General features: G+C 37.8%; 118 protein-coding genes, 13 long non-coding RNA genes, 1 other non-coding gene and 3 pseudogenes across 212 annotated transcripts; 76 read left to right on the top strand and 59 right to left on the bottom strand.

The window, feature by feature from the left end:
- Positions 1 to 32,918: 32,918 nt before the first annotated feature.
- LOC148176017 (homeobox protein B-H1-like) lies at positions 32,919 to 63,644 on the bottom strand. Its single transcript, XM_088033875.1, has 3 exons — positions 63,220 to 63,644; positions 50,683 to 50,902; positions 32,919 to 33,651 (listed from the first exon to the last, which is right to left on the bottom strand). The coding sequence occupies exons 1-3, from the start codon at positions 63,440 to 63,442 to the stop codon at positions 33,210 to 33,212; spliced, it is 885 nt and encodes a 294-aa protein (XP_087890001.1). The 5' UTR covers positions 63,443 to 63,644; the 3' UTR covers positions 32,919 to 33,209.
- Positions 63,645 to 100,618: 36,974 nt separating this feature from the next.
- On the bottom strand, positions 100,619 to 218,902 carry GABA-B-R1 (gamma-aminobutyric acid type B receptor subunit 1). 3 transcript variants are annotated; one of them, XM_088034564.1, is made up of 14 exons: positions 218,469 to 218,902; positions 158,978 to 159,214; positions 147,616 to 147,750; positions 144,367 to 144,754; positions 121,942 to 122,226; positions 117,228 to 117,355; positions 114,110 to 114,251; positions 110,297 to 110,447; positions 109,993 to 110,242; positions 105,451 to 105,690; positions 105,171 to 105,395; positions 104,984 to 105,121; positions 104,758 to 104,845; positions 100,619 to 102,071 (listed from the first exon to the last, which is right to left on the bottom strand). In XM_088034564.1, the coding sequence occupies exons 1-14, from the start codon at positions 218,469 to 218,471 to the stop codon at positions 102,049 to 102,051; spliced, it is 2,433 nt and encodes an 810-aa protein (XP_087890690.1). In that variant the 5' UTR covers positions 218,472 to 218,902; the 3' UTR covers positions 100,619 to 102,048. The 3 variants fall into 3 exon arrangements, with proteins under 3 accessions (XP_087890690.1, XP_087890691.1, XP_087890688.1); XM_088034565.1 differs by having other exon boundaries at positions 110,002 to 110,242; XM_088034562.1 differs by lacking the exon at positions 100,619 to 102,071 and having other exon boundaries at positions 104,523 to 104,845.
- LOC148176016 (uncharacterized) lies at positions 102,955 to 103,420 on the top strand. The gene is made up of 2 exons (XR_015769998.1): positions 102,955 to 103,091; positions 103,338 to 103,420. It is a non-coding gene; the product is annotated as an uncharacterized LOC148176016 (long non-coding RNA).
- Positions 125,108 to 126,896, top strand: LOC148176015 (putative cytochrome P450 28a5). The gene is made up of 6 exons (XM_088034569.1): positions 125,108 to 125,350; positions 125,393 to 125,630; positions 125,677 to 125,957; positions 126,007 to 126,353; positions 126,399 to 126,662; positions 126,708 to 126,896. The coding sequence occupies exons 1-6, from the start codon at positions 125,169 to 125,171 to the stop codon at positions 126,872 to 126,874; spliced, it is 1,479 nt and encodes a 492-aa protein (XP_087890695.1). The 5' UTR covers positions 125,108 to 125,168; the 3' UTR covers positions 126,875 to 126,896.
- Positions 127,347 to 129,395, top strand: LOC148176014 (cytochrome P450 9e2-like). Its single transcript, XM_088034186.1, has 6 exons — positions 127,347 to 127,792; positions 127,838 to 128,075; positions 128,121 to 128,413; positions 128,461 to 128,813; positions 128,864 to 129,127; positions 129,177 to 129,395. Exons 1-6 carry the CDS (start codon positions 127,611 to 127,613, stop codon positions 129,341 to 129,343), a joined length of 1,497 nt encoding a protein of 498 aa, XP_087890312.1. The 5' UTR covers positions 127,347 to 127,610; the 3' UTR covers positions 129,344 to 129,395.
- LOC148176013 (cytochrome P450 6k1-like) lies at positions 130,909 to 132,826 on the top strand. Its single transcript, XM_088034397.1, has 6 exons — positions 130,909 to 131,254; positions 131,299 to 131,536; positions 131,581 to 131,873; positions 131,921 to 132,279; positions 132,327 to 132,590; positions 132,643 to 132,826. The coding sequence occupies exons 1-6, from the start codon at positions 131,073 to 131,075 to the stop codon at positions 132,807 to 132,809; spliced, it is 1,503 nt and encodes a 500-aa protein (XP_087890523.1). The 5' UTR covers positions 130,909 to 131,072; the 3' UTR covers positions 132,810 to 132,826.
- LOC148176012 (putative cytochrome P450 28a5) lies at positions 132,983 to 134,789 on the top strand. Its single transcript, XM_088034272.1, has 6 exons — positions 132,983 to 133,185; positions 133,234 to 133,471; positions 133,518 to 133,810; positions 133,857 to 134,209; positions 134,258 to 134,521; positions 134,568 to 134,789. Exons 1-6 carry the CDS (start codon positions 133,007 to 133,009, stop codon positions 134,738 to 134,740), a joined length of 1,500 nt encoding a protein of 499 aa, XP_087890398.1. The 5' UTR covers positions 132,983 to 133,006; the 3' UTR covers positions 134,741 to 134,789.
- On the top strand, positions 135,542 to 137,417 carry LOC148176011 (putative cytochrome P450 28a5). The gene is made up of 6 exons (XM_088034568.1): positions 135,542 to 135,817; positions 135,863 to 136,100; positions 136,148 to 136,440; positions 136,488 to 136,840; positions 136,889 to 137,152; positions 137,200 to 137,417. The coding sequence occupies exons 1-6, from the start codon at positions 135,639 to 135,641 to the stop codon at positions 137,370 to 137,372; spliced, it is 1,500 nt and encodes a 499-aa protein (XP_087890694.1). The 5' UTR covers positions 135,542 to 135,638; the 3' UTR covers positions 137,373 to 137,417.
- On the top strand, positions 138,101 to 140,384 carry LOC148176010 (putative cytochrome P450 28a5). The gene is made up of 6 exons (XM_088034567.1): positions 138,101 to 138,339; positions 138,484 to 138,721; positions 138,770 to 139,062; positions 139,109 to 139,461; positions 139,508 to 139,771; positions 139,828 to 140,384. Exons 1-6 carry the CDS (start codon positions 138,158 to 138,160, stop codon positions 139,995 to 139,997), a joined length of 1,500 nt encoding a protein of 499 aa, XP_087890693.1. The 5' UTR covers positions 138,101 to 138,157; the 3' UTR covers positions 139,998 to 140,384.
- On the top strand, positions 141,332 to 143,130 carry LOC148176009 (cytochrome P450 6k1-like). Its single transcript, XM_088034570.1, has 6 exons — positions 141,332 to 141,547; positions 141,598 to 141,835; positions 141,880 to 142,148; positions 142,193 to 142,536; positions 142,586 to 142,846; positions 142,896 to 143,130. Exons 1-6 carry the CDS (start codon positions 141,369 to 141,371, stop codon positions 143,057 to 143,059), a joined length of 1,455 nt encoding a protein of 484 aa, XP_087890696.1. The 5' UTR covers positions 141,332 to 141,368; the 3' UTR covers positions 143,060 to 143,130.
- LOC148176008 (UDP-glycosyltransferase UGT5-like) lies at positions 190,785 to 192,468 on the top strand. The gene is made up of 4 exons (XM_088034566.1): positions 190,785 to 191,613; positions 191,659 to 191,881; positions 191,928 to 192,147; positions 192,198 to 192,468. Exons 1-4 carry the CDS (start codon positions 190,798 to 190,800, stop codon positions 192,466 to 192,468), a joined length of 1,530 nt encoding a protein of 509 aa, XP_087890692.1. The 5' UTR covers positions 190,785 to 190,797.
- LOC148176007 (UDP-glycosyltransferase UGT5-like) lies at positions 192,873 to 194,607 on the top strand. The gene is made up of 4 exons (XM_088034049.1): positions 192,873 to 193,696; positions 193,742 to 193,964; positions 194,011 to 194,230; positions 194,288 to 194,607. The coding sequence occupies exons 1-4, from the start codon at positions 192,881 to 192,883 to the stop codon at positions 194,556 to 194,558; spliced, it is 1,530 nt and encodes a 509-aa protein (XP_087890175.1). The 5' UTR covers positions 192,873 to 192,880; the 3' UTR covers positions 194,559 to 194,607.
- On the top strand, positions 195,148 to 197,107 carry LOC148176006 (UDP-glucosyltransferase 2-like). The gene is made up of 4 exons (XM_088034012.1): positions 195,148 to 195,967; positions 196,012 to 196,234; positions 196,279 to 196,498; positions 196,545 to 197,107. Exons 1-4 carry the CDS (start codon positions 195,164 to 195,166, stop codon positions 196,819 to 196,821), a joined length of 1,524 nt encoding a protein of 507 aa, XP_087890138.1. The 5' UTR covers positions 195,148 to 195,163; the 3' UTR covers positions 196,822 to 197,107.
- LOC148176005 (UDP-glucosyltransferase 2-like) lies at positions 197,598 to 198,934 on the top strand. Its single transcript, XM_088034491.1, has 4 exons — positions 197,598 to 197,853; positions 197,899 to 198,121; positions 198,166 to 198,649; positions 198,763 to 198,934. Exons 1-4 carry the CDS (start codon positions 197,611 to 197,613, stop codon positions 198,932 to 198,934), a joined length of 1,122 nt encoding a protein of 373 aa, XP_087890617.1. The 5' UTR covers positions 197,598 to 197,610.
- On the top strand, positions 200,025 to 201,634 carry LOC148176004 (UDP-glycosyltransferase UGT5-like). Its single transcript, XM_088034490.1, has 3 exons — positions 200,025 to 200,848; positions 200,898 to 201,108; positions 201,156 to 201,634. Exons 1-3 carry the CDS (start codon positions 200,048 to 200,050, stop codon positions 201,632 to 201,634), a joined length of 1,491 nt encoding a protein of 496 aa, XP_087890616.1. The 5' UTR covers positions 200,025 to 200,047.
- Positions 202,147 to 204,220, top strand: LOC148176003 (UDP-glycosyltransferase UGT5-like; annotated as a pseudogene). The gene is made up of 4 exons (XR_015769948.1): positions 202,147 to 203,339; positions 203,386 to 203,608; positions 203,662 to 203,881; positions 203,927 to 204,220. The product of XR_015769948.1 is annotated as a UDP-glycosyltransferase UGT5-like (transcript).
- On the top strand, positions 205,333 to 206,965 carry LOC148176002 (UDP-glycosyltransferase UGT5-like). Its single transcript, XM_088034489.1, has 3 exons — positions 205,333 to 206,148; positions 206,201 to 206,423; positions 206,469 to 206,965. The coding sequence occupies exons 1-3, from the start codon at positions 205,333 to 205,335 to the stop codon at positions 206,963 to 206,965; spliced, it is 1,536 nt and encodes a 511-aa protein (XP_087890615.1).
- Positions 218,903 to 227,443: 8,541 nt separating the features above from the next.
- MED22 (Mediator complex subunit 22) lies at positions 227,444 to 228,094 on the top strand. The gene is made up of 3 exons (XM_088035187.1): positions 227,444 to 227,637; positions 227,683 to 227,896; positions 227,947 to 228,094. Exons 1-3 carry the CDS (start codon positions 227,535 to 227,537, stop codon positions 228,050 to 228,052), a joined length of 423 nt encoding a protein of 140 aa, XP_087891313.1. The 5' UTR covers positions 227,444 to 227,534; the 3' UTR covers positions 228,053 to 228,094.
- A 105-nt stretch (positions 228,095 to 228,199) lies between these two features.
- BckdhA (Branched chain keto acid dehydrogenase E1 subunit alpha) lies at positions 228,200 to 229,861 on the top strand. The gene is made up of 3 exons (XM_088035185.1): positions 228,200 to 228,561; positions 228,606 to 229,717; positions 229,769 to 229,861. Exons 1-3 carry the CDS (start codon positions 228,508 to 228,510, stop codon positions 229,842 to 229,844), a joined length of 1,242 nt encoding a protein of 413 aa, XP_087891311.1. The 5' UTR covers positions 228,200 to 228,507; the 3' UTR covers positions 229,845 to 229,861.
- LOC148175998 (uncharacterized) lies at positions 229,849 to 263,687 on the bottom strand. Of its 3 annotated transcripts, XM_088035183.1 has the most exons (12): positions 263,493 to 263,687; positions 258,293 to 258,463; positions 237,957 to 238,076; positions 234,622 to 234,805; positions 234,262 to 234,510; positions 233,968 to 234,216; positions 233,660 to 233,919; positions 233,318 to 233,612; positions 232,150 to 233,266; positions 231,391 to 232,095; positions 231,090 to 231,343; positions 229,849 to 230,788 (listed from the first exon to the last, which is right to left on the bottom strand). In XM_088035183.1, the coding sequence occupies exons 2-12, from the start codon at positions 258,445 to 258,447 to the stop codon at positions 230,426 to 230,428; spliced, it is 3,951 nt and encodes a 1,316-aa protein (XP_087891309.1). In that variant the 5' UTR covers positions 258,448 to 258,463; positions 263,493 to 263,687; the 3' UTR covers positions 229,849 to 230,425. The 3 variants fall into 3 exon arrangements, with proteins under 3 accessions (XP_087891309.1, XP_087891308.1, XP_087891310.1); XM_088035182.1 differs by having other exon boundaries at positions 232,150 to 233,612; XM_088035184.1 differs by lacking the exon at positions 229,849 to 230,788 and having other exon boundaries at positions 231,234 to 231,343; positions 231,419 to 232,095; positions 232,150 to 233,612.
- A 145-nt stretch (positions 263,688 to 263,832) lies between these two features.
- On the top strand, positions 263,833 to 265,646 carry Ppcs (phosphopantothenoylcysteine synthetase). Its single transcript, XM_088035186.1, has 5 exons — positions 263,833 to 264,061; positions 264,105 to 264,333; positions 264,377 to 264,591; positions 264,640 to 264,825; positions 264,867 to 265,646. Exons 1-5 carry the CDS (start codon positions 263,933 to 263,935, stop codon positions 265,044 to 265,046), a joined length of 939 nt encoding a protein of 312 aa, XP_087891312.1. The 5' UTR covers positions 263,833 to 263,932; the 3' UTR covers positions 265,047 to 265,646.
- Positions 265,647 to 289,768: 24,122 nt separating this feature from the next.
- On the top strand, positions 289,769 to 362,483 carry LOC148175996 (ras-related and estrogen-regulated growth inhibitor-like). Its single transcript, XM_088033688.1, has 5 exons — positions 289,769 to 289,854; positions 323,470 to 323,526; positions 332,015 to 332,091; positions 358,711 to 358,892; positions 361,924 to 362,483. Exons 1-5 carry the CDS (start codon positions 289,770 to 289,772, stop codon positions 362,180 to 362,182), a joined length of 660 nt encoding a protein of 219 aa, XP_087889814.1. The 5' UTR covers position 289,769; the 3' UTR covers positions 362,183 to 362,483.
- A 72-nt stretch (positions 362,484 to 362,555) lies between these two features.
- Positions 362,556 to 363,838, top strand: LOC148175995 (protein FAM185A). Its single transcript, XM_088033686.1, has 5 exons — positions 362,556 to 362,613; positions 362,659 to 362,963; positions 363,005 to 363,201; positions 363,247 to 363,427; positions 363,475 to 363,838. Coding segments are annotated over exons 1-5 (1,020 nt in total). The 5' UTR covers positions 362,556 to 362,611; the 3' UTR covers positions 363,810 to 363,838.
- On the bottom strand, positions 363,808 to 366,742 carry LOC148175994 (ATP-dependent RNA helicase DDX54). 2 transcript variants are annotated; one of them, XM_088033681.1, is made up of 7 exons: positions 366,651 to 366,742; positions 366,001 to 366,341; positions 365,425 to 365,949; positions 364,730 to 365,359; positions 364,373 to 364,677; positions 364,190 to 364,325; positions 363,808 to 364,137 (listed from the first exon to the last, which is right to left on the bottom strand). In XM_088033681.1, exons 1-7 carry the CDS (start codon positions 366,676 to 366,678, stop codon positions 363,823 to 363,825), a joined length of 2,280 nt encoding a protein of 759 aa, XP_087889807.1. In that variant the 5' UTR covers positions 366,679 to 366,742; the 3' UTR covers positions 363,808 to 363,822. The 2 variants fall into 2 exon arrangements, with proteins under 2 accessions (XP_087889807.1, XP_087889808.1); XM_088033682.1 differs by lacking the exon at positions 366,651 to 366,742 and having other exon boundaries at positions 366,001 to 366,531.
- Positions 366,413 to 368,690, top strand: LOC148175993 (kelch-like protein 25). 3 transcript variants are annotated; one of them, XM_088033685.1, is made up of 7 exons: positions 366,413 to 366,754; positions 366,798 to 367,464; positions 367,510 to 367,581; positions 367,631 to 367,945; positions 367,991 to 368,044; positions 368,106 to 368,221; positions 368,271 to 368,421. In XM_088033685.1, the coding sequence occupies exons 1-7, from the start codon at positions 366,602 to 366,604 to the stop codon at positions 368,316 to 368,318; spliced, it is 1,425 nt and encodes a 474-aa protein (XP_087889811.1). In that variant the 5' UTR covers positions 366,413 to 366,601; the 3' UTR covers positions 368,319 to 368,421. The 3 variants fall into 3 exon arrangements, with proteins under 3 accessions (XP_087889811.1, XP_087889809.1, XP_087889810.1); XM_088033683.1 differs by having other exon boundaries at positions 367,991 to 368,221; positions 368,271 to 368,690; XM_088033684.1 differs by lacking the exon at positions 367,510 to 367,581 and having other exon boundaries at positions 367,991 to 368,221; positions 368,271 to 368,690.
- A 411-nt stretch (positions 368,691 to 369,101) lies between these two features.
- On the bottom strand, positions 369,102 to 371,015 carry RpL5 (ribosomal protein L5). The gene is made up of 4 exons (XM_088034393.1): positions 370,910 to 371,015; positions 370,042 to 370,466; positions 369,530 to 369,806; positions 369,102 to 369,352 (listed from the first exon to the last, which is right to left on the bottom strand). Exons 1-4 carry the CDS (start codon positions 370,910 to 370,912, stop codon positions 369,158 to 369,160), a joined length of 900 nt encoding a protein of 299 aa, XP_087890519.1. The 5' UTR covers positions 370,913 to 371,015; the 3' UTR covers positions 369,102 to 369,157.
- A 1,436-nt stretch (positions 371,016 to 372,451) lies between these two features.
- LOC148175991 (methionine aminopeptidase 1) lies at positions 372,452 to 373,947 on the top strand. Its single transcript, XM_088034832.1, has 3 exons — positions 372,452 to 372,695; positions 372,778 to 373,518; positions 373,652 to 373,947. Exons 1-3 carry the CDS (start codon positions 372,536 to 372,538, stop codon positions 373,882 to 373,884), a joined length of 1,134 nt encoding a protein of 377 aa, XP_087890958.1. The 5' UTR covers positions 372,452 to 372,535; the 3' UTR covers positions 373,885 to 373,947.
- On the bottom strand, positions 373,877 to 374,672 carry LOC148175990 (peptide deformylase, mitochondrial-like). The gene is made up of 2 exons (XM_088034834.1): positions 374,304 to 374,672; positions 373,877 to 374,242 (listed from the first exon to the last, which is right to left on the bottom strand). Exons 1-2 carry the CDS (start codon positions 374,670 to 374,672, stop codon positions 373,928 to 373,930), a joined length of 684 nt encoding a protein of 227 aa, XP_087890960.1. The 3' UTR covers positions 373,877 to 373,927.
- A 123-nt stretch (positions 374,673 to 374,795) lies between these two features.
- On the top strand, positions 374,796 to 379,954 carry LOC148175987 (ribonuclease H2 subunit A). The gene is made up of 4 exons (XM_088034833.1): positions 374,796 to 374,951; positions 374,994 to 375,506; positions 375,555 to 375,839; positions 379,866 to 379,954. The coding sequence occupies exons 1-3, from the start codon at positions 374,798 to 374,800 to the stop codon at positions 375,824 to 375,826; spliced, it is 939 nt and encodes a 312-aa protein (XP_087890959.1). The 5' UTR covers positions 374,796 to 374,797; the 3' UTR covers positions 375,827 to 375,839; positions 379,866 to 379,954.
- LOC148175989 (uncharacterized) lies at positions 376,000 to 378,160 on the bottom strand. Its single transcript, XM_088035011.1, has 2 exons — positions 377,118 to 378,160; positions 376,000 to 376,974 (listed from the first exon to the last, which is right to left on the bottom strand). The coding sequence occupies exons 1-2, from the start codon at positions 378,074 to 378,076 to the stop codon at positions 376,035 to 376,037; spliced, it is 1,899 nt and encodes a 632-aa protein (XP_087891137.1). The 5' UTR covers positions 378,077 to 378,160; the 3' UTR covers positions 376,000 to 376,034.
- Positions 378,187 to 379,753, top strand: LOC148175988 (kynurenine aminotransferase-like). Its single transcript, XM_088034830.1, has 5 exons — positions 378,187 to 378,339; positions 378,383 to 378,530; positions 378,575 to 379,028; positions 379,066 to 379,547; positions 379,594 to 379,753. The coding sequence occupies exons 1-5, from the start codon at positions 378,281 to 378,283 to the stop codon at positions 379,645 to 379,647; spliced, it is 1,197 nt and encodes a 398-aa protein (XP_087890956.1). The 5' UTR covers positions 378,187 to 378,280; the 3' UTR covers positions 379,648 to 379,753.
- On the top strand, positions 379,659 to 381,597 carry LOC148175986 (kynurenine aminotransferase-like). Its single transcript, XM_088034828.1, has 8 exons — positions 379,659 to 379,749; positions 379,866 to 380,011; positions 380,059 to 380,209; positions 380,260 to 380,496; positions 380,546 to 380,792; positions 380,839 to 381,005; positions 381,059 to 381,245; positions 381,292 to 381,597. Exons 2-8 carry the CDS (start codon positions 379,866 to 379,868, stop codon positions 381,507 to 381,509), a joined length of 1,353 nt encoding a protein of 450 aa, XP_087890954.1. The 5' UTR covers positions 379,659 to 379,749; the 3' UTR covers positions 381,510 to 381,597.
- Positions 381,598 to 381,607: 10 nt separating this feature from the next.
- On the top strand, positions 381,608 to 391,148 carry LOC148175983 (kynurenine aminotransferase-like). The gene is made up of 8 exons (XM_088034829.1): positions 381,608 to 381,698; positions 381,748 to 381,898; positions 381,944 to 382,180; positions 382,230 to 382,476; positions 382,522 to 382,688; positions 382,734 to 383,069; positions 383,118 to 383,206; positions 391,057 to 391,148. Exons 1-7 carry the CDS (start codon positions 381,631 to 381,633, stop codon positions 383,163 to 383,165), a joined length of 1,254 nt encoding a protein of 417 aa, XP_087890955.1. The 5' UTR covers positions 381,608 to 381,630; the 3' UTR covers positions 383,166 to 383,206; positions 391,057 to 391,148.
- LOC148175985 (CIMIP2 protein CG18335-like) lies at positions 383,091 to 383,893 on the bottom strand. Its single transcript, XM_088034835.1, has 3 exons — positions 383,628 to 383,893; positions 383,269 to 383,506; positions 383,091 to 383,222 (listed from the first exon to the last, which is right to left on the bottom strand). Exons 1-3 carry the CDS (start codon positions 383,662 to 383,664, stop codon positions 383,156 to 383,158), a joined length of 342 nt encoding a protein of 113 aa, XP_087890961.1. The 5' UTR covers positions 383,665 to 383,893; the 3' UTR covers positions 383,091 to 383,155.
- On the bottom strand, positions 383,824 to 384,334 carry LOC148175984 (CIMIP2 protein CG18335 pseudogene; annotated as a pseudogene).
- On the top strand, positions 385,202 to 393,399 carry LOC148175982 (uncharacterized). Its single transcript, XM_088034827.1, has 2 exons — positions 385,202 to 385,510; positions 391,057 to 393,399. Exons 1-2 carry the CDS (start codon positions 385,421 to 385,423, stop codon positions 393,262 to 393,264), a joined length of 2,298 nt encoding a protein of 765 aa, XP_087890953.1. The 5' UTR covers positions 385,202 to 385,420; the 3' UTR covers positions 393,265 to 393,399.
- Positions 393,400 to 399,467: 6,068 nt separating this feature from the next.
- zfh1 (Zn finger homeodomain 1) lies at positions 399,468 to 629,672 on the bottom strand. 6 transcript variants are annotated; one of them, XM_088034823.1, is made up of 7 exons: positions 629,476 to 629,672; positions 465,208 to 465,543; positions 410,082 to 410,386; positions 403,725 to 403,865; positions 401,013 to 401,591; positions 399,902 to 400,958; positions 399,468 to 399,851 (listed from the first exon to the last, which is right to left on the bottom strand). In XM_088034823.1, the coding sequence occupies exons 1-7, from the start codon at positions 629,537 to 629,539 to the stop codon at positions 399,658 to 399,660; spliced, it is 2,676 nt and encodes an 891-aa protein (XP_087890949.1). In that variant the 5' UTR covers positions 629,540 to 629,672; the 3' UTR covers positions 399,468 to 399,657. The 6 variants fall into 6 exon arrangements, with proteins under 6 accessions (XP_087890949.1, XP_087890947.1, XP_087890950.1 ...); XM_088034821.1 differs by having other exon boundaries at positions 399,902 to 401,591; XM_088034824.1 differs by lacking the exon at positions 629,476 to 629,672 and adding an exon at positions 589,452 to 589,527 and having other exon boundaries at positions 399,902 to 401,591.
- A 1,393-nt stretch (positions 629,673 to 631,065) lies between these two features.
- alpha-PheRS (phenylalanine--tRNA ligase alpha subunit) lies at positions 631,066 to 632,815 on the bottom strand. Its single transcript, XM_088033707.1, has 3 exons — positions 632,724 to 632,815; positions 631,744 to 632,665; positions 631,066 to 631,697 (listed from the first exon to the last, which is right to left on the bottom strand). The coding sequence occupies exons 2-3, from the start codon at positions 632,655 to 632,657 to the stop codon at positions 631,130 to 631,132; spliced, it is 1,482 nt and encodes a 493-aa protein (XP_087889833.1). The 5' UTR covers positions 632,658 to 632,665; positions 632,724 to 632,815; the 3' UTR covers positions 631,066 to 631,129.
- Positions 632,816 to 632,817: 2 nt separating this feature from the next.
- LOC148175978 (mitochondrial protein C2orf69 homolog) lies at positions 632,818 to 635,725 on the bottom strand. Its single transcript, XM_088035010.1, has 7 exons — positions 635,713 to 635,725; positions 635,588 to 635,655; positions 635,423 to 635,552; positions 633,738 to 633,853; positions 633,569 to 633,696; positions 633,181 to 633,524; positions 632,818 to 633,133 (listed from the first exon to the last, which is right to left on the bottom strand). Exons 1-7 carry the CDS (start codon positions 635,723 to 635,725, stop codon positions 632,913 to 632,915), a joined length of 1,020 nt encoding a protein of 339 aa, XP_087891136.1. The 3' UTR covers positions 632,818 to 632,912.
- Positions 633,834 to 635,016, bottom strand: LOC148175979 (two pore potassium channel protein sup-9). The gene has a single exon (XM_088033713.1). It carries the CDS (start codon positions 634,891 to 634,893, stop codon positions 633,886 to 633,888), a length of 1,008 nt encoding a protein of 335 aa, XP_087889839.1. The 5' UTR covers positions 634,894 to 635,016; the 3' UTR covers positions 633,834 to 633,885.
- Positions 635,149 to 637,389, top strand: LOC148175977 (uncharacterized). 2 transcript variants are annotated; one of them, XM_088033712.1, is made up of 6 exons: positions 635,149 to 635,193; positions 635,243 to 635,302; positions 635,623 to 635,819; positions 635,865 to 636,721; positions 636,772 to 636,984; positions 637,069 to 637,389. In XM_088033712.1, exons 3-6 carry the CDS (start codon positions 635,763 to 635,765, stop codon positions 637,346 to 637,348), a joined length of 1,407 nt encoding a protein of 468 aa, XP_087889838.1. In that variant the 5' UTR covers positions 635,149 to 635,193; positions 635,243 to 635,302; positions 635,623 to 635,762; the 3' UTR covers positions 637,349 to 637,389. The 2 variants fall into 2 exon arrangements, with proteins under 2 accessions (XP_087889838.1, XP_087889836.1); XM_088033710.1 differs by having other exon boundaries at positions 635,170 to 635,302.
- Positions 637,337 to 638,048, bottom strand: MagR (Iron-sulfur cluster assembly 1 homolog MagR). Its single transcript, XM_088033715.1, has 4 exons — positions 637,867 to 638,048; positions 637,757 to 637,810; positions 637,622 to 637,697; positions 637,337 to 637,574 (listed from the first exon to the last, which is right to left on the bottom strand). Exons 1-4 carry the CDS (start codon positions 637,948 to 637,950, stop codon positions 637,396 to 637,398), a joined length of 393 nt encoding a protein of 130 aa, XP_087889841.1. The 5' UTR covers positions 637,951 to 638,048; the 3' UTR covers positions 637,337 to 637,395.
- Positions 638,049 to 638,101: 53 nt separating this feature from the next.
- Positions 638,102 to 640,385, bottom strand: Sur-8 (leucine-rich repeat protein shoc-2). Its single transcript, XM_088033706.1, has 2 exons — positions 640,295 to 640,385; positions 638,102 to 640,247 (listed from the first exon to the last, which is right to left on the bottom strand). Exon 2 carries the CDS (start codon positions 640,225 to 640,227, stop codon positions 638,533 to 638,535), a length of 1,695 nt encoding a protein of 564 aa, XP_087889832.1. The 5' UTR covers positions 640,228 to 640,247; positions 640,295 to 640,385; the 3' UTR covers positions 638,102 to 638,532.
- Positions 640,386 to 640,512: 127 nt separating this feature from the next.
- LOC148175974 (ELMO domain-containing protein 2) lies at positions 640,513 to 641,744 on the top strand. The gene has a single exon (XM_088033714.1). It carries the CDS (start codon positions 640,768 to 640,770, stop codon positions 641,698 to 641,700), a length of 933 nt encoding a protein of 310 aa, XP_087889840.1. The 5' UTR covers positions 640,513 to 640,767; the 3' UTR covers positions 641,701 to 641,744.
- Positions 641,745 to 641,982: 238 nt separating this feature from the next.
- LOC148175972 (bromodomain-containing protein 2-like) lies at positions 641,983 to 653,751 on the top strand. Of its 3 annotated transcripts, XM_088033705.1 has the most exons (17): positions 641,983 to 642,168; positions 642,998 to 643,104; positions 644,899 to 644,950; positions 645,086 to 645,310; positions 645,360 to 645,699; positions 645,747 to 646,279; positions 646,329 to 646,576; positions 646,629 to 646,782; positions 646,834 to 646,957; positions 647,045 to 647,374; positions 647,436 to 647,606; positions 648,086 to 648,205; positions 648,341 to 648,478; positions 651,175 to 651,245; positions 651,304 to 652,370; positions 652,422 to 652,587; positions 652,639 to 653,751. In XM_088033705.1, the coding sequence occupies exons 3-17, from the start codon at positions 644,915 to 644,917 to the stop codon at positions 652,702 to 652,704; spliced, it is 3,789 nt and encodes a 1,262-aa protein (XP_087889831.1). In that variant the 5' UTR covers positions 641,983 to 642,168; positions 642,998 to 643,104; positions 644,899 to 644,914; the 3' UTR covers positions 652,705 to 653,751. The 3 variants fall into 3 exon arrangements, with proteins under 3 accessions (XP_087889831.1, XP_087889830.1, XP_087889829.1); XM_088033704.1 differs by having other exon boundaries at positions 646,834 to 647,374; positions 647,436 to 647,594; XM_088033703.1 differs by having other exon boundaries at positions 646,834 to 647,374.
- LOC148175973 (uncharacterized) lies at positions 643,134 to 644,151 on the top strand. The gene is made up of 2 exons (XM_088033716.1): positions 643,134 to 643,192; positions 643,239 to 644,151. The coding sequence occupies exon 2, from the start codon at positions 643,518 to 643,520 to the stop codon at positions 643,857 to 643,859; it is 342 nt and encodes a 113-aa protein (XP_087889842.1). The 5' UTR covers positions 643,134 to 643,192; positions 643,239 to 643,517; the 3' UTR covers positions 643,860 to 644,151.
- A 98-nt stretch (positions 653,752 to 653,849) lies between the features above and the next one.
- Positions 653,850 to 655,725, bottom strand: LOC148175971 (glutathione hydrolase 7-like). Of its 2 annotated transcripts, none has more exons than XM_088033708.1 (7): positions 655,584 to 655,725; positions 655,364 to 655,542; positions 655,158 to 655,309; positions 654,927 to 655,112; positions 654,732 to 654,880; positions 654,376 to 654,685; positions 653,850 to 654,329 (listed from the first exon to the last, which is right to left on the bottom strand). In XM_088033708.1, exons 1-7 carry the CDS (start codon positions 655,603 to 655,605, stop codon positions 653,888 to 653,890), a joined length of 1,440 nt encoding a protein of 479 aa, XP_087889834.1. In that variant the 5' UTR covers positions 655,606 to 655,725; the 3' UTR covers positions 653,850 to 653,887. The 2 variants fall into 2 exon arrangements, with proteins under 2 accessions (XP_087889834.1, XP_087889835.1); XM_088033709.1 differs by having other exon boundaries at positions 655,364 to 655,536.
- Positions 655,726 to 656,215: 490 nt separating this feature from the next.
- LOC148175970 (cytochrome P450 4C1-like) lies at positions 656,216 to 658,274 on the top strand. The gene is made up of 10 exons (XM_088034379.1): positions 656,216 to 656,434; positions 656,480 to 656,671; positions 656,718 to 656,843; positions 656,892 to 656,903; positions 656,953 to 657,010; positions 657,060 to 657,186; positions 657,234 to 657,446; positions 657,493 to 657,658; positions 657,709 to 657,888; positions 657,933 to 658,274. Exons 1-10 carry the CDS (start codon positions 656,272 to 656,274, stop codon positions 658,109 to 658,111), a joined length of 1,416 nt encoding a protein of 471 aa, XP_087890505.1. The 5' UTR covers positions 656,216 to 656,271; the 3' UTR covers positions 658,112 to 658,274.
- A 202-nt stretch (positions 658,275 to 658,476) lies between these two features.
- Positions 658,477 to 660,392, top strand: LOC148175968 (cytochrome P450 4C1-like). Its single transcript, XM_088035009.1, has 8 exons — positions 658,477 to 658,876; positions 658,925 to 659,110; positions 659,141 to 659,155; positions 659,412 to 659,422; positions 659,476 to 659,688; positions 659,735 to 659,900; positions 659,951 to 660,130; positions 660,175 to 660,392. The coding sequence occupies exons 1-8, from the start codon at positions 658,477 to 658,479 to the stop codon at positions 660,348 to 660,350; spliced, it is 1,347 nt and encodes a 448-aa protein (XP_087891135.1). The 3' UTR covers positions 660,351 to 660,392.
- LOC148175969 (uncharacterized) lies at positions 659,107 to 659,526 on the top strand. Its single transcript, XR_015769947.1, has 2 exons — positions 659,107 to 659,217; positions 659,268 to 659,526. It is a non-coding gene; the product is annotated as an uncharacterized LOC148175969 (long non-coding RNA).
- Positions 660,393 to 660,470: 78 nt separating the features above from the next.
- Positions 660,471 to 661,964, top strand: LOC148175967 (cytochrome P450 4C1-like). The gene is made up of 8 exons (XM_088035008.1): positions 660,471 to 660,486; positions 660,581 to 660,594; positions 660,663 to 660,756; positions 660,840 to 660,942; positions 660,992 to 661,356; positions 661,403 to 661,588; positions 661,642 to 661,696; positions 661,746 to 661,964. Exons 1-8 carry the CDS (start codon positions 660,471 to 660,473, stop codon positions 661,894 to 661,896), a joined length of 984 nt encoding a protein of 327 aa, XP_087891134.1. The 3' UTR covers positions 661,897 to 661,964.
- LOC148175966 (cytochrome P450 4C1-like) lies at positions 661,901 to 662,868 on the top strand. Its single transcript, XM_088035007.1, has 4 exons — positions 661,901 to 662,179; positions 662,226 to 662,391; positions 662,441 to 662,620; positions 662,666 to 662,868. Exons 1-4 carry the CDS (start codon positions 661,967 to 661,969, stop codon positions 662,866 to 662,868), a joined length of 762 nt encoding a protein of 253 aa, XP_087891133.1. The 5' UTR covers positions 661,901 to 661,966.
- Positions 662,869 to 663,028: 160 nt separating this feature from the next.
- On the top strand, positions 663,029 to 664,365 carry IFT46 (intraflagellar transport 46). 2 transcript variants are annotated; one of them, XM_088034329.1, is made up of 6 exons: positions 663,029 to 663,098; positions 663,150 to 663,251; positions 663,294 to 663,505; positions 663,550 to 663,805; positions 663,852 to 663,964; positions 664,015 to 664,365. In XM_088034329.1, exons 1-6 carry the CDS (start codon positions 663,078 to 663,080, stop codon positions 664,295 to 664,297), a joined length of 987 nt encoding a protein of 328 aa, XP_087890455.1. In that variant the 5' UTR covers positions 663,029 to 663,077; the 3' UTR covers positions 664,298 to 664,365. The 2 variants fall into 2 exon arrangements, with proteins under 2 accessions (XP_087890455.1, XP_087890454.1); XM_088034328.1 differs by having other exon boundaries at positions 663,029 to 663,104.
- Positions 664,366 to 664,415: 50 nt separating this feature from the next.
- Positions 664,416 to 666,383, top strand: LOC148175964 (cytochrome P450 4C1-like). Of its 3 annotated transcripts, XM_088034052.1 has the most exons (10): positions 664,416 to 664,611; positions 664,657 to 664,848; positions 664,897 to 664,922; positions 664,971 to 665,082; positions 665,132 to 665,189; positions 665,240 to 665,366; positions 665,448 to 665,660; positions 665,707 to 665,872; positions 665,923 to 666,102; positions 666,148 to 666,383. In XM_088034052.1, exons 1-10 carry the CDS (start codon positions 664,443 to 664,445, stop codon positions 666,306 to 666,308), a joined length of 1,404 nt encoding a protein of 467 aa, XP_087890178.1. In that variant the 5' UTR covers positions 664,416 to 664,442; the 3' UTR covers positions 666,309 to 666,383. The 3 variants fall into 3 exon arrangements, with proteins under 3 accessions (XP_087890178.1, XP_087890177.1, XP_087890179.1); XM_088034051.1 differs by having other exon boundaries at positions 664,897 to 665,082; XM_088034053.1 differs by lacking the exon at positions 666,148 to 666,383 and having other exon boundaries at positions 664,897 to 665,082; positions 665,707 to 665,835; positions 665,890 to 666,088.
- A 178-nt stretch (positions 666,384 to 666,561) lies between these two features.
- LOC148175963 (cytochrome P450 4C1-like) lies at positions 666,562 to 668,570 on the top strand. Its single transcript, XM_088035006.1, has 9 exons — positions 666,562 to 666,805; positions 666,851 to 667,042; positions 667,092 to 667,277; positions 667,323 to 667,380; positions 667,432 to 667,558; positions 667,608 to 667,826; positions 667,873 to 668,038; positions 668,086 to 668,265; positions 668,398 to 668,570. Exons 1-9 carry the CDS (start codon positions 666,637 to 666,639, stop codon positions 668,568 to 668,570), a joined length of 1,470 nt encoding a protein of 489 aa, XP_087891132.1. The 5' UTR covers positions 666,562 to 666,636.
- On the bottom strand, positions 668,568 to 674,972 carry GAPcenA (GTPase activating protein and centrosome-associated). 3 transcript variants are annotated; one of them, XM_088034262.1, is made up of 14 exons: positions 674,435 to 674,972; positions 673,729 to 673,912; positions 673,439 to 673,638; positions 673,221 to 673,378; positions 672,987 to 673,175; positions 672,660 to 672,938; positions 672,365 to 672,533; positions 670,471 to 670,712; positions 670,232 to 670,420; positions 669,872 to 670,183; positions 669,645 to 669,819; positions 669,235 to 669,515; positions 669,036 to 669,188; positions 668,568 to 668,988 (listed from the first exon to the last, which is right to left on the bottom strand). In XM_088034262.1, exons 1-14 carry the CDS (start codon positions 674,745 to 674,747, stop codon positions 668,689 to 668,691), a joined length of 3,144 nt encoding a protein of 1,047 aa, XP_087890388.1. In that variant the 5' UTR covers positions 674,748 to 674,972; the 3' UTR covers positions 668,568 to 668,688. The 3 variants fall into 3 exon arrangements, with proteins under 3 accessions (XP_087890388.1, XP_087890389.1, XP_087890387.1); XM_088034263.1 differs by having other exon boundaries at positions 672,660 to 672,941; positions 673,729 to 673,906; XM_088034261.1 differs by having other exon boundaries at positions 672,660 to 672,941; positions 674,435 to 674,969.
- A 669-nt stretch (positions 674,973 to 675,641) lies between these two features.
- exd (PBX homeobox extradenticle) lies at positions 675,642 to 677,241 on the bottom strand. The gene is made up of 2 exons (XM_088034652.1): positions 677,151 to 677,241; positions 675,642 to 676,988 (listed from the first exon to the last, which is right to left on the bottom strand). The coding sequence occupies exon 2, from the start codon at positions 676,971 to 676,973 to the stop codon at positions 675,891 to 675,893; it is 1,083 nt and encodes a 360-aa protein (XP_087890778.1). The 5' UTR covers positions 676,974 to 676,988; positions 677,151 to 677,241; the 3' UTR covers positions 675,642 to 675,890.
- A 506-nt stretch (positions 677,242 to 677,747) lies between these two features.
- Positions 677,748 to 680,098, top strand: PRAS40 (Proline-rich Akt substrate 40 kDa). Its single transcript, XM_088033839.1, has 6 exons — positions 677,748 to 677,963; positions 678,051 to 678,224; positions 678,274 to 678,382; positions 678,436 to 678,610; positions 679,135 to 679,270; positions 679,321 to 680,098. Exons 1-6 carry the CDS (start codon positions 677,850 to 677,852, stop codon positions 679,717 to 679,719), a joined length of 1,107 nt encoding a protein of 368 aa, XP_087889965.1. The 5' UTR covers positions 677,748 to 677,849; the 3' UTR covers positions 679,720 to 680,098.
- A 114-nt stretch (positions 680,099 to 680,212) lies between these two features.
- Positions 680,213 to 681,356, bottom strand: AIMP1 (aaRS-interacting multifunctional protein 1). The gene is made up of 4 exons (XM_088033841.1): positions 681,265 to 681,356; positions 681,111 to 681,207; positions 680,574 to 681,062; positions 680,213 to 680,529 (listed from the first exon to the last, which is right to left on the bottom strand). Exons 2-4 carry the CDS (start codon positions 681,180 to 681,182, stop codon positions 680,242 to 680,244), a joined length of 849 nt encoding a protein of 282 aa, XP_087889967.1. The 5' UTR covers positions 681,183 to 681,207; positions 681,265 to 681,356; the 3' UTR covers positions 680,213 to 680,241.
- Positions 681,350 to 684,549, bottom strand: Mms19 (MMS19 nucleotide excision repair protein). 2 transcript variants are annotated; one of them, XM_088033838.1, is made up of 8 exons: positions 684,390 to 684,549; positions 684,142 to 684,344; positions 683,917 to 684,097; positions 683,663 to 683,868; positions 682,137 to 683,618; positions 681,849 to 682,097; positions 681,630 to 681,800; positions 681,350 to 681,583 (listed from the first exon to the last, which is right to left on the bottom strand). In XM_088033838.1, exons 1-8 carry the CDS (start codon positions 684,478 to 684,480, stop codon positions 681,395 to 681,397), a joined length of 2,772 nt encoding a protein of 923 aa, XP_087889964.1. In that variant the 5' UTR covers positions 684,481 to 684,549; the 3' UTR covers positions 681,350 to 681,394. The 2 variants fall into 2 exon arrangements, with proteins under 2 accessions (XP_087889964.1, XP_087889963.1); XM_088033837.1 differs by having other exon boundaries at positions 683,663 to 684,097.
- A 61-nt stretch (positions 684,550 to 684,610) lies between these two features.
- Positions 684,611 to 687,546, bottom strand: GCS1 (mannosyl-oligosaccharide glucosidase). The gene is made up of 5 exons (XM_088034480.1): positions 687,094 to 687,546; positions 686,712 to 687,047; positions 686,329 to 686,667; positions 686,089 to 686,279; positions 684,611 to 686,039 (listed from the first exon to the last, which is right to left on the bottom strand). Exons 1-5 carry the CDS (start codon positions 687,322 to 687,324, stop codon positions 684,662 to 684,664), a joined length of 2,475 nt encoding a protein of 824 aa, XP_087890606.1. The 5' UTR covers positions 687,325 to 687,546; the 3' UTR covers positions 684,611 to 684,661.
- Positions 687,547 to 688,004: 458 nt separating this feature from the next.
- LOC148175956 (chromatin assembly factor 1 subunit A-B-like) lies at positions 688,005 to 693,775 on the top strand. 2 transcript variants are annotated; one of them, XM_088034802.1, is made up of 3 exons: positions 688,005 to 688,212; positions 688,580 to 688,713; positions 692,174 to 693,775. In XM_088034802.1, exons 1-3 carry the CDS (start codon positions 688,093 to 688,095, stop codon positions 693,750 to 693,752), a joined length of 1,833 nt encoding a protein of 610 aa, XP_087890928.1. In that variant the 5' UTR covers positions 688,005 to 688,092; the 3' UTR covers positions 693,753 to 693,775. The 2 variants fall into 2 exon arrangements, with proteins under 2 accessions (XP_087890928.1, XP_087890929.1); XM_088034803.1 differs by lacking the exons at positions 688,005 to 688,212; positions 688,580 to 688,713 and adding an exon at positions 691,507 to 691,893.
- A 1,369-nt stretch (positions 693,776 to 695,144) lies between these two features.
- Doa (CDC like kinase darkener of apricot) lies at positions 695,145 to 702,992 on the top strand. Its single transcript, XM_088034801.1, has 10 exons — positions 695,145 to 695,219; positions 695,303 to 696,325; positions 699,236 to 699,314; positions 699,772 to 699,838; positions 701,512 to 701,625; positions 701,675 to 701,936; positions 701,987 to 702,116; positions 702,168 to 702,312; positions 702,390 to 702,495; positions 702,541 to 702,992. The coding sequence occupies exons 2-10, from the start codon at positions 695,411 to 695,413 to the stop codon at positions 702,742 to 702,744; spliced, it is 2,022 nt and encodes a 673-aa protein (XP_087890927.1). The 5' UTR covers positions 695,145 to 695,219; positions 695,303 to 695,410; the 3' UTR covers positions 702,745 to 702,992.
- A 94-nt stretch (positions 702,993 to 703,086) lies between these two features.
- Positions 703,087 to 704,430, top strand: LOC148175954 (uncharacterized). 2 transcript variants are annotated; one of them, XR_015769923.1, is made up of 5 exons: positions 703,087 to 703,271; positions 703,325 to 703,431; positions 703,661 to 703,844; positions 703,930 to 704,104; positions 704,239 to 704,430. It is a non-coding gene; the product is annotated as an uncharacterized LOC148175954 (long non-coding RNA). The 2 variants fall into 2 exon arrangements; XR_015769922.1 differs by having other exon boundaries at positions 703,089 to 703,271; positions 703,942 to 704,104.
- Positions 704,431 to 704,433: 3 nt separating this feature from the next.
- On the top strand, positions 704,434 to 705,878 carry LOC148175953 (uncharacterized). 4 transcript variants are annotated; one of them, XR_015769920.1, is made up of 4 exons: positions 704,458 to 704,548; positions 704,636 to 704,819; positions 705,092 to 705,181; positions 705,539 to 705,629. It is a non-coding gene; the product is annotated as an uncharacterized LOC148175953 (long non-coding RNA). The 4 variants fall into 4 exon arrangements; XR_015769919.1 differs by lacking the exon at positions 705,539 to 705,629 and having other exon boundaries at positions 704,434 to 704,524; positions 705,092 to 705,530; XR_015769918.1 differs by lacking the exon at positions 705,539 to 705,629 and having other exon boundaries at positions 705,092 to 705,530.
- A 3,139-nt stretch (positions 705,879 to 709,017) lies between these two features.
- LOC148175952 (uncharacterized) lies at positions 709,018 to 709,939 on the bottom strand. The gene is made up of 3 exons (XR_015770046.1): positions 709,850 to 709,939; positions 709,514 to 709,603; positions 709,018 to 709,165 (listed from the first exon to the last, which is right to left on the bottom strand). It is a non-coding gene; the product is annotated as an uncharacterized LOC148175952 (long non-coding RNA).
- Positions 709,940 to 709,989: 50 nt separating this feature from the next.
- On the bottom strand, positions 709,990 to 711,704 carry LOC148175951 (uncharacterized). 3 transcript variants are annotated; one of them, XR_015770045.1, is made up of 4 exons: positions 711,621 to 711,704; positions 710,828 to 710,991; positions 710,141 to 710,484; positions 709,990 to 710,077 (listed from the first exon to the last, which is right to left on the bottom strand). XR_015770045.1 is itself a non-coding variant. In XM_088034692.1 (4 exons), exons 2-3 carry the CDS (start codon positions 710,856 to 710,858, stop codon positions 710,201 to 710,203), a joined length of 315 nt encoding a protein of 104 aa, XP_087890818.1. In that variant the 5' UTR covers positions 710,859 to 710,991; positions 711,621 to 711,704; the 3' UTR covers positions 709,999 to 710,077; positions 710,165 to 710,200. The 3 variants fall into 3 exon arrangements, 2 of the variants coding, with proteins under 2 accessions (XP_087890818.1, XP_087890819.1); XM_088034692.1 differs by having other exon boundaries at positions 709,999 to 710,077; positions 710,165 to 710,484; XM_088034693.1 differs by lacking the exon at positions 709,990 to 710,077 and having other exon boundaries at positions 710,424 to 710,484; positions 711,565 to 711,703.
- A 1,456-nt stretch (positions 711,705 to 713,160) lies between these two features.
- Positions 713,161 to 719,422, top strand: Zn72D (Zinc-finger protein 72D). Of its 5 annotated transcripts, XM_088033543.1 has the most exons (17): positions 713,161 to 713,266; positions 713,538 to 713,740; positions 713,786 to 713,910; positions 714,662 to 714,797; positions 714,844 to 715,051; positions 715,231 to 715,385; positions 715,436 to 715,552; positions 715,619 to 715,722; positions 715,770 to 715,952; positions 716,154 to 716,354; positions 716,407 to 716,747; positions 716,802 to 717,106; positions 717,775 to 717,866; positions 718,248 to 718,343; positions 718,692 to 718,946; positions 718,998 to 719,100; positions 719,155 to 719,422. In XM_088033543.1, exons 1-17 carry the CDS (start codon positions 713,217 to 713,219, stop codon positions 719,217 to 719,219), a joined length of 2,739 nt encoding a protein of 912 aa, XP_087889669.1. In that variant the 5' UTR covers positions 713,161 to 713,216; the 3' UTR covers positions 719,220 to 719,422. The 5 variants fall into 5 exon arrangements, with proteins under 5 accessions (XP_087889669.1, XP_087889667.1, XP_087889666.1 ...); XM_088033541.1 differs by having other exon boundaries at positions 713,798 to 713,910; positions 715,436 to 715,722; XM_088033540.1 differs by having other exon boundaries at positions 713,795 to 713,910; positions 715,436 to 715,722.
- LOC148175950 (small nucleolar RNA SNORA79) lies at positions 715,977 to 716,107 on the top strand. The gene has a single exon (XR_015770091.1). It is a non-coding gene; the product is annotated as a small nucleolar RNA SNORA79 (small nucleolar RNA).
- A 1,827-nt stretch (positions 719,423 to 721,249) lies between the features above and the next one.
- Hat1 (histone acetyltransferase 1) lies at positions 721,250 to 722,954 on the top strand. Its single transcript, XM_088033544.1, has 6 exons — positions 721,250 to 721,433; positions 721,488 to 721,596; positions 721,642 to 721,723; positions 721,771 to 722,030; positions 722,078 to 722,219; positions 722,268 to 722,954. Exons 2-6 carry the CDS (start codon positions 721,488 to 721,490, stop codon positions 722,911 to 722,913), a joined length of 1,239 nt encoding a protein of 412 aa, XP_087889670.1. The 5' UTR covers positions 721,250 to 721,433; the 3' UTR covers positions 722,914 to 722,954.
- A 35-nt stretch (positions 722,955 to 722,989) lies between these two features.
- On the bottom strand, positions 722,990 to 731,040 carry nsl1 (non-specific lethal 1). Of its 2 annotated transcripts, XM_088034971.1 has the most exons (6): positions 730,121 to 731,040; positions 725,474 to 726,057; positions 725,031 to 725,231; positions 724,628 to 724,976; positions 724,498 to 724,573; positions 722,990 to 724,332 (listed from the first exon to the last, which is right to left on the bottom strand). In XM_088034971.1, exons 1-6 carry the CDS (start codon positions 731,038 to 731,040, stop codon positions 723,730 to 723,732), a joined length of 2,733 nt encoding a protein of 910 aa, XP_087891097.1. In that variant the 3' UTR covers positions 722,990 to 723,729. The 2 variants fall into 2 exon arrangements, with proteins under 2 accessions (XP_087891097.1, XP_087891096.1); XM_088034970.1 differs by having other exon boundaries at positions 724,628 to 725,231.
- An 867-nt stretch (positions 731,041 to 731,907) lies between these two features.
- LOC148175946 (methionine synthase reductase) lies at positions 731,908 to 733,422 on the top strand. Its single transcript, XM_088034973.1, is given in 5 exon segments — positions 731,908 to 732,044; positions 732,046 to 732,100; positions 732,151 to 732,291; positions 732,342 to 732,584; positions 732,652 to 733,422. Coding segments are annotated over 5 exon segments (1,239 nt in total). The 5' UTR covers positions 731,908 to 732,009; the 3' UTR covers positions 733,417 to 733,422.
- Positions 733,423 to 733,430: 8 nt separating this feature from the next.
- Pak3 (p21 (RAC1) activated kinase 3) lies at positions 733,431 to 737,561 on the bottom strand. Its single transcript, XM_088034972.1, has 2 exons — positions 736,961 to 737,561; positions 733,431 to 734,653 (listed from the first exon to the last, which is right to left on the bottom strand). The coding sequence occupies exons 1-2, from the start codon at positions 737,353 to 737,355 to the stop codon at positions 733,579 to 733,581; spliced, it is 1,470 nt and encodes a 489-aa protein (XP_087891098.1). The 5' UTR covers positions 737,356 to 737,561; the 3' UTR covers positions 733,431 to 733,578.
- On the bottom strand, positions 734,664 to 735,862 carry LOC148175945 (serine/threonine-protein kinase PAK 3 pseudogene; annotated as a pseudogene).
- Positions 737,562 to 737,836: 275 nt separating the features above from the next.
- IntS3 (integrator complex subunit 3) lies at positions 737,837 to 743,915 on the bottom strand. Its single transcript, XM_088034314.1, has 4 exons — positions 743,768 to 743,915; positions 742,851 to 743,651; positions 738,438 to 740,612; positions 737,837 to 738,294 (listed from the first exon to the last, which is right to left on the bottom strand). Exons 1-4 carry the CDS (start codon positions 743,840 to 743,842, stop codon positions 738,229 to 738,231), a joined length of 3,117 nt encoding a protein of 1,038 aa, XP_087890440.1. The 5' UTR covers positions 743,843 to 743,915; the 3' UTR covers positions 737,837 to 738,228.
- Positions 743,916 to 746,480: 2,565 nt separating this feature from the next.
- Positions 746,481 to 747,631, bottom strand: LOC148175942 (uncharacterized). The gene is made up of 5 exons (XM_088034271.1): positions 747,522 to 747,631; positions 747,107 to 747,476; positions 746,963 to 747,057; positions 746,793 to 746,916; positions 746,481 to 746,739 (listed from the first exon to the last, which is right to left on the bottom strand). The coding sequence occupies exons 1-5, from the start codon at positions 747,528 to 747,530 to the stop codon at positions 746,618 to 746,620; spliced, it is 720 nt and encodes a 239-aa protein (XP_087890397.1). The 5' UTR covers positions 747,531 to 747,631; the 3' UTR covers positions 746,481 to 746,617.
- A 1,706-nt stretch (positions 747,632 to 749,337) lies between these two features.
- Su(Tpl) (Suppressor of Triplolethal) lies at positions 749,338 to 764,059 on the bottom strand. 2 transcript variants are annotated; one of them, XM_088033775.1, is made up of 9 exons: positions 763,870 to 764,059; positions 757,439 to 757,489; positions 753,019 to 753,260; positions 752,677 to 752,973; positions 752,389 to 752,459; positions 752,183 to 752,333; positions 750,422 to 751,126; positions 750,193 to 750,364; positions 749,338 to 749,594 (listed from the first exon to the last, which is right to left on the bottom strand). In XM_088033775.1, exons 1-9 carry the CDS (start codon positions 763,999 to 764,001, stop codon positions 749,436 to 749,438), a joined length of 1,980 nt encoding a protein of 659 aa, XP_087889901.1. In that variant the 5' UTR covers positions 764,002 to 764,059; the 3' UTR covers positions 749,338 to 749,435. The 2 variants fall into 2 exon arrangements, with proteins under 2 accessions (XP_087889901.1, XP_087889902.1); XM_088033776.1 differs by having other exon boundaries at positions 752,183 to 752,330.
- A 541-nt stretch (positions 764,060 to 764,600) lies between these two features.
- LOC148175940 (uncharacterized) lies at positions 764,601 to 768,043 on the top strand. 2 transcript variants are annotated; one of them, XM_088034448.1, is made up of 7 exons: positions 764,601 to 764,799; positions 764,861 to 765,031; positions 765,080 to 765,197; positions 765,247 to 765,614; positions 765,722 to 765,767; positions 765,813 to 767,759; positions 767,807 to 768,043. In XM_088034448.1, exons 1-7 carry the CDS (start codon positions 764,760 to 764,762, stop codon positions 767,943 to 767,945), a joined length of 2,829 nt encoding a protein of 942 aa, XP_087890574.1. In that variant the 5' UTR covers positions 764,601 to 764,759; the 3' UTR covers positions 767,946 to 768,043. The 2 variants fall into 2 exon arrangements, with proteins under 2 accessions (XP_087890574.1, XP_087890573.1); XM_088034447.1 differs by having other exon boundaries at positions 765,241 to 765,614; positions 767,807 to 768,042.
- An 85-nt stretch (positions 768,044 to 768,128) lies between these two features.
- On the bottom strand, positions 768,129 to 768,572 carry LOC148175939 (UPF0729 protein AGAP000931). Its single transcript, XM_088034449.1, has 2 exons — positions 768,472 to 768,572; positions 768,129 to 768,425 (listed from the first exon to the last, which is right to left on the bottom strand). Exon 2 carries the CDS (start codon positions 768,411 to 768,413, stop codon positions 768,231 to 768,233), a length of 183 nt encoding a protein of 60 aa, XP_087890575.1. The 5' UTR covers positions 768,414 to 768,425; positions 768,472 to 768,572; the 3' UTR covers positions 768,129 to 768,230.
- Positions 768,573 to 775,587: 7,015 nt separating this feature from the next.
- On the bottom strand, positions 775,588 to 776,764 carry RpL7A (ribosomal protein L7A). Its single transcript, XM_088033818.1, has 4 exons — positions 776,616 to 776,764; positions 776,398 to 776,512; positions 775,859 to 776,352; positions 775,588 to 775,812 (listed from the first exon to the last, which is right to left on the bottom strand). Exons 1-4 carry the CDS (start codon positions 776,628 to 776,630, stop codon positions 775,630 to 775,632), a joined length of 807 nt encoding a protein of 268 aa, XP_087889944.1. The 5' UTR covers positions 776,631 to 776,764; the 3' UTR covers positions 775,588 to 775,629.
- Positions 776,765 to 776,777: 13 nt separating this feature from the next.
- On the bottom strand, positions 776,778 to 777,913 carry PpV (Protein phosphatase V). Its single transcript, XM_088033817.1, has 3 exons — positions 777,646 to 777,913; positions 777,045 to 777,600; positions 776,778 to 776,994 (listed from the first exon to the last, which is right to left on the bottom strand). The coding sequence occupies exons 1-3, from the start codon at positions 777,817 to 777,819 to the stop codon at positions 776,804 to 776,806; spliced, it is 921 nt and encodes a 306-aa protein (XP_087889943.1). The 5' UTR covers positions 777,820 to 777,913; the 3' UTR covers positions 776,778 to 776,803.
- A 53-nt stretch (positions 777,914 to 777,966) lies between these two features.
- LOC148175936 (coiled-coil domain-containing protein 130 homolog) lies at positions 777,967 to 779,099 on the bottom strand. The gene is made up of 3 exons (XM_088033815.1): positions 778,728 to 779,099; positions 778,419 to 778,679; positions 777,967 to 778,370 (listed from the first exon to the last, which is right to left on the bottom strand). The coding sequence occupies exons 1-3, from the start codon at positions 779,037 to 779,039 to the stop codon at positions 778,008 to 778,010; spliced, it is 936 nt and encodes a 311-aa protein (XP_087889941.1). The 5' UTR covers positions 779,040 to 779,099; the 3' UTR covers positions 777,967 to 778,007.
- Positions 779,100 to 779,126: 27 nt separating this feature from the next.
- Positions 779,127 to 779,824, bottom strand: LOC148175935 (transmembrane protein 138). Its single transcript, XM_088033816.1, has 3 exons — positions 779,632 to 779,824; positions 779,339 to 779,586; positions 779,127 to 779,278 (listed from the first exon to the last, which is right to left on the bottom strand). Exons 1-3 carry the CDS (start codon positions 779,760 to 779,762, stop codon positions 779,172 to 779,174), a joined length of 486 nt encoding a protein of 161 aa, XP_087889942.1. The 5' UTR covers positions 779,763 to 779,824; the 3' UTR covers positions 779,127 to 779,171.
- A 1,027-nt stretch (positions 779,825 to 780,851) lies between these two features.
- Positions 780,852 to 783,245, bottom strand: ear (ENL/AF9-related super elongation complex transcription factor). Its single transcript, XM_088033661.1, has 4 exons — positions 782,646 to 783,245; positions 782,374 to 782,600; positions 781,223 to 782,326; positions 780,852 to 781,153 (listed from the first exon to the last, which is right to left on the bottom strand). The coding sequence occupies exons 1-4, from the start codon at positions 782,824 to 782,826 to the stop codon at positions 780,950 to 780,952; spliced, it is 1,716 nt and encodes a 571-aa protein (XP_087889787.1). The 5' UTR covers positions 782,827 to 783,245; the 3' UTR covers positions 780,852 to 780,949.
- Positions 783,246 to 783,293: 48 nt separating this feature from the next.
- On the bottom strand, positions 783,294 to 785,751 carry LOC148175933 (armadillo-like helical domain-containing protein 3). 2 transcript variants are annotated; one of them, XM_088033659.1, is made up of 6 exons: positions 785,560 to 785,751; positions 785,087 to 785,511; positions 784,388 to 785,033; positions 784,119 to 784,339; positions 783,712 to 784,071; positions 783,294 to 783,667 (listed from the first exon to the last, which is right to left on the bottom strand). In XM_088033659.1, the coding sequence occupies exons 2-6, from the start codon at positions 785,505 to 785,507 to the stop codon at positions 783,303 to 783,305; spliced, it is 2,013 nt and encodes a 670-aa protein (XP_087889785.1). In that variant the 5' UTR covers positions 785,508 to 785,511; positions 785,560 to 785,751; the 3' UTR covers positions 783,294 to 783,302. The 2 variants fall into 2 exon arrangements, with proteins under 2 accessions (XP_087889785.1, XP_087889784.1); XM_088033658.1 differs by having other exon boundaries at positions 785,087 to 785,751.
- A 99-nt stretch (positions 785,752 to 785,850) lies between these two features.
- On the bottom strand, positions 785,851 to 786,780 carry RpLP0-like (ribosomal protein LP0-like). The gene is made up of 3 exons (XM_088033663.1): positions 786,635 to 786,780; positions 786,343 to 786,587; positions 785,851 to 786,295 (listed from the first exon to the last, which is right to left on the bottom strand). The coding sequence occupies exons 1-3, from the start codon at positions 786,660 to 786,662 to the stop codon at positions 785,867 to 785,869; spliced, it is 702 nt and encodes a 233-aa protein (XP_087889789.1). The 5' UTR covers positions 786,663 to 786,780; the 3' UTR covers positions 785,851 to 785,866.
- Positions 786,781 to 786,819: 39 nt separating this feature from the next.
- LOC148175931 (transmembrane protein 39A) lies at positions 786,820 to 788,353 on the top strand. The gene is made up of 4 exons (XM_088033662.1): positions 786,820 to 787,194; positions 787,241 to 787,479; positions 787,532 to 787,763; positions 787,811 to 788,353. Exons 1-4 carry the CDS (start codon positions 786,892 to 786,894, stop codon positions 788,351 to 788,353), a joined length of 1,317 nt encoding a protein of 438 aa, XP_087889788.1. The 5' UTR covers positions 786,820 to 786,891.
- Positions 788,354 to 788,959: 606 nt separating this feature from the next.
- On the bottom strand, positions 788,960 to 790,188 carry LOC148175930 (odorant receptor Or1-like). Its single transcript, XM_088035005.1, has 4 exons — positions 789,651 to 790,188; positions 789,398 to 789,605; positions 789,251 to 789,350; positions 788,960 to 789,202 (listed from the first exon to the last, which is right to left on the bottom strand). Exons 1-4 carry the CDS (start codon positions 790,186 to 790,188, stop codon positions 788,960 to 788,962), a joined length of 1,089 nt encoding a protein of 362 aa, XP_087891131.1.
- A 430-nt stretch (positions 790,189 to 790,618) lies between these two features.
- On the bottom strand, positions 790,619 to 792,024 carry LOC148175929 (4-vinylanisole receptor-like). Its single transcript, XM_088035004.1, has 4 exons — positions 791,769 to 792,024; positions 791,029 to 791,726; positions 790,718 to 790,978; positions 790,619 to 790,672 (listed from the first exon to the last, which is right to left on the bottom strand). The coding sequence occupies exons 1-4, from the start codon at positions 792,022 to 792,024 to the stop codon at positions 790,619 to 790,621; spliced, it is 1,269 nt and encodes a 422-aa protein (XP_087891130.1).
- A 183-nt stretch (positions 792,025 to 792,207) lies between these two features.
- On the bottom strand, positions 792,208 to 796,658 carry LOC148175928 (uncharacterized). The gene is made up of 7 exons (XM_088033761.1): positions 796,567 to 796,658; positions 795,296 to 796,218; positions 794,975 to 795,245; positions 794,440 to 794,926; positions 794,070 to 794,389; positions 793,839 to 794,023; positions 792,208 to 793,307 (listed from the first exon to the last, which is right to left on the bottom strand). Exons 2-7 carry the CDS (start codon positions 796,187 to 796,189, stop codon positions 792,621 to 792,623), a joined length of 2,844 nt encoding a protein of 947 aa, XP_087889887.1. The 5' UTR covers positions 796,190 to 796,218; positions 796,567 to 796,658; the 3' UTR covers positions 792,208 to 792,620.
- A 61-nt stretch (positions 796,659 to 796,719) lies between these two features.
- LOC148175927 (coiled-coil domain-containing protein 174) lies at positions 796,720 to 798,874 on the top strand. Its single transcript, XM_088033762.1, has 3 exons — positions 796,720 to 797,124; positions 797,174 to 797,355; positions 797,605 to 798,874. The coding sequence occupies exons 1-3, from the start codon at positions 797,095 to 797,097 to the stop codon at positions 798,854 to 798,856; spliced, it is 1,464 nt and encodes a 487-aa protein (XP_087889888.1). The 5' UTR covers positions 796,720 to 797,094; the 3' UTR covers positions 798,857 to 798,874.
- On the bottom strand, positions 798,871 to 799,520 carry RpL30 (ribosomal protein L30). The gene is made up of 3 exons (XM_088033763.1): positions 799,441 to 799,520; positions 799,202 to 799,314; positions 798,871 to 799,154 (listed from the first exon to the last, which is right to left on the bottom strand). The coding sequence occupies exons 2-3, from the start codon at positions 799,307 to 799,309 to the stop codon at positions 798,912 to 798,914; spliced, it is 351 nt and encodes a 116-aa protein (XP_087889889.1). The 5' UTR covers positions 799,310 to 799,314; positions 799,441 to 799,520; the 3' UTR covers positions 798,871 to 798,911.
- Positions 799,521 to 800,096: 576 nt separating this feature from the next.
- On the top strand, positions 800,097 to 803,248 carry LOC148175925 (uncharacterized). The gene is made up of 9 exons (XM_088035003.1): positions 800,097 to 800,432; positions 800,471 to 800,646; positions 800,698 to 800,882; positions 800,937 to 801,255; positions 801,299 to 801,470; positions 801,643 to 802,674; positions 802,723 to 802,801; positions 803,067 to 803,096; positions 803,211 to 803,248. Exons 1-9 carry the CDS (start codon positions 800,097 to 800,099, stop codon positions 803,246 to 803,248), a joined length of 2,367 nt encoding a protein of 788 aa, XP_087891129.1.
- A 6,483-nt stretch (positions 803,249 to 809,731) lies between these two features.
- Mcm2 (DNA replication licensing factor Mcm2) lies at positions 809,732 to 816,731 on the bottom strand. The gene is made up of 9 exons (XM_088033588.1): positions 816,661 to 816,731; positions 816,455 to 816,612; positions 815,976 to 816,405; positions 815,521 to 815,925; positions 814,530 to 815,473; positions 810,411 to 810,615; positions 810,180 to 810,362; positions 809,977 to 810,132; positions 809,732 to 809,929 (listed from the first exon to the last, which is right to left on the bottom strand). The coding sequence occupies exons 1-9, from the start codon at positions 816,670 to 816,672 to the stop codon at positions 809,795 to 809,797; spliced, it is 2,628 nt and encodes an 875-aa protein (XP_087889714.1). The 5' UTR covers positions 816,673 to 816,731; the 3' UTR covers positions 809,732 to 809,794.
- Positions 816,732 to 816,837: 106 nt separating this feature from the next.
- On the top strand, positions 816,838 to 818,218 carry LOC148175923 (uncharacterized). The gene is made up of 2 exons (XM_088033589.1): positions 816,838 to 817,001; positions 817,113 to 818,218. The coding sequence occupies exons 1-2, from the start codon at positions 816,854 to 816,856 to the stop codon at positions 818,180 to 818,182; spliced, it is 1,218 nt and encodes a 405-aa protein (XP_087889715.1). The 5' UTR covers positions 816,838 to 816,853; the 3' UTR covers positions 818,183 to 818,218.
- Positions 818,174 to 819,866, bottom strand: LOC148175922 (cyclin-dependent kinase 2-like). The gene is made up of 5 exons (XM_088033590.1): positions 819,640 to 819,866; positions 819,195 to 819,405; positions 818,872 to 819,144; positions 818,615 to 818,818; positions 818,174 to 818,367 (listed from the first exon to the last, which is right to left on the bottom strand). Exons 1-5 carry the CDS (start codon positions 819,762 to 819,764, stop codon positions 818,236 to 818,238), a joined length of 945 nt encoding a protein of 314 aa, XP_087889716.1. The 5' UTR covers positions 819,765 to 819,866; the 3' UTR covers positions 818,174 to 818,235.
- Positions 819,867 to 820,556: 690 nt separating this feature from the next.
- Positions 820,557 to 821,311, bottom strand: LOC148175921 (uncharacterized). Its single transcript, XR_015770058.1, has 3 exons — positions 821,070 to 821,311; positions 820,921 to 821,012; positions 820,557 to 820,867 (listed from the first exon to the last, which is right to left on the bottom strand). It is a non-coding gene; the product is annotated as an uncharacterized LOC148175921 (long non-coding RNA).
- A 143-nt stretch (positions 821,312 to 821,454) lies between these two features.
- LOC148175917 (uncharacterized) lies at positions 821,455 to 840,033 on the top strand. Of its 26 annotated transcripts, none has more exons than XM_088034735.1 (6): positions 821,455 to 821,586; positions 821,703 to 822,068; positions 822,277 to 822,700; positions 826,187 to 826,289; positions 826,338 to 826,556; positions 826,605 to 826,719. In XM_088034735.1, the coding sequence occupies exons 2-6, from the start codon at positions 821,712 to 821,714 to the stop codon at positions 826,681 to 826,683; spliced, it is 1,182 nt and encodes a 393-aa protein (XP_087890861.1). In that variant the 5' UTR covers positions 821,455 to 821,586; positions 821,703 to 821,711; the 3' UTR covers positions 826,684 to 826,719. The 26 variants fall into 26 exon arrangements, with proteins under 26 accessions (XP_087890861.1, XP_087890862.1, XP_087890859.1 ...); XM_088034736.1 differs by lacking the exons at positions 826,187 to 826,289; positions 826,338 to 826,556; positions 826,605 to 826,719 and adding exons at positions 825,606 to 825,681; positions 825,730 to 825,942; positions 825,995 to 826,112; XM_088034733.1 differs by lacking the exons at positions 826,187 to 826,289; positions 826,338 to 826,556; positions 826,605 to 826,719 and adding exons at positions 824,829 to 824,955; positions 825,105 to 825,329; positions 825,377 to 825,502.
- Positions 830,740 to 831,261, top strand: LOC148175920 (uncharacterized). The gene is made up of 2 exons (XR_015770057.1): positions 830,740 to 830,946; positions 830,995 to 831,261. It is a non-coding gene; the product is annotated as an uncharacterized LOC148175920 (long non-coding RNA).
- Positions 836,603 to 837,045, top strand: LOC148175919 (uncharacterized). The gene is made up of 2 exons (XR_015770056.1): positions 836,603 to 836,693; positions 836,758 to 837,045. It is a non-coding gene; the product is annotated as an uncharacterized LOC148175919 (long non-coding RNA).
- LOC148175918 (uncharacterized) lies at positions 838,664 to 839,381 on the top strand. Its single transcript, XM_088034760.1, has 2 exons — positions 838,664 to 838,875; positions 838,926 to 839,381. The coding sequence occupies exons 1-2, from the start codon at positions 838,755 to 838,757 to the stop codon at positions 839,297 to 839,299; spliced, it is 495 nt and encodes a 164-aa protein (XP_087890886.1). The 5' UTR covers positions 838,664 to 838,754; the 3' UTR covers positions 839,300 to 839,381.
- Positions 840,034 to 846,547: 6,514 nt separating the features above from the next.
- Positions 846,548 to 848,413, top strand: LOC148175916 (uncharacterized). Its single transcript, XM_088034573.1, has 2 exons — positions 846,548 to 846,794; positions 846,840 to 848,413. The coding sequence occupies exons 1-2, from the start codon at positions 846,771 to 846,773 to the stop codon at positions 848,325 to 848,327; spliced, it is 1,512 nt and encodes a 503-aa protein (XP_087890699.1). The 5' UTR covers positions 846,548 to 846,770; the 3' UTR covers positions 848,328 to 848,413.
- A 333-nt stretch (positions 848,414 to 848,746) lies between these two features.
- LOC148175915 (uncharacterized) lies at positions 848,747 to 852,489 on the top strand. Of its 6 annotated transcripts, XR_015770005.1 has the most exons (6): positions 849,356 to 849,479; positions 849,573 to 849,796; positions 850,065 to 850,134; positions 850,453 to 850,672; positions 850,943 to 851,253; positions 851,341 to 851,565. It is a non-coding gene; the product is annotated as an uncharacterized LOC148175915 (long non-coding RNA). The 6 variants fall into 6 exon arrangements; XR_015770001.1 differs by lacking the exons at positions 850,943 to 851,253; positions 851,341 to 851,565 and adding an exon at positions 848,747 to 848,912 and having other exon boundaries at positions 849,177 to 849,479; positions 850,453 to 850,676; XR_015770003.1 differs by lacking the exons at positions 850,453 to 850,672; positions 850,943 to 851,253; positions 851,341 to 851,565 and adding an exon at positions 848,747 to 848,912 and having other exon boundaries at positions 849,177 to 849,457; positions 850,065 to 850,143.
- Positions 852,490 to 856,952: 4,463 nt separating this feature from the next.
- On the bottom strand, positions 856,953 to 860,251 carry LOC148175914 (uncharacterized). Of its 3 annotated transcripts, none has more exons than XR_015769968.1 (7): positions 860,121 to 860,251; positions 859,828 to 860,067; positions 859,423 to 859,619; positions 859,146 to 859,293; positions 858,389 to 858,607; positions 857,776 to 858,124; positions 857,532 to 857,726 (listed from the first exon to the last, which is right to left on the bottom strand). It is a non-coding gene; the product is annotated as an uncharacterized LOC148175914 (long non-coding RNA). The 3 variants fall into 3 exon arrangements; XR_015769967.1 differs by having other exon boundaries at positions 857,814 to 858,124; XR_015769969.1 differs by lacking the exons at positions 858,389 to 858,607; positions 859,146 to 859,293; positions 859,423 to 859,619; positions 859,828 to 860,067; positions 860,121 to 860,251 and adding an exon at positions 856,953 to 857,241 and having other exon boundaries at positions 857,499 to 857,726; positions 857,814 to 858,034.
- Positions 860,252 to 860,513: 262 nt separating this feature from the next.
- On the top strand, positions 860,514 to 862,045 carry LOC148175913 (tRNA (guanine(37)-N(1))-methyltransferase). Its single transcript, XM_088034691.1, has 2 exons — positions 860,514 to 861,879; positions 861,926 to 862,045. Exons 1-2 carry the CDS (start codon positions 860,547 to 860,549, stop codon positions 861,955 to 861,957), a joined length of 1,365 nt encoding a protein of 454 aa, XP_087890817.1. The 5' UTR covers positions 860,514 to 860,546; the 3' UTR covers positions 861,958 to 862,045.
- Positions 862,046 to 864,058: 2,013 nt separating this feature from the next.
- On the bottom strand, positions 864,059 to 865,356 carry LOC148175912 (uncharacterized). Its single transcript, XM_088033618.1, has 3 exons — positions 865,134 to 865,356; positions 864,443 to 865,088; positions 864,059 to 864,395 (listed from the first exon to the last, which is right to left on the bottom strand). The coding sequence occupies exons 1-3, from the start codon at positions 865,275 to 865,277 to the stop codon at positions 864,106 to 864,108; spliced, it is 1,080 nt and encodes a 359-aa protein (XP_087889744.1). The 5' UTR covers positions 865,278 to 865,356; the 3' UTR covers positions 864,059 to 864,105.
- A 75-nt stretch (positions 865,357 to 865,431) lies between these two features.
- ec (ubiquitin specific peptidase echinus) lies at positions 865,432 to 890,916 on the bottom strand. 3 transcript variants are annotated; one of them, XM_088033615.1, is made up of 6 exons: positions 890,695 to 890,916; positions 884,057 to 884,242; positions 873,518 to 873,610; positions 869,753 to 870,052; positions 869,575 to 869,703; positions 865,432 to 869,526 (listed from the first exon to the last, which is right to left on the bottom strand). In XM_088033615.1, the coding sequence occupies exons 2-6, from the start codon at positions 884,195 to 884,197 to the stop codon at positions 865,618 to 865,620; spliced, it is 4,572 nt and encodes a 1,523-aa protein (XP_087889741.1). In that variant the 5' UTR covers positions 884,198 to 884,242; positions 890,695 to 890,916; the 3' UTR covers positions 865,432 to 865,617. The 3 variants fall into 3 exon arrangements, with proteins under 3 accessions (XP_087889741.1, XP_087889742.1, XP_087889743.1); XM_088033616.1 differs by lacking the exons at positions 884,057 to 884,242; positions 890,695 to 890,916 and adding an exon at positions 876,038 to 876,170; XM_088033617.1 differs by lacking the exons at positions 873,518 to 873,610; positions 884,057 to 884,242; positions 890,695 to 890,916 and adding an exon at positions 872,428 to 872,624.
- Positions 890,917 to 891,461: 545 nt separating this feature from the next.
- LOC148175910 (uncharacterized) lies at positions 891,462 to 891,845 on the top strand. The gene is made up of 2 exons (XR_015770085.1): positions 891,462 to 891,649; positions 891,730 to 891,845. It is a non-coding gene; the product is annotated as an uncharacterized LOC148175910 (long non-coding RNA).
- Positions 891,846 to 892,901: 1,056 nt separating this feature from the next.
- Positions 892,902 to 894,004, bottom strand: Ercc1 (DNA excision repair protein Ercc1). Its single transcript, XM_088034260.1, has 4 exons — positions 893,725 to 894,004; positions 893,415 to 893,677; positions 893,181 to 893,366; positions 892,902 to 893,133 (listed from the first exon to the last, which is right to left on the bottom strand). The coding sequence occupies exons 1-4, from the start codon at positions 893,795 to 893,797 to the stop codon at positions 892,945 to 892,947; spliced, it is 711 nt and encodes a 236-aa protein (XP_087890386.1). The 5' UTR covers positions 893,798 to 894,004; the 3' UTR covers positions 892,902 to 892,944.
- DCTN4-p62 (dynactin subunit 4) lies at positions 894,005 to 895,854 on the top strand. The gene is made up of 6 exons (XM_088034259.1): positions 894,005 to 894,186; positions 894,232 to 894,624; positions 894,671 to 895,026; positions 895,075 to 895,261; positions 895,308 to 895,504; positions 895,553 to 895,854. The coding sequence occupies exons 1-6, from the start codon at positions 894,058 to 894,060 to the stop codon at positions 895,767 to 895,769; spliced, it is 1,479 nt and encodes a 492-aa protein (XP_087890385.1). The 5' UTR covers positions 894,005 to 894,057; the 3' UTR covers positions 895,770 to 895,854.
- On the bottom strand, positions 895,771 to 897,836 carry LOC148175907 (uncharacterized). Its single transcript, XM_088034258.1, has 2 exons — positions 897,730 to 897,836; positions 895,771 to 897,684 (listed from the first exon to the last, which is right to left on the bottom strand). Exons 1-2 carry the CDS (start codon positions 897,754 to 897,756, stop codon positions 896,206 to 896,208), a joined length of 1,506 nt encoding a protein of 501 aa, XP_087890384.1. The 5' UTR covers positions 897,757 to 897,836; the 3' UTR covers positions 895,771 to 896,205.
- A 156-nt stretch (positions 897,837 to 897,992) lies between these two features.
- Positions 897,993 to 899,632, bottom strand: LOC148175906 (uncharacterized). The gene is made up of 2 exons (XM_088034331.1): positions 899,562 to 899,632; positions 897,993 to 899,513 (listed from the first exon to the last, which is right to left on the bottom strand). The coding sequence occupies exons 1-2, from the start codon at positions 899,580 to 899,582 to the stop codon at positions 898,047 to 898,049; spliced, it is 1,488 nt and encodes a 495-aa protein (XP_087890457.1). The 5' UTR covers positions 899,583 to 899,632; the 3' UTR covers positions 897,993 to 898,046.
- A 1,209-nt stretch (positions 899,633 to 900,841) lies between these two features.
- On the bottom strand, positions 900,842 to 936,624 carry LOC148175904 (uncharacterized). Of its 3 annotated transcripts, none has more exons than XM_088033594.1 (4): positions 936,447 to 936,624; positions 905,829 to 905,933; positions 901,962 to 904,734; positions 900,842 to 901,908 (listed from the first exon to the last, which is right to left on the bottom strand). In XM_088033594.1, the coding sequence occupies exons 2-4, from the start codon at positions 905,918 to 905,920 to the stop codon at positions 901,102 to 901,104; spliced, it is 3,672 nt and encodes a 1,223-aa protein (XP_087889720.1). In that variant the 5' UTR covers positions 905,921 to 905,933; positions 936,447 to 936,624; the 3' UTR covers positions 900,842 to 901,101. The 3 variants fall into 3 exon arrangements, with proteins under 3 accessions (XP_087889720.1, XP_087889719.1, XP_087889717.1); XM_088033593.1 differs by lacking the exon at positions 936,447 to 936,624 and adding an exon at positions 913,250 to 913,339; XM_088033591.1 differs by lacking the exon at positions 936,447 to 936,624 and adding an exon at positions 907,934 to 908,032.
- On the top strand, positions 917,370 to 921,813 carry LOC148175905 (MORN repeat-containing protein 5-like). Its single transcript, XM_088035001.1, is given in 4 exon segments — positions 917,370 to 917,583; positions 921,072 to 921,255; positions 921,297 to 921,551; positions 921,594 to 921,813. Coding segments are annotated over 4 exon segments (834 nt in total). The 3' UTR covers positions 921,775 to 921,813.
- Positions 925,771 to 938,739, top strand: LOC148175903 (somatostatin receptor type 5-like). The gene is made up of 5 exons (XM_088033601.1): positions 925,771 to 925,918; positions 933,420 to 933,663; positions 935,869 to 936,025; positions 937,643 to 938,106; positions 938,155 to 938,739. Exons 2-5 carry the CDS (start codon positions 933,422 to 933,424, stop codon positions 938,582 to 938,584), a joined length of 1,293 nt encoding a protein of 430 aa, XP_087889727.1. The 5' UTR covers positions 925,771 to 925,918; positions 933,420 to 933,421; the 3' UTR covers positions 938,585 to 938,739.
- A 28-nt stretch (positions 938,740 to 938,767) lies between these two features.
- On the bottom strand, positions 938,768 to 941,234 carry Tsf1 (Transferrin 1). Its single transcript, XM_088033595.1, has 6 exons — positions 941,095 to 941,234; positions 940,948 to 941,050; positions 940,767 to 940,906; positions 940,435 to 940,713; positions 940,226 to 940,383; positions 938,768 to 940,176 (listed from the first exon to the last, which is right to left on the bottom strand). Exons 1-6 carry the CDS (start codon positions 941,177 to 941,179, stop codon positions 938,815 to 938,817), a joined length of 2,127 nt encoding a protein of 708 aa, XP_087889721.1. The 5' UTR covers positions 941,180 to 941,234; the 3' UTR covers positions 938,768 to 938,814.
- Positions 941,235 to 941,557: 323 nt separating this feature from the next.
- Positions 941,558 to 942,656, bottom strand: LOC148175901 (uncharacterized). The gene is made up of 4 exons (XM_088033606.1): positions 942,248 to 942,656; positions 941,921 to 942,201; positions 941,717 to 941,870; positions 941,558 to 941,659 (listed from the first exon to the last, which is right to left on the bottom strand). Exons 1-4 carry the CDS (start codon positions 942,475 to 942,477, stop codon positions 941,623 to 941,625), a joined length of 702 nt encoding a protein of 233 aa, XP_087889732.1. The 5' UTR covers positions 942,478 to 942,656; the 3' UTR covers positions 941,558 to 941,622.
- Positions 942,657 to 942,902: 246 nt separating this feature from the next.
- On the top strand, positions 942,903 to 943,875 carry LOC148175900 (protein FRA10AC1 homolog). Its single transcript, XM_088033607.1, has 2 exons — positions 942,903 to 943,433; positions 943,478 to 943,875. The coding sequence occupies exons 1-2, from the start codon at positions 942,998 to 943,000 to the stop codon at positions 943,738 to 943,740; spliced, it is 699 nt and encodes a 232-aa protein (XP_087889733.1). The 5' UTR covers positions 942,903 to 942,997; the 3' UTR covers positions 943,741 to 943,875.
- On the bottom strand, positions 943,851 to 949,142 carry Nt5b (5' nucleotidase B). Of its 2 annotated transcripts, none has more exons than XM_088033598.1 (8): positions 948,919 to 949,142; positions 945,829 to 945,902; positions 945,642 to 945,759; positions 945,499 to 945,594; positions 945,243 to 945,447; positions 944,978 to 945,196; positions 944,532 to 944,929; positions 943,851 to 944,483 (listed from the first exon to the last, which is right to left on the bottom strand). In XM_088033598.1, the coding sequence occupies exons 1-8, from the start codon at positions 949,092 to 949,094 to the stop codon at positions 944,015 to 944,017; spliced, it is 1,755 nt and encodes a 584-aa protein (XP_087889724.1). In that variant the 5' UTR covers positions 949,095 to 949,142; the 3' UTR covers positions 943,851 to 944,014. The 2 variants fall into 2 exon arrangements, with proteins under 2 accessions (XP_087889724.1, XP_087889725.1); XM_088033599.1 differs by lacking the exon at positions 948,919 to 949,142 and adding an exon at positions 948,116 to 948,288.
- On the bottom strand, positions 949,143 to 949,949 carry LOC148175898 (uncharacterized). The gene is made up of 4 exons (XM_088035000.1): positions 949,918 to 949,949; positions 949,876 to 949,886; positions 949,332 to 949,833; positions 949,143 to 949,283 (listed from the first exon to the last, which is right to left on the bottom strand). The coding sequence occupies exons 1-3, from the start codon at positions 949,947 to 949,949 to the stop codon at positions 949,520 to 949,522; spliced, it is 357 nt and encodes a 118-aa protein (XP_087891126.1). The 3' UTR covers positions 949,143 to 949,283; positions 949,332 to 949,519.
- Son (Son RNA binding protein) lies at positions 949,837 to 952,565 on the top strand. Of its 2 annotated transcripts, none has more exons than XM_088033596.1 (6): positions 949,837 to 951,003; positions 951,044 to 951,274; positions 951,320 to 951,436; positions 951,485 to 951,598; positions 952,007 to 952,345; positions 952,391 to 952,565. In XM_088033596.1, exons 1-6 carry the CDS (start codon positions 949,948 to 949,950, stop codon positions 952,499 to 952,501), a joined length of 1,968 nt encoding a protein of 655 aa, XP_087889722.1. In that variant the 5' UTR covers positions 949,837 to 949,947; the 3' UTR covers positions 952,502 to 952,565. The 2 variants fall into 2 exon arrangements, with proteins under 2 accessions (XP_087889722.1, XP_087889723.1); XM_088033597.1 differs by lacking the exon at positions 952,391 to 952,565 and adding an exon at positions 951,818 to 951,881 and having other exon boundaries at positions 952,007 to 952,243.
- On the bottom strand, positions 952,532 to 954,295 carry LOC148175896 (uncharacterized). The gene is made up of 8 exons (XM_088033602.1): positions 954,090 to 954,295; positions 953,921 to 954,046; positions 953,743 to 953,876; positions 953,593 to 953,693; positions 953,400 to 953,549; positions 953,064 to 953,295; positions 952,827 to 953,019; positions 952,532 to 952,719 (listed from the first exon to the last, which is right to left on the bottom strand). The coding sequence occupies exons 1-8, from the start codon at positions 954,195 to 954,197 to the stop codon at positions 952,669 to 952,671; spliced, it is 1,095 nt and encodes a 364-aa protein (XP_087889728.1). The 5' UTR covers positions 954,198 to 954,295; the 3' UTR covers positions 952,532 to 952,668.
- A 642-nt stretch (positions 954,296 to 954,937) lies between these two features.
- LOC148175895 (uncharacterized) lies at positions 954,938 to 956,351 on the top strand. 2 transcript variants are annotated; one of them, XM_088033604.1, is made up of 5 exons: positions 954,938 to 955,026; positions 955,080 to 955,254; positions 955,304 to 955,546; positions 955,594 to 956,027; positions 956,081 to 956,351. In XM_088033604.1, the coding sequence occupies exons 2-5, from the start codon at positions 955,096 to 955,098 to the stop codon at positions 956,331 to 956,333; spliced, it is 1,089 nt and encodes a 362-aa protein (XP_087889730.1). In that variant the 5' UTR covers positions 954,938 to 955,026; positions 955,080 to 955,095; the 3' UTR covers positions 956,334 to 956,351. The 2 variants fall into 2 exon arrangements, with proteins under 2 accessions (XP_087889730.1, XP_087889729.1); XM_088033603.1 differs by having other exon boundaries at positions 955,015 to 955,254.
- Positions 956,352 to 956,467: 116 nt separating this feature from the next.
- On the top strand, positions 956,468 to 959,731 carry Cortactin (cortactin). Its single transcript, XM_088033600.1, has 6 exons — positions 956,468 to 956,975; positions 957,028 to 957,271; positions 957,319 to 957,484; positions 957,530 to 958,143; positions 959,226 to 959,471; positions 959,519 to 959,731. The coding sequence occupies exons 1-6, from the start codon at positions 956,812 to 956,814 to the stop codon at positions 959,597 to 959,599; spliced, it is 1,515 nt and encodes a 504-aa protein (XP_087889726.1). The 5' UTR covers positions 956,468 to 956,811; the 3' UTR covers positions 959,600 to 959,731.
- Positions 959,732 to 959,997: 266 nt separating this feature from the next.
- Positions 959,998 to 961,386, top strand: LOC148175893 (G protein-coupled receptor dmsr-1-like). The gene is made up of 3 exons (XM_088034999.1): positions 959,998 to 960,073; positions 960,128 to 961,297; positions 961,344 to 961,386. The coding sequence occupies exons 2-3, from the start codon at positions 960,150 to 960,152 to the stop codon at positions 961,384 to 961,386; spliced, it is 1,191 nt and encodes a 396-aa protein (XP_087891125.1). The 5' UTR covers positions 959,998 to 960,073; positions 960,128 to 960,149.
- A 5,856-nt stretch (positions 961,387 to 967,242) lies between these two features.
- PolQ (DNA polymerase theta) lies at positions 967,243 to 972,233 on the top strand. Its single transcript, XM_088034556.1, has 3 exons — positions 967,243 to 970,769; positions 970,819 to 971,703; positions 971,853 to 972,233. The coding sequence occupies exons 1-3, from the start codon at positions 967,346 to 967,348 to the stop codon at positions 972,122 to 972,124; spliced, it is 4,581 nt and encodes a 1,526-aa protein (XP_087890682.1). The 5' UTR covers positions 967,243 to 967,345; the 3' UTR covers positions 972,125 to 972,233.
- Positions 972,234 to 972,302: 69 nt separating this feature from the next.
- Yod1 (Yod1 deubiquitinase) lies at positions 972,303 to 973,533 on the top strand. Its single transcript, XM_088034558.1, has 2 exons — positions 972,303 to 973,193; positions 973,240 to 973,533. The coding sequence occupies exons 1-2, from the start codon at positions 972,495 to 972,497 to the stop codon at positions 973,450 to 973,452; spliced, it is 912 nt and encodes a 303-aa protein (XP_087890684.1). The 5' UTR covers positions 972,303 to 972,494; the 3' UTR covers positions 973,453 to 973,533.
- A 106-nt stretch (positions 973,534 to 973,639) lies between these two features.
- Positions 973,640 to 999,612, top strand: Dora (zinc finger SWIM domain-containing dorado). The gene is made up of 9 exons (XM_088034555.1): positions 973,640 to 974,116; positions 990,916 to 991,167; positions 992,079 to 992,245; positions 993,627 to 993,937; positions 993,989 to 996,168; positions 997,109 to 997,525; positions 997,571 to 998,785; positions 998,841 to 999,165; positions 999,524 to 999,612. The coding sequence occupies exons 1-9, from the start codon at positions 973,939 to 973,941 to the stop codon at positions 999,588 to 999,590; spliced, it is 5,112 nt and encodes a 1,703-aa protein (XP_087890681.1). The 5' UTR covers positions 973,640 to 973,938; the 3' UTR covers positions 999,591 to 999,612.
- A 2,174-nt stretch (positions 999,613 to 1,001,786) lies between these two features.
- On the top strand, positions 1,001,787 to 1,003,591 carry LOC148175889 (26S proteasome non-ATPase regulatory subunit 5). Its single transcript, XM_088034348.1, has 4 exons — positions 1,001,787 to 1,002,057; positions 1,002,110 to 1,002,497; positions 1,002,547 to 1,003,279; positions 1,003,335 to 1,003,591. Exons 1-4 carry the CDS (start codon positions 1,001,885 to 1,001,887, stop codon positions 1,003,529 to 1,003,531), a joined length of 1,491 nt encoding a protein of 496 aa, XP_087890474.1. The 5' UTR covers positions 1,001,787 to 1,001,884; the 3' UTR covers positions 1,003,532 to 1,003,591.
- A 3,550-nt stretch (positions 1,003,592 to 1,007,141) lies between these two features.
- On the top strand, positions 1,007,142 to 1,011,516 carry LOC148175888 (alanine--glyoxylate aminotransferase 2-like). Its single transcript, XM_088033760.1, has 7 exons — positions 1,007,142 to 1,007,266; positions 1,007,352 to 1,007,470; positions 1,009,541 to 1,009,775; positions 1,010,238 to 1,010,331; positions 1,010,378 to 1,010,806; positions 1,010,851 to 1,011,095; positions 1,011,143 to 1,011,516. The coding sequence occupies exons 1-7, from the start codon at positions 1,007,214 to 1,007,216 to the stop codon at positions 1,011,378 to 1,011,380; spliced, it is 1,413 nt and encodes a 470-aa protein (XP_087889886.1). The 5' UTR covers positions 1,007,142 to 1,007,213; the 3' UTR covers positions 1,011,381 to 1,011,516.
- Positions 1,011,517 to 1,012,013: 497 nt separating this feature from the next.
- Positions 1,012,014 to 1,014,650, bottom strand: LOC148175887 (angiotensin-converting enzyme-like). The gene is made up of 6 exons (XM_088033759.1): positions 1,014,496 to 1,014,650; positions 1,013,937 to 1,014,125; positions 1,013,731 to 1,013,892; positions 1,013,431 to 1,013,683; positions 1,012,307 to 1,013,384; positions 1,012,014 to 1,012,262 (listed from the first exon to the last, which is right to left on the bottom strand). Exons 1-6 carry the CDS (start codon positions 1,014,505 to 1,014,507, stop codon positions 1,012,121 to 1,012,123), a joined length of 1,836 nt encoding a protein of 611 aa, XP_087889885.1. The 5' UTR covers positions 1,014,508 to 1,014,650; the 3' UTR covers positions 1,012,014 to 1,012,120.
- A 1,784-nt stretch (positions 1,014,651 to 1,016,434) lies between these two features.
- On the bottom strand, positions 1,016,435 to 1,022,714 carry LOC148175886 (anoctamin-5-like). Its single transcript, XM_088034998.1, has 24 exons — positions 1,022,662 to 1,022,714; positions 1,022,467 to 1,022,614; positions 1,022,023 to 1,022,424; positions 1,021,776 to 1,021,978; positions 1,021,576 to 1,021,733; positions 1,021,432 to 1,021,522; positions 1,021,256 to 1,021,382; positions 1,021,050 to 1,021,211; positions 1,020,866 to 1,021,009; positions 1,020,653 to 1,020,819; positions 1,020,472 to 1,020,608; positions 1,020,221 to 1,020,426; positions 1,020,078 to 1,020,177; positions 1,019,867 to 1,020,033; positions 1,018,928 to 1,019,078; positions 1,018,867 to 1,018,876; positions 1,018,604 to 1,018,775; positions 1,018,342 to 1,018,527; positions 1,018,142 to 1,018,297; positions 1,017,844 to 1,018,096; positions 1,017,336 to 1,017,801; positions 1,016,825 to 1,017,292; positions 1,016,643 to 1,016,783; positions 1,016,435 to 1,016,594 (listed from the first exon to the last, which is right to left on the bottom strand). Exons 1-24 carry the CDS (start codon positions 1,022,712 to 1,022,714, stop codon positions 1,016,453 to 1,016,455), a joined length of 4,410 nt encoding a protein of 1,469 aa, XP_087891124.1. The 3' UTR covers positions 1,016,435 to 1,016,452.
- A 213-nt stretch (positions 1,022,715 to 1,022,927) lies between these two features.
- LOC148175885 (anoctamin-5-like) lies at positions 1,022,928 to 1,025,820 on the bottom strand. The gene is given in 12 exon segments (XM_088034997.1): positions 1,022,928 to 1,023,062; positions 1,023,107 to 1,023,276; positions 1,023,319 to 1,023,415; positions 1,023,458 to 1,023,663; positions 1,023,702 to 1,024,206; positions 1,024,251 to 1,024,403; positions 1,024,449 to 1,024,572; positions 1,024,615 to 1,024,839; positions 1,024,881 to 1,025,086; positions 1,025,127 to 1,025,337; positions 1,025,383 to 1,025,573; positions 1,025,611 to 1,025,820. Coding segments are annotated over 12 exon segments (2,433 nt in total).
- Positions 1,025,821 to 1,026,110: 290 nt separating this feature from the next.
- LOC148175884 (uncharacterized) lies at positions 1,026,111 to 1,028,945 on the top strand. Of its 3 annotated transcripts, XR_015769916.1 has the most exons (6): positions 1,026,995 to 1,027,123; positions 1,027,211 to 1,027,420; positions 1,027,690 to 1,027,841; positions 1,027,953 to 1,028,176; positions 1,028,449 to 1,028,518; positions 1,028,837 to 1,028,945. It is a non-coding gene; the product is annotated as an uncharacterized LOC148175884 (long non-coding RNA). The 3 variants fall into 3 exon arrangements; XR_015769914.1 differs by lacking the exons at positions 1,026,995 to 1,027,123; positions 1,027,211 to 1,027,420; positions 1,027,690 to 1,027,841; ... (1 more) ...; positions 1,028,449 to 1,028,518; positions 1,028,837 to 1,028,945 and adding exons at positions 1,026,111 to 1,026,302; positions 1,026,352 to 1,026,565; positions 1,026,834 to 1,026,911; XR_015769915.1 differs by lacking the exons at positions 1,027,690 to 1,027,841; positions 1,027,953 to 1,028,176; positions 1,028,449 to 1,028,518; positions 1,028,837 to 1,028,945 and adding an exon at positions 1,026,448 to 1,026,565 and having other exon boundaries at positions 1,026,826 to 1,027,123; positions 1,027,211 to 1,027,410.
- A 499-nt stretch (positions 1,028,946 to 1,029,444) lies between these two features.
- Positions 1,029,445 to 1,030,979, top strand: LOC148175883 (uncharacterized). Of its 2 annotated transcripts, XR_015769913.1 has the most exons (3): positions 1,029,445 to 1,029,922; positions 1,030,203 to 1,030,292; positions 1,030,642 to 1,030,841. It is a non-coding gene; the product is annotated as an uncharacterized LOC148175883 (long non-coding RNA). The 2 variants fall into 2 exon arrangements; XR_015769912.1 differs by lacking the exon at positions 1,029,445 to 1,029,922 and having other exon boundaries at positions 1,030,642 to 1,030,979.
- The last annotated feature ends 3,806 nt before the right edge of the window (positions 1,030,980 to 1,034,785 follow it).

The raw sequence follows: 1,034,785 nt of genomic DNA, 5'->3' as shown, positions 1-1,034,785 counted from the left end.
ACACTCAAAACAAATATGAAGTTATCTTAAAACTTTCTTTGATAAATGTTAAACGACAAAATACAACTAACTAGATGGCCCTCGAAATTCTGTGGATCTCGATTTTTCGTAGACTCAGACTGTCAAATGGGCTGGAAATTCCTATTGATTTTTGAGTGTAGTTTTTTTTTTAAATAACCGTCGCAGTCCCCTCGCACGTTCGAAAAAGTGCAAGCTCATGATCCCATCACGTTAAACTTCATTATTTTATGTTTAGAAAGTTCATAATACCCCCATCAGTACATAACCGGCTGCTGTGGTTCGAGTGCCCCAAAGGAAGTGTCCCATCACTGCATTTATGATACTCAAGCACCATGAAAAATAATTAATTGTGCTTCAAAAACCCACTTTTATATTGTAAATGTTTTCGCATTCATAAATTTCCATCGTCATCGCGCATTGTTACAATAAAACTACATGGAAGGGCTCTTTTTTTCCGATTCGTCACGACACGAAAGTTTTTTTTTCACAAATGTTACGCAATTAGATTACATTTTAACTTGGGGTTGGCTGACGACAAATTTAAAAACTCTCTAACTAGTGTTTTAAAAGTTAGCGTCCGACGTTTTAACAAATTACGCTTTCGTTTCTTTTCATTTCTTTTTAAAAGCGCGTTCAAGTAGATACATTAAAGGGCTTCTACACCGCACTCGGCAAAGTTTAGAGCTTTTTAAAACGTAATTCGATAAAGTGTATTAGCTTTTGGGATTCTTTTTTGAAGGGAAATTACTTTGCCAACATAATTTTACGAGTTGCGAGTTTATTGATGAGAAACAGCGGTTGGTGGGGCTGTGAACGCCGCTTTAGATGGAACTATTTAACTAGCAACGAGCTAATCGGTCCAAAACGCCGTCATCACGATGATTCAGTCCGAGGACGCATTGGGGATTTTTATTATAGGAAGCAGGGTATAGATAATGCTATTAGCATTCATTCGCTTTATGGCCCATGCATAAAAGTTTCCGCAGTCGGGGAAATGTCCGTAATGCGCTGCAGTTTCCAACATTATTCGCTTCGAAAACAAATCATCGACGACGACAATAAAATTTTATATTGGGTACCTGCCTACTGGCGATGATGAACACATTCAGTTGCGCGATTTTTCATTTGTGATGATGATGAGAATACGGTGGTAATGATGATTTTTCAACGGAATTATGAGCGAATTTATGAGGCGAAATGTAATTGGGGAGTAAAGTGGATCGGCATTGTTTACACAGTTTTCAGCAGGAAATTGCAGGGAATTTCATATGAAAGATAATAATGGGCGCATCTCCCGCTTTTTCTGTATTTTTATACTCTTTGGATGAGTCTAACTTTTTTTGGTTTCACGTTCAGGTTTGCCAATGTTTTTTATCTTTAATTTGCTAGATCTTATGGGAATTTAAAAAAAATTGAAACTTCTAAGCTTTTAAGTCTAATTTGCGACATTTTGCAATACTCCAGATTATTTCAAGATTGCAAAGTCAAATTTTTAGTATTTTAACAACATTTTAGAGTCAGAATTTGTACGTTGCTTTAAATCATTTCTACGTTTTGACCATGTTTCAGCTTATTTTTTAACTTTGTGGTTTAATTTACAAAATTTTGGCAATGTTTCACATCATTTTACATTTCAAAATCAAAATTTTGTGTTTTTTTTCAATTTTTTTGGAGTCAGATTTTCAACATTTTTGTAGTTATTCAGATTATTTCAAAAATTGATTGTCAGGTTTTAAGTAATTTAAACTTACTTTAACGTTTTAGGCTCAAAGTTTTAACATTTTTGCAATGTTTTAAAACATTTGAACATTTTAAAGTCACTTTTGAATATGCTTAAGCTTATTTTTAAAGTTTTTAATCAAATCTACATAGTTTTAGGAATGTTTCAATCAATTTACATTTTGAAGCATCTGCGTCTTTTGCTTAGAATTTTGAAATTTTTTGCAGTTTATAAATGAGTATATAAATTTTATCGCTGCAGCATTACTACAACCAAAAATACATTTCTTTTATAGAAATCTGAATTTTTGGGTTAGCCTTAAAAAAATAAAATCTGCGTCTTTTGTTCCAGAATTTTGAAATTTGATATAGTTAATAAATGAGATAAGAGTAGCAATCTTTTCAAATTACATTACTGTAGCATAACTACTACCAAAAATCCATTTTTTTTTTAGAAAATTGAATCTTTCGGGTTTGTTTTTAAAATAAAAATTTCTAAAATCTGCGTCTTTTGATTTAAAATTTTGAAATTTTGTACAGTTAATAAAAAAAATTTATCGTTGTAGTGTTACTACAACTAAAAATACAATTTTTTTGTATAGAATTTTGAAACTTTTGGATATGCCTTAAAATAAAAATTTCTAAAATTTGCGCTTTTTGCTGAAGAAGTTTATAATTTGGTATCGTTAATAAATGAGTTAAAAATAGCAACTTCTCAAAATTTCATCGCTGTAGTGCCAACACAACCAAAATTACAATTTTTTTGTATTGAATTTTGAAACTTTTTGATTTGCCTATAAAAAAATCTATAATTTGCGTCTTTTGCCGCCGAATTTTGAAATTTGGTATAGTTAATAAATGAGTTAAGAGTAACAATCTCCCCAAATTTTATCGCTGTGGCGTTACTACAACCAAAAATACATTTTCTTTACAGAAATTTTAAACTTTTGGGTTTGCTTTTAAAATAAAAATTTCAAAAATCTGCGTTTTTTCAGAATTTCAGAATTCAGAATTTTTGAAATTTTGTACTGTTATTAAACGTGTTAAAAGTAGCTCCCTATTCAAATTTCATCGCTGTAGTGTTACTACAACCAAAAATACAATTTTTTTGTAAACAATTTTGAAACTTTTGGGTTTGTCTTAAAATAAAAAGTTTTAAAATTTGCGTTTTTAGCTCAAAAAGTTTATAATTTGGTACAGTTAAAAATTTTATTTATTATTAAAAATAACAACTTTACCTAATTTCGTCGCTGTAGTGCTAACACAACCAAAATAACAATTTTTTTGTATGGAGTTTTGAAACTTTTGGATTTAGAAATTTCTAGAATTTGCGTTTTTTGCTCAAGAATTTTATAATTTGGTACAGTTAATAAATGTGTTAAAAGTAGCAACCCTACCAAATTTCAAAAATACCTTTTTTTTGTATAAAATTTTGAAACTTTTGAGTTTGCCTTAAAAATACAAATTTCTAAATTCTGTGTTTTTTTCCCCAGAATTTTGAAGTTTGGTAAAATTAATAAATGAGTTAAAAGTAGCAACCTCTTTAAATTTCATCGCTGTGGAGTTAACACAAGCAAAGATAATTTTTTTTATAGTTTTGAAATCTTTGAGTTCACTTTTAAAATATATAAGATTTTCTAAAATCTGCAGTTTTTGCGCCAGGATTTTGTGGTTTTTTAGTCAGAAGAAGAATTTCGAAACTTAAAAACCATATTTTTTACATTATTACAAAAAAATTATGAACACTTGAACGTTTTAAAATTGATTTTTTTTATTTATGTTTTGTTCTAGATTTTAAAAATTTTACGAATTTGTGATACTTAACTATCTCACTTGATAGTCATAATTTTGAGCATTTTCACTTATTCAATTTTGTTTAGGTGTAGATGCAGATTTTCAAAACTAAACTACTGACTAAACTCCAGATTTGTTTGGTACACTTAGAATTATTTCTAAAATTTGCTTAGTATTCTTGAGATACTTGTTAGTTTTTTTGCTGTAATTTCCTTAAAATCCGCCCTGCAGAAAATAAATTAAATATTTCCCCTTTGTGCGTGTTCACTTTCGCTGCAGTCTCCTTTCGTTCGAAACAGTGTAATTCCCGTAATAAAATGAGTTTGTGCTTAATTTCATGGGCGTGTATATAAATGACAGGTAGTCCCGATGGAACGTCTGGGATTGGTTCGTGGAGAGACGCTGTGAAGCTATGAACGGCTCTATTGGTCGTTAGCAGTACTTACACGCTCTACCAGCTCCGCCAATTCACTCCGGGACTTACCTTAGACCGGAATCCGGGCACTGAGGAACAGAGCGCACGACGCAACACAGAAACCCGCAAAAAAACTAAGTGCGACTAATGTAGAGTATGTGTAATACAGTCGAACCTCGATATCGTGTATAATAAGGCCTGTCATGTTTCAGCTACTGGTTGCGTGTTCGCGTTTAAATACATTTTAATTGGCCCTCGAGAATAAAAATAACGAATTCTATTTAAGTAATTATGGACATGACGGCTCGTCATGTTCGGTTTTTAAATCTGTTCAAATTATATACATCATCGCGAGCTTCATACGTGTAGAATACGCCTAATTTCAGGTCATACACGTCAAATATGAAAAGCGGCAAGTTGAAAACCACTAATTTAAAAATGTGGTGCACACCGAATCAAATTATCTCGACGGAATGAAGACGTGCTTTGTATAATTGCAGACCATGAAAAGACATTGTGTTTTATACTCTTATGGGATGACAATAGCAGAATTAGCTTTTACCACGATAATGTGTTCGTGGAAGAAGGAGGTAAACGGCTAATGATCGCGTAATAACTGCTTGTTAACAGTAACGAGGCTAATTGTTGGGGGATTGGCAGATAGAGATATACAGGATGACTCGGACATGTTGGACCTATACAGTTAATAAAAAAAACTTTTTTACACTTTTTAACAGTTTTAGAATTATTACAACATTTTATCTAAAATCTTCAAACACTGATTTTCAACATCTTGACAAAGTTTCATTTCAGCGTTTGAATATCAGTTTTCTGGTATTTTTACACCCGTTAGAGAATTTCAAAAAAATTTTCTCAATGCTTCAGATTATCTGAGCTTTTCAAGGACAGATTTCTGACATTTTTACAGTGGTTTAGGTTATTTTAAACTCAGATTTTCAACGTTTTGGCAATGTTTTAGGTAGCTACAAAATTATAAAGTCAGGTTTCTTAAAATTTTACCCCGTTTTAGATCATTTCAAAACTACAGATCAGATTTTAAAGATTTTACCAATGCTTCAGATTATTTGAGCGTTGTAAAATCACATTTTCACAATACCCCAGAAGTTTGTTTTTAAGATTTTTGCATGCTTCAGATCATTTCCATGTTTTAAAGTCAGATTTTCAATATTTTGACAGTGTTTCAGATCACCTGAGCTTTTGAAAGTTAGATTTCTGACATTTTTACAATATTTAGCTCATTTTAAAGTACGTTTTTTATTTTTTTAGCTACGAATTAGATAGTTACAAAACTTTGAAGTCTAATTCCTTAAGTTTTCTTAATTTTTCAGATTATTTGAAAACTTTTGGGCAGATTTTCAACATTTTAACAATATTTCAGATTATCTGAGCTTCTGAACGTCAGATTTCCGATATTTTTACAATGCTTCAGGTTAATTCAAAGTCAGATTTTTTACGTTTTAGTAATGATTTCGATAATTACAAAATTTAAAAGTCACATTTTTAATATTTTAACAGTGCTTCAGATCATCTGAGGTTTTGAAAGACAGATTTCTGACATTTTTACAATGCTTTAGCTCTTTTTAAAGTACGATTTTCATTCTTTTTGCAACGAATTAGACAGTTACAAAATTTTGAAGTGCGAATCTTTAAGTTTTCTTAATTTTTCAGATTATTTCAAAACTTTTGGACAGATTTTCAACATTTTAATAATATTTCTGATTATCTGAGCTTCTAAAGTCAGATTTCCGACATTTTTATAATGTTTTAGGTTAATTTAAAGTCAGATTTTTAACGTTTTTTAGTAATGATTTATATAATTACAAAATTTAAAGTCAGATTTTTAATATTTTATCAGTGCTTCAGATCATCTGGGCTTTTGAAAGGCAGATTTCTGACATTTCTACAAGTGCGATTTTTATTCTTTTAGCAACGATTTAGATAATTACAATGCTTTGAAATCAGGTTTCTAGACTTTCTGTAATTTTTCAGAATATTACAAAACTTTTGGACAGATTTTTAACATTTTTATAACGTTTCAGATTATCGGAGCTTTTAAAAGTCAGATTTTTGGTATTTTTTAACAGTCTAGGTAACTTTGAAGACAGATTTTAAACGTCGTTTTAGAAAATTACAAAATTTCAATACCAGATTCTGATTATTTTAGGGATGTTTTAAATCATCTGCACTTTTAAAAGTCAGATTTCTGACATTTTTTTAATGCTTCAGATCATTTTAAAGTCAGATTTTTAACGTGTTGTCAATGACTTAGAAAACTACAAAAATTTACAGTCAGATTTCTTTAGTTTTTACATCGTTTCAGATCATTTCAAAACTTTAGGTCAGATTTTTAACATTTTAAGAATGCTTCAGATCATTTTAATGTTTTAAAGACAGATTTTTAATATTTTAACAATGCTTTAGATCATCGAACTTTTAATAGTCTAATTTCTGCCATTTTCATAATAATCCAGGTAATTTTAAAGTGTCTTTAATTGTTTTGAAGTGCTTTGTTAATTTTTTTCAGTTTTGTGTGACTGAATTTTAGTATTTGTCAAACAAAGTGACAGTCGGAAAGATTTAAATAAATTGAAGAGAAATTCAAGACCTGTCACATAATACGTTAGCATATGGGCACCCATTGAAATCCATGCAAATTAAAATTTGTCGATAAAATCAGTGAATTTGATGAAGAGAAATTTAAATGCACCCCTTAATGTATCCATTAGCTCCGCAGCATCGTTAGTATTCCATTACAAGAGTTCGAAATTAAAAAACCCAATTTAGCCGATTACAACGAAATAAAGCTCAAAATTACACAGCCGCTTTGAAATGAGCATATGAGCCGATCGTTTAGATAACGTTGTCGATAAGAGTAAAATCTAAAGCTCACAACAACACCGAGTGAAAAGTGGAAGCTTGATAAGTAGCTTATCGGCCACAATCTCCCTTCGAAAACCGCCCTATATACGCACATCCACTCAATCTCGGCTTTCATCCTTACACAAAAGTAAGATAATGTGTTATTGGGCACTGATCCCCTAACACAAAGCAAGGCACAGCGCCGCTTACTGAATTGTGTTGTTTTGAAAATTTGATAGAGGGATGAAAGCTTTACAATGGAAGCAATAAATTCACAGTAACCTTAATAAATTGATAGAAAACTACAAGTTGCAATGCGACAAGAATCATTCGTTTCATACGCGCCGCCCCCTGGAATCCAGGATAGCGTAAAGTATGAATATATAAAGTGTGTATCTCGGAAACGCTTTTAGAATTAAAGCTAAATATTTATGGGGCGCTGCAAATCGGCTGCTTTTATATTACTTATACAGTAAAACTGAGCTATAAAAGCTCTCTAAAGCTCCGCGCGCCGGAAGCTGCTCTGTATACTTTACACTCCTCGGTTCTGTGTAATAGAAGATAATGTTTATAAATATGCATGTGTAAATGTAAGGCTTTAAGTGAACCCCACACCTTCGCCTGCTGAGAATACGTAAAAACCACCCCGATCTCGCTTTGCCGCCCTAAGCTTTCAGCGAAAATTCAAAATGAAAATCTGAAAACTGACCCGAAAAAACCACCACACGTGGCACATTTTAATTTTTTTAACTGTTTTTAATCATTTTCCATAATAAATTACACTTTAAATTTAAGTTCCGGAATTTTCAAATTTCAATATCTCCGGAACTATGACAAAAAATGTGGTTTTAAATTTTTCGTAAAAGTTATGTATCTCAATTTGATTCGGTGGATTTATCACTTATTGGTGGAGCAAATTTAAACTATTGGTGCTCTTTTTACGCAGAATTTTCCGCAGAATCCAAAACTGGGCGATATATTTACCTAGTCAATAAATCACCGAATTAGAAGCGTTTAAAGTTGCGGATAGTGAATTTTTAGTTCCGAAATGTTTAGAACTCGATATTTCCGAAACTATAAGACAGAACAAAAGAGGGATCGCCGTTTTTCTCACGCTTTTTTACATCCGGTCTTAACTTAAATTTAAAAATAAAAAAAAAATTACTTTAAGAGATTTTTTTATCAATTTTTGAACCTAAATACCCCGGGCATATATAAAGTTTTTTCATAAATTTTTATCATTGTTTTCTTTGCTCTTCAGCCGATAAGAATTATACCGGGTGTTTTAAAAATACATGTACAAAAAAAGTGTAGTAATTTCTTGTCGCAAATCGAGCCTATACAGGATGTCCCAGAACTCGCGCCCCATAGAGCAAGGAAGAGTGCCGACAGCAATACAGATGGTAAATTTCACAACAAAAATTGACTAAGTTTAATAGTATTCAAGCACTGATAAAAAGTTAACAATCAATCCCGAAAGCTTATTCGAGAAGTGGAGTAAAATTCCATCCTAATTTCCTAGGCAACGAGAGTCTTATATTCATCTGACCAATGGATGATAGTATGTGTCCATAGTTACCAATTTTCAAATTCTGTTCAGCTTCAGGATTGGCTACAGTTTTTTTGTCTTATCTTGGTTATTTTTTGAGTTAAAAAATTTATAGTTTTGAAATTTTGGTTTAGAATTGTTGCCTCCATAAGCCCTTTTTCTCTGGGGCGCATGTTCTTGGACACCCTGTATGTCTTTAGAGAAAAAGTTTTAATAAACGTCTTTTTGTTTTCTATGTAAAATTACACAAAAATTTCAATAAATTTGCTTGTGCGCCACTGAGTTTAAAAGTTAACAAACTCGAGTTGCTGGTTGCTTAGGAACCAAGTCATTCCAGGTGCGTTTTTTGCCAGTGGTATAGAAATATCTTGGATTGGGGTTAAATTTATCTTGTCAGTTTTGGATTTAAAAATTGTTTTTTTTATGTTTCATATTATTCTATAATTTCTTCTGGACTAGCGCAAAATTGTTTTGTGCATGCATTTTAAAAACATCCTATATATTATTATTTAAGAAAGTCGAAAAAATCAGGTTTTTAATGCTAATTCGGTCGATATCTCGCTTATTTATGGACCAAACTTAAACTACTGTGCTCATTTTATGCAGAATTTTAAAAGAAAATTTTAATTAATAATTATTTTAAATCTCGTTTGTTTTCAAAGCAATTTTCGCAGAATTTTACGTAAAATCTAAAACTGTGCGAACTTTTGACGTCTACAAATAAAAGAGTTAGAAGCGATTAAAGCGAATTCGAAAATTCAATTTTTTTTATTTGCGATGTAGGTATGGTTTTGTGATCAGAGAATTTTGAAAAATCGTATTCTAAATAATAAAATAATGAACTACATCGAGAAACCAACTTAGTAAACACAGAATTTGAACACCTTTCCCACACCTGACCTGTATCAAAAAACGACAAAAAACCTGTCTCTGATATTTTGCACATGCTGCCCGAGAATGACAGGACCTCCCTGTTGACCTTTTTAGGCATCACATCTCAGGTGTCACATGTTCATTTGCTCGAATTAGCATATAACCCAATTTTCGTTCAATACAATCAAATTTTTTCCCTCGAATAAATTACCTACGACAAAGTGTGGTCTAAATTTTCAGTAGCTTTCTATTCTATCGTTTCGATGTTCCACCATGTATGTCACAAAACCACAATTTCAACATAATTGCCCTTTTGGTCAGTTCCGAGCTGCAATGCGTTAAATTCGATTAAAAACATGTATCGAGTTTCTGACGAGTCGGACCTCCAAGGAAGATATAAGGATATTTTATACCTGTCCAAATCACTTCTCAGGTGAAACAGTCATTGTTGTTTTGTGTTACTAAAATGGTCCACTGTTTGATGCTGCTACTTAAAGATTTAACATCTGATGACGTTAGAAACGACAACGATGTGACAAAATTGGTTACTCACTGGTTTCATAAACACCCCATTCCATCGCATTAAGGAAACGAAGTGTAAAAATATTTAACTGGATAAAAAGGACAATGGTCCCGGAGTTTAAGGTGTCATAAATTATTTGCGTTTAAAGCGATTTGCTCTGGTCAGTCGGCGTGTTTGCTTTGGTTCGAAATACGCCCACGTTCACTTCAATTTGTTATTTATTTTACCTTATAGTTAACTGGTTTTTCGATCATTTATCAATGTGTCAAATTTGCGAATTATGGAAAAGGCAGGTAGGCTGGAGAAATTTACACAAAACCGAAAAAACTGGGCTCCTAAACCGGTACGACGATAATAACATCGTACACGGAAATACATGCTATTTTTGTTACAAGTATCTAAAATACAGTTTTTTAGACCGGCGTCCTTTTTTAACGTTTTTGCAGACATGTAAATAGGCCGAAAAACGGCGTTTGGCGGCCAAGGCCTCAGGCATCAGACTTTTTTTTATTTTCAAAATTTTGTTGCCTTAAAAAATAGGACTAAATCTTTGACCAAAACAGGACTAAAATTCCTCAAATTGAATTAAATTGTTATACAGGGTTCGGCAACACTTGTGTCCACCCCCAAAATCGTCTTTAATTTTAAAGTTACAATTTTGAAAATTTGGATACGCTCATAGTTGATAAAGCTCTAGAAGCTGATGCAAAAATTTGTTTTTTATTACGGTTTGGTTGGCGTCGCCACACCTAAGAAGTATAATTTTTAGCGATTTTTGAGTTTTTGCGGATATATTCGCGAATTCAATTTGTTTTCAACATAACTGTGATACAAATATCTGAGTTTTTACTTTAAATCTAATGCAAATTGTGTTTAAAATTTGTGAAAGAAACGTTGTTTTATCAAGTTAGTTTTCAAAATTATGACAGCGCAGCGGCAAACTACGTTTACACCAAAATTTCACAAGTCACTTCATTCACTCTTATAAAAGTTAATTTTTATTAACACGGGCATGTTACATTTTATGGACACCAGAAATCGTTAATTAACATCGACAAAGCGACAATTTCACCAAATAAGACTTTTGTTACAATCTAAAGCGAGCTAAAGGATAGATAGATGTCATTTGTGACACAAAATGTTGACAGATGGGTGTAAACGTAGTTCCCAATTTTGACGTAATGAAATTGGAAACTAACTTGATAAAACAGCATTTTTTTCTCAAATTTTGAAGACAATTTGCATTAAATGACAACTGACATATTTTTAACACATTTATATTGAAAAAAAATTAAATTAGGAGGTGATATCACAAAACCTCACAATTACTTAAAAATTAGATTTTTAAGGCGTTGCGACGCCAAAACTATGAGTGATAAAAAACAAATTTTTACGTTAACTTCTAGAGCTATGTCAACTATGAGCGTATGCAAATTTTCAAATTTTTTTCTTTAAAATTAAAGACGATTTTGGGGGTATTGCCGGACTCTGTATAATTTCTAATTCTTTTTTGTTGTATTTTTGTGCCTGGAATGAGCAATTTTTTGTTTTTTTTATTTTTGATATTTCTTCGTTTTTCAAAGTTTTTTTTGATGTTTTTCATTTTGATACTAAATTTTTGTTGACATTTAAAAATTCTTTTTAGGCTGCCGTTTTTTTTAGCTATTTACGGACTAATTGTTGCTTGAACTTTTAGATTCGTATTACAAACAACATTTTTCAGGTCAAATCTAACTAACTAAATAAATTCGTTTTTTTTTTTAAATCGTCATGAAACAAACTTGAAACAGACAATTGAATTTCTCTGACTAGTCCGGTAAAAACTTTACAAGACGGTTTTATTTTATTTGCATGGCAACTTATCTGGAAGTAAGCAGTCAATAAATTGACAAACTTTATTTCTGACATTTTTGCCCAAATTAAATCATTGATTTAAATCTTTACGATTTCTGATAAAAACACGTCAGTAAAATATCTTACCTGACAGTAATGTGTCATTTTCCTGACTCTTATGTAATTAACTATAAATTGTTGTTTGGGATTTCGTCCAAAAAAGCCTAATTTTAGGGACTGAAAAGAGTCCGTAAAACAGCTATTTTTGGGAGCGTATACCAAAAATGAGTTTTAATGTGAGTTTTTTTGTAGATTTATCACCGTTCTGATATTTGGCATAGAAAATTAGAAGTAGAAAATTTTGGTTCAGCTGTCAAAATTTATTTACTTTGACATTTAATGACGGTAGATTTAAACAGATTTCTAGTATGTGTAGTTTTTAAAGTAATGGTACAAATGTTGCACTTTCTTATTACAGTCGACCTTAATTGTCTCCTCGCGCAAAAAGCCAACCGGATCCTCCAAATAAAAATAACAGCCGTTTCAATTACAACGAAACCAGAAAAACGAAATGGTTCGTTTCGATAATAAAATATAATCGCAGTGCTTTGCCTCGGCATTGAATTCCTTCCTAATGATGTCAATATCGACATTTATCCATCGCATTTTTTCCAAAAATAAATCATTACCAGTTTAATGAATTATCCTTTGGTTGAATTATTTTCTCATACATATCTTTCCTTTGCGTACAGGTTTTTAATGAAAAACGCTTCGGATATATTGGATTCCCGTAATGCTGATGACCAATTGCGTGCCCATAAATGTACGCTGGTTGTTAAGTAAAATAGTCGGAATGGTTGGCACTCCTGTTGATAAACTGCGACAAATCACTCGTAGATGTCGTGCGAAATTACTTCATTTTGCAGTGGTGCCAACCGACAAAATGCATTTCTAGTGTGTTTTCCTGCGGTCGGCCGCAAAGTCCGGTTCCCATGCAGATTCAATTACGGCATCTGCAGAAGTCATTATGTTTCTATAGAAATTCATACTCTAATTGCACATATTACTAATAATTTATACCGATTGTCCTTGCGGGGAAATTTTAATACGTTTACTTAACGCGGCTGGGGTTTCCAACAGGGGAAGCGCGCCTAAAGCGCCGCGCAAACGCACTAATGGGCACACTTAGAATTTTCGCAATTATCTTCTGCAGCACAATTTCTTTTTCTGCCACTCGACTAATGGCTGGTCGAACAGGATATTTGTCGCTGATCGATCGGAATTTTTAAATGAGTGAGAAACACTTTCATACTACAATCCGTCCATCTCCCATCGACCGTAAAATTGTCTTTAAATACCACAAATGTCAGCATTTAAATGACGCCAACTTATCTTAATTAACGACGATAATTGCGAAATTATACGATTGGAAAAAGTGGTCTATTTATTTTGCCAATTGTCCGAATTTTGTGCTCGGATGCTCGTCGTCCCTCTTTCAACTTTCCTTTTGGCAATATTTTTATGAGACAGTAATCACATCAAATAACGATTCGTTGATTCCCTAGAACGGCGCCACTGATTGTAATGCAATTCAGGGGGCTAATGTGACGACATCGACATATAATTCGGGGATAATACCCCTGCTTTTAGTTGTGCACGCCTAATTAACATAACAACCCCAATGCGAATATATGTCGACGCGAACACACCCCTGTAATAAATAAACGGAATTATTTTATTGTGTCGTAAAAAAGATGAGGAAATTTTCAGTTTTTTGTTGGTAGAATGTCGCAATTAGTCTGTAAGATATAAATATACTAGCTCGCTGCGCTCGCCCCATTCTAAGATTTTCAGTTTTTCCATCGCTAGAACGTGGTAATTATTCAACAATTTATAAATAAAAGAGAACAGAACTAAATAAAAATACAATCCATTAGAAACGGAGAATTTCTCATAATTCTATTTACTTTTATCGCTATTTAAATTACCACACTAATCTACAATCTGTTTGAAAAATGCTTTATGTGTAACAATTGCATGTTAATCATGTAATTATTTAACTGCGTTTTCTGACCTTAATTAGTAACATTTGACCTTCTAATCAGTTCACATCATTCTCATGTCTCTGAAGTGAAAGAAGTAATCTTCATCATAATTTTCGTATCATCTCATTAACTAAACCATCTAAACATCGATCGTGCCCCACTTTTCCCTTTTTCCGTGCCTGCCATCAATTATAATCGCATCCATTTTCTCACATCGAAGCTAATTTTTGTTTTGTAAAAGACGCCTTTCAAATCGCACAATGTAGGGGAAGTGTTCCTTGAGTTAAACTGAACTTTCGATGCGTTTTGCAGTTTGGTTTAATTTGATTCGATAATAGTATATTAAAACACCGAGTATCATAAGGCAAATTTTAAGGCACGAATCCAAGTTTATAAAACGAGCGGCAGAGACGCGATGGATGAGTGCCTTAATGGCCTTATGAACGAGGTTTTTATACTATTTTTAACAATTTGTTCTTGTAACAGGGATTTTTTCGTTATTTCCGCATTCGTTTTCAGTGCTATAAAATATCCTATTTCGATACGAAATGCTATAATAGCTTTGTTTCCATAGCAACTTGGGAATTTTTAAAATACAAATTACGATTTTTTTTTATTTAGTGCGGTTTTAGTTAAATACATATTCTAGTTTGTTTAAATTTAATCAAATATGAACGAACTTTAGTCACTTTACTTGTCGAATTTAGTTTTATTTGTTTAAATTTAGTCCAATACTGTGAATTAATTTTGTTTAAATTCTTACAATTTTCTTCGACTTTAGTTAAATGCTTACTATGGTTTAGTTAAATTTAGTCAAACACAGAGAAGTTTAAATATTCTGCGGACTTTTAGTAAAAATTTGTCAAATATGACAAGATGCTACTCTTTTGTAAATTTGGTTAAATATGGACAAATTTTACTATAATTTATCTATTTGCTTAACAGTCACTATTATTTGGTTTGATTTAGCCAAATATGACCTAGTTTCGTTTAAATTCTTCCAATTTCGTTTGATTTTAGTTAAATATGCATTCCTCTGGTTTGGATTAATTTAGGCAAACACAGGCAAGTTTAAAGTTTATTTAGTGAAACTTGTCACTTGTTACTTTTTACTTTTTTACTGAATTTTGTCAAATAAATAACAACGAATTTAAGCACATCCAATCTTTCTTCTTTTCAAACCCACTTTAATTTGCTACGGTTTAGTCAAATTTGAAATTATTTGGTTCAAATTCTTCTAATTTTGTTCAAGTTTATTCAAATAAGTACTTTGATTTGGCTAAATTTAGTCAAATACAGACAAGTTCAAACATTCAGCGGATTTTTAGTAAAATTTTACAAGCTACTATTTTGTGCTTAAATTTAGTCAAATATGAACAAATTTGAATAAACTTTATCTACTTTCTTTAAATTCATTTTTATTAAGCTCGATTTAGTCAAATTTGAACTCATGTATTTTGTTTAAATTTTTCCAATTTTGTCCAATTTTATTCATATGCGTACTCTGGTTTGGTTGAATTTAGTCAAACGAAGACAAGTTTAAATGATCAGCGGGATTTTATCTAAAATATGGCAAATTCGACAAAATGCTTTTTTTTACTTAAATTTAGTCAAATGAGAATGAATTTGAGGACACGTGGGTAATCAATTTTCTTTAAACTCACTTTTATTTAGTTCGATTTAGCCAAATAAAGAACTTATTTCGTTTAAATTTTTCCAATTTAGGTCGATTTTAATCAAATGCATACTCTGGGTTTGGTTAAGTTTAGTCAAATACTGGTAAATCCAATATTCACTGGAACTGCAGTTTGTTCACACAGTGGCTAATTCTTGCCTTAAATTTAGTTAAAAATAATCGAATCATGTTCCACTTTATAATTTTTTTTTAATTTGGTTGAATTTGGTTAAATTTCATCTAAATAATTTTCTTAAATTTTGTCAAATATACTTAGTTATTATTTATTTACGAAACATAAATCAACGTAACCTCAGATCTAGAAGATACTGTAAAAATTATATTTTTTTTAATTCTAGTCGAATTTGAAACTTTGAATTACTTTTGACATAAGAAAAACTTTTAGATGTGTATATCGCTTTTATAGAATATAATTTTTGTAAAAAAATCGATACATCATCAGTACAAAATTTTGTGTTTTTTTTTCATAATTAGGAAAGTTGTCACTACCATCATCAGCAACTCTGCATTCCTCTGGTTGCCGTGAAAACTTATCAAAAAACTTCATGCTATACCAGCATTACAATTAATACCTGTAAAGCTACAAATCTAATTGGCTCGTGTTTTTCTCTTTAGATAAATTCCGGTTTTTATCGGTTATTCCCTGCATAAAATAAAGAATCAGTGATGTGTGCGAACCTATATAACTCGGATACGACAGTTCGGAAAAGCAATTATGATGTAAAAGTGAGCTTAACGTTCTGATGTTGGTTTTATGGGGCGCATAGGGAGGGAGAATCCCCATTATTGGCGGTTCTGTTTTAATAAAGAACTTTAATATACAGGGTGGTTTTCTCTTGGAACCGACATAAGTCAAACGTCAATTATCTAGTGAGTAATTGCAAGCAACCGCAAAGCTAATCGCCCCAACAACAATACCCGAATACCTCTCGGTTGTTTACATTGACCAGTTTTTCCAAAGAGACTTTGGTCAGTGACCATTTGTTCTGCGGTTTGGCTATGAATTCGCCACGGCTTCTCAAAAACCATGAACTCGACAAATTGAAAACGTAAACAGATAAAGCGTTCGCTCATAAATTTAATATAAAATGCAGGAATAACTCGATAGATTTTCGACGCGGTCGTTAAAAAATTTTCCAGTTGCGACGTGACTGGAAAAAGTGGCCGGGCAAAATAAATATATATATACAGTGAGCGCTTTTAATTGAAGTCTTCTTTATTAGGACTGATGAGCAAAACTGTAACGACATTATTATCCCAATACGAAAAAGGAAAAAAACAAGTGCAGTGTGCATTCATCACCGGAACTTGCAGAAGAGACGAGCGGAATTTTTAAGCGAGTTCACAGGCGCGTTCGTAAATGGAACATGGAATCATTTGATTATTTTTGTCCAATTATTGGGTTGCGAGTGATTGCAGTGCAATTAAAGTAAGCATCTGTTCTGGACAGGTCGCTCTGCAAGACGTGATGCGAAATCGTAATCAATTCTTCTTTTCTATCACATGATTACGGCGTTCATGAAATTAGTCAAGGTTTACTAATTACTGCTAGAATTTTCGGTTTTCGAGGCTCTAGGGACCGACCATTAAACGGTCAATCAGTTTTGAAGCAGATAAATGATCTGCAAAGTGACCAAAGGTGACCCCCTGCCACCCCATCATTAGCGGTGCTTTGAGATTTACCACAGTAAAGGAAATTACCGCCAAATGTACCCTAGAGACTTTGGGTTTCAGAGAACATTATATGCTTGCCAGAATTAAACGGTTTTAAGGGAGGTAGAAAATGGTGGTCATAAATCTTGGCAAAATGTGTCATAACGCGCCGATAATTGGGTCATCAGGCAGCGAAAATGTCATAACAACAGACAAAAAATGAAAACTAACAGAATGAGAGGTTTTAATAAAAAAGATGTTGAATTTTTTTATTCGTCGTTCAAACGAAATTTTTTGAAATTTGCCTTATTTTTAATTTTGTCCAGCCAATAAGTAACTTAAAAATAGTAACTTCTCCAAATTTTATTTCTGCAGCAAAAAAAATAGCGAAATGACAGATTTTAATAAAAAAAATTTAACTTTTTGATTAGGGATCCAACAAAATTTTTTTTAAATCTGTCTCTTTTGTCGTGCATTTTTGAAATTTGGCCAAGCTAAAAAATAACTTCAGTATAGTAACTTCTCCAAATTATATCTCTGTGGCACATTAACTAGCGGAATGACAGCATTTAATAAAAAAATATTGATTTTTTTAATTAGGTGTCCAATTAAAAATTTGTAAAATTAGTCTATTTTGTCGTGCATTTTTAAAATTTGACCTACTTAATAAGTAACTCAAAAATACTAATCTCCCATAGTTTCAATACTGTAGCGCAAAAACTAGCGGAATGACAGGTTGTAATCAAAAATCTTTTTAAATTTTTTGACTAGTCGTCGAATTGAAAATTTTTAAAATTTGTCCTTTTTGTCGAGCATTTTTGAAATTTGGTCAAGCTAACTGGTAACTCAAAAATAGTAGCTTCTTCAAATTTTATCATTGTAGCGCAAAAACTAGCGAAATGACAGGTTTCAATACAAATTTTTTTTTTTGATTAGTCGTCCTAACAAAAATTTCTAAAATTTGTTTCTTTTTTCGTGCATTTTTGAAATTTAGCCAAGCAAATAAGTAACTCAAAAATAGTAACTTCTCCAAATTTCATAGCTGTAGCGCAAAAACTAGCGGAATGACAGATTTTAATAAAAAGATATTGAATTTTTTAACTAGTCGTCCAAATGAAAATTTCAAAAATTTGTTTCTTTTTTCGTACATTTTTTTAATTTGGTCAAGCTAATCTGTGACTCTAAAAATATGTAGTAACTTCTCCAAATTTCATTTCTCTTGCGCAAAATCTAGCGGAATTACAGGTTATAATAGGTAAATAATATTGAACTTTTTGATTAGGCGTCCAACTGAAAATTTTTAAAATCGTCTCTTGTGTCGTATATTTTTGAAATTTGGCCATACCGATTAGTATCTCAAAAATAGTATTTTCCCCAAATGTTGCCTTTGTAGTGCAAAAACTAGCGGAATGACAGATTTCAGTAAAAAATATAGAATTTTTTGATTAGTCATTAAAATGAAAATTTCTAAAGTATGTTTCTTTTTTCGTACATTTTTGAAATTTAGCCAAGCTAATTGGTAGCTTTAAAATAGTATTGTTTCCACATTTTATTACTGTAGCGCAAAAACTAGCGAAATGACAAGTTTTAATAAAAACAATATTTATTTTTTTGATTAGTCGTCCATTTCTAAAATCTGTTTCTTTTTCGTGCATTTTTGAAATTTGGTCAAGCGAATAAGTAACTCAAAAATAGTAACTTCTTTAAATTTCATACCTGTAGCGCAAAAACTAGCGAAATGACAGATTTTAATAAAAAAAAAATTGAATTTTTTGATTAGTCGTCCAAATATAAATTTCGAAAAGCTGTTTCTTCATTCGTAAATTTTTAAAATTTAGCCAAGCTAATAAGTCAGTCAAAAATAGTAGCTTTTCCAAATTTCATCACTGCAGTGCAAAAACTAGCGAAGTGTCAGGTTTTAATAAAAAAATATCGAACTTTTTGATTAGGCGCCCAACAGACAATTTTTGAAATCTGTTTCTTCTGTCGTACACTTTTGGAATTTGACCAACCTATTGAGTAACTCAAAAATAGTAACTTCTTCAAATTTTATCACTATAGCACAAAAAATAACAGCATGACAGGTTGTAATAAAAAAAGTTTTGACTAGTTAAGGAAAAATTTTCTAATCGGACAATATTGACGCTCAGTTTTAAATTTTGGAACCTGATAGCGTGAAACCTAAGACAAAATTTCATTCAGATCTACTTTAAACTTTTCCTATGTTATCGAAAGCCGACACCAAACTAAAATAATCAAATGAAACTTTAACCTAAGATTTGCAAAATTAGGTTTAGTTGTAAAATCTACAAGTTCTAAAACTTTACAACCCGATCTATCAAATCTATGAAAGTCAAAACTTGTCAACTATCAATAAATTAGTTAACATAACATTTAGACCTCCACCTGTTCATTTCACCCCGATGCCCTCAGACTGAATTTTAGCAGAATTACGCAAACTAAGTTGTGTGGCTGATGAATAAAACATTATGAACGAGAGGGCGACAGAGCGATGCTAATTTCGTCAGCAAGTCGAGGGGTGTTTTGCACTGACACCAGACAGTGATGGCCACCACTTCATAACCAAAAATCCACCACCAGCAAAATATTTCTTATTCTAAACATTTTTCCACTTGGTTTGACTAATAACTACTTCGTTGACATTCCCTCAAGATCTGTGACGTTTCATGCTTGAACTGTTGGTACACCTGTAATAAGCGTGTCAAACGAAAAAAAAATTCTTAGAAATTATTTCGCGGGAGTGCAGTGGCGCGTTTTGGTTTCGTCGAGAAAGGGTGGTGTAATTATAGGTGGGGTTGGAAAAAATAACGTTGTGGTCGGGGGTTGTAGTTTGATGTCTTCGGATATTTCAATAACGCTGCTCAGTGAATACAGGCTCCCCTAAATCGATCCATATTTATCTTTTGAAAAACATTTTATAGCTCCAGAGGCGAATCCTCCATTATAGACCTTTTAAAGTCGATGGCTGAGTTATGTCATCTGAATATGGAAACTGGAAAGCTGTAATATGTTTACCATCAAAGTTGCACAACTTTTCTATCGCATTATAAAGAGACACATTCAGGTTTTGAAAACGTCGTCCACTCTGCATAATCAAAGCAAAAGTGATTACTCGATGAAATTGCTTTAAAACGCCCTCTCGTCACATTTGAGCTTTTGCCGCTTATAAGTCATTAGCATGCTCTTGTAGTGTCACTTTTATACCTACGCGTCAACTAAAAAAGTCTTCATAAATATGCATGTGTATATTAAATATTAAAACAACTTACTTAGTACGAGCCAGGAACTGAAAAGAGAGCCCCAGAGACTTCAAACGGCGCTAAGTGGCGAAGGGCGGATGTTTTCGACGCTTCAAATTGGATACGGATAAAATTTGCACTTTGTACAAATTAGCGACACCTCGCTTCATGGGAGATGCAGGAGGGGGAAAGATGAAAAATGCAGGGGTGTCAAGGCACTCTTAGACTGATAATTACCTTTCTACGTTTTTTTACCGAGCTTTCCGACTTTTTAGGGAATTTTACTTCATCGGGGTGGGAATGCTTCAAGTTTTTCAAAGCGAATTTCTCACATTTTTTTGCACTTTTTTAACTTTATTACTTACCTACCTACATATCTAAACTTAATTTTTCCTGCGGTGGATTTTGTATATGCGCCAAATTTAAAATGCAGCTCTGTGATTGGTCATTTTTCAGTCCGATTTACAGAATGTTTTTAGAATTCCTGCAATTTTTGCGAGATGTCTAACAAGAACTGTCACACTTGTCAAATTTTCACCAAATTGTGGTACCATAAAAAATAATTTCCATATTTTTGACATATTGATTGTTACTTTAATTTTGAAATGACACTTTTTTTGGCACAAGTGCGTAAAACTGACATTAGAGTGCGTAATAATTTTTTTTGGCCTCATGAATTGTAAACGTCAAATTAACATTCAATTGACATCTTCGGAAGCACTAGATTTACAAGCGCCCTGGACGTTTACACACGCCGTGCGGTAAAAAATGCCCAAATCATCTGCTCTTCAGATGCGTTTATAAATTAAAATCACTTTACCATAATGAAGATTGATCACCAAAGTGGAATCTACCTAAATTATTATCTCAATTAAGACAATATTTCTATTTTTAAAGTAATATTAAAACGTTTTTTATACAGCGCCATCTTGTGTACTTTTTGTGCACCAACTACAAAATTGACAGAAGTGACAGATGATGAAATTTACAAATGTCAGATGTGACAGTTCTCGTAAATTTTAAAAAATCCAATTATTTAAATTAAAATTTTTGGGCCAAAAAGTTTAATACAACTCTTGTGCGTTAACCATTTTACAGCGCTCAATCATTAAAGCACTCCGGCTACGCCGTCGTGCTTCAAACTGATTTCGCGCTGTAAAATGTAAGTTACCACACGCGACTGTAAATAACTATTACAATCGAGCAACTGTAAGTAGGCTTATAGTCGTAAAGCAAGCAAAAATCTGACATCTTTTTGACAGTGTCACTTGCAATTTTCAAATTTTCAAATAGTCACTAAAATTAATTACTTTTTTGCCGCACTGCTGCAGATTTTCGGCACTGCCAACGCAAAAGTAGATTTACCGTTTTATTGATAAATAAATAAATTTATTGATTATTTATCGACTTTTGTAGAATTTCAGGCATATTAAGATGCGTAAAAACTCAGCACTCAGCTGCAGGAAAAACGAAGTATAACTGGAATTTCTGCGACTTTTACGTATTTGCAGCTCAGTTTGTGTGAACCATGACGTCACTGTTGAGTGTTTTAAAGAGTCAAACAGTTCTGCCAACGTAAACAAAACCGCGAAGCCTCCTGATGCCGTTTTTTTCGATCTCGTCAAGTTTCGCGATTTGTTGATCCATTAATTAATCCATTCCCATCCAATACTCGTTTAATGACTAACTTAAGTCGTCTTAGCTAGTGTTCACACGCTCAGTAAATACATAAGTGGTTAGTTTTCCACTAATTGGTGAACTCTCTGTATCTTATTCTGGGCTTTTATGAAATGCAATAAATTATAAAGTTGCAGGTGTCTGAGTAGCGATAAATTGCAATGTTCAGTTTTTCAATTTTAATTAACAGCAGTTTCTACGTCACATGCGTCATTTTAGTGGTGGATAATAAATTTCCAATGATTAGAATGACACGTTTTTTATTGCTTAATTCCTATTCGAGCGATGAGTTTATTATTTTCATGGGAACCTGTTCTAACAAAGCGATTGAGTAAGGGGCGGCATAATCAGAGTTAATATTTGAGGAGCTTATATAAAGTCGATTTAAACTTTATTATAGTTAATTGAGGCGGCATATTTAATTGGAATCAATTAATAACACACGCACGACTGGCGGCTAAAAAATAATGATTTTGGGACTCGTAGGAGTACGAAATTTCGCAATTTCGTCCTGTTCGCATTTCAACGGTTGATTGGAGGATCGGTTATGGGATCTAATTTGTTAGTAATTTCCCATATCATATCATTTGCTTGCTCAATCGAACGTTCGATATCCGATATGTGAATAGGCGAGGCCAACATATCCTATGTCCTTTCATCATTCACAGTTATCCTGTCTGTTGTGGTCACGCCGGATAGGTCTTCACACACGCAGTAATGGGTTTAAATTCTCGACAAGCGACTGTTTACAGCGGTTTCATGTCTCTTTAATTAAATACAAAGTTGCAAAAAAGAATTGCCTTCGTTTTACTCAGTTTTTTAGACTTTGACGCTTCGCTGTTATTTACTGTTTTTTATTATGTCATTCTATAAATATTTGTAATGGATTAAAATCAGAAAGTAAACGATATGGAAAATAAGGAGCGACAGATATAAGCTCGGGGACGACGGTTTGGATTAGCTGTGGGTTCACTAGACTTGGACGATGAATAGGGTTTAACTTTTTCTTAAGTTTTTATATTTTGTTTTTTTTATTGTGTGCACACATTTTCACTGGTCATTCTCACGCTTTTTGTTAAGAATATCAACCAAAAATGATGAAAAACAAGTTTCTGAATCTCTTAAAACTGAAATTGAAAATAGTATATTGTAAAACAAGTGCTGAAATTGGTCTCTGCAACCAAAAATATCTAATAGGTAATTTTTAAACGATTTTTAATTCTAGTATGATTTTTTTGCATAAAATGGCGTTATTTTAAAGCCGTCATCATACAGGGTGTTTTTCAAATGCATGTACAAAAAGAATGTGGTAATTTCTTGACACTAGTTGAGCGTATTAAAAGAAAAAAGTTCCATTAAAAGCCTTTTTGTTTTAGAGATAAAATTACACAAAAATTTTAATAAATTTGCTTGTGCGCCACTGAATGTAAAAGTTATTTATTACAATCAAGTTGCTGGTTGCTTAAGAAACAGGTCATTTCAGACGCGTTTTTTGTCAATGGCAGTGGTGTAGAAAGTTTGTGGATTAGAGTTAGTTTTACCTTCTTAGTTTTTGATTTGAAAATTTCAAAAACACTCTGTAGAAGTTAAAGGGTTCTGATTTCAAATTTGCTGTAGAAAGTACAAAATCTAGAAAATTGAAAACTTTCCTGAACCTATTTTTTTTGTTTTTTTAAATTTGTTTTTTTTTCGTATTTTTTTATATTCCTTGTATTTTTCTCTATTTTTGTTTTTTTTTAATTCCTTGGCTGTATTGAACTTTTTTTACTTTTTAATGGCTTTATAGTTGTTTTTTTTAATTTTATGGTATTCTGGATTAGGTGTCTTTTAAATTTTTCCAAACTGAGGATTTGAAAAAGAACCGAAAATCAATTTTGGAAGGAAACAAAAAATCTAGAGAATTGTAAAAGAACGTAAAACAAAATTTTGTTTCACATTTACACTAAATTGGTTTCTTCTTCATTTCTAAATTATGTAATTTTTTTGATTAAGAAATTTGACTAAAATTGTCTGGATTTAGATGATCCTTTAACTCCAAAAATGTCAAATAGGACTAATTCACAATCAATTTGTCCAAAACGGGATAAAAATTACACACATTGTATTAAATTGTTACATAATTTGTAATTTTTTTTGTTTGTACTTTTGTGTCTAGAATCATCAATTTTTTTAATTTTTGTTTTTTTTTGACATTTCTTTGTTTTTGAAAGTTTAATTTTTTACAATTTTTTTTTATTTTATTTTTTGATTATTTACATTATTTGGAATATTACACTATTTTTATAAATGTTGAGTTTGTTTTTAGAGTTTTCTCTCATCTTCATTGTATACATAGTTCGCACCTTGCGAACGTGTGTCTGAACTTGACAAAGAAAATCTAAATAATTGAAAGATATGAAAACAAATTAAATGACTCTATACTTAACGACTTTTTTTAATTTTTTCTCAATTTAGGAGCATAAGATTTTAAGTAAAATTGACTTGAAGCCTATGCGGATTTGAATCTTTGAATCTTTGTAGGAGATTGATAGAATAGCTCGCGAAAAAACGCCGCGCTGGGTAGAAAAAGTCTCACTTTCCGCTCTCTTTCTAAACATGCCTTTTTCAAATTTGTTTTTTTTTATGTTTTCAGGCCGATGCAAGCCCGATAAAGACAAGTGCACCTAGGTACAAATTTAAGAACGTGTGCAACCGGCTGTGAAGCGGCACACCTGCTCCTTTTCGATGTTTTAATTAGAGAATGGCCAACAGACACACGACAACCTTTGCTTGTTCACACCGTTCCAACTGGAAAGGAAGATAAAAGGTAATTAGAATATAGGTGATAAAAAAGGAGATATTTAACGAAGTTCGACAACAAAGTGACGCATGTCAAGATAGTCAAAAGAAATTATGTATTGGTCAGTCTTTTCACGCGCCTAGAAATTCAATTAAAGAATTAAACATAAAAAGTAAGAAATTCATTGTCATTGCGACCTTGTGACCGTTTCGCAAGTCCAAACAATGACATAATTACGTATCAATTTCGTGAGCAAAACCCCAAAATGATTACAGGCAATTTATTAAAAATCCAATTACCATCAACGAAAGACACGTAATATTTCACAACTGTAATCTTTCAGCTGAAAAAGCGTTGTAATGTCGTCGGGAGTTTAAACTTGAATTGTTACAATTAGCAATTATTCACGCACAGCGAGGAACTTATTGGCAGTTTCCAAAAAGCGGTTTCTGTGTTGGCTATTAATTGCTTCAATAAATTTAAATGGTTTTGTAAATTAGTCGTGAGATGTTCCATCGGTTATTTAATTCGTTGTAATTTATGAGAAAAGATGTTACGGTATTTCCTTTTTTTGTGATGCTTCGTTTCATTGTCGAGATGGAATTATTTAATTAGAAAGAATTTTATTCAGTTACGTGACAAACGAGTCGTGATGGATGTGCTCTTAGGTTAATGCGATTTTAGACTAACTGCTTTTTTCTCCATTTGTCACTAGTGCGGTAAAGTGGCCAAATTCGTTTTCGCGATTGTGATACTATATCAATCGCTCGCTTCGCTCGCTTTTTTGCTGATTTTCATAAAGTTTTGTATGTAAGTGGTGTAATAGAGCATATTACATAACTATTTTATTACCGTCATTTTGTCTTCTTCAGTCGGCGTTTCCCATCCGAGTGTTGGCGTTATTAATTTCTTTCCAGCGGGTGTGGTAGTAAAAGAACCAGTACAGGTACAGGTAGCCTAATTGTGACCCCGCTTCCTGCAGGCGATTGTAATCAAGTGCTGTTGTGGGGAACCGCGGGGGTCATCAATTCAACAATAAACTCTAATCAATTCCAACGATATTTCTTACGATTTTGGAAATTTCATTACAGATCGACACTTAAGAAATAATCGGGGCATTAATGATGTTTCTATGAGAAATCTGGAGGTAATTAAGTCGGTGGGTAATCACCGCCGCTTCTGTCAATGGAATTTGATGAATGAATTGTCGACGAAGAATGGGAGATTTATTATAGGAGAGTCGCGGGAATGCTGGAACGAGTATTTGCTACTGTTGAGATGTTGTTGGGATTAATTTCTATTGCAGACCTTGAATGCTGCTGGTAGCTGATAGAGAATTAACACTTTGATTATGATCAGAGTTAACTAGACAATATAACCTTTGATAACAAGGTACAGTACATCCGGGGTAAGTGGAAAGTTTGGGGGAAGTGTAAACTCAGGAGCAATTGTATATCTGGAGGAAAAGGGAAAGTGTAAATTTTATGGGAAGAGGGTAATTGTAAACTTAGGGGGTAGTGGAAAATCGGGAGTTATTGTAAATCTGGAGAAAGGGAGTAATAATTGTAAATTTTGGGGGAGGAGGGTAAGTGTAAATTTAAGGGGTAAGTGTATTGTATGTATTGTAAACTTTGGAGAAAGAGGGTAATTGTAAACATTGGGGGGATGAGATGAAGTGTAAACTCAGGAGTAATTGTAAATCAAGAGGTAGAGGGTGTTTGTAATCTTTGGGGGAAGAAGATAAGCGTAAACTTTGGGGGCAGAGGGGAAGTGTAAACTTATCGGATAAGTGTAAACTCGGGAGCAATTGTAAATCTGCAGAAAGGGAGTAATAATTGTAATCTTTGGGGAGGAGAGTAAGTGTAAATTTAGGGGGTAACTGTAAACTCTGGAGGAATTATAGATGTGGAGGAAGAGAGAAATTGTAAACTTTGGAGAAAGAGGGTAATTGTAAACTTTGAGGGAAGAGGATAGGTGTAAAGTTTGGGGGAAGAGGGTAAACTTGGAAGCAATGGTAAATCTAGAGAAAGAGGGTTATTGTAAACTTTAGGGAAAGAAGGTAATTGTAAACTTTAGAGGAAGAGGGTAATTGTAAATTTTAGGGGAAGAGGGCAAATGTAAACTCGCGAGTAGTTGGAATTCTGGGGGAGAGAGTGCAAGTATAAACTTGGGGGAATGTGTAAATAATAAATACACCAATTTTTTAATAAAGTTGATATTTAGTGTCATTTGCCCCGCTCACTTTGCACTAGTTTTCAAATCAAGTAGAGGTAATAAGTTTAATTTGCCCCGGATTATAGGCAAGTGCAATATTTGATGAAATTAGCGATTCCACTTATCCCGGTGTACTTTACTTTCTGTAAATTTGTATTAAATTTTAAGCAAAACAAAGTAAATAGCTCTGTTGATAAAACAGTCGGCCAAAGCCGTTGGAATGAGGTTAGTTTTTTCTAATGAGTCCCGCCCTCACCGAAATGAGTGATGTAAGTCATTCTTCGTCATATTTTCCATTTCCCCGCCTTAATGATTTAATTAAAGCTCCCGTAAAGATTTCATAGGATCCATTCAAGTTAATTAGGGAACATTTCAGTTAAGTCCCGCCGCCTAAAGTGAGAATAAACGATAGGAGGTAATTAAGTGGGAGAGGTGACATTAATTAATGAATATCTGCTGCCAATGCAAGAGGGCTCCACTCTCTAGCCTCGATTCATAATGTAGCCCGTTCGTAATTTAATGAAAAAGCCCCACAATCATTAATAATATCAATGGCAAAACCGTGACGCTGAAACAATATTTTCTTAATAAACATTGTGCTTGATTTAAGCGCTTTCGTTTAATTGAGGCTTCTTTGGCGGCGGCGAAATGTTTAATAATTGCAGGGAGATTAGGAGTTTTCGACTTATTCGGGGCGTGGGAATGAGAAAGATACGATTTGATTTTTTTCTTCTACACTTGAACTCAGACTTTTTTTCATAATCGAGTTTGTTGCAATTCGAGCTGGGCTTATTTAACGAGCTAGTAAACGAGCGACAAACAATGGTCAGGAAACTTTTCAACGGCGACCGCAAATGAGTATCGAACAGTTAAAAAGGGCTTCAAACCACATCCTCGATCGGTAAAGCAGTACGCGTTTCGTTGAACCTACCGCGACAAAATCCACAACCACCAGATGTGTAATCAAATGACACTTTTCGACTGTCAAATATCTAAACATAACATTTTGGGACGAAGCTCGCTCGCTTCGCTCGCTCGCCGTTTAATTACTCGATTCATCGACCCCCAGCTCCATTAATTAGCAACAATGTTAAAGATTTCAGTGCAAGTTATCGATATCGATAATTATCGTTAATAAACGTGCTCATAAACAGTTTATCTGTCGAATGTGATGCACACCTAATTGAAAGCAGCAACTCGTCGTTAATGGCGCTGTTTGTGCACGTTTAGTCGAATATGGAGTGCGAGTTTGATGGACTTAATTGGCTCATTAGTGACCATCCGATCGCTACTGATCTTATTCGCATTTATTGCTAAAACCTGATCATCGTACAACCAGTTTGAACGTTTCGTCGACGAAAAAAAAAGGACCCTCTCCCTTTTTCGTACGCAATATGTTTCCTGTTACTCGTTCCTGATTAAAATATGCCATAATAGTTGTTAAAATTGAAGCTAATTCAATTTTAATATAACATGTGAAGTGGATAATGATAGAAATATAATACAATGGGCAGTCATGGTCGTATTTAGTATCCCTTTGAACATCTGCCATCGGCACGAACAATAAAAGAACTGGTGCGTGTGAACTGCAAGATCATTAATCAATAGCGGTTTGAAAATTTCCAATTTTACACAAAATAATGGATTTGTGGTAATTGGGGCTCGTCTAGAGGAAGTACTGTCGCATAATCATGTGATAACATCAAACGACGTTTATTTTGTGAATTTGGTCGCAATTAAACGATAATAGCACACATTCTTTTGTTAAATAATGGTAGCGTTAATTTTTATTATGTGCGTCAGTTTCAACAAAGGCAGGATGTTTGCGTTTATATTTGTATCTTGAAATTAATATAAAAAATTCACTCTACTAAATTTATACTAAACTGGGATTTTGGCATCTTTCAAATAAAAAATATTTTTAGAAAACGAAAAATGAAATAGGGTAAGCATAGTATATTGTGAAACAAGTTGCAGAATGGTGTACATTACAGCACGAGACGCGAGTTGGTCTCTGCAACGAACTTTAGATGCTATTTTCTATATTTTATTTTGGTACGGGGTTAACATCGTGCTGAAATGAGTCATTATTAAACGATTTTCAAGGAGATGTAGAACCTGAAAAACTTTAAACTTGAACACCTCATTACTTTAATAATTGCGTCGACGCAGCTGTTAATTCCCCACATTGATCTGTGTCAATTTTCACCCCCTTTGAATTTTTTTTCGTTAAAAATCTGCGTGTTTTTCAAATTAGCATACAAAAAGCCAACAACCGTTGGTGAAATTCACGCAGTGCCGGTCAATTATCACGGCACACCGCGATCCTCGCACTTATAAACACCGGCGACGAGTGTTTTTTTTTATGTTAAAAACCACAAATTAGGGGCAACTAATTGGGATTTCCGGCGGAAGAACGGACATCCTCACACCTCTCCGACACAACCGGCGCGAATTATATTGTATTTAGCGAAGCTTGGACACCTTTTGTCGTCGATTTCGACCAGTCATTGCGGAGGTGTCAGCGATGCTTTGACTCGTCTTTGTCAGTCATTAAACCGTTAAATTATCATCAATGAATGCATTGTTGGGGAAAGCTGCGATAATGTGGGTTTTATGCTCAAAAAATGCATGGGATGGGAAGTGTTGACATATGGTCGGCGGCGGCGCGGGGCGGCGGTAATTACTTTAAGGAAAGACGGTTTTATGAGGAGTCACCGGTGCAGTTAAGTCTAATTTAATTAATTCAGTTTAGTAAAATATTTTATAAAATTTGATCGAATTAGATTGTCATTGTATTAGTCCATCTTCCGTCCATCTCAAGTAAATTTATTCAAATTTTGCATGCTTTAATCTGATTTAATCTTCTTTTGAGTTTAAATTTCATAGCCCCGGTCGTAAAAGCGCCTAATTACCGAAAAAGTCGATTTCCTTAGCTTAAGTACGATAATTGTGGGGCATATAAATGCAAATGCGACGTCTATAGTAATAAGCAATTATTAAAATGAAGAAGTAGACAATTATTCAAGTTCTTTAACTCGGAATATTTTAAAAAAGAGCATCCAGTTAATTGCAGACATAGACCATACTAAGAAATTAATTATCGGAATAATTATCTATCATCTTCGAGGTATTAAATTAATTAGTTACGTTATCTTAATTCGGATCAGAAGTCGAAGTTTTCAGTGTTAAAAGAAGGAATCAATATGTAAAGTAGCCGTAACGAATCGACGTCATTTTAGCAACGGATGTTGTAGTGTTTATCTCTTTAAATATCGAATATTTTAACAGTCGATGGACTGTGGATACAAGACAGTTTAGCATGTATTAATATAAATGCACATGTCACTTTGTGCAAGTTGAAAACCTAACAAAACGAATAAATTATATTGTTTGTGTACAGTCTAATGCATTCCACCTCGTATGAATAAATAATAATTTAGTCATTAGCCTCTGAATAAACACAATTTAGAATCAAGGAAATTTCTGCAAAATTAATTTCGCATTCTATTGATGAATGCCGGTAATTTATTATTATTGTAATTATTGGAATTAGAATTCCCGCCAAAACTGTGTTAATTACTTAATTACTTGAATTACTCGTTCTTGACAAAGTTCTAATAAAGCAATCATTCTGACAATTAATTTCGAACCAACGCCAGGTGTAACAAATGCCGCTACACTAAACGAATCTAAATTGTTAATTGCTAATTTCGGTCCCCAATTAGAATAAACTCTGTTGTTAATTTATTACTTGGTTGATTTTTTCACACAGAGAATGTAGTACAAAAATACAAAAAGTCGACATGGAATTTTAATTGTGTAACAGTGCATACAATGAATATAAAATTATATCGTTATTGTGTACTTATATAATTAGAAAAAAATTCTTATCGTGTCAGTAATTAAGATTGTGTTTAGAAGATCGTGAATTATAACAATTGAGTGTGAGTCATTAAAAAATAATCCGTTTTATACAATGGTTCTGTGAAGAAGACACGCGTTTTGCATAATTCCGAATGAGGCAGCGACCGGTAAACGACACTTCCCGCTCTTCTGGTTGTTAATATAACTATTATTAAATTACGTTCCTATTTGGCGAACGCTACAGTTCCGACTGTGTTCTGGTAGTGTGATTACTTGCAATTTCAATGAAAGAAGGAAGTTTTCTCACGCGGCATCTTCTCCATCTTTGTGTATTAACTAATTAGTGTTTGTGTTCTGGTTGCAACTCATCATCACGCACGTTCAATTCATCAAGCACATGACTTTCTTAGCTACTCTCTGCCCATTATCCGCTATGACCGGCTACTATTTTCAAACATAGACTAAATTGTTTCTATTATGTTAAGGCACTTAACAAGAATCCGCCGCAACGCCTCAAATCCAATCACCGTGACCGTGGAATAGCCACAATATCTTCAATCAAAATAAATGCCGGCTTGTAGCCTTTGAATTAATAATGGGAATTGTGGTCGGAGAATTTGGAATTAATTGGAGTTTAACGTGGTTAAACACGCGGAATTTTGATAACGACGGAGAAATTTTTATTAGACTAATTATTGTTATTATGAAATTTCATTTACATAAAGTCATAATTGAACGGACTAATTAATATTTATCGGTTTTGGAAAATGACTTAATTGGGGTGGACACAGGAAGTTTAACATTTGTGGCGAGGTTATCGAGGCTTTTTGTTATGGTAGAACAAGGTTTAAACGTTTTTGATAGTCATGCAATGTGATTTTCACACCTTCGATTGGCGCGATGGCCAAAATTTTTGCTTGAAGTGGGCTGTGGACAAATCTCACCTTTCTATGATTGCGTTTGTTCACTTTTTTATTATTTATGGTCTTCAGCAGCTGTCAGGTTTTTTCTTTGTCGGTTTCTTAGGCTTCTTGGTTCTTTTCGGTTTGGAACAAAATTTTCTACTTTAGGTTTTTCCGATATTAGGCTGCGAAAAATGGAACACTAAGCTAGTTTTCAAATCAATTTTTTCTTTATTTACCAACCATACCTAAAAATTTTAGGTTTCCTATGTTTTCAAATTAAGAATTTTAACGCAATCTATGCAGTAGGTAAGCAGAACCCTTATTTTGAAGCCTATTATTTTTAAATTTGGAAACCTAGTAGCTTTCAATTAACATTAGGACTAGAAGTACTAGTAGTAAAATTTTGAAATTATCAATACTCGAGAGGTAACTTCCTTGAAATATCGGTGTTTCAGTCCTAAAAAATTACTTGAAAATCAGAAGAAATCAAAAGAAATCAATAGGAAATCAGAGGACGTTATATGCTAGGAAATCAGAGGAATAATGACAAAATCACAAGAAAATCAAGGGAAATCATTTTTTAAAAGGGAAATCGGTGTATTAGTCTTAGGAAATTACTAGGTGGCCCCCGGAATTCTGTAGATCTCGCTTTTTTTGTGGACCTTGCTTTTCCGCCGCGTTGGATATTAATTTGCGATTGCTTATTTATTAAAGGTGGCCTCGGAAAAGCTAGGTCCACAAAAATTTGGGATCCACAGAATTCCGAGGGCCACCTAGTCAAAACCTAAATTATGAAGCTTAATATTTTTGAATTTTGAAACCTAGTGGCTTTTTTCAACATTAGGTCTAGGAGCCTACTAGTAGTAAAAATTCAAAACCTGAAACATTGAAGCCCTAAAGACAGTCTTTAAATTTTTGAATCCGGAAACTTAAGGATTTTTTTTTGAACTAGAGAACTTAAAAATCAAACATTTATTTTGACGTGTTTGAAATTCGGAACCTAATCAATCAAAATCTCGGATGAGGAATTAGCCTTTTTTGTAAACCTTAATCATTAAAAGCCTGAATTTTGTACTTTTTTTTAAATTTTGGACTTTGTAGCTTATCTAGTGTTGCTTTTTGAAAATATAATTTGGAGTTTCTTTTTCTAAACGCCTAACTTTTTAGGCTTAGGTTTTGGTGTATGGTAAGACTGGGCAAAGAAAAACATCCCCGTGGTAATAAAAACTTAAAATCCTTTATTCTATATTCTAATAATAACATGAATAAAGATACTCATCGAGCAAAAATAAAAACGATTACAACAATAGTGCAATCCTTAATCCGAACATATACACATCCATTCTTTCTGGAATCCTTCATCTAACACTCCACAAGCCCGAACGACATCTACAAAAACCGTTCATTGTCTATCAATCTACACAACACGTAAAAGCGCAAATAAATAACAAGTCCATAGCTATAATACACTTTATATCACAATATCAAGTCTCCACATCTTCACTCTCACACGTGGATGGTATCCTCATCTTCCGACGGTGTTCTTCGTCCTCCAGACCCCGGCGAACCAGGATCTAAGGGTGTATCGGGACTGGGAGACCTGGGAGAGGGTCCTTCTGTGGTTTGGTTGGAGTAATAACTGGAGAGCGTGCTCAGCGAGCTACTGGCAGCGAGCGAACCGAGATGAGCACTAGGACCTGGAATACCCAAACCCATACCTGGAGGGTATAAACGGTAGGGAAGGGGTTTTTGGAGGGTTGCAGCGGCGGCGGCTGCAGCTTGACGATAGTAGATGTCGGCAGCGCTGGGGGCGGCGGTCGGACCGGCCGTTTGGGGAGGGTACCAACAGCCGTAAGGGGGCGCGCCGTAGAGGCGTTGGAAGGCGGCGTAGTTACCCGCTTCGGCCAGGAGCTCCAGTCCTACCGCCGTCTGGCGCTTCCATTTCGTCCTGGAAAAAAGAAAAATTGATAATTTCGTCTTGGACTTTGATAGTTATCAAACACTCGTGTGAAGAGGTCAATTAGGGTTTTTGGAGGGCTGTGTTACCCTCGCCGCTCCTCTGCACCCCTGCGCGGCAAACTTGATTAAATACAAGCATGTTACGCCCACCCTATTACGATATGACTGTCACTTTCCACGCTAATCTCCTTATAATAACTCCGTCTGCCTCTCGGAGACGATGGCGTCGACACGTTCCCAAAGTGGCCGAAAATCAATCTTTGGCCCCGAAAAAACTATAATTAGCTAAATGACTGTGTTCGGTTTTGCGGCGATTTTACTAAAAACAAGTAATTTGCCAGTTCCGGCGTTCTAGTTTGGGGCAGTGAATCGGCACATTTTCGTCGTTATTATTGATTTAGGAAAATTAAAAAGCGCTTTGGTAAATTGGTGTTCTTGTTGAAAACCAATATTCTAATCTTTCTGCTTGATCATTGTTTGAAGAACGAATTACGAGGCACAAAAAAGGCGAGACGCGGGTTTACCGAGAAGAAGCTTGCACTATCATTGTGGGTAATATTTGGAGGAAAAAATTTTCATCTCCGGGCATACCAAGGATGTTCGATATTTATGGATCGATTCGGGAAATTACATGGAAATTATCAAGAGAAATACAACTCGCAACACGCTTTTGTGATATTAAGAAATGTTACGTATTCCACCATCATTAAAAAACATTTAACATTTTTATTCGTGTTTATTACGCGAATATATGAATGAAATTAGCGTTATTTAGCGGGATTTTCTACATTTCTGAAATACCGACGCGGCTACACGATTAGAACAAATTACACCCATTTATTGGGGATCGGGACTGGCCATTTGTCAAAATAATTAATTTCGCATCTAAAAGGAATTAGATGTGGGAATTTGCATATCTCGAGGGGAAATTAGAAAAATTATGGTTTTTAAGACTTCTTAGAAAAATATCAAGTAAATATGAATTTTTTGTTCGAGGCGCCCCGAGCCCTCTCAGGTGCCAAACTTCTTCAGTAGTTTGAGTGTTTTGTCTATATAAAAACTACAAATTGCTTAAATAAAATGTACAATTTCGAAAAATTAAAAAAAATAGAAATTTGAAAAATTGTTTTTCACACTATAAATTTGTAATTTGAGCTAATATGTGTAGGTAGGAGATAATTAACTGTTCAAATATCATTATTTTTCATTACTTTTCGGTACTGAAATCTAGAAACAATTTTTTTTGGTTGATTTAGCACTGTTTTAGGCGAGTTATAAACGAGTCAGTTATTCTAAAAAAATAAACAAAATTAAAAAAAAATGCGTCGAAAGTCTTATTTGGCACAGATAATAGGCGAGTGACATGTTGAAACCTTTCGAAAATCTATTATTTTGTCTTTACTATTAAATTTTGAACATTTTGAAATTTTTGGATTTGTTCTAGAGATGAAAATTTATAAAATTTGTTTGTATTTCACTAGACCTACTTTATTAATTTGGTACCATTCATAAGGAAGTCAAATTTTATTTTTCTAGCATTAAAACGATAAGAATTTGAAGTCAAAATTAGAAATTTTTCTTTTATCCTAAAAATGAAAATAAAGAAAATTTGTGTCTTTGAGTCTACAATTTTGTAATTCCGTAGTGTTAATAAATTGGTTACGAATTATATCGTCCTCAAATGTTATTCTCTTATCGTGAAAAGTACCAGAATTATAAATGTTTTGAAAATTTTGGATTTGTTCTAAGGCAGAAATTTTTTTAAATTTGTTTGTTTTGCACTATACTTTATTAATTCGCTACGATCCATAAGCAAGTCAAATTTTATTTATCTAGCATTAAAACGATCAAATTTAGAAGTCAAAATTAGAAATTTTTGATTGATGCTAAAAATAAAAATGAATAAAATTTGTGCCTTGTGTTTTACAATTTTGTAATTTGGCACAGTTAATAAGTTGGTGACAGATTGAAACTTCCTTAAATTTCAAAAGTACCCGAATTACAAATTTTATCATTAAATTTTGAAAATTGTGGCTTCGTTTTCGAGCAGAAAATTTTAAAAATTTATTTGTTCTGCACTATACTTTATTAATTTGGTACGATCCAAGTCAAATTTTATTTATCTAGCAATAAAACAATGAAATTTAGAAGTCAAAATTAGAAATTTTGGAAATTTTTGGATGCTTTAAAAAATATGTCCTAGGCTCTCAAATTTTGCAATTCGATACAGTTCATAAGCTGGTGACAGATTGTTACCCTAATTTCATTTTTCTATCGTCAAAATTACCAGAATTACAAATTTTATTATCAAATTTTAAATATTTTGGATTCGTACTCTAGCTGAAAATGAAAAAAAAATATTTGTTTTGAACTATACTTTATAAATTTATTTATTTCTTCAGCATTCAAACGATGAGATTTAACGGTCGAAGTCAGAAATTTTATAAATTTTTGGTTGTTGCAAAAAATATTAGTTAAAAAAAATATGTCTGCACAGCGATTTTCAATTTTGGCGCAGCTAATAAACTCATTTTTGTGGTGTTTTTTTATAACCTGAAACTCTAAAAAGCAAAAAGCCTAATTTTTAACTCCGTCAATAAAATTCAAATCAATCTGACAACCTAAACAAAATGGAATCTCTAGGAAAAGTCTATAGAAGGTGTTTTTTTCAAAACCTGAACTTTGAGGCACTTGGGAACAGAAAATTTTAAAGGTTTTAAGATGTTTGTCAGATGTCGAGAAATTGCAAACGAGAAGGCGGAAGATAAAACCTCGGAAATGAAAATCCTTTTAAACTCTTAAACCGGAAAGTTGAGTGACTAAAAACTAATTATCCTCGATGAAGCATTTCTTCAATTGAAGAATTTGTGCAATTCCACATTCTCTCTCGAAGTAGGTCGTTACATTTCTTCTGTCGTAACGGTAACATAACTCCTAAAATACCACATAACATGATCTAAACTCCACCGATCTAAATGGATTAAGTAAACCTCGTCTTCATCGAGCGACGTTGTCATTAGAGTGTGACCATGTTTGGAATACAAGAAGCATGATTACATCAGCACTCGAGCGTAAACAATCTAAATTCTGCCATTACGATTTTTCTTCAGTCGAAAAATCGTGGAATAATTCGGAATCTACCTGGTGATTTCCCCATGATCGCCATTTATTGTACGCAATGCATCAAAATCTAGATCTAGTCGAGCAGAAACTCATCCAATTACTGAATAATTCGTGTAGGTACTCCATTGTAGTTTCTCCTGCAGTTAATTACAGTAAAACCGCAATGTGAACATCTTGTGTATACAATTCAGGAGCGGTATATGCACGCAACCATTATTAACTGGCACTTTGCGGGAACCGTTGCACCCCATTGTGCACCCTTTCCTAAAGCCCCCACTTGAAATAAATTACGTTTCTAAATATCCATAAATCAAAATTCGCCCCAGTGATGTTAAAAAAAATCGCGTCGAAAGAAGCGACAGGACATTGAACGTAAGTCGATGATTCCAACAGGCCGTTTTTTCGTTCCTCGCAATATCTCGTTAATTTCCTGGAAAGCTGTGATTCCCTCTTGCGTGAAATTTGCTCATCGTTCGCTCGTGCTGATCATGTTTGTATTTTAATGGAAAATGTTTACACAGTCGAGCCGCTCCGTCTAAAAACAATACGGCGAAGTTTCTTTGTCGTAAAACAGTTCGGCGAATATTTACTTTGTCGAAGAGCAAGAAGCGGCATAACTAATGTACCCAATAGCTTTTAAGCAGGCATGAGAATTCGGCTTTTGTTGGATGGATAAAATGCCAGTCAGTGCGGACAGCGTACGCCAGCTACAAGAAATCTATTTATTTTAAATATGACTTTTTTTCGTGACGATACACTTTTCATTGATATGCTATTAAAATTTATCGACACGAAAAAGTCGACAGTGTTTAAACAACAATTTTCTACCTCTAGGACAATAAATGCTTGTACGATTCGAGGTGGCTTTTTTACTAGAGACTCCGGTCGGCCGTGTCAATGTACCTGTAAACAAATTCGTTCCGTGGAGGCCCTTTTTCTGGGGCTTACACGGAATTGGTGATGGTGAATCGCAACCAATGGACCGGGTAACAGCGGGCTTTTTATTCAAAACTTTGTCGCAGTGACGTTTAAACCACTTTTTTTGATCACCTTCAAACCACTTTTCAATATTTTCCTTCAGTTTTCAAGTTTTGTAAACTTTTGAGGCTTCAGGTTTTAACCATCAACCATTTAAAATTTCAAAATTGCAAGGTTTCAATACTAGGTTTCAATCAAGTTGCTTCAGAAAAATTTATCGTATTTTTAGGGTACCAGAAATTTTTATTTCTTATTTTTGAAAAACTTTCTACTAAATGAAGGGAATTTCAAATTTCAAAAAATATATACCACAAAGTATTCAATTTTTTAAGTTATGAAATGATTTTTTAGGTTTTTAGGTTTGGAATTTCCACAGTTTGGTAACTTACAGATATCAGATTTATTTTACCAATTATTTTTTGAATTTACCAAATATTAAAAATTTCTTACTCTGTGTTTTCAAGATTCGAATTTTTTTTTAAGGTTCTGAACATTCAGACTTCTAATTGTTCTCAAAAATATTGAAAAGACGATAGAATTTTATTGTAATTAGTTGATCAAAACATAGCGGAGCGCAGGGGTATGTTCATAAAGAGAGACGTCTGTTGAAGCGTGTGACGTCAGAGTGATTTGATTAATTCTCTGAGATTCGCTATAACCCAGTTGATTTTCATTTTTTCTCATTTTTGGTAATTTTTAAAGTTAAATATCTCGGAAACTGTTTGAGATATTGAGATGCGGTTTGCGCCATTCTTTTTCTCGGCTCATTTTACGTTAGAAAATGTTATCAAAAGACCAAAATTCGATAGTCGATTTTTCGCGAAAAAAAATTCCGACTCAATCGATGAAAATTTTTCATTTTTTTTATTTTTGGCCATAGCTTGTAAACTATCTGTTTGATCGATCTCAAATTTAGCTAGTAGATAGATTTCGAGCTCCTCTTTCGACTGATCTGTAATTCAATGCTATTAAACGTCGTTTTCATTTAGAAAACATTGGTTGAAAATCACCCTAAAATGATGTTTTCAAAACAGTTTTTGGCCAATGCCTCGTTTATTTATTAAGCAAACTCAACAAATATGGGTCTCATTTTACGCAGAATTTTACGCTGAATTTAAAAACATGATAATTTTTTCATTTTTGTCAACAAATAACCGAGTTATGGCCGTTTGAAATTTTAGGTTTTTGCCAGAGGGCCAAATTTTCGAAGGTTCGAAACAATTCATGCTCGATATTTCAAAAACTATTTCAGATATTGAGATGCGGTTTGCGCCATCGTTTTTCTCGCAATTTTTTACATAAGAATCAGTTCTTTGATTTTTCCACAAACGAAATTTGCAAATTTTCGCAAAAATTTATGACTAAAACTATGGCCAAATTTCTGATATCGATATCTCGCTTATTTTTTAGAGTAAACTTAAGTTATTATACATCAGTGCACGCAGAATTTTATGCAGATTTCAAATCTGGGATTTAAATTCAGATCCGACAACAGATAACTGAGTTATGGCCGATCAAAATTTCGGAAAGTTGATTTTCATTTTTTCTCATTTTTCCTAATTTTTAAAGTTAAATATCTAGGAAACTATTTGAGATATTGAGATGCGGTTTGCGCCATTCTTTTTCTCGGCTCATTTTACGTTAGAAAATGTTGTTAAAAGCCCAAAATTCGATAGTCGATTTTTCGCGAAAAAAAATTCCGACTCAATCGATGAAAATTTTTAATTTTTTTTATTTTTGGCCATAGCTTGTAAACTATCTGTTTGATCGATCTCAAATTTAGCTAGTAGATAGATTTCGAGCTCCTCTTTCGACTGATCTGTAATTCAATGCTATTAAACGTCGTTTTCATTTTAAAAACATTGATTGAAAATCACCCTAAAATGATGTTTTCAAAACAGTTTTTGGCCAATGCCTCGTTTATTTATTAAGCAAACTCAACAAATATGGGTCTCATTTTACGCAGAATTTTACGCTGAATTTAAAAACATGATAATTTTTTAATTTTTGTCAACAAATAACCGAGTTATGGCCGTTTGAAATTTTGGGTTTTTGCCAGAGGGCCAAATTTTCGAAGGTTCGAAACAATTCATGCTCGATATTTCAAAAACTATTTCAGATATTGAGATGCGGTTTGCGCCATCGTTTTTCTCGCAATTTTTTACATAAGAATCAGTTCTTTGATTTTTCCACAAACGAAATTTGCAAATTTCCGCCAAAATTTATGACTAAAACCATGGACAAATTTCTGATGTCGATATCTCGCTTATTTTTTAGAGTAATCTTAAGTTATTATACATCAGTGCACGCAGAATTTTATGCAGATTTCAAATCTGGGATTTAAATTCAGATCCGACAACAGATAACTGAGTTATGGCCGATCAAAATTTCGGAAAGTTGATTTTAATTTTTTCTCATTTTTCCTAATTTTTAAAGTTAAATATCTCGGAAACTATTTGAGATATTGAGATGCGGTTTGCGCCATTCTTTTTCTCGGCTCATTTTACGTTAGAAAATGTTGTTAAAAGCCCAAAATTCGATAGTCGATTTTTCGTGAAAAAAAAATCCGACTCAATCGATGAAAATTTTTCATTTTTTTTATTTTTGGCCATAGCTTGTAAACTATCTGTTTGATCGATCTCAAATTTAGCTAGCAGATAGATTTCGAGCTCCTCTTTCGACTGATCTCTAATTCAATGCTATTAAACGTCGTTTTCATTTTGAAAACATTGGTTGAAAATCACCCTAAAATGATGTTTTCAAAACAGTTTTTGGCCGATACCTCGTTTATTTATTAAGAAAACTCAACAAATTTGGGTCTCATTTTACGCAAAATTCCACGCTGAATCCAAAAACATGAGAATTTTCAATTTTAGTCAACAAATAACTGAGTTATGGTCGTTTGAATTTTTGGGTTGTCGTCAGAGGGCCAAACTTTTGAGGGTTCAAAACAATTCGTGCTCGATATCTCGGAAACTATTTCAGATATTGAGATGCGGTTTGCGCCATCGTTTTTCTCGCGATTTTTTACATAAGAAAAAGTTCTTTGATTTTGCTACAGTCGAAATTTGCAAATTTTTGCAAAAATTTATGACTAAAACCATGGCCAAATTTCTGATATCGATATCTCGCTTATTTTTTAGAGTAAACTTAAGTTATTATACATCAGTGCACGCAGAATTTTATGCAGATTTCAAATCTGGGATTTAAATTCAGATCCGACAACAGATAACTGAGTTATGGCCGATCAAAATTTCGGAAAGTTGATTTTCATTTTTTCTCATTTTTCCTAATTTTTAAAGTTAAATATCTCGGAAACTATTTGAGATATTGAGATGCGGTTTGCGCCATTCTTTTTCTCGGCTCATTTTACGTTAGAAAATGTTATCAAAAGCCCAAAATTCGATAGTCGATTTTTCGCGAAAAAAAATTCCGACTCAATCGATGAAAATTTTTCATTTTTTTTATTTTTGGCCATAGCTTGTAAACTATCTGTTTGATCGATCTCAAATTTAGCTAGTAGATAGATTTCGAGCTCCTCTTTCGACTGATCTGTAATTCAATGCTATTAAACGTCGTTTTCATTTTGAAAACATTGATTGAAAATCACCCTAAAATGATGTTTTCAAAACAGTTTTTGGCCAATGCCTCGTTTATTTATTAAGCAAACTCAACAAATTTGGTCTCATTTTACGCAGAATTTTACGCTGAATTTAAAAACATGATAATTTTTTAATTTTTGTCAACAAATAACCGAGTTATGGCCGTTTGAAATTTTGGGTTTTTGCCAGAGGGCCAAATTTTCGAAGGTTCGAAACAATTCTTGCTTGATATTTCAAAAACTATTTCAGATATTGAGATGAGGTTTGCGCCATCGTTTTTCTCGCAATTTTTTACATAAGAATCAGTTCTTTGATTTTTCCACAAACGAAATTTGCAAATTTTCGCCAAAATTTATGACTAAAACTATGGCCAAATTTCTGATATCGATATCTCGCTTATTTTTTAGAGTAAACTTAAGTTATTATACATCAGTGCACGCAGAATTTTATGCAGATTTCAAATCTGGGATTTAAATTCAGATCCGACAACAGATAACTGAGTTATGGCCGATCAAAATTTCGGAAAGTTGATTTTCATTTTTTCTCATTTTTCCTAATTTTTAAAGTTAAATATCTCGGAAACTGTTTGAGATATTGAGATGCGGTTTGCGCCATTCTTTTTCTCGGCTCATTTTACGTTAGAAAATGTTATCAAAAGCCCAAAATTCGATAGTCGATTTTTCGTGAAAAAAAATTCCGACTCAATCGATGAAAATTTTTCATTTTTTTTATTTTTGGCCATAGCTTGTAAACTATCTGTTTGATCGATCTCAAATTTAGCTAGCAGATAGATTTCGAGCTCCTCTTTCGACTGATCTGTAATTCAATGCTATTAACCGTCGTTTTCATTTAGAAAACATTGGTTGAAAATCACCCTAAAATGATGTTTTCAAAACAGTTTTTGGCCGATACCTCGTTTATTTATTAAGAAAACTCGACAAATTTGGGTCTCATTTTACGCAAAATTCCACGCTGAATCCAAAAACATGAGAATTTTCAATTTTAGTCAACAAATAACTGAGTTATGGTCGTTTGAATTTTTGGGTTGTCGTCAGAGGGCCAAACTTTTGAGGGTTCAAAACAATTGGTGCTCGATATTTTGGAAACTATTTCAGATATTGAGATGCGGTTTGCGCCATCGTTTTTCTCGCGATTTTTTACATAAGAAAAAGTTCTTTGATTTTGCTGCAGTCGAAATTTGCAAATTTTCGCAAAAATTCACGACTAAAACTATGCCAAATTTCTTATATCGATATCTCGCTAATGTTTTAGAGTAAAGATAAGTTATTATACATCAGTGTAATGCAGAATTTGCCGCAGATTCCAAATCTGGGATTTAAATTCAGATCCGACAACAAATAACTGAGGTATGACCGACCAAAGTTTCGGAAAGTTGATTTTCATTTTTCCTCATTTCCAATTTGTCATTGCTATTGTTGCCAACTCAAAAAATTCCCTCAAACGGGGCGTGCGTTTTACCCGTGCGATTTCTTTTCCCTAGTCCTTACGCACGGCTGTTCTTAATGACACACAAGGCAAGTAGTCTGTGCAAAAATGTCTACTTACGCTAGTATGAGTAGAAAAAAAATATTTTGAAGACTCTTTTTTTCCAACCTGAAATTTTGACAGTTTGAGAAAAAAAGCCTAAAATATTTCTAATTTCTAACGTCTCAATCGAATTGTAAGTAAAACCGAAAAGCTTGCTGCAAAAAGTGGTTTCAATGTGATCACGGCTATACCAAGAAGTGGTTTAAATGTGACAAATGCGCAACATTAAAAAAAAAAGCGGAAACTGCGTGAAAAACAAAGATTTATTACCCCTATTGGCGCAAAACCCACACCCATCACTCTTTGTTATTCAAACCAAGATATCCATCGAAAGATTAGCTAATTAAAGCTGTAGATTTACATGAAGCGGCAATAATTCACAAACAAGTCCACCCCTCGAGACCGACACCTTTAATTCAAACAATAATTACGCCAACAACGGCCATAATGTTCCACAAATAATAGATTTAGTAGGAACATAAATAGTCGCGGTTTCATGTTGCATAAAGCTCCGTAAATGATGTTTGTATCTGCGCTTATTTCCGAGTGGCTCTGCATTGCGGGCTAAACGGAAAAAAAAAATAAAAACGAGGAGATGGAACTATGGCAGAGCATGGTTTTAATTACCATACGCTCATAAATATTCGTCGTTAAAACTGGTACGAGTGGTTCATTGTGGATTTCTCATCATAAATCTTTTTGCGCGTTGACAAATGACAATTGCTCGCGATACCTGTAACGTTTAGGAAAGTAGTGGAGTGTAATAAATACGGGGCGACCCCATCCACTGCCAACAATACGCTAATATGCCGTAATGGGAGTCATTTCATACGATATTACCACATGCACATGTATTATAATCACATTAGAACGGTGGTCTGGTTTTTCTTCATTGTTGTCCTGATCTTAATGTCGCTACGGAATGCCAAAAACGTTCAAGTTCAATGGTTTTAGATCGTTTACCATAACGGATGTAAATTTTTATGTACATTAACGAAACCATGAAAAAACCACTAAAGCTTCCAACTGTTGTTTGAAAGCATTTAGTCACCTAATTGTTGGGCAAAAGTGCTGACGTGGCGTTGAGGCGCCGACAAACAATTACGAAGAGAAGAGTGAGACTCCAGAAAGCCGCCCGTGTCTGTTAATAATATTATATATTAGTGAAATGCCGCCTGGATTACTCATTATCGTTCTGATCGACAAAGCGAAGCCATTCATATGTTCTGATAGATGATAGGTAACGATTATCGACGAAATTACGTTTTAATTTGCGTTGGAGCTTCTTGAAGCGGCGGTAATTAGATGTAATTACGGAGAGGGAAAACAAGAAAAGAAAAGGCTAAACTAGTTCAAGGAATAAAGCGAAGAGCGATTCATTCGAAAATTGAGGTTTTGGCTAGGCTTTGCGAGGAGGAGCTTTTTCCCAGCTCTCTGACAACTCAGCATTTCTATGGGAATTGCAATGTAAAGTTAACCGGTCTTTGGAAAATTCAATTCTTTTGATTTGCAATGTGAAACTATTTCGATGCACATTTTTCCGGAATTTTTGGTCCTCCATATCTCCGGGACTATGACAAATTGAAAGTCTAAAATCCGGTTTTACCAACACATTCCTGAATCGAAAATTCTATATTTTGTAATTTGCGGTGTGAATTTACTTATTTCCTGGACATTTTTTCCTGAATTTATCTATCGTTTTCTTTGCCTTATTTACCTAAGAATTCGGCCGGTTTTTCATAGCTATGTCAAAACTATATTTTTTTAATTTGCAATGTGAATCTATTTTGATGGACTGTTTTTCCGGAGTTTTTGGTTCTCCATATTTCCGGAACTACGACAAATGGAAAGATGCGCCTTTGACCATCGTTTTTCTCGCGCTGTCGTTGTGCAGAGTCCGGTCGGTTTTACATACTTCGAAATTGAAAATTCAATGCTTTTAATTGACGATGTAAATCTATTTTGATGCCCATTTTTTTTTGAACTTTTGGTTCTTCATTTCTCCGGAACTGCGACAGATAGAAAAATTTGGTTGTTGTCAATGTTTTTCTCGCTCTCTTGTTGTTAAGAATCCGGTCCTACATATTCCGGTATCAAAAATTCTATATTTTGTAATTTGCGATGTGAATTTACATATTTCGTGGACACTTTTTTTGAACTTTTAGGTTTTTTATAATTGCGGAACTGGGATAGTTTTATCCATCGTTTTTCTTGCGCTTATTTACCTAAGAGTTCGGCCGGTTTTACATATTCCAAAACCAAAAATTATTCATTTTGAGGGACTTTTTTTTCCGGAATAGGTATTTAGTTTTTTATTTCACTGCTACTGCGACAGATAAAAAAATGCGGTTTTGTCATCGCTTTTCTCGCGCTTTTGTTGCTAAGACTCCTCTATTTCATATTCCGGAACCGAAAATGTCATATTTTATAATTTGCGATGTGAATTTTTCTATTTTCCCGGATTTTTGATCCTCTATATATCCGGAACTACGAGAGATGGATAGATGCGCTTTTGGTCATCGTTTTTCTCGCGTTTTTGTTGTATAAAATTCGGTCGCTTTTAGATATTGCAAAATTAAAAATTCAATGTTTTTAATTGACAATGCAAATCTATTTCGATGCACATTTTTCCCGGAATGTCTTTATATCTCCGGAACTACAATAGATAAAACGATGCCCTTTTCTCGCGCTAAGAATCCGGTATTAAATATTCCGGAATAGAAGATTTCATATTTATTTTGTAATTTGCAATGTGAATTTTTATACTTTGTGGACATTTTTGTCGAATTTTTGGTTGTCCATATCTCCGGAACCGTCTTAGATAAAAAGATGCGTTTTTTTCCATTGCATTTCTTACGCTTTTATTGCTAAGAATCCAGGGTGAAATAAAAATGAGTACAATCAATCAGACTGGTGTTCGATTTTTTTAAAACAAAGAAATTTTTCCTTTACGGTTGTCCAAAATTCGAGCTCAGTTTCCAGCTATTAATAATTTGGAAACTGATCAATTTTCATGACTATCCCTCGTATGACACACTTATTGCACAAAAAAGTAAACATTGCTAGCTAATCGACCAGCCGCAGCCAAACAAAAAAGAAAACTGATAACGTTTTTTGTCGATTTAATCACTTAATTTTATGAATAATTTTGGTTGGAATTTTGCCGGTTTCAGAAACAGATCATTGTTTTTGAGACGTAGAGTGTTGCTGTGAAAATAATAACACTTTTTTTAATGTTATTCATAGACTAGTGACGTTTTATCAACATGAAAATGGTAGGATTTCTTGTTTTTTTTAATCAAATTTGATTTTTTTTCACTTATTTCCTATTCGCGTTGGCAGAATTTGTTGTCCATAATTTACGAAATTAAAATTAATTTAAATGCCCAAAGGAGAGTGAATTCAACAGATAGGTTTTTTACGACGAGGTTTGTGTCACATATTATTGGGTTCAAAAATGTGCATACGAGGGACACTTAAAAAGTCACATTTTTTTTGGAAAATACTTGAGAATTTTGAAAAACCGAAGAAGAAAAAGATCTACCACCTGTTTAATTTAATGTATTTAATTAATTAATTTTTGTCTTCCATATCTCTGGAATACCACAAATGGAAAGATGTGGTTGTGACCATCGTTTTTCTCGCGCTTATTTACCTAAGAATCCGGCCGGTTTTACATATTCTAAAACCAAAAAATCAATTTTTTGAATTTACGATGTGAATCTATTTTAATCGATTTTTTCCCGGAATTTTCTCCATATCTAACATTTTTCTACAAAAGCAGAGCCAATTAGTTGAGGATGATACATAAGTCAACATTAGTGGTTTCAACGTGATCACCACTAGCGAACGTGTGAAAAAACGAGGCTTTTCCTTAATCGCCCTAAAATCCTTAATTACCCCAATTTCATAACAAAGCCCACTTTATCACCATCAAGAAATAAATTCCGAACGTCCATTTACCAAACCAATAATTAGAGCTTTTGATAAGAAAACAGTAAGACGGTGATTTCGGTCAAGGCACATTAATAACTTGACGCCCTTAATGCGAGTCGACTACAGTACAAATTTCAGTAAACGAAACAATAGATAACATCGCCATATTTCGTGATCCGTGCTGAAACCAAGGCTCCATTCGTTGTTGGTCTGCATAAATGCATGATTTATTTCGAGAAAATTCGGTCTTATTTATGGTGGAGATAAGGTCGAATTTTGAGGCTCTAATCGTATCGGTAATCGTATGCCACGCAACTTGGAGCAATTACACTTAATTTCTACTGTGGTTTGTAAAGTGCACATTTAACATCGCCAGGGAGGGCAGACATGTGCTGGAAGAAATTATAAAGCTCGCCAATGTCTTTTCTTAGTCTCGCATTGTAGAATAAATGCAAACAACATAAGAAACTGTCGTAGATTAATCGCCTCGCTGTAGTTCCTCCATGTAGTCATGCAAGAAATCACAGTTCTATTTACCCAGAAGTTGTTTTCTTCGACATTGTCGAGTTCCACGCATTAATTACCGGTAATTAGATCGATCAATTTCCATCAGATTAATTACTCGAGCTTCTTAGTTTCCTAACCGCCGTTAAATGTTAGTGTCAGTATTAAGATCGATCCTATTTAAAATCGAAGCAATCAGATAAAAAATTACTTAACCAGGTGCAGGCAGAGCTTGATAACAACAAAACAACCCCAGCTAATTATTTAATGTCGCCAACGTTGGAAAATAAAAAACGGAATACGAAATGGCGTGTTTTGAGGCCATAGCGGCTTTGTGGCGCAGCGTGGCGCAATTGAAAGCGGCCGTCGGAAGTGTTTAAGAACGGCCTTATCTCTGATAAATAATGTATGTTAAACTACCCTTAAGTGCTGGCAAATTGTTCCTAGAACCTCGGACCTGTTCGTCGACACCATGCGAGCTCTAATTTATGCACGAAAGAGGTTGAGCACGCGTCGGGGCGAACAGCGTCGAAAAAATTATTCCAAGAAAATATCACAGCGTTTTCGTTTATGGGTAATTACAATCAGGGTTTACCGTTGGACAAGCGGCGCGCCGTTTTTACACTGTTGTTTATACCACGAGCGATAATTTTATTTTATGACTTTACACAGCACGTAATCTCCTAGGTGAGTTTAATTTATGTGATTCGTGGAAGACTTCATCAACGGCAACTATCTGAATCACATTTAATAGCCGTTTTTTAAGGTAGAATCAAGGTTTTTCTGGGATAATGACGAAGCTCTTAATTTTATTGAGCAAAAAATTAGAAAGGCTGCAATTAATATCCGAACTGTTACAAGCCTAGCTCATTTTTAATAGAGATATTAGGGATAATCACATCCACGTCAAATTTTGATGACTGTTTGATTATAATAACTCGTTCGTGTTATGGGGGAGAACTTTTGATGATGATCACATTGAAGTCACTTACCCCATTTTTAGGCTTCAGGTTCTTATTTTTTTTGTTTTTTTTTTTATTATTATTTTCGGGGTTTTAAGAAGAAGCTTTTTTACATGGAGAGGCTGTTTTTGTTCTGTTATCTCCCATTTTAGAAAACAAGGTTTCTCACAACTCAAAATTAGGTTGCTCAAGGTTTCGTGTTCTTTGCTTTTAGGTTTGTGATTTCTTTGTTTCTTTGTCTTTTATTTCAAAATTAGGTTGTTATTTATTCTTCTATTGCCAGTTCGTGGTTGAAATTCTCACAACTTTGGGTTCTTTATCCCTAGGCTTTTTTAGGCTGGCGAGTGTTTAATTTTATACTTTACAACTTTATTAGTTGTTTAGTATTAGAGTAAGATGAAATAATCCTATTTTACGTTTTTTACGTTTCTTCGCAATAGTTTTCATATAAATTTAAAATTAGGTTTAAGTTTTCTTACTTTTTCAGGTTTTTTAAAAATTTTTTGGTTTTTGTATCTTTTATTTTAAAATTAGGTTGTCATTTGGTCACCTAATTTGTTCAATGTGGTAATTCAGTTAATTAATTCAACTTCAGTTTTTTCTGTTGTTAAGTTTTCTTAGGCTACATAGTTCAGGCTGGTTAAGATGCTAGGCTTAGTTTTTTAAATGTTTTCGCAATAGTTTCTCTTTAAATTTAAAAATCAAGTTTAGGTTATCTTACGTTGCTAGTTTTTTTGCCATTTTTCTAGTTTTTGTGTTCTTTATTTCAAAATCAGGTTGTCATTTATTATCCTGTTGCCAGTTCTAGGTTGTAATTTTCACAACTTTAGGTTTTCTATTACCAGGTTTTCTTGGGTTGGCAATTTTTTGAGTATTTAATTTTTGGATTATACTTTATCACTTTATTAAGTATCAGGCTAGGTTCAGGCTGCTTAAGGTTTTAGGCTTGACTTTTTTTACATTTTTCCGCTATAGTTTAGTTATCTTACGTTGTTAGGTTTTAGCATTTTTCTGCTTTTTGGTTCGTTTTGTCACTTATTCTCAGTTCTAGGCTTTGTTATTACAACTCTTTATGTACTATTTTAATTGCTAGGTTTCTTTTGGCTTGTAATTCTTTGATTTGAGTGGGTTTTTATTATCAAACTTAATATTTTCTAAACTACACACTTTACGACATATTTTCAGAATTAGGTTCCAGGCTGCTTAAAATATCAGGTTTATTTTTAAATTTTAATTTTTTGTTTTTTTAGCTTTACAATTGTTTGAGTGTTTAATTTTAATTATTAATTCTTATAGATAACTTGGCTAGGCTTTCTGTCAGGTTTAGGTTTAACTATCAAATTCTGCCGACGGTTTTACTCGACTATCGGATTCAAATGATGAAACTTTTGAAAATGATCATATTGAAACCTTTCTTGCATTTTTATGGCTTTGAGATTTTAATTTCTAGTTGATTTTTAGGTTTTTTTACTTTCGGATTTTGCACTGATTCTTTAATTAGGAATTGTCCAAATTTGAGGTTTTTATTATTTAAAGTTAGGTTGTCATCTCCTGGCTTAACTCAAAAAAATAGAATTTAATTTTTAAACCATAATTTAGTAGGTTTAGGTTGTCATTCTTACATATTTTAGTTGTTATTTTGGTTATTTTTAATCTCAGAACAATCTAAACCTGATTCCTGGGTATGGTTAGGTAAACAATTAAATTTTTACACATCGTCACCCCAACGCGGTCGTTAATTACAAGTTCGTTTAAAATATTTTGTAAATTAAACGCAATGACGTCAATGCGTTGTAACCTAATTATATTTTCCATATTTTAAAAATAACAAAACATGTTAAATATTTATCAATTTTTAGGCAGTGAAACAATTACGCGCGCATGCAATTTTCTATCAATGATAAATATTTATTTTAATAAAAGTGCATCGAAGCGGAGAGTAGATCCATTAGCTGTAATTTATAAATCCACCTAATTAGTGACTGGCAACAAATTAATAAAACACATCAATTTCGTAATTTACTCGTTAAAACAGTTCGCCCTTGGTTAAATAATGGTTCCAGTTAGTGGTCTCTCCATTAAATTACGTTTTATATTGGTCTATGTTTTAGTTTGAAAAAGCGGAAATGCTTTGGATAATTATTATAAAACTAAAATCTCATATCCGGACGAGATTACGCCATGTTAAGTTGGAGACGAAACAATAGTTATAATGGCGGTATTATGCTTTATACAATGACATATTACTCTCCATTATTCATTTTGCGTAATGTGAATTAGTCACAGTTAGGTAAATAAGTTAATTAAATTGTCAAGTTACGGTAGAACTTGCACGCGTCGAGATTCGACTGTAACGCAAAAACTCACCTTCTATTTTGGTACCACGTCTTGACTTGCGTATCCGTGAGACTCAATTTCGCCGCCAACTCCATCCTATCCTGCACACTCAAATATTTCTGCCGTTCAAAGCTCTTCTCCAAAGTCTGCAACTGCAAATCAGTAAACGCCGTCCTCGCTTTCCTCTGTTTCTTATTGATTGCACCGTTCGAACTCTTGGACGAATTTATCGAATCGTCTCCGTTCTGACCTGCAACCAGAACAAACTTATTATCGATTTTGGTAAAATCCACATGATCTCGGCCATTGTTTCAGGCGTCGCGACGCCACGAGTAGTGGGGATATTTGTGGGGGATAAAAGAGACACCGGAAGCTGCGACCAATCAGGAAAAAGCGTCGGGACGTCGGATGCATTCGACGCCTTCTCTGCCAATAGCACGGCGATAATTTTACGGAATTGTGTTAAAAGGAGCGAAACGTCTGCATGTTTAGGTCCTGAGGGACGAGAGCCATAAGGTCGCACAAACTCAACAAACTTAGCCACTTTTCGGCTGGAATTCAATGCGACGCACGTTTCCGTCGCATGAAACATTTCACCCCGAGATGTGTTTCGGGGTTGCGCTACAGATTTTTTTCTTTATGGGACGGAAAAGGAGATAGGGTGGGAAAGGTTAACGGCTGCGATGTGTAAGGAACGGAGAAATATGGATTGTAGGTTTTAAGGGAGGTTTTCAAAATTGCGATGACGTTTATTGGGTGAAATTTTGACTTCGGGTCTCCACCACATGCTGCCGTAAAATTCTGCTTGCAGTCGCGAATTCCCAAATAAGGATGATCTAGAGGCGTAAAGCATCCTTTATCTGTCCCCATAAAAACGCTAAATGCCAATTGTCTGTAACATTCATTTTATTACAAAACAAACAACGTCGCAACGGGCGTTGGTGGGCGTAAATACATCGCAAAATACTTAATTGAAATAAACAGTTCGATAAGACAACATTAAGATAGGTAAAGTATACACAATTGTCCGGTTCTTATCTCAACACAGGTTTAATTTTAAATCGATTTGAGTGAAAACATGGACGACGGTTAGATAAGGGCAACTGGTGAAGGTGTGGACATGACTTTACGAAGAAGACCACCAGTTTGAGGACTGTTGCCTCCTACGTCGTTTTGTCTCATTTATTTCGGTACGATTTTGAAATTTTTCGATGATAAACCTTTCACTGACTGTGTCGGACAGAGATTCCACGAATTGCTACAAGAGAGTGGAGAAATTCCACTAATACCACATTAATTGATTGTTAAAATAACAGAGTTTTTTTCGGAAAATCTAATCGAAAACGTGTGCGGGCCGAGCGCCTTGAGCGGTGCGTTTTTACATAAAGTGGTACCAAGAGAATGTTCGAGTGGGTTTGCGATGTTAAAATTCGAATTTATGACGGCGCGAGGCGTAAGATTGACAGAAATTGGTCAAGAGTGGAAATGTCATCTTGAAATTAGAATGACTGGATTTTATTTCGGTGCTGGAAAAAGCCGGCGAGCATTAACGCAGTTTAATTGGCAAACCTCTGGAATATGGCATGACTGGAGGCAATAAAATAAAACTTGCAGAAGCAGTTAGTGCCCATTTCAGGCCAGTTAACGATGCGAAAAACCGTATTACGCTAATAATAAGATTTTTAAAGAAAATTGCGCTGGAAATTATAGGATGAACGATTTTGTAGAAAGACAAACACACACAACGAAATAAAATGGCAATTTAAATGTCATTAAACGAAATAAAATCCGACTTTGTTTCAGTAATTTCTTTATAATTAAAGACCTGTCTGGATTTCGCTTTTAATTTTTTGTCGTCGAATCCATAAATTTATAGTTTTCTCGGAATGATCGTTTTTAATACGAATAAATTAGTCCGTGTTCTTGCGCGAGTGGTAATTGGTAAACACTTAACCGTATAAATTTCTTCAGGTGAGTTAACGGCAACTTCGAACATGTCCAGCAAGTTTTTAATAGGCAATTATCGATAAAGTATCTAAAATAAGTCATAATACATTAATAATTTTAAACATTATTAAAGCTAAACTGACAGGCACTTAAAGTTAATATTTATTCAGGAACCTATAAATTTGCATTAAGATGCAAAGTTGAAAAACTGGACCGTAAAGACGCAATTAACGATTTGCGATGCTCAACCACTTTGTTTTAATGTCCAATAAAAACCAACAAGTGACAGAGACGGCTCTTATCTTATTAATTACCAACACCGTTGCTACGCATGAAATATACAGCACGACTCCGTTATGACGTCCTCGCACTTTCTCTATTTTCGTGTCGTTTTACAGCCCACGCTCTTTAAACCGCAAGTACTAAAATCTGGTACAATTTATCAGTGAACACATCGGTCAATTGTAAAAGCCTTGGTAATGACCAAATGACCACACTAGCTACTAGCCACACGCAAACACTCCATAATGTAATTGCCCCATTAAGATTCTGCTTTGAGGGGGAAAAAAGACGGATTGGACTCCTGTTATGCCACCACTTATTATTGCCGAAATGCTAATCCAACACTAGCACTAGCTCACTAGCGAAACACGCAAACGTAACTCGAACAAATAAAATTGTATAAACGTGATTTTTATTAAGCCGTTTCGGTTCGATCGAGGCGATAAATCATCGCTGGAACGGGGCGAAAACTTCCCCCATTTTTACAGTGTATCAATATTTGAAAAAAAAAAACGTGTCGGGGGCTAATTCGATTTTTGTACACAATTGGAGATTTATGGGGTTTATACACGAAAGTCTATCATGGCCATGTCGTTTTTGTTTATTTAAAACCACTACTAATTAAAACGTAATGACTATTTATAAGGAAAACAGAAGGAAGCTATCTTGTCAATTTTGCGTTATTGATGGATTTAATTGTACGTTTCGTCCAATTCATTAATCCTTGTCATTTTGATATTTAGTTTGTTATTAAATTAATTAAAGTGCAATTAAAAGTGACGTTGCATTCCATTGGAGCTATTTGTTTGTCTAATTGTAGACAAATCTAAAACGAAAGGAATTTGCGCGGTGTATAAATAATTCAATTTGATTATCATAGATTATAATGCCGGGAAATAATTAATTGAATTAGTTTTCATTTAAATGTGAAATCGGTATACAGAGGTGCTTTTATATTTGCAAAAATCATTGAGAAAAAAATTCTTCATGGATACATTTTTACACTTTTGTGAACTTTATGATTGTCAAAAAATTTTGGGGAAATATATTTCTAAGTTTTAAAAGAATTTTGATAATTTAATTGCAATTTTCGTTTCTAGTCATTTTAATTCAAAAATAGTATCTTTCAAAACAAGTTGCAAAATGGTCTATACATATTTCAGTATGAGTTCGAAATTTGAACACGTGTCGCTAAACGAACGAGTGCTTTTTCTATATTTTGGCTTATATTTCGATTTTTTTTAAGTTAAGCTAGCATCTAATTGGTCGATTCAAGTGTGACTTGCGTCGCTGCAAATCCAATTTGCAACATAGCAACGCCAATCACATTGCTCATACGTTGGCAACGGTTGCAACTTTGCGTTAACTCAGTGACTTAAAATGGCCTCATAAGTTAGCATAATATAATTCATTCTTAAACGATTTTTAAATGATGAACTTTTTATTACAGCACGATTTTAGTGTTGGTTTGAAAGTCACCAATAATCTTTAAAGAGTGGAGGTTTTTACCGTTTCTGAGTTGTTTTTGATATTTTTTCGAATTTCAGGATTTTCCATGTTTCTGGGAATCTACAGAATTTTGTTTTTAGTTCTGCAAATTTCCTCTCAATTTCTTCGGAATTTCTATAATGTTCTCTGAGATTTTAAAGACTTTTCTAGAATTATGTACAATCGTTTGTACTTTCCTGGATTTTTTCACATTTTTAGGCTGCATTGAATATTTGCGACACCAAAAATCGTGCTGGAATGAGCCATTATCATTATTATTCTTGTTATGATTTTTGGTTCAGAATGGAAGTCACTAGAAATCGTTTAGAAATGAAACAAATTGAGGCAATTTTTCCACAATTTTTAAATTTGTATTTGAAATTGTAATCTTTTTGGAAAACCTGAAAAATTCACTAAATTTAATAATTTGAAGATTCTTTAGAATTTCCAAATTTTGGTATTGAATATGTATCAAAAAGCACTATTAGATTCGGGGCAATTCACTTTGGATCTCCAAATTTAAGTTGACAGTCGTAGGAACAATTTTTCCTATTCCAAGGGCAGAGAAAAATTCACAGAATTCTGGTATAAATTCCGAAACTTCCCGTTATATTGAGAAAACGACTTCAAGTTAGAAACTTTAGAAGGAATTGAGACAATTCTTCAAATGTCTAAATGAAATTCACTCCGCCAGCAAATTCACAACTTTCGAAAAACAAAAGAGACAATTATAAAAAATGACCAACAGAAAACAATTGAGTTCACACGTTTTTGGTCGAAAATGTGGTTGCAGTCTAAAATGCTTAATTTGCTGTTGTAACGAAGTTATTACCGCATTGGTTTTAAGTGCGTTAATAACCGTTTGCACATTGAATGCGTTAATACTTTCTTTATCATAGCAACTTAGTAAAAAATTGTACTTAATATGGAAATATGGATTAAAAACTCGTTTCATAAAACTTAAACTCGTGTTCTAATACCAGTTTTATAAAACTAGTGTTTGAATATGTGAAGAAGAGACAAAACCGAGAGGTATGTTTGTATTGAAAGCGGTATTTGGCGTTCGAAAAGCGGAGCAAGTAAATAAAATATGTTGGGCCCCCGTGTATATTTCATTGGCGCCGATGATTGCATCATTGTTCCCGATGGGTCGGACCTCAGTAAAGATAAATCATTTTCTGGTTTATGAGCCCTGTTGAATAATTTATAAAAGCAAGTGTATTCAGTTCCCCATTCATTATCTTCTTTATTGGTTGACATTTCGTTAGATTGTGTTAAAATCTCTTTATCATTCAGTTTGTACAAATATTGGTCATGCAATAAAGTGGTGGTAATGTGAAATAGGAAAACAACCACAAATCAAACGTTCATTATTTATTCAAGTTTCGATTAAAGCTGTTCACGATGATTTAGATCAACACGAGCAAAAGACTACTATTAGAAAGATAAATATTTGATATAGTTATAATGGGATGTCATATCACGCGAAAGTGACCTTAAACGCAACCCCTCAATAAAGTTTTCATTTCTGATGTTTACGCAATCGACGATATTTCATTCCGAAAAATCATCGTTGAAATTGTCACATTATTTATTCATTCCGGGCTCTTCATCACACCGTTCATCAATTTTAATACCTGTATACAGGGTTGCCCCTTGAATATTTTAATTGTAAAGTCAGGACCGAAGTTAAGAAGATTAAGAGCGGCGAGATTTTAATCCGATCAAAATTGACGTTTAAATGTAGCGCCCTTTTGTGACAATCGACAACCACTACCGGTTTTTCAAAACGTTCATTGTCACGGCAAACTTGATGTTTTAATACGATAACAACAATGTCGTCTCTGCATTTTGACAGTTAAATTTGTCCGTTTATCGATTTCGAATTTTTACAATCGACGTGGAAATCAATTTCGTTCGGGCTTAAGCCCTTTTGTGGCGCTGACGTCGACTTTGACTTTGAATACAAATTCTATTAAAAGCGCTTCTTTACAAAGTGTTCACACCCCTGCGTTTACCCTTTAAATTAATATGTGTAAATAGGAGAGCTTTCAATGGGTTTTCTTTTATTCGCTGACTACTGAAGGTGCTTCAATGGACGGAAATGGGGCTTTTATCATCAGATGGATCGATTCACACGGTTTTAACTTAAGTGACGTTTAAATTATATCATTTTTTTACTCGTTCTTGAACATTCCAACTCGTACAGTAAAATGTTAGTTTTCGGACTTGTGATGCAAATGACTATTTTGGAGAAAAACCACCCGCCAATGCCCATTTCCAATTATTCAGTTATTACACCAAAAAATGAATCTCCTTGTCATTTCATGCGTCACTAATCCATTTTTAATGCGCTAAATCGCCATCAAATCACCGTTTCGTGAAAATAGCACACTCCACCAAAAACCTGTGCTAATGTGTCGGCCGAGAACTAATGTTTACACAAGGCTATTGTTAAATTTCGTCCGTAGAACAAAAACGATAGAAATCTTAATTCGGCGACTTTATTAATAAAAGCGTTCTTTGAAAATCGGGCGATCTTTTGTCGATTCGATGCAACAAAACGCTCGTTCTATTTATGTTTGATTTGGTTGATATTCAAATGATGGCGGCTAACACGCGAACAAACTGTTAACGACTCTTGTACGATTTGAATAGCGGAATTTATTAAATGCGCTTTTCAAACGGATCCAGGAATGGCCGCGCCGCGAGCGAAATGGGCTTTTACGTCGATTTTTATGTTTTCGTGTTTTTATAGAGCTCATTTGTCTGATTATAGAGCACGTGTTGGTGGCTTTGCGAGGTTTTATTGTTGGACTGGATAAACAGAACTATTTCAAATGTTCTTCGATATTTCTGTGTTCTCAATTCACAAAACCAAGAGCTGTTGATTCAACAAACCAAAATATCTGGGGATTTTTAGTTTTTCAGAAAACTTGCTATTTTTAATTTCCACTACAATTTTTATAAAAAAATTGAATTGCAAGCTTTGGTTTGTATACTATTTTATCCACAATCGTGGCCAAAACTTATTATGTCACCTTTTCTTGATTTTTTAAATCTATCAGATCAGATATTTTTGACAAATTTTGAAAAAAAATTACAATGAAACCTCGGCTATGCCTCGATTTGTATACTATTTTATACACGATTATGACTCATATTTTCAAACTTTCTAGAATTTATCAGATCAAAATATTTTGAAAGATCATAAAATTATGTTTTAACTTTCTAGAGTTAAACTTCAAAATATGTTGAAATTTTTTTAAAATATTGAACATTTTATAATATTTTATTTACAGATATGGCTAAAACTCATTATAGCACGTTTTTTTAATTTTTTTAAATCTATTAGATCAAATATTTTTGAAAATTAAAAAAAAATTATTGAAACCTCGGCTACGTCTCGGTTTTTTGGGTATTTTATTCACAATCATGACTAAATTGTTTATCAATGCTGGTTTTTGCATCTCGAACAGTATTTTCTAAAACAAGTTGCAAAATAGTCCATATTTCAGCACGAGTTCAAAATTTGGACACGAGCCGTTAAACGAACGAGTGCTTTTTCTATATTTTGGTTTATATTTCGATTTTTCTTCAGAAGTTAAGCTATCATTCAAGTTAACACTTAACTTTATTTTTAAACGATTTTTAAACAATGAATTTTTTATTATAGCACAATTTTTTGTGTTGCAATAAAAGTCACTAAACATTTTTTACGAGTGATGCTGGTTTTAGTCTGATTTTTAAACATTTTTGGGACTTTTGAAGATTTTTAAAATTTTAAGATTGTCCAGATTTCTATAGATTCTATATTTCGGCTTTTTAGTTAAATGTATATTTTGAAATTTGTCTTTTTTTTAAATCTAGCTAGCGTCCAAGGTGACACATATTTTATCGATTTTTTCTACAATTGCTAGATATATGAAGTTGATATTTTGATAGTCACTTTAATTTCGCAATTTCTTAAGACCTAAATGCGTAAAAGTGACATTAGAGTGCGTAAAAGTGATCAAGCGGTGCGAAAAATTATGTGACATCAACAGGAATTGATATTATAAGTAATCCATCGTTTTATAGGTGATTCGTTAAATTCCGACCAATGAATCTGCATAAAAATGCAGAAATTCTGTCAAATGAAATAGCAATTTTAAAATAATTGTTAAAACTGTCACTTATTATTATTTTTGTTAAATTTTGAATTTAGAAAAAATCTTGTTTGCTACTCGTGCGAAATAGATCACTCAACCCGATTTTTGGTCAAAACAGAAATGCGTCTAGATATTACAATAGTAGTTTCTGCTTACTCTACATTTAAATTTTCAAAAAAATTGATCGCCAATGATCAAAATTTGTGTACGAATTGTTGACTTTCTAGTGTCATTTGTCTCGCAATTATTTTTAGAAATCGTCCTCCATTAGATGTAACGCCTAAACTGCCAAATTAAAACCCCGCCGGTCTCATTATCCCGAAACAATATATCGTTAAAATGTAAAAAGCTGTAACAAATAGACTTAACAAGTGTGTGTGAACAAACCGAAATTAAGTTAATTAAAACAAAACTCGCAACAATAAAAAGGAAAAACCTCAACATTTTATAAAACGGCCGCGCAATTATTTTTTATTGTATGAGCGATGTGAAGAATTGGATTCTTCCTTAATTGCTTCATAGCTTGTTAAAGTTATTATCAAATTGTTCATATCTAATTAAAGCCGATTCAAAAACCAGTGTGAACTAATTCCCGGAAATTATTGTTTAATGGTTTGTTTTTATTGTTGCGACCATTACTATTGTTACATAAAAGTGAAGATTTCTTCTTTTACTCCCGAATTCGTTACTCTAATCGCACAATACCGTGTCGTATAAATTGTTCAGTTTCCGTGTAAAAGAGCCCATTATTTTTTCGTTAATTATACTCGTGTCTTCGGCTACATAAATCTCGGTTAATATCTTTTGTGAATAAGAAACGGTTTATTTCGGTCTTTTTACACACGATAATGATGACACTAATCAAGATGTTTCTTCCACCTACCCGTTACCTGCCTCAATTAGTACACGTGACCGCATTAAATATAGAAAAAGTGTGCGGGTACTTTAGATCGCACTTTCCGCATATTATGAACTAAAAACGGAACAAGTGATTTATTATGGCAATGATGGGAATGCAAGAACGCGACTTTTTCAAAACGAAGATAAACTGTTTTTAGATGGGAATATTATTAACGATTAATTAACCGCATTATCTAGATAAACAACTCATGGGAATGAGCTATTATTTCATTAAAACTGCAAGGAGATCATTTATAGTCAATATGTAGAGGTACACCATATACGGATCAGTTGGGATAAAAACGCTTTTTTCTTTTTAGATCTAGATACTAAAACTTTTGGGACAGTTTATACATCTCTATCTCTAATATCTATTTTTATTCATTCCTCAACATTTTAGATCTAGATATTATTTTGAATAGATTCTCTAGATCTAAATATTGTTGCTTGTTATTACCAGATCTCCAGAATCAATTTTCAGATCTAGATACAATTTATGTCATTGCAGTATTATCTAATTTAGACAGTCATTTAGAACATCTAGACCTATTTACTAGACTTGGATTGCTATAATTTAAATGAACACTTCATATTTTGTATCATACATACATCTACGTAACTATTTTTATTAAATTCTTTGTATTCTAGATCAAAATGAAGTGTTTAGATTTAGATACTATTTTAAAATTGCTCGAATTTTGAGTTTGCAGTCGTCCAGTTTGCTCGATCTCTTGAATACTTTATTTAAATAAACGTAAATACTAATTTTGAGTTCGAATTCTCTAATTAATTCTTAGTATTCTAGATCTAAAATTGTCTCTAATTTGACGTTTGCAGCAGCGTCTATTGTCGTTCAGTTTACTAGTTCAGATACACTTAGATACTAATTTTGAATGACATTTGTTTAGATCTAAATATTTGTTATCAATATAATAAACGAGGCAGTCACGAAAATTTAGGTCTAGACACGAAGATTTTTTGGGTGTAAGTTTTTTAGATCTAGATATTGTGGTCAGTTATCACCAAAACTGTAATTTTTTAGACCTAGATATTGTTTATTTAATTGCAGTATTTTTTAATTAAGACAGTTATTTAGAACATACAGATCTAGATACTACATTAGTACTTTCGTACATTTTTGTATCTATTTTTGTTTTATTCTCAGCATTCTAGATATAAGTTTATGATTATCTATATCAATAACTTAATATTTTGAGAAGCCATTGTATTTTACTTGGTTTATTTACAATTTTTTGATTAGTTAGATCAGCTAGCTAACTAAAATTATAGGAACAATTTTAGATCTAGATACGCATGATTTCCCAAAATTAGTTTCGCTTACTGAAAATTTTTGGTCACTGATCTAGATAACTTTCAACATGTCGCATTTTCAAAAAACTAACTAAACAATCATAATAGAAAATAATACCTATGATATCAGACAATTTTGCTAATGTAGGTCTAGATATTAAATTGGCACTAGTATTGACATAGATAACGCTAACTATGAATGAACTCTATTAGACATAGATACAAGTAAGTGAATGTATCCTGGGCCACATGGTGTCGTTTCACAAACCGGTAAATATCACATTTTTGACTGCTTTACGACCAAAATTAGCATAGATATGGAATTGATTTAGATCTAGCCTACAACCACGACCGATGTTTTTTACGAGTAATTTGAGCAAACCTCCTGCATTTAACACTTTTTTGTGGTATTTTATGGCTGCTAAACATGAGATTGTCGGTTTATTGTCAAAGCAATAAAACAGCAACGACCGGTGTCTTCTACTATAAAACCGACTTATTGGTTTCTTATCAATTTATCTGTTTTTTTTTCTGTTATATCACACCTATTAAAAGCGATCTAGTATAATCTGATTTTAATTACTCGATGTCGAAACCATAGACAATAAGTCTATTGAGAAGTTAATTTATTATAATTACACAGGAAGCAGCGTGTATTAACACATTACCTTGCAAAACTCCACCTCGTGGCACGCCACTGGTAATCGATTTATGCAAAAACTAATTGTAAAACTCATCATAATCTTACGTAAATTTTTACGCAAACGGTTTTCCAATTTTAAAAAGCGTACACTCATTTACATAACTATCTCTAAAAGGCTAATTTGAAGATGTTGGCTTTTGGAACATTCTTTTATCGTTGTGACCTTTCGAAGAGGCGAGATAAGAGACATTTCGACGGTGTCAAACACGACAATAACGATCCGATTTGAATTTGTTGGCAATGACAATTAATTAAAAACGCATAATATTCCTGCACGGTTTAATCACATCTTTCCATTTCGAAGAGTTTGTAATAACACACGTCACGAGCTGCCATTGAAGAAGAAACGACAGTTGTAATTAGTACGAAAAGCAGTGCGTACGACTCGAAAAATTACATTTTATCAATGGGTGGCAATTTCCCGCCACGTTTGACATGAATGAATTTTCAACGTTCACGCATCATTGTGAAGAAAAGTTAAATTCGTGCGGTTTTTTATTCAATTATGAATGTGTGCCACGATGAAATTAACTTTCGTTTTCATAAATAAATGAATTTCTAAACGAATTAAATAAAAGCGAGCTTCCTATGTTTATGTAATGGTTACGTGTTTACGTGTGTGCAACAGCACAATGCACAGGAAGTTGGAATCATGCGAGTTTTCTGAATGTAATACAATCGGTGCAATTATTTTTTTCAGGACGGGAAGGAAAATCGGGAAATTGGGGACGAAGGAGTCACGAAACGGCGGTTTCTCAAAAAAATTTTCCTACTCGCACTGAAAATTTGCACTTTTCGCACTAGTTACACAAATGGCGATCGTTAGTCGTGACTCTAATTTCATTGATTCATCGCACACGTAAAAAATAAGGAGTCAAAGAAAACAAAAAAAAAATTACAAAATTTTGAACACGCAGGAGTCATGAAGTTTTTCACTTGCTCTCTCCGAAAATTCACTTTTTTGCACTAGTTACATAAATGATTTATTTGTGACTGAAATTTCGTTTACCTAATTATCGCACATGTCAAATATAACGGGTCAGTGAAAACAAAAGAAATATGACAGGAAGTCAAAATTTTGGGCTTTTTGTATAGGAAGTGAAGTGAAGAATTTTTATTAATTAACTTCCGCTTAGGTTTAAATTGATTCGTTTGTTGCTATTCTTAAAAATACCAGTTTTCAAAAAAAGTTTATTTGATTCTTTTAGCTATATGTACTTTTTTGAGAAAACGCGCCAAATTTTGTCTACCTACTCAGGAAAGGTTCACCATTAGCTACTATTTAATACTCTTTCTATCTTAAAATTGACAATTGATCGCAGACGGAAAATTTTAATTTTTTTGGAAAACTCAGTTTTCGAAAATTAATGTCACTGAAGAAAAATGAAGTTGACATTGAGAAGTTTCATGAAACGATTTGACTTTTGAAATGGCACCAAAGCACGTCAAGCAGGAAGCTACCACATATGGAAATCCGACGGTCATTTTCAATTAGCGACTTTTACGATTTGGAGGCTCAATTTGCAAAATTTTGGGAAAATTTGATGTAAAACGAAGAAAGCTTTTTTTGGAGTTATTTTCGTTCTAACAAGAGTTTCTTGAATGTCAATTTTTCTCGCCAAAAAAGTACTCATTTTGGTTTTGACTTGGACCAACGAAAATTTTGATTAATAATTTGGCGAGACTAAAACTGAGAAGTTTTCTTTTTTCAGATGCTGTGGGAATTTTGGGCCGCGGAAAAACAGGGTGAGTTCTTTGTGATCTTTTTGATTTTTGCGCACTTACCGTTGGAACAAACACTGGAATTATCCGGATGTCCGGAACTGTCCGTATCACTGTCATGGATGGGGTTGGAATGCAGCGACAAATCCCTCGGTCCGGGACTGGGTGACCGCCCCCGAATGATCGCAGTTCCGTCGGCGGGTCCACTCAAAATGTCTGTGATCATAAAACGCGATCGCGTGGCGGCGGTTTGAGGCATTGTCCTTACCTCGTCTTGCACGGTCATGCCAGCCACCGTACTCGACACTTTTTCCCCTATACCCAACACCTTGACCTATCCCAACTTTAGAAAAAAAATCCAAGAAGTTGCCGGCGCCGTAACCACAATTGCGTTCACTTTCGTGACACTTATCGTCCACTACCGTGTGCACCAGGCTTAACCAGCGCTCAAGACGTTTGCTTGTAAACTAACCTAAAAGCTACATTCTGCTTCTACCGGCAGTAAATCAGCCATGTTGTCCTCCCCACTCTCCGAAAGCTCCCCTCATAGGACAACGGACCAATGATAGACGCGATACGATAATTGCCCAACCAATGGCGTCAACGAGGCGTTATTCAGTTGTCTTCTTGTGTTTATTTTATGGGCAGGTCTTTGGTACAGATTTTATTAGATTGACTATTTAGGAAAACAGTTTTATGCTTTTATGCTTTAAGCTCTTTTCATTGGTTATATAATAAAGCTAGGATGAAATAGCCTGTGTTTATTGTGTGGTTCTATTCTATTAGTTTTGCAGGTATTATGACTCGGCGTTGTTTTGCTATTGTTGTGATTTTTATTGACCGGTTGAATGGGCTATTTTGTTGCTCGTTTTATGGATTGGTCAATAAACTTAACCGAATGCGGGATAATAAAGTTGGTGGTGGAAAATTAGAGGCGGACGATTTGTTTGTTTGGAGTTTTTGGGTTGAACACGTTTTGTGTTTATTGCTTCATTAACAATGTCAAAATGTAGAAATACCAATTTAACAATTTCTAGTATACAACACTTTTACAGCCACTCATACAACTAATTATTAAATCATATCAATTTATTGATGGAGTGATTGACAAACTGTCAATATTAGAATTTAATTTATGACCATTTTGTACATTTTCTATTGTTTGGTTTCAAATTTCATTTTTTTAGCATAACAGTAGATGTTTAGCAACCCGCACCAAAAACTGACACTTTTCACACTAACTCCATAAATAACGCTTTTTGAAACGATTCTTTGTTCCCCAAATTCAATTTTTATTTATTGTAAAATTTTTTGAAATTTTGTAGTAATTTGTTATTTAAAATTTTGATTTAAGATTTTAGAACTAGTTGTTGATAGTTTATTTTGTTAAAAATACAATGCCTACTTGTGTTTGTAAAACTAAACAAAAAGGTACACTTGCGGTCGAAATTTTGGGCTAAATTTAAAGAAAAAGCAGTGTTTGTTTTAACTTTGCATTTTAAAACTTTTTCGAAATTTTAGTGAAAGTAGTATTTTTGACATTAAAATTGCACAGCAAAATACAAAATTTTACTTTTTATGTGTTCGTTAAATTTCAGCAAACTAAATTGTAGGTTTTAGTTTTTTTTTGTTTTTTTGTTGTTTTATTGATTGTTCAATGTTCAAAATTTTCATTTTTACGCTTTTAGAACTAATTTACGATCGTTTGGCAGTTTCTCTTCAACAACTCATTAAAAATACAACGCCCACTTGTTTTTTAATAATAACGGAAAGGGTACAGTTGCAGTCATAAAATTTTGGGCTGGATTTAAAGAATAAACAGTGTTTCTTAAACGTTAAAATTTATTTTTTAAATGTCAAAAAAACTACAAATCATCGCTGACAAGTTCGATTATGCTCACTTGATAATTTTTGGTTTTTAACTTTTGATTTGAAACTTTTCTCAAAAAAATACAATACCTACTTGTATTCATAAAACTAAACGAAATGGTGCACTTGCGGTCATGGAATTTTGGGCAGGATTTGACAAAAAAACAGTGTTAGCAACGTGACTCATCTTTTAAGACGTCAAAATCTGTTTTTCAAAAGACATTAAAATTGCAAATAGCCGCTGACATTTTCCACAACTTTATGATTTGGGCTTGCAAATATGTTCAGTTTCTATTAAATTCTTTTAGGCTCACTTGACATTTTTTGGTTTTTGACTTAACAATTTTTGATTTTTTTTGAAAATTTTGAGCAGCAGTTTAGGCACTAAAATTGCTGAGCTAATGGCAAAACTTAGTTTTACAGTTTTTCAGCAAAGTAAGTTTAAAGATTTAATTTTTTTTTATTTAAGAGGTGACCAATATTGGTCAAAATTTTGAGTTTTAGTTTATACTTTTGCTTGACATTTTGGAGTTAAAAAAATACAATGTTTACTTGTGTGCTCAAATTTTTTTAACCCCAAGTGTAAAATTTTGTGGAGTTTTCAAAAAGAAGTTTTATGACCAAATTTTTAATTTTCATATTTTTCAATTGTTTTTTTCTATCGTCATTTTGTATGTTTTTCTTTGTTTTCATCAAAGTTACAATTTTTTTCAAAATTTTACTTTAGCTTCGTCATTTTGTTCCCAAATTGCTTGTCTTCAGAACTGTAAAAACTAACCCAGTCTGAAATTATCCGACTCTGCAAGTGTAACGAAAGTGGCCACTTGACCCAATCAGAGACATACGTTTTTTTCCCCGCGGCCTATCCCTGTGTGAAATTTTAAGGGTCATCAAAATTACGTTCTCATCATGGTAGCCACCGGAACAAATTACAGTTTTTTTAAGTGAAAGAAACATAGTTGCCAATTTCATAACTATCCATTTGCGAAAACTGCCAGCTTGACATTTCCTTAAGACAATAGCCCAATTTCCACGTATCTTTGCTGAAATTAAATACGCCGTAAAAAAGACAATGCGGGCCTCAACAATTAGTGTTCTAATAATAAGGAACAACAATTTAAATAAATTACATAACGAAAATAGATGGTTAGCATTAATGTAAGAGTAATAGTTGGGCATTGTTTGGAGCGTGAACGGTTCAGTTTATAATTGCGTTATTATTTTAGAGTGAAAGTCCGTTATGAGAGTGTTAAGCCGGCAAAGTTGCTACAAGCGTTCAAAATCTTATGCATATTTATGAATTATGAAAACCTAAACAGACGACCGCTTTGCTTTGTTAATTGCTTTTTATTGTTGGATGCACCCGTTCGAAAATTATAAAAAAGTGAAAATACCTATAAACGTGTTGTGTGCTTTATTTCTTATGTAATGACGGAAGCGGGCATAATTAAACACGCCGTATAATTACTGGCGTCATAATCTTGGAACGAGCGTCTAAATTTTATTAATTTTTTTATTTACTCGTAAAGACACGAATCGTGGGACATCTGCTCACTCATCAAAATTCTAGCAAAATTCTAGTTTTGTTTCTAAGATCAGATAGCGACATTTCCGGCACGATTATGACATTGACAAGTTGATTTAAATTCGGTCGAAAAGTCTAATCGGATTATTTTAGGAATGAGTCTTAAAACAAGGAAACGATTTAGAAATCTTTTACAATTACTTGCGAAATTAGTAATTACAGATCTGGGGTGATAGCATAGCAGAAAATTTTTAATAGATCTAAATTACGTGACTTCCATATTTTATATTTAACTGCACTAATTTTTCTAGAGGTTTAGATTTTATAGAGAGATAAGAATTAATTTTACGCTTATTAAAGACCACCTGGCTTACTTAACCGACTGTGTTTAGTTGTGATGTCGAAATTTATTTATTAATATGAAATATTGTAATGTTTCATAATGTTAGATGGTGTTGGTGAAATTATAATTAACTTGTTACTTGCGGTTTGTGGAGCATTTATTCATTAATTGAATTATAACACAGTTAATTGCGAATTTTCACTCTTAGATTTTATCGGAAAGGGAAAATTTCCATGGGTAAGAATTAATTCCGCTTTAAGCATTTTATATGAATTAATTTTAAAAAACAGTTTTTAATTATGCTGTACATCTGCATATTTTTGAGATTTTTGATGTAATCTAATTTTAAAAATTTTACAAAAAAACTTAAAAAATCCGTAAATATTTTTTTGCAAAATCGGGATATGCAAAATCTGTCTCAGAGGTCAAAATGTAAAAATATTTCTAAAATTTGATAGATTTCAGACTTTTTGGTCTTTTGTGATTCTACAGAAATAAGCTAAAATTTTAAAGCAATATGCAGAATCATAGATTTTATCAAAGTTGAGTGAATCCGATAAATATGCAAAATTTGTCAGAGGTTAAAATTTTAAATCAGTTGGGTTTCAAAATCTGACTAATTTTAGTTTTAATAAAAATCAGAAAATTATTACTAAATTTGAATCTAACGGGTCGATTTCAAGTCACTGCGTTAACGCAAATTTGCAACCGTTGCCAAGGTATGAGCAATGTGATTGGCGTTGCTATGTTGCAAATGGGATTTGCAGTAGCGCAAGTCACACTTGAAATCGACCCCTTAGTTTGCAAAATTTGATAAATATGTACTAAAATTTAATTTTATCATTTCAGTAAATGCGTCAGAAATTTCCGAGAAATATTCAAATTCTAGAAAAATATGACAAATATCTTATCAAGATTCAAGATCTAGATAGATTTTATCTGCCTTTGGCGTATTTGATAAAAATAAAATTTAAAATCAGTTAAACCCAAAATGTAACAAATCTGAAACGTCTCAAAATTCTGACAAATCTGTCAGATCTTTGGACAAATCTGTACCTAGTGAAACACATCTGATTGGAAGTTTGAAAAAAAATTGACGAATAGACAAAATTTGTTTGACTTCAATGCAATATCTAAAAAAAAATTCAAAATTTTTAAAATTTGGACAAATCTGCAGTTTTAAATTTGAATAAATTTGTGGTAGTAGAAAATCTCAACATTTGTTAGCTAATTTTATATCAAAAATCTGTTAAAACTCACTTTACATTTGAAAGATTTCGAAAATTTTACATTTAGACAAATCTGTCGTACCTAGTAAACTCTAAAATCTGATGATCTACTTCAATTTATTCATGTTGGATAAATCTGCTCTTAAATATTCAAATTTGACAATCTGATCAAATTTAAATCTATGAACATTTTTGTAAATGCGGTAGAAATTCCTGAGAAATATTCAAATTTTATGAAAATATGTCAAAAATCGGTCTTGATAGAATTCATCGTTTTGGCGAATATGATAAAAGTATCTAAAATCTGTTCAGTTCAAATGTAACATCTGAAACATTTAAAAACTTCGAAATTTTGCCAAATCTATCGGAACTTTTTATATTTTAAAGTATAGACAAATCTGTACCCAATAAATCACATCTGTGTTTGCAAATTTGATATAAAAAAATTGATGAATATGTAACATCTGGTAGACTTCAAAATGGGGTAAGATCTGAAAGATTTCAGAATTTAAAAAATAAGTATGTAGTAAATTTTAAAATCTGTTGGCATGTTTGTTTTTGAATATGTGAAAACAACTGAAAATTTTAAAAAATTATAACAAATCTGTTGTGGGTACATAGTAAACTCTAAAATCTGATAGCAAAACTATTATTTAAACATGCAAAATCTGTCAACAGTTCAAAATTTTAAATCTGATGAGTTCCAACATCTGACATCTTTCAAACATTTTTAATATTTAAAACTGTGCAATGTCATTTAGTTATTTAATAAAACTCAAATATTTTACTAAAGCCCGCAACTTTCGAAATTTTTACAATCTAACGTACATTTATCTTAGGTAAATCTGCGCTTAAATATTCGACAATCTGATCGATTTTGAAACTTTACAAATTTCCAAGAAATATTCAAATTTTGTGTCACAACCCTTATGGATCTTTAAAATCTAGAAAGATTTCGTCTGAGTTTGGAGTATCTGATAGGAATATGTAAAATATGTTGGAGTTCAAAATGTAAATCTGGAACATTTCAAAAATTTCAAACTTTGACAAATCTGTATTTGCAAAATTTGTTGGAGTTGAAAATGTTACTAACATCTGAAAAATGACAATGAATATGCAAAATCTCTTGGTATCTAAATTTCCCGATCTGCTAGTCTCCCAAAATGTGTATTTACTTTTTAATTTAAATTCCGCTTTTGCATTCCACCCTAACGATTTAATAATATCAAACGAATTTCCTCCCCCTCCAGGGGCGTTTTACAAGCAACCTGAACTTAATCTGATTGTTAACATTACTACTTCTGTCCGAAAGGAAACAGATGGTGTCACCGTAACAATTATACTGAAACACTAAGCCCTCATTGGGGGGAGACAAGCATGAGAGCCCCTGCCAAATTTTCACCAACATCAGTGGCGTCCCAATAAATCACCACCATCAAAAAAACTAATTGATGAAAACAACAAACGAACGAAAATTCGAGAAAGACAGAACAATAATTTAAATTGAATTTGTTTGGGTTTACGGCGGTAGTGTGTTGTTAATGAGTTTGTCTACACGCCACTGGTTCACGGCCCACTTTAATTCGCACCGCCGACCACATTATTGCTCTTAACAATACAACTCTCGCTATATAATTATTTATCTGTAATGTGGGGTGAGCGACGATAAAACTGCTGATTATCTGATAAGACTTTAAGGGGCTACACTCTCACCTATTTTATGGAGAGTGGACAGTGGGAAAATAAATCATTTAGGATATCCTGCGCAGATAACAGATGCCGGAAAGCGCAGGGCTCCCAAAATTTCAAAAAAAATCGTCTATGTACAGCACTCTCGTCGAATTCTCATAGCAAAACTCGTTACTCTATGAGATCGTTCCGGCGCTTGTTTTGTACTAACTATCGGTGACCTTGGCTCTTTTTTTGCATTAGCATACGTTAAGTGTTCATCGTCACCCTCTGTAAAATTCGTGATCCGTGAAGTCGGCTTTTTCAAAACCAAACGGCTTTCGTGCTGGGAAAGCGCCAGATACCATCGCGAGCTCACAACTGTTGTGTATTTTGACTCACATGGACAGTTGCTTAATTGTTTCGTGTGTTTTAAAACCGCACACTTAACTGTCGAGTTTTGATAGTCTCCAGCCATCAAATTTCCATGAAGCTGTGAAATCGAGGATTCATGGGTCTCTAGTCGACAAACGAGAGTTTATACATTATTTACAGTGCAAGTGCAGAACATAACAAGAAAATGTCCTGCTCACCGGAGTGTAAAATGTCTGTATTTAACTGTGCCTGACTATCCATTGTCTAAGACCTAAGCTCGAGATCCTGAGAACTTCTCTTTCGCACTAAATTAACAGCAGACGACGCGCCCTCTTTGAAAGACGCGGATGGCGCTTCCTTCGAAGACGTCGTCGACGCTCCCTTCCCAGTTTATGAATTATTATGCTCTTAATTAGTTGAGTAATTGCGTTTAGTTGTGAACTAGTTATTATGTGCGGCTTGTGTCTTGCCGCTGTGGAGGAAATTATGCAAATTGACGGAGAGAGAAAAATATGGCGCGAAGACTTTGATGCGCAACGCTCATTAAAACTTTTACACCGCTTGGGACGAAAGCAAAATTTTTGACACACTGAAGTGCATTTTCTTCACTTTTTTTGCGTAATTATAAAGACATTTCCTCGCTGGTGTTAAACTGTCAAGACCACACAGCCAATAGACAACCGTTTTCTTCCATCTTGTAGCTTTTCCACAGGACATCCTGCTCTAGGTGTCAAAAGGATGCGATGCAAAACCTTAAAGTCCTCTAATTGTGCGGTTATCCGTAATGATCTGACCGGAAACAGTTCTGCCGGAAGCGGTGAGAAAAACGCCATTTTGTACGCTAGTTGACTCCGCTTTCGTGACGCTTAGTGCTACCCAAACTATTATTGTAAATAAAGTACACGCTAGCTCACTAACTGCCATTTAAAACTTTTAATTTATATGTTGATTTATGCATACACAGCTAAACATTATTACGCGCTTTCCGCTTAAGCTTTTTAATGGATTTTGTGTAGAGATGAATAAAGAACAGATAGGATCGGTATGGAGCTCTTTGTTTCTTGTTTACTTTGTTGGGCGCGGATTTTACAGTTCGTGGAGGCAGAAACAGAAATTTCTGCGGGGGAGAGGCGGGCTTATTTTGATGCTTAGCTTTCCTTTTTTCAGGCTAAATTCTTAGACTTCACTTTTTTCTTCAGCGTCTTCACTTGTTTAAAGAGGTTTTTTGGTGATTTTCGTAATTTTGTTCTATATTTTGATCTGCGATAGTTTTCTGTTTTATCGACGTTTTAATTTTTTCGTCATTGGAGATTTCTGCACCGTTTTTTGGGAGTTATTTAGGTTTTTTCGGCTTTCACGTTTTCCAGGATCTTCGTATTCGTCAAGCCTTTATTTAGCTTATTTAGTGAATTATTTGAAGTTTCAATGGATGCTTCTTTTTTAGAGTTTTAGAGGTTTTTCGGACGATTGTTTGGGATTTTTTTAGGGGTATTTTATTCATTCATTCATATTTTAAAGATTCGAGAAGTCTTTATTTAGCTCGAATTTCATTAAACGTTTTGGACGATTGTTTGGAGGATTCTTTTATAGGTTTTTTAAGCTATTACGTTCTTCAGGATCTTCGTATGTTTCATATTTTTGTGGCCTTTATTTCGTTTATCTGGAGGATTTTTGGGAGTTTTATTGGATGTTTTATTTTTAAATTCGATTTTTTAGAATTTTTTGCACATGTTTGGTTTTTGGAGGGTAGTTTGGGAGATTCTTTTTTAAGTTTTTTAGGTTTCCAGGATATTTAGCGCATTAGGAGAATTTTTGGATGTTTTATTGGACGCTTCACTTTTAGCGGATTTAGTGCACATTTTTCGAGTTTTTTTGGAGGATCGTTTGAGAAATTTTTTGTTCGTTTTTTATTGGGTTTCACAATCCTCAGATTCTTCAGATTCTGCAAGTCTTTATTTAGCTCATTTGCAGGATTTTTGGGAGCTTTGTTGGACACTTTTCTTTTAGATTCGACTGTTTTAATTTTTTTGACCATTTTTGTAAGATTTTAGAACTACCGTTTGGGAGATTATTTTAGCTTTTTTGGGCTTCTATTTTTTCTAGGACCTTTTGATTCTTCAGGTTCTGCAACTCTTTATTTAGTTTATTTAGAGGATTTTTGGGAGTTTGATTGGACGTTTTTTTTGGGATTCAATTGTTTAGGTTTTTTGCACACTTTTTAGAGGTTTTTGGAACGTTTTTTTGAGAATTTTTTTTTAGGTTTTTAAGGCTTCATATACCTTCACGTTCTGGAAGTCTTTATTGATCTCATTTTAAGGATTTTTGGTAGTTTTATTAAGACAGTTTTTTTAGATCTGATTGATCAGATTTTTTGCATATTTTTGGAGGTTTTTTGGACAATTGTTTGAGATATTCTATATTGGGTTCTTCAAGCTTCTGCAATTTCCAGTATCTTCAGATTCCTTAGTTTTTTAAGCCTTTATTTAGTTTATTTAGACGTTTTTTGAGTTTTATTTGATGCCTTTTTTTTAATTCTATTGTTTAAGTTTCTTGCACATTTTTGGAGATTGTTTTGATCAATTGTTTGAGAGATTCTTTTTTGGGTTCTTCAAGCTTCTACAATTTCTAGTGTCTTTAGATTCTTCAGTGTTTGTTAAGTCTTTATTTTTTAGCTTAATTGGAGGACTTTTGGAAGTTTTATTAAACGCTTCTCTTTTAGATTCCACTGTTTAGATTTTTTTGACCATTTTTGTAAGATTTTGGGACCACCGCTTGGTATATTTTTTTTAGGTTTTTTAGACTTCTATGATCTCCTGGACCTTCTGATTTTTCAGGTTCTGCCACCCTTTATTTATTTTATTTGGAGTATTTTTATAAGTTTTTAATTGAACTTTTTTTTTAGATTCAATTGTATAGGTTTTTTTGCAGATTTTTGGACGATCGTTTGAAAGATTTTTTTAGGTTTTTTTATGCTTTTAAGTTTTCCAGGACCTTCATATACCTACTTCAGGTTTCTTTATTGATCTCATTTGAAGGATTTTTGGGAGTTTTATTGGACAAATACCTTTAGATCTGATTGATCAAATTTCTTGCACATTTTTGAAGGTTTTTTGGACAATTGTTTGAGATTTACTTTTCTGGGTTCTTCAAGCTTCTACATTTTCGAGTATCTTCAAATTTTTCAGTTTTTTAAGCCTTTATTTAGCTACTTTGGAGGACTTTCGAGAATTCTATTTGACACTTCTTCCTTTGATCTTATTATTTTAAGATTCTTTGGAGAATGTTTTATACAATTTATTTTTGGATGATTCTTTGGGAAATTCTACTTAAAGTTGTAGAGATTTTTTAAATACTTGCATACTTTTAAGTTCTCAAGCTTTGCTTTAGTTTTTTCAAAAATTTTTAGGAGATTTATTGAAAAAACTTGATTCTATGAAGAATTTTTACCAGAATTATTCGGAGGACTTTTGAGAGCTTTTCTTTAGTTTCTTTTTAGAGGATTCAACTTCATACTTCAAGAATAACAGTTTGCAAAATAATATCGTGTAAGTCAGCTTCTTGCTCGAAACCTGTCAAATCTCTCAAGTATTTGGTTTTCATACGTCGAAACTGCAGCGATGCTGTAAGTTACGACACGAATTTTTTTGCGAAACCAAGTTCCAACGTAATTTTAAACCACTTATAGGTGTAATTACTCCACCCTCCCCTACACGAACATACATGTATGCAAACATGTGATTATGTAAAACTAGATAAAAAATAAACCACGGATGCGTACAATTACTCATTATAGCACGTTTTATCATAATCAGCTTGTAATCGAAGAACTAATGGCACTATTTACATGCTGGGGTTTACACAACAAGTGATAATTGATAGTGAAAGTGAGCTTGGAATGATGTAGAAACCGAAATTTTTGTTGGATGTAGAGCGGAAATTTGTAGCTTCCTATCCGAGGCAAACTTCGTACCAAAATTTTGATAATTGAAGGCCAGAGAGACACGCCGAGTCGTAGTATCTTTGTTTCTCGTTCTCAATTTTCTCCGGTTTTCCGAATTAGTGCGTCGTTCGTGATCGAGATTAGCCATGTCTATGGTTAGCGCACAAACTAATGGTTAGATGCCCATTCCCTGGAAAATTAACGTAATGCGACCGATAAGATAGTGAAATAGCAGGTGAAGCAACGAAGGTAAATTCAGATCCAACATAATACCACTGCTGGGTTGATTATTCAAATCAGATAAGACGTACACCTCGTTAAGGTTTATTGTAAACTAGCGAGCTAACACAATAAGATGATGATTTACCATTAGGTTGGTACACATGGCATGACTAAATGAACGGAAGTTTTTACCTTAAGAGTAGTGTAAAATCGCACAAAGTGTATAGTATCCTGTTGTTAACGACTTTGGAACAAATGGACTGAGGAGTCTTCGGCGCTGAAGAAGTTCTCTTTTATGTAAGACGAATTAGAAGTCATTTCCTCGGATTGTGTAAGACGAGAATAATTATTTTTTATATTACATAAACGTGCATGTTTATCATAATAAAGCTCGTGCAGAGGAAAAAGTCGACCGTTCATCGAATATTAATATCGCAATCATCGTAATTTTCTGCATACGCTGAGGAATGCGGAACTTTTGCAATTTGTTCGATCATCATCATTATTTTATTTTGCTAGAGATCTCACCGCAATCGCAGTAATAACGAGAACATATGGGCAAGAGCAAGCATGGGCTTTAAAGTAGCTCCGTGTGGCACGCAAAGCACCTGCAGCGCCGCCGCCGCCGAATTAAAGCTCTGCTTCCCGCCTCGGCTACTGTTTACATTAACAATATAATTTTCTACTCATTTACGTTTCTAAACGAAATAAAAGAACTAGTTGTGGCATATAATCGAGTTGGCATTAATCTGAAATAAAATACATTTTAGCCCATTAATACTAATGGGACTTTAATTGATGTGCCCCTGTAAAACAGAAATTCCGAAATGACAAAAAGAGTAAACCAATAATAAATAATAAGCGGTCTTTCGGAAATGCGTTCGCTCGAAATGTTACTGACATACTTATTAATTATGAATATAATTATTTCGAGCGAGCAGCTAATGTAATTTTTTCAGGTCCACTAATTGATAATTAATTACAAGTTTCGGCGGGATTGATGTCGGTGTCGAAATATTTAAGTAAATTAATTAGAAATTTTAGATGTAATTGCGGTGATGCGGTTCGTTCCTCTTCCTTAATTGAATCGTCGCAATTATAAGTAATTTGTTTTCGGCGCTTTGTTCTTAATTCGCTAATTAGACTCACGCTCGGTAATTATGGAAAAATATCAATCGCGACAATTATTATCATCATTAGAAAAGGCCTTGGATCACGCTTAAGACCAACCTTTATGTCCGCACTCATTATTAATACAATCATTTAGATATAAATGTGTAATTTAACGATCGCAATCAGAAAACCATAATTGAAACTACCTTCGAAAACGACGATAGTAATTACCCGACCATTTTTAGATATTCACTAAACATTCATTATCTCTCCAGTTATTACATTGTTTATGCCAACAATGTACAATTATTTTTAATTATTTTTCCAGTTATTGCCAAGTTCTGTCGTAATTAGAGGAAGAGAAAAAGTTGCAGGGATTTTGGGATCTAGTAATTGCTGCCACACCCACGATACTTAAAAGTTCATTGATAAAAACTATGAATGAAATTTTGGGGATTTTGCGGCAATTTTCTCTGCGGCCAAAGGCAAAGAATTAGAGGCGGCTGGGTCCTGACGGTTTCCGGTTCGGCTAAAACTCCCTTATTAAGGGTGTGTTTATTTTAATTTGACATCGGAAGATCTGTTTATTCGCAGGTAAACTTGGGAACGTGGCAAAAATTTGGCCTTCGCGAAAATCGGATGCCCTTGGTGGTTATGAGGTGGCGGTGGCTCTTTCAGAGACGTTTTCTGAGAAGTTTTACGTCTGTACAATTTTTTTTAGGTATTTTTAGATTTATAAACGCTTCCTTAGAATTTGACAGGATTTGCGTTTTGAAATTTTAGTTTATATTCTTAGGTTTTTAAGATGCAGGTTTCAAGTTCTTAGGCTTTTTAGATCACATAATTTTTTCTACTTTCAAAAATACCATCTAGGTTCCCAGGTTTTTACATTTTTAGGCTTCAAGTGTGTATAAGTATTTTTGAGGTTTTTAGGTTACTTTAGGGTGTTTTTTTTTTGTAGTTTTAAAGGCATCTTTTGAGAGTTAGTCAAGTTTGATGTTTTGAGCTTTTGAGTTTAGGTTTATGTGTATTCTTAATTATTCTTAGTTATTCTTACGTATGTTATCAGGCTTTATGGGTCTTAAAACTACAGATATTTTTTTGTATCTTTCAAAATACTGCCTCTACATTTCTAGGTTGTACTTTTTTTTAAAGATTTTAGTTTTTTGTAGTTTTCGGAATGTTTAGTTTTAGGCCTCGACACTTAGGGCTTTTGCTTTTAAGTTTCCAGGCTTCTCAGGTTTTTTGCCTCATAAACAATTTTCTGTATGTTAGTTTTCTAGGTTTTTCATTTTAAGGCTCTTAGTGTGCATTATTTTTATTAGAACAAAAATAAAAATTTGAACTTAGGAACCAAACATTTAATAATATTGTTATTGGTTGTAGCTAATTACCAAACTATAGAACAAAAAACTTTAGAAATTTTTGTTTTTAGGACGAACCAAAAGTTTTCAAAATTTTACATAAAAATTTGTATCTTTACTTCTGTTCGCGCCCTTGTGATAAAAGTTTGGGTTTTTAACCCATTTTTTAACTGTACCGATTTCTAAAATTCTAGAGCAAACAGCACAAAATTTAGATTTTTTTTTACAAGCCAAAATGTTTAAAGTTACATAAAATTTTGTAATTTTGGTTTTGCTAGTGCCCTTGCAATAACAATTTTGAATATTGCTACTCTTACCTCATTTATTAACTTTGGCGAATTGCAAAATTCTAGACCTAAAGACACAAATTTTGGAAATTTTTGTTTTTAGGGCGAACTAAAATTTTTCAAAATTTTTTATAAAAATTTGTATTTTTGATTCTGTTAGCACCCTTGCCATCGGGAGGTTGTTACTTTTAAATCACTTCTTGGCTGAACCGAATTACAAAATTCTAAAACAAAAGACATAAATTTTAGAAATTTTTACTTTTAAGAGGAAGCAAAAATTTTTAAAATGTTAAATCAAAATTGGTATTTGAGATTATGTTGGCGTCTTTGCGATGAAATTTTCGGAGGTTGCTACTTTTAGCTCATTTATTGGCTACACCGAGATATTCTAGAACAAAACACACACATTTAAAAAATATATATTTTTTGTAAGAAAATAAAAAATTTTAAAAAATTTTACATGAAGATTTGGTTTTGTTAGCGCCCTTGCAATGAAATTTTCGGACTTTTAATTCATTCACTAATTTTGCTGAATTACAAAATTCGAAAACAAAGGACACGAACGATCTAAGAATTTTCAAAAACTTTACATAAAAATTAGTATCTTCAGTTTTTTAGCGGAATAGCGATAAAATTTCAGAGGTTTTTACTTTGAGATAAATTATTAATTATGTGAACACTAAAGAAGACAAATGAGGAACTGCGAACCATAAAAAATTGGTTTTCTCAGTGTTAAAACTGAAACAAAAAAAAAGAGATGCGCACTTTGGGTTATAAAAGTAAAAAATCCAAGCTTTTATTTAGAGAGGTGTACCCCTCTATTTTCTCCAAAAAATGCCCATCACGTCCGAGTTAACGTTACTAAATAGCCTCCGACGCGTAGTTTCAGCTTTCTAAACAGATTTATAATCTCCAAGTGAATATTCCATGAGATTAAGTCCCTGGTTAGCTCCTGTCCGTGTGACATAATTAATTCAATATCTTTAGCACAAACTGGTTGGTATCATCGGCTTAGCTACTGTGTGCGTCTCGGGTATTAGGCTTTTCCATCATATTAATTTGAAGAGTTGACTTATATACAGGTTCTCCGTTAAGATTATCGATTGAGTGATTATAATTATGGTCATTTATGACACGATAGATTACCGTGAAAAATCACCTCGGAACATTGTGATAAGAGCTCGACTTTTCGACTTTTCGCCTCTTTAGAAATTAAAATGTCATTTAAAGATAATGGTGGTTCCCATAGCGCGTTTCTAACAAAATGATATTTTCACGATATGACATTAACGATAATAAATATCCATCGCTCGACCACGTTTTATACAATAATTGGATGGGACGAGCACCCAGCAATCAACGAGGACCAATGGCGCTGTTCCGACTGCGTCCAACCGTTCTTACCATCATACTGAGTGTATAATACCAGTCATAGACTTCTTGTAATGACAAAATAAGAGGCTGCTTTCCAAGTGACACAGCTGCTCATTAATACCACTCGACACTTTACACCAATCTGAAGAGACGACAATTTGCTTGGTCCACACCAACAGATGAACATTAAAGTTATAGTTAAAATAAGATAAGTAAAAGGACGGCTGAACGTTGTGTTTAATTCTTTTACGTGATATTCCAAACCAATTTATTATATTCAAAGATGGGACTGATATCAGTGCAGTCGTCTACTCTGTTATTAAGACTCCACTGGAGTCGATTGATATTTACTGAAATTATAGATGGCGATGGCAATTCCAATCTACTTGATGAGAACGGTGAGGTATGACCATTTTTCTGCTTAAAATTACTCATTGAGGAAGAGAATGGGTCCACGTACTGCACCCTGTGGTACACCGAAAAGTGAAACCGTTACCAACCGTTTTATAATTAATTGCTGCGCCGTAAATCAGTTTGTTTACAGTAATACGTGGATTTTTTAAATACCGCTGCTAATTGCGAAGGCATAATCGCCAACTGTTTTATAATTTTATTAGATATTAATGCTAATACAATGCGTATAGATTACGTACACGGAATTTCAGTAAAATATTCATTGTTTAACTAAACCGTTTAATGGTATAAATTACGACACCACAAACGATGTTTTAATTATAAATGAAAAGAATTCGGTGCCGTCACAGGCTGTAAACTTTTGGGTTCAGACAAGACAATTGAATTTTATTCAGGATCATTCATTAGTGCTGATTTATTGAAGGGAAATCTTTTCCCCTGAACCGTCGTCTGCATGCGATTTGCCAAATTATAATAGAACAAAAGCTACACATTTAAGAAATTCGTATTTTTAGGACTACCTAACTTTCAAAATTGTAGATAAAAAGTTGTATCTTTGGTTTTGTTCGTGTTGTTGGCAAATTGCTACTTTTAACTCACTTATTAATTGTACCGATTTCCAAAATTTTTGAATAAAAGACGAATTTCAGAAATTTTATTTTTAGGACGAAATACACATTTTCAGAATTTTTCATAAAAAGCTGTACTTATTATTGGTTGTGTTAGAGTTCTTGCGATGAAATTTTCGGAAGTTGCCACTTTTACCTCATTTATTAACTCTACCAAATTATAAAATTCTAGAATCAAAGACTCAAATTTTAGAAATTGTTCTTTGGACGAACTGAAAATTTTCATGTAGATAATAATAATTTTTTGTATCTTTTAAAATACTGCCTCTAGATTTCTAGGTTATACCTTTTTTTAGGGATTTTTATTTTTTGTAGTTTTCTGAAAGTTTGAAAGGTTTTAGGCCTCCGATATTTCAAGTTTATATTTAAATTTATAGGTTTTTAGGGCGTTTGGTTTTAAGTTTCCGGGCTTCTGAGGTTCTTTGCCTCATAAACAATTTTTTGTACCTATATTAGTTTTCCAGGTTTTTTATTTTAAGGCTTCTAGTGTGCATTAAAAGCTTACAAAATTAGAACAAAAATAAAAATTTGAACTTAGGGACCAAACATTTAATGCTTTATCTTAAGCAACTATTTTTATTAAATGTTAATGTTATTGACTGTACCTAATTACAAAACTATAGACCTAAAGACACAAATTCTAGAAATTTTTGTTTTCAGGACGTACTAAACATTTTCAAAATTTTACATAACATTTGTATCTTTGCTTCTGTTAGCTCCCTTGCGACAAAAGTTTCGAAGGGAGTTATTTTTAACCCATTTATTAACTGTACCGATTTCCAAAATTCTAGAGCAAACAGCGCAAATTTTAGAAATTTTTATTTTTACGACAAACCAAAATGTTTAAAATTACATAAAATTTTAAAATAAAATGAAATAGAAGACACAAATTTCAGAAATTTTATTTTTTGGACGAAATACAAATTTTCAGAATTTTTTATAAGAATCTGTTCTTATTGTTGGTTGTGTTAGAGCTCTTGCGATGAAATTTTTGAAAGTTTGTACTTTTACTTTTTAACTCGACCAAATTACAAAATTCTAGAATCAAAGACCCAAATTTTAGAAATTGTTGTTCTTTGGACGAACTGAAAATTTTCAATATTTTACATTAAAGTCTGTATTTTTGGTTCTGTTAGCACTCTTACGATGAAATGATTGGAGGTTACTACTTGTACCCCATTTATTAATTCTACCGAATGTCAAAATTTTAGAACAAAAGACACAACAAACTATTTTATGTTCTTAGTCTCTATTTTATGTTCTGTTGACGCTTTTGGAAGTTTGCTACTTTTAACTCATTACTTAACTCTACCGGATTTCAAAATTCTAGGAGAAAATAGACCAGAATTTTTTTTATAAGGTGAAACAAAAATTTTCGAAAATTTTGTATGAATATTTTTATTTTTAGTTCTTTAGTTCGCATTTTTGGTCCTGTTAGCGCTTTTGCGATGAAATTTTGGGATTATAAATTATAAAACTTTAGAACAAAAGATTCAAATTCTAAAAATTTTTATTATAAGAACTCCCTAACTTTTTCAAAATTTTCAAAACTCTAGAATAAAGAACACACATTTTAGATTATTTTTTTTCAAAATGTTACATAAAAATTTGTATTTTGGGTTCTATTGACATCTATCCGATGAAATTTTGCGACTTGTGGCTCTGGCGGCGTTTGCTGGAGAGACATAAAATTGCTACCCACAATTGCTCGAATGTAAAAATAACTAAACCGAACGTTCGTCTAATCGAGTACCTCTCAGAATTATGTATCAAGTCAAAAGTCAATCTATTATCCCCTTGCCCATTTGTCCCAAGTAATGGACACTTAATCTTAATTTGTTTGAGTGTTCACGTGTATTAAATGCCGAGTGCCGGCTGCAGGGGTTGAAAGTGCGTGCAGCATGTTCTCGATGATGGTGAAGTCGATAAGTGGTGAGAAGTGACTGTGAACTTGATTGGATACTGTTTAATCCGGTGGTTGCGTGACCCCAACCCTCGACTGCTCTTATGCAAGCTTTTATGTAAGCTTACACATTTTAACATCTTTATTTTGAAGAAACGATCGTAAATCAGTGCGAAAAAACCGCACACGATTTCCCTTTTTCTTCTTATTGTTGATTTCCAATTATTCTGGGCGAAGATCAAAGTGTCTTCAATTAAATATCCCATCAGATGGGATTCGATTTTTTGCAAAGTAAACAGTGAGCGCGGGTGGCGCATCATCGAAACCGCAAAATTTATTCACGTTTTGTGCCGCTAAACAAACATAAACTCGTTATGATGTCTTCGGTGGTCATTTCGATGGCTTCTGGTCTTATTTGTAAAAGGACCTTGATGAGATTTTCAATTGAGAGTTATTTCTCACGTTTGATTGCGGTCGATGCCAACTTCACGGAGAACGCTGGTTTGATTGAGAGACTTTTTGGTCGTTTTGGCGCCAAAGACAAAGGCGAGGTTCATGTAAATAAATTTTGCCTAATAACTTTATCTCAAAGCAACAGGACCCAATTTTTGTATGTATTCTCAGATTTCAAGATCTTATTTTTGAAATTCGAATAATTTAAAACAAAAATTTCCAAAATTTGTGTTTTTTGTTCTAGAGTTTTGTAATTTTGTACAGTTAATAAATGAGTTAAATGTAGTAATCTCCCAAAATTTCTGCACCAAAGCGTTAACAGAACCAAAAATACAAAATTTTGAAAAAAGTTAGTTTGTTCTAATAATAAAAATTTCTAAAATTTGTGTCTTTTGTTTTTAAGTTTTGTAATTTATAACAGTTAATAAATGAGTAAAAACTACCAAGCTCCAAAAATTTCATCGCAAACCCGCTAACAGAACCAAAAATAGAAATATTTATACAAAATTTTCCAAAATTTTAGTTCCATTTTATAAAAAAATCTGGTGTCTTTTCTCCTAGAATCTTAAAATCTGGTAGAGTTAATCAATGAGTTAAAAGTTGCAAACTCCTAAAATTTCAGCACAAAATCGGCAACAAAACAAAAAATACAGACTTTTAAGTAAAATTTGAAAAAAGTTGGTTCGTTCTGAGAACAAAAATTTCTAAAATTTGTGTTTTGTGTTCTAGAATTTTGTAATTTAGAACAATTAATAAATGAGTTAAAAGTCGCAACCTTCCAAAATTTCATCGCAAGGGTGCTAAGAGAACCAAAAATAGAGATAGATTTACAAACAATTATCCAAAAATTTTGTTTGTTTTATAAAAAAAATCTAAAATTAATGTCTTTTTTTCTAAAATTTTAAAATCTGGTGGGGTTAATGTATGAGTTAAAACTAGCAACTTCTCAAAATTTTATCACAAGAGCGCTAACAGAACCAAAAATAGAAATGTTTATATAAAATTTTCCAAAATTTTAGTTCCATTTTATAAAAAAAATCTGGTGTCTTTTCTCCTAGAATCTTGAAATCTGGTAGAGTTGATCAAAGAGTTAAAAGTAGCAAACTCTTAAAATTCCAGCACAAGATTGTCAACAAAACAAAAAATACAGGCTTTGAAGTAAAATTTGAAAAAAGTTGGTTCGTTCTGACAACAAAAATTTCTAAAATTTGTGTTTTGTGTTCTAGAATTTTGTAATTTAGAACAATTAATAAATTAGTTAATAGTCGCAACCTTCCAAAATTTCATCGCAAGGGTGCCAAGAGAACCAAAAATAGAGATAGATTTACAAACAATTATCCAAAAATTTTGTTTGTTTTATAAAAAAAACTTAAAATTAATGTCTTTTTTTCTAAAATTTTAAAATCTGGTGGGGTTAATGTATGAGTTAAAACTAGCAACTTCACAAAATTTTATCGCAAGAGCGCTAACAGAACCAAAAATAGAAATGTTTATATAAAATTTTCGAAAATTTTTGTTCGATTTATAAAAAAATCTAAAATAAGTGTCTTTTTTTCTAAAATTTTGAAATCTGGTAGAGTTAATGAATGAGTTAAAAGTAGCAACCTTTCAAAATTTCATCCCAATGACACTGACAGACTCAAAATCAAACATATTTATATAAAATTTTTGAACATTTTAGTTCGTTTTATAAAAAAAAATCTAAAATTGGTGATTTTTTCCTAAAATTTTTAAATTCAGTAGAGTTAACGAATGAGTTAAATGTAGCAATCTTCTAAAATTTCAGCGCAGGGTCGTTAACAGAAGCAAAAATACAAATTAAAAAAAAATTGAAATATTTTAGTTTGTTCTATAAACAAAAATTTCTAAAATTAGTGTCTTTTGTTCGAGTGTTGTAATTTGATACGCATAACAAATGAATTAAAAGTAGCAACTTTCCAAAATTTTATCGCAAGGGCGCTAATAAAATCAAAGATAGTATGTAATTGTAATGTAGAAATTTGGAAAATTTGGTTCGTCAAAAAAAATCTAAAATTTGTGTCTAGTTCCATAATGACTTCAAAATTTATAGAATCCTAAAAAAGTGTAAAACTAACAAAATAATTCAAGTAAAACTGAAAAAAAATCCGCGAATAACGCAACTCCGGCCCTGCCTCCTCGCCAACCTAACCAATTTCCCCATTTATAATTTTTTCTACCGCAGTCGCTCAACGGCCGTTGACAGATTTCATCCAAGCAAAAAAATCCCTAGTATTATGTCCACCCACGTGATCTCTAAGAGATTTCAGAGCAAGATATATGAGCCACATTAGCCGTTCGACAAATCGTAGCCAGATCGGACAAGATCACCGGCGCCAAACTGACCAACACATCCAAAACAGCATTTCTACCTGTGGTATGGGTGAAGAAAAGCGATTTGTAATCAATTTGTTGAGAATTCAACGAAAAATCAACAAAAGATCACGCACTTCCGGTGTTCAATTATGTCAAATTTTGGATTGGTCTGTAATTTTGTTAGTGTAGTTTGAGACCACCCTTAATTTTTCTAGGTGCTCTGGATTTTAATCGACCATGCGTCTAAGTTAACGTCTCGTTCTTTTTTTTTCTAATGACTATGATTTAAATCGGTCGGGTTACAAAGTAAAAAATTGTGGGAGTTGTAGTGGCCGATGTTCAGGTAATAATTGGTGATGGTATCGGGGAGACATTTTTTGCGGTTTTCTTCTTTTGAGTGGAATAATTTTATATCATTTGGACGAGACACTAATAGTCACTTAGTTGCCTTGATTGTCGAATAAATATCATTCTAAGAGGAAGGACGATGATTATTACGACTCGGCCGAGGTAGACTTTTGGGCTAAACATATGCCTCAAATTAAATGACATTAGCGCGGGAATTGGACGACCGTATCATTTGAAATTTTCACAAATTATAGCGAGAGATGATGGGAAACTTGTGCGGGGGCGATTATTGTGGTGGCGCAGCTTGTCGAGAAAAATAGCAATTAGCGAGGGGGTCACAAAATTGCCGGTTGAAAGAATCGACGTTTTAAGGCATTCGGACAATTTTTCAGTTGGGGGGCGAAAACCATTCATTCTTCAGTTTTAGAGTTTTATCTTGAGATGTTTAGTCTGCGTGGTTTCAAGTTCTTTGAATTTTCCAAAAATTTTGAACACTTAAAGATATTTTCTGGTGGAGGTTCACAGGTTTTACGTTCATGCGTCTCGCATGTGTGAACAAATTTAAATTTTTGTTTTTATTTAGAAGTCTTCAGGTTCTTTGTTTTACAATTTCTCTCTTAAATTTTTTTTAGGCGCTAACAGAACCAAAAATAAAAATTTAAAGCAACTGTGAGTAAGAATTTTGTGTCTCGCTGCGGCTCACGCGGCGTTTGCTGGAGAGACACATTGAGAAATAGCGAATTTAGAGTCATATTCCAATTAAAAAAAAACATGAAATATAAAATTTACGAGTTGTCATAACTTCTGACAAACAATTTCCTCTATCCTCATTATTTTCATCCACAAACCTAATAATTCATCGCTGAAATAAAACCAACAATTTAAACCTCACATGATAATTATAATTGATTGTAAATTAACTTCCACTTTATTAAACCTCCATTAAAGCAATAAATAAACGGCAAAAAACAGAATTTGTTTCCGGTATACGTTAACGTCTGTCAAGAGTCGCAATGAATAATTAAAAATAAATTCCAGCAACAAAATATTAACGAAAAAAAAAACGATAAAATAAAATCGATGGTATCTCGTTTAAAACAAACTAAACTTTATAGCCTTTGACACGTTTATTCCTCAGGTGTAGCAGCAATTCATTTATCTATTTCATCGTTAATTCGTTACAAAAGTGTGTGAAGCAGGAAACGCTGTTTTGCATCTAATTAAAAAAAGAGGAATTTGTTGGAAATGCGTCAGATGGACGTAGTTTGAGGGCACAATTAATTTCATTTCTCGACGGTTGGCACCTTGTTCGCGATTTTTCTGCGGTAATTACAACGCTACAGTTATGAAAGCTCATCCATAATTTGAAAGATTTACAAACAAAGAGCTCAGCGGTGCAGTAATTAACGTTTTTATCAAAGACACGATGGGTAAGAAATATAAAATCATAATCTTGCGAATTAAGTGTAAAAGCTCCGTTATTCGTGCTCAAACAAAGAGTTTTTAATCAAACAATAAGGTCGTAAATGGTTTGTTACAGTATTCTAAATAAATGTAAATTACGTTAAAATGGCAGAGTGCTCATTAAGTTTAATAATAATTCTTGATTAAGATCCCCTCGACGATTAGCAGTAAATTGTTCTCATTACAGCAATTTTGTATTTTTAACCGGTGCATACATTACCTGTTCAGTGAACGCACTTAAGATAAATGAACGTATTCATTTAGCGGAAATACTTTTTTAAACGCTCGCGTTGTTTACAATATCAAAATCTACCATTCAGTTCAGTCTACTGTTAAATTTTCTTTTTCATGAATTCAACAATTTGTGCTTTTGTAACGTGTGTGTGCTACTGAAACTAATTTCTTTAACAACGACTGACGCAACTGAGTTTTATAAGCAAATTGTGTAAACGTTTTCGGTGATGATATTAAATAGTTGTTTGTGAATCTAGAGGCAGAAGTGGTGCATTTTATTGGTACGTCCGATTAGCATCGAGTATCAAATAATTTTTTCTATTCAAGAATTCCTTTTCACAGATTATTACAGGCGCGACTATAAAATTAAGCAACCGAAAAAACAATGGATTTTTTTATACACGCAAGTTTCATATTTTAGTGTTGAATAATTTTTAGTTCTTTTCTTAAATTATTTCATTTCTAGATTTATAGATTTTGTTTTTTTTTAAATGTTCTTGGGCTTCAAAGATTTTAGATTCTTACACACTGAAATACTAAAATTTACGAATCCTTAATTTTTATTTTTTCACATTTAAAAATTGTACAACATTCAGTTTTTTGGAAATTCTTACATTGTCAAATGTACACAATTTTAGCACTTCGCAAGTTCCTCATTTCACGAATTTTCTAGTTGGCAGTTTTTGAAATTAGAATATTTGATAATTTTGGACTGTATTTTTCATAAAAATTGAAGCTTTTAAAATAAAATTTTGAGTTCTATAGTGCTGGACGCTTGAGTTCTTACGTTTAAGTGTCCAATTTCCCAAATTTTTAGATTCTTAAATTTTGAACTCAAAAATTATTGCATTTTTAAATTATCTCAAATTTTGAATTTTTTTCGTTTTCGGAAATGTGTGTATTTGTTAAAGATGAGCACAATCTCACATTTGGCAAGTTCCAAATTTCACGGTTTTTCAAGTTTACTACCTTTTTTGAATATTAAAAATATGGAAACTTTTGACTATTTAAAAAAAATAGTTTTTTTAATCAAAATTTAGAATCCCATTTCTTGAACGTTGTTTAAGTTCTTAATTTATAATTGTTTCAGCTTTCCGATTTTCTAAATTTCTAGATTCTCAAATTTTGAACTCAAAAATTGTACATTTTAAAAATACTTAAATTTTGAATTAAAACGATTTTAAATTTTTAATTCTTTTTTTTTGTTTTTAGAAACACTTCGCGAGTTTCAAATTTTACGGATTCTTACGTTACCAGTTTTTGAAATTTCAAAATTTGAAAATTTTGGGCTGTATTTTTCATTTTAAACTGAATTTTTAAATTTAAATTTTGTACTTTTTGACTGCACTTAAAAACCGAGTTTTTTAAAATAAAATTTTAAATTCCATTTTCTGCACGCTTAAGTTTTTTTTATTGTTTTAAGTTTCTGATTTAAATTTTGAGTTTTTGCATTAAAGAGTTTTTAAATTTTTATTTTTTTTTCCTTTTAGGAAATGTTCGTAATTGTTAAATATACCTACATATTCTCACATTTCGCGAGTTCCAAATTTTACAGACTTTCAAGTTACCTGTTTTTATATTTGAAAATTGTAAAATTTTTGTTTGTTTTTCTGATAAAAGTTTTGTTTTTTAAATTAAAATTTTGGGTTTAATTTTCTGTACGCTTAAGATTTTTAAGTTTCCAATTTTTCTAAATTTCTAGATTTATTTTTAAATTACCCTAAATTTTGAATTTGAGTTTTTAGGTCTTTAAGTACATTTTTTTGTTTTTGGAAATGTGCGATTTGTTAATGTGCACATTCTCACACTTTGCGAGGTCCAAATTTTACGAATTCTTAACTTTTTATTTTTTTTAAATTTTTAACTGTATTTAATTTTTAATTTGAAATTAAAATTTTAAGTTTTACTTTGTGATCTTGCGTTTTCAAGGTTTCAAGTTCTCATTTTCCCAAATTTCTAGATTCTTAAATTTTGAATTCAAACATTTAAATTTTTTAATGACCCTAAATTTGGAGTTTTTGAAATAAAGCGCTTTTCAGTTTCTATTTTTTTTTTAGTTTTTGAAATTGTTAGATATTTTTAGGCTTTAGGACAATCATTTTTCGTGCGATTTCAACTTGCATATTTGAAATTTCTAATTTCCCGTTCATCTCGATTGTTAAATCTTTCATTTCTTAAATTTTTACATTTTTTTGTAATAGGTACATCTCACATTTCCAATTTTAAGTTGACAAAATAATAATAAGATAATGACTAAAATTCCACGGATTAGCAAGTTTCCAATTTTAAAAATTTTAGATTTTTTTTCATTCAATATGTGCTACATTTTAGTCTCAATTTTGTACTTTTCCGATCCAAATTCTTTAATTTTTAGGAATCTCAAATTTATACTATTATTGGATTCATCTACAATATTTGCCTTATATTTCAGAGTCTCAAAATTACCTTATTTGGAAACTCTGAAACTTTAAGCGTCTTCTCAAATTTCAAAAATTATAGAATCTTAGATACTCAGTTTTTTAATTTTTAAATTAAAAAATTCCAAACAATCAGACTAAAAAATGATCTGTATCACGTAATTTTCGTAGTTTTCTCATTTTTTTTATTCCCAGTTTTAGTTTAATTCCCAGATTCTTAATTTTTATTCAAATTTTCACATTCACCTGTTTCTTGCTCGGTTTCGGAACTAACCAAGCTAGTTCGATATGATCAAATCTGGGCATCCTGCTGGCCAGACAATACACCTGCAATCCAAAACAGCCAAACGTCGTCGTTTTGTCCCGGCAACTCTCTCCTTCTTTTTTTTTCTAGTACGCAACATTTTTAAACCTCGTTTGTCGACGCACCCTTAATGTTAAAGCGTCCTAATTGTCGGCGACAACATCACTTTTTCGCGGGGGCGTTCTCCGAATCCAAGCAGCGTGTCTTGTTGGCGCTCACTCTTATCTTCGGACGGTACGTGTTCTGGATACCTTAATTTAACATCCCACAGTTCGAATTTCTTTCGTCTCGCTTCTTCCATAATGGGTTGGATGGCGTTCCTTTTCCAACGTTACAACATGATGGATCATTGGCGCTTATCAATACACGCATTTTGTTGATTGTCTGTTTTTAAATGAGATTTGTTGAGCGTTGAGGATGAGAGAAGTTAGCAGCGGACGATTAAGGAAAATTTTGATCATTTGCACCACGAGAGTGGAGCTGGGCGTCGCCTCAAAAGAAAAATGTTCGTGTGGTGAAATATGTCCTTAAAAACCTCGGCGGTACGAAAGAAAGATAGTGAAAGAGAGAGGGTGGGCGGCGCGAGCTCCGTCGCTCCCGGAAGATGAATGCGTATATGTATTGTTTCCGGTTTCTGTGAAAGAAGCCCTCTTAATTTCCCGCGTTACTTAGCTAACGACTCCACATACAGCCTAGGACCCGACCACAATAGGGTTTGTCGCCGCCGAAATTAGCTGTAAATGAATTCTTTGCGGGCTCGTTTATCAAACCGACCCTTTATTCTCTTTATTCGCTACACTTTACATTACATTAAGTTCGTTTCGGTTGCTTTATAACGAAGAATTAGAGCTTGGATATTTTAATACAACCATTACCGGTCTTGTTGACGACGATCTAGCGCCAAAAACAAAAACATTAACTGGCCAAGATGGCGCGGCCGCCATATTGGATCCACATACGTCAAATGTCTTGAAATCGATGCAAAGCAGAGCATCAGTCATTTGATATCGGGGTCGAGTTGGGATTCTATCCACATGTTCGCGATATGTTTTGCCGATAAGATGATTGAGGCAACGGCGCACCCCGAATCGGTCACATTGTTATTCATGGATTGGGACTTCGGATCGAGCTCTCTGGTAAACATATCCGGTTACGGAGGGTCCACGCTGGTAACCCTCTCATGCAAGAATTTACCAGAGGAGGAAAAATTGTTGGGAACTGCGGCGTTTAGCGCCAGACGCTACAGTTTCGAAAATTCTACCACCACGTTCAGAGAATATACAGGGTGCTCATTTTCTTGGAATACGACAGTTTTGCCAACTTTTTTTCGCGATTTTTTTGTTAAGAATTTATTCTTAGATTTTCCGAAAATCGAAAATTTGATTTTGACAAAAAAAATTTTGACCAAAGCTATGATAAACTTCTGCAGTCGATATCTCGCTTATTTTTGGAGCAAACTTTGTGTTATTTGGGCTCATTTTACGAAGAATTTTTCACAGATTTCAAATCCGGAGTCAAAATTTACGTACAATATGAATTAACCGAGTTTTGACCGTTTAAATTTTCAGAAAATTAGATTTTGTTTTTCAAATTTTTAAAGCTTAATATCTCCATAACTACGCCTAATAGAACGGAACGGATTGCGTCATTGTTTTTCTCGCGCTTATTTCTTTTAAAATTCGCCCTCAAATACCCAAAATTCGATAGTCGATTATTTCGCGAAAAAAAAATCTGACTCAATTAATAGAAATTTTTGATTTTTTTGTTTTTTGGCCACCACTCGTAAACTATTTGACATACCGATCTGAGATTTAACCAGCAGTCTTTCGACTAATGTATAACCTAAAGGTATTTGACGTCGTTTTCGCACCGAAAAAGTTTGTTAAAAGTGACCTTAAAAACACTCAATGAAAACTTAATTTAGTCAATATTTCATTCATTTGTAAAGTAAATTCATGTTATTGATACTCATTTAATGCAGAATTTTACGCAGAATCCAAAATTGTGCGAATTTTTCACGTACGTCAATAAATAACCGAATTAGAAGCGTTTGAAACGTCGGGTTGTCGCCAGAGGCCACAAATTTTGAAGCTTCGGAACATTTTGTGTTTGATATCTTCGGAACTACAAGAGCTAGAACGGTGCAGTTTTCACCATCGTTTTTCTCGCGATTTTTTTGTTGAGAATTCGTTTTTAGATTTTCCGAAAATCGAAAATTTGCTTTCGTCAAAAAAAATTAAGATTAAAACTATGATAAAATTTTGAGGTCGATTTCTCGATTATTATTCCAACAAACTTGCGTTATTTAGGCTTATTTTACACAGAATTTCCCAAAGATTCCAAATCCAGCCTTAAAATTTACGTACAATAACAAAAAACCGTTTTATGACCGTTTAAATTTCCGAAAAGATTTTGTTTTTCAAATTTTTAAAAGCTAAATTATCGCCGCAACTAGACAGATAGAAAGAAACGATTTGCGCTGTTGTTTTTCTTGCCCTTATTTTATTTAGAATTTGCCTTTAAATTCCTAAAATTTGATGGTCAATTGTTTTGCAAAAAAAAAAAATTGACTCATCGATACATTTTTTTGAATTTTTTGTTTTTTGGCCGCCACTCGTAAACTACATGTCATACCGATTCGAGATTTGGCTAGTTGATAGATCTCGAGCTACTCTTTCGACTGATGTATAACTTAAAGGTATTTAAAGGTGTTTTCATACCGAAAAAGTTTGTTAAAAGGACCCAAAAAAACACCCACTGAAAACCTAACTCAGTCAATATCTCATTTATTTGTGAAGTAAATTCAAGTTATTTCTGCTCATTTGATGCAGAATTTCAGGCAGAATCCAAAATTGTGCCAATTTTTAACGTGCGTCAACAAATAATCGAATTAGATTTAGAAGCGGTTTTAGAGGTTTTAGAGGCGGAAATGTGGTTTTTGTTACCGTTTTTCTCTCCTTTTTATTGCCAAAAGTTAGAACTTCCAAATTGTAAATGCGTATTTTTATATTTTTTAAACTTTTAGTTTGTTTTTTGCTCTACTATTTTGTAATTTGACAGTTAAAAATTTATTTTTAAAAGTGCAAAATGATGAGAAATTTGACTTTTAATTGACAATTTTTGAAAATATGAAACAGTTGGGCTTAAAAATACAGTTTCATTGCTTAAATTTGAAAATCCACGCTGGTATTTTTATTTACCTGAGAAGAAAAAAAATTGGAAAAATTGGAGAATTGGCGTTTAGCGCCAGACGCTGCAGTTTCGAAAATTCTGCCATCGTGTTTAGAACAGGGTATACAGGGTGTTGATTTACCGTTTGTAGTTAGAAAAATCGATCACCGAAGAGAATACCGGGTGTTTGAATTCACTGAAATGGCTTCAGGGTCGGCACGCAATATAAATTAGTAGTTAACTGTGGGTTTGAATACAATTATTAATGGAGTGTGGCCTATTCAACACAATAAAAGCGGAATTAAGTGGCACTTGGACACTGCAACACCCCTGAACGCCGTCCGATATTGTTCGATCTCCCCTAATGGAACATGGGAAACATTAATACTTGTGTATTAAACTTAGTGTAACGAAACCTCCAGTGGTGTGTCTAAATATCTAAATAGTCTAAAGTACACCCTGTATACACTAAGAGAGTATCTTTGAAAATTCGTCTTTTTCTTTTGATTGGCGGGGTCACGTAATTCCCTTGACGTTTTCACGAAGAGCGAGATATTGGATTGGTGAATTTGTATGGACGGGAGAAAATTGTCAATTGGCGAACAATGAAGCGAATATGGTTTCCAGTCAAGTGTCGACTTGATAGTAGCAAACGAACACTCTAATTGCTATTCATGGCTTGGGACCGATCGGCTCCTTGCGACACCAATTTACATACTAAAACATATCTACAATCCGGGAACCAATTTCACTGTACTTTGTGCCACACCAATTCACACTCCACATCACATCAAAACGGGATTCGCACCAGAACGCCCGTTTTCAATTTTATTGAGAGATGTGCTTTTTTCGTATTGGAAAAAATCAAACGACACTATTTCGATTCGTGACGGGAATGTTTCGAGTGCCTGACGCGGGATTTTGGGGGTTGTTTTGTTGAGCCATTTTGGAAAAAAAATTTGTTCTACGCAGAAGAAGTTCAAAACTGTTCTGTGAATTTTCGTACGTCAACAAATAACTGAATTAGAAGCAGTTGAAAGTTCGCATAGTCAATTTTTTGTGTTATACAGGGTGTTATGGAAATGAGTACACAAAATTCAACTGGTAAAAGAACTCACCATTTGCAACAACTTCTCTTAATAATTTTTTTTTGAAATCGCATGTTTTTAAACTAATTTTTCCCCCCTACATTTTGACGAGTCGCCCACCTACCATTGAATTGCTGTAAAATTAAACAACAAAAAAGCATAAGAAACTCTGCGTTATCAGTTCACTTATAAAACACTTTATTAATGACCATTCTAAATTAATTTGCGGTGCTGTTTAGAACTATTAAGTTTAACATAAAGTAAAACATTTTGGGAATTTACAAAAATTGTATTCAAAAAAATCATATCAGGTTATAAAATTAAATACACAAAATTTAACCGGTTAGAACGTATCAAGATCTACAACTTTTCTAGATAATTTTTTCCGTAAACGCATTTTAATTTTCGCTTTTTTCCGCCCTTAATTTGGCCAACCGTTCGATATCTCTAAACAAATTCACTTTCATTTCTGCAACGAGGAGGTTTTTTGACTTTAACCTTATCACAATTTTTTGTCATAAAAACGACTCATCAGCTGTAATTTAATTAAAAACGCTCAGTTTGTTGTGAATTTTCACAGTGTCAAAGTTATCAGATCGTTCTTAAAGTGCAAAAGGTGGTACAAAATGGTTTATACCAACATGGAATACACGAATATGATGATTCTCTATGGGGAAGGTCGTGCTAAATGTGCACTTTGAAAACAAGTGGATAAGTAGAAATGAACCAGTGTTGTGGCCCCCTCGTTCGCCAGACCCAAATCTCTGCGATTTTTTCTCGTGGTTACATATGAAAGAGTTGGTGTATGCGAACCCCGTGAATTCAGTGGAAAAATTAAGTGAACGTGTGAATGCTGGGGCTGAAACAATTCCCTAAAACCCAGCGATAATTGTGAGAACACCAACTTCAATGGCCCGGAGAATTCAGGCATGCATTAACAGTGAAGAACGGCATTTTGAACAATTTTTATAAACAAATTGTTCAATTGGGTTTTCGTGATTTTATTGCTGTTTTTTTTCCTACAAACAAATGAGCGACAAAGTATCAACCTGATGTAACCACTCGTTTTTATGAAGCAATGGTTTTTGTCGCATAGACGAAGGTTAGTATCCTTAATAATGCATAGGCGGGTAACGCTTTTCACAGCAAATTTTCATTGATTTTTAATTCGAAAACGAAAGCATTTTGGAATTTTTTTTATTGAGAAAAGTTGTTGCATATGGTGAGTTCTCTTACCAGTTTAATTTTGTGTACTCATTTCCATAACACCCTGTATTTCTGAAACTACGACAGATAGAACAGTTTTTTCGATGAAACAAATTTAATATTCGTTTTTTTGACCGCCCCTGGTAAACTACTCGAGTTACCAATCTGAGATTTCGCCAGATGATAAATCTCGAGTTGCTCTTTCGATTTATATCTACCTATAAGTTATTAAACATTATTTTTGCGTCAAAAAGCTCTTTAAAAAGGACCCTAAAAACGCCTTCTGTAAATCTATTTCAGACGATATCTATCTAGTATGTTTGTAAAGCAAAGTTATGTTATGAGTGCTCATTTTACGCAGAATCCAAAACTTAGCGAATTTTTAACGTTTTGAAAGTTCGAAAAATGCTCCATATCTCAGAGACAGATAGAAAGAAATGGTTTTCCCGTCGTTTTTCTCGCCATTTTTTGATTAAGAATTTGTTCTTAGTTTTTTTGAAAATGGAATATTTGATTTTGCTGAAAAAAAAATCTGTGACTACAACTTATTTTAAACTTAAACGGTCGATATCTCGCTTATTTTTAAAGCAAATTTGCATTATTTGCACTTAATTTACGCAGAATTTTCTGAAGATTCTAAATCCGAAGCCAAGTTCACTTACGACAACAAATAATCGAGTTTGATTGATGTATAATTCAGAGGTTTTTCTCCGAAAAAATACTAAAAATTTACTTAAAACGATCCCTTGAAAATAGATTTTTGCTAATTTCTCGTTTATTTGTGAAGCAAACTCATTTTCATTTGTGCTTATTAAACGCAGAATCTAAAACCGGTCGAATTTTTAACTACAAATAATTATGTTATGGACGTTTGAATTTTTGGGTTGTCGTCAGAGAGCCAAATTTTTGATGGTTTGAAAACATCAGTGTTTCTTTTTTCAGAAACTACAGCAGATAGAAAGTAACTGTTTTTGCTATCGTTTTTCTCGCGATTTTCTAAGAATTTGTTCTTAGATTTTTCGAATGACGAAAATTTGAATTCGCCTAAAAAAATATATGACTAAAAAAAATTTGTTAAACTTATTTTGCGGTCGACATCTTGCTTATTTTTGGAACTTGGGTTGATTTTTCGCAGAATTTCGCGCAGGTTCTAAATCTGGACTCAAAATTCACGTGCAACAAATAAAATTTCGGATAGTTGATTTTTATTTTTCAAATTTTTAATTAACAGATGTTTTTTTTTCGCTTATTTCCTGCTTATTTCTTTTAAAATTCGCCCTCAAATACCCAAAATTTGATGGTTGATTTTTTCGCAAAGAAATTTCGACTTAATCGATAAAATTTTTTGAATTTTTTGTTTTTTCGCTATTTGACAGATCGATCTGAGATTTGGCCAGTTAATAGATCTCGGGCTGCTGTTTCGACTGATGTATAACTTAACTTTAAAGACACCATCTGAAAACTTAATTCGATCAATATCTCGTTCCATTTGTGAAGTAAATTCAAGTTATTGGTGCTCATTTAACGCAGAATTTCAGGCAGAATCCAAAACTGTGCGAGTTTTTAACGTACGTCGACAAATAACCGAATTAGAAGCGATGGAATTTTCGGATTTTGGATAGAGAGCAAAAATTTTGAAGCTCCAGAAAATCCGGGGCTTCATATCACCAGAACTACGACATAACTCTTAAACTAGAAATGTTCATTTTTATAATTTTTAAGGTGTCAGCTTGATTTTTTGCTCTATTATTTTGTAATTTCACAGCCAGTCCAAAATTAATTTTTAAAAGTTCAAAATTACAAGAGCTTTGGCTTTTAGGTGACAATTTTAGAAAATAGTTTGGCTTAACAATGAGTGCTTAAATTTGAAAACGAGTGGAGTTTCAAAAATAGCAATTTTCCGTATTTTTTTTTAGCTTGATAATTTTAGGAACTTTGTCACAACTGGGATAAAATATATATCGAAAATCCCGGAACTGTAGCGTCTGCCTAAAAATTGGAAATTATCCGTAATAAATCTTCAAATCGTCGTCTGCTAACGGCGTTTCAGAAACCGATCTCAGTGATTTGTTTTTTCCTTTGAAGTCTTGCTTTCGGTAAGTTAGAAGAGGTAATTTGTCGAGAATATAAATAATTCTAGAGCGATTTGCTCGGCCACTAAAAGGGTCCTATCAGTGTTCAGTGATCGGGACCGGAACTTGTATTCTCATGTGGCTTTTGGCCTTTCAGCGTGTATCAGCTCACTTTACTACATTTACTGACTCACTCACTCTATTCCGTGACCTCCACAAATCCACTCTCTTGTTTGAAATCCTTTTTAAATTTACCCTAAAAGCTCTTTCAATTTTTCAGCTTTCCGTCCAAGCGACTTTTATGCACATACATAATTTATTGAGAGGACATTTGTGAATGTCTGAGGGAACGTCTCCACTCTAAACAAAAAATTGAGAGCCAATTTCGGGTTTTAGAACGACTTCCTAGAGTTCAAGGTTATCACAGATATACAGTAATTTCGGTTAAATTCTTCCTGAATTTTCCATCACCGAGCACTATAATAACAAAGTCGGACAAATTGCCAATAAAAATGTCGCTCCCCAATGTCCACCGGAGTGGATATTAGTGATGCCAATTTACCACGTTCATACAACGGCGTGAAACAGAAAATGTCGTCGATTCCCCAAGGAAATACGAAATTATCAAGTTTTTTTATTGACGATTGTTCTTTTTCGACGACTAGTTTAAGAATCTGTAGGCGGTATAGGGTTGTGGACATTATCTCACCCCTTATAACGCTGTTTGTCGTCTCGTGGGGTGTGCTAATACAGAGCTAATAACGCAGAGTTAACACTTCCGGTCCACTGATTCCGGTCTCTCTATCATCGTTTTCCCCTCATCCATGAAGATGAGCGCGCTAATAAAGGAATAGGTCAAACCCTTCGCTTGGGGGATGAAACAGATCGTCGTTGCTAGTGCAGTTTCAAGTTGAAATTTGAGTTTAACTGTATCGATCAATATCTGATCTATTTGTGAAGCAACCTTAAATTATTGATGCTCATTTTACGCAGAATTTCACGCAGAATCCAAAATTAAGCGCTACATTCCCGGACGTTTATAAATAACTGCATTAGAAGCAACTGAAGTTTCGAATACTGCATTTTAAGTTCCTAATTTAAGTTCGTAATTAATCTTCAAAACTACGACGATAAAATGATTTATGACTTTGACTTATTCCGAATTCAAAAGTTCATTTTTTAGGGACTTTCGGAAACGTTTGTTCCAAATTAACAGTTCTTAAACTTGTATTAAAAAGGACATTTGTTAATCCGTATTTGGTATTGTTGCAGGTGAAGGAATTTTATCGCGGTTAAGAAACTTTTAATTTTTTATTATATTGGTTGAACTGATAAAAAATAAACAATCACACAAAAAAAACACGCCGCTTAATCGCTACCATCGATTGTTTTTTCAAAATCTCGTTGAAAACCGTGACCTGCTTGATATTAAGTTACAATTTGAAATTGGTAGAGTCCTCTGTTGTACAGTACGATAATTACAGATTGTGACGTTACCGATCCGGTTTGAATGTTAAATTTATTAACAGCCGTTGGTGGCGCCACGTCCTTGCCTTTAAGTAGAGACTCAAACTATTTTTGAATTTTTATTCGCGAAAAAAATGACCGATGGTGGCGCTGCGATCGTTGCAAAGATGGTGGGTGAGAAGCATAATCTGTTATCGAAAAGTGTATTTTTCTGGTCGTTTATTAGAAAAAACATGAATTTATCTACAATATTCAGTGTTAATTTACATCGTTGGGTGTAATTGTTGTTCTATCTGAACCTACAAACCGATGTGTACCAGATTTGAAGCGTTTTGAGACAAAATTGCAAACTACAATCATTGTATTATAAAACTTTGTTAACTCCTCTTGTTAATTTAGGATGCATTGGTTCCCCGATGCCCAAATAGTTGTCTTAAAGAGTTTGTTAATCATTCTTGAGGTATTTAATAGGTTTTAACTGGTTTTCTTTTAACATTCCTTTAAGGTTACGTTTGCACTTTGTCAATCACTTACTATACCTCAAAGAACGAAGTACCCACCATGTATCCGTTCGCTATTCCTTGGTTCACTTATCTAAAAGTAGATTTATCAATAAAAACCTTCTGCAGGCACTGTTATTATTGTTTAGTTGATTTGTTGGTTTGGTTTGTAATACGAGCCATTTCACGTAATAACGGTAAATCATGCGTTACCAACACATGAATCTATTAATTAATTAATTAAATACATTAGGGGTGGGTTTCACCAACGTCAGTTAAATATGCTCAGTTAGTTATTCAATAGATAAATTTTGTTTCAGCAAAATATTTTGACGTCTGGTTTATTATTTCACGAATAGTTAACTAGAGTGTTATTTTAGCCTAGAGTGTACATTGAAGTGCCATCGTTGACAGTTATACAAAAGTTTATGTTTTTGAAAACAGTCAGCAAAATATACCAAAACTCCTTGTTATGTCTGTATCAAGAGAGAATAAGTTTATCACGCAATGCTACACTTGGCAAGAAATCAGTAAGATTAACAAGAATGACGCGGGTAGAAACAAGAAATGAGGTAGTGCATTGCATTCGCGAACGACACTGCATTATTGGCAAAATGGTGGTCCTAACTTCTGAGGAAATCAAGCAATTGATAGGAAAATTTGGGTTGGCGAATCGCTTTATAAATATCTGTGTTAGTCAAATCGGAAAAAGAGCCAAAGCGGGTGGTAAGAAAGTTAGAATAAGGAGAAGTATTTAAAGTTGGACTGGAAATTAATGAGAAAAAAACAAAATACATGGTGATGGCGAGTCCAGATAAAGAATGAGCTGAAGAATGCGAAGTGAGAAGCGGCGAAATTGATAGAAAATATATTTTTGAAGAAGTTGAAGACTTCGTGCATCTAGTGCAAGTAGAAAAAGAGGGGAAAGAAGAGAAAGAAATAAAAGCCAGAGTTGCAAAGGAAAATTGAAAATGCGGAAGTTTAAGTGCTATGTTGAAATCTAAATATTTGGATGACAGAGAAGAATTTACCAAGAGGTGTGTATGCACTCTACCATAAGCCCAGAGTAACCGCATATACCTATAAAGGCGCAAATATTAAGATGGGTGGGACTCGTTGGGCAACTAAGCAAGTCCTATGTAGGAGACCGATAGGTAAAATATGAACAGGGAGACTAAGAAAACGATGGTTAGAAAAGGTCGAGGAAGATCTTGAAAGAGTGGATGGAAGTAGTAACAGAGCAAGACTTTTGGACATCGATAGTGCAAAAGGTGGAATATTTTGCAGTTGTGTTGTAAATCTATGCCTACAAAGCTTGTAATACTTAACAAATAAAATATGTGTGTTTATTATACAGGGTGGGCCAACGAAAACGAAACATAGGCGTTTTGAGGCACTTACTGGTGGAATTTCAAAAAACCTTGAGACAGGTCAATTTTAGTTGTGAAGGGGACACAACACACGTATTTACAACTTTTTGCAGTCAACTCCCTATGAGGGGTGAAATTAACCCCTTTCATTTTTAATGTAATGTAAATTTGTAAAAAAAATGTGAATTTTGATTAATAATTTTGTCTTTACTACATGTTAATAAACAAGTCAAAACTGTTCAGCTTCCAAAATTGTGTTGTAAGAAAATTATCAGACATTTGGTGGAGAATTTAAAATGATTTGTTCCAAAAACGAAAGTTTTTCTCTGCATGGCTAATAAAGACATAAACAATATGCTTTGTCTCGTGATGTATTTAATTTTATAATTGTCTTCGTATTTTCTTTTATTAAGGCTTTTCGCACTTTTTTGTTGCAGTAAAAGTTGCAATAATTTTATTTAAGAAAATTCCAAATTTTTAATATAGTTTTGTTACAGGTTAGTCCAGTTGTAAGGTGCAGTTCAGTGAGGCGTCCAGAAAAGCGGGAAATCCTCAGCACTTCAGGAAAACTTCAAGGTTAGTTCGAATTTAAACATCTCTCACTGTATTTTTCGGTTCCATCACTTGTAGATTTCTGTGTCGGCATCCAAATCGGTTCGTTGTTCTCCTTTACTTTTAGATGGCGCTGCGGTGCTTACCTTAGTCGAGACTCAAACAATTTCCCGATTTCGATTAGTTTGAACGTTTTTGATATACAGGAGATCAATAAAACACACTCGTACACTTAAATTTTAATTTGACATAAGATTAGGTAGCTGATTGGGTTTTTGAACACATATTTTGACAGTAAAACTGCAATGTATAGGTACTATCAATACTTATTCATCTTATGTACTTACATAATAGTATCAATAAACAGTTTTTCATAACTAACATAAAGTGTACTTAGATCTATCTCGGTCGTACCTCATTTTGAGCCGTAATGGGGTACGACCGGTTTTTTACATATTTTCTCTTCTCTCTCGCTTTTTTTATTATACCATCATCACAGACGTACGATCCTAGAATCGCGCGTCGATTTGAATTTCATTAAAACAACTTTCAAAGTGAAACATTATTGTATCCGTGTAAAGTGATCTATTAGCCTAAAACGTGAACTGGAAGTTGCTTTAACGATCGTAAATTTTCCGAAAAAAAGAAATAACACGTGTAATAAAATCAAATAGCAAATAACATAGTTAGAGCATTTAACAACTAACACGTAATTAATATTGCTAGACATTAAATAGGTTACGACTATAACAATTTTCTATTGCAAATAATGAAGAGAGCTCCTCGGATTGGTAGTTCCAGCGTCGCTTGTTCAATTTTTGGATGATTGTGTCGAATGATATGTCGCGAACGTTGGAACTACCGAGAGAAAAAACACTGAGAACTTAGCAAAAAACACAGAACACCAGTACGCGGTGAGTTTAGAATCTTGACGAAAAAAATGCGATGTTCATCTCGTTATAACATTTAAACTACAAAAGTCTAACATTTGAACTATTTCCCATTTGTTCGAACACTAACCAACACTAACCGGGCTTTAGAATGACTAGTAGATTCAAACAGCGTCCAAGCACCGCGTCTGCTATCACAACATTTAGAATAGATTCCGTTTCGTCATAATAAAGCTCGTACCAAAGGCTCTATTATGAAAACCTTACATATAAAAAGCAACGCTTGGAACACGTAAAGGGGGCGAGTGAAACTTGAATTCCACGCCCTGTCATGAGCTGTGTCGGAAGTGCCAACATGAAAACAAAAAATCCCCTAGAACGGTATCACTAAACACATTGAGCGATTTTTCTCACTATAAGGTAACAACGCTAAGAAATCTTAGCTCACAATCTTTTTCAAAAAACAACACCAAATCTCTAAGAAAGTAATTCGTTACTAAGACGACACAAAAAAATCCCTGACTAAATATTCGTGTTGAATTGACTTAAAAAATCTGCGCACGCAGACACTGTGTATCACGCACCTTTCATTCAGAGTCTCTTAATATTGTCGTAACAATAATCAATAATCAATAAAAAATAAACGATCGAGAGGATTTCGCGCCTCAAAACCAGACGCTGGCGACGCTGCAAGGTTCGATCCCGAATTTCTGCGTAAAATCCTCCTTTTTATACCTACCTATGACCTTTATTTCTTCGGTTGAAGACTAAATGCGCTCATCTTTTGTATCTAAAAAGAAAGATATCTCACTCCCAAAATTTCAACAGAACACTACAACGCATCTCGTTACAACATAAACTTGATATTTTGGGAGAAAAAGACATTTTTCTTTCACTTTTTATGTTATAACGAGATTGAACTACTGCTACGACTAAGCTAAGATTGGGTCTAAAAGCCGCAGCCAATCCGAAACTGAATTTTTTTTCTAGGGAAAAACGGCTCTCTCGATATTGTTACATGCGGGTGAATAATTAATTGACAGGTCGTAATTACAGGGTGTGCGTATATAGTTGGTAAGATTTTAGCCTACTTAGATTGTCTACAAGGTTAAACCACTTTGGTGAGGAGATACAATTAGAATTCATTTTACGTCGTTTTTATTATCGTTTAGTTTAATGGGGTTGGTTGAAATTAACATGTACAGTGTGTCTAAAAAAAAAAACACATATTATTTGTCATCTTAGTCCCATTTCAAAATGTTGTCAACCATCGCTTTATAGATATACAGAGCGGTACACAGTTTGCTGCCTTCGACAGGTTTTTGGAGTTCGAAGTCAAAATATATATATATATTCTGGGTGGTTTATGTTAAAGTTAAGTTTGACCCTTTTTAAAAATGTGTTTTTTTTGACAGGTTTGTGAACAGAATCGAGCTTACAAGACGTCAGAACTCATCCTGTATATCATTATCAACTGAAGTAAGTGAAAATATTTTTGTTTTTGGTTGGTCGTCTTAAAATGAAGTCTTATAGTCACTCTGTATATGTTTTTCCTTAATTTTGTTACAGGACTGTTTAAGACAGCTGTCGTAAGTGCAATTTCTTTTGCTAATTTTGTCTGTTTTCGCCTTAACAATGACATTTTACTATCCTAAATTTACTTGATATGCGGTATGTTTGACAATTTAATTGAAAAGTTGTTTTTTCTGGCAGGTTTGCGGACAGGATTGTGCTTGCAACACGTCAAGTCGACGCAGAATTTCAGGATGCACCCTGTATATGGCTTTCGGATAGTTTGTGAACAAGTGAAGTAAGTAATAACATTTTTGTTTTGCTTATCCTCTTTGATATTAAGTTTGAGATTCACTCTGTATATATTTTTACTTTGTTTCTTCACAGGACAATTTAGGATAGCTGAAGTAAGTGAAATGTCTTTTGTTTTTTGGTTATTGTTCTCTTAACTTGACATTTTACTAACCCAAATTTACTTGATATACAGTATGTTTGATAAAAAGCTTGATTTTTACTGTTTTTGAAAAGGTGATTTTTCTTGCAGGTTTGCTGGTAGGTCTGCGCTTTCAACACATCAAGACGATGTAGAATTTAAAGGATCACTCTGTATATGACTTACGGATTGTCCTAATGAAGAAAGAACGTAAAGTAAGTGAAAATTTTTGTTTTTTGCTTGTCGTCTTAAAATTAAGTTTGAGATTCACTCTGTTTATGTTTCCCTTTTAATTTTTCACAGGACACCTGAAGTAAGTGACATTTCTTTTGTTTATTTTTAATTTTTCTCTTAACTTGACATTTTACGAACACTAATTTACTTAATATACTTGATTTTGACAATTTATTTAAAAAGTGATTTTTTTTAACAGGTTTATGGTATGGATTGTGCTTCTAACCCAAGAAGGCGACGCGGAATTTCAAGATTTATCCTGTATATGGCATTCGAATAGATTGTGGCCAAAAAAACAGAAGTTAAGTGAATATAATTCGTATTGTCTTCTTGTCATCTTGATTGAAAATTGTTCTAACTTTCAACTCTCATTTAATTGATATACAAGGTGATTTATGTTGATTTAAATTTTGCTAGTTTTTCTAATGTCAAGTTTGTTTTCACAGGTTTGGGAGCGCGAACCCGACACAAAATTTCAAGATCCATCCTGTAGATTGCTTTGTGATAGTTTCTAATCAAGAAAAAACGTTGCGAAGTAAGTGGAAATATTTTAATTCTAAACTTAAAATTTCGCAAATGTTTTTTTTTAAATGGGCAGACTGTAATGAGATTTTTTGACAGGTTCGTGAATGGAAGTGAACTGAATTCATCGCAGAATTTTGGAACTCAGCCTGTGGATGACTTTTCACCATTAGTGATCAAGAAAGGACTGTAACTGAAAAGTAAGTACAAAAATTTTCATTTTTGCATGTCTTAACTTGAAAGTCGGGCTTACATTGGACGTATCAACTTTTGAAGAAAACCACTCTGTATATTTCGCTACTTAAATGGTTGAATTTAATGTGTTTTGTAAATTTTGAACACTCTGTACAACTAAAGTGTCTCTAAACTATTCAAACTCGTGAAAATTCGAAATTGTGCTGAAATTAAGGTGTTCCAAAAATAGGTACTTTTTCAAAAATATCAACGATAGGCACATTTTTTTATGATTTTTATTAGTTGTCATTTTGACATTCGTTTAATTGGTTGGTTTATAAAAACTTGGATATTGAATACACAGGGTGTAACTATTATTTAAAAAAAATCGTCTGAAACTTCAGTGTCCTTTATATAGTGCCTCCAAAAAATTAATTTCAGTTTTTGTAAACCAACTATCACTACAGATAACTTTCGCTAAATTCAATATCCGATTGGCTGCACCTAGAAGACCGTGTGTAAATCGAGAATCCGCCGCCGAACGCCGAATCGGAAGTGCCGGCGTCCGTGATAAAGTCCGCCACAATGAGCGTGTCCTTACCTTGCGTCAACGCTGTAGGTGTAAGACCACCTTTACCGGCTTCTTTCTCGGCCAGTCTCTCTTTTAACAGCTTTATCTTCTCTTCTTTCTGTGGAATAAAAAAAAATTGTCAAGTTAGCTGTTACTGTGAACGTATGTCTGGATATCTGTCATTCACTAACAATCGTCAATTATTTGACGTTTTTGCGTGAAGTTCAGACACACGTTCGCAAGATGCGCGTTTTACCTGGGAAATGAGTCGTTGCAAATCTTCATTCTCGTTTAGTAGCTTCTGGTAACGTTCTTCGTCTTCTTTGGAAACGCCAGCGTCTGGATTGTATTTACTTTCAGCCTTATCCCTCGGATGTCGTATGACTTCAATAACCTAACGAAATTGGTTAGTTTTGACTCGTTCGTTTTCTAGTTTTACTCACCTTAGGCACGAATATAAGCGCCATACTTAGAAAACAACAGAAGACTATTGCCAGCGCCACGAACGCGAAACTTGCGTCTTGTTGACTGGCTATGACCATAGTCACTGGCGCTGTTATCAAACACAATATGACCACATTGTATATGCTCATTCCTACGTATCTCGAGTCGTTAATTTGTTTGACTTTCACTGAGCGAGTTTCATAGGCCAGGAACAATCCGAATATCTGGAAAAACGAAATATACAGAGTTGTTCTAAAATGTAAAATTTTGTAAAATTACCAGAACTAGTCCTTTGTAGGCGTAGATTACAGCCAACCAAACGTTGTTATGGTGACTTTCGCAATGTTCCAGTTCTGGTCTGATCTTGGAGTCGTCGCTGGATAATTCTGGTTCCTCCAATGGAAACTGTTCGATTCTTCTCTGCAATGGGTCGTGGAGTTGCCAGGCTACCATGAAGACGAAGTCGACGACAAGCAGACCGGAGACCATGGAGTAGAGCTTCCAGGGTTCAACCTTTTTCTGCAACAGATTATCCAAGGTAAGTCTTAATTTTTAACTTAGTTAATTTTAGTTTTTTCGGGTTTCGGCTCTTTTCGCGTTTTTCTGATTTGACTCGACGCTCGTGCATTTATCGCAGTTGCTTTGACTCGCTTTCGGGTTACTTGCGCTGTTTTAGCACATTTTTGAATTTTTAGCGCCGCTTTACAGTAATACAGTAGACTCTCGATATTTTGAAATTCAAGGGACCTGTAAAAAAGTTCAAATTATTTAGAGAAAGAGACTAAAAAATTTATATAAACGCGATTTTCGCGGTTTCCCACTGTCCGCGAGAAACCGCGAGAAAACGACTGAAAAAACGGTAAAAATGCCCACAAAAAAGAGAAAAACCCATGGTGAGGGGCGAGGAGGGACGGGAAGGAATCGCGGGAACCGCGAAAACCGCGAGAAAACGACTGAAAAAACGGTAAAAATGGCCACAAAAAAGAGAAAAACCCACGGTGAGGGGTGAGGAGGGACGGGGGGGAACCGCGGAAAACGCGAAAACCGCGAGAAAACGACTGAAAAAACGGTAAAAATGGCCACAAAAAACGTAAAAACCCATGGTGAGGGGTGAGGAGGGACGGGGGGGGAATCGCAGAAATCGCGAAAACCGCGAGAAAACGACTGAAAAAACGGTAAAAATGGCCACAAAAAAGAGAAAAACCCATGGTGAAGGGTGAGGAGGGACGGGGGGGAATCGCGGAAACCGCGAAAACCGCGAGAAAACGACTGAAAAAACGGTAAAAATGGCCACAAAAAAGAGAAAAACCCACGGTGAGGGGTGAGGAGGGACGGGGGGGAACCGCGGAAAACGCGAAAACCGCGAGAAAACGACTGAAAAAACGGTAAAAATGGCCACAAAAAACGTAAAAACCCATGGTGAGGGGTGAGGAGGGACGGGGGGGAATCGCGAAAACCGCGAGAAAACGACTGAAAAAACGGTAAAAATGGCCACAAAAAACGTAAAAACCCATGGTGAGGGGTGAGGAGGGACGGGGGGAATCGCGGAAATCGCGAAAACCGCGAGAAAACGACTGAAAAAACGGTAAAAATGGCCACAAAAAACGTAAAAACCCATGGTGAGGGGTGAGGAGGGACGGGGGGAATCGCGAAAACCGCGATAAAACGACTGAAAAAACGGTAAAAATGGCCACAAAAAAGAGAAAAACCCATGGTGAGGGGTGAGGAGGGACGGGGGGAATCGCGGAAATCGCGAAAACCGCGAGAAAACGACTGAAAAAACGGTAAAAATGGCCACAAAAAAGAGAAAAACCCATGGTGAGGGGTGAGGAGGGACGGGGGGAATTGCGGAAATCGCGAAAACCGCGAGAAAACGACTGAAAAAACGGTAAAAATGGCCACAAAAAAGAGAAAAACCCATGGTGAGGGGTGAGGAGGGACGGGGGGAATCGCGAAAACCGCGATAAAACGACTGAAAAAACGGTAAAAATGGCCACAAAAAAGAGAAAAACCCATGGTGAGGGGTGAGGAGGGACGGGGGGGAATCGCGAAAACCGCGAGAAAACGACTGAAAAAACGGTAAAAATGGCCACAAAAAACGTAAAAACCCATGGTGAGGGGTGAGGAGGGACGGGGGGAATCGCGGAAATCGCGAAAACCGCGAGAAAACGACTGAAAAAACGGTAAAAATGGCCACAAAAAACGTAAAAACCCATGGTGAGGGGTGAGGAGGGACGGGGGGAATCGCGAAAACCGCGATAAAACGACTGAAAAAACGCTAAAAATGGCCACAAAAAACGTAAAAACCCATGGTGAGGGGTGAGGAGGGACGGGGGGAATCGCGGAAATCGCGAAAACCGCGAGAAAACGACTGAAAAAACGGTAAAAATGGCCACAAAAAACGTAAAAACCCATGGTGAGGGGTGAGGAGGGACGGGGGGAATCGCGGAAATCGCGAAAACCGCGAGAAAACGACTGAAAAAAACGGTAAAAATGGCCACAAAAAAGAGAAAAACCCATGGTGAGGGGTGAGGAGGGACGGGGGGAATTGCGGAAATCGCGAAAACCGCGAGAAAACGACTGAAAAAACGGTAAAAATGGCCACAAAAAAGAGAAAAACCCATGGTGAGGGGTGAGGAGGGACGGGGGGAATCGCGAAAACCGCGATAAAACGACTGAAAAAAACGGTAAAAATGGCCACAAAAAAGAGAAAAACCCATGGTGAGGGGTGAGGAGGGACGGGGGGGAATCGCGGAAATCGCGAAAACCGCGAGAAAACGACTGAAAAAACGGTAAAAATGGCCACAAAAAAGAGAAAACCCCATGGTGAGGGGTGAGGAGGGACGGGGGGGAATCGCGGAAATCGCGAAAACCGCGAGAAAACGACTGAAAAAACGGTAAAAATGGCCACAAAAAACGTAAAAACCCATGGTGAGGGGTGAGGAGGGACGGGGGGAATCGCGGAAATCGCGAAAACCGCGAGAAAACGACTGAAAAAACGGTAAAAATGGCCACAAAAAAGAGAAAAACCCATGGTGAGGGGTGAGGAGGGACGGGGGGGAATCGCGGAAACCGCGAAAACCGCGAGAAAACGACTGAAAAAAACGGTAAAAATGGCCACAAAAAACGTAAAAACCCATGGTGAGGGGTGAGGAGGGACGGGGGGAATCGCGGAAATCGCGAAAACCGCGAGAAAACGACTGAAAAAACGGTAAAAATGGCCACAAAAAAGAGAAAAACCCTAGGTGAGGGGTGAGGAGGGACGGGGGGGAATCGCGGAAACCGCGAAAACCGCGAGAAAACGACTGAAAAAACGGTAAAAATGGCCACAAAAAAGAGAAAAACCCTAGGTGAGGGGTGAGGAGGGACGGGGGGAATTGCGGAAATCGTGAAAACCGCGAGAAAACGACTGAAAAAACGGTAAAAATGCCCACAAAAAAGAGAAAAACCCATGGTGAGGGGCGAGGAGGGACGGGAAGGAATCGCGGGAACCGCGAAAACCGCGAGAAAACGACTGAAAAAACGGTAAAAATGGCCACAAAAAAGAGAAAAACCCATGGTGAGGGGTGAGGAGGGACGGGGGGGAATCGCGGAAACCGCGAAAACCGCGAGAAAACGACTGAAAAAACGGTAAAAATGGCCACAAAAAACGTAAAAACCCATGGTGAGGGGTGAGGAGGGACGGGGGGGAATCGCGGAAATCGCGAAGACCGCGAGAAAACGACTGAAAAAACGGTAAAAATGGCCACAAAAAAAGAGAAAAACCCATGGTGAGGGGTGAGGAGGGACGGGGGGGAATCGCGGAAATCGCGAAAACCGCGAGAAAACGACTGAAAAAACGGTAAAAATGGCCACAAAAAACGTAAAAACCCATGGTGAGGGGTGAGGAGGGACGGGGGGGAATCGCGGAAATCGCGAAAACTGCGAGAAAACGACTGAAAAAACGGTAAAAATGGCCACAAAAAACGTAAAAACCCATGGTGAGGGGTGAGGAGGGACGGGGGGGAACCGCGGAAAACGCGAAAACCGCGAGAAAACGACTGAAAAACGGTAAAAATGGCCACAAAAAACGAAAAAACCCTAGGTGAGGAGGGGACGGGGGGGAACCGCGGAAATCGCGAAAACCGCGAGAAAACGGACTGAAAAAACGATAAAAATGGCCACAAAAAAGAGAAAAACCCATATGGTGAGGGGCGAGGAAGGACGGGGGAGAACCGCGGAAAACGCGAAAACCGTGAAAATGTAAATAAAAATAAAAATAACAATGTTAATTATTTATTTAGTGGAAAAAAAATCAAATTTTGCATTTGTCTTTTTCAGGCGGAATCCGAAACAAGAAAGTTCCTCCAACTGTACTCTTGATCGTGGTTGGATCTTGAAATTTTGTTCGCAATAACTTCTTTGTAACTGAAATAATAAGAAAATAAATAACACATCCTCTATATGCAGTATCTATGAAAAACTCCTTATTCAGGTTTGGAAACAGAAGCAGATTAATATAGTCACTAATAGAATTGAGTATTCCGCTGATAACTCTGCTCAAACACGAATATTTGCTTCACTTAGTACTTAATTCAATTTGGTGCATAACAGATGTTTCGGTTGCATTTCCGAAATTAGGTCTTGTTCGACATTACGTGCACGAGAACAGCAAACAAGCGCGGCGAGGAATACTTAGAAGACTTATTTCAATAATTAATTGCTAGAGAACTTCCGGTATCTATACTCCGGGCAAACTATTTGCACGCGGTAATTGAAACCATACAAAGCGAACGAACACACGAACGAACGCCCTTCGGCCCTTGGGAAACCTCCACTTACCATTCTCACCTTCGGATCGCTCTTGGCTTTGGTGGTGAGTCGATGCACCCTCCATACTTTGCTGAACATCGCCCCGAACGACAACGTAAATCCAGTGGATAACAACCACGCTCTTGTTTGACAAATGGCTGGATAGGCACCTGGGGATACGAATCTACCATCTAAACCGAGAAGGAAAACAGCTGTTAAGCAGACTACGATACCAAAAAGCATAATCGTGTTGCATACGGGATGCGACGACTGGATCACCCTGCAAAACCACCCCAATTAGAAAAAAAACCCTCTTCAGCTAAATATTTATTACCTTCTATGGTTGTTCCAGACGTTAAAAATGACCAAAATAATAGCAATGAGGATTCCCACGCTGGAGATGACGCACATGCAAATGAAAAGAGGCAAGGAGACAGTTCGCAGCACTCGTCGGATGATTGTTCGGTCTTGAGGCACTTTTCCACCTAAAAAAGAGGAAAAATTTCAGCGCTCAGTCGAGTGGAAAAATCACGAAATTGATTCTATTACAGCGGGAGTCTCTGAGGTTGCGTTAGCGTCGCCTCAGACGTGTTGTTGGTGTAAAGAGACATTTTCGTTTTGTTTGGAAAATGACGGAAACTATGTATGAGACCGTAGAAGATGAATAATTTACGCCGTGTTCAGAAATTATACTCGCATCATTTCGAAGAAAAGCGGCGGGGCGTCTCATCGATTTATATACAGAGCGAATTTTCTTAATCACGCCAAACGCTTTATTTAACTTATTACAACGTTATTTGCTATTAATGGATTGGAATTTTATCGACGTCGTGTCTTGCATTATTAATTTTTAAATCATCGACAACTTCATTTTTCACGACTTGAAATCGGGAAATTAATGATACCCGAAATATTATTCCGTCATCCGCAATGAATGTGTCAAGATAACTTCGAAATTAATAGTTTTGAAAAGCGCGTTTTTCAGTGAAATGTAGAAACGACTGCGAGACGAATTTCACATTTTCTCTTCGATAATTAAAGGTGTTTGATGTCACTACATCAAAGGTAACATTTTCATGAAAAGATGCAACAAATCTAAGGGACGGGGGCATTAAAAGAGGCAAGTTGACGTAAACAGGGCGCTGGATGAGTTACACAAACGAGTCGCTTCGGTGAAATGGAAAAATTCAACTCGCGGAGTTAAGCGGCTTCCAGTTGAAACCTAAATCACAGCCTAGCGGAGAAGCCAACAATTTAGCAGTTCAAAAGAAAACCTAAACCAGAAATGTGCCACAGTAGTCAGTACCAATATTTAAAATTAAACTTTTGACAATTTGTTTAGAACAATAAAATAAAGGTTATTTTATCTGGACTACAGGTTCAAAATCCAGCTTGAGTTTTTAAAATTAAAACCTGAAAACTCTTAGGCCAAAAACACGACAAATTGAAAAAAACTCTGCGTTTTCAACCTGCAGTGGCTGAACCCCGGAACTGGAAGATAATATCCATTTATCCGTACAAACACAAAAACTCTCTTAACTTCGCAACTCGCAATAAAGTATCGAAAGAAAAAAGTTGATTGATCACCTCTCGGTCATTAGAGCCGAATTTAATATTTCGCGAATTGATTTGAAAGTTTGCCACGTTGCGGATGACGCGTGACGAGTATTTTCCAGTCAGGCACCACACCGGAAGTTCAAAGTTTCATTTCTGGAGTAATTTTCCACGAGGATGAGTACTCACTGTTGGTTTTAAGAGTAAATGGAAAAGCAGTGTTTGCGCGCTAAGTCTCGATGTAAATTACTTGAATTAAATCAGCCGAAAGTTAAATAATTTAGCAAGGGAGGAACTAAATAACACCCTTATTATTAATAAATATTCATAGTGTGTAAGCAACACAATTCCCGGCGTAAACAAACTTTCCCGGTGCTATGAAATGGATCTTGTAATATTTAGTGTGGGGATGGAAGGGTGGGGGGTAGCGCACTTTTCGAATTGAATTTAATCGCCGCCACCGCAGCACCGCAGACATCTTCATGTCGCGACAAGTCTTCAGCTCATCGTTTCTTCAACAAGTTTGAAAAAACATCGAAATAAGACGTCAGTTGTTTGCGTGACAGAGCGCATAAAGCGATGAATGCAATAACACAAAGGGCAAGGGTTGAGCAAAGATTTACTTCACTTTACCACTACTTCACTGACAGCTTTATATCTATGACCATCATTCAAGATAAACTTCTGTTAGCATGTACACAAAGACTGTGTTTTATGGCCCGCTATTATGTTTTATTAGCGCCGGATTTACGGAAACGGAAGCCAAAAAATTTGCCCGCCGCATCCACCATCAGTGACTGGAATTTAAGCAGTTGCATCGAAATTGAAAATTATGTTAATTGCTCCTTAAATGCGATTAAGTTCAGGTTTGTAACAAAGTTTGAGATTCAATAAAGCCCGTTCCCTTGCAGCGCTGCTAAGCTTTGGCTATGAAGTTCGCAGTGAGTTATGGGCGAGTATAAATAAACGGTTTTAATGAGGACGAGTTCATGACTACACGTAATGCAAGACGTTGCGGTGAACTTACAAGAGGCAAAATTTCCAGGGACTTTATCTTGACTAGTTTCCTTAAGGATTTTGGTTTTATTCCATTTAGTTTAGTCATAAATCTATGCTAATTCAACGAAATGAGTTCAGTTTGGCTTAAATTTAGTCAGATTGGGTTTAGTTTAGCCACAAGACCTACAGAAAAGTTTGACAAATTGACTCAGTTGGAAGTTGAAATTAATTAGTAATGGTCTAAATTGGATTTAACTAGACTTTGATGGGACTAAAATTTGAGTAAAAAGTAAAACTAGTCAACAAATTTTGTACAAATTTCGGACGAAATTTGTAATGGGAGGTAAAATTGGTTCCCAATTCTGAATCTGAACCTGTTTTGCCCCATCAGGTCAGGACTCTGAGAAATTTGAAAGATAAATTGCTTTTTGAGTGTACTGTGTTTACTTTTGTTTTTTCAGTTTTGTTTAACAATTTCCAAAATTTTGAAACTTTATAATACATTGATTCATTAAATAAGCTTTCCAAAAAACTACTACTTTTCGCTAAGATAATTACAATCGAAATTAAAAATATTTTTAAAAAAAAATTTAAAAAGTTTTTGAATATAATTCCTAAATTGGTACCTTAATTTTTCAATGTAATACGTCATTATAAAGGTAGATATCTCTGCATTCTAACGCGGTTAAAAGGCAAGATTTCAGTGTTTTTAATGATGCAATACAATGAAAAATCGATTAAATAATTCCTGAGTTACATTCAAAATTATATAAGAAAATCTCTAAAAAATTGATAAAAAGTAGTAACTCTAGCAATGAGTTTTATGCGTAGTTAGAAAGCTTATTATATTGGCTTTCCAAAACATTGTCGATAAATTTCATAACTTAGCAAGTTTTTGGGAAAAACTGAAGAACATGAATTTTTGAACAGTAGAACCTAAAAAAATCTCTGAACTCGGACCTGATAATAATTTCAAATTAAATTTAACTGTGTTCATGTATATGATCGATTTCAGAATAATTAACCTATATTGGCTAAGATTAAATTAAATCAGACTCAATTAGATTACTTAAATAAACATCCGCTCAGTAGAATTCGACTAATTAGATTAAATTTGTTTAAATCAAGTAAAATTTAACTTGATTTTAATTTCAATTAAAACCAACTAAACTGAAAATGTCAATTATTATTTTAAAAAATAATAATTAAGGGTTCAGCTATAGCAACTAAACTTTTTAATTCAGATTAAAATCAATCAAACGTCAGCAATCATCACATTAGAGTCGAAATTTAATTGCAATCAAATTACTGTGCAAACTGATCCTGGATGTATTAAATTCTGACAAACTGAGCCAAATTAAAACGAACTAACCAAAATTATTTGATATATTTTACCCGGCGCATCCACCATTTATAAATTTCAAATTTTGTTGTTTTCAGAAAATTCCGGTTAAATTTGTTGATTATTCGAATTAGTCTTCCGCTGATTAACTCTTTGTCCATTTGACATGTGGTTTAATATGCAGGCTCACACTTCAAACCCCAAGCCACAAATGAAACTTTGATTTCCCTTTAGCTTATTTGGATAACTCACCATGCCACACTTCTCTATCGAACCAGGTGAGATTGTCCGCTTGCGTGTCGTAATAGCCCAAAACAACGTAGTTTCCATTAATGACTTGCTCGATCTGAGTGAGGGCGATGCGATCACCTTGCGAACTGAAGGCTACATAACCCTGGAAAAAATCGTGTACACAATTTAAAAAAAATAAAATTTGAATGGTGTGTGCCGCTCTCCACCCGTTGAGGTTTCAACTCCTCTAATTAAATCACAATTCTACGCCCCGTAATTCTGAATAATTTAATCAATTATATAATGTGGGTAAAGTTTCCATTTCCATTACCTCATGTCGGCGTTAATTCTCGTTATGAAAAATTAAAAATTCACGTTGAAATGGACTAATTAAAGTTTTCTTTTGTCAATACCACGCCGCTTGTTGATGGATTCTTCCAAGTTTTAATTGGATTTGGCTTTGGTTAACAAGTCTTGTACTTGGCAATGCAATGTTAATTGTCAATCAATGTGATACCAAGAAAGTTAACGAGATTTGCGGATATAAACGTTCATTAGTGTCTGGCGAAATTTAAATCCGACTGTAAATTGTAAATTGCGTCGTATTTAAGCTGCAATTATCTCCGTAATGCCCGGAAAAGAGAACCTCTTTAATTATTAATTTTTCGTTTATTTCTCGCTTTTGTATTTTATGTACACAGTGCCAAGTGTCACTTTGCACAAATGCTTCTTCTATTAAATCTTTATTGATCCCCACATCCGCGCCACGGTTCTTCGTCAATCCAATACAGCATTAAACTTATTCTTCGTATTTCTATCAGTCGAGTGCATGCACTTTATGATGTACTCACAAACTCGTAAATTTCTTCGCAAATCTGAGTTTTATTTAGCAAAGCTCCGAGAAGATATTCGGATTGCGTCCAAGTGTTAACTAACTATAAACCGACAAGTGGATTTAGAAGTAAATAGTTGGAGGAGTTTCCAAAGAATCAAAAGTTCAGAGTATTCATTTATTTCCAGTTCGTAGTTTCCACAGAATCAAGTTAATTCGAGTTTTAAATAAGATTTTCGTTGTGATTCTTAACAAGTTAAGACTTTGCGGTGGAAGAAAAAGTTGCTTTTTATTGCGTTCGTAAAGTTAACGTGTTGGAATAATTCGAGTCGAGACCGCACAGACGCACCGAGCCGTAGCGACGTAGGCGTAGATGCCACCACCAAACAAAAGTAATCAAATAAGTAATTCTTAATTTAGTCGAATATTGTCCTTCAGTTAAATTTAATCAAATCCAGGCTATTAGTGTTTGATTTAATTAAATGTATTAAAATTTAGTCAAATTAGAAAAATCAGTTCATTAAGCCGTTTTAGTTAGATTTATTCAAATTTCTAATGCCATTTAGTCGAATATTTTCTCTTTCTATCCTCATTTTAGTTAAATTTAGTCAAATTAAGGCTTCATCTATTTATTCAAGTGCGATCCAACTTTTGAAAATTTGTCTCGATTTAGTTAAATTTATTCGAATTTTTTGTACTGTTTAGTTAAATTTAGATGTTTCTAATTTAATTTAGTCAAATTTTACCAAATGAGCTTTGCTTTAAACTTATTTTAGATTATTTATGTCTATCGAATTTATCTCAATTTCGTTAATTTCAATCTAATTTCGACAATTAATCCTCGATCAGTTTAATAAAATAGTGGCTTAAATTAGGCCAAATTTAGTCAATTTAAAAATATGGAACCGGATCAGTTTAGAATTTGAGTTAAATTTAATGCAATTTTTGGCGTTTCAATTTAGTGTAATTCAAGTTTGGTCCAAGTTAAAGAGTTTATTTAGCTAATTCATTCGAATTTAACACACTTATTTAGTCAGATTATTTAGTTTAGTTGAATTTAACCGAGTGAGTTTCCATTTTAGCTTTTTTATGTCTATCTACTTAAATTCAATTTAGTTAAATTTAATCTAATTTGGATTATTAATTCTTGATCTATTTAGTAGAGTTTTGACTTAAATTAGACCAAATTTGGTCAAATTCAAAATATTAGTCTATTTAGCCGGATCCGCTTTGATTTTGTTAAATTTATTCGAATTTTCTTACCGATTTATTAGTGATTATTATTTCAATTTAGTTAAATATAATGACGAATTTAACGGAGTGAGTTTTAGTTTTGATATTTTTATGCCTATCGACCTTAAATCAATTTAGTTAAATTTGATCAAATTTTGACTATTAGACCATGATGTTATTAACAGAGGGCTGAATTAAATTAGGCAAATTTAGGAAAATTTCATTGAATTTAGTATATTTGCTTAAATTTAGTATAATTTAGACTCCATCTTTTCGAGACAGGTCCAAATTATTTTTAACTAAAAAATCATTTATGCAAATGCGTTTTGATTTAGCTAAATTTAATATTTTAAAAGTCAAATTTAGGAAAATTTAGCACTGCAACATACGTTTTTCCTTCCGTGCAATAATCACACATAACACTTGGATGCAGCTGCGACGTACGTTTCCGCGTTTGCGCTCGATTCCAACACGTTTTTTTTTCAAATTAGGCCAATGAAAAGCATTTACACGTTGAAACACAGAACGAGATTTTTTAATCGAATAATGTAGCGTTTCTTTTAAAAGTAAGTAAAAAGATACAAAATTGACACGGAGCTTTTAAAAGTTCTAAAGCGTCTCGGTGTCTCGTTTTATCCCATTTAAAACGTTTTTCGGCCGGCAAACACTAAAATAGTAGTAATTAAGTGCGTCGCCGCTAAACGGAAAATCTCCTTAATGACTTTTAACGAGAAATCCAAATTTTCCTTGTCTGTATAATTCCAATTTGTAGGAACAAATTCGGCACTTTACTCCCTTTAATTAAACAATTCTTACCCCTTAACCTTTCCAATCTTCCCCCAAGTTCCAAGCCGCTTTCTCAGGTGGGGCTCGTCACACACTATTACCAACGACGAGATTGGAAATCCCCCGAGTGAATTCGATAGTTAAATAAAATGAACAAATCTGTTTGTGTTTGCAAAAGTCGACGCGAAATAAATAAATCAACGAAAAGCCGAGCGATTTGTTTGCTGTATTTATAGAGGAAAGGTGGAAAGGGCAACTTTTCCAATGAAAATCGACTTTCAAACTCACCGAGATTCCCAGGAACTGTGTGGAGTTAATGGCTGAGTATATGTCGTCGGCGATTTCCTTGTTGTTGTAATTGAACTCCTTCAGGCTTTTACCGTACTTGTGGAGGCGGTCCATTGTTTTATTGAAGGCTGCAACAGAAAGTTGAAACGGTGGCGATAAAATTACGGGGACATTGTAAGAGGAATTGTCGCCGTTAACCGTTAACACTGGGAAACGACAGCTAGGATCATCTGGTGCAAAGATTTATCATGTTTCACCAAACGATACAATTTCAACACTTTTCCAACAATTTTCTTACAAAGTTACATTGTTAACACTTGTGCTGACAGTTATAGAATGACACCAAAAAGCATCTGCCAGATTTTAGAAATCACTGTCATTAAACATTAAATTGACACCACTTTTCTAACCATTATTAGCCAACTAATCCTTGTTTTTCTACCACCATATTTAAAATGTCGTGTTAAGTGACATTTTAAACTTATTATGGTAGCAATTTGAAGTCGTAGAAAAAATATAGTATGTAACACGTTTATAAACTACTCTAGACACTTGCACTTTAAACACTCGTTCCGCTCGTGACTAAAGGGGGCGTTTATAAAACTTGTTATATAATATACTATAAAATCACAATGACTCGTTAACTGTCATAACTAGACAATAACAGGAATCTGACAGTAAATCTACCACGTACGATCCTTACTTATCCCTCACAGAAGTCGCCATTATTAACAAGTACAGCACTCTCCTAGCAATAATTATTTAGCAATCTAAAGTTATTAAAACCACAATAACTTATTAACTGTCATGACTAGCAAATGACAGAAAACTCTACATTTAAACTCTATCATTTCTAATCCCTGGGCAAAACTCGCCGTTATAAACAGTTAAAATGACAGCACTTTTCTAACAATAATTAGCAAATGAACGTTGTTAAATCGTTAACTGTCATCACAAGAAAATGACAAATATTTATCAATCAACCACGTATGTTTATTTCTTAGACCTTGACAATAGTCGCCGTTATTAACAGTCAAAATAGCTGCGCTTTTCTAGCAATAATTAGCCAACCAACGTTGTTTAATTGTTAACTGTCATAACAAAAAAATTACAGAAATCTGGCAGAATATCTATCACGTATGTTCATTTGTTACCTCTGCCATAAGTCGTCGTTATTAACCGTTAAAATGACAACACTCTGCTAGCAATACTTAGCAATCTAATGTTGTTAAAACCATAATAACTCATTAACTGTCATGACTAGCAAATGACAGGAATCTGACAAAAAAACTCTACAACGTACAATCATTTTTTATTTCTTGACCAAAGTCGCCGTTATATACAGTAATAATTAAAATGACAGTAATATGACAATAATTAGCAAAGTAACGCTGTTAACTGTCATATCAAGAAAATGACAGAATACTGACAGAAAATAACCCATGTATGTTCATTAGAGAACTTGACAATAGTCGCCGTTATTAACAGTAAAAATGACAGCATTTTTCTGGCAATAATTAGCAAAATAACGTTGTTAAAACCGCAATAACTTATTAACTGTCATGACTAGCAAATGACAAGAATCTGACAGAAAATCTACAACGTACGATCATTTCTTATGCCTTGGCAAAAGTCGCCGTTAAAACCAGTTAAAATGACAGCACTTTTTTAGCAATAATTAGCAAACTAATAGTGTTAAATCGTTAATTGTCATAATAAGAAAATAACAGAAATGTGACAGAAAATCAACCACGTATGTTCATTTTGACTTTGACAATAGTCGCCGTTATTAACCGTTAAAATGACAGCGCTTTTCTTAAGCCTCATTTCCACGGTCCGTTCTAGAGAGAACAGAATTTGATTTACGATGGAATTTGAGTTATTGCACCATATTTTGCGGTCAGAAAATTTGCAAATCCTATTGCACCCTTGGTTTACAATCCTCTGTTCCGATTCGGGCGGATAAGCTGGTTGAAACGCCGAACCAACACACGGACTGCTACATTTGGTGATAACCAAACAGTTTTAATTACTCCAATTCTTTTAATTTGAACACTAATTTTTTATCATAATGTTAATAAGGTAAATAACACATATAAATGTGGATTAATTTTAATAAATATGCTGATAAATGTAGATGAACATACTTATTTCCTGCATTGAAATGTACAGAATCATTGTATGAAAACAGGCACGAATGAATGCAGGTAGGTACGTTTCTTATCTCTGTGAGTGGATTTACCCTTTTGAAATAACCGACAAGTCTGTATTTTTGTAGATTTGATCAAAGTTATTACCTGAAAATTTGAATTTTTAATTTCGTTCTATGAATTGAATTTTCTGGATATTAGTGAAAGTTAACATACCAGACATATCCACGAACTAAGTAACTTGAAATATAAATAAAATAAAATAAATTTATGAACATTCTGTACTGGTTCAAATGCACGAACCATCTTGTCTGTTCGACGGACATTTCAACGCAGAACCAAGACAGAACGCACCGGACAGTTCAACACAGAACGCACAGAATAATTGAAATTAGCCGCTCCTTTGGAGAAAACTTTCAATAAACAATGCATTTCAGAATTTTTGTATAATTAATCTCGTTAAATAGGAATAAAAAAATGTTACGGTATTTCAATTGATTATTCCTGACATTATTTTACTGGTGGAAAAGTTATTTTAACATCAAGCTAAATATTGCAATGAAATATACAAAATTATTGTATGAAAACAGGCGTGAATGGATACAGGTATGTAGGTTTCTTATCTCTGTGAGTGGATTTACCCTTTTGAAGAAACCGACAGGTAGTATTTTTGTGGATTTGGTCCGACTTATTACCTGAAGATTTGAATTTTTAAATTCGTTTTATAAATTGAATCTTTCTGACTTACGACGGTTTATATGAGAATTTACCTACAATACAAAGTTTACTGCTTTAATTGAACGAACTATCTTGTCTGTTCGACATCGGTTCGGCGGACATTTCAACACAGAACAAAACACAGAACGCACAGTAATAAAATTGGCCGCATAGAATGAACCTAACTTATGAAATTATTTTGTACGTTCGAAAAACAGGGATTTTTGTATGCTTGGTCTGCGTTCTATGAATTGAATCTTTTGGATTTTGGTCAGAGATATTACCTGAAGATTTAAATTTTTAATTTTGTTCTATGAATTAAATTTTCTGAATATTAGTCAAAATTACCATAGCTGATATATCCACGTAATAAGTAACTTGAAGTATAAATAAAATGGAACAAATTTAAGAACATTCTGTACTAGTTCAACTGAACGAACGAACCATCTTGTCTGTTCGACATCGGTTCGGCGGACATTTCAACACAGAACCAAGACAGAACGCACCGGACAGTTCGACAGAGAACCGAGACGAAACGCAGAGAACCTAATTAATTTTTTTTAATTGCACTTCATGATTGCTGACAATTGATTGGTAAAAATGAAAGTTATTTAACATCAAATAGTAGCTGCAGTTTTCAGATTATTACTTATGAAATGGCCAAAAAAAAGTTCAAATGATAAGATTTAAGGTCATTCTCAAATATCAAACGTAGCGTATTTGATCAGTGGCTATTTAATTCTCCTAAAAATTATAACACGTCCGACGAACAAGTTGGTTCTGTCCGTTCTGTCTTAGTTTTGTATTGAAATGTCCGTCGAACCGATGTCGAACAGACAAGATAATTCGTTGAGTTGAACCAGTACAGAATTTATTTAATTTCATTGATCCTTCAAGTTTCTTATTTCGTAGATATGTTGTAAGTAAATTCTACTAAAATCTATTTAGCAGATTTAATTTACAGGATCATATAAAAAAATTAACTCTCCAGGTAATTAAACCCAACTAAATCCATAAGAATACAGAGGCCTGCCAATTACTTCAAAATGGTTAATCCACTTACATAGATAAGAAACCTACCTGTATTTATCCACCTTTTTTCATACAATGATTCTGTAAATTACAATGCAGGAAATAAATATATTCATCTGCATTTATCGCCATCTTTATTAAAATGAATCCACATTTATATAAGTTAACCTTATTAACATTATGATAAAAAATTAGTGTTCAAATTAAAAGAATTGGAGTAATTAAAACTGTTTGGTTATCACCAAATGTAGCAGTCCGTGTGTTGGTTCGGCGTTTCAACCAGCTTGTCCGCCCGAATCGGAACAGAGAATTGTAAACCAAGGGTGCAATAGGATTTGCAAATTTTCTGACCGCAAAATATGGTGCAATAACTCAAATTCCATTGTAAATCAAATTCTGTTCTCTCTAGAACGGACCGTGGAAATGAGGCTTTACAATAATCAGCAAGCTGCCGGTGTTCAAACCACAATAATTCATTAACTGTCACAACTAGAAAATGACAGGAATCTGACAGAAAATTTACTACTCATGTTAATTTGTTATAACGTCAAATCACCGTTAATAACCGTTAAAATGACAGCAAAGAAACGTTGTTAAAATTACAGGCATACTAACCTTAGAAACAAAACGATAGATTTGACAGAAACACCTGTCATTAAAACTGACGATACTTTCACATGAACAGTCACACTCTGAATGACTTGCTCGTCTTACTTAAGCCGATATAAATTAATATAATCGCATAACCGCACAAAAACCCGCCGAAAAAAGGCAATAAAAATATAAATCCGATTAACGTTTTTTCTCCTTCTTACCTAAAGCAACGGACCAGACAGCATCGTAGGCCAACGGCGCTTCCTGATATCCTTCAGGATAACGTTGGTTATCGATCTTATATCCCTCTTTTCTCAAAACTTGATTTAAGCGTAACCGAAAGTCCTCCGACGTCATTCCCGAAATAGTTCTTTCGTTCAAATTCTGATTCCACATCAACGCTTCCGTGGTCAAGTGACCTTCCGCCGCCTCTCTCATTTGTTCCAATGTACACTCGATGTTTTCCTCCTCCAGGTTCATTTCGAACCAATTGTCTTCGTACCAACCTATAAAAAAAAACGAATTATAGCGAGTTCATAAAATGTCCCTTGAAATTTATTAGCTTTGCGGTAAAGTAACTATATGACAGTTAGTAATTTATGACGGGTCGTGGTTATTGATAAAATCGGGTCTTGGTCTTAATTAAATTTTATGGGGTTCACGTATGGAGACAACGAAATATTCAAATTATACGAGGGGGAGAGAAATTTATGTAAGAATTACGTTCAGGAAATGAAGGCAATTCGGATAAATGAGACGAAGAGAAAGTGGAAAAATAATCCGCTTCTTTTGCTTGTAGTCAGAATGTAATAAAATTTTGTCGGGGGAAATTTGAGACACGCGTCCCGAAATTATTACTTTAATTCGTGGGGGGATGAAGGGGAGGCGCCCCAGATCAGATTTACGCGATTATCGAATAAATTTGGCAAATTAAAAGTTTGCAAGGAAACTTGGTTAGCTGCTCGCTTGTTAAATATCTATTTTTTTAGTTCTTAGTCCTTGCAAAATGACTGGTAAATTTTTTTCATTTTAGTCAAAAATTATTTCAGTTATACAGCATTTTACACGTTCAGATCTGTTTCAATTACAAGAAATGATTTACTGCCAACATGACAAAATGACAGTAACTTTGCAAAATGACTGCTAAATTCACTGTTGTATTCAAAAATTATTTCAGTTATGCATCACTTGGGGCGTTCAGATCTGTTTCAAAAACAAGAAATAATAAATTATTAACATGAAAAAATGACTGCTAGATAAATTTACCGATCGTTTTGCTTGAAATTCTTCGGTTACTTATTAATAACTTCAGTCACAAGAAAAAATTAATTGTTGAAATGACAAATTGAGAGCAATTTTGCGAAATGACTCAAATGAGATCTTGCCCGAAATAATTGAAGGCAATGTTTTCCAAAATCGGTTTAACCACATTTACATTGTTGTCGCCCCGTGTTTGTAAAAGAAAAGTCAACAAATTTAAACGTATCGCATCAACATTTGTCCGTGATTATTAATCTCTGATGAATTGTGGTGTGGTGAAACTGATACGAGCAAATAATTCGTCGAATGTGGAAATCCACCAACCACACAATTACGATATTTGCACAATGCACCAAACACAATTTAACTTCGATGGTGTATTTGCATAGTATTGAAATAAAAACTACAAGATTAAATAACCACTAAATGCTATTTTCGGATACGGCCGACCATTAATATGTGCATAATTCCGAACGTTTCTGGTGTGGTTTTGATCCGATTAGCTCACATTCATAAGTTAGTCGATTTGAATGAACTGCAGCGTAGAGAAATGTTGAGAATTTTAAATGCATTTGAATAAACTATTCGGTATTGATTGGGATAATCTGGTCAAGAGCTCTCTAAATAGCGATTTCAAACAAAGCGACATCTATCTATATCGGATAAAAACTATTTAATTTCCTGTCATGGGATTCGAATTTTACAATCTATTAGACCAAACTAACTGATTTATAAGATCATATTTCATACTGCTCTAATATTTTTAAACTTGGCACGTGTGTGGTGCGTCTCACGTGTGATAAAGTGGGCTTGAGCTTCAGCTAACTCACTTAAATAAATCGTTTCGATCAGTTCTTGATACTTTTTTCGTCAGATACGTGAAAGAAATTGCCGTTACTATCTGATAGTCAACATACGCTGTCATTACTGACACGAAGCTCGTAAGTCTTGGAAAAAATTGGATCAGGTATCTCTAATCTAAATGGTTACGTGTCGAAAAGGGTGAAGAACTTAGAGGGAATAGAGAAGTAAATGATTTAATGTTATTAGCTCTAAATGACAGATCTTTGTGAGCAATTTTACAAATTGAGTTCCCGTCAATTTAAAAAATGACGTCAATAGCCCTGCAGATATTTCAACTAATTTACGGATAATATAATAAAATTACAGCAATCAGCATATGAAAATGACACAAATTAATAAATTTTTGCAAAATGATTGTGCAAAACTCATTACCAATTCAATTTCAAAGAATAATTGACAGGGAAATTATTTAGCCGTCACCGGAATAAAATGAGAGAAATCCAAAGTAATAAGCCAATTAAAATGACTGAAAGTTTCGAATAAATTTGCAAAATGACTGCCGAAGATCAAATTGAAAATATTTGACTTACAATCGATTAAAAAATAAGAATCAACAAATTTAAATGACTGAACCTTATCTACAAAATATCTTGCAAAATGACCTAAAGCTAGTTTTGCAAAATGATTGATAAATATTCTGTTCCACTAAAAAATTATTTCAGTCATGTAGTACTTTACGCGTTTGCATCTGTTACAATTACAAGAAATTATTAACTTTCAACATGACAAAATGACTGTAATTTTGCAAAATGACTGATATATAAATTTACTGTTGTTTCAATTATCAAGCACTTACGGTTTACATCGGTTTTATTAGTTCCAATTGTTGATTGTCAATATGACAAAATGACAGCAATTTTGCCAAATTATTACGACTGCCAAAGATCAAATTGAAAAATATTTGACCTTTCATTGATCGAAAAAATGACTATTTTTACACAAGGAAACGAATTAAAATAACAGTAACTCATCATCAAAATATTTTGCAAAATGACCTAATGCTAGTTCTATCATTTTTGAAAATATCTGAATTTGCACAATTTGCAAATGACTGTATAATCTGACAAATGATAGCAAATATTCATCCCACAGTCACTAATTTTGAAATTGTCTTTAAAGTTCATTTTCAATTGACATTACCTTCACACGACAGTCAATTTTTTCTCTAAAATTTGACCCCTTCACCAACCGTAAACATGTCAATAATATTTACTTTCGTACGGCGCAGTACTAATTTCAATCCCATCCTATTCAGAGTTAATAAATTTGACCTTGTTTTAGATTCTTCACGCTTGGATAGCACAGTTTTAGTTGCGAGTCCACAATGATAACAATAATTATTATCATCCTCCTTCTCTCCATCTTCTATTATTTCGTTCATTTCAAGCAACAGCACTGGAAGAAACGAGGAATCCCAGGCCCGAAACCGACCTTCTTCGTGGGAAACCTAGGAAAATCGCTCTTACTCAAAGCCCAACTTGGAGAGATCTTCGCTGATATCTACAGGTATTATTAACACACTAGTGCATTAAACAACTGTCCTTGCAGAGAATTTAACAATGAATCGATTGTCGGTATCTACAAACCGCTCACTCCAGTTCTTTTGATCCGCGACCCCGAACTGATCAAAGACATAACGATCAAATCGTTTAATCATTTTCGCGACAACGACATCGATATCGATAAGAAAGCTGATCCGTTGTTTGGAAGGAACCCTTTCGTACTCAAAGGAGAGGAATGGAAGACTGTGCGGGCCCAACTAACTCCCGGTTTTACCACCGGCAAGGTAATGCCAACTTCACGAGTAAAACTCCAGTTAAACCGGTTTTTAGATGAAGTCGCTGTACCCGTACTTAGAAACCAACAGCCAGAAAATGGTCGGGTTCATAGCAAAAATCTCCAAGGAACCCTATGAACTGAAGGAGTTGTGCACTCGTTTTACTTTAAACAACGTCGGAGAGGCAATCTTCGGCATGGAGCCCAAGTGCTTCGAACAAGAAAACAGCGAGTTTCGACAACTTGCCAAAGACTTTCTAACTCCCGGAAATTTGGCGCTTTTCAAAATGTTTCTGGTGATGATCTTCCCAATGATCACCAAAGTCATCTCCCTCAGGTAACGAACCGGGGTCCTAACTAACCCAAAACTCCAATTCTGTTTCCAGATTAGTTCCGAAAGAGGTGGAGAAAAAACTCACAGATCTCGTCTCCGACGCCTTGAGGTACCGCCAAAAGAACAACATCGTCCGCAACGACTTCTTACACATAATAAGTCAGTTGAAAACGACTTGTGACGGCTTCACCGACATCGACGTCACCGCTCATGCTGCCTCATTCTTTGGTGACGGCTACGAAACTAGTTCCATCGTAATGAGTTTGGTACTGTTTCACCTAGGCGCTAACCCCCGAGTTCAGGAGAAACTCCGAGAAGAAGTCACCGCGGCGTTTGAAAATGGTAAAATGTCGCATGAAGTTGTGCAGACTTTACCCTACTTGGACGCTGTTATCAATGGTAAGAGTACCACGCCATAGTTGGAACTTCAGAGTTAGTTTCTAGAAACACTGAGGATAATTCCGCCGGTTTACTTCTTGCAGAAGAAGTGCACCGAGGCGTACACCTGCAGGCTTAAGAACAGGAACACACCTTTTGTTATAGAAAAAGGTACTCCGATCGTACTGCCCATTTACGCTTTGCATAACGATCCGGAGTACTTCGAGGACCCGGAGGTGTTCAAACCGGAACGGTTTTTGGGGAGTTGTAAGGAGAATATCAAGAGGTGCACGTTCATGCCGTTTGGTGAAGGACCAAGGGCTTGTTTAGGTACTTTAAATGGTTCCAAGTTAAAGTTTTATGATTTTTTTATAGGTCAACGGTTCGCCCTTTTGCAGATCAAAGTGGGGCTATCTTACATTCTCAAGAACTTTGAGTTAAAAGTCAACGAGAAGACGCAACTTCCTTTGAAGTTTGATCCGATTAATATTCTGGTGACGCCGATTGGGGGCTTGTGGGTTGATTTTAAAAGTGTAATTTGATTTATAAATAAAAGTTTTATTTAAAAAACGCTCAGTATAAGCCTAAGCCGATTAGTAAAGCCATGGTTTAATAGCGCCGATAAACAGAGATAAAAACAACAAACATTGTCATTCTGTTACATCACGACGTGCTATAATTATCTCTCCCCACATAATTAAATAAAGCGCTCCATACACGTTCAGATATGTGTTACAAACTAGACACTCACGCACGATCGCGGAGAAGTTGACACAGACTTCAAGTACTTCCGAGAAACCGTTCAATTTTCACCTTCCCCTACGTCCGCGATTGGTGCAATTATGAGGGGTAGTATCCAATATTAAGTCTAAAAAGTTGTAAAAATGAGAAGTTTAAAGTTTCTATGGTCTAAAGACTTAAAGAAACCACACACAATCAAACTTACGTGTGGGGCCAAATTTTACAAACTTGTCTAATAGTGTATGGTCGTCTTTAACATGTCTGCGAGGTCGAGCGGTTAGTAAGAATTTTAAGGTTAGCCATGTTTCTGTTCGTGTTTTTGAGAATTTAAAGTGCCCAACCTAACGTCATTAAATTTTCCCAATTAAACGTTGGTACTACCGATGATTGCCTTTTTTTTTATCGTACGGTATTAGGATGTGACCACTTCAACAAATCCGAGTTTATATAGACAGGTGCTGAGTACTTCCCAATTTTATCAACCGATAAGATAAAAGAAACCGAATTGTTGCCAAAAACTGCACTTAAGTAACAACAATGCTAGCGCTAGTACTAGTAACTGCAGTAACAGTCATAGCCTACTTCTTCCTCAAACTTAGTTATTTATACTGGGAAAAACGAGGAATTCGAGGCCCTAAACCACGTCTCTTCATTGGAAATTTGGGGAAAAGTGCGATCTTCCTTGAGCCTGTAACGAAGCTCTACTCGAAACTCTACAAGTAAGAGGTAATTTTTGAGTTAAGTAGTACTAACTTGGGTTGTAGTGAGTATCCAAATGAAGAACTTATGGGATTTTACCGTTTTACCAACCCAACTCTTCTGGTACGAGACCCTGACCTAATCAAAGAAATCGAGGTGAAGAGTTTCAACAACTTCCACGACAACGATGTCTACATTGATAAGGAAAAGAATCCGATTTTGGGAGTGAATCCTTTTATGTTGAAAGGTGAAGAATGGAAGACCACGCGGTCGCAATTAACACCTGCTTTTACCAGTGGAAAGGTAAAAATCCTTAATTGGAACTAGGCACTACTACTTTGATTCCAGATAAAGTCGATGTACCCTCTTCTCGAAGAAGTGAGCTCAAACTTGGTAAAATTTATCGACAAACACCCGGAGACAACCAACGGCGAAGGTTACGAAGCCAAAGAATTGTGTTTCCGCTTCACTCTAGACAACGTCGCAAGTTGTGCTTTCGGTCTCGACGGCAAATGTCTCAAAGAGGAAGATAGCGATTTCCTCCATCTTTCACGGGAGTTTTTCACTCCAAGCCCGTTGACTATTATGGGGTTTATCCTCATTTTCTTTTTTCCAGCCCTCGCCAAGCATCTACCTCTAAGGTAAGGTACCACCTGACTCCCTCAATCTCTTAACGCATTTTCACCAGACTCGTTAAACCAGAAGTAGAAAAGAAACTCCTAAGCTTAATCACGGAGACTCTGAGACAGCGAAAGGAGAAAAGCATTGTCAGAAATGACTACTTGCAAATCCTCATTCAGCTCAGGGAATCAAATCCAGCGTTTACCGACGTCGACGTCACTGCTCAGGCAGCTACTTTCCTGACTGACGGCTCGGAAACTAGTTCCGCCGTCATGAGTTTCGTCTTGTATCATCTTGCTTCAACTCCGGAAGCTCAGAAGAAGCTGCGCGAAGAAGTTAACGCGGCTTTTGATGACAATGACCAGAAGCTTCCATACGAAGTTATCCAGAGTTTAAGGTTTTTAGAAGCGACTATCTACGGTAAGATCAGACGTGGAGGTAATTCTTAGTAAAAAACGTTTTTTCTTTAGAGGCAATGAGAATTCATCCTCCATTCAGTTTCATCCCGAAATTGTGCACAAAAGACTTCACCTATGTGCCCAAAAATAGAGACAAACCCGTGATGATCGAAAAAGGAACTTCTGTGGTGGTACCACTGTGGGGGCTGCAGAGAGACCCAAAGTACTTTCCCGAACCGAAGAGTTTTAAGCCCGAGCGACATTTGGAGGAGAATAAAGATAATTTGATGAAGTGCAAGTTTTTACCATTTGGTGATGGTCCACGACAATGTCTAGGTACTGAGTGTTCGAAATGTAGTCAGTAGAACGAAATTTTGATTTTTAGGGAGGAGATTTGGGATGTTGCAGATCAAAGTTGGGGTAGCGCACATAATAAGAAATTTTGAGTTGTCAGTGAACAAGAAGACGAAAGTTCCGCTGCAGTTTGTCAACAATGTGATGACTATAGTAGAAGGCGGCTTGTGGATCAACTTTAAAAAAATTGAGCATTAACTGTGTTATGTCATACTGTATATTTTGGTTGAAATAAAAATTTGAAAACGGATTTTTTTGTTTGTGAACCAACGTCAACAAAGTTAATCACGAAGATGACGTAAGAATATTGAAAACACATTAATGAGGTAAAAGTGAAAAAAAAATCCTGCTAATAGGCAATTGATAATGAGCGAATAACTTAATTAGCGATAGTAATGACGACAATATAAATTAAAGCTAAGTACAATAAAAAATGATCCTTTATTTTCTGATAATACTAACAGTGATTTGGTACTACCTCCTTAAGCAAAACTATGTCAACTAGAAAAACCGAAGAGTCCCTACATCCCAACCTTCACTGTTCATTGGCAATTTAGGTAACGGCTTAATTTGCAAAGACTCCGTCAGGCAGTACCAACACGAGTGTCGATATCTACAGAGCCATTGTCATTATCACCGTCGTTCGACAGTTTCCACGACAATGAAATCTATCTATCGATGCTATTGTCAACGAGACCAAAAACGTCCACTATCACCGTAAAAATCAGAACAAAAGGCACAGCAGTACTTTTAGAGTTTCACTGACAAGAAGTACTTCAAAGATCCCATGTCGTTCCAACCCTAATTAATTTCTGTAACCATTTTCGCATCAACAACATCAAAAAACGTTTACAATACTGTTTGTTACAAATCAAAGTTGCCCAACAACAAAACGTAGAAAATATTAAAATTTTTTGATTTGTTCTCAAAATAAAAATAAATTTTAAAAATTTGTTGTTTCATTCCTCAAAATTTTGTATTTCTGTATACAGTTAATGATCGCAACGGCAATAGTACCACTTTCAAATTTCATTGTTTTAGCGGTACAAATTCGCAAGTTACGAAATTTAATAGAAAAAATTGAAGAAATTTGGTTCGTTCACAAAATAAAAATTCCAAAATTTTTGTTGCTTGAATTAAAATTTTGTAAATTCATACAGTTTACAATGATAACGTAAGTAACCTATTTTCCAAATTTCATTTTTTCACTGGTTAAACTACAAAATTTACAGAAATGAATAGAAAATACTAAAAACTTTTAGTTCGACCTTTACGCAAAAATTTCAAAAATATTTGTTTGTTGATTTAAAATTTTAAAATTTTGTACAGTCAATAGTCAAAACAGAAGCAACATTTCCTCTAAATTTTATTGTTTATTATTAAAAATTTTGAAGATTTTTGGTTCGACTTCAAAACAAAATTTCAAAATTTTGAATTTTTGGTTTAAAATTTTGTAATTTAGTTCAGTTAATAATCGGAACAAAAGAATCACCTCCTCTAAATTTCATTCCTTAAGCTTTCGATTTAAAGTGTTGTAAATAACCTATAAAAAATAAAGTGCCTTTGGTTTGATACGCACCCATTTTTGTGCAAATCAGGCTAAAATTAACAAAACTGTCAGAAATAATATCACACTTACAGCAATGAACAAACAATTTTATATTTAGACCAGATTATCAGATCTAGAGTACAAATATGTTGACACAACTCTATTTGTTTTCGTTGATAAAATGACAGTCAAGTTTAGTTAACCCGCACTCTCATGCTACATAGTACACCAAAACTCGCTTCGCACGGTGACATAATAAAAACAAATAAAGAATCATCATTTGATTGATTAGTGAAAAGCGCTGATACATATTCCACGTAGTTGTGTTTACTATAAAGTCTTAGCAAATTGTTTCAAAACTCTACAAACAAATCGACAATGATCGCGCTAGTACTAGTATCCTTAGTGAGCGTCATAGCCTACTTTTTCCTCAAACTCAATTATTTGTATTGGGAAAAACGAGGAATTCGTGGTCCTAAACCGCTTCCCATTATTGGAAACTTGGGAAAATGTGCACTTTTCCTGGAGCCCTTAGCAAAACTTTACCGCAAAATCTACAAGTAAGATCCTCCACTTTATTATCTGGGGTAACATTTAGATGTAGTGACTACCAAAACGAAGAAGTTGTCGGTTTATACCGTGGTACTACTCCAACTCTTATGATCCGAGATCCTGACCTAATCAAAGAAGTCGTCGTCAAATCCTTCAGTAACTTTCACGACAATGAGATCAATGTCGACAAGAATCTTGATCCTCTCTTGGGACGAAGTCCCTTTGTGTTAAAAGGTGAAGAATGGAAGGCTGTGCGATCGCAAATAACGCCCGGATTTACCAGTGGAAAGGTAAGACTACCATGAGAGTACTTCTCTGCAACCACAATTTCTAGATTAAATGGATGTACCCTTTCGTCGAAGAAGTTAGTTCGAACCTCGTCAACTTCATCGAACAACACTCCAAGACAACCAACAGTGAAGGCTACGAAGCCAAAGAACTGGCCATCAGATTCACTTTGAACAACGTCGCAAGCTGTGGTTTTGGAATTCAAGGCAAATGTCTGGAAGAAAAGGACAGCGAGTTCCGTCAACTCTCAAGAGAGTTCTTCCAGCCAGGAGGATGGACCATGTTCAATTTCATGCTTCATTTCCTATTCCCAGGACTTCAAAAGTACCTCCCAGTAAAGTAAGAATCCCTACAAACATTGAAAAAATCTACAAGCTTTTTGATAGGGTCCTCAAGAAGAAAACCGAAGAAAAGCTTCTCAAGATAGTCACAGAAACTTTGAAACACCGCGAAGAAAACGGAATTGTTAGAAACGACTTCTTGGACAGTATGAACCAACTGAAGAAGACTTGTAAAGCCTACGAGTTTACCAATGTTGATGTTACCGCTCAAGCGGCCACTTTCTTCGCGGAGGGTTCAGAAACCAGTTCGGTTACTATGAGTTTTGCGTTGTACGAACTGGCTGCCAATCGTGAAGTGCAAGAAAAACTCAGAAAAGACGTCAACGCCGCTTTTGACAACAATAACCAAAAGCTGTCTTTCGAAATTCTGCAGAGTTTGGAGTACTTAGATGCTGTTATCAATGGTAAGAAGATATTATTCTCGAGCTTCATTATTACAGTTGTTTTTAAGAAACGTTAAGGAAACACCCCCCACTCGCCCTGGTCCCCAAAGTCTGCACGGAAACCTTCAAATACACCCCCAAAAACTCACAAAAACCTATCGTTGTAGAAAAAGGTACTTCTATTGTGATACCAATCTGGGGGCTACAAATGGATCCCAAGTATTATCCGGAGCCTGACAGTTTTAAACCTGAGCGTTTCATGAGCGAAAATAAAGAAAAATTGACGAAGTATACATTTATGGCTTTTGGTGAAGGGCCAAGGGCATGTCTAGGTACGTAGGGAGGATAGTTAAGGTGACCAACAAACAAAATTGCAAATTTTAGGAAGACGATTCGCCTTCTTACAAATTAAACTTGGCCTTGCTTATATTGTAAGGAACTTTGAATTGTCGGTGAACAAGAAGACGAAACAGCCGCTTGAGTATATGAATGCTCCGTTTACCTTGGCAGAAGGTGGTCTGTGGATTGACTATAAAAAAATTGTAAACTAGTACTGTAAATTTTTCAATAAAAATCATGACATTACGTTGTAAAATTTGGTATACCCTGTATATGTAGGTACGACTTTAATGAGGCAAAGTAAAAACCTCTCTTCTAATAAATGAATGCTAATGAGTAAAATATCAAATTAGCGGCAGTTATGACTGTTATATAATCCTCGACAGTAATTTTCTAACCACCACTAAGAATGATTCTTTATATCTTATTCGTGCTGACAGCATTTTGCTACTACCTCCTCACGCGGAATTATGCCTACTGGAAAAACCGTGGAGTTCCCGGACCCAAACCTTCATTCCTTGTCGGCAACATTGGAAAAGTCTTGATTTTCAAAGAATCCGCCAGCGAACTCTACGCACGACTCTATCGGTAAGACTAGACAGAGATCGTGGTACTTCAACAGTACCGGCATTTCAGAGAGTACAAAAACGAAGATGTGATTGGTTTGTACAGAGGTACTACTCCAGTTCTTATCCTCCGCGACCCCGATTTAATCAAACAAGTCACCTTGACATCATTCGACAGTTTTCACGACAACGAAATTTTTGTGGATAGAAAAAGTGATGCGATTGTTGGTCTATGTCCGTGGGCACTTAAAGGGGAGGAATGGAAAGTGGTGAAAAGAGAACTAAAGCGGGGGTTCACGAGCGAAAAAGTATTTAATCGAACGGTGCATTTGACTACTTAACTTTAAGTTTTAGATGAAATGGTTGTTCCCATTGATGACAGAAGAGTGCTTGAAAATGGTTAAGTTTTTGCAGAAGCGACCGGAAGCTATCAATGGTAAAGGCCACGAAGCAAAAGAACTGTCCCATAAATACACGCTTAACAATCTGGCCAGTTGCGTTTTCGGCCTCCAAAAAAACTGCTTCGAAGAGGAAAACAACGATTTCAGACAACTAGCTAGGGAGTATTACTCCCCAAGTGGATGGGGGATGTTCAGTTTTTTGATAATGATGACATTCCCACCATTATCAAAATATCTTTCCTTGAGGTGAGCTCGCAACTTGGATAATACAACGTGAATCAAAAACTTTCAGACTCGTAGTCAAATCTGTTCAAAAAAAATTCCTTATCCTTGTAAAGGAAACTTTAAAGTACCGCAAGGAAAATAACATCGTCCGAAACGATTTTCTTCAATTCATGGATGATTTGAAGAAAACATGTAAAGACCACGAGTTTACTGACGTGCATACCGCGGCCCACGTGGGTAGTTTCTTTGGTGACGGTTTCGCAACGAGTTCTGCAGGCATGAGTTTGATGCTGTTGGAGTTGGCACGTAACCAGGAAGTCCAAAAGAAACTAAGAAGCGAACTAAGTTCAGCTTTTGAAGGCGAAAAAATCACTTTTGAAAAGTTTGAGTCGCTGCAGTACCTCAATGCTGCTGTCTACGGTACTATAAAAAATTGGCAAAATTGTAGTACTAAAAACAAAGTTGTAGAAGCACTGAGACTCCACCCTCCCTCATCAATGATACTAAGAGAATGTACAAAAAACTTCGTCTACCACCGCAAGAATCACAAAATACCACTAGTTATCGAAAAAGGAACACCAGTGATTTTATCATTGTTTGGTTTACACACTGATGAGAAGTACTTCAAAAAGCCGGAGTCGTATCAACCTGAGCGGTTTTTAGGGAGTTATAAAGACAACTTAAAGGAATGTGTTTTTATGCCATTTGGAGCGGCACCACGAGATTGTTTAGGTAACTATTTTCGCATCAAGGAGCTTAAAAAACTCGTTTATCGCAGGTCAACCGTACGGCTTGTTACAACTCAAGATGGCCGCTGCGTACATTATTTACAATTTTGAACTATCGGTGAACAAGAAGACGCAACTTCCGATCAAGTATGACGTCATGAATGCGTTGACGGTATCGGTTGGCGGGTTGTGGTTGGATTTTAGAAAAATTAAGCGCGATTAAAATGTTGTATTTATAAAAAATAGAATTAAAGTAGACTTAAAACTTTTAATTTAATAGTTTACATTTGAGAGGATTTTACGACTCGGTCGGAATGTCTGTGGCATTTGCTAGAGCGTCGTAAAATCCTTACTGTATTCTCCCTCTTGAATCCTTAAAATGTTTAGTCTTGAACGAGCAAATAAATCATCAAAAATTTTAATACCGCAAAATTCCACGTTGATTAATTAATGGCACGGACGTAGAAAAAATTGTGTATGAAACTCTCATTTAAATGCCATTAGACACTAGTATTTTCTTGTCGTACGTTACATACTCATGTCTTTCATAAAATTATCGTACGACAGACAACAAGTAACTGAGTTGAAAATTACATGGTCAATTTTTTCGAAAAAAAAAATCCCCACTTTAAACGTTCAGATTTGATAATTTAATGTGTTTCCGCTAAATTTAATTACCATTAATGCACATGAGTCATTACTAATTTTGATCAGTAAAAATGAATTCCGGTCCCCCGATAACTAGATATATTGCTTTGTCATTAAAGTGACTAGACAGATTAACTTTACAACTTTCAATTATCATCGTTTTAGTCCACTTTGCTCAACGAGATGAGAATTCCCCTTGTCATCATCGTCACTGATACCAAAGACACGTTTATTTTTTGCTGCGTCATCTCACAACAATAACAAATCATTACCTCGATTACCTAATTATTATTACCATGCAATTGAAAACAATTAATTTATATTACCACACTTGTACTGAAATAGCGCAACGCCTCCTAGACACGCACTGTCGTTATAAAGTCCGTACGCCCCAAAATACGTACTTTGTTAACACAATAATTTACGATGATATTCATTTGACCTCTGCAGTCGTTGTCTAAACACGGGCGAGAATGTTTCTCGTGCTTTTATTCATAGTAACCGCGATTTGTTACTACTTCCTCAAGTTAAACTATGCCTACTGGAAAAAACGCGGAGTCCCCGGACCCAAACCGTCACTTTTTGTCGGGAATCTAGGAAAAGTCTTCATTTTCCAAGACTCCGCTGGTGAAACCTACACCCGATTCTACCGGTAAGACAAGTCATCGTAGTACGATAATTGTGACGTCATTTTCAGGCAGTACCAAGACGAAGAAATTGTCGGTTTGTACAGAGCTACGTCTCCAGTCCTCCTCATCCGCGATCCCGATCTTATTAAAGAAGTAACCGTGAAGTCTTTCAGCAGTTTTCACGACAACGATATCTACTTAGATAAGAAAAATGATCCGATTTTTGGGCGCAACCCTTTTGTTCTAAGAGGGGAAGAATGGAAGGTGGTGAGAGGACAACTCACTCCTGGATTTACAAGTGGAAAAGTGTAGTACTAAAATGTTCTCCTCATTGTCTAACTTCGAGATTTTAGATGAAATGGTTGTTTCCGCTGATGGAAGAAGAATGCGCGGGTTTGGTTACCTTTATCCAGAACCGACCGGAAGCAACCAATGGCGAAGGTTACGAAGCGAAAGAACTCTCCTATAAATATACTCTTAACAATGTGGCGAGCTGCGCTTTCGGCCTCCAAGGTAAGTGCTTTGAAGAGGAAAACAGCAGTTTTAGACAACTAGCTAGTGACTTCTTCGCCCCTGATGGCTGGGGAGTGTTCACTTTTTTAATAATGATGACGTACCCACCATTGTCAAAATTTTTCGCTTTGAGGTAAGTTCTCAACTTGACTAATACAAAGTGAACCAAAAACCTTCCAGCTTCGTTACTAAAACCGTACAAGAAAAACTTATCAACATGATAACGGAAACTTTGAAGTACCGCGCGGAAAATAACATCGTCCGAAACGATTTTCTTCAAATCATGGCTCAACTGAAGACGACGTGTAAAGATTACGAATTTACCGACTTAGATGTCACGGCCCACGCGTCTGGTTTCTTCGGTGATGGTTTTGAAACCAGTTCTATCGTCATGAGTTTCATGTTGTTTGATCTGGCACAGAACCAAGAAGCCCAAAACGAACTGCGAAGCGAACTAAGTTCGGCTTTTGACGGCGGGAAAATCACATATGAGAAGTTACAGTCGTTGCAGTACCTCGACGCTGTTGTCAACGGTACAAAACCAAAATTTTAAGACGGTAGTAATAAAAATGAAGTTGTAGAGACACTAAGACTGCACCCTCCACTGTTTTCGTTACAAAAACAATGTACCAAAGATTTCGTCTACCAACCTAAAAATCACAACAAGCCTCTAGTTATCGAAAAAGGGACACCAGTGATTTTACCGTTGTACGGTTTACACACTGATGAGAGGTACTTCAAGGAGCCGGAGTCGTACCAACCTGAGCGGTTTTTAGGGAGTAATAGAGACAATTTGACGAAGTATACTTTTTTGCCTTTTGGGGAAGGACCACGAGCTTGTTTAGGTAACTATTTTCGTATCAAGGAGGGTAAAATAACGTGTTTATTGCAGGACAACGGTTCGGTTTGTTACAAATCAAAGCTGGCGTTGCGTATATTATTCACAATTTTGAAGTGACGGTGAATAAAAAGACGCAACTTCCGATTAAGTATGATGTCGCGAATGTGATGACGGCGCCGATTGGTGGATTGTGGCTGGATTTCAAGAAGATCAAGGGCGAATAGAATATTTTAGTTATAAAAGGAATGATTAAAGTACACTCAAAAGTCTTTTAATGTTATAGTTATTTACATTAAAACAACCATAAGTCGAATTTTACAACTCGATAGGAATGTCTGCGGCATTTGCTAGAGAACCGTTTGATCTATACTGTATTTTACTTTTTGAATCCTTAAAATCTTCATTCCCAAACAAACAAATAAAATATCGAAAACTTTAATACCGCAAAATAGAATTTGGTACAGACGTAAAAAAAGTAGTGTATGATACTCTCATTTAAAAGCCATTAGACACTGATATTCACGTGTCGTAATTTACATACTCATATAGTACGGACTTTCATAAAATTCCCAGTTATTAATTGCTTTCATTAACAAACTTGTTCGTTAAATCACTATTATAGTTAAGTATACTCTTACTGTACAATATTAAAAAAATAAAAGAGATTAAAAGAATAGCTTGTTTTGATGACATTTTAGTATTATCACCGGATATTACGAGGATTTAAAGTGATGGAAATATGGCGCGCGATTAAAAAGTGTAGTTACCGGCTAAATTCTAATTCTAATTTTAATTAACTGTTAATTTTTTATGTGTATCTTTTTGTTTTATTATTACTATTCTAACGCTGCTAATTTCAGAGCAGTGTTTATTTTCTATTATTTTAATCTGCAATTTCATGCTATCGTGCATCATCCAATAACAAATAATAACAATTAATGCAGATTAGTTCGACCTTGTCATATAAATATAGGCAGTCCCCGTCAGTCGCTTTCAAAAGCGGACGAAAATGATTGTGTTTCTATTAGTGATATTAGTTATAACAATCTGTTTCATCTTTCTAAAATTTCAATATGAATATTGGGAAAAACGAGGAATTGTTGGACCGAAGCCTTCATTCCTTGTGGGCAATCTAGGGAAAGTGTTTATCTTCAAAGAGGCGCCCGGTGCAAAGTTTGCGGAATTCTACAGGTGAGAATTTAAGAATATTATCCAAAAACTACGTGTGAAGTTAGAAATCTAATTGTTTGAATTTGTAAAGACGACCTCAAAAATTGTGAAACTAAAACCTAAAACCCAATAATTAAAACTCAAATTTCCATCTGCTCGTTCCAGACAATACCAAAATGAAGAAATGGTCGGCATCTACCGCGCCACCTCCCCAATTCTTGTCGTTCGCGACCCCGACCTCATCAAAGAGGTGACGACCAAGTCCTTCAGTAGCTTCCACGACAACGACATCGAAGTCCGCAAAGAGGTTGATCCAATTTTCGGTCGGAGTCCTCTGGTTCTAAAAGGAGAAGAATGGAAGAAAGTCCGATCCCACCTAACTCCAGGCTTCACGAGCGGAAAAGTAGTTTTACCACCCCTCAGACTCATTTTTCTGACTTCGAAGTTTTAGATGAAATGGTTGTTCCCGTTGATGGAAGAGGTGTGTTTGGATTTGGTAAAATTTATCAAAAACCTCCCTGAAGCAAGCAACGGCCAAGGATACGAAGCAAAAGAACTATCAATGAGGTACACTCTGAACAACGTAGCGAGCTGCGCTTTCGGGCTTCAAGGAAAGTGCTTCGAAGAGGAGAACAGTAGCTTCCGACAACTAGCAAGGGAGTTTCTAGCTCCTGATGCTTGGGGGGTTTTTAGTTTTCTTATCATGGTGATATACCCACCACTTGGAAGAGTGATACCTTTAAGGTGAGTAAACAGTACCGTAGAACCACCGTCATAACTATCGCTTTAGATTGGTAACAAAAAAAGTCGAGAAGAAACTCGTGACTATGGTAAGTGAAACTCTGAAGTACCGCGCTGAAAACAACATCGTCCGAAACGACTTCCTTCACATTATGTCTCAACTCCAAACCACAAGCAAAGACTACGAATTTACCGAAATTGATATCACAGCCCACTCTGCTGGCTTCTTCGGCGATGGTTACGAAACCAGCTCGATTGTTTTGAGTTTCATTTTGTTTAATTTGGCCAACAACCCCGAAGCCCAAGACCAACTGAGAAGTGAACTGAACTCGGCTTTTGAAGGAGGAAAAATCTCGTACGAAACCTTGACTTCGCTGCAGTACCTCGATGCTGTTACTAACGGTAAAATTACTCTCAGTAGTACCAACACTACAGTGTAATTTTGTAGAAACCCTGAGATTACATCCTCCTGTGTTTTTCTTACAAAAGCAGTGCACCAAAGACTTTAGTTACCAACCGAAGAACCGCGACAAGCCTGTGGTCATTGAGAAAGGAACTGGACTTGTCATCCCGCTGTATGGTCTACACCACGACCCGAAGTACTTCGAGAACCCCGAGTCGTTCCAACCTGACAGGTTTTTCGGGAGTAATAAAGACAACATCACAAAGCACTCCTTTTTGCCGTTGGGAGAAGGACCGCGAGCTTGTTTAGGTTAAAAAAAAGTGTCATACGGTAGTACCAAACCCTACAGTTTTGATTTTTCGCAGGTCAACGTTTCGGTCTGTTGCAAGTCAAAGCGGCGGTGGCTTACATCGTCAACAATTTCGAACTGTCGGTCAACAAGAAAACGCAACTTCCTCTGAGATTCCAGGCGACAAATATAATGACGACGCCCCTTGGTGGATTGTGGTTGAATTTCAAAAAAGTCGATCACTAATAATTAGAATAATTTATCTTTGTCATCAAATGTTTGTAAAGTCATAGTCTGATTAATTTACTAGACGAACATGAGACGGCAAATGAGTTTTGACTAGTTCATAACTAAATAAAAACTTGATAAAGACTTGATAACGTAAATGCTTGAACATTTTGTTTTTATTTTTTGTAGTTCCAAAGTTATAATTGGTGATAGCAAGTTGTAATTATTGTGATAATGTCAGTCATAATAATAAGAATAACCCAAATACGGAAAAACACGGCGCCCACAAATAAAAACATGCAAAAAAATGACTCACATTCTACGTTCTGCAGATGTCACCGTAACACAAAAACACTGAATATTCATATTGTTGTAATGTTCATAAATAAACAATATCTAATTGTCGGCACGTTTCACTTCATCTTGACACGACCGAACAGATTAGAAGGAAACGAGAAAGCGAAGACGACGCAAAAACTATCAAGGACGTATTCGAAACGGTCGATGTTTTTTATTTCGGAACTGTAGAGTTTTTTATTTAGGAACTGTGGCGTTTGATATACACAGTGGTCAGACGAATTTGCGGACATTTTTCGTTTGTTCGTATCGAGCCGGCTGTGGTTTTTGGCGCCATGGCAACAGTAGTTGAACGCGACACGCTTGATTTATCTTCATTGTATGAGCATAACATACAGAGTGGACAACTTAAATAAGTTTTAGTGTTTTTTTTTACATTTAAAATTCATGGTGGTACATTTTTATTTGTCTTTTCAAGACGAAAATCAGGAGCAAAATAAAATGACATTTTAGAACCGAAGGTCGACTGTATTTACTTATGGAAATGAGCTGTTTTCATAGGTCACCGTTTCTTAACATAAAACAAATAAACATCACAGGTACCTAACAATAATAAATACACATCCCTGTATATTCACCGCCCTCTCGATCAACAGTGCGTTGTTTCCAAATGATAATAAGACAACAAGATATGTTACTACGCTACTTTGATGAGATAAGTAAAATATAGTAAAATCCGACAACAATTTTACCCGAAAATAATAATTGTTGTTTTGTTCTTCTGTCTATCTTATCAAAAATACGTAATTATGGACGCTATCAGTGAGTTATGACACTATACATATACATACACCGCTCGACACAAAATTTGTATCAAAATCAAAATTACAACGAAACGTTGGTAGGTTGACCTAAACTTTAGGCGATCAGTGTAGTTTCAATCTTTTGCTGACATAACAAGTCTTTCGCAACCGATGACCAGGTCACAGTCATTGTGATACCACCTAATTTTAAAAACAAAATTTTTCCATCACGAAAGTTTCGACTATTTATAAAGTTTATCATCAGGTTTCTGACAGTCGCACTCTTACAATGATAGTAATTTTAGTAATTTTGGCGGTACTCGCTGCGTACTATTTCCTGAGGGTCAATTATCAGTACTGGGAGAAGAGGGGGGTCCTCGGACCGAAGCCCAACTTCCTGGTGGGGAATTTAGGGAAAAGTTTTGTTCTAAAAGCGGCACCGGGGGAGGTTTTCGCCGAGATTTACAAGTAAGACAAAAAATTAAAAAAAAATAAGAAGTTGAGATGACACTGAATAGTAAGTACCATGACCAACAACTGGTGGGACTCTTCCGCGCGACCACTCCAATCCTCCTCGTCCGCGACCCCGACCTCGTCAGAGAAGTCACAGTAAAATCCTTCAACCACTTCCGGGAGAACGACTATGAAGTGAGTAAGAAGCACGATCCGATATTCGGACGCAACCCTTTTGTCCTGAAGGGCGAAGAATGGAAATTCGTGCGGTCCCAACTGACCCCAGGGTTCACCAGTGGCAAAGTAACATCCCCTATTAAACTACCCTTTCTAAATTTGCATTGTAGATGAAGTGGTTGTACCCTTTCCTTGAAACAAACAGTGGTACTCTCGTCGATTTCCTCCGCAACCAAGAAACAAAAGATCTAGACGTGAAAGAACTCTGCAGACGCTTCACGCTCAACAACGTCGCGAGTTGCGCATTTGGGGTTGAAGGAAAATGTCTCGAAGAAGATGACAGCGAGTTTCGTCAACTCGCAAAAGAGTTTTTTTCACCAGCGAGTGGGTTCTTCTTGATGACGGTATCGCCTCCGTTGTCGAAACTTCTGTCAGTGAGGTAAGAAAACGGTTCTTTGGCGTGGTGTTGAAATTTTCTTGCAGCTTCATCAAGAAGGAGATGGAGAAGAAGTTCATTAATATTGTCCGACAGGTGTTAAAGTACCGCGAAGAAAACAAGGTTGTTAGAAACGACTACTTGCAACTAGTCAGTCAGATGAAGAATGTTAAGTTCACCGATGAAGACATTACAGCTCATGCTGCTGGTTTCTTCGGTGAAGGCTACGAAACGAGCTCGATCGTGATGAGTTTTGTTTTGTTCGAGCTTGCTGCCAATCCTGAGGTTCAGAAGAACCTCCGGGAGCAGGTGAAGAGAGTTTACGAAGAACACGGGGCTCTACCATATGAAGCCCTCCAATCTTTGAGCTACCTAGATGGTGTCATCAATGGTAAAAATCGTTTTAGTTAATCGCAAAGAGTTCGAAAATCTCATTTTAGAGACAATGCGTGTTCACCCTCCGATGTTCTCTCTCCAGAAAGTCTGCACGGAAGACTTTCGCTACACCCTGAAAACCGGCCGAACTGTAACTATAGAGAAAGGAACTCCAATCATTCTACCAGTTTATGGTCTTCACCACGACCCCAAATACTTCGAAGAACCGAAAGTGTTTAAACCAGAGCGCTTCGTCGGAGAGAACAAGGAAAAGTTGACCAAATACACTTTCATTCCCTTTGGCGAAGGACCACGTATATGTTTAGGTACCAATTAACAGAAGTTAAGAAGTGTTAAGTTAATTTTTCTCCCTAGGGAAACGATTCGGAGTTCTCCAGATTAAAGTGGGGATCGCGTACATCATCCTCAATTATGAGTTGTCAGTGAGTAAGAAGACGCAGATGCCAGTTAGATACGATCCTATTAATATAATGACGGTTCCTGTGGGAGGTCTCTGGATAGATTTCAAGAAGTTGTGAAGTGGAGGGTCCAAGTTTTCCCCATTTATTGCGTTGTAATAAAAACTCCCCGTATAGTTCTATTTAATTAATTTGATACGTTTCAATTTAATTTAATTTATTTCCGTTTAAAGTAGGTAGTTAACTTGGTTTAGTATCAATTAAATTAAATTTTAGTTCAACTACTAACTCAAGTTATTTTAATTAAGTTAAATTTAGTTCATTGAGGTGTCTTTTGATTAATTTTGTCCTATTTAATCAAATGAGATCTTTGTTTAATTGCAATGCAATTTTTTTTACAGTTAAACTAAATGAATCAATTTTTAACACAACTACATGTAGTGCAATTTTTTACAGATTGACTTGATTTATTTAATTTGAAGTTTTATTTAAATAAAATTAATCAAATGTAACTTTATTGTAGTTTAATTTATTCAAATTTAAGCCCAACTCAACTAAATGTAGTCGAAGTTTACTTCAGATTGATTGAGTTTATTCCACCCAAAGTCTTATTTAACTAAATTTAGTCGAACTCAACTTTATCTTAGTTAAATTTATTTAAATGACTGAACTAAGCTCAACTAAAGTTTTATGTAACTAAACTTAATTAAACGTAACATTACTGTTACTAATTGTAAGTTTTTATGTAGTTTAAATTAATTCGATAAAAACTTGTATAGGTAAAATCTTAATGCATTTTATTAATTTAGTTAAATATAATTGAATGTAAATCAGTTCGATTGCATTTATTCCGAAGAAACAGATATTTAGTGCAAATTTATTCGAATAATTGAACTAAATTTAATCAAACGTAACATAACTGTTACTACATTTTAATTTAGTTCATATTGATTCGATTAAAAGTAGTTTAGCTAAATCTTGATTAAATTTCATTAAATTGAATTCGATATGAGTGCATGTAAATGCGTTCGATTAAACAGATATTTAGTAGAAATTTATTCGAATAATTGAGCTAAATTTAATCAGATGCGGAGTACGGGAATTTGCAATCAGACAATAATGGAATTAGAATATGAGGTTAAAAGCATAAATTCCGGGCAGCGTAAACATCTGTTGCCTCGAATTTCCCCCGGAAATTCCCCGCATTTCACCGATAAAGAAAATAAAACGCCAACTTACAAAACGACCTAAAGCCCGAACGTGAAGTCTCGTTGTAAACTCGAAATCAGATTAAGGAAACGATACTACTTATCAGTAAATTGCATTCTATTTATTGGATTAAAGAGCGTTTTATCCTCCTCCATCTCGCTCTTCCACAGCCAATATCAATCTCGATAAAAGACGCATTAAAGAAATAAGAAACTCACCGATAAAGAACCAAGTGTATGATTTTCCGTACAACTTCTGCTTGTAGAGCTCGCATAAAACTCTTCTTGCGGCGACCACATAGAACAAGCCGACGATGACGCGGGCGTCCTGACGCCGCAGGTTTCTCACGGCGTCGGTCGGATCGCTTAAGAATGATTGACGCGTCACGATTTCTATGTTGGCCTCCATGCAACGAGTTTCCAGATCTTCAACGGTAGAAATGAAGACTTCCTCGGCTTGTTGCAAGATGGCTACCCTGGACCATCCGAATTTCTTCATTAGCTTGATGCGTGTCGGATTGTGGACGGTGGCCGAAGGGTGAGTGCGAAAGAGGGTGGGAAAGCGGTTGCGGTCGGAGAGAGCCGGGGAACTCGCTCCGTAACACAGCTGAAAAAATCGTTTATTAATGGAGGCTATTAATGGACGATTTTTTTGTGGTGGATGCGTCGGGTGAGTCTGTTTGTAGCGATTCTTTTTACATTCGGGAGGTCGGATCATATTATTGCTAAAGTTCTAAAATAACACTTTCAGAATCTCGTAAAATCTTCATACGTAATAAAACCTGCGGATCGCCGTAAAACGTCTAATTCGAGCGAGCGACCCCAAGAATTTTTTGCGTCATTAGTATAAGCACTATCTGAACGAGATCCTAAAAATGCAATTTCAGATTCTCCGATAACGCGTATAATTTCAATAAATTAAAGTAAATTGTTTTAGAGTCACTCTAAAGTTCTTCTAATGTACCCTCTCAGCTTTATGAGCCTCCAAAGAGGTCAGGCCTTAATGCAATTTGGAAAGCTTTCAACAGAATCAATAACTTGATCAAATCTACTTTTACATTCGGAATTTCGACCGTTCCGAAAACACAGCGCCGCTATAAATTAATCCATGAAAGAAAATCTCCCATACAATATCAGATATAGAGGTCAAAGATTCTTTGTAAACATTTTAGCAGTAGCTCATTTCATAAAACCGATTTTGTTGGCTCTGACAATGGACGAAGGATCCTATTTCAATTTAATCTATTTTTTTTTCTTTGGCGTCGTCTTACATGTTTACTATCAAGATTATCATATCACGTCTTCCGCACACATGTAAATGAATCCTATCAATTCAGTTGTTTGCGTAGAAAACAAAATCCAACAATGAAATTACATGAATATTTTACGGCTCCAAGAAAAATGAAAGAAGCGTCTGTTGGGTAATTTCAAATTAAATTTATTGGACTGCGGAGGAACGGAGATGTTTTTCATCTTATTGTGAGAGTGCGGCGTCCCCGAAGGTTCTCATCTTTAAAGAAAGATACGAAATATTAACAGAGGAGTTCATTTTTTGGTGTTTTAGGACGTGACAAGGATGTTTATGACGTCAAATCGGCATATTTCTTTGACATGCTGACGGGGGTCTGCGTGAATAATACATTACTAGAAATTTTCTTATGTATACGTGTGCAAGGTGGAAGAGAAAAATGGTGGAGGCGCCGGGACACTTACATTTTTTTTATACATTTTTACCAGTGTTTTTTTAACTCTCATAAAATTTGTAGTTTTAATATTACAAGAACAAGAGCTAATTTAAACGTTTTGCTAACTAACTACCAAAATAGAAAATTTTGTGACCAAAAACAGCAAATTTTTTATTAAATTTTATAAATTTTGTAGTTTTATTAGATACTATAAAAACCAAACTTAGACAATTTACTAACTTCAATCTACTTAATAAATGTGCCAAAGTATAAATTATCAAAAGAATAAACAGCAATTTTTAAAATTATAATTTTGACGAGGTACCAAAAATTTCAATAATTTTTTACTAAATCTGCAAATTCAAAATTTGAATCACTAAAAAACTATTTTTTAAAAATTTACTAAATTGTACATGCTTATCCACTGTGGAAAATTTGCAAGTTTGAAAAATTAAAATTTTTAAATTGACCAAAAAAAATTCAAAAAATTTAAATTTGTTTTGACTGAATCCCATATAGCCTGTAGTTTTAATACATAAGCCAACTTAAATCGTTTTACTAATTTAAACTTGCTCAGTTTTTATGCCAAGGTAATAAAATTTTATACTAAAAAGACAAATTTAGAAATTTTGATTTTGACGAAAAACCAACAATTTTTTTCAACTGTGGCAAATTGTAAAAGTTTAGAATAAAAAAATAATTTTTTAACAAACCAAAAAAAAAACAAATTGTAGTTTTAATTTTTTAAGAGCTAAAAATGTTAAAAAGAATTTAATCATAATTAACAAATTACAAATAGATAATAATACAAATTAAAGCTCGCTTCGCTCGCGAATCGCTCTGAATTATCACACAATATTTTCTCCCCCCCGGAAATACTCTCATATATTTTTTCTCAAGATGAAACGTCGAAGCTAAATCTGATATCTACAAATATTGAAAAATAAACCAAGAAAAAACATGACACATCTCACGAAAACGTTTTTCTGATTTCTGCATTACCGTTGTTTACGAACGCGAATGAGATTTTATCCTTCGATAAACAAATAAGAATGGCAAAGGAAACATACGAAAACAAAACGCACATAAAATTTTAGGGTGCAAAAACCGGAAGTGACGAAAACTTCCTCACTTCACGAACTAGACAAGTAATCACCAATTCTAAGTAAGCATGACGCTTAATGAAGAAGACGCGACCTAAGAATTATTCACTTCTCAACTCATTTAAAGTTCTTGTCGCGACTTGTCTCTATTTACATGCTCGCAATTGGTGGATGCGCCAAAAACAGTAAAAACACGGAGAATTAATAAGTGAGTGGCAAAAGCGAAACGGAACACAGAGCAGAGGATAAATTGTTTGTAATTAGCCCTTGAAATGATAGGGTGAGGTTATCTTTAACTTGTGCCGCTGCCGTTGGTCGATAAAGGAGTTGACGATTTCCGAGTTCCGCACTGTCGCGGAGGTTTATCGGAGATTAATAGTTCAATGGTTACAATCTCAAGAGGTTTCACACCGATGGATCATTAAGATGATCAAGTTAGAAACAGGTAATTGATCATTGTGATAGCCCGGCGCATCCACCAATTTTCATGCTCTCAAAAATGCAGATTTCTGTTTCTCAAGTGCCACTGCACAGTCGGTATCGATTTTCGCTCGCTCTCCCGGATTCATAACCCGAGAATTCCATCCTCGGTTACTATTCGGTTCATTACTTCGACGGGATTATCTGCACACCTCTCCGGAGGGTGTCAGATTTACCAGAAGAATAAAAATGCGACTTACCACAATCAAATTCCACATCTTTGCCGCCTCGGCCACGGTGGTGCAGACGGTGCTGCAGCCGGCAAGTAACATCAGCTTCTGAGGTTGGTTGTAAAGGAGGTTGTACATGACACTGGCGCCCAACCCGGGTTCGCACTGAAACAGAAAAACGCGCTGCAGTAATTGCGTTTTGCTAATCTAATTCTGCCACTACTGTCATTTGTGCATCGCCTGCTCGGATTTAACGCCACAATATCAACATATTAAAATCCCAGCGGAAACAAAGCCCAACTAGCCACAATTTTAGCGCCGCTTCTACTTTCATAAAACCGTCAGACTATGATAAAAACGGGTATTTTGCACAGAAACGGCTCAACCGTGAAAAGATATATGAAGGGAGGTCATCTATGTCGACGTGGTTTTCATTTCGAAAAAGCTAAGCTCGTACAATTATACCACCAACTTTATAATAATTAATTCTATAGCTGTAGCCAACGTAACGTTATTATCCTTGTTCCGAAACTCTAATGACTTAATTAATTGCGTGTATATTTCAGCGCACGAAATTATTTTTCACGTTTTGACGTTGGCAGGGATGAATTTATTTTCGATCCGTAAATGTACATGAAAACGCGGGATCAAAAGGGTTATTTGCATGTTTTTAGAGTGTTTATGTGAAAACTGCCGCTGATAGAAGCACCAAATGGACGTGAGCGAGATTAGTTATTCATATAGTGGACCCCGCGTTGGGCGACAGGAGGCAATCGGTTGTGGCGCCCAACATGGAGACGCTATATGCCCGCTGACAACGTAAATCAAACTACAAATAAACAGTCGTTAAGGAAAATCAAAGGATCTGAAAAGTTTCGCCGTGCTTATACGAAAATTACCCTATAAAAGTAATTGGCGCTTTAGAATAGAGCCGGAAAGGTCAATATAGAGGGTGATTCACGTCTATACAAGCGCTTAAAGTGTAATGTGGCGCCCAATGTAAGGATTTTGTTTTATATTAAATAGTTGCAATGTAAGCGCCTAAGTACCAATGTGGCGCTCAACATGTGGGAGTTACAGCAAATAATTGCGCTTTTCCCAACTGAAAATTCCAAGTGTTATCAACAATTAATTGAAGACAAAATCTAGCCCAGGAAAATTCGATGTGACGCCCATCATGTGGAAACTAAAAGTAGGTACAAATTAATTATGACGCCCAACGCGGGGTCGTTATATTTTCCTCTACAATTAACTTCAAAAGAAATAACAAACACACGGGCGTTGTCAAATCACGCCGAAGCCCCCGCGTTGGGCGCCAATTCCGATCTAGCCGGCTGACGCACTTTGTCGTGTGGCTATTTCATGGTCAGTGGCGCTTCCTCTGGTTGTTAGGGTCGTTGCCATGGTGCCCTTCACTGCAGCAAACTGTGGCGTTCCCCCCGACGGCCCTAAATTCCCCAGCTCTGTTTTATCACTCCGCCAAGTTCCGCGATTCGTTAAAACCCACCCCGTGAAAATAATCCCCAAATTGAAACTACGCCACACGTACAGCGTAAAATCTCCACATTCTCCCTGATTCAGATAAGCGAGAACCCCAGGACTGCCAACATCCGATTTATGTCGACGATCGCGATATTTCTTTCATTTGAATTTTCCTTGTGGCGTTTCCGGCTGTCTCAAATTCCCGAATATTACCCACCTACCGTTGTTTTTTAGGGAATAAATTTTTATTACGTTGATGTATCTGTTAACGTGGCGCCATTTTGGGTCCTCGTGGAATTTATCGGCTGTAACTTTTTTTATTATGGTGATTTGATGGTGACGTGCAGTGTATTATATGAAATCATAAAAAAGAGATTTTGCAAAGGAGCTACGTCGGAATTTGGGGTTGCATGGAAATTCGGAGAGTGATGTTATATTGATCAGACTGGGTCAAGACAAGCCTACGACACCCTTGTTTAACCCTTGTTTGGGGAAAGATTAAAAATTAAGCTAGGGGAACTTATCTTGGCGTTTTCTGTTTCAATTTTCGTTGCGGATATTGATTTCGAGAGAAAAAAGGCAATTAAGATTGTGCCGCTTTTTTAAGATAAACGCTCGAAGTTGTTAGCGAAACAAAAAAAAACCGGCGATAGCGTGGCGCCCAACGCGGGGCAACCCGCGTTGGGCGCCGTCCGATCAAAAACAACGAAACAATTTTCCGGATCGACTTTCCCATTGTAAAAACCTCGTTATTCTATTTCCGCGACGCGATCGTGGCTCGGAAATGACTATGAGAATCCTATAATCACGATTTCAACTTTTTCCAACAGTTTAAAATTTCATTAAAATTCACTTAGATCCATCATGTTTTCATTTCCGTTGATAAAGCGCCATTCTTTCCCGCTAACTACTTCAATTGTTATTTTTACCAGTAATTTATTAACGGCAAAAATGCAACTGTCTAAAAATAAGCATGAAAAAGTTAATTTATTCTCACTTGACTCACGCAACGTTTTGCACTCTTAATGAACGCCACCTTTTTATCATTCCTCAAAATGGCGCCGATCGATGATTGGCTAAAGCTGTTATTTAATTCAAGTGTGCTTCCGAGCAAAAACGGTGTCAACTATACGATTCATTCCGCTTTGATTGACAAATTGCCGTTTTTCATGCAACTTACGCCACCGTAAAATAAAACAAGAACGCCGCCATTTTCACGAATATTACAAACAGTACAAATTACAAACTGGGAATTCGATTTGGCGGCTGCTGAAAATTGCATTTGAATTTGAGATTTTCAGAAGGCGATGTTTGCATAACTTCTTACATATTCATGCGGAAAGTTCCAGGGAAGATGCGTTTTCCCGGCGAAAATGTTACGAGCATGTATACTCACCGCCGATTGATAGCCGCGAGCGATTCTACGCCATCTATTATCCTAAATTCGCGAAAAAATTCGGGCCCCACGTTGGGCGCCAGAAACGGGATTAAGCGGAGACAGTGTCATTCAAATATGACGTTTAATCCGTCGGAACGAGCGTTTTTCTGTATTAATCAAGCGAGCCGTGTGTATGTTTTTCGATCGATTAAAATATCCAACAACCCTCTCAATCCACATTGATTAATATCCACCTCGAACTCGACATCAAACCTCAATTTACTTTTATCCTCGACGTAATTTTTCAATCGGAACTAATCCCATTATACTTTTGTACAAATCGCGGTGGAGCAAATTTATGTGGCGCGAATGGTCCCGTCCACTCAGCCCATATCAGTTCGCTATTTAAAGTTAATAATTTCAATTTATCGATTTCCATTCGCATTTTCCATTTGCACGTCGTCATTTTTTATGTAAATATGGATTATTCTTTATTCAGGGCGTGCGGACAAAGAGAATTATTTATGCTCGATTGATCTAAAAGAGAGAATCAGTTTTACGCCGAGGGAATACAAATTTCGGATCGATAAAAATAAATAAAATCGACGTTGTTCGAGGTTTTCCATTTGTTTGTTTATCGCGTTTATTTCCTAGATTTTGCATCGTGATATATGATCACCTTTTTGTATTTTCTGCACCATGATATTGCTCGATAAATCGTCTCATATTTCTAAAAAATGACTGGCATTCTGACGGTTAACTCAGACGGGGATGCTCTACAGCCTCTTCTTTAGATTTATAACTAAGAAGATTTGAGAAGGTGCAACATGTGTGGTGTTTATGGAGAATAAGCGACAAGAATTTAGTGTCGTACAAGTATGAATTAAAAGTGTTATGGGAAATAAAAGACGTTTTACTAGCAAGGCTAAAATCTCAGCCATCATACAATTTTTTTCTGTAATATATTCGTTTACTCATCTAGAATAAGTACTGAAAAGTTTTCCTCCCAATGGGGAGCAAGGGAAAAATTCTGGCTAGACGTGGTAAGCGTAGATATTATTTTACTTCCATCAAAATATACAGTCGTGGACAAAAAATTCTGGTTGTCAAAGTCACTGTTTTTGATATGTTAACTATTGTTGTCGATTTCTCTGTTTTAAACACAACGAAAAAAATAATTTAAACTGTTTGCTCGTCACATAAATTAAAATGATTAAATTAGTGTTTCGCTCAATTGGACATCTATTAAACAAAAGCCAGTGAAAAAGTTACGCAGTAAATCTAGAGCTCGTCTTCTTTTGTTTTGTACTTTTTTGGTCATCAACATCTACTAAATTAATTCGTTTTTGTGCGTATTACAATGTGCGAATACATTAGAAATGTCTCCAATAAGCAACAGTTTTGAACGTGTAGCCAATAAATGAGAAGTTCGAGTGAGTTGATTGTTTGAGGGCGTTTTTTGTTATAAAAACTATGATGATAAGACAATTCCAGCCAATGAACGACTTTTTTTTGGGTTTTAATCCGATTTCAATCATATTTTTTATTTTGTTTTAAAGAAAAGGTGAATCTTTATTCAGGATGTTTTTGAAATGCAATTTTTAAATCAAAAACTGACAAGAAAAAATTAACCGCAATCTGCCTACTTTCTACACCGCTGGGAAAAATTGGTTGCTTGTTCAACTTTATTGAAATTTTTGTGTAATTTTATCTCGAAAATAAAAACACTTTTACTAAAAATTTTTTCTCCAAACTAACTCTAAACTATAAAAATGTATAAAACTGAACTCTTTTGCTCTAGAAACTTATAATTTCGCATGATTAATGAGCATGTCAAGACCTATGTTCTGGACAAATTTTGTTACTGTAGCATTAATCGAAATCGAAATTTTAAAAGTTTATTCTTTTTTGCTGTAGAAAATTGCAATTTGGCACAATTAATAAACGTATAAAAAGTACTGTCTTCACTAAATTTCGTTACTGTATCATTCAAACTACAAAAAGTACAATTTTTTAAATTCGTCAAAATTTTTAATTTTTCACAAAATATTTGTTTTTAAATTTGTTCCTTTTGCATTAAAAGTTTGTAATTAAACACAATAAATAAACATATCAAAAGTAGTGTCCTTGCTAAATTTTGTTACTGCTGCATTAAAACTACCAGAATTACATTTTTTTCGAAATCGTCAAAATTTTTGGTTTTTACAAAATATGCTTTTTTTTCTAAAATGCGTTCCATTTGCTCAAAAAATTTGTAATTGAACATAATTAATAATCATATCAAAAGTAGTAACATTATCAAACTTCGTTGCTGTAAAATCAAGATGACCAAAATTACAATTTTTTTAAATCGTCAGAATTTTTGGTTTCTCAAAATAAAATTTCCAAAATTTGTTTGCTTCCAACGTTTGTTTTTAAGCACGATTAATGATTATGTCAAATGTAATGTCCTAGCTAAATTTCGATACTGTAGCATCAAGACCACCAAAACAACTTTTGTCGTTTTTGCGCTAGGAGCTTGTAATAGAGCACGATTAATAATCATGCCAAAAGTAGTGTCCTTGCCAAATTTAGTTACTGTAGCAATAAAACTACGAGAATAACAATTATTTTACAAAAAATACAGAATTTTGGATTTTTCATAAAATAAAAATTTTCAGAATTTGTTTCTCTTGCTCCAAAAATTTGCAATGCAGCACAATTAATAAATATGTCAAAAGTAGTAACCTTGCCAAATTTCGATAGTGTACCATTTAAACCACCGAAATTACAAGTTTTTTAATCGTCCAAATTTTTGTTTTTTCACAAATTAAAAATTTGTAAAATTCGTAATTTTTGCGATATAAATTTGCATTTGGACACGATTAATAAACGAGTCAAAATTAGTGTTTTTGCCAAATTTCGTTACTGTATCAATTAAACTATCAACATTACATTTTTTTAAATCGTCAAAATTCTTGGTTTTAACCAAAACAAAAATTTACAAAATTCGTTCCTTTTGTCCCAGAAATTTGTAATTGGGAACAAGTACCAAACATGTCAAATGTAGTAACCTTGTCAAATTTCATTACTGTGCTTCTAAAACCACCAGAATTTCAATTTTTTTTAAACCTCAAATTCGTTCCTTTGCTACAGGAATAAGTTCTTTAGTGACAATTTTTGACATTTCTTCGCGATTACCTCGAAATTTGACGTTTTATCAAAACTTCCTCTAAAGAGAAAGAGCAAACTAACATATTCCCCAAAGAAAATCTTGTCTGTTTTTATTTCCCCCCATTCCTCGATTACTAATTCTCTATAAGCAAAAGTATGATGCGCCCCACTTTGGCAATTTTCCCTTCGTCCCCTAACCACGAAACCGAATTAGCACCGTTTTCACCGCGCGCCCGTTGAAACGATATTTATAATTCAAGAAGAGAAAAACACAAAAACGCCGACAAAACAAAGGGATAAAGCTTATGCCGTCGCAAATCCTCTCGGAAGCTTTATGTGAAACAATTCCCAAAAACTCTTTCTCTGTGACAGTTTCCAACTCCACCTTATTAATACCATAGCTTAATTAAAACTTTCGTAATCACGATGATTTGATTAGCAACTTTTCTTTTCAGCCAACTATTCAAAAAGCTCTTTTTCAGAATTGATTAATTAACAAAACTAGACATTTGTTGTTCGAATTAGTTGGGGGCGAAGTTTGCAAACTGTATTAAGATAAGGGTCAATACATTTACAATTAGTGGACATGTTAGTGTCTGAAACCATTAGAGATTCACCCGAGGATCATCGTGTTCAATGTTAGTGCAACGTAAATTGCGCAGAAGGATTGAAATAAATCTTTGCGAAACGAAATTGTGCATTTTGGTGCAGAAACGACCATGAATATTCGTTACAGACTTTTTCGAGATGTCCACTTTGGAATTTATAGAGTTTTCAAGAGGATTACTTCAGATGCAAGTTTTTTAGTACGTGACGGGATTCCACTCTGGTCACATCCTTTCCAGCGCCTTCCTCCCCTTTCCAGAAATAATATTATTATCGAGCTTGTCGAGATTTCGAGTACGGATCTCTTTCAGACGTAATACGAAATTGAATAGAAATATGAAAAATCTGAGATAAGTAAACCGAATTTTTTTAATGGGAACCAGCTTCAAAAACCGATTTACATTCATACGCATTGTCGAGGTAAGATGGATAAAAGGATTGCTCCAGAATTTCACTCATAAATCATAGAAATTACAACATGAAACACAGAAGCGCCCGTAAATTCTCCGTCTCGACGATGTACAGAGCAAGTTTTTTAATTAGGGAAACGATTTTGAAACTCGCGAGAAAAAAATTTGTCGGTTTCTCTATGGACAGTTGACCCAAACTGGTCGTCAACCGATCAATGCTGATGTTTCCAATAACAACAAAACTGAGTTTTCAATAGGATGAGTTTTCATTGTTTCCATTTGTTAAAAATTGTAAAAACCATTTCCGTCTTGTTCATCTAGTTAATTAAGCAAACATTCATGTACCTACAACCGGTTTAATTATTCAGTGGTTTAGAAACCGTTCAATAAGATAATGCAAGTATACATATTTGAATTTCATACATAATAATTCGGTGGGTTTTTTGATCAAAAGAGCGAGTAATTTCGTTTTATCCTTTGTGTGTTTACAATAAAAAGTTCAATGGGAATTTTCAATTTTTCCGGTCCCTGAAAGTTTGCACTGGTTTAGAATAACTTTTTCAGGAGACTGACAAATTGTAAACTGATTCTGATAATTCACTCGCTGATGGAAAATTTATAGAAAAAGTTATGATAAAAATATCAAGACAATTTATTCACAGGAAATGTAGGCTCGGAAAACAAACTTTAAAGAAAATATAAAGACCACAAAAAATAATAAAAAACAGGCGAAAAAAATTCAAGCAGAATCTAAATGGAGGTAAGAAAATCTACTTTTATCTACTCGATCCAATTTTTTAATTAATTATCAATGTTACTAATTTTAATTAGCATAAATAAAGACTGAAAACAATTAGAGACACTAAAATTCTTTCCTTTTGCTCCAAAAGTTTAAACTGACCATGATTAAAAAAAATAGTGATGTTGTTAACTTTTATTACTGTGACGTTACAGTCTTATTTGGTCATCAACATCCAATGAATTGACTCTTTTTTATGTGTAACTTCAACAGATTAAAAATCCATCCAATTAACAACAGTGTTATGGACGTCTAGCCAATGAATGAAGAGTTACGATCGAGTTGTTTCTTGGCGAGCGTTTTTTGTTATAAAAGACAATCCCGGCCAATGAACGAATTCTTTTTTACATTAATCCGATTTCAATCACATTCTCCATTTTGCCATGAGAAAGAGGACGAACTTTATATAAAAATGTCTAAAACTGGTCTCTTCTGCTTTAGAAATTTGTAATTGGGCACGAATAGTAAACATGGCAAAAGTAGTCTTTTTGTAAAATTTCGCGGCTGCAGCATTTAATTTAATAAAATTACATTTGTTTAAATTGCCTAAATTTGTGGTTTCTCAACATAAAATTCTTAAAATTTGTTGCATTTGCTCTAAAAAGTTGTAATTTACTACAATGAATAAACATGTTAAAAGTACCTAGTTGTCGTTACAAAATTTTGTTCCAGTAGCATTAAAATTACAGTTTTGTCAAATCGTTAAAATATTTTTTTTGGTTTCTAAAACAATAAAAATTCCTAAAATTTGTCTTTTTGCTGCAGAAGGTTATAATTGTACAGAATTATGAGACATATAAAAAGTTATGTCCTTGTCAAATTTTGTTACTGTGACATTGAAATTACTAGAATTACCTACAATTTTTTTTTAAATTTGGTTTTCTCAAAAAATAATTTATTTTTAGCTCTAAAAATTTGTAATTAAGCATAATTAATAAAAATGTTAAAAGTAGGGTATTCCTAAAAACAGAGAATCTAAAGACATCTAGAGACTGTTAAGACAATCTGCGACAAATCTAAAAGAAATTGTCGAGAATCTTGACAGTCAAAAAATTTTAAATTTGTCAGCTAAAATCTTAATATAAGAAATCTAAATATTCTAAGAAATTTTTGAAATCTGAGGAATAAGGCAATCTAAGCAATTCAAAAAACCTGACAAATCTAAAAATTTTCTAATATCTAAAAAAATATCGGTAAAGATTAGTTCAGAAAATTGGAAGAACACCTCAGAAATCGAAATAACTTGAGGAATGTAAAGAATCTGGGAAATACGAAAAACTTCAACTTCTAAGAAATCATAAGAAGCTGAGAGAAAAACCATAAAAAACTTGAGAAATCTGAGAAAACATTGAAGAATCTAGATGTTTTTAAAATTGAGAAAGCCCTTAAAAATTTATAAAAAATTATATAAAATTTCAAAAATGGACATTACAAAGCATCTTGGAATATTTTGGACCTCTTAAAATCCTGTGATATATGCAGAAGTCTTAAAGATGCTCAAAAAATCCGAAGTATTGCTAAAACATCGCAGGAAATTCTAAAAAAATCTTAAGAATAATAATTAAAAAAAATGTATTCTCAAAAATTCTTAAAAACCCAAGAAAAAAATCCTCAAAATTCTGGAAATAAAAATCTGAGTGAGAATTCGGAGTAACTTACGCATCTAAAAATCTGAGTAAACTAAATAATCAGAGAAAACTGAGTAACTTTATAAAAGTCCAAAAAATCTGAGAAATCTGAGTAACCTAAAGAATCTGAATATCTTTAAAAATCTTTCTAATCTGAGCAATTAGAGCAATCTGAGCAATCTGAAAAATCGAACAAGCCTAAAAAACTGTGAGGTTTTGAAAATTTCATTAAAGATTAAAACCTCTAAAGAATCTTATAAAATTTTAAACTATTCAATAAAGAATTCTAGAATAGAATACTCTACACCGCTAAATAAATTTTTGAAAATGCCCTGGAATCCTCAAAAATTAAGCAGAAATCTTAAACGCTCCTATAAAAAAAATACTCTCAAATTTCAGTGCAAATACAAAACACTTTTGAAACTCATAAAAAATCTCAACAAACCTCTTAAAAGATTAACTCAAGAAATAAGAAGAATCTTAGGAATGACAGTAACTTGAGGCATGTGAGAAACGGGTAAAATCTGAAAAATTTGAGAAAACATTGGAAAACCTAAAACACCTGAAAACATTGTCAATAATCTTTAAAAAAAAAAAAAATATCTGAGATTACAAATCGTTGAAACAGTTTAGATTAAGTATAAGTGCAAGAACCTTAAAAAACTCTAAAAATTTTAAAATATTGCTAAAAAATCCTTGAAAATTATAAAGAATCTAAAAAAAATCTGTGAAGGGAACTCAAGGAGTTTGAAGATTTTGAAGAATTTAAATATTCTTCGAAAACTTAAGAAACTTGACTAATTTGAAAGCCGGAGAAATATGTGAAATCTGAGAAACTTAAAAATCTGATTTAAGAAGCTTGAACCTGAGAAATCAGAGTAACTTACGCATCTGAGAATCTGAGTATTTTAAGGAAACTTTGTAACGTGAAAGATCGCCGTAATCTCTAAGAAAAACCTAACAAACCTGAAATTGAAACTAAAATGATAATCATCTGAACGCCGACAATCTCGTACCAAAGTCGCCGCCTCTTAATTTCCATTCTTTTCCGCGTTCGCTGACCGGAAACTGCATCTGCGAGGAATCTCCCATTTTACCTCTTCTTTGTTGTTTGTACAAAGTTTGCCCGGACGATTTATACCTCTTGTAGCAAAAAAACAAGTGAAGGTAACAGGCGAGACTCGCTACTTCAAAAGCGACTTAGACGCGACGTCTCCAAAGAAAATTTATGATTTGTTTTGAAGGCACTTATCTACACAGCGAGCAATTATCGAAAAACAAGCTTTCGGTTTTGTGGGGGAAGTTTATTAGATATCAATTACGGGGCAATTTTTAGCGAGTGTATTATTAATGATGGGAGCATATCGACTCCATTGAACCACAACACATCTGGGTCAGGGTTGGTAGCATCGATTCTCCGACGAAGGCAAAAATAAACCGTTTCTCATATCGCACATAAATAAGTTTATGGCTTAGCGACTGTGGCACTAAAAACTTTTACAACAACGAGTTTCTACCTTCGATGCAAAAATCCCGGGGATTTACAGAGTTCGGAGAAAAAATGACGAAAACTTAATCTCTCGACGAAGTTTCGGCGAAAACAAGAAACGGGATTGAGTTGGGAGAAACATTAATTATTGATCGGAGCCGGGGGGGCGGCACTACTTGAACTAGTTCCCGAAATCTTGCACTATCACCCGATGCTCCCTTTTTTATGTAAATTACCCCCAGCACCTCCACCATGTTTAGGAAATAAGAACCTTAAACGGTCCATTTAGCCGCCCCGATATAAATAACCCCATCGTGACGGGTATTCAGCGCTAAATTAACACGTGAACCCTCGTCAGCATTCTGTCGTGTTATGAAAAGAGGGTGCTATCTATAAATACGCTAGTCAGGAGGAGAGATATCAAAAAATTAACGCCGAAAAAGTTACCTCGCTGTCGTTGCTGTGGAGTTTGAGCAAGTATCCAGGCAGGAGGTCTTTCCTTCTGTTGACGTCTTCGAGAGCGAGGTTAGCTGCCGGCATGCATGCTTGGCCCCCTTGCCAACCGCCTTTCCCGTTGATAGGGAAAATGCCACCGATGTGGAGGACATTGTTATCGTCGGACGGGGGTGACACGCTCAGACACACGTGGAAAACTATTGACGCGCCGATCCATTGTGGCCAGTACTGGAAGAAAAAAAATGTTCATTAATTTACGATAATACAAATTGTTTAGTAATGAAAGAAAACGAAAAGTTTACAGAATCTGAGTAGTCTGAAACCTATGAAAAATGTAAGTTATCTTCCAAAATTAGGAATCTGAATATCCTGAAAATATATGGTATTAAGCATCTTAAAAAACACGAGAAATCTAACAAACCTACGAATTTAAATAACCTGAAGATTCTGAGTAGTCTGAGTATCTGAGTATTCGAGCAGCATAAGGATTTGAGCCATTTGGGTATAGGTAAAAATCTGAGAAAACTAGAAAACTAAGTAAGAGATCTGAGATAACCTGCGAAATCTGAGAAACCTGCGCATCCTTTGTAACCTGAAGAGTTGTAACTTTCTCAGAAACCTGAAAAATCTGTCAAATCTGAGCCACACCCTTGAGAAATTTGAAAAAAATAATTAAAAATTACCCTGAATAATTTGAGTAATCTGAGAAATCTAAGTGATCAAATAATCTAAAGATTTAAGAAGTCTGACTAAGTGTGCTAAAAAATCTAAGAAAACTGAGCAACAAAAGATTTGAGTAACCTGCGAAACATAAGAAATCTGGGGAACCTAACAAATCTGCAGAAATTTTGTAACCTGGCGAATTGGAATAATTTCAGAAACCTGTACAATTAAAAAAAAAATCAGAAAAAAATGCGCAGATTAACCTCAAGAATTTAATAAATCTGAGTATACTAAAATATCTGAGAAAATTATGTAAGTGAAAAATCTGAGTAATCTGCAAAAAATCAGAAAACTGAGTAATCTGAAAAATGTTCATCAGTTGAAAAATCTGCACTTAGTTTGTAACCTGAGGAAGAGTAATTTTCTCAGAAACCTGAAACTGTCAAATCTGTCAAATCTGAGACACATCATTGAGAAATTTGAAGAAGAAATGTAAAAACTAGTTTGAATAATGCGAGTAATCTGAGAAATCTGAGTAATCGAATAACTATAAGATTTAAAGAGTCAGAGTATGCTAAAAAAACTGAGTAACTAAGAGAACTGAAAAACTTGAAAAACATAAGAAATCTGAGAAATCTGAAAAATTTTAATAACTTGAAAAATCTGCACAAACTTTGTAACCTGGAAAGTTGGAGTTATCTCAGAAACTTGAAAAATCTGTCAAACTGAGACATCCTTGAGAAATCTGAGAAAAAAAAGTACAGACTAACCCGGAGAATTTAAGTCTTAAAGATTTAGGAAATCTAAGTATGCTAAAAAATCTTAGCAATTTAGGTAACTGAAAGATCTGAGTAGCTTGCAAAACATAATAAATCTAAAAAAACCTGAGAAATCTAAATACATAACTTGAAAAATTTGCGCATCTTTTATAACTTGGAAAATTCAATTATTTTCTCAAAAATTAAAAAAATCTGTTAAATCTGAAGCAATTCCTTGAGAAATTTGAGGTGGATATGTAAAAATTAACTTAGAAAACTTGAGTAATTTGAGTATCCGATTCCTGAGAAATCTGAATATTCTAAAAACCCGAAAAAAGTGGAAAAGTAAGTAACTAAAAAATTTGAGTAATCAGCAAAACATAAGAAATCTGCGAATCCTGAGAAGCCTCGATAACATTCTTGAGAACTCTAAGAAAAAAATGCTAATTGAAAAACTAAATTGGAGAATTTAAATGATTTGAGATATCTGAGTGACGGAGTAACTTGACTATCAGAGTGTGCTAAAAAAAATCTGAGAAAATTTTAGAAATACAAGATCTGACTAACCTGCACAACGTAAAAAATCTCAATAACTTAAAAAAGCACATCCTTGAGAAAAATTTGAGTAGTTTAAAGATCTGAGAAACCTGAGGAAATTAGGTAACTTGCGAAACATAAGAAATCTGAGCAAGGACGATAAAAATCTATACCTAAAGAGACAATTCATAGCACTTGAAAAATCTAAAGAATCATAAGAATCTGAAGCTAGACAACCTGAAAAGTGCAAAAAATCCACTCTTTAGTCGCATGGCCGCCTGCTCTCTCGAGTGAGTGGTGCATCGAAAAGTTGGTCCCACGTTGGGCGCCACTTCGCTTAACACATCTAAAAACTTGAAAAGCGAGCACCTCCGTCGCATAAACAAGCAAGGTAACGAGGTAAAACTTACACTTACTTAGTAATACTTAGCAAACTTTGTCTTTTCCGCAAGAACCTAACAAGCGCTAATGGGTCCTAATGATCTATAGTACAAAACTTGATAATTAGCGCTATAGACTGTTAACAAAACAAATTTTACAAGAAATTATTTTATTACTTCATTAACCCAACGACAGAGTTAATTATTGTCGCGCGTTGTATTCAACTTTATTATCTCTGTTTCAGGTTCGACGCGAACAAACCAACGTAATTGTGCTGAAGAGGTTTTGTAAAACATTGGAATTGAAAAAGATAAACGCTATTGATGAAACGTCAAGTACAGGTGCTGTGTCGAAATCGAATTGATTGATAACGCGCTTACAAAAGATAAATTTCCATGGACGAGAGAGAGAGTTTTGTTGTGATGGGAATTATGACTTTTGTCTAATCGAGGAAAATCGGGATAATAGCCCGGAGAAAAGTGGTCTATTATATCCTTGTATTAATATTCATCGACGGTAACGGCTTCTTATTAATTCAATATTTTGTTTACGTACCTCTGGGCTCGACTCGAGTTCGTCGTTTTGAATTTAATTATCTCACAAGAGAATGAGCGTTTGGGAATTTTATTATGCAAATATTTCATGTTGTAAACATATTACAGAAAAAGATGTATTTTATACTTTAATCAAATTCCGGGATTCATCGTCGGCGTGCCCCAGAGAAATTATGATCTGTAAGTTATTTGAAATGGCGTCACTGTTTTCGTTTTTATTTCATTGTCGAGATAATTTACGTTCTAGTTGATGGGAGTTCATCACAACGTTTTGTGAGGTAAATTGAATTACGGGCTTCTTTATGAGGGGATTTGTCTTAAATGCACTAGTTGCTTGATACGATTCGAGAGAATTAATGACTGACATCATTTAGCTTACTTCTAGTCAAAAGAAGCAACTGGCGCCCAACTCGGGGCGTCGAAAACCTACTCATGATCTGATCTTATCTCGCTATAATATTCTATTCATGTCCTTTTAAGCGTACACATGTTCCAAACTTGGCGCACAATCGACAAAACCTTTATTTCAGCAAATTACTAATTTCAAGCCATAATACATCTTGCGTACCGTCAATAATCCACTTTCTAAAGCTATTCACTCTGATGGAAACATCATTCCTTGTCACAGTTCGAGTAGCACAAAGTCTAAAGTTACGTAGAAACCTTAATATTAGGTTTGTACTAACGTTCGAATATAAAGGAATCCAATTTGCATGCGATTTTCTTCGGGCTGCACTTTTCGGTCTCCACTTATGATCCAATATTTTCGGGGATCGCTGCAAGCTACAAGAGTGGAAAATGCAGCCAACGAAGTTTATCCGATTTCCGGCCACATCAAATTGTGCATTCCTAAGCAAACCTGTTGAATTTTGATATTGTGGCGCCCAACATTTCTCCGACCCCGACTTGGGCGCCCGTACTTGAAATCTCAATTATCGCACGGGCCAGGTTTCGTAAATAAACTCTCGTCGATATTTGATCGAGAATTGTCAATCAGTTGAAAAATGTCATGTGGTTGAATGGAATTCCTTTGAAATCGCTATCAAAGCACACGTTTGCTCTGCACAGAACTTGCAAATAACTTGTTCATAATCGATAAACGCTCTTAAAACCGCCCAGGGCCAACGATTCTTTTCCCTCGGTTGCTTTTCTTTTTAACTTCCGTGTGTATCTAAGTGGTTATATTGTATAAAGTATTCAAGAACTAATATCCTCGACTTTTCTTTGAACGAGCAGTTTCGACGGAGTGGATAAAAAACATGCGTAATTTTAGCCAGGTTGGAATTTTCAACAAAGAAATGAATACTCATTATATTAATATTCTCTTTGTTTGGAGGCTCGAGCGCTGGAAAATGGAAAAGTCGCCCGAAATGGTTTGTTAGAGACTTCATCAGCTTTGTCTGGGAATTAGCTCAAACGATTCGAAATTAGAGTTCTCAGGAAGAACACATTTTCTCAGTAGTGGCGCCCAACGATTATCCGGCCCCACGTTGGCCGCCACTCTTCTAAAAAATTTGGTGCTATAATTTTTTTCACAAATTCTGTCTCCCACTTTAAACCAAATTCCGCGGAAAAATTAGAGAAATTACAAAAATTAACAGATGAAAGTACAAAGAATAAAGGAATAAACGAATTTTTGTTTTTGGAGATTGGCGCATATGAAGATAAATCTAGAAAAAAAATTGTAAATCAGAAGCCCGAGAAGCTAAGAATTCGACTACCGAGAGCGCGGCTCTTTGTCGTCCAACGTGTGTCCGGCCCCGCGTTGGGCGCCGCCGCCCCCTTTTGCTTTGACCCCACCGAGCATAAAACTCGTGGCTCTTTCTGTTTTAAAGTAAGCCCAAAACTTAAAGCTTTAATCCGAACTTAACAAAGCATATTTTGGTTGAGTTTGAAACAATTAAGCCAAAGAACTGTGTAAAATATTTCACAAAAGCTCGCAATTACTTTAAACCTGTTGCTTTTGGAAAGTTTCTATCGCATTAGCCAAAAAACAAAGAGATGGTGGTATTGTTGCCAATTTTGATCGGATAAATCCCCCGTTGCGTCGGTCGTGTCAATTTCAGGAAAATTAATCGTTAAATTATTAGGAGTGTGTTAATAGTGCGTTCTTGTTGTTTCAATAAGATTACGTAGCGAAACTCCGTTGAATTATTAAATTCCATTAGGTGTTTGACTATCACACTACGATGTCATAGTGAAAACGTCCCTAGCGTTTCGCATTAAACCCCCATAAATATTTAAGAAAATCTCGAGATTTTAAACAAGACTTTCGCTAAGGGTATTACTTAATTTAGCGAGGAATATTGCGTCGTATTAGGTTTAATTGCCCGAGAGCTAAATGATAAATCATGGAGAAATGAAAATAGACGTCGAAAGATATAAAACCTTAATTATCTCGGATTGCTCCACTGATACGTTACAAAGCGGTTTCAATTTTCTCGTGGAGATCTTGTCTGCTTTAATAGAGATCAATTTATCAGCGATCGGAACGTCGGTTGTTAAAATTAGTTGTTGTGGGTTTATTGGACAGAGGAGCGTTTTTTACCTTGGGAAAATTGGAAGGCCCAAGGTGTAACAAGTGGCTTTTAAAGACACTGGAATTTCCCTCGAAAGACACCCACTTTAAACCCTCAAAAAACGAAAATAAAATAAACTCAATACGTGAGTCATAAATTCAGAAAACTGGTCATTAAATACATCAATTTTACAACCCTCCAGCCAAGCAAACCCAATAAAACCAGTGACGTACGCACGTCTTCACTCCGCACCTGAGTCGTTTAATTAAAATGACAGTTTAAATGATTACCGGTAATTTGAAAAATGCGCCGTTGGAGGAAACCGATGAAAAATTCATTACGGCTTATGAAATTTTTACCACACGTCGCCTGGGCGTGCTCAGGGAAGATACGGTCCTGTACGGGCGATTGGAATTATTGATGTTGGCAAAAGAGATAGAATTTAACATTCTAATCACCGAAACGTTGGGACTGTGAACGTGTGCGAACACGTTCTCTTATGGTTATTTTTATAGCATGCGTTCTATTGTTTTCATTCGAATAAAAATCAATTTTACATTTAAGGGGGAGCGGGAAATGGAGTCGTTTGTTTTCATATGGGGTTGGGCGAGGGCGACAAATGGCTGAATCAATTCTGTTATAACCAGAGCCAAGTCTATTCAGAGAAGTTGAGGAACTGACCCGGCGCATCCACCATTTTTGTTTCTTTGTGTACCTTGACTTCCAGCTGCAGCAACTTTCAGAAGTCTTCAAGATTTTTTAGTTATGTTCAAAAAATTGTTTAACTTTTGTAGAATTCATCAAGTTTCTTAAATATTACATAAAATTTTTAAGAACTCTTAAAATAGTCTTTTTAAATTCAAATTTCATGCATATCAAATCTCAGTTTTGCAAGATTTTCAAGTTTGCAATTTCATAAATTTACTCAAGTTTAAAGTTTGGTGTTTTTAATTATTTAGAGTTTCGAATTCTCAGGTTTTCTTGGTTTTCCAAGTCACGCTTTTACTCTCATTGTCACTTTTTTCAAACTTGTAATTTCTCAGATTTCTTTAGATTTAAATTTTCTCAGAGTTTAAGAATGGCTTCAGTTTTCAAACTCCTAAATTCTTAAACTTTTAGAGTTTCAATTTCTTAGGTTTATCGTCTCTGAAAGTACTAGGTGTTTAATATTTCATTTGTTCGGTTCTAGGCTCCTCCAAATCCGAAATTCGTATCTTTTAGGACTTAGTTCTTATGTTTTTGAAATCTCAAGTTTAAAGATTTTTAAATTCAAATAAGGTTTGATTCTCTACTTTTTAGATCTTAGGCGATTTTCTCAAGTCTAACGTTTTTTTGGTTTTTTCAACTGTTTAGGGTCTTAATTTCTTAGGTTTTTAGGTTTTTTAACTCTGAAAGTTCCACACTTTTAAGATTCATCTGTTTTCTTCTTCCAATTTCCGTTTCAGGTTTTTACGTTATTTATTACATTTTCAGGTTTTTAGGCTTGCAGTTGCTCAGATTTTTACAAGTTTTAAGTTTCAATCGCTCTTGGGTCTTAAGGTTTGTATATTATCACTTTTTCGGGTCGCCCTATTTATTTAAAGTTCAATTTTAGTGTCTTTAGACTCTCTCTGGTTTATAGGTTTAATTCTTTGGATTTTCAGATTTCTAATTTTTTGCATTTTGTTGAAAGTTGAAGGTTTGGTTATCTTTTTAGTTTTTTTTTTTCAATTTTTAAGATCTTGATTCTTCAAGTTTTTTGACTTAGAAAATTTCACGCTTTTAATGTTCAACTTTCTTCTTTTTGAAGTGTTAGCTGTAGGTTTCTTCGTTTAGAAAATATTACATTCTTAGATTTTCATGCGTGCAAAAGCTCAGATTTTCTTAGGTTTTAGGTTTCAATCGCTTTCGGATCTTAAAATTCGTATATTCTTTATATTTTAAGTTACCTTTTTATATTTTTAGGTTTCAAGGTTTCTAATTAACAAACTTTTGTTTTGAAATTCGTAGATTCTCATATTTTTAAAGTTCCAATTTTTAAGGTTTTGCTGTTTCTAAAAGTTTTACATATTTAATACACCTAATTTTTATTGTTTTATGATCTTTAGAATTAAAAATTCGTATCTTTAAGTGTTCAAGTTTTATGTACTTGGAATCTCAGGTTTGAATGTTTGTAGATTCACATAAGATTTAATTCTCTAATTTTTAAACTTGCGATTTTTCGGATTTTGTCAGGTTTAAAATTTGGTAACTTTTTTGTTTTTTTAAACTTTTTAGGGTTTTGGTACTTTAGATTCTCGGTTTCCAGGTTTGTAGCTGCTCAGATTTCCACACCTTTTAAGTATTAATCGCTTTCGAGTGTTAAATTTTGTAAATTTTCACTCTTTTAAGCCTTCTTTTTATTTTTTATATATTTTAGGTATGCAGCAATTCCATATGTCACGGGTGTGACAAAATGACGATATTTTTTTAATTTATTTACGACTAAGAGCTTTTTCAAGCAGAAGTACACTGTTATCAGGTAGGTTAAAGTGCTGAAAATTATCCAAATAAAATTTATTAAGTTACGATTGCAGATAATAGAGCAGGAAATTAATTTGTGGTGTCACGGGTGTGACGCGTACAAAACTAAATTTATTGTTTTTAATAATAAAAGTCAGATTCCTTTTCCTTTAGTACACAAATATATGAACTATAGGCACACATTTTAAGCCTCTTTGCAATTAGAATAACCAATTCAATTGTGCACTGTATTTTTTAGAAAACTGTAACGGGTGTGACATACATTTGTAACGGGCGTGACAAAGCAAAACTTGTTAAATAAACGTTGCTAAAAAATGAAAATAATGTAGCAGAAAGACTAATTTTATTAATGCTTGTAACATTTTGAACAAAGTAAGTTAGATTTTACACAGGCGAAGGCGCCCCCAGTTTCGGTTTCACAAATTGGTCGAGTGTACTTATATCCGCTAGACATACCTACATCCACCGTAAACTTACTTCTTTATTTGGACAAAATATGAGATATTGTTAGATATTTGGTATTGATTGCTTAAACATTTTTACTTAGTTGATTCAGATATTTTGACTTTATATTCACCAGTATACAAAATATTTATATTATTAATTGATTTTTTGCTTTCAAGAAGAAATCCTTAGCAGAATTGTTGATTACCTTTCTGTGAACGATACGTTTATTTGTGCCTCCCATACCATCCAGAGTTTCTTTAACATGTGAGCATTTTAAGAGGAGTTGTTAAAACCAACTGTGTGTACATGTTTAAGCCTTAAATCATCAAATTTGGAAAGTCCGATCTAACAATTGTCACACCCGTGACATTTATTTTCAGTATTTCTCTAATATATTTTTTAACTTTAATTAGTGCAAAAACTGCATTATCAATTTGTTACTTTGTATACAAATTATCAATTTTTAACTCCACATATTTCAACCAGTTTTGTCAACTTTTGTTAAAATATTGTCACGGGTGTGACAAATTTTCTTAACAAAGTTTTAATTCAAAAACAAATTATGAAATTACTTTTTTATGTATTCAGTATCTGATGTGTTAAGTAAATAGTTCAAACTGATTTGTCCACTTATTTTAAATTCTTGAAAGTTATATTCTGAGTGAATAAAAAAATAAGTGAAGTTAAGCGAAAAATTTAATTAAAATAAATGAACGAAAGTGTAGTTAAAAGAAGGTGGTTATTTAAAGTATCAAGAAGCAAACAATTCAACCATTCATAGTTTTGGTTAATTTAAGATTGATATATTCAATTTTTAACAAAATTATGTTTCTGCAAGATGTTTTAGTTTTTAATGTGTCGGGTTCAGTTCGTGTGGAACTGCTGTATGCCATTAATTATTTAGGAGTATTAATTAAGCTTTTGTCGAGAATAATTCGAGAGCTTTTATGGATTTTCAAAAATAATCAACAGTCATCTTTTAAAATTTGTTATGATTCTTTAGAACTTTTTTTTAAACAATTAACACTAGTTAAGAGGCTTTATTTCGTTGATTTTTAAAGGATTTAATTTTTTTTATAATTTACAACTTTTCGGAATTTGTAGATTTTTTCTTTAACACTTTTCAAAACTTTTCTTCATGTTTATTCAAGCCTCTCGAAGATTTTTACGAATCTCCAGCGTTATCGACAACGACAACGACAACGTTTTCGAAAATTAGCATACCCCGCGTTGAGCGCCACCACCCATCTCATTGATTTCGATTTCGTGCCAGGAATTGTATCCGACGTTTAGTGCTGTAAATGCAATTTTCCCGTTCAAATATCTCTGTCAGACAATTAATTAATCTTAAGGTATTATCCTCGATAATAGTCCGACTTTATAATCTCTTGCAGACTGACTTGCAAATCTTATTCGATTTACTAATTCACTTAGCAATGAATATTCTAGTGGAACTAGTGAAATTATCCGAGCCAACTCGACTCTAGGGCGTACTTGTCATCAAATAAAAAACATATTTCTACAAGGAGCACTCTTAGTTCGTTAATAAGTAAACAGAAAGGTCCTCTTTTTACATGAAAGTTAACAGAATTGGTGCTTAAAGAAAGTTGAGCTAATTAGGTTCTTAATTCTAAGCTCGTGCTTTATTTTATTAACTCGAACGAATACTTCTAAGTGCATTAAATGATAAAGAGCCCGGCATAATCGCAAAAGAAGCGGATAAAAGATGTTTAATTAATGAGAAGATGAGGAAGAGATTGTCTTAATCTTACTACAAATAGTATTCTCTTTCGTTTCGTCTCGTGCATTGATCGAAGCGACATTTTTGAACGACTCGTTTCATTATTAATTCCAATCGAACCGATCCCGGACGTCGCAATATAAAACTCCAAAATGAAGCAAAAGAAAGATTTTTCCGGTTTCTATTTATAGCGGGTAAAAATCGCTCTATTATCGCTGTAACACCTGCAAAGATCGCTGTCGGATTTGAAATTCTATTCAGAGCTTACATCACGGAACAGCATTAAGCTTCCACCAGATCTTCCCATCATCATATAATTACATGTTGGTCGCCACTAAAACTGACTTAATATAATCCCGACGTTGATTCAGTGAGCTTTGCCGAAATTACTGTCCATCAAATTGGTTGGCTTCAATCGACCTATTTGATATTAATTGCGGGGTTTGGATTCGTGGCACGGAAATTTCAGAGGTTTCGATTACGTGAGCGGTCAAGCGGAATTTTGAGGGTGGCAAAACTGTAAAGAAGAGTTTTGATGGAGTGGCGCCCAACGCGGGGTTTTTATAGAGTGCGTGCCCCCGTTCCGTTTCAACGTGTAATTCAGGTCAAGTATAATTTACGTACCATGGAGAGACGAGGAATCGATAATTCTTAACAATTTATAATCTCGTCCATCAGTTTTTCCACATTTTCGTCTGTATTATGTTTAAAAAAGACAGATAGAAATCTTACCAACTTTTCCATTACCTCTCAATACAGTTTCCACCCCAACAAGGGTCTAAATCAGTTTATTAATTTCCTGCGCCCTCTCGATGTATATCATCCCGACTTTTATTTACCGTATTTACTTTTTTTTTCTCTCTTCATTTATTACCACGTCATAAAACGGATAAAATTAATTGGCTAATCAGGCAGCCTCTCTTCAACACGACGATTTATCACACTAATAGAGAGTCATTAAAGGGGGCAAAAAAGTCAAGAGATATCCGTTTGTCAAAGTCTGATTAAGAAGGAAACTCCGCTCGGTTTCGTGCATTAAAATTTAATTTGGGATTCACCACGTGGAGGTTAAAGTGACTAGGATCAGTTGGTAAACGTGCAAAATATGTCCGATCCAATTATAATTAAATTTGACCTCACTCACTCGAAATGCTACGTCAGTCTATTTAATCAGATTATGCAGAAGCGACCTAATTGAAAAGTCGAAAGTTCAAATTTCGACGATTGTGACTGAAATGTCTGCGTCGTGGGCGTTTATAGCGATGAATTGTGTTTCGTCCCGATTTTGCGGCACAAAAAGAAAGAATGTAACAACAATGAATATTAGAAATCCAGAAAAAAAAGAAGTCAAATACAAACACAAAAATAAAACAAAACAGTTTTCAACCTGAAAAAACAACTTAAAAATCAAATGTAAACCTGAAAGCGTGAGAATATAAGAATCTCAGAACCTAAAAGCAATCAAAACTGAAACCTTAAAAAATCTGAAAAATTGCATAAATAAAAATCTAAAACACCTGTAAATCTGAGACTTAAAGAGCACTAAACCTTAAAAAGTATGAGTTTTTAATTTTAAGGAATCTTAAAGCTTGAAAAGGTAAATATACAACACGGGAATTTCCGAGTTGAAAAACCCTATAACTCAAAATTCTAATAAAGTTTTTTAGGCAAAAACTTGTTTATTTGAAACCTAAAAAACATAAAAGTTTGCTAAGTACAGGCAATCCAACATACGTTTTTTATCTACTTATAGGAGAGAAATTTTATTTCACAGTTCGAAAGCAAAAAATAAAAGAATAGAGAGCATGCAGTACACAGAATTATACAAATGCACGCCATACATCAAAGCCTACATTTAAATCCTCTTCGAAAACCCTTGGAATATTTATAAAACCGAATCAATAAAATCGATAAACCCAATGAAAAGTAGAAAGCCCCCATCAAAGCCACTAAAAATATCCGCCACCTCTGAAAAACCCCGCAAATATCTTGATTAGATAAGCACAAAAGCTCCCTAAGAAACCGCGAATTCCTTAAGCTCTTTCACAGAGTCCGACAACCTAAAACAGGATTCCGCCTGAAATCCTGAAAAATGATTAAGCTTCCCGAAGCCGAGGTCGGCGCTCCTCCAGATATTAAAGCAACGTAGATAATACAAGGAGAACAAATATTGAACCAACAGTCCGTGGCTCACATATTGTCTAGATTATAGTAAACATTATCTAGATTCAGAATATATAGTCTGGCAACTTTTGAGGCGCCTCTAAGGTGTACTTTAATCCAAGTGTTTGTATGTAAAGCAAATTTCCGGACGATCCGACTCCATAAACATCCCGGAAACTCCAATTAAAATAATAATAAGGGCGTCGAGTTTTAATCAGAGGATTTCAATTAAAAGTAAGAAGTTAGCCAAGAGAAGAAAAAAAATGTAATAATTGTTTTGTTTGACGTGACTTGTGACGCTTTTGTCTCGGTTTAATTATTCAGGTGGCTCGGTTTGTTCTGTTTTGTCGTCAAAACAATAGACTTGGTAAGTGACTATACACAATTTCACTTAAAAAATGGTGGATGCGCCGGCTCAATTTTTCTATCTTACACCCCTGGAATGGCTAATTTAAACTTAATATTTGTACAACGTTGTTCCATTAGTTCGATTTTATTCATGCACGCTCGAACATGGACATTCAGAATTTAAAATTAGATTATTGACTGAATTTTATCAGGGCGAATCCAGAAAGGTTTTAGAGCCATAATAGCATGAGATTACTGGAGCCCACTTCTGGTTTTTTCCACTTTTGCACTTCCTGCGACGATGTTATTGAATCCACACAAAGCTCGAACTTCGCAATTAATATAGTCGGGTTAAGCTCAGCAGGAATAATATTGTATGCAACACACAGCGGGATCTTTAGGAACATTGTTACGAAACTTTGATTAAACTATCGTGGGAATTAATTGTACATGGAGAGGTTCTAGATGAAATGAAGGTTTTTCGTTTGTGTGATATAGTTTTCTAATTTGGTAACACTGACAAAAACAATCAAAAAATTACACTACTGTAGAGTATAAACAGTTGGATAAGTTTTATTGTCATTTTCCTGTAGAGAATTTAGACTTACAAAGAAGCAATTTTAGAAATCAGCAGAAATTGGAAGAGATAAGTTAGATATCTGTAGTGCATACATGTCAGTTTTGATTCTACGTAGCTCTACAAGCAACTGAGAAGAAAATTGGATTTTAGTAGTTAAGAAAAACAGTATTGTGTAACTCGCTCGATGAACGATCAGTTATAAAACCGCATTTTAATTTTGGCGTTACAAAAAAATCTCTGGAAAACTGAGATTTAGATACAATAAAGTTACTGTAGAAAGATGTAAAAAGAAAATCTCAAAAAAAAACATGGAAAGTCCTACACAAATTCTAGTAAACTTTACAGTGTTAAAATTTTTGTTTACAACTTCCTAAAATGAGAATTAGGCCAAATATCAAAAAATCCTATAAAGTTTCACAAATTTCTAGACAATCTTAAACAAACCAAAAAGTTTTATGCAGTGTTATATTCTCAATTTAGAACATGCCCAAGAATCCCAAAAAAATCAAAAAAATTTTGGGGAGTTCAAGAAAAAGATCAGAAATTTTAGACCATTATAAAATCCTTAAAACTCTGTCCTAGAAAATTCCTGGAAAATTCTAAATAATCTCATTATATCTCAATATTTTTACAGATAATTCAAAGCTTTTAAAAATGTCCTAACATATTTTAGACCTAGAACACCTCGCAAAATCCCAATAAATCCTAAAGCATTCTACTAAACAATGCTGAAGACTGCCCAGAAATTGTAAAGACTCTTTAAAAATGTCCGAGAATTCTAAACAATTCTAGAGAGAATTTAGAACATGCTTATAATAAAAAAAAACATTCAGAGAATTTTATTAAGCCCTAAAAATTTCTTTTCCAAACAAAAAATCTAGTCCTATAAAATCAGTGAAATCTCATTAATTAAGTTTCTACAAATTGCGTTGATTGTAAAATCCAGAAACCTTAAAGACTTAAAAAAAATTCAGGAAAATCTTAACAAAACCTAGAACATCATAAGAAGCCCAAGAAAAATTTGCCAAAATCTAAAAACCCTAAAAAACCTCATAAAACCGTAAAGAATTTTTAAATGTCTTCCTCAGCTTCCCAGAGAATTCAAAGCATCCTAGAAAATTTTAAACGTCAAACATCTAACAGAATCCTAATTTGTAAATTCCTTGAAACAACCTAAAACTCTTTAAGTATTTCCAAATGTCTTCATTAGCTCCCTGAGAATTCAAAGAAAACTTTAAAACGTTTTGAAGAGTTCTGGAAAATCTTACAAAAACTCTTAAACAATTTAAAGAATTCCATAAAATCTCAAAAATTTTCAGAGATTTAAAAACTTTCTAGAATATTCTAGATGTAGAACATCCTGCATGATTTTAATAAATTCCTGAAAATTCCACAAATTTCTGACATGCCCTGCAAATCTTCAGAAAATCCATAAACTTTCTAAAACTTCTAGGAAGCTCCACATTATTTTAAAGAAACTTAAAGAGACTTAAAAACTCTTAGAGCATCTTTAAGAACATCAAATAACATTCTTTCACAAACCTAGAAAACCTCATATAACCTTAAAACATTCAAAAGCCTCCCAGAGAGGATCTCAGAAATTTGTACCCTAATAGAATCCTAATATCAACCTGAAAACTGTGTTGGATCCTGAAGCAGCACATACATAAATACCCAAACATTATAATATTCTAGAAACGTTTCAGAAAATTCTGCAAAAGTTCGAGAACCTCATAAAACCTTAAAAGTTTTAGACCTAAAAGAGTCTTAAAGCAGCATTAAACAATTTGAAAAAAAAACTTGAAAATCATGACCTGTCTGATTTTTTTTTAAAACTCCCCGTAGTCCCCGGTTGGCTCAAACGCCCTTCGTAATAAAGCTCCCATTTCCATGCAAATAAAGCAATTAAATTGTTGACTATCAATAAATATGTTTATTGTTTCGATCCTGATTGTAGTCGTAAATAAAATGATATAGAGCAGGAATGAGCAAGTAGGTTTACGTTGTCATAAAATCACGGAATTTTGAGATTGATTGTGCTGACTACGACTTTACCGTCACAGCAAATGACTTTGTAGTGTTGCGATAGTTAAATACTCACTTCCCGAGCTGAGTACACAAATTACGAGGAAAACGCCGATTTTTTTCGCATCTCCAGGGATCCCCTCGTCTAAATTACCTCGAATTTTAGGTTCCATGTCCGTGTTTGTTTTTTCAGTATTTTAATTTTGTCAACAGAACTTAAATAAACACGCGCTAATTTTCCATTCGTTGTTTTTCACCTAATACAAACAACAATTGGCGGAACCTAAATTGCGCAATTAAAACGCAACGACAAGTTTTTGGTGGCGACATTCTAATTAGATCGATATCATGCGGGAATTGGTTTTCCAAGAGCACATTCCCGCCGGCTGATAAATTTCCGGAAATTCTCCTTCTTTTCCAGTTTATAGTATTGACCCGTTCCGGGCATTTCCCTGGTGGTGGCGGCGTGCGTAACACGTTTTCAATTTGGGGCTATTGTTGCTCTTTTCCGCTCGTTTTTCTCCGGTTTGTACCGGTCGAATCTTAAAATCACAATTTAGGTGCTTCGGGGGTTAGGGGTAAATTGCAGGAAAAATATTTTTGCAATTATTTCTTTAGGGCGATTCTAAATCTGACCACATTTCGCGAATTCGTGCACACAACAACTCGAAATTTTTTCTCCCTAAAACCATTTCCCATTCATCACCCACTTAATCACCCCCCTCCTATGGGAAATATCTCGCGTTAAAATAATGAACTTTTTCCTCCGATGGACTGTAAATGAATTTCAGGAAGTTATCAACCCCCCATTATGCATCCTTTTGTTCTGCTCGAGCACGTGTAATTACCTACCCCCAAAGGGGTGTAAAGTGCGCACCGCTATTAAACTGAATATTTACAAGGGGGTGGCAAATCAAAAATCGATAGCTACGACAGCAAAGTAGGTGAATGAAGTGTTCTGTATCCGATGCCCTCAAATTTAATAATTGAATAGAATTTGTGAGGGTGGGACTGTCGATACCTTTGGGAGATTCTATTTTTGGTGTTTGTTGTTTCGAGAAAAGTTGCTTGAGGATTTTATAAAATAAAGACGGAATTTGATTTTTGTGGATATAACTTGGATGGGGGCGGATGCTGCGAGGGTGCAATCACGAAAATTGACCTTTGAGATGATATCCGTTTTGCCAGAACATTGAGTTATTGACTGCGATGCGAGCGGACTTTGGGAAAGTAAACAATAAACTTGGAGAGAAACTGAAAAGATAGCCGGGATGGGAAATAGCAGTCTCTGAAAATGTCAAAGATCACTCGATCTATACGTTAATAATAACGCGATGGAAATAGCCACACGTTAATCCGATCCATTAATACCAAATTAGTTATTATTCCATCCATCACAGCATGAATTTAATCTAACTATTCGCCCAATTTCGACATTTCTTTTTCGAGATAATTTAATAGAGTACTTGCTGGTCTTTTTCGCATTTTTGATCCTCCATATTCCCAAAGTGGATATATAGTTACTCGAGCAAACACGAATTTGCCGTTCCCAAGAATATTCACAACTTGTCTGGATATGTAACTTGGCAGAAGCAGTTTTACAACCCTCGCTATTTTCCACCGAGTTTAAATGACGTCAGCGTTGTTCAACATTCATCGTAAATAAATTTCAAACTTAAACACCCTCTTGGCTGAAGAGAAATTTTTCTTAACTGAAACAAGTTAAATGAAACTGTTTGCTGTTAGTCTTAGGGCTAATTTACTTAATAAACATATTGGTGCTTGTTTACACTGCGTTTTACAAATATCATTTTAGATCGGAAGATTAAGCTAGAAGGCAATAAAATAAACACCCTCCAATTTTATGTTTTCCCTATTTTTTTAAATTATTTTTAACCTACAATATCCATAAGTCTGTCATCCAAGTTTCTTAAATTTACTCTTCATTCAAAATTCAAAAATTCATTTTTTTCAATTTTTGTTGTAAGTTTATTTTAGTGAAAAATTTTCCCAAAAATTTTTGGTGCTCTATATCTCCGAAACTACGACAGATAAAAGGATACGGTTTTCGTTTAATTCATGAAATAGAAACTTAAATAATATAAATCAATCGTTTAAAAATTCTACAACCTCAATTTTCTCCCATCTTTTGCGCCATCTAATCCCAAACATAAATCGCTTTTTTCTTAACTCCCTCGGCTAAAAATAGCAAAATAATTACCCCAGCATTTTCCCAATTACCTCGTTAATTACTCAACGCCGTCGTTTGCTAAACGAAGAATTTTATAATTTACCGAAGGAAACGTTTTCTCATTTTATTAAGGAACAGCAATCTCGAATGCGACTTAATTGAAAAAAACAATTTTGTTCGAGTTTTATTAAATTATTTTCTTCAAGTTTGGGAACAACCAACATCTAATCGAATTTTCCTGAGAAAATGACGGAAACAGCTTAAAATTTCAAATGCAGAATCACGAGCACGTGGTCCCAAAAACGAATTTTTCATTGGTCGCACGAGCCACGTGACCGGATAAGTAGTATTTTATTGGGTGATAGTTCCGTCACACTTATGAAACAGTTTCTAACAATGAATTATTAATTTCTGAGGTTTTTTTCTTCGAGTCCTGAGGGAATCAAAGACACTTGCAAGGGGACTTATCGGGACGCTGAGGTCGTTATCACGTTGTGTGGGATCTTGTTGCAAAGTTTCGGAAAACAAAATTCTACACCTGTATGTGAAAAATTCACTCGACACTTCATTACTTGTTATATTTTCGTTTCAGTTTCGATGAGAAGAAAACGCGACTTTTCCTCCCTCTCAAGATAAAGAATGTTTGAGGTCACATAAACATCCAACCCCAATGTCCTACCAGAAATATTTGGAATTTTTCTCCTCTACACAATTCCGTCCTGAATATGTGAACGGAATATGAAGCGATAACAGCGATTCAACGAAAATATGCGGGGATTTCGTTTAGTTTTCTCGGATCGTGCAAGGAAAATAAAAGAAACTCAAATAAAAGAACCACTCTACGTTAATTAACGTGTAAATTCACGTTACGTTACGGCGACGAGAGCAGACGCGTCGTGTTATTGATCTGAGGCCTGAAAAATCTTCATAACCTAGTTCCTGCAAAAAGTACTGACTTGACACTCGTTTACAATGAAAATGCGATTTTGGTGATATTTACATAAGGGGAGTGGTCGCTATTACATGCGATGTGTAAAGGGATATTAAAACAGCGCCCTCTGGAGAGGAGACGACTTTAAAAAATTGATTAGGGTGCGAGGGGCGGCGCATATGGACTTGGCCTTCCTACGAAGGGCTGCGGTTGTCGAACTTGCTAACTTACGGTAGGAATTCTTTGCCGGCGAGAGGTCCACTTACCTGAAATTAAAAAAACATTTATAGTATAAAAGATGGTGGAGGCGCCGGGACAATTTTTCAATATTTTGTTCTCAAGGCTTCTGATTCTTTGTTTTAAATAAATAAATAATCTAACTAAGCAATTAATTAAAACATCAACCTACACAATTTTAGTTTAGCTTAATTTAATTTAAAATTCTCATAAATTTGTTCAGAAAAACTGCTCATTTAGCCTAATTAGTCAAAAGTAAAACAATTTAATCCATTTATTCAATTAGATCTACTTTAGTCAATTCTAGAGTAACTTTTATATAAAAATTTTAGCATATCTGATTTACTTCTACAATTTATTATATTGATTTAATCGATGCAAATTTCGTCTAAATTAGTTCTAATTTAGCCTCGAATTTAGTCGCATTAAACCAAATTTAACCAAATTAGATAATTGTAGTCCTCTTTACCAGTCTTACTTAAATAAATTTAGTTAAACTCGTCAAGTAATTTGAGTTACTGTAGTCCTGTTTGGTCAACTAATCAAGTCAAACACGAATTTTAGTTAAATTTAATCGAATTCAGTAAAATCTGATCCACTTTTAAGGATTGCAAAAAATCCCCCTCGCAGTTCTCTCCTTGTCCGTTTCTTTCGGTTTTTTAGTACTTGTCGTAAATCAAGATTTTAATCTTATTATGTAAACCAATGCGGTTCCCGGCATAAAACTGCTTACTCTGTTAACAATCACGTGCACACGGATATTCCAAACTTTGTGGATTTGCCCGAGCAGGAGAACAGTTAAGAAAGACAAATTGGTTTTTCGATGAAACGGAGAAGATCTAACGATACAACTATATCGATACGCCTTGTGATTTACATGTGTAATTAATTTGTTGAGAAGATCGTATTTTACGACGTCGTAAAAAATAATAAGCTGTTGGAACGAGAATAAAAAGAAAGTTCCTTTGAAACTGTGGATAAAAAGAAGATTTTGTTTTACATCATTTCCATTTCCAATGAGACTTTGTCTTATTTTAGTACGGCATAATTTAATATCTATTCAGTGCAATTCAAAAGCGTCTGGAGTGTTTTAAATCTAATAAGATTCTAAAGAATCTTCCTTTGAGAGTAAGGAGAAGAGAACTATTTTTCGTGTTAATTAAATTTTTCTTTGCAAATTAATTTAGTTCGCTGCGGCGCAATTTTTGATAGTTGAGATTACGACATATTCATGCCTTGGGAATAAGTCCGTTTTACGCTCTTTGTCATAAACCAACAATTGTTGAGAATTTATCACGCCGAGCAAGCTTTACATAAATTACTGACGTAGTTAATAGTGTAGAGCGAAATTCTCCAGCCACGAATAGCTAGAGATGCGATAACTAAACGAGAAAATCCGAAATACGAGAAATAAAACAGCCGATGACACCGACGAAATTACGTCCCCAGAAACCATAAACATGTCAATGCAAAGTGAAAAACTCAATTTTAACTTTTCAATATACACCAGACATCGTATTCTCAATGGTGGCAATAAAGCAAAACCGTGTTAACTCAATGTTTCGACAACGTTGCAAGTTATTGCATTTTCTAGCTAAGTGAAACTCGATATTTCCACGTTAATGGCTGGAATTGTAGGTGGCGATTGTGGGCTGCTTGGCCTTTGGAAAGAAAATGTTGAAATTCAATTATTCAGTACAAGTTTTTTTCCTATCAATTGGTCAGAGACATGCACTCAATATAACTTGAATTCCGAACTACATCAAAGCAAAAAGTAAATTCAACTAATTGACGAAACTAGGTCACCATAGATTTGCTAAATCCAACTAAATTTAATTGCGTGTAATTAAATTAAACGAGCGGTATCGGAGAAAATTAGACTTTATTCCAGTAAGCCTAAATTATCTTAATTTTGGCTAAATTCAAACAAATTTCTTTTACTTTCAAATAAGTTTTATCATTTTAGATTAAATTTAGATAAATGGAACTCAACTAGTTCAAATGGACCAAATTGAAAGTCTCTTTGGTTAAATTTATCTACGGCGGAGTAGACAGTTGGAACTAGACCATTGTGTCTGGGCATAAATTGAAATAAATTGAACATTATATTTGCTTAATTTAGACTGATTGTTATTGGATCTAAACAAAATTAAACTAACTTAAATTAAATTTAATTAGACTAGAGAGAGAAAAGTTATTAGGTATTTTCCGAGTAAAAAGAACTCCAATTAATAGTAGAAATTATTTTAATTCAATTTAGATCATATGTACTCTCCAGTTTTGCAACTGTTTCAAATAAATCCACCCAAGTATACGTTAAATTTAATCGAATTTGTTTGGTTCAATTAACATGTTATTTATTCAAATTTAGCCTTCGCATTGAACCAAATTTAGTCGAATTAATTAATTATTGTTTACTTTACTTTAAATTATTTTTAAATAATTTACATTAAATTAATTTTAAATAATTTACATTAAATTAATTTTAAATAAATTCAACTAATATTGATCTAAACTTGTCTGGTATGCATAAATTTAATGCAATTTAGGTCATATCTACTTCAGATTCTTCAACTGATCTAGTCACACTGATTCAATAATTCCACACAAATTTTCGTTAAATTGAATCAAATTTGGTTAGTTCAATTAGCACTCTATTAATTCAAGTTTTAGTCAAATTTAGCCTTTGAATTTAGTCGCTATTAACGAAATTTAGTCAAATTAGTTCATTTTAGTCCATTTTAGCTGTCGCGTCTAAGTAAATTTAACTCCAATTAATCTAAATTTGCCTAGTTTGAATAAATTTAATCCAATTTAAGTCATATGTACTCCAGTTTCTTCAACTGTTTCAAATAAATCCACACAAGTTTAAGTTAAATTTAATCGAATTTGTTTAGTTTAATTAGCAAGTTATTTATTCAAATTTAGCCTGAATTCAGTCGAATTGAACCAAATTTAGTCAGATTAGTTAATTATAGTCTACATTACCTGTCTTGCCTAAATAAATTTAACTGAAATTGATCTAAACTCACGTAGTATGATTAAATCTACGCGAGTTTTTGTTAAATTTAATCAAATTTGGTTAGTTAAATTAGCCTGCTATTTATTCAAATTTTAGTCACTATTTACTCGAATTTAGTTGCATTGAACCAAATTTGGCCAAATTAGTTAATTTTAGTAAATGAAGTAAAAAAAAGAAAATTTATTTCTCCAAGAACAGAGAAAGTTTCTTTTTCGTAAAATTCTGCATTAATTGAGTACCTAATTCGCCCCTACTAATTTAGTCCGACTAGAACTTAATCCTAGTTAAACTGAATTGGACCAAACTAGATCCAAAATATTTTAAATTTGTCTAAAATCGCAGCAAAGTGAATGAAATTGGCTTAAATAAAGCCAACTTTGATCACACCGAAAACAAATTCGCTACTTTCCCCCGCATAAATCGTGGAAATTCGCGGCGTTTTCCTTTTTCCAAAGTCGATATATTTAACCCCGAAATCCCTTGTTTGCGAAAATTAGATAACCAAAAAGAGCTCAAACCCATAACACCCATTTATATTCGAACATCCTGAACACATCTCTCCGCTCCACAAAGAAGAGCATTTTCCTCACCCCTCTATTCAATATTCACGTCGAGAGCTAAAATGAGAATGCTGAAGTGGCACAATGTGAGAAATTCCCACATACTTAAAGTAGAAACTTGACACTCGGTCGCCAATTTTCACAAATGATATCAATAAAAATTTGTGGTCGTACAATTTCGGTTTAATGAAGTATCATTTTTCCGACGTTTCGAACGGACTGACTGTGTTCGCTTTCAAACGATAGGGGAAATTTCGGAGAAGAAACACTCTCAAAGTTGGTAACTAACTTCCTTTATTAAATAAACTTTTTAAAGTAAAAGAGAGAAGTAGTTGGAAGTTTGTCGAAATAAATGTGATCACAAGTTTTTCAGAGTCTCCTCGTCGCAGCCAAATTCAACAAACGGTAAATTTCCCCGAAAATAAACCGTTACCGGGAACGTTTCCTCGTTCTCTTGTTATTATTTATTTATGTATCAATATCTGTCCGTTCTCATTGTTTTTTACGTCTTGAAGACGCTTGAAAAATGCAACGACTTGAGCCTTTTAACGAGCTCTTTTCGAACAACGAGGCTTGTTTTCAATATCGCCAGATTTGGTACTCTCGGAATAATACATAAGTTGCCCATTACGAATAAATTTCAATTTAATTTCCCCAACGAAACTGTCTTTTCCGAACGTCTGTCATCATCAACGATTCCATTACTTCGTCATGAATTGGAAGCTGACAAATCCGGAACTCAGCAAGTTGAAGCAAGTTATTGGAACAATTAGACTGATGGCTTTGCGTCCCTTAAATCACGTCTGGGAAATGGACGATTGGAGAAGGATGATTACAGGGATTCCACTTTACGGTTGTGGTCGGGAACTTGAGTTAGCACCGGCATAAAAAGACTTCCTTAATGAAAAATCAAAGCCACACAGGCTTGGAATTTTTTCACGTGTTGGTAGGACTGGCGCAGACAAATTAGCGCGTGATATCTCCATAATTCATTTGTCAAACAATTCGAGTTGACATTTCAAATTTCCAGAGTCCATTTTAGATAATTTCGCGCAGCTATCGACTGTTTCCCCCAAAATTAATCATGTAAATTACGGGGCACGAACTGACTTTTATCGCGTTTTTGATCAGAACTAGAATTCTTGGAGCGTCATTTAGTTGGAGCTTATCTGTCTCGAATGACATTTACCGGGGCTCTGAAAGTTTCATCAGCTGTGTCCTTCAGAGAATTCGTTATCAGACTTTACTATATACGACGCCGACGTTCTCAATTATTAACGGAGATTATTTTTAGGTCGGCATTAAGCTGTCATAAATAAAACGGTTTCTTATAAATTAATAAGTTAATAACTCAGTTCAATAAATGTCTAGTCTTGGTAAGTCCCAAAAATAAAAATTCCTAAAACTCCTCTCTTTTGATCTAAAATTTTGATATTTAGCAGAGTAAGAGGAAAATTTCTCATTCTTTCTGTCAAAACCAACCAAAGTATAGAATTTGACCAAAAATAGAGAAAAATATTTAATCCTAGGAAAATAAAAATTTCTGAAAATTCTAATTGTTGTTGGTTCTGAAAAAGCAAAATTTTTCATCTCTAAAGCATTTGTCTTCAAATTTTGTTCTGTTACTGTAAAAACAACCAAAATTACAGCATTTAATCGAAAATCTTAGTCAATCTTAAAACAAAAAAACCTTTTTTTTTCAAAATTTTGTACTAACAAAACTACGAAATTTAATCGAAAGTATTAGAAATTTCCATCGAATGATAAAGAAGATGTCAGATCAGAATTCAGAATAAAGACCCGATTTCACTATAGAGAAACCTCCCACTTCAGCACAAAACCTTGTTAAACGCGAGTTAAAAATAAACTATTCCCGGCGCATCCACCATTTCGATTTCCGTCGTGAAAAGCTCCAAGTTTCCATCACAGAATCGAACTTGACTCTTCAAATCCCTCGCCATAAAAAGACGGAAAGCTCCTAAGTCAATGCGACGCTAATTACCAGAGGTAATGTACCTAAATCGCCGCTCCTCCGCATATTTCAAGCGAAAGTCTCAAGCGTATCGTCGAACGAATGGAGAAACAACACGTTTTACTTATCGTAGTAGCAAAGTTTTGAGACTATGAATAGGAAGTGCGTGTATAATTACGGCAATTTTCTTTTCAGGCTTAATTAAATTAAGGAAGTGTCTTTGTCGGTGCGATTCATGAATTTGTTACGGAGACGGAAAAAGTCGGAGATTACGTTGGGAGGTAAATTCGCATTTTGCCAGAGTAGGTACTTGAAAAGCTTAAATAGAGGATTACGAGTCTATATATTTTTGGTGATGGAGAAATTGTTTGGAATTTACTCTCGAAATGATCATTGAAAGAGAGGATTTAACTGAGTGGGTTTGTATAGCAATCAAATGTTTTTCAGGGAATTCTATTTTTATTGTTACCGATTTTTGCTCACAAAAGGCTGTTTTGAAATGAATCCTTCAAAGTGTGTTTAAATTCAGGACTATTTATTAAAATTAATTCGGTCAAAATCATAATAACTTATTTAATTACCCGGCGCATCCACCAATTTTGTTAAATCAAAAATTTGATTTTTAGATCCTATATTTAATACTAAAAGCACAAATTTAAAGAACGTAAAGAGCTTAAACACCCGGCAAATTTAACTTCTCCAGAGAATTGAAAATCTTTAATGTAAAATCTGAAAAGTGCTTTCAATGCAGATATAAGAGTAAAGTTAAAAACCGACGCCGAACAATAACTGTTGTCAAGAAAAAATTAGAACCGAAAAAGAATTGCCCAATTAGATTAATCCAGGAGAGCCAACATCAAGCTTTCCACAATAGAAGAAAATCACATAAATATGCCGCAAGCACAAAGGGATGTGCGCACTGTCTTTGTAGCGACAGTTTTGTCCTCTTGACTTAAAAACCCAGATAAAAGAAATCTATTCTTTGAGGTTTTTAAAGACACAATGAAGATGGTGATGACGCAGCAACGGAATTACAACGCAATACACGGGATTTCCTTGTCACAAGTTATTACAGTACGACCTCGATTATCCCGACTGAGCGTTAATAGAAATTATTTATTATCCAACAAGTTATAATAATGTGACATTTTACTTGACAGTTTTAAACGAGAAAAGTTGGCTCTAATTTACCCTTTGCTAACAACGCAAATAGCCACCTATGACAATTGTTGACATTGTCAAATTTCTTTTCGCATCTGTCAACATGATTCTTGGGTGAAAATTGCGACATATTGGATAAACCGTTGTATTTCATTAGATATAACCTAATTGTTATGTTAACTATAGCTTTCGTAAAATGAAAATTTCTAAAACATCGCTCTTTTATCTAAAATTTTAAAATTTAGCAAAGTAAAAGAACAGATCAAAGGCATTAGTTTCTCAAAATTTCGTTTTGTTACTGTCAGAACTAAAAAAAATACAGACTTTAAACAAATGTGTTGACGATTTTTGGCTAGTCCCAAAAATTAAACTTTTTAAAACTTTTGCTGTTTGATCTAAAATTTTGCAACTTTGCACCCTTCATAAGCATCTCCAAGACAATATTTCATCTTTTTATTTTTCTTCTGCAAAACTGGCCACGTTACAGAATTTTATCAAAATAATTTATGGGAAATTTTTAGTCAGTTCTAAAAGTAAAAATTTCTAAAATTTTTTGTTCTAAAATTAGAATTATTAACCAGCTCAAAAGCAAAAACAACTTTTATTGCGCTGTTAAAACTTAGCAAATTACAAAACTTAATCAAGAATATAGCAAAATGTTTGTTCGCAAAAAAATCGCATATTTAAATCAAAAGTATTGTCGATTTTTAATGAGGTTGAAAAAAAAATTCTAAGACTCCTTTTTTTGATCTAAAATTTTAAATTTAGCAGAGTAAAAATACAATTCAAAGTTTCATTATAGATCTGTTAAAACTTAAAAAAAAAACAGAATTTAATCGAAAATGTTGGCGATTGTTGGTGTGTCCCAAATGCAAATTTCTAAATCTTCTATCTTGAAAATTTTGCGAGTAAAAAAACAGCTCAAAAAATTGTGTCTAAAAATTTTATTCTGTTACTGTCTAAAATAGAAAAATTTATCGGAAATTATTACATATTAGCAAACTTTAGACAATCCCAAAAATAAGAATTTCTAAACTTCCTATCTTTTGATCTAAAATTTTGTGACTTCCCAGACTTAATAAGCAACTAAAAAAAAATATTGTTTTCAAATTTTATTCTTCTGCTGTCAAAACTGACCAAACTACAGAATTTTTGGTCAGTTCTAAAAATAAAAATTTCTAAAACAATTTGACCTAAAATTTTGAAAATTGCAAGAATAAATAACTAACTCTAAAAAAATATTGTCTCCAAATTCTATAGCTTTGCAGTCAAAGCTTATAAACCTTAATCAAGAATGAAAAAAAATATTTCTCGATCCAAAATTAAAAATTTCTAATGTTTTTCTCATTTGATCTAAAATTTTAAAATTAAAGAGGGTAAAAGAAACAAATCTAAAGTAATAGTGTTCTAAAATTTCATTTTGTAACTATCTAAAATAAAAAATTACAAAATTGAATCGAAAATATTGGCGATTTTTAATGAATTAAAAAATAATAATTCTAAAACTCCTTTTTTTGATGTAAAATTTTGAAATTTAGCAGAGTAAAAAAGAAACTCAAAGACAATAGGGTCTCAAAATTTCATTACAGCATTGTTAAAACTAAAAAATTCAGAATGTAATCGAAAATATTGGCAATTTTTTTAAGTCCTAAAAATAAAAATTTCCAAAACTTTTCTCTTTTAATCTAAAATTTCAAAATCTAGCAGAGTAAAAGAGCAGCTCCAAAAACATACTGTCTTAAAGTTTCTTGCTCTTACTGCTAAAACCAACCAAATTACAGAATTTGACCTAAAATAGATAATATTTATCCATACAAAGTCAAAAATTTTTGGAATTTCTAATTATCGTTTTTTTATCGTTTTCAATTACAAAACTTTTCTCTTTTATTCTAAATTTTCAAAATTTGTCATAGTAAAAGTGTACTTCAAAGGCCATAGTGTCTAAAAATTGCATTCTGTTACTGTCTAAAACAAAATACAAAAATATTGACAATTATTTATGAGTTCCAAAATAAAAGTTGGTAAAACTTGTCTTTCGATCTAAAATTTTGCAACCAGAATCTTTAACGCATTATTACCTTCAAATTTTATTTTTTACATTTTCTCTACTTTTTCACTACTCTTTCAATTTGTGATTTCTAAATAATCTTATTTTTTTTCCTATCTTGTTTTGCTGTCATAAATTCAGTTGAATTTGTCATTGAAGATACACTTATTTTGTAAAAAAAACTAAAATTGTAAATACGTAAAACAAAATAAAACATTTAGAAAAAATTACATACATATTTGCAATAAGATAATATATGACCGCAAGAGCGTTTTCGAAGTCCTACTGTATCAAAAAATTCCAGTTAGTTTCGGATATAGTTAACCCAATAAATAACGGGCGTGTTACCTAATCCCGTCGTCCTTTTACCGATAGAACAACGTTATCGGATATCTCGTTTCACCTCCTTTTACAAATGCGAGGCATTCATGCAAAATTCAACAAGTTCGTTCTTCTGATTTAGCGGAAAAGTGGAAATAAAGACTCTCATAAATTTATCTAATTCCACTTTTTATAGTAATAGGGTTTAATTTTGGAGCGTATGTTCCAGGAAATGTGTACCTTTTCCCTGCTTGCACTGCGATATTCTTGGCATGGTAACAGGAAGTCGAGAACATCAATCTCTGTCGAGGTACGTTCTAAGCTGATTTTTACTCGCTTCAACTTTGTTGGCGGTTATTTTTCTCTATTAGATGCGGATTGAATGATGGACGCTCAAAATAAAAGTTCAACAAAGAACGAAATGTATTTAAATTTAATTATCAATTTGTATACACAGGAAATTTACTTGTCGGCGTTATATCATGTAGGATGACAACGCCGCCACGTTCATGAATTGCAAATAGTAGAAAAATGAGCTGAAAACATAATTGAAATGGAAATTTAATTAAGGTATTAAGTGTGGCGCTCACAATTAGACACCCTGTAGATACAAAATCGAAAGCTCGCTCCTCCACCACAGGAGCTTAAATTCGTTCTTTTGATATAGTTTTTCCTCGGTTTTCTTTGTGCCCCGGATTACATATAATATGTAAATTTACATTTAGGTTCTGGGGAAGATGACACAAACAGTCTCAGACGGTGATAGAATTCGAACCTGTGCTTTATTGACATAGCTTTCAGTGCATCAGCTTTCGTCTCTTGCGCCATTAAGCCGCTGCTTCCGAACAATTTATGCGATGCGACGGAGCAATTTGCATTACCTTAACTATACTCGTTGAGTTCGTACTTTTACTGGTACCTGTCGTTATGATAACGGTAACGAGAAGCACGTAATACTCTTTTAGAATATAAAAATGAACAAAATGAGAGAGTGAGCTTTTACGGGAGTTCGATGTGGAGAGTTTGCCAACTTTCAAACCTCCAATGTAATTACAGATGTCCAACTATTTCTAACATACAGGGGCAAGTCTGACTATTGAAAGAAAAATTACGGCAAAGTTAAAGCTACACTCGGCGAGGAAAAGCGAAGCTTCCGACCACAGGAAGAACCGTTCGTTTGCGATTAGAACAGCTAACTAATTATAGTTAACGATATTTTATTCTAGGTTTACTAAAATAATAGTTACGTGATAGTTAACGAAGAAAAATATACTTAAAAATATGCTACAATTTTTAGAACTATTATTTTATATCCTCTTAACTATCATATTGTACTTAAAACAGTTAAGTTATAGTTACACAGCACACTATTTTAATGCAAACACTATATAGGAAGTCAAAACTTGCACTAACTATAAAAAAATAGTTAAGTGTTTGAAAAAAACAAAGTAGGCTGAGAATGATAGTTATTAGTTAATAGAGCCGCGGATTGGTTGGCGCAAATCCGCCGCCTTGGCACAATGCATGCCCTGAATTAGCGACACAATAATGCAGAAATCAGTACACAATCACTTTTCACCCCACTTTTGCACAACATCTGTATTGTTCCTTCCACTCCAACCCTTCCATTTTATTGGTTGTTAATTCTCTCTCAATTCTCTGTGCAACATGCGGATAATAACCGATTTATTCAGCATATAAAAACCGACAATGTAAAACTGTTAGTAACACGTGATAATGTACTAGGGATACAAAAGCTGTGCCCCGGGATCCATTGTTTCCTCCATCCGAACCAACTTGACGTGTTTGCGCTCATTTTAATCATTTGTTTTAATTACGGTGTGTTGCCAACTTTTAACAGTGTTTTTATTTGTTTAATGGTGGCGACAAAGCGTGGTACGTTGACCGTTGTTAAATTTTAATAGGACTAGTGAGGAAAATGGAAAGTCAACTTTTCTAATTTTCTACGAATTACTAACGCATTTGTCTCAATTATCTCGCGCAAATAACGGAAAACAGAGTAGTCCGAACACAAAACAAGGATTAGCATAGACTTAACATAGCTCAACACTGTCATCTGTGAACGAATAACTAATAACAAATTACTGGTGAGATTATAACGGTTGCTTACGTTTAATACCGGGAAATATATGGAAAACGGTGATCAACGGCCCGATTTACAACCGCAAAAAACGGGCTAAATCAGCCTTACCAGCTAGGGAGGCTCCCAGAAGTGCTTACCTGAAACAAAAGAAAAAATTAGTGACCATATCACTCAGTAGGCTTTGGACATGATACAAAATTAGTGTAGTAATGAACAGGAGAAATAGTTAAAAAAAAGTTAATAGTTTTGTAATTATTAAGACATAAGCTTTCCTCCTAAAACTAGAAATTTGAAATGTCAAACAGCCGCGTCTGCATTTGACATAATGAAAAATTCCCCGAAACTTCTTTTCCTCGAAATATCTTTGACCGAGCCAATTACCAACTTATTCGATCCCACATAAAATTTTATATTCCATTAATTAAGTCCCTCGCAGGCATTCCCCCTGCTCCCACGCTAATTACCATCCGCATCTTGTCTGTTGCAGTCAAAAAAAATTCCCTAAATAAAAGCGATCCAAGGATGAGAATCACTCTAACTAAATCGATCCCTGATGAATTCAACTTAATTAGCGAAACTAGGGATTTAACAAATCGTGGAAGTTAAGATAATTTGTAACCACGCGAACTACAACTTAGAAGGAAAATGATGCGACAATAAAATTATTTTAACGTGGACATTTTTCTTTACTTTATTATTATCTGGGACGATCGATCGTGCGGCGGCTGGGAGCTGCAGAATTTGGCAAAGTTTGCTAAAGGGGAGGCGACGGCGGCGAGCCTACATTTTGATAATTTCTTGGGGGTGATTTTATTAGATATAATTAATTTGAACCGATGATTGTTTGTTGAAATATTGACTTGTTTTGGTTAGCTATGACAACGAGAATCGATCGAAATTAAAATTAGCCGTAAATTATTTAGAGTTCGTGATATTTTATTGGCTGGTTATGCACGTGCGATAATCTAGGGTTTTATTTTTTGTTTAAAAAAATCGTATCGGGCTGCATTGTCCATGTCGATAAATATTTACTCTAGCGCACGAAATAACTGCATTATTGTATTTCGTTTCCGGGGTTACAAATCGGAAAAATTAATTTATGAACATTATAAACTAGAATCGGGAAAAATTTGTGGCTACAATCGCCTGTGGAAAATTAAATTAGATGGATTGGCGTGGTGTCGAGCTTCAATTTCTTATTGGTAGCTTCGTGACAGATTTGTTATATCAAACGTTGAAAAAAATTGCAATGCCTGCTGGATACTTTTACACAATCCACCCACATATTGATCATTCGCTTAAAGCAATCTACCAACTCACCAGAACCAAAATATGAAATGTAAACCTAACAGAAATAAAAAATGCAGAAAATTTCCAGTTTAATACACTCCAAAGCGAATGAAGTACCCATTAGCAGATTAAAAAATATGTTATTACGTATAACTGAGCGAATTCAGAATTTTATTACTGAAGGAAAATGTACTTTAATTAGACAGAGCTTGAATGGGGATTTTTCTTTTACCGAAATTTTCACCGCTGTGTTTATTTCAAGCAGTTCATTAAATTGAGTTATGAATTGGCCGCAGCAACTCATAGCGGATGTCTTAGATTAACCCAAATCAACGCTTAATTTAGGCAATTGTTTTTATCATCGACGTACGTTTGGCTACCTCTGCCTACTCTAATGAGCGATTTTTGTGGCTGTGGGAATCAATAAAAACCCACCAAACTTGAAGCTACTTTTGGTCGTAAATAAATTTTTCATGCTCACTTCCCATAAAATGTCAAAGAAGTCTTACATGTTGAATAGACGAAGGATATGAACACGAAATTTTAATAAGGTCGCGTCTAGTCTCAACTTTTATTTATAGAAGATTTTGTCATTCTCGACATGCGACGAGTCATGTTAATATTAAAAAAAAAACAATAATCGGATATTTGAACTACTTTCGCGAGCAGGAAACGCAAATCATGATGATGACTTTCAGTTTTTTCCGTTATAAGTATCAGTTCGTTCCCAATTATGATAGTACCTAATCAAGTAATCATGAATATTCTCGCGGTCGTACTCTTATTTATATCAAGTGCTCGGTGCGCGAATATTTTAGGGTTTTTCTGGTTTCCTTCCATAAGTCACCAGATTGTTTATCAACCAATTTGGAGGGAACTCTCTCTGAGAGGTCACAATGTCACTGTGGTGACGCCTGACCCCTTGAACGACCCCCAACTGATCAATCTCACTGAGATTAGTGTACGTTACGCCTACGACTTCCTCAAACAAACAAAAATTCAAGAATTAATGTCCAAAGATGCCAACGTCTTCCAAACGTTAGAAGTAATCTTCAGGTTTATGGACGTCATCGTCGAAGCCGAACTCAACAACACTGAAGTCAAAGGACTCATCGCTGATCAAAATCGCCACTTTGATTTGATTTTAGTTGAGTGTTTCCATCCAGTAATGTACGCGTTTTCTGGACGATTTAACGCACCGATCATCGGTGTTTCGTCTCTTGGAGTTATGGCTTCAACGCACGATTCTGTGGGCAACCCGACCCATCCCGTGTTGTACCCAGACATGATGCTGAGCTACCATAACAAGTACTTATCGTTATGGCAGAAAATCACAAGTCTGGCTTTTAGTTTGTGGTCGCGGTACCATCACGACTATATTATAGTACCACGCGCTCAAGCAATGGCGAAGAAGTACTTTGGAGACGACATTGCAAATGTTGGTGATCTTGAGAGAAAACAAAGTTTGTTGTTTTTAAATGTCAATCCTTTGATGTACCCACCACGGCCGAACGTACCCGCAATAGTTGAGATGGGGCAAATGCACATCAAGCCTGTGAAACCGCTTCCTCGAGTAAGTAAAAAACTTACTCAACTGTTGTATTAGTTGTACGTCTAGGACTTGAAGGAGCTCCTCGACGAAGCTACCGAAGGCGTTATCTACTTCAGTTTAGGCTCGAATGTCAAAAGTGTGAATCTAGACGACAAATTACGCAAAACTATAATTGGCGCTCTTTCTGAGCTCCCGTATAAAGTTCTCTGGAAATGGGAATCAGACCATCTTCCCGGGAAACCCTCGAATGTGATAACGAGGAAGTGGCTACCACAACAAGATATTCTCGGTTAGTTGGTACGACTGTAAGGTCAAATTACTAGTTTTATTTTTAGCCCATTCGAACATTCGCGCTTTTGTAACCCAAGGCGGCCTTCAATCAACCGAAGAAGCCATTTCCAGAGGCGTACCTCTCGTTGGAATGCCCTTCATGGGCGACCAACCCATGAACGTCCAAAAAATAGCCGACATGGGCATCGGTCTAGCTGTTGATCCCGCTACGGTGACCAAGGAGGAACTCAAAAGAAGTATTATCGATGTCGCGAAAAACAGCAAGTAAAAAGTGACATTCTAAAACAAGCATGGTGGTACTACCGTTTTTACAGATACAAGAAACGCATCAAAGAAGTGCATGACATACTTTTTGATAAGCCGATGACCGGGTTGCAACAAGCGGTTTGGTGGGCTGAGTATGTAATTAGACACAAAGGTGCTAAACATTTGAGGAGTCCAACGGCCGATATCTCTTGGTACGAGTTTGTTCTTTTGGATGTGATAGGAGCAGTGGCGGCGGTACTTGGAGGTATTTTGTGTCTTAGCTATAAGGTTGTGAAAATATCGAACTCGTACAGAATAGTAAAAGCGAAATTGCATTAAAAATTGTGATAGATATTAAATAAAGAAAATTCCGTCTACAACCTGTCACTATAGTCGTACCCTCTCCTACAATTTTAATTTTAAAATTTTTTAAAATTTCATTTTCAAATATTTGTTACGTTTTCCTTTCGGATTACTTTTTCATCTTATGCTCTCAGTTTCGAATAGCGTGATGATGTTAAAAAAATGGGATAAGGTCAAGCCAAGTCTCAACTTTTATTATTTATAGAAGCTTGAGTCATTTTCCACATGCGACAAGTAATGTAAATGTTTTGAAGTAACAATTGGATAATAATATAATTAAAATAAAATTACTAGTTTTGAGGAACACAAAAAGCAAATCATGTTGATGACTTGTTATTTTTTTCCATTATAAGTACCTATCATGTCGTTTCTAGGTCGAACAGTCATCATGCGTGTCTTCGCGGTGGTACTTTTATTTGTCTCAAGTGCCAAGTGCGCGAATATTCTTGGATTTTTTCTGTTTCCTTCCATAAGTCACCAGATTGTTTATCAACCGATTTGGAGAGAACTCTCTCTAAGAGGTCACAATGTCACTGTGGTAACGCCTGACCCTTTAAATGACCCAAAACTGACCAATCTTACTGAGATAAGTGTGAGGTACACCTACGATTTTCTCAGACAAACAAAAATACAAGAATTAATGTCCAAAGATGCCAACGTCTTCCAAACATTAGAGGCAATCTTCAGGTTTATGGACGTCATCGTCGAAGCCGAACTCAACAACACCCAAGTCAAAGAATTGATCGCTGATCAAAATCGCCACTTTGACTTGATTTTAGTCGAGTGTTTCCACCCAGTAGTGTACGCGTTCTCAGGGCGGTTTAACGCACCGATCATTGGTGTTTCGTCTCTTGGAATTATGGCCTCAATGTATGACACCGTGGGCAACCCGAGCCATCCGGTGTTGTACCCAGACGTACTACTTAGCTACCACAATAAGGACCTGTCTTTATGGCAGAAGATGACAAGTGTGGCGTATAATATGTGGTCGCGGTACCATCACGACTACATTATCGTACCCCGGGCACAAGAATTGGCAAAGAAGTATTTTGGAGACGATATTGCGAATGTTGGCGATCTTGAGAGGAACCAAAGTCTGTTGTTTTTAAATGTCAATCCTTTAATGTACCCTCCACGGCCGAACGTACCCGCGATAGTTGAGATGGGGCAAATGCACATCAAGCCTGTGAAACCACTTCCACAAGTAAGTAAAAAGTTTACTCAACTGTTGTATTAGTTGTACCTCCAGGACCTGAAGGAGCTCCTCGACAAAGCTACCGAAGGCGTCATCTACTTCAGCTTAGGCTCGAATGTCAAAAGTGTGAATCTAGACGACAAATTACGCAAAACTATAATTGGCGCTCTTTCTGAGCTCCCGTATAAAGTTCTCTGGAAATGGGAATCAGACCATCTTCCCGGGAAACCCTCGAATGTGATAACGAGGAAGTGGCTACCACAACAAGATATTCTCGGTTAGTTGGTACGACTGTAAGGTCAAATTACTAGTTTTATTTTTAGCCCATTCGAATATTCGCGCTTTTGTAACCCAAGGCGGCCTCCAATCAACCGAAGAAGCCATTTCCAGAGACGTACCTCTCGTTGGAATGCCTTTCATGGGCGACCAACCCATGAACGTCCAGAAGATAGCCGACATGGGTATCGGTCTAGCTGTTGATCCCGTAACGGTGACCAAGGACGAACTCAAAAAAAGCATAATTGAGGTCGCGGAAAACAACAAGTAAGTGATCACCGACCACGACTTACATAGTCATGGTACTAATTACTGTTATTCAAGGTATAAGAAACGAATTAAAGAAGTTCGTGATCTGCTCTATGACAAACCGATGACAGGTTTGGAACAAGCGGTTTGGTGGGCTGAGTATGTAATTAGACACAAAGGTGCTAAACATTTGAGGAGCCCCACGGCGGATATCTCTTGGATTGAGTTTCTTCTCTTGGATGTGATAGCAGCAGTGGCGGCGGTACTTGCGGGAATTTTGTTCTTTAGTTATAAAGTCGCACAAATGTTGAACTCACACGGAAAAGTAAAGACGAAATTGCATTAAAAATTGTGTTATTAGATTAAGGCCGAATATAATAAAGAAAGTATTACTAGTTGTCTGACTCTTTATTTCGTCGCGTGTCCAACTATACAAAGTGACAATCAACAATAAGTTGACCAATCGCAGCCCATTTTCATGCAACAGAAAAAAAATTGAAGGTAACAATTAAGTGAGAATGTTTTGTGACACCAATTAACCTTCAACCAAATCCGTTATTATTTTTTTAATCTAATTATTAAAACTAAATGCTAATTGTAACCAACCGTACCGCATAACAATCTCAGACAAATCAGATATAATTATGTATTATGATTGCTTCAAATTTAATTGCAATTAATTTTAATTACTCGTCAAATTAGTGTATGGACTCGTAGCGCCAGAATTTTGGTGGTTTCGTTCTTCTCTCCATAATTCACTAGATCAAGATCACTGTTTGAGTACCTTCTTGTGGAGAAATTTTGTATCTCGTTTCTAAAGTTACTACAGTAGTACTACAGTAGTAACACCCTGTATAATAAATCAAAAGTTTTCTAATTGTTAATTAATGACGTCACGGCTGACAAGTCCCCTTATAAATATAAATTAAAATCGAACTTTGACATTCAACCATGTTCGTGCCCGCGGTCGTACTCTTTTTGCTATCGAGTGCTCATTGCGCGAACATTTTAGGTTTTTTCGTCACTCCTTCGATAAGTCACCAAATCATTTTCCAACCGATTTGGAGAGAACTCTCTCTAAGAGGTCACAACGTTACTGTGGTCACCACCGACCCTTTAAACGACCCCGAATTAACGAACCTCACTGAGATAAATGTCGGGTTTACGTACGACATCTTCCAAAAAAGTCTCGTCAAGGAGATGTCCCAAAATGTTTTTCAATCTTTAATAGGAGGTTTTCGCCTGTTGGACCACATCGTCGAACTTGAGCTCAACGACACAAAAGTCAGACAGTTGATCGCTAATCAGGGCAACCATTTTGATTTGATTTTGATCGAGTATTACAGTATAGCGTTAAATGCTCTGGTTCATCGATTTTCCGCACCAATTATTGGAATTTCGTCTATGGGAGCTAATATTCCAGGTTATGATGTCATGGGGAATCCGGCGCACCCAGTGCTGTATCCAGAATTCTTACTGTCTTACCCTACAAAGTTGTCGTTGTGGCAAAAACTGACAAGTGTGGCATTTAGTTTATGGGCACGGTACCACCATCACTACGTACGAGTACCGCAAGCTCACAAGATAGCCAAGAAGTACATCGGCGATAATATTCCCTACGTTGGTAACCTTGAGAAAAGTCAGAGTATGTTGTTTCTTAACGTGAACCCATTGCTACATGCACCACGTCCAAATGTACCTGTTATCATCGAGCTGGGTCAAATGAACATCCAACCCGTAAAACCGCTCCCGGAAGTACGTGACAAGCTAACTAAAATCACAGCTAGTTGTGTTTTCAGGACTTGCAGGACCTCCTCGATGACGCTGTTGAAGGTGTCGTTTATTTCAGTTTGGGATCTAATGTCAAAAGTGCGAAACTCGAAGAAAAAGTACTGACAAACATAATAGGAGCGTTGTCTGAGCTTCCTTATACTATCCTCTGGAAGTGGGAGTCCGACCATCTTCCTGGTAAACCACTAAACGTGGTTACAAGAAAGTGGTTCCCACAACAAGACGTTCTTGGTTAGTACCAATGACCTTGAGTCGGTGATATTTGTTTGTTTCAGCACATCCCAATGTGCGAGTTTTTGTCACTCAAGGCGGTCTCCAATCCATTGAAGAAGCTATTTCCAGGCAAGTACCAATGGTCGGAATGCCCTTCATAGCCGACCAACCCAAGAACGTACAAAAAATGATAGACTTGGAAATAGCTCTAGGAGTCAATCCAATGAAAATGAGTAAAGAAGAACTCAAAAATTGCATCCAGGAAGTCGCTCAAAACAACAAGTGAGTCGAAATTGACAATCAAAAGGCGATAACAATCTTGTTCTAGATACAAAAAAAAGATAAAAGAAGTTCATGGAGTACTGTTTGACAAACCGATGACAGGTTTAGAAACCGCAGTGTGGTGGTCCGAGTACGTCATTAGGCACAAAGGTGCTAGACATTTGAGAAGTCCAACGGCTGACATTTCATGGTTTGACTATCTATTGATGGATGTCATAGCGGCAGTGTTGATAATACTGGCAGTCAGTGGAGGAGTTTTGTACTTTGGTTTTACGTTGATAATGTCAAATTTGGACGAAGACGGCAAAGTGAAGACGAATTGAAAGTTTCAACAATAAATTCATAATAGTTTCACAATTTCCTAAATCCCCAAAATCTCCTAGTTTTTCAGGTTTGACGATTTTTTTGCATCGCCCAAAAATTCGTTGAAATGTCATCTGTTTAGATAAGATCTTAAGCACGTGGTGTCTAGCTTCGCTAAATTCGTTTGTCATTATTGTTTAACAACAAAAAGTAGTTCAAAGATAACATTTACAGCCATGAAAGTGCACAATAGTACGGATGATTCAACACATTCCTCTTGGTATAAATAAAACTTCTCGTCTCTCATCTCAAGTGTTCGAAATGTCTCTCCCTTTCATATCACTTCTCCTTATCTCAAGTGCCCAGTGCGCCGACATCTTAGGATTTTTCATGTTCCCCTCGATAAGTCACCAAATAGTCTATCAACCGATTTGGAGAGAACTCTCATTAACATAAAACGACTCCAAATTAACGAATCTTACTGAGATCAGCGTGCGCCACACCTACGAGTTACTCCAAGAGGTAAAATTACAAGAAATGATGTTTAAAGATGCGAACATTTTTCGAAGTACCGAACAAATAATGCAATTTGTGACCTTCATTGCTGAGGCTGAGTTGAACACCACTCAAGTCAAAGAACTGTTCAATGATCAAAATAAACGTTTTGATTTGATTTTGTTCGAAGTTGTTCATCCGGTTTTGTATGCTCTTGCTGGACGATTTAAAGCACCGATGATTGGTGTTTTGTCTCTTGGTGCTATAGGTATAGCTCATGACGTTGTTGGCAATATTTGTCGTTATGGGAGAAGATGACAAGTGTTATTTATAGTTGGTGGTTGCGGTACTATCGCGATTATGTTATATATCCTCAAGCTCAAGAAATGGCAAGGAAGTACTTCGGAGATGATATTCCTTTCATTGGCGACCTTGAAAGGAACATCACTATGTTGTTTCTTAACGTGAACCCGTTGATATATCCCCCACGTCCTAATGTACCCGCCATTGTCGAATTAGGGCAAATGCACATCAAACCTGTGAAGCCGCTGCCTGAAGTAAGTAGAAAAAGAAGTAGAAACGTCGTTGAGTTGTGATTTTAGGACTTGAAAGTCCTCCTTGATGAAGCCATCGAAGGCGTTGTCTACTTCAGTTTGGGTTCCAACGTCAAGAGTGTGCACTTAGAAAAAAATTTACGAAACACCATAACTGGAGCTCTAGGAGAGCTCCCATACAAAGTTCTATGGAAATGGGAGTCTGACCATCTTCCTGGAAAACCCTCGAATGTGATTACAAGAAAATGGTTGCCACAACAGGATGTCCTCGGTTGGTTCAGTACCACAACGACAAAATTGTGACTGAGTTTTTAGCACACCCCAACATTTGTGTTTTTGTGACCCAAGGAGGTCTCCAATCAACTGAAGAAGCTATCTTCAGAGGAGTACCACTCGTCGGAATGCCCTTTTTTGGTAATCAACCGATGAACGTGCAAAAAATGGTGGATCTAGGTGTAGCTCTAGCGGTAGATCCTTCGACAGTGACCCAAGACGAACTCAAGAAGAGCATCATTGAGGTCGCCCAAAACCAAAAGTACATAAAGAGGATCAAAGAGGTTCGAGATTTGCTATTTGACAAGCCAATGACTGGGTTGGAAAAAGCGGTTTGGTGGTCTGAGTACGTCATTAGACACAAAGGCGCCAGGCATTTGAGGTGTCCCACAGCTGATATCTCCTGGTTCGAGTTTCTACTATTAGATGTAGTCATTGCAGTTTTGGGAATTATCGGCGGAGTTGTCTATTTAAGCCGCAAAATTTTAAAGATAACACGAGTGTACGTAAAAAAAGTAAAAGTGCAGTGAAACAACTCTTTTTTTTTGTATAAATTGTTTAAATAAAAACACCAATTGCGTCTCGTATTTCTGTGGAAATTTTTCTTTTGCGTAATGCATAATATTTGCTCTAATTAAGAGAATTTCACACCACTGATCCATCAGAAGTTAATGACTTCAGCCGATTAGATATCACAATTGCAGGTCATACGCGCATACGTCTTATTGTTATTATGACAAAAAAATTTAAAATTTCGCACAAGTTTTATTTTTATTTGCTTTATATCTACATAGTTAGCATCGTTGATTAATGAGGCCTATTAATGCATGATTTCTGAAAACCTCCATAAAACTGAACTAATTGATTGAAAACGTTCTCCGCTACAGTCTCCCCGCCGCCGCGCGCCGGGTAAAACTGTCAGTTCGATTATTTATAATTACTTTTAGAAAAATTATGAAGCAACCATGTCTACTTATTATCGCAAAAACTAAAAGTCAACAGCGCATACTGTCAAATAATTAAAAACATTAAACACAACAACAGATAATCAACAACCGATAAGTAGTTGTCTATTTCTAAGTGTTCACAATGAAGCTCGTACTACACCTCTGCATTTCTAGTGCTCATTCCGCGAACATTTTGGGAATTTTTGGTTTTGCGTCGATAAGTTACCAAGTCGTTTACCAATCAATATGGCGCGAACTCTCTTTAAGAGGTCACAACGTTACTGTGGTAACTCCGGACCCATTAAACGACCCCAAATTAACAAACCGTTCCTGCTATTGTCAAGATGGGTCACATGCACATCAATTCGATAAAACAGCTCCCTGAAGTGAATAGAAAAAAAGGTAGAAACCACACGCTTATTGTAACTTCAGGACCTGCAGAACCTCTTCGATGAAGCTACGCAAGGCGTCATTTATTTCAATTTGGAATCTAATGTTAAAAGTGCGCATTTGAGTGAAAAACTACAGAGTACTATTGTTGACAGGATTAAAAACCACGATTTAGTGGTGCGAATGCGTTATTAGCTGATATTTCTTGGTTTGGCTATTTCATGGTCGATATGGTGATAGTACTGACAGCCATTAGAGCGTTTGTTAATCTAAGTTATAAACTGCTGCAAATATAGAGATTGTATCATGTAGAAATGTATAAACAAACAAACAAGTGTGATAATAAAGATTACATTTATTTAGCATAGTTGATTAATGGAACCTATTAATGCATGATTTCTCAACATTTTCATTTTAAACTCAACAAATTCCATGAGAACGTCATCCACGTCCTTGTCTTTTGCTATTATTAACTCGTCTATCAAACAATAATTAAAAACGTTGAAATTAACAGATAATCAACAACCTATCAGTAAGTGTCTATTTCTACGTGTTACTTCATTGTTCATTTATCTGTTGAGTTTACAATGAAGTTCGTACTCGCGCTTCACTTGTTTCTGTCTAGTGCTTTTTCCGCGAACATTTTAGGTCTTTTCGGCCTTCCCTCAATAAGCCACCAAAACGTTTATCAACCAATTTGGCGCGAACTCTCTCTAAGAGGTCACAACGTCACTGTCCTAACACCTAAACCTTTAAATGATCCGAACTTGACGAACCTCACTGAAATAAATGTCAACTGCACGTTCGATCTGCTAAAACAACCGAAATTTGAAAATTTCTGGCATGAGAAATTCAATTTTGTTCAAACAATGGTGCATATTGTAGAAAAATGGAGTCTTATTGCTGATTTGTCGCTCAACAACACGCAAGTCAAAAATCTCATCGGTGATCAAAATCGGCAGTTTGATTTGATTTTGGTCGAATGTTTCCTTCCAGAGATGTATGCGTTCGGGCACCGGTTTAAAGCACCAGTTGTTAGTGTTTCGTCCACCGAAATTCCGGTATATTTATATGACAATGTGGGTAACCCAAATCATCCAGTGTTACATCCCGACTTATTGACTTATCAATATGGACAGCTGTGGTTTTGGCAGAAGATTAAAAGTGTCATTATCGGTTTTCTTTTGCGTTTTTTTCGTAAATACGTGATGCAAGAAGACGTTGTTAAAAAACATTTTGGAACTATTCCTCCAACTCGCTATCTTGAAAGACACCAAAATCTTATGCTAGTTGGCATTGACTCTTTGTTACATGGACCACGTCCAGCCGTTCCGGCTATTGTAAAGATGGGTCCCATGCACATTACGCCTAGAAAACCGCTGCCTGAAGTAAGTAGAAAAAGTGATGAAAGACTCGCGATAATTGTACCTGAAAAAGCTCCTCGATGAAGCTACTGAAGGAGTCATTTATTGTAGTTTGGGTTCCAATGTCAAAAGTGTGTACATGAGTGAAGAACTAAGAAACATTATAACTGCAGCGTTATCTGAGCTTCCATATAAAGTGATATGGAAGTGGGAGTTTGAGGACCTTCCTGGAAAGCCCTCAAATGTCATTACAAAGAAATGGTTGCCACAACAAGATCTTCTCGGTTGGTTGTAAGATAAGATAATCACACTATTGATAATAAATTTTTAGCCCACCCGAACGTTCGCGCTTTTGTTACTCAAGGCGGTCTCCAATCTATGGAGGAAGCCATTTCCAGAGAGGTACCACTGGTCGGTATGCCTTTCATGGTTGACCAACCCATGAATGTGCAAAAATTGGTAGAGCTCGGCATTGGTCTAGCAGTAAATCCGTCGACAGTAACCAAAGACGAACTTAAAAATTGCATCATTGAGGTGGCAGAAAACCGAAAATACAAGATGAGGATCAAAGAAGTTCAGAGGATTCTTTTCGATAAACCAATGACAGGATTAGAGCAAGCGATTTGGTGGAGCGAATACGTTATTAGGCACAAAGGTGCGAAACATTTTAGAAGTCCACGAGCTGACATTTCTTGGTTTGACTATTTCATGGTGGATGTCATGGTGGTAGTACTGACAGTTATTGGAGGGTTCGTTTATCTAAGTTTTAAACTACTACGAATATTAAAATCGTACCTATTTTGTCAATAAAACGTAAAGTTTAAGATAAAAAAAAATGTGTTTATGACGATCATAATTTTTGATATTAATAAAATTGCTGATAGAGCCTCAAGAGCCTTTTTTTGGTTAGTTTGATATCTTCATACAAAAACTCAGCCTAGGTTTACGCAAAAAGGTTTTCAGGGTAGTTTTGTATTTGACTCGCAAACTTGCATAAAAATTAAAATCGTTGATCAATGAAACCTATTAATGGATGATTTCTCAACATTTTTGCTGAACTATATAAATTCCTCGAGAAGGTCATCCGCACGCACGAGTTTTGTTACTGTTAACGTAAGTTAAGTGTACGAATTTTTTTTTAAACTCTACGTTTAAAAAAAAGTTCGTACACTTAACTTACGTTTTTTAAACTCTACGATCAAATGGACAGTGAAGTGGCACTTAGATCATTTGTTAGTTTTAACGTAAACAACAATTAAAAACGTTAAAACCAACAAATGATCTAAGTGCCACTTCACTGTCCATTTGATCGTAGAGTTTGAAAAAAAGTTCGTACACGCACTCCACCTCTTCGTGTCTAGATCGTACCTTATTATAAATGGAGCTTGAAGTGTAAGATTAAAATAAAGTGTGTGAAAGTGAAAGCCGAAATTTTTGATAATAACAAAAGCAAAAAAACGTATTTACCTCAAAATAATATTAAACCGGTAATAAAACGTTTAACGCACGACAATAATTCAAGGTATAAACAATAATCTGAAATAGTTTAATTGTTCAAACCGTATTACTTAACTAAAGAAAAGTGTTAAAACAAGACCTTTGGACCTTTATATCTTGGAAAGTACTAACCGATCGATTATACATTTTTATGGCATTATAAATTTGCCGCTGTCAAAATTACGTTAACGTTAGTATCGACGATGTACCTCCAAATCGTGGTTACCCTTCTGTTACCCAGTGCCCAGAGTGCCAATATTTTAGGTTTTTTCATGATTCCCTCAATAAGCCACCAGATCGTTTACCAACCGATTTGGAGAAAACTCTCTCTAAGAGGTCACAACGTCACTGTTATAACCCCCAACCCTTTAAACAACCCTAAATTAACAAACCTCACAGAAATCAATGTCGACTACACCAGCAAGTTTTACGAAGGAGTAAAAACGCAAGACTTATGTATAAAGATGCCAACGTTTTTCAGACTCTATTTAAAATGTATCAATTCAAAGACCATATAGCAGAAGCTGATTTTAACAACACCAAGGTTAAAGAACTAATCGCTGATCGAACTAGAAGTTTTGATTTGATTTTGGTCGAATGGTTCCACCCAGCAGTGTACGCCTTCGCTGGGAGGTTCAAGGCACCAATCATTGGTGTTTCATCACTGGGAGCTTTTACGTCAGGTTACGACGTGATTGGAAATCCGTGTCATCCGGTGTTGACTCCGGATATGTTGTTGGGGTATTCCGACAAAGATTTATCGTTGTGGCAAAAGACAAAAAGTGTTGCTTTTGGGTGGTGGTCGCGGTACCACCATGACTATATTTTGGTACCGAAAGCACAAGAAATTGTAAGAAGGTACTTTGGGGATGATACCACAAATGTTGATGACTTTGAAAGAAGCCAAAGCATGCTGTTTCTTAATGTAGCTCCAATGGTATACACGTCACGGCCAAACGTACCCGCGGTTTTAGAAATGGGTCAAATGCACATCAAACCCGTGAAACCGCTGCCCAAAGTAAGTAATAAAAGTTTAAGAAAGTTTGTGTTTATTGAGCCCTCAGGACCTGCAGGACCTCCTCGACCAGGCTACCGAAGGTGTCATTTATTTCAGTTTGGGTTCTAATGTCAAAAGTGTGCAATTGAGTAAAAAACTAAAGAATGTAATTATTGGTGCTTTGTCTGAGCTTCCATACAAAATCATCTGGAAATGGGAGTCCGACCATCTTCCTGGAAAGCCTTCGAATGTAATTGTTAGAAAGTGGTTGCCACAACAAGACCTTCTTGGTTAGTTTGACAGAATGCCCAAAAACTTCTTTGATAATTAATATTTCTTTCAGCACACCCTAATATTCGAGCCTTTGTTACTCAAGGCGGTCTGCAATCCATGGAAGAAGCCATCTCCAGAGAGGTACCACTTGTTGGAATGCCTTTCTTAGGCGACCAAGCCATGAACGTGCATAAAATAGTTGATCTAGACATTGGTTTAGCAGTAGATCCTTCAACAGTAACCAAAGACGAGCTCAAAAAATGTATTATCGAAGTCGCCAAAAATAAGAAGTAAGTGGTCAATTGGGGAGTTCAAACCAACAAAATTTCTTACAGATACAAGGCGAATATAAAAATAGTTCGAAATATTCTTCTTGATAGAGCAAGGACGGGATTGGAAAAAGCAGTCTGGTGGTGTGAGTACGTCATTAGACATAAAGGCGCCAAACATCTCAGAAGTCCAACAGCGGATATTTCTTGGTTTGATTATCTTCTAGTTGACGTAGTAGTAACAACTTTAGGAGTTATTTGGGGAGTTTTCTATTTGAGTTGCAGACTTGTGCAAATATTTAAGAATTGTACCGTCTAACTGGAAATAAAAGTGCATCGACGAAAAATTACAACAATTTACTTATCGCTTTGGAATAAAATCGACTACTGTATGGACTAAAAATGTTTACCACTAAATTTATTTACGGCACGTCACTTTTTATTTGGACATAAAGATAAACGTTTATGTTTTTTGCCGCCACTCATTCATTAGTAACATTAACAATAGATAAGTCAAAAATAAATTCCACATTTTAAACTTATAAACAAAAAATTAAAAATCGGAGCCACATACTTTTAAAATATCACGCCAAATAATTTTAGACATCATTTTACTGACAATTCAAACATTTTAGTGTAGTCTATGCATTGCCGCAATAATAAAATTTATAAATGGTGCTTTACACTTCATAACAATCAAATAGCTTTGACGAGAAAAAAATTTGGGCCGCGATTGTACAATTCAGAAAAATTAAGACGTTGAAATAAAAGATTCTAAAGCTTAATTCTAAAATGTATATAAAAAAGTATAAAAACTTTTAAGGGTCTATAAATCTAAAAAAAAAATAAAAATTGACAACCAAACATCTAGTAATTTGAGAAAGTTTTGGCACCAAATATAATATTAAATATTGTTTATAATAAACGTTTATTAATATTAAATCGTTTATTAATAACCATAATTAAGAAATCATTTTAGTAAGTACACAAATCGTACATTAATAAAATTAAATAGAAGTAATAAATAATAATGATCACCGACTGTGAACCCATCTCTTCTGGTAACTTATCTTAAGCTAGCAAAAATTTTGCTTATCACTGTACTAAAACCGTCCCGACTCAAATGTTGTCATTATCAATAAAATTGTAATTATTTTATTTTATTGACTAAACAATTTAATTAAATGTAATCAATATACGTAAGAAACGATGAGATTGCACGAATAAAATTTTCGCCGTCACTCATCCATGTTAACAGACTATGGATTAGAATATCACATTTCTGTAACGTGATGTCTCGTCCCGAGACTCTGATTGCATTATTTTCTAATGACAATGGTATGTGATTGTGTCAATATTTAAAGATGAGATAACTAGATTTGTGGCCATGAACAGCACAATTGTGGACGTGACTTAACATCATTGTCTTGTTATAAAAAAGAATCTGTTCCGCTTCCTCTTCAGTTTTCATGATGTATTTCCCAATCGTGATACTCCTTATTGTGGCACGTGCCCAGTGCGCGAATATTCTAGGGTTTTTTATGTTTCCTTCTATAAGTCACCAGATCGTTTTTCAACCGATTTGGCGGGAACTGTCTCTCAGAGGCCACAACGTCACTGTGGTAACCCCCGATCCTTTAAACGACCCCAAGTTGACGAACCTCACTGAGATCAGTGTGCGGTACACATATCAATTCCTCCAAGAAACAAAGTTGCAAGAAATGATGTTCAAAGACGTCAACATCTTTCAGATTCTTGATCGAATGTTCCAATTTATGGACGCCATCGTCGAAGCTGAACTCAACAACACTGAGATTAAAGAACTGATCGGTGATCAGAATCGACATTTTGATTTGATTCTGGTCGAGTGTTTCCATCCAGTGCTGTACGCCTTCTCTGGGCGATTTAAAGCGCCGATTATTGGCGTTTCTTCTCTTGGACTTCTTGGATCCGCTTTTGATGTTATTGGAAATCCTAGTCATCCAGTATTGTATCCAGATATGTTGTTAAATTACCACGACAAAGAGTTGTCGCTGTGGCAGAAGATGGTCAGTGTTGCTTTTTCTTTGTTTTCGCGGTACCATCGAGAGTACTATGTGTTACCAAGAGCACAGACGATGGCCCAGAGGTACTTCGGCGATGATATTCCTTTCGTTGGAGCTCTTGAACGAAACCAAAGTATGATGTTTCTTAATGTGAACCCGTTGATTTATCCACCACGTCCGAATGTACCCGCGATTGTCGAAATGGGGCAAATGCACATTAAACCTGTGAACCCGCTGCCCACAGTAAGTACTAACACTAAAAAAAAGTAGAACCGTCGTTGAGTTGTGTTTTTAGGACTTGAAAGTCCTCCTCGACGAGGCCACCGAAGGCGTTGTCTACTTCAGTTTGGGTTCCAACGTCAAAAGCGTACACTTGGGAGAAACTTTACGAAATACGATCATTGGAGCTCTAGGTGAACTCCCATACAAAGTTCTATGGAAATGGGAATCTGACCATCTTCCTGGAAAACCTTCGAATGTGATTACGAAAAAATGGTTGCCACAACAAGATCTCCTCGGTTGGTTCAGTAACAAGACGGCAAAATTTTAACTCAGTTTTTTAGCACACCCCAATATTCGTGTTTTTGTGACCCAAGGAGGCCTTCAATCAACGGAAGAAGCCATCTCCAGAGAAGTACCACTCGTCGGAATGCCCTTCATAGGTGACCAACCCATGAACGTGCAAAAAATGGTAGATCTAGGCATAGCGCTCGCAGTAGACCCAGTGACCGTCACCAAAAACGAGCTCAAAAAATGTATCATCGAAGTCGCCGAACACGGAAAGTACAAGAAGAGGATCAAAGAAGTTCGCGACGTGCTGTTTGACAAGCCAATGACTGGGTTAGAAAAGGCAGTTTGGTGGTCTGAGTACGTCATTAGACACAAGGGCGCCAGGCATTTGAGGAGCCTAACAGCCGATATTTCTTGGTTTGATTATTTATTAGGGGATGTCGTAATAGCAGTGGTGGTACTTCTAAGTGGTATGATCTGGGGAGTTTTGTTTGTAAGTTCTAAACTGGCGGCGGGGTCAAAATCGTACGTCAAATTAAAGGTGCAGTGATCTGTTTTTATCAATGTCAATAAAAAAAAAACAACAACAAATGCGTGAAGTTTGATTTGTTCTCCCGCTCCCCCTCCAATTCCAAGCGTCTAAAGAAAACGATGAAGAAAATAAGAAGTTAAAAGAAGACAAGAAAAGAAAGTTAAAAACATATAATAACGAAAGTCATTATGAAACAAATAACAAATACAACAATAATGAGAAAGACAAAATACAAAATAACCAAATTATAATACTTAAAACCGTTAAAAAAACTAAAATTGCTGGATGCGTTTGGAATACACGTAAAATCTACCCCAAAAAATTATAGCTTCCACTTAACGCGATATAAATACCCATCATGTGTAATCTCCCCTCGATGCCATTTGATTATTTTCTCCATCAAAAACCCATTTTCTCTTAATTCCTCCTTGAAAAACATTCCTGTCCAATCCACCTTAATTGCCGATACGCGATAACGCCCTCAAAGAATCGATATTCTTGTTATTTAAACCGGATAACGATCATCATTTCGACGATGACCGCCATTATGACGTTTTTCAGGAAGACGAGGAAAACATTTTACTTTCATGTTTTTTCCGTGGGTTGAGACCTTGACCACTGCGACATTCAACACTATGAAAGGGCCTGAATAAATTTCCACGAGCGATAGGGATTTTACAATGAAATAAATTCTAATTTAAGCCGTTATAAAACTATGGAGAAGTGACGTAATCCGATACGGTGACGAATAACTATCATATATCTTTTTTTCATTATTTCGTCTTGATAACGGGTGCTTTGTTGGATGTCTTGGAGATTTACGAGTCGCTGTTTTAATGTGTGCCCAGATTCTTTCGTGATTTAGTTTTATAGCCTTTGATGGATATAAAGGGTGAAGCTGAATTTGTATGACCAACGCACGCTTTTTCATTTCCTAAATTTTATATTAAATTTAATTAGCGAGACACTTTTATTTATAGGACCGTATTTTTGCACCCTCTCGCACTGTGGTTATCAGATTTACCTCCCTTTTGTGATTTATTTCACCCCCCTCCGTGTTTCGTAATTCTTAAAATAAAAGCCTTACGGTCACTTTTAAGCCGATTAGCATTTTTCGCGGTTTTACCCGGCGCCTCCACCAAACAAGATTATTTATGTAGTAAGAGTAAAAGTTTTATCTTTTCGAAACACGTTCGACTACATTTTTACGATATCACATTATTCCGCCGTCATGATTTTGCAATTACCGCCCTAATTACATACGAGTTCGGAATTTTTCATCGGTAACTCTCCCAATCGTGGTAGTCAAATCGCATTTGATAGCGTTTCAATTAAAATTTATCGAGTTTGGTTGGAATTACCTTCATTTGATGCGAGCATATGTATTAAGTTCATTTTTTCCACCCCCGCGGCAACTCGATAAAAAATTGGTGGATGCGCCGGGCGAGCGAGCAGAAATTGCGGATATCTTTCTTCCGTTTTAATTACATCCACAGATCTATCTAAAAATGGAGTCATCTCGGGTTCTTTGCCCCCGAAATAGATGGCTCGCCGTCAACACGGCAATTGTTCGCCAATGCAACTTCCTTAATTTCCCCGAAACGAGTATCCTAGTGTGCACAGTTTCGACAGCAAAGAGATCATTAGTCATGCTCTACAGTTTCAAAGTTGTCTCTAAGCAATTTCGAATAACGAACGGTTATGTTCGCGTTCTACTTCGAGAATACCGAAATCAACTCTATAAATATATCCGAATTCACTCATTACAAAACAATCAATTTATTCTCATAACGTACTAAATTAACATCTTCTCAAATTCATCTTCCAACGAGCACAGAAATTTCTAACAATGCCGAGCAAAACCACCGCAGATGTCTGCTCTTCAACTAATTAAATAATTAAAATCGAATTAATTAATTTCAAATTTATATTAGTCTGGAGGTTTGTCGAGAGCGTTCGCCAAGATTTCTGATCTCTTTTCCATGTAAAAAACGAAAAAATTAACTCCGCTCGTCAACGAAACGTGAGTCTGCTTTTAAATCTCTGACCTCTACGGGATTAACCAAATCGATTATTGCCTCCTTCACTTCAGACGAAGAGATTTGATGCATCGAATTGATTATATTACCGTAATCTTCTAACGATCGACAGCTTTTAACAAGGCGACCGCTTTACGGAAGACACGTAAAAATGTGAGAACTGCCCGTAATTCACCCGTCAGATCCGAGATTACCGTAACGAAACGCTGAAAATATTACCGCCGATTCTAATCACCATCATATAACAAAATAACGGCTCGGTATAAACGGTTTTTTTCCTCGTCAACTTTAACATCCCGCCGAAATTTGTAGTCCATGGGATGACCGAAATCTGAGACTTAATTAAAAGTTCAACCCCAAAACCATGTTCCATCCCGAATGTATGGGGTGCTTATGCTGAAATATAGGGGATGTTAAGTGTTAATTATTACGTACAAGAAGCGCTAATGCGGTGGGAAAAGGCTGATGGAGCAGTAATGACGTCATGTTCTAAACGGAAGTCTGAGAGTAGAGACAATAGTGATTTGCATAGCCAAATTTTTTAGTTCCTCCTGATTGTGTAGTCAAGTTCGTTTTTTGCTTCTGAGGCTCTCGGTCAACTTTTTTGCTTCTTATCGTACTTTCCTTTCGTTTTATTCCGTTTTATGTCATGATTCCTTGCTAATTGACTAAGATCGCTAGTTCTCCCGTCTTGTTTCTTTTTTTTTTTAATGTCTTTCTAATTTTTATCTTTATTTTTATCTCGCTTTTACATTCATGTCGTTCTAATTTTGTGAAGTTTGTCTTTTTCATATTTTTTTTCTTCGTGTCTCCATTAGTTTCTTCACTTTTTATTGTTAGAAATTTATTGTTTTGTATTGTTTATCATGTTTTTTAAGCAACTTTGGCAATTTGGTCTCTAATTCTAAACTCTATTTTTATTTTATGTTTTTTAATTTTTTTGTATTTGTTGTTGTATTACTTAACCAAATTCAAATTGTTTCTTCCTTATTTTTTTATTTTAAATATTTCTTATGGTTTCTTCATTTTCTCCGTCTTTTTCTTAGATACATTCTTTGATCTTTAGATTTATTTGTCTAGACTAATCTTTGATAACTTTTATATTCTCAAATTGTAGTGTTCTCTCTTAGTTTCTTTATTTTCTTGTCTCTTTTTTATTCCTTTTTCCTTTTGATCTTTTTTCTTTCGTCAACTCTACATTTTTATGATTTCTGTTTTTTCTATGTTTCTGGTTCATTATTGTTATCTCCTGGTCTTTAACCATTATTGCTATCAACTTCTTTCTTCACAATTTTTTTCATTGTGTACCTTTTTCATGTTGGTACAGTTGTCTTTAATTTAATTTTCTTACTTTGGCATAATTCTTTTTTGTTACAATCATTTTTATTCCTTACCTTGACTCTTCGCTGTGTTTTAAATTTTACTTTATTTTACTTCTACATCTCTTCTTTTCGAACAAAATGTAAGAGAATATACAAGAATAAAAACAAAAAAAAACAAAACTAATTAATCAGAATTTGAAAAAAAAACTGAAAAAACACAAAACATAGTTAGATCGCTAGAAATCGCTAGAAAAAATAAAATCCCAAAAAAAATTAAAGAATCTAAAAACAGACTAAGAAAAAACAAACAACGAAACAAAAAATATAGAAGAATGAGCAGAACTGAAAAAAGTCCAAAGAATCAAACTTCTCTTCTATCTGAGCAGTTTATTTTCTTAGCTTCCTTCTCTTTTATTTTCTTATCTTTCTATTTTATGGCATTGATCATCGATCACCTTTTATTTAATCGTAATAACTCAGCAAAACTGCCAAATTATTTCACGAAATGACTATTCTTTTCACGGAATGCTAGATGCCGGCGCGCCATCTAGATTTAAAATCACCGAAAGCGCATCCGAATTTATAACGAATCGCCGCAGTTTCCAAACTTTGCAAATCCAAGTAATTTGTAAAGAAGCGATTTTTGTTCAACTGAAACTTTCCGTGCATAATTCACATCAATCCCAACTTTTATTTTATCTTGTGATGGATCAGAAAATTCGCAGATCATGCGTCTTCGAAAAACAGACGGATCACGTTTATTAAATCCGGCACAATTCCAGTTTTTATATCGGAATTAGCTATCGTTAAACCGCTCGGTGAAATCAATACGCGGCGCTAATCGACACAATTAAATTTAAATAGGTGATTTCGAATTTCCACACAGAAAGTGGAGCTCGGTTCCGACTAGTCTTGTTCTTTTCGACTCCAAGTTTTTTAAAAACAAATAAATCAGAGGGTTGTTATTCGACGGTGACACGCTAAATCAGGCTCTATGGTCGTATTTTTGTCAAGTTAAATGTGCAGGAGACAGTTAGGAGGCTTGATATTTCCGGTTTAGGACGAAATGACAGCCGGTTTTGTTCGGGAATCGGGGCGACGATCGGCGTCTTTGAGGCGGTATTGTGTTAGTTATAGAAACAAGATTAAGAAGCTTCACGAGCAAAAATATTGGTGGAGGCGCCGGGTAACAACACCTCCTCTAGTTCTTGGTGGTTAATTAGTAAGGATCCAACTGAATCTACCCCCTTAATATTCAGTGCACTCCCCTAACTATTATACACATAATCTGTTAAAGATAGTTGTTGTGCTGTACAGTCTTACGGATGACTTACACAGAATCGTGACCGAAATATATGGTCTGCTCAATAACACTCAACTTTGACCCTTGGAACTCCGCAGAATATTAAAGCTACGACAGCATATTGGGATTCAGGGACGCCCTTTTCCGCTGTGCAACTAACGTCACAATTTACTTCTGCTTAGGAACTCCTCAAGACGAATAGTCTACGTGAGCTTAAAATGGTGGATGCGCCGGGTCGTGCATTTTTTTACATGTCGCCAACAGTGTTACCTCATCCTTTCTAATCCCCGCCTTGGGAAATGTTATATTTGACTCCGAATGGATTTTCTCTGTTAACCAAATTGCGTCTCGTTACTGGAGAAAACTGATCCTATCGCCCCGCTGAATCTGGTTTAAGCACGAGGTTAGTTAATGTTTCATAAGAACACAATGGCTGCTTTTACTCTCGTAAATCACTAACGATTATGTACGCAGTTTGATGGCACGAAGCTTGCTGAGAGAATAATTTCGGGGAATCCCGACGACGTGCGAAAAGGGAATAAAAAGGAAATAAACTTAGGCCGGAAGTAATGAGGCATCGGCGGTGACGAATATCAACTAATCCAGGGTTTTGGAATTTTTCTTACACGTTATAACGCGAGAAGCTAACTTCGTGCGGCTGAAAGTTGCAACAACTGTTTACTAACTTTGGCGACTAATTAACGATATTTGATCATATTATTGTGGAGCAAGTTGGAAATCCATTTGCACGTTTCAAAGTCCGGAGCATTTGGCTAATTGGATCACAAATAGGTTATTAGTGTATTGGGGTGTTCGGGGATTAAGGTGCGCGCACACGGGAAATGCGACAGTTCTGAGATGAGACCTGCGGATCCAACAATCTCACATAATAGTGAGCACAAAAAATTTTTCTCAAAAAAAATCTAGCGAGGCCAGCCAAACATTTAATGTATTTTGCCTCGGCACTCAATAAAAAAATTTGAAAACATCAAAAATATAAAATTCTGCGAAAGACGACATCTGAGCCACTTCCGTTGACCTAGTTGGCTAAATGGTAATTCAGAATTAAGTTATATTTTGAATAAAAAGATACTTCGAAGAAGACGTGTCTGGCATAACTTGTATTTTACCTCAGAGCCTAAGTCAAATCAAAAATTTTAAAATATCAACAACACTCTTCATTAAACTCTGCGTAAGATAATATTTGAACTACTCTCTTAATCCTGAAAAAATTTGAAAATGGAAATTCCAAGTTAAGATATATTTTAAACAAAAAAATTCCGGCGAAGCGTGCCGAGCGTTTATCGTAGTTTGCCCCAGAACCATAAATTAAATCAAAAATATCAAAAGATTGAAAAAAATATTTATTTAATTTTGCACAAGAAGATATTTGAACTACCCTTCTAATTCTGTGAAAATTTGAGCAAAAGTAATTCAAAATTGCAATTGCATTTTAAACAAAAAAAAACGGCGAGTTGTGTCAAGCGTTTATCGCAATTTGCCTCAGAACCATAAGTCAAATCAAAACATATCACAAGACCAAAAACATCATTCATTAAATTTTGCGCAAGATAATATTTGAACTACTCTTCTAATCCTGAGAAAATTTGCACAGTGGTAATTCAAAGTTACCTAAGTTACATTTTAGACAAAAAAAAATTGGCGAGGCGCGCCGAGCGTTCCTCGTAATTTGCCTCAGAACCATAAGTCAAACCAAAACATATCAAAAAAACAATAACATTATTCATAAAATTTTGCACAAAACGATGTTTAAACTACCCTTCTAATTCTGAGCAAATTTGCACAATATGGTAATTCAAAGTTAAGTTGCATTGTAGACAAAAAAAAATCGGCGAGGCGTGCCGAGCAATTATCGCAATTTGCCTCAGAACCATAAGTCAAATAAAAACATATCAAAAAACTAAAAACATTATTCATAAAATTTTGCACAAGACTTATTTAAACTACCCTTCTTAATCCTGAGCAAATTTGCACAATATGGTAATTCAAAGTTAAGTTGCATTTTAGACAAAAAAAAATCGGCGAGGCGTGCCAAGCGTTCATTGCAATTTGCCTCAGAACCATAAGTCAAAGAAATATCAAAAACCTAAAACATTATTCATTAAATTTTGCACAAGACAGACAATATTTGAACTACCCACCTAATCCTGAGAAAATTTGCACAATGATAGTTCAAAGTAAAGTTGCATTTTATACCAAAACAAACTTACAGCGAGGCGTGCCGAGCGTTAATTGCACATTTGCCTCAGAATCATCAGCCAAATCAAAAAATATTAACTGTTTTTTTTTAGCCTAGAGCAACTGCCCACTACTGGGAGTAAAAATGTTCACTATTTAGTCTAGATGAGCAAACGAACGTGTCCCAAATAGACTCGCCTCGTCTTTCTAGCCTGGTCATAAATTTCGCACCCTCCTTTGTGTTTATGAAAACTAACCAACTTAACCCCCCAAATCGAATTTGAACCCCCCGCGTCGAAAATGAAGTAACAATCTCCGGTAAAAAGTCTATCTCAACGAACACCGTTCGTGTTTCGCCGCGATAATGCGCCCTCTCACAACGGTATACAAACAACGAAAGCAATTTGAGCGTTTTGTCGCGTGTTGCTTGCTACATCTTGCTCTTTTCAGATTATCACCTGTTCCGTGTTGGGTCAAGGATTACGTTTTTCCGTGGCTTTGACGCAAAAGAGAGAGATAATAAGACGTAGCTTGATTCGGGTCAAGAAACGAAAGAACCCTACTACTGGATGAGACACGATTAAAGTGGTTGGAGGCGGTTGCGACAGACATGGGGCGGATAAAATTGAAATTTTGTTATCCATAATGCGCCCGAGGGTCTAATATAAGATTTAAGGGTAGTTGGTTGTATTGAAATTGTCCTTCAAAGGAAACGTAAAAATGGCGGATGCGCCGGGCAATTATTTGTAAATTCGAAAGCGATGGATGCATTCTATTCGTCCTTAACCGACATAAAACCGATCCATATTCAGTTCCGACGTATTCACGTACCCTTTTGTTGCCCTCGTTTATTATTATTCGAATTGAATTAAAACTGTTGATTTTAAACCGGAATCCGTTGTGTATTTTCCGGGCTCCTCTTTAATAAAAAACTAATCTGAAATTGAGATCGAGTTTAAAGGAGCAGAAAATTTCCAAATGAGAATCGTAATTACAACAGTTATCTTACATCCCGACTTTTCATTATACACGAATTTATAATGAAAAACTCGAACGACATCTTCTGGAAAGTTTTAATTAACATTGACGATTTTAATAGTTGTATCATGGTGGCGGGCAATTTCCTGTGCATAGAACGATTTATGGGATTATGTTCTTGGGAAATTTGCTGATTGAGTTATTAGCTAAGTGGTCGACGGCAGACATGAAATGTTTTAATTGCCAGGGTTATGATTAAACTTTTCTACATGGACAAACAAGGCTTTAAGTAATTAGATTTCATTAGAATAATGTGGTTTTGCTGTTTTTAGTTCCGAGGCAAAAACGACGAGACGAGGGATGACGAGAAATGCGACAAAAAGCGTGTAAATCTCGTTTTTAAACGCTAATTGTGACACCACAAGTTTTGTTCTACAGCTGCATTTTAAAGTCACGTCGGTTCTTAACTGATATGCTATGGTGTTAGTTACGACATAACCTAAAAAAAAAAATTTAAGGTGGCCCTCCGACTCGGTGGACCTCGCGTTTTGGTGGCTCTCGCTTTGGACAATTTTTACCATTCCGCGACACACCCTGTATTTGAAAGCGTACGATCCATAATTTAAAACGACAATAGCAGCGGCAGTTATTTATACAACTCGCGTGTGAAGTTTTCCGCTTGAACGCAGTAAGAGCCGGCATTGTTCCTTTCAATTAAACATCACATGTTCTCCTTCCTCTCTTGTCTCGAAACCTCACCTTACTTGACTGAAATTTTAATTTAATATATTAATTTTCTGCTCGACCGTGTTTCAAAGCAATACGTTTTACTTGTCGTGTTATGCATAATTACGAGCCATGAATAAATTAAAATGATAATTTCCCGACGCTTGCTAATATCAAATAGTTTTTTAATTAAAGTCAATTTTGACGTTCCCACCGAACCAATTACATGAATATCTGATGTTTTAATTAGCCACATTCGAACATTACCGAACATAATTCTTGGGGAAAATGATCCTTTAATTAATGGGATTTCTTGGGGGAAATTTATGGTGCATTATCGGGAGACGGAAGACACGTCATAAATATTTATGGCAGGGACTAATCGAGATTTAAAGTGTGTCCAAGTTTTTTTTAGAAACACTCGTTTTCTACTAAAGTAGCGTTTGCATCACTTTTACTGTCAAAGTTTAAATTGGATGCTGTTTGTGACAAAGAGATTTGAAGATCTAATTTCACTACCATGGTAGAACAGAAATTATACGGCAAAAACATTTTACTTAAATTGGAAATAAATGTTTGAAGAGATGAACGAGAATAATCGATACGTCATTTTGACAAATTGACAGCACGCAAGGAATTGCAAACAATAAAATAGAACGTATGTGGAATTCTCCCCCTTAAAATATCGATAAAGTGGTGTTTTTCAATCATATTTTTCTTTTGTGATTGTACGAAACTTTTCCCATTCGTGAATATTTTATTTTATTCAAAGATGGGCGCCGAAATGAGCTCACGTTTTACTCACTTGATTCCAGCAATTTATCGAAAAGAGTTGAACTTTTTCACGTTTACTGCATGAGGGCGCGGAATTAAATATACATAGGCAATTTGGGGGCAAAAGGAAAAGGGGATTAAATTTGAAGATAAGGAACGAGCAAAAATTACAAGTTTGAGAATATTAAATATGATGGGATGCTTAAAGAAATTCAATTAAGTAGAGGTATTCGGAATTTTGACAGAATCAGATAAACGGATTTAAGAATGATGGATTCGGGGGAAGTTTATGACATAAATGTGTACAAAAAAGGGAACATTTACAAAATAATTGGGGCTGATGGCTGAAATCTGCTCAAAAAATGTTAAATTTTCTCAATATTCTCAAAATTTCCAGAATTTTGAGTGGCTCTATTTTTTTTTCTCTTCTAGGAAAATTGCCATAATTTCCAAAATCTCCAAAACAATGATTTATAAGGTCATATACCGGGTGATTTTTTAAAAACGGCAGGCGTTGTAAAATTTTTATTTATGAACCGATTTCAAAAATTTAAAAACAATTTAAATGGTTTTTAATTTCCTATAAACTGATGATTTTAAAACTTTTCTAAATGTCTTAGTATCTTTTGGGCGATACTCAACTTTCTTATTTTAAATTGAAACCCATATTTTTTTTTTTCATAATTTGGAATATATTAATTTTCTTGATTCAGAAATGTGTAATATGTTCTACTTTGACAAAAAATATTTTTAAGAAATTTATCAAAATTGAAAAAAAATAAGCAATAAAAGTTAATAAAATCTAGGTGCATAATGTCAAATAAAAGAATGCCGTTATATTGTAATGTCAAAAAGCAGCAAATAACAGAAAGGATTGACAATTTTTTTTGAAATTATTAATAACAAAAGACAATAATAATTACAAATCAGAAAAAACAACTACCAAATTTAATTAAAATACTGTTGAAACGCCATCCCGTTTTTTTCATTGCACAATTGACACCTACGAGAAATGCATTGTGCATTGTAAGGTGTAGCCCCATCTTGTTGAAAGAAAACTTGTTCTTTCTGTTATTTGCTGCTTTTTGACATTACAATAACGATATTGTGTCACCTAGATCACCTAGATTTTATTAACTTTTATTGCCTAAATGTTTTCATTTTTGTTATTTTTTTTTAAATATTTTTTGTAAAAGTAGAACATATTACACATTTCTGAATCAAAAAAAATATATATTCCAAATTATGAAAAAAAAAATATGGGTGCCAATTTAAAATAAGAAAGTTGATTATCGCCCAAAAAATACTAAGACATTTAGAAAAATTGTAAAATCAGCAGTTTATAGTAAATTAAAAACCATTTAATTTGTTTTTTAAATTGTTGAAATCGGTTCATAAATAAAAATTCTACAACGCCTGCCGCTTTTAAAAAATCACCCTGTAAAAATCATAAATTTTCAGTTTTTAAAAAAAAAATGTGACCACTAGAATAGTGTGCATTCAGTTTTCATGATTTTTAAAAATTTTATAATTTAATTTTAGAATCTCTAGTCTCTGGAATTTAATGAATCTCTAAAATGTCGGGAATCTTAAAAATCTTAATTTCTAAAAAAATGACACAAACAAAACAAAAAGAAGTCCAAAAATGCTTTAAATTTCAAAATCAAAATTCTAGAAAGTTTACTTTGTCAAAATTCTTACATTTTTCTCTTTAGAATTCACGAATTGTAGGAATTTTAGGACTGCTACCTAAATGCATACCGTTAAAATTCCTAAAATATTTGAAATTAATTAATTTGCCTAAAATTCCATAATTTTTTTTTTTTTCGCCCGGCGCCTCCACCATTTTTATTAGATATTTTATTTAGTGCAACAAATTACAAACAATGTCGACTAAAATGTATACAAATGAAATAATTGTCTACACGAACACGTGTCTATTAAAAGTTGAACTTGACGTGTCCAACATTTTGCCTAAAGCAACATTAAATTATGCCAACACAAACATTTGAGTTGTCAAACTTTAAGCAATTACCAGCAAACAAGTTTTTTGTGCTCGTTAGTATTGTCTAGGTTTGACCGGTGCTATTGTAGTATTGTTGTCGCATTGATTTTCCATTTTCCACTCGACAAAAGCGTTGTTGGTTGTGTGATAATTTTTTTTTTGCAAACAAACTTACCATTATTTCATATTTTAAATAAATCCCAATCGTAGAACAAGAAAATTAATCTAAAATGTCCGCAGCAGAGCGTGCATACGTTCATGTCATTTCCCGTGAAAAATCATGCGGACACACGAAAATCAAGTTGGCCGATTTAACAATCTCGTATCGGTCACACCTCCCTATAAATGTGTGCATGTTGCTATCCCAAGGCGACAGGATTCGGGTGTGAGAGCTCGTCACTGGCACAGTCCATCGCGATCACAGTTGGCACACGTACCGCTTTTCCGCTTTTCCGACGCTCGAATGTTCGTTCTCCAGAGCCTCCTACGACCGACCGCACTCCATGCCGTGTATATTGATCACTTTCCCACTATTTCACCTGTGCAATCTCTCCGGTCGAGCTGCTTTTAGGGAAACTTGCTTTCCAGCCCGCGGAAATGGCAACAATGAAGTCCCGATTTCCCCCACCAAAGTCTAAGCTAGCTTGGGGCTGCCTAGGCGACCGCGCACGCCAAAGACTCGCTTATTGTGTTATAAAAAATTAACCGCTTCGCCTCGGTTACCTATGAACCATTTTTCATCTTTTGCGTTCGAGACGACGACGACGACGTGGGTACTTTTTTTATTTATGTGGCTTTTGCGGTTTTTGACTTGTACAAGTGTAGAATTTCATCGGAGAATGGGAATTTCGCTTTCGGGGTGGAAATACGGACTGACGCATCGTTCTTAATGTACTCGAGAGACAGATTAAACACACAAAATAACAAATTGCACTGTCATTTACGCTTTCACGCTCAAGGAGACATTGAAAAAACGAAAAATACCTATGGAAGGATTATTAATGTGATGACATTACACAACTTGACACTGTTTGGCTCTATGATAAATAGCACAAGAATCAACAAAAGACACAAAAATGCACTCCACTACATTCATTTTTCCCCATTTTTGCATAAAAACATTAAAAGACTCCTAAATTCCATTTTTTAAATCTCGTACATATGCGCAATGCACGAAGAATTTCACGAAAAATCCAAATCTATACAAAAATACCCACAAACAATATATCACTAAATAAGAAGAAAATCAGACTCTATTTTGACGTTTTGAGCTTTAAGGATTTATCTGACTGTTTTTTGCTTGAACTTTAATACTTCAAAAGTAAGAGTTTATCAAATTTCAGCAAATCGCCAGTTTATCTGACTGCTTTCTGCTTTAAATTCCGACACTTCAAAAATGTATCTGACTGTCTTTTGCTTCAAACTCTTAAAGTTTTTAGATTGTCTGTTTTCTGCTTCAAATTCCGACGCTTCGAGAGTTTATCTGACTGTCTTTTACACTAAATTCCTGCAGTTAAAAAGCTTGGCTTATCTGACTGTATTTTGCTTCAAACTCTGAAAGTTTTTTAATTTACCTGACTGTCTTCTGCTTCAAATTCCGCCGCTTCAAAAGTTTATTTGGCTGTCTTTTACAATAAATTCCTGCAGTTAAAAGGCTTATCTGACTGTATTTTGCTTTAAACTCTGAAAGTTACTTAGTTTGTCTGACTGTCTTCTGCTTCAAACTCCGACGCTTCAAAAATTGATCTGACTGTCATTTGCTTCAAGTTTAACGTTTTAAAAGTTAATCAAATTCCCGCAATTATCTACTTTACCTGACTGTCTTCTGCTTCCAATTACGACGCTTCAATACTTTATCTGACTGTTTTTTTTTCTTCAAGCGTCCAAAGTTCTTTAGTTTGTCTGTCTTCTGCTTCAAACTCCGACGCTTCAAAAGTTTATCTGACAGTTCAATTCTGCTTCAAATTCCGACATTTCAAGAGTTGAAAGTGAAAGTTCAAGGTCTAACAAAAGACTCCGGTTAACCTCACCTCACCGGTTTCGGTCATCTTTGAAAGCGAAAGTGGTCAAAGCCGTTTAAGATGAATAAAGTAAAAAGCATCTCGCTGTCAATTAGTCGTTCAGAAGGCTCTGATTTTATTCCAGGTGCTTCCTCCACATTTCGAAATTTCGCGCCCCCTTGATAATTCTCCAGTAAGTTTTTATTTATCCCAACAATAAAATACACTCAGGAGTTGCTCCTTGTTAGAATTTCTGCATCCCAGAAAACTCCCGGGACAAGTAAACTCACATCATTCAAAGATACAATGTGAATGAGAAAAGCCTTTTGAATTTTTGCCAGACTGTGAATTATAGATGACTTTCCTCCAGACAGATGCACATCGCTGTCTTCGCTAAAAAACATGTAAAACGAACAATCTTGCAGTTCGTCCGGAAAATACATCAGAGAATTAAAAACTCATCAATATTGCATCTCGATTGGTTGCGTGGTGGTTTTTTCGAATGAATACGCAAAAAGTTTAATGAGTCGGCGGCAATAATGTTGCCTGCATATTCATCACGATTAAAAAATATGCACGGTGTTTGCTGACGGAGCTCAAAGCAGCAAGGCAAAAGTAATAAACATTGCGCTTTTCGTAGGCTTGTTTTGTAAAATACGCTTTATGTCGTTAATACATGTATTTTCCATCAAAGCAAATAATGAGGAGTTATTTTCAAAAATGACCAATCTAATCATCAAACACTGGCAAATTTAATCAAATTTGGTGCATCCGGGACTCTAATTAATTAATTACGTGTTTGTAGTGTCGATTAGCTTAAAGTAGTGAGTAATTAAATCACAATGATTGTTCATGATCATTGATCAAAATCAGAAAATTTTTGAATCATGGGGTAAAAAATAAAAAACGAAAAGTGCATCAGGTTACTTAAATTTTTCAAAATTTTCAGTATTTTCAGGTTTCCCAAAGTCACTGCATTAACGCAAATTTGCAACCGTTGCTAAGGTATGAGCAATGTGATTGGCGTTGCTATGTTGCAAATGGGATTTGCAGTAACGCAAGTCACACTTAAAAATACTCCTACGTTAGACATTTTTCAAATTTTTCAGGTTTTTCTGAAAGATTCGTCAGGTTGCTAAAATTCCTCAAATTTCCTTAGGTATTTTTTAGATTCCTTATTATATTTCTGATATTTGTGAAGTTTCTGTAATTTGTCAGGTTACTTAAACTCCTTCAATTTCCTTCAACTTTCCTGATTTTCGTATAATTTTCCCCTGGAAATCTCAGAGTTCTCACTTTTTCCTGATTTCTCAAACTTATCCTACGATCCTCGTAGAGTTAGGTATTTCTCAGGTTTTTGAGGTTTCTTGTTTCCTTTTATTTCTCAGGGTTCTGTAATTTGTCATGCTACTCAGACTTCAATTTCACTGATTTTCAAAATTTTTACTGTTCCTTCAAATTACTCAAATTTCTCAGTTTACTCAGTTTTCCAGGAAGTCTCAGATTTCTCATTTTTTGTTGAATTCTCAGAATGAAATTTCTTGCAGGATTTCAAAATTCCTTGTATTTGTCGGGTTAATCAAATAACTCAGTTTCAGAATTAAATTCAAGAATGTTTAATGTTTTTCAATTGAAAATGTTCTGTAGTGTTTTTTTAAATGATTACGTTTTTTTGTGGATTTAAAAAAATTAAAAAAAACCAAAAAGCAGAAGCATGAAATTTATTTTACAATAATTAATAAAATTAATTTTGACAGAACTATTGAAACCAAATGCCACAGTTCAAACCATAATTCTCTATGAACTTTTTTTTGTAGCAAAACAATATTGAATTTCATCAACGTTAATTAACGCATCGCAATAAACAGCACTGAAAGCTTCCATATAATTCGTAATATTTAACTTTGTAATGAAACTGTCAGTTTTCAACGAACAATTTTAGTCACAACATAATCTGCACAGAAATCGGATTTCTAAAAAAAGTTTTTTCCGTATTTTCCCTTTATGTGTAGATTAACCGACAAAAAACACGCTTTTCCAATTTTAATTAAACTCACTTTAAAAACAATAGCTCTTTGATCAAATGAAATGAACCTATTGTTGAAAAAGCAATTCGATAGATGTATCGTAACGCTTAATTAAGACTTTTAATTCGAAAAATTGCAGTTATTATAACACAGCCATGGCGAACGCGACTTTAACAGTTATAGTAGATCAAGTAATTTCGGTCACACTTGATGGGGCTGTCTTCTAATCGGTCTCTTGTTGCCCAAGGATAAAAATAGCTGCAATTTAAGCGTCTCGAAATTGCAATCCAACTGAAAAACCGATCGCAAACACTCGTCCAACAGCAAACACCCCGAACAACAAAACCCAAATTTCCTCCCTCAAATACTTGTCTCTTTTTCCTTCCTGAACAAGTAAACCCACCGACTTTTCCCATCGGTTTTCCGCTTAACGTACACATGTTAGCTAGACACCTTAATTAAACCAATCCAACTCGACGTTCCTTTGTCACGAAGTTAATCTACAACGGTTGCGGATACGTTATCACAAAAACCACCTTTTCCTCCAATCATAAATCTCGAAATTAACGCGCGGTAATTGCAAACTTTGCATGATACTTATCTGTGAAGTTTTTCACTTACAATCAGCGTTGATTGGATTTTAATAGTGCGACAGAAAATGGATTTATGTTCGAACAACGTCATGAAATTTGTATTTACACGTTGTTAGCAGAGATGTTATCGTTGACCACTGAAACTCGATAATTAAGTCGTATCTCGGCACATTACGGGGGTTTGATGGAACGAACGACTTCTATGTATAATAAAATGTCTGAAATAAAGTCCATTTATCCTGAAAAAGTTTTACTGAAGAAAGCCAGATATTGAAATTTGCTCCTTTGGGACGGGGTCGTAACTGGAACCAAACGTAGCGAAAAAATAAACCTTTGTCTTACAATTGAAATTTATATTTTGTTCTGGACGAAACGCAGCTCCTCTATGCTACAAAGCAAGGCAAAATAACCAACAAAATGAAAAATACTCGTTCCTATGATGCAAAAGTTTGCGAAGTAGTTTAGAAACTAAATTAATTACTTGTCGACAGCGTGACGTTGCTGTTTTTCAAGCCCTAAGTTAATGAAACAAATTTGTGATTCATAATAATTACTTTATCTACAATAGCAGTTAAAGTTGAGCGAAATTGTGTTCTACATGGCACTTTTCATTGCTTCCTGCAACAGGATTACTCAGAGGCGGATTAAGGTCCATGGAGATGATGTCTCTTTAAATTCTCTCAATTTTTTCTCAAATGTTTAAATTCTCTTTAAAATTGTGTTAAAATTTTCTAGATTGTTAGTGTATAGACTCTTCTTTTATGTTTTTCTTTATTTCTTAAAATTCTTTCAGATAGATAATCCTTAGAATCCTCAATTTCCTACAGTCTCTTTCGATTTTCCATACATTTTCGCATTTTAATGTTTTGAATTAAAGCCTATACGCCTTCTTTTACATTCGCGTCCGTAATTACTTCACCTGCTCAAGCTGACTACGACTAGACAACGACTTTCTCGATTTTAACGATTCCCGTCTTTTGCTAATGGTCCCCTATACTAACAATTATACCCCCAATTGGCTTTAAAATCTCTTCTCTCTAAAACACACTTATCCCAAATTAACCACAGAATTGTAGGTTCTTTTTAACCCCAACTGTCTCCATTTGAAATCAACGGAACTCGATTTAATTACACCGCGCTTTTAATGTAGAAATTTTCAGCTTTTGTTTCATTTCACGAACTTTATCTGGATTTTGCTAAAGTTATATTTAGAGAGCTTTATATTTTCTAGTTTGTTCTCATGGTTTTACTTTGATATAGGACGTTCATGACTCGAATGCCGCCAGGAATATATTTTATTGTTTGTTCAAAGGACTGGAGGATTTTTTTCGTTATTAATAATAATCTCGTTTGGTAGTAGACATGATTTCGTGTTAATAAAGCGTCCTTTTTCTCCGGGTTCATTTTTATTCTGTTGGCGGAGAGTTTTTCTCCGGAACTGATTTAATTAGTCTCAGGTCCTTTTGTTACGTGGCTTAGTTCATATACCGCGCGATTCTTTTTAATGCAATTTAATTTCCTCTGTTGTTTTAAAATCGAGCGAACATATTTTATTCATCAGCAAATTAGATATTGTTTAATTTCCATACCGGTTGATTTCCATAGCCGGATCGATACACACAGCAGGAAATTGATGAAACTTCCAATAAAATCATTCTATTCTATTTTTAGTCTCATACGATTGGATTTTTTTCTCTAAGTGCTCGTCAATATCACATGTTTTTTTTCTTTTTGTGCGAATATGGCGATAAACTTTTAACAACGCTTTTAACATTTTTAGTTACGTCTTAGAACTTTTTCCATCTGCTGCGTTTTAATATTTCATCAGAATTGAGTTCATCACGTTCGTCTTTGTGTGCTTGTGAGCTTTTAACTTTTTGCGATCAAGTGAAATTTGAAACGTGGTGAAATTTTTGTCTGTTTTCAGTCGGAACAAGATAAAACACCTTTAAAAGGAAATCATTTGCCTAATGCCCTAATTTTAAAGTGAAATAAGCTGCAGTGATGGTAATTGCGATTTAAATCGGAAAACTGGGCGATATTTCAGGATCGACGGAGAAAATGGGAGATTTGGGAAATTTGATTGGACAATTTTTGTTGCCACGAGGAACGAAAATGAGCAACGGGAAAACAAAAACAACGGAGCAATTAAAAATTCAGACAATTAAGTTTCAAGCTGCAAACAAGAGAAAAAAGTTAAATCTCGTACTTTTTTTGTGAGTTTTATAAGATGTTTACTGATGACGGCTTTACAAAAAGTTTAATTCTTTATTGGAATTTGTAGAATGAACTCAAGACTTCTTAATTCTTTAAAATGTTGATAAAGTTTACAAGAAACACGCGCACAACATTAATATTTGCACAGCAGCTTTTAGAAAACCCAATTTTATTCTAAAAACATTTTTGAAAAATCTATAAATTTTAAGAAAAAAAATGATTTTTTTTAGGCGACTTTAACTGAAAATGGAATTTTTAGGTCTCAAAATCGGCCTAAAAGTAAGTCTTTTCTGGCCGCAAACATTTTTGACCGATCTGTGGTGGCGCCATTTATTCATAGTTTTGCATATTACATCAAGATACCGACATTACCCCCAATTTTATAATTATTTGGGTAAAATCAAATCGACAAACTGCTGTAAAGTGCAATAAACTGCAACAATATCAAAAAGCACATTAAACCTAATTCATACAAATTGTGAAGTTACACATGCCGAAACCTCAAATGTAAAAAAAATATGAACTTTTTTGAAAAATCCATAAATATTTACAATTATTCAGTTGTTATAAATGATTAAATCAATAAATCGTAATTAAAAATTAATTAACTTGTAAATTTAATGATATCGCCTAAAAATCTTGTGTGTAACACGGCCAAAAAGTGCCATTTTGCCCTCGCCTTCTTTCTGGCCTCGGCCATTAAAAAAAGGCTCGGCCAAAAAAGACACACTTTTTGGCCTTGGTACACAAATAACGATTATGGCATAGACACTCCATGAAATAACAGCCTTTATCAATTTTTTTTTTAAATCAAACTTTCAATTTGACCAACAAATTTTCAAAATTCGTAAATTTTATATTTTTTGGGAAAATTCCTCGCTTAAGTAGTGATGAATTTTTACAAGAAATTTTTCAAATTTGCAAATGCCTCAATTCTGTGAGCAAAATTAGAGTAAGAGAGAGGGCGCCTCCACCATTTCTGTAATCAAACAAACCCTTCAATACCAGAACAATTTTGTTAATAAAAATCTCCAGAATTGTTAATCTCAATTACCCCAACCAGCCTATTATCCCTCCTTCAATTAATATTTGCACTAATCCCGGATTATTCCGGCGCCTTTCCCCAACATACGGAAGTGTAAGATGTACATAATTAAATTTGCTCGAATCGAAAGTTCGTATCCTGCAGCACTTCGTAACGGAGATAATGATTTGGCAGAGTTCCTACCAATGTTAAGCATTGTCAAGTTTTGAACGAAAGAAAATACTATTATCGTCGAAATGCCGCACAAGAGCTTAGGATTGTATTTATAAATAGGACTTAGGACCCCCTTCTAATGGGGCGACATTCTAACGAATGGGCCGAACATAACGCACCATCTCCGTGTTTGTCACACTCTAATGTCTTTGCCCGAAAAAAATCGCCCTTTATAAATGACCGGATTAGAGGTGGGTGGGACGGGAAAGGTAATTGGGATTTGGGAAAATCGACGGAAATCTATTTGATCTTTCAGATCATTAGTCAGGTATATAGGGTAAAACTACTAATAGTCGGCATCCCCACAATACTCGCCACCTGCCATACGTTTTTTCCGAAAATAAGAGTTGGGTGTATTGTAAAAGCCTGTCGAACATTCTAAACGGTAATCCTAATTTTTGGGAAGCTCTTTGGTACTTTAAGACACCTCTAAAAACTATGACGGCAGCTAAAAAAAACAGAAAAAACGCCACCTAAGATTTCGAGTTGTTCATTGTTTCGTGACGTCACGAGAAAACGCAAAAAACGCACTTTATCAGTTTTTTTAATCAGAAAGCGTTTTTTTTTCGTAAAGACGTGACAAAAACCGGCAAAACAACATAAATAAACGTAAATAAACGTAAAAACTGTTTCCTACCTTAGTTTCCGTGGCCTTGGATCTCCGGCCCCCAAATCTGGATTTTTTGAAGCGCCCCCGGGAAACCTTCGCCCCCAACAGTTCCACATCACTCACACCACCACAAAACCACCACCAAACCGTCCAACAACCACAAAAACAGTAAAAAAGTTCACTTTTCGCAAAACCGACGCGTCCAAAATTTTCACTTCACCGGCACTTGTTTTGTGACGTCACAGCTACTTGATCCAAAAAACAACGTCGCAAAGGCACGGTCAAAATTAATTATTTTGGACTACAAGACCCCACTTTCTGTTGTTTTTATCATCAAGGGGAGTTTTTTACCCCTAAAACAAACCCCCGTTTATTTTTTTTGAACTTCGTGCAGAAAATACGGAGATAAGTTTGAGGCCACCACCAGCTGTCGCCACCACGCGACGGTCGGTTTGTGAAACAGATTCCTGTTGTACCGACCGGCGTTGTAAACATAACCTCGTTTTATTGGTTTTAAGGCGATTTTAAGTGTTGGAATGTCGGCGCCGCGAGCCCTACCACAGAGCAAGGAGGCTTTGCTCAAGTCCTACCGCACCAGACTCAAAGACGACGTGAAAAGCATGTTGGAGAACTTTGAAGGTTAGGGGCCCCCTTGTTGTCTCACGACTAACGTGTCATTTTCAGAGATCGTGAAGTTGGCGAAGGGCGAACACGACACTCAGCTCTCGAGGATGACGCAGTGCGAACAAGACACGTACGAAATGCACGTCAGGGCTGCGAATATTGTCCGCGCTGGAGAGTCTCTGATGAAACTTGTCTCTGATATCAAACAGTACTTGATTTTGAACGATTTTCCCTCGGTGAATGAGGCGATTACGCAGAATTCGAAATTGTTTAGGTAAGGGAGGAGTTTTAGGGGTGGTTAGGTTGCTCAAGGGGGTGTTTTAGGACCAAGCAGGCGGAGTGCGACCAGAAGCTCATGTCTTTGAGGGATGATATGGCGGCGGATTTGTACGATCTCGAGGAGGAGTATTACAGCAGTTTGAATAAATAATTTATTTATGAAATAAGTACAAAATTAAATTAAAATACGTCACTCGCTTGTCTTCTACGTGTCGCATAATAAATAATAAAATTTCCATCCGTAGTTGGCTGTGAGAAAAAAAATCATGTCGTAACTAGCACCATCGCTGCTGGTTTAGCCAATCAAAACGAGATATTTGCGAGATTTGACAGTTTTCGAGGAAGAAGTCGACGTACGTTGAAATTGCACGGCTAGTCTTGATCGAAATTGCACGATACTTTCAGAATCTACTCTTTTCCACAGCCAACTCGACCTCGAATTTCTCCACGTTACTTAACTCCTTATCTCGTTTTTATCAACTTTCAAGTCAAACATTCATTTCTTTGGGTCACTTTCCCCCCGCCAAGCATTGTTTCTTTCATAATGACACAACGATTAGCCCGATAAAGTTCACCCAACATAAACAAGGTCAAATTCAAATCGCAATGGCAGCCACCAACTGTCTTCGCTTGTTTTCAAAGAAAACTCACCTTTTCAAGGTAAATACTCCATCGTTGTAGCCTGGTTTTTAAGTTTGGTTTAGTGTCTCTCTACCGCCCCCGACTTCCCCGGCGCCGCCACCACATGGACGGAAAACTTGGCGTTCGCTGCCACCCCCAACCCCATTCCGGTGTACCGCGTGATGGACCGCCAAGGGAGCGTCATCGATGGGAATCACGAGCCGCCTCTCGCCGCCCCCACGCTTGTTAAAATGTACAAAGACATGCGGTTGCTGACCATCATGGATAAGATCCTCTACGAGTCGCAGCGGCAAGGCCGAATCTCCTTCTACATGACGAATTCTGGCGAAGAAGCCATGCATATTGGTAGCGCCGCCGCCCTCACCGCCTCCGACGTCGTCTACGGGCAGTACCGCGAGGCGGGGGTGCTGGTGTGGCGGGGCTTCACTCTCCAACAGTTCGTCGACCAATGTTACGGGAACGAAGCCGACAAAGGAAAGGGGCGGCAGATGCCCATCCACTACGGGAGCAAAGAACTGAATTTCGTCACGATTTCCAGCCCCCTCGCCACGCAGATACCGCAAGCCGTGGGGGCGGCGTACGCTCTAAAAGGGACGGGCCGTGTCGTGATCTGTTACTTCGGCGAAGGCTCGGCTTCAGAGGGGGATGCACACGCTGCGTTCAACTTCGCCGCCACTTTAGGGTGTCCGGTGATCTTGTTCTGCAGGAACAACGGGTATGCGATCTCCACCCCCGCCAAGGAGCAGTACAAGGGGGATGGAGTGGCGGCGCGGGGGCCGGCGTACGGTATCGCCACGGTGCGAGTCGACGGAAATGACGCGTTGGCGGTGTACAACGCCACCAAAATGGCGAGGGAGTATTGCGTGAAAGAAGGGAAGCCGGTGGTGGTGGAGGCTTTGGGGTACCGAGTGGGGCACCACTCCACGTCGGATGACAGCTCGGCCTACAGGAGCGTGGAGGAAGTGGAGAAGTGGGCTTCCACCGACAACCCCGTCGAGAAGTTTAAGGCTTACTTAAAGAAAAAAGAACTGTGGACTGAAGAGGAAGACCAGGAGTTCATTAAGAACTCAAGGGAAGAAGTTATGAAAGCCTTCACGGCCGGGGAGAAGAAGCTGAAGCCCAAATGGACTGAGTGCTTCGAGGACGTCTATAAATTCATGCCGGAACACATACGGTCAGTATTATTATTATTATTACTGAGCCAAGTTTCACTGATTGGTTACAGGAAACAAATGAACGAGATGAAGAGTCACGTGGCGCGTCACAAGGAACACTACTCACTAGATCAATTCAGTTCTTAATAAACTTTTTCGAATAATTTGATTTTTATTGTGTTACATATAGGATATGTTAGAGTTGATGTTACATAGGTTTACATTGATCAAACCCAACTAAAATATAGTAGAACAACGCGGAAATACTTCCATTCTTATAAAATTTACAACAAACTTACTACCAAATTCCAAAATTCAACGCATTTAAATCTTTAAATAAATTAGTTCTACTCTAAAAAATTAACAAGAAATATACATTTTGCAATCAACATCCATAAATAATATTTACAGAATATAACATCTATCTGTCGATCCGGCTCGATGGACCACGTCCATCGTCCCGGAGCGTCCCCTAGGTAACTGAAACTCTATTGTACTGAATTCGCGACTAGGTCCCAACCCAAAAAATCTCCACGTGGTCAGATTCATACTTTTCCGCCGCTGATATAATACAATATCACAAAGTTAAAGAGTATTCAACAACTTCAGACTTGTCAATTTGATAACATTGGTCATGTTAATTTGATTGCGTCCTACAAATAAAAATACTACGTATATCTGACTAGAAAAATCCATAAAAAAGGTACAAAACTAAACCTAAAAAAAAATCAAGGTGAAAAAACCCTCAAACTTCTCAACAACGTCGCCAGCACATTGGCTAGGCACTCCGCTTGGGCGGCGAGGTGTTCTTCTATTGTTCTCTGCGAGCTACGATCGATATCCGCCGTTATTAAATGTCTGAAAGCCGCCGTGACGTCGTGCACTTTTAAAATCAAGTTGCGTGTTTGTAGAGGCGCTGTTGTGTGATTGGTCAGATCTTGGCACAGTTCGGTTAGACGACGCAAGATTGTTAGACAGATCGCGAGGTTCTCGGGCAAATCCGGCAGGCTCGGGTCCGACATTGCGATCACGAGCATCTTGCTGGACGTCACCAGTTGCAGGGACTGCGAGGTCAGCTCCTCCTTGGCAATCTAAAACAAAAAAATCGTCAAAAAGCCTTTACGCAAGCCGCTGTGCTGCGAAGCGCATCTTACGCAACGGGATGTCTGGGAACGCAGCAAAAACTTGAAGGTTAATAATTCTAATGCTATTGTTAACAAACATGAATAGATAATCAAGGAAAAGACTTGTTTTGATAAAAACTCGTACGTAATTGTCTTATTATCACTGTTTTTTCTTTAATTTCTGCATTTTGAGCGTTTTCTACAAAGTCGGTAATGTAGGGACCGCAGTGTTAAAAAGTCGGTAAAACAGGTCGCTTTTCCCACTCACTTGAAATTTCTCCTCGCTGATGAGCCTGCCGCCCCCGTGCACTTGCGCGGCGGTGCACTGCGCCGCCACCTGGTCCAGGCGCACGAGGAGGCTCGCCATCGCGACGTCCGTCTTCGCGAGGAGGTTTTCCCGCGTCGACGTGCACCCATTTTTCACCACGGCCCCGTTGTAGAGCGCCGCGACGCCTTCTTGGCTGCTACACGTGGGGCTATCAGGCGATAGAATCGGAACAGCCGTCAACTGCGCTCCCCGCCCTGTAAAAGTCACGTGTTATCGGGACTATACTGAAGACGATCTTCACCTAGATGTGGGGAGGTGGGCGTGCTCACCGCCGTCGTATGCCTCACTGTCAGCTTCTCCCCATCGCCCCCATACGCCGCCTCCAGCTCGCTATACGTGTGCTTGCTTCTCTGTAGATGCGGCGAGCCGATCCCCGCCGTGCGTCCCTCGGCGACTTTCGGGGGCGGCGCGGCGTTTTTTTTCAGCAAGGGGGCTGGTGGCAGTGGCGGTTTCTTCGGTGGCAGGAATAGGTGAGGCGGCGCTTGGTGGTTGCCATCAGTGCGCGGCGGCAGCTTCGGCGGAAACTCGCTGGGTTTCGCCGCGGACAACGAATGGGACCGTTGGCGCTCTTGAGGGAGATTCTTCGGTGGTCTCTCTGGAGGTTTCTCGTCGGAACTTCTTCGGGGGAGCGGTTGGATCGCGTCGTTTTTCTTCTCGGTTTTGCTCTTGGCGCAACACGAAAAGGCGCCTTTGCGGTCCACCGTCGCGTACTCAATGATGTTCGATCGGATGCTGCAGGAGCTGTTGCGGCGCTTCGGCTCCGGTTTGACCACTTCGCTTATTGTCAAGTTTTCAACACTGTCGCGGATTTTGGGGGGTGGAGGGATGATGTACGACATGATTTCTTCGGGGGTGAGTTCGATGGCGGGGGTGATTTTCTGTGTAGGGGGAGGCACTGTCACGCTGGCAAGGAACTCCTCCAGATCTTGGTCTTCGGCCACGTTGTCTAGAAATAAAATTTGAATTGGAAAACTGAGAGGTGGAATTGGGGGTACTTTACCTAATCGATTCAGTCTCTCGATGGAATCAGCAAAAGAGCTCGGCGGCACATTGATGGGGGTCGGTAAGGCACAATCGAGTTCATCGGGGGTGGCTGGAGGCGGCAACAACGTCAAGTCGATGATATCCGGATCAAAAACGTACAAACTATCAAACTCTTGACTGTTCCTCATCTCCTTCAAATGTTGCAGGTAACTTTGCAAATCGATGTCTTTGCTCGAGTTATCAGGACTCCTCAATCCGAAACTCACCCTATTGGCTTTATTTTCGTCAATTTTATGCTTGGGGGAGTTGTGGGGGGTGTACAACGAATCATTGTCGCTCTCCGATTGGTTGGATTCTGAACGTAACAGCTCAATGGCGGCGTGTGAAAAAGTTTTCTGTTCTTTGATTGGTGTATGACTTTTACTGAGCAACAACAGCGAGTCGCTGTGCTTCAATTTTCCCGTTTCCTCGCTGAAGAAGCTGTCCGTGTCACTTTCAATATCCACACTGGTCTCTTGCCATTCCGACAAAGAATTCAAGCGCTCCAAGTTCTCCTGTTCCGTCAGGTACTTCTCTGAGTTCTCCACCAATAGCTGCATTTCTTGCACTCGCTTGTACACCTCATCGTTCCGCCCACTTTCCAAAATCTCCATGGAAACAACCGTCTGGAGATCGTATTGGTGGTTGCGATTCGACAGCGAGCTGTTCATGTTGCTGTCCAAGCTGTAGCCTAACGTGATTGGCGGTTTGGCTTGCCGCCCCATGGTGTTGTACAACCCATTGGTCTTCCTATTGATGATTTGGTACGTTGGGGGCATGGTGAAGCACGCCGTTTTCATCGCTAATTGGTCTGTGTAGCTCCACCTCTCCGGTACCACCTTGTGCGGGGATAAATAAGGCGGAGCTACATCCTCCGGAGGCGGGGCTTCGTCTTGGTCAACAGGGAGTTGTTGTCCCGTGGTCAACCGGAAGTACCCTCTCAGAACTAACACAAGTTCGCAGGCATCCCGCTCTTCTAAAGTCATCGAGACGGTTTTCTCATTCTGCAACCGCAGGAGGACACTCCTGCTGACCTCATCGTCAGTCCTCACTTCTATACGTCTCATATCCTCAATGTTGGCGATGGGCACCGGCTGAGGAATGATCAAGTTTTTTGGTGACCACTCATTGGTTCCTGCACTTACCACAGAGTTTCGCGTCCCAGTTATCTGACTTATCCCGAATTTGGGACTGACCAAGATCACGCGCTCCAAAGCGTCCCCGCGCGGCCCAGCTGAGAAACACTTCGCCCCATAACTGGGCAACTGCCCCACTATATCCAGATAGTGTAGTTTAGCCTGCAACGCCGTCAGTTGCTTCCCCGCCCCCGCCATACTCGCGTGGAGCTTCAAAAAATGCGCTATCAACTTCCTCACTTCTTTGCGCTTGACTGTTTCGAGGAGCGACGCGGGAACGAACCGCTCGAGGCCAAAGTCGCGTCTGTAAAACAAGGCGTGGTTACGGGCGGAGCGAGAGGAGGAGCTTACTCTATCGTCTTCACAGTGAGCTTAGACGCTGGGATGTTATTCGCCAGCGCGTGCTGGTAGATGTGCAGAGCAGCGAGGCGGAGCGCCGTGTCGTACTGGAGCTCGGGGGCGAAGCGCTCTTGGATGACGTCGTTGCAGCACTGGGTGTAGAGGTAGTCGAGGGCGTTGAGGTCGCGCTGAGCGAGGGCGGCGGCCGAAGGCGGCACAAACGCCACGCGGAAAAGACAACGCAGCTTGTGGGCTCCAGGCCGCGATGCGATCTAAAACCACCCTTGAAATAAGGGAGTTAAATAAGGGGCGAACATTACCCTCGCTAATGTGTCTCCTGGATCCAACAAAGTCAGCTTGTTCCTCTTCAACGACTTGATATGTTCAACGACCAGACTGAAGTGCTCGGTCGCCTGCAAACACAATTTGTTCTCGAGCGACGTAACGACGTCGTGAACCGTCGTCCAGGCGTCATATTTGAACGATTTCGTCTGGCCGTTTTCCAGGAACACTTTCAGGACGTTGGCCATCGGCGCCACGCACAAATCGCCCAGGGAAAACGCCGAGGGCTAAAACAAAACTTCAATAACTCCATTTGACCCGATTTTTCTTACCGGAAACAGGGGGGCGCCGTTCACGCAAACGCTCTCGGCGAAGCGCACCCTGGAAGGCTTCGTTCTTAAGCGCGCCCTCTTGCTCGCCGAGAGCAGGGTGGACTTCCGGATGCCCTGCTGCTCCGGGGGCTGGCACACCACCAGGTTGACGGTCTTCGCGCAGGCCCGCACCAAGGCGATGACGTGCTCTCGGGGGGCTAGTTTGACGTCCTCGCCGTTGACGGAGAGGATCTGGTCGCCGGGAAGAAGCTGCAAAATCCAAAGTTATGTTGGTAGCACTGAATAGGAAGAATTGAAATTTTTGCATTTTGGCAAAATAGGTTACATTTTTTGCATTCTCGCTATTATTAAGAGACTCACCTTGTCGACGCTGGGGCCGCCCTCGGTGACGAACCGCACGATGACGGGCTTCTCAGAGCCGGCGACAAATCCAAACCCCAGCGCCGGTGAGCGCTCCAGAGTGACGGGTCTGGGCTCGGGGATGGGCGCCGGGTTGAGGTACTTGGTGATGGGCGTCTCATAAGTGGTGGTTTTGTTCACGTGACTGAAAAATTCGCACCCGTTAATCCAAAAGAACACTTGAGGGTGATCGATCATCCCCTCTGTATTAAAACATCCATTCTCGAGCTTCCATTCCCCGAAAGTGTGCAGTTATCGCGTATAACAATGTTTGCTCGTGAATTTATCGAACACTTTAAAAAACACCCCTCGATTTATGCGTCTCGGCGAAAAGATAAGTTGAGCCCTTCAAAATGGGAATAGGAAAGCAAAAGGCGAACTGAAAACGGTCAAATCATGCAGATGACGAGGGTAAAGGGGATTTGTTGTGAGTGGACGGAGGGCTAATTGCGAAGAAAAAGCGAAAATATAAGGAGACGTCTGGAAACCACCCCTTTTCATTTCTCAGGAAGTATGGAAATAAATGATGCTGTCAACTGAGGGAGGTTCGTTGACGTGGCCTATAAGTCAAGAGACATTCGGACAATTCGAGGGCATAAGTTTCATAAATGGCAAAATTGGGGTGGGAAGATAATGGGGGTTGGGAATGGTTTAGAACTAGCCGCTTTAATTCATTATCTGGGTCTCGGGAGATTTCTAAAGTATTTATCTGTCTCGATCTCCACGTAAACTACTTACTTTCGACTATAAAAAATTGAGTTTTTAGATCTGCATTCAGCCTGCACCATCATTTGTCTTTTATCCTTTTCTGACAGTTATATTTTTGATAATAACTAATGACAGACTGATAAAAAATGAGATGCATATTCCCGTTTCAAACTTTATTTTATCTTTCTTATAATACTCCTGGAATGAACCGGTTTTCTTATTTTTGATAATGACAGACTACCCTTGATTCATAATTGACCTTTTTCATAAATTTATAATGACAGATAAAAAAGCGTTGAACAGAATCCAAAATTGAAAAATTTCGGTTCACCGCTTAAAGTCAATCAAACTGACTGATAACCTGTTTAAAATTTTTGATAATGACAGGCTACATCTGACGCGCCATTAGAATTAAAACTTAATTCACTTAGATTGACAGTTTTAATTTAAGTCTCAAATCTCAAAGATGTTAAAATATTGCAAAACTTGTTTTTGTATTTTTGATAATGACAGACTATCCTTGTTACATAATTGTCATTTATTATCAGATTTCAAAGTTGATTAAGGTAGATTGACAATTTCATATCAACCTAATATCCCGAGAGACATGTTTAAGCATTTTTTTGATAATGACTATTACAATTTGATAGATAAATTATTTAATTTTTCATAATGACAGACTATCCTTGATAGATAACTGTCATTTTAAGCTGATTAAGATTAAGATAAATCTGATAATCTCAACTCGTTTTTATATTTTTGATAATGACAAACTATCCATGATAGATAATTGTCATTTATTATTAGATTTCAAAGTTGATCAAGATAGATTAACAGTTTACTAACAACCTGACAGGGACATTGCTTAAATATTTTTTTGATAATTTCTATTACAAGTTGATTTATAAATGGCTATATGTTTGATAATGACAGACCATACTTGATAGGAAATAATTGTCATTTTAAGCTAAAAAAATTTGATTCATAGTTTGAGACAAATTTGATAATTTCAATAACATTGCTAAACTCGATTTTACATTTTTGATAATGACAGACTATGCTTGACAGATAATTCTCATATATTTTCAGATTTCAAAGTTGATCAAGGTAGATTGATAGTTTAGTAACAACCTCATAACCTGAGAGACATTGTTTAAACATTTTTTTAATAATGACTCCTACATTTTCATTGATAAATTACTTAATTTTCAATACTTTCAATGACAGACTACTAATCATTTTTTCGTAGATTTCAAAGTTGGTTGTAGATTGACAGTTTAATAACGTCAAGGACATTGCTAAACTTGATTTTTTGATAATGACTAAAATTTTAATAAAGACAGACTACTCATCAATCTAATAACCTCAAAGACATTGCTAGGCTTGATTTTTTGATAATGAAGCTTGAAATTTGATTGGTAAATGACTGTTTAATTTTTGATAATGACAGATTATCCTTAATAATAATCCTTAATTATCAATCATTAGGTTGATAGTTTTTATTCAGTTTGAAATCTCTAATCATGTTAGAGCTATGGTAAAACTATCCTTGTTAAATAATTATCAATCTTTATTAAGTTTCAAAGTTGATTGAGGTTGATACCCGGAGGGATATTGCAAAACTTTTTTTGATAATGACGCTTGCAATTTGATTGACAAAATTTTGATAATGACAGATCATGATTCACTTAGATTGACCGTTTTAATTCGGTCTGAAATCTCTAATAATGTTAGAGATATTGTAAAACCTGTTCAAAATATAATTTTTGATAATGACAGACTATCCTTGATAAATATTAAATGTCGTCTTACAAATGTCATAAACCGTTTAATATCAACCTGAAAATCTTCGAGGAATAATTTGACATTTTTGATAATGACAAACTGTTCTTGATAGATAACTGTCATTGTTTATAAGATATCGAAGTTGATAACGGTAGACTGACTGTTTAATATCAACCTGATGACATCCAGGACATTGATAAACATTTATTTTTGATAATGACGCTTGAAATTTGATTGATAAATGACTGCTTAATTTTTAATAATAATAGACTATCCTTAATGGATAATTATCATTATCAATCATCAGTTAAACAGTAATATCAAAGACATTGATTTTTGATAATGACAGACGTTGCATTGATAATTGACATTTATAACGTCGATTACTTGATTAAAATAAAAAAATCTTTGATGTAATCTAGGAAGAATTTTTGTTAAAATTTCTCTTGACGTCTAAGAATCTAAGCTCCCTGAAGCTATGAAAAATTTATGCCCTCCACCGTCACCTGAGCGCCAAAATAAAACACGAAACACCGCTTACCTCCCCAACTCTAATCTCCATTTTATTAAACCTGCATTACCGACCGATAACCGCCACCGCAAAAAACAACCCCGCGTTTTGTCAGCTCGGAAAAGCCACCCCTTAAAGTGCTGAAACTTCAAATTTTATACCCCGAGAGCGGATCCCAATATACCGAGCGTTCGAACAAACAAAACAAGGGTATCGCCAACAAAACACATTACGCCGCCCCCAAACAAAGTCAAGCTAATACACCTACTAACACAAGGGTTTATTTACTTACTTGATGTAGTAAGTTCGACCGGAATTATCAACGGCCCTTTCCCAGCCATAGGGCAGACAATCCTCGCCGCATCGCCATGCCTCCGCCGGGGGCAGCCAGCCGGCGGTGCGAGTCACATGACTGAAAAAAAAAAACAGTGGATGTAGTTGAGTGGAAGAATCGAGAGTGTTGTGGATATATATAAAAAAGAAAAGGTCTCTGGGGGAAATTCGTCTTGTTTTGCCGCCCCCAAAGCCAACTAGATCGTGATTAATCAACCAAACTCTGAATTATAGCGAGGGGATTAGGCAATAATTTTCGGTGATTGATTGGCCGCGAAAAGTACCCAGTTTAACCGCCCCCAATGGCCATATCTAGGAAATGAACGAATTCAAGACTAAAAGCTTCATTAAGGACGCGAGAAGTAATCTCAGCTACATGCAATACCGTTCCGTGGGCTGTAGCTTGGTTATATTGCTGAAAGCTTGAATTACGGGGGCGGTTAATCGGGGGATTTGGGATAAAGAGGGTGAAGGATGAAGGTAGAAAGACTGTTAAGCCAACAGCGAACGGGAACTGCGATTCGGTGGATTAACAACCATTTTTTACCAAATTTCAGCACCTTATGGTGTAAACTAAAAGTCAAAATTTTTCAAAATTCAAAAATTTGCGTCAAAATTTCTTTCACCCGATTTTTTTCGACTCGAACAACAAAACTGGAATTAGAAGGCACAACTACACACGAAGATTTACCAAATTTCAGCCTTTAACGATGTAAATTAAAAGTCAAAATTTTTCAAAATTCAAAAATCTTCTTTCAGGTATTTTTTTTCAACTCGAAGATCAAAACTAGAATTATAAGGTACAAACAAGGAGATCTGTCAAATTTCAGGCTCCTACGATGTAAATTAAAAGTCAAAATTTTTCAAAATTCAAAAATTCGCGTCAAAATTTTCTTCACGTGATTTTTTTTCAACTTTAAGACCAAAAATGGAATTAGAAGGTACGAACACACCAATAATTACTAAATTTCAGCCTCCTACGATGTAAATTGAAAGTAAAAATTTTTCAAAATTCAAAAATGTGCAAAAAATGTTTTCGTGCGTATTGAATGAAACTCTCACTAACCGTGCATTTAGGCCTAAAATGCACAACTTTGAAGCCAGTCCCTTCAAATTGTTGATAACTTGCCGTCTAAAGTGAGAAATTCGAAGTAAAAAATCTTGTTCGTATGCAACTTTGTATATGAATCTTTGAATTTTCTTTTTATGTAAAAAATAGAATTAAAAATTCGTAATGAATATGTGAGGTAAATTTCAGATTTCTGCGACATTCACGCGACTAGACACCTGAAGTCAAAAATGTTCAAATTCAAAAATTTCCGCCAAAATTTCTTTAACCTTAAAGACCAGGATCGAAATTAAAATATCTAAATACGAAAGTTTGCCGAATTTCGGCCTCCTACGGTGTAAATTAAAAGTCAAAAATTTTGCAAAATTCAAAAACATAGTCAATTTTTTTTTCGTTTAATTAGGAAGAAACTCACACTGATCATAGATTTAGATCGAAGAAGCACATTTTAGAAGTTAGTTTCTTCAAATTCAATACTTTGCCGGCTAGAGTGAAAAATTTGAAGTCAAAAATTTTGTTCGGATAAAACTTTGCCTCATGTTGGTAGCATCGTGTCGTTTGACGTTCCACAGCTGTCATTTCAGTGCTGCCAACAACAGCAGCTCCGTACATCCAATTAAAGTGTAACCTCAAAGACACTTTTACCCTAACAAGCAGAACTACCAACCGCGTTCAAAGCACACATTAGAAAAGCACTCAAAGGGAATTTACGATCAGACTCTTGCCACTACACCGCACTAAAAACCCCCAACAAAACTACATTAATTAAACACGTCCACTCGATCGCGTTGTTTGCATATCCCCAAAAAACGTCGCAACCGGCAATTTTTATTATTCACAGCTCGTCGAGATAAATTGCAGCATTAGCATCACAGTTGGAAGATAACAAAGGGGCGGTTCCCACCCCCGGAAAGCTCTGTAATTAGACGAAAAAAAGCGAAAAGAAACACTCTTAAATTGATACGTTCCTTCAAAGTTTCTTTATTAAATCGAGAGAATAGTGCTCTCCCGGAACTTTTCCATCGAATTACTCCGGGCCTCGGCGTGTTTCTCATTCTTGTTGCGTATTTAATTCCGGGATTATTTTAATGACGGACCGGAAATTTTAATTATATAATCCTTGGAGGAGAAAAGGGATCTAACAATGTAAGACTGTTAAAAATGTAGCGTCAAAGTTTCTTCGAGAAAACATAAAGTAACAATGAAGTAGGAAATGGGATCAGCTCCGGTTCGCAGACTTCATTATTTACAATCCATTTTTGGGGGGAAAGAGGCCACGTGGAACGACTCAGACACTTTAGGGGTTGATTCATCGCTGGAAAATTGACGTGATGGAATTCGATTATTGCCCTTGATGAAGAGACAAATTTCATCGAAACCGCCCTTAAAACAACAGTTGCTGTCAGGAGCAATAAAAGCACCCCTCAACTCTCGACTTTCTTGTTTTGCACTCGCCCAATAAAACTTCCGAATGTTTTATTTGAATTTCCAGCGCGACCTCTCTTACAAGAAACTTGCGAATAAAATTCCAGCGACGTATTCACACTTTTTATTGTACTTTTCCACTTTTTGCCCGCCGATTTATCGCTTTCTCTTCGCTTTTCTGAAAAGGTTAGGCTAATATTGACACGGGAGCTGTTTCGAAGCGATTAATATCTGCAAAATTCGGGATTTTCACCTCTAAAGAGGGTAAAACAATACAAGCGATGAGTTTCGATGATTATTTCCTGCGCTTTTCGACTATTTGTTACGAGTTTGTGTACTTTTAATTGGCGACTTGGGATCTATATTTAGTTTGAATTTCAATAAAATCGGGTGAAAAAGTTTTCACTGAAATTTTTGAATTTTGGGAAATTTTGACTTTCATTGTCTAGTCGTGTGAGTGCTGCAAAAATCTAAAATCAGTGATTATAATTCTCTAATTCTATTTTTCGTATAAAAAGAAGTTCCAAAAGTCCGTTCACAAAATTGTACCCGAATAAAAAATTTTGAGTTATAATTTCTCACTCTAGACGGAAATTGTCAACAATTTGAAGAAACTAACTTCAAAAATGTGCTTCGTGGGTCTAAATCCACGATCTGCGCGAGTTCCATCAAAATCGTTCAGAAAAAATTTGAGCACTTTTTCGAATTTTGAAATTTTAAAATTTTTAATTTACATCGTGCAATGCTAAAATTTAGCAAATCCCCGTGTTTTGACCATCTAACTCCAGTTCTAGTTCTCGAGATAAAAAAAATAACCTAAAAAAATTTAAGCTAAGTTTTGACTTTTAAATCCGTGATTTTGAAAATTTTTGATTTTTGCAATTTAGTCAACAAACTAGAGAATTGTAATTTGGAATCGCAACATTCAAATTCTTAAAATTCCAATTTAAACGCTCTGTTTTAAAAATAAACAAAATTTTTGACTTTAGGTTGATTTTGTGCCCTTAAATTTTGAGCAGCCGGAAGTCAAAAATCGAAAACTTGCATGAAAAAAAACCTCTGAACATCAAAATAGCTTTAAAGTCGTCAAAATAGACTTTATTCTTAAAAAAAAGAAAGAACTTCAACGTTAGATTCCATGCATTTTGAAATTTTTGACTTTTAAATCCAAAATTTTGACACTTCTTCATTTTCGTGTCAAAAAGTCTAAAAACTAAAAATTTGTAACTAGCAATAACCCTTAAAGTGTGATTGAAACGCCCAACCTCAGAAATAAACAAGAATTTTGACTTTTGATTGTATTTTGTGTCTTCAAAATTTAAATATCCGTAAATCCAAAATCAAAGACTCACAAGAAAAAATTTTTGTGACCTTTGAATATCGAAATCGCTTCGGAATCGTCAAATGGGCTTCATTCTGCCGAAAATAATAAATTTTAACGTTCGATTCCATCCATTTTGAAAATTTTGACTTTTCGATCCAAAATTTATTTTTTTTTAATTTTTGCAATAAAATCGAACTAGAAATTTGTAATTTGCAATCGCAATGTTCCTGTCCTTAAAATTCTAATTCTACTTCAGAAATAAACAAATATTTTTGACTTATAATTTTTTTTTAGGCGATAAAATTTTGAGTAAACGTAAGTCCAAAATCGAAGATTTGTTAAAAAAAGAATTTGTGAAGTTTGAATATCAAAACCGTCAAAATGAGCTTCACTTTAACGAAAAGAAAAAAAATCAACGTTCGATTTTTTAATTCATTTTGAAAATTTTGACCAAAATTAAAAAAAAAATTGAGTTTAAGTCTAAAAACTAAAAATTTGTAATTTGCAATGACAACATTCTGATTCTTGAAATTCTCATATTTCAAAAATAAACAAAATTTTTAACTTTTGATTGATTTTTGTGACTTCAAAATTTGAATATGCGTAAATCCAAAATTAAAGACTTACAAGAGAAAAATTCTGTAAATTTGGAATTTCAAAATCGCCTTACAACCGTCAAATTGGACTGCATTCTACAGAAAAGGAAAAAGTTAACGTTCGATTCTATTCATTTTAAAATTTTTTACATTAGATCCAAAATTTTCGAAATTTTTAATTTTCACAATTGAGTCTAAAAACTCGAGATTTGTAGTTTTTAATAATAACATTCTAATTAAGACGCTCTAATTAAAAAATAAACAAAAATTTTGACTTCTGTTCCAAATCCATTAATTTTAAAAATTTTTACTTTCGAATCAAAAATTTTGAGAATTTTTTGTTTTCTCGATTAAGTCTAAAGACCAAATTCCAAGTTCCGACTCAAGAAAGAACAGAGCTTGGGTTTTTAGTTGTCTTAATTAATAATTTCATTCTCAAAGAATTTCAAAAAATTTTGACTTTTTCAAAACCGACGTTTACAACTGTTCCATGGTCATTAGAATCACACGACTCCTCTCATCGCATTACCATTTTGTCGGCGCTCCATTGTTATCTCGCAACTATGAATTTATTCTCCAGTCTGAATAATAAAACCCATTAGTTTCGTTTTTTGGTTCTTTTTATGCAAACAACGCAATCGAGTCCCACGTTTAATGAACGTACAGTTCCATTTGACGGATTTAGTTTTTCTATTTTTGTGCAGTTGGTTACCTAACTTGAAAAATGAGCGGAAAACGCGTTTTTAAGTCTCCCGCTCCCTCCCCCCTCCATAAATCTCCGGCGTATTTTCCCAGAAAATTTGTCATCCCAACAAGCCCGAAAGTTTTACACCGCACCATTAATCCACGGAATTGTAACATGACATCTTCGCGACTAAATTATCGCCGCAGTGACAGCGCCTTAAAAAATTAAAAGAAAAGCTGGGAAAGCCAGCGTCTGCGTCGATAATAGCGTCGCCTGCAGTCCGGAAAAGGAAAATTAAACATGCACTCGCCGGCGAAATCGGATTATGAACTCGAAAGGGAATTATTTATGGAGAAAAGTTTCTCGCTTTTTTCCAAACGAAGATAATTGTGTTGGAGAGGAGCGCCGGTATAAATAGAAATATGAGATAATTTTTAGGAGTAATAATAGCAACGGCGGCAGGTGGGAACACTTGTCTCTGATATAATGCATAATAAAAGATAATGCGAAGGGTTGATGTGGAGGGAAAGGGTTGCGGCGGTTTTTTTTTCTTTTAGTCGATAATTTCTGGATTACTGCTGCTATAAAACCACGCCAGAGGTCCCAAATTGTGTTTTGCAACAGTCCAATAAAACTTTCGAATATTTCATCTGTGACCTCTCCGAAGAAATAAAATTCTATTTCACACTTTTTATTGGCGCTCCACTTTGTGTCCGGCAATTCATCGTTTGCTCTTCTTTTATGCAAAGGCTGCTGTGCTAATATTGACGCAAGAACTGTTTCATTGCGATTAATTTCTGCGAAATTCGGTATTTCGCCCTTATAAATTCCGGAGGATTTAAAAATACAATAGAAGACTGATGCAAATGTGTTTATAATTCGAGTTGTTGAACATTGTTTAAGCTTTCACGAAGGAAGGATTAAAAGCTACAATTTCCCACGCTCAACTTTATTTTTATCGATCGCAGTTCTTCTGTTTCGTTTGAGAAGTACAATGAACGTGTTTCGTTGATTATCTCCGGTGATTTTTGTTTTTTTGATACGCCTCTTTGTACTTTCCTATGTTAGCTTGGAATCTACCACGAGTATGAATTTCAACAAAATCGAAAGAAAAAAATTTTATTCAAAATTTTGAAATTTGGGAAATTTTGACTTTATATTTACGTCAAAAAAAATAAAAGCTCCAATTTCCCACGCCCAACCTCGATTTAAATCAATTCGAGTTCATCTGTTTTGCTTGAGAAGTAGAATGGACGTGTTTCGTTGATTATTTCCGGTGCTTTTTGATTTTTTGGGACGTCTTTTTATACTTTGTTATGTTAGCCTAAGATCTACCATGAGTATAAATTTCAACAAAATCGGATAAAAAAAAATTATTCAAAATTTTGAAATTTGGGAAATTTTGACTTTCTATTTACGTCAGAAAAAAAATAAAAGCACCAATTTCCCACGTTCAAGCTTAATTTATATCAATTCAAGTTCATCTGTTTTGTTTGAGCAGTAGAATGGACTTGTTTCGTTAATTATTTCCAGTGCTTTTTGATTTTTTAAGACGTCTTTTTGTACTTTGCTATGTTAGCCTAAGATCTACCATGAGTATGAATTTCAACAAAATCGGATAATAAATAATTTAGTCAAAATTTTGAAATTTGGAAAATTTTGACTTTACACTTCGGGCCGTAGCTCCGTAAGCTAACAACGTAGAAGGCTGCAATTTAACATACTAATCATGACGTACTTCTATTTCAATTTCCCGTGTAATCAGAAAGTTTAGAAGTCCACTAACAAAATTGTACACAAAAATGTTTTTTGACAATTGACATTAAACTATCAATAACTTGAAAAAACAAACTTTACATCAAAGAAGGCTGCAATTTAATGGACAAATTTTCACACTTTGCCTCATCAAATCCGTTCCGGCCGATCACAGCAGGAATTGTCTTGAACTTCCGCCGCGTTGTAATTCCTGCGGCGATTTTTCGACGTGTTGTCCCACATTATGGAAATGCGAATATCGAATTGTTAATTAATGCCCCGGACGCCGGTCAAGTTGAATTTGAACTCGGGAATTGATTAATTTTTCGAGGGTGCAATTCCTGCTGAGTTGATATTCAACTCGCTTACAAGTTCGGAAGTTGGTTGAATAGCCGCTAATAAATCCTGGCCTTTGAGAAAAAAAATCGCGTTATATAAACGTGTGACTAATGCACTGTTATTAGACGATTAAATTTAAACAATATTTACTGTTTGCATAATTGATTCGTTAGCCTTAACGAGACAGGTTTGTATTTGGAATGAGTAATGAGGAATAAACACGTGAGCTGCAGGAAAGGTGTAGACGAAATTGCGTCATGCATGAATATGAATTTCAAATTCCTGCTGAAAATCGGAGAATTCCTGCTCCATGATGCAATTTGTCTAAAAAAATCTTTTACTCAATTCCTGCTGCTCACCACATTTAAACGTCTCTTGTTCAATCGGAACTTTATAAGAAAGTATAAATCATGTGAGGCGTTGCAAACGTTGCAATTCCTGCGAGAAATATCAATAAAATTCTAATAACGGATCCACTTGAGTCGAGATTCTTATGTTGCAGGAAATTATGGGATATAAAACGAAGAGCCGTTTTATGATTATTCCATTAACATTTAAATTCCTGCAATGTATATCGAAATATCGTCGCAGGAAATGAAAAAGAAGACGAGCAACGACTACACAAAGTGACAAATTCCAAGTTCAAATCGTACAAAAATGAAAACTGCCTTACGATTATTCCATTAGCATTGAAATTCCTGCCGGGAAATGAAAAACCTGCTGAATAGCCATCGCTAATTGAAAACACACTTGAATTCCCCCGAAACTAGACAAATTCCTGCTGATGTATTTTCCGCGATTAATTCAGCAAAATCAATCCTGCGACGCATTGTTCAACGACTTTTAATCCCGAGGAAATTCATCAAAGAGTCCCGATATTAAAATTTGAGCGGGAACCGATTGATGTTTTAATTGAATTTAGTTAAATTGAAACTGAATTTTCCCCGGAGTTTTCTGGAGCGTGAAACTAGCTAAGTTTAGTTAAGTTGTAATTGTGTTAATGCAGCTTTTGATGCCCGGAAATAATCGCAAGTACGCGCTAATTGAAAAAAATTGTCACAGGATTGGAATCCTGCTGGAACGCTTGACACTAAATGAATATCCGTGTAAACATGGCGATTCTTGTCGCAGGAAATTTCCACCGAATAAAAGGAAGTGGAGTTTTCAAAGTAAACTTCAAAGTTCATACGTTATTTTTGCCGAGATTTTCTTTGAAATTTCAACCGCATTATCGATAAAGTGGAGAAGTGAAGCGGCGCTAAATTCACTCTGAAAGAACGCGAAATGGGATCAATTTTTGCTAATTCTTACTAGGGGAAAATCAAGCGGCAGGAATTGATATATTCCTGCTAAAAATTTACAGAGAGCCCTGCTTACTGCTAAACAATGTTCGGTTGGTTTTCCAAGAAATTGTACAGCAGCAGAAACTTATGTACTCCTGCTGAATAGGTAGAGTTTCCTGTTTACTGCTAAACAAATGTTTGGTTTTCTCAGAAATCGGAATTTTTGCTAGTTCCTGCTGTAGAAAAATTAAGCGGGCCGCGGGATATTCACCTAAAGCAGCAGGAATTGATACATTCCCAGAAAGTATATACAGACTCCTGCTAACTGCTAAACAATGTTCGATTATCTCAGGAATCGTAATTTCTGGTAGTTACGCAATTCCTGCTGCAACTAGACAACACTCAATTACCCGGAATTGGATTGAAGAAGAATTTTTCGCATTCTCCGCGGGAAGTGGGTCGTTTCCGCGCCAAATTCCTGCGCGTGTATGGTCAGCAGGAATTTGGTCGCGATTTGGGCACTCCTCTCGCACGTCCGCCCCTGAAATCTTGATACAACTCTGCGTCTTTAAATATGAACGAGCGGCCGATCCAGCCTTGGAAGTTAAATTAAGAAACCCATCTCCTAACCTAAAAGTTTTAATGGATAACGTTTATTACCCAATTTTGAAAGTTTGTCGTCATAAAAGGACAAGTTTTAGGGTCTTAATCGAAACTTTCCCGTTAATTTATGTCTGGAAAATTTTAACGAGTTTGTCGATGGTAAATGAGCGGCCGTGTGTGGTCGACTTTATCCCCAGAGCCGCCTATTTTCCAATTTAATATCCGTCACAGCCTTATGGTTTTATTAAAGCGTGCTCTGAATACATAATATGAGATTTTATTCGACAAGATGCTCGAATTGTAAATAATTCCCCGCCGCCATGTCGAAATTAAAACCGGCGAAAAAGTTGTGTACACAACTCAAATCCTGCGTGCTTCAAATTTAATTAACTAATTAAAACATTAATTCGTGTTGAGATCTGCGGAGATTAGAGCTCCAGCGTTGATTTCTCATCGCCTATAAATTCCTGCTAGTTGAATCAATTATCTATTCCTGCTGGGACGAAAAAAGTGTTTTCAAAAGTAGGGGAGGAAAATTTTACACTCAATTCCTGCTACACCTGTATGATGGGTTTTTTACGGGGGTGCTACTATTAATAAATTCCTGCTGGTGCGACCACATTCCTGCTACGAGTTCGATTTTTTTTATTTGGGGCGAGGAGTTACTATCCTATAGTTGCAGAGGACGACTCAAACTCATTCTGTCTAATATAAATAAATTCCTGCAGGTTAGATCAATTCCTGCTGGGAAAAACAAAAAGTGTTTTCAAAAGTCGAGATGAAAATTTCCCTTGCTATCACATTCCTACTAGTGGTTCAATTTTTTTAAGTTGAGCAGTTACTTTCCTATTCTTGCAGACGTACGACTCATTTCTTTATTTTTTGAGGCTAATCTAAAAAAATTCCTGCCACCTAAACTAGGTCATTTCCTGCTGGAAAAAATAATAAGTCTTATATGTAATGACGGTAATTGCACAATTGATTCCTGTTGCACCTGCATGTTGAGATTTTTCCGGAAGCTGCAACTATGAATAAATTCCTGCTGCTTCGACAACATTCTTGCTACGAGTTTGATATTTTTTAATTTAAGCGAGCAGTTGCTAGCCCATTCTTCCAGAGGTGCGAGTCAATTCCAGCTAAATACTGAATATATTCCTGTTACTTGAATCAATTCCTGCTGGGAAAAACAAAAAGTGTTTCCAAAGATGAGAACCACTCCATACCCGCTGGGAATTCAAATTATAAATAATTCTCCGCCGCCAAGTCGAAATAAAAATCGGCGAAAAAATCGCGTACGCAACTTTAATACTGCGTGCCCCAAACTTAATTAATTAATTAAAACATAAATTCATGTTGAGATCTGGGGGGATTAGAGTTGGGAGAGTTCCTGCATTGATTTCCCATCGCAGGAATTTGCAGGCTGTCTGCTGCAGACAGATATTGAAACCGGCTCTATTCAGCAGGAATTGTTAAAAATTAGAAAAATGGACGAGAAAGTGGAACCTGCACAATTCGAGAGTGTGTCAATATGATAGAAGTGACACCTTCATGGCCTCCTGCGACTTACCGTTATTCAGTTCGTACATACCGGAACAAGACGTGATGGCACGTGTGACGTCACGATTCATTGTTCTTGACACGAAAAAGTTCCCACAGTTGCCACCCCTCCAATTAAATATTGAAACGTCCTCATCTACTTTTATCGACGCCGCCTTGACCTACAACTGCTGATTTTACGATCCTCTCCCCTTTAAAGGACGTTCATCCCCTCGCTTAATTAGTCAGGAGAATCTGGGGATTTTTAGTGCGCAAAGTTGGGCGATAAAGTACAATTTCCTTCCTGTTGAGCGAGGATGTATATTGTCCGGTTCTTGCGGCGACCATCAGGGCGAAATAATGGGGAGATAGGGTATTATTTATTGGATGCTATTTAGACACCCCTATCGGAAGAAAGACATAATTCTAAGGGCGATCATCCCTCAGACGTGAAAAAGAATTTCCGATTTTCCTTTTGTTGCCGCAGGAATCGTTCTCCACGCGTATTCCTGCTAATACTACTCCAGGAGTTCAACTTTCGGAAATGTTTGTTTTATTTTCTGCAATCCTGCTGCTCCTGCGAGCATATTCCTGCTACGATTTTTTTAGTTTTCAGAAGCAGGCAGTTGCTACCCAGTTTTGCAGACATGACTCAATTCCTGCCGCATAAATTCCTGTTGGAAAGAGCAAAAAGACCGAAACGGAAATTTCCACAATAAAATCCTGCCGTGAAATTTTTAATTTTTCTTTTCTGGTAGTGCAACTCTCAATAAATTCCTGTAAATTCCTGCTGCAGCAACCACATTACTGCTACTAGTTCGTTTATTGTTTCTGGTAAATCCAAATACATTTTCGGGACAATTCTGTTTACTTTTCAGCAGGAATCCAGCAAACTCCTTTCTGTTGTTTCTGCGACCACATCTACCACATTCCTGCTACAAATTCGAATTTTTTAAGTTAAAACGGGCAGTTTTTGGAGACACAATTCCTGCTACAACCCGAATAAATAATTCCTGCTGCCTAGATAAATTCTTGCTGGAAAAAGCAAATATACCAAGACGGAAATTTCCACACAAAATCCTGCTGTGAATTTTTGTTCTGAAAGTGCAACTCCTAATAAATGCCTGCTGTTGTAACCACATTCCTGCTACGACTTTGATTATTGTTTTTATTTAATCCAAATACATTTACGGGACAAATATTTGTTAGCAGGAATCCTGCAAACTTTATTCTGCTGCTGTGACCACATTTCTGCTACGAATTCGAATTTTTTAAGTTGAAGCGGTCAGTTACTACCAAATTCTTGCTGCGAATAAATTCCTGCTACGAATAAATTCCTGCTACCTGCCCAAAAGAGCGAAAAAATGTTTTAAAAGACACTCAAATCCTGCAGCGCCTGTATCGGAGATCTTTTTCTGGTAGTGCAACTGTGAATAAATTCCTGCTGCTGCAACCACATTCCTGCTACAAGTTCGATGATTGTTTCTATTTAATCCAAATAAATTTTCGAGACAAATTTTTTTTTACTGTTCGGCAGGAATCCTGCGAAGTCCTACCGACATTGATGTAACCACTCCTGAGGACCCCCTCGAGTGTCGTTCCTAACCTCCAACTTTCCAGGTAGACAATTATAGAACGGACGGGATGTTCCGAACAATCCCTTTGCGTCACTCCCGAGCATTGTCCTGGCGTCCCTCAGGAACAACAGGAACGCCGCTACTGCATCTATCATCCGTCACGATCAAATGACGTTACACTTGTGGAGAATTGGTAATTGGTCCAGGATTTTCGCATTATTTACGGGAGGAGATCCCGTGGGACTAAAGTTTCGGATTTTAAGAGTTGTCCTGCGATTATCCGATTCCTGCAAAAAGCGAAATAAAGCGCATCGCCGCGAGCGCGCTTTTTGACGGAATTTGTATTCCAGCAGGAACGATGTCCTCGTCACAATTTAGTTGTATTTTATACTAAGCAGGATTCGACTTTATTCCACGTACGTTTCAGTGAAAAACGACGCGGTTCTCAGCAGGAATTCAAATAACCCGTTCGTGACTTCGATAGTTCATATAAGTTTTTGTGCAATTCCTGCGGGAATTGTTTATTTTTAGTTATTTTTAGCGCGACAAGAAATTACAAACCACCCTCTAGACTGGGAAATTTCCACCCCTCGGAGTCAATGAATCTCGTGAACGTGACACCGGCGAGTAACAAATGTCTTTTGGAGAGTAAAAAGACTCACCTGACACGCCACGAATCCACTCACCCTTATCACAAGGGGTGGGATTTGGGGGTTCATCTAATGACTATCAATCTCTTGAATCGAAGATGGCGACATCGGATAAATACGAGAAACGATCTGTTTCGGGAAACCACCCTTTCGCATTTCGCTAATAAAGTTGCCATCAACGGGGATGATTAAAATTAAATGCCGGTTTGTGTCAGCAAGGGAAGGAAAATGTATCGATTTTGCGAGGGGGTGGAAAAGTGTCGAGAGTGGCTGCGGGAGGGGTTGTGCAGGATTGTAATAACTCGAGGTTTTAGTAAGAGGCAATTCCTGCTGGGAAATTCAAGTATTTTAGAATCATCCTGTATACTCCCCGCTTTCTTTATCCCAATTCATTTTTCCCGTTTCCCGCAGATCAAAGATTATGTTCCCCGTTGAATAATGCAAACGACGGCGACGGACGTCACGACGCCCAACTTGAAGACAATTCGGAACTATTTTCAGAGCATTGTCGAAACGACGTCCCCCTCGAGCATCAATAATTCACTATACAAGGTGTTCGATTTACAACGCCATTAGGATATTACTCTTTTGATTCTTCTTGTATTATTCAGCGCCGATGCGGAGATCGAAGCCGAAGATGTTATCCGCGATTTTTCACCTCGGAAACCGAGCGCTGAGATTTATTTTGAGGGGGCGAAACTATGAATAGATTCCTGCTGGGGGAGCGAAAAGTCTTTCCAAAGGTTGGGGCGGAAATTTACACACTCTATTCCCGCCGCACCTGCATGCCGGAATTTTTCAAGGGGGTGCAACTATGAATAAATTCCTACCACTGCAGACGCATTCCTGTTTAGATTTTTTTAGCGGTGCACTAAATTCATGCTACAATTCCTGCTAATTGCATCAATTCCTACAACCCAATTTTTCGTCTGAATAAATTCCTGCTGCTTTGCCCAAATTGCCCGTAAAAACTCGATTTTTTGAAAGTTAAAGCAGTTTTTCTTCCATTCTTGCTAAAAAAAGAGAAAAATATTTCGAAAGTTGAGGTAGAAATAAATTTCCGCATTAAATTCCTGCTGCACCAGTATGTTAGATTTTTTTCGAGGGACACAACTATGAATACATTCCTGCTGCTTCGACCACCCTCCTGCTAGGCGTTCGATTTTTTTTTAAGTTGGTGCGAGTAGTTTTATCCTATTTTTGCAGAGATGCGACCATGCTATATTCCGAATAAATTCCTGCTAATTAATTAGATCTAAAATCCTACTAGCAAGACCACAAAGTTCTCGCTGGTTCTCGCTGCTTCGTCGAAATTCCTGCTAAAAGTACTATTAAATTTTAAGATGAAGTAAGCAGTGACTATCCAATTCTTGCAGAGCTGCTAGTCAATTCCTGCTACTTGAATCAATTCAATATTTCAATCAATTTTGAAGCTTAATTTCAATTCCTGCTAGTTGGATAATTTCCTGCTAGGACAAGTAAAAAGTGTTTTTAAAAGTTAGGGCAAAAATTTACACACTCAATTCCTGCTAAGCTGCTAGGGTGTAATTAAAGTAAATTCCTGCTGCTTTGACTGCATACCTGATAAGAGTTTTTTAAATTAGGGCAACTTGATTTTTCTTCTGTTGTCTATTATTCTGGATGAATTCCTGCTAATTAGATCAATTCTCACGCCCAATTTCTGCTGCACCACCTGTATGTAAGAACTTTTTTCGAAAGGTGCGACTCAGATTAAATTCCTGCATCTAGGACCACGTTCCTGCTAGGCGTTCGATTTTTTTTAAGTTGGAGCTAGCAGTAACTATCCTATTTTTGCATTCCTGCTGATTGAATAAAAAAGCCTGCTATGCTAGAAAGAACACAAATTTCTCACTGCTTTGGCGTTCTAAAAATTCTAAAAAGTTCTATAAATTCCTGGGATAAGCAAAAAATTTCGGAAGAAATTACACACTCAATTCCTGCCGTACCTTTTTAAATGTGCACCGATGAATTAAATAAATTCCTGTTGAGAGTTCGACCGAATTCCTGCTATAACAATTGCTATCTAGGTCTTGCAAAGTATCTGCTCAATTCCTGGTGTCATTCCTGGTGTCCTCTGGATAAATTCCTGCTACTTGAATCAATTCCTGAGAAGCGCGAAATCAATTTCTATTCAAACAATTCCTGCTGCATCTATTTTCGAACTATGAATTTAATGAACTCCTGCTAAGAGTACGATTTACTATGATACTGATATTACTATTATTTATATTACTGATTTTACTGATATTGTAAAAGTACAACAGAATTCCTTCTATAGTCTAAATGAATTCCTACTAGCTGGATCAATTCCTGCTGGGACAAGCAGAAAATGTTTTCAAAGCTTAGGGCAAAAATGCGCACACTCAATTGGGGGTGCAACTATAAATAAATTCCTGCTAAAGATTTTTTTTAAATAGGACCAACCATCCCATTTTTGCAGAGCTGCAAATCAATTTACGCTGTATTTTGAATTAATTCCTGCTAAGTAGCTGCACGGTACTGCTAGACGTTCAATTTTTTTAGTTGGATTATTATCCTATTTTTGCAGAGGTGCGACCCAATTCCTGCTACTCTAAATAAATTCCGGCTACTCGAATCAATTCCTGAGAAGTGCAAAATCAATTCTAACATTTCAAGCAATTCCTGGACAAAAATTAAAAAGAAAATTTCCACACTTCATTCCTGCACTTTTTCGAAAGTCGTCCTATAAATTGAATAAATTCCTGCAGTACAGTTAATATCCTGTTCTTGCAAAAGAGCAACTAATTGTTGCTGTACTCTAGTTGCATTCCTGCTGGAAAGAGCGAGCAGTTCCTGCTGCTCTAATCAAATTCCTGCTAGAAGTACTGATTTTAACGTAAAGCGAACAATTACTATCCAATTCCCGCTGCACTCTAGATAGATTCCTGTAACTTGTATGAATTCCTGCTGGAAAGAGCGAAAGGCGCCACTACTCCTTAATGTCACATCCAGCGCGACATTTCCGCGAAAGATCAATTTTTAGTTACTACCGGAACAAAGTAATAAATTTAGCCAACCGGAACGCGCTAATGCGTTGAGTGAAGTGATAAATATTTAGCCGCTAATTTCATGTAGACATTAAAGCAGGTTAAAGCTAAACACCGAGCGAGCTTTCGACAATCACGCGATAATGAGGAATGGGGAATTTTTCCTCGCAACCTCCGTGAATTATTGAAAAATTCCTCCCGGATCGATAACAGATGTCGACGATTATTTCGGCGTTTTCATTTCCGTCCCGATTTAATAAAACGCGACGCCGCACTACAAATCCTCGGACCTTTTGTCTAAGTAATTTATTTGTGTAATCTGCAGAGGTGCTGAAAGAAGGGATTCCGAGGGTCGGAAGGGCGATTTGATGGTGATGATGTTTTAATCTGAAAAGGATGAAGAAGAAGAAGGTGGAGGATTTTAATAAATGCGAGGTCGTAGAGCCGCAATTTTTTATTTCAATTCCTGCTTAGTATACAGCCCAGTTCCTGCAGTTTCCTGCTGCATGTAGAAAAATCGTCCTAGTGAGGTGAGTTTATGGGTGGAAATTTCCTTCGGTGTCTATTCCAATTCCTGCTGGTTTTTCCTGCTTGGCTCCTCTCGCATTATAATTATCTCCGCGTCTCTAAATCTGCGCTCTTCGCCAAACAAAATTACCACAGACAACAGCTGCGAGTTTCGTGTAAACTTTGGCAAATCGAAAGTCACAAAACAACGAAACAATCTAATTAAGAGGAAGAGTCCGGAGGGTGTTTATTACCAACTTTTGTGATTAATACATTAAAATGTTTCTCGACGTTTAATCTTGAGAAGTTGAAACTGCGCCCGCTGCTGATTAAATTACCAGCGAACAAAACAGAGCCAATGACACTCTTATATTGACTCTCTCAATTTGCGGTTTGAAAAAACTTTCACAAACAATTAAACCACGCAGACACAACAAAGAAACTACGACAAATTGTTTTTAAACGAAATTTCTGTAATTAGATCTCGGCCGAAATTGGATCCGCTTAAGAATGATGACGGAAAAAAAAAGAGAAAACTAGAGACACGGTCGCCGGATTTTCTGTACTTTGCGCATCTTGTGAAAGTTTGTTATGTAACGTAACGTAAGATTCGCTTTTGTTACATTCCTGCATGAATTATTCTGCAGTTCGTTAAGTTTGGAGGTTTCGAACGGCAAAGTTCTTAATTAAATTGCAAGTTTTGTGATAAGGAAGTGGGAATATTTCACGCATGATAACGCTCCGGCGCATCACAACCGTTAAAAACTACCAAAACCTCATCAGAGGGCTAAAATTGGTTTGTTTTTGCGGCGATTGATCTCCAAGAGGTGTAAACAGTCGAGGAAGACGTAAATTGCGCACGGGAGCTGGAGGATATTTCCTTTGTAAGTAGCAATAATCTACGCAGTTTCTGAAGGAATTGAAGAATGTTTCGCGGTCAATATCTCGCTTATTTGTGACGCAAAAATAAGTTATTAGGGCTCGTTTCATGCAGAATTTCGCGCTGAATCCAAAACTGTGCTAAATTTTACCGTACGTCTACAAATAACTGAGTTATCGGCGATTAAAGTTGATGTCGCGAGGGCGGAAAAATTTTGAGGGTTCGGAAATGTCGGTGCTCGATATCTCGGAAACTACGACAGATATGGAGATGTGGTTTTCGCCATCGTTTTTCTCGCATTTTGTTTGCGAAGAACCGTTGTTACATTGCCCGAAAATAAAAATTTTATTTTTTTGGAATTTTTTTTCGCTAAACCCAAGTCTACTTACTTCAGTCGATTTCTCGCTTATTTTTGGACCAAACTTACGCTATTAAGACTCATTTTACGCAGAATTTCACGTAGATTCTAAATCTTGGCTCAAAAACCAAATATGACAAAAAATAAACGAGTTTTAGCCAATTAAAATTTCGGATAGGAAATTTTCATTTTTAAAATGTTAAATGCTCAATATTCACAACTACGACAGATAGAAAAAAACGAATTACGACATCGTTTTTCTCGCGCCGTTTTTGCTGAAATCCGCTCTCAGATACACAAAATTCGATGCTAAAATTTTTCGCAAAAAAAAAATCCGACTCAATCGATATATTTTTTTTATTTTTAGATTTTTGACTACCACCCGTATACTCGTTGACCTACCTATCTAAAATTTGGCAAGTTAATAGATCTGTAGCTGCTCTTTCAATTGAAATATAAATTAAGAACATCAAACGTCGGTTTCGCACTGAAAAATATTATTGAATATTACACCAAAAAAAACCCTTGCAAACAAATTTTGATCGATGTCTCGTTTATTTATAAGGCAAACTCAAGTTGTTTGGGCTAATTTAACACAAAATTTCACACAGAATCCAAAACTAAACAAATTTTTAAAGTTATCGCCGGTTGAATTTTTGGGTTGTTGCCAAAGAGTCAAAATTTTGAAAGTTCGAAAATTATTTTGCTGAATATTTCCGGAATTAAGGGGAATGTAAAAAACCCTTTTCCAAACCGTTTTTCTCATGTGTTTCTAGTTAAGAATTCGTTCTTTGAATTGCCGACAGTCAAAAATTTAAATTTTTTGAATAAAATTCACGACTATTTTTAGAGCAAACTTTTGTTATTTGGGCTCATTTCACGCAGAATTTTGCGCAGATTCTAAATCCGGTCTCAAAATTTATATACAACAAATAACTAAATTATGACAAAGTTTTGGAAAGTTAATTTTTATTTTTCAGATCTTTATTGCTCGATATTTTCGAAATTACAACAGATAACAAGAAACGGTTAGCGCCATCATTTTTCTCGCGCTTTTCTCCTTTTGAATTCACCGTCAAATATCCAAAATTCGATAATCAATTTTTTCGCAAAAAAAAAAATCCGACTCAATTGATAAAAAATTTTCAATTTTGTGTTTTTTGACCGCAACTCGTAAACTATTTGACCTATCGTTCTGAAATTTGGCCAGTTGACAGATCTCAAGCTGCTCTTTCGATTCATATACAATTTAAGAACAGTAAACTCCGTTTTCGCACCGAAAAAAATCGTTAAAAATGTCTCCAAAAAAAACCTCTAAAAATCTCTAATTCGGTCAATATCTCGTTTATTTTTGAAGAAACTTCACGTCATTAGTGCTTATTTAACGCAAAATCTCACGGAGAATCCAAAACTGCGCGAATGTCCAACGTACGCCAACAAAAAACCAAATTAGAAGCGTTTGAAATTTTCGATTGTCGCCAGAGGGTACAAATTTTGAAGCTCCGAAACTTTTTGTGTTCGATATCTCCGGAACTACGACAGATAAAACGATGCGGTTTTCACTATCGTTTTTCTCGCATTTTTTGCCTAAAAATCCAATTTTTCACGACAACTAGAACAGTTCATTTAAAAATTCTCCTGGCGCCTCCACCATTTTCCACCCCTAAAACTCCAAATCGCTCCTCTGTTTAAACACACATAAAACACTACTTTCTCGAAACGGGCCGACCTACCCTACATAAAACAAACCCCCCAATAAAAAGGGATGAAACTAAAGGCAGTTTTCTCGTCTATTCGATTTTCCACTCTCCGACGAATCGCATTTATTTGAAATCGAATGTATAAATTCCGACGAGAAAAGGGGTAAAGTCAAAAACGCGAATATGATTTTCATCCCGAGGGTCGAAAATGACGGATCATTATCACTGCGACGATAGCGAATCGGAATTAGGCACAGTTTGGAGGATGGATGGCGGCAGGAAATTTAATGGACACAGTTTAGTTCAAGTGTTCGTCATCAATTTAAATTAATTGCGATTACAGTTGGCTGTGGTTGTCGAGGATACGCATCAAATCAATTCTGTTAAGAAGAAAATGCGAATTTTCCGAGCAATTTTCTCGCCCTAATTTCTACCGCTCTGGTCACACATACACTGATCAACCCTTCGCTGATCAAAGGGCTAAAACGGGAACGACATGAACCCTAAACTTCATTAAAGCTTTGACAGGTGCTTCGTCGGAAAATACAAAGTGATATTCAACAGTCAAACGAAAATTTACGTGGAATTTCATCGCTCTGAAAGCTTTCATTCTGGGCCATCTTTAATCCTGCAATAAATCAAAACAGTTCACGATTTCCTGCAAAGGGATTTTTCCTTTTCGGGGGCGACATTGTTCTTCCCCGTTTGTTCATCTGTCACGTTCACTTTTGTAAGAGTTAATCCATTAGGGTTGTTTCGAATCACGCGTCCGGAATCGTTTCCCCGGATGTGTGGAGAGATTCATATTTCTTCCAGACAGAAAACGCGAGTTTCGGGACAATGGGGCGAACTAAATTGCCCGAATGTGAAAAAAAGTACAGTCGAACCTCGACAAGCGGACGTACAATATACCAATCAGTCAAACTACAGTCAAATCTCAGAAAATTGAAATTCCTGACACTTTAATGCCGCCACTTACTTGCAGTAGTACAGGCGGCCCTCGTTGGTCACGTGAACGGTCCATCCAGGCGCCGGAGCGTAGTCCAGGATGTGGGTGGCCGTCCCATCAGTCTCCGGCTTGGAGTCGTCCGGGGGCGGCGCCCCCGAGTCGTTGGGGACGGCTTGCAGGAGCATCGCTATGCCCCCCTGCCTGAAAAGAGCACAATATTAAATTCCTGCTGGACTATCGGTATTGAAGTTTCCTGTCATGTCGACGTAATCGCTTTAGTTGATCCAAGTTCGGTAATTAACATGCGATTTTATTGTCGCAGCCGCCTATTACTGCGCGGTTTTGGGACGTGATGGAAATCCTGCGGAGCAGGAATAATTTCGTTATAATTGCTAACAACGTGAAGGGACAAAAGACAAACTAAGATTCGGTAAAAGTACAGCGATAATTACAGAAATTGCCGCAGGAATGATAAGCGTTTTCCTGCTACACATCGTTGATTACCCGAACAACAAAAAGAATGGAAAACGCGAGTAGAAATGAATGTCGCTACTACGAAACTCTCTTGTAACTGTCCTGCGTCGCGGGATTAATTTCCTGCGACATTCCTGCGATAACTTTTCTGTTTCCCCGACAATAATAGCTTTGCTTTATCCAAATTGGGCCATTACCGTCCGATTTTATTAGGACAGACGTCTCCTCCTCCGCTGCAGGAATTTTTAAATCCAACTCATTAATGACGCAGCAGAACCGCAATAATTATTTAGATTTCTAAACATCCTGCTGAGAGCTATACAAGTTTTTCTTGGTTACGCAATTTTTATTCCAGCAGGAATTCAATTGGCCGTAGCGGGATTTTCTTTCACTGCACCACTTTCATCAACCTGTGCAATGAACCCGAATTTCCTCCAGCAGGAATTTTAACAGTGGAGAAACTGCAACGAATCGCACTTTCTCGCGTCATGTCGTGAATTAAGCATCTCCATTGAGGGCAGCAGGAATTTTATTGACACCGTAACGGTCAAGTTTACGACAGCACAAACAAACGCGCCTTATGTCCGATTTATACCGGAACTGATGAAATTACACACACTATACAGGGTCCGCCAACACTAGTGTCCCGGCCCTAAATCGCTATTAATTATGAAGCTATAACATTTTTTTATACATAAACCATATCTGCTATAAACCCAAAAAACTACGAATATTTAATAATTCTTAATAATAATAATAATTCTTTAATAATTCACATAAGGGCCAGTTTGCGGTTCAGAAGCAATTGTCATAAATCTTACTTGGATTAAAGCTATTTTTAGAAAGTATTAAATATCCCATTTTTATATCATTTTCATGTTTTTTTTTCAATTTCTCGATTTTGATTTTTGAAAAACAACAAAATTACAAGGAAATAGGAGAAGTTGCACGAAATCACAACAAAGTCAGGGAAAGTTTTACAAAATTACAAGGAAATAAGAGGAAGTTGGCCAAAATAAAAAAAAAATCTGAGAAATTTCAACGAAATCGTATAGAAATCAGAAGAAGTTAGACGAAAACACAAGAACATAAGGGAAGGTTGGACGAAATCGCAATAAGATTAGGAGAAGTTTTACGAAATCACAAGGAAATGAGGGAAAGTTAGACAAAATAACAAGAAAATCAGGAAAATTTAGACAAAATCACAAAAAATAAAGAGAGGTCGAACGAAATCATAATGAGATCAGGGGAAGTTTTACGAAATCACAAAGAAATAAAAGGAATTTAGATAAAATCACAAAAAATAAAGAAAGGTTGGACGAAATTATAGGTACAATGAGATCAAAGGAAGTTTTATAAAATCACAAGAAAATAAAGGAAAGTTGGACGAAATCACAAGGAAGTAAGGGGAATTTAGACGAATTCACAAAGAAATAAGGAGAGGTGAGACGAAATCATAAGGGAATCAGAAGAAGTTTTACGAAATCACAAGAAAATAAGGGGAAGTTGGACGAAATAACAAGAAAATCAGGAGAATTTAGACCAAAACACAGAAAATAAGGAGAGGTTGGACGAAATTATAGGCACAATGGGATCAGAGAAAGTTTCATAAAATCACAAGAAAATAAAGAAAAGTTGGACGAAATCACAAGGAAATAAGGAGAATTTAGACGAAATCATCAAGAAATAAGGACAGGTGAGACGAAATCATAAAGAAATCAGGAGAAGTTGGACGAAATAACAAGAAAATCAGGACAATTTAGACGAAATACAAAAAATAAGGGGAGGTTAAACAAAATTTTAGGTACAATGAGATCAAGGGAAGTTTCATAAAATCACAAAGAAATAAAGAAAAGTTGGACGAAATCACAAAGAAATAAGGAGAGTTGAAACGAAATCATAAGGAAATCAGGAGAAGTTGGACTAAATAACAAGAAAATCAGGAGAATTAAAACAAAATCACAAATAATAAGGAGAGGTTGGACGAAATTTTAGATACAATGAGATCAGGAGAAGTTTTAGAAAATCACAAGGAAATGAAGAAAAGTTGGATAAAATCACAAGAAAATAAGAAGAATTTAGACGAAATCACCAATAAATAAAGAGAGGTGAGACAAAATCATAAGGAAATCAGGGAAAGTTCGACGAAATCACAAAAAAATAAGAAGAGATGAGACGTAATTTTAAGGAAATCAGGAGAAGTTTAACGAAATCACAAGAAAATAAGGAGAGGTAGGACGAAATCACAAGAAAATCGGGGGAAATCAGGTGTAGGCCCTGGCACCAACCGAACTTGTCAAAAATCCCTAATCAAAAATAATTTGTTTCAAATGCATTTTTTAAATTTATTTACAATGCAAAGTAGAAAAAATCGTATATGTATTATACTCTTGTCATAAGACGACTTGCAGCACTCATTCAATTCATTCGTGCTACAATAATCGCCTTATGAAATACGTGTAATAATGTACTTTTACAGCATGATAATTAATAACGATTTTGGGGCTTGGACGGACACTAGTGTTGACGGATCCTGCTGCTGTACAGGGTGTTTGGAACGATAGGATATGACGCAATTCCATCACAGTGTCGCCCGCGCGTTTAAAAATACCCACCGGGCAGCACGTGTCTGGCGACATGTCCGCATTTAGAACACTCGGTGTATTTTTTCCTGCAACCTTTAATTAAAGCTCTCCGGTTTTGTTTCTCGAGTGCTTTCTGTGAGATTGTTTATTTTCGCCGCTTTTAAAATAATTCCGTTCACAGTTTATGTCAATAGAGATGAGACCGTGGAAATGAAATGTAAACAAGCCGGCTAAATTTGTCACTCTGTAGGTGTTACAGTTTTCGACGATTATTGCTGCAACGTCAATATTTGAAAAGATCATTTAATTGAGGCTGGAAATCGCTTAATTGCCCGCTTTCCTGCTAATGTTTTCCCCGTCACCGAAGTTCGACTGTATGTCAAAACGCGACTTTTCTACAGTGCGAGTCATTTTCCCCGTGAAATTTTAATCCCCTCCTTTGTCTCCACCGCGTCATCTGTCAAATCGATCCCATCCCGTTATTCTGGTTGGTTGATTCCCTCGGGACCAACCCGTCAATGTATCGAAGTTCCCTTAATCATCGCCGAATGTCACAACAGATTACATTTGCAATCTGAAGCGATTATCGTAAACGCACCTTCGTCGAGCCACCCAGTAGACGGTAATTGGGGGCGACTCTGTCCAAATATTGATCTTTGTCCAATTAGACTGTGTAATGACGTGGAAAGGCTAAGTCGTGGTCGATGACACTTTTCACCTGAATTATTGATACAGTCGAACTTCAGACTTGATTGACAATTTTCTAAAAGCGTCGCGTGCGAGGAAACTCAATCTGACCGGTGCGGGCTTTCCCGGGAGATTATCGCACGTGATCTTTCCGTGTCTTCTAATTGAGTTACCGGGAAAATATTTTCTTTTGTCGGACACAAAAAACGGGGAAATTCCCACAACCATCAATCAAGTGGCCATGTCCACCAATCAGAGTCAAGGACGGGAAAGGTCGAAAGGCCGCGCCCTGCTGTGCTATTGGAGGGTTGTGACGTCACGGTTTGAAATTCGCGTCGAAACGACGATATAACTGCGTGGGGGGCAAACAACGCTCTCAGATACAAGAAAAACGCTCTCAGAAACTAGAAAAAAGTTTTCCAGAAATTAAAAAATGCTCTCAAATACTAAGATTTTAGAAAAATGCTCTGAAATCTCAAAAGCGCTCTCAAATATACTAAAAAACGTTCTCAGATACCATAAAAGGCTCTCAGATACTAGAAAAACGCTCTCATAGAGTAAAAAACGGTTTTAGATACTAAAAAACGGTTTCATGTTTTAGAAAACCCTCTCATTTACTAAAAAGCGTTTAAGAAATTAAGAAACGCTCTCAGGTACTAAAAGTGTTCTGAAATCTAAAAAGCGCTTTGAGACGCTGAAAAACCCTCTCAAGTAAATAAATAAATAAATACATAAATAAACAATAATAATAAATTTTTATTTGTGGTAATAAAAACAACAACAAAACACTAACACAAATTTTCTAGGCAAAAGTAAAATAAAGTATTATTCAGAAAAAAAAACTTTTACCACAAAAAGGCAGTAGAATATACTAAAAACCGCTTTCAAATACTATAAAACGCTCTCAGATAATAGAAAAAACGACGATGCAACTGCGTTTGAGGCGGTGACGCTTTTTCTAGTCCACTCTGTATACGCGACGTTTCAGGGTTTCGAATATTTTTTTTGTCGGACGCAAAAATTGAGGAAATTCCCACAGTTATCAATCAAGTGGCCATGCCCGCCAATCAGAGTCAAGGACGGGGAAGGTCGAAAGGCCGCGCCCTGCAGTGCTATTGGAGGGTCGTGACGTCAAGGTTTAAAATTCGCGCCAAAACGACGATGCGACTGCGTTTGGCGCGGTGACGCCCTTTCTAGTCCACTCTGTATACGCGACGTTTCGCGGTTTCGGCCCTCTCCACCTTCAGGTCTGTTTTTCCCGTTGGCCTAAATTTCATAACTCCGAAATAATATGCGGCGAGGTTGTTGCCCCCATTTTATTGCATTTAAAATCACTTTCATTCGCTAATTAATAATACAGATCTCGGCGTTTTGCTTCACAGGCCGATAACTTTTACTTTTAAGTGTTACGTGAAGATTTTTTCCGCGATTATGAATCCGGTTATGACAATGGTACATGTGGGAAAGAGTAAACAAACATTTACCACACACAACACCCAGCATGGTCCTCATATGGTAAAATAATCCCATTGGTAACATTTCCAATCAGTCCACCATGAATTCCGGTTGGAAAATAAGAATTATAAGTAGTGAAACTTCGTATTTATACCACTGTCACCACCGGGGAGTTTAATTTTTTTAACCAACGCGAGTTTGGCGCGACGATGTGCACCACGACGCTGCTTGACACGAACTGAGGCAAATGTTTGCAAACATTGGGAGAGTGACAGCGCAGCGATCTGTATTACCGACCGAACTTTCGATTGTTGCAGGGACGTAGAGGAGGGTGTCATGACCACCGAAGAGTCACCCAAGAGTGTGGAGAGAGACTTCGGACCCATACAAACCGACTTTGACCCCCGAATCCGACTTTGACCCTACAGAGTCCGTTTTTACCGACCCCTGTCACCTGTCATTTCTGACAATGGCCTCACATTGGGAGGAATTCTACGCCACTCACCTGCCCCCGACCGACTTCGAAGACAATAGAATCCTCCTCAAAGAGTTCTGCGCCCGTCACAACAAAACCGGCGAGCGTATTGTCCTCATCACGGTACGTAGTGAAAAAGTGAGGTTAGGTCTCACTGTCATTTCAGTCAGGGGGCACAACAGTCCCGCTCGAACACAACACGGTGCGATTCGTGGATAATTTCAGCGCGGGGACGAGGGGCGCAGCCTCCGCCGAGTATTTCCTCGAACATGATTACGTCGTCATTTTTATGCACCGGTTGAAGTCGCTGGAGCCTTTCACTAGACACTTCGGGGGTCAGAAACTCATGGACATGTTAGAAATGCACGACCAAGGGCCTAATACCACCATCACAGGTAAGGGGGCTGCCGCACTTTCACGTCTAACGCAGTTTTGTAGTGAAACCCGACAGTGTCGACGTGTTGGCCCCCATTCTGGCGAGCTACAAGAACGCCCAAGAAGGCGGCCGAGTCTTGTATGTGAATTTCACGACTGTCTCGGACTACTTCTGGTTGCTGAGGGCTGCCTGTGAGTGCCTGGCGGTGTTTGAGACGAGGGCTGTCTTGTTTCTCGCCGCTGCAGTCTCGGATTTCTACGTTCCTTCGAGTGAAATGGTGGGGGCTGTCGTAACGTAGACTAAACTAACACTCGGTTGATTGTAGCCCACTCATAAGATCCAGTCGGGGGCGGGGGCGCCGACAATTCAACTCCAATTAGTCCCCAAATTGTTGGCCCCCTTGGTGAGTCTGTGGGTGCCGCACGCTTTCGTCGTGTCTTTCAAACTGGAGACGGACGAAAGCATTTTGATTGTGAAGGCGCGGGACTCGCTGAACAAATACAAGCATAAAGTAATTGAATTTGGAATAGAAAGACTTCTTTTTTTGTCCAGTTGGTTATAGGAAACATGCTGCAGACTCGGCGACAGAAAGTCGTTTTCGTGACGAAAGACAGCAGTTACGAGGTGTCGCTGACTCGAGAGCAACTCTTGAATGGCATGGAAATCGAGGACCCCATCGTTTCCAACGTCGTTGATAATCACACGGATTTTCTCAAATCGCACCAGTATTAAGGGGGCTCACTGTTAGATGTGGTGTAATCAGGGTAACTGTAACAATCCTCAAAGGATAAAAGGACTGTCAATGTGTTGTGTGCACCAAATGTGAACCTGTAGCAACACATAGGCGACTCTGACCAGTTCTACATATCCTTGGCTAGTTGTTTTGACTGAAAGGGGTTGGGACACTGTTTTTTAGTTTTGCATGTTTTTAGGGATTTTGTTGGGGTAGGGATATCAAGTTTTCTAATTGTGGCTAATCTCCTGGCATTTCTGGACCATTCCTTTCCCAACCCAAGGTTGAATGATCAAAAAAGTGCCTGTAGTCCGAAAGTGCAAATTTTGCCACTAGGGGCGGTTTTTTTTCGATCATTTGTTGACGTTGTCTTATTTTCCCCCTTTTCATGACTAGATGCCAAAATCAATGTTTGTAAAATGTACTCATAGGATGAGAAAACAGTGCCAGTAAAAATGTAACGCTATCATTGTACAGATGAACGTTTATACACTTGTTTTTATTTTTATACATTTATCTGAAATCTATTTTGTTGTCTTCGTTGTTAGTGGATATTCTAAGTACAGCGTTTTATAAAAATAAAGTAAATGTTTTAATAATGAGTTTTTTATTTTCAAATTGGCAGAAATTTCCTGAAAAGCGCTTTAAGAACTAAAAAATGCTCTCAGTTACTAAAAAAAAGCTCTCGGATACTACAAAACGCTCTCAGACACTAAAAAACGCTTTTAATTATTAAAAAACGCTCTCAGATACTAAGATTTTTAAAAAAAGCTCTGAAAGATAAAAAGCGTTCTCAGATGCAGGAAATCGCTCTCAAATATACCAAAAAAACGTTCTCAGATTCTAAAAAATTTTCTCACATTCTATAAAACGCTCTCAAATGCTATTAAACGCTCTCAAATGCTATTAAATGCTCTCAGATTCTATAAAACGCTCTCAGATTCTATAAAACGCTCTCAGATTCTATAAAACGCTCTCAAATGCTATTAAATGCTCTCAGATTCTATAAAACGCTCTCAGATTCTATAAAACGCTCTCAGATGCTATAAAACGCTCTCAGATTCTATAAAACGCTCTCAGATTCTATAAAACGTTCTCAGATTCTATAAAAGGCTCTCAGAATTTATAAAACGCTCTCAGATAGGAAAAAACTGTTTCAAATTTTAAAGAACGCACTCAGATACTAATAATGCGTTCTCAGAAATTAAAAACGCTTTCAGATCCTAAGATTCTTAAAAAGTGCTCTGAAATCTAATAAGCGCTCTCAAATATATTAAAAACGCTTTCAGATACTATAAAACGCCCCCAAATACTAAAAAACCCTTTCAAATATTAGAAAAACGCACTCATATAATAAAAAATGGTCTTAGATACGAAAAGACGGTTTCAAATTTTAGAAAACGCTTTCAGATACTAACAAAGTTTTCTTTGAAATTAAAAAACGCTCTCAGATACTAAGATTCCTAAAAAGAGCTCTAAAATATAAAAAAACGTTCTCAGACGCAGAAAAACGACCCCAAGTAAATTAAAATACGCTCTCAGATACTAGAAAAGCGCTCTCGGATACTAAAAGATTCCTAAAAAGTGCTCTGAAATCTAAAAAGCGTTAAAGCGTTTTCAAATGTACTAAAAAACGCTCTCAGATACTATAAAACGCTTTCAGATACTAGAAAAACGCTCTAAGACGCAGGAAACGGTCTCAAATATACTAAAAAACGCTCTTAGACATTTAGATTCTTACCTAAAAGTGCTCTCGAAAAAGCGCTCTCAAATAAACTAAAAAACGCTTTCAGATACTAGAAAACCGCTCAGATTCTAGAAAAAGGCTCTCAGAAACTAGAAAAACGCTCTCAGATACTTAGAAGTGTTCCAGTAACTAAAAATTTCATAAAAAAGCGGTTTTAGATATACAAAAACGCTCCGGCAGCTTTTAAAAAAGCTCTCAGAAATTAAAAAGTACCTATAAAGTGCTATGTGATCTAAAAGGCGCTTTCAGACATTAAAAAAATGCTCTCACATACTAAAAAGACTTTTTCTATAATGAAAAAAGAGTGCTCTGGGATCAAAAAAGTGGTCTCAGTCATTCAAAAGAGCACTCAGACTAGAAAAATTTTCTTAGATACTAAAAATCTCGCTCATATATTAAAAAACGCTCTCAGTTACTAAAAAGTTTCTGAAAAGTACTCTGAGATCTAAAAAAACGTTCTTAAATATGTTAAAAAACGCATTTAGATATTTCGAAATACTTTAGATATAAAAAAGCGCCCACAGCTTCTAAAAACGCTCGCAGATTTAAAGCGAATCCTAAAAACTGCTCTCAGATATAAAAAAGCGCTCTGAGACACAATAAACAGCTCTCATTACCGGAAAAGTACCCTAAATACTAAAAGTGTTCTTAGATTTTAAAAAACGTTTTTAGTTACTAAAAAACACTCAGATTTTTAAATCTTAAAAGTTTCTAAAAAGTGCTCAAAGATCTGAAATATATTATCTGATTCTAATACAGGTCTGCGATATTAAACACTTTAATAAAGGCTTTTTGAAATTATTAAAAGCATTTTAGACAATAAAAAGTTTCTGAAAATTGCTCTAAGATCTAAAAATCGCTCTCAAATACTAAAAAGTTTGTAAAAAGTTTAAAACGCCCTGTTAAATACTAAAGAAGGCTTCCAAATACTAAAAACCGCTCTTAGATACTAGAAAACTTTCTGAGATATTAAAAAGTTCCTGAAATGTGCTCTAAAAACAAAAATGCCTCCTCAGTCACAAAAAAAGCGCTCTCAAGTACTAAAAAATTTCTGAGATATTAAAAAACGCTCTCAAAAACTAAAAACTGCTTTCAAATACCAAAAAAACGCTCTTAGATACTAAAAAGTTCTTGAGATCCAATGAGCGCTTTGATAGGTTAATAAGACCTTTGCGTTATTAAAAAGTTATTTGATATTATAAAAAACGCTCTGCTATACTAAAAAGCGATTTCAAATACTATAAAGCTCTTTAAAGGCCAAGAAAAAAAATTAAAAAGTGTTTTATTTTTAAACACCCTAAAATAGCATTTTATTTTTAAACCACAAGCCATTTATCGCATGCAAAAATTATGGAAATAGCGCTCTTAGATCCTGAAAAGACTTCTAGACCCCTGAAAACGAAAAAGACGATCTTAGATTCTATAAACACGCGATGCCCTAGAAAAATATTTTATTTATTTTATTTATTTATAATTTAGGGATTTCGAAGGAATCGGAATAGATTCCAGAAAATCCCAAAGACTCCAGCTTGGCTCTGCATAACTGGCTGCCTATACAGCCACCTATTAATGCAGCAAGCGATCTTCAGAAAAATCCGCTCCAACATCCTCCATCATTTCTAGACCAGAACCTCGCATAAATTAAAATTGACTATCACTTTCAGCCCTTCCAGATCCGTTACAATTCTCCATGCAAATTTCTTTGATGTCCTCTGAGGTCAAGGCAGTTTGGTTCGTTTTTTTCTCGCGATCATAAAATTTTAACTCGCATACATTAACCAGTGCCAAGTAAGTTCCGTTATGTTCCAGTATGTCAATTTTTATCAACTTAGAGCAGAATCGTGGATCCGAAGAACGGTGGACACATGGAATGCAACATGCACAGAATCGTGCGGAACTAAGAAACACGCCCAGAGGAAGTTTCGTCGTTTCGACGACTGAAAATCCAAAGTTGTTCGTTCGGTGGTACTTTCAGCTCGTCCCACTTACCTATCTTTCCTTATACGTAAAATTTGTTCAGAATATGTCATCGGAATGACACTAACAATATTAACTTTCACGCGGGTTTTAATTAATGCTCGCTTCCTTAACAAATAGGAAACCGGGGAAAGAATTTTTTCACCTGTCCTTGGAAGTCTCGCAAGGTAAAAGGATAACTTCAATAAATCTCGCTCCTCCTACACAAAATGCAAAATTTCTCATTATACTAACATGAATGAGTTTCTAGTTTAGTGGCTATATTTAATACTACGCATACTACACATGTTATTTTATCCTAAATAATGAGTACCATATAGACAGCTTGTTAATTGATATAAATCAGGATTAATGACAGTACTGGTTTGCTTTATGGACGACACGGGGCATCCCTGGTGATTTATGCTCGTGAAAATTACTTGCACACATACGCTTACTGTAAATAGTAACTAGCGCCCGATTTATGGCACTATTAACTTTTATACAAAAAATAAATACGCGTACAGTCGCAGCCCCAAAACTCTGGGACAGGTGATGACTGAAAGCGTGGCCGCAAGACTGAGGTCAAACACATACAAACGATTGCATTATTATTATTATTATTCGCGAGAAAAATGATAAAATGAGGAAGTACCAGAATGAGGGTATGAAATCTACAGTTGCTGACTGATTTTCAAATTGCCGTAAACCGTACTAATAATTATTATTGGAGTTTACGGTGACGTTATTGTAGCCGTATCTATCACAGTACAGTTGCGCTAGATTGAGACGGAAAAATTTGTCTGGAAGGCCTTGCGTTTTATGGTGGGTTGGCAACTCTGGCCTAAATCTATTTCGGTCGATGGATGGGTCATTTTTGGAGGAAATCGGCGGTTTTGGTACTCTTTTTACGCAGAATTTCACGTAGAATCTAAAAAGATAAGACTCGTTGAGATCCGTCCACAAATAACTGAGTTATGGGCGATCAAAGTTTTGGATGTTGAATTTTGAGTTGGAAAATTTTCAAAGCTCGATATCTCTGAAACTACAAAATTTTTTTTGAAACGGTTTTTACCAGCGTTTTTTTCGGCTCATTTTACTTTAAATTCGCCCTCAAAAGTCGAAAATTCGATGGTCAATTTTGTGGGCAAAAAAATTTTGCGACTCAATCGATGGTTTTACGCAGAATTTTGCGCTGAATCCAAAAAAATTCTTGTATTTCTCGTCCGTCAACAAATAACTAAGTTAGAGCCGTTTGAAATTTTGGGTTGTTGCTAGAAGACCAAAATTTTGGAGGTTCAAAAACGATTTTTCTCGATATCTTCGGAATCAAGCAAAATATTAAGAAACCGTTTTTAAAATTGTTTTTTTTTGCAATTTTTTAGTCTAAAAATCGATGTTCGATAGTTCAAATTCAAAATTTTATATTTTTTAGTATGAAACTCTAGCTAGCTAAAAAACTAGATGTTTTCGGTCTCTAATTCAAACAAGATCGATATTTATGAAGTAATATTAAAGTATTGGTGCTCATTTTACGCAGAATTTCACGTAGAATCCAAAAAAGTCAGAATTGTTAAGATCGGTCAAAAAATAACGGAGTTATGGGCGATCAAATTTGGGTTATTGAATTTTAGGTTAGAAAATTTTCAAAGCTCGAGATCTCCGAAACTAGAAAAGATTTTTAAAAACGGTTTTTACCAGCGTTTTTCTCGGCTTATTTTACTTTAGAATTTGCCTTTAAAAGTCGAAAATTCAGTGGTTGATTTTTTAGGAAAAAAAAATTTGCGACTCAAAAGATGAAAAATTTTCAATTTTTTGTTTTTCGATCACCCATCGTAAACTATTTGCCCTATTGATCTAAAATTTGGCCGGTTGATAGATCTCCATCTCCTTTTTCGATTGATACATAATTCAATAATAGTACATGCAGTTTTCGCTCCGAAATAGCGTCTTGAAAATGACCCTAAAAACACTCTCTGAAAAACTAATTCTGTCAATATCTCGTTATTTGTTAAGGAAATTTGAGCTATATGGACTCATCTTACGCAGAATTTTGCGCTTAATTCAAAAATATTTTTATTTTTTTTGTCCGTCTACAAATAACTGAGATAGAGGCGTTTGAAATTTCGGGTAGTCGCCAGAGGGCCAAAATTTTGGAGGTTCGATTTTGCTCGATATCTCTGGAATTAAGCTAAATATTAAGAAACCGTTTTTGGAATCGTTTTTTTCGCAATTTTTTTACTAAGAAATCGATTTTTGATAGTCCAAATTCAAAATTTTAATTTTTTTAATATCGAAGTTAGCTGCTCTTCGATCTCAAATTCAGATTTGATCGATATCTCGATTATTTATGAAGCAATATTAAAGTATTAATGCTTATTTACGCTAAATTTCACGTAGAATCCAAAAAGGTAAGAATCGGGAAAATCGGACTAGAAATAACTGAGTTATGAGCAATCAAAATTTTGGATATTAAATTTTGAGTTGAAAAATTTTCAAAGCTTGATATCTCCAAAACTATCAAAGATTTTTTAAAACAGTTTTTACCAGCGTATTTTTCGGCTTATTCTACTTCAGGATCGGCCTTCAAAAGTCGAAAATTCAATGATTAATTTTTTGGGTAAAAAAATTTTTGCGACTCAATCGATGAAAATTTTTCACTTTTTCGTTTTTTGATCGCTCCCTCTAAACAATTTCCCTATGGATCTGAGATTTGGCCAGTTGATCGATCTTGAGCTGCACTTTCGATCGATATATAATTCAGTGATACTTAACGCAGTTTTCGCCCCAAAACAGCTTTTTGAAAATGACCCTAAAACCACCCTCTGAAAATCTATTTCGGTCGATATCTCGGTTATTTGTTAAGGAAATTTGAGCTATATGGGCTCATTTTACGCAGAATTTTGCGCTGAATCTAAAAATATTTCTATATTTCTAGTCCGTCAACAAATAACTGAGTTAGAGCCGTTTGAAGTTTTGGGTTGTTGCTAGAGGACCAAAATTTTGGGGGTTCGAAAACGATTTTTCTCGATATCTTCGAAATTAAGCAAAATATTAAGAAACCATAATTGAAATTGTTTTTTTCGCAATTTTTTAGCCTAGAAATCGATGTTCGATAGTTCGAATTAAAATTTTTATATTTTTTTTGAAATTTTTATTTATGAAATAATATTAAAATATTTGTGTTCATTTTACACAGAATTTCACGTAGAATCTAAAAAAGTTGGATTTGTTAAGATCGGTCAAAAAATAACGGAGTTATGAGTAATCAAAATTTTGGGTATTGAATTTTAGGTTGAAAAATTGTCAATGCTCGATATCTCCGAAACTAGAAAAAAAAATTTGAAACGGTTTTTACCAGCGCTTTTCTTGGCTCATTTAACTTTAGAATTTGCCTTTAAAAGTCGAAAATTCAGTGGTCAATTTTTTGGGCAAAAAAATTTTGCGACTCAATCGATGAAAAATTTTTAATTTTGCATTTTTTGATCGCACCTATTAAACTATTGGCCCTATCGCTTTGAGATTTGGCCAGTTGATAGATCTCTAGCTGTTCATACGATCGATATATAATTTAACGGTACTAACCGCAGTTTTCGCCCCGAGACAGCTTTTTGAAAATGACCTTAAAAATACCCTTTGAAAATCAATTTCGGTCGATATCTCGGTTATTTGTTAAAAAAAATTGAAGCTACATAGCCTCATTTTACGCAGAATTTTACGCTGAATCCGAAACCGGAAGATTTTTTAACGTACGTCAACAAATAACTGAGTAATGGCTGTTGGAATTTTTGGGTAGTTGGCAGAGGGGCAAATTTTTGAAGGTTCGAAACAATCTGTGCTCAAAATCTTGAAAACTACGTTAGATATTTAGAAACGGTTTGCACCATCATTTTTCTCGTGATATTTTAGCGAAGAATTTATTTTTAGATTTTCCAAAATGCGAAAGTTGGAGTTTTTCGGAAAAATTCATTACTAAAACTATGGCTAAGTTCAGAAATTGATACCTCGCTTATTTTTTGGCGTAAATTTGCGGTAATTAGCTCATTTTACGTAGAATTTTGCGCAGATTCCAAATCGGAGCTCGAACTTAACATCGGACAACAAATAACTGAGTTATGGACGATTAAAGTTTCGGATAGTTGATTTTCATTTTTCAAATTCTTAAACTTAAATATCTCCGAAACTACTACAGGTATTTAAGAACCCTTTGCGCCATCGTTTTTCTCGGTTCATTTTGCTTTAGAATTCGTCCTCAAATACTTAAAATCCAATGGTCGATTTCTTTGCAAAAAAAATTTTCGACTCAATGGATAAATTTTTTTCAATTTTTTTGTTTTGTGGCCAAAACTCGTAAACTATTTGTCCGATCGATTTCAAATTTGGCCAGCTGATAGATTTCGAGCTGCTCTTTCGATTGATGTAAACTCAAAGGTATTAAACGTCGTTTTCATCTCGAAAATAATTATTGAAAATCATCCCAAAAAGACCTTTTCAAAACAGGTTTTGTTCAATGTTTCGTTTATTTGTGAAGCAAACTCAACTTATTTGGGCTCATTTTACGCAGAACATCACGCTAAATCCAAACCTGAAAGAATTTTTAACGTACGTCAACAAATAATAGAGTTATGGCCGTTTGAATTTTTGGGTAGTCGCCAAAGGGTCAAATTTTGAAAGGTTCGAAGTGTCGGAGCGCAATATCTCGGAAACTACGCGACATAGAAAGATGCGGTTTTCACCATCGTTTTTCTCGCATTTTGCTTGTTAAGATTCCGCCGTTACATTTTCAAAAACTCAAAAATCCAATTTTTGAAGCAAAAAGTGGCTTCAACGTGACCACTGCTTGCGCATTTTTCTCTCCGCTTTTGCATCTGCCCATGCATTTCCGTCTCTCTTCATGGAAAGCCCTCGCACCGTGTCCATTGTCCCGATATTAGCCGCGATACGCCCGCATCGGTTTCTCAAATAAGCAAATAAATAAACCAATTAACAAACTCCGAGAAGAATCGCTTCCTGTTCGAAACACGTTTTCCAGTTGCTCTCCGGCACGACACTTGTCAGAAAGTGTTTGTTGTGGGGCGCAGCCTGGCGTGTCGCACTTTGTAATTTTGACGTTTGACTAATGAAGAAAAAGAAACGAACGGGCGCTATCTAATCTTGTAAGGAAGTGAGCTGCAAAGCAGACCGTTGCTGACGAACGCCAATGCTTTACACAGATAGATGAAGTTGTCGGCGGGAGCGTGGGCGGATCTGCACGAAACGGAAAATTAAAATTGAGGGAAAAAATTAAGATTTTCATTCGGGGTTTGGAAAGTAGGGCAGACAACTAATGTACTACAAGTCCGCTTAAAAATGCATGCGAAATTTTGCACCATTTTCATTAAAATAAGAATTAAGTGCAAGAAGACTCCAGAAGGATCATTTTACCCGTGGACTTGAGGTAAAATGATCCTTCGATTGGGGTAAAATGATTCTTTTCCATCGTAAGGATGTGTTATGTTCAAAAAGTTTTATTAGTTAAGCAAAAGTTAGTGGAAACAGAGAATATATTTAAGCATTTAGGTAAAAACAAAATAAACTTAAATAACAAGAAGTAACAACAAAATAGAGACTATTATTGACGACATAAATAAACATTAAATGAATTACATTTTTTTTTTGTAAAAACGATGTTTTTTGTCAAATATCATAAAATTATTCATAGGTAAAATAATTCCGGGCTTGTTTTACCCAGTACTTAAGTGATCGTTTTACCCCAAGTGCTATAAGAACAAAGAACATAACATCAGTCCAAAAATAACTGTGTTATCAACAAATAACTGAGTTAGAGCAGTTTGAAAATTTGGATTGTCGCTAGAAGACCACAATTTTGGAGATTCGAAAACGATTTTTCTCAATATTTTCGGAATTAAGCGAAATATTAAAAAACCGTTTTTGAAATTGTTTTTTTTCGCAATTTTTTAGCCTAGAAATCGATGTTCGATAGTTTGAATTCAAAATTTTATATTTTTTAGTATGGAAGTTAGCTGCTTTTGGTCTCTAATTCAAACAAGGTCGATATCTCGCTTATTTATGAAGTAATATTAAAGTATTCTGCTCCTTTTACGCAGAATTTTACGTAGAATCCAAAAAGGTAATATTCGTTAAGATCTGACCAGAAACAAGTGAGTTATGAGCGATCAAACTTTTGGATATTAAATTTTAGGTTGGAAAATTTTCAAAGCTCGATATTTCCAAAACTACAAGAGATTTTCTAAAACGGGTTTCTCCAGTGTTTTTATCGGTTCATTTTACTTTGGAAAAAGCGTTCAAAAGTCGGAAATTCGATGGTAATTTTTTGAGACAAAAACATTTTGCGACTCAATCGATGAAAATTTTTCAATTTTTCGTTTTTTGATCGCTCCTTCTAGACTGTTGGCCCTATAGATCTGAGATTTGGTCAGTAGATAAACTTCGAGCTGCTCTTTTGATCGATATTAAATGCAATGGTACTAAGCGCAGTTTACGCTCCGAAATAGCTTCTTGAAAATGACCCTAAAACACCCTCTGAAAGTCTGTTTCGGTCAATAGCTCGTTAATTTGTTCAGGAAATTTGAGCTATGTGGACTCATTTTACGCAGAATTTTGCGCTGAATCCAAAGATACCTTTATTTTTTTTGTCCGTCAACAAATAACTGAGTTAGAGGCGTTTGAAATTTTGGTTAGTCGCACAAGGGAGGAAAAATTTTGAAATTTTGGAGGTTCCAAATCGATTTTGCTCGGTATGTCTGGAATTAAGCCAAATATTAAGAAACCGTTTTCAGAATCGTTTTTCTCGCGATTTTTTACCTAAGAAATCGATTTTTGATTATTTAAATTCGAAATTTAATTTTTTTTAATAGGTATGGAAATTAGCTGGAAAATTTTCAAAGTTCGATATCTCCGAAATAACAAAAGATTAACGCTTTATATCAGATAACGCTTTCAAAAGTCGAAAATTCAATGGCCAATTTATTGTAAAAAAAATTTTTGGCGACTCAATCGATAAAAATTTTTCAATTTTTTTTGTTTTTTTATCACTGCCTTTTCTTATATATCATACAATTATTCATATTAAAGGTAAAATGATCCCGGGATCGCTTTACCCAGTACCTAAGTGATCGTTTCACTCCAAGTGTTATACGAACAAAAAACATAATCCATTAATTTACAACATAAAATGTTGCAACTGAATCTACAAAAAATTGAAAGTTTAATGTTAAACCACAGGTGTCATTTTAAAATTTTACTTCGAAAGGTAAAATCCCATGATTAAAAAATGCTTTACCTTAGATCGAACCAAGGAAAACACAAAAATCGCTGTTATTTCTCTGAATATCCACCGAACTGCATGCAGGTGTTTGTCTGCAATATCCGCAGATTTAGCAACATATTTAATCATTTCATTGATAGATGGAACTAAGGGCAGTTTGGGAATCAAAGGAAATCATTTTACCCCGGTCTCCCCTACCCGCGAAATGGACGCGGCTTTCCGAGGCTTTCTAACTGCACTTAAAAATAATTGCGAGAATTTTGTGCACCGATGATGATCTACATTGGTAAATTGGCAGTTGTGGAGTCTCGAGGGTCCGGAGAAAAAGCGTTGATTTCTAAACGCATTTTTCCGACTCAAACAATTGAGTGAACGGTGAAACATTTCAATTACTTTCGTCGCAAAAGGTCGAAAAATCCCCCTCGAACACATCACAATTTACTACCACATTGTTGCTTCTCTGAAGATGATTTGTCGATGTCAAGTCTAAGATAATGCATAGTTCCTGATGAGAACGATGTGACCGAGCTCATACAGGCTTCGTCTTTGCAACGACACCCTATGTGGACCTCCTACAGAGAACAGAACTTATACTCGAAGAACCACACGATTCTCACAAACCGTCATCCGTGTAATTACTAATCATTTTTATGATATTTGAACGCTATATATCTGCTCAGGAGCGGAAGTGAAACGTTGAGAACGATTGCAGCCTTAAATTAACTGCTATCGGATCGATCTGCGCGCATTTTTACCGGCTGAGAGATCGAAAAAGGATCGATCGGCTGCAGGATTTGCATTTTTGTGCGGAGCGAGCGTGTGATCAATCTGAAATGTTGGTGGGTTTTCTCATGACGAATTGCAAGAGTGGTTTCAATGTGATCAGTGAAATTTGAAGATTCCTGTATTCCAGAAAATTGCAAATTTTCTTCTTTTAATCCTCGAGAATAAAAGGGCATTTCAAAAGAATCGTAGAAAATCCTGGAGAATCTGACAGGATCTAATAAAATCTAAAAGTATTCCAGAATCTAAATAACCCTGAAGAACTTTTCAGGACTTTAACAGCATTGCGGAGAAGTTAGGTGTATACTCATGTTACGCAGAATTTTACGTAAAATCCAAAAAATTAAGACGTTTGAAGATCGGTCCAGAAACAGCTAAGTTATAAGCAATCAAAGTTTCGGATATTGAATTTTGAGTAGGAAAATTTTCAAAGCTCGATATCTCCGAAACTCTGAAAGATTTTTTGAACCGGTTTTCACCATCGTTTTTTTCGGTTCATTTGACTTTAGAAAAAGCCTTCAAAAGTCAAAAATTTGATAGTCAATTTTTGGAGCAAAAAAAATTTTGCGACTGAATCGATAAGAAATTTTCAATTTTTCGTTTTTCAGTCGCCCCTCGTAAACTGTTTGCCCTATCGATCTAAGATTTGGCCAATTGATAGATCTCAAGTTCCTCTTTCGATCGACATATAATTCAATAATGCTACACGCAGTTTTTGCTCCAAAATAGCGTCTTAACAATGACCCTAAAAACACTCTCTGAAAATCTAATTCTGTCAATATCTCGGTTATTTGTTTAAAAAACTTTGAGCTATATAGACTCATCTTACGCAGAATTTTGCGCTGAATTCAAAAATATTTTTATCTTTCTTGTCCGTCAACAAATAACTGAGATAGAGGCCTTTGAAATTTCGGTTAGTTGCCAGAGGGCCAAAATTTTGGAGGTTCGAAAAAGATTTTGCTTGATGTTTCTGGAATTAAGCCAAATATTAAAAAACCGTTTTTGGAATCATTTTTCTCACAATTTTTTACCTTAAAAATCAAACTTTGATATTACGAATTCAAAATTTTATTTTTTTCGGTATGGAAGTTAGCTGGTTTTTGATCTTCATTTAGACATGGACGATTTCTCGCTTATTTATGAAACAATATTAAATTTTTTGTGCTCATTTTGCGCAGAATTTCACGTAGAATCTAAAAAGATAAGAATCGAGAAAATCGAACTAGAAACAACTGAGTTATGAGCAATAAAAGTTTCGGATATTGAATTTTAAGATGGAAAATTTTCAAAGCTCGATATCTCCGAAACTTACAAAGTTTTTTTGAAACGGTTTTCACCAGCGTTTTTTTCGGCTTATTTTACTTCAGAATCCGCCTTCAAAAAACGAAAATTTGATGGTTAATTTTTTGGGCAAAAAAATTTTGCGACTCAATCGATGAAAATTTTTCAATTTTTCATTTTTTGTTCGCTTCTCGTGAACTAGTTGCCCTATCGATCTGAGATTTGGCCAATTAATAGATCTCGAGCTGCTCTTTCGATCGGTATTAAATTCAATGGTCCTAAACGCAGTTTTCGCTCTGAAATAGTGTCTTAAATATAACTAAAAATACCCTCTAAAAATCAAATTCCGTCAATTTTTCGATTACTTGTTGGAGGAAATTTGAGAAATATAGACTCATTGTACGCAGAATTTTGCGCTCAATCTAAAAATATCCTTATTTTTCTCATCCGTCAACAAATAACTGAATTGGAGGCATTTGAAATTTCAGATAGTCACCGGAGGGCCAAAATTTTGGAGGTTCGAATTCGATTTTGCTCGATACTTTTGGAATTAAGCTGGATATTAAAAAACCGTTTTCGGAATTGTTTTTTTTCGCGATTTTTTACTTAGGAAATCAATTTTCGGTAGTTCAAATTGGAAATTTTATTTTTTTTAGTATCGAAGTTAGCTGCTTTAGATCCCTAATTTGGACACGGTTGATATTTCGCTTATTTATGAAGCAATATTAAAGTATTGGTGCTCATTTTACGCAGAATTTTAGATATTAAACCTCCTAAACTACGAAAGATGGAAAGAAATAAAGACCAAATATGATAAAAAATAGATAGAAATATGAGGTGACATGGGAGATAAAACGCCTTGAAAATGATCTCGTCACTTCCAAATTATTCGGAACCGACTTTCAATTTTCCACTTTCTTCCTATTGATTGAACTGTATCGAAGGCTAAAACTTTTCGCTTATCTAACAACGAAATCGCCAGATGTTGCAAATTCCTGGTCCGCCTTAAATGAGCAATTTTATTTATGACCAATAAACATGAGAAACTTTTCCTAATTAAATCAGCATCGGCGTCGATTCGGTGAAAAGAAAAATCGCCCGAACAAATCTATAATGCAGACGTAATAAAAAGGGTTGTTCTCTTGGGGTTAATGATGCGACCCTTGACCCCAGTAATAAAGTAACGCATAGGTCAATGCTAATGCTGCGATGCAAGAGGCACGTTCGTATGTGATCACGCAGTCTTCAATAGCAAAAATAAAGGCCACGGAAGGGTGATGATCATGGTAGAGCTATTTCTCATCAATTAGTTCTTGTCCATCAATTTATGTACCCGCGGCTACAATCTTTCAATAGATTGTGGATGAGGAACAGAACCGTGAAGAGAAAAATGCAACAACACAATGAGCAAGAAGAAATTTTACTGTAACTTGAATACAAGATTTTGTTACGACGTTGACCACCTACAAATCGGATAATCTGTAATTTCAGTATCTTGCTAGGATTAGATACGCGCGCTAGTCCACAATGACACAAAATCAGGTGTTTTCGTTATTTAATCTTAATAAGACGTAATTAATTAAGATTAAGTCATGCATAATTGCATGGAACTGCGAGTAGTCGTGCGGAACTACAAGTCAGAGTTTAATTTTACTTAGGAATTGATATTTGCAGAATGTCGAATTTGTCAGGATTTGTTGCGCTTTTTCTATATACGAGTATGTGAAACTTAAATGAGGAATGCCCCAGCATTGTCTGGACTCTTTGGAATTTGCTCAGATTCTTTAGAAATTTTTATTTTCATTTAGACTTTGTGAAGCTCAATGGAATTCTTTAAGGACATTATCTAAGAATTTCCGCTTAGCCCAGGACTATTTTAGAGTTTCTACACATTTTTTGGGGACTTTTCCATTTTCCGGAATCTTCACCATTATTCTATTTTTAAGACTTTTTTCAAAGTTTCTGTCTAGGATTTTTTTGAATTAATTCCTATACGATTAATCCAGGATCCACCAATATTTTCTGGAACGTTCCTGAGGAATTCCCTGTGATTTTCAACACTTTTTTTATTTTGTATCTTCCGGGATACTTAAAAATCCTTTATTCCTCTTTTGCATTCTGAGGTTCGAACGACTTGAAATTCGCTCGATTTGTTAGGTTCCTGCAAAAACTTGATTTTTAAGGCTTTTTGGGATTTATTTTTGGAATTTTTTGGTTTCATTGGTAATTTTATTTATATTTATCCACAGGAAGAAAGGGCAAAATTTTAGAGCAAAAAGTAGAGATTTTAGAAAGTTTTATTTTTGAACAAACCAAATATTTTCAACATTGATTAAAACGTGTATCTTTGTCAAATTTTAAGTTATGGCAATGGAATTTATGGAAGTGTTGATAACAATGTATCAAAGGGCAGAAATTTAAAACAAAAAAAAGAATTTAAAAAAATATATTTTAGGCTGGACCAAAAATTGTATACATTTTTTGATTAAAATTCGTATTTTTGGCAGTTTTTGACAATGAAATTTATAGAACATATTACTTTTAAAGTGTTTATTCGCAGTGCTAAAAAACGGAATTTTAAAGAAAAAAAATATAGATTTTAGAAAATTTTATTTTAGGTCAAACCGAAAATTTTTGACTTTTATTGATTAAAATTCGTAGCTTCGTCAGTTTTTAAGTTACAACAACGAAATTTGAGAAGGTTACTGTTTCTAAAGTGGTCATTAACTGTGCCAAAGGACAGAATTTTAGAGCTGAAAGTAAATATTTTAGAAAATTTTATATTTGAACGAACCAAAAATTTTCACCTTTTTTGATGAAAATTCGTATTTTTGTCAGCTTTTGAGTTATGAGAACAATATTTGGGTATGTTACTAGTTTTAAAGTGTTTATTTACTGTGCCAAAGAACAGAATTTTAGAACTAAAAATAGAGATTCTAGAAAATTGAACTTTAGGTCGAACCAAAAATTTTTAACATTTTTTGATCGAAATTCGTATCTTTGTCAGATTTCAATTTATGACAATAAAATTTGAAGAAGTTACTATCTCGAAAGAGTTTATAAATTGTGTCTAAAAGCAAAATTTTAGAACAAAAAATATAGATTTTAGAGAATTTTATTTTATGACAAACCAAAAATTTTTTGTCTTTTTTTTATTTAAATTCGTAGCTTGGTCAGTTTTTAAGTAACGACAATGAAATTTGGGAAGATTACTGTCTCTAAAGGGTTCATTAAATGTGCCAAAGAGCAGAATTTTAGAACAATAAGTAGAGATTTTATAAAATTTTATTTTAGAACGAACCAAATTTTTTTAACTTTTTTCCAATAAAATTCGTATCTTTGTCAAATATTAGGTGATACTTAATAATTAAATTTGGGGAAGCTACTCCCTTTAAAGTGTTTCATTATTATGTCAAAGAGCAGAATTTTAGGACAAGAAATAAAAATTTAGAACATTTTATTTTAGAACAAACAAAAATTCTTCAACGTTTTGATGAAAATTTGTATCTTGGTCAAACTTTAAGTATGGCAATGAAATTTTGTGCGATTCCTATTTTTAAAGTGTTCATTTACTCTGGCAAAGAGCAGAATTTTAGAACAAAAAATTATTTTATTTCAAAAAAAATGTTTTAGAACGAATCAAAAATTTTCAACCATTTTTGATAAAATTTCGTATTTTTGTCTGATTTTGAGTTATCACATTGAAATTTGGAGAGGTTATTACTTTTAAAGTGTGCATTTACTGTGCCAAAGGGCAGAATTTTAAAGCAAAAAATAAAGATTCTAGAAAATTTCATTTTAGAAGAAACCAAAAAATATTCAACTTTTTTTGATAAAAATTCGTACCTTTGTCAGATTTTAGGTTATGACAATGAAATTTATGGAACTTACTACTTCTGATCTGTTTATTCACTGTGCTAAAGGGTAGAATTTTTGGGCAAAAATTAGAGATTTTAGAATACTTTATTTTAGGTCGAATCAAAGATTTTCGACAATTTTATTTTAAAATTCGTATCTTCGTCAATTTTTTAATTCAGACAATGAAATTTTTTTAAAGTGTTAACTAACTAGGCAGAATTACAAATTTTCGAGAATTAGATTTTAGATGAAATCAAAAATTACCAAATGACTAAATTTTAGAACAAAAAAATAGAGACTTTAGAGAATTTTATTTTAAGATGAACCAAAAAAAACAACAATTGTTGATTAAAATTCGTATCTTTATCAAATTTCAAGTTATGACAATGAAATTAACAAAAGTTACCACTTCTAAAGTGTTCATAACCTGTGCCAAAGTGCAAAATTTTAGAACAAAAAATCGGCATAAAAATTTTGAAAAATCGCGTTTCTCAAAGTTGAAGAAACTGAAACCGACTGCTATCCCGCGACTTTGTTTCGCCAGAAAACGAGCAAAATGCAACTTATTGGCCAATTATCCCGTCAAAGCAAAATAAATTGCACAGATTTAAATTGTTAATGGACTAATTATCATTTACCATTTAGAATCAGCATGTTTCGAATAAATTTCCGCACCGGCAAAAACTGTATCACTTGCATGTGTCAATTCCCAATAGACCCAAGATGGTAATAATTCCTCTCCTCGGTTCTTCTTCTTCTTAGCCATGGTCCTAACAAAACTTTTCGATTAAAATCGTGGCAATGACAGTGTTTGCGTGTGTAGGCATGCAAGCCATTACTGAATATCAAAGTGCAATCTTGTAGTGCACCGTTGCCATAGATCTTGTGTCGTGTTGATGTATTTAATTACATGTCTGGCGTGGAAGAGGCGAAGTGCAGCCGAGTGTAAGGACAACTTTGGAACTTTGCAACGCACCAGCGCCTCCTGCTCTGCGGGGGTTTTCCGGTAATTGTGACCCCGCGACTTGGATGGAACGTCTATCATCAGAGACCCCCAACGTCACCCCCCGAATTCTCGTTGAAGAGATTTTTTTCCCTTTCGAGGTCTTTGTCTCAGACGCTGAGCAAATATTGCACTGGAAACTGAAAGAGCAAGTGCAAGTCACCTGCGACTATAAAAACTTTAATTAGTAGATTGTCGAGATGAAATAATTGCCTATTCGAGCGAGAGCAGTTATCAAACTCTATAAGTTATAAACGATACACTTTTATATGGGTGCTGTGTAATTATAGAGCTGCGCGGTTTTATTTCGATGAGAAATGGGAATTAGAAGTGGAATACGTTATTAGTTGGGACTATTTACGTTTGATGGGTGGAAAATAAGTTGTGGTGATTTTCAAATTACACTGCTTATATCTATCTAGGTATTCATTTTGTTTTGTGACTTTACGATCATTCTTTGGCTCTTAAGACAGACTATTGCGAACTGCTCAGCAATTTCTCGGGGATTTTTAATAACCTTCGAAGCCTCAATTTTTTATTTTAATCTCAGTTTAATCTCGCCTTGTTTGACGGGGATCACACGCTAAAACCATAAAGAGAATCTCATTTAAACGAACTGCGAAAGAGAGAATCTGAGAAAAAACGAAATTTTCTTTTCTAGAATCTTAAGTTTTTGGCGTTAAAGTTGCTTGTTTTATTCACTAATTTACAAAATTAGTAAAAAAGTGAGACAGATTATCAAAAAATTTTTATTTAGACTAGTTAAAATTTTGGCAATTCGAAAAAAAATAATTAAAATTTATTGTTATTTAGACTATAAGTTTGAAATTTGGTGAAGATAATGCGCCAACTTTGCCTGTTTATTCTATAAAATTACAAAATTTCTGAAAAAGCAAGACAAATTTAAAAAAAAATGAAATTCAGAGTAAGCAAAATTTTGACAAGTCGAATATTGTTTTTTTAATTAGTTATTATATGGATAATAACTTTTAAACTTGGTGAAAATAACACGATAGGCTTGCTTGCTTCACCTACCAAATTATAAAATTATTGATTAAGTGAGACAGACTTTATCAATTTTAGAATTTATAGTAAAAAAAATTTTGACAATTTCAAAAAACTTTTGGAAACCGGTTATTATTGGGAGTAAATTTTTGAAACTTGGCAAAAAACTTGTTCGATTAATTCTCTCTATTTCAAAATAATAAATAGGCAAGACAGATTTTACAAATTTTTCTAATTCAAAGTAAACAACATTTTTAAAATTCGAAAAAAATTGTTTAAATCCGTCATTATTTTGACAATAACTCTGAAATTTGGTGAGCATAATGCCCAAACCTTGCTTGTTTTATTTACCCAATGACAAAATTATTGAATAAACGGAAGGGATTTTAGAAATTTTTGTAATTTAAAGTAAGCAAAAATTTGGCAATTCGAAAAAAAATATGTTAATCAGTTATTATTTAGATTATAACTTTGAAATTTGGTAAGGATAATACGCCAACTTTGCTTGTTTTATTCACCAACTTTTAAAAATTTTGAATAAGCAAGACAGATTTTAGAAATTTTTGACAACTCACTTTTGTAAATCAGTTAATATTTAAACTATAATTTTGTAACTTGATGAAAATAACACGATGACCTTGCTTACTTTATTCACCAAATTAAAAAATTATTGAATAAGTGGTACTAATTTTCAAGAATTTTGAATTTAAAGTAAGGAAAATTTTGACAATTCGAAAAATTCACTTTGAAATTTAGTGAGGATAATGTGCCATTTTTGCTTGTTTCGTCAACCAAATTACAAAATTCTTAAATAAAAACAGATTTTAGAAATTTTTGTAATTCAGAACAACCAAAATTTTGACATTTTTATTTTAATTTAGTTATTATTTTGTCTATAACTTTGAAAGTTAGTGAAGACAATGCGTTGAAGTTACACGTTTCACTCACTAAGTTACAAAATTATGAATAAGCGAAACAAATTTTAGAGATTTTTGTAATTCCGAGTGAGCAAAATTTTGACAATGCAAAAAAAAAATTGTAAATCCGTAATTTTTTTTTACTATGATTTTGAAATTTGGTGACAAAATGCCTCAATCTTGCTTATTTTATCTACCAAATTACAAAATTTTTAAATACGCGAAAGAGATTGTAGACATTTTTGTAATTCAGAATACAAAAATTTTGACAATTTGAAAACATTTTTTTAATTCATTATTTTTTGGACTATAATTTTGAAACTTGGTAAAGTTAATACGCTAAACTTGCTTAATTTATTGCCTAAATTACAAAATTATTGAATAAGAGAGACAGATTTTAGAAATTTTTGTAATTTAAGCAGAGCAAAATGTTGACAATTGAAAAAAATAGTGTAAATTTGTTATTATTTCAACGATAACTTTTAAATTTGGTGAGCATAATGCCTCATCATTGCTTGTTTTATTCACCAAATTACAAAATTTTTATAAAATTTTAGAAAAATTTGTAATTCAGAGTAAGAAAATTTTGCCCCAATTGAAAAAGACTTTTTAATTAATTATTATTAATTGGACTATAACTTTGAAACTTGGTGGGAGCTAAAATTTTACGTTTTATTTACCATGTTACAAAATTATAGAATAAACAAGACAAATTTTAATTTTTTTAGTATAAACAAAATTTTGACAATTAAAAAAAAGTTTTGTTTGGTTATTATTTAAACGCTAACTTTGAAATTTAGTAAGCATAATGCCTCACACTTTGCTTGTTTTTTCCACTAAATTACATAATTATTGAATAAAAGAGACAGATTTTTGAAATTTTTGTAATTTAAAGAAAGCAAAATTTTGACAATTCCGAAAACCTTTCGCAAATTGGTTATTATTTAAATTATAATTTTGAAATTTGGTGGAGATATGACAAGAAATTTGCCTGTTTCATCCACAAAATTACAAAATTATTGAACAAGCAGGACTGATTTTAGAAATTTTTTAATTTAGACTACCTAAACAAAATTTTGACTTTAAAAAAATTTTTGTAAATCAGTTATTATTTGGACTACAACTTTGAAACTTGGTGAAGATAAACTTATTTGTTTTATTGACCAAATTACAAAATTATTGAACAAACGAGACAGATTTTAGAAATTTTTGTCTTTAAAGAAGCAGACGGTGGCTCTGACATGACTTATTGTGACAGTCCGACACCCAAAAAAATGCGCGGCTCCTCTCCGCTTTGTTCCTGTTTACTATCCTATTAAACTATTTACCAAACACTCATCATTCCACATGTCCGAAACGTGTCAAGCAGTTCCTTTCCTAATCCCTCACGTTAATGATATGTTATTAATTCTTTGACCTCCTTCCCAGCACGGTTAATTAAATCTAAATGAAAATTAACGTAACGAAACCATATTTTGATTAACCGCTGTAAGGCCAAACAGTGTCGGTACCGCTTTGCTTCCACGTGACGTGAGTTCCCTTCACGATCATTAGATTGTCGAAGAAAAAGAAGAAGAAAACTCCACACCTGGTATCAAAGAGCGTCGTGTGAACGATCAAGTGGCGCCGGCTATTTGCAACAGGCGCCGGCCCTGCATTCTCGCCGTAATGCGAACGTAGACAATTTGTTTATCGAGTGAGTTTGCGGATTTTTAAGCGGAAGAGGAGATGATGATTGCGCACATTGTTGGAAAAGTTGTTTTCATGAACTTTGGAACGAGCGAGAGGGAAATCTGTTTTACCGATAACTCATCGTTTCACTGCGACATGACAGGAGGCTGGGATTTTTCTGACACGGTTGGCAACACGTAGTCTCGAAATCTATGACAGTTTTTATACATGGCGCCGTTATATAATTTCATTAATTTTAATGCGGCACGAGTCATATCGTTGCTAAAACGTGACATTCTTGTCAACACATTGTAAGTAATTATGATTTACATACGCAACTTTCGCTTTTTATTATTCGAATTAGTGTTTTAATATTAATATAATTAAATGGAAAATAAATTAGAACACATGATATTTGCTTTAAATTCGCCATTAAATACGCCCACTACTTCAATTTCTACTGATCAGTTTCACCAGACAATAAAAATATCGAGGAGGCTTGGAATTTTTTTTCAAGGTTGGCAGCTCTATCGTTCAAACATAACCAAAAACTGTCAAATTAAAGAATTTGGACTCAAAGTAAAAATAAACTGAGAACAAGTTAATAAAAATGTGCTAAACTGATGTTTGGTGAGAATAAATAACAGAAAAAAACAAAAACTGTGAGAAAAGTGAGAAACCGTTTTCAAATTTACAAATGTGAGAATAAATTTATTTCAGTTTCAGCAGACAGTAAAAATTTGAAATATTTAGGAGGCTTTGAATTTTTTAGAAGGTTGACATTAAAACTTTATCTGTCAAAAGTGTCAAATTTACGATTTTGGGATCAAAAGTGAGAATAAACTGAGAACAAGTTAACAAAAATGTGCGAAACTGAACTATGGTGAGAATAAATAAGAGAAAGGTAAAAACTGAGAATAGCTGGATCTATTAAAATTTCCAAATTCATAAATGTGAGAATAAATTAATTCTTAACTTGTATTATCTTTAAAAACTGAGAATCTAATTTAAGCTAAATAAAAAGCATTATAAGACCACAAAGTGAAAATGGTTAAATTGAAATGTGAAAATAAATAAAAAAGTTGAGAATGCAGCGGAATAATTACATGAGTTTAGCATAAAACTGAGAATACTTTAACATTTAAGAAGCTGAGAATTAAAAAGAAATTAACAAATTGAGAAAAAAAATAAAAACCAAATGAGCAAATGAAAATTAATTGATGATGCGAAATTTAGAATAAAATTTGAGAAACTGGTTCAAAATTTACTTAATGTGAGACACTTAGAATACGAAATATTAAACTACTCTGAGTATTCTCAGTTTCGAAGATTGAGAGTAAAATTTTTGTTTATGTTGTCAAAAGCTAAAAAAGTAAGAATACGACGAATTCTTTAAATAAAAACTAGCGAAATTTTGAGACAATTCTGAAGGATAAAGTGAGAATACATAATGTAAAAATCTTTTCAAGAATTTGGGCTAAAACTGAAAATACTTAACTGATTTGGTGAAAAGAAAATGTTAAATTTGTTATTTTAATTCAGAAAATAACAAAATAATTGAATGAGCGAGACAGATTTTAGAAATTTTTTAATTTACAGTTAACAAAATTTTGAAAATTTAAAAAACCGTTTGTAAATTAGTTATTATTTGGTCTAGAACTCTGAAATTTGGTAGAAATGATGCATAGAACTTGCTTGTTTCATTTACAAAATTACAAAATTTTTGAATAAGCGAGACAAATTTTAGAAATTTTTGAATCCAGAGAAAGCAAAATTTTGACATTTTAAAAAAGATTTTGTAAATTAGTTATTAGTTAGACTACACTTTTGAAATTTGGTGGAGATGATACATGAAACTTGCTTGTTTCATACACAAAATTACAAAATTATTAAATAAGCGAGACAGATTTGAGAAATTTTACAATTTAGAGAAAGCAAAGTTTTTTTCATTTTCAAAATTATTAAATTGATTATGTTGATTAGATTGATTGGGTAGATTGGATAGATGATTGGATTATGACCTTAAAATTTTGTGAAAAAAATACATTGAATTTGCTTGTTTCAATCACAAAATAACAAAACAATTAAAAAAAACATGATATATTTTAGAATTTTTTTAATTTAAAATGAGCAACATTTTTGAAATTCAAAAAATTTTTTGTAAATTAGTTATTGTTTGTACTACAACTCTGAAATTTGGTGAAGATGATGCATGGAATTTGGTTGTTCTATCCACAAAATTACAAAATAATTGAATGAGCGAAACAGATTTTAGAAAATTTTGAGTAAGCAAGTACTCTAGGAAGTTTGAATCACTGAAGACTCTTTCCAAAATTACAGATTTAAGAAACTGAGGAAAAGCTGAGTTAAGAAACTGAGAATAACATAAAAATAAAAATGTGAGATTTTGAAAAAATTAGAATAAATTAAAATGATGCAAAAGTTAGAATAATAATCGAGAATAAAAACTGAGAAACTGAGAAACTACGACTCTCAGTATTCTCAGTTTCGGAGATTTAGTAGTGAGAATACGACAAAATCTTAAAACAGGAACTGGGGATAACTTTGAGACATTTCTGAAAAATCATTGCAAAAATTGCTGGTTAAAACTGAGAATACTCTAAGGGAAACTGAGAATATTAAAGACATCGGAGAATAGAAATAAAGTGAGAATATTTTCTGCATAGCAAAAAACGAAGAAGCGTTTTATTATCTTAAATATGAAGTGTCCGTTGATAATAATCTATTTCCGAGTGCAACAAATTGATGTGAGTGTAACGAACTGATTTTCGAAGGGTTGTAAAATCCAAGAAAAACCCCGAGGACCTAGAGGAAGTATCGTCCGAAAAAGCACAAAAAACCGATTTCCTTCCACTTGCAGGCACTCGAAAAAAGTGGGGTAAAGCAGCTCCAACCGGCACAACACAACCAACAATCTCAACAGTTCTCCCAAGAGAGCATCGCCAAGCAGATTCCGGTTCAGTTGTCCAACGTGCGCGAAAGCGAGAGCATTTCATTCCTCTTCATTTCGTCCATTTGAAACAATCGGAAGAACCGGCGAGCATTCAAAACACCAGTGAGCACCACGTGTGGTTCTCGACCACCTCTCTGCAAGAATCCCTTGTGCACAAATCGATTAATTAAATGGTTCACCGACCTTGCCATTGACCCTTAGTGACCATGTGCGATTTTTTCGCTTAGTGCTAGTGTGACATGTTCTTTATGGTCAACCAAGACATGACGAATGTTAATAGAATCAGAGTGGTGGTTTTGGGGAGTCCCAGGGTTGGAAAATCAGGTGAGCCAACTTTTTTTCTTAGTAAGTTTAAACGAATGAGAGGAACTCACCGTGGAAATTACTTTTATTGTTGAAAACGTGGAGATAATTAGCCGGCGAGGCAGATGCACGTTTGTGCGGCAAATTAAACTTGCTTTGTGAGCGCTAACACAGCGCGCATTTCAAACTTCCCTCCGTGGCCAAGTACCAACCCCTAGGAAAACTAACTAATAATTAATTAATTTGACTGACACGACTGCTGTTTTTTTACTCAAAACACATAAAATAACCCCCAGGAGCGTTTTCCTGATACGAAATTATTTATTTGTGCTCAAAATTTATTAAAACACCTCTTGATTTGGGGATTTTTTTCTCCCAAAGTTGGTGCCTCTAGTTTTGCTCAAAATTTTCGGTACGGCGAAAAAATGTTAAATTGCGTGTTTTTGATTCTATTTTTGATTTTTGATTGCGTGATAGGACTAAACGCGCAAAATTTTGCTATTTCAAAAAGTGAGGTTATGTGCTTGTTTGTTTTAGGGGAAAATTGTGGTTTTTGGGGTGTATAGTTTTAAAGGGGCCCCAGTAAAATTCCTCTTTAATTTCCTGTATCTGTCATTATTTTAAGTGTCTTGTGAGGTAAATTCTAAGGGATGAAATTTGGGGTGTGTCAACTTAAAACAGTGTTGTCATTGTAGGGGTCCTAGTGCGCGTTTTTTTTTAAACAGATCGACATATCTCAAGTTTCCATATTTTCTTTCCGTACGAAGGTACCAACTTTAAGGATGTTAGGGGAAATTCAAATTTTCTAATAAAAAATAATTTTCACTTAAACCAGTGGTATTTTTGCCTCAAACTCAGTAAATCACCCCAAGGAATGCGTTTCGGACGCGGAATTACTTATCACTTTACGAAAATCATGAAAATTTGACCGAAAGCGGGACCAGGGTTGGGGATTTTTTTCGTCAAAGTTGGTACCTTTCATTTCTCCATAAAAACTTCAAAAGTTCGTTTTTTGTGAAAAAGGAGTAAAAGTGCGTGTTTTCGCCTCAAATTTTCTGTAAATCCGTGCTAGATCCGTTGATAAACGAAAAGCGCAAATTTTTCCAGTCGCGCGCTAGCGAAACGTTCATTTTTTGTGATTTTAAAAAGTGAGGTTATGTGCGTGTTTATTTAGACAAAAATTGTGGTTTTTGTAGTGTTAAGTTGCAAGGGGCTTCCAAGTTAGATTTATAGGGTGAGTAGCTTTAATGTCGTGGAACGTTTTATTATTTTAAGTGTTTTGTGGGGTAAATTCGAGGGTTGATATTGGGGGTGCGCCAACTTAAAATTGTGGGGGCCCCAGTGAGCTTTATTCTTGTAACAGAAAACCATATTTCAGTTTTCCATAATTTCATTTTGTACCGGGATACCAACCTCTTAGGGAAAAATTGAATCCTTTAAGAAAAAATAATTTTCACTAAAACCAGTATTTTTGCCCCAAACTTATTAAATACACTCGAAGGAATCTCTTTCGGGCGCTGAAATTTTTTATTACTCCACGAGAATCGGAATAATTGACCGAAAACACGATGCGGTTTGGGTTTTTTTTTCGTCAAAGTTGGTACCTTTGATTTCTCTATAAAAACTTCAAAAGTTCGGTTTTTGTGAAAATGGAGTAAAAGTGCGTGTTTTCACTCCGAATTCTATCTAAATCCGTGCTAGATCTGTAGACAAACGAAAAGCGCAAATTTTTCCAGTCGCGCGCCTCGAAACTTCTAATTTTTTTGCGATTTTAATAAGTGAGGTTATGTGCCGGTTTATTTTAGACAAAACTTGTGGTGTTTGTGGTGATTAGTTGCAAGGGGGCCCAGATTTGGATTTGTGGAGTGAGTAACCTTAATTTCATGTAACCTTTCAATATTTTAAGTGTCTTGTGGGGTAAATTCGAGGGGGTGAAATGGGGCTGCGCTAACTCAAAATTGTGTTGTCGTCATGGGGGACTCAGTGCGCTTCATTCTTGTAGTAGTAAAACATATTTTAATTTTTTATATTTTTTTTCGTATAGGCAGATGAAACCCTAGGGGAAAAAACAAATCCCTTAAGAAAAAATAATTTTCACTGAAACCAGTGGAGTTTTTGCCACAAACTCATTAAATACACCTCAAGTGCCTCGGACGCTGAAATGATTTAATATGACTAAAACTAGGACGCGGTTTGGGGATTTTTTTCGTCAATATTGGTACCGTTGATTTCACTATAAAAACTTCAAAAGTTTGGTTTTTGTGAAAAAGGAGAAAAAGTGCGTGTTTTCGCCTCGAATTCTTTCTAATTCCGTGCTGGGTCAGTGGATAAACGAAAAGCACAAACTTTTCCAGTCGCGTGCCGCAAAAATTCTAATTTTTTGCGAAAAAGTGAGGTTATGTGTCGGTTTGTTTTAGACGAAAATTGTCATTTTTGTGTTGTTTTGCTACAAGGGGGCCCCGAGTTGGATTTCTGGAGTGAGTAGCTTTATTTTCATGTAACGTTTTAATATTTTATGGGTCTTGTGGGTAAATTCAAGGGGTTGAAATTTGGGGTAAAAACCGCGTTGTTATGGTGGCGCTCTGCTGCACTGCTGCCGTGTAAATTGTGAAACGGAACGTCTCATTTCAATCTTCCGTACTTTTTTTTATTCAAGGGTACCAACTGTGGGGGTGTCTAGGGGAAAATTAAATTTCCTAGTGAAAAATGAACCTGAAACTAGCCTCAGCTCACTTGATGTTGCAATTTTAATAACTTTAACACGTATCCACGGTCGTGGGGCGCAGGGAAATAATTAAGAACCGCATAGGACCAACAGACATCGTGAGTCAGCGGAACGTGGAGATGCCGCTGAAGATACCGTGGAAAAATCTTCATTAGATTAGGTCTTTGTGTTGGCCTGCCACCGACTCGGGGTTGTGGTTTTAGCCTACGAATTCCAGTGGTGTCAGTCCGGAAATCGATTTCGGCATCGCCTCATAAAGATTCCAGTGGTGTCAAATCAGGAGATAATGGTGGCTAAAGCCGACTTTCTTCGTTAACTCATCGTTACAAAACTCACGTAACTTTAGCCACTTTCGAAATTGACCCGGGCACAATAAAGTTCTTTAACAACGCGAGTTTATGTGAGGTTAAAAGTTAAATTTACTTATTTTTCGTTCATTCACACTTTTAGCGCGTGTTAATGGCACTTTTGACGACAATTCGTGAAAATGACGAAACATAACGGTAAAGTTATGAAGCTGTTCCGGTGATGAATCGGATCGTTTATTAACTTTCATTAATTGGCGAAAAATTGGCTTTTTGGATTGGCCATGCGGTGGTCCGAAGAGGCAACTTTCCAATTACTCCACGACTTAAAATTCAAAGTGTCTTGATCGATTTAAGTCCGTTTTTATCATTGTTTTATGGTGCGTTTCACTTTCATCAGTTGCAACATCGTTTGGTCTTTTGTTGAAAAACGACTTCCTTTCTTCTCACGTTTCTATGTCTTCTTCTTGTAATCAACATGATCTAATTAGGACCGATTGGTGTCTCAAGTTGAAATCTTTCCGTCTTCATTAATCGAAGAAAAAAAAGGGGTGCGCAGGCGAGCTGTCATGCATTATGCATGAGTACGAACGTCTCCATAACTCATGATGAAAGCTAGCGCTGTCGATCCTTTCCGAAAGACAAAACGTCAATATAATTTGGGTGCTCGAAATGCCGTTTCATTGATCACCGGTAGTCTGTCAAGAGCTCTTGGAATGATCGATGAGTCAGGCGGTTTGGAAAGAATGCCGATGAAGGGTTTGAGAAGCTGTTGTGGCAACATTTCGGCGGTTTTTACATCTTTACCGTTGTTAAGTTGGTTAGGTTCAAATTAGCATTCTCATCTGAGAAAATTTCGAATATTTGAACTATTCTTTGCTGGGTTCGAATTTTGAGTATGTAAAGGAGTTCATTGAGGTATTCTCACTATTTTTAACATGCACTGAAGTATTGTCAATATTTCGTCGGTTTTTTCACCTGTACCGTTTTTAAGTTGGTTAGGTTCAAATTAGTATTCTCATCTGAGAAATTTCAAATATTTCAATAATTTTTCGTTGGGTCTGAATTTTAAGAATGTAAAAGAGAAGTCCATTGAAGTATTCACGCTATTTTTAACGTGCAGTGAAATAATGTCAATATTTTGCGCGAAAAAAATTTCGTAAACATCCCCAAAACTCGAATATTCAGCTTTACTCAAGATCACAAAATATTCTCAAGTTTGTGACAATTTTGAATATTTTAAACAGTTTGTGGACAACACAAAAGTCGCTATTAATCCGGTTTAAATATTCTCACTATTTGTAGTCAAACTGAAGTCGTATCAGATCCTTAAATATTCAAATCAGCCGAAATTCTCACAAATTTTTCAAGTTTTTAGTAAGCAGTATTCGCACTATTTTTGGAAATTCAGGCGTACTCAAATATTCTCACTTAGTTTGATCTATTAAATATTCAAAGCGGAAGTTACTAAAGTTTTGGTCAAATACTCTACAAAATATTCTTATCCTTTGACCTGAATATTTAGTTCTCTACTTTTGGAGTCAGTTTTCACACACTTGCTTGAATATTCTCACTTTGTCTGTTCTACTGAGTCTGTAAAACGGAATATGCGAATGTTTTGGTCAAATATTCTGGATTTTAGAAGTATGTACGAAATATTCTCAGTTTTTTTGGTAACTAAACTTGAATATTCAATTTGGCTTGACTTTGTGAGGCTGTTGTTCTCAGACGTGCTTAAATATTCTCATTTTTTTTGCTCTACAGTATATGTAAAACGAAAATTAGTTAAGTTTTGGTCAAATACTCTTGAAATATTTTATCTTTTGGCAACCAAAACCAGAATATTTAATTTAGCTCGTTTTTTTTGAGGATGGTCTCAAACGTGCTCTAATATTCTCTTTGTCTGATCTTTTGAATTTTCAAAGCGGAAGTTACTAAAGTTTTGGTCAAAAACTTTTGATTTTACTATAAAATATTCTCATTTTTTGACAACTAAAACCTGAATATTCAATGGTGCTCGACTTTTTGAGGCTGTTTTTCATACACTTGCTAGTAAAAATGAATTATACTAAAGTTTAGGTCGAATATTCTTGATTTTGTAAGTGTGGGTACTGAAGTATGAACGAAATATTCTCATTTTTTGGCAACTAAAACCTGAATATTCAATTTTGCTCAACTTTTTGAGTTTGCTGTTCACAGTCGTGCTCGAATATTCTCACTTAGTCTGATCTCTTGAACATTCAAAGCGAAAGTTACTAAGGATTTAGTTAAATACTCTCGATATTTGAAGTATCTACGAAATATTCTCATGTTTTGGCAACTAAAATCTAAATATTTAATTGTGCTCGACTTTTTGAGGCTGTTTTTCACATACATACTTGAATATTCTCACTTTGTCTGTTCTACGAGTATGTAAACTGACATATACGAATGTTTTGGTTCAATATTCTTGATTTTGGATGTGTGGGTACTGAAGTATGTACGAAATATTCTTATTTTTTTGGCAACTAAACCTGAATATTCAATTATGCTCGACTTTTGAGGCTGTTTTTAAAACACTTGTTTGAATATTCTCACTTTGCTGGTATGCTGAGTATTACAACTGGCATATACGAATGTGTTGGTCAAATATTCTCGATTTTGGAAGTGTTGGTAACTACTGAGGTTATGTACGAAATATTTTTTTTTTTTTTTTGGCAACTAAACCTGAAAATTTAATTTGGCTCGACCTTGTGAGACTGTTGTGCTTAAATGTGCTTGAATATTCTCACTTTTTCTGTTATACAGTGTATGCAAAACGGAAATTGGTTAGTTTTGGTCAAATATTCTCGAAATTTGAAGTAAGCACGAAATATTGTTTGTTTTTTTTTCAATTTTGCTTGACTTTTTGAGTCGTTTTTTACTTCATCTGTTCTACTGAGTATGCAAAACGCCAGTTATTAAATTTTTGGCTAAATATTCTTAATTTTGGAAATGTGGGTAGTGAAGAATGTACGAAATATTCTCATTCTTTTGAAGACGCCTGGAGAATACTGCATATGCAGAATGTCAAATTTGAATATTGTACGTCAAGAATACTGCACGGATCACGATGACTGTGCTTCAGCAACATTGTAGCAAATCTAAATGAAGAATAATTATTGCATCTCAGAGGAATGTAGCATCTCGCATCTACATCTCTCGATTATATCTCTCTTAGGATGAGTAGGTAATTTACTAGTGTCTGCTGCAGAAAACATGAGAAAACCGCCGCATCGACTACCGTCTGCCGCTTTTGGTGAATGAACCATCGACAATAAAATACAATTTCTTTTGTGTATTGTGTCAACTAACGCCGTTAAAAGAGTGTTGTAACAATCCGGCTGCTGATACACGCTAGATATGTCAGAGGCATTAAAGCATTGTCTTCAAACCTGCCCCTGACAAGCTACCACGCGAAGAGAAAAATCCGAAAGCAGATGCTACAAATTGGCGACCCAATATTTTCGTTTTCGCTTGTTTTTCCTTTTCGTTTTTGTGTATAATCAAGTCATAATATTTATTCAAATTGTCGTCCTACATATTTTTGGCTAAACGAGAAACCGTCGGATCATAACTTTGCGTTAATTTATGCAAGCGACTTCATTAAATAGTCATTTAAATGTGATTGATATAAATAGTTATTAATAACACAAGTGGAAAAAAAAATTAATTAGGTCTGAAGAAAAAACGCGCTATTGTGCTCGGGGTATAATTTGCATACAGGATGATTACAACCTTCGCGTGTTTTATCCAAACTTGTAATTATGGATTTTGAGGTTTCTGCCCACGAGATCGTTAGTCATCGTACGGTTGCACTAAAAATTGTGCATTTTAGAAATAAATGGAAAATTACAGGTTTCCACAATGCAAAAAAAACGAAACTCTAAACTTTTCCGAAATAAAAATCTCGCTCTGTTTGCTCGAAAATGTTGCTTTTCTATTAGACAGCAGAGAAAACGGAACTCGCTACTGTAAAAAGAATTGTCTTTCAAAAGGAGGTATCTGGTTACATTCATTTAACGCTTTCCTGAGATTAAATATCAAAGCAAACAGTGTTGACTTGACTCTGTTGGTTCTGTTGAAAAAGAAGAAAAGGTACCGTAACAGTTCGTGAATGCGTAATATATTTTTGTAGTGTGCCTCCAGTTATAGCTGTGGTAATTATTATGTAAAGACGGGATATGACAGGATTGGGATGATGGAAAAGTCACTATTTGGGGGCTTTCGTGACCTGCTTTTCAAGCCTAGATTCCTGAGGTAGTACGACCTGATTTCTGACACACAGCTACCCTAAATTCTGAGTGTATGTATGGTCTAAATCAAATCTTAAGGCATTTCTGAAATTTTAGCTAAGAAGTCTAAAAAGCGTGAAACCTAATTTCTGAGACACATCTGACAAACTAAACCTAATATCTGAGATACAACCTAAATTTTGAATGCATTAAATCTGCAAATCAGAGTTCGAGGTAGTCTTAGCTAAGAAGCCTAATAGCGTAAAACCTAATTTCTAAAATTACTTGAACAGAGCCCAGTTCGTATAAACCTGAGGTTTCAATAAAACGTGGAATTGAATTCTAAAATGACTAGGAAGCTTGAAAACTGACTGAAATTGTTCAGGATTTCAACAACCCTATTTCTGAGGCAGCGCTAGCGAAACAAACCTAATTTCTGAGATACAACCTAAATTCATAGTTCAGGAAATACCCAAATAAATTTTTAAAGCGATGTTTGCTAAGAAGCCTAAACAGCATGAATCCTAATTTCTGAGACAACCTATAGAAACCTCAATTCTTACTAAGAAGCCTGAGATTTTAATATAACGTGGAACCTAATTTTTGATGGACAGTCACATGAACACAGCCTGACAACTGATTTAAACTGCTTATTATATCAACAACCTAATTTTTGAGAAACATCACAAGGCATTCTCTGAGATTTTAACAAGAAGCTTAAAATGAATGAAACATAATCTCTGAGACAACCTAAACAGAGCCCAATTCGTACTAAGCCTGAAATTTTAATAAAACGTGGAATCTGATGGACAACTACTTGAACTCTAAAAGAACTACAACGCCTGTTAACTGATAACTACTGAGGATTTCAACAACCTAATTTTTGAGAAGCATCTAGTGAACCCAACCTTATATCTGAGACACAACCTAAATTCTGAATTTATGAAAGATTCAAATATCACAAGATATTTTCTGAGATTTGAGCTAAGAAACCCAAAAAACGTAAAATTTAATTTCTGAGACAACCTAAACAAAGCTCAATTTTTACTAAGAAGCCTGAGATTTTAATAAAACGTGGAAACATGAACTTCTGGGGATTTCAACAACATAATTTCTGAAAGACAGCTAGTGAATTTAATCTAAATTCTGAATCCATGAAAGATTTAAATATCAAATTTTCTGTGATTTTAGCTAAGAAGCCTAAAAAGCATGAAATCTAATCTCTGAGACAACCTAAACAGAGAACAAGTCGCATTAAGAAGCCTTAAATTTTAATAAAACCTGAAACGTATTTTTTTAAGAGCAACTGGTGGAACTGCATTCTAAAACGACTCGGAAACCTGAAAATTGACTTTAATTACTCAGGATTTTAACAACCTAATTTCTAAGACAAAGCTAGCGAAACAAATCTAATGCCTGAGATACAACCGAAATTCTGAGTCCATGAAATACACAAATAAATTTTTAAAGCGATGTTGGCTAAGAAGCCTAAACAGCATGAATCCTAATTTCTGAGACAACCTATAGAAACCTCAATTCTTACTAAGAAGCCTGAGATTTTAGTATAACGTGGAACCTAATTTTTGATGGACAGTCACATGAACACAGCCTGACAACTGATTTAAACTGCTTATTATATCAACAACCTAATTTTTGAGAAACATCACAAGGCATTCTCTGACATTTTAACAAGATGCTTAAAATGAATGAAACATAATCTCTGAGACAACCTAAACAGAGCCCAATTCGTACTAAGCCTGAAATTTTAATAAAACGTGGAATCTGATGGACAACTACTTGAACTCTAAAAGAACTACAACGCCTGTTAACTGATAACTACTGAGGATTTCAACAACCTAATTTTTGAGAAGCAGCTAGTGAACCCAACCTTATATCTGAGACACAACCTAAATTCTGAATTTATGAAAGATTCAAATATCACAAGATATTTTCTGAGATTTGAGCTAAGAAACCCAAAAAACGTAAAACCTAATTTCTGAGACAACCTAAACAAAGCTCAATTTTTACTAAGAAGCCTGAGATTTTAATAAAACGTGGAAACATGAACTGCTGGGGATTTCAACAACATAATTTCTGAAAGACAGCTAGTGAATTTAATCTAAATTCTGAATCTATGAAAGATTTAAATATTAAATTTTCTGTGATTTTAGCTAAGAAGCCTAAAAAGCATGAAATCTAATCTCTGAGACAACCTAAACAGAGAACAAGTCGCATTAAGAAGCCTTAAATTTTAATAAAACCTGAAACGTATTTTTTTAAGAGCAACTGGTGGAACTGCATTCTAAAACGACTCGGAAACCTGAAAATTGACTTTAATTACTCAGGATTTTAACAACCTAACTTCTAAGACAAAGCTAGCGAAACAAATCTAAAGCCTGAGATACAACCGAAATTCTGAGTCCATGAAATAGACAAATAAATTTTCAAAGCGATGTTGGCTAAGAAGCCTAAACAGCATGAAAACTACAAATCTCTGAGACAACCTTTAAAAAGCTTAATTCTACTAAGAAGGCTGAGGTTTTAATAAAACGTGCAACCTAACTTTTTGATGGATAATCACATGAAATGACTTTAAAGTCTAACAACTGGCTTAAACTGCTGAGGAGTTTAACAACCTAATTTCACGGCTAGAGAACTAAACCTAATGTTTGCGCCACAACCTAAATTCTGAATTCATGAAATTTCCAAATCAAATTTTAAGGCGAAGTCTAAAATTTAGAGATGTAGAACTTCGGGGTTAAACTGAAAAACCTGAGATTTTGACAACCTAATCTGCCTAATTCCTTAGACAACCTGCGTGCCAAATTGAAAAATAATAGAACAAAATGATGACGAAGGAATATTTTGATAACTTATACAAACCTAAATTCGTAAGTCCAAAAAATTTAAATTGGCTCAGAAGCCTAGACTCTAGGAAAGATTGGTCATCGAAGCCTCGTCTTTTTCAGACTGAGAATAAGATATAAGAATACTCCGTGGATGTTTTTCGTGTGTGTTAATCGCAAAACTGGCAGAGATTGTCCAATTAGCTTCTGACCAAGTTATGTCATTCTCGATCAGCATCTACCCAGCTTAACCTAGGCTAAAAGTAGGTATCAGTGCAGTTATAGTTTTAAAATTAATATTCTCTGTTTTTTGCTCGTTTTTTCATCGCACCAGCCTACTTTGGCATTTTTGATTGATTTTATCTCGACAGCCGTAGTCATTACACTGTGATGATAACATTCGTTTATTTTTTGCGTTGTTAATCCGCTCGTAAAATTTGATGTCTGGGATTTTATTGCGGGTACTCCGGGATTGTATTAATTGGATTCGGAGTTTAGCAAATGAGGCCGTTTCCGTGTCTTCTGTGGACATTTTCAAGACAGGTTTATTGGGATGGAGCAGTTTGTTAGCGGGCTGTTATTTTATTTGCCTATTATTCACACCTGTTCTTCGGCTGCAAGGTCAGGTTGGTACGACTGGCCGAATCTAATTGGACAGTACCGAGGATTTGTGATCAATATTTACTTGTTGTTTCCGCTTTTTACTTTCGTTCGCTTCTAAATGAAAACACAAACGATCTATATGTACATTAATTTTATGGCCTGCAACGTTTGTTGAAGAAAATGAGAGGAGTACATGCAGCGGTTGCTGCATTAAGAAAAGGAAATTATTTACTGGAGACCATTAATATTCCATTGCAACGAATCGTGTTCCACGCACGTTAGATAGATTAAATTGTAAGCAACTCCCGCTCTGCTTATAAATGAAGATGTTCTTCAATTGTGTCAATTTTCTTCTTCGTTCAATGAAATTTCTCCGTAAATGGCGAAAAAGCAGTTATTTAACCACTTCATTAAGAACACCATTGTCTATGGCGACGCTAACTGTAATTCTAATATTTAAAGACTTTACGTAATTACACGAGCAATTATCACGTAGGTGCCTGCTTTTATTGGGTCGTCAACATCTTCGGCTTTTTCTTTTCTCTTTAAACGCGCGGAAATTAACAATAAATGGAAATCATAACTACGTGTCTTCAGTTTCGAAGTTGAGATTTTCAATTGCCAATTTTAATTCCAAATATCAAGTCAATTCCATAAGGAACGCATCGAGAGTTTTACTCACTTTAACAGAGCGAGGCGGTGTGGTCAAAATTTGGTGTAATGGCCCCCGGAAATCGGTGGATCCTGTGGTTTTCGTGGAGCTCGCCTCTTCACGATGTTTTTATTCGGTCGTCAACATCTGCGGATTTTTCTTTTCTTTTTAAACGCGCGGAAATTAACAATAAATGGAAATTATGACTACGTATTTTCAGTTTTGAAGTTAAGATTTGTTTGCGTTAGTGCCAACTCTCAATTACTCGTGTCAGTCTCAAATATCGAGTCAATTTCACAAGGAACGCACCAGGAGTTGACGTCACGTTTTACTCACTTTAACAGAGCGAGACGGAGTGCTCAAAATTTGGTGCAATGGCCCTCAGAAATAGATGGATCTCGCTTTTTTCGCGGAGCTTGCCTTGTCACGTTGTTTTTTATTGGGTCGTCAACATCTGCGGATTTTTCTCTTCTCTTTAAAGTTGCGGAAAGTAACAATAAATAGGAATCATAAAAAGTGCAGTGTCAAGGTGAGAATAAAAGTTCCAGACATCTCACGTTACAACATAAAAGCGTGTACTCAAGTCAGTCCAATCACATTATGGCTGTCGTAAAAATTATTAAAAATAATTAACACTGCCATGTTAGGTTGCTCAGATGAGAATTGAAACTGAGAATAGAAAAACTGGCAGATGGAAAATCCAATTGGACTAGTGAAAATATAATGAGAAAACTTGTACAGTCGGCAAAAGTCATAAACGCAGCAAGGAACAGAAGCCAAAATTAACGACTTCCAGGTGCGCCAAGCACATCCAGTCTTTGATGTCGTTAATAAATCGCCATCGCTTGTAAATTCCGCTTCTCAACGCACAAAAACCATTGGCACTTTTCGGCGAAGCGCCCTGTGTAATCTTCGCAACAAATATGTCCAATGACCGGTTCTTCAGAACTGCGCCGTCTTTCTTCTTCTTCTTCGGGTCAACGTTTGTACTCTTCAGCGAGCTAATATTGTCCATGGCACGAAAACCAAACAGAGCAAAAGCAAAGGAAAAATACAAGCATTAGCCTCAAGTGCTGACTTCCATGTTATTGGTTTCGGAGTACAACAGCGATACATCTTCTTGTATCTTTATATCTTTGGCGAAGATGTACGGTCAACGTGACCGGACGTGCTAAAAATGCAGAGTATCTTCGCTAATACTTTGCAAATTGCGGGTTAGTAGCACACGCGATTCGGGAGATACGGACCTTAAAGTCGTTAATTAAACGATGGGTTAAGGTTGCTTCACATGGAGAGACAGCGGGATTTTTCTTAGATATGGCACGTGTCTAACACGTGGAGATGGATGGCTTTCGCTTTCATCGCCACGCGGTGATAAATCAGAAAAAGAGGCTAATACGGTAGCTATTTTTTAATTATTCAGTGTTGGCGCAGCAGGAATTTTTTCGCGGCACGCAGGAATTTTTGTTCGAATTTACAATGTTTCTGCTCAATTCATAGCTTTTGAACTCATTCTTTCCACATTCCTATTTTTTTTTTTTGAGAAACATGAATAATAGTTTTAAACCGGAGCAAAGCGAGGATTTTAAGGCATCCAAGGCTCTTACGACAACTGTCAAAGAGACTTGTGAATCTATCGGGTAAATTTGACAAATCGAGTTTTTGCCATTGTTAAATATTTGACTTTATTTATATCAGCGGGTTTTAAAAACTATCGAAAATCGCTTGGTAACTGTCAAATTAAACCTATCTGTCAAAGTGTTAAAATTGTAAAAGACTGGACAATTATTTGTGGAGGATTTTTTAATGCATTGCGTTGTACATAAAACGTTGTACGCACCTCGGACGATCGAATTCCTTCTTACAAAATGATTAGAAAATTCTGGATTTTGAATTATAAAAAATTTTTAAAAATTGGATTTTTGAGTTCGTCCCTGGAATGAAAAATTCTAAGATTTTTGCTGTTTCTTGTTAAATACTGTAATTCGTACACTCAATAATCTCACCAAAAACAATTAGTCTTCAAAATTTTGTTGCGTTTTGGTTAAAATTGGCTGACTTTCAAAACTGAATTGAAAATTTCGGATTTTGGATTCACATAAAAATTTTTAGAATTTGTACTCTTTGTTCTAAAAATCTGAAATTTAGTACAGTTAATAGTCGGTCCATCAGTTTACCAAATTTTATGACATTACGTCTAAAAATGTCGAACTAACAAAATATAATAAAAGTTTGGATTTTTGAGTTCGTCTCTGGAATAAAAAATTCAAAAATTTTTGTTGTTCTAAAATTTTGTAATTTAGTACACTTAATCGTCAGGTTTGAGCCCATTAGTCTACCAAATTTTATGACGTTATCCTTAAAAATGTTAGTCTTTCAGAGTAGGTATAATCAAAATTTTGAATTCGTCTCTGGAATGAAAAATTCTAAAATGTATGCTTTTTATTCTAAAATTTTGAAATTTAGTACACTTAACATGATTATCGTATCTAAAACAATTAGTTCACCAACTTTCATTGCGATATTGTTAAAATTGGCGGACTTACAAAATTTACTAGAAAATTTTGGATTTTAGATTTATCCTTCAAATAAAAATTTCTAAAATTCGTACTCTTTGTTCTAAAATTCTGCAATTTAGTAACTTTAATAGTCGGATTTACGGCTATCAGTACCTTAAATTTCATGCCATTACGTCCAAAAATGTCGGATTTTGAGAATAAAATGAAAAATTTGGATTTTTGAGGCCGTCTCTGGAATGAAAAATTCTAAAATTTTTGTTGTTAATTCTAAAATTTTGTAATTTAGTACACTTAATAATGGCACCAAAAAGGATTAGTCCACCAATTTTTTTTGCATTATGGTTAAAATTGACAGTTTAGAAAATTTTCGATTTTGGATTCGGTCTTTAAATAAAAATTTCTAAAATTTGTACTCTTTGTTCTAAAATTTTGTATTTTAGTTTACTTAATCGGATTCAAGGCCATTAGTTTACCAAAATTTTATGACGTTAACTTTAAAAAAGTCGAACTTACTGAATATAATAAAAAAAAATTGAACTTTGGGTTTGTCTCTAGAATGAAAAATTCTAAAATTTCTGTCTTTTGTTCTAAAATTTTGAAATTTAGTACACTTAATAATAGCACCAAAAACAATCAGTCCACTAAATTTTATTGCGTTATGGTTAAAATTGGCGGACTTATAAAATGTACTAGAAAATTTTAAATTTAGGATTTATCCTTAATACAAAAATACAATTTATCCTTAATACAAAAAATTTTGTAACTTAGTACACTTAATAGTCGGATTTACGGCCATCAGTTTTTAAAATTTCATGACATTACGTCTAAAATTTTCGGACTTACACAATATAATAAAAAACTTTGATTTTTGAGTACGTCTCTGGAATGAAAAAATTCTAAAATTTTTGCTGTTTGTTCTCAAATTTTAAAATTTAGTACAATAACAAGTCAGCTTTAAGCCCATGCTGTTACCTTTAAAAATATCGGACTTAGGTATAGAACATAATAAAAAATTTGGATTTTTGAGTTTGTCTTTGCAATTAAAAATTCTAAAATTTTGAAATTTAGTACACTTAATAGTTGGGTCTGAGCCCATTAGTCCACCAATTTTCATGACATTATCCATGAAAACGCCAGATTTACAGAGTACAATAAAAAAATAATTTTGGATTCGGCTTTGGAATGAAAAATTCTATTCTGTAAATAAATTGGAAATAAAAATTCTGTAAATTTCTGTCTTTTCTTCTAAAATTTTCAAATTTAGTACACTTAATAATAGCATCAAAAGCAAATACTCCTCAAAATTTCATTGCGATATGGTTAAAATTGGCGAACTTACAAAGACTAGAAATTTTCGATTTTGGATTCATCCTTCAAATAATAGTTTCTAAAATTTGTACCTCTTGTGCTAAAATTCTGTAATTTGGCACACTTAATCGTTGGGCTTAAGGCCATCAGTCCACCAAATTTTATGACATTATTCTTAAAAGTGTCGAACTTACAGAAAATAATAACAGAAATTTGAATTTTAAATTCGTGTCTGGAATGAAAAAGTCTAACATTTTTGCTTTTTGTTCTGAAATTTTGTAATTTAGTGCCCTCAATAATCGTATTTAACCAAATTCAGGTGTGTTATGGTTCATACTGACGAACTTTTAAGATTGCCAAGAAAATTTTGGATTTTTAGAGGTTCCCTAAAGAGCCAAATTAGAAGCTCTGAGACAAATCCTCGGCAACGCAACTTGAGCCGATTGCTGTGGTTTCGAACTCACTCAAAAAATCCGAGTTTGTTTTGAGCCTTTTCTTCATTATCTTAATTTATTACTAGTAATTAGCACTTAAGCCAGAGAGAGCTGCGTTCCCACCCACAACAACATATTGAAAAAAAAAAACAACTTACACAATGTGCGCGCCATTAACATGTACTTACCTCCAACTATTGCAATTATCAAACGAAACAGGAAATAAATTTATTATTGAGGTAATAATTCCACGATTGTAGGTAGATTTCCCCGCTTAAAGCCTCAAAACAATCGAAAAGAGCGTGTGAAGAAAAATGAACAACACACATACAAATCGTGGTATAGTGAATGAACATCTTTGGTGTTGTACCGTGAATGGACACCCTAGAACACGTGTTTCCGTGTAAATGACTTGCAGGATCATCATTCTGTGATAACAATCGTGTTGGACTTTCACTGTTCCATGTCATTGGCTCTTTGCAGAAGTCATAGACAGCCCTCCGGGAATTTACGTGTTACAATTATACACATGTGCGTTAATATAAATATCACGAGATAATTACACGTTGTCTGGATAATTTTAAGAGCGTGGCGGTGATTTCAATGCTTTGCTTGTTTCTTGGTATGTGCACCGAGGGTGTGCACAACTAGGACAGGTTTATCCAGTGTGCCAAATATTTCAGGAAGTTGAAAGTGCATGAAAAGCTCTCAAGATTACGAGTCCCATGTTCCCGCGTGGGCAAGGCGATTACGTTTCTTCCAATCAAGATCAAAATGAATTAATTCCTTTGCATTTGAATTGATAATTCCTTCAAATCTTAATTGACAACATATCGTTCGCTCAAAACCAGTTGCACTTCCAATCTCGAAAACGTAAACGCGCGATAAAAATCCCATCAACACTCTTGTCCGACAATTTTCGCGCGGAAAAATTGCGGCGCGCTTTAAACTTCACTTAACAAATCATTGGTAGAAAGTCACGTATTAAGATAAAATCTCCGTTGTTTATCTTCGGTCGTGGCGTGCCCCAGGGAACGGGATTAGGTCCCATTCTTTTCATGTCGCAGGGTAACAATATGACTAATGACGTGGAGTTTCGCGATGGCGTTTCCGCGGGCTACGGAACACACCTTCGTTGCGTGCTTTATGGATTTCGACAAAAAGAAGCGCGAGGGGTTTCGATTAGATATTTGGGTCAGTACTGGTAAGCTAACAGTCGTGAAAGCGCGAGCAGCCTCAAGAAATGGATGATGGTAGACTCGCTGTAACGTCTCATTCTTGCTTTTAATTTGCGTTATGTTGAGCAAATAAGCACTGTGTACACCTACAACGACTTATTACTGTCAAGGTGGAGGGCTTCGAGAGATGGTCGAGATAAGTGGATGACAATGTTTCTACGACTTTGAGTTTTTGCCTCTTAAGATTTTAAAAGTCAAAGCAGCACGAAATTGACGACGCGTCTCCGTAAATTCCGGAATTACAGGGAGACTTCAACGCAGAGTCAGCAATCGAACACAAAGCTCCCCGCGATTATATGGAAAAAGCTTTCTCTTTTGTTGCGAACCGAAAAATTGCAAACTAAATTTCGTTTTCCGAAAATTAACAATAATTTCTTTTTTTAAATTGAACTTAATGTGCCTCATTAACACTCGATTAAAATAAAGTGAATAGAAATGTCAAATGTAAATACCTACAAATCCACCTTCTTCGGTGCATATTTTGATATTTCAATGTTGACACCTAATGTCCACCGAAGCTCTGACTCCTGAGATGCAGAAGACTGCAAGTATTATGACAGTAATGTTATTACTTTGACAGTGGGGCAGCTAGCTTGACAGTGAATTTTGAAGATCAAAGGAATTAAAAGTTTGGGTATGTTAGGTTGCATAATCAATCTCATTAATATTTTTCTAAATAGCTTTTGGCGATTGTCTAAGATTGTTGGAAAAATTTTGTAACCAACACGTGCTGTAATGGCCACTAACAATCTCGGCAATTTTTAATTCCACTCGCTTCGTACAGTCGCTCGTGTAATTAAAATGCCTCAATCCTTAATCGCTATCATTACACAACTTGTTAGGTAAATAACTATTAACGCCTTCATAAAATAAAATTACACTCGTAGTTATTCATGTAAATAGGGAAGAGCACCGAATGTTGGATGCTTTTTAAAAAAAATATATTAAAGATATTTGCTTTTAATTTGAATCAATTAAATTATTATTTATATTGAGTTTGAAATATTTACTTTATGATCTATACGTTTAAATTACAAAAAAAATATCCAATTTTTGTTTTATTGGCAAATATGTATTTTGTCATAAATTGGATGGTCTAAAAAACAGTTTTTTAATACTGGATATCCAATAATGGATATCAAAGATCCGAATGTGGGATATCCAATAATAGGACTCGAAAATAGAAACAAAAATATTGTTTTCATTTACTTGTTTCAAAGGTTTATTTATATTTTAATGAACAAGTGATTAAAAATTAGTCGTAATAATTAATAAAAATCTAGTCAACGACCTCTTTCAATACAGGGTGTTTATAAATGTTTCTAGCATTAAGGGCGGCTCTGGAATTTTTGTCGTATACTACATTGCCGCTTTGTTTTTATAGTGAACTAACTATCTTGAAAATTATTTATAATGTTACTTATGTCAACGATATTTCAGTTAGGGTTTTGTGTAAAAAAAAAATATTTTTAGGTTTCAAACCACAACTAGAAAAGTTTTCTTCTGAAAATTTACTTTACTGTGTGATTGAGGTTAACTACAATTGTCAGTTGAGAAACCTAAACCCACATTTATAATGAGCGCCAAAAATTTCTTTGGCATTTCATAGCCCTCTTTGATGCTAGAAACATTTATAAACATCTTGTATAACATTCAGTTACATGGGTTAATATTGGTACCAAAATATCCAATATTAGGGATTTAGCATACTTTGTTTCGGAGAGAAAAATTCGGTATTCATTATGCGAGATTATTAATTTTTATTTTGCATTGGAGGAGTTTTAAGACGTGACAATGTTTCTACGACTTTGAGTTTTAGCCTAGTAATATTATAAAAGTCAAAGCAGCACGAATTTGGTGGCGCGTCTCCGTAAATTCCGGAATTGCGGGGAGACTTCAACGCAGAGTCAGGAAGCGAACATAAAGCTCCCCGTGTTTATATGGAAAAAGCTTTCTCTTTTGTCGCGCTCCGAAAAAATGCAAACTAAATTACGTTTAACGCCGTCATAAAATAAAATTACACTCGTAGTTATTCATATAAATATTTTACATTGTATGCGTAATGCAACGGCTTTTACAGTGCCGCTCACACTGATTTATTTATAACAGTATAAATCATGATTTTTACCCGCGGAAACAATAAGAAAACGGAATCGCGCCAACGGCACATTAAAACATTATCAGAAACGAGATTGGAACAATGCTTTTCTATTATTAAGTTATTATTTATTACGTAATTTCTATGTTTTTCGATCTCAATCTCGAAGCGGAACGGTTTGAAAATCTTCGATTTGTCATTGAATCATTTTTGTTGTCGCTGATAATAACTATTGTTACAAACAGGTTATAAACGTCGAGAAAAAATCCGAGAAATGAGCACACTTTTTCCCGCGGCATCATCAAAAACTAAAGTGAAACGGAAAATATGATCATTATTACGTTTTTTTACCGAATTTGCATATATTTAGTGAAAGTTGTCACTTTTTGCCCTTGAACGGTTAGAATGGAATTTAATTTTTGAACGATGATAAATGAGGGTAAAGATTAAAAAGGGATCGTTAATCATGAGCGGTCATGGGGAAAATGAAATTGGACTGGGAATATTTATGACGGTTTTACAAACACTGTAATGTTCTCAACTTCTTCGTGGAGTGACGAAACGGGCCATGTTGGTACCACTGCTGGCAAGATTCTAGGGTTTTTCCGTTGATTGACAGCACTGCCCCATCGATGTGGCAACACATTATCCCACACGCATTGTCCATTCATGCATTTGTCATCCCCACGTCAAATTTCCACTTAGCAAATGTCACATTGCATTTTTTCAAGGTCTTGCGTTTATTAATCGATCGCAATAAATTCGCGTCGTTAAAATAATTCCACGCACATTTCGAATGATTTTTGGTTCCATTAATCCTCCAGTGCTAATGAATGGCGTCTACTTGGGCGTATTTGTAATATACAGAGAGACTAGAAAAGTGCAACCTACATGCTTTTATTTTTATGTCAATTGCATATAAGTGATGCAAACAATGATTAATTGCTTAATGCTCATATCTAGTAAAGTTATGATTTATGATGTAGCCCAAGACAATTTGTTACACTTACACACATACTTACAGGGAAAAATATTACAACAAACAGGTTACATATTTTACTTGTGTCAGTTGATGTAGCAATGTGTAATTTGACACTGTATTTGCATAGAGCGAGGCGAATTCAAAAACAATTTTGCAATTTTTTAACTTAATTTTTTCTTTTTTTTTTCTGTAAGGTAGGAAATTGGAAATTAATGGGTAAATACTTTCGAAAGGTTTTATCACCGATTGTTAAAAACATTGTTACTAGTCATCAAGAAAACAACAATGAAGGAAATGCGGAAATTTTTAATAATTATTTTATTTCAACGTAAAATATTTGTGACAGGACAAAGACCTATTGTATTTTCAAGTGAAACTAGAGTTTTTGCGCCATATTTAACTTCGACTTCAATCTTCAATACGCCGACATTTTTTTCAAATCTGGAAAAAAATGTGAGTAGAGGTGGTCGCCGACAGACAAACGTATGTCTGAGCTAGATTATTTTACGAAACTTGGGTTAAAACAGTCGAATTTTTTATACTCGTGGAATCTGTGAATTTAACGAGGCTAGAATACGACTTGGGAGCCTAGAGCAGTTGGGGCAACCTGAGAATTTGAAGCCTAAACTAAACAAATTAATTAATCATAGTCAACTTAGTACACGTCGCGTATGTTTACTTTAGCAGATTTTTTAATTTAAGGTTGGAATGTTGATGTATTAAGTATTTGGTTGGCATCACTGTGTCTCCACTTTTTGACATTTGCCCATTTTGACATAAAATATGCAGTGGTTAAAATAGAAGTGACTAAGTGAAACTCCGGTGAGTATTTTAAGCGAGTGCTCAGCTGAACTACATCTAGTGTAATTACGACAGCTCAGACTAAGTACATCTAGAACACCTGTAGAGTTCAGTCGAACTATATCTAGTATAACGACCTTTCCAGACTTTTCCAGCAAAATTAGAAAAGCTCAGACCAATTGCTTCTAGAACAAGAATGAAGCTCAGTCTTTGCCTGTTATACTAGTTGTAGTAAGTAAAGCCTTTGGCTGAACTTTATAGTTATACTAGGTGCAATAATTGGTCTGAGCTTTTACAGTTATACTAGATGAATATTGTAAGCGCAAGCTCAGCCGAAGGCTGTGCTTTCGTTGTTATATCAGATTTAGTTAGGCTGAGCTTTATACTCGTAGTTGTACTAGATGTAGTTGGTCTAAGTTTTTGCAGTTATACTAGATCAGTCTTTTAAATATAAGCTGTATTTGGTTGGCACCATTCCCAGATTTTGACATAGAATATGCAGTGGTTAAAATGGAAGTGACTAAGTGAAATTCTGATGAGTATTTTAAGCGAGTCTCAGCCACACTACATCTAGCAGATTTACGAAAGCTCAGACCAACTACATTTAGTACACCTATAAAGTTTAGTCGAACTATATCTAGTATAACGACGAAAGCAGAGCTTTTGGCTGAGCTTGCGTTTAACAGATTCCACTGTTAAAAGTAGGAAAGCTCAGATCAACTTAATCTAGAACAAGAATGAAGCCTTTGGCTGAACTTTTGCTGTTATGCTAGTTGTAGTAAAATCAAGTCACTTAAATGTAATAGTAGTACTAGTTAGTCAGTTAGTTGTACCAGGTGCAGTTGGTCTGAACTTTTGCAGTTATACTAGATGAGTATTTTGAAAGCACAAGCTCAGCGGAATGGTGTGCTTTCGTTGTTATATCAGATGTACTTAGGCTGAGTCTGAAGTGCACGCTCAGCCGAAGGCTGAGCTTCATAGTTGTACTAGATGCAGTTAATCTGAGTTTTTGCAGTTAAATTAAATGAGTCTTTTAAGTATAATTGTAGTTGTAGTTGCACTAGATTCATATTTGCAACGCAAACTCAGCCGAAGGTTGTGCTTTCGTTGTTATACTAGTTGTAGTTAACTGAGTGTTTTCGTTGTTGTACAAGGTGTTTATAAATGTTTTTAGCATCAATAAAATTGACTATGAAATGTTAAAGAAATTTGCCGCTCATTATAAATGTGGGTTTAGATTTTTCAACTGACATTTGTAGTTAACCGCAATCATAGAGTAAAGTAAGTTTTGAAAGAAAAACTGTTGTTGAAACCTGATAATTAAAAACTTGGACACAAAGCCGTAACTGAAATGTCGTTAACATAAGTAACATTATCAATAATTTTCGAGATACTTAGTTTACTATTAAAACAAAGCGGCAAAATAGTGCTCGACAGGAATTCCAGAGCCACCTTTGATGCTAGAAACATTTATAAACACATTATAGTAGTCGTAGTTAGTTAGCGCCTTCGGCTGAGCTTTATAGCATACTAGATGTAAGTAGTTTAAAACTTGGAATTTTAAAAAAAATACACGAACAAGGTTGGCATCATTGTCTTCCCACAACTTGACATTATTTGTTTTAATTTGAAAATGTGTGACCTTCACTGCACCTGAACAAACTGTACTCTCATTCCAAAACCTTCTCGGCAAATTTTTGCAGGCGAACTTCATTTAATCATAATTGTAACAATTTAGTTTAGACCCAAGTTCGCGATCTCCGAAGGCCACTTTAATTAGCATTTTAACCCCCAAACCGACTCAATTGACTCTACTTGATCCGGCTCGTTTTCGTTCGTGTCGCCCAAAAAAACCACATTCAAAGTAACGGTGGATAATCATACGCGAACCAGCGATCGAACACTCAATCAAGTACTTGAGCATTTCGTTCTTGCTGATTACCAAATTTCAAGCACCTCTTAACCATCGAAACCCATAACTGTGCTAAGTGACGCCATAAGGGCCGAACGCGCCCATAAGGAGTTTAATTGAAACATCGGCGATTTTGTGGCTTTTCAGAAGACGCTTTTGTGCCGAGATACAAATTGAGGCAGCTGGCAATGACTGTCGTTGTGTCGGTCTTAACGTCAATTATGGGCCGCATGTATAGCAGCCTTAAGGTTTTCAACACTTGATGGCATCGTAATTAACCGTATCGTCTGCAGCAAGAATACCACAATTGCGGCGCCGACGTGAACGTTCACTCCCAAATGGAGGATGGAATAATTGCTGTCGGCGTGCGATGACCAAATTCAATGCAAAGTGTGAACTGGGGGAATCTGGAGCATCGGAAAAACGATGGTATTCTTCTTGGAAGCCGAAGATGATTTATACAGCTTGTATTATTAATTATGTTAATTTCGAACATCGATCTGCGTCTTTGAAGGTTCCAGTCAGGTTGGCTTAAGTCAACGGTAATTAAATCTGTGCGGCAGCTGGGTCTGTCGAACCTCTTCTGGGCTCTTCGGCGAGAGATTTACTCCCATTTCCATTATAATAATTAGATTTGTCATTTTTCTGGGTCATTCCATTTTGAAATATCTTGATTTGAAACTGACAGACCTAGATCTTTATCTAGATAAATAGGTACCATTTCGATAGTCGCAACAGTCATAGGGCTTCAAGACTTTTCTAAAATCTCTCAAAAATTAGAGCTCAGTGTCATAGAAATTTTTGTAGAAACATCTCGCCAATTCCCGGCAAAGTGGCACAGCTAGTTTCACGAGAAACATCGCCATGAGTTATGACTCTCAACAAATATAAAATAAGATAATTGGATCGTGTTTTATGGATAAAAGCACGTATTAGGAGTTCTAAATTGTGGTTCATGTGGTGATAATTCAATTCTGGAATAGGAAACTGTAAAATCGCGCCTTTCGCTGCGAAACTATGAAATGTTTATGACTCATCTCGGGGTCAAAAGTGCTCCGTTGCCAAAAAGGTGACAAATGTACGTTGCTCATGTAATGTTATACATTATAATTACGAACGCTTCATCCCCTCGGTCATAAAACGCATTATCATAAATACAAGTGTTGCCAAATGGGCCACAACTCACGAAAGAAGAAACAAAATTGGCACAACAGCGGATGTCTAGACTTAAACGCGGCCATAAATTTCTCGCGTTATTTAGTAAGTGTGCACTTTTGTATTTATTTGGGATCGAGTAAATTAAAGCTCTGGTATTATTACAACGTAATAAGCTTCTAGTTTTTTTCGTTCGTTTTAAATTGAATTTCCGCCATTAATTTATACGTTGGGCATAAGATGTGTCACTGCCGTGAAATTTATCACTTTTTTTATGGTGCTTAGTGAGGATTTTTATAAATGGGCTCATGTGAATTTGCGCAATGGAAGTCATAAAACATTACCATTGAAATTTTTTCGTGGGCCCTATGAGAGATTATGGCGATAAAATTCATGATGCATGATCTCGGGACAGATGGAATGAAAGATATATTTCGTATGTGAAAAGTTGGTATTTGTGTGGGCGAGGGAAACCCACGCCGGCGTTTTAGGGTTTTTTATTTTTTTTCGCTACCAAACTCCGCTAAATTCGTGCAATTTACGTGCCGAGCAACCGGGAAATTGAATGGAAAATTCTCTGCGAATCCCCTGCAGCTTTGCAGACCTTTAAACTTGAAGCTTTGCATGCGTGAAACGCTATTATCCATAATCCTCATTTCCATTAACCCCCGTTTCGGTGTAAAGCAAAGGTCCTCCACGGTAATTCCGCCGCTATTGTCTTAATTTATGTTCTTGTTTCTTACCTTTAACATTTCTCGTGAAAGGAATTCATGACTTCTCTTGATTGTTCGTTTTATTACTCATAATTGAAGCTTCTTTTCCTTGGTGAAATTTTAACAAAATATTATGAAACGAAGCTCGCAAAATCATTTTATTTGGAAAGTTCGCTCTCTGAGTTATTACAGCCTTTTAACTAGTTGGAATATTTATAGATAAACATCTTCTGTGGTAAAAACAAGAACCTTGTTAACACCGTTTATAAATAAAATCGCAAAGAAAAATCAAAGTTTCTATATATGTAAGGTGGCTGCTTAATTAATATTGATGCGTTTAATGCGTAATTAGGTTTATATCCGCACAGTTTGTTTCTTTTTCTCGGTACTAAAAAACTCCGCTTGCATCAACATCTGAAATTTATAGTCTCTGCCAGCGAAAAATCCTCACGCTCCGAAGATCATTTTCGCATTTTCGCACGAAACCGCCACGTTAATTAATTCCTGAAGCTGCGCTTCAAATCCCGCAAAACGTTGACCTTTCCAATGCGCGACCTTTCGAAGGTCGATGATTAAAACAAGGAGTAGGTCAGTGTTACAAATTTGCTTATTGTACTATTCAGTGCGTCCGTTTTTAACAGTAAAGTGACATTTGTAGAACAAAGATAAATGATAGAAATGAGAGAGTGGCGGTTTTCGTTGGCAGAAATCAATCATTGCGTGTTTATGTGAGGAAAATGAAATTACAATTTGATGAGTTATTTCGGAGGTTTGTTTTGGTGGTGCACCCACATGAGGTGTTTGTGTGGGTGAAAATACCATTAAATATGACTGGGGCGTGGGATGGGACTGATGATCGGATGGCTTTATTATTGGAAACCGGAATGAAGCGATCAAAGATTGATTTTTCAGTGCCGGAGATTTTTAAATAGATTTTAATAGTGCTTGTGTTTTCCAGGTTCGAAATTTCAGGCGTTCAACAAATTTCGAACTGATTTTCAATTTCCCAGCTTTACTACACCTCTATTGCAAATTTTCGATACTATTTTAATTCTTTTCTTCTCTTTGTAGACGTACTGTTTATTATTATTTTGCTTTTCTAGTGATTTTCTTTGATTTCTTAGCGTTTTGTTTGATTTTTTAGTGATTTTCATGAATATCCTTAATTTCCCAGTGATTTTATAATGATTTCTTCTAATTTTTGCTGATTTTCTTATAACTTTTCTAGACTTCCACGTGTTTACCTCAAATTTGTCAAGAATTCTCTGATTTCTTAATTATTTTTTGATTTTTTAGTTGTTTTAATGAATATCCAAAATTTGCTGATGATTTCCTTGATTTTCTAGTGATTTCTGCTGATTTCCACTGATTTTTCAGTCATGTCTCTAGATTTGATTTTAATTTTCTCAGATTTCTGGTGAATTTTCTTGATCTGCTAGTACCTGTTTTCTTTGATTTTCTCTAATTTTTTAGTTGTTTTCCCACGATTTTTTCTTGATTTTCCGTCAATTAACTCTAATTTTTTAATTATTTCCACTGATTTTTTAATGATTTCTTTTAATTTTCACTGTTTTTCTTGTAATTTTTTTAGATTTTAAGTTTCCTCAGATTTGTCAAGAATTGTCTGATTTCTTAATTATCTTCTTTGATTTTTAAAGTGATTTTTCTTGATTTCCTTTATTGATATTATTTGATTTTTTGGTGATCCGTGAATTATGTGATTTACTAGTGATTTCAAATTTTCTTGTCTTTTACTCTAATTTTGAATTGCATCTTTTTTTTTCGTGAATTTGCCTTATTTTCTAGTGATTTTCTCTCATTTCTTGTAAATTTTTGTGATCTGCTAGTGATTTCTTTGCTGATTTCTTAGTGAATTTTCCTGAATTTGCCCTGATTTTGAATGAATTTGCCTATTTTTAAATGATTCGCTCAATTTGTTGGAACTTCTAGTGATTTTCCATGATTTTTCGAAAATTTGTCAGATCTGTTCATGATTTCTTCTAATTTCGTTTGAGTTTTTTAGTGATTTTGTCTACTTTTTAGTGAATTTGTCTGATCTACTAGAGTTTTTCCTGTTTTTCACTAATTTCTCGTGAATTTGCCTAATTTTTTAGTGATTTTCTGTGATTTCTTTGACAGTTATCTTGATTTCCATGTTATTCTTTCGTGAATTTGTCTGATTTTCTAGTGATTTTCTCCGATTTCTGGTAAGTTTTCTTGATTTGCTAGTGATTTCTTCGCGGATTTCCTAGTGATTTTTTCTAAATTTGTCTGTTCTATTTGTGATTTTCTTGATTTCTTTGTGATTTTCCCTGATTTTGAAAGATTTTACTCATTTTTAAGTGATTTGCCCATTTTCTTCTTTCTTTGCCTTCATATATTTTCACTAATTTTCTAGTTATTTTTCTTTATTTTGTAGTGATTTCTCATGATTTGAAGTGAATTTGTCTGATTTTTCTGATTACTTCGCTGATTTCTTAGTGATTTTTTCTGATATTGCACGAATTTGTATGATCTTTTCGTGATTTTCTTGATTTTCTAGTGATTTCCCCGATTTTTAAATGATTTTCTTAATTTCTTCTTTTTACTTCTTATTTCTTCGCTGATTTTCAAGTATTTTGTCTTCATTTCCTAGTGATTTTCTCTGATTTGTCTGATTTTCTCGATTTCCTAGTGTTTACTTGATTTCATAGTGGATTTCCTAGTGATTTTCCAGTATTTTCTCATGATTTTTCGTAAATTTGTCTGATCTTCTAGTGATTTTTCTCATTTCATAGTGATTTTTTCTCATTTCTGTTGAATTCTTTGCTGTTTTTTTTACTGATTTTTGCTGATTTCTCGTTGATTTGCTCGATCTGCTACTAACTTTCCTGATTTAGCGATTTCTAGTGATTTTATCTAATTTTCCAGTGTTTTTTTTTTAATCTTTAGGTATTTTTCGGGAATTTGTCTGATCTGCTAGTGATTTCCCTGATGTTCTAGAGCTTTTCCCTAATTTTTCCTAATTATTTTTTTATTTAGTTTATTACAAAAAATAATTATCTAGTACATGATTTTAAGTTGTTTTTTTTCTCGGAGGTATTAATGAAATGATTTACTTTATTGGTCTTAATAGTAAAATATTGATCCTTCTCAGTGTCACTCTGATTTATGTAAAATAAGCGCGTCTCTCTAACTGTTAATACTTCTTCGGATTCTCGCTAATCAATACCGATTACCGACAGCTCTCGGCCACCACTTGCTACTAATCCTCTTACTCAAACACAGTTTCGATCGTCAAAACTTAATTAATCACTAACGGTGACCACACATAATCCAACAAAAACAAACCCCATTTCGCATCGTCTCCTCGTGTGTCACGTTTCAAATGAAAATGACTGATCAGAAGATCAAACCAGCCGCCTACTAATTTCACGTTCATTGTGTAAGTCAGGATGATCAAATTTGATCCGAATTTAGATCAGATCGTGCGATGTCCTTATTGTAGGGGAAATCTGCTCAGAAAAGAGAAAAGCAGATCACTTTTAATTGTGCGATAAAATGATTTTAAGATTTTTGCGTGAACACTCTCTCTCTTGCTCTAATTAGGGAAAACTGACAAAAACAAATTGATTCTTCAGCGTAGTAATTTGGTAATGCGGTAGGTAAATTAATTTCTCTTTCATTGATCAGTTCCGTGGCCTTCACGTTTCACTGGTCGGTGGATGACCTTGTGGAAATTGGAAAAATACGGTTCTTTAACTGGATTTTCCGGTGTGATTTTCTACTGTCAGTCAATCATGAGTTTGTGGTCAAGCGTGAAGATTTTAGATTAAAATCTTATTTGGAGTGTAAATAGATCTAATTTAAACGGGATTTTTTATTTTACGACATGACGACGAAACTGCACACCAGTGCTCCGAACATGATCACAAGTTTTTTATCTATTTTTTATCTATTTTTTAATCTAGAAGTCTGGTCGATTATAGATTAGGTAATACTAATTCTAACTGATTGTGGAAATTTTGAATTGATAGATAGGGTTAATTGCGCCATGGAAATTGTTGATCACATTGAAACCACTTACCATTTTGTCAATATTTTGGCGATTTCAGGTTGTTAGCTTTTTTAGTTTTTAAGTTTCCTACATTCAATCAATTTTATTAAAATGAGTCAATTATATTGAAGTAAATCTAAGTAAAAATTTTATATTTGACTAAATTTAACCAAATTATTCGAATAAATCTTAAATTTGACTACCCTGGTTCAAATTCCTGTAAAATGGGGAAAGTTTCGGAAACAAGTTAGACAAATTCTCGTATAACTTTGCCTTGGTCCACACTAGACTAAATTTAGCCGAATTAAACTGATTTTGAAGAAAAATTTGAGTAAATTTAATCAAAATAAATTGAGCCAGGGAAAAAATCCGAAAAGTTTGGATTAAACTGAAGTTTCAATAGATTTTCGACTAAATTTAATCAATTTGGAAAAATTGAACTAAGTAAATTAAGTATTATTTGAATAAATTTACCCAAATTATTTTCGTGGAATTTTGGCTAAATTCAACTAATTTTAACCAAAATAAATTGGTTCAAAAAAGGGACTACATTGATTCAAATTTCTGTAAAATAGGGAAAGTTTTGGAAATAAATTAGACAGATTTTCGTTTAATTTTGTTCACATTTGACTAAATTTATTCGAATTAAACTGAATTTGAACCAAAATTGTCTCATATTTGACAAAATGTAATCAAATTAAATTTGACTAGCGAATAATTTGGAATAAATTGAAGTTTCTATCGAAATTCGACTAAATTTAATCAAATACATTAATCATGAACGCAACGCTGAAGCAGTTTATTCAAATAATAGAATTGAGTTACATTTCTGTTTTAGAATTTTTTGAATTTGAATAAATTTAACTAAATAAATTTCGTCGAATTTTTGTGAATTCGAGTACATTTAATCAAGGTAATTTGTAAGTAAAATACAATATGATATTTAACCAAATTATCTGAATAAAGCGATATGCTTTAAAATTATCACATTGAAACCATTTGTGGTTCTTTTTACTTTAGACGTAAATCAAGTAAAATAGCGAAGATGAGAAATAAAAAGAAGAAATGAAAGAGTCAACGATAACCACGTGCGTTTTGCGGTATTGTTTCACGTGGTCCGTTACTCTCTATCCTCCATCACGCTTAACGAGGTTAGCGTTTGCATAATTAACAACGAAGAAAAAAAATCCTCAGAAGCGCCGCTTGTGGATGTAATTTTTTCGCATTTCCTTGTCTGCCTTGTTTATCTCCATTTGCTTATTACTTCACCAATTATGTTCACAGCATGCGTGTAAATTGGCCGTTTTTTCCATCACGAACACAAATAACAATCACTATTAAAATGCCCGGCATTGAATTGGACTGCATTTCTTAAACTCATTACGTTTGCCATAAATTAGATTTAATAACTACTGTTAGTAATAAATTGCATTCTAGTGGGTCATAATGCCTTCATTTATTAAATTACATTGTCTTTGTTTTATTAGTTGGGCTACTGTGTCAAACGAGGCGTTACTCGAGCACTGAAAATTTGTTTCACTTCAAAATATTTATGAACGCAATTTCCGAACAAAGAGTTGTAACGTCGGAATAAAATTTTATTATCTGCCGACTCGGGGGTAACGACGCCGTAAAGAACTTAATATTAAAAAATAATCGAGAGTTCAAGCTTAGTTCAAATCTTATTGCTAATTATACCAGTAAACATTGAAAATTACGTAACTAACTAAAAACCTTCTTTGGTTTATTACGTTGCAGCTCATTAAAATTCCGCAGGGCTGAGTACAAACGTGCAATCCTTGCGTAATCGCGCAGTTTTTACGTAAAAAGTCGTATTGTTGCTTGGGCGGATATCTTGATAATATTCTTGATTTATTTATGTTTGTTTGGATTCTGGTTCGTTTCCTGCTTATTATTTGTAGTCCTGACCGACTTCACCTACAGTTACGAAATATGCAACTTCTTACTTGAACTATTGCCACAGGATATGCCTAATTAATAGTGTCTAGCACCGATGTAGTTCTATTAAAAGATACATTATTTCGTTGTAAGAGCGTACAGTGCGGTTTTACTGTTATGAGGTTCTTGATCTCGGCGCATCCACCAATTTTAACGCAAGTATTTTTTTTTTAATCCTGACCTGGAAACTTAGTCAACTGTCGAATTTCTAGTTTTATTGTTTTTTTACATTTAAGAACTAATAATATATTAATCGGAAAATTTTGACTCTGAGGAACAAACAATCTAAAAATTAGAATCAAAATTTTGGGCGTTGTAAGGAGTCCGAAATAATCCTGAAAAACTCGTGGATTATCTTAACAATCGAGGCATATTTCGGCATGCTGAAGAAGCAGGTTTCTGAAGAGCCTTGAAGATTTCTGAAAAAAAGAAGTTGCTGGAGTCCTGATAAATTTACAAGAGAAAATCTGGAGATTCTAAAAAAGACAATTTGAGTTTCGTGGAGAATTTAAGTCCGCAATCTGAGAATCCTAAGGAATCTGAAAATGCTATAAGTTTAACCCAACTGAGAAACCTAAGAGAATTAAATAAACTGAAACTAAATAAACTGAAAAGGAGTTTGAAGAATTGAAGGAACCTGAAAAACCCGAAAACTATGTACCGAAAGGATGAGAAACCTGAGAAAGCTCAGAAGTTGAGGAATTTGAATTTCCTAGGAATTGAGGAGAGACTTGGAGAATTTGAATATGTTGACGAATCAAGGTAGCCCAAGAAATCTAAGGACTGAAAAATCTGAAAACTTTAGAATTCTAAGAAATCTGAAGAGCTTGAGGAAACTGAGAAATTTAAGGAGTCTGAGGGAAACCTGAAAAACCTAAGATTGATATTTCGCAAAGTTCAGAAACCTGAAAAAGTCAGATATCAGAGAAAGCAGAGGAACCTGAATAACTTGAGATATCTCAGGAATTTGAATACTCTAGAAATCGATGTAACCTAAGACACCGAAGAAATCTGGAGAATTAAAGTAGCCGAAGAAATGTAAGGACTTTCAGTTACCTGAGCATTCTGAAAAACCTGAAAAACTAAACAAACCTAAAAACTCCGAAAAGCCTAAGAAATCTGCGTCACGTGGAAAACTTAACGAACTTGAGTAACATGAGAAAGCTGAAAATTTTCTGATTCCGCGAGAAACCTGAGGAAATCGAAAATCCTAGAAATCGAAGAAATCTGAAGAACTTGATGAAATTGATTAATCTGGGAAACCTCAGGAGTTTTAAGAATTGGAGTAAATTATTCGTAAAAATTTGAGAAAAAATGTGATCGTGTCAAACAGCCTCAAGAAATTGGGTGAGCCTAAGGAAAATAAATAGAGTGACAGAACTATCTGCAAGAACTTGAGGAATCTGAATAAACTGATAAACTGAATAAACTTGGACAATGTGTGAAATCTAAGAAGTGTAAAAAATTAAGTAATTGGAAAACCTGAAAAACCTAAGAACCTAAGAAGAGAATACAAGGACACAATTTAAAAATTGAAGTCTCCATCGATCAGTATTAATATTTAATGTCCAATTACTCTAATCAACGCATGACCCATTTTTGTCATTTCCGAGAAACCTTTGCATACAAAACCATGTCCTGGAAATCCCTCACTTTACTTCTCCTATTTTGCATCCCAGAGACTAAATCTGAATGCACATTCATCCCCAAAACACCCTTCAGACTGCTAGTTACATCGAACGATCATGTAAAAACTGACTTGTATTCTTTCGACATCGCCTCAGACATGCCCATTATCAAAATCATCAACTCTTACATTCCAAAACTGTGCTGCAATTTATTCAAACTCACCACCGAAATTTCCATAATAGACGTGGAAAACTGCAACATTGAAGAACTAGAAGCGGAATGCTACGAAAAAAGTCTACAAGAAGTGACGGGTTTGATCAAAATTACCTTCAATAGCATTCGAAGGATCAAGAAAGGAACGTTTCGAAATATGCAGATCCGTGAAGTTGATTTGAGCGCGAATTCTATTGAAATTATAGAAGACGGAGCTTTCGTCAACCTGTCAAAACTTGTAATTTTGTGTCTTGAGGAGAACAAGTTGGTACAACATAATCCAAATGGGTTTGTCAAGCTACCAACTCTACTTGTCATCAATCTACGTTGTAACAGAATTGAGACGATTGGCAACAACTCGTTTGGTTTTTTTGAGGAAAAGTACACGACTATTACTTTGAGCAACAATCATATTTCTTACATTGATGTTGGTGCTTTTGACGGTATTCCTTCTGAACAAGTAACCATCGATTTGGAAGGGAACTCCATCACACTTTTGCCTGAAGAAATTTTTGACCATGATAATATTAACCAAGTTATTTTGGGTTACAATCCTCTCGTTTCTCTACCGAAGAAGTCTAGAGTTATTAGTTTTATTCTAGAGTGTTCCCACTTGAGCGAAAAAGAAGTAGAGGATTCGAAATCGTGGGCGAAGTTGAAGAACATACGACTAGAAGTCCTCGAATGTCGCGATAGTCCGAACTCCTGCAAGAATTTTGAAAACGGAAGCTCAAAGACTATGATAACATTCGCATCGCTTGTGGGCAGTATCGCAGTCATGTTGTATAAAAATGTATTGTAAAAAAAAATAAACATTTTGTGTGTACTTTCGTTCGTTTTCCTCTCCGCGTCGTAACTCCTCATCCTTGTCTAATTATTTGTCAGCGGCTTGACAAAAGCCCCCATTCGTTTTCCCCGCTGACATCGCACTTCTTGTAACGTCACCATCTAACATGTTCGACATCGATTTGGGACCGTGAGAAATGCATCATGATCACTGATTGTCCTGTCTTAAAAAAAAGCCACACGAGAGTGAATATTGATGTCCTTCAGGAATCTGTGGCAGCACGAGAGAACCAGTTTTTGCCAAGAACTGAGTGACAACTCAATATCGAAGCTCTTTTAATGTCGTTACATCACTCAGTTGGCAGGGAAATCGTGTTCGTAATGCCATCTTTTCGATGGAGAAAAAATTTGAAAACCAGTATTATAGCTTCCTAATCGTTTTAATTATTCCTTTCTTTGCTTATTTCAGCTGTCACCGTTCGCTACTTAACGAAGCGTTATATTGGAGAGTACAGTTCCACAAGTGGTGAGTAAATTTTTTTTGATTTATGCTAATGAAGTGGAAAAGTCCGCGTGCTCTATTTCTGCGATAGTTAACTTAAGTTAAGTAGTTATAATTATAGACTAAACTAGAAGAAACTTAAGTTATGTATCTGTATAAAATATCCAGACTGAACTAACTTGTTAGTACCTTTTTTTTCTCCTAGTGACAGTTGTTGGCAGCAATTAACTTTTCTTATCTTCCAGTCTTCTTCATTTATCAGTCGTTTCCCCACAAACACACTTTAATTCTCATCTTTCTTTCCTCTACCTAACGTGAACGTTTATCCGTGATGTGTCATTCCATTGCCATTTTAGCCATTATCTTGTGAAAGAAAGCTTTTACTCAGTTGCTCGCTAGGTGGTCCAATCTTTAATCGAGCGTTTAGCGACATCCACCATCTCAAGACTCATAGATTTTTCAGACTTGACACCAATTAACGAATAAATGGAAAGCAAGTTTAATGAGATACGCGGTGGTTTTGTTTTCGCGATGCTGAGGATTTCCGGTTCCTGTGAGAGATTGAGTAACAGAAGGGCGAGAGAGGACTTTCGGTTTTTATTGTGTCAAGATTGCGGCGTATTTACAATTTTTACGTAGGATCTAGGAAAATCTAATTCTACTCTTCCGAAGCTTCTTCTACTTCTAGGTAGGTAAATGCTGTAGATGAAGGCCCATTTGTCTTTTTTTTTAAATTAACAGCATCTAATTTCTATGATTTTTCTCGATTCTGTAGATCTCTAATTTTCTAGTATACTTTTAGATCAATTTCTGTTGACCCTTCTGATTCTAGAAAATTTGTAATTTTAGTTTTTTGCAATTCTGTGTGCGTACTTTTGTAGAATCAGTAAAAATTGACAGAGTAAAAGCTACATCTGCATCTAGAAACTCTTCCCAATGCTTGCTCCTCTCGATTTGTTAGATTTTATAGTACCTTCTATTCTAGGTGGATGAAGGACTGTTCATCAATAGAGCATCTTCATTCAATATGTATTTTTAGAATCTAGAGGAATCTAGAACCGCTTCTGAATTTTTTAGGAGTTTTAATTTCTTTAGATCTCCAATAGATCTTCAATTTTATAGTGCTTCTAGGTCAATTTTTGCTAGTTTTTGATTCTAAAAAACTTGTACGTTTGTACTAATTTTCGATTCTTTGAAATTTCATGTACGTCTATCAGCAGAAATTGACAGAGACACAACTACATCTTCTAGAAATTTTTCCAAATGCTTGCTTCTCTCGATTTGTTGGATTTTATAGTATCTTCTATTTTTAAACGCTTTTGGTTAATGAACAGAGCATTTCGGAAATTTTTGGTTCGTCTCAAAAATAAAAATTTCTAAAATTGTTGTCTTTTGCTCTACAATTTTGCAACTTGGAAGAGTTAATACACGACTCAGAAATTAGTAACTTTCTGAAATTTCAATACCGTAGCACTAAAATTACCAAAATTACGAATTTTAGTAAAGGTTTTTGGATGATTTTGGTTTATTTTGAAAACAAAAATTTCTAAAATTTGTGTTTTTTGCTCTACAATGTTGGAATTTGGTAGAGTTATTACACAACTCAAAACTAGTAACTTCCCCAAATTTCATTACCATAGCACAAAAATGTGCAAAATTCCGAATTTTAGTCAAGGATTTCGGAAATGTTTGGTTTGTCCTGAAAATAAAAATTTCTAAAATTTGTGTTTTTTGCTCTACAGTTGGGAAATTTGGTAGAGTTAATACACGACTCAAAGTTAGTAACTTCTCCAAATTTTATTACCGTAGCACCAAAATTTCCATAATTCCGAAGTTTAGTGAAGAATTCCGGAAATTTTTGGTTTGTTTCAAAAATAAAAATTTCTAAAATTGTTGTCTTTTGTTCTACAATTTCGCAATTTGGAAGAGTTAATACACGACTCAAAAATTAGTAACTTTCTGAAGTTTCAATACCGTAGCACTAAAATTACCAAAATTACGAATTTTAGTAAAGGTTTTTGGATGATTTTGGTTTATTTTGAAAACAAAAATTTCAAAAATTTGTGTTTTTTGCTCTACAATTTTGGAATTTGGTAGAGTTATTACACGACTCAATACTAGTAACTTCCTCAAATTTCATTACCATAGCACAAAAATTAGCAAAATTCCGACTTTAGTCAAGGATTTCGGAAATGTTTGGTTTGTCCTGAAAATAAAAATTTCTAAAATTTGTGTTTTTTGCTCTACAATTTGGAAATTTGGTAGAGTTAATACACGACTCAAAGTTAGTAACTTCTCCAAATTTTATTACTGTAGCACCAAAATTACCATAATTCCGAATTTTAGTGAAGAATTCCGGAAATTTTTGGTTTGTTTCAAAAATAAAATTTTTAAAAATTGTTGTCTTTTGTTCTACAATTTCGCAATTTGGAAGAGTTAATACACGACTCAAAAATTAGTAACTTTCTGAAATTTCAATACCGTAGCACTAAAATTACCAAAATTACGAATTTTAGTAAGGTTTTTGGATGATTTTGGTTTATTTTGAAAACAAAAATTTCTAAAATTTGTGTTTTTTGCTCTACAATTTTGGAATTTGGTAGAGTTATTACACAACTCAAAACTAGTAACTTCTCCAAATTTCATTACCATAGCACAAAAATTAGGCAAAATTCCGAATTTTAGTCAAGGATTTCGGAAATGTTTGGTTTGTTCTGAAAATAAAAATTTCTAAAATTTGTGTTTTTTGCTCTACAGTTGGGAAATTTGGTAGAGTTAATACACGACTCAAAGTTAGTAACTTCTCCAAATTTTATTACTGTAGCACCAAAATTACCATAATTCCGAATTTTAGTGAAGAATTCCGGAAATTTTTGGTTTGTTTCAAAAATAAAATTTTTAAAAATTGTTGTCTTTTGTTCTACAATTTCGCAATTTGGAAGAGTTAATACACGACTCAAAAATTAGTAACTTTCTGAAATTTCAATACCGTAGCACTAAAATTACCAAAATTACGAATTTTAGTAAAGGTTTTTATATGATTTTGGTTTATTTTGAAAACAAAAATTTCTAAAATTTGTGTTTTTTGCTCTACAATTTTGGAATTTGGTAGAGTTATTACACAACTCAAAACTAGTAACTTCCCCAAATTTCATTACCATAGCACACAAATTAGCAAAATTCCGAATTTTAGTCAAGGATTTCGGAAATGTTTGGTTTGTCCTGAAAATAAAAATTTCTAAAATTTGTGTTTTTTGCTCTACAGTTGGGAAATTTGGTAGAGTTAATACACGACTCAAAACGAGTAACTTTCTGAAATTTCAATACCGTAGCACTAAAATTACCAAGATTACGAATTTTAGTAAAGGTTTTTGGATGTTTTTGGTTTGTTCTGAAAATAAAAATTTCTAAAATTTGTGTTTTTTGCTCTACAGTTGGGAAATTTGGTAGAGTTAATACACGACTCAAAGTTAGTAACTTCTCCAAATTTTATAACCGTAGCACCAAAATTACCATAATTCCGAATTTTAGTGAAGAATTCCGGAAATTTCTGGTTTGTTTCAAAAATAAAAATTTCTAAAATTGTTGTCTTTTTTTCTACAATTTCGCAATTTGGAAGAGTTAATACACGACTCAAAAATTAGTAACTTTCTGAAATTTCAATACCGTAGCACTAAAATTACCAAAATTACGAATTTTAGTAAAGATTTTTGGATGATTTTGGTTTATTTTGAAAACAAAAATTTCTAAAATTTGTGTTTTTTGCTCTACAATTTTGGAATTTGGTAGAGTTATTACACAACTCAAAACTAGTAACTTCTCCAAATTTCATTACCATAGCACACAAATTAGCAAAATTCCGAATTTTAGTCAAGGATTTCGGAAATGTTTGGTTTGTCCTGAAAATAAAAATTTCTAAAATTTGTGTTTTTTGCTCTACAGTTGGGAAATTTGGTAGAGTTAATACACGACTCAAAACGAGTAACTTTCTGAAATTTCAATACCGTAGCACTAAAATTACCAAGATTACGAATTTTAGTAAAGGTTTTTGGATGTTTTTGGTTCATTTTAAAAATAAAAATTTCTAAAATTTGCGTTATTTTATGAGTACACAGGAATCTAGAAACACTTTTTAAAACTTTGAGGCTCAATTTTTCTTGATCTTTGATATTAAAGCAGGACTCCGCAAAAATCTAGAAACATTTTTGCATACTACTGTTTTTCTAACAAAAAAATTGCACAGGGCTGTATATTAAGGAATTTTGTATAAAAAAATCTTTTTGGCTGAATTTTTTAGGAATCAAATGTGATCAAAGTTTTTCTGTCAAAATGTGGACATCACCCTTTCACTCGTACGTAGTAAGTTTTGGCTCGTAAATTAATAAACTCTAGTCTTACAATTAATTTTTTGCTACATTTAACAGCAATCAGTTCGTTCACATAAACTATTCTCTATAATACTCAGACCATGCGGTCATTCATTTCCAATGTCAAAACAAGCAATTTATTCTTACACCATTTAGATAAATTAATAAAGCCGCCTCTATCACCCACCCTAAGAAGGAAAGAATAAATCAAATCTGAAGCAGCTATTTACATTACAAAATAATAGTAAATGGTTGTCCATTTGGCGATGCAAAAAAATGTCATTAAAACGTTTTGATAGAGAATATGAATCACAATTTCGACCCAGTTATTAATGTCTGCTATAATAGATAATAAATTACGTGCCTTCGTTGCCTAACGTGATGTTGTGCAACGAAAAGTGTCATTCTTTTTATTGCTCTTTTATAGTCGAGGCACAATTTCGTTATGATAACTTGGCTTTTAAGCTATTAAAATAAAAGCTTCCAAAGCTTTGAGTACCGTACTATCTTAATTGTGAAAACCTATCTGTGCTTTAATCCCATTGTAAAAAACCACGTCACTGTAGGCAATGGAACGATAGCTACAAGGGAAAGTACTTCGCCTAAACATGCAAATGTGGAAATTTTCTACCTAAAATAGTGGAAATTAATTGGATCGTAAAAGATAAGAAAACCATTAGGATGCAAACGAATTTTTTCCACCGACTACTCTGTTACCACTTTTCGGATATCGGAAGTTTTCGTGGCAATTTAAAATTCAAATGAGATTCTCGCTTCATGTAAATACATAAAAACGATAATTTTTCGCGTTGTCGATAAAACAGGAATGGTCGTTATTCTCAACCTCCTAGGGCAACTTTGATTTGCATCGTTTTCTATACAATACTCGGAACTATTCTCGAGGAGCTTTATTACCGGATCGGTTAATTTATCGCGTACTACGCAGTACCAACAAAGTACTATTCACTCAATTATAATTCTTCACTTGGAGGTACTTAAATTAGCCTTTCCTGAAGTTAACAACTTACTGCGGTACTGAATACGGAAGACACGGAGGTCGTTTGAACTCTTGCTGCGGAAACAAGATTCGTTGAAGATCCACCCTTTCTTTCGATGAAAACACAAAAAGAATTCGTTCGATTGGCTGCCATTGTAGTTTTTATAACAAAAAACGCACCGGAACAACCAACTCGATCGTAACTCTTTATTCATTGGCTGTTGTTTACACTAATTATGTCATGCACAAAATAGAATCAATTCATTGGGCGTTGATGACAAAACACGGTAAACAAAAGAAGTCAAGCTATGGATTTGCTGCGTTACTTTTCACTGCTTTTGAGAAGAAAACTCGTCAAGCAAACGAACATGTTTGAAATAAATGCAGTAAATTGGATAAAAATTTGTAGAAAATCTTGAAACTGTACATTCTACTCTTTGATGAAAAGCCTGTCGTCCGCAAATTGATCTACTAATTAATTTCCTTTTCAAAGCCGACTTTGTTTAAATTTACTTTCGCCGTACAAAAACATGAGAAACAATCGCCCAGTTAATAAGTCAAGTAAGACTCGTTCTTTTTTTCAGTCTCGGGAGAAAAAAAACGATTTTGCGCTCTTGGTGCGCAAATGATCGAAATGCCGTTTTAGACGCAAATTGGGTGCTTCTTCTGACATGTTTATTAGTTCTGGAGCAAAACGGACGAATTTTTGAATTTTTTTTTGCGAATTCATAAGTTTGGACTTTGGAAAAAATTCTAATTCTGGTAGTTTTAATGCTACTGCTACGAAATTTTGGAAAAATACTACTTTTGACATGTTTATTAATTGTTCCTAATTACAATCTTCTGGAAAAAAGGGACGAATTTTAGATTTTTTATTTTGAAACCCAAAATTTTGACATTTTTAATAAAATGTAATTCTGGTAGTTTTAAGGTTCCAGTAACGAAATTTAGCAAGAATACTACTTTTGACGTGTTTATTAATCGTGTCCTGCAGCAAAAAGACGAATTTTTGGCGAAATAAAAAATTTTGACTTTAAAAAAATTCTGTTATCGTAGTTTTAATGTTGCAGTAACGAAATTTGGTGAGAATACAACTTTTCACATTTTTATTAATCGTGCCCAATTACAAACTTCTGGGGCGAAAGGGACAAGTTTTAGTTTTTTTTTGCGAAACCAAAAATTTTGACTATTTGAAAAAAATGTTATTTTGCTAGTTTTATTGCTTAAGTATAGAAATTTGGTAAAAATGTTTTCTTTGTTTATTAATCGTTCGTAATTACAAACTCTTGGAACAAAATGGACGAATTTTAGAAATTTTTTGCGAAATTAAAAATTTTGACTATTTAAAAAAATATATATTTTGGTAGTTTTAATGTTACAGCTACGAAATTTGGCAGTAATACTACTTTTGATATGTTTATTATTTGTACCTAATGACAGACTCCTGGAGCACAAGGGACGATTTTTACAATTTTTTTTGCTAAACCAAAAATTTTTAATATTTAATTAATTAATTCTGGTGGTTTTAATGGGGGGGCCACAGTATGAAAATTTGGCAGGAATGCTCTCTTAAATGTTCATTAATTGTGGCCAATTACAAACTTCTCGATTGACGAATTTTAGATTTTTCTGCGAAACCAAAAATTTGAACTATTTAGCAAAAACTGTAATTTTGGTAGTTTTAATTCTACAGTATCGAATTTTGGCAAGAATACTACTTTTGACATGGTTATTAATCGTACCCAGTTACAAACTCCTGAAGCAAAAAGGACGAATTTTACATTTTTTTTGCGAAACCAAAAATTTTGACTATATAAAAATAATTGCAATTCTGTTGGTTTTAATGCTACAGTATCGAAATTTGGCAAGAATGCTCTCTTTGACATGTTTATTAATGGTGCCCAATTACGAACTACTGGAGCACAATGGATGAATTTTAGATTTTTTTTGCAAAATAAAGAATTTTGACTATTTAAAAAAACTATTTTGGTAGTTTCAATATTACAGCTACGAAATTGGGCAGGTCATGTCATGTTTATTAATCATGCTTAATTACAAACTTCTGGAACAAAAGGAACGAATTTTACAAATTTTTTGCTAAACCAAAAATTTTGACTTGAAAAATAATTGTAATTTTGGTAGTTTTAATGCTACTGTATGGAAATTTGACAAGAATGCTTTCTTTGACATGTTTATTAATCGTGCTCAATTGCCAAATTTTCTAGCAAAAGGGACAAATTTTAGATTTTTCTGCGAAACCAAAAATTTTGACTATTTAGAAAATACTGTAATTTTAGAAGTTTTAATTCTACAGGATGTAAATTTGGCAAGAATGCTCTTTTTGACACATTTACTTATTAATCGTGTCCAATTACAAACTCCTGGAGCAAAAGGGACGAATTTTAGAAATTCTTTGCCAGAAATTTTGACTATAAAAAAATTATTCTACTATGTAGTAAATTGAATAAAAATTTGTAGAAAATGTTGAAACTGTACATTCTACTTTGATGAAAAGCCTGTCGTCCGCAAATTAATCTACTGACTAATTAATTTCCTTTTCAAAGCCGACTTTGTTTAAATTTACTTTCGCCGTACAAAAACATGAGAAACAATCGCCTAGTAATAAATCAAGTATTTCTTTATGTGAGGTTTGTATTGTTAATAATTATAATAATAATAATAATATGGGCAGTGACGATAAATTTTAAACAGATGATTAATTTATAAGCATAACTGCTAAACGGTTTTGTTAGACCATTCTGCATGAACAGTTTTGAAATAAATTTAACTGTCGTTTTCATAATAGAATAATTTAATTAGTACGCAGGTAATAAACCGAGCGCCAAAAGTTACGGACAGAAAAGCCAAACCAATTATAGTAGCGCATTTATCGGTTTCGAAAGTTCAAATCCATAAAGTCTGATTAAATTTCAAAGTTATCGACTCGATAATTACCTAAGCAATAATTTGTTTGTTTATCCACCCAATTTTAGCATGATGGCACGTTTCGTTCCACTTCATTACACCGCGAATTCCTCAAACAAAAGCATTCAATTAAATTAATTTACACAACATGAAGAGAATAACTGAAGCTCAGTCGAGCATGTCGGGCACGCTTTAACCAATTTGAACATATTTTCGTTTTCAGATTTCCTCTATCGCCACAACGTCACTTTCGACAACGTCACAACAGAAGTGGAAATACTGGATACATCGAAGTGTGCGGTAAGTTAAAACAGGTATTCATCGCAATTTATTTCTCAACGTTTTTATTAAGAAAAAATGGCGGCGAATCACAATTTATCAAGAAAATAACCTACACTACCCGTAATTTATTACACAATAACTAGTTTTAGATAATGAATTCTCATTGCGGTCTATTAATATCTTAAGAACATAAGCGGACGATTTGTAGTCAAGTCGCGGGAAAAAGTGACGATATAATTTCCGCACGGGCGTAAAACACCACTTTTTACACTTGATGCACTAGTAACGATCAGCGGTCCCAAAAACGACGCTTGACCTGTTCCCATATTCTCGCTACTTTATGTGTCGTGTGATTGTACCAACTTATCTCCGCGTCTTTCTAGGGATGTGCCGTTACGAGAAAGGTTCTTCATTCAATGTAAATGGAATATCCTGGCCCAATTCGATAACCCAGTCACTTAATTAACCATGCTACGGTTACAGATGACATGAACAATGGACTTGTTGCAATCGAAAAAATCGCACGCTAGGGGAGAGTGGGTCAAGAATGCGGGCTTGTCATGGCGGCGACCACCAATGCAAAAGCGTTGCAAATTCACTCATGTGGCGTTTTGGGGAATTTCGCTTTCTTCCCGATGGCCCCGATTGACCCGGGTTTTCCTAGGAGTTTTTTCGTTCTTAACCTGATTTTATAACCTAGTTTTTGGTGGAAGAGGAAAAATTTGCGAAGCGTGGGTCGCATTTATGATATTTGTTTACAACGCAGAAACGCGTTATCTGTACATTTTAAATTATTGTTGCAAATTACATCTACACGCCATAAAACGTGCCATAAAATGAGAGATATGGGGATTTTAAAATGTGAAGTAAAACATTGTGACTTGGGGCGATACACGACCATAAAGTGGTACAATGTGACTCGTGCTTTTTTTCAGGCTTGAGAGAAAAAAACGACTTTGCGCGCTTGGTGCGCAAATGATCGAAACGCTGCCTTAGACGCAAATTGGGTGCTACTTTTGACATGTTTACTAATTCTGGAGCAACAGGGATGAATTTTTGAAATTTTTTGACGAAATCAAAAATTTTGACTTTGGAAAAAATTCTAATTCTTGAACTTTTGATGCTACATTAACGCAATTTGGCAAAAATGGTCTTTTTGACATGTTTATAAATTGTATCTAATTACAAACTCCTGGAGGAAAAGGACGAATTTTAGAAATTTTTTTAGGAAGCCCAAAATTTGCCTTTAAAAAATATATTTTGATTGTTTTAATGTTACGGTAATGAAATTTGGCAGGCATACTACTTTTGGCGTGTTTGTTAATTGTACCCAATTACTAACTCCTGCAGCAAAAGGGACAAATTTTAGAATTTTTATTTTGAAACGAAAAATGTTGACTATTAAAAAAAATGTAATTCTGGTACTTTAAGATTACAGTAACGAAATTTACAATTACAAACTCCTGCAGCAAAAAGGACGAATTTTAGAATTTTTTTTGCTAAATAAAAGTTTTTGACTATTAAAAAAAAAGTAATTCTGGTGGTTTTAATGCTCCAGGGTCGAAATTTGGCAAGACTGCTCTCTTTGACATGTTAATTAATTGTGCCCAATTACACATTTCTGGAGCAAAGGGGACAAATTTTACAATTTTCTTCCTTAACTAATATTTTGACTATAAAAAAAATTGTACTTCTAGTAGTTTTAATGCTACAGTAACAAAATTTGGCAACAGTACTATTTTTGACGTGTTCATAGCAAACTGTTGGAGCAAAATTAGCGAATTTTAGAATTTTTTTTGTAAAACCAAAAATTTTGGCGATTTTGAAAAAATGGTAATTCTGGTGATTTAAATGCTTCATTAACGAAATTTGGCAAGCATGCTCTTTTTGACACGTTTATTAATTGTGCCCAATTACAAATTCGTGAAGTAAAAGCGACGAATTTCAGTTTTTTTTCAAAAACAAAAATTTTGACTATTTAAAAAAAACTAAATAATTCTGGTAGTTTTCATGCTTAAGTAACGAAATTTGAGAAGAATACTACTTTTGACATGTTTATTAATTGTGTCTTATTACACACTTTTGGAGCAAATGGGACGAATTTTACGAATTTTTGAATTTTTTGCTAAACCAAAAATGTCGATTATTGAAAAAAAATTGTAATTCTGGTAGCATCGAAATTTGGCAAGAATACTACTTTTGACGTGTTTATAAATCGTGCCCAATTACAAACTCCTGGAACAAAAGGGACGAATTTTAATAATTTATGTTTACAGAACAAAATAGAAATGGCGAGTGAAATCGGACAAGAATCCTAAAAAAAATACCATAAAGTGGTGTAATATATGGCTCGCGCTTGTTTCAGTCTCGTGCGAAAAAGCCGCTTTTCCGTTCTTGGTGCGCAAATGACCACCGATTTTTCTAGCCATCGAAAACCCGTCTTCTGCACAAATAGCCATCGCGCGTGTCTACATTTTCTTTCAGTCACCTCGGCGCAATTAAAAAAGACCCCACCTCAGTTTATTACCCTCAAAGAGGAAGTTGTCTTCGATTTTTCCTGATTTTCTGCTTTTCAACTTGCAAATGAAGACAATCCCAGTGCCGTAAGCGTAACTATCGCAAAGAAAACAAATCACGCACGTAATGGGATATCGTGAAAAGCCATTTCTTTGAAGTATTTATTAGAAGGACAGTGGCGGCGTGAAGATTTTCCTATTAGTGAGAGAAAAAGTGGTGTTTTTGTCGTTGTACGCCGCTGGGTTACTAATAAAAGTGGAGTTATGGCCCGGTTGAATAAAAGCGCGGTTTATTTTACAGCGACAGGTTTGCCAATATTGATAATGGGCTCTTAATAAACGATGAATTTATGGTAAGAGGCGCGCTACTGAAAAGAATTTAAATTCAGCGATTAGAAAATGTGGCGCAGGTGACGATATAAATGTCGGTTGTAAAATTATTGACGAGTTAATGGGACGCACAAGGGCGGCGCATTTGGGATTTTTTTCCTCCACCCACAAGTTTGGTTAAATCCAACTAACTTATCAGAACAACTTATTAAACCGTCAAGACGTCAGTAATTACTAACGATATCAGTGAAGTTATCACTTACCTGCAGCTATTAAATTGTCTTCTTTGACAAGGAAAAAAATCCGCGATTTTCCACGCTTTCCACGCTCGAAATTGTGACCTCCGTCCTTGCCGATAATTATCTCATTTACAGTTAACTCTCATAAATTACACACTGAAGTGTCTTCGGCTCGTGCAAATAATTAATAACTTCGAATTTCATTACATTCCCTTCATAGTTCGTGAAGATTCATCAAGGAAGCCGCTGGGACATAGAAGAACTTTGGTTTAAGATTACGGAAATAAATCCATTTCGTTTGAAGGCGATATAAATTCAGAACAATCTTTATCGTGACAGTGAGAATTCTTAATGGCAACAGTCGTTCTTTCAGAAGTGCCTCATTAATTTCCTGAGTTGATTTACAGCCACAAATCGCGGCTTCTGCCACTGAAATCGTTAACCCTTGCACTCGTTCTGTGGTGAGGAATGTCGCGCAAATTCGGTTTCAGGTGGTGGCGCGCATTGAAATCTCCAGCGAGCTGTTTTTATGGCGACACTCTTAGATTCTTAAAGCAAGAAAAAAAAAGAAAAAGTGGTTGAGATTACGTAATCCAATTTTTTCTTCAGAGGTTGCAAAATCCGACTTAACTCCTTGCAAAATAATGGGACAATCGCATCGACCATCCTCAAAAAGGTAACGATTTGCATGTCTTTAGCTTAACATTGCAACTCTCACCAATAAACAATTTCCTTGCACAACAGCAACATGTCGCACGTCAAGATCTCAACACTTCGAACTAATTGCATAATATCCATAATTCCCATAAACCACCCTGTAATTTAATCGGCGGGATTTTTCTTGGCTTACCACCTGTCACTCAGGAGCGCTCTTACACTGGCGCCTATATTATCGCACATGTTAAGTTATGAATATTTAAACGGCTCAAGTTCCATCCGGATCTAGTGGTAAAGCTGGTGTTGGATTTCTAATTAACATACCGTTTCTTCAGAGTTACGTTGCGTTTTATGGAGGTCTTCGTTGAGATATATTCGCGGAGAGGAGAAAATGTTTGCGGCTATTAAATGGCTTAAATATGTTCTTTGTTGTGGAGAAAACCACTTGAGCTTTTTGTTGAAACTTGCTAATGTTCACACCTTTTAACTTTCTTCAGTTCGAAGCGGGGCAACATTGTACAAGCTTTTTTCGAATTCGGGGAAAAAAGCGCTTTCGGAGAGATTTACGACGCGAAGGAGAAAAGAGAGCAGGCGCATTGTTCACGTTCGAACCACTTTTTGCGCGGAGGTGGCAAATTCGTCAGTTAATTAGGAAAATTCGGAAAACTACTTCGATATTTAGAAATTCTCTCAAATTGTATTGAAACAGGCGAGATTTTTCGGGATTCTGTGGTATTCTGTAGAATTCTCTTAGTTTTTGAAGACTTATTTAAAATTTCCCGGGATTTTCTAGGCTGCGAGAATTTTAAGGGCCCTTTGAAATTCGTTTTCATTTTATTAGAGGTCTTGTGGGATTCGGTAGAAGTCTCTAAGATCTTCACCATTATCCAGAATTTTTTAAGTTCAACGGACGTTTTCAAGGATTTTTTGAAGTTTTTTTTGTAGAACTATTTAAAATCCCTCGGGATTTTCTAGGCTTCTCTGATTTATTGTAACTAACTCTCAGATTCCGAAATTCTCTTAGATTCTGTTAAATATTGAATGTTTTTTGGATTCTGTTAAAAATCCTGTGGGATTTTTACGATTTTTAAAATGATCCTGAATTTTTTAAGTTTAACGGGCGTTTTTAAGATTTTTTTGAAGTTCTTTCAGATTCTGATTTTCTGTGGGATTATTTAAGATTACCCAGGATTTTCTAAGCTTTTTTCTTAAATTCTGCGAGATTTTTCGGGACTCGTTGAAATTCGTGTAAATTCTGTTAGAGATCCTGTGGGATCCTGTGGAACATTCTCAGATCTTTAAAGTTATCCAAAATTTCTTAAGTTGAACGGGCGTTTTTAGGCATTTTTTGGAGTTTTTTGGATTCTAGGACTTCGTGGGATTTTGTAAGATTCTCCAGGATTTTTTAAGCTTTTTTTAGATTCTGTTAAATGCTGCGAGATTCGTTCAGATTCTGTTAGAGATCCTGTGGGTTCTGTGGAACATTCTCAGATCTTTAAAATTATCCAGAATTTCTTAAGTTGAACGGGCGTTTTTAGGCATTTTTTGGAGTTTTTTGGATTCTAGGACTTCGTGGGATTTTGTAAGATTCTCCAGGATTTTTTAAGCTTTTTTTAGATTCTGTTAAATGCTGCGAGATTCGTTCAGATTCTGTTAGAGATCCTGTGGGTTCTGTGGAACATTCTCAGATCTTTAAAATTATCCAGAATTTCTTAAGTTTAACGGGCGTTTTTAGGGATTTTTTAGAGTTTTTTGAGATTCCAGGACTTCGTGGGTTTTTGCAAAATTATTCAGGATTTTTTAAGCTTTTTTTGGATTCTGTTAAATGCTGCGAGATTCTTCGGGACTCAGTGAAATTCGTTCAGATTCTGTTGGAGATCCTGAGGGAGTCTGTGGAACTTTCTCAGATCTTTAAAATTATCCAGAATTTCTTAAGTTCAACGGGCGTTTTTAGTTTTTTTTTTGAGTTTCCTGAGATTCCAAGGCTTCGTGGGATTATTTAAGATTCTCCAGGGTTTCCTAAGCGTTTTTCTTAGATTCTCTTAAATGCTGCGAGATTTTTTGGGACTCGTTGAAATTCGTTCAGATTCTGTTAGAGATCCTGTGGGATTCTGTGGAACTTTCCTACATTACTTTCCTACGTTCAACAAGCGTTTTCAGCGATTTTTTGGAGTTTTCTGAGGTTTTAAGACGTGGTAGGATTTTTAAGATCTTCTTTTCTAGGATTTTTTTATAATAACTAGCATATTTTAAGATTCGGAAATTCACCTAGGATCTGTTAAATGTTGCGAGATGTTTCGAGACTTTTTGAAATTAGTTCAGATTCTGTTAGAGATCCTGTGGGATTCTGTAGAACTTTTGTCAAATCTTCAGCGTTATTCAGAATTTTTTTCAGTTCAACGGGCGCTTTCAGTTTTTTTTTTGGAGTTTTTGAAATTTTAAGACTGCAGAATTATTTAAAATCTCTCCGGATTTTCTAAGCTTTTCTAATTGTAACTAGCTTTCTTTAATTTTTTTTTAAATTCTGTAAAATTTTGCGATATTTTTCGGGACTCTTTGAAATTCGTTCCAATTCTGTTAGAGATCCTGTGGAATTCTATAAAAATCTCGAAGCTCTTCAACATTCTCCAGAATTTTTTAAGTTTAACGGGCATTTTCAGGGATTTTTGGAGCTTCCTGAGATTCTAAAACTTCGTAGGATTATTCAATATTCTTCGGGATTTTCTAGGATTTTCTAATGGTAGCTGCCATTCTTTTAAATTCCGGAATTTGATTTTCTAGGTTTCTCTAATTTCGAAATTTATTTAGACTTTATTAAATTAATGTTCAGAGAGTTTTCAGGACTCGTTTCAATCCTGTGGGATTCTGTACAACTTCTTTAATTTTTCTAAAGTTGTAAAAATCTTTGAAAACTGCGAATTTGAATAAAAAATAATAAAAAAAATTCAAGTGGCTTCAATGTGATCAATGCTTTATTTTATTGGAGATTTGAGTCTGATCTGATTCGTAAAAGAAAGAAACGACCGTGAGAATGGTAGGTAGAATCTGAAAAATGCGCTCACAATTTTAAGTGGTTTCAATGTGATCAATGCTGTTCCAGGAACCCGATTTTTTTCCTGCTGACGTTATAAAACTGTAACTGAGTGTACACAAAACATTTCCTGCCGTTATTTGCTCAGCTTCCACTAACAGATGAAATATGCATGAATTGATTTAGTAATAAAACCCCGTGAAAATCCCAATTTGCAAGTCAAGTATTGGTACAGTGTCGTTGGTAAAATCGCTTCTTTGAAGTGTTTGGTGAACACAATCAAATCGCAATTTACGATTTCCTGGTACTTAGTTTGTTTTACGACGTACGTTTATGGGAAAATGCAAAATAAAACTATCATTGTCCATGTTTACGAGAGCACCACACAAAAGCTCACTACTGGACAACATGCAAAAGCTTGATGACCCCAAAGCACGCGATTGAAATCTCGAAATCTCACTTCATAAATCACGCTTCGACAAACCCCTCTAAACACTGTATAAATAATCTTTCGAGACGCCAACAGGGGGAGGATCTGGCTTCGAGCGACTCGTGATTATTTTTCTTGGAAAACGCGATGGATGCTTTAACACTGAAGAGAAGCACTGGATTTAACTGATCCACGCACTCGCAAATTATCTTGGCAGCCTTGAGGGATTTGAATTCTTTGGCTTGTTGTCGTACGTAACGAACTGCAACACCTCCGAAACACCTTTGAAGATAAATGGCGAGTTTTTGGCGAGGTGGGGATTTTTTGAAGGCGGACGATTTATGGCTGTTTAAATACAAAAGAGACTAGTCGTGTGTACAATGTTGGCAGCACCTTGTAATTATTACCAGATTTGTGTTACAGAATGCGCGCCCACCGAGCTCCTAAGAAGGAGGACAATAATGCTCTGACACTATCTGTAGGTACATGTGTATGCAGTTTGCTAGAATCTGGAGCAACGATTTTGTCTCTATTCGACAACTGACATTTAAAAGTTTTGAATTGCTCTGATTCCCAATTTTAGATCTCAGATCTTTGAATCAGATTTTCAGATCCATCTGAAAACTGATAAATTCGTTTGAGACAACGATTTTCTTTTTTTGCGACGACTGACATTCTAAATTTTGGTTACAATATGAAAAAAACTGCTTTGATTCTTAATTTCAGATCTCAGATCTTTGAATCAGATTCTCAGGTCTATCTGAAAACAAAAAAATATATATCAGGAGCAACGATTTTGTCATTTTTTGACATTCAACAATTTTGTTACAATTGTGAAAAATTCGCCCCAATTTCCAATTTCTAATCTCAGATCTTCGAATCAGATTCTCAGATTTATCTGAAAACTAAAAAAAGAAATCTGGAGTTACGAAAATAAAAAATGGGATCTGAAACAACAATTTTGTCTTTGTTTGACAACCGCAATTTATGAAATTTTGTTACAATAGCAAAAAAAATTGGTTTTTAACTTCTGCTTAATTTCAGATCTTTGAATCAGATGGCCAAATTCATCTGAAAAAAAATCTGATGCAATAATTGTGTCAGCTGCAATTTAGGAAATTTTGGTAGAACTAAAAAAACGGTTCAGATTATATTATTATTTTTTCTAATTCCAGATCTTATATCCATCTGACAATAAAAACAATTTTGTTTTTTTTGACAACTACCATTAAAAAAAATTGTCACAATTGCAAAAACAGTTTAGATTCTCAATTTTTACCTAATTTCAGAACTCAGATTTTCTGATGTAGATAAAAATAAAAAAGAACTATGGATCAACAATTTTGTTTTTTTTATAAACGACAATCAAAATTTTTGTTACAATTTCAATTACAAAAATCTACATGAAAACAAAAAGAAGATCTGGAGCAACGATTCTGTCTTTTTATAATTACAAATCAAAAATTTTCAAAAGTTTATATTCTAGAGCTCAGATCTTCGATTTAGATTCTCAGATCGATCTGAAAAAAAAAATTTGAAGCGACGGTTTTGTGTTTTTTTGACAACTGCCACTTATAATTCGAAAAAAAACGCTTCTGATTTGTAATTTTCTTTAAATTCTAAATCTTAAATCTTTGATTCTCATTCACAGATCTATTTGAAAACAAAAAATAGTAACTAAAGCAACAATTTTGTATTTTCATCACAATTGCAATTCAAAAATTTCAGATTCTTAGCTTTCTTTCAATTTTATTCTTTTTCCAGATCTATAAATAATAAAAAAAAAATATTAAAAATGTTCAGATTTTCAACTTTCTTTAAATTTCAGATCTAAGATTTTTTAATCAGATTCTCAGATCAATGTGAAAACAAGAAAGAATCTGGAGCAAATTTTCAGTTTTCGTCTAATTCCAGATTTTAGATGTTCGAATCAGATTCTTATATCGTCATATTCATAAATATGTAAACAAAAAATACATTTTTTTCTGAATTTATTGTTGGATTCTCAGACCCATCAATTAATTCCCAAAAAAACTGTGAAAACAGAGTGTAAAACGCGTGAATTTTTGCAGACTCCTGGCGCTGGTTTGTCACCCGAGAACAATCGTCATTTCCATTACATTCTTTAGCATAACACTTTCATAATACCACTGCAGGTACAAATTCGCTCCCATTTAATAACAATGGTACACCAGGTGGTATAATCAGCAAGGTGGGTGCAAACTCAAGATATATTAGAGAAAGTGAACCCAAGAATGCCCTCATCATATTTAATTACCTCCAACCATTTCAATAACGAAAAATTCCAACAGCTTCGTAGGCGTTACCTCAAAAAATCCGTTACCCCACTGCGCTGCGCTTTTGTTGCACCTTTTCAAAAATCCTAGCCTCACTTATTTATGATGTCCGAGCGTTTCATTATCATGTAAACTCAAGAGATAAATAACGAGGTTTTGCTGTACGACTACAATAATGGCGAACATTTAAAACAATGGATTTGGCTTTTTAATTGGGTATAGAGAGCAGAGACTGCTCGCTGCCCACATACACAGACGTTTTTCCGTTTTAATAGCGTCCCAAGTTTTTTCGTTGCGATTGTATCGGGAGCACATCCGAGGCAATTAAGGTTTAACAAGATAATGCTGTTTACACATGTGAGAAGACAATATCAGCTACACGATAAAAGGTGGAAAGCAAACACAAGAATCGAAAAAAGTCGCTGTTATGCACCTAGGGCTGCAAGTGCAACTTTCACGGCCGAGAATGCAGACTTAGATTACGTGGAGGCTGAAAAATACCCAAATAACAGGTTGCAATCTTTCGCGTGGCTTTTTTGGTGGCGAGGCGTGCCGAGCGTTTATCCTATAGACTTCTGAGGCAGCGAGGCGTGCCGATCTTTTAACCAGATTTTCAGATTTATCTTTAAACAGAATAGAGTCTGGAGCAACAATTTGTCTTTTTTTGACAACTGAAACTGTTACAATCGCAAAAAAACTGTTCAGATTCTCAACTTTCTTCAAATTTCAGATTTCAGATCTTTGAATCAGATTCTCAGATCCACCTGAAAACAAAAAAAAAGAACTTGGGGCAACGTTTTTTGTATTTTTTGTTACAAAAAACAATTTAGATTCTTATCTTCTTCTCAGTTTGAGATCTCAGATCACTGAAACAGATCCTCAAATCCATCTGAAAACAAAAATGAGGATCTATTGCAACGATTCTGTCTTTTAATGGCAATTGCAAATCAAAAATTAAAAAAAAGGTGTAGATTTTAGAGCTCAGATCTTTGATTCAGATTCTCAGATCGATCTGAAGCGACGGTTTTGTTTTTTTTAGCAACTGATATTTATAATTTTAAAAAAGCGCTTTTGATTTGTAATTTTCTTTAAATTATAAGTCTTAGATCTTTGATTCAGATTCTCAGATCAATTTGAAAACAAAAAAATGGTATCTGAAGCAACATTTTTGTGTTTTCATTACAATTGCAATTAAAAAATTTTACATTTTTAGTTTACTTTCAATTCCAGATCTTAAATCTATAAATAAGGATTCTGGAGCTTCGATTTTGTTTTTTTTGACAACTGACGGAACTGACATTTAAAGATTTTGTTACTATTGCAAAAAACGACTTGGATTAGGACTCCAAGTGCAATTTTCACGGCCGAAAATGCAGAGTTAGATTACGTGGAGGCTGAAAAATACCCAAATAACAGGTGGCAACCTTTCGCGAGGCTTGCAGATTTTTCAAACAGATTTCCAGATCTATCTTAAAACAAAATAGAATTTAGAGCAACAATTTTGTCTTTTTGACAACTGAAATTTGAAAAAAATTGTTACAATTGCAAAAAACTGTTCAGATTCTCAATTTTTTTCAAATTTCAGGTTTCAGATCTTCGAATTAGATTCTCAGATTTACCTGAAAACATAAAAAAAAAGAACTTGAGGCAACGTTTTTGTATTTTTTGTTACAAAAAACGATTTAAATTCTTATCTTCTTCCCAGTTGCAGATCTCAGATCACTGAAACAGATTCTTAAATCTATCTAAAAACAAAAACGAGGATCTGTAGCAACGTTTTGGTCTTATTATGACAATTGCAAATTAAAAAAATTTCAAAAAAGGTTTAGATTTCAGAGCTCAGATCTTCGATTCAAATTTTCAGATCGATTTGAAAACAAAAAAATCTGAAGCGACGGTTTTGTATTTTTTTAACAACTGCTATTTATGTATAATTTTAAAAAAGTGCTTCTGATTTGTAATTTTCTTTAAATTATAAGTCTTAGATCTTTGATTCAGATTTTCAGATGAATTTGAATACAAAAAATGGTATCTGAAGCAACATGTTTGTATTTTCATGACAATTCAAAAATTTTAGCTTTTTAGCGTCCTTTTAATTTCAGATCTTGGATCCATAAATAAAGATTCTGGAGCATCGATTTTGTTGTTTTTGACAACTGACATTTAAAGATTTGGTACTATTGCAAAAAACGACTTGGATTAGGGCTGCAAGTGCAACTTTTACGGCCGAAAATGCAGACTTAGATTACCTGGAGGCGAAAAATTCGCGTGTCTGTTTTGGCAGCGAGCGTTTATCCTATAGACTTCCGAGGCAACGAGGCGTGCCGAGCTTTGGTCGCGTATTACTAGAACATAAAAATAAATAAAAAGCGGTTTGAATGTGGTCATGTCAGGTGGTGAATTTTTGCGTTTTTTGAGAAACCCAGTATCAGATGGCACGTCACGTTTTATCTTGGTGATCAGTAGACCATGTCGCCATCACGTGCCCCATCGCAGCATTTCGGTCTCCACATCAAATTAATTAAGCAACATCTCCACAGCAACTTTCTTCCATCCATCTTCTTCTGGTCGAAGTGAAAGAAACAAAAGGAATGACATAATCTTTAATCACCTCATCAATTATTAATCTCTCTGTTTTAAATATGTAAATATCGCTACCGTGTTAGTTCATTTATTAAACGTTCTTTGTCCGTACGTGACCGCACTCCTTGCTCTTTGTGGCCGACTATTTATGGTAATGATCTATAAGTACGAATGTTCGCGTTATCACCAAATGCAAAATTACTAAGAACTTATAACGTATTGAATTGCTAATATTAATACTATGCGGCTCGAAAGTGCGAAGATCACGACTTGATTTTATCGCTTCTTGCTCGCATGCATTTAAATGTTAAACTTTGTCATTCGACACTCTAATCTCTATTCCTTGGTATTATTTACTGAAGACTACTTTACATACTTCCCCTAAACAACCAAGGTCCCGTGTACCAGACATAAAAATTCAAGAAGCGCCGTGATTCATTTTAGGAGAAGCAGCAGATACCGAGATGTTCAAGTTTACTTATAAGTCGCTGCGGCAAGAGTTGAGTGAAGGCTTTCGAAATATGCGACAAGCGCAGGATTGTTGTTGACTCGGAGATGAGTTTGCGGACTTTTTCTGGAGACGAAAATGGAGGCGAGACGATTTTTCAGGAATTTCAGATATTCGGTGTTAATACAGGTGGGGAAGACGGGGGGAGGAAGAGAAGTGAAAGTTTTGCTTTTTTATGGTTTTTAAAGCGACAGTTTCAAACAGAGGTTGCTTTTGTGCGGCAGCATTGAAATTACCAAAATTACGAGTTTTGGTGAAGGATCTTCTCGGAAAGTTTTCATTGAAATTTCTAAGATTTGTGTTTTTTATTCTACAATTTTGAAATTTGGTTGAGCTAATACACGATTCTTAAATAGCAATTTCTCAAAATTTTATTACTGTAGCATCAAATTTACCCAAATTTCAAATTTTAGTGTGTGACCTCGGCAATTTTTGCATGGTCTAAAAATGAAAATTTCTAAAATTGATGTTTTTTGCTCTACAATTTTTCAATTTGGTGGAGTTAATACACGACTCAAAAGTAGTAACTTCCTTAAGCACTAAAATAACCAAAATTATGAATTTTAGTGAAGGATCTCGACTATTTTCGCTTCATTTTAAAAGTAATTTTTTTTTAAATTTGTGCCCTTTGCTCTATTTGAAATGAAATTTGGTGGAGTCAATACATGACTCATAAGTAGTAACTTCCTCAAATTTTATTACTGTAGCACCGAAATTACCAAAATTATAAATTTTATTCAAAAATGTTGGAAATTTTTGCTGTCTTAAAAATAAAAAAAAATAAAATTTGTATTTTTTGCTCTACAATTTTGAATTTTGGTAGAGTCAATACATGACTCATAAGTAGTAACTTTCCCAAGTTTTATTTTTGTAACACCAAAATACGTAACTAAAATGACGAATTTTGTTGAAGGATCTTGCCAATTTTTGCTTCTTCTTAAAAATGAAAATTTCTAAATCTGGTGTTTTTTGCTCTACAATTTTTCAATTTAATGGAGTTAATACACGACTCAAAAGTAGTAACTTCCCTAAATTTCATTACTGTAGCACCAAAATAACTAAAATTATGAATTTTAGTGAAGGATCTCGACTATTTTTGCTTCATTTTAAAAGTAAAAATTTTTAAAATTGGTGTCCTTTGCTCCATAATTTTGAATTTTGGTGGAGTCAATACATGACTCATAAGTGGTAACTTCCGCCAATTTTATTACTTTGCACCGAAATTACCAAAATTATAAATTTTATTCAAAAATGTTGGAAATCTTTGCTTTGTCTTAAAAATAAAAAAAAAATAAAATTTGTATTTTTTGCTCTACAATTTTGAATTTTGGTAGAGTCAATACATGACTCATAAGTAGTAACTTTCCCAAGTTTTATTTTTGTAGCACCAAAATAACTAAAATGACGAATTTTGGTGAAGGATCTCGGCAATTTTTGCTTCATCTTAAAAATAAAAATTTCTAAAATTGGTGTCTTTTGCTCTACAATTTTTCAATTTGGTGGAGTTAATACACGACTTAAAAGTAATAACTTCCTTAAATTTTATTACTGTAGCACCAAAATAACCAAAATTATGAATTGTAGTGAAGGATCTCGACTATTTTTGCTTCATTTTAAAAGTAAAATTTTTTAAAATTGGTGTCCTTTGCTCCATAATTTTGAATTTTGGTGGAGTCAATACATGACTCATAAATAGTAACTTCCGCCAATTTTATTACTGTAGCACCGAAATTACCAAAATTATAAATTTTATTAAAAAATGTTGGAAATTTTTGCTTTGTCTTAAAAATAAAAAAAAATAAAATTTGTATTTTTTGCTCTGCAATTTTGAATTTTGGTAGAGTCAATACATGACTCATAAGTAGTAACTTTCCCAAGTTTTATTTTTGTAGCACCAAAATAACTAAAATGACGAATTTTGGTGAAGGATCTTGGCAATTTTTGCTTCATCTTAAAAATAAAAATTTCTAAAATTGGTGTCTTTTGCTCTACAATTTTTCAATTTGGTGGAGTTAATACACGACTCAAAAGTAATAACTTCCTTAAATTTTATTACTGTAGCACCAAAATAACCAAAATTATGAATTTTAGTGAAGGATCTCGACTATTTTTGCTTCATTTTAAAAGTAAAAATCTTTAAAATTGGTGTCTTTTGCTCCATAATTTTGAATTTTGGTGAAGTCAATACATGACTCATAAATAGTAACTTTCTCAAATTTTATTACTGTAGCACTAAAATTACCAAACTTACGAATTTTTAGTGAAGGATTTCGGCAATATTTGCTTCGTCCTAAAAATAAAAATTTGTAACTTTGGTGTTTTTTGCTCTACAATTTTGTAATGTGGTGGAGTTACTACACGACTCAACAGTAGTAATTTCCCTAAATGTCATTACTGTGGCATCAAAGTTACTAAAATTATGGATTTTAGCGAAGGATTTTGTCAATTTTTGATCGTTTTAAAAATAAAAAATTTCTAAAATTGGTGTCTTTTGCTCTAAAATTTCTAATGAAAAAAGCAAATTTTATTCAAAACAGTCTCCGAAAAAAATCAGTGGCTTCAATGTGATCACTAAAAAAAACATTTCCTTTTTTGAATAACCGTCTTAATTAAACCATTTCAGTCGTTTTGATTGATTTGTATCAAATTCTGCGGTTGATAAATTGACACTAATTGTTAGAAAAACACCTTTTTATCTCTTGATTGAAAGAGAAAGTTGCGACCGTTTCCGACTTCTTCACTTCTTCCTCGTTACGTCACTTTTTTTTCGCCCAAAAAAAAACGCCCATCATTCCTGCCAATTCAATAAAAATAAATTACTATGCACTATGCATCATTAGCTTGAAAACCCGGACTTGCATCCAACCATTACGTTAATCTTAATATAAAATAAGTTGATTTGGTCATTTGCTAAGTATACTTAATTAAATTATTTATAATGGACTAATTGCGAGCGGCTATGTCATTTCTCGGTCCATTAGGACTTAATAAACGGGACTCTTGATCATTGTCATTTCTTAATGTACGTGTCCGCCCCTAGTTTATCAAAAGAGGCAAAGAAAGCGGACAATGCATGTGGTAGAGTAATTGCTGGTCATTAGTGGATGTTCCTTGGATGTAAAAATCGTTGTTTTTTTTTGGTGATATTGGCTAAGAAAAGGGTGCTTGAGTAAGCCTCGTTCATTTGAATACTCGCATTATTATAACTTTCTCCTTATCTCTTTGTATTTTATTTAAGTTGATTGGATAAACAATGGATTCCATTACTCAAACGGCGCAATCACTGCACACCACTCAATCATCCATTATAAAGGATTACAGATGATATTTATTTGAATAAGAAGCAATCGCCTGTACCAACAACATCCGCGAAAAATCCCCACTTCTTTGTCTCAAAAAGATTCCACCGTTGCGTTGTAATTAACGTCACTTGAAAATTTTTATGTAATTACTCCCGTAATCCCAACTAATTGCTTTTGCTTTTATGTAGGTTAAATATCTACCGCGTGTGTTAACAGCTTGACTTGAAGACATTTATTTCTAAGCAACTTAGAGGTAATTTCAATTTGAATCTATCAATGTTCGCTACCCCAAGGGGGGTCTTTGCTTGAAAGAACTGCGTTTATTGTACAGTGATAGCTGCGTTGCGTAAGGTATTGTCTGTGTATGGAAATATGACCATAAATCACGCATCGTTGCATTTTCCGGATGGTAATTTCGAAAACTGAAGGAGTTTTATCGGAGTGACGGGAAAAATGCGCGACTAACGGCAACAGGTACATCAATCAAGGTTTGAAGAAACGCGGGAGGCTGGGAAAGTCGTTACGCTAGTGTAAAAACTACTAAAGTTACAGCTCCAAATTGAAAATATTGAAATTTTTGGCTCGCCTTAAAAAAGAAAATTTCTAAAATCCGTCCGTTGTTCAAAAAATTTGAGATTTTGGGCAGACAGTCAACAAGTCAGAAATAGTAACTTATCCAAATTTTATTGCCCTAGTATAAAAACCACTAATGTTACAGGTCCAAATTGAAAATATTGGAAATTTTTGGTTCGTCTTTAAAACGAAAATTTCTAAAATCCGTCCCTGTTGTTGAAAAAATTTGAAATTTGGGCCAGGCAGTCAACATGCCAGAAGTAGTAACTTCTCTAAATTTAATTGCGCTAGTATGAGAACTACTAAAGTTACAGGTCCAAATTGAAAATATTTGAAATTTTTGGCTCGTCTTAAAAAAGAAAATTTCTAAGATTTGTCCCTGTTTTTCAAAAAATTTGAGATTTGGGGCAGACAGTCAACAAGTTAGAAATAGTAACTTCTCCAAATTTTATTGCCCTAGTGTAAAAACGACTAAAGTTACAGGTCCAAATTGAAAATATTGGAAATTTTTGGCTCGTTTTGAAAACGAAAATTTCTAAAATCCGTTCCTGTTGTTGGAAAAATTTGAACTTTGGGCCTGGCAGTCAACATGTCAGAAGTAGTAACTTCTCCAAATTTTATTGCCCTATTGTAAAAACGACTAAAGTTACAGGTCCAAATTGAAAATATTGGAAATTTTTGGCTCGTCTTACAAAAGAAAATTTCTAAAATCCGTCCCTGTTATTAAAAAAAAAATGAGATTTGGGGCACACAGTCAACAGGTCAGAAATAGTAACTTCTTTAAATTTTATTGCCCTAGTGTAAAAACGAGTAAAGTTACAGGTCTAAATTGAAAATATTGGAAATTTTTGGCTCGTCTCACAAAAGAAAATTTCTAAAATTTTGTCCCTGTTGGTCAAAAAATTTGAGATTTGGGGCAGACAGTCAACAACTCCGAAATAGTAACTTCTCCAAATTTTATTGCCCTAGTATAAAAACTACTAAAGTTACAGGTCCAAATTGAAAACATTGGAAATTTTTGGTTCGTCTTGAAAACGAAAATTTCTAAAATCCGTCCCTGTTGTTGAAAAAATTTGAAAATTGGGCCAGGCAGTCAACATGCCAGAAGTAGTAACTTCTCTAAATTTAATTGCGCTAGTATGAGAACTACTAAAGTTACAGGTCCAAATTGAAAATACATATTTGAAATTTTTGGCTCGTCTTAAAAAAGAAAATTTCTAAGATTTGTCCCTGTTTTTCAAAAAATTTGAGATTTGGGGCAGACAGTCAACAAGTTAGAAATAGTAACTTCTCCAAATTTTATTGCCCTAGTGTAAAAACGACTAAAGTTACAGGTCCAAATTGAAAATATTGGAAATTTTTGGCTCGTCTTGAAAACGCAAACTTCTAAAATCCGTCCCTGTTGTTGTAAAAAAATGAAATTTGGGCCAGGCAGTCAACATGTCAGAAGTAGTAACCTCTCCAATTTTAATTGCGCTAGTATAAAAACTGCTAAATTTACAGGTCTAAATTGAAAATATTTGAAATTTTTGGCATGTCTTACAAAAGAAAATTTCTAAAATCCGTCCCTGTTGTTCAAAAAATCTGAGATTTGGGGCAGACAGCCAACAAGTCCGAAATAGTAACTTCTCCAAATTTTATTGCCTTAGTGTAAAGACGACTAAAGTTACAGGTCCAAATTGAAAATATTGGAAATTTTTAGCTCGTCTTAAAAAACAAAATTTCTAAAATCCGTCCCTGTTGTTCAAAAAATTTGAGATTTGGGGCAGACAGTCAACAAGTCAGAAATAGTAACTTCTTCAAATTTTATTGCCCTAGTGTAAAAACGACTAAAGTTACAGGTCCAAATTGAAAATATTGGAAATTTTTGGTGCGTCTTAAAAACGCAAATTTCTAAAATCCGTCCCTGTTGTTGGAAAATTTTTAAATTTGGGCCAGACAGTCAACAAGTCAATAATAGTAATCTCACCAAATTGTATTGCGCTAGTGTACAAACTACTAAAGTTACAGGTCTAAATTTAAAATATTGGAAATATTTGGTTTGTCTTGGAATGAAAAATTGTTAAGATCCGTCCCTGTTCAAAAAATTTGATATTTGGGTCAGACAGTCAACAACTCAAAACTAGTAGAAGCTGCGTTTTTAAACCAACTTTGAATTTTTGTTTTTTGGTGACTTTTGTCACTAAAAATTGTTTAGGACTGGCTCATTTCACCACGATTTTTGGTGTCAGAATAAAAAGTCACTAATAATTTTAGTACTTTTAGAACTACAGCTATGAAATTTAGGGAAGTTAGTATTTTTGCACCGTGTATTAACTCTACCAAATTTATACTATTGCAGTACAAAAAGCACAAATTTCAGAAATTTTATTAATTTTAAAACGACGCAAAAATTTCCTACATTTTTGTCTAAAATTCGTAATTTTGGTGCTACAAAATTTGTAATTTTGAGTCGTGTATTAACTCCACTAAATTGCAAAATTTTAGAGCAAAAAACACCAATTTTAGAAATTTTAATTTTTAAGACGAAGCTAAAACCGCCGAAATGCTTCAACAAAATTCGTAATTTTCGTAATTTTGGTGCTACAGGAATGCAATTTAAGGAAATTACTATTTTTGAGTCGTTTATTAACTTTACCAAATTTCAAAATTGTAAGGCAAAAATCGCCAATTTTGGAAATTTTTATTTTTGGGACGAAGCAAAAATTGGCGAAATCCATGACGAAAATTCGTAGTTTTTGTAATTTTGGTGCTACAGTAATGAAATTTTTGAACGAACTAAAAACTTCGAATATGTTTTTATTAAATTTTGTATTTTTCTTAATTTTAGATATACGAGAATGAACTTTGGAGGCTACACTACTTTTGACTTGCTTGTTAACTATGCCAAATTTTCAAATTTTAGAACAAGGATCAAATTTTGTAGAATTAGTTTTTTCAAACGAACTAAAACTTTCCAATGGGAAGATATTGACAATCTGCCAAACAAAACAAAATTACAGAAGGTTAGAAATGCAAATGAAGCTAAATTGAACATTTATTGGAAACCTCAGCTAGTGGCAAGAAGTCTAATCTATGAATAGGAAACACAAAGACAAAATAAAACGTCGTCGTCGTCAGTGTTGCCGTCCCATTCCCGTCACTCTCAAAGGGCTGTAAATATCAAAGCGATGACTTCACTAACACGTTCCGTGCCATTATACTGATTGAAATTGCATATAATATTTCAAACGGCAAAAGCACATTGTTGAGTCAATTTACCACGGTCATATTACAATCAAAGAGGAATCTTAGAACCGTCACTATAACTTACTACATGGCATATCATAATTCCTCGAATAACACGGATCTTTTAATTGTTACAGCAGCTCTCTTGCATTTCGGCCGAAGCGATTTCTTCGGAAGATAAAACAAGCAATTAGAACATCCTCCGCTGATCTTCGATTTTTATATTTGCACAAATTATTAATTGCGAGACCTCCGTGCGTTCCTATTACCTTATTCGCAGTGCACGCGATGTCAAATGCTATATAAAATGCGCATTTCCAACTAGCAATTAGCTAATTGAGGTTCATATGCCGGCTCGTACCTCCCAAGAAATATTAATTTTCAATAATACGTGTGCACTTTGAAGAGGAAGCGTTTTTCTCTTATAATTACTCAACGGGGCAAATAATATAGAAATAGAAGAGGTCCGAGAGTGGAACCTTGCGATACACCGCAGGGAGACTCTTCCAAGGCTCCCGGTCCAATTATGTAGATGACAAATGTTCTAGTCGGAGTTTTACGCCCGTAATTAAGACTAGGTTATGTTCTCGTCTAATAAAAGAAATTTTTCGATCAAATATATAGATCGGGTGAAACCTGTCAAGATCATTGCACCTATAACCAGCAGGATTACCCGTAGCAATTATTTATTAACGAACGAAAATATTCCTCTGCCGTAAAAATCTCTCCCTGGAGTTTTACAGCTGCGCGATGATGTTTGATTGATGTTTATAACTCGCGTAAAAATGACGATAAATAAAAAATTCCGTCAATTTCGTGGCGAATAGAAAAAACTTAATCGATGTTGACACGAGGTCGCGCAGCGCTCGTGTATTTATCGTTGTTTTATTAATCGTCCCGATTTCTTAAACAGTTAACCTTCTTCAAATAGTAAACGAAGATTTGTTTGGATTAGAGTTCAAGATCATTGAACAATAAATGATTTTTGATTGGTGCCGCGGGCTGGCGCGAACAGAAAAAGCATTCATCATTCTGAGTTCAATCGATTCGCAGATTGTTGATATAACTACACCTAAAGGAACAGTTAGGAAATGATAAATTTCATTTGGATTGTTGACGGAAGTTGCAACAATATTTACCTGGACGAATGCCCATAGCTATAGCGGAAAAAAAATTCTATTTTTTTTGCTCAGTTGCTTCGCAGTTTGAGAAGCAAAGAAGAAATTGTAAACTTTTTGTTTAATTAATAATGTATTTACTTTTGCAATTAGAGTTCTCTAAAGAGTTTTCAACGAACGAAGCGAGATAAACTGAGTTATGAAGAAATTTCGAGCCTTCTAGAGTTCTTTAAAAAGGCTTTAGCGAGCGAAGTGAGTTAAACCGTTTTAAGAACAGATTTCGAGCCTTGAAGAGATTTGTAAAGAGTCTTGAGTGCACAAAGCGAGCTATATTCTAAAGAAATTTTGAGTCATCAAGAGTCCTCTAAAGAGTCTTGAGCTAGTGAAGTGAGCTATATTTTCTTAAAAAGTGAATTTTCAAAAGCATACTTTGAAAATAAAGAAACTTCGAGTCTTCAACAGTTACCTAAAAATCTTCAGCGAGCGAAGCGAGCTAGATTTTATTTACAAGTGCTGAACTCTCAAAATGTTCTTTGAAGGTCTTTGCGAGCGAAGCGAGCTAGACCGCTTTATGAAGAAATTTCGAGCCATTAAGAGTTCCCTGAAGAATTTTGAGTGAGCGTGGTGAGCTATATTTTCCCAAAAAGTGAGTAATCAAAAGCATAAATGAAATTGCATAAAATCAAAAATCTAGAAGTTTGAGATGCAATTTAATTGTAACTGTACGAAATTAGATAAACCTAGAAAGCCTAATGTAAAAAGCAATCAATCTGCATTACTATGATGAGAACCTAAAAAAACTGGAAGATATTGACAAGTAATTGCTAAGCCTAATGTAAACGTGATCTTTCTTTTGTGATTCAGTAAGTTCGTCAACACGTAAATCCCAAAATCTACAAGTTTGAGGTACAATTTAATTATAACTGTATGGAATTAAACAAACCTAGAAAGCCTAATGTAAAAAATTATTAAGTATGTATTACTATGGTAAAAATCTAACAGAAACTGGAAGAAATTGATCAATAACTGCCAAACCTAATGTAAACCTGGGAAGTGCGATGGAAATCATGAATCATTTATTAATTCGGAATTCAAAAATGCAAGTTACTAAGTAACAGTGTTGCCAAATTAGCTCAGTAATACTACTCAATATCTCAAGAAATATGCTATTTCAAAAATAAATTTTTCAACAATACTTTATATTTAACTTTCCAAACATGGTGGTGGAGAGTTTATCCGCGACTTACGACACACCCTGTATATGAAATCAAACAAACCTAGAAATCCTAATGTAAAGAGTCTAAGAATCTGTATTAATATGGTAAAAATCTGCCAAAAACTAGGAGAAACTGAGGTATCTGCGAAACCTAATGTCAATTTGACATACTATTTATGACTGAAAATAAACAAACCTAGAAAGCCTATGTATAAAAGCAATAAATATGTGTTACTATGGTAAAAACCTGTCAGAAACTAGAAGAATTTGACAAGTAACTGCGAAACCTAATGTAAACCAAACATTTCTTTTAAGATTTTGTAAATATGACTTTGCGTGAAACCAAAAATCTGGAAGTTTGAGGTACAATTTGATTATAATGGTATGAAATTAGAAAAACCTAGAAAACCTAATATGAAAAGTCAATAAATCTGCATCACTATGATGAAAACCTAACAGAAACTGGAAGATATTGACAAGTACCTGCCAAACCTAATGTAAACCAAACATTTCTTTTGAAATTCTGTAAATCTGTCATCGCCTAAAACCCAAAATCTACAAGTTTGAGGTAAAATTTGATTATAACTGTATGAAATTGTTAAATTTCATTCGCTTTATGAAGAAATTTTGAGCGATTAAGAATCCTCTAAAGAATTATGAGCGAGCGAAGCGCGCTATTTTTTCTCAAAAAGTGAGTTTTCAAAAGCTTTACAAAGAAGCTTTGAGCCTTTAAGAGTTACCCAATAAATCTTCACCGAGCGAAGCGAGCTATATTTTTTTAACAAGTGCTGAATTCTCAAAAGTGTCTTCATGAAGATATTTTGAGCCAATAAGAGTTTCCTAGAGAATTTTAAGCGAGCAAAGCGAGCTATATTTTCTTAACAAGTGAGTTCTCGAAAGCATTTTCGAACAAATAAACAAACTTTGAGGTTTTACGAGTTACCCGAGTTGTCAAGAGCTATAAGTCTATAAAAATTAACTAAAAGAGGTTCCTTGAAAATCTGAGGTTCTAGAAGCCAATTTCAAGTATATTCTGTGGAATGGAAAAGATGAAATCTACCTCAATATAATAACCATAACACATTATCCACCAAGGTAGAAAAGAGTATGATTATAACCCGAGCGTCAAGGTTATAAAATACGACACGAGAAAAGCTGAACTAATCATAAGTGGAGTACACAAATCCATAATTACTGTTTGTCCACGTTTCTTCTTTAATAACACTCTTATTACTTTCTCCCCAAATTTTATGGTCGCAATAATGTGAAAATTACAGCCTGCGAATGTTACGCACTTTTTTTCTAACGCGAGAAACTCGATCAGCCGATGGTACCAAACTCGTTTTTTTATAAAGACAAACAAGAAGGTTATTATTAGGGAAGTAGGTGACATACGAAACTGAAAATGTGAAGACAAAACGAAAAGAAGTGAAAACGGCTTTTCGCGGATCATGTGTTAATTAGAAGAGGTCAGTCTGAAAAAACGGCCGTGATCGTAAAACTAGTATTTTTAGCGTGACAGCTAATTAGGGTAATTTCTACCTAATCTGAAAACGGGCTCGAGACGTGATTTCGCATTATTTCCACTTAGGAGAGATTTGTGAATGTGTTCAATTATGATTATTATTGTAAAAGTATCCTGAAGCTTAATTGTAGGTACTATTTGAAAATTGAACGTTTGAAGATCGGATTCTCTCCGCTGTAGGTGAATGAAATATTTCACAGCCTAGAGGGTGAACCGACTAAAATAAACCTCCGGTATAATTTAAAAACAATCGGAATAAATTAGTTCGGGAGTTATTTATACAGATCCGGCGATGCATATCTAACTTTTATTAGTGGAATGATTTATTGAATAAAAATAGATGATTATAACAAGATAGGAGACTGTATCAACTTCACTCCACAAAAGGTATTCTTGTAAATAATAAACAAGCACCGACAGCACATTCATTATCAATTACTATATCAGTCTTATCGGGATTTTACTTTTCAATCGGTTTGACTTTCCGTTAGGTGTAAACACAAGTTAAAAATCTAGTTTCTACAATTCGTCGTGACACGAGTCAGATTTTAAATGGTGTAATTATGTTGGGGCATGACGAAATAATTTCGCTTTTATCGTAAATGCAAGACAATTTATTGATAGCTTTACGAAATTGTTGGAAGCGTTTAAAGATGTGTGGGGAAATTTGCTGCTCGTTATAACAATGCAAAGGTCAAATGCTTGCACAATGCTGGCACTAGAAGCCTAAATAATTAATATTACAATCGGAAAGATGGAAGAATTTTATATTTCTGGGTGATTGTCCATGTTTCGTAATAGTTATGTAGTTTCAGATTGTTGGTTATACTTTTGTAAATGGATTCTAGGCTTCTAGGTTTGTTTATTTTCCGACATAAATAGTATGTCAAATTTACATCAGGTTTCGCAAATGCTTTCATTTCTTCCAGTTTTTGATAGATTTCACCATATTAATACAGATTCTTAGACTTTTTACATTAGGATTTCTAGGTTTGTTTGATTTCATATACCTAGTTATAATCAAATTTTACCTCAAACTTGTAGATTTTTTGTTTTACGCGATGTCACATTTACGAAATGTCAGTTTACATTAGGTTTGGCAGTTATTTGTCAATTTCTTCCAGTTTCTATTAGGTTTTTACAATAGTAAATAATACATATTTACTCATTTTGATTTGTTTTTATTTTTTTTAATTAGATTTTCTAAGTTTGTTTAATTTCATATAGTTATAATCAAATTTTACGTGAAACTTCTAGATTTTTGGTTTTAGGCGATGTCAGATTTACGAAATGTCAAAAGAAATGTCAGGTTTACATTAGGTTTTGCAGTTATTTGTCAATTGGTAATACATATTTATTGATTTTTTACATTAGGTTTTCTAGGTTTGTTTAGGTTCATTAAGTTATAATCATTTTTTTAGATTTTGGGTTTTGCGCAATGTCAGATTTACAAAATCTCAAAAAAATATGAGGTTTACATTAGGTTTCGCAGTTACTTGACAATTTCTTCTATTTCCTGTTAGGTTTTCACCAGAGTAATAATAATACCTATTCATTGATTTTTTACATTAGGCTGCCTACGTTTAATTTCAAACAGTTATAATTAAATTGCACTTTAAACTTGTTGATTTTTTGGTTTTACGCCATGTCATAATTACGAAATCTTAAAGAAATGTCAGGTTTACATTAGGTTTTGCTGTTAGTCGTCAATTTCTTTGAGTTTGCTTTAGGTTTTCTTCAAATTAATTAATAGTTGTTGTTTTTTTACACTAGGTTTGTTTAATTTTTTTCATTTTTATTAATTTTTATTAATTCTAGATTTTCACATGTCAAATACGTGTTTTTTTAAGGTCTATTTAGGTTAGGAAATTACTAGGTTACTACATTAGGTTTTCAGATTCATTAAGTTATAATCATTTTTTTTAGATTTTGGTTTTTGCGCAATATCAGATTTACAAAATCTTCAAAAAAAATGAGGTTTAGGTACATTAGGTTTCGCAGTTACTTGACAATTTCTTCGAGTTTCTATTAGGTTTTCACCAGAGTAATAATAATACATATTTATTGATTTTTTACATTAGGCTGCCCAGGTTTAATTTCAAACAGTTATAATCAAATTGCACTTTAAACTTGTAGATTTTTTGGTTTTACGCGATGTCATAACTACGAAATCTTAAAGAACTGTCAAGTTTACATTAGGTTTTGCTGTTAGTCGTCAATTTCTTTGAGTTTGCTTTAGGTTTTCTTCGAATTAATTAATAGTTGTTTTTTTACACTAGGTTTGTCTAATTTTTTCATTTTTATTAAAATGGTACGCCAAAATTCGAGATTTTTACATGTCAAATACGTGTTTTTTTAAGGTTTATTTAGGTTAGGAAACGTGGAAAAATACAGTAAGATTTCTTACTCTGACATTAAAGACGCCTGAATTAAGCATACTTACTTCTCCTAATGTAAATTTTCGAATTTTTTGGTTTTGATGTCAGAAGAACCCTAATGCAAAACCTAACGATATATTTTTAGCAATTATGGAAGCCTAGTGCAAAAGACCTGAATTTGAGAGCTAGAAATTCCCAAAGACCTTTGACCCGAAAGTGTAATAGAATCTGGAAACGTCAAAAATAAAGAAGCATCTTTTTACCGCCTAAACAATAATCTTTTCCCATTTAATTCCCGTCCGTCAAAACCCCCCATAAACCTTTGATTTATTGCCGCTCTGGCACACTTCACGCCGGCTTTGTCCTGAACAAACCATATAATAACCTCTTGGAGTGGGTTGTGCCCCCATTCAAAAATCAGCATCGGAAAACAGTCGAATTAAATGAAAGTCTATAAAACTTTTACTGGCGAAAACGGCGATAACCCGGGCGGGGTCAGATAACACCAATTAAATTTGTTAAACTCCAACCCACGCCGACCAAACCGGCTCAAGAATATATCCGAATCATCCTTCTCTTCCTTGTCTGGATGAAAGTTCCAAATACTCTTGTCACTTGTCATTGCCCGATGTAATTTATTATATGCAAGACGAAAGTGAATGCGTCGACTTGGAAATAAATGTCTTTTGTTTTTTTGTTGTTGCAGAAGAATGGCTGTTTGTATGAACACATTCGATGGGGTGAGGCGTTCGTTATAGTTTATTCGGTCAGCGACAGGCACAGTTTTCACGAAGCCGGAGAGATTCTAAGCCAGTTGGCTAAACTCAAGTTGCCCTCGTACTACACGAGTCTGCTTCTGGGGAACAAGAGGGATTTGGATCACTCAAGGTAAGTGGAAAGCGGAAAAATTAACATTCGAGCCTGGGAAAAATGGTCCATCGAGCCGGATCTTTCATCTACTTTTACTCTTACAAAATCCGGTGGAATTCCTGATTGGAAAAAATAGGTATTGTGGTTGACAACCGGAGTGAATGTGATACTACATTACAGCCTACGCAGATGTAATGAAGCCGTGGCAGTATTGGCAAAACATAATTCTTCAAAAACCAGTTGGGACTTTTCGTTTTTGTGGAGATGTGAAAGCTCAGCAGACAAAAAAAAGTTGGGACAAGTGGTCGTTTCCACATTCACGAGCTAGAATTATAGATATATAGGATCCGGCTCGAAGGACCAAAAAAACGACGGCTGAATATTAATTAAAAATCCTCTTGTAAGCTTTATCTATAGCCTCGCCTGTCCACGCTTTGTGTAATATTCCCTGTAGATCAGATAAATTGCTTAATTAAAGCCAATTAATTATCATTCTTCCATTCCCAAACGTTATCTGTAAACCTGCCATCGCATTTTTCGCTAATTATCTGTCTCAAAGTTTAAAATGTCATGATGTATCGACGGCTCGCCAGCAAAAATTCAAGAATTTCACTTTCCAATCTCGAAAACTGGATTCTTTGATTATTGCATGCCTAAACCGCGTTCGCGCTTCATTAAATAATTGCTTAGACCTTATTGGTTTCGTGATAGCGAAACGCGATCAAAAGCGAGCTATGGTTTGTTGAACGCCAAAGAATGCAATCATGGGATTTATTTCTTGCGTAAATTGATAACGATCGCTTTTTGGGGGGAGGAGATGAAAGAGATTTGGTTACGTTGGCAACAATGAGTCGTGGAAAAAAGAAGGAATTGGAGAATACAATAAGCATTGTCGGGGACTTCCTGGTCCGTTGCGGGGCGGGGTGGGCCAAACTTTGCGTTGGCGCTTTATTGAAAGGCGATTTTTGGGCCAAGTTGCCTGTTATTAGACTTAGATTTTGATTCGTTGGATTTTTGCGTACTTATAACTCCTTTAGACTCTTTTTGAGTTCTCCTTACACTCCCTCTAGCCTCTTTTGGGTTTTTTTTGGACGTGGAGTATTTTGGACTCTCTTTAGACTTGTTTCGACTTTCTTTGAACTCGTTTTATGCTTTCTTTAGATCTTTTTAATCCAAAGTTCTTGGAGTTATTTAGATTTTTCCAGGCTCTATAGACTTTTCCAACTGCTCTAACACTAAAAGTTCTTTTTTTTTCGGCTTTCTTTGGACTTTCGTTCGATTTTTTTTATACTTTCATTAAATCTCTTTTAATCTAAAGTTCTTAGACTTTTTTAGATTTTTTTAGTCTTTATAGACTTTGCCAACTTCCCTAGCACTTTTTGTTTTCTTTTTTTGCGATTTTTAGACTTTTTATTCTTTTTAGACTGATCGTTTTTTATTATGACTATTTAGACTTTCTATGTGCTCTCGTTAGATTTTTTTACACACTCTTTAGATCTCTTTTAATCTAAAGTTCATAGACTTTTTTTAGATCTCTCCAGGCTCGATTAATTTCTGCTCTCTAGACTTTTTTAACTCCCTTAAGTTCTGTTTTTATAAACTTTATAGACTTTGTTTATATTCTTTTGAAACTTCCTTATCCTTATCCTTATCCTTTTCCTTTTGTTCGATTATTTTTATACTTTCCTTAAACTCCATTTATTGTAAAGTTTTTAGGCTTCGGTAGAATTTTTCAGACTCGTTAATTTCAGCTCTTTATAGACTTTTTTTCTTTTATTTTGTAGAGTTTTAGATTCTTTTTATATTTTTTTCAGGCTTCTTATTTTTTTAAGATTTTGTTTAGGCTTTTTTACATTTTTTATACTCATTAAACTCTTTTTAGGCTTTCTTTAGACGCCTCTGAAGTCTTTTTTCATTTTCTCTAGGTTAAACTATTTTTAGACTTCGTTGACAGTTTTTTGGTCCGCTTTTTCGATTTTTTTAATGTTTTTTACAGCCTCTTTGATGTTTTCTAAATTATTTGGATTTATTGAACTTTCTGTCTTTTTTTCTTCTTTTTATACTTTCTATTTTCTTTCTTTACTCTTTCTTTTCTTATTTTAGATAATATTTAGATTAGACAAGTTTGATATTTATTTAAATTGTATCTTTATACTCTATTTAGACTTTTTAACCGTTTTTTAAACTCAGAGTATTTTTAGACTTCTTTGAAGCTTTTATAGGCTTTCTTTGGGCATTTTTTTAATGTTTTTAAAACCTCTTTGATCTCTTCAAAATTATTTAGATTTTTTTTTTATTCTTTCCGATTTCTTTCTTTGTTCTTTCACTTTTTTTAGACTTCGATCTTTTCTTTACACATTTTAGATAATCTTTAGGTTAGACTAATTTGATATTTTGTTAAATTGAAGCTTTATAGTTTATTTAGACTATTTTAGACTTCGTTGAATTTTTTTTTGGGTTTTTCTTGGGCACTTTTCGATTTTTTTTAATGTTTTTAAAGCATCTCTTGAAAATTATTTTGATTTTTTTGGAATCTTTCTTGTTTTTTTTTGTACTCTTTACTGGTTTTTTGTTTTTCAGACTTCAATTAGATTTTTTTAGACTTTTTCGATTATTTTTTACATTCGTAATTTTTTTTTGGGTTATTTTTGAGAACTTTTTGCACTTTCTTTCATAGCTAGAATTTTCTTTTGAATTTTCTTTAGATCTCATCGAATTTTGATTCAATTTGATCGCCGTTCTTGGAAACTTAACACCACAAAAATTCTCCAAAAATTCCAAGCAAGATCCTCATCAACCCGAACCCAGTAACCCACATCTCCCATAACCAGTGCTACCAACACAATAAATCATTTAAATGCAGCATTTACTGGTGAAAAACACGCGAACAATAATAATTATCGCGCTAAAACCGGAGACGTAACTGCAAATCATCGAATTTTCGGAATTCCTCCACTTCTTTTTTTAACTTTCTTCTTCTTTGTACAGTAGCGTGCCGTTAAACCCAATTTGGTGCGAAAATATTAACGAAGATTAAAACTTTTTATAGGCAAATATGCGTGGATGACGGCCAAGAACTCTCCCTCCAGTATGGGTGCCAGTTCTATGAAGTTAGCGCCGCTGAAAACTTCGCGGGAGTTTCTTTGGCCTTCCAGAGTCTTCTTCGGGAAGCTCGTTCAGTGCAACTCCTCAAAGCTTTACCAATTCGAAGGAAATTGGGCGTCAACAGCGTGTCTAAAGTCTTAGGGAACATATTCGGGAAGAATTCCAAAGGAGATCGCAAGAAGAGACCATCCCTTAGTATATGAAATTAGTAACATAAGAAAAATGCAAAGTTCCTTATTTATTATAGAAATCGCTTCAGTGGCCTTGTTCTAAAACGACAAAGACTGAAATTAGCAAGTTTCATATCAGATATGAAGTAAAATTAGAATACTCGGCTCGTGACCACGTATGTTAGAGAAAATTGATCTCAAGTAAGCTTTGGAAATGCTGTTGTGAATGTATATATTTATATTTTATATTTTTGTACTGGAAATGTAGATATTTACAGTTTGAATTTCCCGCCGTTGCGCGGGTTAACACGTAAAATAAATCGACTAACGATGAGCGCGCGTTTCATTGGTTGATCCTGCGCATGTCTTACTTAATTTGGGGTTTTTAATCCAGACGGCTGGCATAACTGCCTGTCAAACTCCTGTCACAACAAGTTTAAATTTTAGGTTACCGGCACGAAAATGTAAGAAATTGATAAGTGAGCCCCCACGACCTCTTTTTTTTGTAGGATGTCAGCCAGACTCCTCCCCCGCCTCCCCCAATGGAGGCACTTCTCCAGTATTGTTCGGGAAGAACTAACCGTGCAAACCTTCTGCGATATTAACGTCAAGGTCCCTTACAACGTGAAAATAAAGCCTCTGGACGTCCACAAGTACCACAACAGCGACTTGTTGAGGATAGAGCTGGATGGGGTTCCCGGGGGGCGCCAGACAGTGAAGCACATCCAGGACGGGAATAACATTCAAATTTTCGCCTGCATGGACAACTACGACCAAAACACGACCTGCTGCATCCACGCCCCCGTCAAAGCCAGTGAGATTATGTCCAAAAGTCAGCTTAAGACTGTCTTTTAGATTTAAGCGTGAAATCCCACGGGAACATCTCCACCGGGGTCTTCAGCGGGTCGAAATTGATACTAAAATCCACCCGCGGGAACATCTTCGTGAACAAGTTCCAAGGAGAGACGATCGATTTGAGTACAGAGAATGGAAATATCCTCATGAAGGGGGCTGTCGTGGCGTCGAACATCCACGTGGTGACCACCAGCGGCGTACGCCCTCAACCTGTCCTAACTGTCTCTAAAACTGGTTTCTAGTCCATCAAAGCGAAGCGACTGCAAGGCCTGACCGCAATACTAAAAACAATCGAAGGCGACATGACGATCGATGCCGCCTACTGCGACGACGGTACCTTTGAAACAAGCCGCGGCGACTTGATTTTGCAGAATATCCATAAAAACTCGAAGATTGTACAAAAAGGCGGCACGCTCAGTTTGAGTAAGTCACGTCTGCGGATTGGTCGTTTTATAAGTGGGCGTTTTCAGCGGGGTTCGACGGCCAATTGGAAGCCGATTTGGAAGATACTGAGGCGGATATTCAAATTTCGCGCGTTTCAGGGGATTCCCGTATCAGAGTCGGCGGTGATGGGGCTCTAATTTTGCGGTTGTCTGAAGAGTGTCAAGAGAATACGATGTTTGAAATTGACACACTGAAACACACTCTAGATCCTGATATTAAGTTGGTTCCTAGTAGAACGGACGGTATATTGCACCTCAAGCCCACGAGTGAGTATTGTAAGACCGTGAAGGTCGCGTGCGAGGGCGAAGTTCAGATTCAGAACGCCTCCTGGATCAATATGTTGAAATTAAAAAAAGACTGATTAGTTAATATATTTATTTGTTCCTCCTAGTTTTTTTTCCTTTCTTTTTCTGTTTATTCTTCTTCTTTTCAGCGAGTTTGCGGGCTTTCAAGATCTGGTCGGTAGTTTTCAGCTCGGATTTCCGCTGTTTTTGTTTAAGTTTCTGGTTGTGTCGGGCCCAGTGAGTTTTGGAGTCTGTTTGAAGCCGAGGGCCGTGATTGTCTTCTGTTTCGTCATCGCTGTTGTGGCGGATTTTCGATTTTTCTTTCCACTGTGCATAGCGGTTGCTCTTATAGGTTGCCGGAATCCACACTCCGGACTCTGTTCTTATTTTTCCGGCCCTTTGGTCCTAAAAATAAGATTATAGCACCGGAAATCTCTGTTTGTGGGAAAAAACATACAGCTACTGCGACCATTTTCTTCTTTTTCCGGTCCCACTTCTTCATCTGCGAGCTTCTGCGCATGGCTTCTTCAGAGTCCAAACCCAGATCTAACTGTACCTTACTGGCTTCATTCTGGAAGTTATTCACTGCGAGTCTGGGCAGAAAAAACGTTATTTTTGCCCTTGATCCATAAACACTCACCCTTCTTCTGTGTGTCTATCCGCCGGTAGGTACGGAATATAGTTGTCATCTCTCATCTTTAGCTTCTTGTTTTTCCGATACAGGTTCTCCAACTTCCGTTTTTTGGGAACGATGACTTCCCCGAACGCGCCATCAATGTCTTCGGCGCTGCTTTTGGGTAAAGAATCAACTTGGCTCGGTTTAACTTCAACTTTCTTGTCGGAGTTTTCCCGGAACGTGTTGATTTTGTCTTTGTGGATCGAGCGCTTTTGTTTCATTACTTGGTACTCTTGGGATTTGTTTTTACCACAGATCTCAAAGATGGTCTGTAATGAACGCCCTCTTTTGGTAACGCCTCGGACTACTCCAAGTACTCACCCCTTGGGGCCTATAACTCTTCATTTTGTCCAACAAGTCCTCTCTTTCCTCCTCCACGTCCTCCCCGCACGTCTTGAACAGAGGATGAACGCCGCACTTCCCGAACGCCATCTCTTTGACCCTTCTGTTACTATCAGAAGACGCCGCCGGTCTCGATCTCAGGTATTGTTTGTAAGCGTTCTCGGTGACGTTCCTCATGCTCACCAAGTCAACGTAGTTCTGGTGGAGCGTCAACAACGCTCCGTGCTGCTCCTCCAACAACCCCTGCGGGACTCGCCCGACAACCCCTTCAGGCTCGTCTTTGGTAACAATCGCCAGAGGGCGTCCCAAAAACAAATGCAAATCAAGCAAGTGAGCGTACTCATCGGGGGAAACAAGAGAGTAGGCTGTGCCCGAGCGACCAGCTCGCGCACATCGGCCTACTCGATGCACGAAGAGTTTAGATTTGGCGGGGAAATTAAAATTGATCACGTTGTCGAGTTGGGGGATGTCGATACCACGCGCCGCGACGTCGGTGACCACCAGGACTTTCACTTTACCAGTGGAGAACTTGGCGGCGTTGATTTTACGAGCTGAGGGGTCCAGGTTAGAGTAGATGTAGGTGTTGGTGATGGCCACGCGGTCCAGGATCTGCAATAAGATTTTTAGCTCCTGAATTCCGGCAAAATTAGGATCTCTAGGTGGAAGAAACGCACCATGTGCAAGTACTCCACGTGGTGCCTCGTCGCCGCGAAGATGATGGTCTGTTGGTGACTGTCGATGACCGTCTTGAGCAAGACGAGGAGCGCGGCGACTCGTTCTTCAGGGCGCACAGGGAGGTACCACAGTTGGAGCTCCTCGGGGATCTTCGACTCCACATCCAGTCGCAACAAGACGGGGTCGTTGAGCCCCACTTTCGCAAACTCCACCAAAACTTTTGGCAGAGTCGCGGAAAACAGCAGAGTCTGTCTTGAGTCGGGTAAACGGTTGACAATCTCCGTCAGTTGCTCCCCGAGCCCCATTTCAAACAGTCTGTCGGCTTCGTCAAAGACAATGTACTCTAAACTCGACAGTTTGAGCTCCATTTCGATGCAGACGTGGAGAAACCGACCGGGAGTCGCCACGATAATGTCGGGGTTCCCATGGATGGCTGAAAACTGTTCGTCCATGGAGTCCCCGCCGAGAATAACGGCGGATTTGAGCCCGACGAAGCGCCCCAGCTCCTTCGCAAACTTCAGGGTCTGGAATGACTTTGGTTAGTTAAACAACAGTGACAAGGGGGCTGTTTTAACCTGTAGCGCCAGTTCTCGCGTTGGGGATAGGATGAGAGCCCGCGCCCCCGCTTTGGCGGTCCGCATTTTAAGCCGCTCAAACATGGGGATGAGGAAACAGGCGGTCTTACCACTCCCAGTGCGCGCCATAGCTACCACGTCTCTCCCCTCAAGAACCAGAGGAATCGTCTTTCTTTGGATGGGGGTCGGCTGCTGGTAGCCCCGCTTCGTGATCCCTTTGAGGATGTTGAAGTTGAGCCCCATGGATTGGAAGCCGCCCCCTTTCTTCGACTTCTTTTTCGGTCTGTCATCTGTGGGGGAGTTGATTTCGACGGCTTCGTCGGGGTTCGCGAACCCAGGAACTGCCGACATCGTGACAACACTGAATTTTAGGTTATGTTGTTGACACGTGCGTTTGGGGGATTTTGGTGTGGGTTGGCAGAACTTTGACCACTAAATTTGGTTAATTTATGGAAGAAACAGGGAAATTGAGAGGAAAACGAAAGAAAATGAAACAAAACTAAGAGAGGAGTCTCAATTATACAGTAAATCAAGGTTTTGACACGAAAATTCCCTAAAGCGACAGCTGTCAAACTTTGAGGTTAGAATCGTGTTCTTCGCCATGGAGGAGCCCCCCGACGATGCAGTCACCCTCCAAATTCAAAACTCACCCCTTAAGTGCAGTCGTGCCACCCTCATGCAGCACAGCGACTATTTTCGCGCCATGTTCGATGGAAATTACGTGGAGAGCCACAAATCTGTGGTTACACTAAAGGTAAGACAGCCCCCACGTCTCCATTGTCTAAGACACTTTTCAGGATGTCGATCTTGACGCTGTGACCACAATCCTGAAGGTCCTGTGGGACCATGAATACGTAATTCCGGAAGACACGATCGTTTCAGTTTTGCAGGCTGCCACCATGTTACAGTTCTTATCAGTGAAGAAAATCTGTCTCGAGCGAATGGAGAGGATTTTGGGGCCCCATAACTGTCTCAAGTTTTGGGTGCACAGTGAGACTTTGGGGTTGAGAGAGTTTTATTGTAAGGCAAAGTTGGTGGCCTTGTTGGAGTTTAGGGAAGTTAAGAACACGCCATATTTTCTAGAGCTAACTTCAGACGAAGTTGTGAATTATTTGGGAAATGTAAACCTGCAGTGCCCCAACGAAGTGTTGGTTTTCGAGGCGGCTATGAAATGGTACTCAAAAGAGGAGAAGAATCAAGACACCTTACTAAAATTGTTAAAGTGTATCAACTTCACCGCAATGACCGTTGAAGAAGTTGATCAGTGTGAAGTTGGCGACATTGATATAATCAACTGTATCAAAGCGAAGAAAAAACCCGGCACTCTTGATCATTTCAGTGAGAAAACCCAAAGATACGTTGATTATCTCTTGAGTTGCAAAGAGCGCAATGTCAACGGCTTCCCATGTCTCTTGGTTGATACCGTTGATCAGAACGACGTTGATTCAACAGTACTATACTACGGTAAGTTGGTCATCCCCTGAAGTTGATCTCAACGTTGTTCTCTAGATAAGTTTAAACGGAAACGAAAGTACAACGTTTTGGATAGTGGCAACAACAATGTCGTTGTACTTTACGTCGGTAATGCAGATTTTTCCGCGCCATCTCGTGACTACTCCGCTAATTTCAGACGTGCATACTCGAGCCCTAAAGCGACTTTTCGATATCAGCGCCTTCAAGTGCGAACTCCTCTCAGGATTCAAAGTAACAGGCTACAAAAACTATGTGTATTTCTACGGCGGCGAGTATTTACTGGGAAAAGGAAACTGGAATACCAACATCCACGTGTATGACGTCATCAAAGAAGAGTGGAAGTCCCTGGAATTGAAGTTCACGCGCCGACATTTCGAATCGTGCGTTTGCGGGAAGTACCTGTTTATAGTTGGCGGTACTGGTTCATTCAGGGTGATCCAGGAAAACGTGTTTTGGTACGATCTTGAAGCCGGTAAGTTAGGGATCTGTACTCGCACGATTGTACTTTTGTTTCTAGAGGAGTGGAGTCCTGAGATCAAGTTGCCGTGTTCTGGGAGACAGATCAAGTGTTGTCGGTTTTCAAATCAACTCTTCGTGCTCGACCTCATTAATACGTGTGGTTATACTTTTAGTCCTTGCTCTGGAAATAACTGGAGGAGGTTGGAGATTTGTCAAGACGGGAAGGGATTGCCCGCATTTTCGAATACTTTACAAGTCTTTAGTTATAGGAACTGTTTGTATATTATCAGTATGTTTCTTGCAGAGTGGGGGCCGGTAATACAGAGCTCTGTTTTCAGGTAATAAACTGTACCAGTTGCGATTGGAGGGTGCAAAACTCATTGTAGTTAATGAATTTAGCTTACCTAGCTATTTTGATGAAAACACAACGTCGCATATTGAGTCTGTTTTTAGCAATGGAATTTTATACAGTTTATACAGGCAACCGAATGAAGATAGCAACATGATGAATGATACCACTGTGGTGGGGCTGCTCAATTTAGATACATTCGAAAATTCAGAGATCTGGCGGACTGAAAATGATACTCTGGAGCTTGATAAAGACACCTTTCGGTTTCAACCAACGCTGGTGATTTTCAACGTTTTTCACCCGAATTTGGTCGACAGAAATGACCTCATTTTGTGATACTTCGTTCCGTGTTGGAAAAAATGTTGTACTGAACGTTTGTACCTTACAATAAAACTATTAAAATTCGTCACCTTGCGTAGATTTTTCGGTAGTTGGCCTTAATACCCGCTTTAGATAACCTACTATACAGTAAATTTTTGGAAATGGATCTTCCATTCTAAAGTAACTAAATAGTTACTAGGCCATGAATACGTGAGGAGTTTAAGGTCACTAGATGAAACTCTTTTACAAAAAAAAATTCATCCAGTGACTTTGAAGAAACTTTTTTCGAACAAAGGAAAGAAATCCAAAGTGAACATGCTTGATATAAGATGAAGTGGGCGATGATGACAATAAGAATAGAAATCTTTACGTCATCACCATAACTTATGTTCAAAACAAAGATGTCGCCACCATCGGCCAATCCCAACACGCGCCGATAGTGTCCTCCTCCTTATAATATAGAATCACAATTTTAAGGGTGACAGAAAAACTTTTCCAGTGTTGTCAACCTTTTATTGATTCCACGTCTTTTATTTAATACAAAGAAATAAAAATCTAAGGCTCAGCCTGTCCTTCTTGGATCTTTGCAATGAAAGACTGTTTCTTCTGTTGGACGCGGTTCTTGCGCTCGGCCAAAGTAAGCTTCTTGCGGTTCCACCTCTTTTTGACAGTTGGAGTCTTCTCTGGTTTCTTTTCCGCGGTGGGATCAGAACGGATTTTATCATGCGCATTCTTGTAGATCCCCTCGATCTAAAACACCCAAAATTACCAACAATACTTTTTTCTCGATGACAATGTTCCAAGATTAAGTGGTGGTACCAACAGTGGTACCACCGTGGAAAATCTTGACTTCTGTTGTCCAACAGCGACACGACAACGTTAAACCCTTGCCGTAATTTAAGTTGGACGTGGAGGAAAGTGGTTTACCTGATCAGCAGCAATGCCCAACTTGATGTACTGACTGAACTGTCTCTTGAAGGCCTCAGGGTCTTCATCTTCCAAAGAGCGCATGTAGTCGGCGACGTGTTGGCCGAAGATGTGCGATCTGTGTACATCAGCGTTGAAAGATTTAGATTCGGCATCGTAGCCGGGGAAACGCTTGGTGGAGTGAGGAATGTTGAGACCTCCATCGACGGCGCCTTTCATGGCGGCGAAGACGCGGGCGCCGGTGGTGGTGCGCTGCAGTCCCACGTCCAAATAACACCTGAAATTACCAAAACGTCACGACATTCCGAAAAAAAACACAAAAAGTTGATTTTTGGGTGATCAGAGACACTCAATAATCACTCCCTCGCTGATTCCTGACAAACTTCAGATCAAGACACCATAGAACATGCTGTCAAGTCATTCATTTGTCGGAATTCAACGAATCAGATGACGCGCATGTGTCTAAAAGTCATCACTTGTTTTCAAGGGGGGCCAATTTTATTAACTCTCACCTGAAAGCCCCAGGGCCGTTGTCAACCCCCTCGACGTTGTACTCATCCCCGGTGACTTCAGTAGTGCCGGGGTACAAACTGTCGAGCCCCAATTGCTTCAGTAAGCGGCGCGCCAAGAGCAATCCGGTGCAGTAAGCAGCAGCGTAGTTTGTAAGCCCCACTTTGATGCCATACTTGGGCAACTCGTGGGAGTACGCGGCGCAGACGATCTTGTCACCTTCAATACGTGAATAGGCGACCTGAGCGGTGATGTCGCGATTCGACAAACGCACGATCAGGCGGTATTTCGGGGTGTTGTATTTATTCTTGTCTTGGACGATCAAGCGCTTGCGGGCGTAGTAGTCGGTTTTACCTTGGCGACGCCTCTTGAATTTCACTTGGAAACGCTTGAAGTATTGTTTGTTTTTCACCACCTTCACGAAACCCTGGAAAAAAGACAAGTTGACTTAACCTCATTTTTGACAAAATTGCCGTTTTGGGGGCTCCATGACCAAAATTTCGACCAAATTATCACGACGAAGAGACACTCCAAGCCCCCACACTAATCTTAGAAACACTACAGCCCCCTTGGCTGTCACTGCATGGGCTGGACCATAACCTCACTTTCCGGGACAATTCTAAAAACACCAACTTTTAACTAAAAGTTTGGATGTTGACAGCCCCCACGTATTCCCCGGAAGAGGTGACAGCCCCCCAATTGTCGTAACTTCAGAAATTACTGTCAAAACAACATGTTCGCAGATTGGTGTTGACATAATCCAGAGCCATCCTCACTTAAAATTGGCAATTCCGGGGCGGAGTCCACAGATGGGGGCTCACTTGTCTCCGCACTACAATCTAGAAGTGATATTTAGTGGTTTTTACTCACCATTTTTGCTTATTTTAATAAAATTAGTTCACAATGGACACTACGAGGCTCGATCCTGCCACCGCGGTCCGTATAGAAAGAGAAAGAAACATGCGCGGAAGCGAGGCCATCTTGCGCTGAGTTGACAGATGCGGGCGCGAAGTTTGAATTTTTGTCTCATTGTCTCAAAAAAGAGGCGGGTGTTGGGCCCCATTGCTCCAAATTTTCATTTAATGTAAGAATCGTCTTGTGTTCGAATTGTTAAACCTGTGGAATTTTCCGAAATCTGAAACTTTGAACATATTTTGTAATGGTAGGCAACCAGCAATTCAAGGAGCGCCTAATGGAGGCAGTCCACAATACAACCACCCTTTCCCGCCAAAGGCTTTTTCCCGTCCGTCATAAACCCGACTAGCGGCGCTACTTGATAACGGTTCTAGCCCATTGGGAAGGGTACCAGACCGGCATCTGAGAAGGCATGGGTTCAAATCCCATCCAGACTTGTCACCACTTTTCGCAGCAACCACTACACGGCGGTTAAGAGTTCTTTCAAAATTTGTCAACCATTCTGATTCCGTTCATCTGATAGGGGAAGTCCAATAAGTTCTTCCTTGAGAGATCAAATCACGTCCATCGTTGCCCAAAAGCCTTATAAAAGTCTTTATGGGGTGGGAGGCGACCGCACGAAGGACAGCATTTCGTTCACTGATCTGTGCTCAATGCATCCGTGGATAGTCGCGGATCGAGACCGTGATCGGAGAAGAGCCTGAGGAAGTTTGGTAGCATAAGGCGAAGAATGAGCTCGGTGGCTTGCCTGCAGGTGGAGACAATCCCTGGTAGCTTAGGGGGAGAGCGTCCCAGACGGATATGAAAGAGAACCAACTTTTTGCCCAGAAATTTAACTCTTCCAGTTCTACTGATTTGCACAGGACTCCAAAACCTTCCTGTAGAACTCCTTCCTAGATCTAGAAATCCCGTTCTTCACCCTCGTGTTGGACGAGGATACTAAAGGTTTCTGCACCTCCTGGTGGCAAAACCTCCCTGGCGATGCCACCGTGCCGTTTTCCTTCCGAAAGCCCTTAAATTTTCAACTGGAAGAGTCTTCTCCAGTTATCTGCGTAGTTACAAAAACGGGGTTGACATCCTTCAGGAGTTTCTTCCAGCACGTGATCAGGGAGCACAGTGAGGAGTTCCGGAATTAAATTTTGAACAAGGAGGCTCGCATTTTTAATCTGTGGTGATGGTACGACTGTCTCTCACGTCAAAACGACTCTTGGAAATCTAGGACTTGATGTGGGGGCAACGGAACGAGAAAGTCTCCAGGTCGTGGGCTCCTGGGGCTGAAGAAAAAGACACTCAAAGTGTAGTTGTTATCAGTAAGTACGTGGCATAAAAATAGAGCAAAATAATAATGGAATTTTGTTTAAAAAAAAACAAAACAAAAAATTTGAAATAAATCATGTCAATGTTGCCAACCTTCGCTTTGCATATTTCCCTAGCCCGGGACGATTTTCCCCTAGATTTCCTTAATTTGGCCCACCGTCGTGGTCGTCCACCAAAAACGCGTCGAAGAAGTTGTCTAGATTCTAGTGTTTGTAGTTTTTCATCTCCTCTACAAGAAGTTCTTTCAACTAACCCTCGTGTAAAATGTCGGCTATGGGTACTTGCGAATCTCCAGGCTGCGAGAACAGCGCCAAATTACAGTGCCCGACCTGTCTCAAACTCGGCATCCAAGGCTCGTTTTTCTGTTCTCAAGAGTGCTTCAAAACCAACTGGAAGAACCACAAAATCATCCACTCTCTAGCTAGTAAGTAGGGTTAGGTAGGTAACCTCAAAACCTGAAGTGACTTTTCTTTTTCACCACCTAAAGCCCAGTTTGGTGTTTCTAGAGGGTGAGAACCCCGACGGCACCAAAGAAACTGTTTACAACCCTTGGCCCTACTATACGTTCACGGGGAAACTTCGCCCTTTTCCGCAAACCGCCAAAAGGACAGTACCTTCTGCAATATTGCGCCCTGATTACGCCGACCATCCTCAAGGTTTCCCTATAAGCGAGCAGGCGGTGAAGGGCTCAGGGCAAATTAAAGTTCTCGACGATGAAGAGATCGAAGGGATGCACGTGGCGTGCAAATTGGGGCGCGAAGTCCTCGATGAAGCGGCAAGGGTTTGCGACGTGGGGGTGACAACTGATGAAATTGATCGAGTCGTACACGAAGCGTGTATTGAAAGGGATTGTTACCCTTCGCCCTTAAATTACTACGAATTTCCGGCGTCTTGTTGTACAAGTGTCAACGAGGTCATCTGTCATGGAATTCCAGACACGAGGGCGCTGAAGGATGGGGACTTGTGTAACGTGGACATCACGGTATATCATCGCGGGTTCCATGGGGACCTTAACGAAACCTTCTTCGTCGGAAACGTCAGCGAAAAACACAAGAATTTGGTCAAAGTTACGCACGAGTGCCTTACGAAAGCTATTGCGATAGTTAAACCTGGGGAAAAGTACAGGGAAATCGGAAATGTCATTCAGAAACACGCGCAGGCTCATGGGTTTTCCGTGGTGCGGAGCTACTGCGGACATGGGATCCACCGGCTGTTCCACACCGCGCCCAATGTGCCGCATTATGCCAGTAAGTTCGGCCTGTTTCGGGCGGGAGCCCCGCCTCGAAGAGGCGTGGCTCCCGTTCATACTGGAATTGTATTTTCCACGACTCGGCTATGATTGGCCAAGTGGGCGGAGCTTTAACTTCTCCTCCTTTGCAGAGAACAAGGCGGTGGGCGTGATGAAGCCCGGTCACTGCTTCACCATCGAGCCCATGATCTCCATGGGCACTTGGCGCGACGAGATGTGGCCCGACAAGTGGACGGCGGTCACCGCCGACGGGCAATGGTCCGCCCAATTCGAACAAACGCTTCTGGTCAACGAAACCGGCTGTGAAATCCTCACTAGAAGACGTAACGCAGAAGGGAGCCCCCACTTCCTCGATAAAATGTGAATGTTACTTTATTGAAAGTTCTACACAATGTTGAAATAAAATTCTAATCTGCGCCGTACGGAAGTTCGACTTTGCCGCCTCTTTCGTTCACGACCTGCCAGCAGCTACAAGACAAACTCCTCCTTTCCATGATGTCCGTGTAGATCTTTCCGTTGAGGTGGTCGAGCTCGTGCTGGGCGATCCGCGCCCCCCAACCACGCAGAGGTAACTCGAAAGACTCGTTCTCTTGATTGTACCCCGAGAGGGTGACGGCTCTGAAACGGGGGACTTCCGCGGTGAAGCCTCGGACGCTCTCGCAGTTCTCCGGGAAAGTCACTTTCGTGAAGTCCGTCACTTTCAGCTCCGGATTTATCACAACCTACAAACAAGAGTCAACAATCATACTATACCACCGGCAAGAGTCAAAAATTATACTGTACCTGGAAAGGGACGACAGTCATTTCTTTTATCTCCTGCTCCTGGGGCTTGTACCCCTTCAAGTGCCTTTGGCTAAACTCCATAAGAAACAGTCTGAAGGGGGCCCCAATCTGCGTCGCGGCGAGCCCCACACAATCATACTTCCTCATCACATTGCGCATTTTGGCTATCAAAAACTTGATTTCATCAGATTTGATGAGTTCGCGGGGGATTTCCTCCGAGACAGCCCTCAGAGTGGGGTCCCCGAGTTGCACAATGTGGTCGAAGGGGGCCTCCCGAGGCTTCGCTTTGACGAGACCTGAGTACCACGAACGAATCCTCTTGTAACTGAGACGACGGATCTGATTCATGGGGGCTATCACCCTCACCATCGTTTTAAAAATATAACCTCAAAATCGCAGTACTTTTAGTTCCGTGCTGTTGGTAGTGACGCAACGACACAAGTGGCGTGGAAAATGTAAACGCATCTGTCAGTCGGCGCCAAATCTGTTCAAAAATGGCCCCCATCACGGATTTAGTGTCTTTGGAGTCGTTTTTGGGCGAAAACGACAATTCTGTGAGTAATTGCTACCTCTCCGACATTCCCAATTTGTGCAAGGAGTACCCATGCATCCTCGGAATCGACGAAGCCGGCCGCGGGCCAGTTTTAGGTTAGTTTGACCTGTGGAGACGTTTTCTCATGTCTTTTGTAGGCCCCATGGTGTACGGCATTGCGTTTTGCCCCCTTAATGAAGCCACGCTTCCGTCAACTCTTGGCTGTGCCGATTCCAAGGCTCTAACTGAGGAAAACAGAGATGAACTTTTTGAGAAAATCTGCAATGAATCGCGGAAAATGGGGTGGGCAGTGGAGGTGATAGCCCCTAATGTGATCTGCAATAGCATGTTGAGCCGCCAGAAGTATTCCCTCAACCAAGTTTCGATGGACGCGGCAATAAACTTGGTGAAGAAAGCCCGGGACGCTGGAGTGAAAATCGCACACGTTTACGTCGACACGGTGGGCCCCCCTGATAAATATCAAGCTTACTTAAAATCGATTTTCCCTGATTATGATATTACGGTGGCTAAAAAGGCCGATTCCACGTACCCCATCGTTTCCGCCGCCAGTATTTGCGCAAAAGTTGCGAGAGACCACGCTTTGAAAGTGTGGGAGTTCCAAGAGGGGCTGCAGGTGACACACGAAGAGTTCGGGAGCGGATACCCAGGAGGTGCGCCCCCTTTACATATTCAACAATTATTTTACTCGCTAGTTTTAGATCCCAAAACCAAGAAGTTTCTGGAAAAGTACTGCGATCCTGTCTTTGGGTATCCCCAGCTGGTCAGATTTAGTTGGTCCACGGCCCGAGACTTACTCGTCAAAGATGCTTACTATGTCGAGTGTGACGATACCGACGACACCGTGACTCCGCCCCCGTCCAATACCGCCATTACGTCCTTTTTTAAAATGACGTCTAAGAACGCGAGTGGGAAGAAGACAGAACATGAGTTTTTCGCCAATCGGAACCTGAGCCGGAAAGTTGAATTTTGATGTTTTATGCAAGGTATAGTATTTTTCTTGACTCATATCTTTGGGGGGCTAGGAACCTCAAAGATGCCACTGTTTTCTACTTTTATGATGTTTGTAATAAAAAATTAATTTAAGAGAAGTGCTTCTAGCCCCCTTTCATCCCGATAAAATGCCGCATACGTAGAAAAATCCGATAAGAATTTACTTATTTTTATTTACAAGAGATAAGTTAAATATTGCACCTCCTGAAGGCCTCTTCGCCGACCAAACTCCCGAAAGCCTTCCCTTCTTTCTTCTTCATTTCCCACAGGCAGCTACAGTCCCATGGGTTCCCATCAATGAAATTCGTCGATGGGGGCCCTGCTAACCCGTGATCCAAACACCTGAGGTTGTTTCCAGACACGTCGAAAACGTCGATTTTGACCCTTTTCAGCCAGTTCCTGTCTAGCGAGTACAGTTGGTTGTGGGCCAAACTTAAAAACTTCACTTTCTGGCTTCCCGTAAAAGCCCTAACATCGACACTTCTTATACTATTGTGACTGAGATCGATCCTGGGAGCGGCGTGGTCTTTTACCAAATTCTGGAAGCCCCCATTGGACACCTCCGTGATCAAATTGTGCTGCAAATTAACCTTCGCTAACTTCGGAGTGTTAGAAAACCAGAAGCTGTCGATTCTTGAGAGTTTATTGTTGTCCAGATGCACACTCTCCAACACGGACATGTTATCAAAAGCTTGATAATCAATATAAGAGATTTGATTGAAGCTCAAGAACAACACCGGCACTTGGACGTTATTGAATACTCCTCTTCGGATCTCCTTGATTTTGTTCGACCGCAACGAAAGTCCTTCTTTGAGCTTCATGTTTCTGAACGCTCCAGGCTCGATCTCTTCAATCTCGTCGTTTTCCAAAAGGACGAACTTCGCGTTGGTGATCTCCGACAACGACTCCGAGTAAAGAATTGGGATTGAGGCATGTTGCACTGAGATTTTGAAGCATTTCTGGTCGCTTGGAAGGTGCGGTTTTAGCCGCGTACTGGTGACTATGGTGCCGAAGGAGACTTCGTCGTTTTGGGGGCTTTCGGTGTCGCAAGTTACCATCACATTGCGGAAAGTTAATTGGGCGGACACCGCGCAAAAAACACTGGCGAGGAAGATTAGGAACATTTTAATTTACGCCGAAAGTGTGTCAGCGGGTTTATATTGGTTTTATCTGGGAGGTGATGACCTCTGGTGTTTATCCACACGTGGAAAGGATTTCCAAATAAACATCGAAGATCGATAATAAAATAATTTTTTATTGCATCTTTACATTACAAAGCCCGTGGGAACTCCCCAGTGTAGTTGCACGTCTTCGCCGAGGACCTCATGCTGACCCTCTTCTTCCTCAGGGACACCCACTCGGCAATCTTCAACAAACACTCACAGTTCCAGGGATTCCCGTCAATCCTAGTCTGGAAAGCAACAAAGAAGTGCTCGAGTTCCCCATCCAGACACTCCAGCTGATTCCTGGACATGTCCAGAACCCGAATCTGGACCCCTCTCACGAAACTCACGTCCCATTCTTTGATGCCGTTGTCTCCCAGCCACAACTGACCGAAAACTCTCTTGTCGTCATCGAACCCGAAAATCTGGAAACTGACGTTTTTTATCCTATTATTACTCAAATCCACGTCGTTGTGGTAATATTTGAACGCTCCAGTTGGTAGTGCTTCGATTTCGTTGTAAGTAAAGATGGCGGAGGTGAGCACCGGCGTGTCTTTCAACCAATCAGGTTCAAAGATTTTAAGTTTGTTGTTGCTGAGATCTAAAACTTCCAGTTTAAAAAGCCCGCCGAAAGCTCTGGGGGAAACCGTCTCAATCAGGTTGTGATCAAGATTCAAAAACACCAAACTCAGGTTGTTAAACACCCCCTCTTTTATCTCCCTAAGTTTATTACCGTTGAGCCTCAACACTTCTAACTTTGGGACGTTTTTAAAACCACCCGGTTCGATTTTTTCGACGCCGTGTTGGCGCAACTGCAACACCTTCAAGGTTGGTAGGTCTGAAACAGCTCCTTCGGGAATCACCGGGATTACACTGTCACCAACCACCGTGATTCTAGTGACTTTTTCTGGAAGATCGGTCTTCAATTTTGGTGTGTTGATTATCACATTGAACACTCTGTAATCTTCGGTTTGACATTGAACTTCGACTTCTTGGAATGTTAAGTGGTTTGATAAGACACTGATGGTGCAAAGTAGTAAATATGATGATAAGTGGAGGAACATCATGTTGTGGAATGAGGTTTTGTTTGGTGGCGCTTTATATAAAAATAAAAAGAGAAAAACAAGAGTTGGAATGCTGAGGTTGTGGTATTGGCGTTATCGCAGAGGTTCCTTCAGGGTGTCGAGATAGGGACTTTTGGTTTGACAAGTTGGGGGAGCAGGCGTACTAACCTCAATCATAAGAAATCTTATCTCGTCTTATCACATAAAATGTCTCAAAGGAACAAATTCAAACTTCCATCGCGCTTCGCCCCCACGCGGAACTTCTGGTAAAATTGGTAAAAATCTTCCCCAAACTGACGCTCTTCCTAGGGTTGAACAAGAAAAGTTGCTCTCGAAGTACCACCCCCTGGACCTGGGGGGCGGCCACCCTGACTACCCCCCACCTGCCCACATCACTGAAGCCCTAGCCCACGTAGCCACAAGTGATTGTCTTTTGCATCAATACACTAGAGACTACGTAAGATGCTAATGGAGAAACTCCACACTGAGTTGGGATTTCAGGGACACCCTCGTCTTGTTAGCGCTCTTTCGGGGTTGTATTCCAGACTCGTGGGGCGGAGCATTGACCCCAACGAAGAGATTCTGGTGACTGTCGGAGGGTACGAGGCCCTTTTCTGCGGTATCTTCGGTCACGTTGATGTGGGGGACGAGGTGGTGATAATTGAGCCCTTTTTCGAAGGGTACGAGTCTCTCGTGCGGGCAGTCGGAGGAGTACCTAAATTCGTACCTCTTAAACCAGTCAACGGCGATTGGGTGCTGCAAGAACTAGAAAGTTTCTTCTCCTCGAAGACTAAAGTACTGATTTTGAACAACCCCAATAGCCCCCTCGGGAAAGTCTTTAAAAGACACGAATTGGAAGTACTCGCACAACTGTGCCAGAAATGGAACGTCCTCTGCCTCTCCGACGAAGTCTTCGAGTGGATTGTGTACCACCCCAACAAACACACGCGTATTGGTAAGTACCACCCATGGAAGCCTCTAACTGTCTTTAGCTTCCCTCCCCGGAATGTGGGAACGAACCATCACCATCGGCTCCGCTGGTAAAACCTTCAGTACCACCGGCTGGCGCATCGGTTGGGCGTACGGGCCTTCCAACCTCCTTCACAACCTCAAGATGGTGCACCAAAATTCCGTCTACACCGGTAACACGCCAATGCAAGAAGTTGTGGCCATTGCACTGGAGAAAGAGTTGGGGAGGTTTGGTCAAGAGGACTGTTACTTTGAGGTTTTGCCCAAAGAGCTGGTGGTGAAGAGAGATTTTATGGTGGGGCTACTAGAAGAAATCGGGATGAAACCGGTGGTACCGGAAGGAGGGTACTTTATCATGGCACGGTGGTCACATGTTGTTTTTAAAGGGGAGAAAGACAAGGAGTTTGTTGAGTGGATGGTGAAGAACGTCGGAGTCCTGGGGGCTCCTGTAAGTCCGTGTTACAGTGGGAAAAACGAAGGGTACGTTCGGTACTGCTTCGTCAAGGTGAGTCACACCTGACGGAAAAACCAAGAGAATGACGATTTTTTAGTCGAAGGAGGCTCTGGAAAAAGCGGCGGTTCTCATGAAGACTCGTCTACGTTAGGCAACCAATTATACAACAGACGTGTTGAATAAAAGTTAGGTTAGTGTCATTTCAATGTCAAACTCGAAGTTCAACAATCGGATTAATAAATATTAAACATTTGTAAGTAATTGTTTCAACTTAATTATTCCATTCTCCTTCAAAACTTGCATTGTAAGTCTTTGATCCTCGTTGAGAGACCTTCTTATCAATCCCCACTGACGTCTATTGTTTTGCAGATGGTGCGAGCAATTCTGCGCCAGAAACTCAACTTGTTAAAGTTTCCGTTATCTCGTGTCATCGTCCAGAGCTCCAACATGTCGTCCGAAATCGATAAGAAGTTCAAACTGCCTCAGCGCTACGCCGGGAGCGAAAAAAGCGTCTGGTCGGTGCCCCCACGACCCCAAATCGCCCTCTAACTTGTTGTTTCAGGGTGGAGTACATTCAACTTGCTCTCGACCACAAACCCTTGAATCTGGGGCAAGGTTTCCCCGACTACCCCCCGCCGAAGTACGTCACTGATACGTTAGCGGAAGTTGCGAAGAGTGACAATTGTCTTCTCCATCAATACACCAGAGGTTATGTGCGTTTGTTTGTTTTTTTATCCATTTGGAAGTATAGTGGAATTTGTAGGGACACCCACGTTTGGTCAATGCGATCGCCAAACTCTACTCGAAGCTCCTCGGGCGCGAACTCAACCCCCAGACTGAAGTCCTGACTACTTTGGGGGCGTACGAAGCGCTCTTTTCTACAATAATCGGTCACGTAGACGTGGGGGATGAAGTCATCATCGTAGAGCCGTACTTTGATTGTTACGAGCCTATGGTGAGGTCCGCCGGGGGAGTCCCCAGGTTTATCCCGCTGCGATTGGTTAGTATCTCCACATGACAACGCGGGAAATTCAAATTTCAAACTACAGAAAGAGCCCAGTGGGGGTTTCCCGTCGTCCGCCAACTGGATTCTGGACAAACAAGAACTGGAAGGTCTCTTCAACTCCAAAACAAAGATGTTTATCCTAAACACCCCCCACAACCCTCTGGGGAAAGTCTTCAAATTAAACGAACTCGAGCACATCGCCGAGTTGTGCAAAAAGTGGAATGTCCTCTGCGTCTCTGATGAGGTCTACGAGTGGATTGTCTACAAACCGAACAAACACATCAGAATCGGTAATTTGATTCGTTGGTACGACTAAATGGTACATTGTGGTTGTAGCTACCCTCCCTGGGATGTGGGAACGCACCATCACTATTGGTTCCGCCGGTAAAACCTTCAGTGTGACTGGTTGGAAGCTGGGATGGGCGTACGGGCCTGCGAATCTCATGGTCAACTTGCAGATGGTCCACCAGAACTGTGTTTACACGGGGAATACCCCAATTCAGGTACTTGTCCATTACAGGAATCTGTAATTTTATTAACTAATTTTGGTTTCCAGGAGGCCACCGCCATCAGCTTCGAAAAAGAACTTCAACGCCTCGATCAGGACGACTGCTATTTCAACTCGATTTCAACAGAGCTGGTCGCGAAACGAGATTATACTGCCAAGTTTTTGAGTGAAGTTAGCTTCAAACCGACTATTCCAGAAGCGGGGTATTTTATGGTGGCAGATTGGCAAGCCTGGAGTAATGAAGTTGATATTTTTGATTAGTTGTAATGTGAGAATTTCAGATTCTAGAGCTGATCTTCAGTCCGAGAAAGACAAGTGGAAGGACTATCGTTTTACCAAATGGCTGACGAAGAACGTAGGGGTGCAGGGAATCCCCCCGAGCGCGTTTTACAGTGAGCCCCATAAACCACTAGGGGAGTCTTTCATCAGGTTTTGTTTTTTCAAAAAGGACGAGAATCTACAGAAGGCTGAGGAAATCCTGAAGGGGTGGAAGAAATAAATTGCTTGCGCACGAAATTTTTTATTGATAAGATAATAAATAACCTTGAAAACAGTAGAACCAACCGAAGTTGGTAGCACTGAATTTAGACAGTCGTTTGTTCTTATGTTACATAACCTAAATGTCTCGTGATATCCAATCGAAATTCACTCTTCCAACCCGCTACCAACCCCAGAAACCCAACATTTGGTGAGTTTTACTTTTATGATTGGCAGTAGGTAATTTGACATCCCTCCAGGGTTGAATATGCGGAACTCGCTTCCAAGTACAACCCTGTTGATTTAGGGGGTGGGTACCCTGATTTTCCACCCCCACAGTACGTGAAGGACGCTCTAGTCGCAGTGGCGGAGAGTAGCAACGACAAACTCCACCAATACACGAGGGGAGCGGTAAGTTCAATTGTTTTTAATCGTTTTACTGATTGGCTTTTTTAGGGGCACCCCCGGCTTGTCACCGCCCTTTCTAAACTTTTCTCCAGTCTGATTGGTCGGGAAATCAACCCTTACAGTGAGATAGTATGTTCCTTGGGGGGTTATCATGCCCTTTTTTTGGCCATCATGGCCATAGTGGACCAAGGGGATGAAGTCATAATCATAGAACCATTTTTCGAGTGCTTTGAACAGAACGTGAGAACCGCAGGAGGAACCCCGCGTTTCATCCCTCTAAAACTTGTAAAAACTCGAAGCTTGAAGTTTCCTTCTTTACCGATAGGTTTTGTAGAGGGACGATATACAGGGAGTACCAACTTCAAACGATTGGGTTTTGGACCACGACCACTTGGAGACGCTTTTCAACCAGAAAACGAAAGCAATCATTGTGAACACCCCTCATAACCCGTTGGGGAAGGTTTTCTTGTGCCATGACTTGACGAAAATTGCCCAACTCTGCCAAAAATGGAACGTGGTGTGCATTTCTGACGAAGTGTACCAGTTCTTGGTCTATGGGGACAAAGAACACGTCCGCATGGGTAGGTTAACGGTCCGTGAAGACCTAAATCGAAACAGTTTTGTAGCGAGTCTCCCTGGGATGTGGGACAGAACCATCACCGTGGGTTCCGCCGGGAAGCTTTTCGGAGTCACTGGTTGGAAGCTGGGGTGGGCTTATGGCCCCCCGCACCTCATAGCGAACTTGCAGAAGGTCCACTTCAGCAGTGTCAGGGCCGGGAACACGTTTCTTCAAGTAATAGGTTATTTTACCATCTTTCTTTATTGAGGTTCTTCTTAGGAAGCTGCTGCTATATGTATAGAAACGGAAATGGGTCGCCTCCACTCTGAAGATAGCTACTTTGTCTCTTTAGCCAAACAGTTGGAAGCTAAAAGAGATTTTATGGTCGCGGCTCTGGTGAAAGCTAATTTCAAGCCGTTTGTTCCCGACGGTGGATACTTTATAGTCGCGCGCTGGTCGGTACAACCGGACTTGAGTGGGGAAGAAGACAAGTACTGCGACTACAAGCTCACGAAATGGATGACGAAGAACGTGGGGGTGCAAGCCATCCCGGTCTCCCCATTTTACAGTGAGGGACACAAGCGTGAAGACCTCGTCCGTTTTTGTTTTGTCAAAGTAAAACTTATACGTCTCGGTACGACTTTATTTACTTCTTTTTTACAGAGTGACGGTTATCTACAAAGGGCAGCGACGGCACTGAATCAACTGTAATCACCACGCAGCCACCTCTTGGCGTCTCTGGAGTCGTTCCCGTAAGTTTTTCCAAACCTGAAAAGTACCATAAAAGCGACCATTCAATTTTCTGAGTACTCACCGGAATATAGCCCCAGGAATATGCCCCCCGTAGTTGGGGAGCTGCCCCAAATGTCTGTGGTAGATCTCAGCGGGTTTAATAAGCAGGGGCGGATCAGCGCGACTGATTGTCACCGGTGCCCATTCGGTACTCAAGCGTTTTCGGTAGTTTGACGTGAAGTCGCATAACGCACTGTTGGTCATGGCTTCGTTGGTCTTGCCGAAGGAGGCGTAGCCGAAGGGGACGTGACCTGCAAAACCTACACGAAACGTTAGTCTCCCTCAAAGTACCATAGTAGTACCATATCGTTGGTTTTGGATGAAACTATTGTAAAGTTTCTCGTACATTTTGACAATTTTGACAGAATGAAACAAACGAACCTTTTTTAAAAAACTTCTCAGAATCGGTGTTATCCATGAAATAAGGGCTGGGGGAGAGTCGTGGGGGGGTTAAAGGGGGTTCCACCTGAGGTAGGTTCCTCAGGATTCCCGCGCATTCTGGTCGTACGTCCGTCAGGGGGAGTTTAAATTGCGTGCTTGTGAGCTACAAACTAGTTTAAGCGGGTGGTACGCTACTTTATGGTGGTACCTCTCTGTCTGAAAGGGTATTCGGGTACCACTTGGCATCCTGCACAGCCCCAATCCTTAGCAACTCATGTAAAGCCTGCTTATCCGCACTCTGGAGTTTTTCGAACTCGGACAGCGCCTCCGTCGCTTGCACAGTGAATCTTTGCCCCATCAAGTTCTGTTCTCGTGGTACGAACCCTTCGTACCCAGGGATAATCGGGTGCTTATAAATCGTGTCATTGGTCACAGCCCGCGCATTGACGATATCAATGTCTCTTTGTGGTGGTCGTACCACTTGGTAGTCATCAGCTAGACGGTCGGAAAGTACCAATTTCTCCGCATGGTGGACTGTCGGGTCCAGGAGGAGCTTATGGGTCGTGGTACCATACGTGTCACCGATGCGGTACTTGTATTGGGGGCAGAACCCCGTATAACTAAAAATTAACGGTTAGGTTGGGGGTGGGAGAACGGGGGTGGTACCCTGGGATGAAATGGGGGTTGGGGGCGGACGCGAGCTCCATTACCGGGAATTTAGGAGACGAAAATTTCGGAACACCCCCCCAGAAATGTCAGTTTGACGTGTGATTGAACGGAGGCGGCGCGGGGCGATGTACAGTATGGTCTAAAATCATAATTTTTATATACAGAGTGTTCTAAAAAGTTTTGACACGGAATCGCGTCTGACATAGTTTCGCCGGAATTTTTCCGCTCCAGCAAAAGCAACGGAGCGTTGCTTTTGATGTAAATTACACATAATTCAGACGTCAATATGGCGTCCAAGGAACGTCTCGCCTGGCTCACTCTGATGACTGTAATTACTCAATAGTGGGGCAAAAAATAACGAAAGCGTTTTTCTTTGGAAAATGAAGAAAATCGCCTTTCACCGGTTCCATTCGTGATTTTCTGATTTATTGCTGGTAATACCGACACGTTTTTGTTATCTTTGAATTATTGTAATTCGTGACGTCATTTATGTGGGTGCCAACATAACAATTTACGTTAGTAATGATCACAATCAAGCCAATAATTTAGTGGCTATTGAGAAATAGGTACTCAAAGCCCGCTTTATGACTTTTGGGATTTATGACCGATTCAAAGGAGGCTTAGAATGTTGTTGGCTCCGATTTTGTTTTCACGCATGACCTTGGAAAGATAATAATAATGTTGTGTGCCTTATTATTCATGAGCGATAATGCAAAAATGTTTATTATGATAATCTTAACGACCTAGTTTGCCAACTATGATTCACGACGGAAAAATAACACTGTCAACTGTCAAATCCTAAATCACCCTTTTATCAAAACGCACCACCTGTCACCCCCCCTCCTCCCCTTTTCACTTTCTCCCCCCATCACCTCTACCTGTATTTCCTTTTGAATGTTTTGCGCGCCAGGTCAGGTACCATGGAGGGGAGGGGGACGTACTAACCGTTCACGATCAAGTCGGCTTGGAATTCCATCCAACGTTTATTTCACAATTCGTAGCGGAATAGAACACGACATGGAACGAAAAATCGAAAAAAAGTGCACTCGCTCGTGATACAGGGTGGTCGAAGTTTTTCGCGGAAAACTCGATTTTTGTGTGGAAATGTGTGAAATTCTGTGACGATGAAGTACAACACGATCGGGGGGGCCGTGAACGGGGAGAAAAAGGCTTCTTTGACCATTTATGCGGATATGGATTTGGCGCACAATAAGGTATAATCTAGTTTTATTAACCATAATAATAATAACAGTAAGAGGCCACGAAAATTTGAACCTGTGACACGGTTTCGAGGTATGCTAATGAGGTTTTGTGTCAACCGAAGAATTCCGTGATCTTTTTGATCAAATGCTTTTTCGATGTAATACATGTTTTGCAACGGTAAGAGTGTTGAAAATTATTATTATTATTATTATTATTATCATCGGTATTATTACCGTTGTAGATCAGTGGCGTGCGAAAAAAAACTTGTTTTGAAATTGTTTTGAAACTGAACATGCATTATTTATATGTTGATGAAACTCGGGTGAAGTCATAAAACGATGAACGGGATTGCGAGAGCAAGAGTTACAAAAATTGCGCAAAATTAGTGATTTAACTTTCCGGAATCAAAAAATTATATGACCACGTTTACACAGTTACAACAAGCCGTGTAAACGTGGCCTATTTTATAATGTCACAACCTAATTTTTTCGGACTCGGGTCACGTGACCCGATAAAGTGAGGTTACGTCACGTTAATTAAATGTATAGCGTCGCCACTTTTGCCGTTCCCTGAAGCAATTGTTGTAAATACGGATAATTGATGTTAATTGTCTTGTTGAGCAGATGCGAGCAAGCTATTTGTGACAAATAAATTCATTAAAGAACCAGTATAATTGTAAAACATTTCTTGACTTTAATTGGAACAAATTAACAAGCCGCCATCTTTATTTTCGATAAGAATTTGAGCGGAAGTGGCTCTATATTAGTGATAAACGCGGTTCAACGTACTGTTTTTAATAAGTAATGTAAATTCGTTGTTTGTCGTCCTTATCGCGTGATAGGCAAAGTCCGTTTTACACGACAGAATTTCGACGAGGGTAACTAGATTTCACGCTTCAAAGCCCAAAACAAAGCAACCGGCTGTCTTTTGTTCGCATCACAGCCATCGCGTGCAATTTCTTCTCGCATCTTTTTATAACGAAATGTGCGTGTCGTCCTCTCGTCACACCTGAAAATCTCTCAAGAATTCGATGTTAACAGTTAAACCATGAAACTGCAAGTCACACCATAGACCAATAACATCGACGCCCACTCGATCCCTCCAAAAAAAGCCAAAATGCGACGTTGCCACCGAAAAACCTTCAACACATTCAGCAACCGCGCTAAAGTTCAACTATTGCACAACGGAATGTGGGTTAAGTCGAGACAAAGACATTGTTATCAAAAGGGGAAGAAAGTTGGTCAAAAACGAGTTGCCGAGACGCCCGAGGGGACGTTAAATATGCATGAATTAGACGAAGATTTTTGGGGACGCTGGCAACTACGCGAAATTCAAAACTACTTTTACCGGAGAAAATAGACGAGTGGAAATTGACTGATAAAATCGCGAAAAAGTCGCACGGCCCAGTTTTCATTTTTGTTGGGGCAAAAAAAGAAACGGGTCAGTGGCAAATTTCGATTTTGATAGGCATCTGCACCTGTCCAAACATTCCCGGCGTTGCCACATCCCGCAACCGACGAGAAACATAAGAATTTTCGCGAATCTCAGGCGGCCGTGGTCCAAAACAGCAGCTATTTCGGTAGTGTAAACATGACTGTGGTTCAAAAATCTGTCAAATTCTAGGGCCAAGTTCCCTTTTTTTTGGTGTAAAACTGGCGTTGAATCTGACGTAACTTTACTTTATCAAACGCACACTTGATTGACCACAAAGTGAAGAAATTTCCCATCGTGACTCAAACTCCCGATAAATAAACCATTAAGAAACAATTGATAAAATCTCCTGTGGTTTCCGGGACGTTACAACCAAAAATTGCACACACCACGTTTGACGTTATAGAATCGGATACGTTTACACCCCGTCAGTTTCGGTGTAAACGTCGTAATTAAAAGTGAATTCCCATCACTCACCAGCCTTGAATTCCAAATTGGCAAGTGTTTACCCAACTAAATGCATTGATAAAATCAGCAAACAAAACGCATCGAGTAAAACCACAGCCACCTGTGACGGGCGTGTCTAATTTTCGTAATTAAAGGAAAGTAGTGACAAAAACTAAATTAATTGACGCAAGAAGTTCGAAAGTAAAACAATATTTTTTGAGTGTGCGAAAACAAACTCGCATCTAATTAATGAGAGTGAAATTGGTTACAATCTCTTTTGTGTAAACAAAGCCGCCTACTTCGACTAAAAATGTATGTATTATGTCACTATTGTTGCTAATGTTTATAAATACCGGTGAGTCAATCGAGGTGTTCAGGGGCACCAAAGCTTTTTAGCAGTGGTACCAACCCCAGCTCGCGGCGGAGTAACATTGCTACCAACCTCGCTTCTGCCACGCCTCGTTTTCTATGCCCAAATTTACGGGACCGCCATTGATGGATGTCTTGTAATTTAAAAAGTAGGGCGGTCAGTGCTGGAGGGTTTTTTCTTGGCTCCCATAAGTAATTACCTCGTCACACTTTACTACAGTGTTGCCAATACAAAATTAATAAATGTTGCGATTTACAGTTAGAATATAATGGTGCAATTAATCTAAGATAATCGATTGTTGCAACAAAAAGGAATTGTTAGATATCGATAAGATAAGAAAACGATGTGGACCAGTTTTTCGCGAAATTCTCCCGTGAGATGTTTCCGTTTCCGTTCCGCGGATGCATGCGGAAGTCGCTCGAACCCAAGGTGTGTAAACATTAGCTTAATGACAGCTGTCACGCATTTGAGTGTTGTAAAAACGGCTCTGTCGGTTGTTCCCCCGAGAAATTTCTCTTCCGAATCCGATCCGGCCTTGAAAGTCGGATTACTTTAATAATAATCATTAAAACTTGTTTTGATAGAAGCATAACACCGAAAGAATGTGGGCATCGAGGGGTGTAACCTTTGCCTTTTCGAGCGGGGGGCCCCAAAACGGTCACATTCCGATGTGTACATCACTAATATTTACTTTCGACGATAACGTCGCAAATTAAAGATTTCTTAATCGCATTCTTGGTTTAGTGGCGCGTAAAGAGCAATTGGATTTCGGAGACCGAGAATGTTTACAATCCGCTTCGTCAGACTTCTTTGAAGGCGAATTAATGACATGCATATGCCGGATTCATTTCGGGAGGTAATGACCCCGCTGACGTCTTCCGGATAACTAACGTGGAAAGGGGGCGAAGCGAACGAGCGACTGTTCTAGGTTATGCGTGGCGAGGTGCCCCGCGGGGGCTCACAATAAACGATGAAAGAGTAGAGTGACACATTTGGTGGGTGTGAAACTGACTGCATCTCGAAAATTGAATGGTCCAAGTGCAACGTTTTGTAGTGTAAAACTGACTTTATTTCTCTGGATGAATATCAAAAATAGAAATAGAAATTGAAATAGAAGTCTTTTGTTGGATGTAAAACTGGCTTCGATTTAAGTAATTGTTCCTTTTTATTTGATGCGCAAAAATATTTCATGAGTGTAAATCCGATTTCAGTTGTAAATCTTATTGAAATTTCTTATTTGTCTCATGTAAAACTGCCTTCTGTTCAAAAATATTTAAAAACTTCACTTTTCTATGGTGTAAAACAGGCGTACAATTTTGTCTTTAAAGAATATGCACATAACATAATCTCTCTTTATTATATCATAAATCTAGTTTTTTTTAGTGTAAAAGGGGCTAAAATATCTTCAATGACTGTAAACCTTATCGAAATTCCGAATTTTATTTTTCTTTGGTGTAAAATAGGCGTAAAATTTTATATTAAAAGAACACACGTAACGTAACTTTACTTTATTAAATTATAAATAAAGTTTCTTTGGTGTAAAACGGGCTACAATACGTTTAGTGAGTGTAAACTTATTCAGTGGTAAACATTTGCGAAATTCCTGATTTGTCCAATGTAAAACTGTCTTTGATACAAAAATAATTTCAATCTATACTTTTCTCTGGTGTGAAACAGACGTAAAATTTTAAATTTAAAGTACACACATAATCACCTCACTTTATTAAGACCATAAATCAAGTTTTTTGAGTGTAAATGGGGCTAATATACGTCTAGTGAGTGTGAACTCGCCTTGGGTTGTAAACTTTTTCGAAATTCCTGATTTGTCTAATGTAAAACTGTTTTTGATTCAAAAATATTTTCAATTTTTCTTTTTCTCTAGTGTAAATCTCTAGTATAGTTTTTTCATGAGTGTAAATCCGATTTCAGTTGTAAATCTTATTGAAATTTCTTATTTGTCTCATGTAAAACTGCCTTTGATACAAAAATATTTCGAAAATTCACTTTTCTCGAGTGTAAATCGGGCGTAAAATTTTTAATTGGACGAAAACACAACGTAACCTTACTTTATTAGACCAATAGAACGAAAGCATGTATACACCAGTTTATTTTTGCGTGTGCGCTGAATATTGGTTGGTGTGCAACTGGTCTTTTAAACTTTTAATATTTGAAAATCCACTCTTGCATAGCGTAAAATTAACTGCAAAGTAAAATTTAGTGTTTTTTTTACTGGGAAAGGGGTTAATATCAAATTTAAAATTGATTTTTCCCAGTGTGAAACAGGCGTTAAACTTTATTTCTTTCAGGATAAAGTAATGTTTACACCAGTGTATGTTAAAAATTCACACTTGCATAGTGGAAAGCTGACTTCAAAAAAAAAGAGAGGTCCAAATTACCAAATTAAATATTTGTCTAGAGTAAAGGCGACTCCTAGTGTAAAATTCAAATTTAAATTCCTTGTTCGTCTGTTGTAAAACTGACTTTCATTCAAAAATCTTTCTAAAATTCGTTTTTTTAGTGTAGAATAGACTGTAGATCTAATTTTTTCAAAGAACATGAACAAAGGATATGTTTACACCACTGTATGCTGAAAATTCGTTGGTGTGCAACTGGTTTCGTCGACGTCTTGTAACTAAAAATTCACTGTTGCATAGTGTAAAAGCGGCCGTGCTACATGAAAAACTGACTGCAACTCAAAACTTGAAAGGACAAAGTTTACTGTTTGTATCGTGTAAAACCGACCGAATTTTTTGTTCGTATTTTGCAGCTTAAACAAATTCATTTAGTGTGAAGCTGACTTCAATATAATTGAAATGTTCAAGTTCATTCTTGTCTAGTGTAAAACAGGCGTTAAATGTTGATTGAAATAGTCCACGTGACGTAACCTAACTTTATAGAACCACGTGAGCAAAGCCGTGTTTACACCACCCTCTATTTTCGGCTCTGACTGCGACTCCGGCCCTGTCGTTACGATGATGCAGCACTCGTGTCTCCTTTGATCGCATTCTTCCGCTTTCGGGGTCACTTGTAGGTTATGTCCATTTTTGTCACTTTCTTCGCCCTCGTTCGCCGAATCTAGTTCCGATTTTCGGGGGGCCCGACCAGGTATGCGGAGTGAAAGGGCGCACGCCGATGATGATCTTTGCCATCGCATAAAAAACCTAATAGCTGATTAAGCAGAACAGCATTCCTAAGATTTCTGGGCCCGGACGCGTGCGCCTTGACCGACAAGCTCGCGCTTTCTTTAACTCTAACTTAAGCTAAGTCAAAAAGTCCAAATGGGGTCACAACTTTCGCTTCTTGTTGTAGATGGCGACCACCGAGAGTGAGATATCCAGCATCCGAGGCGAGCTGGAGATGGTGCAGAAGGCGCTGCGCGTGCAGACGCGCCGCTGTCGACAGCTGGTGACGGAGTACACGCGCAGACTCCAGCAGAAGGAGCTGCAGTACCAGTCGGAGAAGACGCTGAGAAACGATCAGCTGGCGAAGGTGTTGCGCGCGTTGATCATCTTCGAGGCGCGACTCAAGCAGGAGCAGAAGTTCATCAGCCACCAGCTGAAGGAAAAAGACGAGATTATCAAGAAACAGAACAATGAGATTAAGAAGTTGCTCGGGAATCAGTACTGCAAGAACTGCAACCAGTACTATAGTCCTAGTTCGAATCTGGAGAGCCTCGACAGCAGTTCGGAGTACGTGGTGACGGACTACCAGAGCTCCAACTTCGAGTCTCTGGACAGTAGTAGCGACATCTACGCGACCATCTCGGAGAAGAGCTTCGAGTCCGATGGTAAAATCTTTGTGAAGAACAAAGGGAAGGACTCTCTCGGGCGCCGCGCGAAGAAGTTTCCTCATAGGAAAAGCGTGGGCACCTACTTCGAGGTGTTGAAGCTACGAAACGAAAATCTCAGTTCCAACGAAGACAACACGAGCAACGACTACGAGAACTTGGAGTCGCTACCTCCAGAGAGTCTCACGGATAAGATCAGTGTGGTCTCGGAGAACATCGAGAACATCTTCAAGGAGAACGAGTCGAGTTCGTCTTGTAACGACACGGTGATCAACCAGGAGGAGTCGAAGATCACTGAGGCCATTCCGGTGTTCGAAGGCGATGGGGAGTGTAACGACAATTGGTATGCTAGTGCTAGCGACCAAGAAGACGACGAGCAGCGGGATATCTACCGGAATAATCCGGTGTTGGAGTGTATGAACCAGATCCTCCTCCAGAATATTAACGATTCGATGAGCTCCCCGCCGAAGACTCCCAACCCTGAGCGTAAAACCTTGAAGAAGGTGAAGTTTAGCGACGAGGAAGCTCCTCTGACTAAAGAGAACGTGGAAACCACTGAAGAAGGGACCCACGGGTACTACGAGACTCCCATCCAGAAGGTCCCGAATTTTTACGAAACCCCCCAGAGCATCTACAGTAATGACTACGAGCAGATCTTGAGTAAATGCAACGAGACCTTCCCGAAGAACCACTACTACGTGGACTTGGACCAGAAGCCTGAAGAACGCAAGAGTAAGATTTTACGCACTCCTCCGGCGCTTCCTCCGAAGCCGGCCAACCTGGTGATGAAGTACAAGATCGGGAAGAAGGAGGAGGATTCCGAGCCTGATTACTGTTCAATCTCCGAGCTCAACCTGCCGACGAAGAACGTGGGGCGGAAGATTAACGTGGTGGCGGAGATCAACGCGCCCACCTCTCAAGACGTCATCAACAAACTGAAGAAGAAACCCGAGGAGAACTTAGTAAAGAAGTGCGTGGAGAAGTTAAACATCCAACTCGCGAAACAAACTCCCATCAAGTCCGACTCTCCGAAGAAGACGGACGAGATACCAAAGTTACCCCAAGTCTCTGAAATCATCATCCCTGAAGAAACCGACGAGAAGCACATCAGCCACGATAACTACGTGAAGAACAACTCCCAGATCCTCAAGCAGAAGAAGTTTGAGCCGCGGAGGTCCATCGTCATGGGCACCTCCGTCTCGAACTTGATCTCCGGGTTCAACAATCAGCTCATTTCCGAGATTAAGAAACCATCGCGCGCGTTTTCCAGTTTTGACAACCAAAACTTGGAAAAAGCCGAAACTTTCGATCTGAGTCAAAACTTCGAGGAGTTCAAGCTCGACGAGTGCGAAATCGAAGAGTACACAGTCAGCGAAGAGGACAAAGAGGAAGAGACGAAGTCCAACACAAGAGTCGAGTTGATTCGCGCAACGAACGATAGCGTCGTCCCGAATTTGAACCAGAGTTCCGTGGAGATGCTGAAGAAGCAACTGGAGCTGCAGAAGACGAAAATCGCCACGGAGGAGAAGAACGAGCCGACGTACGAACACTTCTTGGAGTGCACGGGGTTGAGCTCCAAGTCGATTTTAACACCGTCGCGGATGTTGAGCAACCACAAGAGTATGTTGAAGCCGAAGGATATCAAGTTGAGGTCGAAGGTCAACAAGGGGAATCTTCTGGAGAGGCACAGCACTGGGGTCATCAAGTACTGGTCGGAGCCGTATATTTAGTCTAGTTTGTAGGATTGATTCGTTCGTTCGGACGAACGAACGCACCTAAAGTGGAGAGCTTGTGGTGTTTGTTAGCTTGATTAAGTGTACATAACATTGTAAAGTTATGCATTGTTTAATAAACTATTTATTATGTTTTGTAGCTTTTGTTTTGACTCTCTTGATTTAAGTTCTTGAAATGAAACCAAAGGAAAAATGGAGAAACAATGTAAAGAACGGAAATAAAAGCACTAATAATGACAATTTTGTTTTACTATATTTCCTGGCAAAAAATTTTGTGATTAGGCAACCAATAATACACCAAAGTATTGTTGGATTTGCAACTCATTTACCTCATCTTAGGCAACCAACAATACATTAAGCAAGTTGTGCAACAGGACCGGCTCGAGCACCTCTATCGATTGCTGTTTTAAGACTCGCTCTTCCTGATTTGGTTATCGAGATTTTCACATTACATTATGGGGTAATTTTGGGGTAAATCGCGAATAACTATTTTATTACCCCGAATTTTTGCAAACCGATTCGAGATTCGTGATCTACATGGAAAGGCCAATCTTTTAAACCCAAAAATTCCACAAAACAGACTACGTAATTTTTTGGGTCATAGATCAACCCTTAAAACGTGAAGAACTCCCTTATTTACTGGGAGATGTGGTTGAATTTGGTTCCACCCTGCTCTCTAGAGCCCCTATGTCTACTGGAGGCGACAGAATTGCTCTATGACCTTTAGTTCCCAATATATTTAATGTTGTTTATGGTGCAAAATTTCTGAAAAATGAACCTTTTCGTCGAAAATTTTCAAATTTTCCCGATTTTTCTCAAAAATGCTATCTCCGTTATTAGGCCGAATTTTGAAAAACGGACCACAGATTCGGAATCTGGGCCCCCGGCTTAACCCTCTACCCCGAGAAACACGCTGTTAAAATATGGAAAAAAAATTATTTTTTTTATCATTTTTTTTAGAGATTTTTCGATTTTTCAAACGCGAATAACTCGAAAACTAAGCGTTGTAGAGCAATTCTATCGCTACCATAAGATGAAGGGCCTCTAGGGCAAGAGCTGGTACCAATCTCAAGCAAATCCCTCGGTAAATAAAGGAGTTATTCGCCTTTGAAAAATAGAAAAATTCATAAAAAAAAATTAAAAAAAATAAAAAAATAATAAAAAAAAAATAAAATTTTTCCAAATTGAAATGGCGTGTTTTTCGGGGTAGTGGGTTAAGCCGGGGGCCCAGATTCCAAATTTGTGGTCCGTTTTTCAAAATTCGGCTTAATAACGGAGATAGCATTTTTGTGAAAAATGGGAAAAATTTAAGAATTTTTATCGAAAAAGTTCAATCTTCAGAATTTTTCTCAAAAATGCTATCTCCGTTATTAGGCCGAATTTTGAAAAACGGACCACAGATTCGGAATCTGGGCCCCCGGCTTAACCCTCTACCCCGAGAAACACGCTGTTAAAATATGGAAAAAAAATTATTTTTTTTATCATTTTTTTTAGAGATTTTTCGATTTTTCAAACGCGAATAACTCGAAAACTAAGCGTTGTAGAGCAATTCTATCGCTACCATAAGATGAAGGGCCTCTAGGGCAAGAGCTGGTACCAATCTCAAGCAAATCCCTTGGTAAATAAAGGAGTTATTCGCGTTTGAAAAATAGAAAAATTCATAAAAAAAAATAAAAAAAAATCAAAAAAAAATAAAATTTTTCCAAATTGAAATGGCGTGTTTTTCGGGGTAGAGGGTTAAGCCGGGGGCCTAGATTCCAAATTTGTGGTCCGTTTTTCAAAATTCGGCTTAATAACGGAGATAGCATTTTTGTGAAAAATGAGAAAAATTTAAAAATTTTTAGCGAAAAAGTTCATTCTTCAGAATTTTTCTCAAAAATGCTATCTCCGTTATTAGGCCGAATTTTGAAAAACGGACCACAGATTCGGAATCTGGGCCCCCGGCTTAACCCTCTACCCCGAAAAACACGCTGTTAAAATATGGAAAAATTTTTATTTTTTTTATCATTTTTTTTTGAGATTTTTCGATTTTTCAAACGCGAATAACTCGAAAACTAAGCGCTGTAGAGCAATTCTATCGCTACCATAAGATGAAGGGCCTCTAGGGCAAGAGCTGGTACCAATCTCAAGCAAATCCCTCGGTAAATAAAGGAGTTATTCGCCTTTGAAAAATAGAAAAATTCATAAAAAAAAATTAAAAAAAATAAAAAAAAAATAAAATTTTTCCAAATTGAAATGGCGTGTTTTTCGGGGTAGTGGGTTAAGCCGGGGGCCCAGATTCCAAATTTGTGGTCCGTTTTTCAAAATTCGGCTTAATAACGGAGATAGCATTTTTGTGAAAAATGGGAAAAATTTAAAAATTTTTATCGAAAAAGTTCAATCTTCAGAATTTTTCTCAAAAATGCTATATCCGTTATTAGGCCGAATTTTGAAAAACGGACCACAGATTCGGAATCTGGGCCCCCGGCTTAACCCTCTACCCCGAAAAACACGCTGTTAAAATATGGAAAAATTTTTATTTTTTTTATCATTTTTTTTTGAGATTTTTCGATTTTTCAAACGCGAATAACTCGAAAACTAAGCGCTGTAGAGCAATTCTATCGCTACCATAAGATGAAGGGCCTCTAGGGCAAGAGCTGGTACCAATCTCAAGCAAATCCCTCGGTAAATAAAGGAGTTATTCGCCTTTGAAAAATAGAAAAATTCATAAAAAAAAATTAAAAAAAATAAAAAAAAAATAAAATTTTTCCAAATTGAAATGGCGTGTTTTTCGGGGTAGTGGGTTAAGCCGGGGGCCCAGATTCCAAATTTGTGGTCCGTTTTTCAAAATTCGGCTTAATAACGGAGATAGCATTTTTGTGAAAAATGGGAAAAATTTAAAAATTTTTATCGAAAAAGTTCAATCTTCAGAATTTTTCTCAAAAATGCTATATCCGTTATTAGGCCGAATTTTGAAAAACGGACCACAGATTCGGAATCTGGGCCCCCGGCTTAACCCTCTACCCCGAAAAACACGCTGTTAAAATATGGAAAAATTTTTATTTTTTTTATCATTTTTTTTTGAGATTTTTCGATTTTTCAAACGCGAATAACTCGAAAACTAAGCGCTGTAGAGCAATTCTATCGCCACCATAAGATGAAGGGCCTCTAGGGCAAGAGCTGGTACCAATCTCAAGCAAATCCCTTGGTAAATAAAGGAGTTATTCGCGTTTGAAAAATAGAAAAATTCATAAAAAAAAATAAAAAAAAATCAAAAAAAAATAAAATTTTTCCAAATTGAAATGGCGTGTTTTTCGGGGTAGAGGGTTAAGCCGGGGGCCCAGATTCCAAATTTGTGGTCCGTTTTTCAAAATTCGGCTTAATAACGGAGATAGCATTTTTGTGAAAAATGAGAAAAATTTAAAAATTTTTAGCGAAAAGTTCATTCTTCAGAATTTTTCTCAAAAATGCTATCTCCGTTATTGGGCCGAATTTTGAAAAACGGACCACAAATTCGGAATCTGGGCCCCTGGCTCAACCCTCTACCCCGAAAAACACTCTGTTAAAATATGGAAAAATTTTTATTTTTTTTAGCATTTTTTTTATGGATTTTTCGATTTTTCAAACGCGAATAACTCGAAAACTAAGCGTTGTAGAGCAATTCTATCGCCACCAAAAGATGGAGGGCCTCTAGGGCAAGAACTGGTACCAATCTCAAGCAAATCCCTCGGTAAATAAAGGAGTTATTCGCGTTTGAAAAATAGAAAAATTCATGAAAAAAATAAAAAAAATAATTTTTTTTCCATATTTTAATAGCGTGTTTTTCGGGGTAGAGGATTAAGCCGGGGGCCCAGATTCCAAATTTGTGGTCCGTTTTTCAAAATTCGACTTAATAACGGAGGTAGCGAAAAATGAGAAAAATTTAGAAATGTTTGTCGAAAAAGTTCATTTTTACACAATTTTTTCCGATTTTTCTCGAAAATGCTATCTCCGTTTAAACCGAATTTTGACAAGCGGACCACAAATTTGGAATCGGGACCCTCGGCTTCACCCCCTACCTCGAAAAACACGCTATTAAAATATGGAAAATTATTATTTTTTTTTAATTATTTTCTTTTGGATTATTCGATTTTTCAAACGCGAATACCTTCTTTATTTACCGAGGGATTCGTTTGGGGTTGGACCAAGTCCTTGCCCTAGAAACCCCCAATCTTTTGGTGGCGGCGAAATTTCCCTATGACGCTTAGTTTTCGAGTTATTTACGTTTGAAATTTTAGGGTTGGGGGCGGATACGATACAGTTTTCGAGTCGACGTGAAAAATCGCAAAAATGTCGAAAAATGTCAAATTTTAGAGGAAAAAGTCGGAGAAATCAACAAGATGAATCGAAGTGTTTCGTGGGCTATTTGAATCATATAAAAGGTGTGAGAAAGTCTCCAAATTTTTCTCATGTGCTCCTGAAACCAAAACTGAAATTTTCCCGGAATTTCGCCAAAATCAAATGAAAGTCCTGTCGGTTCCATCAGCAGGATCAGAGCAAATTCAAAAAGGTTCCCAATCTTAGAACTCCAGTGGAAAATGAAATAATTTGAAAAAAGGGGTAAAAAAAAGAAATTTGGGAATGAAATTCGGAAGACAAAATGTTCAATTTAGCTACTTTTCGTTTTTAATGGCAATTAAAGAAATCTTTAATTTTTGACAGTATTACAGAACTCTTCTTTACCGATCAATTCAGTTACACTGTTTCACCACAGATGGCACCAGCGGCGGTAAATTTGAATTTTGAAACGTTGAACTGACAGTTCTTGGGGTAAAAAAACACAAAAGAATGTAATTTATAGTTTATTTGTATCGAGTAAAATACAATTTCCAACTTTTTCATAATAGAATTTACACAGACATACTTTATAATCACCATTTTTACAAGACAATCTATAAAGTAAAAAAATATAATATAACAAAATTGTTAGATAAATTGGACATAGAAACGAAACAATAAGAAAAAAAAATATACATAAATCTAAAGGGTCATATGTTACAAAATCTTTGGTTATACTAGCCATGTAAAAAAATACACGTGTTTAACAAAAATACACACAACAATAAAAACTAAGGATAAAATAGACAAGAAGAGGGTCTAGTTGGTACGTCAGGCATGCAAGTCTGAAGTAGAAACAAGGATCTGAGATTCGATTGGAAGTAAACATTGAATATGTACAGAAATACCTATACACAGAAATTCATAGAATATCTTAAGTAATTATTAAAATTTATATTCCTTTAATATTATATATATTGTATACATATTTTAATATTCGAAAGTGTCTCACATACCTTGAGATTTCTTTAATAATAAATGCTACTTTATCAATTAACATTAGCGGTACTAAGTAAATAGGTTTATATCAAATGGCTACGTTATTGTCAACAAATCTTATACATTAGCTCACACGCTGGAAATAATTATATTTAGGTACACAATTTGGAATGATTTCATTATTATACTTAACTCTGTATTTAAAGTACTCTACGGGTAACTCAATCACCGTTTTGTGTATCAACTTATCGTTAGTTCCTTAATTAAATGCTTATAAAAGTTAATGAGTAACGAGTTGCACCATTTGTTCATTGTATTGTTGAGAGAATCTATCAGCACTACGTATTGTCATGTTGGCGCCCCTTATTGTACTGTTTTTATGAACTAAAGGCAGGTTACGACCTTATCAACTATTATATCGATGTTTCGAAACCAAATATCTACAATCACACAAAGGCTATACAATTCGTTGGTGTATGGCACTTAGAAAGCAAGATTTATGTTACAATATCTACAATCGGCAATTAATAAAAAAATAATATCTTAAATTTCCAATCACAATGAACGCTTCGAAAATATACACCTGACTAAATCAATGGTAACTAATTGGCATCGAGTTCGACCGCCTCTCTGATGCGTCTATGGTCAGAGCCATAAACGCACTAAAGCCACGGGCGAACTGTAGAAACGCAGGATGTCGGCTGTACACCCTGTATATTCGAATTGCACACTTATCGAACATTGCCTTGGTGCCCCCTCGCCTGCGGCGCGACTTCCGCGGTGGCGTGGCCACGAAAATCGCGCCCAACGTACACACCACCGAGGTGGTGGAAGACAGTTGATTCTTCTGGCACTGCTTAGACTGTATACTGAGTATTTTTATACAGGTACCAGACAAGTTATTTACACGCTAAATGACAAAACAACAAAACGGACGTTTAATTAACTTCCAAATACAATGGAAAATTACCGCACTCTAACCTCCCTCATAAATAGTTTTCTTCTTCTCTTTATAATATAAACTCTGTGTTAAATACTATTTACAGTTGGTAACGCTCTGACATTCTAAGTACTGAGACATGAGTGGCGACTGTCTTACTCTCTGTACGGTTTGCAGTACGAGTACCGGTGGTTCATGTGCTGGCTGTAGGACCCCGAGTGGGAAAACCTCTTCAGGCATTTCACGCATTGGAACGGCTTTTCTCCGCTGTGAAGTCTCTTGTGCTCCGTCAGGTGGTGCTTGTGTTTGAACGCCTTCGGGCACTCGTCGCACTTGTGCGGGCGCTGACCTACAACGCCATCTTTAGATACCGCCATCTTACAAACCTACAAGACTTACCGGAATGCTCGTACTTGTGCCTCGCCAGCGAGCTCTGCTTCGAAAACGACTTATCGCACTGGTCGCAACTGAACTGCCCCTCAACCTCCGCCTCCTGGCCCCCCAGAACGGGACTCCCGAGACTCTTCAACACGTACTGGGAGACCTTTCGTTTGTCATCGTCTTGGAAGCTGTCGTCCCATTTCTTCCCGTTCGGACTCAGACTGCTCAACCTGTTGCTGATCAACTGCGACAGGCTGGGGAGGTCCGTCGCCCCCAGCTGCATCAACTGCTCCACGGGCATGAGCCCCATTCCCGGTATCGTGAGTTTGTGCGCGGGCTGCGCCAGAATCTGCGCCAAGCGGCTGCTGTTGTTAAAATCAATGGGGGATGGTGACTGGCGCGGCTCCGAAGAGTTCGAGTTCTGGTAGCTCGGGTAGATGTAAGGAGTGGGACTCCTGGAGGACTTCCGACTTAAATTAACGACTTCATCGACGGGTTCCGGGTAGTGCGGCGAACTCCGCGGCGACGAGTCAATAGAAGGAGGAGACTTCTTGGTGGAGAGATCCAAAGGTTGTTCGGAGATGTACTGCGGAGCGATTTTGTGGGTCGAAGGCACCAAGGGATAACGCAAAGCGGGACTGTAAGGAACCTGGATCAAACGACCTTCGCGTCGGTCTCGAGCTCGCGTGTTCTGGAACCACACCTGGACCACCCTTACGGGGAAGTTGATCGTGTCGGCGATCTTCTCCAAGTCTTCGCGCTTCGGACGAGGGTTCATCTTGTAGTGGTCCTTCAGGACCTTCAATTGCTCGTCGGAGATGAGCGAGCGCACCCGCACCTTCCGCCCGTCTTCAGCGACGTGGTCCGTCGTGGTGACGGACTCGCAGTCCATCTCGTCGTCTTCGTTCTTCTCCTCCTCGTTCATTTCCTCTTTCACGGTGACAATCTCCTCCAGCTTGGCGGCTAGACCTTCCTTCTGGTCGCACTCCTGCTCGTCGCCGCTGTCTTGTTTCTGGGAATGCACCGAAGCGACACTATCACTCGACGACTCCGAAGAGAACTTATTAATGTTAGCCTGTAATAACTGTTTCGTAACTGTTGCGTTCACGGTTTCCAAAATTCGCTTTACCGCCTCCAAATCCCCGCCAGCGACCTCCTCCCCTTTCTCTCTGTCTTCCTCCACTTCTTCGTCCATCACCAACTCGCCGCAACTCGACGCGTTCGATTTCGCCGCCTCTTCCTCCTTCACCGCCGCCGATTGCGCGTTCATCTCCTCCTCCATCAGCGGCGGTCGCAGCGGCGACGCGTTCTGCTGTTGCAACTGCTCGAAGATGTGGCCCAAGTTGGGCATGGAATAAGGTGTGATGGGGAGGTTTGGCGGCGCTAGGTAAAACGGCGGTATCGACGAAGACTGGAGGAAGGCGGCCGCCGCCTCCGAGTACTTTGGTAGTATCGGCAGGTACGAATTGTGGTTGGGGCTCGACGTGAGATTGTTGTTCATGGGCGTGATGTTGGTGCGTTTGATGGGACGTGGTTGGGTTTTGTCTAAGAGGGTCGTGGGGGTGCCGCGGGCTCGGCCGAGTTTTAGGTTCATTACGAGGCATTTCTTCGATGTCATGTGACTAGAATAGGAGCCGGAGTGGGAAAAGCGCTTGCCGCAGTTGGGGCACTCGAAGGGCTTCTCGCCGCTGTGGATCCGGATGTGTTCCTGGAAAATGAAAAACATCAAAGAAAGTCCGAAGAACAACCAACCGTAAAAGCGAAAAACGCGAAATTGAAAGACGTAAAAAACGACAAAATAAAAGAAAATTAAACAACCAAAATCTCGTAAAAGCAAAAAGAAGTGGAAGAACAAAACAAATCGATCGAAAAAAAAATAGAAAAACGACATCGTTGGATCCAGAATGGAAAAATGAACAGGAATCGTAGATAACAAGTGATAATATGGAAGAAAGTAAAGAAAAAACAAAAAAAAGAAAGGAATTTGAAATAAAAAGGTAAAAAAATGGAAAAAAAACTAGACAAATTAAAAAAACTTACGAAAAAAGCAGAAAAAAAGAAATAAAAACAGTAAAAAAACAACGAAAAATAAACGACATCGTGGAAAGGAAAGAGACAAAGAAGCGAAGAATGAAAGCGTTTGAAAGAAACAAAAAAAAACTACAGAAGACAGAAGAAATTGTAACGTTAAAAAAACTAAGACAGGAAGACATTGAACGAATCGATAAAAGAAATCGTTTAAGGAAAAAGTGGAAAAAAGGAGGAAAAACCGATAAAAGGTAGAAGTTAAAATGTTAAAAAAATTATGAAAGAAAATCTTTCACGAAAAGAAAGACTGGAAGCGAAAGACTGGAAGCGTTTGAAAGAAACAAAAAAACTACAAAAGACAGAAAGAAGAAAAATGTAAAAATGTTCAAAAAAACTAAAGAAACGAAATCGTATCAGGGAAAAAATTGAGAAAGGAGAAATGCTTTAAAGGAAACAAAGAAAAAATCGCTAAAAGGTAGAAAGAAGAAAGAAAAAAAATAAAGAAGGAAAATCATCGAAAGAAAAACGACAACGGTTGAATGGTAAAACGAACCAGAAGAATTGTCGTAAAAGCAACGAAAAAAAAATATAAGACGTCGAAAAGAAAACAGCCAAAAGTAAAAAAAAAAAACAAGAAAGGCAGTCATTGAAAGTATCGATAGAAACGACATTGTCTAAAGAGGAAAAACGAAGAAAGGGGGAATGAGGAGTCCATAAAACAACGAAAAAAAAAACGACAAAAGACAGAAAGACGAAATCGAAATTAAAATAAAAATGAAGAAAGAAAGTAATCAAAAGGAAGAAACAACATCGTTTAAGGAAGCAAAACGAACCAGAAGCTCTTCACAGAAAATAGAATCGTTTAAATTCCCAAAAAATGAGATACAAAGCGGAAAAAAGAATCCAAAACGTCAAAAAAACTGAATAAAGAAAGACATTGAATGAATCAATAGGAGCGATGTCGTTAAAGAAGAAAAAAACGAACAAAAGGGGAATTAAAAACCTAAAAAGAAACTAAGGAAAAACGATAAAAGAAATCGTTAAAAAAAATAAAGAAATACAGTCATCGAAAGAAAAAACAACGTTTTAGTAGCAAAATGAACCAGAAGCTCTTCAAAGTAACAAAATCTTAGAAAATCAACGAAAACACAACAAAAATGAAAAACGAAGAACAACAGAAGGCGGAAAGAAGAAATCAAAAGATCAAAAACGCTGAATAAAAGAAGACATTGAAAGACTCGATAGAAACTGTATAATTTACAAAAAAAACGGATAAAGCAGATATGAGGGAAGAGAAAAACGATAAAAGACAAAACAAATCGAAATGTTAAAAAAATTTACAAAAATTGTCGTCGAAAAACAACAATAACAAAGTTTAAGGTAGCAAAACGAACCAAAAGCTCTTCACAATAATAGAAAAGTAAAAAAAGCAACGAATTCGTTCAAACAAAAAAGAAAAAAGAAAAAAACAATAGCAGAAAGAAAAAATTAAAAGGTTAAAAGATCTGGAAAGAACAAAAGAAAAGATGACAGAAAAAATAAATGAAAGAGAAAAGTAAAAATGAAACTGAATATAGAAACAGAGAACAAAGGAAGAAACGAAACAATGCCGCTTCGCTCGCGCGTTTTTCCTCCCATTCCCAATCACCCCAAAAACCGAACTGGCCCCCCTCGCCGCTCCAACTTTGTTCTCAACCGAATTAGTCATGTGTAATCCCGGCACGACGTAATCCATTTAACATCTCGTCCGAGAAGCATCTTATTGGCGCAAACCATATAACCGAGATAAACTCTCCGAGTTGCTTGAACTTACCTTGAGATGATGCTTGAATTTGAACGCTTTATCGCATTCGGTGCATTTGAATTTTCTGAGCACTGCACTCTCGTCGTGGCTGATCATGTGACGTTGGAGGCGGTAGACGTTGGCGAAAGTTTTGTTGCAGATCTTACAGGACTGGAACAAAAGAAATTGTTAGATTGGTTGCATACATTCTAGGCGCGCTGGGGAAGGGAAAAAAAGTGTTCGTTCGGTAGGTATAATCCTCAAGTTGAAGCAGGTGGACGTGCGTTGTGACAGATTCCTTCGTTCCCGACTTTTTTGCCGTCTCGACAGTTAATTCGGGTTCGGGAAATAATTGGATTACGCGTACGTAGGCAAATGAGGCGAAAACAAAGAACAAAGAGATTTTTCGGGGGGGAAACGACAGAAATACGACTGGAGCACCTTGGCGCTAAAAATAACGGGATTTTTCTTTGACGCCAATTAATAATAACCCAAATTGAAGCCACGATTCTTTGTTTTCCCAAAACAAGTTTTTTTTCCTTCTTCTTTTCTTTCAACGGGCGAAAAAACTCTCCCGTTTCACACGGTTGCGTCGTTACAAACATGCACACATGTGTTTGAATCTTTTTGTGAAGGCGCCTGTCATCGTCTTGGATATCTTTCGTCCGTTCGCTTCTCTCGGTTATAAATCCATTAAAACGAGATAAAGCGGAAGGACACAACCAGAAATACTCCTCTCGAGTTGATTCGATTTGTCCGAAGACGAAAAGTGAATCACCGTGGGAGGAAAAAAACGCGAGTCTCCACTTAATTCTAATTGCGAGATGTTGAAGTAACTGTTTGTTTAATAAACGCAACAAAAAACTACTTGTTTTGTAACGAACAGATGGTCGGCTTTTCCGAGATTTTTATCGGACTAGTCTGAAAAAAAATAACTTTCGAGACTCTTAAGTAGCAATTGCACGCCGTTGAAATGATTGATTAAGACCTTTCATTAATATTAACGTCGAAAATTATGCAGCCGACCTTTTCCAGGACTCATTTATCATTTTTTCCACCCCTAGAAACAAAATTTCCTACTCAGGGAACCCCTCAGACGTGCGACAATGGAAAACAATTCATTACAAAGTATACTTGGTTGCATACCTCCCCAAAAAATCCTGTGATTCACAAATGAATCACAACGAGTATCTTATCACCGAATGACTCTATTAAACATTTTATCGAAAGTGTTATCGCTTCACTTTAGGAAGCTACACCGCAATTCTCGCTTTTGTTATTCACGAGTTTTTTTTTTTTTTTGTTTTGGATTCGGTGATTCACCGGCGCAAGTTTTGTTCTGAAGGGTTGTTATCTTGCTTGTGTCGGTTGTAATTGTTTATGGCCGCACCCTTAACCTTTAGGGTAGGTGTAAAATGCGTCAGAGGATGAAATACCGCTCTGGCGGCGAAAACAAGTGAAAAACGTGGGAAAGAAAATATTTGGGGTGGAAATTAGCGGGCTTTGAAAACGAATGAAAATGGGGCCAGAGCGGGGATGATCCACCTTGGGCCGCTCGGCAGACTGGATTTTTGGGGTCTGAAATAGTCCTGACTCTATTAAGGATCTGACATTTCGGAGCCAAAAAAAATCCTGACTCTATTAAGGATCTGACAATTTATGGTCAAAAATAGTCCTGCTCTATTAAAGATCTAATATTTTGGAGTCAAAAATAGTCCGGATTAATAACGATCTGGCGTTTTGGAGTCAAAATAGTCCCGAGTATTTAGAATCCGACATTTTGGAGTCAAAAATAGTTCTGTTTCTACTGAGGATTTGACATTTTGAAGTCAAGAATAGTTACGAGTATTAAGAATTCAGATATTTTGGAGTCAAAAATAGTCCGGAATGTTAAGGATTTGACATTTTAGAGTCAAAAATAGTTCTGACTCTATTAAGAATTTGACATTTTGGGGTCAAGAATAGCTCGAGTATTAAGAAACTGACATTTTGAAGTCAAAAATAGCCCTGACTATAGAGTCATAATTAATTAATAGTAAGGATCTGACATTTTAGAGTCAACAATGGTCCTACTCTATTATAGATCTGACATTTTGAAGTCAAAAATAATTCTGACTATTACGGATCTGACATTTTGGAGTCAACATTGATCCTGACTCTTTAAAAATCTGACATTTTGGAGTCAAAGATAGTCCTGATTCTATTAAAGATCTGACATTTTTAGTCAAAAATAGTCCCGAGTATTAAGAAACATTTTGGAGTCAAAAATAGTCGTTATTATTAAGGATCCAACATTTTGGAGTAAAAAATAGTTCTAATTCTATGAAGGAATTGACATTTTGGAGTTAAAAATAGTTCTAATTCTATAAAGGATTTGACATTTTGAAGTAAAGAATAGTCCCGAGTATTAAGAAACTGCAATTTTGGAGTCAAAAATAGTCCCGAGTATTAAGGATCTGACATTTTGGAGTCAAAAATAGTCGGGACTATTAAGGATCTGACATTTTGAAGTCAAAAATAGTTCTAATTCTATTAAGGATTTGAAATTTTGAAGTCGAAAATAGTCGCGAGTATTAAAAATCTGACATTTTAGAGTCACAAATAGTTCTGATTCTATAAAGGATTTGACATTTTGGAGTGAAGAATAGTCCCGAGTATTAAAAATCTGAGATTTTAAAGTTAAAAATTGTCGCTACATATTCTGTATTTTAATAATTTTGTAAAAAGACAACCGATATTATCATTTGGTCAGGTTACATTTGGCAGTTGTTGACATTTGACTACGACAATGCCAAAACTCGATTGATTATTTTTAATGATTTGTCAAATGTTATAGGAACCGGTTATAGGCCGGTCATTTGTAAGCCATAATTTGGGCGACATTTGGCAGTCAAAAATTAACGATATGACTAAATTGATGCGTGACATTTAGGAGTCAAATTGTGACATTGCCAGTCTGTAATGAAGTGAAATGTGTGAAAAAGCAGTGAAACTTGGCTTTGCCCAGTCAATATTTCTGACAAACGACTGATGATTACTACCGAGCGCCGAAACATCGGGATAATTTTGAAAACGTCCGCATGATGCGATTATTCGGGATTAGCATCCAAAAAAACTGTCTCCCAAATAACCGTTAGCATTTTTATCGGCTCATCACATCAGAAATTCGGTTTTCCTGATCGCCTTTTTTCCATCCGTCGCTAAAAACGATAACTGTATCGCGATCACAATTAAATAAAAACCCAAATAACGGTAATAACAGTAAAATAAAAAATCTGGAAAAAACATCCGTTCCCCGTCGATAATAGAGCCGTAAACTCGGCAATGTGCCTTTTCCCAGTTCATAAAAATTTGGCGCGTAAAAAAACCCAACCCCTGTCCTCACCGGAATGTCAATTAAAACTCGATGATTGACATATTATGAAATTTTTTCGTCATCGTATTTTACGATTGTTTTTCGGTTAATGAAAATATAGGCGATATATCGCCGCTAACCAATCAATCATTCAGCGATTTATTGGGGATTTTCGAATTTACAAATTATCGAGACTCCGACTATAAATTATTAAAACAATTCATGTCTGCGTGTGTTAACTGAGGGTAATTTTTCGGCGTTGTGCAGCTGTGAGGACAAAACAATTACTCATCTTATTACCGATGTTACGTAAACACAGTAATTGACCTCGGAGCCCTTCTAACCTCTACATTAATGTGAGTCAAACATTATAGAGTCGAGGAACTGTCAAGACTACATTTTTAATTAATAACAAACACACCAACTGACTTCTGACACGTGAAGATCATGTGAAATGTGCACTCACAGACGATGGATCGGTAATAATGTTAATAACTGAACTGACCTCCGGTTAAATGACAACAAATGCACATGTTTCACGACAGAGGGCGCTAAATTAACTGTTAGATGGACACCATTTTGTTCACAGATGAAAGAGACGATCTGCTCGAGGCTTAAGTTTTTGGACCAGAGCCATCGACACGACTCATTTCGCCGTTTTTTGGCACCAAAATCACGTTTTTCTTGTCCGAGGGCTTTACAACATTATCAAACATTGTCGTATTAGTTGCGGATAATTAATTAACAAAATTGTAATACTTGATGTGTTCGAGCTGGGCAGTTATAACTAATTAATTAATTGACGAACAAACGGTGCCCGATGCGACGCCCAATTCCCTTCTGCGCTAATTAATTAACAAAATTATCAATCAATTTACTTCAATTAATATCAGTATCTCAAAGTCTCCCATTTTCGAATTTTGTGAGAAAATTGTAATTTCTAGCAAAAGCAAACAGGATAATTTTGATGTTTACTTAAGTAATCAATTAATTAATTGGTAAAATAAGATGAAATTTAGATAATTAATTACTGACAAAAGTGGGACAATGAAATCAGAATTTGATCTTCCGTAAATCCAATTTTAATACTACTTAACATAATTAACAATAATTAACTTCGCTTTTTTAAAGATCGGTTCAGTTAAGAATATTTTAAGATTTCAGGGCATTGAAAAACGAAATTTTAGTCCTACTTGAGCAAGAATTTCAATTTTGTTAATTAATAAGTCAATTGACTTAAATTATGTTTTTTTTCTCTCTCCTGGTTCAAAAAATTGTGCTCTACGTAAAATAAAACAAAATTAACTGAAATAATTCTAATTATTCAAAGAATCAACAAATTTAATAATGTTGGACAACTTCGTAATATTAAAAATGTTTCAACAAATTAATTAACAAAATTATCAAATTATATTTACTTGCTTGATTTGTACAATTGTTGAAAGAGACAAATAACAGAAATTATTTACTTAATTAACTGCGTTGTTTGTGAAAGAGTTCGAAAGAATGAAATACACAAAATTAATTATGAAAATTACGAAACAAATAGAAATCGAGCAGTGTTCTAATTAATTATTAAAATTGCACTACTTGATATGGTCGAAAAGGGCAGCTACAACCAATTAATCAATTAACGAACAAACGTAGCGCTTGTGCGACGCCCAATCCCCTTCTGGACTAATTAATTAACAAAATTATCAATCAATTCACTTCAATTAATCAGAACTAACTACAACCATCACATTATCAGTATCAAAAAGTCCAGTTTTGTATTTTGTGAGAAAATTGGGTTTTCGAGCAAAAGCAAACTTGTACAAAATAATTTTGATTTTTACTTAATTAATTAATTAGCAAAACGGAAAAAAGGAATATAGATAATTAATTACTTAACATATGATTATGATGTGGCTTGTTTTAAAAGAAAAGTGGGGCAATGAAATTAAAACTTGATGTCTCGTAAATCCAATTTTAATCCTAATTAATTAACAATAATTTATTACATTTTTTCAAAGTACAGTTATAAATATTTTAATTAATTATCACGAACCGGCAATTTAATTTGCACTTTTTACATCAAACTTCAGGGCATTGAAAAATGAAATTTTAGTCCTATTTGATTGAAGACTTCCAATTTTGTTAATTAATGAGTCATAACTATTTCTTGATTAACCTTTAACTGATTAATCAATTGACTTAAATTCGGCTTTTTCATAGTCCTGGTTCACAAAGATGTGATTTTTGCGCAGAATAAAATAAACATAATTGAAATAATTCTAATTAATTGATCAAAGAATCCACAAATTTAGTAATAGTCAACTTAGTAAAAATGTTTCAACAAATTAATTAACAAAACTATCACTTACTTGATTTGTACAATTGCGAAAAAGAGAAATAGGACAGAAATTACTTACTTAATTAATTGTATTGTTTGTGAAACAGTTCGAATTAATTATCAAAATTACGAAACAAAATGAGCAGGGTTCTAATTAATTACAATTCAATTGTGCAACGAGCGTCGCGTATAAGTGGTTGCCTACACGTCGCTCCCGCTTCGTGTGTGAGCACCTTTAGCGTCCCTCACCCCCTACGCAGAGGTAATTTGGGGTAATTTTCACCATCCACACCGACAATGAAACATAATAGCCAACTTAACGACAAATTCAATTATAAACCCACGTGTGTCTGAAAATTAACGATCTCTCTCCGCTTTCGATTCAAAGTCTTTTATCATTTCCACGTGTTTTTACCTCAAAACACGTGATAAAACTGAGTCAGTGATGGGAAAAATTCAGTTCTCAACGTATCAAGTTGTCCCATATTAAAACACGTAAAGATACCCGCCGATAACAAAATATCTGAGAATTTATGAGCGCTCTTTTTTTCTTCGGTTTCTTTATAGCCCCCATCTGGAAGGAATCAGAGTTTTTGGACCCATTTTAGTTTCTACCTGACCAATAGGATCTCACGTACAAAAACACTCTAGGGGAGCGTCAAGGTGAACTAGATCGTTCGTTTCAAGGACAAAAACTCACCACTTGTGCGTTGGGAGAATGTAGAAGTTCGTGTTTTTCCAGCTGATCTTTCGTTGCAAAAGACGTTGTACATTGGGAGCACCCAAACGGTCCTCCGAGCGTCGTCGGCGTCGGCGAGACTGCACTAGGAGTCGACGTGGGCAACGGGCCCGTTTCCGGCGGCTCCGAGTGTGACGTTTCCATGTGTTCTTTGAGGGCTTGAAATGTCTGACATCCTTTTTGACATTGAGGACATTTGATGTAATATTCGGAGGACGCGCTCAAATCGTCACCTTCTTTACTCACGCCGTTCGTCAACGGGGAAACTGGAAAGAAACGAGAAATTGATGAAAATTGGGGCGGAACCAACCTGGGGATGAGGGCGGAATTCGTGACATTCGAGACAGGTGACAGCGCGGCCTGAGGTGGCCCGATTTCGAAAATATGCCGAAAATATTCGCCGGGACACAAAAGTCGAAATAATGACGAAAATATTCAGAAAAAATGCGCTGAATATGTTTGCATATTTTGCATTTAGTAAATAGCATTTTGCTGCCAATACATGGCATATTTTCCGCCGTAAAGAATCTAAAATATTCTGTACCTACTGAAGATGTTTTAATATTACCATCATTATTAAAATTAGATAATATGCACATTCTATTAGCTTTTATGACGTCTATAAAATATTCAGTGAGCACGTAATAAAACATTCAAATCAGAAAATAGGCATACTGACGGTCAGAATATTTAAATGAGCTGTTGGCGGATTAGAAAAATATGCAGAATATTTTGGTATTGTCGTAAAGTGCATGTTTGTGATGGGAATATGCAAAAAAAGAAGAATATTATCTAAAAAACACGAAAATAGTAAAATATGCTCTCCCTCCACGCTCTGAATAATTCCCGGATCGCATATAAACAAAATATTCTGAAAATTTTATTAATAGGCACGAAATGACCACACACAAAATATTGTTTAAACAGCAAAGTTATGAATAGGAAGCACTGAACAAAGTAACTGGAGATTTTAAATTTTCAATAATAAATATGCACGTGTTGAATATTGAGAATATTGGGAAGTCAGCGTGAGGTTGATTACTGCCGTGACGTTTTTATTGGTTCAATAGCCTAATTTAGGTCCAGACGATAGATTCCTGGTAAAACATGCAAAAATCCGAGCCTACTAGGATCGGTAGTTTTCCCGCCAAATATGCATGATTGGCCGAAATCTTCCCAGTGTCATCGAAAATTGTAGTCTTTGTTTATATCGAGTAAATGTTTGCTCTCAAAATCTAAATAACTCGTAATTACCTACTGAACATCAGTAATATTATTGACAATGCGATAACCGTCCTGCTCAATCACCACAAGATTGGTGTAGAACATTCCAACGAGCCAATAAAAACGGTGGAAATCCACGTAGTCACGTTCGCGTGATCACGTCTTGTTACCTGTGTGGTCAGGTACTTTCGCACCTGTCCAATCAAACCGGTCGTCTTGGCCCCTCCCCTGGCACCTGTCCAATCGACTTCAGGTACGACCCAATCACGTATAAATACTAGTACTCACGTTGGCAGGTGTTCCAAACGTTAGCCAGACTCCATAATCGGTAGGAGTAACTGTCGTAACAACCAAACATGCTTTCACTTCGCGCCACCATGGCCAACTGACGAGAGCAACACGCGGCCGACGCTCAACTGTCGTGACTGAACATCCCTCCTACCGAGACGCGTACCCCCACCACCGGCGCGCGCCGCCCGACGCCGCCGACGCCGCTACATCACCGCCCTCAAATCTCGGAACGAGACGTCAATTCGACGCGTGCCGACGACGGGAGACGTTGTGCTGAAGAACGGGGTGCTAATGAGGGAGCGGAAGACAGAGGGCGCTAGTATGACCAAAGGATCTATGATCCGATTCTCAGAAACGGACTGGCGAAAATTTTGGACCGCTTCCTTCCTTCCTCCCCTTGTTTACGACCCCGGCAAGGTGACAATGGACACAAGTGTCCGCCAAATGTGCACACAATGCAAAACTACCCCCAATTGACTACACCTTGTCCACATCTGGCACTTTGTTGCTCTGACGTCCAAGATTTATTTAATTAAGAACTTTAACGTGTCTTTCTCCCTTCAGGTGGCGAAATGAGGGTACATGTGACGCTATAGGGGTGGTATTGCACCACAGAATTTGCGCGACGTGCTTCATAATAGAAATGACCGAGTTTTTATTATTGTCGGCGGTGTTAGTCATCCAGGTTTTATTCTGTGTAGAGGGATGAATCACCGTAAAAATAGACAAGTGGAAGAGGTGGGATAGGGGATGATGTGGACCGTGGAGGGATTGCATAAATCAGGGGCATTGTGGGGTTTTTAAGCGGTTTTTACGGCGGAGTCACTCGGAAAGAGGTGAACGCCAAAATGAGGCCTTTCAAGATGATCAGGATCAAATCTGTCAGTCACACTTTGATCTGATCAAATAAGAGAATTGACAGAATTGTACGGAATGATCGAGTTCAAATCAGACAACTGTGACGAAGACTTTTAAGACGATCAGGATCAAATCTGATCAGTTAGTCAGACTTTGATTTGATCAAATGATTGAATGATCTAAGAGAATCAGAGAATTGACAGAATTGTACGGAATGATCCAGTTCAAATCAAACAACTGTGACGTGGATCTGAGTATGATCATGATCATGATCAAAATCTACAGCAGATTTGATCAAACGCGTGTTAATCTTCTGTTTCGGATTAAGGGAACTGCAAGAATTTGGTGATCATGATCAGACTTGATCAGTGATTTGTGAGCGACGTTTATCTCCGGTCCTAAATAAACCAAGTTTGCGATAAGAAGGAAAAGAAATCGCCGCAACTACCGAAATAATTAAAATCCCGAGAGTTCGTTTATCACAAAGTGCACTGTTTACGTCTCTTATCTATTTATCTACGTAGATAACTGGATGAGCCATCAGTGTTTACTTGGAGATCTCCTAATTACGTCTTCGACAAAACTATTCCGTTTCCTAGTTTGAAGAAATTTCACTCGTCGATAATTTACGAGCGATAAAAAAGCGCAGAAATTTGCCTGAGCTTGTTGAGATTTTGTTCTTATTGGATGAATTACAAATTTATCTCTACTTTCGTTGATTGTGCGTTCCGATTTGGCTGTGATGTTTATTATTGTTTTTTTTTCGTCCAGTGAAATATATTTACTCAAAAGCCGGCGGTAATAAATTCGTGTAATTATAACGAGACAATATTTTCCGTGCACATTTCTTTAAATATTTATTAAATATTTACGATGTCCGTCCTAAAAAATTTATTAAACTCAAATTAATTCCGTATTTTATTACCCCGAAAATAGTCCGGGAGGTGCGATATGAAACGAAAAACCGAAATTAGTCTTTATTGGTGGCACTGCAATAAAATAGTGAGTACGTTCATACTTTGTGTCGTTTTGTACAAGTTTATTGCATCATTTATTACTTTTATTTACGACACTATTTCTATGCACCCAGAAATTAATGTCCCATAATATTTGCTACGGTTCCCCTCGAATTGAAAAAATCTACTCCTACGATTTAATAAACTTTTGGGAAAATCCGATGGAAAGAGCAGTAATTCATGTAACCAACTGTTCCTCTTGATGTTTCTCTGAAAGAATCGCAACAGGTTTCAATAGTTCGATCGCGATTAAAGAGCTTTTGAAAAATGTCGGGAGCTCTGTGGTGTGTAACAGATTGCAGCGGACGCTTCGCGCTTATAAAGCTTATTCACATGTTTGCTTTTTAAACGTTCACTCTTCCACGATCAAATTAAAAACGCCATCGAGAAAACAAAAAGTTTACGAACATGTGTTTACCGAACTGGAACTAGAACACGGAATTATTTAGTGCGACCGGAATAGGTGACGATTTATTTTTCACACAGACTTTCCATCGGCTTGGACATTCCCGACTATGATCAATACTTATTATTTAGTCCGTGCTCACAATCAGTAGCATGATCATTGTCAGGATATCTCACTCTGATGATCAACGTCAGAATCAAGCCAGGATTACGATCGCCGCTCAAACACAAGCAATTTTAAGTCTGATGATGATCATTATCTATCTTACTCTGATGATCAACTTCAGAATCATGTCAGGATACGATTGCGGCTCACACAACAAGCAATTTTAATTCTGATGATTATTCTAATAATCTATCATCAAATCTGATATTAATTACAGATATGTGTAACGCTGATAAGGACGATCATGATCATTGTCAGAAAGTATATCTCACTCAAATTATCAACTTCAAAATCATGTCAGGATTACGACTACGGCTCACACAACAAGCCATTTCAATTCTGACGATGATCATTATCTATCCACTCTGATGATCAACTATAGAATCATATCAGGATTACCATTGCAGGTCACACAACAAGCAAAACAAGCATTTTCATTTCTGATGATGATCATTCTCATAATCTATTATCAAATCTGATATTATTTGCAGATACTATGTAACGCTGATTGTCACGATCATGATCATTGTCAGAAAGTATATCTTATTGATCAACTTCAGAATCATGTCAGTATTACTATCGCGGCTCTCACAACAAGCAATTTTAATTCTGATGATCATTTTATCTATCTTACACTGAAAATCAACTTCAGATTCATATCAGAATTACGAATGTGGCTCAAACAACAAGCAATTTCAATTCTGATGATGATCATTCTCATAATCTATGATTAAATCTGACACTATCGCAGACACTGTGTAACGCTGATAGTTACAATCTTGATCCATTGCCAGAAAAAATATCTGACTATATAATCATATCAGGATTCAGATAACATGATCAAATTAGATCGGACGATGATTGTAAGTGAAACATTTTGAATTTTTGTCTGTTATATGGTTGGTGGCCCCGAAATAGAACCGGGTTAGACGTTACCCGACAGAACAACATGAAATAATTTCAGCTTGAACAAAACGAACAATAACAAGCCGTTGAAAAAAATGAAATGTAACGTTCTCGAAACCACAACAAATCGCGTTTCGTGTTTATTACCGTACAACTCATAATCATAAAAAAACGAGAAATAGGAGCACAATAGTCTAAAAATAAAACAAAGGAGCGTCGTCACGTTTTATAGTAGGAAGTTGGCGGCGGCACAGGTAACCGGAACGAAGTTCATTCATAAATCTGCCGGCAGGTACGCGATGGGATTATGTGCGTACGGCGTCTTTGAAGTTATAATCCGATCATGGGTGGTGACCTTCCATATTTCCTCGTAAAGTGGCAGTATTTACATCTGTAATAACGGATTACGTCTAAGTACGACCATAAAATAAAAATTAAATTCGCCAATCGTCTGAAAATAAACCGGAAACGACCCATTTTCTGATTCATAAATACCGAAAATCGAGATAAAAGGTGAATGTGACACAAAAAGTTGTTTATAAATAATTCGTTTCTAATAGCCGGCGAAAATAAGGTCAGTTCGGAAAAATTTCGATTGGATATTTTCAAGACTGCGCTTTTTTCGGGTTGGAGTAAGACACTGAAAATAAATTGGGTGTCTGAAAACGTTCCAAATGAATAAAATTTAATATACACTGGTGACGGCTATTAAAAACTTGTAGCGCCACATTATTTGTACTAACAAAAGACATCTGACGGGGGGACAAGTCAACGGCCACAATGTGGCACGATCATGTCAGATTGATCTGATCAGGTGGACAATGATCGTTTTTAATTTCTGACATAATCATGTCAGAATTCAAGTTGTGGCTAATATAATAAATTGAAACAATTTTCTGTTTGTTCATGACATTGATCATCAGATTACATGATTATTTTTAAGTTCCGAACAGTCTGACCATGATCAGCGACATAATCATCTCAAAGTGCAAGTTGTGGCTGATCAAATTTATTGATACGATTACATGATCATTTTAAACTTTTTCAAGAGTCTGACAATGATCAGCATCATAATCAAGTCAGAATTTAAGTTGTTGTTGATCAAATCTTTGAACACAAGGTTCAGTAAGCTCATGGAAACACGGCGCTTGACAATCGTCAAATTACATAATCATTTTTATCTTTTTCAATGGTCTGACAATGATCAGTTTCAAAATGATTTCAAAATGTAAATTGAGGCTGATCAAATAAATTGAAACGATTGTCAGTTTGTTCATTCATGACAAATTCATTCATTCATGACATTGATCATCACATCAACGGATTATATAATCATTTTAAGGTTCTAAACAGTCTGACCATGATCAGCATCATAATCATCTCATAATTCAAGTTGTAGCTGATCAAATTTATTGATACAATGTTCAGTAAGCTTAAGGAAACACAGCATGACATGATCGTCAAATTACATAATCATTTCAAAATTTTTTAATAATCTGACAATGAACAGTATCATAATAATGATATAAAATGATATAAAATAAAATGAGGTTGATCAAATTTTTGAATACAACGTTCAGTAAGCTGATGCAAACACGACGCATGACATGATCGCTACTTTACATGATGATCTTTATCTCTTTCAATGATCGGCGTCAAAATTCAAGTTGTAGCTGATCAAAATTTTTGATACGATTTTCAGTTTGCTCATGGAAACACGGTGCATGACTATGATCGTCTGATTGCATGATCATTTTAAACTTTTGAACAGCCTGACAATGATTCATTGGATAGATCAGCGTCATTATGATAGTTGTCTAAATCTAAATATTGACAACATTTATTTTGTCCATCCTGAAGCTGTTCATGACAATGATCTTCACATGACATGATCAATGATCATCGGATGATAATTTAATGACATCATTTTCATGCTAGTTTAGTCAAATTCGAGGCTTGATGATTGAAACTCGATAACCCCGATATGTAATTTAGCGGATTCTCTTTTGTGTGACCGCCCCCGTCCATGCTGAGTCGCCACCGCCGCCAGCACCTTCTCCAACTTTCCTCCGAATGTCGTGAATCTGCACAACACACATATCCTCGGGCATTCGCTATGAGTTTCTTTACGAACTCATTAAACCAATAAAGCACCTCGAACCGCGCCGACGGCGATGGCGGCGCCACCGCCACTGCTAGCCACGTGGTGTGACGTTTCATTTCAACGACAATAGGTATTTTTATAGGTAACAATGGCCAACCATAAAATCTCCCTTTTCTTGTCGACTAGAAAAAAACGATGATTTATCGATATTTGCGGGACGAGCAGTAAACATTGCTCTTATTTTTTAGGAGACACGGCGATTTCTAAAAGGGGTTGACTTTCCTGGATTAAGATTTGTTGGGGGTAAATGGCGGATTGGTTGTAAACAGGGGGCGTGGATGGCGGTGGAATGAAAAAATTGTTTTTGGGAGCTGAGGAAATTGATGGAGGAGAAGGAGATATGTCTAGGTAAATAATGGGGCTTCGGAATTCGCGGCAGGAATTATATCAGAATCGGCGGCGCAGGAATTTTCGCACAAAAAATAAAGCGCAGTAAGATTTTGTCTCAAAATTTTATCACAGAATCGAAACAAAAGTTGCGCTTTCTGTGACATCCAGCAGGAATTACATCGAAATCGGCGGCGCAGGAATTTTCGCAAAAAATAAAGCGCAGCAGGATTTCGTGTCAAAATTCTATCAGAAAATCGAAACAAACGTTGAGCTTCCTGCGACATCCAGCAGGAATTATATCGAAATCGGCGGCGCAGGAATTTTCGCAAAAAATATGAAGCCCAGCAGGATTTTGTGCCAAAATTCTATCAGAGAATTGAAACAAAAGTTGACATTCAGCAGGAATTTGGCTTATAGCGCAGCAGGAATAAAAAATGCGAATTTCGGTAGAAATTTTTGATTGTAGCCCTTAAATTGGTGGTTGGCTTCCCCGAGAAGTCAGTGCCCCCAAAAATGTGTCGGTAATAATGAGGTTGGTGAAAAAACAGTTTGTCGTGGAATGAGTTTGTTAAGTTATCGCGTTGTTGTTGATCGAGTTAATGTCATTGTATGTCTCCGGTGCGAATAAATCACCTCAGGCACCCCAAACTCGCGATCCTCGGGATATTTTAAAGTTAATTTAAGACGTACAATAGGTTAGAATGGGTCGAAATGAGCTAGTTATAACCCGCGTCGCGAGTATAATGCAACATGTCAGGCAGTTGCGCGACTAACGAAAACACCTTTCCCTTACACAATAATTGTTTCGCGAGTTCCTCAACAAAGGAAATGGAAATTACTGTCTAGGTATATACAGCACCTCGGCACGTCGCCTCTCTTCCCTTGAATTATAGCGAAAAGCACCACTTGACTTAATTACTCCGTCGTAATTGCAATTCATTTCGAAAAAGTAAATCCCAGACATCTGACAATGTTGGCAATTAGACGGAAAGTTTTAAAGAGTTTTCGGGGTTGAGATGTGGCCAGCAGAGTTTTTCTTTCCTTCCTTTGCATTTCACATCGCATCGCATCGCCGTGTCCAAGTGTGTTTTATAGCCACTTTGTTTTAGATAGTAAAATGCTGGAATGCACATTCGGAATGGATTTACACACACGCCTCGTATATTTGTGTAATTTAATAACTCGTAAATGATTGCTTATTTTCGGATTCCCGACTCGTAAATTTAATTAACAACCACTTTAATACACCGATCGAAACAAGAAGGCTTTGCTCACACAATGTATGAGCGAAAACAAACAAACTGACTTTTAATACGCATATTCTTCAAACTATTACATTTATACACTCCACTTACTACACCAAAACCACCAATCCCATCCATAACTACTTTATTAAATGATCATCTGAATACAGCAAGATTTACCTTTTGAATTGATCATCTGGCCACATCAAGACTTTTACATTAAACGATCATTTCACAAGGTATTTATGCAATGATCATCAGACAGATTTAGTTGGAAATAATCTGCAATCAAACAGATGTTCAAACTGATCATTTAACATCAGATTTTAGGTAAAGACTCATCTGTGTGTAAATTGATTAAGTGAGATTTAATTTAAATGATCATCTAATCTACTCTCAGGAATCTTTTTTAAAATGATCATCTGCAGAGATCAATATTCGTAACTTAGCACAGTTATTAAACTAGTCTGAAGTAGTAACGCCTTCAAATTCTACTGTTTTTTGGATCAAAATTGCCAAAGTTATCAAATCTAAATCATTTCGAAAATTTTGTAATCTAGCACAGTTGATGCACAAGGCTAAAGCAGAAAAAATGTTAAACTTTAAATCGTTCCGACGAAAAACATTCCAAAAATTCTATTTCTTGTTTTAAAATTTTGTAATTTCGCACAGTTGGTGGACAAGTCTTAAGTAGTAATGCCACCAAATTTCACTGTTTTAGAATTAAAATTGTCAAAGTTACAAAATCTAATGAAAATTGTAGATATTTTTTGGTTGTACAAAAAATAAAAATTTCTAAAAATTGACATTCTTGTTCTAAAATTTTGTAATTTAACACAGTCGATAGACAAGTCTAAAGTAGTAACGCCTCCAAATTTTATTGTTTTTGGATGAAAATTGCCAAAGTTATCAAATTTAGAAAAAAAATTAAAAACTTTAAATTGTTCCGAAGAAAAAATTATCGAAAAAATTCTATTTCTTGTTCTAAAATTCCTCAGTAAAAGTAAAAGTAAAAGTCCTAAAGTTAATCGCCAATGAAGGTCAAACATAATTAACAATCAAACGGATTTTTTAAACAATCATCTGTTTTTATAATCTGACGAAGATCATAAGAGTGATCATAAGATTTATTTTGAAAAACCTTTTTTAAAATGATAGATTAGATGATAGATTAACATCCGCTTTTACTAAAAGAAGTCGTCACTAAGATAATCCATTACAAATGTAACAGATTTGCTTGTAAATGATCATATGAGCAAATAAAATATAATTTGCAATCATACAGATTTTTGATAATCTGTTTTTATAATTTGACTTAGATCAAAGGAGCGTCAGATTTTGGAGTAAAGTATGATCAGTGTGTGAACAGATAAAGTGAGATTTGGTTGTAAATGATCATCTGAGTTAATCAAAAGTTCATAGGATTACCAAGTTATTTGTGTTAAATGATCATCTGATTTATTTTGGAAAACCTTTTTTTAAATGATCATCTGCAGAGATCAAAATCCACTTTTACTGAAAAAAATCGTCACTCAAATGATCAAGACTCTGAATGTAAGAGATTTGGTTGTAAATGATCATCTGAGCAGATCAAAAGTTTCATATGATTACCAAGATTTGCGTTAAATGATCATCTGATTTATTTTGAAAAACCTTTTTTTAAATGATCATCTGCCCAGATCAAAATAGGCTTTTATTGGAAGAAAATGTCATTCAACTTTGAGTGTAGAAAATTTGATTGTAAATGATCATCTGAGCAGTTTAAATATAATTTAAAATCAATCGTATCTGACGAGAGATTAGGTGAAAAGTGAGTAAGTAGATGAAGTGACCTTTGGTTGGTTTGCGTTGTTTGCCCCTTGACAGCGTAGCAGTTGGGGGCGGCGCAAGGAAAGGAGTAATGAAAATATTTTGATTAAATTCGTTTGTGTGGAAAAGCCTTTGATTATTTAAGGCAATTATAGAAAGCATTCGTCGGCCGTTGGAGGCACGTGTTGTACATACCTCCTCGTTCTTAATGTTGTCGGGGGCGGCTTGTGCGGTAAAAAGCGTCGTTTCGTTTGGTCCCTTTCTAATGAAATAATGATGGGGTTATGAGGGAGATTAAGATTACAATTAGTAACGCACAAATGACTAATTCCAGAGACAATACTCGTAGTGGATGTAATAATTATGCACACTTTTAATGGGGGCGGCGTTGTAAGAGCAATGTTCATTTGAATAAAGATGGTGCAATAATCTCAATTAAAAATGCCGCGTCGAAACAATGGCAGAGCGGCGCCGTTGGACCGGAGCTGCCAACAAATTGATAATTAATGTTGTGTTTATAATAGCTGAATTGAGGAATTAAAAATGTACCTACTCAAGACGAGGCGCTAATTGCAAAGAAAGAATCGCGAGAATCATATATAACGCAACAAAAGGATGAAAACTCGACGAACAATTTGTCTTCTTTGTTGAAGAGCCGGCACCCGGACTAATTTTAGGCAAAGAGTTTTATAGTTTCGCATCGCTTTATATAGCTTTTTTACAAATGTCGGAATTGTCTCACTTTGAGTTGTTGTTTGCTCGCCCTTTCTTTATGAGCGACACGACAGAAAAGAAAAACATCAACATTCTCTTTCTTCTTCTCCCTCTGCCATTGCCGCTTTGCCTGCCTCCTTATACTCGAAATTATAATATTCTCAACTGGATCGACGCTCTTTTCACTACTGCCATTGTTTAAGACTTATGAGATGTGGAGGGATTACAAAGAAAAATCAAACAAACACGAATAACGAGCCCTTTTTCAAAGAGGGAAGTTTAACAAGCGACACAACGCCGCCGCCGCCGTGTTGAGGTTCTTGAAGATGCACTGAAGGTAATTAATGCCTCGACCTCGTCCATTTGCAAGTCCTCTGATTATTTATGCAAATAATTCGTCTGAGGCCATCGCACCGTCCCTGAGATTGCTAATTTTCTGTCCGAGTTACCGGAGGCCCCGATTACATGGCTTGCATGATTAGTGGGCCGTCTTAGTCCTCCGCCTCCTTCGATGATGATCCCTCTTGATAGGTGCCTTAATTAAAAGCACAGCTCGTAAACGTCGCAACGAAAGAATGACAATTTAATTTCTCCAAAGTCGACTTTTTAGATCTCCGGTAGGAGGCCGCGAGATGTTCATTTTATATCCTCCATTTACCCTTTTGCCAGCAACCCCCAAGTAATAAGATCATCATAGATCAGACGACGGAGGCGTCCCACCCCCGGTTCGGTCGCGTCGCGCCATGTCGGACTTTGGTAACGTTAATTAAACTTAATTAAAAGAAGTCGAGCACCGCGGCTTGAGAGGTACGAGGATGCATGGCTAATCTTTGGACAAATTAATTGCCTTTAGCATAAGTAATGCAGTTGCCGACGCTCTGCCAACTCGAGGGTTCAGCGAAATCTTATTCTTTCCTCATTTACTCGCATCCGGTGTAATTCGCTCACTAATGATAACGGCACCGGCTTCTACTCAATTAAGGCTTTTTCGGCTTTTTTGGCTTTTACACCAGATCCCGAGAGGTGAAATTTGCATACGCCGTGCCGTTCAAAAACCGACGCGATCAAATCAAGCACCTATTTAAAAAAGGTGACTTGTCCATGAAAATCTAAAAGACCCATTATAATTATACAAATAACATTTAATGACCTGATCATAAGGATCTCTTTATATTCATCAACCAGAAGTGTCTTTTCTAAAAATTATTTATCTTGTTCCAAAATTATGTAATTTAGCACCAGTTAATAGACAAGTTTAAAGTAGTAATGCCACCAAATCTTACAGGTTAAGAATCAAAATTACCAAAATAACAGATTCTAGGAGAAAACTGTTCAAATATTTTTATTAAATTTGAAAAAGTTAACACTTTTGTTCTAAAATTTTGTAATTTAGCAGTTATTAAACTAGTCGGAAGTGGTAACGCCTAAAAATTATACTGTTTTTGGATCAAAGTTGTCAAAGTTATAAAATTAATAGAAAAAAAATGTATATTTTTAAATCGCCCCGAAAAAAAAAAATGAAAAATTCTATTCTTTGTCTTAAAATTTTCTAATTTAGCATAGTTGATAGACACGTCTAAAATAGTAATAAAATTATAAATACAGGTGTCCCAGAACTCATGACCCAGAGAAAAAAGGTTTATCAAAGCAACTCAATTCCGTCGTATACTAGAAACGCTAAGAAACATTTTTGTACAAATATCTCGACAAAAGGTCTGTGAAGATCAAAACGTAAATTTGATTTAAAATTTAAAAATATATAAAAAAATGCATTTCTAAAATATTTGTTTACGTTTTAGTACCAAAGACATTTGAAATATTGTTATTGTTGTATGTTGTTATGTATGTGCTAACTGATCTGAAACTGCGCAAATAAAATCATGCAATTTTAGCGAATTTAACGGTCTATAATTTTTAAATGACTTGGAGAATAATTCTGAAATTAAGACAATATCTGCTCAACTAGAACTTCTTGTATCTGTGTGTTCGATAAAAAAAATGTGGATTTTTCGATTTTCGTTCAACCAGAAGCATGCATTTTGCCCACTGCGTCGCGTGGTAGTTGTTTGAGAACGTAATAACTTTGGATTCGCCCCCGCCGCCACCCCCAGAATCGTTCGGGTTAATTCCACTTTCGCTTAATTCCAGAAGCGTCGGTGAATTTTAAACAATATTCGGTTCTCGTTGTCAATATTATCATTCCTGAGTGGCATCTCCTCAATTATGAATATATTACGAGTATCTCTTGCGATGTATGTAGTGGCATCATCCGCCGCCGCCATCGAACGATGTTCTTGCAGCGGTTTTGTTTACCCTCGTCGCGAACACGCATCAATTCCGAAACGAAATTGAATCAGCCGTACGCGCATTTAATTGTAATACCCACCTCTATTAAAGCTTTCAATTTCGCAGAATGTTTATCTTTTACACTCGCTCAAAATGTATCCGGTGTAATTCCAGATTGTTATACGCTCTTATTTGCTTTGGAACTTTATGGCGGAAGAACCGCCTACAGAAAAACAGACTCAGCGATGGTGTTGTTACACTTATTCGGGAACGATGGGCGGCTGAGGTGGCAGCGATGGCAGCAATGTTGGCGGTCCACGACCTGACCGTAAAAACCTCTCATCCTTTATGCTCGATTTGCATACCGAGAACGGAGATGTCGCGCAAACACGAAAAAGGTGTTGCTGGAGGACCAGCGGAGGAGACGACGAACGAAAGAACGACGACCGCGAAATTAATCAACTCCTGGACACGTACGAGATTATTCTGTACATTTCAATTATGTGCTTATCTTTCTTCGCGAAATGATTGGACGATCTGAATCGAAAATCTTGAATGATCAGAAATGATTATTCGAACTGCTGATACATGGAAGAGAAGTGTCTAGAGAATTTACTGTTTACAACCCAAAAAAAATTAAAATTTTTTCCAAAAAATGACTTTTATACTTTCAAATAGTTCAAACACAAAGAAAATTTAAAATAATTTTAATAAAATCTTTGCCATTTTTGAGAAAAACCGTTATTTTCTCGAAATTCGCAATTTTCTATTTTATTTTCTCAAAAAAACAAATAAAAAAAATCGGCCCACTCGAATATGATAATTTTGTTTTTTCGAGAATTTTTGATGACAAATTTAAAAACTCCAAAAATTGTGTTCATTTTAATACAGGCTGTCCCACAACGCTCGCACTTCCTTTTAATGCGAAATTCTTCATCAAAATCTGAATTGATTGCCGTAACGCACGTTCTGGGACCACCTGTATATTAATTAGGATTTTTATATATTTGCTTCTAAATCTTCAAGATATTATTTTTCTTATAATCAAATTAAGCAGGTAAAAATATGATAAGTTTGAAAAAGTCAAGTAAATATATTAACGATTTTGGTTCCACCATAAGCGTGCAAGTAGCCCCCTGTGCAACGTCGCAATTTCTTTATTGTAATCCGGCCCTGTACGCGATAGGATCATCTTGGTCGTACGACTTGCCCAACATCCGGCGGAAGTCCATCAGGACCCGGAGGGACCGCGGAGGTGATTGTGGAGCAGCGCATCGTCCGATCGACATTGTTTTCCCTTATGTCTGCAAGCAGACAATGGAGCGACGTCACCATGGCCTCATCGATGGTATCTTGCGTCTTCCCGAGGCTCCCGTTTTATAACCCGGCCTTCCTTCGGCCATTACTTCCACAATTGTCAGATTTCCCGTCCTGCGCCACCTTAGTTATCTTCGGAGCGTCTCCCGAAACGACCGCTGCAGGTCTTGGAGATCCCGCAGGATCTAATAGCGGTTACGGTTATCGCGCTTGTTATAGTTTTCCTCGAGGAAGGTGCTCCATAAACTCGCCTCCAATTTATTCGCGCCAATCCTCAAGACATGTGTCATGCGAGAAAAACACTAGACTCGGACGACTTGGAGGACCTCTGGAGATTCGAGTGCTAGATTTGATATCGTTCCATCAACGGTTTCGCGCGCATATCACGCTGATATTACTTTCGGTGCAGATTTACTGCTTTCGGGGTTGTGTTATCTGCATCGGCATCGATCACTTTTCCTGCTTTGTGCGACGATATTACGTACTGCATGGACTCTAATTGCAGATTTCGGCGCAGATTACAGACTTTTGAATTGTTTCGAGTGCACTAAAGCTGATACTTGATCTTGAATTAATTGGATTTCGGAACGATCAAAAAAATTCCTGCTCAATTACCCCAATAACGCGGACGCTGTTAATCTTTACGATCGCAAAACCTACAGATTCCTGCAAAAAATACACAACAACAAACTTTCCACAAACATGTGTTTCTGTTATTGCGTCTCGAACCGAAATCTCTGTTAATCATTTTTCGTCCCTGCTTTCCAGTGACGGATTGTTGTTCGATACACTCGGGACACGACAACCTGGACGTCAGGATACCGATAAAAAGCTCCCTCTAGGATCCATGAAAAATGTTCTGCACGAGCTTTTTTTCATCAAAAATGTAATATGCCATAAATTGCGACCTAACCTGAGATGAGGCGTCCGACTAACATCTTTAATTTTCCTGCTGGAGAAGGAACGACGAGGGGAACTCATGTTTGACCTCTTAAAGCACGAAAAATAAAATCAAAAATTGCGCGGGAACGATTTTTGATTAAATTCCACAAACGTGAACGACATGCAAATTTAACATTTCTTTACAAGGCTCTTAATTTGATCACTTTTTTATTTGTCTCTGAAGATCATAACATAGGCGATGTCTTACAAGACAAAAGATGGATTTAGAGAAAATTCAAATTCTACTATTTTTGAGCCGAAATCACCAAAGTTATAAAATTTTGTGGAACAAATTTGAAAATTATGAAGTCGTTCTGTGAAAAAAATTTCTAAAAATTCCATTTCTTGTTTGAAAATTTTGTAATTTAGCACACTTATTGAATTAGTATTGAGAAATAATGTCTCCAAATTTTACCCTTTTTGGATCAAAATTGCGAAAGTTATAAAATTTAGTGGAAACAATTGGTTCATTTTTAGACGGTTTCGAAGAAAAAATTTCTAGAAATTCGATTTCTTCATTTAAAATTTTGTAATTTAACGCAGTTCCCAGACAAGTCCAAGGTAGTAACGCCACTAAATCTTGCTGATTTAAAATACGAAATTTCCAGAAATTGATATTTTTGTTCTAAAATCTTGAAACTGCACAGTTATTCAACCAGTTGAGAGTAGTAACGCCTCCAAATTTCAATGTTGTTGGATAAAAATTGCCAGTTATCAAATTTGGCAGAAAAAAAATGTAAATTTTTAGATCGTTCCGAGTAAAAAATTCTAAAAATTCTATTGTTCGAAAATTCTGTAATTTAGTACAGTCGATAGACAAGTCTAAAGTAGTAATGCATCCAAATTTTACGGTTTTTAGATGAAAATTGCCCAGGTTATCAAATTTAGCCGAAAAAATGTAAAGCTTTTAGATCGATCCGAGTAAAAAAATTCAAAAAATTCTATTTCTTGTTCTAAAGTTTTAAAATTCAGCACAGTTCATAGGCAAGTTTTAGGTAGCGACGCCTCGAAATTTTATTGTTTGTAGATAAAAATTGTCAAAGTTATCAAATCTAGCAGAAAAAAAACTGCAAAATTTAGGATCGTTACTAAGAAAAAAAATCCTAAAAAATCGATTTCTTGTTCTAAAATTTTGGAATTTAGCACAGTCGATAAACAAATCTGAAGTAGTAACGCCTCTAAAGTTTACTGTTTTTGGATAAAAATTGCCAGTTATCAAAATTAGAAAAAAACAAAATAAAATTTTAGATCGTCGAAAAAAAATAATTCTATTTCTTGTTCTAAAATTTTGTAATTTGGCACAGTCGATAGACAAGTCTAAAGTAGTAACCCTTCCAAAATTTACTGTTTATGGATAATAATTACCAAAGTTATCAAATATGGAAAAAAAAATTGTAAAGCTTTAGATCGTTCCGAAAAAAAAATCTAAAAATTATATTATATTATATTATATTTTTTTTTTCAATTTAGCACGGTCAATAGACAAGACGAAAGCAGTAACGTCTAAAATTTTACTGTTTTTGAATGAAAGTAGCTAAAGTTATCAAAAATTTTAGATCCACCTGAATAAAAATTTTTTAAATCTTATATTTCTTGTTCTAAAATTGTGTAATTTAGCACAGTCGATAGACAACCTTAAACTAGTAATGCTACCAAGTCTCACTGTTTTTAGATAATAATTGCCAAAGTTATCAAATTTAGCAGAAAAAAATGTAAAGTTTTAGATCGTTCCAAAGAAACAAATTCTAAAAATTCACACACTTGCTCTAAAATTTTGTAATTTAATAGAGTTGATCGACAAGTCCAAAGTAGTAACACCACCAAAAATTAGTGTTTTAGCATCAAAATTATCAAAGTTACGAAATCTAATAGAAAACTGTTGAAATTTTTCGTGCTTCCACTGAATGAAAATTTCTAAAAATTGGCACTCTTGTTCTAAAATTTTGCAACAGTATTTTAACCAGTCGAGCGTAAAAACGCCTTCAAGTTTTACTGTATTTTGTTAAAAATTGCTACAATTATCAAATTGAAAAGAAAAAAATGTAAAGCGTAATGTAAAATGTAGATCGTTTTGAAGGAAAAAAAATCTAAAAATTCTGTTTTGTGTTTTAAAATTTTGTAATTTCGCACAGTCGATGTACAAGACAGAAATAGTAACGCCTCCAAAATTTATCGTTTTTGAATAAAAATTGGTAAAGTCAGCAAATTTTGCATAAACAAATGTAAAATTTTAGATCGTTCTGAAAAAAAAAATTCTAAAAATCCACACACTTGATCTAAAATTTCGTAATTCAGCACAGTTAATTGACAAGTCCAAAAAAGTAACATCCTCAAAAAATTGTATTTTAGCATCAAAATTGCCAACGTAACTTGTTGTAACTCCTTCAAGTTTTACTGTTTTTGGATCAAAATTGACAAAATTATAAAATTTAGTAGGAAAAAGTGGTTAATGTTTAGAGTTCCGAAAAAAAAATCTAAAAATACTATTTCTTGTAATTTTAGAACAAGTTCACTTTTTCGATTATGAAATCTAATCCTAATGATCATCTCTTACTGGTCGCCATTAAAGATAATCCAGAAAATGAACGATCGTTGGTTTAATTAGCAGACAAGTCTGGAGTGAAAAAAAATTTGATGGGAATTTACGGTTCATATTTGGGGGGTTGTCGTCTCATCTTCCCAATAACTCACGTTGCAGATAGAGCGCTATCAATGTTATTACTATTATTATTGTCCATTATAAAGATACAGCCGTGGAAAATCTGCGGTGGTCCGAAATTTATTATAAAGATAAATGCCATAGGCCGATGGTATGTTTACGGTGTAGGGATATTTTATCTACCCTCGTCTCTAAAAAATGTAGCTATTATTTTTTCACCTCTGTCGTTCCAGGTCAAGCCGGCCATGATCCAAGTCCTTATCTGGCATGGTCCTGGTCCACCAAGGCCACTAAATCATGCGGTCGAGATATCCTTTTTCCGTCGACCAATTTTCGCACTCGATTTTTATTCAAGATAATTTCACCTTTTCTTTTTCGTTCCATTAAAACTAAGATCGTCCGACAAAACGTAATTTATCAGCGCGATGCAGCAGCAGGAATTCCATTTAGTTGCAGGACAAGGTATGCTCTAGCAGGAGACTAAAGCTCTAAATTGAGTTAGCAAATGTCGCGGCCGACTGCACTCGACAGAACGCAATAATGGGCTCTGACCATTTCTGCTGCGCTCCATCACCTTAACTTTAATGAAAATACCGTTTCGGAATTATTCCACGGGAAAAAATCACTGCAGGAATTTTCACTGGCACAGTTTTGAATTTTCTTCGCCACTTTCTCCGGCGATATCCGAAAGGGATAAAGTAGGTAGTTACAGAAATTTAATTAGAAGTAATTAAAGCCGTGGGGTATTCTGCGGAAAGTTTTATTTGGGCGGGTGAGTTAGTGGCGGCGGGAGGCGGCGATCTCTCGTAAAATCTGCGGCGAACGATCTCGCTGCGCCGCGTTTTATTAATTCCTAGGTAGAAGAAAAATAAAAAAACGAACATGTTCCAACCCCCGCCGAAAATCCTGCGCTGATTTCCGGAGCCATGTCCAAACAAAACTGTTGCAACAACCGCTAGTCAAATAAAATATTAATTATGATTAAAACGTTATTTAATCAGGGAATATGTTTCGGGAATAAATAAACAGCGATATTTAACGAAAAAATCGACATTAAATATTTCATTACCAGCCCGCTCACGTTTTGGCGATTTTAATTTATTCTACTATTTTCCTGCAAATTTTCAGAAATTCCTGCTGCAATTTCGCAAGGAAAGAATTCAATTGATTATAATTCGTAAGAGCGTGTGGGAGTTTTAGTAAGACATCTCCGCAGGAATTTGGTAAAGCTCCAACAGCAAAACAACACTGATTAGCATTGCTGATATCCCGAAGTGTTCCTGATCAAAATTAGCATCCATTACAATATTGATTTTAATCATTTTCTCCAAATACAGTTATTCAAGTAATCGAGAGTAGTGACGCATCTTAATTTCACTATTTTTGGATAAAAATTGCCAAAGTTATCAAATTTCGCAGAAAAAAAAATTAGATCGATCTGAATAAAAAAATTCTAAAAAAATATATTTCTTGTGCTAAAATATAGTAATTTAGCATAGCAAGTGTAAAGTAGTAACGTCTCCAAAATTTACTGCTTTTGGATGAAAAATGCCAATGTTATAAAAGTGAGCAGAAAAAAATATAAAAACTTAGATCGATCTATCTGAATAAAAAAATTCAAAACATTTTATTTTTTGTTCTAAAATTTTGCAATTTTTATTTTTTTTTTTTTAGTCGATAGACAAGTCAAAAGTAGTAATGCCTTCAAATTTTCCTTTTTTAGATAAAAATTGCGAAAGTTATGAAAAGCAGGAAAAAATGTAAAGCTTTAGATCGTTTCGAGAAAAACAAATTCTAAAAATTATATTTCTTGTTCTAAAATTTCATAATTTAGATAAGTCTGAAGTTGTTACGCCTCCAAAATTTACTATTTTTGAATGAAAATTGGTAAAGATATCAAACTGAGCAGTATAAAAATATAAAATTTTAGATCGTTCCGAATAAAAATAATTTCTAAAAAGTCTATTTCTTGTTCTAAAATTTTGTAATTTAGCACAGTAGATCGACAAGACCAAAGTAGTAACACCACCAAAAATTAGTGTTGTAGCATCAAGATACGGAATCTACTAGAAAACTGTTGAAATTTTTCATTCTTCCACTAAATGAAAATTTCTAAAAATTGACGTTTTTGTTCTAAAATTTGGTAATTTAGCACAGTTTTTCAACCAGTCGAGAGTGGTAACACCTTCAAATTTTAGTCTTTTTGGAAGAAAATTGCCAAAGTTATCAAATTTAGCAGGGAAAAATGTAAAACTTTAGATCGTTCCAAAGAAAAAAAATTCTAAAAATTCTATTTCTTGTTCTAACATTTTGTAATTTAGCACAATCGATAGGCAAATTTAAATAGTAACGCCCCAAAATTTGCTATTTTTAGATGAAGATTGCTAAAGTTAACAAATATGGTAAAAAAAATATATAAAATTTGGTCTATCTGAATAAAAAAATTCTAAAAATTCTATTTCTTGTTCTAAAAATTTGTAATTTAACATAGTCGATAGACAAGTCTAAAGTAGGAACGCCTTCAAATTTTACTGTTTTTAGATGAAAATTGGCAAAGTTATAAAATTTTGTAGAAGACGTGTGAGAGCTTTAGTAAGACATCTCCGCAGGAATTTGGTAAAGCTCCAACAGCAAAACAACACTGATTAGCATTGCTGATGTCCCGAAGTGTTCCTGATCAAAATTAGCATCAATTACAATATTGATTTTAATCATTTTCTCCAAGTAAATATTGTTGAAAATATTATTCTCCCCCTTCTCAATTAGATCCCTTGCCGCGATCTGCATTTTACCCCTTAAGTTAAGTAAAAAGGGCAATTGCTCCCTTTCGCTAAAAAAGCGTCGGTTGCTGTTAAAAATTCGGGCGATAATTGCCGGAGGAAAACGGTCGAATTGCTGTACATAGTAACAAATTCAACAACATTGTCGTTGCTTCGGAATGAATGCGATTAAATTAATGGGGCGGCGTTGGATTGCGGCACGGCTTCGCCAACATTCAGCTCATTACACAGGTAAATTAAACCGGGATCACCTGGGGGCGGCGAGACAATTACACGTGCGACGGGGGGGCGGCGGATTTGAATCCGATTGATGTTCGTTCGTTTCATTGCCAATTACGGTACTGTGCATGTTTGGCTTTTATAGCGCTCGTTATACAGATGTTCTACCTTTGCGAATTTGAATAAATGCTGATATGGTAATGGAGGCCGTGAACGGTGATGATTAAAACCGAAATTAAAAATCGGAGGCAGACCGCTCTCATGAATGAATTCATTAATTTCGAGCGGCGGCGAGTGTGGGGGCGGCCGCGAATGCGACACACGAAGAGAGGATTTTTGACCAACACGAAAAAAATTTAAAAGAGCACCAAATATTAGAAACTTTAAAAAAATATAAAAATATTTGCTTTTAAATTGAATCAATTAAATTGTTATTTCTATTCAGTTTGAAATGTTTACTTTATAATCTAGACGGTTTAAATTACAAAAAATACACGAATTAGTGGCGTTCAATTCATGATTGCTAACAAAACAAGTGGTAATTTATTTTTTAAAACTACTAATGAAAATTTCTATAGTTTATATCTTTTGTAGTTAAATTTTTTAATTCAATACTTTTCATAGTAAATTATTATCCTCCTCAAATTTCATTTCAGTAAAGTCAAAATTACTAGAGGTACAATTTTTACAAAAAAAAATGAAAATTTCATGTTGACCCACCTGATTATAAACTTTTTTTTTTAAATTGGTATCTATTATAACAAAATTTTGTAATTTGACACACTTTATAGACAACTGAAGGTCATTAACTTCCTCAAATTTCATTTCAGTAAAGTCAAAATTACCATAGTTACAACGTGTTATTGACTGGGCCAAATGACATAATTAAAAAGCCTAAACGACCAATTTTTAAATTTTACTTTTGAAACCAACTCAAAATTTCAAAAACTTCAAATCAACACGTGTAATACCAACATAAAATTTTTTTAAAAATTCCATTTCTTGTTCGAAAATTTTGTAATTTAGCACAGTCAAAACACAAGGTTAAAGCAGTAACGTCTCCAAATTTTACTGTTTTCGGATAAATATTACCAAAGTTATCAAACTTGACAAAAAAAAATAAAGTTTTAGATTGTTTCGAAGAAAAAAAATTTAAAAATTCTATTTCATGTTCTAAAATTTTGTAATTTAGCGCAGTTAATAGCCAAGTCTAAAGCAGTAAAACCTCCAAAATTTACTGTTTTTGGAAAAAATTGCCAAAGGTAACAAATTTAGCAGAAAAAAATATAAAATTTTAGATTTATCGAATAAGAAATTTTTATTATTTATTATTTTAAAATTTTTATTTATCAACACGTGTATTACCAACAGCAAAGAAATTTGAGGAGATTGCTACCCTTAACGTCTTTATTGACTCTGCCAAATGGCACAACTATAGAGCCAGAGGAACCAATTTTGGGAATTTTAAAATTTAAAACCAACTCAAAATTTCCTCAACTTCAAATCAACACCTGTAATTCCGGCAATTTTAGAGCTTCAGCAAAAAAATTTACTATAAAACAAACATTAAATATGATTTACTTATCCAATAACTCAAACTTTATAATAAATAAACGCATTTAACCCGCGCAAAAAATATTCAAATTAGACTTTCGTGTTGTTATTTTCGCTATAATCAAAAACTGACACGTGCGAGGAATCTATGATATAAAATCTTGTTAAATCGCAGCCAATGACATACCGGTATAACTAATAGCTCGCTTTTCCAAACTGAATTAGAGTGGTATCCAATATTAGGCAACCATCCAATATTCGATGTTTTTCCCCTACGTATTTTTGTGAGCGCCCACTTTCCCTCGTACTCACCTGAAACAGAAAGAGACAAATCATTAGAATTAGTTAGAGCCGGTGGCAATTTAAACCGCATCTTTCGGCGTCGACTTAAACAAATTGCGATGGAAATAATGAAGAAAGCGAAGAGAGAAAAGAACGAGAAAAATGCAAATGCTTTTACTTAAAGTTGAGTTCCGTCAGGTACTTTTTCGTTTTATTATACGATCCAATGCACCGCAAGTAGGTTAAAGTAATTATGCATTTTATTTAAACGCTCCAATTTATTATAAAGAGTGTTTTATGCTAATGGGGGGATCGACTGAAAGGACATAATTCAGTGAAGAGGGAGGGAAAAAAAGGGGATTTCTTGAATCGGAGATTGCTATAAAATACTGGACAGAGAACCTGTCTGTTGCGAGACGAAGAGGTCACCTTTCGACCCTTGTTATCCTTTAACTCCTGAACTCGGCCAGGGGTCAATTCCATTATTGCTGTTTATATATACGTGGTGCACGGAAACAAATGGTGCAATTTTGACCACGAAGGGGATGAATCTTGGAGAGGAATTTTACTAGGAATGGGCGCGACGGAGGTGGAATACTAACAAAACATAGTATTGATTGTGGACATTTAAACGATTGTAGAAAAAATGTGGTACTCTATAATTAGATTTGAAAGCGCGCTCTTTAATACGGATATGAAGAGCGTCGGTATTTTCCATGTCAGGTCGAAAGTTATCCGGTTAAACGCATCGCACCGGAGCCGTGCTGTTTCTCAATTCAGATCACGTTCCTTTAATACCATCACACATCCATATCCTCCCATGCTTAACTGCTTAAATTGTCCGACTCCATCGCACAAGCACCCTTGTTTCTTGCCGTTGCCACAACCCCATCAGTAATTTCTATCGTGTAAGAAAACAAACAGTTCCTAAATTTTTCACATGCATGATGATTTCCAAATTTTTAATAGATTACACAATTCTGACACAGGGAAACCGCATTTTTGAATTTTTCATTTGGGTAGCGAACTGAAAATTGAAGCTACGATCTTATGATTTGGAACTAGAAATGCGTAGTTTTTTGCTCTTCATTCTGAACAATTTTTCATTTGTATGGCGAAGTCAAAGTTCAAACATTTCTCCGAAATGCCATGATATTGGAAAAAGAAATAAGAAATCTAGAGTGCTTTATTTACAGGACTAACTCAAAAACACAAATTTTCAATGGACTGCACCAGTTTGGAACACGAAATATGAATTTTTGAGTTTTGTAAAATCAAAATTCAAATTTTCCTCCAAATTAATAAACAGTAATAATAAATTTTGGAAGAAAAAATGCAAAATTTATTATTCTTCATCTAGCGGATGTCTTGAAAATTCCAAATTTTCAATAGACTATACAATTTTTCAGGTGTTAGCGAAACCAAATTTTAAATTACATAATTTTGAAAAACAAAATACGAGAGTTACAATTCTTCATTTAGAAGTTGAACCCATCATTACAAATTTTCGAAACTCTGCATATTTAAATTTTTCGATAAAAATATTCATAATTTTGATAGACACAATTTAATTCGCATTTTTCAGTTCCTTTAAGAAATTTTTAATTCTTCAGATGTTAAGGAAATCAAATTTTTAAATTACATAATTTTGGAAGACGAAAAACGAGAGTTATAAGTCTTCATTTAGAGGTTGAACTCATAATTAAAAATTTTCGGAATTCTTATAGATTACACAATTTAATACCGGAAATTCGCATTTTTCAGTTCCATTCCAAATTTTAATTTAGTAAATACGCCACTCGCCAGCATACGTTCGAAACGAAACGATTTCCATAAACAAGAGTCTCCCAAGCACACTTGATTTGACGCATATCATAAAAAGGGGACTTTTTCGCACAGATCCGTATCTGTTAGAAGGTCTTGAATTGTATCACAAAGTCCAAACTCTATTCGGAATGGAAATATATATGTTAGCCTACTTTCGCGTAGGCGTCGCGACGCCTTGTACAGGCGACTCGGAAGTGCAGCGTCCGCCGTGCAAAGAACAAAAACGACGCGCGAATTACGTTTTATCCATCTTTCGTTGATTTGTGCAAGAATTGTGCGATTCGATTTTAGAGGACGACTTGCATGCATTTCCCACTGTGAAATCGACGTTTATTGGAACTCGTGTCTCTAAATAAGAGAATACGATGTCGTGCACGGACCAATTGAATCGAACTGAAACTGAAAATGCGTTGCAGACTGACTTGGAAATTGTTATTTTATATGGTGCAACCGGAACGTGCGCTACAATGGCGGCGATAAAATCCCTAGGAAGGATCCGATCTATTCTTTTGGTGAAATGTTGAGGTTCGCGCGACGATGATTTACAAATCGGGTCAAATTTTCATCCCCCTGTGCTGCTTATAATAATCGCCCCCCACAACAAAGGTAGTGAGCATCGACTTTGGTCGCCGCCCCCTTTCGATGCCATGTTGAATTTAATTCCGGTCAGTCCACCCGCACCTGTTAAGTCAGTACAATTGAATCCCTTTCAACCCTTGTTAATTGTCTGGAACGTGGAGAAATCATTATCTCGGGCTTCGACCGTCGTGATACGGCAAACCACAAGTCACTTTCAACCCTTCATCGAATCAATTTTTCCAATTTCCACCCCAATAAAAATAAACAGCGTTAAAAACAGGTGTTGTTTTCGTTCCATTAAAGCTCGCTTCGCACGCGTCCGAGAGTCCTTCAAAAACATAAAAGCTTTGGGGAGCTTTTAACTCGAATCAATACAAGATGTCCTGCTATCGCCAGGACATATATCTTGGGCAAGGACAACACTAGTTACCCGCATGTCTTTGCTCTCAGATTTATAACCACAACGAAAAACAACCAAAACAGGTATAAATAAATAAAGCGCTGTGGTTCCGGGATGGCATGTTTATGGAATTTCGGGGATTTTTCTAATCGGGAGATACGTGATTAGACTAGTTTACAAATGAGCAAGTGCTTTATTTAACCTTTCTGTTTGGTGACGATGTGGCTTATTTGCGGGGGCGCTGCTTGAATGCAAATGTTTCCTACAACGCTCCAATCTATTTACCCAAAGAAAGAAAACGCTTTAATTGAAGAGACGGACTCAAATTTATTGCAAAAATACACGGAAACCGTACATACGAAAAGTCGTGCATTAATAGCCATCATTGCAACACCGATTTTTTTCTTCGACTTTTGAGCAGCGACCTCTGTGAATATTAAAATCAAAATTCCAGCGTCTCTTTTTAAATTATTTTAAAATGATCAAAACTAAGAAGTGCATTAGAACACGTAATGAAAATGACTTTAAATTGACAGATATTTTCAATCACATAATGATTGTAAACGATTCTAATGAGTGTCCCTTTATTAAATCATTGTACTATGAGCTAGAAAACTGATTCTAAATTAAGTTGACGTTTGAAGTGACTTGAAAATGACTACAGAGGTGTAAAAACGACAGGTATTTCAATGCTAGATAGTGAAAAAACTAGAGGAACTAAATCTAATCAAAGTTTTAAATGATTTTGAAACAATCAACAAAAAAATGTTTTAAAAAATGTGTGAAAATGACAGATATTGCAAATGCTTCCTAAAACGCTTAAATCTATTTGCCCAAAGCAAGAAAACGCTTTAATTGAAGTGAATTTTTGCGACGGTCTCTAAATTTATTGTAAAAAAATACACGTAAACCGTACATACAAAAAGTCGTGCATTAATAGCCATCATTGTAGCACCGATTTTTTCTCTTTCGAGTTTTGAGCAGCGACCTCTATGAATATTAAAATAAAAATTCCAGCGTCTCATCACTCTCCCTTAATTTTTCCTCGTCCAAGTTTTGTGTTTCTTTTTTGAGCGAAATGTGTCGGCTCGTTGCCATTGTTTGGTAATCCCAAGCATATTGTCGGGAATCTTGGAAGAGCCACTTCGCCAATGCACATTATCATGCAAATTCTCATTCTTACATTTGCTCCGTGTTTTCGTAGACAAGTACAGTGTTGCTTTGCAAGCTACCGCATAATGGCGCTTTTACTTGCCCCTCGTTGCCTCTTACGTTTTATTTATTCAACAGCTTCTCATTATCGCCGAGATTATGATAACGTAAATATTCTTAACGAATTCGTGACATTATTAATCTCGTTTGTTTTACATGAGACATTTTTCATTGTTTGCTCTCTTAAGACGGAAATAAACGTTTATTAGGTCGGTTAATTGCTTCTTTTTTCCCTTGAAGGTTCATCCAAAGAGGATGTTCAACTCGGGGTGCACTTTATGTTGAGACGATGCAGACAATGTTGCCATCAAATTATGTAAAAATCGGAAGAGGTTTTTCAGGTTAAAAGTATACAGACGTTTTGTAAAATCCTGTTTTTATAACGAAAACATTTGTGGAATTATCCTTGCAAGTCGTCGTCGAAAGTTGTTTGAACGGGGCTCGATGTAAACCACTTGCCATCTTGGCCAAATTAAATACAAGCTCCCTTAACTCACGGCAAATTTTCAGGCAGAAATTATTAATAAAATTGTCGCGTCTCCTTAACTAATGTCACACGTTAACTCGTCTTTCATTAAATTAGTTATACATTTAACTAATGAAACTGTCAAACGTGAAATTTGATTTTAACTATTGTCCAAATTTCGCTACTTTTAATTAGCTAATTTATCACACTTGTCGGACAATTCTAGTATAATAACCTAATGAAAAAGTTAGTTATTTTTGGAATTACACAGTTACCTGTGTGTTTGACTAACTAATGAGAGTGTCAACTCATTAGCTAATGACAATAGGTGAAAACAAACATTAACTAATGTATAAAATTCGACACAAAATAACGTGGAAATTTGCTAGTTTCAGTTAGCGAATGTACAGATTTGACGGCACATTAGTCGGAAATTTCTAGAATTTATATTTAAAACGCAATTAACTAATGCCAAAGTCAAGTATACAGTTACGTGTGCTTGATGAATGAGTGTAAAATGCTTTAGCTAAAAAAAAGTGTCAACAAGTAAAACAGACACTAATTATTCTTTAAAACTTGAGACAAAAAGACATAGAATTTTGCTAGTTTCTGTTAGCTAATGTATTACACTAGTCGAACATTTCTGGTGCACTTATAGTAACCTCAGTTGACATATACCTAGTAAACATTTTATGGCTTAAGTCAAACCACCCATAGAAATAAAACTGGGTGTTGTAAACTGCAGCCGACAAAGTTCTAGGTAGAGAGTTGACCGATGGTTGAATAGGCCCGCACTCATTTATGGTCTCCAATCGCAAGGATTAGTACTGCCCGGCCCTCTCATAATGTGGCCATAAAATTTACTAGGTATATGTCAACTGGGTTTACTATACACAATTGCAACGTGAGCGAAAACAACGTAAAAGCTTGCAAGTATCTATTAGCTAATGTATAATTTTGACGGGAGATTAGTTGGATATTTCTTGATACTACATTTCTGAAGCAATTAACTAATGTTAAATTGAATAATTTTGGCAATAGAGAGTTACGTGTATGCGTGATCAATAAGTGTAAAATTGATTAGCTAATGACCAATAATGACACTGATATTAACTATTGTCTAAAATTAAAGACAACGTAGAAAGTTGGCTAATCTATAAATCTGACAGCTCATTAATTGGATATTTCTAGATTCTACATTTCTGAGGCAATTAACTAATGTCATAATTAAGTATACAGTTACGTCTGCTTTATTAATAACTTTAAAATTGATTAGCTAATTATAAAATGTGATATAGACGTTAACTATTGTCTAAAATTCAAGACAAAATAACGTAAAATTTTGGTAATTTCTGTTAGTTAATGTATAAATTTTACGACACATTTGTCGGACATTTACTTATGACACAAATTAACTAATGTCAAAGTCAAGTAACAGTTCCGTATGTGTTTAACTAATGAATATAAGATTGATTAGCAAAATTGACATAAGTCAAGCAGACATTAACTTCTGTCCAATATTCGAGGCAAAATAACGAAAAATATTGCTAGTTTCAATTAGCTAATGTATAAATTTGACAGCACATTAGTCGAACATTTATGACGCAAATAACTAATGTCTTCGTCAACGTGTGTGCTTAACTAATGAGTAAAATTGGTTAGCTAATGACAAAATGTAGAAAAAGCATTAACTATTGTCCAAAATACGAGGCAAAATAAAGTGAGAATTGCTAGTTTTAGTTAACTAATGTATAAATTTGAGGGCACATTAGAAGAATGTTTCTAGATTTTATTTTCAAAACGCAATTAACTAATGTCAAAGTCAAGTATACAGTTGCGTGTGCTTTACGAATGAGTGTTAAAACTCATTAGCTAATGACAAAAAGTGTAACAGACATTAACTATTGTCTAAAATTTGAGACAAAACAACGTGAAATCTTGATAGTTTCTGTTAGCTAATGTATAAAAATCTGACGCACATTAGTCGGACAATTCTAGATTCTCCATTTATGACGCAATTAACTAATGTCGAAGTTAAGTATTCAGTTACGTGTGCTTGACCAATGACTCTACAATTAATTAGCTAATGACAAAATGTAACACAGACATTAACTATTGTCCAAAATTTGAGGCAAAATGAAGTGGGAATTGCTAGTTTCAGTTAGTTAATGTATCATTTTAACAGCACACTCGATGTAATGCAATTAACTAATGTAAGAGTTGTACAGCGTACTTGACTAAAAAGATAGATTAGCTAACGAAAAAGCAAAATGTAAAATCCGGCATTCTATCGGCCGGAGCGTATCTTTGGTAGTTTCTCCTAGATAATGTATCATTTTGACAGCACATGGTGTCAGCTAGAAACGAGCGTCGATGATTTAAAATAGTAAATTTGTCATTTTTATCCATCTCTAAATCTCAGTGTTTTTTATTCGGTGTAAAGTGCGGAACCGGAATAAAAAAAGTCAAATGACAATGCACTGTTGAGTGGTTAACAAGATTGGTCTGTTATTAAGATAGCAATCAGTTTTATTTCCTGCCATAAAGACTGGATGTAATACATACACTTTCTTAGATGTGAGAGTAGATACGTACACCGTAATCCTCTCGAGTCGGAAAAGGGGAAAAGAAAAATGTTATTAAAGCGTATCCGAATAAAAGCCCTTGTTTTTTTCAAGTGTACTACTCTTGAATATGACACGATTATGCGTGAGAGACGAAGAATCCGCCCTCGAAGACCAATTTTGTGATTACTTGATTCCGAGAGATACGCATTCAATGTTACGAGAGAGGGAGACGAGAGAATGAGTTACGATATCGACGCCAAGGTTACTCTTTTGGATGATTGCCGTTTGTACCACACTTTTTCCAAAAAAACACATTTCGCTGCTGACAAACGACTTTTTTCCTAATTCGAGGACGCCGCATTCAAATATTTTCGATAGCGCTTGAATGACCTACGAGGGCACGGAAAAAACTTTTGCCGTTCTTTATTTATGTCTATACAAACTTGGACATGAATCAGAATTTAAATCTCTGTGAAACTGAAAAAAACACAGTTCGAAGACAATGCTAATAAGGTCCTTCTTTGGGAAATCTAGTGGAATCGAAAGCGCTCGGATCGACGAAAAACAAATTCGTTCAGACTCACAGAGTCATCAAGATGGCCATGGCGATGACGTGGCACTGATCAATTTAACACACTGTGAAGTCATCTCGGCGCGATTTTTCCACGTGGAACGAGCGATGGTTACGAACTTACTGTTGTTTTTACCTTCTGATCAGTCGTTAATGGGAGAAAAAAGAACTGATAAGGTTTTTATATTACCAATTAAGCATGCAGTTAGTACTGCGATGATTTATTACCACTCTTGGTACCACGAGCAATTAAAAACAATCAAAATAATTGAGAGAGAACATTTTCTGATTATTTCAGATCGTCCAACACAGCAAAAGTTGTTCTAAAATTATGCGATGATCAATTTAGAAAATGACTTCATTCATTGTCAAGTCAAACTTGTAAAAGATCATTTAATCGATCAGTCATAATAAATGAAACCTACAAATTGATATGACTTATAAGTTGATTGTCTCACTGACTTCAAAAATGCAAGTGTGCAAATGACTAACATAAACTTAAAAATGACCCTAATACAGGTTTAAGTTGGAAACTATTAAAAAATGACTACAATAAATAAATTGATCACGTTCGCTGTAAAAATGAGTTTAAAATGACAGACACTTTTTAAAATGGCAAATGAACTAAAGAACTAATTTTAAATTAACGTGATGTTTGAAATGACTTGAAAATGACTACAGAAGTGTGAAAATGACAGGCATTTCAATCACACAATTATAGAAAATTGAAGACTAAAATAAATCGGTGATTTTGAAATGACTAGTAAAATGACAGATATGTATTTCGATTAAACGATTGTAATTGTCAACAATAATACATACAAATGACTTGAGCAGCTGATTTTAATTTAAATTGACACTTGAAAATGACTGCAGGTGTGAAAATGACAGCTTTCGATACAACGATTGAAAAATTACGAAAGACCTAAGAACTCTAATTCTAATTTTAAAATGATCAAAGTTATAAAGTGCATTATAACACGTATGAAAATGACTTTAAAATGACAGATATTTCAATCACGCACCTGTAGAAAATTGAGAACTAAAATAAATCTGTGGTTTCAAAATGACTTGAAAATAACTACAGAGGCGTGAAAATGACAGGAATTTCAATATTACGGTTTAAAAATAAGGAAAGAACTAGGGAAGCTAGTTTTTGATCAAATTTTTAAAAGATTTCAAAATGATCAAAATTAAAAAGTGCTTTAGAACACGTATGAAAATGACTCAAATGACAGATATTTCAATGATATAATTGTAGAAAATTGAAGACTAAAATGAGGCGTAATACTGAAGTTAAATGATTACTAACTCAAATGAATTGTTGATGTCAGGATTGTGAAAATAAATTGACCATTTCAAATTGACTTAAAAATTTCCGCAAGTGTGAAGAAGTAAAAAAAATAATTTTAATTATGAAGTAAAATTGGTCCTCCCGATCATGGATCATACAAAATATCAGTGATTTTGAAATGATTTTAAAATGACATGTATTTCAACAAAATGGTATATGTCAACAAGGATGCATTCAAAACTGATTCTAATTTAAGTTGACGTTTGATATGACTCGCAAATGACTACAGAACTGTGAAAGTGGCAGATTGTAGAAAATTTAAGACTAAAATCAGGCATAAAACTCATAGTTAAATGAATACTTATTGAATTGATTTGATGATGTATCTACATAAGGATTATAGAAATTGGTTGGTCATTTTAATACTTAGATCAAATGATTTTAAATGACTTGTACAGCTGATTCTATTGATAGTTGATCTATTAAATGATTGTAAAATGAGTTCAGAAGTTGGATGTAACGCTCGGAATAATGTTTGTAAAATGGAATATTATGAATTTTTGGAGCTTGTGTAAATCGCTCGTTGTAGTGGTCGTGTCTAAATGAAAACTGGCGCAATTATTGTTTTATTTGCGCTTTCCCGTCGCATGTTTAATCATCATCAAATTGGAAATGGAGCAAAACGATCATTTCAAAGCATCGGAGACAATTTATTTGTCAAATCATAAAAGGAATGTTTATATTGCAAACAGAATGATGTAATATTGCATAGGTATATTTAGTAGTAATGTGCTAATGGTGTATGTTGTGATTAAAATTCTGTTTATTGCTTTTGCCGTGCCGTCGTTCCATTGTTACCGAGTTTTATGATTTGAAATCCCGCTGAATAGGTGTGGACAGGATAAATAGAATTATTGGCAATCGGCGATATTTTGTTTGTTCATTCATTCGCATATTTTCGATCCGGGGATAAATAAAGGTACCACCACTGCCGTATTTTATGAAATTATTTTCGGAATATTAGCGAACGATGTGTTTGCCATGTACAAATAAATATTATGGAAATTACACGAAAAATACACAAACAAACATGATTTATCAAGTAATTATAATTTCAAATTCGTTTGTTTAATGACGCCAATAAAACTACACGATATAAAAATTCCTGTGAGCGCACAAAGGATCGTTGTGTCACTGTGAATATCCAATTCCGACCATTATTAATTGCCTCACCAAAAATTAAACATTTCCAATTGTCCCAGAATTAATTCGAACTAATTAGCTCGAGTTATTAATTTCGACGAAATGGGATTTTTAAAATAGAGATCGATAAATAACCGCAGACCTTTGATCCAAACGATAAAATCGCAACACCACCACTTCATAATTCCGCATCGACGGAAAATAGACAAACTTTCGCTAACTAAACTTTTCCTAACTTAAAAATAATGACTTGTTTAATCGTTGATTAAATACGCTTGGCTCCATTATACTTTTGATTAATTTGTTATCTTTATAATAGAAATTATATCCTTTAAATCAAACCAACTTTTGATCTATATCCCAAACGTAATCATTTCAAAATCATACAAAACATTTATCGTTCCTAAATTCCAGTGCTTGTTCAACAATATTCAACTAACTCGCTTCCATCTAGATCATTTAAAATGTTGAACAAATGAAATAATAGTCGGTACTAAATAATCAATGCATAAAACCACTTTTAAATCATTTCAAAATCGTACAAATCATTTACCGTTCCCCAATTCACTCACGCCTTTGTTCAACAATATGCAACCAATTCGCTTACCTCTAAATTATTTAAAACGATCAAATTAAATGATTGTCCGTACTTAATGATCAATGTTTAATGCCACGTTTAGATCATTTCAAAATCATATAAATGAAGTATGATTCCTAAATTCGTGTGTTTGCTCAATACGATGCAACCACATGATTGTCGGTATTTAATGATCAATTCGTAATGCCACTTTTGGATCATTTCAAAAATCAAACAAATCATTTAACCTTAATAAATGCGTGTGCTTATTCAAAAATATGCAACTCATCTAACTCGATTTCTTAAAATGTTGATCAAATGAAATGATTGTCGCTATTTCATAATCAATGCTTAATGCCACTTTTAAAAATTTCAAAATGACACAAATCATTTGTCATTTCTAAATACAGGTGCTTGTTCAATTATATGCAACCGAGTCGCTTACTTCTAGATCATTTAAACCGTTGATCAAATTACATGATGTCGGTTCTTAGATCATTTAATTCACTTCAACGCTGATCAAATTAAATAGCAGTCATTTTAGAATAACTTTATTTTTAAATGTGAATGATCTTCAATCATCGATATAAAGTTTTTCAAGTCATTTTAAAGTTTTAGATCAATTCAAAATCATACAAAACATTTATCATTCCTAAATTCCTGCGCTGTTCAACAATATCCAACCAACTCACTTCTATCAAAATCATTTAAAATGTTGATCAAATTAAATGATGATCCGTACTTAAAAAACAATCCTTAATGCCGCGTTTAGATCATTTCAAAATAATACAAATCATTTATCATTCCTAAATTCGTGTGCTTGTTTAACAAGATGCAACAGAATCGCCTACGTTTAGATCATTAAAACGTTGATCAAATTATATGATTGTCGGTATTTTATGATCAATTTAATGTCACTTTTAGATCATTTCAAAATCATACAAATCAATCATCCTTCATGAATTCGTGTGCTTATTCAAGAATATGCAACTCAACTAACTCGCTTTCCTTTAGATCATTTAAAATGTTGATCAAATAAAATGATTGCCGCTATTTAATGGCCTAATGCCACTTATCGAAAATTTTAAAATGACACAAATCATTTGTCATTTTTAAATTCATGTGCTTGTTCAATTATATGCAACCGAGTCGCTTACTTCTACATAGATCATTAATTTAGTTGATCAAATTACATGATTGTCGGTCCTTAAATCATTTAAATCACTCCAACGCTGATCAAATTAAATTACTGTCATTTTCGAATAACTTTATTTTTAAATTTAAATGATTTTCATCCACCGATATGAAGTTTCTCAAGTCATTTTAACGTTCTTGATCATTCATTTTAAAATGATCATTTAAAAATTATAGTTTAAGAAGCAGTGTGGGGGAAGTTTAAAAGAGTGATCTCGTAGGCTGTGGTCGCGCCGCCCCTTGTTAATTATCACCTGTCAGCCGCCCCCGCCGCCCCCACGTTTCCTTTGGAATCAATTAAGGTCTGAAATGCATCTTGTCCACATACGTGTCCCCATAATCCGACCTGTTTGATGGATTACAGCATCGATTAGATCTGATTGGCGTAAAGACCCTCCTTCCACCTCTTGGACGTTTTATCATCGCGAATAAAACGGGAATTTCTCTGATGAGGTGAAATAAAGATCGACTTCTATCCGATCGTATAATATTAAGAGTTTCACTCGATCTCGTTTAAAGATCAAATAATGGAGATGTTTTCGACGATATTTTAATATTAAGCCGTCTGGAATTTTATATACCCTTCGATAAATAAAAGATACCTTTATTCATCCATGTATGCTTTATTGAACTCGCCGTAATTAAACTTTGAATACGAGACATTCCGAGCTGTATTCCTGGCTCCCGAGTTATTAATGTATGAATGAATAATGACGACGTAATTATCTTTCCTAGAGGAAAGAATGCTGAGAATGGCGCACACACGGAGGTATTCTTAATAGTGGGAATTGGTACGACTGTTATCCAGCGAGGTTTTTTCGTGGATGTATTTTTAGAGATGATTAATAAATTCTAATTAACTCGAATCTCTTGTAACAAAAAACAACATGTGGGTCGGGAATGTGTGGAAAATTAGTTTGCGGTATTAAATGAGTGCTAATCAACGCCGAGTTTTTTGCGTCTGCGAATGTGATTGGTCAATCTAAAAATCCACAAGTAGCAGATTCCACCCTCTCTTAAAATCGCCATAAAAACTCTAACAAGAGCAATTAAAGTCACCCTTTCGTTCCTCCACCTAAGTGGAAACTTAAAAAGTAGTGGCTTCGGAAACTTTGTTTGATGGTCATCAGAGGAAAAAATTTCGGTCTCTTCGGCGCTAATCCTGAGAGCAGCTGGTTATAGATTTAGGTGTGTCCATGTTTGTCCAACAGCTTTAAAGTTGGCGCTATGCCTTCGGGTTTCGTAATGTAGGTGGTAACCACCCTCAATCCACTAAATCTGAATTTGCATTTTAGATTCAAGCAAACGTTCGTTCAATCGGAATTAAATATAGAGTTCGTTTCCCAATCACCTGCTGCATGCTCGACCTTGACGCTTGGTCCAACTGGTTTGCGACTTTTCCGAATTGATCGTGTCTGTAGGGCTTATGGTCCCGCTGATTACTCGGCTAGGTGTGTCTGCGTCAGCGTCTGTGATGAATACTCACTCAGCCGCCTCGAGGTCTTTTGTCAAGACGGAATGAGGAGCGATGACGCGGTGGAAATTGGATGTCACTTGGAGGTGTCACCGCAGTGTTTTTCCAGCCGACGGCGACGGCGGATGAGAACCAGACAAATCAGCTAGAAACAAATGAGAATGTCCGAACGAATGGAAAGTAGAAGGTGAAAAAGAGACGAAATGTTGGGCTTTGATCAATCGCCCGTCGATGCAACGTTAATGCACCAACTAATAACTGAGCCGTTTTCAAAATCATCTCGTCTAGTCGGATGTTCTGTATTAATACTGGAGAGAGAATGTCCATTGGCGGCCATGTTCATCCGGTGTCGACTAATCAGCACGTTTTATTCCAATTCAAACGCACCATGCATGTCATTGCCCATTAAAATCATCGTCATCGTTGTGTATTTCAAAGCTTAATGTGGAAATGTATATCATCTATATATAGGTGTTCGTGTCGTGTTAACTCATTATGGCCATAAAGAGGAACGCTCCACTGGAACATGGGAGTTTGCTGATACAAAGATAACGTCGTTTTCAGTTACCAATTTTATTAATTATTACCCACCATTGAACATCATCATCGTCATCATCTTTTTTACACCATTTTTAAAGCGTCTTCACCGTTGGTGTTGGAACTCCACGTCGATATTAGTTCGCGCTAGCGCAAGCAAAAGATAAACAGCAACAGCAATAGCAGTTTAGAACAATTGTCAACAAGTAATGGTAATTCAAACTCCAATATTGTTTAGAGATCTCGTTAGAGCGAACATCCTATAACTGGTCGTAATAATGCACTCTCAGTGCTCCTGCTTAATGACTTGATGGTCCATTCGCAATCAAAAAAATATACAGGGGGATGTCTTTTTCTCGCCGCCTCGTACATGCATCGATTCCAATGTCGAGAACGTAAAATTTTATGAACGTCATTATGTGGCACGACCATTGAATCGAGTGCCGTTTGAAATAGTAATAATCGAATAATTGATCGTTTCTCTGGTTTTTGATTAGTCGTTGCGTTAGTTTGTAGTGATTCAATGACTTTATTATCGCACGATTTTTCTGCCTACTTCAACCCTTCGCGACGCAACTTTCACCGATTCTTCCAAAGGGGATAAAACGAACTAAATGATTTTATTGGTCGTACAAAACGTTGACACAATAGTGTAATGGCATCGAGGGTGTCGTTAACCGGTAATTAAATGATGTGCCGCCGGATGGAGTTTTTAAAACATTCCGCAATTAAAATAGTTCGCGTCATAACGGAGCACCCTCGGCGGGGAGAGACTTTGCAACATAAAGCACATTTAGGGACACACCCCGCACCAAAAGGACACTAAATACAACTACTAATGGAGACGAGGAACATGAGATATTCACTCGGGGAATAACACAGTTAGATAATCAGAAACGGGGCTCACAAGCGCAAAAATTACCAAAGAAACTCAACGGAGCCAGAAGTCAAAAGGTCAGATTTCAATGACGATCATTTTAAAAATGACCAGTTGTTGGTCAAATATTTCATCGCGATCCGTTTAGAAAGATCCCAGAGTGATTTTATATTGAATTATTTAAAAAAGTTAAGTTTGTGTGATCAGTTTAAAAGATCTCAGAATTATTTAAAGTTGAATTACTTAGTTCTTATTAGTACCTGAGACAAAAAAATCAAGTTTGAATGACGATCATTTCAATAGTAGACAAGCTTAGTGATCATTCAAAAATAGTCATTTCTTGGTTAAATTTTTCATTGTGAACAGTTTAAAAGATAATTCATAATTAGATATGATTTTGACCTATCTGAAGCTATCGAAGGAGTCATTTTAAAATGATCGCTTATCTGATCATAATCATTTCAGTTTTGATAGTTGACTAATCTTGAGTCACCGAGGGAGTCATTTCAAAATGATCATTTGTTTGATAGATTATGATCAAACTCTTGAAAGAAAGCTGATAAGTTTGAAGATGGCGTTGATTAAATTTCAAGGTCATTTATGTGCCGTGGAGTCTAAAATTTCTAGATAGTTGAACCCGCTCATGTAACGGCCGGAAGCCACCTTCACACGTATCTAGATCGCTTCACCCTCTTCGCAAATAGTGTTGGGCCACATTAGCGCCCAAGATTGCTAAATTAAACAAACCACTGTCGGCGGCGGCGGCGGTTGATAAGTAAGGAAATTACTGTTATTATAAGTGCTGCAGAAAACTAGGTGCGAATTTAACTGTTATAGACTCAACTTTGCCGGGTTATAAACGCCCGGAATTGCCTATTCCGGACCATTACGTGGGCGCCTCGTGAAACCTGGTATTTCTTCATGATTCATCAGAGGCGCACGAGTCTGGGAATGTGATGTAATGTCACTTCTTCGGGTTATGTTCGGGCATCTGGCTCATATTGCGATTTCAGGCTATATTTATGAACATTACATGCGAGAGGTGCATGCTAAATGGATATATCGGCCGCGACGTGGACGGAGGAATTTTATTAAAAATGCCCGTCTCTTAGTGTCCGATTTAATTTATTGGGGAAATTTTTTTCGTAATTCCCGCCAATAAAAAATAAAACTAAAACCCCATTCAGAGTCATTAAATCATTGTAAAGCGCTTTCGTTCGTCGTCTCCGCCATTGAAAAGCAATCACGTGATTGAAAATCGGTCTTTTTCAAGTCCCCGGAATTCTGAATTATTTATTAATACACGTTTTATTAAGATTCCGGGCGTAATCTTTCCGGACGAAAACAAACAAAATCTCCAGAAGGCTCCGATAAATTTCTCTTTTCGCTAGTAAATTATACTCTTGCAAATTAACGATTTGTGGTGCTTATTTGGCCGAAAAGGAAGTCGACAAAAGGATATTAGGAGGACAACGCTAACAGTAATAAATCAGTTTTATGGTACAATTAAAAAAAATATCCGCAAGCTCGAATTACTATGTTTATGGATTAACAATTTCCGAGCCGGACCGGGATTTTGACGTCCGAAAAAAATAAAAGATGCCAAGGGTCAATAATACAATTTTTTTCTCACACAACAACTAACTAGTTTCTATTTAGATTCGCCGTTTTTGTCCTTGTTGGCAAGCAACAAATTCATAAAATCATAAATCGCAATGGACGGCAATAATCCGGATTTGATTAAGCTCCCGGAGTCGTTTTTGCCCGGATTTTTAGCACCTTCGAGCTGTAACTCAGCGTCGTCGAGTTTTAGGTCGTCGCTAACTTATCCTTTGGCTCGAGACTTCCTCGAGTAAACAAATTCCTGCAATATTAATTTTCTTGGCTCTTTCGGATCATAAATAGAACACAAAGGCATATTATTTAAAGCTGATTTGCTTTAAAACTCTCGGCTCTTGTGTATTTTGCGAGGGATGTTCGGCGTCGTATTTAAGTTAGTCCGGTAGTATGTTGCTTGTGTATTGGCTTAAATGTTCCGAATTCGTGCCCGGATTAATCCGGGAGACTTTTAGACGGTAAGTGCGAGTTTGACCGCAGCAGCGCGAACTTGTCCAGGAGTCTACAAACAGGATTAGCTTGCCGTTCAGGTGGTCAACACCGACAAACTTGCGGACAAGCAATTAACGCTTGATCAAATGATCATTTCAAAATCATGCGATCTAACCATAAACATGCATAAAAAGATTTATGCGGTGTAACGGTCCATATATTAGCTTTAAGACGTTGTAAAAAATTTTAGATGGCGCCGTGACTATTTTTACGTCCGTAAAGTAACAAAATGTGTTTTTAATCCCTTTACTTTATAATCTAATAATCGTAGATCTGAGATAAATTCGGTTCATTCATCAAATGAAAATTTCGTTGGAGCAATTCAATTAAAAGGACTGTTATTCAAATGGGCCGTAAACAAAACGATGAGTTTTTACGATAGCTCGCTTCGCTCGCCCTTTTCACCTGTTTGAGGTGGTGTCCGGGTTGGGAATTGTCATTTTCCGCACGTCCAACACTCCGGAGTCCGGAGCAGCATAGCGTTCGTCGGCGGCGGCGCCCGGAATAGCGACGCCAGCATAATCCCGCACCGCCGACTAAATTGAAAGTCACATCTACATTTACGCGTACGAATCCGCACGCAATGCGTCCGAATTATCATAATACCAAAAGAGGAACGAGAGCCGCAAACAGCCAAATACAATTCCAATATCAAAAATGGAAAAGACCACTTATTCATGGGCGCGAACCAACTTAGCGACAAATACTTTTAAGTCGACACAACGTTTCGGTTCTGTTTTATGGCCAAGAATAAGGACGACAAGGTTGAAGATTTTTTATTATGAAAGAGGGTGGGAATGACAAGAGACGGGGGAAAGGGGGGAAAAAACGTAAATATGAGTTATGGAGACATTATCACATGCTCCATTTAATTTAAAATCTATTCTAATCGTTTTATTTGAACAGGCGACGAGGAGTCTTGTACTAACACCGGGGATGAATTAAGACGGGGGGTGGGGGCGGAAGGCAAACGAAAAAGGAAAAGGGACGATGGGGGCGATTTTCGAGAACGCGAAGTCACTAGATCGGAAACTTAAAAACACCGAAACACCATCAACGGCGTCAAAGATCATTCAAACAGATGGGAAAACCATTCAATCATTTTAGATCATTAGATCATCATCTTAATTATTGAGCTTGGGATTTTCCCCATTTTCCTAGCGAAACACGATCATGCAAAAACATGAAAAAATCATCGTCTAAAATCATTTAAAAAGTGTATTGATCATGGATCTTTATCAAACCATCATCGGGAAAGATCTTTCAAACAGACGCGAAAATAATTTCAAATCATTTCATTTAGTTACCTCAACTAGTAGGCCTTCATCTTCGTTCTAATTCCCAACACGATCATTCAAAAAATGAAAAAATGATCATTTAAAATCATTTAAAAAGAGTATTGATCATGATCTTTCGCTAGCATTATATGAAGTTTTTACTACACAGAGTGATCACACTGAGTACGATCAGACAGATCATTTAATCACTAAAACAATCCTATTAATCACATATAAAATCACTTGATCAGTTATAATTATTACAATACAAAATTGGACTTGACTTTGAGCTCATTCAAAAAAAGTATTGATCATGATCTTAAGCACAAATAGGAAAATCATTCAATCATTTAGAATTATTTGATCATCATCTCAATTATTGCAAGACGAAATTGAGCTTTTCGTTTTCCTTATTTTTCCCAGCGAAATACGATCATTCAAAAACATGAAAAAACCATAATCTAAAATCATTTAAAACGTCTATTGATCGGAAAATCATTCCATCATTTCAAATCATTTGATCAGATAGTAGGCGTCAATCCTCGTCCTAAGTATAACAAGACCAAATTGAGCTTGAGATTTTCCACATATTCCCAACACGATCATTCAAAAAATGGAAAAATTATTATATAAAAAGAGTATTGATCGTGATCTTTAGCTAGCATTATATGAAGTTTTTATTACACAGAGTGATCACACTGAATATGATCACACAGATCATCTGATCATTAAAACAATTCTACCAAATCACATATAAAATCATTTGATCAGTCATAATTATTACAATACGAAATTAAACTTGACAGTAAAACACGATCCTTCAAAGAAATAGAAAAAGAATAATTTAAAATCATTCAAAAAGTGTATTGATCATTATCTTAACACATATGGAAAAATTATTCAACCATTCAGAATTATTTGATCATCATAATTATTGCAAGAAGAAATTGAACTTGAGAAAAATGATCATTTGAAATCATTAAAAAAGAGTTTTGATCTAGATCTTTAGCTAGCATTATATGAAGTTTTTACTACACAGAGCGATCACACTGAGTACAATCAGTCAGATCATTTGATCAGTTATAAAACTACTACAACAGGAAATTAAACTTGACTTGGAGCAGCAAAACACGATCATTCTTAGAAATGGAAAAATGATCGTTAAAAATCATTCAAAAAGTTATACAGAGTGATTACAATAAGTACCATCAGACGGAACATTTGGTTCTTAAAACAACGCGATCAAATTATACAGAGTGTTCGGTATAAGGGTAGCAATTGGTGAGTTTCCCGTGTGCGTTTTTCGTCGTTTTCCCTCCCAATTACTCATCGTAAAGGAGTGCACGGTTGTTGGATCCGCCGTAACAAATAGCTAATGAAAATGTTAGCGAGGAGAGAGGACAGAGGCGACCCTAACAAAGTTGAAGTCGTTGAGGTCGAGACAGTGGAGAGAATGTCGGGGAATTGCCGCCGTCACCGTTGAGAAATGAGCAAAACCCCCAAGAAAACAGCAACCACATATAGTGGATGCAGGTAGAGAGGACGCAACGCCAACTCTCTGAATTGCCCCCATTAGTCTCCATCCAGTAGTCCGTGGAATCAGTATGGATGCTAGGGGACAAATGAAGAGTTATGGACGAGGCAAAGTGGGCTGCGATTAAAGATGATGACGTGTGTGGCCCCCTTTTTGGAAAAAAGCAGTGTCCGCCAATAAAACCGAAGGGTACTAAACATCCGCCATCCGGAGACAATCCTGCCAACCTTTTATATGTAAAACGAAACTGATATGTTTATGGTGGATTATAAAAGTCCATGACTTGTAAAAATCGTGAGTGACAACCGCCGGAACATGTCGTCGAAAGGAAATGAAAACAGGAACACGAGTGCGTACGAGCGTCACCAAAAGGGGGGAGAATAGAAATAAATGAAGCCTAAAGAGAAAATGATGATGATCTGAATGCGGCTCGTGCTTTATGCCGAGGTGAATATGATAAATGTATCAAGTAGAATGACATCATTTGCTCCGGAAAAATCACTCACCTACGATGAAAAATTGAAAAGTGCTCGGCTCGCTACTGCTCGGGTTTCCACCTTTCTGTTTATTAGCCCTCCTTCAGGAAGCTCCCGTGACAAACGACTTGGACTTCCTAGCGTAATGATTCGTACACAAAGAATGAATAATTCAATAGTCCGTTTTTATGGAAAAGAAGCGCCGCTAAGGTACACGTGTCCGTTAAAAACACGTCGTTAATTTAATGTTATGTATAGAGGAGAGCATCCGAGCGAACGTAACCAATATTTACATATGAATCTGAAAGGACATAAATTATGGAATCAATCATTTGTTTTGTTGGGACGCCTGGAAATGTAATGACGCGACGCTCTTAAGGGAGAGATGAAAATTTTTTTATGGACGCCGTATAAAAAAAGAGGGGGCATCATCACGTCATAAAGAAATGAAAGTTTGATTTTGGCGCCCAGCGAACTGAAAAAAACTCGCACTATCATTATACCCATCCTTTGTAATTTTAATTAGAGCGTTTGCAGTTTGCACAGACGTTTAATTAAGTTGTAGGCCAACCATTAATATGCACCTCGCCAATTCGTTGGATTAATAGGACGTAAAATTCGTTATAGTGCAACAACAAACTCGGCAAAGACCAATAAACTTTAATACTGCGCGGTTATTAGTTTAATTTTACAGCAATTTAGGTAAAGCGAGAAATAATTAGTGCCAAAAATGTTTCCAAGATGTTAATGCAAATATACTCGGGGAGGTGCAGCAGTAAGGTAATATAAGCGCTTGATAACGAGGTGGGTCGTTATTAAGTAAGCGAGGAGCGCTACAAATTCATAATTGCAGATTAACTCTTACCCTTCTACATACACGAACAAATTATAGAGATTTTAATGGCGACATAATGGCGGCGGAGGTTCATTAAAAATCGCACGGAGGCCAAATCTTCGCCCATGAAAAATACAAGAAGTGCATATTGACACCTTCACTCATAGCAGTTGGTATCACTGATTCCATATCAATATAGGAGTAAATATAAACAAAATTTTGATATAACAAAAATGATCCAAACTAAATTGATAATGACATATAATACGTCGCAATGACTATCACTGGATTGCTGCAAAATAAATATATCAAATTTGATAGTTTAATCTTTAGTGCTTCCAAGTGCAGGATGTAGCAATAAATTATCGTTGCTATTTGATACAGCGATTCTTGGTGTACATCTCCAAATGCTAACTGATATTTATATCAATGAATTAAAATAGGAAAAAAAATTAGGCTTTATTGCTATATAGCTATTCTAGGTGTGCACCTCCAAATGTTAATTGATATTAGGCCAATAAATTTAAATAGCAAAGAAAATGAGTAGAAATAATTCTCATTTGTAAAATATATCAAAATTTGATAGTTTAATCTTAACCGTTTCCAAGCGCATGTTAGTAATAAATTAACCTTGCAATTTGATACAGCGATTCTTGGTGTACATTTTCAAATGTTAACTGATATTGATACCAATAAATTACATCAACAGAAAATGCTGTAAAATATTTCAAAATTTGATAATTTAGTCCTTACCGTTTACAAGTGTATGACAGCAATAAACTAATACTGATATTTGATATAACAACCAGAACTGAAATAGCAAAAAAATGTCGCAACGATCATCACTGAATTGCTGTAAAATATATCAAGATGTGTTAATTTAGTCCTTATTGCTATTTGATGTAGCGATTCGAATTGAAATAGCAAAAACTGTGTAGCAACAATCACTGAATTGCTGTAAAATGTGATAGTTTACTCACTATTGCTATGTGATATAGCGATTTGAATTGAAATAGCAAAAAAATGTGTCGCAATGATCCTCACTGAATTGCTGTTAAATATATCAAAATGTGACAAAAAATGTCAATTGATATTGATGACAACAATGAATTGCAAAAAACGCGTTGCAATGATCTTTCATCACTAGATTGCTGTTAAATATATCAAAATGTGATAATGTAGTCTTTATTGTTATTTGAAATAGTGATTCTTGGGTCTACCTCTCCAAATATTAAGTAATATTGATAAAAATAAATTAAAATAGCAAAGCAAGTGTGATATCAATGAATTGAAACAGGGAAAAAATGCGTCATCACTATATTGCTGTAAAATATAACAAAATGTGATAATTTAGAATGTTAATTGTATTAATAGGAATGAATTGAAATAACAAACAAATGAATTGCAGTGATAATCATTGGATTGCTGTAAACTATATCAAAATGTGATCATTTAGTCCTTATTGCTACTTGACATAGCCATTCATGGTGTGCATCTCCATATGTTCATTGATATTGATACCAATAAATTGACAATAGCAAAAAAAAAGTCTCGCAACGATCATCAATGCATTGCTATAAAATATATCAAAATGTGATAATTTAGTCGTCATTGTTTTTTTACAGCGATTTTTGGTAGACCTCCAAATGTTAATTGATATTGGTATCAGTGAGATGAAATAGCAAGACTGTATTGCTGTAAAATATATCAAAATGTGATAATTTAGTCGTCATTGGTTATTTGACATAGCAATTTTTTGGTGGACATCTCCAAATGTTAATTGATATTGGTATCAGTGAGATGAAATAGCAAGAAAAACATGTCGCAATGATCTCATCACTGGATTACTCTGTTAAATGTATAAAAATTGATAATTTAGTCGATACCGCTGTCAAAGGTACAAAATAGCAATAAATTAACATTGCTATTTGATAGAGCGTTTATTGGTGTACATCTTTAAATGTTAATTGATATTGATACTAATGAATTAAAATAGCAAAAAAATGTGTCGCAATGATGATCATTCAATTGCTGTAAAACATATCAAAATTTGATAATATAGCAATAACAGTCATTCTCGGTGTACAAATGTCAATTGATATAACGATGACTTGAAATGCGTTATGGCAGCAGGAAAGGGCATACAGCCGTTTGATTTTTTGCAAGTTGGCCGCCGTTGGCCGCCCCCGGTCGCCGTTTTCGGGCACATCACGCAACAATCCGAGACCGTCGTTGGCCATTTATATAGTTTATGGATCGCGTTTGTGATTTTTTGAGTCATCCGACATTTGCCAAGTCGAGCTATGAAACATAAGGTTATAGTCTCTGGATTGCAACCAAATACATAACCGTTTGTCAGGGCTAATGCTGCCTCTAACCCGTCTGGTCCTCATGCATACGCAAAGCGTCGCCCCCTTTCCTCACATGTTTTCTAATTTATGGCACAATATTCGAGAAACTCAATTCGAGAAACTCAATTGCCAGTCTTATACAAACTCGACTAATTTAACAAGTGCGCCTATACTTCGCGAGACGGTTTATTGTCTTCGGGGGGCGGCGGATGATAGTAAGATGGGTAAAGTTTTGATGAAAAATAGTGTCGATATAATTGCGTCCGGTCGTCCGAAATTTAATCAAAGTAATTGTGAGATTCGAGCAGCAATTAATTATGAAATGTTATCTCGGGGCGTAGTCAAAGGCAAAGTGCAAGGACTCGCTGCTTGCCAAGTTGAAATGTTAGTTCAGAGATGCACAACTTCCGAAGACGCCAACTCTCCAAATAGTTTCAATACCTTCTGGTCAGTGTCTGTAATTAAATCGCCTTTGGATTTCCCTCCCTTCCACCTTAAGCATGATATACTAACTCTCTGTGAATCCCCTAATCCTTCCACCATTTTAAACCTCGCACTTTTCTTAAGCTGATTATGAGTGTAAATCGCGCAAAGTCCTCCATATTTATGGCGCTTACATGCTTGTCGCCTTTTTAAGCGACTTGAAGTTTTAATGGCCCTCCATTACCATCAGCAACTCTTTCGATTATTAATCGCCAATGTTTCGTGAAGATTCTTGCGCTAAGAAAATGTAACGACGACCGACGAAATTAAACTGAGGAATTTAGTCTAATTTCCTTATGCGCTGGACCTTTGGAATTCTTGAAGGTGCTCTCCGTCCGCAAGGATTACACACCCTCTTACCGAGATGCAGATTAATGTGCATTCATCCGCAGAAGAAATGGTTGCGGCGAAGCACTATCTCACCGCTCCCGGAGCAATGTCCACTGCCCATTAAGACCAACTTGGCAATGATGGCCCTAATAGGCGGAAAATGGGACCTCATCTTCGAGTATCTTTGGGTTATTGAAATAATTTCGCCAAGTTGTTAGTCGCGGGTTTAATTAAACACCCGAAATTTTTCCTCGTTAATTTTTGTGCAGGTCCGTAATCGGTTTTTCTGCCCTAACGAGTCCCGAGCCCATCATCGCCCGTCCGTCGCCTAATCTCCCCGCATCCGGCGTCGTCGAAGCATCTCGAAGAAGCCCTCCGGAACCTCGTCGAAGGAAACGAGACAAATGGAACGATAACGTGCGGCCTCGAGTTCCACATATCTCATTGTTTCATCTTTATGTATTTTCAAAGTACATTGTAGCAGTTTCGCAGCACGTCTGTTGGCACACGTTGTCTATTTCCTGGTTCCGGGAAGTTGTATTAGCGCCGAGATAAATCAACACCGAGTGAAGAGAAAAATTTCTAGTGCGGCTCTGTCGGCAAGAAATGGCAAGTTTATGGCCGGAGCCTAATATTGCTGCAGGAGGAATTCTTGGGCTGTGTTGTGAGTCTTCGTCCCGAGAGGTCTGCGGTCGGCGCAGCATCCATTCCGCCTCATATCCGCCTAAACTTACACTTTGTTACGTGAAAGTTCGCGCACATGATCTATGTTGCTATTAAATTCAAACATCTTCGGATTGTTGGGAATTGTAATGTATTATCCTCGCCTCGGGATAAGTGCGAATGTGATGTGGCGGGGCGGCCATTACGCATTCTTGCAGAGGATGGACGCCCGAGGACAAAGAAACCAAATAATTCGATTCAAATCCAGAAAATTTTAATAAGCCTCCAAAATACCCTTAACATGTAGGTACATAACCCAATCTAAACCAATTTTTTTTTTACAAAATTCCAAGAAATTCGAATAAATGTTAGATTATTCTGAAAAGAACAAATTCTATTTCAATATTCTTAGAATCCTATCAAATTCCAAATTTCTCTGAAGTCAAAAAAAATCCTTTATTTTCCGGAAAAATCGTACAAAATCAGATTAAATTCCAACGAATTTTAAAGATTCTTTCAAAATCCAAAAAAAAAACAAAAATACTGAAAAGTCCTAGAGAAGATCTCAAAAATAACAACAAAATCCTGGCGTTTCCTTAAGAGTCCTCTTATATCCAGATAACTCCTATAGAATTCTTCGATCTGCCATATAAATCCTAAAAAATCCCTGACATGATCCCTAGAATCCTTTTAATTTGCAATAAGTTTTACTAACTCTTTCAGAATCTAAAAGTCACACAGAACTATATTTAATCTCGAAGTGTCTTATTGAAGCTTTTAGAATAAAAATTGAAAGACTCTTAGCTATCTTTAGAACATAAAAATATCAACAAATCCCAAGGGATCTAAATATCCTAGAATCTAGAATATTCCAACACATTTCAGAAAATCTATAAATAAATTAGACAACTCTAAAAAAGTTCTAAAAAATTTTGGAATACACAGATTTTCTTGGTTTTTATATAGTTCAGAATATTTTAATAATGATTGTGTTTTGAGTGAATAAAATTATGCGTTGGCTAAATATTTCCTATGCTTACTAAGAGGCAAGAAATTCCTGGATTTCAAAACTAGAATATAAAATTTTAAAAATGTGAAATATTACAATTTAATAAACGAAATATCAAAAAATATACAGGATGGTCAGGACTCATAACCCAGACAGCAATAAAAAAAAATTGAAAATGAGTACTAAAAACTGGAAAAAATTTCAATGTTGGGATACAAACGTGTATCAAAACAAACCTTAGTTTACGGTTATACCTTTTAGCTCTAATAAATAATTTTTTGTTTGTTCACTCTCGATTGGCGAAGTTTCGTGGAAATGGTCGCGAAAAAGTGTAACACCTTACTATAAAAGTCGCGCTAAAAATATACTCGGAAAAGTTTACTTTCCAGTTGTAAAAGTTCTTAATGTTGCGTGATAAATCTCGTGGGATTTTAGCGGTTGTTGTTGGCGATTCTCGATGGGAGACTTGTAGATGTAATAAATAAATAAGAAAAAATGTCCGAGAGAAAGTTTGAAAATATGAAAGGGAAGTCTGTTTTAATTGGTCCCCGGCTGTTTGTTTCGCTCGAAATTAATGATTTCGGTCAATTAGAAGGTATCGACAAAGGGGGGCCATCTCGGCCGTCAGATTACCGCCTCCGTCGGCGGCGTCGCCGAAGAAACGGATTTGCGAATGGCGGCCTCGCGTCGGGCTAAACCGAATCAAAGCCTCGAGTTGAATCGTTTTAATTTTCCTTTACATTTCTCTTTATTCCTTTAGTCGGAACAAGAATTAAGTTTGGCTTTTGTAAATTAAAACAGCAGCTCAGAGTAGTGCGGGAAGGCTGCAGTGGTTTTTAGTCTAATTAATTCTGCTTATAAATTCCGATTCTGGAGCGCCCCCTCGACCCACCCCTTTACGAGCCGTTATTGCTCGCTCGGCCGGTGTGTGCTTGATAAATTCACTTTTCTCCGCTTAAAAACATTAAAGGAAAGACGATTGAAGTTATGAAAGCTCAGAAATTAAATCTAGTATAGCCGGACGACTCCGGGGCTCGGATTATTGTAAATACACTCGGAATAATTTGATTACGTACGAATAACTCGCTTTTAATACTGCGTCGTTCAACGAGGGGTGGATTAATAAGGCCGGTCCTGCACCTACAGCCCTGAAAACAGATTAATCACGGCCCATGCGAGACTACATTAAGACAAATGGCGGCGGAGGCGGCGGGAAACGGGAAGTCTTCAATCACTCCACCTTGCACGGCAATTGCTTCAATTGACAAGGTCGTCACACCGGCATGCTACCCGAATAGGCCCGGGTGCGGTCATTTCAAATCGTTTTAGAAACAATTCGTCATTTTACCACTCAAGTTCAATTTCTTTCATTCGATTTTAGTTATCGTTTCAAAGGTAAGTTAAAATTTGCTACAACTAAGACGGTCGTTTAAAAAACTCGGAAATTCGAAATGTTAACAAAAATTTTGAGAATTTCGGTTTCCTCCAAAATTGTCTCATCTTTGTCAAAAATTTTGTTATTTCTCACAGTTGTATTAAAATTGACACAGTTACGAAATTTAAAAAACAATTTTGTAATTTTCTAATTCGTCTCCAAATTAAGAATTTCTAAAATTGATGTTTCTAGCTCAAAAATGTTCGAGTTAGTAAATCCACAAAATTTTATGACCCTACTATTAAAACTGACAAAATTTTGGAAGTTTCCGGCTCAGCTCCCAAATAAAAATTTCTAAAATTGTTGTTAAAACGTAGTCAAAAAATTTGCAATTTTGCACTGTTGGTAGGCGTGCCTGAAGTTGTGAACCACGGAAATTTTATAAACCTACGAAAAAAATTCACAAAGTTATGAAATTTTAAGTAAAATTTTGTAAGTTTCAGGATCATTTCCAAAATAAAAATTTCTAAAATTTATGTTTCTTGCTCAAAATTTTTGTTATTTTACATAGTTGGTAGGCGTGCTGAATTGGTAAATCCTCAAAATTTTATGATCCCACTATGAAAATTGACAAAATTATGGAAGTTTGAATAAAATTTTGAAAGTTTCCGGTTCAGCTCTCAAATAAAAATTTCTAAAATTCTTCTTACTTGATCAAAAATGTTGTAATTTCCCACAGTTGGTAGGCGTGCGTAACTTAGTAAATCTTTAAAATTTTATATTCCTACTATAAAAATTCATAAAATTATGAAAGTTTGAATAACATTTTGGAAGTTTCTAGCTCAGCTCACAAAAAAAATTTTCTAAAATTGTTCTTACATAGTCAAAAAAATTTGAAATTTCGCACAGTTGGCAGGCGTGTATGAAGTAGTAAACCATGGAAATGTTTTGACTCTACTGTTAAAAATCATGAAGTTATGAAACTTTTAAGTAAAATTTTGGAAGTTTCCTGTTTATTTCCCAAATAAAAAAAATCGAAAATTGTTCTTTCTTAGTCAAAAACTTTGTAATTTTGCACAGTTAGTAGGCATGTCTAAATTAATAAATTCTCAAAATTTTATCACCCGATTATTAAAATTGACGAAGTTATCCCAAAAACTTTTTCAAAAATTGATGTTTCTTGGTCAAAAATTTTGTAATTTCGCACAGTTGGTAAGCCTTCCATAAGTAACGAATTTTCAAAATTTTATGATCATTCCATTGAAATTGACAAAATTATGGAATCTTGAATAAAATTTTGGAAGCTTCCGGCTCAGCTCCCAAATAAACACTTGTAAAATTGTTCTTACTTAATCAAAAATGTTGTAATTTTGCACAGATAGTACGCGTTTCTAAATTGGTAAATCCTCTACAATTAGCATACAATTAAAATTGACAAAGTTATAGAAATTGAAATAAAATTTTCGAAGTTTCAGGATCATTTTCTAAATAAAAATTTCTAAAATTTATGTTTCTTCCTCAAAAAGTTTTTAATTTTCCACAGTTGGTAGGCATGTGTGAATCAGTAAACTCCAAAATTTTAGGATCCCACTGTGACAAATTTAGAGAATTTTGAATAAAATTTTTGAAGTTTGCGGTTAGCGTACAAAGTAAAAATTTCTAAAATTGTTCTTACAGGGTCAAAAATTTTTAAATTTTGCACAATTGGTAGGCGTGTCTAAACTAGTAAACCACAGAAATTTTATAACTCTACTATTAAAATTCATAAAGTTAGGGAATTTTAAGTGAAATAAAGTTTCCAGTTCATTACTCAAATTAAAAATCCGAAAATTGTTCTTCATTAGTAAAAAATTTTGTAATTTTGCACAGTTAGTAAGCGTATCTAAATTAATAAATTCTCAAAATTTGATGACCAGTTTATTTAAAATTGATAAAGATGTGAAATTTTGAATAAAATTTTGAAACTTTCATGTTCACTTAGCAAATAAAAATTTCTAAAATTGTTCTTCTTTGGTCAAAAATTTTGTAATTTCGTATAGTTACTAGGCTTGTCTAAATTAGAAAATCTCGAAAGTTTTATGACACTACTATTAAAATTGACAAAGTCTCGCAAAAACTTTTTTCAAAAATTGATTTTTGTTCAAAAATTTTGTAATTTCGAACAGTTGCTAGACGTGTCTGAATTAGTTAAATCTAAAAATTTTATGATCCTTCCATTAAAATTAACAAAGTTATAGAATTATAAATAAAATTTTTGAAGGTTCCGGTTCGTTTTCAAAAATTGATGTTTCTTAAAATTTGAAAATTTAAAAATGTCTAAAATTGATGTACCCACCTTGGCAAAAAAAGTAACTTTGCGCAGTTGGTAGGCCTGTTTAAACTCTACAAAATTTTATGACCCTACTATTAAAATTCACATCCCCTAAACACAAATTTCAAAAATGGTAACAAATGAATCTAAAAGTGTAATAAATGCCTAAAACATCAAATGTCAAAGAAAGCGAAAGAATAAAACAATATAAAAAATTCCAAGAAACAAAATATAAAAATCTAAGAACAAAATCCAAAGACAACTGAAGAATTTTTGAGATTCTCATCGAAAGATTCCAAAATCAGCAAAAAAAAATCATTCAAGGAATCATGCGAAAAATATAGATTAAGAAGAAGATCGGAATGCACTTGAATTATCAGAAAAATAATTTAAAGACTACTGCACATTTTTGCAAAGTAATTGTGCAAGAATAGAGCGGCCGGCGGCGGCGTCTAAAGAATCCGTTTAGCGTCCCCCATCAATTCCCCAAGTTAACCTGAAGATTGTGGATGTTTAATAAAATGTTTAACATAGTTGATCGCAGTTGCCCCCGGCACTACTTGCAAGATGCTGAGTTCACCGAGTTCCTCGCAACTATAGAACGGGCGGAGAAATGCCTTCGGTGAGCAACTCCTGGCTAGCTCTGGCAGCTTGGAAAGTTTATGTGGTTGACCCTCCAACTTGGGCTTCCATCTAGATACATGCAAAACTCCTTTCATCGCCCCTCTCGCGCCGCCTCCACGTTGTCCTCCTCTAAATCGTTCTCTAATGTTCAACACGCTGGATTTTTCAGTGGCTAGATGAATCTCATCGTAAAATATTAATCAAGTCCGCTGAAAGCGTAGCGATTCTAGTTAGTCTCGTTGCGTTTTAATATTCGTCCTTTCAGCATTTCCATCGTCCCATTTCTGTCCGGTAAACAAGCTCCTGATGGATTTAATTAAAGCCCCGTTTCGAAGTCGTTGACTATAGCTAAATTATGCGTAACACACGTTTCATTCAGCTACATAGTTTAAGCGTGGCTTTGTCGCGTTTTTCCGTGCGTGCAAATAATTTACCTTGTGTGCACTAGTGCATTAAACCGTCATGATCCTGGATCGGTTGGTTGGACTTGGTGCAAATGTAACGCGGCAGCTAAACGGGCAGTGATGGAACGTTGCATGGACTTTGCCAAGTCGCAGGTCGCTTTATAAAATAAACCCAAAACCTTCCGACAAATTGCATTACCGACTTTTCTTTATATTCGTTTCGAAAGAACGACGGCCCATTTACTTACTGACCGCAAGTCGCTGCAAACACAATTAAAATTTATCACGCAAAAAAATACAGAAAACACTCATTTTTAACGTGTTTTATTGCGCCACTCGGATTCCTGCTGCGAGCCAGCAGGAAGGGCCAGACGTACTCGTAATGGATCGGAATTTACTGCCGGAGATTTTAATTAATTTTAAAGAAAACCGGGTTTTTTACCAAGACTGGCGCACTCGGCTGCATCAAACTTAACCCATTAATTTTTTTCATCAATTTTACACTTTAGTTTAGATACCTGAGTGATCCTATATAAAATTTAAAAAAAAAAAAAATGAAGGCAGTTTGGGAATTAAGGGAATCATTTTACCTCGAAGAATCATTTTACCCCGGTCACCCCTACCTCTTTTCATGGTTCTTTACTAGTAATAATCTATAAGACAAATTATTTGTATATTCAGTTTATCATTTTACAACAAAAAATTTAAATACGATGAGATGATAAATGCACTGACAACCAAGGTTTTTCAATTTTTTTTTGCTAAAAACTGAAACAACCATTTGCTTGAAAAAAAATGTTAATGGAAGCCAAAAGACAGTAGTTTATGGTAAAAATTAAAATATACAAAAAAAAAACAATTCAAAAGTACTTTAAAAAAATTCTAAACTGGCTGTCCTATATATAGGACACTGGGCGATAATGGGTTAAAGAAAACCAGTTTTTTTACCAAGCTTGGCGCACTCGGATGGATCAAACTTAAGATGGCGCATCGTTAAAATATTATATATCCATCGCAATTATGCGCAATATTGTTAATTAGAGTTGACCATCGCATAAATAAGCTTCATCTCGCAATTAAAAACGTAATTTCCTCCCCGAGGAGTCGTGAAGAGTGACACCACCCGCTAATGATTTCCCCTTCTCGCGTTAATAAGCGATCAACACTGTCCACTAATCACTTTCCATCCGAAGATAGGTACAAGCGTTCATAAATTTAATTGGGTCCGAGCGCCAAGAGCGCTCGTTAGATCCAATAGCTCCCACTTTATCGTCATCAATTATCCACCACTGGCAAAACGCACAGCGCAATTAACGACGATGGCGCTGCCAAGAGCTCTTCAAACATTAACATAACACTCACCGTTTTCAGGATGACCAACAGGTTCCGGATATATGACGGCCGTGTCGCTCCTCTGAAGATACTCTTTGATCTTCTCCTCGTCCTCGGATTGTTCGCCGACGGCGGCTTTCACGGAGATGAGGTCGTTGGGGACGTCTTCGGCGGAGCCGCCGGTTTTCACTACTTTGGGCGGACTATGCATGCTGAGACCGTTGAGGACCTCTTCGGGGACGGCGGCTTCCTTGTGGACGCCGTTTAAGCGTTTGTGGAGCTCGGAGGGAGCCTCCGACAGCTCGTTGTGGTTGCGGTCGGGACTCATCAGAAGAGGTTCGCTGGCTTGCGATTCCTCCAGCTCCACTGAAACAACATGAAACATTGCGATGAAAATCCCTCTTTATGGAGTCGATGGCACGCAAAATTTTATTGGAAGTGCGAATTGGACGCAATCGAAGGATCTATATTTCATATTTATGCCTTCTTTACTGATTCACTGCTGTCATATTTGAAACCGCTATTTCTTATTTCGTCTGTTTAGGGGCAAACGCGCCTTCCGAAATCGTAAAAATAATTTGACTTGCAAAATTTTTTCACTATTTACGAGTGGATTTGGATATTTATCAAGAAGAATTTTTTCGAGAGTTCCGGAAATTTATTTCGGAATAAGCTCCAGTTATTTATTCAAATACCTCGCACCCGCGAATGCGATAAATGCTAAACCTGGACAAAGTTTGGGGTGATAATTCGGGTTTATACAGTGAGGGGTTAATAATCGGTGCATTATTGACCTTTCAAGTGCGAAAATACGAAATTACAAATATTACTTTGGAAATTTTATATTCACACCTACAACTTTGACGCTACAGCAAATTTGGGGAGGTTTCTACCCTTTGTGCCCTCATTGACAGTGCCAAATGACTTAATTACTAAACAATAAAAACCAATTTTGAAAATTTTTATATTTCGGACCAAAACTTCAAAAATTTCATATGAGCACTTGTAATTTCAAACAATTTTGAAGCCACAGCAATGAAATTTGGAGAAGTTTCTACCCTTAACGCGGTTATTGACTGTGTCAAATGACATAATTATAGAACAAGAAAAACTAATTTTGTAAATTCAACAGCTTTAATTCTGACAATTTGGATGAAATTGCAATCAAATTTGAGGAAATTTCTACCCTTCATGGACGGTGCCAAATGACATAATTATGGAGCAAAAGAAACTAATTTTGAAAACTTTTATATTTCGTACCGACCAATTTGCCCAACTTCAAATCACCACCTATAATTCTGACAATTTTGACGCTACAGCAATGAAATTTAGGGAGGTTTCTACCCTTGATGTCCTTATTGAGTGAGTCAAATGACAATTATTAAGCAATAGAAACTAATTTTAGAAATTTTTCGAACCAACTGAAAATTTCAAAAACTTCTTATGACCACTTGCAATTTTTGCAATTTTGACCCTACAGCAATAAAATTTAGGAAAGTTTTCACCCTTGTCCAGTTTATTAACTACGGCGAATGAAATACTTATAGAGCAAAATACAGGGTGTCCCAGAACTAGCAATACAGATGGTAAATTTCAAAACAAAAATTGACTAAGTTTAATAGTAATCGAGAACTGATAAAAAGTTAACAACCAATCCCAAAAGCTTATTCGAGAAGTAGAGTAAATGGCCATCCCAATTTCCTAGGCAACGAGAGTCTGGCCAATGGATGATAGTATGTGTCCATAGTTACCAATTTTCAAATTCTGTTCGGCTTCGGGATTGGCTACAGTTTTTTTGTCTTATCTCGGTTATTTTTTGAGTTAAAAAATTATGGTTTCAAAATTTTGGTTCAGAATTGTTGCCTCCATAAGCCCTTTTTCTCTGGGGCGCGAGTTCTGGGACACTCTGTATAGCCAATTTTGATTTTTTTATGTATCAGACCAATTCAAAATTTCCACCATATCATATCAGCACCTATTATAATTCTGTTAATTTTCAAGCTACAGCAATAAAATTTGGGGCAGTTTCTACTCTTATTGCGCTTATTGTCTATGCCAACTAACTTAATTCTAAATCAAATTTCAGAAATATTCATATTTGTAGCCAATTCAAAATTTACACAACGTAATATCAGCACTTACAATTCTCACACTAAAATTTGGGAATTTTATTACCCGCAATAGGCCAAATGCCATAATTATAGAGCAAACGACAAAAATTTTGGAAATTTTTATATTTCGACCAAACTCAAAATTTCCACGAATTCATAAGAGCACCTGTAATTCTGTCAATCTTGACGCTACAGCAATAAGATTTAGGGAGGTTTCTACCCTTAAGACGCATATTGTCTATGTCAACTGACATAATTCTAGACCAACAGAATCAAATTTCAGAAATTTTCACAATTTTTGCCAAACCAAAATTTCCGCAAATTCATCAGCATCTGTATAATGTGTGAAATTTGGGGCAATATCTACCCTTAACGCCTTTATTGACTGCCAAATGACCTAATTTTAAAACAAAAAAGTCAATTTTTAAAAATTTTCATATTTAGAGCCAATCCAAAGTTTTTACAAATTCATATCAACACCTGTAATCCTGTCAATTTTAACGCTATGGCAATAAAATTTAGGGCAATTTCAACCCTTAACGCCTTTATTGAAGGTGCCAAATGACATAATTTTAAAACAAGAAAGTCTATTTTTTAAAATTTTAATATTTAGGGCCAAACAAAATTTTCACAAATTCATGTCAACACCTGTAATTCTGTCAATTTTAAAATTTAGGGCAGTTTTTTACCCTTAACGCCTTAAGTGACCGTGCAAAATGTCATAATTATAGAGCAACAGAGTCAAATTTAAAAATATATATATATTGCGGGAAAATTCAAAATTTCCACAAATTCAGATCAGCATCTGTAATTCTGTCACTTTTGAAGCTACAGCAATAAAATTCGGGGCAATTTTTACCCTTAATGCCTTTATTGACTGTGCCAAAAAACATAATTTTAAAACAAAAAAGTCAATTTTTTTAAATTTTTATATTTAGATCCAATTCAAAATTTTCACAAATTCATATCAACACCTGCAATTCTGTCAATTTTAACGCTACAGCAATAAAATTTAGGGCAATTTCAACCCTTAATGCCTTTATTGAATGTGCCAAATGACATAATTTTAAAACAAGAAAGTCTATTTTTAAAAAATTTAATATTTAGGGCCAAACAAAATTTTCTCAAATTCATGTCAACACCTGTAATTCTGTCAATTTTAACGCTACAGCAATAAAATTTAGGGCAATTTCAACCCTTAATGCCTTTATTGAATGTGCCAAATGACATAATTTTAAAACAAGAAAGTCTATTTTTAAAAAATTTAATATTTAGGGCCAAACAAAATTTTCTCAAATTCATGTCAACACCTGTAATTCTGTCAATTTTAACGCTACAGCAATAAAATTTACGGCAGCCTTTTACCCTTAACGCCTTAAGTGACCGTGCAAAATGTCATAATTATAGAGCAACAGAGTCAAATTTAAAAAAATATATATATTTCGGGAAAATTCAAAATTTCCACAAATTCAGATCAGCATCTGTAATTCTGTCACTTTTGAAGCTACAGCAATAAAATTCGGGGCAATTTTTACCCTTAATGCCTTTATTGACTGTGCCAAAAAACATAATTTTAAAACAAAAAAGTCAATTTTTTTAAATTTTCATATTTAGATCCAATTCAAAATCTTCACAAATTCACATCAACACCTGCAATTCTGTCAATTTTAACGCTACAGCAATAAAATTCAAGGCAGATTCTATCCTTAACGCCTTTAGTGACCGTGCAAAATGTCATAATTATAGAGCAAGAGAGTCAAATTTTAGAAATTTTTATATTTCGAGCAAACTCAAAATTTACACAACTGAATATCAGCACCTGTAAGTCTTGCAATTTTGACGCTACAACAATGAAATTACGGAGGTTTCTACCCTTGACTACGGCAAAAAAGACCAATATTCGATTTTTTTTTATTTTCAACGAACTCAAAATTTTCACAACTTTATATGAGCACCTGTAACACAATTTTGGCGCTCCAGTAATGAAATTTGGGGAACTTTCTATCCTTAACTGTCATAACTATAGAGCTAGAAAATACAGTTTAGGAAATTTTCAAATTAAGAAACAACTCAAAATTCCCTGAAATTTTGATGGAACAGCAATGTGACTCGTAGAGATTGTTTATGATCACATTGAAGCCACTTTTCCGAGCATCGTGGGATTAGAAGCGTGTTGTTGCAAAGTGTGAGGTAAAAAGTCGGCATATGAGGAATTCCCCCATTTCCTCGTTTATCTTCCTCGTCCATGTTTAATTTTCCGTCATGATTCCGTAAACTTCCCTATTATCGTAATCTACTTATCGCGTCCGAATCTCGCAGATGTAACTAAAGTCGACATGGTGACAAGCAACGTGTTACCAATATGTTTAACAACTGCAAAAGCACGTCACTCGTGATAGATGTCCGGCTCAGTAGAGATTATGAGATTAATTTCAGAACACTTTACTTATTAAATTAAAAGGAGGGTGAGAGAGTTTTTCCGTTATGACAGTATATCAGGAAGGTTTTTGTTGTTTCGTTCTCGCAGCGATACATCACGGCCTAATTAATTTCAATTATCACCTTGAGAAAAACAGGAGAGACGAAAAGGGAGAATTCGGGTGGAAAGGGCATTGTTCACTGACCAGAAGTAGAAGGATGAAATATGTCGCGGAACGCTCAGCAAAGCAGAAAGCCAACCAGAGCCAGGTAATTACTTTCCAGACAATACAATCAATTAATTACCGGCTGACGGCCACCGCAGGTCGTCGGGACGCGTGCTGATACCGACAAACAACCCCCGTCATTTAACAGATTTCTTCCCCAATTTTTGATTTCCAAGATCCAAATTTCGCACCAATCTGCTTTTGACCGGCATCAATTAAAATCGCGCTCACAATTAGTTCCAGTGTATGTAACAATTTTAATTGCATCCACCAGATCAAACATCCCCATATCGATTCCAAAATCCCAGTGAGCGTTCCGCAGGATGTCAGCCGAGCTGCGGTGACGTTGTTCTTCACGGTCGACTGACTCTTGCACCAAGTGGACGCCGTGTCAAACCACGTGTCACGGTGCCCTCATCTACGGCAAATGCCAGATCAACCCTCCACCCTCTAATGCGTGTTGACACTGTCTTCATTACACCCTTTACACACAAAAGACGTTTAAACATTGGATTTTTGCGCCATGTCATGATTGACGGACATTAGGGTTCAAGCAAAAAAGTCACCACCACCGTTAAGGGACGATGGAATAATTGATGTGGTTCGGACATAGATAGTACTGATTGATGGCATCACTATTGGCATATTGAGACTTCCTGGACGGAACGGACGGTCTTAATAGTAGAGACATGTGGAGGGACAAAATGGCAAGACTATAAAATTTTAATAGATGGATCCGATCCGAATTTCGGATTAAATTAAAGCTAGACCGGGAGACTACGCAAATTTTATACTCGAGGCTATTGCGACAAAGATTCATCTCCAAATTTACCACATAAACAAACATTTTCAATTAGCGAGCGGTGCTATGAGGTTTCGATAGGAGCGTTGTACATTTTTTTTTTATTTTCGAAAATTCAAACCGGTGAAGTATGATCTGCAATTATAAAAGACGTGAACATGCCAAAATTAATTTATCGATATAAAATAGTAATTTATAGCACAAGGCCGAAAAATGCTCTTTGGAGTCTGAGTGAAACTGAGTGTTCCACACTATTTTTAAGGTTAACAAAGTTTAAAATTTAAAACAACAAATTCTGATCTAGTGACTTTTACTCTTCAAAGTTGCTCGTCTGGTAACTATGTTGGAAATAAAATATTCTAACCTATTTTAAATACTTCAGCGGACTCCTATGTCAATTGAAGACAGCGCGATAGCAACCGTTAAACAAAAAATTAACTAGTTTCTTTTTGAGGAACATGACTCCAAAAACCCTAAAAAAGAACGGCGGCCTTAAAAATAATTTACTGAAAATCAATGCAAATATAGAAAATTTTCATATTTACAATCAACACCTGCAATTCTGTCAATTTTGACGTTAAAGCAGTCAAATTTGAGGCAGTTTCTACCCTTAACGCCTTATTGACTGTCCCAAATGTCATAATTCTGGATCGAAAGAGTCAAAATTTTCGTATTATTTTGACTTTGAATTTACATAACTGAATAGCAACTGTAATTCTTACAATTTTCCCCCTACAGCAATGACATTTGGGGAGTTTTCTACCCTTACCGTGTTTATTGACGATGGGCAAATAACATAACCATAGAGCAAGAAAAGCCAATTTTGAATATTTTTATATTTCGTACCAACTTAAAATTTGCCCAACTTAATATCAACACTTGTAATTCTCACAATTTTGACACAGCGTCAATGAAATTCGGGGAGCATTCTACCCTTAACTCGTTTATTAAATGTGCTAAATAATATGACTATAAAACGAAAGAGACAAATTTTAGAAATTTGTGTAATTCGGGCATGTCCAAAATTTCCGCAACTCCATGTGAGCAGCAATGAAATTTGAGGAAATTTGTGTCCTTGTAACTCTAGTACTTTTAACACCACAGCAACCAAATTTGGGAAGGTTACTCATTTGAAATTAGTTAAAAAATGAGCAAAATTTCAAAATTATCAAGCGGATATAAGCAATTTTTGAAATTTTTATTTTTTTTAGGTGGACGAAAAATGCATTTTTTATTGGGGTTGAAACTCTGAAAATTTTAATGCCACAGCAATAAAATTTAGGGAGATTACTAATTAAAACCTTGTTACTAATTAGGCCAAATTTAAGAATTATTGGGCAAAAGCAACTGGTTTTAAAAATTTTTGCTTTTTTTGCGAACTGAAAAGTGCAATTTTTTTGGGGTTGTAAATCTGGTAATTTCAATGCCACAGCAATCAAGTTTGGGGAGGTTACTAATTTAAACCTTGTTACTAATTAGGCCAAATTTAAGAATTATTAAGCACAAGTGACATATTTTGGAAGTTTTGATTTTTTTAATGAACCGAAAAGTGCAAAATTTTTTAATTAAGGGTTGTTACTCTGGTAATTTTTACGCCACAGCAACCAAATTTGGAGAGGTTACTAATTTGAAATTAGTATAGAAATGAGCGAAATTTCAAAATTATTAAGCGGAAGTAACCGATTTTTACAATTTTTTTTTTAGATGGATCGAAAGATGCAAATTTTTATTATTTGGGGTTGTAATTCTGGTAATTTCAATGCTAAACAGCAATCAAATTTAGAGAGGTTACTAACTAAGACCTTGTTACTAATTAAGCCACAAAAATTCGCATCGAAGTAGGCCGTCCCAACCAGTCATGATTTGCCTAATTTTTTTTTTTAATTCTCGTATTTTCCGATATATTTTTAATCTTTATGACCATAACTACGTTGATATCTTAAACCTGTTTACTATGTTTTATTAACTATTTTTCAAAACGACAAAAAAAATAGTACGTGATACGAAGGTTTTGAGGTAAAGATATTGTTTAGCAGTATATTTAGATCATAAAACAGCAACTTTCAAAAAAATAACTCAAAATAAATTAGAATTTGTCGCGTAGTGTAATTAATAATCATGTACAGTACTTTGGCAAAAATCTCATAGCAAAAGCTCGCTCACATTCCCGTGGATTGAGTTACGCGTTTTCCGCTCCGAAGTGAATCAGCCCTCATCCGTGAATTCTTTGTAGGTACGAGACAATGGTCTCTTCGCCAGCTGCAGGTATGTGTCCTAATCAAGTCCAATTTAAGAAGTATTAGTTAAAAGCGCCCGTATGTGGGATAGGGGCGCCGCGATATCATCGCCCAATTCCAGAACTCACCTTAACTCAGTCAAAGTGGTTTAGGGGTAGATCGAGAAGATAGGTCTAATTTCTAGCGGCAACAGTTGGTGATTTTTTCGTTATAATTTCGATACATTGTTTACTCGAAATAAAAGCGCGATAAATCACCTTCCAGCCCCTGGCTTAATTTCGCGAAGCGATCAATTTCAGGCGAGCAATAAAAATAATATAAACCTGCAGACGTGGTGTCAATTGCATTTTTATGTTTTATTTCGAGGGAAAGGAAGAACAACACATAAATAAATTTCTTCGATGCCGAGGAAATGTTCGGGAGTTTGATTACAACACTTTAATTCAATATCGAAGTATGCATAGAATTTATGCTCTTAAATACACCGAAGCGTCTCAAACTTTTAATCAATTTTCGAACATGAAAAAGAATCTCCGGGTATTCGCTATTCCTTATAAGTTGAGGGAGTTGGACGGGGATGATGCCTTTAATACAAACACTGGAAAAAGGGAGACTTAATTCCATCAGGATTAACAGGTCTTACATAATAATTAGACCGTTCATTCTTCAATTTGCGCAAGAAGCTCGGGCTCTTCAGGTGGAGTACCACTCTGCTTTTCACCCGCTAATTAATTTATGGGGCCTCGAAAACCTCGCAAGACGGCTCTGTGTTGTAGTTGTCCCTATGTAAATCCTAACAATCGTGTCATAAGACGCAAAATGTGCTAAATGACATAACTATAGAGTAAGAGAGTGCAGTTTTGGAAATTTTCAAATTAAGAAACAACCCAAAATTCCCGAATTTGTAAAAAAACATAATTTACTGAAAATCAATGCAAATGTAGAACATATTATTCCCGCCAATAAAACGTTTTATCTGACGTAGTTTTGACATTACTTGATTGAAAAATATACGAATAACACTGCGTGACAAAGTTTTCACACCCTAAAAACTGTTAGGTGCAATAAATAGCCCACATTTCTATAAAAAATATGTCGTTTAAATCAACTAGGTTACGAGTATATTGTAAGTATTAAACCTTTTTGTTTTCAAAATAAAAGTAATTACACAGCTCAAGTACAATTCAGACAAAATTAGTATAAAAAGCACGAATTTTTGCCAAATTTCAGAATTATTGAGCAGAAGTGACATATTGTAGAAATTTTAATTTTTTGAATGAACCGAAAAGTACGAAATTTCTTTATTAAGGGTTGTAACTGGTAATTTCAACGCCACAGCAACCAAATCTGGGAAAGTTACTAATTTGAAACTAGTTTAGAAATGAGCCAAAAACTTAATTCCATCAGGATTAACAGGTCTTACATAATAATTAGACCGTGTGCTCGGGCTCTTCAGGTGGAGTACAACTCTGCATTTTACCCGCTAATTACTTTATGGGGCCTCGAAAACCTCGCAAGACGGCTCTGTGCCGTAGTCGTCCCTATGTAAATCCTAACGATCGTGTCATAAGACGCAAAAAGGCCATCGAATGTCCAGCATATCCCATCTATCGGTCCCCGACGGCTTGTACGAGGTCGTAATAACATTCGGTGGTTCGCGAAACGGCGCTGGAACAGCACTAAACCTTTTGTCCGAATGCATCGAGGCCCTCAATCCCATTTGATTATGCCAGAGCACGCGTGCGGACAAACGTCCAGATCCAGAACAGACAGATATGAACCACCGGAGGAACGTTCCGTGGCACGAACGCAATCTCTTTTGCTAGTTTAGCACCGAATCACGATCGCTTTTCACCTTTACTCACTATCAATTTCCTAACAGTCTATTACGTTTATGTTCCGAAGCCAATCGGCTACGAAACGAGGATAAAAGAGCTTCATTTTGCACCGTAAACACCGTTACACTCTATAAAATCTCGGCGCGGTTTATACAGCTTTTGGCGTTTTTTTAATCGAAAACAATCCTTTTTGGAAAAGTGTCTCTTCGGTGCAACTCTCGATTACGACTATTAGGGGTTGATGGGTGCTTCGTCATTATAAGTGCTCATAAACATTCAACTTTGGACTATACGAAAAACGCATAAACTACGGTTCGTAACTTTGCCGGTAATAAATCTGACAACTGAATGTGTATTTTTACAATAACATAGTATTCAAGCGAAAATTTTATAAGGCTATTCACGGTTATGTCGAAATAATAAGTCAGGTTAGTACATTAGATGCTACAAAAATCAAGAATGGGCGATTTATTGCTCCACGATCTCTCCTATTCAGGTTCATAAACATTTTACTCGAATAAAATTGGCGGAGGAGCTTCCAAGCAACTTATTTTGTCTGGAGGTGTGATTGAAAATTTTTCGCGATTTATTTGAACCACTCTGTATATGCTCTATCCTAATTTGGCCACGTCGTATGCGTCCCGGCGCTATTTGTCCGTTTTTATGGCCGCTGTTTCGTCCGCTATGTTGGCTGTTTAATTTATTATTTTTATCCTACGAAATCAAATAAGTGTATGACAAGATAATAAAAATTAAAGCCTGTTTTATTACCGGGCGAAGACGATTCTTTATTTTCTTTTTCGGCCCCGCAGTCGCCGGTAATTAGAGATTTCCCAAGAAAGAAAATTGTTTCGTTTATGGACAAGTCTTTCGCCGTGGTCTTGTATCTGAGTTCAGAATCTTTCAGTTTTCTAGTTGGGGCGCCACAGTTCTGTAATTTCTTCGAAGAAAAATAGTCATGATAATAACACATTCTAATTTTTTTGTTTCAATTTTGAGCTCCTGATGTCAGATCTGCGGCTATTTTTTTTTATTTTTAATCAAGGGTTGTAACTGTAGTGATTTTAAGGCCACAACAATCAAATTTAAGCAAGTTATCAATTTAGACCTTGTTACTAATTACGACAAATTTCAGAACTATTGAGCAAAAGCGACTGATTTTAGAAATATTTAATTTTGAACGAACCGAAAAATCCGATATATTTTTTTAAGGGTTGTAACTCTGGTAATTTTAACGCCACATCAATCAAATTTGGGGAGGTTACTAAATTAGACCTTGTTACTAATTGGGCCAAATGTCAGGATTATTGAGCAAAAGCAACTGAATTTAAAATTTTTTATTTTTCGGATGAACCGAAAAGTGCGAAATTTTTTATTAAGGGTTGTAAATCTGGTAATGTTAACGCCACAACAATCAAATTTGGGGAGATTACTAATTTAAACCTTGTTACTAATTAAACAAAATTTCAGAATTATTAAGCAGAAGCGACTGATTTAAAAAAAAATAAATTTTGGAACGAACCGAAAAATGCGATTTTTTTTATTAAGGGTTGTAAATCTGGTAATGTTAACGTCACAACAATCAAACTTAGGGAGATTACTAATTTAAAATTTGTATGTAATTAGACCAAATTTTAGAATTATTAAGCAGAAGCGACTGACTATAGAAACTTTTAATTTTTAAACGAACCGAAAAATGCGATATTAATTTTATTAAGGGTTGTAACTCTGGTAATTTTAACGCCACAACAATCAAATTTGGGGAGATTACTAATTTAAACCTTGTTACCAACTAGGCAAATTTTCAGAATTATTAAGCAGAAGCGACTGATTTAAAAAAAAAAAATTAATTTTGGAACAAACCGAAAAATGCGATTCTTGTTATTAAGGGTTGTAAATCTGGTAATGTTAACGCCACAGCAATCAAACTTAGGGAGATTACTAATTTAAAATTTGTATGTAATTAGGCCAAATTTTAGAATTATTGAGCAGAAGCGACTGATTTTAGAAATTTTTAATTTTTAAACGAACCGAAAAATGCGATATTAATTTTATTAAGGGTTGTAACTCTGGTAATTTTAACGCCACAACAATCAAATTTGGGGAGATTACTAATTTAAACCTTGTTACTAATTAAGCAAAATTTCAGAACTATTAAGCAGAACTATTAAACTGAAAAATTAAATTTTTGTTTTATTAAGAGTGGTAATCCAAATTAAGGTAGACTTGGCCTTGACCAAAATGTCAATTTTTTTAATTCTTCCTTCTTTTTTTCACGTGTTAAAAAAACACAATGCAAAAAGCACTCTTTTCTTGACCATCTGTTAACCCCCTTAGCGGGGGTTGAATTATCATAATAAATAATATCGCCATTAGTTACAACCCCGTGCTCCTGTATCGAATCCGACGTGTGTCCAGTTAAGTGACACTCACCCTCGTGCGCCCCATTCAAATCTACCTACGCAAAGGTAGGGGAGAAATCGGAGGGCTGTATTTTGCACCCCTTGCAGAACTAATCGCTGTATAACGGTGAACACACATCGTCGCTGGGGGTGTCGTAATCTACCCTACCTCAACCCGCATCGCGATCATGACTCACAAACAAATCGAATTAGCAAATCGGATGAAATTTAAAGGAATCGAAGAGCGTCGTCAAGGAGGTGCCAGCGACTCCATCAAACTCGAAAAAGAAAAATAACAATGATAGTTGCGAAATCATTGGAAAACTTGACTCATAAGAAAAGTTTCCGTGGGGGGATAAATATTCAGGGAGTAATTGGGAGGAGATCCCAGGAAATTGTCCTTCCACCTCATTGCTCTTTCGCTGATGACGTGTGACCGAAGACCATTGATCAGATTCGTTGCCGGACGCGAGGTGACGCTTCGGCTACGATGCGACTACAGTAAAACTTCGTTATGGATGTCACTAATCGCGTACCTTGCGACACGTGACTGGTGGAGTCCGATTCTTCAGACACGTGACCACTAAATCCTTACACAATGATTCATTTGTGTTTGAGTCCTGATTCCCACAGAATGGGGTCCTGGGCCCCATTGTGATAAACAGCATCCGTGTGCGATTTATTTTTTATAATTAGATTTCGTATTATGCGACCCTTATAATATTCCTTCGGTAAAAGGGTGAAGATTTTTATTTATTGACGATAAAAACACAACTTGATAATGTAAAAATTCACTCTAGACACCCCCACACCAATACAAATTAATCCACCGCCGCCCCCGAACATCACATTGCCAAAAGTCATCCATCTATCATCGTATAGTTGAAGGTAAGTCAACTATTAATAATTGTATTTATAACGAAAGACCGCATCATTGCCCCCATTTCTTCAGATGACGTTAAAGCGGATGACTCATAGAATTATCTCACCCTTGGCCGTTGTGTAATTAATCCGCTTAAGTTCAGAGCGAGCTGCCTTTTTGCTCTATCATATCAAAAAAAAATGGTAGCTTGCGTTAATAATTCAGGTGAGCACGTTAAATTGAACGAAATTTATGAATATGAAAGGGAGATTTTTCGGGGTGGAATTGTTCGTATGCCAGACTGTAAATTGTTATTCTGGGGGACCATTGTTAGAGCCATGGGGGTCGCTGGGAGAATAGGTGCACAATTAAAGAGTATTCTTGGACACGTGGAGCGGTGGTAGTCGAGCGAAAAATCGGGGGAGAAGAGTTAAAGGATTGGCTCTAAATTGGGACTGCAATTTTGGAATCTCGCAGATTTATCAGTTTTTGCAAAATCATCCCCAAATTTTGAAAATGATTTATCAATTGCTCACTATTTGGTATGGATCATTTATCATTCATCATCCTACATTTACATTTTAGTCTTTCATAAGATTTTGAAGAAGAATTTGAAAAATCTTGATCACGAAACTAATCATTTTGATAAATTTGATCAGTTTCCTAAAGACTGGTAGAAAAGTAGCACTCAAAAATCTAGATTATGGTCATAAAATGCACATTTTTAAAGTATTGTCTTTTTATAATTTGATAAATAAATCATGATCATTTGAGTTTATCAATTGCACATTAATATGATTTGATATTGGTCAAGAATCCTACATTTACATTTTCGCCTTTCTTTCACAAGATCTCATTGTCATTCGAGAGTTTGATCAAAGAGTTTGCAAATCTTGATCTTAAAACGAATGATTTTGATCATTTTGATGATAAGACTGAAGAAAAATGTCATTAAAAAATCTAGATTATGATCATAAAAAGCAATTGTTTAAAGTATTGATCATCTCAGACGACGCGGCGTACGATTTAGTGATAGTCTCTGTAGAATGTGATCATGAACATTGTTTGATCATACTCACTTTTCAAAAAATCTCACATCTTGATGATGATTTGGCTCAATATCAATTGCACAATAAACTGGTTTGATATTGATCATAGTTTCTTTGATAAATAGTCGAATTGTAGCCGCAAGAACGATAAAAAACGCGTGAATTTATAATATTTGAAAAAGCTCCACAGGAAGTGTTTACAACTTTCACTTTCATTCAAGCTCACCTACTTTACACGTCTTACATTCTTGCGAAGGTCGTCTGACTGGTTTTGCCACCTGCAACATTCCATCGCGTGCTTGAAGGTCGTCCGACTGGTTTGTCACCCAATTCATAAAAATCCGCATCTCGTAATTGTAGTAAAAAGCTCGTTTGCGATTGGTTGTGTTGAATGAATCAAGAGAGGAAAAGTGTGTATTGTTTGGGGAAAATATAGTTTCTCATATTTGGGTGTTCCCACAATGCCATAATTCTGGTCGATGACGTGTCTTTTGATCCCGAGCATCATTACCGAGTATCCATTTGGACCAGGAGGAGCTTGCATTGTTTACTCAAAGAAATAATTTAATGTAATGGAACGAAAGCATATTTCGAAACATCAAACCGTAACCCCATTTCCTTGGTTCGTCCCGACGCACTTCCGGGCGTCCGTCGGTGGGTGCAAGCGCCTCTCTTAATGCAGTTCTTTTCTCTGCAGCCATTCTTCATCTCTTTTGTTCGAAGGAGGTGATAATGACACAGCACCGGCAGATCCGGCCAACTTTTCGTCGGTCTTGTTTTCACAGAAGCTTTCAGCGACCACTCGTTGATTTAATATAATAGGTACATTGTGGCCGATGCCCGAGGTGACTTGAACAACTTCGGTTATGTGGCGCCTCCGGCATCGCGACGCTATTGTTGGACGCCCACACCCAAAGCACTACTTCATTGGATTTGCTGCAAAAGGAATGCATTCCTTGTTCTTTGATCGAGGATGGGCCGCGGCCAACGCTTTTTTAACTGTTCGTTTCCATTATTGCGAGCAAATTTATCGCGACTTTTTGGAAATTCTTACCGTTTAATAACTAACGCCATAAAACCCGTCTACAGAATCCAACAGCTGGAAACTTCATAATCTATTACGAGACACAAAAAATTCAGAGCGATATTTCAACTTTTATTGTCATCACGCAAACATAACGTAATACATGCAAATGTGAATCAACTCTTATATTAATAAAGGAGCCAGTATTAGCAGACATGAAATAAGCTCCTCGTTTTCTCTAAAACATGTCATATTTCTCGATTCTTGGCTTTTATGAAACTCATGTCAACATCACGAAAGGAACATGGAGATATTTACAAAAGCACAGAATCGTATGATGAAAATGAAGAGTTTTAGTTGCGTTCCGCCCGGAAGTTTAAATTAAACAGGTTGCGATGCGCACACAAAAAATCCCTACAAAAGCGTCTTTCATACTACCCAAATCAGAGCGTGCTTTCGCTATGAGCTTTCCATGAGAGTACTGTACAGGGTCCGCCAACTCTAGTGTCCTAGCCCATAATCGCTATTAATTATAAAGCTATATTTTTTTGCACACGATTAATTTGAGTATTAATTAGAGTAATTTGAGTAAATATTATGAAAATCGGTAAAACCGTTCTTGAAAAATAAAGATTTTATGGTAAAATTTACGGAACTAGATATAAATTTCTGTCGTTTTCATTCATCTAACAATTTGGAAGTCTTAGTTTTAAATAAAAATAATTTTTTGATAAAAAAAAAACTATGTAAGGTAAGTTGGGGTAATATCGGACGCGGATAAGACCGAACATATTCAGTTAACCGTTTTTGAGATAAATAAACAAGAAAAGATATTCTTTTTTAATATTTTTCTTTATCAAAAACATCTTTTGAATAGAAATAAGTGATTTTCTTAGTTTTTATCAAAGAAAATTTGTTCGCGACGCCAAACCATCCGTGACAAAAAAACAAATTTTTGCGTCAGCTTCTAGCGCCTTGTCAAATGTAAGCGTATGCAAATTTTCAAAATTTCATCTCTTTGGGGGTTGCCGCACCCTGTGTAACATAAATGAAGAGAGTATTTATGACGTAAGATTTATCTGGTCGAAACGGTCGTTAGCACTTCTTAAAGTCAATTTTGCGCGGTAACTTGGTAGATAAGTTTGAGCAATCGTCACAAGGTCTAAACAACCCTTCATCCCTCGTATCAGATCCGGTTGCGGGAAGTTGTCGAAATACAAACAGAGTTGACATAGGAAGAGGGCACATCCGCCAGAAGACCACACAGATCACGGCCCACTTGCGGTCAGAGCAGTAAGACACTCTTAAGATAAATAACGATATCTATCCTTCCACCCAGTCCCAAGACACACTAATGACCCAAACAACTACCAACTGCAAGGAAACGTCCCTAGAGATACGTGACGTTCCACCAGGGTCTAATGATCGGAGCTGCCTTTTAGCTGGAGATAAGCCGATGCTGATAATAAAAATCATAATTTTATGGACACTCATAAACGATAGAATTAAACAAGTCGTCGAAAATAAGGGCGGCGTCAGCGGAATTCTAATCAAAAATCACGGAAGCGTGAGTATACAGGGTGGTTGAGAAAAAAGAAATCTTTAATTGTTGTTAAACGTGAGTTTTCCGCTCCCTGATGACCTTTTCATGGCCGTCCATTTTTCAGTCCCTCGCACCGAACGGCTGCGATGAGATTTTCATCAAGTATGCAAATGAAGGGGAAAATTACTTTTCCTATATAATCGTCATTATTTCGACATTGACATCGCGTGTGATCACATATTGCTTGTTTTTCCCGACGTCGACCATCATGATATCCCTTAATATCCCGGCGTACACTAAGGGATGAAAGCGCAACGCAACCCTGTTATTACCACACGTTTAACTTTAATTATTCATTCTCGTAACTCTGACCAAGAAAAATCAACGGATTATCGGGAAATTCACGATCGTTTGAATATTTATCGAAATTGAAAATTCGCTCCAAGCTTCCGGCTTTTTTGTTTCTGCTCTGGGGTGAGATTAAAACTAATTTTCACAGTCAACGGAGACTTCACACATCGCGTTTTACGGTTTGTCGGTTCCAGGAGCTGTGAGATTTGATTCTCTTTTTCCTTAGACGGTGTTTGCTCAGATAAACTTCCGAAATTGATGTCGGCGAGTGTACAGGATGATATGCCATCAATAGCGATATGACGAGAGGAGGAGGTGCCGAGGAGCGCAATCTGTTGCATACGAATTTACCTAATGGGCCTTACGTAACATGCACAAAATCTAGGCTTCTGTGCCGCATCAAATCCGGCCCTGTATCTTTTTTAAATGATCATCTTCCACTCTTTTGCTGTTGGTTTTTCACTACTCCTACATCTACTCCTCAATTCTAGATCATTTATCGGTCCTTGATCAATTCTGCATTTGATCTTGAGGCAATTGAATAGAATCAAAGATCATTTTGAATGATCATCTTAAAGTCTTTTGATTTTAGGGTTTTAAAGTGTTTCTTTCTTGAAATTAACGACTGATTATGATGATCATTGAAACATTCCATTATGTGCTTGTTCTTCTACAGTCGAAATTTGCAAATTTTCGCATAAAATCATGACTAAAACTATGCCAAACTTCTGATGTCGATATCTCGCTTATTTTTTTGAGTAAACTTAAATTATTATACATCAATGTACGCAGAATTTTTCGCAGATTCCAAATCTGGGATTTAAATTCAGATCCAACAACAAATAACTGAGGTATGGCCGATCAAAATTTCGGAAAGTTGATTTTCATTTTTCCTCATTTTCGTAATTTTTAAAGTTAAATATCTCGGAAACTATTTGAGATATTGAGATGAGGTTTGCGCCATTCTTTTTCTCGGCTCATTTTACGTTAGAAAATGTTCCCAAAAGCCCAAAATTCGATAGTCGATTTTTCGCGAAAAAAAATTCCGACTCAAACGATGAAAAATTTCCATTTTTTTTATTTTTGGCCATAGCTTGTAAACTATTTGTCCGATCGATCTCAAATTTGACCAGGAGATAGATTTCAAGCTCCTCATTTGACTGATGTAAATTTAAAGCGATTAAACGTCGTTTTCATTTTGGAAACATTGATTGAAAAACACCCTAAAATGATGTTTTCAAAACAGTTTTTTTCAATACCTCGTTTATTTATTAAGCAAACTCAACAAATTTGGGTCTCATTTTACGCAGAATTTCACGCTGAATCCAAAAACATGATAATTTTTGAATTTTTGTCAATAAATAACCGAGTTATGGCCGTTTGAAATTTCGGGTTGTCGCCAGAGAGCCAAATTTTTGACGGTTCAAAACAATTTGTGCTCGATATCTCGGAAACTATTTCAGATATTGAGATGCGGTTTGCGCCATCGTTTTTCTCGCGATTTTTTACATAAGAAATAGTTGTTTGATTTTTCTACAGTCAAAATTTGCAAATTTTCGCAAAAATTCATAACTAAAACTATGGCCAAACTTCTGATATCGATTTCTCGCTTATTTTTTAGATTAAACTTAAGTTATTATTACATCAGTGTACGCAGAATTTTACGTAGATTTCAAATCTAGGATTTAAATTCAGATCCGACAACAGATAACTGAGTTATGGCCGATCAAAGTTTTGGAAAGTTGATTTTCATTTTTTCTCATTTTTCGTAAGTTTTAAAGTTAAATATCTCGGAAACTATTTGAGATACTGAGATGCGGTTTGCGCCATTCTTTTTTTCGGCTCATTTTACGTTAGGAAATGTTCTCAAAAGCCCAAAATTCGATAGCGAAAAAAAAATTACGACTCAAACGATGAAAATTTTTCATTTTTTTTTTTTTTGGCCATAGCTTGTAAACTATTTGTCCGATCGATCTCAAGTTTAGCCAGTAGATTGATTTCGAGCTCCTCTTTCGACTGATGTATAATTCAAAGTTATTAAACGTCGTTTTCATTTTGTAAACGTTGATTAAAAATCACCCTAAAGTGACGTTTTCAAAACAGTTTTTGGGCAATACCTCGTTTATTTATTAAGCAAACTCAACAAATTTGGGTCTCATTTTACGCAGAATTTTAGGCTAAATTCAAAAACATGATAATTTTTTAATTTTCGTCAATAAATGACTGAGTTATGGTCGTTTGAATTTTTGGGTTGTCGCCAGAGGGCCAAATTTTCGAGGGTTCGAAACAATTCGTGCTCGATATCTCAGAAACTATTTCAGATATTGAGATACGGTTTGTGCCATCGTTTTTCTCGCAATTTTTAACATAAATAGTTCTTTGGTTTTTCTACAGTAGAAATTTGCAAATTTTCGCAAAAATTCACGGCTAAAACTATGCCAAATTTCTGATATCGCTATCTCGCTAATTTTTTAGAGTAAGTTATTATACATCAGTGTACGCAGAATTTTCCGCAGATTCCAAATCTGAGATTTAAATTCAGATTCGACAACAAATAACTGAGCTATGGCCGTTTGAATTTTTGGGTTGTCTCTACCGGTTTTGTCATGAAATTACGCAAGTTTTTGAATGATCACTGATCTGATTTCGAAAGATTTTTCAAAAGTACGCTGTAGATCTAAAAATAAAGTAAATGATCAAAGAAAACTGAATGATACAAAACGAAGAATAATGAAACGTGGAAGCATTTCCGGAATGATCAATTTTTGTGGAAACGACACGAAATTTTGGGATTCTCCACATCTTCCCGCCCTCGGCGCGTCCTGGGGGAAACTTGCAAGATTTTAATCCTATGACGTGGGACGTAAAACCGTAATATATACAATTTTCAGGTGAATTTGTAAAGATGTCGGCAACTCGAAAGCCGTAAAGTTTTTTATAATCCGGCACTCAGAGACTAAATACAATTTTACGACTTTTAAATGTCCTGTGCTACGAATTTCGTACAAAGGAGATATTCATAACTAAACGCTGCACCCACTAAATGTAAAACGACGAGAAAAATATGAAAATACGCTCCGACGAGAATTTTAAACGTCGTTAAATCGGTTGCTCTTTTAAAAAGGAATGATTATTCAACATCGACACAATTAACTTTTGTGTTTAGTTGATCGGTTGATAATGTTGAATAACAAGAAGTGTTTTCTCCGGTCGTCGACTCGGCTTCACACGTTACTTCTTATCAACCTTTTAACCCATCAATGACCCTCCTCTTAACGCCAGATTCGAGGCACAGCCTCCATGGTCCCCGATAACAGGTTCCTCTCGAGACCAAGAGAGTGATAATGCGAGAAGTTAGATAACACCCATCGTGGGCGTCGATGTTTCATCGTCTATTTTCTTCATCAAAAATCGGTGAAACAAACGCTCATTAGTCATCACCCACGCACACTGCAACTGCATTACTGGAAGGAAGCACACTTGATAAATCTTCAGGAAATGTTAGGGTCAGTGCAGGTTCGTGGGTTGACAAGTTCACCGACAGATTAAAGCCGTGCATCCACCGTTCCAAGAACCGCATTATCGCTTTTGTTTGAAGACATACCGCGATTTTTCGGGGCGTCGCTGGACTTTGCCGTTGCGATAAGAGCACATGTGTTAATTGCCACTTTTTTCCTTGTTGATGAATAGTCACGGTGTCTGATAATTTTACAGGATGGGCGACCGAACTTTGATACAAAGAGTCTCTTGTGTGTTGAGGATGTGGTTGTTTGTTTATTAAGGTGTGTACGCCGGATTAATTGCGTTTTTGGTTCCTCTCGGCTTTCAATAACGACCAGGATATGAACGCAGGTTATTGAAATGTTGATGAAATGTTAATGAAAGAAGCAGGTTTAAGCCGACGACCCCCAAATGCCCCCTTTGTACACAAAAACGTGGTCAAATGAGTTTTTGAAACACGCCCACGGAACTGCGGCGAAAAATTATAAAACCAGCCCAAAGTCTAGGGGGCAGAGGTGAGATTTGCTCTTCACCTGTGATCAAATACATTCAGAAGCGGACCAAAGTCCTAAACACATTCTTTTTAGTCTTTTCTTTTATTTTTCCTTGCATTTTATTTTTTTCTATGTGCAGTTGAGGCTTTGAGGGGCCTTCAAATCCGTCGTCTCTGATCTCGATGAAATTTAAAAAATCTCTGATCATCGTTAACAATTTTGAACGTCTTCAAAATTATCACTGATCTATTTTTAAATGATAGATAGATCTAGATGGAAAGTTGGCCCTGTTAAATGATTAAAGAATATTAAATGCCCAGATGAAGTTTAAATAATTCTGATCATCCTTTTCTCTAAGGTTTAGTTATAAAATGACAGAAATCAGCACGAAAATTTTCAAATTAACGATCAATAACAATTTTAGAAGATTTTAAATGATCACAGATTAAATTCTGAATGATTTTCAAGAAAATGCTGTAGCCGTAAATGTAAAATTAAGCCTGTTAAATGATCAAAAAATAATGAATGATCGTTCGTATTTAAAATATAGCAAAACGCCTAGATGAAGTTTGAACGATTTTGGTCGTCCTCTCTACTGGCGCTAGTCATGAATATAATCATGCAAATTTGGAAGAAACATTAAAATAAAGCGATCAATAACGATTTTTAGAACTTTCTTAAATCATCACAGGTCTGATTTTGAATGATTTTTCAACAGATTGCTATAGCCCTAAAAGTAAAGTTGGACCTTTTAAATGATCCGTAAAAATGATCAAATCAAATTGAATGATCGTTTAAAACATTGTATAACGTCCAAAGTTTGAATAATCTTGATCGTCCTCTTTTTACTGGTTCTAGTCATGAAATTACGCAAGTTTAGAAAGAATGTTTAAAATTAGCGATCAATAACAAATTTGAAAGATTTTTAAATGATCACAATCTGATTTTGAACATTTTCCTAAGAGAATCCTGTAGCGCTGAAAGTAGAGTATATTAAATGATCAAAAATAATGTAATGCTTTTTGGCGTCTAAAACATTGTAAAACGCCTAGACAAAGTTTTAATGATTTTGCTCGTCCTCTTTACTGGCTCTAGTCTTAAAATAATGCAAGTCTGGAAAGAGTCTTTCACATCACCTATCAATAACAATCTTGAAGGAGTTTTGAAAAAGATTGAATGATCTTGATTGTCCATAAAATTACGCAAGTTGGAACGAAATGTTTTAAATTACCAAAATGATAAAAAAAAATGAATAATCGATTTTGATCGTCCCTTCATAAGGTCCAATGACAAATTGACTCAATTCTGAAAGAAAACATTCAAATTGGCGATCATTAACAATTTTGAAAATGATCACTGATCCGATTTTTATCATTTTTAAAAAAGCGCTGATGAAAACATATTGATCGTTGATGTTTAAAACATCTGGTGCTTTGACCCAGATGAAGTTCGAATGATCTTGATCGTGGTCTGTACTAGTTCTAGTCATGAAATTACGCAAGTTTGGAAGAATTTTTAAATGATCACTGATCTGATTTTAAATGATTTTTCAACAAAACGCTGTAGATCTAAAAATAAAGTAAATGATCGAAAAAAACTAAATGATGGTTGAAGTTTTAAACATTGTAAAGCGTCAGATGAAATTTGAATGATTTTGATCGTCCCTTCACAAGGTCCAAGAACAAATTGACTCAATTATGAACGGAAACTTTCAAACTGATGATCATGTTTAAAATGGTCAGTGATCTGATTTTGAATAATTTTTTAAGAGAACGCTGTAGATCTAGAGGTTAAGTTAAGCCTGTTAAATGATCAAAACACATTGATCGTTAATTTTTAAAATATTTCAAAGCACCCAGATCAAGTTTGAATGATCTTGATCGTCCTCCCTACTGAGTTAAGTTTTAAAATGAAACAAGCCTGAGACCTCTTTCAAATTAACGATCAAAAAAGATTTTGGAGCATTATTTAAATGATCACTGATCTAATTTTGAATGATTTTTCGAGTAAATGTTGTAGCCCTACAAGTAAAGTAAAGCCTTCACACTGATCACTAAAATGTTAAAAAAAAGATTAAAGGATCGTTGGCATTTAAAGGCATTATAAAGCGTTCGAATAGAGTTTGAATGATCTTGATCGTCCTCTCTACTGGTTCTACTCATGAAATTACGCAAGTTTGGAAAAAATCTTTCTAATTAGAAATCAATGACGATGTTGGAGAATTTCTAAATGACCGTAAGGTAGAAGAGGTATATATATATGTATGTTAAATGATCACTGATCTGATTTTGAATGATTTTTCAAGAGAACGCTGTAGATCTAGAAATAAAGTAACTGATCAAAAAAGACTAATGTTTTAAACATTGAAAAACGACCAGATGAAATGATCTTGATCAATGATCAATGATCTGTTTTTGATCATCCTGTCCATCGCCTCTGGTGATTTCCAAGAAGAATTAGACGTAAAACGTAGTTTCTTCGTAAGCAATCATCATGTCAATATCGAATCAGTTACCTTTGGTCGTTGATTAAATCGACGCGCCTCGGCAATAAAGCAATTGTCGGGTAATAACTCTTGTATGAACGCAGTAAATTGGACGGCGCATGTTAGGGTTTAGAATCTAAACACATGTAATGTAACGCGAAACCGACTCTAATGCCTGAACGGAACGAGCGTTGTCGTTGTCGGAACACGGGTCCTGACATTAATTACCTATATCCGTGTAACAGAGCGATCGAACACAACCTGTCAATTAGACAGCATTAGTCGAATCCTGTGATCGTCGTTGTTCGGAGAGAGCTCTAACGTTGTCGGTGCCCTCTTGACTGATTTCGCCCCATGGCCAAGACCCTGTGCAAACTTGGGTGATTTGTTCGACTGCGATTCAGTCGAGGGCACTAATTGATGGCCGAGTTGCCTTCTGAACGAGACAGCGTCTAATAGAAATGTCAACAAGGAGCACCGGTTTCGTTACTTTTACAACTGATACCGCAGATTACCGATTGAGAACAACACATGACGATAAAGATTGAGTTGATTTTTTCAACGTTTGTTTGGGAAGTTCACCTTCGCTCTCTCGTCTTGAAATTTATTTTTCCGCGAGGGTATCATCCCTTTTGGTTGCGTATTCTTATCATGGCCAACTGTAAATAACTCCGATTTGTCCATGTCCGGTCGTGAACAAATGCTCGCCGGAATAGGGAATGTGCAAAGATTGAGAACACGCTGAGAAAAAATGCATACTATTTCTCGATGGCAGAGGAAAGACAATTTTCTGTTCCATTTGATGCGTCAGTTAGAGACATTGTCCACGAAGGGAAAAATACCAGGCTTAGGTGGATAATTACAGTCAATAATAATTAACGGTCTAGAATAAATCAACGGAAAGAATGAAGGAAGTTTTAATTTAAACGGAACGACGCCCTCCGCAGGGAAATTGCTAAGCAAATTAAGGACAAGATTAAAAAATATTTTCACCTAATGGACCGCCGATTTCGGGGCTATTTTTACCCCATCACGCGCCACTCTCAACAAAAATAGGTTAATTATTAGACTCGGTATTACCATGACTATGGACCAAAGTTTCAAAATAACATCCTGCTTCAACCCCATTAGTAACTATATAATACATCCGATAACAAAAGTGGAAGTTTTTATGGCACTCCACAACCTTCCGAAGGCAACTTTCGTCGTCCTGATCCAATTATTGATTATATTTTCAAGCATAAAGAACATATTTGCTTATTGATATCTCGTCGAAGAAGCCATCACAAACTTGTTGAATTGAGATAATCTCGGAACGGTTCGAAACTCGACGCGGATAATTGCTACCACCACCTAAAATGCAAAAATCTCTTCAAATGATAAACGCGAGGTCATGCGAACTTCGAGATTGTTGATGTTATCGGTGGACGATCCCAATTCACCAAACAGGCGCCCAAAATTGCGATACACGACCCTCGACGTCTGCTGGATCAACAAGACAAAAGGAAGCGGATTTTAATGCGGAAGGAACGCGCCGCTTTTTTCTCCAAACGAACGAAATCATTAGTTCCTAGCATCAAAAATTGTGCTGGGAGCTTTTCGCGAGAGTGCTGTACATGAAATTTTTTGCGATGTGATGCTCAAACTTGACGCACCTTCATGTGCATTCCGCAACATTTCGCAACAAAAACAACAAAAAATTATGCTCAAACTTAACGCTGAGCATCATGCCACGAAAATTGATCAAATTTTGTGCTAATTTGTGCTGTAATTTTTAAATTCTGTGCTCTTTTCGTCTTTGAGTTATTTCAAAAACGAAAATGAGAGAAAGTCAAGTTTGAGCATCATACATCACAAAACAGCTTAAGTACAGACCGTCCAAACTAAATGTGAGTAAACACGCGCATAGAAAAAGATATATAGTCGCTACCATAGGTGTCGAGAATAGGAAATTTGAAGTCATAATAAAATTGCAGTTGCAGGCTTTCGCAGACAAGAAAAAAACTCTTAAGATGATTAGTTTTGATTCGGATCCCACCCGGTCAGTCAGGTAAGGCCACACAAAAATGCCCGATTAGTTACATAAGCGCAAGCGCTTGAAAAACTAAATCGCACATTTTTTTTTATAATGCTCAAACTTGACGCTTCTTCAAAGAGAATTCGTTGAAATCTGTATTTTGAGTTGCCTTCTATTTCCTATATGTTTTTGAAATACAGTAGAACTTTGATTATCCGGACTAATTGTTGCAAAAAGTATCCAAATATTCGAAAATCCGGATAATAGAATGTATGGGAAAAACACAAAAAATTATGCAAAACTTGTATTATTATAAAAGTTAAATAAACACAAATAATATAATATTAAGTTTTTTTTAAATATTTTGTAATTGTTTGGATAGGTACAATTTTTCCTCTTGACGGGGCGGCCAAGTCTCGAATTCGTTTGAGGTTTAGTAAAGCGACAGTGTCGTATTCCGGTTGCATTTTGAACCACTTGCGGCCATAAAAACGAAACGTTCCTGAAAAATACTCCAGCTATACCAGGCAACTCTTTGGCATTTTTTATAGGCGTGAGACCAGTAATCCGGAGCGATAAGAGAAAACCTTTCGCCACGTATTTATTTGTTTTAAATCGGCGATCCGGACAATCGAGATTCTACTGTAACTCAAAAAGCACAGAATTTAAAAATTGCACCATTAGTTCGCATAGAATTAGCAGAAAATTATGGCATATCAATTAATCTGTTTCGCGATGTGTGATTTTTTTTAATTAAATCCTCGTTTGACAACCCCGTCCGTGGGTCACCTGGGCCCCCGTCCTTAACCTGGTCTCATATTTCATGCATGCGGCGAGCACATGTGCTATCTCGGTGATATGTCGTCCCATATGGTTGCTTTATTCCCTTTTTATACACCGTGGAGATCCCACGGGAGCTCCTATACCTTCCCGCTTCAGATTTACCTATTCATAGAATCACAGATGCAATCTCTCCGCTTCGCATTTCTCCTCAATCGTCCATAACCTGTTCAAGGAACCGAAACGGTGTTTGCTCCAGAAATGGTGAAAAAAAAATAATAATGCGTCTCGAGTTAAGCAGCGTGGAGAATTATCCCACCATTCCCTATTATATAAAGTAGTAGCATTGAAGCGATGTTCACATTGGCTGCATTCCAACAGGCTGCATTCGCCTCAACGTCAAGAAATTTGTTTGGCGAATAGTTTATGTGTTGTACACGAGCGGATTTTTTGACTTTAAATGCGCCATAAAGTGGATTCAAATTATGTTATGATGTTGGGGTTTCATTATTGTATTGCAAGAGGCGTTCTGTACTTTAATGACGGACGGCATCGACGCTGCTTCCAGAGCCAAAAATTATAATTGAAACGTATAAATCTGAAGAGATTCTTAAGATTTCATTATTGTGGAGGAATTATGGGGATGCACACGCAGAATTATGGAGGCGCGTCGAAGAAAAAACCCACAAGACCCCGAATACCACTATATCACACTTGGAACAGTGGCGTCCGAAAACTCCACTCTCTGCCCCTCGGCATGTATTCAATAACATTTACCACGGCACAAACACACCTAGAGCTCCCTGCTCTGAAAACATCCGCTCCATAATTGCATATACATGAGCGAATTTCATATTAATTTCTGATTATACCGAAATGAACGACCACAAAGCTTTTATATTACGATCGCGCTGCCTTAATAAGACCTGTAATCCGGACTCATATGGAAATAATCAGCGATATTACAACGCCTGTTGGCCTAGTACTGTTTGTCCTGGTCTTTTGGATGGAAAACGCTTTTTCATGCGTGTGCGAGGCTTATGAAAATTTTTAATTGGATGTGGGCTGACGCGCGGAAGCTCCCAGCTTAAACGGAAAGCAACGGACGTCTGACTTCATCATTGAATTAGGGAATTTTCTGTGGAGTCAATCAAAGAGTTCCGGAGGCTCAAACGGACTCTGATTCAGACACGAAGCTTTCAAAATCATTGCGCCCGCTCTAATCCAAACCGGAACTTTGACAACTCCCCAAAAGCTCATCTGCATAATTTTGACAATCTCTGAAACTTTCGCCAAGATTTCTGAGCAAAACTGAAAGACCAGGTGAAGACAATTTCCTGAAGACTTCGTAAAAAATGTTAAAGCCTATATACCTAAATCTTCAGTTTGAGGATTTGAGAAGATCCTTGATCCTTGACCATTTGACATGATATCGACAGATCAAATAAAAACTAATCCTCGGTTGCCTTTGAAATTCCAAGTCATGTCTTTGATTGAAGAAACAGTCGTTTGTTTCTGTCAAGTAATTTGAGTTTTAATGTACGATTTTGACAACGCTGTCATGTTTTGATTGCAAAAATATCTCTTATAAAAAACTAACCACAAAACGAACTCTTGCTTTCCATTATTTGCATTTCAAGACAGTTGAGGGTTAAAAAATGTGAAGCTCCTCCTCCCCCGCGCCCCCTTGACCACCTCTAGGCCGCTATCTCACCTCCCGATTGAATTAAGACTCTCATCCAGCCAATCCCAATCTGTTTCACCTGTCGGATCGATACGAGGAGGAGCTCGCGAATCTCGCGCGCACCTGATTCCCCAGGTGAGCAACCGCGCAGCGAACAAATACACGTCGTTTAGAGCGACCAATAGCATTTTGAGCACCTGTGCTTTCACCTGAGCAGGTGGGCGGCGATGCAATCACAACCAATCACCATCAACATACGACACTCCCATCAAGTGGAACTAGTTTAGTTGAAATTTTTTTGTTGAAAATGATTGTTTAATGAATGGGGGGTGAGATGAAGGTACCGTGACGAAGTCATCGAAGAGTAATGGCGACGTTTCGGTGAACAAAACATGGCAATCCGTCTTCCGGAATAGGTGCATCCACGGTACATTATGTGCGCATATCCTGGGTGAGTCATGTGGACAATGAGGCCATTTCCCGGCCCAAGACCGGGGGCGGCAGAGCAAATGTTACGTGGTGGAACAAAATCTTGTCATTGTATCGAAAACGTATTTATGTCGACGCAGAAACCGTCAGACGCATTCTTTGGAAGGAATTTCGAGAGTGGCGTCTCTTAACTGTCTTTAATGATCACTCAATGGTTGCTGCGATGTGCTCGTTTCTACCTAACTTCAAAAGATATACGCAATTGACAACCAATAACGCGACGACGAAACACGTTACAATGTTTCGGGATCTATTTTAAATCGAGATGAAAGGCGCGTTATTATGTTATTTACCTTTTCTCGGTACAGTAAACAAGAATTTTAACATTTTAGTGGCAACAGGCACGAAATGACCCTGATGCTAAAACTGTCACGCGACACCAAATCTGGACGACGCGCTGGACTGTATGAAAAAACCACCCCATTTACTGGAGGCGTTGGAACAACAGATGATACTCCCATTAAAGTATCGGTCTCGTTTCCATCGCGCTATTTTCTTTGCGTTCGTGGAAAAGTTTGCGAGTTGGAAGATATATTTCTGAGCAATGCGGTATAATGACATCGTGTAATTGCCTCTAATTACTTGTAAAATTACCTTGTGGCATAAAAGATGTCGGCGAGTTGAGCTGAGAGAGCGAGGAAGTTTTTCAGAGGGGGAGGAAATGAAGTCGACGCCAGTGCTTAAACCCGCTCTCTTCATAAGTAAATATCCGCGGAATCTTACGTATTATTGTTTAATTACCAGTTACGTAAGAAATATAGAAAGTTGATAATTAATTTAGTTGAGAGGGTCGAGATGTTTAATTTACGGCTAAATGGCGGAAGGGGGTGAAAAATTACAAATTAGCGGACGATTCAAAGAGATTGGAAACTAATTAAGTGCTCCAAGGCTTTTGAAGGATAAGTCGCACTATGAGTACAAGACTATCACATCTCAAAAAAATGTATATTAAAAAAAGCAGCTTTGAAAAATCATCTGGTATTTCATTTAAATCTCACCAGATAATACGCAGATATCATAACTTAATATTCAGAAATTAAGACGCTTATAAATTGTAGTTTCTCCTCCTGTAATGAATATATGTTATAATCTTTCTAGTCATAACCAATTTTTTTTTAGTTGCATTTAATAATATCATCTCAATGAAACAAAAAAAAAACGGTATTTTGTTTTCGAACATGGAATTTTTAACTATTTATTGTGATAATTTATAAATAAAAATATTCATAACCATATACAGGGTGAACCCGAATAAAGTGCAAAGATTTTAACCTCAATATCAGACAACACAGTTTGACATAATGGCCAAATTTCGCTTTCCCAAACGTCACGTTTCTGAGAAAATAAAGTGCCAGTCAATGTCAAGTTCAGTTCAGGTCATCGAAAAGTTGGGAACAAAAACGCTAATAAACAAGTAGCAAAAAATGTCTTTATCGGAGTTCCCGTCAATTTAGCAATAATCCTGGTAAAGAAATGTTGGTTTTACAGTGCCACGTTATTCAAATTTGGATTATCTTAAGTTAGAATTTTTTTATTCTTTGCCAGCGGTTTCTTTAAAAGGTGTTGCGATGGACCTATCGTTTTAAATAGATATTTACATAACATGTGCGGAAAGTGACCAATTCCGCACGAGGGAGAATGTAAATGCACGAGGCGCCAGCCGAGAGCAGGAAAGACACATTTCGACGAGTTGCATACACTATTTTTCCTACGACCTTCCATCATCAGGAAGAAACCATAAGTCTTGACAATAGTTCATTTTTTATCTATTCTAAATGACATTTTTCTACGACTTCATATAAAAATGACGCATTCCACATAGTTAGATGGTTGATGTTCTCGTACATCCACGAAAGTAAAAGTCACTAGTGTGATCTGCATATATCCGCACTGACCTGTCAAAATTGTCTTGCCAGAAACGACTTAACCAATTCATTTTTACCATTATGCATGTTGTTTTACAGTGAATCGTCTAGATATTTGAGACAAAAATTCAAGAGTTACATTTGTATTCAAAATAACTGTTAATTTGTCTGTGCGGATATATTCATATCACACTAGTGACTTTTACTTTCGGAAATGGATGTACGAAATCATCAGCTTTTAACCGTGTGGAAAATGCCAGTTTCATATGGGGTCGTAGGAAATAAATATTTTCTTTACTGATAAAACTCAATTTCATTGTCCAATGGAAAGCGTTTGATAATTTTTCGTAATTACTCCAGGCAACTTTTTCATTATTGCGTTTCTAATTAAAATTTCAGTTTGATCCAGATAGCGAGTTAGAAAAAGTCACCTTACAAACCAATCGAGATAAAGATTGGCCCTTTTGAGGGCCCAATTTACTTCAAACAAATTAATTTTTCGTAACTTTTGAAAATGTTTTTAAAACCAGTAATTAAGTGAAAGTTAAACTATTTGATAAAAGAAAGGGTAAAGTTTTTTGTTCGAACGGTTTTTGCAGATTTTGTGAACCAGTTGTTGAATTGAGTGCCATAAGCGTCGAATAACGGGTAATCCGAGGGTATTTTACCCCATTCGAATTTCGAATCATTTTTTGCAGAATCATCATCTACAGCGGTGTCTAATATTGTTGTTAAAATCATTGCACTTTAATCGAGTTCACCCTGTAAAATTTATTCTGATTCAAGATTGCTATTTTTTGCTACATACAAGGTTATAGGCAAATTTTGGTAAAATGGTTTATATTTAATTTTTATTAATTTTTTTTTTTAAGTTCTGATATAGTAAATCCAGTAAATCTTAGAAATTTGTCAAAATTTGCCATTCACTGACATTCGTCATTCTTGACCACTTTAAGATCCAATGTTTGCACTGTTCCTTGCGTTTTGTTGGTATAATAGCATCAAATTCATAGTTTTTTGCTTTTTCTCTCGTGCAAATTGTCTTTAGTAAGACGAGTTCAACGTTTTGAGATTTGATAACAGGTTGAGATCTTATGATACTCAATTCTGAGTCATAAGTACGTTCTTTAATTCTTAAAATTTTAAGGTTTTATGATGAGTAGATTGAAGATCTGTTGGTCAGCTTGACCGAAGTTTCTAGCCAGTTGATAATGGTAATTAGTATCTGGATGAAATTGGTATGAAATGAAAGGTTTGTAACTGGACTGCTAATAAAGTTTCGTGTGCCCCTCGATTTCCTGGAGGAAATAACTACCTGGCACACAGCTTTAAGGTGTGTGAAAAATTGAGTTTTCGAGGTTTTCTCTACGTTAGCAAATTAATGATAAAACACCGAACTAGTCAGTTTGTTGATTCCCTTTCTAATAATCAAGTAATAATAACTATTTTATAGCAGTAAATTTAATAAAAACAATTTTTTTTTAATTTTGAAATTAGCATCATGACAACTACTTTAAATGTGGCGGTTGTTGGTACTTCACCATTTCCAAGTGTATTTCAGAAAGAATCAAGTTGATTTCAGAAAATATCAATTGTAGTTCAGATTAGTCAAATTAATATCATAAAATATCAATTGTAATTCAGATTAGTAAATTGTATTTCAGAAAAAATCATTTGTAATTCAGATTTGATCAAATGAATTTCAGAACGTCATGCAAACTTGAAATTTTTCAATTTCGGTAGTGCGTCTGTACCGTTAACAACAAATTTACAAGACAATTGTGCCGTCTGCAGAGTTTCAATAACTCTTTTTCAAAAATCTGTCAAATGAACAAATTTCAAATTGATTTACTCACAATCAGTATAAAATCTTAAATAATCTTAAAAAATACAGATTTTTCTATAGTGAGATTTCATTGCAATATTTCGTCGAGGAAATTTATTATATCAAATCGGAATTACAAGTGATCTTTTCTGAAATACACTTTACTAATCTGAATTACAATTGACATTTTCTGATATGAACGTGACTAAACTGAACTACACAATTGACACTTTCTGAAACTAAACTGATTAATTTGAATTACAATTGACGCTTTCCGAAATACAATTGGAAATGGTGTAGTTTTTATCGGGCAGATTTGATTAGAAAACTGCCAACTATTTCTTCGTTGGACAAACTATAGTCTTGTACTCATAGTGCAAAGTGTAAAAGAAGCGGTCTAGTATGTTCCATGTAGTAACGACTGGTGGTCGTTAATTACCTTTTCCCGCTTCCACCTGCTGCAGGAGCATCGTCCTGCTAGTCCTGCCACTGATAGGGATATGATGATAGCAAAAAAGTCCCCGTCCGTGTAGGTGATGGCGTCGTTATTAAATCCGGCTTAGTTTCCCGTGCCGGGCCATATTGCAGCGCCCTGTATTACCCACAAATGCCGATTTCAATTAAAGCATTCGAGCAGAAAACGTAGAAGAGTCGAATTGCGAAAGTTGCCTCCGCCGCCGCCACCTATAACCATCTTCCGTTAGTGTTTTAATTAAAATGACGCTCTTAATATTTTTCAATTTCGGTCGAAATTAAAGCGCGCCGGAGAGCGAAAAAAAAGCGGAGAGCGCACTCGCGTTTTACGATCTTTCTCCTCTTTCCTTCCATTAATTGAAAACATTGTTTCTCTTGCGGTCTCGTTCGGCGCAATTAGCGCAGGGGCTCTTCTGGGAGCATCAACTTCTTTAATCTGGCCTTATTATCATTCTCTGTCCATATCAATCAGAAGTGCGGCCGTCGCGGCGCTCTGCTTTTTCCTCATCAGTATTCCGACGCGAGGCAAGTCTTAACGACGCCAATGTTTGGCTTTGACATAACCAGTTAGTTCGTATTAATAACTTTACGAGAGTTTATAGGAGAAAAAGCGAATAGAAAAATGACATGTTTTTTCGCGCTGCGAAATTGTTTCGTTGTTATTTTTAAACGGAAGGTAGCGGCCGGAAAATGCATGTCGGAGACAGAAAACCAAATTGAAGTATTATACTTTCCTTACGCATGATGGAGCATTAAGCAAATGAGAGGCCCTTCTTTCAGGGACCGAATTAACGGCGTCGCCGGACCGAAAACACGACATCAACATGCACTTTTTTCAAACTTACCAACAAAGAATGCCGCGCTTTTCCACCGCTCGGGAAAGAAAATTCACGAATTTACACATTTTTTTCGAATTCTGGAAAAAACATTTTCACTTCTCTTCCTCTCCTCTGAGTAACAAAAAAATGGAAATCTAATCGAAAGCACTGAAAATCTGATCAAAAGCTGGAAAATCTGAGAACTCAGAAGTGAGATAATCTGAAAACCTGAGACTCTGAAGAATCAGTTCAATTATTTGAAAAAAGTGAAAATCTAAAAGTCGGTAAGGCACTGAAAGTCTGATGATGTGATAGAAAATCTAAAAACCTGAAAACTCAGGGGTCAGATAATCTGAAAATCTGAGTCTAAGCATAGAAAGCAAATGATCACTAAAAATTACAAAATAAAGTGAGAATCTGAAATTCTGAGCATTGAAAATCTGATCAAAAGCTGGAAAACATGAAAACCTGAGAATCTGAAGAATCTGTTGAATTATTTGGAAAAAGTAAGAATCTAAAAGTACTGAAAATATGATGATGGGACGGAAAATTTAAAAATCTGACAACTCAAGAGTCAGATAATCTGAAAACCTAAACCTAAGCATATAAAAAAAATCGAAAAAAAGAAAAAAAAACCTAAAAATATAACCACTGAAAATGTGATCATGGACTGGAAAAACTGAAAATCTGACAACTTACCAGTCGGATAATCTGAAAACCTAAAAATCTGAGAATCTGCAGACCTTAAAACTTAAGCATAGAAAAAATTTTCTGTTAAAAAATTTAAAAAAAGTGAGAATCTGCAATTCTAAGCCTTGAAAACCTTCTAATCAAAAGTTGGAAAATCTGAAAATCCAAAAACCCAGAAATATAATAATCTAAAACCTGAGAACTTGAGAGTCTAAAGACATCCAATCCTCAGCATAAAAAAAGATCTAAAAGCGGTATAGCTCTGAAAACCTGATGACTGGTTTGAAAACTAAAAAAAGGAATCAGATAATCTGAAAACCTGAGCCTGAGCAAAGAAAGAAAATAATCACTTTAAAAAAAAAAGTGAGAATCTGAAAATTTAAGCACAGAAAATCAGATCATGGGGTAGAAAAACTGAAAATCTGACATCTCAAAAGTCAGATTGGTTGAAAATCTGAAAATCAGCAGACCTCCAAGCATGAGCATAAAAACAAATAAACTATTAAAATATTTGAAAAAAGTGAGAATCTGAAAGTATAACTGGTGAAGCACTAAAAATTTGATGATGGGCTAAAAATCTGAAAATCTAAAAACTCATAAGTCAGATAATCTGAAAACCTGAGAATTTGAGAATTTGAAGACGTGCAAGTCTGAGCATAGAAAAAATGATCTTTTCAAATATTTGAAAAAAGTGAGATTTTAAGAGACGGTAAGCAGTGAAAATCTGATGATTGGCTAAAAAATCTGAAAATCTAAGAACTCAGAAATCAGAAAATGTAAACACTTGAGCCTGAGCATAGAAAAAAAATCTCTTAAAGAATTGAAAAAAATAGTACAAATATGAAACGCTAAAGATTTTCTGGGCTAAAAAATCTGAAAATTTGAGAACCTGAGAATCTGCAGACTTCCTGAGCTTGAGCATAGAAAAAATGATCTCATAAAAATTTTGAAAAAAAACCGAGAATTTGAAAATTTCAGTATTAAAAAAATCTTATCCAAAATCCAAAAATCTGAGAACTCAGCAGTCGGATAATCTGAGAATCTGAGCGAATCTGAAACGATAAGATTTTCCGTGCTGAAAAATCAGAAAATCTGAGAACCTGAGAATCTAAAGACCTCCTGAGCTTGAGCAAAGAAAAAAATGATTTATTTGTATTTGACCACCGGCACTTCTAAAATCGAGCAGGTTCTTGAAGTTAACGACCACACTTCCCATAAAACGTACGTTACTTCCAATTCTTTCAAGAAGTGTTTCGTTCCTTTTATGAGGGTTCGTTCACACGTGTGCTCGACCTGTAGTAAAATCCAGCTGGTTGTGTCCACGTGGACCACACCACGAAGGCGGCGTCTTGGAAGCCACCCCACCGCCCAACGCTCTTTGTATGCATAACAGGAAAAGTCGAATTTTCTTTGCGGGAAATCCGTCCGAGTGGCCGTTAATAGAAGACATAATAAGGACCGAATTCAGCAGTTTTTCCGGCCGTTGCTATCAAATAATAAAAGCAGCCCTAAATGTTGGATGTTTGTAGAGTTAGATAAATCTGCATTGAGTTGTGGCGCACGTCTCAAACTTATTTATTCCCAGTGTTCGACCGAAACCGGAGGGAAATATTGTTTTGAAGAAAGTTGAAGAAAATGAATCTCTTTGAGAAATGTCGGTGTTTTACTAAATACACGACGCGACTGCTAAATATTATTAAATTAAGAAGAAAAGGCGTCTTGCTGAAGCGGAAACGGTGGATGGAGGCGGCGCGGGGACGGCGAATGGCGAATTAATAAGCGGAGGAAAACTGCCGGTGCTGACGGACAAAAACAAACGTTTGTTTCGTTCAGTCTATGCGTCTATTTGCGCCGCCATAAATATATTATTATCTGTTAAATAAGTCAGTCAACGAGGGAGTGGCGGCGGCCGCGGGGGCGGAGACACGACGAATTCATATTTTGGCACCGGTTAGACGTGAGAAAACAAACGGACGACAAAAAGAAACAAATCGGGGAAGAGCATTTTGCACCTTTGTTTATGAGAAACGAGTATTTTTGGAAAGTGCACCAACTGCCGATGGATGGAGGACGGCAAAAGTTAATATTTATCGACGAGTGTGTTAACACTCGCAGGAAAATCTCAAATGAGATCATCTGAGATATCGTTGTTGCTTCTCGAGCTGCTAATCCAATATCGAAATCATTTATCTTCATTTAGCGACTCCTTCATTAAGTCAACTTTTAAAACGGTTTGCAGGTCTGTCTCCGGCTGTTGTATCGACTGGCGGCGGTGCGCGCCGCCCCCGACTGATACATCGACGTTGTCACTGGCACTCAATGCATTCGCTTATTGTGTATTAAATCAAACGCAAATCGAGGGGAATAAGACGTGTGTTGTTTTACCGACCTGGTGATTAATGGATCCAGCGCCACCTACCTGAAACAGAAAAGAAAGGAGTTACAAACAAAGTTTTTTCGAGGGGGAGAGTATAATGTAATTAATTGATCAGAGGGTTATCTCGGCGCTTATTAAATTTGCAATTCATTGAATTATGGCAATAAAAACTCGGTCGAAAATGAGTTTTTAAGAAATACGTAATGAGTTGTATCCCGAGTTCTTTAAGAATAAAAAACCGGCCACATTAAAACATTTCACCATTCAGTTATGCTAATAAGTCCATAAAAAGGAAATTATAAACACTGTAAAAATATTCACCGTCGTCTATTCACTCCGCCATTTGCATATGATTTTCCCTTGAAAAAATCCGAAAATGAAGACAGGCCTAGGTTAGTCATTCGTCCCGGAATTTGCATAACGACGCTCTCATGACGAACTTTGTTTTTAACTATCGCCGCGAAAAAACTCCTCTTTTTCCTCTCTTAAGGAGCTTTCAGTTATGAAACGAATTAAAAAGGTGTAAAACTTAATAAAGAAATAAAGTCTCGATTAAAACCTCCCCTATAAAAAGGTGGAAGTCCAACTTTAAACCGCCGTAAAAACCGTCAAACGCTGCAGATGGAAATAATGGAATGTCTTAATGATAGCCCCCTCGCTTTAATATCGAATTGCACCAAAACTTTGGAATATAAATACACACGAGGACCTATAACGCGCAAATTGCACCACTCATTTCGTCTCTTTTGCTCTCGCTATTTTTTACCGTTTTACACCTTTATTTAATGCCCTAGGGGACGTGTTTATTTTCTTTGCCGCTCGTTCGTAAGGTGCTTATTAAATTTCAGTGCTTAATAATCGCATTAGCGTACGCTTGCGAGAAATCTATTGTTTCTTAAAAAAAAAAACAAGCATATCCAAGGATGACAGGATTATAAATAAAAATATACAGCCTACTTGATGATGATTAAAGCGAGATGAATTTGGTACATGTGTGCCCACCTCGGGGACACATATGTCAAGTTTTTATGCACCTGCAACAGACGGTTTATTCGTCATGACGTCATAGGAAAAGTGTCTTTATTACGTTTCCGTTACTGCTTTGACGATTATTTCATCCAGGAAACGTTCGCCTGTCATTAACGTAAAAAACGCGGAATTCAGGTCAGATCTTTAATTATGAAAATGGGTTTAAAACTGACAGACTATTAGTGGGAAAAATTTAGTGTTGACCACCTCAGAAGTTTCTAATAAACTGCGCGTCATCGGCAGATTCTCACTTCAAATTCACAGATTATAAATTCTGTTCGTTTCAAACATCTGATCATTAGATTCTCACATTCATATCACATTTTTGGAAGTCTTCGTCAGATTTTCACTTTGCAGAGCCAGTAACAGATTTTTCATCGACAGATTTCTCAATTTTTTAGGCCAAACTGCATATTTAATAGACAGATTATCAATTCTATTCTTCTCAAACATCCTATCATCATCAGATTCTCAGATATATATCACACATGTTTGCACGTTACCACCAAATTTTCATTTTGCTGAGCCAATAGTAGAATTTTTTATCGACCGATTTTCCTATTTTCTAGGTCAAACTCGCATATTTGATAGACAGATTATCAATTCTGTTCTTTTCAAATATCCAATCATTAGATCCTCACTTTGTCGAGCTAAATGCAGAATTTTCATCGACAGATTTGTCTATTTTTCAGGTCAAATTCGCATATTTAATAAACTGATTATCAAATTTGTTTTTTTCAAACAACCAATCAGATTCTCACTTTTAAATCACCCATTTTTGAAAGTCTTCGGTAGGTTTTCACCTAAGCGAACTAAACCAAATTTTTCATCAACAGATTTTTCTATTTTCTAGGTCAAACTCGCATATCCAATAGACAGATTATCAATTCTGTTCTTTTCATCTAATCACATCTGATCATCAGATTCTCTGTTTTATATCACATTTTTGCATGTCTTCTTCAGATTCTCAATTTGCAGAGCCAATAGCATCTTTTTCATCCACAGATTTTTCTATTTTCTACGTCAAACTCGCAAATTTGAGAGACAAATTATCAATTCTGTTCAGATTCTCAGTTTTACATTACACATTTTTTGCTCGCCATCATTGAATTCTCATTTTGCCGACCCAATAGCAGATATGTACTTTATCGACAGATTTGCCATTTTCCATATCAAAAACAGATATTTGATAGTCAGATTATTAGCAGTTCTGTTCTTTTCAAACATCCAAACAACAGGTTCTCAGTTTCATATAGCACACTTTAAGCACGTCATGGAAAGATTCCCACTTTGTCAAGTCAATTTTCGATTTTTCACCAACAGATTTTCTATTTTCCAAATAAAATTCGAATTATCAATTTTTTTCTTTTCGAACATTTAATCGACATTTTTATGTTATTCTCAGATCTTCTATTGTTAATTTCTTGCACATCACAGTCAGATTTTCAATTTGCCCAACTAATATCAGATGTTTCATTGACAGATTTTTCTATTTTCCAGACTTTTGATAATCTGATTCTCAGCTATAAAATTTTTCAGAAAACAATGGTGGTCACAGCAATTCCCGCAGTCAAAAAAGTTGTTCCCAAAGCCCCACGTGTGCATTTCTCGCAATTGTCGTTTTTTATCGTGACTTATCTCGTTCCAATTATGTTTTTCCTGCTGCATTCCTGCAAATCCTGCGTGAGAACTAGAGGGGGCATAATTCAGGGCACACATTGCACATCCACCGCAGAGGCAATTAACATTTATAAAGTAAATCCCTTATTGGAGCTTAAACACGTGTTCCACAAGATATTAAACAATGAATTCGCGGCGCCTGTAGAACATAAAAGATGCGACAGTATTAGTCCTTTTTATATCGGAAATGGGATTTTATTCGGATTTCGGTTTTACAATTAAAACAAACGATTTATTTAAATATTTCTCCCTCTTCGAACCGCGTTAATCACCATCTGCGTTGTTTGTGTGTGTGTTTTTTTTCGGCGACTCAGGTCGAAATCGTCGTATTTTTTTCCAAAGAAACTGTCAGAATTGTCCGGGACGATGACACATGTTGCGATCGGATATCACGGGATTTGAGCTCGAGAAAACTTGTTAATGGTTCTGTGTGTTGGTCTTCATATTACTGCCTTAATGGATGACTTGTTTTTCTCAAGTGCCTTCAAATTAATTATAGTAAAAAATGTCGTTCGTTCGTTCGTTTTCGGGGGCGCTTTCTTGTTTTCCCGCCACCTTCGTCTCCAGAACACTTGTATAAATAAATCAAGGATATGAGGAAATACCCCGTTTGCACAAAGATTTGGACTAAATAATTTTTCCACCCCCTAAAAACAACATCGACATAATTACCCTTTTTGTTTGAATTCCATTTTTCAATATTTGTCACCCCAAATATTGACTTACCGCTGTTTTCAACCCTCCCTACCCGTGACTTTTACACTGTCCAAGGACATCATCAATCAACCTTGAATGGTCTTTCCCGTTGCGCCCCTGCTCCAATCAACCTGTTTCACACCGGTGGTACCCTGTCTACCCTCATTCATCCCCAACGCAATTATCGCCCTAAAGTCGACTACCTGCTTTTGTGTCCGCTTCGTGGAAGAAACGTCGGTTTTCACCCCCCAGAAAAAAAGTTAAAAAGATTTGTTCGGTTTACACCTGAAACTCCACCTGGATCCCATACATCCAACCACCTGTTGAATTACGTGGGGGTGGAGTCGAAGCTTTTTTCTCCACGATAAAGGTGAGAGGGTGGCCACCATTTTACAGTAGGTGGACTCGATTAATTCGCACCCCCTGTAGATAGTTCGCTGCCGCCAATAAATATTATTTTAGAAAGTCTGTCGGGTAAAGTTGGTATATAAAAATGCACAAACACGACCCTCTGAAAGGACGGTCCGAGATAATGTTATTGTGATGTCCGGTTTCTCGGTAGTTTCTTTTGTGTCCGAGTGTTTTCTGTAGAAATATAATTCAATTCCGAGCATCGATGTGTATGACATCAATATTCAAATTTCGGGGAGTTTACCTTCTGAAGTTGTCCGTAAGTTTGCGGCCGACATTATTCCGCATCCTATCACAACCAAACAGGGCCAATATGCAAATGGGGGCGCTTCGACGTCTGTACCTGCATCGGTCAGCTACGTCAACAATCCATTACGCGCTTCCCCGGTCACAGATGCACCCACGACGCCTCCGTGGCCCGACGCCGGACGTTGACATCGATTTGCTTTGTACTCGACAAGGGATTAATCATCGGCGGGGGCGGCGCTGATTTCGCTCCGTCGTACGACATGCGAATTTCGTGGTAAAGGTGCACCCTTAGGCGCTTTTTAGCCCCCCGTGTCTTAATTCTACTTCCCAACGCTCTCTGATTGGCCCAGAGTCACGTTTTTCTGAGATTTGAGAAAGATGAGAGAAAATGAGTCACATTTGGCGTCGCGTCTTTCTGTGCAAACTTGTAAATGTCGATCTTTCTCGACGTGACATCTCTAATTTAATCCTCAAACTGTAAAAGATGCGAAGAATTTGAGAATTTAGCAAATTGCGGTGGAGCTTCGACATATTAATGATCAATGTTTCATCATTGCGTCGTACGACATGCGAATTTCGGAGTAGAGACGCACCCTCAGACGCTTTTAAGCCCCCAGTTTCTCAGTTGTACTTCCAAACGCTCTCTGATTGGTTCAGAGTCACGTTTTTCTGAGATTTGATAAAGATGAGAGAAAATTATTCACACTTGGCGTCGCGTTTTTCTGTGCAAAACATCTATAATTTAATCCAAAAACTGTAAAAGATGTAAAGAATGTGAAAATTTCGCAAATTGCGGTGGAGCTTCGACATTTTAATTATCAATGTCTCATCACTCTTTAGGTTTAGGTATAGGTTTAAAATTGACGGACTATTAGTAGAAAAAAATTTACATTTGACCACCTCAGAAATTTCTTATAAACCGCGCGTCATCGTCAAATTCTCACTTCAAATTCGCACAGATTATAAATTCTGTTCTTTTCATCAGATTATCAGTTTTATATCACATTTTTGCACGGCTTCGTTAGATTTTCACTTTGCAAAGCCAATAGCAAACTTTCGACAGATTTTTCAGTTTTTCATGTTAAATTCGCATATTTAATAAACAGATTAGCAATTTTGTTCTTTTCAAACATCCAATCAGATTTCATTAGATTTCATTCAGGCTTCTCAGTTCAGCTTCCAAACGCTCTCTGATTGGCTCAGAGTCACATTTTTCTGAGAGTCGAGAAAAATGAGAGAAAATGACTCACACTTGACGTCGCGTCTTTCTATGCAAACTTGAAAAGTCGATCTTTTTTTACGTGACATGTCTAATTTAATCCGTAAACTGTAATAAAAGATGCTGAGAATGTGAGAATTTAGCAAATTGCGGTGATGCTTCGACATATTAATTATCAATGTTTCATTACTCAGCGCGCTGACTTCTGCAAGTTTTAGTTAATCGGATCATTTACGAATCACTCTGTATAATCCAGGCTGTACCAATTCCACTTTCGTTCTCTCCATTCTCCCATTTACTGTAATCTATCTCTTATTAAATAAAGTGTATATGTTGTTATGTCGGTTTTGAGGGACTCGACCCTCGTCGGAGTATTGTTTGTGTACAATAACGTTTAATATAAGGCAATTGTGTTTCTGCGGGCATTCAATTTATAAAAGAACCACGGTTCTGATGTCTGTAATAAAGACCTTTCGGTTTAATTGTTCTTAAGTGAAGGTAATGGACCACACCTGCTCTCCCGCATGATGAGATAATCGACCCATTTAAACCCATGTCTGGAGGTAGGAAACCCAAGAGCAACATTCATAAATCGACAAGTTTTAATTGGACGTCTGGGAGTCTTTAAAAGTACAATCATAAAACTGGCGACATCTTTAAACTAGTGGAATCTTGAATTTTTTATTCGAAACCAAGACGCGGTCTCTGGAGGTGTCACATAAGTTAAGTCGACGCGAAATGCATTACACCACTAGGAATTGCTAACATGGTCACCGGATCTTGCAGGTCAAAGAATAAACTAGAGGGGTTACTTGGTAATTGGAGGAACGGTGATGCTAACTTGTATGAATGGCCCTTGGAGACCTCCAAAGGTTTACCTTTAGTCTGTGAGTTTTTCTCCGGGAATAAAATCTATCAGGAGCGAAAAAACTCGTACGATAATGTCCTCGAAAAAATTTCCTGTAATTCATTTTTATGTCCCGCTCTTATTTAAGTTTTTGCAACCCCCAAATAATAATTTACAATCGATACCCTTCGCCATTATAATTTATCAGATACACTCAGGGGCGGAAAATAATAACGAAAAAATCGTAATCTGATTTATCGCGTTTTCAGTATCCACTAAATTCATGGCTGTTATAAAAATCGGGCCAGGAAATCAAATTACGTATGCATTTCCTTCAGTATTATGTTTCGCTTATCTTCTCTTCTTCTTTATGTACCTTTATCGGCGGTGTGTAAAAGTGGCGGCAAGGTATCGGGAGCGGTCGTAACCGCGCAACCATATTCCCGATAACGCGTCGTACGAGATAATGAAACTTTAAAGGATTCGGGAAATAGGTGCACCGGGGAAAAAAGAAAAAGAAAAACTGAGCTGTCCAGCGATATTTCAGTTTAACAAACGTTGGCTCTCAGAAAACAAGACAGTTCCAATTCGTTGCCGTGAGAGTATAACTCGACTAAAACAAACCATCCACTGTTCACACACGCCATAAAAACTAGAGTGAAATAAAATTAAAAGGCAAACGAACAGACACCGTGAACGCGGAGATGAGAACATAACCTAAATAACCTTCGCATGTGTGAGGACAAAAAGCTTGGCCACGGACGCAGATGTATTAAAACCAGCAGTCTCAACGACGTAATTGAAATTGTCCCTGTTTCTTGCGAGCCACTTAGGTGTTTGGATGATGAGAATGTACATACGACCCACAAAAAGCGGGCGCAAGATGGGGCACGGTTTTGAATGCTAATACCGAAAATTTATATTTTTTTCGCCAGTTTTGGGGTCTTGAAAAGTTCCTTCATTTAGTGGATTTTCTCAAGACTAAACTAAGATATAATTTTAGTCGATAACTCGCTTATTTTACGCAGAATTTCACGCAGAATCCAAAAATGGGCGGCAGTTTAACGTACCTCTAAAAATAACCGAGCTACAAGGATTTAATTTTGCTGACACTGAATTTTTAATGTTGCATTGTTTAAAGCTCGATATCTCCAAAATCGTGACAGGTATCAATGAAGGTTGAGGGTTTTCAAAATCGTTTTTCTCGCGCTTTTTTACATAAGAATAAGGTCCTAACAAAACTTCAAAAATTTTTACAAGAATTTTAAGAGCAGGGTACAGTGGTTTTTGATTATTTTTTACATATTTAAGCTAAATATCTCCGGAACAGATATCACAATGCGGTTTTCATAATCGTTTTCCTCGCGTTTTTCCCTATTCGAATCATGTATTACATATGTCGAATTTGAAGTATAAAGAAACTTAAAAATCAGGTTTCAAAATCTAATTCGGTCGATATCTCGCTTATTTATGGTGCATTAAACTTAAACTTAACCTATTTATTGGTGCTTTTTGAAGATAAAAATTCGTAATTCTGATAATTTTAACGTCATAGCAATAACATTTGAGCAGTTTACTAGTTTGAGCATATTTATCATGTCCGCCAAATTTCAAAATTGTGAACCAAAAGGGACACTTTGTGGAAATTTTTAATCTATGAAGAAAAACCGAAATTTTGAATTTCTGGGAATAAAAATTCATAATTCTGGTGACTTTAACCTTACTGCTATACAATTTAGATTGATTACTAGTTTAAACATGGTTATCACCGCCAAATTTCAACATTGTAGACCAGAATAAACCTTTTTTAAAAATTTTTATTTTATGAACGACCAAAAATTTCAAATTTTCGAAAATAAAAATGCATAATTGTCGTAATTTTTACCTTTTAACAATAAAATTGAAACAGTTTACTAGTTTGAACTTGCTTATCATTTCCGCCAAATTTTAAAATTGTGGACAAAAAAGACACTTTTTAAAAAAATTTATTTTATGGACGGACGTAAATTTCGAAATTTTGAAAATCAAAATGCATAAAATTCTGATAATTTGCTAGTTTAAACTTTTCGCTAAATTTCAAAAGTGTAGATCGAAAAAACACTTTAGAATTTTTTTTTATTGTACGAACAAAAATTTCGAATTTTTAGAATAAAAATTCATAATTCTGATAATTTTAACGCTATGGCAATACAATTTAGACAGTTCACTAGTTTGAACTTTTTTATCATTTTCGCCAAATTTCAAAATTGTGGGCCCCAAAGACACATTTTAAAGTATTTTATTTTATAGACGGACAGAAATTTCAAATTTTTGACAATAAAAATTCATAATTCTGAAAATTTTAACGCTTTGGCAATAAAAATTAGACCGTTTACTAGTTTGAACTTGTTTACTATCTTCGCAGAATCCAAAACACTCCAATTTCAAATAAAAAAAAAATAAGACCAAAGGTAGTTTAAAATCTGGTTTTTAAGACTTTAAAGCTGAATATCTCTGGAACTATGTCAGACATTAAGATGCGGTTTTCACCATCGGTTTTCTCGCGGTTTTTCCGATAAGAATCATTTATTACATATTCCGAATTTAAAGTATTAAGACAGTAAAAAATCAGGTTTAAAAATCAAATTCGGTCGATATCTTGTTATTTACGGAACGACCTTAAACTTTTGGTGCTCATTTTACGCAGAATTCCACGCAAAATCCAAAACTGGGTTCAAAACTAAGAGATTTGTGAGTTTTACCATCGTTTTTCTTGCGCTTTTTTACATAAGCATCCGTTGACGCTCATTGTATGCAGAATTTCGCGTAGAATCCAAAGCGCAGAATCTCAAATAAACTGAGTTAGAAGCTTCGTGTTTTGTTTTTTCCGCTGTCATTTTCCGTCCCTTTTAAAAATCTTCAATGCAAAATAGTTCGATCAAACGGTGGCTCGACGTCACGATGAGCGATTACCGAAAAGGAGTATCTCCAGCCGCGCTCCTGCTAAAACAAAGAGACTCTTTCATTGTTTTTGCTCTGATTCAGAAGCGCAACTGACAACCCTTCACAACGCCGTTCACACCGAACCCCTTTGTTTTTCTTTCGTTTCCGTCACCGTTTTAACGCTTATTTTTAATATGATGAATTTGGAGCTTTGTACTCTTTAATTATTCCACTTTTTACATTTATCTACCTAATTGTATTTCCTGATTCCTCCCAACAAAGACCTTCTCAAGAGGTATCATAAATCATTGCCGTTTTATATACGTGTCTTGACGTTCGTAAAAAATGCAATTTAGTTTCGTGAGCGGTTCGTTGACTTATTCATTGTAACCTGAACTCGAACTTGGGGGGAACGCAAAAATTCAAACTGACCTTTTAGATCGATTTATGACAAGCATTGACATTTTATAGACTCGAAATCACTCCATTTCGACGAACAAAAAACAGAACGCACGTCGTAAATTATTTAAGCGAAAAAGATCGGATTTAATCTATGCGAAAATCTTTTTTTGAATAAAGACGAAAACAACGTCCGAGCCAACATTCAAATGGATGTGTGGACGAGATGGATAAGACAGTATAAAAGCAGATAGCACACACAAAGAAAGTAAGGAAATGTGACCGGACAGGTCATCCACAGATTAAATTATCGCAGATAGATGTGCCAGATAACAAAATGGAAATAAGAGGAAAATAGAAAGAACGGTCCAAGCCAAAGCCCGACCGAATTACGCTGAAAAAATGTTGAGATAACTCGGAAACATTTAGTCTAATTTCGAGGGCGAGGGCCATCCAAACCGACTGATTGCTACAATCTCGAAAAATCATCTCAACTGGCATGTTTATCCTATGATTTTTCTAACAAATGAGAAAATGACACGTTGAAGGAAGTCTACGGAAGCGTAGAGGGGCCAACAAACTTTTTTTTTTAAAGTTGCACGTTAATCGTCTTTATCTTCATTACAAAATACTATTCCAATTTCTCATTAAACCTAAAATAAATAATTAAATAAATAAAAAAACAAAAAATGGAAATAAAATAGACTAATCTAAAACAAAAATACATTAAATAAGTACCAAATTAATATTTGCATCCAAAGACTACAATTTAACACAAAATAGTTATTTTTGCAACTAATCGCAAAAATACTTCATTTTATAACAAGCTATAGCATCCAAAATCGCATATAAACTTCATTCTTTAATAATTTTGGGTGATTTTTCATTGTGACACCATAAATCGTGTTAAATTGAGCCATTCTTTTAAAGACTTCTGAATCCAAAATCGTTTTAGAATAAAGCTAGTATGATTTTTACCCTAGAATAAAGTCCCTAATATAAACATTTATATTGTCTTACTGGTTGCATTAAAGTTTGTTATTTTCTGGCAGTGCGACTTAAAAAAAAAGTATGTTGGCCCGTTTACGCTTCCCTAGAAGTCTTCATAATTGCATACACTTAGCACCAGGGCGCGCCTTTCGCCCGTTTTCCGCCCTCTTTAACCTGTCAGTCTAAATTGCATTTTTCGGTTTTCTTCAACAGGAAATGACCACACCGAAGCCGTACAAAGCGTCCCTCCCACGTTGCTTTTATAACTTCAACTAATTACGAGCCCACCTCTTGTTATTTTAACTCGGAAAAGTGTTGAAAACTCGATAATTACGTGGTGTTACCTTTTCGATGTGAAGTTGGCACATGTGTTGCTTTTGTCCCTATTCTCATAGAATCTGCAACCCATCTGCGATTCGTAAAGTAAACCTTTTAGGAAATGTCACGTTTTTGCACGTCGAATCCTTGGGACCACGAGGACGTTTAATGATAATAAAGAACCATCTGGACGCCACGTGAAGTGCGCAACAAAAGATGAAGGTGTCACTCGTAATTTTAAAGTCACAAAGCTCTTTAACCCACACGTGGGGGCCCGCCATGTTTAATGAGCAACGCCAACTTGACTGTGGGAAACGGCACCTGCGACGCTGACCTTTCAACTTGTGAGTTATAACGCCACATGTGTTGTAAATTCGCTACCTGAAAGCCGGCATTGTCTGCGTTGGAAAAAACAAACTATAAAATTGTTTACGTTTCGAGAATATACAAAGCACCTTCCGACAGCCAGTCTGTGTCCCATCCACTTCAACCAAAAGAGCACTATTTATTTATTAACGAAAACAGAACGTACATTTATCCCAAGAACAAATGCTAAAGGTGTACTATAACCAATGTAAACCAATTCAAATAAACACTCCTTCCTGTTCCGAAACCAATAAAAATATGCTGGCTGCGAGGGTGCACTTTGTTGGTTTGTTTGTCGCGATGATTTTCACAAAGACACATGTTTGCACGTTGCTGATACAAATGATGCGGAAAATGAGTCGGGATTGAAGTGCCGGTACTCTTTGAAGAAGTTGTAAAGTTGAAATGGTGATTCGGAGAACTATTAGTAATTAAATCTACTCGAAAATAGATCGGTTACTTTAGAAACATGCAGTCATCGGCGAGGCAATAAAATGGGATTTCTTGATTATAAATGACAAAACTAAAGAGGTTTACTACATGCGAAGCCCAAAATAACGACTGCAACATCGCAGAATGTCGTCAAATCGGAAAAAAATATTTTTATGTGAGAATTTACTCACCATAGATTTGACCAATTAGAGACATTTATTTTTTAAATCAACCAATCACAACAAACCTTTTCTGGAAATTTCACAAGTGAAATTCAACTCTACAGCTCGAAATTGTGGAAATTATTTTCTCCAGTACTCGTAGTTCACTTCGCTTATTCGTGCCAAATATCCGGAAAAACGAGCTACTCGTCTGTCGGAAAAATTTCCCACATATTTGAACAAATAACACTTTTAACCAAAGAGAAAGTCAAAATTTGTAGAAGTTTTGAGCAAATGACTTTTTATCATATAGCAAAATCCAAAAATCGTTAAAAAATTATTTATCTCATGGCATTTCTAGAATACGACACTTTCGCTACTGAAATTGCATGGCATCTTTATATCCCAACATCAAATTGAATTTTTTGGCGAATAACCGTTTTAACTGGTGACTTATTTATTCCATGACATTAATAAAAATTGATGATTTGAACAAATGACACTTTCAATTCAAGAGGAAGTCAAATTTTGTAGAAGTTTTGAGTAAATAACTTGATTATCATACGCCGAAACCCAAAAATCGTTGAAAATAAATTAACTCATGGCATTTTTAGAATACGACACTTTCAACAACATCAAAATGAATTTTTTGGCGATAGACCGTTTTAACTGGTGACTTATTTATCCTATGACGTAAATAAAGATTGAAGATTTGAACAAATGACACTTTAAACCCAAAAGAAAGTCAAAATTTGTACTCGTCTGTCGAAAAAATTTCCCACAATTTTGAGCTTTCGAATGATATTACTTAAAAAAATTTGATGCAATGCCATTCATGGAAACTTGGCCGATATCGCGCGCCGGTGAAATCGCTCGCGAAAATCAAAGCAGTGTCTAATTCGTATCCCGGCCCAATCTGCTCCATTCTCCTCCACTTCTTTGTCCCATCTGGCGGCGGCACGAGGTGCATTTTTCCCCACATGATTTAATTAACCGAAAACGTGTGTATTCGCTCCGTATTGAATCCGGGAGTCGAGTCCTTTATCCATGTATCTCCCTAATTGGTAGTCCTGGTTTATGCAGTTCCAGAATTGGATTGTGGTAAAATACGCTATGTGGTTTCTGTAAACTCCGCCAGGACCTGTCTCTACGTCTCTATTACTAGAGGTAATATATCGAATCCTAAACACGCTCTAGATGTATTTTATCCCCCATCGAATCTCAGTTTAATACAATTATTCAACCCACTTGAAGAAATTGCTTGGGAGCATCTTTGCCGAGCGACATTTTGTCGTTTGGACTTGATTAACACGATTTTTGAGGGCGAGTATGTAAACGCCGCCGCCGTCGCCTGTCAGAGGCTCCATTCATCATGCGATGGCTTGTTCATCGCTCACGTTCGACAAAGTTTTGATAAGAGTTGAAGTATTACAAGTCAAATGTCAGTTTTACCTTGAAACCCCTTTGAATCTATTAGGAATCCCATCGTAGACTATAAATAAGTTCGTCTTTCCGGAGTCTCACTGTACCAATCACCTTGTCCCGTCTGAAATCGAAAAGTGATCGCTCGTTAACTTCTTAAAGTTGCGTTGACAAAGAGAAAAGCTTCGTCGAGAGCTTCAATCTACATCTAAAGAAACGTGACAGTGGCTTTGATCTTGGATTCCGTCAAATAGATTAGATGGCGGCATAAATCAAAATGTTCGTTTCATTTGTGCGTCGCCGACTTTTTATCTGATGTTGACGTTGGCGAAGAGAAAAAAATGATCGTTAAAATAAGACATTTCGCGATTTCTCAATTCCATTATCAAAATACCTCAAAAATGACTCGTTCGACCCTCGAAATTTAATTATGCGATGATAACGACCGGTCAACGGCTTCTTGTGATAAATGACTGCATTTAACTAATTGCTAGTTATCAGATTACACCTTCGGAAGCCATCGCCGTACCTCGTAGGCTGTTTTTGCCCAAAAGCTGGCGATATATCCGGAGATCCGGCAAAAAAGCACCGCCCGGATTCAATACACTAAAGTGCTCCGGTGTGTTGTTCAACAATGACGAAGCGTCAGCGTTGAGATGCGGTGAGGCAGGACCGGAGCCGGGCTGGAGCTCGAAATAATGACGGGGAAATTACTAGTCGGAAAAAGGCGTAAAGGTACAGACGGTTTGCGGGGGATTCCAGGCAATGGACTGTACACAAAGACGCAAATTGCTCTCGTTCAGATAGAAATCTTCCCATTTCACTTCTTAATCATTCAATAGAGCTAGCAGTTATTACACCGCGGCTTTGAAGTTTATAGACAATAACATGTTTATGCTATGATGGATTTAAACTCAGCTACTTTCATTGTGATTTTTCGGGCAAATGAGACGTTTGTCCAATGACAATCAAAGTTCGACATTTGTCAGAAATGACAGGTGTATTTTGAAGTTCTGAACAACTGACATGTGTATCCAGTGACGTAACTCAAGAAATTGCGCAGATGTAAATATACATGACGTTCTAAATAACGACATAGCCAAACCTGACATTGTGCCAAAGTGAAATATTCGTGCTATGAAATTTATAGAATATGACACTTTTATTTTGAATTTTGCAGAAAGTGAGATGTTCATTCTAAGCGGAATTGTGGCAAGCAGACAAACATTTCAAAGTGACATTTATATCTACAATGAAACTGTCTAGAATCCGAGAGATTATAAATAGTTGAGAATATTCTAGCCAATGGCATGTTGATCTAATGACACTTTGATACTATGACGTTTATAACATTTGACAGTTTGAACTTCTAAGGTTTAATTCTAAGACAATATTTAAGATAGTTTAAAAATTTTGAGCAAATGACTTGTTTATCATATGGCAAAACCCAAAAATCGTTAAGAATACGACACTTTCGCTACTGAAAACAAGACATTTTTATATGCCAACATCAAATTTAATTTTTTTGGCAAATGACCGTTTTAACTGGTAGATTTGAAAAAATGACACTTTTAACCCAAGAGAAAGTCAAAAATTGTAGAAATTCGGCAAATGACGTTTGAAGTTCTGAGCAAATCTCTTGTTTATCATATGGCGAAATCCAAAAATCATTGAAAAATTATTTAACTCATGACATTTCTAGAATACGAGACTTTCAACTACATCAAATTGAATTTTTGGAATAACTGGTAACTTATTTATCCTATGACGTTAATAAAAATTGAAGATTTGAACAAATGACACTTTTAACCCAAGAGAAAGACAAAATTTGTAAAAGTTTTGAGCAAATGACTTGTTTATCATATGCTAAAACCTAAAAATCGTAAAAAATTATGTATCTCATGACATTTCTGAAAACGACACTTTGAACAACATTAACTTGATTTTTATGACGATTGACCGTTTTAACTGGTGACTTATTAATCCAATAAAGTTAATAGAGATTGAGAGTTGAACAAACGACACTTTTAACCCAAGAGAAAGTGAAAATTTGTAGTTTGAGTAAAATTCCTGCAATCTTGAGAGATGTGTGTGTATGTGTATCATTTAGAGTCCGTCCCTGTGCAGTGTTCCCGCCTAGGTATTGTTCGGTCCTAATCTTAATTGATGCCCCACCGTTATCCATCATAACTAGAGACGCAGCTATTCTGCAGGAATGACGAGACGTGCAAGACAGAGCTCGTCGTCGTGGCACTTGAGTGCGTCTGCCAAGAATGGAGCCGGGATGATGCGAGGAAGGTAACAATGTAATATGCCATTAGCAGGGAATCTGAATTGGCTTTGTTGCGGCGACGATTTGCGAGGGGCGGCGGAACATCCGCGTTACGTGCTTACCGCCCCCGGGGAGAAGTGGCGACCTGAGATCGCTCACTCAATAGATTCGGTAGGAATTTCATCGGTGTCTTATGTTGTTTTTTATTGGTTTAAATGAAATAATTCAATCGGGGCTCTTTGTAGGGCTTCGTTATGCAGGAATCAAGGCGTCGATATTGGCCCCATTCCTAACGAGTCTGATTGAACATACAAGCTACGAAATGTATTCAGTGGCAGTGTTTTCCTCGATACCTCGACCGTTTGATTAAATTCTGATCGCGATACGTTCCTGCTTCCACTGCAGGAATTCGTGTCTCCGAGTCGCAATATAGCTCCTCGTAGGTGCAGTAGCCAATCGCGAAATTCAGGAGCTGAAAATAAAAGTAATCTCCCTGTAAATGTGTCAGTGTAAAGTCTTCTTTGTGTCGTTTGCCTCCGCCAATAACAATCGGCGATCTCGGTACGGATACGTGATATATGTGACACGGCAACGGGAAAATTAGTTTTCCGAAAGAGGAAGATTGCGAATACCGAAGACGATTATATTTATATCGTTAGCAGGACGATATATTAGCTCGGATAACGGAAAGAATTTCATTTGGGATTAATTTAAAAGGGCCGATCTTCAAAGTCCAAGGTATTTGCGAGTTGAAAGCAACAATGTGGACCAAATGGAGCGGCCGAGCTTCATAAGCGGAGGATAATATGGTTGTTTTTCCGCTTCGAGGGACGGTATATAAGATGATCGCTCCGAACGCCGCATATTGGATATTTTCGACCGGTAAAGATGGCCACGAAGCAATAACGGACGACCGGCTCTGCATACATCAGGGCGAAGGCGCTCGGGGGCCCGCACGAGACACTTTGCCTAATAAAAATACCGATATGCGGATGGACATAGGTTACTCGAATAAAAGGAGGTGCATTATTGCGAGGGGATGACCACAACCCCCAACGGCGATAACACCGATCGATCATCCCCAATATTGAATTATTCCCAACTGAAACTTTTCATACTTGTCGCCGATTCCATATAAATGTGAAAATTTACATCCTCGCAGGAATATGTTTACCTGTTGAAACAGCTTTTCCTGCGGCTTCGATCGCTGCGAAGACAAACAAGCGCCTCGCTTTAATTTGTCGTCTCGTTGTTCGCAATCCCGAAAGTTAAAGTTGAAACTCTGCTCTCCTTGAATAAATCATAAACGTCGTTGAACGATTTCAGCGGATGATCGCGGTTGACATTAGGAAAATTGTGGTCTTTACTGCATGCAGGAGCTCCGATTACACATAAACTTACCTCGTAAACCTCCGTCCTTGGTCAATGTAACGAAATTTTATAAAATACATCCGTCGGCAGACAAACAAATTCGCGGCACTCCGACTCGACTTTCCGAAACAAAAGACATAAAATCCGGGCGAGATGAACACCAACTCTAAAGAAAAAAGTTGACCAGATTTCAGGTCCACATTCACACTCGAGCGAAGCTGGTCACTTTCCGTACTTGTTATGTAAATATCTATTCTAATGAGTGTTAAAAATGTCATCTGTGGTCAAATTTTAGCTGTGTAGATTTTTTTTCTCAATTTTCGTACAAAATTCTCATCTGATATAACTCGAAACTTCAGATTGACGCCCCATCTCAAAACACCGAATTTCCAACCGATAAATTAATATTACGTCACTCTTTTAACGTTTTTCAGCTATAAATATCACCTCCTTTCCCGAAAGAGTCATTTCATCAAAATATTCAATATCCAGTATTTAGAGCCGCAGGAAAGAAAAATGTCTATATTTTCTCAGTTTTCGAACTGTCTTTTGTAAAACTCTCATCTGATCAAACTAGCAAAATACCAAACTTACAAAAAATACCATTACATCGAAATAGATTTTAAAATCTCAACTACGCAAAATAACAGATGAACACTTCCACTTAATTTTTGTATTATCGGCGTTATTTTGTCAGTTTTCAGATTGTCAATTGCAAAAATCTCAACTGCTAGATCCCGCAAAATTCCTAATTCGCATCGAATTTTCAGCTGACTGCACTCATTTCCAAAAAATGACATTTCATCGAAAAATTCAAAATCTCAACTGTGCAAATCGTTTGATTAAAATGTTCACTTAATTTTTGTATTATCACTGTTAAAAATTTCATCTGATAAAAATGTCAACTGAAGTCGAAACTAAAATATTCAGTTTTCAATGCAGTCGTGTCATTTCTAACAAATTCGCATTTTCGTTTTCAGTTAGTCAATTTTGAAAATCTCGTCCTATAAAACTCGCAAATCTTAAAACTGCCGCTACTTCTTAACAATAATTTTCTTAAAACATCAAACTTCCAGCTGATAAGATTGATACTCAATCTATTATCATTTCCAAAAAATGTTCAAGTTTTCAAAATCTCAACTAAGCAAATTGTTAGATTTAAAAATACCAACTGAGCAGACTGTTAGATCTAAAACTTAAAATTCCCATTTGATCAAAATCTCGCTCTCAAAAAAATCATTCCAACTAATTTCCAGTAAATTTTCGGAATGTCAGTGTTAAAAATGTCATCTAAGGCATCTATTTTTACTTGTCAATGCTGTCATTTCGTATTTTAAAAATCTTTCTCTCTAAATTTTCGGTTTTTTGCATACAAAAATTTCACCTAATATAACTCGAGAAGAACAAAACTTCAGATTGACCTCCCATTTCAAAACATGAAATTTCCAACATATAAATTAGTATTACGTCATAAAATCCGAGCGAGATGAACACCAACTCAAAATAAAAAAGTCGACGAACTGTTAGGTCCACATTTTCATGTCCTCGAGTGAAGTTTAAGTCATTTATTACTCTTGATTTCAAAAATGAAATGATGACGTCGATTTAAAGAAACTACAGAGTTGGTCAAACTCCTCGAACCGTCCGTTGTCCTTTCTCCCTTTTCCCGATCGCCAAAGGGCCGCCTCGGCCTATCGAACAAAATAAACATCCCAACACTCGTACTCGTCCCAAAGGAAAGATCTCGACCACAATCCAAACAACGAATAAAGTGTTGCAAACATTTAGCTAATGTGTATTATTAGACTTCCAGATGTTTTCAATAATACACAAACAACCACCTAGTAGAGAAAATCGAGTTGTGGTTCCATCAGCAGTCCAAAGGTAAAGTAAAAGAGCTTTTGAAGTCAACTCGTGTAAAAATGGAGAGCTTTTTCCTTTGCTTCGAAATCATAATGAAATTCCTCTTCTGGCCAATTTTGTCGTAATTAATCACAATAAAGCTCGTATTTGCTTTGCTGAGCTTTGAACTAAGAAAAGTGAACTGACTCGTTTATATAAAATTCGTACGGTCTTTACGGCTAAACCCTCATAATCCGTCTTAAACACTAAGAAGTTGAGTTCTAACGAATTCATTCTGAAACGAAATTACTTTCGGTTTAAAGCACTGCTGCATTACACACTTCTTCGACGACACCTTGCGATTCTTGTTTACAATTCAATTATCGGAGACAACGAAGCGCAATTCAATTATTCCGAGACAGAAAATAATTTTTAAAAGTCACGACGTGTTAATCCCGGAAAATTCTCGAGTAATAAATTGGCCGATAAAAGGTTCTTACCTAGGCTTTTTTTTACAAGAAAACTCCATTAAATAGAGCACGTAGGAGTAATGAAAGCATCCCATTTCCTGCATCGAAGGATTCGCAGGCGGCTCTCGTCTCATTGTCACGCAAAGACACTAAGACCTCCTGATTGAAAAACCGTTTCGAGACGCCACCTTTCTTCCGGCAATAATTGCCTCTCGATGGAAAAAAAATCGTACGCATTTTGCACAGGGCCGGACTCGGATTTGTTTACCGAGAATTTGTAAAATCTGTTTGGAACGGCCGTGTTTACAAGACACGCTAATAACTTAACGTTCAGATATTAATTCCGCGAATAATTCGTCGATTTTATGGGGGTCGGAGAGCTCGGGGGCGCTACGCAATTTCATCCGGTCGCCTGTAAAAACAACATAAAATGTTATTTCTTCATCGGAGCCAGGTTTCCGCTCGGTTATGTCGCCGGTTTACCTCAGATATGAGATGATATGAAGAAAAACATGCAGAGAGCGTCTCACGTCCGTTGGCCACTCCGGGTAATAAAACTAGCCAATATCCGGACCACCTTAGACGAGCGGCCTCGCATCAGGGCGCAGATGGCGCCGGATATTGTGGATCCGTGAGAGTAACGCGTGCATGCCATCCTGCTGGACATAAACCGATCCTGCTGGACTGCAGTCATAATCCGCGATGGAACGATTAACCGAGCATCAGCGGGAAAAAACTCTTGCATTTGAGCAGACATCGATCTGTTTGCGCAGGAGAGGTCGTAATGAGGCCCTTACTTCCGCGACAAAGTGATTAATTGTGATATATAGGTGGTGCCAAAGCCGTCCGAAAAAAGTTCATTTGCAGGAGGTCAGGCGTGAAGCGCAAGTTGCCTCATTTACAAAGACAGGAGCTTTCGAACTGCAGGAACATCAGCAGCGCCAACAAATCCAGCGCGTTCCCGTTCTTTTCCGCTGCAGACATAAATACACAGCAGGATAAAAAGATCCGATGGAAGAATGCCCTCTTCCACTTGGACAACGTCGCACAAAACGCCACCGAGGCAATTAGTATCGTGTTCTACACAATTAGGGAGTCGCGGCCGCCGTTTTTTTTCTTTTTCTTTCTCTTCGTTTTCTTTTTGAATGGACGTTGCGTCTCACTGTTCATCTCCAACGAATTTTATGGCTTTTGTTTCCAAAGTTGAGTCACGGTACCGCGAATTTGTTTGTCTGCGACGGATGTATTTTACAAAATGCATTCACGATGACCACCTTCTCGTTTCCTATTATTATTTCTCATCTTTATTTTATTTTTTAATTCATTCTGTTCTGTCTTTACTTGATGACCTACCTATACTCCTAAGAAATACAAATATCAGAAAGCTTCAAATTCCAAAAATCGGAGTGTACGAGTGCTTGAAATCTCATCTAAAATTGAGAGCGAATGAATTCTCGACTAGTGTCAATATTCAAAATTTCAATTGATAAAAATCTCGTTTTATCAATAGTTTATAATAAAAAATCTCAGCTGACATTAATTTCAACGTAACAAAATTCAAACTCATTGTCTCAAAATTTCTACTATTTTCGATGTATTAGCTTCACCGTGGTTTTAAATTCCCAACTAATAAAATCAATCTGTAGAGCGACAACATTCATTTGATCAAAATCTCGTTTTCAAAAAACTCATTTCAACAAATTAACTAAAATGATCTGTGGTCCAGTTTTGACCAATTGTGTCGTGTAGTTTGTTTCTTAATTTCTTTTCTCAATTTTCGTACAAAATTCTCATCTGATATAACTCGAAAAATACAAAACTTTAAACTGACGTCCCTTCTCGACAGTAATATCTCAAAACATCGAATTTCCAACCGGTAAATTAGTACGGCGACACTATTTCAACGTTGCTAAGGAATGAATATCATTGCATTTCCCGAAAGAATCATTTCACCAAAATATTCAATATCCAGTATTAAAAATGTCATGTGACATAAAACTTGTTGTATTTTGTCAGTTTTCGGATTGTCAATCGTAAAAATCTCATCTGATAGAACCTGAAAAATTCTAAACTGACGTCGCATAGAATTTCCAGCTGCTTGCACTCACTTCTAAAAAATAGCATTTCATTGAAAAATTCAAATTTTCAAAATCTCAACTGTGCAAAATGTTCTTTTTCCACTTCACTTTTGTATTTCATCAATGTTAAAAATTTCATCTGATAAAAATGTCAACTGAAGTCGTTTTATTTCTTAAAAATTCGCATTTTCTGTTCTCGGTTTGTCAATTTTCAAAATCCCGTCTGCTAAATATCGCAAATCTTAAAACTGACGCTATATCTTAACAATAATTTCTTAAAACATCGAATTAACAACTGCTAAGTTGGTACATAATCAACCTTTTATCATTTCCAAAAAATCAAGTTCAAGTTTTCAAAATTTAAACTGGGCAAATTGTTAATATGATGAACATCAAAAACTCTACTTAAAATTCCCAGTTGATCAAAAGGTCGATCTCAAAACAATAATTTCAACAAATTAACTTCAATAAAATTTTTCTCTTCGTTCCATCTCAAAACATCAAATTTCTAATCTCTAAATCAAATCTCATGTAACAGAAATGTCTATATTTTCAAAGTTTTTTAATAGTCATTTGTAAAAATCTCATCTGATCAAACTCGCAAAATACCAAACTTAAAACTGGCGTTGGATCAAATTTCCAGCTGGTGAATTTCCCAAATGCTATTTCATCAAAATATTCAAGTTTTCGAAATCTTTCACTTAATTTTTGTATTATCGGCGTTCAAAATTTCATCTGATAAAAATGCCACCGATCTAGAAGCTAAAACATCAAATAGTCATTTCTTAAAAATATTAATTTTTCAGTTTTGGCATGTCAATTGATAATAATTTCTCAAAACGTGGAATTTTCAGCTGATCAATTGCCATTTCACTAAAATATTCAAATTTTCAAAATCTCAACTGAGCAAAATGTCATCTAAGTTAAAAATTATTAAAATATCGAATTGAATTAAACTCCCCATTTGATAAAAAATCGCGTGTATTGGTGAAAATATCGCGGCAATCGCTTATTTTTATTGAAAGTTTAAAAACAGATTCTCGCTTTTTTAAGCACCCAGATCCCGATTAAATTTTATTACCAACAGATCATTTAATTTAACGACTTGATCAACTGCGATAAAGTTAGAATCTTACAAGTTCGAAAACTAGTGGTTTCAATGTGACCATTGCGATTCAAAACCGAAAAAAAAAATGGTGTAATTTCTTGTTTGTTGAATTTTTCTTTGCTCCCGTCAAGCTTGAAACAGCAAAAAAATCGTCGCTACATTAAACTCCATAATTGGTTGTCGTTACCATTTTCTCCTAAATTACGCAAAATTCCTCTCAGAATTTTAATTGAAAAGTTATGGTCTCTCGTTGTTAATTTCATGACGTCACATCGTGTCCAGGGTGTCCCAATATTAAATCGAAATAAATAAACGAAGCGAAATAAAACCGTTTGGCCGTGATTTATAACAATGGAGGTCGTTTAAATAACGCTCTGTATAAATCAGTCGAGAGTGTAATGTGATTATTTGTGTTTAATGTGATTTGTTGATCTGACGTCCGTGCACCTCGTCGTTGACAGGCGCGTGGCGTCCCAAAGAGCGTCGCGGCGACCTGTCAAATCAGGCGGAACTGCGGAATGACAAATGCACTCAGTTCTGTCGCTTATTCGGGTGCAGATTGTATAAAATGTAATTGAATCATGCATTGTGATTGTACTCGGTGCTGAAAGTGATGCATTGGATTCATGCGCCGTCTATTTAGTTATTTGGGGTTAATATCCTTGAATGGGGGAAGTACACGATATACCGACTTTGGGGAGAGGAATTCGGAAAAGTACAACGGGGGAAATTAAGTGAATAGATCATCTCGCTTCTTATATCTGAGCTACCAACAACGCACTTGTTAAAAAAATTAATTTAAAGCCTCCTAAAAAATTGCACAAGTAAAATGAAAATAAACTGTTTACACAGCCAAAACCCATAAACCGTTGTCGGTTTTCTCATAAACAAATTGCGTCTTTTCACCCGGAAGACGTCGGTTAACCTTTCATTAAAATTTATTTTAGGTGTGCAACACAATGTCCGTCCTTCGCTACCAACATAACGCAACAAAACGGAGCTAAATGAATTTAAACAAGTGCATCCGCTCGTTCTACTAACAGGTGAAACGTCCCGTCTGGAATTTCTGGGATATTTGTGGGACGTCGCGACATCTATTGGTCGTGTATTTGTGTCGGAATCCGCTGGGTGTCGCTCGCGTGCAGGAATTCGACGCGAATAGGGGAGGGTGGGGTATTAATGTCGGGATTTGAGCGGATTTTACCTCTTGGAACTCGCAGCGATTGTTTGCTTCCTTCCTGAAACGAGCAAAGTAAACAAATGTGCGAGTTGATTATATCTAATTTTCGAGAGGAAAAGTTCAATAAGGTCGGGTGGTTATGTATTAGAGGGAAATGATAATGCTGACGAGCGAGGGGTAAATATTTGGATAAATTTTCGCGGAAGGGACAAATAAACTAATTAAAAAAACCAAGTCAGTCTCTGTGGGCATTAAAAAAAGCGGCGCGTGCCAAAAACTCTTCACTCCATTAAACCAATACAAATTCTAAGTATTCCGGAGGCTAAAGGTTAATGCACATGTTGCCAACCAGTCCGCTAGACAATGACGAACAACTTCTTGTTTACACTCAAAGAATCTCATCGAAATTCCCCCCACACATCCCTTAAAAAATTCAACCCAATTTACAGACTCCAGGTGGAAGTTTTTCAAACGAAATTTACATCCTCTCGTTGCAAAGGGTTGTAATCGCAACGCAGTTTTCTTCGGTTGTTTTAGTTGATTATTGGAGGGTGATGAGAAGAATTTCAATGCTTTGTATAAACAAAAGACGAAACTTTTGAGATAAATAAACAGGTGCGTTTTTGTTGCGAAAAACTGTTTAATTGAGTTGTAAATTGCAAGAGGTTTTCCAAAACTGTCTTTTATAATTCGAGAGTGTGTAAGGTTTCGGGAGTTTAATGTGTTTTTTGTCATAAATTTAGACTTTTATTGCGTGGTGTAAATTTCGGGTTTTAGAAGGGTCGAAGTTGGCAGTGAATCGGTTTCGAAATGATCGGGATCAAAAATTTCAAGGCTAATTAAACAAAAGTTGTAGAAATTCTTCCAAATTTGAAACACAAAATGCTTGCGGGGGATAAAATTCCCCCAAATCTCGACAAATTGCCCCAAATAACAAATTCCTCATCTTGTCTTATCCCAATTTATCGATCTCTCGTTGAGACATCCCGAAACACATCCGCGGTGCACTTTATGCATATGCAACGAGCAGCGTCGAAGCTAATGAAGCTGCAAAGAGCAAATGTTGCTCGGTTACAAGAGAACACAACAAGTGGTATCGTCTAATATAATGTTATTAGTTAATTAAAACACGAATTCGTATTACCTTTACACGATGGAACAGAATAGGAAGTCGTTGTAAGAAGAGCATCGAGACGCTTAATCCCGACGAAGGTGGCGCCCAGATTCCCGCAGAATTAATTGGAACTGGATTATTCCAATTAGTGCTTAGGGAGCTTTACTTCACTCCGGTTTATAAATATTCTGATTTTGTTTAATTTTCAAGATGCACGAGAGACGGGCCCGATGTCGGAGAGCACGATTCGGGAAATATATTACAGGGATAAAGGAGGGGGAAAAGAGGGATTAAAAGGATTATTGTCGTGTTTATCGAGTTGAAATTAAGACAGAAAGTAAAAAAAACGGTGAAATTTTGCGCGCATTCAACACGTTTTGTGACACATATTTCTCCCCGAAACCGTGGAATCAGTGTTACCAACCCCCACTTTCCGTCATTTGTGATTTATGAAATTTATCGTTGGTTTGAATGAATTCGTTCGTGATAAAGCCGGTCGTAAACAAACCGCATCGTAAGATTTGGAAACGGCGAAAGAAATGAAATAGAAAAGGCAGAAAGAGCATCTGATAAATTACGAATTTAAATTCCAAATTAACTCGTATAATGTAAACAATTGTATAAATCTAGAAAACAAAGCTTAAGAGAGAATCCAAATGAAGAGGTAGTAGGTAGCAGCGCTTGAATTATTCCACAGAAGATTATACATCACCGAGACAGAAACGGAGCCTCCTCTACCTTTATAAAGATAACCATAATAATTAAATCCCCTTTCTCTTCGAAGAGGAACTTCCAAATCCACCAGACTTTGTTACCTATATGACAATGACGCAGAGAAGACGCCGCCCCTCGTAATCCTCACATATCTAGTTGATCCTCCTCGCTTCGAATTAGACTGATGTCACTTGCGGCAAATATGACGAAAATGTACGTATGCTACATCTGGAGGATAAACGGGACGAATTACAATTACGAAATGGAGGCGGAGGAGGCGGAAATGCAAGTTTCTTTGTTTTGTGCTTGTATTTGCATTTCCATGATTTTCAGGAAGACGAACTTCGAGCCAACGGATGGGAACTTCGGACGCCGAGACGGGAAAACGGTGGTGTTTCCGGGGGAAATTTGGACTCTTCTTGCTCTTGGAGGAAGAAGATAAAAATTTTAACTAACAAACCAAACCTGAGAGTTGTTGAGTTGAAATTTCTTTAGCTCTTATAAAAATGAAAGTTGAAGTTGGAAAAATTGCGGCGCTCGCAATCGACATTCGGATAGGTCTTGAGAAGTTGAGAGTTGATGTTGATGAAGAATCAGTACCTTTACGATTAAAGGCTCACAGCTTGAAGAAGTAGATTTGGCGAAAAGAAATTTTTAACACTCGTTGGGCTCCTAGTCCCCTAAATCTTAGTATATTAAAAGTTGAAGTTAAATCAATCGCTCGCTGCGCTCGCAAACGGCAATTTGATAGATCTTGAGAAGTTGAGAGTTATTGGTAAACGGCAGATCTGAAATTACACCTCAGAAACTTCATAATTAAAGCCGCAAAGCTCGAAAAAGTAATTTTCCAAAAAATTTCTCAGACTCCAGAGACAAAAATCCGAAAGTTTTTCCAAAAAAAGAAATTTTTAACATTCCAAATCTGAGAGTCAAAGTTGGGCGATGAAAAACTGAGGTAAAATTGATGAAATTAGCTGGCTGCGCTCGCAAGACAGTCCCCTAGTTCTTGGAATATTTATAACAACAGCTCGCTGCGCTCGCAAACAACAATCAGATAGATTTTGCGAAAATTCATGACTAAAAGTATGCTAAAGTTCTGATATCGAAATCTCGCTTATTTTTTGGAGTAAACTTGAGTTATGATACATCAGTGCACGCAGAATTTTCCGCAGATTCCAAATCTGGGATTTAAATTCAGATCCGACAACAACTAACTGAGTTATGGCCGATCAAAGTTTCGGAAAGTTGATTTTCATTTTTCCTCATTTTTCGTAATTTTCAAAGTTAAATATCTCGGAAACTATTTGAGATATTGAGATGCGGTTTGCCCCATTCTTTTTCTCGGCTCATTTTACGTGAGAAAATGTTCTCAAAAGCCCAAAATTCAATAGTCGATTTTTCGCGAGAAAAAAACCCGACTCAAACGATGAAAATTTTTTATTTTTTTTATTTTTAGCCATAACTTGTAAACTATTTGTCCGATCTATCTCAAATTTGGTCACTAGATAGATTTTGAGCTCCTCTTTCGACTGATGCATAATTCAAAGCTATTAAACGTCGTTTTCATTTTGAAAACATTGATTGAAAATCGCCTTAAAATGACGTTTTCAAAACAGTTTTTGGCCAATGCCTCGTTTATTTATTAAGCAAACCCAACAAATTTGGGTCTCATTTTACGCAGAATATCACGCTGAATTCAAAAACATGAAAATTTTTAATTTTCGTCAACAAATAACTCAGTTATGGTCGTTTGAATTTTTTGGTTGTCGCCAGAGGACCAAATTTTTGAAGGTTCGAAACAATTCGTGCTCGATATCTCGGAAACCATTTCAGATATTGAGATGCGGTTTACGCCATCGTTTTCCTCGCAATTTTTGACATTAGAAATAGTTCTTTGATTTTTCTACAGTCAAAATTTGCAAATTTTCGCAAAAATTCATGACTAAAACTATGCCAAACTTCTGATATCGATATCTCGCTTATTTTTTAGAGTAAACTTGAGTTATTATACGTCAGTGTACGCAGAATTTTCCGCAGATTCCAAATCTAGGATTTAAATTCAGATCCGACAACAAATAGCTGAGTTATGGCAATCAAAGTTTCGGAAAGTTGATTTTCATTTTTCCTCATTTTTCGTAATTTTTAAAGTTAAATATCTCGGAAACTATTTGAGATATTGAGAAGCGGTTTGCGCCATTCTTTTTCTCGGCTCATTTTACGTTAGAAAATGTTCTCAAAAGCCCAAAATTCAGTAGTCGATTTTTCGCGAGAAAAAAACCCGACTCAAACGATGAAAATTCTTAATTTTTTTTATTTTTGGCCATAACTTGTAAACTATTTGTCCGATTGATCTCAAATTTGGTCAATTTGGTATAAATCAAAGCTATTAAACGTCGTTTTCATTTTGAAAACATTGATTAAAAATCACTCCAAAATGACTTTTTCAAAACAGTTTTTGGCGAATGCCTCGTTTATTTATTAACCAAACTTAATAAATTTTGACTCACTTTACGCAGAATGTCAAGATGAATCCAAAGTCGCAAGAATTTTTAATTTTCGTCAACAAATAACTAAGTTATGGCCGTTTGATTTTTTGGTTTGTCGCCAGAGGGCCAAATTTTTGGAGGTTCCAAACAATCTGTGCTCAATATCTCGAAAACTATTAGAAATATTGAGAAACCGTTTGCCCCATCGTTTTTCTCGCAATTTTTTAGATAAAAAATCGGTAAACTAAAAACCCAAAGCTTGAAAAAGTGGATTTTCGGAAAAAATCCTGAGACTCCTGAGACAACAATCCGAAAAAAAAAAAAAATTAGCAGTCCCCTAGCTCTTGGAATACGGAAAATTAAAGTTAAACAATGTCTCGCTGCGCTCGCAAACAATAACTAAATAGATTTTGAGAAGTTGAGAGTTCAAGTTGATGTTGATAAAAGACCTTAAATGACAGATCAGAAACTCAAAGATTGAAAACTAGAAGTTTGAAAATCTGAGTTAAAAAATGCTGAGAAACTCCTGAGACCTGAGAAAATCCTGAGCCAAAGCCAGAAATGACTTCTCGTTTCTTGTACAGCTCGCAATCACCGCCAATTCTACCAACCTTCCAACGTACGCAGTGTAATAAACATCCAGTAACACCCCCCCGAAATTTCCATCTTTTATGTCCGACGAAAACCATCTCGCAATCGAAACCTCCGTATGCACACATGGCTTCAATCTCGCGAACCACACTAAGTGAATTACACGCGCCATAAAGAAATTTTAACCGAATCCGAATGTTTATAAAGTCCACGTCTTCCACCTGTTCTCTGGAAACATATTCCATTGTCGAAAATTTACATTCGATAGACCAGTTGAAGGCTCATCAGAGCCACGGACGTATAAATCACGTGGTGGTGTAATTAAATGACGTCCGACGAAGTGTACCTTTCCCGAGCTTTGCACCGCAGGGATTTCGAACAATAGTCCGATTGTTTTGGCGGCGACGAGAACGGGAGTGGAAAGCTCAACGCTAAAAACAACCTGGTCAGAGAGAGAATAACTATGCCAATCAAATCCTTTACGCTTCGGAGCGTTTGTACAGACAATACCGATTTGTTTCATATGAAATTCATAGACGGCGTTTAATTGTTTCTGACCGGTGCGGTGGTCTGTGCCAATTATACGGGATTTGAAATGGGATTTTTGAATTTCGCGCGCGACGGGGAAATAAATGACTTGTCTTCATCTAGAACGGGAGATTTTCCGGAAACTTAGAACACGTCTTGCCAACATCATCTATCATCTCTTAATATTAAATCTAGTTTGTCTTCACCACTTGAATAATTACTCACCTAAAATCACAGGTGAATCATTTAAAATTTCCCGCGGAAATCTATTTCGAAGCTTTCGTCGTCCGAACCTTGGCACTGAGACAAAATCCGACGTTGGGAATTAATTCTAATTTATTTCGCTTACAACAAAATACAATTCGTCGTGATGAAAGGTGCTTTGAGGATAGAAACGGAGTTATATTTTATTCACATGCTGTTTAATGAAATGGGCGCGATTTGGTATTCATGTTTTCTGTTTTTACGTTTTCCAATTCTAGGTAGATATTTGCGTTGAATAATTGAGAGCAAATGGAATTTTTAAGTTCCAATAAGATGGGAGAAGAACGGATTATTGGAAACTTGCAGACTACAAAAAGACAACGTTGGCGAAATCGAATTTTGACTATTTATTTGTTCGCAGTCATGCAAAAAAACTTATTTCGTCACTACTACTGCCGTGCTCAAAAATTAAATTTCTCCCCTACAAGCGGACAAAAAATGTGTGTTTTGGGTTGCCTATAGGGGATGAGCACCGAATATTAGATACTTTTAAAAACATGTATTAAAAAATGTTGCTTCTAAACTGAATCAATTAAGTTATTATTTACAGTTGAACCTCGATAAACCGGATCTCTATTATCCGAATGCGCGATTATCCGGATCGCCGATTTAAAAAAAAAATACGCGTCGAAAAGTTTTCTGCTTAAAGAACGTTTCTTTAATAACCCTCAAGCGAATTCGAAACTTAGCCGCCATCAAGAGGAAAAATTACAACAATTACAAAATATTTAAAAAAAACTTAATAAGTACTATATATAATATTTGTATTTATTTAACTTTTATTAATGATCCAAGTTTTGTATCATTATTTGTGTATTTTCCATATTATTAAAATTACAATTTTTTTTTCCCAAACACCAAATTTTTACAAAAAAAACTCAGTTTAATCATCGCTCTGATGATTGCTATCGAAACGCGCGTCAGCATTTTTTGTAAAAATTTGGTGTTTGGGAAATAAAAAATGTAATTTTAATAATTTGTCAACACCAAGAATTCATCCAATATATTTTCCATATATTCTATTATCCGGATTTTCGATTGATGATAGATAACCTCTGCAACAATTAGTCTGGATAATCGAGGTTCTACTGTATATTGAGTTTGAAATGATAACTTTATGATCTATACGTTTAATTTACAAAAAAATACACGACTTTTATTTTATCGGCAAATACGTACCTATGCATTTTGTGATAATTTTGATGCTCTAAAAAAAGTTTCCAAATACTGGTAATTCAATAATGAGTATCAAATATCCGAATATGGGATATCCAATAACAGAACCAAAAAATAAAAATTAAAATATTGATTTCAATTATTTATTTCAAAGGTTTAATCGTATTTTAATGAACAAGTAATTAAAAATTAGTCGCAATAATTAATAGAAATCTAGTCAACGACGTCCTTCAATGCAAGATGTTTATAAATGTTTCTAGCATCAAGGGTGGCCCTGGAATTCCTGTCGTACACTACTTTGCCGCTCTGTTTTCATAGTGAATATAACTATTTAGAAAATTATTTACAATGTTACTTATGTCAACAACGTTTCAGTTACGGTTTTGTGTCCAAATTTTTGATTTTCAGTTTTAAACCACAACTAGAACAGTTTTCTTCTCAAAACTTACTTTGCTCTATAATTGAAGTTAACTACAAATGTCAGTTGAAAAATCTAAACTCACATTTATAATAAGCGGCAAATTTCTGTGACATTTCATAGCCACCCTTGATGCTAGAAACATTTATAAACACCTTGTATACCATTCAATTACATGCTGACTTAATATTGTATATCTAATATTTGGACTTTAGCATACTTTGTTTCGGAGTGAATAAATCGGTATTCATTATGCCAGATAATTAATTTTTACTATAAAACAAACAAATATGATTTCCTTACCCAATAACTCAAATTTTATAAACAAAATATTCAAATTAGCACAAAAAATTTCGTGTTGTTATTTTCGCCATATTTTGAAAACTGACCTTGTCAAACCGCAGTCAATGACATAAAAATAACTAATGGCTCGCTTTTTCAAACTGAGTTAAGGTGGTATCCAATATTAGACAACCATCCAATATTCGGTGCTCTTCCCCTATTAAGTTTTATGTTATAAAGGAAGAGAACGGGAGTTTTAGAAGTGGTAAAATTTATAGGAACGAAGTTCTTTCACCTGTGAAAATACGTCTGTAAACGTTGGTTTCCCTCCGCAAACAGCATTTCTTGTCATTGCAAGTTGATAAACATCGTCAAATAGAAAGTTGCGAGTCGAAACAGGAGCTCCTGCAAACTCTTACCTCGAAAACACGAAAATGAAGAGAATAAATTAACATAAAGTCTGAGGCATTTCCTTTGCCTTTTCAGAGTTTATTCCAAACACACGGATACAGAACAAACACGGCGGTACACACCTACATCATGTAAATACCGTAGTTGCTCCAATCTACATCTTAATTGGTTGTCATGTTTATTGCCGAGTTTAAAGTTGGTTTTACGGGGGAACATCCGCGTTTTATGCTGCTTTTATGTAACGTTCTTCCGTACATGCAGGTCTCAGGTATAAAGAGCCGTTCAATAAAAACAAAGCCATTGCTCAAGGAAGGATGCAATAAAACGTGGACTAATTCAATTACCGGATTCCTGCTGAATTTTTCCTTGCTTTCACGTTAAATCCGGGTAATTGACGGCAGGTGAAGGACTCGTAATTTTTACTTTTCCAATACCGAAATTATAAAACGACACACAATTCCATTCAGACGCAAAACTCGGAAGCAATCACGAACTGTTTTACCGACAGATTGATCAAACACCTGGGACACACACTACTCCCATTTTCAACCTGGAACATATGGGAAAGATTGATGTTCTTTCGCTTGGAAATGGGAGGTGCATGCATACAAAAGGTTCACGGGGATCTTTTATTCGCTGCCTTGGAATGACACTTTTCTCTCGAAATATGCGCCACGGCGATTTTCTTAATTAATACGCTTCCAATTCGAGTGAAACATGATTAATCGAACGGAAAAAACGGTTTGTCTACGATGACAAAATGGGATGATAGTTGTGACAGATTGGGACGCAAGTGTTGGGGATTATTTGTAGGTTCCTGTATCTTGTTTGTCATCGACGCGGAATTTTAATTGAAAATGCGACGTCAGATTTATTTTATTTTATAGTGGGAAATTTATGACCAACCTCATATCTTTGTTCTTCAGAATTTTAAATTCATTTAGCCATGACAAAAGTCGAAAAAAATTTACTGCTGACGAAAATATATGTAGGTATAAGCATTTTATACAAAATATAAAGAATTTAAGAAACAATTGAACCAATATACAGAAAAAAAAAATAAAATAAAACTTGCAATTTTAGTCAACGATGTCGAGAATTATTCCAGGTAAAAATTTCTAAAATTTGTGTCTTTCACTCTACAATTTTACCATTTAGTAGAGTTAATCCACAAATTAAAAATAGATACTTCCCAAAATTTCATTGCTGTAGCACTAGAATTACCAAAATTACGAATTTTAGTGAAGAATTTCTACAATTTTTGCTTCATTTTAAAAGTAGAATTTCTAAAATTTGTGTCTTTCGCTATGCAATTTTGCAATTTAGTAGAGTTAATTCACGACTCAAAAATAGTAACTTCTTCAAATTTCATTACTCTAGCACTAAAATTACCAAAATTGCGAATTTTAGTGAAAGATCTGGACAATTTTTACTTCGTTTTAAAAATTTGTGTCTTCTGCTCTACAATTTTACAATTTGGTAGAGTTAATAATAGACGATTTAAAAGTAGTAATTCCCCAAAATTTAATTGCAGTAGCACCAAAATTACCAAAATTACGAATTTTAACGAAGGATATCGACAACTTTTACTTCAGTTTAAAGTAAAAATTTCTAAAATTTCTGTCTTTGGCTCTACAATTCTGCAATTTGGTAGAGTTAATAAACGACTCAAAAGTAGTTACTCCCCCAAATTTCATTGCTGTACCACCACAATTACTAAAATAACGAATTTTTGTGAAGAATGTTGACAAGTTTTACTTCGTTTTAAAAGTAAAAATTTCTAAAATTTGTGTCTTCTGCTCTAGAATTTTAGAATTTGGTAGAGTTAATACACGGCTCTAAAATAGTAACTTCTCCAAATTTCATTACTGTAACACCAAAATTACCAAAATTACGAATTTTAGTGAAAGATGTCGACAATTTTTACTTTATTTTAAAAATAAAAATTTCTAAAATTTGTGTCTTCTGCTCTACAATTTTACAATTTGATAGAGTTAATAATAGACGATTTAAAAGTAGTAATTCCCCAAAATTTAATTGCAGTAGCACCAAAAGTACCAAAATTACGAATTTTAACGAAGGATATCGACAACTTTTACTTCATTTTAAAGTAAAAATTTCTAAAATTTGTCTTTGGCTCTACAATTCAGCAATTTGGTAGAGTTAATAAACGACTCAAAAATAGTTACTGCCCAAAATTTCATTGCTGTAGCACCACAATTACTAAAATAACGAATTTTTGTGGAGAATGTTGACAAGTTTTACTTCGTTTTAAAAGTAAAAATTTCTAAAATTTGTGTCTTCTGCTCTAAAATTTTAGAATTTGGTAGAGTTAATACACGACTCTAAAATAGTAACTTCCCCAAATGTCATTACTGTCACACTAAAACTACCAAAATTACGAATTTTTGTGAAGAATGATGACAAGTTCTACTTCATTTTAAAAGTAAAAATTTCTAAAATTTGTGTCTTCCGCTCTAGAATTTCACAATTTGGTAAAATTATTACACAACCTAAAAATAGTAACTTCCCCAAATTTCATTACTGTCACACTAAAATTACCAAAATTACGAATTTTTGTGAAGAATGTTGACGAGTTTTACTTCATTTTAAACGTAAAAATTTCTAAAATTTGTGTCTTCTGCTCTAGAATTTTACGATTTGCTAAAGTTAATACACGACTCTAAAATAGTAACTTTCCCAAATTTCATTACTGTAACACCAAAATTACCAAAATTATTAATTTTAGTGAAAGATGTCGATAATTTTTACTTCCTTTTAAAAGTAAAAATTTCTAAAATTTGTGTCTTTCGCTCTACAATTTTACAATTTGATAGAGTTAATAGACGATTTAAAAGTAGTAGTTTCCCAAAATTTAATTGCAGTAGCACCAAAATTACCAAAATTACGAATTTTAGCGAAGGATATCGACAACTTTTACTTCATTTTAAAGTAAAAATTTCTAAAATTTCTGTCTTTGGCTCTACAATTCTGCAATTTGGCAGAGTTAATAAACGACTCAAAAATAGTTACTTCCCCAAATTTCATTGCTGTAGCACCACAAATACTAAAATAACGAAATTTTGTGAAGAATGTTGACGAGTTTTACTTCATTTTAAAAGTCAAAATTTCTAAAATTTATATATTTTGCTCTAGAATTTTAGAATTTAGTGGAGTTAATACACGACTCTAAAATAGTAACTTCCATAAATTTCATTGCTGTAACACCAAAATTACGAATTGTTTCGAAAGATGTAGACAATTTTCACTTCGCCTTAAAAATAAAAATGTCTTTTTCCCTACAATTTTGCAATTATCAAATTGTAGATAAATAAAGATGGAATTTAAAAAATCTATGTCGAGATACTTAAGAATCATATAGATAGAAAGAACCAACAAGAACAAAAATCTTGAGGCAATTTTTAAAGGAAGAATGTGAAAGTTTCGAAGAACCAGAGCTAATGAAAAGATTTGAATAATAATTGTGTGCGTCATTTGGGAGTGCAGCATACCGCCCCGATTCGATCTCGTCGTTTAATAGCAATTTGCGCAAAGAATTTGATCCGTCTCTCCCGATTCAATTCTCGGGGATTTTTATCCGAATAAACAGAACCTGTCCTCGTGCCCGTAGAAATGTGCACATCTCTTTGATTTACCTTTTTGATTAGGGGATTCTCCAAACACGAAGGGAGCAGTTAGAAGAGAGTCAATCTCCGCATCGCCCGCTTCCATAAGCTACATTTATGACGGCATAAAATTAATGCAAATCTCGAGATACACCTTGTTTGTCTGCCAGGAATAAGTTATAAAATTGCGAAGCGTTTACCTAGCAGCAAGTCAAACAGCGGCAGCAAGTCGCTCCCGTTCTTCTTCAAGTATGCAAAGTGTGAACCACTTAAGGGTTAATATAACAAGGCGGCACTTTTAATCGGATTTTCATGTCTGCTAATTAAAATACATCAACGTTGAAATACACGGAGCCGCGGAATCTTTCTAATTGCTAATTATAACTCTGTGTATTTTATAAATTGAGATTCTAATCGCCAATCATGATAATGAATTAATCGCTGAATTGTGCCGGAGAAAACCGACCACTTTTAATTACTTTCCGTTTTCTCTTAAACTTAGAAGGTGCTCTTTCTTCTTTGCGGCTAAACGCGATCAATTCGACGACGAAATGAAAAATAAGAAGTGAACAAGGAGACGTTACAACCGAACCATCGTGTTGTCATAAAATAAATTGAATTTCAAATAAGTTTCTTGATAAAATTCAGACCTGGCGTCTTGATACATCGCAAATGTAAAACAAGACATTCGTGATGCACAATAAAGGGTTTAATCTTTGCGTTCACTTCTTTCCTGTCACGCCTTCACAAATGTTCAAATTTCTTCTCAGATATCTCACTGTTACATTTTTTACACTTATTGTTACTGACCCCATCAACTTCTTTTCGAATTATCAGTTTTATTGACTCTTCATTTATTCATTTTTCCTGCGATTTTTCCCATATTCCTTAGAACACGTTTTATTTTTCAGCTTTTTAGGTTTGTCAATTCACTTATACAGAAATCGCCAGGATTTTCCTGGACTCTTTCAAATTCATTGAGATTTTTCCACAATTTTCAGGAACTATAAGAGAAACGTTGATACGCGATCAATCATAATGTCAATTTAGTTTCTCTAGATTCCCTGAAAAGTTCATTCTTTCAAAAAGATGAAAATTTTCAGATTTCCAGCGTACTCTAAAATTTAAATTCTTGTTGATGTTTTGACAAAATTCTCTTAGATTCCCAACCATTATTTAAGATTCTTCAAAAATTCTATAAAAGATATTCAGCAAAATATCTGCGGTTCTTTAGGTTGGCTCAACTGTTCTGGAACTCTGTAGAAATTAGTGCAATAATTATTGTTCCCGGAAATCTTTGAAATTCACTGGAATTGTAGGATTGTCTTTACATTCTGTGAGAAATTCGAAATTGCCTCAAATGTTTAAAAACTCTTCACGGTCTTCTATAAATTTCCAGGATTCTTCAAAATTCTGTAAAATTCTCTGGAAGTTGCAGAAATTCTCTAGGTGATTTTAGCATTCATTATAATTTTCTAGCATTTTCCAATATATTCTAATCTAATTAAAAAATTTCACAGCGAAAAAGACGAATTTGAGAAACTCTTACTCTTGGAGGAACTAAACATTGTAACTCCGGTAGTTTTAACGGTACGGTAACAAAATTTCGCGAAGTTACGACTTTTAACACCGCTAATTAATCGTCCCCAATTACAAACTTCTAAAGCAAAAAATACATATTTTACGAATTTTTATTTAAGGATCCACCTTTTCTTCATCCCAAAATGAAGAATGGGATTGGAATCGAATTAAAACCCAAAAAATGATCTCTTTTATTGGCTCGGATTATCTGTATCAACATGGTTTTTATAATAAAAAATAAAGTACAAACAACCATTTCGATCGCTGCTCTTCGCCCATTGGCTAAATATTTACAAACTGTTGTCTATTAGATAAATCCGAAAGCAAATGAAGTCATTCACAAAAATCAATATTTTTTTGTAAATCTAAGAATTTTTACTTTCAGATTTTCGTGGAATTTACTTTCTGAGATTTTCAGAATTCTGTATTTTAATTTAACTATTTCTGGAATTCGCCAGAAATTTATTAATACTAAATCTGACAATAAAACCAAAAAAGTTCACAATTTCTAGGATATAAGAAAAAGAGAAACGTTGATACGCGATCAATCATTCTGTCAATCCTTTTAGATTCTGGAGATTTCTTGAAATATGCAAAAATTGTTTAAGTTCTTTTCACAAATTCCTACTTTTTCAAAACAGTCTAACTTTCCAGATTTCCAAAATTTTCAGATTGCGCAAAATTTCAATTCTTTGGTTATTGACGTTTCAGCAGGATTCTCTCGACTTCAGTGAGGATTCTCACTAAGATTCTTTACCATTATTTAGGATCCTGTGAAGATTCTATAAAAGATCCTGTTAGTTCTCTGCGATCTTCTAGGTTTGCTACACCCTTCTGGAATTGCAGGATTTATAGATATTCTTAGATTTAAATTGACTGAAATTAGAACCTGAAAAGTCTCCAAAATTGCCTAAGATACTCAAAACTCTTCACGGTCTACTGAAAATTTGCAGGATTTTTTCTACAGTTCTCTAAATTTCTTTTAGGGTTCTTAGAATTCTCTGAAATATTTTCGACTTCTCTAAAATCTTCTAGGATTTTCCAAGACAATATATTACTTCATAACGCAAATTAAAAAATTTAAAAGCGAAAAAAACGATTTTTAAAAATTCTTTGTCTTGGAGAAATCGAAAATATTAAAAATTTCATAAAATTGTAGATTTAACGCTAACGTGACGAAATTTGGCAATTACAAATTAAATGAACTTAATTACAAACTTCTAGAGCAAAAAAACAAAATTTTATAAATTTTTATTCAAAGATCCACCTTTTGTTCAAATCAAAATTGAGACTGGGATTGGAATCGGATTAAAACCCAAAAAACGATCTCTTTCATTGGCTCGCCTTATCCTTATCAAAGTGGTTTTTATAACAAAAAATACAGACAAACAACCATTTCGATCGTTACTCTTCGCCCATTGGCTAGATATTTACAAACTGTTGTTTATTGGATAAATCCCGAAGCAAGCACAAAAAACAATCAACTGATTGGTCGGTGATGACAAAAATCACACCAAATAAACCAATCAAGCTCTGAATTTGATGCGTAACTTTTTCATATGGATTTGTGGAAAAAAGCAAAAGAGACAAATTTAGTCAGAGCGCGAGGGTCTAAAGATTAAAGACAGTCAAAGAGTAAATGTGAAAAACTGGGGTTTAGATAGTGCCAAAAAACCGCCAACAAAACAGAAGATTTTGAAACCTGAAACTTCGGCACAATAAAAAATGTTAAAATTTCTGTTAATTTCCACTCTCTTTTCCCCGTTGGCGTCCTCACAAAAAACGGTATCATGACAAATAGGCGACAGGTTCGAAAATAAAACCTCACGATTAGCATTCTCTTGGCAACGAACCACATTTACCTGGCGTCGTAGCATATTCAACATTGTCAGACACCTTTCTGGCCGTCTCTTCAAAAGTTTTAAAATACTCCACTACAAAGAAAATCCCTCCGATTTTATTTTCGTGCGTCGTAAATGCACGCTTTTCACTTTATTTACCTTCGCGTTTCTTTTTTCAGTTCGACGTCGGAAATAGCCGCCAGGTGATGCACATGCACGCAGGAATGCCACTCACCTGAAAAGAAAAAAAAACCTGGTTAAAAGAAGGGGAGAAAAATGGAACGATGGTTAAAATTAGCATCGCGACGGCCGTCTTAACGAAATTAATAGACGCTCGGTTTTTCTCATTGGGGATTTTCGTTTCTTTGTGTGTTAATCATGGGTGGTGTTAACATATTGTGAATTTCCGACGACAGAAGGCATCAATTTGGATGTGTGTAGGAGGTTTGGACGACGACCTGATTTTTGGGTTGCTTCCTGAAAGATGATTGAAACGGACGGGTTTTTAAATGATCGTTAATTTCGTGTCAGAATTGCGACATTTTTCACGAGAGTGAGGTGGAACAGGCTTTTTCGACATCAAAGCAGGAATTTGGAGGGGACGAGACGTGCTCTGACGGGCCCGCGGCCAAAACTAATCAGGTGCAAAAATCATAGTTTTTCACCTATCGGGAACTCATTCAAATTCTTAAAATTCCGGCTGGACGCAGCGAACACTCCTGCTATGAATCTAACTAATTTTTATGCAATTCCTGCTGGCTGTATCGTCAAAACCAAATTTTTGCAGACACAAAAATTTTAAAAGCTCGGAATAATTTCCATAAGGCTGATTTTTGTGTGGGCGTTTATTTTATTGTTCCAAACAAAATGTCAAAGTCCCCATCTATAGGCGTGCTGCTAAAAAAGTTACGCGGTGGTAAATGTCAAAGAAAACAAATATTTGCAAATATCTTGTCACTTTTCTAGCAGCACACCTATACAGGGTGTCCCAGATCTCGCGCCCCATAGAGCAAGGGAGGGTGCCGACAGCCATACAGATGGTAAATTTCAAAACAAAAATTGACTAAGTTTAATAGTATTCAAGAACTGATAAAAAGTTAATAACCAATCCCGAAAGCTTATTCGAGAAGTGGAGTAAAAGGCCATCCCAATTTCCTAGGCAACGAGAGTCTAATATTCATCTGTCCAATGGATGATAGTATGTGTCCATAGTTACCAATTTTCAAATTCTGTTGAGCTTCAGGATTGGCTACAGATTTTTTGACTTATCTCGGTTATTTTTTGAGTTAAAAAATTATAGTTTTGAAATTTTGGTTCAGAATTATTGCCTCCATAAGCCCTTTTTCTCTGGGGCGCGAGTTCTGGGACACCCTATAGATGGGGACTTTTGACAATTTGGTTAAAAGAATAAAATGAAAGTCCACACAAAAAATCAGCCATAAGCGAATTATTCCGACGTTCATGTTTATTTCGCCTGGACTAAAAGTTCAACTGTGGCAAGAATTGTGAATTCCTGCGGGGTGTATGTGTGTCCTTGAATTTTTGCAAGTTGGTAAATGCAAGAAACCTCACACGTCGATCGCTTCCGTTCTTAAAATAATCCATTTAGTCCTGGCGTGCGTATCTGTCAGGTTTTAAGCTTTTAAATATAGGTAGAACATGTGCGATTACTTCCTCTTTAGCCCACCTACGAATAATATACAGCAGGAATTGACAGGAAGAAAATATTTGGTGGAATTTATGAAACATGTTGTAATTGATGCGTCCTGTTGCGTAGGTAAAACCCGAATAAAATATGTACGGACGTATTTTCCCGTACCGTATGACCATAATAAAAATATCATTGCTGGCTGTAATAAAATAAATTTAATGCTTTTTGCTATTAACCTAGAAATTGTAAACGTCATTAGGAACGAGTTATGTTGAAGGAAAAATAAATAAAAGTCGCTTTTGGTCATGGAATGTCCTTTGTTTGTCTTCCACCTACTTGAAGTTTCCTTGTAGGAAATGTGGCTGACCCGATCCGATAGGACATGTATTTATCGCAATCATTAACAAATTGGATCGAAATTACGTCCGAGTATTTACAACAACATGCGAACTTTTATCAATCCAATGGCCTCAACAAGAGAAAAACCGAAGAATTACGGTGCAACTTGGAAACATCGACGATTTATAACACATTCGTACTATCAAAGACAAATTACAAAGTAATTTTCAAAGTTTGGACATTTTTGATTGTGCACGTGTCTTTCGTCTCTTGTGTGTGCTTTTTCTTGTTTGTTGGGTTGGCAGCAGCGTTGACGGATGCCGAGTTAAAAAAAGCGAAATTGAGACGTATTGTGTGAAATTTAGGATGACGTAAGTGAATGTGACAAGACGGAGGGAATCTATTAGGGAAGAGCTTTCGGTTAGCGAGTCCATTTATACCTGTCGGAGAGGCAGGTGTACCACAACACCTGACACCGAAGAGGCGGCCAATGGACGACGAAAAACACGACGTGAGACAACGCACTTTCTCAAACTGTCGGAGGGGGATACTTAATGGAAGGTTAAAAATGACCGAACGATTTTTTAACCAATTCCCCGTATGGTTCGGCAGGAATGTAAACTTTTCCTGCTAATCAACCTTCTCCTTCTCTCCTCAGCAGGGCTCTTTGTGGCTGCAGTAAATGAAGTAATCTGTTTAGCCATCGTTCCACAAGGTAGCTTCAGGCCCAAAGTCCCTCACGTCATCAAAGACTCGCGACACGACCTGAACTCGATTTTAAATCGCAAAAAAAGCAACGTAATCCATAACGCGCCGTAATTTACGACGTTCCGTAAAAGCAACAAACTATTAATAATGCAGCAGAAACCCCCGTTACGTGTAAATTACACTCTTAATTAACTATAAACTTTAAGAAACCGAAAGATAAATGATGCGGTGTTAAAATAACGAGCGGACCCCCGCGACTTGATGCCACAATACGAAAATAAACGTGTAAATGTAGGATTTCCGCGAAGTGCAACGATTCGTTTTAAACCACCTTTGTTCGGGAGTTTTTCTGTCACGCTTAAAGGTAATTCGAAACGTACACTTCGAGTTTACGTTCTGATATTAGAGAATGATGAATTGTGGCAAGTTGGATCGAAGCCAAAAATGCTATTTGCAAATTTTCTCGGTACGTACTATTTCTGCCCGATCAAAAATCGCCGCACAGAGTTGTTAATTGTTGCTAAACAAAGTGAAAATTCCTGCCACTTCCTTTCTTTTTTTTGGCTCCGGTTTTCGTCGCCAAACCGAAAGTGAAACCTCACCCTTTCCAGCGTCACTTTTATTGCATTTACGCTCTAATAAAAGTCTCATTATTTGCAATGTTTATTACAATTGCTTAATAGTCCGCTATAAATCCAAATTCGTGCGGGTGAAAGCCACATCCAGAGCTGAGCACACGCCACATAAAGGCGCTCCTTATTTGATTAAATGAATAATTTAATTGCTTAAACGAAGCCGCTTTGCGGAAACTGAAGTCAACCGACGCTCTTTATAGAAGCTTTGGAAAATGCTAATTAGGTAATAAGGTAACCTTTGCTGCATTACTGATGTTATTCGAGCTCCGCCATTTTGCCGGATGCTGTTGATCTAGAGGGCCGAGATTTTGCAGGAACGACCTAATCTACTGAATATACAGGTGCGTCGCGTCGATCCAATTTCCAATCTTTAAGTAACGACATGTGACTATTCCTTCAATGAAAAAAAATTCCCTAAAAATCTTCAAAGAATCTAAGACACTAAGTTTTAAGCGAATCTTCAAAGCACCCCCAATAAATCTTCCAAACAATCTCCAAAGCACTCTGGAATGTGTGCAGTGTCTAAACTTCATTTTCCTGCAAAGGATTTTTTATAGGCGCCTTTAAAATATGGCGCCGTATTGGTCATTTATCAACAGACCGATTTGCACAATGCTGATTTTTTTAACAATTCCTGCAGGTATCAAGCCCTTGAACTTTTCCACAATTTACCCCAAAGAATCCAGCAGGAATTGAAAAATTGTTTTTAGACCTTCACTAACGACAATTTACTTTACAATAACAAGTTTAATCGCAATAAATTCCTGCCCTTTAACACAATTCCTGCTAATACAATTTGTAAATACGCGTAGGGGAAGAGCGTAAATTTCTTCAGCAGGAACTTGAAAATTCAGTGTCAAAACTCCAGCAGCAGGAATTTAGATTCGTTTGTCCTACAATTAGATTTTCGATAACATCAGTTTACTTTCCAATAATAAATTCCTGCAGTTTAACACTTTAATCTCGAACAATTCCTGCTAATATGAAAAGCGTGAATTTCAACAGAAAAGCTTAAAGTGTAAACTGAAACAGCACCGTAGCAGGAATTTAAGGTAAAGAGCGCCTTTATATTTCTGCATAAATGCCAATGCATTCTCCAAAGCACTCTGGAATGTGTGTGTACAGTATCTAAACTTAATTTTTCCTGCAATATATTTTATAAGCGCCGTGGTTCGTCATCCTGCAGTTCGATTTACTTATCGCTAATTCCTGCAATTCCTGTTAAATGTTATGTATCTAATTTTTCTCTAAATTCCTGCAGGTTTCAGGTCAGAAAACTTTTTTTCAATTTCCTTCCAGCAGAAATTAAAAAGTTTTTTTAGGCCTTCGATAACGTCAAATTTCTTTAGTATAACAAGTTTAATCGCAATGTATTCCTGCCTCTAACACAATTCCTGCTAATACAATTTGTAAATAAGCGTATCGGAAAAGCATGAATTTCAGCAGCAGGAAGACTTGCAATAAGACTTTCGATCAGTTTACTTTCCAATAACAAGTCTTTTCGAGATAAATTCCTGCATTTTAACACTTTAATCTCGAACAATTCCTGCTAATATGAAAAAAACGTGAATTTCAACAAGAAGGCTTAAAAGTGTAAACTGAAACAGGAATTTAAGGTAAAGAGCGCCCTTATATTCCTGCATAAATGCCCATGCATTCTCCAAACCACTCTGGAATGTGTCTGTACCTACAGTTTATCTAAATTTAATTTTTCCTGCAATGGTTTTTTTATAGGCGTCATGGTTGGTCATTCCGCAGTTCGATTTACATATCGCTAATTCCTGCAATTCCGTTAAATGTCATTTTTCGAAATTTTCACTAAATTCCTGCAGGTCTCAAGTCCCTGAATTTTTCTACAATTAGTCCCATAAATGTCCTTCAATTTCTGCCACGCTCTTATCAAAAATCCAGCAGGAATTGAGAATTCTTTTTCGACCTTCGATTTTCTTTACAATAACAAGTTTAATCGCAATAAATTCCTGCCCTTTAACACAATTGCTGCTAATACAATTTGTAAATAAGTGTAGGGGAAGAGCGTAAATTTCAGCAGCAGGAATACTAACAATAAGATTTTCGATCAGTTTACTTTCCAATAACAAGTCTAATCGCGATAAATTCCTGCACTTTAACACTTTAATCACAAACAATTCCTGCTAATATGTAAAGAGGCGTAGGAGATGAGTGTGAATTTCAGCAGATAATTTTTCTCTGTTGGTCTACAGGTAGTAAAACGTATCATCCACCCATGACGTAATAACCTCCCCTTCTCCCCTACTTTATTACCCGAATCAGAGATATAATTTTAACGCTATTTGCTCATTGTCCGTCGCAACATAAACCTTAATCAACGTCAAACTATAATTAATTTTATCTAATAGGTATTTTCTCGGCGCCAAGAGTTTTTATACGTCGTCATATTGAAACACTAGAGACTAATGGAGATTTATGTAGGTGATTTCTGGGTTATTATTCAATAAATTACCGCCGGTTATAATGAACAGGCTCCTTAATTAGTCCCGAACCTGATACGGCGCTACGGACATTGCCCAGTTACGGCCACTTGATTAGTTTAATTTGTATCTGGACGATATATCGAACGCCGCCTCCAAAGGGTCGTTGTAGTAAAAAAAAACCTACTTTACCTAGTAAGATCCGGCGGATATTCGCTTGTTTGTAACGCATCGCGTTGACGAGAGAAAAAAGGTCACCAGCACAGGTCAAGACCACAAATAATACTAACTAGTCAAATGAGATACAGGAGCGAAGAGTGATAAGAGAGGAAATGTTATCGGTTCTTATTCATTAGAAATGTTGATGGGCATTTTGTGATAGTGGGAATTAACCTAATTTCAAGATTATTTACGGCGGAGATAACGAGGTCGGAGGAGGAGGAAAAAACACCTTCGGGCGCTCAAGATGGCGATGGAGCGCCATTTCGGAAAACTCGTCCATGAACCAGTTTGCTCGTCAGCGATGCGAAGATCCCACTGTATTTTTCCATCTTGAAGAGGTTAAGCAAAACAGTGTTCTCATTGTTCGTCGCAACATTGTACAGACACGTCGTGAGCGAGTATCTATTGATTGGTACAGGGCAGATTGCAATCACTTCTAAATTGGATTGGAGCTTTGAAGGGGGAAACAAGGTACCCGGTGACTGGCAGATGGCAGACGAGGGTTACTTGAGGTGGGATACAATGCATATGCATCCAGACAAAGAGCAGTGTTTAATTCCACCCCAACAGAACACCTCGTGCCAGATGTGACCGCGTGGACTCACCGACTATTCCATTTAGTTTTAGTGGCTATTATGCCTCCGGCCAATGTACTCAGGTGTTGAGTCCGTTCAGGATTAAATCACACAAGGTGCACTAGGACCAGGAGCAACAAAGGGAACAATTGGCGAGAGGAACAGAGCTGATTACTTTGATAAACGGACCATTAATCATCTGTGGGGGGATTTTTTATGCAGGAGGAATTGCAACAACTCGCGGAAACCTGAGAATTTCTTCAGGGTAACGACCGCGGAAAGTTCATTCATGAAGCCCACAATGAAGAGGATAAAGGTGAAGCTCATGAATGATGCGACCGTGATCCTACCTATGCCCGTAATCAATCATCATGGCTTTATCCTTCAGTTTACTCCATTGAAGCGAGCAATTAGCAGATGCATGTCACGCGCCACGGAGACGTTATCCAGAAACATGCGATTTTACGACAGAGATACCATCAAATGGGACCGTGATTTATAAGAAAATCAAATGGAGATGCCGGGAGACACAACTTGAGTGGCAATTGATTTTATCTGCGGTTTTAGTATTGTCGGAATTGGCAACGACGTCGTCTTCATTTGACGCAGAGTGTCCAGGAGCCCTTGGGGAGCCGTTCCCGCGCTCCCCCGCCGAGGGTAGAAAAATTGGGTGACCACTGCTTTATTAGAGTTGTTGATAAGCCGAAATCAATTCCTGCTGGAATATGTTTCTAGCAGGAATTCGTTATTTAAATCTGGCGTCGCTGATGGCTCGTGTTGTTTGATGAAGAAACCCTCGCTTCTCACCTTATCAGCAGGAATTGAAATTCCTCGTGTAAAGTTGGCCAGGGAGCAGTTGAGCGGATGGATATCATTCGCATTTCTCGCAGGGCGGTTTCCACTCAGTTGCTTTCTTCATTACCTTGGTCTATCAGAGTCCCACAGCGTAAAGTCTTATCTCGTGGCCGTTTACCTTCAATGCTGTGCTACCTCGGCACTAATCCTCGTGCGTCCAGCGTTCTGTTCCGGCCTGTAATTCCTGCTATCACGTTCTGCCAGACTCTCCTTCACACTTGGTTGACCGCCGGTCTCGCTCACGTTACGTGCTCGAATAGGTAGGTCCGATATCCACACACGGGATTATTCCAGCAGGACCGGACTCGCAACAACTCCGGAAAAACCGGAAAATACAATTTTATCAACAGTCGAACAGATTCGTCTAATCAATTCGAGCAGGCGAGCCTTTAATGACAGTTATCGTAGAGTTATACCCCCGTAAAGTTAATCGCAGAGAAGTGACCGTCGACTGGAAGACCGCGAGATGGGAAAGTTATGTCGACGCAGGTTAAACGGATTATTCTCGCCAGGACCGGGATTCGTTCCCGTTACAGGTTTACGAGCGGGCCTCGACATGCTCTCCAAGACCCGAAGATCAAACACACATCTTCGGCGGACTCCAGGATTAAGGATTAAAGTGGACGGAGACGAGATCGTTTAACTTTAAGCTCCGTAAAGTTTACTGCGCGGAATCAATGGCCAAAGCTGGGATTAGAAACGGGACCGGGGAGGGCCACCTCGTTCACCTATAACTTTCCAAAGGGAAACTCCTCAACCTATAAGCGACCAAAAACACAAAACTTTAAAGCCACTTGACATTTTCAAGATTTTCAAGAAAAAATTGTTATTTGTGTACCAAAGCCAAAAAGTATTTCTTTTTTGGCCGAATCAATTTTTAATAGCCGAGTTGATAGCTGAGCCCAGAATGAAGGCGAGAGCAAAATGGCACTTTTATCATTAAATTTACAAGTTAAATAATTTTTATTTATGATTTATTGATTTAATCATTTATAACAACTGAATAATTGAAAATATTTATGAATCGTTCAGAAAAGTTCATATTTTTTTTATTTACGTTTGCAATTTCAGCGTGTGTAGCTTCACAATTTGTATGAATTAGGTTTGATGGGCTATTTGATGTTGTTGCAGCAGCACTGCTAGAAAATTGGGGGTAATGTCAGTATCTTGACGTAATATGCAAAATTATGGATAGATGCCGCCACCGTAGATCGGCCAAAAATGTTTGCGGCCAGAAACGACTTACTTTAAGGCCGCTTTTGAGGCCTAAAAATCCCATTTTCAGTTTAAATCGCCAAAAAAAATCCTTTTTAACCCCCAAAATCGCACCGATCAAGCTAGAAATTCCAGCCCACTCCGGGCGTTTCGCGCGTACGAATTCGGAATTCCTGCTAAACTAGCTTTAAAATGAACTCAACTTTACGATCGTAACAATGACTATTATTATTACTATTATTATTATTATTCTGTGACGGAACACCGATGTTCGAACATCAGGTACAAGTTCTAATAAGTGGTCGAGGCGAGTGACGCCTTGCGGCGGTGCCTGGAAGTGTGGAAATTACCTCATTTATTAGGTAAGGGTTGCGACCCCTGGCGCTGACACCTCTCCTTTGCACCTGCTGCAGACTATTATTGAGTTTGAACAGAAGACACGCAGAACCGGCGTCACGATTTTCGGATGGGTTAGGACCCACATCGTTAATGTTCGACGCTGGGACAGTTTACGGGCGTCGCGGCGTCTGAACTCGGTGTTTTAGAACGAAGGGACGTTCTGTACTCAAAACGAAATGGGTCATAAATGTAGGTGTAGATGTCGAGATTACGGTCCTGCAGTCGTTTGCAGGAAGTGTCAGAGCGGCGTGTTGCCATCTTGAAGGAAGCACTGTTCAGCGGTCAAGATGATAGCCAGTCATGTGCGACGACATACGAATTTCACTTTAGCACCGGGGGCGGCGCGGTTGGGGCAACCATGATTATTAAGCGCCATAAATAAGAACACAAGTGGGGGCGGTAATTGTACTACAAACTTAACTAATTTTTCTAATCCTAGAATCAATTAAACGATAATTTCGCGGCCAATTCAATTTTCCCGCCTTGTGCTGTTAAAATCCCGCCTCCGAGCAATTAAAGAGAATTTACGAGGCGCATCTTTATTATTTTAGTAATAATTTTATTGCGTTGGCTCACCTGACGGAATGAGATGTTCAGTTTTATGGTGAGTGATAATAATAGAGCTGTTCGCACAATGGCGGCTATTTGCGTCGCGACGACCGCCGTCTCAGGTGATACCACGTGAAAGCCGCTTAATTAGTTTGTGTCAAAGCAACAGACGACCGGTGTCACTCACAGATGAAGGCGGCTGTCGCCGAAACCACAGAAACGATCGTTATTATGCCAAAACGAAAAATACACCCGACAACCAATAAAAGAGTCGCGTTCGGATCACGTGCAGCACCTTGCACCAATCAAAGAGACAATTTCAGATCACGCGACACAACCGCACCAGCGTCTTATTATAAAGTTAAACAAGCAATCCAGATTCCCTGAGTGTGTTTTTTTATTCTTCGAGCGTGCAAAGCCATCTAGATTGGTGTGGGACCTGGAGGCTTCGAGGTGTTCGTTTCCGTTTCCTGTCGCTGTTTATACCGGTCGGACCGACGCCGAGCACCGGTGAGACGGTCAAAGCCAACGTGATGCGAGACATCCTTTCATGTCACGTTCAGATAAAACCGGTGATTAATGACCGCCGGTTTATCAAAATGAGATTTTTCTACGGCCAAACAAGAAAACGCTCCAACGACGGATGTATGAAGTCGGGATTAGACCGGGGAATGCGTTTAGTGGGGGGCGGCAGACAGGTGGGAGATAATAAATGGAGAAAAAAGAAAAGTTAATTCCGCGGAAAAATGATGTGAGTAGAATTGGTGGTCAGGTGACGCGGAGCGGTGACAATCATTGGCTGGGGGAGTGCCACGTGACGGGAATGGAGGCTGGTGATTGGATATTTTTTCGAAAGTTGTTGTTTGAGTAGGATTTTGCGTTCCGGGCGGTTTGAAACGTCCGGGATTATTTGCACATGGCTTATTAAAGGTTCATTTATATACGGAACAATTTAGTGTAAAGTCTGCATACAATGTATGAGAGTCCGACGGAAATTAAGTGCACAAATATTCCGGTTGCAAAATAACGAGGCAAGTATGTGTGTGGTGTGTGTACTTAGGAACTATTTACGACAAGTTAAAGTTGCAGTGTTCTGTAACAAATAACTCGAAAGCACGAAGCCCTCAATTATATTTAGAATGATTTTCTGACGGTGTTTCTATGCATACTAAGTAGTGGCAATAAATAATTTATGTCGGCACGAACATACTTGATAAATAAAACATCGCGTTAAGGGCGCGTGTGCACTAATCTTTCCATGTTTCACCCTGTAACTTTCAAAGCTTAAGTACGAAGTTGATTCGCTTTTAACCGTTTGCAATTTGTTAATTCGTCGCAGGATTATCAGTCAGCGTAATCGAATTAGTAAGAGGTCGAGTTTCATACGCAACAACGGGATTGGATTTTGGAAAAAATTTCGCCAAACTTACTTAGCGTAATGAAGATGCTAACTCAATTTCAAACTCGAATTTGCCTATACAGGGGAACGCATTAATGAGAAAGAATAAGTTAGTAGGTGTATTAGCCGAGCTAAAGTAAAAGTTTGTGGAGCGAGTCCGGGTCGCCTACCTATCACTTACCATGCAAATTAAATAATTACAAAGTAGGTAGTACACAGGATGATACATTTACTTCGGGATGATGCTCAAAGCACCTTCGCGGCTAATATCAGCTAGGGGCTCCAACTTTTATAATTATCGGGCTTTACCAACTTTCTTATAAATATTTTAATCATTTTTTTGCCGTCGAAGCAACAACTTGGGAGAGGCGACGCTAATTGCGATGGTAAACAGCTTCCGAACATCGATCGCCAAAGGAAAACTTCACAATTTACACACAAAACTAACTGCAGCGAAGATTGACAGCTCACCTCACCAAAAGCTCTCGACAAAACCACAGACCTTACAAAGCTCTAACTATCAATGATAGTTGTGACGAAATATTGCAACTCCTCCTTGGCCATCACAACAGTAGAACCTCGATTATCCCGACAAATTGTTGCAGGGGTCATCCGGATAACAGAATATATGAAAAACCACAAAAAATAATGCAAAACTTGGATTATTATAAAAGTTAAACATGTAAATACAAATATTGTATGTATAAGTTTTTGTTTTGAATACTTTGTAATTGTTGTTTGATAGGTACAACTTTTCTCTTTGGCACGCATTTTTATTGGCGTGAGACCAGTAACCAGTTTTTTTTTCAAATCTGTGATTCGGATAATCGAGGTTCTACTGTAGTTAAAATAAATATTTGATAGTTTCTATGTTATTCAGCTTTATTTTTCTCGAGTATTATGAAATTTTTCCGCTTTTCGTAATATTTAAAGCCGCCCCCACAAACCGGTCGCGCTTTCCCAAGCTTCTAATGGGCCTTCGTCCAAATATTTTGACAAAACTATAAAGGTGGCGGCACACAATGCTAATTTACTTAGAACGTCTCGGAAAAAGCTCCTCCACCTCTGCCCCCTTCCCGCCGCCGCTCGTTCTATTTTCCGCCTTACATTTATTACAGAATGAGTGATTGTTTACGAAAGGAACATCAACTGCCTTTCATGAGGAAAGATGTGCACTTAACCTGGAGTCTCTAGCGTCCTGTGAAAAATGGAGCACTTGCCCAGCGACGCCACAAATCAAAACAAAAATATTTCGCCCGCTTAAAGTCGTTATTCATTTTTATAGTTGACCCGACGTAAAGTAACCATCACTAGTTACTCGAGTGATGGTTATGCAATAATAACCGTTGATTAAGACCTCGCATCTGCCACCTCCCGCCGCCCCCGTTCCCAGATGACCCTTCAACCCTCGAACAATTGCAATAACGCTCACTTGATTGCCGGAGGCTGTGCTGCGGTGGTCGTGAGAACCGCGCTCCACCTGGCCTCATCAAAGTAGGCACGTGGGGCCCCGAATCAGGGCACGTGATCAATTCAATGGTAAGTATCGGCGCTGATTGACCGATGAAAAGCCCGAGGTGATGCACAATACCGGTGATTATAGAAGGCCGTGTGCGGATTTTTGTTTATCTAAGGTCTTTCCACCGGGAAATCACTAAAGGGGGCTTATTGAAATCAGAGGCGAGGCGGGGGGATGAGGGGTTTAATGGTTTCATTTATTTTTCGTTTAAAGAGATCGGGACGGGGCTAATTTAGATGAGAAACGAAAAAAAAAACATAAATTACCCAGTTTGACTATCATTCGCGCGAAATTATAGTTGAAGCTATACACCTCTAGTTCCGTTATTTTTGGTGCCAGCATCTGTCTTTCTAGCTTTTAATCCCAATGCCCGATCAATCCCTTTGACAGACCGGTGTGCCCCCCTACCCCACTCTCCCCTAGCTTTACATTGCGGTCCACATCGGTTTTGTTTAAAACTCACCTCGCTTCGAGCACTATTGATTGTTTACATCGCTTACCTATATTGAAACAGTGATTCAAGGGTAGTTTTATGAACGTTCCTGACGAGACCGGAATCACAGCCTCCGGCGAAAGGGATTGATGCAGATCTTTGGACTCGGGGAAGTCCCGAAGTGGTCGTCCTCGTTACTTTTGTTCTGTTGCATGCATTGTACGTGGCCGTTATTTTTTTTTTCGTTCTTTGTCCACCGTTCACGCTTCACCTATACTTTCCACCGTTATTGTTTACTGTTTCGACGATAAATCATCCGGAAAACGCCCAAGGATGTGTAAACTGGAAGCCGGTTACAACGTGAACCGAGCTTAATTACGACTCTAAATTACGCACCAAAATAATTGCTCTAGGTGGATATGGTGAGATATTAGCAGGGAGTTTTGCCGAGATATTGTTTCCATTCGCGGAACATCACCGGTGGCGGTTTGATGAAGGATTTTTGTTTGAGCGGCGCGCGGGGGCGGCCGGCTACCAGCACGCGGCAAGAACAGAAACCATACCCAACTATAAGACTAGAAAAAAATTATTTTTGCTTTAAACCGCGGCACACCTCATTTTATTCGCCCCCCTGGAACCGATACATCTTCCCCATTGAAAATCCCCCATCCGTCGCGACGTCCACCCTAAACCTTTTGAAAAACCACCCCCTCCCCCTGGCGTCCACCCTTATCACGGTCCGACGACCGTTGGTCGAAAAAGGCGTGGAAACAATCAAGCCATAAATCAGTATTTCTATTTGTTTTCGTGTCGCAAGTTGGAATCCGAGCAGTGGAGCTATCTGTCGGAGGACGCCCGAAGTAGAGATAAGAGACGGCTAGTCAGGCAACGGTAAACGGAACTGGCCGCCTGCGTTTCCGCCGGAAGAGCATCCTATGTGCACCGGAGACCACCGCAGGGGGTGACTTAGTGACTACCAACAAATCAATTCTTGGACGGGAAAAAAATCGATGAAAGATAAAATTTTTATCGGTTTTGTTTGGCGTGTCAGAGATGTGATGATAATAGTAACTAATAATGTTAAAAGTTTTGCAAACGAGCCAATATCGACCAATAAAATTTTTCTTGGCACCATCTTTCTTCATTATCATTTGATTATTTTGGCAAGTGGGAGCCAATAAATGACGCAGATCCGCAATACGATTAAATTCATAACAAGTTGCAGAAATATAGACACTTACGCAGGAGGCGTCGGAATCATGGCCAACTCACCTGCAACAAAAAGAAAAAAAAATTAGACCAAGCTAGCGCAGCGAGTTACACAAATAGTCATGTAGCGACCTCTGTCACTCATATATCGTTTCCAACAAAAAGTGACATGGAAAAACAACGAGGAAAAATGTTTGCACCGTTACGAAAATTTTAATTTTCCACGACATAATTTATCTTCTTTTGCAAAACTCCTGTCAATTTGCCTGTCATCTCTAATACATCAAGGTGAGAGACGTGAAGAAACGTGACTAAAATTAATACGACGTCGAAGTGAATCGGGACTGGCGGCGGCGACGGCGGCAAGTAATTTCATGAATAAACAAAAAAATATATATTTACATGAGATTCAGGCGTGAAAAATAAGTGCAGGAATTTCGAAGGATTTCGACGAGGGTACGAAGGATGTGGAAAGGGTAGAGGGTGATACTTTGGGAAAAATTAAAAGAGAAAAGTTTTGTTCTTAGTTGGAGGCATTTGGGAAGTAATGTTGAAATGAGCAGCAGGAAATCGGAGGGGTTTAGGGACAAATTGACACGGACTGGGTTTAAGACATTAGTCCCTTTTCTGTCCTTTTTTTAAGAGGTGTCAAACTTTCAGGTTTCCACCTGTCACTCCAGAGAAAGAAAAATGTTTGGAAGGCCACTAAATTTCAATTGAAAAATGATCAAGTCATATACAAGGTGTTTATAAATGTTTCTAGCATCAAGGGTAGCATGAAATGTCAAAGACATTTGCCGCTCATTACAAATGTGGATTTAGACTTTTCAGCTGACATTTGCTTTTTTCATGGAACTAGCTTGTCCAAGGCCTTCTTTGTTTCACAGCATAACAAATAAGCAATTCCAAATTAATATCTAACGCCACGAAAAAGCGAGATCTACAGAATTCCGAGGGCCACCTAGTATTTGACTAAATTTAGCCCACTGATCTGAAAGGCTGAAAGTCCAACTTTGACGTAACGGTCAAATATTTCAATTCGAATCACCTAGATTTGACTGACTTTAAACAAACTAATCGGAGAGAACATGGGAACAGGGCTACCAACGTGTAAAAAAATCAAAGCCTGCTAAGATTTTTATGGCTGTTATAGTAGAATCAGGGGTGATTTTTGGTGTTAAAAAAATAGCTTTTTCGCCATGCGTGTCCCATAAAGGTGAATATTCCCCGATTGAATCCTAAATTCCCGTTAGACGCTTATAAAACCCTCTTTCACCTCCATCTCCGTTGATAATGATTTCACCTTAACCGCGATCGGCAATATGCCCGTCGAAATAAACGAGTTTATAGTGAGTTTTTTCGTCGGAATACTCCATTACCAATATAAATTCCCCAATTTGGTTCCCTTACCCTAAACGAGTATGGAAATCCAGTGTGTGCTAGCAAAGCTGCCACTAATCCCATCAGGGGAAATGCGCCCACCTCGAGCACATTGTAGGAGTTCGGTCGGCGTGCATAGGCAGATTACGAATTCTGATTAAGGTAGGCGCACACAATGCGCTAAAAAGGATGATACGGTTATTTTTACGTGGTCTCATTCATACCGGACCAGAATTGATTTCAGGATTTTGTGTTGTTGGGCGCTGACGTGAGCCGAATGGATTCACGTCGAGTGATATTTTTATCGTAAGTGGTTTTATAAGATTGAGGCAGGGGAATTTTTCGATTTCGCTCTAATTAATCCGCAGGAATTGTCAAAGGAATTCTTTTATGTACGTTTCATTATCAAGCAAAAGGAATTGAAGGTAAGTTCAAATTGTTAAGGTAAATTTCTCACCCTCGTCCCGGATCTCATTAGGAACGCCAAGAGGGTTTCCAGGTTTCATTTACCTTCCATTTTTCAGTGCGTTCCGGACGATAAAATAATTAACACACACCGCTGTTCCGGACGAATTAATTTCTTCACAGCGCTGAGATTTATATTTCCACCGAAAAGATTTCGTTTTACCACCATTTTCTAACATTCCAAGCCCTTCTCTTTCTCATCATCAAAGGGCAACAAATACGCAATAATTTATTCGTTATCGCGTTGTTCTTATTGTTTAAAAATAACGTAAACTGTTGCAATTCCAATTCCTGAACTGATAACCTCATTCTACACCTTTTCATCACATGTTGTCCTCACCTCATGTGCGTCAATCCGTGTCAAAGGTCATCCCACATTATCTTAGTCACTTTAATTCCAACAAATGAAAATATCTGAATAATAAATGGGACGTTACATTCGTGCAAAAATAAGACGTCTTATCACCGCTGCCGGAAACGTCGCGATAACGTCCATAATTAGCCCAAATCGCGTTAAAATCCCACTATTAATAACCGTCCCTTTTACAAATTGAAAATAAAAAAATCCCACCCCCGCACACCGAAGGTAAATCTCATTTTCTCAGTTTTATTACGAGACATTGTTTTTGACGTTCGCATTAAAAAAGCGTCTGGGTCCCGTGTTAAGGTGCTAATGTTTTCACTTTGCGTTTATAAGAGGAGACGCTCAGGAAATTAAATTTTGCTTGTAAAGAAATAAGGTGAGGTGTTCTTTCTGCCAGTGACGGTCTGAGTGACGCTCCTAATGGAAGAGCAGATGGTGTGAATGAGCAATTCGGTTTTAATTTTCGCAGGTGGAATACTGCAAGCAGAACTCTCCAGCTTTGCCGTCATTCATAGGGAAATTCGTTTTTTAATGTTCACGAGAATTCAGGAAAATCTCTGCCGCGATTTTATTTCATATTCCTGCTATTGTACGGATTGTATTAACGGATTTTTGCGACCGAACGAACCGTGCAAACTCTTTAAGTTTATTCATTTGGTAATTTCTTAGTTACAAAGTTGGTAGTGGTTCATAATCGTAACAAAAGATTACTTGCACTACAATATTGTCCAATTCCTGAGCACTAAATTTGAAAAAACAAAAACTGAGATTCATTAATTTTGCAATTACTAAAAATGACTTTAATTACTCAAAAATTCACTTGATCTGACAATAAAAGCGAGAATGACTCAAAAAGTCCATACAATATAAAAATTGCATTTTTCAATAATTGAGAATGGGCTAAGAAGAAACTGAGAATGCTTAACAATATGAGACTACAATGTAAATTTTTATTTGCTGAACGAACCAAAAGTTTTAACAGTTCTTCTATTAGATTCCGCAACTTTGGCAATTTCCATGCACAAACGCTAAAATTCGGTGCTGTTACTACTTTAGACTTGTCTATCAACTGTACAAAATTATAAAATTTTTGTAAAGAAACAGAATTTTTAGACTTTTCTGCTTCGGAGCGATCTAAAAATTTCCAATTATTTTCGACTAAATTTCATAAGTTTCGCAATTTTGATCCAAAAATAGTTTCTACGAGTTTAATAACTGTGCGAAGTTACAAAATTTTGGAACCAGAATGCGAATTTTTAGAAATTTTTATTTTCTGGAGGAACCAAAAATTTTAACAGTTCTCTATTAGATTCCGTAACTTTGGCAATTTTGAAGCAAAAACGCTAAAATTTGGTGGAGTTACTACTTTAGACTTGTTTAACTACTGTACAAAATCATAAAATTTTAGTACAAGAAATAGAATTTTTAGACATTTTTCCTTCGGAGCGATCCAAAAATTTGCAATTTTTTTCAACAAAATTTCATAACTGGCAATTTTTATCTAAAAACAGTAAAATTTGAAGGCGTTACCACTTTAGACTATCGATTACAAAATTTTAGAACAAAAAATAAAATTCTTAGAATTTTTTTTATTTAGATTGTTCAAAAATTTTATATTTTTTTCTGCTAAATGTGTTAACTTTGGCAATTTTTATTCAAAAACAGTAAATTTTCGAATTTTTAGAATTTCTTCCTTTGGAACGATCTAAAGCTTTACAATTTCTTCTGGTAAATTTGATAACTTTGGCAATTTTTATCTAAAAATAGTAAAATTCGAAGGCGCTACTAATTTAGACTTGTCTATCGACTGTACAATTTTATAAAATTTTTGCTCAAGAAATAAAAATTTTAGACATCTTTCCTTCAAAGCGATCTAAAAACAATTTCTTTCTTCTAAATTTCGTAACTTTGGCAATTTTGATCAAAAAACAAAAAAATTTTGAGGCGTTACTACTTTCGGCAAGTTTAATAACTGTGCGAAGTTACAACATTTTGGAATCAGAATGAGACTTTTTAGAAATTTTTATTTTCTGGAGGAACCAAAAAGTTTAAAAGTTTTCTAAAATTTGGCGGTTACAATTTTAGACTTGTCTATCAACTGTACAAAATTATAAAATTTTTTGTTCAAGAAATAAAATTTTTAGACATTTTTCCTTCGAAGCGATCTGAAAATTTCCAATTTTTTTCTACTAAATTTCATAACTATGGAATTTTGATCCAAAAGCAATGAAATTTTGAGGCGTTACTACATTCTACGAGTTTAATAACTGTGCGAAGTTACAATACTTTGGAACCAGAATGTGAATTTTTAGAAATTTTTATTTTCTGGAGGGACCGAAAACTTTAACACTTTTCTATTAGATTCTGTAACTGTGTTGTAGTGAAGAAACCACCCTTATAGAAGAGAGAACTCCTGAGAAGGCTCATGATTTGATGACAATAAATGGAGAAAACGTAAGAAAAACTGAGAATAAAATTGAGAATCGAGTGAGAGGTTTGACAATGTGAGAATACTTGAAGTTACTATTGAAACTGAGTTGAGAATCTACTCATATAAAAGTGAGAAAGCTGATATTTTGATTATAATTGGAAAAAAAATCAAAAGAATCGACTGAGTTGTCCAACAATGTGAGAACACTTGAGACTGCTACTCATATAAAACTGAAAAAGCTCATGTTGTTCGAAAAAAAAGTGGAGAATAAAATTGAGAATCGACAGAGAAACTGAGTAAGCAATGAGACAAGATAGAGAGCTCAAAACCAGCGATGCCAACCTGTCGTAAAATCCTATTACCACAGCTAGCAAAATTTATTTCCCCATTTTTCCATCTCTCTCCCCCGTCAATCACACGATCGCATTTTCCACAATACATAAAATTAAAACCGACAATACAAGTCACGGACAAATCCGTCGAAACATGAACATCGGTTTGTAAAACGTGGGGGCTGCGAATGGAGCAGAGCAGAGCAAACCTGAGTGAACATATCCACGGACATACAGTCAACGTTATAATGGATGTGTTGGCTGGTTTTGCAATTACATAGTTTAATTCGAATGTAATTTATAATTCCGCATTGTCATGCATGTGATGTGCACAGTTCGCTAAATGGATGAATGTTTTGCAGCGTAGCGCGAGTTAGGTAAATTGAAGGTATGTTGGATGCAATTGGACAAAAAGCCAGCGACTACTGGAGCGTGAAGGTACGTGGTGCAATCGACGATTCGATTAATGAAACGATGGTTTGCATGGACAAGTTGCCGGGATTTCAATTATCGACGGCTGTGACAAGAAACGCGAAAAAAACGCCCGAAATTGGGACACCCCGTATAATAGCCTTAAAGATATTTGTCACTCTTTTCGATGATTAATGTTCCATAAACGCTTACAATGTGAAACAACAAAATCCGCATCTTAACAAACCCACGACTGATGTGAAAAAATCCATCATCATTATGACTTCTATATATACAGCGTGTCCGCTCTAAAAATACCGGTTACCTGCACGCATTAATTCCCCGCCGGGAGTGTCAGAAAGCTATTAGTTGTATTAAAACGACGTGGGCGGAAGCACCTACACATTCATTTGGAAAGTTGGCAGCACTGTGGAAAATCCACAACATCCTGAAGACGACAGGTAAAGGTACTGAGGTATAAATTACGACACCGTTGAACAAATATCACCAATTACCTGAGCGACTCCTAAATTCATTACAAGGTCGGCTAATAGGCTACATTTATCAACGGGGATAATGACATCGTAGAACGCGAGAATTTAGGCTAAAAATACCTATTTTACATGATTCGAATGTTTCGAGGAAGGCGGATTTATGACGAGCCAGGTGTTGTTGGCTACGAAAAACTCGGATAATTAAAAATTAATGGGACGCTGGGAATATTTCACGGACGAGAAGAAGGCCAGGGCTTCCATGATTTATTCTCATTCTGATTCTTCCAGATCTTTCTTTCACCTTCTGATCTGATTTTTCCAGATCAAGAATTGATCGGATAGTTTGACTGTAACTTTCATTAAGGTCCATTCAGCGCCCGTTTAATCGCTACTTGTCAGCAGCCCTCGAGGCTTAGGTGGTGAGTGCACGGGGCAATCCACCCTTGATTGCATAGTGACTCACCGGCCATCGAGGGGTTGATATACCTATTACGGTTACCGGATCCAGCAGCATCTGTGTGTGTCTACAGATCAAAGTAATCAAGATGCACTTGTTTAGTTTGTACACTTTCAGACATTCACCGTTCCATCGAACGCACCCCCGATCCTATTTCCAATGGAGATTATATTTAAATATATTCAATAAAATGCTGTTCACACCGGCATTAAATCATATTTATTGATTCGGTTGTAAAGGTTATCAGATTTCGCTGTCGCCGTTACTGCCGGTGATAATTTTCAACAAATAAATCACAGAGCTTTTGATTTTTTTTTTTCGCAAACGATAAATAATACATCAAAGAAGAAAAGTGTAATTTTCTCATCTCGATCGTTGGAGTAATTAAGCTCGGGGTTTTCCGCGCCATTACGAATTTATGAAAATCATCCAGGACAGGTTTCAATTATGAGGTTATAGTCATTTGATAAATAATGCAGACGGACGTTTCTGACGGAGCGAATCTCATCATCAAATAAACTTTATGGATTGCATTAAAAAGTGGAGGCGTCTTTGCTTTTCACTTTTTCTGATTTCCAGAGCCCTCCTTATGTAATGGCAGCTTAAGCAAATATTGACTCCGGGGATCAAACATTTTACAACTTCCCTTCGCTATGAAGTACAGATTGCATAATGACGTCTAGGTGAACGTTCAAAAAACAATGCCGACGCAAAATTTCATTTCGAAACGCGACACATCGTGAGATCAAATAAAAACTCATCCTCAGTTGGCGTTGAAATGTCAAGTCATATCTTTGATTGAAGGAACAGTCTTTTGTTTATGTCAAGTGATTTGACGTTGTCAAATTGAAAATTTTAATGGACAATTTTGACACCTGTCAAGTCAGTTTTCGTCATTTAACCTCAAAATTGTCAACTGTCAAAGTGGCAATTAAAGACACGCTCAAGAATTCCAAAGATAACTGAGGTTCACTTTTTATTTGATTACTTGATATAAGTGGCCGATTTGCGGACAGTTCGTCCCCGGTCAATTCGTCCCCCGCAAAATTGTCCTTGAAAGATTTGTTTACATGCGCTGTAATAATAATAAGAACATCAACTGCACGTACTTGCAGTCACATACAATAAAAATTAAATCCATTTTTCATAATTTATTATCTGCATAAGGTCTGGCAACAATTGTGCCCACCCCTAAAATTGTCGTTAATAATAATAATTTATTATTTGTCTTTTAAAATCATTGACATTTAGTTAATTTATTTTGCACTAATTTTATTATTGTTTTATTTATTATCCATAGTAAAAACGTAAATTAGGAAAAAACATATTTTTCTTCAAGCTTTTGCTGCTCTCCGGTTTATTGGGACCTCCGGATTATCGGGACAATAATGCCTTTTCCGATGTGTCCCTATTAAGTAGAGTCGACTGTATTACGGATTTACTACTTTTATGTAATTTTTTTACTTTGGCGGACACGGACAGAGTTAAAAGTTAAAAATTTATTTACAGATGTTTGTTCTTAAAAAGACATTGAAAATGATTTAAAAAAAATTTCAAACAATAATAATTATTATTTAATTCTTCGTTAGTCTCTTATTAATTTGTAATGCGTCTTTATCGGATGCTAATATTGCAATTTGTTGTACAATGTCTTCTCTATAAATATTTTTATTTAGCAGTGACAATTTTATTATATTTGATTTTTTTAATTGAAATAAAAAGAATTTTAGTACATACAGTATGTCCCCGGATTGAGTTCACAAGAGGGAAAAAAAGTTTATTTTCCATTTTACAAAAAAATGACAAAGAAATAACATTTTTTGCTTACTTCAAAACAGATAAATCTGCAATTAAAATTTTAAAATTATTAGTTTGTATTAATTTTTTCATTATTTTTATTTATTAAATTTTGTAATCGTAAGTAAATAATAGCAGGCTGTGGATTCACAATATCAAATAGCGCGTTAAAGATGAAAGGAAATTTTACCCAATAGTGTGTAAGTATTAAAAAATTGGAAAAGAAATGCAATTGCATCCTTAACAATAATTGAGAAAATGCGAAACAGTCTTAAAGAATTACGAGTTAGAATTGAACTGTGCTAAAACAGGTAATAGGTCAATCAAATAGTGGAAATTGGTTTGAGTTAAGGAACAAATTCCATTCCTTTAACATTTTTTGCAAAATTAAAAATAAAAAAGTTCTTCGTTATTTTTTGTTTTTTTCGATTTTAAGAACACAGCTTGATAATATTAAAGTTTTAATTAAAGATTTATTTATTTTAAATTAAGCAAAAAATATTATTCCTTTGTCATTTTTTTGTAAAATGAAAAATAACGTTTTTTTTCCTCTTGTGAACTCAATCCGGGGACATACTGTATACAGTCGAACTTCCACAACTCGAACTTCTTTCTATTACTCGAATTTTTCTGCAACTCAAAATTTATTTTATTCCCTTGCGTTTTCATTAAATTTTACATGTGATTTCTTCTTTAATACTCGAAAATTTCTATAATTCTAAAAAATTCTCAAAAATGTTTGTAGATTTTTTTTGTAATACAACTTTAATTTTTTTTATTAAATAGATATTTTAGGAATTATACAATTTGGGTATAGCACAGTATACAGAAAGTCATCTTCAATTTGCATATAAAATTCAAAAATGCAATAAAATATAGTGTTGCAGATTATCAATTTAAAGTAAAATTATAAAAATCACCGGGACGAATTAAACTGGAGGTAAATTGCATTGGGGACGAATTGTCGGGGACGAACTGGTCGCATCCCAAGGTGATCAGTGCAAGTGGCTCGAAAGTGATCCCAATCTGTATTTTTGGTCTCTTCTGCGGTATTTCGTCGTAATTAAATCGGGCTCTTCCTCCATGAATTATCGCCGTGAAGTTCAAGTCTCCGCCGGTATCAGCGCAGGTTAGATCATTTACCTTGAGCAGTGTCGTCCTTATCACCTTTATGCTCGAGTGCGTCTCGGTCGGTATAATCCTGCGGCAAAGTTTCCTCGCAGGTATGGAAAGGGCTAATGTATGGCGGCAAGGTGAGCAGAGATCGCGACGTAACGTCGACGAGATAACATAATTACAGCAGAGCCACCCGCAGCTAAATTAGAATCAGTGTTATGCGCCGCCACTTTCAAAACCAACTCCTCTTATCCTTCCAGCTTAAGATTGTCGTAAATCTGTACCTGCGTCACACCATCTAACAGATAACCATCTATTGTTCAGAGATTACATACGGAGCTTATTACAGGCGTTCGGGATTACACGTCAAAAGTTTCGGAGCCAATAAGGGCCAAGAGAGACGGCGGATGTTGTCCGATTTCCTAATTTACAGGTGACGGAGGAAATGTATTATGGATGAACTGCAGAACTGTTCAGTCTGGATTTCATTACTTTCACAGGTCTAGTGAAATTATTTTTAACTGCTATTTTTATTCCACTCGTATCTCTCCATCTGACATCTTAATCATCACACTCAAAAAATCACCATTTCCTCTTTTATTATCTGATTTGACACCCGCAGAGCACCCAAAAATTTTAATTGTGATTTATGTCCCCCCACGTTAAATTTAGCGTCGCCTTGTTTTTCTACGATACGCATAATCGCACGTCCTTTTTTCCCAAAAACTCAACAATAAGTCATTGTAGGCGTCACGAGATTTATATCGTTGAAGTGTTTTAATGGGGCATCGCCTCACCTCCTCCCTTGTCCCAATTATGTCTCATCAACTCAGCCTTATATCACTGTTCAATGTCTTAAATTATAGGTGAGGGTTGTCATTAAGGGACGACGAGATAACTGGCGTTTTCGGATACAACGCACTTAATGACGTTAGATTGTCGTCTAATTACCGTCTATTCAATGTTTCGTCAAAAACGACGCACCTTCGCGTCTGACCTGGGATCAAGAGGGTCAATTATAGCTCGTTGACACAGGTGCACGTGAATTTCAGCGCAGTGGCGTGGCTAATGCAAGTTCATTACTCTCGCAACTTTTAGATCCCTTTTCTCCCACCTACATCCAGTCCCTACAAATAACTTTTCTTTCAGATTCCCCAGATCTCTTTCATGACTGACCCAAGTTTCAGATCTAATACTCAGACGCTGGCCGTTCTTTCAGATCTGTTACTCCCATGAACAGACCTTTTCACCACTTTAGTTTCAGATCTAGTAAACTCAGATCAAGAGAGTAAATTATCTTTCAGATCTTTCCTTCAACTTGTCCAAGTAAACAAGTCAGATTTTTTCAACAATTTTCTTTCAGATCCCTCAGATCTGTAACTCCAGTGAGCAGATTCCTTTATTCAAATTTTATAACTCTAGTTTCAGATCTGCTAAGACTCGGAAAGTCAATTATTATAGTTTGTTGACCCTTTTTCCAGATCTTTCCTATAACATTTGTAAGTCAGATCTATTCCATCACTCAAGTTTCAAATGTAATAGACTCAGATCAAGAGGATTAATTATTATAGCTAGCTGACCCTTCTTTCAGATCTTATCAGCATTTTTCCTTCAGATCTGTAACTCCCATGAGCAGATGTTTATTCTGATCTTTTTACCACTTTAGTTTCAGATCTAGTAAACTCAGATCAAGACGCTTTTTCAGATCTTTTCTTTATTTTTTTCAAGTAGACATGTCAAATCTTTTCGACAATTTTCTTTCAGATCTCCCAGATCTGTAACTCTAATAAGCAGATCCTTTATTCAGATCATTTTATAACTCTAGTTTCAGATCTATGAAGACTCAGAAGGTCAATAATTATGGCTCGCTGATTCTTCTTTCAGATCTTTACTTCAACGTTTTCGAGCCAGATCTTTTCAGCATTTTTCTTTCAGATCCTTTATTAAGATCTTTTCAAGCCCCAATTAGAGCTCGTTCGAGATTTTCTTCAAACATTTAAATTCTGACGCAGATTCTTCAGATCATCATCATAATTATAGTTTCAGACCTATTAATCTCAGATCTGTTCAGTCCTTCATAATCGCAAAAACAAATTGACTGCCTTGGGCCAGTGCCAATCGAAGTTGTGATATAAATCAACTTTACGCCAGAAACTTAAAATGCAAACTAACGTACAAAGAGGTATAGTATTACGAAATGACTCCTGTGGTAGTAAAACTGGTCCACCTTTTTCCTTGTAGATAATTTTGTAATCAATTTGGTAGCCAATTTCGCAAAAACCGAAATTCATAAATTTCGCTTTCGTCTTTTTATTGTCGATGGCGCCGCTGTTTTGTGGGTGTGACGTTGCGGAGTCGGAAAGTTGTTAGCGAGGTGGAGACGGCAACAGCTGCAAAGATCTTTTACACCTGTTCCTGAAGTCGCCATACTTTCGAAAGACGACCCTTGTTTCAGTTAAACGTCGATGATCAAAGTTAACGACCGAAATTTACAACTTTTCGTCTTTTGATTAATATTTCGGAGATAAATTCACGTCGAAGTGTGTTTGGCAACTTTACTGAAAGGTGTCGGAATAAAAATGCCCAATGTTTACGTTCGGACGATGAAAAATGAATATCCGATGCGAGATCAAAAAGCTGGAAACTTATAGCGGTCATTCCACGTCGTCTCGGCCACGGTATACTGCATTAGATTTTCGTCTTATCGTGTCATAATTTAATTGCGATCAGTCAATGACCCACGCATTCTGCCTGTTTTAAATTTATGGTCTATTTACGATAAGTCTTAAAATTGAGGTTAAGTGTTTTTTAAATTCGAACCGGCCGACTTGATTATTTTACCACACGTGGATGATTAAGTGGTTTGTTTTATACACAGTTATACACTGTGTGTATATTCATTATTTCAATGTTTTATTATTGACTTGTTTACTTCTATTAATTCAAACATGTGTGTACTTTATTACCGCCGACCGTTTTATTGCTGCTTCGCGGGCTTGAACAAATGTTTCTCGCGTTATCGCTTGATACTATTTTAAAACGAAGAAATTGCGAAATAAAAGCGCATTTGTGGACGCCACTGACCGAACTACAGTTGCGTTTTACAACTGTAAGAGTCAATATGTTATACTATACGAGTTGTTATACTTAACGACCCATTTTGCAGTAGGAGTCAGAAAAAATGCTATAGCAAAATTAGTGGTTTCAATGTGATCATCATTTCATGGCAACACTTGTGTCCACCCCCAAAATCGTCTTTAATTTTAAAGATAAAATTTTAAAAATTTGCATACGCTCATAGTTTTGTCAAACCTCTAAAAGCTGACGCAAAAATTTGTTTTTTTATCACGCCTAAGACGCCTAAGAGGTATAATTTTTAGCGATTTTTGAGTTTTTGCGGAAATATTCGCAAATTCAAAAATTTTTCAACATAACTGTGATATAAATATTTAAGTTTTTATTTTAAATCTAATTTTGTTCAGATCCCCCAGAAATGTAACTCCAATGAGCAGAGCCTTTATTCAGATATTTTTATAACTCTAGTTTCAGATCTATTAAAACTTAGAAGATTAATAATTATAGGTCGTTGATCCTTCATTCAGATCCTTCAACGTTTTTAAGTCAAATCTGTTCACCATTTTTCATTTAGATTTAGATCTTATCCATCACTCAAATTTCAGATAAAATAGACTCAGATTAAGACATTCAATATAAATGTGTTAAAAATACCTCAGTTGTCATTTTAGATTTAATGTTCAAAATTTGACAAAAAAATGCTGTTTTATCAAGTTAGTTTTCAATTTCATTACGTCAAAATTGGGAACAACGTTTACACCCATCTGTCAACATCTTGTGTCACAAATGACATCTATGCTTTGGTTCGTTTTAGATTGCAACAAAAGTCTTACTTGGTGAAATTGTCAATGTAAATAACGATTTCTGGTGTCCATAAAGTGCAACATGCCCGAGTTAATCAAAATTGACAATTTATACGAGTGAATGAAGTGACTTGTGAAATTTTAGTGTAAACGTAGTTTGCCACTGCGCCGTCATAATTTTGAAAACTAACTTGAAACACAATTTGCATTAGATTTAAAATAAAAACTCAAATATCTGTAACACAGTTATGTTGAAAAAAAATTGAATTCGCGAATATTTCCGCAAAAACTCAAAAATCGCTAAAAATTATACTTCTTAGGCGTCGCGACGCCAAACGAACCGCGATAAAAAAACGAATTTTAACATCACCTTCTAGAGCTTTGTCAACTATGCGGGTATGCAAATTTTCAAAATTTTATCTTTAAAATTAAAGACGATTTACTTAGGGTGCCCTTGGTTCGAAACGCACGCGACTAATTGTAAATAAGAAAATGCATCGTTTAGGTAAAATTAGTGAAGCAGTAATGCCCGCAAATGGCAAAAACGCGTCGTCTCTTTTCACCTCGTTTGGCTCTCCCCCACCTGGAGGGATGGAGCTGTAGGTAACAGATGACGACGTAAACCGCCGATATTTACGATCAATTCCCCCACACATTCCCGCTTGAAAACATCGCGTTCCTCCGCACAGCACACCTGCAAAAATACGCTAGTTTCCGCTCTTATATAGGTAGATAATGCTTCATAACTCATCTGGAAATTGCTTTCGCTTCCATTTCAGCCAGCAATAAACCTGCTCGAGCACATTTCTGTGTGTTTGCCACCTATCGTAAACCAGACAATGGATGCTTGGCATTTGGAATACGCACATCATCTAATTCCGCTTCGTAGGTAATTACCTCCAGGTCTGTTCGGAGAAGGCGTCGAACGCCCGTTTTTGCGCTGATTTACGTTCTCTCGTAATGCGGCAATTTGCGGATATCGGAGTGGCGGCGCGGTGTCGAGTGGCCGACGGCGGCGGAGGCACTTACACCTCCGTGGGAAGCCCCTTACCTACCACAGGGCGCTGAAAGAAACCTCACTGGGACTGAAAATTGAGAGTAATAAAGTGCCGACGCATATTTTAGAAGAGAGATTCGTTCGCTGGAACCGTACACCTACGGCAACTGTCAATTAGGTGTGAATTACAGCAAGACGCTCATTTTTTAGGGGATTTCGGAATTCAGAGCGTTTCTCAGGTAATTTAAGATTATGCTAATCGAGGGCGTGAATCCGTCCGAATCCGACATAATCATCCCCAAAGTTATGAATAATAACCCGGAGATCAAAAGGGTCATCACACCTCCGTTAATTCCGGGTCAAGTCGTCCCGGACTCCCTCAGATTGTTTTCTTTTTGATCGCGCGATATCTCATATTATTCTTTTCTTTATCTACCTACTTAAGTATCAGACAATTGGGTTTTGCGAACGGTATATTGCGTCCTATTGTTGCTCCTGTTATTACCCGTCCATTGTCATGCCGTCATATACGTGAAACTTTTCTTTTATCTGCAGTCGTCATCATCGCTGGCAGCCTGCTTCTTGTGTGAAATGAGATTTTTTCTTTGTTCGACTAACTGCCATATAACGTCCGATAATAAAAGGTACCAGCAGTTGCTGAAGAAGCCAGCACTGTGTCACAGGTTGCCACTGAGTATTATTGCGCTCGCCGGACACAGCCTCTAATACTTTCCCACTTGCGAAGTGCTGATCCGAAAATCTTTATGTCTGCATTTTAACGTGTCTCTATCTCAAGGCGCACGTGCACCCAACGTGCTGGTCCCCCTTTTAAACAATAATCCCGAAATGAAACAATTTGGCGCCCGAGTGAAAAAATAAAGGTGAGCGTTCGCTGAATTAGTCCCGGCACAAAATACAAATCAAATGGAGGTAAAGGAACGTTCCTGGAGGGGACAAAAGGACTTGAAACTTAGTAGGAAACTTTTCTTTCATCAGCCGTAATGGTTTTCAATTCTTCTCGGCCGGCGGCATGACCCGGAGACCCGGAATTGAAAGTCCGGAGCCTGTTCAGGTGGGGGCGTCGAACAATTCCAACTTTTCGTCAAAGACAATTAAAAATCGTCGCTTTATTTATGTCACTCGACGGAATTACATTAGTTTTCGGGAATCTATCACTAGCGAGTGGCGGTTCCGACAAAAGACCCAAGACTGGAAGTATTCAACGTAAAAATGCATTTCATCCGCGAGTCTTTTTATTGCCGGCAGAGAATCGATTTCGGGAAAGAATAATGGGCTTAGGTAGCAAGCCACCCGACTTCACCTTACAATACCCACCACGGAGGTACGAGAAATGCTGCCATCCATTAGTTTCACAGTTGTTAAAAGCAAATGACGTAAGCTAAAGGAGAGATATAAAAACTAAAAGGGTAGCTTTTATTATCATTCCTGCCATTCGGAAATCTCCTGCTTTAATTTATCCTCTTTATTTCTTTCGTCGCGATGTGGCGACGCTGTCACATTGACCGGCCAACAGTTTTCGAGACCATTTCACTCATCGACAAAAACCACGGAAGGAAGCGGACTCAAAGGAGAGACTCATTAGAAAATTGTTGTTTGATCACCGCCCATTTATCTACTCTTTAGTCAGTAGCTGTTGCTCCGGGACGAATATCCAGACTCCAACTCTTAGTGCGCTTACGGCTTTGACTCTACGACCATTTTCTAATTATACAGGCGTCCCAGAACTCGCGCCCCAGAGAGAAACGGCTTATGGAGGCAGCAATTGTGAACCCAGAGAATTGGTGGCCATTTACTTTACTTCTAGAATAAGCTTTAAGAACTGGTTGTTAATGTATATGTTTAAAGTCAAAGCCATAATCGGACTAAAAGTTTAAGCTTAGTATAGCCGCAATTGATAACTCAGTCCAACAAAACTAAACTTTCCTTTTTTTTCCGAAAAAGTCTCAACGGTTCTTCATAATTTAGACCTTATTGTAAAAAACAGATTTATGTTAGCTCCAGTTTTGATTTTCAAAAGTTTTTCCAAATTTTGAAGAAGCGATTTTGGCAACAAGAAAAGGAAAATAAACGTCAGACTGTCCAATTTAATGAATTGAAGTTTAAATTTACGATTTTTATCGATTTTTCTCTGGTGTTTAGTCCAAAATCATAAAATTTTACATGTTTCTTTAGACCAATTCTTGTCTTCTAAGCGATGTTGCTCTAACATGTAGTGGTATTGTTTGTAAACTAACACCGATTTAAAATGAATTTGAGGACTATTTCAAAAAAACTTACAGAATACAGAATTTTTTACAGTTTTTTGCCTGAAATTTGACATTTAAGTAACTATTTTTTCGAAAACTAAGGCTGATGTTGAAAAACCGATTACTGTTTCGTAATCAAGACGCCATGTATATCCAGAAACCTCTTTTCCATCTTTGGAAACAAAAGTACTGTCGCGCAGTGTAATTTTTGGAAAAATAGTTGTGCGCAACCCAATATAGCCGTAACCGGACTAGAGATTTGAGACTAGTATAGCCGCAATTGATAATTTTGGGAGAATAAGTTGTGCGCAACACAATAATGTTGGAAATACGTGAACGTGAAAATTCTCCCTTGAAAGGAATTTTCGTTTGTCACAGCCCAGATGTCAGGTGATACATTAGTCTCCGCCGCACTTCTTTTCCTTCTTCCTTCCGTCGACTCGGGAGACTTCATTCAGCCGAGATCAAGTCGGCCGAAATTCTTCCCAAGTTAAAATAAACTTTTATTAGTTGATACAGCACGGCTCATCAATACCGAAATGCGAGTGAAAAACGTCAAAATAATAAATCGAGCGTATGGAAAAATGACAGGTAATGTTGAGACGGTTCCCGTAGGAAAATGCCTCGTTTACGCCGATCGTTGTAAGGTTATTGGCTTTTGTGAATGGTATATAAACTGCCTCCACCTCAGAATGTTCGGAATTTTTATCTACAATAAGATGGCGATTTATGCACGATAAATCTAAATTTATCAGCTAGGGAAAGAAACACAACGTCAAAAGGATCGACTCCTCTTCCTGCACGTGTACATTAGAGAAGCACCGTCAAAATCCTGCGATTTGCAGGAGAACGCCATGAATATTCAGGTGCTTACCAAGGATCAGTCATAAGTGAACGCTTTCGTCTTTTACTAGGCGATGACAAACAGGAGACCTTTCAGTTGTGGCCGAAAAAATAAATCTCGCTTTAATCGTTTTATCATCGACGCTAAAAGGCCAGTGACGGGGCGAAAATCGATAGGGGATGTTGCAGGTGTCATTATTAGAGGGTGTAACAATGGAATTACGTGGATTATCGACGTTTCTCTGCAACTAGCTCGAGTTATTTTAAAGCGGATTAGGGAGTGATTATTAAGCGATGGGGCACTCCATCAGCCTGATTATCGGACGTTCTTCTTTGGGTGCATTTTTTTGACGAGCTACAAGCCCAATTTTCAAGTTTCAAGTCCAAATTCTGAGATCCTACTAAGAGGCCTTCGGAAATCAGTGGATCTCTCTTTTTTAGTGGACCTCGTTTTTTCCTTTCTTTTAAGTTTCTTAGAAATTTTTGAAGCGTGGTTTGAATGTAATGACAATTTAAATATCAGTCTTTTGGAAATGCGTCCGGCGCCTGGATTTGGCGTCGTCGAAACTTGCTAAATCACAGGATTAATCACTATTTGAATAGTCCATCGCATAAAATGTTTCGGATTAAATTATCTCCGAATCGATGCATAAACCTCTCCGACTATAAAGCAAACAGCGGCATTTGATTGCTTTTTCTCCTTTAATATTCCACGGGATTTAATGGAAATGCTTAAAAGATCGAATTGTGCAGATTCCACCCGAGATATGCACTTAATCCATTACAATCACAGGTCCGATGTCTCCACTTTGAACTCTCCGAAAGAAAAGAGGTGCGCTTTGTCCCATTTAAACTCCCGAATTCTTGTGATGTGCAATCTTAAAATTGCATCCTTTTTCCTCGGCTTCGGCGACAAAGCCGCGGAAATTTATGCTAACAAGTTGGGAAAATGCAATTAATTAGACATTCAAGTATCGAAGCCTTTTTAGCATTTTTAGTAATAGTCTCGTTCGAAACAAGTAGTGAATACGTAATCTTGTCAAGACTTTGGCCCCTTTTTCGAGATAATCGAGTTCGGAGACACCCCACAGGTAATCGAAGGCTGATAATCACTTTTAACCAAAATAAATAAAACAAGAAGGACCACATACAATATTAAACAAGAAAAGTCTCGGGGAGCTAATGGTATTTCCCTCACGGACTATGCAAGGTGTGCCAGGGCCAATATAACATCATTGTCTATATTGCTGTTGCGAGATGGCTTCGGAATTTATTTCGGACAGAGAAGGGGGCGCCTTAGGGGCGGTTTTGGAGATCCGTGAACTGCATGCCAATCCCCCCGACAACCTTCATTAACACACGATAACAATATTCTTTCTTTGGCCCCGCGTTGGGCGCCAGAAGACAATCAAGAAAATTATCCCGCCGCAAAAACTCTCCATCGTGGCAATAACAGATCGCATCCAGGTACTGAGAAATATTATACGGACGTAATAAATTACAGGCTGGTTATAAATTGAGTATACAATAGAATTGCACTTGTAGTTTCGAGTGCATGTACAGCCACCGTATCTATAAATTGAACTTAACTCTTTCTTTTGTGTCGTCAGACGACGTCTCTCTCCTCAAAAATCTCTTCTCCTTTTTTCTTGGATCGATTGATTCGTCGATGCGTGACACCCAACCTCACCTGGTCGGCCATCGTTGCCGACTGTCGCCGATGGTTCCATTGTTCTCTACGCCATAATTTAAGATGAAGGAGGAACGTGCCTTTTCAATAAGTTTTACAGGTTGCTTTCCACTCAGGTATTCAAGTGGCTGAGTTGGCTCGATTGCGGCATGAAAGATCTTTTAAATTCATACGTGGATTAACTTCGAGATTTACGAGAGATATGCCGCCATTATGTAAATGGTTACGTCGCGGATTTATTGAAATAAAAAAAGGGGTGAAACGCGCGCGGTGGTCATTTGCGGAAACCAATTAGAAAAACGGGGAAACTTCGAGGGAAGCAGGTAATTACAGAGGAGGGGTTACGGTTTTAATCGGTTTTTTTACCCCCCAAAAATGATCTGCGTCGCTTTGATCACTACCACTCCCCCGCAGATTTATTTATGTATTTATCACGCGATAAATCTCGTCCGAAATCTTGGTAAACTCGCGCGATAATTTACCTTATTTATTGCCAGTGTTGAACAAGAGTGTAATATTAATTAAGCACTCACCAGTCTGGTCCGATCTGTCTTTCGTCGAGATCGTTGCGTTTCGAACAAACCCTTCTCTTACCTGAAACGAAACTCCAAAATTATCGCCGGTTGTAAATCAGTCGTCGTAACGTTATTAAGTACCACCTTTACACTCAGGCGTTCACTCTAAATTATTATTTAAAGATCGCTCAGAATTGGCATACAAAGAAAACGGTACAAAACACATAATTTCCGACATTTTTCATTTTTCGAATTTAAAAGACGAGAATTATTGCGGGAATAAATCTTAGAACGAGTTGGAGTTTCGAGATCGATGCCAATGAAAACACACAGCGTTCTGAAGGATTTACTTTCTAATAGTTGTGTCAAAACTAATTATCGTCAGGTATTTAGAGGGTGATGAATGATGAATGATTAGGCTGGTCTTTTAACTTGCTCTATTTTCAACTTTTTATAATACAAGCAAAACTTATATAAAAATAAGCAAGTTTTTCTTCGTCTTCTCTTCCAGAAATTCTTCTTCAAACTATCAAGGCTGTTTGGTATCATATCTTCAAAGTCTTTAAAAGTTTTAAACTCAAACTTATTAAAGCCATGAGAGCGTCAAAAGAAGATCAAACTCAACATTTTTCTTCTGGAAAAATCGTGATTCCTCCAGTGTTTGTCTTCTTCACAACTCTTAATTTTATGCTTGTTTTAATCATGATTGATCTCATTTCCATCTTCTTTCTGTTGACAGCTTTAAGAACAATTCTTCTCTTTTATTGTCTTCCTTGTTCTTGTTTATGTTTGCCTTCTACTTCTTCGGAGAATTCTATATTTTCTTTGTTTACCATCATCGCAATTATTACGAACTTTCTTCAGAAGCAAGTTTTCCACCATTATTTCTTGCAGAAATTCTTCTTTAAACTATTAAGCCCCTTTGGTATCATGTCAAGGCTTCAAACTCTTCAACTGACCTTCTAATTCATAGGCATTTTTAAGCTTAGAAAGATTATCTTAAGAACTAGCCCATGAGAGCCTCAAAAGATGGTCAAATTCAATGTTTGTTTTCTTCAATAGAACTCTTAATTTTATGCTTGTTTTAATCATGATTGGTTTCATGTCCATCGTCTTTTTGTTGACAGCCTTAAAAAAATTCTTCTCTTCTATTGTCTTCCTTGTTCTTATTTATGTTGGCTTTCTACTTCTTCAGAGTATTTGATATTTTCTTCACGCAGATCCAACATTCTGAATTTTCTTCGTCTACCCCCACTGCAATTATTACAAATTTTCTTCAGCATTGTTATCTGCATTTTCAAACTGATTTCTTCATTTGATGTTTTGATTTGTCTAAAATTTCTTTCTTGTTCTATTTTCAACTTTTTCTAATACAAATATTTTTCTTCAAACCATCCAGGCTTTTTAATTTCACATCTTCAATCACCACGCTTAAAAAGTTTTCAACTGACCATCTGGTTCATCAGCAGTTTTTTGCTCAGAAAGATTATCTTAAGACCCATGAGAGCCACAAAAGGTGGTCAAACTCAACATTTTTCTTCTTCAAAGATCGTGATTCCTCCAATGTTTGTCTTCTTCAATTAAACTCTTAATTTTATGAGTGTTTTGATTATGATTGGTTTCACTTCCATCTCCTTTCTGTTGACAGCTTTAAAAAAAAAATTTTCTCTTTTCTTTGTCATCCTTGTTCTTCTTTATGATATTTTCTGCTGTCTACCGTCACCGCAATTATTACGAAACTTTCTTTAACATAGTCATCCTCATTTTCAAACTGATTTCTTCAATTGGTGCTTCGTATCGTCTAAAACTTCTTTCAATTTCGTTTGTCATTCTGTTTCTTTATTTATGTCATATATTTCTTATTAGTACTCGTTTTCAATTGATAAAGTATAGAGCCGCATCACCACAACTAAACGATAGTTGTTTTGTCTGATAAACGATGGATTATCGTTATGATTATCGATGAGAACAATTGCGGTGTTAAATAGAAAGGTTGTATATAATCGATGGTGAAAAGTGATCGTGGCATGTTAGGTCCTCAAGCCACGAAAATTACGTTTACACAGTTGACAATGGAGGATTGTGTGTGTAATCCAGTAGCGAAAGTAAGCGAGAGCAGGAACCTATGATTTAGTGTCGGCAACAAGAAGTATATTAAAGCCCTCTCCAAGTAGTAGAATGAGAAACGAACGATAAGTTTGCGGTAAATTGGCTCAAGTAGTTCAAATACTGTAGGATGTGCGGAGTTTGTCAAAACGGAAGTTAACCCAGGAGAAGTCGCGAAGACAGACAGGACCAGGGATTTACAACATTTATAAGATGCAATCCACTATAAAGTCTTTGGTTAAGAACAATGCAGGAGTAGGCGACAAGCGTGCCAACTATATAGGGAGATCCCGCGATACTGTTGTGCATTGTAAACTGTTGTCTAACCTGGGATATAACGTCTAAGATTTGTGACGTGTCTTTGTGCGGTGAATGCTCAAGTTATTGTTACGACGGGAAAATTATAATCCAGGGACGTCGTACATCAAGCAAGAAATTTTCAAAGACTTGTATATATACACACGTATTTGGCATTCACTAAGTGAGGCGGACAAGATTGGAATGCTGTGAGTATTGATTTAAAATTGCGGTCCCTTTCCCATTCGTCTGCTTTTCCCTCTTTTCAGTGACGTGTCTCCCCGAGGAACTCCCTGATTGCACCTGTCCATATATCTCCCCATTTATTGCATAGAGAGTCGGGAGCCAACGGACAGCGACGTTGCCCTTTTTCGCTGAAACGACAGAAGCTGTCTCGTAAGGGAAAATCGACGACCGAATTTTCAGATAATGTCACTTCACCTTCAGATTTATACAACCCTTTCATAAAATAATTGAAACGCACCACTGATAAAAATCCCTTAATTAGAACAGTTGTTTTCACTTTTACTCCTGTGCAGGTGGCACCGCATAAATCACCAGCGTCCATTATCGATGGCGATGGCTTCTTGAATAATAGAGCTGCGACGTGCTCAAAATTACGAGATTGGTGGCTATAAATTTTTAATTCTCGATTTCGTCGAAGTGTTTTTATTGTATAAAGGTTCGGATATTTATAGAGTGCGAAAGATTTTCTCAACACCTAAGTGCGACGGGTTCTCCGAGGCGATGATCCCTCGGCAGGAATACAGATGTAGCATTCAACATTCATAATATGGCGTATGGGTTGCTTTATGTTGCGGTGAGGAAAAGCAATCCGATGAATCGTCGCAATATTCCGCAAGGAATTGGATTGGAAAGATTCCGAGACAGTGAACGCGGGATGTACGAGCCAGGTGTACAAATGACACCGAGGATACAACCTCCAAAATCGTTCATTAATAGTCCACGTCCATTTCACATCGACCTGATGTCCACCGGTCACAATAGACCGCCCGGCGCCTCCACCAAAACTGATAACGTTTACCCCTCGTACAAATAAAATTCAAATCGAACCGGGCGCGCGCTTTTAATCGCATTAGTGATTATAACAGGGAAAAAAGGATCAAGTCGAGAAGTAGTTTCCCCCTTTTTGGACGTGAAATCGGCGTGAAACTGCCGTCGACTTCTTAGTTTACTTATGGCCTCGTGTTTATTTCGCCGACAGATTATCCGATTGGAAGTTTGGTCGTGGTCAATACGGGAAAAGGCGCTTTGATGTTGAAGAGCGAGCGAATAATTAAAAGGTTTTTGAGACGATTACAAAAGGTGGACGCTGTCAAACTGTCGAGAACGATCTCAAATCCGAGGCCTTCAACTTAACAAGAGTTTCGCTGCAAGTTTCGTCGTAGTAATTTTTATTTGATGTGTTAGTTCCAAATGGACCCTTCCACTTCGACCTTTCTCCAATTGGACCTGACAGTTATATTGCGGCAGCTTTTCATCTAATTGTCGCGTTTTGTCTTTAGAAAATCCAAAACCATCAGCACTTCTCCGTTCTTTATCGACCTTGTTTATCATCCTCTACGCACATGGTCCTGTTATTGCCTACCTTTCCGATATGCACGAAGGAATATTGGATATCCTGCCAAGTCTAAATATTTTATTTTCCGCGCGAGGCATACGACTTTAGTTTACATATGTCGGACGTGATTCGAAAGCGATTTTATCAGTGCTTTAGGAACTTTCGCCAAACGTTCATTCTCATTGTGGTCTCGTCTTCATTTCTTTGTATTTCTTCGCAGTCCATTCGCTGCTTCTTGCCTTCGGCCGCAATATATATTCATTGGGGGGCTTCCAACTCTCACCTGAGCATCACACAAAAAGGTTTTGGAGAAAATGTTTTTTTCCTCCAACCGGGACAACCAGAGTCATTAATATCGGTGATCGTTGTTTGATCGGCGGGAATCCACACAGTGCAGTTAATGTGGTGGCAACTGCTCCCGGGGGTGGAGCGTGGGAACACTGCTAACATTCTCTCGGGGGAAAGTCGTGATCGCGGGATTGTCGGATTGGACTAATGCCGAACTGTGATGTTCTTTGTTCCCTCGACACCTTGCTGGAGCAGCGGAAATAACCGGTTGAGATTATTTTTCTTTGTTTTGGGATTAGCGACGGCAATCGATGATCTCTCGCACTTTTATCTCGATCGATTATCAAATTAGAGCCCACAACTACGCATATACTTTTAGCCAACGATAATGATCATCGTTTCAGAACTTCAATTCCCCAAGTCGATGAGGCAGTTCATTTGCTGATAATAAGTGTCACCGTCGGGGTCTTACAGCAGGAAGGAAGTTTGTTAATTAATATAGAGCACCTTTAGTCGCTTATTTACTTAGTAATTCCAAATTGTCTGTAAGTACATTAAATGTTTCTCATTTACCGTTTAATGTCTTAAGAGAACGGTCTCAAAGATTAAGAATAGGAGGAACGGCGGAGTAAGTTAACAGCCGACGACGATTAATACCTGCTCTAATTTGTTACCGGCACTTTATTCCGCAGGAATATGTAAACACATCGCCTTTGCCGTCATGTTCCCGGAATTATGTTCCGGAGGTGCGTCCCGGAATTTTAACCGCGACTAAATTCCTGCAGGAAAATCACGTTGTTGTGGATTTTTTTCCACTAATAGTTAACGATCTTAGAAGAGAAATCATGCATTAATGAAACTTTTTCGCAACGGCAATAAATCTGAATTCGGGGTCGTATTTAAAATATCTCGACTCGATTCTTTACGTCAAACATCTCGAACTTATTGTAGTAATCTGCATAAATATTCAGATTGGTTGTTTTATTGAACAGTCCAGATTGTATCTCTTCAGTCGAGAGGTAAAGTTGTTGAAAGTTATTTGTCTGCGAGTGGATACAGTTCGCATATTTCCAACGACGCCCGTCTCTAATCTCAACTTTCCCCATTCAAATTACGAGAAAAAGACAACACAACATCCACCCCTCAAAACGAGATGCGATTTATCGTTTTAACGAAAATGTGAATATGTGAGAATGAGGAAGTTATTAAAGCGTCTTGCGGGGTTCTTTATGTTTCAACATCTACGGTATAAATACGATAGGATCTTTCACATAAAATGCGACTATTAAATAGAGTTTAAAAGATGGAGACGAGATCTTATTTAGTCCTCGAATATAATTTAAGGACGACGTTTCGCCAACTGCTAGTCTGTAATAACATAAATAGTTCAAAGAGGAAGTACATCGTCTAGATGGGTTTTCGCCATGTTTACGTCGCGATCGGAAGGTAATTTCCAAGATACAATGGACAATATTTGTGAAATATTCGATTTCCGAGATACGTGCAAAAAAGCGACGGCGGAGATTGAGGTATTTACATATTTTGACCTCGGATCCACGAATCAAATGGGAGGAGACGGACGACAAAATTAGATTAGACTGTTGTCATCAGGTGACGGCTCGTTGATTCCTATCGCGGCGCCGTCGACCACTAATTGACACGCGATCATTCTCCAATCTGACGCACATTCTCAGAAATAATCAAACTTAGCAATGTGAGAATGACAGTAATGATTCACCCTCGATATACTTAGAACGACAAAAATGACTAAAAGTATTAAACTATTAGTCTCCAAAATCACAAAAACCAAAAAACTGAGAAACGAACACAACTGCAAATGTGAGAATGACAGTTTGACAATTTCTAAGTAAGAAAATGATTCCGAACCTGAAAGTAAAGCTTCTTCTTCCAATTTTCAATGAACAGCTGAAGATAATTGTACCGTGAGAATGACATGAGAATGATCAAAACTAGTAGTCATAATCACTAGAACACTAGTTGACTTGAACAACTGAGAATTGACAATTAGAAATCATTTAGTCAGCTGATTGTAGTTGCTCAGCAACAACATCGTGAGAATGACATGAGAATAATCATTATCACTATGACACTAGTTGACTTGAACAACTAAAAATTGACAATTAGGAATCATTAAACAACTGATTATAGCTCCTCAGCAACATCGTGAGAATGACATGAAAATGATCATTATCACTGTGACACTAGTTGACTTCCCACGACCCCAAAAACTGAGAAACCAACACAACTGCAGATGTGAGAATGACAGTTAGACAATTTCTAAGTGAAAAAATGACTTTGAGTTTAAAAGTAAGACTGACAATGGTTGACAACTCTTCTCGAATTTTGATTGTACCGTGAGAATGACATGAGAATGATCAAACTAGTAGTCATTATGACAATGACACTAGTTGACTTGAACAAATGAGAATTGCCATGAGAATGATCACTAAACAACTGAGAAGTGACAATTATAAATCATTAGTCAGCTAATTGTAGTTTCTCAGCAACATGTGAGAATGACATGAGAATGATCATTATCACTGTGACACTAGTTGGTTTAAATAACTGAGAAATGACAATTAGAAATCATTAGTCAGCTTATTGTATTTTACTAATTAACACCATCGTGAGAATGACATAAGAATGATAATTATCACAGTGACTTAAAAAACGGAGAATTGACAATTAGAGACCCAATTAAAAATGCGAATGAGAGAGTATTGACAGATCATTTTCCGCGAATGTTTTTGTGAAATCGCGGTGAAGAATGGAGCATAATTCCCGCTGTACCGCAGCGTTTTCAGCAGGAAAATCTCTATCGTGTGTTTCGAATTTCCATTCGCTCCGTTTTCGAAGGAAGTCGCAGGATGAAAGCAATTCTCTATTACCTGGAAATTAACCGTGAACGAGTCGCGGCGGAGAATGAAGCCTGTATAAAGTGCGAGCAGGAGCAACAGGAAACCTGCAGCACAAGCACTCATTACCGCCGCCCGTCTCTCCTCAAGGGTTCCGAATCGTCGTACGAAAGGGGACTTGGATTGCTGACGATGGCTTTTACCGGGCACTACCAAATTACTAAATATCGAAACATTTAACTCGCTTCTCTCGCTCTTTCATTTAAACTACCTCGAAGTCGTAATTCAATTAGAATCGAAATGGCGTGGCGCGGGGGAATGATCAAGAGTCGATTTTCGTTTCTAGTCCGACCCTGTGAAGTTATCAATCCCACGTGCGAAGTATACACGTATAAATAAACGTGTTGTGCGGCAGGAATGGGACCCGGTGGGCGGCCCACGGCGATAAGGCCACCTCGGTGGAATTGTTTATCGGCATACCGGATCCATACGTAATGTGTTTATCTGCGATGGATGTTCCGTGTACGTAGCGGCCATGTTGGTTGCTGCAACACTTGACATGATTAATAGTTGTATTGCTGCTGCCATTAGCAGCCCTCGCGACCGCTACTTTAGGCGCAAATGCTCCTGCGACGGCCAACGGTGGAGTCTTGCAGGAGCGACGATTTTATTCACGTTGCACAATCTGACCAAAAATCATCCTCCGTCAACTGCACCCCCCAAAACTCACGTGCCATAAAACAACCCCGTATGAATGAAAAGAACGACCGGTAATTCGGCCGTGCACGTACACAATAGACACGCGCGGTTGACAACGTGCACACATGGACGCCTTTTTGCAATAGATCAGGGTGCGCACCCCAACGCAAATTTAAAACAGCAGTATTTCGCCGACGCTAGTTCAAACAACATCCCCACATTACCTGAAAACGGCCACCGCCAGCTGCGACTGACTTTCACAGCTCTACCTGACAGGGGTGGATTAACGGTTTCAATCCTTATCATCGAGGTTCGACTATACTTGGTTTTTTGCGACGTGTAGGTGTTCGCCCCTCATTCGTGAATATCGGATTTCAGCATATTTTTTTCATGCACAGTTGTTCATGAAAGGAGCAGCTGATGCTGATTTAGTAGTAACTACCTATGGGGGCACATGTGCCGCAAAACAAACAACTTTTTCATTGCTTTAATACCTGATCCCGGGAGAATAGGGGTTGGAATAGTCTGCATGATTGTGTCGGCGCTCTCACCTCGCTGGGGTTATCGGGAAAGCTCCGATAACCTACAGGAACAGATCACTTTGGAAAAAATAAAGAGGAAGCGCCGTGGAGGGAATTTTTAGAATGCGGAATTGAGCGGTTAGCGCGGTAATTAATTCTTACAACCTCCAAAAGTGGATCAATTTCTAATTAACAACAAATCACTTTCGAAAGTGACTTTCTCGGGCGCTGATTACACGAAACTCAACACGAATCAATTGATAATGATTTCTCTAAATTACAATTTACATCAAATTACAAAATTGATCATGGAATATCAAATATATTTTTCTGCGTTATCTTACTGTCATTTTCTGATCATTATCTCCTAGAACATCAAAACTCATTGCTACAACTAAACTGATTGTAATGGTGGTCAAATTTCAGCCGACTGAGAAGTAGGTCATTTTCTGTCATTCAATATCTAACTAAACTGTCATTTTCTAGACTGTGCATAATCATTTTCTAAAAATGATCACATTTATTTTGGTGCAGATTAAATTGCAACTGACAAAGAATTGTCTAAAATGCAAAGTTGAACATAAATCAAACTGCGCTTTTTTACCTAAAAACAGATCAATTTCTTACTGTAATTTTCTAATCATTTTCTAACCGTGATGACTCGCGAATATGAACGCTAAATGCATGAAAATAAACTGATTTTATTAGTGGTCAAATTTCAAGCAACTCAGGGGTCACTTTGTGCCATTTAATATCCACCTAAACTGTAATTTTCTAAAAAAATGCTGCAGCTAACAAAAAAACATCTAAAATTAAAAATTGATCAAAATCAAAATGCGCTTTTTTTTCCTAAAAAACTGATCAATATGTTACTGTCATTTTCTGACCATTATCTAGCGTGATGTCCCTCAAACATCAAAACTCATTGTATAAAACTAAACTGATTTTAATAGTGATCAAAATTCAGCTGAGTCCCATTCAATATCTAACTAAACTGTCATTTTCTAAACTGTACATAATCATTTTCTAAAAATGATCACATTTATTTTGGTACAGATTATAGCAGCTGATAAGAAATGATCATCAAATGATAAATCAAACAGCGCGTTTTTACCCTAAGAATAGATCAATATCTCACTGTCATTTTGTGATCATTGTCTAACCGTGATGACTCGCGAATATGAACGCTCAATGCATGGAAATAAACTTGTATTAGATCAATTTCTAAACAACAAATCACTTTCGATAATGACTTTCACGGGCGCTGATTAGATACACAAAATTCGACACGAATCAATTGATAATGATTTACTCGCCAAATTACATCAAATTTAAAAATTGATCCTGGATCATCAAATATCATTTTCTGCGTTTGATCATGGAGATCGTGGATCAATATCTAATTAACGCATCATTTTTCTTGTCGTTTGAGCTGCTTGCGGGCCCTTGTGTCGTTGGTCAATTCCCCCTAAAAATGGTCTGATCGCTAGTCCACCCCTGTCCCCAATGATAAACGATGATTGGTGGCCCTCATTAATTCCACACTTTAATTAACGTAATCTAAAACTAACGATACACCTACTGATGGTCGGTTTCCGTGCCGATTACAACAATCGCAATTTTATTTAGCTCGTCACAACAATCCCCAATAAATTCGACTAAAATTAACGCTCCCATTAATATTAGCGTGAAGATTCGTTGGAATTCCGCAGGATCTATCCTCGTCAGTAAATTTCCCTGTAAAAAAATAGTGCGTGTTTTTATTGTATTAAATCGTTGGCGACGTCCCAAACAGTGAAAAATCCCGTCGATAATTTTTCCGGCATGGAATTAGAAACATCGTTGTTAGTGTACAAAGTTCTCGCTTTTATTAAAAACGATAATAATTCAGGCGGTGTTTATTTTTTGTCGTCGCTTTTAATTCAGGTGCAAAAAACATTATGTTGGCAAGCGTGGAGTTCGTTAATGATTGTTTCAAAATTTGTTTCAATATGCTAATGGCGCCGGTCTCGGCTAGATATGACTGAAAATACGATTTAATCTGGAACGGGTGCACCTGTTTTATCGTTGTAATTAATCAGAAAATAAATTAGAAGTGAAGCGCAACAGTGCAGGTTGGAAATGCACTTCTAATGTTAATTTCTCTTAATTCGTAAGGGAACCAAAAAAGAAAAAATCATCGAAACCGTTTCCGATCTTTTGATCTAGTTCCAAGTTAGACAAAGCCTTTTGTGCCTGTCCCCCTGGAAGGAATTGAAAAAGCGGCGCGCCGCCCCCCGTTTTCGGTCGAAATCCCAGAAACCGGCGTAAATAAGTTAGAATAGCAAGTCACCTGCAGCCATCCAGCGAACTAATTACCATTCGTCGCCGTCTCTGGAATTTTCCGGTGGCTGCGAATCTCCTCGCCGCTCCTCCGCCGCCCCCGAGTCAGGTGCACGATGATTTGTAGGCCATAACGGCGCAAAACGCACATGCCTGTCTTTAATGTTGATTTGTGTTCTCACATCTCATTGAAATTCTATTTCAGCCAAACGTCACGTGAAATATTTATCTTAAGCTCATCTAGCTTTCAGTAAACAACGATTGTCTTAAGACCCACCTTTCATTGTAAGTAATCGCTTATCCCATCCGTCTGTCTCGACTGCCAACGACTCGTTATTACAAAAGGGGGAAAGAATTCCCTAGTTTGAAAAATGTTCAACGTTGCACCTTGCTTGCGCAGTTCGCGGCGTCGCCGTCATCCGACCGAAGGGCGCCACTTTCGACGGCCGTTTAAACGGGGGATAATGAAAAGTGGGCTCGAGCTTTTTAGACTTTGATGTATTCACAAATTCATACCGACTTCACGTCGATGAACTCTAAAAACTCATCTTTTCAAAACGTAATTTATCTTCGTTTCACGCTTGTTTTCAGTGTTTACGCCCGTGCGTCTGGAATAATTGCAGGTTACGGAAGGAATCGAGCACTTCCTGAGCCAAATCTCTTCGAAAAACACCCAAAACTTCTCTACCTTTTCTTGCTTAAATTCACATCCTTTACTTATTTTACCCTTCTTTTTCCTAGAATCTGTATCAAGATCCACATGACCTGTCATTTTCTTAAGTGTGTATGATCATTTTCTAGAATGATCATACTTATTATAATACCTCAACTGAGAAAAAATCGTCTAAAATAAAAATTTGATCAAAATCAAACTGCGCGTTTTTACCTCAAGAACAGATCAGTATTTTCTGATCATTATCTAAGTTAATGACTAACATCAAAATTCATTCCATTCAACTAAACTAATTTTAACAGTGATCAAATTTTAACCAACTGAAAGAGTAATTTTCTGCCAATCAATATCTAACTAAACTGTCATTTTCTAGAGTAGGTATACATAACCCTTTTCTAAAAATGATCAAATTTCTTTTGGTACAGATTAAATCGAAGCTCACAAAAAATCATCATCTAAAATGCAAAATTAATCATAAACAAACTGCGCAGTTCAATATCTTACTGTCATTTTCTAATCATTTTCTAACCGTGATCACACGTGAATATGAAAACGCAGTGTATAGAAATAAACTGATTTTAGTAATGATCAAATTTCAGCCAACAGTGGAGTCATTTTCTGTCATTAAATGTCTAACTAAACTGTCATTTTTTAGAAATGATCACATTTATTTTAGTACCAAAGCTGACAAAAAATCATCTAAAATAAAAAGTTGATAAAAATCATACTGCGCTTTTATTACCTCAAAAACAGATCAATATCTTACTGTCATTTTCTGATCATTTTCTAACTTGAACATCAAAACTTATTGTATACAACTAAACTGATTTTAATAGTCATCAGTGATTTCCTAAAAATTATCATATTTATTTTGGTGCCACAGCTGACAAAAAAAATCATCTAAAATAAAAAGTTTATCAAAATCGAACTTCGCTTTTTTTTACTTAAAAACTGATCAATATCTTATTGTCATTTTCTAATGATTATCGAACTTCATGTCCCTCGAACATCAAAACTCACTGTATACAACTAAACTGATTTTAATAGTAATCAAATTTCAGCTGACTTCTATTCAATATCTATCTAAACTGTCATTTTCTAAACTGTACATTATCATTTTCTCAAAATGATCACATTTCTTTTGGTACAGATTAAATCGCAGCTGATAAAAAACGATCATCTAAAATGATAAGTCAAACGGCGCTTTTTACCCAAAGAATAGATCAATATCTTAGTGTCATTTTCTGATGATTGTCTAAGATAATGATGTCATTGCGTAGAACTAAACTGACTTTAATAATAATAAATTTCAGCTGACTGAGGAGTCATTTTCGAAAGTGAACATAATCATTTTCTAAAAAAAAACAATCACATTTATTTTAGTGCTGATTAAGTCGCAGCTGACAAAGAATCATCATCTAAAATGCAAAGTTGATCAAAATCAAACTACGCTTTTTTACCTAAAGAACAGGTCAATATCTTTTAATGTCATTTTTTTATCATTTTCTGACCGTGATGACACGCGTATACAAAAGCTCAATGCATAGAAATAAATTGATTTTAGCGATCAAAAATTTCAGCCAACTGAGGGGTAATTTTCTGTCATTTAATATCTTACAAAACTGTCATTTTCTAAATATAGTCAATTGCAGTTGACAAGTGTCATCTTCTGCTTATTTTATATCATGAAGACGACTCTTATGGAACCAAACTGTATCAATATCTGTCACAACTGTCATTTTCTGAAAAGCTATATGATCATCAAACATTTGAACAAAGATTATTAGAGAATTAGAGCGGTTTTTTGTACCTTTCGTTGTGGAAATTACCTCCTTGTCCTAAACTCCCCAACTACAAAGCCCCTTCATATTTCCCTCATTTCTCCCCGCGTCTAGCCAGAGGTATGCGGCTTGGGTAAACTCTTGCACAAGCACGCCATTAATCCCCACTGTCTGAGTTTCCGAAACGCTTCTATCAATTAGCGACCAAAGTGGTCTCCTTTATGGTCATCGTCAGTGATTTCTTAATAATTCAGGCAGTTTAGCTTTCGTGACTGAGAAACTACGTGTTCAAAGGTTCGGACACAAAGTGGACATCGACGCAATTAAGACCGAGGGAGCGTTTATGCATTTTAATCACAACAACGAGAGCACCCACAACGTCCATAATTTATCAAAAGATGGACACCGATGGACGTTCATCAAATGTTGATTGTTTTCGCGCAAGGAAGGTGACAAGGGCGGCGGCGGCGGTGATGCGCTCCCAAAGTCCCATACCGAATTTGAAAGATAATTACAGATGATGTGGACAGTGACACTGGACGGTAATTGGGTTATGTGGTGTACAGGGAAACGGGGGAAGCGATTGCACAAGATGAAGTGTATAGGATTTTTGGTCCATCGAGCCGGATCTGAATAACAACAGAGCATCCAAACTTGAAAATTCGATTAAATTATACAACGAGATGAATGAACTTGGCCGAAAGAAGCAAAGAGTGTATGATCGAAATAACAGGTGAAAGCCCGCCACAAAAGACTGTCTTATTTTAGCTCGTCATAAACCAGCACAATAGTCCCATTTTATTCGTGCGTAAAGCCACAATCACCGGTTAGTGAACTATGCCAAGGTGGCTGGAAAAACTCAATTGATGGTAAACCATTCTGCAAGTTTATCTCTTTAATGAATTGGTGTTGCTCATACAAAACGTTCAAATCAATGAGTTGAGATCAGCTCGCCATTAGCACAATGAATTTATCGTTCACATATGTTCAAAGCGAACGTTTTAAAACGGATGGTCATCGGGCTAAATCATCGGATCATCGATTGAAAAGGAGGAATTCTCTTCCAGAAGGTTGCGCATTTATAGGGGAAGGTGGTCGGAGCCATAACGATAGAATCTACTGGAATTTATGAGCGTCAGATGAATCGACACTGTTTTGTGATTGATTTATTGCGACTTTGATTGATTGGTTCTACCTTAAAATACACTTTATTTGGCCCTTAGTACTATCTGTTATGTTTAGCTCCTACGACGAAAACAGCTATCGATCGCTTTAAATTGTTTCAATTTCCGCAAGGCTCCATCCTAGCTCCTCTCTTATTGTGACCACAGATCCCTTTCATTAAAGCACATTTTAATTTCGTTACAAAACTTTCATTTGGAACGTCCATCATAAAAGCTCACCCAGGCTCTTTTGCGTGCGCGGCTTTAATTAAATGTCCAACATTAAAAGTCATAACTGAAAATCGTAAACACTAATTTGGAATCGAACACAGGTGGACAAATAAAATTGTAGAGTTGGAACGGGCTATTAAAAAGTCGGGCGAATGTTTTAGGGGAAAGCGGAGCAATGGGACGTGAGGGATTAGTTCCAATTTTGTCAATCGAGTGGGCCATGGACCAGTGACGTCATCATACTAAAAGTGTAGAGAAACCTTCTAAAGACAAATACTATTAAAAGACAAAAAAATCAAAATAAAAAAAAAATCGGATAAGAAGCTCAAAGTCGTTAAAAAATTCAAAGTTGTCCAAGAATACGAGAAAGAAGTCTAGAGCACACAAGAAACTCCAAAATAAAACAAAGAAAAGATCAAAAAACCAAGAAATCTAGAGCATCCAAAAAGCTTCAAAATATTCATGAGATCAAAATGAATCCAAAACATCAAAAAAAAAATTTAAAAATATACACAAAACAAAAAAAAAACACATAATTGTGATTATACATATTTATAATTATCTGCGTATTTCCTGCTATGAATTCATGATTCACTGACGTACGTGATGTTGACATTAATACGTATTGTATATTTACACTCACTAATTAGATCACCTGTGCCCCACTTTGCAAATTGTACACGATTTGACGCAAGAAGACGGCCTTCAAGGTAAAAAACGAGAGAACTAGACCAACTTCACTACTCAAAATCCAATTGGAAATATGTAGCTGGTGATAGAATTAAGTAGAATTAATTTTTTACACGTTGGTACCACTGTATCTATTGATTTTTGACATTTGAAAATTTTTACAGCGTTTTGAAAACAGTCGAACTGTCAAATCGTAGCAAATTGACGGAAAATACATAGCGATCAAGTTATCTCGTCCGCTGCAATCTTAGGAACGTGTGTCTGAACTTGACAGTAATTGACGAATATTAAGGAATGATTGATATCAAGACATACGTTCACAGAGTAGAGAGATAAACAGACAAAAAATTTCCATCACTCCGTAAATCTGACAATTGACAGACTCGAAGTGATTACAAAAAAGCGTCGCGTGAAAACTGTGAGTTGGTGTGAACCGGCATTAACCCCAAAATCACGTCCCACTGATTTTCCGCAAGTTCCACCGACTTTTCCTCACTCTCTCGTCATCACTTATCCGCTTTTTTATCGTTTTCCCGCAAAAAAGCCGCAAAAACCACCACCACCATGGCCACCCAATTTTCGTGTGAACTAACCTTAACATGCCTGTGACGTCACACGGCTCCACAGCCTTGATTTTAACTTGCATCACCACATCACGGCACATCACGTGACCACGCGAAAATCTCCAACCCCAAAAATCGGCCTAAAATGGAAAAAGGAAGTCATTATTACACCCCCAGAAGCCCCAAAACCGCCCCCAGGGCAGATTTCGCCCATTTCCAGCGTCTTACCTGAACTTTAGGCCAAGATCATGAGGACAATTTCGGGGCCGAGATTGAACGCGAACACTCGCGGAAAACGATAATGAGAGTTCCGAGGGGGCTAAAGACGCGAAATTCGGCACTTTGGGGGCGAAAACGACGAGAAAACACCAAAAATGGGGCGAGTTTGAACCAAGCGCACTCCCGAGAAAAAACAACTTCGGCGAATGTCGGATGAGATCGGTCGAGTCGGACGCGCGAAGTTTAAAATTAACCACAGACATAAAAAATTGTAGATTGTTTCCGGAAATAAGGGGGCCCTAATCGTCCGGTGGGGTTTGGGTGGTCGGTTTTACCCTCAGACACGCCGTACGTGTGTGGGAATGGTAAGACTACCTTTATAGTGGCGTCATTGACCTGGGCAACAGTGAAAAGTTGAAAACTCTAACCGTCATAAAAGTGGCAATTCCAGAAGAAAAACCGCAACCTTGACTTCCAAACTTTCGCTACGGGACCCCCATGCAGATTCCCGGTAAACAACTCGCCACGTCTGTATATAAAAGGATTTGTCATCATATTTCACGTGTCACGGCTCTTTTGCCGGGTCACTTGTGCCCGCGGTGCGCGCTCTGCACAAGAGCATCTTGCCAACGGTCCGTGATTGACGACCTAAAGCGAAAAGTCACCCACTTTCCAAGAAAAACACTCTAAAGGGGTACAAAGGGTAACGTGTATTACTGGTTGCGTCCCCCACGGGGGCTCTATTAATTTTTTTAATTGGATAGAGCCCCCATAGACCCCCACCGCGTCCTCACTCTTCCCTCAACCTCCCTCGCTATTACAACTAGTCTCGTTGTGCCCCCGTGTGTCTTCAACTAAAGAATACGTCCAGCGGCACTATCCCTTCGCCCCCGCATAGGTGACACCCTCTGGCAACGTCGTCCGTTGCTATGGCGATCGTCGAGTAGGCGCCATCATAAACACTCATTGTTGTGATGCGGTACGGCCCTGTAAGTGGCTGCAGGACGTCGTCCTGCTACGGACTAAATTGGATTTCGTCAGAGGGGCGAAAGGTGAGTCCGAAGGGACCGGGGAGTGATGAACACAAGATAAAGGAACGGTAAATGAGAACGGTGATAGATTCGGGGGCGGCGGGAGCTTACTACAGGTGTCGGAGAGTGAGATGTTGGGAATTCGATCACGTGCATGGAGGCAGCGATTAAATCGAAAACAATCTGAGGAATTCGTAAACAAGAGACAAGGGAGGGCGCGGGGGGTGAATAATAACGAAAGGAGATAAATCTGAGGGTAATTTAAATGGGATAACGCTTTGATAATGTTCAATTGAGGTGTTTCTGTGAAAGAACAAATTTCACCGGGGTAAGGGATGGAGCACGGGGTGGGTTTAGGGGTTGGTAAACGCCTTCTCTTCGTGGGTATGAAATAAGGACTTTGTAACGCACTAGGGGGTAAAATTTCAATCCTCTGGGAGCTTTACTTTGGAAGTTAGGTGGGGGTCAAAAATCAAACTTTTTTAAATTGCGCCTTAAAAATTGTAAATGCTCCTTTGACAGAACGTCTAAAATTCAAGTTTCCAACTTCCGGGATCTAAAGATTCATAGAGTCTAAAGGGGGCTAATTCATAGGGGCTAAAGGGTATAAAGTTCAAAGACTGTAAAGAAAAAATGGTCTAAAGTCCGAAAAAAAAGTCCAAATTGTCGAAAAAGTCCGATGAGTGTTAAAAAAACGTTCGAAAAAACCCACAAAAGTCTCTAAAAAGTCGAAAGAGTCTAAATAGTTAACAGTCTAAACTCGAAAAGTCCACGAGAAGTCAAAAAAGTCTAATGGGTCCAAAAAATAAAAACAAACTGTCTAAACACCCAAAAAAAAGAAAGACCATCGAAAGCCTCTACAAAGTCGAGAAAGTCTGAAGAATTGAGAGTCCAAAGAGTAAAAAAAAGTCTCAAAAGTCAACAGAAACTGTAAAATGTCCAAAAAAAAGCCGAAAAAGTCTAATAAATGAACCTAAATAGCCAGAAAAGTCTAAATAGTTCAATAAATCGGAAGAAAGAGACTAAAATAGTCTAAAAAAAGAGTCCAATGGAACGCGAAAGTCCAAAGAGTCTAAACAAAATGTCTGAGAAAAAAGTGTAAAAAGTCTAATAGATCAAAAGAAAGTGTCATAAGAATATCTAAAGCAAAAGAAACTAAAGAAAGTGTCTAAAAGTCAGAAAAATTTAAAGAGTATAAAAAGTCTAAACTAAACGCCTAAAAAGTCCAAATAGTCTAAAAAAAAAGTCTTAAAAGTCAACAGAAACTGCGAAATGTAAAAAAAAGTCTAGGAAGTCTAATAAATGAGTCTAAATAGCCAAAAAACTCAAAATATGTAGTTCAACGCGTCGTAAAAAATTAAGAGTCTAAATAAAATGTCTGGAAAATAAGCTTAAAAAGTTAACAGCCGACTAAAAGTAAAGTCTACGAAAAATGTACGACCAGTCGAAAAGGTCTAAAAAATCTAAAAAAAAAAACTAAAAAAAATGTCTATAAAGTCGGAAAAATTTAAAGAGTCTACAAAGTCGAAAAAGTCCAAACTGTTTGAAAAATAAGTTTAAATAAATAAAAAGCCTTTAGAGTCTAAAAAAAGTATCTGAAAAGTTGAAAAAGTCTAAACAAAATGTCTAAAAAGCTATAAAATCTAAAAAAAGCCTCAAGAGACAACAGAAAGAACCTCAAAGACTGTTAAATGTCTAAAAAAGAACCTAAAAAGTCTGGAAATGAGCCTAAATAGCCAAAAAAGTCGAAATAGTTCAATAAAACGTAAAAGTCTTAAAAAATGTCCAAAAACTCGCAAAAGTCTAAAAAAGCTACGGAAAGTGTACAAAGAATCCAAAAAAGTCAAAAGAAAGTGTCTAAAGAACATCTAAAGCAAAAGAAACAAAACAGTGTCTAAAAAGTCAGAAATATTTGAAGGGTCCAAAAAGTCTAAACTGCTTAAGAAAGAAGTCTAAATAAAAAAAGAGCGGTAAGAGTCTTAAAAAACGTGTCTAAATAGCTGAAAGGGTCTTAAGAGCCTAAATAAGATATCTAAAAAGTCCAAAGAGTCTAAAAAAAGTTTCAGAAGTCTACAGGAAAAATCTGAATAACTGTAAAATGTCTAAAGAAAGAGCCTAATAGCCAAAAAAGTCTAAACAATTCAACAAGTCGTACAAATAGTTAAAAAAAGTGTCCAAAAAGTCTAAAATGTCCTAAATAAAAGAGCCAAAGAAATCGAAAAAATGTAAGGAGTCGAAAATCTAAATACAAAAATTAAAGAGTCTAAAAGAGTCTACAAAGCCTGAAAAAGTGTTAACCGTACAGAAATTGACTAAAAAGTCTAAAAAAAAAACAAAAAAGTCGAGAAAGTCTAAAGATTCTAAAAAAGAGACCAAACAGTCCAAAGAATTGAAAAAAAAGCTTAATTCAACAATTAAAATGAAGAGTTTAGAGGGATTAAAAAAAGCCTTCTAGTAGCCTTCTCCAAGGCTGTTAATACCCCATAAACTGACCGTTCCGACCACCCTCAAGATTAATAATTCGTCTTGATTTATCACGAATTTTGCCATAATTTTTGACCGTGGTTGTTTTGCTGCCTCCCATCGCGCCCCCAAGCCCCGCCTCGGCTCGCAGGAGTCGCTGGCCGCTTCGCCGTTGTTGATTACCGTCAAGGCTATATCAATCAAGTGAAGTGGATAAGCTTGTTTAATGTTAGCAGACATAAATGGCAGGCTCGTAGTTTTAATTTAACCTGCGAATAAAATACTTCACTAATAACACGCGTTCACTAAACCAGTAGTCATGGCGAAATTGTTTCATCAATCAATTCCTCCGCCGCCACCGCCGCCGCTTCTCGATGTTCGTTTGAATTTTTCTTCACGACCGTATTAATTAAACTGTTGTAGGTACAACAGTTTGTTCGCATTAAATCCGACATAAAGTGTAAATTTTGCGAGTCTTGCGGAGCTCGTGGTCGCTCCAACTTCCATGGAAAATTAGCTTACTTGTTACCTCGTCGCACCACTTACTAAATTAATCTATTAAATTAACGGAGTGTGTGGTGCGCGACTGTTCCTGTCACCTACATTGCGAGAAACACCTCCGTTCTCTGGCTCTTCTTTCCTGAGAACGTGCCAGACGCGAAATACAGCAGGAAGAGTTTAAACCGACGACTTACGACCCTGCAAAAGGGGAATTCCACACTCTGCCACCCTGTAAGACATTTTTCCACCTGCAGACTCCACTTCGTCATCCTTCAAACATCGCCATAATTAATATCGTGACAATTCACCCCTTTATTAAGTCCTTGAATCATTCCTCCCTCGCTACAAATTCCACCTTTCGCCACAAAACCTAGAATGTACCGCGCAGTGATAAATGCGTCCCCACAAATGAAAATTAATGCAATGAAACTTGAAATAACGACATCACCTATAAGAAGTTAGGTGGATTCTAGAACTGAAACTTAATAGTAATAACCTAAATTGCAGTAATGATGATGGATGATAAACAGGAGAGCACGAAATCATAAACTTACTTCATTTCTTCGAGTTAGTGTCTCTTTATTAAATTTATCGTTAAGTTGAGCAGAAATTAAAACGAGCGAATGTTATAACTCCTCTCACCTGCTAATTCGAATTCATTACAATTAGTCCGATCTTACCTGATAATCCGACGAATCAACTTCACTCGTCGGATTATTTTATTTAAACTTTTGACTATTTATATTCTTTCGATTCCTTCGACACTGTTTAGGATTTTTTAGTTTTTTTGGAAACTTTCTTTTAGACTGCTTGTACGAATCATTGAATTATTTAGATGTTTTTAGCTATTTGGCTCATTTTTTAGATATTTTACAGTTATTCAGATTCTTCCAGTGAACCCTTAAAACTTTTTTTAGACTCTTGAAACTTTCACGACATTTTAGACCTTTTTTCATTGACTTTTTAGACTTTCTTTGCTTTTTAGACTCCTTAGACAATTTCTGAACTCTTAACAGTCCTTCAGACTTTGTACGCTTTTTTTTAGAATCTTTCTTTGCGTATTTTTGTTAGACTGTTGACTCTTTATATTTTTTCGATACCTTCAACCCTTTTATTTAAGACATGTAGACGTTTTAAACACTTTCTTATAACCTATATGTACAACTCGTTGAATTATTTAGACTTTTTGGCTATTAACCTCATTCTTTAGACTTTTTAGACTCTTTCTTTTAACATTTTGCAGCTATTCAAACAATTCTTGTAGACTTCCAAAAGTCTTTTTTTTAGACTTTTTGACTCTTTAGACATTTTATTTAGTCTCTTCGATTTTAACTCTTGAGACTTTTTCAGCTGTTTAGACACGTTTTTCGTTTTTAAAGACTATCAACGCTCTTTCTTTATTTAGACTTCTTTCTTAAACAGTTTAGACTTTTTAGACCCTTCAAATATTTCTGACTTTCTAGACACTTTATTTGTTTCTTTGGCTTTAGATATTCTTTAGACACTTTCTTTTGATTTCTTAGAATTTTTAGACTTTTGTACACTTTCCGTAGACTTTTTCGACTTTTGCGACTGTTTGGACACTTTCTTTTAGACTATTTCTTACGATTTATTAAACTGTTTAAATGTTTTTAGGTTTTAAGTCCTTTTTTAGACATGTAACAGTCTTTAAGGTTCTTCTTGTTGACTCCTGAGGCTCCTTTTTTAGATTTTTTGGCTTTTTAGACATTTTGCTTACACTTTTTCGACTCTTATGGCCCTTTAATTACTTACACTCGCTTTTTAGACAGTTTGATCTTATTCGACTTTGTAGACTCTTAAAATTTTCCCGATTTTAAAAACATTTTTTTTGTTTTTATAGATTTTTTTAGACTTTTCCGACTGTTGGTACAATTTTCGTAGACTTTACTTTTAGTCGCCAGTTAACTATTTAAGCATATTCCTTAGACACATTTGACGGGCTCGTCACTTTTAGACTATTTCTTACGACTCGTTGAAGTATTTAGACTTTTTTAGCTATTTAGGCTCATTCATCAGACTTTTCAGGTTCTTTTTTAGGACATTCTACAGTTCCTGTTGACTCTGGAGACTCTTTTTTAGACTCTTTAAACTTTTTAGACGTTTTATTTATACTTTGTTGACTCATTAGACACATATATTATAGACTCGTAAGGCTCTTTCTTTATTTAGACTTCTTTTTTAAACAGATTAGACTTTTAAACTGTTCAAATTTTTCTAACTTTTTAGACACTTTCTTTGGTTTCTTTTGCTTTAGATATTGTTTAGGCACTTTCTTTTGACCTTTTGGACTTTTTTAACTTTTTATACACTTTCCGTAGACTTTTTAGACTCTTAAGACCGTTAAATACATATTTAGACTTTTTCCTCAGAGACTTTGTATGGAATTCTTAGACTTTCGTAGCTCTTTGGACACTTTCTATTAAACTATCTTCGAATGATTCTTACAATTGAACTTTTTTGGCTATTTAGGCTTACTAATCAGACTTTAGAGGTTATTTTTTTGAACATCTTACAGTTTCTATTCACTCTTGAGACTCTTTTTTAAGAATTTTTGTAATTTTTAGACGTCTCATTTGGACTTTTTTTTATTTTTTAGTCTCTCAGGTCCTTTCTTTATTTAGACCTCATTTTTTAAACAGCTTAGACTCCCTCAATTCTTTAGATTTTCTCGACTTTGTAGAAGTTTTCTATGGTTTCAATTTTTCTAGATTTTTTATACAGTTTCTTTTGATTCTTTAGGCCCATTAGACTTTTTATTGACTTCTCGTAGACTTTTCGAGTTCAGACATCACCTCTAAGAAGTAATAACCCAAATTGCAGTAATGATGATGGATGATAAACATGAGAGCACGAAATCGTAAAGTTACTTCATTTCTTCTAGTTAGTGTTCCTTTATTAAATTTATCATTAAGTTGAGCAGAAATGAAAACGAGCGAAAGCTACAACTCCTCTCACCTGCTAATTCGAATTTATTACAATTAGTCCGATCTTACCTGATAATCCGACGAATTAAGTTAATTCGTGGCTGCTGTTAGTCGTTGTTTAAATTTCAAAAACACGTGCTTCCAGTGCTGTTACATTAAGTTAATTAGTCTGCAGTGTTACGACTACGTTAAAAATATTTAGGGCCAATTTGCAGTAACGATTGCGTTGTATGGGGCGCCGCAACAGGGGCGGGGGAATTTTTTCACGACGGGAATTAACTTGGAATTCAAATTAAGTTACAGATAAACAATTGCAATGGTCGAGACTAATTAGGAAATGAGGAGAATAAAGGAGGCTTTGTATTTCTTGGATGGTTGGTAGCATTGTCGATAGATTCATTTTTTTTTTTTTTCAGTGCGACCAACTGTTGAAAGTGTCAAAGTGTCTAAAAATTACAGTAAAATGTCGAGAAAGAGAGCGTCCAAAGTCTGAACAATAAGCCAAAAAAAGTCTAAATAATTCAATGAGTCGTGAGAAATAGTCTAAAATAGTCTACAAAAAAGAGTTTAAAAAGTCTAAAAAGTCTAAACAAGGTGTCTCAAGAAAAGACTTTAATTGCTATCAAGCCTAAGAGCCTAAAATATATCGATGATTTTTATTTTTCAAAATTTTAAAGTTAAATATCACGAAAACTATTAGAGATATTGAGATGCAGTTTGCGCCATCGTTTTTCTCGCGATTTTATACATAAGAATAAGTTCTTAGATTTTTTATAAATCGAAAGTTGAAGTTTTTCGCGAAAATTCATGACAAAAACTATGCCAAAGTTCTGATATCGATATCTCCCTTGTTTCTTATAGGAAACTTGAGTTATTATACATGTGTACGCAGAATTTCCCGTAGATTCCAAATCTGGGATTTAAATTCAGATCCGACAACAGATAACTGAGTTATGACCGATCAAAGTTTCAGATAGTTGATTTTCATTTTTCCTAACTTTTCCTAATTTTTAAATCTAAATATCTCGGAAACTATTAGAGATATTGAGATGCGGTTTGCGCCATCGTTTTTCTCGGCTCATTTTACGTTAGAAAATGTGCTTAAAAGCCCAAAATTCGATAGTCGATTTTTCGCGAAAAAAAATTGCGACTCAAACGATGAAAATTTTTCATTTTTTTTAATTTTTGGCCATAACTCGCAAACTATTTGTCCTATAGATCTCAAATTTGGCCAGTAGATAGATTTTGAGCTCCTTTTTCGACTGATGTATAATTCAATGCTATTAAACGTCATTTTCATTTTGAAAACATTGATTGAAAATCGCCCTAAAATGATGTTTTCAAAACAGTTTTTGGCCAATACCTCGTTTATTTATTAAGTAAACTCAACAAATTTGGGTCTCATTTTACGCAGAATTTCACGCTGAATCCAAAAATATGATAATTTTTTAATATTTGTCAATAAATAACCGAGTTATGGCCGTTTGAAGTTTTGGGTTGTCGCCAGAGGGTCAAATTTTCGAAGGTTCGAAACAATTCATGCTCGATATCTCGGAAACTATTGCAGATATTGAGATGCGGTTTGCGCCATTGTTTTTCTCGCGATTTTTTACATAAGAAATAGTTTTTAGATTTTCCAATAGTCGAAAGTTGCAAATTTTCGCAAAAATTCATAACTAAAACTATGGCCAAACTTCTCATATCGATATCTCGCTTATTTTTTAGAGTAAACTTGAGTTATTATACATCAGTGTACGCAGAATTTTACGCAGATTCTAAATCTGGGATTTAAATTCAGATCCGACAACAAATAACTGAGTTATGGCCGATCAAAGTTTCGAATAGTTGATTTTCATTTTTTCTCATTTTTCCCAATTTTCAAAGTTAAATATCTCGGAAACTATTAGAGATATTGAGATGCGGTTTGCGCCATCGTTTTTCTCGGCTCATTTTACGTTAGAAAATGTGCTTAAAAGCCCAAAATTCAATAGTCGATTTTTCGCAAAAAAAAATTGCGACTCAAACGATGAAAATTTTTCTTTTTTTTTAATTTTTGGCCATAACTCGCAAACTATTTGTCCTATAGATCTCAAATTTGGCCAATAGATAGATCTCGAGCTCCTCTTTCGATTGCTGTATAACACAAAAGTATTAAACGTCGTTTTTACCTTAAAACCAGTGATTGAAAGTCACTCCAAAATGACCTCTTCAAAATAGTTTTTGGCCAATGCCTCGTGTATTTATTAAGCAAACTCAACAAATTTGGGTCTCATTTTACGCAGAATATCACGCTGAATCCAAAGCCGCAAGAATTTTGAATTTTCGTCAACAAATAACTGAGTTATGGCCGTTTGAATTTTTGGGTTGTCGCCAGAGAGCCAAATTTTTAAAGGTACTAAACAATTCTTGCTCAATATCTCGAAAACTACGACAGATCGAAATGAACGGTTTTCGCCATCGTTTTTCTCGCAATTTTTGAGTTAAGAAAACGGTCTTAGATTTTCCAAAAGTCAACAATTCGATTTGTTTGGAAAAAATCAGCTCACAAAGTCTGAAAAATGAACCTAAATAGCCTAAAAAGTCTAAATCAGTCAATAAGTCGTCAGAAATCTGAAAAAGAATGTCTAAAGACTAAAAGTGTCTAAAAACCCTAAACTAAAAAAAAATCTTTATAAAAAGTAGCTTCAGAGTGTTGCAAATGAATTTCGGCTTAGCTGATCAACTTAAATTTGACGCAATTTGTGGAAAATTAATCCTTTTTTGACTCGTTAAAGCGACAAATTCCTCAAAATATTTGCCTTTTTAGGATAAGACCCCCAGCCAGCTTTCCATTGTCAGTCTTAAAACTCCGCAGGAATAATTTCCCTCTCCGTCCAATTCCTGCACCTGTGCACCTATTTCCTGCGCTGACCACAATCCAAAGCCAGCACCGGCTTCCATTACTCTGTCCTCAGATTTTCATTAAACCCATCTGGTGGCACGTGTTCCCACCTACACTCCACCCAAAATTTAATATGTAACGTGCGTTTTAAAGTGAGTATTTTATCGACGCGCCTCTACCTGAAACTAATCTAAAATTAAATTTTGACCCACTTGATGATTATTGTTTTCATTCCACTTTCGTCGGCATGACTAAGACGAATGCAACGCGTCTAATTAAAATAGAATTATGGAGATGTGCTCGATCGTTTTTCACGAGGTTTGTTTGGCCGGCGGTCGACAATCGGCGGGGCAGATGATGGACCACATAAATCAATGGAGTTGCTGCGGGTATTTTTAGTTTCTCAAGTTGGGAGCACTTGCGATTTTGGTATAGTTCAGGTGGAGCATAATAGAGGTGGATGGGTTTCAATTAACCTCTCTCCTTCCACTTTATCCTCTAAGCTCTATCAGGAAGATAGGCTCAAAGGGAAACGACTAACTTACCATAATAATCTATTATGTGCTTACCTTTAGCTCATCTCCACTTGAAAATATCTAGTTCAAGTATCGCGACGTTCTCCGCTTTTCTCGGTCCAAGAGGGTTAATTTTCCCTTTCCCTCTCGACACATAACCACATGACAAACAGCGTTGGAAGTTTGAATTATCTCAGAATTGGAACGTCTTAGACGTAATGAACACGTCAGAGAAGCAATCAACGGAATCTCACCGTTTCTAGGTGGAGAATGGACCTGCTGAAGTCCCTCTAGACACTGGGATTGATGTACTGTGGGATCCCATGTCCACTGTCACTCGAAGTGATAGATGTATCTCGATGAATACGTCTTTAAATTGCTCATTACGAAACGACAAAATGCTCATCGAACGCGGTTTTCCTTCCGCGGGAAGTGGTCAGCCGTGCGCGAAATTTGCATGGAAACAAAGCTACATTCTTCAACTGATTATACTTATACCGAAATCGTTTATTAATCAACGATTTTAGAGAATTCCAGCCGGGTTTGCTTATGAGATTTTTTTTTTTTGATTTCTTTATAATGAAAACCTATTTCAGTCAATATCTAGTGTATGTCTGAAGCAAACTAAAGTTATTTGCGCCCAATTAATGCAGAATTTCACGTAGAATCAAAACTTGTGTTATTCTTTAACATTGGTTCACAAACAATTGAATTAGAAGCGACTAAAGTTTCGAGTAGTAAATTTACAGTTCCGAAATTTTTCATGCTCAATATCTCGGAAAATACGAAAAATCGAAAAAAACTGTTTTCGCCATCGTTTTTCTTGCAATTTTTTAATTGAGAAAACGTTCTTCGATTTTCCAAAAGTCGAAAGTTGCAGTTTTTCGCGAAAATTCATGACTAAAACTATGCCAAACTTCTGATTTCGATATCTCGCTTAGTTTTAAGAGCAAGCTTGAGTTATTATACATCAGCGAACGCAGAATTTTCCGCAGATTCCAAATCTGAGATTGAGATTCAGATCCGACTACAAATAACCGAGTTATGGCTGATTAAAGTTTTGAAAAGTTGATTTTCATTTTTTCTCATTTTTCCTAATTTTTAAAGTTAAATATCTCGGAAACTATTAGAGATATTGAGATGCGGTTTGCGCCATCGTTTTTCTCGGCTCATTTTACGTTGGAAAAAGTGCCTTAAAGCCCAAAATTCGATAGTCGAATTTTCGCGAAAAAAAAATCCGACTCAATCGATGAAAATTTTTCATTTTTATTATTTTTGGCCATAGCTTGTAAACTATTTGTCCGACAGATCTCAAATTTAGTCAGTAGATAGATTTCGAGCTCCTCTTTCGACTGATGTATAATTCAAACCTATTAAGCGTCGTTTTCATTGTGAAAACATTGATTGAAAATCACCCTAAAATGACGTTTTCAAAACAGTTTTTGGCCAATGCGTCGTTTATTTTTTAGGCAAACTCAACAAATTTTGACTCACTTTACGCAGAATTTCTCGCTGAATCCAAATTTGGAATTTAAATTCAGATCCGACAACAAATGACTGAGTTATGACCGTTTGAATTTTTGGGTTGTCTCCAGAGGGCCAAATTTTTGAAGGGTTCAAACAATTCGTGCTGAATATCTCGGAAACTATTACAGATATTGGAATGCGGTTTGCGGCATCGTTTTTCTCGCGATTTTTTACATAAAAAATAGTTTTTAAATTTTCTAATAGTCGAAAGTTGCAGTTTTTCCGAAAATTCATTATTAAAACTATGCCAAACTTCTGATATCGATATCTCGCTTATTTTTTACAGTAAACTTGAGTTCTTTACATCAGCTTACGCAGAATTTTCCGCAAATTCCAAATCTAGGATTTAAATTCAGATCCGACTACAAATAACCGAGTTATGGCTGATTAAAGTTTTGAAAAGTTGATTTTCGTTTTTTCTCATTTTTTCTAATTTTTAAAGTTAAATATCTCGGAAACTATTAGAGATATTGAGATGCTGTTTGCGCCATCGTTTTTCTCGGCTCATTTTACGTTAGAAAAGGTGCCTTAAAGCCCAAAATTCGATAGTCGTTTTTTCGCGAAAAAAAATTCCGACTCAATCGATGAAAATTTTTCATTTTTTTTATTTTTGACCATAGCTTGTAAACTATTTGTTCGACGGATCTCAAATTTAGTCAGTAGATAGATTTCGAGCTCCTCTTTCGACTGATGTATAATTCAAACCTATTAAGCGTCGTTTTCATTGTGAAAACATTGATTGAAAAATCACCCTAAAATGACGTTTTCAAAACAGTTTTTGGCCAATGCCTCGTTTATTTTTTAGGCAAACTCAACAAATTTTGACTCACTTTACGCAGAATTTCACGCTGAATCCAAAAATATGATAATTTTTTAATATTTGTCAATAAATAACCGAGTTATGGCCGTTTGAAGTTTTGGGTTGTCGCCAGAAGGCCAAATTTTTGACGGTTCAAAACAATTCGTGCTCGATATCTCGGAAACTATTTCAGATATTGAGATGCGGTTTGCGCCATTGTTTTTATCGCGATTTTTTACATAAGAAATAGTTTTTAGATTTTCCAATAGTCGAAAGTTGCAAATTTTCGCAAAAATTCATAACTAAAACTATGGCCAAACTTCTCATATCGATATCTCGCTTATTTTTTAGAGTAAACTTGAGTTATTATACATCAGTGTACGCAGAATTTTACGCAGATTCTAAATCTGGGATTTAAATTCAGATCCGACAACAAATAACTGAGTTATGGCTGATCAAAGTTTCGGATAGTTGATTTTCATTTTTTCTCATTTTTCCCAATTTTCAAAGTTAAATATCTCGGAAACTATTAGAGATATTGAGATGCGGTTTGCGCCATCGTTTTTCTCGCAAATTTTTACTTTAGAAAATGTTCTCAAAAGTCCAAAATTCGATAGTCGAATTTTCGTGAAAAAAAATTGCGACTCAAACGATGAAAATTTTTCAATTTTTTTGTTTTTGGCCAGAACTCGGAAAGTATTTGTCCGATCGATCTCAAATTTGGCCAATAGATAGATCTCGAGCTCCTCTTTCGATTGCTGTATAACACAAAAGTATTAAACGTCGTTTTTACCTTGAAACCAGTGATTGAAAATCACTCCAAAATGACCTCTTCAAAATAGTTTTTTTCCAATGCCTCGTTTATTTATTAAGCAAACTCAACAAATTAGGGTCTCATTTTACGCAGAATGTCACGCTGAATCCAAAGCCGCAAGAATTTTTAATTTTCGTCAACAAATAACTGAGTTATGGTCGTTTGAATTTTTGGGTTGTCAGCAGAAAGCCAAATTTTTGAAGGTTCGAAACAATCTGTGCTCAATATCTCGGAAAATACGACAGATCGAATGAAACGGTTTTCGCCATCGTTTTTCTTGCAATTTTTTAACTAAGAAAGCGTTTTTATAATTACCGAAAGTCAACAATTCTATTTTTTGGAAAAAATGCCATGACTAAACCTATGTCAAAGTTCTGAGGTCGACATCTCACTTATTTTTAGGGCAAACTCACGTTATTTGGACCCATTTTAAGCAGAATTTTATGCAGAATCTAAAACAGTGCAAATTTTTAACGTACGTCAACAAATAACCGAATTAGAAGCATTTGAAGAGAAGAAAAATTTTGAAGCTCCGGAAACTCCGGTGCTTTATATCTCCAGAGAAAAATATGCGATTTTCGCCATCATGTTTCTCGTTTTTTGCCAAGAATCCAGTCTTACATTCCCCGAATTACAAAATTTAACAGTTCAAAAACATATTCAGCCAAAACCCTTTTCCATTTTCCTCTTTCCCTTTGAATACCTCCTGCAGAATAGAAGAAAAATGTGGAAAAACTGACGTAAACTAGTACGAATATAAAAGGAAAAGAAGAGACATGAGAAAAAGAAGGGGAAAAACAGATAAAAATATATGAAAAAAGATATTCAAGCAAAACCCCTTTCCTCTTTGGTGTCTCTCTCTGTTCCCACATTTCCTCGAATTTATAACCCGTAAACGTGCGAGGTCACCTTGTAATATGAAAATTTACGATTATGCTCTCGCCATCCATTAAACGTACATCTCGTCCACGATCGTCCATATAATTCTCTTCAGATTTTCTAATTGAAATTATAGACACAGGTGCATTCTATTTTAACTAAGCCCGACCATAAACTCTTGTTTACAGGCGACATGCATTGATTAATCGTACGATTTTGATGATGCAAAAGATGCATTTCCACAAAGTGTACAAATTAGCGAGTACAAACGCGAAAATTATCCCGCGATATTAATTAAGTGCTGTGGCAAAATATCAAAGACCCGCAAGACCATTGAACTTGCGCGGATTCCGAAACTATTAATCATAAGAGCCGCGGACTGGTGATGCATGGAAGCCAATTATTTTATGGGTTGAAGACATGATCGGCGATGTAAAAATTTTTACGGCAATTGTGCCAGAAGGGATTAAATTTAGGCCGTTGGAGAGGAGCCAAAGTATGAATTTTCATTTTTCTCTACTTCGGATTGATACTAAGTGTGCACCGCGGAAACATTTTACGACTTTGTATTCTTAGACTCTTCTGTGAAACGCATTCGCCGCGGACTTGACAGGGGGAAGGTGAAAAATTTTTCTGGCGACGCAAAGACTTGTATTTTAATACAGAAACTTCCGACGACGTATCAGCTCATTGCACCTTGTCGTAAATGGACCTTCCAAGCTCGCTACATGACTCAATAACTTCTTTAAAATGTAAATTGCTCCGTACTCGGCTTCCTCTCCTCATTCCGTCATCCGGTGAACTCCCGAAGTGTCTTCTCAACCGCAAGATGTAAACGATTGCATTGGAAATCTCGCAATTTTTTGTTGGATAATCTGGTCGGGAAGAGATGAAAAACCTCTTGGAAATTATGTAGGTGTCTGTTCCCCGTATAAACGTAAACAACCTCAACAAATCTCACCCTCATAACATTAAAATTCCCAAAATTACACGGATAAATACAATTTTTTTGAAATTTTTTGTTCCAATCAAATTTGAAAATTTCCAAAATTCGTCCCTTGTGTTCAATTATTTTTCAATTAGACCCAGTCTTCGTGAATGCCAAAAGATACAACCTCACCAAATTTCACCCTCATAACATTAAAATTCCCAAAATTACACGGATAAATACAATTTTTTTAAAATTTTTTGTTCCAATTAAATTTGAAAATTTCCAAAATTCGTCCCTTGTGTTCTATTACTTTGCAATTAGACACAGTTTTGATGGATGTCAATAGTAACAATCTTACCAAATTTTACTCTCATAACATCAAAGTTACCAAAATTACGCCGATAAATATAAAAATTTTGAAAATTTTGGTTCCAATCAAATATGAAAATTTCTAAAAGTCGTCTCTTTTGTTCTATAATTTTGAAATTTAACGAAGTTTTTGTGAATGCCAAAGGATACAACCTCACCAAATTTCACCCTCATAACATTAAAATTCCCAAAATTACACGGATAAATACAGTGTTGTTGACATTTTTTGTTCCAATCAAATTTGAAAATTTCTAAAATTTGTCCCTTGTGTTCAACTATTTTGCAATTAGGCACAGTTTCGATGGATGCCAATAGTAACAATCTTACCAAATTTTACTCTCATAACATTAAAGTTAGCAAAATTACGCCGATAAATATAAAAATTTTGAAATTTTTGGTTCCAATCAAATATGAAAATTTCTAAAAGTCGTCTTTTTTGTTCTATAATTTTGAAATTTCCCGAAGTTTTTGTGAATGCCAAAGTATACAACCTCACCAAATATCACCCTTATGCCATTAAAATTTCCAAAATTATACGGATAAATACAGTTTTGTTGACATTTTTTGTTCCAATGAAATTTGAAAATTTCTAAAATTCGTCCCTTGTGTTCTATTATTTTGCAATTAGGCACAGTTTTGATGGATGCCAATAGTAACAATCTTACCAAATTTTACTCTCATAACATTAAAGTTACCAAAATTACGCCGATAAATATAAATATTTTAAATTTTTTGGTTCCAATCAAATATGAAAATTTCTAAAAATCGTCTTTTTAGTTGTATAATTTTGAAATTTAACGAAGTTTTTGTGAATGCCAAAGGATACAACCTCACCAAATTTCACCCTCATAACATTAAAATTCCCAAAATTACACGGATAAATACAGTGTTGTTGACATTTTTTGTTCCAATCAAATTTGAAAATTTCTAAAATTTGTCCCTTGTGTTCTACTATTTTGCAATTAGGCACAGTTTCGATGGATGCCAATAGTAACAATCTTACCAAATTTTTCTCTCATAACATTAAAGTTAGCAAAATTACGCCGATAAATATAAAATTTTTGAAATTTTTGGTTCCAATCAAATATGAAAATTTCTAAAAGTCGTCTTTTCTGTTCTATAATTTTGAAATTTACCGAAGTTTTTGTGAATGCCAAAGTATACAACCTCACCAAATTTCACCCTCATGCCATTAAAATTTCCAAAATTATACGGATAAATACAGTTTTGTTGACATTTTTTGTTCCAATCAAATTTGAAAATTTCTAAAATTCGTCCCTTGTGTTCTATTATTTTGCAATTAGGCACAGTTTTCAGGGATGCCAATAGTAACAATCTTACCAAATTTTACTCTCATAACATTAAAGTTACTAAAATTACGCCGATAAATATAAATATTTTAAATTTTTTGGTTCCAATGAAATATGAAAATTTCTAAAAATCGTCTTTTTTGTTCTATAATTTTGAAATTTAACGAAGTTTTTGTGAATGCCAAAGGATACAACCTCACCAAATTTCACCCTCATAACATTAAAATTCCCAAAATTACACGGATAAATACAGTGTTGTTGACATTTTTTGTTCCAATCTTTGAAAATTTCCAAAATTCGTCCCTTGTGTTCTATTATTTTTCAATTAGACACAATCTTCATGAATGCCAAAAGATACAATCTCACCAAATTTCACCCTCATAACATTAAAATTACCAAAATTACACGGATAAATACAATTTTTTTAAAAATTTTTGTTCCGATCTTTGAAACTTTCTAAAATTTATCCCTTGGGTTCTATTATTTTGCAATTAGGCACAGTTTTGATGGATGCCAATAGTAAAAACCTTACCAAATTTCACTGAACTCCCGAAGTGTCTTCTCAACCGCAAGATGTAAACGATTGCATTGGAAATCTCGCAATTTTTTGTTGCATAATCTGGTCGGGAAGAGATGAAAAACCTCTTGGAAATTATGTAGGTGTCTGTTCCCCGTATAAACGTAAATAAGGAAAATATCCAATGCATAATGCATGAGCAGCAGGACAGGTTACCTGGGAAATATAACAAGAACGCTGCAGGGACTTGAGTTATTACAGCAGGGTCTTCACAGGTGGTAATGCCATGCAAATGAAGTGCGCAAGGTGTGAAAGAGGGAGTTTTAAGCGCGAGCTTGGGAGCAATCCGCCCATTTGGCGAGATTAGAAACGGGCCTCGAAGAAATATGCGCAAATGAGGAATAAATGAGGGCTAATGGCCGCGCGCCCATCTAAGGTGAAAAGCCAACGCCGAAGGCTTTCAGGAAATGAGAATCCGGGGAATCAACGAGTCAAAGGATTTAACACCGAAAGCGAGACGCCAAAGAACACCGAAGCTTACACTCGAATCTTCTATTTAAACCTGGAATTTATTCATTTAGGATGTGCGAGAAGAGGAGACTGTGGCGCTGAATTGCGGGAAATTCGACCATTTTTAGAGGAAGGTGAGCGAGAATGGGGCACTTTTGCACAGCCGGGCAGGGGTGGACTTGGAGAAAATAAACGATTTCTACTTTTCTCTTATTTCCCTCACTGCACTGCTAGAAGGAAAGTAAAACACAGTGAGCAAAAAATTTTCAAAATCTGATTCTGGCATTTAAATTTTTGGTTTACACGGCATATAAAAAAATTGATATTTAACACAACTATTACAAACGCCTATATATAGTTATAGCCTTCCCAAAATTTCACCCCCATAGCATTAAAATTGCTAAAATTACTGGTGGTAATGTAAAATTTTGGACATTTTTAGTTCAAATCAAACACAAAAATTTCAAAAATTGTTACTTTTGGGTCTACAATTTTGCTATTTGGCACAGATGTAAAGAATGTCTAAAGTTCTAATCTCCCCAAATTTCAACCTCATACCACTTAAACTACCAAAATTACAGGAGTTAATATGAAACTTTTGAAATTTTTAGTTTCAATTAAACATAAAAATTTCTAAAAATTATACCATTCGCTCCATGATTTGGTGTGTTTTGGTGCAGCTATTAAGAATATTGTAAGAAATAAATTCCCCAAATTTCAACCCGAGACTACTAAAACTAACAAAACGACAAGTGCTATTGTAAAATTTTAGACATTTTCGGCTCAAATCAAACAAAAATTTCTAAAATTCTTTCCCTTGGCTCTATACTTTCACCATTTGGCACAGCTGTAAAAAATGTCTAAAATACTAACCTCACAAAATTTCAGCCTCATACCTCTAAAACTACCAAATATACGTAAGTTGAAATAATTTTTTTCGAAATTTTTGGTTCGAAAAATTTCTAAAGTTTGTCCCGTTTTCTCCAAAATTTAGCGGTTCGATACAATTATCCAAAATATGGTAAGAAACACCTTTTCCAAATTTCATCCCCATATCATTAAAACTGCCAGAATTACAAGTGCTATTGCAAAATTTTTTGAATTTTTGGTTAAAAATCAAATTTTTCTAAAACTGTTTCTTTTGGATAATTTTGTCATTTGAAACAAATATAAATAAAGTCTAAAGTACCAACCTTCCCAAATTTCAACTACATACCACTAAAATTACCAAAACTACGAGCGTTAATTTGAGATTTTTACAATTTTTGGTTCAAATTATAAAAAAAAAATTGTAAAAGTCGTCCCTGTTGTGCTATAATTTTGCAATTTGGCACAGTCTTCAAGACTGACAAAAGTAACAACCTCACCAAATTTCACCCTCATAACATTAAAATTCCCAAAATGACACGGATAAATTCAATTTTTCAATTCAAACTTTTTGTTCCAATCAAATTTAAAAATTTCTAAAATTCGTCCCTTGTTGTCTATTATTTTGCAATTAGGCACAGTTTTGATGGATGCTACTAGTAACAATCTTACCAAATTTCACCCTCATAACATTAAAATTAGCAAAATTACGCTGATCAATATAAGCATTTTGAAATTTTTGGTTCCAATCAAAATGTGAAAATTTCTAAAATTCGTCTCTTTTGTTCTATAATTTTGAAATTTGACAAAGTCTTCGTGAATGTCAAAAGATACAACCTCAGCAAATTTGACCCTCATAACATTAAAATTCCTAAAATTACACGAATAAATACAGTTTTGTTGACATTTTTTGTTCCAATCAAATTTGGAAATTTCTAAAATTCGTCCCTTGTGTTCTATTATTTCGCAATTAGACACAGTTTTGATGGATGCTAATAGTAACAATCTTACCAAATTTTACCCTGATAACATTAAAATTACCACAATTACGCCGATCAATATAAACATTTTGAAATTTTTGGTTCCAATCAAAACGTGAAAATTTCTAAAATTCGTCTCTTTTGTTCTATAATTTTGAAATTTGACAAAGTCTTCGTGAATGCCAAAAGATACAACCTCACCAAATTTCACCCTCATAACATTAAAATTCCCAAAATTACACGGATAAATACAGTTTTTCGTTCCAATTAAATTTGAAAATTTCTAAAATTCGTCCCTTGTGTTCTATTATTTTGCAATTAGGCACAGTTTTGATGGATGCCAATAGTAACAACCTCCCCAAGTTTCACCCACACAACATTAAAACTACTAGAATTACAAAATATTTTTCAGAAGTTTGCGTCCTCTGCTCTTCAATTTTGCAATATTGCCCAATTAATTAGCGTCTCTCCTTAAATTTTGTCAGAATTAGAACCGCTATCAATTTTTCTGAACTTTAAGCTTTTGGCTCCCACATGGCATTCCATTCACAATAAAGCGTCCCGAAAAATCCCGATGACGACCAAACCTCAATTCTCGCCATTCTTTAATCCCTCCTAATTTTCCCCGTCGATTTTTCTCTAAATTTATCCCGATCTGAAATAAATATGACATGTGGCGCGTTTTTAATTCGAAAAACATTACGTCCAATCTGCAAATCCGGTGCGTGTTATTTCTGTTCAGCGCGAAAACATCGCGTTTTTGCTTTTCTTTTGCAGGTGTGGAACTGAAATGATTTTTTATTGCCGCTAAAATTAGCGACCTAATTTATACCTGGCTCATTTGGGAAAGCGGAGATTTCTCTGGAAAAATTCCAGGATTTTCGTGCCATTAACATGACAATAATACGTTAGAAATAATTTCGCACAGGGACAATATCCGACAATTGCTCTTTTTAGGGGAGAGTGCCTCGTAATCCGCCCAAACAGCTGATTCCTCCAGGAAAACCCTCGCTTGGGGTGGCATTTCCTACGTGAGAGTCCTGCCAAATCTCTGGACCTCCAGGAGCACTTTTTTTCGCTTGTTTCGTCACGACGTCGGGATGACTTTTCGTGGTGGCGGCACGAATCCCTTCGATTAAACGGAATGAGGGATTCACCTGAGCCGCACACCTCGTGGCCAAAGTCCAATTAACAACGACAAAGATTTTAGCATGCAAATTGGTAGCAGCCGTTGCTATGGCGATGGCTAACACGCTTGGCAGGTGAGGGTCCCCGGTATAATTATTCCATTGTCTTCTCTGATATTGTGTGATATTTATTCTCTTCGTTCAGGTATTATATTAAAGGGTTGCACGACGACTACATGCCCTCGGATAATCAACCTTCCTGAACAGATAATAAAAGGGTTATAATTTAGAGTGGAGCGAAGAGGGGGACATATTCATTAGCTTCGGGGATTTTATAGGTTGATGGTTGCTGAGGAAGACTTCGGGAAGTCGAAAGTTGCGGTGGAAGTGGAAAATGCTAATTAACTTCCGGAAATACATTACAAATTTCATGCCCGACCGAAATAAAAAAAAAATCAAAATTGGAAAAACCAAATTTTGGAAATTGATCCAATTAGCAACAGTTTTGGAGTTCTAGCCAATGAATGCAAAGTTACGCCCGAGTTGGTTGTTTCGGTGCGTTTTTTGTTATAAAAACCACTTTGATAAGAACAATAGCACCTAATAGAATGAACTCTTTTTTAGGTTTTATTCCCATTCCAATCACATTCTCTATTTTGTTATTAAGAATGGGTGGATCTCTAAATACAAATTTCTAGAATTAGGTCTCTTTTGCATTAGAAGATCGGAATTTGTAGGAATTAATAATCAGACCAAAAGTATTGAGCTTACCACCAAGTTTTGTTGTTGTGACAATAAAACTGTCAGAGTTACATTTTTTTAAATTTTGGGTCACTCTAAAAAATAAAAATTTCGAAAATTTGTCTAGATTGCTCTAGAAATTTCCCTTTTGGCGCATTTAAGAAAAATGTTAAGAGTAGTTACCATCCCAATTTTTAACGCCATGATGTCAAAACTACAAAAATTACAAGTGGTAATATTGAATTTCAAAATTTTTTTATTCGATCTAAACATAAAAATTTCAAACAGTTGTATCTTCTGCTCTATAATTTCACCGTTTTGCCCAATTGACAAAAATAACAAAATGAGCGTTTTCCCCAAATTTCAAGATCACAAAAACGCTTCCAAAATTACAAGAGTCAATATGAAATTTTTGAAAATTTTTATTCGATCTAAATATAAAAATTTGTAAATCATGTCTTTTTTGCTCTCAACTTTTGTCACTAAATACAGGTAATAAGAAGGTCGAAAAGAATAATCTCAACAAATTTGACTCTAAAAGGATCGAAACCAAGAAAATTATAGCGAGTAACACGAATTTTTTTAAATTTTTGCTTCAAACTAAATGTGGAATCCTAAAAATTGTCTCTTCCGCACTATGATATTCCCGTTTGGTACAGTCAACAAGAATGACAAAGAAAGTGGTTTCTCCCAATTTGAAAGTTCCAGCTTAAAAACTTCCAAAATTACAGGTGTTAATACGGAATTTTGGACATTTTTGATCCGAACCAAAAATAAAAAATTCTAAAAATTCTCTCCTTTGCTCACTAATTTTGTGACTTGGTACAGATAACAAAGAAGTCAAAAAGAGTCGCCTGTCCAAATTTGACTTCAATACCATCAAAACTACCAAAATTATAGTCGTTAACAAAAATTTTTCGAAATTTTTGCTTTAAACTCAATGTGGAAATTTCTAAAAAGTGTTTTCTTTGCTCTATAATTTTGAGACTTGGCACTGTTTACTAGAAGACCAAAAGGCATAACCTCCCTAAATTTGATCTCAATAATAGCACCAAAACTACCAAAATTACAAATTCTGAGTTTTCGAAATATTTCAAAAATTTCAGAGTATCAAGTTTTCAGTGGTAAAAACTAAAAATTTTCCAAAATCAAAAATTGTCATTTCTGGATTCGTCACAATGAATCTTCCCCTCTCCGTCTTCCAGAGTCCCTGAAAGCCAGCCAACTATTCCCAAACCTCATGTAAATTTGCATAACTGTTCAAAGTAACTTTTCGAAACACATTAACACGTTTCACGTTCAGGTACGGTTCGTTAGTGGCCGTAACGAATCGTCGACGTTTCACCTAAACTCTTACATAATTGAATACGTGGCAAAAAGACGATTTGCATGCTCACCTAGTTCGTCGAAAAAACTTAATTGCTGCAGCAACAATTTAAAGTTTGCGACCGCAGGAGCGGCCCTAATTGATTTCGCTCGGAAGTGATGGACGACGAAGTATCGGAGCTAAATGAACGCTAAACATGCCGAAGTTTGCAGGTAGAGAAAGCTCGGAGGATTGATGAGAAGAAAAAGTGGACGAGCGTCCAAGTTGAAAATCTCATATCTGCAAATTATGAATTTAAAAGTGTAATAAAGTTTTAATACGCAATAATATTACGGAATTCGATTAAGAAGCCCTCACCTGTGCCCATCATCAGCCATTAAACGGCTGTTGTAATCTTTTAAAACTCGCCCCGTGACGCCTTAATCTAATAATGATCATCATTAAAATGGCGAGCTCCAGATAAATTCAATGGTTATTGTTACGGCGTACATAATTACCAAGAGAAAATTAAGTAAAATTGATAATAAGCGAAACTCGACGAACTGAAGGTGAGAGATAATGGCGATAATAAAGCCGGAGAAGAAAAAGTTGGAGGCTTTTCGGGGGTTGTAATCAACTTAGAGAAAGGTGCGAAACGGTGGACAAGAGTTCTTTGAGGTCAACGCGTGTCCGGGGACTGCTCTGAGGGAGACTTAATTAAAGAGTAGTTGCTATAGTTACTAATAGCTCACGGGAGTGACCTGCAACAGCACACCTACCGGAGTCAGAGGGTAAATACCCACTCATTATCGTCGCTTCGCCGGAAACACGGACCACCACGTAAGAAGAATGTTAAGTGCTGCAAGCGGAAGGGATGTTTTATTTATTTACAAACTAAAAGTATAATGAGAATGTGTTGAAAAATTTTACAAATTTTTATACTTCGTTCGGATCAAAAATGTTAAATTGTCCATATTAACACCTGTAAGTTTGAAACTTTTGGTGTTGTAAGCTTCAAATTTAAAAAAACTACTCTTTTTATCATTCATGTTGACTTTACCAAACGAAAACATGATCGAGCGGAAGAGACAATTTTTAGAAATTCCCACATTTAGTTCGAACCAAAAATTTCGGAAATTTTATGTTAATGGCTATAATTTTGGTAGTTTTGGTGTTATTAAAGTCAAATTTGAAGAGATGACCCTTTTTGATCTCCTTGTTAGTTATATCGACTCAGAAAATTATAGAGCAAAGGTGACAATTTTTAGAAATTTTTATATTTGGTTTGGATCAAAAATGTTAAAAATTTCGTATTAACACCTGTAATTTTAAAAGTTTTGACGCTTTTGGTAGTTTTTAAACTATTAAAGTTAAATTTGAAGAAGTTAATCTCCTTGGCCTTTTTCTTAGCTGTACCAAATCACAAAATTATAAAACAAACGATAAAATTTTTAAAAAATGTTACAATTGGATCGAAGAAAATAATTCAAAAATTTCATATCAGTGCCTGTACTTTTAGTAATTCTGACGCAATCGCGTTAAAACTTGGGGAAGTTACTACTTTTGGCGTTCTTGTTAACTGTGCCAAAAAAAAGGAATTTCTAGAATAAAAAAATCCAAATTAAAAAATTGTATTTTTGGAGAATCAAAAAATTTTGAAAATTAAAACAAACATTGTAAATCTCACAGTTTTAATGCTACTGTAACGAAATTTGGCAAGAATAATACTTTTGATGTGATTATTAAACCCTGTACATTACGACTTCCAAGAGCAAAAAAGACCATTTCTAGAATTTTTTATTTAAAGATCCACCCTTTCGTTACAGCAAAATAAATAATGTGATTAAAGTGGGATTAAAATCCAAAAAAAGTTCATTTTATTAGCTTGCATTATTCTTATCAAAGTGTAACCTTGCATTCATTGGCTAAATGTTCAAAACAGTTGGATAAAATCTTAAAATATTAAATTAACTTAAATTGTTTCGAGTCAAATTAATTTTAGCAGAGTAGAAAATGACAATTCGTATTGACCTTAGCACCCCCTGCAGCCCCGTCCCCGTTCACAAGTCATCATGCCCTTCCGAAAAGTATTGTTTCACTAGTGCAAAATCCAATAATAGAGTTGGCATCGCTCCGCATCCCTCGTGAAGGGGCTGTAAAGTGAGGGAGCAGAAAGTTGTCTGTCCCCTGGCCAAAACCTGAGACCTGGGATAAGCGACTGCCGTGCTCCGGTGAACTGATCGGATTTTATAAAAGACCTCTTTGCAATTTGATAAAGGCGGTTAGCCGGACCCATTGCCTCCACTCAATGACTGATTGCGAGCGAAGGTAACATGGGGAGAGATGTTCAATTCGATATTACTTAAATTACAAATTCAGATTAGTACGGACGGTGCTTTTCAATGGCCGCCTTCTATTTGATATTGTAACTCGAGGGGGCCATCAGGAAAAAATCGTGTACGCGACTGAAGGTTGGCGTGGAGCAGATATTGATTTATGTAGCCGATTTTCGTCGATGGCGTGTTTTATTGCCGGAATACAAATCAGCAAAACAAACTACGATAAACACACATGTTGATCTAGTCGCTTTGGTAAACGGTCGATCATGTGTGCCTCGGTCTGTAAAATGTTGTAGAGAGAGGAAACGGTAATAGTGTCGTTCGAGAGATGGATGGCTTTAAACGGACTTTCAACGATGTGTTCCACACTAGTAATTATAGAAAACAGGAGCGAATTGCACCAGTTGCACGGATTCAGATCGAAAGATGGACTTTGGACGACGATTATTTATTACGATGACATCCTTATACGTACTCGCTTGTGTATATTACACGACTTGTGCATTTGTGTTAATTGCAGACGGTTTTATGTGTAAACACAATGAGCGAATTCGAGTGAAAATGACGCCAAGTGATCCGTCGAATTTTTCACACATTTATGACCATGGCGAACAAACAATCTGACTCGAGTCATAGAAAATTGTCTCTACAGTTAATAAGAATGACCAAAAGAGTAGTTTGCCCAAATTTAAACCCCCCAGGAACAAAACTTCCAAAATTACAGGTGTTCATAAGAAATTTTTGTCAATTTTTATTATTATTTTTTTAAATTTGTAAAAAAATGCTTCTTTGCTTTATAATCTAACAAAAAGGTCAAAAAAAGTAACTTCCCAAATTTGACTTCAATAGCATCAAAACTACCAAAATTATAGCGGTTAACACGAAATTTTCGAAATTTTTCTTTCGAACTAACTGTGGAAGTTTCTAAAAATTGTCTCTTCTGCCCGATAATTTTACGATTTGGTACAGTCAACAATAATGACAAAAAGAGTCATTTCCCCAAATTTGAAGCTTACTGCGTAAAAAGTTTTAAAATTACAAATGTCCATACGATATTTTTGACATTTTTGAGCCCAACCAAATACAGAAATTTCTAAAAATTCTTTTCTTTGATCTATAACTTAGTAATTTGGTGTAGCTAACAAGAAGGTCAAAGGGAGTCATCTCTCCAAAATTGACTTCAATTACATCAAAACAACCAAAACTATAGCAGTTAACATAAAATTTTCGAAATTTTTAGGTCGGAACTAAATGTGAAAATTTTTAAAAATTGTCTCTTCCGCACTATAATTTTCCCGTTTGGTACAGTCAATAATAATGACAAAAGGAGTAGTTTCCCTAAATTTAAAGCTTACAGCGTCAAAGCTTCCAAAATTACAAGTGTTAATACGAAATTTTTGACATTTTTAATCCGAACTAAATGCAAAAATTTCTAAAAATTGTCTACTTTGTTCTAAAATTTTGTGACTTGATACAGCTATCAAGAAGGTCAAAAAAGGTCACCTCTAAAAATTTGACTTCAATGTCATCAAAACTACCAAAACTATAGCGCTTAACCTAAAGTTTTCGAAATTTTTGGTTCGACTTAAATGTGGAATTTTCTAAAAATTGACCCTTCCGCACGATATTTTTCCCGTTTGATACAGTCAATAAAAAAGACAAAAAAAGTCGTTTCTTCAGCTTATAGCTTCAAAACTTCCAAAATTACAAGTATTAATGGGAAATTTTTGATCCAAATCAAATTTCTACGAAATTTCTCCTATGCTCAATAATTTTGTGACTTGATACAGCTGATTGGAAAGTCAAAAAAGGTAACCTCTCCAAATTTGACTTTAATAACACCAAAACTACTAAAATTATGGCCGTTAACATAAAATTTTCGAAATTTTTGGTTCGAACTAAATGTGGAAATTTCTAAAAACTAACTCTTCCGCGCGATAATTTTCCCGTTTATTACAGTCAATAAGAAAAACAAAAACAGTAGTTTCTCCAAATTTGAAACTTTCAACGCCAAAACTTTCGAAATTACAGGTGTTAATACGAATTTTTTGACATTTTTGATCGGTTCCAAATACAAAAATTTCTAAAAACTCTCTCCTTTGCTCTATAATTTTGTGACTTGGTACAACTAACAAGAAGCTCAAAAAAAGTCACCTCTCTAAATTTGACTGAAATAGCATTAAAACTACCAAAATTATAGCGGTTAACATAAAATTTTCGAAATTTTTGGTCCAAACTAAATGTGGAAATTTCTAAAAATTTTCGCTTCCGCACGATAATTTTCCCGTTTGGTACAGTCAATAAGAATAACAAAAACAGTTGTTTCTCCAAATTTGAACCTTCCAACGCCAAAACTTCCAAAATTACAGATGTTAATGTGGAATTTTTGACAATTTTAGATCCGAACCAAATACAAAAATTTCTTAAAATTTTCTCCTTTGTTCTATTATTTTGTGACTTAGCACAACTAATGAAGAGGTCAATAAATGCAACCTCTTCAAATTTGACTTTAATAACACCAAAACTACTAAAATTATGGCCGTTAACATAAAATTTTCGAAATTTTTGGTTCGAACTAAATGTGGAAATTTCTAAAAACTAACTCTTCCGCGCGATAATTTTCCCGTTTATTACAGTCAATAAGAATAACAAAAACAGTAGTTTCTCCAAATTTGAACCTTTCAACGCCAAAACGTTCGAAATTACAGGTGTTAATACGAATTTTTTGACATTTTTGATCGGTTCCAAATACAAAAATTTCTAAAAACTCTCTCCTTTGCTCTATATTTTTGTGACTTGGTACAACTAACAAGAAGCTCAAAAAAAGTCACCTCTCTAAATTTGACTTAAATAGCATTAAAACTACCAAACTTATAGCGGTTAACATAAAATTTTCGAAATTTTTGGTCCAAACTAAATGTGAAAATTTCTAAAAATTTTCGCTTCCGCACGATAATTTTCCCGTTTGGTACAGTCAATAAGAATAACAAAAACAGTTGTTTCTCCAAATTTGAACCTTCCAACGCCAAAACTTCCAAAATTACAGATGTTAATGTGGAATTTTTGACAATTTTAGATCCGAACCAAATACAAAAATTTCTTAAAATTTTCTCCTTTGTTCTATTATTTTGTGACTTAGCACAACTAATGAAGAGGTCAATAAATGCAACCTCTTCAAATTTGACTTTAATAACACCAAAACTACTAAAATTATGGCCGTTAACATAAAATTTTCGAAATTTTTGGTTCGAACTAAATGTGGAAATTTCTAAAAACTAACTCTTCCGCGCGATAATTTTCCCGTTTATTACAGTCAATAAGAATAACAAAAACAGTAGTTTCTCCAAATTTGAACCTTTCAACGCCAAAACGTTCGAAATTACAGGTGTTAATACGAATTTTTTGACATTTTTGATCGGTTCCAAATACAAAAATTTCTAAAAACTCTCTCCTTTGCTCTATATTTTTGTGACTTGGTACAACTAACAAGAAGCTCAAAAAAAGTCACCTCTCTAAATTTGACTTAAATAGCATTAAAACTACCAAACTTATAGCGGTTAACATAAAATTTTCGAAATTTTTGGTCCAAACTAAATGTGAAAATTTCTAAAAATTTTCGCTTCCGCACGATAATTTTCCCGTTTGGTACAGTCAATAAGAATAACAAAAACAGTTGTTTCTCCAAATTTGAACCTTCCAACGCCAAAACTTCCAAAATTACAGATGTTAATGTGGAATTTTTGACAATTTTAGATCCGAACCAAATACAAAAATTTCTTAAAATTCTCTCCTTTGTTCTATTATTTTGTGACTTATTACAACTAATGAAGAGGTCAAAAAGGGCAACCTCTTCAAATTTGACTTTAATAGCACTAAAACTACCAAAACTATAGCCATTAACATGAAATTTTCGAAATTTTTGGTTCAAACTAAATATGAAAATTTCTAAAAATTATCTCCTTTGCTCTATAATTTTGTGACTTGGTACAGCTAACAAAGAAGTCAAAAAACGTAACCTCTCCAAATTTGATCTGAATAGCACCAAAACGACCAAAATTATAAAGATCAACACGAAATGTTTGATTCAAAGTTTGCTAAAACTAAAGAATTCTCAAAATGTGTACCAAAATTCGAGACTAAAGACCATCTTGTTGAGAACTCATAACTTTAAAAATGAGAAAAATATGTATCTCAAGCATATGGTTCTATGACCTCGACTTCCACACCTTTTTCGCAGAATTCTACAAAGTCCAATTAAGAATTTCTGGCTCTATTCTTCAAGAAAAAATGAGGACAATTTCTGTTTAGAAAAAAAGTAAAATCGTCTTATAATTTGTCGGTAAAAATCGCTGTTTAACTTGAAAGTTCCATTGAAATAAGATCAAAGCGTCATTTCGACATGCAGCAATATTTCCAAGGTGGCAAAGTTTACGCAGATAAGCTCTGGAAAGCGTCAGCATTTCTTGTATAAATATAATAACACCTCATGATACCTTTGACTACCTTTTCACGCTGAACTGTCAAGGTACACACGTTTTGCTTAGCTCGTGGAATTTGCGAGACGACAAAAGCCTTTATCTCACCTGTTATAAATACCAAAGTACGTTGTGTTATGACTACGTTTTCCAGTCGTTTCAACAAAAATAAACTCGACACACCTAAAAACTAAAGTGCTGAAAGTTTTATTTTAACAATCTGTTTACCGGTTCTTACCGCCCACTGTTTTAAAAGAACGCTCCGTTGAAATATATTCCGCTTTTATACGAAATTTATTTACACGAGTTCAGGTAATCGCGGATTGCACTCGAGATGATTCGAATTTATGGCCGCTAAAAGCGGATAATCGCGTTTCGTGTCGAAATTAGAACGCATCATCAGGGAGTATTTATTACTGGGGAGATGGACGCTGTGGTTTTTAACCCACAATTTCTAAGTTGGTACTCCTGTCAGATGACAGATCAAGGTAATTACAGAAACCTGTAATAAACCAGGTCAAACGTAGCTTAAAAAAAAAATCTCCTCGGTTTAATTGAACGGAATGAAATTTTCACCTATCGACCCTCTATAAATCACCGATAGAGAAAATAACATCGGTTTTATCTTTAAAAGCTTCCCTAATGGCCAGGTATTTACCTTTCGGAAGTTGGCTTCCAGTTATCGAGCTCCATCAGCGAAAAGTGCTCGGGATAAATTGACAAGAAGTACGTAAGTTACGATATCAAGTTGGCGATTCTCGTTTTGTTTAATTGCCGGTAAAGTAGACTTTCCAGCGCCATCTCGCGTGCGAATAAAGAACGACACTTGACTATTTCAGCAGGTAAAGCATCGGCGTCCAGGTGCGCCGGATATATAAGTCAGCAAACCGGTTTTATTAATAGAAATCCAGTGATGGATGCTGCGATTAGAGTGTTATGCATATTGCGCTAATAAATACACGTGTTGAGCGAATGTGCCACATTCGAAATTAAGGTAGAATTATGGATATTTGATTGCGGATTTATGAACTGGCACAGGATCGTATTTACGACAGTCTCGATTTTTATTTAACCCACTTCCTCCGACTTTTGACTCCGATAACACCGCCAGTTTTGCGATGAAGAGGTTAAAGGTGTCTCGAACGCTGAACTTCCGAAATCGCGGCCATTTCGAAAACAAAGTCGGGTAATTTCGCGTTTTTTGCCCTTGATAATAAATCAACGATGAGTTTTAGCCCCCGTTCGGACACGTAATTAAACACACCGAACGTGAGATACGCAAAAACACTAATTGCTTTTCGACCCTGGCAAATTGCAGGTGTTACAAATGTACGATATTACTAATTCCGACGATAAAAAGCCGACACGACAACGGGAACACCTCTGATTTAATTTATTATTGAAATTCCACTTTGTCCTTTCGTTCTTTCGGTCGACGTTGTTTCCGCGACGTTTTTAAATGCGAATGATGAATTATTTATAATCAGATTTCGGAGACGGAGATCTCGTTTTGTTTAAGTCGCTGGGATGGGTATTTGTACAAATGTCAACGAGAAGCTGATTACACGAGGCTTATTAGAGCGGAAATTAGGGTGGGATTTTGTTTCTACCTACGAAATATATCGTGGCACGATATAATTTCGTAGTTCGTTATCGTATTCGGTATTTTGTTTCTCTGCCGTAACAGATACGATGTGACGAATGACACTACATCCAGCCACGATAAATTATGCGCTGTTGCCACCTATTTTTCTCCGAAAGTGGCTAACTTAATTCTAATGTTTGACGTACGATTGACAGAAGAATTTAAAAAAATACCGTTGGAAAATTTGTAGTGTTGAAAAATGGCTCGTTTTTTCCCATATTTACAAGCAGGTGATGGTCAATACCTGAGAGAAATAAAAAGATGGCAAAGAGAAGAAAATGATCCGTTTTTGTTGCCTGATATCCGGTAATTATAAATCCTAAAAATATTTTACAAAGTTGAATTTATGAATTCATAAATACTTTTTGTAGTTTTGTTGAGATGTTTCGCCTGAATAAGGACGTGATGGCACACATTATAAATGTTCTTGAGCCTCATATGCCCGCACCCAGTCGACGTCACGGTGTGAGCCCAAAGCTGCGAATCCTAGCAGTTATCCGATTTTTTGCATGTGGCAGTTACCAGAGATGTGTAGGACAAGATGTTTTTGTTAATCTCTCACAGGCAAAAATGTCAGAGGCAATTAGCGAGGTGTCAACCTGCATTGTGAGACACCTTGGACATTATGTTAGTTTTCCCGAGCCTGAGGAGTATCTTGACTTAAAACATCGGTACAGTTGTTAAGGAGTTCTCATTACGTTTTTTTTTTTAATTTTGACTTTTATTTTGTAGACACATGCAGTTGTTCCGCATTCCTGGGGTGGTTGGGTTTGTAGATGGAACACATATTGCAGTTCACAACCCTGGAACTGAAAGGGCCCATCAGTTTTATAACAGAAAAGGGTTCTTTTCGAAGAATATACAAATAGTAAGACCCATTATGAGATTACATATCTTCTTTTGTAACTTACATTATCCTATAGATTTGTGATAGCGATTATCGCATTTTGTCCCTCAATGCTGCATTTGGTGGAGCCAGTCACGATGCTTTCGTGTGGCGCGCAAGCAATGTCGGCGAAATCCTGAGAGAGCGATTTCAAGAAGGAGACACGACTTCTTGGCTTCTGGGTATAAAATAAGTAGACATTACCAAAAATATCACTTGTAACCATTTTTCACAGGTGATTCTGGATATCCGCTCATGCCGTATTTAATAACTCCGGTAAGGAATCCAGCGGATAATTCTCCGGAGAGCAGGTTCAACGTAGCGCATCGCAGAGCCAGATGCACCGTGGAGCGGTGCATTGGAATCCTGAAGGCTCGTTTTCGTTGTCTGCAACGGGAACGGATTCTGATGTATTCCCCAGAAAAGGCTGGGACGATTATCAATGCCTGTGCCATATTGCATAATGTTATGATCCGCCACAATTTGCCCTTGCCACATGAAGATCAAATTCAACAATTGATAGATCCTGATGAAAATGAAGAAGAATTGAACGACGACGGCGTGGAGAACCTCGATTTGGCACTTCAAACCCGTGCCAGAATAATAAACAATTATTTTAATTAATATCGCTTCCTTATTTACCTGTTCGTATTTTCTCTACTGTATTTCACTTCTGCAACACTACTACTGATTTCCCCTTCGTCAATCACCATATGCACACAACCAATTTCTACCATTTTTCATTATGTCGTTTACTTTGTGCGCAAATGCAGATTTTTAAAAAGAGCACAGACGTCACGTAACATTCGTGTGTCTTTTGTGTTGCAGATGAACATAGAATTATGTTGAATAATTCAAGGTTTATCAGATCACTTTCAATTGCTTTTTTTTGCTTATAAAAGCAAGCATTTCTTTGAACAGAATTTAAGTTTAAATGACATTAAAACATTAAAAAATACAGTACAAAAAAAGAATTGTTGGTTGCTTTCTTCAGACTAATACAATTTCTCGCAACTTGCACAAGCGCAATAAAAAATCATTATTCCATCCATCACGTGTGAGGTTGCTTGTTGAAATAAAACGAAATTGTTGGTAAGTTTTTATTTTTCAACAAATTTTGTAAATATATCTAAAAACTTTTCACTAGTATTCGCTAATCTTTCAAGTGCTTCGGCTTGGCGCTCCCCTATTTTGACCAGGAGGCTGCGAAGACGGTTCGCCTCATCTTCTGCTTTTAGCAGCTTTTCACCCACGGTGTCTTCGGACTTTTGGGACCGTCTTCGTTTGGGGGCTCTCCTGGCCTCAGGACTTGCCCTACTAGTGGAAGGTAATTGAGGGAGAGGGTTTGGAAGCGGCTCTGGAGGAATCTACAAGACACGAATGTTATTGATGGAAGGAATATTTCCTATAAAACAATTATTACAGTAGGATGTTCGATGGCACAACTTGGAAGGGCGGGGGCACAGTGTTCAGAGGCAGGTTCAACAAGGATGTTCTATAATACATAGGTAAATGTGAACAAAAATTAAACTCATCTTAATTATTACATGAATCTATTTAAGTAACCTAAAATGTTATTTAAACTGAAATAGAATAATAGTTAATTGGTCCATTTGTAGAGTTTGCAAGAATGGAACTTTCATGTGAAGACTTACCTGAGAACCAAGCTCTACCGTCTCATCGCCAGCATAGTCTGGCCCCAGGATTTGCAAAATCTTCAGATCAAGTTGATTTAGCAAGACTAAATCTGGATCTTCACTGGGGCCAGCACCTCCTGTTTGCCCCTGCTTTTTCCTCAACGCCATGGCTTTTGCTTTTGTTGAAGATTTCCAGTCCCCCCAGCACTAAAATTCATACAAAATTATTATGGATTTAAGAGGTGACCATACTAACCCGTTGCCACTGCTTTTTGTCCTTCCGGACCCCGCCAGACGCATTCAGGCTTTGGGTGAGTTCTTCCCAAAGGTTGAACACTCTGACGGGGTCAGAGTCCTGATGGCGAGCGAAAGCTAGATGTTTAAGCATGAAATCTACCATCAGGCTCTTTTGCTGAGGCAGTGGCTTTCCGGCACGTTGTTTTCCTTTACCTTTTTCCATCTAAATTAACATTACAAACATTGTAGAATTGTTGATATGTTGTAATTTTATACGATTTTTACCTATATTTGTTTTTAATTACAATTACCTTGATGGGTCTTTGTGTGGGCGAAGTGGCGGCAAAACTGGTTGATGAAACTCCCACAATGCACAAACGACGCTAAAAAGACCGCGCTCTGTCAAGATGGGGGTTAAAAACCCCAAACATTTCGCGCGCCCGCGAAATTCGACATCTGCAATGCACACGATAAAAACTCGTAGCTCACATCGTGGCTCGTATCGTTGAGCCACGATAAAATCGAGAACCAAAATACCGATTACGATATTTTTGGTGTTGCCATAGAAACATCGTATCGTCTTCGTATCGTAGTAGAACCAAAATCCCACCCTTATATCGATAAAAGCGACGAAAGGAAATCACAGATGTAGATTATACTTCAACAAACACATTCATGATCAGATCATAGAATTTTCCATCTAGATCTAAAACATCCTCAGATCTTGATCCGGATAAGTGCTAAATCTAGATCAAATGTTGGCATCTATATCTAGATCATACCTCGACAAACACACCCATAATCAGACCATAGAATTTTACATCTAGATCTGAAACATCCCCAGATCTTGATTCAAATAACTGCAAAATCTAGATCAATTGAGAATATATCAGCATCTATATCTAGATCATACCCATAACATATATTTCCATAATCAGATCATAACATTATACATCTAGATCTGAAACATCCTCAGATCTTGACCCAGATTTACCGCAAAATCTAGATCAGACGACGAAATCGACGACCAGAGCGTGAAGAAATTTAGATTAGATTGTACACCGATATCTAGATGAAACCAGTTTAAATGTCAAGATCTGTTTATGGTTGGTCTGAGCCATCTAGATCTAATTTCCGAGATGTAGAAAAAAACAGGTCATAAACAAGTTTCAATAGATTTAGACGATAAAACATAAAACTACAGATCTAAAAAAGAAGTTAGATCAAATCTAGATTAGATTTTGTAATCTCGTATCTAAAAAAGTTGAATATCAACATCTGTTTATGGCTGATCTAAGTCATCTAGATCTAAATAAACCAACCAAAGTGTCCCAAATGTACAAAAAATAACGAATTCCCTAGATCTAGATGCCTTCAGATCTAAAAATACTCGAAGTTAAATAAAATTTAGATCACACTTTATATTTTACATCTGAGAAAACAGAATAAGCCAAGATCTGTTTATTTGATTTATCTAGATCTGAACAATGCAATTCAAGTGTCCTTGATCTTAAAAAAATAGATAATTTCCTAGATCTAGAGGAAAATAGATCATAAAGAAAAAAATTGTAGATCTAGATCGACTTCATCTTAAAAAAATAGGAAAGTAGAAATTTTCCTAAATCTAGAGATCATAAACAAATAAATATAAATCTGTAGATCAGCTTCAGATCTTAAAAAAAAAGTTAGATCAAATCTGTTTATAGTTGAACTGAGCCATCTAGATCGAAATAAAGAAATTCAGGTGTCCGAAATCTACAAAAAATAGTCTGTTTTCTAGACCTAGATGACTTCAGATAAAAAAAAAAACAAAGTTAGATCAAATTTGGATCACATGATTTTACATCGAAGAAAATAAAATAAGTCAAGATCTGCTTATGGTTGACCTGAACCATCTAGATCCGAATAAACAAACACAAATAACCCTCATCTATAAAAAATAGGTAATTTTCTAGATCTAGATAGCTTCAGATACAAAAAGAAACAAAGATTGATGAAATCTAGATCACATTTTATAATTTTACACGTGAGAAAATAAAATGTCAAAATCTATTTATGGTTGATCTGCGCCATCTAGATCTGAATAAAGTAACAGGTGTCCCAGATCTACAAAAAAAAATCTAGATCAAGGTGGCATCAGATCGAAAAAGGATACAAAATAGAATGTCAACTTCTGTTTATGGTTGATCTGAGCAATCTAGGTCTAAAAAACAACCCAATTGTCCCATATGTACAAAAAAATGCTAATTTCCTAAATCTAGATGGCATCAGATCTAAAAAAGATCGATGTTTGATCAAATCTTGATCACATCTTATAATTTCACGTCTAAGAAAATAGTATGTCAAGATCTGTTTAGAGTTGATCTCAGCCATCTATATCTAAATAAAACAAAAAATAGCCAGTTTCCTAGATCTAGATAGCTTCACCGTACAGAATTTCACATCTAAAAAAACTAGAATAAGTCAAAATCGAAGCCTTCTAGTTCTGAATAAAGCGGCCCGGCCCCCCCAGATCTAGAAATAGCAACTTGTCATTTTATGACTTTCCGCGAGTTCAATAAATTATCCCGTCATTTGTCTTAATAATTCCTTGATGAAGACACACGTCGCGAAACGCCTCGATCAAACCTGACGTTTCAACGACAGAATAAACACGATGAAATTAAGCAGGTAAACACGACTATAATTCATGTAGGAAATTAAGCTCGAATATTCTCTCAAATAATTTCTCTCACCTTTCCAGTTCCCGGTGTGGAACGTGTGCCAAAAGTGACTTAAAGACAGGTTAAAAGCTACCCACGCGGTCTCAGCTAATAATTTGCCAAGCAAATAAATCTCAGTTAGCGCTTTAAACATTACTCTAATTAAAATCACGTGGTGGCTTTTACGTCTACGTTTTAATGTCGACTTGATTGAGAGCGGTGACGCTAGGTGGCGCGATTCGACGCGCCGTGTAAACGATACTAACGATAAATTGACAAGCACATCCTCGAAGGTTTATTGCTGACGCCGTCGAGTCGCGTTTTAGATGATTGCTTCGCAGACGACTGTTTATAACATAAACAGATTTCAACGGGAGATATCGGTAATGTAGGTGGCCACTTTAACGACCCGGTTGCGGGTTTTCTGTCAGAAGACACACTGCTGCCAACTTCACTCTCAAATTTCACTAGACTTGGCGCCGGCAAAAAATTACTGTACAGAGTGTTCGAAAATGACAAGCGATGATTTATATCGGCGGCTCTCGATTTCGTAGGAAAGTGAAAACATATTTTCCTTCGTCGAGGAAATTTATTTCCGTTGTTTTCGTTCGCAAAACATTAGCTCTGAAATCATCTAACAGCTGGAAGCTACACACATGATCGAGTCCATTCGTTAATTATTTACAGAAAAAGCAAAAGAGTGTGCTCAGCACTTCTCTAAAGAAAGGAAAATTCAGACATAAATCCCCGAGCGGAAGCTGACAGATAAAATCAAGTCGTGTTAATTTCTAGGTTATGTTTCAGGCGCCATGTTCATTCCGACAGGCCGCCATTACTCAAAGTGAGGTTAAACAAAAATAATAACACCACAAGGTGCGTTGTGAAGATAACACCAAGTCAAGAAACTGCTCCAACATAAATAAGATTACGAGCAATTAAAATCGTTCATAAAACTTTCAAAGACTGAAAGTCGAAGTCCAAGAACCTGTCCATAAAGTGAGAGTATCGAGCCGGTAGATAAGCACCCTCGAGGTCGTAGGTTATCTTCCAAGATGAGGTCTACTGACGTCACTCGTTTTTAAAACGTTGTTTATTACAGGAAATTTCACTCCCAATAACGATCAGCCTTGGATTTTGTCGTAAATAAATTAGAAAAGTTGCGAAAAATGGAAGGTTGGCACCCCTGGATTAACCCTCGGCGGAGGGGGCGAGGCCGTGGCACGTGAACGGAACGGTTTCTAGCGGGCTGTGGACTGCACTGTCAAAGTTACACGACGGGGGCGAGTTTTCAACCAAAACGACAATCAACCGCCAAAATGGCGACTGTCAAAGCTCTGAACCGTCAAAATGGCGACCAACTATCAAAATTGTACTTCAGTACGTCTCCTGACAATGTTTTAACTGACAAAATGTCATTTTTTTTCAACAAAATGATGTCTTCTGTCAAGTTTATACCTGACATTTGTACATCTTTCAGTTGTTTTGTGTGTTAAAATGCGGCAATTTTAATATTCATCACTTTTAATTAAAAAAAAAACGCAAAAAATGCTTTCCCGTCAGCTGTCAATTCTAAAAATGACACATGAATAAAAGTCTGAGTGAGTGACAACTATTATTTGACAATCAAACTGTCAATTAGCTTCGACAAAAAACTTTTTATTTCAATTCCAACTGTCATGTCAATTTTTTTTATATTAAATTGTCAAACATGACGTCATAACTCTTTACAATTTTGATGCCAACATAAACGAAGACAATTTTCGATGTTTACTGTCAATATGTTTTTTTTTTGTAATATAGAGTAGGCTCGAAATAGATGACAAATAGATGTCTTCTGTCAAATTTACACATGACATTTGTACACCTTTCAGTTGTTTTGTATGTTAAAATGCGGCGACTTTAATATTCATCACATTTAGTAAAAAAATAAACGCAAAAAAATGTTTTCCTGCTTGAGCAACAGCTGTCAATCCTCAAAGTGACACATAAATGAAGCTCTGAGTGAGTGACAACTGTCATTTGACAATCAAACGATCAATTAGCTTCGACAAAAATATTTTTTAATTACAACTGTCGTATGTCAATTTTTTCATATTAAATTGTCAAACATGACGTCATAACACTTTACAGTTTTGATGCCAACATAAACGGAGACAATTATATGAAACAAAACACTAATTGGCGTCCAAATAAATTACTGTCATGAGTTACGAGGTCATCTTCTGTAAATTTAAACACAGTGTGGCCATTTAATTTTATAATTAGAAGAATTTTTATGTTGGTATGAGATTATGCACTCCTATATTTGTGCGATTGTTATTATTCTGTCACATCAGTTTGACAGATATTGATATAATTGCCGCCATGTTGTGTTCCAAGATGGCGACGAAATCAAAATGTCACTTTCAAATTGGCGCCAAAATTATGTTGGAAGTAAAGAAAAAAAGTGTGGTAATTAAATTGTCATCGACGGATTAGCAGTAAATATTGACACTTCGTTTAAAGGCGATTAGACAGAGACACGAGATGTCTCCCTTTCGTCACTTTGGTATAAATAATTAAGAAAAACGCGCGAAATGAATGGAAAATTTGTACTTAATAAAAAGGTACGTTTTATTGGTAGTAAAATTTGACAGGTGATGACGCCGCCTACTAGTAAAAAAAAGTAGAGATTTAAATAAGTGCGATGATTATAATGTCGTACAAAAATAAATAGGCCCGTTATGAATGAGGGTGGCGCGTCCATGTGCCTTCCGAAAACGTAAACAAAACATCCCCACCCCCTCGCAAGATGGCGCCCCCCGAGCACATGTTCGCGCCGCCACCACTGCTCGTTTTCGTTGATTTAACACGTCGTGGTGTTTTTGACGCCGCCGTCTCCGAGAAGCTTTGAACTCCTACCTTTTCTCTGCGGTTTCGCCTGTTTCCTACGTCCCCTAGGTCCCCCAGGAATTCCCGTTGCCATTTCTTCTGTCGTGGCCCATCAAGTTCACATCAACACGCCACAGACCCACCAAAAAAAACACCACACTGTCGAAACAACTGACTCGCGTACGTCACTACAGAGAAACGACGTTATACACCACCCCCAGCCAGAGTCAGACTCTCGGTGCCTCTCTAGCCCGCGGCAATAAACATGATTGCCTGTTCGCCATTGGTCACGAGACGAGAAAGCTGATTGGTTGCACCTTTACAGGTTACTCCTACCTGTCCTACCGCCCACGTTGGCGATGACAGGTGATGACGCTCAAGGTCGACGGACAACGGCGGTGATGACACGCGAAACAGCTGATTCGACAACGACGGACATTTTGACAGACCGGTTTCGGAGCGGGATGCTTTTCGCAGTAGGCCATGCGAGGAAACGAGAGCGGGAACCGGTTTGAACGAGAGGGGAAGCCAGTGCGCGAGGCCGGCGCGAGGGGGAAACACCTGTCTGTTGCCGCGCCAGCCAAAGCCGGCAACGCAGGTTCCTGTAACTTAAAAAAAAAAATTCCAAACGTCACAAAAAGTCACTATTTTTTAGACGTTTTTGGACAGTAAAGTAGGCAATTTTGTTGTAAGTAATGAAAAGCACTCATTGAGATGGAAACACTTTTGCTGCCTAGACAGAAAAAGTACTTTTCCTACGACCCCATATGAAAGTGACGTTTTTCACACGGTTAAAGGACTCCGAAAGTTGAAGTTTTCGTACGTCCATTTCCGAAAGTAAAAGTCACTAGTGTGATATGAATATATCCGCACAGACCTGTCAAAATTGACAGCTATTTGTAATTCTTGAATTTTTGTCTTAAATATCTAGACGATTCACTGTAAAACAACATGCATAATGGTAAAAATGAATTGGTTAGGTCGTTTTTGCCAAGACAATTTTGACAGGTCTGTGCGGATATATTCATATCACACTAGTGACTTTTACTTTCGTAAATTGATGTACGAAAACATCAACAATCTAACTATGTGGAATACGTCACTTTTATTCATATAAAACCTCATGGTCGTAAAAAATGATATTTAGAAAAGATAAGAAATGAACTATTGTCAAGACTTATGGTTTCTTCCTGATGATGGAAGGTCGTAGGAAAAATAGTGTACACAACTCGTCGGAAAGTGTCTTTCTTGCACTCGTGCATCTACATTTACACTCGTGCGAAATTGCTCACTTTCCGCACTTGTTATGTAAATATCTATTTTGTGACGGTTACTATTTGAGACTTACATTTTGTATGTCACTTACACATTTTTAACTTTGAAACTCTTTGAAACCAATTTTTTTCACAGTAAATGTCATTTTCGGTCGTGGAACTGAATTTAACGTTTAGAGAAAGTAGTATTTGTTATTTGGCCGAAAAGTGGCTTCGCTGTCTCACAATTTTGCAATTGCTCGACAAAAAGTACCACTTTTCTGCCGTATAACAAAATCTACTATTTTTTTTAGTTTCGAAACAAAGTCGCCAATTTAGCCAGATGTGGTTTTGTTAAACAAAAAACTTTCAAACTTCCAAACTTTATTTCTTATTTTTTTAGAGAAAAGTTACAAAATAAATAAAAACCTTTATTTGTCGAGCCGGCAGATGGGGTTCCTCTGCACCATCTCCAGGTCGATCTTGGGCCCCACGAGCTCCCTGATATTGTTGAGCCCGTACTTGACCATCGTGGGCCTCTCCAACGACACCCCCCACGCAATCACCCTCACGTTTTCCGGCAGCCCCATCGTCCTCAACATCTCGGGTCTAAACATCCCCGAGTTCCCCATTTCGATCCATTTTCCCAGTCCGTTATGGAAACAGAAAATTTCCATACTCGGTTCAGTGTATGGATTGTAGGCGGGTTTGAACTCCAACTCGGTAATCCCGAGCTTCTTGTAGAACTCCGACAACACTCCGATGAGGTCCCCCAAACTGAGGTCGTAATCAGCGATGACTCCTTCGACTTGGTAGAACTCCGCCAGGTGCGTGGCGTCGAGGGTTTCGTTCCGGAATACTTTATCGATGCTGAAGAGCTTCGTCGGCTTGAAAGTGGGCTGTTGGGCGAGTTGAAAGAGCATCCGGGCGCTGTTGGCGGTGGTGTGGGTGCGGAGGAGGTTCTTCTGGGCTTCTTCCGTCTTCCAATCGTAGCGGTACCTGCAGAAACCGTCAAATCTTTTTATCTTCGCATCCCAAAACTTACCCGATAGAACCGTAGCCCCCGCGACTGTGAACCTCCTTGACTCTTTCCTTGTACTCCTCCGGGAACTCCGTGGAGAGTTTCGGATCGGAAATAAAGAAAGTGTCGTGGGCGTCCCTCGCCGGGTGCTGCTGGGGCTGGAACAACGCGTCGAAGTTCCAGAAGGAGTTCTCAATGTAATTATTTGTGGGCATCTCGCAGAATCCCATCTCCAAAAAGATTTGGCGGAATTCAGCCCTCACTTTTAATAAAGGATGAAGGTACCCGGACTCCAGAGGGGCCCCCATGGCGTCGAAATTGTACTCTTTGAATTTCAACTCGTTCCAACTCCCTGAAAGCAACATCTCCGCGGTGAGATCCGTCTCTAACTTTGCCAAAGTCGTGGTGAAGTCGCCCCCTTTGCGCAAAACAAAACTCTTTTGCAGGACTTCCTGTATCAACTTCCGCTTCTTGTACTCTTGTTTGACATTATCAGCGAGCTGCTCCACGTGTCCTGAGAGGATCAATTTCAAATTCGCCTGGACCGTATCCACGATTTTCTCTACTTTCTTTTTGATAATGGGGGCACCCCCGCTTTTATCCATCAGGATCCACCCCGAAGACATTGCTTTACTGAACCCCACCTTCGCATTGGGAATCTTCATCAACTCCGCCTGCGCTATTCCTTCGTCAGGGACGGCGTTGAAGATTTTCGCCTCATGGCTGCCTGTTTCGACGATTTGCTTGCCTTCTTCAGTCAGTTCGATGAATTTGGAGCTTTGGGGCTCCGCAGTGACCAAGTCACCATGGGCCTGGATGCTCTTGAGCGCCCCAATTATCTTCTGGTGGTCTTCTTTGAAGAGAGAAGACAGTTCTAAGGTGGACACGGGCTCTTGGTCGGCGAGGTGAAGAAGAATCTTCTCGTTGAGCTCTGTCATCGTGACAGCTGGAAGAAACAACGCGAAAATGACGATAACCGGCAATAAAAGGTGATGCAATTTTACCTGACAACGTGAAACTTAACCTCACTGGTAAACGTCAAAGTGACAGTTAACTGACAGCTCGACTGACACAACGGGAAGTGTCCAAGGCGCCGCAACCGGGAGGTTAAAACCGTTGCCGCCGACGAATAAAAACAACTCGCATATTCCTGTTTTTTTAATAAAAATTGTACATAAATACACGACATAACCTTAACACGCCCCTTCCTCGCTGGAATGTCTTTGATAAAACTCTTCTAAAACACCAAAATGTTGAATAATACTCGGCGGCAACTCATCGAAGTGCACTTTTCGCTCTACCGGCGCCTTCAAGGTACACAGCGTGTGGTAAAAAATCTTTTCTTCTTTGCGAATCCACGGACGACGCTCATCTTCAATCTGATACGGCGACACGTGTATATGCACCCGAATACCTGTCAAAACAACGTAAAAATAATCACTAAATTTTAGGGTTTTTTACCAAACTTTGCTACAGTTTCCAGCAGTGGTTTGGTCGTCACCCACGTGTTTTTCCCCCCACTGTGGCCTCCATCCAACCAAAACATATCCGTGATTCTTGAAACAAACTCATTTTTTTCTTTCATGGTGTTAAACTCGTACAAAAACTGGTTTAAAACAACGCAACCTTTACTAAATCCCACTAGAATTAGGCTGGTATCTAAAGGCGCGTCTACACGAGTACTTAGATTTTTTAACAACATTTCAAGATGGCGGAGGGAGTGGTGCTCGGGGACGTGGTTGGGGACGCCACAGTTCCCGCTGGGGACGAAGTTTTCGAAACAACTGAACGTTTTGTACTCCATCCTAAAACATGGACGTTACAGACGCCATTTTGGATGGGGCCATACTTTGAAGGCCGCACGACTATGATGTGTGAATTTTGAAATTTGGCGCGAAGAGTCATGGCGGTGTTATCCAAGCTCCATTTAAGGTAGTTTTTGTTGTCGCGGTGGGTCTCCATATTTTCTGTAAAATCCTATCAAAGAAACTCGTAATTAGTCAGATTGGTGTTATCACCTGGATATCGCCGCCGAAATACACGACTGCCGATTGGTCGTTTCCGAGGAGAGGTGCGCAGTAGAGCACGTCATTGGTCCGAGTTTCGTATCCGACCACGCCCAAAAACCGCATACCTAAAACGTTTCGTCCAATCATATAAGCACTGTTAGAACTCCTCCCCTTGGCGCCGCCCACAACTCTGCAACAACCTCACTCTCGTGTCCTCTAAACACTGTCGGAAGTCTTCGCGGAACTCCTCCACTTTCACGCGCACCTCCTCCCGCATTAGGTTGTAGCACATGGCTACCAACCCGAGTCCCACTAAAATGTAGATGAAGTTTATAACGAGTTTTGATTCGTTGCCGTCTTTGGAGGCGGAGCCTGGGACGAAATCGCCCATTCCGAGCTTGCAGAGACTGGTGACGCAGAAGTACGCGCTGTCGAGGTACGACCATTGTTCCCATTCTGCGAACATTATGGCTCCGGTTAGGACGTAAGCCCCCATGACCCAAAGACAGGCTGTGGTGGGGACTACGATCCTTCTATGGAGTTTTTGCTTGTTTTTGGTCGAGCACTCGTACAGCCAAGTGTAGACCCACCGGAAGCACCTCGCTAGGATCTCCCCCATGTTCAGAAAGTAGAGAATATACAGGGGGATCCCAAAAACCGCGTAAATGCAAGACGCGAATTTGCCCCATCCGGTTTTAGGGACCAAGTTTCCGTAGCCAATCATAGTGATGATACTCAAAGAAAACATCAAGGCGGCTGGGAACGTCCACATGTGCTTGGGGTCTCTCCCATGGTACCCCTTTTTGATGACCACCACCATCTCGTTCTGAAACCCTTTCAGCTTCGCGTCAATGTCACTGTAGAACTCAGTCTGGTTAAAAACGTTAATTTTCTTCACAGAAACCCAAAGTTGAGTCGTGTAATTATTCCGGATGTCTTCAACTGTTTCCGGCATGGTGTCGTTGTACGCCGACTCGATCTTACTAAAACCCACGGCTCCTATGATGGTATAGCACACCACCATGGCCCCCACGCCGACTTGGGAGCACATGAAAGCCACGAACATTCGCAGATAATCTTTGATTTTCTCTCGGGGGTCGATTTCACTCGGCGATGAGGACTCTCTGCTACGCAAAGAACTGCGAAAATATCGACGTCGATTCATTGCGACGGTGAGTGAACTGAGAGATATTTCGAGGTTTGCGTAAACTTGGAGCGACGCCAGGAGTTTAATTCATGCGTTATAAATAGAGGCGAAATGGGGGGAAAAGGGGCTGTATCCTGTTTTTGTTTACTCTATAAATCTGTGGGAAAGTCGAAACAGGGGCCCCCTTAATGTTATGCAACACATAAAACATAGTCCAGCTCAGTCTAAAAGTGCAAGACATGGCCGTGCGGAGTGTTAAATCAGAGGATCAGGGGGCTACTGACCTGGAGACTGTCCCGTAGCCGTTAGGACAAGAGTGTTGTAACATAACCTCAATTTTTGGGACATACTAACTTTGTAATTTTAGCCCATAAATGTTGGTCTAATGCAAGTTGGAGTTTGCTAGTGCTTGAACAATATTCAGAACGTAAGAACCCTTATATTAGATCCACAAACAAAACTAAAATTTGATAATTTTGGAAACATAACCTCACTTTCTAATTTTGCTAATAAAACTACACAAACAACTGTGGCGGGCCTAATTTACCTAAATAAACCTGCAAATTCGTAAAAAAGATATTTCTAACCTTGTCTTCGCGTATTTTCACCGTTTTTCCGAAAAATGTAACGTTAATGACAGGCAGGGCTACCAACCTATTTCTTCTTAAGACTAGTCGCTTTTAACAAACGTTTAGAACAGATTAGAAGTTACAGTTGTTGTCTTAGTGGTGTCTTTTACATTTTCAGTAAGAATCTGTGGAGTTCCGCCAGTGTAAACCCCTTTTACCCCCTTAAAAGCCCGATCAAATTCGAATTTTGACAAGCACTTCTACCAACGTGACTTTGACATTAATGACAGTTACACTTTTTTGAATGTTCTCACCGCAATGGATTCGTTCTATGGAGCGCCCCGACAGCCTCCGCAGGCTCCAACGATCCGTGCTGTGAGTATTCTTATCTCTTATTTCTATATATGAACTGATTTTTAGATCGGACGTGCCCCCACAGTCCCTGAAGTCTCCGTCATAGAGAACGCTTTTATGCCCCGAGTTAATATGGGAATGCGCCCTCCGTCTTTCCCAAACAACATGAAACACGTTCGGTTTAAGGGCCCCCACAGCGAGCCCCTTTTTGGCAAGGAAAACGTCCCGCAGACCTTCAAGGCAGTGCCTGATCTCAAAGGGAAGACTTTCAAGCAGATTTACATGGCAAATGTGCCAGATCGGCATTTAGATTTAAGCATTTTTGAGCCCCCTAGAGCTGAGACGCCGCCGAGGCTTCAGAGTATTGAGAATAACCCCTGCAGCTCCACTGTGGGAGTTGAGACAGCTTTGAGACTCGCCAGCCCCAAATATAGGGACAGTTCGCCTGTGGTTTTCCGTTCTTCGCCCCCACGCGCTCCACCTAAACCTCTTTGCACGGAAATTTGTACACAAACGGAGCCCACGAACACTGAGATAGCCCCCGCGAGCGACGAACCCACCATCAAAGATTTATTTCGGATAATCCAACAACAAAATGAGCAAATAATGTTGCTCCAGCGCCAAGTAAACAATCTAAAAACCACTATAAGACAACCTGAGATTGACTCAGCACCACACGAAGACAGCCCCAAAAAGGGGCTCTTTTCCTTCGACGTAAAAGCGACGAGCTTTGAGTTTTCGTTTCGGCCCCCACAGAAGTTTCGGAAAAACGAGTTTTTAGAGCCTAGGATCCAAGAAATCGTCGAATGCGACAGTAATTTGAATAATTCTCTGCACTTGGAGGAGTCTTTGGAGGTGAAAAACAGCTACGTGAGCAACGCCCCCAGCATCGCCATCGAAATGGAAAACTACAGGAGTTCAGAGTGAGTATAGCCACAATCCAAGTACAGAGAGTGCAATTGGATTGTTTCAGCGAGGAGGACCCTGAAGTTGGCGTCACGTTTTACAAGGACTTGATGAAACAAGTGAACAAGGCCTTGAAAAAAGCGCAGAGACAGTCAGAGTGCCAACCCCCCAAGGACGCGAAGGGACAAGCTATGAAAGCGGTAAAGCAGGCGACTTTGCAGCACTTGAGGGATATTGGGGTGAATTTGGCGCCCATACAGGAATCCAGCGAAGTTACCAAGTAATATCAACATCGCCTTCTTGATAATCGGAATATTCCGTAATCAAGTTGACTGACGCAAATTGAACACAAGTTTTTTTTCAGAGGGAGTGACCTTGAGAGTGAAGTTAGCTGCGCCGTCCAACAGCTCCTGATGAAATATCTACCATCTGATAGGTTGGCGAAGGTTGTTAACAAGCCTGCAAAGGCGCCGCCCCCTGGTCAATTGGCCCCCCAAGGAGGAGAATTCTCGTTTGCCACCTTACAATACATGAAGAAATATAATCTTATTGATAGCAGTCAAGGGAGGGAGGAGCGCCCCCCGCAGACAGCCCCCAGGATCCTGGATGTCACGGCTCTAAAACTTCAACCGAAACTTTTATAATTTATTAACAAATCTATGTACAAATAAATACTATTTTCTTACTACGCTCATATATTGAAGGATTCTCCACACCCACACGTCCCTTTGATATTCGGGTTATTAAAAACGAATTCTGAGCTAAGTTTGTTCTGCACGTAGTCCATTTCAGTGCCTAGAAGTGTGAGCTGCGCTTTTTTATCTATGAAGACTCTGACCCCATCTTGGACGACCTCCTCGTCTAATTTTCCTATACAAAAACGAATATAAGACTGTGAGGGCTCCTGAGACACTCACCTTTAGATTCTACGTAGTCTAGTGTGTAAGACAAGCCGTTGCAGCCCCTCTGTCTAACCCCAATCCGCAGTCCTATCTAAAATTACGATAATTAGAAGTTGTCACCCCTTCAAAGGGGCTGTAAGAGACACTCACATAGTTCTCTTGTCCCGTTAAAATCTGTTTGACACGATTCACAGCCGCGGGAGTCTAAAAAATACAAAAATAATGGTGACAACATAACCTCAAAATTTGAGACAAGTTACCAGGACAAGGGCTGCTCGCGTGGGGGCCAACTTCCTGTTCTTGAGGGCGCGTACTGTAGCCGTGGCCACCACTCTTGTTGCCATTTCTTCTAGAATTTACGTTTGTTTTGGAAAAATCTCGATGACTGGAAATTTAGTGCCAACCTTGAAGTGTCAAAATAACTAGATCAAACTAGTGTCAGTCTGTTTGGATACAGTAGGATCTCAAAGTGCGAACTCGTTAATAAAAACAGTGTAAACTTCCAGAAACCTTTATTATCAAATCAAATCACAATGAAATGCGTATTTATCCAAAATATATAAATTACTATAGTTGAGACTGAATCCAGTGTCGCTGTATCTATTGATTGTAGAACATTGCGCGTGGGGCGATAAATAATGCAACATAAATAACACATAAGAACATCGTACACATATACCTAGCGTAAAGATAATAAAATAAGAGTCCAGCTGACAAAACTGAGAGTAAAAACCCCGAGTATTTGTGCGATCTTTATTGCTAAAAGGCAGTAAGAAAACAGAAAAAGTGTTTAAAAAAAACCGTCCCGAAGAAAGAACGGCCAGACACAAAGAATTCTAAATATAAAGATGTCTTTTTTTTTCAACATTGAATAACAACTAACAGACACACACTGGTTACGAAATATTTCTCTGCTATTAAGACAATCACATGGCACGATAAGGCCCTTGCATTTTTAAATATTGTATAACAAGCGATGGCCCTCCTGCAACAATTTCGGCAGGAATTTGCGACAACGGACAATTTTCTATACTCATGATCTGGAGGTTGGAACACAACGCCAACTCGAACGGTAAATTGTGGAGAGAAGGATTATCGTTGACGTACAACGACTCTAAATTCTCCAGAGTCCCGATTTCTTCCGGGAGGAACGCCAAGTTGTTCTCCCCGACGCTCAGAAACATCAAATTTGAGAGATGGCCGATCGCGCGCGGAAGCGACGTCAACTGATTACTCTGCACGATCAATCTCTGCAACTCCTGGAGGTACCCGATCTCGTTCGGCAGCTGTTCCAGACGGTTTTCCTCCAAGTCCAACACGCGGAGTTTCCTCAGAGTCCCGATACTTGGAGGAATGCGGCGGAGGAGGTTGTTAGACAACACGAGCACTTCCAATGATTGGAGGGACTGGACGTCATCCGGGAGTTTGCTCAGTTGATTCGTCCCCAAGTTCAACTCCACCATGTTCACCCAACTCCCGATGTCCAACGGGAGGGACGTCAACTGGTTCTCCTTCATGTTGAGTTTCGTTAGGTGTTTCGCCCGGGAAAAGATCCCATAGGGGATTTTATCGATTTGGTTGTGCTCAAGGTTGATCGAATCAACGTTGGTAAACTGTTGGGGTCCTCCAGAGGGAAACGCCGAGAAGTTGTTCCGCGACAACGTTATACTAGTCAACTCGTTTAAGCTGGAGAGGAGCTTCTCCGGGAGTTGCGAAATGGCGTTTCCTTCGACGTTAAACTCGTCCATGTGTCTACAGTTACTGAGGGTTGAAGGGATGAAAGTCAACCGGTTGTAACGGAGCCCTAGTCGCGTCAGTTGTTGGAGCTCCCCGATCGTGTCGGGGATGTCCAGAAGCTCGTTATGTTGCAAATCCAACGTGGATAAGTTGAGGCATTGTCCAATCTCCTCGGGGAGGTGCTCCAGGTGATTGTGGGAAACGTCAAAAGTCACCAGGTTTACCAACTGTCCTATACCCGCTGGGAGCTCTTTGATCTTGTTCTCGCGCAGACTGAGCATAGTCAACGAAGTCAGAAACCTGATTTCGTCATCAACGAATCTAATTCTGTTAAACCTAAGAAACAACGTCGTCAGAGACGTTATCTTGTAAACAACGTCAGGAATATCATTCAACTTGTTGTGTCTCAAATCCAAGACTTTCAGAGACCGTAAATTAACCAACGAGTCTGGGAGACTCGTCAACGAGTTCTCGCTCAACGCCAGAGTCTGTAAGTTAGTCAAACACCCAATTTCGAGCGGCAGGAATACCAACTTATTCCCATAAAGATACAACTCTGATAAATGCGTCAAGTCCCTAACTGTGGGAGGCAACAGAGTAATATTACTCTTACTCAAATCCAACCTCTTCAACCCCTCGTCTCGACACCTCAAAAACTCCTTCGAGACGTCCAAATCCGCCTGAATCGGCTTGTTCTTCTTCGCCGTGGGCTTGGGCTTGTTGCTCTCCGGGTGTTTCACCGTCACCACTTTGGGGCGCGTGATGTCGCCACCCAAAGACCCCGACGAGAACTTCTTCTGTTTCACACTCTCCAAAACACCTGACGACTCCGCTTCCGGCATGTCTGAATCGGGCAAGCATGGATTCGTACAGGGGTGAGTCATCCCGGGGGCCTCTTATTGACCTGAAAGTAACATGGTACCACTGGGGGAACAACAAGAGGGCACAAACCTGTGTGGAGGCTTCTAAACGCGCACATCGTCGCGAACAAATGACGACACAGCTGCCGGTGCCGCCGCCCTCCAAAGAATAAACATCACATCAAACACAGAGACGCGGAAACGGGAGCGCGGTTCAAACACACAATGAGACACTCGAAGGGGGCGCTTTTGAGACCGTGCGGCGGTGCGGGGGCTGTCGACGCGGTTATTTTGTTTGGTTTTCGACGACTGGCGTTGCCATTTCCAGACTGTCACTTTTGACGTTTGACAATTGACAGGTGGGGATAAAACACACTAAAAAAATCGCTAGGTGCGGACCACAAACCACCCCCTGAGTCCTTGTGTGGGGTGCAAGGAACCTAGACAGCCCCCTGGAGCAGTATAAGAATTTTTTTCGCCCAAATTTGATAGTTCGTTGACAGCTGTCATCTGTCAAACTCAGTTGTCATGTCAACATAACCATGTAAACAAACCGCCCCCGGGATGTTCTTTTGGTGGTTTTTCTCGTACTACTTGCGCCCCCTCATCAAGTGGTTCCTCCGGAAAACAACGGGTCTGTGCGAGCTGCAAAGAATCTGCTACGGTAAGGTCTTGGGGGCCCCCCGAGTCAACGCCGTGGACAACTCGCTCTCGCTCTCCCGGTCCCCCCAAATCCGACAATTAGTGCAGCATTTGAACGACGTGAGCGACAACGGGAGGTTTGTGGGGACCAACGCCCAGGAACTCACGACGGGGGCTGTCAACACAGTCGTTTTAATCAAGAGAATTAACCCAAACATTCATTTCCAATTTGTGATTAACTTCAGGCAATGCGTGGAGCAGTTGTGGGGGTACAGGCAGCTTGTCGCGGAAGTGGAGGCTTTAAGGAAGACAGTCTATGATGCTGATGATTTCAACCATGAGAGGAAGTTGTATGAGCTGTGGGGGAAGCTCATGCCTGATGAAGGTCTCGAGGGGCGGATTACAAAGCAGTGGCAGTATATAGGGTTCCAGGGGGACGACCCCAAGACTGATTTCCGCGGAATGGGGCTGTTGGGGCTCGAGAATCTCCTAGCGTTTGCGACGGAGTTTCAAGATGCCGCCTCGTACGTTTTGTCACATTCGCATCACCCCAAATATGGCTACGCTTTTGCTATCGTGGGCATTAATTTAACAAGCTTAGCATGGAGCCTCCTCAAAGGGGGCGAAGCCAAGACGTACTTCTTCAATATGAGCAAGAGTTTCCCGACAATGAGACTCTTTCATCAGTTTTATAGTTATTTATTCTACGAGTTTGATAAGTATTGGATTGAGTGTAAGCCAAAAGACATCATGGAGTTCTCGAGCATCAAAGACAGTTTTGAGAGCAACGTGCGAGTGGCTCTGCAGGACCCCACGGCTGTGTTTAGAATTAATTTCAATGTGGACATTATTTAAGAGCACTTTGTATTGTGTTGATTGCAATAAAGAAACAGCCTGTAGAGTCTGTGTGTTTGTTCTGATGATAACGAGGGTCGAAACGTGTAATCGATCACCTCTCGCCCTTAACACACAAAAAAGTAGGTCAAGTCGCCTGAAAATAGGTCAAATTTCCCTCTAATCCGGAGCTGCCAACGTGAGAACCAAAAATTCCCCGTTAGTGTTTGATGGAGTCCACCTCTAGCGGGGTGAAATCGCCGCGCGAGTGTTTTTGTTGTGTTTTTTCCGGGAAAACGTGAAAATTGTTGTAAACTCGGAATAAAAATTTCCATTGACGTCATCCCCTGGCCAATCACGTGCGCGGAAAAGCGGGATAATGGGTCACATGACCGCCCCCACCTCCAGTGACGTAGATGCCGCCACTCGAGAAGTTTCCCGTGGAATAATTTTCCCGTTGTTGGAGGAGCAACCCGTTATCAGTCGATGGTAATGTCCTCGCTGAAAATTCTAATCATAAAAAATCGGCCGTAAGTGTAAATTTCCATGGGGAAAGTCTGGAGAGTCTCGGCCACCCGCCCATCTCTATCCACCAGCAGCCATTTATGACCTCAACCGCTGAAGCCGTCTGAGCGAAATCCGCGTAAATTTCGCCAAGCGTGGCGTTTTTCGCGTGGAAAACTCGGTTTTCGGGGACGGCGCGCGATGGGGCGGCGAAAACCGGTGATATTTTCCTGTTTTCCGCCGTTCCGTGGTGGATTGGGGCCATTTTGAGCGTCGTGCGAGCCAAGTGCGCCGCCATCACAGTGTGCGCCAAGCTTGGTGAGCAGATTCGCCGTGAGTGGTGTGAGTGTTGTGTTGCTCTGCATTTTTCTCGATTCTCATGTGGATTAGACAGCGAAAAGTGCAGGTATTGTCACTAGAAGACGCCCTAGAGCTTATTTATCGAAATTCCGAGCTTTTTCCGCCGAAAAAACCATGCAAAGACCCATTTTCTGACAAAGTCGGACGAGCTACCGAGGAAAGCCTAGACTGCCAACCCGCCATATTGTAAAAGCGCTACGAGATCGGTTTTACGCCGAAAACGCGCTTTTCGCCGCTTTTTTCGCGGTTTTTTGAGGTTATTTACGTGTTTTCCCGCCTTTGGAATGTATTAGCGGGACTGAGACGTGGAATGTTAGCGGAGGTCGCAGCCCCCGGGGGCGCCAACCGTCAAACCGCCATCTTCATAGCATGCTTGATTTTCGATGCTTTTGCGGGGGTGTGGCTGGGAACTGTCAAAGGGGGCCCAACTAACTCACACTTTCCATTGTTTCAGACCATGGTGCACGCCGCCAACTGATATGTGGTCCCCAAGCATGGGATTGCATCTAGATACTCGCAGCTGATTGGTGAATTGGGTCACAATTTATTTTTCTGTCTTTGGTGAGTCCAAATTGCCCCATATTGCACAACTCTTAGTAGGCTCATGTCATTCCGTTCATTTTCGCGGTTATTTTCTTTCGGCACCTCCGTAAGTACCAACTTCACCAATATCAACTCTCATTCTTTGTTTTCAGGAACTTACATGAGCCTCCTAAACGATTAAAATGTTTGTTTTACAAAATGTGACCAAGTCAGGTGACTCCCTCAAACCTAAATTCTAATTTTACCATTTGTTTGAGGAGAAAATGTCTCAAGGTCGTTCAAGTGTACACTTTTCTAAAAATTGCCCCAAGAAAATTCGGCGGCAGCTCACATGTTCAGTGGCCTCAGTTTGGAGCGTGAAGGTTAACGCATTGTTTATTCAATAAAACTGTTTCCATATTTTAATTGGAAGGTCGTAATTTATTGATGAAATGTGTAATCAATTCACGTTTCCGTTAGGGTTTTTGTCCACAGTTGGCAACACTTTTCTGTTTTTCCGTCACGCAGTCAAATTTTCACTCGAAAAGCTTTCGTTTGTTTTGAAACGCCTTGTATATTTAGGATTTTCAGTTTCCAATAAGAAATTTCATGTACAGATTTACAAAACAAATGAAACAGTCAATGCGATAGTTATTCAGTGTTTTGTAAACATCCTGTATATTTCACATTCGCGGCTTCTATATGAATTATGTATACAGGGCGTTTCATGTTATTGTCAGTGCAATCGAAATTTGTCTTTTGGTGAGGAAAAATCTGTCAATTCATTTATGTAAAGTACGTAAAAATTAAAAAAGTCTTGTTTACGCAGTGAAAATTGTCTTTTTTGCTGTTAAAAAAACAATTATTTATTGTATTTATATTCGTAGTTTATTTCGAGAAAAATTCATGTCGTAACTAACACCATCGGAGCAGTTTTGACGTATGGGAACTAAAAATTTAAGAGATTTGACAGTTTTCGAGCAAGTAGTTGAAATATGTTCAAAATACATAGCCTACTTCGAATGAAAATTTAATGGATCACACAATATGTATAATTTTATATTGAAATGAAAGTTTTATCAAAATTAAAAAATGTTTAGTGATGTAATACAGGGTGTGGATAATTATTTATTCTTAGTGTTTTATGCATACCAAAATTGCAAACCCGTGAATCAATTTTTTATCATCCAGAAACGTCGTCATTGATTGATTCGTAATCGTCAAAAGAATTCATTGATTAACAGCCAGGTTTACACAGAAACAACCTGCAGAATATGTGAACGCAGTTCTTTTTTATTCGTCGTAATTTCCACGTTTATTTCGCTATGTATACAAAGTGTTGTAATTTCAGTGCACACGTGCGCTAAATTGTGTAATTCGGTTAAAACCTGTACACCCTGTATGCAAAAAAAAAATGTCCGACGACTGCTTCCTGTACGTAACAACAAAATCTTGTCAACTTTTGTTTAATTAATTTTCGTCTTTTTGTAACTGTGGTAGTAAACAAACCGACGTTGACCTCGTTCTTACGCAACTGTACGCACAATATCGCGCAAAATTGGGTAGACCCACCTCTTGTTTTTAAAGACCTTGGAGCAAACTCTACTGTTTACTTTTTTTTCATCATCGCACCCTAAACGAAACTTTATGACCTTCCAGGTCGTTACCAAATCATTAGCATAACGATCAGGGTTCAGGTACAAGGGTGCAATCCTAAACAATTTAACTTCATTACTTGGTACTTTCAAAATCAAACACACAGTGCCTTCATGTTACTCGTAGCCACATCTCTTTTTTTATTTTGTGTTAACATTTTCTTTGGTTTTGTTGTAGAAAATATTGTGACAAAATGCAGCAAGTTGAGCCACCTATTCAAAACAACACAGTAAGTTTTTTTTTCTTTGTTTTTGCATGTTTCATCACTTCTGTAATTGTATCTGTGGCGTCTACGAATTGCGATTGTAATTGAACCAGAGATAGTGGCGTGTTTTACATTGTTCTTCGTGTCTTGTGCTTGTAGGGTGCGGCGAGGATGAGTGACACAAACAACGATCGGGAGCCGCCACCTCGTGTTGAACCGGTGAATGGGGTGGTGCAACCCCCGGTGCAGCCGCCACCGGATCGACCTGGACGCATTACAAATCAGCTGCAGTTTTTGCAAAAGACAGTACTCAAAGCAGTCTGGAAACATCAGTTTGCTTGGCCGTTCCGACAACCTGTCGATGCCCAGAAGTTAAATCTTCCTGTAAGTTGCGCTGGGAGGCGTCGGGACGCTTCAACTTCTGTTTTTCTAGGATTACCATCAAATCATCCAGACACCGATGGACCTGGGAACAATTAAAAAACGTTTGGACAATAACTTTTATTGGTCGGGTAAAGAGTGCATCCAAGATTTTAATACGATGTTCACGAACTGTTACGTGTATAACAAACCGGGTGAAGACGTCGTCGTCATGGCACAAACTTTAGAGAAAGTGTTTTTGACGAAAGTCGCCGATATGCCCAAAGAGGAAGTGGTGGTAGCTAAAGGTGTGAAAGGGAAGAAAGGTCGCACGTCGGGCATCATCGGAGGCGTCGGCGCCGGCCGCGGCCGACCCCCAGCCGCCGTCTCCTCCACCGTCGCCACCTCCACAGGTAACCTCCAATCACACTCACCCACTCACTAACTCTTATCCAATCAGGATCAGTGGGTCTGCCACTCGGCACGCAAGCCCCGCCCACCATCCCAGGAAGCACCGCCACCACGACCATCGCCCCGGCCACGACACACGCGACCCTCCCCCAACAACCGCAACCACCAATCGCCCCACCTCCCAGCTACCACGTGGCTCCGCCTATCGTCAACTCCCTCGACGCTAATAACCTGACACCGAACACTGTACTTCCTGGTAATGTCGTTCCACCGTCGCAACCTGCCAAGGTAAAAAAGGGCGTGAAAAGAAAGGCCGACACGACGACGCCTACGGCGACGGCGTACGATTACAACCCGCAATTGGAGTCAAAATCGGCAAAGATTTCGACGAGGCGGGAATCGGGAAGACAAATCAAAAAACCTAGCATGGACGTCTTCGTGCCGTACCACCAGGCGAACATAACGCCCCCTATTTACACGTCGACGCCGCAGATTCCAGCGCACAAACCCAAGGAGAAGTTGACCGAGTCCCTCAAGAGCTGCAACGAGATCTTGAAGGAACTCTTTTCGAAGAAACATTCGGTAAACTTACAACACATTGGTAGTAAAAACTCTACAACTCTTCTTACAGAGCTACGCGTGGCCGTTTTACAAACCCGTGGACGCCGAGCTCTTGGCGTTACACGATTACCATGAAATCATCAAGAAGCCCATGGATTTAGGAACTGTCAAACAGAAAATGGACAATCGAGAGTACAGAAACGCGCAGGAGTTCGCCGGCGACGTGAGACTGATATTTACAAACTGCTACAAGTATAACCCGTCGGACCATGACGTCGTCGCCATGGCCAGAAAACTACAAGACGTCTTCGAAGTGAAGTAAGTGCTTTTAACTGAAGAGGAGTTCTGTTTTACAGACTTTACTCGCCAGGTTTGCGAAAATCCCCGACGAACCAATGAACAGGATAGGAATGGCGCCAAAGTCCGAGTCGAGTTCCTCGGGCTCGAGCTCGGAGTCTTCGAGCGACACGGAAGATTCCGAAGAGGAGGGCCGAAACAAACAGTTGAAATTACTAGAGAAAGAGGTGAGTGCCAACTCGGTCTAAACGAATTCGTGATGATGGTTGTTTATTTAGTTGATGGCGATGCAGGAGAAGATGCGCAAGCTGGTGGAGGAGAGCTCGAAGCGAAAGAAAGAAAAAAAGAAACAAAAAGAAAAAGAGAAGACTAAAAAAGTTATGCCGAACAGTAGTTCAATGGGTAAGCCGGGGGCCCACAACGCCCTCACAAAAACCAATTCCGTTAACTCAGACAGTGTCGAAGACAGTATAGCGAGTGTTGTCTCAGGAGCAGATCTCAAGATGCCAGCGAGCGGTGACCAAGTCGGCGTCGGTGGCGGCAAGTCGATAAACATGCATCAGATGCCTCCGGGAGCGGCGCCCGCCAACGCCTCATTGAAACCACCGAAGAGCAAGAGCGTCAGAGGGCCCAAACCGGCGGTGGCGTCCAACACGCCGGCGAAGCGAGGGAAAAACAACAACAAAACGGGAGGAGGGAGGAAGAAGTCCACGTCGCAGCCGCCAAATCTCGCGTTCGACTCCGAGGACGAAGACAACGCCAAGCCCATGTCGTACGACGAGAAACGACAGTTGTCGCTCGACATCAACAAGCTGCCAGGTGAGGAATTCGCGTTTTGACGTAAAGTGCAATGCGAATTGACATTTTTTTTTATTTGCAGGGGATAAGTTGGGTCGCGTGGTGCATATAATCCAGTCGAGGGAGCCTTCGCTCCGCGATTCCAACCCTGATGAGATCGAAATTGATTTCGAAACGTTGAAACCTTCAACCCTCCGCGAATTGGAGAGTTACGTCGCTTCATGCCTACGTAAAAAGCCACGTAAGCCTTACTGTAAGTTCCATTACTTAACGTCGAAACGGTCCGATAGCACAACAGACCAGAAAAAGTACCATGTCTTGGGTCCTAACGACTCAAGACATGGTACAGGCGTATGTAATTGGAACTACACGTTTCTAAGCATGGTAGATTATTGTTGGTGCTCATGGGTTTGGTTATTAGTTCGGATTTTGGGATGAGCCTTTTTTCTGAGCATCTTTATTTTGACATTGGGGAATGGTGAATGCGCTTCGCTAACGATAAAACGGTGTAATTTTCTTTTTAACGGTTGGTAACAAATTTACGCCATTTTCATGTATGTTTTGATTTGTTTTTTGGTGGTTTTGTAGTTCCAGTGTATGAGTTGATGGTCTTTTGTTAGTTTTAATCAAGTACATACATGATTTCCTACCATTTAACCTTGGGTTATTGGCAGCAAATCTTGACCTTGAGTTGTGGAGGCGTTTTTTTTATGGGACTTGTCCTTTTTATAGATAAGAAAATGCCCGGCAAATCAAAAGACGAACAGATGGCGGAAAAGAAACAGGAATTAGAAAAGCGACTAATAGACGTTAACGATAAGATCGGAAACTCGAAAAAGGCCCCCAAGAAAGGTAGGCGCATGGTAGAACTACATCACAGTAGAACCTCGACGGTGCTGACAATCAGCCGAGCGAGGTCCCACTGTACCTTCATTACTACTATGTCACGTTTTGGCCACATTTCTAACATTTTTCTTTGTTTGACAGAAGAAGCGAATCGTGTGGACCCAACGGGAGCTGGGGGCCCCTCCGGTCGTCTCTCCTCAAGTTCGAGTAGTTCAGATTCGGACAGTAGCACCTCGAGTCTGTCGTCAAGTTCGAGTGATTCCAGTGACAGCGAAGCAGGTTAGCTTCTTTCACTTAAGTCACTCATCTCCAGTGATAATGCGTGACGCGTTTGCATAAAAAAAAGATTATTTTTAATAAAATAATTTACGTGAATGAAAGCAGCAATGGAACAAAACTTAACCTCACACGACACAAATCTCTGAATAGTATTATCTTGAGATAGTTTTTAAATTCGTTCGTGGGCGTGGCTTGTCTCATGTTATTAGGATTTTATATACAGGGTCCGGCAACACTTGTGTCCACCCCCAAAATCATCTTTAATTTTAAAGATAAAATTTTCAAAATTTGCATACGCTCACAGTTAACAAAACTCTAGAAGCTGACGCAAAAATTTGTTTTTTATCACTGATAGTTTTGGCGTCGCGACGCCTTAACAATGTAATTTTTAGGTAATTGTGAGGGTTTGTGATATCAACCCCTAATTTATTTTTTTTTCAATACAAATATGTTTAAAATATCTCAGTTGTGATTTTAGATTCAATGTAAATTGTCTTCAAAATTTGAGAAAAAAATGCTGTTTTATCAAGTTAGTTTCCAATTTCATTATGTCAAAACTGCTAACTACGTTTACACCCATCTGTCAACATCTTGTGTCACAAATGACATCTATCTTTTGGCTCGCTTTAGATTGTAACAAAAGTCTTACTTGGTGAAATTGTCACTTTGTCTAAGTTAATTAACGATTTCTGGTGTTCATAAAGTGCAACATGCCAGTGTTAATCAAAATTAACCTTTATAAAAGTGAATGAAGTGACTTGTGAAATTTTGGTGTAAACGTAGTTTGCCACTGCGCCGTCATAATTTTGAAAACTAACTTGATAAAGCAGCGTTTTTTTCTCAAATTTTAAACACAATTTGTATTTGATTTAAAACAAAAACTGAAATATTTGTGTTACAGTTATGTCGAAAAAAATTTGAATTCGCGAATATTTTTGCAAAAACTCAAAAATCGCGTAAAATTATACTTCTTGGGCGTCGCGACGCCCAACATACCGTGGTAAAAAACAAATTTTTTTTGTCAGCTTCTAGAGCTTCGTCAACTGTGAGCGTATGCAAATTTTCAAAATTTTGTCTTTAAAATTAAAGGCGATTTTGGGGGTGGACACAAGTGTTGCCGGACCCTGTATACATAAGAAAATTATATATTTAATGATAAGGTTAGGAGTTCTAGTGCCATGCTCGTTTTTTTATGATTTTTTTTGTTTTTTTGCGTTAGCTCGCGCGCTTGTTTTTGTTTTGACGAGCCTAATGTAACAAAAGAGTAGCAGGACATGGATGTAGAGCTTTGACGCGAAATTCAAAGTCACAGTTCAGATTTTTTCATGGATCTCAAGACTGATTTCTGATTGGACACAGATTCGAATTTAGTTGTCTGGGTTGTGACCACGTACCATCAATGACGTATTAATTTATTACACGTGTACATAGTGTTCTGAGATTATTTGAAACGTCTTGGGGAATTCCGCAAAACGTTTCAAAAAGTATTCAATTTTTGTATTAAAAAAAATGACAAAATATTCGAAGAGTGGATGTAAATGCATTTTCGCTGGTGCTCCTGTTTTGTGTAAATATTTAATGTCTGGAGCAACATGAATTTCGTTCCGTTTTAGTGTAATTTCTTCCTTATTTGATTCATGTTGCTGATTAACATAAGTATTGAGCCTAATCTTCGATTATGGCCTTGAGTGCATATTATGTGTGGAGTCTGCCAGCAGCGGACAAACCATACAGACCACAGAGATCTTACCACACCGTTTTTTGTTCAGGTGACGCGCGCTAGATTTTTTTTTCAAATGCAGACAATGTGTGTGGCGGCGGCGCTGTAGTTTTTAGATCTGCAAACATTGAGCACTTCCCATCTTTTTTTTTCTGTGTTTTTCCCTGTGTTTGTTTCCTGGTCGTGCGCTGGACCACGACCAGAAAACAAAAACAGGTTCTAGGTCATGGTACTGTATGGTTCTTTATTTGGTCGCGAAGACGAAACGCTGGCCTCCATTCACATTGTTTGCACTCAGGGGAATTGTATTCTCAAAATGGCAGTCGACTTTAGAGGCAAGTCAGGTTAGGTCTCGTAAATTATTACAGAGCAAAGTAGAGTACGAAATTGTTCATATCACTACTAAAGTTTTGTTGTGATGTAAAATGTATATAATTTTTACTTTGTATCATTTTGTGTCGTTTAGTTCCCTGAAAAAAGTAATTTTTTATATGTATTCGTAATGACATTAGTTAAGTTTTTTATTAATGGTGTGGTTATACATGCCGGAAATCTCACTTGATTTTTTTTTTGCACTGTATTGATGAAATATTGTTCTTTTATATATATTTTGTTTCTATGTATTTGGCGAACTTTTAATATAAATATATTTCTATTGTAGCTTTTTTATTTGTTCGATTATGTCGCCTTTAGCCTGTATATACTACACACATTGTAAATAAAAAAAGACAGATATATAGTCTCATCTTTGTCTTGCCTCTGTGTAGTTGGTGTCGCCCGTTATATTAATTTTAAATGTAATTCACTCTGTAGCATAATTTAAACATTCCTGTGAAGAAATCTAAATAAATTGATTTGAGACGTTTATAAAAAAATGTCGTTGTTTATTGAGTAAGAGTGGTAAGATCATCCTAAAGCACTCAAGGTGGTAATCGGACAGTGTGAGTGGAAAGTTTACAAGATAAAGTATTTGTAGGTGAGAGCAACCGACAGGCGAAAAAGAAGACAAAAAAATCACCTAATCCTTCCGTTGGGAACTCGACAGTGGTAAGTACTCCTCTGGACTCAAGCCCGTGCGTTTTCGAGACTAAATTCGCATTTCCAGAAGCCACTCGCACCCGCCGCACTGCCATCAACAACCACCACCACGCCCACGCCCACAACCAACAGTCAAGTCCACCCGCCAATCACCAACCACCTGGAGAACAAGCCCACGCCTGTCGCAATACCGGTGACCAATCGAAAGCCATCCATTTGTAGCGACAAGCCCCTTCTCATGCCTCCCAACCAATCGATTGCGTCGACTACTGTTCCCCAAGCCCCGAAACAAGTAGCCCTGCCCACTCCGTCGCCGGATAAACCAAAAACCAACATTCTGTCGCCTCTGACCACGCCTTACACTGATCCTTTGGAGCAATCATTGGCCAGTCTCGAACATGACATCATCAAAAACGAACCGTTGGATCCCATGTTGGCGATGGTCAACCCGGTCGTCACTTCCGCCCCTAATCTCAACCCTCCGTTGTTGCAGCCGATGGATATTAAACCCGTCATGGACTTGGGGATGATGCAGGTGAACTCCATGGTTCATCACGGGTTGGAACCCGACATTACGTCATTAATACAAACAAACACGACTCAGGCAAGCATGATACACGCCACCAATAACGGATTTGGGGGGATGAAACACGAGTACGACATGCCCACAAACAACAATGGGTTGTCTTCCATGGGCGGAGTCCCCATGAACGTGACGATACCATCAATGTTCGATCCCCTCCCCCAAATGAACAACGTCCCTAAAAAAGAACAACCAATCAAGGAAGAGCGACAGGAGGAGCGAAAACCGCCAGTTGACCACAAGCAACATCAAACTTTCTACAAGAAACAAGAACACAACGTCAAAAACGCCAGTTCGTGGTCGAGTTTAGCCAAAGCCAACTCCCCGCAAAACTCGGCGACGCCTGGCGGAAGCAACCAACAACAACAACTCCGCGACAGCTTCAAAGCGTTCCAGAATAAAGCAAAAGAAAAAGCCGACAGAGAAAAACAACGACTAGAAAACCTAGAACTGAAAAGACAACAGAAACAACAAGCCGAAAAGGAGCGACTGAGGGTGGAGAACGAGAGGCGGCGCGAAAGGGAAGAAGAGGACGCGCTTGAGAAAGCGAGGTAAGTCCCCTATCTTACCATTGAACGTTTCAAACTAGGCGTGACTTACAGGAAAGCGGTCGCCGAGCAACAACCAATCTCGAGTCAGAGAGTTGAAGAATTGAGGGCATCACCCGGAGAGGGGAGTATCTCTCCTGGATCACAGAGTTCCGGTTCGGAGCGGACGGACCGAGAGAGGGCGCGGCTTCAGGAACAAGAAAGGAGGAGACGAGAAGTGGTAAGTTGAAAGAGGCGTGGCTTAATTCCGGTGTTAACGATCTTCTTGCAGTTGGCCAATAAAATCGATATGAACATGCAAAGTGACGTCATGGCCGCCTTCGAGGGGTCATTATAATGACTACCAGACGTGTTTGTGACTTTCAGTGAGAAAAGATTTTATGTAATTATATGTATTTATGATTTTATTTGACGTTTAAAAAAATCTAGACATCGCTCAAAGGAGATATGTTTTTTTGAAAAACAATTGAAGCTTCCGGCTAAGGTATGCTTTATATTTGCAGTATGTTTTTTTATCATGAAACTGTTATCTAGCGTGTATATAGATAGACTTATGTTGTTAAATGTGAAGTGTACAGAAAACTGGGTTTAGCGAGTAATTCTAAGTTCGTCTTAGCAGCAAAGAGATGACGGTACTTATAGAAAGGGATTTTTTCACACTGCTTGTGCCCGAAATGCTGCTCTTTGTAATAATTACATTAATAAAATATTTTTTTCTATTAAAATTTTCTTTTTCCTGTAAATGACCACTGAAGTGCCAAACTGACACTTTCAACAAAAGTATGATCTCGCGTTAACTTTGCTGACTTTCTGCAAGTGTCAGTTTGACAAAAATGTATAAATGGCAGCTTTTGTAAACTGTTGGGTGGCGCTGTTATCGGTTTTGAAACACAGCGTCTAGCTGGGGTAAAACTATATTTAAATATAACTTTAGGAATTTTATATAATCGGGGAAACCCTGAAAAACTAAAAAAATAGAAAAGTAGATGTTGTAGATAGTTGCTATTCATTTCGACAAAAAGTGGTCATATTTGTTTTTAGAGCAATAATTTCGATTCTTCCGTTGTATTTTTATAAGTGTAAACTGGTTTTTTAAATGCTTGAAATTGCTGTAAATTGTAACATAAGTATATGTCATTTGTTAGTAGTAAGGTTCTATCATTACCAAACTCATTTTATTATATTTAATCCAAATAAAACTTCGCCCTACCATATAATAAGATCATGTTTTGATAAACTTGTGAACTGTTCTCATTACTAGAAGCTATCTTTATTTATAGGAACATAAATGTAAAATAATTTATAATTAATGGCTGTTATATATTTTTTCATTAATTTTGAAGTAAGTCATGAATAGTGATGTTAGAATAAATATTTAAGACAGCTCCGCCATCTTGATTCTAACCTCACTTCACCAATTCCAATACAGTAGAACCTCAGCACTGCGACCATATCCTACTGTATCTCCCAAAGAAAACTCGATTGTCACTACGTATTTATTAATAAATTACAATCTTTGGTTAGAACCGACTCGCTATCCCCCCACCCCGACTATCAGAATGTGAGTTCAAATCATCCTTCACTTTCTCGACCACATTGCTGCTCATATACGGCTCATCCTCAAGCACCGGATTCGTCGTCAACGTTTCGAGATACTTCAACACATCATCAGGAAACAACGGCGTGTGGGAACCTTCAATTCCCACACTCCCGTTGTTTAAAATATGAAACCGCGGCGCCTCCACCGCGTTCGTCACATTCTGCTCCGCCACCAGTAGTGACATCGTGAGCTGCGTCGCCAAAGACATGTCGTTGGCGCCTAGAATAACCCGACGCCCACAGATGGCGCCGGCGTCGGTGATTATAACCGGGAGACGCGTGCACGGGAAGGGCTTCGGGTGAACGTCGAGAGTATAGCCGCTGGTGGTGATTTCCCCCGAACCAAAGAAGGCGTACAAACCTCTGAAAATAAAATCAAACGTTGTTCCAGTCGTACCAACCAACTCACGTGGTGAAAGAGACGTAGTTGTCGTTGAGATCCATGACAGCGATGTTTGTCGAAGTGCCTTCGTGGTACTTCGAGGTGGCGTTGGCAGCACTGTAGAGGTTTTGAGTCAGTTCTGCCAACCTGTACACGTATTCGGGTTTCGCAGTGTCGGGTTTAGTGAAATTGAAAGTCTCTAGTTGTTGCATGTTGGATAAGAACAGAGGGCCCATGGAGGGACCATCTGGGACGTAAACATCGAAGCCTCGGAATGTTTGTTTCAAGGCTTGGGAGTACTTGGGGGTGTTCTCAGGTTTGATGAACGTGTACAGCTCTATGAGTGGAAATTAGAAGGTTTTTTTTTTTCGTACAATTGGTACCTTTTTCTGGAATGTTGGCAATCTGTTGGAGCGTGTTTCCTAAAGCCTCCAGTTGTAACAATTGACCTGGTTCCAGGCGACCGTACAAGTCTTCAGTTTTTGCTTGTTTTATCGCCTGGACTAACATCTTCGGGATCAGGAAACCACGTCTAGAAAAAAATTCTGTAATTCCTCCAGTACCATGGTCGATCGTACCTCGCCAAGTCCGCCGCTGGTTGTACCAACTCCTTCCATGGTAAAGACGCGTACTCTTGATGAACGAAGGCTAGACCCATGACCAGCCGTGGAAGGAGATGATCGGAATCAGAGTTACCATTATTAAAATCGATGACGTCAGGAACGAGGCGTGTCCTATGGTTATATACCATCATCTGTCCATCTCTAGAAAGTACCATTTAGGAAGGAATTAGTACCATGGAGACGTACCCATCAAGACTCGTTAAATGGGGCGTCACGACGGCGAGACAGAGCGCGCTCGCTATAGTGGCGTCGATGGAATTCCCGCCATTTTTCAAAATGGACGTCCCTATTTTCGAACACTCGAGACTGTCAGTGGCGACGCTCCCATGCGGTACCACCTAAAACCACAAACTTTCCAACCACCCCCTGTAGCGACTTTAGAATGTGCCCACCTGGTAGTCCCCATAGTAGATTTGTAATAACAACGCCGCCGTGATGATCACTGTCAAAGTCCCGAAAGCCACATTAATGAATTTCGAGCCACTTAAGTACTCTTCGCTACAACTGCACAAATTCGTGCTTTTCCTTCCTTTTTGTAACGGGATATTTTCACTTGTTTCCAAGGCTAAAACTTCAAAATCAAGTTACCGTGGTTTAAAACAAGGGCATTACCGGCATCGCCAACTGTCGTCATTTTTTTACGAAAACATCCACTTTTCCCCTGAAACAATTAAGTACACTGAACTTGAGTCTTACCTACTTAAGTCATCCTTTCACATTTCTTATTGGGCGAGGCGCAGAACTGTTAAGTTGAAGAAGGGGACACAGTGGCGGCGCGTAATTCGTTCCTTCGTCAAAACGGGAATTTAGAAGTCTCCCAAACTACCAAAATCGAGTTTCGTTTTTGCGTCGGTTGAAACCAATTTTGCCGCTGGTTTTCAAACGCATTTTGATTGTCCCGCGTTTTTTTATCCGGTTTCCCGGAGGCGTGACGAGTTGGCACTGGCGCGTGGTTGCTAGGCAACCAATCAAACAAATAGCGTCGTTAGCAAAATGCATGATTAAAATGACGATTAATTGCAATTTTTTTCTGAGGTTGGTACGGTTGGTTTTATTTGAAGGAATCACAGGAAAAAACATTTTGAAGATCTCTGTAACACGTAATCATGCTCCTGTAAATAGATCGTAATTATTAAAAAGTGCGTAGATTGACAAGGCCGGTGCAGGTGGAAAAAAGTTTAATTGTACAAATTATATATTAAAAGTACAACCTGAAAACAACTAGTTTTTGTTATGAAAAACAACATCGATTGCGATCAATTCAAATCAAAGTTTATTTTTCAGTAGTTTCTTCTCTATAATGTCGTTATTTACGATTTTCAGTTTTTTCGTCGCTATCACAGCCTACGCGATTTGGAACTATCACAAAAAACGTCATTTATACCAACTTGCGTCAAAACTCGACGGACCACGCCCACTTCCTGTTTTAGGATCAGCCCACTACTTTTTAGGAGACACCAAAAGTAGCAGGCTGTGGAAATTGACTGTGACTCACTTTTGTTTTGTAGATGTGGTCAACAACATTATTTCCATGACGAAAAAGTATAAATCTCCGTGGAAAATTTGGTTAGGCGATCAATTATTTATAATTTTGACAGACCCGAAGGATGTCGAGGTGATTTTAAATAAGTGTCTGGGGAAGTCCCGGCAGTATAAGTTTGTAAATGCGCTGTTGGGCGATGGGTTGTTCACAGGACCGGGTTTGAATTTTTTTCTAATTAGGCTCTTTTAAAATATTGATTGTAGTTGAGGAGTGGAAACAAAAACGAAAAGTGATAATGAGCACTTTTACTATGCAGATTTTAAACGGGTACGTGGACGCTTTTGCTACATTTTCCGAGATTCTGGTGGAAAATCTGCAGGAATATGTTGGTAAAGGTTTTTTTGATATTTTTCCGATGATTGCGCAATGTTCTGCAGAGCTAACTTGCGGTAATTTTGAATTTCGCGCGTTTTACTCACCTGTAGACAAATTTTCTAGGAACGATCATGGGAAGTCCCTCTACAAAAAGCACCGATTATGCGGAGAATCTAGCCAAGTTTGTTTCTAAAAACTGTAGTCGCGGTTCTGTACACTATTTTTTCCAGCGCTCTGAACTTGTTCTATTCACGCTTATTTCGGTTTTGGTTGCACCCAAATGTCATCTGGAACATGAGCCCTTCCGGGAAAGAGTTCAACAAAGTGACCGAAGAAATGAAGAAATTTATTTCTGAGGTACCAAGGAAAACCCACTTCCCGCACGCATCTCATTGTTTTTACAGATACTCACGGAAAAACAATTGGGGTATAAAGAAAATAAGGAACAAAAACGGAAAATTTTCATAGACCACTTGCTCGAAGTTTGCGAGTCTGATAAGTGGAGCAACGAGGAGTTGATATGTGAAGTACAATCTATGGTGGCGGCGGGGACGGATGCTCTTGGTTCCGTCCCTGGTTTTGCTCTAATGATGCTGGGGATGCACCCCCAGATTCAAGTAAAACCGCAGTGATCACATTCAAGCCACTGACGTGAAATTTCAGGAAAAACTCCACCAGGAGCTTGAGGAGATTTTTGACAGTGACAGGTCCATCACTAGTGACGATTTACACAGAATGGTGTATCTGGAACAAGTGGTGAAAGAGACTATGAGACTCTTTCCAGTGGCCAGTGTTATCGCCAGATATGTGGACACTGACGTTTCCATGAGTATAAAAACTTTCCAGAAAACCCCGAAGAAACTATATGAGCTTTTCCAGAATCATACACGATTCCCGAAGGAGCCGAATGCATTATTGGGATTCTCTACATTCACAGAAATCCGAAAATCTACGAAGACCCTTTGAAGTTCGATCCTGACAGATTTCTACCGGAAGAAGTTGCGAAAAGACACCCTTATTCATATCTCCCGTTCAGTGCGGGGCCTCGAAATTGCCTCGGTACGTCCCTGACTTTACTCAATAGTGTGCTAATGTCTCCATAGGTTTCAAATTCGCAATGATGGCTATGAAAACTGTTCTCGCGTCAATTGTTCGCAATTTTCGGATTTCCACAGAACTTAAAACCGTTTCGGACATTGAAGCCGTTCCGGGAATCGTTTTCAAGTCAGTGGACGGATGCAGGATTGCCCTTAAAGATCGGAAAAAGAAAATCCCCAAATAGGGACGAAAAGACTTTGAAGTTTAGAATTGTGTTGGTAGCACTGTTATTATTTTAAATAGGTGTTGGTTTACATAAGACAATAAACAATTTCACTGTTTTTTTAATTGCAATAACAATTTAAATTTTAAAAAACGATTAGTTCTAATAAAAACCATTGAAATTATGTAAATTATGAGTATTATCACAACACAGTAGTTTTTTACCCCGAAAACAAGCCGCTCTGTAAGAAAATTAAGTAAAAGTTGAACATGAATAAATATGTTACTCTCACAAAACGCGTTCTCCTCCTTCCTTTTCATTAAATGTCGCAATTATGTAAAAATGTAAAAACATCAGAACCGTTTTCGATTTCAGTAGTCTCCAAGATGTCGTTCTTAACAATTTTCGGATTTTTAGCAGTCATTGTAGTTTCTGCGCTTCGGATTTACCGCAAGAAACGTCATTTATACCACCACACGTCAAAAATCGACGGCCCACGTTCACTTCCTGTTGTAGGATCAGCCCTGTACTTCCTAGAAGACACCAAAAGTAGTAGGCTGTGGAAGTTTACCGTGACTCTCTTTTGTTTTGCAGATATAGTCAACAACGTCATTTCTCTAACAAAAAAGTATAAATCTCCGTGGAAAATTTGGTTGGGCGGACAAGTTTTTATCATTTTGACAGATCCAGAAGACGTCAAGGTGGCTTTGAATAAATGTTTGGGGAAGTCCCGGCAGTATAAGTTTGTCACAGCGTTGTTAGGCGAGGGGTTGTTTACAGGACCGGGTTTGAATTTTTCCTTAATTTAGACTAGCACTGAAATGACAATTGTAGTTGATAAGTGGAGGCGACACAGAAAGGTGATCATGACAACGTTCAATTTGCAGATTTTAAACAGTTACGTTGAGGTTTTCGCGCTATATTCAGAGATGCTGGTGGAAAACCTGCAGAAATATGTCGGTGGGGGCATTTTTGACGTTTTTCCGATCATGGCTCAGTTCTCTGCAGAACTAACGTGCGGTAATTTCGAATTTCGCGGTTTTTCTTTAGGTTTAGGGAAATTTTGTAGAAACGACCATGGGAAGTCCCGAGACGAAGAACGCCGATTACGCACAAAATCTAGCAAAGTTAGTAGCTAAACACTGTAAACGGTTTGAGCCCGAACTATTTTTTCTAGCGCCATGGACTTGGTCTACAAACGAATACTTCGATTCTGGTTGCATCCAGATGTCTTCTGGAAAATGAGCTCTTCGTCAAGAAAGTTCAACAAACTGACAGAAAAAATGAGGAAATTTATTACAGAGGTACCAACGTAACGGAGTGAAAATAACTGTGCAGTAAAACGCACTTCCCGCGCGCTTTTAGAGTATAGATAGTCCTTTTAGATAATCATCGAAAAACAAAAGGAGTGTAAGGAGGAGAAGGAACAAAAGCGCAAAGGTTTTCTAGACCACTTGATCGAGTTTTGTGAATCTGATAAGTGGACAATTGACGAGTTGATGGAGGAGGTGCAAACTGTGGCGGCTGCTGGGGCGGATGCCCTCGGTTCCGTACCTAGTTTCGCTCTTATGATGCTGGGGATGCACCCTCAGATTCAAGTAATACCGCAGTGGTCACATTCAAGCCACTGACGTGAAATTCCAGGAAAAACTCCACCAGGAGCTTGAGGGTATTTTTGACAGTGACAGAACCATCACTAGTGATGATTTAAACAAAATGGTGTATCTGGAACAAGTGATCAAAGAGACTCTGAGACTCTTTCCAGTGGCCACTGTAATTGCCAGATCTGTGGACTCCGACATTTTCATGAGTATAAAAACTTTCCAGAAAACCCTGGAGATACTATATGAGTTTTTCCAGAGTCATACACGATTCCTGCAGGAGCCGAGTGTCTCATTGGAATCCTCCACATTCACAGAAACCCAGAAATCTACAAAGACCCTTTGAAATTTGATCCAGACCGATTTTTACCCGAAGAAATTGCGAAAAGACACCCTTATTCGTATCTGCCGTTCAGTGCGGGCCCTCGAAATTGCATCGGTACGTCCCTGACTTTTTTCAGTAGCGTGCTAACGTCTCCATAGGTTTCAAATTTGCAATGATGGCTATGAAAACTGCCCTAGCGTCAATTGTTCGCAATTTCCGGATTTCCACAGATGTCAAAAACGTTTCGGAGATTGAAGCTGTTCCAGGAATCGTCTTCAAGTCGGTGGGGGGATGCAGGGTGGCTCTTAAAACCAGACAAAAAGAAAGTTCCTAATCTTTCAATTAGGAACAAGACTCTGAAGTTTAGGAATGTGTGTTGCCACATAGAAAAACCATTTTTAATTGGTGTTGGTTAGCATAAAACAATAAGAATTTAAATAAATTTATAAAATACATGTCTTGGAGTCACTGTTTTTAATATCAATAACAAGTTAAACCTTGAAAAAACGAAAATAAAAGTCGTTAAAAACTCATTTACATAAAAGTTTAATAATTGGTGTGTAGTAGTAGGTAATAATGTAATAACTATAATATGTACTAATAATTTACAAGTACCGTATTGCCAGTTTTTTTGGCCTTTTCTTAGAAATCTATTTTAATTCAATGCCGGACTTGGATGAGTCAAAGCAGAAACATGGAAAAACATATAAAACTCTTTTTTTTTTCAATAATCCATAAAAGTATACTGCACTAAATAAAAAGTATTAAATTCGCCCCAGTTTTTGATATTAAAACCCTAAACCTTGTGAAATTGATAACGAAGCCGTAAAAACTAATTTTCACAAGACAAACAAACAAATAAAAGAAATTTTACTCAAATTCGCCTACAATAAAAACGCACAAACACTACAGTTCGAGACACTTGTGTCCGCTTATAATGACGTTTTCACTCATTTTAGCCCTTTTGTCATTCAGCGCAGCCTGGACGATTTGGAATTATTACCAGAAGCGCCGTCATTTATACCTCCACACGTCAAAACTCGACGGTCCATTGTCAATTCCTTTCATAGGCTCAGCCTTCTATTTCTTAGGAAACACAAAACGTATGAGACCACGCCAACTCCGCTTGACTCACTTTTGTTTTGTAGATATAGTCAACACTGTTATTTCCATGACGAAGAAGTATAAATCCCCGTGGAAAATCTGGTTGGGTGGAAATGTTTTTATTGTCTTGACAGAGCCTGAAGACGTCGAAGTCGTTCTCAAGAAGTATCTGGCAAAACCTGAAGGATATAAATTCGTGAATATGTTACTCGGAGAGGGGTTGTTTACAGGACCGGGTTAGGATTTTCGTGTTTTCTTAGCCCCTATACAGTATATTTGTAGTTGATAAATGGAGAAAACACAGGAAAGTCATTGTATCCACCTTCAGCATGAAGATTCTCAACAGTTACGTCGAGGCTTTTTCCAGAGAGTCCGAAGTTCTGGTCGAAGAACTGCAAAATTACGTTGGAAAAGGCATTTTTGATGCGATGCCACACTTGGCGGAAGTTGCAATGAGGATAACGTGTGGTAATTTTGAATTTACCGCCCTTTTTGTTCGTTTAAATATACATGTTGCGTAGACACTGTCATGGGGAATCCCACACGAGGAACCGATTATGTCCGGAAAATATCGAAGTTAGTCGATGTTCCATCATGTCAATCCCGACTAAATCACTTTTTCTAGCGCCTTGAACTTGGTCTATACCCGCATACTGCGACTTTGGTTGTACCCAGATCTAGTATGGAAACTGAGCTGGTATGGAAAAGAGTTTGACAGACTCTCAGCCGACATGAGGAAATCAATTGTCAAAGTACTAATTTTTAGCAACTCGTGAAAATTAGTCGGACCCTTACAAAATGACCACTTTTCTCACTTCTGGTGTAAAATACTACTTATTTTTTTAGATGGTTGCGGAAAAACAAATGAATCAGGAAACGGGCACGGAACGAAAACAGAAAGTTTTCCTAGACCACTTGATAGAACTTTGTCGTTCGGAAAAGTGGACCAATGAGGAGTTGATGGAAGAGGCGCAAACTATGGCGACGGCGGGGGTTGACGCCGGTAGTTTTCTCCCCAGTTTCGCTCTTATGTTGCTGGGGATGCACCCCCAAATTCAAGTAATACCGCCCTGATGACATTTAAACCACTGAGGTGAAATTCCAGGAAAAAGTTCACCGGGAGCTTGAAGGGATTTTTGGCAGTGACAGAACCATCACTAGTGAGGATTTAATAAAGATGGCGTATTTGGAACAAGTGATAAAAGAGACTTTGCGATTGTTTCCACTGACGGCTGTGATTGGCCGATTCGCAGATACTGACGTTTCTATCAGTACGAAAACTTTACAGGACCGTCTCGAAATGAATTTGAGTTTTTTTAGGGTCCCACACGATTCCCAAAGGGGCCAACTGTCTCATTGCAATCCTCTACATTCACACCAATCTGAAAATCTGGAAAGACCCTTTCAAATTCGATCCAGATAGATTTCTACCGGAAGAAATTGCTAAAAGACCTCAATTTTCGTATCTGCCGTTTAGCGCGGGGCCCAGAAGTTGCATCGGTACGTCCCTGATAATTTTTCCAGAGCCTACTCAGTTTTCCATAGGTTTTAAATTCGCAACGATGTCTGCGAAAACAATACTCGCGTCAATTGTTCGCAATTTCCGTATTTCGACAGATTTCAAAGACGTTTCGAACATCGAAACTACTCCAGGGGTGGTTTTAAAACCGGCGCAGGGGTGCAGAATAGCCCTCGAAAAGAGGAATATAAAAAATCCCCTAACAGGACACAAAGTCCTAGAAAATTAGAGTTGTATTGGCAGCAGTCTGTCAAAATCTTCTAAACAATATTAAATTGAATAAAAAAGTTAATATAGTTTTAATGTCAACAATTACCAACCCTTAAACAATAAAAAACTGATGAAAATAAAAGTGGTAATCACTCACGAGACGCCACTGGCGCGTCGTTGCCAAGCAACCAATTCAACAACAAACAACTGACGAGCATTCTTGGCAAAATGCAGAGATCTTTTTCAATTGTAGACGTAAGTTTCGTTTGTTTTCAACAAATTCCAATGTTTTATTTCAAGGACGACGACCCGGAGGACCTTGATGAGCAAATCCTGAAGAAGTACTCAGGGACGCGAAGAAACTCTCAAGAATTTGAAAAATCCATGCCGGAGCTAGTCCAGGTGGTAATTCCGCTCTTTTCTTTGTGTAATTTGTGGTTGTAGCCGTTGTCTCTTGACCACGTCTCGACTCCGCCCAGTGCCGGCCCCTCTGGTCGTAAGACCGTCCTTCGGTCCCGCCCATCACGCCTCTCCACGGATAGCGACGATAGTGATGAGGACAAAAAGAATGTTGTTGTGGGCGAGTACGATCCTAAAGAGTACGAGAATCTCGACGTCACTCCTGAGATTAAGGAGGTTTTTCAATACATCACGAAGTAGGTGTGGTTTGTAACGAGGGAGTGGCTAAAATGTCTTGTAGGTACATCCCGCAACCAATGAGTTTGGATCACAAATTTAGACCGTTCGTCCCTGAGTTTCTACCGGCGGTGGGCGACATTGACGCGTTCTTGAAGGTGGTGCCACCGGCTAAAGCAGTCTCGGGGGAGGAGTTTACGGGAAATAAGGACTTGGGATTGGTTGTTTTAGATGAGCCGGCGGCTAATCAGAGCGATGCGGCGTTACTACATTTGCAGTTGCGGGCGGAGTCTGTGAAAAGCACTCATGACAGCGATGTGGTAAGTACAAAATTTTGTTAATTTTGACATTGATTTGTTTATACAGGTAGTCAAAAAAGTCGATAATGTGGAAAAAAACGTTAAAATCATCGATAAATGGATCAAGGACATCTCAGCTTTGCATAAAAGCAAGTCGTTTCCGGCTGTCAGATATTCAGAGTGATTTTTTGTAATTTTGTTGTTTTTTTTTTCTGAGGTTGGTATTACAGGGCTATGCCGGACCTGGATGAGTTGATGCAGGAGTGGTCTGAGGACATGGAGAAACAGATGAAAGAGGAAGGATTTCCAGAGCCGACTGGGAATTTAGAGGACTATGTCGAAGAAGTGTGTGGAATTTTACATATTCCTGTAAAAAACAAAATCCATTCCCTGCACTTGTTTTTTTCGTTGTACGCAGCTATCAAGAGCTCTCAGTTATTTAAAAGTACGCAGATTGATAAGATTGAAGAAAATGATAATCAAGCTGTCACTGACCAGTTAGTTTTAGACTAAATTATAGATAAAAATTGTTCGAAGGACATTATTTTTATTGTACTTATCAGTAAAAGTGTGTTTTTTTCCGAGTTGTTTTTTTCTTGTCATTATAAATTATTCACAATTTTAAGTCAAATAACATTTTCCTTTCAATAGTCTTAATATGTTGTCGGTATTAACAATTTTCGGGCTTTTGGCGGCCATAGTCGCCGCCTATGGAATTCGGAATTACAATAAGAAACGTCATTTATACCACCATACGTCAAAAATAGACGGCCCACGTTCACTTCCTGTTGTAGGATCAGCCCTGTACTTCCTAGGAGACACCAAAAGTAGTAGGCTGTGGAAGTTTACCGTGACTCTCTTTTGTTTTGCAGATATAGTCAACAACGTCATTTCTCTAACAAAAAAGTATAAATCTCCGTGGAAAATTTGGTTGGGCGGACAAGTTTTTATCATTTTGACAGATCCAGAAGACGTCAAGGTGGCTTTGAATAAATGTTTGGGGAAGTCCCGGCAGTATAAGTTTGTCACAGCGTTGTTAGGCGAGGGGTTGTTTACAGGACCGGGTTTGAATTTTTCCTAAATTTAGACTAGCACTGAAATGACAATTGTAGTTGATAAGTGGAGGCGACACAGAAAGGTAATCATGACAACGTTCAATTTGCAGATTTTAAACAGTTACGTTGAGGTTTTCGCGCTGTATTCAGAGATGCTGGTGGAAAACCTGCAGAAATATGTCGGTGGGGGCATTTTTGACGTTTTTCCGATCATGGCTCAGTTCTCTGCAGAACTGACTTGCGGTAATTTCGAATTTTGCGGTTTTTCTTTAGGTTTAGGGGAATTTTGTAGAAACGACCATGGGAAGTCCCGCGACGAAAAACGCCGATTACGCACGAAATCTGGCAAAGTTAGTCGCTAAACACTGTAAACAGTTTGAGTCCGAACTATTTTTTCTAGCGCCATGGACTTGGTCTACAAACGAATACTTCGATTCTGGTTGCATCCAGATGTCTTCTGGAAAATGAGCTCTTCTTCAAGAAAGTTCAACAAACTGACAGAGAAGATGAGGAAATTTATTACAGAGGTACCAACGTAACGAAGTGAAAATAACTGTGCAGTAAAATGCACTTCCCGCACGCTTTTAGAGTATAGAAAGTCCTTTTAGATAATCATCGAAAAACAAAAGGAGTGTAAGGAGGAGAAGGAACAAAAGCGCAAAGGTTTCCTTGACCACTTGATCGAGTTTTGTAATTCTGATAAGTGGACAATTGACGAGTTGATGGAGGAGGTGCAAACTGTGGCGGCTGCTGGGGCGGATGCCCTTGGTTCCGTCCCTAGTTTCGCTCTTATGATGCTGGGGATGCACCCTCAGATTCAAGTAATACCGCAGTGATCACATTCAAGCCACTGACGTGAAATTCCAGGAAAAACTCCACCAGGAGCTTGAGGGTATTTTTGACAGTGACAGAACCATCACTAGCGATGATTTAAACAAAATGGTGTATCTGGAACAAGTGATAAAAGAGACTCTGAGACTCTTTCCAGTGGCCACTGTAATTGCCAGATCTGTGGACTCCGACATTTTCATGAGTATAAAAACTTTCCAGAAAACCCTGAAGATACTATCTGAGCTCTTCCAGAGTCCTACACGATTCCTGCAGGAGCCGAGTGTCTCATTGGAATCCTCCACATTCACAGAAACCCAGAAATCTACAAAGACCCTTTGAAATTTGATCCAGACCGATTTTTACCCGAAGAAATTGCGAAAAGACACCCCTATTCGTTTCTCCCGTTCAGTGCAGGGCCTCGAAATTGCATCGGTACGTCCCTGACTTTTTTTCAGTAGCGTGCTAACGGTTTCATAGGTTTCAAATTCGCAATGATGGCTATGAAAACTTCTATGGCGTCAATTGTTCGCAATTTCCGGATTTCCACAGATGTCAAAAGCGTTTCGGACATTGAAGCTGTTCCAGGAATCGTCTTCAAGTCGGCGAGGGGTTGCAGGGTGGCCCTGGAAAGACGATAAAAAATCCTCAAACAGTGACTTTAATATTTGAATTGCATTGGTAGCCTGTCTATAACAATTAATATCCCACATTATCAGCCCACTTATCGTTTTTTTATAATGCCTTCCTTTATACGTAATAGAAAATTGATAAAATGTACATAATAAAACCATTAGAACAATTACAGTTATAAACCTTGGGATAAAATTAACAGCCATGACAAAAAAAGCGACGCACAAAATAAAACTCCGATAACAACTGTATTATCTAAATTCAGCTCACAATAAAAAACGCACGATCACTAATTTTACTTTTAAAACAATCCAGCTGGTATTCGAATCGCTTACAATGTCGTTATTAATAATTATTATTGGTCTTCTGTCAACCGCCACAGGCTACGTGATGTGGTGCTACTACCACAAAAGACGTCATTTATACCACCACACGTCAAAACTCGACGGTCCATTGTCACTTCCTTTTATAGGATCAGCCTTCTATTTCTTAGGAGACACAAAAAGTAGTAGGCCGCGCTGACTTCCCCCGTTTCTCTCTTGTTTTTTAGATATAGTCAACAACATTGTTTCCATGACAAAAAAGTACAAATCCCCGTGGAAAATCTGGCTGGGCGGACAAGTTTTCGTCATTTTAACAGACCCCGAAGACGTCGAAATAGTTCTAAAAAAATGTCTGGAAAAACCCAAAGGTTATAAATTCGTGGAATCGCTACTAGGCGAGGGGTTATTTACAGGACCGGGTTCGTTTATTCGTTCATCAGAAACTTACAATAAAAAATTGTATGTTAGTTAACAAGTGGAAAAAACACCGGAAAATTATAATGTCGACGTTCAACATGGAGATTCTCAACAGTCACGTGGAGACTTTTTCGAAACACTCCGAAATTCTAGTCGAGACTTTACAAAATCACGTTGGTGAAGGCATTTTTGATGTTTATCCACACTTGGCGGAGGTTGGACTGGCAATCATGAGTGGTAATTTTGAATTTCCCGCCTCTTTTACTTCAGTAGAGTTTGTAGAAACAATCATGGGGATTCCCTCGACGAAACAAAGCGACTACGTCCGGAATTTAGCGAAGTAGTCACAGTCGCATGAAGTCCTCACTAAATCACTTCTTATAACTTGTAGCGCCATGGACTTGGTCTACACCCGCATACTACGATTCTGGTTGCATCCGGAACTTATCTGGAAACTGAGCTGTTATGGAAAAGAGTTCGTTAAACTTACAGACGAAATTAGAAGTTTCATTGTTAAGGTACCAACTTGAGGGAGTAAAACACGTGTTTTTTCACTGTTTTTCTCAGATGGTCACTGAAAAACAGTTGAATTACCGCCCAAAGAATGAGGAAGGACGAAAGCGTAAGGTTTTCTTAGACCACTTGATCGAACTTTGTAGTTCAGAAAAGTGGACCAATGAGGAGTTGATAGAAGAAACGCAAACCATGGCGGCGTCGGGGGCGGATTCCCTCGCTTCCATCCCTAGTTTCGCTCTAATAATGCTGGGAATGCACCCCCAGATTCAAGTAATACCGCAGTGATCACATTCAAACCACTGATGCGAAATTTTAGGAGAAAGTCCACCAGGAGCTGGAGACGATTTTTGACAGTGACAGAGCCATCACTAGTGAAGATTTAAACAAAATGGCGTATCTGGATCTAGTGATAAAGGAAACTCTGAGTTTGTTTCCAGTAACCACTGCGATTGGAAGATCCGTTGACAGCGACATCTGCACGAGTATTTTTCGCACTTTGGAAACTCGGGGAATTACCGGAATTTTTTAGAATCGTACACAATTCCACAGGGCGCGGAGTGTATAATCGGGATCCTCCATATCCACAGAAGTCCAGACATCTGGAAAGAGCCTTTGAAATTTGATCCCGACAGATTTTTACCGGAAGAAGTAGCGAAAAGGCACCAATGCTCGTACCTGCCGTTCAGCACAGGCCCGCGGAACTGTATCGGTGCGTTAAACATTCAAAAGTCATGTCGTAACTAACACCACCGCTGCAGTTTTGACGAATGAGAACTAACTAGTTGAGAAATTTGACAGTTTTCGAGCAAGAAATCGAAATACGTTCATGCCAATTTTGTAGGTTTCAAATTCGCAACCATGGCTATAAAAACAACCCTCGCGTCAATTCTCCGCAATTTTCGCATTTCCACGGACGTAAAAAACGTTTCGGAAATTGAAGCTGTGCCAGGAATCGTCTTCAAGTCGGCTGTGGGTTACAGGGTGGCCCTCGAAAAACAAAACCCTAATACCTAACATGTTACAGTTTTATATTGTTCACATGTCATAAATAAAATTAATACAAATTCTAATTATCCTTATATTAATAATATCTAACAAATGAATAAAAATTCTAAACAAAATCTCTTTACGATCAATTATGAGTTTTCAAGCTGCTACAGCTCTGAGAATCTTTAATAATCGGCGTGGACTCGCGTCTCTGCTCTTTAATATTATGCTCGTTCCTCAATGGCACACTTTCCCTCCTCGCGTTAATATGCGAAATGAACGACGGCGTGCTATTCGGAATGTTGCTCGGATATGTCAGATTCCCAAAATCCTTTTTATTCGCCACCTCCTTGATCGAAGTGAGCGTTTTACTCAACCAGGGCGGCCAACTGTTCTTCGCACTCGTCAACTCAATCTCGGTGGTCCTCAAACGGTGTACCAAATCCTACCAATTGCATCAAAACAAAGTAACTAAACTCGTTCAAAACTCACTTGATTACGACACTCGGCTTCGACTTGTGCTAGCTTGGTTTGGGCGAGTTCCAGCTCCAGTTCTCTTACTCGCTCCGAGCGGTTCTCCTCGTTGTCTTCCGTTTCTTTGGGTTCCAAAGCGCTGCTGCATTTCTCACACGTCGAAACCTTAAACTAAGAGAAAATTGGGGTACAAATGGGGGAGATTGGAGAGTTTTACTTTGAGATTCGCCAGTTCCGTCCGCACCGCATGCAACTGCGTGTCAAGTCTCTGCCGCACCAGCTTGTAGTCGTTGATGATTGTCATGTTGTTCTTCGTGTCCTTCTCAGCTTGTTCCACCTCCCGTTTCAACATGTCTTTGAGTTGCGAGATCTCATCCAGAAGCAACTTCCGTTCTTCTTCGTAGCGTGACAGCGTCAGCCGCAGCTGTTGGACTTCGTTGGCTTCACTCTCCGCGTTATCTGCAGCTTCTGAATCCAACATGATAATTTCCCAGCCGTCTAGAGGAGGTAACACACAGCTACTACTACGTTACAGTGTGGACACTCCTCGTTAGTTTGGGTTAGTCACAAAAGCGGCAAAAACTCACGCTAATGAGCTTTATCCGCCATTCAAATCTCCCGCGTTACCTTTCAGCGCGAAGTACTCCGCTTCGAACTTCCTCAACTTCTTCACTTTTATGCTGCACGCCGACTTGATCAACATTCGCGTGGAGTCTTCATTCCGACACTTCTTCGGCAATGACACGCGGAAGTATTTCAAAATTCCCTCGAAATCCAATTGAAGGAGATCTTTCATGTACGCCTGGGAAAAAAAAAACCAGTCGTACCAACTCAACGGAAGAAAACAGACTTACAGTTAAGAGCGCCAGCGCCACTTGAAACAACGTGTCGATGCCTTGAAGTAAAAACACGTCTATAATCTGAAAAACAAAATTAAGAGGAAACCGCGCGGTGAACAGCGTCAAAAACCACTGCGACGCAAACATGTGCGTCTCGACGTGATGATCGGCGAAGTGTTGCCACAACTGCGACAACTGCTCCTTCATCAAACAGTTAAGTTGGTACAGCCGCAAGTATAAATTGTCAAAGCCGTCTTTGTACAGATCTCTGAGACGGTAATCGTACATCAGTTTTACCAACACACAGAACGCCTGCTCTTCCGGCATCTATAACAACTTGACTTAAGTAAAAAAGCGCCATCTGTCGACACGTACGTGTAACAACAGCGTCGCTGCCAGGAAACTAAGACCTTGACAATAACCGACTTCGGAATCGTAGACGGCGTAGGCTTTACTGACTCTATAGAGCGAATCTTGCCCCAAGCCGCCTGCCTCTTTGAAGAAGTCGTGCGCTGGGAAAGTGCGGGCGATGTCGCGTTGGATGACGTTCTCGCAGCTGCTCTCCTGTGGGATAAAAACAATTGAAGGAAAGGCGGTTATTTTCCGGGACTCACTTTCGTTATGAGGAGGCGGTAGTTTTCCATCATTTCAGTGTTTTCCTCCACGCCTGCTAGACGCTGCCAGACTTCGCCACGGAGGGCTTCGGGAATTCCCGTGCGAACTAAACTCGCGAGTTGTTTAGGGGGCTGCTTTGTGGATTTCCAGCGGGTGAGGACGTCGGCCCAGCTTTCAAGGACGTCCTCGGAGCAGTCCTTGGACACCAGGCCGGTGCCGCTGAGGAGCGGCTCGTCGCCATCTGAACGAAATTTCACGAATTTCAAATGTGATAAAAACAAATGAACAGTGACCTAGTTGTGGAACAAAAAACCCCGAACTAGGTCACTGCGATAAGGACTAAATACCGGGTGAACCCGAATAAAGTGCAAAGATTTTAACCAGAATATCAGCAATCAAGAATATCATAAAGTGAGACGTCTGTTGGTGCGTGTGACGTCAGAGTGATGTGATTAACACTCTGAAGATTCGCCAGAGTGTTGTTGCGTTTATGAACTGTTTCCGTAATTATTTAAATGTTCGACAAATATGTAGGTACATCACCTAGATACATACAAAACGCAATTTTCGCAAAAATTCATGACTTAAAACTATGCCAAATTTCTGATATCGATATCTCGCTTATTTTTTGAGTAAACTTGAGTTATTATACATCAGTGTACGCGGAATTATCTGCAGATTTCAAATCTGGGATTTAAATTCAGATCCGACAACAAATAACCGAGTAATGGCTGATTAAAATTTTGAAAAGTTGATTTTCATTTTTTTTTCATTTTTCCTAATTTTTAAAGTTAAATATCTCAGAAACTATTAGAGATATTGAGATGCGGTTTGCGCCACCGTTTTTCTCGGCTCATTTTACGTTAGAAAATGTGCCTTAAAGCCCAAAATTCGATAATCGATTTTTCGCGAAAAAAAAAACCGACTCAAACGATGAAAAATTTTCAATTTTTTTATTTTTGGCCATAACTCTTAAACTGTTTGTCTGATCGATCTCAAATTAGGCCAGTAGATAGACCTCGAGCTCCTCTTTCGAATGATATAGAATACAAACGTATTAAACGTCGTTTTTACATTGAAAACAGTGATTGAAAATCACCCCAAAATTACCACTTTCAAACAGTTTTTGGCCAATGCCTCGTTTATTTCTCAGCCAAACTCAACAAATTTTGACTCACTTTACGCAGAATTTCACGCTGAATCCAAATCTGGAATTTAAATCCAGATCCGACAACAAATAACTGAGTTACGGCCGTTTGAATTTTTGGGTTGTCGCCAGAGGGCCAAATTTTTGAAGGTCCAAAACAATTCGTGCTCGATATCTCGAAAACTATTCCAGATATTGGAATGCGGTTTGCGGCATCGTTTTTCTCGCGATTTTTTACATAAGAAATAGTTTTAGATTTTCCAATAATCGAAAGTTGCAGTTTTTCGCGAAAATTCTTGATTAAAACTATGCCAAACTTCTGATATCGATATCCCGCGCTTATTTTTTAGAGTAAACCTAAGTTATTTAACTTTTATTGCCTATTTCAATTTTGATAATTTGTTTGAAAATATTTTTTTATAAAAGTAGAACATTTCTGAATCAAGAAAATTACTATCTTCCAAATTATGGAAAAAAAATATGGGTCACAATTTAAAATAAGAAAGTTGAATATCGCCCAAAATATACCAAGACATTTAGAAACACTCTAAAATCATTAGCTTATAGTAAATTAAAACCCATTTAAACCATTTTAAAATTTTTCGAAATCGGTTCATAAATAAAACTTACATAAAGACAACGCCTGCCGTTTTTAAAAATCACCCTGTATATTGGGATTAAAATCCTTGCACTTTATTCGGGTTCACCGTGTATTTTGTTTAGCGGGTGAGATATTGAGAACTCACCTGAATTGTACTCCTCTTTGGGCGTAATGGTATCAATGGACGTAATACTCGGCGACTGTATTAAACTGGACAGATTGAGATTCAAATTAAGTAAGTTCTTGTCCAACTCTCCCGACGTCTCCATGTTCAACACTTCATAATAAACGTCGTTGAGGTCTCCAGCAACCACCTACCACAAAAACAAAGTATAATCGCACCAATCGCAGCCGATAAACAAAGAAATTTCCGTCGAGACTAAAAAACTAGCTTCTGATAACACTTGAGGTCATCAATTGTGTTCTAGTTATTCCCTTACCTCCTTGAGATTCAAAAAGAACTGTTGAACCAACGACCTCTTCTGGAAATACCAGAAATTTCGCTCGTTTTGTCCAAAAACCCGCACTGGCGTCTCGATTTGGAACCTTACAGGTTCCTGTATTCCACGAATGACTAGATCCACGGCTACGGTCATGTATTGCTTTGTGTCTTTGGGCGTCTCCACGTTCAGCGGCTCGAAAGAGGGCTCCGTGGGGTCCCAAGCGGCCGAAATGAGAGTACAATTACGATCAACGGTGACATTATTCGACGGCTCTTTCTCCTGCAAAACCCTACTAACTTGGGTGGTCTGTGGGGGCTGTCTTACCATTTCCAACAGCTGCATGTCGGAGTGGCGCACGTGCCTCCCCGGCGCCACCAGCACCCCAAAACACCTCTCGATGTGCAACTGAGGCCCATTATCCGACACCTGTCTGATACTCAAACACAACTGCTTCTCCAAATTCGTCTTCAACTTGAAGCCCCCTCTGTCTTTCCCAACCACCGAAAACGCCCCCTAACAACCACCTTAGCAACTTTGCAACGAAAACAAAACACTCACCTTCCCGTCGTCCTCTTTGATTTCAAGGCTCACTTCGAATACGTACATCAAAGTCCTCGCTTCGGGTAAGGTGGTGATAGATCCGGTCATATCGACGGCCGACGTCACGGAACTGCTCATGGATCGCGGGACGCGTTGGAAAGCCTTCGCAAAACACCCTAGAAATGACAGTATTGATTCAATGAGGCGCCAAGAGGTATCGATCGGTGATTAGTCACCTGAGACTCTAGAAACGGCTTCGGCGATGTCGCAACGGAAAACATGGCACTGAAAGATGGCGGATTCTTGCGTGTCGCCGTGCGACCACGTGAAGGCGAAGCAACCGGACTCGCTGCTTTCTATGGCACCGCGAGCGTAGAATAAAATCCGGTGGATCTCGTAGCGCGAGATCACCGAGCTGGAGCTGGCGTCGTACAGCCTGCAAGGAATTTGAATTGTAGCGCTTTGATTTAGGGACTTTTGGGTACAGTTGCCCACACTGGAATTTTGCAAGGTTGGTCGCACTTACACGACAAATCCCTGCGACGAGCATGGCACGGAAACCGAAACTTTGATCCCTAGTTCCGAACTTTGTTCATTTAATATGGTCATATTACGTTGAATTTCTGCCTCCGACTTGGGGGCGTTGATGGCCGCCGCTCCCAAATACGTAACACCAGCGAAAATCGTACAATCTTGGTCGATATCTGAAACTAACAGAAAAAAATTTAAAATGAATTCCGCGAGGAAGTGTTACCACAAAAACAACAAAACCACTTGATGAACCTCATCATAGAGACTATTGAACACCTACTTGATTTTTTCATGAGTATTGTTGAATTGAAGTAGGCTGGGAAATGGGGGTGCGGCGATTGTTTTGTGGTGATTTTAAGAGAAATTAAGATATTTTTTCGCTGGTAATAACGTTTTTATGATAAGTGAGTTTATTTTCCATTGTGGCGGTTTTATGTTTGTAATAAAGATGAAGTGGCAGCACTGATATAAAATTGTATTGTTAATTCATGGCGCGTTTAAATAACAAATTCAGTCGTGCGTGTTTAAATCTGTTGTCTGTTTCCTGTCAATGGAATTTAGTTGTTAGATAGGACCCAATGAAAAACCGTACTAAAAATAAAAGCACTACATAAAAACAAATGAATCACCTCCCAGTGGACTTGATGAACAACTCCAAGGTCACCTTTCTGTTTACAACCAGATAAAAACAACAACATTACCTTCATCTTCTTCAATGGGCTCCTGTTTGACCGCATCCTGTTTTTCCCCCGGGGAATCCGCATCCCTAGTCAGGGGGTCCTTCCCTGGCTCCACCAGACACCCGTAAAAAGTCGAGTGCCCCACTTTCTTCAGATTGGTGTCCTCCATGTTTTCCTGGAGGACCTCCGTCAGTGCACTCTTCAACTCATTCAGATCCCCGCTTTTGATATCCAATGTGGGTGTCTTGTTCGCCCCTGGCTTATCACCCACAAAGTCGAACTCTTCGCTCGTCGCCACCGATTCGTTGGATTTCACACTGAGACTGTCTTCCATTGTGGGGCTGCCAGTTACGCGCTCTCTGAAACTGACATTGTCTCACATTATCGCGAACGAGGACTTATTGACAGCGGCGTGACGAGAGCGCACTCATTGCGGAGAAACAAAGGTTCAGCGAGAAATTGTGTAAATAATCGAGAAATGTCACAACTGTCAGAGGTGACGTTTGACGGTTGGTTTTGTTTTGGCAGGGCCGCCAACCTTAGAACAAAAAATTACTGGGCAATGTACACTGAAAGGGGGCGATTTTGGGGCGTAGCCCCCGGAGGTTTTCTATTATTAGTCAGTAGGTGAATAAGAGTCAGGTGACTGACATTTGAGCGCGGGCTGTCGCCCCCAGAAGCACTTTTTATTATTCCCCTGGGTCGTGGGGTGGTGTTGATCTTTTGTTTTTGTTATTGATGCTGGTACAGTAGACTCTCGATAATTTGAAGTTTTTTCCGGTTCCCTCGATAAATTGAAAGATTTCAATGTATTTTGGTACCATCGTTAATAGGATCCAAGGCCGCAATTACTGCAGCAGTAGAGAGCCCATTTTTTCTAGTGGCTTGGGAGATACTTAATAACTCGACCAGAATTAAATATTTTTATCTGAAAATTTCAACTTTTTTTCATTATTTATGTAAAAATGTACCTTCCAAATTTGAAAACATTTCATGCAGTAGTTTTCTTTAAAAAAATCCCGAAAATCACCCTTTTTAATTAGGGGACTTCTTAAACTATTGTTTATTTGATTTTTTTTTCTCCTTCTCCCGATTATTTGAAACACCATTTTGAACTGATTCCAGATTCCTTGAGTTTCAAATTATCGAGAGTCTACTGTACCTGCATTTCCAATTTCTAGTAGACTTGTGAAGGGATGAAGTAGCGTGGAAAAAGGAAAAATAATGGTTTCCTACATTTATTTCTTTATTTAAATAGGCTAAGCACTGATTATTTCGTTAAAATACAAAATAAATTGTTAGCGTTAAAGCGGGGTTTCCCCCGATTTAACGTAGACACGTAAAAGTCACACGCTCCTATTGCAATAAACTTAACTTAAAATATTGCAAATTCCTAACTATAAACCGACGTGTGAAGCTAACCAAAGACACACTGTACACGATACAAAATAGTATACGGTTTGTGTTAGTATACAGATTAGGGAGACAACTCCTGGGCGTGCATGGGGTCGTACCCGCAGCTACTGGCGTCGTATGCCGAACTCTGGTCATAGGCGGACCCCATGGAATATCCCATGGAGTCCTGCGGAGGTGCCGGGGACATCATCGGCGTTGGTGTTCCGCTGTAGGGCGACGCCCCCGCGGCCTTTTTTGCCGCGTAGAGATTCGCCTCTTCTTGGGCTTTTCCTATGTTTTTCTTGTAACGGATCCTCTTGTTACCAAACCAGTTGGAGACTTGGCTGACTGTGATTCCGCATTTTCTCGCGAGCTCTTCTTTAGCCTCTTCAGAGGGGTACGGATTGGAGAGGTGCGAGTAAAAATACTCGTTTAAAATCTCCGACGCTTGCTTGCTGAAGTTGCGTCTTTTTCGGCGAGCGTCCAGGAAGCGCGACCTCAGGATCATAACTGCCTCGCAAGTTGATTGTTTAAGTTGCATTTGAATGGAGCTGAACTTCTTGTGGATGATCTGCACCATGCGCTCGATCTCCTTGGGGGTAATGGGGCGCGTCCTAGACTGCTCCCTCAAGAGATTCATCACGTGCGTGGTAAACTCGTTGCAAGCCTGTTCGTACTTCTCCAATTCCTGGTGGTAGATCTGTCGTATCTGCGCCAACTTGGCCCTGTAGTCGCTGTGTTCAATGGCATTGTCTGGTTGCCCCGCCTGTGCCGCCGCCGACCCCGACGCTGCAGCCCCTGCGCCGCCGCCCTTCTCAGGCCCCGCCACCCCTTCAGCTATCAACATATTATCCAGTCGCATCAACTGCGGGTCTGGGGGCTCCTCCTCCTGCGTGTTCCTCAAACTCAAAACTGTCTTCTCCTTGATCTCACACAGCACCGAAAACAGCGCCGGCTTCATCCTGTGACAATTCAGCGTGTGTTTCCTCGCCTGGGCCTCATCGAGGCTCTGATCGGTGATGTTCATGATTTGCTGCAGGATCTCACCGATGTCCTGCTTGCGGGGCTCATTTTCACCCCCTGACTGCGCGTCTTGATTCATGTAGGGCTGCGGGGGCATGAGGCCGCCACCTGTGTGGCCCATCATTCTACCGGGGTCGTCCATGGGGGCTTACTGACACTAGCAACAAAATGCGATAATGGACGCGATGACAGTATACGTAAACAAAGCGGGGAAACGTTTTTGGGAACGCTAGTAGCGGGGCGTGCGCGGGAATTTCGGTTTTATGGATCCGGCGCGCGGGAATTTGGAAGTTTTGGGAAGAAAAATGGGAAAACTCACCTGGAAAAGTGACGACGCACAACTGTCAAAATGTCAAAATTAAAACAATTGCCACTGTTGACGCGCGGTTGGCAGCAGTTTTGCACCAAAAAAATCAAAAGTGGGCGAAAATTCAAGCATTTCGACTCTTCCAGAGCCGGATTCAAGTGAATTTATAACAACACGACAGTTTCGGCCTGGTTTTAGTGGTCTTAAAGTTACGTAACACTTGCAAAGGCCCCCATTTGGTAACTTTTTCGGGGGTTGGCTACTCTGCTCCCACTTTTTTTCTGTTGTATTTATTAAAAAAACGGACAAAAATAGTGCCGTTGTTTGTTTGTTTGTAGTCCTATCGCGTTATTTAGTGTTGCAATCTAAATTCGAATTTTATTCAAATTCAAGCGATTACAGTTACCGCCCTTGCCGGCGGTGCGCATGCGCGTTCCCCCTCCAGCTTTCACTCTCGTCGCACGCCGCTGCTGGTCTCTACACCGCCGTGTTCTTTGTGTTCTTCACCCTTCATCTTCGCCGATTTTCCGTACAGGGCCCCCCTAGCCCCCATTTCACTCCTCGGGCGGTGTCCCCCCGGTCTCATCCCCGTTTTTTCGCGTTTCCCGGGAGGTAAAGCCGGCTGCTGGTCCCCACCAACAGCTGTCCATCGCGATTCGCGATTGTTTTTGCGTATCGTAATCGCAGGAGCCTTGTAAATATTTGTTGAAAATGTTGTCGTGCCATTGTCTCAACGTTGTGATCGAAACTGAAGGTGACTTGCAGAAGGTCACGGCCGAAACGTTGGGGCTGTCTGAAGAGGAATCGGAAGATAAGTTTTTCGAGGTAGGCCGGGGAACAAAAGGTTTGACAGTTCGGAGCTCACTTTGTTTTTTCTCGTGGAGTGAGAGATTTATACAAGTTTTTTTCCAGGATGTGCGACAAGTTGAGAAATTGATTAATATTAATAAGGCTCATTCGGGGTTGATTCAAACTAGAAATGTAGGCTCGTGGGTTGTTCATTGTTGTATTAATTGTGGTGTTCATTCGCATGCAGTTCATCGAGAAAAAGGGGCTTCCTGTATCCTCGTCAACTCCAAACTGTTTGTAAGTAGCCCACACTGTGCCCCACCAACGATCAACACTCGTTTTTCAGACCAAGGACTCAATAGACAAGTTGAAAAAGAGCCCCCATTTCTCGAAATCATACAAAATCGTCATCAATTCGGACGAAATTATCGACGACAACTTGATCGCCAATTCCTGTAAGTTGGGGCGACGTAACCTCAATTTTTGGTACTAAGGGGGTTTTTGGTAGATCTCCCCAGCGACGTCGAGAATGTCATAAGGGGGCTGAAACAAATCGCCGCTGAAGCCCTCAAAACTGAAGCGGCTGCGGTAGAACAGAGAATCAGACAATTCACCGATGCGGAATACAACAAATTGAGCGATCTAAGGGAGAAAACTTTCAAGGAACAACAAATTCTAACCAAGTAAGCCACGGGAGCGAGCGCCTTTTTTTAGTTCCGGCTATTTATAGCCACCTCACCTGAAAACCGCTAGATCTAGAAGGCGCCGGGTTGCGAATCCCACGCGACTTGTAAACGAACTTAACAAAAGAACGTCGCCGTGGTGGTTTGGCACAAGTCTAGTGGAATCTCAACCGGTCATTTTTTTCATTTTTATTTCCTGATTATTCCGTCACTTGTTTACTGGAAATTCAGTTAAACAAAATCCCGTCAAGGCCCCATTTGCATGTAATTGACATTTAAAATAGCCGCGACTAAAAATAGCAGTTAAAAAGCGCGTAAACAAACTATTCGCTTTTTTTGCACGTTACGTCATCCCACGTTATTTTAATTGCTCGCTTATCAATTGTTTTTGTTTGTCCGCCATTTTATCTCCAACATGGCGCCGACCAAGGAAATGAACCCCGCCTCCGAAATCTCGCTTTTGACGCATTTTATCTCGTTTCTAATAAAACATCGTTATCGCTTCTAAATTTAAATCGTTCCAGAGTAATATTTAACAGCAACTCAAACAACGTGAAACCCGCTAGTACAAACCCGGGAATGTCCAACCCCCAAGGAATGCCCTCCAGACTGAACGAGCCATTAGCAGCGGGTAGTGTCAAGTCCACAAGTCCGAAAGTTGTAAGTGATTGGTTGATTTCGTAATCCCTTGTTGTAACTCCTCCTTTTAGGTGAAACCCTCCCAACGCCATACCCCCAAGCGCCAGAAGAGCTGTCCGATTGGTCATGTGAACTCGCTAGACTGCGAGGGGTTGTTTGAGTTTGAAGGCGGGGACGATTTTCACTCCGGAACGGGTTCGGAGGTGGAGGAGAGCGATTTGGATGAGACTGTGCGTGAAGAAGGCGTGAAAATCCCTAAACGTGGGAGTGGCAACGCGACAATCGCCAAGTCGCTGCCAATGAGCATCCCGGCGTTCTTGCAACCGAGGCGGAGCTTTGAGGATATTGAAGATGACCCGTGCGCGGAGCCGAGTACAGACATAGCTGCCAGTATTAAAGCTTTGGCGCGGAGTGTACATGGAGATCCAGTTTTCGGGGATCTACCCAAACCGAGATACACTTATATTTAATCTTCCAGAGTTCTTCCTAAAGTTTAAGGGGTTTTGTTGCTTGACACGTTGTGGTTGTGAGGCGGAGATTGGAATTTATTTTTGTACAAAAGTTCCTGGAACTATATAGCAGACTGCACTTGTACCTTGAGGCCAGTAAAAGTGACTGGGCAGCTTTAAAGCGAGGCTTTCTCGGCAGGAATTTCGACTACTTTTCTGAGGTTTAGTTTAGTTATGTTTGTGACGATATCGTCGATGATCTGTTAATTTTAGGCGTTTTTTACTCTACTTTGTATAGGAAACAATTGCCATCGCTCTTGAGTTTACGAAAGAAACTAAGTGTACAATTTCATAGTTTGTAAGTTATTTTTAAATTGTGAAAATAAAGTACGAAAAGTTACCAACGCCACCACTTTATTAACCTTTTGGTCAACAGTCAATCAAGCAGGGGATGACAAGAGTGAAGTGATTTAGTCCGCGGTCCGCTACATTTACACTAATAAAGAACGAAAAGTTATAAACACGACTATTTTATTACACCTTTTACTTCACAGGAACATTCGCGAGACTCTTAGCCAACACAGCCCCCTTCTGGGGCACCATCAAAGGCACCCCCTTGTAACAAGCCCTCAGATCGCCATCAGTGTGCAAATCCGGCGCCACCGTCTCAAATATCTTCTTTTTGGGGTTCATAACAGTGTCCGGTTGTCGCGTGTACCCCTCACAGTGTACATGTTCACCAGGGACGCACCCCGGGGGTGGGATCAGCACTTCAACCCCTTTTTCGCTACTGGCGCACATCACCATCGCCTCTGAAGTTATCCCGCGCATCTACAACCCAAAATAAGCCCCTGAAAACGACGAAAACAACTTACTTTGACTGGTTTGAGATTGCACAAGAGCATAACTACGCGGTCTCGGAGCTCTTCAATGGGGACGTGCTTCACCAAACCAGAGCAGACAGTTCTTGGCTTGTCTTCCCCACAGTTGATCTTCAAGACGTAAAGAGAGTCGGCGTCGGGGTGTCTTTGCACATCTTCGACTTTCGCGATGCGGAGGTCGAGTCGGCCGATATCCACAGGGGGCTCCCTCGAAGGTGGGGCTTCCTTTGCTTTCTTTTCTTTTTTAGGCTTGGCTTCTTTCGCGGGCTTCTCTTGTTTGACCACGGGAGTCTCCGGGGGCTCCTCTTTCACTACCGAAGCGACGACTTTCTGATTGGGGACCGGAATCTGTTTAATTCCATTCTTAACCTCCAATTGCACCAAACGGGCCTTCGCCTCCTCCACAGCGAGCAGAAGTCGCGCGTTCTCTTCCCGCAACTCTTTCGCGAGAAGGTGGTTATACTCACTATTCAAAAAGCTCAACTAAAATCAATGAAATAAGCACGTTTTGGGGCACCGGAGCAATCTAACCTCATTTTTCAACACTTGAATCGTTTGCTTGGCGGACTCCGCGTTCTGCTTAATTCGATCAATTGATGACATCTTCAAAAAGTTCCGGGCGAAAAGTCTGAAAAAAGCGGCCCCAGGGTGAAAAAAAGACATCGAAACCGTCATTTTTACTAACCTCAAAGTTTTGACACCTGTCACTTTGACATTGACACATTGACAGAGTTGAGAGGTAAAGCCCCGCGTAGAGAAAGTCTAAAGGGTACTTTACACAATATTTTATTAAAAATTAAAAACTTAACAAAATGTTACACGGGGGCGTCTAGAAGAAACCACGACGAGCGAGCCTCCACGGCTTCTTGTCTAACAATCCGTTTTTTGTCATCAATGGCCTTACCTAAGACCGACAAAACTTGTTGTTTATGAACTAGAAGTTTGTACACTGGGAATGCCGACGTGCAGGCTTCAAGACACTGCACGGCCAGTACTCGAACTTTCTGTAACAAGACAATTAACACCAATAAGAGGTTGAGGAAGACTAACCATGGACTTTTCGAAAGTTGCCAGTTCCAAAAAGCGCGTCAAAAAGTCGGACAGTTGTTCTTCTATACACTTCTCCTGGTTAACGATAAAGTCTTTAATTATTCGTAGAATGACGAAGAGGATCTCGGGCTCTTCGCATTCATCCAAACAGAGAACCACAAGTTTAGAAATCTAAATAAAATGAAGTGTAAAATCAGAAAAAAAATTGTTGGAGATTACTTTTTTGAATTGTAACAGCACCACCTGTCTTGGGGCGCTCTCCAGCAAATACCCTAACGCCGCCAAGTACGACTTCAACTCAGGTCTGTAATTCAGACACAGTTTGTTGGTAACAACAGTAAAAAACTTCTGCTGATACAGTACAGTCCTAACACAGTGACTTTTTGTGCTCAAAGACTCAAAATTGTCGTTAATAATAACACGGAAACACGGCGCTGCCTTTTCATCACTCTCTAAAAGTGCCAATAACTAGAAAAAAGTGAAAATTTTAGTTCCACGCCAACTTACTTTCTCCGTCCAATCATTAGCTAACGGGTGATTTCTCATAACTAACGCCTTAACAATCCATGATAACAACTCCAAGTCCACCTCCTTGAACTGACTTAAATAAGCCAATAGCGTGGCTTCCACGTGACACTTGTTTAGGATGTTACCCAATAGCTGCGCGGCTGTGGTTTTGACAAGTCCGGTTGCTCCGCCCACTACACGTGTCAAGTCGTTTAGAATTTTATAGTTAAAGTCGACGTTTGGTCGTAGGCGGCACAGAAGGCCATCAATCACAAAAACACGACGAGGAGTGGCCAAGTCTGTTGAAAAATTTAGAATAATCTCCTTTTGGCGCTCACTTGATTCTCTCCCAATTATTGTTTTTAGAACCAAAGCGATACCAACCATGGTTTCCACGTCTAGGTTATCTTCGTGGGTTTGAGCCCACTCAATCAGACGCTTCACTGTATTTTTTCTTAACAAAACAGTCTGAATTCCATCATTTTCCTTCTCAGTTATTCGTGTCAAAGTCTGTATGGCAACCCGACTTAAGTCAAGGTCACTACTTAAGTACCTCAGAACTGTATCTATAACGACCTCGGTGAAGTTGTCTTGGGCGGCTATGACATTCAAGGCATTGAAATAACTCCTCAGACTGTCATCGTGTGTTAATTCAGTGTCAAGAATCAAGCGCTCCTTGACTTCGGCGGAAAAATTTAACGCGAGCGCTTCGAAACAATCAAGCATCGGCAGTCTAATTTCGTAGGAAGGGCTCAAAATCATACTCCTCAGACTGTCATAAAGAGAAGCTCGAACGTCATTGGTCAGAAACCGACAGAGGTGTGTCAATCCTTCAAATCCAACGCCTCCCAATTGGTGGTTTTCGTCACGTGACGCTTTGAGACACAGAACAGGAACATGCGCCAAATCCGAGCTGATCTCGTCATGGTAGCCAACATAACGAATGAAAAAGGCGACTAAAATTTTCAAAACCGCCGCTTTATGGACCGCCGTCATCGTAATATTAAACGTGTTGACTAGAATTGGGACAATTTCTCTAGTTATTTGCTCGGAGGCGGTTGGCGACGCCGCCGCCACACTTAGTAGAAGTTTAGACGACGACTCAAAAAGCTTAGAGTCTGGAATCAAGTTGCCTTTGAGTGTATCGCAGAGATCTTTCAGAGTCGCCTTGTAGTTGGGATCGTCCGCCATTTTTTTCAAGATGGCGGTCAGAGTAGTAAGAGCAGCCTCTTCTAATGGCGAATTTGGATGACTAAACACTTCTTTTTGAATTTGCGCCCATATCGAAGGGGCGTGGCGAAAAAAAGCCTCGCCCTCAAACGTTAGACTTCCCAGTTCTAAGAGCTTCAACGAGTCTAATTTTGCGATTTCCAGGGAGGAGTCGAGTTTTTCTAACGCTAGAGGAAAACAGAATTCTGCGAACTGAGGGAGCGCTGTGAGGCAGGGGGCTAAAGATGTGGCTAACTTCTCTCTGGTGATACCCTAGAATTTAGAGTGAGTTTGAGGAGTTGGTTTTTTGGACGTACATTGGGATCCTGCGTCGGCGCTTTAAAGTCGACGGGAAAATAACATGCGAGGACTTCAAACGCTTCTTCTGATAAATGCCCCAAAGTCACGGTTTTGAGAAATTTTGGGAACCACTGGAATAAGAATAGCAGGTTTTTTGGGTTTCTCTCGCCATCGACTGCGGAAATGACGCCGTAAACGAAGTCGTACTCCATTTTACACAATTCTATAAAAAAAAGACAATGGGGGCTCATGTAAAATTCGCGTTTTTTACCAGAAGGGCATTTTTCCAAAAAAACGTCAAAAATCAGATAAATGCTAAATCTATCCTGCTCCTGTTGTTGCTGGCAGGGCACATTATCAAAAAGCGCCTTCAAAATCTGACTGGCAGCCCCCTCAGGGAGATGTGCGAATTTGCTCACAGCCAAAACTCCCCCCAGAACTGCCGGAATTACCTAAAATTAACCTTTAATCTGTTTCTAATCAAAACCACTCTCACCTGGTGCTGATCTTTGAATCTGTCGGCGTAAAAAGCGCAAATAAATTGGAGCTGTTTCTCATCTAAATGGTTTTGGGGCAACTCTTCCAGGACCTGGGTGAGCACCCACGTCCCCAATTCGCGGTTATTGGTTACTGTGTCAACCAAAAGGGGCCCCAGTTCCTCCACCAGCGTCGCAATAGTAAAACCTCCAGTTTTTATCTCTGAAAAGTGAGGTTATGTTTTGACAGCGCGAGTTTTTACCTTACGATTCGATAACTGGGCGCACTTCTTGTGGAATTCGACGTCTTTGTACGAGAGTTGCTTGATTTGTTCGATTATATCTCCAATCGTGTCCATTTTAAAAAGATTTCTTGAAAACTATTAAGATAACCTCACTTTTGTCATGCTACAGATGACAGTTCAAATTCCACTAAAGTTGTACCAATCAGAAGTGGCGTGGAAATTGTGAATTACAAAAAACGACAGGACCGTACTCCGATTTTTTATTAGAGATAAAATAACAAGTAATTGACGCAAATCAGTATTGTTCGCCCATCATCATCACAACCAGTCCTGTCCACCCGGTAAAGGGCCTGCAGCCGCTTCCTTCGCCCGTCTCGTCGTTGTATTGCTCCCATAAGTACCCAGTTTTGTAGTACTGCGCCATCACGTTCGCAATAACGTTGGCTCTTAGCTCCTGGTACAATTTCTCGGACTTTTCTTTGTACGGCCCGTCCGTGTTGGCATAGTAATGCAAAGCTCTCACTGCTAAGAAGTTGATATTGATCCAGATCTGACCGCGCCAATATGGCGGATCGTGCTCGGTATTCCGCTTCATGTAAAGTGGAGAGTTCTTCGATAAAGATCGCAATCCGTAGTTGGTCCAGAGCAGCTCTGGATTTCTTAAGTCGTCTAGAATCTGGCCCAATTTCAACGAGTCTGGATCTACGATTTGTAACAAAAAGGGGAATAAACTGACGTAGCCAAACATCGAGTCCACCAATCGGTACTCGGGATTCTTCAAAGTCACTCGAATCATCTCCATGTTTTGCGTCTGCGACCTTGGAAGAGGTTTCGGCCGTTTCAGCTTGACAGAATCAGTGTGATAGCCGTAGTCCGCGTACCGCGACGCGTAATTCGACCAATGGAGATTGTCCAAGTTGAGATTGTCTTTTAGATATTCAGCTGTTTGTTCGTACTTAAACCCATCACGGTCGAGTAACGTGGCCAACTTCGCCAACGTATCCGCGGCTATCGCGATCCAACAGTACAAATCCACGTGGTACTCGCTCTCGGTTGGATGGGAGGAGCGAGGATAATCGTCCAATCCCGACGTGAGCGTTTTTGGATTCAATTCGCGGTTCGTGAATGGGTCACGCCCACGCCACCGGTATGTACCCACTCCTGAGCCTTTCTGGGTGGTGTTGAACCAGGCAAACCACGCCTGGAGGCGGGGATACAGGCGTTCCAGCGTCGCTAAGCGACTTTCTGTCAACTGGTCGTAGTATTTCCTCAAAATGTACTGTAAAGTTAGGAAGAAAGTCGGTGGATTCGCGTTGGTGTTCCGCTGCACGACAAACTCTTCGGGTATTTTCGCCAAAGCTTCCACGCCCAGGATTTGTTCTCGGGGGATCCACCCCTCGACGTTCATTAAATCGAACCAATGACTGATAATGTCCAGTTCAAGGTCGATATCCCACGTGCCGATCAAGAATCCATGGAAGCCCTCGTCCCAGAGGAACCCGCGCGGGAAGAAACTTCGTGATGGGACTGCGGTGTACAAGGGGGCGCGCCAGTAATGAACTGGCTCTTTTGTGTAAAAACTTTGGACTTTTGAAGTGCCGAAGAAGTAACCGATGCCGCCGACCATGTTGCTGAGGGCTGCCTGCGCGAAGGATATTTCCCTAAGGCCGTATCTGCAAACACACTTTATGGGGTTTGTGTTTTAGGGGGATGAGTACCAACCCTCGCTTTTTAAGCCCGAATGTGTCTTCAAATCGCTGCGTGAAGCGGACTTGATGCCAGGACAGGGCTTTCGAATATGTGTCCCCCACTAAAGTGTCTTGACGAGTCCCGAAACTTCCAGATTCGAAGACCACGTCGACTGTGAAGGGAACTTTACCCGTAAGCTGGATGGCGATGAAGTTCGGCTCTGTCTGAGACAAGAAGGAAGTTGCAATGAGTCAAAAATAGAGAGTGGGGTACCTTTCCAATTCCTGCTTCCGGGAGTAGTTCTCCGGCTAAAACGATTCTTCTGGGGGCTGTCGGTTTGTCCTGCGCCAGCCTCAAAGACGCCACCACCGTCTCCTTCAACAAGTGCAGCCCTGGGGCCACAGTACTCAAAAACGACTCATGCAAAACGCCCCCTGAATGATTCGTTAGTTTCATCGTAAACTCCCCCAAACCCGAAGTCTCCCCTTTGATCCCCGTCAACTTCGTGGCGGAGTTGGTCAAAGAAATGTACCCTTTGGTCTCTTCATCCAGAGCAGTGTACCAAACTAAAGAAATCTCTTCATCAGGAACCTTCTGGCTCTTTAAGTTACCCTAAAAACAGTCATGAGCTCAAGTCAAATATAATGAAAGAATACTTTGAAGTCCACGGCAATTCTAGCCGTCCAGTCGCCCCCATGCGACCCCCCCAATCTCTTAACAAACGAAGTGTTGATAACAAGAGCCCCATCGATAATTTGTTGGACCCCGAAAGAAGCCCCATCGTGCTGGAGCCACCCGTACTTCTCCAACCCGTCGCCTTGTTCGCACCAGTGGCGGATCCCGTCGCCCCCAGGGCGTAGTCTCTTAGGAAAGTACCACATTAAACCAGTCACGAGAGACGTGGGGTCTCTCGTCTTCAACCCAAAGTACAGTCCGGGTCTGTAGGAGCCCCAAAACTGCTCGGGGACTTCCAAACCGCTGCGCGCCACCATCTAAAATTGATAGTTATTCACTGAAAACAACAAAAAATGGGGCAACCTTTTTGTCATCAAACGGGGTGTTCACACGCGTCTCCAGGTACCCCATGTACCCCAAAGTCACCGCAATTCCCAGGACGATACATCCGATTATTTGTTTCCAGTATGATAAAAGACTTATGGTTTTCATTGCCTTGTTGTTGGTAGAATTGCTTCCGTTGCTGCTACTGCTGTTGGTACCTTTGTCTTGTTTCGGGTCCCCGGAGCCTTGGGTCCTGCGCTGCCGGGCCATTTTTGAGGTTAGAATCCTAAAATTTCACCCAATGCGGTGATAATCAAAACGGGGGCTTCAGATGATTACACGCGCATTTCTCAGTCTAAATTCCACGTTTCCTGTTCGTTGGGACACGTAATTTATCGTTTTCTGGCTATTTCTTTTATTGACATTCTGTCATCTGTCAAAATTTCTAGATAAGATAAATTTAAAGATAGCAGTGGAGAAAATATCTGCAAAGGCTCGTGGGGCAATTTTGGGTCTATTTTAGTCAGTTTTATGTTTTTTTTTTGAGATTTGGGGCAGTTTTATCGGTTTTTATGTAGGCAACCAGCAATACAATCTCACATTGTGTCGTGTCGGTAGGGTAGCTCTCTGTATCCTGCACTCATGTTTTTTGCCTTTAAAAAATCAATTTAGTAATAATTTAACTATATTTTGTTCCTAAACTCATTTATGCTGCATTGCAAAGGTGAGGAACCGCAATTTCGTTTTTTTACAACTGAAATAAACATTTTTTATCTCGGTCACGTTTGACGGGTCTCGGTCGGTAAAGCAGATCCCCGTCGCAAGCGACATTTGTGGCGTTTGGTCCCCGCGCAATTTAGCCCGTTTTTCGTGTGTTTTTGTTGTAATTTCAGTGGTGTTGTGCGTAAAACCTCCATGTTCCACCCCTCGTCCAGAAGTTGAAGCAAGTTTGCGCGTCTGCCGAGAGTTTTTCTCTCATGATTTTAAAATAAAAAGAACAAGTCAACGACTTCTCTCTCCAGCCAATAGGTTGGATCGATGTTTGGCTTCTCGTTGGCCGCACAGCTATTTCAAGGTTCTGCACAGCGAACTTGGAATTGTGTTACACAGTTTTCGAATCTGCTTTGGCATAAATTCAACCACTTCAAGTATCCCGTAGTAAGTAGCCATCTACGTTAAGAATCCCGGATTTGGTAAATGGGGCACGTATTCATCGAGTGGCCAGGTGGATGTGGCGCCATTTTCACAAAAATGGCGGCGGTACTGTTAGAAATTAACCACACAACAAATTACGGAAATTTGAGGAAAAGAGCAAAATCGAGTTACCACGGGTGTCAAAAACGTCAATTTTTTTATTTAGTTAATCTCACTCCATCGTCATCTTCAGGACAAGTTTTGGTTTAAATTTCTCAGTTTTGGGGCAAAATGTTTGGCTTTTTCAATAAATTAGAAGATTATGATCATTGGGGCGACAATTATAAAGTGTGTGGATGCTTGTAGACACAATTACAAAACGTTTTTCCAGATGCCGCGCTCCAGGAGAAGACACCATTCCCGGTCCAGATCCAGGTCCAGGTCACATTCCCACGACAGAGATCGCGAGCCAAAAAGAAGGAAAATCGATAATGTTGATAGTCCAGCTCACAAAAGATCCGTCAGGTTGGTTAAGTTTTTTTTAAGTACCCAAATTAATTATAGAAACCTGTAATTTGTATTGACATTAAGGCGCTAGACCACTTGAAAAAAAATTTCTCACAAAACGAGCTGTGATTCAAATCATTCATGATATTCATGGGGTAATTCCAAAGTACACGTCTTGAATCACAGGTGTCGCTAGTGAGCACTTGGAATTTTTTCCGATCAAACGATTATTCATTCGCGTTATCGTCGCTTAATTTACGTGTAATTAACTGATTGGTGGTAGCCACTTGTTGTTATCGAAATTCCATCAATTGTTTAGGTGACATTACTAATAACAGGTGTTAACAAAAACAGTCAAGTAGGCTTATCAACTTTTGCAAAGCATACTAGACTTGGTTTTTGGACCCATTAAAAACAGCAGGCTTTGGAAGACGAAATCTGTTGGTAGCTCTGTATAGCTGTTTATTGAAGCCTGCGGATTCTAGGGGTTTAAACCTTTCCAAAATCTGGGGATTAGGTGTTAGGTTTGGGTGTTTTAGGCTTTAGGTTGTCATTTCTATTTTCTGTAACCTTTGAATTTGAGGTTTTAACTCTCGCGGTTGTGCTAGGTTTTTGGTCTTTTTGGCCTAGGAATATTGTCTAGGTTTTTGTCCAGGTGTCAAGTCTATTTTTGATTTCCGGCCCACATCTTTGTGGCATCACGTAGGAGAAGTATTTTCGCAACTTTGACGGGCCTCATTTATCGCGATCTTTAATCCCATCAGATTTACCGCAATCCGAACTTGTCTATTTAAAACCAATTTTGGCACCGCCACTTATGGACTTGTTACCGCTCTAAACCGAACGTTGACTCACGTGGCGTATTTAGTACCCAAGTGTAAATAAAACTAAAAATATGTTGTTGCCAAACCGAAAGTAGGCTGCCGGTGAATACACCTCTATGAGAAAAGCAAACGTTTCTTGGATAATTGCACCAAGGATGGAAAGTTTCCGAAACGAGCGAGTTCTACATTTAATTCATACAAGAACGTTCGCTCAAGGAGTCGATAAATCGTCGCTTCCAACTTTCGTGATGTATTACAGGAGGAAGTGGCAAGGTCAAGCCGCCAAATGCCACGGTCACGCGAGTTTTTGATGTAAAGGGATGATCTAGTGGGCAAAAATGAGGGCGTGGGTGGAGGAATGCGCGAAAAAATTAACAAGTCACTGCTGGAGATTACGGACCTCATCGGTATTTGTACCGTTAGAAACATATGTTGCGAATTTGAGTGAAATATCGGTGACGTTTCATTGACAGTGTCAACGACTCGGGGACAAGAGAGGCCTCTAGAGCCCTATATTTGCACCAGAAGCTGTAAATTAAAAAAAACTAGCCTCGGAACTGCTGTCATTGATTCCATAAATTTACCGAAAGTGTGTTTTTCGGAACTGCGGCCCTATATGGAAGAGCCGTTCGTCGCCCCCTCAAGCCCACGCCCCTGGCGAGGTGGGTACCGTTTTTTCTCGTTTTTCTCTGCAACGTCCTTGCTTGGTTTGGGTCGTTGCGCCTCATGGACGATGCACTACGCCTACATCAAGACGGCTGGGTTTCGACGAAGGACGGGAAATTATTAATCATTGTTCGAACGGGAATTAAAAAGCGAACAAAGAAAGTTGTGTACACGACTTTTTCCCAATACGCTCCGCTCGATCAATTTAATTTTTAGCAAGTGGATCAACCGTAAATAGTCCTTGGCAAATGTTTCATACTTTATTTCTGGCACTCTTAAAAAATATCGTCGCCTTCGTCACATTCCGCATACAAAAATCTCACTGCGACTAATTTTCTAGAGATATTTAAATATAGATTTGAGTAAATATCAATTCTAATTCCTGGTTTTCGCCTCTTGGCCGCTTTGGACGGAGATTTTTTGAGTTTTGGATTAATAGGACGCGTTCGATAAATTTTCGGTTTCGGGGAATTGGGTCAATGTTTTTGGTTTGTTGACGAGAGAGTTCATGAGGCGAAAATAAATGCGGTTTATTGAAAAAGATGTAAATTAGTTTCTCATTGTTTCCGAGAGTTATGATTTGCTTATTTATGTGAGGTGGAGTCGTCTGGGTGTCTCAGGGTTTTTCTATTTTAACGAATTTTGAAGGCGGATTTTTTTTTAAAACTCAGTTTCTTCGTTTGAAATTTCAAAAGATCCGTCGACCTAATGTTCATAATTTCGTCAATTTGGCCCACTATTGTCCATATTTGGCGCAAAACAAATATTCGAGATCACCGACCTCTGCCACAAATCATTTATTGCGTCCGTTCTGACTCAGTTTCCAGTAAAATTCCCATTTCCACCGATCCAGAGCGTGAAATTCCCTCCTAATCGATTCAAAAATTTAGTAAATCTGATGAATGTTAATTATGCTAACGGTCGGTGTTATTGCCATGTTCATGCAGGCATTTAATGTAATTTTAATTTTTGAAAGCGGCCCAATTACCGGCACCAATTGGGCCGTAAAGTTGCGGCATTGTGGGCGTCTTAACCGTAGAATTTCCCAATGAATTTTCGCGATTTTGCGGCTTCCTCTCGCACGTGTGATGTATGGGACTTCTTGGGTACTTTCACTGGTGGGACGGTTTCCTCCACCACTCTAAACCAGAGGAGTCTTGATCAGTATTCCCGTTTCAGTATCATTTTTCAATTCGTAGTGAGCGGAGTGCGTTGCTTTTCGGAAGTGTTAGCGTCTGTTTGAATTTTTTTTCGTGACCTTTTATGTCCATGGAAGCTGCGTCTCCATATTCGCCCAAATATGGTATATTGCGTGCTCATATCGACCTTCTACAAATTTACAACCATCTTGTGCAGCAGTAAGAGTCTAACCTTGCCCTGAATGCGCACGAAGGTCGCCCGCTTAAAATTTTCACCTCTAGTGTTTTTTTTTTCTTATAATACCTTTTACGGACGTGTTAGGGTCGAAATTGTACCAAAAAAAAATGTGGCAAGGTTGGTACTACTAGCACCGAATTTTTACCAAAGATGGATCGTGCGCTGTGATTGATTTAGTGATGGCAACTAGGATGTCGTTCGCGGTACATTACGACTTGAGTGATGGTATCCTGCAGGATTTTTCCAGGATGACCATGGAAACGCGGGAACCCCCAGTGCTGTACGTTGCTATGGCCACTTGGATCCCCAAGTGCAACATGTACCACGAAAAGTACGTTTCTCAACCCTGCGCCCCTTTTATTTCTTTTGTTTTCTCCGGTATCTAACCCGTGAGTAGGTTGTCACCAACCTAAGACCGAAATGTAACCCCAGGTAGGTACTTCGGTGGTGTGTAGTGCTTAAGATTTTACGAAACGGCGCGAGGACCCTCCACTTTTCGACCATCCATGTCTTCTGAGTCTGTTCAAGGTTGCGATATTTTGGTCTGGTGGCGCTGATGACCTACAAATTAACCTGGAAACTCGCATCTCTCATGAGAATATTTTTTCCAGTGAGGAACCAATCAGCCCACCACCCAAACTCGAAGAACCTGAAAGTGTGGGCACCTCAAAATCACAAGAAACTGATAAAAAAACGATGAAAGACAAACTCGAGATCACCCCTAAAAAAACGCTCAGCCCCAAACAGGTACAAAAGAAGCTCGAATCGGAGAAGAAGCGCGAACAGAAGCGTCTTGAGCGCGAAGAGCGCGAACGTAAGAAACAAGAAGAGAAAGATAAGAAACAGGAGGAGAAAGACAAGATGAAGGCGCTAAAAACGAAAGAGCGCGAAATGAAAGAAGAACAAATCAAAAAGAAACGCGAGGAGAAAGAGGCGAAACGTAAGGAAAAAGAAGAGCGCGAGGAAGCCAAGCGCAAAGAGCGCGAACTCGAGAAGCTCAAAAAGCAACAAGAACTGGAAGAAAAAAGTCGCGAGAAACAAAAAATCGAGGAACAGAAACAAAAGGCGGCTCAAGCTTTTGTTAACTTTTTCGTAGCGAAAGAGGGGAAAACTGAAGTGCGGTTTGAAGAAAAAGGGCTATTTATGCCCTTTGAAGTCAAATCTGACATGCGCTTGGCGCCTCCGCGGCGCCCGGAGATGACAGAAGACGAAAAAACGAATCTCACTGAGAGTTTGGGTACCACTCAAGCCACTTACTTGACTGAAATCAAAGGAAGGCACCCAAGGAGGTGCGGGAAAACGTGGCCTTATGACGCCGACGACGATGTCGTCATCGTTGAAGAAGATTTCGGCGAGAGCATCTGCGAAGACAAGCAAAAACTAACGAAGATGCGAGTCAAATTCTTGAAATTCCACGAAAATAAAAGACCAGCATACTACGGCACTTGGAGAAAAACAAGCAGAAACGTCAATCCGCGAAGACCTTTCGCTCAAGACAAAGTCTTCGATTACGATGTCGACTCAGATGATGACTGGGAGGAGGAAGAACAAGGAGAGTCGTTGAACGGCTCCGACGATGAAGACAAAGAGAATGAAGTGGAGAATGACGACTACGAAGTTGATAACGAGTTCTTCGTCCCGCATGGTCATCTCAGTGATGACGAAGTCGATGACGAAGAATTGTCGAAACTCTCACCAGAGTCGCACAAGTTGAAGTTGAAACTACTCAAAGACGAGTTCGATGAAGACATGCAGGCGAAGATCAACAAGATGAAGGCACGGTCCATTGGGTGTATATGGTACAACAAAGATGGTGGTAACGTGGACGAAGCTATTGATCGACATTTGCGGCCGTTGGCGATGATCACCAACGGCCAGGTCATAATCAACAGACGCAAAGACTTTGTTGCTATTACCTCCATGCGAAAGACCAAGGAGTTGCAACAGGAGTTAGTACCGACTTTCTTGAAGATAATCAATGGGAATGTTAACAAGAAAGCTGTTGTGGTGGAGGAGTTTATGAACTATCTGAAGAGCAAAGGGCACGTGGTGGAAGTATCGAAGGCGTACCTCAAGCGATGCTTGAAACAGTACGCTCAATGGAAGAAGTGCCCGGAGGAAGGTCCTCTTTTTAACAAGTTCTGTTGGTGTCTCGAAGACGACGTGAAGAAGAAATATAGTTTGGAATAATTTCATTAAAGTTTTTGTAGAAATTTCGTGTTTTTCTTTGTGGTCCTCGCGCCTGACCCCCTTCGGTTCTTGGATTATTCTTCTTTTCGCGTTACAGTAGCCAGAGGGCGCACAGATCCCGCCAGTACGAAAGAGGTTCAAGTGCCGAACGTCGCTACAAACGCAGCCATCGTCGTTCCCCGACATCCAAGAAGCGCCATCGTCATCGTCACGACCGCTCGGGCTCCAGAAGGAAGCACAGCCGCCGTTCTTATTCCTCAAATCAGGTCAGTATCGCATTTTCTTGTCGCAGTTGTTGACGGGTGGTACAAGCGACCTCGGTAAGACTTAAACTTAAGATAACATCCAATTTATTAACTAATTCTCACTCCTGCGGAACGCCACCGCCATTCCTTAATCGCTCCTATTTCGCTGGACTGTGGCAGAAAAGTGGGCGCGCTCATCCTATTGTTAGTCCTGGCCTGGATGGCGTGGCACGTGGCCGCCGCCAGAATTTTTCTCCAAGCTTTACCATTCGAAGTACCGAAAAAACACTCAGGAATTTGTTGTATAGAGCGCGAAGAAGTGTCGTTGCGTTGGTCGGATTTCACACCTACCAGCGAGGTGCTGCGGACGTAAATAGATCAGTTTTGTGTTTTGTGGTTTTGTTTTTTTCATGTTGGCATTTGATGAATAGATGACTGCAGTTATCTATAACTAACGCGCGTTTTCAATGCTGGAAAATTATTTTTTTGACGGACCGGTCATGCCAGGTCGTGGGCTCTATTTTTAACACCCAGTGGCGTAACAAACGGGTTGCGAAATTGGGCGAATTTCACGCGAAATGCCACAATTTGGAACGCGACGAGAAGCTTTAAAGTTTTTTGTTGGCAGCCTGCAATGACAGCTAACCTTCAAAGTTTCACTGGGTGCTTGGACGCCATTTTTATTCGGTCACGTGGTGACATTTCAAGGACATTTGCCAAAACCGGGAATTTTCAAATTTAAAAATTAGAGCAGCTGTTAGGAACCAGAGTTTAAAAATTTGAGAATGGGGAATTTTCCACAAACGCTGAGCAGACGGCGTCCAAAAATAGCTCGTTGTTGATACAAAGACAGCTTATCACTCTTGAAGTCGCTGGCGGTGTAATTACGTCTCGTTCGATTTTTTCGCGTGTCATGGACGTCACTGTAGAGTTTCCGAAAAGATAAATCGATGGGCGCACGTCACTGCTTTCCCTTGCACTTGTGGCCGACAGAAGAAACAGTTCACGTGTGGTGAATGTTTGTATGACTAAGAAGAAACTTTTGTTGTGGTTTAGCAAGTATCGTATTTTTAGCCGTGTTTACGGATTTCGAAATACAATAATGAAATTGATAAGACGTGATGCGTAATTTTTGCTTGTGATGTTTTGCGTGTGCTTCGCGATGAAGACGTCGAGCGTCTCCGTGGAGGTTTTGATGAAAAAGCTCTGTCGTTTGCTAAAGGTCAGTAATTGGGTTTTTTCGTTGTTGAATTTTATGTAACGTCGTCGATTCCGTGGACAACGTCAACGTCGTTCTAATTTTAGAGTTTGGCAGTATTTGGCATCACCAGGGGGCAGGCGAGTGTTCAGTCGTATCCCGGATAGCGGCGTCTCCACGTCATCGTGTGTTCAAATCGCGAGAAATGCGAGAAAATGTACAGCGGTCTATCGTACAATAGATACCATCGTCCAGACGACCGGTACGGTCCATGGAACAACGAAGGCGAGGCCGCCGCCGCGACGCCGTCGTCGGGTTCCCGCAGGACTAGATACTCGCGTTCGTCGACCACCAGCGTCGCGCAGCTGTTGAGCGAATCGTGCACGACTCTGTTGCAGAAGCTCACGACGAAAGTGCGTGGACCGTCGGAGGCGGCGCGCACCACCCCAAAGCGCAACTTCAATCCGTTGTCGACGAGCAAGAGCACCGCCGCCATCGGGGGCTTCGGCGCCACCCGGACGAGACTCGAAGACAAATATTCCAGCGTGTTGGATAAAATCTACGGTCGCAAACGCGAAGAGAAAACTGTCGAACCTGCCGATGGCCGGGCGTTGTCGAAAAGTGCCACCACCTCCAATGTCCTCCTCTCGGAAAAGTCCTACCCGTACACCAACAACGTTTCGACACGCGAGAAAACCCCCTTCAGGAACGACGGGAAAACGCACTACCGCAAGCAGTACCAAGAACCTCCCTACGCCTACTTGGACCAAGATTCGGTGTATCGAGTTCGGTACCGCACCAACCATTCCGAGTTGCGCCCCCGCAGGTCCTCCAAACCGTTACGAGCCGGAAAAAGCGAATGCAACACGAAATACGCCAACGAGATCGTTCCCGTACACGTCGACGATGAAACCACCCCTACCCCGTCCGTACCGGACCCGTTGACGGAACGCGAAGCGAAAAGGAAAGAAATACAGAGTTTGATAATGAAATATTCCGCCCTCGACGAGGTGTATAACCGTGGTGCGTGTGCTATTAACGGGGGTGCGGTGGCGGCGACGCCGAAACAAAGCGCCGCCACCGCTATCGCTAAGAAATACTGTCCGGGGGCGACGAGATTGGTGGCGGTTGTAAGTAGCGACGATGATTTAAAAAACACCCCCAAAATGGTGGCATCTATCACTAACAGAGTGACGCTTGCGAGTTGTTTTAACGACGCCAATTCATTAACAGTGTGTAAGTCTTTTAAACCTGGTGGTGCCAACTTTTTTTTTTATTTGGTGTAGGATTTTCCCATGATAGTCCAGGAAAAATAAGCACAAATTCAGCATTTTATTGTTCTAAACAAAATGTCAAAAGTCCCCAATCGATATGTCAAAGAAAACAATTCTTTGCAAAATTGTCACAAAAAGTATTTTTGTAAATTTCAAAAATGTTATTCTTTTGTGCACCGCAGTCAAAACATAGAACTTTGCCTTTTTTAGATTGAGGAAGCATTGAGTGAACTTAACCCACGACATTTTTCAGCAACTTATGAATTTAATCTTCTGCAAATTCTTTTTCATGGCTCTTATTTTCTTCAAGTTTTTGAGAGTCCTAAAACTTAACTTTTTCACGCAAAATTAAAACTATAACTCTTACCACCATTAAAACAATTACTTTTCACTAGTTTATTTGAAATAAATAAAGACACAGTTTTAATTGCCTTCTAAACTTCATTTTAGTCTTCATGTCTGTCTTCAGTAACAATCAGCAAAAATAAAGTTGGTCATTGCAGTAATGCACAACATTTTTAATCATTTTGTCACTGTAAAGTCCTTTAGAGTTCTTAAAAGCAAAAATGGTTTTCGACCATTGACGATAAAATTAGCAAAGTTACGGAATTTTATAGAAACTGGTGGAAATTTGGTTCGGTCTCAAAATAAAAAATTCTAAAATTGCTTTTTTGCTCTAAAATTTGAAATTTTGTGGAGTTGATGAACGTACCGTAAATTATAACGTCAACAAATTTCATTGATTTACGGGTCGATTTCAAGTCACTGCGTTAACGCAAATTTGCAACCGTTGCCAAGGTATGAGCAATGTGATTGGCGTTGCTATGTTGCAAATGGGATTTGCAGTAACGCAAGTCACACTTGAAATCGAGCCCTTAGTGTTTAAATTGTCAAAGTTACGTAATTTTAGAGACAATGCTGACTTTTTTTAATCTTCCTAAGAGTAAAAATTTCTAAATTTGCTCTTTCTTGCTCTAATATTTTGACATTTAGCACAGTAAATAAACATGCCAAAAATATAGGTAGTATCTACCCCAATTTTGATTGTTTTGACGTTAAAGTTACCAAAATACGGAATTTTATAGTAAATAGAGGGAAATTTCGGTTTACTTCCATAATAAAAATTTCTAAAGTTAATCTTTCTTGCTCTAATATTTTGGCATTTGGCACTGTTAATTAAGGTGTCAAAAGTATTCTAGTAACTACTTTAATTTTGATTGCCAAAATTACGGAAAAATGTTGAATTCTCATGGGTCTGTGAATTCTAAGAGCAGTCTTTAAAATACTCTGTTATACATTAAGAATTTTACCATCAGTCAACGTTTTCGTACACGTGAAACACACTTTAGTCATTTTGTGTACAAAGAATTGCTCAAATATTTCAAATCACAATGTTATTACAGTCTAGACGGCAGATTTTAATATTATGAAGTGTCAAACTTGCCTCTAAAGACGGTGAAGAAGATTAATTTCATACGATGTTAGAAAATCTAGTGGATTAGACTTTTTCGGTGTATTTCGTTATAAAAAAAAGCGCCCAAAGTACTCTATTTTGAAGATGCTGTGAAAAAGAGACGATTTCTTGTAAATTTAATAAAAAAACTATATCTGGAAACCGATTAGTCCTACGAAAAATATTATAAAGTTTCTTTTTGCAAATCTGATAAGGTACAATTTTTATAATGGGAGTTTTTGCCGTTGGAATCATCCCTGACGAGATATTTGCAAAGAACTGGTTTTTTTTTACTTGATGGGGGTCCTAACTGCACAAAGGGATGAAGCAACCACAATACTTGATTCTTAAATTTTATTATTTAACGTACCGACATCACACCACACACCCTTCCTTTCAACTAAAACCGACCATCAGACAGGGATAGTCGGGTGATCACTTTTACCTGTCATAAATTGCAAGATTTAAGAATCAGCTACTGTATTGTAAACCCAGTTGACATACACCTAGTAAATTTTATGGCCAGATTATGAGAGGACCGGGCAGTCTAATCCTTCAACCATCGGTCAACCCTCTACCTAGAAATTTGTCTGCTGCAATTTACAACACCCAGTTTTATTTCTAAGGGTGGTTTGACTTAAGCCATAAAATGTTTCCTAGGTATATGTCAACTGGGTTTACAGTACTGGTCTTGTCCCTTTGTGTGTTTATTTTGGCTGGACTATGAATTCGCGCGAACAGGTTGTTTCATTATCAACAAATTATTTTTAAAGAGTGTTATAAGAGTAAATATACTTGCGCGTTTTACGGGGGAGTGGGATTTTAGAGCCGTTTTATCGTTTTTTGTACATCATGGGAATATCTGGGTGTCCCGGTTCCGTTTTAGTTTATAGCATGTTTCCGCGCCCCCTCGCCCAATAACACTGCACAGTCCCAGCTTGGTACCCGCGACAAGGAAGGTATATTCGGGCATGGCGGTGGCAAGAAAGCCCTTTTCTCTCAGCCGCTCATATTCTAGACATAAAAGTGTGCACCTTTAGAGACCATACTCCTCTCTCCCTCATATACCTTCATCTTGTTACATAATGTTGTGTTCTGGTGCATATTTTGTACCCGTTAAAGAGAATGATTGTTGATTTGGCAATCCGTTTGCCCTTTCCTCTGTCTGCTTATTGGGTGGCCACTCAACTCGTCCGTTGTATTGGCGGCACATTGTCTTGATGATGATGACGGTGATGACGTTGATGACGTGATGAACCGACCTACACCCGGATGTCCGTCCACGATGATGACGTTGTTGATGACGAATGCAGAGCTCACGCGCACCCTCAGTGGAAGACGATGAAGAAGGCCATCTCATTTACCGATCGGGAGACATTCTTCAAGACCGATGTTCGTGAATACTACACTTGTTATATTTGGCAGTTTTAGTGGATAAGTCTTGTTCTCTCTATCTCAAAACATAAAAAAATTGAGTAAAATCTCCCAACGACTCCCATCCAGTATTCGTAATTGACCTTTCTTTTCAGCTGTTAATAGGGGGAAGTCCAACTTACCCCCGCTCTAAATTCAAACCATTAAGTTTACTGTTTTCACTAATTTTTGATATTTTTATTTGAAAACAGTAAGCTTCCACCTACATCATTTTTAGTCCGACAATTGGGGTTGAAACTGTTCAGAAAATACTGGACGCTTTGATAAGTTTAGGCACAGTTTGCATGCAGAAAAAGAACAAAAATTGCAAGGCTGAGGCAAATCTGAGTCCGTTTAAAAAAAAAAAAAGAACTCAGAATTAGCGCCGGTCTTGGGGGTTGGTTTCGTTGCTTATAAAAGATTTGTTGCGTTGCAGATAAAATTCTTGGCACTCTGGGAGAGGGCACCTTTGGCAAGGTAGTCAAAGTGAAGGACATCGAGATGTAAGTATTTTCGGACGCGCGTTTATTTGCGCCGGGTCGTTAATATCCTCCATTAATGCATGATTTATTATCCAATTTAATATTTTTCTTTTCATTTCCTTCTGATATTGTTTATGCGTTCCTTTATTTCAATTTACTTTTTTCTTCTTCATGTTTCTTTATTTTTTCTGACATGCTTTCGTCTCATATTCCCGTTTTTGTTCTCATTTTGTCTTTCTTCTTTGGATTGACCGAAACATTTCTTCATCTTCTTTTCTTCTCAGTTTTCTTTTTTCACATCGCATTTGACTCAATTACTTTGATTCTTCATCTTGTCTTCAGTATTTTGCTTCCAACACCTACTTCAGATGTTCGTAATTAACCAAATTCTCTTTTTTTCTTTCACTTTTCAATCTTCAATTAATCAAGTCTCGATATTCATTTTTTTCCTTCTGTTCCAGCTATTTTTTTTCTTGACAGTTTGGAAGAACACATCGCAATTGACTTAATTGTTTTCTTGTTCATCTTGCCATCAGTTTTTTTTGCTTCAAACGCTTACTTCAGATGTTCGTATTTTACCATTTTTTTTTCTATTTGTCTTCTAATCTTTAAGCTCCACATTTCTTTCTTCACGCTCAGACTTAACCAAAAGTCAACATTTCTACTTCTTTTTTTTTCTTCAATTCTTTCTTTTCTTTGCTATTTTTCTTCGTGTCAATTTGGAAGAACACAGCAATGTTTTTGACATCGCGTTTGACTTTTTTACTTTCTTATTCTTTATTTTTCTTCTTCTGTTTTTTGCTTCAAACGCCTTTTTCTGTTGTATTTGTTGTATTTAATCAAATTCTATTCGTCTTCTAATCTGCAACTTTCAAAGTTGTTTCTTTCTCCACTCTTAAAATTAACCAAATGTCGATATTTCTTCATCTTCTTTTTTTCTTTAATTTTTTTTTCTCAGCTAATTTTCTTGGCAATTTAGAAGAACACAGCAATGTTTTCCACATCGCATTTGACTCAATTATTTTCTTTTTCTTCATCTTGTCTTTAGTTTTTTGCTTCAAATGCGTACTTCTGATGTTTTATTTACCAAATTTTCTTCTATTTACTTTCTAATCTTCAAGTTACACATTTCTTTCTTCACGCTCAGAATGAACCAAAAATAAACATTTCTTCTTTATCTTTTTTTCTCTTTAATTTCTTTCTTTTCTCTGTCATTTTTTCTTCGTGCAGTTTGGAAGAACACAGCAATGACGATATTTATCTTCTTTTTTTTTCTTAATTTTTTTTTCTCTGCTATTTTTCTGCTTAACAATTTAGAAGAACAGAGCAATGTTTTTCACATCGCGTTTGACTCAATTACTTTCTTATTCTTCATCTAGTCTTCAGTTTTTTGCTTCAAACGCGTACTTCTAGTCGTAATTTACCAAATTTTTTTCTATTTGCCTTTTGATCTTCAGGTTCCTCATTTATTTTTTCGCGTTCAGGTGGAATATTTCTTCTTCTTTTTTTTTGTTCTCCAATTTTTTTTGCAAATTCTTTTCTATTTGTCTTCTAATCTTTAAGTGCCAATTTTCTTTCTTTCTTCACTCTCAGTAATAACCAATGTTCATATTTCTTCAATTTTTTTTCTTTTTTTTCCGCCTTTCTTTCAGAAGTTTCTTTAGCGTTGTTCTAATGTTTGTTTTCCGTTGCAGGGACCATTCGATGGCGTTAAAGATAATAAAGAACGTGGAAAAATACCGCGAGGCGGCGAAGCTCGAGATCAACGTGCTCGAAAAGCTTGCGGACCGAGACCCAGACTGTATACAGTACGTTCTTCTTTTCCCACCTTCTTCGTCTTCTAATTTTATATTTTAGTTTATGCGTGAAGATGCTGGACTGGTTCGATTACCACGGCCACATGTGTATAGCATTCGAAATGTTAGGTCTCAGTGTGTTCGACTTTTTGAAAGACAACAATTATCAGCCGTACCCACTAGACCAAGTGAGACATATTGGATATCAGCTGTGTTATTCCGTCAAGTTCTTGCACGACAACAAACTAACACATACTGATCTCAAACCCGAGAATATTTTATTCGTCGATTCTGACTACGAGTTAGTGTATAATAACAAAAAGGTGAGGATTTAAGGACGTAAAAGTGGGCTTTTATTGACTGATTGTTTCAGCGACGGGACGTAAAAAGAGTGAAACGGACCGACGTTAGACTTATAGATTTCGGTAGTGCTACTTTCGATCATGAACACCACAGCACGATAGTTTCAACACGTCATTATAGAGCACCTGAAGTTATCTTAGGTAAAGTCACGAAACGTCGGTGAAATCTGTACTTAAGTTGTTTTTTTTTAGAGTTAGGATGGGCACAACCGTGCGACGTGTGGTCTATCGGATGCATTCTGTTCGAATTATACTTAGGAATTACTCTTTTCCAAACGCACGATAACAGAGAGCACCTGGCGATGATGCAGAGGATCCTCGGAGAGATTCCAATAAGGTGAGTCTCGGCGACCCAACCCCTCTCGCACAATAATGAAAGAATTTCGCTCTTGATATGTTAAGTACGATTTTCAGAATGGCGCGAAAAACCAAAACCAAGTATTTCTACCGCGGCAAATTGGAATGGGACGAGAAGAGCTCCGCCGGTCGCTACGTCAGAGACAACTGCAAACCGCTCATGGTAAGTCCAGGCGTGGCGCTCGCGTGGTACAAACGATCGTTTCAGAGGTACAAACAGAGCGACGAGTTCGACCACAATCAGTTGTTCGATTTAGTTTATAAGATGCTAGAATACGAGCCTTCGCAGAGGATAACGTTGAAAGAGGCGATGTTGCATCCGTTCTTCGATAAAATCGCGTCGCATCAACGTTTGGGAGAACATGGAGCTGGAGATGTGAGGCGGGATAAGAGTTGCTCGGTTTCGCGATGAAAGAAACGCTGGTTTTATTATTTTTGCGATGTTTTCATTTCCATTCTACCAATGTCAATGTATTTTCAGTAATATATTGCTGACAATAAGCGAGTCTTTCTGTTCTTGACATGGAAATCATCTTGGGTTGTGCTGAAATGTTTCTTTGAAATGTTGTATTGTACAACGCGTTTCATAGGTTTTATTTATAAGGGTAATTTAATGTTACATGTGTACATATTATTGCATAAATAAATCATTAGTTTTTATTAGTTTTTTTGCATCCTTTTAGTAAAGAGAGCGGAAGAAAAGCAATCGGGTTTGAATTGCCCTCCATTCTGCAGATTTTCCACTGGACTTGTGACAATTTTCTGATTGGTTGTTGCAAGGTCACAGAACTTGCACAATGTGCCGCTAGGGTGCGCTGACACTTTTAAAAATTAAAAGTTGGTGTTAATTTCGTTCGATTTGAAATAATTGCGGTTAAATTGCTTTAAATTAGTTCTATTGCATCGTTTTGAGTCTTCCAGCTAAAAGTTTTGCAACAGGTATGTGAGATTTTGTTTGTATCGCAGCTTTTCAACACTGGCGAAATTTTTAGGTTATGTTTATGCAGGAAGTGGAAGTTTCTCTAATACGCGGACAAGTTCCACGAACAAGTGTTCTGCAAGGAGGATTTGGATAATGGATGAACCTAATTTCAACTGGGTATGAGACGAGTTCAGTTTTCCCAAATTTTTAATTACAATTTATTTCCATTCAATTTCCACTAGACTTAAGATGGACAAAAATGCCTCTTTCTGATTGGTTGCAAAAATTAGTACAAATACCAACCCAAGAAAACTAAAATTACTAAAATCGCTAGCCTGTATTATTGGTTGCCTATCTAAGAAATTTTCAGGCGGCATTTTTAAATTAATTTTCACATTTGTTTCAGACTCGAAATCATTGAAACTTGTGCTGCTAAGATACTAAATGAAAGAAGTTTATTACTGTTTTCTTTGAATCATCTTCCGGAAAATGGTACTAAAGAGCAGCCTTACAGTTGACTTCTTTTGGGGCTGTTTGAAGTTGTTCAGCCCAGAGGTGGTTTTGGCTATTTCAATGAATATGTGACAAAGGTAACTTGACGAGAATTAAACCAGACAATTGAATACATGGTTCTTGCATAACATCGTTAAGAAAATTTGCTCATTATAAACTTAGTTTTGCTTCCAGAGGGAGAAGCTGCCGGAAAAAGGCAGAGGTGAAAGGAAGCCAGCAGAAACGTAAGGGCGAGACAGTACCACCAAGTACCAAAGTTCGAAAGGGAAAATTTTATGGGTGTTGAACATTCCATGCGTCGCTGAGTGAATTTAACATTTGATTATTCGAAAATTGGGTAAATATACGAATTTTATCATTTCATTGTCAAACTAGGGAGACAATTATTGAAGTTATTAGCCAGTTTTTTTTATAAATTTTAAAATACGAATTTAACCAACTTTTCATTGATTTTTAAATGTGTTTTTTAAGGAGGAATGTTCAGAAGAAATGTTTCGACTATCAAACAGATTTGAAAAGAAAATCTCATAAATATTGAAGTCTGCCGGAAAATAATTGTTTCAATGAAGTAAAAATTTTCCAAAGTCTGCTCTGTATTCACTTGTTGGAACTGCCCTTGTGTCTACAATTTTGCATAGACAGAATAAACAATACACACAGAATGAACTAAATTCTACTTGGTTTGACTCTTGGGAGGAAATAGACAGCGAAAATGGAAGTTTTTGGAAAACGAGGACATTTTGCAGCTTCTGGTTAAGTGAGACATCATTTGTTTTCTCTGGTAATCTCCGAGTTCATTCTAAACATGTGTGAAGTTGTATAAGCTTCAAGTTCAGCACAGACTTGGCTAATTTCTCAATTTTTACAGTTTACTGATGTGGATAAGATGAATACGAGAATTCCGACGTCTGCAATTACCTAGATGTGACCTGAGTGAGCAATGACGGGGAAATTTGGACACTTAATACCTGACTGTGCAAGATCTCAGGAAAAATTGTTTGGTTGTTATCCATATCATCTTTGGACAGAAAATTTTATTATTTGTCTTGAGGGTAATTTTCAGTTCTTTTAGTTTTTGTTTTGCAAACTGGAGGGAATATTTGTAAGTTTCAAATAACTAGCCAGTTTGAATTTCCCTCCATTTTGTTCAAATTCCACTAAACTTAGATTAGGCTAAAAGTCCTTCATTCTGATTGGTTGTTTCAAGGTCAATGAAAACATTGTATTATTGGTTGCCTACATTCTAAATGTTCGGCGCACTGTTTAACAATTTTGAAATGTGAATTAAACCAGTGATAACTTTAATTTTTGAATGTGTTTTCAGAGAGAACAAATGTACAAAAGAGATGTCTCAACTGCTGGATGGAAGATCTCGAGTCGGATTTCCAAATTTGGTCAGGAAACGGAAGATTCTGTAATTATAACCTTTTGCATATTTTTGTAATAAGATCTCACAGCACTGTTGAAATTTTTAGTAATTAGAAATCTGTTTTGAGGAATTCATCACTTGCAATCTTTTGCAGTTGGGATCTTGTCAGGTTTCTTAAGATAAAAAGTGATTTAAGAAAGAAAATGTGTAGTTAAACTTAGAGTTCAGATTTGACTATTGTTTCATTTTGTTCTTTGAATATAAAGTCTCTTGTGTAGTCAAATCTGTTCGGAGTTTGATAAGTTTCATAGTCCATCACTTACACCTGTCACTTCTTGTAAATTGTTCAAATTGCTTGTTGAATGTGGTGAATTAAGTGATTTCTGACAACTATGTTTCTAGGAAAAACGTGGATGCATTTGTTTACAAGCAATCAAGAAGCATCTCGTGGTGTAGAAGACAGAAGTCGCAACGGAGAAGAACGAATTTCAACTCAAGTGCATGAAGAAACTCAAAGACTTGGGAAGTGGAGGACGAGAGTCAACTCTGCGGCACTGTGGTGCGGCTAGATACTTGTCGGAAGCGTATGTTTTGTATAAATTGTACTGGAGGTTGTGGCGAGTTCTAAATTAAAATTAAGGGGGCGGAGGCCTACCTAACGGCCGTTATGGGCGCGCGAGTAGAATTATTGATTTGTTACAATGTAGTGTGTCTTTTGTAACTTAATAAATGCTTTTGAGAAGTTTGTTGTTTAATTTTTTACTGGAGTTATGTTGCAATGGGGCCCCACTCGCTCTGCGCTTCTTTCGATCAAATTTGAATGGATTTTCCAACCAATTTTAACCCTTAATATAGGCAACCAATAATACATCAATGGAAGTTTAACTCTGTTATCGTTATCACGCTATGGAATGGCTTCAAATTCATACCACAGGACCGGCTTGAGTTTCTCTATCGACTGGCGTTTTCAGAAACGCGCTCTATCCTTGCTTAGTTCCTTAAATTCTCGGGGTAATTATGGAGTAAATCGCGAATAACTCCCTTATTACCCCATTTTTTCCCAAACCGACTCGAAATTCGTTATCTACATGAAAAGGCCGATCTTTTAAGCCTAAGAAATCCAAAAAAAGTCCATGAATTTTTTTTACCAAAGGTACATGCATTTTTTAACCCTTAAAACAAGCTCCTCTATCGATTAGCGGCGGCAGAATTACTCTACGACCTTTAGTTCCCGAGACAATGAATGTTGTTTTGGGGGTAATTGGGGTAATGATTTTGTGAAAAAGTTTTGGTGCAAAATTTCTGAATAATGAACTTTTTTGTCAAAAAAATCTTAAATTGTACCGATTTTTCTTGTAAATAATAGGCCCTTCATTTTTTGGTGGTGGCGGAATTGCCCTGCGACGCTTAGTTTTAGAGTTATTCGCGTTTTAAAAATCCAAAAATCAATAAAAAAAATTTAAATAAAAAAAATTAAAATGTTTCCAAATTGAAATAGCGTGTTTCTCGGGGTAGTGGGTTAAGCCGAGGGCCCTGATTCCGAATCTGTGGTCCGTTTTTTAAAATTCGGCAAAATAACGGAGATAGCATTTTTGAGAAAAATCAGAAAAATTTAAAAATTTTTGTCGAAAAAGTTCATTTTTCAGAATTTTTCCCGATTTTTCTCAAAAATCCTATTTCCGTTATTAAGCCGAATTTTGAAAAACGGACCGCAAATTTGGAATCTAGGCCCCCGGCTTAACCCTCTACCCCGAAAAACACGCTGTTAAAATATGGAAAATTTTTTATTTTTTTTATCATTTTTTTAGAGATTTTTGGATTTTTCAAACGCGAATAACTCGAAAACTAAGCGTTGTAGGGCAATTCCAACGCCACCAAAAAATGGAGGGCCTTTAGGGCAAGAGCTGGTACCAATCTCAAGCAAATCCCTCTGTAAATAAAGGAGTTATTCGCGTTTGAAAAATAGAAAAATTCATAAAAAAATTTAAAAAAAAAATCAAAAAAAATAAAATTTTTCCAAATTGAAATGGCGTGTTTTTCGGGGTAGTGGGTTAAGCCGGGGGCCCAGATTCCAAATCTGTGGTCCGTTTTTCAAAATTCGGCTTAATAACGGAGATAGCATTTTTGAGAAAAATTGAAATATTTCAAATTTTTCGAGGAAAAAGTTTATTTTTCAGATTTTTCTCAAAAATGCTATCTCCGTTATTAAGCCGAATTTTGAAAAACGGACCACAAATTTGGAATCTGGGCCCCCGGCTTAACCCACTACCCCGAAAAACACGCTATTTCAATTTGGAAAAATTTTATTTTTTTTATCATTTTTTTTAATGGATTTTTCGATTTTTCAAACGCGAATAACTCGAAAACTAAGCGTTGTAGAGCAATTCTATCGCCACCAAAAGATGAAGGGCCTCTAGGGCAAGAGCTGGTACCAATCTCAAGCAAATCCCTCGGTAAATAAAGGAGTTATTCGCGTTTGAAAAATAGAAAAATTTATAAAAAAATATAAAAAAAAATCAAAAAAAATAAAATTTTTCCAAATTGAAATGGCGTGTTTTTCGGGGTAGTGGGTTAAGCCGGGGGGGCCGATTCCGAATCTGTGGTCCGTTTTTCAAAATTCGGCTTAATAACGGAGATAGCATTTTTGAGAAAAATTGAAATATTTTAAATTTTTCGAGGAAAAAGTTCATTTTTCAGATTTTTCTCAAAAATGCTATCTCCGTTATTAAGCCGAATTTTGAAAAACGGACCACAAATTTGGAATCTGGGCCCCCGGCTTAACCCACTACCCCGAAAAACACGCTATTTAAATTTGGAAAAATTTTATTTTTTTTTTTCATTTTTTTTAATGAATTTTTCGATTTTTTAAACGCGAATAACTCGAAAACTAAGCGTTGTAGGGCAATTCCAACGCCACCAAAAGATGGAGGGCCTCTAGGGCAAGAGCTGGTACCAACCTCAAGCAAATCCCTCGGTAAATAAAGAAGTTATTCCCTTTTGAAAAATAGGAAAATTCATAAAAAAAAAATAAAAAAAAATTGATTTTTTCCAAATTTTAATAGCGTGTTTTTCGGGGCAGAGGGTTAAGCCGAGGGCCCCGATTCCGAATCTGTGGTCCGTTTGTCAAAATTCGGCTTAATAACGGAGATAGCAATTTCGAGAAAAATCGGAAAAATTCCAAATTTTCGACAAAAAAGTTCATTTATCAGAAATTTTTCACCAAAAGTGATTTTACAAAAACCTTAACCTATTTACCCTAAAAACAAAATTGAATATCTCGGAAACTAGGGCTCGCAGAGCAATTCTGCTTGCGATAATCCATGGTGGAGCTCTAAGGAATAGGGTGGAGACAATTTGAAGCGCATCCCTTTGTAAGTAAGGAGTTAATAACGTTTTAAGGGTTGAAAAAATTTTATGGTCGCTTTTTTTAGATTTATTGGCTTAAAACATCGGCCTTTTCATGTAGATAACGATTTTAAAATCGGTTTGCAAAGAATCGAGGTAACAAAGGAGTTATTCGCGATTTACTCCATAATTACCCCGAGAATTTGGGAAAATAGCCTTGGTGTATTATTGGTTGCCTATATTAAGGGTTAAAATTAGAAAATCCACTCAAATTTGATCGAAAGAAGCGTAGAAGCGAGTGAGGCCCCATTGCAACATAACTCCTGCGAAAAATGAAACAACAAACTTCTCAAAAACATTTATTCAGCTACAAAAGAGTCTACATTGTAAGAAATCAATAATTCTACTTGCGCCCCCATAACGGCCGTTACGTAGGCCTCCGCCCCCTTAATTTTAATTTAGAACTCGCCACAACCTCCAGTACAATTTATACAAAACATACGCTTCCGACAAGTATCTAGCCGCACCACAGTGCCGCAGAGTTGACTCTCGTCCTCCACTTCCCACGTCTTTGAGTTTCTTCATGCACTTGAGTTCAAATTTGTTCTTCTCCGTTGCGACTTCTGTCTTCTTCACCACGAGATGCTTCTTGATTGCTTGTAAACAAATGCATCCACGTTTTTCCTAAAAACATAGTTGTCAGAAATCACTTAATTCACATTCAACAAGCAATTTGAACAATTTACAAGAAGTGATAGGTGTAAGTGATGAAACTTATCAAACTCCCAACAGATTTGACTACACAAGGGACTTTATATTCAAAAAACAAAATGAAACAATAGTCAAATCTGAACTCTAAGTTTAACTACACATTTTCTTTCTTAAATTACTTTTTTTCTTAAGAAACGTGACAAGATCCCAACTGCAAAAGATTGCAAGTGATGAATATCTCAAAACAGATTTCTAATACTAAAAATTTCAACAGTGCTGTGAGATCTTGTTACAAGAATTTTTGTAAAAGGTAAAACTTACAGAATCCTCCATTTCCTGCTCAAATTTACAAATCCAATTCGTGATCCATCATCTGGTAGTTGAGACATTTCTTCTGTGCATTTCTCTTCCCTGTAAACACATTCAAAAATTAATGAAAAGTTGATTAAATGAGCATTTTAAAATTTTTAGAGTGCAGGCAACCAACAATACAACAACTCCCGTGACCTCGAAGAACCAATCAGAACAAAGTTTTCTTGCCTATTCCAAGTTTAGTGGAATTTGAAAAAATGGAGGAAAATTCAAATTGTGAAGTATCTTAAATTGTATCAATCTTTCCTCCACTTTGACAAAATAAATTAAAAAACTGCATTTTACCCATAAAACAAGAGATGAAATTTCCTATTCAAAGATGTAGCAAAAACCGACATGGACAAACATCAATCAATTCATGATTTCTTGCACAAGAACTTAGTGATGCTGTAGTCAAAAGGCTCCAAATTTCCGTGTCATTACTAATTCAGGCTGCATGCAGGAAACTTCAAGACGTTGGAACTTCGCAAAAAAGGTCAAAATTCCCATATTCAGCTTATCCACATCAGTAAACTGCAAAGATTTAGAAGTTAGTAGAGTCTGTGCTGAACTTTAAGCTTATCTAACTTCACTTACGTTTATAACAAAGGTGGTCATTACCAGAAAAAACAAATGATGTTACTCAACCAGAAGCTATCAGAAGTTTTCGTTTTCCAGACTCCAAAAAGACCAGATATCCTCCACAGTTCTGTCTAATTTTTCTACAGAGTCCAAACTAAGCAGAATTTCGTTCATTCCGTGTCTCTTTTTATTCTGTCCTTCTACAGGTGTCAATACAAGAAGAATTCCAACAAGCAAAAATGGAGCAGAGGATCCTTGGTCTATTGATACAATTCTTTTGTGAAAAACTTCGAAACTTCTCAGAATTACTTTGCAAATTCGGGTGACAGTCGAGACAATCCTTCTGTACGTTTTTCTTCCTAAAAATATATTCTAAAATTAACGAAAAGTCGGTTAAATTCAAATTTCAAAATTCATAAATAATGCGCCTAACATTTTAAATGTAGGCAACCAACAATACAAGAACTTTCGTGACCTCGAGGAACCAATCAGAACGAAGGAGTTTTTGTCAATTTCAAGTTTAGTGGAATTTGAAAAAATGGAGGGAAATTCAAACTGGAAAGTAACTTAAAATTTACTAATCTTCCCTCCATCTTGACAAACCTAATTAAGAAGAAAAAATGTTGCAAAAAGTAGCATGGAAAATACAAACAATTCTTGTTTTTTTTTTCTTGCACAAGAAAGTACGTAAGTTTCACGTACCATTCAAGACAAGGTCCTTAAATTTCTTCATACTCTTGTAGTTATGCCACACATCTGTGAAGTCCACTCGAGTTCAAATTCAAACTGGTGCAGTACAAATGTTCGTTCTTCTCCTCCGTTGCAATTTTAGTCTGCCACACCACACAAACGTATCCATGTTCGTCCTAGAAATATTTTTTTTCATAAATCAGCCAAACTACATTCTACAGGCAATTCAAACAATCCAATTTTTGTAAACTATGAATCTAACCAATCCAACCACGCGGAGATTTGATTACACAAGGGCCATAATATTCAAAGGACAAAAGAACATTAAACAATTAACAATGGTCAAATCTGAGCTCATAGTTTAACTGCACAATTTCGTTCTTAAATCACTTTCCATCTTAAAAAACGTGACTAAATCGCAACAACAAAGTGATAAATTTCTCAAAAACGATTTCTAATTGCTAAAGATTCCAACAGAGCTGTGAGATGTTACAAAAACGTTCAAAAAGTAAAAATTACAAAATTCGAAATTTAAAATAAGTGCGCCTAACATTTACAATGTAGGCAACCAAGAATACAAGGCCTTCAGTGACCTCGGAACAACCAATCAGAATGAAGGATTTTTAGCCTAATCAAAGTTTAGTGGAATTTGAACAAAATGGAGGGAAATTCAAACTGGCTAGTTACTCGAAATTTACTAATCTTCCTTCCAGTTTAAAAAAACCAAATCTGAAAGCACTGTAAATTACCCTCAAGACAAAAAAAACTCTATCTAAAGATGACGCAACAACTGACATGGACAAACCCAAACAACTTTTCTTGGTGTCTTGCACAATCAGTCATACTGTTGTCAAGTGTCCAAATTTCCACGTCAATGCTGATTCAGGTCACATCCAGGAAACTGCAAGATGTCCGGAATTCTCGTATTGACCATATCCAAATCGGTAAACTGTAAAATTTCAAAAGTTAGCAAAATTTGTGCTGAACTTGAAGTTTATACAACTTCACACATGTTTGAGTGATTATCAGAGAAAACAAATGACGTCTCACCCAACTTAAAGCTGTAAAAAGTTCTCATTTCTTCAGTCTCCAAAGCGTCCTTCAATCCATGTCTCTTCTCATTTTGTCCCAATAGAAGTGTGGATACAAGAACAGTTCCAAAAAGTGAATACAAAGTAGAGAACTTAAAAAAATGTTTGCCTTATTGCAACAATTCTTTTCAGAGAGACTTCAAAACTTCTCAAATTAGGTTATTGTCATCAAACAACTTTTCTTAATTTCTTTAGTGATGGATTCCATTGTGAAAAGTAACTGTAGAATTAATAGCATGCTCCATAGCCTTCTAACGCAATCAGAAGCTTAAAGGTGCTCTTATTTCCTCTGTAGCCATTGTAAGGAAACATCCAGCGTCCAGTTCAGCTGCTCACATCTCTGGTTTGCCCTGATCCTGTAAAAATGTGAATATAAAGCATGATTGTAAGAATAAAAGCAGAGATAATCTTTGCAATCATGAAAAAGTTAATCGGTTCTACACATCAGCAGGGAAGCAGCAATATTATGAAAAACTAAACTTTGTTGTGTTTCTAATGAAGTTAGCTCAAATCATGAAGATGATTTCACTTTTCCGAAACTTCTTCTAAAATGTACTGCCCTATGTTTATCAGGAGACACAAAAATACGCTTTTGGGCTACCTGGGACTTGTTAAAACATTAAAATTTCCGCTTCCAACATCAGAACCTAAAATTGCACAAATCAGTGAAAAACTGTTTTGTAATAATTTCTAACCTACCTTTCACCACGTTTTCGCCAAAAAGACTCGAAATCTTGTCTTGGGAACATTAGTAGAACAATTTGAAACACTTTTATCGCCACTTAAAACTACTGAAAACGCAAGTGTAGTGTGAAGTTGACTGCAAATTTTAAATCACGATCCAGCGCCCTCTACTGGCAATTTAATTTAACGTTGTATTGCTCGTTGCCTAAAACAAATACAATTATTAGGCATTTTTTAAATTGCATGTTTAATACGTTTGGTTGCATAATTTTATTGTAATAAAATAAAACGAAAGTTTAACTCATCTGTGCTGCTTTTCGGTGAAAAGTTTGGCATTTTGACGGTTTTTTTAAGCGCGCATGCGCACCACTAAGTGCGGTCTTTTGACAACTTAATCGAATTAGTGAAAATACGATATAATAAAACACGTTTACACCATCAATGGTTTTTAAACAACTGTTGTTTACTGACAGAACCGGAATTGCCGCCAGTTTCCTAATTTTCGCCTTCTTTTTACGTTTTTTAATTTTTTTTTCAAATTTCGCGCCGGGCCACTTCCTGTCGAAGTTCTTGCAGAGGTCACCTCAGTCGCTTTTGGATTATTTGTCAGCGTGTGTGCCAGTAATATGGCGACGAATAATTATTTTGGATTTACTCACGGCGGAACGCAATATAGGTAAGCCCCCTTTTTGCATCTTCTCCTCCCGATAATCCCCCACATTTTGCCACCAAGAAGCACCCCCTCGCGCGTCCTCCAGTCCTTAAAAATCGCTTGTTTCTCCTCCAAACCGGCGTCCTTGAATAAATGGCGCCGGCATTTTGTGCGATCAATAAACGGTGGGTCCATCTAGGCGGGTGTCTTGGGCCTTTCCGCGAAAAATCCCGTGAAAACCGCCGCGAAAATCCGATTTTTCCTCGATTTCATCAAGTTTGTTTGGTTTTTCCAGTGCTACGGCAACAGGAGCTGCGTATCAAGCTGGCCAAGCCGGATACGCCGTAGCCGCCCCGGCAACCGCCGCCGCCGCAGCCGCCACCTACGGGACTCAGCGAGCTGCAGGGTACGACACGGCTTACCAAGCCGCCGCCGCCACACAGGGCACGTACGCCGCTGTGGGGACGGGAGCCACGCCGGCCTACGAATACGGTTACGGTAAGTTAGCAATCACACCTGTGGGAGGTACAGAGTCGGTTACAGGACAAACAGCAGCCGCCGGGTACACAGGGGGGTACGACCAGGCCGCCGCCGCCGCCGCCAAACCCGCCACTTATGCCACCACATACACCCAGAGGGCGGCGGGACAACCACAAGCGCAAGCTGCGGTGAGTATCGCCAGCCTCCTCAGTTTCTAATGTTGGTAGCCTTGCGGAAAGCACGGCCTGCTATTTTTCTTTTAATGACCGCACGGTTAAACAATTGGAGTTGTTTCTAAACAAATAACGTGCGTGTCTAAATAAAGAAATGACCAATTTACGACTCCGCAGCTTTTTGTCGGTATTAGCAGCATTAATTCCCTCGCGCGGTTGCAGAAAGGGGCCTTCGTTTATTTTTTAAGGTGGTACTCCTGCCATCCATCAAATGTCAGAATTGGGCCAACACTTTGAAATTCTTGGGCCGCTTCTAAATGGGCTTTGACAGCTGTCAACGTGCCAAACTGGCTCTCGTTCATCACATTTTCCTTCTAATTAAATTTGTCGAGACTCCAGAATTGCGCCTAATCAATTTCCCCAAAATACCGCGCGATGAAAGCAGCGGCGTCACAATCTGCTTTCCGGTCGAACGTTATTAATAGAAGGTATCGGTGATTAAAAATAATTGCGGTTACCTGCGTGCCCCAAAATACCATTGTTGCGCGTTGAAAAATCATAAAATACCGCGGCGGAGACTCAGTGTCCACCGCAATTAATCTCAGTTATTTTTTTAGCGGCAAGGTAAATAAATGATGTAACACATATCTTTCAGTTCGTCGACATCCTTGCGTCTGTTTTTAATATTTTATTATTGCCGAGTCTTTTATTGGCGTCCGTTTGGCAGTCTCATTCGGAAAATGACAAGATGTTGTTCTTTCTGCAGGCAGCAGCAGCAGCGGCCGCTAAACCGGCTCAATATACAGGAACTTATCAAGCTAATGCGACTGGTTACCAGGCGACATACGCTCAACCTGCAGCACAGACAACAATAGCCGCCCAGCCGACGACTCAAGCCAAACGTAAGTCTTGCATAAACAGAGAAAAAGAGCAAAAGTTTCGTTCCAGAAGCTAATTCGACGACGACGTATTCTGGGTACGACGCAGCGCTGTACTCCGCGGCGACGATGTACGTGGCGCAACAAGGGGGCGCCGCCCAACAAAAAACCGGCGGTTGGCAAGGCTACAAGAAGGGGGGCATCGGTGCCAAGAACATGCGGTCGAAAGCGCCACCAAAGCCGCAACAGTTGCACTACTGCGATGTTTGTAAGATCAGGTAAGAACCCCCCAATTCCCTGCAAGGAGAATTCCGGGAGTCCCACATGGGCTATCCGTTCAGACACCTTGCTAAATCATGGGGGGAGTCCGGTGGGTGTCCTCGACACCTCCACACCGAGACTCCTCCAACACTTTCCTTCTTTTCCTGAATGTCCCCACTCAACGTCCGTTTTGTAGTTGCGCGGGCCCCCAGACCTACCGCGAGCACCTCGAGGGGCAGAAGCACAAGAAGCGAGAAGCCGCCACCAAGATGGCCGCCTCCGTCGCCGTCACCAACCAAAACCGCGCAGGCAACTCGCTGCGATGTCAGTTATGCGATGTTACTTGTACAGGTGAGTTGTCGACAGCGTCGCGACGCATTTTCACGGTTTTTTCGACGCAGGAAACGACGCGTACGCCGCCCACATTCGAGGAGCAAAACATCAAAAAGTCGTTTTGTTGCACACGAAACTGGGTAAACCGATTCCGCCGCAGGAACCGGAAATTATTGGTGGTCCTCGTAAGTCCGTTTCCTCCACACCAAAGATTAACTTTGTGCAATCAGGAGGTCTCGGCATTCCCACAGGTAATGGAGACTCGAAAGATGACGAAGTGGACGAACAGCCAGAGCCCGATATTCAACCAGTTGGACAGGATTATATTGAGGAAATCAAGAGCGATGATGGAAAGGTGGGTTTGAAGAGATTGCGGTTTTGAGCTCATGGTTTCTTTGGTAGGTTATCAGTTTTAATTGTAAACTCTGCGAGTGTCGCTTCAACGACCCCAACGCCAAGGAGATGCACATGAAGGGGAGACGCCACAGATTGCAGTACAAGAAGAAAGTCAATCCAGACCTGGTGGTCGACGTCAAACCATCCCTGCGACAAAGGAAGATCCAGGAAGAGAAAATGCGGCGAGCTGTAAGTAACTCAAGCCATCACCACCGATAATTGTTCCTTTTGTCAAGCCAAGACCATGCTTTTCAAAATTTTAAGGTTATCGAAGAGAAAATTGAATTACTTCACTCTGGGGAGCCCCAAAGCCAGCTCCTCGGACTTTGCGAATTCTAACATTCATTTTAAGCTGGATAGACACACCGAGTCGTAACAATGTATCTTTAGATTGGTGAATTCAACCCTTTGCAGGCGCTGCGAGAGGAATTCTGGGCGCGCCGCCACTACAACATGCCTGAAGACGAAGACGACCGCATGTATTGGGAAGACCGCCGTCGCTACGAAGAGGAATACATGGAGATGTGCAGACGCGGCAACCTGGGTCCTTACCCTCGCGGCCGCCCGCCATTCCCAGGAGGTGCTCCACCTGTAAGTCACCCCCTCAGTTACTGTCTTGAAGATGTTAAACGGTGGTTTTTAGTACTTCCAAGGCGGCATGCCCATGGCGCGGCGCACGGAATCCAGCGATGACCGTCACGTGATGGCTCGCCACTCTGAGATCTACCCCAAAGAAGAAGAACTGCAGTCCATCCAGCGTATTGTTTCCCACACCGAACGCGCTCTGAAGATGGTTTCGGATCAGTTGGCGGAGAGCACGAAACCGAAGGACGGCCAGCCACAGCAACCTCAACAACCGGCGGCCGCGACTTCTCCAGCGCCCAAACCGGTGGAGGCGGCGGGGACTTCGGCGAAGACAGAGGGAGAGAGCAAGACTCCGGAGCAACAGCAGCCGCAGAAAGAGGACGGACGGGATAACCAACTGTGAGTTTGAGGCCAAGGAGGAAGAGCGACTAATTTTGGACTTTGTTGTTTTAGGTTCTCCTTCCAGCAAGACCGCGACGCGAATCGAATATTAAAGGGCGTGATGCGCGTGGGGCACCTCGCCAAAGGGCTGCTCCTCCGCGGCGACACCAACGTGGAATTGGTCGTTTTGTGTGCCGACAAGCCGACGTTGGCACTGTTGAGGAAAGTAGTGGATTTGTTGCCTCCAGCTTTGAAGCAGGTGGCACCAGAGAACAACTACACGGTGACGATAAACGCCGCCGAGGCCGGTTTGACGGTGGTCGGCGACGGATTGACGGTTCTCGTCCAATTGACGAGTCCCATAATGAGGGAGCAAGGTAACGAGAGAATTGAGCGAATGTTTGAGAGTGGATGTGGTGCGTACAGTACTGTTGCGGGGTTTAAGCTGACTCTTGGTAGTATTTTCCATTCGTCAGTTGCTCGAAGATGACTGAAGAAAGTGTGGGTTTTTCATGGGGATGTTTCTTGGGGGAGCGAGTAATTTCTCGTCGGTCCCCAAGAACCATCGAAGACACGAAGAGTCATCGTTCCTTATGGAAATTGCAAGACTTTCTTTCTTTCCATAATGAATTTCTAGGTTTAAGAAGATCGAGTAATCGAAGAAGTCCAAGGTGGGTATGAACACCAAAAAGCAATCGTCCAGCTTAAACCTTGATCGTTTTTAATAAATATTGGACTTCTTTTTCTAGTTACACGGCTGTCGAGCTGGTATCAGTCTTAAGTTAAGTGCACTTCGTACTCTGACTGAAACAGAAGAATTCAAGGTGCTTCAAAATCAAAACATTTTGTTTTTATTGTGTATACATTTCCGGTCCAATACTTATAAATGTACTGTGCTGATATGGTTGTTTAGAGCTGATTTTAGGTGGTGTGGGATAAGGATTTTTGACCAACCGGCTCATTGCAGCTGGGCCGCCACCGTTGATTCGGGGGCGGGCCAGCTGTACTTGTGCGCGATGGTCAAACACCCTTTCTTGATGTCTAGAAGCTGCGAGCGGCGGGTTGGACAGGGACGTTCTCGCACGCGGCAAGTGTCTCCAGGCGCTGGCAGCCCTCAGACATACCAAATGGTTCCAGGTTTGTGTCTCTTCTCACACCGCGCCAACCGCGATTCAGAAAACCGTGATCAAATTAATTAATTAAGTCAAGATCTGACGATGTGAGGTTTTGTTTGTAGGGAATCGGAGCGTTGTTTGCTTTTTTTCTTTTTGTTTTTTCAACGTTGATTTTTATTATTTGCTTCTATTCCCTTTTGGATCAGTACGTTTTTTTGAATAAAAGAAAGTTCACATCTTAATCAGATTTCATCAGAGGGTTCTACGTTGTCAGGATCAAACTTTTTTTTATTTTTTTCTTCAAATCGTAAAGTCGTAGTTCTTAAGTATTTGTAGAACCCTCAAATGCTGCTACCAACTTCTGACCACCAAATCCCCCCTTTAACTCACCTCTTGTGTGTAGGCTAGGGCTTTGGGTCTACATTCCTGCGTGGTCATCATTCGTATCCTGAGGGATCTATGTCAGAGAGTTCCTACATGGTCGCCACTTAGCTCATGGGTGAGTACCAACCCTCCCTCCCTTCACGGTTCGCCGAAAGAGAATTGCTCATGAAAACGAAAACCAACAGTGTCATAGAATATAGAACAGTAGAATAGAAACATCCTTCAGAACGACAAACACTGTCTCTTATTTTATTTTTCCAATAAAATTCTCTTCCTCCAAACTGTGCCTTCAGCTTTGCTCAATGCTTGACAGGCCAACACCTCTCGTTCCGTCTGTTTTCAATTGAGCGCAAAGAAACGCGAGCCTTTTCACAGAACCGTCGCACAAGCCGGCTCTGTATGCCCGGTCTCGCCACAAAACCACACTTTCTTTTTTTCGTGTTGCCTACAATCGTTTTTCCAGGCGATGGAGCTGCTAGCAGAAAAAGTGATCTCTTCCGTTCCCGGGCAAGTCCAGCTCTCCCCCGGAGACGCCCTCCGCCGCGTCATGGAAGCCGTCGCCAGCGGTTTATTGCTCCCTGGGGGCCCCGGATTGGGAGATCCTTGTGAAAAAGACAGTCCAGACGCAGCCAGTGGTCTCTCGGCGCAACAACGCGAAGATCTCACTTGTTCGGCTCAATACGCGTTGAGATTAATCGCCTACCGACAGATATACAAGGTATGGGGTTTATTTGGAGCCCCCATGTTGGCTCATCCGCCGTTTTTGCAGGTTTTGGGTATGGAACCTCTACCCACTCAACAGAAAGTCTTCAGACGTGACAGATCAGCAAGAAAACGACGTCGCTCCGGAGGAGAACAAGCTGATTCTGAGAGTGAGTGTATAATAGTACTATTTTGGGGGAGAGGAGCTACAGGTGATTTTGTAGGTGACAGCGGGAAGATGGTCAAGACCGAAGGAGGCGAGACTACGGCGGAAACGCCTGTTAAATAGAAAGTGATGGAAAATTGAATTAAGTATAGTTATGGATTATTACTATTTAGTACTATTAATTTTATTTTCTACCATTTACAAGTATTTTGATGTATAAAATAGAAAGAGGATTTTTGTTGTGACTACTTGTAATTCTTCGTAGTTCCAATTGTTTTCTAGCTGTAATGTGTGATGATACCGATTAAAAAATGCTACACAGTTCATTTCCTGTCCTTTTATTCATAATAATACAAAGGCGTTTCAAGGGTAATAATCTTCTTGTACACTTTAGAAACCGGAAGCGCGTTGACCACCGAAATAAACTCCCCCACGTTCCTCACATTAAACGTCTTCGCGAGATGTTTTCGGAGGACATTCCTGGCCAACTCTTGCAGAAGAGGTCCTCGCGAAACCGCAAGTTCCTCCTCATCGTACCTTTGTAACAAACAACTGCGAAGTTTAGGATCCGCGAAGAAACAAGACAAGGTGGACCAACCCTGTACAACCGAATGGAACGCGTTCTTCAACAGAAAACTATCGAAATCCAGAAGGGGGTCACAGATGAATTCAACAAGAGCCTGTTGGGGGCGGTTGCACCAACGCGGCGCCTGCCCCAAGTCGAGGCACAGAAGAAACCGAAACAGCTCGTTGAAGCCGAACTTTGAGTACACCAAGTGGAGTGGTATTCGACTTTGAAGACCATATTGAAGTAAGAAGATGAGGAGTTCCGTCGCAGCGTTCTCATCGTCGAATTTAGTGACGACGTGTTTAAAAACTAAAGAACTGTCTAACGCGTTGAAGAACTTTACCATGGTACGACCCATCGCGCGAAGAAGTAGTTCAAATTTGAGGAGGATTTGATCGGTGCTGAGGAACTCCCAAAATACGAAATTGGACCTTTTGAGCATTACTCTCGTGGCGTTGGGGATGAGGGCGATTATGTCCGCTCCTTGGAGAAGAGTTTCCAAGGTTGGAAGGCGTATTTTAAATAACAGATCTATTACTCTTTCGACGCGGTCTTCGAATTTTGAGCCGCTGATTCCAAGACACTTAACTTTGCAGTTGAGGAAGTTGCGCAAATAGATTGAATCCACATATGCAAGGTGGAGCAACGCTTCTATATCTATTTCCGTGGTGTCGTCTAGATAATTGAAGAGAATCTCTTGGATTAAAGGAGGGCAATCCGCCAAGACAGCTAACTCAAATGCGTTCCACCCTGACTTGTTTCTGAGAAGAGGATCGGCGCCGTAGCACAACAACGTGGCGATGACCTCGAAATTAACTTCGCCATAGTCGAGCAAAGCCATATGAAGAAGAGTATTGCCACCTTTGTCTTTATCACAGACCTCTAAGTTGTTGTTCAGAAACAGTTCTGTGATTTTCCCCCAACAACAATCCAATAACAAATAAGTCAGACGGATATTCGTCACGTGAAAACAGACCCCTTTCCTTACGAGTTTCGTTACAAAGAATTCAACATCTTCAGGAATGCTTAACTTCATAGCCATATGCAGTGCAGTTTGAAAGTCCTTGTTGTTGTCTCCAGGTCCCCCAGGTTGTGGAAAGGCAGCATAAAATCGAAAATTTCCTTGCGATTGCGCCGAATTGCCTCCTGGAGTATTGTATGGCCTGTAGAGGACAGTTTTTGACACCATTCGCGCGAGCCGTAGCTAGAAATCAGCGCCCCAACCTCCGCAAAGTTATCGGTTGCGACCGCATATTCAAGTTCCAAGAACTGGAAATTAGAGTCGTTTCTAGACAGTTTGATTATGGGGTTACCTTAGGATCTGGGGGGGACGTCTCCATAGCCTAGCAACACCAACACTTCACACTATCTTCGGGTAACTTTGAATTTGAAATGTCAAAATATGTGATGTGAACTTGTCCCCACTTGCTATGTGTATTGTTGGTTGCCTACTTTAAAAATATTAAAAACTTTAATATAATTAAGTTAGTTTCGTGTTTATTATCGTCAGGGGAGTCATTCGAAGTCTTGCAATGTTGTAAATTGTATTAGAATAATTAAAATTAAACTCTTATAACCGCGTGAAGTTAGCCCTCGCCGATTTGTCAGTTGTCAAACCTCTGACATGCGCTGTCATTTACGCGCCAGATTGCTCGATCTTTCACAATAAGAAGTAAACCGAAAGTAGTAAAAACCGTCATTTTTAACCCTGTCAAGGGGCGAATTAAGTCAGTTTTCCCCTCTGTCCGTCCTTCTGAAGCCTACAAACCGTGAGTACTTTTTACTCCGACTTTTTCGGATTTCCACAAAAAATTGTTTTTTAGATGGCCATCAACAACTCCAACGAAGATAATGGCTTAGCCGTCAATTGCGAAGACGAAGAAATGCTGCAATACAAGAAAGGCGCCTTGAACGTGGTCACTTTTCGAATTGGTACGTTTTGTCTTTTGTTTCGTTTTTCACAGTTTCTCCTTGTAGTTCATGAGAAAAACGACGTGAATTCGCACAAGAAGTCCAAATCGTTCAAGCCCGACATGGCACATCAGATTTTTGGCGAACCGTAAGTGGGAGATGAGCCTCTGGGGCGACCTAACCTCACTTTTTCAGGGAAATGATTTTCGGGTACAAACAGCTCAGTATTCACTTGTATTACCTCCACAACTCGGCCAAGTGCTACGTGGATCTCCAAAAAGGGGAGAAGATCGTTGAAACCGACGCCTACCAAGCCGATGATATCATGCAGTCTTTGAACCCATGGCTCCCCACGAATTACCGATTGAAAAAAGAAGACTTTTTGAAAGACATCGGCGAGGAAAATCACGAACTGGTGTTCGGGGAGACAATCTATTCCTTTGAAGACAACAACAGTAAGCCCCCTTGTTGACACCAACTCCTCTCACTCTTTTGATTGTAGAAACTTACAAAATCAATTTGTGTGACCCCAAAAACGAAGACTTCAAAGACTTCCATCAGCGCTTTGAGACGTTCATTGTGTGGTTCATAGATGGCGCGAATTTCATAGACTTGGAGGACTCCCGTTGGACCATTTTCTACGTGTAAGTACCGACGTTCACATCTCCACCAATCACAGTCGGTTTTTTTAGGTACGAAGAGTCTGACCACGCCCCCACCAAAAAGAAGTGGCGCTCTCCTATTGGTTTCTGTACCGTTTACCAGTTTTTCCTGTATCCTGATTCGACACGCCCTCGTATCAGTCAGTTCTTCATCCTCCCCACGCACCAGAGGCGGGGTATTGGTACCAAGTTGTATTCCGCTGTCTACAACTATCTGCGGGACTTACCAACTTCCGGTGATATCACAGTGGAGGAGCCAACTCAGACGTTTCAGAAAATAAGAGACTTCTGTGATAGTCTCCGCATTTATAGAGAACTCGAAGAAATGGAGGTTAACATCAGCACGCAGAACGTGAAGAAAATCAACGAGATTCTCAAGAGACACAAGATCTGCAAGAGACAAGCGCGCAGAGTCTTCGATATTCTGGAGTGTTTGAAATCGCACAAGAATGGTTACAAGGAGTATCTTAAGTTCACTCAGAATATCAAGGCCAGGATTGTCAATGAAGTCGAGAAAGAGACCCGCGGGAGCAAGAGACTCTGCAATTCGGAGAGAGTGGGGGTTTTCACTCAGCCCATTGACAAAAAGGCTGTGGTGGAAACAGAATACGTCCGTTACATCGACAGCTTGGAATGGCCAACTAAGCGTTTGATGGCGGTGGTTGGAAAAAATTAGTTATATTGTGTTAATTTTGTAATAAAATTGTTTGAAATGGATTTTGATTGGTTTCCTCCATGAAAACAACCGAAGATCTGGTTGAACAAGCAGACTGGATTTTTATTTTATTTCATATACATGAACATATCTGCATATAAAAACGTACAATACCACTACAGGTAGTTTACAATGGGTGATGTACTGATGCAAATTTCGTGTGGCAAAAATAGAAACAATTTTGCACAGTAATGTAAACCGAATTTGTTGTTTAAACACTTTAATGACAATATTCATATTTGCCTCTTATGAAGAGTATGTACACTTTGAATGCTTGTTGAACAAAATGCAGTCGTCTGCAAATAATTTCGAAAATATCTTTTTAACAAATATTTGCACTGTATTTACAATAATATTTTAACAAGTCACTGGGTTGTACTTGACATGAAAACAGTAACCAGAAAAACTAAGTGAGAACAAAAGTACAACTAAATTAGTAACTACAGACTAACCAGTCACGTTAGTCAAGTGAACTAGAACTTTAACTTGCAACAGTACAAAATGAATATCCTAAATTATGATTATATTACAAAATGAAGATAATTACAAGTGAACTGAATAACTACAAGCTTTGAATTCTGTATTTTTGCTTTTGAAGATTTTAATATACATTACAATACTAAAAAGCAACAACAGTATTGATCAACGTATGACAATCACAGACCTTAGAATACAAAATCCGAAGCTTCAAACAATAAAAGAAAAAACGAACTATTACGAGAGGGCCTCGCCCGTTCCAAACTGAAATTAAAACCAACCAAGAACACTGTCCCACATCTACCTTTTATGTCTATCTCTCGACCTCTCCATGTCCACCCACTCGGGATCATTCGGATCCTCCTCCCCGATCGCCGACTCGGTCGACTCGCTACCCGGCGAATCCACCTTCTCGTCCAAGTACCCGAACTCTCCCGAATCCTGCGCTCGATAATTCGTCTGAAATTGGTGATCCTCCGGCATATTCTTCAACATCCGATCGTACGTGTCGTCGTCCAACGGAAACGTTCGACTCTCGAACGGTGGCACTTCGATATTTTCCGGCGTGTTATTCTCCTCCCTTCCGACCCATCGCGATTGCGAGATCGTCCGACGTCGCATCGCACTCACCGACGGCAGATCGTCGGGATTCGTCGGAGGAAGAGGCGTGGCCGGTGGCGAAGTCAACGGCGAATTGGTGTTCTCGGTGTGGTCGATCGGATGAGGAGACAACGGATCGGGTGTGTTCGCCCCGCTCGATTCGGCAAGGCTGTCAGTTCGCTTGTGCGATCGGGAACGACCGTGACCGATCGGCAACTTTAGGTAACTCAGGAATTTCTTCTTCTCTTCATATTCGCTCTTGTCGTGCCGCGAAACCACAACCTCCTCCGACATGTCTTCCGTCTACACAAGAAAACAATCAATAAAACACCAAACAACACCAAAATAACAAAGAAAAACAATCAACGATCAGTGGTAGTGACGAATTGACTTAAATCATCGCAAATCATTTGTTTTGTATGCATCATGTGTGGACAACACCGTAAGAAAAACAAAAGGAGAACTTACGTCGCCATCTTGACTAGGATTTCTAACAGCTCCGTTGTTTTTATCACATTTAAGGTCGATCTCCGCAATGCGCCACCTACAAAAAACCGATTATCACACTGAATATTTTTTTTTTTCACCAGTGACTCACTTTGGCGTTAAGATTTCTTTGTACTGCAACTTCTCCACCCTGGTGGAGGCGGCCACACTATACGGAATCACAATATTATCGATATCGTACGAATTCGTTCGATTCCTCCTATTGTAGCCTGAAATCGCCTGCATGTGTAGCAACGGTGACGAACTCGGCGACGCCGCTGCCGAAATTGACGTCGCCGCATTGCTGTTATTACCGATGGATTCAACTTCTTCGTCGGCAGCGTCGCCTACTAACGATTGCAGCTGTGCCATCGCCATCTTCGGCTTCTTCTTGAACGAGAGTGAAGAGGACGATGAGGAGTGTCTTCCTGGTTTCTTGCCTCGGATTTTGTTTCTGATTTCTGGGGGAGACGATGCATGAAAATCTGATGGGTTTTGAATAAAATAATACTTACTTGCCGACAGGGCGGACATGGTGCTCGGTTTTAACAAGCGGTTGTACTTCTTTCTGTGGTCGATTTTCTTCGATCTGTGCTCTAGTACAGATTTATCAGATCTATCGGTTTTTATAACTTTGAGAGATTTCATTCGGGTGCTTCGTTGTTGCCATTCTGGGTTCTTCATGATCGCCTCGCAGTGGATGGCGTACGACACGTCTAGAACAAAATACAGATTAGTCTCCAAAAGAAAAAACCAAAATCTGGAAATTCAATAGAGGATGAAGACATGACTGTTAATTTCCCGAGTTTGCAGTTCTCGAAATATCGCTGTGTCCAATGGAAATGAAACAAGACACCTCAGTGTCAATAATATCAAGTTTCAATGTTGTGTCTTTCACTTGGAGACGACAAAAAGCGCTCTTTCGAACCGCAAATCAGGAGGAAAGTAGTTTCCTCACCTTCCGGCACTGAGAAAACTGGATGAAACGCCGGATCCACCATAGCTATCCTCTCCGCTTTGCTCAACGCATCCGTGGGGTCCCTGGGATGCGTCGGGTCCGTCCGTCCCGTGCAGACGGCGCATGGAGCCTTCGCCTTCGTACATCCGCATCGTACAGTACTCGGCCTCGCCGCCCTCTTGGAAATAACGTGTAGTCCGCTCAACTGCAGCAGCTTCCGCTTCTTGAAGTTGATCAACGGTCTCGTCCTCGCGCACTGGTAGTCCGGATAAGCGCCGTTGGCCGTCGTCGCCGTCGCGTCGCCTTCGAGCGTCTTGGACGATAACGGCGAACTTCCCGGTAGTTGACCGCGATATCCGTTGACTGCCGTCGGCGAGGTGGACGTGTTATTATTGATGGATGGCAGAGGTGGTGGACTGGCGCCGCCGAGTTGGATGTCGCCTTTCGACGACCGGATTTGACGCTGAAAATCGCTGTGTTGTCGTATTCGATATTCCAAGTCGGAGATTTGGGCCTGCAGCCACGTCCAACGGCTGGCGATGGCGGCGCGTTGGGTTGCATACTTCCAGAGTGCTCGCTTCTGTCTGCAAAGCAAAGAAAAATGCGTCAAAAACGCCACCAAAACCCACGTTTACGTGATTCACACGCAAACATTAGTCATTACACAAACTAGAATGATATAAACGATGAAAACAATTCAAACACTGCGTTCAAGGCCACACATTTTAATTTGGGTGGAAATTCAATTACAACACCGCCAGAGCCAGTCAAGATTTTGTCATAGATAGCGAGTTCGCCCAGTATTTATACGGTATGGCAATAAAAACAAAATAAGAACAGCGGAAGTTTTGTTTACACGTTAACCTAAATTTATACCGTTTTCGTACAATCCGGCTGAGCTAGAAAGGAAAAGGATCATAATCAACAGACAGGAAAAAATCAGTTCACGTAATAAAAATAACGAGTCAATGACACGGCTTTGTTTTCGGAAGAAATTTACAGGTCAAGTCGGCTCCGCAACAAAGAACGCACGTCTGAGCGCTCTTCAACCAATTAGAAATACAGTAGTTTCTCGATAATTTGAAATTCTAGGAACCTGGCAAAAATTCAAATTATCGAGAGTTTAAAATATAGAGATTCAAATAATTGAGAGAAAGAGAAGAAAAAATTTAAATAAACAAGAGTTTAAAGGCAAACAGACAATAGTAAGAATAAACAAACCAATCAAAGAAGAGAGTGTAAAATACACTAACTCTACTTTGAAGAAATATCGTAAAACTTATGAGGAAAAACTTCAAATTATCGAGAGTCTAGTGTACTCGGATACCTTAGCTGCGACATGCGTTTCCGGATCGGCGCCAACGCAGCGTCCTTTTTCCCTTCGCCTTGTTTATTTATAAACCGCTAATCACGTAAATATTTACGTACGCGCCGTGTCATAGATAAGACGGTTTTTATTTTCGCGCAACGAACCGACAAAGTTTTCGACATCCTCCGCAGAGGCAATTTTCTTCGGTCACTCCTTCGTTACGAAAGCGAAACGGCCTTGAACGGACTCCACGTGTAGGACAGTTAATTTCGAAGCTGAAAAAAAGGTACATTTTAACGAAACGAGCGATTATCACATTGAAACCACTAACTGAATGTTTCGTAAGCGGGAAAACGCGTAATGGATATGGTGCAAGTGATAAAGTTTTTATTATCACATTGTTACCAACCAAACACAATGGAAGCGTCAAAAAAAATAACTGAAAAATCCGCGACGTTTCAGTCGCTGAACTTTGTTACTCCATTCTTATTCATCGATCTACTTTATGGTCAAAGACACAAATAAACGCTTCAATGGGAAAAAAAAGTTTATAGGTAAAAAAACGAACGTAAACACAAAAACGAGTCAACAACCTGATTTTGGAACTGTAGCGTCACCTTAAATAGCGATTTGTACGTTCAACAGGTTGTTCGGAAATTAATTGAACAATCAATGTTTGTATTGGGGTGGAAAAAAAAAGTTGATTATGTTAGTCCGCAATATTGATCGAAGAGCTCGCCGCCCATTCGTACTTTATCCTTATGTAAGCGCCGCCTCTGGACACGTGACGATTTCATGAATGTTTGAGATAATCATTTTCCATAGTTTTATCGTTGGTCAAAATTACGCGAATGTTTTGATTCGGCAAAAGGAGACGAGTTTGGACTTGACTCCTTTGTGACGGAGCGCGTTTACACTCCAAAGCCACATAGGAAATGAATGCAATGAAGTTTTTGTTTGATGTAGACCCAATATTTTAGTCAAAAAACTCACGTGCAATTAAGACTGTTCTAATAACGCTTGGTAAACTGCCAGGTTTCAATATAACAGGTATTTCAGATCGTCGTAAAAAATAATGAAGGAAATTTCATTGGATTTGACGCTGTTGCTCAACAAAACTTGCAAATTAGAAGACGGGGCCGAGATTTTCTTGGAAAAATTAGCGCCAACTATCCGATTCTAGTTATGCAAAAAAAAAAACACATTTGCACATGGAATAGTTCGGATTTACATAAGCATAATTCAAAAATTGTAGCCATGACTTTCATTTCTTGCAAATTGTGAAAAAGAAAACAATACAAATGATCGCTGTCTGGGTGATTGGATAAACATATTGGCGCAGCTAAAACAGTCTTTACTTTTGAGAGATAAATAAAAATTGTCGCAGATATGTTTGAGTTAGTAGTCATCAAGCGTTTTATTACATTATTGTTTTACCGCACAGCGGGCTTTCGGTGATTTTTACGGCCCGTGGGCGTAAATTCAAATAAATACAGAATATTAGAACTGTAATTTAAGAAATATAGAGCAAAATTTATAATCTGAGAATTTGAAACTCTTAAATTTGAAGAGACATTCGGGAAATTCAGATTGAGAGTTTTTGACCTAGAAATACTGAAATTGAAAAAAATAGATTCTAGAATCTTTTTTTCTGGTTTGATGGTCTAAAATCTGAAAATTTCGTTATAGAATCAAAAAGACTTCAAAGCCGAATCTTCAGATCAAACATTTTAAATCAAAGAGTCCTAAAGAAGAAAACGTAAGAAGCTCAACTTTTCTGTATACAAGGTGTTTATGAATGTTTCTAGGATCAAGGGTGGCTCTGGTATAATAAATAATTGAGGTTAACTACAAACGTCAGTTGAAAAATCTAAACTCACATTTACAATGAGCGGCAAATTTCTTTGACATTTCATAGCCACCCTTGACGCTAGAAACATTTATAAATACCTTGTTTTTGGGCCACAAAATAAAAAACTACTAACTACTTTATTAACAAAAAACGTTATCTTTCTGGAGTGATAAACAATTAAAATTGTCTTGTTGCAGTTGGATAAAATTCGTACAGTGATAACCTTCACGTTTGTTAAATTTGACACACAATTATTCACTACTAAATTGTCTATTAAAACCTGAATGTCAACCTTTGTCCCCTTTTCTCCTCTTCCTCGAACTTTTTTAAGAAATTGAGAAAAATACAAGTCAGAGACGTTTCGGTAATAAAAGAAGGTCATCTTCAATTTGTTAATTGAAACTTCGTCTCGTCTAAAATTATATAAACACTGTCGCATTGTACAAAAACCCACTTTCTCCCCCGACTGTACAATCAACCGTTATGACTCCAAACAAAAACCGCAAATTGCAGTAGGCGCAAAAACTCAAGGACAAACTCCATGAATCACAATACCTGAGAATATGATAAGAACGATAAAGAATGAACGATTACTGTAAGCTTTCTACCTTTTTTCACAAACGACCAATTACCCGACAATCAATGAATTTAATGTGACATTTCCAGCGGGTATCAATAAATCAATAAAATTAATTCTTCATTGCGTCTGGAAAGCTGGCCACCTGATTTGGCGCTATTCTTGTGGATGGTAATAAAAACTTGACAGTATAAGCAGAAACGCAATAAAGACGTTTTTTGTCGCATTCACAATGGTTGAAACATGTGTTTACCGAATACATGTGTGGTTTGGTGCCGCTTATTCCACGAAAACCAACAATGGTGAATACTGAAAATGAGGGCGTAAAAACGGACTTTTCGGCCGCGATCCACAAATTACGATCGTTTAAAATACTTGAAAAATTGCACAATTCGACGAATGTTGCATCAGCGATTAGATACAGTAAAGACAGTCAAAATAATCCTTGGATTTGTCAATCGACCAATAAAACGATTGTTTTTCCCTCGCTCGCGTAAAAACGTGCTTTTCGTCCTCAATCTACAGATCATGTTTTTTTTATTAATGGGAAAATTGTTGCATCACACCGATTAGATATGACAAAAATGATAATTAAGCTCACGTAAACACGTTAAAAATAAGTCCGGACCTGCTAAAAACGGTCACAATTTGCCGGATTTCTCGTTGTTTATTGCCAACCGACTAAAAATAACATCCGAAATGGAATTTGCCGATCACATGACAATTTTTAATTCCACAGTAGTTCCCTTAAATTACATAATTGCAATTGTGGTCTCGAAACGATGAGAAAAAGTGTGGTTAGATTGTTTTATTGATTGTGCAGGTCATGTTCCTTCAGTTTGTTTTCTTCGTGTAATCTGTCAGACTTCCTGTGTAATATTACGCAATGTTGATAGCCCCCATACTTACATGCTAAGGTACTGCTGATGGGGATTAGTATAATTTTGCATTTCATCACAGCTCTCGCCCCCTGAACTACTCTCAGTCGCTTCAGAATCCACGTCTTGCTGCACCACACTTAGTTCCGCATGCAACAACCCCGAGACCTTTTGCAGCTCTTGTTTATGTTCCAAAGGCCAAGGGGGCACGTTCACTATTCCCGGGACACTAATTCTGTGATTTCCCGTTTCACAAGATCCAGACCCGAAATATTTCGGTATGTGTTTCTGTCTTGCGACCGAATTCGCTTGTAACGTCGCCGCCATCTCCAACTTCTTCAGCATGGCTTTGGTAGAGCCGTACGACATCGGCCTCATGGGTTTGTCGTCTTCAAAAGTGTTGTCCTTGAGGCGTTTCAGAGACCTGTGGACGTACTCGTAGACGCCGGCGACTTCGCCACTGACGTGGTGCCCCATCGCCCTCGCTTGGAGTTTTCGGATTTTCCGCTGAAGGAAGTCCAAGCGTCTGGTTATTTTGTTTTGTGTGTATTTTAGCTCGGCGAGGGTTTCCTTCGATTGGGTTTCTTTATCCTGGGGGTCCTCCATGGAGATGTTCATCATATCCACGTCCGTAAGAAACTTTTCAACAATCTCTTCGTCTGGGATCGACTTGATTGCTTGCATGATCTCGTCGACGTGGGGAAGGTCGACCTCGCCTGGGGGCGAATTTGAGGTTAAGTCCTGCATCTTGAAGGCTTTATGGAGACCCATGTTTTGGTCGGTGATCGTAGGGCTTTCACTCATTATAATGTCACAGTCGGGGGGCTGCTCGCAATGGAGGTACTTGGGTTTAGGGGGCAGCGTGAAGCTCTGCTTCTGGGCAGGGTCTGTTAAGGCAGGGGCCATGACCTCCGCATAGGGCCGCCTCACCGAGGCCGTACGCAGTCCCATTCATCCAGCGGTGGCCCTGGACGCCGCCCCCGGCCCTAGTCGCCGGCCGGTTCCATGCCCCCGACGCTTCCGCTTCCGACTTCTCCTGCACCACTCCCACGTGACGGCAACACCACGCCAACGCTCACGCGAACATCACACGCGAAGAAAAACACTTTGGAGACGTTCAAACGGCGAAATTCCGCACCACTTTCGCACTATTTTATTGAACAACAATGGCGACTTCGCTTTACACCAAACAACGCACTCTATTCCAACGGCGACTATGATCACAGAGCAAACGCGAGATTTCAGTCAAGGCCTACATCACTGCCGGAGTCAAAACACGCTGCCACCAGGTTATGTAACACGCTGAAGCCGACGTCCATGCACCAACGCCAGCTAAAAATCGCACGATGATTTTTAACACACGTTTACAGCGACGAGGCGGCGATTTTCATTCGGTCGGGAGATGTGCAGACAGCTTTTGGCGCGGACACCAAAGCGACGATCGCGGCGACATCTACGCGCGCCAAATTCAAAAACGACACCTTTCTTCCGACGTTCCAACCCCCTCAGAGCGCCGACACTAACTCACAGTCCCCTTATATACCATCCACGACAACACCCCCATTGTTACCTCTCCAATTTGACTCCCCCCAGGAGAGATACGCACGGGAGCGTCCCTCCCTATAACACCCCGAAAATCGAGACGGAGGCGCGGTAACCCCCTTAACAACCACAATGACATCTGTTCGACTGTCTTCACTCCCCAAGAGTCATGTTTGCTGGTTCCACAACCTTCAATGAGCGACTTCATCTTCTTGGGTGACACCAATAAATTTCCAAAATTTCCGAGTTTATTCAAATTCCTGGCTTAATACTCTTCTTCGGACACGTTTAAACGACTTTTTCACCCCAATTTTGACTTCCACGGGGGCGATTCTCGAAATTTCGCAACAATTTGACAAGCACTTGACAAGGACCAACATGTCATGTGGTACACTTTTGAAATTTGAGGTTAGCGAAGAACATGTCTTCGGATTATTTGAAAGTTGAGTTCCCAGACCACTTGACAGCGGTAAATAACTAAATTTAGAGCCTTCCGGAGACAATCTTGACATTTTTTAGGACTCCGACACCCACATATACAGGGTGACTCCTTTAGCAGGCGCCAACACCAAAATTATCACTTGTTCCCTCCAAAATTCACAGAAAATCTCAAGAGGAGGCGACGTGAAGGAAGTGTACCAACTCAGCTTCAACTTGGGGGTAATTTAGAGAGGTGGTAACGATTTAAAGAACGATTTTTGTTCTTCCAGGGGGTAAAACCCGAGTTTTTGCCTGGAGACACGATCGGGGTGCTCCCCAGCAACGACAGGGGTCTCATAGAGAGGATTTTCCTCCGTCTCAACGTGGAGAAATTGGCTGACAAGGCGTGTGAACTCAAGGTTTGGGAAAAAACGCTGAAGAAAAACGCTGCGATTCCTAAACATTTGCCCCCGACCAGCTCCCTCAGGAGAATCTTTCTGGAGCATGTCGATGTCCACACTCCTCCTAAGAAGGTATCAATTTTCGTATTATTGTTTGTTCATTATTTATTACAGTCTATTAATTTTTTAACTCTTTTAGTTGTTCCTGAAGGCTTTGGCTAGATTTGCCCAGGACTCCCAGGAGTTGGCAACCCTCCAAGAGCTCTCCTCGCCGAAGTCCTCAGGGTACACCCAGTTCGTCAAAACAACGGGGTCTCTGTGGGGGCTCCTGGAGGCCTTTCCTTCCTGTACACCACCTGTAGAACTTCTCCTGGAGCACCTCCCTCCTCTTCTGCCACGTCCCTATTCCATCTCGTCATCCCCAAATCTCGAAATCACGTTCTTCGTCCTCGAGAAGGATGACGGTACCAAAGGCTTGTGCACCTCCTGGTTGCAAAACCTCCCTGTCGGTGCTACAGTGCCGTTGTACTTCCGGAAACCCTCAAGTTTCCAACTGGATGGGTCTTCTCCAGTGATTTGCATAGCTACAGGAACGGGGGTTGCACCCTTCAGGAGTTTCTTCAAGCGCGGGAGCCCCTGCCTGGTGTGGCTGTTCTACGGGTGTCGCTACCACGACAGAGACTTTCTCTTCCGGGAGGAAATCAAAGAATGGCACCGAGTTAAACTCATATCCAAACTCGATGTCGTTTGCTCCAGAGACTCTGAAACTAAACGGTACGTTCAACACGCCATCAGGGAGCACAGTGAGGAGTTCCAGGACTGGGTTTTGAACAAAGAGGCTCGCATTTATATCTGTGGTGGTGGCAGGACTGTCTCTGACGTCAAAACGACTCTTGGAGATCTAGGATTTGACGTGGAGGCAATGGAGCGGGAAGGTCGCCTGGTCGTGGATTCCTGGGGCTGAAGAAAAAGACCCTCCGTGGCACACCAAGTGTATTGTCACAAGAAAGTATGTACAATATAAAATATGATTCCTTTTGGAACTATAAAAATATCTTATTGTAAGACTTTATAAAAATATAATATGGAAATCCCGATAATTACAAATGCCAGTCTCGTGTCGTCATCACGCCTTATGTAAAATTTTCTTAGCCGCCTTGATCAACGGCGTCAACGTCTTCAGCTCCATCCGACCCTCAAGAAACTCGTGTTGTAACAACTCTTCGGACGTCGCCCGTCGATCCACATCAACTTGTAAACATTTATCGATGAAATCTTTGAGGTTTTCGCTCAGCTGCGCCCATCTCACTATCTTCGGTCTGCCATTTGCCGTGATCAGGTAGAGTGCACGTAATGGCGGCTCTCGCAAATATGGCGGTTCGCCGTCCAACATCTCCACGATCATGATCCCGAGGGACCATATATCAACCTTCTTCCCGTATTTTTGTCGGGTTACCACTTCCGGTGCCATCCAGTACGGCGTCCCTACCATCGTCTCGCGTTGCTCGTTGCCGACAACGTTAGCGCAGAACCCGAAATCGGTAACTTTAACGGTACCATCCATCCCGAGTAAGACGTTATCGGACTTGATATCCCTATGGATGGTCCCTCGGGAATGTAAATAATCGATGGCTTGGAGGACCTCGTAGCACACCGCTGCGATCTGCCCTTCTTTCATTACCGTTTCCGTCACGACATCCGTTAACGGACCGCCGTCGAGCAGCTCCATCACCACCCAGAGGTGGTCGTCGTACATTACAAAAGCGTCTAAGAAATTCACGAGGTTTTTATGTTGGAAGTTCTTCATTATCGCGATCTCGCTCAAGAGGAGCTCCTTCCGCTGTTGCTTCGTCATGTCGATGTCTTTGATTGCGACTAAATTGTTCGTGTTGAGATCAGTGGCCACGAAGACGATCCCCGACGCTCCCGAACCGAGATCCTTCTGACTCCGACAGTAGAAGTCATTGGGATCCCCAGGATTGCAGAGTTTCTTAATCTCGCGCAGATAGTCATCATCCGACATTCGGCTCTTCCTTCGCAAGAAGTCATCGTCGGAGGAATAATCCGATTTCCGTCGAAGTTCAAAGTCGTCGGTGTCGTTTAACTTAAGACAGTCGAGGCCTTGGGTCAGTGGCTTCGTCTTCTTTAAGTTGCTGGCGTTTCTCTTTGGAGGGATTGCGGGGGCTGACTCATTAGATATCCTGAAAGAAAAAACGTTATAAAAAAAGAAATCTGTACGTGCTGCATAGTGACGCCCTCTTTAATATTTGCTGTTGTTATCAAGTGTGCTTTGATAAGGCACCGGAAGTAACTCAATTTTGCGTGTTAAACAAATTTATTAAAACCAATACAAAACACGCGTCTTAGATTTTATTCAACTTCTTCCTCGCCGCGCGTATCAACGGCGTCAACCGACTCAACTCCACCCGTCTCTGCAGAAACTTATAATTCAACAGTTCTCCAGCTGTAGCCCTCCGGTCGACATCAACCTGAAGACTTGCATCAACGAAATCCTTCAAATCGCTCGTTAGTTCCGTCCATCTCGTTATTTCTGGTCGCCCGATGGCGGCGATCAAGTACAGCGCTCTCAAAGGGGGCTCCTGTAAGTAAGGGGGCTCTCCGTCCAACATCTCCACGATCATGATCCCCAGCGACCAGATATCAACTTTTTTTCCGTACTTCTGACGTGTTACCACTTCCGGCGCCATCCAATATGGCGTCCCCGCCATGGTCTGGCGTTGCTCGTTTCCGGAAACATACGCGCAAAAACCGAAATCTGTTATCTTTACGGTACCATCCATTCCCAGGAGGACGTTGTCTGATTTTAGGTCTCTATGGATGGTACCTTTGGTGTGGAGGTAGTGAAGGGCTTGGAGGACCTCAAAGCAGACGGTGGCGATCTGGGATTCGGTCATCACCGTCTCTTGGACGACGTCAGTGAGAGGACCACCGTCGAGGAGCTCCATGACCACCCACACGTGGTCGTACACCAAGAAAGCGTCCAAGAAATTCACCAGGTTCCGGTGTTTGTAGTTCTTCATCACCGCGATCTCCCGTACAAGAAGTTCCTTCTTTTGTTGCTTAGTGGTGTCAATGTCTTTGATCGCCACGCTGGTACCATCGATCAGATTAGTGGCGATGGACACCACACCGAAAGCCCCAGAACCTAAATCTCTGTCTGAGCGGAAGTAGAGTTCGTTGGGGTCGCTAGGGTTACACAGTTTGCGCAGCTCGTGCAAGAAGTCCCCTTTTGGGGGGCACCCGCGCAAAGTCACGCTAGGTTCGCAGGGTTCCCTTGCCGATTTGGTACTGAAAGAAGGCGTTTTATTGAAATGAAGACGGGGGGAGGTAAAGCCGGAAGCATTTGCAGGCCAAAGGCTAGAATCTAAAAGGAAGATCAGCGCTTGTGATTAGAATTTCAAACCGCGTCTGCATTCAAATCGAATCAAAAGTTGTTAATTCTCTGTAAAATCATCCTCGAAATAAAAAATTTAAACACGCAGGTACTAAATTATTCTTCGGACATCCATTTGTCGCGATCAATATCCGACTGGATGACAAAGAGATTTCCGTTTCCTCGCAAAAACGTCCTTTCTGGCATTTTTTTGTCTTTGGAAATCTAATTTATTCTCAGTCGGGACAAGACGTAAACGAGGGGTTAATCTCTATGGGAAATCAATGTATCAGTCTTAGGAAATCAGGGGAAATCGTTAGGAAATCAATAATAAATCGTTAAAAAATGAGGGGAAATCATTAGGACATCAGGGGCAATTGACAGGAAATCTATGGAAATCAGGGGAAGTTACACGAAATTACAAGAAAATCAGGGAAAGTAGACGAAATCACACGGAAATCTAGGAAAATCAGACAAATTTAACATTTTTGAGAAGTAATAACCCCTGGGACGTAAATATTCATTGTGATTTATCGAGTTCACGCTTCGTTTTCACAATTATTGTCATTTCGCTTTTGTCCTGACGTAAATTGGGGGAAAAGTGAACGTCAGGTGGTTTTGAGCGGTGAGAAGTTTATTTAATTTGGAAATTCGAGTTGACTTTCGAGGAAGAATTGTAATGCCAAACAAAAGAAAAAAAAAAGGAGTGTCCTTGAAAAAACCCTAAAAGCATAGCCTACTTAAAAACTCAAAAATCGTCTCCAAATGTCAAACTGGCACACGTGCACGGCCAACTTAAACATTAGTCATCTGATTTAAATCCGAATCAAGGTCGGCTTTGAATAAAATTCCTCTCAAGTGTGTTTTACCATCGGAAATCACCTCGTGACGTAAAATCGCCGGAAAAAAATTAATAAACGTCGATCTTGACAGCTTCAAGCATTCGCAAATAAGCACAGCCTACTCAGTCTGCAATAATCCAATTTTCATAATTCCAATGAATGATAACAACAAGCAAATATCCGAGTTCTGGCTCAAACATTTTTTTAATTCCAAAGAAATTGATAAGATTACATGTACTTGAACCTGAGTTGATATAAAAAAGAAAACTTACGTATTCACATACAAAGGCTCGGAACTGCTATCTAGTCCAGAATCCTTGCTTTTATGGGCATCTTTTGAATTCATATACTGGTCGATTTCCTTTGACTCTTCAGCAATGTAATTTTCAGTGAGGATATGCTTGATTTCTCCCTTTTCTTGCTTTTTAATGGAATAATTGTAATACTTGACCGCTTGCCGCACAGCCATTGGATTATTAGCTTGTTCATCTTGAGTGATCTGTGTCCCAATCTGTCTCAACCAAGCCGAAGGCAACCCGGCAAGATTCCCATCGGCATCCACACTCACATGAATATCATGCATAACATTCACCGGGGAACCAATGCTGGTAACTGGTTGGAACTCCGATTCCCTGGACCTGTTGCGCTTCTTGAAGAAGAAACTCATTTTTGGAGTGTAGGGCGGAGGCACTTTGACATAAAGCTAGGTTATGATATGGCAGTGCGAGTCTGGAATGAAGATATCACACTTGGAGGAACTAACGCGGATCACTTTAGTTGTTAAATTATGAATAATGAATATGACACACACACCCCATTTGGCGGACTAGGGAATTTCGGATTGGAACTAAACTGTCAACGCGGTGCCAACCTCGTAAAGTGGAAATAACTAGGGACGGGTGGGGTGCCCGGGGGTTGTTTAGGGGGAATGGGAGGCGTTTTGATGGGGTTGTTTGGATTTGTAATGAAAATTGGGAGATAAGAAGGAAAAGTGTACCTGTGTGGAGACTTTTGGTTTGGAACTATGTAGCTATAGTGAGTGACCAACCAGTGGTAACCAAAGTCACTGAAAATTCAAATGTGGTAATTATGCTCTTTATAAATATATTTACAAATTTATACATTTTCGCTTGTAATAAAACACTATGTCAATTTACAGTTCGTTTAAAAACTTTTCTAATTCACTTATTAACCCTTGAATAGCAAAATGATAACAGGGGAAACTAACAATAACAATTTACAGACAAAAATATATAAATACAGAATACACATGAGAGGGTTATTTGCATAATAACATGTAAAAATAATACATAATCATTAACAACGTTTTAAATGACAATATTTAAGGTACTTAACAATTCAAGATAGCTTGCTACAGGCAGTGTATTCACTTATTTTTCTCCGTTATTGTAACAGATTCCTCCTTCTCACCCTAGTACGTGATTCTGAAAGTAATGATCACAAGCTTGCATCTGATATGACGATCTTTTATTCTGATGTGCTTCACACACAACGAATCCACTGCTACCACTTGCTTCCGTCAATCGCTGTCAGACATCACTTTTTTTCGTTTCTTAGGCTGCTTTGGCTTCACTATCTCCTCCTCCTACAACAAAAAAAACAACTCCTTACTACCCTCACACCACAATATACGACGTGAAGTTAGCTCGAGAAAGTTTCCAAATTATACCGCGAGCAAAACTTTTGGGGAGAAAGTGAACTTCTAAGAAATAAATGTTGTTTAATTACCTCGCTGCTCTCCTCCGACGAGTCGCAGATGTCCCTCACCGCCGCCCGCTTGTTGGCGGTGGTCGTGGTGGTGGTGTTGCCCTTGTTTACGGGCTTCCTCCCCCTGCCCTGCGACCTGCTCTTCGTCGCGCTGACCTCCTCCTCCTCCTCCAACAGTGCGAACAACTGCCCGAACTGTTTTTTCTGACTGTCCGTGCTGTTGTTCATCGCGATGTTGAGCGCCTTCTGCATGGAATCCAAGGTGTAAATCGCCATACAGTCGTGCCTGTCACAAATAATCCGCAATTGTTCCAAATGTCCCAAAACTTGATCCGAACTGGGCACCGTCGCACTAATCGTCTTCCCTCCCGTTCTTTTCCGTTTATTTGGGGAAGTCGATGGATACCTGGTGCTGAGGAGAGAGGAAATCAACTCGGCGACTTTATCAATGTACTCGTCGCACCAGTACTTGACTATCGTGAAGACGAAGAGGTCGCCGTTGGCGCTGACGTCGCGGGAGAAGAGATATTTGACGTAGTCGGCGTTGGGGCGCTCTTGTTTCAGCATGAGCGTCACGGCGGTGAGGGCTTCTGAGTGTTGTTCGTAGTCGAGCTGTGTGACCAGGGGAAGTACCGTGTCGATGGAGATGTCGTGGGCGTGGATCAGCTGCCAGAAGAAGAACTGTTCGATGCTCTCCCACGTCAAAGTCAGCTTAAGAAGTGGTAAGATGTTGTCGCTTTTGAACATCACTAAGTGTCCCTGGAGGACTTTACCGACGAGAGTTTGTAACTGTCTCGAATCTATCGCGGAAATTATCACCCGTATGATTTGAGCGTTGTTAACAGTCTGCTGTTTGAAATCCCTAAATAAATCAGGCACTATCCACATCATTAATTTGGTATCACTGACGTGGCAGGCAACTAAATCGTCCAATAAACACGCGTCGATTTTTTTCTCACTATATTGACAATACTCCTTGTACACACTCACTTTCAGCGCACTCGCTTTTGTTTGATCTTCTCTTTTATTCTCTGTCCTACACTGAACTTTCAAGAAGTACAACAACAAGTACCCGATACTGTCGCGGAAGTTGCGCAACTCCGCCGTCAATTTGTACAACACCTCCTTCCCGTCTTCATCCCCCTTGGAGAAGTTGTGGAGAGTCTGGAAGAGAACAAACAGAGGAGACTTCACACTCGCCAACAACTTCTCCTCGCTCAGCGACTCCGGGAAGAAATCCTTCCCGAAATCATCCTGGATGCAATGACACACCAACTTCGCCACGGTGGTGAGACAATCCTCGTCTTCATCCGTCGTCATCAACAACTGCAGGATCTCCTCCATGAGCGCGCAGCGCCGCTCGGCATCTTTCTCGTTCTGTAGTTTCGTCAGGACTTCTCCAACGGGACCATCAACACTCTCCTCCAACTTATCCTGAGTTTTTTCCTTCAACCTCACCTTGGACAGAGGGATATCGTCGTCGTCGTCATCACTGTCCTCCTCCAGCGCGTGTATCGTCAGCGGCTGCTCCTCCTCGTCGTCGCTAAACGCCGGCTCGCTATCCAAAATGTGGTTATTGACCACCCTATGCTCACCCTCCCCGTCTTCGAACCTCGAGTGCCCCTCCTCCAACCGCGAGCTACTCTCCGGAGCCCCCGCATTACAAAACTCCCGGAACGTCTCCCGAACCATGTTCCTCAACTCCGGGTCCAACTTCGCGTTGTCGAACAGCGGCACCAACGACGGCACCACTCTCTTCTCCAGAATCTTCCTCAGGGAAGAGAAAATCCCGTTTCGTACCTTTTCCGTCAAAGGTTGATAAAAATTCGGGATGATCCTACACAAGAAGTCCAACAGCGTCGCGGAGACCGCCGGATGGGAGCGCATCGAATGGTGCATGACCAAAATCGCCGGTTCGATGTTCATGATGTTGTCTTTTTCACTGTCGAAGAACAGCCAGTCGTAGAATAAGGCCAATTTGGCGTTGGAGACGGCGACGCTGGAAGTGCACGTGGTCAACAACCAGCCAATCACGGCCCATCGTGGGATTATGTCGGAGCACAAGAGTTCGTTGGTTGGATGGATCACGCCGACGATGAAGCGAATTATGTCGCAACGGAGGCTTTGGGATTCTGGAGTGGCTAAGTATTGACGTTGGAACCAGTCTTGGTAACGTTTGTGGTTCCCGAAACGGACCTGAAAAGACAACAATGAGTACGTGGAATCTACGCCTTTTTATGGTAGCCACGCCCACGTGACAATCAACACCAATAAAAACGCCATCGTCCGATGCTTGTAAATTGTTTTTTTTGCAGACAATTGGCAGGGAGGCGTCAATCTCGTTTCGCTTTGAGATATCCCCGCCCATCGCACGGTGTTAGCCACGCCCCAATCAGCCAATATACTGATCCCCCTTACCCCTTACTTAATTTCCGTTGAAACCGCAAATAACCGTTATCACGAAGTGGGCGGGGCGTAATTAACCTTGGTTCTGATTGCAATGATCTGACAACATCATTAAATTCAACGAAGTTCAATTATGTCAACAACTGTAAAGGTAACGAACCAATTTTGTGCGAATACGGCCGTAGAATGTAAGGCGTGGCCCACAGGCGGAGCTTGCTTTGATTTTAACCAGATTAGTTAAACTGGCGAGTGTTGCCACGCCCTCGAGACTCTCTACCAATTTCCTCGCCCCAGTTGGTGTTGTCCACGCCCTGATGACCACACAACAACATGGCAAAACAACTTTACTTTTTAGATACGAATGTAGGTTAGCCACGCCCCCGCCGCCATGGATTTTTATAAACCAATCGCGATGTTGGGTGCTCCAATTCAGCCGCAAAGTTGGCGTATCAGTTTACAAATTTCTTCGCATAAATCAAATAAATCTAGTTACCTTAGTAAACATGAGTACACGCTGTAGATTTAATTAAGTGTCCCGAACGCGAACTTTCGAATTACAAAGATGGCGTTGAAAAAACAAACTACAAGATATCGTACGTGTTTTTTAAACAAACAAATTATTACCAACTTGATAAAAAAGTGACACCGATCGCTTTATTCTCAATTTTTATAGCGCGTATAAAACCAGTTGCAGCAATTTCGTGATAAAAAGTTGGTAATGCGCCAAGGCCACCAACAAGAGTAATAAAACTAACGGCGTTAAATATCCCCAGAATTACGAGATTTCGCGTTTTTTTGTTTTGTGCTAAGCGTTAATTAAAATGCCTCGGGTACGAAATTATATTACGGTGTGAAATATTCAATTAGAGGAAAAACAAAAGTACTCTCGCCGTCGAATGTAACAAATTAGTTACAAAATTAAAACAAAAAAACACTAATGATCACGGATCGGAACAACTTGGACTTTTTTTTGGTAAAACTGGAAGAGGAATTATTGCTAGTTATGTCATAAGAAGGATAAGAATTGAATATTAATTTTAAATTGTCCTAGAAAAAACAACTGTGGGAAAAGAGCGAGAAGTTGTTTTTACGCGTGAGTAGGAAAGTTACCGCTAGATACCGAGTGAGAATATGTGTTTGTATTTTAATGGGTTTTAAACTGTTGGTAAACTTGATGGTCCTATTTTAATAATTAAATTAACGAAGACGTCTACATGTTTTATGTTTCAAAATGCTCGCGTCAGCGATAGGCAGGGTTACCAACACAGTTTAGAAATCGGGGGTCTCCTAGGCATTCGATTAAGAAAGCCGTGTTCGATAACCACCCTGTACATTTAATTGAAACATTCTGTATATGACAAATTCCGTAAGAATGCTATAAAGGTGGCTTTCCAGTGTTTACTAGACTTTAATCTCATGGAAGTGAAGTCAACAAAAATTTCGATAATGCAGTTTTTGAGGTTAAGTTATTAAAAACAACGCAATTAAAAAAAACATGTAGAAAGTTGTTGCAGGGGTGCCAACACCGACCCGGGAAACTTCCTGATGGAGAAAAACCAACTAAATGAGTTTCCACCAGTTGAAGAACCGGATTATGACCTCGGAATTATTACGGACACACTGTATATATAAAAATGGGCAATAGTTTACATATTTTAGTTGTTTTACGATATTTTGAGTGTTTTATCCGACTTCATTAGCATCTTGATAAAAAACAAGTCACCTATGAAACAAAAGCTGGTTGACATTTGAGGAGAAAAATGCGATTTTAGCGGAAATGGGGCGCTTTTGGCGTCTTAAAACGACGAATTGGGTATTCGCAAAGTCTCCTTTGGCCACCCCCGTCGAAATTTTGTCCAATTGACGGTGCTAAAAACAGGTGCCCCCATAACCTGTCAATGACGTCACTAGATTTTAATAAGCCTCCTGTTACGTTACTACGCGATTAACGGTGATGTAATGGCAAAAAATGAAATGGCGATTGTTTTTTTTTACTGAATTTGAGCAAGTTTTTTGAGGTTATGTTACCTGTGAGGTAAAGAAGACAAGTTTTCGCTCCATGTCTGGTGTGAGTCTTGATTGCAGATATCTCCTGGATGTCCTCGCTTGTAGCAACTGAAGAACTCCCGTGAACGTCGGACTGAGCGTCCTGGGGGCCGTTAGAATGTCTCTCCACAGTTGTTCAAACTCGGGGATTCTCGCCACATTTTGCAACAGCCGCACTAAGTCTCTTCCGATGGCAATACAGTCATTAAACCGTTCCCTAATTAAACTAATTAAAAAAGTAACTTCTTTCTGTCTTAAGTTAGCTAAATAAGGCGCATTGTGATCCTCGATCAGCCGCAAGTACGTGTAGACCACGGAAGCGATCAGCAGCGGGAATTTGTCGAGCCAAGTGCGATATTCCGTTAACACATCCAAAAGTGACTCGATAAGCGTAATATTCTTGGCGGAGACGTCGCCGCCAGCGGCGTGACGCATGAGGTTCCAGCACAGCGTCTCGACGTTGTTAACAGCGTTCTTGATCATCTCCCGGAGCATCCAGACGATCTGGGACTTGACGACGTCGGTGAACCGCAAGTACCGATCGAGCACCAGCTGGGAGAGCGACGTGAGCACAAGCCCCAGGCCGTCGTTGGAGATGAGCGTCAGATCGCGGTAGCCGCGAGCGGCGTTGTGGGGCTCCGTCAAGATGGTCACCAGCAGCCCCAGCGAGACGTCTTCGTAGCCCTTGTCCTTGAGAAGGGCCTTGTTGAGGGCCTCGTAGGCGTCCTTGTCGCTCAAGCCGCCGGTGATGCTCTGCAGGAACTGGTAGCTTCGCTCGAGTTTCTGGAAATTTCAAAAATGCCGCCTTATTTGACAGTTGACAGGAGACGGGCGAGAATCGTAATGGCGGACAAAGCACCATCGACACTCGACCGAAATCTCCACAGAACTTCTTTTACCTCCTCGAATTCATCTTTTAATTCCACAGAAGATGTTAGGAAGAGTCGCGACGTCTTCGTCGCCTTCACTTCCATGACTTTCACCGATTCTTAACGGCCACTACAATTTTCGCACTGTTGACAAACACGGGAGGACCTGCATCGTCCCATCCTCGGAAAATGTTTGTGGAAATCAAGCGCGCGTTGATATATACGTCGTGCTTGGGAACGGAAACGCCCGAACGCCACTCGGACGCGCTCGGAAGACATTTTTTAATTGCCGTTTAAATTTTCTGGGGCTTTAATAAATGGCCACACGCTCTTATCGCTAATTCCACCAAAAAAAAACCACAACCTCCAAAACCCACAATTATTCAATTTTACACACTTTTTCACACAACAGTGGCACGAAATCACTAAACTTCAAAAAGACAGGACCGGCATGTGCACAGAGACGGACTCGCCCCACCGCCCACAGGCCCCAGTATCATTTTCATTCTACGGACTTAAACGCTCATTTCCATTGCATAAATACACAGAATTTTCCACTCAAAAACCTCTCATCCCTCGCGACTCGGAAATTGTAAAGTACTTCGAAACTCCAAACAATGTCGCGGTAATTACAAAATGATTGTTTTGTTTTAAATACTCACTTCATATTAAAGTTTCCAAGTCTCTCGACTAGCTCCAAGCTTAACTTGTCGTCATCCGACAAAAAGGAATCGATACTGCGGCGTCCGACAATTTCACCTACTAAACAATATTCCGAAAGTGCTACAGATGGTCAAATAAATTATTCAGGAAATAAACGTAAGAGATGACACTTCAAATGCCCGAGGTAACTTGATCGTATTCTATATGTAATATGACGTGACAGGTTTCCGGAGCTAACTTGAAAGCGTTTTTTTTATCTCAGTACTAATTGACTTTCTGAAATTGTTGTTTTCTGGATTATTCAGGACTTCGGCCCTTAGCACATTAAAAACTAATTTCCCTTCATCCCTAAGGACAACCCTGCATAATAATGTAATTCTCAAAGTTATGCGAAATCAGTGAAATTTTCCTTCACTTTTGCTCCCCTCTCCCGATTTATTCCCATTGTCTCCATATGAGTTAAATTAGAATTTACCCTCCAACTACCCCAGTTTTAGTTACTTTCGGATTAGAGGGTTGGTCGACATACAAACTCCCAGCAACGAAAATATTTAGACTTACGATAATAATAATCGTGCGTAGGTTGGCAAACCTGTTTACTTAGTAACTCAGTCGTTCAAACAAAATATTGTTATTCTAATAACGTCACTACATATTAAAAAACCTTTCCAACCATGGGTCACTCGACCCACTTTGTGCCCTCACTAGTAATCAAAAATGGCGGAGGCGCCATTTTTACTCACTCGATTTTTCACGTGCATCGTTGAACTTACAGATTTTATAACTCATTTAAATATTCCGACGGCTTTAATAAAAGTAATAGCCAAAGTTGAGAGTGCTTTTAATTTAATTATTGTTCTTAACCTAATTAAATTTGAAAGTTGGTAATTGCAACAAAAAGAGTGCACACTACTCTAACGTAAAAATCGATTTGTTTGTTCGTTTTAAGTAGGCGTTGAAATATGGTCATGTGACATCCATAAGCTCTCACGATGGATTTCGAAGAGATTGAAAACTGAGATTTCGGAATGCGTTGCGTTGACTATAGATCAATAAATCAGTGGTAGTAGTTCGTTTTGTTGACTATAGGTCGGTAGCAGTGGCGTAACGAAAACTCCAATTGTTTGGAAAATTGGCCACAGTTCATTGATTGATGCCAGTGGCGCACCTGAAAATAATTTGGCTACCGTAAAACAAAATTTGGTGACGGGTCGATATCAGTGGCGTACCAATTCCATGTATCGGAGTCTAATCTGTCGACTATAGATCAATTTCAGTGGCGTACCAAACAACTTTATTACGCTCACGTTTTTTGGAATGTTTTTATTAAATTTCAGTCGTAATTGCGCTAATTGTACTGTGATGTCAGTGGCGTAGCAAAAACAAATTTTGTTTAATAAATTGAAAAAAAAAATCGAACTTTGTAGTTTTATAGCCGTGCATGTCAGAGTTCAGTGCGACGACTTACATAAGTCCCAGTGGCGTAGCAAAAAAAATATTAATAAATTAGAAAAAAAAATCAAATTTTGTAATTTTGTAGCTGTACGTGTCCAAGTTCAGTGCGACCACTATACATAAGTTCCAGTGACGTAGCAAAACATTTTTTTTTAATAAATTGAAAAAAAAATTCAAACTGTAATTTTATAGCCGTACATGTCAGAGTTCAGTGCAACGACTATACGTAAGTCCCAGTAGCGTAGGAAAAAAATGTTTTTAATAAATTGGAGAAAAAATTCAAACTTTAAAATTTTATAGTCGTACATGTCAGAGTTCAATGCGACGACTATACGTAAATCTCAGTGGCGTACAAATTTTTTATGACAATGGCGTCCTAAAAAACTGATATTCTCCAATTTCAGTAACAGTCGTAAGAGATTATAAAATATTCTCTTATTGACGACAGACCAGTGACGTACTAAGAATCGTTTACTTTTTTTTGTTCGCTATAAAGTAATTAGTATAACGTGAATAATGTTTTCAATTGTATTTTATTGGTATTACTAACAGACTGACGCAATGTGGAAAAAAATCAGTGGCGTCACAAAATGTTGATGAGTATTATTAATTAAAACCAGTGGCGTACCAAAAAAACACCAATTTTTTTGTATTTTCATTTTTTTTAACATCAAACAATGGTACAGTAACAATATTGCATCCAACATGGCGTCAGAGTGGGGTTTATATGGAATGTGAATCACAAAATTCACAAAAAAAAACTTATAACTTCCCTTTTTTATATCTTTGGCGTGCTTGCGACTTTGTATATCTAGGCGTGTGACTTTTTGACTCTTTTTCTGACTCCTTATCCCCTTCATCTTCCTTTTCATTATTTTCATTAACTAAAAAAACAAAAAAAAATGAACAAGAAGGAGAAAACCGCAAGAAAAATTACATAAATCAACTGGGGCTTCCAGGAGCCCATCCCTTTGACACCTGACGTAGTAACGGTACGTCTTAGCAATACCATATCCAACCATGGCTATTATTATGGTAACAAAAGCCATCAACAATGGGTGCTAAAATGAAATGGTATTGACCCAATTTTGGCAGGGTGGAACTCACCGTGGGTTTATGGGTGAAAATGCAGTCTGCTATGACGATGATGACTCCCACGACAATCCCAATTCCTGCCCCCAACCATGGAATGACTTCATCAGCTAGAAAAAAAAGTGTCATCAAAAGAAAAAATGAATTTCCCATAACCACCTTTTCTCTCCTTCAAAACCTCTTTATGAGTCCTTGTCAGAGCCTCAGCTAAGTTAACATCGTCTGGTTTCAACTGGAGGGCCTTCTGGTATGATTCACAAGCAGCCACATAATGTTTTGTGGTATTTTCAATCTCAGCCTTTCTGAAATAGCCTTTGGGCCAAGCTGGGTTCAATCTTATAGTCTCGTTCGCGTCTTGCATGGCAAAGTAATACTGATGGACCTTCAAAAAGGCAAAAGAACGATTGCTATAAAGCGTAAAATTAAGAGGATCGGTCTTTATGGCTTGAGTGTAGTATAAAATCGCTTCTTCAAATTTCTGGTTTTTCACGGCAGTGTTGCCCAACTCCTTCAACGCTTCTGGTGACGTCTAAAATAGAGAAAGAGTAAGAAATTACGTGTGGGGGATACCAACCTCGTCCATTTTTTTAGTTATGAATTATTTAAGTTGTTTTTTGACGTATCATCGTAAACATAACCTAAAATTGTGACAGTGACAGGAAGGTTCGGATTCCACGCCATTTGTAAATGAATCTTTGAGTTGACGTAAATTCCAGTGGCGTATCACGTGCGGATTTAAAGTTCAGTGGCGGGTAAAATAAAGTAAAGTCGGGATGCTTTAAATATATTGCATAGTTCAAATTTACAATAAAACATAATGTCGTTATAAAACCCTAGCCACTTGAATACGAACTGGACATAATTATTTACCAGCTTCGACAAAAACAGACTGGTCACAATAATTACTTATATTTACAGGGTGATATATAACATAGATCAGTTCATAACCGAAAATCGACAACAGACCAAGCTTGGCAACAAGTGGCACGTTTTACATAACAACAGAGAGAGGAAGAGAGCAATCAATGCACTCAAACAAAAACATGTTAGTCTACGTACGGTCACTGGAATTACTCATACAAACAATACCAACCAAACCAAACAACCAATGAACCATTTCTTTATCACATTAATCCACGTGTCATGTAATTATTAACAACATTCAGGCGGTTTAACAAATTTTCGAATTGACTCGGTACGTATTGAAATTACACAACCCCGGACTAACGACATTTAATATTTTTTATTTTTTTTGGTTTTCATATTTGCTTTGTCTCAAAAAAAAATAAAATAAGCGAGAAGACAGAATAAAGTTGATTAAGCATACTCTAACATATTAATATATATGTAATAATATAGATACATGGTACTGTATATATATTTATGATGAGTCAAGGTCAGGCCAGGTCGTCATCGAAGATCATATGTACAATCACAACCACATCGCAGAGTGCGATCGACGGACAGTCTGATTGGCAGGAAGGGCACTGCTACTGGACAACATAACACTAACTAAAAATTCAGCGGAATGAGCGTGGTCATCACAGTTCAAAAATAGTTAAATATATTTCATTCTCTAATTACTAAATCTCCTAAATTAGATCTATTTGGATGTTCAGAGACGTCACCCGAGTAAGATCGAGCGATCGAAAATCGACTTATGGCTACTGAACAATGAGATTAACACAACACTGCTGAAAGAAATTATTTTGTAACAGTAAAACAAGACGTAATAAATAAAATCGCCACAAAATAATTTCCGTTTGGAAAAGATTTAGAATATTACGCGTTTGGCACAGCATAATCCAAAGAACTTTCGACCCGAGGAAGAAAAAGGAAGATCCTAAGATAACGGTGTATGGTAACTGGATAAAATGGCAATACTGCGTACAACGAAAATATACAACAAGCAACAAATTTAACAATTTCGGCGGTGATTTCAGAGCATTATGATCGTTATGGCACAATTGAAATTTCATGCACAGTGGCGTCGAACCCAAGATATGTACTTTAAAAAAAGGGAGCAACATTCGCCCAATATGATTCCGGATATGTCATAGAACTTTAAAGCACTGTGCCATTGACGAGGAAATTTTTTTATGTCAAACAATCAATCTTTGAGCAGAGCCTCCCCCGATTTTATCACAATTATTTGAGCAAAAAAACAAAAGCCGACACTTACTTGATTGTGCTGATCGCCGCTTCCGTCGTTGTTGCGTTCAAAGAGTGATTGTATCAACACGTATTTTACAATTAATAAATAACAAATAAGCGATACAACGAATCTACCAAAAAACAAATTCCTCTCTTAATATACAAATATAGACTATATAAATATGACTTCACTAGACACTTTTTTTGTGTTTTTTTCTTTTTTTCTTTAATGGGAAACTTGTATTGTGGTTCGTGATGTTAGCATTGAGTCGTCCGATGGCAGGAGTCCATAGCAATGTGCCGGGGTGTGGGGCCGCGAGGCCAGGCCCCAGGGTCAGTATTGGTTGTTCGCCATGCCCTGATCGTACTCCAATACTAGCCGTTTTATGTGCGACAGCTTGTCGTGCAGATACTGAAATCGCCGCTTTAGTTTCTGGTGCTCCAGATCTTTCTTATTCTCATTGTATTCTCTAACAATTTGCTTTTTAAGATCCTGAAAAAAAAACAAAACATCAGTCAGCTAATCCTTTAACTAAATGTTTCTAGCATCAGGGGTGGCTCTGGAATTCCTGTCGTGCACTATTTTGCACTATTTTCATAGTGAATATAACTATCTTGAAAAGTATTTACAATGTTACTTAAGTCAACAACGTTTGAGTTATGGTTTTGTGTCCAAGTTTGTGATTTTCAGGTTTCAAACCACAACTAAAACAGTTTTCTTCTCAAAACTTACTTTGCTTTATGATTGAGGTTAACTACAAATGTCAGTTGAAAAATCTAAATCCACATTTGTAATAAGCGGCAAATTTCTTTGACATTTCATAGCCACCCTTGATGTTAGAAACATTTATAAGCACCATGTATATACAGGGTGATTTTGAAATAGTGACGGAAAAAAAATCACAGCTTTACGGAAATACGTAGAAGACGTTTTCGATGAATTTTATTAATTTTAAGGTAAGTCTTCGTTTTATATTTGATTAAAATCCGTTTACAAATAACACAGATGGGCCACCCTGTATACGTTTACAACAGTTAAAGGGTTAAAGTACAATTCAATGAAATAAATGCCTGTAATCTCGGGTACTCACTTTAAACCTGGGACTAGAAGCGTCTTCTTGCTTAAGCTTCAGTTCTAAGTCGACGAACCTCCGTGAGACTTTTTCTACGATTCCGTGCAAATCCTTGTATTCGGCATAGTCGGCGTTGAAGTCGGCTTTAAACCTTCGCCTTTGTTCGGCATCTTTAATAGTTGTATACTCGCTGAAATACCGTACAGTAGTGATTGTTTTTTTTTTTTTTCAAAATGGTCGGACTTACGTAAGATAATCGGGGAATTCGGAGCTGCTATCGGCGTTGGCGTTTTTCACCCTGACGTCAAGGGCGGCGATGGAAATGGTATGATCGATGGCTTCCGATTGGCTATCCGGACTCACCCTGACACTCCTACTGCTCGACGTGACCCTATCATACTTATTCCTCTCCTTCTCCTTGCATTTCCCGTTCGGTACCGTTCCGTTACCGTACCCGTTCTCCGTCGTCTTGTTCGTTAGCGGCGAATTATTCCTCTCACCATTCGCGAACGTCTTCTCCCGGTTAACACCGTAGCTTATACTATGACTATCACAAGAACGTTTCGGACCTAACTCATCGCCGTCATCACTATAGTTCCGTTTCTCGTTAGCGTAACCGTAACCGTTGCTCGGCGTCGAATATCCGTTACTTGGCGACTCCCTGCTGCGAGGGTTCATATTACTAGCGTCCCGCGAATCGGTGACGGGCCGCCGCTGGCTGTTGTTTTCGATTGGCGAACGATAAGTCGTTTGTTCGGAAGGCTTCCGGAAATGGGAGATGCGTTGCCGTTTCGTTGGGAGACCATCTTGATTGTCGTAGTAACCGGGGCGCTTCGAAGATGACGTGCTTATCGGGGGCGGCGACCCCGGGTGGGTGCTCGTCGGAGATTGACCGCTCCCGGAACTGCCGCCGTCGCTGCTCCCCGGCGGCGTCAGGTTCTGCGGCTTCCGCCTACAAAAACACAACTTTGTATACCAAACACCTTGCAGAATATGAATAATTTTCAAGACAGTTATATTCACTACAAAAACAAAGCGGCACAATAGTGCTTGACAGGAGTCAAAGTCACTCTTAATGGTAGAAACATTTATAAACACCCGCTATATCAGAGCTCATTACTATCGGTCTACTCATTAAAAAGTTAAGTTGGCAGCAGCCCCTAGCGATTTTTATCAATAATAGTTGGCAGCAATAGCGTTTGACCAACTAAAGTCCGTTTTTTTTTTTAAAAAAAACACCAACACCGCAATCTTCCCCTGCATTACAACCGGCAACGTTGCCTAGGGAGATTTTTGGTGAGAAAAAAGTTGTTAAATTTTTGACATTTCTGAAAATTAGGCAGTGTTTCCGTTAAAGACGTTTCTTTTACAGCCCGTTGGGTTGCAAATCGAATGATTTAATAGTGAAAAGACTCGGCACAGCCTGAAAGGCCGTTTTGTGTAATCAAATTGTCAATTAGGCAGCTAACCTATTTGATTTTATCACCAAAAAGTCACCATCGACGATGTTGCCGGTTGTAAAGTGCTGGGAGAGTGCGGTGTTGGTGGTTTTTTAATAAAAAAAACGGACTTTAGCTAATCGTCGTGCGCAAGATTGCTAAAACTCGTTAAATGTCTAATGAAACCTTTCTTTTGCAACAAACTTGTAATTAATTATTGATTAATATACTCAACTTTAACAACGTGTTAACTTCAAAAATCGCCACCTTCAAATTTCCCCTAGTTTTCTCCCTAAAGAATTTAAAGCCTGATTTACACCCAAAAATTTTCGAAAATTTCCACAGGAGAGTGGACTGATAGCAATGAGCTGGACTTCAGTAGTTTTTCGACAAAAAATTCATTCGAGCTCTCCTCGCACTTGCCGCAGCGTGCGAAAAAACAAAATTAAATATACCAGAAGTTATCACTTTCGAATTCAAGGTTGACATCTGACTTTAAAAGTGGTGATTACGTTTTAAATAATTCCACAATTCCAGTTCTTAAAGTATTTACTTGTTTCTGTACAAACCTTTTGAGCATTTGCCTCTCAGACTCGGTGTAGAAAGGCCAGTCTTCGTTTACTTCATTCCACATCGCTCGGTTCAGGTGGTAACAATTATCTTTCATGAAGGAAATCTGCTTGAGGATCGACGTGATCCCGTTCTTCTCCCGTACGCCTTCTAGAAGAGAGCGGCGTTAGAAAAAGCAAGATCTTGCAAAAACTCGTATACAAACCTTTCGTAATTCGGTCATGTAATTCAACCTTTTTAAACGGCCTCAACGCAAGAAGGTGTATTAATCGCTCTCTGCAAATGACTTTACTGTAGAAATTGGCAACGGTCGTTAGAGAGGATCGTTGGAAGGAAAATATACAGGGTTGGCTAGAAACAGCACCATAAAAATGAGTATTTGTGCATCAAGTGTAGAAAGTGCGTTTTTACGCGCGCGACTGTCGTTTCTATGGTTACATCCCCCCGCCAACTCTGTACATACGGATGCAGGGAAAATCTGGCCTGGACGTACTTAATCGGCCTCCTCGCAATATCCGGAACGGACGGCTTGTTGAGCTGCGGCCGCGAGCTGCTCACGTGATTGCTGCCCAGCCCGTTCGACAGACCATTACTCGACGATATCACCGCCGCTGCTGCTGTAGCTGTTGGTTTGGAGGGCAGGTTCGACTGATAAGACGGCTTCGGAGGTAGGCTATCTCTGGACGTCGGGGGCGGCGGGTCCCGACGCATCAAAGGGAGCGGAGTCCGGTTCTGTTTCAGCTTCACCTTCCGACCGATGTCTTTCTCGTTCGGCTTTATCTCGCGTGTGCTGGAAAGGGATCTGTAATACCGGCTTTACTGCGGCGGTTGTTACCATTTGTTTTTGTGGTTCTCTTCGGCGATGGTCATCCTGTGTCGGGTGGCCTCGTACACGTCGTCGTTCGCTCGGACGCGCACTTTGTACGGAATGGGGCCCAGGACCTCAAGGGCCCCCCGAGGCGGCCCGTTCTGCTGGACGCACTCGAAGCTACCGCCGGGGCCCTCCATGTCCGCCGTGCTCGACATCGAGAAGCTAAACGACATCGGGCCATTCTGCACGGAAGGAAACGTGAATTGCTGGAAAAAAACTCTACTGTCAGAAACGACAGGTCTGCCAACACAATGACAAGCTGAATTCCCGACAGTATGCCAGGTCTAGGGATTTTCCCAGAATCTAGGGAATTTTGAAGTATTGGATTTTTTTCAAACAAATCTAGGGGAATCTCATTACTATCGGTCCACTCATTAAAAAGTTGAGTTGGCAGCAGCCCCTAGTGATTTTTATCAATAATAGTTGGCAGCAATAGCGTTTGACCCTTGATCCGACTGTGGCATGCGTAGAAGCTAATCGTCTTGCGCAAGATTGCCAAAACTTGTTAATCTCTAATGAAACCTTTCTTTTGCAACAAACTTGTAATTAATTATTGATTAATACAATCAACTTTGACAACGTGTTAACCTTAAAACTCGCTACATTCAATTTTTCCCTAATTTTCACCCTAAAGAAAATCTGATTTACACCCAAAAATTTTAGAGAATTTACACAGGAGAGTGGACTCGTAGAAATGAACTGCACTTTTGAAATGTTTGTGTTTTACAAAATATTTATTGATTCCAAATCATTAAAATTTTGACCTGGCAACACTGATTCCCGTCTAAAGCGAAAGCATCAAATCGAATAAAACCGCACTAATTTATAACGACAATGGCACAATGACGGCGTTGCGTAATCGGAGGTTATACGGACGCAACCGCGTTCGTCGTGTTCGTCGACTATATCTCCGAGGCTTAGGAGTCGTTCGTGTCGACTATACAGCTCATCGTCGAAAGCGATCCAACGAAGAAAAGTAAAATTAACGTCGCGCACGAGGTCGCGACACGGTCATCTTATTAAATGCATTCAACTTTCAATTTAGAAACTGTAACACGGCCAGAAATACAAATAAATTCGAATTCGTTATCATGCAATTCCTCTAAAAATCCTCTCGGAGAGTCGAAACAAGGCGAGCTTTCACATTTTCGGTGCGTTCAAAATTTTTCAAATATGGGAACTTTCTAGGAAAAAATCGACGACCTTTTCGCGGTTTAACTACGTGCGAAGAACGAATGTGGCAACAATAACATATGTCATTCGGTTTATTTATGGATTTTCGCCGAGCCTTGGTGAAGGCTCGCGCGACCTTCTTCGGGGTGGAAACGTCACAATTGCCCAAAAGTGATAAATACAAGACGCTGCCAATTTACGTCATTGCAGTTCTACGTAAACAAAAAATACTATCGCCGAGGGTGACCTTGGGTTTTTTCTTGTTCGCGATAATTTGATTAAGATAAAACGGAGTTTTCCGACAGTTTCTTTGGCGCACACGTGAACCGAAATGTCAGTAGAAAACAATGAGAGTAAGAGCAAGGCCGTGTACAGCAGCGGCCATAATTAATGCATCCAACGCGGGCCTGTCAATTAGTTATTGACAAATCGAAATCGTTTCTAGTTTTTCCACCTCTTTACTTGAAAAAAAGAAATTAATTCAAAACGATGGGGACAAGGACACTTTCGGTCGTTATCAAAATACCATTGTACGACTTTGGAAAGTTCATAATAATAAGGTTGATGGAATTCGGCGTTTTTTCCGCCGGGAAAATCTCACTTTTTCTTTTTTTTTCTTCAACGCCAACTTTAATTTAAAGTTAAGTCAGTATCGCCAACATTCACGTTGACAAATTCCCAACTCCGCGCTTATCAGACCGCATTAAAGCGTCTCTTAATTGCCCAATTTCGACAGGAAAACCCCGAAAATGCGCTTATTATCGCCCGCCTGCGGCACCAGCTAATTATTTTCGGAAATATCCAAACAATTATCGACCTTTCTAAAAACATCGTGAAAACAAAGTCCCTAAAACCTGTGAAAGGTCAAATCAAAACAAAACGTTGTTTACACGTAATTTTGATTCCGTCCAGATGGCTGCACTGTATCGATCGCATTAATTCACTAAAACTGGACGCGTCTTGGTGGAAGAAAATGCGTGGCAGCCCTGAATCCGTTCCAGTGGACTGTCAAAAAGGTTCGATGGAATCCACAAAGGTTACGTTATGAACAATTACACCGAATTAAAAAATGCTTCGTTGCAACTTTCTAATATCGAATCGGATTGGAACGAGTTGTATAAGCGATTTATGTAACGATTTTCGAAAATCGCGCCTTCATCCCATCCAAGGCCACCCGAATTATAATTACACCACGTGACGTCACGCAGGTATTTTATAAAATCACAGTTAGCCGTGATTCATCGAAATATTGAATTTCACCGAATAAGTAGGCGCGAAATTCGTTGTTATTAGACGGGCAATTGTCGATTTTCCTTAGGGAAAATTCTCATTGGTCGAGCGGCCTTTGGTCATTAATTAACGACCAATGGCACTTTCTCTTTCGAGAATCATCTTGTTCTTGTTGGACGTCGAAGAATGCCTTGGAAAGTGTTTTGCATCCGGGTGCATCGTCGGCGATTTTTTTCGATGTGTGTTCAACTGTTTTTTCTAAGCCTACTCTCGCATCTATTAGGAAGTCGCTAAGTAAAAAGTAACACAACGAATTGCTTTGTACAGTTAACTTATCCCACATTCGACGATGATCTGATTTTCAACAGGTGATTGTTGAAACGAGTTGGTAGCACTGGTAGTGACAGTCTGACAGTTGCGAAATGTCAAATCGAGCAGTGCTACCACCATGATTTGATTCGGACTCAAATATCATTTGAACCAGTTCCAACTAAACCACACAGTTTGGTTTTAATTAACTTTTATGAATTAACCATTTGAGGATCTCAGCCTTGGGTAATTGATTTTAAAAAGCGTCTAACATGGCATCCATGTCGACTTTCACATCTTCACATTGCATTCGTATTTAATTACCATTAAACGTCAGAAATAAGCTGTGCATTCTATTTCGGGACTTTCTTCCCGATTTTTTCTCGCTTTTCCCATCAAGTTTTTGAGTCGTTTTTCTGTCAAATTCCCTCGACCGCGACGCACTTATTATACTTGAATTTCACAATTTCGCCGACGCAATTAAAACCGTAATTATGCATAATGGGGGTTCGTTTTGGAGGACATATTTCGTTGCGAAAGTGCGACGTTTTCCCTTAGCGACGAGCGTCGCGGCGCCGAGGCGACGCCGCCGGTTTTTTGGTTTCAAGAGGGTAAGAAAGGCATCGAGGGTTGGAGTTTAATTGGGGGTTTTAATACCCGCGCCTAGAAAGTAAAACCAAGTTAGAATTTCACCGCGCCGGTCGTTCAGATGTACGAAATTGTTATTAAATCCGATCTGTTATTAGAAAGTGATCTTATTGTTGTAAACAAGGAAGCGGAGCAGCGCTGCAGCGACGTCTGGTGCATTCTAAACGCTCTTGAGCAAGAGCGGCGGTGTCCCGCAAGGCTCCACTGCAGGACCCTTCCTATTTCCTGTATATCTCAACGGTTGTCGAAAAAAGCAAACCGGAAACGTCGTTCCCACTTGCGCAAGATGTGTGAACACACCGGAAGTCCCGGATCTCGACGAATCGATAGTTTGATAGGTGGATGCCGCCGCCACCGCCGTGTGGTGTGTTAAGAGCACGAGACTGCGAAACCGTGCCCGTTCAACGAAATGTCAAGGATGTCTGTGTTTTCTCGCACGAAATTCCGATATACAGAATCGGTTTTGTGGAACGGGTGCCGGTTATGGTACACCGGTTTTTAACCGTTTTTCACGAGACGAATAAATTTCGATGAAAACGAAAAAAACGGGAATGAAAGGGGGCACACCTCCGAGCGGATTTATTGTGCTAATGAACAATAACACTTAAATCTGGTACGTGGTGGGTTACATAAATCCTCGAGTGTGTTCTCCAGTGAAAGACGATTTTGTAATAACCACATAACGATAATTAATACGAGAATGCTTTGCATTAAGATTTGCGCTTTCGTAAAGATCTCATGCACGGTTTTGGTGTTCACAGAATTTTTATGACGTCAACGGTTTCCACGCGTCGAGAAAGCGGACACCGAATTGTCTAGACAATTGGTACCCCTGCCGCCTAACCTCAAACTGTCACCCCGTAGGCCTACCACGACACTCGAAAAAAACGCCGAAATTCCACCGTAATTATCTCGGTACCGTTATGGGAGCATCAGTCATCCGTGGTACACACCCATCCCAGCCTACTCGACATCCTTGGAATTTTAGCGCGGTTACGACAAACCACAAACGATAACAACTTACCCCTTCATTTCCTAGGAACTTTATCGTGGGACCCTGGCAGTTGAATTTATTCTGAAAAAAAAAAAAAGTTATGTTATAGTCGGAATTTTGTAACTTTGGTTTAACCCCGCCCACATGAACAAATGACGATTTGAATTTGTCGAATCAAGGAATGGCTAGCCTCCTTTACCCAACATAAAAAATCTGACAACTAAAGTGTCACACGTGTCAAGAAGATTTGCAGCTTTGCGGGAATTCAATTAATCGTGAAACCTTCGTCGATTTTGATGGTGTTTCGTCTTCTAATGTTTGGATATTTCTACCCCAGCTTCTCGCAAATATCAACGAACTATCAAAATGTTGCAGAGTAAATCAGACTTTTAGCTAAAATTCAATTGGCCCAAAAGGTAGGCGGAGTTAAACCAAAGTTATATAGTTTCGTAGCGGACGGGAAACTAAACGGCGGGTTTGCCATCCCTCCGATAGATGTCGCTTGGGAGTTTTACAGGGGTGCCACCATTTCGACGCAAATTATCAAGTGTCTGTATCTCTTCATTGATAAGAAACAAGTTACAGGTCAAGTGCGATAATATTTTTATTTACAGAGCAATGTTTACGTAGATAAAAGAAAGCTAGAAAACATTCTTCGCGTCTCCTGTTGACCAGATGTTTTCGTTTATTTATAACATTATAACAAACCGCACTTGAACAAATTTCCACTTAATTGACGATTATGACAATAAAAACTTTTACAATAGAAGAACCGTACGACCTCGTATTTAAGTCGTTAATTGCGCGATTAAATATGTGATCCTGTTTTATACCGTGCGACTTATTTTCGATTGAGAATTTTTTGTCGTTGATGATAAAATTCTAACGGACCGCTTCTATAAATGGCAGTTTTGCGACGATTATTGGAGGCGAAGAACGTGAGAAAGGTGTGTTCGAAAAAAAACAATGAGAGAGGTCAAAATGTGGATTACGTCACAGAAAAAAAAAAGATAAGATAGGAAAAAAGCGGCGATAACTGACCGCGACAGATAGAGGTGTTTGTGGAGCAGGAAATCTATATCTGTATGTCTGTGGTTACCCTATTTTCAGGTCTGAACTGAATATTTACTAGATTGGGACTATTTTTTACTTAGATAAAGATGAGAATAGTTCGTTCAGATCTAGCAGACTTGGACTAAATTCTAGTTGAAATTAGACTATAAATGTCGCTAATGTGGATCTACAAGGTGTTTATAAATGTTTCTACACCGTGTTTCAAAATGATTTCATCTAGTTGCCTTTGGAATGTAACATTTATGTGCCCTCGTATTGTACTAATCCTGTCGCCTTGGACTTCTGTCAATAGAGTCACTTGTCAAACGTTAAAATCGCCAATAGGGAATGAATTTAAACAACAAACAGCAAAATTTGAGGTTAAGTCAATTTTATCAATTCAGCAATCTAGCCGTCTTATATCACTGGCCCTAACAATTTTTTTGTTCTAAAATTAATTGAGGAGTTTTTATTTGAACTCTCGATACAAAATACAGAAAGACCTGATCTAATTAGCTCAAATCCTGACCAATTTTGGACTAATTTGTCGCAAATTATTGTAATTTTCAATAAAATTGAACTTATTTGTTATTAATTGATCGAAATATGCCACATTCCTGGGTATACGGTCGTAAAAATACATCATAATTTTTTTTTTACAGTTTAATGTATTTTCTCTCTGAGTTTCGTATTTTTCATCCATCCAAAACCTGACGCAACGCAAATATTCGCATAAGAAACGTGAGGATAATTAGCGATTTTCATTTAATTAGTTTCACTCAACTTTAATAGTTAAATGCTTGCCGCTAACACAACGATATGTTAATATAAATTACTTAATCGCTCGTTTAGTTTTTGCCGTTCGCAAAAAATGAAGAGCAGTAAATCGAAAAGAAATGTCAAAGGGGCAAGCAATTGAAAGGTGTAAAGGAAATAAGAAATGTCCTTGGACTGACTTCCTCGGTTCTCGGTTTTTCCCCGTCTTCAGGGATGCCAACTTTCGATGACGCGTTATCAAAAAAGCGTGAAATTCCGCGTCGTCACGGAGAAAGTCCCAAAACCCCCCGAAAACACCCAAAACAAAGCCGCCGAAATCGAATCTCGGACAAAAACTCGCTTTTATTCGTTTCCGGATCATTCCACTCTCTTTTGATTTGCATAAACGCGATGAGGCAATAAATCGTCGACAGGAATTCCGAGATATTGCGCCACGGGATGAGAGGGAAAAAATGTCGAAAAATCGAGAAAAACAGTCGGTAAAGTGGAACGCGTGACTCGGATAAACGCACACTTTCGATTTCGACCGCAGATTTCTTATCGGTGATGTGGGTGGGCTCGATTTGTTCCAGTTTTGCGTAAAAATCGGACATTGTGGAGCGAGGGCGAGAAGAGGGGTTTGCGCCGCCGAGACGAAGAAAAACGAACGAGGAGCGAGACGCGTTGCCATTTCCCCGAACTTTCAAAATCCCGAAACTTCCCTTTCACTCGTACTTTTCTTTGTTCGGTTCCGTTTTTTTTCTCGGCTCTTACGTTGTGCACACACCATTCCATTCACCTTGGTATAGTTTTGTATTTATGAAATGTCAAGGGGACTGCACTCAACCATTCGTTCAGATTCGTCAAATTTTATCCCACCTGCTTGACTTGCATTTTCGTGGTAATTCTTTCTAACCATCAAAGTGGGTCAATGTATCGTCGAACCTTCATGCGTGATTGGCTGCTTCGCGAATTATCCTATTTCGTGATTGGATAATTTATTCCTGTTTGATTGCTTATTGGAACCCCACCTTACCCACGGAAATCGCTACTTTACTCGCGAAGGGTGTATTGTTTTGTCCCACTTCCGAGGTCCCACTGTACTTAAACGGACCAAGGTCATTCTCTGGGACTTCTCGGTCACCGGTACACTATTTCGTATGACGCAATCATGGGAAATCCCACAGAAACCAACGTCACGTGCTGTCGCCATCTTGAAGAAAGTTGAATCAAGGTGGAATTTTCGGGTTGCGTTAGCTGTTTCGACGTTGTCAAGGTCTTCATCAATGTTACAATATTTATGTCTGTTTATTGTTGGACTTTCTCGGGTTAATAAAAGGTGATGAAAGTTCATTGCCTTGATCACCTTTATGACAAAAAATCTCGTTAACAGAGAAAATCGCGCATTTTCAGTCTCGAAACAGACTAAATCTCATCGAACTAAACAAAATAAGACCAAGTTTGGACTAGATAAGAGCTAAAATTCATAAATTGGGTGGCCCTCGAATATCGGTGGATCTCGCTTTTCTGTAGCATTGAATTTTAATCTGAGATTGCGGCTTAAATTAATACAATATAAACTGATTTTAGTCACCAGAGGCAAAACTAGTAGACCTGCGTGAAATTAGCTGCGTCCATAGTTTGCGTCTCCACCCGTCGGAGTCAACAATACCGAGTATATCACATCTCGGAATTAATTTTCTCAACACTTACATTGCCTCTAATGGAACAAATGACGCACAACAATAACAACTTAATAGTCTTCGTCATCAACTGATTTATTGGTCTTTTCGCCGACCCGGATTCTTGGCTCTGATTTTGCGTAATTCTAGAGCGCCGACTTTTCAATACACAATATCGTAATATCCGCGTTGAAACCATTTAATATTCATTAGGTCCGAAACGTTTCGTATAAATTCCCCCCGACTCCATCAGCATCCGTCAGAAGAAACGGCCATCTGAGTGTGTAAAGACGCACTTTTCGTTATTTTTAGACAGTTTTATTTGCATTTATTGTTATCACGCACGGTATTGTTAACTGGGACAACGTTATCATTCGTTTTATTCGATTGTAATATGCACATCGTTAACCGCCAACCTGATTGGAATATTCGCGCGGACGAGACTAGTTGCGAACATTTTCAGTTGGTACGACTGCGTAATTCAAAAAAATCCATTGTTTCGTTCTTTGGATGAATGAAAAGCGATTTTGCAACAGTTTACGAAACGGCACTGTGAAATTAACCGTGGATAAAACAATTGCGCAATTTTCTCGTTTTTCTTCCAAACTTTTCAAAGGTGAAAATCGGAGAAAGGCGAAGACCGCGGAAGTTCACGGAGGATGACCGTGGCGCATCGCTCATTTCGGGTGTGAAAGCGAAGGTTTGGAAGGTCAAAACTGTCAAAACGGAGGGGAGTTTCATGCAAAATTCGGGAATCTCACGAGCGAACATCTGCCGCCATGGGAGCCCGGGCCATTATTAAGGGTGGTCCATTGTTACCAACGAAAAAAACAGGTCGACAGATGTTCTTTTCAGGTACCAAACTTGGATATTGGAAACAGTGACAAGTGGGACACCCTGAGAGCTACCGGTGACCTTGTTACAGAGGTTTGGACACAGTAATTAACGAAAACTACATGAAAAACTTAATTAGTGCGTACGGAGTTGGTGATAAAACCGACTTTTGATGCTCTGATTGAGGCGGACGCTTCCGTTTCGACGACTGATTTACGAATCCGCCAAAGAAAATTCTTTGCATTTTTTTTTATGATTATTTGGCGACCTCACTCCGGCCCTGGAAACTAAGAAACTCAGCCAAACTTCAATTAGAATCCGTCAAACTAGAAGAGTTTAGTGAAGGCGCGTATGCACCACCCGGCGCGGTTTTTATACAAAAATTGAGGAGTTATTTTCAAAACTCAATAAATCCATTTCATAAATTTTGAAAAAAAAACGACAATTTGTTCAATTTTCTTCAAATTTACTTGAACTATTTTTGCAACACAATGTTGAAGCAAGAAGTTTTTCACTGAATAAAAAATACACATTGTTAGATTTACCCAAAATAATCCCAATTTCACATCAAACGAAATGTCACTCAAAATTAGATTTATTGAGTTTTGAAAAATAACTCCTCAATTATTATTTGGTGACCTCAGTCCAGCCCTTTAAACTAACAAACTCTCAATTAGAATTCGTCAAATTAGAAGAGTTTGCTAAAGGCGCGTATGCACCACCCGATGCGGTGCGGAGCGGCGCAGCATCACGCACACAATTTTTTCTCAGCTCGTCGCGGCGCGCGTAGAATTCCTCCCGATACTAATCAGGGTTCAATGTCAAGGTTAAGGTTTATCACCGAGAATGCGACTTGTTAACTCAAAACCTTAATTATTATGCAGGTACTGGACGTTTATGGAGGCACGTTACGACGGAATAAAATTAGAATTTATTTGGTTGCTTGCAGTGTCATAAAGCCTTTTTACAACTCCGCGCATCCTTGAACTTTGAGAGGTCAAGAAATTTGTGGTCGAGCGGCCGATGGAAATTTGACGGATCCGCGGAGATCTCGACATGCAAACGAGTTATTTATAAAGACGGCAATTGTTTGAATTATCACGCAAAAATAGGAAACTTTTGTTCGGAAAAGACGGCTCAGGGCAGTGCTACCAACAGTTCGAAAATAGACCGCTTATTAGATGTTTTTTTTTAAATGACCACTTTGGGGTTTTTGTCCGCGCTGAGGTAATAATACCTCAATTATGGTACAAACCCTAAATTACTGAGGAAATGGTTGTGATTAGGCGACTTGGATGCGTGGTTCGATTTTATTGATTTTGCTGCAATTATCTCGGAAGTACGTTCGGGCCTCCAGAGTCCATGCAACCGTAAATTTCTTGTGAGTGTCGGTCGAACTGCTCTCAGACCAACGTCTTGGATCCTGGGCCGACTTCGCCGTTGATTTTTCGTCGTCTTAAAATGTCTGCGTCTTATCAGTTATCGCTTATCAGATCTAGGATAAGGCTGCGGTTTCAGAGTCCCGCACAACAAAACCTCCCTTATCTCTCCAGAGGCTCGCGGGGGCGCGTTTTTCGAAGGGTTGGGGTTCAATCATTGCCCAATCTGCGCTCACGTTGCGGGCAAATGTCAGGTGTAAAAACAGACTCGTAATTACGAATCGCCTCAGGGTGTAGTTGGTCCAGTATGCTAATACGCTTTGGGAACCGTTCTGTGTCTTGTGACACGCATCGTCCAGTCCTCCATACTTCCCCGATTTGAGCCAGGAGAAAACGGGACTCGGGCGAATTTGGGGGAAATTCCTGATCTCACTTTCCCGACGCTCGGGCCATTTAAGGACAACGACTGCGTGACGTCATGCAAGGGTAGAATTACCCTTAGAAAGCCTCTCGGAGTCCGCGGAGCCCCACGAGAACCCCGCGCCCCTTGTGCAAGTGACGTGGCCGCGATTTCGGGGGAAAATTCCCCAAATGGGGTGTCCACACTCATGGCACGTTAGAGTGATAAAACAGCACTTGGTATTTTCGAGTTTTCGTATAATAGGTTAATAAGTCATCTGAATATGGCGACTTATCTAACTGGACGGCAACAGATTGTACGGTTCGGGGACGGAAGGAAATTTTAAATTAAACTCACCTTGTGTTTTACATAGTCGAGTATTGCACGAACTGCCGAATCCGTTAATTTCACAAAAATTAAGTCTTTATTTTCACCAAAATTTTGCTGCGATGATAACCCATACTGAACACCTGGACAGAGAGTCGCCATTTCTGTCCAGTGCAGTCCACTCTGTCGCACTTCACAACCAGCTGACGTTTGGCGAGTCAAATGACCAGCTGGATTCATAAATGTCAAGATTTACACCAAAATCAACAGAAAAATTAACCAAAATCACAAACTTTTGCCATAAAATAACAAAACTTTATTATAACCACACACATCCACACAGAGTTAAAAATAAAAGCTTTGGAAGCACTTATTTTAAGAGAGTAGAGGGCGCTACTATCTTAAGTCAAAAGAGCAACTGTTTTAAACAATTTGGTAAAACAGGAATCTGTAACTTAAAAAAAATTAGCTGTACGACGAAAAGACGAATTTAAAAAGTTTATGTTTGTATCCCTGCTTAACCACTAACTCCAGCGTGTTATTCAATTTAATAAAAATGTTAAATTATTTTTAAAGACTTTTGTGAATCTAAAAAAAAAGAACCCAATAGTTGTCTTGCCATGTCAAATAAGTGTAAAAGGATGTAAAAAACAATTTGGAGCAAAGAAACACAAGAAACAAAGTCTAAAACGCCAAATTATGACTTTATATTCAAATTTTGTTTTTCTCCGGTTGGCAGCTTTGCGCTCCAGCGGCAATTTCATAACTGACAGTTCAACAAAAGAACTTGATCCCGGTGAGCGTCACTTTGAAATGTGAGGTTATATTGTTTTGAAAACAACCAAAATTCCTAATTAAGCGTCAAAACCTGCAACTTTTGCTTGCATTTAAGTTAAGTTTGAACAAGAAGAGGAGGCACAATGAATATCAGCAAGGCCCAGATCGCTGCTTTAGTTTTAGGTAATTTTAATATTGGCGGGATGATTGTTTACAGTTTGATATTCGCGTTTTCTGGTTCCAGGATACTTGAAAAGTGAGAAATTATCGTCTGTCGTGGAGGAATTCACAAGATGTTGCGGTCATTTTATGGAGAACAACGCGAATGTGAAAATGGGGAAGTATTTTGTTACTCGGGTGGCTGGATTGACGTTGGTTGATATTATAGAGCAGTATTCTGTGATTTATGCTATTGGTGAGGATCTGAAGACACTCTGGAGGCTTTTCTATGTTTCTTTTACAGTGCAAAGTCGTTTGGAGGAGACGGACTACTTTGAACTCTACAGCAGAACAACGCTCGTAGAACAACTTCTATATCTTGTGGACAAAGAAGCAAACGTCACCACTTCAACCCCACTGGAGTAACTCATCCCCAACTTATAATTCTGTTATTGTACCCCTCAGTTGTAGTAACAGCAGTGAAGTTGATGCAACTCCAGCTCACTCCTTACCAGGAAATTCTTCCTCCTTTCAAGAGAACGAAAATTCTTTACCAAAGACTCCAAAAAAGAGAAATACAAGAAGCAAAAGCAAAGAAAAGGAGGAAGTTATCGATATGACTGAAGTTCTGACCCAATCTCTATTAGAAAACCACGAATTACACGAGAAAATCGCCGAAACGATTAATATAGTCAGGAACACACCAGACAGCGCCAAACCGACAATCGACGAGCGAATCAGCGCCGGGGCGTCGAAGGAAATCGACGCTGTTATCAAAACGGTCATCCAGAGAACAGAGGAGGACCCTGTATACAACAAACTGATCGACGAAATTATAGGTGAGGGTCACGTGAATTAATCTCATTGGTGTAAAATTGAGTAGCCACGCCCCTTAAGTAGGCACGTTATGTATGTATACCCACTAATTTGATTGGTTCGTTTCCAGGCACCCCGTTTGAAAACCCTCCCACTAAGAAACTTCAATTTTCTAGGTAAAGTCGTCTCTGCTTTTCCCATCTCTTTAAGTTGGTTTTTAGCACACCCAGTACAAATCTGGACGCGCAGTTCCACCCCAGACCTGACGAAGCCCCACCCACTGAATTAAAAACTGACTTGATAGAAGTGCACAACAACGACGCCATTCGTTCGATCATCGAAGCGGCTCAGAATAGTGACCCGCCTCCTCTTCCTCCGGCTTCGCCCACTAATGTTGATTCGGCTCCGGCGACAGCCCCTCCTCCGCCTCCGCCTCCACCTCCACCTCCTTCTACAAAACCCGAAACTGGGGAAGTTTACGTGTTCGATGGGACTCTCGATTCGTACTTGAAAACGTCAGGTGCTACCAACCCCATAAACCAAAATCTTTATATTAATCCGGGGGGGTTGATAGTGATGCCGCCTCCAGAGCCAGCGAAGCAGTTTTACATAGTTAATAATACTCAGCCGGTGCTTAAAATGAACATGCCGACGGTGTTGACTGAGAACGAGTTTATGTCCATTCCTACGATCATAGTTAGCGATGAGCCGGCAGAGCCGAAGCGGAGTAAGGCGGTTAAACCGATTAAACCGATTAAACCGATTAAACCGAAAGGGAGCGAGCGCGTGGCGAAAGTACCCAAAATCCCCGAGGGGAAACCCACGGAGCCGGGCGTGTCCGACGCTCCTCGGATTGCCTCGCATGTTCGGAACTTGGATTTCTCCACGCCGATTGGTAAGAAGAAAACATCAAAAGAATGGGATTCGGATTTGCGCCAACTCCTCACGGGGTGTCAAGACAAAAGTCCTTCACCAAAACGCAAGAGGGTGGTAACGAAAAAGAAGAAAACAAAGAAAGACGAAGAAGAGAAAACAGCCGAAGAACGGGAAAAACAAGGGCTGCTCACTCCCGTTAAAGATGTACCAAAAACCCCAGGAGGGCCACTAGACGCCTTCCACTGCACCCCTTTCAATGACGTCATCGACGAGCAACTCCGAGGGGTGGATTTGAGTTCGATTCCAACCCCAAGTCTCCCGTTGACTCCAGGATTCGCGTTAACCCCCGGGGATATGGTTGGTACGAACCACAGATCGACGGACTACTCGACCTCGAGTTCGTATTACCAACCCTCGGAGCCGGAACCTCCAAAAAGCACCGAAGAACTCATGGAGGAGTTGCGGGAGTTGGATAACATCTCCCCGAGCCCACAAAAAAACGTTAAAATCTTAAGCAACATGGTGATAACACCCGCCAGGGAGGCAACTGTGGAGAAAAAATCCTACAATGACTATGTGAACAAATTTAATAAGAAAGTCATCGGGAAAAAGAACTTGAATTTGATCAAACAGTTGAGTACGAGCTCGTCTTCCAGCGGCTCTGATTCTGACGGGGCGAAGGACGAAACGGTGCTTTGTACAAACAGTACTGCCACCATTAAAGACATTATTTGTAACGTTCAAGTGAAAAAGACCCTAGATGAGGATAAAAAGAGTCTTTTATCCAACTTGGAGATGGTAAGGAAGCGAACTGTTGATAAACTGAAGAATGACGGAACGCGGAGAAAACAACCCGCGCGAAACACGAAGAAACCCGCGCCGAAAGGCAAGAAGAACGCGAAGAAAAAAGAAAAGAGCCCCGAAAACGACGCGTTGAAGCTAGTTGAGGGGTTGGCACAAAGGGGGATACACCTCATCCCCAACAAAACTCCCCAAAAACCAAACGAAATTCATCCCGGGGAAACCATGGAGGAAGTAATCTTCGACAACAAGGAATTCACGTACGAAACAGTCGTACACGAGGACAAAACGAAAAGAAGAAACATAAAAACGTACGATTTTTCTCTACTGAACAAACCAATGTCAGCGACAGTTTTCGACGACGATCTGAACCAAGAAGTGACAAGGATCATGAAATGGACCACGTGCGAGTGCATCTACGACTCACGTGAGAACAAACTGATCAATTCAGTTGCTGGGGGAGGGGAATCACCAAAGACTGAGGCCAAAGGGTGAGTATGCAGAGGTGTGATTGGACGATTCTCAATTGTTTTTCAAGGGGAAGGAAACGGAAGTCTAAGCTCAGCGAAGACGAAGTGAAACACAAAGAAAAGAAGAGCAAGACGTACGTCAATTATAATAAACTTCTGAAGAATGTCGACGTGGAAGACTTCCTAGACAAGTTACATGGGGAATAAGAGAATTACTTTGAGAATGTATTTATAGATATTATAAGTTTTTATTAATGAACTGCGTGTAAAGAGAATATTTTTTTTATAAACTATTTACAGTTTGAGGATTACGCGGCGTTTTTTGAATTGGACCAATGGGACGAAGGGTCTCAGTCACGTGACCTTCAAGGCTACCAACCACACATAAAATTCAGTGTACATTTTATTAAACTCGATAATCTCCAACATTATTTAAACCTAGTCAAGCAACGATGTCTGCCAACACAATAAAACAAAGTCCCTGAGGCATTTTCATAGCTGCTTCTTACTCTCCACTGCTTTCTCGCCTTCCGTTCTGTTGCATTCTTTCTGTGGTTCCTCTTTGATTTGCTTGTTCTCCCACGGATTCCAGTATTTTAGCATTATGGGCTGGATATACCTGTGGAAAATGAACAGCAGAAGCGGAATGATGAAGCAAGGAACACACCCCGCCATCTTGGAATGTTCCTAAAAATCGTTTTAAGAGGAATAAAGACGGGATTACTCTGGTTACCGTTCGAAAATTGGGGCCCAAAATTTATCACTGTCTGTCAAAAGTCAAAACTTAACGTCACTGTCAAATTGACAGTTGCCATGCCTCAATCATGGGCGTCGAAACTGGGAAATTTTATCTTGTGTCAAAGTCCCCCGTTTGCCATTAAAGGGGTATAAATCATTGTTATTGCATTTTTGACTTATAATTTGAAGCTACAATTATTAAAAGTGAGGCGGAACTATAAATGAAACATAACTTATGGTAATTTTTTAGACCCAACAAGATTCGACGCCACTGGGGTGTGTTTATAAAGTGAGACATCAGTGTTGGAGCGTGTGACGTCAGAGTGAAGTGATTAACACTGAGATTCGCTATAACCAAATTTCTGATATCGTCATCTCGCTTATTTTTTCATGTAAACTTGAGTTATTATACATCAGTGTACGCAGAATTTTCCGCAGATTCCAAATCTGGCATTTAAATTCAGATCCGACTACAAATAACCGAGTTATGGCTGATTAAAGTTTTGAAAAGTTAATTTTAATTTTTTCTCATTTTTCCTAAGTTTTAAAGTTAAATATCTCGGAAACTATTAGAGATATTGAGATGCGGTTTGCGCCATCGTTTTTCTCGGCTCATTTTCCGATAGAAAAAGTGCTTAAAAGCCCAAAATTCGATAGTCGATTTTTTGCGAAAAAAAAATCAGACTCAAACGATGAAAAATTTTAATTTTTTTTATTTTTGGCCATAACTCGTAAACTATTTGTCCGATAGATCTCAAATTTGGCCAGTAGATAGATTTTAAGCTCCTCTTTCGACTGATATATAATCAATGCTATTAAACGTCATTTTCATTTGGAAAACATTGATTGAAAATCACCCTAAAATGATGTTTTCAAAACAGTTTTTGGCCAATACCTCGTTTGTTTATTAAGCAAACTCAACAAATTTGGGTCTCATTTTACGCAAAATATCACGCTGAATCCAAAAACATGATAATTTTTTACTATTTGTCAATAAATAACCGAGTTATGGCCGTTTGAAATTTTGAGTTGTCGCCAGAGGGCCAAATTTTCGAAGGTTCAAAACAATTCGTGCTCGATATCTCGGAAACTATTTCAGATATTGAGATGCGGTTTGTGCCATCGTTTTTCTCGCGATTTTTTACATAAGAAATAGTTTTTTGATTTTTCTACAATTGAAATTTGCAAATTTTCGCAAAAATTCATGACTAAAACTATGGCCAAACTTCTGATATCGATATCTCGCTTATTTTTTAGATGAAACTTAAGTTATTATACATCAGTGTACGCAGAATTTGACGCAGATTTCAAATCTGGCATTTAAATTCAGATCCGACTACAAATAACCGAGTTATGGCTGATTAAAGTTTTGAAAAGTTAATTTTCATTTTTTCTCATTTTTCTTAATTTTTAAAGGTAAATATCTCGGAAACTACTAGAGATATTGAAATGCGGTTTGCGCCATCGCTTTTCTCGGATCATTTTACGTTAGAAAATGTGCTTAAAAGCCCAAAATTCGATAGTCGATTTTTCGCGAAAAAAAATTGCGACTCAAACGATGAAAATTTTTCATTTTTTTTCATTTTTGGCCATAACTCGCAAACTATTTGTCCTATAGATCTCAAATTTGGCCAGTAGATAGATTTTGAGCTCCTCGTTCGACTGATGTATAATTCAATGCTATTAAACTTCATTTTCATTTTGAAAACATTGATTGAAAATCGCCCTAAAATGATGTTTTCAAAACAGTTTTTGGCTAATACCTCGTTTATTTATTAAGTAAACTCAACAAATTTGGGTCTCATTTTACGCAGAATTTCACGCTGAATCCAAAAATATGATAATTTTTTAATATTTGTCAATAAATAACCGAGTTATGGCCGTTTGAAGTTTTGGGTTGTCGCCAGAGGGTCAAATTTTCGAAGGTTCGAAACAATTCATGCTCGATATCTCGGAAACTATTGCAGATATTGAGATGCGGTTTGCGCCATTGTTTTTCTCGCAATTTTTTACATAAGAAATAGTTTTTAGATTTTCCAATAGTCGAAATTTGCAAATTTTCGCGAAAATACATGATTAAAACTATACCAAATTTCTCATATCTATATCTCGCATATTTTTTAGAGTCAACTTGAGTTATTATACCTCAGTGAACGCAGAATTTTCCGCAGATTCCAAATCTGGGATTTAAATTCAGATCCGACAACAAATAACTGAGTTATGGCCGATCAAAGTTTCGGATAGTTGATTTTCATTTTTTCTCATTTTTCCCAATTTTCAAAGTTAAATATCTCGGAAACTATTAGAGATATTGAGATGCGGTTTGCGCCATCGTTTTTCTCGGCTCATTTTACGTTAGAAAAAGTGCTTAAAAGCCCAAAATTCGATAGTCGATTTTTCGCAAAAAAAAATTGCGACTCAAACGATGAAAATTTTTCATTTTTTTTCATTTTTGGCATAACTCGCAAACTATTTGTCCTATAGATCTCAAATTTGGCCAGTAGATAGATTTTAAGCTCCTCTTTCGACTGATATATAATTCAATGCTATTAAACGTCATTTTCATTTGGAAAACATTGATTGAAAATCACCCTAAAATGATGTTTTCAAAACAGTTTTTGTCCAATACCTCATTTATTTATTAAGCAAACTTAACAAATTTGGTCTCATTTTACGCAGAATTTCACGCTGAATCCAAAAATATGATAATTTTTTAATATTTGTCAATAAATAACCGAGTTATGGCCGTTTGATATTTTGGGTTGTCGCCAGAGGGTCAAATTTTCGAAGGTTCAAAACAATTCGTGCTCGATATCTCCGAAACTATTTCAGATATTGAGATGCGGTTTGTGCCATCGTTTTTCTCGCGATTTTTTACATAAGAAATAGTTTTTTGATTTTTCTACAGTTGAAATTTGCAAATTTTCGCAAAAATTCATGACTAAAACTATGGCCAAACTTCTCATACCGATATCTCGCTTATTTTTTAGAGTAAACTTGAGTTATTATACACCAGTGTACGCAGAATTTTACGCAGATTTCAAAACTGAGATTTAAATTCAGATACGACTGCAAATAACCGAGTTATGGCCGATCAAAGTTTCGGATAGTTGATTTTCATTTTTTCTCATTTTTCCCAATTTTCAAAGTTAAATATCTGGGAAACTATTAGAGATATTGAGATGCGGTTTGCGCCATCGTTTTTCTCGGCTCATTTTACGTTAGAAAAAGTGCTTAAAAGCCCAAAATTCGATAGTCGATTTTCCGCGAAAAAAAAATCCGACTCAAACGATAAAAAATTTTGAATTTTTTTATTTTTGCCCATAACTCGTAAACTGTTTGTTTGATCGTTCTCAAATTAAGCCAGTAGATAGATCTCGAGCTCCTCTTTCGAGTGATATATAATACAAAGGTGTTAAACGTCGTTTTTACATTGAAAACAGTGATTGAAAAACAGCCCAAAATGACCCCTTCCAAACAGTTTTTGGTCAACGCCTTGTTTATTTCTTAGGCAAACTCAACAAATTTAGACTTATTTTACGCAGAATGTCACGCTGAATCCAAATCTGGAAATTAAATTCAGATCCGACAACAAATGACTGAGTTATGGCCGTTTGAATTTTTGGATTGTTGCCGGAGGGCCAAATTTTTGAAGGTCCAAAACAATTCGTGCTCAATATTTTGGAAACTATTCCAGATATTGGAATGCGGTTTGCGGCATCGTTTTTCTCGCAATTTTTTACATAAGAAATAATTTTTAGATTTTCCAATAGTCTAAAGTTGCAGTTTTTTGCGAAAATTTATGATTAAAGCTATGCCAAATTTCTCATATCGATATCTCGCTTATTTTTTCGTGTAAACTTGAGTTATTATACATCAGTGTACGCAGAATTTTACGCAGATTTCAAATCTGGCAATTAAATTCAGATCCGACAACAAATAACTGAGTTATGGCCGATCAAAGTTTTGAAAAGTTGATTTTCATTTTTTCTCATTTTTCTCTATTTTTGAAGTTAAATATCTCAGAGACTATTAGAGATATTGAGATGCGGTTTGCGCCATCGTTTTTCTCGGCTCATTTTACGTTAGAAAAAGTGCTTAAAAGCCCAAAATTCGATAGTCGATTTTTCGCGAAAAAAAAATCCGACTCAAACGATGAAAAATTTAGATTTTTTTTATTTTTGGTCATAACTCGTAAATTATTTGTCCGACCGATCTCAAATTTAGCCAATAGATAGATTTCGAGCTCCTCTTGCGAATGATATAGATACAAAGGTGTTAAACGTCGTTTTTACATTGAAAACAGTGATTGAAAAACAGCCTAAAATGACCACTTCCAAACAGTTTTTGGTCAATGCTTTCTTTATTTCGTAGGTAAACTCAATAAATTTTGACTCATTTTACGCAGAATCTCACGCTGAATCTAAATCTGGAATTTAGATTCAGATCCGACAACAAATAACTGAGTTATGGCCGTTTGAATTTTTGGGTTGTCGCCAGATGGCCAAATTTTTGAAGGTTCCAAACAATTCATGCTCGATATCTCGAAAACTATTTCAGATATTGGAATGCGGTTTGCGGCATCGTTTTTCTCGCGATTTTTTACATAAGAAATAGTTTTTAGATTTTCCAATAGTCGAAATTTGCAAATTTTCGCTAAAATTCATGATTAAAAAAACTATGCCAAACTTCTCATATCGATATCTCGCTTGTTCTTTAGAGTAATCTTGAGTTATTATACATCAGTGAACGCAGAATTTTACGCAGATTCCAAGTCTTGGATTTAAATTCAGATACGACTGCAAATAACCGAGTTATGGCTGATTAAAGTTTTGAAATGTTGATTTTAATTTTTTCTCATTTTTCCCCATTTTTAATGTTAAATATCTCGGAAACTATTCGAGATATTGAGATGCGGTTTGCGCCATCGTTTTTCTCGGCTCATTTTACGTTAGAAAAAGTGCTTAAAAGCCCAAAATTCGATAGTCGTTTTTTTGCGAAAAAAAAAAACGACTCAAACGATGAAAAATTTTCAATTTTTTTATTTTTGGCCATAACTCGTAAACTGTTTGTTTGATCGCTCTCAAATTAAGCCAGTAGATAGATCTCGAGCTCCTCTTTCGAATGATGTAAATACAAAGGTGTTAAACGTCGTTTTTACATTGAAAACGGTGATTGAAAAACACCCCAAAATGACCACTTCCAAACAGTTTTTTGCCAATGCCTTGTTTATTTCTTGGGCAAACTCAACAAATTTTGACTAATTTTACGCAGAATGGCACGCTGAATCCAAATCTGGAATTTAAATTTAGATCCGACAACAAATAACTGAGTTATGGCCGTTTGAATTTTTGGATTGTTGCCGGAGGGCCAAATTTTTGAAGGTTCAAAACAATTCGTGCTCGATATCTCGAAAACTATTCCAGACATTGGAATGCGGTTTGCGGCATCGTTTTTCTCGCGATTTTTTACATAAGAAATAATTTTTAGATTTTCCAATAGTCTAAAGTTTCAGTTTTTTGCGAAAATTCATGATTAAAGCTATGCCAAACTTCTCATATCGATATCTCGCTTATTTTTTCGTGTAAACTTGAGTTATTATACATCAGTGTACGCAGAATTTTCTGGAGATCCCAAATCTGGGATATAAATTCAGATCCGACAACAAATAACTGAGTTATGGCCGATCAAAGTTTCGGATAGTTGATTTTCATTTTTTCTCATTTTTTCCAATTTTCAAAGTTAAATATCTCGGAAACTATTAGAGATATTGGAATGCGGTTTGCGCCATCGTTTTTCTCGGCTCATTTTACGTTAGAAAAAGTGCTTAAAAGCCCAAAATTCGATAATCAATTTTTCGCAAAAAAAAATTGCGACTCAAACGATGAAAATTTTTCATTTTTTTTAATTTTTGGCCATAACTCGCAAACTATTTGTCCTATAGATCTCAAATTTGGCCAGTAGATAGATTTTAAGCTCCTCTTTCGACTGATGTATAATTCAATGCTATTAAACGTCATTTTTATTTTGAAAACATTGATTGAAAATCACCCTAAAATGATGTTTTCAAAACAGTTTTTGGCCAATACCTCGTTTATTTATTAAGCAAACTCAACAAATTTGGGTCTCATTTTACGCAGAATTTCACGCTGAATCCAAAAATATGATAATTTTTTTAAATTTGTCAATAAATAACCGAGTTATGCCCGTTTGAAATTTTGGGTTGTCGCCAGAGGGTCAAATTTTCGAAGGTTCGAAACAATTCATGCTCGATATCTCGGAAACTATTCCAGATATTGGAATGCGGTTTGCGGCATCGTTTTTCTCGCGATTTTTTACATAAGAAATAGTTTTTAGATTTTCCAATAGTCGAAATTTGCAAATTTTCGCGAAAATTCATGATTAAAACTATACCAAATTTCTCATATGGATATCTGGCTTATTTTTTAGATTAACTTGAGTTATTATACATCAGTGTACGCAGAATTTTTCGTAGATTCCAAATCTGGGATCTAAACTCAGATTCGACAACAAATAACTGAGTTATAGCCGATCAAATTTTCGGAAAGTTGATTTTCATTTTTCCTAATTTGTCCGATCGATCTCAAATTTGGCCAGTAGATAGATCTCGAGCTTCTTATTCGATTTAGGAATTTGACGAAAATTATTGGTGCGGGAGAAGCTGGTTGATATTATAAAATGTACATTTTTTAATAAACAAAAGATTTTTTAAAAATCTATTTTTCTAAACTAAAAAATTGAAGTACAATTTTCAACGGGGTGCGGAGACCTATTTTCAGGTTCAAAGGGGTGCGACTTACTTGAAAGGTTAAGAAACAATAATTTATGGCAACAAACATTTGACGTGCATTTGAAATCCAAGACATTGCGCATGCGGAGCGTTTTTCATCGGGTTTCTGAGTGCGGCGATTTTCGAGCACTCTGTGCGTTCTTAGCGTGGTATTTATGACCGCTCAAAGTCGAGTGACAGAAAGCTTTTGACACATTTTACACTGAGTGGTTTTTAAGAACGCAGTACTGCTATAAGATAATCAGTTGTGCGTCTGCGCAGTATGAAATTTATTGGTATCAAATTTGAAATAAAACAGTCTTGGTTTTAATATTTTTATTAAAGTCGTATAAACGTCACAATTTAGCCCTGTTTCTGAGCAAGCTCCTTGGCCTTCGCCCTCTCGATCTTAGCAATGCGGGCCGCGGATTTCGAGCCCAAAATTCCACCTCCCCAGTGACGTCTAATTTCATCAGCGCGGTCATTAAAGTTGGTCTTAACAACTTCAATAATCTTCGTCAAATTGCTGCGGTCTCCGGACTCGATCTGGAAGCCCCCTTTAATACCACTCAAACTCACAAAAGACTCTTACCTTGGTCAAAGCAACGGCCGAGCACGTTTTCCTCCTAACCAACAATCCTAACCTAGCTTTCCCCTTGACGATGCAGTATGGTACCCCCATTTTCCTGCACAGCGCCGGGAGGAACAACACCAACTCAATGGGGTCCACATCGTGCGCGATAACGACCAACTGTGCCTTTTTCTGCTCCACGAGTTTGGTCACTGTGTTGGTCCCAGCACGCAACGTGTTGGGTCTCTTTTGGGGCGCCTCCTCCTTCTTGGCGACTTTGCTCTCAGCGGCGGCTTTGAGTCGGTTCTTCTTTTGGAGGTCGGTTTCGGGGCGGTACTTCTCCAAGACTTTGAAGAGTTGCGTGGCAGTTTGCTTGTCAAGAGTCTGCCTGAACTGGTTGATTGGAGGGGGCACTTTCAGGCGCTTCTGTAGGACAGACTTCTGTCTCTGGATTCTGATGTATTTGGGCCACTTCACAAAGCGAGACAAGTCGCGAGGGGGCTGGATATCTTGCCCTGGAAACGAAGATTAAAACGGAGTTTGGGGTCGTGGAGGCTCACCGATTCCAAAGTTCCGCGAGCGTTTCTCAAACAGGGGGTTCACCTCCTTCTTTTGTTCTACTTTCTTTACGGCGAGAGGAGCCGCGGCCACCTTTTTCCCCGTCTTCTTCTTTGCCTAAAACACAAACGGAAATAGTGAGGTTAGTTTGCACTCCACCCCAAAACATGACAAAAAGACAGGAAACTAAGCGAAGATAAGTCAAGGGGGCTGTCTTTACCTTCTTTTGCACCATTTTCCGTGCTTAAATTCCGGTAGATGCACGTAAATAAACGAGATATTTACAAAATACACAAATGAGGTCCGTAACTTGACAGACGACAGATGTGAAAGAGGCTAGTTGTCAGATTGGTAGCGCGCATGTCAACTCCGAGGCGGGAAATTCAAATTCAACTTTTATTGAAACGATTACAAAAAGTACGGGGTTACAATTCTGCTAGGGATTATGCGCTCAGAGTCAGGAACGGCCTGGAATAGCTTCGGTTCGGCCTTATCCGTCGACTGGAACTCGAGAATACTGGCTATGTTGCCGCAACGGTAGCAGTAATTGGGGGCTGACCAAACGGTGATTAATTTGTCGTCAAACATGTACTTGTACCCTAAAATCACAGTTAATGTTGGTACCACTGTGATGACAGATCTATTTTACCTTCGTGGACAAGTTGATGAGCGCGGCAGATCAAAGTCAGCGCGTTTAAATGCATGAAATCGTGGGTGACTTTGGCGCCGAATAAGTACCCGGCGCCTCTGGGACTCGACGACCAAGTATCGACTTCCTCAGGGTCCGACCAGACCAAATCACAAAAAGCCCCTTTGTGGGGAATCTCCTGGTTTCGCTCAAGCGTGCGGATTTGGTCCACGGTTTTAATATCAGGGCTCAGCCCCCCGTGGACACACAGAATCTTCTCGTCGATCAAAGCAGCGACGGTGAGGAGGTCAAAGACAGAGCAGCAGTACTTCCACGCGTTGACATTTCCGTATTTCGTTAGACATTCATCATAGAACCCATAGACTTGAGTGATCTGTCTACTCTCATGGTTTCCTCTCAGTAGAGTTATCTTATCAGGATAGGCGGCTTTTAGGGTTAAAAGTCTAGTGAAAGTCTCCAAACTGTAGTAGCCACGATCCACGAAATCCCCTAGAAACACGTAGTTGGTATCAGGGACTTGGCCCCCATTGCGGAACAGCTCCTCCAAATCATAGAACTGAAATTATAAAGTTAGGTTGGTTTTCAAGGGGGCTGTACTAACCTGGCCGTGAATATCCCCACAGACTGTCACGGGGGTTGAAACCGGTTGCACGTTCGACTCCTCCAAAAGAATATCACAGACTATACTGCACAGTTTTTTCAGATCGTTTTCGGTCAAGTATTTGCACTGTTTGGCGATCTCGATCCAGTTCTCGAGCTCCGAATCTGAAGACATTTCGAGTTTTGCGAAGGAATCACTCCTAAAATCGGTTTTTAGTAAACGGTTTTGCGAGAAAACATAACAAAAGTGAAGGTTAGTTGTCAAAATCTGACAGGTGACAGCACGACAAGTGGCGTGGAAATTGAAAGTATCACAAGCGGCGTGGAAAAAATATTTATTTATTTACAATTTAACAACGGAATTTAGTCGGAATCGCTCCCGCCGTAGTCTCCCACTAGACTCGCAAGCTTCGGCTTCTTCTCCGGGGGCTCCGCCGCCTTCCGCACAATCCCCAAGTCTTTTTTAGCACAAGCGAGAATCTTCACGGCCTTGAGCTCCCTATTCAACGTGAAGTTAGCTGTTGGTAAAGACGAGCTCGCAATGATCCTTTTCCTGGCAACTTCAGTGGTCTCCGAGATACTTTTGGAAGGTTTGAGTTTCAAGCTCAGGAGAGACGCCATTTTCTTATCTTCTTCCGTTTCCCCCAGCAATGGAATGTCTAGACTCGACTTTTTTAGCAATTCGCGGTCTTGGGAACCCCCTTGTTTGATTACAGAGTTCTGTTTCTGTAACGTAACAGTTAGGCGAAGAAAAAGCGTTGTACGCAACCTTACTCTAAAAATCTGTCGCAGCCTTTGATTGGCGCTGTAGTCGTCGGACCACGTCGACTCGTTTCGGTTATAGAGTTCGATTAGTCGCGGTTTCGCGCTTTCGTAGCTACTTTTGTCTTCAGAGCCGTGCTCTAGTTTGAACATGGAGTCATCAAACATGCGCTTCTGAGTCTCTTTGGTCTCGGGGACGATCTGCTCGTTCTGAGTGGGGTCCCAGCGGTTCTCCTGGCGGCGCGCCCCTGAGACTATCACATATTCCAAATTCTAAAAAAGACAACGTTAGAATTAAGTGAATAAAACACCACAACGTACCCCCGGATCTGTCTTTATAACTATATAATTATCACAGAGGTGGCACTTCATCTTGAACTGGTACAAGGGGGTGGTGTAGTACATCCCAATTTTTGTCTTGTCGGCGTTGTACCGCACCCCCATCCCTATATGGTTGTTGCACCCATCGCACCAGATATTGTAAGGCATCTCAAAACGGACAATTATAATCCCGAGGTGGATTTTCCGGGCCCTTTCCCGCAAAGCGTGGGTCCCCAGGAACTTATTGAGCCCCCCAGCCCTAGGGTCGTAGTCTGGGGGGTAATATTTGTTGGTGCCTTTGCGCTCACCCATTTTTGTTTTGATAGCACGGGTTTAACCTCAAATGTCACTCTGACAGTTGTTTGACAGGAGAGGTGTGGAGCTAGTGAGTTTCCCGCGGTTATTTAAACAACACTTTTATTAGTTTTATTTATTTCATTTGTTTTATTGGCGGTTTTCTACATGATTCTCATTCCACACGTCTTCGTACAGTCGGGGGTCGCTTATCCTCAAACTCGTGCGTTTGTAGAAGTAGTAGTACACAGGAGTCACTAAAAAAAATTAAATTTTGCGCCTTGTAGTTCACAGAACGCGAAATTCGAAATACTCACGGGTTCTTTGGAGGACAAAAACAACACATAGCGGCGTCGACGACCAAATTAGCTTAGAACTGTTCCACTGGACCACCAGCAACCAAATTTGAACCATAATCGTCAAAACAAAGTAAAGAAAAAACACAATAAGACTCAAGTGGAATTTTTCATACAGTAGATCAATGAGTCCGGCCTGGAAAGCGTACGTTGAGAAGAAAGTCATGAAGAGGGTCCCCAGGGAAAGCACCAGACAAGCGGTTTGGATACTAGAAGAGAGTTTTTAGTTGGGAAAGGAGCAAGGAGGCACTTACATGAAGAGAATGAGAGACATTCCATTGTTGTGGTGCACCAGAACCGAGCAGATGTTGATGAGGAAGTCGACCAGAAATAAGAGGGATTGGAAAGACAGCATAACACTGTAACGTTTCGTTGTGAGCTTCATTTTTGTTTGAATGTTGACATTTTCAGATTATCGATTATTTGGCGCGCGCTGGCGCACAATCCGCACGTCGCCACTAAATTCAAAATGTGAAAGTTCTGTTGCCATCCTGAGAATGACTCAGAAACAGAATAATCAAATTCAATGAAAAAGTCAAAGAAAGAATGACTACAATAAAACTGAGAATGACTTCAATAAAAACTGAGATTGACTACCATGGGGCTGAAAATGACTGTGGAAAATCTAACTGCGAGATGTGAGGATGACTTGATCGTGTAAAAGTGAGAAAAATTGCTGTTAAACTGAGAATGACTGCCATAAAACTGAGACTAAATGCCATAAAACTGAGAACGACTGCCATAAAACTGAGAATGACTGCCATAAAACTGATGACTTTTATAAAAAACTGAGAATGACTACCATGAAGCCTGGAATGACCGTTGAGATTCAAAATTGCGAGTTCTGAGGTTAATTAGATGGTTAAAAAGTGAGAATAACTGCTATAAAACCGAGAATAGCCACCTTGTCGTTCAGAATGACTGTTGAAAGTTAAAATTGTCAGTTCTGAGAATGACAAAAACTTGAAAAAGTGAGAATGAAAGTGACCTTGTTATTAATACATATATTTTATTGCTGACTTAAATAAAATACAAATCTGTCTAAGTGTACCTAATACGTAATTTAGTCCAGTTCTATTATACTGGGTGATGTTTGCAAACTGAGTTGATGAAAATGACATCTCCATGATTTTGTACACTGAGCTCAAAATAATTTGCGAATGATTGCTTGCAGTTCCAACGAAAGTTGTCATTTCCATAAAATTGTATAACAATCAAAAAAAGGTTTGAATCAAACCATGTATTTGGCGCACACAAAATCCCTAAAATAAGACAATTAAACATGCACATTAACATCCACTAAAAGAGTGTTTTCCATACATTTTTACAATAATAACACGACCATAAAGTTAAAATTACAAAAATAATAGCATTTATCACAATTCCTGTACATATATAATAAAATGTGTACAAATAACAGCAGTCAAACTGGCAACAATTAGAAGAAATGACAAATTGAACAGGTACGAATCATAACAATAAAAAAAAACAGTAGAAAATACTGTAGAGGTGAACCAAAATTGCGTATGTCAACAATATTGCAACACAAAGCTTTCTCTTTGTTTAATGAAATTAAGTTTCGCTTGCAAAAAAGTCTTGTAATTGTTGCACCGTTGACCGATCTAACAAACATAAATCAAAATCAAAAGTATGAGCCGAGACTTCGTATCGACCGGTTTCAGCGATCAGTTTGACCACTTTCTGAAGGTCTGAGTTGTCTTTGAGTCCCATAATTTTGTGTTGAAGGTCGCGGAGCAGCCCAAAGTAGTCTTCCTCCTATAAAAACAAACCAAAAAAACGTTAGAAATACCCTCAGAAATAAAAGAAAAGCAAAGAAATACTAACCACCCCTTCCGGGGCCGCGGGCATCCCAATCTTCACGTCCTGCTCCCCCTCAGAGTTGTTGTTAATCCCATGGTCCTTCATAATCTTCTCCGCCGGCTCCTCCGCTTCTGCAGAATTCGATTTTCGCTTGCATTTGATCGCATTTTCTTGGTACCCTTTCTCCTTCTTCAACTTTTGATTCTTCTCCTCCTTTATTTTAATAGTTTCAGTTTTCTTCTTCTCTTGTCGTTCCGAGGAAGAGTTTGAACTCGAGGAGGAACTATTCGAGGACTCATCGTCATTCGGCACGCTAACAAAACTCTTTTCTTTTTTTGGTGGATGCGCCTCCAGTCTGAACAAATTCGGTTTCGGGGGTTCTGGCGGCTTCTCCGGTTTCTTCTCTGCTTTGTATTTCTCTTCCTTTTTCTCCCGCTTCTCCTTATCTTTTTTCTTGTGTTTGTACTTCTCGGAGTATCTGTCTTCTTTCGACGACTTCTCTTTACTGGATTTCTCCTTCTGGAGTTTCGGGGGTGGCGGCGAGGTGCTTTCTTTAGCCTTCTCGTCCTTTTTGGGGTCGTTCCGGGGCTTATCGTCCAGTTTATCTTCCTTGTTTTCTTTGTGTTCTTTACTCTTCTTCTTGAGTTTCCTCTCATCAGTCTTTTCCCTCTTCTCGTGTTGTTTTGACCCGTGCTTCATCACCGGGGGGCTCGAAAACCGCACGGGGGACTTTTTAGGGCTCGGGCTTTTGGGGCGCGGCGACTTCTCCTTCTTCACTGTTTTATCCCGGCTGCGTTCGCGGTCTTTCGACTTTTCCTTCTTCTTCTCTTCGCGCTTCTTCTCGTCGCCTTTATCCTTCTTCTCTTTGTCCTTATGGCTCTCTTTATGGGGGCTGTGCTTCGTCCGCGACTTCTCGAGACTCTTATCTTTCGGAGGCAACTTCTGGTCGGACATTTTAATAGGACTCCCAAACAACTCATGAAAGTCGCGACAGGGCTCCCCAATTTTTATTTTCTGTTTTTTCACAAAGTCGCTGCCGCTCAGTTTTGGTTTGTTTGTCATTTGGTTCTTGTCGTCGAGGGACGAGCGACTGTCGCTCAGGTCCTGCATGCTCGAAGAGCTGCCAACCTACGAAAATCATTAATTAAAACGGAGGAGACTCGAGGAAGTTTTACCATCGCGCCCCCTTTCAGAAGTTTAATCTTGAAGTCGTCCGGAGGCGAATTAAAAATGTACTTTTCCTTCTGCACTTTGATGATAGGGGGCCCCGACTGCTGCAGGTGTAAATCATAGTTGAATCTGATTTTCTTGGGTTCGTTGTTGTTCCGTAGATAGATATCAATTGGGAGGTTAAAACCGGCGTAGCCTGACTCCTTGACCGTGTATGGGGGCTCCTTGACCACTGCAAACTCGAATTAGACACGTGTGGGATCAGAGGGGCACCCACCTCTCTTTGGTTTGGGGAAAGTATCGTGCAAGTAAAAGACCACTTTTTCGATATAATATTGAATTTCCGCGCCGTCACATCCTCGCACGAAAACTTCCCAGTCATGGGTGAAGCCCTCTTGGGTCTTCTTGGTACGAATTGACGCCTCGTGTCCTATTTCTAGGTAAATTCTCACTGCCATGGTACTGTTGCTTGTATTTACTCTAACCCATTTTGTCGCTTGATGGAAATTCGAGCCTGTTCTAGGGGGTACAATAAGCGCCTTTGCTGCTACACTCGGGGGCTTCCTTTTATAGGTTATTGGCGTGGAGTAATTTGTTTATAAATTGATTTTTTTGCGATTTCGAGGGAATTAAAAACAAACTCTTACAAGCACCGATACCAACTTGACACTTGGGGAAAAAACAAAACTCACTAGAGGAGATGACAGATCAGAGTTATTATCACAAATGGGGGCTCCGTGGGGCTGTATTCGGGAATTATCTCGGGAGAGGAGCCACCGATGGTGCTATGCTACCCCGGGGAGCAGTCGGGGCTCAATTTAGGACGAGCAATTTTGAGGTTGGAAAACCCGAAGCGAGTCCACCATTGGCGTAACATGCGGAGGGCGAAAGGGGGCAAAAGTACCAATTTAAATAACGGGCCAGCTAACAAACATTATTTTATTTCAGTACTTATAAACTCATTTTTCTGTAAATTCGCCAGCGCAAGTCCAATACTCCCACATGTGTCCGAGACGATATTCTTGATCAAATACGTGAAAAAGTTCACATGTTCGGGCTTCTCACTATACCTGTCATACTGGTCCAGCGAATCTTGTAGTTTCAGCGTCAAACTGTCATAATTCTTCTTAACAATCTCAAGAATTTGCATCTCTGAAGGCGTGGATAAGCTCGCGGTGACAAGAAACTGCTCGATTTTGGGCGAGAAGTGTTTGATGATGGCTCGGACGTTGATGAGGCTGTTGTTGAGTCTAAGAGCGGCGTCTTTGTACTCTCCTTCAACGGTTGAGTAGCGCAGACCTGTAAAAGAGTCTAAGAAGAGGTTTGAAAGAACGTCGCCGTACCCATGGAGTAGACATTATCGAAAATCTGGTGCATCCTAATCAGTTCGTAGTAAAGCTCGTCGTAGCTGCCAGGGGTGGGCAAGAACGTGTCCCCATAAGTAATGAAGAAGTTGAAAATGTTGACTATCTTCGTCGCCAAGTCGATGATGTTCATCTTCTTGGTCAGCGAGTTCTCGTTTTGCAGAAGAAAACGTAAGACTAGAAGTAACGCGGTCCATAAACTCTTCCAGACGTAGTTCAAGCGGATCCTGCAGCGCTTCTGGTAGCAGAGGATGCGTTGCAGCACTCCAATGCACAGCGTGTATAACTCCAGAGGAAACTTCTTCATCATGTGGCTCATGAAGAACTCCACCAACAAGTCTGCAATTTTACCAAAGTTAAAAGGAAGAGATTGAGGCGGTGGAGACCTAGAAGTGAGCAAACTAGAGGCTGATTCGACGTTGTTTGGTCCGGAGACACTTTTCTATGCCGCATTGGCAGTCTATGGAGGCACACTTTGAAGGCGAGACCCACGTCGTGCATTAAGGAGTTGGCGTACTGGTCTTCGGTGATGCAACAGAGGATGAGGAAGCAGAGCTTCGCCGTGTTGGCGCCGGCTTCGCTTTTCGTGTCCTGCATGACTATCGAACTGAAAACTAAAAATAAAAAAAAATCACCAACTCAAAGAACTTTTTACCAATACTGAAAAAAAATGACGAGAAGATTCGACGGCTGCGAGGTGAAGTTGACCGTCGAGACGTCCGCCGGACTGCTTCCAGGCCCCAAAGTGTTGATTGGTGAAGGGGGCGAACTGCCGTCAATCTGAGTATGAGCTAACGTCGTAATAAAATTTCTATTCAAATGAATGGCCTCGTAAAACGCCAATAAAAACGCGTTGTTTGCCCTCATTTGCTGCGTCCGAAGAACTCCTTCTTCTGATATGAAAATATTGCCGACCATCGTAGTCAAAGACGATAACCAGGAAGAATGTTGACTCTCCAACAACTCTCTGTTGAATTGACTACAAAGATCGCAAAGTGACGATGTTATGACTTGGCCGTAGCCGTTGAGAGCCAGCTCGTCATCTAGGATTGACAATTTGACCACGTAAGGATTCGCGGCGTCGTACTTCCGGTAATTGACCAGAAGAGTCAGAAGAAGAACGACGTCGTAGCCGTGGACTTGGCGCGTCTGAGTGTGGCAGACGAGTTTGAGAAGACACTCGAAGAGGGAAGTGTTGATTACGTGCTCCACCAGGACGTTGTCGTTGATGTTTTCATTGCGGGTGACCAGAATCAAGAGGAGCTTCAAAGAGAGACTCTTCAGAACGTCCAGGCTCTCACCTAACAGGGAAAAAGAGTCGTAAGAATGAGGAAAGGAGGGACCATCAGGTTACCTTCCAAGAACTTCTGACACGCCATCAGAAGCGTCTGAATCTTCTCATCTGAGTTCTCAAACCCAATCACGAAAATATCCGACTCCACTTCCGCGGATTTTTGGAAAATCGCGTGAATCACCGCACATAAAGTTTGCATGGAATACACAACTCGAATGTTATTAGAGTCGCTCAGAGCCTCAATACAATTGTTTATCAGGAGGTTGAGATTGGATTTTGATAGAAAAAGCTGCTCCTGAGACATTTTCTGGATCTCTGAGTCAATGTACGTAGTTTTGGGCTTGAGGAGGAAGAATTCGTCCCAGAATTGGGTGTTGGGAGTCGGTAGATTGTCTCCTTTGAACAAAGTTTCGTAGATTTGGACGATTTTTTCCCGGAATTGGCGCTTTGGCCCGGAGACAACCCCCTTTTTCGTGGCCATGTTGCTGGAAATTGGGTTAAGGGGGCTCTAAATACACGCCGGCGGTACTTACAGACATTTATTGGGTTATTACGATACTTGTTTATCACTTATCAAATAACACATGTGACGTTTCGGTGACAGGAGATTGACGATTGACAGCGGGATTAAATTGGCAGAGCAACGAAAAAAACCCTAGTTTTTTCAATTTTCGTTTTAAATTCTACTTTGTTCTTACGAATCGAACAAAATTGGCAGTATTTAGTTAATATATACTAAAACATCTTCGGTTGTGATTACAAAATTACTTCGAAAATTAAAATAACCTGCATAAAGTTAGCTCTCCCAAAATAAAACAAAATAATAAAAAAAAATCTAATTTATTCATCCTCCATAGTCTCTTCCTCGTCTTCCTTCTCTTCACAGCCGTCCAACCTCTCGAACCCTTCGCCCTTGATCCAACCAGCCCTCAATTCTAACTTAAATGTTGCCAACCTATGCCCCAAAAATTCCAAGATTTTTGCCTGTTCAGGGGTCAAAACGGAATCTTTTTTACACACTTCGTACTCCTTTAAAAGCGTCACGACGCCTTTCTCAAGTTTTGTGGGCAACCCTAACTGTCTCAAATAGGGCTCCATTGAGTGTGGGAACTGTTTAAGAGGGCCTTCTTCTAGTGTTATCGTTCTGTCGGCTATACAGCCGGACCGGGCGAAGTCTTCACAACTGTACGACTGAAACCACTCCAGGACTTCTTTCTTGGGACAGTCAGTGAAGAGGAGGGCGCACTGACCTTTGAGACATTTTGAGATCTGCAACTGTGAGGTTACAACGGTGAAAAAAGGGGTTGCGGTACCACCTTGTGTACATCATCGGCGACTTCCTCATCTTTCTTTCGGCCGAGACCGACCCCAATGACTTTGTTTTTTCCAAAAAAGAATCTGCTGGGTTTCCACTCTTCTCGCACTTCTTTCATTAGCTCGTTTCGCATGTTTTTGAAGGTAAAAACGTAAATGCTGGAGAACTTCTCCACGCAGTTTCTAACGTCTTCGACGATTTTCTGCTTGAGCGCGAGCCCCTTTTTGTCGGTTTTCGTCAAGGAAACTAAAAGATTCCAAATTAGATAACAAAAACAGAAGAAAATTTCTTACTTTTCTTGTCGCGCTTGGATTTCGGCATTGTTGGGGCTCGGAAAGCGACAACACGTGTGGCCTTTACAACGACAAAAACATAACCTCTCTTGTGATAAAAGTGAGGTTAGGATTGTCACGTCACTCCGGTTTCCACACGAGTTGTATCAACCAAACTTCCCCGCTGCTAACTTCACGTTACGCAACTCCCGTGGAATCGCGGACTGTCACCTGTCACCTGTCACAACATAACCTAATTTCAGCGAACAGCCTTTCAAATGCCAGGCGGCAACAGGCGCTTTCCGCGCACGGTGCGCAATTCCATGCCTCTCATGGCTGGCTTTGGGGGCGACGTGTCCAACAGCAGGTACCCGTCGCTGGGGGGCGGCCTCCCGACTCTCCCAGTCCTGGAGCAGGCAGCCGCCCCCAAACACTTCCCGTTTCCCAACACCCCCGTCGATGACGATCTGTTTTTCGAGGCGCTCATGTTTCTCTTCAGTACAGTCTGTGGGGGGCTGCAGTTTTTGCATTTATATAGGACCGTGTGGTGGTTGCCCCATTCGTACAACAGACAAGCTGTGGTGAGTCCGGCTCTGGTAAGACGCAAGAGACTTTTTTCTGTTGCAGAATTTCTACTTAATTGACGTCAATTTGGTGACTTTTATTATAATTTTACTGTCGAGGAGGCTCATTTATATTGTGGGGTGCAGGGTGCTGGACAGAATTATCAACCCCAAGTTTGTGGAGCTGGGATTCATGGTCTACAGAATTGCGCTCTTTGGGGTAACTGTGACCCTCCTCTCGTGGTGCGCTTATGAAATCATGCAGAGCCACCCCTTTGTCAACATTCTCTACTTATGCTACCCGTAAAAACCCCAAAAAGTAATTTCCGGTGAATTAACAACCCTTAAATTTCAGGGTCCTGGTGTACTTGATTTTGTTCGGTTGCAAAATCACCCCATTTTTCGAACTGGTAACTTGGAACGCGTCTTCAGTCCCCCCTCTGCACGCGTGCCGCTCGAACGCCACTGAAGTCCGCCAAGAAGTGGAGAACCTCCGCGTCAACTTCAACAACCGCGTCAAGCAAATTCTCTTCAGTTCCATCCTCAACGCCTACTACGCCGGTTTCATCCCCTGTTGCTTCTCACAGGTAAAATCACGTTTCCCCATTTTGGCGCCCAACATGTGTCCTTCCAGAACCACATCCACTACGACATCTACTGGGCGACTCAGCACGTCATCTTCATTTTCTTGAGCAGTTTCACCGCCTCGACTTCGCATATTTTGTCTTTGCGCTACTGCGACATCCTCCACCGCGCGGCGCTTCACCTGGGGACGTGGTACAAGTTGGAAACCCGCAACATGTTGCTGGTCAACAACAGTTGGAATGAAGACACGTTATGGCCGTATGGCGCTCTGGTGAAACACGGTAGAGACCTCTACCGGGCGTTGGGCGAGTGTAATGCCAGCGAGCCGGGGAATCCCACGTACTCGAGGTTTTATTCGTTGTTTAGAAACCCCAGCAACTCGCTGTGTTGCTTGTCGGTGGGCCATGGGGTCATGGTGATGCTGCAGTTGGTACTACTGTTTTACACAGTCGTGTGGCATAATGTCATTTCGATCACGTTTTTGTTGTTTTTTAATTATTACGTTTTGTATAAGTTGGGGAGGGATTGTTTGGTGAGCATGAAGATGTATGAAGAGGAGAGGGCGATGCACAATAAAATGAGTTTACGTTAGACAGTTTTATTATTTTAACAGGAAAATCTGACTATAAATATCCAAATGTCAGGCGCAAACGTACTATTAAGGCGAAAAGTTTAAAATCGATATATTAAAAATTGACAGAAAGCGGGGGCTGTCATTATCTCTTTGGGAAATAGAACACACGCTCTAAAAAGAACTAAATTCTTGATAATAATCGCAAATAAAATTAATTTTTAAAAATGGTGGAGGCGCCAGAATAATTTTTTTTTAAATTGTAACCACTGCTGAAAACTTTAAAACATCAAAGTTTCTAACAATTTCGAAAGAAAACTCATTTTTTCATTTAAAACAATCTAATAACATCGTTGAATGTCCTAAGTAGGCTTTGCGAATTGAATTGTGTTGGTAGCAGTTGTTAACCACACATGTTTGGGCGTCACAGGGCTGCCAACAGTTCCCGAATTCCAAAGCCTCCATCCCATTTCTAGTAATTTTCCAACATTGCCAACAACGAATACGACTTCTTGAGCACCTAAAACCACCATTAAAGCCGTTACCGTAAAACACGGCAATCTCACATTCGTAAAAGTGTCAAGCGACAAATCGAGCACTTTTCCGGCGGTCACAGGCATGGGAATTTTAGCTCGTTCCATAAAAAGAAGTAGAGCCTTCTGGGACTTGATATCGTACTCGTACCATCGTCCTAAATAAGCAGCTGTTGCTAAAGTGTTGCTCTAAAAGAAGAAGTAAAACTGTGTTAAATGGGGTTGTTGTTACCTCTTCATATAGGGTGGATCCGTAGTGACAATAAAAGTACAGTTGGACGAGGAGGGTGGCAAGATACGCTGCTACGAGAAGAAAATTGCTGCTCCCGGGCTTCATCTGCGAATCGTACATTAATGACCGTCATTAATACACAATGAAACGTACCAGACTGAGTTGAAGACAGCAAAGACAGATCATGACGGTGCTTCCGAAGAACTGGCTGAAGACGACCCAGGAGAAGGCGCTCTCAATCTTTTTCACAAAACTAGAAGAAAACTAAGAACCCAGAAGTGTTAATTTCGCTGATTTTACCATATAATTTGGTGGTGCTGCTGAGTACACTCCCTTATCTTCTGGTAGATGACTCGGTGCTTGACTTCTTCAGAGTATCTATCTTCCGTGTAGTCAACCAGGAACTCTAGATTGTCTTTAAGAATCTTGAGTTGGCCACCGGCGTGGTACACCAAACCACAGATCAAAGTGTCCACCGAGGCGTTAGTGAGTCCTGTGTAAGACGCTCCTGAAAAATCCTTCAGATCTGTTGGTTTCCTCGATGGTAACTTACCCATCGCAATAAACACATAAATGAAATAGAAAAGAATGTCGCTTTTTGATGGATCGAATGGTAACCAGACATCCAGAAGAAACTGACGCTGCTGCTGGGGGGAAAACAACGGGCGAGACACCCAAATGGTAATATCAAAGACTATGGAAACCAAAAAAAGTCGCGAGTTTCTTTGACAGACCCAGATACTATCGTTATAAATGTCTTTTTGCTTATAGCTTAAAGTGGAGTTGAAGAACTGGAGGTAATAGATGCACTCTCTGATTTGCTTGTTGTTGAAGATGAGTGGTAACATCTTCGGGATGTAACTCAACATCCCCATCATGACGAGAAGGTTCAAACCGGCGTCTAAAAGAGTCAGATTCTCATCCAGAAGAAAATACAAGATACCGAAGAGAGGATCCGGGACTAACGAGCAAAAGAGGAGGATGTAACCATATATAAGATAACACTTCGAGGGGTTCCTTCGAGGATACAACCCCAGGAAGCGCAACGCTGTTAAATTCAAACTGAAACTACGTTCAACTAAATCGTTCATGTCTTCAGAGTGGTCAGTAAACGAATGATTAGATTGTTGAGAAGTTACTCTAATTAAAAAGTGTATGAAACTTTTATCAAAGGACCAGGAGGAAGTTCTAGTAATTAATAAAATATGCATGGCTTGGTAACGAGTAGCGCCCCTCTGCAGTCTCTAATTATGTTTTTTTATCAGAGAAATAAATTCAACGGAATTATTTAAATGGGATGATCAAGTTACTTCCAACATCAAAGAGAATTTCGACGATATTTGGATCTTTTCATTGTATCAAGTTACCTTGTGCTATAAACTGAAATTTAACAGAGTGGCTGATGGACGTCAATTCGCATTTGATTTAACGTCACCAAACCACCGGAAAGTGAGGTTAATTAACTTTATTTGCACTAATTACAGTGTGTGCTGGCTACAACTACCAATCATAGTGTCCAGTTCAAGCGTTCATTTGTTTTAGGAACATGAAGTACGAAGCCGCTCCACGAACAATCTAAAAATCCGCTGCAAAGTCAGAAAAACACCCCTTTATACTCACCGTCATAAAAGTCTGTAATGACAGAAGTGAGAACTTTCCGGCGGTGAAATAATTAGGTCTTTGACTCCTCATCATGATTAACAAAAGACTGCTTTTGACACTTTCATTAGTGACGAACCAATCAGTATGGAACACGTCGGTGGATATATGACCACTCACCAACTGAATTTCATTGCCGTGCCAACAGTAACAGAGAAGTTGGAAATACATGAGGACGAGATACATCAACATGCTGAAGAATGCAGTGCTGGTGGGCGACAACTGAAAGTTAGAGTAAAATTGTCGCCCAACGTGGGACTGTGCTACCGTACCACACTGAGTTGAAACAACTGAAAACAGATAATCAGAAGACTCGATATGAACTGTAGGAGCATCAAATAGCTGAAATCTTCCTCGGATTGGTCGCACAACTGTATCAATTCTTGGTGATGGACCGCGGTGTCGTTGGCTAGTTTGGAAACTGTCGCCTGAGTCTCTTCGTTTAACAGTTCGAGTTTTTCTCCGGTTTGTCGGTTATAACCAGCTCGTTCGAGCAAAGTTTCCAGTTCTCCTTTCAGGATCAGAAACTGGACTTTGATGAGGATCAAGAATCCGCAGATCACCGCATCAGCTGCTCCGATGTAGTACCCATAGACCACTGTGGAGAAAATTTGGAAAGCGAAAAGGAGCTCATAGGCAGGGCTCTCGTTGTAATCGAAAGAAGTCCAAGTGGTGTAGGGCATGAGTTTCTCGTTGACTATGATGGTGGTGTTGCCCTCAATGTAGTTGTGTTTGTCATAGGGCAAGTTTGCTAGGGCTGCGTAGATCGTACGAGCCCCTATGATGACGATTACGAAAGTGTAGAAGAAGAAGCCTTGGCGCTTGCATAAGGTGATGCCTTCTCGGACTAACTCGAACTCTTTGATGCCGCCTCTCTTCACGTTCGGTTTGAAAATCCCAGTTTCTAGAGTTGTCAAGTGGTGCCAAAGTTTCTGGCGGAGTACCAACATGAGGAACATCTTTGCAGTACCTTAAAGGACGTGGTACCTCACTTCTGGGAAAGTTAACTTACCTAGGATGTGAGTAACGAAGTAACAGAGAGCAAACGTCAGTTTGTAGATGTCTTCGAAATTTAGCACCATGTCCATAAATTCAGTGACAGTGAAAAGTAACATTACTCCAATTATGAAGACAGTGTAGACGTGGAAAAGAGCTCTTTTCACCCCATTTTCGATCGGGATTATATCGATCCCGAGATAAAAAAGGATTTTCAAGTGGACCTTGAAGTAAATCGGAGGAATTTCCTCCACACTTACCGGCGAAGGCATTATCTTCAAATGACACGGTTTGTTTCAAAGTTTCGCCGTGATTGAGGAATTAAGAATTTATACACTGGGAGCCGATAGTTTGCGAAGAAACGTGGACTATTATTATTTATTTTAGTCACACTATAATCAACTAGTCTGGGGGCGTTTTGTCGCCCAACATGGGTCCAAAAAAAAACAACACAGTATGGCGGAACTGGCTTTATTGTCTGTACAATCAGATACATTCGTATAAACAGACTAGAATAATGAATAGAAACATTAAACTGTATAAAAATGTATAGGAGATTCGTGTATATTCGATTTGTGAAGAGATTAACTTAACAGTGACTGAAGACAAAAGACAGTAAAATGGTGTCTTTACCTCCTACAGAACATAAAATCTCGCTTCTCGGAACATAGAGTTTGGTCCCTAGCGCGAACAACAAGTATTTGGTTTAGGAAGACTAGTTAGTTTCGTGATGACTAAACCAGTGTTATAATAAAACAAAACAAAGCCACTACGAACTGAAACTGGGTAAAGACAACAATCAAAATAACAATAAATCTACAACTAACTCTCAGGCACATGATAACACAGCTTTCAAGCCTCGCTTAACCTAAAACTGTATACGATACTTGCTATTGGTCGAATCGGTCGATGACTTGCTATCCCTCCCCAAAGATCCGCCTCTTCTCATCGTGGCTCCGCCCCCGAACAATCTTACCTTGGACGGAGGCGGTAATGAATTGGCCGAATTATCGCTCAACGTCGACGCTGAATCCCTTTCGCCTCCACTTCTGGCCCTTTGCATTGGTTTTCGCAACGAGGAACTTGATCCTCCGCTTTCGGATAGTCGTCCGTACTCGCCGAGTTTCTTGGGCGGGATTAAGGACCTCGCTGGTGACGCCCTCCTGCTGCTCGCATTCGAACTGAGCGAATCGCCGCCGTCGGACTTCTTCCTCGGAGGCGGTGTCTCGCCTTCTGCTAGCCTATTGTAGTCGCCGAGGCGGCGAGGCAGACCGCTGCGATGAGAGGAGGGGCGCGGGGGGCGTGGCAACGAGCTAGGAGCGGGACAACGCGGGCCGCTGGCCGAGTTCGTTCCCAAATCGGGCGTTTCTTGCATACGTTGTTGTTGAGAGGCGCGACCTTGCTTCTCCAATAGGAGCATTGCGCCGGGCTCGTACATCGCGACTCCGCCCCCGGCGCCGCCTCCTGTCACACTCGCCAGTAATGGCTTGGATATTTTTCCTTTTCTCTGCGCAGTGACTGGATTAGTGAATCCTGGAAAACAGCAAAGACCCCGCTGAAATGGAGAAGAGAAAAGACACAGTTGGGATGTTGTCCGGGACCTGCGTGAAGTTAGTCACACGGCACGCCACGCGGCCATGCAAGGGAGAGGTCACAGGTGGGCGGGGTTTAGTGGGAGGAGTTAAGGTTAAGCGAAGAACACTTGACCAATCAGTATCGAAAATGATGTTTATTGGATTATAGCATGCCAGTAACAAACATACATGCACAGTACGGCACCCATATTCTCTACACAAAAACAAGTGCCGCACGAGTCGCATAAAGTGACACACAAAAAAAAAGAAGAATCATAGTAAGCTTCAATAAAATTCTTCTTTTTTTGGTTAAACACTGTCAATTTTCACACTTCTCTATATACAAAATCCGGGAAACTAACTCAAAATCAGAACAACAAAAGAAACCGACTCACTATTTGACTCGAACTACACTGTACCCTAGTTCTGTACATTTGAAAATTTTAATTTTCGCGCCAAAACCGTACAGAACGTAGCGTGTTCAGTCAACAGAATGTCTCAGTCTCTCCTACCTTGCTCAACAGTTGAGAATCAAGTTGGCTGTCGATCTCCTTGAGCTGATTATCCAGACTCTGCTTCGTCGAATCAAAACTCTTATTTTCGTATTTGCTGTACGAGGGCATGTGATACGAAGAGTCACTCCCCGCGTACGAATTGCCACTCCCAAAACCAGTCGAACTCGTCAAGACGCTGCTCACTACAAATCGCGTTAAACCTGACGTCACGACCAACCAATGACATACCTAGCTCCTCCCTCGACACCGTCGTTCCTAACACGTGATCGATGTCAGTCCCGCCCAAACTGGGATGGGGGGTGTGGTGCGGGGACCGCCCCAACATACTCGACACATCTTTGTCGTACGTGTGCTTCTGTAGAACTTTAATCATAGCATCTCTCTCCGCCAACTTCGATTCGAGGTCTTTAACACGCGACTCTAAATCAGCGACTTTCTTCTGAGCGGCGTGCACTTCATCCATGTGTCGGATTTTCTCGTTTCGCGCCTCGGCGATGATTTTTTCCGTCTCTTGGCTGGTTTTCTCCAAAGCTGCGATCTTCGCGTCTCTAAAAAACCAAAATTAGAATCTGAGGGATTTTCCGACAGGAGTACCAACTTTGGAATACTCGCAGCGTCGATCGCCGCTTGTCTCAGCGCACTCTCTTCTAAATACCGTTGCTCCCATTTACTGCAGTCACCTTCCAATCGCATGATCTTTTCGTCTTTTTCCCGGAGACGCCGTTTGAGTTCTGAGGGAGATTCGTTCCCGGAACCGTTCGGAGAATCCCAGCCGGTCTTCCCGTCGTCTTGGGACATTTTCGTTCGTTGGAGCTCTCGTTCGAGTTGGAGGCGCAGTTTCCGCTCGGTCTGCTCGCGGCGGTCGCTGGCAAGCTGGAGGGACGACAAGGCCCTCTGGAGCTGCGCCACGCGCTCCACGTAGACCTGCTTCTTGCGACACTCCTCCTCTAAACGGACGACATTCCCTTGCGCGTTGGTAAGAGCGGTGTCTAGGATGTCGATGTGCGTCCGTTGTTCTTGGAGAGTGACGCGTTGCGCCGCTAATTCGATCTCCTGGCGCTCTTTGGCCGCCACGTGTTCTTTATCTACGAAAATAAGACGGTGATGATGTTAAAGAGGAGGAATTGTGTTACTTTGTTGGATAAGTTGGGCGATTAGCACCTCCCGTTTGCTGAGTTCTCTTCGTAGACTGTCGGGGGAGTTGGAATCCGCGCCGGGGGACCTGGAGAGCATCTGCGTGGATAATAAATCGACTTGTTCGCGGAGAGCTCGGTTTAGTTCTTGCAGTCTTCGGTTGTCGTTCTGGAGGCGGCCCCTCGCCGCCCGCTCGAGTCGCTCTTTACGGTCGCACGATTGCACCAACTCCTCCTGCGCCTTGTGGACTTTCAGAATTTCCTGCTCCAACTGAAAAGAGGCGAGAATTGGTGTTGTTTACTGTGGAAACAATTTCAAACCTTTTGCGTCTTCGCCACCCTCTTGTAGCAATTGTCCAGTTCGATCTTCAAGGCACTGTTCTCTTTGATGAGTATTTCGACCATTTCCGCCGAGGGCCACAGTTCGCCGGCTTCGGACTCCTCGCGGCCCTTGGTGGGAGGCCTGGGGGCGGACACCCCCCGTCTAAACCCATCGAAATTGGAGGCTTTCGGGACTCCAACTTTGGACAAGTCCGGTTGGGATTTCGACAAGTTGAGCTTCTCCGCGTTGATTTTGTGCCTCACGGCGGCTTGGAGGGGTGACTTGTCCGACCATTTGGGGTACTCCGGGGGCGGCGGAAAATTTTCGAACAAAGCAAGATCTGAGAGTTCGTTGTTGCTCGGGACTTTGACTTCTTTGGCTAAATGCTTGAGGACTGAAGATTGACTGAGGTAATCGTCGGGGATTTCCGTGATTTCTTGCACCCCCGTGTCGTAAATGCGGGAGCTATCAAAACTGTTACGATGCATGGAGTCTTTAGGGGAAGGAGAGCCGCCTTTTTGGGACAGTTTAGGCTCGTAGAGGTAAGAGGAGTTGATAATGTCATTGGAATCGCGCGCCCCCGAGTTGCGCCCTGTCCAGGGCTCATCCCCCGCGCTGTGGATAATGAGGGTATTATAGGAAGAAGAAGACACGTCCAAAGAGCTGCGATTCGAGGGGAGGCTGTCCCTGAGACTACTCCTATTAGAGACTTGCTGGTTCTCTTGTCCTTGGGGCTCCTGGCGCGCGGTGTGGCGAATCACGTATTTTTCTTCATTTGACAGATTCTCGTTGGAGGTGGAAATGTCCGTTTCGCTTCCGCTCAAGCTCTGAGAGAAGTTCTGACTGCTTGGATTGAACGGTCTGTATCTATTTGGCTGCTGCAAAGAACCCATTTGTGATCCAAAACTTTTATGTCAAACATCTGAAAAAAAAAGCCAAAATCATTGTTTGTTACGAAGGTCAAACATTCGCGACTTATCTCAAGTCAAGAGGTTAACGAAAATGTTTACTTTTAATTGCACGTTATTGATGCTGTAATGCAAAAAATATTCCAAGAATTCCGTAACACCCAAACTAGCACAAAGCCCCCTGAAACTACCCACAGGAGTAAAACCCACGTTACCAACCCCCAAAAACCCCCAAAACCCCACAAAACCCCCAAAACTAGAACGGAATGCAAGCTGCAAATAAATAAACTTTCACAAAAAAATGGGGCAATTCCATGACACGCGCGTGCGAAACCCCAACGAAACCAACAAAGCACACTTACAGAAGATGGAACAAACACTTTACCCCCAGAAATGGTCAGATTTGGGGCATTTTCGGAGACGAAATAAAGAAAAATTAAAATAAACACTAAACAGCTATCCCGGACGTACACTACTGACAGTTGGCGCATTCCTCGCGAGGGCGCGCTGCTGCAGAATTCCGCAAATATTCCGAATTCCACGATTGATACGGTTCAAAAGTTTGGCGGCGCGATAAAAACGTTTTCGCCCCAATTCTAAGCGATCACGAGCGAAAATTGAGACACTTGACAGGACGAAATTTGAGAACTGTCATTGGCGGTACCAACCTCGCAAAAATGACGCAACTAGATTTTTACAACGGGGGCGAAAAGGGCGAAATTAAATGAGAAAAATCGAGACAATCAATCAAATTGGTTGGTTTTTCAAATAAAAGGGCCAAATTTGCGATTTTGGGGTATGCAACACGCAGATCGCCATCTGTCACGATGACAGCTGTCATTGGTGACATAACCTCCTAAAACGTTTTGTAATATTTTCGTTTTTTAAATATGAGCACGTACGAAATAAGTAAATCTTCGGTAAGTTTCTTTAATTTATTTGAAAACTTTTCATTTTTTGCGTTTGTAGTTGCTCAGCTTGAAGGCTGAAATCTTGAGGAAACAAGAAGAATTGAGCAAAGCAAAGGCCGAGAATGAGGTGAAAATCAGGAATTTAAAAAAGAACGCTCCTCTGGATCTGAAGAACAAAGGTGTGGAGCAACGGCAGTTTCAGGATAAAAGCGAAGAAGAAGATTTGTTAAAGAAGTCCAGGTGGGTCTAGGTTTTTTTTTACTTTCAATAGGCTCAGAAACATGACTTCTGTTAGTAGCTCTGTTGGCACTAAAAGCCTAAAATTTATAGGCTTAGGTTTTAGGACCTGATCTAAAATCTAGAAAGCTCTACTAAGTGTCAAACTGTCACATACTCCTTTGACCACCCTAATATCTAGAAAGCTCTGGCAAGCGTCAAACTATCACCGCCTCCTTGGACCTCTCTAATTTTTCTTCATTTCTTCCACAGAGAGGCCCTGGAGGCCAAAACCCGCCTCTACGACAAGCTCTCCAAAAAGAAGAAACTCAGCCCCGAAGAAGACGAATACATCCGGCGCTACTTGGTCCGATTCGACAAAAAGTCCAGAGTCCCCGACTTGCCCCCCGAGGACTCCGAAGACGACGTCGATCGCGAAGAAGAGGACATAATCTTCGATGACTACGAACCGCCGAAGAATCCAGACGAAGAATGGGTAGAATACGTGGATTGTCTAGGACGAACTCGGACGTGTCTCCGGAAAGACCTCGACTACTTAAAGCGGAAAGACAGAGACTTGGAGGAGATCGTGGAGGCGAAGAGGAGAAACAGGAGCAGAAGTCCGCCGCCTCCGCCTCCACCGCCGAAGGAAAAAACTCCAGAGCCCGAGCTAACTGATGAAAACGAGTTGTTGTCTAATGATATGCGCAGGGAACAGTTGCGAAGACAGTGGGAAAAAGAAGAAGAAGAATTGAGGGACAAAAGCGACATTCACTACCAAGATATTCTCTTCAACGAAGCTCGCACTCATGGGGTGGGCTACTACGGTTTCTCTAAAGACGAAGAAGAGCGGGCAAAGCAACAAGAAGCCCTCAAGAGACTCCGCGAAGAGACCAAATCCCAACAGAAAAAGTCCCAAGACTTGAAAGCACAAAGAGAGAAACAGCTCAAAGCGAGAGTACGAGCAGCGCAAAACAGAAAACGCGAGAGAATGGGGCTGCCGCCGTTAGAAGACGAACCTGAGGTCGCCCCGGAGCCCGAGAAGCCTCCGGAAGTGGAGAAAGTTGACGAGAAAGAAAACAAGAAAGAGGAGAAGAGGAAGAAACACGTGCGGCCGTGGGACATCGGGAAGGAAGGAGTGAAGAGTCATTACGAGCATTCACAGGAAGAGTGGGTGGATAAGAAACGGAGAGAACGGGACTCGGAGTTTGCGCCCCCCAGCACCTACCACCGCGAACGACGAAGGGATAAGAATGAAAGAGAACCCCGGGAGAAGAAGGAGCGAGGGTTCAGAGCGGCCCCTATAATCAACGAACTGAGCGATGAAGAGGACTCGAGACAGTACAGGAAGACAGAGATTCCGCCCCCGGCAACGTACGACTATTACGGCCCCAGTAGCAGCAAGCGGTCTCACAGGGAATCCTCGATCTGCAGCGACGTCAGTGAGAGTGTAGAAGCAGGTTTGAAGTTCCTGAGGGAGCAAATGGAGAGGAAACAAACAAGAACGGACATGTTTGATTTGTGAATAAATTGTAAATATAAACGAAGTTGTTTTATTATAAAGCAAGACCTAAAATACATCATTGGGGCGCTCCGTCTCCCGCTGGCATCGATCTGATGATGTCAGAATCGCCAGGATCGGTGATGGACATGGCGCACACCCTGAAATATTTCCCGCAAGCTGTCCCAAGTTCTACATTGTTACCAGTGTAGTGGTGGACGCCTGTCTTTGCCAACATCGCGTAGTATTCAATCTCTGATTTCCTCAGAGGCGGCGTGTTATTGGCAATAATGATAAGTTTCGCTTTGCCTTGTCTCAGCGTCTAAAAGAACACAATTAAAAAGAATTCAAAACTAAAAAAAAACTCACTTTGAGGGTTTGTTTGTAACCCAGACAGTATTTCCCGGATTTCATAACCAACGCCAAGCGGCTGTTGATGCTCTCGATGGCTTTTTTCTGCTTCTTTTGGGCCACCATAGTGACTGCAAAAAAGAGGTTAGAAATTTTCAGAATGCCACAAACGAACGAAAATGGGAGATTTTCCAACGAGGAACCGAAAAACCGGTGTCCTTCTGTGGTTCTAATCGAAAGAAAAGCGGAAAACTCACCTTTTTAGGTTCCACGTGCTTTGACAACGAAAACGCACTGAAAAAGAAAATGGCGAATTGACAGTTGGCAGACGTCAAGTTGGTTTGGAGAAGGCCAGTAGATGGCGCCACCACCATAAACTTTAAATTTAAACAAAATACACGTTTTTTCTGTTTTGTTAGTCTTCTTTGTATTTTGAGACTTACCAAAAAAACCCCATTTGTTGTTCACAATTTTACATTTTAGTTTGAAGCGGGCAACCAACAGTACATTTTAATTTTTACCATTGAAGTTGTGAGAGTTGTCGATAGAGTGCGCTAGTATTTTTAAATCTTGGTTTGCGGCTAATTTCACTCCACGTTGATTTAAATTGTTTTTAGGTGCTGATAAATTGTCTCAAATTGATTATTGACAATATTCCAGTCTTTTTCGGTAATTCTAAATGTAAAAAAAAAAAATAATTAAAAAAAAAGCGGACTTTGATTGAAAAAAATAGCAGAAAATAACTTTTACTGAAAATACAAGAAGAAAAGACTCTAAAACAGAAATTAAGAAAAAAAACTGAGCTAAATTTAAAATAAAAAAAATAATAAAAAATGGTGGATGCGCCGGGTCATTTTTGTTGACATCTGTCGCGTCGCGCATCTAATTTCTCACGACTCCCCTAAATTCCGCTATGATAACCCTCAAAATATCATTTCTAATAGCAGTCCCCTTAAAACAACCCGAGAAATCACCCCTAGAAACAAAACACTCAAAAAAACGCCCCAAACCCAAGAAGCCTAAACGTACCAAAAAGCCTAAACGATCCAAAGAGCCTAAACGATCCAAAGAGCCGAAACGAACCAAAGAGCCCAAACCAGAAGCCAAGCAAACCGAAGAAGACCCCTCGACAACTTACACAGTTATCGAAATGGGACAACCGCTCAATTACGTCCACCTCAGCTACGATCTCTTCGGAAAAAAATTCCAGTACGAAATCGACGTGATCTGCTGGGGCGCTGTTGCTAAAGTACCACGAATTTTCTTTGTTTTTCTTGATGATGGTAGATTTTTAGCAGAGACGGTCACCAAAGCGTGAAAACTGTAATAGAAGAGGACGTAGTGTGGGTACCTGTATTTGTCGAGCACTATTTGAAAGAGCTCCCTGTTGAAGAGGTCCGGAAGATGACCGTGGAGACCATCAATCTGGTGGTGAGTACCGGGAAAAGTACCTTAGGGAAGTCGTAAGAACACTACCAAAAGTAGTACCTAGAGAAATCAACTGGGGATTCTAGAGCTCAGTCAGATGACAGCGCCGGATTCTATTTGCACCAAAACGATCTGAATCGGTACTTTCCCGAAGTGTATGAAGAGAGACTTCAAGAGCAAGACATTATAAAGGACATCGTACAACGAATTCTCAAGAAAGTTGCGTTGTTTCCAAGCCAAAATGAGATAACTTCTTGGATTTATGATAGAAGTTAAGTAGTACCAAAACATACAATACAAGATTTAGCTCCCTTTTTTGGTTTAGATGATGTCCACTTGTACCACATCGCTCGAATCATAAGAACTGGAGGACAAATCCCATGTAGAGATCTCGCCAAAACAGTACCAGAGGCAAAGAACAACAAAAATAGTACCACTGTGAAGATCCCGGCTCAGGTTCTTCTCACAGATCCGACATTAGCCACATTCCGCCTCACCAACGCGGGTACTAACTTAAAAGAAGTTTTCGTTTTGTGTAGTACCGAAAACGTACTAACTTGCGCGCAAAAAGCCGAATTGGGTCCTCTTATTGTGAGAGTTAGGAAAGTCAGTGGCTTGCCGGTGGAGGTTTTGAAAGAAAAAGGGTTGGTACTACTGTCTATCATTCCAAACACGTTTTCTTTAAAGTTTTCAGGAGATCTTTGTTGTTTGTGATGTCCCGAGAGTTCAAGAAATTGAAACTTCGCGTCGGTTCCTGAAAACAACTGTGAATTTCGATGAGTCTGCATTTATCATCACGAGTGACATTCCATCTATTAAGATTTTGGAGGTTTTAGAAACGCGCCGTGTCGTTGCAAAGGTGAACCAGTGGTACCAACTTAAAATTTTAGCCATTTATCTGATTTGGTCCGATATCTCGCTTATTTTTGGAGCAAACTTGTGTTATTTGGTCTCACTTTACGCAGAATTTCACGCAGATTCCAAAACTAAGTCTATAAAAATTTTAAGCCTCCCCCGTGCACTTCTTTCAGGTAGTCGGGGTAAGAGCACTCCCATCTCCCCCAAGCCCTGCGTCCAACCCCAAAAAACCAAAGAAACTGAAGAAAAAGAAGTCAAAACCAAAACCACAGGAAGACCCTCTAACTGAAAACGTCATTCTGGCGGTGGCAACTTTCGACTTGAGCAGTCTCATGCAGTTGTACCACTTCAAAGAAAAACGTCAGTGTCTCAGCGCCCGCTCCCTCCACCCCCCAACCCCCGTTTTTGAGGATCACCTCGTTGATCGCATCACCATCAATGAAGTTCATTTTTGTAACATTGACAGAAACGAGTGTTCTTCGCCTCTCAGCGACGAGTCTTTGATTGCCAATGGGACGACGGTGAAACTGGAGGCTCAGTTCTTGCATCCGACGTTTCCCCTCTTCTATATCAAAACCACAAGTAGTCTCTATAAGCGTCTTCTTCTGATTTTGTACAAAATAGAAGTTGCGCGAGATCTCTTAACACAAGTATTGAATGCGAATTCTGCGCACGTTTCCACCCAGGAGCTACTTTTCACAAATTCCTTGTTGCGTCGGGGTGGTCCCACTGATCCAGAAGCGCGGAAGAATCTCTCTGGATTCTTCCTGGATGACGGGAACACCTTCATTTTCTTCGTGGAAGGTCCAGCGGTTGGTACTATCCAAACCTTGTTTCATAGGATCGCGAATTTGGGTCGATCCACAGCAAAGATTTTCCATCATTCGGATTTTATCTTCGAAGATCTTCTTTATCCGGCTTTTCAGAGAAGTGGGGGGATATACATCATAAATCCTAAGCTTCCATTGGCTGAGATTTTTGCGCAGCAAGACATTTATCTCGAAGGAAATGTCCCTTATCACTGCTTTAGGACCATCCAAAAGCTTAACTTGATTGTTAATTCAACGACTTTACAATCTGTTTTGAGCCACGAGTTGTTGCCGACAGAGATTGAATTGCTTTCGTTTTCAATGGAGTTTTGTTTTCAATTGAAGTTTACAGGGGGGGAATGGGAGGATTTGGAGAGGAGGGCCACAGGGGGCTCGGTTACAGATTTCGGGGTTGCGTAATAAACGATCAAAATATTGTACTAGTTTTATTCAGTTTCTAAGATGAAAAAAGATTTTGCTGAAAGCAGGGCTGCCAACATTCCGAAAAATGAGCTGTCTTTCGGTCTCTAATTCAGATTCGGTCGCTATCTCGCTTATTCATTAAGAAATATTAAAGTATTGGTGCTCATTTTACGCAGAATTTTACGTAGAATTCAAAACGGTAAAACTCATCAAGATCGGGCCAAAAATAATTGAGTTATGAGCAATCAAAGTTTTGGATATTGAATTTTGGCTTGGAAAATTTTTAATGCTTGATATCTCCGAAACTACAAGAGATTTTTTGAAACGGTTTTCACCAACGGTTTTCTCGGCTCATTTTACATTAGACACGGCCCTCAGAAGTCAAAAATTTGATAGTCAATTTTTTGAGCAAAAAAATTTTGCGACTCAATCGATGAAAAATTTTTAATTTTTTGTTTTTTGATTGCCCCTCGTAAACTATTTGCCCAATCGATCTGAGATTTGGTCAGTTGATATACCTCGAACTCCTCTGTTGATCGATATATAATTTAATAATACTAAACGCAGTTTTCGCCTTGAAACAGCGTCTTAAAAATGGCACCCTCGTAAAATCTTATTCGATAGATATCTCCGTTATTTGTTAAGAAAGTTTGAGCTATATGGGCTCATTTTACGCAGAATTTTGCGCTAAATCCAAAACCACTCTTGTTTTTCTCGTCCGTCAACAAATAACTGAGTTAGAGGCGTTTGAAGTTTCGGGTAGTTGTCAGAGGGCCAAAATTTTAAAGGTTAGAAAACGATTTTGCTCGATATCACCGGAATTAAGCCAAATATAAAAAAACTCTTTTCAAAATCGTTTTTCTCGCAATTTTTTACCTTAGAACTCGGTCTTAGATAGTTTGAATTCAAAATTTTCAATTTGTCAATGTTGAAGTTAGCTGCCTTTCAGTCTCTAATTTAGACTTGGTCGTATCTCGCTTATTTATAAAGCAATCTTAACGTATTGAGCCTCATTTTACGCAGAATTTCATGCAAAATCCAGAAACATAAGATTCGCTAAAATCGGCCTACCAATAACTGAGTTATGAGCGATCAAAGTTTCGGATATTAAATTTTGGGTTAAAAATTGTTCAAAGTTGAATATCTTCGAGACTACAAGAAATTTTTTGAAACGGTTTTACCACCGTTTTTCTCGGCTCATTTTACTTTAGAAACCGCTCTTAAAAGTTAAAATTCGATGGTCAAATTTTTTGTCAAAAAAATTTTGCGACTCAATCGATGAAAAATTTTCAATTTTTCGTTTTTTGATCGCCCTTCGTGTACTATTTGCCTGATCGATCTGAGATTTGGCCAGTTGATAAATCTCGAGCTGTTCTTTCGATCAATGTAAGCTCAAGGTTACTTAACGTTGTTTTCGCCCCGAAACAGCGTCTTGAAAATGACCCTAAAATCACCCTCTGAAAATGTAATTTGCTTGATGACTCGTTTATTTGTTAAAGAAATTTGAGCTATATGAACTCATTTTACGCAGAATTTTGCGCTGAATCCAAAACTACCTTTATTTTTCTCGTCCGCCAACAAATAACTGAGTTAGAGGCGTTTAAAATTTCGGGTAGTCGCCAAAGGGCCAAAATTTAAAAACGATTTTGCTCGATATCACCGGAATTAAGCCGAATATAAAAAAACTCTTTTCGAAATCGTTTTTCTCGCGATTTTTTGGCTTAGAAATCGATGTTCGACAGTTTGAATTCAAAATTTTACTTTTTTTAGTGTGGAATTTTGCTGCTTTTCGGTCTCTAATTCGACACGGTCAATATCTCGCTTATTTATAAAGCTATATTAAAGTATTGGTACTCATCTTACGCAGAATTGTACGTAGATTCCAAAATGGTGCGAGTTTTTAAGATCGGTCCACAAATAACTGCGTTAAAGGCGATCAAAATTTCAGATATTGAATTTTGAGTTGGAAAATGTTCAAAGCTCAATATCTCAGAAACTACAAAAAATGTTGATAGATTTCGAGCTGACAAAAACCAAATTGTCTCTTTATTTTTTATAAAGTGGGGTGAACACAGTGCTGCCAATATTTAGAAAAATTCAAAGCCTCCTAAAGCATATTCATCTGGTACACCAGCAATGAGACGGAAAAAATCGATCTCAGAGTCTGCAAAAAAAACTGTCTTCAATTAACACCAACTTTAGAATCAACCTGAATCCCCAGTCGATAGTTGAGTGCGGAGTTTTCTGCAAATTTAATTTGCAAAATTTGCCCGGCATTGACCAAGAAAATCAAGTACAATTTTTTGTTGTCTTTATCATAGTTGTACCAAAGAAGTTGATTCAAAGTGACCACAACACTTGTGCACTGAAATAAACAGTAAGAATTAGAAGACAAACGAAGGAATTATTCACTGTGTTTTCCAGAGCTTGGCCAATATGGATCACCAGTTGATAGGAAAGAATCACAGCGAAGCACAGTGCTGCAGTTCGAAAATAAATATCTGCAAAGTATTCAGAAAACTGAAAGGGTTGGTGTAGATTGTACTATTATAACTACAAACCACTAAAAGAAAGCTGCACATACTGACCAATTGAATTATAATGAGCAGACCACCCACAATGAGCCACTTATAAAGCGTCTTAAGAACGGAATTCATAGCTCTGAAAGAAGAAATCAAATCAGAAAAGAGTGAAATTTCTTACATTATCAGTGTAATGTGACGCTTCACGCAGAGTAAAAGTCTCTTTCTGATCTTATCATTGTCAGTTTGTTCGTCAATTCTTGATAGAAAATCAACAAGAAAGTAGATCTGAAACTTGAACTTGTAAAAGACATAAACGAATTGATAAAATGGTATTATTATAAACGCGGCCGTAGCAAAACTATTTTCAACGCGAAAAAACCACGTCGCGACCGGTGGAAATAAATAATCTTCGATTAAAGCGATTTCATATAAGATATTGCGATCATTTTCTTGAGGAAAAAGAAACATCAACATAAATATGAGAAAACTGGCTGCATTGACGATCATATAAACTGTGATTTGAATGGATTCTTTTCTAATTTTCTGTTGGATCTTCTGGTTACCACTTTCAAAAGACCACAGATTCATTTCTTCACAACAAGAAGTGAAGCAGTTGGAACAAAACAACACGAATAAGAGAAAGTACACCATCTGGAAAAAAATGTTTTTTCTATACAGACCGGCCATAAAGTATACTTACTATAAAAGATGCTATATAAGAACTAATATATTGAATAAGATAACTAAATTCAAATTTATGTAAAAACAAGAAAGTTTGAATTACGATGGGAAGTGAATAAAAGAATAACGTGAAAAGTGTCCAAAGTCTGATTATCTGTAGTTTGTGTAAATCTACACAAATCAGTTTGAAGAGTCTGAGAGGGTCTCGATCTAGATAATGAACTAATTTAGACACCAAGATTTTAAATTTACGTTGAATTGTCGTCTTAGCCATGACGTGGCCTTATAGAACGAACTGAACAGACTATAAGAACTCATAATTTAAGTTGAAATAAGTTAGAATAATGGTAATAGAAGAAAAACGCTTCGTAATTTGAATTCTTGATAATTTCAAGTGACTGAATAGTTAATAAATAATCGTAATGATAAGAGCTTCATACAGAAAAAACGTTTTATTAAAATCAGATTAAAAGATTACAAATTACAAAGTACCTCAAAATTTTGTATTGACAGATTAGCGCGGCTGATCAATATCACTAGTTTTTTTCACCAGTTTTTGTCAAGAACTAGCCCGCCAAACGCCATGCTATTGGTCAAAATCCGGTACTCAAGACCACCTAATGTTTTCTTATGGAAGCTAAAAATCCGTGACATTATTGCATGGTTATATTACGGTGCGGAGAAGACAGTGCTGCCAACATGTAGAAAAATAGAAAACCTAATCACAGCACTAAAGAATATTCATTTGATACACCACCAATGAGATGGACCAAATCGATTGCAGAGTCTGCAAAATAAAATTGTCATGGCTTAACACCCACTTAACCAACCTGAATCCCTAGTTCATAGTTAATCGCAGAGGTGTCTGAAAGTCTACATTGCAAAATTTGACCGGCATTGACCAAGAAAATCATGTACAATGTTTTGTTGTTAATTAATTAAGTAATTAACGAAGCATCTTACTACTTCATTTGAAGCAATATTCATTATTTTATCGATATCAGTCAATCGATACGGTTCATTATTGCATCATTACTGCCTGAAAAAATCTGAATTTGCAGAGATTGAACCTGGGACGTCTAGAGTTTCACTCAAACACGGGAAAACACCTGTGAACTTTGGCTATGACTGGCCTCGGTAACGTGTTTCTAAACTACGTTTTGAAGTTATAAATAAAAAATATTGTTCAGTCGTAGATAAAATAGTGTCTTTCACTCGCATGTAATGAGCTATTATTACACACAGATGAATTACAATACTCGCTTCGCTCGCATTCATACTGTATTCAACTGTTGTAAACTTGTATGTATATACAAGGTGTTTATAAATGTTTCTAGCATCAAGCGTGGCTTTGGAATTCCTGCCGTACAGTATTTTGCCGCTTTGTTTTCATAGAATATTACTATCATGAAAATTATTTATAATGTTACTTACTTCAATGACGTTTTAGTTACGGTTTTGTGCCCAAGTTTTCGATTTTTAGGTTTTCACCCACAACTGAAACAGTTTATTTCTCAAAACTTACTTTGCTTCATGTTTGAGGTTAGCTGCAAATGTCAGTTGACAAATCGAAACCCACATTTGTAATGAGCGGCAAATTTCTTTGACATTTCATAGCCACCCTTGATGCTAGAAACATTTATAAACACGTTGTACTATTAACTAACATCACGTTGAGAACAAAAATACACACTGAACTTAAAACTAATCAATACTCAGCAGTGATGGTTTCTGGTGTGGTGCGAAAAACACATAATGTAAAAAACGTGTTTGTAAAACTTCCAAAGGGCCTCAAAATTTTGTATTAACAAATTAGCGCGCTTAGTTGATCAATATCAATAGTTTTTTCACTAGATTCCAAACAATTCCAAGCTTTTGTCAACAACTAGCTCACCTAATACAACGCTATCGGTCAGAATTCGGTACTCAAGACCGATGAATGCTATGAAATCTAAAATTCTGTGACATTTTAATGCGTGGTTATATTGCGGTGCGGTGAAGACAGTGCTGCCAACATGTCGAAAAATTTAAAGCCTCCTAACCACATCACTAAAGAAGTTTCATTTGAATCACCACCAAACAGACAGACCAAATCGCTTGTATAGTCTGTAAAATAAAATTATCATAATTTAACATCAACTTAACAACCAACCTGAATTCCCATTTGATAGTTAAGACAGGTAGTGTCTGAAAGTCTACATTGCAGAATTTGACCGGCATTGACCAAGAAAATCATGTACAACGTTTTGTTGTTTTTGTCATAGTCGTACCAAAAAAGCGTATTCAAAGTCTCTACGACACTTTCGCCCTGAAAAAAACAGCACAAAATGGAAGGAAATCAAAGAAAATGTTTACTGCATCTTCTACAGATTGACCCAAATAGAATAATAGTTGGTACGCAAGAGTCGTGGAGAAGCACATCGATGCAATTCGAAAATAAAAATCTGAAAGGTACTCAGAAAACTAAAAGGGTGGAGGAACTCTGTACTGTTAACTACAAACCACTAGAAAAAAACTGCACAGGCTGATCAACAGAATGATAATGATCACCTCACCGCTAACGAACCACTTATGAAGCATCTTAAGCATGTTGCTCATAGCACTGAAAGAAGAATCAACTTGGAAAAACAATGAAATTTCTTACATTTTCAGAGTAATGTGATTCTTTACACACAGTAAAAGTTGCTTGTTGATTTCGTCGTTTTCAGTTTGCTCGTTCATTTTCGATAGAAAATAAACGAAAAGAGACATCTGAAACTTGAATATAAAAAAGGTATGAGCAAACTGATAAAATGGTATCATCATAAATATGCTTATGGCGAGGAAATATTCAACGCGAAAAAACCACACCATGACCGGTGGAAACAAATCCTCCATTAAAGCGATTTCGAATAAAATATTGCGGTCATTTTCTTGAGGAAAAAGAAACATAAACGCGAAAATTATAATGGTGACTTCACTGGCGATCAAATACAATGTGATTCCAATTGATTCTTTTCTGATTTTCTGTTGGATCTTCTGGTTACCACTTTCAAGACCACAGGCTCATTTCGTCACAGCAAGAAGCAAAGCTTTCGGAACATGCCATCAAGTATACGATATAGTATACCATCTGAAAAAAATATCTCATAAATCGCTTATTTGGGGCTAGTTTGCTCTTTCTAGTTCTAATATTTTGGCTTTTGGCATTTAGCACAGTTAATAAACATGTTAAAAGTAGTAATTAGTCCAATTTTTATTGTATTGGCGTTAAAACTACCAAAATTACAAAAAAAAAGGTAAATTGGAATAACATGTTAAATTCTCATGGGTCTTTGAATTCTAAGAGCAGTTCTAAGATCTTTAAAATACTCCGTTATATATTATGAATTTTACCATCAGTCAGCACGGCCTTGAAGAATACTTATATAACAGGATGCCATATAAGAAGCCATATACTGAATGAAATAATTAGCTTCAAATTTATATAAAAATAAGAAAGTTTGAATTACGATGAGAAACACGTAAAGCCATAATGTGAAATGTCTGAACAGTTTGATAATCGGTAACTTGTATAAATCTATGCAGATGAGCCTATAGAGTCTAAGAGGATCCCGATCGAAAAAATCACCAAATTTTGACAATATTTTGAATTTACGAATCACTTTAGACATGACGTGGTCTTAAAGAACGAACTGAACGGACTACAAGAAATCAATTTAAGTTGAAACGAGTTGGAATGATGGCTGATAAACGATTCACTATTTGAATTTTTGATGATTTCATATGGTTGGATACTTCACTCGATATCAGTTTAATAAATAATGATAATGATATGAGCTTCATACCCAAAAAAAACGTTTAATTAAAATTACGTTGAAAACAAAGGTACACATTAAAACTTAAAACTAATCTTCAGCAGTGATGGCTTCCGGTATGGTATGAATGATAACTTTCCTCGTGGCGTCGTACACGAAATTATTATTTTCGAAAATGCGGCTCTGGTAAAACGGCTTCAAATCATGAATATTCAACTGTTTGGCCTGAAATAAAACTTGAGAAACTCCTCAGGAGGATTGGCATGTCTTACTTTATCCTTCAGATCTTTCTCGTCGATTTCAATGACTAAAGCTTGAGATTCGTCGGTCCCCCGCAAGAACGCCAGTTGGTCCTGAGACAACTGTCGCAAAATATAGAAGAGTAATTCGCTGTGGTCCTTCTTGAACATCAAATACCGCTGGAACACCTACAAAAAAAACTGTAATTTCGCGTGACCACATCAAAACCACTGACTTGTCGCATCGTTTTCATCACACTGTATTTCTGCGTCTCGACGAAGCTTTCCAACATCATTCTGATAGCCATGTTGACGTCGTCTTCTTGGACGTACTCGCGGAGGTGCATTCTTGCGTGGGCTTCCGCCATGCGGATGATACTTTCAATGTGGCGGACGGTGATGGGAAGACTTCCGGTGGCCTTAAATTAATTTTTAGCTTGCTGGGGTTGGTACTATGAGATGATTACCAGAGATTCCTGTCGGAGTTGGCTGTAGATGTTCGCGATTTTATCTTGATCCATGTTCTGGAGTTTGGGGTGGACGTTTTCCCGGGCGTAGACGAGGTACTTTCGGAGCATTTCTTGGGGGATGGCGAGGTCATCGTCGGGGACGGTTTCTATAGTCTCGCCTTTCTTTGAGGGGTGGTGGCGGATGTGCGAGTTCACCACGAATCTGAAACAGGAGGGGACAACTATTTATTTATTCATTTCCTCTATTTTATGTCGAGATTTTCTCAATTTTATGTTCACATCATCTCTTTTGAGTCCACAGTTTTATGTTCATAGAATCTTCTTAGTTTCATGTTCAGTTTTTCTCAGTTTTATGTTGACATTTTCTACGTTTTATGTTCATATAATCTCTTCTCAGTTCTATGTCGACATTTCCTTCGTTTTATGTTGGTAATTAGATTTATGTTGCCACATTCTCAGTTTTATGTTCATAGAATCGTCTTAATTTCATGTTTATAATTTCTCAGCATTATAAAGACATTTTCTTCAGTTTTAAGTTGGCATTTCTTCCGTTTTATGTTGATATAATTTTTTCTCAGTTCCATGTTGACACTTTTTATTCGTTTTGTGTTAGAAATTTCTCAGTTTTATGTTGCCACACTCTCAATTTTATGTCGACATTTTTTCAGTTTTATGTGGGCATTTTTTCCGTTTTATGTGGATATAATTTTTTCTCAGTTCTATGTTGACACTTTTTATTCGTTTTATGCTAGCCAATTTCTCAGTTATGTTGCCACATTCTCAGTTTTATGTTCATAGAATCTTCTTAATTTCATGTCCACATTTTTTCAGTTTTATCTTGACATTTCTCCAGTTTTATGTTCATAATATCTATTCTAAGTTCTATGTTGACATTTCCTTTGTTTTATGTTAGCAATTTCTCAGTTTTATGTTGCCACATTCTCAGTTTTATGTTCATAGAATCTTCTTAATTTCATGTTCACATTTTCGCAGTTTTATGTTGACATTTTCTCAATTTTATGTTGCCATTTTTTCAGTTTTATATGGGCATTTTCTCTGTTTTATGTTGATATAATTTTTTCTCAGTTCTATGTTGACACTTTTTATTCGCTTTATGCTAGCAATTTCTCAGTTTTATAATCATAAAATCTTCATAATTTCATGTTCACATTTTTTCAGTTTATGTTTACATTTTCACCAGTTTTATGTTGGCATTTTCTCCGTTTTATGTTGAAATTTTTTTACTCAGTTCTATGTTGACATTTCCTTTGTTTTATGTTAGCAATTTCTCAGTTTTATGTTGCCACATTTTCAGTTTTATGTTCATAGAATCTTCTTAATTTCATGTTTACATTTTCTCAGTTTTATGTTGACATTTCTTCAGTTTTATGTTGACATTTCCTCAGCTTTATGTTGACAATTTCTCAGTTTTATGTAGAGATTTTCTCAGTTTTATGTTGGCATTTTCTCTCTTTCATGTTCATATAATCTTTTCTCAGTTCTGTGTTGAGATTTCCTTCGTTTTATGTTGGCAATTTCTCAGTTTTATGTTTCCACTTTCTCAGTTTTATGTCAATAGAATCTTCTAAATTTCATGTTCACATTTTCTCAGTTTTATGTTCACATTTTATCAGTTTTTTGTTGACATTTCCTCAGTATTATTTTGCCACATTCTCAGTTTTATGTTCACATAATCTCTTCTCAGATCTATGTTGACATTTCCTTTGTTCTATGTTGGCAATTTCTCAGTTTTATGTTCATAAAATCTTCTTAATTTCATGTTCACATTTTCTCAGTTTCATGTCCACATTTTCTCAGCTTTATGTTGACATTTCCTCAGCTTTATGTTAAAATTCCCAGTTTTTATCGCCAAAAATTAAAGCGCGATATCGAATAAAAATTGGTTGCATACCAAAAATTGATACAAATTCTGCGGCAATCTAATCTCCAAATCAATCGAGATAATTTCGTACATCTCTACGTTTCAACAATGGAATTAATTTCTAATCTAATCAATAAATCGCAAAAGTGCAAAGATGCCCCTAGAAATGTAAGTTTTTTCGCCACCAAAATCCCCAATTTTAACATAACAAATCCAGAAAAAAACTCGCCGAAGAAGCGCGCCAAAAATTCCATGACTTTTACCAACAGTACCGAAAAATCCAAGAAACAGACGACTTGAAAACGATCCTCCAAAGACAACTCCCAAAAATTTGCAAAAACGAAACATCCAAAGTGATAATCGAGCAAGTTGACAAAGTACTGAGCGAAGAATTCGATGAAGACCTCAGCATTGAACACTTACATGCTGTTACGTATTGCGCTGCTCAAACTGTCGTTCAGCTATGCGAAGATGAAGGTGTTGAGATCTTCCCTCAAGAAAAAATCCCGAAGGAATTCCCAAAAACTGAAGAAGACCAGAAGACGCTCTACAAAACCAGTGTGCGACGCTTTAAAAGATTGTTATATAACGAAGAAAAGCGCATTGTTGGTGAAAAAGTACCAACAGTTAAACAAATCGAAGACTACTGGTCAAGTTTGTGGGAGGAGCCAAGCAAAAAGAAAGATGATCTTCCATACCCAAAGAACGAAGAAGAGAGAATGAAAGGAAAAGACGTTCAAACTTCATCCACCATCACTGAAGCAGAATTGAAGAAAGCCTTCAAGACGCGCAAGAACTGGTCGCCCGCTGGCATCGACGGTCTCCAAGTTTTCTGGTACCGCGCGTTCCCGAGCGTGAAGAACGCGCTTTTGGTGAAGATCAACCACGTCGTGTCAAATAAAGAAGAAATGCCTGACTTCTTCACCGTAGGCATCACCAGCATCAGTCCCAAAGACGAAAACACGCAAGATCCGAAACGATACCGCCCCATCACGCACTTACCGACGATTTACAAAATTATTATGAGGTGCGTCTACCAGAAGATCTTCGCCCATTACGAACAGTACGGGATTCTAGCGGAAGAACAATGTGGAGGTCGCAGAGGATGCTTCGGAGTACGCAAAGCTCTGGTTATTGACTCGGTGGCGCTGAACCAAGAGCGCGTCCACGGTCAGTACGTCGATATTAAGAAAGCTTTTGATAGTGTCTCTCATGACTGGCTCCTGGAGATGCTCCGGGTGTACAAAGTTGACGAAACTCTTGTCTCGTTTCTTGAGAACACCATGAAGAAATGGAAGACGAAGATTCAATTCGGTGGTGAGCTTACCAGGAGTATTTCTTTCAAGCGAGGAGTGTTCCAAGGGGATCCTATGAGCGTTCTTTTATTCTGGACCGCTCTGAATCCTCTATCGTTCCATCTCAGAGGAAGAGGTCTACCGATGGGAGATGGACGCGTTTCGCATGTTCTGTACATGGATGACCTCAAACTCTACGCTGAGAGTCCCAAAGAGTTAGAGGAAATGTACAAAGAAGTCGAGGGATTCGTCACGGGAATTGGAATGGAGATTAACACTGAGAAAAAACATTTGTTTGTTATTCCATCTGAAAGAACATCCAGGCCAGAAGTATCTTATCTGGGGTACACCCAAAACCCCAAAATCAACAATGAGAAGACCATTGGTAGTAAAACAACGAACTTTAGCAAAAAATCTGCAAAAATTGACCGAACGAAAATCTCCCAGAAATGTAAATCCAACTTCAAGAGAAAGTTCTTGTATAACTACATCCTTAACACTTTCGGGGTTCTTGACTGGAAAAATTTTGACCGGCAACTACAAACCATTCAAGTGAAAAAGCGTTTTCTTCGGGTTGTCAAACGAAAGACGAACGGATTGAATAACATTTCCATGAAGTTCATAAACGAAATGTGCAGAATGAGAAGAGAGTTTTCCAAAGAGGCGACTTCGGAAGTTATGAGAAACATCATCAAGTGTGATAACGTGACGCCTCTGATGCTATCTATCGAGCAAACAAAACAAAACGAAGAAAAATACGTAAACGCGCTCGTAGAAAAAATGAAACCAAAGTAAACAAACAAATAAAAATAAGCTGTTTTTCATTCGTGTTGGTAGTACTGTTGAAATCCTATCGATTTTGACATTTCTGAACCGTCATGACTCACAGCAGTACTACCAACTCGTCAAACTAAAACCCAGCCTCCCAGACATTCTCACCTTGCCAAATGCTGGTCCTGCAAGGGATCAATCTCATCCCTGACGACGCACATGATGTCAAACCTCGACAAAATCGGATCGGACAGATTAACATTCTCCGCAAACGTCATACTAGCATCGTATCTTCCACCAATGGGATTCGCTGCTGCGATAACCGAACACCTCGCCTGGAGACTCGTCACAATTCCAGCTTTTGAAATGGAAATGCTCTGTTGTTCCATAGCTTCATGAATGGAAGTTCTATCTTGATCGTTCATTTTATCAAACTCGTCGATGAGACAAACTCCTTGGTCTGCTAGTACCAGCGCTCCGGCTTCCAACGTCCATTCTCGACTCGTCGGATTTCTTCTCACATAGGCTGTTAGACCAACAGCGCTAGCGCCTTGACCAGTGGCGAAAACAGCTCGTGGTGCTATCTTCTCGACGAACTTCAAAAACTGGCTTTTGGCAGTACCGGGATCGCCGCAGATTAGCACGTTGATGTCGCCTCTTAGTTTGTGCTTTAGGCCGGGGTTTTTGGGTTCGCCTCCAAAGAGCGCCAGAGCTAGAGCTCGCTTGATGTAGTCGTGGCCGAAGATGGAAGGGGCTATAGAGGCGATGATGCGATCAGCGATCCTGTGGTCTTTGCTCATTTTGATAATCGCATTGATATCATCATCAGTTAGAGACTGCACGATCTGTTTACTGTCTTTCACCACCATGTGGTTGGCAAAGATCACCGTGGAAAACACGGGAAAACCATTATCAGTGTTCAACGACCCGTCGTAGCTATTGGAGTAGATCCCCGTCACGTCCACTTCATCCCCCGGCTTGCAGAGATCGCAGAGATCCGCGAGGAGAATACAGTCTTTGGAACGAGGCACCCTGCCGGCGGGGATGTGTCCCGGGGACTCCTGCAGGGTGATTTTCTGGTAGTTCCGATAAATAGTTTGTTCCATGTTGATCTACAACGAGAAATGAAAGAGTCCTTGGGAGAATCCGGGAATTTTACCATGAAAGGACCGGTGCTCTGACACTCCGGACAAGCGCCTGGTTTGACTTCGCTGTGCTGGGACTGGACGAAGGGACCGATGATGAACCCGCATTTGTTACAGTCGAACTTCACCACCGAGAGTTGGGGCATGACGCCGGTGGTGGCGGTCACCACTCCGATGGTTCGAACCAGCTGGTTGACGTGGAGTTTTCTGAAGGTCCTCAACTCTTCAATGAGCGGCAGCTCTGAGATTCGGACGTGGATCTCATTAGTGACTCTCTCGTAGCTCGGGTACTTTGACAAGACGATTTCTTTGGCGACTTCATCGAAAATCTCCAACATCTGGAAGGGGGCTTCCGGTAAAAAGTACGCTAGCACGTGTTCCTTGTTCGCTAGGTACGTAAATTCGACGGTCAGACTCGACTAGAACAGAAAATTTAGCCCCCTGCAAGCACCCCCTTGGGAATCTTCACCTTATTACTCTCGCACATCCTTCGGATCTTCTCCTGGTACACATACTGCCCCCGACTATTAACGTAAGTCCTCAAAAAGTTCTTGAATCTGTTGGCAATTTCTGTTCTGGGCCCAATCATGCACACCCACTCCTTAATAGTGTGCCCTTTTGTGTCCTCCAGATTCTCAATACTCTCAATCATGTCAACATCTTCAGTTTCACCAGCAGCCGCCTTCTCTGCCATCCTCCGTTTCCTTCGAGGGTCTTCTTCATCGTCGCTCGCGTAGAAGAGCTCGCGGTCGTCACGACGGATTAGACCTAGTTCTCTGTCGCGGCGGCGAAGCTCCTCTTCAGCCGCCATGCGGTCCTCCATGGTCATATCGTCGTAGTCTTCGTAGTCGATGTTGCGGTCGTCGTAACGATCGAGGTGGGGCATGGGACGGTAGTCACTACAAAATTTTAATTAGTGGGTAATAAGGGGGAGACCAAGGGGGCTACTTCTCCATGTTGTCCCCGAAGAGCTCCTCGCCCTCGCCTTCATCAATCGGGACGTCATTTTCGTCGCCGAAGAGACCACCTTCGTCCTCAAAAGGTGCGAGGTCTTGAGGGGGCGACGACGCCACGGACTGGGGGGTTGGTTGCGGGGAGTCGTCCGACTAAATAAAAACAATTAATTGAAGGGGGTGGAAAGGGTGCGGACTTACATTTTGAGACATTTTCTTGGGGGAGAGACACTTAACACGACCACAACAATGAAACCGTTTTGATGGGAATTGGCGCCAAAACTGCAGTTATCTAACCTCACTTCTCTAGGGAGTTTCGTCCTAGCTGTCACTTTGACAGGATTTTTTAGGTTATGTTTTGATTACGCGAAGGTGTAAAAAACGGTGCTAAAGCATGAAGAATGAAGACGATTCTTGTTACGTCTATTTGAAGTTCAATGAAAAAATAACTCCGGGGATTTTCGCAAATAAAATGTTTTTTCGAGTAGCCAACTTGCACAAGAAGCATCCTCTTGTTCAAATCAACGATTTGCTTTTTAAAGGTGAGAGATTATCCGAATGTCCACAGGAGGCCTTGATTATCAAAACTAGGTTGGCACTATTGTTTTAAGGAGAAATTTAGTGTTGGTACACCTCGTCGTAATTATTTCCAGGCACCTACGACGAGTGCGTGGGCACGAACCTCTTCTTTGAAGAGATCGAGGACCCTCCAGTCGCCACCAACATCTTCGAGAAGACTCCCCCAATCCGCCTCAAACATACAATAACGCAAACTAAAGTTATCAAACTAAAACAGATCAAACTTCCCCGTGACGCCCCCTCCAACAAAAACTGCAAAGAGTCCATTGTCTTGAACCTCAACCAAGACTACAGCACCGTCTTGGAGAAACTCGAGCAAGGAATCCTCAATGTTGAAGACATGGCTCTGAAAGAACCCGAAATGGCGCTCGAGGAACAATTCGAAGATATGACTTTCGAGACGCGCGAAGAAGTCTCCACGGAGCCCCAGCGCGAAATCGACGCTGTCGCTGAGAAGAAGACGCCCACTGCTCAACTGGAGGCCAAATACGAGAAGCTGCAGAGGTTGGTGAGGCGACCGGTGAAGAGGATGAAGTCTGTGGAGTCGGTGGAGGAGTGCGAGCCCCAGTTTAGGAACGCGTTCGAATATCATAATTTAGAGAGACAGGTCTGCCAGAGTAGCGATGCGTTTCGCTCGGTTTCGGGGCCCATTATCGAGAAGACGTTCCTGGGAGGAGTTGACGTGGAGCGGTGTGTTCTTCAGGGGCTCCTCCCGGATGTTGACCACGTTTTGACTCCCGAGGAGCAGAGGAAAGTCTTCACGATCGATAACTTCGAGAATCTGTCTTTACCGGCGCGGTATTTGGTGCTCAAGCAGTGTGTTGAACAGATTGAAGAGTCCATCGAGAACTCCACCAGCGAGGAGTTGAAAGAGACGGACGACAACGGGAGGACCATTGCGGATATCTGTGATATTTTTAGGAGACTCGTTCGGGCTTTGGAACTGATTGTCGCTCAGGGCCCCGAAAACGAAGAATTAAGTGTGAGCGTCCGGACGGAGCTCGACGAAGAGGAGTACGTCAAGTACCGCTACAACCCCAACGAAGACGTGTTTTCCGCCGACATTTTCAACGAAGAGGAGTGGATTAAAGGAGGTGACAAAGAGGAGCATCCGGAGTCAGACGAAAGCGACGAAATTGTCTAATTTTTTTAATAAATATAATTAATTCATCAACGATTACTTACACCAAATTTAATTTAACAGAATTCTTCCGGTATATCCGGGAAGGGTTTCATATCCGGAGTCGTGAGCTTCGCTTTCTTTAAATACGGCATCGCCAGGAGCTCCTTCGCCGACTTCCGGACGAACGGATCATAAATCAACATGAGCTGCAACAATAGGCTCACAGTTCAGAGGAAGAGAATTTTATTCGAAAAAAATTGCTCATGAAATAAATTTTTAAAAATTTAAGCTTTAAAAATGTAAATAATTCAACTCACGATGATTTAAAATTTGCCTTCTTTTGAAAAATGGAGTTTTCTACAACACATTGTTGGTTTTCGTTTTCATGAACAATTATTTTCCGGCGAATCGTGGGCTCTGAAAAGTACAATTGGGTTGGTACCACTGTAGTACCTTAAGAAACTCCTCTTCCTCAGCATCATTAAAACTAATGTGGAGCTTCAAGTCGCTCGGTTTCCACTGCGGAAACGACACTTCGTACTGCGGAAGTGACGTCACCCCCGGCCAGATCTCCTCGTTGGGGGTCCCCAGGATTTTGAAGATTTTAAAAATTTGGTCGATTTCCGAGTCGCCGGGGAAGAGCGCGCGCTTAATCAACTAAAAATTATTAAAAAAAAATTAGGTACAGTCGTACCAACGTGTGAAGTTACCATTTCCGCCATGACGCAGCCCAAACTCCACAGATCGATTCCGTTGGTGTACAGTTTGGAGCCCAACAGGAGTTCGGGGGCGCGGTACCACATCGTGACCACTTCATGCGTGTACGACTTGGTCGGTACCGAAAAACACCTGGAGAGGCCAAAATCGGCGATTTTAATATGTCCTTCTTTATCCACCAGGAGGTTCTGAGGCTTGATGTCCCTGTGGAGGATGCGATGGGTGTGGAGGTACGCGAGCCCCTCGCTCAACTGGCGCAGGTAATTCTACAAAAATTACAATAAAAAGTGTGCTTGATAGCCCCCATTAAACGAACCCTGACGAGCTCTTTGTGCATGGGTTTGGTGGTCCCATCCAAGTACCGCTTCAAGTCCAAATCCAAGTACTCGAAAACCAGGTAGAGTTTGTCAGAGGTGTACATTACATCTTGTAGTTCGATTATGGAGGAGTGCCTGAGCCCCTTTAAGATTGAGATTTCTCTTATGGCGGTGGATGGGACCCCCTCGGTGTGGTCGTCCTTGCAAAACCTACAAAACGGGCTCTTAGCAAAACAGTCCAACTCCTGGAGCCCCCGGAATTAGTACTTACAATTAGTATGCGATGGTTGTTAGCTGAAGTATAAGCTGAATCATGTGGTGCTACGCTCAACCCTCGTAAGCCCCTCAAGATTCAGCTCAAAATTCCGCTAAATTAGTGTGTTAGAAGCGTCCCACCCCGCAGAAACTCCAAGCGTGAAGTAAATTAAAATAATTAAAACTTACTTCTCTAATTTAATTCTTTTAAGGGCAACACTCTTCCCAGTCACTTTGTTCTTCGCCTTGTAGACAATCCCGTAAGTCCCTTCACCTGCAGTTCCCAATTTTATAAATCTATCCAAAGTATTCATTTTCGTCGTTTTTTCGGTCGGTGCACACAAATTAGCGGGAAATTCACTTTATGCATTTTAGCGGCCATTCCTGTTTATTACGGCGTGCGCATGCGCGCCAACATCGATATTAAGTTGGCAACGAAATCAATAACAATCGGGGTCGCGGCGAAAAAACAAAAAAAAACGCCAACACAACCCTTCATTCTCCTACAAACAACACAAAAGATTGTACCAACCCACAGTACCACCACAAAACTCCACAAAAACACGAGCTTCCCACAATTTTTTTAAAATTCCGCAACTTTATTGTTGTTAGGTTGGTCACGGCGCGTAAACAAACGCGGTGGTGGGGCGGTGTGGCACCACCGCCTCTTATTTAAACGGCCACAGAAAAATACCTGATTTTAGACGTGTCTTTGCGGGGCCCCCTTTCCTACGTCTAAACAGAAAAAATACTCCGGGGGCTCTCCTAAGATTTATTTTTTTGCTTCGCCACCAGCTGCGGCAACACTGTTTGATTTTCATTGCGCAAAATTCCACCAATGAGAACGCCGCGCGCATGCGCTCTCCGTTTGACGCCCCAGCTTGGAGTTTACAAACGTTGAACTTGGTGCCTTAGATGAAGGAGTAAATAGATAGCCCACTCTATAGTAAATTTTTGGAAATGACGCGCGGAGGCGACATCTATAAAAAAGTCACAGAAGTTTTACTTATTCCCGAAGACACAAACCAGCTACCTTAGCTAAGACACGAACCACTATGGGCATTTTTTCACTGGTTGTAATAATTTAATTTCAATTGAAAACCCTATTTCAATGTAACATATTTATTATACAATTATACATAGAGACATAAATAACAATAAATACCCAACATATAAATACACATTACAACAATTCATAAGCATACCTATTTTTTTGTAGCGACGTTGAAAATGTATGTTTCAATGACGATTGCAGAAGCAAAATTTCACAAGAGTGTCCCCAAACATTGATGTTTAAGATGTTGGAATGTTGTCACTTAAAAAGAGCTGAATTTTCAATATTCCACATACTCTTCATAAAGGTTTCTTGAATTGTGTTGAACTCTTAATTCTGGTTGTTGCATCTTTTCTATTGTATCTAAAATACAATTATTTGTAATATTAACTAAAGTTTTACAATGTTAAATTTACCAAATAATTTTTCTGAAGTGTTGCAAGTTGGTGCATCTCTGGTAAAAAATGAGAATAGCTGGTCTCTTTATTAGACTCCAGTGTAAATAATTCTACAAATTAATAAATAAATGAAATATGTATATTCATTTTAGATTAATAATACTCACCGATCTTGGCTTGGTATTAAATATGGTCATTCCTGAACTAATTATTATTATTATTAAATAAATTCAGTTCTATTGAAACAACAAAACAAGATGACCAGTGGAACCTTAACCGTTCTTATAAACTTCAACACTACAACTGAAGAAAACTCGAGAAAAAACTAAAAACTTAAAATTCAACACAACACATGTTAAAACTTTCCGTTGAACAAAACATAAACATTGTATTTGTTTCTCTTTTTGAATTATATGCATCCTCCTCAATTAAGGTAAATTAGAAATCTGTATTCTTTCATCATCAAAATTGCAAAACTTATGTGACTTAAACACAGAGTCCGCCACCGTCGATCAATCTCCACAAGGTACCACAAGGGTCTATAGAGTGACGCCCCCGTGCTTGGTGCGGCATCTCCAAACTACGCAACATGTTTTATTTTCGTTAAACACAAGTTTTCGTTTTGTTTCATGTTGAAAACCGTGCAGAACCCTCAAAATTAAATAGGAGCGCGTTTTTCGACAGGTACGTGTTATTTCCTGCTGTTTTATCAAGTTTCTTTCGCTCGCTGTTCGGCGAGACGACGACGCCATGATGGCGTCTCCTGCGTGTTCTCTGGAATTTATTGAATTTTCTTTTAGGCTTCGACCATGGCGTCGGAGCAGTTCTCGCTATGTTGGGACAATTTCCACAAGAATATGAGCTCGGGGATGAACTCGTTGCTCGAAAATGAGGATTTGGTGGATGTTACACTTGCGGTGGAAGGGAAACACTTGAAGGCACATAAAATGGTCCTCTCAGTGTGTAGTCCGTATTTCCGGGAACTTTTTAAAATGAATCCGTGCAAGCATCCGATTGTGTTTATGAAAGACGTTTCGTACGTTGCAATGAGTGATTTGCTGCAGTTCATGTATCAAGGAGAAGTGCAAGTTAGCCAGGAGAATCTAACCACGTTTATCAAGACGGCGGAGGCGCTGCAGATCAAGGGGCTCACCGGAGACGGAAATGTAAGATTTGGGGACCTTGGGACCAGTTTCTCAGGGTGGCAGCAATGTTTTGCAAATCTAGTGAGATAGAGTTGTCACTAGATGCAATTTTTGGGGGAGAAACTGGTGCCAACCCGCCTCATATACAGAGTGGCTCAATGATTAATTGTTAATTTTTTGAATCACTCTAGCTGCTTAATATTTATTTGATCTTATGTTTGTTTTTTAGGGCTCTTCTGAATGTGATAACGACCAAGACGCCCCTAAGCTCCCGGCGAACCCCCCCAAAATGGTAGTTCCTTCTCGCCCCGCAAAGAAAGTGCACCAAATCCCCACCCCACCTGTTAAACGTCCACGTTTAAGTGTACCCACTCAGCCCCCATCCTCCTCATCATTACTGGCAAAGACTGAATCCCCCACCGTCTCGACTGCACCTAGTAACGAAAATCTAATACAGTTTAAAATGGAGCCATATGACCATGGACAGTCTGCAGTAACAATAACTGATGATAATCCTGACGAAACGTTTACTGATGATCAATTGGACGAATCAAATGCTGATGACGGAACTGAGGATTATTCGATGATGGAAGGGGGAGATGAGGAACCTCAAGCTGGAACTAGTACGGACGGAACGGCTGGAGAAGGACAAGGTATGTACACGTTTTGGTTCTTAGGGTTTTTTACTTGTTGGTATATAACTGGGAGAAACACACTGGTGGGGAAGTAAGCGGAAAGAGTATATTACTGTCAAAGGAAAAAAGTAGAGCTTTATCGGACTAGTTGGAGAATGTAGGCGTGAGATCAAATGTACAAAATGAGCCAAAATATTAAGATTTTCTATTACTTTAAACTTCAAGCGTTAATTTGTAACGGAATTTGCAGTGACCAGCGTGTTTCTCATGTCTCCATTTCCTGTCAAATCAACTGACCAGTTATACGCACGACAGGTATAGTGACCACAGAATTCAGAAGCACGATCTGTTTTACTCCTTCAGAAAGCCCAGAAGCTGGAATTCTGTGCTCATTTTTTTCTAGTATCTAAATTTTATGTACACTGTTTGCGATTCTACGGCATAGTAGGCAATACTGTTTGTGTTCTTTATATGCTATATATTTCCCCGTTTTTAGAAACGTCTACAATTGTAAACGTTTCGCTTTTCTCCGTGTCGGTGGTTGTGCTGTGCAGCTGTTAAGACTTTTAACTGCTGAGTTTCTTTTAGTTAAGTGCTTGGTGACAAAATCAAAAGGACCTTCAAGCTTCGGTAGGTGTTTGTATATTTTCGACTTCTAAATTTTGTTGTTTGGAAGTTTTGTTTTGGCTTTCTACTTTTGTAGAATAGTCAGTTTCCGGTTTGAATATGACAGTTGTCTTTTTCACCTACCATGGCGTAAAATCGCGTTTTATTTTCCAAGTACTGATATTTCTCGTTTAGATTCAAGTGTTCCCGTGCAGTATACAAAGAAGTGTCGAAGAAGCGGTATTATTATTAATGGGTTTACGTACCATCAAAACACGATTAAAAAGGACGCGAAAACGCGGTAAGTATGTCGTTTTATTGTTATATATTTTATATGGAAGCGATTTAACGCAAAATGTGAAGTTTTTGTGAAAAAAAAAAAGTTGGCGACTTCCCTGACCCCTCAACAGCATAAGCAGAAAAATATCAAAAGTAAGTATTTTTATATTTTAAGGAACTGATAATACCTATATTCATACTTTGAAATACCTAAGAGGAGCTTATGACCTGTTCAAAATTATCAAAATCAAAATTTTCTTTCATAAGCAGGCGGCCATGAATCAAATTTCTTACGCTCAAATGCTATTGGTGGATAAATGCGATCAATAAGTCACGTGAGAGTAGAGGTTATGTCAGATTCTCATTTGTTCAGTCGAATAAACTAACAAAAAATATTGTTCCTTAATTAACGTAGCAAAAATCGTTTATTTAGGGATTAGGTTTAATATAAATTGCCATATCAACACAAAAAGCTCTTCAAAACCTGTCGAATCATCTTCATTATAACACTTGTTCTTTAAAGGGCCGTTTTGCTATTTTTTTTAAACAAGAAAATTTTTTTTTGTATCGCATTTCTAGCAATGGTAGCCCTGAATTGTCTCTCGATAGCGTGGACTGTAGTCCCACAAAACTTCCATTTCGTTAAATCACTTCTTCGCAATCTTCGCGACTGTAGTCCCACAAAACTTCCATTTCGTTAAATCACTTCTTCGCAATTTTTTTTCTTGACTTTGGGGTAATTTTGGCAGATACTTGCTCTGCGCCGAGTATAAGCGACTCTCGTGCAAAGCTCGAGCTCAAATACCCTTCGGAGGATCAATAGAAGACGTTATTCTGCGAAGAGAACATAATCATCCCCCATTCTTCGAAGCTAGTATAAAGGGCGACTTTTTGTCGGTTCTTAAAACACACGTTGATTGTCGCCCTACAGCCCCTTTGAAGCAGATTTACGAAGGGGTTGCAATTTTGTAAGTAGCCACGTAAGGGATGAAACAGGGGGTAACTAGTCGTTGTAGAAATCCAGAAGGAGCGGAATTGTGTCCGTATAATAAAGTCGTGGCGTCGATGCGAAGATGGAGACAGAATGCCATGGAATAGATCATAAGTGTTTGTGTATCAAAGGTTTGAATAAAGATTTTACGTGCGCGGTGGGGAGGTGTTTTTAGTTACGAGACAAGTGGTGTTTTAATCAGTTATGTGCCTCATGCCGTTCAATCGCGCCTAATTAAGTACCTTTAACTAGTAAATAATATTTTTTTAGAATCTTTTAAAATTGAGTCGAAATACGACGTATCGCCCAAAAACAAAAAACGGATAACTCGCATGAGATTTGTGGCTGATGGATTTGTGTATCACAATAACGTAATTGCCGGCACACCGCCTTTACGGTAAATATGACATTTTACACCCCATCGCTATACATGACGTCCCAAACAGTCATTAACGTATCAAGAGTCGAAAGTGAGAATTTTCGTGACGAGTTTTGGGACCTCTTGTATAAAAACCGCCACCACGTTTTTCTCAACTGTCTTATCAGTTACTTGGGCTGTGCGGAACATAAGCGTTCCGGATGCCGAGGACGAGCCACAATCCCAGTGGGGGGTACTTTGGACCAGTTAAAAATGACACAACCACATAACCATCCACCTGACGTCAACGCCATGGAGAAAGATGTTTTTCTCAAAGAGTTGAAGAATGCCGTACGTTCTAATAGTATGGAAAAGTTGTCGTTGAAGAAAGTTTACGAAACTTTGGCCGAAGTGTATGGTATTGTTGTGTATACTATTTTTTCTATACGTGGAGTTCTAGGTTTCCTAAAGCGGCCGAGGAAATTTCTTTCAAGTATATTAGCTCGTCGCTACATAGATGGCGTAGGAATCCACACTTGTAAATCATTAAATGTAGAATAAGACACAAATACACTGATCATGGTTACTATGTCGCTTTTTTGAGTATAGTAGAACCATTCTGAGGTGAATCACGCTACAGTGGTTCTCCCCAGCACTCTAGATTCTAGGGACGATCCTTACTTTTCCAGATGAAGTAGGAAGTACCGGGCGTGTGGGCATCAAAGGATATTACTTTCACTTCTGGTACACAAAAGGGAATAAGAAGTAATCTTAGACTTTTTCTCTCGCAATCAATTCAATGCCTACTTGTAGATACTTGCGCTGTGTTAAATCCAAATTACTTGGATGTAAATCAAGAGCTTTCGTTCTGATAGACGAACAAAAAGCGATCGTTTATAGTGGTCACAACCACCCTCCTGACACGAACGAGCGAGTTGGCAGACACTTCTCAAATCAGCTAAAAATGGCGTGCAGGTCCGGACCTACTTTGAACACGAGGTCTATATACGACAGCGTCGCTAAAATGTATGTTCGGCGGATGCCCCGTGTTGGGCGCCAGAGTTATCGTCTGTTTTAGTTTCCCTGACGGCGCCCGAGTGAAGAGGTACTCTTCAGTGAAGTCTTCGATGAACCGGTGGAAAAAACAAGCGTGGAGATAACTTAATTTTCTGTTAATAAAACTTGACTAAACATGCCCTTTTTGTGGTCCTTTTAAATAAACCTCAATCTTTTCTATGAGCACACTTTAATTCCGTTTTACTTTGATTAGATTCTGGGGAGTTTAAGACGAAAAGAAAGAAGAACATGCCGAGGTATATAGTAGATGGTTTTGTCTTTCACGTCAATATAACTAAAGGGAGGCCGCCGATGATGTAAGATCGAATCTTGCTGGGAGTTGGTTGTACGTTTCGTCCTTTTAGATATCTTCGGTGTTTGGAATATAAGCGTCTGGGCTGTCATGCGCGCGCTGTCATTCCTTCGGAAGGGTCGATTCAGGATATAAAGTTAAACAAACCGCACAATCATCCTCCGGATTTTGCTGCTGAAGAAAAGATCATCTTCATGCGCGAGCTGAAGGAAGTTCTCATGAAAAAACCAAACGAGTCACCAAGAGCCGTGTACACGAGATTAAGTGAAATGTAATGTTTCCTTACTTTACCTTCATGGTCTAAGAGTCGGTATTACAGGTATCCCAATGCGGCGCGGGAAACCCCCTTTGACTCTATTAAACACAAGTTAAATAGATGGAGAAGACAGTGCGATTAGAGTGTAGATAATTTAGTCAATAAACGAAGAAGTGGAGTTGTGTGTTTTATTCTTTCTCCTCCGTAGCTTGGTTGGGGTTGGAACGCGTAGGCTTGTTTAGTGGGTTTTGTTTTGACAAGTTTCTTCTTCTCTAGGTTGGTTTACGTTTGTTCGGAATTTAAATGGTGATCTCCTTGTCACGCAAGACCAAGTTTACAAGTTCTTGCAAGATGTGAAGGGGAAAACACTGTGGACGTGTTACAAAGCTACTTGCCCTGCAAAATGCTACACCTCTCAAGGAAAAGTGGTCCTCCGAATGGGACTTCACGCCCATGAAGTCCCAAAGAGATACCTCAAGGAAAAAGCACGCGAAGGGAAGATTTTCAAGAAGAAACTAACATAATGTCTTAAACAGTTTTCAATAAAGTCATTATAAGCCAGTGTTCCCTTTGTTCGAGGAAAACCGATCCTCACTCTTTATCTAGGTTTTCTTTGTTGTAGGAATCATCTACTTTGACAACACGAGAAGCAACAACCCGAAAATTATAGTGAACACGTACGGCTACCGCCTCCATCTGAAGAAACGCAACAGCACCACCTGGATATGCTCGAATTACGAGCCCACCAAGTGCGAAGCTCGCTTGGTGACGACCGGCAAAACCGTCATAATCAAAGGCAACCACAATCACGCGTCAAAGTTGAAAGTCGACACGAGAAAACTCCCGCGACATAGAGTGAAAATTGTGAAAGCGTGAGGCCCCGTGTTGGGTGCCACTACTGACTATACTAGTATCAATAAAGTTTTGTTTTTCTCCGTCTTTTTTATTTGACGTTCCATTGTCATTGGGGGGTCAGATTCCACAGTTTTACTTGTGCTTTTTTTAGGGGTGATTTTCTTCGACGTGGGGAAGAAGTATCCTAAAATTATTCTCGAAAATTACGCCTATACGGTCCACAAGAAAATGCACAATAAGACTCTGTGGATCTGTCCGTGGTACTACAAAACTAAGTGCAAATGCAAGATTACGACTACTGGGAGGATTGTGGAGATCAAAGGGACGCATAACCACGGGCCTAATAGTGACAGCAATAAGTTTAAAAACATGTTGTCGCAGGTTGTGTTCATTAATAGAAAAGCGCCCGCGAAGTAATTTGTTGTATCTTAAGAATTAAATCTCGTTTTTGAGTACTTGTTTTTGTTTTTTTGGTGTTGAGTACAGTCGCGGTCGTGTCCCACTTGTGCTGTCTTTCCCGTTGAACACAATCGGTGTAATAACGAGAGGTTTTTTTAGGAATCTTGTATTTCGACAAGGCTTTGAAGCACCCGAAAATTGTCATGGACTCCTGTACTTATACAGTCAACAGGCGGTACCATGGCAAGGTCGTCTGGATCTGCACGTCGTACTACAAAACCAGATGTAGATCTAGAATCATTACCTTCGGCGATTATGTCAGAGTTGTTGGTTTCCACAACCACGAACCGACTCGCCCATGGGTAGATTACAGCAATCTCTGGTCAAAAATGGTGATCTTCACCAGCAGAATCTAAACAGTATTTATGGTAGTCAAGTTAGTAGCACTGTTATATAGTTTATATCCAAGTCTATCTGTGTTCACGTGCCTTGAATCTAATAAACGTTTCACTAACTCGACTCGCTTCCTTGCGGTTTAGACCCGTAGCGACCACAAAATGTACCTTTTTGCTCCGGATTCTGACCTTGTTTCCGTTTCCAGGTGTTATCCGTTTCATTCCCGGTATTAAACACCCGAAAATTGTACTAAACGGGAATTACTATGTCTTAAGTGGGATTTACAAGAAGAAAACGGTTTGGAAATGTTCTGCGTACACCAAAACGAAGTGCAGATCTCGCTTGCACACCACTGGTCAATCAGTGATGGTCAAGAAAGTCGAACACAACCACCATCCGGCTATCAAAGAGGAAGAGCTGAGGAACGTCAGGTCCCAAATTGTGCAGATTTCGCATTTCTAAACTCTACGTCTAATACAAGGTGTTATAATTGTTTCTAGCATCAAGGATGGCTCTGGAATTCCTGACATGCACTGTTTTGCCGCTTTGTTTTCATAGGGAATGTAACTATGGGTATTCCATACTAAATCGACCACTTTTGACCCCAACTCTTTTCGATTTCATCTTTTTCTACTCTATGAAAAACAGTTCTCAGAGTTTTTTCAAATTTTTGTTTCCAACCCAAAAAAGTTATGAATTTTTCCAAAAAATAGCTTTTAAACTTTCAAATCGCATTAATTTTTTCAAAAATTAACTTATTGGGACGTTTTTTTTTTCAAATTTTTTTTTTGAAATGTACTTTTCAGAAAAGAATACAAAATTTAATGAAATTTTTGACTCGATGATGGACGGACTAAAATTGGCTCTAGATTGTTAATTGTTATTTATGAATCGCTCTGAAGATCCTTAATATTTATTTGATCTTATAACTGTGTTTTTTAGGGTCTTCCGAACATGATAACGCCCAATTTTGCTCTATGATTGAGGTTAATAAATGTCAGTCGAAAAATTTAAACACACATTTTTAAGGAGCGGCAAATTCTTTGACATTTCATAGCCACCCTTGATGCTAGAAACATTTATAAACACCTTGTACCGCCTCATACGTCCAAAATTTTGGCATTTTGGGATCTGAAACTGACTCTCCTCGGTGCATCGCGTCCTCTGCCCTAACACTCTTTTCAGGTCGCATTTGCATGAAGAGCTCCATCAGTAGTTGTACTTGTTCAATAAAAATTTGATTCTGACTGTTCATTATTCTTACTTTAATTTCTTTGAGTTTGCAGTTTTTCCAAGAAGCGCGTAGTTGATTGTGGCCCCCCTTTGGAGAACCTTTCTCACACCCATTTTATTTCAGATGTTATATACTTTGATGTTGCGACGAAAAACCCGAAGATAGTTATGGACGACCATGACTATTTGGTGTATCGCAAAGAGACGAACCGAACGATTTGGAAATGCAACCACTATTTCAATTCTCGAGAAAATCGATGCAAATCGACGATCGTGACGAGCGGTCGGATCGTGCGGATCAACAACCACCAGCATAACCATGAGGCTAAACCACGAAGAGACCGGAAGTTCAGAAATTTGTTATCGCAATATGTAACCATTCAGAGAGACCCATAGGGTTGTTTTTTTGTAGAATAAATATGTGGGACTGTGAAGTGGTTTTCATCCCCTTGTAGAAATCTAGTTTGTGTTCCTTTAAAGTGACTAATCCTCTTTCAGGTGTCATTTATTTCGGTGTGGGCGACAAACACCCCAAAATTTTCTTAGACGGGTACGACTATCTCTTGCTGAAGCAGTACCCTGATAAGACCACTTGGATGTGCTCTTCGTACTACGGAAGACTGAGGGAGCTCAGTGACAGGTGTCGCAGCAAAATCGTCACCACTGGGAAACTGGTGTATGTCAAAGGCGACCATAACCACGAACCGCGGATCAAAAGAAGGAATCGTCATGGAGATATGATCTCTGACTTGGTTACCATAATCAGACTGTAGTTACAATAAAGTTCGAACAAGTCTTCTTCGTTTCTTTTCGCCCCCAGAAACCGAGATTTTGTGGTACTAACGCCCCCATTTTTAGGTGTTATCTACTTTGACGTGGCAGTAAAGAACCCGAAGATCATTCTGGAAGGGTACGACTACCTCATTTACCGGAAACTCCCGACAAAGACTGTCTGGACGTGTTCACAGTACTACACCACCTTGAAACACAACCGATGTAAGACTAAAGTGACGACCATCGGAAGGGAGGCTTTGATTGAAGGGTCTCATAACCACGGCCCTAAACTCATACAGTACACAGGGATGATGTCACAGGTGGTCAACGTCCGAAGAATTTACAAGTAGCTGAGGGGTTGTAGATATGTACGATTGAAAAGTAAAGTTTTGTTCGCACGTGTGTTTTTCTCCTCCGCCCTTATCTTGAAGTCACCACGTCCACCCTTCCTAATTTCGTGCTTTTTTAGGTATTATTCACTTTATTAAAGGTCACAAGTACCCGAAACTCATCTTGGAGAACAACGAGTTCGTTGTCCACCAAAAGGGCAGTTGCAGAACTCGCTGGCGATGCTCTAACTGCAACAAAACCAAATGTAAAGCGGCGCTGTTTACCTCGGGGAGGGTTGTAGGGGTGTACTATGAACACAACCACGCACCCACGATGGCCAACCGCCATTTTGAAAGCTTATATAGCCAAGACGTCACTATTGTTAAACACCCTTAAATATTTTTGTTTGTTTTTTCTTGTAAGTAAGAGTGATGGTACGATTGTACAATTGTAGGATTTTTTCCAGACGTCATCCACTTCACTATGGGTCAGAAGTACCCCAAACTCCTCCTGGACGACAACGAGTTTACTGTTCATATAAAAACCCCGAAGTACACAAGATGGCGCTGCGTCTTACACTTTAAGAATAAATGCAAGGCCACCTTAGCCACGTTCGGTAAAACCGTGCGCTTTATAAATCAGGAACACACTCACCCCCCTTTGCAAAACCGCACGGTGGCCAACATCTTCAGTCAAAATGTCACGATAATCCGTAAATAAACGTTGCAACGGAGAGTTCCTCTCATTTCGCTCCCTCGCGCTGCACTAACCCGCCGAGCGCGTGCTGCGTTTATATACCACGCCTTACCCCCACCTCTTTTTGGTGTTTCAGGGACTGTGTATTTCCGTCCAGGCACCAAATACCCCAAACTAATCTTGGATTGTTACGTGTTCACGATACACTCCATCTTCGAGAACAAGACAAGATGGCGGTGTTCGCTCAGCACGAAATGTCGGTGTAGTGCCCGGGTGTATTCCCACGGGAGAATTGTCGAGTTTTCCGGGCGGCATAACCACCATCCAATTGTTAATTCCGAAGAATTGAGCGAACTTAAAAGTCAAGTCGTGACGATAATAAAAAAATGATGTATTTGTTGAATAAAATAGCAGTTTGTTGGTCTGGAGGCATAAGTGTGTTTTTTCTTTCCAGGCGTGGTTTATTTCCTTCAAGGGAAAAAGTACCCGAGGTTGATTCTCAACGGGAACGTGTTCATCATCTGTTCCAAGTTTGAAGGGATGACAAAGTGGCGGTGTTCTTTAAACACCAGAAATAGGTGTAGAGCGAGACTTGCGTCCCACGGGAAAGTCATAGTGTGCAGTGCGGATCATAACCACTTACCAATGATGACGCACAGTGAATACAAAAACTTGACGAGCCATAAAGTCACTATTGTTCGAAGAGAGACTGATTGTACTTAATTTTACCTGAATACAATCCTGGAACCGCATTTTTATTTCGTAGTTTGCTCCCCCTGTATAGTCCCGATGTGGTTCTACCTGTGTAACTTTCTAGGTACCATCCAAATCGTCCGCGGCCACAAAAACCCCAAAATCATTCTGGATAAAAACGAGTTTGTCGTCAACCACATCTTCAGCGATAAGACAAGATGGCGGTGCACGCACTACTACAAAACAAAATGTCGCTGCTTCTTAGTCACGCACGGGGGGACTGTTGACATTTTCCACGCGCACAACCACAAACCGTGCGCTGAAAAAAACTACGGCTTCCATGTGTACAGACAAAATGTTACCATAATAAGAAAAAAATAAACTTTTTCCCACCACCCGCAGTTTTATTTCCGCGTCAAGTGTGTGAAACTCCCTTTATTTTGGTGTACTAACTGTTTTGTTTGTAGGTGCAACCATTTACGTCGCTGCCGGAAATAAAAACCCGATTTTGGTGGTGGGGAACTACCACTTTATCCTCAACGTCAAGGGGAGGTTTAAAACGTGGTGGAGGTGCTCCTCCAAGTATAAGTCAAAATGCAAAGCCACCCTGATCACGTACGGGAAAGTCGTGGAGGTGGTTGGCGGGCACAATCACGAGCCCAGTATTGTCACGTGGGACCAGCACCAGCAGGTTTTCACGCAGAACGTCATTCTGAAAAGCAGGCTTTCCCAACATGTTGGGTAGACGTTAAACGCAAGCACTCTGTATATGAAGTGTGTAAATAAAGTCGTTCCGAAGTAGATGCTGCTGAAGTTTTACTATCATTTTTTTATGTACAGGATGTTTATAAATGTTTCTAGCATCAAGAAATTTGCCGCTCATTACAAACGTGGGGTTGATTTTTCAACTGACGTGTGCAGATAACCTCAAACATGGAGCAAAGGAAGTTTTGAGAAATAAACTGTTCTAGTTGTGGTGTAAAATCTGAAAATTAAAAACTTGGACACAAGACTATAACTGACACGTCATTGACGTAAGTAACATTATAAATAAGTTTCAAGATACAGTAGAACCTCGATTCTTCGGATTAATTGTTGCAGAGGTCATCCGGATAATACAATATATGAAAAAACACAAAAAATAATGCAAAACTTGGATTATTCCAAAAGTTAAACATTTTTTGAATACTTTGTAATTGTTTGATAGATACAATTTTTCTTCTTAATGGCGGCCAAGTCTCGAATTCGCGCAATACCAAGAAACTGTTTGGCACCCATTTTTTATTGGCGTGAGACCAATAAAAGCAATAACAAAACCTTTCGTCACGTGTATTGAGGTTTTACTGTAGTTATATTCACTATGAAAACAAAGCGGCAAAATAGTGCAGACAGGACTTCTAGAGCCACCCTTGACGCTAGAACCATTTATAAACACTTTGTACGTTGGTACCACTGAGAAGTACCTAAGTGTGATTTACAGGAGTACCAACTTAAGATAGCGCCGAGTTTTTGTATTAATTTCCCCCATTTTTAGGTGCGACGATTCAGGTGGTTGCCGGGCACAAAAACCCAATTTTGCTGGTCCAACAGCACCAGTTCACCCTCAGTTTTAAAGGGAAATCCAAAACTTGGTGGAGGTGCTCCTTCAAGTACAAAACCCAATGTCGGGCCATATTGTGCACCTATGGAAAAGTCGTGGAAGTCATAGGACGCCATAACCACTTTCCCACCCCCGGAGCGTATGACCACTACCAGAAGATTTTCACTCAGAATGTGATCTTAAAAACCCGATAAAAAATTGGATGAGAGTGGGCCACGGATAAGTGATGCAAATGGCGGCTGTCATATTTTTATACGTTGAATAAAGAGTGAAATTTAGTCGTGTAGTTTGAGAATTTCTTCCTGTTTTTATTTTTGCTTGCTTCATTGACATCTGTTGTTTCGTTCTTCGTAGATTGCACTATATACCTGGTAGCGGGCGTTCGAAATCCTCAACTTCTTCTCGACCACAACATTTTCACCTGCAATCGTAAAAGGAACAATAAAACATGGTGGCGGTGCTCTCATTACTACAAAAGCAAGTGCAAAGCGATGTTGGTGACTTCCGGAAAAACAGTTGAAACCGTCAACGGCCACAATCACGCCGCAAGGACTAAAAAATATGACTATACCAGTATGTTTTCCCACAATGTTAAATTGATAAAGAGACCTAAAAATAAAGATTTATAAAGTTGGCGTATTGAGTTTGTATAGTAACACGACGGGACTCCTAAACTATACAGGTACAGTAGATTTTTCTACTGTAAGGTATAGTATATTTGTTGACGACTAACTTCTACTAACCGAATCTTTTTTAGGTGTGATTTATATCGTTCCTGGCTCAAGTCGCGGCTCGAAATACCCCAAACTCATCCAAGACGACTACGAATTTTTCCTACAACGCAGTGTGGGAATCCCAGCTCTGAAAAGATGGCGCTGTAGTTTCTACTACAAGACACGCTGTCAGGCGGCTCTGAGCACCCGTGGAAAGCTCATGGAGATTATAAACGAGCACAACCACGAGCCGCGACTTGTCGTCGATCCCAACCTGGATTACAGTCTGTACAGCCATTTTGTAACTGTCATAAAACGTGACAGGAGGCGCCATATGTAAAAATGGCGGAAAATAAACTGATTTTTGATAACGTTTTTTTCTTTGTTTTGCCCCCTCTCAGGTGCTTTTTGTGTTCTCACCTCTCTGTTGGTACAAAACTGAACTTTTTGTGTTTTAGGTGTAATATACGTAATGGCGGCTACGAAACACCCGAAAATAATTTTCGAACAAAACATGTACACGATTTGTGTGAAGTCCTTGGATAAAACAAGATGGCGGTGCACGGCCTACTTCAAAAGTAGATGTCGAGCGAGTCTAGTGACGTATGGTAGATACGTCAATGTGAGATTCCGGCACAATCACGCACCTACGGTACAGAATCCGGAGATTATCGAAAATGCGATGCAACAAACAGTTTTTATCCTAAAAAGCGATTAGTTTGCACCAAAGACTTGTGATTGTTTATTGTATTTATAGTTCCTATGTATATTTGCATCAATAAAAATACCACCGCCTATCCCAATTCGTTTTTTTTGCAATGGTAGGTTGTTGGATTTTTTCACTTTCCATGGTCTGTTTTTAACCGGAATTCTTTTCAGGTCAAATTCATGTGTCTCGGGGTCACAAAAACCCAAAACTGATACTAAACCACAACGAATATTTCTACCACAAGAAGTGCAAAGATAAGTCAAGATGGCGTTGCACGGCCTACTATAAAACGAAGTGTAAGGCGGCGCTTTTCACTTATGGGCAAATCGTGAGGATTTTTAAGGAGCACAATCACGAGCCGTACTTCAACAGAGCGGGCTGCGACAGTTTGATTTCCAAAACTGTCACTATTATTCCTAACTTGGAAAAAATCGTCAAAACTGAGGTTAAAACGTGCCTCAATTTCTAGTCATTTTTGAGTCGGGCGGCCATGATGCCAAAAATTCAGAAGTACCAACATAAAAATAACTTCACAGCTACTTGACGTTTCCACGGCCTACTCTGCCTCTAAATTTTCTAACTTTTTGTAGTGTGAACCAAAAATAAACTTTATCTTCCTATCACTGTCTCATTTCTTAAAAAAAATCGCATCGCGGTCGGCTGTGGCTGGTAAGTACGACCCAATTTAACCGTTTCGAGCTAATTTTACCATTTTCTTTATTTTAATGGTGACGGTGCTTCCGCTTTTGACTACCACTGGTTATACTTTTTTTTCCAGATGTGATTTTTGTTGCCCCCGGCACGAAAAACCCGAAACTCGTCGTTGATAACAACATGTTCACTGTTAACACGAAAAGTGCCGAAACGACAAGATGGCGGTGCACGTCTTACTTTAAAAGCAAATGTCGGGTGACTTTGCTGACGTGTGGTAACGTGGTGAAAATTAACAGGGAACACAATCACCCCCCGATGCTGAATAATAATTTGCTGCAAGAGTTGACACCACAGATTGTTAAAATAATAAGAGAATATAATTGATTTTTGAGTACTTCTGATTTATTTCTCCCAGTACTTCTCATGCAGTGTGGGAAAGGTTTGATTACAATCTTGTGGTTTCAGGAGTTATCCACTTTCTCAAAGGACGGAGTTACAAGCACCCTTTCATTTTGCTAAACGGGGACGAGTTTTTCTTGCACCAGAAACGGGCGTTGTCGACAAGATGGCGGTGTAGGGCGTACCATCGTACCAAGTGCAGGTCGGCCCTGTGCACTTATGGTAAAGTGGTGAAAATTTTCAACGACCACAACCATCAGCCCTTTGCGACTCACCACAACACCGGAAACTTGATGGCACAACATGTGACGATTCTGTGGAAATGATTGTATTGAATAAAATATTTTGATTATTTCGTCTTTTCGTGGTCCTTCCAGGGACGGTAGTGTTAACCCGGCGAAACCCCTCCACCTGTGCGAACTGGTTATAACACGTGGTACTTCCAGGTGTGATTTACATCACGAGAGGCAAAAAGTACCCAAAAATTATCCTGGAAAACGACGAATATCAGATCTACCAAAAAGACTGCAGTAGAACAAGATGGAGGTGTGCTCAGTATTTCAAAACGAAATGTAAATCTAGACTTGTGTCTTCCGGAGGCGTTATCAAAGTAAACCATGCTCACAATCACCTCCCAAATGTTGTAAATTTACAGGACATGCAGTTTTCCACTCAGATTGTTAAAATCATAAGAAGTTAAGGTAAAACTGGGTTCTTTAACGAGGAGTTACGAGGTTCTGGTACTGACACTTCTTTTTTTTACAGTTCTTGCGACGTACATTAAAGGCCCAAGAAGTTTTCCTCAGCTTATTATCGGACATTATAGATATATGAAACACCGAAGCTCTCAGCGAGTGTCGTATTGGAAATGCTTGTCGTACGACAAAGGAGACTGCAAGGCCAGATGCACTGTCAATGTCGATCAGAGCATCCGGCTCAGTGGAAGCCACACTTGCGCCCCCATCTCTTCAAAAGACAAGTTTGTTATTATAAGCCAAGAATTTTATAACGTTAGACCCCAATATTAATGTATTATTTTCTAAATACACTTATACTCCTTCATTGTTCTTTTTTTCACATTCTCTTACTTAAGAAGGTACGTATCTTTAGTATCCGCCATCTTGATTCTAACCTCTTCGTTTTTAGATGCCGTGTACTTCCTCCAGATTTTGGTTTTCAACGGCTATAAATTTGTGATTAACAGAAGAACTGATCAGAAGACATTTTGGAAATGTGCACAGTATTATAAATATGCCTGTAAAACGAGATGCGTGACTGTAAATGATCAGTTGACTTTCTATAATCACAAAGGGCACGTTTACGATCCTTTCTTTGAATTTTAAACGAATAAATTTGAGTTTTTCTTGGGTTTTATTAATTTTTTTCGCGCCATCTAGCGACTTCTAAGTGAAGCAGCGCCTCGGCCGGCAGTGTGATTCGTACTGGGTGTTCATAAATAGTTCTAGCATCAAAGGTGGCTATTAAATTTCAAAAAAATTTGCCGCTCATTACAAACGTGGGTTTAGATTTTTCAACTGACATTTGCAGTTAACCTCAATCGTAGAACAAAGTTGATTTAAAAAAAAACTGTTTTAGTCATGGTTTGAAACCTAAAACAATCAAAAAATTGGACACAAAATCGTGACTTGCAAGTCATTGATGTGAGCGACATTTTAAGTGAAGTTAAACATATGTAGTTATATTCGCTATGAAAACTAGGCGGCAAAATAGTGCTTGACAGGAATTCCAAAGTCACCCTTGATTCTAGAAATATTTATAAACACCTTGTAGAATGTTCAGATTTTCGTGTTGAATAAAGTACAAGGTGTTTATAAATGTTTGTAGCATCAAAGGTGGCTTTGGAATACCTGTCATGCACTATTTTGCCGGTTTGTTTTCATAGTAGATATAACTATGTTCACAATTATTTCAAATTTTACGACTTTTCAGTCAAAATTTTAGATTTTCAGGCTTCAAACCACAACTTGAACAGTTTGTTGTCAAAACTAACTTTGTTCAATGTTTGAGGTTAACTACAAGTGTCAGTTGAAAAATCAAAACCCATGATGTTAGAAAAGCCACAAGCCACCCTTGATGTTAGAAACATTTATAATCACCTTGTAGAGCTCCTGAGATCTTCTTTTACTATAAGTTGCGTACACTATTTTTTCCGGGCGAGTATACAGCGAGTGAAGTGTTCTCCTCTGACGTTTCGTCTTTTCAGATTACTCCTTGATGACGAACCAAAAAGGCCAAACCATCCTCATTTTCGAAGACAACATTTTTTACCACAACAGTCGCTACGATAATAAGGTTTTTTGGCAGTGTTCAGAGTACAAAAGACTGAAGTGTAAGTGCCGGTGCACGACCACCCCAGAAGGGACTCTTAAGAGGTCGAAAGTTGACCACAATCACTCCTCCAACAGAGATAAGATCCAAGAAAGGATCAAACGAATGGAGTTTTGTAATTTCTATACCAACTACGTTAATGTAATGTTTGAATAAAAAAATTCCGTGGAATTGTGGTTTGATTTAGCCTAAAACCAGGTACGTACTAAGGGGGAAAAGTGACAGGTTTGACGTGAGCTAACTTTGTTTTTTTCTTTCAGATTATTACTTTCTGTCGAATATGAAAGGCCAGACTTTTTTGGTTCAGCAAGAGTTTATTTTTTACCACAGCAGTCGGTACGATGATAAGATTTTCTGGAAGTGTTCAGAGTACATGAAACTAAAATGTAAGTGCCGCTGTACTTACACCATCGATGGACCAGTCAGAAGATCAAAAGAAGGCCACAACCATCCTAGTCATAGTTTTAAAATCCAAGAAAAAATCGAAAAAAAAATGCAGAGAAAAGTGCCAGAAATGCATTTTAGCTCCTTGTGGTACAAATAAAGTCTTGCATTTCAATGCGTGTTTGACTAGATTTTTCCAGACCTTGAAAATCAAGCCAAGCTCCTATCTTCATTGCACTTCTTTTCAGATTTGCTCTTCATGATCAACGACCGCCAGCGCATTTTGTTAGTTTACAACAATAACATTTTCCACGTGAACAGACGCTACGAAAACAGGATTTTCTGGAAGTGTCTGGATTACAGGACTACCAACTGTAAATGCCGAGTTATCACCACGGAAATTGGGGTGCGGCCAGCACTGACACCACACAACCACCCGCCTCATACTGACAAGATCCGCATGAGAATGATCCAAAGCTATAGAGTGACCTGTTATGAGAATATTTGTAACGCGCGGTATGAGAGATCCGACTGGGATCTGGGGGGACAGGGGTTCAAATCCGAGCGCTTCTAAATAAAATAAATAAAGTTTGCAAATTAAGGTGTTTTTTTTGCTCACTCCGTACAGTTTTGTGAGTCAAAAGTGACGTTCGATTTTTCCAGGTTTGATGGAGGAGGAACAGGTATGTGAAGTACCGCTGATTTGTACATAACCCCAATTTCTGTAGGATGGACACTGGTGCCACAGTTTGACCACCTCTGGTGCTCGCAGGAAACTCATCACCGATCTTAGTGAAGAACAGAGACGCAACCGCAGAGAAAAATGGAAAAGAAACTCGAAAAACTACCGCGAGAGACTGAAAATGAAAAAGAAAGCCCCAGAAATGTACATAAAAAGAGAAATAGACGAATAAAGTTGTTTTTTTTATCATATTTTATTTTATTTTTGTATCCCAAGTAAGTATTTTCTTGTACTGTTCTTTCTCTCCTTTTTTTTTTAATACGAACTTTCTTTTAGATGCTCCCAGATTCTGTAGGACCCGAAGAGATCGCCGTTGTATGATTTTCCGGGAACACCTCTTCTACCAGAATCAGACAATGCCTGGGCGGATTTTCTGGGTTTGTGGGTACTACTATAAGAGCAAATGTAAGGCGAGATGTGTAACCGATCCGGGGGGTAAAATCATTCGGACGAGTATTTCGCACAATCATCCTCCGCCCACTGACAAGTTGGGGGGGTTTAGGGAGAAAAGTCTGTCACTGAGTTGTTGAAATACATGTTTTAGAATAAAAGTACCAAGTTTCGTGGGATTGTTTTTAATTAGAGTAATTTTTCTATGTAAAATCGTTCTAACCATTTTGAAAAGTCGCAGCCGTAACCGTCCTAAAGCGTCTGGTGTAGTATACCTAAAGGGTACTTTACACTCTGTAGCAGAAATGGGTATGATTGTGACATTTTGTGCCTTTGGCCGAGGTCCGATTGATAACAAAACGGTGAGAACTGGGCCAGGGAACGCTCACGAAGCAAAAAGGGACAATTTCACCCGGATTTGAATTGGTAAAACCGAAAAACCCGTCCACTTTCACACAGTGATCGGTAATACCGACAGCTTCAAATTGCGAGTTGGCTGGGGTGTTTTTATAAAGTGAGACGTCAGATTGATGTGATTTAAACACTCGTTTCCGTGGTTATTTAAATGTTCGACAAAAAGGTACATACAAAACGCAATTTTCACGAAAATTCATGACAAAACTATACCAAACTTCTGATATCGACATCTCGCTTATTTTTTCGAGTGAACTTAGGTTATTATACATCAGTGTACGCAGAACTTTCCGTAGATTCCAAATCTGGGATTTAAATTCAGATCCGACAACAGATAACTGAGTTATGGCCGATCAAAGTTTCGGATAGTTGATTTTCATTTTTTCTCATTTTTCGTAATTTTTAAAGTTAAATATCTCGGCAACTATTTGAGATATTGAGATGCGGTTTGCGCCATCGTTTTTCTCGGCTCATTTTACGTTAGAAAATGTTCTCAAAAGCCCAAAATTGGATAGTCGATTTTTCGCGAAAAAAAATTGCGACTCAAACGATGAAGATTTTTAATTTTTTTTATTTTTGGCCATAACTCGTAAACTATTTGTCCGATAGATCTCAAATTTGGCCAGTAGATAGATTTCGAGCTCCTCTTTTGACTGATGTATAATTCAATGCTATTAAACGTCGTTTTTATTTTGAAAACATTGATTGAAAATCACCCTAAAATGATGTTTTCAAAACAGTTTTTGGCCAATACCTCGTTTATTTATAAAGCAAACTCAACAAATTTGGGTCTCATTTTACGCAGAATTTCACGCTGAATCCAAAAATATGATAATTTTTTTAAGTCTGTCAATAAATAACCGAGTTATGGCCGTTTGAAATTTTGGGTTGTCGCCAGAGGGTCAAATTTTCGAAGGTTCGAAACAATTCATGCTCGATATCTCAGAAACTACTTCAGATATTGAGATGCGGTTTGCGCCATTGTTTTTCTCGCGATTTTTTACATAATAGTTTTTAGATTTTCCAATAGTCGAAAGTTGCAAATTTTCGCAAAAATTCATGACTAAAACTATGGCCAAACTTCTCATATCGATATCTCACTTATTTTTTAGAGTAAACTTGAGTTGTGATCAGTGTACGCAGAATTTTACGCAGATTTCAAATCTGGGATTTAAATTCAGATCCGACAACAGATAACCGAGTTATGGCCGATCAAAATTTTGAAATGTTGATTTTCATTTTTTCTCATTTTTCTCAATTTTTGAAGTTAAATATCTCAGAAACTATTAGAGATATTGAGATGCGGTTTGCGCCATCGTTTTTCTCGGCTCATTTTACGTTAGAAAAAATGCTTAAAAGCCCAAAATTCGATAGTCGATTTTTCGCGAAAAAAAATTACGAACGATGAAAATTTTTCATTTTTTTTATTTTTGGCCATAACTCGCAAACTATTTGTCCGATAGATCTCAAATTTTGCCAGTAGACAGACTTTGAGCTTCTCTTTTGACTGATGTAAAATTCAAAGCTATTAAACATCGTTTCCATTTTGAAAACATTGATTGAAATTCACCCTAAAATGACATTTTCAAAACAGTTTTTGGCCAATACCTCGTTTATTTATTAAGCAAACTCAACGAATTTGGGTCTCATTTTACGCAGAATTTTACGCTGAATTCAAAAACATGATAATTTTTTAGTTCTTGTCAACAAATAACCGAGCTATGACCGTTTGAAATTTTGGATTTTCGCCAGAGGGCCAAATTTTCGAAGGTTCGAAACAATTCTTGCTCGATATCTCAGAAACTACTTCAGATATTGAGATGCGGTTTGCGCCATCGTTTTTCTCGCGATTTTTTACACAAGAAATGGTTCTTTGATTTTTCTACAGTTGAAATTTGCAAATTTTCTCAAAAATTCATGGCTAAAACTATGGCCAAACTTCTGATATCGATATCTCGCTTATTTTTTAGAGGAAACTTAAGTTATTATACATCAGTGTACGCCGAATTTTACGTAGATTTCAAATCTGGGATTTAAATTCAGATCCGACAACAGATAACTGAGTTATGGCCGATCAAAGTTTCGGAAAGTTGATTTTCATTTTTTTTCATTTTTCGTAATTTTTAAAGTTAAATATCTCGGAAACTATTTGAGATATTGAGATGCGGTTTGCGCCATTCTTTTTCTCGGCTACTTTTACGTTAAAAAAAGTGCTTAAAAGCCCAAAATTCGATAGTCGATTTTTCGCGAAAAAAAATTGCGACTCAAACGATGAAAATTTTTCATTTTTTTTAATTTTTGGCCATAACTCGCAAACTATTTGTCCTATAGATCTCAAATTTGGCCAGTAGATAGATTTTTAGCGCTTCTTTCGACTGATGTATAATTCAATGCTACTAAACGTCGTTTTCATTTTGAAAACATTAATTGAAAATCACCCGAAAATGATGTTTCTAAAACAGTTTTTGGCAAATACCTCGTTTACTTATTAAGCAAACTCAACAAATTTGGGTCTCATTTTACGCAGAATTTCACGCTGAATCCAAAAACATGATAATTTTTTAATATTTATCAACAAATAACCGAGTTATGGTCGTTTGAAATTTCGGGTTGTCGCCAGAGGGCCAAATTTTCGAAGGTTCGAAACAATTCGTGCTCGATATCTCGGAAACTATTTCAGATATTGAGATGCGGTTTGCGGCATCGTTTTTTTCACAATTTTTTACCTAAGAAACAGTTCTTTGATTTTTCTACAGTCCAAATTTGCAAATTTTCGCGAAAATTCATGTCTAAAACTATGGCCAAACATTTGATATCGATATCTCGCTTATTTTTGAGAGTAAACTTGAGTTATTATACATCAGTGAACGCAGAATTTTACGCAGATTTGAAATCTGGGATTTAAATTTAAATCCGACAACAAATAACTGAGTTATGGCCGATCAAAGTTTCGGATAGTTGATTTTCATTTTTTTTCATTTTTCCCAATTTTCAAAGTTAAATATCTCGGAAACTATTAGAGATATTGAGATGCGGTTTGCGCCATCGTTTTTCTCGGCTCATTTTACGTTAGAAAAAGTGCTTAAAAGTCCAAAATTCGATAGTCGATTTTTCGCGAAAAAAAATTGCGACTCAAACGATGAAAATTTTTCATTTTTTTTAATTTTTGGCCATAACTCGCAAACTATTTGTCCTATAGATCTCAAATTTGGCCAGTAGATAGATTTTAAGCTCCTCTTTCGACTGATATATAATTCAATGCTATTAAACGTCATTTTCATTTCGAAAACATTGATTAAAAATCACCCTAAAATGATGTTTTCACAACAGTTTTTGGCCAATACCTCGTTTATTTATTAAGCAAACTCAACAAATTTGGGTCTCATTTTACGCAGAATTTCACGCTGAATCCAAAAACATGATAATTTTTTAATATTTGTCAATAAATAACCGAGTTATGGCCGTTTGAAATTTTGGGTTGTCACCAGAGGGCCAAATTTTCGAAGGTTCGAAACAATTCGTGCTCGATATCTCGGAAACTATTTCAAATATTGAAATGCGGTTTGCGCCATCGTTTTTCTCACAATTTTTTACCTAAGAAACAGTTCTTTGATTTTTCTACAGTCCAAATTTGCAAATTTTCGCGCAAATTCATGTCTAAAACTATGGCCAAACATTTGATATCGATATCTCGCTTATTTTTGAGAGTTAACTTGAGTTATTATACATCAGTGAACGCAGAATTTTACGCAGATTCCAAATCTGGGATTTAAATTCAAATCCGACAACAAATAACTGAGTTATGGCCGATCAAAGTTTCGGATAGTTGATTTTCATTTTTTCTCATTTTTCGTAATTTTTAAAGTTAAATATCTTGGCAACTATTTGAGATATTGAGATGCGGTTTGCGCCATCGTTTTTCTCGGCTCATTTTACGTTAGAAAATGGTCTCAAAAGCTCAAAATTCGATAGTCGATTTTTCTCGAAAAAAAATTGCGACTCAAACGATGAAAATTTTTAATTTTTTTAATTTTTGGCCATAACTCGTAAACTATTTGTCCGATAGATCTTAAATTTGGCCAGTGGATAGATTTCGAGCTCCTCTTTCGACTGATGTATAATTCAATGCTATTAAACGTCGTTTTATTTTGAAAAGATTGATTGAAAATCACCCTAAAATGATGTTTCCAAAACAGTTTTTGGCCAATACCTCGTTTATTTATTAAGCAAACTCAACAAATTTGGGTCTCATTTTACGCAGAATTTTACGCTGAATTCAAAAACATGATAATTTTTTAATTTTTGTCAACAAATAACCGAGTTATGGCCGTTTGAAATTTTGGGTTTTCGCCAGAGAGCCAAATTTTCGAAGGTTCGAAACAATTCTTGCTCGATATCTCAGAAACTACTTCAGATATTGAGATGCGGTTTGCGCCATCGTTTTTCTGGCGATTTTTTACACAAGAAATAGTTCTTTGATTTTTCTACAGTTGAAATTTGCAAATTTTCGCAAAAATTCATGGCTAAAACTATGGCCAAACTTCTGATATCGATATCTCGCTTATTTTTTGGAGTAAACTTGAGTTAGTATACATCAGTGTACGCCGAATTTTACGTAGATTTCAAATCTGGGATTTAAATTCAGATCCGACAACAGATAACTGAGTTATGGCCGATGAAAGTTTCGGAAAGTTGATTTTCAATTTTCCTCATTTTTCGTAATTTTTAAAGTTAAATATCTCGGAAACTATGTGAAATATTGAGCTTCGGTTTGCGCCATTGTTTTTCTCGGTTCATTTTACGTTAGAAAATGTTCTCAAAAGCCCAAAATTCGATAGTCGATTTTTCGCGAAAAAAAATTACGACCCAAACGATGAAAATTTTTCATTTTTTTTATTTTTGGCCATAACTCGTAAACTATTTGTCCGATTGATCTCAAATTTGGCCAGTAGATAGATTTTGAGCTCCTCTTTCGACTGATGTGTAATTCAATGCTATTAAACGTCGTTTTCATTTTGAAAACATTTATTGAAAATCACCCTAAAATGATGTTTCTAAAACAGTTTTTGGCAAATACCTCGTTTACTTATTAAGCAAACTCAACAAATTTGGGTCTCATTTTACGCAGAATTTTACGCTGAATTCAAAAACATGATAATTTTTTAATCTTTGTCTATAAATAACCGAGTTATGGCCGTTTGAAATTTTGGGTTTTCGCCAGAGGGCCAAATTTTCGAAGGTTCGAAACAATTCTTGCTCGATATCTCAGAAACTATTTCAGATATTGAGATACGGTTAGCGCCATCGTTTTTCTCGCAATTTTTTACATAAGAAACAGTTCTTTGATTTTTCCACAAACGAAATTTGCAAATTTTCGCAAAAATTCATGGCTAAAACTATGGCCAAACTTCTGATATCGATATCTCGCTTATTTTTTAGAGTAAACTTAAGTTATTATACATCAGTGTACGCAGAATTTTACGCAGATTTCAAATCTGGGATTTAAATTCAGATCCGACAACAAATAACTGAGTTATGGCCGATCAAAGTTTCAGAAAGTTGATTTTCATTTTTTTTCATTTTTCGTAATTTTTAAAGTTAAATATCTCGGAAACTATTTGAGATATTGAGATGCGGTTTGCGCCATTCTTTTTCTCGGCTACTTTTACGTTAGAAAAAGTGCCTAAAAGCCCAAAATTCGATAGTCGATTTTTCGCGAAAAAAAATTCCGACTCAAACGATGAAAATTTTTCAATTTTTTTAATATTGGTCATAACTCGTAAACTATTTGTCCGATTGATCTCAAATTTGGCCAGTAGATAGATTTTTAGCGCTTCTTTCGACTGATGTATAATTCAAAGCTATTAAACGTCGTTTTCATTTTGAAAACATTGATTGAAAATCACCCTAAAATGATGTTTTCAAAACAATTTTTATCCAATACCTCGTTTATTTATTAAGCAAACTCAACGAATATGGGTCTCATTTTACGCAGAATTTTACTCTGAATTCAAAAACATGATAATTTTTTAATTTTTGTCAACAAATAACCGAGTTATGGCCGTTTGAAATTTTGGGTTTTCGCCAGAGGGCCAAATTTTCGAAGGTTCGAAACAATTCATGCTCGATATCTCGGAAACTATTCCAGATATTGAGATGCGGTTTGCGCCATCGTTTTTCTCGCGATTTTTTACATAAGAAATAGTTCTTTGATTTTTCTACAGTTGAAATTTGCAAATTTTCGCAAAAATTCATGACTAAAACTATGGCCAAACCGCATCTCAATATCTAAAATAGTTTCTGAGATATCGAGCAAGAATTGTTTCGAACCTTCGAAAATTTGGCAAAAAGAAACAATTTCAATCGGATTTGAATTGGTTAATCCGAAAAAACCGTCCAATTTCACACAGTGATCTCTAATACCGACAGATTCAAATTTCGAGTTGGCTGTGATCTGTGAAGTGTCGCCACTGGGGTTGTTCACGTGAGAAACGAAACCATGGAGACGTTCCCCCAAAATAAGGTAAACCCCCGAGCTAATTCTTTTAAAAATGAATCTGATTTCCAGTTTTTGGAACTTGAAAACGCGCTCGCTGGAAATAACCTTGAGGATGTTATGTCGGTGATTTCACTCTATGGATCTCGAGAATGGTGTCAAAAACTGACCTCCGAAGGCCATACGTTGCTCCAGGCGACAATTCGGAAAAATCGCAAGGAATTGTTCGATTTTATGCTACCTTTCCACGACTTGGAGGACCTGGAGATCTTCGCCGAAGATGGTGCAACAGCACTGCACCTCGCCATGAGTTTGAACATTCCAGAAGACGTCGAATATTTCGCAACAAAACTCGTAAAGAAAGGAGTTTCTTTCCACATAACGAATCACAGTGAGGTTTCTTTGTTATTTGGTTGTTGTTGGGGGAGAATGACAGAGCTGTTTCTAAACAACGGCTTAGATATCTGTGATAAAGACAAATTTGGCAATCCTCTCCTTCATAGGAGTTTATTGGGGGATCCTAATGTTAATTTCGAGGTCTTCGCGACGTTGTTGTACTACGGCGCTGATCCTCTTCTTAAGAACAACGCGGGATGGAACGCGTTCGAATTGGCTGTGATGACAAATCGACATCCTTTGATCCAAGAGATTCTCTTCAATTATCTAGATGAGACATGCGAGATAGAAGTTGAAGCGTTGCTCCACCTTGCATTCGTGGACTCTGTTTATTTCCACACTTTTCTCCACCGCGACGTCAAGTGTTTAGAAATGAAAAGAGCAACGTTTGAAGTCACCTTTAGAATAATTATTCGTCGATTATTTAAAATTAGTCTTCAGTCGTTGGAGACTCTTCTTACAGGAGCGAAGGTATCGGCGACCATTTCCACCCTCTTACTCAACGGTACGAGAATAATGCCTGAAATTTTTTTTCCGATTTTCTATGAGTGGCTTAGTGTGGATCAAATCCTCCTCAAACTTGATCTACTTCTTCGCGCGTTGGGTGAGCCCATGGTGAGGTTTTTGAGCGCTTTAGACAGTTGCATCATCAAACATTTCAACAACGACAACACCGCGAAGGAACTTCTCTTCTTCTTGTTTCAACACGGCCTTCAACCCATAGTGCCTCTTCACATCGTGTACTCAAAGTACGGCTTCAACGATCTCTTCAGATTCCTTCTGTGTGTAAATCAAGGAAAATCCTCCCAGTGGTGCAACCTCGATGAACCTCTCGTGGACTTCATATGTGACCCTCTTTTGGAGGTCAAGACTTTTCTCAACACTACCAGGATAAATTTTTACAAACCAGCTTGGTCGACTTTGTCACGTTTCTTTGGGGATCCTCAACTTCGCAGTTTTGTGCTGCAAAGACATGATGAAAAGACGCTCGCTCCTTCACGAGGGCTTCTTTTGCAAGAATTGGCAAGGAATGTGCTTCGGAAACATGTCGTGAAGACATTCAATGTGAGGAATGCGGGAGAGTTTATTTCTGTGGTCAATGCGCTTCCGATTAGTGGTGTACACAAGAAGATTATTACGCTTGAAATGCCTTTGTATGTTTAACTGTGATGAAGACTTTGAAAATCTTAACATCCGGAACGATGCAGTCTGGGTCAGCGACTACGTGGAAATTTGGACACTTGACAACAGCTTCACTTCATGTTCGAGAAATCAAGAAAAATTGCAACATTTTCATCAGGTAATTTCCATTTTTGTAGCATTTGTTTGTGTAAATAGAATGAAGAATTTTTCTCCATTATGTTTAAATTCTACTTGACTTTGAATAGCCAAAAATTGCTTATTTCTGATAAGTTGTTGGAGGTCACAGAAATTTCTGTTTTGTTGGTTGCTTTGGTTGTGCTTTTTTATCTACATATTTTAAAATGCAAATTTTATGAACTTTTAATTAATTTTTCAATATTTTCAGGAAAGAAAAATGCACAAAAGAGATGTCTTGATTGCCACAAGGAAGGAAATTGTCAGGCCGTGAATCTAAAACCAGAAGTTTCTGGAACTTGAGAACTACGGGCAGCTTTTAGTTGGGTGAAACATGACTGCCTGTGCAAGAAATGAAGAAAAATGGTTTGGTGGTCATACAGATCAGTTGTTGCAACGTCTTTGGAAAGGAAATTTCATTTTGTCGTGAGGGTAATTTTAGTTTTTGTTTTCCTAACTGTAGGGAAAAGATTAGTAAATTTCCAGTAACTAGTCAGTTTGAATTTACCTCCATTTTGTCCAAATTCCACTAAACTTGGATTTGGCTAAAAATCCTTCATTCTGATTGGTTGTAACGAGGTTATTGAAGACGTTGTATTGTTGGTTGCCTACATTTTAAATGTTTGACGTACTGTTTATTAATAATTAAAATGTGAATTCAACCAACTACTCGTTAATTTTAGAATGTTTTTTTAGGGAGAAAGAACGCATTTAAGAATGGTCTGGACTCTCACCCGAATTTGAGAAGTTTTGAAGTTTCTCCTAAAAGATCTTCAATGGACCAAGGTCTTCTACTCTGTATTCGCTTGTTGGAATTCTTCTTGTATCCACACTTCTATAGAGACAGAATAAAAAGTGATACAGAATGAACGAAATCCTGCCTAGTCGCACTCTTGAGAAAAATTAGACAGAAACTGTGAGGATATTTGGTCTTTATGGAGTCTAGAAAATGAAAACTTCTTACAGCTTCTGGTTGAGTGAGATCATTTGTTTTCTTTGGTAATGACCAAGTTTGTTTGTTTGATAAACATCTGTAAAGTTGTATAAGCTTAAAGTTCAGCACAGACTCGCTTAACTTCTTAATTTTTACAGTTTACTGATGTGGATAAGATAAATATGGGATTTTTGACTTTGTTTGCGACGTTCCAACACCCTGAAGTTTTCTGGATGCAGTCTGAATCAGCAATGACACGAAAATTTGGACCCTTTTGACTACAGCATCACTTCTTGTGCAAGAAATCAAGGATTGTTTGATGTTTGTCCAAGCCAGTTCTTGCAACATCTTTGAATAGGATATTTCATCTCTTGTTTTGTGGGTAAATTAAAGTTCTTTTAAATTATTTCTGTCAAAGTGAAGGAATGATTAGTAAATTTCAAGTTATTTCACAATTTGAATTGCCCTCCTTTTTTTCAAATTCCACTAAACTTGAAATTGGAAAAAATCCTTCGTTATGATTAGTTACACGTGATCACGGGAGTTATTGTATTGTTGGTTGCCTACACTTTGGATGTTAAGCGCACTTTTTATAACTTTTAAAATACTCATTTAACCAACTTTTCGTTAATTTTTTATTGTGTTTTTAGGCAGGAGAAATGCACACAAGAAATGTCTCATTTACCGGATGGAGGATCTTAAATCGGATTTCCACATTTGGTAAGAAAATTAAGGATTCTGTAATTTTCACCTTTTACAAGCTTTTATAACAAGATCTCACAGCACTGTTGGAATTTTCAGTAATTAGAAAACTGTTTTGAGAAATTCATCATTTGGAAACTTTTGCTGTTGCGATCTTGTTACTTTTCTTAAGATAGAAAGTAATTTAAGAACGATCGTATGCAGTTAAACTTTGAGCTCATATTTGACTATTGTTTCATTTTGTTCTTTGAATGTAACAGCTCTTGTGTAGTCAAATTATACAAATTTTGAAATGCGAATTTTATGAACTTTTTATTAATTTTTCAATATTTTCAGGAAGGAAAAAATGCACAAAAAGGATGTCTTGATTGGCACATGGAAATTGTCACATCGTCTATCTAAAGCTGGAAGTTTCTGGAACTTGAGAACTACGGGCAGCTTCTAGTTGGATGAGACATGACTGCTTGTGCAAGAACTACAAAAAATTGGTTTGGTGGTCATTCACAGCAGTTGTTGCAACGTCTTTGGATAGGAAATTTCATCTTTTGTTTTGAGGGTAATCTACAGTTCTTTTAGTTTTTGTTTTTCTAACTGAAGAGAAGATTAGCAAATTTCGAGTAACCAGTCAGTTTGAATTTACCTCCATTTTGTTCAAATTCCACTAAACTTGGATTTGGCTAAAAATCCGTCATTCTGATTCGTTGGCTCGAGGTTATTGTAGACCTTGTATTCTTGGTTGCCTACATCTAAAATTTTGGGCGCACTTTTTATAAATTTTAAATTACAAATTTAAGCAATTTTTTGGTAATTTTAGAATATTTTTTAGGGAAAAGAAACGAACAGAAGAATTGTCTCGGCTGTCACCCGAATTTGAATAGTAAATCTGAGAAGTTTCGAAGTTTCTTCTAAAAGATCTGTTTCAATAGGCCAAAGTCTTTTACTATGTTTTCGCTTCTTGGAATTCGTCTTGTATCCACACTTCTATACGGACAGAATAAAAGGAGTTACGGAGTGAACGAAATTCTGCCTAGTTGGAAAAAAAATTGACAAGATGTGGAGAATTTTTGTTCTTTTTGAAGTTGAGAAAAAGAAAACTTCTTACAGCTGCTGGTTGAGTGAGATCATTTGTTTTTTCTGGTAATGACCAAGTTTGTTATAAACATCTGTAAAGTTATGTAAGCTTAAAGTTCAGCACCGACTCGTCTAACTTCTTAATTTTTACAGTTTACTGATGTGGATAAGATGAATATAGGAATTTTGACCTTGTTTGCGAAGTTTCAACGACCTGAAGTTTTCTGGATGCAACCTGAATCAGCAATCAGACGGAAATTTAGACTCTTTTGACTAGAGAACATCACATACTTCTTATGCAAGAAATCAAGAATTGTGTGATGTTTGTCTAGGCCAGTTCTTGCAACATCTATGAATAGGAAATTTCATCTCTTGTTTTGCGGGTAAATTACAGTTCTTTTAATTTATTTTTGGCAAAGCGGAGGAAAGATTTGGTAAATTTCAATTACTTCACAATTTGAATTTCCCTCAATTTTTCCAAATTCCACTAAACTTGAAATTGGGGAAAATCCTTCGTTCTGATTGGTTACTCGAGGTCACGGTAGTTCTTGTATTATTGGTTGCCTACATTTTAAATGTTAGGGGCACCTTTAATCAATTTTAAAATGCTCATTTAATCAACTTTTCGTTAATTTTTGAATTAATTTTCAGGGAGGAGAAATGCACAGATGAAATGTCTTAACTGCCAGATGGAGGATCATGCATTGGATTTCCACATTTGGTCAGAAAATGGAGAATTCTGTAATTTTCACCTTTTACAAATTTTTGTAACAAGATCTCAAAGCAGTGTTGGAGTTTTCAGTAATTAGAAAACTGTTTTGAGAAATTCATCATTTGGAAACTTTTGCTGTTGCGATCTTGTTACTTTTCTTAAGATAGAAAGTAATCTAAGAACGAACGTATGCAGTTAAACTTTCAGCTCAGATTTGACTATTGTTTCATTTTGTTCTTTAAATATAACGGCTCTTCTGTAGTCAAATGTGTTCGGAATTTGATTGGTAACTTCTTGTAAATTGTTCAAATTGCTTGTTTAATGTGAATTAGGTGATTTATGAAAATCTTTGTTTTTAGGAAGAGCGTGGATGCATTTGTTTCAAGACATCAAGAAGCACCTCGTGATGAAGAAGACGAAAATCGCGATGGAGAAGTAGTGCACCAGTCTGAATTTGAGCTCAACTGCATTCAAAGACGTGGGACGTGGAGGTCGACAGTCAATTGGGGCACAGCTTATGTTTAGTATAATTTGTACTGGAGTTTCTGGAGAGTTCTATATTAAAATTAAGGGGGCAAAGGCCTACGTAACGGCCGTTATGGGGGCGCGAGTAGAATGTTTGATTTATTACAATGTAGACTTGTTTTTGGCTGAATAAATACTTTTGAGAAGTTTGTTGTTTAATTTTTCGCTGGAGTTATGTTGTAATTGGGCCTCATTAGCTTCTACGCTTCATTTAATCAAATTTGAACAGATTTTTCAATCAATTTTTACCTTTAATCTAGGCAACCAATTATACACCATGTCAAGTTGTGTAACTGTTATTACGCAATGGAGGGGCGTCAAATTAATACCACAGGACCGGCTCGAGCCCCTCTATCGATTACCGTTTTCAGAATTGCTCTATCTTGCTTGGTTCCCGAGATTTTCACGTTTACATTATGGGGTAAATCGCGAATAACTCCCTTATTACCCCGATTTTTTGCAAACCGATTCAAAATTCGTTATCTACATGGAAAGGCCGATCTTTTCAGCCCAAAAATTCCAAAAAAAAACACCATGAACTTTTTTGGACCAATTTAGCGGGGAATGTCGTTGAATTTTCTTTCACCCTGCTTTCTAGGGCCCCTCTATCGGTTGCGGTAATTGGATTAAGGTTTTTGTGAAATCACTTTTGGTGAAAAATTTCTAAAAAATAAACTTTTACGTCGAAAAGTTTGAAATTTTTCTGATTTTTCTCAAAAATGCTATCTCCGTTATTAAGCCGAATTTTGAAAAACGGACCACAGATTTGGAATCTGGGCCCTCGGCTTAACCCTCCGCCCCGAAAAACACGCTGTTAAAATATGGAAAAATTTTTATTTTTTTTATCATTTTTTTAGAGATTTTTGGATTTTTCAAACGCGAATAACTCGAAAACTAAGCGTTGTAGGGCAATTCCAACGCCACCAAAAGATGGAGGGCCTTTACGGCAAGAGCTGGCACAAATCTCAAGCAAATGCCTCGGTAAATAAAGGAGTTATTCGCGTTTGAAAAATAGAAAAATTTATAAAAAAAAATAAAAAAAAATAAAAAAAATAAAATTTTTCCAAATTTAAATAGCGTGTTTTTCAGGGTAGTGGGTTAAGCCGGGGGCCCAGAATCCAAATTTGTGGTCCGTTTTTCAAAATTCGGCTTAATAACGGAGATAGCATTTTTGAGAAAAATGAGAAAAACTTAAAAAATTTTGTCGAAAAAGTTTATTCTTCAGAATTTTTCTCAAAAATGCTATCTCCGTTATTAAGCCGAATTTTGAAAAACGGACCACAGATTCGGAATCTGGGCCCCCGGCTTAACCCTCTACCACGAAAAACACGCTGTTAAAATATGAAAATTTTTTTATTTTTTTTATCATTTTTTTTAGAGATTTTTCGATTTTTCAAACGCGAATAACTCGAAAACTAAGCGTTGTAGAGCGATTCTATCGCCACCAAAAGATGGAGGGCCTCTAGGGCAAGAGCTGGTACCAATCTCAAGCAAATCCCTCGGTAAATAAAGGAGTTATTCGCGTTTGAAAAATAGAAAAATTCATAAAAAAAATTAAAAAAAAAGTCAAAAAAAAAAATAAAATTTTTCTAAATTAAAATAGCGTGTTTTTCGGGGTAGTGGGTTAAGCCGGGGGCCCAGAATCCAAATTTGTGGTCCGTTTTTCAAAATTCGGCTTAATAACGGAGATAGCATTTTTGAGAAAAATGAGAAAAATTTAAAAAATTTTGTCGAAAAAGTTTATTCTTCAGAATTTTTCTCAAAAATGCTATCTCCGTTATTAGGCCGAATTTTGAAAAACGGACCACAGATTCGGAATCTGGGCCCCCGGCTTAACCCTCTACCCCGAAAAACACGCTGTTAAAATATGAAAATTTTTTTATTTTTTTTATCATTTTTTTTAGAGATTTTTCGATTTTTCAAACGCGAATAACTCGAAAACTAAGCGTTGTAGAGCGATTCTATCGCCACCAAAAGATGGAGGGCCTCTAGGGCAAGAGCTGGTACCAATCTCAAGCAAATCCCTCGGTAAATAAAGGAGTTATTCGCGTTTGAAAAATAGAAAAATTCATAAAAAAAATTAAAAAAAAAGTCAAAAAAAAAATAAAATTTTTCCAAATTAAAATAGCGTGTTTTTCGGGGTAGTGGGTTAAGCCGGGGGCCCAGATTCCAAATCTGTGGTCCGTTTTTCAAAATTCGGCTTAATAACGGAGATAGCATTTTGGAGAAAAATTGAAATATTTTAAATTTTTCGAGGGAAAAGTTCATTTTTCAGATTTTTCTCAAAAATGCTATCTCCGTTATTAAAGCGAATTTTGAAAAACGGACCACAAATTTGGAATCTGGGCCCCCGGCTTAACCCACTACCCCAAAAAACACGCTATTTAAATTTGGAAAAATTTTATTTTTTTTATCATTTTTTTTAGGGATTTTTAGATTTTTCAAACGCGAATAACTCGAAAACTAAGCGTTGTAGAGCAATTCTATCGCCACCAAAAGATGGAGGGCCTCTAGGGCAAGAGCTGATACCAATCTCAAGCAAATCCTTCGGTAAATAAAGGAGTTATTCGCGTTTGAAAAATAGAAAAATTCATAAAAAAAATGATAAAAAAAATAAAAATTTTTCCAAATTTAAATGGCGTGTTTTTCGAGGTAGGGGGTTAAGCCGGGGGCCCCGATTCCGAATCTGTGGTCCGTTTTTCAAAATTCGGCTTAATAACGGAGATAGCATTTTTGAGAAAAATCAGAAAAATTTCAAACTTTTCGACGTAAAAGTTTATTTTTTAGAAATTTGTCACCAAAAGTGATTTCACAAAAACCTTAATCCAATTACCGCAACCGATAGAGGGGCCCTAGAAAGCAGGGTGAAAGAAAATTCAACGACTTTCCCCGCTAAATTGGTCCAAAAAAGTTCATGGTGTTTTTTTTTGGAATTTTTGGGCTGAAAAGATCGGCCTTTCCATGTAGATAACGAATTTTGAATCGGTTTGCAAAAAATCGGGGTAATAAGGGAATTATTCGCGATTTACCCCATAATGTAAACGTGAAAATCTCGGGAACCAAGCAAGATAGAGCAATTCTGAAAACGGTAATCGATAGAGGGGCTCGAGCCGGTCCTGTGGTATTAATTTGACGCCCCTCCATTGCGTAATAACAGTTACACAACTTGCCATGGTGTATAATTGGTTGCCTAGATTAAGTGTAAAAATTGATTGATAAATCTGTTCAAATTTGATTAAATGAAGCGTAGAAGCTAATGAGGCCCAATTACAACATAACTCCAGCGAAAAATTAAACAACAAACTTCTCAAAAGCATTTATTCAGCCAAAAACAAGTCTACATTGTAATAAATCAAACATTCTACTCGCGCCCCCATAACGGCCGTTACGTAGGCCATTGCCCCCTTAATTTTAATATAGAACTCTCCAGAAACTCCAGTACAAATTATACTAAACATAAGCTGTGCCCCAATTGACTGTCGACCTCCACGTCCCACGTCTTTGAATGCAGTTGAGTTCAAATTCAGACTGGTGCACTACTTCTCCATCGCGATTTTCGTCTTCTTCATCACGAGGTGCTTCTTGATGTCTTGAAACAAATGCATCCACGCTCTTCCTAAAAACAAAGATTTTCATAAATCACCTAATTCACATTAAACAAGCAATTTGAACTATTTACAAGAAGTTACCAATCAAATTCCGAACACATTTGACTACAGAAGAGCCGTTATATTTAAAGAACAAAATGAAACAATAGTCAAATCTGAGCTCAAAGTTTAACTGCATACGTTCGTTCTTAGATTACTTTCTATCTTAAGAAAAGTAACAAGATCGCAACAGCAAAAGTTTCCAAATGATGAATTTCTCAAAACAGTTTTCTAATTACTGAAAACTCCAACACTGCTTTGAGATCTTGTTACAAAAATTTGTAAAAAGTGAAAATTACAGAATCTTCCATTTTCTGACCAAATGTGAAAATCCAATTCGTGATCCTCCATCTGGCAGTTGAGACATTTCATCTGTGCATTTCTCCTCCCTGAAAATTAATTCAAAAATTAACGAAAAGTTGATTAAATGAGCATTTTAAAATTGATAAAAGGTGCCCCTAACATTTAAAATGTAGGCAACCAATAATACAAGAACCACCGTGACCTCGAGTAACCAATCAGAACGAAGCATTGTTTGCCAATTTCAAGTTTAGTGGAATTTGGAAAAATTGAGGGAAATTCAAATTGTGAAGTAATTGAAATTTACCAAATCTTTCCTCCGCTTTGCCAAAAATAAATTAAAAGAACTGTAATTTACCCACAAAACAAGAGATGAAATTTCCTATTCATAGATGTTGCAAGAACTGGCCTGGACAAACATCACACAATTCTTATTTCTTGCACAAGAAGTAAGTGATGTTCTAGTCAAAAGGGTCTAAATTTCCGTCTGATTGCTGATTCAGGTTGCATCCAGAAAACTTCAAGTCGTTGAAACTTCACAAACAATTCCGAACACATTTGACTACAGAAGAGCCGTTATATTTAAAGAACAAAATGAAACAATAGTCAAATCTGAGCTCAAAGTTTAACTGCATACGTTCGTTCTTAGATTACTTTCTATCTTAAGAAAAGTAACAAGATCGCAATAGCAAAAGTTTCCAAATGATGAATTTCTCAAAACAGTTTTCTAATTACTGAAAATTCCAACAGTGCTGAGATCTTGTTACAAACATTTGTAAAAGGTGAAAATTACAGAATTCTCCATTTTCTGACCAAATGTGGAAATCCAATGCATGATCCTCCATCTGGCAGTTGAGACATTTCATCTTCCTGAAAATTAATTCAAAAATTAACGGAAAGTTGATTAAATGAGCATTTTAAAATTGATAAAAGGTGCCCCTAACATTTAAAATGTAGGCAACCAATAATACAAGAACGACCGTGACCTCGAGTAACCAATCAGAACGAAGGATTTTCCCCAATTTCAAGTTTAGTGGAATTTGGAAAAATGAGGGAAATTCAAATTGTGAAGTAATTGAAATTTACCAAATCTTTCCTCCGCTTTGCCAAAAATAACTGTAATTTACCCGCAAAACAAGAAATGAAATTTCCTATTCATAGATGTTGCAAGAACTGGCCTGGACAAACATCACACAATTCTTGATTTCTTGCATAAGAAGTAAGTGATGTTCTAGTCAAAAGGGTCTGAATTTCCGTCTGATTGCTGATTCAGGTTGCATCCAGAAAACTTCAGGTCGTTGAAACTTCGCAAACAAGGTCAAAATTCCTATATTCATCTTATCCACATCAGTAAACTGTAAAAATTAAGAAGTTAGACGAGTCGGTGCTGAACTTTAAGCTTACATAACTTTACAGATGTTTATAACAAACTTGGTCATTACCAGAGAAAACAAATGATCTCACTCAACCAGCAGCTGTAAGAAGTTTTCTTTTTCTCAACTTCAAAAAGAACAAAAATTCTCCACAGCTTGTCAATTTTTTTTCCAACTAGGCAGAATTTCGTTCACTCCGTAACTCCATTTATTCTGTCCGTATAGAAGTGTGGATACAAGACGAATTCCAAGAAGCGAAAACATAGTAAAAGACTTTGGCCTAGTGAAACAGATCTTTTAGAAGAAACTTCGAAACTTCTCAGATTTACTATTCAAATTCGGGTGACAGTCGAGACAATTCTTCTGTTCGTTTCTTTTCCCTAAAAAATATTCTAAAATTACCAAAAAGTTGCTTAAATTTATAATTTAAAATTTATAAAAAGTGCGCCCAAAATTTTTTATGTAGGCAACCAAGAATACAAGGTCTACAATAACCTCGAACCAACCAATCAGAATGACGGATTTTTAGCCAAATCCAAGTTTAGTGGAATTTGAACAAAATGGAGGTAAATTCAAACTGACTCGTTACTCGAAATTTGCTAATCTTCTCTTCAGTTAGAAAAACAAAAACTAAAAGAACTTACCCTCAAAACAAAAGACGAAATTTCCGATCCAAAGACGTTGCAACAACTGCTGTGAATGACCACCAAACCAATTTTTTATAGTTCTTGCACAAGCAGTCATGTCTCACCCAACTAGAAGCTGCCCGTAGTTCTCAAGTTCCAGAAACTTCCAGTTTTAGATCCACGATCTGACAATTTCCATGTGGCAATCAAAACATCTCTTTTGTAGATTTTTCCTTCCTGAAAATATTGAAAAATTAATAAAAAGTACGTAAAATTCGCATTTTAAAATCTGTAGATAAAAAAAAGCACAACAAAAGCAACCAAAAAACAAGTTCAAATTTTCATTCTATGAACACAAACAAAAGTTAAAAAACTGCAAATTACCTACAAATTGCATTTTTTTTTTATTTTTTGCACATGAAGTGATGCTGTTGTCAAGTGTCTAAATTTCCGCGTAACTGCTAATTCTCCATCCAGTAAACTGTACGACGTCGCAATTTCACGAAAATGATGAGAATTTTCGTTTACCTTCATCCACAACAGTGAACTGGATAAATAGAAAAGTTAGCAAATAATTGTTGAAACATTTACACCCAGTAAATTTAAACAAGTCAAATTAAATCACAAAACAATTTACAACAAAAATTTCGTGTTCATATGGTATAGGTAGCACAAACTGTAAAGTTGTTCTAAGATCTCAACAACTTGTGAACATTTTCAAATCAATCTCTAATTCTGACATCTAATATGAAAAAAAAGGTGATTTTTCTTTTACCAATTGTGTTCCATTTCTGGGAAATTGATATATAAGTCAACCGCAGCCCCATTTCAATTTCATGGTCAATATGGTCACAGCAACTTGCATATATTCTGTGGCCTCCTTTCACTTCAGTGCCTCCTCGGTATTGCTTTAATTCTTTTTTCTAAAAGCAAAACATTAGTTGCAATCAAATCCACAAACATTCAGATCAAAGAATTAAAATTCTTAACAGTTACACCAAAAAGCTGTCAAATAAAATTGTTTTCCACAACTTAGTTAAGTTTCAAGTTACCTTGTTACGTGTTTAGTAGAATAATCAAAACTACCCTTCTCTTGGCTCTTGAAACTTTTGGGCAAAACTCCAAAACTTCAAGTGAAGTGGACTGTAAAACTGTTCTTAAAAATCATTGTTGTACCATTTGCAGAAAGTTGACTGAAACAAACTCCTTTGATATGTTGTCCAATTAGCAGCGTTTTCAATGATTTGGTCTGAAAATCAGAATTTAAATTATTAATAAAAACAATTACACCAAACATTTTAATAAGTAGGCAACCAGTAATACATGCTCTTTGGTGGGTGATTAGTACAAGCCATTCACGCAACCAATCAGAACGATGGAATTTTTTGATTCGCTCAACCAATCAGAAAACAGGATTTCTCTCCCAACTTTTAATTTTAAAAATAAATAAATTGTACCTGTTTAAACATTCCCAATTAGATAAGACCTTCATCTAGGGCTCCAATTGACAACGTTCAAATCGCAACATTGCAACGTTTTTAGTTTTAGACGTTCCAACATTTTTCAACTCCCTTCATCTTCAAATGGCGATTTCTTACAAAAACTTGAAGTCTACATTCATATTTTCGTTAAATTAATTAAAAGTTGGCTCTGGATACTTGGTAAAACGTGAAAATCTTCCACATGTTAGACACAACCTAAAATTGCACTATACACCAGAAAATTACGTTTTAAAGACTCTTTCGATTACCTGGGTTATCCAAGAAAGCTCCCAGAATCCAACAACATCATTATTAATCAATTTGAAACAGTTTTTCCGACACCAAACTCAAACAGCTCGAAGCGAAGTTAGCTGCAAATTTTACTGACATTACAGGAATTGTATGTACCGACTAAAGTTAGAGATGGGCTGACTGCAAAACATTCATTGGTTATCCAACTTGCATAAAACATAAAATCTACCAAATTATTAAGAAAGTTGGGCAAAAACTTCTAGTCCGACAAGTTCTAATTTTACTTTATTTATTTACGTATTTAATGCTACGTTTTAAATTCACAAAAATGTATTGTTAATAAAATTGTATAGGCAACCAATAATACATTTTGATTTCTCGGTGGGCACATCTCTAATACATCACTCATACCAGCTGTCAAAAGTGAGTTAACCTCAAATTACATGCGCTCTTCTTTTATACCTCGAAACAAAGCCCTTTTCTCAGTTTCACTTCTTTTAAGACAACGCTCACACGTTTCGTCATTGCCAAAACCACCCCCAATGTCTTCAAACCTGTTAAAACCACCGGAGCACGTCGCAGGTCTGACCACCTTAACCAAGCAGTTGTTCGAAAAGACAGTCAAACTACCCCGTTTAAAGCTCACGAACGTGACGATCTCCACAGTTCTTCCCTTTCTTAAGAAATCGCTGCTAAAACTGGAAAATTTCAAGCCTGTCCAGACTGTCTCTGACGAAATCCACATTTATTTAAACCCAGAGACGGTGGAGCGCTGGGAGGACCTGAGCCCCGAGTTTAGGAGTCTTGATGTGGACTCCACCTCTCTGGAGACGTGCCCCTACACTTTAACCTACGATAACTTCTCTCTTGAGAGTGTGCTGAGAGCTGTGCTCCCTCAGGACGTTGAAGGAGTCTCCAGCTTCACCAAAGTCGGGCATATCGTCCACGTGAACCTACGGGAACACCTCCTAGCTTACAAGGACTTGATCGGGGAAGTGTTGTACGAGAAAGTCCCGAATTGCCGCACTGTCGTCAATAAAACATCAATGATTGATAACACGTATCGGAATTTCAACATGGAAGTCCTCCGTGGAGACGACGACATGCTCACCTCCGTCAAAGAGAACAAATGCGTGTTTGATTTCGACTTCTCGAAAGTCTACTGGAACTCGCGCCTCTGCACCGAACACGAGAGAATCGTCACCATGATCAACCCTGGAGACGTCGTCTTCGATGTCTTCGCAGGCGTGGGGCCCTTTTCCATCCCTCTAGCAAAAAGGAAGTGTCAAGTCTACGCCAACGACTTGAACCCCGAATCGTTTAAATGGTTGAGTCACAACGCGAAGAAGAACAAAGTCGATTCGAAGTTCTTTCAAGCGTTTAATCAAGACGGAGGGGAGTTCATCGGTGGGGATGTTAAGAGCCTCCTCCCCCAGTACTTGGGGAGGAAAGTCTACATTTTAATGAACCTCCCCGCGTTGGCGGCGGAGTTCTTGTCTTCGTTCGTCGGTTTGTACGACGATGGGGAGTTAACGGAGCTCCCCAACCCCCCAACTGTCCTCCTTTACTGTTTCGCGAAAGGGGAGAACTGTGAAGAGATCGCCCGGAGGTTAATCCACCAAAAACTCGGCGGTGGTGTTAAAATCCTCGAGGTGTTCAAAGTGCGCACTGTCAGCTCTTTAAAAGAGATGATGAGAGTCACGTTTAAGCTAGACCGGGAGATCCTAATCAAGAAGAAAAGGAAGAATGAAACTGATGAAACGGGGGAAAAGAAAAGTGGGTTTTTCCTCTAGTTGGAGTTTAACTATTTCTGTTTTTCTAGCTCGTCATGGGGAAGAACAAGAAGAAGACTAACAGCGTCTTCAAAGTCGCCGGGGCTAAAAGTCTGAAGCTGAAGGCGAAGGCGAAGGCTGTCAAAACCGAACTAAAACAGATCAATGTGAAGAATAGGGCAAAAATCTCGGATATGGATAAGGAACTCGTTCGATTACAAGATAAAATTAGGAATATCAATGATGAGAAGAAAGAGGGAAAGGCGAAGACGAAACTGCCATCGCGGGGTGACAAGTCGGAGAAGACGCAGCAGCAGTCGCAAGAGGCGATGGATCAGCTGAACGCCATGCAGTTGTGATTCGCGCGGCGCCTCCACCATAGCTCTATATCTGTATAATTTGTACAATAAAATTTCGGTCGAAGTTGGCTGGTGTTTAATTTTCTACGATCACAATCACGCTCTATGACCAACATCACGTTTTACGACAAATAGATCACGCTTTATGACCAACAAATCACGCTCTATAACCAACAAATCACGCTCTATAACCAACAAATCACGCTCTATGACCATCAGATCACGGTCGATGACAAACAGATCACTCTATGACGCTCTATGACTAACAGAACGCTTTATGACCAACAAATTATACTTTATGACCAACAAATCACGCTCTATGATAGACAGATCACGCTCTATGACGCTCTATAACGGACATATCACACCACTATATGACGGACAAAACGCTCTATGATGAGCAGATCACGCTGTATGACGGACAGATCACGATCTATGTCCAACATATCACGCTTTATGACCAACACATCACGTTTTACGATAAACAAATTAAGCTCTATGACCAACAAATCACGCTCTATGACCAACAAATCACGCTCTAATGATCAACAAATCACGCTCTATGACCAACAAATCACGCTCTATGACCAACAGATCAACCTCGATGACAAACAGAACACGTTTAACGATGAACAAATCACGCAAAATGACCAACAGATCACGCTTTATGACCAACAGATCACGCTCTATGACTAACAGATCACGCTCTATGACCAAAATATCACGCTTTATGACCAAAAGATCACGCCCTATCGCCCTATGACCAACAGATTATGTTTTACGATATACAGAACACGCTCTATAACCAACAAATCAAGCTCTATGACCAACAGATCACGCTATATGACGAACAAATCACGCTCCATGACCAACAGATCACCCTCGATGACAAACATAACACGTTTAACGATGAACAAATCACGCAATATGACCAACAGATCACGCTTTATGACCAAAAGATCACGCCCTATTGCCCTATGACCAACAGATTATGTTTTACGATATACAGAACACGCTCTATAACCAACAAATCAAGCTCTATGACCAACAAATCACGCTCTATGACGCTCTATAACGGACATATCACACTCTATGACGGACAAAACGCTCTATGATGAGCAGATCACGCTGTATGACGGACAGATCACGATCTATGTCCAACATATCACGCTTTATGACCAACACATCACGTTTTACGATAAACAGATTAAGCTCTATGACCAACAAATCACGCTCTATGACCAACAAATCACGCTCTATGACCAACAGATCACCCTCGATGACAAACAGAACACGTTTAACGATGAACAAATCACGCAATATGACCAACAGATCACGCTTTATGACCAACTGATCACGCTCTATGACCAAAATATCACGCTTTATGACCAACAGATCACGCCCTATCGCCCTATGACCAGCAGATCACGCTCTATCGCCCTATGACCAGCAGATCAGGCTCTATGACCAACAGATCACGTTATATGACGAACAAATTATGCTCGATGACAGACAGATCACGCTCTATGGCGCTCTATGACGGACAGATCACGCTTTATGACGCTCTGTAATGGACAGATCACGCTCTATGACAGACAGAACACGGTCCATGGTGGACAGATCACGCTGTGTGACCAACAGTTCACGGTTTACGATGAACACTTCAAGCTCTATGAAGTGATCACGTTTTACAATGAACAGACCACGATCGATGACAAACAGATCACGCTTTATGACAAACAGATGACGCTCTATGACCAACAGATCACGCTCTATGGCTGACAAATGACGCTTTATGACAACGCTCTGCGTGTGCGCCTCCGCCACGTTTCACTCGATTTATTTCCAACTATAATACGTTTAATAAAAAATCAGCCATCCTCCTGAGCCTTAAAATCCTCCTCAATCCCATGCCTCCTATTCAAATGGTCCTTCAAGTAGTACCTCCTAATGAACCCCTTTCCACAGACCTTACAAACATGCGGCCTCTCCTTCGTGTGCACCATCATATGATAATTCAAATGCATCTTCCTCAAAAACGCCTTATTACAAACATTACAAACGTGCGGCTTCACCCCCAAATGCACCGCTTCGTGTCTCTGCAAGTCGATTTTTTTAATGAACGCCTTATCGCACTGTTGACAGGGAAACGGCCTCTCTCCTAAAACCCCCAATTTAAAGTAAAGACAACAGAGGCTCTCACCAAACCTGAATGAGTCTTCCTGTGTCGGTCGACGTGACAGCGAATCGCGAAGGATTTCCCGCAGACTTCGCAAGTATAGGGCTTTTCTTTCGTGTGGGTCCTCATGTGGTAAGTGAGACCAGTGGGGTGACTAAACGACTTTCCACAAATCGTGCATAAGTAAGGTTTCACTCCGCTGTGGATCCGAGAATGGAGATTCAAATTATTAGATGAAGGAAACTTCTTGTGGCAAATTTCACACTCATAGTTCTTCTCGCCGGTGTGGACGCGCGTGTGGCGGGTCAAACACGCCTGGGAGTTAAACCCCTTCCCGCACACGTTGCACAAATAGTGCCCCTTGTAGATGTGGCGCTTCAAGTGCGCTTTTAAAATGTACTTATTCTTGAAGGACTTGTTGCATTCGTGGCAAAACAACACTTTGTCGCCGTCGCTTCGCTTCACTTTCTTTGTCTTCCGTTTTGGTTTTTCTTCTGCTTTGGTCTCGGTTTCGTGTACTTCTTCGGGTTTGGGGGGGTCAGATACTGTGACGATTTTCTTTTGGAAGTCATTGAAGAAGATGTTTGATTGGTCGCATTGTAATTTGAATTTGTACACAATTGCTGCTTTTTCCACGCAGCTCGAGCAGATGTTGTCCCCGTAATTGTCTTCTAACTAAACATTCTCTGGTTAAAAAAGAACAAAATGAGGTTAGGTTACCTTGACGTCGGAAAGTAAGGTTAGGATGTCCAGAATTGGAATTGTGTGCTCGTCGTAGCTGATAAACGTGTTCTGGATCTTGACAATGTTGTCTTCGGTGTTTATGCAAGTTCTACAGATGTTGTTCGGGATGAACACTTCCATTTTTGGTTATTATTGTTTTGACACGAGCTGTCAAATTAAAATTGACATTTGACATTGACGTTTCGTTCTAGTAGGGGACACCGTACCAAAATTGCCAAGTAGGGGAGACCCAACCAAAATCTCCCAAAACCGCAAAAATTCAAAAACACGCAAGTTCCGCATAATAATTTATTTATTTGTAAAAAATTCAATGTAATATAAAACATTACAATTCATATATACAACACAGTATAAATTTATCCTATATACAATCTAACCTCACACTTAGACCTTACTGAGATCGGACAATTGCAATACAAACCAACAATATCACAACTTTACATTCTTTTCTCTTTCCTTACTACCTTTTCGGCTTAAATCTAGACATATAAAACTCGCAGTCTGTACAATACAAATTTGAGGACACCACCGCCTTCTTCCTACACAAATTACACTTCGTTTTCCCCGTTGGCACACTATTATTGGCGTTATTTACAATAATGGGCGTGACTACCGCTTTGGGCGTGGGTGACTCCGCCCCTCCTTTCGTCCCCGGCTCGAAACTCACAGTCTTCTTCAAAAGTTGCTTGGGAGGGAGTGCTTGTTGATACGGCGAGTACTTCTGATAGTTGATTGGTTCTTCCATGTGAGTGGGCGGGACTCGCGTATCCTGGTAGTAGTGTCCAGGCACTGATTGATAAGGGGAGGGATTTGTGGGCGGTAACGTAGCATCGTAGTTCTGTCTCGCGTATTGGTAGTTGTAGTTCGAACTTAAATTAGACGGAGACGGGGAAGGTGGGTGTTGGTACTGAAGGGGATTCGGCGACTGTCTAATTGGCGCGTAGGCGGGACGTGGGTACTCAGGATACGAATACGGTTTGTACTGTTGAGGTGCTGGGGCGTAGGTTGGTTGAGGGGGCGGGGCGTACGTCGGTACGTAATGTTGTTGGGGAGGTGACACGTAGCTTTGGGGCGGTGCCACGTAGCTTTGTTGTGGAGGCGTCACGTAGTTTTGTTGAAGAGGCGGAGCGTAAGCTTGTTGGGGCGGAGTATAGTGTTGCTGAGGCGGAGTTTGTCGCAGATACGCAGGGGAGTTCTGCGGTATCCTCTGATACGGAGACGAACGGTACGGCGAGGGGGCGCTAGTACCATAAACTTGTCTTTCGTACCCCACGTAGGGGTTCTCCGCCTCGCAGATGGTGACCGGGGAGGCCGCGCTCGTCTTCAGGAGGTTGTCCATGGAGTTCCTCCTCACGTAGAGGGCGCTCTGATTGTACTCTTCTTTGTCGTTGGTGTTAACTTCCGGCTCCATTTCCTGTCGCAACGTGCGAACTTCTTGTCTTATGGCAGCAGTCTCTGGTTTGTTCATCGCCGAGCGAAGCACCCTCTCCAGGATGGGGTTGGGGATGTAACTATCATCTTCTTGTTCCTCCGCGGTGGCGACTAAAATCACTTGATCGCAGAACGACACGCTCTTCTTCTTTCCCAACTTCTTCTTGGATTCCTCTTCGGTCTTCGCGTCTTCAATCTCAGGTACGATTGTGTCTTCTTCTCTTTTCCGCGCGGTTACCACGCCTGGTTGCACTTGAATGCTTTCAAACTTTGTCGCCAAATCCTTGACTGAAGTTTTTTCTTCTTGCGGTGGTACGTCGACCCCTTGCGCTTCTGTCTGTTTCCTCATTCGCAGCGCTGCTTGTTTCGCCTGCAACTCCTTCAACCAGGTGTCTCCTGAAGACCTCAGAGGTTCTTTCACCTCAATCTCCTGCGTGAGAATTTCCTGGCGCTTGTTCTGCAACTGCGCCAGGAGACTCCCTGGAGACGGCGTCGGTGGCGGCGAAGGTTCCTTCAAGTGTTCGTCAAGAGCGGAGAGATCCAGTGGGGGCGGTGGTGGAGGAAACTCCTCACTAGGTTGTCGCGAGTGCACCGCTGACCCCAACGGACTGGGATATGGGGGCAGATCTAGATGCGCGGGGGCGCAATCCACCTCATCGACGTCCATCCTCGCCTTGTCTTGTTCTTGATGGACATCCGCTCTCGTCACCACCGTGTTCGAATTGGGGGTGTGGAACAAGACGTGGTGGTAGCTGTACGGCAACGACACCGGCGCCTGGGCGTAGTTCTCATAAAGGTGGTGGTACTGCAGGGGTCGTTCTCTTTTATCTTCAAACACTTCTCCGGTCAACTTAGCGGTACTAAGCTGGGAAGTCGTTCTGAGTGGCGGCGGCGGCGGTACTTTCGCCGCGGTGAGAATCTTCCCCGCGCTACCATGGAAGCTCTTCCTCATGAGTTTACTTCTTTCCAAGTTAGGATTGGTACTGTTTCCTGTGAACTCCAAGTGACCTTCTGAGAGGTACCCGCACATGGTGGCCGCCGGCTCCGCCTTAAGACCGACCCCACTGTCATCCACCGTCTTCTGCTCGTTATCACGATTCGTTTCTGATAAGTCCGGCATGCTGCGGTTCTTCCGTTTAATCAACCCCCCCATGAGCAACTTCCTTCGGATCTTGTGCTGCTTCTTCGACTTGTCGTCTTTAGTCTTCTCCTTCTTCAGAGTGTCTTTCCCGGTGACGATCTCAGGCGCGATGGAGAAGTCGCCGGTGATTTTATTCCGGTCTTCACTCCGCGAGCGCTTCTCCCGCTTCTGGTCTTTGTTCTTCGACCTAGAGAAGATACTCCGGGACTCCCGCCCTGGAGGTTTATCATACAGAACGTAATCGTCGTCTTCGATGTTAACGATCTTCTTCAGCGCGTCTTTCTTCTTCGGCAGCGTCGCGTAGATTTCTATACTTTTCGTGGTTGGCTTCTCCGGAGCTGGTGCCAGCAACTCCTTACTGTTCTGCCTAGAGTGAAGCCCCTTGTCCCTGGAGCTCTGCCTGGAGTGTTTACCACTCCCACTGCTCCCTTCGCGAGTGTGACGGATCTCCGGCGCCACGTCCTTGGAGACCATCTGCGAATTCTGCGTCATCCTCCGGTGTAAACTCCGCGCCCTCATAATACACGTGTTGTGTTTCATCCGCGCTAAAGTAAGAGTCTGGGGGTTGTTATAAGGGGCGTCCATGGCTGCCCTGGCCTTGGTGGCAGCGGCGTTGCACAACGCCAACGCGAGAACCAAATCGTGATCGTCCTCCAACTGCCGCGACTTCACCAGGAGTTCGTCGGCTTCGTCGCAGAGAACATCACAACTCTGACTTACTTGAGGCGTTGTGTTGTAATCTTCGGGAATTTTAGCGAGATGCCCCATCTTCATCAAGTGCTGGATCGTGGTCATGGTGGAGCTGTCGTTGGAGGAGAGGGAGTAAGAGTCGTACCCCACGTCGTAGACCCCGCTGCTGTTACTACTCGAAGATTCGTTGCGGGGAGGAACTCCCGAGGAATCTGGGGGGACCTTGCCAACGAGGTACAAATACGGGTTCTCCATGGTGGTGGAAGAGGAAGAAGAGGCGCTGTTGCGGTCACTGCTCCAGTTACCCGAGTCCCGCGTCCTGGGGATATTCGGGTAGTCGCGGAAAAGGCCTTCAGTGCCTGAAGACGAGCCGTTGCTGAGAGTTCGGTGGATGTTCAACGGCTTCTCGAGCGATTTCCTGGTGATGTACTCGGGGTCTCGTCTCGGCAGGTCTCCGTCGACGACGTCCACACCACCACCGCGATAGAGGTTGCTTTGAATGACCGAGAGGTTCTGGTACTCGTTGTACGGCCGTGGGAGCGGCGGTTTCGAGTCGGGATTCGGCGTAATAGCCCTCCTAGTATTCCCAATATTCGGCTTCTCTGGGCTTGGCGTCACCGAGCGCCTCAACACCGCCTGGTTCGTGGGGCTTTTCTTAACTTTCTCGTAAAACGGGATGACTTGCTTGGGGGCGTTTTCCGTGTTCACGGGGGTGCCATCGGGGAGCGCGTATAGGAGCAACAAGGGTTGGTATCGCCCCTTCCTGCATTTCTCCACGACTTGGTCCCATCGTGGCCCCACTTCTCTCACGGTAGCGTCATCGAAGTAAATCCACACGCGGAGTTTCGTGTGGAAGAAGAACGTGGAGTAGTGCTTGCCGTAGTAGGTGACCACTCCGACGAGGTTGTGCACGCAGGTCTCCGCCCAGCGACTATCAACAACGGTGTTGAAAACCTCGCTCAATCTTAGTGTGGTACCGATGGTGGAGAAAACTTCCATGATGTGCTCCAAAGTGGGGCGTTCCGAATTCCACACCAAACCCACGGAGACGATCTCGGGGCGGTTCATCAGAGTGCGGCCGATTTGGATGACCGCGCCACAATTACTCTAGAAACAAACAATCAGAAGAGTTAACAGTTGGTGGAGAGGACTTACCGGGCAGACGCGGACGTCGCCCATGCTTCCAGCTTTTCGAAGAAGTTGCCCAAAGGGTTCGATGATTCCCTGGGGGCGCGTCGTTCGGACTTGGTACACCAGAGTCGAAGTGGAGACGTAGTGAACCATCTAAACAAAACTGTTAGATTTGTTATACCTGGGGGGGTTAGAATCGTACCTGTGTGTACGAAAGGGGCTCTGAAGTGGCCCCACAAGAATTACACACGCTTTGTTCAACCAGCGTCATCGCGAACTTCTGATGTGGAATGCAATGTCGAGCGTTGCACATGTCTTCAGCTTCACCATGCGCAATATGCATGTGGATCCGAAGAAGCATGTTTTCGAAGCACTCAGCAGCGTCGTCCATGAACCCCAATTGGAAACGCTGCTGGTCGAAGAAACTCTCAGCGAGAGCGCGTCGGAGGGCGTCCGGGGGGAGGGCGGTTTCATTGGAGAATTGCAATTGGGAGAAAAGTTCCTGGAAGAAATGTTTTATCAATAAAGTGACTCATGAGCAGGTGGTCGTACCGTTAGGTATCAAATCGAATTAGATTGGAAAAACGCGATTGGATTTGCCCACGCCGGATTTAATCATGTGGGTACTCAAGAGCGTAAATTATGGAGTTTATTCGCGACTGTTAGAGCGGTAACTGCCTAGTTCTTAAGAAAAAGGAGCGACTTCCATTCAAGCGTTCGAGATTCTATTACTTTGGGTCATTTAGTTTAGTTAGCACGTCGCAGGATTTCCGGGGGAGGTTACACCATCGAGCGATTAACTGGAGCGGTCGCAGGGGGGCCTTTCACTGTCATTTTCTCAGAAATACCAACATGTGAAAAATACAAGGCCTCTTGCCACTTATAGAGAGATAAAAAAAAACTCATCCTTAGTTGGCTCTGGAATTTTAAACCATGTCTTTGATTGCAAAACAGTCTTTTGTTTCAGTCAAGGAATTTGACGATGTCAAACTGAAAATTTTGTGAAAATTTTAATGAACGATTTTGACAACGCTGTCATGTTTGATTCATATCGCAAAAAATTCTCTTATGAAAAACTAATCACAATTTGATCTTTCGATAGTCATTTTCTCAGAGTTACCAACATGTAAAAATACGCAAGGCCTATTGACATTTAGATGTCATTTTTTCCAAGCTACTAACATGTAAAAAAATCCAAGGGCTCTTGATATTTTGACGTCATTTTCTCAGAGCTACCAACATGTAAAAAAAATCCAAGCCTATTGACATTTAGATGTCATTTTCTCAGATATACCAACATGTAAGAAAAGCAAGGCCTATTGACATTTTGACGTCATTTTCTCAAAACTACCAATATGTAAAAAAATCCCAGGCCTATTGACATTTAGATGTCATTGTCTCAGAGCTACCAACATTTAAAAAAATCCAAGGGTTATTAACATTTAGATGTCATTTTCTCATAGCTACCAACATGTAAAAAAACGCAAGGCTATTGACATTTTGACGTCATTTTCTCAGAGTTACCAACATGTAAAAAAAAAGCAAAGCCTATTGACGTCATTTTCTCAGAGCTACCAATATGTAAAAAAAATCCGAGGCCTATTGACATTTATGTCATTGTCTCAGAGCTACCAACATTTAAAAAAATCCAAGGGCTCTTGGCATTTAGATGTCATTTTTTCAGAGCTATCAACAAGTAAAAAATCCAAGAGCAATTGACATTTTGACGCCATTTTCTCACAGCTACTAACATGTAAAAGAATGTAATGTCCATTGATGTTATTTTCTCGGGCTACCAACATGTAAAAAAACGCAAGGCCTATTGACATTCAGATGTCATTTTCTCCGTGCGTCCAACATGTAAACAAACGCAAGGCCTCTTGAAGTTTAGATGTCATTTTCTCAGAGCTACCAACATGTAAAAAAACGCAATGCCTAAAAAAAATCCAAGCCCTGTTGACATTCTGACGTCATTTTCTCAGACCTACCAACACGTAAAAATGCAACGCCCCCTGAAAACTGCTCTAAATTCCCCCGGAAATGCCGCCGTGATTCAGCGCCGGAGTCGTGACCGCGGCCAAATATCAGAGGTGAAGAAAAGTGTCGTAATTGCAAAACTCTCAGATTAGTTCTTTGGTTATTGCGAGTGTTGGGTTTTACCGTTGCAGCCGGTTTAAGCGAAGACTTTTTGCTTTGAAATTGAAATTGATATTGCGGGTTTTTTGTAGAAATCTCGAAGATATGTGCTCGAAATTCCCCTTTTAGAGACGATGAGTCAATTTAGTGATTAGTCGCTATTACAAAGTTGAAAAAGTTTGATGGGAAATTGCGCGCATCCTTTGCATTAGCGGAGGAAGCGCGGAGTTGTTTTGGTACGCCTGCAAATTTGTATTTTATCAATAGACAGAATTCTAAAGCTCAACCTAGAAATAATTCAAGTTTGGTGGGCAAAAATTCACCATATAAACCTAAGAAACCTCGACATTTAGGAAACCTAGATCTTTTGAAGAACTGCGTTGTTGGAGAAACCTGAAAATCCGTCCCAAAACCTTGGAAACTTGTCATCAGAATTTCCAAGTCCTTTCGCAATTTGCCCTCTGGCACGGCATCCATACAACGCAAAATCTCCAACCTTGGACCACCTAGCTCTTGCAAATTCCAACCCACCAGCATATGTTCATTCGCTCTAATTACCGCAAACATTAAAATCACCACACAAACTTCCCAATTCGGTCAACACCAATAACCAGGTCCATCGAGCAGACATTCGCTCTAGGCATCTTCAAGTAGGTTGCACGTAACGGAATCGTGCACATCTTCAAGGGACATAACCTTTTGCCGCCGCGAAACAAAGAACTTTTCTTATACCACACTCACTTGAAGTTTGCTCTTCGTTTCTTCATCCAAAACTCCATCATTGTCACTTTTGGGCTTCTCACTAACTTTGAGTTTGTTCGCGGGCTGCTGGGGCTTTTTGTACCGAAATTTGTTGATCATTTTGAACGCGAAGCCGTCGCATGCCACTACCTTTCACTCTAGCGCACTGAGACTGACTGAACTTTCGATAGAACGAGCGCGCTTAGTCCCCGCGAACCTTTGCAGGTAGGTCATTGAGGTGGCTGTTGGGGTAGGCGAGAGGTAAACGGGGGGTAAACAACCCGCGAAAACCGGAAACGGGGCTGTTATGCCACCTGTGGAGAATTTTGCGAGGAAAAGAGAGGGACCAAAGTGGCGCCCTGGGGTGCACCCACGGATTTCCTAATCGACTGGCGCCACTTCAATGACAATTCGTACCAAGAAAAAACTTTCTCGCGTCATTTCTACTCGGTCAAAATTTTTGGAAAGCTCGCAACAAAGAACCATAGAGCACAAAGCGCGCATTTAAATCGCGAAAGAATAGAACCAGTCTTGTGATCGTCACGACCGGAGTTATCGTCACGATTTCGTGCCCTTGACCAAAGAAGTCTCCACTGACCCGAGCTGTGATCCATAAAAACCCACAGAAATGTAAATATGTACAAAGCCCCCACACAAACTCAATTGTTTAGCACGGATTGACACTATTTGTGCAGTTGATTGCTCAATTATGGCGCCGCAGCGCCCCACAACCGGTCCAATTCTATCTCCTATATGTTTTTTCGCATCGACTCCATTGCGTCATCTATAAATTCCAACTAGCTATTTGTCACACCTTTAATTTTTACATAACCGTACGCTTATATTCTACTTCGTGGACCTTTAAATGCATCGACCAGACGGTTTTTCGGCGTGGTTTCCACATCGCTTCGTGGTAACTTTGCTGGTTTACTACGACTACCAGTGATTTGTATTCTTCCTCGAGCGGTTCTCTCAACCAATCAACATCGAGGTCAACCGGTCAGAGTTAAGTTACTGTACGCGGAGAAGAAGTAGATGGCGTTTTGTGTTGGAGGGAAAGTCAATGCGGTGTTGCCAGGTTTGTGCTTACCTTGAGAGCGCAGAAGATGCAGGAGTCCGCCATACAAGCGTGCCCGGAAAGGTCCCGGAAACTGCGCCGGAAGATATCCAGATGCCATAACACCTGTAAAAGAGGGCACGTGTCAGACACATGTTGCAGAGAGTCAATAAAGAGGGTTACAAGTGGTTGCATTGTTAGGGCGCTGCGGCTGAGACGCGGATAAATTAAATAGATTTTTAATTTTCATTTTAATTTTAATTGCAATTGACTATTCTGAAAATTTCAAATGTTAAAAGTACTTCTGGGGAACTGGAAAGGTTACAAGCTGTAATAAACAACGCGAGAAAGGAAATAACATTCACAATTGTATAATATAGTAATCTAGAGATAAAAATTTATAAAGCTATGTCAATCTCAAAAAACTAAAAATGATAAGAATACTCAAAATACAAAATATGAGAATACTATAAATACATAAAAAATTGCATATTATAAGTCTGAGTATGGCCAAAAGTTTCTCTTTTTGAGAATAACCACCGAAAAATGAGAATTTAAGAATGCGAAAGTTGAGAATATAAAATAAAATAGAGAGAAAGATTGTTCAAATTGTTTATAATTGAGATATTAACAAAATGAAGATCAAAATCTAAGAATAATCTCAAGAATGATTCTGTCAGAAATTCAAAAATATGAGAATACCCTTCGAAAAGTGAGAATGACCATCAAAGGCTTAAGAAAATCATGAAAAAGTGAGAAAAACTGAGAATACATCAAAGAATTCTGTAAAAAGTGAGAATTTCAGAATACGAAAGGTGAGAATCCAAAAGGAAGATTCTCCAAATTGTTTATAATTGAGAGAATGACAAAATAAAGAACAAAATCTGAAAATAATCTTAAGATTGAGTCTTTGAAAAACCTCAAGAATATGAGAAAACCCTTCGAAAAGTGAGAATGAGCATCGAGGTGTTAAGAATATCATGAAAAAGAATACGCTTAGTAATTCTGTAAAAAGTGAGAATTTGAGAATAGGAATGTTGAGAATATAAAAGGAAGATTGTCCAAATTGTCTACAATTGAGAGAATAACAAAATTAAGATCCAAATCTAGAAATAATTTTAAGATTGAGTCTCTCAAAAACCATAAAAATAAGAGAATACCCTTCGAAAAGTGAGAATGACCATCAAAGGCTTAAGAAAATCATGAAAAAGTGAGAAAAACTGAGAATACATCAAACAATTCTGTAAAAAGTGAGAATCTGAGAATAGGAAAGTTGAGAATACAAAAGGAAGATTGTCCAAATTGTTTATAATTGATAGAATGACAAAATAAAGATAAAAAATCTCCGAATAATCTCACGATTGAAACTCTCAAAAACGTCAAGAATATGAGAATACCCTTGGAAAAATGAGAATGAGAATATCATGAAAAAGTGAGAAAACTGAGAATATCGCAGCAAAGAATAGACCAAATAATACTGCAAAAGTGAGAATAAGAGACTACGAAAGTTGAGCACAGAAAAACTGAGAAATAATTGACCACAACCTTCGAGGACTTTGAAGGTGATCGCCAAAATCTACAATTCGCCAACAATGGACCTAAAAAACGTGAGAATCCCACAAAAAATCATAAAATTTGAACAGCAACAATCCCAAAATCTTAATTTCCTTTTAAACATCCAGACGTATCATTTATAGATAATAACTCCATCATCTTGTCACCGGAACCTCCATTCATCCTCAAGATATTATCTAAATGAGTGATTAAAACAAATAAACTCAATTTAATGTATTCATTCATCATTAGCAGCCATTATAACGCAATTACAAAAGCACAACAACAACGAAATCTTATCTCAAGAAAATCTCAACCCCACATCCTCTCCCTAAATTATTTTCAGAAGTTCCACTCTACACTTTCACGTTTCTTATCTCGAAATGACATAACGTTGTTATGAAACTGTATCAAAAGCACGATTTGCGGTCAATTTATATAAAACATGGATTTTTCTCACGTTCTCTAGGTTTCCACGTTCGCACAGCATTGAACTTGGTATCAACACGAAACGTTAATTAATTAATTATTTTCGTAATTACCCCGCAATTAGAAATTAGACGGAAGCGTGTGCAAGTGCGTGCAATTAGTCTGGCGTCTGAAGATGGCGACCATATAGTTCGAAACGTTGTGGGATTTTTATTGGTATTCTCGAGTGGGAAATTTTCGTGCAAACATGAACATAAAAATTACCATCCGTGTTTACACTCATTTTTGATTCCACAGAGATCGTGATGAAGTACATGAATTTCAATTACAATAACAATGGTACTGATTTATTACCAAGTATTGTATGACCACGTGAGTGTTTTCTCTAATTTAAATAAAAATAAATAATTTGATCATGTTATTGACACTGAAATGAATCAGAGCGATCAATAGAGGGCCACTTGTTGCCCAAACAAATTGATAAGTGATAAGATAAGGTGAGTCACCCGGAACCGGGAAACTCTTCGGAAAATTGAAAATTCCGTTTGGCAACTCTGCCCAAAGTCGTACCTTACAAACTTGGAGTAGCGCCTTCGACCTGTGGATCTTCCCCTTCATTTTTCACAACACCCTGTACATTTCCACACGTTTTTTTCAAGAAAACAGCCACTTTTTCGCGCACATCTGGGGAAAAACCGCGCACTAAACAGAGAAGCGGCTAAGACGTGGTACCTGTAATACAGGTGTAACGAAGCGGTGAGACGGGAAGTCGGATCAAGGCGGCCATTATACCAACAATGGGCGAGGGGGGCGGTGGGAAAAGAAACCCATCGTTTGCACCACGAGGCGAGGGTCTGGGGCGAGCGGAGCGAGCGTTGATCATATATCAGTCTTTAGATTAGATTAGATTCGGGGCTCCGAACTGACTTGGTACAGTTGGTAGGCAGTGGTACCAACCAACCGGAACCCGCGGGTGCCAGACAGAGTACCAACGCGAAGACACCGGAACAATAGAGCCGCGATTACTCACACATTACCGTTTCCATTATTCGGCGGTTTTTAAGTTCTCGCGGTGGTACCAGGTGCGAGGAACAGGTGTGATGACTCATGCAACCCTCTAATTTGATTAGAAGCAACAGATGCATTTATTTCGATGCAACCGCCATCTTGTTCAATAAAAAAGCTCATCGAGCACGAGATGAAGTACCGTGTTTGGAAACTGGTACTGCCTCAGGCGGTTACGTTACCAATAGTACTATCAACTACGATCACAGCGCGTGGACGCCATCTTCTATTCCCGCGCTTTCGATGAAGATGGGAATTTAGAGGGTTTATGACTGCAAGTGTGAAGAACAGTTGGAGGATTTTCATGAGGTGTTAAGAGGACGGTACTAACGAAATTTTATTAGCGTGGTGATGGACGTGGAGCAGATGCGGGCGAAGGTCGGGATTTACGGAAAAAAGTCCAAATTCAGGGTCTAAAATGCCCAAAAAGCAACCCGAAACTGCCCCAGTTTCCCGAAAAGGTACCAAACCTGCCAATTACCGAACAATAGCCTGTAAAATTTAGCAATCTCAGCCACGTGCTCCGCTCACTCCGACCAAACAGAAGCGTTCTTTGTCCTTTGTTATGTCTGGAGTCGGTCATGTATCAGTTTCAGGACCGGTTCCAAGCAACATTGCAGCCGCAACCACTAAGAAATTCAAAATAAATCGCAGCGCGCTCGGAAATTTCCATAGACACCCAATCCCCCGCATAATTTACCATCATAACGACAAAAGAACACATTTCCTTCCGCAATTACATCGAGATCTGTTATTATCGAATCCAGATCAGAAGTGAAAGTGCGATTAAAAGTCCTTGCAATGATTGTTGATTGTTTTAAACAAAAGAAAATTGACGCTGATCGTCAGAATTAATGAAAAGTTCAAACAAAACGCCACAAAAGATGACCTCTAAGGAGAAACGAGTTAGATGTGACCTCAGAGGTGAGGTCAGAGGCCAAAAACTTCCTTTTCTAGCGTTTGACACACAATTAACGATTATGCGACGTATAGTGTGTTGCCTATCCTCCAGGCAAATTTTAATTTGGTAACATTGAAGTGTAGTTCACTGAACGAATCTGCATAAATTCGCGGGGCGCCCACACTGAATTGCATTCGTACCAACTTAACGAAACGTCACTGTTATCATTGCCTTGAACTTGCGGTGTTTATCCGCATTCCTCTCATAATCATCGAAAATAAAACAAAAATCCAACTCGTCTAACTGGAGGCAAGGTTGCAGCAGTTTCTCACTTTTTTCCTCAAGATCACAAGACCATGTAGATTTGATTAAAAGCATTGTACTGACGCCCAATTTGAATATAATGTGAATTAATATCGTGTTATTTAAGTATAAAATTAGAAGACGTTGTGGGAAAGTGCGCTAGTGCGTATCTACCCCACCGTTCATGTGAACCGAGTCGCTTTCGATCTTGGGAAAACGCAAACTCCCTATCTGGTTACAATTTTTTCAAGTTGGCAACCATCTTAATTCCACAAGCTCCTTAGATCGTGTTTTTTGGGCCTCTGCACCCCTCAATTACGTAATTATCTAGAAGTCTGACCCTGTCTGCCTTATAATCGCGTCGGCTGGGCGTCGACACTTGCTCACTGTCATTTGTGGCATGCGAGAAAACGCAGTGCTACCACCCTAAAAACTAGCTCAAAAATCACTTTCCCATAAGGTTAATACAGTCCGTTTGAACAATATACCGGAAACGACTCATTTCGTATTTTCGGTCGTATTGTAGGATCTTGGGAAAACGGAACCATGAATCATTTCATTAGATGATAGCGTTGATTAGGGACTTATAGCAACCCGAAGAAGACACCCCTTGACTGTTAAATACGACAGTTGAACCGGAAGTGACGATTGTGCAGGACTAACGTGCTTATCTTAATTACAATTTCCGTAAGCTTTGACCCGTGACAGTACCTGTAACAATCAACTTGTCTTTGACCCTTTTTCGTCACACTGCACTTGTTTTGCTGCAGACATTCATCTGGGAACGCCGACAATGTCGAATCTGGTGGTGCTTCGGGGGGTTAATAGTAAACCCAGTTGACATACATATACCTAGTAAATATTATGGCCACATTATGAGAGGGCCGGGCAGTACTAATCCTTGCGATTAGGGACCATAAATGAGCACGAAATGAGTGCGGGCCTATTCAACCATCGGTCAACCTCTACCTAGAAATTTGTCGGCTGCAATTTACAACACCCAGTTTTATTTCTATGAGTGGTTTGACTTAAGCCATAAAATGTTTACTAGGTATATGTCAACTGAGGTTACTATATAGGGTTGAGAAGCCTAGAAATCCCACAGGATCTCCAACAGAGTCATAAAGATGCTTCAAGAATCATAAAAGAAGAATCCCTAGAAAACTAGAAAAGTCAAAAATATTGTATAATGGAGATCAAAACCTGGGAATAACCACAAGATTGAGTCTCTCTAAAACTTCAAGAATATGAGAATATCCTTCGAAAAGTGAGAATACGTCAAATAATTGTGTAAAAAGTGAGAATTTAAAAATAGGAAAGTTGAGAATATAAAAGGAAGATTGTACAAATTGGTTATAATTGAGAGAATGACAAAATGACGATTAAAATTTCAAAATAATTTCAAAATTGAGTCTCTCAAAAATCTCAAGAATATGAGAATATCCTTCATAAAATGAGAATGACCATCCAAGACTTGAGAATATCATGAAAAAAAGAGAAAAACTGAGAATACATCAAATAATTCTGTAAAAAGTGAGATTTTTAGAATAGAAAAGTCGAGAATATAAAAGGAAGATTGTCCAAATTGTTTATAATTAAGAGAATGACAAAATGAAGATCAAAATCTGGGAATAATCTCAAGATTGAGTCTCTCAAAATCCTCAAGAATATGAGAATATTCTTCTTAAAGTGAGAATGACCATCGAAGGCTTGAGAATATCATGAAAAAGCGAGAAAAACATAGAATACATCAAATAATTCTTTAAAAGTGAGAATTTGAGAATAGGAAAGTTGAGAATATAAAAGGAAGATTGTCCAAATTGTTTATAATTGAGAGAATGACAAAAGGAAGATCAAAAGCTGGGAATAATCTCAAGACTGAGTCTCAAAAACCATAAAAATAAGAGAATACCCTTCGAAAAGTGAGAATGACCATCGAGGGCATAAGAAAATCATGAAAAAGTGAGAATACTTCAAATAATTCTGTAAAAAGCGAGAATTGGAGAATAGGAAAATTGTCAAAAAAAAGGAAGATTGCCCAAATTGTTTATAATTGTGGTGGTGCTTTGGACGGTTTACAGTGCTGAGAATCTCAGAAATCCCACAGGATCTGAGAATCCCGTAGGAACTCGAAATAATTTGTGTGATCCTTTTCCGTCACACTGCACTTGTTTTTCTGTAGAAATTCAACTGGAAAAGTCGACAATATTGACAGTGCCATCGCGGAAAGCCGAGAAGTTATGCATAAATTACTGAATTCGCCGGGAGCAAATTCTGAAATGGTTCGAACCAGTTTAGTAATTAAAAAGGCACACAGGTGGATAAATCGGAGCCGGCAGCCTTGCAGAAATAAAATTTGAAAAGTCACGTAATTTCGTCGTTTTGAAGTTAAAGGTAATAGTTCCCATGACACCGCAATAATAGTCAAAATAAACAAGTTATGCCCACTGATTTTGTCGTGATTTCGGAGCCACTTTTTGACTTTTTTTGGTGGTGGAGTTAGAAAGCGTTCCTTCGCCTTTTTGGTTTTCTCCATGGGAACTAATTAACTCAACCAATAATCTCCATAAGTCCCTCTTAATTAAAAGTTAAATGCCCCGAGTGGGTTACCAGTCTGTGAGAACCGCAGTTTCCTTCTTTAAACTCCTCAAGCACAACGAAGACGTTGTGAAGTACCACTCAACTTATCAATCTCAAGAAGTTAGGTGTTAAATTCAAGCCAACGTAGCCTGACAAAACGGATATTACTCGTACAATTTCCTCCAAAACGATTACAGAATCAATTAAGAAACCCATTGGAGCGTCGTCTTTGAAAAAACCTGCCGTTTGGTATTAGATTATCCAGCAGGAGATGCTTCCTGCGGTCGCAGGATGCGTTTTTTCTTCCGCTCGTGCGATGGTTTCGATTTAGTCCATCGAGGCACGAGAGCCCCCAGAGGCGAGGTAACAACCGGACGTTCAACTCAAAATCTCAGATTTTCGAAATATGAGAAATCCGATGGTTTTATGATAATTGCCGCGTTATTGAGAACATAATTTAATTGCGAGGCAGCTCGCAGTCCCATTATGGTAATTAATTATTGGGTTGCGTCCAGTGGCGGCACAACCAACAATTAACTAAAATTCACTTTGATGGGTTCATTTGCGCATTGTAATAATGTAATAATAATCACATTCCTGCGGCGCGAGACCTAGAAAATGCACACCTGTGTCGTTGCAAAACTGTACTTTTTTTATATGGTACTAAATCACCGCTAAAACTTGTTATTTATGATAAGTTGGGATTAGAAATGATAATGATACGACTGCCGGAGGGGGATTTTTAAAAATTTTGATTAAAAGAAACAGATTTTAAACGAGTCTGGGACACTTAACGTTGTTTTCGGAATTCTTAAATAGTTAATTAAGACAAGACAAAAAGTGGAAGTTGTTATCTTCGACGGATGTTTATTACCAATCGGTGAACTTCCGAATTTCACAAATTTTTTATTGATTCATTCAGAATTAATTAGTCAGCGGCGACAAAAATATTTTAACTGCGACCAACAGCTAAGAGCAACTCCAAAAATACAGTGAATCTTTAGCTAGAAACTGTTAAATTTGCGTCCTGAAGAAATAGTTAATATCTGACGGCAACACTCCCAAAAACGTCTTTAATTTTAACAATAAAAATTTGGAAATTTCCATACGCTTTAAGTTGATGAAGTACCAAAATTTGACAGAAAAATTTGTTGTTTATCACCGTTAATTTGGCGTCGCGACGCCTAAGAAGTGGATTTATGAGTTTTTGTGGAACCCTCGCCAATTCAAATACGTTTACACTATTTTTAGAAGATTTGCTTTATCTAAACACAGAATTTTCAAGTTTTCTTGAACTAACAATAAGAAACAAATTTTTGGAAATAAAGTCAAAAAAAGGAAAATTTTTAAACTCCTATTTCAAGTCAAATTTTCTATTTTTTTTTGCAAATATCGATTTTAGAAAAACTGCTAATTTTCTAAGGACGAATTTTTGAAATAATTGCAGAATTCTTGCATTGATGGAAGAGAAGTTTTGGAAGTCTCATCTCAAATTATTTTTTCTAATTTCTTATGAATGTAGATTTCAGGAAAATTGTCTGCTTTTAGTAGATTTTCTCTATTTAAACACATAATTTTGAAATAATCCAAATAATCATAGAACTAAAAAGCAAACAAAGTTTTAAAATCAAAATTATGAAAAGAAAAAAAATCATTGATCTGTCTTTGAAGAAACAGAAACAACGACCTGAAGATTTCTAAATAATTCTTAAAAAATCCTTAAAGAAATCCAAAAAAATACAAAAAGTATCAAGAAGCAATAAAATCTTAAGAATCTAAAAAATAACTAAACAGAGAGATTAATAAAATGAAGATCAAAATTTGAAGATAATTTCAAGATTGAATCTCTTAAAAACCTCAATATTATGAGAATGCCTTTCGAAAAGTGAGAATAACCATCAAGGGTTTAGGAATATCATGAAAAAGTGATAAAAACTGAGAATACCGCAGTGTGGACCTGAGAATAGATCAAATAATACTGTAAAAAGTGAGAATTTGAGAATACGAATGTTGAGAATATAAAAGAAAGATTGTCCTGTTAATAATTGAGAGAATGACAAAATAACGATGAAAGTCTGAAAATAATCTGAGGCGTGAGATTTTAAAAAACCACAAAAATATGAGAATACCCTTAAAACAGTGAGAATGGCCATCGAGGCTTAAGAAAAATCATGAAAAAGTGAGAAAAACTGAGAATACGTCAAATAATTCTGTAAAAAGTGAGAATTTGAGAATAGGAATGTTAAGAATATAAAAGAAAGATTGTCCAAATTGTTTATAATTGAGGAATGACAAAATGAAGATTAAAATCTGAGAAAAATCTCAAGATTGAGTCTCTCAAAAATCTCAAGAATATGAGAATACCCTTCGAAAAGTGAGAATGACTATGGAGGGCTTGAGAAAATCATGAAAAAGTAAGAAACACTGAGAATACGTCAAATAATTTTTCCTAATTTGTATTTTAAACATTTCTAAGTTGCTATTCTAACATTCCGTATCGAAATGGATATTCAAGCACTGAAAACGAATACAAAAATAGCGAAAATAGCTTTGTTACAAGAACAAATTAAGAAAAGTAGGATAAAAACCTCGTTCATAAGGCCATTAAGGCACTCATCCATTATAAAACTCGCGGCTTTGCCGTATAAACTTAGATTCGTGCCTTAAATTTGCCTTATGAAACTCGGTGTTTTAATATACTATTGTAAAAAGTGAGAATTTGAGAATAGGAAAGTTGAGAATATAAAAGAAAGATTGTCCAAATTGTTTATAATTGAAAGAATGACAAATTGAAGATTCAAATCTGGGAATAATCTCAAGATTGAGTCTCTCAAAAACCTCTAGAATATGAGAATACCCTTCGAAAAGTGAAAATGAGCATCGAGGGCTTGAGAATATCATGAAAAAGTAAGAAAATTGAGAATATCTGACCATGGATCTGAGAATAGATAAATAATATTGTAAAAATTGAGAATTTGAGAATACGAAAGTTGAGAATATAAAAGAAAGTTTGTCCAAACTGTTTATAATTGATAGAATGACAAAATGAAGATCACAGTCTGAGAATAATCAGAGGATTGTCTCTCAAAAACCTCAAGAATAAAATAAAAAATAAAAGAAACAACGACCTGATTTCTAAAAAATCCTTAAAAGATCCTTAAAAAAGTCCAAAAAAAAAGACATAAGGAGTTCCAAGAAATAACAAAATTTGAAAAATCTGAAAAATAACTAAACAAATTTTTTAACTGTTCTGAATTTTCAAAGACCTCAACAAATTCTTAAGTATCCAGAAGAATTCAAGAATCGTCATGCATCCAAAAAAATCCTTTCAAAAATTTAAGGAAACATGAGGATTTGGAAAAAAGCTGAAGAATGTTGAAAATTCCTAAAATATTTTAAAGAGTCCCAAAAAAATCCCCAAAATTGTAAAAAATTCTCAAATTGATATAAGAAACCAAAAGAATGTGTTAATAATTCGTATGAAGATGAATTTTGATAAACGCGAGCGTGTTTCACGTTTTGGACACTAGAAATTAAAAATTAATAATTAAAGTAAGACATTGTTTTTCCGTTTTCTGTGCCTCAAAAATTACATAAAACTCGCGTCCCCTAAAGTGGTTCTCAAACTCGTTAACATTCCACACCAAATTTTGTAACTGACCCGAATAAGTTCATTATAGCTGGGCGTTTCTCATTCAGACCCACAACTGTATTTTATCCATCGTAAAATATCTTCTTACCTGCACAGCACTGTTGAGGAAACAATTATTCTGTCCTGGTCCATTTAGCAAGCCCTTGGTGCTGGTAAATGTCATGGAGTCTCTCGAGGGGGTGGCTATCGATAGAGGTAAGGGATGCAAGGAAACAACCGGCGTCGCCATGGCGCTGCTTCTTTATCGTAGGGGATGAGTGGTCTACATGATGTCCTGGAATGATAAATGAGCCATCAAGAAGACGTAGTTCTAACATTAGCAATGGGACAAGTTTTCCAACTTGTTATAATTGTATTGACACTCTCTAGCCTTCGGTAAATCGAGCGAGTTTCCGTTTCTCTGTGACGAATCGTCAATTGGAAGAACTGGGGATTAATAAAATTCAGTTTAATCTAATTTTGCCAACGTTTAATTACTCGAACTTTCTAATTGTGATGTGTATCTGTCGTAATAAACAAAGGATAGTTTTGCAACGGGTAATTACGATGATTATTGAGTAGAATCGATTGTGTTTATTAACAGAGGAATGCGAAGATAATGGTCTGTTTTATCTCAGATTTCCACAGTTAACGAGCGTGAAAAATAACTAAATGCAAGAATGAAAGGAAGTAGCGGCCTTTAACAGTGACACCAGTTGGCAGCCCTGCTCCCAACTGTCAAAAATACAATAACAAAACTGTTGCCAATCTCAACGCTTTCAAGTAATAAAATTCTCTAAATCTAAATCCATCGGCGTCCCTGAACTTATTTGCAATTTAATGGGAGCTGCGACTTTATCGTTAAACACGAAGCAATTTACGCATCATAAACAAACGCCTGTGTAAACAACAATCCACTTTTCGTCATGGAAGGACCATAAAACATTTTCAGATAGACCGGTTTCAGGTAAATAAACCCACAAAATTTGTCAAGTCAGATTTCTCCGTTTCTATTTCGTCCATGCAAAAATCGTGGGTGGGTGTATAGTTTATAAGACCCATTATGACTCGCTTTCATGGGTGGGGCCCTAAACAATGGTCTTATCGAAACTATAACGAGTTTTCGTAATATTTGTCAAGCGAGAGATTTATGCTCCGAGTAAATATTTATGGTCTAAATTTAAAAATACGTCCGAATTTACTCAAGAAGTGTTACCTTTAGCGAAAGATGGAGGTTATTGGGTAAACCCATCGTCGTCCAACAGGTGTTCAACTGCACCTGCACTCTGCACCAACGTTTATTTTTGGAGTATATTGAAATGAAACGATGCTCTATATTTGATTTTGTGTAAATAAATTCGGGTATTTATAAGTTTGATGTGATGGAAGGGGCCCACATGGGCAAGTTTTACTGGAGCAAGGTTTCACGAGATAAGAGAATTGTTGGAACATTGGTGAGGTAAACGAGCAAATATTTGGAGATTTTAAAATGTGGAAAAGGAGAAAATAAGTGAGTCAATATTGGGAAATGGGTGGAAATGGGTGTTTGGCGGGAACTAGCGGACTGGTATTTTAATTTTTGTCAGCCCAGTGTCACTGGTGATTCCAATGGCAAAAAATACTTATTATTAAAATTGTACCTTATCAAATTTGCCACAAAAAAGATCTCGTAATATTTTTCCTAGAAGTTATGATTTTTGAGATATGACAGTATTTTTCAAAAGTTTAAGAATTTTATTCTTTTGTGCTCCAAAGTCGAAACATAGAACTTGGTGCTTTTTTTAGATTGAGGAAGAATTGAGTGAACTTCACCCACGAAATTTTCAGCAACTGGTGAAATTATACTTCTGCAAAATCTTTTTCATGGTACTAATTTTCTTCAAGAACTTTCTAGTTTTTGGGAGATCTCAAAAGAACAGGATGGATTTTATGCACATCTTTCTTGAAATCGTACAATTTAGACTCATTTACCTAAGATTCAGGTAAGATGAACAGAATTACCACATACTGTTGAAAAATAAAACTTAACTTTTGCACGCAAATTTAAAACTATAACTCTTACCACCATTAAAACAATAACTTTTCATTAGTTTTTTATTTAAAATAAATGAAGACAGTTTTAATTGCCTTCTAAACTTCAATTTAGTCTTCATGTCTGTCTTCAGCAACAATCAGCAATAATAAAGTTGGTTATTACCAATATTTAAAACTGGTAATGCACAACATTTTTAACCATTTTGTCACTGTAAAGTTCTTTAGAGTTCTAAAAAGCAATAATGGATTTCGACCATTGATGATAAAACTAGCAAAGTTAGGGAATTTTATTGAAACTGGTGGAAATTTGATTCGGTTCCAAAATAAAAAATTTTTATTTTCCCGAAGAACAAAAATTTCTAAAATTGTTCTTTCTTGTTCTAATATTGTGGCATTTGGCACAATTACTAAACGTGTTGAAAGTAATAACTGCTCTAATTTTGATTGTCTTGGCGTTCAAATTAACAAATTTACAAAATTATACAGAGTCCGGCAACACTTATGTCCACCCTCAAAATCGTCTTTAATTTTAAAGATAAAATTTTGGAAATTTGTATACGCTTATAGTTGACAAAGCTCTAAAAGCTGACGCAAAAATTTGTTTTTTATCACGGTTTGGTTGGCGTCGCGACGCCTAAGAAGTATAATTTTTAGCGAATTTTGAGTTTTTGCGGAAATATTCGCAAATTTTTTTCCAACATAACTGTAATACAAATATCTGAGTTTTTATTTAAATCAAATGCAAATTGTGTTGAAAATTTGCGAAAAAAGCGTTGTTTTATCAAGTTAGTTTTCAAAATTATGACAGTGCAGCGGCAAACTTCGTTTACACCAAAATTTCACAAGTCACTTCATTCACTTTTATAAAGGTTAATTTTGATTAACACGGGCATGTTGTACTTATGGACACTAGAAATCGTTAATTAACATCGACAAAGCGACAATTTCACCAAGTAAGACTTTTGTTACAATCTAAAGCGAGCCAAAGAATAAATGTCATTTGTGACACAAGATGTTGACAGATGGGTGTAAACGTAGTTCCCAGTTTTGACGTGATGAAATTGGAAACTAACTTGATAAAACAGCATTTTTTTCTCACATTTTGAAGACAATTTGCATTGAATCTAAAATAACAACTGACATATTTTTAACATATTTATATTGAAAAAAAATTAAATTAGGGGTTGATATCACAAACCCTTTCAATTACCTAAAAATTACATTTTTAAGGCGTCGCGACGCCAAAACTATCAGTGATAAAAAACAAATTTTTGCGTCAGCTTCTAGAGCTTTGTCAACTGTGGGGGTATGCAAATTTTCAAAATTTTATCTTTAAAATTAAAGACGATTTTGGGGGTGGACACAAGTGTTGCCCTGTATAATAAATGGAAGGAAATTTTAGTTTATCCTCTGCATAAAAATTTCTAAAATTGCTCCTTCTTGCTCTAAAATTTTGAGATTTAGTAAAATTAATAAGTGTGTTGTAAATTATAGTTTTCGACAAATTTTATTGTTTTAGCGTTCAAACCGGCAAAGTTACGTAATTTTTTAGAAAATGCTGACTTTTCTTAATCTTCCTAAGAGTAAACATTTCTAAATTTGTTCTTTTTGGTTCTAATATTTTGGCATTTGGCACAGTTAATAAACATGTTAAAAGTAGTAATTAGTCCAATTTTTATTGTATTGGCGTTAAAACTACCAAAGACACAGAATTCAAGAAAATAAGGAAGAAAATCAGCCTTATGCGAATTATTCCAAGGTTCATGTTTATTTTGCCTGGACTAGGAATTTTGATTTTTGTCTGCCCAGTGAAATCAAGTTCAGTCGTTTCACATGCATGATATTAACCCAATAAATCCAAGCAAGTACAACAAATACACAGGAAGTCTAATATAGCACTGCATAATTTATGATTCATATTTACTGTTAATCGTCTGGTCAAATTAGATCTAGATCAAGATAAAAAAATTACTTTCAGCAAAGATGACCCACGAGTGTAATTTACCTATACAAATCAGTATAAAATTCCTACAGGATAGTATAACCGCGATAAATAACAATTTCCCACCATGAACCATTTCAATGGGAATTAAAGCGTAACCGGTCGATAACTGTCTCATATTAATCCCATTCCAACGACAATAATGTACCAATCTACAGATTTAAAGTACTAAGATCATCAATTTGACTTGCTAATTATATTGATGGGTAGGAAATCTCTGATATCTCAAGGTGATGTTTACAATCGCACAAAAAAAAATTATTTACATGCCATGTTCGATCAGAGTGGCGGAATGTGGGCACTCCTTAACCATGAAGACTTAAAGTGGATTTTTTATGTAATGCTAGAGATCATGTGATATGCATAACGATTATGGGAGACGGGGGAAAAATCGCGTAAGAGTAATGAATGAAAGAGCTCAAAAAACAATCTTTTCATTGTTACGCACGAAACTAAAAGCAGCCGAGCTGAAACAAAACACGATTGATAAAATTACTATCAACGTAAACAAATGAATACTAATTTAACCAAACACGGCTTATTAGGAAAAATACTACCGAATTTATTCCGGTAGGAAGTTCGTTTGCAACGGTATATGAGCACTTCCTATCTATGCACGACTTTAAATCATTACTTTTGGTTCGACGGCTGGTAGACGTTTTAATCGGAATCTGATAAGATTTTTGTGTTGACAGCACTTGCCGGTGATTGGGTCAGTTGATATAGTTATTCAGACCTTATCGCTTTATGGCTACAAATTTACAATTCGCTGTTTATCAACTTTTAGTTAGGCACACTTTAGTCATTTCCATCCAGTAAACAAAAAAAACAATCAACAAGTTACGCAGCAAAACCAGAGCACGATTTCTTTTGTCTCGGGTGTTTTTGTCATCGACGCCCAATGAAATTATTTTTTTTTGGGTATGACTTAATTAACTTAGAAATTTGGCCAATAAAGATCAGATTTGGATGTCTAGCCAATCAGTGGCGAGTTTCGATCGAATTGGTTGCTTGGGTGCGTTTTTTGCTATAAAAACTGCGTTGATAAGAACAATGGGAGCCAATGAGCGAATTCTTTTTTTTTGGTTTTATTAATCCGATTTGAGGAACATTCTAAATTTTGTTAAACAAGACAATTTCTAAAATGTCTCTTTTGTTCTTCAAATTTGGGGAATAAAATATTAAAACTATCAAAGTTGGGTCTGTAATATCTTATAATTAAATTTCTTGATCTTTATAACTATTATTCTAATTTTAACTAATTGATAGCAAGTGGTGTCTACTTTAGTTCTACATATTTTAGTTAATACATTTAAATTTTGTAGTCCTAAAAATGGAAAGAGGGTTAAAACTGGTATCTTCACCAACTTTAACTTTTTATGTTACTTTATAGTTAAAAGTTTGAGTCTGAACTGTAATCATTTATAGGTAGACTTTAATTCTGTGCTTCGTAACTATAAAACCGATAAACTAATTCAAATGGATTTTAGTTGATTTGTAGCTAGTGGTGGCTCGTGTTGGATTTATAGCTAGTGGTTTTTGTTACAGGGTTACCAAGATTTAAAATTTGAAAAAAAAAATTGCCAAAGCTTGTAGTTTTACCAATTTGAACATTCTTATGTCATTTTATAGTTAAAGGTCAAGTCTGAAATGTAGTAATTTATAGTTAAAAATTCTAACATTTGTTTCGTTTGTTGGATAATTATATAATTTCGTACAGTTAATAACGAAGCTGCAAAAAATGTCCTCCCCAAATTTGGTTGTTATGGAATTAAAACTGCCGGAACTACAGCAGTCAATATGAACTACTAAAAATTTTAGGTTCATCCGAAAAATGAAAAATGCTAAAATTTGTCTCGTCTGTTGGAAAATTATGAAATTTCGTACAATTAATAGTCAAGGTATAAAAAGTCTCCTACCCAAATTTGACTGTTGTAGCATTCGAACTGCCAGAACTACAGCCTTCAAGATAAACTGGTAAAACTTTTAGATTTTATCAATGTTTTTTGTCCTGTAAGTTTAAAACGATAAAAGATAGTAATGCATTTGTCAACGCGTCAAAAGAGTCTGAAGTGTAGTAATTTATAGTTAAATTGCAAAGACCCAAAAAATGGATAAACCGAATAAATTTTAGTTAATTTATAACTAGTAATTACACAACAAATAAAAGGATTTAAAGAGACATTGTGCGCTCCATAATTCTCAAACCAAATAAACCGATTTTACCATAATCGCGTCACTTCACAGTCGCAACTCCAATTTATTATGATTTCAGCCGATTCGCTGTGCAATGAAGTCTTTTTTAACAGTCCAAAAACTCGATTTTTAAAACCGGTAAACCAGCGTCGTCTTACATAAATCCAGCTGAGCGTTTATTAAAATTTCTCGGTTTTTAGAAACCGATTTTCACCGCTGTTGGCAAAACGTTGCACCTTGATCTTAAACTTTCAAGAAAATAAAGTTTCCCTCTTAAATTTCGTGTTTATCTCCGTACTAAAAATATTCCCAAGCATTGCTTCATTGTAAAATAAACAAACTGAAAAGTTGAGAAAACTAAAAACTTGCGAAATCACCAACACATGTCACCAAGCTCGAACGAATTTCTTTCCCAAACTCGCATTGTGTTATTACACTTTTGGCCGGCAATAAATAAAACCCACACGAATGTGACAGTTATAATTCGGCATATTTTTCGTTTTTGGTGGTCTTACCGGCAGTTTCGCCTAAATCCAAAATCGAGAAATCCAAAAATGGAAATCACTTCACTTAAATGCCGTTTTGGCGTTCATTTCCTTCACAAACCGTAAAAATCGTGTTTTCACGGCGCGCAACACTACAGCTCAACGTACGACCGACAGTTTAACCTCCGTCTTACAAAGCTCGGCGTCTTTCGACCCAACTCTCCCTCCCTCACGATGACCGTGATTCTTCCATGGTCGTTTATTTTACCTGTTGATGGTACTATGCGTGTGCGTGCGATGGGTGGCAAGGTACAGAAGCTTCAAACTTGCCCCGATCTTGCGGGGAGGTGATGGGTTACTGGAAATGGGCGCAGGTGGCTTCAGGGCCGCGGGATTTTGGGGATTATGCACAAAACCACAGTGCAAGTCTCCTGGGCCCCCCTGCCCCAATCCCATGGTACTGCCTATACTTGTACTGTAAATTACCGTACCATTAACATTCCTCTACCACTAGATAATTATATCCTGCACCCATTACTATCCTCGAAAAAAATATAATTACCCCGTTTGTCTAAGAAGTCATTTTTCAATTACAATCAGTGATTTACAAGACGCATTGTCGACGGATTACACACGATTTCTAAAAGAACCCACGTATTTATCACAATTAGACACGTGTTAAACGCGCGCCAGAGGCTACAAGAACTGGCATTTTTCCTGGACCATTTTCATCGGACATTAAAAGGTAATCTCGAATTCTTCAGCAAGACGGATTAAGTGTAATTAATAAAAATTAAATGGTGAGAGTGTGGCGACCAAACAAAGGCGGATTTTTTGTGTGGACGTGGGTTCAGTTCACTCAATGCTTCCTTAAACTGTGGTGCACAAAAGAAATTCTTGAAATTTTGAAAAATACTTCATATCTCAAAAATGGCAACTCCTACAAAAAATATAACGAGATCTTTTTTGTGGCAAATTTGATAAGGTACAGTTTTCATAAAAAGTAATTTTTCCCGTTGGAATCATTCCTGACCAGATAATTGAATTTTCTTTGACTTTTTTTAGCAGCGCACCTATGGGTCCCTATCCATGGAATGTGTTTGTTTTCCCTGGACTATTAGGTGCTGAGGTCAACTTGTGGTAACCACATGTCTTTCAATTTCAAGAGATTTTTCCTTTTTGGTCCTGATTAGGTAATCTTGACACGAATGATTAAATTATAATGCGATAAAGGGGCGCCAGACCTCCAGACGTGTTCGGTGGGTGTCTGGAAAGAAAGTTTGTGATAATAGATCTAACTCCGGGCCTGTGCTAGTGGTAATAACACCAATTAACACGCGTTGCAAAAACCCCATAAAAACAAAGTTATTGCCAACTTAATAAGAGTTCTTGTAAAACCTCACCAACTAGCTATATTTTTGCACAATATCCCGGTATCTCGGCCCAGTTCTCCGAACCCATTTAATTCCCATAATCCATCAAGCCAACAACTAAAAAACATCAAATTAAAACCCAGCACCTCTCTCCGTTCCTCCACGTTCTCTATGGACATTATCATAGTCATTGCCGACGCTATAAAACGAATAAGAATAGAGTTGTGTAACTATTCTTTGTCTGAAGCAGCGGCAGCACACGACCAACCGGTTTTCTCTTATCCTCATTAAAACACAGCAAATAAAGGAACTGTGCAGGAAAGTGGAGATTCAACATTGTCCAAAGGCAGAGGACTGTCACGTCGGTAATCGAGACAAGGCAAACATATTAAAATGGAAATTTACATGAATGCAAATGCGCTCCAAAAGGCAACACAACCTACATATTACTCGAACTAGACTTACATTACCGCCGTGGCTTCAATTTGTTCAATAACACGTTTTGACCCCTAAAATGGCAAGAAAACAGTCAAAAATGCTAAAAAAATCATCATTTACCATTCCATGGACTTTCCAGATTGACATCACTAACACTACTGCCAACCGCCAACTGTCCCTAATTGGCGTTGGTGAATCCACAAATTCTGCTGTTTCCGACTCTCAAGTGCCCACTTTCTGGTTTAAGCGACTAAATTAACTTCTTCTGCAGCCAGTTTAGCAGATTTCACTTCATTTCGTCTCATTTATAAATTAGAATCGAACTATTTGAAATACACCAGATAGAAATTGCACTAAACCAAAATCCCCAGGTTTGGGGTGGCAACTTCAAACTCAAAATCCCCAAATAACTCACACTTGTTTTTCATAAAAATACTTTATTAAATAATAAATACAATAAAAAGTACACTCATTTCCTACAAAAACTCTCATGTAACGTTGCATGCAACTTCTTCGCTTTCACGGGACCGAAACCTGGGCACTCTGAGAGTTGGTACTCGGAAGCCTGGACGATTCCCTCCAAGGTTTTAAACCTGGCAATTAAATTCATAGCGTCGGTTTTGTTAATCGGCTTGATTGAAGTTAATACTTGTAATAACTACAAAAAAGGAGTGAAAAAAAGACACAAAAAGACTGTAAAAATACTCTGATGTAAGGTGACGTCTCGCCTTTTTCCATGATGTTATCGGCGGGTTTATTCTCGTAGATTTTATACGTTTCGAGTATTTTCCCGGCTTCTTCAGCGCTCCAGGCTAAAATTAACGTTAAATCTGCGAGGATACAAATTCTGGTGAGGTTTTTCAAAACGTGGTGGGGGTCAGGGATGTCAACCTAAACTCACTTGGTTAGAAAATTCCCTAGAAATTTTTTACACCAAACCTGGACTAAAAGGATTCGTAATTCGTACATCTTCCCTAATAATTTGAGCCTCCCGTGGATATAATCAGGATTTAGATTGTGATAACGTAGCGACAAAAACAAGGCACAGGTGGTTTTCCCCATTTGGTAATCAGGGACTATTTCATCGTACTCCCACGGGATATTACAAACAGATTTGAGTAGCGGATTTCCCCTTTGTTTGGGGCTCACTAAAAGACAGTGAGTTTTCGCTGATTTGGAGGTTTGGGGTGCTGTCTCCGACTCTACAAAACAAAAAAATGCATTTCTGAGGTAAAACCGGAGCGTTTACTTGAAGGGGGCTCCTCGGCGGTGATTTCTGTCTCGAATTCAGCGGCCAGAGAGTCCAAACTCTCGTCTAACATTCTGAGGTTATGTCATGTTAGTTTGTTAGGTTAAGGTGTCGTACCAACGTGACGGCGTGAAACTCAGTGATTGGGGGCTGTGTTCTACCTTATTTTCTGTCTTGACTGAGAGGGTATCATTCTTCGGAGCCCAGGGTTACTATCTTTGTCTTCATCCCCTAAAAAAAGGGGCGGAAATTCGCGTTTCGCACTTTTTTTTTGTCACATTGGTATTACTCGTCTGTCATCTGTCAAATACGTGTCAGTTGCAGGCCCAGAGGATGTCTTTCGTGATCGGGCCTGATGTGGTGAAGTATGCGTGCACCTGCGGCCTCCTGAAGCCAATTTCAGCCCTCTACTTCTGCCGATATTGCAGCCAACTCCGCTGCGGCTTCTGCGTCTGCCATGAGGTAACGCCCCCTTGTCTTTTCCTCTCAAAGAAATTGGAATTTTAGGTGGATTCCCACGCCTGCGGTAAATGCTGCGAGAATCTCCCGTCTTCCGAGGCTCGCCTGAAGAAGAACAGATGTGGAAACTGTTACATTTGTCCATCATGCCAACAGGAGTTGTCCACCCGCATTGGGTCAAAAGGCCCCTCGAATCCGGAGGACCCCAAATCCACCCCGAAGAAAATGTACTACTTGTCGTGTCTGTACTGCCGGTGGAGCAGTCGCGACGTGGGGATCCCAGACCAGTCATCGGCCACTGGGGGCTGGCCGGAGCGCGAGAACGTCCACGCGAACAGGCTCCAGGAAGTCACCGAGATGTACAAGGCGGTGGTCTTGGCGGAGAAGCAACAGAAGGAGCGGGATAAGAAGAAGCAGCGGGGGAAATTCGTCAGCTACACTGTGGGTACTGCCAGATTTCTCAAGGGGGCTAAAACAGTTTTTGCAGGATCGAACGGGGGTGACTGCGGCCGCTCTACGCAAACGAATCGGTCTCCCAGCGGAGCTCCCTCATTCCGCGTTGCGCCCCAAACCGAAAACGCCCGACCCGGCTCTGGCTAAAGAAGAAGTTGAGGAACTCCCACTGGAGTTACTCACCAAACCTGTGAATCTAACGGAAGTGACTACAATCGAACAGAGACTTCTTCAGCCGGAGCTCCAACCCACCACTGTGGACAAGCTGTTTCCGGTCCACAAGCAACTTAGCATCAAGCGGTCTCTGCGGTGCCGCTCCTGCGAGCACAACGTCAGCAAACCGGAATACAACCCCAATTCCGTTAAATTCAAGATCCAGTTGTTTGCTTAGTAAGTCCCTTTGGGCTTTCCCAGGGAGTTGGTAACACTGATTTTTAGTTATTATGTCCCTGAGATTCGCATCGTCACCGTGGAGCCCCTGCGTGCTGGGAAACCCTCGGAATTGATCTTGAAATTCACGAATCCCACTCAGCATCAAACGACGATAACTTTCCTTTCTCTGGACAGCGTCTGCGAGGAAAGCGGGGATTTTGTTAAAGAGCCCCCAACCGAAATTCCCCAAGAAGTAGGTTCTAAAGTTGGTACAACTGGTACTAAATGGCGTGTTTCAGAAACAACCATCGCAGCCCAGCAGCCTCATTAATTTCTCCTCGCGGCAACCATCGATTACCATCAAACCTAGACCCATCACCCAGGAAGTAAATGCGGATATGGTTATACCATCGAGTAAGTTTATTCTTCTTCCACGCGATGACGCCGCGGAGTACGACGATTCAGGGGATACCCACAGTATACAGGATGATCCAAAGTAGGTGGGGGAACAATCATCCATCAGGTAGTAATTTTTTTGTTTTAGGTTGGTAGTATGGAGGAAGTCGAACAAAGCGTACGTGAAGTTGGCAGTGACCCCTAAAGACAATTTGGGGCTCAATACCGAAGTCGTCGTGGGGTTCACCATGCAGCATATTTATACAAACACTTTTAATTTAGCGTCCGAGAATAAGGAGCCGGAAAAGTATAATCATAATGTTAAGGTTTTTCTAACTTTGGGGCACACTGTAGGATCTGAATAGATTTTATTGAGATTTAATTATTTATTTTTTATTAGCTTTGCTTAAGATGTATTTGTCTTACAACTTAATAAAATGTATTGCTTTATATGGTCTTTTTAATTGATCATCCTGTATATGGAATGACAATTATGGTAATAATAGTTGGTAGCCCTGCATTCACCACTTTGATATGTTTGCTGTCAAGTTTGTTGCACAGGACTACCAACCCACTTAAATTTCAAAGCCGCCTAGGACACGTTCGAGAAACCTGTCGGATTAGGCAAACATCGAGGAACGTACCCTTGTACAAAACCAACTTTTTCTGGTTCAACCCTAAAAGACACTCATCGTCATGGCCTCTCCGAAGCGCAGAAAACACGAATTCGAGCACTCGCTATGGGTTTAGAGTAAGTTGGGGGCGACGTGGGGGTACAAATGTTAGTTTTATTCACGGCTTTCAATACAAAGGCTTTTTGAGCATGATAATCTCCCTCTGAACTGCGGAAATCGGAAGAGTGTTAACCACCGAAACGAACTGACCGACATTCGCCACTTTAAACCTCTCCGCGAGATACTTCCTGGCCACATTCCTCGCAAGTTCTTGTAAAAGAGGCACTCGAGGACCAGGAATTCCTTTTACGTAGTTCTTCCGTAGCAAAAAACTGCGAAGTTTGCGATCCGCGAAAAAGCGCAACAATGTCGCCCAGCCTTCAATAGAAGGATGGAAATTTGTATTCTCCATAAAAGTGTTAACATCCAGAAGAGGGTCTCGAATGAAGAACACCAGGGCCTGGTAGGGGTTGTAGACACAAAGCTCCACACTTGCACACAAGAGGAATCTAAACAAGTCGTTGAAACCGTACTTTGCGTAGACAATACTTATAGGTACTGCAGTTTGAAGACCGTATTGAAACAAGAAGATTAAGAGTTCCGTCGCGGTGTTCTCATCGTCGAAGTGCGTGACGATGTGGGTACAAACTGCCGAACTGTCTAACACGTTCAAGAAGTTTACCATGGTACTACCCATCGCTTGGAGGAGTAAATCAAGCTTGAGGATAATCTGATCCGCGTCGAGAAACCTGTAGAAGGAAGGCGAACGGTGTTGAACTAATCTCGCGCCATTGGAGATGAGGGCCGAGATGTCCACTCCTTTAAGAAGAAGTTCCAATGCCAGCGGACTCATATGAAATAACTGCGTGATTATAACTTCAAAGAGTTTTTCGAAATTTGGTCCGGTAACTCCTCCACATTTCAATTTTCTGCCGAGGAATCTTAAGATAAATGTCGATCCGGTGGAAAACAGACGAATTAACACTTCGATATCAATCTCGCGGACGTCTAGATAGTCGAAGAGGGTCTCCTGAATCACAAGAGGGGAGTTCGTTAAAACAGCGACCTCAAACGCATTGTACCCCTCGCTGTTCCTAAGAAGAGGATCCGCGCCGTGGTACAACAACGTGGCGATGAGCTCGAAGTTGTCATGATGCAGATGCAACGCTTTGTGGAGGGCGGTGTTGCTTAACTCGTCTTTAACATTGGCATCCACTCCGTTCCTCAGAAGGATTTCTGTTATTTCCTCCCAACAACACGTCATTCCCTTGTGTAACAAACTCCCGAAACTGTATTTTCCATGGAGGTAAACTCCTTTATCTAACAGTTTTGTTACAAAGTACTCCACGTCTTCAGCAGTGTCCAGATTCATAGCAACAAGCAGAGCTGTTTGGTCTTTCTTATTGACGATCTCCAGGTCCGCCAGGTCGTGGAAAGGTAATATAAAGTCGAATATCTCCCGGCGGTTGCTCGCGATTGACTCCTGGAGGATCGTATTGCCTGGGGGGGTTCGTTCCCGACACCACCATCGCGAGCCATAGTCAGAAATTAGAGTTTTAATCTCCTGGAGGTTGTTGGTGAGGATTGCTTTTCGGAGTTGCCACAACTGAAAAACAGAGTTACTTTTAAGTTGGATAAATTTGGGGTTTACCTTGGATTCCTGGGAAAACGTGTCCATGACTCACAGCTGATGGTTGTAAACAATGCGCAGCGAACGGCATCCGCCGGAGTCTGCGCAGGGGTGTTAACACTTCCTCCACTCTCGCGGCGCCCTTGGAATTCGAATTATGTTGGACATGTACGAGATTGATTGTTTTAGCAGTCTTGCCAACAGGAAAATTAGAAAATAAGACACCTTAAACTACTTAAATATAAAATTTCGTGATTTTTATTTAATGTTGGTAATGCCCAAGAGAATAGAATTGAATTTCAATTGTTTTCACAGCCTCTTTGATTTCACACTGCATGTCAATACAGTGGCGTCTCAAGTGTAATAATCTTTTTATATCCCTCCCCAATTGGTAACGCTTCGATCACCCGAAAAAACTGTCGCACATTTCCGATGTTGAACCTCCTCGCCAGGTACTTCCGCACGACATTCCTCGCCAGTTCTTGTAAAAGAGGTAGTTCTGCGTCAATAACATTCTTTTGCAATAACATCTTTCGCATTTCCGAGCCCCCGTAGAATCGTAGGAGCGCGTGCCGGCCTTCCATAGGCAGTTGGTCCAAGACACCCTCCACGTCCAGGAGAGGCTCACAAATGAATTTAACAATCAAAGAGTCTTCAGTGTACGTTGGTTCGATGTCTGAAGACAGGAGAAATTTGAAGAGGTCGCAAAATCCGTATCTGGAGTACACTAAACCGGTGGAAGCGTAACACGAAAGACCGTTCTGAAACAAGAAGAGGAGGAGTTCCGTCGCTGGGGCTTCTTCAAAGTACGTTAAAATAAAGTTGGAGACTTCGCCACTGTTTAACGCGCTCAAGAAGTTCACCATGAGCCATCCTACTGATTCTAGAAGGAAGTTGATTTTTAACACGATCTGATCCGAGAAGAAGAACTCGTAAAAACCGTCAACAACCAGCTGGGTTTGTGTAAACAAACACTTCGTCGCACTTCTTAAGATAGTGGTGATGGCTCCGAATTGGGACCGCAGAAGAGTGTCGAAGATTTCCAGAGGGATTCTGAAGAGCTCCCGGACTATCGAAATGAAACTCAACTCAAATCGAGCTCCTCTTATGCCAACACACTTCACGTTGCGTTCTAACAGCTGGTGGAAATACTCAGAGTTTCCACCGGCCAAGTGGAGGAGCACCTCTACATGGATCGTCTTCTCCACGTAGTTAAAAAGAATCTCTTGGATTAACGGAGGATGATCCTCCAGAACCGCGAGCTCAAAAGCATTGTACCCTCTGGGGTTTCTAATAAGAGGATTAGCTCCATAGTACAACAAAGTGGTGATAAACTCAAGATTAGCGTCTCTAAGCAGCGCGCAATGTAGAGCTGTATTGCCTTCCGCATCAGTACCATCAGCATCAGCACCGGAACTCAAGAAAAGTTGAGTTATACCGCTCCAACGACCCCACATGCCCCTAACAATCAAACTCTGGTTCTGCCATCGCCCGTGAAGAAAAACGCCTTTTCTTACCAGACGAGTTACGTAGTACTCCACGTCTTCAGCGAGTCGTAGAGACATTGCTGTATGTAACGCCGTTTGATGGTACCTGTTGGTACGTTCAAGATCCACGAAATCGTGGTACGACAAGAGATGGTCGAATATCTCTTTGCGGTTAAGTTGGATTGCTTCTTGCAGAAGAGTGTTCAAATGCATTGAAAAGCGACAACGGCACCAAGCTTTTGAAGAAAAGGAGGAAGTTAGTTCTTTGACTAGCTCAAGTTTGTTGCTAGAAATTGCTCCTCTCAACCTCGTTAACAACTGGAAATAAGAGTTACTAAAGAGTTAGTAGTACTTTGGTTGGGTTACCTCAGTGTTGTATTCATCCATTTCGAAGGTAGAAGGTGTAACAGTGGTTGAGCTGCTTCAGGATCGAAGGTCATACCGCCCCCTCCACAGTTTGGCTTCAGCAGCTGCGCATGGAAGGGGATATTATGTACCCTCTTTTGGGGACAAATGGATGGAAAATCTTCCAGATTCTTTTATTCTAGACCAAAAAGTAAATTCAACATTTGTTAATTTAGTTGGAAGTTCTTTTTAAGTGGTTGATAATAAGGAAAATAAACAACAGTTAATAAGAAGAGTATTTTATTTAAAACTTATCTTATCTTAGTAACAAAACGCAATTGAATGAAACAAGAACTGTTATATTTTACTGCCATTTATTAAATAAAGTGCGGTTCATTGCTATTAGAACATTCTCTTGTGCAAATTGTCGAAAATTTTTGGGTGTAAATCAGGTTTCCAATTCTTTAGTGTTAACACTTTCTCCACTCTCGCGGCGGCCCTGGAATTCGAATTATGTTGGAAATGTACGAAATTGATTGTTTTAACTGTCTTGCCAACGGAAAATCACTCGCAAATTAGAAAGAATCATTAAAATAGGGATTAACTTTGAAGGGGGAAAATGGTGGACGCACCAGAAAAAATAGAAAATAAAACACTTAGACTACTTAAATATCAAATTACGTGATTTTTATTTAATGTTGGTAATGCTCAAGAAAATAAGATTTAATTTAATTTGTTTTTACAGCCTCTTTGATTTCACACCCCCTGTATCAGTGTTGCCAAGTATAAATTTCAATGATCCCTAAATTTCAACGTAGAAAATCTCTACACACCATAAATTTAATTCGGCAGACTATAAACTTAATTTTTCCCGCAGAGAATTTTTCTACAATTAGTTAAAGTTGCAAATTTTGAATTTTTTTCGTGTAATTCGTGCCTGTTGCAATTGTGGAGTTGTGTAAATTGGGTTTTAGGGTAGAAAAAACGATCATGGACGTTGTGTCAGTGAAATATGTCAAAATTCAATTTGTTGCTGTTTTTAAACAGCAGGAGAATTTTATTTTACTTGGACCATTCCCTACTTATTAATTAGGTAGCCTTAATACACAGCAAATTTCATGAATTCAACAGTTGTTGAATTAGTTGGAGGTCCTTTTTTTAAATGGTTGATAATAAACAAAATAAACAACAGTTAACAAGAAGAGTATTTTATTTAAAACTTATCTTAAGAAACAAGAAGCAATTTACCTATTCAACTAACATTACATGTGTGTATAGATGGTTGCCTATATACAATCTCATTATCTTTCTATTTTTTCCAATTCTTTAATTTTCGTCCTTCATATTACATTATTCTTACAAAATAACACGACTCTACGCTAAAATAATTTAAGAATGAACGCACCAAGCATAGAATGAGATGAATTTACATTATACAATAAATAAAATAAACAATTCGACATGTAACTATCCGTGTTCGATTCCTCAGTTCAGTGATAGTTCCATTTCAAATCTAGAAGTTATGTACACGAAAATTAGAACCACTAGTCTAAAAACCTAATTATGGCAGTAATCTAGGATGAAATCTCCCCATGTGCAAAATAAGTCCACTAGGATTGTGCCTGACGAAGTACAAAAACGGCCTGTCGAAACGTAGTCGTGGCGCTTCGGGTAACCTCGCTTGTCTCGGCCTCAACGCTAACGGCAATGTTAAATAACTCGGGTCGTGGAGAGGGTCGTGGAACGCCCTCTGATAATCCCTTGGCTCCTCCCCTTCCTCCAACACCAATCGCCGTTTTCTTTCGGTAGTCGCCGGGTACAACTCTATATGATGCGCCTCCCCAATTCTACGTTCGCCACACGTGGCAAACTCGTTGATTTGTACGACGTCAGACAAGTGCAGGTCGTGGGCGGCGCCATTCAAACCTTTAAGATCCGCCTTGTGGGCGTCGAACAACTCGTGCAAGCCCATCCTCTTCAACGACTGGGTGGCATTGACTAACGAACGATGTTGGAAACGGGGGATTTGCAACTCGAGACCTGGGCGGGGAATGAGCGAGCGGAGGAGGCGCGACCACGCCCCTTTCTTAAAAGAACTTTCAACGAGGCGTTTCTCGAGGCGGGCTAAACCGTCCCCGAGGGCGGCCATGCCTTGTTGACCAGGGATCACGAAGATTGTGCTCACGATTTGGTCTTTGGTGCCGAGGGCGGCGGCGGTGGCGTCTAGACTTGGTTCGTAACCTGCGAGGAAGTTGGAGCGGTAGACGGTGGCGGGGATGGGAATGAGGCGGCGTTGGCGAAGGGACGGTAACACCACGAAGTGGAGCTCGCCGTCGCGGCCTTCCGTAGACCCTTGCGAGCAATCCGTCTGCAAATTAACATTAAATTTACAACAAAGAAAAACTCGAAAGAATTCTTTACCTGGAAGAGACTAACACTAACTCCTGCAAGAGGTGGTTTGGGGAAAATACTCCCATCTTTCAAGAACTCCAAGATTTTTCCATCGGTGTGCTTCTTGATGAGGAGGTTGGTTCGGCGTCTGATGGTGTCCCCGATGTCTTTGAAACTCGCTTCTTCGACGTGACCATCGTAGAATTGCCTCACTCGTTCTTTGTAGAAGCCCAAGAGTTTTCCTTTGCTTCGGTCGCTGTACAGCTCCCGGACAATTGCAGACACGGCAACTCCAGAGTCGGGGTTGCTTTCGATGCTCTCTGAGACATTCTTGAAGATGAGATGAGGATTGAACGTCACCATGTCGTCTAACTTCAAGATCTCGTTCATTTCCCCAGAGGTTGCTCCTCGTGCTCCCAAGAAAACCATCGCCAAGAGGGATGTGGCAGCGAACGGCGACACCACAATACTCCTCGCTGCGCTAACTCCCGTCGTCACCGACTTCCAGAAACCAAAAGCGAGTTCGTTGCACAGCTGCACGAACTGGTAGATATCCGTGTCGAGTCTAGCTGTACTGTCTTCAAGACCGAAGCCTTGGAGAGGTTTAGGCACCAGGTCCACCGGAGGAGGATCAACACTGGGGAGTTGTGGAGGCGCTGGGTCGTTCACCGGCGGCTCTGACTGACCTGGAGCAACTGTTGAAACTAGTGTCCACTTCGAATCGTCAGGATCTGTCTTATTCTCGCTGATGGTAATGACGATGGATGGTTGGGCCTCCGGGAGTTCCGTCGTAGTGGCTTCAGTGACTTCTTCAGTTGTGGTGGTGACGTCTTCTGGGACTACAGTCGTCAAACTTGAGTTCTTCTTCATTTCGTTGAAGAGATCTTCTTGTTCTTTTTCTAAGCTTAGGTCGGACTTTGCGGGCTTAGGCTGGGTGCGGTTGTCGTTCCTAATGATAGTAATGTTGATGATGTGCGGAATAAATGTGGTGAAGGGTAAAATTGTCGTCGTGGCCGCTGCTGTTGTCGTTGAAGGCGCTGCTGTTGTCATCGTCGTCGTCGCTGCTGCTGTCGTCGTCGTCGTCGCTGCTGCTGTCGTCGTCGTCACCGCTGCTGTTGTCGTTGTCGCTGCTGCTGTCGTCGTCGGCGCCGACGTGGTTGTCGTTGTCGCCGCTGTCGTCACTTCCGTCGTCGTTTCGCTCTCCACTGTTGTCAACCCCTCGCCAACAACCTGCGATAACAGCGCCCCCACAGAGTCGCTCAACAACCCCAAATCCCCTTCCGTCGTCGTCGCCATAGTGGTGGTACTCTCTTCAGTGTTACCAACCAATTTCGAAGCCACCGTCGCGGCTTCGGCTACAACTTCCGGCATCGTCTTGTTGGAACTCTTCAGAATCATTTCTTCGACAACCGTTGCGTCAACTGCCGATTCCACAGGAGGCGCAGGAGTACCAACAGCCTGCGAAATCAACTGTTCGATCGTGTCAATAAAAGTCTGATCAGTGGTGGTAGTCGTGGGTTCAGTGGGGTTGGTCAACCTGATTAGGAATTTCTCTTCGGTGGTAGTTTCGTCAAAGTTGGTGGTACTCTTCACTTCCGACAGCTCCGAGTTAATTTCATAGATATTAGTCGAACTAAGAAGGAGTTGGTCCAGAGTGGTGGATTGGGACTCGGTGGTACTCAGAGGAAGCTTATTGGTGGAAAAGTATTCGGTACTCTCGGTACGAAGATCATCTTTGGTGGCGTTGGACACGATGAAGAACGCGCCCACAGGGGCGAAAGTTGAACTAACTTCAGTCGTGGTTTCTGGTGGTACTGAACTAAACATACTCGTTGGTGCGTCTGTGGTTGTCGACGGCACCATCGTCTGTGTGATCGTAGTTGCTTCTTCAGTTGTCGTGGTGGAAACTAGCTTCATAGTCACGGGCATCTCCTCGGTGGTCACCGTCTGCGCCACAGTTGAAGTCTCCAAAGGCGCAACCTTCTCCACAACAGTCGACGCGTCTTCTAAATTATCTGTTGTCTTCGGCGCTTCCGTGGTCGTCGTCGTCGTCGTGGTGGCCCTCGTAACAAACGGCCTCTTCGTGCTCTTGGACACGTGGAAACTCACTTCGTCGTGCTGCGGCTTGATCTCCACAATCTGTGAATCTCCTCCGACCACGAGCGTATTCTCCGTCGTCGAGTTCGAGTTGGTGATAATCTCTACGTTGATCATCGGCGTCTTCGCCGTGGTGGTCGTCGTCGTCGTCGACACAGCTCCAGGTGTAGTCCGTCTCTTCTCCGTCGTGGAAATCTGCTCCGTCGTCACCATCACCGTGGGCTCGACCATGATCGTGTCCGGTGTAACATGCTTCACGGGTTTCTCCATGTTGATGTCATCCCCAGAGTTCCCAAAAACCGCCGGTAGAATCATACTCCAGGAGTCCGAGACGTCGGGAGTGTCAAACTGCGGCTTCTCCGGATTCTTGTGCTGTTTAATCTCCTCTTTGAGGACGTTCTGCACGTTGTTCACCACGTCATTGACGCGCTTCTCGGGGACAAAACCATCAGTGAGAGAATCAAGAGGAAGTTCGTCGTCGCCGGTGGCGATAATATCGTGGATCTCTTCCAAGGTCATGAGACGCTTGACGAGGTCACCCGTGTCGTCGAAAGTGTAGAACTCGTAGCGATCAGGACTGAGGAGATCGATGGGGCTGGCAACGTCGGAGGCGACCGTGGGCTTGGAGACGGGCTTACCGACGGCGTCGGCGTAGACTTTCGAGCCGTTTCCGGCGTCCATGATGACGGAGACGGACGTGACGACGCTGAAAGGTGAAAAGTGTAGAAATCTGCATATTTTTGAGGTGGAGTCGATGACCGGTTTCGTCACTCCAGACAAAGTCTAATTTTCAACTAATTACAGTTAGCTGGGATCACGTCATGGCCGGTGGAGGGAGGGTAACATCAATGGCGGATGAAGGGGAGGTTAAGGAGAAGTCATGGCGCTAGTAGGGGAAGCTAGGAGATTTCATTTTTTTAAAACCGCCAAAACCGCAATCTTCCCCTACTTACAACCGGCAACGTTGCCTAGGGAGATTTTTGGTGAAAAAACAAATGTCAAATTTGTGACATTCCTAAAAATTAAGCAGTTTTTCCGTTAAAAACCTCTTTTTTACAGTCTGGTGGCTTACAAATCAAAGAATGAAATAGTGAAAAAAATCGGCACAGCCTGAAAGGCCATTTTGTGTAATCAAATAGTCAATTAGACAACTAACCTTTTTGATTTTATCACCAAAAAGTCACCATCGACGACGTTGCCGGTTGTAAAGTGGTAGGAGAGTGGGGTGTTGATGGTTTAAAAAAAAAAGAATTTACAATGGCGCTCGTAGGGGAGGTTGAGGGATATCATGGCGGATTGAGGGGAGGTTGAGTTGTCGTCATGGCGCTCGTAGGGGAGGCTAGGGGATTTCATGGCGGATGGAGGGGAGGTTAAGGTGTCTTCATGGCGACTGAAGGGGAGGTAGGTTGTTGCGATGGCCGCCGGAGGGGAAGTCTTGTCTCGTCAATAACGCTAAGTGGGTCGTAAATATTTGCCAAGTACGGTATACCATTTCGTTTAACAGGTGCGATATATAACTCGCGATTTAGAACAGTTATTTGAAAGATTAGATCTGTTTGTGGAACAGATGTAGATTAGTCCGAGACCGTATTGTTTGGAGAAAGGTCGAGATGCTAAAGCCACGCTCACACGTCGAATTTTCCAGTAGTCGGAAAATGAAAGATTACCGTTAAAAATAGTTAACGTGTGTATCATTAGACCAATTAATCTTGTTTAGATGCTAGGAGCGTGCAGACGTGTTTGACAAGTAGTACTACCTCTTCATCCTGTCCTAACGGAAAAAACAAGAATGTTTCTCACCTGGATCCTAAAATTTTCCGAGAACTTTCCCCATCTTTGTCGATGGTCTCGTCCGCTGTAGCAGCGAGGACGAAGAGGAGGAGACGCCACATGCCGAGTGAATTTCTGAAAAAAGAACTTTGTTAAAGTCTTCACCTGCTTCATAATCCCACGTTTTTCGCTGCAGGAAACGCAAAATTAGACCAAAAAACCGGTTCAATTTCCTCTTGGTAATTTGTTTATTGTTATGATTAATTAAATCGTCGCACTTCTTGTAGCACGCAATCAGAAATAATGACTACATTGTAAAGTAATTTTCCTAATTTTTGAAATGGCTGTAATCTGTATGAGAATTTCAAAAATCTAACTGTATAGTTAGTTCATATTTGGAGAACTCGAAGGCCCGAAGGCGAGCAACGTCCGTACCTAGAAACCCACATTCATAAATATGCTAATTGTCTTAAAAGCTGCGCTCCATTCATGAAGAACAAACGAAAAGGTTTATTAATCGATTCGAAACGACATGAATTACAATTAACGACGTCAATTACGTTATTCCGAATGTGGCAACACTGAGAATCTCAAGTTTTTTTGTTACTTCATTCCCGAATAATTAGCTCTGCAACAATTCCATTCTAATGTAACGGCGATTGTCATTCTGTGAGTTTTCTTTTTCGATGATATAAACGCGTTATATAAACCCTGATCGCATAATTTTTTCTAAGTTGGTCACAATGTAGGAACGCGTGGGAATCCGGCGCGCGGAAGAGAAAAAAAACGCAGATCTGGACGAATTTGTACAATGACCATGAGGGTCAATGGTATCGCGGACAATGGACGGCTGTACCAATTTGACATGCAAATTTAATGGTGTGGAAAAGATAGTTTTTGACGCTTTGAGACTTTTGTCTGGAAATTGCCGAGTCACGACGGCAGTGGCGGAGAAACAGGGAGCTTATCCATGGGTGCTGAACCCACAACTGTCAGAAGAGCCCACGCAAGAGGTGATTATAAGTGGAGCTGCTGTCTAAATTCCGAGGCCTACTTCCTTGATTTGTAAAATGCAAATTAAATTTTTGTACAATTGAGCTTCACATATATTATTATTTAAAGTTCTTTCTATACCAATTTGTTGGACGTCAAAGTCAGTGTAAAGCACCCTTTAAAAACTTCGTTATAACTGTCATTTTTGACAGGATTGATGGAAATTCGCTCGTCAAATTGACAGTAAAGCGTAGACTACACTCCAATTTTCAAAATGTCAATAAATTTATGCCCAAAATAAGTAGGCGGTGACTGTATGATTCCCAGGACTTTTCTGACGTTTCTAGGAACGTCCACACTTCTCTGGATTCTGTAGAATTTGATTTTTTTTTGGATTTTAAACCCCATTTTTCCCGCTGAATTTTTCTTATAAGCGCCAAATTTAAAATGCAGATCCGTGATTGGTCGTTCAGCACAGCGAGTTACACAGTTTTTGAAACTGGAACGTCAAACAAAAACTGTCACATTTGTTACCAACATTGTTAATATTGTTTTGTTATTTTCAGTGCATATTAGCAGGAATTTCATTATAACAACATAATAATAACATAAAAGCGCTCTTTTGCCAGGTCTGCCAACTGTTGGTTGGATTCCAAGGCCTCCTCCGAGAATGCGAAAATCCTCTGATCCAGAAACCTTGTCATGGTATTTAAAGCAGCCATGGTACGCCCAAAGAGCAACTAGGTAAATCCAAAGGTGCAGCCTTAACTCGAGGAACGCATGAGTGCTTGCAACAGCCCTTGCATCCGCAAGAAAACGGTGTCTTAATAACAGCAATTAAAGTCATAAAATGCTCAAATCACAGTGTTTTCGTTTAATTAATTAAATCATAATATCTTCAGTTCTATGAGATAAGAATTCTTCCAAGTAGAATAGAACTAATTGTGGTGAGAATGAGGGCAATGAATTGTAACAATTCTGCACGTCTTACAAGTTACCAAATTGCAGCCTAATTATTATAAAGTTGGCATAATTAGATACTTTTGCAACATTGTGATTTTAACAGGAAATGTAATAAAATACGATAATTTTTCCGTGCGAAAATCAAATCCTCCCCCAAATAAAACCCCAAAAGTCCCTACCTGAAACCTCTTCTGTCATCCACTGTCACCTCAACAACTCTTCTTTCGATGCACACGTCGCGGAGTCAATGGCACAACTGGCGAAGACTCGGCCGCTCTGGTCAGGTGCTCGACCTTGACCGCTGGACCATCGCTGGCGGCAGAGATGCACTGCCACCGCCGCCGCCACTGCCCCTTTATTGCTATTTTTAGCTGATCGGAATTGCGATGGCGTGCACTAACGATGCAGCGTCTGTTCCACTGACAGATATACAGAGTGACGCTAATAAACGAACAGTCGTAACTTACACCGCCGTCGGAGGCGGCTATTACTCGGATAAGTCTCGGGAGCGGAATTACGGTTTTAATAAAAAATGGCGTCCGCGGGGAACCACTCGGATGAATTTTGCACGAGATGTGGAGGCATAAAAATGGGGAATGGGAGGAACGCATCTATTATTGAGAAGACGCCAACGCGAAAATGGATCGAAGGGGCGGTTTGTCATGGTTTACAGTGCTACCAACGACTCTCTTTGACAGTACTGCCATTGGCGCTAATTTCCCTAAATTATTAATAATAGGAAACGCGTCTATTATTGAGAAGACGCCAACCCAAAAGTAGATCGAAGGAGGCGGTTTGTCAAACTTTACAGTGCTACCAACTACTCAATTTGGCAGTACTGCCAATGGCGCTAATTTCCCTAAATAAATAATAATAAGAGCATCTATTATTGAGAAGACCGAGACGCAAAAACGGATCGAAGGAGGCGGTTTGTTAAACTTTACAGTGCTACCAACGACTCTCTTTGACAGTACTGCCATTGGCGCTAATTTCCCTAAATTATTAATAATAGGAAACGCGTCTATTATTGAGAAGACGCCAACCCAAAAATAGAAAGGAGGCGGTTTGTCAAACTTTACAGTGCTACCAGCGACTCTCTTTGACAGTACTGCCATTGGCGCTAATTTCCCTAAATTATTAATAATAGGAAACGTGTCTATTATTGAGAAGACGCCAACCCAAAAATAGATCGAAGGAGGCGGTTTGTCAAACTTTACAGTGCTACCAACTACTCTGTTTGGCAGTACTGCCAATGGCGCTAATTTCTCTAAATAAATAATAATAAGAGCATCTATTTTTGAGAAGACCGAGACGCAAAAACGGATCGAAGGAGGCGGTTTGTTAAACTTTACAGTGCTACCAACGACTCTCTTTGACAGTACTGCCATTGGCGCTAATTTCCCTAAATTATTAATAATAGGAAACGCGTCTATTATTGAGAAGACGCCAACCCAAAAATAGAAAGGAGGCGGTTTGTCAAACTTTACAGTGCTACCAGCGACTCTCTTTGACAGTACTGCCATTGGCGCTAATTTCCCTAAATTATTAATAATAGGAAACGTGTCTATTATTGAGAAGACGCCAACCCAAAAATAGATCGAAGGAGGCGGTTTGTCAAACTTTACAGTGCTACCAACTACTCTGTTTGGCAGTACTGCCAATGGCGCTAATTTCTCTAAATAAATAATAATAAGAGCATCTATTATTGAGAAGACCGAGACGCAAAAATGGATCGATGGAGGCGGTTTGTTAAACTTTACAGTGCTACCAACGACTCTCTTTGACAGTACTGCCGATGGCGCTAATTTCCCTAAATTAATAATAGGAAAGCATCTATTATTGAGAAGACGCCAACGCGAAAATGGATCAAAGAAGGCGGTTTGTCAAAGTTTACAATGGTACCAACGATCCTGTTTGACAGTACTGGCAATGGCGCTAATTTTCCTAAATTAATAATTAGAAACGCGACTATTATTGAGAAGACGCCAACGCGAAAATGGATCGAAGTGGCGGTTTGTCAAAGTTTACAGTGTAACCAAAGACTCTGTTTGACAGTGCTGCCAATGGCGCTAATTTCCCTAAATTAATAATAGGATAGTGGCACCACCATATCGATCTTAATATGTTTATGTCCAAAATCAAATTTAGACCAAAGAAAGTCGCATTCCGCACCAAAACCAACGTTTTGACCCCGTGTATCGTTCATCTTCAATAACCTGATCAATCTTGGCTATCTCTGCATCTCCATCGCATTAGTCTCACGCGCCAACATCTAATTCAATAATAAAATGTACCGTAATAATAAATTATGTTTTTTTCCGAGTACCATAATGGTGTTATTGGTTTCAGTATGTCAAACGTACGAAAGTAAACATCGTCTTTAAGAGGTCAAACTATGCAAATTTCGAAGAAATATGCCGATGGTAAATCACAATTTACAGTTACGAATTCAGAAAATGTTCTCAAAACTAAAAGGAGCGATGAGTCAATTTTTTGGGAAGCGTGCAATCTTTTCCTGATCACGGCGAGTAGCAAGTAATTATCCTAGAAAGTAATATTGCATAAATAGTAACAAACGTGATTGGAACGAAACCGATCTATTGTGGAAGCAACGGGACTTAATTATCATAATTTCAGGTACAAGACTTTTTGACGAAATCTGGGAACTTTCACTCGGATTTCGGCAATAAATAAGCGTTTTGACACTTGTGGGAGTTGGCACTTCCGGCATTGGTTGGCAACACTGACCACAGTGATCACGTGCATAATTTCAATTCCAAAGCCCCCCGCAACGATGTGAATTTTCCGGCAAAAATGGTGTCAATAAAACGAAGGCTAATGAGAAGAGAAAGAATCATAAAATCCGATGAATGCATAACAAGACAGTCAGACAATAATTCATTATTAACGACCCGAGTTCTAATCAATGGGAAGCCATGCAAATGTATGTATAAATAAAGAAAAAGATAATATCTCGGAGCTAAACAAATAAAGTTTTATTATATTGAAATAACTGTAAAGTTTAATTTAATTGTGTGAAACAACCTTTTATTATCATTTTAAGACTGCTATAAACTCGGTCAGTGCAGAGACATGAAAAAATCGCGGACGCAAACCTAAGGTTTACGTCCTTTGCGGTTTGAGGCGTGACTCTGGTCTGTAAAACTGATTTTATTTCGAATTCTTAATGCCATTCTCTATTTTTTTACAAAAGTTTAAAGAATTTTCCTTAGTTTTTGGGGCTCTAATTTAATTGTCAGCTTATTTTTTCTATATCTCGCCTATTCTCGGAGCAAACTTAAAGTATCGATGCTCATTTTACGCAGAATTTCATGCAGAAATCAAAAGTGGGTTAATTTTTCACGTACGTCAATAAAAAACCGAATTAGAAGAGCTGAAAATTGCGCATAGTAAATTTTTAGTTCCTATATGTATAAAGCTTAATATTTTGCTTATTAAAGTATTGGTGCTCATTTTAAGCAGAATTTCACGTAGAATCCAAAAAAGTAACATTCGTTAGGATCGGTCCAGAAATAACTGAGTTATGAGCGATTAAAGTTTCGGATATTGAATTTTGAGTTAGAAAATTTTCAAAGCTCGCTATCTCCGAAACTACAAAAGATTTTTTCAAACTGTTTTCACCAGCGTTTTTCTCGGCTCATTTTATTTTAAAATACACCCCCAAAAGTCAAAAATTCGATGGTCAATTTTTTAGGCAAAAAAATTATGCGACTCAATCGATGGAAAATTTTCAATTTTTCGTTTTTTGATCGCCCCTCGTAAACTACTTGCCCTATCGATCTGAGATTTGGCCAGTTGAGAGATCTCGAGCTCCTCTTTCGATCGATATATAATTTAATAATACTAAACGCAGTTTTCATTCCCAAATAGCGTCTTAAAAATGATCCTAAAAACACTCTCTGAAAATCTATTTCAGTCGATATCTCGTTTATTCGTTGAAGAAATTTAAGCATCATGGGCTCATTTTACGCAGAATTTCGCGTTGAATCCAAAAATACCCTTATTTTTCTCGTCGGTCAATAAATAACCGAGTTAGAGGCGTTTGACATTTCGGGTAGTCGCCACAGGACCAACATTTCGGAGGTTTGAATACGATTTTTCTCGATATCTTCGGAATTAAGCCAAATATTAAGAAACACTTTTTGGAATCGTTTTTCCCGCGATTTTTTAGCTTAGAAATCAATCTTTGATACTTTGAATTCAAAATTTTATTTATTTCAGTATGAAAGTTAGCTGCTTTTCGGTCTCTAATTCATACTCGGCCGATATCTCGTTTATTTATCAAGCAATGTGCTCATTTCACGCAGAATTTCACGTTGAATCCAAAACCGGGCGACAATTTCACGTGCGTCAATAAATAACCGAATTAGAAGCGTTTAAAGTTACAGATAGTGAATTTTTAGTTTCCTTATGTACATATCTATAAATCTCAATAACTCCGAAATGAAGACAGATAGAAAGATGCGGTCTTCACCATCGTTTTCCTCGCGCTTTTTTACTCAAGACTCTCAACAATTAACGCGGAATCAATGAGAGGCTTCGAAATCCCATAACAGTTTTTCTTGAAAAAAATAATGTCCATTGTGGTTGAGGCGTGACTCAATATTTTGCAGAAGAGGCTCTATTTTAATACCACAAGCACGCGTCCGAAATGTCATAGCACGAAATGTCACACTCTAATGAAAATTTTAATTGCGAGCTGTACAAATCGTTGCTACATCGTTAACCTTTCACTCTGACAATGCAAATTTTCGGAAATGCAGTTACCTAACACGCGTGTCAACAACGCGTTTAATTAAGACTTGGCACTTTGTCCATCGTTGAAATCTCCTCAAGAATTCCGTTCCGGTATCGATAGATAATCCGTTACGTGTGGCACACACGTTTTATTTCCTCTTGTAAAAATGACCAGCGAGCCGCTGGTTATTGAGGTTTTTAACTGTGAAGAAGACGAAGACAGTTCTGAATAGGTAATTGGCGTTTGTCTCGGCGATGGACTCTTTTACATGTGCGTGTTGTTATGTGGAACGTACAGAATTGACGGTTTTACTGATTTTAGATGCAAATTGGAGAAGGATGAGAAGTAGGAATCGAGATCTAGAATATGAAAATGGTAATCGCGAAATTCAGGTCTGAAGAAGTAGATTCGAAATTTTCTCCGATGCAAAGAAGGCGCAGTTCGTTATTTTATGCCTTTTCAAACCAAATACAACACAAAATAGCTAAAACAGTTAGAAACCACAACACTAAACTCGTCAAATTACCACCAACAAATGAGTTATATAACAACAGTACATCTCAATTTCCATAACCCAAGATACAGTTACTCATTTCAAAAATCCTCCGTGAAAGCCGGAAGGTTAAAAGGTGATAAAAACACGTAAAGACACCAAAGAAAGTTGTTCCTGAGTATGGATTTCAGGACGTGCGAAACGTTGCCAATGTCAGAAATACAAAGGAACCCATTTACCTACCTTTCGTTCTTCGATTCGGATTATATAAGTCCACAGCATGCAATATATCAGTTCATGTGAATGCACTCTCACTATAACGAAGAAGATACAGAGCACTGATCTCACTTGTTGCTTGTTGCGACTGCAAGAAAATACTGAGACCCTTCTAGATTGCTGCGGCGATTTATAATAACGTCTTGGGGTCACCGGGTAACGGGAAGATTGAAGAAGTACTGGACGATGCATGCTGGAAGAATGGTACAGTTGGCTTCGCGGAATGGGAAAGCTGGGAGTTCGGATTTGGGGCGAAATTTCGCGTTCGAACTCTTTGGGATTCTCTAAGGTTGTTGGTTTTTTTGCGGATTTCTAAAATCTTAAATTTTACTGAAGGTGGCTAAAATTTTTAAACTCCGGAAACGATTTGCTTGATATTTCCGGAATTAAAACAAATATAAAGAAACTCTTTTTAAAATTGTTTTTCTCGCGATTTTTTAGCTTTGAAAAATCGAATTCGAAACTTTAATTTTTTCAATGTAGTAGATAGCTGCCTTTCGGTCTTTAATTCAGCCTCGGTCGATATTTCACTTATTTATGGAGCAATCTTACAGTATTAGTACTCATTTTAAGCAGAATTTTAGGCAGAATCCAAAAAGACAAAATTCGTTAAGATCGGTCTGAAAATAACTGAGTTATGAGCGATCAAAATTTCGGATATTAAATTTTGAGTCGAAAAATTTTCAAAGTTCAATATCTCCGAAACGAAGAAAGATTTTGATAAATGGTTTTCACCATCGTTTTTTTCAGCTTATTTTACTTTAGAATAAGGCCTTCAAAAGTCAAAAACTCGCTGGTCAATTTTTTGGGCAAAAAATTTTGCAACTCAATCGACGAAAAATTTTTAATTTTTGTTTTTTTGTTCGCCCCTCGTAAACTATTCGGTCTATCGATCTAAGAATTGATCAGTTGATAGATCACGAGCTCTTTTTTCGATCGATGTATAATTTAATAATACTAAAAACACTTTTCACCCCGAAATAGCATCTTGAAAAAGACCCTAAAAACACCCTCTGAAAATCTCTTTCGGTCGATATCTCGTTTATTTGTTAAGAAAGTTTGAGTTGGATGGGCTCATTTTACGCAGAATTTCGCGCTGAATCCAAAAATACCTTTATTTTTCTTATCGCCCAATAAATAACCGAGTTAGAAACGTTTGAAATTTCGAGTAGTCGCCAAAAGACCAACATTTTGGAGGTTTGAAAACGATTTTTCTCGATATCTCCGGAATTAAGCCAAATATTAAGAAATTCTTTTCGGAATCGTTTTTCTCGTGATTTTTTAACTTAGAAATCGATCTTCGATAGTTTGAATTCAAAATTTTATTTTTTTCGGTAAGGAAGTTGGTTGCTTTTTGGTCTCTAATCAAGACACGGTCGATATCTCGCTTAATTATGAAGTAATATTAAAGGATTGGTGCTCATTTTACGCAGAATTTTACGTGGAATCCAAAAAAGTAAGATTCGTTAAGATCGGTCTAAAAACAACTGAGTTATGAGCGATCAAAATTTTGGATATTGAATTTTGAGTTGGAAAATTTTCAAAGCTCGATATTTCCGAAACTACAAAAGATTTTTTGAAACGGTTTTCACCAGCGTTTTTCTCGGCTCATTTTAGGTTAGAATACGCTCTCAAAAGTCGAAAATTCGATGGTCAATTTTTTGGCAAAAAAATTTTGCGACTCAATCGATGAAAAATTTTTAATTTTTCGTTTTTCGATCGCCCCTCATAAACTATATGCCCTATCGGTCTGAGATTTGGCCAGTTGAGAGATCTCGCGCTCCTCTTTCGATCGACATATAATTCAATAATACTAAACGCAGTTTTCACCCCGAAATAGCATCTTAAAAATGACCCTAAAAACACCCTCTAAAAATCTCTTTCTGTCAATATTGCGTTTATTTGTCACAGAAATTTGAGCTACATGGGCTCATTTTACGCAGAATTTCGCGCTGAATCCAAAAATACCCTTATTTTTCTCGCCCGTCAACAAAATAACTAAGTTAGAGACGTTTGAAATTTCGGCTGTCGCCAGAGGACCAAGATTTTTGGAGCTCCGGAAACGATTTTTCCCGATATCTACGGAAATATAGGAAATAAAAATAAAACCTTTTTTTCGCAATTTTTTTACATTAAAAATCGATCTTAGATAGTTCGAATTCAGAATTTTCATTTTTTTTAATCTAGAGGTTAGCTGCTTTTTGGTCTCTAATTCAGACACGGTCGAGGTTTCACTTATTTATGAAGCAATATTAATGTATTGGTGCTCATTTTACACAGAATTTTACGTAGAATCCAAAAATGTAAGATTCGTCGCGATCGGCCCAAAAATAACTGAGTTATGAGCGAGCAAAGCTTCGGATATCGAAATTTGAGTTGAAAATTTTTCAAAGCTCGATATCTCCGAAACTACAAAAGATTTTTTAAAACGGTTTTCACCAGCGTTTTTATCGACTCATTTTTGTTTAGAATCCGTCCTTAAAAGTCAAAAATTCAATGGTCAATTTTTTGAGCAAAAAAATTTTGCGACTCAATCGATGGAAAATTTTCATATTTTTGTTTTTTGATCATCCCTCGTAAACTACTTGTCCTATCGATCTGAGATTTGGCTAGTTGACAGATCTCGAGCCCATCTTTCGATCGATATATAATTCAATGATACTAAACACAGTTTTTGCCTCAAAACAGCTTCTTGAAAATTACGCTAAAAACACCCTCTGAAAATCTATTTCAGTCGATATCTCCTTTATTCGGTATGGAAATTTGAGTCACATCGGCTCATTTTACGAAAAATTTCGCGCCGAATCCAAAACTATCCTTATTTTTCATGACCGTCAACAAATAACTGAGTTAGAGACGTTTGAAATTTCGGGTTGTCGCCAAAAGACCAAAATTTTGGAGGTTCGAAAACAATTTTTCTCGATAACTTCGAAATTAAGACAAATATAAAGAAACGGTTATCGCCACCGTTTTTCTCGCGATTTTTTAGTTAAGAAAACATTTTTAGATTTACCAGAAGTTAAAAATGTGATTTTTTCAAAGAAATTACATGACTAAACTATGTCAAATTTCCGAGGACGATATCTCGCTTATTTTTGAAGCAAACTTGCATTATTTTGATCAATTTACGCAGAATTTTACGCGGAATCCAAAACTGTTCGTGTTTTTCATATACATCAACAAATAACCGCATTAAGACACTAAGACAGAACTTTTTCGAAATTTTCTGTGAATTTTTCAAACACTTTAAACCTCCAATTCTCAATTTCCTAATGACTCAACACACATTCCCGTCATCATAATTACCATTTTTTAATGACTAAAATATGAAATAATAATTTAGCATCACCTTCTCGCGCAAATAGCCAATTAAAACTCCAAGGCTTCTCCAACCAGAAGGTGAACACTTGAACTCTCTTTCCATAAAACTTTCCTCCTTATCCCAATCTTTTTATCTCTTTCCGCTAAAAGTGATTTATAACGAACCGAGGATAAACATCAATTCTGCTCATTTCAATCTCCTTCGCTGATGCTTATCCAGGTTCAACGATTCCTTTGTCCAATTTTAATCGCTCCACTACACTAAATACTGTTAAGTTGATTTCTTCGAGTCATCGGCGATGGTGAAAGAGTAGGAAGTAAAATTTCGACGAAAAAACGTGCGCTATTACCAAGCGACAGTATTATTTTATGATTATTTTGACATTCTGTGATAATTTTTGAGATGGATCGTCAGGTTATTTTAGAAGCTGTGGTCCGTTTTAAGTACCCCCAGTGCCGCTTCTAAACTCTGTTACAGAAGAAATGGAGAGAGAATGTGAAGAAACGCTGCGCCATCACCCTGGACTGGTCCTTCATCCTCGAGGAGAGCCAAAAGGAAGAGCTGGAGAAAGAGGCGGCTCGCCGAAGAATAAACGTCTCAAGGACCATCGAAAACGGGACTTTCCACACATCGAGTCGTTACAGCGGCGGATGGGACGCCTTCGGGATGACCGGAAGAGGACGCTACCGATTTCCTGGCGGTAAAATCATAGTTGCCACATTTCAAATTCGCGAGTTTTGTGTCTGTTTGTCTTGAAATTTCCGAATGTCGAGACGAAAGAGAACGGTAAGTTTGTCTTTGGATTGGGACAGAATCATCGCTGACCAAGAAGAGATCCAAAGACAGCACATTGCTACGGGAAAGGTGGAGTACGACAAGGAGGCGACGGTGATGTGCACCTCCAGCATGTACACCGGGAAGTGGAACGCTCTGGGGATGGCCGGAAGCGGGACGTACAACTTCCCGTACGGGTCTTATGGTAAAGAAAGAAACGCGTCTGAAAATCCACAACCAACATTACCCGTGTGTATATTGAGTTGCCTACATTTGGTATAAATATTCCCGAATTCGGGGTGTTATTGAAGGGTGAGCGTCCTTACAGAAATGGTGGATGCGCCAGGACAACCCCTTCAATTTAATTGTGATTAAATTATCATCGTTGCCATTCTACCAACCTGAAAATGCTAACAACCCTGCAAATCACTGAAACGACTCTCCATTTCTATTTTATTAACTCAGTTAAAAGGCCATTTAGCCCCCGAATTTATCATCAAAGCATTGTTTCCCGGTCTTATCACAACATCCCATCGGTTTAAGTACGCAAATACTTTCCCGGAAATTTCCCCGGGGGACTCCGGGGTCATTGCCTTTCAAATAAACTGCCACCAACAAGTGTCAATCTATAAACAAAGCGATTACGATTTTTTCACAAATAGAAAAAAAATGGAATGGGACAGTGCTGATGACCGGAGTTTGAAGACGCTCCGGGAGGGAAGATCGATCGTGGTGCATAAATTTGATGTGTCAATAGTGTTCTTTGGAACGCGAGATTTGGTGTGTGAAATGCTTTTTTTAAAGATGGATGCGTCTGGATTTGGCGGATTTTGAAGGTCATTTTTTATCTATTCGGGTGTAACTTTAAATCTTTGACTTGATATCTGTCATTTACTAACATAATCTGTTAATGAACAACTGCACAACAAAATAAAACTTTTTTTTGGTGTCAGTTTGATTAAACGACAGGACCGTACTCTGAATTTTCGAAACCGGCGCCGCCATCAAAAATTGGTTTCCACGCGATTTTCTCAAATGTCAAGGTAGACGTGAAGCGTGGTACTATTAAGAACCATTGTTTTTACGAGGACAGAACCGTATTTCCGAAGTTTCTTCAAAATAGATTTTCACTACATTTTTTGGTAATAATTTTTAAAATTTGTGTATTTTAGTCTATAATTTTGAATTTGGCACAGTCAATAAGACGGTCCAAAATAGTATTACCCCTAAATTTCGCTGTTAAAGCACTAAAATTGAAGAAACTTAGAATCTAATTATAATATTACAGCAAAAGATTGAAATTTTTGGTTGGAGTTTAGAAAAATTTGTGTTTTTTGGTCTATAATTCTGAAATTTGGTACAGTCAATAAAAAAACTCAAAGTAGTGTCATCCCCAAAATTCATCGATAAAGTATTGAAACTGGAGAAACTATAATTTTTTGAAAAAGTTACTGTAAAAGATTGAATTTTTCATTGGACCTGAAAAAATATCAGAAATTTGTGTCTTTTGGTCTATAGTTCTAAGATTTGGCACAGTCAATCAGAAAGTCTAAAATACTATTACCCCGAAATTTAAACTGTTAAAGCACTAAAATTGGAGAAACAACAAATTTTATTATAATACATTTTACAGCAAAACTTTTGGTTGGAGCCAAAAAAATTTTTAAAATTTGTGTCTTTTGCTCTATAAATGTGAAATTTGACACAACCAATGAAAACGCCCAAAATAGTATTATCCCCAAATTTCACTGTTAAAGCACCAAAATTGGCGAAACTACAAATTTTGTTATAATATTACAGCAAAAGATTCAAATTTTTAGTTGGACTTAAAAAAAATCTAAAATTTGTGTTTTTTGGTCTATGATTTTGAAATTTGGCACAGTCAATGTAAAGACCCTTAGTAGTATCATCCCCAAATTTCATCGAAAAAGTAGTAAAATTGGAGAAACTACAATTTTTTAAAAAAGTTACTACAATTTTTCATTAAACCTAAAAAAAAATCTAAAATTTGTGTTTTTTGGTCTATGATTTTGAAATTTGGCACAGTCAATGTAAAGACCCTTAGTAGTATCATCCCCAAATTTCATCGAAAAAGTAGTAAAATTGGAGAAACTACAATTTTTTAAAAAAGTTACTACAATTTTTCATTAAACCTAAAAAAAAAATCTAAAATTTGTGTTTTTTGGTCTATGATTTTAAAATTTGGCACAGTCAATGTAAAGACCCTTAGTAGTATCATCCCCAAATTTCATCGAAAAAGTAGTAAAATTGGAGAAACTACAATTTTTTAAAAAAGTTACTACAATTTTTCATTAAACCTAAAAAAAAATATCTAAAATTTGTGTCTTTTGGTCGACATATAATTCTAAGATTTCACACAATTCAAAAATTTGTGTTTTTCGGTCTATAATTTTGAAATTTGGCACAGTCAATGGAAAGACCACCCAGAGTAGCATCATCTCCAAATTTCATCGATAAAGTAGTAAAATTGGAAACATTATAATTTTTTAAAAAAGTACTGCGAAAGATTGAAATTTTTCATTGGATCTAAAAAAATATCAAAAATTTGTGTCTCTTGGTCTATAATTCTAAGATTTGGTACAGTGAATGAGAAGGTCTAAAATAGTATTATCTTCAAATTTCATTGTTAAAGTACTAAAATTTGAGAAACTACCAATTTTATTAAAAAGTTACTGCCGATTGAAATTTTTGGTTGGACCAAAAAAAAATTCTAAAATTTGTGTTTTTTGGTCCATAATTTTAAAATTTGGCACAGTCAATAGAAAGACCCAAAGTAGTATCATCTCCAAATTTCATCGATAAAGTACAGAAATTGGAAAAACTATAATTTTTTAAAAAAGTTACTGCAAAAGATTGAAATTTTTGGTTGGACCAAAAAAAAATTCTAAAATTTGTGTTTTTTAGTCTATAATTTTGAAATTTATTACAGTCAATAGAAAGACCCAAAGTAGTATCATCTCCAAATTTCATCGATAAAGTACAAAAATTAGAGAAACTATAATTTTTTTAAAAAGTTACTGCAAAAGATTGCAATTTTTCATTGGACCTAAAAAATATCTAAAATTTGTGTCTTTTGGTCTTTAATTCTAAAATTTGGCACAGTCAATGAAAAGGTTTAAAATTGTATTTTCCCCAAATTTCATTGTTAAAGTACTAAAAATTGAGAAACTACAAATTTTATTAAAAGGTTGCTGCAAAAGATTGAAATTTTTGGTTGGACCTAAACAAAATTCTAAAACTTGTGTTTTTTGGTAAAAAATAAGGTTTACATTTTAATTTTTTCATTTCATTTTTTATTTTCCAGTTGAGCCAAAAATTTCTAATATTTTACACAAAAATTTGTAACTATTGAAATTGTAGTCCTATAGCAATCAAATTTGAGCAAATTGCTGCTTTTGGTGCGTTTATTAACGCCTCCAAATTGCTAAATTATAGAGCCAAAAATACAAATTTTAGAATTTTTTATTTTCCAGTTGAGCCAAAAAACATAAAAATTGGTTATTCTGGCAGTTTTAGTGCTATAGCAATCAAAATTTGACCAAATCCCTATTTTTAAGTTGTTTATTAACTCCGCTAGTCTGCAGTGTTACTCGACGTTTAAACGCGCAGTTTCGACACACGTTCGCAAAGTACCAGCCAACTAAATAAATAATATAAATGACCACTCTATAGGTTGCGAGTACGACGGTGGTTTCGAGGACGGCATGTTCCACGGCGAAGGCACCCTCACCTACCCCATGGGCCAAAAACTGGACACCATCTTCGAAAAGGGAAAAATGATTGCTTACCGCTTCTCCAACGTGGACGGTCTAGACTACGAAGACTCATGGCAGTACTGCACCATGCCGGACCGAAGGTAAAACCCTTTTTCCCACCCCCCATAACCACTCTCTTTAGATTCAACGTATCAATCCGCGAGGGGTTGCAACCCCCTGCAAGAGAATTCATGACGAACCTCCAACCGGAAAGAGCTTTGGAAAAGGGATGGTACGACACCGGCGACGGCGTCTACGACCCCAAAGCGAGGTGTATTACCTTGGCTAAAGACTCCGATAGGTGAGTTTGAAGGTACTTCATGATGGTACTAAGAGTTAGTTGCAGCGAGACGGAAAATACAGAAGATGACGACGACTTCTGGATCCGAGGCTTGACGTAAGTGTGGTGTTGAAGGGTTCAGTTCTAAGTCTTTCGCAGGATGGTTCCGCAGGAGCGCCACGACTGGATTTTGCAGAACTGCAGGAAAGGCGCCGATGACCCTGCCGGGTACCGACCGGAGTTCTATGAAGACTGGATAAGTGGGAGGCGCCGTGAAGTTCAAGAACTCGAAAAAAAGTACAAGGATTTCAAAGATGAAGAGTCTAATGATGTAGTTTAGCAATAAAAGTCGTACCGAAGCTTCCGTGGAATTTTTGGTTGTCGGGTTTCGAGTTTCCGGTAATTAGATGGTGTCTTTGATGGATGTTAATTGTCAAGAGTGATGACTTTACCATCGCAAACGTCGCCAGTTTTATTAATTTCGGTAGAGAGACAGAAATGAATAGGGATGTTCGAAGGTTGTTTTTTTATAGATCTTTATATTTAAGTGCTAAATTGCTAACTTTGATGCGTTTAACTTTTCCAAATTGCTAAATTATAGAGCTAAAAATACAAATTTTAGATGTTTTTTATTTTCAGGTTGAGAAAAAAGTTTCCAATATTTTATACAAAAATTCGTAACTTTTAAAATTTTAGTGATATAGCAATCATATTTGGGCAAATTGCTACTTTTGATGCGTTTAATAACTCCTCCAAATTGCTAAATTATAGAGCCAAAAATACAAATTTTAGAATTTTTTAATTTCCGGTTGAGCCAAAAATTTCCAATATTGTATATAAAAATTTGTAACTCTTAAAATTTTAGTGCTATAGCAATCAAATTGGAGTAAATTGCTACTTTTGATGCGTTTATTATCTCCTCGAAATTGCTAAATTATAGAACCAAAAATACAAATTTTAGAATTTTTTAATTTCCAGTAGAGTCAAAAGTTTTCAATATTTTAAACAAAATTTCGTAATTTTTAAAATTTGATTGTTATAGCAATCAAATTAGAGTAAAATATTACTTTTGATGCGTTTATTAACTCCTCCAAATTGCTAAATTATAGAGCCAAAAATACAAATTTTAGAATTTTTTAATTTCCAGTTGAGCCAAAAATTTCCAATATTGTATACAAACATTTGTAACTCTTAAAATTTTAGTGCTATAGCAATCAAATTGGAGTAAATTGCTACTTTTGATGCGTTTATTAACTCCTCGAAATTGCTAAATTATAGAATCAAAAAAAAATAAATCTACGAAGACTGGATAAATAGAAGGCGGTGCAAAGTTCAAGAACTCAAAAAAAAGTACAAAGATCTCAAAGATGAAGAGTCTGTTGACGTAGTTTATCAATAAAAGTCGTACCGAAGCTCCCGTTGCATTTATTGATTGTCGGGTTTCGAGTTTCCGGTGTCTTTGATGGATGTTAATTGTCAAGTGTAATGACTTTACCATCGCAAACGTCGCCGGTTTTATTAATTTCGGTAGACAGTAATGGATGGGGGTGTTCGAAGTTTGTTATTTATAGATCAAAGAGCCAACAAGTGAGTTTATGCACTTTGTCAAAATCGAAGTCATATTTCATTTCGCTTACGGCGGATTCTATGATTCCGTGTCTAATTTCGTCGGTGTAAATTTAGATTCGCGGGAAATTAATGGATTGAGGTGCTCCCAAGTGGGCTAATCAGAGAGGAATTGATGGTTATTTGCCAAGGGCTAATGGAGTTTCTTCATTTTCAACGGCGGCTGTGAAAACCAACATAAGTTGGCAACACTGACACTCTCGTGATCAAAGGGTTTTACTCAGTCTCACCAACTCCAAACAAAGAAATTTTCCTAACTCTTATTACACCCACCGACTAAAAGTCCCCAATTGAATTCGACTAGCTATTTTTGAGTTGCTTATTAATTCCACTAAAATGCGAAATTATAGAGCCAAAAACCCAGATTTTACAATTTTTTATTTTTAAGCTGAACCAAAAGAATTCAATATTTTACCCTAAAATTCGTAACTTTGCTAATTTTAGCGCTATGACAATCAAATTTGAACAGATTGCTTTTTTTGGGTTGCTTATTGACTCTACTAAAGTGCAAAATTATGGAGCTAAAAATACAGATTTTAGAAATTTTTATTTTAAAATTAAACCAAAAAATTCAACATTTTACACTAAAATTCGTAACAATTTTAATTTTAGTGCTGTGACATTCAAATTTGGACCAAGTGCTATTTTAAAGTTGCTTATTAACTCCACCAAAATGCAACATTTTGAAGCCAAAAATACAGATTTTAGAAAATTTTATTTTCGAACTGAACCAAAAAATTAACATTTTACACTAAAATTCGTAACTTTGCTAATTTTAACGCTATGACAATCAAATTTGAACAGATTGCCATTTTTGGGATGCTTATTAACTTTACCAAAGTGCAACATTATGGAGCCAAAAAACAGATTTTAGAAATTTTTATTTTAGAAATAAACCAAAAAATTCATCATTAACATTTCATACTAAAATTTGTAACATTGTTAATTTTAGTGCTACAATATTCAAATTTAGCAAAATTACTATCTTTAAATTGCTTACTAACTTCACCAAAATGCAAAATTTTAGAGCCAAAAATACAGATTTTACAATTTTTTTTTCGCAATGAACCAAAAAAATACAACATTTTCCACTAAAATTCGTAACTTTGCTAATTTTTGTGCTATGACATTCAAATTTGGACAGATTGCTATTTTTGAGTTACTTATTAATTCCACCAAAGTGTAAAATTATGGAACCAAAAATACAAATTTTAGAAATTATAACTTTTAAACTGAATCAAAAAAGTCCAACATTTTATAATAAAATTTGTAAATTTGGTAATTTTTTTGTTATGATACTCAAATTTGAACAAATCTCTATTTTTAAGTTCTTTATTAATTCCACCAAAGTGCAACATTATGGAGTCAAAATTACAGATTTTAGAAATTTTTATTTTCAAACTGAATAAAAAAAAATAACATTTTACACTAAAATTCGTAAATTTGCTAATTTTAGTGCTATTGCATTAAAATTTTGACAGATTGCTACTTTTAAATTGCTTACTAACTCCACTAAAGTGCTAAATAATGGCGCCAAAAATACAGATTTTAAAAAATTTTATTTTCAAACTGAACCAAAAAAAAATCAACATTTTACCCTAAAATTCGTAACTTTGCTAATTTTTGTGCTATGGCGCTCAAATTTAGACAGATTGCTATTTTTAAGTTGCTTACTAACTCCACCAAAATGTTAAATTACAAAGCTAAAAATACAGATTTTAAATTTTTTTATTTTTAAACTGAATCAAAAAAAGTCCAACATTTTACACTAACATTCATAACTGTTAATTTTAGTGTTATGGCTTTCAAAATTTGACGAAGTACTATTTTTGAGTTGTTTATTAACTCCACCAAAGTGCTAAATTATGGAGTCAAAAATACAGATTTTAGAAATTTTCAATTTCAAACTGAACTAAAAAATACAACATTTTACAATAAAATTTGTAACTTTGCTAATTTTTGTGCTAAGGCATATAAATTTGAACAGATTGCTATTTGTAAGTTGTTTATTAAACTCCACCAAAGCGCTAAATTTAGGAGCTAAAACTACAAATTTAAGAATTTTTTTTCAAGCTGAACCAAAAAGTCTCCAACATTTTATTCCAAAATTTGTAGCTCTGCTAATTTGAATGCTATATCAATCAAATTTGGGCAAATAAATGACATAATTGTCTACTGCAGTAGAATCTAACTCCTTGTTTTCAACAGAGGTCAGATCAGGAAAATATGGTGACTAGTAATGACTCTATCTGGTTATTTTGGAACTAATTCGATCTTTATGCGTCAAGGCTGAAAGTGATAACGGATGTGACAGAAGAAGAAAATATTTCCTGCAAGTGTGGCGGGTTTTCCTGGAAACTAAACAGTGAAATTGATGATTATTTGCCTAGGGCTAATGAAGTTTCATCATTTTCTACGGCGGCTGTGAAAACCAACATAAGTTGGCAACACTGACACTCGTGATCAAAGTAAAACCCCCAGTCCAACCAACTCCAAACAAAAAAATTTCCCTAACTCTAATTACACCCACCAACTAAAACTTCCCAATTGAATTCGCCTAACTTTGAAACGAGCGAAACTTCGATAAAAATTGCCCATTATCATCAAATTCCTGTTGTGGTCAAGCACCAGGAAGCCCCCCCACGCCAAGGTGCGCTCGTGTAAACAAACCGATTAATTCAACGTCTGTTTTAATTACTTAATTAGTTACCAGGATCGTCAGCGCATGTTCCTGCTGAACGCTGAAACGAAAATCAGCATTTCTACCTAGTCGCAGTTGTGCGCTGAAATTCAGTGTGGGTGAAAGCAGCGGACGGAAACTTATCGCAGGAATTGAAGTAGTTCCGGCAGGAAATATGGTAAGTTTTGGGGAGACGGCGGACAAGAAACAACACGTTTTTGTGGAAAGTTGCGAACATTGTTTTTTCTACTGAGGTATATTGTAGGTAAAATGTTGTATTATTGGATGTTTGTTATCAACAGCGGATGCCAATACTTGATAAATATTACGTTGCGTAAATTTTAAGTGAGCATTATCATAATTTGTTTGCAGAGCGTGCAAACAGTCGCGTGTGGAAACGATGGCGTTTATCTCTCATTACATTAGTGTGGTTTTTTCAGAGCGAGGACAATTAAATTTGAGGAAAAAAATTGTTTTTAAAACAAATTTTCAGAAAAAGTGGCTTCAATGTGATCATTAAAAAAAAATTCCCGGATTCCTCAAGACTCTCATTCTATAGAATTTTCTTAGGATTAATATAAAAATCTCAGTGGCTTCAATGTGATCATTAAATTTCCTTTAGTTTCCACGATTTGGTCATAAATCTGACCCGCCGATCGTCCGCTTTGATCCAATTGCACCCGGAAATAATAAATCTCCATTATAACTTCCCTCGTGCGTAATTTTCCTAAACCTATTAAAACACTCATTCATAAAACAAAATTCATTTTAAAAGCGAACTAATTCAATGCAAACTTGTATCAACCCACTCGTTCTTTTCGCCACAAAAATCAATAATCTCTCCCTTTTTTACGTATCTAATTTAAAGTCATCAATCATCTTCTACTTTTAGTTGTAACTCCGAAATAAATTACAGAATTTCATTTATCAAAGCAGCAAAGCTCGATTTGTAGCGACAGATCGTAATTGGAGTCGTATTCCATAGGTAAAGCCGAATTACAACCAGTCAAAGTTTAATTAAAGCGAAATTTGATGACGCGATTTTTTTTTCAATGGACGTAAAGTTTGGAGAATATGGTGGCTAGCAGTCACTTTAACTTGTTATTTTCAAGCAGAATAAAAAAAACAACTTTTTATAGTAAAATTCGCCACTTTGCTAATTTTAGTGCTGTGGCACTCAAATTTGGACAAATTGCTATTTTTAAGTTGCTTATTGACTCCACCAAAGGGCTAATTTATCGAGCCAAAAATACAAATTTTAGAAATTTTTATTTTCAAACCAACCAAAAAAATTCAGCATTTTACATTAAAATTCGTTACTTTGCTAATGTTGGTGCTATGGCACTAAAATTTATACAGATTGCTATTTTTATGTTGCTTATTAACTCCACTAAAATGCTAGATTATAGAGCCAAAAACACAGATTTCCGAAATTTTTGTTTTCGAACTGAATCGAATAAATCCAACATTTTTAGTAAAATTCGAAACATTGCTAATTTTAGTGCTATGATAATAAAATTTGGACAGATTGCTATTTTTGAGTTGCTTATTAACTCCACCAAAGTGTAAAATTATGGAACCAAAAATACAGATTTTAGAAATTATAATTTTTAAACTGAATCAAAAAAGTCCAACATTTTATAATAAAATTTGTAAATTTGGTAATTTTTGTGTTATGATACTCAAATTTGAACAAATCTCTATTTTTAAGTTCTTTATTAATTCCACCAAAGTGCAACATTATGGATCCAAAATCACAGATTTTAGAAATTTTTATTTTCAAACTGAACCAAAAAAATCCAATATTTTACAATTAAATTCGCAACTTTGCTAATTTTAATGCTATGACATTCAAATTTAGACAGACTGCAGTTTTTAAGTTGCTTATTAACTCCACTAAAATGCTAAATTATAGAGCCAAAAACACAGATTTCCGAAATTTTTGTTTTCGAACTGAATCGAATAAATCCAACATTTTTAGTAAAATTCGAAACATTGCTAATTTTAGTGCTATGATTATAAAATTTAGACAGAATGCTATTTTTGAGTTGCTTATTAACTTCACCAAAGTGTAAAATTATGGAACCAAAAATACAGATTTTAGAAATTAAAATTTTTAAACTGAATCAAAAAAGTCCAACATTTTATAATAAAATTTGTAAATTTGGTAATTTTTGTGCTATGATACTCAAATTTGAACAAATCGCTATTTTTAAGTTCTTAATTAATTCCACCAAAGTGCAACATTATGGAGCCAAAATCACAGATTTTAGAAATTTTTATTTTCAAACTGAATAAAAAAATTAACATTTTACACTAAAATTCGTAAATTTGCTAATTTTAGTGCTATTGCATTTAAATTTTGACAGATAGTTATTTTTGAGTTGCTTATTCACTCTACCAAAGTGCTTGATTATGAAGCAAAAAATTCACATTTTAGAAATTTTTATTTTCAAACGAACCAAAAAAAAATCAACATTTTACATTAAAATTCGTTACTTTGCTAATGTTGGTGCTATGGCACTAAAATTTGGACAGATTGCTATTTTTATGTTGCTTATTAACTCCACTAAAATGCTAGATTATAGAACCAAAAACACAGATTTCTGAAATTTTTGTTTTCGAACTGAATCGAATAAATCCAACATTTTTAGTAAAATTCGAAACATTGCTAATTTTAGGGCTATGATAATAAAATTTGGACAGACTGCTATTTTTGAGTTGCTTATTAACTCCACCAAAGTGTAAAATTATGGAACCAAAAATACAGATTTTAGAAATTTTTATTTTCAAACTGAACCAAAAAAATCCAATATTTTACAATTAAATTCGCAACTTTGCTAATTTTAGTGCTATGACATTCAAATTTAGACAGACTTCAATTTTTAAGTTGCTTATTAACTCCACCAAAGTGCAAAATTATGGAGCCAACAATCCAATTTTAAGAATTTTTTTTTCAGCTGAACCAAAAAATCTCCAATATTTTATTAGAAAATTCGTAGCTCTGGTAATTTGAAAGCTACATCAATCAAATTTTGACAGATAAATTATATAAGCGGCTTCTTTGCAGTAAATCTAAATCCTTGTTTTCAAGAAACGTAAGATCTGGAGAATGTGGTGGCTGGTAATAACTCTATCTGGTTATTTTGGAACTAATTCGATGTTTATGCGTCAAGGCTGAAAGTGATAACGGATGTGACAGAAGAAGAAAATATTTACTGGAAGTGTGGCGGGTTTTTCCTCGAAACTAAACAGTGAAATTGGAACAAACGGGATAATTAATGCTGGCAGGACAAAAAACATTTTTGACGCGCATCCACTGCACTTGACGTAGTTAAATTCGGGGTGTTTATTTGAGCAAAATCGTAAAATTGTTTATTATTTCAGATTTATCCGCGTAAATTCTGTCATAATCAGTCCATAAATAATTCAATTGGGCGCTTTGTGCTGAAATTTGCACATAATCTAATCAAAAACTAAACGATACAACAACAGATCTGAACCCCATCGATTTTCTGTAGTGACCTATCGATTCCAATTTGAGAACTAATTAATCGCAAACAAGGTGCGTTTGATGACGCACTTTTCCACGCAAATAATTCCATGTCCTGAACACCGAGACGTCACTTTCAAAGAAATAGTTTTCAATTCTTTTTGATGTTTGTTTAGCGCGGAAATTGCGTACGAACTTTAATTTCCGATTTTTAATTTGACTTATCTAGGTCGCAGACACGTGGCGAAATATGAACTGCAGAAATGCTGAAGTTTGTAATTGGAACTGCTGTGTCGATGTTCTGAGAAATTTCGTGTTTTAAGGTAAAAAAAGTGTCAAGTCTGGTCGAGCTTCGGGTGAAATATTTGCTAAGCTTTTCAATTTACAACTCAATCCCGTGGAATTTTTGGGGGCGGAGAACCGCCTCCACACAATTTCGAGACAGAGTAAACAAAAGAGGTTGTTCAATGTTTTTTTTGGTATTGACGGGGAGAGAAAATAATAATTTTTGAAATAGGAGAGGAGCTGTAAAATACGAGCAATAAAAAACTAAGCCGCAATGTAAACTGTTTGGTTTAATGGCGATGGAAAAGTAGATGGAAAGTGAAAAATAATTTTACTGTTGGTCTGATGGACGGGGTTTTAAACAATTTGACGGTTTTAGTGATATTTTCGCAGAAATTATTTGCGCGCAGTTTCTGATTTTGGATAGTTTTGGCGATCTATTTCTATTCGCACCCTATTCGTATAACTTTGCTAATTTCAGTGCTATTGCTTTCAAATTTGAACAAAATGCTATCTTTGAGTTGTTTATTAACTCCACCAAAATGCAAAATTTTAGCGCCAAAAACACATATTTTAAAAAATTTCAATTTCAAACTGAACCAAAAAATACAACATTGTACAATAAAATTCGTAACTTTACTAATTTTAGTGCTATGGCATTCAAGTTTGGGCAGAGAGCTATTTTTAAGTTGCTTATTACCTTTACCAAAATGCAAAATTTTAGCGCCAAAAACACAAATTTTAGAAATTTTCAGTTTCAAACTCCACCAAAAAATACCACATTAACAATAAAATTCGTAACTTTGCTAATTTTAGTGCTATGGCATTCAAATTTGGACAGAGTGCTATTTTTAAGTTGCTTATTAACTCCACCAAAGTGCAAAATATTAACGCCAAAAACACATTTAAAAAAAAAGATTTTCAAACGGAACTAAAAAATACAACATTGTACAATAAAATTCGTAACTTTGCTAATTTGATTGCTAAGACATTAAAATTTGGACAGAGTACTATTCTTACGTTGGTCATTACCTCCACCAAAGTGCAAAACTTTATCGCCAAAAACACAAATTTTAGAAATTTTCAGTTTCAAACTCAACCAAAAAATACCACATTAACAATAAAATTCGTAACTTTGCTAATTTGATTGCTAAGACATTAAAATTTGGACAGAGTACTATTCTTACGTTGGTCATTACCTCCACCAAAGTGCAAAACTTTATCGCCAAAAACACAAATTTTAGAAATTTTCAGTTTCAAACTCAACCAAAAAATACCACATTAACAATAAAATTCGTAACTTTGCTAATTTTATTGCTAAGACATTAAAATTTGGACAGAGTACTATTCTTAAGTTGGTCATTACCTCCACCAAAGTGCAAAATTTTCTCTTCAAAAACACAAATTTTAGAAATTTTTAGTTTCAAACTCAACCAAAAAATACCACATTAACAATAAAATTCGTAACTTTGCTAATTTGATTGCTAAGACATTAAAATTTGGACAGAGTACTATTCTTACGTTGGTCATTACCTCCACCAAAGTGCAAAACTTTATCGCCAAAAACACAAATTTTAGAAATTTTTAGTTTCAAACTCAACCAAAAAATACCACATTAACAATAAAATTCGTAACTTTGCTAATTTGATTGCTAAGACATTAAAATTTGGACAGAGTACTATTCTTACGTTGGTCATTACCTCCACCAAAGTGCAAAACTTTATCGCCAAAAACACAAATTTTAGAAATTTTCAGTTTCAAACTCAACCAAAAAATACCACATTAACAATAAAATTCGTAACTTTGCTAATTTGATTGCTAAGACATTAAAATTTGGACAGAGTACTATTCTTACGTTGGTCATTACCTCCACCAAAGTGCAAAACTTTATCGCCAAAAACACAAATTTTAGAAATTTTCAGTTTCAAACTCAACCAAAAAATACCACATTAACAATAAAATTCGTAACTTTGCTAATTTGATTGCTAAGACATTAAAATTTGGACAGAGTACTATTCTTACGTTGGTCATTACCTCCACCAAAGTGCAAAACTTTATCGCCAAAAACACAAATTTTAGAAATTTTCAGTTTCAAACTCAACCAAAAAATACCACATTAACAATAAAATTCGTAACTTTGCTAATTTTATTGCTAAGACATTAAAATTTGGACAGAGTACTATTCTTAAGTTGGTCATTACCTCCACCAAAGTGCAAAATTTTCTCTTCAAAAACACAAATTTTAGAAATTTTTAGTTTCAAACTCAACCAAAAAATACCACATTAACAATAAAATTCGTAACTTTGCTAATTTGATTGCTAAGACATTAAAATTTGGACAGAGTACTATTCTTACGTTGGTCATTACCTCCACCAAAGTGCAAAACTTTATCGCCAAAAACACAAATTTTAGAAATTTTTAGTTTCAAACTCAACCAAAAAATACCACATTAACAATAAAATTCGTAACTTTGCTAATTTGATTGCTAAGACATTAAAATTTGGACAGAGTACTATTCTTAAGTTGGTCATTACCTCCACCAAAGTGCATAATTTTATCGCCAAAAACACAAATTTTAGAAATTTTCAGTTTCAAACTCAACTAAAAAATCCAACATTAACAATAAAATTCGTAACTTCAATAATTTTAGTGCTATAGCATTCAAATTTGGACAGAGTGCTATTTTTAAGTTGCTTATTAACTCCACCAAAGTGAAAAATATTAGCGCCAAAAACACATATTTTAAAAATTTTTATTTTCAAACGGAACCAAAAAATACAACATTGTACAATAAAATTCGTAACTTTACTAATTTTAGTGCTATGGTATTCAAATTTAGACAGAGTGCTATTTTTAAGTTGCTTATTAACTCCACCAAAGTGAAAAATATTAGCGCCAAAAACACATATTAAAAATTTTTATTTTCAAACGGAACCAAAAAATACAACATTGTACAATAAAATTCGTAACTTTACTAATTTTAGTGCTATGGCATTCAAATTTGGAGAGAGAGCTATTTTTAAGTTGCTTATTATCTATACCAAAATGCAAAATTTTAGCGCCAAAAACACAAATTTTAGAAATTTTTGGTTTCAAACTCAACCAAAAAATGCCACATTAATAATAAAATTCGTAACTTTGCTAATTTTTGTTTCATTCAAATTTGGACAGAGTACTATTCTTAAGTTGGTCATTAACTCCACCAAAATGCAAAATTTTAGCGCCGAAACAGAGATTTTAGAAATTTTTATTTTCAAACTGAACCAAAATCCTGTTCGCACCTTATTATTCCTGGCGACAATTAAACCCCCGGCCTTCCGGAAAATACAATTTTTCCCCGAACAATTCACCTCAACACAGTTTCAGTCTAGACTTTTCGTTATTACCGCGAACAGTAATTGAAAAGCAGATGTCTTTCAATAACACAGTTTCTTCAAACTTAATAAAACCGCTTGAACCAAAGTTTCGGAGCGCTTTTCAATGCTCTTATGACAATTTCCTCGATGTCGAGAAAAGCCCAAGAATTATTTCCAATTGCGGTTTTTCTGACCTTAACATTCCTCCCACCTTCCATCGATTTTTTCTATAAACGGACGTTAAAAGAAGCGCAAGATTAAATCACACAATTTCCTTTTCATAAAAGTGAAGTTATCTGATAGTGTCTTCATTCTCACCTCGTTATCACCCCAGAAAATACAACCACTCGTTTCCTGTTTTATCGATCGATAATTAGGAAATTTTCGTTGCAATTCCCGCCCCCGTGGCTTCCAATAAACCTGATTACGTCCTCCAATTAGGCACTCATTCAGCTTAATTGGCAAGAATTGAAATGTGTTGACGATAATCTTCCATCTGTCCTGTCATAAACTATTATTATAACACAAATGTCTCTTGTTACAGATATGGATGATACTGGAAATCTTATCACGATGAATTCGACGCCGATGGACGATTATTCGTGGAATTCTTCGTACGTTTGTGCGATTGATAATGAGAGCGGATGGGGAGAAAGATACTTTTTCACGTACTTTACACAGCTGGATGAGACACACAATAATCGAGTCGCCGTGGAAGTGGCACTTTTTGCCGTCATTTTCTTCCTGGCCGTCGTCTCCAACGGCTCTCTGGTCGCCTGCGTCTTGAGGTAAATTTGGTGGAGGCGCCGGGCCATTTTTCGTTTACACCGCTCCATCTTGACCCGTTCATACGTTTTAAAATAGTTTAAAAAAATCAAATCGATTTCATATTGAACTTTTGACATTAGAAACATTAGAAACTTTGCGACTTTTAGTCGCTTTTACCCTGTTCTCCAAACAAAGTAATAATTGCACTTTTGACCTCCACTGTATTTTGTTCGTTTTGTATATTTGACTATTCGAAGCCACGAAACGGTACAGAGTCGTTAACAATAAGAAAATAAATGTCTCTGAATTTTGCATTTTCACTAGTTGGTACGACTGTCAACATGACAACGCGTTGTTAATCTCAAAAAGTCATTATGACAAGCAGTATTACCAACTTCGCGACTCTTAGTCGCTTTTACCCTGTTTTCGAAACAAAGTAATAATTACACTTTCGATCTTCACTGTATTTTGATCGTTTTGTATATTTGAATATTTGAACCCACGAAACGGAACAGAGTCGTTAACAATAAAAAAAATAAATGTCTCTAAATTTGTATTTCTCTCTGGTCACGTGCGTCTTGAGGTACATTTGGTGGAGGCGCCGGGCCATTTTTTATTTGTCTCCGTTTACACCGCTTCATCCTTGACATAGTTTTAAAATAGTTTTAACAAATCAAATCAATTTGAATTTTTGACACTAGAAACGTCAACTGCCCATTTAGTACCACTCTTGCCAACATGGTCAAATTAGGGTGTTTTGCAGTCACCAACCTTAGTGACTTTTATGTCGTGTGAATGGAAATTAGTAATCTTTGAGCAGCTCGCAAGTGTCAGTCGTGCCAACCGTTTTGTTGTGAAAATCCCGGTAATTTTGGCGACAGAGTCTGTCTCAAAAAGCCCGAATTTACACAGAGACAGACATGTTAAATCCGCGGTTGAATTACAAAGTGCTAAACTAGAATTAAACCTCTTGCGTATACAGTCTCTTTGAAGTTGGAACTTATTGCGGATTTGTTGAAGACCCGAGATCAAACAAGATGTTATTATTTATCGTCATTATTACAAGTAATTAAAACTGGAAGCTTAAATAAATTTATGCAGGTCTAAACTTACGGAAGAGAGTTTAGTGTTTTTCCTACAAACTGAATAAATTAGTTTGAAGTTAGTCAAACAAGGGTAGAACCCGCCCCTGCTTTCGTCACCCCCATGCGTCATTTAACAAACAGGTCAAGAACCAAAGCTTGCGATTTTTCACGCAATAAACACTTCGTGATTAATGTCGAGGAAGCGGTCTTTGGCCTAAAAATAGAGATTAAACTCTTATTTATTTGAATGGGGAGAATTTAAATTTTCCGCCCGGAGGAAAATCCCTGACCTCATTCCTGCAATTAGCGCGCGTCATTTCTTAAGTTTTATGTTTTTCAGTGCAACTGAAAAGGGGTCAGAGTGGAAATTTGGGTTTCCACGGATTTGTTGTTAGAACTATTTTGGTCCGCTCTGTATATGTTTTTTTTATAAATTACGCCTTTATTGATGTAGGGGCAAATAAACGCTCAACGGGGTCAAGGAATCATTCGAACGTCCTCCGGGGGGCACACCCTGCCCCTTGGGGGTGTTAGGCTGTCGTTTTTTTCCGCTTGAAACTTCAAAGCACCCTTTTTCATTACCTCCGCATCCCTTACTCCGGCCCTGTTTTTGACACACATCCAGAGTGCATCGACGTGTCTTCAACCCCATCAGGGGTGAAAAAACAAATCAATATCGCGTCGAGACCTACTTGATTTTGATGTATCGTTATCGAACCACCAATTAACTTCAGACGTTCTATTTTTAGAAGGTCGTGCGCTTTTTCTTCTATTTTTAGATCGGAGAAAGCGCAGGAGCGGAAACATGAATTTTATTGGACAATAAACAGAATATTTTTCGAATTGTCAAGCTTTGCCAATTACGTTGAAAGCTCGCACTTTATTGTCGAAATTTCCCGTTTAAGAGTTTGTCTTTCATTTCCAAGAGCTTTCAATTTCGTTTTGAATCGAACTTCAAAAGATGTTTTTTATGGGAGTGGGGTCGGCGGGAAATTCAATTAAATCAGTTTTTCTTTTTTGGGGAAAAAATTTCTCACGACCTACTTCGCCGATGATGTATAGTTTGCACGTGTCACGCCGCCCCCGTTCGATATAAAAAATATTTCCAATCTGAGAATGTAGTAAAGTCCTTTTTTACAGATATCCCGACATGAGATCCGTCACGAACTGCTTCGTTTCGAACATGGCTTTAGCGGATTTATTGCTCATTTTCACCGCCCCCGCGGTGGCTTATTCTAGAGTCACCACATCCTGGAATTTGGGGGGTTTTGTCTGCAAATTGGTGCCGTACGTGCAGGTAAAAAACCATTTTTTTCTTGACAGCGCGGTACTTAATTGATCGCGATTTAAATTCTAGCTCACGTTTCGCGGGTCATTAATAACTGATTGGAAGTGAGTTTGAACAGGAAGGAATAAGTGGCAGTTAATTCGAACGAAAAAGGTTCAACGAGGATCTCGAGATCGTTTAAATTTATGTGTTTTTCGTTTCAACAATTAAATTCGTTGTTTGTTTTTATGACTGCCAATATTTGCATGTTGGAAACAGAGTGAAGGTGCCTGAAAGCGCGCATGGAACTTCGACTGTTGGGGTTTCTATAGTTCGAACAGTGAGAGAATAAATGACAGAAAAGTCACTAAATCTACGCGATAAAAAATGTACAATAAATATAAAATATATAAAAATATATATATAAAATATATAAAATAAGCTTACTTACTGTCAATCCTGTCAATCCAGTTCGCGTAGGAATTTAGTGTTTTTAGTATATTTCGCAGCATAATTTACTGCTAACCAATACGTCAGCTGTCAAAATCTTCCAATATCTCACCGGATATCCTATAACACTGTCAACATGACAACGCATTGTTAGTCTCAATGGGTCATTATGACAAGCAGTGATGCCACTTCCGCGACCCTTAGTCGCTTTTACCCTGTTTTCGAAAAAGTTATAACTCCACCATCGACCTCCATCGTATTTTGGTCGTTTTGTATATTTGAATATTTGAACCCACGAAACGGAACAGAGTCGTTAACAATAAGAAAATAAATGTCTCTAAATTTTGCACTTTCACTAGTTGGTACGATTTGCTTTTCTAACACTATCAACATGACAACGCGTTGTTAATGTCAAAGGGTCATTATGACAAGCAGTGTTGCCAACTCCGCGACTCTTTGTCGCTTTTACCCTGTTTTCCAAACAAAGTAATAATTGCACCATCGACCTCCACTGTATTTTGGTCATTTTGTATATTTGAATATTCGAACCCACGAAACGGAACTGAGTCGTTAACAATAAGAAAATAAATGTCTCTAAATTTTGCACTTTCACTAGTTGGTACGATTTGCTTTTCTAACACTATCAACATCACAACGCGTTGTTAATGTCAAAAGGTCATTATGACAAGCAGTGTTGCCAACTCCGCGACTTTTAGTCGCTTTTACCCTGTTTTCGAAAAAGTTATAATTGCACCATCGACCTCCACTGTATTTTGGTCGTTTTGTATATTTGAATATTCGAACCCACGAAACGGAACTGAGTCGTTAACAATAAGAAAATAAATGTCTTTAAATTTTGCACTTTCACCAGTTGGTACGACTGTTAGCCTTTCAAACACTGTTAACATGATAACGCGTTGTTAATCTCAAAGAGCTATTATGACAAGCAGTGTTGCCAACTCCGCGACTCTTGGTCGCTTTTACCCTGTTTTCGAAACAAAGTAATAATTGCACCATCGACCTCCACTGTATTTTGGTCGTTTTGTATATTTGGATATTCGAACCCACGAAACGGAACATAGTCGTCAACAATAAAAAAATAAATTTCTCTAAATTTTCCTTCTCAGCCTCCGACAATACCACGTGATGACTTCCGCCATCTTGTTTTCAATTCTATTATCCGCCATTTTGTTGCAGTTCGTCTCCGGGATAGTCCTCCTCTGGACTCTGACTCTGATCAGCCTGGACCGGCACTACTGCATCGTCGTGCCCCCATACCGCTCCACCATCACCCCCCGTCAAACCTGGATCTTCTCCGCCATCATTTGGTTCTTTTCTATCATTCTCTTCATCCCCGTTTTTCTCTGGTTCCGTGAAATCCCAGTGGATGACAACCGCAAAGTCTGCACCCTCGTGTTTCCAAAATCGCCCAGTATCCACTTCTCCGCCTGTTTCGTCATGCCCGTGGTTATCTTCGCGTGTCTTCTCCCGATGGTACTTCTAGTTTACTTCTACCAAAGAATCTTCCAGAAGCTAATTTCAACGAAGAACACGTGGGCGTCCTCGTGTGTGATGGTCAGTAGTATGGACACGAAAGGAAGACAAGGCAGAAGACAGTCGGAGTTGAGCATGTCGGATATCTTCGTCCCGTGGCCACGGAGGTACGATCTTTACCTATTTGACCACCCGCTAACTGTTTTCTTTTTTAGGATGTCGACTCCGATGGCGTTCCCAAACGCCCGCCACGGCTCGCTCTCCCAGCACGAAGAAATAAGACTGAATAAGCACATCCGCGTGGTTCGAGTCCTCTTCTTGAATGTAATCTTGGTGCTGGTGCTCTGGTTACCAATCACCATCATCATGATCCTGATTTACGTCGATGGGAGTCGGCCAACCGCCGATACGACTTTTTTTCTTCGCTCCCATCACTTCATCGACGCTTTGATCATCGCCTTCTTTAACACTCTGGTGAATCCTCTGGTGTACGGGTTGTTGTCGGACAATTTTAGGGCGTGTCTTATCAGGATGTGGTGTTGGAGGCGGGGCCAAGAGGTGGCGAAGGAGGTGATTGTGCCGTCGAGCAGCAGGAACACCACGCGGACCAGCAGGAAACAGAGTTTTGAAGTGAGTGAGAATTAAAGAGGTGCGTCGTACAAGGCTGTGAAGGTAGCAAGGCTGTGGTAGATAGAAAAGACAAAGACACAGTGTTAGGTTAGTTAGAAGTCTTTTTTTATGTATTTTCAGTAATAAATGTAAGATCTATACTTGAGGAGTGTACCACAAGGGGCAACTCTGGGTCCTTTCCTATCAAAAAAAAAAATCTAAAGCGAAAAAAGCTGTTTATTTGGTTTAACTCCTACAAAGCCAGCTTAGGAACATCCATTGACCACGGCAAGCACTTTAGCATATTCCTTTTGGATCTCGCTCTCTTTAGCGACGGAAACTAGTCCAGTGGCGGAGTCTTTAAAGAGAAGATCCTTCTTTCCGTTGAACGATCCAAACATCTTGAAGAGATCCGGTCTCTTGGTATACAAATTGCTTGCCGAGAGCAAGAGATCCCGGATTTCGTCAACTTCGTTGTTGGTCTTCGAGCGACTGGTCACCACCATATGGGGCGGGGCATGTGCGAGATAACAACTTTCGTACTGATCGACGGCTTTGCGGCCTCCTTCTGGACAAAGCAGCTCGTAGTCCTCCGCCTTCAAGTCTTTGGCCCAATCCTCCCCATTCCTTCCGTTGGTGTTCCCCGGGACTGTCACATGCTTGACGAAGGCCACGTCGCCGCCCCCTTCCACCAGGCACCGGAACGCCCCCGTGTACCCACTGTAAGTCTCAGTGGAGTCAAAGCTGCATTTAGTTGAAGGATCCTTCTTGTCGCCGACGCAAAGTTGGCATAGCTTTTGGTCCTTGGAGCCGGGTAAGCAGCTCGCTGAGAAAAACTCGGATAGAGCTTTAGTGTAGGGACAGTTGGCTTTGTCGATTAGGTTTTGTTTGATGAGGGTGTACAAGGGCGCGTTATAGCCGGCAGTCCTGCCGATTCCAGTGTGGCAGGATTTGGCGCCTCGTAAATCGGAAAAGGCGTTGAATTTCGAGGATTTTTTGACAACGGCAACGGCGTAATACGACTGTCCGAGGTTGCCATATTGTTCGGAGACAATAGGGACTAAGTTGAATTCTCTTTGGGCTTTGTCGACGAGACCGCCATCGAGGGTGATGATATCAGCGCCGTTGTCTCTTATTGTCTTCATGCAGTCTTCAAGAGTCTTTTCTTGAACACAGCCAAAGCGAGGTCGGATGTTTCTTGAGAACGCTGACTTTGACAGAGCTTCACACTTCTTCAGCTCGTCGTCGGAGGTGACACAGAACCGGACTGTCTTAAAAGGCGGCCCGTAGTCTCTTTCGATGACATCGGTATAGTTGGCTTTGTCTAGATAGTCTTTAGGCGGTATTACCTTGTTTTCCTTCACCAGAGACTTCTCGTCCACCTCCAGCACCTTTTTCAACCAATCAGCGTGGGTCTTTTCCCCGACGCTATCTAGATTCTCGATTTTTCTCCTTAATTCATCCACGGTTTTGATCACGTCAGCGTTGGCCATGTAGCCTTGCCAAGGTCGCGCCGCCCACCGACAAGGAGTACCAGTCACAGGCACGCGAGTACCATCAGGACACAAGTACGAGTAGTTTTCGGAATTTTCATTGGTGGATTTCGCCGGAGTGACGCCCACAGGCAACTAAAACCAACCAATTAGAGAAAGGGGTGGGTTAGGAGGGAGGTAGTACCCCGAAGAACTTGCGGACGTAAATGACTTTGGTCCAGGCGACTTGACCACCATTATGGGCGAGACAGCGCAGGGCGCCGTCATAGCCGGAGAAGCTATCAGGGTAGTCACATACTTTAGGGTTCTCGCAGAGGGCGCACAAATTTGAGTACTTCGTCTCTGAAAAAAAAAACGGTGTAAACTCGATAATTTTTTTTTTTGGGTACTCACTCCACTCCAAGTCTAGCTTTGGATCCGCCGCCCACTTCCCCACAATGCAAGCTTTGTTAAACAGCTGCGAGAGGGCCTTCAGCTCGTTTTCCCTCGGACTCAACTGGGGGTCGTTCAACGGGCCTATAATCCCTTTCGCCTTCAGTTTGGTCAGCGGAATTTTGTACCCCACATTCCTCCCAACCCCCGTGTGGCACGAATTCAACCCCTTCAACCCTTCAATCCCGTTGATATCCAAGTCTTTGTGGACAACAGCGACAGCTTCGTATCGAAATTCAGCTAAAACGAGTTTGTCAAGTGAGAGGACAAGTCGGCCTTGGAATGGTAAGTACCTTCTGGTTCTTCGCGCGTACGGATTTCTTCAAACACGGCGAAATCTTGATCGGACGTTTTCGCCGCTACATACATATCCTCAGGGTCCACAGTGAGAAAATCAGCGGCGTGTTGCTTAATCTTCTCAATGCACTGAAAACTGAAGAAGAAGTGAAATTGACGAAACGGGGGAGACAGTACCGGTCACGAGCAGGAATGCAGACGATCCGAGCGGGACTCTTGGTCTCTTGAGAAGCCATCTGCTGGCACAAGGAGAGGAGTTCTTCAGGGACGCACATTTTATCTAAGAGAGATTTGAAGATGGTGATAATCAAAAGAACGACTTACATTCGTTTCGGGTGTTTCTCCGCCACCGGGGCACCGCCTCCGACGCCGCCACCAACACCACCACCACTAGTAGGAGTTTCTTCATCTTCTCCTTTCACCGTCACACCAACACTGCTCTCTTCGGCGGTCACTTTGCATTTATATTATTATTCACCGCGAGTTTGTAAACATGCCAGTGGCGGCACTAATGGGGTCAGTTGTGGAATTCTTGCGTCGAACAAAGAAAGTGGGCTGTGGGTACGATTGGAACGAGCCGCCACTGGTGTTTACAAGCGATAAATAATGCATGTTTTGTTCGTATTTTATATCTTGCTAATTGAGAGCAAAAATAAAATAAAGGGAAATCCCGTTTGACAGAAAAACCAAGAAATATCAGCGAGTTGTTTTTTTATGATAAAACCGCGAATAATTTTCCTATTAAGATGAAGCAGTCACCTTCGGAAATGGTCAAAACACGTTCGTTAGAAGATGTCTTTATTGCACTTGGTACATAAATAAATAAATAAATTAATACCCCTACTGGCAAACTCACGGCTGGATTTCTCTAGAATACAATTCTGCCAACCTAAAACCAAAAACTGTTAAATCTCCTCAAAAAAAAAACAACAAAAACTGCTCCTACTTCCGGTAGCTCAGCTTATCATCAATTCCTTGGACAATCTTCTGCGTCTTACAAAAGACACCCTCGCATTCCTCCTCCTTCGTGTAATTTTTCGAAAAACTCTCGATGGCTCCCAACACAAACTCAGTGATATTATTTAAATAGTCGCTACCAACTGAAACTCTAATTTAGAGCTTCTTCATTCTCCAATCAGAAAACGCTTACCTTTCTGTGGTTCCATTTTCCGCATCGTTTCGTCATCATCATCTCCCCCATCATCAGGCATCGAATCATCCACTTTGCTCTTCAGATGTGGTATAAACATCAAGAGACACAAAACGGCAACAAAACTCACAAACTTCTTAAACAAAACAATCTTGAGAAGAATTTTACCCAGCGTAAAAAGATCAAGTTTGAATTTCAGCTTGTCGAGAAGTCCCAGCATCCCATGAGGGACCCCATACGATGGGGCCGGTGGCCCATAAACTGGTACCAAAGGGACGTAACTAAAAACAACCGTTAAACTAAATTGCGCGTTTTGGGGAACTGTACTTGGAGGCTGGTGCTGAAGGAGGTGCCGATGGAGGTCCATACTGGTACTTCGGAGGGCCATATTGGTACTTCGGAGGTCCATACTGTGGTCCTGGTCCTGAAGGGTACGGAAAAGGCTCAGTATACTCCCGATCCATCTTGGCAGTTGTACTCTGGGACTCCTGATAGGCTTCCAGGTACGAATCCCGGGCGAGAGTCCCAGTTACGAGCACTAACACTAGTACCAACATTTTAGGGCGATGGTTGTACTATCAGTGAGGAAAAAAATACATTGTTGTGATATAAACATGGCCTACTGTGATTTGGGACGATTTTTATATTCATGACAAATAATTAAGTGGATCGCAGTAGGCATTGTTATTCCGTGCGGTTGGCATGGACAACAATGCGGACGGACGTGGTGGTCATCATAAGTGGGGAATTTAGCGCTAAGAGAAGCAAAAGTGATCATAATTGAATTGGGTAATTAGAGTGCGGTTTGGGGATTTAAATACAATCGGGCGAGGAGGCGGCGACATGGTTAAGGCAAATTGGAGCGGCGTGACAAATCTTGGCGGAATTTAGCCTTTATAAAATCAACATTAAAGAATAAATACATAAAAAAATTAAAAGTGCGCGCCGGTATGGAACTCGGCCGGTTTGGTTCCAAAAGTGCGTGACCATAGCCACCTCCACCTCCTTCTTGTCAATGTCAAAGTCGTCAAAGTGACAGTAGCATTTAGGTTATGTTTACGTCGCCCCCTTGTCAAAATGACTTTTCGCTCTCAGATGCGCTACATGAACCCTTACGACATCCACAAAGCCCTTATTAACGACTACATCCTCAAGCAGCCCGGTGACACCCAACTCCTCTACCGCGACACTTCCAAAGACAGAACCGACAAAGATGTACTTAGAGACAACCACAGATTCCTTTGGGACGAGACAGCCCCCGACACGTGGGGGGCTCAGTTCGCCAAAAAGTACTACGATAAGTTGTTCAAAGAGTACTGCATTGGAGATCTCAGTTTGTACAAAGAGAATAAAATAGCGCTCCGCTGGAGGATTGAGCGCGAAGTGGTGGTGGGAAAAGGGCAGTTTATCTGTGGGAACAAAAAATGTGAAGAGAAAGAAGGATTGAGGACGTGGGAGGTGAATTTCGCGTATCAAGAACAAGGAGAGCGGAAGAACGCGTTGGTGAAGATAAGTAAGTTGGGGGGAGAATTTTGGGGTTTTTATTGGGGTGTGGAGGGCTGTGCCCTGATTGTTCCAGGAAGTTAAACTATCGGAGTAAGAAGCGAGAAGTGAAGAGACTCGGGAAGAAACACAAAGAAAAGCAACAGAAGGAGAAGAAACTGGAGGAAAAGTCAGAAGAAAGAGAGCCGCAGACAAGCACGGAGGCGAACGTTGAAGAAAAGGAGACGGTGGAGTCCCCGTGGGATAAGCACAAACCGGAAGAAGTGAAGTCCAGAGATGAAGAAATGGAGGATTACTTACAGGAATTGTTGTTGTGAAGACACTTTGAATTTCCCGCCGTATAATAATGCGCCAAATTTGAATTGAATGGTTTATTGGAGGTTAATACACAATAAATAACACAACTACATAAATAAAAAAAAATAAAAACGAGTTTCTCATGTCTATAAAAATCTACTTTTCCCTTATTATAAAAATCGCGATAACAACAAATGTAAAAAAATGAGCAATTTTGCGCTAGATTAGTTAACAATCTATAAAATGCTTTGACTCTTAAAATACGAGTTTGTGCACTACAAAACCGCAACAAAATTATTCGTGTTTTTCCCCGTTCTTCATCGAGTTCTTCTCGTCGCTGTCATCATCGGAGAAGTCCTCGTCGTGATTGTGTGTGACGCTCAGCGGAGTCTCCGGCCTCACATGGGGGACCTGCGAGTGCGACCGCTCCAACACCTTCTTCCTCGCCTCCTTCTCTTCGTTATTCTTGTCGATGGACTCCGCCACAAACCTCTGCTCATGAGCCACCGTCGACTCATGAGGGAGCAACATCGCCGGAGCGCGAAACATGTACGAAAACGGATAATACAAGAGATTCAAATGAGTAGCCGCGTACAAATCGGCGTATCTCACAACCTGCGACGAGAAAAAGGTCTGTCGTGAGCCGGATCTGAACAAACTCCCCAACATCCCATACGACATGTCCATTTTATGCGTGACGTCACGAATCGCCAATCGCAGCTTCGAAATATCCGGTTTCTCCTTCGTGCTACTGTCTAAATTTCTACAAAGATACAGTGAGACCTCGAAGTGTGGACGTGGCGATACTTACTTGTACATCTCTCCTAACTTCACATCCAACATTTGTAACTCGTCGAAGAACTGGCACTTGTCGGTCCACACGTGGAGCTCTCTGACTAGCTCAGGGACGATGAGGAAGGTGCGCCAGCCGCGGATCTTCTTACTCTTGAGAATATCGCCGAAGATGTGGTCACCGACGTAGAGAACATCCTTGCCTTTGGCGCCGATGAGCTTGGTGAAGACGTCGCAGGAGCCGCCTGAGTAAACCTGTTCTTTGAGGAAGGGACCGGTGTGGATGCCCACACGAAGAGCGCCGGTTTCTGTGTCGACTTGACGGAGGATTGTACCCTCGCCGAAGAAGAGGGGCTTGCGGGCGTCCACGACGATGGTGTCGAAGTAAGTCTTCCAGTCGCGGTGCGGGTCTGTTGGCTAAGACGCAGTGTTACCACCCGTGGAGGAGTGGTGAAGACTACTTACTTTGGCACCATGAGGGAAGTCGAAGAGGTACGTCATTATCTTATCGGTGAAGTTGTAGTCGCTGTTGGTGAGGAGGAAGGTTTTCGCGCCGCTTTCTCTCAAGCGCGCTAAGAACATGGGGAGGCGCTCGTCCTTTTTTACGTACTTCTCTAAGTTTTCGATGGTTTTGCTTTTCAGATCACCCTGTAGATGGATCCAATCCACCGCGTTCCGGACGTCCTAAAACCACGAATTAGAACAGAAACTTGGAGAGGGGGTGGTTTACTTGGAAAATTGACTTAAAAGACATGTAAAGATCCCCGAATTTCACCCCCGTCAGTGTCTTGGTGTACTGGGGGGAGTTCGTGAAGAAGTCCACCAGACAAGCCAGCAAGTACGTCTCTGGTAAATTAAACAGAGTGTTCAACACGTAAACTCTTGATTCGTCCAACGGAAGGAATTTGTTCGGGTATAATTCGTACACTTGCGAACTAAAAAAACGGGCGTCACGTACAGTGAGGTCTTGTAGAATCTCCACTTACTGTTTGACGAATTCGAAGCCGTGGACGCACACGAGGATATTTCCATAAGCGTCGACTTTTAATAGGTTTCCGTATTGGGCATCGAACCACAGACCTCTGGAATGGTAGATTAGAAGAAATGGGTTTATGGGTCTGTTACTCACCTGACAGGAAACGTTGGGTCGTATTCGAATTCTAAAATCTCTTGTGGGTAGCCGATGTAGACCATGCGCTCCTTCACCAAGTCAAAGCCGAGGATTTCGTACTCTGGAGATTTGTACTCTGAAAAGAACGAATTAGGAGGCTCTAAATCTTCCGGTATGTTGGTACGACTGGACCAAAAATACTCACCAGCAAGCGTGTAGTCCATATCGAACCCAAAAAAGCGGATATTCTCCAAATGCAAGCTGCGATTAACGAATATCCTGAAACAAAAAACGCAATTAGAGAAGCGGCGGAAAAAACAACGAAAAACCTGAAGCGGACGTCATCAAACCGACTCAAAGTGTAAATAAATTTCTGCTCTCTCGACACCATCGTTTCGCCGTTTTTCGGTTTCGTTCCAAAAACCCTAAACTTCCATTTGTTGGACAGAAAAATTGCGGCGAATTTTCCGAAATTCTGACACTGACGTTTCATAAATTGTCAAAAAACCGCAATAAAGTAGGCGGAGAATTGGGACAGTATGTCGTAGCTTCGTCCGCAGCCCACTCCGATCCAATTCTTTAATGAAGTTTAATAAACAAAGTAATTAGCGTGAAGACAAGGTCGGTAAACACCACCAAGTCAACAATTTTCCAATAATATAAAAATGTTGATCAATCGATAAAGCGCGCCTCTGCATTTGGCAGCGCCGCCAGAACGTCACATCGAAAAAGCATTTCAAATATTCATAAATATGCACGAATTTTTAGGTCACGACGATTTTATCTGCTAATATCGCTAAATAATTCGAAAATAATTACGACATTACCGACTGATATGTGAAAACTTTCCGGGTGGCCTTGATGAAAAAAACAAAGTTGGCAATAGGTGACATTTCGGGGGTGATTTGAGGTTATCACCATGATATTCAATGACAGTTGACAGAATGTCACCACGTGTCTGCTTAAGTGAACTAAATTTGAACGTAAATTAAATTAGCGCGAATTAGAAACACGTTTGGTCTGTTTTAAAGTGACCGCTTTTTCCAGCGAGGTAGGCGTTGAAATTACGACTTTCACTTGATGAATGAGTTATGAGATCTAAAATGACGTTTGTATGAATATTTAATTCTGTCAGATGTCATTTAAATTGTGATTGATCATCGAAACTACGATTTTCATGTTTGCGCAATGAAATTTTTAATTAGTTTATATCCAGATCTCTAATTATAAACGGGGAATTTCTGGTCATTGCCAAGAACAGAAAAATTTCGGCCAATAAAAGAGATCCCAACAATTAATTTTATCAGGATGCTCGGATTATCAAAATTGACAGAACTGTGATAAGAACATGAGAACATATGTTTGCCATTGAACTTGATAACTGATAAAGATTAGTGAGACTTTGTTTCCGTGAAAAAATTAATTCTATATTGGGTCAATAAAATATGGAATATTTGGAATAAAATATGAATATGAATTCAAAAAATTGAATATTTATGGTATCGCGCTACCCGAAATTGGGGCAATTATGTAAATCAAACAAGTGAAATGCGTGGTGTTGTAAATGGAGGGTTTATGGCACGGAGGTGGCGTTGAAAATTTCTGGCACCACTGCTCAAATCAAGCAAGTCATGGCGAAACTACTTGATTTGTGTCAAACAAAAGTTGAATATTTATGGCACAGAGGCGGCGTTGAAAATTTCTGGCACCACTACTCAAATCAAGCAAGTCATGGCGAAACTACTTGATTTGTGTCAAACCAAAGTTGAATATTTATGGCACGGAGGCGGCGTTGGAAATTTCTGGCACCATTGCTCAAATCAAGCAAGTCATGGCAAAACCACTTGATTTGTGTCAAACAAAAGTTGAATATTTTTGTGGCATGGAGGCGGCGTTGAAAATTTCTGGCACCACTGCCCAAATCAAGCAAGTCATGGCGAAACTACTTGATTTGTGTAAAACAAAAGTTGAATATTTATGGAACGGTGTTGAATATTTGTCATTTTTGTATCCACCGTTGGATATTTATGGCACAATTTCAAATTAAGTTGAAGAAGAGTCGCCGCAGGTTGAATGTCTCTGGCAGTTGAATACTTATGGCACACATTCAACGCTCGTGGAAGATCGCGGTTGAATACTTCTGGCATTGCCAAGTTTATGGCACAACTCCGCATTCTGTCGCAGCCTTCCTCGATTCTATTTAAAACCAGCGAAAATGACTAATTTCGCCTAACAATACGCACATCATGGCATTCATTATGGCATTGGTTTATGGCACGCTTCAAACCACCTGTTCCCATAGAAGTATGACTAATCTTTCCCCGAAATAAAATGCAAACTATAAAATTCGCCCAAATATTTGGCCCAAATCGCGATTTATTTACACAGTCTGAAGGAGCTCAAGATCTCATCAGAAAACAAACAAGTCGTTTTCTAAACAAAGTGTGTACTTTGTCTGGGAAAATTGGCATGGAATTGTGAGGAAAACTTACTCATTTGAGGCTTTCGCGCGGCGCCCGTTTTCCTCCGAATTTCCGTTCTTGAAGCGCATTTCGCTCATGAAAATTCGCACATCATCCAAACAAAAATAACGCGAATGCGTGCACACACGTGGATGTTCACTGAACCACTTTCAATGTATGAATGAAGGTTGAAGCGATGCATCGTTAGAAGGAAGGAGCCTCTAAATTAACGGAGATTTTCATTGTTGGGGGGACAAGTGACCTTAACTGTCATTGTTTATTGAATTAGAAGGTGTCGGGGATTCACTTCGCTTAGTTTCGAAATTTAAAGTGAAATTTTGCGCCTGTTCTGGCCAATTGATGAGAAATTCTTTAGATAACTCTATAAATAGACTCATCGCCATTGTGTAATTACAGATTTCAAGCAACAATTAATCGATTCTGAGAAGTTTGCGATAATTAGTTAATTTGTTTGGTACCGCTGGTTAGTAAGGGTCATGCCACGGCCGTCGCGACTCTGTATCCACCAAAAAAGGAACCAATCACGTACGTTCATCCATCCAATCAAAACAAGAGTGCATAACTGCATAATTGGAGTGTTGAAATCGAGTGGGCTTCGGACACCTGTCATAGCCACCTTAGCAAAACGCACGCAGTGATAATAATAAACAAGTCGTAAAATAAGTCGCGATAACGAAGATATTTTTAGTAAAAGATTTGTTTTCGTGGCGTTTAAGCCCTACGGTTACACAACGTCAGCAGCCTTTGACCTTTAATCTCTTCGACCTTTCGTGATTGTTACGACATCCAGAAGATGTCTCCAGAAAAAATACCTGTGGGCTAGCTCTCTTTTGTCGATCCAGGTATTTTCCGCACGCATTCCACCGGTGAAACTCTCGAGGTCGTTTTCAGATCGGTCGCATCGTTGGAGGTTGTGGAAAGCGACGAGTTTGGAACCACTGGAAAACCCCCTCGTGCGCATTTCATCGGAATCTGGGAGCTGCGGCATGTTTTAAACTCGAGACCACACAAAGAACTGAGCAGAAACGCAATGAGGGTCATTGATAAGCGTGTTTGGCGATAGTGGGATTGACCAATGACTGATGGAGCACGTGTGCGACAACACGCCCACTTTTACGGCCCGCGGTGGTCGAAATGCCGTGGAATGTCCCCAATGTTTGTATTACTGGTTGCCTAGCTAACATTCCCAAATTTGGAATTCCAGATTTCTGGCTTATTTACTAACCTGTGACTAGCATGCCTGTAGTATTTTCTGGAGTTCTGGTCCATCATGCCGCTGCTCCCGTCTGAAGACATCTTCACCTGGTAATTTTGAGGTTATGTCCGCGGTGCTCCTCTCAGGGTTTTTTGTGGTGTACTATTTCAAGCTGCAGGCGCGTAATTGCAAACAAGTCACTAATTTAGTCAAACTGATCAGAAATAGATCGCGAGGATAAAAAATTTCGAACTAAATTGACGTTGACTGGTGTCACCTCTGGACGCGACATTGAAGATAAAACTTTTTATGATAAAAAATTCGCACGTAATTAAACAGAAGATATTAACAATTAGTTTGTTTTCTGGTTTTTTCCCAGATTTACGAGCATCACAGCTGATTGCGACAGATTTAGAGACTTTATCGCCAGGGGTTGGCACCACAGTTTCACCCAAACCGTCAAAATCACCTCCAACCAGCCCCCAGTTACAACTCCCCCATAGATGGGGCCCCCTAGTCAACTCAACACCCCCTTAGTGCCTGAATAATTGCAAAATACTCCCCGCGCAAAAACGGTTGGTATCTCTGCACATCAATATTTGTTGACATCTGTCACAAGAACATAACCCGACTTTCGCGAAGTGTCATGATGCATTCCGAAGAACAGAAACCGGTGGTGGAGGCTCCAACTAAGTCCTCCATGGAAATCTTGTCAGAACTCTTCAACAGTTTCGACGCCGAGCCTCCTGTGATTATCAAGAAAGAGAAATCGGACTCTCCCAAAAAGAACAAGAAGAGCAAAAAGAAGCACAAGCACAAAGAGAAGAAGAAAAAGAAAGACAAGAAGAAGAAACGCGATCACAGCTCCGGAAGCGCGAAATCCGAGATCGATTTGGCCGAAATCTTGATAAAGCAAGAGAAAGAGTCCACGGAGCAAAAAATCAAAATCGAAGGTACTGAAATTAGTTTTAATCTCGATAGTATTAAGAAAGAAAACAAGTTAGAAGACGGGGAAGTAGAATCCGATGAAGACAAAAAACATAAAAAGCGAAAACACAAGAGCGACCACGAAAAAACGAAGAAACGGAAGAAAGAAGACCGCACAAAGGAAAGTGAAGAACGAGAGCTACAACTCCGCATCAACGATCTCCGTAATAAAATCAAAGGAAACCGAAGTAGGAGTGTCGAAAGGCGGGGCCGCAGTCAAGAGAGGCGGAGTCGCAGTCAAGAGAGGCGGAGCCGCAGCCGAGATAGGCGGAGTCGAAGTCGTGACAGGCGCAGTCGCGACTACAAAACCAAACGAACAGACAACTCGTTCTATAAAGAGGAGGACTTTTGGAGGCGTGGCCACAGAGAGAGGCGGCATGGCGAACGCTCCTCCTCTCGTGACTCCTCCCACATCGACAAAAAGAAACTACTAGAAATCGCACGGAAGAACGCCATTCAGATGATGAAGTCGGGGAGTCTTCCTGGGGCGCTCACTCTGGGGCCCCAAGCACAAGAAAAAGTGATCGCGGCGATCAGAGCCGGGGGAAAAACCATCGAGGAGCTCACAGAGTTCTGCAAAACGTTGAGTAAGAAGGAGGAGCTTGGAGAGCTGTCGTCCAATTCCGAGCATGGGAGTGACAGCGACACGGATAAACCGTTTCACCATCCTTTTCAGATCAAGGATCGGCCTACTTCGATCACCATGAATATAAAAGTGAGGTTGTCGAGCGTGTTTTGTTCTTATTGTTGCGTAGAATTCTGTTCCATTGCCTATCAAGTCGACTCAGGAAAGGACAAGTGAGCTGCGTTTACAGTTTCCTGTAAGCAGTGGGCAGTTGCATAGAAAAACGGAGAGTGAGTGGGTTCCCGTGAAGAAAACTCCAGAACCGGTAGCTCCGCCCAAAGTGGAAGCCCCGCCTCCTGAGAAAGAAGTCGCGCCCGCAGCTCCGCCCGGTCCGCAAGTCTTCCCAGTACCTCCAGCAGAAGTGCGTTTAGCCTCCATTTTCGTTTTTATTCGTTTTTGCTCGTAGGCGACTTCCGTGGACATCGGCTCCATCGTCTCTCAGCGGTTGACAGCCATAAGAAAACTGCAAGAGAACCCGAACGATGTCCAGGCTTTGACTCAAATGTACAAATCGAATCAAGAGGTCTGTTTCTAGGTTTTTATCGTCTTTTATTTGATTTTTTTTGTTTAGATGCAAACCTGGGCGCAGAGTAAACAGCAACCTGGTCAGTTCACGGGCACCACAGGGGCGCAGGTGCTCTCCCAAGCCGAACTGTCTTCAGGTTACCAAGCCTGGGCTAAAAAGGTACAAATTCACTCCCACAGGGCTCCTGTGCTACCCTTCCGCTCCTGGAACAAATTTTCAGGCCATCCAAAGGGATTCAATGAGATCCAGATCGGGTCGGAAGTAGGCACAGACCATTTCTACACTGCTAGAGATGGAATCTGTGGCTGCTTGTGCGGACGCCGCCCCTCGCTCGGGGGCAGCGTCCGACGAAAACCGACACCTGAGAATTTGTTTCAGGCTACTATCAGGTTACTAAATCAGGGTTCATCACTTGGAAACTGCATGACTTCGATTACGTGCGGTAAGTGAAGTGATTTTGGGCGGGGAAAGATTTGATTGGTGGTGAGTAACACGTCATTGGTGTTTGAGGTGAATACGCAAGGGCATTGGTTAGTTTGACACAAGTTTACGCCTCTTTTTCTATAGGACCAATTGACGTCCGCCACGCCGGTCTCGGGAGGGATGGGAATGCACCTCCTACAGAAAATGGGGTGGAAACCTGGCGAAGGATTGGGGAAAGAGAAAACAGGGGCGTTAGAACCACTCCTATTGGAAGTTAAACTAGACAAGAAAGGTCTCGTCGCTAATGAAGAACAGAAAAAGAAGAAGAAACAAGGGCAGAGCCAGTGGAATACGTACACGATTCAAAACAAACACCCTGTATCTCTTCTGGGGGAATATGCGTCGAAGAAGAAATTGGGGGCGCCACAATACACGTTGTGTTTTGAGTGCGGTCCGGACCACAAAAAGAACTTCCTCTTCAAGGTCAGTGCCACTTTTCTCTTCGTTTCTTAATAAATTTTTTAACAGGTGATTTTGAATGGGGTGGAGTACAAGCCCAACGTTGCCAGTCCTAACAAGAAGGAAGCTAAAGCCGCCGCTGCCACCGTCTGCCTCCAACATCTCGGCTTGATTCAGTAGTACCACCGCCATGTAAATAAAGCCACTAGGATTTATAAAATAAATTTATGAATTCGTCTCAAAATTAAGTTTCCATAATAATACACTTACGAACACCAACTTAAATGAACGTTATAAAAGATAACAATGAGAAATGCTAAAAATAAATATAAAATGTAGTCAGAAGTTTACTCTAACGGAATATCGATTTCTGGGAAATCCTGCTGGAGTTTGGCGAGCTGCAACAAAGAGCCAATGAGAACAAAGGGCGGGTCCAATAAGCACCAATAAGCGCGACTTGTTATAACCACGTGACGACTTGACGTCACTGCCCACCAATACCAACCTGTGATTTTTTAACGCGGTTACATTTGATCACATCCATGGTTTTGAGGGAAGGTAAAGACAGGGCGGCTTCGCGGCAACTTTTGATGGTAATATTCAACCCTCTGAGATCCAGTTCTCTTAACTGTGTGCACATGTGGAGAATCGGCATTAAGTTATCATCGTTGATCTCTTTCCACCCGTAGATCAACAGACTAAAACGAGATTTCAGTGGAGATTTTAATTCTCCAATTGTTACCTCTTTAGTTTCGAACAGCCTGCCGCGATCTGTTCGAGTGAGTCCTCGGGATCGCACTCGAATCCCGCAGCCGAGATTAGCGCCAAACTCCGGAGTTTCGTCAGTCTTCCCAACGTCCTCAGGCTTTTCGCCCGCAGTTTCTTCCTCTCGCTGAAGTAAATCTCGCGCATTTCCTCGTTGCTTTTCGAAAGATTCTCGCAGATTTCGTTCACGTTGACGTTCGTGTTGTCCGCTGAAATCAGTCACGTGACCAAGAGAGCCAATCAGAGGCGTGGAGGAGATCGGGAGAGCCAATCAGAGGGGACAAGATGGCGCGTGAAATGTCATGTTACTTACAGAGGTGTAGAATTCGCAGTGCTTCGTTGTTTTTGACTACTTCGCTGGCGATTTTTTGCGGGAAATGACATGACACCCATTTTATGCTCCTGAGAGTTGTGATTGACGCCAGGGATTGGAAGGAACTCTTGCATCTATACAGGGTGAGCTCTAAAAAGTGCGTTTAGAAGGTGATGATACTCTTGATGATTACCTTTAAGATTGACGCATTCTGAGAGGAGAACGAGGATTTCGTCGTTTCGGCAGCTGTCTACTTTAATTGATTTGACGCACTCTCCGCACTTTGTGAGGGTTCTGTGGAAATTGGGGTTAGTTTTGAGGAGACAAGGGGGCGCGGACTTACATGCGCACGTATTTATCGAATTCTGAATAATCAACTTCAGACTGATTATCACAAAACTTATACTCTATACACAGTTCTTTGGGATATGATATCTTGGAAACGAAAGACTCCAGAAACTCTTTATTCATGTTGTACTGAAATTGGATCTACAGAGTGGCTCTGAAACTGTGCGACTCACCTTTAGGGTCACTTTTTGGTACAGAGAACTGTCCTTGGATACGTTATTAAAAGTTGAACACAGTGTAGCACAAACCCCAATGGTTTTTAAGTCCAAATAACGAAAAATATTCACTAAAATATCATACTGAGAGAAAATTAGCCATTTGACCTACTAAGCACAGACTCACTGGTAAAGAGGTTATGTTATGTTTGCTCGAACTTTGGTCTATTTGACGCCTACTTTTTTTCCTAGGGGGTCCCTCTGTATTTTGGTTCGTTTCCAAATCTTGTTCCATTCTGAAGATTTGTGCTTGGGGTAGTTTTTGGTTAGGAAATCGATTCGATGCTATGATAATCCGGAAGAAATGTTGCAAATTGTTGGTTTGGTAAGACTGGGGCCCTTTTTGGTGATAACATTAATTTCTGGGGGTTTGAAATGATGGGAAAGTTTATCAGAAATTGACACTTCGAGATGAGATAACTTCAATATGGTGGGCGAAAGTGACAACTCCCGTTGGCTCGAAATCCCATTAGATCGAAACGCGGCTTCACTCAGGGGACGAATTTTACACATTTCCACAGTAATTAACACGTTTTTAATAACACTTAACACCACCATTGCTTTTGTAGTCACACTAATTGTCTAAAGTAGAGTAATTACAGGTTTTGTCATCGAAACTAGTAATATAGACGTCCGAGGTTGGCAGTACTGCAACTTACTAATCGTGGTGGCTGTTTTCGAAAAGTGAGACTTGTGAAAACTGAATTTTTCTTCATGGAAAAACAACATCTTCCTTTGTTTTCCGTTTATTTACAGCAATTTATTTTCTTTTTGTCGATATTTTTACCCCTTTACGTAAGTTTTTTTGATATTTTTGGCCATTGTACCTTTCTTTTTAGGTTGGTTTTTTGGTCGTTTTCATGGACGGTTTGGATGTTTATTGCTGAAGGTTTTTAACGCAAAAATTGACGAAAGAACGGAATTTTCTGGCCGAGAAATGATGTAGTTTTACTTCTATCACTTGATTCATTATGATTCTCCTAAATTTAAGAAATAAATGGTGCATTTTCAAACTTCGCGGTCATCCTGCAGTTAGGTATTATCTCTCAATCGAGTTGGTTTGAGTAGGTCTAATTCGCCCCTGTCAACAATCAAAACATAACCCCTAAACCCTTAGAAGCCGCCCCTCAGAAATGGAAAGTCTGACCCCTTTCACCCTCCACAAAATCTGCAGAGTGTGTCTTTCACAATCAGAGAACATGTTCTCAATTTACAGCGAACTGTACGTCCAGTCAGAAATGAGCGGCATTCCTTGCATTTCCGAAATCTTGACCAACATATCGTCAATCAAGGTAAATTCTGACTGAAATAACGTCTGTTTTATGTTTTTTTTAACTTTAGATTCAAAGTGACGACGGTTTGCCGTCCATGATCTGCACAAAATGCATAGACCTGGCGCATTCCGCCTTCAAGTTCCAGTGGCAATGCAACCACTCCCAGCGCATCCTGGAGAACTACCTGAAAGAAAATCGGGAGGAAAACGTCCCGGAAAGTGACTCTAAACCGCCCCTAAACTCGGACTGTGACGAACGGGAATCAGATCCTCCCCCCACAGCCCCCAGTGAAAAAACTACCACAGAAAAGGTAACTTTGTCTTGAAAATTCGACTAATTGTTTCTTTTTTATTGTAGAACTATTCTTGCTCCCAGTGTGAAAAGTCGTACAAGTCCTCCAGCAGCCTCCGCGTCCACATGCGCACCCACACCCACGAACGCCCTTATTCCTGCTCTACCTGCTCAAAAACCTTCAAACAATGCAGTTCCCTACTTTACCACGAACGTAGTCACACCGGGGAACAACCCTACGCCTGTAGACTCTGCGGGAAAAGATACAAACAATCAGGGACTCTCACAGCCCACATGCGGGTCCACACAGGGCAAAAACCCTTTTTATGTTCCATTTGCGGGCGCGGTTTTCGACAAGCGCCCGATTTGAGCTACCATATGAGATCCCACACTAAAGAAAAGCCCTATATGTGCAATATTTGCGGGAAAACCATGTCCATGCAGTCACATCTAGTCCAACATATGAGGATCCACACCGGGGAAAAACCGTACAAGTGCGAGTAGGTTTCAAGGGGATTTTAATACTAATTTTATAATGTGATTGGGGTTTCAGGGTGTGTGATAAGAGCTTTCCGTCGTCGACGAGATTGAAACGACATGCTATTATACATACTGATTTAAAGCCATACTGTTGTGAGGTCTGCAAGAAGGCGTTCAACAGGAGGAGTAGTTTAAAAGTGCATGCAAAGATACATACAGATGAAAGGGCACATGTTTGTACCATTTGCGGAAAAGGGTTCATCCAGGCGAACGCGCTTAAGGCGCATTTATTATCGCACTCTTCGGAAGTTGCGTATTTATTGTAAAAAACATCAAGAAGTGATTATGGGCGTTTTATTTATTTACTTTCATTAACATCAACAGAGTTGTTTGTTTTGTTTTTCAAAGTTTTTATGTGTAGTTAAAAAAATCACACCACCGTTTGAACTACCCGAGAAGGTTATTAGCGGATTATTGAGTAAAATCACAAACGAAAATTAACAGTCGTAAAAACCCTCATTTGTTATCAATAAAGTTGTCATTAAAAACTGAAAAACCGAACGAGAAATGCGGCTTTGGGGATAATCACTGACTTTGGACCTACTTCTTGTAAAAGTTTCGGCCCATCGCCTCGTAGTTCCACCGTACAAATGTCATTAACGCACCGGGTGTTGCCTTTGTTGATAAGGCGAAATTGTTACTAACTCAAGTTTTTGCCCGATTCTTGCTCATTCCCCAGTTATTATTGTTTTACTGTTTTTGTTCGTGTTGTGTTTTTTGTGTGTGACTCTTACATAACCTAAAATGTGGAAAGCAGCAGCAGGTCAACAAATTAACTTGAATGATCAGCCCACTGAAGATGACGAATGGGAAACGGATCCGGATTTCGTTAATGATGTGAATGAGCAGGAGCAGCGATGGGGCTCCGCCACCATTGCCGGATCTGGGAGAACAGCTGGGGCTATTGAGTGAGGGTGAGGGGTCTTCTTGATTGTTTAATGAGGTGTGGGTTTGTTTTAGTATGACTCAATTGAGGAAGGAGACGGAGGAAGCGGACGCTTCGAAAAAGAAGAAGCAGATGATGGAGGACCCCAGTAATCCCAGTTTTGGCTATGGGGGGAAATTTGGGGTGGAGAAAGACAGGATGGATCAGTCGGCGGTGGGGCACGAGTACGTGGCGAAGGTGGAGAAACACGCGTCCCAGAAGGACTACAGCACGGGATTTGGGGGGAAATTTGGCGTCCAGACTGACAGAGTGGACAAAGTTTGTGTTCCTCATCCAGAGACACGTCTTCATTCCGTTTTTTCCAGAGCGCCGTCAGTTGGGAGCACAAGGAAAAAATCGAGAAACACGCCTCCCAAAAAGACTATGCCACCGGGTTTGGGGGCAAATTCGGCGTCCAAACCGACCGCCAAGACAAATCCGCCGTCGGTTGGGACCACCTGGAGAAAGTCGAAAAACACGAATCCCAAAAAGGTAGTTGTTCTTCTGCCTCGCCCCTTCTTATGTCTCTTTTTGCAGACTACGCCAAAGGCTTTGGGGGTAAATTCGGCGTCCAATCCGACCGCCAGGACAAATCCGCCGTGGGCTGGGACCACCACGAAGCCCCCCAAAAGCACGAGAGTCAAACCGACCACAAAATCGGCTTTGGAGGTAAATTCGGCCTTCAAACCGACCGAGTTGACAAATCCGCCGCTTCTTTCAACGAAGAACCCGCTAAAGTTGGGACGAACTACACGAAAGTCAAGCCGGATATTGGTGGGGCAAGACCTGGGGATTTACGCGCGAAATTCGAGAATATGAGCTCGCAGGACAAGCCGGAAATGGAACGGATCACAACGCCGAAGAAAACAGTCCATGCGAAGGCTGCGATGTTTAGTAAGAGCGCTGAATTGGCGGCAAGCACACCTGAGAGGGCGCCTAAAGGGCTCGATTCGTCTAAAACCGCGTTTTTGAGGGAAAATCAACCGGAAGTTAGGCCGGAGAGGTCGGCGCCGGGACAGTTGAACAAGGAGAAGTTTGCTCAGTTTAATAGTCAGAGTGAAGTGGTGGAGGCGCCCTCAGCGCCTCCTCCAAAGGCGCTGGATAATTCCAAGCTGGCGTTTCTCACGCAGGAGGCAGTTAAGGAGGTCGAGGTGAGTTTGAATGTAATCTCACCCCTATAGAACATAAAAAATTGTTATTTGTGTAACCAGGCCAAAAAGTGTTTCTTTTTTCGCCCAGCCTTTTTTTAATGGCCGAGGCAGTTTGCAGTTTGTCGATTTCATTTTACCCAAATATTGGAAGTAATGTCGGTATCTTGATGTAATATGCAAAACTATGGATAAATGGCGCCCCCATAGATCGGCCAGAAAAGACTTACTTTTAGACTGCTTTTGAGGCCTAAAATAGCTATTTGTGTACCAAGGCCAAAAAGTGGTTCTTTTTTGGCCGAGCCTTTTTTTAATGGCCGAGGCCAGAAAGAAGGCGAGGGCAAAATGTCACTTTTTGGCTGTGTTACACACAAGATTTTTTAGGCGACATCATTAAATTTACAAGTTAATTAATTTTATTTATGATTTATTGATTTAATCAACTATAACAACTGAATAATTGTAAATATTTATGAATCCTTCAGAAAAGTTCATATTTTCCTTATTTACATTTTCAGTTTCGGCATGTGTAGCTTCACAATTTGTATGAATTAGGTTTAATGTGTTTTTTAATGTTGTTGCAGGAGCACTGCTATAGTTTATCCGGTGAGAGATTGGGAGATTTCGACAGTTGACAAATAGGTTGGCAGCAAATTATGCTACAAAATACACTAAAAACACTAAATTCCTACGCAAAATAGGTTGACAGGGTTGTCAGTAACTGGGGTTATTTTGTTATTTTAAATTTCGCGCGTATGGTACACTTTTTATCGCGTAGATTTAGTGACTTTTCTGTCATTCAATCTCTCACCGTACAAACTATAGACATGTTCATTTTTAATAATTCAACACGTCTTTGTTGCACTTTACAGCAGATTGTCGATTTGATTTTACCCAAATAATTATAAAATTGACGTAATATGCAAAACTATGGATAGATGGCGCCACCATAGATCGGCCGAAAATGTTTGCGGCCAGAAAAGACTCACTTTTAGGCCGCTTTTAAGGCCTAAAAATTGCATTTTCAGTTTAAAGTCGTTTAAAGTCTATTTTCATTTTAAGTCGCCTATAACGATTTTTTCTAGAGGGAGGAAATTCCGCAGAGACAACCCTCGCCGGTCCAAGAAGAAGAAATCTACGAAAACTACTCAACTCCTAGTCAACTTAACATTGAGACTTCACCGACTGAAGAAGAAATGGCAGAAAATTTCTACACAACTGAAGAGATTGTGGACACTGGAATTTCCGCCATTGCTCTGTACGATTACCAAGCCGCCGCCGAGGATGAAATTTCCTTTGATCCTGACGACGTCGTTACACACATTGAAAAAGTTTGTTTTCGTTTTTTTTGGGGGTGGAAATAACAGTTTTGTTTCAGATCGACGAGGGTTGGTGGAGGGGCTTGTGCAAAGGCAAATACGGACTGTTTCCTGCAAATTACGTACAGGTCAACGAATGAGAGAATTCGTAATTGTTTCAAGGCCTATATTGTACTTAAGTTTATTTTTCATATTTTTTTTAACATTTTATTCAATAACGTTGTGTATATGCTTCCACAGAAAGTTTTATAATAAAATATTTTAAATTCCAATATTGTTCAGTGATTTTTTAACAGCTCTTGAGAATTTTCAGATGACACAAAGAATCCTACTCCAATTTCTTGTTAGTGGCGCAAAATTGGGGTTTTACAATACCACAACTGTACTTGAAATCAGCCATTCGTATCTATAATAATGACATGTTCTGGGAAATACGAACTGAACTCTTGATATAAATACTTTTGAGTCCTGGAAATATAATTCACTGCGCTTTATAAATGCCTTGGAAACCAGCGAATGCACGCCAGTAGTTCTCCAACTTTTGAAGAGAAATAATGGAAAGTCACGATTGTATGCGAGGCGAATTCATCCCTCAAAGTCCGTTTTTATTAAAGGTGCATTTACCTTAATTACTTGTGCTTTAAGACAGCTAAAAACTCTTTTTGCAGGTGAAATATTAGAACCATCAGAATGAACACAATAGACTTCTCAAGTTATTTTTACCACCTTAGAAGATATCTGGCGAATCACACAATTCCCCACAACGGGACTGATTTTCCCACATTTATAATCGATGAAGTTGCCTCACCAAAGCCTCCATTAAACCCCAAGTTCTGTGGCGTCACGTCCGGAAAAATCGCCGAAATCTACGCAAAATTCTACCACCCAACCATCTCAATCTCAATTTGCGTCTTCGGAATTCTTTCGAACGCTCTAAATGTTGTGGTTTTGCGCCAAAAGCAGATGATTTCAGCTCCGATCAACCGCATCCTCACCTGTTTGGCCGCTGCAGAAATGTGTGTCATGATGGAATATATACCGTACGTTTATTATCATTATTTGGTGGTGCCGGAACACATGGATTTCCCGTTTTCCGGAGCGATTTATATACTTTTCCATGGCCACTTCACTCAGATTCTGCACACGACTTCGATTTGTCTAACTCTGATGCTGGCAGTGTGGAGGTTTCTAGCGCTGAAATACCCCCAGAAACAACAGGTTTGGTGCACTCATTTCCGGTGCACGGTGGGGCTCACTCTTAGTTTCCTCCTCCCTATTGTTCTGTGTTTTCCTACGTATTTCGTCATCACAATAACTCCTCAGAAGATCATTGAGAACTCATCGATTTTTACGTTGTACCACACTGATCTTAGCGAGACGTTTAGAAGCGACAGCACAGCTCTCGCTATGAATTTCTGGATCTATTCAGTTTTTATTAAGCTTCTTCCGTGTTGCATCCTCACTTTTATCACTCTCTGGTTGATCCACACCCTCATTCTTGCTAAAAAGCGTAGGAAGAATCTTCACATTGCAGGAGCAACTAATGAAAGGAAAGCCGACAGAACCACGAAAATGTTAGTGGCGATTTTGCTCCTCTTCCTTGTGACGGAGTTTCCTCAAGGGATCTTCGCGTTTATGATTGGATTGAAAGGGAAGAATCTGTTTCTCAAGTGCTATCAGGTTTATGGGGAAGTTATGGATGTTTTTGCGCTTTTTAGCGGGGCTGTTAACTTCATTTTGTATTGCGTTATGAATAGAATGTTCAGGAAGACTTTTGGGGTTTTGTTTAAGAAGAAGGTGCTGAATTGGGGGTTGGTGTTGTCGGATCGGATGAGAATGTGAGTTTTGTAGTTAGGAGTGCAGGTAATTTTTTTATTTTTTTAGGCCACTCCACGTGGAAATGGGGGTCAAAGAAACTGAAAATTAAGTGTTGTATTGATTATCTGTGTTTAAATAATAGTGATGAATGAATATATTTTTTCTGTTTTATTGTTCATTTATCGTAAACTGAGAAATTGGCTTCAAAAAAGTTATACGATATAAAAAGAGGAAAAAGAAGTTCAACTACGACAAACAGAAATTTGTTTAACTTTTACACAATCAATGATCAATGAGGACAATAAAATTATTTTTTTCCCGGCGCATCCACCATTGTTGCAATCAGACATTTACAATCAAATTAATTTTGCTCGTAATTCTATTCAGTTTATCAAAGAGTTAGTATATTATATTATTGTTAATCTTTTGGTAGAAAGGCAGCTGAGCAATTTTCACAGATTCCTTTAAAAAATTCTTGAAAAAAATATCTCATAACATGGAAAGCCGGATAAGTTCGCATTGTTAAACAATAAAATTAAAAGAATGCGTCCAGTCGCTCGAAGTCTTTGTTACTGTTTAGAAAGGAATTAAATTCAAAGTTGCAGACCTGAGACGAATAATAAAATTTCTGGAAAAAACACGTATTTCTGGTTGCATAATTGTAACAATTAAATTTTCTGTTCGAATCTTTTCATCTTTTCTAATTTGGTTGTTTGTAGACTTTTGTGAAATATTCATATAATTTTTTAGATAAAAAGTAGTTTTTAGATTTGCCAAAACTCAAAGTTGCAGTTTTTCGCGAAAATTCATGACTAAAACTATGCCAAACTTCGGAAATCGATATCACGCATATTTTTTGGAGTAAACTTGAGTTATTATACATCAGTGTACGCAGAATTTTCCGCAGATTCCAATTCTGAAATTTAAATTCATATCCGACTGTAAATAACCGAGTTATGGCTGATTGAAGTTTTGAAAAGTTGATTTTCATTTTTTTTCTCATTTTTTCTAATTTTTGAGGTTAAATATCTCGGAAACTATTAGAGATATTGAGATGCGGTTTGCGCCATCGTTTTTCTCGGCTCATTTTACGTTAGAAAACTTGCTTTAAAGCCCAAAAATAGATAGTCGATTTTTCGCGAAAAAAAAATCCGACCCAAACGATGAAAAATTTTCAATTTTTTTATTTTTAGCCATAACTCGTAAACTGTTTGTCTGATGGTTCTCAAATTGGGCCAGTAGATAGATCTCGAGCTCCTCTTTCGAATGATATATAATACAAAGGTATTAAACGTCATTTTTACATTAAAAACAGTGATTGAAAATCACCCTAAAATGACCACTTCCAAACAGTTTTTGGCCAATGCCTCGTTTATTTCTTAGGCAAACTCAATAAATTTTTACTCACTTTACGCAGAATTTCACGCTGAATCCAAATCTGGAATTTAAACTCAGATCCGACAACAAATAACTGAGTTATGACCGTTTGAATTTTTAGGTTGTCGCTAGAGGGCCAAATTTTTGAAGGTTCCAAACAATTCGTGCTCAATATTTCGGAAACTATTCCAGATATTGGAATGCGGTTTGCGGCATCGTTTTTCTCGCGATTTTTTACATAGGAAATAGTTTTTAGATTTTCCAATAGGCGAAAGTTGCAGTTTTTTGCGAAAATTCATGATCAAAACTATGCCAAACTTCGGAAATCGATATCACGCATATTTTTTGGAGTAAACTTGAGTTATTATACATCAGTGTACGCAGAATTTTCCGCAGATTCCAATTCTGAAATTTAAATTCATATCCGACTGCAAATAACCGAGTTATGGCTGATTAAAGTTTTGAAAACTTGATTTTTATTTTTTCTCATTTTTTTCTAATTTTTAAAGTTAAATATCTCGGAAACTATTAGAGATATTGAGATGCGGTTTGCGCCATCGTTTTTCTCGGCTCATTTTACGTTAGAAAACTTGCTTTAAAGCCCAAAATTCAATAGTCGATTTTTCGCGAAAAAAAAATCCGACCCAAACGATGAAAAATTTTCAATTTTTTTACTTTTGGACATAACTCGTAAACTGTATGTCTGATCGTTCTCAAATTGGGCCAGTAGATAGATCTCGAGCTCCTCTTTCGAATGATATATAATACTAAGGTATTAAACGTCGTTTTTACATTAAAAACAGTGAATGAAAATCACCCCAAAATGACCACTTCCAAACAGTTTTTGGCCAATGCCTTGTTTATTTCTTAGGCAAACTCAACAAATTTCGACTCACTTTACGCAGAATTTCACGCTGAATTCAAACCTGGAATTTAAATTCAGATCTGACAACAAATAACTGAGCTATGGCGGTTTGAATTTTTGGGTTGTCGCCAGAGGGCCAAATTTTTGAAGGTTCCAAACAATTCGTGCTCAATATCTCCGAAACTACTCTAGATATTGGAATGCGGTTTGCGGCATCGTTTTTCTCGCGATTTTTTACATAGGAAATAGTTTTTAGATTTTCCAATAGTCGAAAGTTGCAGTTTTTCGCGAAAATTCATGATTAAAACTATGCCAAACTTCGGAAATCGATATCACACATATTTTTTTGAGTAAACTTGAGTTATTATACATCAGTGCACGCAGAATATTCCGCAGATTCCAAATTTGGGATTTAAATTCAGATTCGACTGCAAATAACCGAGTTATGGCTGATTAAAGTTTTGAAAAGTTGATTTTCATTTTTTTTAATTTTTCCTAATTTTTAAAGTTGAATATCTCGGAAACTATTAGAGATATTGAGATGCGGTTTGCGCCATCGTTTTTCTCGGCTCATTTTACGTTAGAAAACTTGCTTTAAAGTCCAAAATTCGATAATCGATTTTTTGCGAAAAAAAATTCCGACTCAATCGATGAAAATTTTTCAATTTTTTAATTTTCGGCTATAACTCGTAAACTGTTTGTCTGATCATTCTCAAATTGGGCCAGTAGATAGATCTCGAGCTCTTCTTTCGAATGATATATAATACAAAGGTATTAAACGTCGTTTTTACATTAAAAACAGTGATTGAAAATCACCCTAAAATGACCACTTCCAAACAGTTTTTGGCCAATGCCTCGTTTATTTCTTAGGCAAACTCAATAAATTTTTACTCACTTTACGCAGAATTTCACGCTGAATCCAAATCTGGAATTTAAACTCAGATCCGACAACAAATAACTGAGTTAGGACGTTTGAATTTTTGGGTTGTCGCCAGAAGGCCAAATTTTTGAAGGTTCCAAACAATTCGTGCTCAATATCTCCGAAACTACTCTAGATATTGGAATACGGTTTTCGGCATCGTTTTTCTCGCGATTTTTTACATAGGAAATAGTTTTTAGATTTTCCAATAGTCGAAAGTTGCAGTTTTCGCGAAAATTCATGATTAAAACTATGCCAAACTTCTGATATCGATATCTCGCGTATTTTTTATAGTAAACTTGAGTTATTAAACATCAGTGTAACGCAGAATTTTCCGCAGATTCCAAATCTGGGATTTAAATTCAGATTCGACTACAAATAACCGAGTTATGGCCGATTAAAGTTTTGAAAAGTCGATTTTAATTTTTTTTCACTTTTCCTAATTTTTAAAGTTGAATATCTCGGAAACTATTAGAGATATTGAGATGCGGTTTGCGCCATCGTTTTTCTCGGCTCATTTTACGTTAGAAAATGTTCTCAAAAGCCCAAAATTCGATAATTGATTTTTCGCGAAAAAAAATTCCGACTCAATCGATGAAAATTTTTCAATTTTTTAATTTTTGGGTATAACTCGTAAACTGTTTGTCTGATCATTCTCAAATTGGGCCAGTAGATAGATTTCGAACTCTTCTTTCGAATGATATATAATACAAAAGTATTAAACGTCGTTTTTACATTAAAAAAAGTGATTGAAAATCACCCCAAAATGACCACTTCCAAACAGTTTTTGGACAATGCCTCGTTTATTTTTAGGCAAAGTCAACAAATTTTGACTCACTTTACGCATAATTTCACGCTGAATCCAAATCTGGAATTTAAATTCAGATCCGACAACAAATAACTGAGTCATGACCGTTTGAATTTTTGGGTTGTCGCCAGAGGGCCAAATTTTTGAAGGTTCCAAACAATTCGTGCTCAATATCTCCGAAACTACCCTAGATATTGGAATGCGGGTTGCGGCATCGTTTTTCTCGCGATTTTTTTACATAGGAAATAGTTTTTAGATTTTCCAATAGTCGAAAGTTGCAGTTTTTCGCGAAAATTCATGATTAAAACTATGCCAAACTTCGGAAATCGATATCACACATATTTTTTGGAGTAAACTTGAGTTATTATACATCAGTGCACGCAGAATATTCCGCAGATTCCAATTCTGAAATTTAAATTCATATCCGACTGCAAATAATTGAGTAATGGCTGATTAAAGTTTTGAAAAGTTGATTTTCATTTTTTTCTCATTTTTTCTAATTTTTGAGGTTAAATATCTCGGAAACTATTAGAGATATTGAGATGCGGTTTGCGCCATCGTTTTTCTCGGCTCATTTTACGTTAGAAAACTTGCTTTAAAGCCCAAAATTCGATAGTCGATTTTTCGCGAAAAAAAAAACCGACTCAAACGATGAAAATTTTCCATTTTTTTTATTTTTGGACATAACTCGTAAACTATTTGTCTAATCGTTCTCAAATTGGGCCAGTAGATAGATCTCGAGCTCTTCTTTCGAATGATATATAATACAAAGGTATTAAACGTCGTTTTTACATTGAAAACAGTGATTGAAAATCACCCTAAAATGACCACTTTCAAACAGTTTTTGTCCAATGCCTCGTTTATTTCTTAGGCAAACTCAATAAATTTTTACTCACTTTACGCAGAATTTTACTCTGAATCCAAATCTTGAATTTAAATTAAGATCCGACAACAAATAACTGAGTTATGACCGTTTGAATTTTTGGGTTGTCGCCAGAGGGCCAAATTTTTGAAGGTTCCAAACAATTCGTGCTCAATATTTCCGAAACTACTCTAGATATTGGAATGCGGGTTGCGGCATCGTTTTTCTCGCGATTTTTTACATAGGAAATAGTTTTTAGATTTTCCAATAGTCGAAAGTTGCAGTTTTTCGCGAAAATTCATGATTAAAACTATGCCCAAATTCTTATACCAATATCTCACTTATTTTTATAGCAAACTTGAGTTATTTACATCAGTGTACTTAGAATTTTCTGCAGATTCCAAATCTGGGATTTAAATTCAGATCCGAGTACAAATAACCGAGTTATGGCTAATTAAAGTTTTGAAAAGTTGATTTTCATTTTTTCTCATTTTTCCTAATTTTAAAGTTAAATATTTCCGAAACTATTAGAGATATTGAGAAATTCGGCCAGTGGATAGATTGTGACTTACTTTTATCCCCAAAGTTTCAAATTCTTATAATTTGCATTTTCTGAGAAAAATGACAAAATGTACAAATGCGTTTACAACGGTTAAAGGATTAAACGAATGTAGAACTGGAACTGAACTTAAAACGCTTCTACAGTGAACTATTTCTCCATATAAACTTGTTTAGCACCTACCTTTCTATAAGAATTCCATTCAAATTCAAAACGCCACAATTTCACTTCACTTGCACAAACACTTCCATCTTCGTCGAGTCGGAGCGCTAAACTGATGAAATAAAGATAATTAAGTGATTACAAAACCTCGGTAATTGAGTAAAAAATTGTCCTTCGCGCTTATTTGTCGGCGGACTAAAACCGCCATAATTTATATGAATTTTCGTTCCTTTCGAAAGTTGAATTCTGGAACGTTTTATTTTTTATAAAAAATTTCGTCAAAAATGGTTTTAAAATAAAATCTAGTAAAAGAAAAAGTGAGATTCAAACTTGGAAAGGACTAATGTGCGACGAATCGAAATTCGCCTGTAACTTTTTTTTATCGACAACTGTATTGTTAGTTGCCTATTCATCATACAACTGTCACTTTTAAATTTCTAACCTCAATCCACACAACCCTTTGAATATATGTATATAGTGATTTTTTAACGATGTTTTAATTTTAAGCGCCCCAAAATGATGAACGACACCTTCGACAATTTAACTTTTAGCAGCATCCTATCGCAGGAGCCCAAAACCGACATTTCTTTCGACGACTCTTTATTCTTAAACTCTCAGGAGTTTAGCGTGTGGAAGAAAATCGAGGACTGTCTTAGCGAGAAGAGCAACCTCACTGCTGTAAATAACGAAAGCGCAACAAGCTGTGACATCTTCAACGACTCCTTTAAGGACCCCGACATTCTCAAACTGTCTTCCTGGGGGCTCCCCGACGCGATTTTAGAGAAGTACTCGACTAGGAACGTCACGACGATGTTTCCGTGGCAGGTGGAGTGTTTAAACAACCCCCGGGTGCTCAAGGAGTACGCGAATTTGGTGTATTCGGCCCCCACGTCCGCTGGAAAGACGCTCGTGGCGGAGATTCTGGCGATTAAGACTGTCCTGGAAAGAGGGAAGAAAGTGATTTTTATCCTTCCGTTTGTCTCGGTGGTGAGGGAGAAAATGTTTTACTTTCAGGACGTTTTCAGCGGGAGCGGGGTGCGAGTTGAGGGGTTCATGGGGGCGTACAACCCCCCTGGGGGGTTTCAAGGGGTACAATTCGCCGTTTGTACCATCGAGAAAGCCAACAGTTTGATCAATCATTTTTTATTAGAGGGGACTTTGGGGGACATCGGGGCTGTGGTTATCGACGAAATGCACCTCCTAGGGGAGCCCAACAGGGGGTACATCCTCGAGCTTCTACTAACGAAATTAAGATACATGACTATGAAAGACAGTGGGGTCCACGTGCAGATCATCGGCATGTCGGCGACGCTCCCCAACTTACCGACTCTCTCCAAGTGGTTGGACGCGGAGCTCTACGTGACTAACTTCAGACCGATTCCGTTGTACGAACAAGCGAGTCTTGGGGGCACAATCTACGACACCGACTTTGCCCCAGTTCGCACCATAAACCCCCTGGAGGGACTAGAAACCGACACTGATAACATCCTGCAGTTGTGTCTGGAGACCATCGCCGTGGGGTGTTCAGTGCTCATTTTCTGCCCCACTAAAAACTGGTGTGAGAACCTCGCCCAACAAATCTCCAGCGCGTTCTGGAAACTCGGATCTTCCCAAAGCGCAACCGGAGAAGAACTGCGCAGCCAACTCAAAAGCGAGCTCATCTCCGAGGTGTTGGAGCAGCTCAAGCGCTGCCCTGTCGGTCTAGACGACGTCCTTCGCAAAACTGTGTCTTTCGGAGTCGCTTTCCACCACGCAGGCTTAACTCTAGATGAGCGCGATATTATTGAGGGCTCCTTCCGGAATGGAGTAGTAAGAGTCCTGGTGGCGACCTCCACGTTGTCTTCAGGTGTTAACCTCCCGGCTCGGCGCGTTATTATACGAACTCCGGTTTTCCACGGGAAACCTCTGGACGCTTTGACGTACCGGCAGATGATAGGACGCGCTGGGCGCATGGGGAAAGACACTAGTGGAGAGAGCATCCTGGTGTGCCAGAAAAACGATGAGAAGATCGCGCGAAGTCTCATGTCGCAACAGCTCAAACCGATCGAGAGTTGTCTTGAAGGCGACGGGAAACTCAAGCGGGCGCTCCTGGAAATCGTCGCCAGTGGAGTCGCGTCTTCACCTTCGGACGTGGAGCTCTTCACCAAATGTACCCTCCTGGCCCAAACGGAGAAGGAGAGCCCCATCGACGAGGCGTTGGAGTTCCTGGTTTCCCACGAGTTCCTCCGGTTGGATCAAGGGAAGTACCAGGCCACCGGGCTCGGCAAGGCTTGTCTAGCTTCTTCCATACCCCCTGAAGACGGTCTTTCTTTGTTCACCGAGCTGGAGAAGGCCCGCCAGTGCTTCGTCCTCGAAACGGAGCTCCACCTAATCTATCTGGTTACCCCATACAGTGCCTGTCACCAATGGGGGAGCATCGACTGGATGTTCTATCTCAACCTCTGGGAGAAGCTCCCTCCGAGCATGAAGAAGGTGGGGGAGTTGGTGGGAATTCGGGAAGGCTACATCGTGAACGCCACCAGAGGCAAACTCCAAACCAGCACGTCGAGTTTGTATCACAAACTCTTGGTGCATAAGCGCTTCTTCGTCGCGTTGGCCCTCCAGGACTTGGTGAATGAAAAACCCCTCTCGCAGGTGTGCGCCAAGTTTAGCTGCAACAGAGGAATGCTGCAGACGTTGCAACTCACCGCGTCGACCTTCGCGGGGATGGTGACGTCCTTCAGTAAACAGTTGGGGTGGTCAACTGTTGAGATCCTCATCTCCCAGTTCCAAGATCGTCTTCATTTTGGCGTCAGCCGCGATTTGTTGGATCTCATGAAACTACCAATCCTCAATGGAAAGTGTGCGAGGGTTCTCTTCAACGGAGGCCTGGAGACGCTGGTGCAGATCGCGAATTCCGACGTGGACACCATCGAGAGGGTCCTCCACAAGGTCGTCCCTTTCGAGAGCGGAAAACTAAGAGAAGGAGAAACGGAGTTTGGTTTGAAGGAACGAAACAAGCTGAAGAACATCTGGATCACCGGGAAAGAGGGGCTGACGGAGCGAGAGGCTGCACAACTCATCTTAGCGAGCGCTAGAGACTACCTGAAGATAGAAATGGGGTTGAAGGAGGCGCAATGGCACCAACCCGATGACCGCAGTGTGGTTAGTTTGAACTCTTCGGTGGACTTTGTGTTGACTTCCCAGGACGAGAGTTACGTGTCTTTCCGGGCTCCAACGCCTGTCCGGAAGCGACGCCGAGGGAAAGAAAACAAACCTGAAGCTAGTCCTCGAAAGAAGACAAAATTCGCCCCCGTCTTCGACTCCATAGAAATGATCGATGTTTGTGGCAACCCGCAGCTTTTGGAGGTCTTCATCAAGGAGGTGAAGCTCCAAAAGTTGATTTCCTTCACTGTTGCTTGTCACCGCGTTGAAGACAACAAACGTGTCATCGGGTTGAGCCCCCAAACTGTCACCCTTGAAGGTTTTCTTTACAAGAACCGAAAAGTTGATAGTTTCGGGGTGTGTTGGGATGGCCGCACGTCCTACCACCTCCTGGTGGAGCATCCTAAGACTCTTCCTCTGCTGAGAGACATCCTCAAAAACCCGGAGCTCACTGTTACAATGTTCGACTCCAAAGAACTAATCAAAGTGTTGAAGAGGTGTTGCGGAATCGACTTCTTCGCGAGAGTTGTGGACCCCAAAATCGCGGATTGGTTGCTCGAGCCGGAAGGTCGCGAAAAGAGTTTCTGGTCGATGGTACAAGTTTACTGTCCCATGATGGTAATGATGGCGAAGGAGTGTGGATCTGGACGAGGGACAGGAAGCCCATCGTTGGACCTCCTGAGTACTATCAAGTCTAAGAAGAGGAGTTTAGTAGAGGCGGTGGTAACGTGGCACTTGGGGAAGAAACTCAAAGAGGAGCTCGCCGCTCGGGACGCCACCTTCTTGAAGGTCTACGGTAGGTGACGTTAAAATGCAATGTTAAAGTCTTATGATTGCTTTTGCAGCGACGGAGATGTCGTGCGTCCGCCTCCTGGGACGAATGGAGCTTACCGGCATGCCTGTCTCGAAGCCTGCGCTGACGAACCTCCTCCAGACGCTCTCCCGTCACCTGGAGAACCTCCAAACCAAAGCTTTCTCCTTGGCCGGGCGCCGCTTCAATCTCTCCTCCCCGAAAGACGTGGCGAAAGTCCTGGGGCTACCGCGCGGAGACACAAAGAAGCAAGTACTGGAAAATCACGACAACCCCATCGCGGCTCTTGTTTTGCAGTGGCGTAAAATCAACAGTACCATCACGGGGATGCTCCAACCCCTTTTGCGCTCCGTGGAGAACGGGCGCATACACGGATGTTGCGTTCTGCACACCGCCACGGGGCGCATCACCATGCACGAACCCAACCTGCAGAACGTCCCGAAGAACTTCCAAGTCGCGGGGATCGAAATCAGTTGTCGCGATGCGTTCAAAGCGCGTTCCGGCCACGTTTTCGTCTCCGCAGACTATTGTCAATTGGAGTTGCGGCTCTTGGCGCATTTATCTCAAGATGTGGCGCTGTGTAAGATCATGAGGGCGGAAGGAGACGTCTTCCGATCGGTAGCGGCGAAGTGGAACAAACTCAACGAAGAGGATGTCACTGATGAGTTGAGACAACACGCGAAGCAGATTTGCTACGGGATTATCTACGGTATGGGGAGTAAAGCGCTGGGGAAGCAGTTGGGGGTGGAGGAGCTCGAAGCGGGGGTGTTTATGGAAACCTTCAGGAACGCGTATCCGGGAGTTCGGAACTACATCAAGGACGTCATCGAGGGGTGTAAGACGCGGGGGTACGTGGAGACGGTCTCCGGGAGGCGGCGGTATCTCCCACACATCACACACTCCAGTCTTAGCGTTCGAAGTAAGTCCAATTTTCAAATTTCGCGTCCTTAGTTTTGGTGCAAAAAAAATAAGTTACCAGTTTTTCTCATCACGTGATCTTAAAAATGGCATTTGATTGGTTACGAAAGGCGCGAAATGTGAATATTAAACTTCAGTTTTTGGTTTTAGGTCAGGCAGAGCGCCAAGCAGTGAACACAACGATTCAAGGCTCGGCGGCGGACATCGTCAAGAGTGTTATGGTGGTGCTGGAATCCGTGCGTGGCGAACTTGTTCTGCATTTACACGACGAGCTTTTGTACGAAGTGGAAGAGAAGAGTCTGCGTAGTTTTGCGAGCTCACTGAAGAAGACCATGGAAAACTCCGTGAAGTTGTCAATCCCATTTCCAGTGAAAGTGAAGGCTGGGCCTTCGTGGGGCCAATTGAAAGAGTACAAATTGTGATATTTTTAACTTGGTCTTTATTTTGTATATTTTTGAACGGTAATTTATTATACATTGAAAATATAAATTAGTTTAGTCCTTTGGATGATTTGGAAACACTGTCATCAGCAATTTCAACGATTTTGAATTTAAAAAAACAGTGCTACCATCGTTTGACAGCTCAGGAACCAAAAGTCCCTAGAATGTCGACCTTTTGAGAGTATTTCTGGTCGTTGACCCCGCGATGATACTCACATTTTTGCGTTTTCGTACCTAAAAGTGGTGACTCGAATCTCCACCCCCTCGGTGGGCCCCCAGTGTGAATTTCCCCAGTTGATCTGAAGAGTGACAGCTGTCACTGTCTGACAGTTGACCGAACCTCAAAATCAAAATGTCTTTCGCCTTGCGTGTAAAAACCAAAACGGGACAAGAAGTCCTCAGGAATCTCACTCCTAACCACACAATCAAAGACTTGAAAGTGCAACTATCAACGATATCAAACATCCCTCAGGACCGTTTGCACGTCTTATCTGGGTTTCCACCGAAGGCGTTCGACATCACCGAAGACAGCTTGGTGCTCCATCAAAGTGGCTTAAAATCGGGTGACACGTTGATTTTGGAGGAGAAGGCGCCCCCTCCTGCTCCCAAGCCGGCTCCAGTGGCGTACAGACACACGCATGAGGAAGAATGCTCGGGTATTTTAATGAAGAAAGTCGTCCCGGCGGACAACTCGTGTCTTTTCAGTAGCATTTTTTTCGCGTTGAATGGAAAAATGGATGAGAGTGGGACCGCCGCGCCGTACATGCGGCAGTTGATAGCCCAGACTGTCTCTGGAGACCCTGAAGAGTACTCTGAGGCGATTCTAGGGAAGTCCAATGCGGATTACTGCGCGTGGATTCAAGACGATAGTTCCTGGGGGGGCGCTATTGAGCTCGCGATTCTGTCCAATCATTACGGGTTTGAGATCGCCGTGGTGGATACCATCAACGCCATCATCAATAGATTTGGCGAAGATAAGAGGTTCTCTTTGAGGATTTTCTTGTTGTTTGATGGGATTCACTATGACCCTTTGTTCCTAGAGGCTGCTGATGTAAGTGGAGGTTGTAAAGGGGCGTTGTAATGATTTTCCATTGCAGGGCTCCAGTGTGCAAACGATTTTCCCCACGACTGACGACAAGGTGTTGAAACAAGCCGAAGAATTAGCGTTGGAGGCGAAATCCAGCCGCCAGTTTACCGATGTTAATAAATTTACGTTGAAATGTATGACTTGTAATGTGCATTTAAGTGGACAGTTGCAGGCGCGGGAACACGCTCAAAGTACCGGCCATACGAAATTTGGGGAGGTCTAGCTAGTTTTATTTATTCTAAGTAATAATTTATTTGAATTCTTGTATGAATTTTGGAAATAAAGTCGGTTATGCAACCAATAATACGCGCGCTAACTTCACTCTGTACAGCGCCCTCTGTGTCGTAACCTCGTTTTTTCGTGTCGTTTGGTGTAGATCGCGCCACCACCGCCCCCATTCGTCTCTTTCCCTTGCGTGAGAGCAGGACGTGAACACTCGCAGCCAGCCAGGGGCCAGTGGACCGCAATCTGCTCGCCATATTTGTTGTTGTCGTTGATGGGGGAGGTCGCGAGTCGGCTGGCGGCGTTATTAATGTCATAGTGAGTGTGAAGTCCCGTGGCGGTGTTTGTGCGCGTTGCGACCTCCAGTGTGTCGTGGTTTGTGTGATGTTTTGAGCTGTGTCTTTTGTCCCGACTTCGACTTCTTTGTTCGAAGCTGGCGGCGGCCGGAAACCTCCCCGGCGGCGGTGGCGGCGATGTCGCGGCCGCTATGCTCGAGTGGGAGGAAGGGGATAGATTCAGTTTCGAGGATTCCGACCGATTCGAAGAGGATTCTCTGTGCAGTTGGAGTTCCGAACCTGAAAGTCTTTGCAATAACTGGAGAGGATGGAAGAAACCCTCCGCGGGGGCGGGCAACCTCTGGGGCAGCAGCAAGAAGGCTTGTGATGGTGAGTCCATTGCGATTGGTTCGGGGGCTGGGAACAGCACTCTTTGTTTTCGAAATGCGCTGGGATCGGACAAAAGATGTCAAATGTCAAAGCCCGCTGCATTTTTACACAAAAAGACAAAGAAACAGACACTATATACAGGAGGGCTAAACAAATGCTACTTTTTTCGCAAATCCGCATTAATAACCACCATTACTTCCCATTTGTTCTAATTATAACAAGCTGTAAGAACAAACACGAAAAAACAGATTAGATAGATTTTTCGCAAAGATTTCGATATGACGATATGACAACAATGTCAGAGCAGTGATAACGTCATTTATAATCAATATAGCACACTTTGTTTTTTCGTACGAATGAGGTGCACTCTAGTGTTTGGTGTAAAACGATACAGGCTGTTCTAAAATAGTGTCACCGTTGGATGACTTGGAAATTCTAGAGCAACCTGATGCAGTGACCTAATCTAGCGGGCCATGAAAAGTCTTGACATTTGGTGACGCACAATTTGTATCACTTGTTGTGTAAACGTAGCCAAATTGCTCAAAAAGCTTTCAGGCAGCAAGAATCAGGCTTTGGTGAAGATATAAAGATACAAGTGTTTATAAATGATTGTAGCATCAAGGGTGGCTTGAAATGTTGAAGAATTTTGCCGCTCATTACAAATGTGGGTTTAGATTTTACAAGTGACATTTGTAATTAACCTCAAACATGGAGCAAAGTAAGCTTTGAAAAAAAACGTTTCTAGTTGTGATTTGAAACCTGAAAATCATAAACTTGGACACAAAACCCTAACTGAAACGTCAGATTTTAGAAATTTTTATTTTCAAACTGAACTAAAAAAATCTACATTTCACACTAAAATTTGTGATTGTGCTAATTTTAGTGCTATGATCTTCAAATTTATTTAGATTGCTATTTGTAAGTTACTCATTTACTCCACCAAAGTGCTAAATTTTGGAGCCAAAAATACAGATTTTAGAAATTTTTATCGTCAAACTGAACTAAAAAAATCCAACATTTTACTATAAAATTCGTAGCTTTGCTAATTTTAGTGCTATGGCATTCAAATTTGGACAGATTGCTATTTTTGAGTTGCTTATTAACTCCACCAATCCACCAAAGTACAAAATTTTAGAGTCAAAAATACAGATTTTAGAAATTTTTATTTTTGAACAAAACCAAAAGGTCCAACTTTTTTACACTAAAATTCGTAACTTTGCTAATTTTAGTGTTATGTCATTCAAATTTGAGAAATTGCTATTTTTGAGTTGCTTATTAACTCCACCAAGGTGCAAAATTTTGGAGCCCAAAATACAGATCGTGACATTATAAATAATTTTTAAGATAATTAGATTCACTATGGCAACACAGCGACAAAATAGTGCTGGGCAAGAATTCCAGAGCCACCTGTGATGCTAGAAACATTTATAAACATCTTGTATAAAGACTATAATTTTTCTAGTATCAGAAATAGTTCAAAGTGTCAAAATATCGAGCCAGACTTGGAAGAAAATAAGAATTTAAGAAATGGCAAGCCCACTAGACCCCCAATCCAAATCTTTTTCAGTCGATTCGAATAGAACTTTTCCACTTTTGCTCCTAATAAATGCAATAATGAGTCCCCGATAATGGAACTTGGACGTTTCTTTTACTAAAATTACCCACTTAATGTCAAAATAAATGTTGCTATCATTATCGATATAATCATTAATACATTATTAATGTCCGGCAAAAAACTGGGTTAGTTCCATGTGACGCCACTGACTTCCAGCCGGTACCATATGAGAGAAGTCTGAAGGCACTTGCATCTTCCTTTGTAGATTAGATAGCGGTCAACAGCTGTTGGATAATTTATGGGAGTAAGGTGAATGCTTTAGACTCTTTAGAAAAAAACTTGAATAGAAAAGGGTCGTTTATGGTTTTTACGTGAAGAGAATAAAATTACCTGCAGGTGTTGACAATACACCTGTCTCGGGCGTAAAAAGAGCTCTTCTCTCTCTCGTGATACAATATACTGCGTCCAGCCGGTGGAAATCAATACAGAGAACATAGCAATTAGGTTCATTTCGGCATGGAAACACATTTTTTAGCGCAACGTGTCTGCATTTCATAAAATGCACCGCAAAAAAGGGTAAATATCTCGAGTTAATATCGCGACATTGAGATGATATTGGTGCCGATAACACGTTCGATTTGACCCGATGCGTTTGAAGGTTTTCTTTTTAGTATCTCAGAATGCTAATTACCCTCATGTAAACAACCCTCACTGATTAAATTCAGACCGATGACAGACACGACTTGCGGTTGTTTTCACTTCCGTTCGATAAAAGAAAGGAAATAGTAGAAAAAATGTGAAAACGACACTAATTTCCGGTCAAGTTTTGTATTCAAATTGAGTGATGGAATTTTTCACGTTTTCCTCGCCAGTTACAGACGCGGTTATTTATAGGCGAATAATTAAATTGGAACTTTGAGTAAACAACTTACGAATTAGACCAGTAATGAAACCGCGATATGTACCATTATATTGATTAATTATGTATTTGCTTTTGCTTTCTGGAGGAGATAGACTTCAGAGAATCAATTTGGGCGTTTGTGGCGGAGAAATAAAAGAATTATTGAAAAATAGGTGGCCCTCGGAATTCTGTGGATCTCGCTTTCTTCGTGGACCTCGCTTTTCCGTGGCGTTGGATATTTATTTATTATTTGTTATACTATGAAACAAAGAAGGCCTCGATCCACAAAAAAAGCGAGTTCTACAAAATTCCGAGGGCATAATTAATCAATTATGTATTTGCTTTTGCTTTCTGAAGGAGATAGTCTGGGAGTATCAATTTGGTCGTTTATGGCGGCGAAATAAGAGAATTATTGGAAAATGGAGAAGCTGAGTATCGACAACGTTTGATCTCTTTGACGGTTGAATTGTCTTTTACTCAAATTATGGGTTATCCAATTTACACGATTGCTGTTTGCTGGATTATTTCAGGTCTGAAGTTGGCGCGTTTTCCTACTTTTCTACTCTTTCATTTTCATAATTTTTTTTGTAGTTTATGTTTCATTTTCCCGCCGGAAATCTCGGCCGATTTGCACGAAAAATTCCCATTTCCTCCGCGTATACAGGGCGTCTAAATTAGCTCCGAGTCGTAGGTTCATTACGAGCAAATGAAGAAATACGTTCGTCGTAATAAACGAAATCTTCATTGTCTTGTACGGTCAACGAACGCGAAATGCACACGTTCTTTATTACTATTATTACGTCTATAATCTTCGTAAGTACAAGGCGAGTTTATTCTGGGAAAGTCGTGTTCGATTGGTCGATTTTTCCCCACCGTTCCGTATAAATTTTAATGATTGCGTTAATATTTAATTAGGATAAATCTCCGATTTTCTTTTGTTTGTGGGACGTGTGCGCGTTTTCCAACAACATTACTGACATTTCCCCACCTTCCCCTAGGCTCTTGTAAAATTTTCATCGTTTCTACAGCAACGAAATGCTAAAAGCTTCCGATATACAAACGTTTTACCTCGGGCAATGGACGTCTAGCTTCAGCAACATCGTGTTAAATCCCACCAGATTTCATCGTCAACTTTTTTTTCGTGATATTTTACCTTTCGCGGTTTCTCTTTCCATCTTCAGTGGATGCGTATCGGTCGGTTTCTTTTCTCTTTGTATAGAATATACCTGTTTTTAGGTGATTGGACGACCTCCAGATTGTTGACTTCCATACATCAGCTGTTGTCTGTGTATGTTTTTTGTGCTCGGTTAACGTTCGATGGAGAGTTTCTATAAAGGAAAGAATTTTTTTTATAGCCATGCCGGGAAAGATCACGGATGTGGAAAATGGACGCTGGAAAGTTTCGTCTCGGAACGTGAATTAGCAGCCGCCATCTGGGCATACACAGAGTGGCTCAAAATGTTTAATTTCGTAACGTCTATACAGGGTCCGCCACCAGGGGTTAATACTTCTCAAAAATAGCCTACACTTGACTTCACTTGATTTCCTTGTGATTTCGTCTAAACTCTACTTATTTCTTTGTAATTTCCTCTAGTTTTCGTCCAACTTCTCCTGATTTCCTTGAGATTTCGTCTAACTTCACCTTATTTTCTTGAAATTTTGTCTAAATCGCCCTGATTTCCTTGTGTTTACGTCCAATTTCCCCTTATTTTTTTGTGATTTCATAAAACTTTCCCTGATCTTTTTGTGATTTCATCCAACTTTTCCTAATTTTCTTGTTATTTCGTAAAACTTTCCTTGAATTCCTTGTGATTTCGTTCAAACTCTACTTATTTCTTTGTAATTTCCTCTAGTTTTCGTCCAACTTCCCCTGATTTTCTTGAGATTTCGTCTAACTTCACCTTAATTCTTTGAAATTTTGTCCAAATTCTCCTGATTTTCTTGTGTTTACGTCCAATTTTCCCTTATTTTCTTGTGATTTCTCATAAAACTTCCTCTGATCTCCTTGTGATTTATTCAACTTCTCCTAATTTTCTTGTTATTTCGTAAAACTTTTCCTTATATTCTTGAAATTTTGTCTAAATTCAAAAATACAGATTTTAGAAATTTTTATTTTCAAACTGAATCAAAAAAATTACATTTTACACTAAAATTCGTAACGGTGCTAATTTTAGTGCTATGACATTCAAATTTGGACAGATTGCTACTTTTGAGTTGCTTATTGACTCCACCAAAGTACAAAATTTTAGAGCCAAAAATACAGATTTTAGAAATTTTCATTTTCAAACTGAACCAAAAAAATTCAACATTGTACACTAAAATTCGTAACTGTGCTAATTTTCGTGCTATGGCATTCAAATTTTGACAGATTGCTATTTTTGGGTTGCTTATTAACTCCACCAAAATGCAAAACTTTGGAGCTAAAAATACAGAACGTAAGTGACATTATAAATAATTAGTAAGATGGTTAGATTCAGTATGACAACACAGCGGCAAAATAGTGCAGGGCAGGAATTCCAGAGCTACCCTTGATGCTAGAAACATTTATAAACACCTTCTATAAAGACTCTAATTTTTCTAAGGTCAAAAGTAGTTCAAATTGTCAAAATATAGAGTTAGCATTGGAAGAAAATAAGAATTTAAGAAATGGCAAACCCACTGGACCCCCAATCCAAGCCTTTTCCAGTCGATTTCTCTAATTTCCGTGTTATTTCGTCCAACTTTCCCTTATTTCCTTGTTATTTCGTAAAATTTCCTTTTATTTTCTTGAAATTTTGTCCAAATTCTTCTGATTTCCTTGTGTTTTCGTCCAATTTTCCTTTATTTCCTTGTGATTTCATAAAACTTCCTCTGACTTCCTTGTGATTTTATCCAACTTCTCCTTATTTCCTTGTAATTTCGTCTAGTTTTTGTTCAACATCCCCTTATTTCTTTGTGATTTCATCAAAATTTTACTGATTTCTTTCAGATTTTGTCCAACTTTTCCTAATTTCTTTGTTATTTCGTAAAACTTCCCCTTATTTCCTTGAAATTTTGTCTAAATTTTCATGATTTCCTTGTGTTTTCGTCCAATTTCCCCTTATTTTCTTGTGATTTTGTAAAACTTCCCCTGATCTCCTTGTGATTTCATCCAACTTCTCCTTGCAATTTCGTCTAGTTTTCGTCTAACTTCCCCCTATTTCCTTGTGATTTCATAAAACTTTCCCTGATTTCTTTGAGATTTTGTCCAACTTTTCCTAATTTCCTTGTTATTTCGTAAAACTTCCCTTTATTTCCTTGAAATTTCGTTTAAATTCCTCTGATTTCGTTGTGTTTTCATCCAATTTCCCCTTATTTCCTTGTAATTTCGTCTAGTTTTCGTCCAACTTCCTTTAATTTCCTTGTTGCTTCGTAAAACTTTCCTTGAATTCCTTGTGATTTCGAGCAAACTCTACTTATTTCCTTGTAATTTCGTCTAGTTTTCGTCTAACTCCTTATTTTCTTGTGATTTCATAAAACTTCCCCTGAATTTCTTGTGATTTCGTCCAACTTCCACTTATTTCCTTGTTATTTCGTAAAAATTCCCCTGATTTTCTTGTAATTTTCTATCGTTTTCCCTGATTTCAAAAATCAAAATTGAGAAATCGGTGGCAAACTTATCCTGTTATGTTCCTTTTATCGCCAAAAGCATGAAAATGATGTAAAAATGTGAATTAAAAGATGTGTGGTACCGAGATACATATTTAATAATTCTTAAAAATAGTTTTTAACCTAGTAAGATTTATGACAATTGCTTCTGAACTAGTGTTGGCAGACACTGTACAAACTGTTGATGGAACAAAAGATGAAGAAGAAAACACCAAAGTGAAACTTCTCCAAGATAACACCCGTGAAAGTTTTCTTTCGCATCACCAAACATACACACTTGCGTGTCCCTACCAGTGTCCCTTTCACTCCCAGAAAAACACCAAATATTCGGTTTGGTTTTCCCCGCTTTTCCATAAACCGAAACGAAAGTTATTTATGAGATAATTCGTTTGAATTATAAATATTGCGCGGTCGTAATCATTAATTAGAGTGACGAATTCTTTCTGTGGTGACTCATCATCATCAGTCAGTGAAAATTGATAGAATTAGTCTTAACTGTAAACAGAGACTTTTTCGGAATAATTTAACACTTGTTACTAAGATGAAGATTTATGGGCGCCGAATTGTCGCTATTTCTACATCGATTGCCACACTAATCGTTGTATAAACAATAGTCCGAAGTGGGACACCACAAAAGGAAATTCCATTATCAAATTATCAATGGTACGTGGTACTACCTACTCGTCTTATCTTTAGTGGTTTTTCCAAGGTACTATTACTTAATCTAATTGTTTATCATAAATGTAATGAAGAAAATAAACATGAGTTTTCGTGTTTCAAGTCGCTTGCGTCGTCGCACTCACAACGGCAATTATAGACGCAGCGTGTAGCGCTTTCAATTCCCATCTAAGCAACTGCTTCGTGGAATGACTTTGAAGATCAGTGGGCGATTGAACCTCTCTCGTCCCGTCTGTTATTGTCGGGGACGTTACCCTCGGCCTGAGCCTGGGGGCTCGTCTGCCCGACCGCGACCGTGAACGTACACAACGTTCGTGTGTTCCACATTTGCACCCCGCACTCCAGCGCAGCCTCCGCCATATTGTAAACACACTGCCCCCACACCAAGCACACGCGACCGGTTAAAAATAACCAACACAATGCACTGGATTCTGTGGGTGGAGAACGGATTGCCCGCTTTTAGTTAAACACCTGTAGATAATTATCCCAATTTTTATCTTTTCGTGGTTTCCTGTCCACCGGTTTTCGTTCTTCTTTTGGTGGAACATCGCTAATGACATATTCCATTTGGTGGTAAGGTGAAGCATAAATCTTGGAGACCACCGGACAAATTAAACAGGTGTTCTGAGAGAACAACCCCAGCTAGGGCAATAAAACAGAGAGGTCACTCGAGGATAATTTTATGGCTTAACGCTGACGGTAAATTAAATCTGGTACCGACTGCAAAGGATATTAAATAATGTAGGGGGTGGTCGTAAAATATTTACAACATTTGGGAGGTGGAGGTTGCGGATTTGTGGAGCACCCAGTATAGTACTCTTGGCTGGACGCTCCATGAAACTCACTCTTTAGAATATTATGTGGGTACCAGCACCCTTTCTCTAATAAAAAATTTAAAAGCGCCCCTTCGTTGTACAGTCGGCAGCAAAAGAAATGATATCAAGGGCAGGATAGCGGACCGCGGATTGTGTTGATTTCTCGCTTATTTTTGGAGCAAACTTTAGATGTTATAGCTCATTTTACGCAGAATTTTGCGCAGATTCCAAATCTGAGCTTGAAATTCACGTTCGACGACAAATAACTGAGTTATGGCCGATCAAAGTTTCGAATAGTTAATTTTTATTTTTCGTAATTTTTAATGGTACATATATCGGAAACTGTTAGAGATATTGAGATGCGGTTTGCGCCATCGTTTTTCTCGGCTCATTTAGCTAGAAAAAGTGCCTTAAAGCCCAAAATTCGATAGTCGATTTTTCGCGAAAAAAAAATCCGACTCAATCGATGAAAATTTTTCAATTTTTTGATTTTTGGCCATAACTCGTAAACAGTTTGTCTGATCGTTCTCAAATTGGGCCAGTAGATAGATCTCCAGCTCTTCTTTCGAATGATATATAATACAAAGGTATTAAACGTCGTTTTTACATTGAAAACAGTGATTGAAAATCACCCCAAAATGACCACTTTCAAACAGTTTTTGACCAATGCCTCGTTTATATCTTAGGCAAACTCAACAAATTTTTACTCATTTTACGCAGAATGTCACGCTAAATCCAAATCTGGAATTTTAATTCAGATCCGACAACAAATAACTGAGTTATCACCGTTTGAATTTTTGGGTTGTCACCAGAGGGCTAAATTTTTGAAGGTTCCAAACAATTCGTGCTCAATATTTTGGAAACTATTCCAGATATTGGAATGCGGTTTGCGGCATCGTTTTTCTCACGATTTTTTACATAAGAAATAGTTTTTAGATTTTCTAATAGTCGAAAGTTGCAGTTTTTCTCAAAAATTCATGATTAAAACTATGCCAAATTTCTGATATCGATGTCTCGCTTATTTTTTATAGTAAACTTGAGTTATTATACATGAGTGTACGTAGAATTTTCCGCAGATTAAATGTGGGATTTAAATTCAGATTCGACTACAAATAACCGAGTTACGGCTGATTAAAGTTTTGAAAAGTTGATTTTCATTTTTTTTTATTTTTCCTAATTTTTAAAGTTGAATATCTCGGAAACTATTAGAGATATTGAGATGCGGTTTGCGCCATCGTTTTTCTCGGTTTATTTTACGTTAGAAAAAGTGCCTTAAAGTCCAAAATTCGATAATCGATTTTTTGCGAAAAAAAATTCCGACCCAAACGATGAAAATTTTTCAATTTTTTTATTTTTGGCCATAACTCGTAAACTGTTTGTCTGATCGTTCTCAAATTGGGCCAGTAGATAGATCTCGAGCTCTTCTTTCGAATGATATATAATACAAAGGTATTAAACGTCGTTTTTACATTAAAAACAGTGATTGAAAATCACCCTAAAATGACCACTTCCAAACAGTTTTTGGCCAATGCCTCGTTTATTTCTTAGGCAAACTCAATAAATTTTTACTCACTTTACGCAGAATTTCACGCTGAATCCAAATCTGGAATTTAAATTCAGATGCGACAACAAATAACTGAGTTATAACCGTTTGAATTTTTGGGCCGTCGCCAGAGGGCCAAATTTTTTAAGGTTCCAAACAATTCGTGCTCAATATCTCGGAAACTATTCCAGATATTGGAATGCGGTTTGCGGCATCGTTTTTCTCACGATTTTTTACATAAGAAATAGTTTTTAGATTTTCTAATAGTCGAAAGTTGCAGTTTTTCTCAAAAATTCATGATTAAAACTATGCCAAATTTCTGATATCGATGTCTCGCTTATTTTTTATAGTAAACTTGAGTTATTATACATGAGTGTACGTAGAATTTTCCGCAGATTAAATGTGGGATTTAAATTCAGATTCGACTACAAATAACCGAGTTACGGCTGATTAAAGTTTTGAAAAGTTGATTTTCATTTTTTTTTATTTTTCCTAATTTTTAAAGTTGAATATCTCGGAAACTATTAGAGATATTGAGATGCGGTTTGCGCCATCGTTTTTCTCGGTTTATTTTACGTTAGAAAAAGTGCCTTAAAGTCCAAAATTCGATAATCGATTTTTTGCGAAAAAAAATTCCGACCCAAACGATGAAAATTTTTCAATTTTTTTATTTTTGGCCATAACTCGTAAACTGTTTGTCTGATCGTTCTCAAATTGGGCCAGTAGATAGATCTCGAGCTCTTCTTTCGAATGATATATAATACAAAGGTATTAAACGTCGTTTTTACATTAAAAACAGTGATTGAAAATCACCCTAAAATGACCACTTCCAAACAGTTTTTGGCCAATGCCTCGTTTATTTCTTAGGCAAACTCAATAAATTTTTACTCACTTTACGCAGAATTTCACGCTGAATCCAAATCTGGAATTTAAATTCAGATACGACAACAAATAACTGAGTTATCGCCGTTTGAATTTTTGGGTTGTCGCCAGAGGGCCAAATTTTTGAAGGTTCAAACAATTCGTGCTCATTATCTCGAAAACTATTCTAGATATTGGAATGCGGTTTGCGGCATCGTTTTTCTCGCGATTTTTTACATAAGAAATAGTTTTTAAATTTTCCAATAGTCGAAAGTTGCAGTTTTTCGCAAAAATTCATGATTAAAACTATGCCAAATTTCTGATATCGATATCTCGCTTATTTTTTATAGTAAACTTGAGTTGTTATACATCAGTGTACGTAGAATTTTCCGCAGATTCCAAATCTGGGATTTAAATTCAGATTCGACTACAAATAACCGTGTTATGGCTGATTAAAGTTTTGAAAAGTTGATTTTCATTTTTTTTTAATTTTTCTTAATTTTTAAAGTTGAATATCTCGGAAACTATTAGAGATATTGAGATGCGGTTTGCGCCATCGTTTTTTTCGGCTCATTTTACGTTACAAAAAGTGCCTTAAAGCCCAAAATTCGATAATCGATTTTTTGCGAAAAAAAATTCCTACCCAAACGATGAAAATTTTTGAATTTTTTTATTTTCGGCCATAACTCGTAAACTGTTTGTCTGATCGTTCTCAAATTGGGCCAGTAGATAGATCTCGAGCTCTTCTTTCGAATGATATATAATACAAAGGTATTAAACGTCGTTTTTACATTAAAAACAGTGATTGAAAATCACCCCAAAATGACCACTTCCAAACAGTTTTTGGCCAATGCCTCGTTTATTTCTTAGGCAAACTCAACAAATTTTGACTCACTTTACGCAGAATTTCACGCTGAATCCAAATCTGGAATTTAAATTCAGATCCGACAACAAATAACTGAGTTATGACCGTTTGAATTTTTGGGTTGTCACCAGAGGGCTAAATTTTTGAAGGTTCCAAACAATTCGTGCTCAATATCTCCGAAACTACTCTAGATATTGGAATGCGGTTTGCGGCATCGTTTTTTACGCGATTTTTTACATAGGAAATAGTTTTTAGATTTTCCAATTGTCGAAAGTTGCAGTTTTTCGCGAAAATTCATAATTAAAACTATGCCAAACTTCTGATATCGATATCTCGCTTATTTTTTATAGTAAACTTGAGTTGTTATACATCAGTGTACGTAGAATTTTCTGCTCAGGTTCCAAATCTGGGATTTAAATTCAGATTCGACTACAAATAACCGAGTTATGGCTGATTAAAGTTTTGAAAAGTTGATTTTCATTTTTTTTAATTTTCCTAATTTTTAAAGTTGAATATCTCGGAAACTATTAGAGATATTGAGATACGGTTTGCGTCATCATTTTTCTCGGCTCATTTTACGTTAGAAAAAGTGCCTTAAAGTCCAAAATTCGATAATCGATTTTTTGCGAAAAAAAATTCCGACTCAATCGATGAAAATTTTTCAATTTTTTAATTTTCGACTATAACTCGTAAACTGTTTGTCTGATCATTCTCAAATTGGGCCAGTAGGTAGATCTCGAGCTCTTCTTTCGAATGATATATAATACAAAGGTATTAAACGTCGTTTTTACATTAAAAACAGTGATTGAAAATCACCCTAAAATGACCACTTCCAAACAGTTTTTGGCCAATGTCTCGTTTATTTCTTAGGCAAACTCAACAAATTTTTACTCATTTTACGCAGAATGTCACGCTAAATTCAAATCTGGAATTTAAATTCAGATCCGACAACAAATAACTGAGTTATGACCGTTTGAATTTTTGGGTTATCGCCAGAGGGCCAAATTTTTGAAGGTTCCAAACAATTCGTGCTCAATATCTCCGAAACTACTCTAGATATTGGAATGCGGTTTGCGGCATCGTTTTTCTCACAATTTTTTACATAAGAAATAGTTTTTAGATTTTCCAATAGTCGAAAGTTGCAGTTTTTCGCAAAAATTCATGATTAAAACTATGCCAAATTTCTGATATCGATGTCTCGCTTATTTTTTGTAGTAAACTTGAGTTATTATACATCAGTGTACGCAGAATTTTCCGTAGATTCCAAATCTGGGATTTAAATTCAGATCCGACTACAAATAACCGAGTTATGGCCGATTAAAGTTTTGAAAAGTTGATTTTAATTTTTTTTAATTTTTCCTAATTTTTAATGTTGAATATCTCGGAAACTATTAGAGATATTTAGATGCGGTTTGCGCCATCGTTTTTCTCGGCTCATTTTACGTTAGAAAAAGTGCCTTAAAGTCCAAAATTCGATAATCGATTTTTCGCGAAAAAAAATTCCGACCCAAACGATGAAAATTTTTCAATTTTTTGATTTTTGGCCATAACTCTTAAACTGTTTGTCTGATCGTTCTCAAATTGGGCCAGTAGATAGATCTCGAGCTCTTCTTTCGAATGATATATAATACAAAGGTATTAAACGTCGTTTTTACATTAAAAACAGTGATTGAAAATCACCCTAAAATGACCACTTCCAAACAGTTTTTGGCCAATGTCTCGTTTATTTCTTAGGCAAACTCAACAAATTTTTACTCATTTTACGCAGAATGTCACGCTAAATTCAAATCTGGAATTTAAATTCAGATCCGACAACAAATAACTGAGTTATGACCGTTTGAATTTTTGGGTTATCGCCAGAGGGCCAAATTTTTGAAGGTTCCAAACAATTCGTGCACAATATCTCCTAAACTACTCTAGATATTGGAATGCGGTTTGCGGCATCGTTTTTCTCACAATTTTTTACATAAGAAATAGTTTTTAGATTTTCCAATAGTCGAAAGTTGCAGTTTTTCGCAAAAATTCATGATTAAAACTATGCCAAATTTATGATATCGATATCTCGCTTATTTTTTATAGTAAACTTGAGTTGTTATACATCAGTGTACGTAGAATTTTCCGCAGATTTAAATTCAGATTCGACTACAAATAACCGAGTTATGGCTAATTAAAGTTTTGAAAAGTTGATTTTCATTTTTTTTTATTTTTTCCTAATTTTTAAAGTTGAATATCTCGGAAACTATTAGAGATATTGAGATGCGGTTTGCGCCATCGTTTTTCTCGGCTCATTTTACGTTACAAAAAGTGCCTTAAAGTCCAAAATTCGATAATCGATTTTTTGCGAAAAAAAATTCCGTCCCAAACGATGAAAATTTTTCAATTTTTTGATTTTTGGCCATAACTCGTAAACTGTTTGTCTGATCATTCTCAAATTGGGCCAGTAGATAGATCTCGAGCTCTTCTTTCGAATGATATGTAATACAAAGGTATTAAATGTCGTTTTTACATTAAAAACAGTGATTGAAAATCACCCTAAAATGACCACTTCCAAACAGTTTTTGGCCAATGCCTCGTTTATTTCTTAGGCAAACTCAATAAATTTTTACTCACTTTACGCAGAATTTCACGCTGAATCCAAATCTGGAATTTAAACTCAGATCCGACAACAAATAACTGAGTTATGACCGTTTGAATTTTTAGGTTGTCGCTAGAGGGCCAAATTTTTGAAGGTTCCAAACAATTCGTGCTCAATATCTCCGAAAATACTCTAGATATTGGAATGCGGTTTGCGGCATCGTTGTTCTCGCGATTTTTTACATAGGAAATAGTTTTTAGATTTTCCAATAGTCGAAAGTTGCAGTTTTTCGCGAAAATTTATGATTAAAACAATGCCAAACTTCTGATATAGATATCTGGCTTATTTTTTATAGTAAACTTGTTATACATCAGTGTACGTAGAATTTTCCGCAGATTCCAAATATGGGATTTAAATTCAGATTCGACTACAAATAACCGAGTTATGGCTGATTAAAGTTTTGAAAAGTTGATTTTCATTTTTTTAAATTTTTCCTAATTTTTAAAGTTGAATATCTCGGAAACTATTAGAGATATTGAGATGCGGTTTGCGCCATCGTTTTTCTCGGCTCATTTTACGTTAGAAAAAGTGCCTTAAAGTCCAAAATTCGATAATCGATTTTTTGCGAAAAAAAAATTCCGGCCCAAACGATGAAAATTTTTCAATTTTTTGATTTTTGGCCATAACTCGTAAACTGTTTGTCTGATCGTTCTCAAATTGGGCCAGTAGATAGATCTCGAGCTCTTCTTTCGAATGATATATAATACAAAGGTATTAAACGTCGTTTTTACATTGAAAACAGTGATTGAAAATCACCCCAAAATGACCACTTTCAAACAGTTTTTGACCAATGCCTCGTTTATATCTTAGGCAAACTCAACAAATTTTTACTCATTTTACGCAGAACGTCACGCTAAATTCAAATCTGGAATTTAAATTCAGATCCGACAACAAATAACTGAGTTATGACCGTTTGAATTTTTGGGTTGTCACCAGAGGGCTAAATTTTTGAAGGTTCCAAACAATTCGTGCTCAATATCTCGAAAACTATTCCAGATATTGAAATGCGGTTTGCGGCATCGTTTTTCTCGCGATTTTTTACATAAGAAATAGTTTTTAGATTTTCTAATAGTCGAAAGTTGCAGTTTTTCTCAAAAATTCATGATTAAAACTATGCCAAATTTCTGATATCGATGTCTCGCTTATTTTTTGTAGTAAACTTGAGTTATTATACATCAGTGTACGCAGAATTTTCCGTAGATTCCAAATCTGGGATTTAAATTCAGATCCGACTACAAATAACCGAGTTATGGCCGATTAAAGTTTTGATAAGTTGATTTTAAATTTTTCCTAATATTTAAAGTTGAATATCTCGGAAACTATTAGAGATATTGAGATACGGTTTGCGCCATCGTTTTTCTCGGCTCATTTTACGTTAGAAAAAGTGTTTTAAAGTCCAAAATTCGATAATCGATTTTTTGCGAAAAAAAATTCCGACACAAACGATGAAAATTTTTCAATTTTTTGATTTTTGGCCATAACTCGTAAACTGTTTGTCTGATCGTTCTCAAATTGGGCCAGTAGATAGATCTCGAACTCTTCTTTCGAATGATATATAATACAAAGGTATTAAACGTCGTTTTTACATTAAAAACAGTGATTGAAAATCACCCTAAAATGACCACTTCCAAACAGTTTTTGGCCAATGCCTCGTTTATTTTTAGGCAAACTCAACAAATTTTGACTCACTTTACGCAGAATTTCACGCTGAATCCAAATCTGGAATTTAAATTCAGATCCGACAACAAATAACTGAGTTATGACCGTTTGAATTTTTGGGTTGTCGCCAGAGGGCCAAATTTTTGAAGGTTCCAAACAATTCGTGCTCAATATCTCGGAAACTATTCCAGAGATTGGAATGCGGTTTGGGGCATCGTTTTTCTCGCGATTTTTTACATAAGAAATAGTTTTTAGATTTTCCAATAGTCTGAAGTTGCAGTTTTTCGCGAAAATTCATGATTAAAACTATGCCAAACTTCGGAAATCGATATCACACATATTTTTTGGAGTAAACTTGAGTTATTATACATCAGTGTACGCAGAATTTTCCGCAGATTCCAAATCTGGAATTTAAATTCAGATCCGACTACAAATAACCGAGTTATGGCCGATTAAAGTTTTGAAAAGTTGATTTTAATTTTTTTTCATTTTTCCTAATTTTTAAAGTTAAATATCTCGGAAACTATTAGAGATATTGAGATGCGGTTTGCGCCATCGTTTTTCTCGGCTCATTTTACGTTAGAAAAATTGCCTTAAAGCCCAAAATTCGATAGTCGATTTTTCGCGAAAAAAAATTCCGACTCAATCGATGAAAATTTTTTAATTTTTGGATTTTTATACATAACTCGTAAACTGTTTGTCTGATCGATTTCAAATTGGACCAGTAGATAGATCTCGAGCTCCTCTTTCGAATGATGTATAATTCAAAGCTATTAAACGTCGTTTCCATTTTGAAACCAGTGATTGAAAATCACCCTAAAATAACCCCTTTAAAACAGTTTTTGGCCAATGCCCGTCTATTTATTAAGCAAACTTCGCTTATATTGGGCTCATTTTACGCAGAATATCACGCTGAATCCAAAGCCGCAAGAATTTTTAATTTTCGTTTACAAATAACTGAGTTATGGGCGTTTAAATTTTTGGATTGTCACCACAGCACCAAATTTCTGAAGGTTCGAAAACATTTTCGCTCATTATCTCGGAAACTACGACAGATTGAAAGAAACGGTTTTTGTCATCGTTTTTCTCGCGATTTTTTAGTTAAGAATTCGTTATTATATTTTTACGAGCCAAGCTGCTCATGAGCTCGTTTTTTTTTGCTGCTGACTGTACAGCAGCTGATGCAAATGAGGCATTGCTCTGTTTTGCCGCACTTTATTTTCTTTACGCAAACGAAAGCGGAATTACAACAAGTTTGCAGTAATTACAGTCCAACGCATGTAATAAATCGAAATAATTGCTTATTAGCGAAGTGATTAAAAAACAGCGGAAGAGAAACATTTTCGGTCCCCACTCGTAGAAAAAACGTGAAATTTCCTCGCTTTGTCCGTTTTTATTGTCAACTTCCGGTCGAATTGTTAATTGTGGATTAAAATTTGGCGACTCGGTTTTAATTAAACGTCTGAGACCCGTATGAAGTATTTCCTCAAAGTGGCGTTATTACACATATCAACTCTATGGCTTTGACCCTTTTAATTCCGCTTGATGGTTGACGAACTTTGGGAACTTTGACCTTCCTGTTTCCTCTTTGCTCATGTAAATTATTGTAAATTCATGCGGTGGCAACGTTACAAGATTCTTAATTTCTCTTTTGTTGCAGAGAGCCAAACTGTCCCTTCGTTGACGGAATTGGCTGCGAAATGTGTTGCTTCCCACATTCCCTTCGAGCTGGTGGAACATGTCTATCCTCCGGTTCCGGAGCAGTTACAACTACGCATTGCATTCTGGAGTTTCCCCGATAATGAGGAGGATATCCGACTTTATTCGTGCTTGGCAAATGGCGCCGCTGACGAGTTCACCAGAGGGGAGCACCTCGTTAGAAATAACATGGTCAAGGATCCCTTGCAAATTGGTAAGTTTTTTACCACCGAAGAAGTCGAGGAATTGTACTGTTGAAATGCAATTATTGTGTAATTTAGTTCGCAGTAGCGCACGACAGGTGGGATACTAGAGAACAATGGACTCGCATACGAACACGTCAGTCTACAGCTTCGCGTAGGCATTAATTATTTACCTGTAAACCGACAACGAGGGGCAAATCGTCCAATGTTAATTATTTCAAATGAAAGAACATTATCAACATCGATCGCATGATTTTTTCACAAACACGCTGTATATGAATCAATAACACGTCGGCAATTAACGTCGAATTTTCAAACATGATGTTCCTTTTTTTGCCGTTGTAACCAGACGAAGCCGCTATTTATTTTACACGGAATTTCACTCAACCCTCATCCCCTATAATTTTGCATATGTCGGGACGGAACGTCCATAAATAAGTTTTTCTAAAGACAACCAGAGGGTTGGAACGGATTTGTTTGATATTTTAATACGTGGTTTTATGTCAGGAACACTGTTGCGTTCGACTTCCTGAGTTTAAGGGATGGGGGAGACTTCGTCATTATCGACACGGACGTAAAAATCGCCTTTTATGTTTTGCACGGGGTTGACATTTCAGGGGGAGACGCCGGAATGAAGTGGCAGACAATAAAGGGTAGTTTTAGAGGTGAAATCGTATTAAGCGAAATGAGGGGTGTAATTGGCGACTTTTAAAATTTGTACTACAAGGTGTTTATAAATGATTCTCGCATCAAGGGTGGCTAGATATGTTAAAGAAATTTGCCGCTCATCACAAATGTGGGTTTACATTTTTCAACTGACATTTGTAGTTAATTTTATTTTCAAACTGAACCAAAAAAAATCCAACATTTTACTATAAAATTCGTAGCATTGCTAATTTTAGTGCTATCACTTCTTTTGCAGGTTTCCATCTGTCGGCCAGTGTACAACAGAACTACCGTGGTACTCAATCCGTCTCTGTAGCAGTGACCTTCGACCGACGTCGCATCTCTTCTTGCAACTGCACCTGCGACTCAACAGCGTATTGGTGCTCGCACATCGTTGCCGTTTGCCTGACTCGCATCCACTCGGTAGGTTTTCCACTAGGTCTAATGTCGATAACCTTTGAAACAAAGAAGAATTTTTCCGCCTGAAATTTTCCCTTAAAAACGCAGGAATCTGACCATCATCGTATCGTCTGCATTCTTGAGCCCCACAAAAAGCGAATTTCAAGGTGCAGACACAACAGGGACCTGTTTTTCATCGAAAAACTGAAGCCTCTGCGTCCCATTTATATCCTAGGCGGGTTAGGTTCTTTTTCGATATTCTTGAGGGAACGCCGGCTTAAATATAGAATCCGGTTATTTTGATGCTAGATGACGATTTTTCCTCCATTGTGGCCGTTTTCTGGGTTGGATTCGCCGAGTAGAGCTTGAAATCTAGAAAACTACCAGTTTTTATCAAGATTCAACTGCTAAATCTCGAGAAAACCGCAGAAATCTTTACGAAATCTGCAAAATTTGTCGAGAAATCCGCTTATTTTGATGCTAAATGACGATTTTTTATCCATTCTGGCCGTTTTCTGGGTTGGATTTGCAGAGTAGAGCTTGAAATCTAGAAATCTACGAGTTTTTATCAAGATTCAACGGCTAAAATGCGAGAAAACGGCAGAAATCTTTACGAAATCTTCAAAATTCGTGGAGAAATCTGCTTATTTTTATGCCAAATGACGATTTTTTGTCCATTGTGGCCGTTTTCTGGATTGAATTCGCAGAGTAGAACTTGAAATCGAGACAACTACTAGTTTTTATCAAGATTCAACGGCTAAATCGCGATAAAACAACAGAAATCTTTACGAAATCTGCAAAATTCGCTTATTTTGATGCTAAATGACGATTTTTCGTCTATTCTGGCCATTTTCTGGGTGGGATTCGCAGATTAGAACTTGAAATTTAGGAAACTACTAGTTTTTATCAAGATTCAACGGCTAAAGCGGGGAAAAACCGCAGAAATCTTCACGAAATCTGCAAAATTCGTAAAGAAATCCGCTTATTTTGATGCTAAATGACTATTTTTAGTCCATTCTGGCTGTTTTCTGGGTTGGATTCGCAAATTAGAACTTAAAATCTAGGAAACTACTAGTTTTTATCAAGAAAATTGCAGAAATCTTTACGAAATCTGCAAAATTCGTACTGAAATCTTATTTTGATGTCTTGTCTGTCAAACAAGTCGGTACTGCCAACATGAAAAAACCTCCTAGACCTCTCAAGCTCATTATAATACGAAGGCGTGTAAAAAAATCACTCCTAATAAATATTCAACGACCGGTCAAGAGCTGTCTTGAACTCTAACCGCGGATACCGTTAGGACATAATTACCGTTTTTCCCTTTTTTCTCTGATTAATTCCTCGCGAATTTCATGTAAATGCCGCTTCATTAAACAAATCGATTATTGTGTCCCTCGTTTTGCAGCCGCATTTGGTGACACTGCGAGCTCCTGTCTCGGAATCGTTATCCCGCTTACACCGAGAACAACTCCAGAAGTTCGCCCAATATCTAATAAGCGAGTTGCCCCAACAAATCCTCCCAACTGCTCAAAGACTTTTAGACGAACTCTTAGGATCTCAACCATCAGCAATAAATTCCGTTTGTGGCGCTCCCGATCCGACAGCTGGGGCTTCTGCTAATGATCAAACTTCATGGTATCTCGACGAGAAGGCGCTCCATGATAACATCAAGAAGATCTTGATCAAGTTCTGCGTGCCGGCGCCCATCGTTTTTAGGTACGAAATAATTGTTTAATCGTATTCATTAATCAACGATTTGTTTTATAGTGATGTGAATTATTTGAGCACTGTCGCCCCTCCTGCGGCGGCGGAATGGACGTCTCTCTTGCGCCCCCTGCGGGGGCGCGAACCCGAAGGAATGTGGAACCTCCTGAGCATAGTGAGAGAAATGTTCAAACGCAACGATCGCAATGCGATTCCACTTCTTGAGATTATCACAGAGGAATGCATGGCTTGCGAGCAGATCCTGATCTGGTGGTTCAACACGAAAGTGGCGTTGCTTAGTGGAAATTCCGGCTACGGGGGCGGTGGAGGCGGCAAGCACAACAATGTGAACAGCAACACTCACGCCTCCCAACACGCCTGCTCGTCGTTATGTGACGAAGTGGTGGTTTTGTGGCGTTTGGCGGCGCTCAACCCTGGTTTAGCCCCCCACGAACGCGACATGCTCCACAGCCAGTTCACCACGTGGCACATGAAGATTTTGGAGAAAGTCAGCAAGTGCAGGAACTCCAGCCAGAGCAACAACAAGACGGGGACGTTGAAAATGGACCTGGAGGTCTTCACCGGGTTCAAACCGGCAATAGAAGCGTGTTATTTGGACTGGGATGACTACCCCATGCCGGGGATCACCTACACGCAGGACATCAACCCCATGTACCATTGCCCCTTCACTTGTTTCCGCCATGGAGCGGAGAATCGCGGGGAGTCGATCACGCAGATTAATTCCAGTAAAGCGGTGTTAAATTGCGAACATCCGCATCATTCGCACCATCATCACCATCATCATTACCACCACCATAATAGGGTGACTAGGTTTGATTTTGTGTCCGTCATGAGTCTGAATCCGGCTGAATATCCCCCGCATCCACAGCTGAACAGGGATGGAAACCGCTCCAGCGTGAGCAGCGAAGGATTCTGCGAGAACGACGATGACTTGAGGAGGGACGGCGACTCAGATTCGCAAGAAGGAGGAGGTAGTGACTCCGCGTCCTCCTCCTCCAGCAACAAGATTTCAGGGAACAGCGACAGTGATAGCAAGAACTACCAAAAACCAGAGTCCGTACCATCGACTTCACAGAACGTCTGGATAGAGCCGGTGGTCACCAACTCCCGGCGACCATCCAAAGACGAATCGACTTCTTCGTCGAACTCGGAGTCGCCGCAATCCGGGGATGAGTACAACGTGTATTTCTACAACCCCAAAGAAGCGACAGTGTTTGACGGCAGCGCCCCCCAGAAAGACAAGCTGGATGACGGCGAGAAGACTCTGTTCACTAACGTGAGGAGGTGCGATGATCCCTGGGACGTTCTCTTCGCCCGAGCGGAAGGTCTCCACGCGCATGGCCACAGTAAGGAGGCTTGTATCCTCGGAGTGAAGCTCGCAGAAGAGCTCTTGGCCAATCCTCCAGATCTCATGATTGAAATCCCCCCGATCCCAAAACGCAAAGGCAAGAAACAACAAGTCAATCCGGCGTCCCACCAGCTGAGTTGTCTCGCCTCTGGAACTCTAGCAAAGTGTGCTTTTCTCTGCTCGGTTCTTGCGGAGAACCCTGAACACCACCACTTGGCGTTCCGCGTGGGGATGTTCGGGTTGGAGATGGCGCGACCTCCCGCCTCCACGAAGCCACTGGAAGTCAAACTAGCGAACCAAGAATCCGATTTGGTTAATCTCTTGAAGCGCATCCCGTTGGGCCACAGAGAGCTGCAGATCCTCCGGGAGCGCGCCGAGCACCTCAAAGAAGGCACCATCAAGTCCAGAGGAGAAGCAATGCTACCAACCATGCTCGCGAGTTTCATTTTCGACGCTTTGGTCATCCCAGGAGTCGTCGGGAGGGATAGAAACAAGTTGGTTAGTTTGAGGTTGCCAACTGATGAACCTTTGGGGTTTGAAGCTGCGGTGGCGGCGTTGGGGATGAAAGCGAATGTTTCCGAAGCGGATCATCCCTTATTGTGTGAAGGGACAAGGCGGCAGAAGGGAGATTTAGCCATCACGTTGTTGACTTTTTATAAAGACGACTGTTGGAAGGTTGCGAGGATCATGGACAGGTTGTTGGATAGGGAAATCCACCAGCTGCTGAAGTCGCCACTTTTGAGTTCGTACTATTCGAGCAACCCTCCGGTGAAGAGTCAGTATAATCGAGTTGGACAGAGGGAGGAATGCGATAAGGTCATGACGCCGCTCAGTCCGTTCGTGCCGCCTCCGGAGATGCTACCCACTGATATGAGTAAGTTTTTTCGAACGTACTCTAGCCGGCACCAAATACCGTGTGTACGATTTAGTGGGGGTCTTAACTGCACAAAGGGACGAAACCATCACAGTACTCGATTCTTAAATTTGATTATTTATGACAGGTACCGACACACAGTGGGCAACTTGCATCCTAAACGGCTTGACATAATTTGTTGATTTTTTTTAGCCAATCCAAATAAAATTGTCTTTTTGTGCAGTTAGTTAGGACCCCAATTAAGTTATAAACAGTACAGTGATACCAACCTGTTGTGTTGATAAATTATGTCACAAGGTCGAGAAGAGCGATAAACCGAGACAAAAAAAAGTGTTTACGTTGGAAAAGTTCATTAGTTGATATTACAAATGACGTGCATTTCTGTGCTGGGATTTTATTGCTTTAATTAGCGGAATGAGTAGACCGACACGCAAACTTAATTGATTTTTTATTCCAAGTGTCATGTTTAAGAATAGTCGGGGAAAAGGTCATAAAATATTTTACAATTAAGATCGTTGTAAAGCTCAGAAATGCCATTTGTTTAAATTGGCTCTGGTTTTGCGGCAGGAAGTCTTAGACACGCGCGTTTGTTACGAAACCAATAAAATTTTCTTTATTTTAAAACAGTGTGCTTTTTTTGTTAAGTTGGCAAGAGTTTTTGAGGTCACTTCGACTTTACTGAGAAAAAAGGATGGAAACCTTCAAGGTTGCCAACTGTTTAGGAATGCAAATCCACAAAATTCGCTTCGGCGTAACTTTCTCAGACTAATTATAAAGGCACAGTCTGGATAGTTTGCAAACAAAATCGATAAAACGGGGAAACGACACGTTTCATGAAGTTTCAGTAGGCAGAAGTTTATTGTTCTGTTGGTAACTTTGTTAAAGCGACATTTCCCCAATGTAACCATTGCCAAGCCTACCAACACAACGTGGTTTTCAGACTGCTGCAGCCGCCCCCACAGCTCCACCAGCGCCGAAGTCGAGCAAGGCCTGGCGAATTTGAATTTGAACACCGGAAACGCTTCCGGTCCCTCTCAAACGTCAACAGTTCAAATAACCAGAACCAAAGAGTCTCGTTATAAAGGAAAACGAGCCTATCCATCGATACCAAACCAACCATCAGAAGCCGGCGCCCATTTCATGTTCGAATTGGCTAAAATCGTCCTGAATAAAGCAGGGGGCTCCAGTAGCACGTCCTTGTTTACGCAGCCGTCGACCAGTCAGAACCATCATGGGCCCCATCGGGCGCTCCACATGTGCGCTTTTCAGATTGGGTTGTTTGCGCTGGGGCTGCATAATTGCGTCAGTCCGAATTGGTTGAGTCGGACTTACTCTTCGCATGTCTCTTGGATTACAGGTAAGGGGGTTAAGACCTGGGATGAGACTGATTGGTTTTGTGCAGGTCAAGCGATGGAAATTGGGGCTGCGGCGATCTCGTTTTTGATTGATACGTGGGAAGGGCATCTGACGCCCCCTGAAGCTGCGAGTATCGCGGATCGCGCGTCGAGGGGCTGCGACCCCAATATGGTGAGAGCGGCGGCGGAGTTGGCACTATCGTGTTTGCCCCACGCTCATGCTCTTAATCCGAATGAGATTCAGAGGGCGATTCTTCAGTGTAAAGAACAAAGCGATGATATGCTTGAACACGCATGTTTGACTGTGGAAACCGCCGCCAAAGGCGGCGGCGTGTACCCGGAAGTCCTCTTCCAAGTAGCCAAATACTGGTACGAACTCTACATCCACCACACCCCCGGCGGGGAACAAATGATGGAAAACGAGATTCCACACGACCCCCTTTTGGACGCCCACGGCGCTTTGGTTGCTCTAATCGAGCCCGGTCCTGAAATCCAACTGCCCCCGCCCAACCCCCCTGTTATAGCGACCAGCAGTCCGGTGGTGGTGACCACAGCTCCGCCGCCCCCATATCAACACCCCGCTGCTACAACTCTCGCTCCGTTGGGTATTACCATCCCTTACGTCGGACATTATAACTTCCTCCACCCTCATCATCCCCATCAGATCAGTTACGGGGGCCCTATACACCCTCAAGCTGTCCCTTTGCACCAACCACCACCAGCTCACATGCAAATGTATCAATTCCAGTACCCGCCACCGACTAATGGGCAGTTTACGCCACCACAACCCGCGAGTTACCCCAATATGCCGCCCCCGCAACAAGGATCTTTCACAACGAACGCTCCACCTCCTGCTCAATATCCACTCCCTGCTCCGGCTCTAAACCAACCGGCGTATCCCCCGACTCAAATGCAACCAATCAGGTATTACGGGGCGGCGATGTCCCAACCTGCACCGAACATGAGGTCGGCGCCGGTACCAGCGGGACACTTGTACTCCTTGCCGATACCGCAAGGTACTGCGCCGCCCCCACCGGGAATCGTACCGCAACAAGCGCCGCCGCCGCGACCCCAACACAGGCAGCCCCAGCAGTTCAATCAAGCCCAATTGAGGTACCTTCTGACAGCCTATAGAGTGGGGATGTTAGCCATGGAGACTTTGGCAAGACGCGTCCACGACGACCGCCCCCAGGCCAAGTACGCCAGGAATCCGCCCTACGGCGAAGACGTCAAGTGGCTGTTGCGAATATCCAAACACTTGGGTAAGATTGTTTGTACGATTGTACAGGTATATAACGCACAATGTTTTTTCCACAGGGACGCAATACCTCCACCACTTCTGCGTGTGCGCGGTGAACTCCATCGTGAGCCCGTTCGTCTTGCACGACGTGGCGATCGAAGCCGCGCACTATCTCTCCCGGAACAACCCGACGATGGTCATGCAGCACCTGCGAACCGCCCTGACGCCGCTCGTGCAGAAATGCCAACAGATGTACATCCAGTGCATGCACCAGAAGCTCTACCACTTGACATCCGCCGACTACGAAGATTTTGTTAGCATCGTGTGCGCCGCCCGGGCCGCCTTCCAGATCACTCCGGAAGGCAGCGCACAGTTCAAAGAGTGGCTGCAGTCGATCAGGAGGTGATTGAAATCGTTTATTAATGATAGAATGACAATAGGGACAGTTCACGTTTTTAAATTTTTACGAAAATCGATATCAAGTTAAATAAAGATGTAATATCCATTCACAAAACATAAAAATCAATTTACTTTAGATTTTTAGTAAATCATATAGAATTCTAACAGTGGGCGGAGCGTGCAGCTGAGATGTGACGTCAAACCAATGAAAAAGTATTTTAGCTCCCGTCTCAATATTTTAATTTTTTTAGCCAATTTTGGCAAATCCATCATGTATTTTTCAAAAATGTTTGCACCACCACAATATTCTACAAAATTTAGCAGGTTACATTTTTTGCATTCTTCCTATTTTGTGTTGCAGGTCAAAGTCGTGCAAGAAGGACCTGTGGTCGCAGATAAACACCGCCCTCCAAGCCAACAGCAAATGACAAAGGTCAGATTTAGGCCCTCAAAGTAGTTCTAGTTTCCACCGCATCCAAGAGGAAGAGGAGCATCAGCAGCAGCGCCTGCACTTCTGCACGTATCCCACGGCTATTGTAAGCACAGGGCTTCCAGCAGATTTAAATAGATTGTTTCATTCTACAGTTTGTACAGTGGACATTATCCAGAATTCTCACATCAACGAACAACAACAATTCGAACAGAACATGTGGTCTCGATCGTCAAACACTCCAGACACTAGTTGATTTTTCAAGATGTGATCATGTGAATAAAAGCAATTTTCAGTGTTCTGTCACTAACTGAAGTGCTCAGGTTTCTTACCATCTCTGCCTTCATCAAAACTGTCTAGATAAATTACGTAATTAAATAGGTAATTTTTTAAACGCGTTATTTGTGTATATTTTTCACTTTGTCGTCGATTTTTATTCATTTTAGTTTCAATTCAATATTCTTTAGTTGTAATTTTTTTTTTAGTAGTATTTAAACTTAAACTTAAGATAGAGTAAGTGTTGAATGAATCGGATGTTTCTGTTTTTTGAAAATTCTGTTTGTGTTCATTTAATTGTACAATTCATGAGAGTTTTATATCAGTCGGTTGTGAACTTTTGTAGATTCGTTCACTAAGCTCGGCCCCCAATTTCCGAGATCTCGTGTATGCATAAAATATTACCAACTCAGGCAATGTATCATAGTGAATTTATACGACGATATTTTATCATATGGAAGAACAATACTGGAAATTGTGCGCCATTTCATGAATTGTTTAATTACAGCTCCATCTTGTTATTGATCTCAATCGGAAGCAGCGACCTCTTGCGGATATTTATGGACGGGAGAAGTAGTCACTTTTCTTCACTTATCAGACGACCTGTGCCTTGGAATTTTCTACGCAGTAAAAATCAAAATTTCTGTTTCTAGGATCGAAGCCCGCAAGAGAGCGCAGCGAGTTTTGGTCTCAAGCTCAGATCATTTTTTTTAGTTGATAGTTTTCATATACACTAATGTGTAGCTATTGTTTTAGACTAGTACGTGTAACGTAAAATCGATTTTATTGAAATATGATTTACGAACTCTGGTTTGTATGTAACAGTGTATAAAATTCAGTAGCAAAATCAATGTACGTCATATTTCTTTAATTCTATTCACAAGAGAGAAATAAGGGCTGATTTATAAAGTATGTATAAATAGCAACTCCCGTAATCGAAAAATACTTGATGTAAAAAAGTTTGTTATTTTAACCGTCTCCGCGCTACTAACTTTCCTTAAAATGGCATCGATTTGGTTTTTTCGCATCCCACATATCACTGGTGTAATTTTGAACAGTGCCTGAATATACATGCATGAATGGAGTTCTGTGTGCTTTCGTTAAACTAAGAGCTTATTGGTCGAAATAAGCGCCATCTATCGTCACAGCACGGTTTCAGCATCCGCCCGTCACTGCTTTCCAGTGGCGTAACATCTGTACATAATTGGAATGTTTCAGCAAAGTGCTCACAACCCCCGAGTGTCCCTTTTTTAACTTTTGTAAATATCAACTCAATGGTTGTTATAGTAGACATTTTGGATGTTCTGTCTGTTATTTTCACATTTTGTTATCCGGCACAAGTTTTATGTAAATTTAGAAAAAGAGATTTGTAGGTTTTCAATATCTAACCCGCATCATGTTAGTGTAAGTGTGACAGAAATATATTGAGTGTATTTATTAAATTAATCGTGACATATTTTTACACAACTATTTATGTATAAAACATGATATGCTACACGTAGGTTATATAATTCGTGTCTTAAACAGAAAATTATTTCATGTACAGATTTACATATTGTAATGGCCAACTTGCTGTAAAGTTTCTTTATCTGTGCAAGTGAGTTAATAAAATTTTAAATTTGAGCGCCCGTTTTTAGTACCACTGGTCTAAATCAGTCCTTACAACTACCAAAACCTTGTTCTAGCAATATAAATATGACGAACACGGGTTATTTTTATTTACCAAATTTTATTATCATGTAAAATACCTGCTATATCCGCGAAATTTGGGAATTTTCCGTTGCAGTTGGTACTCTTCCCCAGTTTTGAGAACCGCTGATCTAATTAGTTCTCACGTGTTAAAATTCACTCGTTTGTTCTTAGAACCTCATAAATATAAGTAACAGAGAATTCTTTATTGTTAATTAATTTTATTACGCCGTAAAAACAAATTACTGTGGGAACTTTCCAGTGCGGTTGGTACAACTCCGTAGTTCCAAACCTGTCAAAAACATTCAAATCATTCAAAACAAAAACATGGCGTCATGGTGCGAAGAAAAACTTTCAAAACTCGTAAACGAAGACACTCGAATTCCCATCCTAAAAGAGGTAAAAGACTTTCTAACCACGATCCCCCATGAAGAAATGCAACGAACTGCCAATTCCCTGCAACTCCCGGCTGTCTTTGACTGTCTAAATGACTCAAACAGGTAATCTAACCTCAAAAGTGCTGAGTTAATGTTAATTATTTCCACTTTCCAGCGAACAAATCGACTTGGCGTGCGAAGTCCTCACTCTTTGTATGACGAATTTAACTCTGGGGGAAAGCACTAATAAATACGGAGTTTTTTTAGAAAGAGCCCTAAATCACCCCGTTCCCGGAGTGAAAACTATGGCTCTAAACGAGCTGAAACGCAACATTGAGAATGAAGACATTCTCGTGGATTTGTGTAAAAGAGAGTCGCTGTTAATTAACATGATTAAATGTGCCGGAGATGAAGACCTGGGGGTTGCTAAGGGGGCTTGTGAGATCATCAAGATTGTGGGGCTGTCGAGCTTCGGAATCAAACAATTAACGGGGGCTGATGTGTTGAAGGCGCTCCACGAAGCGATGGAAATCAACGAGATTGTCAGGTTTCGGGTCTATGAAGTGGGGGCTCCTGTTGTACCTCCAACACAACTAACAAGAAACGTTGCAGGTTTTGGTCTACATCAGCGTGCAATCAGAGACTAATTTCAACACGTTGAAATCCACAGGATTGTTGTCACAAATATTGAATGAATTGGATAACAACGATATTTTGCTTAGATTGAACGTCCTGGAGCTCCTCTGCGGGCTTGGTTTGACCAAACACGGCTACAACTGGTTGGAATCGAACGAAACTCTGAAGAAAATCTCGCTGATGCTGGAAGGTGACGATCTGGTCACAATCCAACTGTGTGAGCCTGGAATCCTCAAGTTCTTTGGAAATATGGCGCATTGGAAACCTATGGAGGTGTTGGCGAAGTACCCCCAAATGTTCAACAGAATGTTTAGTAATTTGGAGAGTAACAACTTCACTCTAGTGGGAGTTTCTCTTGAAACTTTAGGCCACATCGCGTTGACCAACGATGGGAAAATCGCACTGGATTCAACGGGGGCTGCTATAGAAAACGCTATCAAAAACACAGCGAAAGCCTTACCATCAATGCCCAGCGAAATCAAAGTTCGGGGGCTAAACTGTCTCGAAAACATGCTCCAACTTGTTGAAGACAACAACCAAATTATGATGATCACCCAGAAATGGTTCCAACTCATCGATAATAATCAAATGGAGTTTATTTGGAACTACGCGAGAAACCCGTTTTCTGATCTCAGATTGGGGGCTTTCGGGATTTTGAGGGCTATAGCCGGGCAACGGTGGGGCCAAGAAGCTATTAAAAATTACCCCGGTAACGACAGGAGGCTTTAAAGGAAGTTATTTGGTTGGTAATACTGTTTTTCTAGGGATGGTGGAGTTTCTCCTTGACCGCAAAGTGGAAACTATAAAAGAGTGCAAAGAGGCCAAGTACGAAATTATTGAACTTCTGGCGACGAGCGATATTTTTGATCACGTCACCAGGAAACAATTGCAGACTTTTGTTAATGAGGGTCCGTTTTATGTGAGGGCGCTTACTGAAGTTGCGGTGGAAGGAAATGATTAAGTTGTGGAGTTTGAACTGATTTTGTTTAAAATTTTAATAAAATATGTGAGTATTTATGGATCAAGCTTTTTTTTCTTATTTTTGTTTGTTTGTTTGGTTGGTACTCATTAGGTTTTGGTTGGCGTTGGCAGCAATGTTTGGCAATGCATATTATCGATTTGAAAAATTGAAATTGGGAATTGAGAAACTAAAATCGTCGCAAAAGTGAGAATCTGACAAAATGAGAAGCTAAAAGTGACAGAAAATTGAAAATTTAGAAAGTGAGATTCTGATAACATGAGCAATTAAGCGCCGGGAAAACTGATAAAAAGTGAGAATCTGACAAAATATGAAACTAAAAGAGAAAATTGAGAACTTAAAAATGAGGGGCTAAAATTAAAATCATCCGAAAAATTGAGAACTTAGAAAATGAGAAGCTAAAAACGTCGGAAAAGTACGAATTTGTCAAATTGAGAACTTAGAAAGTAAAGATCTGACAAAATGAGAAGCTAGAAGCGTTGAAAAAGTGAGAATCTGACAACATGAGAAGCTAAAAGCGTCAGAAAATTAAAAACTTTAAAGTGCGAAGCTAAAATCATCCGAAAAATTGAGAACTTACAAAGTGATGATCTGACAAAATGAGAAGCGAAAAGCGTCGAAAAAGTGAGAATCAGACAAACTGAGAACTTACAAAATGAAAGGCTAGAAGCGTCTGAAAAGTGAGAATCTGACAAACTGAGAACTTACAAAGTGAGAATTATACAAAACCAGAAGCTGAAAACGACAGAAAAGTGTGAATCTGACAAATTGAGAAGCTAGGAATTAAAAATCTGACAAAATGACGCATTGAAAAAGTGAGAATCTGACAATATTTGAATCAAAAAGCGCCAGAAATTTGAGAACTTAGAAGATGAAGATTTGACAAAATGAGAGGCTAAAAATGTCGAAAAAATAAGAATCTGACAAATTGAGAACCTAGAAAGTGAAGATCTGACAAAATGAGAAGCTAAAAGCGTCAAAAAAGTAAGAATCTGACAAATTGAGAACTTACAAAGTGAAGATTTAACAAAACGAGAAGCTAAAATCGTCGAAAAAATTAAAATCTAAATGAGAAGGTAAAAACGCCCGAACTTTGGTAAAAGTGATAAGCTAAAGACGGCTAAAAATTGAGAAATTATAAAATGAGAATTTGCAAATGTCAAAAGAAAAATAACTGAATGTACATATTTATAATAATAATCCACAATTCCGAACTGAATTAATTAAATCCCGTGGTAATCTTCTTCTGGTACGGCAAGTTAGCACACGTGTCATAAAAAGTGCGTCCCCCCCTGACGTCAATCCATTTAGGAAAATCAACTAATTGCAAAACAATTTCTTTATCCAATTCAGAGACAATTGTATGTCGCAATAAAACGATGAACCAATTGCATAACTTCGAATTAAGACCAATATACCTTCTTATATCCATTGTTTGATGCTCCATGTGATAATAACGTGATGGAGAAAATCCAAGAGGTCAACCGATCGAATTTAGAACACAAACACGATTTTGATACACTTTGTTGCTATTTTCGCCACGGATCAACGATCTTGGAATCGGAATTTTTGACACTTTTTCGAAAATTGAATGTTAACGAACTAGAAATTTCCAGTGCTCGGATTATCGTGTTTCTATTCCTACAAATATTGTTTTAAGATACTGGAAGACATCTTGCCAATAACAAAGTGAATTAGGATCTGGTTTCAAAAATTCGTTTATCGTGCTCACGCGATGGAACACGTGCTGATAAAAATACAACTTGAAGAATCAGAAATCGGGTCTGCATTTTTGAGCCGGAATTGATACTGATAAGAGTTTTGAGAAAGTTCGTTGCCTTGGCCCATATATCGAACTCTTTAAAAATGTTAAAAATCGGTACAAGCGTGCGTCACTGCACAAATCCTAAAAAAACGGAATAATTCTTTACACAAACACGCGCAAAGTTTTATGACCGAAAACAATCACTCTCCTCTCTAATTTTCCACACATGTTTGTGCCTCGTTTTGAGAACTATTTTTAAATCAGTTCAAATATTAGTATTTTCGTGAACGTAATGCTATTTATACTTCAGTCAACAGTTTTGATAATGAACTAAAGATGTGTGTTTAACTCACAATTAGATAATTGTTATGATAATAGCTGCAGTTGCAGGCGCCCGAGAACTTAATTCTGAGATATGATATTAAAATGAGAGAGAGATTTTCAATGAACCTGAACAAAGGTGTAGTAGAGATAACGACAACAATAATGTTAATGGAAAGTTATCTCATTGTGGAATTGTATTTGTAAGTCGCAATATTTTCTGCGATTACGATAACCTTACTCATGAAATTTTCTAAAAATAAAAGGAATTGTCTTTGTGTTATGATTTCGATTGGAGAATTGCGAGACTTGATGGACGAGAAGAAAAACAAAATTTTGATATGGAAAAGTTGCATCAGCTTTGTTTGGTTCTTCTCCACTTTCTTTCTTTTCAGTATTTTCATATGTTTACTTTTTTTACTCACTTTCTTCGGTTTTCACTCTTATTTTGTGCTCAATTTGCAAACGACTTCGCTTCCGATTTTCTCAAATTCTCAACTTTCAATGCAATACTCAAATTTTTAGCTACTCATTTTGTCAGATCCTCATTTTTTAAGTTCTCAATTTTAGCTTTTCACTTTTAAGTTTTCAATTTTCTGGCGCTTTTAGCTTCTCATTTTGTCAGATTCTCACTTTTCCAACGCTTTTAGCTTCTCATTTTATCAGAGTTTCACTTTCTAAGTTCTTAATTTTTTGGATGATTTTAGCTTTCTATTTTGTCAGATTCTCACTTTGTAAATTCTCAATTTTTCGACGCATTTAGTTTCTCATTTTAACAGATTTTTACTTCTAAATTCTCAATTTTCTGGCGTTTTTTTTTAGTTTCTCATTTTAACAGATTTTCCACTTTCAAGTCAATTTTTTGGATGATTTTAGCTTTTCATTTTGTTAGATTCTCACTTTTTAAATTCTGAGTTTTCCGATGTCTTTAGCTTCGCATTTTCTCTGATTATTCTCACTTTTTAACGATTAATTTTTCCAATACTCTAAAATTCGAATTGAAGGGGATCTAAAAATCTGATTTCAAAAATACTTAAATGCCACAAAAATTCAACGATTTTGAAGAAGAAAAAATTTTAAAAATTCAAAGATTCCGAAGATTATGCAAACACACCTTAAAATTAAATGTATCATAATTTAATTTAGATGTAGTGTGATTCAGTGTTAAAATTCTTCTTAATTACCTGCTAAAATAATTCGCACACGCAAAATTGCAAGTTAATTCCCGCTAATTTGCTGTTAATTCCGATAACATTCGCGTGTTTCCAATAATTAAAATCGATGATTAATTTTGCCGATTCATATTTCCGAAGTAAACAGTCAATTGCGCAAGTAAAAAAAAGAATTTGCGCTCATTTTTATCACGAATTTCTCTCCGTTTTTGTTCCTCCAGCTGCTTTTGAAACGTGTTCTTATCACGTGAAAGCTTAAGAGATAATTCCATGTCGTAATAATTATCCTAATTGTGCGCACTGCGTGCGCAGCATTTATCCAATATAAAGTCGCAAGACGCCGCAACACCCAACACAGCTTTCCAGCACCTCAGCACTTCCACTTCCGTTTTCCACAATTTCCGCCATGGAACACATGTCGAAAAAAGACACCATCGCTCTTCGCGACAAACATATTGGGTGAGAAATTTTACTAATTTTTTTACCATTTCTTTGGTTTATTGGAGTATTGATTTTCCTCAAACATGCGCGCTTTTTCTTGCAGAAAATCCTGTCAACTTTTTTTCCGACAAGACCCTCTGAAGATAACGAGGGCAAAGGCCCAATACATGTACGATGAGAGAGGTGATGCGTACTTGGACTGCATTAATAATGTCGCACATGGTGAGTTTTTTTTATTTTGGTAAGACTGGTTTGTTTTATTTTTCGACCAAAAGAAACCTGTTGGACGCGTTTCCGGTCATTTAGGTGGCCACTTGCATATTTGGCTTCTGATAACGTCAATTGCAATCATATGAAAGTTAGACCAAGTTGTTTCTTATCTTCTTTGTTCTCGTTTTCTTTATTCTGATTGTTTGTTCTAATGGTTCTAAAAGTCGAGTTTAATTGCTCGCTGTTGTCAGGGGATATTCGGGGATTTTGTTCTTAATAATTATCGAGAATTTATCACATTTTGCTCATCACGACAATTAATAATAATTTATCTGACATTCCAAAGACAAAATTTTTGTTCCAATTTTTACAAAAAAATATAATCAACGTCAAGATTAGTTCAATATGTCAGGACTATCGAAACTGTCTAAATACAAGGTTTTTACAAATGTTTCTAGCATCAAGGGTGGCTATGAAATGTCAAAGAAATTTGCCGCTCCTTACAAATGTGGGTTTTTTATTTTTCAACTGACATTTGCAGTTAACGGTAATAATAGAGCAAAGTTAATTTGGAAAAAACTGTTCTAATTATAGTTTGAAACCTGAAAATCAAAGTCTTGGACACAAAATTGTAACTAAAATGTCATTGACGTGAGTGACATTTTAAGTGTAATTAAAGATAATTATATTCACTATAAAACAAAGCGGCAAAATAGTGCATGGCGGAATTCTAGAGCCACCCTTGATGCTAGAAACATTTGTAAACACCTTGTATAACCAATTTTTTAATTTTTTTTGTGTCTAATTGATGCTTTTGGAAACTGACTCAAAATAAGTTAACTGTCAAGTTACGTTTTTTTATAATTTTTTAATACTGACTCAAAGCTTGTCTTAAATTGACAGTTTTTGCAGTTTTTATTCTAAAAATCGTAATTTTTAATACCGTTTGCTTAAAAGCTGATGAGTCTTTTAAATGTCAAAATTCAGTGCTACTGACTCAAAAACTGACTATTTTATTACTTACTATTTATTTTACAAGTTTTGGGTACTTTTTTTAAATTACCGTAACTTTTGAAACTGTTTAAAAACTGACAGAGCCTGACTAGTTAAAAAGTCTTCTTTAAAATGTTAAAATTTTGTGCCCTTGACTCAAAAACTGACTATTTTATAGCAATATTTCACAATTTTTTAGTACTTTTTTCTAAATTATTGTAATTTTTTATACTGTCTAAAAGCTGACAGTGTCTGAGTGCTTGAAATTGAACTGTTTTTTTTAATATGCAAATTTAGTGCTACTGACTCGAAAACTGACAATTATATTGCACTTTTTTACAAGTTTTGAGTAATTTCTTCTAAAGTATTGTAATTTTTTATAATGTCTAAAAACTGACAGAGCCTAAGTGGTTGAGACTGAAAAGTCTTCTTTTAGATGTCAAAATTTTGTGCCACTGACTCAAAAACTGACTATTTTATTGCAATATTTCACAAGTTTTGATTCCTTTCTTTTAAATTATTGTAATTTTTATACTGTCGTTAAAGTGACAGAGCCTGACTGGTTGAAAATAAACTGTCTTCTTTAAAATGTGAAAATTCAGTGCTACTGACTCGAAAACAGACTATTTCGTTGCAATATTTTACAAGTTTTTAAATAATTTTTTCTTAATTATCGTAACTTTTGAAATTGTCTAAAAACTGACAGAGCCTGACTAGTTGAAAATGAAAAGTCTTCTTTAAAATTGTGCTACTAACTCAAAAACTGACAATTCAATGTGGGTCCTTTTTTTGAAGTTTTTTTTTCTAAAATTTTATAGTGACTTAAATTACGACTGATTTAAAAACTTCCTTTAGATCAAATAAAAAAATAGCTCTTTCATACTGAATTATCAAACTGACTAAGCAGAAAAACTAATCAATCAAATCTGTTGATTGACTATTATAAGTGCTTGGACTTGAAACTTGAACTAAAATTAGTGTGGCCATCAATCAGTTTAATTGGAGATCAATAATAAAACCCGATAAACATAAAAATAGCATGCACCGAAAAGATGATAAGCCTCGACTTTAACATTTTTGTTCTTGCAGTGGGTCATTGTCACCCCGCGGTGGTCGAAGCTGGTTGTTCCCAAATGTCCATCCTCAACACCAACAACCGTTTCCTTCACGACAACATCGTCCTCTGCGCGCAAAGAATCATCAGCACGATGCCCGACAAACTTTCTGTTTGTTATTTTGTGAATTCCGGTTCGGAAGCTAACGATCTCGCTCTTCGTCTCGCTCAGATCCACACCGGAAATAAAGAAATCATCACTTTGGAGCAGTGAGTTCCTTTCGAATTTCCCTAATAATCATTTGCAGACAGGCCCGTGGACTCGGACCCAAAATTTCATTAGTCATTCCGAATCACTGTCCATGACTTAGCTTTAAGAATGTGTCGACAGGAAATAAGCTCCAAAGAGTGTTATTTCTTGGCGTAGGGCACATGTTGTGTTGAATGAGTTGAACATCTCTAATTTTTTTGTTTCATTTTTTTCTTACAGCTACCTAACTCATTACAGATGAAGATGGAGCCCCAGAGCCACCGAAGCCTCTGCTGGACCACTGTGTATAGCGGCGATTTTAAAGGATACATTGTTAAATCCTCCAAGTCTGTTGGTAGTGCTGTAACGATGTCTGTCATTTTAAGAACACGAACAGGCTTGGAGCTGTAGTTGTAGTTCTCTTGTATTGTGGGGGCTTGGGTTAGGGTCAAAGAACAGCTACGAATATGGTATTTTTTTAGTGCGTACCATGGACATTTGACCTCCTTGATTGACATTTCCCACTATAAGTTTAATCTTCCTGGTGGGCCACCCCAACGAGACTACGTCCACGTGGTAAGTTTTCACCTCCAACTCCCTCCTCATCTAACAACCCCTCCAGGCTTCGTGCCCGGATACTTACAGAGGGAAGTACCGCGATTCTGAGCACCCCAAAGAACACCTCGCGGGTCTCTACTCCGACGAAATCAAGACGATTTGCTCCAACGTCACCACCAAAGGCGAAGGAATCTGTGCGTTCATCGCCGAAAGTTTGCTCAGTTGCGGCGGACAAGTCATCCCCCCGGAAAACTACCTCAAAGAGGTCTACGACCACGTGCGGGCTGCTGGAGGAGTGTGCATCGCCGACGAGGTCCAAGTCGGTTTCGGACGCCTGGGGAAGCAGTGGTGGGGCTTCCAGTTACACGACGTCGTCCCTGACATCGTCACGATGGGGAAACCCATGGGGAATGGACACCCCATCGCCTGTCTAGTAACCACGGAGGAGATCGCAGAAAGCTTCCGGAAGACAGGAGTCGAGTACTTCAACACCGTACGTTTTCATCATTGCTGTCTCCAAATAACCAAGTTTTTTAGTACGGAGGCAACCCTGTTTCTTGCGCCATCGCCAACGCGGTCTTTGACACCATCGAGCGCGAAAACCTCCGAGAGCACGCTCTCGTCGTCGGAGAGTACCTCCTGGACAGCTGTCAAATGCTCGCGAAGAAGCACTCTTGTATTGGTGACGTCCGCGGCGTCGGACTTTTTCTAGGGCTCGATTTCGTCAAAGACCGAGAGACGAGGATCCCTGATAAAGAAACGGCGAATTACGTTGTGGCGAGGTACTCAAACACGTGCGGTCTTCACAATTTTACTCTTTTTCTTGCAGAATGAGGGAAGAGCACATTTTGATAAGCAGCGACGGGCCTGATTGTAACGTCCTCAAGTTCAAACCGCCGATGGTCTTCACTAAGGAGAATGTGGATGAAGTAGTGTCGACTTTAGATCGCGTGTTGAAGGAACGAAGAGAAAGTAGCCAGAAATTGGTGGTGAAGAGCACGGAGGCGCCTAGTAAAGAGACGAGGGCGCGTAAACCGATTAAAGAAGATAGGATTAAGTCTATTTAAAGTTTTTCTATTTATTTGTGTGGCTAGGGAGTAGGTTTTTAATGTATGAGTATTGTGCGTTTTTAATAAGGCAAACATTTAAGTGTTAAGTAGAGAATTTGATGTTTTCTGTGAAAATATAACAATTTTTTAAAAATGGTTGTTTTAAGATTCAAAAACAGCGCCTGTTTGTCCGCAACCCAACATACACCTCCAATTTCGAAAATTATCTTAGTGATCTGTGAATGCTATGAACAATTAACGTATGTCGAAGCGGAATTATTTTCTAACCTCAATTAGTGTCATTGCAGTTAAAACCGGTAAAATTCAATCAAATATGAAGTAAACAAAGAAGAAAAAGACAGGGGATCAACGACAAATCGTAAATAATGCAAAACTTTGACTCTGTTTTAATGACGATCAGAGTGCCTGAATTAAGTTACGACCTACGTCAAAATTAAAATTTTAGGGATTTTTTGTTTATTACAAGATCTTTGTGTTAATGGCGTCCCTCTTAAACCATTTCAAATCTCTTGTGAAAATTAGTGTTTTCAAAGGACAAAAAAGTGGTTCTCGGAGGTGCAGAAGAAGATCTTTGACGATAACTAAGGGTGCGAGTAATTTAAGGGTAAGGTATAATAAATTCGAATTCGATTTCCTAACGAATGATTCTATTCCAGTGAGTGCGTGTCCTTGAGATCTTAGGGGTGGTAAACAATTATTCGCAACTATTTTATTACGCAAGAGTCTACAAACTACCCCTAACTCGCATTCTCCTTCTTCAAAAACTCATAAAGCGGCTCAAAGTATTCCAAAAGCGCCCCCGCGTTCAATTTTCTCTCCTTGGTCATCAACTCCAAGACATCGCTCCAGTGCTTGCTGGCCCCAAGCGCCAACCCATTGCTGTAACTCAAAATTAGTCTCATTCAATTCAAGTTAGTACTCACCTCAGTAGCTCTCCGGCCGCTTTGGACTGGTAGAAATCGCACTGGTGCAATGGTACGTCTTTGCTACCAGGATGGTACTCGCCAGCTGCAATGCACAGACTCTTGTAAAACTGGAATTGTAAGATATGAGCGACAAAGTACGCGATGTACTGCGAGTCGGCCGGGACGTGGTACTTTGCACCGGGATCAAAATCGCGCTCGGTTCGTTCAACGGGTGGTTTGACTCGTTGGTACTTTTTCCGGTACTCCCACCAGTGGGTGTTCCATTGCGCTTGAGGGATGCTGCCGTTGAAGACGTCCCAGCGCCACTTGTCGATCAAAAGTCCGAAGGGTAAGAAAGCGACTTTCTGGAGAGCCATGTCCATGAGCGTGTTGATGGAGGACTCGTGGTTATCAGAGTAGTTCTTCAGTAGGTTGATTTTCTTGAGATGCTTCGGAGTGGAGACTGACAAGGCGATGGTATCTCCGATGGCTTCGTGGAAGCCTGGATTGGCGCCATCCCGGAAGTTGTACGGTTGTTTAGCATACTGGAGGAAGTACTGGATGTGCCCCATTTCATGATGGATCACCACGAAGTCTTCGTAGTTGACTTCCGTGCACATTTTGATTCTGTAGTTTTTTCCGTCGCAAAAATCCCAAGCACTGGCATGGCAGACCACCTCTCGCCCATCTGTGGGCTTTTCAATCATAGCCCCCGCGGTGGTATTGTACGACATGTCGTTAGGAATCAACCCCATGGACTTGTAGAACTCGTCGGAAGTCTTAAACATCTCCAAGACTGTATACTTTTCATCGAGCAAGGCTTGATTGACATTGGTACGACTGGCATTAGGGAACGGTCGTACCAATTCCGCCAAGTTATTCCATTCTTGAGCCCAAGCATTACCAAAAAGATGCGCCGGGATCAAACCATCGGAGAGATCGAGTTTACTACCATAGCGCTCCTTCAGTTTTCGTCCAACGTACTTGTGGAGCTCTAAATACAAAGGCTCGACTTGGCTCCAGAGGTCATCAATGTCTTGGATGAAAGTCGGGGATTCGTAGCTTTGCCGCCACATCTCACCCTTGTTCTTGAACTCTGAAAGAAGAGCGTTTACAAGAGGTGGCACCCCTGCGTTCCTTACTGTTGGCAACAGCCGCCTCGTTCGACAAATCGACGTACATCTTATAGAGATCTCGCATTTTCGCCCCTGAAGCGTCTCTCCATGACTTCCAAACGTACGCTAACTCATCGTAATCGGTACTCTTCGCGAAAACCGCGTCGATTTGGGGCTCCAAAGACAGTCCACTTTTGCTAACATCGCAGTTTTGGTTCGTGAACGGACAAATCTTCGCGGTGCTGTAAATGGTGTTCATGGCGTTGGTCGCAGTCTTCAGCTAGAACCAACAGTTTAGTACCCGCGTGTTTTATTCCAACCACAAACTTGTTTAAGTTTGTCTTCACTCAGAGCTGCATCTCCTAGAATTCTGAGGACCTTCGCTTGTCGCTTCAACTGCTCGTTCTTGTAGTCCTCAGGATTGAGATCCTTGAAGTATTTCTTCCATAGTTCTTTCTCGAAGGCTGAAGCTAGCAGAGTCGCGTTCAGCTGAAGAGAAAAATGAGCGACTTTGAGGAGTTGATGCAACTTACTAGAGCCTCTTGTTTTTCTCTGTTGTTGAGATCCGTGTCCACCGCCCATTGGGCTTCATTAAGTTGGGTGCAGAAAGCGGTGGCGGTTCTTTCATACTCTTTTGTTAAAAAGGCTTGGAGTTGCTCTTCGGTGAAGGCTGCGGTTGTTGGCTGGTGGAGGAAAAGACCTAGCAGAGCTGCTAGAACAACCTGAAATTGACGTGGAGATTTTATCAGTCGTAAAATTCCACTAATCTAACTTCATTCTTTCTTATCGAAGCGTGAATTCCAGTTTTTGTGATTAAATTCAATAAGCCAAGGTTCTTTGTGCGGCAAGGAAGAAAACTTATTTAAACTCATTTAGAAAGCGCTTGGATTCCAGTTCATTAACACTTTATCAATCTGAAGAGAACTGGTAAGACGACCCAAACCCGTTTATTCAAATTTTCTTCCAAAAACGTTTAGTCTGACCGTGTATTGACCCTCATGGGATGGGAAAAACATGACAAGATTTATAAATACGACCCATAAGCTGTTTATAATTGCGCTTGAATTGTAATTGCTAATTAAAATTACTTACAACAGTCTTCATGTTGTTGGCAGTCGCATTGAATTATTCACAGTCAATTTATCACAACCTTCTCGTAGTCTGGTTGGATTTCAAATGGCGAAGTTACCTTCAAAGGTGGTTTTATAAGAAACTGGTGGTGGCTCGCTAACATCGATAAATCAGACTTTGCATTTGTGTTTGTTGGGTTCGGTTGCGTCAGAAATGTGTCAAGTCAAGTGACAGATTTTTTAATTTTTTAATTGTCACTGCAGAGTCGAAGAAGATTCGATTTTTTCATGTCTCATGTAACGCAGAATTTCACGTTAAATCCAAATCTATTTTTAGATTTTTTTTAGGGCAAAAAATAACTGAATTAGAGATTAATGAATTTTCAGAGTACTGCCAAATCGTAAAAATTAGAATTTTTGGAAATTTCGGTCTTTTTGAAGGGTAATATATTTTTTTTGTATTTTAAATGAAAATTTAATCTTTTTAGAAAATAATTTCTGACTATAATCACTAAAAATGTTAGTTTTTGTTTTTTTTTTGCTTCTAAATTTTAAAATATGTGAACCACCGATGTCAGATTTGGCCCATAAATAGATTTTGATATAAACTAAATTTCAAAAATCCGTAAATCCATTTACAGTCGAACTTCCACAACTCGAACTTCTATTACTCGAATCTTTCTAAAACTCGAAATTTCATTCCCTTGCGTTTTCCTTAAATTTTGTATGTGATTTCATCTCTATAGCTCGAAAATTTCTATAAATCGAATTAAATTTGGCCAACATACGATCTGTAAACTTCCATAACTCGAAACTTTTCGAAGAATTAATTTGTAAAAGATGATATTGTAGTACTTTCCTAAATCTCCTAAAGTTGATTAATAGCTTTAAATGTCACCCATAAATCTAGGATTTTATCAAAAGTGCTAGATAGCTATGAAATTTGCAACAAGATGCTCAAAATTGATCTTCTGTAACCGAAAATACTATTCAGAATTTTATTTTGACAACAATCCCACTAGAAGAATTGAGCCAGAAAATAAATTTCTAAGTGCAAGAAGAAAAATATCTTGAAAAATCAGATTAAAATCAGATCTTTAACAAAAATTTCAGAAAATTATAAAAATTGCAACTCGAAACGATGTAGATTTTGAAGATTTACATACATTTACAAGTTTGAAATATTAAAACTGTTTTTACTGTGACTATGGTATACTTTATAATTCTTCAAATAATAATTCGTTTATAATTCTTTAAAAAACAATTTTATAAAAAAATTGTAAGAACAATTATTTGCGCTAAAATTTAATAACAGATTTTGTACTTCTATAAATTTTTTATTTTTTCAACTCGAACCAATTGTGATTTCTCTTCAGGTTTTGAGTTATGGAAGTTCGATTGTATCTCGTTTATTTGTGGAGTAAATATTACCAAATAGAACCTTATTTTACGCAGAATTTCACGTGAAATCCAAATCTATGTGTAGATTTTTTTTAGGACTAGAAATAACTGGATTAGGGGCGATTAAAATTTCGGGTTTCTGCCGTTTCTCCTATTAAAAACTATTTGAATCTGTTTACATGTGTAAATATGTAAATACATTATTTACGGGGAAAATTTTTTGCATCCCTTTAGCGATAACGTTTGATAAATTTGTTTTGCATTTCTGGAATTCGTTTTTCATTTGCCCCTTTTGTTAAATATGTGCCATAATTGACTGTGTAATTGAATGCAGTAATTTACTTTATCAGTGTCGTTTAAATGATTGTGCAATTTTGTAAGCAAGTAATTACGCGTTTCACTTAATTGTTATATTTTGTAATGTACAATTTTTCACTTTTTGATGCAATAATAAATCAAATTCAATCGAGAGCAGCTTGAAATTTAGTTTGTATTGGTACCCCTGCTAGCAGTACCAACATAACGTCGCAACTTACATAAAAAAACTTTATTTAACACTTTTCTACAAACTCTTAATATTACAATCCGTTCTCTTTGACTAAAAATTCCCGTAAGGGTTCAAAGTACTCCAAAATAGCCCCAGCACTCATCGCCTTCCCTCCAGTCAGCACCCCCAGAACTTCCCTCCAGTGTTTGCTAGCACCCAACGACAAACCTTTGCTAAAGAAAAAAAACGAGACTAAGAACGAATTTTAATAATGCAGCTACCTCAGGAGATGTCCTGCAGGTACAGATCCGTAAAAATCGCACTCATGCAGCGGCGTTTTCTTCCTCCCAGGATCATATTCACCAGCAGCAATACACAAACTTTTATAAATTTGGAACTGTAAGATCTCTGCAACAAAATGTCTAAACAACACTAAGATGGTACTAAACTCTGGAGGTGTTACGAGATGTACGGGACGTCTGCGGCGACGTGGAATTTTGCTCCGGGGTCAAAATCATCCTCTGAGCGTTGCAGTGGTGGTTTGACTCTCTGGTACTTCTTTCGGTAGTTCCACCAGTGGCTGTTCCATGAGGTTTGGGTGATTCTACCGCTGAAGATGTCCCATCGCCATTTGTCCATCAAGAGATTAAAGGGGAGGAAGGCGATTTTTTGTAACGCCATTTCCATTAGGGTGTTAATTGAAGACTCGTACGTCTTCGTGTGGTTTTGAAGAAGACCCAACCTTTGTAGGTGTTTGGGGGTGGAAACTGAGAGAACGATGGCATCTCCGATGGCTTCATGGAATCCCGGATTTGCTCCACTCCGAAAATTGTAGGGTTGGTGGGAGTACTGTTGGTAGTACTGCACGTGGCCGAGCTCGTGGTGGATGACGAGGAAGTCTTCGTAATTGACTTGGGCGCAAATTTTAATCCTAAGAAGTGTTTTGGTGGAGTTTTTCTTACCAGTGGACTTACCTGAAGTCTTTTCCATCACAAAAGTCCCAAGCGCTCGGATGACAAATCATGTTTCTTCCGTCTATTCTTCTAATGATAGCCCCCTGAGTGGTATCGAATGCTCTTGCACCCCCCAACAACCCCAAGGACTTGTAGAAGTCATCAGCTGTCTCAAACATCTTCAAAATGGTAAAATTTTTCCCCACCAAAGCCGCATCCAAGTCGATTTTGCTAACTCCAGGAAAAGGCTTCACTAAATCGTCCAAATTCTTCCAATTTTGAGCCCACAAGTCTCCAAAGACATGGGCCGGAACCAAATTGTCCGAAATGTCCAATTTGTCGCCATAGCGTCTCTTCAATTTCCGGGCCACATATTCAAGAAGTTCCAAATAAAAAGGCTCAATTTGCCTCCAAAGTCCTTCGATGTCCTCCACGAAACTCGATGACTCATACTGTTGCAGCCACAACTCACTTGCGTCCTTAAGATCTGATTATTTCGTTAAAAAAATTAGTGGGGATTTCGACTCACTGTTGGCACGAGCGGCTTCGTTGGACAAATTCACGTAGATTTGGTACGAAGAACGGATTTTGGCACCAGTGGAGACCCTCCAAGCCCTCCAGAAGTACACCAGCTCGTCGTAGTTCCTCGACTTCGCGAAGATGTTTGCGAGGTGTGGATTCAAAGACAGTCCCTCTTTGGCCACGTCACAACTTTGATTTTCATAGGGACAAACTCTGGCACTGTTAAAGATCCTCGTCATGTTGTCACGAGTCATCTCCAGCTGCAGTACCACCAGTCAGAAAGAAGTCCAACAATCTTGACTTACCATCGTGGAGTTCTCTCCGAGAGCTGCAGGTCCTAAGACTTTAAACATCTTCACCTGGCGTTTCAATTCTTTGTTGTTATAGTTCTCAGGTGACGTGGTTCGCACCTTCCTCCACATTTCGGTGTTGAAACGAGTCTCCTCCAACGTGGTGTTCAGCTAGGTTCAGTGTTAAACTCTTAAGGAGGAGTTTCTAGACTTACTAAAACTTCTTGGAGGTGTTGGTTGTTCAAATCAGTCTCGCGGTTCCACAGAGCTGAAGTCACACGTCGGCACATTTCAGAGGCTTTCGGTTCGTATTCCTCCTTCAAGAACTTTCCAAAGGCTTTTTCGCTAAGACCGTCGGGACGGTCCACCACCACTATAGTTATCACAAGGACACACGCAAGCTGAACAATTAATTACGATTTTACAACGGATTTGACCTTGGGCGCTCTATTATCACTAAGTAATTTTTCGACTTACTCCAAGGAGGACGATGGCAGCCAAACAAATCACTCTGCTTCTCTTCATTTTGTCTTCCGGGCCTCGGGAGGCGAAAAAATTTGATACAGTCACTCCAACAATGGATTGTTTTTTTAACAGGTCATTTAATAAGCGGCGCGTGACGGTGAAAAACAAAATGGTATTGTAGGTGCTTCTCGTTTATCTGTTTTTTTGCAATGTAAATTTGTAGATAAAAGTGTGAATATGCGAATTTAGAGATATAGAAGACGACAACAACAAACTTCAGTAGTTCTTAATACGTTTATTTCACATCTTATGTTTAAAGGTCTTTGAAGATATCACTCTTCTGGTCTTCACCCAAATACTCGCTTCGCAATTCCCTCAATTTCACTGCTTTGATTTGATTTTTGTGATAATTTATATGCTCTTTCACCGAAAAGGGAATATTCGGAATAGTATACGCTATTATCCCAGTGAGAAACATGACTACATGCTTAAACAAAAAAGTAGTTCAACTTTTAACTACTTCTAGTCCGGGCAAAATAAATATGCACCTCGGAATAATTCGCATAAGGCTAATTTTTTGTGTGGATCTTCATTTTATTGTTCTAAACAAAGCTCTCTGATTCTTCATGTAAAAGTTGGTAAAACTTACCAAACACCCTGTATAGTGATTTCTTTGAAATTTACAAGAAATTGTCACTTTTTCACAGCATCTACAAAGTAGACTACTTTGAGCGTTTTTTTATAACAGAATACATCGAAAAAGATTTTCTAACATCGTATGAAATTAATCTTCTTCAGATTGAATTTCTTTGTGTATATTTTCTTCAAGAACTTGATATAGTTTCTGAAGATGCTGAAAGAAATAAAATGGATAATTGTATATCTTCGTTGACATCTCTCACACTTAAGCGTTGTTTAGTGTTCAAAAAATTAAACTTAACTATCCAATGTGTTTAATAAAAATATAGTTCTACCATTTTAAAAATATAAAATTGACTAGTTTATCTGAAATACCCACATTTACAATGGGCGACAAATTTCTTTGACATTTCATAGCCACCCTTGGTGCTAGAAACATTTGTAAACACCCTGTATTTGCAAATATTTGTTGTCTTTGAGATTTAGCACCGCGTAAATTTTTAGCAGCACACCTATAGATGGGAACTTTTGACATTTTCTTGGGAACAATAAAATGAACGTCCGCACAAAAAATCAGGAATTATTGCGAGCTTTTGAATTTTTTGTGCTCATTTTGCCTGGACTATTCCAACTTACTTCAAACACAACGACCGCGAGAAATTTAATAGTCAAACAGAACCAGAAGTCATGAGTAAGTTGATATTTCAGCTCGTGATCCGGAGGGTACCTCTTCCCCGGATAATAACATTCGGTGAAGTTCCCTTGGTTGACAAAAGTGGTCGAAAACTCGCTTATATTATACACTGAAAGAAACCACAATGAAAGCCACCAAGATCTTTGGAGTTACCAGACAAAATCGACTTCATGTATCCTGATAAGCCTTCGCCGTATCTGAGCCTGTACAGCCCTCTCTGCACCACGTCACTCGTGAAAGCGATGACGAACGCCTGGAAGTTACTTTTGGGACACCACTAGAAAAACGATTCTTACGTTTGTGGCGACTCCTATGTAGGTAACGCCATGGAGGATTCCGTTCCACGCGGCTACATTCGGAACTTTAAACGCCACAGGTCTCTGGTAAGCTTTTGTCATCTTCGTAGCATCGACTCGGAGTTCAATTAGATTGTTGATGAGGGCGAAGAAGGGCGCAGGAGGGAACGCTGCCACGAAAAACGTCACAAATCCGTACTGGATAACTATGGCGGAGTTATGAAAGAAACCGATTGGATTTATTAATGTACTCATTTGCATGTACTCGTCCATGATGTGGTACTTCATCACGGGATTCAACATGAAGTCGCACTCCCATTGTAAACTACTCTTTGTTTTTTCTCCCTTTTTCCGGAGTTGAAACTCGTGCAAAAAAATCATTATCTTACTGAAAGTACAACTGGAGTTTGTTCGAGTAGCGTGGAGACTTACGGTACGAAGTACTGCATGACAGTACTGAACATTTTCTTCCCCAAGAGTGTTATTGCGATTTGCATTCCCAGTTCCATGATGCATCCTGAAGGATCACACAGATCCGAACGGATTCCTCCGAGGTTAGTAAACAGTTCTGTGTCGCCTGGATACGTGTAAAATCTAGCCTAAGACACTGTAGAAAAAACATTGTATGCGATTTAAAGACTTCACCTTGAAGAAGGCTATGTAGAAGATCACGGAGTAGTTATTAACGAACGCCAAAGCGTAGCTCTTGTACGTGTAGGAGTTATCGAATTCCGTTTGAGTCCGAGGGTTCTCTAGTTCTGTGAGCCATTGGGCTATACATTGGTACAACTAAAAGAGACTTACGTCATTTTGATGGTTTAAGACTTACCAGTTCGAAGAGGATGATGAACGCGACGGACATGACAGCGCCAGAGACCGAAGCGACGAGGTTTATGGGGATGTGCACTTCGTCTTGTTTTTTAGAGAGGATTACTGAGACGGTTTTCACGTAGAGCATGACGGCGAAGATCACCATCACTACCGTCAAGACCTCCGAAGAAATTCTCAATTTTATCCAGAATCTTACTTACTTACCATCAGGACAATCAAACTCGACGTTATGGCATATCTGAAGCATATCTGGGCCTTGGGCATGTAGGGCTCCATGGTCCCAGTGATGGTAGAAAACCGAAAATGCGTGGTGTTCTCTTCAAATTCCGGTCTACCAAACTCAAACTTACAAAAATAATACAATGAAACTTTCAAATAACCTGGTGCTGCAATCATCCTCCACCGATCTCAGATTCCATCTGATCTGCAACATCGCTTCTTTTCGTCGCCACAGTTCCAAGAACACCGTCGCTGTTAAAGTGGTACTGTTCAATCCGAAGAAGTTAGAACCGCGCGAAACTTACACCAAATGGACATCAAAGCGGCGAAAGTAATCACCATAGGATTGTCGAAGAGGAACATGAGTTTTGCGTTGAAACAAACTGCAGAAAGAGGTTCGAACTTGCAGTGGCTGTCCAAGCACCTCGGACAGAGGTAGAGTCGACTACGACAAACTTCGTTCCTGGAAAACAAAGTTAAAGAAGGTATATTCATAAGGTGGTACGTTCTGGCAAGGTAAGTCTCCCCGAAGAAGAACCCGCAGGTGAAGAAGAGGATCCCGGTGATTCCTGCGAAAATCAACATTTTGTTGTAGAACCCCACCCAAGCAAAGTAGAAGCCGAATTGGGAGCCGAAGTACTTCTCGATGATGTCGAGTGGTTGCTGCTTGTACCAGTTCTTCCAGTTGCTCCAGTAGCGCGTCAATAACTAGAAGAAGAGTTAGTACTTGGGGGTGGTACTTCCGGTTGTACCTGACGGTCATTCAAAGCTCCTTCTTCTGTCCATTCGTACGGTCCATCGTGTAAAGGGTACGCGGCCAAAAGTACGTCCTGATCGATCAGTCTCTCGATGCTGTATTCGTTTTTGTGAGTACCGAAGGAGTTCCGCAGTAAAACCTTATAAATGATCAAACTTTTTTCACCACTGGTGATGGTACTAGCGGTGGTACCCGATAATGTTTCCCTGGCTCTTGGATACACAGTACCATAGATATTCGGTTTGGTCAATTCGTTCGCCATGAAATTGTACGGCTCAGGTTTAAAAATCTTGAAGCCAACGTTCTTATAATCCAGTTCGATACCAAAAATACTGGCGAAACGAAGAAGTACGTGATGTGGTGCGAAAATCTTGATGAAATTAACTTCGCTGTGGATCTAGAAAGACCTCAGTTTTGGAAGGAGAGAAGAAGTACCCACCTCGGATTCGACACACTCTAATTTGAAGCCTTTTTGCTCCAAGTTGAAGAGAAAAGTTTCCATCTTCAAGTACGCTTCTTCAGCAAGCGTGGTTTTGTACACGAGCACGAAATCAACAGTTTGTTTCGGTTTTTTCTTCGGCACACCTCTGGAAAGAATTGGGTGAGTGTTACATGGAGGAGACGAAGAGTCAACCTTCGGATTGGCGTCCTGACTGGTCCTAACCAAACCTCAGCAGGTTTGGACATTTAGAAGAAAGTGAAATGGTTGATTTGGTCTCTGGGAATTGTTAAGTTAGTTGGTTTCTTCACTTACTTGCGTGTGCTTAGTGAAGAACGCATGGAGCTGTGGAGGATTTCTTTTAGAATTTTGATGGAAAATTGAAGGTTTTGACAATGACATGTCAATGACTTGAAAAAAAGACAGAATTGCACAACACGTTTTATTGAACGACTTAAAATCTATTTCTCTTTCTCCAGTTTTTCTTCCCTCATCATCTTCAACATCTTTTCGTCATGTTCCAACTTCACCTTGACTTTCCTCGGAATAGTGGGAATGAGGTAATCCAAAATCATCGCCAGAAGAAACGTCACTTTCTAGAACCACAAAAAGTATTCTTCTTTCTCTCCATTTTCCTTACCTCTAAAATAATAAAATAAATCGCCCGTATCGCTAAATGCTTCCAATGTTCATACGTCCGTTGGTACTTCTTTTCGTGATCAGGAGGGTACCGAAACCCCCGATAATAACAAAATTTTTTATCCTCATGATCGATGATCAAATCGTTTTGAATGTCCGGAATGGCGAACTCTAAAAAACAGTAAGAATGGTACCACTCACTCCTGCACTTACTTGACAAAGTACTGTTGACGTACCCTTCCATGGTGTGGTGCTGTAATCGGTACACCATGCGTTGGATAAAATTCGTACGAAAAGCAACAACGAAGGTCTAAAAACTCTGTTAAATCAAGACAAAATTGAGTGATCGTACATTTGAAATACAGCCGAAAACTGTGACGGCTCGCAGTACTTCGTTCCAGCCGCCAATCCCTGATACTTTCTTCAAAACGGGCCTCCGGTACAACTTCAGGATTTTATAGGCGTGGTACTGAGTCTTCAGAAGATTATTAATCAAAGAAATGAGTCCGATTATCGGCAACGCCGCGTTGAAGAACGTGATGAAGCTATATTGTAGTACTAAACGACAGTCAAAAGAATTGAAAGTTAAGGAGTACCTAGCTCGATGTACAACTCATTGATTGTGTCCTCGGTGAGGTCATCTTTGAGGTAGTCAATCTCCCATTGGCCGTACTCTTCGTGGTAGAGTTCGAGGACGACACGTTTCGCCCAGGGAACAGTCAAACTAGGGTGGTACCGATCAGATTGGAACTTTGCGTTTTAGACTTACATTTTTACCAATTGAAATCCCCAGTTGAAAATCGCTTCGACAACCATCAGAGTTACCAATTGCATGCCTAAATCCACCAAGCATCCAGCGGGGGGGCACAGGTCCGTCTGCAAACTTCTGATAAACGCGATATCTGAAAGGTCTCCGGGATAAGAGTGGAAGAAGCCTTTGATGAAGGCGAGGTAGAACAAAGGGGAGAAGTAGTTGGCGAAACTGATGATGAAAGTCATTTGGAGGTACATTCGTTTGTACTGTGACTCAGTCCTCGGCATTCTTAACATGGTTAGAAATTTTACGATCTTGGAGTAGAGTTTGAGGAGGAACGGAAGACACTGAAAGGAAGAGGTAGTTGGTAATCTCACTATGAAAGGAGTACTTGGTTGATGGTCATGATAATAGCACTCGTGACTACGGAAGAGGTACCAATTTCAATTTCATTAGCATAGTAGGTCTGATCATAGTTCAAACTCTTGCGTAAGAAGAATCGGTACTCCACCACCAAGAAAACCATCAGGAAGTAGATGACAATCTAAGAAAAGACTTGATTAGAGTCACAGGTACCATCATATCGTACCATGATGATAATGACGAAATAGGTGAAAACCGCAGTAGCAATCTGTTTAGCTGCCGGTACGTAGTACTCGACCTCTCCAGTAATAGAAGACCTCCGAATCTTCGCATTTGCCTGAAATTCCGTTCTTTAATTCGCTAGCGCGAGTTTTCTAACAACTCGAAAGAACCTCATGGGCCGATCAAGATCAATCGACATCAAGTTCCACCGCAGCTTCAACATCGCTTGTCTTCTCTGCCACAAGTTCCAGAAGACGATCCCCCAAAAAGAACACAAAATCACGTAGGCAATCGTGAAGGGGTTATCAATCACATAGGAGAGTTTCGTTAAAACGCAAGCAGAGTGGAGTTGTTGGTCGGAGCAAAGAACCACGTCGCTTGTGCAGACTTCATCTCTGACTAAGAGTTAGAAGAGTTAACACCAAGCGGTACCTACTCAATGTAGTGATTCTCTTGTTTCATTAGAACGAGCCCTGCGATTACAGTGAGGGTACCGATGATGGCTGGTACCATCAACATCTTGTTGTAGAGGTTGAGAAGAGCGAAGTAGAAACCGACTTTGGGGCCATAGTACTTCTCGATGAGTTGAATCGGTTGCGTGTGGTAGAGGTGTTTTAAGCCAGGCCAGAAAGAAAACAACAACTAAAGAAAGAAGTTAGTACCAACTGAAAGAAAGGAGTACTTGGTAGTCTGTTAGAGGTCCTTCCTTGGTCCAGAAACCGTTGCCGTCGTGAATGGCATATCCGTCCAAGAACACGTTTTTGCTGAGTAACATCGCCATGGAGTACTCCACCTCGCCTACAGTGAACAAAATTCGACTCAAGATGCTATAAACAATGCGACTTCTTTCGCCGGTGGTAAAATCCGTTGGTCTCATCCCAGACAAAGTTTTCCTGAAAGTCTTCTTGTAGTTTCTGTTTAACATTAAGGAAACTCACTCCGCTCGTTTATAACAAGAACTCTCAGGATTCGGTCGCGTCACTTCGTTGGTCCAGCACTTGAACCAAATCGGCTCTTTGTACTTATAGTATGGGTTCTGACACGTCGGTTGCATGTCGTAGATGTTACTAAAACGCACCAAGACAGCGTGGGGTCCGTGGATCTTCACGAAGATGATCTCCTTGTGGAACTACAAGAAGTTATCGCAATCAAAGAGATAATCTTACTTTTCCGGGTTCTCGCTCGATGGCAAGTCCCTTCTTTTCAGCTTGTTTTAAGAAGGTGTTTATTAGTAACTCGGAGTTGTCTCCTCGGACGCGTTCTAAGAGTTTGGGGATCACTAGGACGTAGTCGACTTTGCGAGAGCCGTCGTTGAAGTAGCAGGTTTTTGGGAGGAGGATCTCTTTGTCTTCTTTGGGGGGTGATGGGGGGTTCATGCTTGATGAAAATGTCAGTGGGACAGTTGGGGTTGTTTCCTTGGAAAATTGTTTGAGGAGTTTTTGCAGATAACTCATTGTCAAAGTTTGAAATTTGAATTTTCTCACCGTTCAATTTCCACTGGACTTCATTTTGATAAATTGAAAAAAATGCTTGGTCGTGATTGGTTGAGCGACTAGAGGGTATTAGTCACTAACCGAAGATAACTAAAATCAATAAGAATTCCATTAATATGTATTATTGGTTGCCTATGTTGTGGAATTTTAGGCGTTTTATTTAATTTGTGATTTCAGATTAGAACTCATTGGAAAGTGATGCTACTGGACAAGAAATCAAAGAAATTCATCACTGTCGATTTTAGACTGACAGAGAAGACGCGCAGCTCGTCGTGGATTCAAATATGTATGAAAGTTTTTGGAAAAAGAGAGCTACTTGCAGTTTCTGGATTGGCGAGAGGTTGAGACACTATTTGTTCTCTCTGGTAATAACAAACTTTATTGTAAACACGTGTAACTTCTCAATTTTTGCAGTTTACCAATGTGGATGGTGGTAATTGGAGAATTTTCATCATTTTTTATGAAGTTCCGACGTCCTTCAGTTTCTTGGATGCACTCTGGATTAACAATTACACGGAATCCTGATAACAGGATGACTGCTTTTACAAGAATTTAAGAAAAATTGATTCTTGTTTGTCCCGGTCAGTTCTTCCAAGACTTTTGGATAGGAAATGTTGTCTTTTGTTATGTGGGTAATTTGCAGTTTTCTCAGCTTTTGTTTGTCAAAGTGGACGAAAGATTTGTAAATTTTAATTTAGTTTGTAATTTGAATTTGCCACCATTTTTTCAAATTCCACTAAACTTGTAATTGGCAAAAATCCCTTATTTTGATTGGTTGCTTTGAGGTCACGTGAGTCTTTGTATTGTTGGTTGCCTACATTGTAAATGTTAGGCGCATTGTTTATTAATTTTGAAGTGTGAATTTAACTAATTTTTCGTTAATTTTAGAATGTTAGAGAGGAGGAACGTACAGAAGCATTGTCTCGACCGTCACCTGAATTTCAAAAGTAAATCTGAGAAGTTTCGAAGTTTCTCGCAAAAGAATTGTTGCAATGGGCCAAGATCCTCCACTGTGTATTCGCTTGTTGGAATTCTTCTTGTATCCACACTTCTATAGGGACAGAATACGGAGTGAACTAAATTTTGCCTAGTTGGACTCTGAAGGAAAATTAGACAGAAGCTTTGGAGTCTCGAAAATGAAAACTTCTTACAGCTTCTGGTTGAGTGAGATCATTTGTTTTCTCTGGTAATAACCAAGTTTGTTATAAACATGTGTGAAGTTAAATGAGCTTAAAATTCAACACAGACTCGGCTAACTTCACAATTTTTACAGTTGACTGATGTGGATAAGATGAATATGAGAATTTTGACCTTTATTAGTAAATTCCGACGTCCTTGGATGCAGCCTGAATCAGCAATGACGTGGAATTTTGACCCCTTTGACTACAGCATCATTTATTTCTTGTGCAAGAAAACAAGAATTGGTTTATGCTAGACTTCTTGCAACATCTTTGCATAGGAAAATTCGTCTCTTCTTATGTCGGTAAATGACGGTTCTTTTAATTTATGTTTGTCGAAGTGGAGGAAAGATTAGTAAATTTGAAGTTACTTCACAGTTTGAATCCCCCACTTTTTTTTCAAATTCCACTAAACTTGGATTTTGGGAAATTTCTTCGTTGTGATTGGTTGTTTTAAGGTCACGGGAGGTCTTGTATTGTTGGTTGCCTACATTTTTAATGTTAGGCGCACTGTTTATCAATTTTAAAATGTGAATTTAGACAACTTTTCGCTAATTTTTAAATGTCTTTTTAGGGATATAGAATGTACAGAACAATGGTCTTGACTGTCACTTCAATCTTGAAAGTCTTTGAAGTTTTTCACAAAAGAATCGTTGCAGAAGCACTGGAGGATATTTGGTCTTTTTGGAGTCTGGAAAATGAAAACTTCTTACAGCTTCTGATTGAGTGAGATCATTTGTTTTCTCTGGTAATCACTAAGTTTGTTATAAACATGTGTGAAGTTATATAAGCTTAAAGTTCAGCACAGACTCGGCTAACTTTATACAATTTTTACAGTTTACTTATGTGGATATGATGAATATGGGAGTTTTGACCATTTTTGTGAAGTTCCAATGTCCTGAAGTTTTCTGGATGCAGCCTGAATCAGCAATGATGCGGAAATTTGGACCCTTTTGACTACAGCATCACTTCTTGTGCAAGAAATCAAGAATTGTTTGATGTTTGTCCAAGCCAGTTCTTGCAACATCTTTGAATAGGATATTTCATCTCTTGTTTTGTGGGTAAATTAAAGTTCTTTTAAATTATTTCTGTCAAAGTGAAGGAAAGATTAGTAAATTTCAAGTTATTTCACAATTTGAATTGCCCTCCCTTTTTTCAAATTCCACTAAACTTGAAATTGGAAAAAATCCTTCGTTATGATTGGTTACACGTGATCACGGGAGTTATTGTATTGTTGGTTGCCTACACTTTGAATGTTAGGCGCACTTTTTATGACTTTTAAAATAGGTACTCATTTAACCAACTTTTCGTTAATTTTTTATTGTGTTTTCAGGCAGGAGAAATGCACACAAGAAATGTCTCATTTACCGGATGGAGGATCTTAAATCGGATTTCCACATTTGGTAAGAAAACTGAGAATTCTGTAATTTTCACCTTTTACAAAGTTTTATATTAAGATCTCACAGCACTGTTGGAATTTTCAGTAATTAGAAAACTGTTTTGAGAAATTCATCATTTGGAAACTTTTGCTGTTGCGATCTTGTTACTTTTCTTAAGATAGAAAGTAATCTAAGAACGAACGTATGCAGTTAAACATTGAGCTCATTTTTGACTATTGTTTCATTTTGTTCTTTGAATATAACAGCTCTTGTGTAGTCAAATTATACAAATTTTGAAATGCGAATTTTACGAACTCTTTATTAATTTTTCAATATTTTCAGGAAGGAAAAATGCACAAAAAGGATGTCTTGATTGGCACATGGAAATTGTCACATCGTGGATCTAAAACTGGAAGTTTCTGGAACTTGGGAACTACGGGCAGCTTCTAGTTGGGTGAGACATGACTGCTTGTGCAAGAACTACAAAATATTGGTTTGGTGGTCATTCACAGCAGTTGTTGTTGCAACGTCTTTGGATAGGAAATTTCATCTTTTGTTTTGAGGGTAATCTACATTTCTTTTTGTTTTTCTAACAGAAGAGAAGATTAGTAAATTTCGAGTAACCAGTCAGTTTGAATTTACCTCCATTTTGTTCGAATTCCACTAAACTTGGATTTGGCTAAAAATCCGTCATTCTGATTGGTTGGTTCGAGGTTATTGCAGACCTTGTATTCTTGGTTGCCTACATTTTAAATTTTAGGCGCACTTTTTATAAATTTTAAATTACAAATTTAAGCAACTTTTTGGTAATTTTAGAATATTTTTTAGGGAAAAGAACCGAACAGAAGAATTGTCTCGACTGTCGCCCGAATTTGAATAGTAAATCTGAGAAGTTTCGAAGTTTCTTCTAAAAGATCTGTTTCAATAGGCCAAAGTCTTTTACTCTGTATTCGCTTCTTGGAATTCGTCTTGTATCTACACTTCTATAAGGGACAGAATAAAAGGAGTTACGGAGTGAACGAAATTCTGCCTAGTTGGAAAAAAAATTGACAGAAGCTGTGGAGAATTTTTGTTCTTTTTGAAGTCGAGAAAAAGAAAACTTCTTACAGCTTCTGGTTGAGTGAGATCATTATTTTTCTCTGGTAATGACCAAGTTTGTTATAAACATCTGCAAAGTTATGTAAGCTTAAAGTTCAGCACCGACTTGTCTAACTTCTTAATTTTTACAGTTTACTGATGTGGATAAGATGAATATAGGAATTTTTCAACGACCTGAAGTTTTCTGGATGCAACCTGAATCAGCAATCAGACGGAAAGTTAGACTCTTTTGACTAGAACATCACGTCTTGTGCAAGAAATCAAGAATTGTGTGATGTTTGTCCAGGCCAGTTCTTACAACGTGTTTGAATAGGAAATCTTGTTATTCTGGTAAATGACAGTTCCTTTAGTTTACATTTTATCAAAGTGGAGGGAAGATTTGTAAATTTTAAATTACTTCACAATTTGAATTTGAATTTCCCACCATTTGTTTGTCAAATTCCACTAAACTTAGAATAGGTGAAAAATCCTTTCTTCTGATTGGTTGTTTCGAGGTCATTGAATTTCTTGTATTGTTGGTTGCCTACATTTTAAATATTCCGGCGCACTTTTTATTAATTTTAAAATGCTCATTAACTAACTTTTTCTTAATTCTTAAATGTGTTTTCAGGTAGGAGAAATGCACAGAAGAAATGTCTCAACTGCCAGATGGAGGTTCTCGAATCGGATTCCCAAATTTGGTCAGAAAATGGAGGATTCTGTAATTTTTACCTTTTACATATTTTTATAACAAGATCTCACAGCACTGTTAGAATTTTTAGAAATTAGAAATCTTTTTTTGAAATTCATCATTTGGAAACTTTTGCTGTTGCGATCTTGTTACTTAAGATAGAAAGTAATTTAAGAACGAACGTGGGCAGTTGAAACTCACATTTGACGATTGTTTCATTTTGTTCTTTGAAAATAACGGCCTTTGTGTAGTCAAATCTGTTCAGAGTTTGATTGATTAGTCTCATAGTAAGTCATCACTTACACTCAACACTTCTTGTAAATTGTTCAAATTGCCTCTTAAAGGTGAATTAAGTGATTTATGAAAACTTTGTTTCTAGGAAGAACATGGATGCATTTGTTCACAAGAAATCAAGTTGTACCTCGTGGTTTAGAAGACGAAAATTGCGACGGAGGAGAAGAACGAACACTTGTAGTGCACCAGTCTGAATTTGAACTCAAGTGCATGAAGAAATTCAAAGACTTGGAACGTGGAGTTCGACAGTCAACTCTGGGGCACAGTGATGCGGCTACATACTTGTCGGAAGCAAATGTTTAGTTTAATATGTACTGGAGGTTGTGGGGAGTTCTAAATCAAAATAAAGAGGGCGGAGGCCCTATGTAACGGCCGTTATGGGGGCGCGAGTAGAATATTTGATTTATTACAATGTAGACTCTTTTGTAGCTGAATAAATGTTTTTTAGAAGTTTGTTGTTTCATTTTTCGCTGGAGTTACGTTGCAATTAGCTTCTACGCTTCTTTCGATCAAATTTGAATAGATTTTTCAATCAATTGTTACCCTGAATCTAGGCAACCAATTATACACCATGGCAAGTTGTGTAACTGTTATTACGCAATGGAGGGGCGTCAAATTCATACCACAGGACCGGCTCGAGCTCCTCTATCGATTACCGTTTTCAGAATTGCTCTATCTTGCTTGGTTCCCGAGATTTTCACGTTTACATTATGGGGTAAATCGCGAATAACTCCCTTATTACCCCGATTTTTTGCAAACCCATTCAAAATTCGTTATCTACATGGAAAGGCCGATCTTTTCAGTCCAAAAATTCAAACAAAAAAACACCATGAACTTTTTTGGACCAATTTAGCGGGGAATGTCGTTGAATTTTCTTTCACCCTTCTTTCTAGGGCCCCTCTATCGGTTGCTCTGCGACCCCTAATTTCCGAGATATTCAATGTTGTTGTTGCGGTAATTGGATTAAGGTTTTTGTGAAATCACTTTTGGTGAAAAATTTCTAAAAAATAAACTTTTACGTCGAAAAATTTGAAATTTTTCTAAATTTTTCTCAAAAATGCTATTTCCGTTATTAAGCCGAATTTTGAAAAACGGACCACAGATTCGGAATCGGGGCCCCCGGCTTAACCCACTACCCCGAAAAACACGCTATTTAAATTTGGAAAATTTTTATTTTTTTTTATTTTTTTTTATGAATTTTTCTATTTTTCAAACGCGAATAACTCCTATATTTACCGAGGGATTTGCTTGAGATTGGTACCAGCTCTTGCCCTAGAGGCCCTCCATCTTTTGGTGGCGATAGAATTGCTCTACAACGCTTAGTTTTCGAGTTATGCGCGTTTGAAAAATCGAAAAATCTCTAAAAAAAATGATAAAAAAAAGAAAAATTTTTCCATATTTTAACAGCGTGTTTTTCGGGGTAGAGGGTTAAGCCGGGGGCCCAGATTCCAAATCTGTGGTCCGTTTTTCAAAATTCGGCCTAATAACGGAGATAGCATTTTTGAGAAAAATTCTGAAGAATGAACTTTTTCGACAAAAATTTTTAAATTTTTCAGATTTTTCTCAAAAATGCTATCTCCGTTATTAAGCCGAATTTTGAAAAACGGACCACAAATTTGGAATCTGGGCCCCCGGCTTAACCCACTACCCCGAAAAACACGCTATTTCAATTTGGAAAAATTTTAATTTTTTTTGATTTTTTTTTTATTTTTTTTATGAATTTTTCTATTTTTCAAACGCGAATAACTCCTTTATTTACCGAGGGATTTGCTTGAGATTGGTACCAGCTCTTGCCCTAGAGGCCCTCCATCTTTTGGTGGCGATAGAATTGCTCTACAACGCTTAGTTTTCGAGTTATTCGCGTTTGAAAAATCGAAAAATCTCTAAAAAAATGATAAAAAAAAGAAAAATTTTTCCATATTTTAACAGCGTGTTTTTCGGGGCAGAGGGTTAAGCCGGGGGCCCAGATTCCAAATCTGTGGTCCGTTTTTCAAAATTCGGCCTAATAACGGAGATAGCATTTTTGAGAAAAATTCTGAAGAATGAACTTTTTCGACAAAAATTTTTAAATTTTTCAAATTTTTCTCAAAAATGCTATCTCCGTTATTAAGCCGAATTTTGAAAAATGGACCACAAATTTGGAATCTGGGCCCCCGGCTTAACCCTCTACCCCGAAAAACACGCTATTTAAATTTGGAAAAATTTTATTTTTTTTGATTTTTTTTTAAATTTTTTTTATGAATTTTTCTAATTTTCAGACGCGAATAACTCCTTTATTTACTGAGGGATTTGCTTGAGATTGGTACCAGCTCTTGCCCTAGAGGCCCTCCATCTTTTGGTAGCGTTGGAATTGCCCTACAACGCTTAGTTTTCGAGTTATTCGCGTTTGAAAAAATCGAAAAATCCATAAAAAAAATGATAAAAAAAATAAAAATTTTTCCAAATTGAAATAGCGTGTTTTTCGGGGTAGAGGGTTAAGCCGGGGGCCCAGATTCCAAATTTGTGGTCCGTTTTTCAAAATTCGGCTTAATAACGGAGATAGCATTTTTGAGAAAAATCTGAAAATTGAACTTTTTCCTCGAAAAATTTAAAATATTTCAATTTTTCTCAAAAATGCTATCTCCGTTATTAAGCCGAATTTTGAAAAACGGACCACAAATTTGGAATCTGGGCCCCCGGCTTAACCCTCTACCCCGAAAAACACGCCATTTCAATTTGGAAAAATTTTATTATTTTTTTTATTTTTTTTTTGATTTTTTTTATGAATTTTTCTATTTTTCAAACGCGAATAAGTCCTTTATTTACCGAGGGATTTGCTTAAGATTGGTACCAGCTCTTGCCGTAGAGGCCCTTCATCTTTTGGTGGCGATAGAATTGCTCTACAACGCTTAGTTTTTGAGTTATTCACGTTTGAAAAATCGAAAAATCCATAAAAAAATGATAAAAAAAATAAAATTTTTCCAAATTGAAATGGCGTGTTTTTCGGGGTAGTGGGTTAAGCCGGGGGCCCAGATTCCAAATTTGTGGTCCGTTTTTCAAAATTCGGCTTAATAACGGAGATAGCATTTTTGAGAAAAATTTGAAAAATGAACTTTTTCCTCGAAAAATTTGAAATATTTCAATTTTTCTCAAAAATGCTATCTCCGTTATTAAGCGGAATTTTGAAAAACGGACCATAGATTTGGAATCTGGGCCCCCGGCTTAACCCTCTACCCCGAAAAACACGCCATTTAAATTTGGAAAAATTTTATTTTTTTTTATCATTTTTTTTATGAATTTTTTAATTTTTCAAACGCGAACCTTAAACATTGAATATCTCGGTACTTAGGGGTCACAGAGCAGAAACTAGGCGCCGCCAATCGATAGAGGGGCCTTGAAAAGCAGGGTGGAAAAAAGTTCAACCACACTCCCCGGTAAATAAGAGAGTCATTCACGTCTTAAGGGTTGAAAAACCCATGTATCTATGTATATCTATCTATATTTCATGGTGGTTTTTTTTGGATTTTTTTGGGCTGAAAAAATCGGCCTTCTCATGTAGATAACGAATCTTCAATCCGTTTTGCAAAAAATTGGGGTAATAAGAGAGTTATTCGCAATTTACCCCATAATAAGCAAGATAGGGCGATTCTGAAAACAACAATCGATTCACATTCACGGAAAAAGTCGCAGAAATCGCAAAATTTTTCAAATAATCCGCCTTGATCTTTTATATAAAAAACGCCAAAAAACTGACAAACGAAATAACGAGAAAAATTGGAAAAAATCCAAATCTTCACAGAAAAAATGAAAATAGCACCAAATTCCCATTCCAGCCGCTTTCAGTCTAAAATAAAACCAAGAATTATTTTTAAAAGAAAAATACACAGGTGTATTGTTGGCTGCATACCTTTAAGAAAACATGGGCGGAAAGTCATCACTTTATGAGCCTTTAGTTTGGTTGCCTACATTATCTCTCTCCACTTTGGAGACTCTTTATAACTTGCAGAACTTAATATGGTTGGGTACATATAAACACTCAGTTTAGGTTCGTCCGTTTATTAGTTTTAAAGACAAAGGAAACCAAACATTATTAAAAGACCTCCCTTTTGATTAGCAAAAATTGTTAAACTAAACAAAACATCGTTAAACAATCCTGTTTGATTTGATTGGTAGATTATAAACAAAAAGTGCCTAATTTCAGATCAACTTATCACTAACTAAGAACTGACAGATTTCACGATCAAAAGAAC

The sequence above is a fragment of the Gnatocerus cornutus genome, chromosome 4 (assembly GCF_029298725.1).
Source record: "Gnatocerus cornutus isolate USDA-ARS CGAHR chromosome 4, icGnaCorn1.1, whole genome shotgun sequence".
In the NCBI taxonomy this organism is placed as follows: Eukaryota; Metazoa; Arthropoda; class Insecta; order Coleoptera; family Tenebrionidae; genus Gnatocerus; species Gnatocerus cornutus.
This window is presented reverse-complemented; position numbering and strand designations above follow the sequence as displayed.

Bases quoted from the DNA above. Each gene is read 5' to 3' on its own strand.
- LOC148176017 (XM_088033875.1), bottom strand. From the start codon at position 63,442: ATGACCGTGCAAGACGAGGTAAGGACAATGCCTCAAACCGCCGCCACG. The intron at 50,903-63,219 runs GTAAGTGCGCAA...TTCTGGTTGCAG, and splicing joins TTCCAGTGTTTGTTCCAACG to GTCAGAACGGAGACGATTCG. The intron at 33,652-50,682 runs GTGAGTTTTTGC...TCTTTTTTCCAG, and splicing joins ACGTGGTACCAAAATAGAAG to GACGAAATGGAAGCGCCAGA.
- LOC148176015 (XM_088034569.1), top strand. From the start codon at position 125,169: ATGATAACAATAATTATTATCATCCTCCTTCTCTCCATCTTCTATTAT. The intron at 125,958-126,006 runs GTAACGAACCGG...TTCTGTTTCCAG, and splicing joins ACCAAAGTCATCTCCCTCAG to ATTAGTTCCGAAAGAGGTGG. The intron at 126,663-126,707 runs GTACTTTAAATG...ATTTTTTTATAG, and splicing joins AGGACCAAGGGCTTGTTTAG to GTCAACGGTTCGCCCTTTTG.
- LOC148176014 (XM_088034186.1), top strand. From the start codon at position 127,611: ATGCTAGCGCTAGTACTAGTAACTGCAGTAACAGTCATAGCCTACTTC. The intron at 127,793-127,837 runs GTAAGAGGTAAT...CTTGGGTTGTAG, and splicing joins CTCTACTCGAAACTCTACAA to TGAGTATCCAAATGAAGAAC. The intron at 128,414-128,460 runs GTAAGGTACCAC...CATTTTCACCAG, and splicing joins GCCAAGCATCTACCTCTAAG to ACTCGTTAAACCAGAAGTAG.
- LOC148176013 (XM_088034397.1), top strand. From the start codon at position 131,073: ATGATCGCGCTAGTACTAGTATCCTTAGTGAGCGTCATAGCCTACTTT. The intron at 131,255-131,298 runs GTAAGATCCTCC...ATTTAGATGTAG, and splicing joins CTTTACCGCAAAATCTACAA to TGACTACCAAAACGAAGAAG. The intron at 132,280-132,326 runs GTAAGAAGATAT...GTTGTTTTTAAG, and splicing joins CTTAGATGCTGTTATCAATG to AAACGTTAAGGAAACACCCC.
- LOC148176012 (XM_088034272.1), top strand. From the start codon at position 133,007: ATGATTCTTTATATCTTATTCGTGCTGACAGCATTTTGCTACTACCTC. The intron at 133,186-133,233 runs GTAAGACTAGAC...CCGGCATTTCAG, and splicing joins CTCTACGCACGACTCTATCG to AGAGTACAAAAACGAAGATG. The intron at 133,811-133,856 runs GTGAGCTCGCAA...AAAAACTTTCAG, and splicing joins TCAAAATATCTTTCCTTGAG to ACTCGTAGTCAAATCTGTTC.
- LOC148176011 (XM_088034568.1), top strand. From the start codon at position 135,639: ATGTTTCTCGTGCTTTTATTCATAGTAACCGCGATTTGTTACTACTTC. The intron at 135,818-135,862 runs GTAAGACAAGTC...CGTCATTTTCAG, and splicing joins ACCTACACCCGATTCTACCG to GCAGTACCAAGACGAAGAAA. The intron at 136,101-136,147 runs GTGTAGTACTAA...TCGAGATTTTAG, and splicing joins CTGGATTTACAAGTGGAAAA to ATGAAATGGTTGTTTCCGCT.
- LOC148176010 (XM_088034567.1), top strand. From the start codon at position 138,158: ATGATTGTGTTTCTATTAGTGATATTAGTTATAACAATCTGTTTCATC. The intron at 138,340-138,483 runs GTGAGAATTTAA...TGCTCGTTCCAG, and splicing joins AAGTTTGCGGAATTCTACAG to ACAATACCAAAATGAAGAAA. The intron at 138,722-138,769 runs GTAGTTTTACCA...TCGAAGTTTTAG, and splicing joins CAGGCTTCACGAGCGGAAAA to ATGAAATGGTTGTTCCCGTT.
- LOC148176009 (XM_088034570.1), top strand. From the start codon at position 141,369: ATGATAGTAATTTTAGTAATTTTGGCGGTACTCGCTGCGTACTATTTC. The intron at 141,548-141,597 runs GTAAGACAAAAA...GACACTGAATAG, and splicing joins GTTTTCGCCGAGATTTACAA to TAAGTACCATGACCAACAAC. The intron at 142,847-142,895 runs GTACCAATTAAC...TTTTCTCCCTAG, and splicing joins AGGACCACGTATATGTTTAG to GGAAACGATTCGGAGTTCTC.
- LOC148176008 (XM_088034566.1), top strand. From the start codon at position 190,798: ATGAATATTCTCGCGGTCGTACTCTTATTTATATCAAGTGCTCGGTGC. The intron at 191,882-191,927 runs GTTAGTTGGTAC...TTTTATTTTTAG, and splicing joins ACCACAACAAGATATTCTCG to CCCATTCGAACATTCGCGCT. The intron at 192,148-192,197 runs GTAAAAAGTGAC...CCGTTTTTACAG, and splicing joins GATGTCGCGAAAAACAGCAA to ATACAAGAAACGCATCAAAG.
- LOC148176007 (XM_088034049.1), top strand. From the start codon at position 192,881: ATGCGTGTCTTCGCGGTGGTACTTTTATTTGTCTCAAGTGCCAAGTGC. The intron at 193,697-193,741 runs GTAAGTAAAAAG...TTGTACCTCCAG, and splicing joins CTGTGAAACCACTTCCACAA to GACCTGAAGGAGCTCCTCGA. The intron at 193,965-194,010 runs GTTAGTTGGTAC...TTTTATTTTTAG, and splicing joins ACCACAACAAGATATTCTCG to CCCATTCGAATATTCGCGCT.
- LOC148176006 (XM_088034012.1), top strand. From the start codon at position 195,164: ATGTTCGTGCCCGCGGTCGTACTCTTTTTGCTATCGAGTGCTCATTGC. The intron at 195,968-196,011 runs GTACGTGACAAG...TTGTGTTTTCAG, and splicing joins CCGTAAAACCGCTCCCGGAA to GACTTGCAGGACCTCCTCGA. The intron at 196,499-196,544 runs GTGAGTCGAAAT...ATCTTGTTCTAG, and splicing joins GAAGTCGCTCAAAACAACAA to ATACAAAAAAAAGATAAAAG.
- LOC148176005 (XM_088034491.1), top strand. From the start codon at position 197,611: ATGACAAGTGTTATTTATAGTTGGTGGTTGCGGTACTATCGCGATTAT. The intron at 197,854-197,898 runs GTAAGTAGAAAA...TTGTGATTTTAG, and splicing joins CTGTGAAGCCGCTGCCTGAA to GACTTGAAAGTCCTCCTTGA. The intron at 198,650-198,762 runs GTGAAACAACTC...GCTCTAATTAAG, and splicing joins GTAAAAAAAGTAAAAGTGCA to AGAATTTCACACCACTGATC.
- LOC148176004 (XM_088034490.1), top strand. From the start codon at position 200,048: ATGAAGTTCGTACTCGCGCTTCACTTGTTTCTGTCTAGTGCTTTTTCC. The intron at 200,849-200,897 runs GTAAGTAGAAAA...TACCTGAAAAAG, and splicing joins CTAGAAAACCGCTGCCTGAA to CTCCTCGATGAAGCTACTGA. The intron at 201,109-201,155 runs GTTGGTTGTAAG...ATAAATTTTTAG, and splicing joins GCCACAACAAGATCTTCTCG to CCCACCCGAACGTTCGCGCT.
- LOC148176002 (XM_088034489.1), top strand. From the start codon at position 205,333: ATGTATTTCCCAATCGTGATACTCCTTATTGTGGCACGTGCCCAGTGC. The intron at 206,149-206,200 runs GTAAGTACTAAC...TTGTGTTTTTAG, and splicing joins CTGTGAACCCGCTGCCCACA to GACTTGAAAGTCCTCCTCGA. The intron at 206,424-206,468 runs GTTGGTTCAGTA...TCAGTTTTTTAG, and splicing joins GCCACAACAAGATCTCCTCG to CACACCCCAATATTCGTGTT.
- GABA-B-R1 (XM_088034562.1), bottom strand. The intron at 117,356-121,941 runs GTAAGAAGGAGA...TTTCTGTTGCAG, and splicing joins TGTCTGGTCCGTTGCTTTAG to CCTTCAATAAAACAATGGAC. The intron at 105,122-105,170 runs GTGAGTAAAACT...CAATTTCGTTAG, and splicing joins CGCTTATATTCGTGCCTAAG to GTTATTGAAGTCATACGACA.
- MED22 (XM_088035187.1), top strand. From the start codon at position 227,535: ATGTCGGCGCCGCGAGCCCTACCACAGAGCAAGGAGGCTTTGCTCAAG. The intron at 227,638-227,682 runs GTTAGGGGCCCC...TGTCATTTTCAG, and splicing joins CATGTTGGAGAACTTTGAAG to AGATCGTGAAGTTGGCGAAG. The intron at 227,897-227,946 runs GTAAGGGAGGAG...GGGGTGTTTTAG, and splicing joins CAGAATTCGAAATTGTTTAG to GACCAAGCAGGCGGAGTGCG.
- BckdhA (XM_088035185.1), top strand. From the start codon at position 228,508: ATGGCAGCCACCAACTGTCTTCGCTTGTTTTCAAAGAAAACTCACCTT. The intron at 228,562-228,605 runs GTAAATACTCCA...AGTTTGGTTTAG, and splicing joins AGAAAACTCACCTTTTCAAG to TGTCTCTCTACCGCCCCCGA. The intron at 229,718-229,768 runs GTCAGTATTATT...GATTGGTTACAG, and splicing joins TTCATGCCGGAACACATACG to GAAACAAATGAACGAGATGA.
- LOC148175998 (XM_088035182.1), bottom strand. From the start codon at position 258,447: ATGCTCCTGCAAGCCGTCCCCAACGACTCGGGGGCGCCGCCCCCGGAC. The intron at 234,806-237,956 runs GTAAGTAAATAA...CGAATTTTTCAG, and splicing joins GGTCGAACTTACTACATCAA to TCACGTGAACAAAACCACCA. The intron at 232,096-232,149 runs GTAAAGTACCCC...TTTTATTTCTAG, and splicing joins CGAGAGACTGAATCGATTAG to ACAACGTGGCCGAAGACCAA.
- Ppcs (XM_088035186.1), top strand. From the start codon at position 263,933: ATGGCCTCACATTGGGAGGAATTCTACGCCACTCACCTGCCCCCGACC. The intron at 264,062-264,104 runs GTACGTAGTGAA...CTGTCATTTCAG, and splicing joins AGCGTATTGTCCTCATCACG to TCAGGGGGCACAACAGTCCC. The intron at 264,826-264,866 runs GTAATTGAATTT...TTTTTTGTCCAG, and splicing joins TGAACAAATACAAGCATAAA to TTGGTTATAGGAAACATGCT.
- LOC148175996 (XM_088033688.1), top strand. From the start codon at position 289,770: ATGTTCTTTATGGTCAACCAAGACATGACGAATGTTAATAGAATCAGA. The intron at 289,855-323,469 runs GTGAGCCAACTT...TGCTTATTTCAG, and splicing joins TCCCAGGGTTGGAAAATCAG to CTGTCACCGTTCGCTACTTA. The intron at 358,893-361,923 runs GTAAGTGGAAAG...AACTTTTTATAG, and splicing joins AGGGATTTGGATCACTCAAG to GCAAATATGCGTGGATGACG.
- LOC148175995 (XM_088033686.1), top strand. The intron at 363,202-363,246 runs GTACGCCCTCAA...ACTGGTTTCTAG, and splicing joins ACGTGGTGACCACCAGCGGC to TCCATCAAAGCGAAGCGACT. The intron at 363,428-363,474 runs GTAAGTCACGTC...GGGCGTTTTCAG, and splicing joins AGGCGGCACGCTCAGTTTGA to CGGGGTTCGACGGCCAATTG.
- LOC148175993 (XM_088033683.1), top strand. From the start codon at position 366,602: ATGGAGGAGCCCCCCGACGATGCAGTCACCCTCCAAATTCAAAACTCA. The intron at 367,465-367,509 runs GTAAGTTGGTCA...GTTGTTCTCTAG, and splicing joins TTCAACAGTACTATACTACG to ATAAGTTTAAACGGAAACGA. The intron at 367,946-367,990 runs GTAAGTTAGGGA...TTTTGTTTCTAG, and splicing joins TTGGTACGATCTTGAAGCCG to AGGAGTGGAGTCCTGAGATC.
- LOC148175994 (XM_088033681.1), bottom strand. From the start codon at position 366,678: ATGAGGGTGGCACGACTGCACTTAAGGG. The intron at 365,950-366,000 runs GTTAAAACAGCC...AAGTCATTCCAG, and splicing joins CGCGAGAACTGGCGCTACAG to ACCCTGAAGTTTGCGAAGGA. The intron at 364,326-364,372 runs GTGAGTGTTTAT...TTTTCTGCCCAG, and splicing joins GATAGACACACAGAAGAAGG to ACTCGCAGTGAATAACTTCC.
- RpL5 (XM_088034393.1), bottom strand. The intron at 369,807-370,041 runs GTGAGAGTTAAT...TGGTAATTTCAG, and splicing joins AACGGCCCTGGGGCTTTCAG to GTGTTATTTGGACGTGGGAC. The intron at 369,353-369,529 runs GTAAACCACTTT...TGGGTGTTTTAG, and splicing joins TGGGCATTGCTGCTGATCAG to ATCGAGGGGATCTACAAGAA.
- LOC148175991 (XM_088034832.1), top strand. From the start codon at position 372,536: ATGTCGGCTATGGGTACTTGCGAATCTCCAGGCTGCGAGAACAGCGCC. The intron at 372,696-372,777 runs GTAAGTAGGGTT...TGGTGTTTCTAG, and splicing joins AATCATCCACTCTCTAGCTA to AGGGTGAGAACCCCGACGGC. The intron at 373,519-373,651 runs GTAAGTTCGGCC...CCTCCTTTGCAG, and splicing joins CAATGTGCCGCATTATGCCA to AGAACAAGGCGGTGGGCGTG.
- LOC148175990 (XM_088034834.1), bottom strand. From the start codon at position 374,672: ATGGTGAGGGTGATAGCCCCCATGAATCAGATCCGTCGTCTCAGTTAC. The intron at 374,243-374,303 runs GTACAGTATAAT...TCTTGTTTGTAG, and splicing joins TGACTGTCGTCCCTTTCCAG to GTTGTGATAAATCCGGAGCT.
- LOC148175987 (XM_088034833.1), top strand. From the start codon at position 374,798: ATGGCCCCCATCACGGATTTAGTGTCTTTGGAGTCGTTTTTGGGCGAA. The intron at 374,952-374,993 runs GTTAGTTTGACC...TGTCTTTTGTAG, and splicing joins CGGCCGCGGGCCAGTTTTAG to GCCCCATGGTGTACGGCATT. The intron at 375,507-375,554 runs GTGCGCCCCCTT...CGCTAGTTTTAG, and splicing joins CGGGAGCGGATACCCAGGAG to ATCCCAAAACCAAGAAGTTT.
- LOC148175989 (XM_088035011.1), bottom strand. From the start codon at position 378,076: ATGATGTTCCTCCACTTATCATCATATTTACTACTTTGCACCATCAGT. The intron at 376,975-377,117 runs ATGTAAAGATGC...TTCGGCGTAAAT, and splicing joins GAGTTCCCACGGGCTTTGTA to TAAAATGTTCCTAATCTTCC.
- LOC148175988 (XM_088034830.1), top strand. From the start codon at position 378,281: ATGTCTCAAAGGAACAAATTCAAACTTCCATCGCGCTTCGCCCCCACG. The intron at 379,029-379,065 runs GTAAGTACCACC...AACTGTCTTTAG, and splicing joins CAACAAACACACGCGTATTG to CTTCCCTCCCCGGAATGTGG. The intron at 379,548-379,593 runs GTGAGTCACACC...ACGATTTTTTAG, and splicing joins TTCGGTACTGCTTCGTCAAG to TCGAAGGAGGCTCTGGAAAA.
- LOC148175986 (XM_088034828.1), top strand. From the start codon at position 379,866: ATGGTGCGAGCAATTCTGCGCCAGAAACTCAACTTGTTAAAGTTTCCG. The intron at 380,012-380,058 runs GTCGGTGCCCCC...TTGTTGTTTCAG, and splicing joins GGGAGCGAAAAAAGCGTCTG to GGTGGAGTACATTCAACTTG. The intron at 381,006-381,058 runs GTACTTGTCCAT...TTTGGTTTCCAG, and splicing joins CGGGGAATACCCCAATTCAG to GAGGCCACCGCCATCAGCTT.
- LOC148175983 (XM_088034829.1), top strand. From the start codon at position 381,631: ATGTCTCGTGATATCCAATCGAAATTCACTCTTCCAACCCGCTACCAA. The intron at 382,477-382,521 runs GTAGGTTAACGG...ACAGTTTTGTAG, and splicing joins CAAAGAACACGTCCGCATGG to CGAGTCTCCCTGGGATGTGG. The intron at 382,689-382,733 runs GTAATAGGTTAT...GGTTCTTCTTAG, and splicing joins CCGGGAACACGTTTCTTCAA to GAAGCTGCTGCTATATGTAT.
- LOC148175985 (XM_088034835.1), bottom strand. From the start codon at position 383,664: ATGGATAACACCGATTCTGAGAAGTTTTTTAAAAAAG. The intron at 383,507-383,627 runs GTTCGTTTGTTT...CGTTTCGTGTAG, and splicing joins TGAGAAGTTTTTTAAAAAAG to GTTTTGCAGGTCACGTCCCC. The intron at 383,223-383,268 runs GTGAGTACTCAG...GGTACTTTTCAG, and splicing joins ATTCCTGGGGCTATATTCCG to GTTTGGAAAAACTTACGGGA.
- LOC148175982 (XM_088034827.1), top strand. From the start codon at position 385,421: ATGAAGTACAACACGATCGGGGGGGCCGTGAACGGGGAGAAAAAGGCT. The intron at 385,511-391,056 runs GTATAATCTAGT...TTCTTGTTGTAG, and splicing joins TGGATTTGGCGCACAATAAG to ATGGCGACCACCGAGAGTGA.
- zfh1 (XM_088034821.1), bottom strand. From the start codon at position 629,539: ATGGCAACGGGAATTCCTGGGGGACCTAGGGGACGTAGGAAACAGGCG. The intron at 465,544-629,475 runs GTAGGAGTTCAA...ATGTTGTTTCAG, and splicing joins GGCGAAACCGCAGAGAAAAG to TGGAGCTGGAGGAATCGCAA. The intron at 399,852-399,901 runs GTAAGTCTTGTA...ATGGCGTTGTAG, and splicing joins GCACAAGTACGAGCATTCCG to GTCAGCGCCCGCACAAGTGC.
- alpha-PheRS (XM_088033707.1), bottom strand. From the start codon at position 632,657: ATGACAGAGCTCAACGAGAAGATTCTTCTTCACCTCGCCGACCAAGAG. The intron at 631,698-631,743 runs GTAAGTTTTGGG...CGGTTTCTGCAG, and splicing joins GGGGGCTACGGTTCTATCGG to GTACCGCTACGATTGGAAGA.
- LOC148175979 (XM_088033713.1), bottom strand. From the start codon at position 634,893: ATGAATCGACGTCGATATTTTCGCAGTTCTTTGCGTAGCAGAGAGTCC.
- LOC148175978 (XM_088035010.1), bottom strand. The intron at 635,553-635,587 runs GTAACTTCTAAT...GTTTGTTAAAAG, and splicing joins ACACCACTAAGACAACAACT to CGACTAGTCTTAAGAAGAAA. The intron at 633,134-633,180 runs GTAAAAAACCCT...TTGTTTTGACAG, and splicing joins GGAAACTGTAGCAAAGTTTG to GTATTCGGGTGCATATACAC.
- LOC148175977 (XM_088033712.1), top strand. From the start codon at position 635,763: ATGGATTCGTTCTATGGAGCGCCCCGACAGCCTCCGCAGGCTCCAACG. The intron at 636,722-636,771 runs GTGAGTATAGCC...GGATTGTTTCAG, and splicing joins GAAAACTACAGGAGTTCAGA to CGAGGAGGACCCTGAAGTTG. The intron at 636,985-637,068 runs GTAATATCAACA...GTTTTTTTTCAG, and splicing joins GAATCCAGCGAAGTTACCAA to AGGGAGTGACCTTGAGAGTG.
- MagR (XM_088033715.1), bottom strand. From the start codon at position 637,950: ATGGCAACAAGAGTGGTGGCCACGGCTACAGTACGCGCCCTCAAGAAC. The intron at 637,811-637,866 runs GTAACTTGTCTC...TGTATTTTTTAG, and splicing joins CGCGAGCAGCCCTTGTCCTG to ACTCCCGCGGCTGTGAATCG. The intron at 637,575-637,621 runs GTGAGTGTCTCA...GTTTTTGTATAG, and splicing joins AGACTACGTAGAATCTAAAG to GAAAATTAGACGAGGAGGTC.
- Sur-8 (XM_088033706.1), bottom strand. From the start codon at position 640,227: ATGACTCACCCCTGTACGAATCCATGCTTGCCCGATTCAGACATGCCG.
- LOC148175974 (XM_088033714.1), top strand. From the start codon at position 640,768: ATGTTCTTTTGGTGGTTTTTCTCGTACTACTTGCGCCCCCTCATCAAG.
- LOC148175973 (XM_088033716.1), top strand. From the start codon at position 643,518: ATGTGTAATCAATTCACGTTTCCGTTAGGGTTTTTGTCCACAGTTGGC.
- LOC148175972 (XM_088033703.1), top strand. From the start codon at position 644,915: ATGCAGCAAGTTGAGCCACCTATTCAAAACAACACA. The intron at 645,700-645,746 runs GTAACCTCCAAT...TTATCCAATCAG, and splicing joins CACCGTCGCCACCTCCACAG to GATCAGTGGGTCTGCCACTC. The intron at 646,783-646,833 runs GTGAGTGCCAAC...TTGTTTATTTAG, and splicing joins TGAAATTACTAGAGAAAGAG to TTGATGGCGATGCAGGAGAA.
- LOC148175971 (XM_088033708.1), bottom strand. From the start codon at position 655,605: ATGACGACAGTTGGCGATGCCG. The intron at 655,310-655,363 runs GTGGGCACATTC...TTGTGGTTTTAG, and splicing joins TCTACTATGGGGACTACCAG to GTGGTACCGCATGGGAGCGT. The intron at 655,113-655,157 runs GTACGTCTCCAT...GGTACTTTCTAG, and splicing joins CATTTAACGAGTCTTGATGG to AGATGGACAGATGATGGTAT.
- LOC148175970 (XM_088034379.1), top strand. From the start codon at position 656,272: ATGTCGTTATTTACGATTTTCAGTTTTTTCGTCGCTATCACAGCCTAC. The intron at 656,672-656,717 runs GTTTGAATTTTT...TATTGATTGTAG, and splicing joins TGGGTTGTTCACAGGACCGG to TTGAGGAGTGGAAACAAAAA. The intron at 657,659-657,708 runs GTATAAAAACTT...GAGCTTTTCCAG, and splicing joins GGACACTGACGTTTCCATGA to AATCATACACGATTCCCGAA.
- LOC148175968 (XM_088035009.1), top strand. From the start codon at position 658,477: ATGTCGTTCTTAACAATTTTCGGATTTTTAGCAGTCATTGTAGTTTCT. The intron at 658,877-658,924 runs GTTTGAATTTTT...TGACAATTGTAG, and splicing joins GGGGTTGTTTACAGGACCGG to TTGATAAGTGGAGGCGACAC. The intron at 659,689-659,734 runs GTAATACCGCAG...GTGAAATTCCAG, and splicing joins GGATGCACCCTCAGATTCAA to GAAAAACTCCACCAGGAGCT.
- LOC148175967 (XM_088035008.1), top strand. The intron at 660,943-660,991 runs GTCCGCTTATAA...TTTGTCATTCAG, and splicing joins CTACAGTTCGAGACACTTGT to CGCAGCCTGGACGATTTGGA. The intron at 661,357-661,402 runs GTTAGGATTTTC...GTATATTTGTAG, and splicing joins GGGGTTGTTTACAGGACCGG to TTGATAAATGGAGAAAACAC.
- LOC148175966 (XM_088035007.1), top strand. From the start codon at position 661,967: ATGGTTGCGGAAAAACAAATGAATCAGGAAACGGGCACGGAACGAAAA. The intron at 662,180-662,225 runs GTAATACCGCCC...GTGAAATTCCAG, and splicing joins GGATGCACCCCCAAATTCAA to GAAAAAGTTCACCGGGAGCT. The intron at 662,392-662,440 runs GTACGAAAACTT...GAGTTTTTTTAG, and splicing joins AGATACTGACGTTTCTATCA to GGTCCCACACGATTCCCAAA.
- IFT46 (XM_088034328.1), top strand. From the start codon at position 663,078: ATGCAGAGATCTTTTTCAATTGTAGAC. The intron at 663,806-663,851 runs GTAAGTACAAAA...TTGTTTATACAG, and splicing joins GCACTCATGACAGCGATGTG to GTAGTCAAAAAAGTCGATAA. The intron at 663,965-664,014 runs GTGATTTTTTGT...TTGGTATTACAG, and splicing joins CCGGCTGTCAGATATTCAGA to GGCTATGCCGGACCTGGATG.
- LOC148175964 (XM_088034051.1), top strand. From the start codon at position 664,443: ATGTTGTCGGTATTAACAATTTTCGGGCTTTTGGCGGCCATAGTCGCC. The intron at 665,367-665,447 runs GTACCAACGTAA...AAGTCCTTTTAG, and splicing joins TGAGGAAATTTATTACAGAG to ATAATCATCGAAAAACAAAA. The intron at 665,661-665,706 runs GTAATACCGCAG...GTGAAATTCCAG, and splicing joins GGATGCACCCTCAGATTCAA to GAAAAACTCCACCAGGAGCT.
- LOC148175963 (XM_088035006.1), top strand. From the start codon at position 666,637: ATGTCGTTATTAATAATTATTATTGGTCTTCTGTCAACCGCCACAGGC. The intron at 667,381-667,431 runs GTAGTCACAGTC...TATAACTTGTAG, and splicing joins TACGTCCGGAATTTAGCGAA to CGCCATGGACTTGGTCTACA. The intron at 668,266-668,397 runs GTGCGTTAAACA...CCAATTTTGTAG, and splicing joins AGGCCCGCGGAACTGTATCG to GTTTCAAATTCGCAACCATG.
- GAPcenA (XM_088034261.1), bottom strand. From the start codon at position 674,747: ATGGAAGACAGTCTCAGTGTGAAATCCAACGAATCGGTGGCGACGAGC. The intron at 669,516-669,644 runs GTAACGCGGGAG...TACCTCCTCTAG, and splicing joins GGAGTACTTCGCGCTGAAAG to ACGGCTGGGAAATTATCATG. The intron at 668,989-669,035 runs GTGAGTTTTGAA...TGCAATTGGTAG, and splicing joins AAGCCGAGTGTCGTAATCAA to GATTTGGTACACCGTTTGAG.
- exd (XM_088034652.1), bottom strand. From the start codon at position 676,973: ATGGACGACCCCGGTAGAATGATGGGCCACACAGGTGGCGGCCTCATG.
- PRAS40 (XM_088033839.1), top strand. From the start codon at position 677,850: ATGTTGTCGTGCCATTGTCTCAACGTTGTGATCGAAACTGAAGGTGAC. The intron at 677,964-678,050 runs GTAGGCCGGGGA...GTTTTTTTCCAG, and splicing joins CGGAAGATAAGTTTTTCGAG to GATGTGCGACAAGTTGAGAA. The intron at 679,271-679,320 runs GTAAGTGATTGG...TCCTCCTTTTAG, and splicing joins AGTCCACAAGTCCGAAAGTT to GTGAAACCCTCCCAACGCCA.
- AIMP1 (XM_088033841.1), bottom strand. From the start codon at position 681,182: ATGTCATCAATTGATCGAATTAAGCAGAACGCGGAGTCCGCCAAGCAA. The intron at 681,063-681,110 runs GTTAGATTGCTC...CATTGATTTTAG, and splicing joins TTCAAGTGTTGAAAAATGAG to TTGAGCTTTTTGAATAGTGA. The intron at 680,530-680,573 runs GTAAGTTGTTTT...TTTGGGTTGTAG, and splicing joins GCAATCTCAAACCAGTCAAA to ATGCGCGGGATAACTTCAGA.
- Mms19 (XM_088033837.1), bottom strand. From the start codon at position 684,480: ATGGACACGATTGGAGATATAATCGAACAAATCAAGCAACTCTCGTAC. The intron at 684,345-684,389 runs GTAAGGTAAAAA...CTCACTTTTCAG, and splicing joins GTGCGCCCAGTTATCGAATC to AGATAAAAACTGGAGGTTTT. The intron at 681,801-681,848 runs GTAATCTCCAAC...CATTTTATTTAG, and splicing joins TGCTGTTACAATTCAAAAAA to ATTTCTAAACTTGTGGTTCT.
- GCS1 (XM_088034480.1), bottom strand. From the start codon at position 687,324: ATGGCCCGGCAGCGCAGGACCCAAGGCTCCGGGGACCCGAAACAAGAC. The intron at 686,280-686,328 runs GTACCCCACTCT...TTCTTGTCTCAG, and splicing joins CGGAAGCAGGAATTGGAAAG to ACAGAGCCGAACTTCATCGC. The intron at 686,040-686,088 runs GTTGGTACTCAT...GTGTGTTTGCAG, and splicing joins TTCGGGCTTAAAAAGCGAGG to ATACGGCCTTAGGGAAATAT.
- LOC148175956 (XM_088034802.1), top strand. From the start codon at position 688,093: ATGTTTGGCTTCTCGTTGGCCGCACAGCTATTTCAAGGTTCTGCACAG. The intron at 688,213-688,579 runs GTAAGTAGCCAT...ACGTTTTTCCAG, and splicing joins ACCACTTCAAGTATCCCGTA to ATGCCGCGCTCCAGGAGAAG. The intron at 688,714-692,173 runs GTTGGTTAAGTT...TATTTTTTCCAG, and splicing joins GCTCACAAAAGATCCGTCAG to TGAGGAACCAATCAGCCCAC.
- Doa (XM_088034801.1), top strand. From the start codon at position 695,411: ATGTACAGCGGTCTATCGTACAATAGATACCATCGTCCAGACGACCGG. The intron at 696,326-699,235 runs GTAAGTAGCGAC...TGACGAATGCAG, and splicing joins CGACGAGATTGGTGGCGGTT to AGCTCACGCGCACCCTCAGT. The intron at 702,313-702,389 runs GTGAGTCTCGGC...TACGATTTTCAG, and splicing joins CTCGGAGAGATTCCAATAAG to AATGGCGCGAAAAACCAAAA.
- LOC148175951 (XM_088034692.1), bottom strand. From the start codon at position 710,858: ATGAAGAAATTTAAGGACCTTGTCTTGAATG. The intron at 710,485-710,827 runs GTACGTGAAACT...ATATATTTTTAG, and splicing joins TAAGGACCTTGTCTTGAATG to GAAGAAAAACGTACAGAAGG.
- Zn72D (XM_088033539.1), top strand. From the start codon at position 713,217: ATGGCGACGAATAATTATTTTGGATTTACTCACGGCGGAACGCAATAT. The intron at 716,355-716,406 runs GTAAGTCACCCC...GGTGGTTTTTAG, and splicing joins TCCCAGGAGGTGCTCCACCT to TACTTCCAAGGCGGCATGCC. The intron at 718,947-718,997 runs GTATGGGGTTTA...CCGTTTTTGCAG, and splicing joins CCTACCGACAGATATACAAG to GTTTTGGGTATGGAACCTCT.
- Hat1 (XM_088033544.1), top strand. From the start codon at position 721,488: ATGGCCATCAACAACTCCAACGAAGATAATGGCTTAGCCGTCAATTGC. The intron at 721,724-721,770 runs GTAAGTGGGAGA...TCACTTTTTCAG, and splicing joins CATCAGATTTTTGGCGAACC to GGAAATGATTTTCGGGTACA. The intron at 722,031-722,077 runs GTAAGCCCCCTT...TTTTGATTGTAG, and splicing joins TTCCTTTGAAGACAACAACA to AAACTTACAAAATCAATTTG.
- nsl1 (XM_088034970.1), bottom strand. From the start codon at position 731,040: ATGGGACTGCGTACGGCCTCGGTGAGGCGGCCCTATGCGGAGGTCATG. The intron at 726,058-730,120 runs GTAAGTATGGGG...TTTGCTTTGCAG, and splicing joins CATCAGCAGTACCTTAGCAT to ACAGAAGCGAGCACTCTGGA. The intron at 724,574-724,627 runs GTGAGTCACTGG...GGTTTTTTGTAG, and splicing joins AAAGAAATCTTAACGCCAAA to GTGGCGCATTGCGGAGATCG.
- Pak3 (XM_088034972.1), bottom strand. From the start codon at position 737,355: ATGAGTTTCTTCTTCAAGAAGCGCAACAGGTCCAGGGAATCGGAGTTC. The intron at 734,654-736,960 runs GTAAGTTTTCTT...TTTTTCTTTCAG, and splicing joins GAGCCTTTGTATGTGAATAC to GATATCTAATGAGTCAGCCC.
- IntS3 (XM_088034314.1), bottom strand. From the start codon at position 743,842: ATGGAAGTGAAGGCGACGAAGACGTCGCGACTCTTCCTAACATCTTCT. The intron at 743,652-743,767 runs GTAAAAGAAGTT...TGAAATTTCCAG, and splicing joins TAAAAGATGAATTCGAGGAG to AAACTCGAGCGAAGCTACCA. The intron at 738,295-738,437 runs GTAATTAAACAA...TTTTTGTTGTAG, and splicing joins CGTCGGAGGAGAGCAGCGAG to GAGGAGGAGATAGTGAAGCC.
- LOC148175942 (XM_088034271.1), bottom strand. The intron at 747,058-747,106 runs GTGGTTATGGGA...TTTTTTTTCTAG, and splicing joins GGTTTTGAAGGAGAGAAAAG to CTGATGAAGTCATTCCATGG. The intron at 746,917-746,962 runs GTGAGTTCCACC...ATTTCATTTTAG, and splicing joins TTTTCACCCATAAACCCACG to CACCCATTGTTGATGGCTTT.
- LOC148175940 (XM_088034447.1), top strand. From the start codon at position 764,760: ATGAATATCAGCAAGGCCCAGATCGCTGCTTTAGTTTTAG. The intron at 765,768-765,812 runs GTAAAGTCGTCT...GTTGGTTTTTAG, and splicing joins AAGAAACTTCAATTTTCTAG to CACACCCAGTACAAATCTGG. The intron at 767,760-767,806 runs GTGAGTATGCAG...TTGTTTTTCAAG, and splicing joins CCAAAGACTGAGGCCAAAGG to GGGAAGGAAACGGAAGTCTA.
- LOC148175939 (XM_088034449.1), bottom strand. From the start codon at position 768,413: ATGGCGGGGTGTGTTCCTTGCTTCATCATTCCGCTTCTGCTGTTCATT.
- RpL7A (XM_088033818.1), bottom strand. The intron at 776,353-776,397 runs GTGAGCCTCCAC...CTTCGTTTCCAG, and splicing joins CTCGCGGAACTTTGGAATCG to GGCAAGATATCCAGCCCCCT. The intron at 775,813-775,858 runs GTAAGAGTCTTT...GGGGGCTTCCAG, and splicing joins CGGCCGTTGCTTTGACCAAG to ATCGAGTCCGGAGACCGCAG.
- PpV (XM_088033817.1), bottom strand. From the start codon at position 777,819: ATGTCTTCAGATTCGGAGCTCGAGAACTGGATCGAGATCGCCAAACAG. The intron at 777,601-777,645 runs GTTAGTACAGCC...TTATAATTTCAG, and splicing joins GTGGGGATATTCACGGCCAG to TTCTATGATTTGGAGGAGCT. The intron at 776,995-777,044 runs GTAAAATAGATC...CTGTGATTTTAG, and splicing joins TCATCAACTTGTCCACGAAG to GGTACAAGTACATGTTTGAC.
- LOC148175936 (XM_088033815.1), bottom strand. From the start codon at position 779,039: ATGGGTGAGCGCAAAGGCACCAACAAATATTACCCCCCAGACTACGAC. The intron at 778,680-778,727 runs GTACGTTGTGGT...TGTCTTTTTTAG, and splicing joins TTATAAAGACAGATCCGGGG to AATTTGGAATATGTGATAGT. The intron at 778,371-778,418 runs GTAAGGTTGCGT...GTTACGTTACAG, and splicing joins GGCTGCGACAGATTTTTAGA to AAACAGAACTCTGTAATCAA.
- LOC148175935 (XM_088033816.1), bottom strand. From the start codon at position 779,762: ATGAAGCTCACAACGAAACGTTACAGTGTTATGCTGTCTTTCCAATCC. The intron at 779,587-779,631 runs GTAAGTGCCTCC...ACTCTCTTCTAG, and splicing joins ATGTCTCTCATTCTCTTCAT to TATCCAAACCGCTTGTCTGG. The intron at 779,279-779,338 runs GTGAGTATTTCG...AATTTTTTTTAG, and splicing joins TTTTGTCCTCCAAAGAACCC to TGACTCCTGTGTACTACTAC.
- ear (XM_088033661.1), bottom strand. From the start codon at position 782,826: ATGGCAGTGAGAATTTACCTAGAAATAGGACACGAGGCGTCAATTCGT. The intron at 782,601-782,645 runs GTGGGTGCCCCT...TCGAGTTTGCAG, and splicing joins TTTCCCCAAACCAAAGAGAG to TGGTCAAGGAGCCCCCATAC. The intron at 781,154-781,222 runs GTTAGTATTTCT...TTGTTTTTATAG, and splicing joins CCGCGGCCCCGGAAGGGGTG to GAGGAAGACTACTTTGGGCT.
- LOC148175933 (XM_088033658.1), bottom strand. From the start codon at position 785,507: ATGGCCACGAAAAAGGGGGTTGTCTCCGGGCCAAAGCGCCAATTCCGG. The intron at 785,034-785,086 runs GTAACCTGATGG...TTTCCCTGTTAG, and splicing joins GTGTCAGAAGTTCTTGGAAG to GTGAGAGCCTGGACGTTCTG. The intron at 784,072-784,118 runs GTCTCCACCGCC...GTAAAATTGCAG, and splicing joins TCTAGTTTGCTCACTTCTAG to ACTTGTTGGTGGAGTTCTTC.
- RpLP0-like (XM_088033663.1), bottom strand. From the start codon at position 786,662: ATGCCGAAATCCAAGCGCGACAAGAAAA. The intron at 786,588-786,634 runs GTAAGAAATTTT...GGAATCTTTTAG, and splicing joins ATCCAAGCGCGACAAGAAAA to TTTCCTTGACGAAAACCGAC. The intron at 786,296-786,342 runs GTGGTACCGCAA...TCACAGTTGCAG, and splicing joins TCGCCGATGATGTACACAAG to ATCTCAAAATGTCTCAAAGG.
- LOC148175931 (XM_088033662.1), top strand. From the start codon at position 786,892: ATGCCAGGCGGCAACAGGCGCTTTCCGCGCACGGTGCGCAATTCCATG. The intron at 787,480-787,531 runs GTAAAAACCCCA...CTTAAATTTCAG, and splicing joins ATTCTCTACTTATGCTACCC to GGTCCTGGTGTACTTGATTT. The intron at 787,764-787,810 runs GTAAAATCACGT...GTGTCCTTCCAG, and splicing joins TCCCCTGTTGCTTCTCACAG to AACCACATCCACTACGACAT.
- LOC148175930 (XM_088035005.1), bottom strand. From the start codon at position 790,188: ATGAACGATTTAGTTGAACGTAGTTTCAGTTTGAATTTAACAGCGTTG. The intron at 789,606-789,650 runs GTAAGTTACCAT...AGGATTTTTCAG, and splicing joins TTATGTGTTTATTGCGATGG to GAGCGTCTTACACAGGACTC. The intron at 789,203-789,250 runs GTACGTTTCATT...TACGATTCGCAG, and splicing joins GCTGTCTTCAACTCAGTCTG to ATGAAGCCCGGGAGCAGCAA.
- LOC148175929 (XM_088035004.1), bottom strand. From the start codon at position 792,024: ATGCCTTCGCCGGTAAGTGTGGAGGAAATTCCTCCGATTTACTTCAAG. The intron at 791,727-791,768 runs GTAAGTTAACTT...ACGTCCTTTAAG, and splicing joins CTTCGTTACTCACATCCTAG to GTACTGCAAAGATGTTCCTC. The intron at 790,673-790,717 runs GTGAGTATAAAG...GCGGATTTTTAG, and splicing joins CATTACAGACTTTTATGACG to ATTGTTCGTGGAGCGGCTTC.
- LOC148175928 (XM_088033761.1), bottom strand. From the start codon at position 796,189: ATGGGTTCTTTGCAGCAGCCAAATAGATACAGACCGTTCAATCCAAGC. The intron at 794,390-794,439 runs GTTGGTACTCCT...TTGGTTTTTTAG, and splicing joins GACGCTGCGAGTATTCCAAA to AGACGCGAAGATCGCAGCTT. The intron at 794,024-794,069 runs GTATGTCATTGG...CGCGATTTGTAG, and splicing joins GGTGTCGAGGGAGGAGCTAG to TGAGCAGCGTCTTGACGAGT.
- LOC148175927 (XM_088033762.1), top strand. From the start codon at position 797,095: ATGAGCACGTACGAAATAAGTAAATCTTCG. The intron at 797,125-797,173 runs GTAAGTTTCTTT...TTGCGTTTGTAG, and splicing joins ACGAAATAAGTAAATCTTCG to TTGCTCAGCTTGAAGGCTGA. The intron at 797,356-797,604 runs GTGGGTCTAGGT...TTTCTTCCACAG, and splicing joins GATTTGTTAAAGAAGTCCAG to AGAGGCCCTGGAGGCCAAAA.
- RpL30 (XM_088033763.1), bottom strand. From the start codon at position 799,309: ATGGTGGCCCAAAAGAAGCAGAAAAAAGCCATCGAGAGCATCAACAGC. The intron at 799,155-799,201 runs GTGAGTTTTTTT...GTGTTCTTTTAG, and splicing joins GTTACAAACAAACCCTCAAA to ACGCTGAGACAAGGCAAAGC.
- LOC148175925 (XM_088035003.1), top strand. From the start codon at position 800,097: ATGATAACCCTCAAAATATCATTTCTAATAGCAGTCCCCTTAAAACAA. The intron at 800,647-800,697 runs GTAAGAACACTA...TGGGGATTCTAG, and splicing joins AAAAGTACCTTAGGGAAGTC to AGCTCAGTCAGATGACAGCG. The intron at 803,097-803,210 runs GTCAATTTTTTG...AGATTTGGTCAG, and splicing joins CAGAAGTCAAAAATTTGATA to TTGATATACCTCGAACTCCT.
- Mcm2 (XM_088033588.1), bottom strand. The intron at 815,926-815,975 runs GTGAAGATTCCC...TTTCTGTTCTAG, and splicing joins GGATGTGCGAGAGTAATAAG to TCGAGTCTGACCGTCGAATT. The intron at 815,474-815,520 runs GTAAAATTCCCG...TTCTCGTTGTAG, and splicing joins AGAGCACCGGTCCTTTCATG to ATCAACATGGAACAAACTAT.
- LOC148175923 (XM_088033589.1), top strand. From the start codon at position 816,854: ATGAAGAATGAAGACGATTCTTGTTACGTCTATTTGAAGTTCAATGAA. The intron at 817,002-817,112 runs GTGAGAGATTAT...AATTATTTCCAG, and splicing joins CAACGATTTGCTTTTTAAAG to GCACCTACGACGAGTGCGTG.
- LOC148175922 (XM_088033590.1), bottom strand. From the start codon at position 819,764: ATGAATACTTTGGATAGATTTATAAAATTGGGAACTGCAGGTGAAGGG. The intron at 819,406-819,639 runs GTAAGTTTTAAT...CCCGTTTTGTAG, and splicing joins AAAAGAATTAAATTAGAGAA to GTTTTGCAAGGACGACCACA. The intron at 818,819-818,871 runs GTAACTTCACAC...AATAATTTTTAG, and splicing joins GCTGCGTCATGGCGGAAATG to TTGATTAAGCGCGCGCTCTT.
- LOC148175917 (XM_088034732.1), top strand. From the start codon at position 821,712: ATGGCGTCGGAGCAGTTCTCGCTATGTTGGGACAATTTCCACAAGAAT. The intron at 822,069-822,276 runs GTAAGATTTGGG...TTTGTTTTTTAG, and splicing joins GGCTCACCGGAGACGGAAAT to GGCTCTTCTGAATGTGATAA. The intron at 824,956-825,104 runs GTAAATATGACA...CTGTCTTATCAG, and splicing joins GCCGGCACACCGCCTTTACG to TTACTTGGGCTGTGCGGAAC.
- LOC148175918 (XM_088034760.1), top strand. From the start codon at position 838,755: ATGGACCAGTCAGAAGATCAAAAGAAGGCCACAACCATCCTAGTCATA. The intron at 838,876-838,925 runs GTACAAATAAAG...AGATTTTTCCAG, and splicing joins ATGCATTTTAGCTCCTTGTG to ACCTTGAAAATCAAGCCAAG.
- LOC148175916 (XM_088034573.1), top strand. From the start codon at position 846,771: ATGGAGACGTTCCCCCAAAATAAG. The intron at 846,795-846,839 runs GTAAACCCCCGA...TCTGATTTCCAG, and splicing joins AGACGTTCCCCCAAAATAAG to TTTTTGGAACTTGAAAACGC.
- LOC148175913 (XM_088034691.1), top strand. From the start codon at position 860,547: ATGCGCTCTTCTTTTATACCTCGAAACAAAGCCCTTTTCTCAGTTTCA. The intron at 861,880-861,925 runs GTGGGTTTTTCC...CTGTTTTTCTAG, and splicing joins TGAAACGGGGGAAAAGAAAA to CTCGTCATGGGGAAGAACAA.
- LOC148175912 (XM_088033618.1), bottom strand. From the start codon at position 865,277: ATGGAAGTGTTCATCCCGAACAACATCTGTAGAACTTGCATAAACACC. The intron at 865,089-865,133 runs GTAACCTAACCT...GAGAATGTTTAG, and splicing joins CCTTACTTTCCGACGTCAAG to TTAGAAGACAATTACGGGGA. The intron at 864,396-864,442 runs GTTTGGTGAGAG...TGGGGGTTTTAG, and splicing joins ACACAGGAAGACTCATTCAG to GAGAGAGGCCGTTTCCCTGT.
- ec (XM_088033615.1), bottom strand. From the start codon at position 884,197: ATGGCGACGCCGGTTGTTTCCTTGCATCCCTTACCTCTATCGATAGCC. The intron at 873,611-884,056 runs GTAAGAAGATAT...CCTCTTTTACAG, and splicing joins TCCTCAACAGTGCTGTGCAG to GTGTTATGGCATCTGGATAT. The intron at 869,527-869,574 runs GTAAGTCCTCTC...GTTTGTTTCTAG, and splicing joins GCGACGTCCGCGTCTGCCCG to AGTAATTGTGGCGCGGTCAT.
- Ercc1 (XM_088034260.1), bottom strand. From the start codon at position 893,797: ATGTTAGACGAGAGTTTGGACTCTCTGGCCGCTGAATTCGAGACAGAA. The intron at 893,678-893,724 runs GTAAACGCTCCG...TTTGTTTTGTAG, and splicing joins CGCCGAGGAGCCCCCTTCAA to AGTCGGAGACAGCACCCCAA. The intron at 893,134-893,180 runs GTATTTTTACAG...CCTTTTTTGTAG, and splicing joins AGACGTCACCTTACATCAGA to TTATTACAAGTATTAACTTC.
- DCTN4-p62 (XM_088034259.1), top strand. From the start codon at position 894,058: ATGTCTTTCGTGATCGGGCCTGATGTGGTGAAGTATGCGTGCACCTGC. The intron at 894,187-894,231 runs GTAACGCCCCCT...TTGGAATTTTAG, and splicing joins GCTTCTGCGTCTGCCATGAG to GTGGATTCCCACGCCTGCGG. The intron at 894,625-894,670 runs GTGGGTACTGCC...CAGTTTTTGCAG, and splicing joins GGAAATTCGTCAGCTACACT to GATCGAACGGGGGTGACTGC.
- LOC148175907 (XM_088034258.1), bottom strand. From the start codon at position 897,756: ATGGACACGTTTTCCCAGGAATCCAAG. The intron at 897,685-897,729 runs GTAAACCCCAAA...TCTGTTTTTCAG, and splicing joins CGTTTTCCCAGGAATCCAAG to TTGTGGCAACTCCGAAAAGC.
- LOC148175906 (XM_088034331.1), bottom strand. From the start codon at position 899,582: ATGGATGAATACAACACTGAG. The intron at 899,514-899,561 runs GTAACCCAACCA...TCTTATTTCCAG, and splicing joins TGGATGAATACAACACTGAG to TTGTTAACGAGGTTGAGAGG.
- LOC148175904 (XM_088033594.1), bottom strand. From the start codon at position 905,920: ATGTGGCGTCTCCTCCTCTTCGTCCTCGCTGCTACAGCGGACGAGACC. The intron at 904,735-905,828 runs GTGAGAAACATT...TTCACCTTTCAG, and splicing joins CGGAAAATTTTAGGATCCAG to CGTCGTCACGTCCGTCTCCG. The intron at 901,909-901,961 runs GTAAAGAATTCT...GTTAATTTGCAG, and splicing joins TTAGTGTTAGTCTCTTCCAG to ACGGATTGCTCGCAAGGGTC.
- LOC148175903 (XM_088033601.1), top strand. From the start codon at position 933,422: ATGGATGATACTGGAAATCTTATCACGATGAATTCGACGCCGATGGAC. The intron at 933,664-935,868 runs GTAAATTTGGTG...CCTTTTTTACAG, and splicing joins CTGGTCGCCTGCGTCTTGAG to ATATCCCGACATGAGATCCG. The intron at 936,026-937,642 runs GTAAAAAACCAT...ATTTTGTTGCAG, and splicing joins AATTGGTGCCGTACGTGCAG to TTCGTCTCCGGGATAGTCCT.
- Tsf1 (XM_088033595.1), bottom strand. From the start codon at position 941,179: ATGAAGAAACTCCTACTAGTGGTGGTGGTGTTGGTGGCGGCGTCGGAG. The intron at 940,384-940,434 runs GTGAGTACCCAA...TTTTTTTTTCAG, and splicing joins AAAGCTAGACTTGGAGTGGA to AGACGAAGTACTCAAATTTG. The intron at 940,177-940,225 runs GTACTACCTCCC...GGTTGGTTTTAG, and splicing joins ACGTCCGCAAGTTCTTCGGG to TTGCCTGTGGGCGTCACTCC.
- LOC148175901 (XM_088033606.1), bottom strand. From the start codon at position 942,477: ATGTTGGTACTAGTGTTAGTGCTCGTAACTGGGACTCTCGCCCGGGAT. The intron at 942,202-942,247 runs GTACAGTTCCCC...GGTTGTTTTTAG, and splicing joins CCTTCAGCACCAGCCTCCAA to TTACGTCCCTTTGGTACCAG. The intron at 941,660-941,716 runs GTAGGAGCAGTT...TTTTGGTTTTAG, and splicing joins GATAAGCTGAGCTACCGGAA to GTTGGCAGAATTGTATTCTA.
- LOC148175900 (XM_088033607.1), top strand. From the start codon at position 942,998: ATGACTTTTCGCTCTCAGATGCGCTACATGAACCCTTACGACATCCAC. The intron at 943,434-943,477 runs GTAAGTTGGGGG...TGGGGTGTGGAG, and splicing joins GAACGCGTTGGTGAAGATAA to GGCTGTGCCCTGATTGTTCC.
- Nt5b (XM_088033598.1), bottom strand. From the start codon at position 949,094: ATGCCGCAGCTCCCAGATTCCGATGAAATGCGCACGAGGGGGTTTTCC. The intron at 945,903-948,918 runs GTATTTTTTCTG...TTTTTGTTTCAG, and splicing joins AAAAGAGAGCTAGCCCACAG to GATATTCGTTAATCGCAGCT. The intron at 945,197-945,242 runs GTAAACCACCCC...TCGTGGTTTTAG, and splicing joins CTTTTAAGTCAATTTTCCAA to GACGTCCGGAACGCGGTGGA.
- Son (XM_088033596.1), top strand. From the start codon at position 949,948: ATGATGCATTCCGAAGAACAGAAACCGGTGGTGGAGGCTCCAACTAAG. The intron at 951,437-951,484 runs GTCTGTTTCTAG...TTTTTTGTTTAG, and splicing joins TGTACAAATCGAATCAAGAG to ATGCAAACCTGGGCGCAGAG. The intron at 952,346-952,390 runs GTCAGTGCCACT...ATTTTTTAACAG, and splicing joins AAAAGAACTTCCTCTTCAAG to GTGATTTTGAATGGGGTGGA.
- LOC148175898 (XM_088035000.1), bottom strand. From the start codon at position 949,949: ATGACACTTCGCGAAAGTCGGGTTATGTTCTT.
- LOC148175896 (XM_088033602.1), bottom strand. From the start codon at position 954,197: ATGGAACAAGATTTGGAAACGAACCAAAATACAGAGGGACCCCCTAGG. The intron at 953,877-953,920 runs GTGAGTCGCACA...ATCCAATTTCAG, and splicing joins ACCAAAAAGTGACCCTAAAG to TACAACATGAATAAAGAGTT. The intron at 952,720-952,826 runs GTTGGTATTGGT...TCTTTGTTGCAG, and splicing joins ACCGCGTTAAAAAATCACAG to CTCGCCAAACTCCAGCAGGA.
- LOC148175895 (XM_088033604.1), top strand. From the start codon at position 955,096: ATGGAAAGTCTGACCCCTTTCACCCTCCACAAAATCTGCAGAGTGTGT. The intron at 955,255-955,303 runs GTAAATTCTGAC...TTTTAACTTTAG, and splicing joins CCAACATATCGTCAATCAAG to ATTCAAAGTGACGACGGTTT. The intron at 956,028-956,080 runs GTAGGTTTCAAG...TTGGGGTTTCAG, and splicing joins GAAAAACCGTACAAGTGCGA to GGTGTGTGATAAGAGCTTTC.
- Cortactin (XM_088033600.1), top strand. From the start codon at position 956,812: ATGTGGAAAGCAGCAGCAGGTCAACAAATTAACTTGAATGATCAGCCC. The intron at 957,272-957,318 runs GTTTGTGTTCCT...CGTTTTTTCCAG, and splicing joins AGACTGACAGAGTGGACAAA to AGCGCCGTCAGTTGGGAGCA. The intron at 958,144-959,225 runs GTGAGTTTGAAT...GATTTTTTCTAG, and splicing joins AGGCAGTTAAGGAGGTCGAG to AGGGAGGAAATTCCGCAGAG.
- LOC148175893 (XM_088034999.1), top strand. From the start codon at position 960,150: ATGAACACAATAGACTTCTCAAGTTATTTTTACCACCTTAGAAGATAT. The intron at 961,298-961,343 runs GTGAGTTTTGTA...TTATTTTTTTAG, and splicing joins TTGTCGGATCGGATGAGAAT to GCCACTCCACGTGGAAATGG.
- PolQ (XM_088034556.1), top strand. From the start codon at position 967,346: ATGATGAACGACACCTTCGACAATTTAACTTTTAGCAGCATCCTATCG. The intron at 970,770-970,818 runs GTAGGTGACGTT...TTGCTTTTGCAG, and splicing joins CACCTTCTTGAAGGTCTACG to CGACGGAGATGTCGTGCGTC. The intron at 971,704-971,852 runs GTAAGTCCAATT...TTTTGGTTTTAG, and splicing joins CTCCAGTCTTAGCGTTCGAA to GTCAGGCAGAGCGCCAAGCA.
- Yod1 (XM_088034558.1), top strand. From the start codon at position 972,495: ATGTCTTTCGCCTTGCGTGTAAAAACCAAAACGGGACAAGAAGTCCTC. The intron at 973,194-973,239 runs GTAAGTGGAGGT...TTTCCATTGCAG, and splicing joins TGTTCCTAGAGGCTGCTGAT to GGCTCCAGTGTGCAAACGAT.
- Dora (XM_088034555.1), top strand. From the start codon at position 973,939: ATGCTCGAGTGGGAGGAAGGGGATAGATTCAGTTTCGAGGATTCCGAC. The intron at 998,786-998,840 runs GTAAGATTGTTT...TTTTTTCCACAG, and splicing joins GCGAATATCCAAACACTTGG to GGACGCAATACCTCCACCAC. The intron at 999,166-999,523 runs GTGATTGAAATC...TTTGTGTTGCAG, and splicing joins TGGCTGCAGTCGATCAGGAG to GTCAAAGTCGTGCAAGAAGG.
- LOC148175889 (XM_088034348.1), top strand. From the start codon at position 1,001,885: ATGGCGTCATGGTGCGAAGAAAAACTTTCAAAACTCGTAAACGAAGAC. The intron at 1,002,058-1,002,109 runs GTAATCTAACCT...TCCACTTTCCAG, and splicing joins TGTCTAAATGACTCAAACAG to CGAACAAATCGACTTGGCGT. The intron at 1,002,498-1,002,546 runs GTGGGGGCTCCT...GAAACGTTGCAG, and splicing joins TCAGGTTTCGGGTCTATGAA to GTTTTGGTCTACATCAGCGT.
- LOC148175888 (XM_088033760.1), top strand. From the start codon at position 1,007,214: ATGGAACACATGTCGAAAAAAGACACCATCGCTCTTCGCGACAAACAT. The intron at 1,007,267-1,007,351 runs GTGAGAAATTTT...TTTTTCTTGCAG, and splicing joins CTTCGCGACAAACATATTGG to AAAATCCTGTCAACTTTTTT. The intron at 1,010,807-1,010,850 runs GTACGTTTTCAT...CAAGTTTTTTAG, and splicing joins GAGTCGAGTACTTCAACACC to TACGGAGGCAACCCTGTTTC.
- LOC148175887 (XM_088033759.1), bottom strand. The intron at 1,013,893-1,013,936 runs GTAAGTTGCATC...TTTTCTCTTCAG, and splicing joins GAGAAAAACAAGAGGCTCTA to CTGAACGCGACTCTGCTAGC. The intron at 1,013,385-1,013,430 runs GTAAGGAACGCA...CTCTTCTTTCAG, and splicing joins CGAGGCGGCTGTTGCCAACA to AGTTCAAGAACAAGGGTGAG.
- LOC148175886 (XM_088034998.1), bottom strand. From the start codon at position 1,022,714: ATGTCCAAACCTGCTGAGGTTTGGTTAGGACCAGTCAGGACGCCAATC. The intron at 1,021,734-1,021,775 runs GTACCACCTTAT...TTTGTTTTCCAG, and splicing joins GAGACTTACCTTGCCAGAAC to GAACGAAGTTTGTCGTAGTC. The intron at 1,021,523-1,021,575 runs GTAAGTTTCGCG...CCACTTTAACAG, and splicing joins CGCTTTGATGTCCATTTGGT to CGACGGTGTTCTTGGAACTG.